At 44.3% G+C, this 994387-nt stretch overlaps 7 protein-coding genes and 4 long non-coding RNA genes across 29 annotated transcripts in view; 5 read left to right on the top strand and 6 right to left on the bottom strand.

Moving 5' to 3' along the window:
• Window positions 1-29804: 29804 nt before the first annotated feature.
• LOC128348980 (uncharacterized) lies at window positions 29805-43540 on the top strand. 2 transcript variants are annotated; one of them, XR_008318467.1, is made up of 3 exons: window positions 29805-29877; window positions 37619-37696; window positions 38976-43540. It is a non-coding gene; the product is annotated as an uncharacterized LOC128348980 (long non-coding RNA). The 2 variants fall into 2 exon arrangements; XR_008318466.1 differs by lacking the exon at window positions 29805-29877 and having other exon boundaries at window positions 35969-37696.
• A 32023-nt stretch (window positions 43541-75563) lies between these two features.
• On the bottom strand, window positions 75564-105135 carry LOC128350404 (uncharacterized). The gene is made up of 3 exons (XR_008319312.1): window positions 105044-105135; window positions 78863-79273; window positions 75564-75722 (listed from the first exon to the last, which is right to left on the bottom strand). It is a non-coding gene; the product is annotated as an uncharacterized LOC128350404 (long non-coding RNA).
• On the bottom strand, window positions 96187-101991 carry AMER2 (APC membrane recruitment protein 2). The gene is made up of 2 exons (XM_053308672.1): window positions 100668-101991; window positions 96187-100493 (listed from the first exon to the last, which is right to left on the bottom strand). The coding sequence occupies exons 1-2, from the start codon at window positions 101566-101568 to the stop codon at window positions 99604-99606; spliced, it is 1791 nt and encodes a 596-aa protein (XP_053164647.1). The 5' UTR covers window positions 101569-101991; the 3' UTR covers window positions 96187-99603.
• Window positions 105136-180986: 75851 nt separating the features above from the next.
• On the bottom strand, window positions 180987-206810 carry MTMR6 (myotubularin related protein 6). The gene is made up of 14 exons (XM_053304329.1): window positions 206641-206810; window positions 199133-199249; window positions 196688-196850; window positions 196413-196570; window positions 194882-195010; window positions 193954-194088; window positions 193199-193331; window positions 191411-191520; window positions 190401-190526; window positions 188440-188489; window positions 186946-187146; window positions 185034-185168; window positions 184821-184947; window positions 180987-183483 (listed from the first exon to the last, which is right to left on the bottom strand). Exons 1-14 carry the CDS (start codon window positions 206662-206664, stop codon window positions 183223-183225), a joined length of 1869 nt encoding a protein of 622 aa, XP_053160304.1. The 5' UTR covers window positions 206665-206810; the 3' UTR covers window positions 180987-183222.
• Window positions 206811-214795: 7985 nt separating this feature from the next.
• On the top strand, window positions 214796-264222 carry NUP58 (nucleoporin 58). 3 transcript variants are annotated; one of them, XM_053304331.1, is made up of 17 exons: window positions 214796-215138; window positions 219225-219358; window positions 223708-223743; window positions 224675-224824; window positions 225529-225663; window positions 226493-226603; window positions 228166-228190; window positions 228657-228722; window positions 229332-229506; window positions 230558-230637; window positions 238386-238504; window positions 239295-239377; window positions 240399-240600; window positions 246039-246137; window positions 248502-248597; window positions 256708-256791; window positions 263951-264222. In XM_053304331.1, the coding sequence occupies exons 1-17, from the start codon at window positions 215026-215028 to the stop codon at window positions 264034-264036; spliced, it is 1794 nt and encodes a 597-aa protein (XP_053160306.1). In that variant the 5' UTR covers window positions 214796-215025; the 3' UTR covers window positions 264037-264222. The 3 variants fall into 3 exon arrangements, with proteins under 3 accessions (XP_053160306.1, XP_053160307.1, XP_053160305.1); XM_053304330.1 differs by lacking the exons at window positions 256708-256791; window positions 263951-264222 and adding an exon at window positions 250895-253123 and having other exon boundaries at window positions 214802-215138; XM_053304332.1 differs by lacking the exons at window positions 248502-248597; window positions 256708-256791; window positions 263951-264222 and adding an exon at window positions 250895-253123 and having other exon boundaries at window positions 214800-215138.
• A 25333-nt stretch (window positions 264223-289555) lies between these two features.
• SHISA2 (shisa family member 2) lies at window positions 289556-304520 on the top strand. The gene is made up of 2 exons (XM_053312684.1): window positions 289556-291780; window positions 300162-304520. The coding sequence occupies exons 1-2, from the start codon at window positions 291450-291452 to the stop codon at window positions 300713-300715; spliced, it is 885 nt and encodes a 294-aa protein (XP_053168659.1). The 5' UTR covers window positions 289556-291449; the 3' UTR covers window positions 300716-304520.
• A 36351-nt stretch (window positions 304521-340871) lies between these two features.
• ATP8A2 (ATPase phospholipid transporting 8A2) lies at window positions 340872-936082 on the bottom strand. Of its 14 annotated transcripts, none has more exons than XM_053308078.1 (40): window positions 935484-936082; window positions 911526-911596; window positions 911172-911262; window positions 909414-909553; window positions 848053-848197; window positions 805801-805900; window positions 802886-802984; window positions 797180-797225; window positions 793234-793274; window positions 791082-791155; window positions 789793-789862; window positions 787248-787375; window positions 783631-783742; window positions 779790-779955; window positions 771704-771831; window positions 769736-769813; window positions 766270-766358; window positions 764568-764612; window positions 764019-764097; window positions 759476-759581; window positions 757463-757545; window positions 756205-756254; window positions 749826-749895; window positions 748948-749032; window positions 746335-746474; window positions 743320-743458; window positions 738404-738468; window positions 691999-692171; window positions 630195-630378; window positions 618683-618793; window positions 545831-545905; window positions 537666-537788; window positions 529814-529892; window positions 518401-518462; window positions 515542-515598; window positions 506672-506779; window positions 392064-392152; window positions 379074-379178; window positions 357929-358020; window positions 340872-352578 (listed from the first exon to the last, which is right to left on the bottom strand). In XM_053308078.1, exons 5-40 carry the CDS (start codon window positions 848151-848153, stop codon window positions 352481-352483), a joined length of 3450 nt encoding a protein of 1149 aa, XP_053164053.1. In that variant the 5' UTR covers window positions 848154-848197; window positions 909414-909553; window positions 911172-911262; window positions 911526-911596; window positions 935484-936082; the 3' UTR covers window positions 340872-352480. The 14 variants fall into 14 exon arrangements, with proteins under 14 accessions (XP_053164053.1, XP_053164055.1, XP_053164054.1 ...); XM_053308080.1 differs by lacking the exon at window positions 935484-936082 and adding an exon at window positions 935157-935468 and having other exon boundaries at window positions 911526-911593; XM_053308079.1 differs by lacking the exon at window positions 935484-936082 and adding an exon at window positions 935157-935468.
• LOC128350212 (uncharacterized) lies at window positions 848812-863626 on the top strand. Its single transcript, XR_008319194.1, has 2 exons — window positions 848812-848891; window positions 863066-863626. It is a non-coding gene; the product is annotated as an uncharacterized LOC128350212 (long non-coding RNA).
• Window positions 863144-904870, bottom strand: LOC128350211 (uncharacterized). The gene is made up of 2 exons (XR_008319193.1): window positions 904563-904870; window positions 863144-863596 (listed from the first exon to the last, which is right to left on the bottom strand). It is a non-coding gene; the product is annotated as an uncharacterized LOC128350211 (long non-coding RNA).
• A 10726-nt stretch (window positions 936083-946808) lies between the features above and the next one.
• On the bottom strand, window positions 946809-958716 carry RNF6 (ring finger protein 6). The gene is made up of 4 exons (XM_053310813.1): window positions 958223-958716; window positions 951507-951720; window positions 950850-950957; window positions 946809-949462 (listed from the first exon to the last, which is right to left on the bottom strand). The coding sequence occupies exons 2-4, from the start codon at window positions 951700-951702 to the stop codon at window positions 947811-947813; spliced, it is 1956 nt and encodes a 651-aa protein (XP_053166788.1). The 5' UTR covers window positions 951703-951720; window positions 958223-958716; the 3' UTR covers window positions 946809-947810.
• Window positions 958717-974787: 16071 nt separating this feature from the next.
• CDK8 (cyclin dependent kinase 8) overlaps window positions 974788-994387 on the top strand; it is an 82258-nt gene continuing 62658 nt past the window's right edge. Inside the window, exons 1-2 of one of the 3 annotated variants that reach the window (XM_053308728.1) lie at window positions 975368-975504; window positions 978835-979070. In XM_053308728.1, the coding sequence (XP_053164703.1) occupies window positions 979027-979070 (44 nt within the window). In that variant the 5' untranslated portion in view covers window positions 975368-975504; window positions 978835-979026. Of the gene's footprint in view, window positions 975505-978834; window positions 979071-994387 lie in introns of all 3 variants that reach the window. The other 2 variants (XM_053308727.1, XM_053308726.1) reach the window with 2 other exon arrangements.

Raw genomic sequence — 994387 nt, forward strand, 5'->3', positions numbered from 1 at the left:
AGTCAGTGGTCTACTCATGTGTCACCACATGCCATGGCAACATACGAGCAAAAAAATTGAGGTTAATGGAGCGCTCACTCGGTTAACCTCATTTAAGGGGAGGGGGAATTAGATGGGCTAGCCGCCTTGGGAGCATCGGGTTCACCTGTGAGTCTGGTAGTTCCTACGAATACTGGAAAGCAGGCTAAGCTCCCTTTGCCAGCTTTCCAGTGATTGTGGGAATAGCCTCATGATCAGGAAAATGGGGTTAGCGGAGTGCTCACTCTGCTAACTTCGTTTTAGAGCAGAGGGAATTAAGCGGGCTAGTCACTGGCCTCCCCCACAAGCCCGGTGGTTCTCATGACCACTGGAAAGCAGGCTGGGCTCCCTTAGCCTGCTTCCCAGTGGTCATGAGAATATCCTCCTTGTGTAGAACAGTATTAAATATTGGCCTGGACACCTTATTTGAGGAATGCACATCTGTTCCACCCTCTGAGAGTATTGCCCTTTCCTTAGCACTCATTTTGCTTTCTCTTTAACAACAGTTAAATTATTCTGTACTTAGAGCTTCCAGTAAAGTGTTAGCCTTGGCCTTGCTGCCTGAGCCACTGATAATTATATAAACTTGTTGCAATTGCCCAAGATCCCAATGTGTCCTATTGCTTCCACGAATGTGTAGCAGGCCCTCAGGTTGCCAGCAACCAACAGGTTCAAGCACATATGGTAAGATCAACAGAATTTAATGGGCAAAAGTAAGAAGCAGATTTAAGGTAAAATAAATATCAGTGGCCATAAAGACACATTTTAAGCATAACAGACAATGACAGTTGCACAATTACTCTTCCCTATATAATATTTGGTTCCTCCCCCCACCCCACTCCAGAGGTGCCCCTCTCTGTGGAGAGGGAGCCCCCCCCTTCCCATTTTCAGCCAGACCTGGCATGTAGTATAGACAGTACTGAGCTAGATGGACCAATGGTCTGACTTGGTATAAGGCAGATTCCTATGTTCTTGGGGCAAGTTGATGCCCCTCAGCCAAACCTGCCCTGCAGAGCTATTGATGGGGAATAAGAGAATCAGCTATGACACTCTGAGCTCCTTGAAGGAAGGGCTAGATGTAAAATAATCAATTCAAAAACATTGAACTGCTGCTACAAACAGGAGTCTTCTATCAACTTTGCCCCCCTTTGTGAGTAGCCATGTCTTGATGTGGTGTTCCTCTGTTCCTGTTCCACGTAATTGGCTGCCACTGGCAGTGATGGGGAAAACAGATTGGGTCACAAGGCTGCCATTTTAGATGTTTGCTAAGTCTGTGCATGGCCAAAAATGTTGGATCCTGATAAGACAAAACAGTGGCACTGTGAGGAGGGGCCACATTGGCCCCTCTCAACTGTCATGTTATGTGTGTTGTGTTGGGAATCTGTCATGCCTGTTGGAGGCCTCTTGCTGCTTGATTCCCTATCCTGCTCCCTTTTACTTTTAACAGGGTGGAGGTAAGGCAAGGCTGCATGTTGCTTTATCTTCACTCCAGAGGGAGCATACACACACCTTCCATTACTTTAAAATCAGCTTTTATTCCCTTTCATTAAATTAGGTGTCTGAATAGCACAGGTGCTTCTGGGAAATTGAGTTTTCTTCTTGGAAATTGAGCCATGGCTGGTACCTAAGAAAAAAATAAGTTCCCAAGAAGAACCCATGCCACTCAAGGAAAGGGGTAAAGACACTTTCCATTGGGTCCTTGAGTGTGGCAGATTATATCATTGCTGTTTTTATCCAATAAGTTGAAGTAGAGGGAAGGAATTCTCTTTAGCAGGTTTCAGGAAGGTAACACTGTACGGCATACTGAAGTATATTTCAGCAAATGTCTATTACAGAATACAGTATATTTAAAGAACTGCTCCCTTTAAAATTGTGCCATTTTATTATGACGCAAATTGCTAGTGACTCACTTTTTAAAATGTTTGTTATTTATTGCTTCAATTACACTGTCTTGAATTGGCATAAAAACTAGTTGAATGCCAGTGCTAAAAACTGAATGTATTCAATGCCAATAAATTCATCTCAGGCATGGACACAAGCAAGTTGGATTTAGTGGTCCCTCTTTAATCGAAGCAGGATGCACCATGACTAATTGAACAAAGTCAGCATTTGAACTTCGAGTGTATCAAGTGTTGTTGTTTTTTTTAAACAATAATAACAAGAATCTAGTTTCTTGATATTTACTAGTCATCTCATCTCTGTGCTAATTTTATTTTCTTCTGAAGAGTGACCTTAGTGTTAGAGGTCAGCCACTGAAGATTTGATTGGTTAGTTCAAATAAATGTGTGATTTCTATCTTCTGCAGCTCCTAGTCAACTGCAACTCTCCTCTTTCTCGATTTTCTCCCCCTCTGGTTTCTTTTTCTTCTCTCACTCTTCCATGTGGCTTTCTGCTCTGGAACACTCTGAAGTCTCATGTCCCATGTCCTAGGCTTTCATTCTTCCTTTGGCCTGCTGCTTTTTCAGACCTTGTCTTCTCCTTCCTAGGCCCATTCTTCTTTTAAATTTCTTTTCTTAGGTCCTTCTGACTAGCTTTCTAAGATCTGATTAGCTCACCAATGGCAACCAGAGATACTTCTGCCTGCCCCACTTTTCTGTGACATCAGGGCAGCTCAGCCAATCACAGAGTTGCAAGCTCAAATCTTTTAGTGCACTAGATGGGGATGATATTGTGATGGGAATGATACTATTGATAGCAGACACTCACAGAGGTTTTGAAATGGGTCAGAGGTACACTCATCCAGTCCTTACAGTACATATGCGCCAAAATGCTTGTGCTACACAAGTGACTTGGCTTCCCACTATACATATTGAACTTAGGAAAATTGTAGGTCAGCTTCATAGGGGAAAGGCACTGGGGGGGAAAGCATCCTGGACCTTCCGGGGGCCGTGCAGCCCACAATCCCCACAGCCCCCACCGGCTCTGTGATTGCCAAGCCCGCTCTCCCCGCAGACCCAGAAGAAGCACAAGCACCCAGATCGTGAGAAGAGCTTCACTGTATAAACAGATTGGGACATACCTTTAAATGTAAATACATTACATATTTATTCATAACTAAAAGTCTTGACATTCATTCATTCATTCATACATTTATTTATTTATTTATTTTTAATTCAGAGGCCCTTCATAATGTAAGGCCCTAAGCTATAGCTTACTTTGCTTGTGCCTCAATTCAGCACTGCTTGCAGGCTTAGCTTTACTCTGGAACTTGATTAGTACAGGTGGATCTCACCGAACACAGTTCTGCTAGTTGTGAACTTGCATTTTTAAGGTGGTTTTTCACAATCCACAAAAAGGCACCCTACCTCATTGTCTGTGGATATGAAAAGGTCAAAACCCATGTATCCGCAGTTCCTAGAAGTCCAGAAATGACTGCAGAAATTTCCAGAGGCCATTTTGTCGGCAGGAGCCATTTTGTGGCTCATTTTGACAGAAAAATTTGGGGGGAAAGAGGGGGAAAAACTGCAATCTCCCCATTTGGGACTTGGGGGGGGATCACTGGACACAGGAGACCAGCAGAGCACAGTGGGGTACTTTATTTGGCCCAGTTTTGCATTTTAAGGTGGTTTTTCAGCAATCTTTTGAAGTCTGGGAACCTAACCCCTATGATCCCATAGACTGCAATGATTCATTATCCGTGGTTTAGTTACCCACAGTAATCTGGGGGAATGGAACCCCCAAGGATAATGAGGTCCACCTGTAGCACCATTTCCAGCTGGTGTGCAAGAGAGGCTATGCTCTTGGCCCAATCCTTACAAGATCCATTTCACGCTTGAAGTCAGCAGCATATTTTTAATTCACAGTGCAGCCAATGGGTTTTGGATGCCACCGTTAAATGAGGCTATTCACACAATTGTAGAAAATCGGGCTAGCCTCCGCTAGCCTGATTTTCTACAATAGTGAGAACCACTGGGCTCGGCTGCAAGCCTGGTGGTTCTTGAGCGGGTAACTCGCTCAAGTAGGCAGCCCATTAAACTGGGTTTGCAGAGCGAGCGCTGTACAAACCCAGTTTTTGGAATCATTAGTAGACCCACAGAGGGAGGCTGAAAAGCAGCCTCCCGGCTCGGGGGTCTCCCCAGTATGCCCTGCGCACTCACGCAGAGTATACTGGAGCTTCTGGGGGCTGCGTGGCCCCCGGACTCCCCAGCATCCGCCAGCTCCCGCCCTGTTCATCTGCGGCCTGTTCATCTAGCTTTACAAACGGGGTCTCACTGATCGTGAGACCCGGCTCAATATATGTTAAATAATTCTTAGCAGAAAATTGAATGTGTGCCTAAGGAATCAAATGACCACTTAACATCTCAACTGCATGAAGTCATCAAACTTGCATTTACAACAATCCACGTTAGTTGTGTCAACTGGCCCTAACACAAGCAGTCTCTTAGAATCGATTATGTAGAGATTTATTTTAAAAAAAATAGTAAAATAATCCAAGCTCTTACCATGTGCAATTACTAGCCATGCATTTTCTGGGTTTTTCAAATCCTTCAAAGTATTTAATTATCTCTTAATTTTTGCAGCTAAAAAGCCTTTTATATTATTTAGGACTTTGTACTTAAGAGAATAGAACCCCTCTAGTGTTTTGTCCATGCATGAAACACTTATAGTTACTTTTTCTGGCATGCTGATTGATGGAAAAGTTTGAATCTTTTTCCTCAAGAGACTAATAAATAAGCCAGTTAAATTATGAGGTACAGGACACACAGCAGACTGGAATATGCTGTCACCAAGCTCAGGAGGTCCTGATTAATATCCTTTCTCCCAGCTCCCATGCTGTACATAGCTGGCATCGCCACAAGGATAAATGGAACATTAGTCCATGGCCCTGGGCCATCAAAGTTGCCCCCAGTCACCTCTCCGAAAACACCATACTCCTATGGCCTTATGGGGAAGCCATCCCAGATCATGCTATTATTTATGAATTCACAAATCACTGACAAACCAGAGTTAGGGCCATTGCTCTTCTTCAAGAGGACTGCTGAGTGAATTTATGAGGCAGAGTTCCAAGCAGATGGGTAACAAACCCAAATAAACAGCACTAAACCTTGGTTTGTCTGTTGTACACCAAGCTCAAACCTTGGTGTCACTTCATAGCTATGGTTAGCACAAATCATGATGTTACGTTTTATCAGAATTCCTAATTACCCAAGACTTTGGATCTGTTTACATGACCATCAACAGCAAATTGGTTTGCATGGGTGTGTGAATGCATGGAAATCCCTTCAACCTAGTTGCTCAAAACAGGGTAGCCCAACTTTTGTACCTTGCTCTTAATCCATGTAGAAAGAAAAGAGAGCTCTCCTATGTTGCTGTTTTCATTGTGTGGATCCATTTACTTTTTCTAGCAGCTACCGGGACCTAGCAGACCTGGAAACAATATAGGGCTATAGCTACAGGGGCTACCATCTGTGAATGTGCCACTCGGCAAAGCATACCTATGATTCTATGCTTGCAGCTGCTTCAGAAGGTTTGAGTCTGCCGCCTGTCCCTTCCCGGCCAATCAGAGGAAGCTGCTAATGTAATGAAGCGTAGCCAGTCTACTGGCACTGCAAAGCATTCTGGGAAGACTTTACTCAGCCTTTGGAGGGCTTTCTCTACTCCCAGCTCCTATTTTCAGCAATAGAGGCCTCACCTGGATTACTTGTGTGTGTGCTGGGTTTGCTGACCCAAACAGAGCTTCTGATCAGCTGCTGCTACTAGGGTAGGAGTCCTTTACCCTGCCACATTCACCCCACCCCATATGGTTGTGTGAAAGGCCCTTTTGTCTGGCTTGACTCCAGAGGCATATCTAGGGAAAATATTGCCTAGGGCAAGCACTGAAATTGCGCCCCCTGTCCAAACATCTGACACCCATCTGATTCTCTGTACATAGTGCCAAACTGAATATGTGTACAGTGACTTATATATTATATTAATTTTTTTTTAAAAAAATTAATTTAAAAAAATTACCTGTAGCCCCTCTGGGGGGCTTCCTAAAGGCTGTGGGGGGGGGGGTCTGCAAAGGTTTACCCTCCCCTCTCTGGCCTCTAGGGCCTCGCAGGGACCATTTCAGCATGTGCGGTGGCCATTTTTTTTTTAAAAAAAAATTTTTAAATGGCCACTGAAAACAAAATGGTGACTGTGCATGCTCAAATGGCCTCTGCGAGGCCTGGCATGGCCTAGGGCCTCACAGAGGCCATTTGAGCATGCACAGTGGCCATTTTGTTTTCAGCAGCCATTTTAATTTTTTAGAAAATTTTTAGAAAAATGGCGCCCCCCTTCAAGTGGCGCCCGGGGCACGTGCCCTGCCTGCCCTACACCTAGATACGCCCCTGCTTGACTCCATGTAATAGAAAGCAATTCTTGCCACATTTACTCTGGAATATATATTCCACTTCCGACTTCCAATTGCTTTGAAAAAGAGAAAAATCCAGTAAAAAATTGCTAAAACTCATAATTTAATATGAACTGATTCTTTTGTAACTCCAGAGGTTTTTACAGGGGAAGAAACCTAGCTCAGTGGAAGAGCATCTGCTTTACATGCAGAAGGTCCCAGGCTCAATCCCTTGCATGTAGGTAGAGCCGAGAAAGACTCCTGCCTGAAACTTTGGAAAGCCACTGCTAGTCAGTGGTGACAGCTAGATGGACGAATGGTCTGGCTGGTGTAGTGGTTAGAGCAGTGTTCTTCACTGCATGGCCCAGGGGGCAGTGGTGGCCCCCATCAACCCTAAGTGTAATTCCTTGACTAAATGTTTATTGGGACCATGCGATGATTCATCCAAAGCTGAATACTCTGCAATTTTGCACTTTGACCAGCACCAGTGGGGGGCTCCTTTAAGGAAACTGAGTCCTCCTGAGTCCCTGCACTATCTTGGAAGGCATGCACAGAGTGCTGGAAAGTGTAGCCCTTCCCAGTGCATACCTCCTAGGGCTCTTAAGAGAGGGCTCCATCCCTCTTAAAGGGCCTTCCAAGCACTGAGAAAAGCACAGTACTGTGTGGAGGTCAGCTCAGTGGGAAATGGCTCTCCCATTGAAGATTTTTTTACCAAAATGGCCCCCACTTGAAAAATAGTGAAAACCACTGGGTTAGAGTGTTGAATTAGGCCCAGGGAGACCCCAAGTTCAAATCCCCATGCAGTCATGAAATTCACTGGGTGACTTTGGGTCAGTCTCTTATCTCAGCCTAACCTACTTCACAGGATTGTTGTGAGGATATACATAGCCTCATGTGTATACCGCTGCATATATTCACTGCATGGCTCAGGGGCTCTGGGCTCTTTGGAGGAAGAGTGAGAAATTAATGTATGTATAAATAAATATTTAGATGCCGTAACGTATCTATACCTACAAAGATTAGAATCATTCAGACAATGGTTTTCCCCGTGACACTCTATGGATGCGGAAGCTGGACTTTAAAGAAGCAAGATAGAAAAAGCATTGACACTTTTGAACTTTGGTCACCCGTGGAGAAGACTTTTGAGGATACCATGGACAGCCAGGAAAATGGATCCTAGAACAAATCAATCCAGAATTTTCACTCGAGGCACAAATGACGAGGCTCAAACTATCATACTTGGGACACATTATGTGAAAACCTAGCTCCCTTGAGAAGTCCATAATGCTGGGAAAAGTTGAAGGAAAGAGAAGAAGAGGACAACCAGCAGCAAGGTGGATGGACTCGATTACAACAGCAATGAATGCACCACTGAGAGACCTTAAAGCCCAAGTTGAAGACAGATCATCCTGGAGAGAATCTATCTGTGTGGTCACTAAGAGTCAACACTGACTTGACGGCACTTAATCAATCAGTCAATCAATATAAACAAAAACAAGGCAGCTTCCTATTCCTAAATCAACGGAAGCTGGTCAATTAAAGACATTGCTTTATCTCCTTAGGAAACTCTCAGGGATCAACACAGCAGCAACTGCCTGCACCGCATATCCAGCCAACTGTGCTGCACCAGCCGGCTGCTCAGCTTTTCAAAGAATGTGCTGATTAATTATAATACCTAGAGTGCAATCCTAATCCCTTTGAAATCAACAGATGCGCTGCCATTTAGCTGGATGAGGGCTTGCTATAGTGAATTATAAATGTCCACATACCTCATGTAACATATTTCAGCTGCTAAATATATGGTGAGGACAGAAGTTTTAAAATTAAAAAACTGATAATGGTCCGTGGTTGCATAAATGCTAAATAAACTTCCCAAGACAAGTTGATGAGAGGGACATTAGCTTTCCAGCTAATGTTTGAGAGGAGATTTGTGTTTCCTCTTGAGCCACTCTTAGCCAGAGATACAAATCTTGGAGAGCGTCCATTAATACAAGCTTCACTGATGAAACAGCATTCGTCATCTCTGGCCCTTTAAGAGTTGATGGAGATAAAAACACAGCTCTACCATAGCCAGTTGAGTCATCCATCATTGAAAAAGGAGTTGAAGATGTCACATTTGATGGAATTAAGTGGACTCAAGGTACATTGTATGAGCTCAGGGTAACAATAATACAAGCAGTATTTATATTATGCTTTTAAAGTATCCAGTGCCCTTTGTGTACATTATCTCGGTCAGACTTTCAAACCCTTTATAACGTAGATCATTATTATTGTTCTTGCAATTTAAATCAAGGAAGCTGGCTTATACCAAGTGAGACCATTGGACCATCTATCTCAGTATTGTGTACACTGATTAACAGCAGCCCTCCCAGGTTTCAGATAAGAATCTTTGCCAGCCCTACCTGAAGGCTTTACAAACAGGGCTTCTACCCCAAATCTCCTCCAGGAAACAGAGTGTGTGTTCACACACCAGCCAAACTTACCCCCAGGTCCCTTCGAGAGCCTTGGATCCACTCCACACACAAACTGGGCTTTGTCTTGTGAATTCTAGCTTATCTCGAGGTATTTCTGGGTTTTAAAAATGATGGTTTTAAGCTGCTTTTTATGAAAACACCGGAGCAAATAGGGAGAGACAATGACGTAGAATCATTTGCGTGATAAGAAGAATACTCTCTTTACAAATGCAGATGTAGCTCTTTAGTAAGCTCCCCCCCCCCTCATTGACTAGAAGGGAAACATGGATGCCTGCCATGTGAACTTGCATCAAAAGCCAACCTGAGAGCAGAGGGGAGGGGCTGCTTCCCTCAGTGCCAAGAGTGTACTTCCAAGTGGCTTCGCTCAACATTTACTCCGCAGCATGAAGCCATGTGCGAATAACTCCTTGGAGAGGTCAGGGATTGAACCAGGATCTTCTGCGTGCAAAGCAGATGCTCTGCTACTGAGATGGAGCTCTATCTTCTACATGTGTGCCCTCAGGTGTGTGTCCTCCAAGCACAACTCCCTCCCCGCTAGGATCCTTTAAACTGTGATGGATGGGACTGCCCCTTCACAGCTTAAAGGATAGGAGGGAATTGTGTTGACAGTGGTGAAGCCGGAAGCGTGAAGGTCGTGGTCAGGAATCTAATGCAATATGAGAGCTGAGAGACGAAGCCATGGATGGCATTGAAGATAAGGATGAGAGGAACATAAGAAACTGCATTATACTGCTAAAAGAGCAAGGAGGCACCCTTTAAAAGTGGCGTTTCTCTTTATTTTGCAGGGGGAGAGAAACTGGCCCTATCCATCCCTAGCACAGCGTCCCTCCAGTAGCTGTTGCGGGTGTCTATCTTATATTTCAGGGGACAGGGAGCCATTCTCTCTCTCTCTCTCTCTCTCTCTCTCTCTCTCTCTCTCTCTCTCTCAATGCAAACCGCTTTTGGGGACTTTGCTTGAAAAGCAGTATATAAATATTTGTTGTATTCATATTCGTACTGAGTCAGAGCCTTGGACCATCTATCTCAGTATTACCTACACTGACAGGCAGCAGCCCCCAGGGTTTCAGGCAGGAGGCAATCCCAGCCCTGACTGGAGATGCCAGGGAGTGAATCTGGGTCCTTCCGCATGCCAAGCATGTACTCTGCCATTGAGTTTCAGCCCCTACCCTCAGCCTCTTGCACTAGCAAGGTGGATGGCCAACACTAAAAGCCAGAGGTGTGCCTAAGACTACACCACCCAGTAAAACGGCAACTACAAATGTTTATAAGTTGCTTTAAATTTATATACCGCTTTTCAACACTGGAAACTAGGATTGTTCATTTTCTTATCAGGCTTGTTCCTTTATCTTGAAGAGCAGCCTGGCCCACAGAAATTTAGCAAGTAAGACAGGGGTTCTCAAGCTTGGGTCCCCAGAATTCGTTGGACTACAACTTGGCCACTGTGTTTGGGGATGATGGTAGTTCTAGTCCAACAACACCTGGGGACCTAAGTTTCAAATCCCCTGAAGTTCTCATTACTTCATCACAATGAATAGAAATGTCTCACCTGTTAACCTTCTGCATCTCAGGCTGTTCTTAAAACGCACAGAAGGCGGGCCAGTAGAACGCTGGTTGCAGCCTTATAGGCTAAATAGTGAGCCCTTTCTCACGATCTATGAGAAGGGTGTGAAGGAACGAGGGGAGGGAGCCTCAAAAGGCTTACCTCCCCCCGCCACACACACACACTCTTCGCCTTGTTGCTGGGCAGTCAGATTGCCTGTCCAGATGACTGTTGCCTGCTATCGGCAGCAGGGAGGTTGTGGGGCTGGGAGGCCTCCGGAACTCCCAAGGGCACAGTGCATTATGGGGAGTGTTTTGACACTGGTGTCTGTAACCCATGCAGAGCCACGCAGCACCGACACATGATCAATTAGCCCAGGTAAACAACTGGGGCTCCCTTGCGGGTTCGACCCTGAGCCGTGTCGCTCCCGGTGGTTCTCATGCACTGGCAAAACCAGGCTGGGCTTCCCTTGCCCTGTTTTGCCTGAGTGTGAGAACAGCCTCAGTATTTCATGGCAGAAGCAGGATTTGAATCTAGGGGTTCGTGGATCATAGCTCAGGCTCTTATTAGCCACTGTTCTTCTAACAGCTGTAGCCTATGAAACCACATCGCAGGGGTGGCCACCCTTAGGCGCTCTCCAGCTGTGGTCTGTTTATTTATTTTATTTATTTGTTTTAACGTATTTCTATACCGCCCAAAACCCACATCTCTGGGCGGTTCACAACCAGATAAAAACAAAAGTAAAACATTAGTTAAAAACAGAAACAAGAAATTTAAAAACATGACAATTAAATTTTAAAAAACCACAATATTCTAAAACATTAAAAACAATCAAAACAATATCAATTAAAAGCCTGGGTTAGATTAAAAGTCTGTTGTTGGATTATAAATTGCAGTTAGGGATGATGGGAGTTGTAGTCCAACAACAGCTGGAGAACCTGAGACTGCCCACCCATACCATATACAGTTTAAAGTATATTAGCCAGCATACATTCTTCCTTGTGCAGTAGGTAGATCCTTCTTTTTTGTCTCAACAGGGCAGTATTTAATGGGCTTCCTAAAGTAGTGAACATGGCAGTTGGGAACAGGGAAGCATCTTCACAATCTGTCCCTTGGAAAGTGAACCATTCTTTCCCACAGTTCTGTCTGTTGCAGAAGCAAGTGTGAGATCTGAATTCAGAGTGGCAAGAGTGTGTGTGTGTGTGTGTGTGTGTGTGTGTGTGTGTGTGTGTGTGTGGTGAAGGGGAAGGGTTATGCCCATCTGACCTGCTTAGTTATCAATGAGCTGGAAGAATTGGGGTCATTGTCGCTCAGCCAGTCTTGTATGCTGCAAGAGTTCACAAACCGCCTGGCAAGCATCCAGACCTGGGCATGCACTCTGTGGCTTTGCTACTTAGGCAAGAGTTTTACCAGGCTTGATGGCTGCCCAGTAGCACTATGAGAGACTTCAATAGGGCCCTGCTAGATTTACAGAGGCCGCAGAAACAGAGAGCCTATCCCAGCAATTCCCAAACTGGGTGCCAAGATGGGGGTCAGAAAACCTTGACAGCCACTGGCCGTTCACACGATCGGAAATTGTGTCCTACCCAGGTTTGGGAGCTGTGTGCGCTCCTAATTTCCGGTTGTGTGGAAGCAAGGTAGGAGGAAAACCTGGGAAGAAGTGATTGGGTGGAAGCAAGATGGGAGGAAAAGCTACCCAGGTTTTCCTCCAGCCTTGCATTTACACAACCAAAAATTAGGAGCACACACACATCTCCCAAAGCTGGGTAGAACACAGTTTTTGATTGTGTGAATGACCTCACTATGCTATATGCATTAATCAGTCTATGGCCTTCTGGGCAGAGAGGTGTTGTGCTGCAGCAGCATCCAGGAATCTCCAAGAGGTAGCAAGGTGTAGTGGGTGTTCCCCCCAAAACATATTTTCTGCTCCCCCTCTTGCTCCCCCATCCACCAGACTAGAACTTTACAGCAAAGTGTCACACAATACTTTCCTACTACCTTATGGTCCTATAGCTTGAATTAATTATTTTAAAAGGCCTCCATTGTTTAAAGACACCTCAGTCACTCACTCCTCTACCCCAGAACAACCAGCAGAAGCCGGTGCAGCCAGATAGCTAGACGACTTATTGTCTTAATTACATTAATTACCTTACCTCTACAAATATTTAATGTATGGCAAAACACTTGCTCCCCTAATAACACTCACCACTACTCCAGATGTCATCCTATGGAAGGAAGGGAGGATGCAAAGAAGACTGAACTGCTGACCTTGCAACATGTACTACAGCTGATAGGCATGGGAGGATCGCAGTCCCATCACCTTTGCCCAGAAAGGACTCAGGAAAGAAGAAGGACATCAGTCTATTATTCTACTCCATTGGGGGGTGCTGTAGCAGTTTCTGGCACTAAGCAAGGGGTTGACCTTTAAAGGTTCTTTCCAGCTTTAAAATTCTATTATTCTAGGATACAGTATTAACTAAACTACCTCATGCAGTTCCAAGAAGGATGCCTGCCTATGATGGGAGCCGATGAAAATATATGTGTCCTTTCAAGGGTTTTGTGGGGCTTTCCACCACGATGATATACCTGGAGCGTATTATCAAATATACCTGGAGGGTATATTTAAAAACAAACATACAAAAACACCCTGTGCCTCAAAAGCTTGGGAAATGCTGGTCTAGATTATCAGAAGCCATCAGAAATACAGAGGGGATTCTCACAATCGGGCGGAATCTGGCTAAGGGAGCCTAGCACGATTTTGCCTGCGCGTGAGAACCACCAGGCTCGCAGCCGAGCCCGGCCTCACCAAAGCAGGTAACCCACTAAAGTTACCCTCCCCTCAGCCCAGGTTAGCGGAGCAAGCGCTCCGCTAAACCGGGCTTTCGGATCATGTGTTGCTGCGGTGTGGTTCCACTCTGCGGCAACTCACGAGTAGACCCCTGACCGGGAGGCTAAAAAGCAGCCTCCCGGCTTGGGGGTCTCTCCAGCATGCCCTGCGCATTCGCTCAGGGCATGCTGGAACTTCTGAGGGCCACGTGGCCGCCAATCCCCACAGCCCCCTGCCAGCTCCGGGACAGAGCCGGCAGTCGTGTGGGCAGCCAATCCGGCCACCCAGGGCTCTGTGGGCACTCCTCTGCAGGGAGAGCAGGCTAAGCCCACTCTCCCCGCTTAACCCCATCTGGCAGTTCCCACTGATTATGGGAACCGCCTCACAGTATGTCTGTTAGTCTACAAACTCATGGCCTGTTAGTCTACAAACTAACTGTTAGTCTACAAACTAACAAACTATGGCCTGTTAGTCTACAAACTCAGTAGGACATTTCAGAGTAAATTTGTTGGATGTTTCTGCTGTAACCTCCATTCCTCCTGGGCTAAGCTGCTTGTGTGGAGCACTGGGCTCTGCACAGATCCCGGCACTCCCGCCCAGCCTAACCCCACTCCTAAGCCCAGCTCTTAGCCAAGGTCAGGGGAGCAAGCTATCCTTTAACCCAGTCGCCACTGAGCTCGAGGAGACACAGAGATGGGTGCCTAGAGTGCCCATCTGACGGGGGAAGTGCCAAGCCACCATGCTTATCAAATGGTGCTTTGTGGGATATGCGGAGGCCAGGAAAAGAAGTCCTGGTGGCCTCTGTTGATCCGAGCTGCCGGGATAAGCATGGATAGTGCTCCCCACGCTGCTCTGAGCAGTGGGGGTGTCGGGCCCGTGTGCCAAAAAAACACAGACTACTTATCTGGGGGGAGGTAGGTTGAACCCTGCCTTCCACCCCTGCCCACCCAACTGCCCACCCATGCAGTTATTTGAGTAGCCTCACTATGTAATTTGCGTGATGTCCATACATTCAAATGAAATACTTTATACTTAACTCTTAATATTTGTTTTAACATATTCTCCTTCCACTCCCCCCTCCCTTCACCAGTCTGTTTGAACATGAAAGCCGTTCAGAATCCATATGCTAGGATGTAGTAGCGAAATGAAGTGAGAAAAATCTTAAATTAGCTGAAAATGATTTCATCTAGGCTGACAGTACAATCTTTCTTTGCCTGAGCCTAAAACTAGCAAAAGCTAATTTAACAGACATTATTCTGTTAAACAGACATTATGCTGTCCAATTAAATGTTAGAGGAACATCAGTTATCATCAGTAAAATTAATTGAAAAACTAACATGAATAGAGCCAGAAATATAGATTGTCCAAATGGACTTAGCACTGATCTCATGAAGAACAGGGGAATAAATAGCTTCTGCTTAATCATTTTCCTTATTGGTGACCCTTGGTTCAAGTGTGCAGAAATCCAATGCAGGCAGAGCTGGTGATAGTCTCTACTTATGGTAGAGTGCCCACATACTGCCCCCCAAATAGCAGGACATCTGACTATCTCACAAAATCCTTATAACTGCTGTGGAGCATACAGGTGCAGATTCCCCACCCCCACCACCAACCCCCGCTAAAACATTTGAAGACTTTCCTGCCTCCTTTTACTGAACTTCTTCACAAAGAAATTTTTCTCTGCTTAGAAGTACCTTTCCTGCCCCTGCGCCCCCCTCCAAATTAGTGAGGAGTTATCCCGCAAGCTTCCCATTGATGGAGAAAGAAAAATCCCTATCAGCAGAGAACAGCACGCTGCCACAGCCCTTGGCAGATGGAGCTCAATGTTCAGATGGTTAAAGAGAAGCAAGAGACCTGATGCTTGCTTACCTTCAGCTTAGCAAAAGCCCCCAGAATGGACTTGGGGCCATAGGGCCCCAGGGATATAACTATAATAGGGCAAGGGGAGACAGTTGTCTGGGAGCCCACTGCCTTGGGGGCCCCCCAGAGGCAAGTAACATGACTGACTCCCCCAGCTGCACACCCACCCGGGCTTCCTTCAGTTGTATTTATCCTCCCAAATTGATGTGAGTGTTAAGACCTGGAGCTACCAGAACAGCATGTCTTTCTCTAATACCATTAAATGACTTGCATCGTTCACAATTTACAAAACCTTTTAAAAATAATTTAGGATGATGTTCTATTGTGGCATATAGGTTAAATATACATATACATATACATACACACACACAATTATATATATAATTTTTACTATGCTTTTTGCTACTACTATTCAGCCTCATTTAATATTTCTTTACTTCATGAGCTGAGCTTCAGTGAGGGGGGGACATTTTACTCCAACCTCCAACCACTCCAACCTTGCTATGCCCCTGTAGGGCCCTATAACTGAGCAAAGAGGCACCTTTAAAAGTGATGATTTAGCAAGGGGAGAGCAACTGGCCCTACACAATCCCAGCACAGCATTTCTCCAGTGGTGCCTACCTTATGTTTCTTTTAGATTGTGAGCCCTTTTGGGACAGCGAACATCTTATTTAATTCTATTTATATTTTTCTGTGAAAACCGCTTTGAGAACTTTTGTTGAAAAGTGGTATCTAAGGATTGGCATAGCTATCCCAACACTGGAAGTTGAGATTGCAGGCTCACTCCTGGAACCAGCAGCTTGCTGTTTTCTGTGTCTTGCAAGCCCAGCAAGAGGAAATTATGCCAAACAAACCATGGAAGAAAAAAAGGGAAGCACCAGGGATACCCAAAATATATCATATGCAAATCATGCTTTTAAATACTGCAAATTTCAAATAGCCCACTATAACTCATGAAGTTCAATTCAGAATATATAGATGAGGGCTCAGAAGCTAAAGACTGTTGAAAGCAAGTCCAAGCAAAACAGGATCATCTTACCTGTTTCAGGAGATCTTCATCAAGAGTCAATCTGGATACAAAACTTCAACAATCCATGAAAATGTTCTCTGCTGGTGTCTTAGGAAATCTAGTCCTTGGAGCAACATTGCAGATGCTCTAAGATACAAACTTCAAAGGACAAGCCAAAGAATGAATGGCAAGTAATAGGGTACACCAAAACACCTTCTCAAAATCAATTAGGATTTGTTGCAGTGTTGGCTTTCTGAAGTACACCAGTTTTTAGGCTTGATCCAAATTAGTAGCATCCATCACATTGCACAATAGGAAAGATCCTTAGTAGGATCATTTTTCTCATTTAAAAAAAATTCATTGTTTGGTCATGTTCATAAAGGGTGAACTCCTTTCGTCTTTGTCGCCTGAGTACTGGGCTGACACATGTCAGGTGTTTTGTCTGCAAATATTTAATTAGATGCAGGCTCTAATTCAGCTTTCCTGCCTCTGAGCATCTGTGCACCGAACCATCTGCTTTCATGAGAAGGAGTATGTATGTGTGTACGCCAATTGTCATTGCTAACAGAGTCAAGAAAAATTCGGACAGATTGCTGAATATTTACTAATTAAGCACGGGATCCATCTTCTAAGCTAACTTAAGCTTCAGTAAATTTAAAACCCCACTGGAAACAAATTCTTGTTTGAATACTCTTCATATCAGAAGTTTGTAAACAAATAGCATTTCACAGAATTATAAAGAAGGAAATAAATTGGATCTTTAAAACTGATGCTTCATAAGCCATGCCATTTCAAAATATAGTCACATGGTGCTGGACTGGAAACAAGAGCTATGGTGCTGTGTACAGACTTTTTCAGACATTCTTGACAGGTCCCAGATCAGTCCTTTCTTGAAAATCTCTGAAATAACAAGAACCTACAACTAGCATTATGTTGTTTATTTCATCATCATCATCATCATCATCATCATCATCATCATCATCATTTCCATCTCTGACCAGCTTTGCTGTTTGCTTATTTGTTTAAGCATTTCATACAATAGGCATTAAGATAAAAAATCATCAAGATCCAAATATTACTGAAATAAACTGATTTTTATCCTGTGCCTCAAAAATTAATCAAGCAGGGAGAAGAGGAGAAAATTCCAGGGTGGAGGGGAATTATACAAGCTTGATGTTATTACAGAGAAGACCTGATCTGTCTGGTCACTCCCCACACACCACAGAAGGCTGTGCATGGAGCAGAGTCTCCATGGAGGACCTCTGTACTCAAGCATGTATGTATAGGAGAAGACACTCCCTGACATATAAAGTTCCCAGCTCCATTTAAGGCTATTTTAAAGGTTAAAACCAGCACTTTGAATTGGGCCTACTGGTTTCTCACATTGCTCTGTTGCACTTACATCAAGAAATATCCAAGTGTCCTTTTAAAGGTCCCTAACCATTATGAACAGCAGCCATAAAGGGGGATGCATCAAAAGCACACCCACACTGACATCTCACCTGGATGTCCTCCTAGCATATTCCATTATCATATGCCCCTTCCCCCCATGTGATAATGGAATATGCCGGGAGGACATCCAGGTCAGATTCAGTTCATTCAAACTGCTTCTCTACATGCACAAACCAAATATTACTTTAAATTCTACTTGGGTCTCTACCTGGGTTGCATGTAGAGTGGTTGTTCATCTGATAAGACATGTACCATGAGGATGTTGGGATGTCTGTGAAAAATGTCATGATGGGTGCACTTTTGGTGTGTCCCCCTTTTAATCATGTGAGCCAGAGAATATCATCCAAACTGGTCCCAGGAAACGTTTGTTTCCATTTGTTCATTTATATATCAATCACTTTTAGAGCACAGCTATTGGCCCAATCCATTCCATAACCTGATAGACTCAATGGTATTGGCTATCATGGCAAAGATCCTAATATGTACCTATAAATACCCACTTGCCTGGTCACAACCTGTGCCAAGAAATGTCTCCCGGCTGGGAAGTTTTACAAAAGTTAGCTCTTTTCTTCTTTCAAGTCCCAAATTCCTGACTTAAGCAGGTGGGCAATTTTTGCAGATTTACTTGCAAGGTTATGCTAATATGTTTTCCAGCAGCCTAGTGAATAGGTCACAAAGCTTCTGTAGCAAAATTATGGTTTTTGCATTCTGGTAAGGCAACTGCTTATCACATTTGTATTGATAATGGACCACCATTATTGCATTGATCATGGGGATTTCTGCATCTTATCCTCATAACAACCCCATAACAATGAGGTAAGTTGGGCTGGAAGATTGTGCCTGGTGCATGATCACTCAGTGAGCCTTGTGGCTGAGCATAAATTTGAGCCCAAGAATACAAATACGACAAATATTTATATACTGCTCTTCAACAAAAGTTCCCAAAGTAGTTTACATAGATATAAATAAATAAATAAAATGGATCCTGGTCCCCAAAGAACTCACAATCTAAAAAAGAAACCTAAGATAGACACCAGCAACAGCCACTGGAGGGATGCTGTGCTGGGGATGGATAGGGCCAGTTGCTTTCTCTCCCTGCTAAATAAAGAGAATCACCACTTTTAAAAGGTGCCTCTTTGCTCTGTTAGCAGGGGGCAACCTCCCCAGTTCAAGTCTAATATTACCACTGCTTACTTAACCTCAGGCTGTAATGTATGGATCCAGTAAAGCTAATTTTTGGAATTTACTTCCAAGTAAACTTGCACAGGATGGCATTGTACATGAAGTAAAATAGTAAATTCTGACAATTCATCAACGTCATTCGGACGACTACTTACCCTCGCAATGGGGAGGGCTGCTGGAGAGGCAGGCTCCTCCTTGCCTCCCTTCAGACAAGCAGTATCTTCCACAAAACCTCACCGCTCGCATGCCCACATGAGCGCCGGTGAGGTGAGTGGCAGAGCACCGGGGGGAGGGGGGAACTCGCACTGGGAGCCCAGCACGCAATGATGTCTGGTCACTCCTTCCCCCTGGCTCACTGCCTAAAATGGTGGTGGTCCTTTGGGAGCCCAGCTACCCAGGGCAATCGTGCACACAATCACCTATTGAGGCAGAATGCATGGTAGGTTCATTCTACCTGGGTAAAGACATGGGTACAGGAGTGGACTACAGCCAGGACCGGATGGCTCCCAATGTTCCAGATGACATGAGCTGCCTGGTTTACCCCAGGCAGCTCATGTCATGTGAACAGCTTCACTACATAAAGCACTTCTGGATAAAGATTCCCCATTTCTGTTTGAGGTACCCATGTTGTTTGGTTCCAAACAGCAGCTTCCATGTTTTCAGTGGCAGGCCTCTCATGAGGTGAGGTGAGACAGTCGCCTCAGGCGGCAGGTTATTAGGGAGCCAGCAGGGCAGCAGGATGTCCCCTGCTGTTGCCATTGGAGCACCTCTGTGGGACCGATCTGACCCTTGCAAGCTTTGCAAGGAGTGCCTCACACTCCCTGGAAAGCTTGCAAGGAGCACTAGCAGAGAAGAAGAGACTGCTGGCAACCTGCCCTCCTCCCTGCCCTCCACACACTTTCAAATCTTACAAAGCTTGTTTTGAAAGGGGGCTGGCCCCCACCAGGGGTCAGGGGCAGGGCAGCATTTTGCACTTTGCCTCAGGCATCACAATACCTTGGGCTGTCTGTAAGCATTTCCCTCCATCTGATAGGGAGCCCTGGCATTTCAGAGCTATAAAGACAAATATTATTACTGATTTCTCCTGATGAGATCTAGCCATGCCCCATAAAGCAAATTAATATGCCGGCATTATCCTTTGCCCCATATCCATTAAACTCTAATTCCAACAAATAGCCGGGTGCATGAACCGGGATATATAGTAGATTCAGTGTGCTTGAACAGGCGACAATATTTATTTGTTCGTTTGTTTTAGTTTCTTGAATTTTCTACTGGCTATGATCACAATCCAGAGAAAGAGATGGGGGAATAGGTTTGCTTGTGTATCACACAAAAAAGAAACAACATGCAGAGACCATAGCTGTATTTATATACCAAACAATCTACTAAGCCTCTTTTATCCCATTTAGTCTCCACCTGTCTCCCAGGCTAATTGTTCCATTGGCCATACTTGAAAGTAATACACTAAGTAATTAGGTCCTGTACTAGAACTCAAATGCTTTAGAATAGTTCCTCTAATAAGCTAGTTCAATCTGTCTCTAGTGTACATGTGTGCCGATCTGAAGGCACACACAGTTATCCAGACATTATGTTCAACACACATACAGAACAATACTTCCTTTGCACTGGTTTGGACTATCCTTTCCTCCCGCTGCCGCCACAAAGCCAAACCACCGATCTTTAAAACAATTCTATCTGCCATGTGCGTGGCTGGGGGGTGAGGGTGAGCTGAGCACACACACACCCTGTGGTGGTGGCAGCGGACACCTTGAGAACTGCGAGGCGCTCCAGCGTGCCTGCGCAGTTTGAATTGAGCGCCAGTGCTCTATTTCAAACTGCACCGGGGCGCTGGAGCACTTCACAGTTCTCAAAGGCCGCTGGGCCGGATGGTCAGGCTCAGCGGCTGCTCCTGCTCTGCCCACCGCTCACCCCCCCACACACACACACCCCCGGCAGTGCACATGGCAGCTAGAATTATTTTAACGATTGGCGATTCGGGCTCGTGGCGGTGCTGTGGGAGGCGTGGGGTGGCGGCAGGAGGCAGGACAAAAACATATGCAACACAGTTGGGCCCCGGGCCCCCTTCCGGACCGCTGGGCCCCAGTAGTTTGTACCGGCTTCCCACCCCCACCCCCACTCATCGGCCCTGCCCGAACAAAGAACTAGTACTTGGACCAAGTGTAGAGCAGTGGTTCAGACAAACCACCCCCTCACCTATGGCAATTGATAAAGGGACATTCTGGAAGGATGTCAGGCCCAGAGAGTGGCGGTGTGTGTTTGGAGAGGCAGAAGCGTATAGCCCTGCAAACACCAAGTTCAAAAACATTAAGGCATTACTGTGTAGAGAGAAGGTAACTTTGCTGGTGTATGCAGTTTTCACAAATATGACTATGGGCAGATTCTTACTCGCTATGCAATGTTGGTTTAAGGGAAATCTGTGGTTCCCGAGATGTATGCCCTGCCACAAGCATGATGCAAGAACCAAGAAATAACTGGGGATCCCATATTCACTCTGTGGGAAAGTACAATGACGCTAAGATTATCAAGCTAAATTAAGATCTTGATTGACAATCTTAAATTTACTGTAATTACCTGCACTATTGAATCTGGGATTCCTGGGAATTTTCAGGTTCTCACATCACACTCCACAGGAGCATGCACACCTCGGGAATTGTGGATTCCTGTTAAACTAACATCGCACAGAGCATGAGAACCCACCCTATATGAAGCACTTCAGTATTAATAGGGGTAGCAATTAACCCTTGAAGAAGTTTAAAACATTTTAAAATGCAATGGGTACAATAGGAGCCAGCATGGTGTAGTGGTTAGAGTGCTGGACTAGGACTGGGGAGACTCAAGTTCAAATCCCCATTCAGCCATAAAACTAGCTGGGTGACTCTGGGCCAGTCACTTCTCTCTCAGCCCAACCTACTTCACAGGGTTGTTGTGAGGAGAAACTGAAGGATGTAGTGCATCGCTCTGGGCTCCTTGGAGGAAGAGAGGGATATAAAATTTATTTATTTGTTTGTTTGTTTGTTTGTTTGTTTATCCATTCATTCATTCATTCATTCATTTGATTTCTATACCACCCATCCAAAAATGGCTCAGGGCGGTTTACATAGAGAAATAATAAATAAAAGTAAAATAAAAAATAAATAATATAATCCAGACCATGCATGGGTTTAAGGAAGCCTTTGCAAACAAACATTCCTGTCCCTTCTTCCCCACAGAAGCCCCCCACAATCCCTGAAAAGCTGCTTCTGAGGTTTGGGTCTGGATCCAACCCAATAAATGAGTACCCAGAATGTTGGGGGGCAATATGCTAAATCATTGTAAACCACTTAGAGAGCTTCGGCTACAGAGCGGTATATAAATGTAAGTGCTATTGCTATTGCTATTGCTTTATAATAGAATGTTCACAAAATGGAGTGGGGAAGGGAATTCTACCATTCAGCACTATAACTCTGAATACCAGGTTCTGGAAATAAACAGCAGTGAAGGGTTGTTTTCTGTATGGCCAACTGGTGGGCTTCCAAGAAACGTCTGACTGTTGGAAACTGGATATTGGACTAGATCAAGGCTGCACAACTTCACCCCTCCAGTTGTTATTGGACTGCAGCTCCCATAATCCCCAGCCACAGTGGCCAGTATTCAGGGACAATGGAAATTGTAGTTCAACAGCATCTGGAGTGCTATAGTTGTGCAGCCCTGGACTGGATGAACCCTTGATTCAGCAAGATTCTTCTTATATTATTCTTTAACCAGTGATGTCATGCACAATGTCCAATGGGACCCTACAACATCTATATAACCACATTAATCACTAATGCAATAAAAGTGTTGTCTAGGGGAAATGTATGTATTGAATGTTTATCCTACCATTCTTGCAAGACATTCAGGTTACTGTAAATTGCTCGTCTCCTCACTATTTAATTCTCACAAGAACCCTGTGATGTAAGGCTGAGAGATAATGGCCTTGTGCACATAATCATTTGAATCTAGGTTTAATGTGGGTTATCAACACTGAAGTGATTGCCTCAACCCATGCGAAGGTGGGTCATAAACCACCTTGGCGTGGGTTCACGCAATCACTTCAAGGTTAGTAACCCACATTAAACCTAGCTTGAAATGATTGTGTGGACATGGCCAGTGGCTGGACCAATTTTATGGGGATTTGAACCTGGATCTCTCCAGTCCTAACACCACATGCTAACTACTATACCACACATTTGCCTATGGTAATAACCTATTGGCTTTAGAGTTATGAGGAAATGACTTTCTCCTGCAATGGTAGTGCTTCTTTGAGAGATGATAACTGGACCTTTCTCAGGAGAGGTGAGTAATCATTGAGCTATTCACATGCACAGATAAAACCAGTCTAAGGAAGCCCATCACAGTTTTGCTGGTGCATGTGAACTAGCAGGAGCAGTGTGGCTCCTGGCGGCAAACCTGCTTAGGGAATCCGCCAATTAGCCCGGGTTTTGGGCACGAGGGTGCCCTTAAACCGGGCTAACTGCTCTTGTGTCAGTGCTGCACAGCTGCTATACATGAGTAGTCTCTTGGCCAGTGCCGAAAAGATCCCTATAATGCACCTTGTTCTCGGGGCCAGGAGGTTCCAGGGGCTGTGAAGATGCATCCCAGCCCCCAACCCTCCACACTGCTGGCAGTAGCCGGCAATCATCTGGGCAGGTGATCCGCCCACCCAGGAAGGAGCCCTCACTTGTCTGCTGGGGAGGTAAGCATTTTAAGGCTCCCTCCCCTCCAGATTGAAGCCCTTTCTCACTGATCGTGAGGAAGGGCTCATTGTGTAATAATCACTTTTTTTTAAAAGGGTAATCTAAAAAGACCCCTCCTTGTGGAGGCAGAGGGATAAACCAAGCATAGATTAGCAAAGTCTGTCTGCAATTAATACAGGAGATCGTGTTATCCTTCTTGTAAAAAAGGAAGTTTTTCCTCTGTAGTGTAGCCAGTGATTTACCTTTAGAACGCTGAAGATGAACAGAGAATTCGAAACAGATAATACACCTGATTTCCCAGTTCAGATAACTAGGATGGGCCATGACCTGCAGTGGATTACAAATGTTAATTCCATCGTTATTATTTTTCAAATTAACACATATCTAAAATTTAGACTTGTATTTACGTATGCTGTGCCTTTTTTCTACATAACTCTTCTCTCAAAACTGCATGTTATGCTGTGTCAAAACTCGAAACTTCTTTAAGCCTATGATATACAAGAAGACAGAATCCAGCTGAATTAAATTAATGTACACAGTGGAAACATCTGTATTTCTTGCAGAAAAATGAAGATAAAGCAGAGGGTAGTCCTAGCAATGCTTTTCCATAGATGGAGGACTAATATGGGGAATAATTTTGTTGATCATTTGCCTTTTAAACTAAGTTTAAATAAAACGTGCATATTACCAAAAACTCACTGTAGATGGCTTTTCAAAGACAGAAATATAGGAAACTACCTTATACCCAGTCAGACTATTGGTCCATCTAGTTCAGTATTATCTACACAGACCAGCAGCGGCTTCTCCAAGGTTACAGGCAGGAGACTCTGTCAGCCATATCTTGGAGATGTCAGGGAGGAAACTGGAAACCTTCTGCATGCAGGCATGCTGATGCTCTTCCCAGAGCGATGCCATCCTCCCAAGGGATATATTACAGTGCTCACATGTAGCCTCTCATTCACATGGCATCCAGGGTGGACCCTGCTTAGCAAAGAGGACAATTCATGTTTGCTACCCCTTCCAGCTTGCTCCTTCTTCCCTGGCCAGGCAAGTGGATTGGCCACCCAATCCCTGGCCTCCCAAGGGGACTTGTCCTTCAACTCCATCCCCTTCTCTAGCATTTCTACATATGTCTGCAGCTGTGGAGCTGATATCATTGCTATTCCATCTCCACCATTCAGCTGCCTCTTGGGCTGCACCCGCCCAGGGGCATAACTATAATGGGGCAAGGGGAGACTGTTGTCTGGGGGCCCACTGCCTTGGGCCCCCCCCGAGGCAAGTCACATGACTGACTCCCCCAGCCGCGCACCCGCTGGGCTTCCTTCAGTTGTATTCATCCTCCAAAATTGATGTGAGTGTTAAGACCTGGAGCTACCAGAACAGCATGTCTTTCTCTAGTACCATTAAATGACTTGCATCGTCCACATAATTTAGGATGATGTTCTTTTGTGGCACATAGGGGTGTGTGTATGCTTCAGCGAGGGGGGGCATTTTAAAATCTTGTCTCTGGGCCCACTCCAACCTTCCTAGGCCCCTGGCCCACCCATCCCCCAGCAGCTGTTGCCCACCTCTCTGAGCCCTTTCTGACTTCTTGAAGGTAATTACTGGGGTTGTCCTGGCAGCCCCCTGCTTCTCTTCGCACACTGCCATTTGACTGAGTCAACAACCCTGTCTCACAGAGGAGGGTAGGAAATCCCGACCCTAGTCTAACATCAAGTGGTCCAGTAGAATGGTTGTTTTCCTTTGCTGGGATGATTCACAGCCCCAGGAGGGACAACTTGAGTGATTTAATCTTTGAAAAACTTGTACTGCTGAATGGAAATGGAAACAAGTTTGGATAAGTAATGAACATCTCAAAATTGTTTCCTTTTTTCAGGCATTGTATTTTGTATTTTAAGATGCATTTTTAAATACTATTTTGTATTTTTGTTGGTTGTTTACCAAGTATTTTGCATTTTGTATCTAAAATACATTTTCTCAGGTATTTTGTATCTAAAATACATTTTCTGAGTATTTGATGTAAACCACCCTGAGCCATTTTTGGAAGGGCAGTATATAAATCAAACAAACAAACAAATAATATTTTGCCCATCTCTGCACTTTTGAACAAGCTGCAGTTTTGCATTACAAACTAAGCAGAGGAACTATGGTTTGCATCTAGTTACCTGAAAGAAACAAACTGGAATTTCAAACTATGTTCTGATCCTGATTTCTTTTAATTTTGCTTGTTGATAAAAATACATTTGTGTCTAATAGGATCTGTCATGTAAACCTTAGAATTATGGGCAAATACTACCAGAGGTTTATGAATCTAAAAATATATCTTAAACATTGCAGTGCTAATCACTAGAGAATGAAGAGGATTTACTTTTGCACAAACTTGTGCATGTGCTGAAGATTAATGCAAAGCAACAGAAAAAGCAATATGTTGTTATTAGGAGACCTAAACAAACCCAGATAACTCTGATTCATAACCTTGAGATTGGAAATCCAATCCTTTTTGGTTTTCTTCTAAGAAGCAATGAAGATATTGGAGATCTTCTCTCTTCCATCCAACTAAGCCTGAATTTATTTTGTCACCCTGAGATTCAACTGAGGATTTTCCCCATTGCATAGAGAGATTTCTTACCTCACTTCTATTGATTTTTGTGGTGGGCTGTATCACTTTTCATCATACAACTGCTTCAGACTGTTTTCATTTTGCAGAAGCAGAAGGCAAAAGCATTCTGATTAATTCTAATTTGAAAGCCCTGTGAAGCAGGTGCTTTGGGCTAGGTGACCTGGGGAAGTGGTAATTAAACATCCTTGTGGAAGCCTAACCCCTTGCTTTTCACACAAACAGTCTCCAGTGGGGTTCCAGTGGATCAAAAGCTTTCATCAGGGTTTCTCATGGATACATGGATAAAGAAATTTAACTACTTTCCTCTAAAGGTCATCCCCTTCCTTCATACAACTGTCCATTTCTGTCACAATATATTTGAAGACAAGGATCGATTCCTTTGTCTCAAGCGCACAGTGGATTTGACAGTGGCCTAGAGACAAGTAGCTGCCTGTCTGCCGTCATCTCTGCCGTACTACCATGCGCTTGCATCAGCCACACCCCTTGCGCTGGCATCAGATGCACATCGACACAGGAGGAATGGCCAACACCAGTAGGGAGAAGCTTGGCCCCTTTGGGCCTTCCCAACTCCCTAGACATTTAATTTAGGAAGATTAAACTGTATATCGCCAGCAGCATCTTTAATAATTTAACAACTTAAAACTATATACCAAAAGCCTGAGCAAACAGGCATGTTTTGGATCCTTCTTAAAAGCATCCAGAGGAGGGAAGCCTCTAATTTCATTAGCAAATGCATTCCAAAGTCCCAGGGCAACCCTATAAAAGGCCCAGTTTTGAGTCAAGCTGGTGGCAACTACAACTGGACCTCCTCTGATTATCTTAATAGGCAGCAGAGTTCACGAAGAGGAAGGCATTCTCTTAAATACTTTGGACCCAAGCCATTACGGTCTTTATAGGTGATCACCAAAACTTTGTATTTTGTCTGGAAAGTTATTAGCAGCCAGTGTACTTCTTTCAACATGGGTGTAATATGGATAACCCTGGAGACCAGCTTGGCTGATGCACTCTATACCAGCTGCAGTTTCCGGACTGCATACAAAGGCAGCCCAACGTAGAGCGCATTGCAGTAGTCAAGTCTGGATATTACCAGCATATGCCCAGGCTTTTAATTAGGCCTTTAATTAGATTAACAGATTCTAACATTGGTTTAAATTTTAAATTGTTTTAATGTTGTAATTTTGTTTTAATTTGTGTTGTTTTGTTGTAAACTGCCTAGAGACATAAGATTTGGGTGGCATATAAATATGATAGATAGATAGATAGATAGATAGATAGATAGATAGATAGATAGAACTAGCTGAACCGGCACAGAGCATTTGTGTGCTAGGGCTTTGTTGCTCTCCTTGCCTCCAGCCACAGCCCCTACTTTATTGCTCATTGTCAGTCACACACTCTCATCTGCCCCTCCCCGCTGCTCGCTCACTCACTCGCCCCCTCCCCACCGCTCACTCACTCACTTGCCCCCTCCCTGCAGCTTGCTCACTCACTCCCTGGTCCCTCACTCCCTGGTCACTCAATCACTCGCCTCTTCCCACCGCTCGCTTTCTCATTCGCCCCCTCCCCACCACTCGCCCCTCTCTGCTGCTCACTCAGTCACTTGCCCCCTCCCCACTGCTCGCTTGCTCACTCACCCCCTCCCGCCGCTTGCTTGCTCACTCACTCTCCCCTTCCCTGCCACTTGCTCACTCGCCCCCTCCCCACCTCGTGCTCACTCACTCACCACCTCTCTGCCTTTCGCTCAGTCACTCACCCCTTCCCTGCTCATTCGCTCGCCCCTTCCCTGCCGCTCGCTCAGTCACTCACCCCCACTCCTATTCCCAATCTGCATATGGAATCCCCACTGCCCAATCACCACAGTGCTTCTGCTCTGTTACCTCCGATTGGTAAAGCACTGTGTGGGTGGGACTTGACACATACGACCTTAGCGTATTATATATAGAAGATATGCATCACTGTTATAATGTCATTTATCTCCAGAAATGGACATAGCTTGCATATCATCTGAAGTGGATAGAAAGCTCTCCTGGCTATTGCTTCAATCTGAGAAACCAGGAAGATTACAAATGTATAGATTAGGGGTGTGTGTATGTGTATGTGTGTGTTTCTTTTTTCTGGTCATGTACCAAAATAGAGCTTCAAGTTCCTTCCCAAATGGCACCGGACACTTCGATGTTCATTTCACTTCATTCGCTGGCTGGGTGATTTGTTTCTTCTTCTTCTACTACTACTATGAATATTTATATACTTCTTTTCAAAGAAACTTCTCAGAGTAGTTTACATAGAAAAATAAATACATGAATATGATGGTCTCCTGCCCTGTCCCCAAAGGGCTCACAGTCTAAAAATAAACACAAGGCAGATACCAGCAACAGCCACTAGAGGGACACTGTGCTGGGCTTGGATAGGGCCAGTTGCTCTCCCCCTGCTAAATATAAGAGAATCACCACTTTAAAAAGGTGTCTCTTTGCTCAGGTAGCAGGGGTTTCTCCCCCTTGTCAGGAGAAAAAGAACACCCAGCTGGTGAAGAAAGTGCTTGCTACTAAGAATAGGCGAAAGGCCGCGTGTCACACTCCCAACCAGTAAGTGCTTAAATTCCCTGACTGGGTGTAGGAAGGACGCAAGCAGGTGCCCTTGGGGAGAGGGGAGGGTGTGCTATGGAGGCCCTAGGACACTTGTTCCCCCTCATCCAATGGTGGCTATGCCTTAGATTTATTTCCCTCTTTTTTAAAAAAAAAGCATGCCGTACAAACAGTCCTTGACTCGATGCTCTGAATTCAGACAAATAGCACTAAAGAAGTTTATAAATTGGCAGTTTGTTTCAGCTTCATGACTATCTTTCAACTATGGAACACTTGCCATGGGAGGGGAGGCTCCATTAGCCAGCTGCTGACATGTGGACTAGAGGAGGAGGAGGAGGAGGAGGAGGAGGAGGTGACTCAGGCTCACATTGTCCTGATGAAGAGTCCGGAAACTGCGGTTGGCACACATTGCAGCAGCCAGGTTGGTCTCCAGGGTTACCCGAAGAGTTCATATGGTGGCACAGGCTCATATTGTCATTGAGACTGGCGGTCCTGGCAGCAGCTGCCACTCCATCTCTGGCTGCAGAGGGATTGGCTGACTCACCTGCCCAAGAGGCACTCCTCCAATGCTGCTGCTGCTGCTGCTTTGGCTCTTCCTCCTCTAGGCTTAACTGTTGTGCTGTGATGGCAAGAGGGGGGCAGCCTGGTCCATTCGCAGCCCACACACCACTTCCTGCCCACAGTGGCGGCTTTAAGGAGAGGCAAAGTAGGCACTTGCCTACGAGGGCAAAGTTTGAGGAGTGGCAAATTTTGTCACTCCTCAAATTTTGCCACCCCTTTCTTGGGGTGAGGGGAAAGTCCCCCCTTTTACCTTTAAAGCAATGCTGCTGTGCAGGGGCAGTGAGGGAGAGCTCCTTCCAGCTCCCCTTCTCCATGCCAAATGACTGCATGTCCCCGCAGGCGCGTAACAATGATAGGGCAAGGGGAGACAGTTGTCTGGGGGCCCCACTGCCTGGAGGGGCACCCCAGAGGCACCTCATGTGACTCCCCATTGCCCCCTGCCCAGCCCCATAGCCTCTCAGCCACTTGCCCTCTTCGCCGTCTCTCCTGCTTGTTCTGCTGGCCGCAATCGAAGCAGCAGACAAGCTGCAAAGAGCTCCTTTTCTCCCGCCTCTCAGCTGATCGGCGGGTGGGCGGGGCTTCCACGGAGGTCTGGTGTAGGCCTCTGTGAAGCCTGAACTCCAGTAGGGCCCAAGCCAGCCAGGAAGGAGGAGGCAGCCAGAGAGGCCTCCACTGTTCTCTGCAGCAGAAGACCCCCTGCTGCCAGGTAGAGTGTGAACTCCTTTTTGTGGTTACCTTCCCCACCCCCCCCACCCGGATATATAGGGATCTGCTTGCCATAGGGCTTTGATATGGGGGGGGGGAGGGACTGAGAAGTCTCTGACTATTTATTTTTAAACAGCTTGGAAAATTTGCTGGCTTAAAAAAAACTATCTAAAAAGTCCTATAAGTGGCTTGTTTCATGGCAGAAAATTACAAAAACTTCTGGAAGAAACAGTATTATATTTATTTTATTCATTCATTCATATATTTATAAATGCACTTATGTTCAAGTTGTTTTGCAACCCAGAAGGTCTGAGTAAGAACTGTGAAGCATGTCTTCTGCTTTTATTTTATTTTATTTTTCTTGTGTGTGAACTGCTCCCCAATAACTTGCAGGGACTTCAGGGTAAATCTGGCCAACATGTGAATGCAGCACCTCTATTCCAGAGGAGATGTGTGTTAAAGGGCTTTAAAAGCCTCGTGTGAAAAACCTCCTGGAATCAAACTTGACTGAATCTGTTCAGACTTCTGAGAAAACAAACATAGGCTCACCCTGCATGGTTGAAAGTCTCCTTGGCTAATCTGCAGCGAGGGGGCCATTTTAATAATTAGCATTGCTAGTGTGTTCTAGGCATTAAAAGTAAAACAAATGTATAGTACTCAATGTATATCACTATATATTGTGACGTGTGTGTGTGTGTATTCAGTGAAATGTATTTCCAGGCAGCATACTTATTTTGGAATATCAGACTTAAATCCTTGGGGGCCTGGGGTGTGCGGAGGCCCTGGACTTTGAGGGGGGGGCCCATTTTAAAATCTTGACTCTGGGCCCACTCCAACCTTGCTACGCCCCTGTGTCCCCGTCTGCAGCCCGTTGTGGGCCTTTCACCGCAGGTGTGGAGAAATATCCAAAACAGGCTGCAGACAGGGGCGTGCAATCATTTGGGACAGGGGTAAGGAGGATAGCTGGAAGGAGCTCTCCCTCGCCACTCTGCCATGCAGCGGCATTGCATTAAAGATAAAGGGGGAAATTTTCCCCTTGCCCCACCACCACCCTTCCCACTGCAGCCACTGCCACCCCATCTCCCTGCCACGCAGTGGCATTTTAAGTAAAGGGGGGAACTTGCCCCTCACCCCCTCCCTGCAACTGCCGCTGTGCAGCCTTTGCTGCCCCCATCCCACCACACAGAAGCAGGTTTTAGAAGAAAGGGGGGGCTTTCTCCTTGCCATCCCTACCCTACCCTCACTGCAGCGGTGGGGGCGGCAAATCCTTGGCTACCTAAGGGTGGCAAAAGGTTTAATCCACTTCTCCCTGCCCACTGTCCCTCCTTCCCTGTGTAACCATTGCCCAGGAGGAGATGGAGGTGAGCTATTCAGTTGCTTCCCTTCCATGGAAAAGTGGGAAAGAACAAGGAACGGACTGAGAAAGGAGTGGGTGACAAGGGCAAATAACTTCTGATTCTCCACCATCAGCTCTCTGCTGCATGCCTACACATCTGTGACTGATACACCACCAGCTTTGACAGCAGCAGGAAAAAACCCCAGGATATTTAGCCTTGTTTCAGGAACCAAATCCCCATTTGTAACACTGCTTCCTATAGGGAAATAAGTCTAAAAACTCGGAACCTAAGACACAGTTTTCAGGAACCAATTGTGTCATATTGACTTCCTGTACGCGTAACTCACCATAAGTCCGTGCAATAGGGTTGGATACGGGGCTTCAGAAAGTGAGAGCCAGTGTGGTATAGTGGTTAGAGAGTTGCATGAAGAAGGAAGGACTTTGTGTTTGGAGAAGCCGCTGCCAGTCTATGTAGATAATACTGAACTAGATGGACCAATGGTCTGACTTGGTATATGGCAGCTTCCTATACTCCTATGTTCCTACAGTTTAAATTCTACATTAATGTACCAAATTACGTATGAGAAGGGGAATGGCACACCATAGAAGGGGGAATAGGAAATGCTTGTGCATGTCCCTAATCACATGTGAATCAGGCCAGCTCAGATATATCATCCCAACTGGCCTACTGTCCCTGGCAAATTGGGACAACTAGAGCATAAGATATACTGTAGTCTCCTAAACAGAACTGTGCCAAATAAATAAAATCAGAACTACGATTACATATTGAAATTAAGCCAGTAATATACAAGAGAAAAAGCCCTCCCCCAATCAAATCACCTAATATTTTGTAATTAATACAAACAAAAAAATTGAGCGGAAAGTTGAAAGATATGGTCATGCATTCCCTGGCAAAACAAACTACGTAGCTCTTTGGGGCCAAGTCAGTCACACTGCTCTGCTTGGGAAAATGCAATAAAATGGCAAATATCAAACACTTCTGACTGGAAAGGGCTTTTGAGAGGGTCGCCCTTCCCTGAGCCTGTTGGCAAGCGCAGCAACAAGTTGAAGCAAGGGAGTCAAGTCCCCAACCAGAGGCCATATTTCAAACCCCTGTGTCGCCATAGCAACCGGCTCCCTTTGTCATGTGTGCTTTGTTTATAACTGCTCGGAGTGCTGAGGGATGTACAAGGCACCACTGTGTGCGCACTGCTGCCGTCCTTTCTACACAGCCCTGCTTGTGTCTGAGCAGCCCAGCCTCATTTTGTACAACTAGAGCTTCTTGTGCCATCATGTCAGCTGGGCTCATGCAGAACGAAAGCTGCCAGAAGGACTGCTCTTTCACAAAACTGGTATCCTAAGAAGATGGGAAGACAAAATTACCTCTGGCAGTATTCTTAATACCTGGCAGAGCCAGGTCTTCTTCCAGCACTTGAGTTGCTGAGGAGAGAACCCCAACATTGGCGAGGCCTTTCAAAGCCACATTTGTCAGTGATGAGCTCTTTGTTGGCTTCCCGCCTCAGAGCTCTTTAGGAAGGCTCTCTTTTAGAAATGCTAGTTCCCTGTGATCCGCCACATCTCTAACTAAAAGCAGATTCTCAAGGACATGCCCATAATGCAAGGTTCAAACATTTTCTTGCACATGTCACAGTAAGTAGTCAGCTAGTCTGACATGCCCTTAGCTGTATGTAGATTTTTAAAAGATACATGACGGTTTGTTCAGATGCAGATTTCAATCCTGATCTTTTCCTTTTCCTTCTTTCCCCCTCCTCTGCCCCCTCTTATCCTAGGCCAGTGCATATGCATCAAAGGTGAAGCACACTTTTTATACCCATTAATCCACAGCAGAAGCTTTTGAGAACAGCCTGTGATGATGCTCAGTGGAGTGTGTGTGTCTGCGTGCGCTCGTGCGCAGAAACATTTCCTTTTGTTTGTCCTTAATATTCTGCCAATTATTTATTTACCTACCTATCTATCATATTTATATACCACCCCAAATGTACATCTCTGGGCAGTTAGGGTTCAGATGATATTCCGACCAGCCCATCCTAAATGCATGAGGGGAGGATGGTTCCCCCCACCTCCCATCATGTCATCATCTCATCATGAGGGGCAGGGGAGTTCATCTGAAGTGCTCCTCAATCACTTGTTTTCATACTACTTTTAAGATGGCGGGGGACTGGGTGGGGAGAGTCATTCATTCCTCCACTCTGCCCCTCACAAATTTAAAATGGGCTGATCCGTGTATTGTTCAAACCAGCCCATAATTACCTTGAGTTCTAATATCAGAGAGAGAGAGAGAAACTTCTATTTATTCACTTTCTTGATAACATGCATAATTGTATAATCCCTCATGTAGGCATATTTTTTAGCCTACTTTCCTTCAGGAAAGTAAAATTATGAGATCACCCAGGTGTGTGTGTGTGTGTGTGTGTGTGTGTGTGTGTGTGTGTGTGTGTATCCCTCTATGAACTTCACAATGGCTGGATCAATTTGAACCAAATTTGGCACGGTTGTAGGGACACATAGAGACACCTCAGTGGCATAGTTTGTGATAATGTCATCCACTCCAATTGAAGTTGGCAGAGGCATAAACGTTTGAGGCGCAAGTGGACTAACTTGTGAACCACCTAGCCGATTTGAACCAAATTTTCTACCGCTGTAGGGACACATGACAGCTCAACGGCATAGTTTGTGATGATGTCATCCACCCCAATTCAAGATGGTGGGTGCATGAATGTTTGAGGTGCAAGTGGGCTGTGAACTGCCTAAGCAATTTGAACCAAATTTGGTACAGTTGTTGTGAGTAACACATAGGGATACCTCAATGGCGTAGTTTGTGATGTCATCCACCCCAGTTCAAGATGATGGATGCATGAACGTTTGAGATGCAAGTAGAACTGATTGGATCTCAATTTGGTGCAGTTGCAGGGACATGTAGGGACACCTCAATGGCATAGTGGGTGTGGGCAGCGCTGCCATCAATATGCCAATGACACCCAGCTCTCCTATCTTTTAAGTCAGCAGACACCAGGGAGGCAGTGGATGCTCTGAACTGGGGCTTGGAGGCTGTTCTGGACTTAATTGTGCTGATGAGTCGGTGTTGACTCCTGGTGACCACAGACCCCTGTGGTGGTCTTTGACAGAATACAGGAGGGGTTCACCATTGCCATCTCCCACACAGTTATGGGGGCAAACAAGCTGAAACTTAATCCAGATAAGACGCAAGTGCTCTGGGTCAGTAGAACTGATCATCTGAGTAATGAGGTAAATCTGGTCTTGACTGGGGTCACACTTCCTCTGAAAGACAAAGTCGGCAGCTTGGGGGTGCTTCTGGACCCGACATTGTCTTTGGAGGCACAGGTGGTGGTGGTGTGCAGAAGTGCCTTTTACCAACTACAACTGATACGCCAGCCACGACCCTACTTGGAGAAGTTTGACCTGACCTCAGTCACTCATGCATTGGTAACATCCAGATTGGACTACTGCAATGCGCTCTGTGTGGGGCTGCCCTTGAAGACTGTTTGGAAGCATCAGCTGGTCCAAAATGCTGCTGCAAGGAAGCTCGTGGGTGCAAGTTATTCCATGAGTATTATACTCATCCTGCGGCAGCTTCATTGGTTACCGGTCTGCTTTAGGGCTAGATTCAAGGTGTTGGTCTTGACCTTTAAAGTTCTACACAGCTTGGGGCCGAGGTACCTGTCGGACCGCATTCGCCCATATGAATCTGCCAGGGCCCTCCACTCATCATCTCAGGCCCTGCTCATAGTCCCGCTACTAAGAGAGATCCGGTTGGCGGGGACTAGAGACAGGGCCTTTTCAGTTGTGGCCCCTCGGCTTTAGAACGCCCTCCCCGAAAAGCTTTGCTATGCTCCTTCTCTTAGTGTTTTAAAAAAACAACAACAACTAAAAACACACCTTTTTAAGGAGGCTTAAAATGGATGCTCCATCCATCTTTGGTTATATCTGGTAGGTTCTTTAGTTTTTAGTTTTTATAATTCTCATTTTTTAGCTTTTAAAATAACTTAAACCTAACTTTTAATTTGTTTACTCATTTTGTTTAATTTTATTACTTTTATTGTATACTGTATCTATTTTATTGTTGTGAGCTGCCCCGAGCAGTAGTGTACTGGAGGGGCGGGATATAAATATTTTAAATAAATAATAATAAATAAATAATAGTTTGTCTGTCAAATTCTCTGCCACAGGAAGTGGTGATGGCTACTAGATTGTATGGCTTTAGACAAATTCATGGAGGATAGGTCTATCAATGGCTACTAGTGTGGTGGCTATAGGCCACCTCCAGCCTCAGAGGCAGGATTTCTCCAAATACCAGTTGCAGGGGAGTAACAGCAAGAGAGAGGTTATGGCCTCACCTCTTGCCTGTGGGCTTCTCAGAAGCATCTGGTGAGCCACTGTGTGAAACAGGATGCTGGACTAGATGGGCCTTGGGCCTGATCCAGCAGGGCTGTTCTTATGTTCTTATGATGCCATCCACCCCAATTCAAGATGGCAGACACACAAGTTCCAAGTATTGCGGGGGGGGGAGGATCTGTACTGGGACTAGTGCTCTTTGTTCATCAATGATCCGGAAGTTGGGGTAACCAGCAAAGTGGCTAAATTTGCAGATGACACTAAACTATTTAGGGCAGTGAAATGCAAAATAGATTGTGAGGAGCTCCAAAAGGATTTCTCCGAACTGAGTACCCCAGTGGCTTGTGGGTTGGTGGGGGGGGGTCATTAGCACATGGGGTGCCATTAATTCTCGCAAAACCACAAGCCAGTAAAATAAACTCAGTTTATTTTTTTTTAGGAATTTCTGGATTTTTAGACTCTGATGTGTAATGGATCTTCATAGCGATTCATTATGATAAAAAGTCATAACACACCAAAGAGTCTTAACACTTCAAAAATTCCTAAAACAAAAACTGAGTACCCCAATGGCTTGTGGGTAGGGGGGTAGTTGGCACCCAATGTGCCCTACCCCCCAACCCACTTTGGACCACCTTGGCACTACCCACAGGGAGTAATGGGGCCACTTTGAATCTCCATTATTCCCTATGACACAAAAAATGAAATCACTCTAAATTCAAAACTTCCTTTAAACATTACCCCTTTGCCTAATCCCTCTAGGGTTTGGGTGGTAGTTGCCACCCATTGGGCATTATCACCCCACCCACTCTGGTGCCACCTGGCCCTTTAAATTTCCCCCTAATTGATTCAAATCCAAATCAAATTGAATACAATTTGAATCAAATCTGGGCTGATTTGAGGGGGCAAGATTCAAGGTCGAATCAAATCTGGCTGATTCCATTTGACCTTGAATCAAATAGCAAAAAATGATTTGTGCACATTTCTACCCTAGAGAGTGTGTACCACACACTGAGAAACTATTTCCGCCTAGAGTCAACTAGGCGCCTCTACAACACACAGGTATTTCCGGGCAGACCATCATTCGTGTCAGAGTGTGGTCTGTAGGCACATAATGCAGCCACATTCCTGAAGCTAAGCAGGTTTAGGTCTGTTCTGTTCCTGGAATAGAGATTGCCATATAACTGGATCTCCAATATTGTGTTGCTCAATGAAGAAAACAAAAAGGGAGTCCGAACATTGCTTTTAAAAAAAATGTTCTCGGGCTTTTGCATCAGCTTGACTGCAGGAAACAGGGACTGCCATGTGCATAAAAACTACAACCTGCTTCAGAACAATTGGGTTGTTGTAAGGGAGGAGGGGGAAAGAAGCCAGGAGCTTTGTCTGGGCTCTCACTCTCCTCAGAGCTTTATTGAGTGTGGGATGCTTTGCCCTTTTCTCCTCCCTTGTGCAACTGCTCTGATTCTTCCGTTTCTGCTTGTGTGTTCTGGGGAGGCGGGGAGGGGGCAGCGAATGTTCTGCACAATGCAGTGAATATCTCAGAGGACAGGTCAAGCATTCTTAAGCAGCTGCAGCCTGAGAGATTTTCTCTTTGATTCCCAAGTGGGGCACAAAAGCAAGAGACCCTCCCTGACCCTCCCACCGGCACTGCTACACTCTGCTAAACAAAAGCCAAGAAAGAAAAGGCTGTGATGACAGGCAATGGTTTAGTTGAGGGTTGCTGAGTGGCAGCTTCTCTGCATCTTACGGCTCATTGATATGCTGCGAGCTGTAGGCACCAATCTATGGTGCTTGAAGTACGCATTTGGTGCTCCTTTTGCCCATCCAAAAGGTGCCATCTAGAAAGGAAATGTATACTTGCATGTAGTTTAGGGCACTTCAAGGCCTTCCTTGCAGACACTATAATGTCAGCTTAGCTGGAGCATAGCTCTGCTAATAGAGTGGTGGTGGGGAATAGAAGAAATAATGGCAACTCAGCGGGCTGTTACAGGCGAAAGGGGGGAATCAGAAATCTACTAGCTGTTTCTCCTTCCAGCTGTCCTGCCAGCTCTTTGACCTTGGGGAACAGTGCCACCCACCCACAGAGCCTCACTTTTCTCCTTTGTAATGCCAGGTGAGTCCAGAATAAATCAGAAATCATCCATGAGTAAAGGTGCTGGTTATCTATATACATAATTCTCTAAGGCATACCCATGACTAATTCCGTGCATGGCAGCTCTCGTGAGAGTTCCCGAGCAGAATCACAGTGGTGATTGGGCAGTGGGGATTCCATATGCAGATAGGGAGGAGGAGCCTGTGATGGTTAAGGTCAGTTGGAATGCAAGTATTACTGGTTGGAAGATGTTCTTGATTGCAGAGGAGAGGAATCAATATATATAAAAGGATAGTAGGCAGAGGTCTGTGAAGAGAGGGGTCGTAAGGGAGGAAAGAGCCCCTTCAAGAGAAGGAGGCTGCCACTGTGTGAATTAGATGAAGAAACAAGATGAACAAAATCTGTTAACTACAGAAGGGGGGGAGAGAGCAGGGGGAAGGAAGGAAGGAAGGAAGGGAGGGAGGGAGGGAGGGAAGAGCAAGTGGAGGAGAGAGAGAAAGAATGGAGAGGAAGAGAGAAAAAAGGAAGGGTGAGGGACTGGCCCGAGCCTGTCAGCCGCCTGAGGGGAATGAGTGGCTATGGGGGCACCTATTGGCAGCAAGGAAGGGCCCAGTCAACCACACTGTTTGGGGCTACCGAGGCCATTGTTGGAGGGAGGCAGGCAAGGGACGGGCCTGGGCCTGTCATCGGCCTGAGGGGAATGAGTGGCTATGGTGGTGATGGCAGCAAGGAAGGGCCCAGTCAACCACTGCTCCTGTGGGGAGGAGCAGGAGCAGGGCTCAGGTGAGGGTGGGGAGGTCTCTGGGGACAGGCAGCTGCGGACTTGCCAATAGGTACCAGCAACGCTGCAGCCACGACCAAGAGGGGTGAGGGGGATGGAGTAATGGGATGGAGAAGTGACCAAGAGGGGTGAGGGAGATGGAAGCAATAGGATGGAGGAGGAGCTGGAGTGTGGCTCAGGTGAGGGTGGAGAGATCTCTGATGTGTTGGGGGTTGTGGCAAGAGGTGAGGGGTGCAATCAAGTACTAGCATTCAGATGCTCTGCACAGGTTAAGCTAGTTACCTTTAAAGCCCTTAACAGTTTGGCCTGTTTCCAAGGTTTTCTGCCCTCCCAACAAGGCTGTCAGGGAGGGTGGTGTTTGCTCCACGTGCCTATGTTGAGAGAGGCTCAATGGTCATGCACATGGGACAGGGCCTTCTCTGTTGTTGCCCCAGGCTCTGGAATGCTCTCCCAGTGAATGTCTGCTTTTTGACATCTGTGGCTGCTTTTAAAAAACTAAAGACCTTTTTATTTGTTCAGGCTTCCAGGTTTCCAGGTCTCTCAGCTCTCCTGCTTCTGTTGTCTTTTCTATGGTTTTTGGTGTTTGGGGTGTTTTTTGGTTTTTATTGTTTAACTGATTTTAAGATTTTAAATTATTTGTATGAAAATTTATTGTATTTTAACTTTTGTAAACCACCCTCTGATACTTTATAAAAGGTGGTATAAAAACTGAGCAATAAATAAATAAATGGCTCAAATATCATACTGCATTACTTAAACACTATTCACACATTGCTTTCAATATACATACAGTCTGTGTACAGTGTATACAATCTGTGTAGAATGTGTGTACAGACCTGTGTGCAGATTCATATGCATGTACAGTTATTTAGAAATTATATTTATAATTTATTATTTATCTTTATATCCTGCCTTATATAAAATCCCAAGGTGACTAACAAAAATCAAAAGATAATATGCTGAACACAGATTACTAAATATTAATAAGAGCTGGTATCCAGATTAAGTTACTCAGTAGTATTATGCAAGTGTTACTCTAAAGGACTACTTAATTTCAATAGGACTTCAGCTGAGTAATTTAGTCTGGATGTCAGACAAAAAAAAGTAACAGCATATTGCGACCATAGGAATATATGATATAACCACATCATCAAATCAGCACAGCAGTCAGACCAAAGGAACAGGGGAACAGAACTGCCTTTTCTTGCCACTGAAAAGCAGACAAGTTTGGGAGGTAACAAACAGCCACAGGGAAAATGTTCCGCAATCTGGGGCCAGTAACAGAGAAGGCCCTGTCCCACCTGCATGGCAACTGAGCCTCTTGTGATGTTGGCATGTGAAGCAGAGTGCCCTCTGCTCATCTTGTAAGATGGGCAATCACTTGAGGGGAAAGGTGGTTCTTCAAATACTTGGAGCCAAAGCCATTAAGGGCTTTAAAGGCTATCAGTGGCCCTTTGAATAGGGCTCAGAAACACACAGGCAACCAGTGCAGCTCTTCAAGGATAGGAGTAAAGTGCTCCCACAGTGTGGACCCAGGGAGAACTCTGACCGCCGTGTTTTGTTGTAGCCGAAGTTTCTGGATACTCTTCAAGGGCAGCCTCATGGAGAGTGCATTGCTGTAGTCCAAGCACAACATGACGTTCAACACATTACGTTCAACACACGTACAGTACTACACTTTGTATCTGTACCCTGCATTTCAGGGGGACCACACTCAGATTCAATTTTAAGATAAATGCATGTACAATCATGAACAAAAACGTGTACATGTGTACTACAGAGGACATCCCCCCCCCAAATGTTGTGATTTCCCTGTCTTAGGTTTAGTCAGTTTGACCACTCCCGAAGAACTCCATGTTTAGCTGTAAGACTAGGCTCCAAGAGGGGCCCTGAGCCACTATTAAATGTTTGTAGGCTAGTAACTTTTCTGGAATTTAGGGAGCTGCCTAAATTCGTACTGAGCCTATCTAGCTCATGTTGGAAGTTCAGCTCAAAACTGTTTACATCAACTGGCAGCAGTGCTTTAGGCTTTCAGACAAGGGTCTTTCCCAACCCCACCTGGAAATGCCAGGGATTGAACCTGGGACTTTCTGCATACCATGCAGGTGCTCTTCCACTGAGCTATGGTCCTTCCTCAGGATGCATTTGACTGATTTGCACAGCTAAGGGCTTTATTAAAAAAGCAGACCTCCTCAAATTGTTAATATGAAGTTTGACTTGGAGATCTAGTTCAACACAGCTTTGTTTCCCAGGTGAACTTTTTTTTTCCCTTAAAGGAAAAAAGAAGTAAAACTTGAAGTGCCTGACAGCCCTGGGGAGACAACCCTTCTATTCATCCATAGCTCAGCTAACAAGCAGGCAGCCAATTCTCTCCCTACCTCTTGAAAGCAACTCAAAGCTTTGAAGCTGGCATCACCTGTCCAGGATGTTGACAGCCATTCATCTTTGCCTGTGCAGCCGCTTTGAAGTCTTCTTGTGCCTCTGTTCTTAAAAACTCCTTGGGGACCACAATATTAAAAGAGAAGCGTCACGAAGTATGTTTTCTGTGATTATCTGTGTAAATATTTAATAGTTATGCTTTCTCCCCCACCCACTCCTTTCAGTTTGCTAACTAATATGAGTTTATATAACACAGATCAAGAACAGAACAGAGACAAGTGTAAAGGCCTGCTGGTGTGCTGCATGGTCAGCATCAGGGCACACGTGTGCCCACCATTTCCCAGCCAGTTCACTCTGGATGGAGTATTGGTCTTGTGGTAGCGAGCATGAATTGCCCCCTTTGCTAAGCAGGGTCCACCATAGTTTGCATTGGAATGGGAGACTAAATGTGTGAGCACTGTAGGATATTCCCCTTAGGGGATGGGGCCATAGCTCAGGGGAAGAGCATACCTGTTGGGATGCCACCTTACCTGGTTGCCGGTGTGGCCCTGTAGAGTCCAGCAGAGAGCGTGGCATCCCTCCTTTGAGGCTTCTGTTGTCCCCTGAAGGGAGCCAGAGTGAAATGGTTCCAGGCTGGGTGGGTCCTGGTGGGGTTGAGCAGGAGAGGCAGGGATTGCTACAGGGAACAGCTCCAGTGGGGCAGCCATGTTCAGCGTGGCAGGAAGCAGGAAATGAGACCAGGGAGGGGATGGAGCTTGGAGTAGTAGGCTTTAAGCCCTGTCAACTCTGTATTGGGGCATTTAAAGCCAAGGCAGCCAATGATGAGGGCTGCTCTTGAGCATGGGAGTTGGAAATTCCCCTGGAGAGGGAACTGGCTGGATGCAGCAAGCCAGGAGGAGGGCTGAGAACCAGGAAGCTGAGAACCAGGAGGAGGGCTGAGAAGCCAGGAGGAGGGCTGAGAACCTCCTCCCCTGGTCCACTCTGAGGCTGACCTTGTCTATTCCCATCCTAATTCTGGGATCAAGAAAGGCCAGGAACACACTTCCTCCACCTTGGAGCCTTACAATACCCATGCAGCAAAAGGTCCTAGGTTCCCTCCCTGGCATCTCCAAGATAAGGCTGAGAAAGACTCCTCCCTGTAAGCATGGAGAAGCTGCTGCCAGTCTGTGTAGACAATACTGAGCTAGATGGACCAATGTTCTGACTCAGTACATGGCAGCTTCCTATGTCCCTAAGGTCCCACTGGCTATGCCAAGAACATTTGTCCAGTTCTCAGCAAGGTATGACATTTGCTACTTTAATAAAGAGGGAGGAAAGAATGAGGGGCTCACAGAGAACACTTAGCCTGCCCCTGCCCCAAACAATTTCAGACCTTAAAGAAGAGGAACTTGATTCATCCCTCTTCCCTAGACTGCAGTGTCTTTCCGGGGATAAAGAAACTAGACACCTAAACCGTTTTTCAGGCTTTCTCCTCACCTGCTGAGCCTTCACCTCTCCTCTCCCACTTCACCAGAGGAGGGAGGTTTTATCTGTTAGCAAAGGGAAGCCAGTCCATTTTTTGATCACTGCTGTGAGCAGGGTTGCTTCCAGGCTGAAGCTAGCTGCTGTCATCATCTAGAGGAGTTTCCAGATGGATAAATATTCAGTTTTAAAATGAAAATTCTTACCTCTCCTGATGATGTCCTTGGCTGTTGCACAATTTTACAGCGCCCTCTGCTGGCCACTTGCTGCCCATCCATGATGAGAATGAATAACGTCTCAAAAACCTCAGCTCTCATGGATTGGTAGCAAATGGCCAGCAGATGGTACTGTGAAATAGCACAATAGTCAAGAATACTATCTGGATGATGAGTAGAAAAGGCAGTAAGAATTGTTTTTCAGTTGAGTATTTCTAGAAGATTGAGTATTTCTGGAAGATGACAGAGCCTAATGCAACAGGGTGGCAGACAAAGAAAGAATTCTTCCTCTTTGTGAGCCAAAATTCCAAAAGAACATCAGGGTCACTCAAATTTTCTAGATATGATTGCAAGAGGAAAATAAATTCATGACTAATGCTTGAACAAAAGGGCCACTCTGAACACAGGTAGTACTATTCTATAGAGAAATGGGAATTGTTTGACTTCCCATATTTTTCCCCCATGGCTTACCTCCGTATATACCATTTAACATCACTACATATGAAACAATACTCTTACTTGTAGAGAGATGCCACTGTAGTGCCTTGAATGAATGTATAACTTCTGCTTAAAGTAATGTTACCTGAAGACTAAATATAAATGGAAGATGGACAAAGAGGAAAACATCCAGCTGAGCAGTATCTACACCAGCACCACTCTTTTAATGTTATACAGTTTAATTATATCATGTTTATGCTCACAACATAGGTAAGTCACTATTATCCCTATTTGACAGGTAAGCAGTTGAGGCTAAGATACAATGAGCCCATTGATATGGGGGTGGATGGGGGCGAGTAAAGAGCTCTTATTCTGATCTCCACAGATGCAGAATATCCATTGGGTCTGCAAGTCCACCACCCAGATGAGCACAACAGCTCTGGTCTCCATTTTTGAAATTGGGAGCTGGGGCCTCCAAGGATCGGAGTCTGGATATTTTTAATTTTGAATTGCTCTTTAGGTTTTTTTGTTGCTATAATTTCTAGATTTTTAATTTAAAATAAATAAATAAATAAATAAATCCTGTTTTAATAGCTGGTTTTGTTTATCTTTGTTTTTGAAAAACACCTGAAGACTTTGGAGTCAGGTGGTATATATATAAAATTTAATTAATTAATTAATTAATTGACCAGCATGCATTGCACTACCAGGAGACTGTGAACCCTCATTACATAATCAGGTGTCCCCTGATTAGCCACAAAGGGGCAGGCGGTGGAGCCAGCTCTTCTGAAGGTATTGCAAACAAAGCATCATAGAGTGTGCTTTGCAGAGTGGCACATTCACAAATGCCAGTCCCTGTGTCCACAGCACTCTATTACAATTATGGCTGATGCCTCCCGAGACCTACTACCAAAAGCAAATGCAAGCAGATGAACAAAACTTCATGGTAGGCGTGCTCACTTTTTTGTCCTACCTGGGTTAAGAACAGGGTAGAGGATTTTGGTAACCCAGATTTGAGTAATCTAGGTAGGAGGGATTCCCATGGGTTCACATGAACATGAATCCTGGCTATACTGCTTCCTACCCTCTTTTTCCTGGTTGTGAGAATATGCTCACTGACTTGTTCAAGGCCATGCATAAGGAATCTGTAGCAAAAGAAGATATGAAATCCAACACACTATGCTAGCAGTTTGCAAATGTTCCACTATCGGGGAATATTTCCCTCATTTTGTGCTAGAAAACCTACATATTTGCCAAGGAATCTCAGTGTGTTACAGAGCATCCCGGAACATATTGTAAGTTACTCCATTCATGTGAACACTGGCAAGGCCTACTTGGAGGAAAGTGATTCATTTTTGCAGCAGAATCAGTGTGAGTGACTGAGCTATATGATCTCCTTGGGGCCCTGGACAGTCCTAGGCCCAGATGGCCAATAACCAGAGACTGTTCTCAGTTCACTTGTACTTGTTATTTCCCCAGTCTGAGTTTTTCTGCCCTAGACTTTTTCCTATGAGTTATAAGCAATAAATGCTTCTGTTATTAGAAGTCTGGTGTGGGTGGTTGTTCTCACATATCTAATACTTTGTAAACAAAGGTGGATATATTTGCTACAGAGACACCCTGAAATTACATCCTCCACTTGGTTCACATGGCCAGTCTCATCCAGAGGCCTTCTGAGCTTGCCTCTTAAAGAAGCAGTGTACAACAGAATGGAAGGTAGCAATAAAGCATGTGCAGTTGGCACAACAAAATGCAGCTGCATGCATTTCCTAACCTCTGTTTGCCTTATGGAAAATCAAATAATGCCCTCATAACCTTGTTTTTCTAGCCTGGTTAAACAAAATGTGATTAGACACATCTATTCAGCAGACCCTAACCAGACTGACAAGACTCTGATGAATGGGAATGGCCTCAAGCGCGGGACCCTTTCTTTTCATTGTCTGTGACTTCCCACATAAGCTGTCTTTCATGCCCTAATTCTCTATGCTGGCCCACAAGCATTTTGGACTGGAGTGTTTTGACAAGTTAATGAAATTTGCTGTGAACTGGGCAGCCTGAACCGAGATGACACCATCCACTAAATTATGCAATGCGAATGTCAATGTAGCCTCTCCGATAGTCTGATTGTTCAACACTGATGGAGTAATTTGGGCCTCAAGTGGCCATTTCACCAATTTGATTAGATTGTGTGACTGTTTCTGTCAGTCTTTTTAGTCTCTCTTTTCCCAGGACATGAATGACCTGCATCATTTAACAAATTGGAGAACACAAATCTACATTGTATTTAGCGAAATCACGATTCTGTGATGAGAAGGAGCTGGACGATTCTGGGAGGTGAATGTCTTTAGAGGGCTCTGGACCTGTTGAAAACAACCTTCCTGGTGCAATTAATCTGAGACACCCTTTTCTTCCAGAAGTCTGCAATGCACTTGGGTTGGGGCTGGAGAGGAACACGCGAGATTCCCTTTGCCCATATGGGGTCAATGTATTCTAATAACTAACTCTGAGGAATTGGCAAATGAAAACCAGGTTCCCAGCTTAATCCTGGTGCTTGTTTACCTATCACATGGAACTCTTAAATGTATATGGCTAAGAATGCAAGCTGTGCAACAGGAAACCCCCAGTTCAAATTTAGCTTCTCCCTTGAACTCCTTTTGCAGCCTCAGACGACCTCTCTCTCAACCACAGTCCCACATTTGCAATATGGAGATAATGACTGAGAGCCTTCTAGCAGGGTCTCAATCTACAGCCGTCCAGCTCGGTTAGGCTATAACGCCCATCGTCTCCAGTCACAACGGCCAGTAGCCAAGGATGGTGAGAGTTGTAGGCCAATATTACAAATATGATGAATATGACCCCTGCCTGACAGGGTTATAATTAATATTGTTTTAACAGTCTTAATGCTGTTTTAAAATATTGTTTTAAAAAATTATAAATTGTTGTAATGTTTAAAACTTTTTGTTTTTGTTTTAACTAATGTTTTACTTTTTCTGGGTTTTTTACATTTTGTTGTAAACCGCCCATAGATGTAAGTTTTGGGCGGTATAAAAATATGTTAAATAATAAATTAAATTAAATTAAATTAAATTAAATTTTTGGGATTACTGAAAGCATGCATGTTGAATGCTCTCAAAGTATCTATATATTTATTTCTTTTAGCCGGGCGTGCCAGCGTGGGGGTGGGGGGTGGGGGATCAGTGGCGGTGGCTGGGCCGGCTGGAGGCGCAGATGCTCTGCACCCGGCCCAGCTAGTTATTATTATGCTGTTTACACACAGCGTACCACATATAATTGACTGGATCTGGTACTTTATCGGGCCCTTTCCAAGGGTCTAGGATAATCAAAGAAAAATTAAAGATAGCATCGTAGTGTTCATGCTGTCCCAAGTAGTGTGGCCTTCTGTAGTTGATGTGTTGTAATTTTATCGATGCTCAAGGTGTCAAGATGGTGTTCAAGTTCTTTTGGTACAGCACCACGGACACCAACAACTATTGGCACCACTATTGTTTTCTTATTTCAAAGCTGCTCTATTTCAATCTGAAGGTCCTTTAGTTATGTTCTCCAATTGTTTTTCGTTGACTCGTCTGTCCCCTGGGATTGCAATATCAGTTATCAGAACCTGATTCTTCTCGATGACTGTCAGATTCAGTGTATTGTGCACTAAATGCCTATCAGTTTGTATTAGAAAATCCCAAAGGATTTTTGCCTCCTCATTTTCTGTGACCTCAATCGGATGATTCCAATAATAATAATAATAATGATAATGATAATCAAAAAATCCACAACAAACAACAAGTGCCTCCTTTGTAAAGAAGCAGATGAAACAGTGGACCACCTAATCAGCTGTTGTAAAAAGATCGCACAGACTGACTACAAACAAAGGCATGACAAGGCAGCAGGGATGATACACTGGAACATCTGCAAAAAATACAAGCTACCTGTAGCCAAAAATTGGTGGGACCATAAAATTGAAAAAGTTGAAGAAAATGAAGATATTATGGGACTTCCGACTACAAACAGACAAACAACTGCCACACAATACACCAGATATAACTGTAGTTGAGAAGAAAGAAAAACAAGTTAAAATAATCGACATAGCAATACCAGGGGATAGCAGAATAGAAGAAAAAGAAATAGAAAAAATAACAAAATACAAAGATTTACAAATTGAAATTGAAAGGCTGTGGCAGAAAAAGACCAAAATAATCCCAGTGGTAATTGGTGCCCTGGGTGCAGTTCCAAAAGACCTTGAAGAGCACCTCAACACCATAGGGGCCACAGAAATCACCACCAGCCAATTACAAAAAGCAGCTTTACTGGGAACAGCCTATATTCTGCGACGATATCTATAACAACAGCAACAACATTGACAATAAAATTCAGCCATCCCAGGTCCTTGGGAAAGACTCGATGTCTTGAAGAAACGAACCAGTCTATAACACCTGTCTGACTGTCTAAACAAGAAATAATAATTGTTGTTGTTTTGTTTTGTCTTTAAAATAAATGCAATTGACTGTAATTTGACATTATTGTTTTTGTTTTGTTTTGTTTTTTAAATAAATGCAATTGACTGTAATTTGACCTTACTCACATTAATAATATTTTCATGCAGCTTTTCTAAAATACATGCATCTAAGATATGCAGATTAACTATGACTCCAGCTCACTATGGCCCTCAGGTTTGAACAAGGTGCCAACCCAGGGTGTGTGTGTGTGTGAGAGAGAGAGAGAGACCATAGGCTCTTTCTTTCTGAATGGCCAAGGGTTGGTGCACCCTCAGAGGTAATGAATGGTGTCCCAATTTAACGAGATGTCATGATGTAACTAGACTTGATGTCTCCTTCCTGACAGGATGGCTTGCTGTTGTCAAAAGGCTACCCATGTGAGTATTTTATGGAGAGAAACTGTCTCTTGTGTAGGTGGTCTTCTCTACAGGATGCCAATTATTGTCCGTCATACCTCAAAAGGACTGTTCCTTTACACACAAGAGCCAAAGCAGATGTCACATCCCATTCCCAGCATCCAGTTAGCCCTTCTGCAGCTATGTGGGATAGCTAATATCCTATGTCCTGCTTGGTGACAGAATGCATTTCATCCAGTACCAATTGCATCGCTCCCCTTTGTATCATCAAGATGAATTTAGTCATCAATCATAAGATACTTGGTTTACACTGGTGTGTGTGTGTGTGTTGTGAGGGACAAAGATGACAGTACTGAAGCCATCCTTGGTCAAATCAACAAAAGGTCCCCCAGTGATTCAATTGGCTTCAGCAGAGTGAGGACAGCATCCATAACTGAGCGGCCATGTGCACAGCATACGGGCCACCAAGTGAGGCCAGGGGTTGGGGAGCCGCCACAGACCTCCTGGAGATTATGAAGATTGCCTCCACAGCTCCCCACCACTCATCTTTGCAGCCCCTGCCTAGCCACTCAGCCAGCACTGCTGCCAACTTGCCTCCCTTTGCTGGCCACCATGTGGCCTAATGACATCACCATCTTGCGGCCTGTTCTCACTGGGATGGGCTTGTGCCAGGGCAGTGATGTCATTAGGCTGCAGCAATAGTAGCCGTGGGTGAGCAGGTGAACAGCAGGGGAGTGGTGGTGGCAGAGGACCTGCCCCTGCAAGCCACCATGCGCTGGACCAACACTGCTACGCCACTGAGCGGCATATCACATTTTTGAAACACATATTTGTTTTTGAAATGTACATACTGCCTTATCTTTAGGCAACCCAACCCAAGGTGGTTACATATGCAGGTAAAGTATTTACTCTGAGATACAGTCACTTACTGGTCAAAATACAGCAACACTGAAAAGCGAGTTTAAAAGAAATGATGACAGGGCTTAGGACAGGAAGCACAGGAACATACGACGCTGCCATATACTGACTCAGACCATTGGTCTATCTAGCTCAGTATTGTCTTCACAGACTGGCAGCGGCTTCTCCAAGGTTGCAGGCAGGAATCTCTCTCAGCCCTATCTTGGAGATGTCAGGGAGGGAACTTGGAACCTTCTGCTCTCCCCAGAGCGGCTCCATCCCCTGAGGGGAATATCTTACAGTGCTCACACTTCTAGTCTCCCTTTCATATGCAACCAGGGCAGACCCTGCTTAGCTAAGGGGGCCAGCCATGCTTGCTACCACAAGACCAGCTCTCCTCACAAAGCAAAGTATAATACTGACACTCCACTTTAGCCCTAAGCTTCTGACAAGGCAAGACACCTCATAGAAAGTTACCTTATAGTGAGTCAGACCATTGGACCATCTAGCTCATTGGAACATAGGAAACACAGAAATGAAGCTGCAGATGAAAGATTTGTTTCTCCTCCTCCTCTTCTCTCCCTCCCCTCCTGATCCCCCTCTTCTTCTCTCTCTTTCCCCCCACCTCTCCTTTCTTTTCCCACTCCCCCCCTTCCCCCAGCCAGCACAGCATGCAAAGGCTGGCTAGGGGAGGGAAGGTCGGTTTTGGGGTTGGGGCAGGTGGGGGGGGGACACAGGGAAAGTTGTATGTAAAATACAAAATATCAAAAAACATTAATTAAAAAAAAAAGATTTCCTCCTGTAGGGATGCTGCTAGACCAACTAGAAGTTGTGTTTTATTACTGCCATCTTCTGGCAGCAATCATGATGACAGTTTTCTACCATTAAAACCCAACAGACCCTTGAGCCTTATCCAGACTTTACATTGTGCATGCAAACAGGTGCCTGTACACATGTGCACGTTCTTGTGTGAATGACTGCACATGCATTCATTTTTAAAGTGTCTGTGGATACAGGCCCCTTTCAAATGCAGGTTACAGATAGGCAATGTACTACTGTACAGGCATTGAACATAATGTGTAAACAACTATACATGGGTACACATCTGTACATGTGTACACAGTACATAGATTGCACATGTCCTGAACATAATGTGTGAATAGGGCATATTCTCATGATGCTTATTTGGGGGTGGGGGCTTCTTAAAGCACAGCCCCAAGGGGATGTGGCCATCGCTCAGTGATAGAGCATCTGGATTACATGCAGAAAGTCCCAGGTTCACTCCCTGACATCTGCAGGCAGGGCTGGGAAAGACTCCTGCCTGAAACCTTGAAGAAGCTGCTGCCAATCACTGTAGAAAATACTGAGCTAGAAAGACCAATGGTCTCACCCGGAATAAGGCAGCTGCCTATGTTCCTAGGTTCCCTGTGAAATACCTACAGTAGGAGGATAATCATACTGACCTACCTTAGAGGGCTGTTGGAAGGATGACTGAGATGGTGGCTCACGCAGTGTTCCATGGGTTTAACATGCCATGCCCTTTCCCTCAGTGTTTTTAAAAAACATCTTAAAACACACCTTTTTAAGGAGGCTTTTTAATGTAGTGGTTAGAGTGCTGGACTAGGACCGGGGAGACCCGAGTTCAAATCTCCATTCAGCCATGAAACTAGCTGGGTGACTCTGGGCCAGTCACTTCTCTCTCAGCCTAACCTACTTCACAGGGTTGTTGTGAAAGAGAAACTCAAGTATGTAGTACACCAATCTGGGCTCCTTGGAGGAAGAGCGGGATATAAATGTAAAAAATAAAATAATAATAATTATTATTTTTTAAATATCTGGTAGGTTCTTTAGCTTTTTATAATTTCCAGTTTTAATTTGAATTTAATAATTGTGGCGCAGCTTGTGTTTGGAAGTGGTGGCAGCACCTGCGGTGTGCAAAACGCCAGTGGGATGCTGCATGGTATGAATCCCTTTGGACACTTGGAAGGGCTCTAGACTTGCTATCTATATATTTAATTCTCTATTCTAAGGCACACCCGTGGCTGATCCCATGCGTGGCAGCTCTTGTGAGAGTTTGCGAGCAGCTGCCAGATAGCCACGGGTATGCCGCTGCTGGCAGCGAGGGAAAGCACCCACCGGGCCGGCCAGAGAGGACAAGCCCCACCCAAGCCTGCAGGCGGGGAAGAAAAGTGCCGGGCACTAGCCAGGCCAACCAGTGGGGAGGGAAGGGAAATCAGACTGGGAGGGGGAGGACAGACTGGGGCTGAAGGGAGGGAGGAGAGACAGGGCGGTCTAGGGGCACATTATTATTTTTAGAATCTGAATATACCACTTTTCGGCGGTTGGGGGAGACCCCGCATAGTAAAGAATAAGAAGATGGTTGCCTGTCCCTAATGGACTTATTGAAAGAAAAGTAAAGGCACAAAGGAGACACCAGCAAATTGCCACTGGGAGGGATCCTGCTGGGATGAATAGGGACAATTGCTCTCTCTCACACACCTGTTAAATATAAGTGAGTGAGCCGCTGTTTTAGTAGATGCCTCTTTTTGCCCATTTAGCAGGGCAAACTAGGAAGGTCTCATATTGCCTGCTGCATCATAATCCCAGCTGCAACTTGGTTCCGTGGGAGTAATTGTCATTTTCCACCCTGATGCTTATGTAGCCTCTAATATGTGCTGGTACAGATTTCCGTCTTGGTATTTGTTCTCATTGTGCTATCCCCGATGGGAGAGGTTTGCTGTCCCGCAAAATTGACCGCTTTTGATTAAATTTAAGCTTGCCTTCCAGCTGCAACTCTCTCGGGCTAACCGTCCCTAATCAGTTTGGACAGGAGCCATCTGTTAAGCCCCTCAGTTACAGAGAAAATCCTAAAATCAAAGCACCAAAGGCCCAGTAGCAACACTGCCCGTGAAGTGCTCTGTGAGTGTATTACGCTACACTGTAATGACTAATTCCTCAAATGCCAGTTTGAAGGTGCAGTGGGGCCGAAACACAAATCCAGAGAAGCATTTCACAGGATCAGCCTTCCCCTTACTCAGCTCACAGACCTGAGCTGCAAATGTGGAGCTGTGTTTCTGTGGGGCTATTTGCATCATCTCCAGGTTCTCTGTCTAAAAGCAAATGATAAGAGTGGCATCTCCTTTATCCTTCAAAACATGCAATTAAAGGTTTAAAATAAGAGTTAGTGTTGGCTTTGAGGAAATATGATGTTGGGGCAGGGCTGGGTAGGTGGGTGGGTCCTATTCCACATTAGATGCTTAACATGCTGGCATAAGCAGATGGAGAGAGAACATTTGCTCCTGTTTCGGACAATGGCTGGACAAGATGCATTGGGTTGAAGGCAATCAGCAGCTTGTACACATAGAAGAGGCCTGAGTAAGTTTCAGGTCCAACTCTGCTGGGGCCTGTTATTTATATGTTTATTTCACTTCTGCGTGGATCTCAGGCAATCGCCCACCCAGACAGAGTACAGCCTGCTTAGCTGCAGCAGTAAAACTGTGTCACGTGACATTCCTCCTTCACACCTTTCTATGTGTACAAGCTGCTGTTGCCTTCAACTCAATGCATCTTGTCCAGTCATTGTACGAAACAGGAGCAAATGTTCTCTCTCCATCTGCTTATGCTATTATGTTAAGCATCTAATATGGAATAGGAACCCCCCCCACTCCCCCACTCCCCCCCACTTTGTATTTCCTCAAAGCAAACACTCACTATTATTTTAAACCTTTAATTGCATGTTTTGAGACGGGCCTTCTCGGTTGCTGCCCCAGGACTATGGAATGCGCTCCCGGTTGAGATACGATCCTCCCCATCTCTGACCATTTTTTAAAAATATTTAAAAACCCATCTTTTTACTCAGGCCTTTTCAGCTAATTAATAATGTATAGGTTTTAATTCTGTGATTGATTTTTAAATTGTTAGTTTTAAATTGTTAGTTTTAAATTGCTTTTATGTGGTTTTCTATGTGTTTTAACTGTTTTATCATTGTGAACCGCCCAGAGACACGTGTGTGGGGTGGTATAAAAGTGTAATAAATAAATAATAAATAAATTCTCTATCTTTGGGACAGCTGAACGCTGATGACTGATGACAGAAAGACCCCCAATCTCACTCCCCCAGTGTGGTATAGTGGTTAGAGCATTGGGCTAGGACCGGGGAGACCTACCTTGCTTCGAATCCCTATTCAGCCATGAAACTCACTGGGTGACACTAGGCCAGTCATTTATCTCTCGGTCTAACCTCACACACACAGGGTTGTTGTGAGGATAAACATAACCATGTGCACTGCTCTGGGCTCCTTGGAGGAGGAGCAGGATATCAGTGTAAAACTAAACTAAACTAAATTGAACTAAACAAATAAACAAATGAATATGTCATCTGGGAGAAATGGGAACGGCTCACAACTTAATTTTCTTACTACTTGTTTGAGTGAAGTGTGTAGAGATAAATAAAGCCGCCAGTGCCTAGCCAGTCCAGTTGAGCTTTGTGCAGGATTCTCTGGGATCTGGAGTTGCCACCTGTTCATTACAAAAATCTGACACTTATTACTGAGTACCAGTGAGCGTGTGCAGAGTTCTGTTCCCCTAAGATGAAAGAAGACTTTATATATTTTTAAAGGATCTGCAAAATTACGCCAGCACTTCCATGATCCTATTAGTGGTGGGGGCATGCTCTTGCAATGCTTTCATCATGCACAACCTTTATGGTACATGAGGGAGAAATCCATGTGGCAACCAATAAACAGGAACACAGCCCGCTGCCTTATACTGAGTCAGACCATTGGTCCAACTAGCTCAGTATTGTCTACACTGAATGGCAGCAGCTCTCCAGGGTCACAGGCAGAAGTCTCTCTTAGCCTTAACTGGAGATGCTGGGGCATGAACTGGGGGCCTTCTACATGCAAAGCAGATGCTCTGCCACAGAGCTATGGCCTCATCCCCAAAGGTAGCATCCCCATCCAGGCACAAGCCCTGCTTAGCTTCAGCAAGGTGACTGTATTGTGTGCCCTCCAACCATGTTCTTGGAATAAAGTAGAATGGAGGTAGAGAAACTTGCCATGTGATGACACCATGTCCTATATTTTGGACCACTATATGAAACAGGAGAGAGAGGAAGAAAAGACACAGGGATGCTGTATTGGGGAACATCCTGTTTTCTCCATTTCTCTAGCAAGGCAAGGCTGGGTGGGATGGGTCAAGTCTTCAGGACCTTAGAGAGCTCCAAGGGAACAAGTGGATCTGACAGTCAGATCACTCTGAGCCTTTTGATGTCTCTTGGCCCTGATTACCTTCATCAGGCTCTACCCCTCTGTTGCAGAGTGCGGGACCTTAAAGTGTGTCAGATTTCACCGAGACTCCAACCTGGAGGAGAGTATGTCAAAAGAGGAAGAGCCCACCCCAGCCTGGAATCCTGGGTTGCATAACTGCCCCCACCAGGCCTTCAGGTCTACAGTAGCTGGAGTTTGCTCTGGTGTTGCACTGCCTTCGCTCCCAGGGAATCAGTGGTGATGGAAAGGGCTCTGAGGAAGGGCTACCCGTGCACCCTACAGGGAGCATCAGGTCTGCAGAGCTCCTGGACTCTTATGAAGGGCAATTTCTCACTTCTGCCCTTCAGACGAGCCCAGGAGCTCTGCAGACCTGATGCTCCCAGTGTTCCATCACCTCTGAGTCCCCGGCGTGAAGGCAGTGCAGCACCAGGGCAATGTTCCAGCTCAGAAGACCCCCTCCTCCCAAGCTGGCCCATCAGGAAGGAGGCCATCTCAAGGGCCTCATCTGAAGCAGGGATCCAGAAAAGGGTGAGGCCCTCATTGGCTCCGCAAGCCTCCCACTGGTCAGGCAGCTCCTGTTCAGAGCTTGTGTTTGCTGCCTCAGACAAAGGGCCTGGAGCTGGGCACTCCACCATCTCTCATTCATCTCTCCCACATAATGTTTTCCCTGCATCCGTGTACAGGCAGTGAAGAGGGAGAGGTTTCCGGTAGGTCCAGATCCAATGCTGCCTTGTTGCTCAGTTCATCCTCACCACCAGGGTCTGGGGCCTGTGTCTTGGCAGCTGGTGTTGGTAATGGGGATTTGAGTCCACCGACGAATCCAACAAATGTTTATATACCAGCATATTTATATACCAGGGAGCTAGCATAGTGTAATGGTTAGAGTGCTGGACTAGGACCAGGGAGACCTGAGTTCAAATCCCCATTCAGCCATGATACCAGCTGGGTGACTCTGGGCCAGTCACTTCTCTCTCAGCCTAACCTACTTCACAGGGTTGTTGTGAGGAGAAACTCAAGTATGTAGTACACCGCTCTGGGTTCCTTGGAGGAAGAGCGGGCTATAGTAGTAGTAGTAGTAGTAATAATAATAATAATAATAATAATAATAATAATAATAATAATAATAACGCTTTTCAACAAAAGTTCCCAACACAGTTTACATAAAGAAGGAAAGATTGTGCCGTCGAGTTGGTGTCGACTCCTGGCAACCACAGAGCCATGTGGTTTTCTTGACAGAATACAGGAGGGGTTTACCATTGCCTTGAATCCTTTCAGCTCCTTCCTATATCACTGCAGCTCGATATAGGAGTTTCTCATATTCTGGGAAACACACCAGTGGGGATTCGAACCAACAGCCTCCTGCTCTCAAGGATTTACATAGATAGATAGATAGATAGATAGATAGATAGATAGATAGATAGATAGATGGCTCCCAGTCCCCAAAGGGCCCACAATCTAAAAAAGAACCATAAGACAGACACCACCAGCAGCCACTGGAGGGATGCTGTGCTGGGGCTGGACAGGGCCAATTGCTCTCCCCCTGCTTAATAAAGAGAATCGACACTTTTAAAAGGTGCCTCTTTGCTCAGTTAGCAGAGGACTGGCTCTTTCCCCCTCAGGATATGAGTCCTGGCTGTCACTTGAGTTTGGGGCCATGACACAATCAGCATGAAGAAAGGAGTGCTTTCACGTCGTGTGGTTTTTCCCTGGACCAGTCCAACAAGTGCTCTCTAGATCCAGTCCTCAGGTGGGTGTATTAAACAGGCCGGTTAGCTTAACGTCCATTCCAGGCAAATTGATGGAAAGCATCCTCAAGGATAAAATTGTAAAGCACATAGAACAACAGGCCCTGATGGGCCCAGCTGGGAGAAAGGGAGGGAGGCCCTGCTGGGAGAGAACCTGCTGGGAGAGAACCAGCATGGCTTCTGCAAAGCTACATCTTGCCTCGCCAACCTTTTGGGGTTCTTTGAGAGTGTCAACGAGTGTGTGGATCAAGGTGATCCAGTTGACATAGTCTACCTGGACTTCCAAAAAGCTTTCAACAAAGTTCCTCATCAAAGACTCCTCAGGAAACTTAGCAGTCATGGGATAAGGGGACAAGTACATGTGTGGATTGCTAACTGGTTGAAAGACAGGAAACAGAGGGTAGGTATAAATGGAGAGTTTTCACAATGGAGGGGAGTAAAAAGTGGGGTCCCCCAGCAATCTGTCCTGGAACTGGTGCTTTTTAATTTATTCATAAATGATCTAGAAGCAGGAGTAAGCAGCAAGGTGGCCAAATTCACAGGTGATACCAAACTCTTTTGGGTAGTGAAATCCAAAACAGATTGTGAGGAGCTCCAAAAGGATCTCTCCAAACTGTGGAAGTGGGTGACAAAGTGGCAAATGTGGTTCAGTGTCGGCAAATGTAAAGTGATGCACATTGGGACGAAAAACCCCAGCTTCAAGTATACGTTGATGAGATCTGAGCTGTTGGTGACTGACCAGGAGAGGGATCTGGGGGTCGTGGTGGATAGCTCGTTGAAAGTGTCGGCTCAATGTGTGACAGCTGTTAAAAAGGCCAATTCCATGCTAGGGATAATTAGGAAGAGGATTGAAAATAAAACAGCTAATAGTATAATGCCCTTATACAAAACTATGGTGCAGCCACACTTGGAGTACTCTGTACAATTCTGGTCACCACATCTCAAAAAGGACATTGTAGCACTGGAAAAGGTGCAGAAGAGGGCAACCAAGATGAACAGGGGCCTAGAGCACCTTTCTTATGAGGCAAGGCTACAACAGCTGGGACTTTTTAGTTTAGAAAAAAGATGACTGAGGGGAGACATGTTAGAGGTCTATAAAATCATGCATGGTGTGGAGAAAGCAGATAGAGAGAAATTCTTCTCCCTCTCACATAACACTAGAACCAGGGATCATCCCATGAAATTGATTGCCGGGAAATCTAGGACCAACAAACGGAAGTACTTTTTCACATAATGCATAATCAACTTGTGGAATTCTCTGCCACAAGATGTGATGACAACCAACAACTGGGATGGTTTTAAGAGGGGTTTGGATAACTTTATGGAGGAGAGGTCTATCAACGGCTACTAGACGGAGGGCTATAGGCCACCTGCAGCCTCAAAGGCAGGATGCCTCTGAGTACCAGTTGCAGGAGAGTAACAGCAGGAGAGAGGGCATGCCCTCAACAACTGCCTGTAGGCTTCCAGCGGCATCTGGTGGGCCACTGTATGAAACAGGATGCTGGACTAGATGGGCCTTGGGCCTGATCCATCAGGGCTGTTCTTATGTTCTTATAAACAGCAACACAGAGATCAAATACTGTGGCAGGAGAATATTCCAAATGAATACAGAGCAAATTTCACCCATGAGGTTGGTAGCAGTAGAGTAAATTATGACGAGTGCCCAGGGTGCTGTCCTGTACTTCCATCATCTTTGTGCACTTGACTAAACTGAGCTCACATTATCTGGCATCAGTTGGATATCCAGGCCTGCAGACCGCTTCCACAGCAGGGAGGCAGATGGGTTATGTAAATAAGAACAACTCAAATGCAACAGATCTATGGAGAGGAGTAGACAGAATTTCCCCTGGAGCTTTGGGAATTAATGGGCCAATGACTATCATCACATAAAACTTACCAAGTGAGGTTGCAGACACTGCAAGGAAGCAAAATGTACCACAGAAGTCAAAAAGCACATCTTTAACATGGTGCACCATGTTAAATAGGACTGAATTTGTTTCTCAAGTACATTATTCAGTGATTTAGAAGCATTTTAATGCAGATATTTCTTGCAATAGTGCACAAATATTTGTGTTTTTTCCCCGGGAAACTGGATCAGTCATAAAAACTCTGTGCAAATTTCACTTCATACACTATTGGCCCAGTCCAGAAGGCAACAGGACTAGCATAAAACCACATACATCTTGCTGCATATGCACCTAGACATTGCACACAGTTTCCGTATGGGGTTACGTATGCTGAACAGAATTTCTGGATCATGGATGTGACCTTTCCCCCTGCATGCACAGAAAGCCATTAGAGCCCTTGCTTTCCCACCAGGACCCTCCTTAGGGGGCATGCTCTGATCTTTGGGGTGTGTTGCAAATTACCCACCCAGCCATGTACATCAAACCGAGTTCCTTCCGTATCTTGGATTCAAATATGGACTGGACCCCAGTGGGGGCAAAGAGTTCATCTCTCCCCCCACCCCCGAACCGCACATTGCAATTCCAAGCTGGATCAGAAACCTGCACGGCTGCTGTTTACACTCTAAAAACCAAATACACAGACCCCACTTGCCCAATAGGTGCACCATCTACTTTGATCAAGAGGGGGGTCAGATTCTGAACTCCTCCAATTCAACGTGTGTGTGTGTGTGTGTGTAACATTTCTGAATGTTTCCCCAGGTCACAAACAAACAAACAAACAAACAAACAAACAAAAAGCCCTCCCTACAAGTAAAAGTAAAAAGGCTAGAACTTTTTCCACTATTCTGTGAAACAGTTCTATCCCAGCCCTCTACCTGCTGTGTTAATTTTTTAATTATAAGAGGAGTCATCTGGATTAAATCATCGGGATGTCTCACTGATTTCAATGTTATTTAGGCATGAGTAACTAATTGGAATACTGCCCAGGGAGCTGGGGTGGGGGGTTGTGTGTGTAACATAAGGGAGCATTTAAAAAATGTTATTTCCTCTGCTGCGCTGTAGAGTGGTACAGTCCATTCTACTCCCTCCGCACTCTACCACCTTATTCTTTAGGATGTGCAAACCAGGCCTTTGCATGTGTAGAACTGGACAAGGACCAGAAAGCAGCAGAGGCATGTGCTGGAAGAAATGGTGCAGGGACTGTAGGCTATACCAAGTACGTTTTCTAGGGGAGGAACTGGTTTTTGCAAGATATGGGAAGCTGTGGCTGCTCCATTTCTCTTTCTCCCTTCTTACTGGTAGCTGCTAATGTAACATAGAACATGTGATGTGATGATGTCACTGCACTGTGTGTTTCTCCACCCGCCCTTGACCACTGACAGCCAATCATCTGGGGAGATGCAGGGCAACACAGTGTGACATCATTTCATCCCACATTTGGTTATGCTGCATATTATTATTGGGGAAAGAAGGGTGGAGAAAGAGAGATTTTCTTATATCTCTAATCCTGCCTTAGGTTGGGGTGCGTTGAAAAATCTAGTGAACAGTCCACTTGAGAAGCACTTAGTATATATATACTATTTAGTCACCCATCAGTTCGGCACCGGTGAGAAAGTGGCATGAAGGGAAAGGCAGATCTGAGGAAGCTGTCTGTCTGTGGTGCCCTGACTGCTTCTTCACAGCTGACAGACTCTGTGACAGTGCACTGAATGGACAGGAAAAGAGTACAAGAGAGATTAATTACTTCTAATGAGCAGCTCTGTGGCTTTCTGAAAGCAAGCTTCTAGAGCCAGCTCACAAAATGGGAGCTAATTCAGCCAAGATTTGTTTTGAATTTTATTGTAAAAATCTAAACTAGCCTCTTCTTCTCCCTCTTTCTCTCCCCCTGCCCCAGCCAAAACATCCATGAGAGAATTTTATCCAATTCAGTTACTCAAAATGGGGAACAAAATGCGAATTTTTAACGTGAGAGTCCAGATACTACAGTATCCAGGGCCCTGCAAGAATCCAGCTGAAACTGGTTGATGTGTAGAGGCTTTGGTTTTCCTTCTCGTATTGTCTCCTTGATTTATATGAATTAAACAGCTCCTCTCTCTGCCCGGTTAACTCCCTCACAGCAGTGTAAATCGAGAGTAACCTAAGACCTTACTGGGTCTTACTAACAGTTCATTTAGCACAACAGCCTATCTTTAATGACAACCACTTATTAATGCTTTAAAGGAAACAGAAACACATCTCAGGACACCAAATACAGCCGTTCGTGACATACAGCTCTTTTAAGTCAATGGGAGACTTGGCTTTATTCACACAAGTTTCTACTCATTTCCTCTTTGTTCCCACATGAAAGTCATAACTAAAACCTCTTTACCCTTGTTCACCCCTTAACAATATCTGGGTTGGGTTTTTTTTGCTAAATTCACAAGCACCATTCTGAGGGCCAAAACACGCCTTCTGTGGAATATGCATGACTGGATCTCTACATATTTATTTCACCAAAAAGGCAGTCACAGGGCAGAGGGTGTTTGTTTGTTTGTTTGTTTGTTTATTAGATTTATATACCGCCGTTCCGAAATGGCTCAGGGCAGTTCACAACATTATAAAAACAATTAAAACAAATTAACAATTAAAATCAAACTATTAAAACACAATAGAACCAATAAAACAGCTAAAAGCCCTGAAAATCAGGGCAACAGTTTAAAACAGCTTAAAACAGTTAATCATTTAAAACTCTGGAAGGCCTGGCCAAATAGGTAGGTTTTAAGGGCTCTTTTGAAGGACAGCAATGATCTCAAATTACGAATTTCTGCCGGGAGTGCATTCCATAGCCCAGGAGCAGCTACAGAGAAGGCCCGCCTCTGCGTCACCACCAGACGAACTGGTGGCAACTGGAGACAGACCTCCTCAGATGACCTTAATGTGCAGTGGGGATCATGTAGAAGAAGGCGCTCTCTTAGATAACTCGGACCTAAGCCGTTCAGGGCTTTAAAGATAATAACCAGCACTTTGTATTTTGCCGGGAAACATATCGGCAGCCAGTGTAGCTGTTTCAAAACAGGCATAATATGGTCTCTCCGGGTTGCCCCAGAGACCAGTCTGGCTGCCGCATTCTGAACTAACTGAAGTTTCCGGACTACGTACAAAGGCAGCCCCACATAGAGCGCATTGCAGTAGTCAAGCCGGGAGGTTACCAGCTGATGCACCACTGTTTTGAGGTCATCCTCGCCGAGGTATGGACGCAGCTGTCGAATCAGCCGAAGCTGATAGAAAGCACTCCTGGCCATGGCCTCTACCTGAGATACCAGGGTGAGGCCTGGGTCCAGGAGTACTCCCAAGCTGCGCACCTGCTCCTTCTGGGCGAGTGTAACCCCATCCAACACAGGGAGATCTAACTCATCCCTCAGATTCTGAGCCCCCACAATGAGCACCTCCGTCTTGCTTGGATTCAGCTTCAATTTGTTCTCCCTCATCCAGCCCATTACTGCCTATAGGCAGGCATTTAGAGACCCAGCACCAAATCTCCTGATGACCTCACCCAGCAGTTTCATGTAGATATTAAAAAGCATTGGTGACAGAATGGAGCCCTGGGGGACTTCATATAACAGCTCCCATTTTGAGGAGCAACTGTCACCAAGCCCCACCATCTGGAATCTACCCAAGAGATAGGAGCAGAACCACTGCAACACAGTGCCCCCTATCCCCAACTCCCCCAGGCAATCCAGAAGGATACCATGGTTGATGGTATTGAACGCTGCCGAGAGATCCAGAAGAACCAGCAGAGTCACACTCCCTCTGTCGATTCCCCAGTAATGGTCATCCATCAGGCTGACCAAGGCTGTCTCAACACCATAGCCAGCCAGTTTGAAATGGATCTAGATAATCAGTTTCCTCCAAGACTGCCTGGAGCTGGTCGGCCACCACCCTCTCAATCACCTTGCCCAACCAAGGGAGATTGGAGATTGGCCTGTAACTGTCCATCACTAAGGGATCCAGGGAAGTCTTCTTTAGGAATGGTCTAATCAATCCCTCCTTCAAACAAGGGGGCACCCTACCCTCCCTCAGTGATGCATTTATGATATTAACTAGGCCATCTCCAACAATCTCCCTGCTAGATAGAAGCAGCCAAGTCGAGCAAGGATCCAGAGAACAGGTGGTAGGCCTCACCGCCCCAAGCAGCTTGTCCACATCCTCAGGAGTCACAGATTGAAACTGATCCAATCTAATACTGCAAGAGGGATTGCTGGACACCTCCTCCACAGATCCTGCAAAAACAGTGGAGTCCAAGTCGGCCCGAATACAGGAGATCTTGTTTGCAAAAAAACCATTAAAGGCATCACAGCAGAGCAACCCCGGGGACTGATTGGAAGTAGAAGGAGCAGAAATCAAACTCCTCACAACCCGGGATAGCTCCGCTGAGTGCGAACCTGCAGCCGCAATGCGCGCAGACCAAAAGCTCTTTTTTGCCGCACGCACCGTGACCGCATAACTCTTCAAATGGGTGACATGCTGGATCCTGTCAGATTCGAACCGAGTTCTCCTCCACTTGCGCTCTAGTCACCTACCCAACCGCTTCAGCCCCCGCAACTCCTCAGTATACCAAGGGGCCCTTTTTGCAGCAGGTCGGAAGGGACGCTTAGGAGCAATCGTGTCTACTGCCCTGTTGAGTTCCCTGTTCCAGGTTCCCACCAGGGCACTGACAGAATCACCGGCCGCACCAACGTCAAAATCCTCCAAGGCCTTTTGAAATCCCACTGGGTCCAGCAGCCTTTTCAGACGGACCATCCTAATAGGTCCACCACCCCTGCAGGGGTGGATTGCGGCTGTGAGACCAACCTTAACCAGGTAATTTAATTAGCAGGTTTAATTCCCCCCACACACACAATTTTCCTAATCCAGATTGAATCCCCCACTGCCATTTGCTCCACTAGGGGGGAAATATAGCTACCTATATCCCTTCCTCACCAGTCTATTGGGAACAGGACTGCAACTCAGTGGTAGCACATCTGCTTAGCATGCAGAATGTCCCAGGTTCTATCATTGGCATCTTCAAGTAGGGCTGGGAAATATTCCTGCCTGAAACCTTGGCGAGCCAGACAGACTAGATGATGAGGCACTTCACATGACCTGGCCCCCCCGAACCCCAGGAAGGCACTGTGTGAGTGCACAGTGGGTTCCTGGGGTCCCTCCTCCCCTCTCCCCGAGTGTGTCAGCCGCGGCTGCAGGCAGCTGCAGCTGACACACAATCAAAAGGATGAGGTTAATGGAGCTCTCACTCCATTAACCTTGTTTAGGGGTAGGGTTTTTTAGGCGGGTTAGCTGCCAGAGAGCCACCGGGATGGCCTGCAAGCCCGGTGGTTCTCATGACCACGCAAAAGTGGTCTGGGCTTCATTAGCCCGCTTCCGCGCAGTCGTGTGAATAGTCGTGTGAAGCTACATGGTCTGATTCGGTATAAGGCAGCTGCTTATACTCCTATGTTTCCCCTAGTTGAGCAAGCAGCAGATTGGGGAGAAGTGTTACTCTTCCCCTTAGCACTTCTGTTCTGATCCACTTTGCCCCGTCAGATGCTTTACATGTGTGTCAGGTAGCAGATGTCAAAAGCACAGGAGGCCTTCCAGGAAAAATGTTGGCAATCCTTTGCTTGGACAACCAGCTAAAATGGTTTTCTGCCATGTTGGCCTTCAGTTCCATCCATCAGCACAACTAGTAGAAAGCTGCACATTTCGTCCAACTGTACATATTTATGCAGATGGCAGGGAACAGTTGAAGCTCCCCTAGCAAGGAAATCTACTCTGTGCTTCTAGTATCCATGAAAATGAAAACAGTGTTCACCACAAGAAATATCCACCGACATATCTCATTTTAGTTCCTCAATTATGTTTCCACCCAACTTAAGTTGAAACATTTAGAAAAATATTAGACTAACAAAATCTTGTCTTTAAAAATGTAAGACGTAATGCAAACGTAAGCATTGATGTTCCATGAAAAATCTTCAAAAATGTGCCTCCCTCCGTGCTCTCAGAACAAAAATTACCAGATATACGTCTAGCATAGCATGTGGAAAGAAGAAAGTTGCATTTCAGTAAAGGAGCATTATTTTATAAGGTTTTCCTGGTACATTAATGTTGTACATGTACCTTTCAATATTTTAAGATAGAAGATGTACTCTTACTTGAACGATCTTGGGAAAGTAGGTTGAAGCAGAGCGTAATGAATTATGATCTGGAAATGTAGCAAAGCATTCACAAAATGAAATGTTACTAGAATATGGTACCCATTTTCTGATTGTGTATTAAATAAAAACAAAGTTGGAGGCGGGGAGCTTGTTCATTGGTAAAGCTTCAGCTAGCAAGACAAGCATGTTCTACCTAGATTCTGTCCCCAGCTTCTAAATGAGGTAGGCGGGAATATCGTCCTACCCAGAGTGGTGTTTTTGGTCAACCCATTCCTTGATTCAGGACAGCTTTTGAATGGGGCTTTCTTTACTTGTCACCCAGTCCTGGAGTAGGGGCGGGGCTAACAAACAGCCAGCAGCAAGAGCACTGAAAAGCAGTCTGCACTTGCCTCTCTGTACATAGTATCTATTTCATTAAACTAGTAATATGCCCGATTCCACTCCACTGCCTTGTCCTTGCATATCACAACACTTTCCCTTGGATTCTACACCCAGCTGAGGCTTGAAGGACAATCAAGCTCCCTGCCTCCTACCTTGTTTTTATCTAACACACAATCAGAATATGGGAGCATGTGCAGCTCCTGAAACTGGGTAGGACTCATTTCCTACCCAATTTATGATCATGTGAATTGCCCTAAGGTCTAGTATGGCCTGATTCAGGGGCAGTCCAAGGTATTTTGGTTCCTGAGATGAGACCTTGTCCCACACCTTGCCTCTTTTCAAAACTGACCCTTTCGAGCTTTGAAAGTGGTGGGGGGGACAGGGAGGAGGGAAGCTTTGCAAAGAGTGTGAAGAGAAACTTGGAAAGATCAGATTTGTCCTGAAAAGCTGCTCCACTGGCAGTGTTGGGAGCATCGTGCCACCCTGCTGGTGCCCCAGTAATCTGCTGCTTGAGGCAACTGCTTCACTTTGCCTCATGGAAGGGTCGCCCTTGGCCTGATTACTAGAAAAGGATGAAAGCTGGAGAGTTAGACTACTCTGCCTCAGAATGTGGGATATGGTCTGCCTCATAACAGCAGCCAACCCAGGATAACCCAAGATGGAAATTCATCTTTCATGTATTTGAAATAGCCTCATATTTCAGGGAGGTGTGAAGGAGATTAGATGTAGCAGCAGCTGGAAACAGAAAAATAAACGGCTTGCAGAATGCAAGCCTTATTTGCCACTACAAATATATTTTCCTGAATGGAAGAGAGAGAAACAGGGAAAGAGAGGGAGAGAGAGTTCAAATACATTCCGCAGTTAGCTAGGGTTCAATTATTTAGCATGTTGACCTTGTGAAATATTTAAAGCTATTTTTTCAGTGATTAAAACACAAATAAATCAAAGAGCTGTTGCAAATCATGGATTGTATCTTTCTGTAGAAGTTAGGAAGACTGTTCGGTGCTTGCCTCTCTTTTATTGGACAAAGGCTAAGAGACAAGAGAACGTGTTGCACTGAAACAAAGAGATGTTATAAATAGCTTGTGAGTGAATTGCCAGCCCAAGTTAAAAAGAAAAAAGAAATCTCTAACCAGGAGAGGATTGGTCTAAATTTACCATCATTAACTCTGCTTCAGCTTTCATTCGTTGATCTTCAGTATCAGATACTATGTACTTGTTACGTTTCCAAACCCTACTATGCATTCACAGCTGTTCCTAAAAGCATTGCTTTCACACATTACACAAATACAGAATTAAGGATTCCAAACAGAGTCGATCTTTGTTAGACTTCCTTCTCTTCATGATCATTGACACGATGTGGCTTTTCTTCTGCTTTTAGAACAAGGTGCTAATATTAAAAGACAACAGGAGCATGATTGTCAATACATTGTTCCAACAAAGGCCACCACTGACCAGATCAGTACCTCAAGGTTGAGTATGTCATTCTTCTTAAAAGTGAGACATTTCAAAAGACCATTTAGGGTTCCATGAGCCATTAGGAGGGAAACTTGCAGTTTAAGACTGAAAATAACTGTATTCAGTCATGTTTGTAAGCCACCTTGAAGACTTCAGTGGTGAAAAAGTAGAATATATATCTATGCTAGGGGTGAGGTGACTGCCTCAGGAAGCAGATTATGGGAGTATAAGCAGGGTGGCAGGATGCCCCCTGCCACTACCATCAGAGCAGCTAGCTAGCTAGCTAGCTAGATGTTTGTTTGTTACATTTATAAACCACATAACACCTCGATCTCAAGGCGGTGTTCATAACTTAAACCAATACATAAAACTCAGTTCAAACAACTTTAAAATCATTAAAAAAATTAAAATAGTTTTAATAGAAACATTTTTAAATAGTTTAAGCAAAAGGCCTGAGAAAAGAGGTAAGTCTTAAGAGATTTTTTTTTTTAAGAAAGCCAGAGAATGAGAGGCTCTTATACTGACAGGAAGCACATTACAAAGGCCTGGGGCAGCCACAGAGAAGGCTCGGTCCCATGTTGCCACCAAACAAGCTGGTGGCAGCTATAAAGCGTTTTACAATGATTCTGTTCCCACCTCTCTGGTAGATCCCAGATGGTGTTATTTGGAGACTGCTGCTATTCTGCAAAGCAAGAACTAAAGTATGGAGTTCCACAAGGCTGCATACCGTCTCCAGTGCTCTTTAACATCTACATGAAACCGCTGGGATAAATCATCAGGAGATTTGGTGCAGGGTGTTGTCAATATGCTGATGACACCAAGATCTATTTCTCTATATCAGCCTCATCAGAAAATGGCATAACTTTCCTAAATGCCTGCTTGGAGGCAGTAATGGGCTGGATGAGGGATAACAATCTGTGGTTGAATCCAAATTAGACATAGGTACTGACTGGGGGGCGGGGCGGGGTCAGGACCCAAGAGATGGTTTAGATCTGCCTGTTCCGGTTGGTGTTACACTCCCCCTGAAAGATCAGGTATGTAGCTTGGGAGTACTCCTGGATCCAAAACTCTCTCTGGTTTCTCAGGTTGAGACAGTGGCCAGGAGTGCTTTTTATCAACTTAAGCTCATACGTCAGCTATGCCCATTTCTGGAAGTTAATGACCTTGAAACAGTGGTGCATATACTTGTAACCTCCAGGTTCGACTACTGTAATGCACTCTGTGTGGGGCTGCCTTTGTGCGTAGTCAGGAAACTAAAATTGGTACAAATTGTGGCAGCCAGACTGGTCTCTGGGACAACACCAAGGGACCATAAAATACAGATTTTAAAAGAGCTGCACTGACCGCTGATATGTTTCCGAGCAAAATACGAAGTTCTGGTTATTACATATAAAGCCCTCAATAGCTTGGGTCAAGGGTACTTAAGAGAGCACTTTCTTTGTCGTGAACCCTGTCACCTATTAAGATCATCTGGAGAGGTCCGGTGACGGTTGCCACCAGCTCATTTGGTGGCAACTTGTGACCGGGCCGTCTCTGTGGCTTTGGACTATGCTCCCTGTTGAACTAAAAGCATCTCCTTCTCTGTTTGCTTTTAGGAAGACCCTCAAGACACACCTGTTTTCTCAGGCTTTAAACTGAAGTTAATTTTAAATTGTTTAATTGTTTTTATTCTGTGAGATTGTTTAAATGTTTTTTTTAATATGAAATTGTTTTAATTGTTTTTACTTGGTTTTATATTTGTCATGTTTTAAAGCCAGCGTGGTGTAGTGGTTAGAGTGCTGGACTAGGAATGGGGAGACCTGAGTTCAAATCCCCATTCAGCCATGAAACTAGCTGGGTGACTCTGGGCCAGTCACTTCTCTCTCAGCCTAACCTACTTCACAGGTTTGTTGTGAAAGAGAAACTCAAGTATGTAGTACACCGCTCTGGACTCCTTGTAGGAAGAGCGGGATATAAATGTTTTTTTTTTTATATATATATATATATATATATATATATATATATATATATATACACACACACACACACACACACACACACACACACATACATACACGCACATACCTGGAGATATATAAATATGATAGATAGATAGATAGATAGATCTTACCATGTGATCTCAGTAAGTAGTGATCTGACCCTTGCAAGCTTTGTGCAGAGTGTCTCTCCTCACACTCCTTGCAAGAAACACAAGGAGAGAGAAGAGGAAGCTCTTGGGCATTTTTCACACAGGGCTTTTAGCTCGCATCTCCTTTGGAATGGAGGGTGTGTGTTCACATATCAGCCAGATTTACCACAAAGTCCCCGTGTGGTATCGGGGAGCACTTCACACACGATTTGTGTTTTTCACTGCATGTTAGAGTGTAGCCCGATTTATATCCAGAGTAAAAAAAAACCCCACTTTTTGTGTCATTGGTGGGGGGGGGCAGATTCAACTTCACAGGGCTTCTACCCCGAATCTCCTTCAGAAAAGAGTGTGTGTGTTCACACACCAGCCAAACTTACCTCAAAGTCCCTTCGAGATTCTTGGAGCCACTCCACACACAAATTGGGCTTTGTCTTACGAATTCTAGCTTATCTCGATATATTTCTGGATTTTTGAAATGCTGGTTTTAAGCTACTTTTTCTGAAAACGCTGGAGCAAATAGGGAGAGACACTGATGTAGAATCATTAGCATGATAAGAGGGATGCTCTTTTTAGAAATGCAGATATCTCTCTTTAGGAAGCTCACTCTCCTCCACCCTCCACCCATTCATTGGCTAGAAGGAAAACACAGGTGCATGCCATGTGAACTTGCATCAAAAGCCAACCCGAGAGCAGAGTGGAGGGGCTGCTTCCCTCAACGCCGTGAGTGTAGTTTGAAGTGACTTCGCTCAACGTTTACCCCAAAGCATGAAGCCATGTTTGAATAACTCCCTGGCAATCTTCCCTCCTCTACACCACCCATGCCACTTTCAAAGCTTGCAAGGGTCAGTTCTGAAAGGGCATGGGGCAAGGCAGCATTGGCACCTTGCCTCATCTTGGGCTGCCCCAGCTAGCTGGATGGATGGATAATACTAATAGGGCATTGCCATAGAGAATTGGTGGGCAGGAGGGTCCTTAGTTCTTTTTCTTGCCAATTCTCCCCTGCAGATCCCCCAGCCAGGCTCCAGATTGGAGGGTGGGGGAGAAAACTGTCATGGAAGGGAGGTACAATAAGCAATTACAAGGTACAATAAGCCGGTACAGAAGGGCTAAGCGACCTTCCTTCCACCTACAAGATCATCCTCCCCTTCCAGAAAAACAGACACACATTGCATTCCCTGTTATTTTGGCAAATTGTGTGGCTGGCATCATATATTTGCAGAGTTAATATCAAGTTTGGCCTTTCCCTGCCGTGTTCCCATGAGCAGATATTTTGTTTTGGTCTTCATGTGATAAAACGGTCTTCTGAAAGCAGCCTCGTGTGGAAAGATGGTAATAAAATTTTCCCTTCCTGAAAATGAATCCCACGGGCTATGGATATTTCACATGTGATGCAGGGAATGATATTTTAATGTTTCACATCTGTAAGTCAAATGAAAATCACTTTGAACGCATTTGGTTTTCAAATGGCACTCTTCCACTTCCCATGTCATCCTAACACTCACCAGGGACCTATCAGAGCCTAAGATGGTGATCCTACACTCACCTTCTTGGGAGTAAGTCCAATTGAACATAATGGTGCTTACTTCTGAGTAAAAGTGCATTGGACTGAGCTGCAAAATGTGTTCTTAATGCCACTTGAAAAGAAGTGGTTTTAAAATAGGGTTTTGTGGTGGTTGTTTTTTTTAAAAAATTTTTTTCATGAATGAAAAAGTGTTGTAAAATTGACCATTTTAAAAAGAGTTAAAAGGACGAAAATGAGTTTTTAAGAAACCACAGGCTAATTCTTGGACCGCAGAAAAAAACCTCTCCTTTCCAATACATTGAAAGTCTCTCATTAACAAGCTGAGCTCCGCCATCAAGACACTACAGCAGCTGGCACGGAATCTGAGAATAGAATTATTCATTGCCATGGTTACTGGTGCTGGAAATATTACCCTCTGCTATCAGTGTAAACAAAGATCCTTTCAAGACAGTCTAAAAATTAGAGCACTTTAAACAATTAATGAAAATTATACATTGTATAGGAGCTAAATTCACACACACTGTGCTGCTTTCCAGGATGGAAGGGAAGGGAGGGAGGGGATCTCCTACAACCAAATCACTCATCCTGGATTAAAGCAAGCAACGTTTTGTGAGCTGAAATGCAAGACCAACACAGCTCATATCTGATAAGTAGAATAGAAACAACCTTTTTATCACATGAAGACATTTATGCTGAAAAATCGATATCCCATGAAGCTTTGCAAGTGGTCTCAGTCAACAGAGCATATTTTTCTTACTTAATTCATTAAGATTTGTTAGCCCAATTCAGACACTACACAAGCATTTGCAGACGTGTGTATGTGTTTGTGTGAAGGACTATGAATGTGTTTATTTTAAAAATGAACCATGATACAAGCCCCCTCAAAATCAGGTTACAGATAGAAAGTGTACTGATGTTTGTGTGTTGGCAATAATGTGTCAATAACTGTATGTGCCTGCAGATCTGTACACATGTACACTGTACACAGATTGCACATGTGTTGAGCACAATGTGTAAATAGCGTTAATGGTAAAGAAAGATTTAGATTTAAACAGGATTGCCTTCAGGGTGGCTTTTTTCATTCAGATTTGCTGCAAGCAGTAAAGAATCAATGGGCAATTGAAAACGTGCATAAATGTCAATGAACTGATATGCAAATCAGTAGTAGTTTCACCCCTGTCACCATTCCTTGGCAGAAGTGGTGACCATAAGTCTAATAATTGGCCTAACTTCTTTATACTTGTTCCATTCAATGATAAATTCTAGTATAATCTGCTGCATTTGGGAGAATCACACTTCCTTTTTGGTTGGCTAGCTAAAGTGCAATAGCCACCTAATGGTTGCCGGTTCAAATCCCCACTGGTATGTTTTCCAGACTATGGGATCTCCTACAACCAAATTAGTATTATTACCAGACTATGGGGAACACCTATATTGGGCAGCAGCAATAGAGGAAGATGCTGAAAGGCATCATCTCATACTGCGCAGGAAATGGCAATGGCAAACCCCTCTTGTATTCTCCCAAAGACAACCACAGGGCTAGGGGTGTGCACGGAACCGCGGAGCTGCGGTCCAGCACTGGGGTGGGGGGTTCCTTTAAGGGCGGGGGAGGGTTTACTTACCCCTCCCACCACTTTCCCCCCTCCGGCACGCATATTCTCATTAGTAATCGGGGCAGCAGGATACCTCCCTGCCACCCCTTTCCCCGCTTGGCTGCAAAGGCTTCAAGAAGCCTTTTGTGTGTGTGCATGTCATGTGCGCTTCACGTCTCCGCAACGTGAGCGCACATGGCCACACACACGTGCACACATCACGGAGACTTGAAGCGTGTGCGCAACGTGCACACATGCAAAAGGCTTCTTGGAGCCTTTTGCAGCCAAGCGGGGAAAGGGGCGGCAGGGAGGTAGCCTGCCACCCCAATTACTAATGAGAATACGTGCACCGGAGGGGGGAAAGCGGTGGGGGGGTAAGTAAACCCTCCCCCACCCTTAAAGAAACCCCTCATCCCAATCCATCCGAACCCCAAACCGCCCATGTCCAGACCAGTCCGGAAGCCTGTAGAATGGCCTCCGGACCGGTCCAGGCACAGCACTACACAGGGCTCTGTGGTCATCATGAGTAGACACTGACTCGACGGCACACTTTACTTTTACCTTTAGCTAGAGTGCAGATGACAAAAGACCTTTCTAGGAATCAACAGGAGGGCTTTTCATCAGTTGTGATGACCTCGCATTGGTGTCAGGCTACTGCCTCACCTTCTTGCTGAAGATCTACCTCCTAACATGTATTGTATGTCCCTTGATCTTGACTTTCATTCTTATATTTATTTCTTACGTTTCTTACATTGTACTTATCCTTACTTACATAGGGCCATAGGAAACTGCTTTATACTGAATCAGACCATTTGTCTCTCTAGCTCAGTATTGTCTACAGCTGTTGTGGACTTGCAACTCCCATCATCCCCAGTCACAGTGTCCAGTAGCCAGGAATGATGGGAGTTGTAGGCCAACAACAACTGGAGGGCTGCTTTATGATACCCCTGGTCTACACTGCACTACATTCCATCAGTATTGTAACAGAAAATGCAGGAAATTAACAGTTGTGTGATCAGTGGCCATCATTTCCAAAAGCAGTTGATCACACAGCTATATTTGCACAATTTCCCACATTTGCAAGAGTGCTCTTGAGCAACTGCACACACATCCCATGGGCAGCTAGGGCATTGTGCAGTAGGCCTGTGCAAAATCGAATCGGTAAAATCAGAGGGGTTCAGAGAGAGTCCAAACCTGAACTTGGCCAACCAAGTCCAATTCATTCAGACTGGACTTCTCCAACACTTTTTGCAAAATTTCAGAGCTTTTTCAGAGCTCCAAATGGCGGCAAGAGGTGGTTGGGTTTTTTACCAGCATTCGTGGCTGGAGGGAAAGTGCATCTTCTGCCCTCTGTCTGCTCACCTGCCTGCCTGCCCATGCATATCACATTTTTAAAAAAGTTTTTGTTTTAATTTTGTAGCCCTTTTTTTAAACTTACAAGCAGCTGCCAGCCAATTTCCAGATTTATCTTCCAATTCTCTGGTGTTATAAACCCTTAAGGTTTCTGGTGTTACCTCACTTCCCCTGCAACTCTCTGCTGTGAAATAACTTTTCTTCTGGTTTCAAAGTGAGTATCTGTAATTACTTTTAAAAATTAAACTGTTTTGTCCAACCCTGATCCCAAACAGACAGTTCACATAGTGTCAGCTCCTCTCTGCAATCCCTGGCAGATCTTTTTCCTGTGCATTCACAACAGCTGTTTCTGGTTTTTCCTCCAAGCAATCCTCGCAGAGGAGGAGGTGAGAGACCTTTTGTTTTGTTTTGTTAGTTTGACAGCCTTGTGGAAGAACAGCATGATGGGTTGCCAAGGGATCGAACAGCAGAACATTTAACCCGAGCCTGCCAAATCTGACCCAAATCTTTGATGAGTTTTAGAATGAACTTGCCTTTGTGAGTGAATGCCTTCATCACCTCATGATCCCACTCCCCACCAGCCCAGAGGCAGGGAAGTTTAAAGTAGAAATCATTGCATTCTGTCATAAAGAAAAATGCAGGCAAATCAGTTTAAAAAAGGGGGCGGGGGGGGCTCAGGTTACAGCAGACTGTAGTCTCCATTCTGCATATATAAAGCCTATGTTAAGAACCACATTTTGCAGTTTGTGCTTGCATTTAACTGAGGACTTTCTCCTTCCCCCTCCCCTCGACTCCCTCCACAGAATTTCACCAATCTGCTAAAAACCCTCCCCCCGCCTGGGCTTGCAATTGCAAATTCTCAGAGCAGACCATACCCAACAGCTACCGAACTCCCCTTCGTTGAGTTTTGGAAAACGCTGAGCTTTGGAAAACGCCACTACACACATCAAGGGAAAGCAGCGGGGCATAACAAGCTTTTTTCAAAAGCCGCTGGAAATAGAGGATTATTTTAAGCCAGACATAAATTGGGCTAAGCCAGAATGCATAGCCTCGATTCGGGGAGAAACAGAGTCCTGTCTGTACTGGTCCCTGATAGCCCGAAAGGACTTTGAAGTAAAGGAATTATATGTGGACTCACATTCTCCATCCCGAAGGAGATTCGAACAAAAAGCGATGTGTGTAAAGCCTCCTGGAGAGGCCGGGGATTGAAACGCAGACCTTCTGCAGGTGAAACATGTGCTCTACCACTGAGCTATGGCCCTTTCCCTTGCAATGTGGCCCTTTCATCCTGCAAGATTGTTCAGTTCTGCCCTGAACCCAGACCCCTAGCCTTGGACCCAACTGATCGTGATCCTATTCAGAGGCTAAGATTGCAATTTTGTCTGCCAAGTCATGTCAGCCAGACCTTGACACTGACACAGTTTCATTTTCCACATGAATAATAAGAGCTGGTTTGAGGGAAGATTGAAAGTTAAAACCAGATAAATGGAGAATGTCTTACAGAAATTGACAGCGCTTCCAGAGCCTTTGAACCATACACAAAAACCATTACACAGCTGAGAGTTTCAAGGTGATTGAATTGCTTATAGGGTGCTATGGTTTGGCCAGCAGTTTTGCAGATTTCTAAGACACTGCCCAACACACAAACATACTGCACAAAGATATTGCAGGGATGCACACAGATATCCTGATACCAAGGCCCACAAAGTCTGCTGATGCCAAGGCCCACAACACCTCTGCTGACTGAGCAAAGAGGCACCTTATTAAAATGGTGATTTTCTATATTTAGCAGTGGGAGAGAAACTGGCCCTATCCATCCCCAGCATAGCATCCCTCCAGTGGCTGTTGCTGGTGTCTATCTTATATTTCATTTTGGGATGGTCAGCCCTTTGGGGGACAGGGAGCCATTTTATTTATTTATTTATATCTATGTAAACTGCTTTGGGAACGTTTGTTGAAAAAAAGGAAAGGACAGGTGTGCCATTGAGTCGGTGTCAACTCCTGGTGACCACAGAGCCATATGGTTTTCTTTGGTAGAATACAGGAGGGGTTTACCGTTGCCATCTCCTGCACAGTGTGAGATGATGCCTTTCAGCATCTTCCTATATCACTGCTGCCCGATAATGGAGCTTCCCATATTCTGGGAAACACACCAGCAGGGATTCGAACCAACAGCCTCCTGCTCTTTAGGCAGGTTGCTTCCCTGCTGCGCCATTAGGTGGCTGAAAAGCAGTATATAAATATACATCGTATTCATATTTGTACTTGTATTCATAAAGTCTGGCTCCAGTTCTTCCTGTATTTGCCAATTCGACAGCACCAACCTCTCAACTTTTCTCCCGTGCTACAAAGAGACACAGTCTGCCCCTCCTTGTCATGTTCATTTGGAGGGATAACCATGGACCATTGATAAAGGGGTAGGAGCAGAAGGGGAGATATGTCCCCGCCAAAAAACCCTAAGGCACACATTTCACTTATTTGACAAGACTCTAGCGCTGAACAAATAGTATGCTCAGCTGCTTCCAGACTAAAAATGATGAGCATAATATCAATGGTGTAATCATAAGCAAAATACGCATACACGGCTAGTAGAACTAAGTATGGGGAAAGGCATTCCTTGCAGAGTTTGCAAGAATCAGATTGATCCCAAAGAGCTGCTCTAATGGTGGTGGCAGGGGGCATCTTTCCACCCTGATGGTGCCCCAGCAATTCACTGCCTGAGGCAGCTGTTGCACCTCGCCTCATGAAAGGACCGCCCCACCTGCATTTCCTGTGCAACCTATAGCAATGACACCTCTCAGGCTAGCACTTTTCTTTGTGGTATGATGTTTCTGACTTTGGGAAACCACCCTGTGAAGTATGGGGTTGGTGAGACAGGGCTGGAACATCAACATTTCTTGTTGCATTGTACATCATAACTAAACCATACAATATAACCAAAGTCTAAGTGCTACTGCTTCATTCAGACTAGTAGGAGCTGAATCTATGATGTTGTCCCTTTAATCCATCAAGCTGAATGTAACAGAGAAGACTAGCAGAGCAAGGCATTCCTCATAATTCAAACCTAATTTCATTACCAATTTGGTTTCTCATGACATTAATTTCAGAACCGAGTAATTCTCCTTCCTGTAAATGTCAGCAACAGGAAGTAAGAGGAATGCAAAATCCAGAAAAAGATCTATGAAACTAAAAGATGAGCAACCTAGACCAATTAAGCCAAAGAATTGGGATTTGTGCTGATTTAGCCTTACTGAAGCCAAATATTCTGAAGCCAGCCTGAACTGGGCTATAGATCAGACTGAGAAAGATTAATGGAGAAAAGTTCCTAGGCTCCTTTAATGTTATAGTTCAGTTAACAGCATGTTGTGAGTTCTAGTTCAAATCCCTGCTTTGCAAAGGACTCACTGGGTAACCTTGGTCAAATCACTGTCTTGCTCCCTCTGTACCTACTTGGAAAGATGGAAACGACACTGGTCTGTATCACATGGCTGTTCTGAAATCAAACAAAATGAAAATTTTAGTATATGTTAAACATCACACACACAACAGGAATTGGTAGTGGTAACGAAAGCTCTGGCAATGACTGGCTGAGCTGTTCTGATGTTAGAAGTAAATGGGAAAGGCAGGAGAACCTTTGTCTGCCATTGGCTGGGCTACTCTGACATGGAAGAGGGGTAGGGCAGGCTAAAGGTCTAGGAAGGGAGAGAGTCGAAATAGTCGGGGGCCGAAGAAAAGGTGAAGCAAGAACCTGTGAAGACAGCAGGCCAAAGAAAGCAGGTTTAGGAAAGGAAATCTGGGAGAGGGTATAATCCAGAGGAATGGAGGAAAGAATTGGACCAGAGGAAGGAATCTAAGAGAGGAAGAGAAGATGTGCAGAGAGAAGGTGTGTCTGTAGCTGCAGGTGTGAAGAAGTGGACCAATATATCCACATACTAATTTGAAATTGCCAGCCAAATATATGCCTGTAGGTTTCTAGTAAAAGGTGGCTTTAGTTCTTTAGTTATTTTACAATACATTTGACTTGATTTCTCTCCCTGTACTGAGTGTTCAGGCAGTAGGCTTAAAGGACTTGCTCCAAAGCCTTTAGGCAATCTGTGGCAAAGCTTGAACCAGATGCCAGGTCACTCCCATACTATACCCACCCACCACTGCATTAGCTATTCTTCCCTGGAGAATCCTCCTAAATCATTTTAGACACCATAATGGAAGCGATCGGAGGGCCATGAAAAGCTGATCTTTCAGAATCAAAAGACTCTAGAGGCCATGGAAAGCCTCTGTGATGCAGATTAATGGACTTGCAGAATAAAACCAAGATGATTATATTTGTCATTGCAAGCAAACCAAGATTGCTGCATGGGCAGACCAATACATGAATGGTGTTTGATGCACCAGTAAAATGCCCTTAGATGAAGCCTTGGAAACAGACCTGATGCTCGTATCTGACATGTCTAATGCAAATCATCAGCTTGGAGAAAACCAGATGTGACAAGATAAGGTTGAAATGAAATCCCACTGGGGAAAGAAAGATTAGAAAGCTTGTTAAGAAACCTGCTACCATCTGGAAGGTAGCGAGGGACACAGACTGGTAGAAATTAGTCTTCCCAAGAGACAGACTAAGGTGCTAGCAGCTGCCCTAGCAAGATCAAATCTTTGTGACTACTTCATATACTTGCATGCTCCATTGCATCTTTTGGGCTGCAACATGGGTTAATTTCAAATGTATTAAGCTAGCAGATGAGATACAGAAAGTGAAACTGGATAATGCCCCCTTTAAAATCTGAATTTTAGAGCAGGACTACATGTTAACTTGGGACACAGGGATGCTGCTGAAAATGACATCCCATTTTATGTATGCAACCACGGCAGCCAGAATAGCATATGCGCAGAAATGGAAGGACGATGAAATGCCCTCAAAAGAAGATTGGCTGATAAAAATTTTGGAATATGCTGAGATGGCAAAACATACAGTACTGATAAGGGATGAAAACTTGGAATGTTTTAAAGAAGATTGGAAACCATTCTTACTATACTTAAAGAACTGTTTTTCTAATATCGATTTTTCAGCAGGGTTTGAAATTTAGTAATAATAGCAGGTCGGGTAGAGTAAAATCGAGTTTGTAATGTGTAGGATATATGTTTTGAATTATTATAGCAATGGTTGAATTGTATAGTTAATGAATCGCACAGATTGGTGAGCGGGAAGTCAATATTTACTTAATTAGATGTGACGGGATTGTTAAGATATTGTAAAACCCAATAAAATTTTAAAAAGCAAGAAAATGACATCCATGTGTTGAGTCTTCCTCCTCATAATGTGTACAGTCACTTATCTGTGTTGGAACGAGAGAGTCAGCACACACTAGGCTGGTTCACATGAGCCCCTGGTGGCGCAGTGGTAAAACTGCCGCCCTGGAACCAGAAGGTTACAAGTTCGATCCTGACAAGGGGCTCAAGGTTGACTCAGCCTTCCATCCTTCCGAGGTCGGTAAAATGAGTACCCAGAATGTTGGGGGCAATATGCTAAATCATTGTAAACCGCTTAGAGAGCTTCCAGCTATAGAGCGGTATATAAATGTAAGTGCTATTGCTATTGCTATTGCTATTAAAATCAGGGTAGGAGCTGGGCTACCCTGATTTGCATGATAATCAGAACCCACACAAATCCCTCCAGCCCAGGTTGCTCAAAGAAGGGTAACCCAGCTTTTCTACCCTTCTTTTAACTGAGGGTGGAGGAGAGAACATTCCTTCTACCTTGATTTCATGTTCATAAAAACTCACATGGTTCATCTACCCAGCCATTGCATGGAGCATATCCTCCCTTCGTGCAGGAACCATAGAAAGCCATGGCTACAGTGGCTGCCATCCATGGATGTGCCACTCTACAAAGTACACTCTGATGCTGAAGCTGGGGCTGCATCCGCCTCCTGCTTCTTCGTGGTCAATCAGAGGGCAGCCACTGGCATCATAAAGCTCTTCCACTCTGCTGGCACCGCTATGTTCTGGGAAGGCAGAGGGGCCTTTGGAGGACTTTCCATGGAGGGGCGGGGCTTGCAGCTGCCTGCCTTGCTCATCTATCTCCTGGGTTTGCAGACCCAAATAGAGGTGCTGTTCATGTGCTGCTAATGAGGTAGGAGCTCTCCTGCCCTCCAAAAGGTAAAGTGTGCTGTAGAGTCGGTGTCGACTCCTGGTGCCCACAGAGCCCTGTGGTTTTCTTTGGCAGAATACAGGAGGGATTACCATTGCCTCCTCCCGCGCAGTATGAGATGATGCCTTTCAGCATCTTCCTATATCACTGCTGCCCGATATAGGTGTTTCCCATAGTCTGGGAAACATAGCAGCGGGGATTCGAACCGGCAACCTTCTGCTTGTTAGTCAAGCATTTCCCCATTGTGCCACTTAAAGTGGTCTCCAGCCCACCCCCAAATGGCCATGTGAACAGCCCCATGGTAACATCAGCACATCTTCAGGTGGCTTGGATCAGCAACATGGTGTCACTTCCCTGACACAGCAATCCTTGAAACCTGGTCTATACATTTATTTGCCAGTAAGACTGTTCACAAAGTCTTTTGTGATCACAAAATCACAAAGATTTGTGCCTTGTCAAAGATACAGTTATGCAATCCTGCAATTTACCTTAGCAGCACTTGTAAAATTCTTCCTGCATCATACAGGAGTTCCCGAATAGGTACAGGAGTAACTTGCAGGGGAACTTTGAACCCTTAATTATGTCATGTTGGGACCTGATAGTTCACTCCAATGAAATAAGCGATAGCATTTCTCTCAAAGATGTCTGGTTTTATCTAGGCTTTTCCAAGTAGAACCAAATAGGCAAGGCTTTTCCTGGGTTAGTCCCATAGATCCTCAGACGGAAGATGTGCTAGTAGAACTATAAAGTACTGTTCTCTAAGCAGTTCCAACACAGTTGCTTGAAGTGATGCAGAAATGAAATGCTTTCATAGCTCAGTTTGAAATCACAGTTCTTTTGGAGGTAGAGTTGCCATCCACCTTCCTGCATATGCTGTCTTGTCACCTTTTTCCTGTAAACTTTAAAACAATAAATTAGTGTATGTCCTCTCCACTTTCCCAATTGATGAAGCACATCTAGGGAGGCTTCCCAGCCTCGGGGGTCTCTCCAGGATGCCCGCGTGCTTGAGTGCGGCATCCTGAAACTTCTGCCACACAGCCTCCAATCCCTGCAGCCCCTGCCGGCTCCATGACAGAGCCGGCAGTCGTGTGGGTGGCCGATCTGGCTGCCCAGGGCTGCCTTTTGATCATCTGCAGGGAGAGCTAAGCCCGCTCTCCCCGCAGACGCAGAAGAAGCTCTTCTCACGGAGGGCAATGAATGACCTTACACTTTCCCATGAACGTCTCCCACCAGGCAGATGTGGGTCTGTGCAGTTTTACCAGACTTTATCAGTGGCTTCCCCACCTTCTAAGGAAGCCTCCAATTAAGGATACTCCTGAGCTATCTTTCAGTCATTAACTAACATCAGCTGGCTTTCTGAACTACTAGCCTAACCAAGCAATGGTCACCCAGCATTCATTACTGCAAATTCCTTCCACTATTTTTATGTTGGCTGAGTTCATTTTATACCATGTGGGGGTCATTCAGGTACAAGACAGTAAAGCTAACTTAGCCATGTAAACAAGCCCCATCTATTTGACCAAACAGGGTGGGGAGACAAATTCATTGTGGTTTTCTAAAGAAAGCTAGTTGGGCATGTAAACCATTGTTTTATCAAACCAGGCAATTAAGCAAATATTGAATGCCTCAAAGAAAACAAGAGTATGCCGCTAAAAGACTCGGGATTTGATTTGCTGCAGTGACCCCATTATTTTTTGCTGGAGATGTTCAGAACCAGTGGCTCTTCCATGGAAGGAATGGCTCAGCACATGCAGAGCAACGTGTGTGCAGAGCTGCTCCTGATGCTGAAGTTGACGGGGAAATCTGCTTGCACAGAGGCGCTGTGCAGACATCAGAGATATGGAGAACTAACGCAGAAGCAGGATAACAGCTATGTCTTGGATAAATCTTGACTGAGATGTGTGGAAATGTCATATTATTTCTGGTCACATTATCTCAAAAAGTTAAATACTGCAGTACAATCCATTAATCTGTAAACCCTGTAAGTTGCTGGACGGGATACTGCCCGGAAAACATATGTAAGCTACTCTAAGCTTTTTGGAGCAGAGGAGGAGGGAAATGGAATACCAGTGTAATAAATAATCTTTGTTGCTATATTAGTCCCATTGAATCAGTTCAGGTTATCTAGAAATGTTTGGCAAGTATAATCTTTGCACTTAGTAAGCCACCACCCTATTTTGGTATGAATAGCAACGATGGATGCAGATTTACACAATTTCACACGTTTGATAGGATCTTTATGTGTGAGATTACATGAGGTTGCAGCCTTATAATTCAATAGTAGAGAAAAACAAATGTATATTGATTGCATTAATCATGACACATGAATACAATAAAGCACCTTGGGCTACCTAAGCGCACGTTGGTTCCCTCATACAGGTGGCCCTCATTATTTGCGGGATTCTGTTCTCACCTATAGGCGTGAATATGGAAGCTGCAAATAACAAAACCTTAATGGGAACTGGGAGGTTAGGTTCCTAACAAAAAGGTGGGGGAGCAAGGGCAGAAATAAGAGAAGAATTGGACAGCACCTTATTCTCCAGGTCTCCAGCAATGCCCCCCTCAAACCCTGAAAATGCTTGAATATTCACCAATTTTTATTTTTAAGAGCCACAAAATGGCTCTTTGCTGGGAAATGGCGAATGGAAATGACATCAGAAGTCATTTCTGGGTCATTTTCGGCTACTCAAAAGAATTCCACCTATTTTTCCACCCGCAGATAATAAAAGTGGGTTTCAAACCCAGTCATGGATACACAAAACCGCAGATTTTGGGCCACCTGTATTAGCGGGCAGATGGGGAAAATAGCTTGGTTGAGCCCTTTGAGACTTCTTTACATGTGGACACTGTTTATACTTAGCCAGATCAGGCCCCATGCAAATATTTGCTGTACTCAAATATAAGCATTGCATAAATTCTAGTCTTCTTTGCATGTCCTCCTCTCTGCATAACATGGAAGACGAGAATGCATTGGATGTCTTGTGTTCAGCCAGAGGGGTGGCCCATGAGGCACAGGCTCCCAATGAATTGCTCAGAGCTTGCGTCTCAGTACAGCAGCCACCTCCCTCCTCCATGGAAGTAACTGCACAAAGCATGGGAGAGAGCTCCTAGCCTCACCTAGCTCTCTGCGGCTTCCACCTCCATAGGTGCTGTATTATAATATTAAAGACTTTTAACAACATGCAGAATTATTCTTGGGTGGGTATGACTGAGTTTAATTATCAAAGGGGAGGCCGTGGGACCCCAGCTCTTTTAAGTATCTAGCAAAGCTCCTGCATTCAGCACTTGAAGTCAGGAGCAAGTGCTAGGCTCTCCCTGCATTCAGCATTTGCCACAAGCACTGAACACTGGGATGCATATGAGGGGGGCAGGACTAGGGAGTGTGTCCGTACGAGAGCCATGGCACCCTCCCATTCCGCATCTCCCTGCATTCAGTGAACATGGATGGGGACAGAACATATGGAAGAGGATTTCTGTCAAGTCCTTTTCATGTGTGTTCAGATAGCTGGCTAGCTAGCTAGATTTGTATTTTGGAAACACTTTATAGAGGGATAGCTGGACATTACAGTTTCAATGGGTATGGTCATCTGGGAAGTTTTTCCGTGTTAGCACCATTGACATGAATCAGAGTCCAGCAAGAGCACGTTAATGTGCTGCCTCCATTCACGGCAAAGGAGTTTGTGCAGATCTGGCAAGTGACACGGGCCCAGTGTTCGATTAGCTGAATGGCATCTTTAAGCATGTGCTCTGTTAGCTGTGTACTTATTTTTTCTTTGCCAAAGCAGCGTGCGTGGTGCAAAGGAACCATCGGAGGAGGGGGGGCGCTTTAAACCTTTGCCCTTGCCATGGTCCTAATCTGTATCATTCAGGAACCTCAGTGTTGCTATTTGCCCCAGAAGGGAAGCAGTCATTTGCCCCAGAAGGGAAGCAGTCATTGGTCCCAGTTCACACAGCAGCTGTGAGAGATCCAATACAGATCAGGACTGCAGCAGGGCAGAGTGAATCCCTAATCCCCACCAGACTCCCAGTCTACAAGGCAGGCAGGTTCAGATGACACTGAAAACAGCGAACTCCCAGTTCCCAGAGCAATAACAGCACAACTGGTTACAGGTTCCGGATTTGGAATGAGTAGGGAGAATATGGTCACATTGGCGAGTTCAGACCACACAACCAATGCCGGCATAGCAGTCCCGACATTGGAAAGGAGGCTTGCCACCACGGTTTGCAGTTGTCTGAGTTGTCTGAACCTGACCAGCTCCTTTCCAGTAGCTCTTCCTGGTGTCTCCCTCTCCCTTCTGGGTGTTTTTTTGTTTGTTTGTTTGTTTTTGTAAAGATCCTGGGATCTTTTGGGACAGGGAACTATCTTATTCTTTTTTTCTTTACGTAAAACACTTTGAGAACTTATTTTTGTTTGTTTGTTGAGGAGTGATATACAAATATTCTTAATGATTAATCATTATCATCTGTATCAGAGCCCTCATGCATGCACAAGGAAGAATTAGGTACCCAGCTTAAATTAAACTCTAGTTTTGCCTGACAGTCTCATATACAGGTGCCATTTATTAAACTTCAAAACACATACCTTGCACCATTTTTAAAGAACAACTAGCTGAACCCGCACAGAGCATCTGTGCGGTAGTTCACTTCCTTTTTGGGTTTAGTTGGGAGAATTCGTTTGGCTGGTCCTCCCACAGCTCTCTCGCTCGCTCTGTCCCCCCGCCACAGCGCCTCTCTCGCTCGCTCTGTCTCCCCCCCTCCGTGACTCTCTCGCTCGCTCTGTCTCTCCCCCCTCCGCGGCTCTCGCTCGCTCTGTCTCTCCCCCCGCACACCTCTCTCTTTCGCTGTCTCTCCCCCCTCCGCGACTCTCTCGCTCGCTCTGTCTCTCCCCTCTCCGCAACTCTCTCGCTTGCTCTGTCTCTCCTCCCGCACGCCTCTCTTGCTCGCTCTGTCTCTCTCCCCCGTGTGACTCTCTCGCTCGCTCTGTCTCTCCCCCCGCGCCCCTCTCTCGCTCGCTGTCTCTCACCCGCGCGCCTCTCTCGCTCGCTCTGTCTCTCCCCCCTACGCAACTCTCTCGCTCGCTCTGTCTCTCCCCCCACACGACTCTCTCTCTCGCTCTGTCTCCCCCCCACAGCGCCTCTCGCTTGCTCTCTCTCCCCGCACGCCTCTCTCACTCGCTGTCTCTCCCCCCTACGCGACTCTCTTGATCGCTCTGCCCCCCACAGCACCTCTCTCACTCGCTCTGTCTCTCCCCCGTACGCGACTCTCTTGCTTGCTCTGTCCCCCCACAGCGCCTCTCTCGCTCGCTGTTTCCTCCCCCCGCGACTCTCTCGCTCGCTCTGTCTCTCCCCCCGTGCACCTCTCTCACTCGCTCTCCCCCGCGCGCCCTTCTCGCTCGCTCTGTCTCTCCCCCATGCGACTCTCTCGCTCGCTCTGTCTCTCCCCTATGCGACTCTCTTGCTCGCTCTGTCCCCCGCACAGCGCCTCTCTCGCTCACTCTGTACACTCCCCCCACTTTCTGCCCTACTCTCCTCCCCCCAAGCCTTCTACCCCAGTCCCCTCCCCCCAAGCCTTCTGCCCCAGCTTGCTCCCTCCTCCGTTTCCCCCTTTCTTTCTCTCTCTCTCATTCATGCTCCCCCCCCCCACGCTTTTTAGCCTGCTTGTGTTTTCCCCGCTTGTCGGTGCTGCCTCCTCCTTCCTCCAGTCCCCAGTGTCGGACCAAGCGTTCAGCCGCCTCCCTCCTGCATGGCCCTCCCTCTAGCGAGTATCTTCCGAAACGGCCAGCCAATCCGGCGTCTCCACCGCCCAGCCAATCCGCTGGGTTGCCGGGATGCATCCCCACAGAGGCACGTCTACGAGAATTAATATAATAGATATTTGGTTCCCCAATACTTGGCAGAGACAATGATATATCTGCTTTCCATACAACAATATCAAGTGATGTGAGAAGAGTCCTAAATTTATTTATTTTTTCATTTTTATATCTTAAATAAGACACTGGTGATGGCTCAGCACATATAGCACGAAAAATTCTTGCAGTTAAAAAATGAACTGTCAGTTACAATGTGCCAAATGCAATATACCAAATCAATATTTTGTAACAATACAAATCCATCTCAGTCAGCCTGCATTAAGCCTATTTCAGCTTTCTCAAAGGTAAGTGAAACGCTCTCAGGTGCTTTCCCCTTAAGATTGCTATCAGCTTCTAGAAATGAAGTTTTGGTGCTGTGAAATAATAGTACCATCTTGTGATTTCATTTAGATCAATTTCATTTCTTGCCTATTTCATTCATCGGCAAAAAATATATTGCAAATAATAAATGACAGTCATATTTTCTGTTGCATTTAATGGTAATACTGTTAGCAGTAGGAGCAGTAAGAAGCTGAAGGTCTTTAGACATTGAGGTCATTCACACAAGCAAAAACTGAGGTTCACATGACCGGGCAGGGTGGTGGGCAGGCTATGGGGAAGGCTAGTTAAGCTTACCCTCCCCACAGATGACTGCTCCAATGTTGCTGGGAGCTCAGAGCACACTTCCAGACAATCCAAGCTGCATGGAACTCCAGAGGCTGGCATGATGCATCCTGGCCTCTGGAGATCCCACAATGCACCACACGACACACACAATGCATTGGGGGTTTCCCCAGAAGACAGGTGCTTTAGGCGCCCATCTCTGTGTCTGCTGGAGCTAAACATAGCCCCAGTGAACACACAATCCCGGAGCCCAGGTTAAGGGCTCGCTTGAGCCCTTAACCCTGGCTAAGAGCCAGGTTGGAAAGCCAAGCTAGGTGGTGCTGGCCCACCGGGATTGGGCCCGATCCCGGTGGTTCTCACATGCAGTCTAACCCAGGCTGGGCTAGGCTGCACATGAGAACAGTCTCACTGTGTTCTACCCAGGTTTGGGAGCTGTGTGTGCTCCCAATTTTCGGAGCGTGTGGAAGCAAGGTAGAAGGAAAACCTGGGTAGAAGTGATTGAGGCTATTCTCACCAGGAGAAACTTGGCTAAAGGGAGCCTAGCCCGGTTTCTCCCAGTTGTGTGCTGAAACGGGGGCCATGTGGCTCCCAGCAGCAAACCTCCCAAAATGCCCCTCCCCTTAAACGAGGTTAGCAAAGCAAGCACTCCGCAAACACAATTCTTCTGATTGTGAGTTGCCACGCCACGGCTCTGTGCTACGGCAACTTGTGAGGAGACCTCTGACTGGGAGGCTGCAGCAAGCAGGATGCCCCACTCATGTGGGGCATCCTGGGACTTCTGGGGGCCAGGCGGCCCTCAATCCCCGCTGCCCCTCTGGCTCCATGACAGAGCCGGTAATTGTGTGGGCGGCCAATCTGGCTGCCCAGGGCTAGCTCCCTGCTCGTCTGCGGGGAGAGTGGGCTAAGCCCACTCTTCTCACAAAGCCCAGTTAGGCTCTACACACAGATCGTGTGTAGAGCCTCATTGTGTGGAAGCAAGGTAGGAAGAAGACCTGGGTAGCTATTCCTCCTACCTTGCTTCCACACAATCACTTCTACCCAGGGTTTTCTCTTTATTTGCTTTACACACAACCAAAAACTGGGAGCACACACAGCTCCCAAACCCAGGTAGAACACAGTTTTTGATTGTGTGAGGTGGATCCTGACTTTGAAAACATTGAGGACTACTGCCCTATTCAGACTCAGTGGCTCACATACCATGCAGTGTTAGGCAGGAGGGATGTGCACGGACCGTGGAGGCACAGTCCGACGCCAGGGGTGTGTGTTGCTTTAAGGGTGTGTGGGGGGGGTTGTACTTACCCTTCCCACCGCCTTCCCCCCTCCAGCACTCCAGTTTTAAGCAACATCTTTGGGGCGGCAGGGAGGACCGCTGCCACCCCGAATATTTTGCTTAAAACTGGAGTGCCGGAGGGGGGAAAGCGGCGGGAGTGGTAAGTACAACACCCCCCCTTAAAGCAACACACACACCCCGGCAATGGTCCGTCGGACCAGCAAACCAGTTCGCAGGCCTCCAACATGGCCTGCAAACTGGTTCGTGCACATCCCTATTAGGCAGGAGGTAACAGGAGGTGCAGTGTTAGGCAGGGTGCTTCCATCCACGTAGTGCTGTGGTGTATGTGGGCCAGTGCTCTGATGTGATTACAGGCCTATCCAGTTAGCAATCAGGAATCCTAAAGCAATGGCCCTGATTCAACTTTCATCACAGACAACTAGTCACACATTGCAAACTGCTGTCCCTGCTTGGAGAGGGATGTGCAGCCCCATACACACCAGAAGACACACCTGGGAAGTTCCATGAAATTTGGATGAGAGCATCAAAATGCTAATGTACATCCAAATAGATATCTCTGTTTATGTTGCCTGTATGTGTGCAGAAAGCTGCTTCCATGTGCGGATCTCCCTTGCTGGACCTGGACAAATCTCTATGATTACAACAGAGGGCATTGAATCTTTGGCTGCACCTCATTATAACTGCCTCTCAGGATCCATGGCTTCTCAGTCAACAACTGTGCCTCAATAGCTGTGAAACATAGGATAAATGTTAGAAACATCAAAATGCTGGGCACAGCTGTAGTGATTTATGTAAAACCAGCCATTCATTCCAAGGAGATACAATGCTTTTTTCTTCAATGTGTCTGTGTGAAAAAAATCAACCACGCTGCTTTGATACTTCAATGGTTATTTCTTTAATGTAACACAGACCAAAATAATAATAATAATAATAATAATAATAATAATAATAATAATAATAAACAAACCAGTCAATAACACCTGTCTGACTGTGTAAACAAGAAATAATAATAATGGTGATTATTATTATGTTGGTCCTTACAATCCCAAACCAACATCATCATCTTGCTAAAGAATATTTTTTATCTTGGAAATGCAATTAAAATTAAAAGGGGGAAAAACATACTTTTAACAAATCACAAAATGAGGACAGGCAGAGTGACACAATAGACAGCACATAGGATTCACTGTACTTTAAAGATCTGATCCCATTTCTGCCATCGCAAGCTAAATTAAGGATGGCAATTATTGTGTTAGCTTCAAATTGAATATGCTGAACGCCAGGGTCAAGTTCTGGAGTGGTTGCTTGTTAAAATGGAACGACAACAAAAAGAAAGACATGATTTGCATTTAGATCGGGGTGGGGGGAATTATCTCAATAAAATACAAGACAGTTGGATTCTGTATAGCAGTTAAACAGGGCATATTCATGAATTGTTTATCTATTGACTTGGGTACCAATTCTATTTCCATTGATATCAAACATTTTGTCTTAAAATACAGAAATGGTCACTATGTCAGCTCCAGGGGCACATACTCAAAATCAACACTTTTATTTGGGATTGATTACTCCACAGCAAGTATTTGTTGCTAGTCTTACATCTTCAATTAAATTAAATCCATGCCACATGTGCACAGGTAGTGAAGGGGGAGGGGAATATTTTACTTCTCAGTTCTATGCATAAAAGAATGTTTAAATCTTATGGTGCTGATTATTGTGTTTAATTACACTGAGTATGTGCCCCAGTGTTCTCACATTAGCTTTAGTCAGAACCATTTGATCATTAAAAGCCAAATTATTTCCTTCATCAAAAGCTATTAATTCTGCTTTTGTCCCTATGTTTCAAACACAAGCCAGCAGCAGTATCTGCCATATACTGGACTAATATGGCTTTCTCCAATTAACAGTGATTCCCACTCTAATACAACTGATCTTCTAGAAACAGTACCATTCTCTAGTAAATCCAGCTTTTTTAAAAAAAAGTCATTCATCAATCCTTGAAGGTTAATAAATTTAGGCGTTTTCAGAGAAATGAGCATGATTTCCAGTGAGGTAGCAGCAAGGAATGGGGTTGCTCATAAAAAATGCACTGCTGAGGATGTTCATGGCACGTACAGGACTGATGAGGTGTGACATGTGCATAGGCAATGCATGTACAGCCTGCAGTGAGCATGGGCTGTGGAAAGAGAATGCATTCTTTGACAGGAGAAGGGAGGGTTGTTTTTTCCCTTGGAAAATGTACTGCTGGTTGGGTCAGACAGATCATGCATGGAGAAAACACTGCTGGCAGCAGACAAATGGGATGGAAGGTAAGCAGAATGTAATCACTGCTGGCAGTGGAGCAAGTGGAGTGAGCATGGAGTATATACTGCAGGCAATGAGAAAATACATCGAGGTAGTGGGAGGGAGGTATGTTAAAAATGCTTTCTGGCACTGGAAGGAAGGGAGTAGAATAAAAAACTACCAACAGAATCTATGCACTATCGGGGAAGAGAGGAGGTCTGCATGAAGAATGCACACACTGATAATGATGAATGGCTCTGCCTATGTGGGAGGGCAGAGATGATGCCGACGGAGTGTGAGCAACCAGTACATGTAGCTTCACTTCAAGCAGGCAATTCTAGCCAGTCATGTTCACAGAACATGGCAGAACAATACAGCTCTGGAGGCATTTCAAAGTGTATGGATGTGGCCACCTGGATTTTGACAGCTGTTTACAAGCTCATGTGTCCCTTGTCCATCCCATTTGAAAGGGTGTTAGTTTATCATAGACAGACCAAGTCATGGGTTACAAAAGGCTGATTGGCACAGTCACGGGTGTTATCTCATTCCATAGCTTTAAGAGAAGTGTTGCCACCAATGATAAAAATTGATTAATATTTTACCAGGACTCCCATGTAATTTTACCAGTGCTTAAAGCTCAGTGTTGAAGGCTAATGACATTATGCAGGAACCCCATGTTTTCCCAGCACTCTGAACTTGTCCATTCCCAATTCTACCATTGTAGTCCTATTCCACACATCCTGATTTAAGAAAATATTGTGCAACTGTTGCTTTCTATCTTAGCTACACCGAGCAAAAAACTAAAAATAACCTCCAGATGATTCCATGAAAATTCTTCACACAGTATGAAAATGATCAAACAGTAGCAGGGGGACATAAAGAAAGAATAAACATGACTGAAAACACCTTAGGCCCACCAGGAAGGGACTTATACAGAATCAACAAGTCTAGATCCTGCCTCACAACCCCTGGACTGCAAATAAGCCAAGATATCCCAAATGCTTTGCCTCCAGCTACCTATTACAACATTCAGAACAGAGCTGAAAAGCAGAGACTGTTGGGTGAGGCTACGAGTGAGAACCACCAGGATCAGGCCCAATCACAGCAAGGCAGTATCACCTAGCCCAGCTTTTAAACTTGGCTCTTAGCTGGGGTTAAGGGCTTGAGCAAGCACTTAACCTGGGCTCTGGGATTGTGTGTTCGTTGTGGATACTTTTAGCCCCAGCAGACACAGAGATGGGCACTTAGAGTGCCCGTCTCCTGGGTGAATGCCCCAATCCATCGCATGTGTCATGTGGTGCATTGTGGGACATACAGAGGCCAAGATGCGTCATCCTGGCCTCTGGAGCTCCACACTGTGCCACTCTGTGCGGATCGTCTCTGAGCCTTCAGGTTGGCTTCCCTGAAAGGCAAGAAGTGTACTAAATCTGCTTCAGCACAGTAACTACTAGGAGGCTTCCTTGTTCCATGGCCGCCCCAAACTGGATGAGAATCAGTCACATGGTACAAAGTTGTAATGCAAGGAATTTATCTTTAGGCTTTTTGCATATCTATCAATTCTGAGCTCAGGTCATGAGAACCCACTTTAACCAAAAGGTAGTAAAGTGAGCAGAATCTCAAGATTGTTTCTACATTAGTACCACTATACTCTGTCTCTCACAATGGTAATAGTGTCAGAACAGTTATACAAAGGCAAATAGATTTTCCTTAAGAAATAGATGTTGAATGTACGGTAGCTGTGCTCCACGTGAAATATGCCAATAAATTCTCCTACAGTCTTCAATGCATCTATGTATTTCTTTCACACCAAGAATCAAGAAAAAACTGCAAGACGTCATACCAATAGCAATAAAAATGCATGAGCAACCCAATTTCCTTACTAACCTTATGTTATCTGCTGTTGAATACATGTCTAGTTCCTTAAAACTGCTATAAGATCAAAACTGCTTCCTCCATGACATTATCTAAACAAAAACGGGCTTTTTAGAAAACAAGCTGGATGTTATAGCAGGATGAAAAGCTTCTGAGTGAGGCTCCAAATCAACGGCTTCTTTTGAGCTTAGGCAATCCCATAAATTTCCAGACCAACTAACAGTTTTGCTTCACTAAGCAAAGCATGGCCATTTGGCTTCACAGGAATAGAAAACACTATGCTGAAATTGCCCTCTGAATCGGACATTCTGAAGACTTTGGTGCAATATCATTTTAGTCTAGATAAATAATTCAGAATAAGCCATTAAAAATTAACTAGGGAAGGAATTTTCATAGAATAAGCTTATAAACAGAATCTTTCTAATTCTGTTCACTGCTAACCTAGGAATGTTGTGGCCAGGATGTTTACAGGACAAGTAGTCCTTCAGTAACACTGATCATAAATTTGCTTTGTAAAGACAGGACTTTACTTAAATTGACTGCATGTGCTTTATTCCTACGACTGCAAATGGCTGAAAACCACAAACCATTTATTCTGGGCTACTGAAGTCGACTGAATTACTCCAGAATAAGTGGGTTGTGGACTCCTGCCAATGAGAGCAATGCATGTGTACTGAGATGAGAACCAACTCTTTGTCTCTGATTCAGACCACACCTATGGCACTACAAACTTGACATCTGTGGGAACAAAATAAGATCCATTCACACAATGTTTTAAAAAATCCATTCCAAAGCATATACCACAGAAAATACTGGAACAATTGAATAATACACAATATATTCTAAGAACACAGAAGACTAGGTGACCTGCAAGTGAAAGGAGTAAAAATGCCAAGCACATTCCTTACGTTATGTACAGGGTAACAACTGTACAAGCATCATCCCAAGCACAATTCTAGACAAAAAAAAACCTCTTTTAAAGAAATAATAATAATAATAATAATAATAATAATAATAATAATAAGAAGAAGAAGAAGAAGAAGAAGAAGAAGAAGAAGAAGAAGAAGGTGGTAGCAGGGATGATACACAGGAACATCTGCAAAAAATACAAGCTACCTGTAGCCAAAAATTGGTGGGACCATAAAATTGAAAAAGTTGAAGAAAATGAAGATATAAAAATATTATGGGACTTCCGACTACAAACAGACAAACATCTGCCACACAATACACCAGATATAACTGCAGTCGAGAAGAAAGAAAAACAAGTCAAAATAATCGACATAGCAATACCAGCCATCCCAGGTCCTTGGGAAGGACTCGATGTCTGGATAAAACAAACCAGTCAAAAACACCTGTCTGACTGAGTAAACAAGATAATAATGGCATTAAAAGATGTCAATGCTGCACTTGCAGAAATAACAACCAATATGTTGCAAGAAACAAACCTACTAATGTACAGTGCAGCAACAATAACAACACAAGAGCTCGGATATAAGATCAGTGGACCTGTAAAAAAAGAAAGTAGTACATCACCTAAATGGAAGATTAGATTAGAAAATAAAATCACCAGGCTTAGATCAGATGCTAGTAAATTGAAAGATATGAAAGACAAGAAGCTGAAGAATGAAAGCACCAAACAGTATCTGATCCAAAAATACCACCTAGATTCAAGGAAAATTAGAGAAGTCCTGGAAATAATAAAGCAGCAAATAACAGCAGTGTCAAAGAAGATTAGCAGATACGAAGCCAGAGTTACACAACACAGGCAGAATCTCCAATTCCAGTCGAATCAGAGACGTTTCTACATAGAAGGAGAAACTGCAAGAAACCTAGAAACACCAAATAAAGAAGAAACAGTGCAATTCTGGGGGAAATTATGGGATAATCCAATAGATTATAATAATTGGATTATAATCCAATAGATTATAATAAAAAAGCAGGCTGGGTGAAAGCGGTCAAAAAATGTAACCAACAAATGCAAGAGCTAATAATAACATCAGAATTAATAAGTGAAAGAGCAAAGAAAATTAAAAATTGGACTGCGCCAGGCGACGATGAACTGCATGGCTTTTGGCTTAAACACCTAACAAGCCTTCATAAACAACTATCAAAACAGTTCAATCACATTTTACAAGGAGGTGATATTGAACAATGGTTAACAACTGGGAAAACTCATCTCATCATGAAAGACCCAGCAAAAGGTGCAGTTCCAAGTAATTATAGACCGAAAACCTGCCTGCCAGCCATGTTCAAATTATTAACTGGAATAATAGCAGATGAAGTAATGCAACACTTATTAACTAACAAACAGCTTCCAGCTGAACAGAAAGGAAATTGTCCAAACACCAGAGGCACAAAAGACCAGCTGCTGATTGACAAAATGATTTTAGAAAATTGCAAGAGAAGAAAAACAAATCTAAGTGTTGCATGGATTGACTACAAGAAAGCCTTCGATTCATTGCCTCACACATGGATACTAAAATGTTTAGAAACAACTGGTGTCAGCAAAAACATTCAGATATTTATTTAAAAAGCAATGAGTATGTGGAGTACACAGTTAACAATCAATGGCAAGACACTTGAACAGGTTAGCATTAGAAGAGGTATTTTCCAAGGGGACTCACTATCCCCTCTGTTGTTTGTAATCGCGATGACTCTGCTTTCACAAATACTAAACAAAATAGGCCTCGGATACCAAACATCTAAAACATCAAGTCAAATCAACCATCTGCTGTACATGGACGATCTGAAGTTTTATGGAAAGTCCCAGTCAGAAATCAAATCACTGCTAAACACTGTCCGTATATTCAGTAGCGATATAGCAATGGAGTTTGGACTCGACAAGTGTGCTGCATTAATAATGAACAGAGAGAAAATAAGAAAACCAGAAGGAATAGAACTGCCCAATGGAAGCAACATCAAGAACCTGGAAGAGAAAGAACATGACAAATACTTGAGCATTCTCCTGGCTGATAACATTGCACACACTGAAATTAAAAGAAAAATTGGAAATGAATACATCAGGAGAGTTAGAAAAATCCTCAAGTCCAAACTCAATGGTGGGAACACCGTACACAACATAAACACCTGGGCTATACCTGTTATCAGATACACTGCAGGAATAATAGACTGGACCCAGGCAGAGCTAGAGACGCTAGATCGTAAGACCAGGAAAATAATGACCATCAATCATGCTCTTCACCCCCGCATTGATGTAGATAGGCTATACATCCCTCGCAGCTCAGGTGGAAGAGGAATGCTGAAAGTCCATCAAACAGTAGAGGAGGAGAAAAGAGGCCTTGAAGAATATATCAAGGACAGTGAAGAAGATGCACCTCAAATGGTCACTAATGCGTAACTATTCAACACCAATGAAAGAAAGCAGGCCTACAAGAAAGAACAAGTCAAGAACCGAGCAGAAAAATGGAAAAATAAGCCACTGCATGGTCAATATTTGCACAATATAAGTGCAAAATAAGACATCACCAAGACCTGGCAATGGCTTAAGAATGGCAACTTGAAGAAAGAAACAGAGGGTTTAATACTGGCTGCACAAGAACAGGCACTAAGAATAAATGCAATAAGAGCAAAAGTAGAAAAGTCAACAGCAACCAGCAAGTGCCACCTTTGTAAAGAAGCAGATGAAACAGTGGACCACCTAATCAGCTGTTGTAAAAAGATCGCACAGACTTACTACAAACAAAGGCATGACAAGGTAGCAGGGATGATACACTGGAACATCTGCAAAAAATACAAGCTACCTGTAGCCAAAATTGGTGGGACCATAAAATTGAAAAAGTTGTAGAAAATGAAGATGTAAAAATATTATGGGACTTCCGACTACAAACAGACAAACACCTGCCACACAATACACCAGATATAACTGTAGTCGAGAAGAAAGAAAAACAAGTCAAAATAATCGACATAGCAATACCAGGGGATAGCAGAATTGAAGAAAAAGAAATAGAAAAAAACCCACAAAATACAAAGATCTACAAATTGAAATTGAAAGGCTGTGGCAGAAAAAGACCAAAATCATCCCAGTGGTAATTGGCACCCTAGGTGCAATTCCAAAACAACTTGAAGAGCACCTCAACACCACAGGGGCCACAGAAATCACCATCAGCCAATTACAAAAACAACTTTACTGGGAACAGCCTATATTTTGCGACGATATCTATAATAACCAACAGTACTGATGATAAAATTCAGCCATCCCAGGTCCTTGGGAAGGACTCGATGTCTGGTTTGACAAACCAGTCAATAACACCTGTCTGACTGTGTAAACACGAAATAATAATGACAATATAAAAGATAAAATGCCAAATACCTGATCTAAAGCATCTTTGGGACCTGGGAGATAATTTCTGCCTATTAAGGCCATAGAAATACAAGAATCTCTGTGACTAAAATGCACATTTCTAGAGAATGCCTCTAGGATGGTAACCTATCTAATGTTAAGATTGTTGAATGTCCATTTCAGTGCACTAACTTAGGCACTGGGTTTTTTTAAAATATTCTAAAATACAAATATAATTTTCTTATTAAAAAATTAAAGCATCCTGACAAAAATTAATTGCAGATTGTAAAGTGGAATTAATCAGTATTAATATCTTCAAAATTATTAGCCACTTATATAGTCCTATGCATGATTATTGTGGAGTAAGCTCCCAAGGTTTTACTTACTTCTAAGCAAACATGCATTGGACTGCACTACACTAAACTGTTGTGTGATTAACTTATGACCAATTTTATGGCACTAGTTTGTAGTGTGTGGTTTGAGCATAACTGTGCTGATGAGGGAATAGCAAAATATGGGCACACACTGAAAAGCTTAGATCTTGGTGTGTGGGGAAGTATCACACACAGAGGTCACACTGAGGCATTCAACTCTCATGTCACCACAAACACAGAGTAAAATTCTGTTTTCACATGCTATATTTAGCAATTGTGGAAGATGCTTTCCATTCATTGCTTCCCACCAGGCTGAAGCATCATGTGATAATTGAGTTTCATATATTTCTGGCTCCGGGAATTGCCTTGAACTTGGAACTCTGGCAAGAGCTCAGTAAGTTCACAGGTCTATGGCAGAGACAAACATGCATAAAACTCATTCTTGTAAGATCTGTCCTCATTCACATAAACATCCTTCTCACTGTTCTATGATTTCAAAAAATGTAATCATCCCCCAGTCTACACCACCACTTTCCTGACTCACAAATAAGCCAATCCCGTTATTGGGTATAAAGCACAAACATTCCACTTTAAGTTATCGTCTCTTCTTCAAAATATGATTGTCATCAACTTATAAACACCACCAGCAGACAAATGAACTGCTACTGAGTTGGGTTGTATCACTTGGCAGCTACAAACAGGAGAAGCAATTATTTCTTCCTCCTTCCTTAACTCTTCTTCAGCTTCAGAACTACTTGCCAGATGCCAGCCATTTCACCTACACAAACATATGTGTTAAGAGAATAGCACCCTGTGGTGTTCTTTTTCTCTCTTGTTATGAATGCACTTCCAGTGGAGCAAGTCAAGGAAGTTTAAAGTCTACTGTAACAGTCAAAGATATACTATCAGGGTGTGTTACTCAGAGGCAAAAGACAATGAGTTTCCTTAACAAGAGGTAGTATTATTGCTAGTTAATGGTGTACATGGTGCTACTCCCTTACCAGCAAAAGTCATATGAGCCCTTCTGATCATAGAAACACTACCACATGCACCACAGTAGTTATACATGTTGCTAAGAACCACTGAAGTTATTGACAGACATTAATGCTGCTGCTTCTATTACTGTGGGGAAATGGTTGTGAATATGACTTCTTATGGTACATCTGCATTTGGAAGAAGAGCAGAAAGTCAGTGAAAAATGAAAAAGCGAGAAAATGAAAGAAAGACAAAATATTTTTTAATGGTGCATCTTAGTCATAAATGGAAGCGGGAACTTATCTATGATTAACTCTACTGTTCCTTAATACATACAGGCTACAGGCAAACAAAATGCATATGATGAAAATATGTAAGAAAAACAAAGACTGCAAACATGGTAACACTTGGATGATGCACGGCTGTTTTGACCTGCAATCAACAATTCCTGCATATCACATCCTCTTTCCAGCTCAACTTTCAGTTCCCTGCAGCACTTTTTTACACAATGGCTCCTTGAAAACAAGCAATATTTTTATAGTTTTGCATAAATAGCATGCAAAAGGAGAGCATAAACTTCACTGGTGTAATACAGAGCATAACTGTTTTGTTGCAGGGCTAAGATTAAAATTCTGAGCCCTCTACATTCCTTCCTTTCCAAATAATACAGCTACAAAGGAAAAACCATTTAATCTGGTGTAGTCTCAGAATCATCAGTGGGAGGGACTACAACAGAGGGAGGCAAATCACTTTTTCCATTTCTATGTCAAATATATATATATATATATATATATATATATATATATATATATAGACACACACACACACACATATATACATACATATACATACATACACACACACTGAATCAGAATCAGGTCAATTGTGAATCACTTTCTCAGACAAAGATAAATAACTGTCAAACTGATTTTACAAGATCTGCTGTACATATACCCTTGGTCTGTTAGTCTGTGAATGGAAGCATATGTGCCCTTTAGCATATTTCAGAAGTGTGTGCATGTACAGTATGTGTGTCCACAGGAATATACATGCATATGTACAGTATGTATGTGTGAATGGGTGCACCTGCAAATACACTCTGAGAAAGTACAGTATACAAAATAAAGTGCATAAGCACTCTGATTCTAAACATGTATTTTACATGGGAGACCCATCGATTTCTACAGAACTTATTGCCAATTAAGTATGCTTAGAATTCAGTTACCAAGCTCTAACACAAAATAAAATCAGCACATGGAGTGAAAGACTAAGATTTTACCTTTGCCTCCCTCCTCTGGGATAATGGAAGACATGACCAACTTCAACCTAGCTGCGTGTAATCTACAAACGACGTAAAAACAGCATTCTGAATGTTAAATTCCAGGATCAAGTGGTATGAGTATTATAGCTTCATGGTTGCAGGCCAAAGAAATCACTGACTTGGATCCCAAGAGTGCTTCAGTTCTTTTGAACGGGCTTGCATCAGCTCAGTGAACTTTTTTATGTGTACAGATGACTTACCCCGCACACACATGCAATATTTCAAACTGCTTTTGAAACCCACTTCTGTTTTTCAAAAGCTTGAGGGCTGCTGTTTAAGAAAATAAGTAGAAGCCCTGTTAGGACTACAGAACTAGTTTCACAGTTCTTTACAACCTGAGCATTCTGAGCAATAACCTTGGCAGGGATCTTCAGAACCCCTTACCTAGTGATACATGTCCAAGGGAATTTGAAGGTTGTGTTTCTTGAACCAACAGCCCTCCCACCATTCCATGACAAACCACTCTTGAAACGGAAGGGACTTTCAAAAGTAGTTTGTGATATGCTGCTGAGGGCTGGTAATAAGTGGCTCAGCAATAAAAGATGAAAAAATCCCATTCTTGGGTGCATCTAAAGCAGCTGTTTGGAACTGCGCCCTTGTAAACAGACATCTTGGTTCTTGATTTTTTGCTGTAGTTCTGCACACAGCCTGCTTACATACAATTTAAATCAATGGAATTTAAGCAACCTAGCTGTAGACAAGATTACTGCCTTTGTATTTTCTAGCTTTTCCTCATTAACATACAGCTTTAATGCTCTTATTTGCATTCTGTATACTTACATTTATTTACTGTAATTTAAAATTTTCTATGTCGTATCATATATATTGTTTTTAAAGCATATTTTAAAAATCTGCATGATTTTCCAGATGCACTGAAATAGCAGCTTTGCCTGGTGTTTTTCTTTTTTAGGTTTCCTACTATTATTTTATTTTGTAAAAGCACTGTTGTCCCATTAGGCCTCAATGGGGCTCCTTCAATCTCTCTTGAAAATAGGTCTTTAGGCACATCATGTGATGCTGCTTCCTTGGAAAGAAGTCAATACAGTAACTACTTTTCAGCACCACTGCCCATTTTCATTGGCCATTAACGTGTATGTTATGTCCATGGTGATTAAACAATTTAATAGACTAATAGTTTGCCAATTTTCCTTTCTTTATTAAAGTAAAATAATCTTTAAGCCTAAAACTTAGAAAAAATCTAAACTTTCCCCCCAAAATAGCCAAAACTAAATTTATATATTTTGAAAATATTTTTTTAAATGTCTTTACAGCCTGGGGCTGAAGCAAGGCTCTCTTTTCAGAAACTCCTGAAAATCGAAGGTTTTCAATGAAAGTATCGTTAAAACCTTGGCTCCTATAGTATGCATGTAAGATCAACACAACACATTTGTTTATCCTGTGGGGTGTTAGAGCCCACATAACATTTTGCTCTGCTTCACGGTACTTTTAAGAAGATCCATACATCTAAAATTGTAAAATTATCAAGCTATAAAAACTAATTTTGCTTCAACTCTAGTAAATACAGAAAGACTTTTTAATTTAAAAAACTGTAGCACTAAGAGTAACATATGCATCTATCTATACATGAAGAACAATTTATTGTATAAATGTTGTATTTGTCTCTATACTGACATTTAGGAAAATGATTCCCTGAACCTCATTATTTTATGCATTCGAAAAATATTGGTGCAAACATCTGAGAGTTCAATAGATGTGTTCATTACCCACACACATTAGGACGGATCCAAAGCAAACAGACAGACAAACAAAAATATTTCTTATAGTAGAAATCCACATTGATAATCAGCTACGTTTCACACGTGAATTGAATCTCCTCCCTGTTGGTGGTGCTCTTTATACCTCAGGTTACATACCTGAAGTTTCATTGTTGTTGCTGTAATTATTATTATTATTATTATTTTGCTTGACATTTTCCCACACTATTAGAACAAGCATCATTTCTTAGTATAGGCCAAAAACATAACATTTTTTTAAAGCAGAAGTTATATATACTGAAAAACTCATCTGTGTCCTCTCTCTCCCATAGCTTTGTCCTCTTCAAAGAATTCATGACACAAGTTTGCATTATTAATTATATTCCTAATCAAAGTCCTGTTTCCACCAAAGGCATGGAAAAGTGGCCTCCCGAGTGGTTGTTTAGTGCTTCAGAAAAACAGATACAAATGTTAAAAAAGTGCTCCAAAAGAATCATGTGTGTATATATAATGGAATTCAGAAGCATATGTCCCTTGAACGGGCACTAGTAGGTGTCTTCCTTCAGATGATGCCAAACTGCTTATTAATGGGTTCCTGTGAAGACTGGCATGACCATCTTTGTTTCCTATTTTTTGGCACTTTCATGGTATGTGGCTGCTTTACCTGTTGTCCCTGCTAAGCTCCGGTAACTGGCCCGGTGTACAAGCACTTTAGATACCGGGATTTTTGTTCTAGGGATCTCACTTTTGGTGGGCTGGTGGTGTGCAATGTGATGGCTATTACTGGCATCTGGGCCATGGCTGCCATGTGGAGATGTAAAATGCTTGATACTGATAGGTATCTTGGAGTCCTTGAGTGAAGTTGTATGGGTTTTAACTGGGCATGTGGTAGTTACTGGAGACAGTGGCTTGCAGCAAGTCACAGAGGCAATGTCTTCTGCAGAAGTCACTGCTGCTGTGCTTTCATCTGGATCAGCATATAGATCATAGAGAGCATCTCCACTGTAGCTGTCCCTGGGGATCACCTCTTTCTGGATACTGTTGGTATTGTCCTCCTCAGGTCCAGGCGTGGTAGAATCCCAATAGCCCTCGTCACTGCTGGGGATAGCCTCTTGTTGTTCCTTTTCCCTGCTTTTCTGCTCTTCTTTGTGGCTATGGTGAGCTGGAATCTGGTTGAAACCAATGTGCTTCTCAGTTGTTGGCACATCCTGAATTCTTTTGGCACAGCTGCCATCTTTGGAGGCCTCCAGGGATTCTGTTCTGGCTCCTGTAGTCCCCTGTGACTTTTCCTCCGTTTGTGACAGCATATCCCAGAACTCTGGGGTGCAAGTGTCCCCCACTTGCTCAGGGCTAGCCATCTCCTCTCCTCCTCCTTGGTAAGTCACCACGCTGGGAGGCTTTTTGGGGGCCCCCGGTTTGGCAGCCCCGGAGGCGTTCTTGTCACTTCCACCTCCTCCACCACTGCCACCGCCGCTGCCAACGTCATCCTCCTGGTCGGCAATAATGTCCCCACAGCCTGTAAGAGAGTCAAAGCTTTTCAGTGAAGTCACGTCAGCAAACATCAAACAAATACGGTCAATGGATGGCTCAGAGGGTGGATCAAGAGAGGAAGGGTCAGGGGCTGCTGCCGTCTCTTGGCCGCGGTCACACTTGGGTTCAACAGGGGGGGAAGGCTCGATGGGGATGTCACCTGTTATGGCTGAGTCCTCCGGGGTCGCTTGGCCATCGCCGCCAACCGGTGGCTCAGGCAGGCTCTCCTTCGCCTGGGACTGGATCCTGGGGGGCTCCTCTACCTGGGGGCTGCGTGGAGCGAGCTGTTGTGGCGGCTCCCGCCGGGCGTCCACCTCCTGCTTCTCTTGGGTGGGCACTGCGGCCTCCGTGGCGGCCTGGGGGGCCAGCAGGTGGTCCCCGCTGACGGAGCCTGCCGGGCTCGGGAGGACGGCTGGGGCCGGGGGTCGTGGCGGCGCCTCCTCTTTGATGCACTCCAGGCTGGCGGTGAGGGAGCCGGGCATGAGGAGGCTGGGCTGGCTCTCGGGGCTCTCGCCCGCCTCGTCCTCCTTGGCACTGCCGCCAGGTTTGTCCCTCCGGTGCCACCGCATGCTGCTGAAGAGCCCCTTGAGCCCCCCGCGCCCTTTCTGCCTCTCGCCTTTGCCCCCTTCGCCGGAGCGGCCGTTTTTCCGCAAAAGCGAGAAGAAGCTGTGCGACTTGCCCACCGCCGCCGAGGAGCAGGAGGACGCGGCGGCGGCGGAGGAGGAAGGCTCCTTGGCCCCGCCGTCGCCGCCAACCACGAAGTGGTCGTCCGCGCCCCCGCCGTCGCCGCTGCCGGGTTCCTCCTCCTTCTTGCCGCTCTCCAGCACCGCCTCAGCCAGCCCGTCGTGGGTCTTGCTCCGCACCATGCCCGCCTGCCCGCCGCCGCCCCCCTCGCCGCTCTTGCCTTTGCCGCCCCGCACGCCGAAGATGCTTGGCATGGCGCCCCCGGATTTCCTCCGCTTAAACAACTTGAAGGCGGTTTTGTTGAGCTTGCCCGATGGCGTCGGCTGCTCGCCGACCGCGGTGGTGGGGGGCTCGGCACAATCGCAGTGCACGTCCATGGCGGCGGCGGCAGCGCCGGCTGCCTTCCCCTCCTGCAGCCCCCCACGGATGCCTGCGCCTGATTCCCCTCGCTCGCTGCCTCGCTCGCTCACTGACAGCCTCGCCGCCGCGGCTGCTGCTGCTGCTGAGGCCGCCGCGGCTGCCTCCTGCTCGTCTCCATGGCAACCCAGGCAGGGCTAAGCAGCTTTCCTCAGCCCTGGGCCTGGGCCTGCGCCAGGCCCCTGTCGTCCACTCCCAATCAACCTGAGCTACAACAGGCACAATCAAAGCCAGAGCGCGGGAGGGAGGGAAGGGAAGAGGGAGGCAGCGAGAGGAGGACCACCCTACTCCACCTCCGCTCCTTTCTAAAAGCCGGGGCGGGGGAAGGGGGGGCTTATATAACTTAATCCATTTGGGGCTGCTGCTGTTACTGCGGCTGCTCGCTCACTTAGCATATATTTTGTGCACGAAGGGAGGGGGTGGTTTATTTGGGGCGCATGAGGCTGCTGCTGACACGTTCGAGCGGAGTATTCGGAAGAAGCCAGTAAAAACACCATCAGCTTCCCACCTCATTTTTTTTCAGACGCCTACATTTCAGAGGTTAATTTCTAAAAGAGAGAGTTGCTGAGGTTGAGGCCTTTCTTAGACAACATCACCACCCTCTAATGCTGCAGAAACGCTTGTGTCCCAGTTCCAGGTGTTTGGGAAGGGCACACTGTACATGTTCAGAGGCACTTGCTCCAAGTGGAGGCTTGAGAATGGAGAGAAACTTCAGAGCTGAGCCCATGATCACATTCCATTCTCATTGTGAAAAACGCTTTAAAACATGCATGTTGGAGAGGGCATGTATCTCATGTTGCCAGAAGAATAGGTGTACAAAGGACTTTAAAAAATTAGTGTACATTGCAATCAAAATGAGCTAGTCAACTGCCATAGAATTTGATGGCATTCTCTGCCAAAGTTTGTCCTGAAATATATGTTTCTGGGAATAAATATATCCTGGAGAGAATCTATCTATGTGGTCGCTAAGAGTTGGCACCGACTTGACGGCACTTGATGAATCAATCCATCAAGACATCCCATGGAACAATTGTCTCCATGAGACATCCCTCCACCTCAGTAGTGCACAGTCTCTCCTCCCATCTCCACATGAATGTCTACTTCCTTTCCAGGTAGGAAAAACCAAGACTGGTTGCAATGTCTGAACCCACCAATCTCGGCTTATTTTAACCTACTTGCTTCAGAAAACCTGAACTCTGAAACTTATATCAACCCTTGGGTTCAGCTCTCAGGTTCTCTGAGGAAAGTGTGGCAGAAGAAGCCAAGACTGGCGGCTTTGGACATTGCGACTAATTCTAGCTTTTCCTAACCTAGAAAGGCAGTACACACTTGCACATGGATGGGCAGGGAGTGCGCTCCTGAAGCTGAGGAATGTTGTGTGGAGCTCGACGTTAACAGATGTTCTGTGCAACATCTTAACCCACCCAATGTGTAGTTTGGCCCGCTTGCTGATAAGTCTTTTCATTCTTTCCTCATCATAACAGTTTTCTTAAGAACTGGTTCTTCAATCCAGACCATTTTGCAGGACTGCTCTCACAAATTCATACTTGTGAAAATGCTTCATCCACATCTTTTATCCATGTTCAAAGTTTATACTGAGATCTGAGGCTAGATTTCTAAATAGATCCAACACATGGATTTGTCTTCAGGCAAATTATGGGGATAATATATTCAGATGAAAATATTTCCATGTATGCATTCATGGGTGTTGCATTCATTCAAAAAGCCATCAAGTGAATGCCAATGTTACATTGGGTCCCTGTCCCTGCTGCATAAAGTGGTGGAATAGATCTTGTTAAAAGAAGCTAGGCCCTGAAATCCTTGTTTCCTCACCTCCTCACAGACTCTGGGATAGATCTCCATCACTGAAGGAGACTGGCCATATCTGATCTTTCATCATAATCAATTATCAGCTACAGTATCTCAGTCCAAAGTCCTGCTCACACTGTATTCAAAATACAACCTCAGATTCCTTTCATTTACCACATACTAATCTATGTAGTCTCTAAACTGTTAATAATCTCTATGCACTATTACAAAACAATTTATCTTTGGTTTTTAATAGTTTGAATTTAACTTGTGCCTACTATACTTACTGTGGATAATTGTGTAGTTATTTTACATACCCAAACACCTTGCTTCCTTGCTGCATAGGTTGAAGTGGTTATTATTATGATTATTATTTCAATTTCTATACCGCCCTTACAAAAATGGCTCAGGGCGGTTTACACAGAGAAATAACAAATAAATAAGATGGCTCCCTGTCCCCAAAGGGCTCACATTCTAAAATGAAACATAGGATAGACACCAGCAACAGTCACTGGAAATACTGTGCTGTGGGTGGATAGGGCCAGTTACTCTCCCCCTGCTAAATAAAGAGAATCACCACAGTAAAAGGTGCCTCTTTGCACAGTTGGCAGGAGCTGGTTAACAACAAAATGTGCCCCCCCAAACAATAAAGCAATAAAATACCCTGATAGAAAACCATAATTAGTATCTAGTGTGTACTATACAAAAGCTGGTAATCATTTCACATAGATGACAAAATCTGTGGATGTTGCTTAGACTGTTCACTATGAAGACAAAGTGCATTTGAGTTAATTAATCTGGTATAGCAAGAATGCAAAGTAGTGATTTTGCCTGCTGGTCATCTCGTCTATATGTTTCCAACAAACTAGTAACAATAAATTTAGTCTTGCAGCTATTCAGCTATCAGGGGAGGGGGAGCTTACTTGCCAGGGGGATACAAAGGGTAACAGAAGCATTAATAAGAGATAGACAGATAAAAGGCAAACTCATCAAATAATGACTTCATTATTTTTAGTGTGTTTGTCTGCACATCCTCTCCCCCTCCCCTACTCCATGATTCAGAGCAAAGATGTTACATAAACAGATCAAATGCAAAATGCATGGAGAAAATAATATAAACATCAGAAGTTGAATGGTGGTGCTTGGCAGTCATATGACACACATATACTGCACAACAGGATGAAAAGAAGCATATAATAATAATCTTCATTTTTTACTCCTCAGCCAATTATGACTCCCAATAACAAGATAAAAACAGCTATAAAATATAATAGAGACACAAAACAGAATAAAACGACAACCCGGATTATAAAAATGCAATCAGCACCACAGCAACAATTAGGCAATAAACCCCTAACCTCTCCTAAAAATAAGGTTTTGGCTGATACTCTGAACACTGGGAGGGAGGAAGCCACACAGCCTTCTCTATGCAGTGAGCGTTGCATGGAAAAATCCCTTTGCAAGGTCAGTTGGTGAAATGGTTGCCTCCTGCAGTGGCTTGGCAGAAGCCCTGCCTCTGCTTCTCCCACCCCTGCCACTTCCTGGGCATCACTGCTGCTGTGACTGTGGCAAAACATCACAGCCACACAGGAGCCCCCCCCCCCCCCTCCTCCTCCTCCTCCTCACCTTGCCCCTGCTGTTCCTTGCTCTTTCTGCAAGGGCTGGGGAATGGAGCAACAGGAAGTGTGGACTCACACTTCCTTCTGCCACTGTGTTCCATGCTGCCCTCTGAGGGGCAGCAGTGAATGCTCTCCTCATCTTCACAGGATATATAGAGAGAGTGGCTGCCGCTGCTGCCACTAACACCATGTAAGCGGTTGGGAGTGAGAAGAGAGTCTGAGGTCATCGGGGAGCAGAACTTGTGCTCAGCACTGTTGTGCACACCAAGCAGTTTGGGAAAGGGGTGGGTGATGGGAAGAGAGAGATACTGTGACTGTGGGGGAGACAGGAGTCTCTGCCGAGCGCTCAGTGTGCCTCACACCATGGCCAAAGTCCTCCGGCAGCTCCCCCACCCCCAAGGATTTTCAATCATATGTGCGCCCCAAGCCACACCCCCTACATCTGACATCAGATGCAGGGGTGCGGCCAATACCAGGGATGGGGAACATTACCCTCTGCAGAGCTTCCCCAGTCAGCAGTTTGTGGAATCACTGGATGGGAACTTCTTTCTCTGCCTTCTTGAGGAGGCAGGAAAAGGAACTCCTAGCCAGCGATTCCATGAACTGCTGACAGGAAGTTCCACAGGGGCTGACTGGCCTCATCCCGGGTATTGGCCACGCCCCCTGCGCCTGATGTCAGACGTAGTGGCAGTGGCCACTGCCCAGGAGAGGGTCCATTTGGACACTCTCCCATCCTCTGCAGTCAGCATTTCATTGAAACACCGGTTGGGGAGAAGAGGGGTGCGTCTTGTGCTCCCAGCCATTGATCGCTTTGTTGGCTGGCTGAGTGCAGGAGGGGGCAAGGGGGTGCCCTGGCCAAGGATGAGGAAGTGCCTTGCCCCCCCCCCCCCCGCCAACACACACCCTGGTGACTGGGGGACAGACATCTCGCCCTTTGCTCTATGGTCCCTAAGCCCTTGCCCCACATGCATGCGGTGGGGAGCAACTCACCACACCACTTCAAGTTTGGTGGTTCTTGGGCCAGGCCTGGCACTTTGCCTGACTGGTTGCTTCCTGCAGCACCTTGAAGGCACTTGTAATAGGCCTTCCCTGGTCAAATCACTGAGGCCTTGAAAGGTTTGAACTAATATAATAGGTGTCATGTTAGTTTTGTGAAGCAATCTTTGTGCAAGGCAAGTGCACAACATATGGCCCATAGTGTATTGTGTTAGCAAGGCAATTTAAAAAATGCTATGAGGGGGGAAATCTATGCACAAGGTTGTAAGTCTTCATTTGGAGTCAGGTGACTACATTCACTTGCCTCTTATCAGCTCATAGTCCTGAAACATTTTATGTACTCCCTATGGCCCAGTTCCATCTCACATTGTGCTGTAAACTGAGAAGTTACTAGCAGCAAAAATAGTCATGTGCTTCTAAAACCCATAGGCTTGTAGTGGTATTGTAGCATTGGAGTGTTTATGTGTCCCCCCTGGTAGTTTGGAGCTTAACTACCCCATGGTAGTTTGGAGAGCCAGCGTGGTGTAATGGTTAGAGTGCTGGACTAGGACCGGGGAGACCCGAGTTCAAATCCCCATTCAGCCATGAAACTAGCTGGGTGACTCTGGGCCAGTCACTTCTCTCTCAGCCTGACCTACTTCACAGGGTTGTTGTGAAAGAGAAACTCAAGTATGTAGCACACCGCTCTGGGCTCCCTGGAGGAAGAGTGGGATATGAATGTAAAAATAACAAACAAACAAACAAATAAATCCTTCTTGGTTCCCATGGAAAAGTCCAGCAGAAGTTCTAGTGAATCAATATTAACAAAGCTTGAGTACTGTTTGTTGGGAATTCTCTCTGGTAAGAGACACCCTTCTATTACAGAGTGCACAGAGGCAAAACACAGCAGAGTCTGCCTAGGCATGCATGTATGCTGAGAGTAAAAGAAACTTGGAGCCAGTTCATAGTTTCAAATCAATATAAGGAGGCTTTATTGGTGAACTCCAGTCTAGATAGGAAAGTGGAGAGATAGGATCTCTAATCTAGCTAGCTAGCAGGATGCAGAGGGATGGTTTCTGCATCTCTGCACACATGGTGCAGGGAGAGAGGAGTGTGTGTGTTGCAAGGGAGAAGAAAGAAAGGGAAGAGCCATTTTGGAAGGGCGGTATACAAATTAAATCAAATAAATAAATAAGAGGAAGTGGCAAGTGTGGACTCACACTTGCTTCTGCCACTGTGTTCCATGCTGCCCTCTGAGGGGCAGCAGTGAATGCTCTCCTCATCTTCACAGGATATATAGAGAGAGTGGCTGCCGCTGCTGCCACTAACACCATGTAAGCGGTTGGGAGTGAGAGGCCAGTAGGCAGGAAGTCCCTGAGAGTAGCAATCTACATATCAAAGGGATAGTGTCAGAGCAGTAGAGAAGGGATGACCAATGTCCTGACCCCTCTAGCCTTCTCACTCACTAGTCTGTCCCCCTCTGTCACTGAGGCATGAGCCAGCGCAGTCCTTCACTTCCAACACTGTCCTCATGACATATCCCGGGTAAGTGAATGCCTGTAAAGAGGGGGACAGGATCATAGCAGTAGGCCCCACCCCGATCTATGTATGTTCAGTTGAATGGCTGTATGGATTCTCTACATGTGTAGAATTTTCTCTGCACAGTCAGGAATCTTGGAAATCAAGATTCCCAGTTGCAGAAGGACAGCCCTATGTAAGTATCATATTCACCTCAATCCAAGATTAGGTTTTCCCCAAGTTCTTAGAAATTGGGGTGGGAGGGGTTTGTCTTAAATTCAGGGTCCTATTCCTTTTGAGTAAATATGGGAGGTCATCTTAAACTCAGAGTCGACTTCTGTTCGGGTAAATACGGTAGTTGTACACACGTAGACTCTATGCAAACATTCAGCTGCACATGCCTAGGTTCCCTGCTCTTCCCTACTACACCATATGCATCTTTGCTCATGCTGTGTATGTTGTGACGACCATGCAGTATTTTCTACATCCAGTTAGTCACCATGTGGAAAGAAAAACCTGGTTGTCTGAATCTATCTTTGGTCACACTCAGAAATGCATAATAATGATATGAACTAATAAGCAACAGTTCCTTTTGATCATGTAGTGGCTTTATCAGACACCAGAAGCCAATTATTTTTAATAACAGTTATCTATGTGTTATGTTACATTTTAATCTTGCTCTTAACTAAAATATAGTCTTCCGAAGTGGCTCACATCAATAATATTTTTTTTAAAGAAATGGCCTGCCCCCAGGCTTACACCACTAAAAAGACACAAGGGAAGGGTTGTTGAAGGAAAAGGTAGAGGAGGGAAATCAGTTTGTCCATAGTAAAATGAAATGGTAAGCTGTAAACAGGCATTTATATTTAGCTGTGGCCGGTCTGATCTTCCCTTGCGGGGCGCTTTCCAGATTAACCCCTACAACATATCTGCTAAGTGTGCTTCTGTACTTCCTGTGTTGTGAAACTGCAGTCCTTATGCTGTCAGCAGGGTGCTGTTCATATTTTGGATGCCTTATTTCAGATTTTATCGCTGCGATTTAGTGCTATAAGATTGTATGTCCGTTGCAAAAAAAGTAGCTGTATTTTCCATTGTACATTCTGGGGATTGTTTTCAATTCAATCCTACCAAGTCAACGCATTTTACCACAGTTCTAGCAGGTAATCTGGAAAGCAGCCTGGTGTTCTTGCTAGTAGGGAACTGTTGCATCTTTCCAGTGGCCCTTAGTGCTTTGACTGGTGGTAGAGGCCAGAGTGTCCTTCCCATTTCTGCATTCTCGGAGCAGCTGGCAGTTGGCTCTCAGTTCTTTGTGGCAGGTTGAGGAGAAGCAAACTCCCTGCAGTTAGTCCTTCTGTAGCTGATGGCTGAAGTCAGGTAAGATTGCCAACTCTGACTAAAGCTATTCCTGGATTCCTTCCCCGCCCTCCATCTAATATTTGTCATAATATCAAGGCATTCAAATCTCCAGAAGTGCTTGCAATTGTCACTTGGAGACTCCAGGCCAATCCTGGATCCTGGGCTGGCTGGTCCTCCCTTTGCCAGGTGTTCTTCCTGGGAGAGAGGGGGTGCAGTGGTCATCCCCTCTCTCCCAGTGGCGCTTAGTCTCACTGTCAGTGGTCCTTAGTCCTCTGGGCAGTGACAGAAGCCAGAATGCCCTTCCTCTTACTACTGCAGTCTCTGGGCAACTGTTAGAGAGTAAGAACAACTGTTAGAAAGTATGAACATACAAATGAGGATGAAGATGAGGGTGGAGGGAGCAACCTTGTGATTCTGAATATATAAGGGCTAGAGGCGGAGCCAGCATTGAGCGACCAGGTTCAAAGAACCCAGCCTCGAGCCACAGAAGGGCTATGTGAGCCCTCCGGAGTGCATTCCAAGCCAGTGTTTGCTGGCTGGGTGCATTTATTTCCCTTTCTATTACTCGCTGGAGAGAGAGGAAGGGAAATAAATGCACCCAGCTAGCAAACGACTGGGAATACACTCCACAGGGCTTCTGCGGAGAGGACCCTCCAGTGATCAGGCCATGCCCATGTGTGCATCACGCGCAAGGGGCATCACTAGCGTATGCAGCACGTACACGGCAGGGCCTGCTGGAGATGGAGTTCCAGTGCACCAACCTTTTGCACCAACTATCCTAATGACCACTACGGGCAATGGGAGTAGAGGTAGTAAGTGGGTCTCCTTACCTGTCCCTGCTTGCCTCTACTCTATGACCCCTGCTTTGACTCCTCAGCTACTTCCTGTAGTGAGTCAGCCCTCTTCCTTTCCACCTAGAGAGAAGATGGAAACCTCTCTCTCTCTCTTTCTCTCTCCATTATGTAGCTGATAGATAGATTAGGTCTTTCCTTATCTCAAATGTACTTCACCAGTAAATCAATTTAGTTTAGACCCTACAGTGATCTCCATGCGTGCTCCTTATATAGCTGCAACAACTAAACTCTGCACTCTGTACCTGGAGTGGTAACTTCCTTGGTGCTTTGCTAAATAATCACAAACCCCAACAGGGCCACTGTGGACAGAGCAGAAGCTGGGCCACTAATAAGGGCAGTTCTCATGACTTTTAACTGGGTGGGACAAGCATCCTACCTAGCTTCAGCAGCTGTGTGTGCTCCTGGATATTCAGTTGTGTGTGAGTTAAAAGCTGGGATGGAGGAGAGGAAAGTGATAGTGTGGGAGGCCAACACAGACTCCGAGGCCTTTCCTCCTACCTTGTTAATATGCTGCTTAAGACAACACTGTTGGCACCTGCACCTGCCTCCCACACAATCACTTCCCCCTCCTCCTCCAGCCTTGCTTTTAACTCACACATGACCGAAAACCAGGAGCACATACAGCTCCCAAAGCTGGGTAGGATACTTGTCTTACCCTGTTAATGGTCGTGAGAACAGTCCTATATATTCTTGTAAGCAGTTCAACAGAAATAAATGGGGTTCCATTTATCAATGAAGCCAAAGTGTCAATGCTCTCTAGTGTGATCACCGCTATTTGTGAAAATATTGAAGCTATGAAGATATCTAAGATATCTGCCCTAAACGTACACAATAAAATAGATGGAATGGGTCATCACAAGATCCATTAATGCAGATTGCTCTCTGTGTTCTTGCATTCACCCAGAGTACCTACAGAGCAGAAATGCTGCTTCATATTATCAACGCTATGTATCTCTGCAATCTGGGTCAGAGTAAGAGTGCGCTTTGTGCATTTGCTGTGGGCTTGTTTTTCCTCTCAGGCAATAAAGGCTTCTGATGTTAGGTCCAGAGGTCTAGTGTTCAGTCCTCATTGCCAACAACCCACCCACAGCTGCCACATTACATAATGCCGATATTCACACACAACCATTCTTTCAAAGCCCAAGTAAACAGAAGGCCATGTTGGGAAAGTGAACAAAAAAGGCCCACAATACTCACTGAAAGCAACTGCAGAATATAAGTAAAATTTTAGAAATGCCAAATTCTTATCGTGCAGCATTTTCTCTGCAACTCCTTCTGACAGTACACAGCCGTATTAAACTCCTCAAAATTGTACCAAGACAGAATCTTCCCCTTGTGGTTGTATGCATGAGTTTGTGCGCACACAGACATAGCTGTGTTGTGCTATCAGGAATGGGTAGCAAGAGGCATGCAGCAGTCAACCAAAGAAGGTTCATGCCTGCAACGAGAAGGAGGAGCTGCAGCTCAGTGGAAGAGCACATGCAGGTAGAAAGTCCCAGGTTCAATTCCTGGCATCTCCAGGTAGGAAATTGTGTCTGAAACCTTGGAGTGAGTGCCAATAATACGGAACCAGATGGACCAATGGTCTGTGGGGTGAAGAGCCAGGCTTGCAGTAAAGTAAAGTGTGCCGTCAAGTTGATTTTGACTCCTGGTGCCCACAGAGCCCTGTGGTTTTCTTTTGGTAGAATATAGGAGAGGTTTACCATTGCCTTCTCACGTGCAGTATGAGATGATGCCTTTCAGCATCTTCCTATATCACTGCTGCCCGATATAGGTGTACCAGCGGGGATTCAAACCGGCAACCTTCTGCTTGTTAGTCAAGCATTTCCCCACCGCCACTTCCAGTAGCAAACATGAATTGTCCCCTTTGCAAAGCAAGCTTCACCTTGGTTTGCTTTTGGATGGGCGTCTACATGTGAGCACTGTCTGCTGTAAGATAGTCCCCTTAAGGGATGGGACTGTAGTTCAGAGGTAGAGCATCTGCTTGCAGGCAGAAGTTTCCAGGTTCAATCCCTGGCATTTCCAGGTAAGACTGGGGAAGACCCCAGCTTGCAGCCTTGGAGAGCTGCTGCCAGTCAGTGTAGTCCTGAGCCAGCTGAACCAATGGACTGACTAGATATAAGGCAGCTCCCTAGGTTCCTATGTGTACAGCTCCATATGTTCACATGTAATATGGGGAGATTGAGTGTGAAGTTGGTTGTGGTTGATAACCACTGCCCATTGGTTGGTGATACATTATTGCTGTCTGCATGAACATTTACAGGTGAAACTCGGAAAATTAGAATATTGTGCAAAAGTCCATTAATTTCAGTAATGCAAATTAAAAGGTGAAACTGATATATGAGACAGACGCATTACATGCAAAGCGAGATAAGTCAAGCCTTAATTTGTTATAATTGTGATGATCATGGCGTACAGCTCATGAAAACCCCAAATCCACAATCTCAGAAAATTAGAATATTACATGGAACCAAGAAGACAAGGATTGAAGAATAGAACAATATCGGACCTCTGAAAAGTATAAGCATGCATATGTATTCAGTACTTGGTTTGGGCCCCTTTTGCAGCAATTGCTGCCTCAATGCGGCGTGGCATGGATGCTATCAGCCTGTGGCACTGATGAGGTATTATGGAAGACCAGGATGCTTCATTAGCGGCCTTCAGCAATTCTGCATTGTTTGGTCTCATGTCTCTCATCCTTCTCTTGGCAATGCCCCATAGATTCTCTATGGGGCCAGGTCAGGCGAGTTTGCTGGCCAATCAAGCACAGTACACTGTATACTTTTCAGAGGTCCGATATTGTTCTATTCTACAATCCTTGTCTTCTTGGTTCCATGTAATATTCTAATTTTCTGAGATTGTGGATTTGGGGTTTTCATGAGCTGTACGCCATGATCATCACAATTATAACAAATTAAGGCTTGACTTATCTCGCTTTGCATGTAATGCGTCTGTCTCATATATCAGTTTCACCTTTTAATTTGCATTACTGAAATTAATGGACTTTTGCATGATATTCTAATTTTCCGAGTTTCACCTGTACTATGATGGAGGAAGAAAAGGGAGAAGGGACAAGTATTCATAGCACATTTAATATACATCCACACAAAGGGCTTCTTCATGATTTTTGATCTCCTTGGTTGAATTGTCTATTACAGACAGCTCACAAGATGCAATTGGACTACCCTTGGGTTGGCTGGAAAGAAAGAAAACAAGGAGGGAATTGTGCTATGTAGAATGGCTCAGATGATATAGAGAACTGGCAGATTTGGATCCATCCCACTTCTGCCATTAGTTCAACGTGTATCCTTGGGTGTCATCTTTTAGCCTCTCTAGGTGAAATAGGATGAACAGAGCCTGGGCCATCCAATAAAACCGATCAGCAGGGGCTTTTACACACAGCAGGATTTACAGGGAGGCTTTACTGAGAACTCAAAGTTGTCCCCAAAAACCACTGCAAATAGTGCATTTTTTTACCCCGGATAGAAATCGGGTTATTATTTTATTATTATTATTTTACATTTTATATTCCGCTCTTCCTCCAAGGAGCCCAGAGCAGTGTACATAGTTAAGTTTCTCCTCACAACAACCCTGTGAAGTAGGTTAGGCTGAGAGAGAAGTGAATGGCCCAGAGTCACCCAGCAAGTATCATGGCTGAATGGGGATTTGAACCCGGGTCTCTCCATTCCTAGTCCAGCACTCTAACCACTACACCACACTGGCTCAGAGAGGGTTACACTCTAATGCACAGTGAAAAACCCAAATTGTGCGTGAACTGCTCCCCGATAACTCACAGGGACTTTGGGGTAAATCTGGCAAATATGTGAAAGCATCCCCTTCATTCTGGAGGACGTGGGTGTTAAAGGGCTTCAAAAGCTTCATGTGAAAAGCTTCCAGGAGAGTCAGGACAGACATAAGGAACTACTTCGTCACCTAGTACAGTGCTGCACAACAGGTGTGACATGATACACAAGTGTGCCAAGGGACACTGGTCAGTGAGTCAGAGGGATTTCCCGCCTTCCTCTTTAAAGATCTGGGTACGGTTACTGGGTAGGAGGGAGCCCTCCAACCCAGCCGATGCTTAGCACATGATCACTGCTGGAGCCCGCTCTCTTGTTTTTAACTCAGACGATCAGAAAACAGGGAGTGCGCACAACTCCCAAATCAAGGTAGGAGGCTACTCCTACCCGAATAATAATAATCATGTGAATGAGCCTACTATTTCTCAGCTTAATCTACTTCACAGGGTTGTTGTAAGCATAAGATTTATTTATTTTTATTTATTTAGTGCATTTTTATACCGCCCTAACCCAAAGTCTCAGGGTGGTTCACAACAAATAAAAAACATTGAAATCAATTAAATATTAAAAACAGCTTTAAACAAATCAATAAATAATCCAAAATTTAAAAACTTACAAAGTTAAAAAAGCTAAAAGGCCTGGGTAAAAAGATAAGTCTTTAGAGACTTTAAAAAAGCTGCTAGAGATGGGGAGACTCTTATTCCTACGGGAAGCACGTTCCAAAGTCTCGGGGCGACAACAGAGAAGGCCCGTCCCTGGATGGCCACCAGACAACATGAAGGTAGCCACAGATGAGCCTCCCCTGATGTATGCAGTGGATGATGGTGATCATGCAGAAGAAGACGCTCTCTTAAGTACCGTGGGCCTAAGCTGTTTAGGGCTTTATAGGTTACTAGCAATTTTCAGCCCGTTAGATAAACGGGCGCTAGTAGACCACCCCCGCCCCCCCGAGTGCGGCCGCCAGCGGGCCCAGTCCTTCCCAGTCCGCCCCGCCACCTTCGGCCTCCCCTTTCTGGCTTCCCCCGCTGCCTCGGCCGTACCTATAGCTCCGCCGCCACCTCGCCCATACTCCCTTGGCGGCGGCCGCCGCCATCGGGGGCCAGTCGGCCAGCTGCCGCTGCCTCACCCGCACTTGTGCCGCCGCCATTGGGGCCAGTCGCCCGCCACGGCCACCGCCGCTTCACCCGCATTCTCACTGGCGGCCGCCGCCACCATCGGGGCCAGTCGCCCCGCCGCGGCCACTGCCACCTCTGGCCGAGGCCGTGGCTCCCCTGCCGCCTCGCCAGCACTCTTTTCTCGTTGGCGGTGGCCGCTTCTCCTAGGCCGCCGCTTCCCCTGTTCCAACATGGCCGCCCGTGTCTGGGCGGCCGTGTCTTTTTGGGCCGATCTGGGCATGCGCTCCGCACATGCCCAGATCGGCCCAAAAAGACACGGGCAGCACGGCCGCACGCCGAAGGCTTTTATGGTATAGGATAACCAGCACTTTGTATTTTGCCCGGAAACTTATTGGCAGCCAGTGCAACTCCTGTAATATAGGAGTAATATGGTCTCTTCGAGATGACCTGGAGACCAACCTGGCTGCCACATTTTGTACTAATTGCAGTTTTTGGACTACGTACAAAGGCAGCTCCACATAGAGCGCATTGCAGTAATCAAGTCTGGAGGTTACCAACAAGTGTACTACTGTTTTGAGATCATGAACCTCAAGAAACGGACGCAGCTGACATATCAACCGAAGCTGATAGAAAGCACTTCTGGCCATTGCCTCAACCTGAGGAACCAGGGAAAGGTGTGGATCCAGAAGCACTCCCAAACTGCGTACCTGTTCCTTTTGAGGAAGTGTGACCCCATCTAGAACAGGTAGATCAATATCGCTTCCCAAGTGAAGACTCCGCACAATAAGTACCTCCATCTTGTCTGGATTCAGTCTCAGTTTGTTATCCCTCATCCAGCCCATTACTGCTTCCAAGCAGGCATTCAGGGAGAATATGCCTTCTCCTGATGATGTTGAAATGGAGAAATAGATTTGGGTGTCATCAGCATACTGATAACACCCAGCACCAAATCTTTGGATGATCTCTCTCCACAGTTTCATGTAGATATTAAAAAGCGTTGGAGACAGTATGGAGCCCTGAGGAACCCCATATAAAAGCTCAGATTTTGAAGAGCAGCAGTCTCCAAGCGACACCATCTGGGATCTGCCAGAAAGGTAGGCACGGAACCACTGCAAAGCAGTGCCTCCCACCCCCAACTCCCTCAGATGTTCCAGAAGGATACTATGGTCAATAGTATAGAAAGCCGCCAAGAGATCCAAAAGGACCAACAGAGTCACACTTCCTCTGTCAAGTCCCAATTGGAGATCATCCATCAGGCCAACCAAGGCAGTCTCCATCCCATAGCCCGTCCGAAAACCAGTTTGAAATGGGTCTAGATAGTCAGTTTCCTCCAAGCCTGCCTGGAGCTGGGAGGCCACCACCCTCTCAATCACCTTGCCCAACCATGGGAGGTTGGAGACAGGCCTGTAGCTACTAAACTTCGAGGGGTCCAAGGCAGGCTTCTTAAGAATAGGTCTAATAATTGCCTCCTTTAAACAAGGAGGCATCCTGCTCTCTCTCAGAGAGGTATTTATAATTGCCACCAGGCTCTCCACAACAACCCCCTTGCCAGATAGTATAAACCACGTTGGGCAAGGATCAAGCAGACAGGTGGTAGGACACATGGTTCCGAGCAGCTTGTTTAGAAAGAAAGAAAGAAAGAAAGAAAGAAAGAAAGAAAGAAAGAAAGAAAGAAAGAAAGAAAGAAGAAGAAGAAGAAGAAGATTTTTACATTTATATCCCGCTCTTCCTCCAAGGAGCCCAGAGTGGTGTACTACATACTTGAGTTTGTCTTTCACAACAACCCTGTGAAGTAGTTTAGGCTGAGAGAGAAGATGGACCATGTATGCTGTCTGAAGCATGTATGCTGTCTGAACAACTGCATTTAATAAACTCAGTTATTGTACAGCTATCCTGTATTTAACTTCAAATTCCTGACTTGACCTGGTTCCTGATCTACTCTTGGTTCCTGACTTAAGCTGAAATATTGCTGTGTAAATTAAGAGAAGAAGTTCTTCTTTTGCATTTCCAGCTCATAAGATGCGCATTGTCTTGAAAACAGACACAAATTCAAAAGATGTACAGTTCATGTCATTCCCGACTGGGGGGATTTACTTCTAATTAATATGGCAGTGCATCGACCTACTGCATTTTATCTAAACCCTCTCTGATTAATCCTGCCATAGCACTGGATAGATTGTTACTGGGCTCTCTAAGAACCTGCAATACCCAATCCCGGATTTATATCCACAGGGATTATTCCCAGTGTTGGGATTTTAATTTCTTTCATCTACAAACTAGATGGAAAAGACAAACAAATCAAAACCATGTCAAGACAATCTGTTTGATTTTATGCATAGGTACGGTTCCAGAGAGTTACATGAGGACAACCCATTCCTTTACAAATAGCACTCTACTGTCATTGAATGCATGAAGTGTTTTTCAGCTGGAGCTGGAACAGATCTTTTTAGGAAGAGAAATAGTAAACAATTGCCCATTGTAAACAATAGGAGCAAAGGCCAGGAGATGTGGAAGATGCAAACCCTACTTAGGCACTGAGGCAAGCATAGCCTGGGTTAGGCTGCATGTGAGAACTGCTGAGATGTGTGGTCCCAGACTCCGGAGCTCCATGCTGTGTGACATAGCATGGATTGTCTGGGAGTGTGGTCCACGCTCCTAGCAACATTTGGTTGCTCACCTGAGGAGAAGGTGAGTTGGCTCAGCCTTCCCCCTGCCCACCCGCGCACCCATATGAATAGCCCAATTATGTTGTTCATGCATACAGATCTTTCTATATCTGAACATGTTTTTGTGGGAATGATTTCGTCCATGCATTTATTTTAAAAGTGAACCTGGGTGCACACACACCCTTAAGCTGCAGGGTACAGATAGGAAGTGTGTGGCTGTACATGTGCTTAACGTGATTTGTGAATAACTGCACATGTGTACAGATCTGTACATGCATATGCTGTACACAGATCATATGTCTGTCGAATATAGCACATGGATAGGGTTATAGTGTATGGCATCTCTGTACCAAGCCCAAATGTGCTCAAGATAAGCATGTTCACAACTGCAGAAATTGCCACAATAAATCTGGAGTCTGGGTAGGTGCCACAAGACCCTTTGTTGCTGTTTTTTTATTTTTAATTTTTATTTCATTTCATTTTATTTTACATTTATATACCGCTCTTCCTCCAAGGAGCCCAGAGCAGTGTACATAGTTACGTTTCTCCTCACAACAACCCTGTGAGGTAGGTTAGGCTGAGAGAGAAGTGACTGGCCCAGAGTCACCCAGCATGTATCATGGTTTCAATAAGCAGCTTGCAAACCCATTGATGAATTTGGAGTAACTCCAAAGGATTGTTTAAGAGCAACCATCCGTCTTATTCATATCTATTCATGCTGCAGCATGCAGTTTTTTAAACAGAAACTGCTTCCATATGTAGTAAATTCATTGTAGTGAACTGCTATGCTGGGCCCAGTTTAGTGAAAAGAAAATGTAATCTTCTTCTTGTAAACATGTAGGAGTTCCAGCAATGAGGCTATTCTCACAACCAGCAAAAATCGGGCTAGGAGAGCTAGCCCGATTTTTTGCTGGTCGTGTAAACCTCTGGGCTCGCAGGTGAGCCCGGTGGTTTACAAGCGGGTAACCTGCTTGCGAAGCCCTCCCCTTAGCCCAGGTTAGCGGAGCAAGCGCTTCGCTAACCAGGGTTTATGGACCTTGTGTTGCTGCACTGTGGCTCTGTGCCGCAGCAACTCAGGAGGAGACCCCCGACCAGGAGGCTAAAAAGCAGCGTCCCGGCTCAGGGGTCTCTCCAGCATGCTCTGCGCACTTGCACAGAGCAGGCTGGAACTTCCGGGGGCCATGTGGCCCCTGAACTCCCAAGCCCCCGCCGGCTCCGTAACAGAGCCAGCAGTCGTGTGGGCGGCCGATCTGGCCACCCAGGGCAGACTGAACGATTGTCTGCAGGGAGAGCAGCTGAGCACACTCTCCCCGCTAACCTCGTTATGGCGGGTCTCACCGATCGTGAGACCCGCCTCAATGTGTCTAGGCAATGGTGGCTTAAGGTGGCGTTGCTGCTTTCACCTGGGCGATAGAAATTCTCCTTTTATTACTAGCCTCTTGATATTTCTATGAACTATATAGCGTGTGTGTTGGGGGTAATTACTTATATAGCAGAGTATTTCAGGGGCTCACTCACTCCCACTACAGCAGAAGTTAATGGATCTCCATTAGTGTCGCCATAAAGCAAGAAGAAATCTGGATCAGGGAGATAAACACAAGCCCAGGGGCTCAACCCAAGCCTTTTGGGGATCACCGTGTGGCCCACAGTGCTCTGCCACAGTCCACACAAATTACTGAGCCATGACTTCAGGGCTACAATGGTTGCTACTACAAGCCTCTCCCAACTCAGGTGTCAGGAAGTGGGAGGGGAAGGGGTTTGGGCAAGCAGGTGCAGGACACTGTGGCAGAAGAGAAAGATGTGCTGCACTTCCCATTTACTAGTGTTTGCAGCCAAGGTGGAAGCATGTAGAATGGGTGGTACTGGCCTGTGGAGAAGGCAACTTGGGTGACAAGGACATTTAGGGACAAGTTACAAATTAATGGGCATGTGCAAGGACATTATGGACATATTACACATTAATGGATGACATACAAGGACATGTTACACATTGATGCTTGAAATCGAGCCATGATGCCATTCTTATAAAATGAAGAACAGCTTTGGGAAGAAGCCATTTTGAGTGCAGAAGTCTTAATGGAGGGGAGATGTACCTCTTTCCCTGACTACCATTTTACCACCGCAAATTACCCCACAACATGAGCGGCCCATACAGGTGGGCCAGGGGGAACACTAAACGAGCTGGAGTGTGTTCCCACTCTCCTCTCCCTTCCCCAGCTGCCTTGCTGTGCCTTGTTTCTCCTGCCTCTGTGTTAACCCTAGACGTGTGGTGCAGGCTATTTATTCCCCCAGATGGGGAACCAAGCGAATAACCAACCTGTGTGCCTGAGGTTAATGCAGAGGTGGGCTAAACAAGGCAGAGCAAGGCTGTTGGTGTGGGGAGACGAGAGTGGGAACAAACCACACCTGCAGCTCATTTACCACCCGCCCATGCTCCTGGGGCAGCTATTGTTGGATTTGGAGTTCCAGTGCATTGACCTTTTGCACCAACTGTCCTAATGACCACTAGGGGCACTGGGAGTAGAGGTAGCTAGTGAGGGTCTCCTTACCTGTCCCTGCTTGCCTCTACTCTATGACCCTCGCTTTGACTCCTCAAGTAGTTCCTGTAGTGAGTCAGTCCTCTCCCTTTCCTCCTAAAGAGAAGATGGTGTTGGAGTTCCAGTGCATCAACCTTTTACACCAACTATCCTAATGACCACTAGGGGGATTGGGAGTAGAGATAGTGAGTAAGGGTCTCCCTAGCTACTCTACCTGTCTCTACTCTATGACCCCTGATATGACTCTACAGGTATTTCCTGTGCTGAGTCAGAATCCCTTCTTTTCCTCTTAGAGAGCAGATTGAAACATATATCTCTCTCCCTACCTATTCATTATGTAGTTCTATGGATTAGGATTCCTATCCAAAATGTACTTCACCGATAAATACTTAGTATTTAGTTCTACAAGAATCTCCATGTGTCTTCTCTAAATAGCTGCAACAACTAAACTCTGCAAACTACTCTGTAGCTGGAGTGGTTAGCTTCTTTAGTGCTCTGCTAACTGGGGGATAAAAATTACAACCCCCAACCGATGGAAACATCTCTCTCTCTCTCTCTCTCTCTCTCTCTCTCTCTCTCCCTATTCATTATGTAGCTGATAGATAGGATTAGGTCTTTCCTTTCTCAAATGTACTTCACCAATAAATCAATTTAGTTTAGACTCTACAGTGATCTCCATGTGTGTTCCTTAAATAGCTGCAACCACTAAACTCTGCACTCTGTAACTGGAGTGGTAGCTTCCTTGGCACTTTGCTAAGTAAACACAAACCCCAATAGTTCTGAACGAGAGTAATCACAAACCCCAATAGTTCTGAAGGCAAGTGTCTAAAACACATACCCAAGTTGCTGCACAATGGGGCGGTGTAATATATATCCTTGCACAACCACACATTGCAACACAACTTGAATAATGCAAGTCACATTGCGATATGCAATTGTGCGACAGTAAATAGAGGCGGAACCGACTTGTTGCAGAGCAACATGGGCATGTGTTCTAGATGTCTGTGGTGAAGCAGGCAGTTCAGAACCACCCACATTATGCTGTGAGACAAATCAGCCAATAATTCTGCATGGTCCTCAAGCTGGGAATCTGCTAGCACCAGATTTTTTTGTTTTTATTTTTAAATAATAGCTGCTGTTTTGAAAAGTGCTTTGTGCACAGCCCTATAATGTAGGCCAGTACTTTTCTCCCCATATTTCAGATGAGAATGGACTTGCGATTGAAAGAATCGTAGAACACCAGAAATTCCGAGCCAGACCATTGGTCCCTCTCACTCAGTGCTGCTTGCACGGCCTGGCAGCAGCTCTTCAAGGTTGTAGGCAGGAGTCTTTCCCAGCCCTACCTGGAGATGTCAGGGGTTGAACCTGGGACCTTCTGCATGCAAAGCAGATGCTCTGCCTCTGAGCTACGGCCTCGTCCTCTAAGAAGTGGCTTGCCTAAGGACACCAATGGGAGTTTGTGGCTGGAATGATATTTGAAGCAGGGATATTTTTTTTCCAGCTTGCACTCATAACCACTACTATGCTACATCAGCTCTCAATTATAAAGTTATTCACATTAAAACATTCCCAAATAACTGAACCATAGTGATTTTGCCTGGGGTTCCTCCCTGTAGAGTACACAGCATAATGATTAAACCAGTCATGACCTTAATGCTGAAGTCATGTGGTTAATTTTGCCTTGTGTTGCAGTACAAGGTCCATTGCAAATCCCATTGCAACAAATGAAACATGTGCCATAGGCCTCCTGCTTTTTTAAAAAAACAACTGCCTGTTCTTTCTTGCTGCCCAGTATGCCTTCATATCATTTGAGTCATTTTTACTGGAAGTCTATAATTTAATATACTTAGAAAATTGTGGGACAAGGAGTAATGCAGGTAGATTTTCCTTCAAAAGGAACACTGTTCTCTTTGCCATAGGATGTTGTGGATACCTCTGCTAGCACAGAAGGATTATATCAAGGTTGCTCAACTTCACCCCTGCTGAAGATGTTGGACTACAACTCCCATCACCCCCCTGACTACTGGCCACTGTGACTGTGAATGATGGGAGTTGTAACACAGACACAGCTGGAGGGCTGAAGTTGTACAGCCCTAAATTATAGGAACATATAGAAAATAGTTCAGTGAATACAAACAATGGCAGTCAAAAGTGGAACCTCTATTTTGAGAGACAGTGACTGACATAGGAAGCTGCCATATATTGAGTCAGACCATTGGTCTATCTAGCCCAGTATTGTCTTCACAGACTGGCAGCAGCTTCTCCAAGATTACAGGCAGGAATCTCTCTCCGCCCTATCTTGGAGAAGCCAGGGAGGAAACCTGGAACCTTCTGCTCTTCCCAGAGCAGCTCCATCCCCTGAGGGGAATATCTTACAGTACTCACACTTAGACTCCCATTCATATGCAACCAGGGCAGACTCTGCTTAGCTAAGGGGACAAGTCATGCTTGCTACCACAAGACCAGTGCAAGGATCAACTGGTACAGCAAGAGAGCAGGCTAACAGAATTTCACAACTAAGTGCAGCAGGGAAGGAACAATTTTGATGCCCCCCTGGGAGCCCTCTGAGCCACCAAACATATGTCCCTGAGGGTTGCACAGCCCTTGAGGACATATCATCATATGGCATAGAGGGCTTCTTTATGCCACCCAAGACGTTCTACTAGGCTGCTCTCTTGCTGCACTGGAATATCTTGCTTTGTATGTCAGCCACTTTGGGGATTACTGAATGTGGAAGAAGAGCAACAAGAGCTGTGGCTTGTACTGCTGGCAGGCTCACAGATCTCCCTGGGGCATTCTTTGACCACTGTTGCTAGACAGGATGCTGAGCTAGATGGATCATGGCTCTGACCCAGTGACTGTTCTTATGCTTATGTGTCCTTTCACTTGAATTGCATTAGTCCGGCTGCGAGAAAGAGAAAGAAATATGGCTGTTTAATAGCAGTGCTGTAGCCATATTGGCATCTAAGTTGCACCAGGTCAACAAGGTTATGATTTCCAGGCACAGTTAGCCTTTGTTTTGCCTTCTACTTTGATCAGTCACACGAAGTAACACAAGTTTCAAGGGAACTCAGACATGATTTATTCATTCTAAAATGATCCCTAGATCCACTCCACCGAACTCATTAATTTGATGTCATCATAGGGACACTCGGTGCTTGTCTTGCTATGCACTGACTGGTTCACATAATCGTACAGACGCAATGGATCATTGAGTCCTCCAACCCACTCGCCTAAGACAGAATCTCCAGTGTCTAAAGCATTCCTAGCAGATGACTGTCCAAACTCTTCCTGATAGCATCTACAGAAGCACATTTCAATTTCATAACCTTCTAAGGCAAGATATTCCACTGCTGAACAGCAACTATTGCCGCTTTTTCCTAAAAAAAAAAAAATTGAACCCAGAGAAATTTAACTTGTATTTTTGAGGGTCACTCTGATCGCTGGGTCAGTGATCCATGGGCTGGCAGGATACTTTGCCCTTTTTCAGCACCATCATCAGTAGCAGTAATGTCATCACTGTTGTTATGAGGAACATGCCAGGTCTGGAATCATCACCAGTGTTCCCTGTAACAGGAATTCCCAGCTGTTGTTGACTATGACTCCCATAATCCCCTGCCAAAGGCCATTGCAGCTAGGGAAGATGGGAGTTGTAGTCAACAACAGCTGGGAATCCCTGTCACAGAGAACACTGATCAGTACCATTGGGCAGCTGCCAAGCTCCCAGCATTCATTCATTCATTCATTCATTCATTGTGGGGGAGGGATGTTTCACATCCAACCCATGATCTGGGTTGCCAATGAGGAGGAGGAATCACAGAATTTTAGAGTTGGAAGGGGCATTAGAGGACCTCTAGCCCAACCCCTTGTTCAATGGCGGAAACTTCTGTGGCATCCCTAATAATCCTAGGAAGGGATATTTGAGGTCTTCTAGTAATAAACAACAACAACAGAAACTTTGTTTGTTAGCCACCCCATAACAAATTGTTCTTACAACACACGAAATCCCAACACACCAAAACAATCACCAAAACCAAAATACAATACAAAAAAACCTTCTTAAAAGTCAGTTTTAAAAATCAAATTTAAAAATCAAAATGTAAAAGGCCTGAGTGAGCAAAAAAGTCTTTATCTGGCATCTAAAAGAACAAAGTGATGAAGCCAGGTGAACCTCACTGGGGAGGCTATTCCATAAACGGGGTGCAACCATGGAAAAGGCCCTCTTCTAGTTCTCCTCCATGTAGGGCTGGGGAAATCTCCTGTCTGAAATTCTGGAGAGCTGCTGCTGTCAATCCATGTAGACAATGCTGAGCCAGATGGACCAATGGTCTGACTCAGTAAAAGGCAGCTCCCTAGGCTCCTAAGTTTAACCCTTGGACCCAGAAGCCTGCTAGGAGAGGGAAATCCCCAACCAGGCGAATGACTAGGGTTCAGAATTCCACCCCTCACTGGATGAATGACCAGCCCGCCCAGCTCAGCTACAGCCGGGGAGAGTCCAGAAGAGCGCAGCTGCTGGTGCCAAAGCAGCTGCAGCTCATTTTCCACCCCTCCAGCTCATTAGCACAGGCTGGTACTGCCTTTGTGCTGAGACCCAATTTAACTGGAGCACGCTGCAGCACATGACTTGGCTGATTGACCTGCTGCACAGTCTTACACGGGCACTCCTGATCAGCCCATGCTGCTGCAGATATCTAAAGAAGTGCTGCTGCTCTTGCGCAAGAAGCACAGATACTTAAAGCTGCATGCCTACGCATTGGGAACACAACTTCCACTGTTTCCAATTAAAGTTGCATTCCCGAACTGATGGTACACAACTTTAAGTATCTTTGCTCCTGTACAAGACTGCCAGTGTTTCCTTAGAAATCCACAGCAGCTGCACCAATTGGAAACCCAGGCATAAGACTGCACAGCCCAACATGTCTGCCATGTTTGTTTGTTTTTGCCCCCGTGGCTAACACAAACTCAAAAATATTTCCTCCAAAACAAGCCTCAACCTTTTTCTGCTCCCATTTTCTGCTCTCAAGAAATTAATTCCATAGAAATGTTTTACAAGTGTATTTCAGAAATCTAGATATATACACTCCTTTTTCGAGGAGACTATTAGACTTTTAAAAGGCTAGCTCTTTTTACAGATACAATGGCTCCAACATCATCAGATAATCTGTTGTCAGGCTGATTGCCGTCAAAACCAGGACAGGTGCAGATATTTGTCATTTCCAGCCTCACAGCTGTCATCTTTCCTTGTTAGCCCAATTAAGTAAAAGCAAAAGAAGGGCACTGTATCAAATCCAGAGGGCCTTGGGATGGGAATTGTCGGCTTTTATATGTAGTGCTAAGTGGTTCAAAAGCAATAAAGAACCACCATCATCACGATATTTGGAATATATTAAACACATCCTTACTTTCCAAACAACATGCCTGTTCCAAGCATAACACTCATGACAAAAATCCATACGGCACATAATTTAAATAGATTAGACTCATCCAGGGACTATAGTTAGAACAGTAGGATGGAGAAGAAAAGGAGTACTGTATAAAAGGACGTCTGGTTGTGATTTCCTTCAGATGATTGTGAATAAAAGGACATCTGAAGAAAAAAAGGACATTGAGCGCCAAGCAAGGGAATGGGGTTAGAGCTTAAGGTGGTGATGCACCAGATATTTTTCTGCCATGTGACTCAAAAATAATAATTATGAGATACTTCACAAATGTGGTACCTGCAGTTCCTGTTCTTGAGGGTCTCCACTTCCTCTCTGCTCCTGCCAAAGAGATGCTAAGCCTCACTCCAGGTTTCTCCTCCTCCTCTTGAGGAAGAACTCTTCCAGAAACATCAGACAGAGGTCTTCTGCCTGCTAGGTCCAGGGCTGGACTGGGGGCACTGAGAGGGCAGTGGAATGTATGTGGGGAGGGTGCCGGGTTTTGAGCAGAATGGGTAATTAAGGGTGGGAGTTGGGGCGCAGGGGCGCCACGTGGGTGGGGTGCACTGGGAATATGCCCTGTTGCCCTGTGGGCCAGTCCAAGCCTGGCTAGGTCTATAGATGAATGATAAGTCAGGTATCAGAAGTGAGTCCAGCTGAGGAGAAAAGTCCCTCAAAGTACAGTGAGGTAATGTGGGGAAGCAGGGAGGAGGGGGCACTCTTCCACTCCCATGCTACATCCAGGAGTAGGAAAAGGCTTTCCAGCTCCACTGGAGTCAGTGCCTGTGAAACAGAACATGGACTCTTTCTCTCTTGTCTACCCACAAAGTTTCCCTTTGTGGGGATAGAACTTAAGACATCCACTTTTCTGCAGGGCTGCTTAAACTCTCAGTTGGCTCCAGAGTGACTCAAATAAATAAGATGGCTCCCTGTCCCCAAAGGGCTCACATTCTAAAAAAAACCCCACAAGATAGACACCAGCAGCAGTCACTGGAGGTACTGTGCTGGGGGTGGATAGGGCCAGTTACCCACTAGCAAGAGAACATATCCTATTGTAAGGCCACATTTTTTAAAAGAACTATTTAATATTATAGATAGTGTTTGAAATGTGCAAAATATGTCAGTAATGGAATCTGAAATTATTTCTAAAAAGTCTGATTCTGTTATCAATGTATTTTGCACATTTCAGACTAATATTTAAGGGTTTTGTAAAAATATGGCCTTATAGTAGTTCTCTTGCCAGTGGGTATATAATATCAGCTTGAAAATCTGCTTATAGCTACAGTTGTTGACAAAGTGGTAACATGCCTGATTCTGTTATCCTTGGAATTGCCCTTTTGTGCCTCCATTTGTTGCTAGTGCTGTTGCTTTATTTTATTTTATTTTATTTTATTTTATTTTATTTTATTTTATTTTATTTTATTTTGAACACCAGCTATGGTGGGAACGGCAGGATCAGAATCACAAGGAGTGGTCATGACAAAAACCAGCCCCCGAGCTGTTACTGACTGAGCCTTGAAAGGGAAGCTTCTCTTATAGAGCTGCTATATGAGATCATCTGGAGAGGTTCATCTGCAGTTGCCACTGGCTTGTCTGATGGCTACTCAGGGATGAGCCTTCTCCGTTGCTGCCCCAAAGCTTCGGAGTGCACCCCCTGCAAAAATAAGAGCCTCCCCATCTCTGATGACTTTTTAAAAGGCAGTCAAGACACATTTGTTCACCCAGGCTTTTAACTGGATTTACAGTTTTAAACAGTTTTAACATTATGTTAAATTTTAAATTGTTTTACTGTTTTATGTTTTAATTTTGTTTTAATTTGTATTGTTTTTATTGTAAACTACCCAGAGATATGAGTGGGGGGGGGGCATATAAGATAGATAGATAGATAGATAGATAGATAGATAGATAGATGTGGAAAAAGAGGACCAGTCTCCTGACCCATACCTTAAAGAGATGCACACAGAATAAGGTATTTCAGCAGGTGCCACTTGTCATGCAGGGGGAAGAAAAGCTGATTGATTGATTGATTAAGTGCCATCAAGTCGGTGTCTACTCTTAGCGACCACATAGATAGATTCTCTCCAGGATGATCTGTCTTCAACTTGGCCTTTTAGGTCTCTCAGTGGTGCATTCATTGCTGTCGTAATCGAGTCCATCCACCTTGCTGCTGGTCGTCCTTTTCTCTTTCCTTCAACTTTTCCCAGCATTATGGACTTCTCAAGGAAGCTGGATCTTCGCATAATGTGTCTGAAGTATGATAATTTGAGCCTGGTCATTTGTGCCTCAAGTGTAAATTCTGGATTGATTTGTTCTATGATCCATTGGCTTGTTTTCCTGGCTGTCCATGGTATCCTCAAAAGTCTTCTCCAACACCAGAGTTCAAAAGCATCAAGGCTTTTTCTATCTTGCTTCTTCAGGGTCCAGCTTTCGCATCCATTGAGTGTCACAGGAAAAACCATTGTCCAAATGATTCTAATCTTTGTAGGTGTAGACACATCACGACAACTAAATATCCTTTCCAAGGCCTTCATTGCAACCCTACCAAGTGTTAGTCTGCAGCATATTTCTTGACTGCTGGATCCTTTACTGTTGATGGTCAATCCTAAAAGGTAAAAGCTATCCACCACTTCAATGTCTTCACTGTCAATTCAAAGACTGGTTGCTGTAACCGTTGTCATTAGTTTAATATTCTTGACATTTAGTCGTAGTCCCATTATTTCACCGTGCTCCTTGACTTTCATTGCTAGATCTTGCAGATCATTCACATTCTCAGCTATCAGAGTGGTGTCATCAGCGTAGCGCAGGTTATTGAGGTTTCTTCCTCCAACTTCAAAATCCTGCTCATCTTCTTCCAATCCAGCTTCTCTCAGTATATGTTCAGCACATAAATTGAATAAAGAGGGAGCAAGTATACAGCCTTGTCTTACTCCTTTGCCAATCTTGAACCAGTCTATTTCACCATGTTCTGTCTGGACTGTGGCTTCCTGTCCTGTGTATAGGTTTCTCATGAGAGCAATGAGATGTTCTGGGATGCCCATTTTCCTAAGGATATTCCACAAGGAGTGGGAAAGCTGCACCTGCTGAAATTCCCTCTTCTGTGCATCTCTTAAATGTACAGGGGACCAGTCCTCTTTTCCATGTGGCAGCCATATGCTATTCACACCCAAAACATGGACAAAAATTACTGACAGCTGATCAAAACTATCAATCAATAAATCACAGACCTTGCTAAAGGAGAACCAGCATGTCTTCTACAACGGTAAATATTTTTCTGAAGTAAATCTTACCTCACCAAGCTTTGGAAGTTCTTTGAGAGTGTCAGCAGGCATTAGGATAAAGGTGATCCAGTTGACATAGGATACTTGGACTTTCAAAAGCTTTCAACAAAGTTCCTCATCAAAGACTCTTGAGAAAACTTAGCAGTCATGGGATAAGGGGACAGGTTCATGTCTGGATTGGTAACTGGTTGAAGGACAGGAAACAGAGGGTAAGAATAAATTGACAGTTTTCTAGTTGCAGGGGAGCAACAGCAGGAGAGAGGGCATGCCCTCACCTATTGTCTGTGGGCTTCCCAGAAGCATCTGGTGGGCCACTGTGTGAAACAGGATGCTGGACAAGATAGGCCTTGGACTGAAACAGCACGGCTGTTCTTATGTTCTAATCAATCAGTCTTGATTACAGTTATAGACCAAAGATGATATAGTCAAAACGTTCAATAATCATTATGGAAAAGCGATCAGATCTTGCCGAGTTCTGCAAGCAGACAAGCAAAAATTGGCAACATTGGAAGAAATTACATCATTTTGATCACAGAGTAATTATTGAAGCTGGAAAAGATCTGTGTGACTTGGAAAATTAATTAATAAAGGTAATCTATATTGGCCACCAATGTTTCTATAAAGATCAAAATATAATAAAACATAAGAAATTGTTTCAATAGCACCCATGCCACACAGGCAGAGGCAATCTGCATAAGGAATTTTCTTAAATCTTCCTTCAAGAACAGCTGTGGGTAAAATATTAAAATGAGCTAATATTAATGCCCTTGGATATTTTGACATTGAGATTTGGCTTATATATCTAGCTGGCCTAAGGTTAAAGGACTGGTTCTCCAAAAAAGACATCTCTAGGTGCGAAGGACCTGCTCTATTTGCCTTTCTATCCCCTGCTAACTGGGCAAAGAGGCACCTTTTGCTGTGGTGATTCTCTTTATTTAGCAGGGGGAGAGTAACTGGCCCTATCCAGCCCCACCACAGTACCTCCAGTGACTGTTGCTGGTGTCTATCTTGTGTGTTTTTTTAGAATGTGAGCCCTTTGGGACAGGGAGCCATCTTATTTATTTATTATTTCTCTGTGTAAACCACCCTGAGCTATTTTTGGAAGGGCGGTATAGAAATTGAATTAATTAATTAATAATAATACCCCACAGTGAGGCACTACCTTGGTGTGGTTGTGGGGCTTGAGGAAGGTGAGAGCTATGCCAGAGGCCCAACCATACTGGACAGATCTCACCAGAGGAGCCAGACGAAGAGTGCCTCTCCCATCAACAATATGGTGAGACGTAACTTTAATAAATATATACCGGATCGGTCATCGCCCGGGTCAACAAGGACCGCGCCAGATGCTATAGTCCCTGGACATCTGGTGGCAAGTGGGCAACAGGACTCAGGATATTCAGTTGAACAACCAGGGCTGGAGACTACAAGGTTACTGGAAGAAACGTCGCTTAACCAGAAAAAATATATGAAAAATGCCAACAAGGAAATAATGATCTGCTATTACAAGTCTAGTCCAACTAGAAGAGGTTATTTAAAAAGAATGTACCAAATTTGGAAAGAGAAGCATCCAGATACAGAAATAACAGAACAAAGGCTAGCAGGCCAGAGAAGATTCATAATAAGAAATAAAATATTCACAGAAGTTGAGCTCAAAGAACTGCAAAGAGCAACACAGGCTCAAGATATGGAAGAAGAATTACCACCAGCTGAAGCAGTTGCTCAGGCGCAGGTGGAGGAGGTGTTGGAAATAGAGGATGCCACTGTTGCTGAACTGTTTCAAAATCAAAACCAGGCAACCTCCCCTTTGCCTTCGCCGCAAAAACCTGAATGCCGTTCCTGCAGAAAAATGCAGAAAAGCAACAAGAACTAAAGCAAAAAATAACTGAGCACATGAACCAAACAACCACCAGGGTTCGACTTCCAGCTCAAAAAACAGTTGCCAAAAAACAACTTGTTCAGGCATATTAAAAGATGTCAGTGCTGCACTTGCAGAAATAACAACCAATAAGTTGCAAGAAAAAAACCAACTAATGTACAGTGCAGCAACAATAACAACACAATAGCTCGGATATAAGATCAGTGGACCTGTAAAAAAAGAAAGCAGAACATCACCTAAATGGAAGATTAGATTAGAAAATAAAATTGCCAGGCTTAGGTCAGATGCTAGTAAATTGAAAGATATGAAAGTCAAGAAGCTGAAGAATGAAAACACCAAACAGTATCTGATCCAAAAATACCATCTAGCTTCAAGGAAAATTAGAGAAGTCCTGGAAATAATAAAGCAGCAACACTTCAAATGGTCAATAAAGAGAAACTTTTAAACACCAATGAAACAAAGCAGGCCTACAAGAAAGACCAAGTCAGGAACAGAACAGAAAAATGGAAAAGTAAGCCACTGCATGGTCAATATTTGCACAATATAAGTGGAAAATCAGACATCACCAAGACCTGGCAATGGCTTAAGAATGGCAGCTTGAAGAAAGATACAGAGGGTTTAATATTGCTGCACAAGAACAGGCACTAAGAACAAATGCAATAATAGCAAAAGTCGAAAAATCCACAACAAACAGCAAGTGCCGCCTTTGTAAAGAAGCAGATGAAACAGTGGACCACCTGATCAGCTGTTGTAAGAAGATCGCACAGACTGACTACAAACAAAGGCATGACAAGGTAGCAGGGATGATACACTGGAACATCTGCAAAAAATACAAGCTACCTGTAGCCAAAGATTGGTGGGACCATACAATTGAAAAAGTTGTAGAAAATGAAGATGCAAAAATATGATGGGACTTCCGACTACAAACAGACAAACATCTGCCACACAATACACCAGATATAACTGTAGTCAAGAAGAAAGAAAAACAAGTCAAAATAATCGACATATCAATACCAGGGGATAGCAGAACTGAAGAAAAAGAAATAGAATCACAAAATACAAAGACCTACAAATTGAAATTGAAAGGCTGTGGCAGAAAAAGACCAAAGTAATCCCAGTGGTAATTGGCACCCTAGGTGTGATTCCAAAACAACTTGAAGAGCACCTCAACACCATAGGGGCCACAGAAATCACCATCAGCCAATTACAAAAACCAACTTTACTGGGAACAGCCTATATTCTGCGACGATATCTATAATAACAGCAACGACATTGATAATAAACTTCAGCCATCCCAGGTCCTTGGGAAGGATTCGATGTCTGGATAAAACAAACCAGTCAATAATACCTGTCCAACTGTGTAAATAAATAAAAATAATAATACAATCAGTTGTCTAAGTGCTGTTTTGGCCTAGTTAAAACCCAATACTAGTAAAGCATCCAATGTAAATCCATAGGACTACAGCTTCTTTTTGAGAGATATTTTCCAACTTGCATCAAAGTAATCAATTAGAACCAATGGCGCTAATCTTCATGTGAAGAATATCAACTTTAACCAGTAGTCAAAAATGCATATCCACAATCCAGTCTCCACATTAACTACACCTGCTTCCAATCAAAACAGAGCAAAATACAGATTCTTCCCACTGACAAAGTGCAAAGCTGATTCCTTTGTCACACTACACCAGCGTGGTGTAGTGGCTAGAGTGCTAGACTAGGACCGGGGAAACCCGAGTTCAAATCCCCATTCAGCCATGAGACTTGCTGGGTGACTCTGGGCCAGTCACTTCTCTCTCAGCCTAACCAACTTCACAGGGTTGTTGTGAGGAGAAACCTAAGTATGTAGTACACTGCTCTGGGCTGCTTGGAGGAAGAGCAGGATGTAAAAATAAAATAAAGAAATAAAAATAGAATAATCTTAATATATGTTAAGTGTATCAAAAGAAGTCATTTTCCCTTTCAATCTGTTCAGAAATATCAGAAACTGAGGAGTATATATGAATACAATGAAATAGCTGTTCTTAGAAAGGTGCATATTCTGTCCACAACAGATGACTGTCTGGTGCTCATTTGAAGTCTTTATCTGTAAACATTCAATTTGGGATTTCCTAAAGAGACTAATACAGCCTTAGCAGTTTAATCCCTGCTTGGTTTATCTGTGTTTCTAAGCCTCTGAATGATTTAACTAGTAACCCATATTTTAGCACGTGTGGATTACTAACCTATTAACCTAAAGATTTCTTAATCTGATTTGAATTGATGATTTGAATACCAGTTTGTTCAGGCCAGAGCCAAACATTTAAATGTTTTTGACTAATTGTTTCCCAAAATTGTTTTTTAATATTAATAAGAACATAAGAACATCCCTGCTGGATCAGGCCCAAGGCCTATCTAGTCCAGCATCCTGTTTCACACAGTGGCCCACCAGATACCTCTGGGGAGCCTACAGGCAAGAGGTGAGATCATGCCCTCTCTCCTGCTGTTCCTCCCCTGCAACTGGTATTGAAAGATATTGTACCTCTGAGGCTGGAGGTGGCCCACAGCCTCCAGATTAGTACATAGGAAAATAGGAAGCTGCCATATACTGAGTCAGACTATTGGTCTATCTAGCTCAGTATTGTCTTCACAGACTGGCAGCAGCTTCTCCAAGGTTGCAGGCAGAAATCTCTCTCAGCCCTATCTTGGAAATGCCAGGGAGGGAACTTGGAACCTTCTGCTCTTTCCAGAGTGGCTCCATCCCCTGAGGGGAATATCTTATAGTGCTCACACGTCTAGTCTCCCATTCATATGCAACCAGGGTGGACCCTGCATAGCTAAGGGGACAAGTCATGCTTGCAACTACAAAACCAGCTCTCCTCTCCTAGTAGCCATTGATAGACCTGCCCTCCATGAATTTGTCTAAGCCCCATTTAAAGCCATCCAAGCTGGTGGCCATCACATCCCATGGCAAAGAATTCCATAAATTAATTATTTCAAGCCTTCTTATTGGTGAGTAATTTATTATGTAATATACATACATTTAAATCATCTTCATTGCAGAGATACAATCTGTAATTGAACGTACCTAAGGTTTTGTAGAATCATCTAAAATTATCATGGAAAGACATGGGTCCTGACTAAGAGATGATTGTGCGTATCAGTATATTGCATGTGGCTAGTCACAGTCGTGAAACCCATGTGCAATGGCCCCAAAGAACAGATGGGCATGAGTGTTACCATCTGAATCAAAAGATGAATGGCAAGGTGTATTTTAATTTACAGTGTGCAGTGGTGATGGGGGTTGCATCAACTAGATTACATCCAGATGTTCATCTGCATCCAATCCCCGCTCTTTTGCAGTTGCTGTGCATGTTGTTCCTTAGAGAGGAGATTCTAGAAGTATTCACACTTTACATCACTAACAAAGATATCGGGAATGGTACATGTACATATGGAGCCCCTTGCTGGACTGGAATCTGCAGATTCAACGATATGCTGTATGTGGATTCCCAGTATGCTGAGAGGCATACACCCAGCAACTGAGGATATGTACATATTCTCCAAGGCTGAATCAGGAAGTCAATGTACAGCACCTAACATGTGGTGGCTGTGGGTCAGCTGAAGATACACATCAAGGAGAGGAGAGCTGGTCTTGTGGTAGCAAGCATGACTTGTCCCCTTAGCTAAGCAGGGTCTACTCTGGTTGCATATGAAAGGGAGACTAGAAGTATGAGCACTGTAAGATATTCCCCTCAGGGGATGGAGCCGCTCTGGGAAGTGCAGAAGGTTTCAAGTTCCCTCCCTGGCATCTCCAAGATAGGGCTGAGAGAGATTCCCGCCTGCAACCTTGGAGAAGCTGCTGCCAGTCCATGAAGACAATATAATAATAATAATAATAATAATAATTACTATTATTTCTTGTTTACACAGTCAGACAGGCGTTATTGACTGGTTTGTTTTTATCCAGACATCGTGTCCTTCCCAAAGACCTGGGATGGCTGAATTTTATCATCAATACTGTTGGTTATTATAGATATCGTCGCAGAATATAGGCTGTTCCCAGTAAAGTTGCTTTTTGTAATTGGCTGATGGTGATTTCTGTGGCTCCTATGTTGTTGTTGTTGTTGTTGTTATTAATTCGATTTCTATACCACCATTCCAAAAATGGCTCAGGGCGGTTTACTGAATCAGAAGAGAAATAAACAAATAAGATGGCTCCCTGTCCCCAAAGGACTCACATTCCAAAAAGAAACATAAGACACACACCAGCAACAGTCACTGGAAGTACTGTGCTGGGGGTGGATAGAGCCAATTACTCTCCCCCTGCTAAATAAAGAGAATCACCACGGTAAAAGGTGCCTCTTTGCCCAGTTAGCAGGGGAAATACTGAGCTAGATAGACCAATGGTCTGACTCAGTATATGGCAGCTTTCTATGTTCCTGTGATGCATATCCACATTGTAACGCACAGCTATCAATCAGTTAATCAGCACCGCACAGTATGGATAAAGATGTGACTTCCCATCCTTTGGAATGGGACAGGCTACAAATTAAATCAATCAATACACAAAATATAGAAATGTGCTTTGTGCCTATGATGAATTAAGCTTCTTCAATCATAATGATTTTACATATAATTAATCAGCTGTTAGGTGGTTACAGATGTATGAATTCTGTTCGCATATTCTGGATCAGCCCCAGATAACAGTTAGTGTGAACTGTGAATGCCACTACTCACTCTCAGATCAACACCTACTCATTCTTCTTGCCCATCTCAGACTCCTAACTTGACTCGCTGTTCTAGGCCATCTCTCTGGTCACCATTTGTAATTCTGCATCATAGGATTCAGCACATACTCTTTATTTCAACCCTTTTGCTCAAGACCACAAAACGATTTAATATGGACAGCTTAACTTGCACTCAGGAATATAGCTTGACACAAAGATCAGTTATGCTGCTTTCCCCTCAGTTGCATTGGTTACCAGCTTGTTTGCGTGCATGATTCAAGATGCTGGTGATTATGAATGTGGAAGATCAGGAGTGCCATGTACAAATACAGCATTTATTATCTTAAAACATACGTTCATAACATTATATTAATCTTACTAGGTAGGAATTTATTAAGTATTCACAAAAACACCTTAAAAATACAAAATGCAGTGATCTAGTTCACAGATATATAATGTGCAATGACTGGCAAAAATCAAGTCTCTTAGAAAGTCCCAAAATGTAGTCACAAACTTTGATCTCCATCAGTGGCTTCCTAACTGTTTATGCATATGGAAAATTTTGAGTAAGATCCCTTTATCCCTCTTGAGGTCTTTGAAGTCCAAAGGCTGAAATGCATTTGGCGCATCCTACAAGTCTTAAAAGAATTAAGGATCTACAGGACTATAGAGGGTGATTACGTTTAAAGCCCTACAGGTTTTTGAGGCTTGGCTAGGGTACTTGAAGGATTGCTACATGGATATGCCTGACCTATTCGATCATTTAGGGAGACCCTCCTGCCTGTGCCCCTTTTGTGATGTCAGATGGGCAGCCATGAGGAAGAAGGTGCTTTTTGTGGCGACCCCTGTCCTTTGGAATTCCTTCCCTTATGAGATTCAGTCTGCCACATCTCTCCTTCCTGATCTTCAGGCTAGCCTTTCCACATCTGGCTGAGGTTGATGTGCTGTAAGGTAAAGTGTACCATCAAGTTGGTGTTGATTCCTGGAGACCACAGATCCCTGTGGTTGTCTTTGGTAGAATACAGGAGGGGTTTACCATTGTCATCTCTCGTGCAGTATGAGATGATGCCTTTCAGCATCTTCCTATATCGCTGCTATCCGAAATACGTGTTTCCCATAGTCTGGGAAACATATCAATGGGGATTCAAACCGGCAACCTCTGGCTTGCTGGTCAAGTCATTTCCTCGCTGCACCATTAGGTGGCTTGATGTGCTTTAGGTATATTTTATTGTTGGTACTGGCAGGATCTGGGTTTTTTGGGGTTTTTTGTTGGGGTGTGTGTGTGTTTATATGTGATGTGTATTGTGGGTGTTGTTTTTTTTAACCTTTTGTCATTCTACACCACTTTGAATTGTGTAGAAAAGTAGGCTATACCCCTGCTAACTGAGCAAAGAGGCACCTTTTAAAGTGGTGATTCTCTCTTATATGGCAACGGAAAAGCAACTGGCCCTATTCAACCCCAAGCACAGCATCCTTTCCCTCCAGCAGCTGTTGCTGGTGTCGACTTTATGTTTCTTTTGGGGCTGTGAGACTTTTGGGGTCAGGGAATGATCTTATTTATTTTTCTATATAAGAAAATGAGATTTTTTGTTGTTGAAAGCAGTCTATAAATATTAAATAACAAATAAATGAATAAATGAATAAAACCCATATTTTAACTCAATCTCATTATAGTCCACAGGATACTGCCATAGTAGAGCCTGTAAAACATGGGATCAAGCCTTGGCTGGACACATTAATGGCCTGTTTACCTTACACATTTAAATCAGTTTCAGAGGTGTTTAATTGATGGCCTCCAGTTGAGTGACCCTAGAGAGGTGAAGGGATTAGGGATTATGTTTGACACCTTTCCAAGGCTACATTTTCCAGTATCCTTTTGAGGAAACCATATAATTAAGTTAATTTCAAAGCAGTTTATAACTGCTCTTATTCTCTGGTGTGTATGTGATCTGTGTTTCCTTGGAAAAGATACAATTTCTCAGCCTTAGTTAGTTCCCTGTCTGTAAAATCAACATCATAATACTGGCTGTCACTGATTTATTGTATGGAGGACAAAGATAAGGACTGTAAAATACTTTGCATACTAAATGTGGCATTGAAACGAATTACAACAGTCTTGTGAACCTCCCAGAAAACAATTACAGGGCAGCTTATAAATAAAGTAGTAGTAGCAGTTGTAGTAGTTGTTAAAAGGCATTCAAAATTAACCAAATTCTTCTCAAATTGACAGAAACTATCAAAGGCACATCAAATCTGAATTTCATCTGCAAAATTCAGCTTTTGAAGCTGCAGACCTTGAATTGTGCAATAATTCCCAGAAATAAAAAAAAGACTTTAGCAACAGAATTCAATATTGTTCAAGAGCAGAATCCAGTGGAAAGCCTCTTGTGTAGCCCTCATTGAGTTATTCTAGTGGAGTCTGTACAAGAGAACCATCTCCTAACTGAACCCAAAGGAATTTTAATTTTGTGAATGATAGAAACATTAAATGTCTGATCTTTTGGACCTTCAGGTTCTATGAAAATGTTATTAATGTACATGGTAACTGATTAATGATTAATAAATGATTGCTATATTAATACATAATAAAATACTAATAATGGTAGCTTAGTCAATACAAGTAGAAAAGGACAAAACACAATGAAGTTCCTTGAGATAGCCATGTGGACAACATGTGGAGACAGCAGGGCCAGGAAGAGAACCTCTAGGCAGAATGAAGGACAGTTTCAAAAGATCTGATGAAAGGCATAAGTAGATAACTGAGCTGCTCAAAAACCAGATGGAAAGCCAGAATTTGAAGCTAAAAATAAACAAAATTGGTTAGACCTAAAGCCTAATCCCCTTCCTTAAAAGATATGGGTACCTCAGATGACCCACAGATTGTGGGTAGGGTTTATCAAGCTCAGCTAGACAGGCATACTGTCAGCCACAACCTTTATTGTAATCTTGGGGTCAGACGGAGAACTATTGGAGTAAGGGGAGGGAGGGAAGGAGAGGGAGGTATATATACAGTATATTATGGAAGTTGGTGTCCAACAACATCTGGGGATCCCCCAAGTTTGAGTATCCCCCACTCTTTTCCACCACACCCAGGTGCTGCAGATGCTTAAAAGCCAGTTCTGAGAGAGCCTTGAACAAAAGAATTTTTATCGCATTTATAACTGGGCAAAGAGGCACCTTTCTAATGTGGTGATTCTCTTTATTTAGCAAGGGGAGAGTACAGTTACTCTCACCTTGCTAAATAAAGAGAATCACCACATTAGAAAGGTGCCTCTTTGCCCAGTTATAAATGTGATCCACCCTATCCACCCCCAGCTAGTACTTCCAGTGACTGTTGCTGGTGTCTGTCTTATGTTTTTTTTTAGATTGTGAGCCCTTTGGGGACAGGAAGCCATCTTATGTATTTGTTATTTCTCCATGTAAAGAGCTTTTGAAACTTTTGTTGAAAAGCGGTATATAAATATTTTTTGTTGTTGTTGACTGGGAACTAGGAGGAAGTTCAATGCAGCATGAGCTTGGTTGTGGGCCTATGCTGTTAGCCAACCACTTACAATTTGTCCTTAGATTTTTGTGTGTAAATGGTTAGAACTGGTTAGAAATGGTTAGAATGGAGGCTAATATGGATCTTTTCCATTTACTAGCATGCCGTTTCTGCCTAAGCAAAGTTAGAAGAACAAATGGGTCCATTTGGGTTAACTCTGCCTCTCCCCTTCATGGTTTACTTTCCATCTGTTTCTGCTGAGGAATTGGACAAACTGAATGAGAGCTGTTAGAGGCACTGGGAGAATAGAATGGCTCCCCACCCCCCATGTCATTTGCCATCTGGGTAGGTTTAGTCAAAGCTTCACCTCTGCCAGGGGGTCTCCTTCATATCCTTCATTCTCACTGAAGCAAAGGCAAAATCTGCATGACTACTGCAGATTTCCCACTTCCGATACCAGCTCCCAGCTTTAGTCTGCTTTGTCTGGGCTGTTTCTTTGATGTCGAATAAAGCCGTTCCAAACCAATAACCTCAAGACACTGTTAAAGGCAACCATGGGTAAAATACATTTACAGGTACAGGAGCTTGGCGTGATAGTTCATGGAAAGTGCTAGCATCTTCGCCAAATGGCTGCCAGAGGAGTCTGGAATTCAACATGAGGAGGGGAAGGTTCTACTTCTCATTTTAGTAAGTGGATTAACCCTTTAATATTTACAGCCAAAAATATTGCACACCTAGTTCTGCATGCCCAAGGGAGATTTAGCCTTGCATTTCTTGATTAGCAACCCTTCCATGCCACCAGACAGCAGGCTTTACCACAAGTTTACTGAGAGGCTTTACTGCAAGTTCGAAGTTGCCCCCCCAAAACGATGCAAAAAGTGGACTTTTTAACCCCAGATATAAATTGGCTACACTCTAATGCATAATGAAAAACCCGAATAATGTATGAAGTGCTCCCCTATAACTCGCAGGGACTTTGGGGTAAATCTGGCCGATATGTGAACTCACACCCCCTCCATTCAAGTCCGGAGGAGATTCAAGCTAAAAGCCGGGTGTGAAAAAGCTCCTGATGAACCTCTTTTGATATGGGGAGTTTCATACACAGTGTGCAATATGGTGGGGAAGGGGGGAAATTTGCTATTCAAAAGGAAAATGTGAAAAATTCCACTGGGCATGCCAAAAACACTCTGCATGCAGCTAAAGTAACCATTTGGATACTGGCCAATAAAACTAATTATAACAGTAAAGCAAACAAGATTTGACCTGTTATTATGTTACAGCCATGTTAGAGGGGCTTTCAGTGAGGGGTCTGTTGTGTTTCTGGAGCTTAATTCTGACTAGGACTTGGAGTTCTTATGAAATATTCATACACAGATTTGAAGTCAGACACTCTGGCACTTTCACCGTGTCCATGATATCTGGGCATGTTTTTGCTTTTCTACACTAGAACTGAAACTTAAGTCTGAGGAAAAGCTTCTCACGGATTTCAGATTTGTACAGGGAAATTCTCATTCCTAAATGCAAATGTTCAAATTAATAATTCAGATTTCAAAGGCTATTTTAAAGTTATGCTTTCAACACTGCATCTCTCTTCTTGGGTTTCGGAAATACGAATTTTTGTAGAGTAGTACTGAAAAGATCAGACGCACCAGTACGAGATGCATGAACTGTAATGAAGGCGACTAGGAAGTTTAGAGAGCAAATGACTCTGGTTGTTCCCCTTTGCTTCCCATCAGGGCATTGCTAGGTACTTAAAAGATCTGGGGTCTGGGCCTGCAGCCCCACTTATGATAATTAAACTCCATCATACCTCCCCAAGGATAATTACCTATGTTTTTAAAAGTATCAAATAATGTAATTCCGAATTTACAAAGGTGGGAGCAGCAGAGAACTAAGTGAGGCTAGGAACTCGCTCTCCCATGCTCTGTGCAGGTGCCTCCACTTGCTGGGAGAGGTCATAGCGGAGGGAGGTGGCTGATGAGATTCACAGCTTTGAGCAGTTTATTGGGACCTGAGGCCCATGGTAAAGTGAAGGTAAAGTGTGCTGTTGAGTCGGTGTCAACTCCTGGCGACCACAGAGCCCTGTGGTTGTCTTTGGTAGAATACAGAGGAGGTTTACCATTGCCATCTCCTGCGCAGTGTGAGATGATGCCCTCCAGCATCTTCCTATATTGCTGCTGCCTGATATAGGTGTTTCCCATAGTCTGGGAAACATACCAGTGGGGATTCGAACCTGCAACCTCTGGCTTGCTAACCAAGTCATTTCCCTGCTCCTCTATTAGGTGGCTGTGGCCCATGGGCCACCCCTTAATGATGCCCCTGCTTCCTGTGATGCCTAGAACTTCCTCCCAGAACACCTACACAGTGCTACCATTTGCCCCTCCTTCAAGAGTCTGCTCAAAATCTCCTTTTTCCACATGGCCTTTGGCTTATCCCATTGATCCTTGTTCCTAACTTTAAACAAGCTTTAAATATGTGTAATCACAGTTGCCAACCCTTCTCTCTTTACCTTGTTTTTACCCTGTTCTGTTCTGACTTAAAATTGTGCAATGCTACCTCAATTGGAAATAATTTTTGCATAATTTTAAGTCAAAACGGAACAGCCCTCTCCCACAACAGTGTGGGTGGTGTTTACACATATGCAGCTGCATGAGCTGTGCTGAACCACCCACATTTGGTTGCACTGTTATCTAGGCCATTATTATTAGTAGCAGTGGTGCATGCTTCATAAGTCTGACATTATAATGATGCACATCTATATATATAATTCTCTCAGGTGTACCCGTGGCTAATCCTGTGAGTGGCAGCTCTCAGTTCGCGAGCAGAAGCACCTGATTGGGCAGTGGGGATTCCATAAGCAGATAGGGAGGAGGAACCTGTGGCACCGTGGTGATTGGGCAGTGGGGATTCCACATGCAGATAGGGAGGAGGAGCCTGTGATGGTTAAGTTCAGTTGGAATGCAACTGTTACTGGTCGGAAGATTCTCTTGATTGTAAAGGAGAGAGAAATGGAGAATAAGGGAGAAGGGAGAAGAAGCGGGCCGGCCAGCTGGCCCATCAGAAAGTATGGGGAGGGGGGCAAGAAGCGAGTGAGTGGCAGCAACCGGGCATGCCAGCGTGGTGGTAGTGGGGAGAACAGTGGCGGTGGCTGGACTGGCCGGAGGCGCAGATGCTCTGCTCCTGGCCCAGATAGTGTGTGTGTGTGTGTGTGTGTGTGTGTGTGTGTGTGTGTGTGTGTATACACACACACACACATATATGAATATGATAGTGGGCAGGGGTCTACAAAGAGAGAAGTCTTGAGGGAAGAAAGAGCTCCTTCAGGAGAAGGAGTTTGAATTAGATGAGGAAACAAGATGAACAAGATCTGTTAACTCAGGAAGGGAGAGAGAAAAAGAGAAAGAAAGAAAGAAAAAGGGAGGAGAAGAAAGAGGGGGAGAGTGGTTGGAGGAGAGCAAAAGAGAGAGAGAAAGGAAGGAAGGAAGGAAGGTGGGTGAGGAACGGGCCCAAGCCTGTCAGCACCTGAGGGGAATCAGTGGCCATGGGGGAAGCAACAGCAAGAAAGGGCCCAGTCAACCACTGCTGCTGTTTTGGGTTACTGAGGGCATTTTCAGAGGGAGGCAGGCAGGCAGGCAAGGGACAAGCCCGGGCTTGTTAGCGGCCTGAAGGGAATGAACGCCCATGGCGGTGGCGGCAGTGAAGAAGGGCCCAGTCTGCTGCTACTCCTGTGGGGAGGAGCAGGAGCGGGACTTGGGTAAGGGTGGGGAGGTCTCTGGGGATAAGGGGCTGCAGCTTGGCCAATAGGCAGCATCAGTGCTGCAGCCGCGACCAAGAGGGGTGAGGGGGATGGAGTAAAGGGATGGAGGAGTGACCAAGGGGGTGAGGGGGTCGGAAGGAACAGGATGGAGGAGTAGGAGCAGGCATGCAGCTCAGGTGAGGGTGTAGGGTGGAGAGATCTCTGAGATGAGGGGGGGCTATGGCAACGGGTGAGGGGAGCAATCAAGGACTGGCGCACAGATGCTCTGTGCGGGTAAAGCTAGTTTATAACTAATTTCTGGGTGCTCACTACATGCATGCTCAAAAGCAGTCCTGAGTGTATTTCAAATTTAGTTGTAAATTGTTGTTTTATTGTATGGCTGAGTTGCTAGAATATTTTTATTTATTTCTTGTTAGATTTATATGTACCTTTCATAATGTTATCCCAAGGTGGACAAAAGTTAATACAATAAAATTCCATAAAATCACATTAAAATGTTAAAATCAATTAAAACCATAAACACACCAAAAAACCAGCCACAAACACAATACAGAACAGCCAGAAAGGAGAGACTGGCACCCCAAGGGGTGAAAGCTTGAACAAATAAAAGCAGTTTTTTAAAAGCAGCCACAGACACCAGAGAATAGACACCGACAAGGAGAGCATTCCAGTTCCTGGGGGCAACAACAGAGAAGGCCCTGTCCCCATGCAACTTGCTGGACTAGTTTAGTGATTTGCTCAAGCAAAAATTACATTTTGCTCAGGCAAAAATTACAATCTGAACTGCAAGTATTTTTAGGTTTCGGTTGCCCATGCCCATGGCATGCAACAAAATAGGTTGAGGAGGAGCTACATTGGTTAAAATGAGGCAAAGTGTGACAGTTAGTGGGAGTTTAAAAGCCTTGGAAAAGTGCATTACAGCCCTGTATCATGGGGTCAGCAGGATCCAATTAATGTGGCAGGGACCCCCAGTGTGGGGACAGGGGAGGGGGAAGGGGGAAGATGGAAAAGAATGCAAAAAAACAACAACAACCCCTCACTAAAAGGGAACAAAAGATGTTGTGAAGTAGCACCAACTGAAAGTTGCCTGCTTAAGGGTACTGAAGCTTAACATTTTTTTAAAAAGAGCTTTTGAAAATCAAACATTGAGTTTCTTTAAGCACCATATATTGCTAGGATCTAGTCCTATGGAATATTTGCCCCTTCTTTTCAAAGTGATAAGAGGAAGATATGTGTGTGTGTGTGTGTGTGTGTGTGTGTGTGTGTGTGTGTGCACACTTGCATATGTGTGTGTTGTTTGCATGGTACTTTAATATTACAAGAAAGAGTTTATGTAGGGATAATAGAAGTAATCACATACCTTACAGCAGGATTACATCAAATAACATACCCATATTTACCTGAATCAAAGACAACTCTGGATTTAAGACAACCCCTTAAATAGCAGAGGTTAAATACGAGTTATACCTGCATTTACTTGATGCAAGATGACCTCCTGAACTTGGAAAAAGCCTAGTCTTAGATCCAGGTAAATACAGTATATGAAGAAGCACTACTCCAAAGCACCATTATTTAGAATGGACACTAAGGCTGACAACTTCTCATAGAGACTACTGGCACTCTCTGTACCTTTAATGATAGCTTGATGTGCAGAAATTATGGGTGATAACATTTATCTCCATACTGTAAAAAGCTTCATCTGCTGATTTTTGCGCATCAAGCTAGCTGCTGGTTCAGGACTCAGAGTCCAGGCTGATTTTTGTTTTGGTCAGTTGACAAACCTACCTAAAAATGTTAAATGGGGAAGGATTTGTTTTATTTAGATTCAAAGTTAGCAAGTGGAAATCTCTGTCACTAAACACCAAAAATGTCATCATTTCACATTATGAATATTTGCCAAACTATGAAGTTGTGAAGTTTTGCTTCAGCTACACTGAAAATTAAAACGAACACATGTAAAGGAGTTTGTAAAACAAAAGCACATCATCTGAATGAAGGAATGTGAAATACAAACTAAAAGACAGCAACAGGATATTCTCCCTGTGAAGCATTACATGTGGATTAAATTGGGTTAAAAGACTGTGTGAAGATTTTCCAAAAACACAGATGGGGAAAGGACTGGTTTTCAGTGAAGGACTGTAATTATTATTGGCTTCTGTATAAAAATATGTCCAATGCTGGTGGGAAAACTCATAGAAGATTCTATGAGACAAATAGGACAGTTCAACACTACCACAAGGCAACCAGGCAAGCACTCAACTTTCCACTGTCCATCCTTACAACACAATTTTAAGATATGGTTATGTTTTCTACTTGCCAATGCTGGTCATCAGTTACTCATATATCCTAGTGTAACTCTATGGAGTGAGTTAGCACCCTATTGGACATCTGGAGCAATCCTTTAAAAAAACCCCACAAAAAACCTCTGAGAAGCTGTCATAAGAACATAACATAAGAACAGAAGAACAGCCCTGCTGGATCAGGCCCAAGGCCCATCTAGTCCAGCATCCCATTTCGCACAGTGGCCCACCAGATGCTGCTGGGCATGCCCTCTCTCCTGATGTTACTCCCACGCAACTGGTACCCAGAGGCACCCTGCCTCCGAGGCTGGAGGTGGCCTACAGCCCTCCGACTAGTAGCCGTCAATAGATCTCTCCTCCATGAAGTTATCCAAACCCTTCTTAAAACCATCCAGGTTGTTGGCTGTCACCACATCTCGTGGCAGAGAATTCCACAAGTTGATTATGCATTGTGTGAAAAAGTACTTCCGTTTGTTGGTCCTAGATTTCCCCGCAATCAATTTCATGGGATGAGCCCTGGTTCTAGTGTTATGGGAGAGGGAGAAGAATTTCTCTCTATCCACTTTCTCCACACCATGCATGATTTTATAGACCTCTATCATGTCTCCCCGCAGTCGTCTTTTTTCTAAACTAAATAGCCCCAGGTGTTGTAGCCTTGCCTCATAAGAAAGGTGCTCTAGGCCCTTGATCATCTTGGTTGTCCTTTTCTGCACCTTTTCCAGTTCTACAATGTCCTTTTTGAGATGTGGTGACCAGAATTGTATGCAGTACTCCAGGTGTGGCCGCACCATCGTTTTGTTTAAGGGCATTATAATATTAGCAGTTTTATTTTCAATCCCCTTCCTAATGATCCCTAGCATGGAATTGGCCTTTTTTTACAGCTGCCGCACATTGAGTCGACACTTTCAACAAGCTGTCCACCATGACCCCAAGATCCCTTTCCTGGTCATTCTCCGACAGCTTGGATCCCATCAGCATATACTTGAAGTTGGGGTTTTTCGTCCCAATGTGCATCACTTTACACTTGTCAACACTGAACCACATTTGCCACTTTGTCACCCACTCCCCCAGTTTGGAGAGATCCTCTTCACAATCAGTTATGGATTTCACTACCCGAAAGAGTTTGGTATCATCTGCAAATTTGGCCACCTCACTGCTTACCCCTGCTTCTAGATCATTTATGGATAAATTAAAAACCACCAGTCCCAGTACAGATCCCTGGGGGACCTCACTTCTTACTTGCCTCCATTGCGAAAACTCTCCATTTATACCTACCCTCTGTTTCCTGTCTTTCAACCAGTTAGCAATCCACACATGTACTTGCCCCCTTATCCCATGACTGCTAGGTTTCCTGAGGAGTCTTTGATGAGGAACTTTGTCAAAAGCTTTTTGGAAGTCCAGAATAATTTATGAGAACATTAGCAGAAGAATTCCTGAGGGCAAAGAGGACTAGATTCTGAAGAAGAGGTGACTGAGAGGAGGAGATTTTATTTATTTGTTTTGGATTTATTTATTTAGCACAAGTTTATACCGCACTATATGTTAATCTCTGGGTGGTTCACAATCTCTATTTTTTTCTATTATTACATTTTTATCCCATTCTTCCTTCAAGGAGCCCAGAACGGTGTACATGGTTATGTTTATCCTCACAGCAACCCTGTGAGGTAAGTTAGGCTGAGAGTTGCATCATGTGACTGGCCCAGAGTCACCTATTGAGTTTCATGGCTGAGTGGAGATTTGAACTCAGGTCTCCCTGGTCCTCAACCAACACTCTAACCACTACACCATGCTGGCCTCCCCAGTGAGGTTCTCTTGGCTTCATCGCTTTTTTCTTTTGGACACCTGGTGAAGAACCTTTTGTTCACCCACGCCTTTTAATTTTGGATTTTCAGATTTGATCTGATTTTTAACTAATTTTAAAATGAGTTTTTAAGCTGGTTTGTATTGTATTTTGCATTTTCTTTTCACCTTTTTTGTGTGTTATGCTTTAATGTGTTATATGTTTTTATTGTAAGTTTTAATTCTCTGTTGTGGGCCACCCAGAGAACAATTTGTTATGGGGCAGCTAACAAATAAAGTTTATTATTAATTAAATTAATTATTAATTATTATTATCTTGAGAGAGGTTCCTCTATTTGAGAAAGAAAAGAGACTGAGGTCCTGAGGCAGCAGTGTGGAGAGAAGAGAGTGGCAGCCTGCTCTCAAGAAGTAGGTTTGTTCTCATGATTATGAATCGGGTAGGAGAGCTGGCCTACCCCTAGTCCAAGATCTCTGTGTATTCCCATTTTCTGCTCATGTGTGAGTTAAAAACAAGGTCAGAAGCACCACTAGCAATTGTGTGCTAATCAGCAGCTGGGTCAGAGGGCTTTTTGTCCAGCCTCATTAAAGAGCTAAGTACAACTGATTCAAATCCTTACTCAAGTATTAAGTTCGCTGGGTGGCTTGGGGCAAATAACATTGCGTTTCAGCCAAGCCTACCTTACAGTTAGTTGTGACTGAAGATAAAAGAGGATGGCCAATGTATGGCACTGAATTTTTGGAAGGAAGGCTGGATACAGATGCCATAGTTGCATCTATTGAAAGAACTACTATTCCTACAATCCACCATGTTGGCTGGGGGTCTTAAAGACATTAAAGAAGGAATTTGAATTATTTCTAGAGGTCTTGGTTTTTAAAGCCCAGGGTTGGACTCCATAGGGAGATGATCCAATAATAAAAATACATTTCTGGTTCACACAGGGGATATAGATCAATATCAACAACTGGTCCCACTGAAGAAAGCCAACTGGATTTTTTTTTTTTTTAAGATGGATATAAAATAATTATACAACTGTGTTTTTCCTCAAGAAAATGATTAAGGAGTTTTCCTGTTGTGAAGAAATCAGATATTCAGGGGCAGATCTAATTAGTTAACTTCAGCAGAAATTACATGATGTTACAGTGTAGCTCATGTGGAGAGACTGGCTGGGATCCAAAGAAGCACTTTAGGTGTGCCCAAGGGCTTAATGGGGATTTCTTATTCCCCCCACCCTTTGAATAGCATATCCACATTCCCCATTACCATAACACAAACTGGTTTTGAAAGTCCCCTCTGTTTTAAAAGGGCTTTGCAATTGCGGCAGTAGGAAGTTGCTGTTCTAGAAACACAATCCCATTCCCACCCACCCCTTGGACATGTAGAGCTATTCTTTCAATCTGAGCCACTATTCAACCCACATCTTAGCACTTGCCCAAAGCAGGATACCACTAGCCTCTTCCCAAACACACACAAGTGGTTTTGATAGATTAAACTGCCCATCCCTGAAGTAATGTGGAGCTGCATTTTTTGGAAATATGTCTCTTTGAAAACTAGTACCTCTTCCATGAGATATGTTTACTTCAATTTTCTGTTTCAAGCACCCCAGTGATTGAATCAGAGTTCAAATCAGAATCAGAGGGGCTGGTCCTTGTAGCCCATCTTCTTATCCAACTCCCTGCTTGATGCAAGAAAATCCAGAGCTAGCGTTATCTTCAATAAATGGCTGTCCAGCCTCTGCTTGAAGACATCCAGCAAAAGAGAGCCAAACCACTCCATTAATTTATGTGGTGCATGTAAAACTGCTGTTGGAACACAACCTGAAATAATAAATTTAGGGGCACCCTCCCAGGATTCCCACCTGTTTGGGACCTGTGATGGGAATCCTCAGGAATCCCTGAGATGGGAATCCGGGGAGGGATCTGGCCCAGAGAGCAAAAATGGTCAGCCTGTTTTCTAACCTATACTCATAATGCCAAGGTATTTAAAACTATATCACGCCAGAAATACTTATCCGTTCCAACTGCTCACTTTATGGAAATATGCTGATTTCTGTCCTCCATCAATCCATCCTCTCAAGTCACTGCTCATTATCTCCTGGGAACAGCCAGACACCCCAGGGTCAAACTGCACATTATGTTAAGTACATCATTAAAGCGTACATGCTTGTTTATTTTTTCCTGCATAGGAGTTGCTGGGGGATGGGGGTGGGATTGAGACTATGAGAAGCTAAAGGATTAAAGCTTCTTCTCTCCAATGCCATAGTTGCATCTCGATTGGGGGGCCCACCCCCATGCCTCATGTATAGGGGGAATAAAACTTTAAGCACATAAGCTCTAATGACACACTTAACTTAATATCTGGCCACTCTCTTATGTCCAATGTTACTCTTTCACATTAACTGCAATAGCCCCAATGATCAGGAGAAAAACCTTGTTAAAGGGATATGTTTACTTTGTAAATCTTTTCTCCTACTGCCACATTTCACTACAACAGTTTTCTTTCTAAAACTTGATGATGTCACAGTAAATGATAATTGTATGTGTATTGACTCCAGTGGCAGCTTCAGAGGCAACTTCCACTGCATCCAGTCAGTTCACATCTCACTGAACAGAATTGTATTTTAAGTCAACTTTCCAATAGGCTTATGAGATCACCCGGCATTCTGTTTGTGTGTCCCTCCCCCAGCCCTCAACTTTGCAATGCTTGGACGAATATGAACCAAATCAGATACAGTTGTGGTGAGTGACACATAGGGACACCTTAACGGCATAGTTTGTGATAATGTCATCCACCCTTATTCAAGATGGTGGGAGCGTAAACATTTGAGATGCAAGTGGTCTAACTTGTGAACTGCCTAACTGATTTGAACCAAATTTGCTACAGCTGTAGGGACACATAGGGACACCTCAATGGCATCGTTTGTGATGGTATCATCCACACTGATCCTAGATGGCAGATGCATAAACCTTTAAGGGGCAAGAGGGCCAACTTTTCTAACCGATTTATTTATTTATTTTATTTTACACATTTTATACTGCCCAAAACATACGTCTCTGGGCGGTTTACAACAAGATAAAAACAACATTAAAACATTAGTTAAAAACAAAAACAAGAAATTTAAAACACAACAATTAAAAAATTTTTTAAACAATATTCTAAAACAACATTAAAAACAATCAAAACAGTATCAGTTAAAAGCCTGGGTGAACAGATACGTCTTTAAAGACTTTTTAAAAATTGTCAGAGATGGGGAGGCTCTTATTTCACTAGGGAGCGCATTCCAAAGCCTTGAATTTGAACCAAATTTGGTATAGTTGTAGTGAGTGACACACAGGGACTCGTCAACTGTGTAGTTTGTGATGATGTCACCCACCCTGGTTCAAGATGGCAGATGCATAAACATTTGAGGTGCAATTGGGCTAACGTGAACTGCCTAACTGATTTGAACCAAATTTTCTACAGGACACATAGGAACAGCTCAAGGGCATGGTTTATAATGATGTCATCCACCCTGATTCAAGATGGCAGACACATGAACGTTTCAGGTGCAAGTGGACTAACTTTTGAACTTCCTAACCAATATGGACCAAATTTAGTCCAGTTGACAGGATAGTGAAAGGAAAGTAGGAAGATTAGTTCTTACCAGAACAACTTGTTTAAAAATAGGTCTTTAATCATTCTTGGATGTTGGTAACCACTGTGCTTACAAACAGCAATCCAAATTAGAATTGCCACTACACATACAGGCATACACCAACATCAAGAATCAATCTACCCTTTCACCATTATTTAGTTGCCCTTTCACACTGAGTGGTTATGGGGTGGATTCACATCTGATAACTGACAATTCTGTACGCACCATGGGCAGAGATTCCACATAGTCCCCATCATTAACATAGGAAGTTACCTTATACAGAGTCAGACCATTGGTCCATCTAGCTTAGTACTGATGAACTGGCAGTGGCTCTCCAAGGTTTGAGGAAGGAATCTCTCCCAGCTCTACCTGGGGATACTAGAAAGTGAACCTGAGTCCTTCTGCATGCAAGCAGATGCTCTACCACTGAACAACAGCCCCATCCCCCAAGGGGACGCTCTTACAGCTGCCAGTGTTCACATGTAGTCACCTATCCAAATGAAAACCAAGGCAAACCCTGCTTAGCAAAGGGGACCATTTGTGCCTGCTACCACAAGATTGGCTCTCCACCGTCATGTGCAGGATTCAGTATCAATGCACTGGTTTCCATACCTTGAGATGCCACAATTGAGGAAACTGGCAACATGTTCATAGTTCTATGCACACCTGGCATCACATGTTCTATGCATAAAAAGGGGGGTGGTATAAGCATGGTCCTTGCAGCCCCACTCTGAGAACACATTTGATGGCTCTTGGGCATACAAGCCTGTGTTGTAATAGAAACATTGATCTATGTTCAGAGGTTTTGAGGGCATTCTACACTAACCTCAGTAGTGTTTTGATACACATGGGGAAAGAGTATAGTATAGTATAGTATAGTATAGTATAGTATAGTATAGTATAGTATAGTAATAAGAAGGACTCGATGTCTGGATAAAACAAACCAGTGAATAGCACCTGTCTGACTAATGATAAATTAATAATAATAATAATAATAATAATAGAAGAAGAAGAAGAAGAAGAAGAAGAAGAAGAAGAAGAAGAAGAAGAAAAAGAAAAAGAAAAAGAAAAAGAAGAAGAAGACTGGACCCAGGCAGAGCTAGAGACGCTAGATCGTAAGACCAGGAAAATAATGACCATCAATCATGCTCTGCACCCCCGCGGTGATGTAGATATGCTATACATCCCTCGCAGCTCAGGTGGAAGAGGAATGCTGCAAGTCCATCAAACAGCAGAGGAGGAGAAAAGAGGCCTTGAAGAATATATCAAGGACAGTGAAGAAGATGCACTTCAAATGGTCAAGAATGAGAAACTATTCAACACCAATGAAACAAAGCAGGCCTACAAGAAAGAACAAGTCAAGAACCGAGCAGAAAAATGAAAAATAAGCCACTGCATGGTCAATATTTGCACAATATAAGTGGAAAATCAGACATCACCAAGACCTGGCAATGGCTTAAGAATGGCAACTTGAAGAAAGAAACTGAGGGTCTAATATTGGCTGCACAAGAACAGGCACTAAGAACAAATGCAATAAGAGCCAAAGTAGAAAAGTCAGCAACAAACAGCAAGTGCTGCCTTTGTAAAGAAGCAGATGAAACAGTGGACCACCTAATCAGCTGTTGTAAAAAGATCGCACAGACTGACTACAAACAAAGGCATGACAAGATTGGTGGGACCATAAAATTGAAAAAGTTGTAGAAAATGAAGATGCAAAAATATGATGGGACTTCCGACTACAAACAGACAAACATCTGCCACACAATACACCAGATATAACTGTAGTCGAGAAGAAAGAAAACAAGTTAAAATAATCGACATAGCAATACCAGGGGATAGCAGAATAGAAGAAAAAGAAATAGAAAAAAATCACAAAATACAAAGACCTACAAATTGAAATTGAAAGGCTGTGGCACAAAAAACCCAAAATAATCCCAGTGGTAATTGGCGCCCTAGGTGCGATTCCAAAACAACTTGAAGAGCACCTCAACACCATAGGGGCCACAGAAATCACCACCACCAGCCAATTACAAAAAGTAACTTTACTGGGAACAGCCTATATTCTGCGACGATATTTATAACGACAGCAACAACATTGACAATAAAATTCAGCCATCCCAGGTCCTTGGGAAGGACTCGATGTCTGGATAAAACAAACCAGTCAATAACACCTGTCTGACTGTGTAAACAACAACAACAACAACATATTTTTAAAAGAAGATAAGTCCTCAGAATGACTATCAGCTTTCTTTCCCCCCTGTGGAGCAAAAGATAGCGAACACAGACACAATTAAAGCTATCAAAAGTTGGCCTGGTGGTAGAGGAGTTGTGATCAAACTTGAATCGGCATTCGAATTATAAAAGGCCTAATGCCCTTGTTGCTATTAGCAACCCTTGCTTTCAAATCTATCTAGAAGTTCAGAGAGCAAATATTCTCTCTTGATCCCTCATAAGCCGATTCCAAGTGCTGACTGAAATCAAAAGCCAATGTAGTCTGAAGTGCTGGACTACAAGTCAGACCTCTGGATGCTTTGGAATGAAATGAATTGGTCCTGCTGGATGCAGGCCTCCTTCCCCTTTAGAAGATGAGCCAGAGCTCAGGGACAGAGCACACAATTTGTATGTAGAAGGCTCTGGGTTCATTCCCAGACATCTTCTCCAGTGGAAGGATATGGTCTGGGAAATACTTCTGCCAGACACTCTAGAGGAGGGTTTCTTAAACTTGGGCCCGCAGATGTTGTTGGACGACAACTCCCAGAATCCCCAGACATGGCCTTTGTGGCTGGGGATTCTGGGAGTTGTAGTCCAACAACATCTGGGGACCCAAGGTTAAGAAACCCTGCTCTAGAGCATGGGTTCTCAGCCTTGGGTGACCTGCTGAGATTGGACTACAACTCCTATCAGGAAGAGCTGGACGGAGGAGAGTTGGTCTTCTGGTCGCAAGTATGACAGGTCCCCTTTCTAAGCAGGGTCTACCCTGGTTGCAGATAAATGAGAGACTACATGTGAGTACTATAAGATATTCCCCTTAGGGGATGGGGCGTTCGCAGGTTCTTCTGTGAAGAGCACCTGCATGCTTGCATGAAGAAGGTCCCAAGTTCCCTCCCTGGCATCTCCAAGATAGGGCTGAGAGAGACTTCTGCCGGTAAGCTTGGAGAAGCCATTGCCAATCCATGTAGACAATACTGAGCTAGACTGACCAATGGTCTGACTCAGCAGAAGGCAGCTTCCTGTGTTCTTATGATGGTAGAAAAATCATGGGAATGAAGCTAGTGGAGATATACTGTGGTCAGTACAGGTGGACTTCAATATTCACGGGAGTCCATTCCGGTGCTGTAGCGAGAATATGGAAACTGTGAATATTGGATCATTGATCCCTATGGGATCACGGAGGTTAGGTTTCCTGTCGGCCATTTTTGACTGAAAATTGCCAAAAATTGGCTTATTTTTGTGGGGAGGAGGTTCTTACCTGTCTCTACTGCTCCCCCCAAGTTGCACTGTGCCCCTTGACTGACTCGAAAATCAGCCAAAAATCATGGGCAGTTTTGGGGGGGGTTTTTTGATAGGAGCCATTTCGTGGCTCCAAATCCTAAAATGGCGGCCAGAAATGACTTCCACAGTCATTTCCAGCCATCCCCGGCCCACAGATGTGCAAGGTCGATGTGTGGACCCCCCCCCCCCGGTGTATGCCAAGGTCAGGTGTCATTTTCTCAACCGCGGATATGCGGAACCATGGATAATGAATCCGCGAGTAAGTACACCTATATATGGCAGCTTCATAGGAATATAGGAAGCTGCCATATATTGAGTCAGACCATTGGTCTATCTAGCTCAGTATTATCTTCACAGACTGGCAGAGGCTTCTCCAAGGTTGCAGGCAGGAATCTCTCTCAGCCCTATCTTGGAGATGCCAAGGACGGAACTTGGAACCTAGATGCTCTTCGCAGAGCGGCTCCATCCCCTGAGGGGAATATCTTACAGTGCTCACACTTCTAGTCACCAGGGTGGATCCTGCTTAACTAAGGGGACATGTCATGCTTGCTACCACAAGACCAGCTCTCCTCCTTCCTATGTTCCTATCTCCAGCCACTATGGCCTTTGGCCATCCTGGCTGGCAGTGTTGGGAGTTGTATTCCAACAACAGCTGGAGGGCCCAAGTTGGGCACCCCAAAGTTAGATTAACCAATTACTCTTGGTAAGAAGCTATATCAAGTACCAATGGGAGATGTTATATAAATCAATTGGTACAAACGGATACATAAAAATAAAAGAGAGAATACAGAGGGACCAAGATGGTACATGTAGAGGGAGAATTGCTATCCAGATCAAAGTGCCTTGCTTGAGGAGTGCATGATCTAGGGCAGGAGTTTCCAACCTAAGCATCCCAGATGCTGTTGAACTACAGCCCGAACCATCCCCATCCAAGGCTATTGTGGCCAGTCCAACAACATCTGGGGTCCCTTGTGAAGACTGAGTGGTGGAATCCCTTGAGCAGATATTGTTATATTGTCCCTTTTATCAAGTTGATTGATCTAGACTACTTAACCCTATTATAGACAGATTTTCAGGGCACCTTGATTCATTTTATTTACATTTGTTGTTAGTTGATCAGGATCAACATAGGAACATAGGCAGCTGCCATATGCTGAGTCAGACTATTGGTCCATCTAGCTCAGTACACAGACTGGCAGTGGCTTCTCCAAGATTGCAGGCAGGAGTCTCTCTCAGCCCTATCTTTGAGATGCTAGGGAGGGAACTTGAAACCTTCTGCATGCCATCATGAGGGTGATCTTCCCAGAGTGGCCCCATTCCCTGAGGGGAATATCTTACAGTGCTCACACGTGGCCTCCCACTGAAATGCAACCAGGGAGGACTCTGTTTAGCAAATGCTTGCTACCACAAGAGCAGCTCTCCTCCTCAAGCATTCTCATGTGGTGTCCACGTTCTATATAATAAGTTAATAGCATCAGATTTTACAAAATAAAGCCAGTCAAGTCATCTAGTTATAGCTGAAATTAATTCTTGGTTAAGGTGTGGCAATGCATCAAGTTTAATAGTGTCGACTACTAATGTAATAAAGTCCAGCAATGTCTACCTCAATTGAATGATGATGGTATTTATTTTATGAATGTGTTGGTTTTTTTCTGGATTGGTCAGAGATCACAATAAAGTTTGACAGATTGATAAACATCTGGGGGCCCAAAGTTGAGAACCCTGCCTACGAGAGCTGCTACTACTAGTCCAAGCAGACAGTCTTGAGGCAGATAGATGAATGGTTTTGCCCTCTATAACGGAACTTTCTGTATTCATACTAAAGGATATATGGATGAAGTGTTCCAGATACTCTGGAAACTTGAGACTTGTCTTTCAAATATACCATATCTCCTGCCATGTAAAGCGGAAATATAATGTCACTAGCCGACCCCACACAGAGCATCTGTGCACTTTTTGGGTCCAGCAGTTGCCTCCCGCCACCTTCTGCCCCAGTCTGGGCTTCCAGGCCCAGCCACCTTTCCTCCCCACTGCCACTTCTGCCCCCCCTTTCTTTCCACCCTCCTGGGCCTTGCCTCTGCGGCCAGGCCGGGCCCACCACCTCTGGACTCCACGGCTGGGCTGCGGTGGCAACAACCAATCCTCCTGGGTGTGCCTCAGCCAATCAGGCGCGTCCACCACCCAGCCAATCAGCTGGGCTCTGGGACGCACATTCCAAGGCACACCCAGGAGAATTAATAAAATAGATGTGTGTTGGTGCTCAGTTTCTTTGAAACAAGTTTCTCCCACACAGCTAACAAGTGTTTCAATTAGGCTTGAAATGAATTAACAAGAAGTTAAGGACAACCATCTATATTGTATTATTGCCCACCAAAGAGAGGCTGATTCATACTTGTGTGCTTCACAAGTCAGAGGGAGGGGAATTGTTTCTTTTATGTGCTGAGAAAAACTTATTTTCTGTAACAGAACCCGCTTTAATGTCGCTATGGGAGAAAATAAGACTACATCAAGCACTCATTCCCTATTCTAATCTGTTCAGTGCCTCTCATGAGCCTGATTTACCTGCCCATTATCAACTACAAGTCCTGCATTTCCTCTTGTCAAAGAACTGCAACTAGAAATAAGGCCTGGATGCTACTCGTGTTATCACTGGCATGATGAAAAGACAATGACTTCATCTGACGGTCACAAGTCACAGAACAATCTGCCCAGATTGATCGTGAGAAGATGTGAAACAGATTTTTCACAGACAGAAAAGTTCCCAGGCAGAATCTAACAGCAGGGGAAAGATTTGTCTTCCCCAAAATATGGCAGTTGCCTGCAAGAAGACAACATGAAGGATGGCTTAGACACTAAGAGAGTTGTGTGGCAAACTTCCAGAGGTGCACCTACGGTGATTTGGGACCTAAATGCCTCCCACCCCCACCCCGCCGTAAGATAAGCTGCAATGCACTAATTTTTACACCAGCTATGTTCAGCCTTCTTCTCCTGTTGCCGCCACCACCGCCACCATCATATTTCTTTTTCCCTGCCCACTCCAGCCTTGTAGTGATTCACTGGGAATGGTTCCTGCTGACCTTTCCTTTTCACTTGTTGGGGCTAGGAGGAACCATCCCCACCAGGCTGCTCACCTGGCCAGGTCCAGCCTGGGCCTACTGCTACTACCACTGCGGAGGCAGGTGGCTGCAGGCAGGCCCACCCCCATCCCCACCCAGCCATGCAGGAGAGGGGAGCAGCGGGCAGGCTGCGGGCTGGCCACAGCCGCCTTCAGCATTGCACACTTGGCTGCCTGGCATGGGCCAGTAGCCCAGCCAATATACCACTTGGCAGGACATTTTGCCCCCACCCACCCACCCACTGGTGTGGAGGACAGGACTTCTGCCCAGTAGTCTAGTCCAAAGGATGCCTCTGCACACTCCACCTGTTTATCTGCCCCACCTTCATTCCCATGATTTCCCCACTATCATAAGAACATAGAAAACTGCCTTATACAGAGTCAGACCATTGGTCCATCTAGCTCAGTACTGCCTACACTAATGGTCAGTGGCTCTTCAAGGTTTCAGGCAGAAGTCTCTCTCCCAGCCCCATGTGGAGATGTCAGGGATTGAACCTTGGACGTTCTGCATGCAAAGCATTAGCATATGCTCTATGAAGGAGCTATGGTCCCATCTCCTAATAAAATCCTTATCAGCATTTCTCCCTAATTGAATTTTGGTGGTGTTTTTAAAAAAATCCTTCTTTTCCCTTATCAATTTGTTTGAGCAATGAACTCTGGTTGAAGTGATGACTGTACTACTAAATGGCATACAAAGAAAATAATTATTTAGAGCAGAGAAATAAAACGGGGGACCTGCCAAATCTGTCTAATATCCATCTGGTGTTTCAATTCATCAAGGACTGTCACTGCTAAGACATTATTGTCTGTCTATTGTCCTTTGGGAAGGCCATTTTGGGCAACATTGCTGCGACATCTGTAATGTGCACTCCTTGGCCAAGTCTATAGAGACACAAAAGGTAAAGACAGCCTTTAAAAGTCCTTATTGTGTTATTTAACAGATAATGTCAACATAATTGATTCAGAGTTAGAACTTATCAGCAGTAGCTAAAATCTGTATTGGTATATATTGGTGGGGGAACAGAACTATCACCGTTGCCTGATTTGTTAACTTTAAGGTAATTTGAAATACCATGGAATGACAATATTGTCTTCTCAAAAAGTTATTCAAGAATACAAACATAAATTTATTGAAAAGTGGCCTCTATTTATAATGTTTTGGAACAAAGGGTTTCAAGATAACATTCTACAGCCTACCACAGCTTGTAGCAGTTGTGGGATAAGCGGACAGGTTCATGTGGAGTGGCTGAAGTGGTTGAAGGACAGGAAACAGAGGGTAGGAATAAATGGACAGTTTTCACAATGGAGGGAAGTAAGGTCCCCCAGGGATCTGTACTGGGACCAGTGCTTTTTAATTTATTCATAAATGATCTAGAAGTTGGGGTAAGCAACAAGGTGGCCAAATTTGCAGATAACACTAAACTATTTAGGGTAGTGAGATCCAAAACAGATTGTGAGGACCTCCAAAAGGATCTCTCCAACCTGGATGAGTGGGCAACAAAATGGCAAATGCAGTTCAGTATGAGTAAGGGTAAAGTGATGTATGTTGGGGGGGGAAACCTCAACTTCGTATATACACTGATGGGGTCTGAGCGGTCAGTGACTGATCAGGGCACTTTCCAGATTGGACTCTGCAATGGGGTCACTAAGTCTGCTAAGTGTGATTCTGTACTTTCTGTGTTGTGACACTGCAGTCCCTATGCTGTCAGCAGGGTGCTGTTCACATTTCGGATGCCTTGTTTCAGATTTTATCGCTGCAATACAGTGCTATGAAGTTGTATGTGCATCGCAAAAAAGTTGCTGTATTTTCCCATTGTAGGGTTTTTTTTATTCTGGGGATCTTTGTGACTATCATCATGCCAAGCCAAAGCATTTTACTGCAGTTGTAGCGGATAATCTCGAAAGCACCCAGGAGATAAATCTTGGGGTCATGGTGAATAGCTCACTGAAAGTGTTGACTCAGTGTGCAGCAGTTGTGAAAAAGGCAAATTTCATGGTAGGGATCATTAGGAAGGGGGTTGAAAATAAAACTAATATTATAATGCCTTTATACAGATTATGGTGTGGCCACATTTGGAATATTGTGTACTGTTCTGGTCATCATCTCTCGCAAAGGATAATTATCAGAGTGGGAAAAGTACAAAAGAGGGCAGCTAAGATAATCAGGGGCCTGGAGTACCTTCCTTATGAGGCAAGGCTACAGCATATGGGGTGTTTTATTTCAGGAGAAAGGAAATTAAGAGGAGTGAGAAATTAAGTGAGAGGGACTTATAAAATTATGCATGGTTTGGGGAAAGTGGATAGAGAAATTTCTCTCTCTCACACACACAACGCTAGAACCAGAGGTCATCCCATGAAACTGATTGCCAAGAAAATTTAGGCCCAGCAAAAGGAAGTACTTTTCCACACAGTGCATAATTACTCTGGAACCCTCTACCACTGGATGTCATGTTGGCCACTAGCTAGGATGGCTTTTAAAAGGGGCTTAGACAAATTAATGGAGGACAGGTCTATCAGTGGATATTAATCTTGATGGCTATAGGCTGCCTCCAGGCTTGGAGGCAAGATATATGTAAATACCAGTTGCAGGGGAGCAACAGCAGAGGGAGGGCATGCCCTCAACTCCTGCCTGTGGCTTCCAGAGGAATCTGGTGGGCCACTGTGCAAAACAGGATGCTGGACTAGATGGGCCTTGGGCCTGATCCAGCAGGGCTGTTCTTATTTACTTGATCTCAGGCCAGTTTAAAAAAACCCACTGCAGACTTTGGGGCTTCAGCATCATGCCCACCTTCTTCTCACCCAATTGCCTTACTTTGCTTAACATTCAGCTCTGGAGAACTCAAAATTATGCTCACTGTATTGTGACCTTTTAGTTGGTCCTAATAAGGGTTTTATCCTACTGTGGAGTCTTGATGCTTTCTTTAAACAGGGCTAATTATGTTTTTTGCATGTCCATCTATATTTTTCTGTTATCACCTGTACCTCCACCCCCCAAATACTCATTTTCTTTTATAGTAATTAAAAACAAGATACAAAAAACATAGGAAGCTCCCTTATTCCAACCAGGACACATCTGTGATCCATCTATCCCCAATTGTGTCCCCTGGTCAGTGTAAGGAAGCTATTGGCCAAACCATTGGTCCATCTAGGCCAGTCCTGTCTACAGACTGGCAGCAACTTTCTAGGGTTTCTGATCGCTATTTCCCAGCCCTATTGGAAATGACACTTCCTGCAAAGCAGATGCTCTTAGCTAAGGTCCTCCCGAGATCTCAGGCAGAGCTCTTTTCCCCTAGGCTTGCCCTCCCAAAATACACTCTGGTTAGCCACTCAAAGGAAGAACTATCTACATTTCCTGTTCAACAGCTGGTTCCAAGGAAAACAATTTTGAGCCCATGACTTTCTGTACCACTTTTAATGAAGTCTCACCAGGACATTTAGCAATTCCAGAACTGATGCATCAGCTATAAAGTGATACTCATCAAATATACAAAATTCCCAGTACTGCTGTTTGGATAGATACTTTGCCGTTTATTCCTTGATACAAATTAGCAAAGAGTTCTTTCTCCCCCACAACAGACCTCCTCATTTTGATGAGCCCATAACCACTTGGGCATCAATCGGCAGTCTATCCATCATTAGGAGTAGGCTCATTGTTTTGCTCTCTTGAACACTTCAGAGTATCTGTCAGAGGCTTCTTCATTGGAACAATAACTGAAGTGAGGAGAAGAAAAGCCCCTACCCACCCCAAATAAAATAGCCTTCCAGATCCTCCTCTTCCTCCCAGGGGCGTATCTAGGGGTAGGGCAGGCAGGGCACGTGCCCCGGGCACCACTTGAAGGGGGGCGCCATTTTGTAAAATTAATTTTTAAAAAAAAAATGGCTGCCAAAAACAAAATGGCCACCATGCATGCTCAAATGGCCTCTGTGAGGATCTAGGTCATGCCAGGCTTTGCAGAGGCCATTTGAGCATGCGCGGTGGCCATTTTGTTTTCTGTGGCCTTTTTTTTTTTAAAGATTATTTTTAAAAACGGCCACTGCACATGCTCAAATGGTCCCTGCGAGGCCCTAGAGGCCAGCGGGGTGAGGGGGAATCTTTGCAAAAAAAACCCCAGCCTTTAGGAAGCCCCCCAAAGGGGCTACGGGTAAAAATAATAGTAATAAAAATATAATATAAGACACTGTACACATATTCAGATTGGCACTATGTACAGAGAATCAGGGCTTGTGAATACTGAGCTGACGCTTAAGAGCTAGGATTGTATTCATTTTTTCTTACTTTGCTTCTTGTGATAAGTGAGTTAAATGTGATGTCTTGCTAATATGGCTATTAATGGTGAGTTTGTCTTTGAATCAGTGTGAAACCCTTAATATTAAGGCCCACTGGGAGTTTCTTGCTCTCATTCTCTCATTTTAACTGTCTTTCTGAAAGACTAGAATATATTCCAAGCAGTGACACAGTTTACTCTGCATATCCTTTAATTATTTACAGAGTATCTGGGAAAAGTCAAATTCTCCATTGATTTTTAAAACTTATGTAATGGTGATGCTACAATGCATAGTAGAGAATTAGACAGGCACTTCTGTTTAGTTTTCCAAGTACATCTCCACATAGTATTTGGGTATTTCATGAGCCCCCGCATACTGAAATTTGTAGTTTTCCAGCATTTTTTGGTCTGGCTAAGTCCACTGCTAAATAGTTTTTGAAATATTAAAAGATTAACGAGCTTGACTTGTATTTTTCAGCTGATATTATGGTAAAGTTATCTGAAAGATGGGTGTCAGATGATTGGACAGGGGGCACAATTTCAGTGTTTGCCCTAGGCGCTATTTTCCCTAGATACGCCTCTGCTTCCTCCAGAAATATAGTGTAGCCAGTGTTCTTCCTGGCAGCGCTTCTGTGCATTAAGCAAGAATGTGCATTCTTCTGTGCATTCTGCTTGGCAAGCAGAAGTCTAGTTGTAAGTTTTTCACACTTGGCTTTCAATTCGCATCGACTCCAGAATGGAGGTGTGCGTTCACATATCGGCCAAATTTACCCCAGAGTCCCTGTGAGCTCCCAGGGAGCACATCACACACAATTCAGGTTTTTCATTGCGCATTATTGTGCAGCCCGATTTATATCTGGGGTTAAAAAATGCACTTTTTGCATCAGGTTTTTTGGGGGGGGGGGGGGCAACTTCGAATTCACAGTAAAGCCTTGCAGTAAACCCACAGGAAAACTTGCTGCCTGGGAAAGCTCCTAGTGAAGCTTTTCTTTATAGGCAGTTGCGATGATTGAGAAAGTTTCACCAGCTACATTGCTGTTCATTATGCAGCTGCAAAAGGCACATGAGCCTCTCCAGGAAAAAGTATGGCAGCCTGTGGGAGAAAGAATGGCTAGTGTATGAACGGTGATTAAATAATTCATGCTCCATAAACCATGTTTGGTTTTAACAACCGGATTCTACACAGCTCCCCTAGCAGGGCTTCTCCAAAAGGCGAGGATAGTTTGGATGTGCCATATTTACCCAAAAGGAAGAGACCTCTGAATTTAAGATGACCCCCAATTCCTAACAAAAAAAAATTCAGGGTCATCTTAAATTCAGAGTCCTCTTCCTTTTGAGTAAATATGGTACATCTGCTCTCCCCTCACCTTTTGGAGAAGCCCTGGAAACAAGAATCTGGGCTGGGGAGGGGGGAGTCTGTCTTAGATTCATGTAAATACAGTACTTAAAGAGAAAGCAAACAGCTAATTTACTGTGCCCAAATACAACACAGATGGTCCTTCCACAGTTTTCTTTCTTTAGCTGAGTGGAAAAGTTAGATCTGAATCTATTATATTTTCTGAAGCATTAAACATCAAATATTGATTGTACTGAAGAAAGGCATAAATATCTTACTGAGGAAACAGTGCTTCTGAGGATAACACTTCATGCCTGTGATGGGCTGCAGCCCACAAAAGCTTCTACTATGATATATTCGTTAATCTCTAGAAGTGCCACAAAAGCCTTTGTTCTTTTTGCTGTGACAAGCTAACACAGTTACTGTAGAATTTACATAAGAACATAACAGCAGCCCTGCTGGATCAGGCCCAAGGCCCATCTAGTCCAGCATCCTGTTTCGCACAGTGGCCCACCAGATGCCGCTGGAAGCCACAGGCAGGAGTTGAGGGCATGCTAACTCTCCTGCTGTTACTCCCCTGCAACTGGTATTGAGAGGCATCTTGCCCCCCACCCCGAGGCTGGAGGTGGCCTACCTGTAGCCACCAGTCGAGTAGCCATTGATAGAATGGAGTTAAGTTGTTTCTAAAAAGTTTCTGGAGTGCGTGTGGGCTGTTGTTTACTAATAAAGGTATGAGTCCTATAGGAACATAGGAAGCTGCCATATATTGAGTCAGACCACTGGTCTATCTAGATCAGTATTGTCTTCACAGACTGGCAGCAGCTTCTCCAAGGTTGCAGGCAGGAGCCTCTCGCAGCCCTATCTTGGAGATGCCAGGGAGGGAACTTGAAACCTTCAAGGATGGAGTGGCTCCATCCCCAGAGGGGAATATCTTGCAGTGCTTACACCTCTAGTCTCCCTTTCATACGCAACCAGGGCAGATGATGCTTAGCGAAGGGGACAAGTCATGCACAAGACCAGCTCTATAAACACATACATGATAGTACATCTCACTGCAGGGACTAGAGGAGAGGGGGCCCATGTTCACCCCTCTCTCCAGCAGCCCCTCAGACTAATGAGGAAGATAAATAATATAGGGAGAGGTGGTGCTGGGGGGCCCAGGTTCTTTGAACCCATCCACTCAATTATAGCTACACACCCCTCTCACTGAATCCAGTACAATTTGAGCAGGCTGCATGTACAATTTGGTTTCAGAAGCTAAGCACCACTATTTCCCATCATTACTATCCAATCTCTCCCACAGTCTCTACAACAGTATACTCAGAGCTCTACAGGGAATGTGCTAGGAAGGACTAGGCTTCCGGGTGCACCTTCTAAGACTGGCAAAGCCCAGCACTGCACAGAGGCTAGTGTTTTGGAAAATAGCTCTCACACTGAAGTATCTTGCCAAAATGTCTCCCATTTTAAAAGGGCATGAAGTGAAGATCACGCGTGGCTGATTTGTCAGAGGTCTCTTGCAATATTGCACCAGCTGCCTGGGTGTTATAGATGTAGAGGTATGCACACTGGCGTTTATTCTGCATATAGAATACACCTCCCAGAATGGAAGGCCTCTACAAAACCCTATTAAGCCAGCATATTTCATTCAACTAACATTGACTTTTCAACACGCATTTTCTGCAAGCTCTCAGTAGTTCCCTTTGGAATGCGTTTGTACACACCAGGAACAAGTTTTTAACAATATAAATATTTGTGCTAACTCCTCCCAGATTGAGCGGTGGTTGCGTTTCATGGTTATAATTTGCAAGGCAGCAACGTATGTGCCGACAGAAATGTCTTATTAAGCCTGGGACTCGGCTGTTGAGTATGCTACACACAGACCCTCTTTTTCCAGTCGGTGTTCTGCTACCAGGGCTTCAGGTGAGCTTATTTTCCTCCTGGAAAGAGCCTTCCCTTGTGGAGGCTGCAGGGGAAATTGGCAAAGGAAGGTTCAGCAGGTGGAAATAAGACTCAGCTGGGCCTACATGCATCATCTTTTCTATGGGACTTTGGGAGGTAGGGCGGACATATTTCCCCTGCAGTCTCATCTCCATGTTCCAACCACCAATGCAAATGACTGTGCAGACTATCCTGATGAGCCTATTTTGCAGCTGGTTAGCAGTTCTCTTGTGCAAAAGACCGTGCATATAACCTGAGCAAAAACCTGATCACCAAAGTCTAATCCCTTTCATATCAGACAACATTTACATTTTTATTGTAAAAGATGCTTTGCTTAGAATGTCGATCTTCCATTAAAACAACAACAAACCCTCTCCTTCGGGTACGGAGTGGCGCAGAAAGAATGATAAATACAGTAATAAGGTTAAAACCACAGAAGCACAAACAAACTAAACAAACTAAAATATGGTAGAGTCCATCATACATCCGTTAGGAATGAAGGAGCATGCTGGAAAGCATGGGCAAATAAAAAACGTCTTGCCACCAGAAGTGATGTCAGTCAGGCCTCCCAAGGAAGGGCATAATATATATAAGGGGCAACAAAACTGAGCAAGTTCTCTCTTTGGTCAGCACCTGCCTCACTAATAATAAGCACTTATCAATGCAGCATTTGTATAGCACTTTTGAGTTTCCAAAGCATATCATATGGATTCTTATTTTAAGCCTTAAAACAATGCTGGAAGGTAATTATTAAAAGTACAGACCAGTGTGCCCTGAAAGATCGATTCCCGGATGTTGTTAACTATAACTCCTACCACCTCCGGGTATAATAGCCTTTGGCTGGGGTTGATGTGAGTTGTAGTCAATGACATCCAGGAATCTCTCTTACAGGGAACACTGGTACAGGTGGTCATCAATTTAAGCCATTCTAAGATTAATGGCAAGGCGTTTGTAAATTTGCAAACCACCCAGAGACCTGCGTTTTGGGGGGTATATAAATATGTTAGATAAATAAATAAATAGTTTCAACTTTACAACACTTGCTATGGGAGCAGTGGCAGCACCAGAAAAAGTGGAAGGGGTCAAGGGGCAAAGTGCATTTATGGGTGGGTGGGCTGTGTCCCAAATATTCATTTCTGAAATAGAAATGGGGGACAGTGGGGGGGGGTTAGCCACATGGGGGGGCACATGCCCACTCATGCCCCCCTCCCCAGAGTTACCCTTGCATGGGAGGGGAGGCTCTGCTAGATGGCTAGCAGTGTGTGGACGAGGAGGAGGAAGTGACAGTGGTGGCTCAGGCTCACATTGCAATTGAGACAGGCACTGGCAGTCCTAGTGGCATTTGCATCTGAGGCTGTAGAGGAATTTGCTGACTCGCCCATCCAAGAGGCTTCCCCAGCCATCACTGCTACTGCTTCCACGCCCACTCCTCCTCCTCCTCCTCCAGGCTTACTTGCTGTGTCATGATGGTAAGAGGGAGACAGTCCAGCTCATGCCCAGCCCAGCCCACACATCACTTCCTGCCCACCTACCCACCCACTTCCTTCCCCATCTAAACATTACCCAGGAGAAAGAGGAGGAGATGGAGGTGATCTACCCAGTTGCTTTCCGCCCTTCCTTCCACGGAAGAGTGAGAAAGAGCCAGGCAAGGAGTGGATGGCAAAGGTGAGCAACGTCTGATGCTCACCATCAATTTATCTTCTGCATGTCTGTGGCTGACATATCACCGGCTTTGACAACAGCAATGGCAGAGGGGGGAGGGGGGTAACGTTACTGGCCTTGATTCAGGAACCAACCCCACCCCCTTAATTTATAACTCTATTTCCATGGGGAAATTGGTTCCAAGACATTTTGACTTGAGACAGAGTCTTCAGAAACTAATCTGAAGATTCCCTGTATTACTAACCACACAATGCAGCAATGGAGCTGAGACTGGGGGGGAGTACCTCATGAGTTCATGGCAGGGGCAAGACCCAAGCAAATCCTGATTCTTGGTTCAGTCTCTTAGCCACTATACTGCACCACCTGTGCCAGCCTGACTGTAGGGTTCAGGCTGGCACATGTGGGAGACCAGTATTAATTATTATTACTAGAAGGTGGTGGAAGAAGAGAAGGAGCAGCAGCAGCAAGAAAAATGGTATCTTGTCTTTCATTAAAATTCCAATTAAGTTATTATTGCTTACACAACAACAAAATAAAAATATACAATAGGATTTCAAGTGTAAGAAAACTAAAAGTCAAAGCAATTTTCTGTGGAGCAACAGTAGCAAAAGCCTGCTGAAACAAGTATGTTTTTAACATGTGCCAGAATGTCAGCAGCACAAGGGCAAACTGAATCTGTTGAGGGATAGGATTTTACAGGGAAGGGGCCACTGCACAGAAGGCCCTGTCCCACGTTGCCAGTGGATGGATCCCTGATAATGGCAGTACACACTGGAGGCCCGCCTGCAAGGTCTTATTGGCTGGGCAGATTCATGTGTGAAGAGACAGTCCTTTGGGTAACCTGGCTCCATGCTGTTTAGAGCTTTTAAAAGGTTAACACTATCACTTTAATTGCACTCACAAAAACTGGCAACCAGAACTTTGATTTGTGCTCAGAAGCAGACTAGTGGCCCTTCTAGTTGCAAAAGGACTGGCAAGATATGTTCCTCCTTGCCGTAGTCAGTTTTCACAGCCTTTTGGGTGTATTCTGCAGTAAATGAAGTTTTTGAGAAGCCTTCAAAGGCAGCCCTGTACGCAATATATTTCAATAGTCTAATCTGCAGGTTAGCAGATATGCAGGGGTTTCATCCATATTGCAAAGCATAACAGCATATACATTTGGATACATTAGATGGAGAGGAGAGCTGGTCTTGTGGAAGCAAACATGACTTGTCCCCTTAGCTGAGCAGGGCATGCCCTGGTTGCATATGAATGGGAGACTACATGTGTGAGCACTGTAAGATACTCCCCTTAGGGGATGGGGCAGCTCTGGGAAGAGCAGAAAGTTCCAAGTTCCCTCTCTGGCATCTCCAAGATTCCTGAGAGAGATTCCTGCCTGCATCCTTAGAGAAGCTGCTGCCAGTCTGTGTAGACAATACTGAGCTAGATGGACCTATGGTCTGACTCAGTATCTGACTCAGTATATATTTTATTTATTATTTTTATTTTTATTTTTTTACATTTTATATCCCGCTCTTCCTCCAAGGAGCCCAGAGCGGTGTACTACATACTTAAGTTTCTCCTCACTACAACCCTGTGAAGTAGGTTAAGCTATATGGCAGCTTCCTATATTTTGATAGTCTGTTTCCAGTTCAATGTGGGTTTTGACATATTAGCTGGCTTCAAATGAGCTTTCATTATATGGGTCCAAGTACTTATCAACTTCCATTCCTGGTCTAGAAAGGCAGCTTGAGGAACTGCCTCTCCATGCTGCTATGGGACTGAACAAAACAAGAACTTTTGATATTAACCCAAAGTACAGTTGATGCTTTGCATACTTATTGAAGAGAGGACAACAGTTTTTAGTTGAATGCCATGAATATATAATTATGCATCTCTCTGCCAAACACTGCAACTGTGTCACTGGATGCTTCATGAGTGGATGCTTAACAATTTTTATTTATTTTTAATGGTATGCCATTCTCTCCATCCCTGCCCCAAAAACAGAATTCATGAAGTGATATATAATTCAATCAACTGAACTGGTAAGTAAAAAAAACAGAACAAAAACAAACAACAAACAAAATAAAGGCAAAAAAGGTAGCAAGCATGACTTGTCCCCATAGCTAAGCAGGGTCTGCCCTGGTTGCATATGAATGGGAGACTTGATGTGTGAGCACTGCAAGATATTCCCCTCAGGGGATGAAGCCACTCTGGGAAGAGCAGAAGGTTTCAAGTTCCCTCTCTGGCTTCTCCAAGATAGGGCTGAGAGAGATTCCTGCCTGCAACCTTGGAGAAGCTGCTGTCAGTTTGTGAAGACAATACTGAGCTAGATAGACCAATGGTCTGACTCAGTATATGGCAGGTTCCTATATTCCTAGAAGTTGATTCAGCCTGGATAAAGATATGAGTTGCTTCCTTCCTTCAAATTACTGAAGAACTTAGTTTAAAACTTTGAAATATTCAGTGCTAGCCTAAAAACTACAAGAGGTCTATATCAACAGAGCAAGTCCATAAAAACCTATTAATCCTGTGCTTTGCTTACCAGTGAATTAAATACTGCATATTGTGTGTCTGCTGATGCAGTGATTTGCCTAGAGAGCAAGAATTGGGCATGTAGCCATTCTCCAAAGCTCACCAGAAGAGCTCATTCACTTTATGCACCAATTAGTAAGCTGGGAGGAGGACTAATCAATACTTGTGTCACATGCTATAAAGGAGAAAATATTTGAGTTTTGTCACGTTTTAAAGGGAAAGCAGTAGAGAACCTGCAGAGAAAAACATCAAGCAGCCAAATTGCACTATAAAACTTGATAGAATGGTGCCAGCAGGGATTTGTGGAACAGCAGCATTTAAAACATATTGTTCACAATACAAAATGAACTGGAAGAATTTGTTTTTATATAATAAAGGTCTGTCAAAACCCAGTGAATCCATAATATGAGAGAGAGAGAGAGAGAGAGAGAGAGAGAGAGAGAGAGATATTTTCTACCCTATTGCTGGGAAAGTGTTCTAAATTGGGCTAAACTGGAATTCTTCACTGGTTTTACTACTGGCTACTGGTCTTGATGGCTATAGGCTGCCTTCAGGCTCAGAGGCAGGATGTATCTGAATACCAGTTGCAGGGGAGCAAGAGTGGAAGAGAGGGCATGCCTTCATCCCCTGCCTGTTGGCTTCCTAGAATCATCTGTTGAGACACTGTAGGAAACAGGATGCTGGACTAGACAAGCTTTGGGCCTGATCCAGCAAGCCTCTTTTTATGTTCTTATGTCGTCATGTAGCAAAACTGTGTTGATTGTGTTGATGGTGAAACTGCCTTAGGATTGTTTTAATGAAAAGTGGTATACAAATTTAACAAACAAACAAACAAACAAACAAACAAACAAAATAAACTGACATTTTATTTATGTTGAGTTATATCATGACACCAGGCTTAGCATTGTGATATTATCCCATGAACTCTGTGGTCCTTCATTGGGGAGATAATCTAGGATGACTAATTAAGGAAAGAGTTGCCACCAGAGGTGGCATAGTCCTTGCCCAAATATCCTGAAAGGCTGTCTTAAAACTGTAAACTGATAAAAGTGTTTTGGAACTATGACGTGTGTGTGTGTGTGTGTGTGTGTGTGTGTGTGTGTGTATAAATAAGTTTTACTGAAATCAATAGAACTCAGGAAAACGCAATTAGGAAAATGGTGATGTAGTCACAATATTTGCCACTGATGCCTTTCACTTATTATTAATTGTGGGAATGTCAGTTAAGCATCCCTGGCATCTCCAGATAAGATTGGGAAAGGCTCCTGCCTGACACCCTGGAGAAGTTGCTGCCAGTTGTTACCGGCTGAACTTATTCTGCTTGCTCCCAGAAACCTCCCTGGTTGCAACTGCATCTCCAGGCTTGGAGATTGCACTTTTGCTATGCTCAGGAGCTTCACCGCAATGTGAGCTCCCAGTCTATTTTATACATGGGGACAAGTTGCCAGTGGACTTGTCACCCCTAGATTTGGCGGCAAGCCCCACAAATTGGAAAGGGGATTAGATCCACATTCCCTCGTTCTGTGAGGGGGCCCTGACTAAGCAGATTCTAGGACTAGCTACTGCAAGTGTCTGGCATTCAAATTGTTGAAAAGTGGTATATAAATATTTATAGTCATCATCCTACATGGTTCTTTCTCCACCACCACTACATGGAGCTAGAACACAACTGAACTGGGCCTACGTTGTCAGTCTTTCTATTCAAAGCCATCCCATGAAACTAGACTGCTCAAAAGCTAGATACCCCAAGGACAATCCTTCCATGAGGCCAAGCAGTCATCTCAGGTGGCAGATTCTTGGGGCACCAGTGGGATGGCAAAATGCCTCCTGCCACCAGATCAGTTCTTTGGGACTGATCTGACCTTTGCATGCTTTACAAGGAGCACCTCTCCTCACCTGCCTTGTATTGCTTGCAAGAAGCACAAGGAGGGAAGAGGAGGCTGCCGGCAACCTTCACCTCCACCTCCCACCCCCTGCTGCACCACCTCCAAAGCTTGCAGGGTTTGGTTCTGAAAGGGGGGCTGGCCCCAGCATTTGGTGCCTTCCAAGACACAGCATTACTGGCTCTGCCACAAAGAAAACCCAGAGAACCACTGGGGTGTCATTCCATTGCAGGCTACAGCAACTGGTAGGAAGCCACTTTGCTTCTTAAGATGACAAAAATAAGATCAGGGCTTAGTGATATAAAAGAGATAAGGAAATGGCAAGAGATTCCTAGTTGCAGCAAGAAAGGAGCAAAGAATTCATAGGAACATAGGAAGCTGCCATATACTGTGTCAGACCATTGGTCTATCTAGCTCAGTATTGTCTTCACAGACTGGCAGCGGCTTCTTCAAGGTTGCAGGTGGGAGTCTCTCTCAACCCTATCTTGGAGAAGCCAGGGAGGGAACTTGGAACCTTCTGCTCTTCCCAAAGTTGCTCTATCCCCTGAGGGGAATATCTTATAGCGCTCACACATCAAGTCTCCCATTCATATGCAACCAGGGTGGACCCTGATTAGCTAAGGGGACAAGTCATGCTTGCTACCACAAGACCAGCTCTCCTCTCTCAGTAAACCCAGGGGCAGGTAAGAGAGGCAACAGGGTAGGAAAGGGACCAAGTGTAAGAGGAAGGGTGTGCACTGTAATCCTTAGTGAACTGTTGCAATTGGCTGAGTGGCAGGCAAGGATGAGCCCCCTCAGAATCAGGCAAGATATGTTGAAAACAGGTCCAGTACCTGGCAAAGGAAACACCCCTTGTAACCAATAATACAAAATCAAGAATGCTTTTCACATTTTGCTACCCAATAAAGAAAGGTTAAGGATTGCTGAAGTTACCCATCCTCTTTAAGTGCGATGGGGAACATGAATGTGTTCCAGCCCCAGCTGTATCATGTGCAATGTGTGACTGCATGCGGGGATTTCCACAAGCCTTCCCACTCAGAAGAGGAAAGAAAATATCACACAGATCATCCACATGTATGGCCACATCCCATGTTAAATTGTAGACATAGTGGGAGCATGATCACAGTTGCCCCCACAGTGCCTACATAAAGGAAGACCGAAGCTAGAGTCATTACAAAATTCTGACAACTAGAATTTTTAGAAAGCTGGAATCCAGGCAACTGGCATCATCCCCCCCACCCCTTTTATAATGGTGCCTATGTACAGAAATAACAGATTAATGTCCAATCTGCCATTTCATACAGTCCTAAGTGCTGTCGTTTTAACCTCTTCACCATAATGGATGTTGATTCCACCCCCACACTCCCTCGCCCTCGTATTTTATATTGAGATGCAAAGCATGGAGGGACTAGTTCCTTTACAAAGCAAGAGCCATGAAAGGGAAGAGAAAGGCCATCTTTTTCAAGTTCACTAGTTCGTGAAAAAGTCCTAAGAACAACAAAAGGCAGGCACTAAATCAGTGGTCCTAAAGGGAAGCAATAGAACATATCAATAGAACTTACAGTTGCAGACTCAGTTCTAACATACAAGCAAGTCTTTCATCCTGTAAAGGCTATGGCGAACAACACCTCTCCTACCCTCACCCTCTGCAAATATAGGGCACTGCAGACTGTATACTTGTTGGGGGAGGAAGGGGAAATACACCACACACATTTGGCCAAGATCCCTGTGGAAATGCCAACAAAGACGTCCAGCACACAAATCCTACACTGGCTTGAGAATTTCAAGGTAAAATCAACTCCCAGAGGAGTAACCGTGTTAGTCTGTTGCAGCAAACACAACAGAGTGTTTTGTGGCACTTCAAAGATCATCAGGTTTATTGCAGAAGACATTTTTATAGACTACAATCCATTTTATCAGATGCATTAAATGTTATCTTCCATTGGCAGGTTGTGTGTGTATACATATTCGGGTCAAATGGACATGAAATGCAGAAGGTATATCTGTCAAGTCTATGTAAAACAATTCACAGCAGCAGTATATGGCTAGAGTAAGAGCAGTGATGGCTGGACAGGCAAAGTACACCTAGGGAGGAGAGGGGAAAGAGCAGGGAAGAGGGGCTTTGGTAGTGGAGAGGGACAGAAGCAGGTAGGTGGGGTAACACCCATCGTGGATGGTGGGGTGGGGTGCCTGTACTTGCTACCCTGCAGCACACACACACTCACCACTTGAGGCAGCCACATCATCTTGCCTCATTAGAAGACTGCCTGCCAGTGTAATTGAGGATAACTTTTTCCAAGCCTTGTAATCCATTCTCAAGAGGACAGAGATTCAGATAAGAACATATATTCAGGCTACTAAGCTTGTATGAATGATGACAGTGCCTGAAGTTTAGAAAATACTGCTCAGGGATTTTCTGAAAGCGCAGTGCTAGAAAACCCCACAAAGGATTTAAAGCCACCTCTTAGAAGCTAGCAGCAGATGTGTTGGGCAAGGGCATAGGGAATTATGCAAAAGCAAACTGATTATGATGAAACCTAAACAAGTTGTTCTAGTAAGGACAAATCTGCCCACTTTCCTTTCACTATCACTACAACTGGACTAAATTTGGTCCAAATCAGTTAGGCAGTTCACAAGGTAGCATGCTTGCACCTCAAACAGTCATGTGTCCACCATCTTGAATTGGGATGGATTATATCACCACCAGCTATGTGTTTGAGGTGTCCCTATGTATCCCTACACCTGTAGCAAATTTGGTCAAATTGGTTAAGCGATGCACAAGTTAGCCCACTTGTACCTCATAAAAACATATGAACAGCCCTGCTGGATCATGCCCAAGGCCCATCTAGTCCAGCATCCTGTTTCACACAGTGGCCCACCATATGCCACTGGAAGCCACAGGCACCTCAAACATTTATGCGTCAGCCATCTTGATTCAGGGTGGATGACATCATCACAAACTATGTCATTGAGGTGTCCCTGTGTATCACTCACTACAACTGTTCCGAATTTGGATCAAATTGGTTGGACAGTCCACAAGTTACACCACTTGCACCTCAAACATTCACGCGTCCATCTTCTTTAATTGGGGTGGATGACACCATCACAAACTATGCTGTTGAAGTTTCCACTGGAAAGCAGGCTAAAAGGGTAGATCTGGATAGCGGCAGATGCACTCAAACAACAATCAAGGCCGATGACACACTTTTAAAAAATGGTTTGTGATTGTGACTGGCAAGTTCAGTCAGTCATTAGAAATTAAACCCATTTCGAACTCCTCTGGGCATGTTAAGTAGGTGCTCCTCTTGTTCAGGTTAAATATCTGCTTTCTGCTACTTCATCTTTGATAGCTCAGAAGGCCCATTGCACCTCCCCCCGCCCAGACGGTGTAGTGCCAACCTCTAGTTTTCAGCTGTGCCAACATCACACATATACTAACTGAACATCCATTCCCAGCAAGAGCTTAATTATTATTATTATTATTATTTTATTTTACACAGTTTATTATTATTATTTTACACAGTATTATTTTACACATTTATTATTTATTATTATTATTAATTTGATTTCTATACCACCCTTCCAAAAATGGCTAAGGGCATTTTATACAGAGAAATAATAAATAAATAAGATGGCTCCCTGTCCCCAAAGGGACACCCTCGATTCCTTTTATCAATATAGGGTAGATAGTAGGGATGTGCATGGAACCCGGCGGGGGAAAGTTTGAAGGTGGGGTGGAGTGTTGGACTTTAAGGGCAGGGGAGGGTGCACTTACCCACCCCGCTGCTTTTCCCTCTGGCACTCCATTAGCAAAGGGTCCTTCGGGGTGGCAGCATACCTCCCTGCTGCCCCGTCCCATTGTCGGATCCTTTATCACCGGAAGTGTGCAACGTTACGCGCACAAGCTGACACAGACAGGTGCGTCAGGTACTTCTGGTGATGTAGGGTCTGATGAGGGGGTGGGGTGGCAGGGAGGTACGCTGCTGCCCCAGACCCTTGGCCAATGGAGTGATGGTGGGGGGAAAGTGGAGGGAGGGATAAGTGCACCCTCCCCTGCCCTTAAAGTCCACCCCTCCCCTGCCTTTGAACCGGCGGAACTGACGGTCATTCAAACCAGTTCGGAGGCCCACAAAGGGCCTCCGAACCAATTCAGTGCACATCCCTACTAGACAGAAAGGTGCTCCAGAACCATTTATTCCGGGCCACCATCTAAAGCTCTTCACGGGATCATGAGCAGGGGTCCACAAATTTAGGTTTAGCTCACTAGCCAGCCGTTATTTGTGTCCCCTACCAATCCCTTCTCTTCCCCCAAATCCTTCCTGGCACACAGGCAGAGGGTTTAGGAGAGAGGTGGGTCTTCTCTCATTTGCACTGCGATATGAAGAGGGTAAGAGATAGCCGGACCCCTCCTCTCCTGCTGCTCAAAAGGGATTCCTGCCGTTTATGACTTCCTCAAAAATGGCATTGGAAGTGAGACCTCTGGGGAAGAGAGCTGTGTGGTCCTGAGTGTCCTGCTCGCCAGAGGGCTGAGGCACTCGCTATTGGCGAGCCAGCAAGTGCATTGTGGATGCCTGATCATGTGTACTTCATACTCAGATTTCCACAGTGAATATAACCATTGGAAACAATGATACAAAAACAAACAGAAGCAGCAGCAGCAGCAGCAGCAGCAAAAAAATCCATAATGCCTTGAATAGAACGGTCACAGTCCTCTGGAAAACACTTCCTGCTTATGCTTAAAATCAGAGATGAATTAGAGCAAAGTCCATCTAGCTCTGCACTGACTGGCAGCAGCTCTCCAGGGTTTCAGGCAGACGCCTCTCCCAGTCCTACCTGGAGATGCTGCCAGGGACTGAACCTGGAACCTCCTACAGGGAAGCAGATGCTCCACCACTGAGCTACAGTCCTATCTTCTAAGGCAGGGCTTCTCAACGTGTGGGTCCCCAGATGTAATTAGACTTCAACTCCCATAATTCCCAACCAAAGGCCACTGGGGCTGGGGATTATGGGAGCTGAAGTCCAAGAACTTCTGGGGACCCACACGTTGAGAAGCCCTGTTCTAAGGGGACTCTCTTACAGGGTTCATATGTTGTCACCCATCCAAGTGCAAACCAAGGGGAATCCTGCTTAACAAAGGGGACAATTCATGCTATCTACCACAAGACTGGCTCTCCACCCCTATATTACCCCCAAATCATAAGGGGATTTTCATACATCATTACTCACATAATCCAAGTGTCTTATTTGCTTTCAGAAATGTAGTCAGCACACTACGGTGGTGGCTAAACAGAACACTGCATCATCCACAAACACTACTGCTCACTTCAAAAAGAAAGAAAGAAAGGAAGAAAGATGGAAAAATTGCTAAGGGGTGGGGGGAGGGTAACAAATAATCTGCAGAAACTCCACGGCAGCCGGTGGCCGCTAAGCCATGCCATCCTGGCTCCATTCCCTCTCTTGTTAAAGCAGCTGTGAGAGTCTTTGTTAAGCGCATAATGGATGGGCAGGCTTCTTTTTGCACTGTAGCAGTAGCGGAGAATTGTGTTATCACTGCACTTCCCAGATGTGCCATAGGACTGCAGGAGTGTGATAAAAGGGTCTTGGGGAAGAAAAGAAGACATGGTTGCAGAAGAGAAGACCTAATGCCGTTTCCTAGAAGGGTTTTCTTCCATGCCAAGGCAGAATGGGGTCCTACTAGTTGGCGTATCTTTTCTGATTTTAACCTGCCCATTTTGCAGCATAGAAGAAGAGGATTTGCAATTTCAAAGGTGGGGAGAACAGGCAACAGTAGGGATGCTTCTGCTCGATGCGTTTAGGTTGCTGCATTCCTAGATTCAGGTCACTTGTAATTGGATATGTGTTGAAAATGCACAAGCTCAGCAGAGCCCTGCTGCAGTCGCTCATGTGCCCGTTTGGCAGCTGTCCTACAAAACCGAACGGCTGGAAATTTAAAGCTCCAATTAAACAGAAAGGATCCCACCACACCATTAACTCTCACACAGAAGAGACTCTTTAACAGAATAGTACCTATACGAACCCAGCAAGGATGCTGAAAAAGGAGAAGTTGCTTTTCCATAACAAAACATTACTTCTGCAGTAAGCCCTCTGGGGCCAACGGGGAACCTACTTAGGACCATAGGAAGCTGCCTTATACCAAGTCAGACTATCAGTCCATCTAGCTCAATGGTGAGACTATTCCCACGATCACTGGGAAGTGGGCTAAGCTCACAGGTGAGCCCGGTCCTCCCAAGGCGGCTAGCCCAGGCTTTTAATTAATATTGTTTTAATGGTTTTAATGCTGTTTTAAAATATTCTTTAAAACGTTTAAATTGTTGTAATGTTTTAAACTTTTCATTTTTGTTTTAACTAATGTTTTACTTTCTGTTTTTATTTTGTTGTAAACTGCCCAGAGACGTAAGTTTTGGGCAGTATAGAAATATGTTAATTAATAAAATAAATAAATAGCCCATATGATTTCCCTTCCCCTTAAAAGAGGTTAATGGAGCCAGCGCTCCATTAACTTCATTTTTTGGCTTGTGTGTTGCAGTGCATGGCAAAATACGAGTAGACCCCCGGCCGAGAGGCTGGAGACAGCCTCCGAACTCGGGGGTCTCTCCAGGATGCCCCACGCACTTGCACGGGGCATTCTCATGGCCCCCTGATCCCCACAGCCCCCAGCGGCTCCATGATGGAGTTGGCAGTTGTGCGGGTGGCCGATCCAGCTGCCAAGGGCTGCACTTGGATCATCTGCAGGGAGAGCGGGCCCATTCTCCTCGAAGACCCAACAGAAGCTCTTTTCACGGACCGTGAGAAGAGCTTCATTATCTACACTGACTGGCAGCAGCTCTCCAAGGTTTCAGGAGACTTTACCAGCCCTACCTGGGACTTTTAGCTCACATTTCCTCCAGAATGGAGGATGTGAGTCCACATACCAGCTGGATTTACCCTCAAGTCCTTGTGAGCTATCAGAGACCAGTACACACCTGATTGTGCTTTCCCCTGAATTACTGCTGTGCATTCTAGCTTGGCCCGAATTATGTCCGGGGTAAAAAAAATCCTCTATTTGCGGCAGCATTTTTTTAAAAAACCAAAAAACCTCTGAGCTTTCTGGTATGCCCTGCCGCTTCTCCTGCAATGTGTGGAGGGGCCATTGCCAGTAATTCAGCTTTTTTCACAAGGCTAAATGAAGGGGAGTTTGACAGCTGTGTTGGGTACGGTCTGCTCTGAGTGATTAGCAGCTGTGAGCGCTGGGGAGGGGAGGGGTTCTGGCTGATTGGTGAAATTCTGTGGAGGAAGTCCGGGAGGGAGAGGGAGAAATTCCCGAGTTAAACACAAGCACTAACAGGAATGCAAAATGTGGGTCTTCCTATGCTTTCAACATGTACAAGAGCCTTGCTAGTGCTACTCTTAAGTCATAGATGAGTCTCTGGCTTCGCCCTATTGAAGCCTGGTCACCATAGGAACATAGGCTTTACATATTATTTACATTTGATATGCCGCTCTTCCTCCAAAGAGCCCAGAGCAGTGTACTACATACTTAAGTTTCTCCTCCCAACAACCCTGTGAAGTAGGTTAGGCTGAGACCAACATCTACATATGCTGATGATGTTGAAGGATGCTTGGAAGCTTAACAATGGAGACTACAGGTTCGATGTAACCACCTGAGCCCTTTGTGTCTGAGCTGATTTCATGAGGCTGCATTTTGCTTCATCACAGAGAGAAAGCAACGGTTTCTACTTTAAACTTCCATGGCCTCTAAAATGCTCTGAGGGACATGAGGTGATGAAGGCAGTCACAAAGGCAAGTTCATTATAAAAACCAGCAAAGATTTGGGTCAGATTCAGCAGGTTCCGGTTAAGCGTTCTGTTTTTTTATCCAGTTGCTTGGCAACTTGTCTTGCTGGTCTTCTGCAACTAGCTGTCAAACTGAGAAGCAAAAAAACCACCACCACCACCAAAAAAAGAAAGAAAGAAGGTTTCTCGCTTCCTCCTTTGGGATGTGATTGGTTAGAGAAAAAACCTGGAGCAAGCTGTGGGAATGCACACAGGAAAAAGATCCACAGGGAACGCTGACAAAAAACCACCCTATGTGAACGGCTCATCTAATCACCTGAATTAAACAGCTGCAAACCTTCCTTAAGAGGCAAAGCTACAGCATCTGGAGCTTTTTACTTTAGGAAAAAAGACAACTGAGGGGAGACATGATAGAGGTCTATAAAATCATGCATAGTGTGGAAAAAGTTGATAAAAAGAAACTTTTCTCCCTCTTGCATAACGCTAGAACCATGGGTCATCCCATGAAATTTATTGCCAAGAAATTTAGGGCCGGCAAAAGGAAGTACATTTTCACACAACACATAGTCAACTTGTGGAATTCTCTGCCACAAGATATGGGGTCAGCCAAAAACCTGGATGGATTTAAGAGGTTTTGGGATCAATTTATGAAGGAGAGGTCCATCAACAGCTACTAGTCCAAGGGCTATAGGCCACTTCCAGCCTTGGAAGGACGACGCCTCTGAATATCATTTGCCGGGGAGTAACAGCAGGAGAGTGGACATATCCAATTCCTGCCTGTGGGCTTCCAAGCAGCACCTGGTGGGCCACTGTGTGAAACAGGATGCTGGACGTGGGCCTTGGGCCTGATCCAGGAAAGCTGTTCTTATGTTCCTAACTGGACATATTTCATTATTCTTCAGAGAGGATTCTCAATACAGTGCTCTATCCTCTCCCACTGTGCTGGCGTGTGTGTGCGTGTGCTTGAGAGAACAGCTACCAGGTTAGTGGTTGCTGGAAGAACTGCAAAGCATCTAGAGGACCTTTCTTTGTTAGCTCCAACCCCATGAACTCTCAGTGATCTTGGCACACCATCTGCATGTGGGAAGAAAGTGAAACAGCTGCCTCCTTCCATAAATTATTCGTTGTTGGCCTTAGGAAAGGGGGTCGCTTGGAAGGAAAAGCTTCAGTCTAGCCAAGGAAGTCATCTGAAGATGTTAGACCTGCAAAATTCCAGCCACCCATTCAACTAAGGAGAGCAAGTTTAAGATAGCTCTCTCGTACTCTGTATTGAACTATATGTAATATGCCGTATGTTTGGTTACATTATATATGCACATATATATTATGTGTTTTGTCTGTCGTGTGTTGCATTCTGTACAACTGACAATAACTGTTAGGAGACTGTTTTAAGATGGCCAGACAGCAGGGGTGGATTAACGCATAGGCAACATAGGCACTTGCCTACAGCTGCAAGTTTTGAGGGGCAAGGGAAAGTACTGTAAATGTTCTTTTTCTACTTTTTAAAAACCCCTCTGCACGAGAGCTCCTCCAATGGGCCGGTCTGCTTCCCAAATGACAGGTCAGGCTGTTTTCGGTCCATTTGGGGGCTCTCTGCACAGGGGTGGTTTTAAAAGATAGAAAAAGAAGATTCAAACACCCCACCCACCCGCCAGCTCTTTTTTTTGTAAAGAGGAATCCCTGCCAGATTTCCCTTTACAAGCATAGCTGTCAAGCTCCTCAAGCCGGGGTGACAAATCTTTGGTTACATACGGGCGGCAAAACATGTAATTTGCCCCTGCCAGACAGTTGTACATACAGAAATACTAATCCTCTGTGGCCCAAGAAGCACCATCCCTTTGACCACAGAAATATTAAGACTGGGTTCATGTCCAGGCCATGGTTTCTTATTGTTGCAATCACCATGTGGATCTCAGCCTTGGGAAAGATGTTAATTCCAGTGGATGTCATTTGCATGGAAGTTTAAGAACTAAATTGATAACTGAAGTCTGTTACAAGAATGCAGGGTAAAAGACATATGAGATGTCTGAACAGTGGCCATTGAGTTGTTCATCTGCAATGCAACTCCAGCGGTTGCATATTATTCGGAAACTGCAGCTAGTGCAAAATGCGGCAGCTAGGATTTTATCTGGAGCTGCCTGCTGGGATCATATTATCCATTCTGAAAGAACTGCACTGGCTACCAATTTGTTTCTGGGTCCATTTCAAGCTGCTGGTGTTGACCTTTAGAGTCCTTAACGTTTGGCTTCTGGATATATGAGTGACCACCTGCTCCCAAGAGTACCCCAAAGCCAACTATTAATATTGCCCCTTCCCCATGTTTCAGATCTCTGTCAGGCTTTAAATGTTTTAAATTTATAAAAGCAATATACGATGCATACATGGATGTAAGCTCATCTGCCACTTTATTGAGGGACAACTCTTTTCTAGAGGTATCCTTGAGGACAGCTCTATAAATGGCTGCTAGTCTTGATGGCTATGGACTACCTCGAGGTTGGGAGGCAGGATTCATCTCTGAATATCAGCCGCAGGGGAGCAACAGTAGCAGAGGGAGCATGCCTTCATCTCCTGCTTGTGGGCTTCTCGAAGCCACTGATGAGCCACTGTGTGAAACAGGATGCTGGAATAGATGGTCCTTGAGCCTGATCCAGCAGGGCTGTTCTTCCCCTGCAAACACTGTAAAAGCATTACGTGGGTGCCAGCCACTGCGACCAATAGCCACCAATAGCTTACTCCCTACAAACCTCTACCTCACAATATTTGCATTTGCATTATTTAAGTGAATCATTTAAAAAGCTAATTCTGAATCTTCATCATAAGCCTGATATGCATGGTACATGGGTTACGTTGATTGGTATGTAAAAATTACAAAAAACAAATATGATACGATAACATTTAGTTTTGTATTTTCAGTGTTTCAGGTAACATAGGAGAGTATTTATCCACAGCAGAAAACTACAGGGAGAAGCAACCAAAAGGCACATATTTCTCTGTCCTCATACTTTCCAAAACCAGTATAAATGCAAAATCCATACCATGACTAAAATGGCAGGAAACATGAGAACATACAATCACATAGGCTCCATTACATTTACTCCTGAGTCCCGTTTTCCCCTCCCACCCAACTTCCATGGACAAGTACATCACCAAGACAACAGTGAAAAATGCAAGCCTTCAATTTGCTCCCCTCTTTATACATGCAATAAAGCAAAATGGACAACCCCTTAAAACAATCTGGCTAGACACAGCTGCAGTTTTTCCTATACAGCTTTGCTAGTGCCCTTCGATCATGACCTGTGTTGCCCTTGTTTTTATAGCCTGGATCTCAACTAGGGCAGAGGGAGGCATGGCCAACTGTGTCAAGTTTCGTGTGGTGTGTTGGCAGTTTTGATTAAAGGGCCTTCAGGGATTAGAATGAGTCTAAACTAATTTCCACTCAGAGACAAATAAGCATTTGATCCCTCAGGTACAAATTAGCCTATTACACCACCTAGGGAGTTTAATACTCTAAGGTGTGTGTGTTTATAATCTGAGCCCTTAAAGCTCATTTCCTTTCTTTCATCTGGACAATAAAAACAAATTGGGAAAAGCAAACAGGGGCAGGATCATACACTGGAAGCATACCCATTCTCTTCTCTGGTGAAGCAGAAAAGAAAGATATCAAGGGGCATATTTGATTCACCTATATGAGATTTGCAATATAATCCTCCTAACTAAGTCTTGTTAACTAGATATCAGTTTGGTCCCAGGTGGTTTATACTGTATCCAGGGTGTGTGAATATTAACAGGTTTTTCAAAGCAAGTGGCTTTAGCCAGATGGCCTTTAAACTTGGTGCTTATTTCTCTTTTAATTCCAAAGCAAGAGTGGCTGCTTCCTTAAATCATCCAACATGATTTAGTTGTAGATTTAATGTGGTGTTTCTACCAATTAAAATCAAGCTTCTTTATTTCCCCCCAAACTAAGCTGCTCCTTTTAAAAACGTATTTGCAAAAACAAAAATCACATAGACCACCACCAGTTTGTTCAAAAGCTGTAAAAACATGTGCTGCTCCTAGAACAGGGATGGGCAAACCTGGCCCTTCAGCTGTGGCTGGGGATGATGGAAGTTGTAGTTCAACAACAGCTGGAGGATCAAATTTGCCCATCCGTGTCCTAGAATGTTTGCAAAAAGTCTGTCAATCAAGCATAGCCTTTGTTTTCACTGAAATCAGCATCCTCCTTCCACAGTGGCTTAGACCTTTGCATGGATACACATAGTCTCCTTGCAAACAATGAGATAAGTCTTATCCTAAATTGTCGTTCAACTAACCAGACATGAATTGTGCAGAAGATTCATAACCTCAGAAATGCAATTTCAATCCATTAACCCCCTAGGTAACCAGTTTTCCTGATTTTTTTTTTTTTAAGGCATTAAAAGAGATTAGAATTCCACAGTTACTGAAGCAAACTAACATGTCCATAGATGGAATTTGCTGAGCGCCTCTCATCTATCCGCAAACCTTATGTTATTATTTTGGAGAAGGAGAATAATGTCAAAGTCACTGTGAATACTACGCGGTATCACACAGTCCAATGCTCTCAAGGAAAACAGAGCAGTCTGAAAAACCTAAGGCCAACTCTTCCTGGCTTGATATACAGTACTTTGGATGGCATCTGAGACAAACATTAGTAATGAGTAACAGATTAAATAGGAGTATGCATACACTGTACATTATATACTTTCAGCTGTCCCAGTTAAGTAGCTTGTCTGCTAGATGTAGCGCTTCAAAGACCACAAACCATTTGGCAATAAACACATTAACACAACAACATTCCAAGTCACCAAGTGCAAACTATTGTTTGTTGTAGTTCAAAAGACACACCAGTTCCATTCCTCTGTTTTTTTAAGTCACAGAAAGATTACCAAACACCCCACATTTCTTTCAAGAGCACTAAATTCAATCACTTTGAGAACAGCAACCATTTCCGAAATGAACGGGGGAGCGGCTCTCGTCTGTGTTCAGGAGGCTCTCCGTTACATGCATCCGGTTTCGGTCGTGCAGCAAGAGACAGCCTCACAATGCCCGGCCTTGGACTCCAGTCTTTTCAGAAAGGGGGACAGCACTACTCCTTGTGACATTTAACAAGTCATTTTTGCCACTCCGTATTCCAGGCTGACGACGCCAGGCTCTGCTTTTGACAGCTCTTCCATGTACTCGCTGTACCGATTATCTGCTGCATTGGAGCCCTCTATCGTTCGGATACAGTCATTCCCATGCAACAGAGGTTGCTCCTTCTTAAAGAACTGGGACGAATTAAGTACTGCTGCCACAGGATGAACAGACCGCAGAGGTTCCTTGGTGAAGACTGCATCCAGGTCCTTTACATGACGCCCTAATTTCTGAGATTAAGAGCAAAGATTCAGAGTGAGTGGTTTCCAAACACTTTCTTTGGCCAGATCCTGGCCAACCGTTGCTCACACCTAGTTTTTGACCCACATCTTTCATGTAAGCATATGAAGTTGCCTAAAACAGAATCAATTGGTTCACCTGGACCACTACTATATCTTCTGGCTCTCTAAGGTCTTTGCCAGCTTTGCTACAAGGTCACTAACTGGAAATGCCAGAGACTGGAATTAGGGTCTTCTGTATGCAGAGCATGTACTCTACCACAGACCCATCATCTTCTCCCCTCCACCCTACACTGCTAGTGGCATCCCTTTCCTCCCTATATTATCATGTTCTTCATCCACCCTCTGTTGTCCCTTAGGAATACGAGTGCATGCACCAAGGCAGTGCTTGGCAGGGAAATTTTCACCCATCTGCTGCTGCAGCCTGCATCTCCACGCTGCCTAAAGTCTATTGGCAATGCCAGCCTTGGAGACTAATCCAACAAGTGATCAGCAGCACAGCCTGGACACCACATTATACTATACAAAGGGATTGATATGTATGACAAGAGAATTAAAAGCTGAAGTTCAGGAACGTCTGGCAAATCTCCCTTCACTGCAGACTCCTCTCTGACTTGTCCCAGTCCATTTGTGTGCATGTATTCTGAAATGGGCCGGTAGGTGGACTGCTAACATCCCTTACTGGTAACAATGATCACAAAAGCAATTCAAAGAGTAGCCCTATTCACACATTATATTCAGTGTACACACAATCTGTGTACATATGTGCAGATCTGAACACAAGTACAGTTATTCAACCATTATGTTCACTGCACGTATGGTAGTTCCCTTCCTATTTTACCCTTTATTAGAGGGGCCTGAACCCAGATGTACTTTTAAAATGAATGCATGTACAGTCATTCATGCAAGCACATATATATGGATACAGACACCTGTACGTAGAAACGTCATGTCTGAATAGGGCTAGTATGTGGTGCAAATAAGCTATCATTTAAGAAGAAATGGCTTGAAACTTGGGTCACATGGGCAGAACTTCAGTCATGTAAGGGGGATTTTCTGCTCTCTTCACCCCACTGTAGTCCTCTCTGCACCTGAAAAGCTGCTCTCAAGGATCAGAGGGCACTCTGGAACAGTGTTGATTGGGACTCGGGGAAATCGAGGGGGTACTCTTGCACTTGTGGAGGTGCCTTTCTGCTCAAAGAAGAGAAGGTTCAGATCCAAGCTAATGACTGCAATGAGAACTGGACTTTATAACAAAGAGGCTAACCATTTTAGGGGGAGAGCAAGCCTAACATCAGAAATACAGTTAGTCATTTCCCAATACTCACTGCTTCCATTTCCTTAACGTCTTTCTCTAGCAGTTTATTTTGTTCACTCATGCTCATGACATGGTTGAATAGAGATTGCCTGGGATGCATTGTATGATCAAACTGATGATACATGTTTCTCCAAAACCTGTAAGGTGCCAACCAGAATAGCATCTTGATATACAACTTTGACTGTCGGAACATTAAAAGAAGAATCACCACATTAAAACTTACTTAAAATTAAAGGACGTTGTGTCAGGCTCCAGAACTATGAGGGACTGAGAAAAATTCTCATTGTAGATGGGATTTAGATATTTCTTGCATTCATTCAGAAGGAAAGGCCACAGTGAATAAGTCTTCTCTTTCAATCTTAAGGTAAGGAGAATTCAAATTTATACACAGTCAGTGACTGAAGAATGAAGTTTAATGCCAAAGCTCAGACACAAATTATAAACATAGGGGTGCTGTGGTCAGAACTCCCAACATCATCTTCTTTAATTTAAAAAACCCAGCTGTGTGCTCAGGGGTGGTAATGGGGAGAAATGGATCAGCGCTGCAGAGTTTGGGGTGGGGAGAGGTTAATGCAATCCCCAGTGCCATTTCCCAGATGTATTATTGTTAAGAATGATTATACGCTGCTTTACAACAAAAAGCAATAGCAGGAGCAGCACAAAGTGGAATATACAGAAAAAGATGGCTCCCTCTCCCCAGAAGGGCCAGTCTGAAAAGAAACACAAAGACGACAACAGAGACAGCCACTGGAAATGCTGTGACAGGGCTGGATGAGGAAAGTTGCCCTCCCCCTGCTAAATATCATAGCACCAATACTTTTAGCCAGAGAGGTGGGTTGTTTAGCCCCTTAAAATGTTTTGTAGGCAAATTAGCAGGGGGAGAGTAACTGGCCCTATCCACCCCCAGCACAGTACCTCCAGTGACTGTTGCTGGTGTCTATCTTATGTTTCTTTTTAGACTGTAAGCCCTTTGGGGACAGGGTCCCATCTTATTTGTTATTTCTCTGTGTAAACCACCCTGAGCCATTTTTGGAAGGGCGGTATAGAAATCAAATCAAATCAATCAAATAAATAAGGAAGGGATGGAGGGGAGTTAGGGTTAGGGAGAGTTTAGCTTTTTCTTTTTGTCCATATTGTGCTTAGCATCATCCCTGCTCTGGCTTCATAGGGCATTACAAGGTCCCAGGTTAAGTCCTGCTGCAGTCAAATTGTTACACCCCAGGTTCCTCCCTGAATTCACAGGTAGCACTTCAGCTATCAATATGCAGTTTTATTTGCAAATCAACACACCTTAATTTTGCTCGCCACTGCCAGACCCACATTTGAAAGTGGAGACAAAAATAATGACATGCTCATGGCAAAAAGGTCATCAAAATTATTCACCATCTTTCTAGAAGGTACCTTGGTGTAGCTAGCAGGGGTAATTTCCACCTGCACAAGGCTAACCACAGCTTGGGAGGGAGTTTATTAAAGTTAGGGGGAAAAGGAAGGGGTGAAACCCACCTATCCCAGCACCATGGCCCTAATTCAACTCCCTACTTCCACCCCACCACAGATGCTTTTAAGACATCAGATCTCTTGCAAGTTTCTCAGTGCAGAGTGTTACCTTGGCCTGAAAAAAAATCAGTCTGTTGTAACTTGCAATTTAGTTTTTTCATGCTTAGTTTGAATGGTCTGCAAACCTTCAGGGACATATTTTTCAGTGGCACAGTGGGCTTCCTGGGGAAGGAGAGGATGTAAAAAAAAATGCCCCTTCCCGGGTGCACTGGTGCAGTTAGTCTGGAAGTGCTGTTCCTCTCCCTGCACTGGTGCTTCCTTGCTCTGAAAGTCAGCCACTACATACAGTACTACTCTTTCGACAATAACTCTAAACTCAAAGGAGAATGGATGTTCATAGCCTCCCCCCCCACACACACACACACTAAATGAAACATTCTAAGATTTAGAAGTATGCGAATTCTGAGAACTATAAACAATTTTTTTTTTTAACTACAGTTGCAATATTGAATTTAGAAAGATGACCTTGAGCATCAGGGGTTACGAGAACCCTCTCTTGATTTTCAGTGCAGCAAAGCTTGGTCACCAGCAGGAGGAGTTCAGTTCTATACAACATTGTTTCTAGCAAGAAGACTTACCTGAGTTCTTCTCTTTCTTTTTGGTAGTTTCCAATGAAGTTTCCAAACTGGCACGAATGGACATGTTCATGGATCTGGAGGAGAAAAGCTTCGTTGTACTCAAAGGCTCGTGGAAACTGCTCTGTTAGATGCCAGACACTTTCTAAAAATTGGGCAAACACTGGTGAGATTTCCTTTGGGTCTCCATCCAGTTGGCCACATCTATAAAATATGGTCCACATTAATGTTCAATAGAATACCTAAAATTGGATTGTTCACAGTGCAGTAAGATTATTGGCAAATCAATCTTTTGATAAATATATTGGCCCAGTAACACACACTACAATTTCTACTTTTCACTTTGACCAAACTAAAAATATTTGCTTGCAAATATTTGCTTGCAACTCAACTCCAGAGATTATAAAATCAGCAAGAATAGTTCGGGATAGCACTGCAGGAGGGAATACTGGACAAAGACTAGTCCAGAGAGGCCACAAAAATAAAATACAGTTAAGATACGTGTTTTGCTTTCGTATGTTCAGTCCAGTCTCATTGATTGGCAAAGGTAAATGGATACATGTAGAAAAAAAGATACTGGCCAAAATCCAGAGAGCCAATAAAGAATTGCCCCCCCCCCCAACCTTCTAGGCAGTAAAAGGCATGCCTAGTGGAATTTGTTCTTAGAAACCTCTTCCTTTGAACAACAGTCCAGAACGTAACACAAATTGCTTTTTAAAAGTGGCCTTCCTCAGTAGTTTCAAAAGTGGTTTGCCATGTGGCACGGGGTGGGGTGGGGGGCATATCCTGAGCAATATAACTCAAAATCTTCATTGGCTGTGGGAACTGGTTTTGCAGATTCTGGATCCTGGGCAATGTGTACTCAAGAACTGCTATACAACCCAGACAAACATATGTAAGTTGAGTGAAGTCCACATATGAAAAAAGGGAAACATGCAGTTGAGATCTCAAGTCCACTTTAAAGTCTCCAGGAAGGCCTGAAGATGCTAGTGGTTTTCCTGTGGCCAGCTCAAAAAGTGGGAATACATATGCACATGTAGGGCACACACACGATTACAGGTGCATCCAAGGAGAAACTACACAAACTACCATGTGAGTGACTTGCAGTTCAACCCTGGGAATCATAAGTCTCAAGGTAACTGGAGACACATAGGAGATGCATCATGGAGGCACAAGATAGGTGCTAAGGGAAGGGAGTGCGCTCTGAAGTGTCCAAATGCACTGAACGTTCCTTAGTGTCCTGGAAACTCAACTGGAGATAGAGGAAAGATGGACCCAGGAGCTATTTGCCTGATCATTTGCCTCAACCCCAGTCAAGTCCCAGCCCAACCCAGGTTTCTAACAGGCTGAATGCCATTCCAGGGTTAAAAGAATGTACGCTCCATATGACTGTAGATATGCAAGGGCATATATGGTTTAACATAACAGAGCAAATTTAGCAAAACAGAAGCAGTTCAAACATACAAGCACATCTGTACTTAACGTAAAAGACTCTACCTTTCTGAAAATTTATGTCCAAAAGCAATCCAGTCTTTTTCTACCAAAACCTAGGGGGGAAAAAACCAGAAGGCATCTGTTCCAAGGACATTCCTCAGAAACATTCCTCATATTCATAGTAAGTGTGAAAAAGTGAAAGTGGGGTCACCTCAGAAGTTTTTTCTGAGGTGTGAATTCTCATTCTATCATAGCAAATGAGATTTTTTTCAATTAAACAACTCTCATGACCCCACTTTGACTTTTTCACACCTCAATTACTATGAATAATATGAGGAAGTAATCAATTTAGCACACTTCACCTTATGAAGACAAACCTCATAAATTCACCAAAATTCACCCCTCTGCCCAATCACTCTGAAATTGGGGACGGGTGGTAGCCTCCACCCATTAGGCACTATCTACCAGCCCACCCCACTCCTTTGGGGCAGATCCACTTACTGCCCCCAATCTGCCCCAAAGACACCCAAACTCCAAATATTCCCAAAAAATCAGCCCTCTGCCCAATCCCCCTGAAATTGGGGTCGTAGCCTCCACCCATTAGGCACTACCACCCCACCCCACTCTTTTGGGGCAGATCCACTTTCTGCCCCCAAACTGCCCCAAAGTCACTAAAACTTCAAAAACTCTCAAAAAATCAGCCCTTTGTCCAATCCCCCTGAAATTGGGTGGTAGCCTCCACCCATTAGGCACTACCACCCCACCCCACTATTCTGCCCCAGGCCCCACTTTCTGCCCCAATCTGCCCCAAAGACATGAAAATTTCAGAAATTTCCCAAAAATCAGCCCTTTGCCCAATCCCCCTGAAATTGGGGTGGTAGCCTGCACCCATTAGGCACTACCACCCCACCCCACTCCTTTTGCCCAGATCCCATGCTATGCCCCCGAACTGCCCCAAAGTCACTAAAACTTTAAAAAATCGCCAAAAATCAACCATGAACCGAATCACCCGAATTTTTCGGGTCCGAAATTCGGGTGATTCGGCTCGTGCCCGAAAAATATCGGGGGACATCGGGGGTGATTCGGTTCGGCCCCGAATCACCCGAAATTGTTCGTTTCGGGCACAGATCATTCTGTGCCCGAAATTTTTTGCACATCCCTAGTGTTTGTCACACGGGTCACCATCTTCCAGTCCTAGCTAGGCTTGTGAATTTGGCTGCCCACCAGAGTTTCTACCTCACTGTGCCTGACCATCTCAACCTTGCTGTTGTTGTTTGCTCTGGGTGCAGTTTTTGTAGTCTACTATCTGCTGGAGTTGGTGAGTTGCTAATAAAGCTTTGAAATTTTATTGTGTGAATGGGTTTTGTTTCCTTGGCAGCAGGGACTCAGGTGGAGAAGCCCCCAAATAGGGTTGTCTGGCTGTGCTGCAGACCCGTGCTCCTTCTAATTATTTTTATCTGTGTGTGGAGTGAGTTTTGTTTCTGGGCGAGTATCAAGGCAATATGTACGCACGTGCATTCAGAGTGGGATCTTCCTGATTCAACCTGAGTGGGATCTAAAATTAACTGATCAGACATCAAAAACATGTGTGCATGCACACATATGTGCACACCTTGGAGGGAACACTGCAGTAGACCCTAATTATTATAAGAGGGGCTTGTAAACATTAAGGCAAGCACCCTATGTCCTACTGATTTAGATTCCATGTCACCTGAAATGGAGTCTTGGCCTGTCCATATACACCCCTTTTAAACCATTTTTTCCTGCGTATACCGAGGTCCATTACCTGACCGTAGATACGAGAAACTGCGAATAGTGAATCTGCAGGCTCTCCTGTATAGCTTAATGCATTAGGGATAAACAGACATCTCTATCTTTAATGAAAAGAATAAACTTCAGTCTAATCTGCAATATGTATGCATCATAAGAAAGTATCAACTGGGAAAACAGCAATTCACAAAAGCAACTTTGTTTTAGCATCTGCTAACTAAAGGGAACTTAGTTTGCTATGTATAAGTACTCACCATGAATCCTTTAATTGTTCTATAAAATGGATCTAACAATAGAGAACCCAGAGAACACACTTGAGATGTCCGGTCCCAGCCATCAGAGCAATGTACTAGTACACTTGCACTCTCCAAAGCTATGGCCTACAAAAAGGACAACAAGTCTTATTCATGAGTGCGCCACAAAGAGGAAAAGAAATCAAAGTCCCAGTATCCCGACAGCATCCAATCTTCTGTCTTGGAAAAAGACTTTACTCCCAGTTTGTTCCATTTTTAATAACAGCCTTTGGTCACCACTTGTTGGTGCACACAAGAGCCCCAATCCAAGCAAGGATCTCTCTTCTTCTGTTTGTCCTAAGAACAGTACCCCTCGCTGCATGGCACTTAGGATGCACTTACTGCTCTGAGGGTATAAGGGGGAAGGTAACTTGCTCAGTCTATCAGCTGATTTCCTCCATACCAGTACCACCACTAATACAGTTGACAGCACTGACCATATTGGTGAACTGAACATTTTACAAGGAAAGATGGGACATAATTCTTTCAATAACTAGTCCTTTAATACATTTGGGGGCGGGGACGGACACGAGGTGATGGTGGTCTGCTTAGATGCTCAATTTTCTGCCAAAAATTGGGCATCTTTTCTGCCCAATTTTCTGCCAGTTCCTTACACTTGGGCTAAAAATTATTTCTTTTCCAAGACAGAAGATTGGATGCTGTTGGGATACTAGGACTTTGACAGTACAACCTGGAATGTAACTGCAGTATGCTTGCGGAACATAAGCTGTATTTACTAGTATGTGCAGACAGTTAAATGTTCCTGCTTTTATTATTTTGCCTGACATTGTTCCCAAACTGATCAAACATATTGATATGGTGTTATATTTTTTAGATTTATATATTTTTTCCTGTGCATTGTGACCTACTTTGAGCACAACTGTTTGCGGAAAAGCAGTATGTACATTACAATCTACTCTAAGTGAGCATGCTATGCACTACCTTCCAGAAATTAAAGAATGCAAAATTACTTTGGCTAAGAAGATAGCAGCATCCAACACTGCTTTGATGTGCCGAAGCCATCCAGAGCTCTCCAGACCAGACAGAAAATCATTGACCGATAGGCCTCTTGTCCCACAGACTAAAATGGGGGAAAACTAGATGGTTATTAAATTCAGAACAGCAACCGCTCCTCATTCATTGAATAACATTAACTTCATTTTTATAAGTGTTTGAATTAAAGAAATCAGAATTCCTAACAGTGCTAACTATACAAGCAAACTTTCCCTTGAATAACTCAAGCCCTTAACTGCTTGGGCCCAGGGTATTTAAGATAACGCCTTCTTCGTTATGAACCCTGCCACCTATTAAGATCTTCAAGGGAGGTTCATCTAAGGGTTCCACCAGCTCATCTGGTGGCGACTCAAAGGTGTGCCTTCTCTGTAGTTGCCCCAGAGCTGTGGAATGCACCTCCTGCTGAGATTAAAGCTGCTCCATCCCTATTGACCTTTAGGTAACAGCTGAACACACATCTCTTTAGTCAAACTTTTTAGCGATTTAGTAGTTTTTCGCTTTTTTAATTTGAACTTTTATATGTTTTAAGTTGTTTTAAAATTTCTTGGTTTTAATGTTGTAAACAGCCTAGAGACTTCAGTAGTGGGTGGTATACAAATATGCTAAGTAAATAAATAAATACCTACATCATGTGGGCACCCTACAAGAGAGGATGTGTTAAGCTGCCAATGGTGCTGAAAATTTGAACAAACAGTACAGGTAAGAACCATGTGCCTATTTGCCATGTGGCTGCCTTCTCAGATTGCAATGCACAACATCATCACAAACCACGCTGTTCAGGTGTTCCTATGTGGCACATCATCTGTACCAAATTTGGTGCAAATCAGCACAGGCATTGCAAAGTTGTTATGGGACACTCACAGACGGCCACATGGACAGCAAGGCGATCCCATAAGGGTACCTTCCATGCAGAAAGTAGGCTAAAAAAGTTACACAAAAAAGGGGGCTCTCCGATCACATGGAAGCAGCAGCAAACTAAGCGCATAGTTACATATTATTGCTGCCAGCAACGTGAAATGCACAAACTCAACCTCTCTCCCACCCTCCTAAAATATCTGACCACCTACACACATGCTGATTACATATAAGCAATCACAGTATGTATGTGTGAGCATGGCCTATTTCTGCAACACTGCAACAATATTTCTGTAACAATAAAGGCATATACCGATCAGAGAAATTTGCCATGACTCCCCAGTTGATAGTCTCATGTTTTTAAGTCATCAGACCTGCTTTTTACACTTTACGGTGCTTACTGATGGAAACGCCAGTGTAGCTGTAGCAAAGACAACTGCTGTACGAAGAGTGGCTGTACGAAGTCTCTCTTACATTGGGGTAATGGGTTAGAATACAAGCAATGTAACAAGCAGCTCAAGTTGAAGAAAGATGCTCATGAGATCCCCATTAACTCAATGTAATTCTCATTTGTAATATTTAACTGACTGAAGTGGCCACAAGAAAGATCACCAGGTAAGATTTCAGAGGTTAATTTCCAATTATGTTAAAAATTTGTACACAAACAACTGCTTTGTTCATATTTTTAAAATTGCTCATTTAAGCTGATGTGTAACCCACATAGCAAGCCAGTTTCTTCAAACCAGAAGAGATGGCAAGAGCTTACTGCAACAGTTCACAACTGTTTCCTGACCTTCAGCATCCATAGTATGAGAAAACTACATTTTTTGAAAGAGATCAGTATCTTCGTTTTGAACTTACCATCAGGTTCTTTATAGCAGTATACATACCTTCCAAAAGTTTTTGCAGACTAGATCTCATAACATGGATGTTTTCAATACCAACAAACTGGAATCTAATATTAGAATAGTTGTCTTCATTTTCATATCCTTTTCCTGCTGCTCTGTTTGCCATTGCATTCAGCTTGAAGAGAGTTAAAATAGTCATAACACAGCAAAAAAAAAAACAACCCATCTTATTTTACATTCACTTGCTCCCCAGGTTCCTAGGACAATTCTGCTTTTCTTAATGACCTCCTAACTACCTGCTAAACCAAGCTACTAACCACACTGAATCCTGGGTGTAGGAAGTACCAGAAACTATGCTCCTTTTCTGGTTACATTAGACTACACATTATGTAGCCAGGTGACTGGGTGAGCCATAGATGAATACAGCACAAGCTTTGCATGCAGAAGGTTCCAGGTACTATCCCTGGTATCTCCAGGCAGGGCTGGGGAAAATGCATGTCTGAAACCTTGAAGAGCCGCTACCAGTCAATGCAGGCAATACAGAGCTAGATGGATTAAGAAGCCCTACATTCCTATGAGTAAGATACCATGGCTGGGATCTAAAGAGCTACTCTAGATGCACTCAAGGACAAAGCCATAGATGGACAATTCCATTACTGCCCTCTGGACACTGATCAAACTGAGTCCTACTGCTTTAACTGTAAAGCATGGTTTTCTATAACAGTAACCCCACCCTTTTGCCTCCCCGAACTACAGCACTAACACTGAAAATCATCAACTGGAAGAACAGCACCTACTTTAGGCCTGGTGTCCACAACATACATAAAGCGATTGGTAGGATTGGCTTTACTGATTGCTTGCAACATGTGCTCGTCCTCCAGGCACCTGGCACTGAATCCCGAGAGAGGCTGACTACATCTGCAAATGGCAGCCTAGCAAGACGACAGAAAGGGCAAAAATAAAAATCTGATTGTAACAGGTCTAAATGAGCACTATAAGTGACATGGACAGAGTCCTAGAGCTTTAGTTCACAGATAGCAATTTTAACAGAAAATGAGAACAAGAGCTATGATACTACAGCTTGGGACATGCAGATACTTTCAGAGGAAAACCTAAAAGCCAAAATATTTCGTAGAGTTAATGTCACTTGCATCATTATAGACACAGAGCGTTTGCCCACATATTAGCGATAAAGCTGGGGATCCAGACTAGTTTCTGAAAAGAGATAACAGCTAGTAATATGTACAAAAGCATATTTACAATATATATGAAAATATGCAAAAGTATATTTACAAATCCTACATTTGGGGATTGGAACTCAGACCCATTCTGGACCCCAAGACACACGTGCTTACTTTCTAGGCACCATGCATGCAACCCTTTTCCTCCCTCCAAAAAAAAAAAGCCAACCAAACCCCAAAGAGAGACAACTCTGAAGGTCTTGATTTTTTCCAATCACTATGAATAATTGGTACACAAAGATGGTTTGAAAGGTTCTGTGGTAGCTTGACAAAATTATTACAGACACCTAGTTAAGAAGGACCTAGTGGATAGTTACATACCACTAGCATCATTTTTCTCCTATCAGCAAGCATGAAGCAAATATGAGTTCGTAAGAAACTACATTAGAACTAGGGTCCTAGTTTACTATACATATTCTCTTGTTTTTCCCTGTGCTGGAAAACAGCCTTTAGCCAGTTGTACTGAAAACAATTCAGACTATACCTTATTATCTTTATGAAAATATGACAGCACAGGGAACCTTCCTTTGCTCCGGAACTTAGAACTGCCAACAATTATGGGCTTGCTTGCACTCCTGGGAACATAAAGCTCTCTCGGATAGGTTTCACAGATCTAAGAGAGAAAAAACGGGAAGTATAAAAAACATATTTAGATATCATACATAAGTGGTAGCATCTACTGGAATTAATGGTATGGGTCTTGCAGGAAGAGATCCGTCTGCATGCCAGGGATTTCAATTTGGTCAGAATTGCTAGAAGAAATCTAGAGTGCCAAATATCAGGGCACCAGAAAAAGGCCCTGAAAGTGTGAGAAAAATGCCTTGTTGACCCATGGACAAATTTAACATGGGAACAGAAGGCAGCTCCAAATCCACAGTCTTGGGATCAATCCCAAGAAAGGTAGGTAACAAGAGAGAACAGCAGCGAATAGCAATATGCACAACATAAAGAACGTTAGCCGACAGGAGGGAAGCTTTTCACTTACAGTTTGTAGTAAACCACTACAAAAAGATAATCTAAGGAGGGGCCCATCAAACCCCTGGTGTAGAATTCTTCTGACATGTCAGAAGTTAAGACAATCAAGACCCAAGACCAAAAAAAACCCCAACAACCCTACATCATTAAGATATAGGAGAAGAGTTAAAGACAGGGAAGCTGTTATCACAACTAACTGTAGATAAAATCAGCTCCTGGCATTAAAATGGAAAACGGCTAACTTCTATGTTGTCTCTCCCCAAATCAGTGAGAAAAAACATTGCCAGTGAATCCAGTTATTGGAATGGTTCTGAAGGAGAAACCATGCATACAACCCCACAGAGCTCTATGACTGAGGCAGAAGGAACCTAATTTCATTGCTTTAGATCAGAAGTGCACTCTCCGGCTGGTGAACTATGATTGATTAAGTGCTGTCAAGTCAGTGTTGACTCTTAGCGACCACATTGATAGATTCTCTCCAGGATGATCTGACTTCAACTTGGCCTTTAAGGTGTCTCACTGGTGAACTATAACTCCCATCATCCCCAGACATAGGGGCCAACAGTCAGGGATTATGGGAATTGTAATCCAATATCTGGAGTGCCAAAGTAGTGCAGCCCTGCTTCAGATTCTCCCAATTAGCGATAACTTGGGGTCATCCATCGCTTGTGTATGTAACTAGGTGGAAACTCACTTAAAGAGTTGTAGAACAATTGCAAAACACAAGATGTCCAGAGAGGGCCTTTCAAACAGAATTCTCACAAGGGGAGAAGGAACAGGTCATTTTCTCCAATGCTTATGCTAGTGCCAACAGCAAGAACCCCACCCACTGAAACTTCATGTCATGGGTGGAACCCTGAAGCATGCTCACAAGCATCTTTGAAGGCAAGTCACTGAACACGTGAACAAATACAGCCTAGCATTCAAAGCCAGTGAGTTCTGCACAATATAAAATTAGAAATAACTGGAAGCTTCATACAGACACAAATGCATGAAAAGCCTATTGTTTTCTTCCTTCACAGCAACAGGCAATCTATTACCTTATAATCACGATTCGCATCAGACAATTGCCAGTCAGAATTAGGCACACCCATCCGATTGTAGTCTTCTGCTAGGTCAATGAGCTGCCAGCCTTGCACACGCTCTGCCTCCGTTTGCTTTGGGTTGTACGAGAAGGCATAAAGTTCATCGTACCTAACTAAAGAAATCAGGAGAAAAATCAAATAAAGGCGTCTGAGTCCTGTGGCCTTGAGAGAGCAAACATGGGAATACTGTGTTGACCATATTCTTATGAAGAAGGACGTCGCCTTCTTACCTGGTCTTGACAGCTGAAGCAAGGAGTTATAAATATCATGACAGTCCCTTTCTCTGGGAACAATGAAGTGAACTATCCTGAAGTTCTTGCACTGGATCACCAGGGGGCAGCCTGAAGTAGTCAAGGCAAGTTTCTCCACAGCAGCAATATGATGGTGCAATATCTGCAATACAGAAGAATCCATAAGGAGTGATTAAGTGAACAGAAATGCTTAGTGGCACTTTCCCAGTCAGGATCCAAAACACACATTTAGGCATGCACAGTGATTTGTGATCTTTTTTCCCCTTTGAGCAGCACGTGTCCACCACATCCAACACTGTATTTGAAGACTCTCAGATACAGAAGCAGTTTATCATGTAGCTCAACTGAAGAGCTGGTTCTGTGAGCTGGCATCTTGATAATCAGCCAGTATCAGAATCTTATCTGCAGATCCTTCTGTCCATTCCCTCTGGAAAGCTTCTGGGCTATGACCAGAAGAGACTTCTCCCCAACCACCACATACCTGCATCTCTGATTATATTAATATAATCATTCCTCTCTTGTTGATTTTAAGTTTTAAGCTGCTTTAGGAGCCAATCTTGGGTAACAAGCAGGATATAAATGTAATAAATGGTGGTGCTGCTGTCTGAGAATTTAATACAAAGCTCCTTTTGGAACCAGTGGTCCACTCAATACATTAGCCCCTTTTGGAACTACAGGTGAAACTCGGAAAATTAGAATATCATGCAAAAGTCCATTAATTTCAGTAATGCAAATTAAAAGGTGAAACTGATATATGAGACAGACGCATTACATGCAAAGCGAGATAAGTCAAGCCTTAATTTGTTATAATTGTGATGATCATGGCGTACAGCTCATGAAAACCCCAAATCCACAATCTCAGAAAATTAGAATATTACATGGAACCAAGAAGCCAAGGATTGTAGAATAGAACAATATCGGACCTCTGAAAAGTATACAGTGTACTGTGCTTGATTGGCCAGCAAACTCGCCTGACCTGACCCCATAGAGAATCTATGGGGCATTGCCAAGAGAAGGATGAGAGACATGAGACCAAACAATGCAGAATTGCTGAAGGCCACTAATGAAGCATCCTCCATAATACCTCATCAGTGCCACAGGCTGATAGCCATGCCACATTGAGGCAGTAATTGCTGCAAAAGGGGCCCAAACCAAGTACTGAATACATATGCATGCTTATACTTTTCAGAGGTCCGATATTGTTCTATTCTTCAATCCTTGTCTTCTTGGTTCCATGTAATATTCTAATTTTCTGAGATTGTGGATTTGGGGTTTTCATGAGCTGTACGCCATGATCATCACAATTATAACAAATTAAGGCTTGACTTATCTCGCTTTGCATGTAATGCGTCTGTCTCATATATCAGTTTCACCTTTTAATTTGCATTACTGAAATTAATGGACTTTTGCATGATATTCTAATTTTCCGAGTTTCACCTGTAGTAGTATCATTCTGGTCTATAGATCCTAGTCTATTTTTACATTATTCGCAACACTAAAGGTGACTATCAACAGACCACAAGTGCAGCCACACTAAACAAAAATCAAAACAAGCAAAAACTCTTATTAAGAGAAGAAAAAAGCTTAGTCAGATTTGTTAACAAAGCCTCAAATTCTTCTCTTATTAAATATTAACATTAATAAATACCAAAAGGGAAAAAATGTGAGCTCAACAGAACTATAAGAAACAGTTGCAGGATATTCAGAACACTTTTTCCCCATCATCTTGCAAGATTATACTCAAACTGTGATGCTATAAGCAGAGGGAGATGACCAGGAGCCTTAGACTTGGGTAGCAAGACTGATACGTCACATGCTGACCAGCATTAATCTCTGTGAATTCACAGGAATGACATCTGATCAGCTGGCCCAAATGCTGTCTATGAAATAATCCCACCCCTCCGTTTCTTTGGGAGACAGAAGGTAATGCCTGGAATGCTTCAGATAGGACACTGCAATGCAAAGAATGTAGCTCAACAGGGCAACCACATGGATGCATACAGTTAAGCATTTATTTAGCTTGCAGCAATAAACAACTTGTCACAAGGCAAAATTTTGGCTGGCATGATGCGCAATCCTAACTGGGACAGGAAGGTGCAGTATTGTGGTGGCATTGCTGTGGACACAGAAGCAGCGGCACTGCTGGGGTAGACGGTGGCTGTGCTACCTGCATTATTTTAATTTCTCCCATTGCAACAAATGCGAGAAACTACAGCAATGCTTGTAAGCACAGCTTCTGTCCTCCCCAGTGACGCTTCAATATCCACAATACCCTCCTGTCCCCACCAGGACTGTGCATGTCAGCCACTGATCTTGGGGAGTCTCCTACACCAGGGCATGGTGCCTTTAGAAAATAGACCACAAAAAACGAACGAAGTGTAATTCAACATTTAGGTTGTAAGGCAGTGTTATTAGGTTCCTCACCCATGTTTCCCTCTGGCTGGTGTCTATAAACAACAGGTGAGTTGCTGTGAGATAGAGCGTTCCCGTCTGCGACTTGATGCTTGTGCTGAACCGGTCCAATAATTTCACCTGTTCAACCTGTGAGAAGGGGAAAAAGGATGGCCAGGAGGTAAAAAAGCTAATTGATCAAATTATGAAATACCATCTTGACTGACATAGCAGTGGTCTAGTCATGGAGCATATTTAAAGCTGTCCTGAACAGATGACCCATACACAATGCAAAAGGTCCAAGACAACACTACAGATCATGTCATATTTTCAGCAGATTGCTTTTCTTCGAAATGTATCTACAGGCAATAAGCCCCAAGCATATGTAGAGGACCTTTTTTTTGTGGGAAGAGAATGCTTCCGACTGATTTGATATGCTACAGAATGTGCTGTCTTGAGCCTTAACTTTCAGCCTAGAGTGGTGACACACCCAGCCTCCAACACTGGAATGCTGTGTTCCCCAAGGCAAGATGACAGGCAATCCCTTACTGAGGAGCAGAGATTCAGGCACTACTCTGGGGCAGCTAGTTCACCTCCACGAAGTAAACGTTCATCTACAGTTGCCACCGGCTCATCTGGTGGCTACTCAGGGATGGGCCTTCTCCATTGCTGCCCCAAGGCTTTGGAACACACTTCCTGCTGAAATAAGAGCCTCCCCATATCTTACAACTTTTTAAAAGGCAGTCAAAGGCACATTTGTTCACCCAGGCTTTTAATTAGACAGTGTTTTAATAGTTTTAATGTTTTAAATTTTAATTGTTGAAATGTGTTAATCTTTTTATTGGTTGTTTCTATTGTCTTGTAAACCACCCAGAGAACTTGTGTTCTGGTCAGTATAAAAATGTGTTAAATAAATAATAAATAAATGAAAAAATAAATAATTGATAAAAATAAATAAATAGATAAATAAATGATAAATAAATAACAAATAAACAATAAAAAATAAATAATAAAAGACATCCAGTGGCACAAGCTACATTCCTTATGTTCTTAATAAGAGGCAGTGTTCTGTGTGTGAACAGCATGCAGTCATTTGTGTTTTCACTGTACATAACTACAAATGCAGCCACCAGCCATGTGATGCCTTACATAGACTGGAAACATTGGAAACATGTGTCTCCTTAGTGCATGCCTTAGTTGCAACAGCTCATGAATTCTTGCTGATAGGAAGAACAGCTCAGGCCAAATATTTCCTGGCTTTGCATCTTTTAGTCCTGACAAGTGGACAAGGTGATGAGATGTTGACCAGGCCATTTAAATTCCAGCAGAGGGGCAAATCTAAATTATCTGGTTCTAGAGGCTGTCTTAACAGAAGTGTTAAAACACATACTGGACACACAGAGTAAGGTCAATCATCTCATACAACTATTGGTGTGGTAGGAGCAGTTCAGTAACATTCAACAAGTGTTGCAGGTATAGGAAGTTAAGGGACATTTCTCCTGAATCATAGTTTCAAATAATGGTAGGGCAGACTTCTCAAAAATACTGCAGACCAAACCGTTCACAGCCTTAATCTGCATCCCTCCTTCTTAAAATGGGATTATGTCATTGTATTAATTTGTTAGCCCTATCAATATGAAGAAACATGCTATGCAAAAACAAATTCAGGCCAGAATTTTAGAAAAGATGCCTGGATGCTGTTGAAAGCAAGAAATGTATGTCTTTGGCTCTTCCTCCCTGGCAGAGAGTATTATAACAAAATATGTGACATGAAGTCAATGTGCTCCAGGTTTCCCTGTTTCACTGTCACTCTGCGGGGCAGGAAACTCATTGTGCAATGATATCACCCGTTTTGTTTGTGTTATTGGGGGAAAGGGGGAGGAGACAATAACATGAGATTTTGGTTAAAGGCACAAACTATGCTTCTTGCATCATGATCTCTGTTCCACCCTCACACTGGGGAAACTCCACCCACCTACTCACAAACTCAGAAAACTATTCAAAACAAGAAGAATGCGAGCCACAAAGTCTTGTGTGCATGATGCTCCCCAAAAGCACAGGCAGGGGAAATCCCTGCTACTGTAAACCACAGTGGGGAGCAACTCACAGAAACAACTTCCTACCACCCTGAAAAAAGTTCAACCATCTTTCATTTTACTTTTACTTGAAAATCATTTCGCACATTGGAAGGTTTGTTTTACCTGAAGCCCAGCATTAGGCCTGAACAGCAACCACCACAATAAGATTATAATGAGTGACTTGGCATGGATGCATTTTTCCTACTTTCTTGGCAGGACTGCCTCATTAGTGCTAAGTCAGACGTTCGCTGCTAGACCTCTAACAATGAGCCTGCCTTCCCCCCAGAGAGCATAGCCCCTACATTTTGTGCACAAAAGGGTTAGAACTCAAGGGAGAGAGCAGCAACAAGAGAACATCTTGCATCAGCAATGCAGCAATGTGCAATTCCTGGATGCTATCTCAACATCAAAGTTTGATCTGGATAGGTTACAAGAAGCATTTTTGACGGATATCCAGGCCGTGGATTTTTAAAAACATTAGAAGCGTACATCAGTAAGCATCTCTTACATCTGTGGTTTTCAGAGGTGTAAATATGACATATCAACCACAATTGCACAGAAACGATTCAGCTAATTTGTAGGAAACAGAAAAGTAGACTTTCAAGTAGGTACAGAAGCAAAGCACTCTGCTGTAGGCTTTCCAGGCATACTTGCACTGTGAAATAATTAGAACTTTCTACACAGCCAAACTGGACTGCAGCCAGAAATCATACAACTGGATTGTAAACTAAGAGCGCCCTTTGGGGACAGAGACTTGCCGAATTATTTATGAACTACTATAAACCACCTCACCTAGTCATCCTGTCCCTTTTTTAATAAGCACAAGCTGTATACCAATAAGTAAGTAAATATGAGGGTCTTCTGGAGTGAAGTCCAGTTGTACAGGTATCTATTTATATTCTGCAGAACAGGAAATGCTAAAATCTGAGCCTTTTATAAGGTATTAACTGGAAGTGCATTTTAAGAACTAGTGTCTCAATTTCTTTTTTCTAGTTAGAGTGCCATGTTATTATAGGCCTTGAAAAACTTTCTTTGGATCTAGGAGCCAGCCCAAAAATTTGGGAGTCAGACAATGGACCCTTGACAAAATTAGTGATGGACATTGTGAAAGGGGAGAGTAAAATGGGCTTCTCTTTATGTCCTCTACAAGTAATATACTCAAAATAGAAACAGGGCTGCCTGGGACCAACGAAGATTTTATTAAATAACTACCGCTAAACGTCCTAGTCTAGGTACTATGGCTCCCTTTCACCTGTGATTTGTCAAGTCCTGGGTTATTACTTTTACAAAAACAGTAACCTAGCAGGCAGCCAAAAGACCAAGGAGACGCTGAAGTCCTGTTCAGTGTTCCCTCTAAGGCGTGCACACATGTGTGCGATGTCTGTTCAGTTAATTTTAGATCCCACTCATGTTGAATCAGGAAGGCCACACTCTGAATGCATGTGCATGCACACTGCCTTGACACTGCTGCCCAGAACAAAACTCAATCTGCACAGATGAAAAAAAAATTAGAGAGTACACTGCCCCTGTTTCATTGCATGGCAAAGAAGTAAACAGAGACAATCCATAAAAATATAGACAAGGAGTGGCAACGGAATACCAGCTTGGTCTATTTGCAAAGAACCAGGAAATAATATAGAAAACCTTGCATCCATTTTGTTTCTTTATAAAGATGATTCAATTTCTTCTTTTAAATTTCCCCAAAGAATTTTCAGCTCCAGTTTTTTTTAGCATTAGGCTAAGTTGAGGTAATAGACAGTATAAATAGTTTGAACTTTTAACAGATGCTTCCATCTTCCACTAGATTGTCATTTTAAGCCAAATGCAAGATGTTTGAAAACATCTTTTGAGGAATATATTTTCTCACCGCAGCTAATAATGAAGCCCATTACTTTTTTGTGACTACTGCCACTCCCAATTTGCCATAAATGTTTTTGTCAAGCTTCCCCCAGCATTAGAATAGCAATTTGTTTTAGTTAGCTCTTTGAAATGGCAGATTGCCACAGCAGATTGGCCACTAGCTTTCTCCTTTTCTGCCCCCATCTAACAGAATTTGAATCCAAGAAGAAGGTTCAATTAAAATTTCTTTAAAAAATTTTAAATATACGAATACAACAAATATTTATATACCAGTTTTCAACAATAGTTCCCCAAACGGTATATATAAATATAAATAAATAAGACTGCTCCCTATCCCCAAAGGGCTCACAGTTACAAAAAAGAAACATAAGATAGACACTAGCAACAGCCACTGGAGGGTTGTGTGCTGGCAAATGGATAGAAAGGGCAGTTAAGCAGGGGATATCAACAAACAGCAAAACGGAACATCAAAATCCCATCAACATAAACTCACTTCCAGCCACATTTCCCCTGATATTCATTCTTTTTAATACCTAATTAGAGTGTTAGGAGGACTAAGTGGTGGGGGAAGAGACTGGAAGCTTTCAGTTTACTTGTAGGTTTCTCATTTACTGCTATAATTCCATTAACTACTGAGAACCTAAGATGATGCAGGTTTTTTGGGGGGGGGGGCAAGTTTTAATTCAATCTGGAATGAAGCTACATTACAGCCAAAAAGATCTAGCAAGAGAGATGAATAAAGAATCTGGAAAGTGTTTCCAAACCCTATGATTTCAAAATAGCTCCTCCCTGAGCTGAAAATTCCATCAGAAACTTCCATCGTGCAGGATAAAAGGAGAAGATGAGAAACAATACAAAGCGGCACGGCATGCTGCTATTTGGCTATTCTGAATTATGGCAAAGAAAGCTAGGTACACTCCAGATTGTTCTTTAAGCTGCAATCCACCAAAACCACGGGTACAACTATGCCTAAGTTTGGAAGGGGTCATCCCCTCAAAGCACATATGAATCTCTCGGCATGTGGGAAATTACTCACTAGGAGCCGGGATCAAGCCAAGAGCCTGGCTTCCTTATATTAGTGATTCATGTGCAGATCTCAAGTTCTCTCTCTTGAGCAGCTAGCATGAAAGGTCTAGTACATGGCAAAAGGCAAACTTTTTCTTGCCATGCAATCTTCATTACAGACATGTGATGCTCTATATACAGATGATTCATTATAGCCCCAGAAATACTTAGCAGGAATATGTTTAAGGCATTAAAATAAATTGGTAAATAGAGGAGCGGAGAAATCAAGCAAGAGCTATCAGCAGAAGGTGAGGAGGCTATTCTCATGAATCTCCCACCCCTATGGTGATCCCAGCCATCTAACGGTGCAGCGGGGAACTAACTTTCCTAGGGAGCAAGAGGTGACTGGTTCAAATCTCTGCTGGTATGTTTCCCAGACTATGGGAAACACCTATATCGGGCAGCAGTGATATAGGAAGATGCTGAAAGGCATCATCTCATACTGCATCTGGAGATGGTAAACCCCTCCTGTATTCTACCAAAGAAAACCACATGGTTCTGTGGTCGCCAGGACTCGACGGTACAACTTTACCTTTATGGTGATCCCAACAACCTAACCCACCTTGATTTATAACTAACAGGCAGTATATAAATGTAGCAAACAAACTAGCCCAAGTTTTCTACAACAAACTAATATGAATATTTTTATACCACTTCTCAACAAAAGTTCACAAAGCAGTTTACACAGATATAAATACAAAAATAAAATGGCTCCCTGTCTGCAAAAAGGGCTCACAATCTTAAAAAAAAAAACCCAAAAAACCCCCATAAGATAACCAGCAACAGCCACTGGAGGAATGTTGTGTTGGGGATGGATAGGGCCAGTTGCTCTCTCCCTGATCAATAAAGACAGCAAACATCACCAGGACAGGACTTCAAAGAGACTGTGGATTACAGCTTTACAGTCAATCAAGTATTTTACTCAGAAAAAAGCAAAGCTGATTTTGTGACAGGGATCAGTTCAGAACCTGTTAGTAACACTACAGCCTAGACAAGGAAAATGTGTAGTACTTATAGTGTGCATTTTGGAACAGGTGTAGAGTTCCTTCCTCTCTCCACCAACAAGTCAACCAGACATCTCAGATTAGGCATCAGGGTTACAAGTGTGTGCGTGTGTTGGGCAGAGGAACATAAAATATTTTGTCTTCTGGATTGGCTTGAGCCTCACTACCTCTAATTAAACAAATAAAGCAAAGGAAACAAGCTCCACCCAATTTGATGGGACTGGCTACCTGGTGTTTACATTTAAGCCTTTGCTGCCAGATCTCAACCATGCTTAATGATAATTAAGTCACACAGATTTCTGCAGGACATACTTGCAAATGAGCCTTTGTTCCTAAAGATGTATGTGGGGCAGGGTTCACAAAAAGCTGAAAAGGCTGTAGAAGAGCTCCTTTGTTTTCCTGAAACAACAAAGGGTCCTGTGGCACCTTAAAAGTTAGAGGTTCCACTTTCTCTGTCTCTTTCTTTCTCACGTTGTAATTTCAAGTGTTATATGTTTTAATTTGATGTTCTAATCCTGTTGTGAGCCACCCAGAGAACAATTTGTTATAGGACAAATAAAGTTGCCCCACCACAAATACAGTTGTGTTTTATTAATTTTTATTATTTTATTATTGAAAGAATGCACAGAATTGCAGCCTACTCAAGCACAAGTTCTACTGAAATTGGTAGAATTTACTTCCAAGAAAATAAGCCATGCCTTAGGCTGTATTGGGTTGTCTTTCATACACTATACACTAGCTTTCATACACTATAAGTCCATTTAATTATGCGACTGATTAAGTGGGTTCTAGCCCATCAACATTTACACCACAATGATACATCCCAGAGACAGTATGTTATAGCAAACACATGAGCCCTGTACCATCTTCAATACTTTTTTGGGGGTGTGGGGGGGTGCTGTGCCACCGTGGACTAGAATACACTTCCAGATACTGGCTAAGTATGACAAAATATACTCTAGTCCACAAAAGCGTTTGCCACAAAAAAAACGTGCTGGGTACCCCAAGATTATTTTGCATGCAGGATTTCTACAGTGGGGCTTAGCACAGCCATCAGAACCTATGTCACACAGGCTGCAGTCCCAGGCACGCTGCGCCGGCCGCTAACCCCACGGAACCGAAGGTAGCTGCAAGCAAGGCTGCCATCCGAAGCCATGACTGTACTTGGGAGCCAACCTGACTGAACTCGGCGCGAGGCTTATTGCAGCAGACACAAACAGGGTCGGGCTCGGGCAGGCAGGCACAGGGCTACTACGCACAGAGAGAATGGGCTTTGCCAACCCCTTGAGCAGCGAGCAGGGCAGCCTTGGCTCAGACAGCGGGAAGGCAGAGCGCACCAGCCGGGCCAAAGGGTTCCAGACACATCCCGGCCCCCGATATTTCCGGATCCCCTCCCACCTCCCAGCTGGTTGCCTGGCTGGCGCCCGCCTCCTCTTGCCGGGAGGCAAGCCAGGCAAGGCGGCCAAGGCTTGGCTGCCCGGGACTGACAGGCTGCTGCCCCACGCAACGGGCTAGGCCCAATTCGGCGGGTTACCTTGGTGGTGCGGATGTGCTCCATGATGCCACCGCGCCCCAGCTAGCCAACTGCCAGACACAGGCACCGCCGCCCCTCTCCAACGAGCAGCGCACCCGGCGTCTCCTGGAGACATTTCCTGACAATTGAGAGAGGGGAGGGGGAGGGCAGCCGGGAAAAGCCCGAGTCGCCCCCACAGCGCCCCCTGCTGCACGGAAGACCCGGCCGACCAATGAGGCGGCTTCCCGCGAGGTGGCGCGCTCCCGCGGGGCGAGCTCGGCGACGGCGAGCTCTCCTCCGCAAAGGGGCTGCTTCCCGGCGCTTCCCAGACTTATTTGGGCTCAGTCCCCAAACCACGATTCTCCCTTCCTCTTTAGCAGCTGACCCGGCTGTTAAATGGTTTTAAATTAAACATATACATTTATAATCTAACTTACCTCACACACAGGGTTGTTGTTGTTGTTGTTGTGAGGAGAATTCTCTAAACCACCAAACCTGCCAAGAACATGCCCCCGTTTCCCCAGTCATGTTGGCAGGTATGTATAGAAGCCGTGTGCACTGCGCTGGGCGACCTGGAGGGAGAGCAGGATAAAAATGTAAATAATTAATAGGTGGGTGGCTCAGCAGAAGCGAGGGATGCCAACAGCCCCCTTATTAGCAGCAGGGACGTCTCTTAGATTTCAGCCCAAAACAGTCTGCCCTTATGGGATGCATTTTTGTCTCTTAGTTTCAGCTAATGGGAGAACTTATGGCTCAGATCAAACCAGTCATTTTCACTAATAACAAAATAATGAGCCCCAACTCCTTTCCCTTCGACCAGGGTACTCTGTGATTCTGGTGGGCTATGCAGGCTTAGGGTTGCGAACAGTCCCATACTGGAGGAGACATTAACAAGAATATTAACAGCCATCAATGATCGGCTAACCTAGCATTATCCAGGTATTGAGATCATGAAAATCATGCAGGCAATGACTGTAAGTGCTCATGTGTGAAACCTATTTTTACTAGCTAACAAGGCTTCTCTTTCTAGAAAACAACATGACATCACACCCAGTTTGGCTAACCATGGTTCATTCAATAAGCACAGGAGAAGCAATCTAAGTTCTAACTTATACTGTAGCTTAAGCTGAAAGTGGTAAAAACACATACTGCACTCAGGCTCCCAATTACTCCTGCATACTCCCTGCCTCTGTCCCTTATTTGGGTGGTGGAATGTTGGCAAGCCTAGCAGAGGCAAAAAACTAGGAAAGTTGTCATGACCAACTTTCACAAATGGTCACTGTGCTTATTTTGTATACATGTCCTTGTGTAGCATACATCTCTTTTTTCCTTTTTTGTTGTGTCTATCTAATTGGAAGTCTGACGGCTGGAGTCCCTTTTAATTGATGGTCTAGAACATTTTAGATGCAGTAATAAAAATGACAATATGTTTTGCCTAGCTTGACATAGGGATATCAGTCTGTACCTCTTGCATTCCATAGCCTTTTGACCCCATTATTTACAATTATTTTTCCTTTATATCCATCTGTATATACCTGAATGGGACTAACTTAGAGCCCCTGCTAACTGGGCAAAAAGGTGCCTTTTAAAATGGTGACCAGCCCTCTTCAGATGTTATAACTTCATCCCATATAGCTGTGTACAGTAGGGCAGAGGGAGAGGAAATCCTGCCCCTGCATCACTCACACATGCACCCTGCCACTCTCAGTTATTTTGGGGCTTGTCTGAAGAGGGCAGAGCCCTCCCCATGATGGCAGATGCTCCAATGATTGCGACATTGGAGATTAATAATAATAAATTCCAAAAAAAGTATACATAGGGTTGTTGCAACGACCTACCTGTTCTGTGCCAACATTATTTGGGAGCTGTCTGCACTGAGCTAGTGAAAGAAATAGCTAACTTTATTTGTTTGTTTGTTTATTTATTTATTCCGTTTATATACCGCCCCATACAAAAAAGTCCCTGGGTGGTTCATAACATACAGTTATAAGTATGTACACTCTGGTTTATAAAATATGGAGGAACTCTCTCTTTTGCAGCATGTAGCATTGGTTTGTGAATCCTGGCGATGACATTGTTTGCTGAAACTGGTAAACTGGAATACTTGTGACATCATGATTCACCTGGCCAATCAAGAAGGGCATTTCTAATAATGGCACCTAGGATACATGGCCATTTGACATGCCAGTTAGCTAAACAAGGGGTAAGCAAAACAGTTTGCATTTTTTGTTTCAATTTTTTACAGTTCAACCTGAACTTCTAGGCAGATGGAACTGCTTGTAGAATAAGGGAGATCTCTTCCTTGTAGAATAGGAAGTGCTACATGAGCAACCATGTCAAGAAAGAACAACCTCACTAATCTGGGGCTTCTCTGGAGGACTGGCTCGAAAAACAACAATGTAGTCAGGTAAGAAGCTACACTACGTATTTGTGGCTGGGGTACTATTTGTGTCAAGGCTTGATATATGTAAAAAGGAGATTACATTCATGATCAGGTTGCCAAATTTTTTAAAGCCCCTAGCATATATGAGTATTTTTTAAGTTATTTCTTTATATAATACTTATATATTATGGGAGGAGATCTGGCCTTGTGGTAGCAGGCATACATTGTCCCCTTTGCTAAGCAGTTTCCACCCTGGTTTGCATCTGAATGGGCGACTACATGTGGGGACTGTCAGATATTCCACTTAGGTCTTAGGGGATGGGGCCACTCTAAGAAGAGTATCTGCATGCAGAAGGTTCCAAGTTCCCTCCCTGGCTTCTCCAAGATAGGTCTGAGAGAGACTCCTGCCTGCAACCTTGGAGAAGCCACTGCCAGTCTGTGAAGACAGTATTGAGCTAGATGGACCAAAGGTCTGACTCAGTAGAAGGCAGCTTCCTATGTTCCTATCTCACAGTAGAGATTTGATTGATTGATTGGTTAAGTGCCATCAAGTCAGTGTCGACTCTTAGCAACCACATAGATATAATCTCTCCAGGATGATCTGTCTTCAACTTGGCCTCTAAGGTTTCCCAGTGGTGCATTCATTGCTGTCATAATCGAGTCCATCCAGCTTGCTGCTGGTCGTCCTCTTCTCTTTCTATCAACTTTCCTCAGCATTATGGGGAAATCTCTACTATCTCTACTTTCCCACTGTACAGAAAGTAATGTTATAACATAGACTAGTTAACCACCCCCACCCCTAATTTTTAATGGGGGGCAGGGAGAAAGGCAAATTATGCTCTTTGGAAAGTAGGCAAATTATGTATGCACACATTTCATACTATTGGGGTTTGTGATTATTTTGCAAAGCACCAAGCTACCACTCCAGTTAGAGTGCAGAGTTTAGTGGTTGCAGCTATTTAAGTAACATGCATTGAGATCACTGTAGAGTCTAAACTAAATTGATTTATTGGTGAAGTACATTTGAGATAGAAAAAACATATCTTATCTATCAGCTACATAATGAATAGGTAGGGAGAGAGAGAGATGTTTCGTTCTCTCTTGGAGGAAAGGAAGAGGTCTGACTCACTATAGGAAGTACCTGAGGAGTCATAGAGCAGAGGAAAGCAGGGACAGGTAAGGAGACCCTCACTAGCTACCTCTGCTCCCATTGCCCCAGGTGGTCATTAGGATAGTTGGTGCAAAATGTCAATGCACTGGAACTCCATCTCCAACACATATTTCCATCTATAATGAAGTGTTTCTATGTAGGACCAAAAAGCATAACAAACATGTAGGGAAAGTATAAAGATGTGGCTAAATGAGGCTGTATGTTACTCCTAGCTACCTTGTTGAAATGGTTCATATTACTGTACTAGTAAGGGTAAAGTGTGCAGTCGATTCGGTGTCGACTCCTGGCAGTCATGGAGCCCTGTGGTGTCTTTGGTAGAATACAGGAGGGGTTTGCCATTGCCATCTCCCACACAGTATGAGATGCTGCCTTTCAGCATGCAATGAGTATTTGTTTTAAGTTAGTAGTCTGATTTCTATTTCTATAGAACAATCATCAGATGAGCAGAAATAAAGGGTGTTGCTATTTGGTGAAATGTGTTAAGAAAGCAAATATAAGCAGTGCCGAGGGACTGAAGAGGTGTGGGGAAGGACACTGGTCCGAAGAGCAAGGGTCATTGGGAGGTTGCATTTCCTCCCTTCCAGGAAGAGCACCATGGTAGGGGAAGTCTAGCCTGTCTTCAGCTATCAGCCAGAGAGCAAACAGCTGCAGAGAGTTTGCTTTCACATTCCTTGCCAGAAAGAACTCTGCTCCAATTGCCAGTTGGGACTGTGAAAGTGAGGGGAGGACACTCTGGCCATGGCAACTATAGTCAGCGGAACAAGGGCTTGTTGGTTTAGAGGCATGATTGCCATTCTGGGGGTGAGATATTCTGGGTTCATCTCCCAGACAAGCCTGTGCAGCGTGGGTAGAAGAGGCCACACTTTTAGAAATTTGTGGGGATGGGGCAATAGTGGTAGAGCATCTGCTTTGCATGCAGAAGATTTCAAGTTCAATCCCTGACATCTCCAGATAGGGCTGGGAATGGGGAAGATTCCTGTCTGAAATATTGAGAGAGCTGCTGCCAGTCAGAGAAGACAATACTGAGTTAGATGGACCATAGTTTGACTGACTCCGTGTAAGGCAACTTATGGAAGTCTTCAAAATAAGTGTCATAAACTAATCTGATATCTAATTGTACACTTAAATCTTTATTTCCTCTACCAAATGTTGCAGACTATGGTTAAAAGTCCAGCAAATGAATAACCCTTCATTATTGGCCATGTTTTTGATAATTATTGATAAATAACCTTTCTTCAAGATCTGAATTAGCATTATTGCTGGTTCATTCACTGAAAAGCTGACTCCCTTTGGTTATGTATTGCATTTGTGTTCTGATCAATGTCCCAGCAATTGTTTGGCATTCATATTCAATGTGCCAGGAAATGCATTTGGCTCCACTCAGCAACTAATTCTCAATGACAGGCATATTTTCAATTGAGCAAGGGCCAGCAACATTAGCGCCACCCACAAACTCATTCCTACATGAGCAGAGACACATCTGAAGGGCTCTTTAACTCTCTCTACAATGCGAACAGCAGTAGGCGTTTTGATAAAGTCCTTTCTTGAAGCACCTCAGCTGCTATTAGCTTGGCTCCTGCTTAAGAATGATTAGATTTTATTTGCATTAGTCATCAGACCATGGCAAAACAGTAATAGGAACAGCTGAGGTTCATAACAAGGACACACTCTTATGAAGACACTGTGTGTGAGAGGATGTTAGAAAAACACTTCACCTATGCTTCACTTCGGAGAGTCTGAATTGTACACCAGTGTGTACATGTGTAGTGGGATCAGGCAATGCAGGGGGCCTTTTGTAAAGCATCTGGATTGTATATGGTCCTGGGCCTCTAATTCCGTCTCTAGTTTTAAAGGGTCAAACAAGGCATGGTGGCAGCAGACTCATCTACTGAACTGGGGCTGTTGTTAAATCTCCATAAAGCTGAGTTGTTGAGAGTAATTTACACAGCATAGCTTGGGTTGAAGGGAAGATTTGGTAACTTCTGCTCACCTGTGCTTCTTTTGGAAGCTGTTTTTGCACTATTTTTCTAGCATAACCCTTTGCCCGGGGGAAGTGCTTTTTAGGAATATATTTCAGAGACAAATACAGTGGGGCAGGACAGCTCAGCTTTTTCCTTCTGTCCATGTTGTACTTTTAATTGTCCCCACCCTCACTTTATAGGGACTTCCTCTTTCTAGGCACTTCTAGAAGGGAGTATGTACATTTTAACAGTTGTATGACAAGAAGGAATTTCCTAGCACTATGCTGCCATCTGAAGCTCAGCCTGATATGTAGCTGTTAAACCACAGGAGTCTTGGGCAAAAAAAGTTGCAGTCCTATCCACACCTACTTGGAGTATTAGTCCAATTCTAAACATGTCCTCTGAGAAGCAGATCTCAGTCATTGGCACTTGCTCCCTAGTCAATGTGTGTCCTAAGAGTGTAATCTCATGCACATTTACTAAGATAAAAAAAGGTCAAGTTCACTGGGAATTTACACAGTTCCACCCTAGGCCTAGTTAATCCAAAATAATTCTTAATGTGTGCAATGTGACTTATTCCTAAGTAATGAACACAAGTATGCACATGAGCATGGTTACTCAAAAGTAAGTCCCCCTGAGCTCAAAGGAGCTTATACTCAAGCAAAGCTGCAAATACAAAAGAACAAAGTTCATTTAACTCAGAACTTCTGAGTAATCATAATTAGGTATAAGCTACCTGTGTACTTACTTGGGAGTAAGTCCTTTGCATGTCACCTTAAGTGGCACAGCTGGGAAATGCTTGACTAACAAGCAGAAGGTTGCCGGTTGAAATCCCTGCTACTGCTATATCGGGCAGCAGCAATATAGGAAGATGCTGAAAGGCATAATCTCATACTGCATGGGAGGAGGCAATGGTCAACCCCTCCTGTATTACTGTTGGAGAGGAGAGCTGGTCTTGTGGTAGCAAGCATGACTTGTCCCCTTAGCTAAGCAGGGTCTGCCCTGGTTGCATATGAATGGGAGACTACAAGTATGAGCACTGTAAGAGATTCCCCTCAGGGGATGGAGCTGCTCTGGGAAGAGCAAAAGGTTCCAAGTTCCCTCCCTGGCACCTCCAAGACAGGGCTGAGAGAGATTTCTGCCTGCAACCTTGGAGAAGCTGCTGCCAGCCTGTGTAGACAATACTGAGTTAGATAGACCAATGGCCTGACTCAGTATATGTATATGTAATAATATGTAATCGGAACATGTAATATGTAATATTACATTATTAATATTATATGTAATGTGTAATAGGAACATGTAATATGTAATAGGTTCACTTATGAGTAACCATGCATATGATGAAGCTATGTTCAGTCTCAATGGCCCCAGTAAACTATGTGAGATCAAGTTGCACGTTCTTTCCTTTCTCTTCCTGCAGAGGAATCAGCCTTTTTGCTACACAAAAAAGTGTCCTGTGAAACCTAGACTAACAGATGTAGAGCACAATCATGTGTGTCCAGTGGAGGCTTACTCCCAGATTACAGCTTTAATGTGGTTTAAGTTTTTGTGGGCTAGAGCCTTCTTAATCTTAATTAAGATGCATGAAGTATTAGTGTGTGTTTGAGAGAGAAAGAGAAGAGTAAACAGTGGGCCCAAAAGCCATAACCTCTGCTAACTGGCCAAAGAGGCACCTTAAGTGTGTGTTCTCATATTTAGCAGGGTGAAAGCAACTATCCCTATTAATCCCAACATAGCATCCCTTCAGTGGTGGCTGTTGGTGTTGTATTTGCATCTTTTAAGACTGTGCATTCTTTGGGGACAGGAAACCACTTTCTCATACCTTCTGCTCTGTAAACTGCTTGGATAACTTATTTTTGTTGAAATACAGTATATACATATTTTTGACATTTAAACTTCCTACAGAAAAGTCACATAGTTCTTGCATGTTATGGTCTTTTGGTGCTACTGTTTGCATTTTCCCTCCATATCCTTGTACGTGTACCATCTCCTTCCTTCCCATTTTAAGGCTAACCAGCAGCCCACTTTAAAACATTAAAAACAAAAATCCATTCTTAAAGGTGGAAAGTAGCTTAACAGCCACCACAAACAAAACCTGCCAGCTAAGAGTAATATTTCATGCATGCATCATGCAAAATGGGCTTGAGTCTGCTAAAACTTATACCACACTGAAACTGCCACTCCATGCACACCTACCTGGGAGTAAGCCCCACTGAGCACAACAGGAATTACTTCCAAGTAAACCTACATAGGATTGCTCTGCATCACGTCTATATCCCTCTGGTATTTGTCAGCCTTAAGGACAGCCCTGCTGGACCAGGGCCAAGGGCTATCTACTCCAGCATCCTTTCCCCCACAGTGGCCCAGCAGATACCCCTGGGAAGCCCACGGGGGAAGAGCTGAGCCTGAGGGCATGCCCTGTAACTGGTATCCAGAGGCATCCTGCCTCTGAGGCTGGAGGTGATCTATAGCCACCTGACTACTGGCTAGACCTATGCTCCATGATCCTTCACCTTGTGCTTGAGAAGCACTAAGCGGGCTATCCTGAACTCCAAGCCATCCGACAATGGGGCACTGCTTTCCTTTCTGCCGCGGCAGCCTGGCCTACACTACTAGGCCCGACGAGCCCGACTCCTTAGCAGTCCGCCGCTATCCCATGATGCAGCGCAGCAATGCGCACGCGCAGGCATGGGCGACGACATTTCCTTCCCGGTCACTGGCGGCGGCGCGATTCGAGCGCTTCAGTCCCGCTGCTGTTTGAAGTTTCCGCCGGGGAGGCTTGCTGGGGCCGGAGCCCGGGGGCTTGGCGGCAGCAGGAGGGTCTCCCTGGGTAGCTCCGGCGGCTCTGAGTCCCCGCGCCTGAGGGCTCCCCCTGGCTGGCCGCCGCCATGTCGGCGGGGTTCTCCTTCGGAGCAGGGACTCTGGCTTCGGCCACGGCGGCTGCCGCTGGAACCGGAGGGGGCGGCGGCGGAGGGGGCTTCTCGTTCGGAGCCACCCCCAGGTAAGCGGAGAGTGGTGGTAGCTATGAACGAGCCTCTCTCCAGGCCGAAGCGGCTGGGCGCAGCTGGAAGCCCAGCTCGGCGCTGCTGCTAGAGGAGCCCCTGGGCAGCTCCCGCTTCTCTTATTTCTGGCTTTGTGCTGGGCGCATTCTCCGCAGAAAGCGGCGGCCTGCAGAGGCGTGGGTGGTGGGTAGCAATCGGAAACTATCAAACAGGCAGCAGCAGCAGCATAAGTTGGGTTCCCAACCTGGGGTCCTCCAGCTGTTGCTGAACTATAACTCCCATCGTCCCCAGGCACAGTAGCTGGGGATGATGGAAAGTGTAGTTCACTTGGTTCCACAGGTTGGGAACCCCCCTGGCATAAGTAATAGAACCCAGCACGTGTTTGTGTCTTCAGTTTATATCCTGCTTTTCTGCCAGAGGGGCATGTAATGTAGCGCTGTGTCAAAATAACAATACACAAATACAGGGACTCTGTAATTTGGGTCTCCAGATGTTGGACTACAAATCCCATTATCCCCTGCCACAATGGTTATAGGCCATTATAATATATTGCTTATATATGCCCTAATATACGCTGCATATACAATAGGATAAAAACAGATTCCAGTGATCTAGAGGACAGCTCAACAAAATGCTATAGTTTTCACTACCCTTATGAAGGTGAGCAGTGAGGAGGCCAGGCTGTTCTATACATAGGGTGCCACAAATAAGGCCCTATCGTTTGTGGACATCTGCCATACCTCAGACAGTGCAGGGGCACAAAGGAGGATCTCCATACAGGAGTTTTAGCTATTGAAAACTGCCAGATAAAGAACCATGGCGAATAAGGCACTGAATTAAAAAAAAATGAAACAAGACACTTCAGTCAATCAGAAGGAAGCACTTTCCAAAGAAAAGAGCATAGGTCTCTTGTGGACTAGTCTCCTTTGCAAGAGACATTTTGAATTAGCTTATTGTTCATTATTTGTGTTGGGTGGTTCTCTTGGATTGTACTTAAAAATAAATAAATTACAACTCTAAAAGAGCTTCATATATCAGCTGCTAAAATTGTTTTCTCTGCAGTGGTTAGGGGATTCCAGACAGTGAAAGAGCTTTGCAATGAGATACATACGGATTGTAGTTTCGGAGTGTATACTGAAGATGATTGATTTAGATGCTTTGTGATGCTTTTTTATTGTTTTGTGCTTGTTTCTCACTTCTCCAAACAGTGAGGAGTTCCAGGGATGCAGTGCTACTTGTATTCTGGCTTCCTGTGAAGAAGGCACATAGTTTTGTCATAGTACTTGGTTTATTTACAAATATACAAGTTGAACATTAGATGGAGCTGAAATAACAGAACACTCTAACAAGACAGCAACAGGATATCTTGCATCCCCAGAGAGCAAACTAAGGTGTATGCTGTACACTGAGGTGGTTCAGCTCCCTGCTTAGCTTCTTTTTTCCAGATTCTCCAAAACAGTGTCTGTCCCTAAAGCCCTTCTCACGATTGGTGAGAAGGGCTACTCTCTTTTGTGATAGGAAACGTGGAAGGACTTACCTCCCTGCAGACGATCAGAAGGACATCCGCTGGGCAGGAGGATCGCCTGCCCACAAGAGCGGCGGCTCTCCTGCAGGTCGCCCGGTCACTCTGGGGGCCGGGCACAGGGAAGTGCTGCCGCGTGGTGCCCCGCCCACTGGGACCCCAATAATGCACCATGCAAGTGCGTGGTGCATTACTGGGAGCCCCCCTCCCCCCAAGTGTGTCTGCCGTGGTTGCAAGCAGCTGCGGCAGACACACAGTCAGTTAACCCGGTGTTTGGGTGTGGGAGCCACACACTGCTGCTGGGAGCCACGTGGCTCCTGGCAGTTCTCATGAGCAGCAAAAACTGGGCTGGGCTTCCCTAGCCTGGCTTTTGCTGCTCGTGAGAATAGCTTCCCTGTTTCACATCTAGCCTGAAAGAAATTGCTCTTTCTTTTCACCAGGGCTGGACAACTTCAGCCCTCCAGCTGTTGTTGAACTACACAATTCCTGTCCTCTCCAGCCACAGTGTCCGAGTCACTGTCGAATGGTCATCTCCTTCCCCCACCATAACAAGAACACACCTGGGGGCAGTGGGGGAGGATGTGTTACCTTACACCCTCCGATCAGGTGAAGGAGGCCCTTGACGGCCCTTGACCTGACCCGAAGTTCTGCAGAATGTAGCATTTAGAAATATCTTCTGCCTATTAGCCAGTTATTGTTAGCTGGCCTACTCTTTTGCTAGGCTAATGATTCACATCATAACCTCAAATTCACTACAACATTTTGCTGTTAAGCTGTTGAACTGAATCTTCTCTTCTCTCTTGTCCCTTGCCTTGCTCAATGTTGCAACAGTTTGTTTGAATATAATTTTGGAATAGGTATTTCAAATCAATGCTTGGGTTAGTGGGATCTGACTATATATCATACATCTCCAAACACAAGTACTAGAACTTTGAGAAGACATAAGGAAACCATAATCTTTTCAGCCTTGACCAGTAGAGACCACCTTTATTTACACTGCTTTTGACTGCTTTTTAAAAATAAGAGGCATGATGGGAAAAGAAGATTATGAGAAACATACTATTCTATAATGGACTCAGTACACAACTTGTTTATCTGTGCCTTGCCTTTTAATGAACCACATTGGTGTTACAATATGTGTCATGTAAGGTGAAACATTTTCAAATAAACTTTGAAGGTCTTGGTGAGAAAAATAGCTTGCAAGAGCTATTTCATATGAGCAACCTTTCATTTGGTTGTTGTAGGTTAACCTAAAGCTCATCCACATATTTTACTATCATAAGTCATTTAGACATGCTGATAAGAATATTCCAACACTAAAATATCCCATGTCTGAAGCACTGTATGAGTTTTCTGTAATTAGTGGTTAAGTATGCTGTAATAAAGATCTGAAAGCTTTTTATGTCATCATTGAAGTTCCAACAGCAAAATGTAACTTTAAAGTCCTGTTTAGAGTAAATCTGTAGAGTGCAGAGGATGGCAAATAAACAAGGACTGTAGGAATAGGGGACCTGTATGAGTGAATGCATCATGTTACAATTATTGATGCCTCTTTTCTTGTGGTTCAGTTAGTATGTGTTCAGTTTCAACTTCTAAAAGCTACTTAATGGGTCTTAGGATGTGGAAAATGGGTTATCACTGTGTATCTCTGGGATATACTCTTGAAACTGAAAATTAAGACTTCTGTGGTCTCTATAGAGCAACATTACTTGAAAGCTCGTTAAATTTAGTGGGTTTTCTTTGATTTCAACTTGTCGAATGTCTTTGGGAATTACTGTGTAAGTCCCTCAAAAACAGGGATGATAGTAACATGCCATGTAAGATTACTAAATGTATATGTAAATCCAATAGCAGAATCAAAACCCAAAAACTTGGGAAGCCCCTCCCCCATGGGGGGTGATTTGAAACCTTGGCTTCCAGGTTTTGATAGAAAAATATTTGTTAGGTGCATTTAGATGAATTTTAATCCTGGCTTTCAAACTGCTTTGTAGAAATAGCCCAAGATATGGAAGAACAACTGAATATGTGAGAGTTATATTTAACTGATATTATCAGAATACTGATAGAGTGACTTTGGCTGCCAATTTGTTTCTGGGTCCAATTCAAGGTGCTGCTTTGACCTTTAAGGCCCTTAATGGTTTGAGCCCTGCATACCTGAGGGACCACCGCCTCCCAAGCGTTTCTTCCTACTTGACAAGGTCATCACTCTGCTCTGTGTGCCAGCAATGGGGGAGGCTTGGCTCTTGTGCACACAGCACAGGGCTGGTTCAGACTTTGGAATGCTCTCCTGGTGGGCATCCACTCCTAAGTCTCCATCACGGTTTCTAGAAAGCAAATTAAATCGTGGCTTTTTACCCACGCTGTAGATGAGTGGTGTTTTTTGTTGCTGCTGCTGCTCCTCTGTATTTTATGGTCCTATTGTGTATTTTAAACTTTTAATTAGATGTGTATTTTTCTTTCCGATTTTATAGTTTTATATTGTGTTAAATGTTTTGTAAACCACCTTGAAATTTTTTTTAATCAAAGGTAGTATAAAATAAAATAAATTTGTCTTGTAATTCAGCTCAACAGGAGGGCTTGCCTTTGGGGCATTGGGTTCAACAGCTACCACAAGTACAGCTCCTTCTGTAGGCTTTGGAACCAGCTTATTTAGCTCAAAACCTACCACTGGTTTTACATTAGGAGGGACTAATACAGGTAAGATATGCTTACTTCATTTCTACTCTGTCAGAATGAGCACATTGAACTGATAACTGATGTGAATTAGTGATGGGAAGTAATAGAAAAAAGGAAAGGTAACATAACATGAATTGGCATTTGATAACTTCACAGAGCAGTACTGTGAAGTATTACATTTTTAAGTAATATTTGAAATATTAACATAATACGCTTTAGGATAAGTCCTCCCAAAGCAACTGTCAATAAACCAATGGCATTAATATCAGAACAATAAAAATAGTGAGTTGTTTCCTAAGAAAGTCAGTCATAACGCACCATTGAAACCATTGAGATCTGTTTAATTTTATATATTTTTTTAAATACAAAAGATCTCAAAGCAGTGTACGTAATAGAAAGGATGAAGAGGTAGTTCCCTGTCCCAAAGGGGCACACAGTCTAAAACACACATACACACACAAAGAAGAGACCAGCAATAGCCATTGGGGATGATGCTAGATGTGGTATCCTGATTTTTTTTTAGGATACAACCTAATAAAACAGCAGCCAGTCTGATCACCAGCTAAAATCAGCAATTAAAGCCATTGCAGACTAGCAGAGTCTTACCACCCTTTTGAAAGCTGTAAGCATAGGGGCTTTTCAGACAGTCTCAGGGAGGGGGCTCCAGAGATAAAGTTGCTGCTAAGGATGGGCCCGAAACATTTCGGAGGCCATTATAGCAGCCTCCGAAACATTTTGGCCAGCGGGGCCGTTTCGGATTTCGGAGGTGGCACGGGTGCTCCCTTAAGGGTGGGAGAGGGCGCACTTACCCCTCCCGCCGCATTCCCCCTGCCGGTGCTCCATTGTATCAAAGCCCCTCGGGGCAGCAGCGTACCTCCCTGCCGCCCCGTTGTCATCCTCGGCCGGAAGTGGCTGGAAGTACCAGGTGTGCATGCATGCAATTGTCACGTGCGTGCCTGTCTGCCATGCACGCACACGTGCCTGGTACTTCCGGCCGAGGACGGCAACAGGGCGGCAGGGAGGTACTCTCCTGCCCTGAGGGGCTTTGATACAACGGAGCGCTGGCGGGTGAAATGTTGCTGGAGGGGTAAGTGCCCCCTCCCCCGCCCTTAAGGGAGCACCCCCGCCACCTCCAAAATGCGGAGAAGCGGTTCCGGGCACATCCCTAGTTGCTGCCACCAAGAAAGCCCTGTCTCTGGTAGTCACCAAGTGAATTTGTATCAAAGACGACCCAGAGAACAAGGCCTGGGTAGGCTCATATGGACACAAGTGGTTCTTAAAGTAACCAGGTCCTAAGTGGAATGCTACTAATTTACTGAATCTTACAAACCTAATTAGAAACTAATCAATTTTCATCAGTATATCTGGAAGTGTTTCTATAGTATTTGCATAGCTAACCATTGCATTAAATTCATTTCCCCCCTGATATAGGTGAACCAAAATAATAATAATAATTAGTTATTGCTCATCTATACCCTGTGTTATACCCTCTGTGCTGAATACCTTGCTTGAATTGAAATGTTGCAATAGTACTGCAGATTCAACTGTGATGTTGTGAAATGGTGTACGGGCAGCAGGGGTTTGTGACCTGACTTAATAAGAGCAGGAGGGCCTGGCCTGGTAGTCAGGTCCAGTGTTCCCTCTAACAGGAATTCCCAGATGTTATTGACTACAAGTCTCATAATCCCAAAGCAAAAGCTACTGCTGCTGGGTATTCTGGGAGTTGTAGTCAACATAATCTGGGAATCGCTGTTAGAGGGAACACTGGTCACGTCCATGCTGCTTTCTGCCCTGTAGCTTAGAAGACTAGAGGCACAGGTACAGGTGGCTACATATGCCCCTTAGTGCATGCTATCTCATGCTTGGGATTTGTTAGCCACCATTGTGCTGTACTGAGGACTTACTCATCTTAAGGAATCTTTAAATATTGGAATATCCACTTCTTGGAGGTGCTCGACCTACCACCCGTCCTTGGAGCCATGCCCAACATAGCTTATATCATCTAGTGGGGAGCCTGTTAGAGTTGGCCTAGTTGATTTCATAAATGCCTCACTGGGGGAGGGCAGGATGCCTCCATGTTTGAAGGAGGCAATTATGTGATTTTTACTTAAGAAGCGTGCCCTAGAGCCTCAGTGATGGATAATTATCAGTCTCCAACCTCTCTTGGTTGGGCAAGGTGATAGGTGGTGGCTAATCAACTCCAGGTAGTTTTGAAGGATACCGATCATCTAGTCTTCTAGACTAATTTCTTACTGGCTTTAGAGCGGGCTGTGGGGTTGAAATAGCCTTGGTCGGCCTGATGGATGGTCTATACCAGGCCTGCTCAACTTCGGCCCTCCTGCAGATGTTGACTTACAATTCCCATAATCCCTGGCTATTGGCTGCTGTGGCTGAGAATTATGGGAACTGTAGTCCAAAAACAGTTGGGGGGCCTAAGTTGAGCAGGCCTGGTCTATACCAAGGAATCGACAGTGTGACTTTGCTGGTTCTTTTGGATCTCTGTGGTTTTCAGTACCATCAACCATGGTATCCTTCTGAATTGTCTAGAGGTATTTGGAAACAGGGAATACTGTGTTGCAGTGGTTCTGTTCCTGTCTCTCAGGCAGATTTCAGATGGTATCTGACAATTTTAAAAAAATATTTAAAGACACATCTGCTCACCCAGGCTTTACCTATTGTAATGTTTTAACTTTTTGCTGTCATTTATTTTAACCAATGTTTTAATTTCTCTGTTGTTTATTTGTTTTAACTAATGTTTTAATTGTTTTGTTATTTTTTGTTGTAAACCGCCCAGACACATAAGTTTTGGGCCGTATATGATAGATAAATAACACTCGGGGATAGTTTGTCTGTGAAACGAGAGCCTCAGGGCTCTGTCCTATCCCTGATGCTTTTTAACATCTACGTGAAATTGCTGGGTGAGATCATCAGGGGATTTGGAGCAAGGTGTTATCAGTATGCTGATGGCACCCAAATCTATTTCTCCATGGAGCTGAAGTTTCCAAACTGAAGTTTCTGAACATCATCATCAGGAAATGGCATAGCTCCCCTAAATGCCTGCCTTCAGGCAGTAATGGGATGGATGAGGGATAATAAATTGAAGTTGAATCCAGAGGTATTTGTAGTGAGGGGTCATAATTCGAGGGATGTGATAGACCTTCCTGTTCTGGATGAGGTTGCATTCCCCCTAAAGGAACAGGTACATAGCTTAGGAGTACTACTGGATCCAGACCTCACCCTGGTGTCTCAGGTGGAGGCTTTGGCCAGGAGTGCTTTCTTTCAACTTTGGCTGTGTCTGTTCCTTGAGAGTAATGTTCTCAAAACTGTGGTACATTCACTGGTAACTTCTAGGCTTGAATACTGCAATGTGCTGTACATGTGGCTGCCTTTGTATGTTGTTAGGAAACATCAGTTAGTTCAAAATGCAGCAGCCAGATTGGTCTCTGGGGTTTCTCAGAGAGACCATATTATGCCTGTTTTAAAATAGCTGCATTGGCTGCCGATATGTTTCTGGACAAAATACAAAGTGCTAGCAATTACCTTTAAAGCCCTATATGGCTTAAGACCAGGTTATCTAGGAGAGTGCCTTCTTCAGAATGATCCACACTGCACTTTATAGTAATCAGGAGAGGTCCATTTTTGGCTGCCGCCAGCTGACCTGGCAGCAACTCAGGATTGGGCCTTCTCTGTAGCTGCTCCTGGGCACTGGAATGGGTTCCCTATGGATATTTATTTATTTATTGAAACTTCTTATATACCGTCTCCTCCAAAGACTCTAGGCAGTGAACAGCAATACCAACAGCAATCAATTAAAAAAAGAAAAGAAAGGGGGGGGATTATTAAAGGGCAAACGCCTGGCGAAACAGGTGTCTTAAGAAGGGCCTTAAAAGCAACCAGGGAGGGGGCTGAACAAGTCGGGGGGGAGTGTTCCAAGGAAGAGGGGTTGCCACAGAGAAGGCCCTCCTACGGGCCCAGGCACCACGTACTAAATCAGGGCCCAGGACACTACAGAGGACCATGATATGAGAGACTTAAGAGTTTTAGCAGCCTTTAAAAGAGCGCAAGAAGATATATTTTTAGCCTGGCCTTTAGTGAGTACTGAAACAATTTTAACTTGGTTTTAATTTTGTTTTAATGAGTTATTAGTTTTTATCTGTTTTTATTGTGAACTGCCTAGAGCCGTCTGGGTGAGGCGGTATAAATAAGTGAATTAATCATAATTTTTTTTAAGCACACCTCGCATTATATGGTATTCTGAAGGGCTACTTGAAGATTTCCATGCACTGCTAGGTAGGCAGTGATACACATTTAAGACAATTGGCAGTGCAAGTGTGGTTTAAACTCAGTTTTATTTTGTACTACTTTTACAGGAACAGCAACAACCATTGCTACAGGATTAGCACTAGGTAAGTGCTGTCTATTCAATGTCGGTTTTCCTCTTTCTTGAAAAGAGTTGATATTCTCACATGATGGCTTTGATTTTGGATAAGAGGTAGGGAATGCTGGGTGAAACCCACATCATCTGAGCAATGATTTGGGTTTTGTAGTAGAAATAAGCAATCTGTCGCTGCCCAGGCTAGGCCTTCTGAATGGTCATCATAGCTATGGAAAAGCAACTTCCAAGGGACGTCCAGTAGAGTTTGGAAGCAGGTAACGTCTTTATTTAAAATGCCTATATACTGCCTCTCCAATACAATGCTACTCAGGCAACACACAAGAAAATGAAAAGGCAAACAGGCAACAAAAGCAGTAAGAGTTTGCATAAGCAAACAGGCTAGAAACTGGCTAAAACCTAGATCCCCAGTTAAAAGCAAATTTAAAATCCAGCAGATACGGGCAGGAGGTTAAAACACTAAAAAGCTTCTACAGAGAAAGGCCTTCTAAAATCCTTTAAATTTTGAGAGCGAGAACCAGGTGAACCTTCTTTGGGAGAGCATCCCAAAGCTGAGGGACCATAACTGAAAAGACACTGTCCCTGGTCCCTGCCAAATGAATCTGCGTGAGTGGAGGGTCTTTATTCTAACATGCTTTTAAGGTATGAGGAACTTGACTATCTCTTGTGGCTGATGGTTCTCTATTCCTAATAGTTTTACTGTTTCTCTGTCTTAGTTGCTTTTAAGTTTTATTCACCATGTCGGTCATTTTTAATTGAAAAGTGGTTAACACATGTTATAAAGAGATAGCTTAGCTCCATTCTTTCTCGGATTTCATAAGCAATATGCAGATCTAGAGTGAAATTCAATAGAATTCAGTGTTTCAGTTTTCTCAGACATGTCCAGTTTCGGTGGGTGAGAACAGACATCAAAATAAGAATGAAATTAAATTGTTCTTTTACAGGCACGCCTGCTACTACTTCTGCCCCTACCACTGGCTTTAGTTTAGCATTCAACAAGCCTGCAGGATCAGCCACACCATTTGCTTTGCCTATCACTTCTACCTCCACTGGCCTCTCTCTTTCTTCTGCCCTCACGTCAACTCCTGCAGCAGGTAAATCAGTAATCATTTTGTATCCAGACTACCCTCCTTTCCATTCTAGCCTTTCCATGTGTTCATGGGTGCATAAGCATAACTATTTCTAAAACTGCTCATGCTTTATCAACAACGAATGATACAGATGCATCAATACCATTCTGATAATGACAATTTCACATAAATGTTTGAGTGGACACAGTGTCTTTGTTGCTAAACTGAACATGGCTAATAGTAATGTGTGTATTTATGGTGTATCATGACTGATACTGTATGCTTGCACTTACAATCTTTTAATGCTGCTGCTCTCAGGAATTCGCTCGATCACTAACATGAGAACGTGGTTCAGGATAAAGCCAATCTCGAGTTAAGAGCAGCTAAATGTGGCTTTCTGTACTTGATAAAGAGCAGAACAAGTAAGCTCTTCCTTGGTTGCTGTTAAAATCCCCTTCGCTGCCCTACAACAGGGATGAAGAGCTGGAGCCCATCCATTATGCGCAGGGAGCCATGATGACCTTAGCAATCAGGCAATAAGGGCTTGGTTCAGTGAATAAGTGGAACAAAGGGAGCCTCAGGGAGAATTTGTGGCAGTTGCTACTTTAATGCTTATAACTGAATTCAAAAGGAATAGATTATTTTGCAGGTAGTGGCATGGCTGTTGGTAACATAACATTTGAGTTGTGTGTCTATATTCTACATCTTAATCTTTGCTTCAAATGCAGGGTCTTCTGGCTTTACATTAAACTTGGGAGGCACAGCTGCCCCAACCACATCTGTATCCACGGGCCTTTCTTTGGGAGGAGCCTTGGCTGGTTTGGGAGGGACGCTTTTCCAGAATGCAAGCACAGCTGCAACAGGTGACGTTCATCAACTAGAAAATTTAGGACCAACAATCGGAAGTACTTTTTCATACAACGCATAATCCACTTGTGGAATTCTCTGCCACAAGATGTGGTGACAGCCAACAACCTGGATGGCTTTAAGAGGGGTTTGGATAACTTCATGGAGGAGAGGTCTATTGATGGCTACTAGTCAGAGGGCTACAGGCCACCTCCAGCCTCAAAGGCAGGATGCCTCTGAGTCCCAGTTGCAGGGGAGTAACAGCAGGAGGGAGGGCATGTCCTCAACTCCTGCCTGTAGGTTTCAAGTGGCATCTGGTGGGCCACTGTGTGAAACAGGATGCTGGACTAGATGGGCCTGATCCAGCAGGGCTGTTATGTTCTTAACTAAGTATTTTATCTCTCAAAATTCACCTAGTTGTGTGTCTTAGCCAGGCAGTTTTAAATACGGTGAGTGGCATCCTTCAGAGCAAGGATTCTTTTGTATGGAGCCCAGTGTTTGTCTTGCTAATTCCTCCATGCTAGCTAGTAGTAGTAATTCCTGTTGATCATTTATTCTGAAAAGCTTGAGTTTCTGGGTGCCAACACTGCAAAGCACACATGATTTTGGCAGCATTTGCTGGATTTTGCTGTGCCTAACTCAAACCAAGAAATGTGTGGAAACACCCACCCACCCCTTTTCCTATGCTTGGAAGACTCACAAGACTCACATTAGTATATGTAGGCATGTCTTGCTTTCAGTTTTCACTACCGGCAGTTTTAATTCTCTGGGAATTTATCACTCTAAAAAAATCTGATGGTCTGTTTAATGCTGAAGTCTGATAACAGTTGCTGGATGTATTTGCAGGACTTGGACAGAATGCTTTGGGTTTAACCCTAGGGACATCTGCAGCGCCTGTTACTACAGTTAATGAAGGTCTTGGTGGCATAGACTTCAGTAGCTCTTCAGATAAAAAGAGTAAGCTTTTTGTATGCAACTTGGAAAGTGTGTGATCTAGGAATAAAAATTGAATATCAGTGAAAAATAATGCATTCTAAATACATTTTCTTACGTCATTTGTTGTTGTAAGACAACAACATGTCGAGTTGGTGTCGACTCCTGGCAACAACAGAGCCCTGTGGTTTTCTTTGGTAGAATACAGGAGGGATTTACCATTGCCATCTTCCGTGCAGTATGAGATTATGCCTTTCAGCATCTTCCTATATCGCTGCTGCCCAATATAGGTGTTTCCTATAGTCTGGGAAACATATTAGTGGGGTTTCAAACTAGCAACCTCTTGCTCCCTAGGCCTAGGATATCCCTGCTGTGTCATTAGGTGGCTTTAGTGAAACTAAAAAAGAACATTTTAAGTTTGCCTTTGTGTAATACACCATATTTACCCAAATTGAAGACAACCCCTTAAGAAGCAGAGGTTAAATACAGCTTAAACCTCATTTACTCAAAAGGAACAGGACTCTGAATTTAAGATTACATCCTGATTTCTAATATTAAAAAAAACTTGGGGGGAATCTAGTCTTGGATTCAGGTAAATAAAGTATGAACTCAGCTGTTCAACAAATATCAGTACTGTCAGCTTTGATTGATCACCCTGTACACACCCCACACACCCCAGTGATAGCAACAGCTGTTTGGTGCTATATGTGCAGTTCCAATACAGTATTGGGAATGATGCAGTCAGGATGAAGTACTTTTTTAAAAATCGGGGTGTGTCCCCCCCACCCCCATCCCTTAGAGAGGTAGGTTTTATAGCCTTTTGGAATCTGACCATATGTCTAACAGTTTAATGTTCAACATTTAAATAATGGTTTAGGGTGTTCAAAATGCTTCATATCTATTATCTAACTGTAATTCTTACAATAAACCTGTAAGATGGGTCAGTGGTGTTATCCTCGTAGTAAGGCTTTGAGCAGGCCTGCTCAACTTACGCTCCCTAGCTGTTTTTGGACTACAACTCCCATAAACCCCAGCCACAGTGGCCAATAGCCAGGGATTATGGGAGTTGTAGGCCAACATCTGCAGGAGGGGCGAAGTTGAGTTGCCCTGGCTTAGAGTGACTTACCTAAAATCACTCCATTAGAGGAGTGGGGTTAGTAAAGATGTTGAGTTTCAAAATACTGGCCAATCTAGATTATGGACATGCCTGGTTTTTTCATTGCTCGAAAAGGGAGGGGCACTTTTCAGCAATCTTCCCTTCCCTCTGCAGCAACTTGTGCCTCCCAAAATTATGTTACTGTGCATTGTGGGGGGCGGGGCTCTCGGGGAGATAGTTTCACGAGGCACAAGCTTCTGCAGAGGGAAGGCAGGATCACTGAAATCACCCATCATGCAGTGGAAGAAACTGGTGCATCTGTGGGAGATTAGTCTAGATATTAGCCACTATAGGCATTAGGTGTTTATTTAACACATTTCTATACCACCTAAAACTTGTTTCTCTGGACAGTTTACAATTAAAATTCTGGGTGGTTTACGATTAAATTGAATAAACTTCTTAATTTGTAATAAAGCATTTTTCCCCCTAGGTGATAAAACAGGAACAAGACCAGAGTAAGTGTCAAACATTTGTGGCTGAAGAAATATTAACTGGAATATATGACTAAATATACAGCAATACTTTAGCAGGTTATGTTGACTAGATTTCATTTGAATACTAGCAAGCTAGGATAATAAAGCTGATGTGGGTTCTGAGATGCTACGTTCCAGAGAGGAAGAAAAGCTTTTAATTTCTCAGTTAATTTCTCAGTCTCGACACTCCTTGTTTCCTGGACTTGTATGTTCCTGGAAGCTATGGGACTGGTTGAATGAAATAATGGAAATATGGAAACAAGGCTTCTGAAAAACATTTTAATTCTGCTACTTGACAGTCTCTCTTTATGGGTTTTTAGGGTGGAACATGCAGACAGTTCGGAGTTGATAGGCTTAATGTAGTTACCCTAATTAATGTAGTAATGTAATTAAGCTGCTTCTTCTAAGTTAACTGTACCATGTTAACAAAGTACTTGTGCATTGGCAGGGATAGTAAAGCACTAAAAGATGAAAATCTACCTCCAGTAATCTGCCAAGATGTAGAAAATCTCCAGTAAGTATTGCCTCTCTCCTTAGAATTCCATGTCACTGGCTGACATTCTGCACAGTGTAACGGGTGGTTCAGGACCACTTGTATTATGCTGCACAGAATGTGAACCACTGTTTCATTAATATTTGGTTTTTTTTTAAAAAAGCTCACTTGAAATTGACTAGCAAAAATACAAATCTGTTTGATTTGCAGTTCTAAAATATTGCATTTTGTATGCGCTAACTCAGGTGCTATGAAGGCAAAATTCTGTTTTCCTTGGTACCTTGGGGTCTTGCCCAGATTAAGTCACTTATAAGTAAAAGAGTAATTTTAAAGAGCTACAATATTTTGTTTTCTTATGGAATAAATGGTCTGTTCTATCATCACTACTACTACTGGCTGGGCACAGAGCACCTGTGCCTCTAGTTATCCCCCCTCCTTCCCCCTTGCTCTTGGTTTTCCCTCTGTTCACAGCCCCGCCCCCCAGCTTTCATTCTGCTGCCCACTGCCAGCAGTGTTTTCTTTCCCTACTTGCCACCATAGTTTTCTCCCTCCCTCATGAGAGCTGCTGCCTTTTGAGAGAGAGAGAGAGAGATTAATATCATCATCATCATCATCTTTTTCTTCCCCCAGGAAGTTTGTAAAAGAACAAAAACAGGTTCAGGAGGAAATTAGTCGAATGTCTTCCAAAGCAATGCTTAAAGTACAGGAGGATATTAAAGCTTTGAAACAGCTTTTATCAGTGGCTGCCAGTGGATTACAGAGAAATACTCTTAATATTGACAAACTGAAAGTGGAAACTGCTCAGGTACAACAACCGATTAGAACCATTTTCTCAACCTTAACTTAGCAAAAACAACCATATGTCTGCACTCATGGAAAGTGTGTGTTTATGTGCCTAACCGTCAGTTGTGTTGGGTAGGTCTTGTGTTCATAGAGCTGGAAACTGTATATTTGCCTCAGAGAATTGTCCTCAAGTAACTGAACTGTGGTAGAATTGTATTGCACTTACAAGAAACTTACAAGTCATCTGGTGACTGTGCCGTATCTCCTGATTCCTGTAACCTTCCTTTGGAATCCTATAGTTCAGCTCCTTTCAGTATGTTTGTAAGTCTCTGGATAAAACCATATTAAGATGTAGAATTCGGTGCCATTAGTCTGTTGGTGACATTTGACTGTATTTCTCCTTCCCCTTCTTAGCTCTTGTCGTAGTTGGGGAGCTAAATGGCTGAGTGAATAAACAAAGTCTGGATAATGTAGGAACATAGGAAGCTGCCTTATACCAAGTCAGCCCATTGAGCCATCTAGTTCAGTACTGTCTACACTGACTAGCAGCAGCTCTCCAAGGATTCAGGCAGGAGTCTTTCCCATCCTTACTTGGAGATGTGGAACTCCACACATTAGTTTTCACTTTGCAGAACAGTCTCCAAGCTACACCATCTGGAATCTACCAGAGAGTTAGGAATGGAAGCACTGTAAAACTGCCACCCAATCCCACCTCCCTCAGGTGATCCAGAAAGATATCATGGTCAATTGTATCGAAAGCCACAGAGAGATCCAAAAGGATCAGCAGAGTTGCACTCTGTCAATAGCCAGTTGGAGGTCATCCATCAGGCTGACCAAGGCAATCTCAACCCCATAGCCCACAGGGAAGCCAGTTTAAAATAAGTCTAGATTATCTGCATCATTCAAGACTTCCTGAGAGGCCACCATCTGCTCAATCACCTTGCCCAACCAAATTATTAGTGAATTTTTCAGTGGTAAAGAGATGTATCCTTTTATGTGAGCATGTTACTTCTTATTGAATTCTAAAGCAAGAATGGATAAGATCCAGTGTGTTTGCTCTCCTGTTCTTGTAGGAGCTTAAAAATGCTGAAATAGCATTAAGAACACAGAAAACGCCTCCTGGCCTTCAACACGAAAATACAGCCCCAGCAGAGTAAGTGCAACTGAGAGGTTATTAAGCATGATATGCATGCTGTGGTTGGCTGTGTATTCCACATATAATTGTATATTTTGGATGGGTCTAAAAGTGCCCTTCTGTAGAAGGCATTTTCCACGCACAGAGGCTGTGCTACACCTTGTGCTAGGGCACTGTTAAGAGAAACAAAAGCCAAAGATTACAATCTGCTTGCATAAGTTCCAGCACAAGTAGAATAATTATTCTACAAGCTACTAGGGATGTGCCCAAACCTGTTCAGCAGTCTATACACAACTGGTCCAAACGCGGGGGCAAGGGCCTCTTTGAGGCACGGGGAGGGTGTTCTTACCTCCCCCGCCGTGCTTCCCCCTCTGGTGCTGCATTAAAAATCGCTGGCGCGGGACAGCTTTATTCCCTCTTGCTGCCCCGTTCAGCATAATACTGGAAGTGGTGTGCCCAGTTCTGTTCACACCCCTACAACCAACATTTTACAACATTATATGAACACTTCTGCTATCTCTTGGGTGAGCATTTGTAGAACTGTACTGGCAGCTATTTCCCTTCCACTCATGGCTGTTTGGATGCAACCTTTTGAGGTTATTACTAGGGATGAGCACAAAGCGTTTCATGCCTATCTGGAGTGGCAGTAAGCAGGTCCTTCAAGTGGAGGGAGGCAGGTCTTACCTGCCCCTCCGTTGTTTTGTCGCCACCCTGCTGCGGCGCTGTCCATAACAAACAGCACCCCTGTCCATTTTTACAAGCTACGCCATGCAGGGGCTTCCTGTTTGGGAACAGGAAGTTCACTGTTCCCAGCATCCTGTGGGCATCGGTGTGAAGTAAATGGTGTCTGTGCATGTGATCTTGCTGAGCACTCAAGATTTACATGGTGATGATGCCTGTGGGATACTGGGAACAGCGAACATCCTGTTCTCGGTTGCTGAGGCCAGGGACATCTCATGGGTTTTCCTCTCTCAAGAGCTCCAGGCAGGACAGAAAGTCAATAGTTTTAAAACTAAGCCACACCCACTAGAGCTTGAGGGGGATAACCCCGCCCCAGTTCTTTCTGTCCTCGGCAAGCTCCACGGCAGCGTTTTTCTAGCTCTCTCTCTTTTCTGCTGATATTAATTCTCTAATTGACTTCCTAACTACAGTATTCCGTTCTCCAAATCCTTTTTTCTGTCTCTGATCCTTATTGCTTGCTATTACCTGAAAAGAAAGAAAACCACCCTTCTTTCATCTGTTTCTCTCCCCCCCCCCATCTCCTCTTTCCTCTCCGTTGCTTGGAGCCAGGCAGAGAGGTACAGAGCAATTTCTCCAACAAGGGGAAGAGATTGAGTGTTTTCGGCCTGGGAGGCTTCACGGCCTTTTGTAGGCCCCATTGGCGCAGGCTGCTGCAAGCTCTGCATAGCAAGGCCGCTTTTCCGACCCCCCGAAAACCGCCCAGAAAATTCACCAGCAGTGAGTTGACAGTCCGTGATCGGCCGTCTCTCATCTGTGGGCCATGGAGTCCCCCCTGGAAGGGCTTGATTTTCCCGCGTCGGTGACGGCCGCTCTCGAGCTGCCCGTCCCGGTCGTCGAAGGGGCCGCATCGGGTCTCCCGCCCTCGGGCTGCGAGACTTTCACTACCGCGGCCCGGCGCGCCACGCTGCTGCAGGCAGCTTGAAGTGGCTGTGAAGAGCGCTTTCGGAGGCTCCCTATTGCCAACGCCCCACCAACCTCTGAAGAGATTAGGTGGATTGGCGAGCTGGCTAGCAACCTGACTGGCAGGGCAGCGAGGTCATCACAGGCATCTTCTGTTCCTAAGGTGGCGACGGTTGCGAAGAATCCCTCCATTTAACCAAAAGGAGCCGGTAATGTAAAAGGGAGACAGTCTCTAAAAGGGCGGAAAAAGACTAAGACTGTGATTATGGTGTTTGGCCAGCAGGGGGAGTCTGCTGCACAGACTGGGCCTAAAGCATCCAGTTTTAACTCTGCTGTTTTACCTAAGTCTGTGCCACCTGAGTAGCAAGCATGGTTTCGCAATGCAATCATTGACACCATCTACCAGGTTAGGCCCCCTAAGAGGAGTAAGAGATCCACAAAGGGGAGAAGGCATAGATCACCCAGTGTGAGCTCATCTAGCGAGTCTTTCAGTCCTTCTCCCAAGAAGGCCAAAAGCAAGTTCAAGCATAGTGAGCTGGGCAAGTTGGCTGGCAAGGTGGCACAGGACCATTCCTCTGATGCTTCCGATCAGACTCTAGGGACCCTAGGGGTTTACTTGCACCTAAAAAAAAAAAAAAAGTCGTTGCAAACTCAGAGAGGCCTAATCTGCCTTCTGACTCTGAAGACCCAGTTAATGCAGGGGGAGGTTTTGATCTGGACCCAGAGACTCCGTTAGACAAGGATGACGGGGAATGGTCTGGACACTGGTGATGCCTCAGTGTCACAGCACCTCTTTGTGGCAGAGGACTTCAGCCCACTCATGTCCAGAATTATTAATATAATTGGACTGAAATCAGAGGCTGGGCAGAGTTCTGACTTTTGCGCCAAAGGGGACTTGGTCTTTCCTAGAGCATGCCCCAAGGACATGCTGGTGCCCATGCCAGAGTTGTTTGTGGATGTAGTCAAACAGGAATGGTTGACACCAGCTTCCAACTGCAAGGCTACGTCCATGGCTAACAAACTTTATTCTTTTCAGAAAACCACTACAGATATGTTGAGGACACTAAATGTGGATGCCCAGATTTTGCAATTGTTGTCAGATTCCCTGGTATCTCGAGAGGGTGAGGTTTCTCTAAAAGACATAGCTGACAAGAAGGCCAAGCTGTCATTTAATCGTGTCCCTGGTGATCTGTGCAACAGCAGCAGCATCCAGGGCAGCCCGTGCCTCCTTATTATGGGTGGTCAATCTTCTGAGTGATCCTCCAGGGGACCCAGTTAAGATGTGACAGCAACTATTAAAGATCCAGAAAGCGCAGGCCCTTATGGCCGATGCCAATCTTGATATGATTAGATTCTCAGCGCAAGTGGCGGCTTCATCATTTGTTGGCAGACGCCACTTGTGGCTCAAAGTTGGACAGTTGGTTCTACCTCTAGGCTTAACCTCGCCACCGTCTCTTACGACGGCAAGAAGCCTTTTGGTGAGTCTGCCCTACAAGACATTCTTGTAGAGTCGTCTGATAAGTGAAAGACACAATGCCTTCAACCAATAAAAGGACTGATAAACAGCCTTTCAAAAGGCCCTTCCCTTTCATAGCTTCCGGCCCTTCATGGGCCGGGACAGAGATACAAAATTCCAGAGGGGATCTTGGAATCCTCAGAGAGCACCCTTTAGAGGGTTTGGTACCTACAAACAGCAAGCTGCTCAGTCAAAGCAGCAAAAGCCACAACAATGACTTGAAGCATTTCAGGCTTGGAGGGCATTTGTCTCACCTCGCCCCAGCCTGGGAAGATTCAACCTCAGACAACTGGGTTCTGCAGCTGATCTATCACAGTTACAGGATAGAGTTTCACTCCTCTCCCCCTGCTGCTTTATCCCCACTCCAAGGTTAAAAGCATTCTCAAAGCATTTGCTGATGGTCTAGGCGATCCAACACCTCCTGGACATCGGGGCAGTGGAGCCAGTGCCTCTTGCACAGGAGGGAGAGGGAGTCAAAACAAAAGAAGAAAAACAACAACAAAACAAAACACTTCTATCCTATTTACCGTCCCAAAAAGGGACAGCTCAAGGAGAGCTGTTTTAGACTTAAAAATTTTTGAACAGATGGGTCCGCAGAACTCATTTCCAGATGGAAACTCTAAGAGCAGTTTCAGAGGCACTCTTTCATCTGGATGTGCTGGTGTCCATAGTTTTAAGGGAGGCCTGCCTGCATCTTCCTATACACCCGGAAAGCAGGCAGTACCTTCAGTTTAAATATGCTGGAGGGCATTTTCAATACAGCAGCCCCTCATGTCTCCACAAAGTTGTTGGCGCCACTGGTGGCTCAACTCCGTCAGAAAGGGATTTGTTTGTTTGCATATATAGTCAATTTGTCTGCTAGTGAGATCTCTCCCAGAGGCAGAACGGGACATGGCCCTTAACTATCGCAACACTCGAGAACCATGATTTCATCATAACTATCGCAACACTCAAGAATATGGTTTCATCATAAATGGAGAAAAGAGTCAATTGACGCCATGCCACGGGCTGCGCCATTTGGGGGTAATCATAGTTACCTTAGTGGACCGCCTCTTGCTTCCACTGGACAGGTTACAGACTATCCAGACAGAGGTTCACCTGGTTCTAGCGAGTCCAAGAGTTCCTCTGGCTTCCTTGTCAAGACTGCTGAGTTTGATGGTGGCCGCACCGGACTCGGTTCCGTGGGCTTGACTTCATCTGCACGACCTCCAGTGGTTTCTCCTACCCCACCAGAAGGCAATCGTAAGGAAGTGTAGACTACTTCTGAAGTTGCCACCAGACCTGCGTTGCTCTCTCCGCTGGTGGATCAACTCCAACAACCTGAATTGGGGAAAGACCTTCTTGGACCCACAGATGTTCATCATAACAACAGACGCAAGTGACGGGCTGGGGAGCCCACTACCTCAACCAGTCGGCGCAGTGGCTATGGAACAAGGAGGAGCATTCTCACAACATAAATTTGCGGGAACTCCGCGCAATTCACCAAGCACTACTAGCATTCCAGGAGATCATCCAAGGCACTGACGTATTCGTAAAGACCGACAATACGACGGCAAAGGTGTATGTAAACAAGCAATGGGGGACCAGGTCCAGGTCACTTCACCAGGAGGCTGTCCTTCTGCTGTCCTGGGCAGAGAGCAACCTTCCTTCCCTGATGGCACACCATGTCAAGGAAGAGCTGAACCTGGTTGCAGACTGGTTAAGCTGGGCTGACATCCAACTGGGGGAGTGGGCTCTAAATCCATCAGTTTTCACCCAGATAACAGAGAAGATGGGCATGCCCGAGGTAGACCTCTTCATGACTCCGAAGAATGTGCAATTACCAGCATTTATGACTAGATTTCCATGCAGGGAGGCGATGGCAGTGGATGCCCTATCTAGTCCATGGCCAGACGCTCTCCTTTATACGTATCCTCTGACACCTCTGTTGGCCAGAGTCCTGCAATGGATGTGTCTTCGAGCAAGAGTACTCCTAGTGGCAGCATTCTGGCCCAGGAGACCCTGGTTTCCAGAGCTCCTCCATCTGGCGGTGGAGCCACCTTGGGAGTTGCCTCAGATCCCGGACCTGCTCCATCCCAAGGGTCCAGTTTTACACCCGGATCCATGTTGGCTTCGGCTCACCGTTTGGAAACTGAGCGGTGAGTCCTCAGCCAACATATCAACTCGGAGGGAGTTCTCAGCACTATGCTGGTGTCGTGAAGTCGATCGACAAAGAGAATTTATCAATATACATGGCGAGCACTCCTTCGCTGGATGTCATGCAACTCTGTTCCGAAGGGCACGGCTAAGTTATGTCATCTCCTGCTCTTCTTACAAGAAGGGTTCAAGAAGTGACTATGTCCAAATACCCTGAAACGGCAGGCGTTGCCGTTGGTGGAGTTGCTCTCAGCAGAAAAGGGCAAAATATCTCAGTCACATCCTCACCAGCGTAGGTTCTTATGAGGTGCCTCGCTGATGTCACCTCCAGCAGTGCATAGATTACCCTCTTGGGAACTACATACTGTCCTCAAGGCATTGCACGCTCACTCTTTTGAACCTTTGGCAGCTATTCTGATCAGGGTCTTATCGTTTAAATTGGACTTTTTGGGGGGCCATCACTTCTGCAAGGCTCATCTCGGAGCTGCAGGCACTGTCTGTAAAACAAGTCATATTGTATATTTCAGAAAGAGGCCGTCAGGCTCATTCCAGACCCCTTCATGAGGCCAAAGGTGGCGTCCCGCTTCCACCTATTGCAAGATGTGTTCCTACCTTCAGTCTGCCCCAAACCCGTCCATCCTATGGACCAGAAATGGCACAAGTTGGACGTTAAGTGATGTCTTAAGGTCTATATTAGACGCTCAGCCTCATTCAGATTGTCAGACGCTCTGTTTGCATTCCATGGGGGTCCCAGATTCCTTGACCACTATTGCAACGTGGATTATAGTGTGTATATCGATGGCCTACGAGGTTCAGAAGTTGAGGCCACCAACGCATCTCTCTGCACATTCTACTAGAGCAGCAGCGTCAGTGGCGTTTTCCACTAATGCACCGGTTGAAGAGATCTGCAAGGCGGCCACCTGGGTGTCGCCTTCCACTTTCACCAAACTTTACAAGATCGAGGATTTTGTGACTGCCCGGGCAACCTTTGGCAGTTGGGTCTTGCAACAAGTTCTTCCTCGCTAGTAGACCAGAGTGCTCCCACCCAAGTTGGACAGCTGTGGTATGTCCCATGAGATGTCCCTGGCCTCAGCAACCGAGAACGGAGCATTGGTTTCACTTACCGTGAAGGCTTCTTCTGGTTGCTGGGGCCAGGGACATCTCAGCCCACCCAGTTGTGATTTTGTGCTCTGGTCTACTTCTGTTGAACTGGTGGGGACTGACATTTAGTTCTACAGTTGGTTGCTACACTCTGTTATTCTGGAATGTTTAAACCTGTTTATTCTGACCTGCTATTTTCTACTGTTTTGTATTGCCTTTGTCCTCTTATGTCTCGGCCCGAAAGAACTGGGGCAGGGTTATCCCCCTCAAGCTCTAGTGGGTGTGGCTTAGTTTTAAAACTATTTACTTTCTGTCCTGCCTGGAGCTCTTGAGAGAGGATAACCCATGAGATGTCACTGGCCCCAGCAACCAGAAGAAGCCTTCACGGTAAGTGAAACCAATGCTCCGTTCCCAAACAGGAGCAATCTGCATGGCATAGCTTGTAAGAACGAACAGTGGGGCTGTTTGTTATGGACAGCATGGTGGAGGGGCAGGTAAGACCTGCCTCCCTCCACTTACAGCACTCCCCGTCCCCGGGAAACATTTTGGCTGGGGGAACTGGAATCTTTCGGCAGCTTGAATTAGAGGTGCTGGAACTATTCAAGCACATCCCTAGTTATTAGTTAATGTCAAAGTAGTAGGGTATGATTGGCTTGTGGTCCATCAATAATTAGATCAATCTTGACAATTTATGGTTCAAGGCATTTCATGAGACAAAATAGCTACATTTCCTTTTTTCTTCAGCAAGGCTCTGATATAAGCTCTATTGAAGAAGTGAGTACAATTAAAATAAGTTAGTGTGTGTGTGTTCCACAGTCTCTTTAATATGCTGTTTAAAATTTCCCCCCCAATCTTACTGCATACATTAAGAATAATTCTGATGACTTTTTCTCTCAGACATGGGAGCCATTTATTCAGTATAACATATCACGGGGTCTGGTACCTCATCCAAGATTTGATTTTTCTTTGTAAAGAAATTGCGTGCAGGTTGCTCTGTGTAGATAGTAGGAACACTAACTTTGTTAATACTATCAACTTTTTTAGTTTTGCAGTCATTTATCTTTTTGTGTGGGATAAGGCGGGGGGGGGAGATGTTGGCGGAAAGAATTCAGGTGGATATATATAGACTGTAAGGAGAATCATTGTAATTGCTTTGTTTTACTATTTTTTACTACTTCGTCTTCTTTATTTTCTTATGTCTCTTTGTATTTCTGATAAAACAATAGAAAATTTCCAATCATAAGAGAAAGCTTCCTTGGCTTGTTAACACGGATTGTGTATACCAAGAACAATTTAAAAGCAGACTTGCATACTATTTTTGTATGGATATTTACATGATAGATTCAATTGTTTTAAAACATACTTGGTCTAGCTACTTCAGGATCTTGGTTGAACAGTTTGAAGTACAACTGCAACAGTACAGGCAACAGATTGAAGAACTGGAAAATCATCTTGCCACCCAGGCAAACAATTCACATATAACTCCACAAGGTTAGTGCTTTCATACATTCCTGTAATTGCTTCATTGGTACCTTAGATGCAGAGAAATTGGTTAAGATCCAGGAAAGGGACTTGTGCATCCAGGAGAAAGCTGTCACTGAAGAGGTATTGGCTACTCTCGCACTTCTTTTGCTCCTACAGTTGTGCTGGGGCTCAAAAGCCGTTTAGTGTGATACCACAGACATGACCTTGCTGCAGAGATTAGTGGTGACCATAATCTTCTGTGGACCTCTGTACTCCTATTAATCCAGGGTGAAGGCTGATGAAGTATAAAGTCAAATATATACATGTAACTGGGGTTACTCTGTAGCAAATCTTCCAGTCTGAGTGTGCAGTTAGGATTTTACTATTACTTCAGTTAAGCAGCTACTCATGACTACAGTGAGGGATTTGTAGTATACTTCTGAACTAAATAAAATGATGGCTTTGAGAACGAAACCTCTTGCATTAGAAAGAAATACTGTTTTGTGAGCCTAACGAGAGGGGAAATTTCCACTCATTTTCCCCATTGTGTGCACTAAATTCAGCACATGCAACATTAGCCTGGATGTCAGCCAGTGAGCTGCTGATAAAGCACCAAAAGTATTGTCTCTCTCTTGGGCTGTCTTTGCAGTGAATAGTTTGACAATCTCACAGTGCTCTCCGCCACCCTCCCCCCCCCCCCCCGCCCGCCCCCATAGTAGGATAGCTGGACACAAATTACATGGTCACAATGATACTAGTATTGGCATGAATAGAATTTATATTACAATGGGTCTTCTCAAATCTTCATGTCTTACAGATTTATCTATGGCTATGCAGAAAATCTATCAGACATTTGTAGCTCTTGCTGCACAACTGCAATCAATACATGAAAATGTGAAGGTACATCATATTTCCAGATGTGTTCATAGGTTTCATAATCAGTAAAATTTGACATGAATAACTGTCAGTGTGTTGAATCCTTTGCATTGTCTTCATGATTTCTTTATAGAAGCATGTTGAAGGCCTGGTGCTGTCTCTAATGAAAGCCTGATTCTTTTTGCTTTCTGTGTTAGAAAATGAGCTTGGCTTACCTCTTCTCCTGCCTTTAAAAGGGAATAGGCTACTGATACGTTCCTTGAGAGGTTTTTAAGCTAGGAGTTTATGAGACCAGTTAACCTTTATAATCCTCTTCTGTGTTAGTGTGTGTTTCAAAGGCCATAACAGGTGTTTAGGTCGTTGGTTTTATAGGGTAAGATAGCTGTTCACTTGCCAAATTCATGATGAAGTTTTTGTTCCATCTGGAACCAGCTTAAAAGAGGTACTGTTTCTTTTTAGCTGTCTTTGATACCTTATGAAAGGTGTTCCATATGCCAGATGTTTTCTGTAACAGACTTTAATAACTGGAGTATTTGAAAATAGACTCATCCTTAAAGCAGAGCTTTATCTGCTTACGTATAAGACTAGCACATCTATATAGTAGGTTTAGATATGCAACCCCCGCCCCCTTGGCCATGTTAGGATGGCATCCATATTTCTTTATTTCTTTTGGGGGGTAAAATCTATTATCTTTTGCTTATGCTCCAGCACATTCTGCTGCTGTATTTAAGTAAGGTATTCCCTGTGACTTCCTCAAGGGCAACCCTAGTTGGCTTAGCCATCCTGAGTATATGAACAAGTAGGGTATAATATTTTCAATAATTAGTGCAATCCTGTACATTTTTACTCAGAAGTAAATCCCACTGGGACATACACTGACATAAGTGTGCATAAGATTACAGGATTAATCTAGTAGTCCGGAACCCTAGATCTCTTCTTTAAATTCTCTATTAACTTCCTTGGCACTATGTAGTCCAGCTTATAAGATGCTACCATAGCTGTTGAAATGATGAACTAAAATAGCATTTTTTGACTCTCTCTTCAGATGCTCAAAGACCAATATCTTGGTTACAGAAAAACCTTTCTGGGTGATGCTGTGGATGTATTTGAGGCCAGGCGAGCAGAAGCGAAGAAATGGCAGACTGCTCCACGTGTTACAACTGGACCAACTCCTTTCAGCAACATACCAAATGCAGCAGCCGTTGCCATGGCTGCAACACTTACACAGCAGCAACAGCCTGCTACAGGTCTGAGTGCATTCAAGTTATAGCTTTTAGTGTTTAAAAAAAAAAGTAAACTTGTATGATGTTTTATATACGGTCTTCCTTTTGTGTTGGAAATCTAAAACTTGTGAGTAACAGTTTATCAAAACATAGGTAATAGAAAATGCGGGGTAGACTTAGCAATAATTATACACTCAGTATTTAATCTTGTGATTTTACTTGTAACAGCTTGTTTACTGTATTACTCAACCCCTTGAAATGTGAGTCTTTGTCACCTCTGAATATGCATAGGATAACAACATCTTTCCAGAATTAAGATACTAGTATGTAAAATTTTCTAATTAGTTGAGGAAATGTAATTCAAAATTTGTTTATTTCCTTGTGTAAACCTATAGATGGTTGTGGTGTTTTTTTTAACATGCACTTTGTAATTTGAAGTATCTCTAAAGGTGGTAGAAATAAGGGCCATTAGTTCTTTTGACATCTTCAGAAGGAAGTGCTAAAAGTAGTTGCTGAAACCTGGAATTGTGAATAGACAGAAGGATCAAAGATTTTCTGGTGGTGACCACTGGGAAGTAAGCATCGGTAGAAATTAAGCAACTGAAGGGAGAGATGTTGACCTCCACTTTAAAAATACTTGTTTTTATTAGTGATCACAGGCCAAACTAGGTGCCTAATGTTAGATGCTAAGTGGCCACTTCTCTTAAGGTGCCTACTTTCCAAAGAGTGTTCAGGACCTGCAGGTCACATTAGGAAGAAACTTGGAAGCTAGGCCACTTTGGTGCTTAAGCATGAGTCAGAGCCCAACTTGAGGCTCCCAGTTTGGAAAATATTGAAGAGTTTTAAACTGTAGTAGGCTGGGAAGAAATATTCTCTTTTCTACAGTACCAAGAATCTCTTTGGCTCTTTCTACCCCTCTCAGCCTCACACTTGTGTTGGTGGTGCTTGGAAAAAAGCAACATAGTATGTACCCACAATAATGTACTGCCTAGAGAGCCATTAACTGAGGTACTGCTATTAAGTAATGGGACCTACAGGGTATTTCCAGCTTTGACCTATACTAGGTGTTGGCAGCTGAATCCTATAACAGAGGAGTCCAAATAGTTAGAATATAGCAAGAAAGAAAGGACTCATGCATTCTTCTAGTCCATTGTAGCAACATAACTTAATCTGCCACATTTTAAATAAAGATGTATACCTTTTTTTATAAGCATAATCAAGTATGTGACAAATAACCTCATTTGAATGCATTTTACAGTTTTTGTACAGAGAGAGGAACAAGTTTGTTGCTCTCAGCTGCCAGATTTTCCCAAAGTGATAAAAGTAATTCTGCATAATGCATTAGCAAGTAAGAGAGCAGCACTTTACCTGAAGCCTTGTCTGTCAGTGGGAACTTGGCTTTGCTAAGTACCCTTTATTAGAAGTAAACCCCATTCATTTCAGTGGAATTTTTACCCCATAATTACGTGGTGGTGGTGAATTGCTGCCAGTGGGGTTGAATCCGTTGAACAATGAACAAAGTGGAAACAGTTTCTCATTCTGTCCCGCAAACACTTGCACAAGTATTGGTAGAAGGACTTTAATCCGATTGTGGTTCTCATGCTTGTGCAAGTGAGAAAACGTGTTTAGATTTAGTTTCACACTCTTCTTGTGCTGTGCTGTAGCACAAAGTGTGACACAGCTCTTCTGTGTGTGCAAGGCACTATCTGCATGTGGAAAGGCACATTTTGGATCCAATCCTTTAACATTTTCCTAGTGCAGAGGCAGGAGGGTAGTTAAACTAATTCTGCTTATGAATTTATGCCATCACTGGAAACTTTATTAGGTTACAACATTGAAAAAATGTTGTTGCCTAATAGAAAATGGTGAAGAGGCGGTATTAATTTGGTGTAATAGCGCATGTGAAATTGTTTAGTTGTAGATACTGGACAGCATCAAGACTAAGTTAATCCTAAGTCCCATTGAAATTAATAGGACTTAATCATAACTAACTGAACTTTGTTTCAGTGGGACTTAGTCATGACTAGTTTAGATGCTGGCCACTGTGTATATCAAGTGTCAACCAAGTTGCCAGTTAGAGGGCCATAGCTTGAGTTTATAGCATATTCTTTGCATGCCAGATTCAGGCAACTCCAGATTAAAGGATCTTTGGTAGAAGGGCTGGGAAAGACCTGTACTGGAGAGCATTGCCAGTCAGAGTAGACAATACGGGGCTAAATAGACCAATGGCCTGACGTGTGTAGGCAGTGGTTATGTTATGGCCTTCAGCCCATCTTTAATTTTGTTTAAGCCACCAAAGAAGACCCAGGAGAGGTCACAAAAAGTTATTACCTATTCTATGAGAAGCATCCTTCTGTTTTTTGTTCTAAAGAACAATGTACTGTAGCTTGATGTTAAGAGGTGTGGTTTGGTATATGTGGAAATTCCTGTTTATTGGATAGGGCAGTTTTCCTAGAGTAGAAAAGTATCTTTATCTGAAGTATGTCAAGAGGCCATTGTTTAAAAAACAAAACTCATTCAGAAGTCAGATATTCGGTGTTACTATAACAACTTAAGAGTTTTGCCAGCTCTAGAACATTTTCTTAAGTGTGAACCAAAAGAAACAGTTAAATGGCTAGGAATAATGGTGCTTGCTTGCACAACTAGAGTTATAATGAATGCAGATTGTATTAAACCTGCTTAACCAGGTTTGGTTAATTTGAATTAAAGTACTACTTTTTATTATCTCCCTTGCTTTTCCTACTTTGATGGCTGTGCCATCAGAATTTTTAAAAAGTAAAAATAGTTTAGCGTAATAAGCTGTAGGCCTATGTTGCTACTGATCAAGCAATCAAAATTTGGTTGGCTTACTTATAAAGCACCTTGCTTTGCTCTGCTCTAAAGCCTTCTAGCACTTAAAGCTTTATTGACCTTTGACCTTGCCGAGGGTACCATTTAAAAATATTTCTATCAGAACAAATACCTGTCCAAGTGAAGACACTAAATTGGACCTTTCGGCTGTGCTGTTTCTGTGGTTAAAATGCAGTGTCCACACAAATGAATTTAAACAAGGGTTAAGTCTGTGGAAATAGACTTGCCAGATATCTGGTTAGACTTAGACAATTTAGGTTTCCACCTTTGTTTTCACTACAGGAAGACTTGAGTAATGATATCTGGGAAAACTAGTAGAAAACTTTGCTAATATTTACCCTAATTGGACTCTTAATAGTGGGTCTTTATTAAGCTAAAACTGCTCAATAGGGAGAAATAGAGATCTTAAATAGATTGTTGCAGGTAAATTATAACTTATGTGATTCATACCTGTTATCCAAAGGTGACAATGTTTACTTACATGCTTGGCATGGACGATCTCTAGCATTATCTAAATTATGTAGACATACCCAACTTTTAAATGAGAAGTTTTCGGTATTCTGGTACAGAAGGTTGTCTGCTTTAAGTATGAAATCCTGTTTCTTGAATATAGATCTGTCTTGAACTACTTTAGAGAGCATGCTCAAATGCAAGCTTGGCTTGGAGGACTGTGGTGTCATCAGAGGTCTTCCACCAACAGTGCCTCCTCTTAAGATGGAAAATTGAGACACTCCCTTTTAAAAGAGAACACTGGACACTTTTTTTTGTTAGAACCCTAACTGACTTTGTACTGGAAACTTTTAAAGGAGCTGCTAGCTAGAGAGTATATTAATTTGTTTACATCCAGTTTTTAATCTGTAAATGCAATGCTTATTCTATAAACAGAGTCTTTATTTGGTGTATAGTGCATACTGAGAATGCGAATAGAACCTCGACTTGCCAAATAAGTGCTAGTGCAAGTTCATGGCTCTAGTTGCCCTTTGTAACAGCTGAATGCTACCTTGACTAGAACAACCTCATTTTTGCATTGGATCACCTAAGGTATGGAGATGTTCCTTGTGAGAGACCTAATGCAAAACAGTGCCTTTTGCTTGATTTATTTGGCTATCCGTTTAATTAGCAGTTGTGAGAACTCGAACCTCAAGTATTTATATATTTACAAGGCCAGAAGGGGACCATGAACACTGTCTGACCTATACAACACAACCTACAATTTATCACTAAGGTTTCCTTTGTTTGTTTGTTTTTAAACCCTGCAGTTGTGGCAGATGAGTGCTAAATACTGTAACACCATATTTGGGCTAAAGAAACTTGAAAATCCTTAATAGAGGAGATAATATTCAGAAAGAAAACCAAGAACTTAAAGATTTCAGTGATTTTTGTTAAACGCCTATTGGTAGATACATTGATCCACTCTGTACTATTAAGTTTGGGGTTCATATGGGTCAACTAGGCTGCCATTTTTAGGAGGCAGTTCAGTAGTGCTACTACCCATTCTCCACTCTGGCTGAGTGTTTTCGAGAGCAACACTTGTTGGGTTGTGCCTTTTGGCCTGCATCATGGCAGGAATATATACAAATATGAAGAGGTAGGCACAGTATTCGAACTTGACAAATCTTTCAAGTTTAATTAATGCACTGATTGCTGTGCTTAAAGATAGGAATTCAGATTGTACTGTGAAAACTGTCAGGTAGCTTTTATAAGCTTCTAGATTAACCTCCAGGTCTTTTGTTATGACTTATTTATAATGACAAGCTAGTAAGTAGGGTTGCCCCCGCCCCACCCCACCCCACCCCACACACAGAAAAATGAAATAAGGCTATAAATTTGATCTTGGTGTACTAAAAAATGGGTTTGGCAGTGTGCATATATAGGGAAACCACTGTCTCTCTCCAGTCTTCTAAATGATGATAAAAACTTCTGAATCTGAAACTTTTGAATGTATTGGGTAAGGTACACAATTGTGCCTTTCTGTAAATGTTTATTTAAACAGGCAAAAATTGTTGTAAATGTAGCAAAGTTCTAACAACTCAGTAACTATCATTTTTGTGTGAACCAGTTTGAATTGTCATGTTACTGTATAATTGACTTGCTCTAAAATGAACAATAAATTTAATAAAACACAGTGATTGTCTTGTTTTTTATCCACTGGTTTTGTTTGGGTTTTTTAAAAAAAAAAACTGGATAAAATACTTAAACGAGTATTTAATACCAGACATTGGTAACATGATGATTTTACTCATGTTAGTATTGAACTTTTTTTTTTTTAAAGAACTGTAACTGCTTGTAGGACATCCAAATATAATCCAATCAAGGAACAGAAATTCTAACTTGCAGATGACATGCTGAGTTGTCCATTCTATGGTCTTATGCATTGGCATAATTTGCTAGATTTACCAGTAGCTTCATCTTATATTGCGTTCCTTATGTTAGACATATCAATTTCAACACTAAGGTAGTTTGGGGAGGAATTCTAATGACAGTCCGGGTGCTTTAGAAAGCATTTGTTAAGCTGTGATGTTTTTACTTTTTTTAATGAAAGGGGGTTTACATAACGGATCTCTGTTGCGAAAGAGTAAGGCAAGTTTTGTTTTCATTTTTTTTTATACCAGGGCCACAACCATCTCTGGGAGTTAGTTTTGGAACGCCATTCGGTTCAGGTATTGGCACTGGCTTGCAATCAAGTGGCTTAGGCTCTTCAAGCCTTGGAGGTACACTTTAATTTTTCTAATGTTTCACTGAATTACTATAAAGCACGTCCTGCATTGAACTTGGCAGTGCACTTTACTAGAACTTCTAAATTCTTACATGTTTTATGCCAAATACACAAGACCACGCACCTGTATTCCATATTAATTAATCTGAAATCACTTCTGGTCTCTGGTTTCATCTTCACAACCTCCAACTTGGGTTAGAAGACCCACTACAACTCATTACATTGTGCAAGACCCACTACAACACATTGAGAAAGTAACAAAGTATATCCTCATACCACTCTTACACCATTTTGCCTGTGAATGGTAAAGGATATTAAAGACTTAGCTCACTACCCAACCATTATTTGTGATCACCACCAACCCCCTCTCTTCCCTCCAATCCTTTTCTGGCACACAGGCAGAAGGCTTAGGAGAGAAGCGGGTCTTCTGTCATTTTCACTGGGATATGGAGTCTGTAAGAAACAATGGGGACCCTCCTACTTCTCAGAAAGGATTCCTGCTGTTTCTTACCTTCTCAAAGGTGGCAGTGGAAATGAGACCTCTGGTGGGTCGATCTTTGTGGTGCTGGGTATCCTGCCCACCAGATAGCTGGAGGCTGGTAAGTGGTGCTGCCTGGTTAAAGGGTTAATCTGCATTACTTAGGGATGATTATTTGCTTAAAGTATTTTTAGTTTCACATTTTTATGAGCATATAGATAAGCTTTATAAGTTTATATCTATCTTCATCCTAGAGGGCAGGATGTAATTGAGCACTAAATTAGTGCTTGATTTCCATTATGTTCGCATACGGCTGCATCAGTTTTGTGTGTGAGGGGTGTGCGTTCTGGCACCTATTATGGGAAGTAGCTGCTGTGGTCCACACTTCATCTCAAGTCCCATTGTTAATATGCGTACTGGGGTGGGTGGGGGAGTAATTAGCACTAACTTTCACAAGATGCCTTGGACAAGCATGAGGAGGATTATTCCTCTTTCAAATGATGCATTGCTATGATGGCTACTCTGAGTAGTCACAGCATTTCACTGTGTCAAATGTCTATTGCATTGAAATGCTTATTTGCAAATTGGCAAGGTGCAGCATGTCTCTTGGGGGGAAAACAGCTACTGCCTTTTCCTGTTCTTAAAAACGAACTGTGGGTAGTGTGTGCATAAATAAATCCTAGCTTGTGGGTCTGTATAGGACATTCATGGACAAATAGGGACAAATGTTAAATGGTGGGAGATGCCGTGACCATAGCTCAGTGGTGGAACACATGCTTGGCATGCAGAAGGTCCCAGACTCTATCCCTGGCAGCTCTTGATAAAACAAGGAAAGGCCCCCGCCTGAAATCCTGGATTGCTGCTGCCACTCATTGTACATAATACTGAGCTGGACAGATGAATGGTCTGATTCTGTATAAGACACCATCCACATATATGGTGCTTTCTAGCGTAGTCAGAATAAACTAGAGTAGCAAACACTGAAGTCATAGGATATTGCAGAGAGTTAAATCTTGCATAGGCTGCAGGATATTCACTTGCCATTTGTGTTTTGTTTGAATAATGATATCATGCTTGAAGGCCACAAAAAAGTATTTAGTATAGCAGAGGAGCCATAGGTTTCCTGCCCTTTCTCTGGTTTGTAAGAGAGGTCACTTGCCTCTCCAAACCAATGCACATGCCAGATATATTCTCCAGTATCTACACATGCTCTCTTCCCCAGTGGAGTTTCCATAAATTGAAGGTCAAGTTGGACTGCAGTTTCCTGCATTATTAATGTTCCCATTCCTCTGTTATCATAAGCCACCTTCTTTATGTGGGTGGCATATGTCTGCTTGTAGCTTCTTGCCAGGTGAGTGCTGTTTAAGGCAGTTTGAAGTAGGAATGGGATGTTCCACCCATTTTATTCCTCTGAATCGGTGCTGGGAGCCCAGTATGCACATCTTCCTTTCCAGCTATGTTTGCAAAAGTTGTGTGTTCTCAAGGGAGGATACATTCCTACACATGCTTGCTTGGAAATAAATCTTCTGAAATTATAGGATTTACTTTTGAGTGAATATATGATTGGCTCCTGCTGTAAGTTGGGGTAGAATTCTCTCTCTAGGCAGTCTTATGATATGCCTACCTCAAAGTGAGGGAAGTCTATTATTACACTCTTAAATCCCTATCTGCCCAGTCTGGGGTTTGACTAGGGCCCATGCTCATTCCTGTGTTGTCTGACCAAGATTTAGTTCAGCCCCAGATCTTTGGCAAACACATTCCAGTTAATAAGGCTAGTCCTTTAACCTAATCAGATTCGAAGGCCAAGTTCTTTAAAACAAGCCAGCTGAGCGTGCATCTTATTTTAACGTGTGTTCCCTGTTCTTACTACTCTTCTATTAGGGTTTGGAAGTAGCACTGGTTTTGGAAGCACTGCTACAGGTGCCTCATCATTTGGATTTGGAACTACAAATAAGCCTTCAGGAAGCCTTAGTGCAGGTTTGTTATGTTCTGAATGTTAAGGTATTTCAGTTGATCAACAGTACCACACTCCCAGCATCATTATTTAATATCAAAACTTTTGTTAGAGACTGACATCCAGACTACAACAACCCTATTTTCAGGAGGCATAGTAGGCTGCAGAGGGAAGAGGAAATGGGCAAAAACTGCCCCTTCCTTTTAGGCACGTGAATCACACTTTGGCATATACAGTGTTAATCTGGATGCCAGCCACTGTCTTTAGAATGGCATTAGAAATATCCACCTTTGGCAGCCTCATTAATGGAAAAGAGAAGCATTTTGAATTTCAGAGAGACCTCTTGCAGCCCTAGTGGCTTTGATCCAACAAACTAGTTCGATATGGCCAAAGGAAACTTGGTCTTCAGTTCTCGGAGATCAGTTCTCATTTTCAAAACGTTTGCCATGAAGCATGGGGCAGAGTCTGGAGAGCAGTTTGTGATCTGGCCTAAATCTGCCATTCCAAAGGATGAAGTGCTGATGGGCATTCCTGACCCCTCGAACATGTGCCCAGAGGAGCTCTGTGGATCCTGGCCAGCATCTCCACAAGTGAGCCGGGGCTGTTCCAGGCCTTAGTGTCTTTTCATTGCATTCAAGCTTTTCAAGAAAATGCGTTGGTGGTTAGACCACCACCAGCTCAGTTTTGATGTAACTGGGTTGCTTAAGGGGCTAAATTGTGCCACTCCAATATAATCAGCTACTCCCACTATAGGCCGCCTCCTCACCCACTGTAAAAACTAAGATGGTTGTAGATTTGATATTCAGTAGCAGATGCCATTATTCCTTTTAAAATATTTTGAACTAATTGGCAATAACCTTTTCCCTCCATTACTGCAATGTTAGTAAACTGCACGATCTTTTAGTGTGGTCATTCACTTCTTCCGTAGGTGAGAGGAGCAGTAGCTGTTCATTTATGTCTCATCGTTAGTGTCTTGTATGTTTGATTTTGTTGGTTTGTTTTTGTTTGTTACATTTATATACCACCACATCCAAATGGCTCTGGGCGGTGTACAGTAACAAAAACAAAACCTGCTAATCGGTCATTTTAGAAACAATCAATACAAAACAATTTTTAAAACAGTTTAAAACCATTAGCAATTAAAACAGTTTAAAAACCCTGGAAGGCCAGGCCAAACAGATAGGTTTTAAAGGCTCCAGTTCCAAAGGGACCCCCAAGGCAGTCTCTGACTCTTAGTCCCAGGAGAGAAGGGAATATTGTACTGGGAACAGAGGAAATATTAACTTGCAGATATTGTCCTGGGCAGGACAGTATCTGGAAGAAATTCTCCTTTTAATAGGTAGCTTCACAGCTTTGCTTAACTCACTCTGCTTTGCTTAAGAGTTCAGGACATGTCAGAGTCTGTTGTCTGGTGGAGTGCTTCTCTTTATTCTAATATATGGTTTCATCTCACCCCTGCTTCTCTCTACTTAACAGCACATGAGCCTCCAACTTTGATTTCTTTTCCCTTGACGCCTATTTCAGTTTTTGTTGGTGTCCGGGATTCTAGGCTAATGCCAATACACAGTGCATATCTGAGAACTGTCTGTCCTCCTCCTAGACCATTCCCCCACCTAATATTTTGGAAGAAATGCACTATTGCACCTTTCCTTAAACAGAACGATTAGCACAAACTTGTAGCAGGAACTTGGTGCATTAAGTAAGGGCCAATCAAGCCAAGCCAATGCTTTATGTTGTGTTTGTGTGGGAAGAGGAAATAGCCCCACATGTAGCCTTGTGTGCCAAAAGAATGGGCAAAGTACAACCGGACCAACTCTGAACCCCATATGACATTCTTGATAGTAGAGGCAGGAAAATTAGTACAAGATTTCAGTCTTCGCCCCTTCCAACTGTACTCGGGAAATTTGTCCCTCTTTCAGTCCATAACTCATCCTGACACAGCTCCTTTTTGCAGATACTTTTTAGTAAATCACTGGACTTGGGTAATGCAGATGAATTAAGGCTACTGTCAGCCACCATCATGCCAGCTCACTTGCAGGCCTTACTATCTCTAACAGCAATAGGAGAAGGATTGTAATAAGAATTGTAATACATTGAATTGTAGCCCTTAAGGTAAATTATTGTTTCCTATAACCTTGAATTCAGTACAGCTGGTTGAAACTAAAAGAGGTGTAACTTTTTATTATGATCTCCCCAAAATAATTGCTATGTAAAATGGGATTATATTTCATATTTGTAGTTCATAGTAATTTGTCCCTAATTGAATTAGAAGAGCACTCAGTATCTTTTCACTCTGAAATATTTTCCCCTCCCCTGCAAGGCTTTGGCAGTTCGAGCACATCTGGGTTTAACTTCAGCAATCCTGGCATCACAGCATCTGCTGGCCTGACATTTGGGGTGTCAAATCCAGCCTCCGCGGGCTTTGGCACCGGTGGACAACTTCTCCAGCTGAAGAAACCTCCCGCTGGAAACAAGAGGGGGAAAAGATAAATGTGAAAGGGGTGGGGGGGAGAGAGAGAGAGAGAAGGGACAATGTATTCACTTAGTTCATCCTGGAAAAAAAATATTTTTTTAAGCTGATACAGTAGGTGCTCTTGTCTTGGAGATTTATAACATTTTGCTACTTCTCCCTGTTCTGGATTATAAAATGTAATTGTAACAAAACAGCTATTTTCTTGTGAATTGAAGCTCACTTAATAATTTTGTTTTTGTTTTTGTTTTGAATATATACATAATTAAGAAATCTTGTAAAACCATCTATTTAACCTGGTATTAGTAGCAGAATATTTTTGTCAATAAGCTTTAAACCATATAGATATATGCATATTTGGTTTCTTTGTACAGATAAAATATATTCTAGTACAAATGCTTGAGTCCATATCTTCTGTTTCCTGATATGGCATTTTAAAAACATCAGGGTGGTTTTGTGTATATGTATGTAAATATATACAGTACAAATGCACATTTGTGTATGTATATGAGTACATATAATGCATTTCAAACCTTGTCTCATAAGACAATGTTTCCAAGTTTTTGTTTGGTTGTTTTTTCCTCCCCTACATAGTATCAGCATATCAAAGACCACTTGTAACATTTACTAATGTATGTATTTTCAGGCCCGAAGACTGGGCTGTTCTGTCTTGTCGCTCCCATTTCTGTTTCGTTTCCATTTAGTGCTTGGAACTGATTGTTCACAGTAAAAAAATTTCAGACCTGTTCTGAACAGAAGCAGTGTGGCTTTAGCTTGCTGGGCTTCAGAAGGAATCTGTGAATTTTGAGAGGTGGTGACTGATTCATACATTCTAACATGGCCCCAATTCACATAAGTAGCTCATGAGAACAGGCTACTCATTTGATCCGTGTAAAGTGAAAAAAGAGTACTTGGGGATGGCACCGCAGAAACTTGCAGGGGTGTCTGCTCATGACAATGGTCACAGCTTCTTCCTTGAGCACTCTTCTCCCACACAGAGTTGCTCACATGAGCAGTCCATGTGCGTGAGATGTATTGCACTAGCTGGGGCCATTTCGGAGGCGATGGATCCACTCTGCTTATGGCTTTCATTTCCAACAAGGAGGAGATAGACTGCTACTTTGAACCTGATCGGGCCATTCTGAATGAGTTGAGAGCATCTCCTTTCTGGAATTGATTTTTAGCTGTCCTTAGTAGACAACAGGCCTAGTAAGTAGCTACATAGGACAGATCAAAGCTATATACTGGGAGTAAATGATGTCCTACAATTACAATAGTGCCAGTCTCCCATTAGAGTTTGAATTACAGTGTCATTGCATGTGAGCTCAGTGGATGTTGCAGTGAAACAGAAGCAACAGGAACATTTTTCTTGCCTTAAATGAAAGACTCTGGTTGTAGTCCTCGAACTGTGTTGCCAGTGCAGACCCCATTCACTTCAGCAGGAGTTGTACCAGGCCATCTCTTTGAGGGTTGTCATTCAGCCTGTCTGCAGCACCTATGTGTATGGATTTCCAGTGAGATCTGTTTTAACATAGAAAATATTTTGTATATATAATTCAAGCAAATATTCTCAGTTCTCATAGATGTCCTTCAAAAAAGAAAACCCACAGGTTGTGCACGTACATATTTTCAGGCTTTTAAGTTGGCAGCTTTCAGTTGTTGAGTACAGTTTTTGTATGTTTTCATACAGTAACGGGTAGTCTGGCAAATGTGTTAAGTTTGGGATGTGATGAGTTCAGAAGTAAGGCAAATAGCTTACTTAGCACAGGGCTTTTCACCTTTTTGTACACTCTTCTTAGCAGCATCTGAAGTATGACCATTTCTTTTGGGGAGGAGAAAGCTTTTAAAGATGGAAAGTGTAATACTTCAGATAATAATTTTATTTTAAATTTCTATTGGGCTTCAGTTAAAAAAAAAAGCAAACCTGATATATGTATGTTGCTGCTTTTTAAAAGATTAAAAATGTTGAACCACTGAATTTCCTTGTATATAATTTGTAAGCCTGATTTTTTAACTGTTAGTCTTTGTCCCCACATGTGCAGTTTTTGTTCTACAAATAATAAAATCGACTGAAGCGAGTCTTGTCATTAATAGTTTCCTTTATTTCTGGGTTGTGTCCCTGCTTCCCCAAGGGTGTTATCCCACACACATGAAACTGTGCTCAGTGGAAATTAATAGGGCCAATTCCGCTTCGGTGTCTTCCTCTACAAAGGAGTAGTTCCGTCTGTCTCCCAGAATGCATTTGCATGGACAATGTAACATGCAAATAGGCAATTCCTGGATATAGGCTAGCATCCTCCTCCTCAGTTGCAATACCTGGAAAGATATACTATCATCATAATGGTTATTATTGCTGGTTATTGTCCTTTATCTACACATGCACACATTCAGAATTATGTGCCTGAGGAAAAGTAGGAACTGCTTGCATGTTGCATTTTGTATACTTCTAAGTCAGGACGGCACAATGTTGGCCCTCCAGCTGTTTTTGAACTACAAATTCCATCACCCCCAGTCACCAGGGCCAATAGTCAGAGATGATGGGAGTTGTAGTCCAACATATGCAGGAGGCCCAAGGTTGTGCAGTCCTGTTCCAAGTAGAAATGCTTAACCTGCCTGTGCTTTGAAAACATTTTATTAAATCACACTTTTTAAAAAAAGATGTACAGTCAATCCTTCACCAACTGTGAGGGTTCTGTTTCTGGAAAACCTCGCAGTTGGTGAATTAGTGGTTGACGCATTATAACCAATGGGAAATATTTTTATTTATTGTTTGTTTGTTTATCAAATTTGTATACCGCCCCAAACTTTTGTCTCTGGGCGGTTTACAATAACATAAAACCAGAGGGTTAGGGAAAATTGCAGTTGCAAAAAGTTAAAAATAGAAGAAATCACCCCCTGAAATCGCCCCCCAAACTCTCAAACTCCCAAATCTTGCCAAACCGCAGATACTCAGGTCACAGTTTGTGAGACCTGCCACAATTTCCCAGTCTCAGATATTCAAATCTAGCACGGGGGAACCCATGGTTAGCGAGGGACAACCGTATTTGACAATGGGTTGGATCTAGAGAAGAACAAGTAGAGTTGTGTTCGTGCAACAATGCTTTTGCACCCCTTCCCCAAACAAACACTTCAGAGGGTTGGGAGGAGCTCTCTGTGGTAGCATAAAATCCACTTCAGCTCATGGAAGTAGTTTCAAAGGTCTGGGATCTGGCTATTGCAGCCTCATTCTTTTGTTGTTTGCTTCAATCACCCCCCACATCTCAGTGTCAGAGGATGATCAGTCCAGGCTATTGAAGTCCAGTGCATGCACCTTGAAAAAACAAATGTTTCTTTTTTTCAAACGTCTGTCATTTAAAATGGGTGGTGGGGTAATCTGGGTCAGGACTACAGCACAGGAGATGAAAGGATGGATATTATTTTTTAATAGTGATGTACCAAAATGTGATTCAGCTGTCCAAATCGCTGGCCTTTAAAATACACAGCTCCTTTAAAGCGCAGGGGAGCAGGTCCATGCCTGCTCCTCCTCCACTCGCCGCCAGTGCTGCCATCCTGGTGCTCCCCTCAGCTATTCCTATGTGCCAGCCGGGCAACTCCCAGCTGCTCCTGCATGGTGCCGACGCAGACATGGCCTCTGTGCATGTTGCAGTTTACTAACATTACAGTAATGGAGGCAACAGGTTATTGCCAATTAGTTCAAACTACTTTAAAAGGATTAATGACCGGTTCTCCTCCACTTTAAGGGGGCTGTGTAAGCCCTTGGATTTATTTTTTTTTTTTAATAAGAATGTTTATTGAGAAGTAAACCAAAGAAGACAAAGACAAATCACCATAAAGACAATACAAAACAAATCATTTTTCATAATGAAAAACTTCATTTTTCTAATTAATTACATCAGTAAAGAAAAAATATCTAAAACAAGATAAAGCAAAAGAAATTCAGACTCTTAAAATTGTAAAATCTAATCTATTCAGCTTCTTGTAAGTTACATATCGAAAACACTATAAATCAAATCCAGAAAATGGGAACAAAGTTTGACCATAACGAATATTATAGTTTATAAAGGGTTCCCAAACACACATGAATGATTCAGTAGAGATACCATGTACATAAGCCGAGACTTTTGAAACTGAAGCATAGTCCCACACTTCAAAAACCAGTCGTTTAAAGAAGGAATTTTCAAAGTACGCCAGTTAGATGCATATATAATCCTAGCTGCTGTAATCATATATAAACAGAATTTGTTTGATTTGGTGGGAATATAAGGTTTTATCATACTTAAAAGAAAAATTTCTGGAAGGAAAGGGATATTAACTTCTAAGATTTGTTCAATTTTCATATGAATTTGTTTCCAAAACTGCATATAGTTTTACTTTATGTTCACAATCACCTATTTTGATACCTTGAATCTGCTACTCTTGTCTAATTTTAGCTTCCAAAGGTTCAAGAGCAAGTATAAACAGCAACGGGGAAAGCGGACATCCTTGTCTCGTACCTTTATTGATGATACTACATTTTGAAGACAAGGATCCATTGACAATAATTTTTGCTGATTGCTGTTGGTATATACTATGAATCCAGGATAAAAAATGAGGGCCACAGTTCATTTTCTCCAACACTGAGAACAAGAAGGGCTATTCCAAATTGTCAAAGGCCTTTTCGGCATCTAGGAAAATCATAGCTGCTTTTGTACGTGTCATGGTTACTTTATCAATTGCATTCAGAACATATATTATCTTTCATGAGTCTTTTCGGGATAAAACCAGATTGGTCAGTATGGATTATTTCAGACAGGAAGTAAGCACTTGAATAGAGAGGGAGGTGCCAGCGATTTGGACAGCCGAATCGCATTTTGGCACATCCCTAGTTTTTATCCCTTCCCCTCCTGTGCCGTGATGGTTTTAATTTTAATACTTATATGCCATTTCCCAATGGAAAATTTCTCATTGTGGTTTATATAGAAAAAAGAAGAGAAATAATAAGATGGTTCCTTGTCCCCAAAGGGCTCATAATCTAAAAAGCAAGCCAATGAGTCACCAGGAGCAACCCTTGGAGGGATGTTGTGGCGGAATTGAACAGGGAGAGCTGCTGTTCCCCTGCTAAATGTAAAGAGAGCCACCACTGAAAAGGTGCCTCCCTGCAGCGCTGTGCTTCATCAGGACTGCTTCCATTTCCATTTAGGTGGGCGGTATGGTTTAGCTTCAAAGTACCTGACCTCTTGCTTTTTGGTAACGTTTTCTATTGCCTTTCTAGCCTACCCTTCCTCTAAGGAGGTTGGGGTGGTATGCAAGGCTTTTCAGAACAATCCCTCTGTTTCCATGGTCCTGGTCTAGCCACTAAATCAGACTGACTCTGTACCCCATAATTTGATTCCTGGTATCGTTTTTAAAATGGCAGTAGTTTGCATTGTACATTGAAGCTGTCTTTCTTTTTGAAAGCTAAAATAAAAATCTATAACCTACTCTATCGGCTTGAAATATCCCCCCCCCCCCAAACATTTATAAATAGCAAGCAATAATAAGACTGTGCTTTGCTGGATTAGCAAAATTCACTGGAATGTCTAACAGATTTCTTTAAAGGGGTTGGACATTAGATATCTGGCTTATATCTGGCTACATTTAAACAAATCAGATATTTGTGTTCTTTCTCAATGGTGTGTATGCAGAAGTTCCTGGTGGATCATCATCTCTTCAGCCATCTGCTCCAATGGGATGTACACCAGACCTGCTGTCAACCAGAGTTGCCCCAGGTTAGCTGATTTCTGTGAAACTGGTTCTCTCTGTGCTGATCCTTTGATTTGGATTTACAGGAAGCATTTCTTACTGTACAAAGTGCTTTACAGATCTCACACATCCTCATCATGGCCCAGTGAGCGAGTTCAGGTTGAGAAAAGAGCAACTTGCTCAAATCTACTTGGCAATCTCTGTAACTAGAGAACCTACTGTCCTATTCAAACAGTGGTACAGATCTGTCAAAGTGGAATATAGCTCATAAGACGACCCCGGCTGGATCAGGCTGAAGGCTTATCCAGTCCAGCATCCTGTTTCCCACAGTGGCCCGCTCAGATGCCTCTGGGAAACCTGCAAGCAGGAGATGAAGGCATGCCCCCTCTCCCACTGTGGCTTCCCCTGCAAAGGCCTCCTGTCTCTGAACCTGCAAGAAGCGTACTGCGATCAGGACTAAAAAGCCATTGGCAGACTTGCAAGTTTAGACTGGTGAAGAGGAAAGTAAGGGAAGGTAGGATCGCCATCTTCAGATAATGGAAGGGCTGTCACATAGGAGGAGGAGTGGACATGTTTGCTGTTGTTCCAGGGGACAAAGCACAAGGAAGCAGATCTAGGCTAGACATTAAGAAGAATGTCCTAAGTATCAGCTGTTTGACAGTGGAACAGTCTGCCTCATGCAGTGGTGGACTTTCCTTTGCTGGAGGTTTCCAAACAGAGGCTGGACAGTCATATGTCAGGGATGCTGTAGCAGCTTGCTGCACGGAGCAAGGGGCTGGACTAGAAATAAGGCCCCTTCCAACTCAAAAATGCCACGATTCTGTTACTTCTCCAGGTTTTCACCTAATCCCCCTTTAAAGCCATCTAAGATGATGCCAACTCCACATGCAGTGAGTTAACAGTGAGTTGCTGAAAAACAGACTTGCCCTAGGGTCCAGCCCCTCCTCCTTTTTGTAGAGCTGATGCCAAAACTCCCAGGCTCAATCCCTGCCAACCCCAGTTAAAGGATCTTGAAGTAGCAGGTCTGGAAATGGCAACTAAATGTAGAAAAGGAATGATATATAGATGGATCTGTCTGTCTATCTATCTATCTATCTATCTATCTATCTATCTATCTAGGTGCTATTTTCCCTAGATACACCTCTGACTGTACGCAGTATTCCAGGTGTGGCTGCACCATTGTTTTGTAAAAGGGCATTATAATATTAGTCATTTTATTTTCAATCCCCTTCGTAAGCATGGAATTGGCCTTTTTCACAGCTGCCGCACATTGAGTCAGCACTTTCAACGAGCTGTACACCACGACCCTGGAATCCCTCTCCTGGTCAGTCACCGACAGCTCAGATCCCATCAGCATATATGTGAAGTTGGGGTTTTTCGTCCCAATGTGCATCACTTTACACTTGCCAACACTGAACCGCATTTCTGAGGTTTCAGGGTACCTCTGGGAGAGCGTGGCATATGGCAGGGGTGTTGCAGCAGCAGCAACAGAGGCTCAGGGGGGTCAGATACCAGTGACTGCTCCCTTTGCACATGGACATGCCTTCCACTCACCCTGCCATTACATTTTTTGGATCAGAATCAATGTGCTATAATAGTGTAGTGTGTTTGGGTGGGAAACGAGCTAAACTTCAGATTTATTTTTGAATCTTGGATTACAAAGTCCTGAACTTTGAGAATAGAGCAGGATTGTATATCTCCCTAATCATATTCCGAATCATAAACCATATCAAGAGATGGGGTTGGGATTAGGATTTCAGGCTAGGACTTGGAGAAGCCAGGTTCAACTCCCCACTCATCCATGAAACTCACTGGCCTGTAGCACACCGCCTCATAGGAACATAGGAAGCCGCCTTATACTGAGTCAGACCCTTGGTCCATCTAGCTCAGTATTGTCTATGCAGACTTGCAGCGGCTTCTCCAAGACTGCAGGCAGGAGTCTCTCGCAGCCCTATCTTGCCAGGGAGGGAACTTGGGACCTTCTGCATGCAAGCAGGCAGATACCCTTCCCAGAGCGGCCCCATCCCCTGAGGGGAATATCTTACAGTATTCACACATGTAGACTCCCATTCAAATGCAAACCAGGGTGGACCCTGCTTAGCAAAAGGGACAATCCATGCTTGCTACCCCAAGACCAGCTTTCCTCCCTTCTTGCCTCATACCAAGTCAGACCCTTGGTCCATCTAGCTCAGTATTGTCTACGCTGACTGGCAGCAGCTCTCCAAGGCAGGGGCCTTTCCCAGCCCTACCTGGAGATGCCAGAGACTGAACCTGGGACCTTCTACACATAAAGCAGATGCTCTGCCACTGAGTTACAGTCCCATCTCCTAAGGAGCAGATGGTTTTCTGCAGGAAGTAAATGCTGAGATGTATTGACCTGCTTCTGCCTTCATGTTAAGAGCCTGGGTAAGTCGGAACCCAGTAAGACACAAAGGGGGTCTTCTTTAATCGTATATTTTGTTGGGCCAACTCATTCTTGGCAGTGTTAGAGTGACTAGGTGCAGACGAGGACAGGGCTGCTATATCTTTAACAGAAAGAAGAGAGAATCTGAAGAGGGAATTTCTACAATTCCAACCTTTTGTAGCCCTCTTGCACTTTGACAAATTTGTTTGTTATTTGTTTGTTATTTCTTTGTGTAAACCGCCCTGAGCCATTTTTGGAAGGGCGGTATAGAAATCGAATGAATGATTGAATGAATGAATGAACATGACAAGAGGGGTGTGTACTGTGGTGTTTTTGGTTAATCCACTCATTGACCCGGGCCAGATTTTGAATGGTGCTTTAGTTACTTTTTAGCCCAGTCCTGGAGTAGAGGTGGGTCTAACAAACAAACAAAGGCAGCATGATTCTGGGCTCCGCATATGCACAGACACCATCTACGTGGCCACACAAAGGGCCTCTGTGCATCCGCAGAGGCACGAACCACGCCACCACACGGGCGACTTGCTAACAAGGCATCACTTGCACTTGGGGCCACACCAAGGCAGAGGGGGGGGGTGAGCAGCAGCGCCAGCAGCCACACCACCCAGTTAAGTACCTAACTATTTATCTTGCCACCCCGCCTGGCCGCACATTCGCTGCCAAACCGGTTCACGCGAACTGGGCTTGGTTCAGTTTGATCATGGATTGAAATGCCCCTGGTTTGGTTTGCAATTGATCTGCTGAACCGGCCAGGTTAAAGGAGAACTGGTTTGGCAGCGAACAGTTCGTGCACACCCCTACATAATAAGCTAAGCAGCACATCCCAAGATTCCTTTTGCTGCACAAGTATTAAAGCACATTAGCAGAACCCCGCTGGATCAGACCATCAAGCTCAGCAATTTGTGGCCAGGAAGATGCCTCTGGGCTTCCACAAATAGAGTGTGAAGACAATCGCCCCTGCTCCCACCACTCTAACAATTGGTATTCAGTTAGATCGATCTTCCATGATTGTGTCTAATCACCTTTTAAAAATATCTAAGGTACTGCTCATCTTTCTACCATATGGGCAGCACATTCCATAAATTAATTGTGCATTGTGTGAAGAATTCACCCCAACCTCCATTGCATCGGGTCATCCTTTTTTGATGTTTAATGTCTGGAATGAAGTGGAGTTGTTTGGAACAAAAATAAGTTCCTGTTGGATGCTCTCAGACCACTGTATACCTAGCTCAGGGGTGGGCAAACCTGGCAATCCAGCTGTGGTTGAACTACAATTCCCATCATTCACAGCCACTTGTGGCTGGGGATTATGGGAGTTGTAGTTCAACAGCTGGAGGACCAAGTTTGCCTGCCCCTGAGTCAGCTGGAAATATCTTTTTGTTTTCTATTGGAGGAATATCTATCCTTGGCTGGCAGTCTCAAAGCACAGTCTTGATTCTAAGTGGTGTGTGCTTCACAACAAAATCAAGGTTTTTTGACCTCAAAATCATTGATTTTGATGTTGGAGAGGACAGCTGGTCTTGTGGTAGCAAGCATAGTAGCAAGCATTGCGGTAGCAAGCATGACTTGTGGTAGCAAGCTAAGCAGGGTCTGCCTTGGTTGCATATGAATGGGAGACTTGATGTGTGAGCGCTGCAAGATATTCCCCTCAGAGGATGAAGCCGCTCTGGGAAGAGCAGAAGGTTTCAAGTTCCCTCCCTGGCTTCTCCAAGATAGGGCTGAGAGAGATTCCTGCCTGCAACCTGGAGAAGCCACTGCCAGTCTGTGAAGACAATACTGAGCTAGACAGACCAATGGTCTGACTCAGTATATGGCAGTTTCCTATGTTCCTAAGGTGTGTGGTATGGTAGCAAGCATGACTTGTCCCCTTAGCTAATCAAGGTCTGCCCTGGTTGCATATGAATGGGAGACTAGAAGTGTGAGCACTGGAAGATATTCCCCTCAGGGGATGGAGCCACTCTGGGAAGAGCAGAAGGTTCCAAGTTCCCTCCCTGGCAGCATCTCCAAGATAGGGCTGAGAGAGATTCCTGCCTGCAACCTTGAGGAAGCTGCTGCCATTCTGTGTAGACAATACTGAGCTAGATGGACCAATGGTCCGATTCAGTATATGGCAGCTTCCTATGTTCCTATGAGAGAGAGGGGCTCAAAACTATTAAACGTAGTAGGCTAATTCTTTGCCAATCTAACTTGAAGCACTGTAGTTGCCTGAATACTGTCATATGTTATCATCACCACTAGAGGGCAATAAGTGGCTGGGATTGTCCTCCGGTTATGACAGCTCAGATTCTGAATTTCGACTACCTCAAACTTTTTGATACTGTACCCCCTTAAATAATATATAATGCTATGTGACCCACCCACCCCCCTGGATCAAAGTGACTGATTTGATTAAGTAGAAATAAATGAAGGGACAGAAAGCTCATCTTGTGGTGGTGAGCATGAATTGTTCCATTTGGTAAGCAATTGTTTGCAGATGGATGGATGACTGTGTAAGATAATCCCCCTTAGGGGATGGGACCATAGCACAGTGGTAGAGCATCTGCTTCCAGCAGAAAGTCCCAGGTTCACTCCCTGGCTTCGAGATTCCAGGAGAGGGGAGGGCTGGGGAAGATTCCTGCCTGAAGCCACTGCCAGTCTCTGTAGGCAATACTAAGGCAGTCTTCTATGTTCCACATTTACTTTTTCAATTAGTAAGAATAGCATGCTTGCTCATCCTTATTTTGTTTTATTTATTTATTTTTAAAGATTGGGCTTGATATTAGACAAACTAACTTCAGCCTCCAATTTTATTTTCAATCGTTATTTTTATAGTGGCGACTGCTGAAAACTTTGATTCACACAAGTTGGATGTTACAAACGGAATCAATATTTTCATAGTTTTCTCACTTTGCACTCAGCTTGCACTCTAATCCAGAATTCAGGAAGAGACACCAAGTATGCCCAGAGAGCTGCTCCAAGGTCTCCGAGGTGCAGGGAGACAGGATCTGACAATCTCCCAGATCATCTGCCACTGCAAAAGCCAAGCACAAACACACCAGTGGAGCTTCTTGGAACTACAGGACCAGGGCCTGAGTGTGTGATTTTTCTTATTTAAAAAGCACATGCAACCCCCCCACCACCCCAAACTCCATCCCCACCATCTGGATCAAGACTCCCTAACCCTGCTAGATATCTAAATTTGATAACAGTACCAAAATATCACAGAGCTTTGACTCAGGGATGATGCAATGCCTTACAAACAGCAGTTCTTGAGGGAGATATCAAAAAGTCTCCTATAAAGAATAGGGATATGCAAACTGGTTAAATATTGAGGCCATCCAGGGGCCCATTGCGCATGTGCAGCGGACTCCAAAATGGCCACCGTGGTGGGTTAAAGGTCTGGGAAGGGCCAAAGACTACCTGAACTGGGCAATTTAAGGCATAATGGAGGCTGAGGGAGGGGGACCTACGGGGGACCCCGCCATGGCCTTGGAGAAGCTCCCCAGAGAGGGTAAGTTAAAAAAAATGATTTTTAAAAAACCATGGAAACCACACACCCCCAGCCGAACAGAACTGGGGGGATTCAATCAGGCAAACCAAACTGGCCCGGTGTGGAGCCAGTTAGTAAGATAAGCATACAAGTTTGGACTTGAACTGAACCGGGCCAGCCGGTTTTGTGCACACCCCTGATAAAGAACGTACTTGTCACTACAACTCAGGAGATATTGAAACAACGGCACATGTACTCCTTTATTGTCAATCTTATCGAGATATACAGCATAAATATATAAAAATCTCTCTATATATATATAGAGAGAGAGAGAGAGAGAGAGAGAGACAACTAATATAACTCCTCATATTAGTTGTCATCCAGGTTGTACAGATTCTTTTTATCTTGATTATCTTTTAACTGACCAGAATGATGTAATATCTTATAATGTGGCTAAATTTTGTTGAATAGCCAATAAAATCCACCAAGACCTCACAAAGAACCCAATCTAGATTATCTACACTGATGTTTAACTATTGTGTTACATCCACCTAATGGTGCAGTGGGGAAGTAACTTGCCTAGAGAGCAAGAGGTTGCTGGTTCAAATCCCCACTGGTATGTTTCCCAGACTATAGGAAACTCCTATATCAGGCAGCTATGTTATAGGAAGGTGCTGAAAGGCATCATCTCATACTGCGCGGGAGATGGCAATGGTAAACCAAAGAAAACCACATGCCTCTGTGGTCGTCAGGAGTCGACACCGACCGACGGCACAACTTTATTGTATTACAACCTCAATGGTTTATTTTGCTGGGCTTCTGTATGTGAGTATTATTCTTGTACTGGTCTGTGACTGTAGTAAATGATGGATGGATGGATGGATGGATGGATGGATGGATGGATGGATGGATGGATTGATCAAGACTCAAGAACACAGGGTGAAAAGGACAAAATCCATGATCCCCAGCATACCATGGTTCTGAGCCAGACTGGGGACCCTTGCATGTGCTATTAAGTTAGAAAACGGAAGCATAGACTAGGGATATGTACGTAACTAGGGACGTGGCGCCTGCCGGTCAGAAGGTGGGGGTGACAAATTTAAATGCAGGGGAGGGTCTCTTACCCCTCCTGCCATGTTTCCCCCACCAGCGCTGTGTATTCAAACAGTCCTCCCTGCCGCCCTGTTGCTTCCTCAGACTGGAAGTGACTGTCCGAAACAAAGTTGGCAGCCTTATTTAGCATACAGATGTGTACCTGAATCTGTCTAAATTGTTGTTTTTCTCTTCACTTCAGGCATCACTAAGCGGCGTTTACCTGCACAGCCAATGCTTAATGCCATCCTACAAAACAGTGATATTGCATCCAAATTCCACTTTTGACCAGTGACTGGAATTCATAAGATTCCCCATTTATGCAAGAAGGGTCCGGCCTCTTTCCCCTCACAGTTTTAATACAGCACTGTGTGGTAGCAAAACTACTCTTTACACCTACTTTTTTCCAGAGTTATTACAAATGGAAGCTGGGATAATTGAGTTATGATAACACAATAAAGTTAAAGGCAGCAATGGTTGCCAACTGGTGTGGGGGGGTAACAGCTTGGCTTGTTCCTGTGCTGTTAACAGCTTCTTGATATCTTCTATTTATTATTTATTTGATTTATATACCGCCCTTCCAAAAATGGCTCAGGGCAATTATATGGCCATTAACAGCAGATTCATGCTCGTCTCTCTGTTATGCCACTAGCTCAGATGGCTTTAAAAGAGGATTAGACAAATTAATGGAGGACAGGTCCATCAATGGCTACTAGCCTGTTGGCAATAGGCCACCTCCAGCCACAGAGGAATGATGCCTCTAAATACCAGTTGCAGGCGAGCAACAAGAAGAGTGAGGGCATGCCCTCACCTCTTGCTTGTGGGCTTCTGATGGGCCACTGTGTGAAACAGGATGCTGGACCTTATAGGCCTTGGGCCTGATTCTGCAGAACTGTTCTTATGTTCTTATAAAAAGCTTCACTTGTTCATTCCTGTATATCAAACACCCGTTAAAAGCACAGCTGCCGAGGTCAGTTGAAAAAGTGGCAATACTGTGGAGTCACATTCACATGTTGGGTCTGGAACCAAATCCACTGAAGCCTTTCAAGAAGTTTAAAGTAGCTAGGTATGTTTAGCCTGGAGAAGAGAAGAACAAGGGATGCAAACTAGGATTGAAAGCCATCTCTTGAAATACCTGAAAAACATCCAACATGGAGCAGCCTTGTTCTCTGTTTCTCCTGAAGGCAGGACTAGAACCAATGGGTTGAAATTACAAAGAAACAGATTCGTACAAGCTGTTTGGCAGTGGAGCAACCTGCTTTGTTCTGTGGTAGGCAGGGGTGTAACTATAATAGGGCAAGGGGAGACAGTTGTCTGGGGGCCCACTGCCTTGGGGGGCCCCCAGAGGCAAGTCACATGACTGACTCCCCCAGCCGCACACCCGCCCGGGCTTCCTTCAGTTGTATTCATCCTCTGAAACTGATGTGAGTGTTAAGACCTGGAGCTACCAGAACAGCTCGTCTTTCTCTAGTACCAATAAATGACTTGCATCGTCCACAATTTACAAAACCGAGGTTTCCAGATAGAGGCAGGACAGCCATCTGTCAAATATGCTGCAGCAGATTCCTGCACTGAGAAGAGGGTTGAAGACCTCAAGGTACCTTCCAAGCTGCCTGATCATGGAAGTGCCTGCCATCACAGAAGCAGCATTTGCCTTTTCAGGCAAACACAGCTGTGATCATGTGTGGTGGGCTGCAAAGGTGAGCAACAGGGCCTTTTGAGACACTGTACGCGAATACAGCATCTTTTCCATTAATGTCTGAATGGAGCTATGGTTATCTACCAATCAGGTTGTCACGTGATAATGGCAGTCATCATAGGAATAACACCACCAGCCTTTTAACTCCTCTTATAGGGCCTATCTGCACATTGCAATCACCAAAAGAGGAGACTACAGGGAGAAGAGTATAAAATTATGCATGGAATCAATAGAGAGAATGGACAGAGAGGAATTTTTGTCCCTCTCTCACATCACTAGAATCAGGGGTCATCCCATGAAAGCGAAGGGCAGGAATTTTAGGACCGACTAACAGAAGTACTTTTTTCACAGATTCTATGGAATTCTCTGCCACATGATGTGGTGACAGCCAGCAGCCTGGGTGGCTTTAAGAGGGGTTTAGGAAAATTCATGGAGGACAGGTCTATCAATGGCTATTAGTCTGATGGCTGTAGGCCACCTCCAGCCTCAGAGGCATGATGCCTCTCAGTACCAGTTGCAGAGGCATCTGGTGGGCCACTGTGTGAAACAGGATGCTGGACTGGATGGGCCTTGGGCCTGAGCCAGCAGGGCTGTTCTTATGTTCACATGTGAAGCACTTGAAACAGACTACTTTTGATTATTGCTCCTCCAAACAGTTAGTTACATGCAGACTTAATTTGCTATGTGGATTGCTCACACTGAATGAATATAGGAAGCTGCTATATACTGAGTCAGACCCTTGGCCCATCTAACACAGTATCATCTACCCTGACTAGTAGTGGCTGTCCAAGGTGGGAGTCTTTCCCAGCCTTTCCTGGAGATGGCAGGGATTGAACCTGGAAACTTCTGCATGCAAAGCAGATGCTTTATTACTGAGCTACAGCCTCATCCCTATGGGGAATCTTCATGCCACTATTGCATGTCCATAGTGGGTTGTGCCATGGAAACTTTCCATGTAATTAGGATGACTGACATAGCTATGTACTGTCCATGCTCTGGAGATTGTGTGAAGCCTTTATGTGCAATTCTATCCATGAAGACTGGCCCTTGGGTTTATTCACATTAAAAAGGGGGACCAGCAACGAAACAATGTTTTGAATTGCTGAAGAGATAAGTCACTGTTCATTTTAAAATGTGGCCTGTCTCTTCAGCACTTTTGCTGTAGCAAGCAACAAGCAAAGTTCTCTCCTACACATGTATGTCTCTCCTTTGGATCTTGGCTCCTATCTAGGAATGTGTAAAATGTTTTAACGTTGAAATATTCTGACTCGAAACAGGCCGTTTCAAGTGTTTTGAGCTCAAGACAAAACACCCTTTAAATAAAGGGCCTGTTTTGAGCTAGGAACAAAACAACCCCGTTTCTATTCAAAACATTTCAACGTTTTGAGCGCCATTTTGGAGGCCTGTTTTTCTCTTGCTGATTGGTTTTCTGGCACTGGCTTCCGATCCTATGGGGGTTTAGGGGAAAGGTTAAAAAAATATTTTTTAATCACCTGCTTGCCCATTTCTTTTGTGGATTGGATAGTAGGTAGCACCCACCATGCCTTACCACCCAACCCACTTTATTATCCCTAGGGGAGCAATGGGATGTTTTGAGTTTCTCCATTCACCCTATGGTTGAAACACTCAACATGTCTCAAGTTTTGTTCCATTGAAACAACCGGGTTGACTGCTGTTTTGACAAAACGTTTCAGCCATCTGTGTTTTGTTTCATGCTTGTAACAAAACACAAAATTCATTTTGTGCACACCCCTACTCCTATCTATAACCAAGCAGAATTATAGGTCTATGGCTTTTCTTTTCAGAATATGTGTGTTGTTGTTTTTTAATAAGATACCCATTGCTTCATTTAATAATTGCACCTGACATAAGGTCTTTAAATTGGCTAAAGCCTAGATTAAATTTCTGTGGTGTTAATTTCAAACGTTAAGGCACTGTTGAAATTAATTTTAAATTGCAGCTGGGTTTATGTTAGTTTAACTCATGGCCCATCCTGCATCTATTCTGTGGATAAACAGATGACCTCATTTCCATGTGCCCTCAATTTTACACCTTCCATAAGCTCTGTGAATGCTTAATAAAACAAAACCTAGCTCTTACTCCCCCACATCCGATCCTACTTTCAAATAATTTTTCAGTTGAAAAAATGGCATTAGCCTGCCTATGGTATTAAAAAAACCCAACAATTACCCTTGAAATTTGATTAGTATTTTATACACAATGATTTCAATACTAGCTTACCAGGTACCAAAATTAATGGATGTAATAAATGGCATTTTCCCCAAAAAGCTGAAAGAAGAAAGGAGGGAGTTAATGAGATGGTGTATTTAGACCATAATTCTGCACTTTAGTAACAATATTTCCCCCCCTAAGTAATTGTAGAATCATAACATGCTGGAGCAAGATGGTATCTTTGTGGGGGGGAGTGGGGGAGAGATGTATATACCTCCATTCTTCATGAACAAATTCATGGTGGCTAACAACAAAATTCTTTTAAAAAACCACAATAAAACACCACAGTCTAAAATCACAAAAACACAAGATAAAAAAGTCAATCATTAAAACAGGACAGTCAGAGAGAAGTATGTGTATTGTTGAAGAAAGGCCCACTGAAATATGCAATTCATCAGCTTTTGTTAAAAATTAATCGGAGAGCTGAGCTAAGATCAAGAGGCAGGGAGTTCCAGAGGGCTGAGGCCACCGTTGAGAAGACTCATCCTCACATCACTGACAGTCACGCTCCAAGAAGATGGCAGGATGTGCAGGAGAGCCGCTCTACATTATCTCATGGGCCGTGCAGTACTATGCGGGAGTAGTCCTTCAGGTAGCTTGGTCCTAAGTTTAAAGGTTAGAATCAGGATCTTGAATCATGCCTGGAAAAACCCTGGCAACCAGGATAGTTGGTGCAGTAGTGGAACAACATGGGCCGAGCACCAGGCTCCTGCCAGAACTCTTGCTGACGCATTCTGCACCAAGTTATTCATCTTCAGCTGCAGCTAAGCCTTCTCTGGCAGGTGATATTGATGGTTGCCTAATATTGGTAATAGGTATGCTACTCCACGCTACTTCTTTTGTACATCCTTGGGATTTCCCTTGTCATTTCCATAATTTCCCCTTAATTTTCAGTAATTAAAAGCCTTATCTCCTATCTTTCTTTCATGAAAGAGAACCAAGGCAGGAAATGGAAATACAAATTAACAATCAATACAAACATTCAGCAAAAAAGTTATGAGTCAAATCATGAACGCCAGTGAAGCTACTGCTGCAGCAACATTGGCAATACCGCTCTTGACTGACAATCAAGTTGCCTGATCTGCAGTGGTCTTCATAAAGAACCATGTCTTTACTATGTGGCAAAACTGAGACAGCAGTAGAACTGGGCACTGAGAAACCTCCCTATGGAGGGTGTTTTATAACAAGGGGTCACCACAATAAAGGCCCTGTCTCTCATGCCTCCCAAACTGCCCCAGTGTGATTCAATAGAGTGAATGTTTGCGGACCCAGAGGGCAGGTAACAACCAGGTGGGCAGAGGTAAAGGAACTCAGTAGCAACTAAGTAGCGGGGAGGAGGGCTTGAACAAAAAGAGCGGGAATTTTCTCGGCTTGAAGAATACTCCCTCAAGATGGTCACAACCCCTTCTGTTTCTGAGGGATGTGCCTGAAACGCAATTTGGCATCTGAATCGCAGCACAATCCCTTTAAAACCTAGGGCTTACACAGCCCCTTTAACATGGAGGAGAGCAGGTCCATGCCTGCTCCTTCTCCACTCTCCTCCACTTCCATAATTGCGGCACACTGCCCAGCGATGATTGCATGCCAGTGGAGCGTTTCCCAGCTGCCCCTGTGCAATGCTGGCATGCACATGGCCTCCACACATGTGTGGAGGCCATGTGCATGCTGGCGTCGCACGGGGCAGGTGGGAGTCATCCCGCTGATGTGCAATCATAGCTGGAGGGAGCACCGTGATTACAGAAGCGGTGGATAGCAGAGGAGGAACAGGTATGGACCTGCTCTCCTCCATGTTAAAAGGGCTGTGTAAGCCCTAGGTTTTAAGGGATTGTGCTGCGATTCGAGCACATCCCTGTTTCTAAGGGGGAAAGGTGCCTGAAACATTCACCATGCTCAGGTGCATACTTAACACATGCATACCAGGGTTATACTGCAACATTTTTTGAGGATCCATACTTATACATTTCTGTATATATTCCTATAATGAAACTGTCATTAAGCATTCATATACATCACTTTAAAGATTTGCCAAATCCACCAATTCATTAGACCAAACATCACTGTCGGCGAAAGGAGACCAAATCTCTGCATTTTTATTCTTTTAAACCCAACACATTTCTTTCCCTTTATGCCATTATTTTACTTAAAACTAATATGGCTAGTTGTGTGTGTGTGTGTGTGTGTGTGTATTTGATGAAGAAGAAAGCCTGATTCAAACATTATGCTGTATGAGTATACAAATGTCTGTGCACTCATACATGTGTCTGTCTGAATGATTGTACCTGTGTTCATTTAAAAGTGAACCTGGATACACACCCTTTGAATTCATGGTACAGATAGGAAGTGTACTTCTGCGCCTGCGTTCAACATAATGTGAATGACTGTACCTGTGTACAGATCTGTATCTGGGTACACTGTACACTCATGTGTTGAACAGAACAGCACTCAATTCTTGAAAGTTAAAACAATAAAATGTGAAGAGCATCACATTAGTAAACCTTATTAAAAACCCTTCAGACTATAAAGGAGAGATAATTGAGCAAGTCCACAACTGAACACACCTAAGAGTTCAGTCACATGCAGAAGAATGAGGCAGTCAAGATGTGAGGTGGAAGAATGGAATATTCTGCTTCAGATCACATGGTTGGGGCGGGACACATTTTTGAATGCTCCCCATGTTTTCTAAAACATCTCCTCCAAGTAGAACAATAGCACACAACAGCCTGAGTTAGAACCCATCTCCATGACATGTAGTTTGGTTTTTTTTGTTTTTTTGTTTTACTTTCAAGGAATTTGTTATGCAGGAGAACATATAAAACAAGAAGTTCTGGTAAGAACTAATCTGTCTACTTTCCTTTCACTATAATTTTAATTGATAATTACCACATGTTTGCCCACATTTGCCTCAAACATTCACACATCCACCATCTTGAATTGGGGTGTATGACATTATCACAAACTATGCTGTTGACGTGTCTGTATGTGTCCCTACAACTGTATCAAATTTGGTTCAAATCGGTCCAGGCATTGTGAAATTGATAGGGACACACACAGATGCACACATAGAAAGCTGAGTGATCGCATAAGCTTACTTTCCTTTAAAAAAATAGACTAAAAATGGCATTGCAATGCTTACCTGCATTCTATCTCTGTAACACCCCTGCTAACTTGGCAAAGAGGCACCTTTTAACGTGGTGGTTCTCTTTATTTAGCAGGGGGAGAGTAACTGGCCCTATCCACCCTCAGCACAGTACCTCCAGTGACTGTTGCTGGTGTCTATCTTATGTTTCTTTTTAGATTGTGAGACCTTTGGGGACAGGGATCCATCTTATTTATATACTATTTCTCTGTGTAAATCGCCCTGAGCCATTTTTGGAAGGGCGGTATAGAAATCGAATTAATAATAAATAAATAAATAAATAAATAAATAAATAAATAAATAAATAAATAAATAAAACAGAAGGAATAGAACTGCCCAATGGAAGCAAGATCAAGAACCTGGAAGAGAAAGAACATTACAAATACTTGGGCATTCTCCAGGCTGATAATATCACACACACTAAAGCAGGGGCATATCTAGGGTGGGGAAGGCAGGGCACGTGCCCCGGGTGCCACTTGAAGGGGGGCGCAATTTTTAAAAATTAATTTTTTAAAAAAAGTCCACCGAAAGCAAAATGGCCACCGTGCATGCTCAAATGGCCTCTGTGAGACCCTAGGCCATGCCAGGCCTTGCAGAGGCCATTTGAGCATGCATGGCGGCCATTTTGTTTTCAGCGGCCATTTTTAAAAAACATAAGTTTTAAAAATGGCCACCGTACATGCTCAAATGGTCCCTGTGAGGCCCTAGAGGCCAGCAGTGGGAGGGGGAAACCTTTGCAGACCCCCCATGGCCTTTAGGGAGCCCCCCGAAGGATCTACAGGTAAAACAGATTTTTTAAAAAAATTAATATAATATGTCACTGTACATATATTCAGATTGGCACTATGTACAGAGAATCAGGGCTTGTGAATACTGAGCTGAAGCTTATGAGCTAGGATTGTATTCATTTGCTCTTACTTTGCGTCTTGTGATAAGTGAGTTAAATGTGATGTCTTAATAATATGGCTATTAATTGTGAGTTTTTCTTTGAATCAGTATGAAATCCTTAGTATTAACGCCCACTGGGAGTTTCTTGCTCTCTTTCTCTCATTTTAATTGTCTTTCTGAAATACTAGAATATATTTTAAGCAGTGACACAGTTTACTCTGTATATCCTTTAATTATTTTCAGAGTATCTGGGAAAAAGTCAAATTCTCCATTTATTTTTAAAACTTATGTAATAGTGATGCTACAATGCATAGTAGAGAATTAGACAGGCACTTCTGTTTAGTTTTCCAAGTACACCTCCACATAGTATTTGGGTATTTCATGAGCCCCAGCATACTGAAATTTGTAGTTTTCCAACATTTTTTGGTCTAGCTATGTCCACTGCTAAATAGTTTTTGAAATATTAATAGATTGATAGCAATAGCAATAGCACTTACATTTATATACCGCTCTATAGCCAGAGCTCTCTAAGCGGTTTACAATGATTTAGCATATTGCCCCCCAACATTCTGGGTACTCATTTTACCGACCTCGGAAGGATAAGGCTGAGTCAACCTTGAGCCCCTGGTCAGGATCGAACTTGTAACCTTCTGGTTACAGGGCGGCAGTTTTACCACTGCGCCACCAGGGGCTTGACTTGTATTTTTCAGCTGATATTATGGTAAAGTTATCTGAAAAATGGGTATCAGGTGTTTGGACAGGGGGCGCAATTTCAGTGCTTGCCCTAGGCACTATTTTCCCTAGATACGTCTCTGCACTGAAGTCAAAAGTAAAATTGGAAGTGAATACATCAGGAGAGTTAGAAAAATCCTCAAGTCCAAACTCAATGGCGGGAACACCATACAAGGCATAAACACCTGGGCTATACCTGTTATCAGATACACTGCAGGAATAATAGACTGGACCCAGGAAGAGCTAGAGATGCTAGATCGTAAGACCAGGAAAATCATGACTATCAATCATGCTCTGCACCCCCGCAGTGATGTCGATAGGCTATACCTCCCTCTCAGCTCAGGTGGAAGAGGAATGCTGCAAGTCCATCAAACAGTAGAGGAGGAGAAAAGAGGCCTTGAAGAATATATCAAGGACAGTGAAGAAGATGCACTTCAAATGGTCAATAATGAGAAACTATTCAACACCAATGAAAGAAAGCAGGCCTACAAGAAATAACAAGTCAAGAACCGAGCAGAAAAAATGGAAAAATAAGCCCCTGCATGGTGAATATTTGCACAATATAAGTGGAAAATCAGACATCAGCAAGACCTGGCAATGGTTTAAGAATGGCAACTTGAAGAAAGAAACAGAGGGTTTAATACTGGCTGCACAAGAACAGGCACTAAGAACAAATGCAATAAGAGCAAAAGTAGAAAAATCCACAACAAACAGCAAGTGCCGCCTTTGTAAAGCAGCAGATGAAACAGTGGACCACCTGATCAGCTGTTGTAAAAAGATCGCACAGACTGACTACAAACAAAGGCATGACAAGGTAGCAGAGATGATACACTGGAACATCTGCAAAAAATACAAGCTACCAGTAGCCAAAAATTGGTGGGACCATAAAATTGAAAAAGTTGAAGAAAATGAAGATGTAAAAATATTATGGGACTTCTGACTACAAACAAACAAACATCTGCCACACAATACACCAGATATCACTGTAGTCGAGAAGAAAGAAAAACAAGTGAAAATAATCGACATAGCAATACCAGGGGATAGCAGAATAGAAGAAAAAGAAATAGAAAAAATCACCAAATACAAAGACCTACAAATTGAAATTGAAAGGCTGTGGCAGAAAAAGACCAAAATCATCCCAGTGGTAATTGGCTCCCTAGGTGCAGTTCCAAAAGACCTTGAAGAGCACCTCAACACCATAGGGGCCACAGAAATCACCATCAGCCAATTACAAAAAGCAGCTTTACTGGGAACAGTCTATATTCTGCGACGATATCTATAACAACAGCAATTAACAACAGCAACAACATTGACAATAAAATTCAGCCATCCTAGGTCCTTGGGAAGGACTCGATGTCTGGATAAAACAAACTAGTCAATAACATCTGTCTGACTGTGTAAACAATAATAAGTGCTACTGTTTATTCTGCCTCTGTTTTGTTGCATGTGCACATCAGAGTTGCTTAGTGAGTGATTATCTGGAAGCCAGCTCCATTCTGCTTCTGTGGAATCCTGAAGGCTCATCTTCACACACTTATGAGAAAAGAAATGGCTGTAATTATTGGTTGCACCAGAAATGTATGTATATTTTGTATTTTTACATTTATATCCCGCTCTTCCTCCAAGGAGCCCAGAGCGGTGTACTACATACTTGAGTTTCTCTTTCACAACAATCCTGTGAAGTAGGTTAGGCTGAGAGAGAAGTGACTGGCCCAGAGTCACCCAGCTAGTTTTATGGCTGAATGGGGATTTGAACTCAGGTCTCCCCGGTCCTAGTCCAGCACTCTAACCACTACACCACAGAGCCTGACCATCTGAATGTTCTTCAGAACCAAAACACCTAGCTTAAGGCTTGTACAGAATAAGTGCAGCAACCACACAAACTGTAGTCTGATATCAGACATGCTCCTGAAAACTATAGGTTATCTTGCTTATGTGTTTTTCTATATTTTATTTACCACATTTGTATCCCACTCTTCCTCCAAGGAGCCCAGAGCAGTAAACATGTTGTTTTTATCATCACAACAACCCTATGAGGTAGGTTAAGCTGAGAGATAAGCGACTGGCCCTGAGTCACCCAGTAAGTTCCATAGCTGACTGGGGATTTGAACTTGGGTCCTCCGGCCTAGACTAACACTCTAACAACTACACGATACTGGCTTCTCCATCTCAGGGTGTCACAGAGCTGGGAAAGGTAGAAAAAAGTACAAACGAAATGAGAATAGTGTTGGAGCATGTTCCCTATGAGGAGGGGCTAAAGTGCTTGTGCAGGTGTACTTTTAGAAGGAAAGATGATGAAAGGAGGGATGATAAAGGTTTATACAATTATGAAGAGATAATTCTACTCATAATCCTGGAATTCAGGAACACCTGATAAATAAAGCTGATTGACAGTAGGTTCAGCGCTGAGAAACGGAGGTATTAATTTGGAATGCAAATGCAAAGGACTCCATAAATTAACTTATGGAATTAACTTCCACAAGATGCAGTGATGGGCATTGACTAAGATGGCTTTTTTTAAAGGATTGGGGGAAAACTATGCTACATAGGCTGAGCAATTGTTACTAGTTATGATAGCTAATTAGAACTTCCATCTTCAGAGAAACGATACCTCTAAACATTAAAGTAGTGGGAACAAATGGCAGAAAGCCATCATAAGAACAGCCCTGCTGGATCAGGCTCAAGGCCTATCCAGTCCAGCATCCTGTTTCACACAGTGGCCCACCAGATGCCTCTGGGGAGCCCACAGGCAGAGCTGAGGGCATGCCCTTTCTCCTGCTGTTACTCCCCTGCAACTGGTATTTAGAGGCATCTTGCCTTATAGGCTGGTGGTGGCCCATAGCCCTCAGACTAGTAGCCACTGATAGACCTGTCCTCCATGAATTTATCTAAATCCCTCTTAAAGCCATCCAGGCTGTTGGTGGTACTACATCCTGTGGCAGAGAATTCCACAAGTTGCTTATGCATTGTGTGAAAAAATACTTCATTTTGTTGGTCCTGTATTGGGATGACTCCACTATTTCTGCAAAGTCTATGAAGGGGGTGTCCAGCAATCCCACTTACAGTATTAGATTGGATCAGTTTCAATCTGTGATTCCTGAGGATGTGGACAAGCTGCTTAGGGCCGTGCAGCCTTCCACTTGTGCTCTGGATCCTTGCCTGACTTGTATCTACCAGAGAGATTGTGGGAGGTGGCTTAGTTAATATCATAAATGCATTGCTGAGGGAGGGGAGGGTGCCTCATTGTTTGAAGGAGGCAATGGTTAGACCGCTTTTTAAGAAGCTTTCCCTAGGTCCCTCAGAGATGGATAGTTATAGGCTAGTCTCCAATCTCCCATGGTTGGGCAAGGTGATTGAGAGGGTGGTGGCCGACCAGCTCCAGGTGGTTCTGGAGGAAACTGATTATCTAGACCCATTTCAAACTGGCTTTAGAGCTGGCTATGGGGTGGAGATAGGAGACGGCCTTGGTCGGCCTGATGGATGACCTTTACCTGAGAATTGACAGAGGGAGTGTGACTCTGCTGATTCTTTTGGATCTCTTGGCAATGGCGGATTACTGCAGAGGCAATGGAGGCAAATGCCAACGGCAGCGAATCCTGGAGGAGCAGCAGATCTTGGGAAGGGGGAGAAGTTTTTTCTTTGTTTTAAATGGCGGTGGGGAGAGATTAAGCCTCTTGCTGCCGCAGCGAGGAGAATAGGGGTAGCAAGGATGAAGCCCCCCTTTTTTACTTCTAAATGCTGCTGCCAGAGAAGGCTGCACAGTGGCGGCTACGGGGAGCGCTGGGGGACGAGAGGCAAGTCCCCCCTTCACATTCAAATGCCCCTGTGTGGAATGGGGTGACTGGGAGGGTTGTGATGGATGGGGAGGAGGTCCCCCCCTTTTACCTGAAGGAAAGTCAGCTTCTCCTGCATGTAGGCATTGGAGCGAGGGAGGACTCCTTCCAGCACCCATTCTCAGCACGCCCAAAGCAGCCCATCCAAAAATGGACTCATTTGAGAGGGAAGGGGGGAGCTGGGAGCTGGGAGCTGGAAGGAGAGCCTCCCTTCCCTCCCAATTGAGTGGCACGCCCCAAAGCAGCCCATTTTGGGGTAAGGTAAAATGAGAGACCCTCCGCCCCACCACCATTAGCAAATTGCCTAACCAATTGGAACCAGAATTTTGGATCCTGGACCTAAAAGCCTTTGGAGGCCTCCCTCCCCTGCAAATTAAGCATCATCACGCTCGGCTGGGCGGCCACACCACCCAGGACCGACTAAAGTAGATTTGGGGGACCCCAGGGCTGTGGAGGCCCTGGACTTCAGCCCCGAAGCCCAGGGGTAAGAGCACCTCTGCTAGCCAGGATTGGAAACAATGCTGGACTGCATGTGCATTGTCTTAAGCACAGTTGCCTTCTGTTGTAAATTAGGTGTGTTTGGCCCTTTGATTGGTGATACGGAGGAGCAGATATCCCCTTTGAGGTTCTGGGAATCCCATTTTATGGAGGATGTTGCCAGAAAAGGGCAACAAAGATGGAGAGGACACCAAGTCCTATGAGACAGACATCGTCGAAGGAGCTGGGTGTGCTTAGCCTAGAGAAGAGAAGACTACAGGGAGACGTGATAGCCATCTTCATATATTTGAAAGGCTGCATATCTAATAAGGAGCAGCCTTGCTGCTCAATATTATTATATTGCTCCTGTGCGCAGGACTAGGCCCAGTGGGTTGAAATGACAATGAAGTAGATCAGGGGTGTCATTAGCAGGTGGCTCATGGGGCTTGAGCCCCCCAATGAATGGCTCAGAGCCCAGAAAACCATCAACCACCTCCTTCTAGAATTGGGGCAGGGGGCGGGCAGTTGCCTCTGCGGCTGCTCCAGCAGAAATAATTGCTTCTCATCTCTATCTCCTTCCTAAAAGGTGCTGTGCTGGGGACAGAACAGACGCTTAAGCCCCCAATACAATGGCATTTAGGCAGCCACCTAATGGTGCAGCAGGAAAATGACTTGACTAGCAAGCCAGAGCTTGCTGGTTCTAATCCCCGCTGCTATGTTTCCCAGACTATGGCAAACACCTATATCAGGCAGCAGCGATATAATATTCTGAAAGGCATCAGCTCATACTGCGCGGGAGGTGGCAATGGTAAACCCCTCCTGTATTCTACCAAAGACAACCACGGGGCTCTGTGGTCATAAGGAGTCGACACCGACTCAGAGGTGCAACTTTACTTTCCTGTACAGCACTTATCTCCTCCAGTTCCCCTTTGGGGAGGAGTCAGATGTAATTATTGGGGGGGGGGCATGACTGAGGCTATTAAAGGGTGTGTGTGTGGGCCCAGGCCTGAGATCATTTGCGTACCTGTCAATGCCCCTGAAGCAGATTTCGGCTAGATCAGAAGTGGGCGCACTTGGCCCTCCAGCTGTTGTTGAACTACAACTCCCATCATCCCCAGCCATGATTTATTGTGACTGGGGGTGATGGGAGCTGTAGTTCAACAGCAGCTGGAGGGCCATGTTTGCTCAGCCCGGGTTAGATGCTAAGAATTTCCTAACTGTCCGAGCTGTTTGACATTAGAGCAGTCTGCCATGTGCAGCAGGGTGCTCTCCTCAGTGCAGCAGACGGGTCAGACTAGAGGACCTCCAAGGTCTATTTCAATTCTAACACTGAACAAGCTGTCTGCCTTTTTGCTCCCACAGGATATTAGAAGGCTCTGTCTCACTATCATACACTGCTAGGTGATCAGTCAGTCGAACATGCTATCTTATAAATACCCCATGAATCACTCGAGCATTAAGACGGTTTTGACTGCCTATGCCAGTCTTTGTTTTGTTTATTTTATTTTTACATGTATATCCCACTCTTCCCCCAAGGAGCCCAGAGAAGTGTACATGGTTATGTTTATCCTCACAACAACTCTGTGAGGTAGGTTAGGCTAAGAGATAGGTGACTGGCCCAGTGAATGGGGATTTGAACTCAGGTCTCTTTGGTCCTGGTCCAACACTCTAACCATGACACCATACTGGCTCTCAGCTAGAGGCACCTAATGGAAAAACAGTGCAAAGTGGTGATTTCCACAGAAGCAAATAGTTGGGAGAAAAGGTTTAGGGTCTTAGAAGGGTGTGTGCGTGTGTGTGTGTGTGTGAATATAATCTGCTAGTGCTTTTAATTCCTTGCTCCTCCCAAGGAACAGTAAGGGATAAGAGTCAAAGACAGAATACACATTTTATTGAGATGTAAATTACTTTTTAGCTCTATGTATTATTCAAATCTGTTGCGAAGGAAGAAAAGCCCGTGCTGTCTGGTTGCATATTTACCCATCTTTGGTTGCTGCTGACTAAGGAGACGGGAAGAAAATTCACTTAAACATAAATATTTAATACAGCCTCTGTCAAATCTTACTATTGTTATCACTGTTGTGACATCTGTTATGACTATTGCAGTGAACACCCAGGCACTAAAGCACACAAGTGTACTTGGCAACCTTACCCCCCATCCATAATTTCAAGAAGTAAAGCAAGGAGAAGCCTTGGGCCAGTCTGGACAATACAGAATGTATTTAATGGCACAAGTGGGGCAGTTTGGACAGTCTGTCCTCCATGTGGGGATGGAACGCTGCACCTGATTTGCCTGGGGGGGGGGGATGTGCATTGCACATACATTCCATTGATCCCCTTATGGGGCCATAGCTCAGTGGAAGAGCATCTGGTTCCAAGTTCCCTCCCTGGCATCTCCAAGATAGGACAAGATTTGTTTTTTTATAGGACAAGATTTTTTTTTATTGAACCAACAAACTACCAAAGCATACAGTACGTTGCCAAAGCACAATTATATACAAAGTCGTTGTTTGTACATCATATATCTACAAAGATTTACACACAAGGATTTGGAAACCCACAAGGTTATGAAGTGTATGCAGGTAGTACTGTAACTCGGGGTGGGGGATTACAAGGCACATCAAGTAATGGGGGGGGGGGTTTACGTCCAACGTCCATTTCCACAATTTGTCCCATTGCTGTTTAGAAGAGATACACTTGTCTTTTTGCACATAACCATACAAACTTTTCCAGAAGAGATTTACTGTCTCATCTGCATGAACCTCTTGGTCGCGTCTTCCCTCCCTATTCCTAGGCAGGAGCATTGCATAAATGACATACAGGTTTACTAACCTGATTACGAGAAGGGGAACGTTCCAATTACCTAGAATGAGGGCACCCGTTTCATCCCGTTTCCTTAAAGGTTTCTTTCTGGGACCTCGAAAAGAGGTTCCATCGCTCAAACCCCAGGTTAGTTCTTCCCAAGTCTGTTTTTCCAAATCAGGCCACCCTAACAACTTGCTTACTCCCTGCCACACTCTTGTGGCTACCACACACTCTTTTAAGAAATGTGAATGGGTTTCCCTGAATGTTTTGCCTAGCTCACTAGCTTTCTGTTTGCAGGTGATTTTAGGACATTCTTGCTGGTCCTCTGGGAGCCATGGCTTAGCCGCATTAAGTGGTAGTACTTGGTGATATAAGCGCCACCCTGTTTCCCATAAATGGAAAGGGACTTTTTTCTCCTTAAAGAGAGCGATAGGGTGATCGGGTTGCAACAAGTACTGTGAAGTGCGGTGTTTGTAGCATTTACGTTCTAAATCAGGTTTTAAAAACCCCACTTCTAGGATCTCTCCATAAATTGTTTTCCTTAGCTGCTTAACTGAGGAGGATCCTTTAAATAGATCCAGTTCAACCTTCCATTTTTAAAGTGTGAATAACAAATCTCTCAAGTAGTCCGGGTGTTCTCTTTTTAATACTTGTGTGATATTACCATTGAAAGATCCTTTCCTCCACCATGCTATGCCCCATGCTGACTTGCGCCAACACAGAGTGAAAAGCGAGACCCAGGTTTTTTGCAGGAGGTTGGACATATTATGGACATTCACGAAAATCCAGTTTCCAAAATTGTAGGACATGAATTCAGTTACAAAATAGGGTTGCAGGGCAGGTAGGGCTAGTCCTCCCCGCTCAACCTCCTTAAATGCTACCGCACGGGCCAAAGGGAAGGACGCTGTGTGCCATACTAGGCGGAAGATCTGGCTTTCAACTCTCCGAAGGAGATCGAGCAGGGGAGGATAGACTACCGCCAGGTTATGCACCGGGGGTATCAGGTAAGTCCGGATGTAAACCGCTTTCTGGTACATGGCAAGGCTCCATTTTTCCCACATGGTGATTTTAAGCATTACTTTTTCTTCCCAATCTGTCCAATTTCCCCCCCAGACTTTTTCCTTAAGCCCATATTCAGTCCCCAAAATGTTTACTGTATCTACCCACTTCAGTTTGGACTCTGGGGCCCCTTCGCTTTTACATTCAGAGATGGGTAGGCACGAGAGTTGCTGGCGTCCGGGGTCCATTTTAACAAATACACTTTTGTCAGCATTTAATTCTGAGCCCGAGATCTTGCCATATTCCCAGAAGAGGTCTAGTATTACAGATATTTCATTTTCATTCGATAACTGTAATGTAACATCATCGGCATGAGCTACAAATTTTACCCTAAACTCAGAGTGCGGTTCTGAGTGGACAGGTGGTTCGGCTATCCCCTCACTCTCCCTCCTCCTCCCTCCCAGGAAGATCTCGCAGGGCGGAGGGATAGAGACCGAGAGTCCTTGCTGATGGGGTTCTCTCTGAATCCTGATCAGGATCGGATCCAGGGCAAAAACATAAAGTAATGGGCTCAGTGGGCATCCTTGGAGGACACCCGAATGCAAAATGATCAGGTCGCCCCGCCATCCATTAATCTGTGGTGTCACCTTTGCATTCATATAGAGCAGCTGTATCCAAGTCACGAATAGGGGTGGTATACCTTTAGCTTTCAACAATGTCCACAGATAATTGTGGTTCACTTTGTCAAAGGCCTTAACTTGATCCAATAAGAGGAGGTGACCTTTCCAACTTTCATTCTGTATAGAGTAAAAAAGTTCTCTCAGCAGACACAAAGAGTCTGTCATCTTTTTCCCCGAGATAGCGCTTGTCTGCAAGCTGTGGACCTATTTAGGGGCCGAGAGAGACTCCTGCCTGCAACCTTGGAGAAGCTGCTGCCAGTCTGGGCAGACAACACTGAGCTAGATATACTGACTCGGTATATGGCAAGCTTCCTATGTTCCTGTGATCCGAGTCACTTCCTGCTGCTCCGACTCCTTCACCCTTTGCCTTTTGTAAAGGCAGAACAGAATGTGACCGGGACTAGGGAGATGCAGGTTGAGGACAGTGGTGGTGCTGACATGTACTACACACACTTGTGCCACCAGAAGAATTGGGGGTGGGGTGGACCCAGGACTGGATGAAGTGACTGGAGGCAGTGGGAGAGAGGAGGTGGTTGATCTTCCACCAGAGGTGAATGCCTCATTCAGTCTCACTAGCGAGCCAATACTCTTTCTCTCTCGGGACACCCCCTTGTCTCTTCTACACATGGAATGCCACCCCACTGTCTCTGAGAAAGCAGCCATAAAGGTCCCAGTTCAGACTGAGACAGAGAGAGCTGCCTTTTACCAAGTCAGACCATAGGTCCATCTAGCACAGTATTATCTACACTGGCAACAGCTCTCCGCTGAGAGAGATTCCTGCCTGCAACCTTGGAGAAGCCACTGCCAGTCTGTGAAGACAATACTGAGCTAGATAGACCAATGGTCTGACTCAGTATATGGCAGTTTCCTATGTTCCTAAGGTTTCAGGCAGGAGTCTCTCCCAGCCCTACCTGGAGATACTGCCAGGGATCTACCAGATTCTACCTGGGACCTTCTGCATGCAAATATGCAGATGCTCTTCCACTAAGCCATGGCACACACTCACACACCCCTTACCAGGGGGTGAGTGGGTGTGTGTGGGCATGGGTACACAACATTTGGCTCAACAGACATTATTTTGTTGCTCAAGCTCACCCAGCATGGTGCCCAGACACGGCTCCATTTCAAGCACCTCAGTGATTTCTGATTATATCTCTCTTCACCATCTCAGTTCACTGCACAACTGACTTATGGTTTGTGACACCCATTGCAGGAAGGAACTCTGTGATAAGAAGACCGGGTGGCTAGTTTGGACTGAATGGCCAACATATGAAGCTGCCTTATATATGAAACCATTGGTCCATCTAGGTCAGGGCTGCATACAATGGCTGACACTGGGTCTTGACTTGGGGGAGGGTATTTCTCAGTCATACCTGGAGATGCAACTGGGACCTTCTGGGACCAACGATGTACTCTCTTGCTGAGCTACACCTGCCACCCCCGCCCATGGCACCAGGTTGGGGTCTCTACACATTTCCTGTCATTGTGGGACAAAAAGCGCCCAACACCTCAGCTTCACATCTGTACAATGAATGCACAATATCGCACTCTCTGATATCCTATGTTACCCTTTCCTTTTGGCCTTTCACCCTTTCATGTGAACTTATAAAAGCAAGTACAACTTCATAGTTGAGCACAGTTCATTCCAATCTCTTGAATTAGACGGATGCCAGATCAATTAATTATGCTATCTATCATGATGCTTAGATACTGATACAACTCTGCATGTGAATTAACAGATTACACTTTAGAAAGATACAGAAATCCAGATGTATGTAACTAGATAACTTTAACCTAGGGCTATAACAGAAAAGCCTAATTGTAGCAGTCTTTAGAATTATGGATTGCTTCAGATAAACAATTTCTTGTCTCCACCCACCCCACCCCCCAACCCCAGTATTTCCATGTGTGATGCAGCAGAATCCATCAGGTTATCATTAGATTGTTAGTGGCCCCCCCAGGAAAACAATTATTTCACTTTTAGCCTCTAGTTTCTTACCCTATCATGAGTCTTCTGTGTCCTCCAATCCCAGGAGTTCCCTACATCAATGAGCCAAGAGACTCTACATTGAGACACATAACTATGAAGTTTATTGATCATGTCTGCACTGCACTGCCTCCATGAGAATTCGCACAATGCTATCTGAACTCCTGAAGCCTTTCCCAGCATGCACTGAGCTCAGTGTAAATATTGAAAAGTAGCCTCTGGAGGGGATCTATCCTTTGCTTCTACACAGTCATCTTCACCTAGCTGGATGGAAATGTCCCTGGGATTATTACGGAGTCTATCATTCTTACAGCACACTGTTCACACTGCTTTATGTTCCTTAAGTCTAAATTGGCTGTCTGGTGCATTTTGCACAGCTAGTATTTGAATCTAGAAAAATGTGCAGCATCATTGGCATAACAGCTACTCCTCAGGTTTGGAAGTGCTATAGCAGACGTTTTAGCCTGATGTTTTTCTATATGTCTTTCTTGTGTGCTTTGAATATAATGAATCACCATATTAGCCATCCAAAAGGAGTTCCTTTCCAGTTCAGAAAGGCCCGAGGTTTCCAGCCTGGGGATGGAACTAGGGATGGGAATGAACAAGTCTCGGCACTCTCTTTCTGGAGTACTGAACCTGTTTGAACACCAGCGTTCAAGCCGGCCCAACAGCCAGTGGCGGCAGAGGCGTAACTATAGGGGGGGCAGGGGGGGCACGTGCCCCGGGCGCCATCTTTTCTGGTCACGTGGGGGGGCGCCGCCATGACCAAATTCTTTTTTTAAAAAATTTAATTTTTTGTTAATACAAATGTTTCCTGCTCAGTGCAGCAGTGCTGCAGCAGTCAAGGGAGCGCATCGGTGCCCCCTTCCCCACGAGCAGTCCCTTCCGCGCCACCTGCACCCCCCCATTGCTTTGCTGGCGCCTGGCGGCCAGTCAGTGGCCTGGCTTGGCAGTGGCGGCGGGCGCTTGTGAGGAAAAACCTAAGTATAATGTAGTATGTTGGGGGGGCAGGGGGGTGGGGGGGCGCCATTTCAGTGCTTGCCCCGGGCGCCGTTTTCCCTAGTTACGCCTCTGAGTGGCGGTGGGGGTGCCTTTTAAAAAAACAGGTAAGGAGCTCCTTACCTGCTCCCTTCCTCCCCACTGCTTCCCCCCTCCCACCGACCACCCCACCGTGAGGGGCTGCAGGCAGCATTCCTTCCTGCAGCCCCAATCGATGTCAGCACACACATGGCCGGGGTGCATGTGCGCTGGCCATTTGTGTGGTCAGCATTGTGTTGCTGACCAAGCAAATGGCCGGCGTGGGAGCGCACCAGTCTTGTGCATGCTGTGCCAATTGGGGGTGCAGGAAGGAATGCTTCAGCCTTGCACAGTTGTTTCTAAAACAAGGGCCAGTGGGGGGAAAGCAGTGGGGAGGGGGGAGCAGGGAAGGAGCTCCTTTTTTTATAGACACTTCACCCCACCCGGGAGTGAACCAACAGCTCATGCACATCCCTAGATAGGACTGTAACTCAGTGGTAGATCAGATCATCTGTTTTGCATGCAGAAGCTGCTAATTTCAGCCCCTGGCATCTCCAGGTAGGAGTGGGAAAGACACCTTCCTGAAACCTTGGAGAGTGACTGCCAGCAGCTTACGCACTGCACAAGGGTACACACTGTGTACACACGTTACTAGTGCACAACTTGCACAAATGCCAAAATTGTGCATATGGTGTTACGTAAGAGTAAGCCCATTGGAAATAACTTAATGAAACGTAACTCAATGAAAGTATTCATCAGACGCAGGTGAGGCGGTGACCGTCCTGAATCGGTACCTGGATGCAGTAATTGCCTGGATGAGGGTGAATAAGCTGAGACTCAGTCCAGGCAAGACAGAAGTACTGCTGATCAGTGGTTCCTCTGCCCAGGTGAATAATGTTCAGCCTGTCCTCGGTGGGGTTGCACTCCTCCCCTGAAGGATCAGGTTCACAGTCTAGGGGTAATAATTGATCCAGCACTGTCGCTAGAGGCTCAAGTGGTCTCTGTGGTTCACAGTGTCTTTTATCAGCTTCAGCTGATATGCCAGGTGTGAACTTATCTGGATAGAGTTAGCTTGGCCACAGTTACTCAAGCCCTGGTAACCTCTTGCTTAGACTACTACGATGCATTGCATGTGGGGCTGCCTTTGAAAGCGGTCCAGAAACTGCAGCTGGGACAAAATAGGGCTGCAAGATTAACTGGGACTGGACATTGTGATCATCTTACACCAGTGCTTTGCCAGCTGCACTGGCTCCCATTATGCTTTCCAATTCAAAAGCCCTAAATGGCTTGGGACTGGATTACCTGAGAGAGAGCCTTGCCCCATAGGACACGACCTGGACCTTAAGATCTTCTTTGGAGGCCCTCCTCCAGGTACCCCTTCCAAACGAGGTGAGGTGGGTGGCTACCAGGCAGAGGGCCTTTTCGGTGTTTGCACCCTGTTTATTGAATAGCCACCCCAGTGAGGTTCACCTGGCTTCATCACTTGATTGATGAAGTGATCAATCACTTCACCAAGTAAATACCTTTCTGTTCACACAGGCCTTTTACATTTTAATTTTTAATTCGATTTTTAAAACTGATTTTGAAAAAGTTTTTAAATTTTGTATTGCATTTTGTATTCCCCTGCTCTTGTTTTGTTATGATTTAATGTATTATGTGTTTTTATTTGATGTTTCAATGCTGTGTTGTGAGCCGCCTAGAGAACAATTTGTTATGGGGTGGCTGACAAATACAGTTGTCTATGTATTACTATTACTATTATTATTTCTTATTTGCACATCCAAACAGGTGTTATTGACTGGTTTGTTTTATCCAGACATCGAGTCCTTCCCAAGGACCTGGGATGGCTGAATTTTATTGTCAATGTTGCTGCTGTTGTTATAGATATCGTCGCAGAATATAGGCTGTTCCCAGTAAAGTTGCTTTATTTATTTTATTTATTTTTTATTATTAATGAGTTATCAAGAATAAGGATATGTGCATTTCCATATTTATTTAAATTTTCCTCACTTGCCTTCATTGGTTCTCAGTTACATTACTAGTCTCAATTTTATGCATTGATATCTAGGGAAGTAATCCCATTGGATGTAGTCAGTCAGTTTTTATTACAGCCATTGGCCAGCCAAAAGATAAAAAACCAGAACAACAAATGTAACTAATATACACAAACAGTGGCTGATAATTACACACAATAAAACAGTGTACAAGCATCCAAGATAGATTACTTTAAAAACAGTAAAACAACTACTAAAATTGAGGCCTTAATCTCATAGCAATATAAATTTGTGATCGCACAGCTTGTGTCCGCAAGGCAATATTGTGTATAAAAAAGCTCACACCTCCCAGGAAATCTAACTAACAGGAGGGAAGGGGGGAAATAAGTTCTTCTCTAACACCTTGATAGAAAGAACAATATAACAAAACATGGGTAACTGTTTCCAGGAGGCCAGAGCCACAGGGGCAGAAAACCATAACTGAAGAATCCTTAGCAAACCTCCTTTCTAAAAGAGAGGAGGGCAGCAAATTTAAGCGAGCACGAGCAAATGCAACCCAAAACTTGGAGAAGTGAAGCGTTGTTAGATAATTTGCACCTCTATCTCCCATGGGGCGGAGGGGGAGAACCCAAAATGTAGGGGAGAGCAGGTCCTGTTAGCCGAAGATGTAAGTTCCTGACGTTCAATGTAATGCAACCGTAGAAGTAGTATTTCCCCACTGGATGTAGCATCATGCTGTCAGAATGTCAGGGGTTCTCAAACTTGGGTCTCCAGTTATTGTTGGGCAACAAGTCCCATCATTAAACCAACAATCATTGGCCAAATTCCATTGTGGCTGAGGATGACGGGAGTTGTAGTCTAACAACATCTGGGGATCCATTATTAATTATTAATAATAAATTTGATTTTCTATACCGCCCTTCCAAAGATGGCTCAGGGCGGTTTTTACAGAGAAACAACAAATAAATAAGATGTTTGAGGACCTCTGCAATATGTGATTTTTGATTGGCTGGGATTGTGTATGTGGCTAATTCAGAAAGGAAAAAAAGAAAAAGCAGCCATATGGGGGGAAATGATGCCAAGAAGTGCAGCTAGGGGAAATACTGGCATCAACCAGCATTGGAAAAAAGGTGAACATTTCCACAATTTAAGTCTCTTTTTTCCAGAAAAATTTCTACCCTACTGAAATTGCTAGCAAGACCCTCAAAACAGAAGCTGGCAATACTCAGTGCAGTCAAACTTCCAATATTAGCAACTTGCAACTGAAACATTTGTTGAAGGAAAACTGGCCTCCTAATAAGCAATTCATAATATTTAAAAAATATATAATTTATTCTGAGTCAAAACCCTTTCAGGAAAAAAACCTTAAAAAGCTATTTAAATATTGCAGGTGGATAGGGTTATTCTCCCTGGTTCTGCCTGAAGGCTAGTTATCCCACACAAACTCCTCTCTTAATTTTTCTGACACTATTGTCACACCTCATTCTGACTGATGTAGACTCCTTGGATTAGGAAAGAATAATACTTCTAACAGAAGGTGGCAAAATGCCGCGGTGTGGAAGACACATATTAAAGTGATATATGAGAGAGAGAACAAGTTTGAAGCTGGTGCCTAGTGTGACTAGAGAGCTTTGTGCATCTGTTTATACACTAGATCACATGAGTAAGGGTATGACCCAGCTAAAGTGGTACTTTTAAGTCCTATTGATCTCAATGGGGGAACCAACATATGCTCAGAACTTTGTCCCACTGAACTCAATGAGAGGTAAAAAAGCTGAACTTTAGCTGGATCATGCCCACATATTGCGATGGAATAGACAACCACAGTATTTTTAATGACCTATCACCAACCTCAAAGTTTTATGTTGAATTTAGATAAAATCGTTCTTTGCAAGGCTCCATAGCAGTCGATCCCAATCCCAGCTTTGATGTCCCCTTCCAGTTTCCATTACATGGTTCTAGCTCTTGATCCAGTGAGTCTGTACATTTTGGAGTGCTTCAAAGACATTCCTAACAAAGTATTCCCAACATGGATGAAATTGTGGGGATTGCACTCAGTGTCTACATGACCACAGACACACAATGAGCAGCATTAGAGCAGAAACCCACTGCCAGCCACAAAGGTTTTCTGCCACAATTAAATAGACATATGTGGACATTACATGCATGTGTGACACTTGGCATGTCCTATCTCCGCGGAGGCAATTTGTTTTCTGTAAAGGAACTCTTCCTCTTGGCTTGAACAGAATACCTTTTAGCATGTTACCCCCGAAGTGTGGCACGACAACAGTTTGCTGTCTGATTGCTGTGACTACAGCACTATGGTCTTGCCTAAAGTGAATCTGGATGGAAGCCAGGGATCTGACAATAGAAGATTAATGTTCCTTAAATAGCTGTGGATGTTTCCCTGAATAGGCAATTCACCTGCAGGGTGGGGTATGGGACAGTCCTTGGGAGATGGTGGAAAACAGCAGATGGCAGTGCATTTTTAAAAGAGAGAGAGGGGGGGTGAGTTGGCTGGAGGTGAAGCAACATGGGGATGAGGGTCTATTCCTCTCCCACATATGGGACAAGAGATCTGCTGCCTTGTAGGAGTTCATCAGTGACTCCACTTTGGTCCTGCTTGTATATCTGTTTGCAGAGCAAAGACTGCAAACATGCTGTTTGGTTTCCAATGCACTCTCATCCAGAGGAAACCAAACTTGGCCAGGCTTCTGAAAGTTTGCTCGTGGAAGTGGAGAGAGCACATAATTTGGCAGTATTATTTTCCCTGCCACAACTTCCAGCAACTGTAGAACACACTTTGGGTGCATTTCGTTGGAAATAAAACCAGCAAAGTGTCTTGTGGCACCTAAAAGACAAATAACTTAATTGCAGCATAGGCTCTTATGCCATTATAAATCTGATAGTCTTCAACTTCAAGGTGCTACGAGATTCGTTTTCCCCCTCTGAAACTGACACCTGTGTATAACCTTTCTCACGTTACATGTAGACGCATCTTTGGAACCTAAACAAGACTGAAGGATTTTCCCCCCCAACGTAACACAAGAACCTCTCTTCATGTGGAAATGATAGAGGATATAAACATGCATCCTGTTTTGTTTAGCAGAGTCTCGCTGTGCTCTGTCTTGAGAATTAGCGATCCCTTTCGCCTCTGTTGATCGCCACCTTCCTTCCTTCCCTTTCTGGCAGATCGATCCAATCTCCCCATCGAGCAGAGGTAAATCAAAAGCTCTCCATTCATGAAGGAAGGGGAGGTGTGTGAGGGCTGCCGGTTTTAAGACGCATGCGCGCCCGGAGGGTGTAGGCTGCCTATAATAACAGAGGAAGCAAGTGAGCGAAGGAGCAGTGGAAGAAGCCGGTGCGCGCCAGTAGCTCGTGGCTGCAGCCACCTTCAACAGAAGACGGAGCCAGGAGTTTCTCAGTCGCGGAGGAAGTCTGGCTGGATGTCAGCAGAAGAAGTTGTTTGCGTCGTCTGCTTGCAAGAGGGGCAAAGAACCAGACCGCCCGGGGCTCCCGCTGGCCTCTCCAAAAGAGGGCAGAGGAGGAGGAAGCAGCGGCGGCGGCGGCAAAGAGGCAAAACTCCAGCGGGGGAGGAGGCGGCTGAGCCGAGAGGCAGACACGGCTCTCTCCACCACGTGCCTTTCCTTCCCATGGCCTGGACTGCCTGAAAGCCGGAGGCGGTTTCTTCCGAAGCTCTGCACGCGCGAGGCTCTCACTTTCCCGGCGTGACCGCGGAACAGCGGCTTGGGAGCAGGCAACCTCCTACTCCGAAGCTGGGGAAGCGTAGTGGCCGGACGGCGCGTCCCTGACGGCAGATGCGGTTTTAAAAAGCGACGCGCGCGTCGGAAGCGCGAAGAAGGGGAGTGACGCTGGTCAGCTGCTCACTGCTGCTGGGTTAGCCCTCTGAGGAGCCTTCGCCGGCCCATTGAGCCTCCGCGCCGCACACACGCAGGAGACGCGCGCACCGGCCAGGGACCTGCCGGGAGTGTTATGGTTCCCGGAGTCCCTCGCTCAGCTCTGCCTGCCCGGTGGCACAGCCCCGCCTCTCCTGCCCTGCTTGCTGCTGGACTTTGGGGTCGTTGCTACCTCTTAGGCGAGAGGGCAGCGTTTCTCCCTGTGGCGGCGGCAGCGGGCTCTGGCGCTTCTCTCCGCCTTGGGATACCCTCTTGCCGCCCGCCGCCGCTGGGAGTGCCTTTCTCTCCCTTCCCACAGTCACACCTCCAGCGCGGGTTTTCCCTCGACAGCCCGTCAGCAGCTTGCCTTGGACTAATGAGGTGGGAAGTCCCGCGCGGGTCTCTGAAGTAGGCAGCTGTGCGCGGAGCGAGGAAGGTGCCGCCAGCAGCAGCAAATGGCTCCGCAGTGGAGCGCGAGCACCGCCGCCCCTTCCCCTTAGGGGATTGTCTTGGAGTCCTTGGGGCTTGTCAGCTGGATTTTTTTTCCTCCGGCGTGGGCTGGTCTTGCTTCCCGCTTGCCAACTACAGGATTGCCTGCGGGCTGCTTCGCACGCACTTCAGCCGCCCGCCTCCCTGGGGACGGGAACCTCTCGCGCTCTGTGCACAGCGAGCTCCTTTGGCTTCTCCCATACCCGCCCGCGGGACGTTGTTCTGTTATCTCACAACAAGTTGGCTGCGGCTGCTGCTGCTTCATGCGAACTCGCTCCATAGCTTGCGCAGCCAGAAGACCTTGACTGGGGGCACCAGGCCAAGGGGGCGCATACACATAAGATAGCTCCAGGCGCAGGCGCGCTTTCTGCCACATGCAACTAGCGGACGCTTGACCCACGACATTAAACTCGCGCAGCTGAGGGCACCCTTGGGGGCTGGAACCCTAGACTGATCTCTTGTCTCCACAACACATTGTTCTGTCTTTAAAGTCAGTGCATAGACAGGAGTTCAGCATACACTTTGTGGGCACTGCGTCTTTGTGGGTGCGTATTTCACTCACAGACTTCTGGTTATACTCTCCTGAATAGTACACATATAGCGTCCCCAGGGCCGCCCTCCCCGCCTCCCCCCTCACGGTCCTATAGGTCCTGTAAGAGCCGCCAGTGAAATTAGCACACACAGAGACACTTTCCTGAGTGTTGCGTCTCGTTCCCCTCTCAGCCCAGGTAGAGAGGAGAGGCACGCCCGCCTGTCTAGCCGACCGAGCCTTGGAGGCCCGAGTTTGGGCGCCAGGCGCTGCCGCCGCCCCGGCCGCCACCCTCTGGAGCTGGTGCCATGTGGAGGGGGCGCTGTTCTCCGGGGCGGGCGGCCCTGGGAGGGCGGCTGCTGCTGTCCCTGCTGTTCCTGCTGGGGCTGGCGACTAGGGCGCGGGCCAGCGGCGAGTACTGCCACGGCTGGCTGGACGGGACGACGTGGCGGGACGGCTTCCAGTGCCCGGAGCACTTCGACGACGGCGACGCCACCATTTGCTGCGGCACCTGCGCCCTTCGCTACTGCTGCTCCCGCGCGGAGGCCCGCCTGGACCAGGGCGTGTGCGACAATGACCGGCAGCAGGGGGGAGCCGAGCATGGCCGGCCGGACAAGGACGTTCCCGACGGCGCAGCAGGTACGAGGCGAGGGGAGAGTCGCTGTATTGTGAATGCAGCTCTTAAGCGGGGCGGGTGCGCGACGGTGTGCCCCCCTATGAAGGTGTGCCCTGGCTCTGTATTTGCCCTCGAGGTCTCCTTGCCAGGTATCCCTGGTAACCTGGCACATCGCTAGGAGCACTGGAGAGGCTCTCTGGGTGCTTTCCCAGGTGATACTTAACACTCCTGGTGTGTGTGGCACGTGTCGTGTGAGTGATGTTGTTATGACCTGGTGGGGAGATGAAGTTTTATATGAAAGACTCTTGGCAAGCTGTAGCCAAGAGTAGTCTGTAATTCGAGTTATGAATATGTGGGAAATTCGTCAAATGTTTGTAACTTGGTCAGACGTGAGGCTAAAAAGTGCATTTGAGCCTTAGCTATTTTAGATGCAGGTGGGAATGTGGTTGATGCAGGATGGAAAGCACTCCAGCCGGCGTATTAAGTAACTCCTGTTCTCTCTCTGCCCCCACCCCCCCACCACCCACACATACCAGAAGTTTGCAAGAAGTTTTCTTTGATAGCTTTATATTTATGCAAACTGCCTTGAGCTTCCTTTCTGAGTGGAAAGGCGGGACAATCTTCAAGCAAATCAGCAAGCAGACTGTCAGAGGTGTAGCAGATCAGCTCAAAGTTTAAAAAAAATATAGCCTCCTGCTGTTTAAATGCATTCATGTTAAATTGGTTTAAAAACAAGGATCTGATGCTGTAGGTTGCAAGAGCATTTTGGTGTTGCACCATTTTGGTGCTGGGAATCCTGGGGTTCAATCATTTGCTTGCCTGGGCAGGGCCCTGGGTGACAATAACAGGTTGTGTCACCACCCACTTCATGATGAATCAATGTTGTTCCAGCCTTGCTAGAACTAGAAGCATATCTGTTGCTGTGCTACATACACTGTGACCCCCTGGCCAGAGTGTGAGGCCCTGGGTGGCTGTCCCTGGCCTAGGACCCCAGCCAGATAGCTCTTCTTTGAGTGAAAGTGGATTTGGTTTTAAATCGGAAACAACCCCTTTAATCCCTCTCTGTTTTCGAGAAACAGCTATATTAGTTATGGAGATGAATAATATTAGTCAAAAACGGTAAAATAGACGTTGACATTCAGGTTATCAGAACTACAGGGGGCAGCGGGGGGGGCAGCAACATCTGGCTTATTCAGGATACGCCTCTTGTTTGCTTACAGGTATAAGCCGGTGTTACTTCAGACTTTCATTATTATTATTATTATTATTATTATTATTATTAATAATTCAGTTTCTATACCGCCCTTCCAAAAATGGCTCAGGGTGGCTTACACAGAGAAACAACAAACAAAAAGTTGGAACCCTATCCCCAGAGGGCTCACATTCAAAGCCCTTTATGTGCTGTTTTTTCTTCAGGCTGTGAAACTGCATAAGAAAAACCTCCCTTTCACTTTCACAAATCCTGCAAGTAGAAAAACTTTTCACCCTTCAGTGTTTAGGGGAGAAGAGAAGGAGAAAGAGAGACATAGCTAGAGTTAAGTTGGACTGTCCTGCCTCTTCCCAGTCTTCTGGATTACTTCCATGATGACAAATTGGATGCTTCCCCTTCAGTGTTATTTAGCCTTTCTATTCTTGGGGGCATAGCAGGGGGCATAGCAGGGGCATAGCTAGTGAGGAGGGCGCCTGTGTTCTCCCCCTCCCCTAGGGAGGAAATAGGGAGGGATGGAGCTGGGTGGGGCCTCTGGAGCTGGGGGCCCCAGGTTTTTTGAACCCATCCGCTCAATTATAGCTACACCCCTGGGGACTGGTCAGGGCAGTCCAACTGCAAATCACTCCTAGGTGCTTGTAGGACAAATTCCAGCCAGCATGGGATCTTAAAGGTAAAGTTGTGCTGTTGAGAAAATATGTTTTGGGGATTGAAGATATGGGTTTGATGGAGGAGCATTCAGTAAATGAGGTGGGGCAGCTCTTCAAATGCTTAGGGGGATCTGTACCCTCTCTGGTTCTGTCACATTCCTGTAGCAGCAACTGGATTTGACTGAAAAGCAGTCAAATGACTCTCTAATCTTATTCCCTTGCATCCACAGAGCCCTGTGGTTTTCTTTGGGAGAATACAGGAGGGGTTTACAATTGCCATCTCCCACACAGTATGAGATGATGTCTTTCAACACCTTCCTATATCGCTGGTGCCCAATATAGGTATTTCCAATAGTCTGGGAAACATACTAGCAGGGATTCGAACTGGCAACCTCTTGCTCCCTAGACAAGTTACTTCCCCGCTGCACCATTAGGTGGCTGCATGGGATCTTACTGGTCTTTAAATTTCCAGGGAAGCCTCCCAGAACTCCTTTCCAAGATTTCCCAGTAACCAGTTCCCATCACAACTGCACCGGAAAGTTTTTCTCTCATCAATGTACAAAGCTCCGTTTACCGCTTTGATGTTCCAGGGGCCTCATTATCCTTTCATTCCATAACTTTTGTGACCCAAATGATCTGGGAGCACAATCTGGGCGTCCACAAGGTGCTTTGCTTTGGAGCAATCCCATTAACATCAAAAGTCACTATTCTGGAGTGCTTAATGGACTCCAGTCAACCTTATGTCATTTTGGGTCATCTGGTTCACCCCAGCTGCTGTGTGTGTGTGTGTGTGTGTGTGTGTGTGTGTGTGTGTGAGAGAGAGAGAGAGAGAGAGAGAGAGAGAGAGAGAGAGAGAGAGAGAGAGAGAAACAAAGCCTTCCCAGGAGATCTCAATAGGCAGGCAGAATCATATGGGAGCAGGCAGTCCTTAAGGACAAACTTAACTATGTATACCATTCTGGGCTCCTTGGAAGAAGAGTGGAATATAAATGTGAAATAAAAGGTACCTGGGGCCCAAACCATATTTATTGCTATAAAGGCAATAAATAGCCAGCACTTTGAATTGGACCCAGTGTTCCTTCTAAGGCATGCGCGTGTGCACGCTCTCACAAATTTTTTGATGTCCACTCAGTTCATTTTAGATCCTGCTCAGGTTGAATCAGGAAGGCCTCACTCTGAATGCAGGTGTGCGTGCGCTGCCTTGATACTGCCACCCAGAAAAAAAACTCATTCCGCACACAGATTAAAAAAACATAGAGAGGACACTGATTGGACCTGAAAGCAAATGGAGAGCCAGTGTAAATGGAACTAAGTGGGCCTCACATATGGAGGGACCCCATCCAAGGATCAAGAGTTATTTCAGTATTTGGGGTTATTATGCTGGATGTTGTTAGTGGCTGACATACTGCGCAACGTTCTTGGATGGTGCAGTGCTGTTTTATTTATATATAACCACACTGTCATGCAACTCCATTTATGATTCTGTGCTTGCACAACAGTGGGCTTGTGCAGTTACACAAATGTTACATTCCAGCACATGTGTAACACTGTGCATTATATCCGCTCAAATGAATATTCTGCCCCCCGCCAGGCCTCTCAGAATCTTAAAAAGGTCATAAACATGGTACTATCTCAGCCATTGGTCTTGACTTGTGGCACCCTTGCTAAAATCATTCACTGTTACTATCTTGGTTCATAATCTTTATTCTTAGTAATTTCTGGTGGAGAATAAATTTGCCTTAGGTCGCAGCAGAGACGTAACTTGCCTAGGAAGCAAGAGTGACTGACCAGGAGGTGACTGACCAGGAGAGGGGTCTTGGGGTCGTGGTGGACAGCTCGTTGAAAGTGGTGACTCAATGTGCGGCAGCTGTGAAAAAGGCAAATTCAATGCTAGGGATCATTAGAAAGGGGATTGAAAATAAAACAGCTAATATTATAATGCCCTTATACAAAACTATGGTGTGACCACACTTGGAGTACTGCGTACAGTTCTGGTCACCAAAGGACATTGTAGAACTGGAAAAGGTGCAGAAGAGGGCAACCAAGATGATCAGGGGCCTAGAGCACCTTTCTTACGAAGCAAGACTACAACACCTGGGGCTTTTTAGCTTAGAAAAAAGATGACTGCGGGGAGACCTGATAGAGGTCTACAAAATCATGCATGGTTTGGAGAATTTGGAGAGAGAAAAATTCTTTTCCCTCTCACATAACACTAGAACCAGGGGTCACTCCATGAAATTGATTGCCAGGAGGTCTAGGACCAACAAACGGAAGTACTTTTTCACACAACGCGTGATCCACTTGTGGAACTCTCTGCCACATGACAGCCAACAACCTGGTTGGCTTTAAGAGGGGTTTGGATAACTTCATGGAGGAGAGGTCCATCAGTGGCTACTAGTCAGAGGGCTGTGGGCCACCTCCAGTCTCAAAAGGCAGGATAGCTCTGAGAACCAGTTGCAGGGGAGAAATGGCAGGAGAGAAGGCACGCCCTCAACTCCTCCTTGTGGCTTCCAGCAGCATCTGGTGGGCCACTGTGACAAACAGGATGCTGGACTAGATGGGCCTTGGCCCTGATCCAGCAGGGCTGTTCTTATGTTCTTAAGAAGTTGCTGGTTCGAATCCCCACTGGTATGTTTCCCAGACTATGGGAAACACCTATATGGGCAGCAGAGATATAGGAAGATGTTGAAAAGCATCATCTCATACTGCGTGGGAGGAGGCAATGGTAAACCCTTCCTGTATTCTCCAAAGACAACCACAGGGCTCTGTGGTCTCCAGGAGTCTACACCGACTCGACTCGATGGCACAACTTTTACTTTACTTTACTTGAAGTGGATACCTTGGCCTGTAATCTCAAATGCATATTTGCTTATACAGGTTATTTAAATTTTGCTTTATAGTTGTAATTTTGTTATGGTCCTGTACTCACGTTGTTGCCATGATGATTTCATGGCAAATAGATGGAACTTCACTAGAAATTACGTATTTAGGTTTCTTTTCAGCCCATCCCTGGGGCTGGCGCTCTCTCTCTCTCTCTCTCTCTCTCTCTCTCTCTCTCTCTCTCTCTCTCTCTCTCTCTCTGTCATCTTATTTTCACAACAGTTCTGTAGTGTGTGTTTGTGCATGGGTGTGTGTATTCCAGACACACTCTGTTTGATAACAGTTGCCCTAATCCAGGAAGGAATGTTGGATCACCATGTTGGATGGAATCGAAGATGCCATAGACTGCTGTGCTTGCAAAACTGCTGTCCACGTTCAGCAACTGGTCTGGTGCTGTGTTTATGGTTGCAAATGTTTGACTGCAAGCTGTGCATACTCTCCCCGGTACTTGGCCAGTGCAGATCATATGTAGATGCACTTATGCTGTATGTAAATCCCAGCCTTGCATGCTGTGAGTGAGGATACACCTTCCCATCTATCCTGGGATGCAGATAATAATAATAGTGTAATAATCCCTCTGGGAATAACAAACTAGGGAAAGGTAGTTTCTACCAAGTTCTGATGCAGGCATCCAGGACAATTGGGAAGCAGACCCTTTAAGACCTGGCTTCTTTGTTGTGGGGAGAATTTGATGAGGAAGGAATCCTGCAAGAGACTTTTGAGTGAGGACTGATTGACTCATCCAAGTCTGAAAGGTATAATCTGCAAACTGTGGGCTGTGACCTGCTGGAAAATAAAGTGAGCAACTCCCCTGCACTACAGCACAAGGTCATTTCAAGAACAAGACCCTTGATAGAATTGTCCTTCTGGGTGGGAAGAATGGTGAATCGCCTCCATTTTCACTTCAATGGCTGGGAAACAAACCAACTCCAGAGGGATGCCCCTTCTAGCTCATATAGGTAGAAACTGCTCTTTGCTTATTGCTTAAGGAGGAGGATATAAAATGGTGTGTATACACACACACACATTTTATTATCCCGCTCTTCCTCCAAGGAGCCCAGAGTGGTGTACTACATACTTGCGTTTCTCCTCACAACAACCCTGTGAAGTAGGTTAGGCTGAGAGAGAAGTGACTGGCCCAGAGTCACCCAGCAAGTATCCTGGCTGAATGGGGATTTGAACTCGGGTCTCCCCAGTCCTAGTCCAGCACTCTAACCATGACACCACGCTGGCTCTCTGAAACAAAAAAAATTAGAAAAATTGAAATAGAGAAAAACATTTGTTATCACACAAGATGTATGTTTGTTTGTTTGTTTGACATATTTCTATACCGTCCAAAACTTAACGTCTTTAAGTTTAAGTAACTTTAGTTCTCCCTTTTGTTATAACTACTGAAATAAAGAAATAAGGAACACCGAGCCCAGGTGGCAAAGTGCATACCTGTCATTTTACTCAGCAGTTCATTCATACTTTACAAGTGACAGAATTTCTCTCCTTTTATTTGGTTTTGACAGGGAATACAAATATACTAGCCTTAATATTCTAGGTGGCAGCATTTCCTAGAACATCTCAAATGAGTTGTGGCTGAGACATATAAACTAGCATTGTACCATTAATGTTTTAGAGCATGGATTTTGCTTCCAATTAAAAAGGAACAAAAGCAGCAGCTAGAAAATCCCAGAAGGGAAAAGATTTCCCAAAAAGTATCCCACATAACATGGCATTTCATATCACCTTCTAACCCACCTGTTGCATACTTGCCCACGTATCCCTATTTTCCCATTCACCTGAATGGGGAAATGGGGACATGTTGGCAGGTATGCTGTTGCTTATGCTATGAACAAACAGCAGCACTTCCTAATCATGTATTTATGTGATTGGGTTTCAAAGGTAAACGTCAACCTTTTGACTGCTCTTTGGGAAAGCCTTGGTTGCTCTCCAGCATTTTCCCTGTGTTCCGTGAATCCTGAACACACAAGAACTAGCCTGAAGTTATGTTATAATTAGGGCTGATTTTCTCCTGAAAAGCATGAATGTTGCAGTGAGTGCATTCATTTCAATTAGGTTTGCATGGGGGTTTGTGCAAGCCTTCTGAAACCAATAGAGCTTCTGCAGCAATGTAGTTAGTGCACTGCTTACGGCGGTTCCATCCACAGCACTTTTCTATACTGATCCATTGTTAGATTGAGCCAGTGCTATTCTTTTGTTAATGGGCTGCTTAATCTTAAAAGAAATGCAGTCCTTGTCTTGTTATCTGAGCCCTGTGACCAGTTAACAGCCTGATGAATTTTACAGTTGCAATGAAGCAACAGCCCAGTTAGAAAATACTGCCTCAACATTTCTGCATGTTGATGCTGCTGGTGTTAACTTTATAGTGTTTTATTTTTACCCAAGCAAGTCTTGGAAGTAGGATATGAATATGTTGACTAAGGTGTTTGACTGAGTTCTGATTTAACATTGTACAGTTGGAGGACAGTCGTAGTCACTTTATTTGTACATGGCTATATTGCATAAAGTCACCTTAAGTGACGCAGCGGGGAAATGCTTGACTGACAAGCAGAAGGTTGCCGGTTTGAATCCCTGCTGGTACTATATTGGGCAGCAGCGATATAGGAAGAAAGGCATCATCTCATTTTGTGCAGGAGGAGGCAATGGTAAACCCCTCCAAAAGAAAAGAAAAAACAGGGCTCTGTGGGTACCAGGAGTCAAAATCGACTTGATGGCACACTTTACTTTACTTTATATTGCATAAATCACCTTAAGTGGCACAGCAGGGAAATGCTTGACTACAAGCAGAAGGTAGCCAGTTCAAATCCCTGCTGGTACTATATTGGGCAGCAGCAATATAGGAAGATGCTGAAAGGCATTATCTCATACTGTGCAGGAGGCGGCAATGGTAAACCCCTCCTGTATTCTACCAAAAGAAAACCACAGGGCTCTGTGGGCACCAGGAGTCGAAATTGACTTGACGGCACACTTTACCTTTACCTGTATTGCATAAACTGCTCTCAAAGTGATTCACAAGTAAAATGACTTTCTGGGAAATTCCTTCATTATTTACATATAAAAGCATTGGGAAAAATCCAATCTGAACTTGGGTATGAATGGAGCTGGAGGTTACTCTAAACGTGGTGTTGCCAGGGAAAATGGCATCCTTCTGTTTCACCATCTCTCCCCCATGATATACTGTATAGTAAGGGAATCATATGCTGTGACATAATCATGTTATTTTTCTCCCATCTCCCAAGAAGCAGCTGGTGATGTGGAGCAAGGGTAGGAAAACACACAACATGATGACATCATATCATGTATTTTGATTGCTACGTGTTAAGGAGGAACTTGACACAGGGTGCCGTTTTCAGCAGCAGTGCATGTTTTGGGTAAATGTCCAATTGAACTTGTGAAATAGGCTAAGGCTTCCATAATGTCTTTAACTAGGACTATATACCCAATAGTGAGAGAGAGAGAGAGTGTAACCTAATAGGTTAGGCTAACCTAAATAGTTTCAATAGTTCTCAAAGGGTTTATATAGACAAATAAACAAGAAATAAGATGGTTTTCTGTCCCAAGAGGGCTCACAATCTAAAACAAATACAAAGTCTTTCTCTGTTTTCTCCTATTAAAGACAGAAGAAAAGTAGTTAATGGAGTTTCTTTTCTGTTGGCAGTGCCTATCTATGTGCCGTTCCTTATCGTTGGATCTGTCTTTGTGGCATTCATCATCTTGGGATCTCTCGTAGCAGCTTGCTGCTGCCGATGCCTGCGACCTAAGCAAGAGCCGCAGCAGAGCCGAGCTCCTGGAGGCAACCGGATAATGGAGACGATTCCCATGATTCCAAGTGCCAGCACCTCCCGAGGATCCTCCTCACGTCAATCAAGCACTGCTGCCAGCTCCAGTTCCAGTGCCAACTCGGGTGCCAGGGGCCCCCCTACCAGGTCACAAACCAACTGCTGCTTACCAGAAGGGACCATGAATAATGTATATGTCAACATGCCAACCAATTTCTCAGTACTGAACTGCCAGCAGGCTACGCAGATAGTGCCACACCAAGGCCAGTATCTGCATCCACAGTACGTAGGCTATGCTGTGCAACACGACTCTATGCCCATGGCCCCTGTTCCCCCTTTCTTGGATGGTCTGCAAAGTGGATACAGGCCTATTCAGTCTCCTTATCCCCACAGTAACAGTGAACAGAAGATGTACCCAGCAGTAACTGTGTAGTTTTAAGAAGGGGAACAAAAACAAGTTTTAAAAAAGCAAAATGAAAATTTAAAAAAATTGCCGCAACAGACTGTGAGCAGAGGAGAAACGCTTTCAGAACGAAGTTTGCTGAACATCATTTGTAAATAATTTTGGAAGGCTCATGCAGTGTTTATAAACTCTCTTCTTTTCATTTGGGTTCAGTTGCCAAAAAGCTGTATGAAGATATATTTGAATTAACATTTCCAGATAATGTTTCCATTCCAATGCATGATTCACAGAGGCAAAGGATTATGTTGAAGAGACATCTGCGTTACAGCTAACAGTGTGTGTGTGAGAGTGATTAAATGCCTGAGCCATTAAGTGCCCTTCAGGTACACAGTCAAAGGTATTTGCCGAGTTAATAGAAAACGTTCTGTTACACTGTACAAGATAATATTTTAGAAGCGTCTTTTCTTACCCCCTTGCCCTGAGCCTAACTGTACTTCAAATTGCTGTACTGACAATCACAATGGTGACAGAAGACCAAACTGTGCAATCCTTACTAGCCACATCGTCCTAGCAGCTTAATTTGAAATTACTGTATCCTATATTGTGAAGATCATATAAAGAGCCTTCCTATAAAGTACCTTTATAAGAAGCATGCCAGACATCTAGGGCTGGATCCAAAGTTGCACAAGTGGAATGAGGTTCGCATAAGGGAACATCCCTTTCTCCCCTGGAGCCAGTGGGCAAGATGTGGACATCAACAAGTTGTGTCTTTTTGTTTTTGTTTTTTTGTTCTCAGACTCTTTGTTCCTTTTGGTTCTCCTCCTTTTCTACCAGGGCCAGCTAGCCCTGGTAGCCTGTAGCTGGCTACCAGGGCCAGCTACAACAACTATAAGGCTACAACATAATGCCTCTCCTTGGTTGCTGTGGATTTCCCCCTCTCCTTGCAGCCCACAAGCCCAATCTCACTCCTTTCCTGAGGGTCTCTCAGCCCTCTGAGCAGCTCGAGGTGGGTGGAGGGGAGAACTCAGAGAATTGCAGCAGGGAGGAGGGGGAAGTTCTCTTGTGCAAGGTTTATTCTGCTCATGCAAATTTAGAACCAACCCTTATTTTCCAGTGGTCTGTCATTTATCCAGCTTTTTGTTTTTTGACTTGTGGGCTGGGATCCAAAGAGCTACTTCAAGGCTTGATCAATTCCTGGTGGGATTTGGACTCTCCCTCGCTTCTTCTTTCACCCATGTACCTCCATTGCTGTACTGCAAAGTGTTTTGAAAGTTTCACAAAGGGATTTGCTCTGTGGTATGGAGAGCTGCTGTTTGAGAAACACAAGCCTCAGGCCACCTTGTTTGCATGGAACTAGTTGCATGGATCTTTGGGTTCTGGCCATGGGTAGGAACTTCTGATGTTTTGCAGAAGTGTGGTTTACTTTGACAGTTTTCAAGTCAGAAGTGAATGAGCAGGCTTTGTTCCAACTGAAATCTCCCCAAAAGCCAAACCTTTTTGTCCTGTGCATTTCATGTTTGACTGTATTTGCTTGTAAAGGCTACTGCAGTCCTCAAAAACACCCACTTCAGTATTTGGCTTCAGTAGCATGAGATTTGTGGTTTGCAGTCATAATTTCTTCCAGCATGACTCCCTGACCCTACACCAGTTAAATAGGATCCAAAAATCAAATATAGCCCCTCTCACAAATAGGATTCATATCTAATACTGTCTTTTCTACCCATATGTGTGTCTGTGTGTTTTAAAGTCAGTCCAAGCCACAGAACATGGAGAGACGTTTACAGCTAGAACAGGAGACCTATAGGGAGTGGGCGGGGTTTTTTTTTTTTTAAGCATTAGAAGTACACTGTGGCTGACATTCAAAGCATAGATGCATCTAGCAGCCTAACAGAACTTCCCAGCTAATGACACCAGTGCAGCAGGGAAGCAGCCATTTTTACACCCTCCCCTTCCCCAGGAAGCCCACTGTGCCAGCTGAAAATATGTCCTTGAGGGTTGTGAAGAAAATATGTCCTTGAGGGTGTCAAACATTGCTGCTTCCCTGCTGCACCAGTGCCCTTAGCTGGAAAGTTCTGTTAGGCTGCTCTCTTATTACACTGGTGCATCATCCTTACTCTGTATGTCAGCCACTAACACCATCAGAACATTTGTAGGGGAAGGGCATAGCATCTTGATAATTTTGCATTGTGTAACAATTGCTTTACTAGCAAAATAGTTCTGCATGATGGTGGGACTCGGATAGCATAACCCAAAGGGTGGCATTGCACTAAATCTGACAGATTCCATCTATCATCAGCAGAGCCAGCCTTAGGAGTGGGCAAGCCAGGTGGCTGCCCAGGACACCTTCCTGAAGGGAGCACTGAGCTGAGCTTGGCGGCTTCTTGTTTTTGGAGTGTAGTCTCTGTAGTAAGCTAGGAAGAAACCGAGTTCTGTAGCCAGTTTAGGTGCCAACTACAAAAATGAACTCCCATCAATGGCTGACATACCACAGAGTGAGCTGCCCATCCAAAAGGAATCTCAGAATGAAACATACTTAAAAGATTATTGTCTGACACACTGTGCAGTAAGCCGCCCATCCAATTGGGATCTGCGCTCACAGTATGTCAGCCAATGATTTTCAAAGTATGTTTCATTTTCAGAGTCATTATTACTGGGAAAGCTTGGGTGCAGGAGAGCCTGTGGCACTGATAGGTTTTGCAGTTGTGAGCAAGGCCCACAACTTGGCAACACTGATAAGCTAACCGTGAGGTGTGTGGTGTCTTAAGGCAGTGCTCGCCCAGGCCTCAATCATCAGCTCACTGTCTGGCAATAGTTATAAAAGAAGCAGAAGGCACATGTTAATTGTTAATGCATTTCATGCTTCAAAAAAAATAAATAAATCCACCTCTCTTTAGAATTTCATGTTTTACAAAGAATGGTATGTAGCAATAAGTGAGACATTCAATATGTTTCTGTTTACAGAAGCTCAACAGTTTACACATAGACACAGTGCCAAATTCAGCGGCTTTCTTTTTCCAAATGTGACACACACTAGTAATAAATGCAAAAGGAAGAGAGATTCTTGGCCAACAAAATAGGCATACAAGTACATGCATGACGCTAATACTCTGGTACTCTGGTGTACTCTGATACAGTGTGCAGTACAGATAACCATGTGTACTCAGATATACCTGTGTAGTTTTTCCATGTGTAGTTTCACTGGATCAGTCTGTTGCTGTTGGTTGTCATCATCAAAGTGCTCCAGTGTGTAGATGATTTGTCAAAAAGGGTGGCTTTTTAAATGCAACCTTTTTGTATTTGATTAACTTCTCAGCTTTAATTCTGCTGGGAGCATATGCAGAGCATTGGATACCCCTCAGAGTGCAGTTTGTTTGAGAAGAAACTGAAAATGCTCAGCAACTCACTGGATTGGACCCATCGGCTCTCTTTTAGGAGAGGGTCTCAGACTAATGTTAGGGTTTTCCCCCAGATGTGAACAGGAGTGCTAACTTCATTCTCTCTTTCCCAGAATTCATTGCATTCATTGCACATGCCCTGTTATATGAAAATCAGGTGAATCTCTTTGTTTACTTGTTTAAAAATGAATAAGTTAAATTGAAAAATATGTAGAAATTAATTTACAACAAATGGGGGAAATGCTTTGAGTTGTAATAAAAAAAGTTTGTGACATGTGGTGTTTTATATGTCATGTATAATAATGTAAAACCAATGTTAATGTTTGGTATAATTTTTTAAATTTCTTAAGGGGCACTTGAGTAAATGATTCTTACAAGTGAAAATTTTTTCATAATAAATATTTTATGGTGTGATTTCCCTTCCCCATTTTCCAATTTAATTAGGAATTATTCAGTTCTCATTTGTTTTGGTTGGGGTGTGTGTGTGTGTGAGTGTGGGAGAGAGGGAGGGTCAATATATCTAGGGCATGATCCAGCCAAAATTAAGTCTATTGACTTGAATGGAAGGGATTTAGGTATGTGCTTAAGGCTGCAGCCCCAGCCACAATGGCTTGGCTTAATGGAAATTGTAGTCCAACAACATCTGGATGCCCAAGGTTGAAAACCCCTGGCATAGATTATGCTGAACTGAAGATGATGTTCTTTGTAAAAATATATTCTTCAGCGAGCTCTGGTGTATGAGATGGAGTCGTAGCTCAATGGCAGAGCATCTGCTTTACATGCAGAAAGTCCCAGGTTCAATTGCTGGCATCTCCAAGTAGGGGTCAGAAGACCCTTGCCTCAAACCTTGGTGAGCCACTGGCAGTCAGTAGCTGTCATGCTGTGTAAAGATATATCAGCCCTGCAACATTGTGTAAGTTGTGCAAATTATGTTGCACAAGAGTAATCCCATTGGAACACACCATGGATGTGTACTGTCATTTGTTCAGTTCCTGCATTTGCAGAACTTGCGTACATGCAGCATTACTGGGCTGATGTACCATTACATGGTATGTCAGCCAGTATAGATGATACTGAGCTAGATGGACCAAAGGTCTAAGAACATAAGAACAGCCCTGCTGGATCAGGCCCAAGGTCTGTCTAGTCCAGCATCCTGTTTCACACAGTGGCACACCAAATGCCCCTGGGAAGCCTACAGACAAGAGGTGAGGGCTCTTTCTTTCTCCTTTTGTTGCCCTCTTGCAACTTGTATTTAGTAGAGGCATCTTGCTTCTTAGGCTGGAGGTAGCCTATAGCCCTCAGACTAGTAGCCACTAATAGACTTGTCCTCCATGAATTTATCTAAGCACTTCTTAAAGCCATCCAGGCTGGTGGCTGTCATCACATCTTGTGGAAGTGTATTCTATACATTAATTATGCGTTGTGTAACAACAACAAAATACCTCCTTTTCTCGGTCCTAAATTTTTTGGCAATCAGTTTCATGGGATCACCCCTGGATCTAGTATTATGCAAGAGGAACAACCATGTATACTTTTATAGACATCTATCATGTTGCCCCTTCAGTTGTCTTTTTTCTAGTTAAAAAGCCCCAGGTGTTGTAGCCTTACCTTTTAAGGAAGGTGCTCTAGGCCCCTGATCATCTTGGTTGCCCTCTTCTGCTCCTTTTCCAGTTCTGTAATGTCCTTTTTGAAGTATGACTCAGTCTAAAGGCAGCTTTCTATGAAGGTCTCTTTTTTTAAAGTAACAGCTAGGAGAACATAAGAATAGCCCTGTTGGATCTCACTGTTATGTAAAGTTGTGCTGTCCAATTGAATCGGTGTCAACTCCTGGCGACCACAGAGCCATGCGGTTTTCTTTGGTAGAATACAGGAGGGGTTTACCATTGCCTCCTCTCGCATGGCATGAGATGATGCCTTTCAGCATCTTCCTATATTGCTGCTGCCCGATATAGGAGTTTCCCATAGTCTGGGAAACATACCAGCAGGGATTCAAACCATCAACCTCTTGCTCCCTAAGCAAGTTAGTTCCCTGCTGTGGATCCATCAAATTGAGCATCCTGTTGCCCACAGTGAGCAACAGATGCCTCTGAGAAGCCCACAAGCAGGAGACCAAGGGACTGGGCCTCTCCTGCTGTTGTTGTTTCCTGGCAACTGGTAGCTGTTTCCTAACCCTGTTGTTCTTACTTCCCCAAACACTCTCTTGTACAGCTTGGACGGTGTCTGTTATTATACACTGTGATTTTAAACCCATTTTCTGTAACACTATTCTCACAGAAGTCCATGGGGCTTCTCCTGGACTTCCCCAGAACAAGCAGACTGTGCATTGTGGCTGTGGAGGCTGTCCATCTTCCAGAATGAATTTCAGAAACCTTATACAAAGCAAGAAACAAAATGCAGCTTTGGGGGCATGGATTTCTTTTTTTTAAAGGAAGTGCTTTCACTGGGGGCTCAGTTCACCAAGGTATTCAAGCATGTGTTTAACTTGAAGCATGCAATTAAACCCTGATTACAGTGGCGCTAGTCTCCTTGCTGAATTAATGTCTAAACTGTTTCTCATGGAAAGCTGCTGTGTTGTAGCTCCCCACAGCATCCAAATCATTTATGATCTTTCACATTACAGCCTGCACCTGGCAGTATCACATAAAGTACCAAATCCTGCTCCTATTGAAGTCTTGTGGGCATTTTGCCATTGACTGCAACTGGAGCCGAAGCACGTACAGTCTTTCCTCTCAGCAGGGGAAAAGGTGGTATAAAATGATACCGTTTGCTGAATAGCTGCCAGACTCTTAAATGTATATTCTTAAATTCAAGGCAGTTATGGGCCCCAGGAATGGAGCAGGGAAAGCAACACTTTTTTGTGCTAATTTCCACAGTAACGTATTGAGATAATTAGTTTAGCAAGTGCAAAGGAGCTGAATGTTCACACTAAGCAGCTGCTCTGTGCATATTCACAATGCTGTATATTTCATGTGAGGATATGCAACTAAGGGCATTAGGAAACTTCAGTTGCACAACAGCAGCCAGAGATGAAACCCCTGCTGTGTATGATATATTTCCATTAGGAAAGAGGCTCATACATTTCATGAAAACCATGGTGCTTGCATGCATTCGAAATGCTTGCATGCATTCACTTAGAAGGCCAGTTCACTTTATAAGCTTGTTGCATTACCACGGCACAAAAACTTTAGCATGATCAGAACAGCCCGGCTGGATCAGGCTCAAGCCCTATCTAGTCCAGCATCCTGTTTCACACAGTGGCCCATCAGATGTCTCTGAGAAGCCCACAGGCAGCCCACAATGCCCCCTCTCCTGCCATTGCTCCCCTGAAACTGGTATTCAGTGGCATCTTGCCTCTGAGGCTAGAGGTCGCCAATAGCCGCCAGACTAGTAGCCACTGATAGACCTGTCCTACATGACTTTGTCTAAGCCCCTTTTAAAGCCATCCAAGCTAATAGTCATCACCTCATTCTGTGTAAGAGAACTGCATAAGTTAATTATGTGTTGTGTGAAGAAGTACTTCCTTTTGTCAGTCCTAAATTTCCCGTCCTTCAGTTTCATGAAGGTCGGGAAGAAAAAATTCTCTTTATCAACTTTCTCCAAACCATGCATGGTTTTATAAACCTCTATTGTGTCTCCCCTCAGTCGTGCTTTTTTTCTAAATGAAAAAGCTCCAGGTTTTGTAGAGTTGCCTTGTAAGGAAGGTTTTCCAGGCCTCTGATCATCTTGGTTGCCCTCTTCTGTACCATTTGCAGTTCTACAATGTCTGTCTTAAGATATGGTGACCAGAACTGCACACAGTACTCCAAATGTGGCCACACCATAGTTTTGTATAAGGCAGTGGTTCCCAAACTGGAAGCTTCTAGATGTTGCTGATCTACAACTCCCATCAGCCCCAGCTACAATTTATTGATGATGGGAGCTGTAGTTCAGCAACATCTGGAGGCTCTTAGTTTGAGAACCACTGGTATAAGGACATTATAATATTAGCAGTGTTATTGTCAACCCCCTTCCTAATGATTCCAAGCATGGAATTGGCCTTTTTCACAGGTGCCACACATTAAGTTGACACTTTCAACCAGCTGTCCACCACCACCCAACGATCCCTCTCCTGGTCAGTCACTGACAGCTCAGATCCTATCAGTGCATATGTGAAATTGGTGCTTACATTGAACTGCATTTGCCATCTTGTTGCCCACTCACCCAGTTTGGAGAGATCCTTTTGGAGCTCCTCACAATCTCTTTTGGATTGCATTACCCAAAGTAGTTTCATGTCATCTGCAAATTTGGCTACCTTGCTGCTTACCCCAACGTCTAGATAATTTATGAACAAGCACCAGTCCCAGAAACAAACCCTGGGGACCACACTTAGCTCCCTCCATTTAGAGAACTGTTCATTTATTCTTACCCTCTGTTTCCTGTACTTCAGCCAGTTACCAAACCACACATGAACCTGTCCCCTTACCCCACCATGACTGCTAAGTTTACTCAAGAGCCTTTGGTGGGGAACTTTGTGAAAAGGGAGTGAGAGCAGGACTGGGGCCAGGGGTGAATAACTCAGCAGTTCCTGGTACCACCTGCCCAGCTCTGGCCTATTATAGGAAAGCAGCCTTCTCCTTACTTTTCCAGAAGCCCAGCAGAGGAAAAGAAGAGGCCATCTAATTCCCGTTCAGTGCTGCCCAGAGTGAGAGCCTGTGTATGTGCTCCTTCTGCTACTACCTGCCTGCTTCTTGCTTCCCCTGTGGGACTGTGGCCTGCTGCCCCTACTGAACATCTGTGGGGAGTGAGTGCAGGTCTGAGGCTGGGGTGAGTGACTCAGTAGTTCCTGATACCACCTGCCCAGCTCTGGGCCTCTTATAGGAATGCTGTCTGTGGTGGTGGGTCTGCCTCCGAAGGGGTGACACCAAAGGGGGTCACCCCTTTGGGGAAGCCCCTTTAGGGGATAATAAGGATGAGGGCCAGGCTGCCTGGCCCTGGATTCTTTGTGGGTGTGATAGTGGTGAGTAGGTATCTTTAATTTGGCTTCTGTTTTAAATCATGGGTGAGTTTAGTTTTAATGTACCTGGGTTTGTCTGGAGATGGGGAGGCAGGGGGCATATTTGCAGATTATGGGGTGGCTATTCCAGTGGTGGCGGGAAACAGAAGAAGTAATGTTGGCAGGTCAGCCGGCTGGTGCAGGGGAAGGGAATTAAGAAACGTAATCACTGTTTCCCCTTCTGGCTGTGTCCTGCCAGCAATCTGAACTTGGAGAGCTGTGCCACCCACCCACAGACCCTCACCTTGCTCCTTTGCAATGCCAGGTCGGTCCAGAATAAACCTGAAGTCATCCATGATCTGATTCTGGATGAAGCGGCTGAACTGGTATGTATCACAGAGACTTGGTTGGGGGAGGCTGGTGGCCTGGTCTGGTCCCAGGGTACTCAATTGAGGAGCAGGTGAGGGGTGTGGGTGGGGAGGTGGAGTGGCTGTGGTCTATAAGAACGTTTCCCTTGCCAGGATCTCTGTTGAAGTGTCTGACCATATTGAATGTGTGTACTTAAGTTTAGGGGCAAACTGGTATGAGACTGGGACTTCTGTGGGTGTACCGATTGCCCCACTGCCCAACAGAGTCCCTAACTGAGCTGGCATACTTGGTCTCAGGCTTGGCTTTGGAGTCTCCCAGGTTTGTGATGCTGGAGGACTTCAATGTTCACTTTGGGACCAATTTGTCCAGAGCAGCTCAGGAGTTCATAGTGGCCATGATGACTATGGGCCTATCCCAAGTGGTCTGGGGACCGATGCACGTTGCTGGTCACATGCTTGATCTGGTCTTTCACTCTGAACAGGCTGGTGTTCTGTGGGTGGGAACTCCTGTGATTTCCCCATTGTCATGGATGGACCACCATCTGGTTAAGGTTGGACTCATGATCACATCTCACCTCCATGGGCCCAATAGGATGGTCCACCCAAGAAGGTTATTGGATCCAATAGGATTCCGAGATGCCTTGGAGGGATTTAGTGTTGACTCTGCCAGTGACTCTGTTGATACTCTGGTGGACAACTGGAAGAGCCAACTCACCAGGGCAGTGGACACAATTGCACCTAAGTGTCCTCTCTGACCTGCTTTGAAATGGGTCCCTTGATATATGGAAGCACTACGGGGGCTGAAGCAGCAAGGTTGACTACTAGAGCACAAGTGGAGAAAGACTCTCTCAAATCTGACAGATTATTATGTAGAGCACATTTGAAGATCTATGCTCAGGTGACACATGCAGCAAAGAAGTGATTATTTTCTGTCTGTATCGCATCTGCAAGTTCACATCCGGCAGAGTTGTTCAGGGTTGTGAGGGGGCTAGTACATTCCCCTTCCCTCTTGAATCAGTACTTGGAACCAACAAGTATTCACTGTGATGTTTTTAATGAGGGTTTTTTGTGGACAAAATCTCTCATATTTGGGCCGATTTAGATTCAAACTCCACAGTTGTTACAGAGCAATGCCGAGGTGTCCAGCAGCTCCTCTTATGTGATGACCCTGGATCAGTTTCAGTTTGTGACTCCTGAGGATGTGGACAAGTTGCTTGGAATGGTGCAGCCTACCACCTGCCCTCTTGATCCTTGCCCAACATAGCTTATACTATCTGGCAGGGAGGCTGTTGTATAGGGCCTGGTAGAGACTATAAATGCTTCTCTGAGGGAGGGCAGGATGCCTCCTTGTCTCAAGGAGGCAATCATTATACCGCTTCTGAAGAAGCCTGCTTTGGATCCCTCAGAGTTAAATAATTACAGGCCTATCTCCAACCTTCCGTGGCTGGACAAGGTGATTGAGAGGGTGGAGGCCTCCCAGCTCCAGGCAGTCTTGGAGGAAACTGACCATCTAGACCCATTTCAAACTGGCTTCCGGGTGGGTTATGGGGTGGAGACTGCCTTGGTCAGCCTGATGGATGATCTCCAACTGGGAACTGACAGAGGGAATATGACTCCTTTTGGATTTCTTGGTGGCCGATACTATTGACCATAGTACAATGGGAGGCAATGCCTCCCACCCCCAATCCCCTGTAACATCTGAGGGGATTGGGGGTGAGAGGCAGTGCCTTGCAGTGGTTCCACTCCTACCTCATGGGCAGATTCCAGATGGTGTCTCTTGGAGACTCTTGTTGTTCAAAATCTGAACTTTCGAATGGTGTCCTTCACAGCTCCATATTGTCTCCGATGTTGTTTAACATCTACATGAAGCCACTGGGAGAGATCATCAGGAGATATGGTGCAGGGTGTTATCGGTATGCTGATGACATCCAAACCTATTTCTCCATATCAACCTCATCAGGAGAAAGCATAACCTCCCTAAATGCCTGCCTGGAGGCGGTGATGGGCTGGATGAGGGATAACAAATTGAGGCTGGATCCAGATAAGATGGAGGTACTTATTGTGTGGGGTCGGAACTTGGGAGACAATTTTGATCTGCTAGTTCTGGACATGGTCACACTCCCCTGGCAGAGTTGGAGTCTGGGGATGCAGTCTGGGGATGCTTATGGATCCAAACATCTCCCTGGTGTCCCAGGTTGAGGCGATGGCCAGAGGTGCTTTCTATCCGCTTCAGCCAATATGCCAGCTATGTCCATTTCTTGAGATGAACGACTTCAGAATGGTGGTACATATCCTGGTAATCTCTAGGCTAGATTACTGCAATGTGCTCTATGTGGGGCTGCCTTTATACGTAGTCTGGAAACTGCAGTTGGTACAGAATGCAGCGGCCAGGTTGGTCTCTGGGTCATCTTGGAGAGACCACACTACTCCTGTATTGAAAGAGCTACACTGGCTGCCGATAAGTTTCCGGGCAAAATACAAGGTGCTGGTCATTACCTATGTAGCCCTAAGCAGCTTAAGCCCTGGGGTCTTAAGAGAATGTCTTCTTCACCATGAGCCCCATCACCCGTTGATTTTCAGGAGAGGTACGTCTATGGTTGCCACCGGCTCATCTGGTGGCTACTCGGGGACGGACCTTCTCCATTGCTGCCCCTGGGCTTTGGAATGTGCTTCCGTTAAGATAAGAGCCTCTTCATCTCTGGCAACCTTTTAAAAGGCACTGAAGATATATTTGTTCACCCAGGCTTTTAATTAGGTTTATAGTTTTAATACTTTTAATGTTGGGTTTTAAATGTTTTAAATGTTTGTTTATATGATTTAATTGTAAACAGTCCAGAGATGCAAGTTTTGGGCAGTATAGAAATATGTTAAATAAATAAAAATAAAGCTTTTTAGAAATCCAAGTATACTACGTCAACTGGATCATCTATATCTACTCACTTGTTGATACTCTCAAGGAACTCCAAAAGCTTAAGGAGGCAAGACTTGCCCTTGTAGAAGCCATGCTGGTTCTCCTTCAGCGGGGCCTCATCTATATGCTTAATAATTTTATCCTTGAGAATGCTTTCCATCAATTTGCCTGCAACAGACATTAAGCTAATCAGCCTGAAATTTCCTGGATCTTCCCTGCCCTGATCCCTTTTTGAAAATTGGTGTTACACTGGCCTGATTGTAGAGATATGTTTTATATTTTTGCAACAAGGTCGGTAATCGCACATTTGAGTTCTTTTAGGAATCTTGGGTGGATGATATCTGTCCCTGGTGATTTGTTAATTTTTAGCCTACTTTCCAGTAGGCTTATGAGATCACCCAACATTCTCTCTGTGTGTGTCCGTCTGTGTGTCCCCTCCCCGCACCATCAACTTCGCAACACCTGGACCAATATGAACCAAATCAGGTACAGTTGTAGGGACACCTCAATGGCGTAGTTTGTGATTATGTCATCCACCCTGATTCAAGATGGCAGAACCATAAATTTTTGAGGTGCAAGTGAGCTAATTTGTGAACCGCTTAACTGATTTGAATCAAATTTGCTATAGCTGTAGAGACACAAAGGGACACCTCAATGGTGAAGATTGTGGTGATGTCATCTACCCCAATTCAAGATGGCTGACATGTAAACTTTTGAGGACAGCATTATCTTGTGGACAGTCTAACCAATTTGAACCAAACTTGGAACAGCTGTAGTTAGTCACACACAGGGACACCTCAGTGGTGCAGTTTGTAATGATGACATCCACCCTGATCCAAGATGGCAGACACATAAACATTTGAGGTGCAAGAGATCTAACTTGTGGACTTTGATTTGCACCAAATTTAGTCCAGATGTAGAGACAGTGGAAGGATAGTACATAGGAAACATAGGAACATAGGAAACTGCCATATACTGAGTCAGACCATTGGTCTATCTAGCCCAGTATTGTCTTCACAGACTGGCAGCAGCTTCTCCAAGCTTGCAGGCAGGAATCTCTCTCAGCCCTATCTTGGAGGTGTCAGGGAGGGAACCTGGAACCTAGATGATCTTCCCAGAGCAGCTCCATCCCCTGAGGGGAATCGCTTACAGTGCTCACACATCAAGTCTCCCATTCAGATGCAACCAGGGCAGACCCTGCTTAGCTATGGGGACAAGTCATGCTTGCTATCACAAAACCAGCTCTCCTCTGATTATTTCTTACTAAAACTTGTTCATTTTTCCAGACAGTTTAGAACATCATCTCTCGTCTCTTTCTGATTCAGTTCTTTAGCTTCTGTCCCTAAGAAGCTCAGTTCAAGAGCAGTATATAAATATCCATCATCGTAGTTCAGGCACAGGTATATGCTCAGTATCCTCTGCCATGAAGACAGATTCAAATAATTGGTTTAGCTTCTCTGCAATTTCCATATCCTCCTTAGTAATTCCTTCCCTTCCCTCATCGTCTAATGGTCCAGCTGCATCCCTGGCAGGTTTCCTGCTTCTGATGTATTTAAAGAAGTTTTTGTTATTCCCCTTGATGCTTTTAGCTAAATGTTCCTCAAACTCTCTCCCCTGCCTTGCACTTTGACAGAGCTTGTGTTCATTTCTGTTCCCTTCATTTGAGCAGGCCTTCCAATTTCTGAAGGAAGGAGAAGAGGAGAAGGAGAGGAGAGCTGGTCTTGTGGTAGCAAGCATGACTTGTCCCCTTAGCTAAGCAGGGTCTGCCCTGGTTGCATATGAATGGGAGACGATGTGTGAGCACTGCAAGATAGTCCCCTCAGGGGATGAAGCCGCTCTGGGAAGAGCAGAAGGTTCCAAGTTCCCTCCTTGGCTTCTCCAAGATAGGGCTGAGAGAGATTCCTGCCTGCAACCTTGGAGAAGCCGCTGCCAGTCTGTGAAGACAATACTGAGCTAAATAGACCAATGGTCTGCTCAGTATATGGCAGCTTCCTATGTTCCTGTTCTTCTTCCCCTTTATAACTTCCTTGACTTTACTTGTTAGCTATGCTGGCATCCTCCTGGACTTGGTGGTACCTTTCTTCCTTTTTGAGATACATTTTAACTGGGCTTCTATTATTGTGGTTTTAAATAAACTCCATACATTCTGGAATAAAATTACTCTCCTGATTTGCCCTTTCTGTTTACTTCTCACCAAACTCCTCATTTTAGAGAAGCTTCCTCTTCTGAAATTCAAAGTGTCTGTGTTAGACATCCTTGGCAATTCTTTCTTAGCATTTATGCTGAATTGGATCACACTATGGTCACTGACCCCTAAAGTTCCATGACACTATCTTGTATCAGGTCCTGTACATAGGATTAAGTCAAAGGTCACCTTCTCTCTGGTTGGTTCCATGACCAACTCTTCTAGGGCACAGTCATTCAGCATGTCTAGAAATTTGTCCTCTTTGTCATTACCTGACTGTAAATTTACCCAGTCTATGTGTGGGTAATTGAAGTCACCCATCATTACAACTCTGTCTTAGGGGTGTGTACAAAACCAACTGGCCCGGTTTGATTTGAGTTTCAACCAGACCCAAACTGGGCCAGTTTGGTTTTGTCTCCTTCGAACCCACCCCGCTTCGGCTCAGTTTGGGGGAGTTTGAGCCTTTTTGTTTTCAAAAAAACTTTTTTGGTCTTTTTTTAAAAAAAAAAACTTACCCCCTCCAGGGGTTTCCCCTCCCCCCGCCGGCCTCCCTCATTTAAAAAATAAATAAAAATCGTCTGGTTTGGGCATCTTCGGCCCTTTCGGAGCCTGTTCCCCTGTGCAGTGGCCCTTTTGGAGGCCTCCATGCCTGCGCAGTCGGACCCTGAGTGGCCAGGTCATGACCACAAACTGAGCCGGTTCTATGTTGAACAGGTTTGGATTCAAGCCTGTTCACACATCCCTACTCTGTCTCTCTTTGATGCCTTCCTGATTTCCTTCTGCAACTCCTGGTCACTGTCAGCATTTTGATCAGTAAGGCAATAGCACGCCTCTAGTAGCACACTTCCTTTCAGGCCTTGTATTGTCACCCACAGAGTTTCTCTGGTCTTCCTAGGTTTTCTAGCTTGTGGTATTCTATCCCTTCTTTAATATATAGTGCTACTCCACCCCAATTTTTATTTATTGTTATTCTGCTCATCCTCCAAGGAGCCCAGAGCTAAGTTTCTCCTCACAACAATCCTGCAAAATAGGTTAGGCTGAGAGAGAAGTGACTGGCCCATAATCACCCAGCAAGTATCATGGCTGAATGGGGATTTGAACTGGGGTCTCCCCAGTTCTAGTCGAGCACTCTAACCACTACTCCATGCTGGCAGGTGACTATCCTTTCTATAGAGTTTATATCCAGGAATAACCATGTACCACTGGTTCTCACTGTTCCACCATGTTTCAATTATGCCCACTATATCACTAGATCTTTTTATAGGCTTTAATTGTTAAAATTTCTTGGTTTGTTTTTATTGCTGTAAATTGCCTAAAGACTTTGGTAGTGGGCAGTATACAAATATGTCAAATAAATAAAATTTATGACATTATTAACAATTAGAATTCCTCCTATTATGATCTTAACTCTATAGCCATTGAACGTAATTGTTAATACTTTGTATTGCTAACCTGCAGAGCCAGCCTAATGTAATAAGGACAGCGTGTGGGACGCAAAGTGGGGAGATTGGCGTTCCAGTCGCTGCTCAGCGATGAAGCCCATTGGTCATTCTCAGCCAAACCTACCACACATGTGATCAGGAGGATTAAATAGGGAAACCACGTATGGTTCCCTGTGGAGGGATGCTGGGATAAACATGAAATAAACAATCCCAGACCATTTCCCATATGCTTGCCTAGGATATTATTGATGTTTATGTTGAGAAGTAGGGCAGCTTTTCTGCCAGAAGTAAGTAAGATATAAACTCAAATTAATAAGAAATGATGTTTCTTAGGCTATGTATATGTTTCATGCTCAGAAATGCAAGAGAACGACCCTGGATATCTTGCAAACCTTAAAAGGAGTGTAAACATGCACTGCTATCCTTAAATGTCAGGAATGGCCACAAATACATTATTTAATTCATTTTACAATATTTCCTCTACCTGATATAGCATTTCTGTTGTATATGAACACACTAGCTCTCCATTTCCATCCTGCGTGCCTTCCTGAATTGACCCACCTACACCCCTATGATTTCAATGGTCCGTGTAGCCCCCGCGCCCACCCCCCAACCGCTAATGTCATGCAGGAATAACTGACAGTCTCCTCATCTACAAATACTCCTGATTCTTGTGCTCACATATTTATGAACCAGCTATGGCTTTGAATAGAAATCCCGCAATATGTGTATGCATTCACAGCAGTGCAGTATGTGTGCACAGACCTCATGAGATGTACAGATACATTAAATGAGGAATCTAGGTCAGCATCAGTAGTTGGCATTCCTGGGAAGCTACTGAGGACTTGGGGTCCCCATCAGGTCCCACTGCCAGTCCTTGAAGCCAGTTCTGTGCCTTTAGTCTTCATGCAGAGGAGACACCCTTGAGAAAGAGAGCTTTTCTGCTGTCACCTCCTCTCTTCCATCTAGGGTTGCCATGTACATTGGAGGGAATTTTTGGACACAACAATCAAAAGCAGGAGGAGGTGCAGATTTCAAAACCCAACTATTTTGACCAGAACTGGAAAGAATGCTTGGCAGTGGATTTTCCCCATTGCGTTCTTTGCACAGTCCCTGCTACTCCACACAGGAAATACATCCTGTTGGCTAAGTGGGGGGTGGAGAGGGGGTGGATCACAAGTCTGCAGGTGCTGCATCAGGCAATGAGTTTGCTAGAGAGAAGTGAGACCCCCAACAATGCCGCTAGAGAAAAGGGGGCTCTCTCTATCCATAGACTTCACAGCTTAGCCCAGAAGCCCAATACCACCCTCACTAAGTCTAGAGAGGATCCACAGACTAGGGGAAAGTGTTTACCAAGCCATATACAGAGCGGTAGCCTGGCTAATCAGCAGCACTGGTGCCGGTAAAAGGGTAAGAGCATGGGGCTTTTAAAACATTGACACCATGTAGCTACAATGCCTAGAGAGAAGTACCAGAAAAATAGGTAAATACTGTAAAGCGGGGGAAAATTCTTCCCGCTCAAAATTTATTAGATTTCTATATCGCCCTTCCAAGAATGGCTCAGGGTGGTTTAGACAGAGAATAATAAAAAAATAAGATGGATCCCTGTCCCCAAAGGGCTCACAGTCTAAAAAGAAACCATAATATAGACACCAGCAACAGCCACTGGTGCGATGCTGTGCTGGGGGTGGATAGGGCCAGTTACTCTCCCCCTGCTAAATAAAGAGAATCACCACGTTAAGAGGTGCCTGCCTCTTTGCCAAGTTAGCAGGGACCCCAAAATCGACACTTTTCTGACATTCTGGACAGAGCATCCAGTTTCTGGACAGTCTTAGTGGGGAATCACCCAGGTAGGAAGAGGCCCACGCAAGGCAGTTTGCCTTTCCCTCCGCCCCCAGGAAATCTGGAACTGGCCCTGGGTGATCTGTACATGCTTTCAATATGAAACCAGCAAGTGAGTTTCTTTTAATAAGTGGGGCAGAGTAAGAGGCCTCTGTCCTGCTTGCCAAGTCCAAGACACTGCCTTAGTTCTCTCTGCTGTTTGAACTGTGACAGCTAAAGCCCACTCCACAGCCTCCTGCCGCCTATTAGGCTTTCATATAATTAGGCTTGGTTCACATGCTGTTTTCACTCTGGGGTTGTCTGACTGACATGCACCAAAAATGCTTTGCCAAGCCTTCATTTAGTCATTTCTGTGAAAAGGGGTTTGTGGTGGCTTTTTAATGGTTTGTTTTTGTTTTGACGGTTAGTGCAGACGAGAAAGGACACCATTTTTAGTTAGTAAACAGAAGGGACCAAATATATTGGTCAGTGCATGATGTGAGAACCGACAGGGTTATTTCACTCGGATCGTAAACACATTGTGTGCAAACAAGTTCTACTGAGATCAGTGTCAGCAAATGGTCTAGGCATGCGCACTTCAGGGTACTCATTTGAAAAGTAAGACTCTTTTCTGTGTAAAGATACTTGGGCCTTACTCACTGATGGGGTATTAAAATGTTTTTTAGTACCCCCAAACCCTGTTTTGTTTTTGTGGCTGTTGCTTTCTAGTGTTTTTATGGTTTTAATTGATCTTAATATTTTTGTAGATATTATTGATCTTAATACTTTTGTAAACCACCTTGGAATAAGTTTTAGGAAAGATGGTATATAAATCTAAAAATATGAATGAATGGCTAAATAAATAGATATGAAGGTGTTTCCACACAAAGAAGTTGAAATTTGGTACTTCTGCAGTCTAACATACCACTACGGATAGAATATTATGAAAATATGAGTATCTGTCATAGGAACATAGGAAACTGCCATATACTGAGTCAGACCATTGGTCTATCTTGCTCAGTATTGTCTTCACAGACTGGCAGCGGCTTCTCCAAGGTTGCAGGCAGGAATCTCTCTCAGCCCTATCTTGGAGATGCTGCCAGGGAGGGAACTTTAAACCTTCTGCTCTTCCCAGAGCGGCTTCATCCCCTGAGGGGAAGATCTTGTAGTGCTCACACATCAAGTCTCCCATTCAGATGCAACGAGGGCAGACCCTGCTTAGCTACGGGGACAAGTCATGCATGCTACCACAAGACCAGCTCTCCTCTCCTGTCTTTTTAATCCATCTCCCTTGACGCTCAGGACATGAAGCCTGCTTCATAACAGTGGCCAGCAGCCCAACACAGCAAGAGAATAAATCAGACAGGAAGTTGGGCCTTGGGAATTCTGTCCCTTGAAGGAACCTCAGATTGGGTGAAGTGTGGAGCAGCCAATGACCTAGGTTTGTAAATGAGACAAGCCACATATGTGCAGGACCTTGCCTTCTCATGCTCCAAGGGCACAGCTATAATTCAACAGGGTGGGAGGAGACAAATGTTCCTGGCCTGCTGAGAGAGGTGGGACCGCCAGCTGGGTGACAGCTTGCTCATGGCTCTCCCCTTGTACTTCTCTGGAGAAAGAAGGTGGGGCGAGCCATCTTCACGTTTTGTTCTAGGGCCCAGCAGTCCAACCTTGCTAAATCCCTGGCATGCTTTAATAATCCTCTGTGTGGAAGAACATGATTTATGGTGGCAGCCAGGAACATCGGTTTTCACCGGGCAACTCCTTCGTACTGGGAATACTCTTACCGTGCTACTTTGTGTTGATATAATTGTAGCTGACATGACGTGCAGTGGTACAGAGCCACTGTGTACCATATTGAGGTTGGTGTGTCCTCATAAGGCAACTCTGAAGCTACAGAGAGCAAGTAGTTGTGCAAGTAGCACGCCTGCAGTTTCTCCCATCATGGCAAATGGGGTGCCTTGAGGCTCCGCAGCAGCCCTGACATGGTACACAGTTTGATATTTATTACTAACTAAAACACAGGCTACGAAAACAATAAACAGACTAATAGTCTCTTATGCAGAGAGAGGGAGAACCTCTCAGTTTCAGTTTAGGACAGCAAGTGACAAACTGACACCACCCCCAAGCCAGTACATAGACACATTCAAACATAGACACGCATGCCCCACACAAAGAATGGAGACAATATCCATGGCAAAATCCCAACATCCCCCTTCTCATTGTATCATTCTTTAATTCATGAGCCCCAGTGCCTCTCACAAATTTTGAAACTGTTCTCTGGCTAAAGCCTTTGTGAGAATGTCAACATAGGAAGCTGCCATATACTGAGTCAAACTATTGGTCTATCTAGCTCAGTATTGTCTACACAGACTGGCAGAGGCTTCTCCAAGGTTGCAGGCAGGAATCTCTCTCAGCCCTATCTTGGAGGTGTCAGGGAGGGAACCTGGAACCTAGATGCTCTTCCCAGAGCAGCTCCATCCCCTGAGGGGAATCTCTTACAGTGCTCACACATCAAGTCTCTCATTCATATGCAATCAGGGTGGACCCTGCTTAGCTAAGGGGACAAGTCATGCTTGCTTTTGTTGGATCAAATCTCTGTCCTGCAAGTCTCTCACAAAGTGGTACTTAGCAGGGGTGAGGCTATAGTTGAACAGATGAGTTCAAAGAACCCAGGCCTCTGAGTTCCTGAGGGCCCCTCAGCTACACCCCTCCCTATTTTCGTCATTAAAATCTTTGTGCCACAAGTCTCTCATGAAATGGTACTTAGTGTCAATATGTTTGTTCTTTTGTGTAGTTTTATCACTTTATGAGAGGAGAATGCAGCTCTGGTCATCCTCACACATGGTAATTGATGTTGGTTCAGTTATCTCCAAGGCCAGTAGGAGTCTATTCAACCACACAACTTGTTGTTAGTCTTTGTTTCTCCCAAACATAAGATAGTCCAAGGGTATTCAGCAACATCTTCACTTGGAAGGACCATTTTCTGTAGTTTGTTTAATTGAGCAATTCAGCAGTGAGATGCCTCCTCACAGATGCAAAAACAATCATCTTGTCTAGCTTTCTTGCCTACAAACTCTTTGTTATCTCACAATGTATTGCTTCACAATACATTGGGCCCATAACCCAATGTTGCAGAGAAATTACTTAGAAAACAATAAGCAGACTGTCTCTTATACAGAGAGAGAGAGAACCTTTCAGTTTGAATTCAGGACAGAAAGTGGAGCAGACAAAAAAAATGTGACTCCACTCCCAAGAAAGAACATAGGCACATTCAAACACAGACAAGCATGCCCCACACAAAGAACAGAGACAATGTCCATGGCAAAATCTCAACACACAGCAGCTCCATACTGCTGTGCATAATGGCAGCCACTGTTCCTAAGTGCTCAAAGAATTTCATGCAGAATTGTAGTGAATTGTGGGTAGTGGAAAATTCCTTTTGTGGCTCAGGACAGGTCACTGGATAATCTCCCTGACTGGTCTAAATTAGTTCTGCAGCACATGGAAGACTTTAGTGCTGAGTCATCCCTGTCCTGTGCTCTTAAGAAAAAGGTTCTGGGAAAACCCAGAAGCTCTGGTAGGTTCCTGCTGCCATCAAGCACTCTAAGACTTGCCTAGAACTGGACAATTGGATTGAGTGCTTTGGTCCAAGGTCCCTCTATAGCTGGGTACTGGGCAAATGCAAAAATCCCCTCCCCCCCCCCCCCCGCTAACAGGCAAGACTAAAGAAAAATTTTTCTCCTCCCGTGCAGTTTGTCTGCATGTGGAGCTAATTGTTGATTTGGCCAAGTTCTCATTGAAATATATTTTGTACCAGAGAAATTCCCCCTCCTCCTGCTGGGTCAATATCCACCCTAGGAGGCTTGAAATATGTAAAGAACAAAGAAAAAAAACCTTGAATTAAATTACTACACACTAGTTCCATCTGAGGCTTTTAGATACACTTCAAAATACTTAGCTGTTTAAAAGAATACTTCAAAAGCATCCCAAATGATGCTGGGGCAGCACACTTTAAAAATCTTGGTTACTTAGTTGCAAAGAACAAATATTTAGGAAAATGCAAAGCACACACACAAAGAAATATAAGTTTCTAACACAAAGTTTGACTAACACACTTTCTCCTGCCCTAAACATCCAAAGCCACTGGCTTTGGCTTCCTTTTCCCTTGAACTCACCATGCTCCTGATGAGAATCAAGCGTCCTGCAATCCTGTCTTACAAGGATCTACAGCCATCCTGCTGCAGCAAAACTCCATTGCCCCATGTTCTCCTGCATTCCTCCAGCACAGAACCTCCTTTCTTGTTCCCAGAATTCCCAGCAACAGCTTTCTCGGTCCCACCCACCTGTTGGACTAATTGGTTGAGCTCTGGAGTTCACCAGCCTGTCGGTCAAGACAAGGGTTCACTTCCTGTTAACTCTTTAGAGGAAGGGAAAACTGGTCACTACAACAACATCTCAGTAAGTCTTGTAAGATAGGCCCCTGAGTCTTACAAGACTCAGTAAGTCTTGTAAGATATCAACCCCATATTGGGGTTGTGAAGAAGAAAAATAGCAACTTGCCTGAGGTCCTCCAGTGATTTAATGATTGAAGTGTGTTTTGAACTAGGGACTGCTCAAGCTGAGAGCTTATGTTGGAAACCACTACATTATTAATTTTTTGTAAACCGCCATGGGTAATTTGTGTATGATGGTGTAGAAATGCAAGGATGATGATGATGATTAATAATACCAGCAATCTGCAATCAGCCTGCTTTTCTTTATACACAGCTGTGTAGAAAGTATAGCCAAACTTTTATATGATTTTAGCAGGGAGGCTTCCTTAGCAGCTCTGTGTCTCAACAGCATAGCATTTACAACACGACCCGCATCCCAATGGTGACTTAAATGCCACCATATTACTGCAATCTGCTACTGCTTTGTGAACTTTTTATTGAAAAACTGTATATTAATATTTTACACAAATAAATAAATATTACATATCATTGGTATGGATGCTTATGTTTGTTCTTTCTTCTCATGAACTGGGACCTAACCCATGGAAATCAAGGTTTTATCTATTTGTGGTGAAGTTAGTTACCTGTTAATCTATTTAGAGCACCCTGCGTCGTGGACGTGTGAACTTTTGAGGTACCGTGCTGGTAGCTTGCTTGCAAACTCTCGCAAGAGCTGCCACACATGGGATTAGTGATGGGTACATCTTAGAGAATTATATCTATACAGAGAGATATTGTAATCCTGTGGGGCCTTTTAAGATTGAGCTTTCATCATGTCATAATCCAGCCCTCGCCATCACAGCCATCCCCTTCTCTTCTCTGAGTCCCTACTTCATGACTTTGAACGGTTTCACCATCAGTGACTCACTGTAGGAAATGGAAGGCGGCCGACATTTTCATTTGCTTCACTTTGTCCCATTACTCATTGTTGTCCTCTTGGAACACCCTACACAGTCCCTCTTTTTCCCTCAGTACACACACCCCTCAGATTTATGCCTCCCCTGAGCCATAGCTCAACAGCACTGCAGAGACATAATCCGTTGTTTGTATAAACAAACTGCTGCTTAGTTAATTCCTTTTCACTTTCCTTCTCAGCAAGCTGTCAACTTTCTGGAGTTCACAGAAACACCCAGAACTGAGCACAACATCCTAGACTTGCAACCGCCAAGCTTCAGGGAAGGACTGTTGCTTGCTCATTCCATGACACCATCCAGACAACCTCACCCCATACTAATTTTTTTAGGAAGATCTGTATATTTTTCCCATCAAGATCATTTCCACCCATGAAAAGGTGTGACAGCAACACTGACAGCTCTATAAAACTGGCAGTTCATAGGGAAGCAAAGGGCATAAATCAAACATTAATTCATTTCATTTTCATGGCTATTTTCATGAGGATGGGGACGGGGCTGTAGCTCAGTGGCGGGACATCTGCTTTGTATGCAGAAGATCCTGGGTTCAGTCCTGGGCATCTCTGGGGAGGACTGGGAGAGACTCCTGCCTGCAACCTAGGAGATCAGCTGCCAGTCGCTGTAGGCAATACTGACCTGGAAGGACAAAAAAAACAGCCCTGCTGGATCAGGACCGTGGACTATTTAGTACAGCATCCTGTTCCCCACAGTGGCCCACCAGATGCCTCTGGGAAGCCCACAGTAGTGGTGTGCGTGGTTCGGTTCGGGGGCCATATGGAACGCCGCCGGACTGGTCCAGAATTCCGGCGGTCCGGGGGTCCGGAAGGGCGGGGGTGTGTGACTTTAAAGGGGTGGTGGTAGTACTCCCCCCCCTGCCTCTCTTCCCCCTCCGGCGCTGGTGCATTTAAGAAGCTTCTTGAGGCGGCAGAGTTCCTCTCTGCCGCCCCTGCCCCCGTCCATTAATGCCTGCAATGCCGAAGAGCTGGCGGAGCGCATGCGCCCTTCGTGGCGCGCATGCTCGTCTACGCTGCGGGGGCGCGCGCGCCGCATACATCACACGGCGCCCACGCGCCCGCAGTGGAGACGAGCGCGTGCGCCGTGAAGGGCACATGCGCTCCACCAGCTCTTCCGCATTGCAAGCATTAATGAACAACGACGGGGGCAGGGGCGGCAGAGAGGAACTCTGCCGCCCCAAGAAGCTTCTTAAATGCACCAGCGCCGGAGGGGGAAGAGCGGTGGGGGGGGGGGAGTACTACCACCACCACCCTTAAAGTCACACCTCCGCAAGTGCTGGACCACGCTGCGTCCGGACCATGCACACCACTAGCCCACAGGCAAGAGGTGAGGGCATGCCCTTTCGCCTGCTGTTGCTCCCCTGCAACTGGTATTTAGAGGCATCATGGCTCTGAGGCTGGAGGTGGCCCACAGCCACCGGACTAGTAGCCATTGATAGACCTGTCCTCCAAGAATCTGTCCAAGCCCCTTTTAAAGCCATCCAAGCTAGTGGCTATCACCACATCCTGTGGCAGAGAATGCCATAGTTTAATAATGTGCTGTGTGACTTCCTTTTGTTGGTCCTAATTTTCCTTGCCTTCAGTTTCATTGAATGACCCCTGGTTTTAGTGTCCTGAGAAAGGGAGAAATATTTCTGTCTGTCCACTCTCTATACTCCATGCATAATTTTATACACCTCTATCATGTCTTCTCGAGGTCACCTCTTTTCTAAACTAAGAAGCCCCAGGCGCTGTAGCCTTGCCTCATGAGTAAGCTGCTCTAGGCCCCTGATCATCTTGGTTGCCCTCTTCTGTACCTTTTCCAGTTCGTGTCCACCACGACCCCAAGATCCCTCTCCTGGTCAGTCACCGACAGCTCAGATCCCATCAGCATATACTTGAAGTTGGGATTCTTTGTCCCAATGTGCATCACTTTACACTTGCCAACATTGAACCGCATTTGCCACTTTGTTGCCCATTCACCCAGTTTGGAGAGATTCTTTTGGAGCTCCTCACAATCTGTTTTGGATTTCACTACCCAGAAGAGTTTGGTATCATCTGCAAATCTGGCCACCTCGCTGCTTACCCCTACTTCTAGATCATTTATGAATAACTTAAAAAGCACCGGTTCCAGTACAGATCCCTGGGGGAACCCACTTCTTACTTCCCTCCATTGTGAAAACTCTTATTTAAAATTGTGGTTTTAAATAAGTTCCTTGCTTTCTGGAGTGATTTGACCCTCCTGTCCTGACTTTCCCTTTCAGCTTCTTTTTTACTATTCTGAATCTGACTATGCACACAGTCCCAGGCACCATTCAGGGTTAAATCCAAGATAGTCTTCTATCTGTTTGGTTCCACGGCTGACTCTTCGAAGGCACCATCATTTAGCATGTATAGAAATTTGGCCTCTTGGTCAGTAACCACATGTGAATTTGCCCAGTTTATGTGAGGGTAATTAAAGCCATCCATTACTACAGCTCTGTCTCTCTTTGATGCCTCTCTGATTTGCTTTTCCAACTCCAGGTCACTCTCAGCGTTTTGATCCGGAGGGCAATAGTGTGTCCCTAGTACCACATTTTCTTTCAGTCCTCGTATTGCCACCCATATTTTTGTTTGTTTGTTTGTTTGTTTTAATGATTCTGTGGAGGACTCCGGTCCTCCTAAATTTCCTAGCATGTTGGATTCTATCCCTTCTGTAACATACAGTGCTATTCCACTCCTAATCCTCCCTTCCCTGTCCCTTCTATAGAGTTTATATCCAGGAATAATAGAATCCCAGGGGTTCTCACCATTCCACCAGGTTTTCATTAGCAACCAAGCACTCCAGCTCACCCACCTTGGCTTGGAGGCCTCTGGCATTGGTCTATAAACATCTATGTGCTGAGTCTGACTCTGTAGAAGGCAGCTTCTGTGTTGATACCTAGATATCAACATACCTAGAAAGAGCTGCACTGGCTACCAATTTGTTTCCGGGTCCAATTCAAGCTGCTGGTTTTGACCTTTAAAGTCCTTAATGGTTTGGGCCCTGGATATCTGAAGGAACGCCTGCTCCCAAGAGTTTCTGTCCGCTAGACCAGATCATCAGAGAGGGCTGTTCTCTACATGCCAATGGTGAGAGAGCACGTGGGGCAGGGCCTTCTCAGTCACTGCCCCCAGGCTTTTGAATGCTCTCCCGGCTGAAATCCGCTCCTCAGTCTCCTTGACAGTCTTTAGGGGGAAAGAAAGTAAAGACATGACTCGTAAACCCAGGCTTGTGAATGAAAGTGTTGTTGTTTTACTGCTGCTGCTTTGTGTTATGTATTATTATTATTTTATAGGTTGTTACATTTTTCTAGAGAGATTGTTTTTGTTTTTATATTATCTGTACTTTTGTATTATAATTTTTTAAAAAAATTTGAGATCATCTGTACCTTTGTATTTGAATTATGCATTGTTTTAATAATATTGTAAACCGCTTTGAGATTATTTTAATGAAAAGCAGTATATAAATAAATAAATATGGAATTTTTTTGTTTATTCACAGCATTTATACCACATCTTTCGCTATCAAAACAGCCACAAGACGGCTTTCAACAATAAAACTCAAATTCTAAGCATTAACCCTCAAAATTATTGGGACAGGCGGAGGGGAGGAGATAATATGATTAAAAAAGCAGCGGGGGGAGGGGGAGGATGACAAAGGAAAGGACCAGTTTGGGTGATACTTTGTCTGACCAACCTGCCTTACATGTTAAGTTGTGTGCTCACTGTAAGCACACACATCTTTCCTGCCTCCCAAGATGCCAGTATGCATGGTCAGGATGCGGGGGGGGGGGGGGCGGTCATCAGAGCTCCTCCTCTATATATGCAACACTTACTACTTTAAAGTAGCATTTGGAGTACATATAGAGCTTAAGCAGAGGCAGCAGCAACAACCATATACATTGCCCAGAAACAAAAACAGAGAATCCATTAATATCTTTAACATTGGTGTAATGTGTAGTGACAATTGGAACTCTTTGTGGACATAAATAATCCACTCACTAGAAAACACAATTATCTGGATTGTCTAGTTTTATTTGGGGGGATAGCACGCATTGTTCTCTTAGTATGCAGCTGATTAAGCACTTGTACCCTTTTCAGCAATTATTTCTCTCACTGGGCCTTAGGCAAAAGTTCCTGGTGAACTCTTCCCTACACCATTTTTCAAAGCCAGAATATGGTCCTATTGTTCACACACAGGAATAATTCAGACTGGGTCACCAGCTCCCTAAATTAACCACAGTATTGATGCTTTAACTATTTCATTAGCCTTTTGTCCCAGTTTTATTTTTGTACCTTCCATAATGTTGTTCTCCAAAGTTCTTCCCTTCACTGAATGTCATTAAATGCTGACCTTCACATGTAATGTGTTTTGCGGGTTTTTTAGCAGGCAAAATGTCTTCTTTCCTGTTCAGTTATCAGGTTATGCTCCTTGGTGAGATATCTTGTTCTTTTACTGGTTTTGGTCCTTCCTTCACTCCCACGAACTTGCAATATTTTGGTGTTTAGCCATAATTGACTTTAATTCAATTCACATTCAGTATTAAGGCTTATATGCTTTTGATTTTTGTTAAGGGCTTTGCTTGTGCCATGAGCTGGGTGATGGTTGTGCCAGTCCCCTATGCCAATGACCACACTGATGCATCGGATTGGAGTGGGGAGTTCAATGAAGGTGCCACAGTACAAATGGAAGCTATCTCGTTACACCTTCTCTTGCACAACCCAAGTTCTCCTATGCAGATTCTAGAATCAACATGTGGAATGAAACTCATGACTGCACCATCCAGCTCTGCCCATGCACATCTGACTGACATGCATGTACTTGATCATCATATTCCATAGAGGCCTGAGCTTGTAGATCTCCTGTGCACATAAGTGCAAATTACACAATCTGTATATTGCAATTTTGCAGAATTCCACCCTACACAAGTTGGGATCAACATGCATAGACACCTACACAGATGTTATAAACAAAGTGTGGATGTCAGGTGCTCCAAGAGGACAAACATGATCTCTCCTCTCCATGCATCTGCATAGAGCTTTGGTTGTCTCCTTGGTTTTTTGGCTGTTACTTCGTGCATTTCCAGTTTAGTTCTAAAACGACAGACTTGGCACTGCAAAACGTGCCTCTGCAAACACAGCAGTATTGCATGTCCTGTGGTAGTTGTCTGATATATCTTCCTGATAAAGCTTTAATTTTGCTGATGATTGTCACCTGTTCTCTATAATTTTTCAGCATAGGGGCATGTACTTTTCAGTTCGATCATACTGTATTTTGAGCTTGTCAAAAACCAAAATAAAGTATTACTTACTTATTTACTTTCCATTTGCCCAAGTGGTAAGAAGTCCCAGGGACAGCTTTAATTTCCCTTGAGTGAGAGAACACGGTTTAAGGTTCCGTTGTAATACTTGCTTTATTTTTAAATATACACTCAGAAACATGGAGACAAAGATGCATGGCTATAAAACAGAATATCCCCCAGATTGCCTGTGGGTTGCCTGGCCCCAAGGCTGCATGAACTCCCAGTTTCACCTATCTCCACTAGAGTCAGTCTCTCTCTCTCTCTCACTCACTCACACACACACACACCCCTCTGCCCACTTCCCTCAGCTGTATTATACTAAAGTATATTTAACAGGAAGCCACCTAATGGCGCAGTGGGGAAATGACTTGACTAGCAAGCCAGAGGTTGCTGGTTTGAATCCCTGCTGGTATGTTTCCCAGACAATGGGAAAGACCTATATCGGGCAGCAGTGATATAGGCAGATCATTTCACACTGCGCAGGAGATGGCAATGGTAAATCCCTCCTACCAAAGACAACCATAGAACTCTGTGATCACCAGGAGTCGACACTGACTAGAACTCTGTTATCACTAGGAGTTGACACTGACTCGACGACACACTTTACTTTACCTTTATATTTAACAGGACTGTGAGAAGAGTTGGAGGGGCCTAGGCTTTTACCACCAGAGGTGCCTAGGAAGAAGAACCTTGTTGTTGCTGCTGCTTCTGCTGCTGTTGTTGTTAGTCTGTATTTATATGCCCCTGCTAACTTGGCATACCCCTGCTAACTTGGCAAAGAGGCACGCTTTTAACGTGGTGATTCTCTTTATTTAGCAGGGGGAGAGTAACTGGCCCTATCTACCCCCAGCACAATACCTCTAGTGAGTGTTGCTGGTGTCTATCTGATGCTTCTTTTTAGATTGTGAGCCCTTTGAGGACAAGGATCCATCTTATTTATGTATTATTTCTCTGTGTAAACCACCCTGAGCCATTTTTTGAAGGGTGGTATAGAAATCGAATGAATAAATACATAATAAATAAATTATTACAAGATGGCTGATGGTATCAGAAGCTACTGATGTTGCATGTGCTAATTCTTGAGTATGTTAAATAAATGGTTAATTTCATCTCTGAAGGAGCCAGGTCTATTAAATTGTGAAGACTAGAGCAACTGGTAGTACAGTTAGACCAAGCTGGAGGGGATGTTGTCTTCCTCAAGCTCTGATGGGTATCTTATTCAAAAACACAGATTGCTTCCCAAGTTACCGGCAACCATTTCCTATCCATTCATTCTATCGATTAGGAACATCAACTGACCCTCCTAGACCATCAGCCAGCGATTTCCCTAAGAAAGGAATGACCAAGTAGCAGCCATAACACCATTTGCATACATCCTAGGAACAATGTGGGAGGGACCGGTCTGATTGCAGACCTCCGGCCAGCTTTTAATCCTTGCATTACCTCCATGCAATGGAATAAACATATGATTATTTCAGGGGCTGAAATAACAGCTTTCCTGTTGCATATGCATCTTTAAATGGTACCTATGAGACAGCAGTGAGCTAGATGGATCAATGATCCTACTCGATATAAAGGCAGCTTCACTGTTCCTATGTTATGGTCTTGACCCCCATTTCTCTCTTTTCTCGTATGTTTTCTGAGGCCGAACTGAAATACTTGTCCGGTAAGATTTGTGCATGGTGCAGAAGCTGCAGCCTTACCAGGTCGAGTAATACTGGCTTACATACTGCACAGCCACCGCTGATAGAAGTGGGTGATGTGTGCGCTGCCTGTCTGTCCTGAAACCGTGTTGGCGCACTTGGTGAAGGCGCAGGAGTCTTCATCCAAAATGTGACAGAGTACTTCCAGCTGACACCCAGAATTCCTAATGGGGGTTGGGAGGAACTGCTCAGTCACAGTGCGCTGTTTGGATAGAATCTCCTGCGCTGGCACCAGCATGGTTTCAGGATGCACAGAGGTGCTTCATTCAGCAGGTGGCTATGCAGTATACCGAATAATCCACTTTAAATGTTTCTTGGTGCCTCTCAGACTTCATCCCGGCATCATTTAAGGAAGTCAAGGTTCCCAGTAGGATTTTCAAGGCCTAGTACACTGATATAACCATGAAAGCCGGTTCTTGTCTGGGTGGTGCACGACGCCAAATAATATACACACACAGGGAAAAGCTTATGGGATGTTTACTGCTAGCAAGTAAGGCTTTCGGGGCTCACCCAAATCGAGAGTGAAGACCCGCAGTTACAGGTAAGTATTTATAAACAGAGGGTAGCTTAGTCATCTATCATGGTGTAACAAAAGTCTTAGAAGGAATGCAAAGCCTATCATCAGTGCAGATCCACCTTTGTTTACATCAGAACGAAACAATTGACCATCCCTTAACTTGTATCAGTTTCCCAACATCCACCCTTTATAGCCTATTCCATTTCCCCATTGGTTGCCCCTTCACTTATCTTCCTAGAGGTGTCAGGGAGTTATATGGGCCCCTTGTCTATGTTTCTCTCAACAGCTGCAGCAGATTTACTCCTTAAGAGGTAAAGGCTACCTACCTGGGCAGAGAGGGCTGGGGGGATTAACCCCTTAGTTTCCAGTGTGGAAGAGGCAGAGATTGTTATGGGACTTCATATTTAGATGGCTGTACTGTGGTTCCCTAGGCCTTAGTTTTAGGTTAGACTGCCCTCCCAATGTGGATGGTTTGCATGGGTATATCAACACATTTATGCTCAGCCTACAACCAATTTTTTCCAGAGACTCCATGGGCCGACATGGGTGGTGTTGGTGGTTAGGTGGGCCTCCATAAGTTGTGCCCTCCTCCACTGAGATCCTAATGTATCCTCCCATGTCTGTGGGTCTGAATGACATCCCCTGTGGCTGGCTGCCTACCCCAGCTTGGCTTGCTCACTACCATTTGCTGGTATCTTGGCTTGTGCTTAGCTGTGAGCAGCTCCTTCATTGTTCACACGGAGGGGGCATTCAAGAAGCTTCTGCTTGATCCTTAGCTTTGGAGAAAGGAATCTGAGGTGGATGGTTGCATCATGTTGCATGTGTTTGTGAGCAGGGTGGGCCTATGCCAGGGGGCAGGTGAGAAGACTTTGGAGCAGATTTGGCCCCTGCATCTCGTTGCTTATTTGTCATGCATGGTGTCATCTTAACAGAGCAGGGTGAGAGCAACTGGCCTTATCCATCCCCAGCACAGCATCCCTCCAGTGGCTGTTGCTGGTCTCTATCTTATGTTTCTTTTTTAGCTTGTGAGCCCTTTGGGCACAGAGAGCCATTTTATTTATTGATTATATCTATATCATATTTGGGAACTTTTGTTGAAAAGTGGTATATAACTTTTCATATTCGTGTTCATAATAGTCCTTGATTCAGCCCTTCCTGGATAAGCAAGCTATTACACCACACCCACTGTATTCTCACCCCTGGACAATATTGCAACTTGATAGTAGGAACATAGGAAACTGCCATATACTGAGTCAGACCATTGGTCTATCTAGCTCAGTATTGTCTTCACAGACTGGCAGCAGCTTCTCCAAGGTTGCAGGCAGGAATCTCTCTCAGCCTTATCTTGGAGAAGTCAGGGAGGGAACTTGAAACCTTCAGCTCTTCCCAGAGCAGCTCCATCCCCTGAGGGGAATATCTTGCAGTGCTCACACATCAAGTCTCCCATTCATATGCAACCAGGGCAGACCCTGCTTTGCTAAGGGGACAAGTCATGCTTGCTACCACAAGACCAGCTCTCCTCTCTAAGTCCTAAGTCCCAGAAAGTCCTAGTGCTTTCTACCTCAACTGGTTCTTTATCTCTGGAAAGTCTCCCAACCCCTGAGGAGAGATCCCTTTCACGTTCCTTGGGGGAGCTTCTAGAATCTCTCTCGCACGTCCCGCTTTCTCATGCCCTCCTTGGAGCAGGCCAGGATGGCTTGTAAACATTTCGCCAGGCCTTGATTCCCTGTCAGTAGTAGGCGGGGGGCGGGGGGGAGGACAACAGTCAGTCAGCAATATGGGCATGAGGGAGCCCCAGTAAAGAAGCCTCAAGGATAACAGGAAGCAGCCTGGCAAGTTAAACACTGCTGTGAGATTGGCAACAGGGCGACGAGGAGCAGGGCTGGTGGCTGGGGAACAGTCTGCAGCTGGTGGCCCCGTCCTCCAGTGCAGCACAGCAGGTGTGCTGGCCACACCCCCTGCATCTGATGTCAGACACGGCGGGGGGGGGGCATGGCCAGCACCCAGAAGGGACCGTGCAGCCCTTCTACCACTTCTTCCCAGCTGACACGTCATTGTTAACATAAGAACAGCCCTGCTGGATCAGGCCCAAGGAAGCCCATCTAGTCCCGCATCCTGTTTCACACAGTGGCCCACCAGATGTCACTGGAAGCCTACAGGCAGGAGCTGAGGGCATGCCCTCTCTCTCCTGCTGTTACTCCCCTGCAACTGGTACTCAGAGGCATCCTGCCTTTGAGGCTGGAGGTGGCCCACAGCCCTCCAACTGGTAGCTGTTGATAGACCTCTCCTCCATGAAGTTATCCAAATCCCTCTTAAAGCCATCCAGGTTGTTGGCTGTCACCACATCTTGTGGCAGAGAATTCCACAAGTGGATTATGCATTGTATGAAAAAGTACTTCCATCTGTTGGTCCTAGACCTCCTGGCAATCAATTTCCTAGAGTGACCCCTGGTTCTAGTGTTGTGTGAGAGGGAAAAGAATTTCTCTCTCTCCACTTTCTTCACACCATGCATGATTTTATAGACCTCTATCATGTCTCCCCTTTACTGGGTGCTCTCTCTCTCTCTCTCTCTCTCTCTCTCTCTCTCTCTCTCTCTCTCTCTCTCTCTCAGAGCCTGCTGTTGCTCCCCTGCAACTGGCATTTAAAGGCATGCCACCTCTGAGGTTGGAGGCATCCTATAGTCATCGGGACCACTAGCCATTGGTAGATCTGTCTTCCATCAATTTGTATAAGCCCCTTTTAAAGCCATCCAAGCTGGTGGCCATCACCACCACCACCACCACTGATATTCAACAAAATTCTCAAAGCGGATTACATAGAAAAATTAAAAAAATACATAAATAAGATGGATCCCTGTCCCTAAAGGGCTCACCATCTAAAAATAAACATAAGGCAGACACCAGCAACAGCCGTGGGAGGGATGCTGTGCTGGGGATGGATAGGGCCAGTTGCTCTCCCCCAGCTAAATCTTAGAGAATCACCACTTCAAAAGGTGCCTCTTTGCTCAGTTAGCAGGGCTACCACATCCCATGGCAGACAATTCCATTGAATAATTAAGTGCTGCGTTAAAAACCAACCCTTTCTTTCTCCCCCTCCCTCAGAGCCATGTGGGCCCTCTCCTGCTCCTTCCCAGCTAGTGAGTGAAAGGCCAGCTGGGTGCTTGCACTCCCTCAAGCAAGAGAGAGCAAACAAGTACGCACGCAGCCAGCCCTTTGCTCTCTGGCTGGGAAGCAGCAGGGGAGGGCCCATGTCTCCTGCTGGTGAGCACTTGGTTAGCCTGGGGGAGGAGCACCATGGTGGCCTCCCAACCCCAGCAGCCCAGGGACATCCCCCCACATCCAGTGGTGGCCATGTCAATGGCAAGGAGGTCAGGACACTCACCCACCCCTTTAAAAATGTTAGCTCCCTGAAAACCTAAATCTTAAGACTTAACTTTCCAAGGAAACAAGTCCATTAAAAAACAACAACCCACACCACCCAGGACAGACTAAAGATGATTTGAGGGAGGGGGAGCCCAGGGGCTGTGGAGGCCCTGGACTTCAGACCCGAAGTCCAGGGGTACGAGCACCTCTGCTGCCAGTCAGCACAGACAAAACTGAGCTAGATGGACCAAGTGTGTGGCTCGGTATCAGGAAGCTTCCTATATTCCTCGGTGCAGCTTGATAGGTGAGGGAAAGAAATTAGCTTGCTGAAATGCCCTCTTCAGTGCATCTTTTAACCTGTCCTCCTTTCCATATGGCCGTCCTAAGCATAGGAACATAGGAAACTACCATATACTGAGTCAGACTATTGGTCTATCTAGCTCAGTATTGTCTTCACAGACTGGCAGCGGCTTCTCCAAGGTTGCAGGCAGGAATCTCTCTCAGCCCTATCTTGGAGAAGCCAGGGAGGGAACTTGGAACCTTCTGCTCTTCCCAGAGCGGCTTCATCCCCTGAGGGGAATATCTTGCAGTGCTCACACATCAAGTCTCCCATTCATATGCAACCAGGGCAGACCCTGCTTAGCTATGGGGGCAAGTCATGCTTGCTACCACAAGACCAGCTACTGTCTACCTGTTGGGCAAACATTGTGGTTATGTTCTCAGCACAATGATCCCCCTCTCAGAGACCAGGTTTGTTCCCTTGAAGCAAAGGTAGTAGGGAAGTGCACAGACCGCTCAAGCAGCCACTGGTGGGGCAAGGAGCAGTTCCCTTAAAAAGCAGGTACGCAGCTGCTTACCTGCTTGTCCCCCTCCCTGTCACTTTTCTGGTGGTGGCATCCACTCTCCCAAAGGCTGTGCATGGCCGTGGCACTGTTCCCTGCAGCCTCCGCATGGCATCAGCATGCACATGGCATCAGCATGCACAAGTGATCCAAACCCCTCTCAAAGCCATCCAGGTAACCAGAGCCAGTGTGGTGTAGTGGTTAGAGTGCTGGACTAGGACCGGGGAGACCCGAGTTCAAATCCCCATTCAGCCATGATACTAGCTCTGGGTGACTCTGGGCCAGTCACTTCTCCCTCAGCCTAACCTACTTCACAGGGTTGTTGTGAGGAGAAACTCAAGTATGTAGTACACCGCTCTGGGCTCCTTGGAGGAAGAGCGGGATATAAATGTAAAAATAACAACAACAACAACCCTGTTGCCACATCTTGTGGCAGAGAATTCCACAAGTTAATTATATCACTATCCCAGACCTGGGTAAAAGGGTATGCTTGTGCCCTTTTGCCCCGGTAAAAGCCTGCATAGAAGAACTCTGGCTACCCAGGGAGGCAGCTAGGATTGGCTCTGATCCCGGCACTTCACACTAGTAGCCCTACCCAAGCCTGTATAGGGCAGCTTGTGTGAACAACATCTGTCTGTCTTATTGATCCATCCGGGGCAGATCTACCACTGGGTGACTGTGTGTGGTAGGGAAGTGCTGCTCAATGGGTTCCAGGCCAGCAGGGCTGTGCAGTGACTGCCTCTGCAGCCTCCTGCCTGCCTCTCGAACCCTGGCAGTGGCTATGAGGGCTCATGATATCACCACTCAGCATGCGTTTCTGGGTGGTGACAGAATTAGCCCGCTAGCTGGTTTGTTGCTGCTGGCGAGAGAGGGAGAGAGGCAGGCAGACTAGCAGGTGGAGGCTAGCAGTGGCAGCGGCAGCAGGAGCCACCAAAAAAATCTAGCCATGGGCCACTGCCCACATTGTGACACTAATCTCTCTCTCTCTCTATCCTGAGCAATATTTGGATGCAAGATGGCAGCGGGAATCCCCTGGATTCTGTCCTGAGCTCTTTGGAATGAGAACGTGGAGGCGATTAAAATGTAATATTTTTAAAAGCAAGCATGAAACCCTTTATCACTTGGCTCTTCAGGGGAGTTTGGAGCATTTCTGCAGCTCTCCTTATCAGCTGCATTCTGATATTGGTCTTTATATCTAAATTAATTGCGAAGTGGGGATCACATTAATTTTTCCCCAGCTAAAATACTAAATTAATTTGCTTGGAGGTGTTCTCTCCTTTCAAGATTAGAGTAGAAGGGTCCCTCCCAGCCGACCCACTCCTTCCAATTATAAATCCAATATATTTCTCCCTTCGTCTTTGAAAAGAGAAGTTCCCTTTCCTGCTGCCTGCTTCCTCCCCGTACAAGATTTGAAGGCAGCTGCTGTTCTCCATGCTGGGCAACAGAGGGAAGAATAGTTAGGCCCACTGCTTTGTTCAAGACTAATGAAGTGTTCTCCCTCTCCTGACAGCAGCAGCCCAAACCCGCCCAGCCGATCTCCGTTTGTAAACCGGCTCCAGCCGTTCCTTGGGATCGTGGGTTGCCAGCCAGTAGCAGCCCCACTCAGTGTGCCTTGTGTGCCTGTTGCAAAAGAATTTTTAATCAAAACAATGGAAGAGTGTAATTTATGCACATGAGGCTATTTTGGAAAGGGGAGGCAGCGGCCTGACATCAGTGACAAGCCAAGGGTTCCACTTTATTATTTAAACAGTCTGTTTGACTGGGTTTCAGAAACGGTGGCGAGAAAGGCTGGGGGACCCAGGCACAACTTCTCAGTTCCAACCTTTCAACGAGAGGAGGATAGGATGCTGCCTTGTAGTCAGGCATCGGTCCATCGACAGTAGCTCAGTAGCGTCGGCAGCAGGACTGCTCAACTTCCACCTTCCTGCAGGCCTACAGTTCCCATAATCCTTGGCTATTGGCCACTGTGGCTGGGGATTATGGGAGCTGTAGTCCAAAAACAGCTGGCGGGGCTATGTTGAGAAGGCCTGGTCTACACTGACTGGCAGAAGCTCTCCAAGGTTTCAGGCAGGAGCCTTTCCCACCCATCCTCACATCCTGAGCCTGCAAGTTCCAGCTAGTAAGGCATGTAGAATACTGCAGTACTGTATATGGCAGCTTCCTATGTTCCTAGAATATCTTACAGTGCTCACATGTGGTCTCCCATTCAAATGTGAACCAGAGCAAACCCTGCTTAGAAATTCGGACAATGCATGTTTGCTTGCCATGAGGCCAGTTCTCCTCCTCTAGGACCCTCAGAGGCAGCACAATGATCAAATCGTGGAAGGGCTGTGTATAAAGGGCACGATTGCTGAACACCTGCAGCCACTAAAGCATGGTGTGGCAGCAAGAAGGACAGTCATTGATCAAATGCATGGGCAATAGCATGAGCATATGCCTCCACAGCCAGCGGATGATGGAGCTGCCTGTTTCCTGTCTCCAGGCCCAGGGAGTTCTGCCTCTTCAGTGGCTGATGCTGGATCCCATTCCACCCCCAGTACTGGTCAATATAACACAGCCTCAGCTGCAGTCATGGCAACCACAGCTCCACACAGCCATCACCATAGAGTTGATCTTGTGCTAGCAAGTATGAATAGTCCCCTCTGTTAAGCAGGGTCCATGCTGGTTGGCATGTGAATGGGAGACTACATGCGTGAGCACCGTAAGATATTGCCTTTAGGGGGTGGGGCCACTCTGGGAAGAGAACTTAAGAACATAAGAACAGCCCTGCTGGATCAGGCCCAAGGCCCATCAAGTCCAGCATCCTGTTTCATACCGTGGCCCATCAGTTGCCTCTGAGAAGTCTACAGCAGGAGTTGAGGGCATGCCCTCCCTCCTGCTGTTACTCCCCTGCAACTGGTACTTAGAGGCATCCCTAAAGCAACTGCATGCTTGCATGCAGAAAGTTCCTGTTTCCCTCCCTAGCATCCAAGATCAAGTTCCGAGTTCCCTCCTGGGCATCTCCAAGATAGGGCTGAGAGAGACTCCTGCCTGCAACTTTGGAGAAGCCGCTGCCAGTCTGGGTAGACAATACTGAGCTAGCTGGACCAATGGTCTGACTCGGTATAAGGCAGCTTCCTATGTTCCACACCTATAGTCACGGCTCCCCGGCCAAATCCCATTGGCTCAATACAGGGTGGGGGTGGTATACCTCCCAAGAAGGGCCTGTGGATGCTAACCCCTGCCCCCACCACCACCACACACACTGTGGAGCAGACACATAGCAGGGCCTATCCCAGGGCCATGTTAGGGCAGTGGGTGCACATAGGAATTATGCACTTATGCTCTATAGAGAGCAAATGGTGCTGTAATGGCAAGATGCCTCTAAATACCCTTTGAAGGGGAGCAACAGCAGGAGAGAGGGCATGCCCTCACCCCTTGTGTATGGGCTTCTCAGAGGCATCTGTTGGGCCACTGTGAAACAGGATGCTGGACTAGATAGGCCTTGGGCCCGATCCAGCAGGGCTGTTCTTATATCCTTGCCAAAGGTGTATTTATTCATAAGAATAAAAACCCAACGTGTCACAATGGGATGTGGCCTTTGTGTGCCTAGCACAACTTGCACATAGCCACTGGCTCCTTTGCAGAAAAGACCAATGTCATTTAGCTGTCCGCTTCCTGGGGCACATTGTCTGCCCATTAAACACAAGGTCCTGGCCATCCCCATGCAGATGACTATCGAAGGGTTGATGGTTGGCGAAGGGTAAGAGAATTAGAACCCCTACAGATGTTCCTGGTTTGAGCATGACTATGTCAAAGTAAGATCGCACAAATGTTCAGAACAATTTTTTTCAACAAGCGCAGTTAGCGTTTTTTGTGTGGGGCAGCACATGTTTTCCAGGTCTGGTTAGGGTTGGGACCACAGCATTTTCAGAAGCACTCTCCCACCTACCTGTTTTGCCTGGAATTAAGCAGTACTGGGAGGACTGGTTCCTCCACTGCGTTGTCCTTGCAGACCGCAACTCTTTCCTTTGGATTCTACAGGTAGGAGGACCATCCAGCCAGCTACACGTTTGACAGAAATGAACAGATGGGCTTGCAGTCAGGCAGCACTGCTGGTGCAATCCGCTGGTTATGCAGCTCCACTTGATGTTGGGCAACCACTTGAGGACATCGGCCATGGAACCCGAGCACATTTTAAGAAACAGCTATGGATACATGTGTGTAAGTTTGCCTCTCTTTATGTCTGCAGCTAGCTGAACTGCAGCAAAAGGACGTTTGAATTTCAGTGCATTGGAGAGAAAGTCCAGACCTTTGCTTTGTTTAACCGCTAATTTGGGTGATGATTTAGCTTCCGCTGAGTGCTGTCCCCTAAGCATGGTTATTGTGCAGCCTCTAGTCAATTTAGTGGGGTTTGTATGGTGCTCCTGCATGACCTCGTTAGGGCTGGCCCTAGTGTTCTTGGTGTCCTAGGTGAAGAAGAGTTTGGCGCACACACATAGGTGCCCCACATCCAGATATTCTGTATGTCACATTCTGTCATATACAGAATATAATTTTAACTGAATGAGGAGGAGAGCCAAAGCCATACTCGGTGGTTGGTGCTGGATGAGGCAGGGGAGGGTGGTAAGCAAAAAGACTAGGAGCCTGTTCTCATTACCATAGAACCTTGGAGAGGATGGGGTTAACCCAGGGATTTGCGGTCAACTGGAGAGTCAGGAGGCCTCCTGACCCAATAACTCCAAACCTGGGTAGCCCAGATCCGCTACCCAGGTTAAAAGTTAGACAGAAGGAAAACAAAGCCTGCCCTACTTTCTCTTCTCTTCCACACTGCCATGTGGCTTTAACATGCTCCTGTGCTGCTGGCGGCCATGTTAACCAGGGAGTCCTGCAGCTTGCAGGGCCAGGGAGAGGAGAACTATTGAGTGCTGCCTCTCTGCAATGCATTGTGATAGATGTGGAGGCCCCAACTCCCAATTTCAGCAATGGAGTTGCAAAGCCCAGAGGAGTGCTGGTCTTGTGGTATGAGCATGAATTATCCCCTTTGCTGAGCAAGGTCCACCCTGGTTTGCATTTGAAAGGGAGACTTGATGTGTGAGCACTGTCAGATATTCCCCTTAGGGGATGGAGCCACTCTGGGAAGAGCAGAAGGTTCCAAGTTCCCTCCCTGGCATCTCTAAGATAGGGCTGAGAGAGATCCCTGCCTGTAACCTTGGAGAAGCCACTGCCAGTCTGCATGGACAACTGAGCTGAATAGATCAATGGTCTGACTTGGTATAAGGCAGCGTCCAAAGTTCCTATGAGGCTCTGGTCATCTGTGAGGCACGAGGTAGGAGGGTGACTTCTCTCCAGCCCATCTCCATATCGTCATGATAACAAGCCCTATGCCTTTCAAAATCTGTAAGACCGCCACTCCTGCCCCATGCCACTCCCCAGGGGTCAGTCCAGCAGTTCCTAAGAATGAGTGCCTTAGGTGAGTGCCTAGGTTTGTTTTACAGGCCAGGCCTGACTCCAGTGACATAAACCTGGGATTGGGATGCTCTCATTCTGGAATAAGAAGCATGAGTTGATGAACTGTTTTTATTGGAGACGTCAATGGAAGGATGATGAAGCCGTGAAATCTTCCTCAAAAAGTAATTAGAAATAACAGCTGAATCTGCAGGCCAGGGGTGTAGCTATAATTAAGCGGATGGGTTCAAAGAACCCCCAGCTCCTGAGGGCCCCCCAGATCCACTCCTCCCTATTTTCTTCATTCTCTCCCTCACTCTGAGGGGCTGCCAGGGAGAGGGGTGAAAACGGGCCCCCTTTCCCCTAGCTACGCCCCTGTATTGCAGGCAAAGCTCTTGAACGTATTTGATGTCAAACTTCACACTAATCTGGTGGGGGGGGGGGTGAACTGGGAGAATGAGGTGAACTGGGTGAACTGGGAGAATGAGGAAGCCAAAGAAGCAAAACCACTGATGACTTGTTTACTTTAATAAAAGATTTATTGGAAATAGTTTTTGTGCATACACAGGCTGGTAAACAGGCTTGCTGCAAGCAACGGATTTCCTCATTTTTCCAAACCATCTAAAAGTATAGTAAAATGACCTTCCTTTGCATCCACTCTGGGAGGGAAACAACCCCCACTAACACAGTGCTGTATTTAAACTACCAGAGGACATTAACGAAACATTTTTTAAAAAATGGCAACTCTTGAGGAAGGGGAGAGGGAATCCATACAACTACCAAGAGTTGCTCTAATCTGCTGGGAGCCAATTAGACATTTTCCCATCGCATCGCTCCCCTCTGCATAGTTAGTGAAACCTGAAAAACAACACTTAAGCAATTCGATATGATAGAACAGAGGGCTCATAACTTGACTCTCCAATAATTAAAAAAGAAAAGAAAAAGACACTGCAAATGATCCTGTCACTCAGACAGTTAATATTTGACCTCTGTGTATTAGAGCAATAGGCTGTGTTTTTGAACTTGGGGGTAGATCTCTTCGCCTCCTGCCAACCACTCAGTGTAAATCTGCAGAGGCCTAATTGCCTAATTGTTTTATATCTGGATTTATGTTTCTGGAAGGGAGGCAAGGAGGAGTTTCAGTGACATCTGAAGTCTAATAGCCACTGAGGGGAGAGTGGCAAGACCTCACACCCATTTCTTGAAGGAAGAAGACCAAAGTGGAAAGCAAAAACCACAGACATAACAGCTGTTGATTTGTGTTTTCTAAGCAATCCTGCAGATGGGTGTTGTTTTTTTTAAAAAATAGAGGCATTAATGCCAAAATTACATCTGGAAGATCTTCTCGGTGAAACCACACAGCCATAAAATAACTGGCTCCTACTGTTAAGTTTAGTATGTTTTCCTTTCTTGCCTCTTAGCCTTCCTCACTGAATGGGACCTTCTTTGCACTAAATTCCCTGGCTTACACAATTTGGTAACAGGGCCACTTATCAAGACACAGCATACCCTGTGTTTGGTTAAGGATGGAGTTCCCCCTTCAAACAATGAGGCACCTACTGTGTTTCAGTATCTTTAAACAATTTACTATGGATTGTGGAGGCGAGTTAGCACTTTCACATCTGCCCTAAGAAAAGCAATACATGAAAAGCAATACAAGTACATGAATTGTGATACAGGTTAGAACATAAGACCAGCCCTGCTAGATCAGGCCCAAGGCCCATCTAGTCCAGCATCCTGTTTCGCACAGTGGCCCACCAGATGCCTCTGGGGAGCCCACGGGTAGGAGGTGAGGGCGTGCCCTCTCTCCTGCTGTTGCTCCCCTGTAACTGGTATTGAGAGGCAGGCTGGGGGTGGGAGATGCTCACAGGTGTGGCTGACTGTGGCATAATCTTGGTTTTACTTCTGCCTGCCTCTCCCATATTGCATTACTGCCTAGTTCAGCTGACTAGAGGTCTTGTGGGCTGCATCCACAGGGAGCCTTAGACATAGAAGGGCTGCATCCAGGGGTGGCAGGGCCTGAGGCAAGGCACCAAATGCTGTCATGCCCCACAGCCCTAGTGGGGTGAGCTCCCTCTCAAAACTAACATTTGCAAGCTTTGTAAGTGGTACAGGGGTGGGAAGGAGGGGAAGTGTCTGATTGACAGTAGCCTCATCTTTTCTCTTCATACTTCTTGCAAGCTTTGCAAGGAGCGTGAAGAGAGGATCTCCTTGCAAAAGCGTGCAAGGGTCAGATGGATCCCAAAGAGCTATTCTGATGGCAGCAGGAGGAGGCATCTCACCACCTTTCTGGTGCCTCAGTCGTCTGCCACCTGAGGTGACTGCCTCACTTTGCCTCATGAAAGGGCCGCCCCTGGTTGCATCTATACCATATAGGGGGGCATCAGGGGTTGACATTGCTGGACAGCTGTTGAATGCCCACTGTTGAACTTTATACCTGTAGCCCTCTTCTGGTGGTAGCAGAGGGGCTCTCTCGAGGGCCTGGGTAAAAGAGGGCACATGAAGGGCAGTTTCCGAAGAGGGCCCCGGAATCCAGAACCCATTCTGCTACTGCAACATGCTCTTTGGACTTGGCTTGTGGCACTCTTGCCAAAAAAGGTGGCTATTGCTGGGTTAGCTTGTTTTTGCCAACTCGGGAGAAAAATAACTTCAAGGAATTTACTTCTTTGGGGATCTATGAAGATTAAACTCCATAATTGTTCTCTATACAAGAACTTTGTACTTGGCTGAATGTGCCTCTGGCAATAATATGACTGAAGAGACCCTGCTAACTCAATAAGAGAGACAAATGAAATGTCTTCCTTAATTTTTCTCTCCTTATTTCATGAGCCCTGTTCAGCCATTACATTGTACATGTGTACAGGTGTTTGTATATATGCACATCTTGTGTTAATGACTGTACCTACATTCTTATAAAAAGTGAACCTGGGTACAGGACCCCACAAGTACAGAGTACAGATAGGAACTGTACTACTGTATGTGTGTTAAACATAATGTGTGGATAAATTTCTTTGTGTCCCAATCTGTGTACACTGTACACAGATTGTACATGTGTTGAATAAAACGTGGATAGGGTTATGGTCATGAGGTGATCTTATGACACGTCCTGGAAAATGTGTCTTTTGTTTCCATGACCTTTAAAAATGGAATTTACTCAAATATTCAAATAAGGTTAAAATATACACAATACTTTTCATGAAACATCCAAAGAGGACATAAACGCTGCAATCTATAGGCATTCAGGAGTATGTAACCACTGCTTTAAGCTATATTTAAGTTTCAAGTTCAAATTCCTGAGCCTTACACTCAAAGAGAAGACATTATTTCTTCAGAGTACAGTATTTTTTTATATATATAAAGGTAAGGCTTTTTATTTACATGAATGCTAAATAAAGCTATGTCTGAATGGAGATCATACAGTTAAGGTCTTGCTTCTATACACAGAAACATTACAAGATATTACAGTTTATGAAAGAGTACATACAGCAGAGGGTGTTTTAAGGTGCTTTCATAACAGTGTGTTCATGCTTCCCCAAATGTAACTGGGAACATTTGCACAATGACCATGTAAAAAAGATGGCCTTGGAGCATCTCTCCCGTTAGGCCATGCATGGATGTTGTGAATGTGGAATGTACACATTGAATGTCCATTCTAGCTAATGTTTGGAGGCTGAGGTCAGTGGCTGAAGGACAATAAATAGGTTCAAGCTGAATGCAGACAATGAAGCAGTGCTGGGGAGAAGGCTTGGAATTCAGGAAGAGATGGATTTGTCTACTACTGACATGCTAAGTATTGCCTGCTGAGTGGAGCTACAACCTAGGGGTCTCCTGGACCTGGCCTTGCTACTTGAGAGCAACTGGATTATTATGGACCTCATTTTCATATTGCCAACAGATTAAAAACATCTCAACATAAGCCCTACATGTGAAACGACTCAGAGCACCTTGTATAGTCTACACTATAAAGGTGTTGAATAACTGTCACAGATTTTTCCAAAGAAGCTTCGGGAATAAAGGGAAAAGGGGCTAGAGTGCTCACCTGACAGAAGCTTCTCAACACCCTCAGAAAACAATTCATCGGGGAAGCGGAACAATTCCTCTTTTTATGGTTGGGTTGTTGTTTTTTTGCGGGGGGGGGCGTGTTTTATGGTTTCCATTGCTTTAACTGATTTTAATGTTTTAATGTGATTTTTATGGGGTTTTATTATATTTTAATTTTTGTGAGCCACCTTGGAATACGTTTATGGAAGGCGGCATAGAAATTGAACTAGAACAATAAATAAAATAAACAGTTATTGATGACAGCCAACATAATTTATGTTGTCCTAAGACAAATTCAAAGGCTCAGAAGGGCTCTTTGTGAAGATTTATGATCTTCATAATTGAGGGAAGGTGAAATAAAGATTCTTAATATTTCCCTTAGGCAAAATTAGCAGCTCCTACAGTAGCTGAACAAGGTAAGGAAAAGGCATGTCTTCATTAGAGATACAGCTGGCCCACACATGCAGCAGAATGCAGTGGTAGCGTGGGCAGCAGCACCTCCGATGAAAAGTTGGAGATGGCATTTAAAAAAAATATTCCCTCATGTACTGTTCGGTGGCTGTTCCAAGGTGGGGGGTGGGAAGAAGGGCCCAGAGCAAATGTTAAGTATGAGCGGCGGCCCAGTCGTGCCCATCATGTTGAGGGGTGACGTCATTCCTCCTCCTTTGTTGTGCCCTTCGTCAGTCTCTCTGAGCCCAGTTCACTAGGTAGAGGGCTTGCAAGAGAGAAAGCAAGCCTTTCCTCTAGTGACCCGGCTGCAATTTGAGCCGAGAGAGTGCAACAGGATGCTGGCTGGGCCAACCTCACTTCCCTCAGCCCCTCCTGTGTGCGCCGGCCGCTGCCACTTTTGCCAATCACGCAGCTGGGCCAGCCTCTCCTTGCTCAGCCATTGTGCATAAGAACCTAAGAACAGCCCTGCTGGATCAGGCTCACACAATTTGGTAACAGTGCCGCAGCACTCAAGCCGCAGCATACCCAGTGTTTGGTCAAGGATGGAGTTCCCCCTTCAAACAATGAGGCACCAACTGTTGTTTTGGTATCCTTAGGCAATTTACTATGGATTGTGGACAGGGGTGTAGCTATAATTGAGCAACATTCCATCTGGGGGAAGGTGAGTTGGTCTAGCCTTCCCCCCGCCTGGCTGCTCAGTCATGTGAATAGCCCCTGTGTATGTGCTATAAATATTGTTATGAAATTGACTTGGCCTATCAAGATGGTCTTGCCCTAAGGCAATGGTTCTATTTATGTGTTAAGAAAGTAAAGGGGAGCACACTAACTAGCTATGCTTCCTCTCGTGCCAGTACATCCCGTAGCCACACCCTACAGGGAGATTTTCTTCCTACTAGCCGACCCCACACAGAGCATCTGTGCGCTCTTTGGGGCCAGTGGTTACCTCTTCCCCCCCACCTTCTGCCCCAGTCTCCGCTTCCGGGCCCAGCCGCCTCTCCTCCCCACTGCCACTTCTGCCCCCCTTTCTTTCCCCTCTCCTGGGCTTTGCCTCCGCGGCCGGGCCCGCCACCGCCTCTGGCCTCCACAGCTGGGCCTGCAGTGGTGGCAACAACCAATCCTCCTGGGTGCACCTCAGCCAATCAGGTGTGTCCGTCACCCAGCCAATCAGCTGGGTGCTCGGACGCACACTCCTAGACACACCCAGGAGAATTATATATATATAGATGATTTGAAGTGCTCCAGCATTTCAAATCATGGGGTTAGGGAACTTTCCCCAGGTACAGCATTTGCCTCTGCAAGCACCTGTTACACCCAAGGAGAGTTAAGGGTGTGGTTAACCAATATGCTCCCATCAGCCTGTGCTTAGGTGCAATGTACCTGTTTTCATGACCCATGAACAGAGCTAATGTTTGCTCAGCAGCTGGAATTTGACAAAAAAAGCGAATGTTCCTTAATGGTCTACCTTAACAGAAGGTAGAAAAGCCATCCTCTTTCTCAACCTCCAGAAGGATGTGTGTTGTGTGTTAAGGGACAAAATAAGCACTTGGAAGGAGACAAGCAGTTTTGGAATACAGGGTCAGGAGTTTTGGAGGGATTGAAGCTAAAAGCATACCTTGGGATGCCGAGCTGCTCTCTGAGGAGCCGAAGAGATCTATTACTGCTTCTAGGAATGCACTGTTGCTCACCTCCATCTGATGCTCTGATTGTATATCTGTAAATAAACCAAATACTACAAAGACACCATAAGCCTCCAGACATCGCACCTTCAAAGGAAGCCAAGACTAGGGGAAGACTTGGAACTTTCCATGACTTAGGGCAGGGTAACAATATTATTGTTACCCTGCATGTAGGACAACTCATCTTTGGGACCCCTCATAACAATTTTAAGCCATGCTTCATATGCATTCAGGAATCTTCCTGTGAAGATTTTTCTCCAGATAAGTTCCTCTGTCATTCTTACTCCCCTTGTTCTTAATTTGTCTTTAACTACCATATTGGTTTGCTTTCCTCCAGTTCCCTCCTTTCTTTCTTTTAGGTCTTTACTTTCTGCCTCAATTATGTCTTCCTTACCCAAAAGCCCATACTTTCTTGAGGGAGTTCTACCTCGCAATTTAAGAACTACTGAGTAAACGACAATGCTGTGCAGAGCAACCTATTAACACTGCACTTATTTTTTTGTACAAGGGAGATATCACTTGAAGATCCACAAATAACACAAAACAAAACACACTTTGTTTTGCCAACCTTAGTTTGGTTTTAATTATTTAGGATAACAACCAATAGTCTCCCAATAAACACAGTCCTGCTTGTTCTAAAAATAAAGTAACTTCAGTAACTGGACATTTTGCTCCAGTATCTGCTGTTAAAACTGTTGGCTGCAAACTGAAGAGAAACTATAGATTTCTTTGGCATGTCTTAAAAAGTGTGTGGTCTAGTGAAGTAAAGATTAGGAAGGCAAGACTGTTCTCTTAATTTACGGCCCATAGACTCTGTGTTTGCTCTGCATACAGTTTTTTATTTCCTTTTAGGTACATTAGCAACTGGCCTTGACTCCAATAGTTTTATTAGCAATTCACTATTCCTTCTTGACAAGTTATTACTGACTTCCCCTGGTAGCTCCCTACAGCAAGACCTGAAGCCTTGTCAAGGAACAGAAAACGTCAACAGATTTCTCAGCAGAGCTTGACTCACAACCCAGCTCCATGTTTTTTAATTTGTAACAAGACCCTTGTTAAAGGAACGGCATCCTTTGTGCACCAGGTCTAGGCAGCATATCATATTGATCCAAAGAGACAATTCATATCTGGTTTTTAACAAGGGAACACTGACGTTGGCTTTTCCTCAGAATGTTCCAGAAACCCTGGCAGATTGGTCATTGTAGTGAGCTGATAAAGAGTCCTCTCCTCCTCTCTCCATCCCTTAACACTGTTTTGATCAGCACAGAACTGTTAATCCAGATTGTCAAGCAGAACTCTTTCACATATTCTGCTCCAGTACCCTGTCAAATTGATAACATTTTCACACCAGATGTTCAAGGTGGCTCTTGAGGCTACACTCATTTCAGCAATTGGATGTAGAATATGTTTATACAAGTGCTGATTTCCTTTTTGCTGATAATATGTCCAGGATATGCTTGCTTGTTCACTACTGGTCTGTTACTAAGATGAAGAGCTAAAAACATCAGTGTATACCTATGGTACGATAGATTAGGTTTGTAATGGCTCCAGCGGACATGAAGAATGTCAGGTCTTGACCTGGGTGGGTTCCATAGGATTAACCCAGATCCAGATTAAGGTCCTCCAGTGCTGACAAAAGTTTGACCCGCCAACCCAAATGTCACTTAGGATATAACAGTGTGACAAGCACCCTGTGTAATTTCTGTTGAGCTGACACCTAACACATGTATCTCAGTTCACGCCAACTAGTCACTCTGGGGAGAGCTTGAATGTGACATCGGCTGACCTCAATTTAGAGATAGGTCAAAATGACACAGCCCCCCACAATAGCCTTTGCTAGTAAAATAAATCATGTCAGTCGACAGCCGTTCTTCCCCAACATTACTCACTTTGCCATATTAAGCAAATAAGTGAGGCTGGAGAAAGAAAGTAGTTTTTAAGAAACTTGGGAATGGCATGAGATAGGTTACATGGCTTCCTATGCTACACACTCTTCTTTCTTTTGTTCCACAGTTACTTTTAATCAAATAGATTTGCTGGTATAGTGTAGTGGTTAAGAGACTTGGCTAAAAACCCAGAAGATCCCCATAGGCCTGGAGCCAGCCTCAACACTGGGGGGGGGGACCAAAAAAAGTGGGTGGGGGAGGTTTTACTACCTTAGCTGGTCTTCATTAATTACAATATAGGGGGAAAAAATGTTCATAAAAATTTTGAGGGGGCAGAGAAAAATTTAGGGGGAGTCAGGCACGACCTAACCCCTCCCGCTACGGGTCCAGGTCCCACTGTCTGAATTTCCCCTCAGCTATGAATTCGCTAGCTTCAGCCCCCTAGCTGCAATATTTAGATAATAATATTGACCAACCCTACAAGGTTCCTGTAAGGTTCAGAACAAGATAATAAGGTCATGGCCACAACCATTTTTCCTGGAGCCAGGGAGGATCGTTCCTACCTTCCTCCTCACGACTGTCACTCCTGCCCCAGTCACTGCCCCATGCTCACACATGACTGCCACTGCGGTGAATAGCATGGTGAGAGAGAGGGAGCGATCCTGGCGGTTCTCTTGACCAGGTCGACCTGGGTAGACCTATGCTAGCCCAGGTAGACCTGGTCGTGTGAATGACCTCAATGCTTTTGAAGAGCTTCCAACATCCAAAAGTGCTATATCTAGGAAAGTGCCTGATCTAGGAAACAAAATGCAAAAAACCTCTAAATCATATTAATCAGAGGTGAAGGTGGGATGAGCATACAGGGTGCGGCCAACAATTCCTCCTTCTAACTGCCTTCAGCTATTCTCCAGTCTTTTAAAAAAAGTTTCTATTTTCCCCTCCCACACCATTTCATTGTATGCATTTGTAATGTTCCTGCTAGCCTTTCAATTTCATACCGCCCAGAGACTTGAATTTTGGGTGGTATACAAATGATGGTAAATAAATAAAAATAATAATATGTTAAATAAATAATAAATTTGAACAGGGGTGGTGGTGGTCTAGTATGTTAGGGAATATGTCCTAGGAGTCGCAAAGCATCCTTTTTTGTGGTGGGTGGGGAGTTATGCTTTAGCTTATAGAAGCTCAACTGGTATCATGCTTGCCTTTGCAGGTGGTTAGACCTTCTAACACGATGCACAGTGGTTAGCAGGTGATTTTGTTTTCTTAAGTGAACTATTTCATATATTTTCCAGGCAGACACAGTACATGGGCCAAAGTTATCCCCATCAATTTCAGCTGAAGAATTAAGCCTGTGCTTTGCACAAAAGTGCTGAATGTCGACTGGATCATGCCCCTAATCAGAGAATCAAATAAAATGCTTAAAGAAATAGGCAAGGCTCTAATACTAGAGATTTTCATTATTAATAGACTTGGTTTCCTCCATGACTTTACTATTTGCTCTGCTTATAATCCTCACTATGTTATGTGCTTGTCATATAAAGGTGAATGAAAACACAGCACACACTCACATTTGGCCTCTTGACGTCCATGATTATTGGCAAATTGCTTCCAGCTTTCCCATATTGCATTTTCCCCCATCGGCAATGTAAATAGGGGAATGGAGATATTTCCCCACTCCAGTTCTGGTCCAAGAAAAACCCTGCGGAGGACTTGCAGACTCAGAAAACTCTTGTGTTCCATGCTACAGGGATTCCAGCGTGCTCAAGGTGGCACCAAGAACTGAATGGTGGCACTCAAGCACTGGAATTCATTGGAGACCCTTTAGAAAGATTAGGCCAGGGAGGGAACCAGATGGCTGTTTTTCTTTGGCTTGATGAGCATAAATATTCATAGGCGAATCGCTTTCGGATACACTTAAATCAATAAAAGTTCCAGAGGGCGGTCAGCAAAAGGGCAAAAAACAGTGTTGGTATTTTTAAGGGCCTATGTACAGCACCTATGATAACTGAGAGAAGTGGTTGAAGACAAGCTTTGCAGCAGTATTTACCTTATGCTATTCAAAAATGTGGTCTGGCTACTAGAATTAATAAAGCTTGTCTGAAGGACAGCATTGGGTGAATCTAAGAGCTCTATTCATCTCTTGCTTTTCCTAGAATTCTGCACGATTCCAGGGTACATGGGGCATGCCCATTCCACCCAGAACATTGGCAAACCAACGAAGCAAGAATTTGCTACATTTCTCATGATTTTTTTTAAAAAAACATCTCAGGAAACTAAAATGAGGAGTGCTAAGGTGATCAAGAGCTATAGGAACTAACTCCACTGGCAGACCAATTAACAGGTGCCTTGCTTACTGCAATCAACTTTTTTTCGGACAGGTCTCCCATGTCACTGAAAGCTGCACGATAATCAAATTTTTAAAATTGATTTGTATTGTTTTAATATGATGTGAACCACCTTGGGATTATTCTTAATGAAAGGCAGTACATAAATTTGACAATAAAATAAATAAATAAAATAAAATCCAGCAAGTGGCGTTTTCTCCCCCGTTACAACATCTCTGTGTTGGAGAAATCATCACCTGCAGGATATCTCCTTGTCATGCAGCTGTGAAAGGTTCAGGAACCTGGCCAAAAAGACTTGGCAACCCTAATGCTAACCCCATCTAAGATATAATCTCTGTACATTTATGAAACCATCCCTCCTAAGGAAATATTTCCCTGAAGTAGCCATGCTGGACAATGAATTTTTGTTAATGTCCAAAATATTTTTGACCCGTTTTTCCAAGGTGCTGAGAAGAAACACCTTGTTTCTTCTTCTTAAGAAGAAGTTTGTACTGAGCTCATCCTTATTTGAGCTGAGTTTGTTGGAGTTTCCCAGGGAAAAGGCCTATTTTGTATTTTGTTTCTTGGTAGGAGGTCTTATTTCTCTCTCCCCCTGCTTTAGATTCCAGCTTACAATAAATGATTTGTTTACTAACTAGTGGAGAAAACAACACAGTAATCCAAAATGGACTCTTCCTTTGCCTCTCCAAAGTTCTCCTTAGTTTCACAAGCAGAGGATGTTAAGGCACCAGCTTTTTCAACATTTTCAGAAAGGCCAATATGAAGGACATGAACAAAGGGTGACAAAATCCCTAAACTGATGCTACTTTCTTTGTAGATGGCTAGTTTCTCTGCACTATTCACATAACAGCTAGGGAATGTTGCTGTGGAGGACAGGAAATATGCACTGAGCAACTAAAATCTTTGCTGTTTGGGATGACCGGGCCAAAATCTGAAGTCTGCATTTCAGTTGTTTTGAGATACACCTTGAGCAGAATGCCATGCAGACAGCGTCCTGCCATGCAGACAGGGTAATGGATAAATATAGTGGCAGAAGGTAATATGTGTGTGTGTAAATAACTAGCATCGCTATGACATAGTTTATACGATTTGCCATCTTACAGTGCTTATTGTTGTTTCAAAACATAACCTGGTAACATAAGCTCTTGGAGCTTTATCCCTCTGCCTGCTTTCTCACGGGTACATTTGTTTTCCTGTAATAGCAACCTAAGTGCCCCGTCTCTCCGTGAACATTTCAGTCAAATAAACAGTGACTATTATAAAGGAAGGTTTCAAACATGTAGTCTTGCGCACTCGAATCTGGGCAGGACAAAACAGGAAATGCCAGCACTCCTATTTGAATTAAGCAAAGGCAGATTTCTCATGGAACATACAACGGCTTGAGTTTTCTCCCAGAACTGTGCATATGGATTTTTTTTTTTTTTAAATGGTGGTAAAAATGAAATGTTTTCAGTTCCACACCTCATGTAGCACAGCCAAATGCTTCATAAACAACAGAAACAAATGTTAGGCAGAGCAAGGCGGTTGACTTCAAACGATGATTTCCCCCTACAATCTATGCTCAAGGTTTGCAAGAATACATAACAAACTTGTTGGCTAAGGCCACAGTAAAAAGCTTTCCGGTGTTTAGGCTGCTGTTGCCAACCTTAGTCAAGGATGTATTAACAGTGCACTCATTGATCCAAATCACATTACTCTGAACACCAATCAAGGGGAAGAACCGTGTTATTCGACTCCACTTCTCTGTTTGGTCGTGTCATAGGATCGAACGACTTGGGACTGAGAAACGACCCCGTGTTCCTCTTGAGAAAATGCATACCCATCTGAAAAAGCAGAGAGCAGAAAACATCAAGACTTGCAGACAGTTAAAGGCCACCGCTTGCTTGTTGACTACATAGAGCTGAGAAGCAGTATGGAGGCTGGATGGTTAAAAGGAGTACAGTGCAGCAGTGGAGGAGTCTGGACCAGTGATTCTGGTTTCAAGTTCCCACTTAGTCATGAAGCTTATTGGGTGATTTTGGGCCAATCACCACCCTCAGCTTAACCTATCCCACAGGGTTGTTGTGAACAAAGGGCAAGAAAGAAAGAGTTTGACAAAGGCCCGGCAGAGTTTGACAAAGGCATGCGCGCGCCACAAACCACGCCGTTCTCCGGAGGCCCGGTCTACCCAGCAATCGGAGGCCCGGTCTACCCGGCCCTTTCCCGGCGGGTAGACCGGGCCTCCGGAGAACGGCGTGGTTTGTGGCGCGCGCATGCGCGCGCGCGCGCAAGCCACCATTCTGCTGGAGGCCTTCCAAGCGAGAGGAGCTCTGTGCCGGAGCTCCTCTCGCTTTTTATCCAGCGACCGGGTGAGTGACTGGGTGGGCGGGCGGGCGGGCGGGCAGCTAGCTGGGAGGGAGGGGGGGCTGGCTGGTTTTAGGGGTTATTTCGCCGCGGCGGCGGCGGGGGGGGCGGCTGGTTTCCAGCGCCCCTATACTGTACAATACGGGCGCTGGCGGGGGCAAGGAGGCGGGAGGGCTAAGCAAGCCCTCCCCGCCCTAAAAACAAGGCTCCACTTCGGTGCCGGTCCGGACTTCTCCGGACCGTGCACATCCCTACTGCCAAACTCACGCCTGTCATTGCTGGATAGACTTTCATCCCTCTCTCTAATAGGCTGGGGCAAAGCACACCAGACAGAGTAATCTATCCTCCTCAGAGAAGTGACTGGCATTTTCAGAGCAAATCACTTGCTCCTCATCTATCAAATCATCTCGAAAAAACAGCATCAGTCCCCCAAAAGCTATAGCTCATCCTTAGTTTGTTCCTTTAACTTGGGAGTTTGCATTCCAGACTAGTGTTGCACTGGTGTAACAGGGTGCGCTTCTGCAAACTGTGGCCTGCCTCCTGTTGTGAAATCTCCTCCTCAGTCCATATCTGTTGCAGGGAATGAAGCAAAGCAATACAGTGTCCTTGTTATACTAGCACAACACTTGTGCAGGCAGACCAAGAGCTCAAGAGACTGAGCAATTCTGAGCATCTGCTCAGCTATGTGACCTTCTTATGTGGGTGCATCTTTTGTTTATTGCACTAGTGAAGAGTTAGTCTGGATGTGTCACTGGCTGACATACCCTGCAAGAGAGCAACCTAACAGAACTTCCCAACAAACTGCACCAGGGCAGTGGGGAAATGGCAGTTTCCGATGGCCTCCCCTTCTTGAGGAAACCCTCTGTACCACCCAAAAATGTGTCCCCAAGGGCTTTGCAACCTTCAGGGATGTATGTTTGGGTGGCACAGAGGGCTTTCCAGGGAAGGTGAGGGTGTCAGAAATTGCCACTGCAGGTAGTTGGAAAGTTCTGTAAGGCTGTTCTCTCACTGCACCAGTGCATTCTTGCTCTGTATGTCAGCCATTGTTTTTAATTTGTATTTCTAAAAATATGTTCGACTTGCAGTTATTATTGCTATTATTGCAATATAATAACTTGCAATTATTATTGCATTTGGAGTGCTCCAAGAGCAAAAAAAGCAGAATTATCAGATATTAAATAATACTTTGGCTGGGACCCCATCATGTATAACATTTAAGTGTAATTGTTAATCCAGCTTGGCCTCTCACTACACAATGGGAAAGATGAAGAAAAACTGCCAGGATAGATGTCACTCCACCTGCTTCATTTATGGCCTGCGAATGGACTAACTGCACATTTCCATTATCTTTTGAAATGAAACAATGGAAGATTCTGCCTCACACTTACAAGGGAGCCTTTTGAAAGTCTGAATGTCTCCCCAACTCCCACGTTTAAAGCTGCACCTTTTATTTCATTCTCAAGAACAAGCCACTCATTGTTCAGAGCGTTTACAGCTGCTTGAGAGTCGAAGAGAAAAAGTGGCGTGCCATTCAGCAGAGGCGCAGGCAAACCCCTGTCCTCTTCAATCATCTGAGACTGGAGCAGGGGCTTAAAGCTATCTGATGGTGGTTGTGCTGGGAGGTCTAGCACAGTAACAGCATCAACACATAAGCTTTTCTGGTTTCTGGATGCTATCAAGCTACATGCAGAATTATGAAAGTATCTGGCACTTAGCTTTGATACCCTTCTGCGAGAGAGATTGAAAGTTGCCTCCCATCAGGCCTACTGTCAAAAGTAGTCTCCTTGGGGTAGGGACAATGGAGTGGAGAGGGGGGGAAATCTCCCTGAGCCACCAATGTCCAAGGGCTGCAAGAGGGCCCCCTCATCCCCCGCTCCCGGCACCTAATGATGGACATGTTGTCCATCAATCTCTATCAGTAACTGGCTGGGAGAGGCTGATGGGCAATGCATCCATACGCCATTGCTGAGCATGCCTCCTGGTGCAATGTATCAGAAGGACATCAACGCATCACACCGAGGGGCGGGCCTGGCTCTCTCTCAGCCAGTGGTGGGCCTTGTTTGCTGCCTATGTCCTTTTCTCCTTTCTTGGATAGAAATTAAAAATAGAAACACCAGAAGATACAATCACCAATCTTCCATGTCTTGCGTACTTTGGTTCTGAGATAAAACTTGAGGCACTTCCATTGTGTTTGGAGAGAGTTCAGGTATACACTGGTCTTTGCTTAGTATTTTTCTTATTCAGAAAATAGCTGAGAATGAAAAATCCATACAGTGCAAGTAACAGGGAAACCAAGCATGAACTGTCCCCTTTGCTAAGCAGAGTCTGCCCTGGTTTACATTTGAATGGGAGACTACATGTGTGAGCACTGTTGTTAAGCATTCTCTCAAGCAACTTGCCATCACCAAAATTTACTTACCCACTCCATGGTGTCACTCCCTCTCCCACCCTCCCTCCCTCCCTCTTTCACACACACATACACACCTTTTTGCCACACCTCTGCAAGCAGTGGCAGCTTCAACAGTGCCTGGAAGCGTCTGTTGCCACCGTTTAAACTCTACAACTAGGCAGGAAATGTCCCAGAGTCATTTTCTGCCTCATTCTAGACTAAAAAAGATGGCGACAGCAGCAGCCAGTAGCCAAGAACACTATCTCTTCTCCAAATGCTGTGGAATCCACCACTGTTCACAGAGGCATGGCAATATATATCTATATAGATATAGATATAGATATAGATATAGATATAGATATAGATATAGATATAGATATAGATATAGATATATTTTAAGAGTGAAGCCCCATTGATGCTACTCACCTGGATCTGGATGTCGACTCTAAGTCACCGAATGAGTCAAAGCACAAGGCCATCTAGCAATTTACTTTCTATGTTATGCAGCATTAGTCTGGATGTCAGACTTTTTTGTTGTTGTTCTCTCTCCTCTGCCCCAAATAATGTAGATATGTATCCATATATATATGCAAACACACACATTTATGTATGTGTTTATAATCTCTCTCTCTCTCTCTCTCTCTCTCTCTCTCTCTCTCTCTCTCTCTCTCTCTCTCTCACACACACACACACACACACACACACACCTGTATGCATGGGAGAAATGTGTGTTATATGAATTAGTCTGCTATTCATTGTAAGGGCCCCAACATTCCGCACCCTCCACACACACCCCATGTCCTGATTAACAATATCATTTGACAAGAGATGACAGAAGTTGTAGAGGAGTATGGATTGGCCACAAAAGCATTTTTTTAGTCTTAAAGATACAGTGACAATTTATGTTCATGAGAAAAACAGGCACACGATTGCAGGCTAACCCTAACTGGACTGGCTCACTAAGCACTTAATCATGAGTCTTTATGAGGGGCAGAATTCACAGAGCTGAAATTCATTTCAATACTGTCTTCCTATTTCCTGTGGCTTATCAACGTGTTAAAAGCTCAGCGATGCCTTTGACAACATGTGCGACCTCATAGATCACATCTGACAGCACAAGTGTTCTTCTCTGCATACTACATGTGTGCCGGAACATTCCTTTTTTTCACACTTTTGTTCCGGCAGCCATAGAGTCTCTCAAATGCTCTCCTGGAAGCATGAGCGTGTCTGAAGGAGAGGAAGGTTTTATCATTATCACCTGCTTTTCAAATGATGCAACTCTGGAACCAGTCCAAAGCCTGAGGGAGGAGGGTGCAAATCAGCCATGATTTACATTTGTGTAGTCTGCACATGTAAATAGCCTCTGGATTGGAATCCCCTAGCAGGACAGCCAGAGATAGGCAAAAAGAATAGCCTTATATGGTGAGACTAATGTGTATGCAAGGAGCCTATTTCCAACAGTGGCACATTCCCAGAACTTGAAAAATCACAATGCTATGCATTTTAAAAATTGTGGTTCCAACAACTTTTGGAAGTTGTAATTATGTGAAAGTGTCACTGTGTAGGGTGTGGGCCAGTCCAGATCCTGGCTGGGTTTCTGCATTTCCCCCAACTCCATCATGGAGGCTACTTCATCACAACATGGTACGGAGCAATAGCCATGCTTCCCAATAAGAAGCATTGCAGTGTCCAGAAAACTTGCACAGCAGTGGCTCAGAGGACCAGGTCTGAGCCCTGTGTCATCCTCGAGGCTCATCCCATCATCCCGCTGGGGCGCTCTCGGATGCTCAGTGCGGGGCACGGAGATTCCTGCCTGGAGCCCCCCACTGGAGCACAGCTCTCCCTGTTGCAGCTGGCATCTCTTAAAGCAGCTGGCATCACTTTGTGATTCAGCAGGAATCTCTTTTTTAAAGTATGGCTGAAAACAGGCCCATTCATACTGCAATCTGTTTCTCCTAACAAAGTTTAGGGTGGGTGTATGGATGGTTCCAAGCTTGTGCAAGCATTCGAGGCAATTTGAAAGCTTGGGAAAGACAAACAGGCTGATTTCAGTTCCAAATACATGTGCTATCATCGGGTGTGCCCAGCCTCTATGCCAATTATCTCTATTTAGCCTCCATTTCATTAAAAAACAACGACAGATTACTGGCCACACTGCTCCATTCACTGCTTCTGTGCACCTTTCACTCATTTCTTCAGAACAGGGATGGCCAACCTAAGAATCTTCAGATGTTGCTGGACTACCGCTCCCATTATCCCCTGCTGCAACAAGCTGTGGATGGGGGTGATGGGAGCTGCAGTCCAATAACAGCTGGAGTACTTCAGGTTTGCCTTCCGTGCTATAGTGCCTGCATGGTAGCCCCAGGCTAGCCACAACCTGTCTTTTACTCCTCTAGCATTTGAGAAATTAGGAAAAAATCTACAAACAGTCTATTACTTACGTGATACTCCGTGTTGGACAGAATGAGCACGGAAGAGGCTGGGAGGGGTTTTTCTGCCGAGCCTTTTTAACAAGTGGTCACGTTCATTCACACTGCAAGAGCAAAATCAAACAAAGTGAGTCCCTGGATGTCTAGGCTATGAATAATGAAATACACTCTTTTTAAACAAATAGTGAACATAATGGCAATCATGTGGGATCTGTACACCTTCTCCTAACACCTTTCAAACACAGACCAGCATTCAGTCAGTTCTAACATTTTGGGATGGTGATGCCGGATACCCAAGTACCACACATACGTATTCTAGGTTAGCCAAATGGTTCTATAAATTCTCAGCGCAGAGCTTACAGACGTTTGTGGTGCTAAAACGGCTGTAGAGAAAAAGGACGTTAGGCAGGATATGTTAAAGGTTTCTGTCATACCTGTATGCAGATATCAAGATTTCCAGGTGGTTTTCCCCCTTCTTTTTATGGTATGCCCTTTCTGTTTTCTACAAAAGCTATATATAAAGGCAGAGCAACCATACTTTTGAAACAGCAGATTTCAGTGATGTATGGTTGCGTTCAAAGCCCCATGTGATCCATGGGCTCTTGCCCACAGGTTAAACTTTAAAAAACCACAAGGTGAGCAACAATGCATCTGTGGAGTTGGGTATCAAGTCATTTCAGTTCCTTGGGCCTTACACCATGAACTCAAGAAGAGGGCCACATTAAGCAAAACATATCCAGCCTTGCCCAATTCTGCAAAGATGGGATAAACTTGTCTATGATTTTCATTTCACAAAGTGGGCAAACTATGTAATTTCCTTTCCTCCTGAAAAGAATAGTAAACATAATACAAAAGTAAGCTCAGTGGCTCATGCCAAGATGATTGTGGTGCCCAAACTCCATGGTATTTATCTTCCAGCAGATAAGCCAATGCAAACATGCTAATGCCTCCTCAGGATATTATGCAATCTGTAACGGCTTTCCCCCCTAAGCAATGCAAAACCCTGTGTCCACAAAGGCTTGCCTGCATATTCCTGCTTGTCTGTAGAATTAGGAACAAAGGTGGCACAGGAGAACCAACTTGGCTCCTGCCAGTTTGCAGATTATGCAGTGTCCCCTCTCCCACCCCATGCAATCCCCTCTTATGGCAGTGTGTGGAACAATGAGCAACCCTGGGGTCATTTTTTTTTGGCCGGGCACAGAAGGTTTCCGAAGAAAGGAGAGATCATCATCATCATCATCATCATCATCATCATCATCATCACCACCATCATCAATTGCCCCTTCCTGGGGGCACTACTGCAGTTAGTCTGGAAGTGCTGCCAGTCTGTTCCTCTGACTGCACCTGCGCTTCCTTGCTCTGAATGCCACTGAACCCTCTTTGAAGCTGCCTTCAGTGCCATTTGCCTCCATCCCCTGTTGTCTATGAGGGAATCTGCATGAAAATAAGATATACGTAACAAAAGGGGCATAGGAAAGGTGGCAGTGGCCTTGGGACTGGGTGCGAGGGTGGGTGCTGTGTCAGCCCCCTCCCCCTCCACGTGCCACACCTGCCCCCCCCCCGCTGCTGGGTACACCACCCTTGGGCTGGCCATACCCCTCTCACCTTCATTGGCACACTGATGCAGGTGGCATTGCTGGCCGTGGGCACAGATGCACAGCCTCTCCAGCTGGTGAGCACTTTCTTTGTTGGCCTGGGTGGGTGCTCCTCTCCTCTCCTTTGCAGAAAGGGGCACAGGTGTGGTACCCAGTGGCAGTGGGGTTGTGCACGCAGGGCACCCACTGACAGTGGCGGTAGTTGTTGCTCCTGCAGCAGCCCCCACACCCCCATGGCTCAGGGATATTTGTCCGCTCTGGCTCCATGGTGCTTAACAGGATTTATACTGTTTTGGTCACAAAGTTTGGATTAGGCAAGATGACAGAGTCCATGCTCTCTCAGATGACAGAGCTCTCTCAGCCTAACCTACTTCACAGGGTTGTTGTGAAAGAGAAACTCAAGTATGTAGTACACTGCTCTGGGCTCCTTGGAGGAAGAGCAGGATATAAATGTAAGTAAGTAAGTAAGTAAGAAAGAAAGATGGCGGGCAAGAAGGGAACCAGTAGTGTAGTATTTAGAATGCCAGACTAGGATGGAAAAGATCCAGGTTCCAACTCCCATCCAGCCATATACTGCAAGGGTCAACCTTAAGCCAACCACTGCTTTCCAAAGCAACATACCTCAGAGAACTGTTGTGAAGATAAAATGAGGCCAAGAAGACTCATGTCCTGAACTACTTGGAGAAAAGGCAGGTTAAAACAATGGGCAAGGTGCTAGCAAGGTGCTCCCAGTTAATAAGCAGTGAGAATTTCTAAGAAAAATCTTTCCTCCAGAGGGAAAAAACAGATCCTTATCAGAATCCTTTGTATGAATGAGTGGCTAGTAAAAGGAAGCCACCAATGAGGACTACATGACATAACACGTTTGGCTCATCCTGCAAGCTTTGAAAGAACAAAGGATCTACAAGACAAATAAGAAAACCCAAGAGTGTGGCTACATTTTAGAGACCTTATCTAACCAGTAATTCTACATTCTGTATCTATGCATTGGATTATTCGACTTTGTATTAATGTTTTCAAGATGTTAAGTTTGCATAAATATTTAGTGAATTCCTACATATTAAGATTTATATATTGTAAATATTATGAACATTAATTTCTAGTTAATAAACACAGTATATGTTTATATATTGCATTCCTGATCTTCCTCATTCTATACAGCTCTTCTTCAGATCAAATATACTTCCTGCGAGCTGTGCTGATACTCATGCTAACTTGGTTGACTTGAATTGTGCACACTAACCGAGCCATACAGATCTGTTGCGGGGTTACCACAAATCCGGAAGATAACCCCTATGCTTTTAAAATCCAGCAGCGGCTCAAGCCCCATTAAATGCGGCAACACTGCTTCTGCAGCCACTTGTTTTAAAAAGCATTGGGGCTGTCTTCGAGATGGAACCTTATGGCTCTATCAGCATGCGCATCAAGTCAGCCCATGTGACCCAGAGCCTTTTGAAGTTGCCTTGTCACGTAGCACCTAACTAGATTCGGTCAAGAGTCTGTCTCTTTCACTTTGGGCAATTTCTGTGAGAGAGGAACTCTCTTCCTGGCTCTCTAGCTCAGTGTTCTTTGCTGTAAGGCCCGGGGGCCAGTGGCAGCCCCCATCAACCTGAGGTACGGCCCTCTGACTCATTGTTTATTGGGCCTGTGTGAAGCTTTGGCCAAACAGAATACTTTGCATAGTTCCCCTGGCACCATGCAGATATGATAATTCCCACCATGCAGTGCTGCACTTTGCCCAGAGCTGGGGCGGGGGAGTGATTCCTTGAAGTGAAACAGAGTCCTCTTGAGACTCCTGCGCCATCTTGGAAGGCATGTACAGAGTGTTGGGAAGTGTAGCCCTTCCCAGCACTTTCTCCACAGAGCTCCTCAGAGAGGGCTCCCTCTCTCTTAAAGGAGCCTCTCAGCACTGAGACAAGCACAGCATTGTGCAGAGAACAGAGCAGTAGGAAATGGCTCTCACACTGAAATTTTTTTTGCCAAAGTGGCCTCCACTTGAAAAATAGTGGAGACCACTGCTCTGGCTCCATGTTTCAATTTGGACATCACCATTCACGCTTGCAAAAGCTTGTTAAATAGGATGGGGATTCAAAGGGGGGGAAATACTCTGGATGCTAAGTTTGCATTTCAAATCATGATAACCCATGTCCCAAACCACACACTTTACCATCACAGAAAGGAAGTGGTGTGGGTGGGAATAATTGTTCTAGGGGATCAGCTCAGCCTCCCCCAATTAGCAATTGCAAAGAGATTCTTTATCTTTTAGCCCCTCCCGCCCCCAAAGGCAAGCAGTTCCTAAGCTTGGGCAAGAAACATCTGTCTTTACACATACAGATGAAGAGCACCAAAACAAACAGAATAATTCAACGCTGACCACAGGGTCCCACTGGCCTATTCGATGGAGTAATTAAAAAAAGATGAGCTTCACCACCAATTAACCTACCAAGCACTAATTAGCATTAATGAGGATTCGAGGCACTTGCTACAGCATGACCCAGAATGTCCTCTGGAGTTCACTAATTGGCTGATGGCAAAAGCTGGGCTCAGACAGAAGGGGAGGTTAAAGTGGATGCAGGTGACTCACTTATAAGAGGCACAACCTGGGAAAATGTGTGCATTGCTGGGGAGTTTTAAAAATTCAGGTAGCTTCAAACTGCAACTTAGAATCGGTGCTCTGACATGATTTGCAAGCAATGCCACAGGATACTGGCAGGTTATTTTTAACATACAAGGGTCACCATCTACCGGGGACTTCTATGTGAGTCCAACTGTAATGCACAAAAGCATTACTGATTTCCTAGGCATCCCTCATTCACTTCAGTAGAGCTTACTTCCAAATAAATGTGCTTAGAATTGAGCAGGCAGCTTGCTAGGAAAGGGATAAAATATTCAAGACAAGGCAAATTGAGGAAATGTGGATATGGACAGGGAAATGTTCTCACATGGTTGGTTCGGGGTTTTGGTTTTTTTTTTTTTTAATGCTATCAGGCTTTTCTGTATTTATTAATACTGTGCCATGAAATAAGCAATTTTCCCCATTAAATATGCAAATTGTTCTGTGAAATAAGCACATTTTCACTGTGAAATACAGGCTGACACATGGCCTACTTTAACTGAAGACTTTGTCTTGAGCCTGACAATCCCCCTCTGGTTCTTTTCCAAAAATGTAATTATTAATAATATTTTTTAAAAGTTTCCATTTGCTAACATTTGCAGCTATGGGTTGGCTCTTAATTAATATTTTCCAGACACCTTTAAGAATTAAGCTGGATAATGGGTTTCCTCTGTTCCTTTTAGGCATCAATTCAGTCAGAATTAAGAGATGTGATTTTAATCTACTTCTTAGGAAAACCATCCATCTTGTTGCTGGAAATAAAGACCGATGACCTGTTTAGAAAAAGAGAAGGTAAACTATCCAGGGGTTCCCAGGCTTGAGTCTCCAGATATTGTTGGATTACACCATTCCCAGCCAAAATGGCTGAATCCTGCCCTGGTCTATCTAATCCAATATTTCCTGGACATATTGTCACTCCAAGGGACCACTTGGGTTCCTATTACAGTCAGGCCAGACTCAGAAGATCTGGTTGAACCAACCTTTCACCTGAACTATGGCTACATGAAGTGGTGAAACAATGATTTGGCCCCTGAAAGTCTGTAGAATTCCAGCAAGGGCTTTTCTACACAACACCCCAGACTAAGGGCTTCACGTCATTAAAGCATGAAGAAGTTATTTTCATGTTTGAATGGGCCAAGCTGCAGTATACCAGCATGTTCAAACTTACCATGTGGACTACAGACTTCCTTTCTAGGACACAAATTGTGAGAGTTTCATGATTTCATCTGCCAAGATAGCAAGTTAGGAATATACCCCAAAATGAAATGGTGGCTGACATCCAGCCCAGCCCTCTGGGAGTTATTCACACATGGCTTTATGCTGCGGGTATCCGAGGAGCAAATCTACTTCACAGATTTGAGGCAGTTTGATTTGGGGGATTAGATGGACCGTCCACATAACCGTTGGTTCCTCCCCACATTCCCTGCAATCTTTCTCCTGTGTGCGTTCCCACTGCTGGCTCTAGGTTTTCTCTCCAACCGATCACATCCCAGGAGGAGGCAAGAGATGCCTCCCTTCATTATTACATTATTAATTAGTGTGCGGTGGGGTGGGGTGTGGACTTGATCCTGCAGGGATAGAGAGCAACACCCCCCCTGAAAGCAATTGATCCTCTGCAAAGAGGTCTTCCTTGGATGCATTTAGGAAACACATCCCCATCCAGCCTGGGAAACTGACACCAAATATCAAGTCCCCTCTGTCTGCAGCTGAGTCAGTTACAAAACCATGCTCCCTCTTTCCCACGTTGACCTTCTCTGCAAGAGAGAAGTTGGGAATGGAAACGGCCAAGAGTCTGTAGCTTGTTGCAAAGCCTGTCTCCTTGACTGGTCTCCTCCAAGCTGTCTGCAGTCACAGCCTGCTGCTGGGAAACTCACTGAGGATGGAGGGGCTGGTGGCTGCAGCAGCAGCAGCTGAGATGGGGCAGGCGGGGGAGAAGAACTGGGCACAAGGACCCTCATAGATCCAAGGGGGGGTGGGGTGGGGTGGGGTGGGAGGAAGGCTTCAGGAAGCATGCACCGGTCGGCTGAAATGCAAAAGAGCTCTGAAGGGGAGAGAACCTCCCTAATCATTCTGGCATTCCCTCCAACTCTTCCTTCCAGGTGTCAAGGCTCGAAAGGGAGGGGGAGGGGGCATTTGTGCTGACACTTGATAGCTCCAGAAATCTACCCAGCAAACATTTTTTTAAAACCTCACAAAAGCTGAATTATTGGCAATGACCCCTCCACACATCACCAATAAGTGCCGGGGAATACTTGAAGCCTCAGGTCTCCCCCCCCCCCCCCGCCCAAAGCTGCTGAAAATAGGGGATTTTTTTTTACTCCTGACATAATGAGGGGCTAAGTAAGCCATAATGCACAGCCATAATGTGGGGAAAAACAGAGTCGTGTCTGAGCTGGTCTCTGATAGTCCACAGTGACTTCAGGGTTCATTCATTCATTCCATTTCTATACCACCCTTCCAAAAATGGCGCAAGGCGGTTTACACAGAGAAATAAAAAATAAATAAGATGGCAATCAAGCTGGCTTAATCAAGCTGATATGTGGACTGGCATCCTCTATTGAAGAGGAGATTCGAACTAACAGCCATGTGTGAAAAAGCTCCTGGAGATGGAAGGAGAGGTATGGATCTGCAAGAAACCTTCAGTGTCCCTGCACTGAAGGCTTCTTTGTACAGCCGACTGGACGTGGGGGGGGGGGGGACTTTTTTCATCTCTCCCCTCCCTTCAAAAGTCCTTTTCACTTGTATAAATATGTTCCTGCAGGCAACATCCAGGGTATTGTGAGCCAGACATCACCAAAAATTTCTGGGTTCTCATGACTGGAAATATTCTTATGCTCTGGGATTGAGGGATGATTTATGTTTAAGGATTGAGGGAAGAATTTTCCCTCAGGCCAGACCGGTCTGCAACTCCAGAGCTGGTGGTTTGGAGTTCCCTTTGAGTTCCCTGGAAGAATCAGTTTTGTAGGCACATCACTACCTTTGCTTGCTACTTTTCTCTAACTGTGGTTGTTATATGTAATTAAATGGGTTAATCCATGTGTGTGCTTGTGAGTGGCATGAAGGCAATCCAGTTTTGGTGCAGGAGGCTGTACAAGGCAGTCTGAGGATCCCTTCTGGCTTTACTTAGAAGTTCATTAGTCATTTTTCTATTTATCAAAACATTCAAAGTAACTTACAATACACTTCTCTGAGTCTGGAAGTGCCTATAACACATGCCACATAGAATTTACCTAGTAACTAATATCATTTTATGTTAACTTAATCGGTGTTTTTTTAAAGGATCTAATGTCTTTTTATAAGAAAAATGGGAGAGGAGAATCTCTTTAAAATACCAGTCACTTTGTTGTTGTGAATGCTGATGGGGGAAAAAAGCTTGGACATTCCTTCCATGAAATGGTGTCAAGAACATCTGGAAAAATTGATCAAAATACTTCATCTGTGAGCTTACACAGACTTACTTAGAAGTGAGTTTAATTTTACGAATGAGACTTGATTCTAAGTAAATGTGTTTACTTAGTTCAAATGAACACATTTTTGTGCTCTTTCGAACTTGCGTGAACTAGATTCCAGTTTTACTTACTGCTGGGTCAATGAAGTCAATACATGCGATGGTTTCAGCCCTCAAAGGGTCAGTAGCCCTAAGAAATCAACTATCCAAGGGACATGCCACCATCACACACAGCTGAGGCATGCCAGCTTTAACCCCAGACGGATCCAACATTCAGGGAGATACCTGACCTCTGGAGAGTCATCTATTTCTGGATTCTACTACTTCTGTCTGTAAGACTATTGCAAGGGTTTACCTTTCTAACTTAATGAATAGCACTTTGTGTTATTTTAGGAGTAATCCTCACCATCATCATCACATATTTTCTTTTAAAAATGCATTTACGTGCTTTGAGCTGAAAGGAAAACACTTCAGAATACAGCTGCCTCCTAACTCTCTGGTCATGTACAAGAAATCCATACAGCACATCTAATCCATACAGCACGTCCCCCTAGCCATCTGTAGAACTGAGAGGGATCATTGTAAACCCAACATTGGCGAAGCTGTGTGGCAGATACTGGCCCACATGCGGCACAAGGCAACTCTGGTGTTCCTGATTAGCCAGCGCTGCTGCGAATGTTGTTGCAGGCAGTCCCAGCAATGTTGCGCAAGAGGGCAGTTGCGCAATGACCTAAAACAGCACGGCCATGTTTGCACAGCGTTACTTATGCTGGAGGTAAATCTTGCCTCACCAACCTTTTGGACTTCTTTGAGAGTGTCAATGAGTGTGTGGATCAAAGTGATCCAGTTGACATAGTCTACCTGGACTTCCAAAAAGCTTTTGACAAAGTTCCTTATCAAAGACTCCTGAGGAAACTTAGTGGTTATGGGATAAGGGGACAAGCACATGTGTGGATTGCTAACTGGTTGAAAGGCAGGAAACAGAGGGTAGGTATAAATGGAGAGTTTTCACAATGGAGGGAAGTAAGAAGTGGGGTCCCCCAGGGATCTGTTATGGGACCGGTACTTTTTAATTTATTCATAAATGATCTAGAAGCAGGGGTAAGCAGCGATGTGGCCAAATTTGCAGATGATACCAAACTCTTCCGGGTAGTGAAATCCAAAACGGATTATGAGCAGCTCCAAAAGGATCTCTCCAAACTGGGTGAATGGGCGACAAAATGGCAAATGCGGTTCAGTGTTAGCAAGTGTAAAGTGATGCACATTGGGATGAAAACCCCCAACTTCAAGTATATGCTGATGGGATCCGAGCTGTCGATGACGGACCAGGAGAGGGATCTTGGGGTCATGGTGGACAGCTCGTTGAAAGTGTCGACTCAATGTGCGGCAGCTGTGAAAAAGGCCTATTCCATGCTAGGGATCATTAGGAAGGGGATTGAAAATAAAATGGCTAACATTATAATGCCCTTATACAAAACTATGGTGCGACCACACTTGGAGTACTGCGTACAATTCTGGTCACCACATCTTAAAAAGGACATTGTTGTACTGGAGAAGGTACAGAAGAGGGCAACCAAGATGATCAGGGGCCTAGAGCACCTTTCTTATGAGGCAAGACTACCACACCTGGGGCTTTTTAGTTTAGAAAAAATATGACTGCGGGGAGACATGATAGAGGTCTATAAAATCATGCATGGTGTGGAGAAAGTGGAGAGAGATAAATTCTTTTCCCTCTCACATAACACTAGAACCAGGGGTCACTCCATGAAATTGATTGCCAGGAGGTCTAGGACCAACAAACGGAAGTACTTTTTCACACAATGCGTGATCCACTTGTGGAACTCTCTGCCACAGGATGTGGTGACAGCCAACAACCTGGATGGCTTTAAGAGGGGTTTCAATGACTTCATGGAGGAGAGGTCTATCAATGGCTACTAGTCAGAGGGCTGTGGGCCACCTCCAGCCTCAAAGGCAGGATGCCTCTGAGTACCAGTTGCAGGGGAGTAATGGCAGGAGAGAGGGCACGCCCTCAACTCCTGTCTGTGGCTTCCAGCGGCATCTGGTGGGCCACTGTGCGAAAGGATGCTGGACTAGATGGGCCTTGGGCCTGATCCAGCAGGGCTGTTCTTATGTTCTTAAACCCTTCTGCTCCTGAGGAGGTGCAGTGAGGCACCTTCCACCCCTACTGTTCTTTCACCCCACCACTTAATCCTTCCTCCCACTAAACGTCTATATTTGATTTAGTCAGGGGCATAGAAAGCTTTAGGTGGGCCCTGGGACAAAACGTGAATATGGGTCCATCTCCAGTGTTTCCTCTGACCAGGTTTCCCAGATGTTGTTGACTACAATTCCCAGAATCCCCAGCCAAAGGCCACTGCAGCTGGGGATGCTGAGAGTTGTAGTGAACAATATCTGGGTATCCCTGTTAGAAGGAACAGTGCCGCTCTCTCCCGCCTTCTTCTTTAGAGAGGCACAAGGTGAAGGGCAAAGAGCAAGCTGTCACCCCGCTGGCTGTCCCCACCCCCTTATTCAATTATAGCTACACTCCTGGATTTAGCCCCATCGCTCTACTTTCCTCCACATTCCTTTTTCTCAGTTTACCTTTTGAAAATGCAGGAGCAGTAGAAAGAGAAGAAGCAGAGGCAATGGTGCCTGGCTGCTGCCAGGTAAAAGGGATGCTGGGATGGACAGAGGCGTAACTAGGGAAAACGGCGCCCGGGGCAAGCATTGAAATGGCGCCCCCCCCGTGCCCCCAGCATACTACATTATACTTAGGTTTTTCCTCACAAGTGCCCGCCGCCGCTGCCAAGCCAGGCCACTGACTGGCTGCCAGGCGCCAGCAAAGCAATGGGGGGGGGGCGTGGGCGGCACGGAAGGGACCGCTCGTGGGGGAGGGGGCGCCGACATGCTCCCTTGACTGCTGCAGCGCTGCTGCACTGAGCAGGAAACATTTGTATTAACAAAATTTTTTAAAAAAATTAAAAAAAATTTGTCATGGCGGCGCCCCCCATGTGACCAAAAAAGATGGCGCCCGGGGCACGTGCCCCCCCTGCCCCCCTATAGTTATGCCTCTGGGGATGGATGCATCAGACTGGCAGGGGGCCAGGGGTGGTGAGCCAGCCCAGCAGTTCTGAGGCTTCCCTGCCAATCTGCCACCTCTGACAATCCACCGCCTGAGGTTGCTGCCTCACCAGTGCCTTATCAGTGGGCAGGCCCTGAAGGTACCTTGGATTCATTCCTGGAATACACATATAGCAGAATGCGATGGTAGAAGGGACTGTTGAAAACTCCTTGCAAATAGGAAATCGGCACAATAAGCAAAGGCCGAAGTTAGAAGCTTTCCCCTGGATGCGCTGGTTTTCTATCTGACCACTTTTAAATGGTGCCCCATATATCTCCCACCCGCAGGAGTGTAGCTATAATTGGGTGAAAGTGTTCAAAGAACACAAACCACCCAGTCCCCTTGAGAAGAGGGGCCACTAAGGGCCCCTCACCTGTTCTTCCCTGCTCATCTGCCTGCTTCCTCCACACTGGATTACCTGCCATTTCTCCGGGTGCAACACTACATCGACATTCGTTGCACAGGGTCTGGTTTGTTAATCTGCACCAGTTGCATCATGGTATAAGGATATCATGGCTTGTCACCAGGCTGTGATGTCATTAAACTGTATTGCAGCCAGTGCAGGATAGCGAGCCAGACCTCAGGGCAATGAATGGCAAATTAGTGTGAAGCCACAGAGGTGTGCAGTAATCTGGGAGGAGGGGGTATTATTATTATTATTATTATTATTATTATTATTATTATTATTATTTCAATCTCTATACAGCCCTTCCAAAAATGGCTCAGGGCGGTTTACACAGAGAAATAATAAATAAATAAGATGGATGGTGTTAGTGGGAGGCAGGCAGGTGAGAGGGAGGTGAGGCTGTCATGGTTGCAATGGCTGTGATGGTGGTTACCCAGCCAAACAATTGAACATGGGCCATCACCAACATCAATATCACCAACATCAACATCAATTGTTGGCCATCAGTCCAAACAACTGAACACGGGCCATCACCAACATCAATACGCCCTTGCCCACCAGTGGGCACCAGCCATTCTACTGCTTCATACCCTGGCGTGGAGCCTGACTGCCAGTGACCCATGTGAGGCAGTGGCGGCAGCCCCACTCATCCCGCCCCTGCGTCTGACGTCAGATGTTGGCTAGCCACGCCCCGTGCCTGATGTCAGACGTGGGGGGCGTGGTCTGGCTTCCGAATGGAGCCCCGAGGCTCCGTTTGGGAGTGGGTGTCAGGCCAGCACTGCATTCGCAGCACTAGCCATTTAACTCCCCAAGGGGCCATGCAGCCCCTTCAGGAGCTAGTCTGGGGCTGGGTAGCGCAGCCCAGCCAGGAGCTCAGGGAAGGCAAGAGACGAGCCACTCCTGGCGGTGCAGTGAATGCAGTGCCGGCCATTTAACTCTCGAAGGGGCCGCGTGGCTCATTCGGGAGTTAGATTTGGGCTGGCACTGCCTTAAAGGCAGGGAAGAGCCACTCCTGGCCATGCCGTGAACGCAGCAATCATTTAACTCCTGAACGGGGGCCATGCGGCCCCCGCTCAGGAGCTAAACCAGCACCCCTGCATCTGATGTCAGACATGGGGGGGCGTGTCGGGGCTGTGAGGCGCGGCCCCTGATTGGGCACGGCCCGGGTTCTTTGAACCTGTTGGCCCAATGGTGGCTCCGCCCCTGTTCATACCATTCTGCAACCTCATTTGGCCGCATGTGTAGGCCCAGCCTTAGATGCATCTTAAACTCTTTTCTTTTGGGTCCATGGGGGACTCTGAAAAAGCAAGTGCTCTGGCACTTAGGTCAGTAAGCTGGAGTCAGGATGTGTGTGGGTGTGGGATAGAGGAGCACTGCACGGGTCTTTCAGTGACCAGATAGGCATCTGTATTCATGCACCAAGCAAAACTGAAGAGAAGATAAATAAGATTGCTTGCAAGGCTGGTCACGCAGCTCCTTTTACCAAAGCAACAAAGTAACTTAGATGCAATGAGAAGCACTTAGATGAAAAAGAATCCCCGCCACAACAACGTGGTTTCTTGTTGATCAGAGACAGGGTGGAGGAGACTGTGAGATCTCTGGTTTTAAACCGTGAAGGAAGATCAGGTTTGATTAAAATAAGACAGCTAGTGAAAATGCCAGAACCTTCTGAATGTGAACTTAAACAAAGTTTGTTATGAGAGGCAAACAAACCTTGGAGCAGTTTCATGTGTGTCCTTTGCGGATTATTTTTGAGCGGTGTTTGTTTTACCTCTCAGGAAAATGATCGTAAAAGAGGTATACATGCAAAAGGATTTATTGTGGCTATGTTTTGGGCCAGTTCACAGGAGGCATGAGCATTCGTTTTCGGAATGAACGGAACCAGATATAAACAGGACCCATCTGAACCTGCTCCTATTTGTTCTTTAACAGATGCACCATGGAATGAATGGAACAAATGGCAATGAATGGAGATCAAGTTTTGGAACCTGCATTCATTGTTTTTCATTTAAAAAATAATGATGATGATGAGGTCATTCACACAATCCAAAACTGTGTTCTATCTGGGTTTGGGAGCTGTGTGTGCTCCCAATATTTGGTAGTGCGGAAGCAAGGTAGGAAGAAAACCTGGGTAGAAGTGATTGTGTGGAAGCAAGACAGGAAGAAAAGCTACCCAGGTTTTCTTCCTACCTCGCTTCCATACAAACAAAAATTGGGAGAGCACACAGCTCCCCAACCTGGGTAGAACACAATTTTTGATTGTGTGAATGACCTCATTTTGTCATACTTGTTACAAGTAGCTTTTGAAAGTCTGATGTCAGATTCAGGGGGCATGGTTTAACTTCCAAACGGGGCCCGTTTGGGAGATAAATACATTGCCAGGATCTCTCTACCTTTTCCAGCTGCGCTGCAAATGCAGCGCTGGCCGATTTAGCTCCCAAATGGGGCCCCACGGCTCCATTTGGGAGCTAAACCATGCTCTCCCACATCTGACAGATGCAGCGGGCATGTCTGGGGCATGAGGCATGGCCCCTGAGGGGCAGTGGTCCGGCTTCCTTGAACCCATTCGCTCAATGGTGGCTCCACCCCTGAGCTCAGCTGAGTAGCTGCCTCCTTGTAGCAGCCATTTTAATTAACAATATGCTCTGTGAAACAGTGAGGCTATTCACACGACCACTCAAAATCGGGCTAAGGGAGCCCAGCCCACTTTTGAGCAGTTGTGAGAACCGCTGGGAGCCACGTGGCTCCTGGCGGTTAGCCCACTTAGTCCTCCCCCCAAACGAGGTTAGCAGATTGAGTGCATGGCTAACCCCGTTTTGCCAATTGTGAGTAGTCACGGCGCGGCTCCACTCTGCGGTGACTCACAAGGCAACCCTCCAATCGGGAGGCTACAACAAGCCGCCCGGCCTCAGGAGTCTCCCCAGAATGCCCCGCGCACTCACACTGAGCATCCTGGGACTTCCGGGGACTGGGTGGTCCCCGGTCACCGACACTCCTACCGGCTCCATGACAGAGCTAGTAATGTGTGGGTGGCCGATCTGGCTGCCCAGGGACGGCTCCCTGCTCGTGTGTGTGGGAGAGTGGGCTAAGCCCACTCTCCCCGGAAAACACCTCTAGGCGCTCCACTTTGATTGTGTGAAGCGCCTCGGCGTTTTTCCATAGCAGTGGCCATTTTTTAACACATTGCCCTGCAATACTGCCTTGATACTGTATTTTCCTGAATCCAAGACTAGGGTTTTTTCCAGTAATTTGATGTTAGATATTGGGGGGTCATCTTAAATTCAGAGTGCTGTTCCTTTTGGGTAAGCATAGGTATAACCTGATTTAACCTCTTTTAAAAGGGGGTCATCTTAAATGCAGCGTTGTCTTCTATTCGGGTAAATAGTACAGGTATGCTGTGTAATATGGGTAATTAAAATGGCTGTTACAAGAAAGCAGGTGTGCAGTACTTTATGGAAGTACCTTACAGAAGCTACTTGTAATAAGAAAGAACTCTTTTACTTACTTCTTATTGATATACTGCTTTTCAATGAAAACATTCTCAAAATGGTTTACATAGGAAAACAAAAATGTGACAGTAGGCTTACTGTGGGTTTTCTGTGAGGCTTTACTACGAGTTCGAAGTTACCCTCAAAAATTGATGCAAAAAGTGGATTTTTAAAAAACTCCAGTTATAAATCGGACTACACTCTAACACGGGGTGAAAAACCCAAATTGTGTGTGAATTGCCCCCTGATAGCTCACAGAAACTTGGGGGTAAATTTGGCCAATATGTGAATGCATACCTCCATTCCGGAGGAGATACAAGCTAAAATCCAGGTGTGGAAAAAGTCAATGAAATTTTTTTAAAAAATGTTTTTCCTTGTACACATCTTGTCCCAGGTTTGAGGAAGTGCATGTGAAGACTGGCAAGCATAAGCCTCAGCCATGTGTGCCCTTCCTCCATGCACACCGAACTTTTAATGTGAACTGGGGGTAGGCTCTGTTCATGCAATCCATGATCAATGGAAATGAGATAGATTGTGTAACAGAAGCACACTCATGAAAGCATTTACAGAGAAGGCTGGTTGTTCATGCAGTGGGGTGAGGTGGAAGCCCTAGAATTGCTCCTAAACTCTACAGCTTGTACAACTGATGTGCGGTGTGTGAGCCAGTCCACATATGTCTGGATACTGTGCAGAAAGATCAACCTTCAAACGTGTGTGATGTAGGTCAGTGTGACATCATCACACAACTATGAGAAACAGAAACCAAACTTCTCTTGGGGAAACAACCAGAGCAATCAAGCTGCAAGGCAATTTACACAACTTCTCTGTCATTCCTGCTGCACTCATTTGTAGGCTTTGCAAGTGGCAGTGTTCTGCGTATTCAGACACAGAATCCTCTTCGGGAAGAGCTGGTTGTGGCAGTGCAAACTCAATTAGTTCTACCAGTCTTTCTCTTCTCTTCAATAGGGTCGTAACTAGTTTGTGATTGTCTTCTCCATACTGAGACTGAACAAAAAAGCCTCAGCCCTGCAGCTTGCTACACAGGACCAGAGGAGCAGATCCTGATGACAGACTCAGGGGCGTAGCAAGGTTGGAGTGGGCCCAGAGACAAGATTTTAAAATGGGCCCCCTGTCACTGAAGCTCAGCTCATGAAGTAAAGAAATCGTAAATGAGGCTGAATAGTGGTAACCAGAAGCAGAGTAAAATTTATATATATATATCTCCTATGTGCCACAATAGAACATCATCCTAAATTATTTTTGAAAAGGTTTTGTAAATTGTGGATGATGCAAGTCATTTAATGGTACTAGAGAAAGTCATGCTGTTCTGGTAGCTCCAGGTCTTAACACTCACATCAGTTTTGGAGGATGAATACAACTGAAGGAAGCCCAGGTGGGTGCACGACTGGGGGAGTCAGTCATGTGACTTCCCTCTGGGGGGCCCCTCAAGGCAGTGGGCCCCCAGACAACTGTCTCCCCTTGCCCTATTATAGTTATGCCCCTGGACAGACTGCTTATTTTTCAGAACCACCTGAACAAAGAAAACTCATTGTGGAGGTGCTTGCAAGAATCTTTCCCATAAGCACTATCATTTCTTCAGAAGCAACCAGTAGGATGCCACTGCAGCAGCAGCAGCAACACAACTGCATAACCCAACCTATTCAGAACTCATTAGAAACAAGTCAACTGTGGTCACACACTCCCTTCCTTGGATGTTTCACAGTAAACAGACACAGCATACTTGCCAATGGGGGCTCGCAGCAGGAGTAATTTGGAGAATCAAAAGAAAAAATGCATATTGAAAAACACTAGGTTTTTGTGTGTTTTTTAAAACCCTGAATCCAAATAAGACAGATTGCATCATCAGGGAATTCCTAGTGTGTTGCTTTTCCAACCATCTCCCTTCCCAAAAGACAAGCACATGTTTTCAAGCAGGTGTGAAAGAGCTGGGACACAAACAAGGCGATAAAAGACAGACCAGTTCTCAGAAGGCACTCAAGAGGCCTCATCAGAAGCATGACACATCAACTTCAGGCAGGCCGAGACACACCGCCATTATCTAGTTCACAGATGGACCACCCAGAAAACCTGGGTGCAATTAGGAAGGAGGGGGAAAAAACAAATGTGTGCTGGAGGAAGGGAGGGGGGATCCTTGGGGGAATGGGCCAAAGGGCTGGCAAAAACCCCTTATATTGTCTGTATGAAAGCATTCTGAGAATGAAAAGGGGGGCGGGTGGAGAGAAAGAGAACAAGGATCCAGATGACTGAGTTTGGAAAGAGAATGCAGTGAAATAAATGGCTATGAAAACATACAACCTAAGAATGAATCACAACATGGCAGCTAAAGGGACAGAATGCCAAAACAGTAAGTCAATATGACTGGGGAAAGCCGATTGCACACACTGGGACAAGTTAGACACACTGAGTTACACACACACACAGCACCTTCCTGATGACAATTAATGATATTTTAACCTAGCTCTATAAACACAGGCTATGATCCAGCAGAGAACACATGAAACAGCTAGAGCTGAACACACAAAGCCATTTTTAAATAGATGAAATCCCCTGGATCAGGCTGAGTTGGAGATTGAATCTAGCCCTCTGCTTCCTGCTCCTGAACAGCTGACTGGCGGGATTTCAGCTTTTTAAAAAGGTCTCTGAATGCACAATATTGCAGAGCACTGGATCTGAGATGGAAACCACATCAGCAGGATTGCATTCGTGAGCATGGAAATGTATTTCAGGGAGCACCCAATCCTTAGCTGGATTAGGGTGAAAGTGTTTAGTATAGAATGAATGCAGACAAGAGCCCTATCTAGACATTATGTTCAGCTCTGTGTACAGAGTGTACACACATACAGATCTGTACACATGCACAGTTATTCATAGGTTATGCTGAATGCATGTATAGCAGTACACTTCCTATCTGTGTCCTACATTTCAGGAGGCCCAGGTTCACTTTTTAAAATGAATGCATCTCAGTCATTCACAGAAAAAAACATGAACAGAAATCTAAACGCAGGTACAACATAACGAGGGCATTCACACGACCGGGTGGGTGGGTGTTGGAAAGGCTTTGCATCACTCACCTTCCCCCCAGAGACAATTGACAAAATGTTTTTGGGAGCACTGTCTACTCCCCACATGATCCATCTCCGGAGAGACAGGATGATGCATCCCAATCTCTGGGTATCCCACAATGCATCGTGCCCTGAGCATGGTGCATTGGGGTCATTCTCCCAGGGGACGGGTGCTCTAGACACTGTGTCTCCTCGAGCTAAACGCAGCCCAGGGAGATACATGAGCAGGAAGTCTGGGTTAAGGGAGCATTCAACCTTGACTAGGAGCCGGGCTAAAAAGCTGGGCTAGACGACACTGCCCCGCCAGGATCAGGCCCGATCCCGGCGGTTCTCATGTGCCGCCTAACCCAGGCTGGGCTTCCCTAGCCTGGGTTAGGCTGCACGTGAGAACAGCTTCATCGTCTGAATAGGGTTTAAGTAATCTTGTAATAATAACAACATGTAATCCATGCTGTAGTAAATATGACAAAATGACATTTATTGTACAAATATACCACCCGGGTCAATAGTAAGAAGTTGCACAACCATTAACAAAACCAGAGTTTAGGAGAGGAAAACAGGGGAGAATCCAATCTACTCCTTGAGTTTCAGAGATTATATCATGGTAAACACAGAAGCAATAGGAGATATAGGCAACTAAGCCTACTAATTTTATAAAAATAGGCTATAATTCAAACCAGAAAATCTCTGAATCTTTTAGCTTTATCATTCATAGTGCCAAGATTGCTCCATGGCTAATGGAGGCATGGTGGAACTGAACGTATAGGTTTAAAGACATGTTATAGGTTTACTGTTACACTTGCTTCAGCAGCAGCTAAAATATGGCAATTAGTTTACCTCAGAATATGCATAAAGGATTCAAAGGTTGACCCTGCCCTACTAGAAATAAATATTTCTCTGAAGTTCCATTCCACTCAGGTTGGTAGTTTAGGAGGTTTGTTAAAATCCCATTTAATTATTCTGAAGTTCTTCAGCAGGTCACACAGTGCCATATTGTTGGAAGGACACAAGTGTTAGTATAAAACCTTTTTGAACTTGTGATGCTCTTCAGTTTGCTGAAGCACAATTGCATTCTAAAAAGGGCTAAATGAAACCGTCTGAACAAGAAAAGCCTCACTAGAATTCTCTTTAGTGCCTTTCACATCAGACAAAAGTCCCCGCACAGCTAGCAGATACACTGCTACACAATGAAGAATTTAATAATAGCAGCACTGTGTTCCATATGGTCTTGCCACAATGGAGAAGCACAAGTTACCATCCAAAGATGCCTGCCAATGAGAATTCAGTTAATTACAACTTAAAGCTGAAGCAGCCGCAAGGTGAAATGAGGATACTGTTCGCTGTCTGAGCGTTTCCTTCATAGTGGGGGTAATTGTCACTCTATCCAGAAAAAACTACCAAGCAGTCAAATACTGTGTTTGTGACCATTTCTAGCCCAGCAGGATCGTGAATGGCTGAAACTAATGGGGAAAATAGCTGACTTTCGTAATACGCAGCACTGGACTGGATGCAGAGAAGTGCCCGACTAATTCTTTGCACCCTAGGGAGCTTTGGGCTTGTGTTTATCAAACAGCAATCCACCCCATGGCAAATCTCTTTTGGAACTAAGAAAAATGTGAAAAGCATCAGATAATACATATTCATTTTGAATAGCTGTAACCCACTGACTAACCAGTTCTCAAGGCCGGTTTACTATTGGTGGCTTCACATGTAACAAGGTCAAATAACTACATGACAGACACTGGTTGCCACTGGGTGTGTGTTCCCGCTAATGCTGCCATTTTCATGATATCTGAAGCCACCAATGGGGCGGTTCACAGCCCCCTACATGCAACAAAGACAGGGATGTCCCTGCCTAGACATCATTAAAGGATGTGTAGACTAATTTTTGGCATATATGCTTTAATTGCATGTGAGGGGTGATCATCGGAATCACCCTTCTAAATATGCTGAAAACCCTTTTTAATTAGGGTTCAGCCGCACGTGTAGAGGGGTCATTCTGATTATTCCAATGATCAACTTCTGCTGACAGCAACTGGTGACTCTCCTGTATTCACTTGCCATATTACAAGGTCATTCATACAGCCAAAAACTGTGTTCTACCTGGGTTTGAGAGTTGTGTGTGCTCCCAATTTCCGGTTGTGTGGAAGCAAGGTAAGAGGGAAACAGAGAAGTGATTGTGTGGAAGCAAAGTAGGAGGAAAAGCTACCCAGGTTTTTCTGTACCTTGCTTCCCCCAATCACTTCTACCCAGGTTTTCCTCCTACCTTGCTTCCAAACAACTGAAAATTGAGAGCATATACAGCTCCCAAACCTGGGTAGAACACAGTTTTTGATTGTGTGAATGACCTCTTCATGTACAGCCCACCCTACACACATATATGCATACTCAAATTATATGCAAATAACAAAGCCAAACAACATCATATTATTCAGATTCAGCAGGTACTTTGAATAAAAACAGTAGATTTTGATATGGCATGTGGGTTGTCCATCTTTACAAACACATACACACACACACAACAACAACAACAACAATAACAACCAACACTATTTGAATCAGATTAAGCAGACAGCTTAAATACAAACAGCAGATTTTGATATGGCATGGGGTTTGCCCATCATTTAAACACATCATTTAAACAGAAAAAGTAAAATGTCTTACTGGACATGCCCTGCCCTTGGCCATGCCTAAGTAGATCTTTGGATCCCAGACACTGTGGATAAGTGATTTGATACTGCTTAGCATTTACCTAAGGTGATCTGACCATGAATTGTTGTGCCAAACGCTATTACTGATGTTGGATACAACCCACTGAGAATTATCTAGCCTGAACTTCAGGCAAATTAATACACACCTTTTGCACAACTCTAATTTGTTTCAATTGGGTAAGAAGAATTAGAAGAAGTCTAAATTAAATGGACAAAATTCTGTTAATGGGCGGAATTTGTTAAATGTGCAAAATTCTGGATATCCCACTGCTGTCTGTTGTAAAACCCTACTTAAATATTGTTTTGACACCTTTTGTGTTCAGCAGTACAATCAATCCACGAGACTAGGGAAGCCAACATAAATAATGGTAATAACAAGAACAACAAAAACACCAACAACTGAATTAAATGTCTAGGTTAGACCCATAGCTCAACAAACACATTACATGCTGCCATGCGAGAAGCTCTGTCTGGAGGCTTTGATTTGGCCTCAATGTACTGGCAAAGGCTGGATGGAGCAGTGAAAGATGGATGCTTTTTTGAAATAAAACCGATGAATGGATTAAAATGGCTACAGAGTCTGGAAGACCCCATCAGTTTGCAAAGCATGGACAAAAATAATAATGATGGGAGACGAAGGAAAAAAAAAATCCATTGGCCATGCTTCCAGCTAAGATGGAAGTGCCCCCACCTCTTTCCATTACTATCACGCAGCATAGATTTCCCCAGTTCTTTGGATTTAGTTTCCAACGCTTGAACCTGCTCCAGCAAAGTTTTATGGTAGGTATGCTTGGCCCTGTATAGCAGGAGAAAGACAGAAAACAAAGAAACCAACACATCAGCTTTCATTGACTGTTTTGTTAAAAAAAAAATAAAAAATCCCTCAGAGCCAGGCAGAGAAAGAAATCACTTTGGCAGGGCTATTCCAAGACATTTTGGCTGCACCAAGATCTTCTGCAATCTGTTGGACACAAACCATAGATTGCATGTTGCTTCCTTAATGACACTAAACATATTAAGACACCTACACGAGTGCTTGGATTGCATGTGAATTTGGGCTGGTTCTGACCACTGGAAGATGTGAGGAATGAAAAAAAAAGCAAGATTATATTCAGATAAGTAACACTTGAGTTGAACTCGGCATTGTTTGGCATAGAGATGATATTGCAGTTTGCTTTAGGAGAATATGCTGTCTGGTGTTGTTTTTTTTTTTTTTTTAAATGCACCATAGCAGTAAATGGCACTTTGGTGGGTGGGGGATAAATTTGGGTGATGATTTCTGGCAGTAGAGCAGCGTGGGTGGAAGGCCTGAGCCTTGACAGTTCCAGCCTGGATTGGGATCCTACCTCCCTACAGCTGCTATTTCCAAAACACAACAACACCAAAAACCCTAGCATGGAAGACACAATTATGTGTTCAATGTATTGTCTGGTTTGATCTTAACAGCTGCCAGAAGGGTGGTATCGTAGTGTCCATCGTAGAGCCATGGGAATGCTCGTCCAGTCAAAAATGAAGCAATTCATTGAATATTCATAGATGCAGAACATGATTCCATTCTATCCTTTGAACAGTGCACTCCAAAGTATTGTAAAATCTGATGAAACTCTTTGATAAGTATGGCCGCTCAAATCTTCTGGTTTTCAGGGCTTTTCCCTCCTTAAATCATAGCCTTGTGGTCATTTCCTCTCGCTTCTTAACGTACCACTTGCAACGGGAGGAAAAGAGAGAGAGAAAGAAGAAAAGGGGTGTCTGTACACAGAATCAATTGTTTCTGTGTATAGGGAGTACAACGTTTTGAATTACATATACAAAGGCACGTGAAACCATTTGGACTTTCCGAGCCACTGTTAGCGCTTATAATAGGACCCACTAATTTCAAGAATTAAATCATTGTTCTTTCCAAATATTAGCTGCAAAGCAAATATTTAGCTAGGCTTGCTTTTGATAAAAGTTGGCCACTACCAACAACTATCACTGATTAGAATGGGAGCAGTGGGCAGACCCTAAGTTGGTTCACCCATGCAAGTCTATCACTTGAAGACTGCAACATGAAGTCATTACTTGCATGTATGAATGGGCCATCAGGAGTCCAACACCACAATAGAAATTTCAAATGACTTTGAAGATAAAGCTTTTCAATGAGCCAGTTCACATATTCAGTTGCTAGCAGGGGTGTCGCAAGGTTGGAGTGGGCCCAGAGACAAGATTTTTAAATCCCCCCCAACACTGAAGCTCAGCTCATGAGTAAAGACATCTTAAATGAGGCTGAATAGTGGTAACAAAAAGCATAATAAAAATTTTATAGGTTCTATCTATCTATCTATCTATCTATCTATCTATCTATCTATCTATCTATCCTATGTGCCACAATAGAACATCATCCTAAATCATTTTTGAAAAGGTTTTGTAAATCGTGGACGATGCAAGTCATTTAATTATACTAGAGAAAGACATGCTCTTCTGGTAGCTCCAGGTCTTAACGCTCACATCAATTTCAGAGGATGAATACAACTGAAGGAAGCCTGGGCGGGTGTGCGGCTGAGGGAGTCAGTCATGTCACTTGCCTCTGGGGGGCCACCCAAGGCAGTGGGCCCCCAGACAACTGTCTCCCCTTGCCCTATAATAGTTACGCCCCTGGTTGCTAGTAATAAGGTGTACTGTAGTAGCAGCTCCTGAACATCTATCTGCAGGATGCTGCTTATTCAAACCAGATAGGTATGTGTGTGGGGCGGGGAGGAGGCAGATTTGCATGAGGGAATTAGACTCTCCTCTCTCCATGGCTTCAATCCTCATTGCCCCCTCATGCCTTTTAGAAAAGGAAATACATTGTAAGATCCAAGACCTCTCATGGCGCTCTCTCTCTCTCTCTCTCTCCCCCCAGCTTTGGAGAGAGCCTTCATTTGGAGCCTTCATTGGCTTTGGAGCCTTCATTGACTTGAACGGTACAGGCCCTAGTGCATCATACATAGGGCCAAGGAATTAATGTGGTGGTTGAAGTTATGCTGTTTGCTGCATAAGGAAATCACAGATAATCCTGATGCTGGATACTATGAACCTCTGCATCAGCACAATGGCTCCAAAGTATATGTTGCTTATTATTCTCTGTTTGCAACTCTAAAGTTGGTGTGATCTTGAAAATACAAATAGGCTTGTGGGACTTGATGACACAGATATCATCTTGCAAGAAATGAGAATAGCAGCAGAGTCATTTTCAACAATGACCTTTTTTTAGGAATATGAAATTACCTAGAACTGCACAAAAATTTAATTAGATTCAAGTTACTGAAATGACTTAGGCTAATGATTAAACTTGGCTTCACTTTTAAGAACTGAAACTTTAGAAAGTCTCCCTGCCCCCCAATAGATAAAACCCGCTTTAAATTGTGGGCTATTAACTCTTCATAATCTTTCCTATTCACTTTGCTTTTACATTTATCTTAATTTGACTAAATACTTTAAAAACATTGACCTTGAACTTTTCTTCTGCTTTAAAAAAGACAATCTTTATTGCTGTAGACTTTGAAATTTAAAGTCTGCAACTTTAAAAATCCTGTGAAACTCAATCATATGCATGTATACTCAGAAGTAAGCCCCACAGACTGATGGATTTTCTCCTGTGCACAGGATTACAGAATCAGACTGTTAGAATGTTCTCTTCCTCAAAAGAGAAGTCTGGTCTCTACCTTCTCTCCACTGTTTCTTCCTGTTCTCTTTCCATACTGACCTTCCATGTCCAACCTTTAATAGCCACAAATCCAGACCAGGTCCCAATCCCATTACAGGGCTGGTCCTACCATTAGGTAGAGTGAGGTGGCCCACATCTGGTGGCAGAATTTGGGGTATCATTAAAGGGCAGAAAATTATCAATTATTTAGCTTATTATTATATTTTAACCACAATGAGGACACCATTTAGATGGTTCTTCTGCCTCAGGCAAAACATAACATACACAACATACATCTGAAACTGCCTTCTACTGAGTTGGACCACAGAGTTCATCTAGCTCAGTACTACCTACTCTTATTGGCAGCAGTTTTTCAAGGTCTTTTCCAGGTCTACCACCTGCAATCCCTTAATTGGAGGTGCTGGGGACTGAACCTGGGGTCCCCTTCAAGCAAAGCAAGTGCTGTACTACTGAAGAGGAGTATACTATAAGTGCTCTAGTGTATGTGCCAAAACATCTTGGACCATCTCTGTCCCATGGCTTGACAATATGTCCCTGACATATAAACCTTCAGGGACATATTTTGGGAGGACATCAAGGGCAGCAGAGGGAAAGGGGACCAGCAAAAATGGCCCTTTCCCCTTGCACATAGGAAACATTCTTACTGCATGTGACTTTAGTCAATGAGCCAGCATTTCCTGGACATAGACAAACATTTCATAGAGAAACATTTGGGATTTCCCCATTGATTCATCCCACTGGATAAATGCATGCAATTAACACAATAGATTTTCTGCACTTGCACAACAATGCAATTTCCTGCACTGCAATCAGTGCTAGCGATATGACTGTAGGCTTGGCTGAAATCATTATTATAGATCTACTTGCTGTGTGTGGTACCAGAGCAGCTTGCACATGGCATCCAAGAAGATTACAGAACCCAGTTTATCCCATGCCTGTGCGCAAAGGCCTGTTGCATCAGCTTGCAGTTTTTATTTTAATTATTTATTTCACATATTTAGCACATGGAAACTGCCTGCCCTGGTTTTTGTGCAGTGCTGGCCTGTGGTACATCATGCACCTCGACTTACTACACCTTATTTCCACTATTAACACCACCACTACTACCAATATTTATATACCACTATGATGGTATGACTGTATGCCACCTTAAGTGGTGCAGCAGGGAAATGCTTGACTAACAAGCAGAAGGTTGCCGGTTTGAATCCTCACTAGTACTATATCAGGCAGCAGTGATATAGGAAGATGTTGAAAGGCATCATCTCATACTGTGCGGAAGGAGGCAATGGTGAGCTCCTCCTGTATTCTACCAAAGAAAACCACAGGGCTCTGTGGGCGCCAGGAGTCAAAATAGACTTGTTGGCACAGTTTACTTAAGACTGTATAGATCAGGCCTGCTCAACTTTGGCCCTCCTGCAGATGTTGGCCTACAACTCCCATAATCCCTGGCTATTGGCTACAGTGGCTGGGAATTATGGGAGTTGTAGTCCAAAAACAGCTGGGGGGGCCTAAGTTTAGCAGGCCTGGTATAGATAAATGTTTCTCATAATGCCAGCTCATCACCATTTGCAAGGGGACTGGTGCAGATGGGACACAACAAGAAAACATGAAATGCAATTATAATTTTACAGAAATAAGCAGTTGTGCTGACTGATCATCCTGGCTGACGTTCAGACTAAGTTCCTCAATTGTACTACTCAGGAGTTACTCTAAAGGACGACTTAATTGCAACAGAACTTCCCCTGAGTGATTCAGTCTGGATGTCGGCCACTAATTCTTTCGCTGTGTTCAGGAAGGACAGTAAGGTAGAAGGGTAAGGTAGTTTCAGTAAGGTAGTTTCATTCCTTGGCCACACCTTCTCAGCAGGGTCTTGAATGTGAAGGGCAAGTGGGATTTTGTACCTTCACGCAGCACCAGGAATGTTAACTTTACTCTGACGCTGCGCACGGATGGCTGCATGGAAAGAAAGGCCATACACTTCAGTGCCTGGTGAGCAATGAGGCTGAGAGAAGGCAACTCTTATGGTCTAGAAATGGTGGCTATCCAGCTATTATTGTAGCTCGTGGAGAGGGAGCTTTTTTCGCCCCTCTAACCAGCAGCCCCTCGGAGGGAGGGAGATAATGAAACTGGGGGACCCTCAGGAGTTGAGGGGCCCGGGTGTTTTGAACCCATCGGCTCAATTATAGCTACACCCCTGCCTAGTTAGGAGGTGAGAATAAGCCCTCTGGCCTGCTGTAATTTAAGATCTGAATCAAGGCCATTTGTAACAGGAAGCCTAACTCACCCCCATCTACTCATGTCATTTTGTGAACCTTTAAGAAGAGGTGTGCTGTGTGCAGCCCTTTAAAAATTTGAAAATATGCATTGTGTGGGTTTCTTTTTAAATAAACACAAATATACCGTGAGGCGATTCTCATTATTGCCAAAAAGCGGGCTAAGGGAGCCTAGCCCGCTTTTTGGCAATTGTGTGCGGCAACAGGAGCCGTGCAGCAAACCTCACTAATCCCCCCTCCCCTAAGCCGAGGTTAATGGAGCAAGCGCTCCGTTAACCTCAGCATTTTGCTCATGTGTTGCCATGGCATGTGGTGACAGATGAGTAGACCTCCGACCAGGGCTTGGGGGGTCTCTCCAGGATGCCTCGCACAGGGCAACCAGGAACTTCTGGGGGCCACGTGTCCCCTGATCCTCGCAGCCCCTGCCAACTCGGTGACAGAGCCAGCAGGCGTGTGAGCAGCCGATCTGGCTGCCCAGGGCTACCTGGCGATCTTCTGCAGGCAGAGCGTGCTAAGCCCACTCTCCCCACTAACTCCCTTACGGCGAGTCTCACTGATCGTGAGACTCACCTCAGTATGTTCCAGCACTTGGGACAGAGGTTGGGTTGGAGCACCGTGCAGTGATGCAAGTGCACAGAAGTCTAAATTTTTTAAAGGAAAGGAAAAATAGACTTCAACAAGGGCATAGCTAGGGGAGAGGGGGCTGTGTTCGCCCCTCTCCCCAGCAGCCCCACAGAGTGAAGGAGATAATGAAAATAGGGAGGGGTGGACCTGGGAGGCCGTTGAGTGAACCCATCTGCTCATTTATAGCTACACCCCTGGGGTCACCTCTGACTCCTCCCTAAAACTCTCTGGCAGATTAGCAATGAATAGCTTTGCAGTGGTCTAACAGAAGTGATGAAAAGGTCTCTTGGCATCTCGGACTGCCTCTAAAGCACAGTGCATGGTGAGGTCATACCAAAAGGCTACTTGAAGAGTATGGTCATTTTCTCATTTCATGCTGGGCTTTGGGGCAGCTAGAAACAGCATCTGACATATATTCTGCAAAAATGGAAAGGTCCTGAATTAGAGAGCATAGGGCAAATACACATGAGAAACTTGGATGATCCTACTACAACCTTGCTCTGTTTCCCAAGTGATTAATTATTATAGAATTCCTGGAAGCCATGACAGCCACACCAATCAATAAGAAGCAAGAATATAGTCATCTTATTAGCTATGCAATCTTTCCCCAGCTCCTTAAACAACAACTTTTGCTGGCCCTTGCGGGGTATCACATTCAGGAAGCTAGCATTTAAATGTCAAGCAGTTTCATTCAAACCCTCATGTACATAACTGTTGGTTACAATCATTCAGCAGCTGTGTTCCAAGTCTTCTGGGGCAGCTCAAGGAGGGGTGTCACTTGAAGCCAAGTTGGCCTCTCTGCCTCACTGGCCACACTCCCTGTATCAGCCAGGCCATGATGCTGACTCATCCCCCATCACTGGCCATGCCCCCAGCCTCTAGACTCACCGCTGAAGCGCTACACTGACTGCCACCTCTCTTCTTCCTGCCAGTGTTGAGTGCTGTTCTCCAGGCAGCATCAAGCATTGCCAGCTGGTCTGCCTCTCTTTCCTTCAGCAAACATTTGAGCATTGCCTCCTCCATTTTTGAGACCAGACAAAGCACAGAAGTTCATTGCTAGAGGGGGGAGAGAGTGCATGTGCGAGGAAGACCTGCCATTGCCCCGCTGCCTGCCTCCGGGTGGCATGTGTGTGGTAGCAGGCAGCGAACATCCAAGATTGACAGCGGCAGCCTCTCTGGTTGAGCAAGCTGACTGGCTCTCTCTCTTGAATGCACACATTCTGGAAAAAATGAATGTGTCCATGCGAGAGAGAGAGCTAATCAGCTGGCACAGCCAGAGAAACCTCTGCCACCAATCCTGGATGTCTGTTGGCTGCTACAGCAGGCAGTGACCCACCAGACGGAGGCAGGCAACAGGCACTATAGCAGTCCATTTCCCCAGCATCGAGAGCACTGCTCAAAATAATTTCGTGTGCCACTTTGGGCACCCATGTCATAGGTTGCTGATCCCTGCTATAAGAGATGTAGATCCCAAAACTTCACAGGTGTTTCTAAAGTTGATTTCTGGGTAGGGTGAGCTTCTTGTGGGTGCAAGTTACTTCATGAGTGTCACACTCGGCACAAGTTGCTTCATGAGTGTCACACCCATCCTGTGTCAGCTTCATTGGCTACCGGTCTGCTTCCATGCTTGATTCACGGTGCTGGTCTTGACCTTTAAAACTCTACATGGCTTGGGGCCAGGGTACCTGTCAGACCGCATTCGCCCATATGAATCTGCCAGGGCCCTCCGATCATCATCTCAGGCCCTGAACATGGCCCCACCACTAACAGAGAGGGGACTAGAGGCAGGGCCTTTTTGGTTGGTGGGGACTAGAGACAGGGCCTTTTTAGTTTCAGCTTTGGAACACCCTTCTCGAAGAGCTTCGCCATGTTCCCTCCCTCAGTGTTTTTAAAGAACAATTAAAAATACATCTTTTAAAAGAGGCTTTTAAATGTTTTATCTGCTGCTTATCTCTGGTAGGTTATTTAGTGTTTATAGTTCTCAGTTTTTAGCTTTTTATTAATAACTTTTAATTGGAAACTTTTTAAAAAATGGTAATTTAAAATGTGGTTTTAACTTTTTAAAAATGTGGTTTTAACACAACCAAAAATTGGAGGGATTGAGAGAGCAGAGCCTAGGGGTGGACTGAAAATTCTAAGTGATTAGAGATCCAAAGTATAGACCACTGGGCTGACAATTTATCTAGTTACCCTGTGTGTATGGCTGTGATCCTAAGCATCCTGAATACAATAGGCTCTCCCGACCTATGTTATTTGTTAGGTCACTTTTTGATATTGATATTGATATTCCAATATCACTTAAATATCACTTTTTGATATTTGACATTGATAAAAATGCCCAATGGACTCATCCCACCAGGAGTCGTTGCAACATACAAGACCTTCATTATGTCATAATGGTGGGTAGTTGCTAGTAATATATAATAATCAGCTTTTGCTCTGAAAGGAGTTTGGCTCCCTCCCTCCCTCCAACCTCCTACATCATCACCCTGCACAGTAACAAACAGAGGCAACTCCGCCTTCCCTCCTCCTCCTCCTCCTCCAACTCTATCTATCTATCTATCTATCTATCTATCTATCTATCTATCTATCTATCTATCTATCTATCTATCTATCTCTTATGAACAAATGTTCTCATAGTGGTGTACATAGTGTGTTCTCAAAGTGGTGTACGATCTAAATGGGCTCTGCGGGGCAAGCGGGCTTAGCCTGCTCTCCCCACAGATGAGCAGGGAGCTTGCCCTGGGCGACCGTATTGGCCGCCCATATGATTACTGGTTCCGTCACAAAGCCGGTATGTGTGGCGGGGATTGGGGGCTGCCCAGGATGCATTCTGGGGGGACCTCCCAACACTGGGAGGCTTGCTGAAGCCTCCTGGTTGGGTGTCTCCATGCGAGTCGCTGCAGCATAGAGCCACACTGTGGCAACTCACGATCAGAAGACTGGAGTTAGCAGAGTGCTCGATCCACTAACCTCATTTAAGGGGAGGGGCATTTTGGGCGGTTTGCTGCTGGGAGCCATATGGCCCCCACTGCAGCACATGGCCAGGAGAAACCGGGCTAGGCTCCCTTAGTCCAGTTTTTCCTTTTCATGAGAACAGCCTCAATAAATGAGATGGTTCCCTGTTCCAAAAAGGCTCACAATCTAAAAGAAACACAAGTTGTTCTAGTAAGAACTAATCAGCCTACTTCCCTTTCACTGAGGCAGGTCTCACGATCCGTGAGTCCCGCTTTCTGCCAAAGTGCTGGTTGCTGGCTCCGTGACGGAGCCAGTGGAGGTTGGGGAAAGAGGGGACCGCATGGCCCCCGGAAGCCCCAGTGTGCCTTGTGCAAGTGCGCAGAGCATACTGGGGAGACCCCTGGAGCCAGGAGGCAGCATTTTGCCTCCTGGTCGGGGGTCTACTCGCAGGTAGCCACAGCACAGAGCCGCGCTGCGGCTACTCATGAGCAGATAGCCCAGGTTTGTGGAGCGCTCGCTCTGCAAACCTGGGCTAAAGGGCAGGCTACTTGAGTGGGTTAGCCGCTCAAGAACCAACGGGCTCACTTCCGAGCCCAGTGGTTCTTACGATTAACAAAAATCGGGCTAGGCAATCCTAGCCCGATTTTTGTTAATCATGAGAATAGTCCCACTGTCTCTACAACTGGGCTAAATTTGATTCAAATCAAGGTTTACAAGTTAGATCTCTTGCACTTCAAATGTTCATGCATCCACCATCTTGAATGGGAGTGGATGACATTATTACAAATGATACCATGGAGGTGTCCCTGTGTGTCAATCACTACAACTGTATCAAATTTGGTTCAAATGGGTTAAGCAGTCCTCAAATTAGTGTACTTGTGCCTCAAAAGTTCACATGTCCACCATCTTGGATCAAGGTGGATGACATCATCACAAACTAAACCACTGGGACATCTCTATGTGTCCATACAGGTGTAGCAAATTTGGTTCAAATCAGTTACACTGTCCACATGTTATTGCACTTACGCCTCAAAAGTTTATGTGTCCGCCAAACTGAATTGGGTTGGATGACATTGTCACAAACTACGCCACTGAGGTGTCCCTATGTGCCCCTACAGCTATAGCAAATTTTGTTCAAAATGTTTAAGCGGTTCATAAGTTAGCCCACTTGCACCTCCAAAGTGTATGCGTCCACCATCTTGGATCAGGGTGGATGGCATCATCACAAACAATGCCATTGAGGTGTCCCTGTGTGTCACTCACTGCAGCTGTATGCAATTTGGTATAAATTGGTTACACGGTCCACAAGTTAGCCCACTTGTGTCTCGGATGTTCACGCGGTTGCCAGCTTGAATTTGAGAGGATGACATCATCACACACCAAGCCATTTGGACATCCCTATGTATCCCTTCAGCTGTGGCAAATTTGGTTTAAATCGGTTAAGCAGTTCACAAGTTAGCCCATTTGCGCCTCAAAAGTGTAATTGTCCACCATCTTAGATTGGAGTAGATAACATCATCACAAACTATGCCATTGTGGTGTCCCTACGTGTCCGAACACCTGTAGCAAATTTGGTTCAAGTTGGTTAAGAGTTTCACAAGTTAGCCCACTTGCCCCTCCAAAGTTTATGCGGCCACCATTTTGAATCAGGGTGGATGAAATTATCACAAACTATGCCACTGAGGAGTCCCTGTGTGTCACTCACTGAAACTGTATCCAATTTGGTTCAAATGGGTTAGACAGTCCACAAATTAGCCTGCTTGCGCCTCAGATGTTTGTGCGGCCGCCACCTTGAATTGAAGTGGATGACATCATCACACACCATGCCATTTGGGCATCCCTATGTGTCCCTACAGCTGTAGGAAATTTGATTCAAATCAGTTAAGTGGTTCACAATTTAGCCCACTTGCGCCTCAAAAGTTTACACATCCGCTGTCTTGGATCGGGGTGGATGGCATCATCACAAACGATGCCACTGAGGTGTCCTTGTGTGTCACTCACTGCAACTGTATGCAATTTGGTTTAAATCAGTTAGACAGTCCACAAATTAGCCTGCTTGTACCTCGGATGTTCACAAGGCAGCCATATTGAAATGGAATGGGTGATGTCATCACACACCACGCCATCTGGGCATCCCTATGTGTCCCTACAGCTGTAGCATATTTGGTTCAAATTGGTTAAGTGGTTCACAAGTTAGCCCACTTGTGCCTCAAAAGATTACGCGTCTGCCATCTTGGACTGGGGTTGAAGACATCATCACAAACGATGCCGTTGAGGTGCCCCTATGTGTCCCTACAACGGTACCTGATTTGGTTCATATTGGTCCAGATGTTGAGAAGTTCATAGGGGGGGGGGGGGGACACGGACACACACATAAAATGCCGGGTGATCTCATAAGCCTATTGGAAAGTAGGCTAACAAGGTAGAAACCAGCAACAGCCACTGGTGGGATACTGTGCCTTCACCTTCTTATTCCAGTCTGCATGCATGTGCAAAAAAAAAAAAAAGTCCAATGGAAGGGATCAAAGAGGAGCTGGTTCCTCCATGGCAACATTTTGCTCCTTCTGCCAAGGCCCATCTCACAATGGATGGAGTGAAAAATAACTGAAGGCTGAAAGGACAAGACAATCCACCACTAGCGACCTAATGCCAAAAATTCGTCTTGCTGGGAGTGTTGGTAGGAAGATCTGCCAGTGGATGGTCCATCCATAAGACTTGCTAAATATGTATCTTGCCATGAGATTATTCCATTGTGCTTTAGAATACTTGGTATTTGGGTTTCATGACACACAAACCACACGTGTAACCCTTTTTATGCTCAGCCCCCTCATTCCATTGCAGCAGTTGGCAAGTCTGTTGTTCAATCTATCAAGAAGGACTTTGACACATTCCTTGAAATAGAAGCAATGACAGCCATGGGGCTTAAAGACATTCTGTCTAGTTCAGATAAAACCATAGCAAAGGAACAAGTCCTCTGGTGGGAAAAAGGGAACCAGAAGCAAACAAGGCTTTCGTTGGGGTTTTCATGTTAATATTTTGTTGCTTAAGCAATAGAAGTTAACAGTTATTAAGCATCAGCCTAGACCTGTGTGACATTCACAGCCATATTTATAGCAGTGTTATTGGCATCTGAGTGTTGATAGTGATCTGAAAGTGGAATTGCGATGGTTAGGAAAATAAAGTGTTGCATCTATATAGAGATGAGATTGCTGCTGTATATATATATTACCAGTGGCATAAAGAACTAGTCTGCTATGTAACCCTTTGTCACAATAAGCATAGCAGATAATATTGCTCTTTCTAATAGGGATGGACACATCCATTCAATCTTTTTACAACACTTTAGGCTTGTTCACGCGACCCTAAACAGGGTTGGAGTTAGGAGATCAGTGGCCGTGTGTTTGCAAAGATCAAGGAAGGAGGAGGGGACAGCGATCATATGGAAGCAAGGTGCTGGGTAGGGCAGCTTGGTAGGGCAGCCACCCTCGATAAAATGCTGGAGACAGAATGTGGGTTGGCCGTACACATCCTACCCAGTTCCCGGCTCTCACATGATCACTCTCCCCTCCTCCTCCTTTGATCTTTGCAAACACATGGCTGCTGATTTGGAGTGAGCACAGCTCCCCTACCCTGGCTGGATGCTCCTCCGACCCTGTTTAGCGTTGTGAGAACAGCCCTTTGGTCTTCATGAATATCACTGCTACTAGAACATTGTATTGCTTGTGATAGCAGGGCATTTTTCACACAGCAGGCTTTACCGTGAGTTTACTGCAAGTTTGAAGTTGCCCCCCAAAACTGACACAAAAAGTGGATATAAATCAGCTACACTCTAACGCACAATGAAAAACCCGAATCGTGTGTGAGGTTCTTCCCAATTGCTCGCAGGGACTTTGGGGTAAATCTGGCCTGTATGTGAATACCCTCCATTACGGGGGAGATGCGAGCTAAGAGCCTTGTGTGAAAAACGCCCAGGTTAAACATCTTGCAGAACTGCTACAGCCAGTGTTTCAACAGATCTTCAGCTAGACTTTTTCATCCTGATAAAGGTTCATGGTTGTTTCACTAAAAGAGATTTCCATTCTTTAAAATTAAAAATGTTTTCCAGAAGAGGCATAATAAAGATTGCATTTGTTCAACTTACGCTCTCCACGCCACATCTTTAACAAGGCACGCGGTGGGCACCAAAAATAAACCGAGCCAGAAGTATCCACTTTTCAGCACCATTCCTGCCTGTAAAGATGCAGCAATAAATATGGCATTAATCACTATCATATTACCGTGTGTAGGTGGTTGGCTGAAAAGAGAGGGTAGGATGGCAACATTGCTAAAAACGGTTATAGTAAATAAGACTGTATACAAAATTATATTTATTTATATTATTTGGCTAGCATATTTATATACCTTCTCAAACTCGCATCTCACATCTTAAAAGAAGATTAAAACAAAAATGAAAACATTAAAACAATTTTAAAATAATGATAAATTCTATAAGTCAAACTCAAAGCCTGGATACATCTTAATACGTCTTAACAGCCCTTTAAAAAGCTGTCAGAGATGGGGATGCTCTTCTTCTGGCCGGGAGAGCACCCCCAAAGCCTTGGGGCAGCGATGGAAAAGGCCCATCCCTAAGTAGCCACCTAAGTAGCCACCTAAGTTGCCACTAAGCTGGTGGCAACTTCAGATGGACCTTCCCGAATGATCTCTAGGCGGTGGGGCTCATAACAGAGAAGGCCTTCTCTTAAATGCCTTAATAGACAGGGGTCTATTGTGGAGGGGGGAGGCAGAGGGATGGAGTGGAGCTCTGGTACTTCTCAGCTTCTCTGGCTATTGGCATAGCCATGGCCATGGGGACTGTCATGGAGAGCACCTGCACTTCTGAATTTACGATGACATCACTGTTAATTGATTATGTAATATTGATCAATCTTGTGATTTCTTTCCCAAGGATATCAAGTGTGCCGCTGAGTTGGTGTCGACTCCTGGTGACCACAGAGCCGTGTAGTTGTCTTTGGTAGAATCCAGGAGCAGTTTACCATTGCCTCCTCCCGCACAGTATGAGATGATGCCTTTCAGCTTCTTCCTATATTGCTACTGCCCGATATATGTGTTTCCCATAGCCTGGGAAACATACCAGCAGAGATTCGAACCGGCAACCTCTGGCTTGCTAGTCAAGTCATTTCCCTGCTGCTCCATTAGGTGGCCAAGGATATAGCTGATACTATATAAAGGTATAGCAACAACCCTACCATCCCATTATGATTACTGGATGACATCATAACCAAAGCTGCACACACACAGCCAAAAAAGGCACATATGCAGGGATAACACCCTTGCTTCTGAAGCAGAGGGGGCAGCATGTGGGAGAGGAGATTTTAGCTTATCTCCCCTTGCCCCAGAAGCACCCTGTGCAGTATGAAATTATATCTCTGAGGGCTTCACAACCTCAGGGGCGTGATTTCTCGCTACACCGAGTGCTCCTGGACGAAGGGGATATCAGAGGAAAGACACTGCGCTTCAGAAATAGGGACGCTATAGATGAGCACATCCTTTTAAGGATGCAACTTTAATTAGGATGTCAGCCATTATTATTATTACTATTATTATTTAAATGTATCTCTTATCTTCGGACCCAATAGGCCTTCAGGACACCGTGAGGCAAGTCTCATGATCAGGGAGAGGAGCCGTAAAGGGGTTTGCGGGGAGAGCGGGCTGAGCCCACTCTCCCCACAGATGATCGGAAGGCAGCCCTGGGTGGCTGGATTGGCTGCCCACACGACTGCCGGCTCTGTCACGGAGCTGGTGGGGGATGTGGGGATCAGGGACCGCGCACCCCCCTGAAGTTCCAGGATCCCGGAAAGACCCCCGATCCCGGAAGGCTACTTACAGCCTCCCAGTTGGGGGTCCACTCAAGTGCTGCAGCAACACACGAGCAAAAAGGCAAGGTTAACAGAGCGCTTGCTACATTAACCTTGGCTAAGTGGAGGGGTATTTAGGGCAGCTAGCTACCAGGATCCACGCAGCTCCCGTTGCAGCACACGATCGCCCAAATGCGGGCCAGGCTCCCTTAGCCAGCTTTTGGGTGATCATGAGAATCGCCTCTGTATGATATCAAAACAGTACAATATATAAAAACCAAACCAATTTATATAATTAGACTAAACTGGTCAACCAACCCTTCGTTTGTCTTCGGGGGGGAGGTGTTGGGGATTTGAGGGATGCCTTTAAAAAAATGTTTTTAGTGCGTGCATATGTGCATTCGAATGCAGTCGTTTTATTTCCAACCCTAAGCCTATCCAGATAGCAAAGGTTGCTGACTGTGTTTGAGGTGTAAAGGTAAAGGTAAAGTGTGCCGTCGAGTTGGCGTCAACTCCTGGCGACCACAGAGCCCTGTGGTTGTCTTTGGTAGAATACAGGAGGGCTTTACCATTGCCTTCTCCCACGCAGTGTGAGATGATGCCTTTCAGCACCTTCCTATATCATTGCTGCCCAATATAGGTGTTTCCCATAGTCTGGGAAACATACCAGCGGGGATTTGAAGGGGAAACCTCTGGCTTGCTAGTCAAGTCATTTCCCTGCTGTGCCATTAGGTGGCTTTGAGGTTTGAGGAGCGGCTAATAATGCAATCAGATCTAATGAGGTTAAATGTTCTGCAAAACATGTTTAAGTGGGGTTTTTTTAAAAGAAATTGTTATGCTCAATTTACTAACCCATCATACTTCAGAAACTAATGCAGAGAGGCTCAAGCAGGAGGATAAACTGACAGAACATAGTGAGTCAAGAACAGATTTTAGCAATACTGAGTCTGTGGAGGCAGTGCTCAGGTGAGAATCGTGATAATGTAAGTGCAGAAGATGTGTCCACATCTCTGCATTTTCATCTGTGAAACGCCGGAGAGTATGTCTAATGGGCAGGAAACTCAAGGACAAATTTCAGACACAGGTAAGTGATTGTACATGGTTATGAGGTTTTGCTTCGGATCTTTCCACAGAGTTTTTGTGCCTAAATGAACTCTTCCTGACTGATCACAGAAGTGTCTCAGGGCGTTTGCGGCTTTCACAGCATACCACCTGTTGTCTCCTTTACTGCCATGTGTTTCCCCATCATCATAATTATTAAAAACTGTAGTGACTCCCTTGGGAGTTTTCAGTGACATTGTGCAATCAAAACTTCCTGGTTTTAACCAAGGATGTTGAGAGCTCGCTGGTGGCCTGTGGACAAACTCCAGTTGGCAGCCTCTCTTCCTGTTTAGAGCAAAGGAGAGAGACTGAGACTGAGATAAGGCACCTAACTGGCAATGCAGTGCCAGCAGAGAAAGAGCAGGAGAGGAGGCTGCATGGTCCCCCTTCCGGGTGCTGGCCATGCCTGACAGCGAAGGGCCAGCTAGCTACTTGGTTTATCTCCCTTGCTCCAAGAGTGAGAGAGAAAGAAAACGCCCAGCTGGTGCTCCATTCACTGGCTGGATAGGAGCGGGCAAGGGGCTATGCTTTGCCCTCCCGGCTGGTGAGCGCTTCATTTGCCAGCTGGGTGTGGGAGGCGGACAAAGGGGTGCCTGGGGGGAGTGGAAGGGGCTGCTATTGTGGCTCCCCCAACGTAGGAACATAGGAAGCTGCCATATACTGAATCAGACCATTGGTCTAGCTAGCTCAGTATTGTCTTTTCAGACTGGCAGTGGCTTCTCCAAGGTTGCAGGCAGGAATCTCTCTCAGCCCTATCTTGGAGAAGCCAGGGAGGGAACTTGGAACCTTCTGCTCTTCCCAGAGCGGCTCCATCCCCTGAGGGGACTATCTTACAGTGCTCACACTTCCAGTCTCCCATTCATATGCAACTGGAGTGGACCCTGGTTAGCTAAGGCGACAAGTCATGCTTGCTACCACATGACCAGCTCTCCTCTCCCAACCCCAGAGGCCCGGGGACATTTGTCCCCCTTTGTCCATAGGTGGCTATGCCACTGGTTTTAACACTTCAGGAGGAAAAAATCGCACCTAATCAAAGTAGTCCTGTGTTACTTTAGTGAGAATTCTGTCACCCACTGCCATCAATACCTCTTTCTCTAAAACACAATTCTCCAGCAGCTTCTTTGGTCTCCCAACTAAGAATATTGCCTCTAGCTAACTGCTATTTGACTGGACAACGAAGGATTTGAGTCTATCTATCGTATGGTACCATGGCACCCAGGCTGGATAACTCAGAATAGATTTTAATGCATCCTTGGGTTACTGTGACTGATGCATCCTATGGTATGACAGATTTATTTGGATGTTTTGCTGGTGGCCGCTTCACAATTCCACCGTATTTAGCAACAAAGCTGTCATAGCAGCACAAGTGTGAGACAGGTGCTTTTCAATGCATTTATCAGTTCTTTGATGTTAAATCCTTCACGCTATTGCTGGAACGGGGGAGCAGTGGTAAATCTTCTACAGCAACTGAAGATAAGATAGACTATGTGCTAAGACATTTATGGATACTTTGGTACTCACTGGAACAAGAAGTAAACATGCTCCAAGCTTAGAATTCAGCAGAACCATACAGCTTACATGACATAAATTCAGCCCCAAACAATAGAGAAGTTTTCCAGACCAGTTTGTGAAAGTAGCTGCTTCTCAATACGTTCAGGGGAAATGGCTTGAATGGGTCTGGTAGATTTTCTCCGGAAAAATAGTGAACAATTGTCCACACCCATCAAGGCCATTTGCATAGTAGTTTCATGCTTGCAGATCAGGGCTGCTGGTTTTGTGATAAAATCAAGCCTGATTTGTATGGCACACCAGTCATGGGCAAAGTACATAATAACCATGAATGTGTTTCCTGCACCTGTGCTCTCCTTTAAATGCTCTTACAACCCATGCCTGCACAGCGTCATGTCAATAGTCTCTGGACCCAGCAGATTTGCTACTAACACTGGTGTGCTAACACAGACTAGGTAAACCTATGCAACTGAGACAGCAACAACATAGAATGCTTACAGGGGCACAAGTATGGCCAGTGGGATGTTTATATTGGCTCTTGGCAATGAGTTGAATGTTTAGCTTGGTGTTCTTCATCATACGGCTGGAGAACCAGTGGTGGTCCCCATCAACCCTAAGTGTGGCTCCCTGTCTAATTGTTTATTGGGCCTGTATGAAGCTTTGGCTAAAAGGTTAATACTCTGCTGCACAGTCCCTCTGGTACCAGGTGGAGGCACCCATTCCTACCATACAGTGCTGCATTTCTCCCAGTGCACATGGGACTCCTTTGAGAGAAATGGAGCCCTCCTGAGCCCCTGCACCATCTTGGGAGGTGTGCACAGAATGCTGGGAAATGCAGCCCTTCTCAGAGACTTCCCCCTAGAGCTTTAAAGAGAGGGCTCCATCATTCCTAAAGGGCCCTCCCAGCACAGAGGAACATGCAGTACTATGCGGAAGTCAGCACAGTAGGAAATGGAGCTCAAATTGAAGGGTTGTGTTTGTTTGTTTGTTTGTTTGTTTGTCAAAGTGGCCCCAGCTGGGGAAAAAATTGTTTATCATATTTGTACACCACCCCAAACCTCGGTCTCTGGGTGGTTTACAGCAACATAAAACATAAGAACAGCCCTGCTGGATAAGGCCCAAAGCCTATCAGGTCCAGCATCCTGTTTCACGCAATGGCCCACCAGATGCTTCTGAGAAGCCCACAAGCAAGAGGTGAGGGCAAGCCCTCTCTCTTTGCTCGCCTGCAACGAGAATTGCAAACTAATTAAATCAGAAATTAAAACCTTAAAACAATTTAAAACTACAAGTCTGGTTAAAAGCTTGGGTGAATAAATGTGTCTTTAAAGACTTTTAAATAGTTGTCAGAGATGAGGAGGCTCTTATTTCAGCAGAGGGTGCATTTGAGTCTCGAAGTGGCAACAGCCCTGTTGGATTAGGCACAAGGCCCATATAGTCTAGCATCCTGTTTCACACAGTGGCCCACCAGATGCCTCTGGGGAGCCCACAGGCAAGAGGTATGTGCATGCCCTCTCTCCTGCTGTTGCTCCCCTGCAACTGGTATTGAGAGGCATTGTGCCTCTGAGGTTGGAGATGGCCCACAGCCACCAGACTAGTAGCCATTGATAGACCTGTCCACCATTAATCTGTCTAAGGCCCTTTTAAAGCCATCCAAGCTGGTGGCCATCACCACATCACATGGCAAAGAAGTGATAAATTTGTGATGTTGGACAGTACTAAATTATTCGTTGGTTCATTTATGACCCTGATATACATGCCCCACACGTAGTTGAGCATTTAGGACTTAAATTAAGCACCTACTCTAACAGGTAATTAGATTGCACCGCACCCATATGATCTGTCCACCATTTTTTTAAATGGTAGAGGGAGTGGGGTCTACTTGCAGGTCAATAGGCATACAAACCCCAGTTTAAATTAAATGCCCTGTGCCCAGGGTGGGGAGGCATGAGTTTAAGGCTTGTTCCTGTACCTCTCCACATACAGAAAATGGATGCCAGGGCCCTGTGTCCGATCAGTTTTTAATGCATGCTTGATGGGCCAGTTCCAATGTAGTGCTTCTCCTTTTTGGAGGAATATGAGAATGTTGCTTCCGAATGGCACATTTTTATTTCACATTTTGTCAAAGTGATAGTCTATCCTTTTAAATCTGCAGAAGGTATATATTTTTTATCTCCAAACAGAACCATATTATCTATTTATGTTTCTTCTGAACCATAAAGATGTCAAATAAAGCTGTGTTCCCTATATCATTCTTTCTGCTAGATTCACAAATCTAACCATGGTCTTCTCCTTCACCTGCGAGGCCAGAAACACACATGTTGTAATGGGAAAAAATGGATTGTAGTGTAACTGTGCAACTCCTACAGCCCAAAGATTTGGAACAGTGTCCAATACCTTGAAAGGATGCATTACTGAAAATGCTTGTAACACACAGCCATTTTTGAAAATTCAGAATAAAAACCACAGAAAACACATCAAGAAGCACTTTGTCAGTTTTTAACTAAAGTTGAATTTTATGAGATCACTGAAGGCAAAAGCTCAAGTCACTTCATAGGACTAGTTTATCCACAAGCAAGCCAGGAAGAAGATGAAGAGCCTGGGAAAGAGCACTGCTGAATCGAAAAGAAAGATGTGTCATTTCTTAATAAGTTCCTCAAAGGTTTTGTTTCATTGGTTACCAAGGTAGAGGGAACAGCCATGTTCTCAGGACATCTGTTTTTACATAGTAATACACAGGAAAGGACTAGCTTGCTATAAAACCCACCCATGAGGGACATAAAATAATATCTCAAGATTTTCTTTCCTTTTCTTTCTTTCTTTTTTAATTTTTTAGGTTTTGGCAATTATAAATAAATCCCTATAGGAGACAAAATCCAATAAGGATTCATTTTATTTCCCCTTCCAGCCCTTTTGGTTGTCCCAAAGGTTCTTTTTGTCTCACAGGTGTGGGTTATATTATCTACTTTGAAAAACAGGAATAGGAAGAATGGCGATAATCCAACTTTAGTTTCCCCAACCAATGGGATAAACTTACCATTGGATCACCTAATGGTAGTTTGTAGCAATTACATGCAACATCCTGAGAAGTTACAGCAGGCCTGTGAAATGCTTGCATTTTTTGCTTTTTGTATAACACAGGGATGATTCCAAGGGGTAAGGGCTGCTCCCTGAAAAAATACTTCCCATTCCCCCTTTTGCTCCCTTACCCAACAGGCTGGAACTTACAGCAAAGTGTGAACAATAATCTCATAGTAATGTACGGCCCTATAGCTTGAACTGATTATTTCAAAAAACTTCGGTTGTTTAAAGAAGCCTCATTCACTCACTCCTCTACCTCAGAACAAGCAGCCAGGTAGGCAGGAGACAACTCAGGCTCGCAGGAGCCCGGTCAAGCCCTCGTCTTCCTTCCTGGCCAGGAACTGGGCTGGATGAGACCATGCCTGCAGTGGCGTTCTGGCCCATCTTCTCTGCAGGTTTCAGCTGACCTGGTACTGACCTCTCTCCCCACCTCAGTCTTTCTTGCCACATGCTCTTGGACAGGAAGAGAAAACTAGCCTGGAAAGTAGACAGTTTGGCCTAATCCAAAAAGACAGTATTTTCAAAGAGGAATCGGATCTATTTTCTGAATAATGTCAAGCAAGCTTCCTTAAGAAGGTAAATAAAAAAACATATAAGTATGTAATGTCTTGCAAAATCCTTGCTTCCCCAATAATATTATTTGCTCCCCCAAACAGTTTGTCAAGAGTCACTGCTGGTGTAACCAGGAATTCCAAGATGTTGCTGACTAAAACTCCTAGAATGCCCAGCTGCAATGGCTTTTGCTTGGGGATTATAGGAGTTATAGTCAACAACATCTGGGAATCCCTGTTAGAGGGAACACTGGGTGCAACAGGTTTAAAAACTGCATAATGATGATGATGATGATGATATAAATAACAGGCTGTTTTTCTTTAAAAGGGGGGGGGGAGGGAAGGTTAATTTAACAGAAAATTGGAACAATTAAGAACATAAGAAAAGCCTTGATGGATCAGGCCCAAGGCCCATCTAGTCCAGCATCCCAGATGCCTCCGGGAAGCCCACAGGCAAGAGCTGAGGACATACCCTCTCTCTTACTGCTACTCCTCTACAACTAATATTTAGAGGCATCTGAGACTGGAGGTGGCCCATAGTCCTCTTAGTAGCCACTGATAGACTTGTCTTCCATGAATTTCTCTAAACCCCTCTTAAAGCCATCTAGGCTGTTGGCTGTCAACACATCTTGGGGCAGAGAATTCCATAGGTTGATTGTTCATTGTCTGATAAAGTACTTCCTTTTGTCAGTCCTCTCAGTATCCTCAGCTGCGAAGACAGATGCAAAGAACCCATCTAGCTTCTCTGCAATCTCCACATCCTCCTTAATAATCGCTTTCACTCCCTCATCTAATGGCCCAACTGCCTCCCTGGCAGGCGTCCTGCTTCTGATGTATTTAAATAAGTTTTTGTTATTCCGCTTGATGCTTTTAGCGAAATGTTCCTCAAACTCTCTTTTCACCTCCCTTATTGTCTTCTTGCATTTCTTTTGCCAGAGTTTGTGTTCCTTTCTGTTGTCTTCATTGGGGCAGGCCTTCCCATTTCTAGATGAATTACTAGATAGTTCACTGGAAGAGGGGTGTCAAATATGAAATCTCAAAAAAGGTATGGGGAAGTATATCAGGTTGGATCCAAAGGTGCCCTTTCACATACAGCACCTCCAGAAAATTTGGATTGATACAGCTAACTGGAGCTGGAGCATCAGGCAAAAGGATATAGGGAAGCATTTATGAGAATGATGGTATGTGTTGTTGGCATTCTCCTATGACTCTTTTTAAGATGGTATCATGCTCAGACACATTCTTACCATATACTAACACCTAATATTATTTTGGAAATAACACATGTGGTCTCCCCACCTACAGTATGCATAATACTCTGCAAGACAAATGCTACAAAACGCAAGCCAAACGGTGGGTTGTTAGCTGGACAGCAAATTCTTTTGTAAGTTAAGTACTGGCTGAGAGTGTAGGATGCCAAGGGGTGCCTCGGAAGGAGGTGCTGATGGTTCCAAGACATGTAGGGCCATTAAGAACCACCAAAAGTCTGGAAGGCAGTCATGCCAACCTGAGAGAAGTGTAAGATTAAATCATCTCCTTCCTTTGAGCCTTCCTTGCTTTCTCCCCCACCAGTGAGAGGCATGAGTGGTCAGTGAAGAAAAATAGGCAAAGAAAGAAAGATTCAGAAAGAGAGAAAGAGAGACTGACTTTTGGAGGCTAAAATGAAGCCGCTAGGTTGAGGAGATGCAGCACTAGACACAAGGTCTGTTCTTGGGAACTGATGTAAACTGTTGCTGACTGTGACCGGCTGCTCTTCTAGAGCTTGGTTGTGTGGACTCCAGTTGTACAGTGCCTTCAAGTCCCAAGCCAGACAGTTCTAGCTTGTTGAAGCTGTATCCAAGGGTGGTCAGTGGCTTTAGATCAGTCTTCAACTGGTGGCAGCCTGCCTTGAAGGAGCAGCATGCTCCTAAATGGGGATCAGAACAATCTCTCTACTGAGGGCACATCCCAGGAATGCATAAAATAAGCCCTGGTCCATGACACTGACTTTTAGGAATACTCTCCAACTTGCCCAATCTGTACATTTGTATAAATAAAGCAAATATTACAAAGACACCATATGACTCCAGTGACCTCTCCTTCCAAGGGAAACCAGAACCTAAGATGCACTGCAACCCCCTGCAAGGAACTTCTCACTGCTTAGAGAAGTGGGGCAATCAAGGCAGGATAACAACATACATTTAAGGCAGAATAAACCTCCCGGATAAAGAAGTTGCCCAGTTTACAGTTTGTTTTTTAAAATGGAATTTGAATTCAGTTATGTCAGAATATATTTGAAAGACAATAGAAGTCCTACTTGACATGTTTCAGATACAGGAAGGAGAACCTTTTGAACATGGGGCCAATTTGCAAGGCTATTTAGCATGACAGAAGTGTGAATTGTACAGAAATGTGAATGTACCATTGGATCTTAACTGGTGGAGCTGAGAGCTAAAGGCACACTTGCTTCAGTATTGAAATTGTTTTAAGTCTGGTGTGCAAATGTAGCAGCAGCTGAAAAAGAAATTAATGAGCCCTTTCTCACAATCGGTGAGAAAGGACTTGAGGCCGCAAGGAGAGAAAGCCTAAAAAGCATACCTCTCCTGCAGACGATCCCTGGTCTGGGACTGGGTGCGGAGATCATGTGCCCAGATGAGCAGCTGCCTCCTCTGGCAGCGTGGAGGGCCAGGGGCCAAGACGCGTCGCCCTGGCCCTCGGAATTCCCATAATGGCACTGGCTGGGAAGCTGCTGCTGTGTTGTGCGTAGGGTTGCCAACTGTCCCTCAACACGCAGGATGTCCCTCATTTCAGGGATGAAAGGTTGGTCCCTATAGGGACAGCATTTGTCCCTCATTTATTCAATAGTATATAATTCAATTACATATACGTCAATGATACTCAGGCTCTTGATTAACACTGCATACACCTCCCAGCCCCCCGCCCCCAGCCAGCCCCCACAAACTTGTGTTTCTCATTCTGGAACTTGTGTTCCTCATTCTGGCAATGAAATGTTGGCAACCCTAGTTGCACGGCACCAACACAGGATCATTTCGCTCATGCCCTTAACCCTGACTTAGTGGCGGGCCTCTTTGGCAGGTTTGCCGCTGTGCTGCCATTGAGAGCCACGTGGCTACTTACGATCCACCAGGACCAGGCTTGGTTTCCTTGGCCCAGTTTTGGCTGATTGTAAGAACAGCCTCATTGTATTTGTCCTTTTCTTCGAACTTGAAGGGCACCCTTCTGTTTAACACATTCTAAAATATATTACACTTCCTTTAGTATCTCAAAAAGGCATCTTGAGGTTTGACAATATGCAAATTTATTTAAATATAACAAATGAATTAACTGATAAATCTGTTAAAATGCATAAGACTAATCAACTCACATTATTTAATTAGTGGACAGCCTTAGTTCAAAAGCATCCTTCAAGGATACTTAAATGTTTTATCCAATATTAACCTTTAGGTCAATAAAAACCATATTTAGTTAATCTGCCTAGTTGATAATAAACATAAACACTGATGAGACTGGGGGATTATTTGTGCCAATTTCCCATTATTTCTCAAATAACAGAGAGTAAAGAATGTAATCAGGCTGCACTGCTACCATTGATGTCAGAGTGAGGCAACAGGGTACTTTATAATAAAAATTTAATGCAGGAAATGCAATTTCTTACTCATTAGTGGCCTTGAAATTGCTGCAGAAACAAAATAATTCATTTTCAAAGTTATCCAGGGGACTCCAACAGGTTACAGTCATTCTTACTGGTTTAATTGTGAGTCCATGTTCAAAGAAGATGTAGTAGGTAGCATATTATTGTCTTAAAAGAAGCTAAAGATAGCGAGAAATATATCACAAATCTGGAAAACATAATTCTGATGAAACAGACAATGGAGCAAAGCTACATGCATTAGTCACTCTTCTGATGTCAACTGCCTCTCTGCACATATAATTTATGACATGAAGAGGCCATTCAAGTTACCCTCAGCTATCATCATTTTTGCAGTGGTAGTTGGATCTATGGCAGCTTTCACAAGCAACCAGTCTCACACAGAAGCTGGTTTTATATAACAGTTATCCCTTTATCATATATGCTGCAGGGGAAAAAATAATTAAATTTTACAGAAACCCACCTTTGAATGAAAGGCTCACAGGGAGTAATTATACTGAATAGAAGCCATGGGTTCCCAATGAAGATATCTAGTACAGTAATACAAAATGCTGTATCAATGCACGAATGGGCCAAATTAAGACTACAGAGTGAATAATGATACTGAAATGATCTGATATCTGTATGTTATATTAACAGGGGAGTGGGGGCAGGGGAGAAATTGCACTGAGCGTTTTCCAAGACATTTTAGGCAAGATGAGAGGAAGAAAGAGACACCGCAGTCCCAAATCCAGAGACAACCTTTGAGAGGCGTAGCTGTAATTGGGCAGATGTGTTTGATGAACATGGGCTGTCTTGGGCCCCCTGAGAAGAGGGACTGCTGAAGGCCTCTCACCTATTGCCCCCTCTCACCTGCCTTCCTTCCCCTACCCTCCCAGATTACCTGCCACTTTGGTGGCAGCAACAATAAGTCCATGTTTATTGCACACAGGCCAGCTTGCAAAGCTTTCCTAGCCATGGCATGGTGATGTCACAGCCCGGGTGGCGGGTGATTCAGGGGGTAGGGGTTGGCAGGTAGGTGACAGGGAGGTGACAAGTGAGCGGGGGCAGTGGCGGTGGCGACCCAGCAAAAAGTTTGGACATGGACCATCGCCAATGTTGCTACGCTACTGGTTCTAATGCACACATGGAGCTTCTGCACACACAGGTCTCCCCCAATCTACATTGTCAGGGACTGCCCATAAACCAAGCTCCAGTAATTGTGTGAAGATGTGTGTGCCTCTTCAGCCAAACAGTAGGTGTTACCAGCTTTAACCATGCCAATCATCAGTCTGGGACAAGAGAAGAGTAGTGGATCACAGTTCCCATTCTCTCCGCCTCATTATAAATGTCAGTCCATTTGATTGGCAGGTGTATTCAGACAGATATCGCACATACTTCTAGCCTGGGTGCTTTCCAGACTAGCTGCTCAACAGCAGCAAAATGCCTCTGTTCAGCTAAGTCACATTTGAAACATAAACAGCAGGGGGAGCAGTCTCGCAGAAACTAACAACCCGAAAAAACAGCAACCTTTTTACGCCAGATAGATGATGTCATAACACTATATCTCAGAGATTAAATTCAAAACAAGGCATTAGAAATGTGAACAGCTCCCTGCTGTCCATGTAGGGATTGCGGTGTCACAATGCAGGGAGCGTGGAAGCACACTTCCGAGATACGATGTGACACTGTTGCAGGGTCTAATCTGGAAAGTGCCTTGAGGTCACAGTGGTGAATGAAAAGGTGTGTGCTAGCTAGAGAACCTGAGTGCACGCTTTGCCACTGATTAAGCTCTAGATCAGGGATGGAAAGACGTAAGGCTTCTAGTTGTTCTTGCTAGAGCTTCCAGTTAGTGCAGTTTTTGGCCACTATCATTTTAAATGTGCAGGTGTACATTCAAACAGATATGCAGGGCCACTAAGAATCATCAAGAGCAATATGGCAAGGAATATGGAGAAGGGCGGTGAGTGGGACCTCTTTCAGCATAGAACAGTGGCTTGGGAAGGTGGAGCCAGTTGCAAAATGGCAGTATAGGGAGGTTGAATTAGTCACAAAACAGCAGCTTGTGCAATAATTTACAGTGATTTTAACATCAAAATGCTTGAATTCCTGCAAAATTGTACTGAAGGGAAGCAAGAGAGGAACCTGGAGATAAATTAATGGGAGAGAAAATAAAAAACAAACTCTGATCGCTTAAAGAGAGAGAGAGACTCTTAAAATGGTGTGGCCACACCTCCAATCACCCAGCCAATCAGATGTGCAGTATTGACTGGAAGGGAAGGAGGGCAAAGTGAGACTATATGCCTGCGGAGCCACCTTAGATAAGTCTGGGAGCTCCCAGTAGCTCCCAGCATGTCCACTCCTGCTCTAGATCAGGCTCCAGATAATGTTCTACAGAATTCCCACAGACAAGCTCTCTCAAAAGGAAGAGTCCTCGAAAACTGGTAAATGGTGGATATGTTTGCCAGAATCTAACCCAGAGTTTATGAGCGGAGCATGAGACACAAGTAAAATTTCAGCTAATGAAGCTAGTTTAGTATTGAAATGAGGACTGTGAAAAATTTATAAAAGTTTGAAAAGTTTGAAATTTAAAAAAAACTAATTTATGTAGCATTTTTGCTTCATCTCTCTTATGTATTCCAGAAGTTCATAGTGGTTCCTTTGAATATGATAGTTAGCCAACACGGCACCAAAAGGTTTCTGGATCAGTCACAGTCACACTCACAGTGCTCCTCAGAACCCATGGCATCTGCACTAGAGGGAAGTCGGGGAGAAATTATGCAATTAAGAAAAACAACATTATTCCTGGCAACCACATGTGTTCAAAGAGCTATCATTATCTGGACATCCACCAAGCATAATATGTGAGAACACCCTGGATGTCCCATAAGCTCAATGAAACTGAACCAATGCTTAACAGAAATGAATCTGGCGTTATATGCACCATTCCATTCATGATTCTGTTTCTTTTGTACTGTTTCTATTAGATTTTATTATTGTGCTTAGCTTTTGAGAAGCCCCAGGAAATGTCACTTCAATTTTTATTGCACAGCAGAGAAGATAACAGAGGTCCCATTCACCACCCTTCTCCATATTCCTTGCTATATTGCTTGAAATTACAATCGCACCTCTACAGCTACAAGGTTGACTCAGCCTTCCATCCTTCCGAGGTTGGTAAAATGAGTACCCAGAATGTTGGGGGCAATATGCTAAATCATTGTAAACCGCTTAGAGAGCTTCCAGCTATAGAGCGGTATATAAATGTAAGTGCTATTGCTATTGCTATTGCTACAATGGCCAACAATTTCACTAACTGTGTGCCTGTGTGCATTCCCACTGTGGAAATATTCCTGACCACAGTGTTTATCATACAAGGGGAGGGGCATTTTTTTGCCAATTTCTCCTTCCTCCAGGAGTGCCCTGCACAATTCAAAAATATGTCCCTGAGAGTTGTGCAGCCCTCAGGGACATATTCTAGGGACATATTCACTTAGAGAAAGAGAGATCTGTGAAAATCACCCGCAAACACGCATGATAAGCATGGTGGAGCTCGAGAAGCTCTCCATGATGGGCAAGCGTCTTCCTGGTATGTGGGAACATGATTAATGAGGATGTTGGCCAGTATGTATTAAAAATGGTGTACCATTTTCTCTCTGTCCTTTGTAAATGCAATATTCCATCCCATATCTGGGGGCTCATCTGGAATTATAAGCAACAGCAGCAAAATCAAAACCCAACTTCCTCACCAGCCATCAAGTTCCATTTCATTGCTTGATCTCTGCAATCAACACTAGACCTTTAAGCAACCTCCCACCCCCTTGAAATGATCCAACTAAGAGTATATGAAGTTAATTGGTTTCAGAATCTGACACCAAACAGAACAGGCTGGACAATCAACAGAACAGCTAAACAATGACCAGTTAATTGTTAACCACTTGTGAGATTACTAGTCCATTGCCTCCTTCCTACAAGAAGGAAATGTTAAACTCAATTTCCTGCAATGTGGGCACCAGTTTGTATAGTGACTTTTACCCATAAAGAAGCGGGCTGCCTGAAGCCATCTATCACATGATGAAATCCAATAACACCATGCTTTACAAGCAAGATCCTTTTAGACTGCCAAACACATGAAACCATCAGACTGCACCATGCACAGGATTTTTCAGGTAGGAACGAAGGAAACTGAAATGGCACAATACAGTTTATTAAAGAGTAGATCCTGACATGTTTCGAGTAAAACTCTTCTTCAGAGGAAGTGGTTTACAGGACACAATATTTGATTTCTAAACAGCTTAGCTCCGTCCCTGTTTCCTTTCTTCCTACCTAACTGTTGGCATGGTGCTTTTCCCTCCTGTGTGCTACTGGATTCTTCAGGCAACCCATGTCAGTTGTCTAGATTTATCCATAGACCAAGTGTCTCAATCTAACCACAGTCCTACTACTTTTTAAAGTCTCTAAAATTTTAACCCAGGAAACTGCAAATCTGGATGTAGGAAGTGACTGTGGCTCTTAAGTAATGAATAATTTCGGGGCTTTGTTAAGGAGTAGAAGGAGGTGGAAATCTGATAGCTCTAAGCTTCAGTACACTTTATGGCACTGATTTATGTTTTCCTTCTAATTAACATTATCAGGAAAAACATTTGGTTTGGGGTATTTAAAGGGAGCTCCACTGCAGCCCTTTCAAGAACACTAGAGTAGAGGTTCAGCAGGCCCCGTCTGTGTCTCCACAATGAATTACTTCCGCAAACATACAGGCCCAAAGCCTTTCTGAATCTTTCCCCATAATCCCCAACATCTGTTCTGTGTCCAATCCAGGCCAACTGTGGGAATCTGCTGTCAGCATTAGCACAGATGAGTAAACATACAAGCGCATGTGTCAGACGGCGCTGTGATTTCAGCTGAGAACTCCGGACATAAAGCAAGTTTCTCACTTAAACCATTCACAGCATAAAGGAAGCACCTGTTCAGAAAGTATCCAAAATAAATTTGCCAGGAGCCTTTAAAAAGCAGGGGGAAATGAAGATGATTGACAGCCCTAGGGGGGAAATGAAGATGATTGACAGCTCTAGTTCAAGGTATGACAAGAACACAAGTCAAAGCATTGTTACTAAGCGAGTTTCATTAATAATATAAGCAGGTTGCTTTCCTTTCCTCTCTTAACAATACTTGCATCTGCTGTCTAGGGCTAGGGCTGTATGAATGCCAAACTGGGCTAATTTAAAATGGGATACATGTCAAATTGCAGCAGATCTGTATGATCAATACTGTGCACCATCGATCAGTTGTATCTCAGATGACTGGAAAGGCACAAATGAGGTCGGTTCAAACATTACGGTTGCTACATGTAGGCCGCTAGACTTGCATCCATATGACAGCGGATCTATAGTAATTCAATCACGGTTTATAAAGAGGTGAGCACCTTTCAAAGGTTAAGGCATTTGGAGATGGCATTGTGCAGAAGCATTTCAAAGTCTTCCACACAGTGACCATAAGATCTGAATTGGTCTTCAGACAATTCAAAAGTTTGGAATTGCCAATGTGATTGTTATTTGCTCAGTGTTAGGAACTCTAATGGCAGTGGTGAGTGTGAACAGGAATGGCAGAGTACCAACACTGCATCAAGACACACTGGTTGAGATGCTGTGCAGTGTTCCCTGGGTGGTAAGAGCTCCGGCCATGCTAATGCATGGTCCTAAGGCATTGTTCATGCCGCATTTTGTTTTTTGTTTTTGTTTTTCAGTTCAAATTTTATTGAGTTTTAACAATAATAATAACCATAACAATCATCACAATCATAATGAACACAAATTGACTTCCCGCGCACCTCTTTTCGTGATACTAACTATAAATTTTACCCTTATAGTAATATTAATTAAACACAAATACAAATTTAAACCTTCCACCACCATTAATCAGCCCAACCTGCATTTCAGATTTCAAATCCTGCTGTAAGATCCATAGTAGGGAAATAATTCTTTAAATAAACCAAAAAGGGTTTCCAGTCTTCCTTGAAACGTTCTAAACTTTGGTCTCTAATCAGTGTTGTAAGTTTTGCCATTTCCGCATATTCTAAAGTTTTTATCAGCCAATCTTCTTTTGAAGGCAGTTCATTAGTCTTCCATTTCTGTGCATATAATATTCTGGCCGCCGTAGAAGCATACATTAAAAAAGTTAAATTATTTCTACAAATAGTTAATGCTGTATTTTGAACAATTGAGTCGTTGCCAAAAGTTGTGCAGATGGAGTTGTGCCATTGGAAATAACAGCCATGTTGTCATACAGCTGAGTCTGCGCAACTCTCAGCATTTGAGCAATTGCACCCTAGTCACCTAGAACAGGGATTCTCAATTTTGGGTCCTCAGATGTTTTGGGACTTCAACTCCCATAATCCCCAGTCCCAATGGCCTTTGGTTGGGGATTATGGGAGTTGAAGTCCAAAAGCATCTGGGGACCCAATGTTGATAATCCCTGAACTAGAACACAGGAACTTAGGAAGCTGTCTTATACTGAGTCAGACCATTGGTCCATTTAGCTTGGTACTATCTACACTGACTGGCAGTGGCTCTCCAAGGTTTCAGGCAGGAGTCTTTCCCAGCCCTATCAGGAGATGCCAGGAAGTGAACCTCAGACCTGCTGCTTACAGATACATGACCTACCACTGAGTTGTGGCTTGTTCTCTTTCTTCTCACTTCCTGTCTGCTTTCTGCCACATTGGCCCCACTAATCCCAACTGCACAAACATGGCCCTAAGCTGTAATTCCCAGCATATGATTCACCACAAAATTAGGAAGAAAACAAAATGTTTTCTAATCCACTGGTCTTCAGCCCTCACATCTGCCATGTCATGACCTGAGGTGGATTGCAGCAATGGCATCACTGTTATTTTTATCTATGGACTCTATTTAAGGTTTTTTAAAAAAGACAAAAAGAGGGTGCCCAGATGCAAAGCAGGAAGGCCCCCTTTACCTTTAATAGGCCAGTAGAAGAGGGAATTCTAGCAGGCATCGCTTTTCTCATCCCTGCATGAAAGGCTGCATCTACCAAAATGATCTCTTCTACACAAGTATTAATGGTACAGGAGCCATTTCCATTGAATCTGATCACTCTAGAGAGAGAGATGCAAGAAGATGGGAGTGTATTGTCCAAACATTAAAAGTGATCCCCACCCACACTGAAGCTAGGAGGGGTCCTGGGTCTGAAAAGATGGAGAAATGACTGTTCTAGTTCAACCAGTTGTTGTTGTTTTTAAATGTGTTTTAATTGGTTTTAAATAGTTTCGATCATTTTTGAATTGTTTTTATATTGTTCTTAGCATTGTTTGAATTGTGGGTTTTATGTCTTTAAAAAGTTGTTGCACACCGCCCAGAGCCTCTGGATGGGGCGGTTTATAAATGTAATAAATAAATAATTAATAAATAAATAACTGCTGCAACAAAGCAAGACCAGCAATAATACCTCAATCCAATCTACATTATGCCACAGATAACAGCTGCATGCAATGGCTCCAGAGAATTCATGTTTACTCTCTCATTATCTCTTACATGGGGTGTGCTCACAAATAATGTGGAACTTATTTGCAAAGTTGCTAAGCCTGTTCACCCAGGCTTTTAATCAGATACGATTTTAATAGTTTTTAAAATTGTTTTACATTTTAAATAAATTGTAATGTTTCTAACCTTTTTATTTTGTTTTGTTTGTATTGTCTTGTAATGTCTTTGTTATTGTTTTGTTTGTATTGCTTTATTGTAAACTGCCCAGAGACGTATGTATTGGGCGGTATATAAATATGTCAAGTAAGCAAGTAAGTAAGTAAGTAAGTAAGTAAGTAAATAACCAATTTGTCTATGACTGTCTGAATGCACTCCAAGGCAGGAACCTGAGGTTCACACAGGGCCTCAAACCAAGATTTGAACCTGGCTTGCCAAATCCAGTGCTGCTGCCACTGAGGTCCACATGATGTCTGAACCCACGCTCTACTTGAACTTCTGGTTCATTCCTTTGTTTTCAGGACGAATGGCTGCGATGCGGCCGAAGGGAGGAAACCTTGCCAATTGAAAGGCATTGCAATGCTGGCTGGGATAGCATCCAGGGCCTTGCTGGGAGGTGCAGCCAAGGGAGCATACCTCTGGTTCAACTTGGCTACCTCCAATAAGCCACCATATGTGATTATCGGCAGCATCAAACTTCTGGATTCCTTCTTATCACACGCTGGAGGAATCTCGGGTTCTGCATTACATATTAACCCAGCCATTGATTAATGCAGGGGCATAGCAAGCCCCATAGTGGCCTATATTCTGCCTCTCATATCACCCCTGCCATTTGTATGTAGGGGCCAGCACTAGCCCCTCATCTCTGCCCCTGCCTTGCCACCTCCTTTGGTCACTGCCACCTCCCCGCTCCTCTCACTGCTGCCATTACTCAATGTTGGCTGTTGCGGCAGCAAGCATGGGGATGTGGTCCCATCCCTTCACTCGTCCTTTCTAAGACAGGAAATGTCTCCCGGCAGGTTCTTAAGGCAGGAAATAAGGGGATGGGATGATTCCTCTCTTGCTTAAGAAAACATCACATCTCCCCTGCTCACTGCAACAACCAGCACTGGGTAATGGCAGCAGTGGGGCTGGTGGGAGGAGGAGCTGGCAGAAAGAGAAGGAGGGAGAGGAGGAGGAGGCAGTAGTGGCAAGGAGGGCTCACGGAAACCAAGCAGGCAGCAGGGGATGGTGGCGCCCTGGCAGCTCCGGGGAGCACAATGACGGGCATTCACAGAACGCATTTGAACACCGGAAGTTCCACCCCTGGACTAATGCATCACTTTCTGGCTTGGCCTTCTTACCTCTTCTCTCACACCTCTTTCCTCTTTTGAGCTCATCTAATCTGCTTCATTTGCCATGCCTCCTCTTTCTAGCTCTCTCTTTCTCCTAGTATTCGGAATAATAATAATAATAATAATAATAATAATAATAATAATAATAATTATTATTATTATTAGTTAAAATAATCGACATAGCAATACCAGGGGATAGCAGAATAGAAGAAAAAGAAATAGAAAAAAATCACCAAATACAAAGATCTACAAATTGAAATTGAAAGGCTGTGGCAGAAAAAGACCAAAATAATCCCAGTGGTAATTGGCGCCCTGGGTGCAGTTCCAAAAGACCTTGAAGAGCACCTCAACACCATAGGGGCCACAGAAATCACCATCAGCCAATTACAAAAAGCAACTTTACTGGGAACAGCCTATATTCTGTGACAATATCTATAACAACAGCAACAACATTGACAATAAAATTCAGCCATCCCAGGTCCTTGGGAAGGACTCAATGTCTGGAGAAAACAAACCAGTCAATAAGACCTGTCTGACTGTGTGAATAAATAATAATAGTAAATAATAATAATAATAATAAAAAATACAACTTTATTTGTTAGCTGCCCCATAGCAAATTGTTCTCAGGGCAGCTTACAACACTTTAAAACATGAGATTAAAACACACAACACATTAAATCATAACAGACAAAAAAGAGGGGGGGATACAAAATACAATATAAAACCATTTTAAAAACATTTTTTAAAAAATCAGTTACGATCAGATCAAAATTTTAAAATTTTAAAAGGCCTGAGTGAACAAAAAGGTCTCTATCTGGCGTCTAAAAGAACAATGTGATGAAGCCAGGCGAACCTCTCTGGAGAGGCTGTTCCATAAAGGGGTGTAACCAATGAAAAGGCCCTCTCCCTAGCAGCCGCCCACCTCACCTCATTTGACAGGGTCACCCAGAGGAGGCCTGCAAAGAAGATATTAAAGACTGGGTTGGGGCATATGGGGCCCAATATGTTTATATTGCTTAAGAACTTCTAAATATCTCCATCCTCTTGTTCCCACTTTTCTATTGGCTCTTCCCTTTCTCCCTGCCCTTTGCACTCTGATGTGTTGCTAGAACAGCCTATCTGGGGGCTACAAACAGTACCGCACCATGTGTAAACCAAAATTAAATCCTTTATTTTCCAATTCTGGCCATTCTTTCTTGCTGTCTTCCTAATGTAGGATGTCCTGAAATCAAATTGGCTGCTTTTGTTGGTGTATTTAAAAATGCCTAATGAATTGTCTTTTTACTTACTACTTTAGTACTTAGCCCCTGTCCAATTTTTGCTTTATATAAAGCAAAACTCTCCTCTTTGTGGGCATTCTAGAAAGAATAAATAAAGTTAAATAAAAGTAATAATATTACCTGAGCTTGCCATGAAAGGCAGCAACTGGTGAGCCAAAAGCTATATATTTTTCACCGTGTTATAACTGACTGTCCTTGGACATTAATATTAGGTACAGCAATGAAGTTTCTTTTATTCCTTCCTGCCCCAGAAAGGCTTGCAAAGCTATAAGACATGTGCATGGCAAGAGCTGGGATTTGAATTTCTTAACACATCTTTCAGCAAGGCCAGGCAGCTGTCTGTGTCAATGACACTGAAGTCCAGATGAGGTGAGCTTCAAAGCTCTTTGCTTTACCACACAGACAACCAAACTAAACTAAACCAGTAGGGAAGGAATCTGCATTTCAATAGATGCCTAAAAGAGAGAACATGAAGATCTCAAAATAAGCACCATACACAAAGTACCATACACAGCCTCTATTAAAGAACAATCCACTCAAGCAAACGCCATCGAGACAAACTCTGGCATGCAACTCCTGCTAAGCACTAGGGAGGTGCACGAAATGGATTTTGTGTTTCGTTTAGAGCTCGAAACGAAACACAAAACGTCCAGAACAATTTTCTGAAACAGCAGTTGAGCTGGCTGTTTCAACAACACAACTCAAAACATTTCAAGTATTTCGGCCATAGGGAACAATGGGGAGACTCAAAAAACACCCCATTGTTCCCCATGGGTAGCTCCCAGGGACACCAAAGTGGGTTATGTGGTAGGACATGATGGGTGCTACCTACCACCCAACCCACAAAAGGAATGGGCAAGCAGGTGATTTTAATTGCCTGCTTGCCCATTTCTTGTGTGGGTTGGGTGGTAAGTAGCACCCATCATGCCCAACCCACTTTGCTGTCCCTAGGAGCTACCCATAGGGAACAATTGGATATTTTGAGTTTCCGCATTGTTCCCTATAGCCAGAACAAGCTGCAGTGCACTCACAGAGTGCACACAAGTTTTGCACTGTATTCTGCAATGCTGCCTTGAAAAACACTGCAGAAGCATACAGTAAAATGGAATCTGTCCTTCCCAACACAGAACATACATTTCAAACATAGTCTGAACGAACAAAAATGAATCTCTGACCCAGAATCCACTGCCAGTCACAGAGGCTGTGCTGCAGTAACATCATTGGCACAAGCTGCTCTCTCACACAAAATTATGACTCCTGACTTTCTAGCATTGCAACACCATAGCCTAAACGCAACTAGAGCAACTTCAGCCACATATTTACTGAGTACACCTTGCAATGCAAATTGCAGAGCAGATGCACAAATTAGTCTCAAGGCCAGAAACTGAGTTCTTCACAGTACCCACCAAGAAATCTCTCTCTCTCTCTCTCTCTCTCTCTCTCTCTCTCTCTCTCACACACACACACACACAGACACAGAGCTGCCACTGTCCATTACTTGCCACAACCAACAAAATAAACCACAACTCAAGAAATGCAGGCACCCAAGTTCTACCTTTGAGATATGAATACGAATACTATGAATATTTTTATATACCACTTTTCAACCAAAGTCCCCAAAGTGGTTTACATACAGAAATAAATAAATTAAATGGTTCCCTGCGTCCAAAGGGCTCAGAGTCTAAAAAAGAAACTTAAGAAAGACATCAGCAACAGCCACTGGAGGGATGCTGGGCTGGGATAGGAGAAGGCCAGTTGTTCTCCCTCTGCTAAATAAAGCGAATCACCACTTTTAAAAGGTGCCTCTTTGCTCAGTTAGCAGGGGACAAACCAGCAAAACCAGATAGTTCTAGCAGCAATAGCACACCATATTATACTCAGTGCTGAGAAAAGAAACTAAACCACAAAATCAAATATTCCTTCCTCCTCTCCTGATGTAAGGGCTCTCTCTACTTCCCAGTCCCTTTGAATACATTTTGAAATGCCCTCCTTTTGTGTTCCCCTCCCCCTTCCAAATGGGGGCACAATTGCCCATGACAACACTTGATTTGTATGATAATAAGCCAACCAAGAAGCTAGGAGATCGCAAACCAATCAGAAGCCAGTGTCAGAAAACCAATCACAGCAAGGGAAAAAGAGACCTCAAATGGCTCTCAAAATGTCGAAATGTTATGATCAAAATGGTATTGTTCTGAGCTTGAAACAGAGCCTTTATTTAGAGGTGTCCCCTCCCCCTTTTAAGCTTGAAACAGCCCGTTTCAAGTCAAAATATTTCATGGTCAAAATGTTCTGCACATCCCTACTGAGCTCACAAACTTTCAGCTGTTCACCAAAAACACCTCCCTTAAGAACTCCACCACTTCTGTTGCAACCAGACTGAATGCTTTCAAATGGAAGATTTCTGAAAAATAAAATCCAACAGGGGGGAAAAAAAAGTTTCCACTATACGAAGCATAGGAGTCGACGGAGTTCTACAGAAACAGCCTGTGGAAACATTGAGTCTAATCTCAACGCATCGTTTTCTTCTTGTGAAGCAATTTTTTTCATTCCAGTCACAAAGCACACACATTGCTGGAAGGGAGAATGGAGACTGAGCACCAGCCTGAAGGCTCTTCCTCCCTTTCTCCATCTACTCTCCCATAGATGCAAATCAGAAGCTCAACTGGACTGACAACAGCAGCCCCACAACCAATGCCTAATTGGATAATCCAGATTTTTAGTCCTGGGGTTTTACAAGACCTAAAACAGCACTTCAGATGCTTACTTTCTCTGCCTTTTAACTTTAATTAGATTTGCCTTAGGCTTGCAAGACTATCACATTTTTGGAAACTTATTTTTTAAGCAAGGTAACTCCCACTTCTCTTAAGTTTCCCCACGCGAGTTTAGCTTTCAGTTTGCTCTAAGCTTCATTTCGCTTTTATTATTGTTTACCACAGACTTATAGGCAATATGGAAATAAAGTTAGGCACAGGAATATTATTACTTTTTATTATTTTTCTTGCTGGCTGGAAAATGTTAGTTACGAAAGACATCAAGCATCACTTGCAAATTACCAAATGGAGATAGAAGTTTTCCTCCCCCGTGTCATCCGTATGATTTACAGGCCTGTTTCTTCTATAGATTATACATTCATATTTTTCTTTTTCTTTTTGTCCTGATCTACTCTAGGATTGTACAATAAACTCATTTGCTACAGGGAGTGGAGGCATTATCAAAGGTTTCATTACAGCCGTTGAGCTATAACTATCCTGCAACCATCAAGCAAAAATGTGCATTTGGAGGTAGCATTAAATATATTCCGCAGCTTTTGCCAGGCTCCTAAAAGGGTCAGATCTACCCTAATGAGAAATTAGTCTGGAGTGCTTATCGAAAACATTTAAAGCACAAAGGTGGAGAATTGCAGAAAAACACTTAGGTGATATCACATGGGAGTTATATTGCTGTTTTGGCCAGAGGTCAATTAAAGCTCTTTAATGCAAAGCAAAAAGTATACCAGTGATCCCAATCAAGCCATTTTTCCCCTAGTAAAAACAGAGGATGCCCAACTTCATCATGTTCTCTAAGAAATGGGTTCTCCTAAGGGGCAGGACCCAGCCAAAGAAAGGGAAGGATGATACCAGGGCACTGAAGTGCAGAAGAGAAGGGAATAGCTGGAGGAAGATTTAAAGTGCCAATTCTCCATTAAAGGTTCAGAATAATTCAGAGTGGAGATGATTCTAAAGCTCTAGGGATTCCAACAGCCCTGCCTCGATTCAAGGAATTAATAACCAATCGGCAGCAAAGATAAGACCCTATAAATATTTAAAGTAGCTAATCTTTTGGCAGCCAAGGATAGCATTTCCCATCACGTCCTCACCTTTTACTTGAGCGACAATGACGAGATTTCTCAATTGGCATGACAGGCACACCTGATGTTGCTGGAGCGTGAATACGTCAAATCAGAAATTAATTCATTCTAATCGATCAGTCATATGCTCTTCAAAACAACTGCCAACAAGAATTGTATTTTTTAAAGGTGAAAATAAACAGGGTTGCAGATAGAACAGAGTTGTGGGCCTGGGAAACAGGAAATCCAGGTTTGGATTTCCAGAGTTAGGCAGCACTGATAGCAAAAGCATCCACTGTCCCATGTCAGCACCCACCATCCGGGGTGGTCCAAGGGATTAGGGTACCTGAGGCAAGGCGCCGAATGCTTCTTTGCCCCATGTCCCTGATGGAGGCCAGCCCTTTCAGGACTGACCCTTGCAAGCTTTGAAAGAGGCACACAAGGGGGAGGACGGAAGATTGCCAGCAGCCTCCTCTTCTCTCATTGTACTTCTTGAAAGCTTTGCCAGGAGTGTCCGGAGAGATGTTCCTTGCAAAGTGCAAAGGTCATATCAATCCAGAAGAGCTGCTCAGATGACAGCAGTGAGAGCATTTTGCCACCCTGCTGGAACCCAAATAATTTGCTGTCTGAGGCAACTGCCTCACCTCGCTTCATGAAAGGGCTATCCTTGCCCACTGCCTCAGGCCTCGGCTGAAGGCCCACCAACTCTAGGGCCTGCCTGGTGTAAAATTGAAGGGAAAGAGTTGTGGTATGCAAGGACAAGGCAGTGGAGTGGAATCTGGAATATTAATAGTTTGATGAAATAGATATTATGTACAGAGACGCAAGTGCAGACTGCTTTTTCGGTGCTCTTGCTGCTGGCTGTTTTGTTAGCCCCGCCTCTACTGCAGGACTGGAATACAAGTAACTAAACCCCATTCAAAAGGTGGCCTGGATCAAGGAATAGATTAACCAAAATCACCACACCCGACTCTTGGGGAACAACTGTAGCTCAGGGGGAAAGACTATTTGCTTTAGACACAAAACCTGGCATAAGAACAGCCCTACTGGATCAGGCCCAAGGCCCATCTAATGCAGCATCATCTTTCCCACAGTGGCCTACCAGATGCCTCTGAGAAGCCCACAGACAAGAGGTGAGGGCACACCCTCTCTCTTGCTGTTGCTCCCCTGCAACTGGTATTGAGAGGCATTTTGCCTCTGAGGTCTAAATTGGTATAAGGCCAATGTTTTTGTGTGAATGACTGTACCTACATTCATTTGAAAATTGAACCTCCTCATATGCATGGGACAGATAGGAAGTGCACTGCTGTACCTATGTTCAACATTATGTGTGAATAACTGTATCTGTGCACAGATCTGTACCTGTGTACACTGGATACTCATTGTACGAGTGCTCAACACAATGCCTGAACAGAGCTAGTGTTTCCCGCTATTCCGCTCTACTTCATTAGCTACCATTCATGGGAGGGAGAAGTGCCAAGCACAACCATCATATTGTTCATTATTTATATTAGTGCCACATATGTGCCAGGTGCTGTACAGGAATAGAAAATACAAATCCCTGTCTGAAGGCCCACAATGGAAGAAACATGACACTAAAGGAGAAGTGAGTTGGAGGGAAAGGGAAAACTTTGCAGGAGCTGGGAAAGAATGAAGTCATTCACACAGTCAAAAACTGTGCTCTATCTGGGTTTGGGAGCTGTTTATGCTCCCAGTTTAATTGTGTGGAAGCAAGGTAGGAGGAAAACCTGGGTAGCTTTTCCTCCTACCTTACTTCTTCTACACAATCACTTCTACCCAGGTTTTCCTCCTAACTTGCTTCCATACAACTGAAAATTGGGAGCACACACAGCTCCCAACCCTGGATAGAACACAGTTTTTGATTGTGTGAATGACCTCATTATGTAACTGATGTAACTGTAAAAACTATTAAAAATTCAATGTTTCTTTCTTGCCTTTTCATCTTGGTTTTTGTTTCTTCCTGTTCCTAGGTTAGTTATTGCATTCTAGACACTCTGGAAACCAGAGGTCTAACTCATTTATTCCCTGTATTTCTGGGTCTGTAAATCCCCTCAGCAGCACTGGAATTTCAGCATCCCTAATTATTATGGTGCTGATTGTCAGATGCCACACCTGTTTGCTCCACAAGGATAGACAAATGCCAGGGAAGAATGCTATTATATGTATAACATTTCCTGGTTGAAACTGGAGTAGCTGCTTTTCAATGCCTAACCAACCTCACAGGGTTGTTGTGAGGATAAAGATAAGCATGTATCCTGCTCTGAGCTCCTCGGGGGAAGAATGGGATATAAGTGTAAAAATAAATAAATAAATAAATAAAATCTCTTCAGAGCGGAATTGAGAGTTACCCACAGATATCAATGAAGAAATCCAGGATTTTGACATCGCCGTGGTTGGACACCAACATCCTCTATCATCAACAATCACTCCAAAATACAAAAGGTGCCAGAAACAGAGGAGTTCATGTCCTTTCAAACTAGTCTTTGTGAACCCTCACCCAATTTTAAATTATGTCCCTGGTACCTAAAGAGACTCCTTGCCAGTGGCAGCTTTTGACTTCCAGCCTGTATCACTTTGTTCAGCTCTATGGTTGGTTCCTCCTGTCTGTGCATAGGAAATGCAAGCAGGAACTAAGGAACTCTAAGGAACTCTATGAGAAGCATGTCTCAAAGGGAAGTCCACCGCTCTCTAGCCCAATTTAGGCATTATGCTGTACGAGTGCGCAGATGGTACCCTTTTACATGGTGTCTGTGTCCATGACTGAACCTGTGTTCATTTTAAAAGTGAACCTGGATATAGGCCCTTCAAATGCATGGGACAGATAGGAAGTGTACGTTTGCACCTGCATTCTGCACAACATGTGAATGACGGTACCTCTGTACAGATCTGTACCTGTGTACTCAGTACACGCGTTGTATGAGTGTTGAACATAACATCTTAGTTTCCTGTACAAGCCCACTCTTTCTCTCTTCTAGAGGAGGTCCTGGACCAGCCACTCACTGTTGCTTGGCTCTAACAGTGCATCTGATTGGCTCCAGCATATCTCACAAGTTGTGGACAGGCAATATAGCTGGGGTTCTTAACTGTTTTGCACCTACAGACCCCCTAGGACTTCAGCAATAAACCTCCACCCCATTTATATAATATAATGCCATAAACCTCCAGTAAAAATAAGGGGGTGGGCAATAAGTACCCGGAATAGTTATTTTCAAGGGCTGACATTCTGCGCAGTCGATGGATTCTGCATTGCAGAGGTGAAAGACTCTTCATCGCAGCCCTCAAAGACATATTCCGGCTGCTCTGTTGTTGGACATCTGGTCTTGTGGTAGCAAGCATGAATTGGCCCCTTTGCTAAGTAGTGTCCACTCTGGTTACATTTGAATGGGAGACTACCTGTTTGAACACTGTAAAATCTTCCCCTTAGGGGATGGGGCTGCTCTAGGAAGGGCATGTGCATGCTTGCGTGTGGTAGGTCCCAGGATCCCTCACTGGCAGCTCCGAGATAGGGATGAGAGAGAGTCCTGCCTGCAACCTTGGAGAAGCCGCTGTCACTCTGTGTAGACAATTCTGAGCTACATGAACCAAGGGTCTGGCTTGGCATAAGGCAGCTTCCTATGTTTCTGTGTCTGTTTATGGCTGCTGCTATCATTCTGTTTCTTTATGGTCTTAATTGATTTTAATATTTTAATGTGATTGTATAGAATTGTACAGAATTAACTTTTGTAGACCCTCTTGGGATGAGTTTTATGAAAGATGGTATACAAATTGAAAAATAAATAAATAAACAAAAATAAACAAATACATTCCTGAAGTCAAAAATTCCTTTTGGAGGGAGGAGAGAAAGCACTGAAAATCATTTCCCTCCTTCTTCTCTGCACACGTTTCTCTCCTTGGCAACAGGCTGGGCAGGGTTGCAATGTAAAGTCTAGGGGTGTACACAAATGGTTTGTTGCCAAACTGGCCTGCCTTGAACTGGGCCAGTTCAGAGGTTCGATCATGGACCAAACCGGGGGCGGTCCGGTCTGTGATCAAACCAGACAAGGCCTGGTTAGGACGAACCGGTTTGGCAATGGCCGGGCAGCCAGGCAGGGGTGGCAAAAGAGGTAATAAGATCCTTATCTGGCTGTTGGGGCCCGTTCTGGTGCCTCTCCCTGTAATGGCCCCAAGCACACTCCTCCCTCCTTTACCTAGCTGCCTGCTTGGCGGCAGCTTGGTTCTGGCCTCTAGCCATGCAGATGGCCTCCATGCATCTGTGGAGGCCAGAACTGAGCTCCCGCCGAGTGGGCAGCTTGATAAAGGAGGGAGGAGCGTGCTTGGAACTGCACAAGGGAGGGCGTGTGGTGGCAAACAGCAGCACTGGCAGCAACATCAGCCGGGTAAGGACCTTATTACCTTTCTTGCTGCCCCCACCCGGCCTCCCCTTACCTTTAGAGGATCCCCCACCCTGTACTTGTAAAGGGCATCCTCACTGGATTCCCCTTTACAAATATATTAGCTACCCAAATCGCCAAACCGAATCAGTCAGACCAGACCAGTCAGTTGATTTGACCAAGCCGGTTTGGTGCAACGCAGTTCAGTTCAAATTGATTTCCATGCACACCCCTTTGATTTTCCACCAAAATATCTCCAGTTCTAACACTGCACAGAATATCATCAAATACTTTATTCTGATTCTGAAGGAAGCAAATTAAATTCAGTGCAGCAAACATTTTCCATGGACCACCTGGAACTGCTCCATGGACCCCAGATTAAGAATCCCTGTACTATCAGCATAAACGTGCATAACCATGGTCTCGGTGTGTGTGTGTGTGTGTGTGTGTGTGTGTTTGACATTTCTCTCTCTCCCCACCAGCCTCCCTCTGCTCTTCCAAAGCCATTGGGTCAGGCCATGCAAATGGCCAGAGTGCTTCTGTGGTGGCCTCCAAAATGGCCAACACCACTGGAGAAAGGACCAGAACGACCTGAAAACAGGCCAAAATGGCCCTTGGAAGAGCGGGGGAGGCCAGCAGGGGGAGGGGGAAATGGCAGAGACTGCTCCCGCAGCCGTGACAGCACCCCGCCAAGGCCACCGAACCCAGTGGTGAGTATTTACAAAAAAACATTTTTAAACGTTAGAACTCCCGAACCAGCTTTAATTTGCGTCAAGCCAGGGAGGTCTGTTCGGGGCAGGGGGACGGGGACAAAACCAAACATGCCTAGTTTGGTTCAGTTTTGTGCACAGCCCTATTCTCAACCTTCGTCTATAATTTAGCCTCATTTTTTCCTTATAGCAATGGAGCCTGGATTGCTTGCAGCCTGGATTGCTTCTCCGCTGCCTGGATCTCTGGGCTGGGGCAAAGGGTTACATTTCCCCCTGGGCCTTGGGCATAATAAGAATCAATCTTGACATTTGCAAGGGCACTTATATGTCCATGCATCATAAACTATTATCACTGTATAGTGCATGACACCAAGGACAAGATTCCATAAATTTTAAGTCTCCAAAGATAAGCAAGCATTCCCTAATGAAAACAAACTCTTGCACGCTGCAGAACATAATACGTAATGCGTCCATGAGCAAGAAATATGGTAGCAGCTAACATTCCCATTTAATGCCCAGTAAATAAGTTCAATGTATTTATAAATGGACTTTTAAATTCCAAAGTGAGGTAGCTTTGCCTGAGAGGGCAGACAGCTGGTTAGCAAGGCAACAAAATACATTATGGCATTGACCAGAAACATATGGTGTTTTCTGACAGCTTTTGCACATGGCTGCAATCCCATAATGTGATACTGTCGTCAACTTTGCCCTACTTCTGCATAGGCCTGGAGTTAGCGAGAGCCACTGAAATTCAGAACGTGCTGCAATGCCAGTCTGTTTTCCGGGCATCTGGAGTGCAGCATGCATACAGTTGGGGTGCTGACGCAGAAGGGGAAACCTGTTCACTCCATTTACATTCCATGGAAGGTTATAGCTCTCTGCATTTGAGATTTTGCATGTGGCATCTCAGTATCTTTATTTATTTATTTATTTATACCGCTGAACCCAAATGGCTCTAGGTGGTTCATATGAATTAAAAACAAACAAAAGTGAAATAAATAACCCATTAAAACAATTAAGAATTGAAACCATTTAAAATCTTTTAAAGATCACTTTAAAAGTGGTTTTAGGGCTCTTTTAAAAGCTGTTAATGATCTTATTTCATTCATTCATTCATTCATTCATTTATTTAACATGTTTTATACTACCTAAAACATACATCTCTGGGTGGCTTACAATAAAAATAAATGACAAGAAGAAAAGTTAAAATATTATAACAATTTAAATTTTTAAAACAATATTAAAACTATGAAAACAGTATTTAACTAAAAGCCTAGGTGAACAAATGTGTCTTAAAAAACTTTTGAAAAGTTGTCAGAGATGGGGAGGCTCTTATTTCAGCAGAGAGTGCATTCCAAAGCTTCGGGGCAGCAGTGGAGAAGACCCAACCACCTTCTTAAGCCTCAGATATCTATAGGGAGTGCATTCCACAGCAACACACAAGCCAGCAGCAGCCAGAGATAGACCTCTCCTGATGACCTTAAAGTGCCATGGAGATCAAGCTGAAGAAGATGATCTCCCAGGTAACCAGTTGATGTGATGTGAATGGGATTTGGTATCAACACCACCACCACGTCCTATATGTGGATAAAAGGCCGGAGTGCACAACTGCAACATAGTCTCGAACAATTCAGATGTTGGAACTGTGGCTCGGGGCGGGGTGGGGAGGAGAAGCAGTTGTCCATGGGCATGGTGGGCTGTACATGATGCCCCGGAAACTTATGCTGCAGGCCATTCAAAGGTATCTTGCTCTTGCAGACAATGCCACTTTTTCTCCCTTGCTGCCCCTTACACCTGGAATGCCCTTCCAGATCACTTGTGTGGATGCCTTCAAATTCCACTTGAAAAACCCCCTTCTTCAGGGAAGCCATTGGCATAACCCTACTGCAACGAAGTCTAAGTACAGGTACGTGGAATAACAGCACAGTCTTTCCCTATTTCTCTTGTCTCCCCTCCTCCTGTCATTTTTCTTGCATCTGTTTCTAGATTGTGATCCTCTCAGGGCAGGGACCTATCTTCTCATCTCTTATAATGTGTCTTGCACTAAATACATAGTTAGGAACAGCTTCTCCAAGGTTTCAGGCAGGAGCCTCTCTCAGCCCTGTCTGGAAACGCCAGGGAGTGAACTGCCTTGGGTTCGGCAGTATTGGATCCTTTCTCCTGGATCCCAGTAGAATATGGAGAATGATCTGATGGGCTGTTTATACTGAGAAAATCTGTTTAAAGTATAAAATATAAAAATCATATTTATAAAATTATATTTTAAAGTATAAAATATAAAAATCTGCTTTATACTTAGAAATCCCAGAAGCTTTACCAAAAATATAAATGATGTTGAAAGTATCCTTTAATCAGGTGTTTGTACGAACCTGGACAGTACTTTTTGAGTTATTATGGGTGGCTTCACACGTAGCACCTAACCTGAACTTTGGCAGAGTGGTTAGTGCCCTGGGAATGCAGATGAGCGATATTCCAGGTCTAGGAAAGATATGCCAAGACTGGGTGTGTCATACAAACCCAGCAATCTTGGCATATTCTGCCCTACTTGTGGCATGGTGCCTGACATCTGTAACTAAGATTTCAAGGGAGGGATGGATGTTGAGGCTATTCTCACGATTGCCCAAAAGTGGGCTAAGGGAGCCTAGCCCACTTTGGGGTGATTTTGTGCTGCAACGGGAGCTGCACGGGCCATCCTGGCACTTCCAGGGGCCATGTGGCCCCCGATCCCCGCAGCCCCCACCGGCTCCGTGATGGCGCCAGCAGTTGTGTGGGCAGCCGATCCAGTTGATCCGGCTGCCTAGGGCTGCCCTTTGATTGTCTGCAGGAGAGCTAAGCCCGCTCTCCCTGCAGACCCAGAATACTGACCCAGACCTGATCGTGAGAAGAGCTTCGTTGGGTTCCATAATGCAAGTAGGACAGAATATGCAGAAAATGGTGGATTCATACACCCAACCTTGGCATATCCTTCCTGAGATTGCACATGTGGTTCCGGGGATCCAGCCACCCTGCCAGACCTCAGGTTTAGTGCTGTGTTTGAACCTGCCCGATGTGCTGCTTTAGCTGTCTGTTATAAGGTTATTCCATAGGAAGAGGGCTGCAGACTGCGGACTCTGCTGCTCTGTTCTGTAATCTATCAGGGAAAGAAAAATCTGGTCTGTGCCTTCCCTTATCATATCCTCAACAGTTACTGTAGCTTTGTGAAGGATGTTGAAGCAAAGAGCATTTGCCTGGTTGCTTTAAGTGGAAATTTAATCTCTGTTCAGTGATGTTACAAACTGTGGAAACATTTGACTTGAAAAAGTTATGCGTTTCCATATATTAACATACTTCTCACACTTGCTCACATCTGCTCAAATAAGCTATGAAATAAATATTTTCCACACTATAAATATAGCACATATTTCTAATGCTTAGAGGTACATCACTTAATCAATCAAAAGCAGAAGGAGCCAGCTTCTGGGACTTAGCCCTTCATGGTATTGCTTGGCTTGTAGGGCAGCTAAGCAAAGTAAAGACATTTTGCAGACAGTTTAATTTTCCTCCCACTTCGTATTTTTCTCATGAATGTACACACACAAGCAATAGCGCTGCTGAGATGACAGCGGGGCGGGGGGTGGAAAAAGCCACATTTAATCATCGATTTCATCTATTACCAAAATATTTGAACTACCATTTTAAAAATAAATAAATAACTAGCCTTGCTCTTGTGCTTTTAATCTGCAACTTGACACACAGACAATTTAGCAGGCAAAGGAAGCTTCATCTGATAATTTATCTAATATTTTTTAAACAACTAGGATTGCTTTTGTGCTTGTAAGCTGCAACTTGACACACAGAAGGGCGGTTTACACCTTCAGCATTAGGGAAGAAGAAGCCTAACTTGGGAGCTAGGCATAAATAGATAGAAACAAGGTTAGAGGTGAGGAGTCTGATAGGCAGTCAAGCCCCAGCTTGAAGGGACGATTTCACCACCAATCCCGTTCAGAAGCTGGGGACGGAATCTGGGTAGGGGGGTTTGTTCTACCCAGTAGGGGCTTGACTGGTTATCAAGCTCCCCATCTCTGACCTCATTTTTATCTAACACACGATAAAAAATTGGGAGCTCCCAAATTCGGGTAGGAGGTTCTCCTACCCTTAATGCTGATCATGTGAACTGCCACAGAATATTTATCAGGTAAAGGAAGCTTCATCTGCTAGCTATAGTCTATACATCAGACTGGCATTAAAGGGGATGGTCCCTAAAGTATGTAAAGCTTTGAGGCCTCTTTACAAATATTTTTTGTTTTGTTTTACACAATATGCTGAACACTGAGCAGCCAGAAGAAAAGTGGTATATCAATCGAAGTACTGATGATGATGACGATGATGATGGGCTAGGACTCTGCTAGACTTCTGGGATGGTCACCAGGCTGCCTACAGTGTTGTAATGACTGACTCCTTGCTCTTCCATGCAGCCCACTGCAAGCAATGCAGCAGGCACTGGTGTGGTCCCTCTTTATGCTGTGCGGAAGATCCCTGTGACAAGTCATGCTGGCTATTCCAGCCCCTTTGCCCCACATGAAGTGGTTGCAGAAGTGTTTTTCATCAGCCTTGATGCATCTTGGTCAGCCCTCCAGGTGGCGAAAGTTTCAGTTTCTCTTTTGCCTGGAGAGTGACAGTGGGAGGAGCCATCTAGGCTTGTTTTGGTGGCTGTGTTTGGGCTTGTTTTGATGGCTTGTTTTGGTGGCTGTGTGGCTTTCAGTTGCAGTTTCTCTTTTGCCTGGAGAGTGACAGTGGGAGGAGCCATCTAGGGCTAAGGTGAGTCACACCGGGTGGGAGGGCCCACATTCCTGTTTCGCCTAGTTAGTTTGAAGTCTATTCTAGGAAGAGAAGCAGACCTGAGAAAATAGCAAACCTTTTAAAAGAACACAACACCTGCCCCCCAAACAAACAAACAAACAAACAAACAGAGGGAGGGAGAGATCTTGAGGGGCTGATATCTCTTTAGGGGAGGAGTGTGTGTGTGTGTGTGTGTGTACGCTTGGGTTTTGTCAGGGCTTGTTCTGTTGGCTGTGTGGCTTTCGATTTTAGTTTCTCTTTTGCCTGGAGAGAATCCGTGGGAAGAGCCGTGGTGGGAGGGGCCACATTCCTGTTTAGCCTGGTTGCCTCAGGAATTACAAACAGGAATTACAAACAGGTATCACAGGAGTTTTGCATGGAGTTTAGCAGGAAGGTGTGTGGGGAAGCTTGAAAGGAGCCCCTCTTGATCACAAGGAGTCCAGTGGGAAGAGAAGGTAAGTACTACTCCCTCTTTTATATTCTCAGTTTAAAGAAAATTTAAACTGTTGAATAGCTGACAACTTCAGTGAAGACCTAACTTTCAAACAATCTCCAAATATTCTAGCCAGCAGGGGAGAAGGTACTTCCCAGTGTATTGCACAGAGTGTTGTATCTATGACTATCTGCTTGATGGGCAGAAGTTGTGGGTGTGTGCTCAGTGCTGCTGGCTCTCAGGGAACAAGTTCGTTCCCTCGAAGCCAAGGTGGTTGATCTGGAGAAACTCAGAGAGGTACGTGGACAAGATCTTTAGGGATGTGATAGAGGCATCCTACTCCCAGGTTGATGGCTCCTCTCCTATCATGGAGAATAGAGGTCTTGGGGAAGGAGGACATCATTCCAAGGAATAGGGAAGCACTCCCTTAGAAGGGACCTTTTCAGTGGATGATGAGCCCATATTTTCTTACACAGGAGATGCTCCCCCAGAGGGTGGGGGCCTCCTAGTAATGGGTGGTTCAATCACTAGGGTATAGAGAGATGGGTCTGTGATGACCTGTGTGTAGACCACACAGAGACCTGCCTGCCTGATGCAAATGTTGTGGACATCACACCGTGTCTAGATAGGCTGTTAGGCAGTGCTGGGGAAGAGCCAGCTGTCATGGTGCATGTCAGCACCAACAATGTTGGGAAATGTAGTCGGGAGGTTCCGGAAGCCAAATTTAGACTGCTAAGTAGAATATTGAAGCCCAGCACCCCCAAGGTAGCATTCTCAGAAATGCAACCTGTTAAACGTGCAGGGCCAGCGAGACAGGTGGAGCTGAGTGCTCTCAATGCATGGATAAGACAGTGGTGCTGGGAGGACACAGCTTTAGATTTGTTAAGCACAGGGATACATTTTGGGACAAGAGAAGCCTCTACAAGCCTCACGTAATGACAAAGAGACCAAATTTATAGATACTCTGGTGTCCCAGAACAGTTGGTCATGGAACCAACCTTAGACTTAATCCTGAGTGGTGCACAGGACCTGGCGTGAGATGTCACTGTTGCGGAACCTTTAGGGTACAGTGATCATAGTGTAATCAAATTCAGCATATGTGAGGAGAGAATAGACAAAGAAATCTAACAAAGACCCTTTGAACTTCAGAAGAGGAAACTTCTCTAAAATGAGGAGTTTGGTGAAAAGAAAACTGAAATGGAAAATCAAGCGAGTCACTGCTCCAGAATGCATGGAGTTTATTTAAAACCACAATAATAGAAGCCCATTAGAATGCATACCAAAAGGGAGGAAAGATACCACTAAGTCCAAGAGGATGCCAGCATGTCAAGGAAGCCATCTTGAAGAAGACTTCCTTCCGAAATTGGAAGGCCTGTCCAAATGAAGAGAACAGAAAGGAACACAAACTCTGGCAAAAGAAATGCAAGGAGACAATAAAGGAGGTGAAAAGAGAGTTTGAGGAACATTTAACTAAAAGCATCAAAGGGAATAAAAACAACTTTTAAAAATATATCAGAAGCAGGAAACCTGCCTGGGAGTGGGAGGAGGTTGGTCTTTTATATGATGAGGGAGAGCAAGAGATTATTAAAGAGATTATGGAGATTGCAGAGAGGCTAACTGAGCAAAGACTTTTTAAAGTGGAGATTTTCTTTATTTAGCAGAGGGAGAACAACTGGCCCTATCTATCCCCAGCACAACTTCCCTCCAGTGGCTGTCTATCTTACATCTTTTTTAGCTTGTGAGCCCTTTGGGGACAGGGAGACATTTTGTTTATCTATTTATATCTATATAAACTGCTTGGGAACTTTTGTTGAAAAGCGGTATATGAATATCCATCATATTCATTGTATTTGTATGCAGATGCTCTATCACTGAGCTTTGGCCACCCCCTCCTTCTCCCCCCTCCCGACTTCTACTTGAAAGTACTTTAATGATATGTACATGCTTAAGGGCATATAAATGGAGAACTTTTGGAATGCAAAAAGAAGAAACAGGCGGGTAACAAACATACAAGATGAAATGAAATGAAAGAGATACAGAAAGCAGTTTTGAATTGCCCTTACAGACACCCAAACCACCATGGGGTGCTCAATTCCTCATCCAAGGGACGTTTGGCCAGCTATATCACAACCTGCCGAGCAGGGAAGCTTTGACCACATACGAGGTGCAGGTGTGTGACAAACTGGGCTTCACCATAGATGGTGCCACATGGAAGAATGTATGCCTAGGAAGTTGCTGTACGGAGAGATTTCAACAGCATGTTGATCTGTTGCCTTAAAGGGCCTCAGCATTGATTGGCAGAGAAAGGGAGAAGCTGCTCTCCAGCTAGCTAAATCAAATCAAAGACAGCAGTACTCCAGTTCTGTCCGCCTTGAAAGAAAAATGTTTTATCAAAGCACTGTGCATGTGTTTGAACAAAAGGGTTAATCCCTTATCAGAGGTTACTAAATACCCTTCTGCTGCCTTGCTCAGCAGGCCAAGTATCCATCATATCTGGAATTCACATCTATTGTCTAAGCCAAGGTTAACAGATGTCCCAGTTTTACTATGATACTAGATTTAGTTCCGTGGAAAACTGCTGAAGCTGAAAAGCTGAATTCTGAGGATCTGTTCCCGGCAGCATGCAAAATGTTTTCTTGAAGGTACAATACATGGTTAACTGTAGACTTGCATGTGATATACTTATCTATGAGAAGAGAGAGAAATAAATATGAGAGGCCTGTGTGGAGAAATTATTTACAAAATGACAATTTGCTTTCCATGGTGTGGGCCATGTCACAATTTATCAGGTCAGAGAAATAATGAAAAAGGTTGTTTGAATGGTGCAGCAGCTGATGTTCTTCATTGAAAATGGGAGACAGCCTGTCCCATTCAAGTATATCTTAAGAGTCCATGGGAGGCTGACCACTGGAAAGTAAGTTGGTGGGAACCACGGGTTCCCAGTGAGCACAGGCTCCCAGCACAAACAGCGACTTCTGCCCATTTCCATAGGCCCATTCACACATTAGGTTCAACACTTGTACAACTAGTGTGCAGTGTACACAGGTACATATCTGCACAGGAACAGTCATTCAAATGTTATACTGAACACAGGCATAGAAGTACACTTCCTATCTGTACCTTCCTATTTGAAGGGCCTGAATACAGGCTCACTTTTTAAATGAACACAGGTACAGCCATTCACACAAACACATGTACGAGTGTACGGACATCTGTAGAGCACAGTATCTGAATCAGGCTGATGCTGTCCAAATTCACCATTGCTTGGTTCCAGAGCCGTGCTTCCTTTTGGGAACCTGACATTAGTAACTGCATTTGTAGTTGGGTGGAGAGTGCTGGGCAGAGGAGGGAAGTGTGGCTCAGGAAGTGAACACTAGTGAGTTCAGGCCACATGGAAATGGGGGGAAATAGCTGCTTGTACCGGGAGTGCACCCTTGCTGCGAATTGGCGGTTCCCGTCAACTTACTTTTTGATCAACATTTTCTGGTGGTCATGTGAAGCCACTCCATAACATGGTCCTTTGCACCAACATGGATTATATTGCACAGTATTGATGTGTGAGCAGGGGAACAAAGTCAGATTCTTTCTTCCTACCTACTGGAGGCAGCATAGGGCATTTCCACAGAGCTCTGATTCTGCAACTCAGAACATTGTCTGAGCACTTCTGCCCCAGTGATGCCCAACAAGGCACTTTGAGTGAACAAAATGCAAAATCCTATATACACTGTTGGTTGGCTCACAGTACCGGATTAATAGGACGACATGCATCTATGCATGGACGAATTGGGTTTACAGCAGAATTCAAAATACTTCATTTCCTTGTGTCATCTCTCATACCTAAAATGCAAATATTTTCAATCTTCCTCCCCTACACCCAAATTTCTCTGTTCAACTTTGGTCAGATTTGGCCAGTTGTTTTCGAATTACAACTCCCACAATCCTCAGCCACAGTGGCTAGAAGCCAGGGATTATGGGAGTTGTAGGCCAACATCTGCACAAGGGCCAAAGTTGAGCAGCCCTCCTTATTGCTCAATAAAGAGCAATGTTCTTTATTGTAAGGCCTGTGGGCCAGTGGTGGCCCCCATCAACCCTAAGTGTAGCTCCATTACTAGTTGTTCATTGGGCCTGTGTGAAGCTTCAGCAAAAGCTAAATACTCTGCACAGTCCCCCTGGCACAGTGACCATGCAGTACTGCACTTTGACAAGAGCTGGGGAAGGGAGTTGTGGTGGCTTCCTGAAGGGAAACGGAGCCCTCTGAGCCCCAGGACCATCTTGGAAGGCAAGCAAGGAGTGCTGAGAAATGTAGGCCTTCCTAGTGCTTTCATAGGAACACAGGAACATAAGACACTGCCATATACTGAGTCAGACCAGTGGTCTATCTAGCTCAGTATTGTCTTCACAGACTGGCAGTGGCTTCTCCAAGGCTCCAGGCAGGAATCTCTCTCAGCCCTATCTTGGAGAAGCCAGGGAAGGAACTTGAAACCTTCTGCTATTCCCAGAGCGGCTTCATCCCCTAAGGGGAATATCTTGCAAAATTTCCCCATAGAGTTATTCAGAGAGGGCTTCCTGGGTCCTCCCAGCACTGAGGAAAGTGCCATATTGTGTGGAGGTCAGCCAGTGGGAAAGGGCTCTCACACTGAAGGGTTTTTTTGCCAGAATGAGCCTTCTCTCCCTCCCTCCTCCCTCCCTCTATCCTCCACTCCTCCTCCTCCAAGCCTGACAAAATTCAGACTACTTCACAGGGAGGGAGCACATGGGAACAGATTTGAGGACCTGAATCTAGAGCCAATTTAAAATGGAAGGGGCTTAGTATGAATTATGTGTAATTAATCTACAACATTTTCTCTCCATTAATACTCTGCTTATCATCAGTATTTGACTGAAATATTTCTCTTGCTTCCTTAAGTCTCTTGGTGGATGATGTCTCCGCAGTTTTTGTTAAAGAGTTTGCAAAGCACAAAATGGGTTCTTAAAATATAAGCTGTACAGTTGTGCTGCTACCCTTTTAGAAAACAAGGGCAAGTACGGTTGCCCAACTAGGGACATTTATACAGGACGTACAACTATATGGAGACCAAACAACCTTTTTGGTGTCCAAAGTTCTGGGGAGCAGCTGGAACATTTTGTTGGCTTAGAACACTCTGCTCTCATGAGCAGCTTCTCTTCCTACTTACTGACCATCCATCCAATGGGGAAGCCAGAGGGGAGGTTCTGCTTCAGTGGCAGGTTGAAGAGCCACGTGATGCAGGAGAACGGATAGGTGGGCCTGGCAGGTGCAGTTTGCTTCCGACATATGGTGGCGGTGGCAGTGAGAGACGTTAGCAGTTAGCTAAATTCACTCAGTTAGCAGCTACCCCTGCTAACTGAGTAAAATGTCACGTTTTACAGTGGTGAATCTCTTCTGTTTATCATGGGGAAAGCAACTTGCCCTATCCAACCCCAGCACAGCATTCCTTCAGTGGCTGATGCTGGTGTTACCTTGTGTTTCTTTTTAGATTGTGAGCACTTTGGAGACAGAGGAGCATCTTATTTATTTTATTCCAAGGGTTTCTGCCTCCCAGCAAGGTCATCGGGGGGGGGGGCTTTTGCTCTATGTGCTGATGTTGAGAGAGGCTAAATAGTTGGGCACGTGGGACAGGGCCTTCTCGGTTGTTGCCCCCAGGCTTTAGAATGCTCTTCCAGTGAATGCCAGCTCTTTGACCTCTGTGGCTGCTTTTTTAAAAAAAGAAATCAAACACTTAAGGACCTTTTCATTCGTTCAGGTTTTACCCCTTAGGGGTTTCCAGGCCTCTCAGCTCTCCTGCTTCTGTTGTCTTTTAAATCGTTTTTATGTGTGTTTTATGGTTTTTACTGTTTAACTGATTTTAAAGTTTTAAATAATTTTTATGGAATTTTATTGTATTTTAACTTTTGTAAACCACCTTGGGATCCTTTATAAAAGGCAGTATAAAAATTGAACAATAAATAAAATAAAAGTTTCTTTGAAAACCACGGTAAAAACGTATGTTGAAAAGTGGTCTATAAATGTTTCTAGTCATAGGGAACAGCAAGCGAGTGGGAGACTGTGCACGCACTGCTGTGCCAGCGTGCAAAGAGGCTGGCTCGGAAGCTAGCTGGCTACCCTGCCTTGAGCCAAGTGGTGAAGTTGCTGACCTGGTTGGGGAAAGCAGGCTGGGTGTCCTGTGGGGAGGAGGACAGAGGACGGTGTGAGTGATAACCCTAACCAGGAGATAAATTTATGGTTAAGGAACAGGGGCCTTGAGAACTCTGCACTTAGACAGTAGACCAAGCAGACATACAGCTCAACTGGTCATCGGCTTCAAAATGGTGAGCTGTATTTATTCTCCGATTATCCAATTTTTAAATCAAATTATGCATATATAATACCAATAAACACATGCAAATTTTATGCACAGTGGAGACTTTTTGGAGACTATTTCCACTTTTATGGTGACCTGGCAGCCCTAAGGACAAGTACAGTTTTTGCACATAAGGCTGAGCATAAATAACTCTAGCTGAAATGTTGCACAGCCTTACGAGGTAGGGATGAGCCGGAAAGTGCTTCAGCACCGGTGGGGGTGGTTCTTTAAGGGCAGGAGAGGGTGCACTCACCCTTCCCACCGCATTTTCCCCGCCAGCACTCCGTTATTTTGATCGCACGTGCTGAAACTCCCCCCCCCAGCTGAAATGTTTCGGAGTCCTTTATAATGGCCTCCGAAACGTTTCAGGCTCAAGCCTATTATGACGGAGGAGCAAGAGCTCCGTCCTCACAAGGAGCATCCAAGCTAACAGTGCCTGAGGCTTGCGTTGCGGTGCTAGGTGGGCAGAGGGAGATGTGATTTTTGCTTCTCTCTCCTCCCTGCAAAGGCCCTTTTTGTGGAGAGGGGAGAGAAGCAAAAATCACTTCCCTCTCTCACTCTGCCCACCCAGCACTAAAAAGCAGGCCTCTCATGCTCTTAGTTTAGTCACTCCTTGCAAGGATGGAGCTCTTGTTCTGCCCTCATACAGCATGTCAGCCATTATAACCAGAAAACATCATTTAAGGAGGGAGCCCCCGCCCTCTCTCTCACACACACCATAATTATGCCTAAGAAGTGCCTACATCTCCGGCCAAATCAGTTACTCTATACACTGTGGGTCAAGATTGTAAAAGAGATAATTGCATTCCAATCCTTAATTTTTTTTAGGCACAGAGCAGATGCAGGTCCCCATGATCTAGATTAAGACATATGACATGGGAGGAGGGGGCTGGAACCCTCTCCCCCTGTGTCATTTTCCCAGTGAAAATTGTACCCCCAAAATTGCTATTTGTTGTGGGAAGAAAAATATGTGTGTGGAAATAGCTGCTTCTTTCTCAGGGCAAATAGTAGTTGGTGGTAGGGATCAGGGGGAGTTGTCAGGAAAATAGTATGTGGAGAAAAGGCTAACACTTTCGCCCACACTGTGGTCCCAGTCCAGGCCAGTCCCCCACTGGTTGCTACTTCTTAAAAAAAAATAAAAGTAAGAAATGCAATAACACATTTCTTGTCCCATCTACATGGGCCATAACATGTTATTACGGTTCTAAACAATTAAGAGGGCCTAAGCACTTTATATGCATGCCAAAAGCAGAAATCCCTTTTATTTATTTTTTTAAAGCTGACTTTTGGAGCTGTGTTGATAGCATTATTAGAGTTATAATCTATATTTTTAATCCCCCGTAGACGTGCCTCAGCCTCTGTGGGGATGCGTCCCAGCAACCCAGCTGATTGGCTGGGTAGCGGAGCGGAGGGACGCACCTGATTGGCTGAGGCGCGTCTCAGTGGTGGAGGACAGAGGCGGCGGCGGGCCTTGCTGCGGAGGCCGGCGGCGGAAGTAGGCGGAGGCCAGGCGAAGAGACTGGGGCGGTGGGGGGGGGAGAGAGGTAGCCGGCCCCCAAAAACGCGCAGATGCTCTGTGCGGGGGTCGGCTTGTGAAATATAAAAAGAAGATAAGCATTGTGGCCCACGTGTTGTGCAGCACTACGCAGGTGTTTTCAGTTGGCCCACACTGCTGCAGGCATCTAAGGAAGCGCTGGTCTTGTGGAAGAGGGCAAAAAGCACCTGCCTGCATTTCAGGAACGCTACTGACATTGTTTCCAATGTAAGCAGCACTGCTTATGTGCGGGGAAGGGGGTGGTGTCACTGTTTTTAAGTAATTCCACACTTGCACTCTTGCACAAGACCATTAATGCTTCCTTAAATGTCCACAGCAGGATGGGCTGATGCAAGTACCCATGTAATGTTGTGCAATATGTGGGCCAATACATATACTCAACATACACGTAGGTTTTTTGTTTGTTTGCATTATAAACTTAGGCATAGCCACAAGCTGACTTTCTAACTTCCTCTGAAAGCCCCCATCACTGAAACCTTTACCTCTCACACTGAATTCTGAAAGGATGCCTCTACAGTGCACACGTTGTGTGTATTAGTGTGGCTGCTAATAGTCCTGAATTAGAGAAAGGGTGAGTGTGGATTGGACTGGTGTGAGATTCACAAGATAATCCTAAGTATATTTCCTTGCTCAGTTGCCCTCAGTGGGGTTCAGGACAGTTCCACATTTTACATGGGAAGCATGTAACAACAACAGTGTTTCCCACAGGGAATGTGCAAAGTACTAACATTGTACACACACCTGTATGTACGGCTGTGTATGCATCCCTGGATCCCCAGGGCTATTTAAAGACGCATGTGAACATACATGCATGGTATCAACATTTTGTGTGTTTGCATGCAGTTATAATGTGTAAAGTTGTCCTTATGTCCTAGTAAGTGTGCTTAGAGCTGTAGCCTCAGAGAGAGAGAAAAGGAAAGGAAAGATTTTGCCATCAAGTCAGTATTGATTCCTGGTGACCGCAGAGCCCTTGGTAGAATACAGGAGGGGTTTACCATTGCCATCTCCCAAGCAGTATGAGATGATGCCTTTCATCTCCGTCCTATATTGCTGCTGCCTGATATAGGAGTTTCCCATATTCTGGGAAACACACCAGTGGGGATTCGAACCAACAGCCTCCTGCTCTCTAGGCAGGTTGATTCCTGCTTCAGATACTATGAAGCCAAAGATAGAAATCAATGTCATTTTAATAGCCTGTCCCAAGATATATTGTTTTTCTTTTGCATATGTGTTTTGCAGGCCTGAATTCAGAGAACATTAAAGTGAAGACTTCATAAGAGATGCTGAGATCCAAGAATGGTTTTGGCTCCTACTCTGCCTGCTTCCCCAAACAGCTGGCTCAATGCACTTCTGCAGAAACCTGCATATCCTGACCTACTGAGATTAGATCTTTGTTATAAATGAGGTTGCAAACAGATTTCCCTTGGGGACACATTGCATGCCTGCTTGCATGATCAAACTGCAGAGAGGAAGGGATTTCCCACGTCTGTATATGCTTTCCATATATATTTGTTAATAGTGACTCTCCCTGGAGCCTCACTCGAATCAAGGTATTAGCCTTCTCTATTGTCCACTGTATATTTTCTATGGGTGAATATAAAAATGGTATATTATTTGCATTTGGAGGAAATCCAATGGAGTGTAACCGACTGGGTTTATCACTGGTGCAAATGTGAGCAGAATATGGGTCTTATACCTTACAGTTTGCTTTAGTTGGTTTTTTAAAAAAGACATAAACAGGAAGCTTAAATAAAATATGGTTTAAAAGTGTAAAAAGTGTGGAGAAAGTAGATTTCTGTTAATGATTCCATTTTCTAATAATGTACAGCAAGAAATGTGATGGACCTGTGCAAGGGAAAGACAGATGGCAGAGAATTATATCACACCACCACATTTCAATTCCAGATGTGAAGGCTTTCAGAATTTTTTTTTTTGCTGAGGGGTAATTTACATACAATGGCAAGGATACTACTGGCCAAATATTGGGAAACCTCAAATATTCCATCAAGAGATCATTCAGACAGTCGAGTTTAGCCGGTTTTATTGATGAATTTGTGTACACATTTTAAAATCATTATGGGAAGGTGAGGTACATACTATTCATTCTCAGAGAAGTGGCAAACTTTTATAGGCATTATTGGAACAATGCTAAACAGCTTTATGAATGCCAAGCAAGAAATAGGACTGTGGAAATGCTGAAATGGAGGAAGCTGTTATACAATGAAGATGTGGAGATGATTCTCCTGTGATGATGACAAATTGCTCTGTCTTTGTAAAAAAAATATTTTATCTTTACCCAGTGTGGTGTTTGGACACGTAATAAAAATATTAAACCTGGGGCGGGGGGGGGGGGGGAAATGGCCCAGTACAGTTCAGTGAACAGCTGTCTAAGCAATACCTGCTGTAGGACCGATTAGCCCTCTTTTCCGTAAGCTGCCAAGCTACCAGCACAATCCTTTTTATTTCCTTCTTTTGTCATCATGTGGATAAGCCTAAAACCGCTTTCAGCGCATTTCCTCCCAGTTAAACTCAAATTAGCCCCTTCTGCCAGACTCCTACTGGGCTCCCTGGGTACATCACAGACCTCTCTCTGAGCAAGTCTCTTTTCAGTCCAGCCAAAGCAACCCAGTACCTGCTACTCTGACAAGAAGGCCTGTGCTATTCCTTATTACACAATAAGCCCTTGCTGTTGAGGGTCAATTATTCCATTGACTAGGCATTACAATAATTCCCAGTAATTAAAAGAGGTACTTATGTGAATCTGGATGCATATTGAAAGAAACATTAGTCCTTTTGTTATCTTGGCAAGTCCATTGTTCCTAGCCCAGCCTCACCAATTAGCATCTTCTGCCAATCCCTGTCAGCTGAGGTTTGGGAAGAAGTGAAAAGAGGGTCAGCTCAGATGCTAATTTAGATACAATTGTGACAGTGCAGTTTAGAAGGACTTGCTCCAAAGGCGACTTCAGGGTTTAATGAAGCAAACAGCCTGGGTCCCCATGACCCTGCAGAGTTAATTAAAAGAGACTGCTCTATGTTGTGGTGCCAAAAAGCGAGGGGGGAGGGAAGAAAAGTGGCATCATGAGGTCCTTCTCAATCCCTGCTCCCCTCCAAAAAGTAAGCACTTTTAAAAGGTCATATAATCATCCTTTAATCTGCTCATTAAACAAGTCTCTCATGCAGACTTAACACAAATTAGCACTTTCCAAATGGCCAAAATTTGACACAAAGCAGATGGTTCAAATGATTCTACAGGTCAGGCTTCAAATGGGTTGTTATTATTAATATTATTAGCTCAGCTAATGCAAGCATATTAATATTGGGGGACTCTCTAGTGGAAATGCTCCTTTGATGCTGCCTTCATTAAAAACACACACACAAAACACCAACACATATCAATGTGCAGTACTTGCAAAAAAAAAGAAAGAAAGAGATTGTGCTATTAGAAACAGCTTAATTAAGCCCTGAGCTTATGGATCTCACAGACCAATAACAACAACAAAAAATCTTGTGGCACCTTAGAGATTAACAGATTTACTGTAGCATAACTTTTCATTGGACTATAGCTCGCTAGTTCATGAATGTGTATGTTATAACTTTGATAGTCTTTAAAGTGCCACTAGATTTATTTTTTTTGCTGCAACAGACTAAGAGGGTTTTCCCACTTAAAGTTCTTACTACAGAAGACACAAAATGATACATTACATTTAACATTGGTGAGCAAAATTTATAGTAGTGTCCAAAGGTAGAGACAGAGGGAAAATTGGAGGAGAAACTCCTCACTTAATTGGGCGGGGGGAACCACCTTTTTTTGGGGGGGGGTATGTTTTGGGGATTGAAGGTATGGGTTTGATGGAGGAGCATTCAGTAAATGAAGGGGGCAGCTCCTCAAATCCTTAGGGGGATCTGTACCCTCTCTGGTTCTGTTGCATTCCTGTAGCAGCAACTAGATTTGACTGAAAAGCAGTCAAAGGACTCTCTAATCTTATTCCCCACTGCACTAAAAGAAATGATCACCCTTCAAACTGATGATGGAAAATACTAGGCTGAATGCTTTTCAACTTGCCTATCCCACCTCCCAAAACAATTAAATGCTGTAACTATTATCCAAAGAGCATGCAAGGGACTTATGCTAGCCTAGAGGGCTTCCCCCTCCCTTTTAAAAAAAATTCCCCCTTTTGAATGGCTGATCCCCAAGCCATACCATAAACTGCTTTTGAAACTGCTCTCTGTTCAATAAACAGTTTTGCAATGTTGCAGTGAGGGCTGCTGTTTTAATAAAACAAATCTATAGTTCCCTTAGGATCACAGATCAGTGACTGAACATATGAATGAATACCAATTTCCGAGGGGCAACCGTGGCAAAAAGCAGGGATCCAATGATGGGCTTCCTGGAGGAGTCTGGTTTGGCCAATGTGGGATGCACAGTGTTTGACCCAAGTGATTTTTGATCTGATCTAGCCAGGCAGGAGCGTCATTAGGGGATGGTCCACAGTGCACCAATTAATTGCTCAGAGCCCTCAAGCCAAGTGTGTAGGAAGCTGCCAGAGGCATGGATACAACCCACCGATGGCAGCCCTTAGAAACCCTAGCCATGCCCACTGCGTCTGACATCAGATGCAAGGGGTGTGGCCAGACGAGAAAATGGGATCGTGCGGCCCTGATTGTAAGTCGCTTGCCGGGAGCTCCTTTCGCTGCCTCGAAAGGCAGAGAGACGCGATCTCAGCAAGGCTGGGAAGTCAGTGCTGGCCAAAGTGTCTCACAAATGGGGCCACGCAGCCTGGCTTGGAACACATCTCTCTGTCTTTTGAGGTAAGGGAAGGCACTCCCAGCCATGGCAGAAGCACCTTGCAAATGGGGCGCATGGCCCCATTTCTGCATTTGGCCATGCCTCCTGCATGCAGGGGAGGATCCACAGGGAGTGGCAGCCAGGTTCTTTGGACCGATCCGCACAGTGGTGGCTCCGCCCCTGCCTGAATCTCATCAGTCACCTCCCTCATCCATGAGCTCTCCCAGAAAGGAAGTGCAGCAGTGGAGGCACCTGCACAGGGCATGGGAGAGAGAGCTCCTAGCCTCGCCTAGCTCTCTGCTGCTTCCACCTTCATACGTGCTGTATTATTATATGAGAGACTTTTAAAAATGTGTAATTATTCTTGGGGTCTGATAGAACTTAATTATCAAAAGGGAGGTGCTGGGCTTGGGGCCCAGATCTTTTAAGTACCTAGCAATGCACCCCTACAGCAAGGTTATTTCTGTGTTCTTAAATAGTTACACACTTCTTTGAATGTTTGCCTAATATTTTGCCTCATACCGTAAAGTGTCCCTCAGGGCTCCATATTGTCTCAGATGCTGTTTAAGATCTACATGAAGTTGCTGGGAGGGATAATCAGGAGACTTGGTGCAGGGTGTTAGCACTATGCTGATGACACCCAAATCGATTTCTCCATGTCAACCTCATCAGAAGAAGGCATAACCTCCTTAAATGCCTGGCTGGAGGCAGTGATGGGCTGGATGAGGGATAACAAACTGAGGCCGAATCCAGATAAGACGGAGGTATTTATTGTGTGGGGTTGGAACTCAGGAGACAATTTTGATCTAACAGTTCTGGATGGGGTCATGTGCCCCCGGAAGGGACAGGTATGCAGTCTGGGGGTGCTTCTGGATCCGAACCTCTCCCTGGTGTCCCAGATTGAGACGGTGGCCAGAGGTGCTTTCTATTAGCTTCGGCTGATATGCCAGCTGTGTCCATTTCTTGAGATGAACAACCTCAGAACGGTGGTACATATGCTGTTAACCTCCATACTGGACTACTGCAATGTGCTCTATGTGGCTTTGTAAATAGTCCAGAAACTGAAGTTGGTACAGAATGTGGCAGCCAGGTTGGTCTCTGGGTCATCTCAGAGAGATCATATCACTCCTGTGTTGAAAGAGCTACACTGGCTGCTAATAAGTTTCCAGGCAAAATATAAGGTGCTGGTTATTACCTATGAAGCCATAAAAGCTTAGGTCCTGGTTTTTTTTAAAAAAGAATGTCTTCTTCACCATGATCCCCATCACCCAGAGCGGTACATCTATAGTTGCCACCAGCTTGTCTGGTGGCTACTCGGGGACGGGCCTTCTCCATTGCTGCCCTTGGGCTTTGGAATGCGTTCCCTGTTGAGATAAGAGCCTCCACAGCTCTGGCAATTTTTAAAGAGGCACTGAAGACATATTTGTTCACCCAGGTTTTTAATTAGATTTAGTTTTAATACTTTTAATGTTGAGTTTTAAATGATTTTAATTGTAAACCACCCAGAGACGCAAGTTTTGGGTGGTATAGAAATATGTTAAATAAATAAATAAATAAGATTTGCCGCCTCTCTTAATGGAAGCCACCCATGCCAACACACTGATTCTATGACACCCTTAAAAATTCAGGAAACATGCCCACCTCTATGACAATGCCAGGGCAATCTCCCCACCTGCACCAAGAAGAAGGACAATATCTACACATGCCACAGAGGTCCCATAATAGTTTGTATCAGGGACACAGGCAGGTAGTCACTGCAACATAAAGCCCTTTGCTCTGTATAAATTGGAAAGACCAGACACACCTCAAAAGCAAATCATATTAAATAAGTGAGAAATGTGTTTGTGAGAAATTTGTTAAATAACTCTGCCTCCCAAACCTAATAAATGGTTTCCTCTAAAAGAGTAAGATATTTTAAAATGTTTTTTATGCGAAATATATATACAGCTTGTAGATAGGCCCTGAGGTTGTCACACATGCATCACCCCAGCGAACTGAGCAAAGAAAAGGTAAAGTTGCGCTTCTTTGGTAGAAAACAGGAGGGGTGTACGACTGCCTCCTCCTGCGCAGTCTGAGATGATGCCTTTCAGCATCTTCCTATATCACTGCTGCCTGATATGGGTGTTTCCCCCACAGCCTGGGAAACATACCAGCGGGGATTCAAACCAGCAACCTCTTGCTCCCTAGGCAAGGTACTTCCCCACTGCTCCATTAGGTGGCTTATACCTGTAAGCAAATAGAGGCATATCTAGGTCCCTGAATAAGCCAGATGTTGCTATTCCCCACTGCCCGCTGCAGCTCTGATAACCTGAATGTCAAAGTCTATTTTACAATTTGCACTAATATTATTTATCTTCCTATCTAATATAGCTTTTTTAAAATCATAAACAGAGAGGGATAATAAAAACAATAATATTTGTTCAAGTCCACAGTGCAACAGGGTATTTGTAGTACTTCAAATGTGAGAATATTGATTTTGTGTTGCAAAGATATATTTGTTGCACTCGATCATGTTTGCACTGCAGAGTGGGATATCTGACAGGCTGGTCCAAAGTATCTATATAATTAATTCTCCAAGACGGGATGTGTGGGGATGTGGCACAAAGGAGGCAATAGGTTGACAGAGGGGGAGGAGGCTATTGGCTGACAGAGTTCGCAAGCAGAAGCACCTGATTAGGCAGTGGGGATTCCATGTGCAGATAGGGAGAAGGAGCCTATGAGAGCAGAAGCACCATGGTGATTGGGCAGTGGGGATTCCATATGCAGATGAGGAGGAGGAGCCTGTGATGGTTAAGGTCAGTTGGAATGGAACGGTTACTGGTCGGAAGATGTTCTTGATTGTAGAGGAGAGGAATCTATCTATATATAAAAGGATAACAGGCAGGGTTCTGCGAAGAGAGGGGTTGTGAGGGAGGAAAGAGCCCCTTCAGGAGAAGGAGGCTGCCGTTGTGTGAATTAGATGAGGAAACAAGATGAACAAGATCTGTTAACTAAGGGAGGGAGGGAGGGAGGGAGAAAACATGTAGGGAGGGGGAAGAAAGAGTGGGGAAGAGAGAGAAAGAGATAAAAAGAAGGGAGGGGAAGGGACACAGAAGGAAGGGCAAGGGACGGGCCCGAGCCTGTCAGCAACCTGAGGGGAACGAGTGGCCATGGTGGAGGCAGCAGTGAGGAACGGCCCAGTCAACCACTACTGCTGCTCCTGAGAGGAGAAGCAGGAGTGAGGCTCGGGTGAGGGTGGGAAGGTCTCTAGGGATAGGTGGCTGCAGCTTGGCCAATAAGTGGCAGCAATGCTGCAGCCATGACCAAGAGGGGTGAGGGGGCTGGAGTAAAGGGATAGAAGAGTGACCAGGTTGGGTGAGGGGGATTGAAGCAATGGGATGGAGGAGGAGGAGCAGGAGTGCAGCTCAGGTGAGGGTGGGAAGATCTCTAAGGTGAGGGGGGCTGTGGCAGAGGGTGAGGGGAGCAATCAAGTACTAGCGCACAGATGCTCTAGAGTGCACGAGAGTTCCAGCATTGACATGGAGAGAAATAATGGCAGCAGCCAGGAAGCGGAGGGCCGGCAGGCGAAGCCCTGCTGGCCAGGAGGAGGAGGCAGGAAGTGGCAGCAGGAAGAAATAATGGCAGCGGAGAGGAGGTGGGTGGACGGCGGGCAAAGCCCCGCCAGCTGGGAGGAGGCGGCGGGAGTCGGTGGCGGATCGGCCTGGCCCTGGTCCGCTGGGGTGAGACAGTGTCAGCGGTGGGCCCTGGCCCAGCCGCATGGAGGAAGCAGCAGCAGGACAGCCTAGCCTGGCCAGCGGCAGTGGGACAACCTGGCCCAGGGGGACGGCAGTGGGGTGGGGTGGGGTGGGGTGGGGAGCGGCCAATCGGCCAGCCAGAAAGCTGGGCATGCCAGCATGGCGGGGCGAGGCACAGTTGGGCCCAACTCGAGGCGCAGATGCTCTGCGCCCGGAACCACTAGTTAAAGTTTTATTTCCAGAGGAAATCAGAATGACAAATATTACATTTCACAGTTCAAACTGTTTAAAATGTTTATTTCTCAAACACTAGGGCCAGGAAAATAATGGAGGGGAAAAATATTAATGCAAGGGGACACTGAAGAGAAAAAAAGATCTGGAGAAAAGAGAGTAAAGTAAATATGTGTACTGTGTGTAAGTGGGGAGAAAAACCATGAACTTGTTAGTAAGCCCCTAGAAAGCAATAAGTATGTTTATAACCATATTTTTTATGTTTATATAAATGTAGTATAGTTATATTTGCATGTATATATTTTATACTTGCATACATAATTTATTGCACATCTATCTTTCAGCAGCTAAAGGGGAGTATAACAGTAGAAAGAAATACAGGCCAGTTTTCTATTGTTTCCTGTGAGGGAAATATTTAAGAGCAACACATTTTCTCTGGGCCTGGAAAGGAACAGACCACAGACTGAAAAAGCTCAGTAGAAATCAGTAGCTGAAAATTAATTAGAAAACTGGTTTGCAAAGAGCTATGTTTGAAATTTGCAGGGTGGGAGGGGGCAGGGAGGCTCCCCCATTCAGTTATCACAAAATATAACGATACAGATTATTAGAGCTTCATTTCAATGGAGGAAGCACAGGAGCCACACTGAGACGGGGAAAAAATGCTTAACGGCAGGGGCACTCCAGGGACGGCACTCAATGTTTTGGAAATGGCTTTATTTAGCTGCATTTTGTTCTAATAATATATTCCTCTGCCTGTTTTGCCACGGTGCATTTGTTAACACACTTGGGGCAGTAATTTAATAGGAGAGTCTGTAGGAATTCATGCTTTCATTCTATTTAGAGCTTTTTTTCTTTTCCTCTTGGGTGAGTTACACTATCATTTGGTCAAGTGGCAACATATTTTGAACGTGCTTCTAAAGGGCTGCATGAAGATACACGACTGGGAAGGGCAAAAGAAGAAGTGTGCAGGCAGATTTTGACATCTGCCAATGCTGAAGGAAAGAAAATCCTTTACATGTTTAATTTCCTAAACAAGCAGTTTGCCCAAGCAGGTCACTTTTTGATGTCACCGAGTGCTACACAGCAACGCCCCCAATTTTTCTTGCATGCAACAAGTGGGTTTGTCATTATGCTTTGCCATGCTATACCGTTAGCACTGTCTGATCTCCACCCTGCATAAAGTGCTCAGTAAGAGATGTACTGGATATTGTGCCCACACATGATATTGTGCCAACACATCATGCCCTATTCAGACATTATGTTGAGGACTCATATAAGTGCTATTCACTTCAGGAGGAAAGGTCCTAGTGGCACTCACAGAAGCAGACCTCCCAGGCAGGGGCGTAGCTAGGGGAGAGGGGGCCCATGTTCGTCCCTCTCCCAAGCAGCCCCTTGGAGATAATGAATAAAATAGGGAGGGATGAAGCTGGGGGTCCCTCTGAAGCTGGGGCCCTGGGTCCTTTGAACCCATCTGCTCAATTATAGCTACACCCCTGCTCCCAGGGCAATTAGCAGCCACGGGAGGCCCAATCTGATCAGAAATATGGCTACAGTCCTCCTTCTCCACATGCTGGGGCTCTAATCTGAATTGCCTCCCTGGGGACAGCTCTTCGGAGAAGCATGCATGCCAAGGCCAAGCACATCATTAATGTACATTTGGCCCTGGCTCCCCAACGATGCACTCACTCTTTCCTGGCAACTGTTTCTTTTCATAGGGTCCTATCTGACGCAATGCAGAGTCACAGAAGCTTCTCACCAAGCTTCCAAATTCCCTCCCCAGACAACAGACCGTGGTGCTATTTGTTTTGCTGCTGAGTGGTTTCTTTGGCCTCTCCCACCACCATTTGCCCAATCCACAGCTGTATCTTGGCTGCTCTGTGCGTGCCTCTTGCAACAAGCTGAGAATAAAGTCTGGGGGTCGGTTCGGATGCAACCCAATGGCAAATTCAGCCGTGTTTAAAACAAACACGCCAACGACACACCTTGGCAGAGACGTAGCTAGGGGAAAGGGGGCCTGTGTTCACCCCTCTCCCCAATGGCCCCCTGGAGTGAGGGAGATAATGAAGAAAATAGGAAGGGGTGGGGCTGGGGCATCCTCAGGACCTAGGGGTCCCAGGTTCTTTGAACCCATCCTCTCAATTATAGCCATGCCCCTACACCTTGGTTTCAAAGCTCGGTTTACTTGGCCAAAATGAGCCACGGTTGAATTAGGGAGGCACATTTAGTCAGAAAAACAAACAGAAAATGCTCTAATTTAACCGAGCTTCTGCACTGTGTATGAACTGGACCATAGTGTCCTTGCATCACTCTAAAAAACCCAGAAACAGGTGGTGTCCCATGCAGGTTTGTCCTCACTGCGGTGCTGGCTGCATAAGAGCAAGCCACTAGGTGGCGCAGTGCTTGGCTGTTCAAGCAGGGGAATAAAGTTCTATTATTGGCTCACTTCATCATAAGAGTCTAGGGCTAGGCTCTTTTACCTTTTACAAGCAAAACAAGAGTTTCCAACTTCCTTTATTGAGCCTAAAGAAGAACAGGGGCTCCTCATTTATATATTGCCTTATATTGTCCAGACAAATGATCCTTCTTTGTTGCCGCTGTTAAAAGTGAACAATACAGGCTAAATTGACTGGAAATTCCCTCTCCTAGTAAGTCTATTTTGCTCTGGCTAAGCAAACCTTGTCCCTTGAAATGTTCTCTTTAGTTAGGGCCTGTGGCTTGAACAATATGGCATGGCAGTTCCCTGTCAGTTCTCCTGAGAACTGTACCAAGTGAAGCCTAAACTGGCCATTCGGCAACTGGGCCAGTCGTGGGATGTCTGAAATTTGTTGTGTGCACTCATCCTTAAAAGGGAACAGCTGTTGTGAAAGGCTGTTATAAGACACCTCTAAGGGCATGACTAGTTTCAGTTACACCCTTATCTACAACTTGGTATGAACAGCTTTTGCTGAGACGCAGCTTCCAACTGCAAGCGTCCGATAGGTGCACCCACAGTACTTTACTTAGACTTTCAACTTTTCTAAAGAAAACACACAAAGTATTTGCTTTCTAAAAAGTAACTGGAGTATTTGAATATAATGGTATATCTGTCCCATGTTAACTAAAAAGAAGCACTCATACACACCAGCATCCCCAGGCAGGGCTGGGAAAGGTTGGAGAGCCACTGCCAGTCAGAATTAGACTATTGGTCCATCTAGCTCAGTATTGTCTACGCCAGGGCTGCACAACTTTGGCCCTCCAGCTCTGTTGGACTACAACTCCCATCATCCCCAGTCACCACAGCCAATAGTCAGGGATAATGGTAGTTGTATTCCAACAAAGGCCGGAGGGCTGAAATTGTGCAGCCCTGGCATAGACAATACTGAGCTAGATGGACCAATGGTCTGACTTGGTAGAAGGCAGCTTCCTATGTTCCTAACATTTGGACAGAGAAACCTACTGGTTAAAACTCATTCATTCTGCCCCTGCCCCTTTTCCTTCATCTGTATGAAGAGTTTGGGGTGGATTTCTGGGGTTTTGTTGTTATTTTGATCACGTAACTTTAATAAAATGTTAATTTTAAAAAACCCTCATTCATACTCCATGGTTTTAAAAGTGTAGTGTGTGTGTGTGTGTGTGTGTGTGTGTGTGTGTGTGTGTGTGTATAAACCTAAATAGCAAACCTTCCTTCCTACTGGAAATCCAACAGAACAAAACTATAATAATTTTAAACAAAGCAGTTTAGGCTGCAATTCTCTGCTTAGTGACTTGAGAACAAGTCCCATTACACAGAGAACTGCTTCAGAGAAAACATTCCCCGCTGCCTGATAGTCTGGCCGTGTGTTCTCTCTAATGTTTTTCATCTGTGTGCAGAATGGATTTTGTTCTGGGTGGCAGTATCAAGGCAATGTGTGCACATGTATATTCAGAGTGGGACCATCTTGATTCTATCTGAGCGGGATCTAAAGACATCAAAAAACTTGTGTGCGCACGCATGTGTGCATGCCTTAGAGGGAACACTGGTCTGGGCCATGTTACATTAAGCACAGCAGCACATCGCTGCTCCTTGTGTGTTTGAAGTTTGTTTTGTAAAACAGCAGTGGCAGGAAGGCATCAAGGCTGGGACTGTGGTGTGGGGGAAAAGGGGTTTAGCCCTTTGCCCCTCTCATGGTACAAATCTGGAATGGGGCTCCTGCAGTTGCTATTTGGCCGGGGATGGAAGCTGCCATTGGTGCCAAAGGCATTCCCTCTTGGGACAAATACCAGCTTCAAGGGGAAGGTCACTCTAGGTCAAAATTTAGGTGGGGACAAGGGTTAAATCCCCACTCCCACACACTGCGGTTCCAATCCTTATTCTTCCGGGGTTCCTATTCAGAAAATTAAAACCAGACAAGAACCAATGGTGTGCTTAATGTAAAGTGTAGTTTGGCCCTTGGAGTATTATACTGTCTCACAAAATATTTTCCATAAATGCATGCAGACCTATCTCTCTGGTATTATTCATCTCTCTGGCTTAGTCTACAAAAGAAATAAAAAGAAAGCAAATCATGAGAAACTCTTCAGGATTTCCTTGACCTCTACCAAGTTTCAGTCGGTGGACCAATTTTTTTTTCAGTCGGTGGATCAATTTTCCCATTATCAGAAATCTCCCAAACTTTAAACACCCATTCCTCTAGAGCTGAGATTTCTTTTGACTTTGGGAATTCCTTAAGAAATGGTATGACAGCCAATAACAGGAAAACCAGTAGATTTGGATAGGGCTGAAATTCCTGATATTCCCACTAGTCAAACAGATTCGTTTGAGGCATGTTAGGCATTCCCAACCTTTAATACCTCCTTTAATAACTTCAAATAAATTCTGTATCCCAAGACATCACCATTACATCTGCCGGGAACCAGGGTCCCTACATGAGTGGGTCCTGAGATAATCATTTTGCCACCGCCACCACCACACAAAGGCTATGGGCACAGCGGGGGTCTCGGGGATCAGCAGTGGGCCCTTCTGAGTGTTGGAAGTGCAGGACTTTGCGCTGTCTCTTGTCTCAGTGACATAGGAGGCCAGACTAGTGAGTCAGAGGGCTAGAGGGTCAAGACATTGGTCATCCCTTCTCTACTGCTCTGACACTATCCCTTTGGAATGTAGATTGCTACTCTCAGGGACTAACTTCCTTCCTTCCTGCTTTGCACTTCCTCTCTCCCTTCTCTTCCTGTTCCTCTCCCTTCTGCCTTGCAACATGCAAGCAAGCTCCTCTCCCTGCACCATGTGTGCAGAGATGCAGAATCCATCTGCATCCAGCTAGCTAGCTAGATTAGAGATCCTAACTCCTCACTTTCCTATCGAGAATGGAGTTCTCTAATAAATGCTATATATATTGATTTGAAACTATGAACTGGCTCTAAGTTACTTTACTCTCAGCATACACGCACGCCTTACCAAATTCCACTGTGTTGTGCCTCTGTGCACTCTGCTATAATGAAGAAGGGATTCTCTTAACAGAGAGAATTCCCAACACTGAGGACCATGGGCGCTTATAAGCTCCTCAAAAATGCCAGTCCCTGGCATTGGTCCTGTGGGAACACTGCCATCCTTTGGGTGTGGGACTGGGGCATCAACTAGGGCCAGCCCTGCACCAGGAAGGGGACCAGCCCAAGGAGGAGGAGGAAACAGCCTAACAGAGCAGTGATGGCTCTGCAGCTAGCCTAGCCCTCCTTCCTGTCTGGCACACGCATCACTGCCCTGTGCAAGGAAGTGGAAGAGGAGCAGAGAGACTGGGCACAGCTGCCACAGACTGGAGCAGGCAAATAGAAGGTGAAACCTGGCAGCTGCTGCCATGGGAACCACACTCTGGGACAACAGGATTCTAGACAGAAATCTCCATGCTCGGCCCAATAGCTCCACACCATTGCCGCCACTTGTTGCTGGGGCCCCACATCCCAGGAAAGCCTTCATGCAGGAAACTTAGGTTTGTTATATAATGTATGGAAGTCATCATTTCATATATCCAATATGTGACATAGCAACTGTTTGGTTACAAAGATATTGGGGCTATTCACATGACTGCTTGGGCAGGTAGGAAGGCAGGGTCCAACCTATCTTCCCCCAGATGAGCGATCTGTGTTCCTTTGGTGTGCAAGCTACGAGCCCACATGACCTGTGGTGCCAGCATGGATCACTATGCACACTGCTCCCGGCAGAGTGGATCAACAGAGGCCGGGACCCATTTCCCCAGGCTCCAGATATCCCACAAAGTACTGCGTGATGAGTGTGGTGCCTTGAGGGATTTCCCCGTCAAATGGGTGCTCTAGGTGCCTTTCTCCGTTTCTCCTTGGGCTGCATGGAGCTCAAGGAGACACACAATCCTGGTAGCTGGGTTAAGGGAGTGCTAGCTCCCTTAACCTTGGCTAAGAGCTGGGCTTGGGAGCAGGGTTAGGCTGGGCAGGAACACTGGGATCCACATGGATCTAGGGCTAAGCTGCTCATGAGAACAGCCTCATTTAGTATCAGTCTTGCCTCCATTGTTAGACCACACACAGAAAGGATGTGAATTAATCTACAGTATGTCACAAACACAATTTCTCACCCTGTTAGGACACTTTTTGTGAGAAGACCTCCTACAGGCCAGAAGATAACTCCAAAAGTGGCAATAACTCCTAAAAAGTGGCAAGGCAAGTATGTAAGATCAACAGGACACCCTCTTTAACGTTCATGACAAGAGCCTCATTTACCCATTACTATTAACCATTACCCTATTAACCACCCAAGGACCTGTGTATGAGGTGGTATAAAAATGTGTTCAAACAAACAAACAAACAAACAAACCAATTAAGACAGCAAGCAAAGGTGCTTAGCAGCTTATAACAATGAACTGCCTTCTCTCTGGAAATTTGCCTGAATACTCTCTCTCTCTCTCTCCTAATTTTTTAAATTATATATGCATTATACACAGATTTTGTTTATAAAGCCTCAAGATGGTACCATGAAAACCTTAAAAATATTTTTTTAAACCACAGCAATAAAGCCCAGTTAGTCCTACCATAAAAATAACTGCGAAGTCAGAGCAATTACAAAACAAATATTACATGTCAATGTAGCTCAACTCTGAAAAAAAATGCTGCAAAGCCTTCTAGAAAACTGAGGTTTGACATCCCTTCCTGAAAATTTGGCTTCGGTTCAGTGTGCTTTCTTGGGTAACATAATACTGGGGTGGTTTTTTTGTAATACTGGGGCCACAGCTGAAAAGGCCCCAACCATCCCAGTGGTAGACATGTTCTTAACTCATGTGAGGGCCTATACTCTGCTTTAAGTGAGTACAGATCAATGACCTTGATCTAATTTTGTATAACATTTGCTCACCTCAGGTGTGGAATGTGCATCCCTACATGTGTCAGAACACGCACCTAGCCGGATGAGCACTGCCGTGAGGAAGTTCAGTTCTACATCTGCATCCACATTAGCTGCACATGCAGAAGCCTGCTGTTACACTGTATTTGAACTTCTTTTTTACTCTAATATTACGTTCTCCAAGGCTTTAGAATCGGGTAGGTTATACTTGTAAATAAATAAGTACAAAGAACTAAGATTTACTTTCAGCCACCACTCCATCTCCAAAATGAACTGGTGCTTCTGTAATTCTCTTGGACCCCTGCTGTTATCTTTGTTCTTCCTGTCCTCTGATCCTGCAGCGAATTCTTCAATAAAAATATTGCTTTCTTTGATTTGGGCAGTATTCTATCCCTCTGTTGATGATTCCTGGTATTATATTTCTAGGGGTTCTTTTGGCTTCACGGCTACAGTTGGCAGACATTTCCAAATGTATTTGTACAATAGACCTCAATATCCTTTCTGGTCATTTAAATTTATGACTCTTCCATTTAAAATATACTCTCCATTTCACATGGTTGCCACTGGACCCACCATTGGACATCTGTTTGCATTAAACTACACTTCCTATTTAATTACCAAGTCTCTTAAAAGATCTGAAATCCTTCTGAATTTGGTTGCATACCAAGTCTGAAGTATTTGCTATTCTGTAGGCCCGGTTTTGGTACCAGGTTACACAATCCTACATGTGATATTCTCATCAAATCATTTATATATGTACCATTAAACAGAGCAGCCCTCTGGAGTACACTGTTCGTGATCTATAAAGTGAAATTAATTACCAACTTTCATTCACTCATCATATTCCGGTTTGAACTGAATTTCAAGCTAACTAGTAGATTCATTTTTTACAACTTAATTGATAGTATTAGATACCAGAGCTCTAAATTTCTGCATGAGAATGATCACACCAGGGAGGAAATAAATCAGACTTCTATTGCAAAATAAATAAATACTAGGGCTGTGCAAAGATTCATCCTGGAAGCATCTAAGTCGAATGATTTGCACTTCGCCCCTGGTCCCGTGAGGAGGCAGCTCCTCCCAGTGCTCACCTCTGTACAGAGTGGACTTCTGTGCAGCACTAAGCAAGGTTGTTAGAGGGATTCACAGCTATGGGAAGTCCCAGTAACATCATGGAAGCAGCACAGGATGATACGCACAGAAGGCTGGGAAATGTAGTCCTTTCTACTGCTTTTCCCATAGAGTCTTCCAGACGCAGTTTCAATGCTGTACTTGTGTACACAGCATCTTTCCTCTCCTCCTCCTCCTCAGTTTGAACAGGGCTCCAGTCTGCTTCTGAACACAAATCAAAAGTGCTGGCTTTGACCATTCAAGTCTTTGGGTAGTGAGCATGAATTGTGCCCTTTGCTAAGCAAGGCCCACCTTGCTTTGCATTAGGATGGGAGACTACATGTGAGCACTGTCAGATATTCCCTTTAGGGCAGGGGTGTCGAGCTGCATGGTGCTCCCCATTGCCACCAATGGAGCAGCTCTTTGGGACTGATCTGACCCTTGCAAGCTTTGGAAGGAGCACCTCCCCTCACACTCCTTGCAGGGCTTGTACGAAGCACAAGGTTTCTCCCTGCCCCCTACACCACTTTCAAAGTTGGGTTGCAGGTGCGTGGCTAGGATGGAGCACTGGGGTATGCAAGTTCCTCAGGCCACTGCTGCTCCGAGCACTTCTGGGCCCACCAGAGGCTTCCCCCCTGCTTCCCCCCACACCTGTGGGGGAGCCTCCAGGTGCGTGTCCGCCCCCTGCGCCCGTAGCCACTAGTGGCAAGATGGGCTGTGCTGCCCTTCTGCCACTGCCAGTTGGAAGTTTGTTCAGCATGGGAATGAAACACTGGCAGGAGGGCAGTGCGACTTGTCTTGCTATTGATGGCCATGCCCCTGCATATGATGTCACACACAGGGGGTGTGGCCATGCATGCAAAGACCAATAGAGGGGAAGGGGCGCTGGGAAGAACCTGTCCTGCAGCCACCTGTGAGCTCCCTACGCAGGGCTGTCCTTAGAGAGTCCTGGCGGCGTGTGGGGCCCGGGGCAAATCAGCCAGTGCCCCTTCCAGTTAGTTCTAATGGGGGTTAAAAGAGCAGGGCCTGGGCTGGTCGCCCTGCTTGCCATGCCCTAAGGACAGCCCTGTTCCTATGCCCTGGATGGTTGGTTTTGAAAGGGGGCTGGCCCCCTCACTAGTGTTGTGGGGCAAGGCAGCATTGGTTACCTCATAGGAACATAGGAAGCCGCCATATACTGAGTCAGACCATTGGTCTATCTAACTCAGTGTTGTCTACACCAGGGATTCTCAACGTTGGGTCCCCAGATGTTATTGGACTTCAACTCCCATAATCCCCAACCAAAGGCCACAGGGGCCTGAGGACTCTCATCCCCTGGTGCTCCATGGTAGCCATGCACCTGCAACCGCTGCAAAACCGCTGCAAAACTTGAAAGTTGCGCAGGAGGCTGGGAGAGAGGAAGGCTGCCTGTGCTCTCCCCATGCTTCTTACAAGCACTGCAAGGAGTCTGAGGGGAAGTGCTCCTTGCAAAGCTTGCAAGGGCCCGATCAGTCCCAAAGAGCTGCTCCACTGGTGGCAATGGGGAGCACCATGCAGTTTGATACCCCTGCCCTAAAGGGAATATCGGACAGTGCTCACACATGTAGTGAGCAAACGAGGGTGGACCCTGGGTGGACCCGGCTTAGCAGAGGGAAGAATTCATACTTGCTACCCCAAGACCCTTGGGCCTTCTTGGCCTTCTTCCACACAGACCTGCACACAGACCTGCGTAGCTATAATTGAGTGAAAGGGTTCAAAGAACACGGGCCCCCAGCTCCTGAGGGTCCTCCAGCTCTACTCCTCCCTATTTTCTTCATCATCTCCCTCACTCTGGGGGGCTGCCAGGGAGAGAGATGAACACAGGCCCCCTCTCCCCTAGCTACGCTCCTGCCTGCACAGATTCTAAGATCATCCTTGGAGGTGCTGCTCTGATGACTCCCTCTACCATCTGAGGCACGGTGGGCAGTGGAAAAGAGCAGAGTCTTCTCTGTCAGGGCATCCTGTCGTTCGTATTCCCACCTCAAAGGTTCACTTGGCCATCTTTATATCCCTTCATTGCTAGGTAACGGTGCGTTTATATTTGTGCAGGCTTTTAAAATCATGTTATTATTATGCTGGAATTTTATATATGTCTGTGTTTTGCTTTTTATAACTGATATATTTTACCGTTATATTTTCAAATATAATTTTTACTGTGCACCTCTGAAAACTTTGACTGAAAAGCGGCTAATAAACGTTATAAATACATTTACATTTTTTTTTTTTGCTCTTCCCATCTTTAATAGAAGCAGCAACCTAGATGAACACTTTTAAATAGAAGATTTGAAGCATGGTTTAAGCCCTAAATTTATCATTTTCGTCTTGCTTGTCCTGATTTTGATTCTTTGTGCCACTCTTTTTCTTTCAGCATCCCCCCCCGCTCTTGTTTCTAGATCAGACACTCAAGAGGTAGAAAGGGAAATGGATTTAAAGATCAAAATTGAACAATCCTGGTCACACATTTCAAATTTGCCATGGGACTCAATTATTTTTATTGCAAGCCTACTTTTTTTTTTTAAACATGAGCGAGAAGTTATTTTCCTTGGTGTCCCAATAATTACTTCTTATAATTTTGAAAATGTTGAGGCAGTTGTTTCCTGAGGGAGTACTAGTTAACTCTTTCACTGTCACACTCAATGACTACGACACAGACTCCAGTCTAGAAGCATAGGGGACTAAAATAACAAAGGCCTATTTTCCCGCAGAAAAAGGAAAACATGACACATACCTTAAAACAAAACAAAACAAAAAACCTGATAAGGCCTATAGTTGGGATAAGAATGGCAACTGTGCTTTCAGAGATTTAGGCACTTTGATGGCAATAATGATGGCAATGATTTAAAATTTTAAAAAGAGGTGCAAAAATCCAGTCACCCAGTGGCCACTGGCACATAGATACTAGATACTTCTCCTAGCCCAGCTAGGAGAGTCTAGACCAGAGTGTGCCAACTTGGCCCTCCAGCTGTTGTTGAGCTGTGACACCTATCTTCCCCATCATTGTGGCTGGTGATGATGGGAGTCATAATTCCACAACAGCTGGAGGGCCAGGTTTGCCCACCTCTGGTCTAGATTGCTACAGAGATCAGGAAGCATTTCTTTCCTCTCCAGTCTGGCTCCTATCTGGCTCCTCCAATCCTCCTTTGTGTTACTCCTCCTTTACCCTCCAATCTGGCTCCTAAAAAAATTCATTGGCTCACATGTTCTGCAATGGAACGTGGACCGTTCAGAGCAGCCCTAAAGAAGCCGCAGTGCTGTGGGCTCCTACGTGCCCGTGGTCTTGCGCAAGAGCAGAAGTACTTAAAGTAGTGCACCCGAACTTCAGGAATGCTACCTACACTAACAGGGGTGAAAACTCCACTGAGCAGCTGTGTTCAATGGGGCTACTGAGTGGTGCCTCAGCAGCCTCCAGCATTCGTCGCCACCTTTGCCGCCTGCCCACCAACCAGTCAGCCATGCTGCTGCCCTCGCTAACCACCATTGTTGGCTGTCTGCTTTGCCCCTTTGTCTGCCGGCCAAGGTAATAGTATAGTGATGTCACCACCTGGCACCTGGGATGGGCTCATGCTGGGCTTGAAAAAGTTATTCCAAAAATGTTTAAGGTTGGGATAAGATTTGAACCAGAGACGCAGCTCACCCTCTTATATATTAATCTATTATTAATTATTATAATATAGATGAGTTTTAAATCTGCAAGCAGAACTCCATGCAAGTATTATCTGAATCACAGAATAATTCCTGCTGTTATTATTATGAATATTTATATATCACTTTCCAACAAAAAAATTCTCATGGGCTCTCTTGCACATGCACTCAGCCAATGGCTTGATGTTGCAGCCATCAGGGCGCTTTCCAGATTAAACCCTATGACAGAGTCACTACGGATCTCCTAGGTGTGATACCGTACTTCCTGTGTTGTAACACCGCAGTCCCTGCGCTAACAGCAAGGTGCCATTAATATTTCCAATGCCTTCTTTCAGATTTTATCTTTGAGTTATAATACTACAGCGTTGCAAGTCTGTTGCAGAAGAATAGCTGTATTTTCCCATTGTAGGAGTTTGAGATTCTGGGGATCGTTTTCAATATGATCCTGCCAAGCCGAAGCATTTTACCCCATGGTAGTATGTAATCTGGAAAGTGCCCAGGTGATAAATGGACACATGTGAATCAGCCAGCCTGAAGACTATGGGCCAAAATGATGACAAGAATCACTTAGCTGTTTGTTTTTTTCAAAGTCATGTTTTCAGTACTCACTAAAGGTCAGGCTTGAAAATAATGTTCCCCAAACTGTGGTTTGTATGTCATTTCAGACCAATCTGGCTGCTGCATTCTGAACTAACTGATGTTTCCAAATGACGTACAAAGGCAGCCACATGTACAACTCATTGCAGTAATCAAGCCTAGAAGTTACCAGTGAGTGCACCACAGTTTGGGGAACATTATTTTCAAGGAAGGGATGCAGCTGTCAGCCGAAGTTGATAGAAGTCTGTAGCCTCCACCTGAGACACCAGGGTGAGGCCTGGATCCAGAAACATTCCCAAGCTACGTACTTGTTCCTTTAGGGGGAATGTAGCCTCATTCAGAACAGGAAGTTCTATCACATCCCTCAAATTATGACCCCTCAACATGAGTACTCCTATCTTGATTGTATTCAGCTTTAAATTATTCTCTCTCATCCATCCCATTACTGCCTGAAAGCATTTAGGGGAGCTATGTCATTTCCTGATGATGATGTCATGGAGAAATAGATTTGGGTGTCCTCAGCATATTGATAACACCCTGCTCCAAATCCCCTGATGATCTCACTCAGCAGTTTCATGTACTGTAGATGTTAAAAAGCATCGGGGATAGAATAGAGCTCTGATGACACCATACAATAGCTCTGGTTTCACAGAGCAACTATCCCCAAGTGACACTATCTGAAATTTGTCTGAGAGATAGGAATGGAACCACTGAAAAGCAATACCCTCTAATCCCTCAGATGATTCAGAAGGATACCATGGTCAATGGTATCAAAAGCCACTGAGAGATCCAAAAGAACCAGCAGTCACACTCCCTCTCTCAATTCCTTGGTATAGATCAGGCCTGCTCAACTTTGGCCTCCTAGTTGTTCTTTGACCACAACTCCCGTAATCCCCTGCCACAGTGGCCAATAACTAGGGATTATGGGAATTGTAGGTCAACATCTGCAAGAGGGCCCAATTTGAGCAGCCCCGGTATAGATCGTCCATCAGGCCAACCAAGGCTGTCTCAACCACAGCCTGCTCTAAAGCCAGTTTTAAATAGGTCTAGATAAACAGTATCCTCCAAAACTACCTGGAGTTGATCAGCCACCACCTCTCAATCACTTTGACCAACCAAGGGAGGTTGGAGACTGGCCTATAATTATCCATCACTGAGGACTCTAGGGGAGGCTTAGAGTCCAGTAAAGGTCTCACAATTGCCTCCTTCAAACATGGAGGCATCCTGCCCTCCTCCAGTGAGGCATTTATGATGTCATCTAGGCCATCACTATAGACTCCCTACTAGATGATGTAAGCTATGTTGGGCATGGATCCAGAAGACATGGTAGGCCGAACACTTCCAATAAACTTGTTCACATCCTCAGGAGTCACAAATGGAAACTGATACATTCTAAATTAAACAAGAGGTGTTACTGGACACCCCTACCATTGACTCTGCAGTAATGGTACAGTCCAAGTTGGAGTCAAATCTGAGAGATTTTATGGGCAAAAAAGTTATTCAAGGCATCACAGCAGGATGATGAAGACTCCAATTTCAAGTTCAGAGAGGAGGGGACCTGAGTCAATCCTCTCATAATTCTGAACAATTCTGCTGGACGTGAACTTGTGGATGCAATACATGCAAAACAGATTTGCTTCTTTGCTGCACATATTGCCACAGTATAAGAACCTTTAAATGGAATTATCTTGTCAGATTGAAGTTCTCCTCCACTTGTGCTCCAGTCTTCTTCCTTGCCACTTTGGCTGCCATAGTTGTTCTGGGGGCCGATTTCATGGGGCCGATTTCAACGTGGAACAGAGAGGACACTTAGGGGCATTGGAATAGATTCCTATTCCAGTTCTCTACCAGGACACAAACAGAATCACCAGGAGAACCAACTCTAAAACCTTCCAAGGCCTCTTGGAATCCTATGGGATCCAATAGCCTTCTTGGGTGGACCATCCTAATAGGTCCTGCACTCCTGCAGAGGTGGGTTGTGGCCATGAAAGCAACCTTAACCAGATGGTGGTATGTCCATGACAATGGAGACACTTTAGGAGTCCCCACCCATGGAACACCACCCTGCTATGAGCAAAAACCAAAATCAAGGGTGTTACCAGCTGTATGTGTTGTCTCTATGACCAGCTGAGACAGGCTCATAGTTATCATGGCCACTATGAACTCCTCTGCACCAAATAAGTCAGTCCCAAAGTGAACATGGAAGTCCCCCAACACCAAAAGCCTGGGCGACTCCAACATCAACTCCGCAACCAGTTCTATCAGCTGAATTAGAGACTCCATTGGGCAGCAGGGAGCTCGATACACCAACAGAATCCCCAGTCTATCCCTGGTCCCCAGGCCAAGGTTTACACACTCCATATAGGCCAGTTCTTTCACAGGGATTATGGTAAGGGAGATGTTATTTCTATGGATCACAGCCACTCCACACACACACCCCACCCACTTCCTCTAACTTGCTCCACAACTCAGTACCTGGCAGGGAGAAGCTGAGCCCAAACTGGGCTACTAGTCTCCCCCAGCCAGGGCGTTTTTCACACAGGGCTTTTAATCTGCATCTCTTCTGGAATGGAGGGTGTGTGTTGACATATTAGCCAGATTTACCCTGAAGCCCCTGCGAGCTATTGAGGAGCACTTCACACAAGATTCGGATTTTTCATTGTGTGTTAAAGAGTAGCCCACTTTATATCCAGGGTAAAAAAATTCATTGAGTTTTTTGGGGAGGGGCAGTAAACTTGTGGTAAAGCCTCGCAGTATACTTGTGGTAAAGCCTGCTGTGTGAAACATGCCCAGGTCTCCATTATAAAAACCAGGTCGGCTACCTCATCTATGATCAAATCATGGATTATTTCAGTCTTATTTTAAACCGATTTGGCATTTCAGAGGAGCATGGTCTGGTTCTGTGGGTAGGTGGAACTACTCACTGAGGCCTGGGATCTGACAGGACAGCCGGAAGGAGAAAAAACTATTAATTTTCTGATGATCCTTCTCCTGTAACGGCCTGCCATCCCGCCAACACCAAATCTTCTATTCCCCACCACTACTGAAATAGCTGCTCCTGACCCCGCAAAGGCTACGCATGAGCCTGCTTATTACCTGATAGCTACAGCAGCAAGTCATGCATCTCTTGTGTGAACAGAAACATAGAAGCATAGGAATCTGCCATATACCGAGTCAGACCATTGGTCCATCTAGCTCAGTATTGTCTGTACAGACTGGCAGCGGCTTCTCCAAGGTTGCAGGCAGGAATCTCTCTCAGCCCTATCTTGGAGATGCTAGGGAGGGAACTTGGAACCTTCTGCATGCAAGCATGCAGATGCTCTTCCCAGAGCGGCCTCCTCCCTTGAGGAGAATGTCTTACAGTGCTCACATGTAGTCTCCCATTCAAATGCAAACCAGGGAGAACCTGCAAACCTGCTTAGCAAAGGGGACAACTCATGCTTGTTACCACCAGACCAGCTCTCCTCCCTGAGTTGGGCCACCAAAGATCTAATGCAATTTCCCTATCAATTCGCATCTCTGCAAACACAACAATTTTCAATGGATTCACTACAGACCCTCTCCTGCCACTCATCAAGGCCAGATTCATCCATTCAACAGCCCCTACACAGTCTCCTTAAGCAGCATGCGGCCCAGTAGCCCGTTGGGGGCGGGGGGTCTCATGGAAGCACCAACTGCAGGAACTGATGTCTCCACATAGGGGTCATGTGGAGATACTATGAATGGCCCCCCGCCAGCTGTGAAATTGGACAAAAGTGACTGATTGTGCAGGCATCTGGCTTAAGCATAGCAGTCGAGTGTAGAGAAATCAAGTGATGTCTATCCAGGCAGGAACAATTCTTATCCCTCATTTTAATTCAGATAAAAGAGGGCTTTAAGCAAAAATACAGAAGCAAGCATAGAATTTTAGAGATGGAAGTCACTTTGGAGGTCTTCTAGTCCGACCCTCTGCGCAGTGCAGAAAACTACTACTGGAGAGGAGAGCAGGTTATGTGGTAGCAAGCATGAGTTGTGCCCTTAGCTAAGCAGGGTCCACCCTGGTTGCATATGAATGGGAGACTATGTGTGAGCACTCTAAGATATTCCCCTCAGGGGATGGAGCCACTTTGGGAAGAGCAGAAGGTTCCAAGTTCCCTCCCTGGCAGCATCTCCAAGATAGGGCTGAGATTGATTCCTGCCTGTAGCCTTGGAGAAGCTGCTGCCAGTCTGTGAAGACAATACTGAGCTAGATAGACCAATGGTCTGACTCAGTATATGGCTGCTTCCTATCTTCTGTCTTCCTATCCCTGACAGATGACCATCCTGACTTTGCCTAAAAACCTCTAGCAAAGGAGGGCCCACAGCTGCATGAGGCAGAGTGCTCCATTGTCCAACAGCTCTTACAGTTAGAAAATTCCTTCTAATGTCCAGTCTGTTTCTCCTTCCTTGTCATTTCAACCTATTGGTTCTAGTCCTGCCCTCTGGAGCAACAGAGAAAAAGTGTGTTCCTTCGATACAACAGCTCTTCAGATATTTGAAGACAGCAATCACATCTCCCCTTAATCTTCTCTTCTCCAGGTTAAACATGCCCAGCTCCTTCACCTATACCTCAGAGGGCTTGGTTTCCAAACCTCTCACAAACATTGTTTCCTTCCTGTGTATATTATACCTGGAATTGTGATTTACATGAAATCGTGGATTGAAGTAGCATTAAAAAATCCCTTCATTTGAAAGTCCCTTTGCATTTAATTCATTACAATCTGTAACTGATTTCATGTTTTTCCTCCCTATATATTCCTTTCTCTCTTTAACATATGAAATATTCAACATGGGGGGATTCAGTAAAATACCTATGCAGGGATTTACCTGTAAAGAAAGAAGGAGGGAGAATTCAGAATCAGTTTGATAAAACTTGGATTTTTCTTTTGGTGGGGTGGGTGGGGGGGGGGGCAAGATTGTATTTTTATTTATTCAGATTCTTCGGATTGCTTTGGAAACATATGACCTCCTAGTCAATTAAAAGAGTCTCTGGAAAGTTAGATAACAAGGTATGTGCTGTGGAGCTGAAAGGGTTAGCAGCTGTGAAATCAATAGGCCTGTGTCCTTTTACAATATACCATTTAAATCCTTTCATTCTCAGCTCTTTGCATTTATATAGGGGATATTTATAACAAGAGTCTTCAGATGACTTTAATTATAGTTTGCCTGCAGTCACAACACACAGAAATAAGGCCCTGAGATAATTTCTTTTTCCACAGAAGCATGATCATTTCTAAGCACACTTTAAGAATTAATTTTTTAAAAAGGAGGCAAAACTAACCAAATGATTTGAGTGTCCACCACTTCCACCTCTACCCCACCGAGTAGATCCATGGGAAAATAGCAGGGAAAATAGTTTTACGCATGTATGAAACTCAAAATGATTTTGTAAAATATCTAACAAAAGGCTTGTTTGATCTGTCAATTGTAGATTTTTTTTAAAAAAAAATGTGCAGCCAATTCTACTCATGTCTACTTGAAAGTAATCTCCACTGGCCGACATATTGTTCAAGGCAATGCTGGTGTTTCCGACCCACCAGTGTTGCTGTGCATGTGAACAGAGGCACTCTTACCCCTGGACTTCGGGGCTGAAGTACAGGGCCTTAATTTGATGCTTAATTTGCAGGGGAGGGGGGCAGTGTTCCCTCTAACAGAGATTCTGAGATGTTGTTGACTACAACTCCCATAATCCCCAGCCAAAGGCCATTGCTTGGAGTTGTAGTGAACAACATCTGGGAATCTCTGTTAGAGGGAACACTGGAGTGGGGTGGGCTCCAAAGGCCTTTAGGTCCAGGCTCCTAAATTACCTAGGTGCACCTCTACAGGTGAATGCTAGCCTGTGTGCTGTTGTGCAAGAACGCACTTGTGCAATTCCTTATTTATTATTATTATTTATTATTTATTTAACATATTTGTATACCACCCAATATGCCAGTCTCTGGGCGGGTTACAACAAAACAATAAAAACAACCAGTAAAAAGGTGAAAACATTACAACAATTTAAAACTTAAAACAACGTTAAAACTAGTAAAAAGAAAACCATCCAGCTATTAAAACAGTATCTATTTAAAAGCCTGGGTGAACAAATGTGCCTTGACTGCCTTTTAAAAAGTTGTCAGAGATGAGGAAGCTCTTATTTCAGCAGGAAGTGTGTTCCGAAGCCTCAGGGCAGCAATGGAGAAGGTCCGTCCCCCAAGTAGCCACCCAACGAGCCGGTGGCAACTGCAGATGAACCTCTCCTGATGATCTCAATGGGCGGTGATAGCAAATTACTTAAAACCACACACAGGCACTTGTGCAGTGCCAGCAGTGGCACTCCCCTTGTTTCCAATGGAAGTAGAACCGACAACGGAAGTTGTGCTGAGCAGCTGCCTGGACACTGCTTTAAATGCAATGTTCAGCTGCACAACACCATCAGGGCTGCTTTTCACGTTGCACAGCAGCCTCAGCTGTTCCCCAGCATCAGCGTTCCACTGCGCGGAATGCCAACGGCTAACAATAAAACGAAAAAGCTCAAAAGCAGAGATGTAAAACAATAATCCCCTGCTAACTGAGCGAAGCGGCACCGTTTAGAGTCGTGATTCTGTGATATTTAGCAGGGGGAGAGCAACTGGCCCTATTCAGCCCCAGCACAGCATCCCTCCAGTGGCTCTTGCTGGTGTTTACCTTGTGTTTATTTTTAGAATGTGAACCCTTCAGTGGACAGGGGACCTTCCTTCCTTTCCTTCCTAAACTGCTTTGAGACTTTTTCTTGAAAAGTGGTATATAAATATGTATAGTAGTATATTTGTAGTAGTAACTGATTAAAACACTTTGCTAACTGGGCAAAGAGGCACCTTTTACCGTGGTGATTCTCTTTATTTAGCAGGGGGAGAGTAACTGGCCCTATCCACCCCCAGCACAGTACCTCCAATGACTGTTGCTGGTGTGTGTCTTATGTTTCTTTTTAGAATGTGAGCCCTTTGGGGACAGGGAGCCATCTTATGTGTTTGTTATTTCTCTTTGTAAACCACCCTGAGCCATTATTGGAAGGGCGGTATAGAAATTGAATTATTATTATTATATTATTATTATTATTATTATTACTATTAAGTGCAGGAAGAGAATTAAAAACACTAAAACCAGTAGGCCAATAAAACCAAAACCAACACAATAGCCTGGATTCAAAAGTCTGCACAAATCAAAGCATTTTCATCTGGCACCTAGGAAGAGCGGGCACCAAGTGCACTGCCCAGGAGAGGGCATTCCAAAGCCAGGCCACCACTACAGAGAAGACCTGATCCACAGTTTCTGCCTAACCACATGAAGAAGGTCTCTGAATACAGTCATTAGGTCGGTGCTCCAGTCCCTGTCAAATGAAGATAATGAGCATTCTGGCCTGCTGTCTCGGCTGTTCTTGCTTTTATTTTCCACTGCAGCACAGCCTGCAATCTCCGTAAAACAGTTATTTATAAGGGTTGTATGGAAAGCACAGTGTCCTTCCCTTGTGTTGAGTTTAGCACCCTGCCCGCAGCAGGCATGATCTCAGTCGTGCAGTGTAGACAAGAAGTACAAAGCGACAACCAGCGGAATGGCACTAAAAGGATTAGTCCATAAATAAAATTGAAAATAAGTGCTTAGTCAGAGCAAAATACTTTACCTCAAAGTACACACCAGTGTCTGGACTGAAAAGCCAGTTCCAGCCAAAAAATAATAATAAACCCCCTCTTTTTTTGCTTTTCTGCTGTTGTGGTTACTAAGAGCCAGGATAACTTTCTGGGCATTCCTGAGCAGTTACAGATGTGTACAGATGCACATTGCAGGCCTCTTAATTCCAAAGATGACATAACACTATATACCACTTTGAAAAGTAGTTCCTTTAATATTGGTTTTGGAGAGATGAGTGGCTGGGCTCTAGCGGGCACTTGTTTAAAATGATGGGATTATAGCCGCAGCTGGCGGCATTCCATTCCAGGAAAGCTCAAGGCATTATCCAGTCTTGAGTTCCCTTTCCATCACTGTAGCCATCTGATCCATAATCTCTTTTATGGATTCCAGCCCTTTTGATGTCCTTTCCCTCCAAGACATGCATATATTAGTTGGCAATAAATTATATAGGCAAGACTTTTCAAGACTTCCCCTCCCTTTTAGTCACATGGGTCATGAAGCTTGTGTTTACACCTTGCTGGACTACAGTAATGGATATCCAAGGTGAAAAAACAGAGTAATGCAAGTCTAACTTTCAGGATCATTGGTTTTCAAACTGTGTTCTTGGGAGCACTGGGTTTCCCAAGGCCTTATTGGGCATTCCTCAATGAAATGATCAATAATAGCAACAAGCTTCCCTAAAGAGCTGCTGGCTTGTCACTGGTGATGGTCCTCTACACCAGGGGTGCACAACTTCAGCTGTTGTTGGACTATAGCTCCCGTAACCCCCAGCCACAGTATCCACTAGTCAGCGACAGGGGCACACCTAGGTAATTTTGTTGCCCGGACCAGAAGGGCTTTGGAAGGCCCCGCGTGAGTTTAAAAAAAGTTTACTGTGGCACTGAAAACTTCAATAATTCCAGTTGCCATGTGCATGGCAGGGGTGTGTGGGCTGTGTGTGAGCTGAGCAGGCCTCCCCCACCCCTGCAGTGGGAGTGGCAGGGGTGGGTGGAGTGGGAGCGGCCGCTGGGCCAAATGGTCAGCAAGGCGCTTCAGCACACCTTCGCAGTTGGAATAGAGGGGCTATTCTCACGATCAGGCAAAATCGGGTTAGGGGAGCCTAGCCCGATTTTGCCTGATCGTGTATACCACCGGGCTCGAAGGCGAGCCCAGTGGTTTACGAGCGGCTAGCCTGCTTTAGTAGCCCTCCCCTTAGCCCGGGTTTGCGGAGCGAGCGCTCTGCAAACCCAGGCTGCTTGATCGTGAGTAGCTGTGCCGCCGCTCTGCGCTGTGGCTACTCATGAGCAGACCCCCAGAGGGGAGGTGAAAAGCCACCTCCCGGCTCCGGGGTCTCCCCAGTATGCCCTGCGTGCTCGTGCAGGGCATACTGGAGCTTCCAGGGGCCGCGTGGCCCCTGAGCTCCCCAGCCCCCGCCGGCTCCGTCACGGAGCCGGAAATCATGTGGGCGGTGGATACGGCAGCCCAGGACTCCCTCCCCGCCCATGTGCAGGGAGAGCAGGCTTAGCCCGCTCTCCCCGCGCACTCTCAGGAACCGGGTCTCACTGATCGTGAGACCCAGCTCAGAGTGTCGCAAACCCTGATGTCATAGGCTTGTGACTATATTCCAACTGCACAGGCATGCTGGAGCACCTTGCAGTTCTCAAGGGCCACTGGGCCGAAAGGTCAGGGCCACTGGGCCGAAGGGTCAGGGCCACTGGGCCAAGTGGTCAGGCCCAGCGGCCACTCCCGCTCCACCCGATGCCACCACCACGGGGGTAGGGGAGGCCTGCTCAGCTCACTCCCACACTCTCCACACCCCAGCTGCAAACATGGCGGCTAGAATTATTGAAGTTTTCGGCGCTGCAGTTCGGTGCCACAGGGCAGCAGCAGGGCGGGTGTGGGGTGGCCGAAGGAGGCCCCCCTGGGCTTTTAGAGGCCCCACTGGACCTTGGAGGCCATGGACGGGGCCCCATGGTCTGGGGGTAAGAACGCCTCTGGTCATGGATGATGGGAACTATAAGGCTTGTTCACACAACCAGGAGCTAAGCACACTACTGTTTTCCGCTCAGGAATCAGGAGCTAAGCACACTCTTATTTGCCGAACATCTGCGATTTAAGGTTGGAGGCAGGGGCATAGCAGCCATTGAGTGAACAGGTTCAAAGAACCCAGGCCACTATGCTCCAGGGGCCATGCCTGTTGCCTCAGCCACGCCCCAGAGTCTGATGTCAGGCATGGGGGCATGCCCACATTAGCAAATGGGGGTGCATGCCCCATTTGGAAGTAAAATTGATTTTGCAGCATGGCCGGGATGGATTCTCCCTGCTTGCAAAGGCAGGGAGAGGTGTCCCTGGCCAGGTTGGGAGCCCAGTGCTGGCTGAAACATCTCAAAAACAAGCCTGACATCAGACACGGGGCGTGGTTGGGGGAGGCAATCTGGACAGGGGCCACCAGGATCCCCCTACACCACTGGTCGGAGGGGAAGGAAGTGATTGTCTGCAAAGCAGAAGCTGGTAGGATGAAGCTCTCCTACCCAGCTGCTGCTTCCCACACAATCACACACCTGTGCAAATTCCTTTTCTGTGCACACAGACTTGGGTGCCTAGAGTCACATCCTAGGACATTTATACACTTACAAAGAGTGGGAGAAAATCTTCAGGACTGGAAATGGTGGGTGTTAGATAACTTAGGAGCTACTGGTAGCTCTTGGGCTCACCTGAACTAGGTTTCCAGGTGTTTGGACTTGCTTCTCCATCCCTTCCCTTCTAGCCAATACTGCAGATCTGATTGGCTAGTTGAGTTGGGGCATGGCTGAGTCATTTTTAATCTCTCTCTTAGAGTACTCAGGGTTGTGTTTACTTTTATCTCCCATTAATTTTTCTCAAGTTTCTTCCACAAAACAGACTCTCTTGCTCCACATACATCTTGCAGCAAAACTCTCCAGAAATTCAGGGGGTTTGATATTAAGATTCCTTATTCTGTGGATGTAAATTTTTGTACAAACTGCTCTGCCTCTGCTGTGACCCCCACAAGCCAGTTCCTTCTCCAAGGAAGGACGGAAGGAAGGAAGGAAGGGAGCTCCTGGAAGCCTTAAGTCTGCCCACCTGGGGATAATGAATCAACGAAGGGCATTGATGGAGACATGCCTGAATATTTTACATGGTTGCCAGCAGACAGAAACCTTATCTCTATAATGCCTGCATAGATTTTAAAAGTCAAACTTCAGCTCAATATTCAGTATGCAAACAGTAATACTATGCAAAAATATTTAGAAGTCTGTCTTATAGCAGGCAATGCAGAAGACCAACTGTAGGTAGGAGTAAAAAACATGGTTTGCATTCAGTAATATATTCCACTCTGATAAAATCCTTTTCAATGAGGCCATGACTCTTGTCCTAGTGGAGCCCCTTTGGTAGCAAAAAGAAAATGTTAAATATAAAGGACAGAAAAAGGCTCTACTGCATTGTTTGGTGTGGCGGTTTCCCTGTGGTGTTGGCTTTAGGTCAAAGTTTCACCTGGGATACAGCAACTCTCCTTAGCTGCACAGGCACTCATTAATGAAGGGCACTTTGGAAAATGCCCTTCAGTGCCTTTCTGTTGCTCCAGGACTTTTCACTGAATTTAAAAGTGACTCCCCCCACGACCCCCAGTGAGCCTTTGAAACCCCTGCTGGGATATGTATTAAACAGTCCAGGGCAGCAGAACCTTTTTTCCACGAGATCCGAGGTTGTTCAATTAACTGCTTTGGTTTGCACAGACTGTTGGTAGAAAGCAAGGATTTAATCACCTGTCCTCATAGCCTCAGTGCTCTGTAAGAAGCCCATGTGGGAGGAAGGAAGAGAAAGACACAGACACAGACACAGACACAGAAACACACACGGTTTAAGAGTCATTCCTTGCCCTATCTCCTGCTGACTTTTAGGAGCAAGAAAAATGGAATGGAGTGGGACAGATTGTAATGCTTCAGAAGCCTATTGTACTGGGGGGGGGGAAATGTGTGGAACATTTCATACACACACACGATACACAAAGTGGAAGTAAAAGTAGCAGGTGAGCAGGGAAAAGAAACAAATGCAAACATAGGCCTACAAAGAACACAAGAACAGCCCTGATGGATCAGGCCCATCAAGCAACATTGATATGTGTGAATCAGCCCATGTAATGCTTTGATGTGCCCTTAGAATTATCTGCCTTTTCTGTTTGATGGCTACTAGCTTGGATGGCTTTAAAAGAGGCTTAGACAATTTCATGGAGATGGTCATTTCTATCAATGGCTTCTAGTCTGAGTAGCACTATAGGCCACCTCCAGCCTCAGAGGCAAGATGCCTCTAAATATCAGTTGCAGGGGAGGAACAGCATCAGAGAGGGCATCTCTCTGATCTGATTTAGTATAAGGCATTTTCCTACGTTCCACTAGTAATATATGAACTGATTGATGAAAGAGTCAAGTAACCACCACAGCAAAACTTTCTTATCTCCTAAAATACAGACCTCTTTTCAGTAGAGGCAGTTCACGCTCTAACCCAGGCCTACTCAACTTAGGGCCACCCAGCTGTTTTTGGACTACAATTCCCATAATCCCCAGCCACGGTAGCCGATGGCCAGGAATTATGGGAGTTGTACACAGAGGCATTCTTATCCCCAGACCTTGGGGCCCTGGTCTGTGGCCTCCAAGGTCTGGGGGACCTCCAAATGGCCGGGGTGGGGGCTCCTGCTGCCACCCTGCACCCACCTCTGCCCTGCTGCACCAAACCTCCAATTTCATAACAGAGGGATGGCGGCCAGGGGGTGAACCGAGCAGCCCTCCCCACAGCTGAAGCAGAGGCTGCAGATGCAGCAGCTGCCGAGACTGTCCGTCTGTCCCAGTGGTTCTTGAGAACTGTGAGGTGCTTCAACATGCCAGTGCAGTTGAAATAGAGCATCAGAAGCCCATGGGCTTGCGACAATCTATTTCAACTGCGCAGGCACGCTGGAGCACCTTGCAGTTCTCAAGAGCCACTGGGCCAGACAGACAGACCCAGCGGTCACTCTGTTCTGCCATGGGGGGGGAGGCCTGCTCGGCTCACCCTGCCCCCCAGCCGCTACCCCTCGGACGTGCACATGGCGGCTGAAATTGGGGGGGGGGCAGAGGTTCGGCACAGCAGGGCAGTGGCGGGGCGGGCATGGGGTGGCAGCAGGAGGCCCCCAAAGCAGTTTTTGGATGGGCCTCATGGCTGGGGGGGGGCTCGTGGTGGGAGCGGTCTGAGCACCAATACTACCTAGGTGTGCCACTGGGCCAAAATCTGCTGGAGAGCCGAAGTTGAGCAGCCTTGCTGTAAGAGTTGTGGAAATGGGACAAAATAAATGCAGATATAGGCCTACAAAGAACATAAGAACAGCCATGCCGGATCAGGCCCAAGCAGAGGCGTAACTATAGGGGGGGCAGGGGGGGCACGTGCCCCGGGCACCATCTTTTCTGGTCACGTGGGGGGCGCCGGCATGACAAAAAAAATTTCTTTATTTTTTTTAATTTTTTGTTAATACAAATGTTTCCTGCTCAGTGCAGCAGCGCTGCAGCAGTCAAGGGAGCGCGTCGGTGCCCCCTCCCCCATGAGCAGTCCCTTCCGCACCGCCCACGCCCCCCCCATTGCTTTGCTGGCACCTGGTGGCCAGTCAGTGGCCTGGCTTGGCGGCGGCGGTGGGCGCTTGTGAGGAAAAACCTAAGTATAATGTAGTATGTTGGGGGGGCGCGGGGGGCGCCATTTCAGTGCTTGCCCCGGGCGCCGTTTTCCCTAGTTACGCCTCTGGGCCCAAGACCTATCTAGTCCAGCACCCTTTTTTCCTAGTAGCCCACCAGATGCCTCTGAGAAGCCCACAGGCAAGAGGTGAGGGCACGCCCTCTCTCCTGTTAATCCCCTGCAATTGGTATTTAGAGGCATCCTGCCTCTGAGTCTGGAGGTGGCACAGAGCAATCAAGACTAATAGTCTTTAGTAGATCCAACCTCCATGATGCACGTGCCTTCCATCTTCACCAGAAAACCATTATTGTTGGGGAAGCATAGTATCAGCCTATTTACATTTATGTTCCGCTACTGAAGCCCAGGCAAGGGTTGCCTCAGTTCAGGAGGCAAAGACAGATTTATCACTTGCCATTCTAGTCATCCAGTGATGGACATGTACGTGTGAACTCACCCTGATTAATCTGTTATTTATTTAAGGAATTTCTGTTCTGCCATTAAGTGAAAATCAAATTGGTTTTCAAGCTAAATAAATTAGATCACTCAAATGGCAGGACTGGCCCAAGCCATTCTGCAGCCTGGGGCAGTTCCACACCCCTCTGTCCCATTCTGCCTGTGTTGCTCTTCCCCCTGATCATCCTCCCTCTCCTGAACGGGGTCCATGTGGAGGCTATGGCGGGAAGGCTGTGGTGGTGGACAGGTGGCAGTGAAAGGCTGGTTAGCCAATAGATTGCTCCCTCCCACCTTCAGATCTGGCCAATGGGATGGAGAGGAAGGCAGAGCAATGATAGCAGCTCCTCCTTCTCCTCTTACTCCTCCCCCTCCCACTTGGAAGGTAAGAGAAGGGGGAGGAACTTCTGCCTCCTCCATTGGCCAAGAAGAGGGGGAGCACTGCTGCCACCAGCTCCTCCCCCTGAGTTTGTCCCAGAGTCCCCTACCTGATTGCATTTTTGAAAAGGCAGCAGCACAGAGAGAGATTTATAGTGTGATTGCCTCCTCTGGCAGGTTATCGGTGTGTGTGTGTGTGTGTGTGTGTGTGTGTGTGTGTGCGCGCCTCAGTTTACTTCATTATAAAGCCAGCCCCCATCAAATTTCCTTACACAGAAAAAACAAACCTAAGGCAACTATAATATCTGTTCATGCAAGGGGTATTTTCAATAGACCTCTGGCATGAGAAGACATTACAGTTGTTTTGCTGCTATATCCCCTATAAGTAGTTTGAGATGAAGGGAGAAAATAACGAGGTAACAACTGCTTAAAAAAGTCCAGTCCAAAGAGCACCACTGCTACAAGCCAGAGTGGTATGGTGGTCAACGTGTTGGACTAGGACTAGGGAGACCCATGCTGAAATCTCAACTTAGCCATGAAGCTCACAGGGTGACTCTGGGCCAGTCACTTACCCTTTAGCCTTACCTACCTCACAGGGTTGTAGTGAGGATAAACATAACCATGTACACTGCTCCTTGGAGGAAGAGTGGGATATATAAATGTCGTACATAAATAAATACTAGATCTGCATGTCAAAGAAGCCTTTGGGTCTGTGTTTCTTGAATGCCAGCTCTCTCCTGCTGTTGCTCTCTTGCAACTGGTAATGAGGGGCATCGTGCCTCTGAGGCTGGAGGTGGCCCACAGCCACCAGACTAGCAGCCATTTATAGAACTGTCCGCCATGAATTTGTCTAAGCCCCCTTTAAAGCCAACAGAACTGGTGGCCATCACCACATCCCATGGCAAAGAATTCCATAGATTATGCGCTGTGTGAAAAAGTATTTCCTCTTGTCGGTTCTAAATTTCCTTCAGTTTCTTGGGGTAACCCCTGGTTCTAGTGTTGTGAGAAAGGGAGAAAAAAATAGGACCAACCTGTCTACTCCATGCATAATTTCTGTCCACCCTGTCCACTCCATGCATAATTTTATACACCTCAATCATGTGTTCCCTTATTTGCCTCTATCCCAAGGTAAAGAGCCCCAGATGCTGTAGCCTAGCCTCATAAGGAAGGTGCTCCAGGCCCCTGATCATTTTGGTTGCCCTCTTCTGAACCTTTTTCCAGTTCGACAATATCCTTCTTAAGATACGGTGACTAAAGCTGCATGCAGTACTCCAGAGTGGCCACATCATAGATTCGTATAAGGGCATTATAATATTAGATTTTTATTTTCAACCCGCTTCCTAATGATTCCTAGCATGGAATTAGCCTTTTTCACAGCTGCTGCACATTGAGTCGACACTTTCAACGAGCTGTCCACCACGACCCCAAGATCTCTCTTCTGGACGGTCACCTACAGCTCAGATCCCATCAGCGTATATTTGAAGCTGGGTTCCCCCCTCCCCTCATATGTATCACTTTACACTTGCTTACACTGAACCGCATTTGCCATTTTGTTGCCCACTTCCCCAGTTTGGAGAGATCTTTTTGTAGCTTCTCACAATCTGATGTGGATTTCACTACCCTAAATAGTTTAGTATCATCTGCAAACTTGGCCACTTCGCTGCTTACCTCGACATCTAGATTATTTATGAATAAGTTAAAGAGCAGTGGTCCCAGTACAGATCCCTGGGGCACCCCACTTCTTCCTTCCTTCCATTATGAAAACTGTCCATTAATTCCTACCCTCTGTTTCCTTTCCTTCAACCAGTTACCGATCCACATATGAACCTGTCCCCTTATCCCATGACTACTAAATTTACTCAAGAGCCTTTGGTGGGGAACTCTCAAAAGTTTTTTGGAAGTGCAAGTATATTATGCCAACCTGATCACCTTTATCTACATGCCTGTTGACACTCTCAAATAACTCCAAAATGTTAGTGAGGCAAGAACTGCAAAAGGTTAGTGAGGAAAGACTAAGATTAAGGGCCTGGTCCAGATCATGGCTTGCTGCATCAGGGATGAGCTTGAGTATCCTGCTGCCCTCCTCTGCTCATGCACTCCACTTCATATAAGACTTCCTTGTTTGTAAGTCCATGGTGCCTTACAGTGACTTTCAGATAGATAGGTAGGTAGAATACCCGGGGCTTAAATGCTTCTTACAAACCAGGATTGCAAACCATGGTTTGATTTGGGTTTGTTTTGTAGGGAATGCTTAAACCACAGTTTCCAAGTCTGGATGTCATGACAAACAGGAGCGTGATTAACCATGGTACACTTGACCATGGAAAGCATCATTTGAATTGGGCCAAATTATTTACACATGTGTCTATTCAAAGACTACACATTTTAATGGTGGCTTAATGGGCAACTAGGAAGTTGCAGTTTTGTGAATGGGCAGCCATACATTTCAACATGATTTCAGCCAGTAGCTCATACTGCCAAACATGAATAATAATAATAAATAATAATAATTCGATTTCTATACCGCCCTTCCAAAAATGGCTCAGGGCGGTTTACAAAGAGAAATAACAAATAAGATGGCTAATGAGTATGAGTAAATAATGAGTGCCTTTACAAGGGTATTGTGAGACATCTCATTTGAACCAGGGAGGGCCCTTCCTTAGCTCAATAGTAGAGCACATGCTCAGCAAGCAGAAGGCCCTGGTTCAATCCCTGGTATCGCCAGGAGGAAAATCTTTGTATGAAGCTCTGGAGAGCTGCTGCCAGTCAGACAATGCTGAGCATAATGGATCAGTGGTCTGACTCAGTAGGAGGCAACTTAATGCATGTATATAGATATTCACATGGCCCCTGTACTGGGTCCAAAATAAGGCGCTACACAAGACCAATTCAATAGCATTTGATTCTCAGCCAGTCTCCTATCTTTGAATAGCCATTTGTGAGGTGGAAATGGGGTCGCTCAGAACTGGGGCAGCACTTCCACAAGGTGAGGTGAGGAGAGGAGAGGAGGTTGCCCCAGGCAGCAGATGAAAGAGGTGCCAGTGAGGTGGCAAGGTGTCCTTCTGCTCCTGCTTTTAAGAAAGGGGGATGAGTGTGTCACAAAGGGGGACAACATTTGGCACCTTGCCTCAAGTTCACAGAGGTTTTGAGCAGTGTTCCCTAGAACAGGGATTCCCAGATGTTGACTACAACTCCCATAATTCCCAGCTAAAGGCCACTGCAGTCTCCTACAGGAACACTGGTTTTGAGCCACCACTGCTGAAAATATTACTACGGTAGCTTTTACTTATTTAATACAAGACTTCATAAGGACCATGAAACTATCGCTGTTTATCCTGGTCTCTAGTTGGTGCTAGGCAAGAGTATTTTCTTTGAAAAAATAATAGCAGTCTTTTGTGGAATTTTTGGTTAATCCACTCATTGATCCAGGCCAGCTTTTGAATGGTGCTTTAGTTACTTTTATTCCAGTTCTGTATTAGAGGCGGGGCTAACAAACAGCCAGGAGCAAGAGCACTGAAGGCAGACTGCACTTGCCTCTCTGTAAAAAATATCTGCCTCATTAATTAAACCATTAATATTCCTCAACTCCACTGTCTTGTCCTTGCAAACCGCAGCTCTTTCCTCTGGATTCTACACCTTTCATCCTCAAGGAGAATCAAGCCTTTTGTGGTCTCTCCAAGATAGAAGCCCAGTTGCATCTGCAGCACCCTTCTGAATACTGACCCTCATCTGAATTCACTGAAAAATAATAATAATGTCAAGATGCCAGTTGAGTGGCGAGCTGGCGATGAAGCTTTGTTCTGCAAAACTCCATTGGCATTTCCACTGATTGGCCTCTTGCCCTCTGTTTTTGTGAATAGGCATGGCATGTTGTCAGTCCCAGAGGTCCTGTGTGGAGCCAATCTGGATGGAACCAATCCATATTAACATCTAAAACTCTGTGCACTGATGGTGAAGTATCAGTGAGCCAGGAGAAGCTTTACTGCAGCTGCTGTTATATTCCTACCGGACGAAGAGAGAGTAAAACACAAGCAATTACTGAATTTCGAGCAGAGCTGCTCAGCAGCCTTATGAAATTCAATCAGTTGCTGCTAGGGACGGCACAGTCTTCTGCTGTTCTCTGGCTCCCGGCTGAATTGCCCTCTAAACCAACAACAACAACGCTGCAGAAAAGTTAGAATCCATAAATGCTTGATAATATGAAAAAAGCTATCTTTACTTGTAAGAATGTTTGTCATGGAAGAAAATATAGATCATCAAAATTAACAATTTCCTCACCAACACTGCAAATTCAGATTTTTTTGCATGCCCCCCACCCACCCCAGAAGTCATTTAATACTACTTTCATGACAGTGCATGTATGACAATTTTGTGAGACAAAATCATGGCTGGCACAATATCAAAGGCTGGTATTAGAATAATTCAAACTGACAACATTTAACAACATTTAACAAGTTCAGCCAAATAAAACTCCATTCCCAAATTCAAGCCAAGTAGGTAATTAATCATACCAACCTCAATTACTTTTTCATCTTTATTACAGCTCCACCAAGAGCCTATACAGACTCAATGGCTACTGCTTTCTTAATTATAGTCAGGGCCAGCTCAGGTTCCAGGGGGCCCTAAGCAAACTGCCCTCCATGGGTCCTCTTCTACCTGGGTGGGTCACTCTGCCACCACTATATGAAGATTATGGGCACAGAAGTGGTCTCAGGGATCACCAGTGAGTCCTTCTGAAGGCCTTGGGCCCTCAAGAGCTGACTAACCATGCTGATCTGATACCAGCCCTGATCATGGTTATCTCTAACCAGGTTTTACAGCTGATTTCAAAACCCTGATTGATAGTACCCTGGTAAGTGTTAACCATGGTAAAGTTTAGTTCTGACATAAACTGTAAACATAATCAAAGGAGACTTTGAGGCACTTCACATGATCGGTGTGAAGTGCCGGAGGGGGTTCTGCGGGGAGAGTGGGCTTAGACTACTCTCCCCACAGATGATCAAATGGCAGCCCTGGGAGGCTGAATTGGCCACCCACACAACTGCCGGCTCCGTCATGGAGCCGGTCGGGGATGCGGGGGCAGCGTGGCCCCTGGAAGGAGCCTGGAGAGACCCCTGAGCGGCTGCTTGCAGCCCCCCAGTCAGGGGGGTCTACTCGTGTGTCTCTGCACGCCACAGAGACACATGAGCAAAAAGATGAGGTTAATGGAGCACTTGCTCTGTTAACCTCATCTAAGGGGAGGGGTAATTAGGCAGGCTAGCTGCCTTGGGAGCATCGGGCTCACCTGCAAGCCCAGTGGTTCCCACAATCCTGTACATGTAAAGGGCTGAAAGCATTATAAGTGCACTGGCTCCAAATATATGGGACTAGTAGGTGAGGCCCATTACTGACTGGGCAAAGTCTTGTGTAGCTTTTTGTTTTTTAAAAAGGTTATTTGCAGCTTTCTACCAACATATTCTGGTGTAAAAAGTAGTGGATTCAGCGACTTAAAGTGGCAGTATTGTTTATGCAAAATTTGGTATCTGTAGGTCATCAGGATGTATGACTTTCTTGTTGCACAAATACACAAAAAAACCTCTTCAAAATATAGAATAGATTCACTTAAGAAAGCCACACCCTGAATTGTAGCAAAGAGTCCCCAAAGACATCTTTGTTCTAACTTTATGTTTTGTGTCTCTCGCTGGCCAGAGAATAGCCAAAGAAGTGCTTTCGTATTGCCAAAGCATCTGACATGAATTTAAGACCTACATCTAGGAAAACTGCAGGAGCCCTCTCCAGTATTCATACTGCTTGTACTTGGTTTGGAGCTCTGCAGCGTTCCAGCATTCCAAAGATGTCCCTTTCCAGCCATGTTATGGCTCCCTCCACACAGATCTTGAAAGATTGAGTGGAGAAATTCAGTATCATCACCACTATCTCAAGGGAAAGCAGTAATACCATTCCAGTTCATATGGAATGGAATAAATGGAATAAACCATCTTGCTCAGTGTGTTTCGTATAAGCGCTGTTGTCTAAAAAGCATGTTGACAAGTTGGAAAGCATTCAGATTGCCACACGATGGATAAAGGGAGGAGCGAGAAGACAAAATTATTAGGAAAGGCCACAGAATCAGCTATGTTGGAGCATTTCCCCCTGTGTTAATTGCCATGGGTAGGACTAGATATGACAATGAATGTAGAGTTGCCATCTGAATGTCAGTTCTGTGTAGAGTCCATTTTCCTCCCTATAAGGTTTAGTTATAGAATCACATAAAGTAATATCATTATATCATGGGTTTCCCTGCCCTGGTCAGCTGCAGCCAATGATATAAAGTGAACGCATGGAAAACGCAATATGATGACACCACATCATGTATTTCTGGAACACACATCACAGCAGAATGAATGCTAATTTGTCACACAGTGGCCATTTTCTAGTGCCATGTGTGATTCTCATTTTGTGGCAATCTGGTAAGTAAGTAAGTAAGTAAATATATAAATAAATTAACCCAACATGCTACAAATACCCTGGTCAGAACTGATCACTCCTCGGCTCCATAAAAATGAATTTAAAATTTCCTTTTCAAATCATATTTTAAAACGGCAATCAATTCATTAAACCAAGGGTTCTCCAACGCGAGTCACCAGCAGTGTTCCCACTAACAGGGATTCACAGATTTTGTTGACTACAACCTCCATCATCCCGAGTTGTAATGGCCTTTGGCTGAGGATGCTGAGGGTTGTAGTCAACCACATCTGGGAATCCCTGTAACAGGGAACACTGGTCACCAGATGATGTTGGACTACAAATCCCATCACCCCCAGACAACATCTGGGGACCCAAGTTTGAAAACCTCTGCATTAAGCAATTGATTGTACTGTTTAATGTTTCCAGATCTCGCCTGAGCCAGTCCCAATATTCTGGCATTGTCTGTCTGTCTGGCACTTGGCCATTATGTTTGCAAGCTGTTTTTAAAAATGATCCCTGCATCTTTTCAGCAACCACTATCTCTGCGATTGCAGTCGCGTAGCTGTCTGCCTGCAGTTTCTCAACGTGAGCCAGGTTTTCGTGTCCACTGGCCTCTGCATTCCTGCAAAAGCCCCACAGAAACGAGAGCTGCTACAGCTGCCAGGGTTTATTTACACACATTCCTGGCTCAAATTGAATTAATGAGCATAATTTAACTCAGGCAATGTCCTCCCTGGCTCTTGTTTCTCTTTGCTCCGCTTGACATTTCTTTTCTGGCACATGCAACTGCTCTTGTCATCTTGAAGGAGAAAGTCTAAAGTGTGTCCGGTGTTACAGGCTGTAATTGCCAATGTGCTTCACAGCCCATTCGAGCCAAGTAAATGGTGTCCATGCGGCATGTTTTATGAAACGCCTAGGATCCTCTTAATGAATGCCCAGAGGCTTCGCTGGGATTTACCTGCTCAATCTGATCTGCATTTCTCCTTTTAATTTTTTAGCTTTCATCAGGCGGCTCAGTTTGTTATGAAATATCTCTGCTTGCTGTCTCATATAGCATGTTTGCTCAGCTCCAGGTATCACACACAGTTCAGGATGGAGCCATTTCCTTCCTTGTATGCATCGCAGCCTCTCTTTTTTTATTCCACTCGGAAAAACTTGAAATCCTACATCCTGGATTCTAGGGCTCTTAACTCTCTGTGTGCAAAACCCAAGAGGAATCCTCAAGGAGATGGCTGTATACAAGAGGTCTGTTTATTGCACTGAACAGACCAATGAAGAATGTCTTGCATGTGATGTCAAAGGCAGAGTGCACAAATGTTCCTCTGAAGTTTGTACAATGAAATCAACAGATCTCTTGTGTATTATAATGTTATATACCTTGGGTTGCAATCTTTGGAACAAAGCCTGTGAGCTTTCAGCAAGGGAGCAAGAAGGAGGAATGAAAGAAAGAAAGCAATTGTACACAGAAGAAGAGATTGTTCAGCCTGATGTCAACATTTTATAGCTTGGGTTCATCCTGGACATGAATACCACAGCAACACCTCCAAAAAAAGGGGAAAGAAAAAAGAGTTCACCACAAGGAAATAAGCCTCCTGAGAGGGTAAAGTCAAACATGTTCCACCACATTGAATCAAAGGCTTTTTGTTCTAGGGATTTGGTGAACACCATTATTTCCCGAAAACTCTAGCTAATCAAACACTTTGCTTAGAAGTCAAACCACAACAAATTCTGGAAGTTTGAGCTAGCGATTTAAAAAAAAAAAAAAAAAACTCAACAAGGAATCACACGTATCCATTACACTCATGTGTCCCTAATAAAACTATGGAGCTTTTTTCTTGCACCTCACTATTTTGAGTCCATACCATAGAGCTGGTCTTGTGGTAGCAAGCATGACTTGTCCCCATAGCTAAGCAGGGTCTGCCCTGGTTGCATATGTATGGGAGACTTAATGTGTGAGCACTGCAAGATATTCCCCTCAGGGGATGGAGCCGCTCTGGGAAGAGCAGAAGGTTCCAAGTTCCCTCCCTGGCTTCCCCAAGATAGGGCTGAGAGAGATTCCTGCCTGCAACCTTGGAAAAGCCGCTGCCAGTCTGTGAAGACAATACTGAGCTAGATAGACCAATGGTTACTCCGTATATGGCAGCTTCCTATGTTCCTATGCACAGTTACTTTGTACCCGCCTTTCACTATGGTTCACTGTCTCTACATCTGAAAAGTGGACTTTGTTGCGGTGTTATGCAGAATGATGTACCCAGAAAGAGTGGAAAATTTCCCCTACTTCAACTCACCACGTGACTTAATTCCTCCAGGCCACACTACATGTTACATGACTATTTATTTATTTATTAGATTTTTATACCACCTCACCCAGATGGCTCTAGGCAATCTAAATTTATTGGACAGGACTGTGTCTCATTAATTCATGGAATGTATAAGTTGCCTCTCTGCACCGATGGCACAGTACAATATTAGGCACCTGTAATAAAACTAAGACTATGCTAAAATAACTGAAATCTGACAAAACTTAAGGCTTTTCTTATGTGACTCTGTAAGTCACCATATACAAAAACAGACAAAATCATGGAAATAAATGGAAGTCCTACAAAGTCCTTTGTTGATGGGACTTGTTCTGTACTTGTTCTTGTTCTGTACTTGTACCTGTTCTGTACTTTTCCTTTTCTTCCCATCCACCTATGTTTTCCAGGAATTTTTTTTAAAGTTCTAATGAAAAAACCAACAGTTGCATAAAATAAAATTGAAGTTCTGACAAGAGCTAAACCCCAGAAAAGCCTATGTAGATAGCATGTTAGCAAAATGCTTCCCCATATACATGGGGGTGGGATTTTGTTGTCCAGTACACCGCACAAAGTGTTGCACCACAGGGCCCATGACCTTGGGCATATGCATGCATGTGCTAGGGGAGTTGCTGCCCACAGGAAGATGCTGAAAAGCCCCTTTGCAAAAGTAGAAGCTATTGCACACTTTTCTGGATCCAAGTCAGTGGTTTCAATTATACTTGTTAGTGTCACATTTCATTTATGCTCACTGCACTTGTTGCCTGTTCGCTTCCGGGTCCAATTCAAAGTGCTGGTTCTCACCTACAAAAAACCCTTATGGGCTTAGCACCTGAATATCTCCGGGACTGCCTCTCTCGGCCAGTTGTATCCCGTCCTGTGAGGACTTCTCAGCTGGCCCTCCTTAGTGTCCCGGGGCCTGGTGTAATGCATGGTGCCTTGGCCCGTAGGAGGGCCTTCTCTGTGGCCACCCCTCTTCTTTGGAACACTCCCCCCCACCCCAGATTAATTCAGCCCCCTTCCTAACTGCTTTTAAGGCCCTTCTTAAGACCTACCTGTTTCGTCAGGCGATTGCCCTTTAATTTTTTTCAATTGTTATTGTTGTTGTCCACTGCCTAGAGCCTTTGAAGGATGCGGTTTAAGAAAATTTAAATAAACTAGCTGACCGGGCGCATAGAATCTGCGCCCCTAGTAGTGCCGCCGCCGGCGCGGCCGGGCCCGAGAGTGCCGCTGCGGCCGGGCCCCGAGTGCCGCCGCCGCCTGGCCTGCGGCGCGGCCTGGCCCGCCGCCTTGCCTCCGCAGCCACCCAGCCAGGCAATTCTCCTGGGTGCACCAGGACCAATCAGGCGCCCCCGCAGCCCAGCCAATCAGCTGGGCTGCAGGGACGCACGTTCCAAAGGCACACCCAGGAGAATTAAATATATAGATAAATAAATGCAGAGGGGCTAATTTTTGATTAAACTTGCACGGTGCTTGAAAGTATGTGGCCCTAGTACTAAGACACGGACATCTGAAACTGCCCCAAAGGTAACCTTCTTCAGTCAAAACACCCTTTAGTATTGGGTGATGGGTGTCTAATACCTGGTGAAGGGGCCTATAACTATGGTCTTGCCCTAAACTGAATCTGGAATTTGACACAATAACTAATGGCCCTTAATGATCCAATGATGCTTCTTTACCCCTGCCAACTGGGCAAAGAGGCAACTTTTTAATGTGGTGATTCTCTTTATTTAGCAGGGGGAGAGTAATTGGCCCTATCCACCCCCAGCACAGTACCTCCAGTGACTATTGCTGGTGTCTGTCTTACATTTCTTTTAGATTGCGAGCCCTTTGAGGACAGGGATCCATCTTATTTATTTATTATTTCTCTATGTAAACCGCTTTGGAAACTTTTGTTGAGAAGTGGTATATAAATATTTGTTGCTGTTTACGGGAGATGGGAGGTTCCTCTAGAACAGGACTACACCCTTTTGCAGATGTCGGACTACAACTCCCATAAACCCTGACTACTGAACACTGATGGGGGGATGATGGGAGCTATAGTCCAAAAACAACTGGAGGGGCCCAAATTGTGCAGCTCTGCTCTAGAAGGTGGAAAGCCATTTGAGCCTAGAAGGGTTATGGGGAGGGGTTGATATAAGCTATTGAGTGTAAGGGGGCTGCAGTTAGTTTCTGAGTAAAGAACCTTATGGGGTGTAAGGTCTCTCTCTGGGAACCTTAGACAAATTCATGAGAGGATAGGTCTATCAATGGCTACAAGTCTTGATGGCTATAGGCTTTCTCCAGGTTCAGAGGCAGGATGCCTCCAAATACCAACAGCAGGAGAACGGGCATACCTTCATCTCTTAGTTTGTGGATCCCAGCAGCATCTGATGGGCCACTGTGGGAAACAGGGTGCTGGACTAGATAGATCCAGCAAGGCTCTCCTTATGTTCTCAATCTGATATGTACTGCCACCGATTTGTAGGAGTGCACATGCTGATTGCCTCCACTAGGAGCTCAGGTTGTATATTTGTAGATAAGCCACTTATTACATAAATGCCATATGTCTCCAGTGATCCTTTTTCCAAAGGAAGCCAAGAATTGGGTAGTGCTATCCTTGGAACTTCCCCAACTCTTGGGGAAGTGCACAACTGTATTTGAAACACCTCCTAGCAAACACAGTGAGGCTGTTCACACAGGCATCCAACCCCGGGCTTGGGAGGTCAGCTTGGGCTTGGCTACCCATGTGCACTGCCAGGATTGAGCTGGGACCCGGCGCTGACTTGGCCCCAAGCCCGGGAATTTACCCCAGGCTTTAACTTGGGTGTAAGGGTGAGCGTGCAGGCTAGGGATGTGCACAAAACCGGTTCGCTCAGTTCGGATCTGAACCAGGTCCGAACCAGGAGGAGGTGGTTCGGTTTTGTTCGAAACACCCCCTGGTTCGGTTCGGATCTGAACCGGTTCGGACCAGTTCGGACTGGTTCAGACACCCAAAAATTGGTAGGATGGTAGCTGGCACTCAGGGGTACCTGTCACCCAAACCCCAAAGCAATCGGACACTTGTATGATTTTTAATGAATTTTTGGAAAAAAAAAATTCTCATAGGATATAATGGGACTCGAACCAGGCCATTATTCCTTATTGTGGAGCACCCATGGGTGCCAACAACCATGGAAACCCTGAAGCAATCAGACACCCCTATGATTTTTTATGAATATTTGAAATATTTTTAATTATTTTTCTCATAGAGTATAATGGGACCTGAACCAGTCCATATCCCCTATTGTGGAGCACCTAGGGGCACAAAAGCGGGGTGGGTGGTAGACAGACAGGGGTGCCTATGGGGTCCCATGGGGTACAGGGTTCTGTAACAGGGTTCTGTTGTTTCTGAACTATTGAGTGTGGATTCTATGATAGCATATTAGAGTGGATTCATGGTGTTTCATTGAAAATCTCATTTCTGGCTCCCTGCTCTGCTGCTCACCGTGACACCGATCGTGTGTTGGGAGGGCATCAGAGCCGAGAGAGCAATATTGCTCCTGTGCAGGGAGCCAGGCAGGAGCCCGCCCTGCCCTGCCCTGCCCTGCCCACTCATTTGGTCATGTGCCCAACTTCAGTATGTACATATTTCTACTGACATATTGGGCAGGATCCAGACTAAGTGAGTTATGACTAAGCGAAATCAATGAGAGAGCTAAGTCATGAAACTAACAAGCTAGTTATGACCAAGATAGTCATGGAACTTAAGACCCATTAATTTTGGTGGCTGTTATGGCATGCAGTCTGATCGAGCTGTAAGACTCCACGTGGGGCTGCAGTGAAGCTGCAAGATAAGCCCCAATGCTTTAAAATCTGGGGGCTATTAAATTTACCCTCAGCAAAAATTTGCAGGAGAATTGGTATAAAATTTTTTTTTGGTGGTATGTGACTCCTATGACCATTCATAAAATTGATAGCAGTTTCCCCAAAGAGTGTTGGAAATGTAACCATCACATAGGGACGTTTTATCATATGTGGTGGATATTTGATAACGCCCAATCATTTTAGAAACAAATACATTATAAAATGGAGCAAATCTTAGCTATCAAATTTCCTCTTCTACCAGAAATCTTTCTTTTAAGTCTGACAAAACCTTATATTCTGGTGAAGCATACTGAATTGTCTCTATATATGATCACGGCAGCGAGGATTATTTATGCAGCCAATTGGCGTTCTTCTATAATCTCCCCTTTAGCTGATTGGTTTATTAAATTGTGGGACTATGCCTCTGTTTCCAAAGTTTCGGCGTATGTGAATAACTCTTCATCAGAATCCTTTTTATTAACTTTTATTTTTATTATTTTATTCAGAATCCTTTTTATTAACTTTTATTTTCATTATTTTATTTAACAAATTTTTGGGAAATTTTCATAACTTGGGAACCTTTCATAAAATATAATGTTAATCAAGGTCATTGTTTGTTTTTGAGATCTGGTTTTGATCTGTGATCTATGATTTCATGATTGAAATCCAGTTGGCAGAAGTTGTCTTTCTTGTTATTATTTTTAATTTCTCTTTTTACTTTATCCTGACTATTGATTTTTGGCGCAAAACTTTGTATGCTTTGATTTCAAGAGATGGAATTTCTTTCTTCTCTGTAATAAAATTAAAATGAAAATAAATCTGAGGGCTGCAGAAACAGCATTACTGCATTTATCCCTACTATTGCAAATAGGGAGAGATGTGGTAATGCTGCCTCTGCTGTCACCAGATTTTAAAGCATCAGGGCTTATCTTGCAGCTTCACTGCAGTCCTGCACAGAGCCTTAACCTGCACATCATGGCAGCCAATGGGATTTAGCCATGACTAACTTAGTCTGGATCCTGCCTACTGAGAATGTAATCCTGAAATTAATCAGGTAAAGAAGACTGTGTTAAAAATGTAAGAGGGAAAAAAGTTTGTCAATGGGCTAACAACATTAACAGCAAAAGGAAGTTCAAAGCAGGTGTTAAATAATAGAAAGTGGGGGTGAACCTGAACAAAGAAAGCAACCAGCTTCTTTAGTTCATGTCAAAATGTCTTCAAAATTGTGCAAATAATTTGTGATTATCATTAATGGTGGCATTTCAGGGAAGCAATCAAAATTGCTTTTGAGCTGATGATGCAGGAACAACTTAAGGAGTCCCTCCCTAATGCTGTCTGGCCAAAGAAAGAAAACAGAAACAGGTGCCTTAAAGAGGGGAATAATAATATTTTGCCCAAGCCAGTGAGGCGATTCACATGAGCAGCAAAAGCCAGACTAAGGGAGCCCAGCCTGGCTTCTGCTGCTCGTGTGCAGCAATGGGAGCTGTGCGGCCTCCAGAGGCAAGCCCACCTAAATGCCCTCCCCTCTTAAATGAGGTTAGGAGAGCAAGCGCTCTGCTAACCCCCTTTTTTTGGCCGTGTGCCTACCATGGCTGCTTGCAGCCGCAGTGGACACACTTGGGGGAGGGGGCGAAGGGGACCCCAAGAATGCACCATGCACTTGCACGGTGCATTACTAGGGCTCCAGGGAGTGGGGCGCCACACAGCGGCGCTTCCCTTCACCCAACCCCCAGAGCTGCCAGACAAGCCATGGCTGGGCACAGGAGCGCCCGAGCGAAGCTGCCGTTCATCTGGGCGGGTGATCCACCTGCCCAGCAATGGCCTAGTGATCATCTGCAGGGAGAGCGGGTCAAACCTGCTCTCCCTGCAAACCCCTTTATGGCTCGTCACACTAATCGTGTGAAGAGCCTCAGTATGTAGCCTTTAAAAATGCCTCAGAGTGTGTAAAACTACATGAGGATTAGTTGATTGGAGAAATAATTTGTCCATAGAGAAAGTTTATTTCAGTCTGTGTCGTTCACTGGCTGGTGAAAAGATCAAAACAATTCCCAGATCACCACACACGAATTCCCAGAGTCCACAACACGTAGGCTTTAAATTTAAATTTCTCTACTCGAATCAATCATGGGTTATGATGGTCAAATTTACACCAGCCACTTGAAATTTTCATTCTGTTAGAAAACTTTGCAAGCCTAAAGGACTGCCACATTTCCCAATATTTTCAAATCTGGTACTGTTTAATTCAACTGTTGACACTTGTTAATTTAATGAATTTTAAATTTGTACCGGAGATGTTTTGGTTGTCATCACTTCACGTGTTTTATGGGCATAAAGCATCAATCACTACCATTGTGCAACCTCTATTAATCTGCTTTCATTGAACCAAAAAGAAGAATAAGAAGCAATGCTTGCTGGATTGAATCATATTTTTCTTTGCATGAATGAATCTTGGCAAACAGGCTCCAAACTTGACTTTTGTTAAGAAGCAAACTCATCAGAAATGATGAAACTGAAGTTCACATAAAACATTCTCATTTTGCTAAATCAAATTTGCTGATTTTTCTAAAACACTGGAGTTTGTATTTTAATCCTTGATCATTGTATTATTGTTTTAAGCTATTTTTGTTACCTGATTGGGATACTTCTGGAAGAATGTCAATGTCTGGATATTTTGAATGAGTGACTAAAAAATAAATCCCTACTCACAAATTTATTTTACTAAGGTGTAAACTATGTTTTCCAGTTTTGATTTCATTTGATCTTCCTTGTAACATCTTAAGATCAAATACATACAATGGTTTTGTTTCTTATGAAAATAGTGTTTGGCCTATGAGGTATATTTGTACTAATTGGTTTTGTTTCATGCGATTTGTGCCTGAGTGTATCATGAACAGCTTCTGTATTCCACAACTCATCTATATCTTGTCTTATTAGTATTCAGTTCCTGAGATTTCTGCACAAAAATTAGTACTTCAATAAACAGGCATTAATCTCAGCATAATATCAGCTGCACTTGCTTGGATAGATACCCTGCAATATCCTACTTTATTCCAAAAGCATGAAAGAGCAGATTTCCCCTCCTTTTTTGTACAGCAGAAAAAATATGTGGTGCATGCGTGCACATTCAATGTATATATTTTTTAAATGACATATGATCAGAACTGCAATTTCCAATGCCAGGCCAGGACAGTAAGAGTATGTGGATCAAAAATACATGAAGAGCAATAGAGGGACACAGAAAGGCAACTAGGGAGAAGCCAAAACCAAATAGTAACAGAAGGGTTCTGGTGCAGCCATAAGCGAAGAGTAGCTAAACCAGCACTTTTCAAACTTTACTACTGCAACTAGTGCTATTTAATTTCTTTACGGCTCTGAGGTCGCTACGTCACTTTATCATGGCAAGTCACACAAATGGCATGTCTGTACAGAGGGAATATTCTGTAAAGACTGAGCCACCACTCAGCAACATCTGGTTCTCCAAGTACCTATGGCCAGTCCATACAAAGAAAATTCATTCATTACCCGTGCAGAAATGGGAAATTCTAGCCTCAGCATGGGCAGCAATCCAGACAAGCAGAAGTCATAATGCTGGCATAAGCAAGTCTACACTATACTATAAGGTCATTCGCATGACCAGCCCTACCCGGGTAGGGCTGGTTGTGTGAATGCCGGGCTCAGTCCTGCTCCTGGAGCTTTGCACTGGGGTAGCCCAGATATTGTACCCAGCCTAATAGTGAGATAGAAGGGCACAAGCATGCCCTTCTACCCCACTCCCCAGTTGTGTGAATGCTTGCACTGCCTGCAGCCTGAGCGTCCATAGAGCTGGGTGGCAAGAGCACCCGGCAGCAGGGAAATCCTCCAGTGCACCACACTCCTCGTGCAGTGCATTGTAGGATGTGGGGAAGCTGCAGCTTGCTTTCCCCCCACTCCCTCGCCGCCCATGGAGCGATTGCATGCTGGTTGGATAGGCACGTGGTGCTGGGAAGCCCAGGAGTGGCGCTGGTCATGTGGGAGAAGGCAAGAATCCTCCTGCCTCCCCCCACCAGCCCTCCCCAGGCTGGGTAAGCTTGGTTGTGTGAACGACCTTCATGTCTTCTTTCTTACCTTCTATGGAATCATTGAAACAAGAGCAAAGTAACATACTATGTGGATGTGTCATCAATAAAGGGAAAGCCTATTGAAGTGTTTTCTGTCCACTCAACACTTTGCTTGGAATTAGCCGTGTAGGAAGGTTGGAGTAGGCCTTGGAACAAAAGTGAAAAGACCCCCCTGTGTCTTTACTGCAAAAGTAATGTAAGGATATGGTGAAAAACCATTCCCTGCATGTCCTCTCTCTCACCTCCATGCAAATAATATCACACACTCCCCTTACACACACACACACACACACACTCCTTGCACGTGTGCATTCTCCTGATTCAGATATATATCTATATAGATATATGTTTGATGTGTATACCTTCAGAGATGCACCTAGGTAATTTTGGAGCCTGGACCTAAAAGCCTTTGGAGGCCCCCCATGCAAATTAAGCATCATCACCTAAAGGCCTTTGGAGCTCACCCCAAAAGGCCTTTAAGATATTCCTATCCCACATTTTTTTCCTCCACTCCCCCTGTCTCTAAAGCACCCAGCACAGGTCACAATCACACTCGGCTGCCCAGCATAGTGTGGGTCATCAGCGACCACACCACCCAGGACAGACTACAGAGGATTTGGAGGGCCCCAAGGGGTGTGGAGGCCCTGGACTTTGGCCCCGAAGTCCAGGGGTAAGAGCACCACTGTATGGCTACCACTACATTTACAAGAGCCAGAATAGTGTGGACTAGGACGGGGACCTGAATTCAAACCCCTATTTGGCCATCAAACGTAATGGGTAACTCTGGGCCAGTCACTTACCTCTCAACCTAACCTACCTCACAGCGTTGTTGTGGGAACAAACAGGACCATATAAACTGCTCTGAGCAGCTTGAAGTACAAGTGGGATATAAATGTAAAAATAAACAAATTAACGAACCTGTTGGAGAGGGCTTGTCTTTTTTGAAGCCAACAGCATGCCAGTGAGTTGAGGAAATGGGAGTGGGAGAGTGAAGAGTGAATTGCAATTCAGTCTGTGGGCTCCCCTCCCTCAGGGGCCCAGGAACATTTGTTCTACCCACCTGATCAATTATAGCTACGTTCCTGCTTGGAGTTGAACTAATAAGCCATCACATTTAAAAGCCTACTTCCCCTTTCCAGGAACACTATCCTGTCTTGTTTGGAAGTGTTATTTGGTTAGTCCAAAACAATAGGAGGACAAAAGGTGGAAAGGAGTTGCCAGGACTCCATCCCTATGATACCATGGAGGAGATCTGGTCTTGTGGTAGCAAGCATGACTTGTCCCCTTAGCTAAGCAGGGTCTACCCTGGTTGCATATGAAAGGGAGACTAGAAGTGTGAGCACTGGAAGATATTCCCCTTAGGGGATGGAGCCACTCTGGGAAGAGCAGAAGGTTTCAAGTTCCCTACCTGGCTTTTCCAAGATAGGGCTGAGAGAGATTCCTGCCTGCAACCTTGGAGAAGCCACTACCAGTCTGTGAAGACAAAACTGAGCTAGATAGACCAATGGTCTGACTCAGTATATGGCAGCTTCCTATGTTCCTGGAATCAGGTCCTCTCATTCCAGGACAAGGAAAATGGCAGATGTTGCCCCCGGGACCATACTGTGGCAGGAAAGAACGAGTCTTTGCCAGCTGCCTACACTGCATTTCACACTGCATTTGTTAAGAACAGGTGTGGACTACAAGTCAGCACTCTGCATCCCTGTCAAGTTTAAACATACACAATAAAACTGGTCCAGGGTGGGCAAAACAAAAACTCACCACCCCCAGCAGGAACTGCTTTACTACCTTGGGGAATCCAGCTCACAGCTTGAGAACCACCGAAATCCCTTCAAAACATCTTTGAAAAGGCATGCACATGCTTTGCTGATTTGTCTGCCTGCAGCATAGTCCAGGAAAAGTTCTGAAACCACATCAAACAGACTAGAGACCATTAACACTGAAAGCAAACAAGATCAGTGCTGAAAGCCTATGTTGTTAGACAGAAATCTGATTTCTGAATTAATACATGAATGAGGAGTTTCCATGGGCTGAAATGTCCATGGTGCGGTATAATGTGCAAGAGACTATATCTAAACAAACCACAGTTGGAGCAGCCAGTTTTCCAGTTGGTGCCAAATGCCGTTGAAACATGAGAAACGGAAAGGGCAATAACAGAAACCACAAGGAGAAGAAAAGCAAAGTTGAAAAGCAAAAGACAAGGTACGTGGGAATGCTCACAGCAAGCTACAAATGTCACCTGTTTAGTGAAGAAGAATAACTAAGCACACTAATATGAAATGTATTTATGTGATTCACTGAAGCACTTCACAGCAGTGCTCAAATGATGGTGTGTGTGTGTAATGAAGTCCACAAACCCCACCCCAATTCCCCCAATTCTCCATTTCATGCCCTCCTGATAGCCATCTTAAAACAGTAGCTAATGAGGGCTGCCCCCCTTGTAATTCAAAGATCGACACATAGACAGATTTATTTTTATGTTTCTGTCTACATGTTCCTATGATAAATAAGTAAAAGTTCAGAAGCAGTCAAGTCATAACATATGGTCTCATAGCTATCAGGGCTAGGATATTACTTGTTCTTGTGGGAAGCCCACAACCAGGAGATGAAAACATGCCCCCTCTCCCACTATGGTCCGCCTGGATAGGTCCAAGACCTATCCAGTCCAGCATCCTGCTTCCACAGTGGCCCACCAGATGCCTCTGGGAGGCCTGCAAGCAGGAAATGAAGGTATACCCCCATTTTATGCTTTGATTGATTGATTAAGTGCTGTCAAGGTGTTGACTCTTAGAGACCACATAGATAGATTGATTCTCTCCAGGATGTTCTGTCTTCATCTTGGCCTTGAAGGTCTCTCAGTAGTGCATTCATTACTGTTGTAATCGAGTCCATCCACCTTACTGCTGGTCGCCCTCATCTTCTCTTTCCTTCCACTTTCCCCAGCATTATGGATTTCTCAAGGGAGCTGGATCTTTGCATAATGTGTCCAAAGTATGAGTTTGAGCCTGGTCATTTGTGCCTCGAGTGAAAATTCTAGATTGATTTGTTCTATGATCCATTTGTTTGTTTTCCTGGCTGTCCATGGTATCCTCAAAAGTCTTCTCCAGCACCAAAATTCAAAAGTGTCAATGCTTTTTCTATCTTGCTTCTTCAGTGTCCAGCTTTCACATTCAAAGTGTCACGGGGAAAACCACTGTCTGAACGATTCTAATCTTTGTAGGTGTAGACACGTCTCGGCATCTAAATATTCTTTCCAAGGCCTTCATTCCTACCCTACCAAGTATTAATCTGTGGTGTATTTCTTGACTGCTGGATCCATTACTGTTGACAGTCAATCCCAAAAGGCAGAAGCTATCCACCACTTCAATGTCTTCATTGTCAATTCTGAGGCTGGTTGCTGTAACCGTTGTCATTAATTTAATCTTCTTTACATTTAGTTGTCCCATTTTTTCACTGAAGTGATTCTCACGATCGCCCAAAAGCAGGCCAAAGGAGCCCAGCCCACTTTGGGGCGATCGTGTGCTGCAACGGGAGCTGCGCGGCTCCAGGCAGTAAGCCACCCTAAATACGCCTCCCCTTAGCCGAGGTTAACAGAGTGAGCGCTCTGTTAACCTCATCTTTTTGCTCATGTGTTGCTGCGGCACATGGTGACACATGAGGAAACCCCAGAGGGGGAGGCTGCAAGCAGCCTCCCTGGCTTGGGGGTCTCTCCAGAATGCCCCGCACGAGTGTGCGAGGCATCCTGGAACTTCCAGGGGCCACGCGGCCCCCAATCCCCGAAGTCCCCACCAGCTCCGTGACGGAGCCCGCAGTCATGTGAGCAGCCGATCCGGCCACCCAGGGCTGCCTTCCGATCATCTAAGGGGAGAGTGGGCTAAGCCCATTCTCCCCGCAGACCCCCTTATGGCGCTTCTCACTGATCATGAGACTCGCCTCACTGCGCTCCTTGACGTACATTACTAGAGCTTGCAGATCATCGGCATTCTCAGCTATTAGAGTGGTGTCATCAGTGTAGTGCAGGTTATTGATGTTTCTTCCTCCAACTTTAAAAACCACGCTCATCTTCTTCCAGTCCAGCTTCTCTCAGTATATGTTCAGCATATAAACTGAATAAAGAAGGAGAGTGTATACAGCCTTGTCTTACTCCTTTGCCGATCTGGAACCAGTCTGTTTCACCATGTTCCATCTGGACTGTGGCTTCCTGTCCTGTGCATAGGTTTCTCATGAGAACCATGAGGTGTTCTGGGATGCCCATTTTCCTAAGGATATTCCACAACTTGATATGGTCCACACAATTGAAGGCTTTTCTGTAGTCAATAAAGCACATATTGAGTCTTTTTGGTATTCTTTGGCTTTATCCAGCGTGCATTATCCAGCGTTGATGGAGTTTTATGCTGTTAGCCAGCGTGCATCAGCGATGATGTCTCTTGTTCCTCGGCCTTTTCTGAAACCAGCTTGAACATCTGGCACTTCCCTTTCCACGTAGGGCTCTAATCTGCATTGGATGATCCTGAGCATTATTTTGGTAGCATATGAATTTAAGGATATTATGCGATGGTTTGCACAATCTGTTAAGTCTCCTTTCTTTGGTATGGGTATGTAGACCAACCTCTTCCAATATGTTGGCCACTGTGTCAGTCTCCAAATTTGCTGGCATAGTTTGGTTAGAGCCTTGACTGATTCTTCTTCTGTTGCCTGCCATATTTCTGTAGCTATTCCATCAATTCCTGTAGTCTTCCGACTTGGTAATGACCAGAGTGCTGATCTAACTTCATCTTCCAGTACTAAAGGTTCTTGTAAGAAGGGAATATCTTCTAGAGTATCTTGGATGTTGATGTCCCTGCTGTACAGATTTTCAGTATACTCCTTCCATCTCTGTTTGATCTTCTCTGAATCAATTACTATCTGTCCTTTGGCATCCCTTAACATACTGATTCGAGGCTGGAACCTCCCTCTGAGTTCAGAGATCTTTTGGAAAACTTGTTTTTCCATGTCTATTTCAATCCTCAAGGTCTTTACAGATGTCATTGTAGTACTGCTCCTTGTCTCTTCTAACAGCTTTCTGAAATTCCCTATTAAGTTCCTTCCTGAGGTCTTTATCTTTCTTGACTTTGGCTTCTCTCCTCTTCTGGGCAATTTCCACCATCTGTTCTGACATCCATTTTGCTTTCTTCTGTTTCTTGGTCTTTGGCAGTCTCTTTTCACATTCATCCTTAACAACTTCTTTGATTTCATCCCACAGTTCCTCTGGTTCCCTATCAATGAGGTTCAGAACTTCAAAGTGGTTCCTGATGTTCTCCTTGAAAATGGTGGGTACATTCGCAAGATCATATCATGGGAGCTGGATAGCTTTGTTTTTCTGCTTTAGCTTGACTTGGAACTTGCACATGAGCAGTTTGTGATCTGTTCCACAATCAGTCCCCGGCCACGTCTTTGCTGTTATAACTGAGCTCTTCCACCTCCTTGCACCAATAATGTAATCAATTTGATTTCTATGTGCTCCATCTGGTGATGTCCATGTGTATAGGTGCCACTTTGGTTGTTTGAAGAATGTGTTAGCAATGAAGAGATCACTGGCTTGGCAGAAACTAATAAGTCATTCTGCTTCGTTTCTGTTTCCTAGGCCATATAGGCCGACTGTCTTATCCTCCTTACCTTTTCCAACTTTGGCATTCCAGTCTCCAACCACCAGCATCACATCTTGCTTGCATGTTCTGTCAATTTCAGACTGGACATGAGCATAAAACTCATCAACTTCCTCTTCTTCTGCATCAGTTGTTGGGGCATAGACTTGAAGAACTGTCATGTTAAAGGGTTATCCACAAAATCTAACTGATATTAGTCGGTCACTGACCACATTGTACCCAAGTACTGTCATTGCTATATCCTTCCTCATTATGAAAGAAACACCGTTCCTTCCTTGGTTTTTGTGTCCTGAGTAATAAACGGTATGATTTTCTGACTGAAAGTGTCCCATTTTAATTCACTGATGCCCAAGATGTTAATCTGTAGTCAATTCATTTCATCTTTCACTGTGTAGAGCTTTCCCATATTCATGCTTCTTACGTTCCACATTCCCATTGTAATTCTGTCTTTGCAGCTTTGGATTTTCTTTTCCCACATGGCAACATCAGCTGCTAGACGTCCAAAAAGCTTTAGTCTAACCACGTCATACACACCATCGGTACTCTGAGAGATCCTCAGCTCTTCTTCAGTGGCATTTTGAGTACCATCCAACCTGAGGGGCCCATCATTCCATTTTGTCTATCCATGTGGTTTTCTTGGTAAAATACAGGAGTGGTTTACATTGCCTTCTCCTGAGCAGTGTGAAATGATGCCTTTGTCGTTGTCACTAAAGTGATTGCCGCCTCCAGCACCTTCCTATATAACTGCTGCCCAATATAGGTACCTGCTTGCTTTAGCTGGGCAGCTGGGATGACCTTCATGCTTTGGGTGACCCTACTGGGAGTATACCTTCCGGCGTACTTCACTCATCCCTCCCAGGAAAACCCTCCCCCTGCCGCCATGATGTGGCAGCATAGCAGGACCGGGGGGGCTTTTATGCTTTACTGCCCTGTAACTGGTATTCAGTGGCATCCTGCTTCTGAGTCTGGAGGAAGTTTATAGCCATCAAGACTAGTAGTCACCTGTCCTCCAAAAAATTGTCTAAGCCACCTTTTAAGTCATCCAAGCTGGTGGCCATCACCGCATCCTGTGGCAGAGAATTCCACATATTAATTATGTGTGGTGTGAAAAAGTACTTCATTTTGTTGGTCCTCAATTTATTGGCAATCAGTTTCATGGGATTACCTCTGGTTCTAGTGTGAGACAGTGGAAGAAATTCCCCTCTTTATCCACTCTCTCCACACCTTGCATAATTCTACAGACCCTGCTAGTGCCACGCTTCCTTCTCTTGCTGTTGGAACTGGTTGCTTGACTTTGCTTGCTGATGGCGGTGCACAGATAAAGAGAAAATGGCCTCTGGTAATGCTCATAATTCTACAGACCTCCATTATATCTCCCCTTGGTCACTTTCCCCCTAAACTCTATCATGTCTCCTTCTGTAACTTGTACACTCAATCTCCTCTTGCTAACATCTTTTCTTCTTGTAGGAGTTTCAGGTTCTCCCTCTGTTAATTTCAGAGGCAATACTTCTCCATGGCTCTATGAGAAAGCCTCCTGGGCAAGAGCATTGACAAATATGCCAGTTTGACAGAGTGGCCTTTGTGGTTTGTGGGAGAACCACCAGAATGCTCTCTTCTGCTGTTGGTTCTCCTAGTGGCCATTCTGGGTAAAACAGCTCCACTCCTGGAAGGTGATCAGGATACCATTCATTTCTCTCATTGTGTAAATAAATTTCTCAGCCAAGTTTAAAGGATCTCTCTTGGATAAATTCAAGATTATACTGCAAAATGCAATGTACGTATTTTAAAAGAACTCAGTATGGTTAGTTTTTAATGTCTTGGAGTATCCATAGCAATGTTATTCCCACAGGTCAAACAATCCCCTTTCTGCTTCCCTTGAAGCAAAGTGTGCCCTTGGCATGCATATCTAGTACACAGGCCAATTTAATTGCATTAATAGTCACTAGAAGGTCAAGCCACAGAGTTGGCTAGAAATGTCTGTGCTCCAGAAGAATAACCACATACAATGAAGGTTGTTTGAGTGACATTTTAGGGCAGGTTGTCTTTCAGAACTCTGAAAGACAACCTGCCCTAAATGTCACTCTCAAGGAGTATTTGGAAGACATTTACAAATCCACTTGCCAGTCTGCCAGTGGCAAATGCCCCCAATGCTCGGGTGAGCAGGACACTCAGCACCACACAGATCTCCTCAGCAGAGGTCTCTTTTTCACCACCATTTTTGAGAAGGTAAGAAATGGCAAGAATCCTTTCCAAGCAGTAGGAGAGAGCCCCCATTGTTTCTTACCATCTCCATATCCCAGGACAGAAGACTCGCTTCTTTCCTCAGCTGTCTGCCTATATGGCAGAAATGTATCTTAATGAAGAGAGAGGATGTTGGCAAACACATATAATGGCTGGCTAGTGAACTAAGCCTAAATGTGTGGATGATCTCTGGGATTAGAGGGTCAGCCCAACATTTGGGGGAAAAATTCCAAAATGGCTTTGCAAGAAAATCTAGAAAAGAAAGAAATGTTCCAAATAGCCTGTCTGAGGTTTTTTGTTTTTTTTAACTTTGTCAGGAAAAACAATGAAAACTGGATAATGTAGCTGGACCAAAAAATGGTTAGAAAGTGGTGATCAAATTTGGACCTCTAACCACTGGCTTAGTGGTGGAAGATATGAGTGTTCTGTGATCTAAAGAATGACTGAGTCAAAGCAGTCCTTTTTTAGACAAGCCTATGCAACATGTCACACAGGGGAAAGAAATTCACCCCAAACAATAAATACTTTATATTTAAGGCTAACCACAGCGGATTATATGAAACTTTTAAAAGTATCTTCTTAAAGGAAACTTTTTTAAAAAAAACACCCTAAAAAGAACACAGTGAGTTTTCTGTCCAATACAAATCACCTTTGAGGCTCAGGAGCAAAATGAATTGGTCTGTGACAAAACATGAGAAGCTTGTACTGGGAAAGTGAAACGAGAATTTCCAAACCAGAACATAGCAACGGCCCATCTAACTTTGCATCCTGGCTCCAACTACAGTTCGTGCCAGATGCTCTAAAGAAAAGCACAGAACTCCTGTGAAGTGACTAACTGTGCCACACTATCTGCACAGGCAAGGAAGATTTTTTTTATATTTTCATTTTATTTATTTTTTATTTATTTTTACATTTCTATCCCGCTCTTCCTCCAAGGAGCCCAGAGCGGTGTACTACATACTTGAGTTTCTCCTCACAACAACCCTGTGAAGTAGGTTAGGCTGAGAGCGAAGTGACTGGCCCATAGTCACCCAGCTAGTTTCATGGCTGAATGGGGATTTGAAGTCGGGTCTCCCCGGTCCTAGTCCGGCACTCTAACCACTACACCACGCTGGCTGAAATGAAAACGCTGAGATGAAAATGCTGCATATGCATTGAAGAGAATGAACACATGGGAGCTATTCTCACGAGCAGCCTAACCCAGGCTAGGGCAGCCCAGCCTGGGTTAGGCTGCTCATGTGGAGCATCGGGATTGTTCATGTTCCCATCGCTCCTGTTCTGCCTAACCCTACCTTTTGCCCCAACCTTTAGCCAGGGTTAAGGGATCGAGTGTGTCTTTAACCTGGCGCTGGGGTCATGTGTATGCTCAGGCTGGACTAGGACTACCAACATTCCATTGTCCAAATAAAGGACACAAAGGCCGGGGGGGGGGAGGTCATTCCGGAAGTAATCAGAAGCTTGAGTTGCAATGCATTTGTTTTTTTAAAAAACATAAACAACAAAAAAACCCCAGCACAAGCCCACTTAGCACACTAGACTTAGACATGGAGTATTTCAGAGGGAAACATTAAGAGAAGCCTCCTGCTTTCATCTGCTTGTCCCACATTTTTATTTATTGTTACATAAAATTTATCTATCTATAAATAAATGATAAATTTAAATAAATAAATAAATAAATAAATAAATAAATAAATGTGATTTATCTATAACATTTATAAATGTTAACTATAACAATAAAATAAATGTGATTTATCTATATCGCTTTTCATTAAAATAATCCCAAAGGGGTTTACAATATAATAAAAACAATGTATAATTAAAATACAAAAAGTACAAATATTAAATATAAAAATAACCTCTATTTGCAGGTTTTAGAAACCTATACAAAACAGTAGTACACAAAACACAGAACAGCAGCAGCAGTAAAAACTATATTCGTATTTAAAAACATGGGTGAAGAGCCACGTCTTGGTAGCCAGTGCAGCCCTTTCAGAAAGGGTATTAGACATGGAGCAAGTGTCAGGAGAAAAATTAAGAGAATCCCACTGGTTTCTATACACACAGACAATGACGAGTAAGAGGATGTGTATTTTACTTTTTCTGCACTTGAAATTAGCCGAGGAGTACGGAAGTTGGGCAAGTGTAACTGGGCATAATGAAGGGATTTTGAGGCCTACTGCAAAATAAGATTTTGGTCCCCTCCTTTCAGGTGCTGCTGAAATTTTTTTTTATGACCTGCCCCCCATTCCAGGAACAGCAGGCAGCCTCCCCTGACAGCCATGCCCACCCCAACAGCCACACCCCACTTAAATAAATAGATGCAATGATTCTGGGAATTCTGTTGCAAGAAGTCAAGGATAGTTTCCTAATTCTACAAAGCTTGAACCCCATCTGGTTATTCACCACGTGCTGACCTTAAGAACACAGGAAGCTGCCTTATACTGAGTCAGACCATTGGTCCATCTAGCTTAGTAGTGTCTACTCTGACTGGCAACAACTGTATAGGGTTTGTCAAACACAAGTTGTTCCCTACCTTCCTGGACATGCTGCCAGGGAGTAAACCTGGGACCTATGCTCTTCCATGGAGTTATGGCCCCATCTCCTAAGGGGAACATCTTACAGCACTCAGACGTAGTCATCCAGCTAAATGCAAGCCAACACTATGATGGCTATGTAGAGCCGCCATGTTCCATACACCTTTGAACAACAGTTATAATCTCAATAAGTTAGTCAAACTCTTTCTTAGACAATTGGGCGAATACATATTCCTCATAAAGAAAAGTATATGAATTACCTTGCCAAAGGTCTAACCGGAGAGAAAAGAAAAGCCAACAAAACAATTTAGACAAGAAAATATCTACAACCAATCTGATTTCAAAGCACACAGGAGGCTACCACAGGTGGTATTATTTTTGTTTATTTATTGATATAATAACAACAACAACAATTATTATTGTTGTTGTTATTGGATAAACAAGTAATTTCAGGATGGGGGAAAAGCAGGTTTTAAAACAATTCCCTATGATCAATTCTAACATATAAATATATGCCTTACCTGATCATTTTTTCCTTGGGATGTCTTTCACTTGTCTAAGTAATAAGTTGCTCTTAAATCTGATATGGTATTGGCACAAGAAAGTTATGGGAAGCGGGAGGCTTACTCTTGCTGAGAGCCAGCCAGATATTCAGAAGAACTGAGTCTTTTGTTTTTCTATTTGTGTTTTACATTTGACAAGTAAATGACAAGAGGGAGAGAAAGGGGAATAGACACTTTCAGGCAGCAAACGCTGCCTGAAAAAGATTGGCAAGCACTCGCTTGGGGCTCTCGGTAGTTTGGGCAGGGGCGGGTGTTCATTCGGGGCTCTTCCAGAGCCCGAGCCACGCCCCCCCGGGCTTCTCTGGTGGCTCTTACCATTGGCAGCCTGGGTTCTTTGAACCCTTTCACACAAGGGTGGCTACGCCCCTGGATCCCTCAATGCATCACACTCCTGGTGAGTGTGATGACTCCCATGGGGTCGTAGAGGATTCCTCAGATGAAGACCCAGAGCAGGGGAAGCATGTTGAAACTCTGGTCGACTCAGCAAAGCCAGCGCTGACAGGTCTGCAGGCCCCTCTGCCTCCTGCCCTCCCTCCTGCTGATGAAGCTTCTGAGGCTGCTGAAGTTGAGATGCCTGCCCCAGATACCCGACAGCGATGTTTGGCCAGAGTACAGGCTCAGAGGGAGGAATGCTGTAGGTTGGAGAGACTGGACAGAAGGAACAGGTGTTCCAGCTCTGATCCGGCTGCATCTCCCTGACAAGGCCCAGCTGCAGTGATGGGCGGGGCTCTCAGCACACAGCCTATTTAAAGCATCCTGAAAGCTGGGTCTGTGCTGGAAACAATGTCTGTGGTGACCAGCACAACCGTGACCTAGAAATCTGGATCTGTTTGTTGTTGTCTGACCACGATTCGTGTTTACCCCTGATCCTGTGGAATTCCTGGTGTTGACTTCTGGCAATTCTCCATCTCCATTCCTGTCTGTTGGCTCTCCCTTCCCCTCTGAAAAAAGTGGTTTTCGCAGTTGCTAGGCAGTTGGCCAAGGTAGGTCATTACACTGTGGAGCATTGAGGGATGTCAGAGGACTTCCTCCTCCAGCTCCCTGCTCTGCCGCTCATGTATCATGACAAGTGGCAGAGCAAATGGGTGAGGGAGATTGTGTGCAGGGAGGCAGGCATCAGCCCTCCCCTGGCGGTGATTCAGGTTGTGTGTACGACTGCATGTTCATATTTCTATGTGAACTGACTATCTTTTAAAAAGTGCACCTGATGCTATCGAATGTGGGATACAGATAGGAAGTGTGCTGTTTAATGTGCATTGCACGTAAGGCCCCATTGTGGTTACCACTAGGGATGTGCACCTAATTGCTTCGGTGCACATCCAAGGAAGGTGAGGGGTTCCCTTAAGAGGAGGTAGGCCCTGCTCATCCTCCAAGCTGCCGTCAGCCTGCCATAGCACTATTGCTATGGAAAGACTTTTGTGTAAGTGACAGCTTGTGCCACTTGCCCCTCTAAAATGCTGTGCCACGGCAATGGGATGTGTCCCCGGCATTCCTTGCATGGTGTCGGCACGCAAATGGCATCATCGCATGCGTCAATGTCATTTTCGGGGCCAGCATGCTGTTGCTGGCCCCACAAACGGTGTCGATGCATGCACCAACACCCTTTACATGCCGACACTATGTGAGGGATGTTGGGGACAGAACCCCACACCCTGCGCTGAAACATTTTGGCACTAGGGAGCCGAAGCGTTTCAGTGCCTCTCCAAAGAGGCGCTGGAACGCTTCGGGCTCATCTCTAGTTGCCACTGGCTCATTTGACTGTGACCCCAAACCGGGCCTTCTCTAAGGTTGCTTCGGGCCTCTGGAACATGCTCCCAAACAAAATCGGAACCTTCCCATCTCTGGTTGTTTTTAGGTGACATCTGAAAATGTATAGCGGTGCTCAAATCATTTCATCAAACTTTTAGCTCATAATGTTTCCAAAGTTTTATTGATCATTAATTAAAAATGTTTTACATGATTTAATTTTTTAATTTGTAAACTGCCCAGATATTTTATATGGGGCAGTATTTAAATGCGACAAATAAATAAATAAAAATAAATAAAATATGTGAACAACTGTACGTGTGTACAGATCCATACATGTACACACTGTACACAGATTGTAAGTGTGTTGAACATAACACATGAATAGGCCTATTATGTGGAGTGTTTCTTGGCCTCAACTGGCCTCAACTGGGAATCTCTGAAATTTGAGGCTTTTGACCCTCATATACATTTAGTATTCAAACTCTAGCCAGTTCAGTTCCATTCACTGGGTATTTCATTCTCATGTATATTCAGGCCATTTCCCACCACTCTCAGAATTAAAATAGAGTGAACATTACGCAATTCTAGTTGCTGGTTATTATTCACATTGCTTCTTTTGGCGCTTCCATGTATCCAACCTGGCTATTGACCTTTTCTCTTTGAATAGCACTATGTGGTATATACAATACTATGGGAGGCTTCACACTTCACATGGCAAGTATGGTTGTTGTGAGCCGCCAGTTCCTGGAGTTCAAGTCACAATGTGGGGTTCAACCCAAGTGCTCCCAGTTCAAGCTGCAAGTGCCATGCACCATGATGTGTGAATTCACAAACATCAGGTTCTTGAAAGCACTTCATTCCACCAGCCAACATCTTCAACCAAGATTTGAAGTTGGGTGGCGGATGTTGGGTGAAGGGGGAAGTACTGCTTGGGAACCCAACACTTCCAGGTTCACAAAATGTGCAGCACTTGTGGCTTATGCCGAGAGCACAGACTTGCAGCATGTTGTGTGAAACGCTCTATGAATGCTCCGTCTAAGAGGGAAAGTCATGAGCGCAGTTCATAAGATCATAATAAGGTTAGGAGAAGCCTCCTACCCTAAATCAGGAGCTGTGCCTATTTGCCAATCATCTATCAGTTAAAACCAAGGTCAGAGGCATCGTCCATGCTCATATACTAAGCAGCAGCTTGGTTGGACGACTTTTCCTCCTCTCTAATTCAGTAGGAGAGGGACTTCTCCTGTCCTAATTATGATCGTGTGAACTGCCCTATGCTTTGTCTTACCTGCACGCTAACATGGCCCCAGTGCAGTTGGCACTGTATACTAGCAATGGATTTTTGAGAAGCATCTTGAAAGTTTTAGATCAACTGTCTCTTCCATCTAATTTTTATGGGTCTTCTTTCACAGTAGGGGACTTATATTTTAAACCCCTGCTTCACTTACAGTATAGAATCCCAGGAGCCATGTGCTGACATTTCTACAACTGAATGGTGTTCTTGAGAATAATCTGAATTCTAAATGAATTGTGCATGTTTGGGCTGACTCACTTTCTCCCAAATCTCCTCTTTATTCTTGCTTTGATGATGAATGTTCCTTTAATGTGTTTGGTAACTGATTACTGATCTAAGCACACAGTGCGACAAGTATTGGGCTACATTAATGACCTCACTCAATCACATACAAAGTAAGTGCTGTGATCTGTATGAAAACAATCTACAACATTGTCTTAGCCCCAGTGGGCTTTAATGCCATATCTCAAGACATCATTTATTTCAAAAAAATCCAGCAAGTATAAAATAATATGCTTTAAGTAGAAAAACATTTTGTAGAAAGTATTCACACAGAAACCCGCTACTTAGCACTGTATGCTTTACTCTGGGACATGTGTGTTATGTTGGAGCAGATGCTAACCACAACTGTGACACAGATTTTTTTTCCTGTAGATGCAATAAAATTAGGGCTGAGCTCAAATTACTCACAGGTTTGTACTAATATTTTAAACGTTGTCAAAAATCCTCTCCTTTTTAAAAAACAATCTTTGTCGAGAAATGTTTGCTTATTCACTTACATTGCTCTCACTCTTAACTGGCTTCAGCTGCTAAGCATGTGCAAACCAGTTCGAGTTTGAACCAGGTTCGAACCAAACCGGCCCAGATTCCCCTTTACAAGCATCTGAACCAGGTCGAACTGGGTCAACCTGGTTTGACTGCCTGGACCAGACTTCTGCTGGTTCGAACGAACCAACTCGCAGACCAGGCAGTTCAGTTCGAACTCGAACCACCCTTAGCGGTTCTGTGCACACATCTATCAGCTGCCTTCAATGACATCATCACATACACATATCTGATTCTCTATGCAGCATAGATTACACTGTGATCCCTTCCATGTGACTAATTCAAGAAGCACTCTCAGTTGCCTTCATTTACGCACAGTTATGGCATCATGTAGCCAAATCTCATTGTAGTATTATGGTATCATCTTTTTCTCTATATGATCCCTGATTGCCTAGGATTACCCATGTGAATGATACAGGAAAGAAAGAAAAACACAAGGGAACAGTAGCTACCAGGTGAAACAATGGCACTGAACAGAACTGGGAACAAGTAACTATTTACACAATCAAAATGTATTTTGGAGATTATCTCTACCCAGCCAAATGGCTACATTTGACCTAAAAATTAACAGAATATTCAGCAAAGAATATCAGCAAAGCCCTATAAAATAAATTCTAAAATTTTGTGCAATTCACCTAGAACATTTCTCCCCAATCTTAGCAACTAACATGTAGGCTTAGAACAATAGCGAGTTTCAGATGCTGACATATTAGTAGGGGCATTATGAGCTTACTGTTCTGGGCTGCAAAATACATTTCATAGCTCTGCATGATGCTGCTAATCAAATTTCAGCCTAATTTATGGAAATTTGAATTAGAGTTGCTGATGCAAATGGCAGTGTGAAGCGTACTGAAAATGCCATGGAATATTATCCAAGGAATTTGGCCTTGTTTCTGTCAGTCCTAGGCCTGCTGGCAGCAATCTCTGTCACCTGTCACTCTCTCTCCTCACTCTAGGAAGCTGTCCATGGCAATCTCCTATCATATCTATTATCCCCTATCTCACACCACACATTCACTGAAATATTTATTAGATGACTACCAGATTTGACACAGAAATAGTTTCTCTTGAATGTCTCATTTCCTAGACAAAATTACTTTATTAGTAACCTAGTAAAATGTTCCTTTACTTCTAGAGTGCCTTTCTCCCCATTTTTTCCCAAAAATACAGGGGTGACTTTTTGCAGAATTAATATACTTAGGTTCATTGCTGAACCTGCTTTTCCTTGAGTTTTCTCCCACCCCCACTAGAAACAGTAGAGGGAATTGACCTTGCTATGGTTTTGATCTATGCCCTTGTACATTTGGATGGCAGGTATACCAAACAGCCAGCCTTCCAGTGGTATTCTAGTTCCTAAAATTTAATTTCCATTATTTTTACACTATCTGCAACATCTTAGTCCTCAGAAAAGCTTTCCTGCTGATATTTTCACCAGAACTTGGATGAGATGATTTTGTGATCTGTTAATCAATCACAAAAAGTTACAGGGTCACCCAGTTTGTTTCTGCAGCCAGAAATGAAGGCAAAAATGTGTTTAGCAAAACATATCATGGGGATAATCTAAACTGAGTGTAATAGGAGCTATCCTAATTGTTGTCATGACTAGTAACAATTCTAGTATTTTGATTTTAGATATCTGTTTGTTCTATTAATCAAGCAATGTAAGAACATCTCTTCTGACATGGATACATTCTAATATTGCCATGTCCATTGGTTGCAAACAAATAACACTCATCTGTTCATAGTGCATTTCTTTCCATATAAAGGTTGCCCCAATCCCAACTTGCTAGACTGACACATTTTTCATTTATTTACTATGAATTTGCTCCCTGTAGTATTTTAACTTACATTTATTAAATCCTCCTTTCCCCCCAAGAGTCTCCTATTTTTCACATTCCCATTGGACTCTTGAGTGGTTTTGACAGGCTCATTATTTTCCCTTATTCTCCAAGGGCTGAAATCATGACACTGAAGGGGAGAATTTCACCACCTGGAACTCAATAGATGTTGAAGGAACAAATCCAAAACCCCACTAACATTCGAAGGGTAAGCACTAGTGACATACACAGCTCCCTCCTGGTTATGGTGACCGAATAATTTATTTTACAGGTATATTTGCTTTTCCTTTCCACAATTCAGAGAAAAGGGATCCTAGAAGAGCTGGGCACTTAATCAGAGAAGACATACAATATGTCTTTAGAAAACATATAGTTTGCAAATGATATTCTCTAAAAAAAACAACCCACAAAAAAACCTGCCCACAAGGAAATCTCAAATGGACAGCATTAATGTATATAGCCACATCCTGATTGTGCCTACAGCCTAGAGAAATCCATGTGTCTAAAGCGAAGAATGCAGTATGTACATGTTTCCAGCTTTCCAGATGCAAATTTTTCCTCCCTGCATGATGCTGCATAGGCTTTTGTACATACATTACAGATGATTTGCATGTGGAAGCTTTTTTCTCCTACATTTCTGCATTACGGCAACTTTTTGTACCAAAAACACCCCAATAATGCCCCAGGATTGTTTCCCTCATGTTATTTGGGTGCAATTAATTTCTGAAGGAGAATGCAGAAAGGGGCACCGGCTGACATCTGACAAAAAAAGCGCCTGTGCTTCCGAAGAATTTCAGACTAAGGCTTCAGACTGATTTCAGTCTGATGCTAATTTCAGACTGATGCTAGTGTGCTATTAGAGACCCCTGGGGACATATTGAGGTCATTCACATGACAAGAGCTGATTGGCTGGGAGGGAGTTTACCTAAGTACCCTGTACCGTCTGGGCAACCAGGACACCTTCTGACCCAGCAGCTGCAGTCCCAGATAGCCCAGTTCCACTACCCAGGCAAAAGTGAGGTAGGAGGGGAAAGGAGTCCACCCTACCTCACTTTTTGGTCATCTGCAGTGCTGGGGCTCTGGAAATGGCCACCAGCTGCCTCTCCACTACTGGCATGATGCATTGTGGGATGTGGGAGGACTGCCTCCTCCCAATCTGACTTCGGACGTCTGCCACCATGCTGGTCGTGTGGGAGCGCGAGCAGCGGAGCCCTGAATAAGCTTTGATTGGAGGAAGGTAGGTAGGATCCTGCCTTCGTCCAAGCTCTCCCTGCGTTTGGTTGTGTGAACCACCTCATTTTCAGGTGGCACAGAGCTCTTCCTGGAGAATGAGAAGTCATTCAAATTTGTCCCTACCACTAAGTCAGAAGTGGAGTAGAGTTGGTCAGACTTTTCAGAAGCACCACCGGTTGCACCAGTACTTTGTTGGTCAAGATGTCAGCCATTGATTGTATCCTGCTTTCCTAACTGTGCCGTCTTTGCAACTCATTTGGGCTATAGCTGCTCTACAATGAGATTTTGACCTGTATTGCTTATAGAGAAGGTTGCCCAGTAGGGAGGAGCAGGGCAGCAGCAGTAGCATAAACCTTTCCAACCAGTGTAGAGAAAAGGCTATGGCTGGAACCAAAGCCCCAAATTTTAGATTTCACATATTCAGTTGATTTTTTTAAAAAAATGCAAAATACTTGTAACAACGTTTTTAAGTAAGTGTAGGTAGCTTCACAGCAGACAGTTCCTTCTAAAAATGACAACTACCACCTCACAATTCTACTGAAGGGTATAAGCCTAAGGAGTGGCCCAACACCTTGACAACAGAAAGTCTGCTTTCCCTCCTCCCTGCCTCTGTGAACAAAAGGACTGACCTGTCCAAGCATGTCTGGTGCAATGGGAATGAGGGGCCAGATGGCAGAGTAGGCTCCAAAGAAGACCAGCCAAAGCAGCATGCTTCCCCAAACAGCCAAGTGACTGAACTGCAGGGAAAAAGAAACAAACAGTCAGGACAGACACACAGAACAGTGCAGTCTTTCTCCCGCCTCCCCTTTGGCTATCTGTTATCATATATACCAAAGAGAAGATGACTCTGGATTTAAGATGACCCCCTTAAAATACAGAGATGAAATACGGATTATACTTGTATTTACCCAAAAGGATGAGGACTCTGAATTTAAGACAACCTCCGCAATTTCTAACGTCAAAGAACTTGGGGGGAAACCTAGTCTTGGATTCAGGTAAATGAAGGGGAGGACAGCTGGTCATGTGGTAGGAAGCATGAATGGTCCTCTTTGCTAAGCAGAGTCTGCCTTGGCTGGCATTTGGTTGAGTGACTACATGTGAGTACTGTAAGATATTCCCCTTAGGGAATAGGATTCCCCATAGCTCAGTGGAAGAGCGCACCTATATGCTTGCATGCAGAAGGTCGCAGGTTCACTCCCTGTCTTCTTCAGGTAGGGCTGGGAGAGACTCCTGCCTGAAACCTTGGAGAGCCACTGCCAGTCAGTGTAGTTAATGCTGAGCTGGATGGAGCAGTGGTCTGACATGGAATAAGGCAGCTTTCCATATTCCTAAATATGGCGTGATTTACTTCCCAGTTCTTTTTCCATCTAGGATTTTGCCAGTCTCAATACAGGCTATATAATGCACTTTGATTTAAAACAGCAAAACGATTGAGTAACCATCTCTGAAAACTCTCGGGTTAAACCTTTTCTCTGTGAGACTGCATGTTGCTTTCTAAGCCAGGGAAACAACAACAACAACACCCAGCTATCTGAAATCTATTTACACCCAAGGTTTTCCATGGTCCCAAATTCCTTCAGAGAAGGATGGAGGAGGTGGAGTCAAAGGTCAAGGAACCCTGGGTTCCATAATATGCTGCCACGTGCCTCTGTAGCTTTAAAAAGAAAAAAGGCAATCCCCCAAGAACATGGAGAGACTAAGAGAACTATTCATATGACCCACAGGGGGTGCAGCAATCACCAGACAAGCAACTTGGATATACTGACTGCTGACTCATGAAACAGACAGTTCTTACAAAGCTGCCCAAAGCAGCCACCTAGCAAGGCAAAAAGGCTCACACTTGGGTAGCTGTCCCACATGGACTTTGGGAGGAATATGATGAACTAGCAAACATTTCTAGTATCTGGTCTGCTTGACATGACTAACTGTCCATTTATAAAGTATCAAACTCTATTTTGACAGGCAATGGAACTTGCCAGATTAGTCCTAGCTGGGTTGCGTGTCTCAGGTTGCCAACTCTCCAGAACTGGCCTGAAGTCTCCAGGTCACTACTGAAAACAATCCTGGAGGCTTGATACTGTGAAAAACACTGTGGGTAGGGGAATATCCAGGTGGGGGGAGGGATCCAGGCATTTGGTCGGGGGGGGGAGGCATTGGGGGGTGGAAATATACAGGCATTGGGGACAAAATATCCAGGCATTTGGGGGGGGGTCAAGGCACTCGGAAGAAAATGTCCAGGAATTGGGGGGGGGGGATATCCAGGCATAACCACAGAAGTGGCAACTCTATGCATATTGGCTTATATGATGAGGAACCTGACTCAGAATAGTCCATGGAAAATAAATTAAGCATTTCAATGGGACTACTTTAAGTAATTTCTCTCATCATGATTTGTCTCCTAAGAACACAGCACCCAATTTTTCTCCTTTTAATTGTGTACACATCAAATTACTAATCATTGTGCTATGTGACACTCAATAACCCATATAAATCTTTGAATTACTGAAGAAAATTGCCTAGCCCAGATAACTATAGGTTACATTTAGCATTTCCTGGATCCACTAGATTGTCCGATGCTTAGGTTGTAATTCTAAACAAACTTACTAGGGGCAGAGAATGTGAGGTATTTTATTTTCCACAGAATGTTTTCCATATCTAAAATTTCGATTTGGCTATTGAAAAACTTTTGAGATAAACTGAGGAGAAATTAATATGGTGGATGTGGTTTTTAAAAACTGTATAAATAGGTCAAATAGCATGCCAAATCAGATCATAATATATTTAGGGCATCAGAAAAATTTGTTCAGTAAATTTTGAGAAAAAAATTAATGAAAATTTTATTTTATTTATTTTCATTTTATTTATTGTTAAATTTATATACTGCCTTTCATTAAAAATAATCCAAAGGCAGTTTACAAAAGTTAAAAAACATAATAAAAATGACAGTTAAAAGTATTAAGCTAAAAATATGAAGACAAATCTGATTTAAAATATATAATATACAAACACAAAAACTCTACATGGATAAAAACACACCGAAACAGCAATAAAACAATCATGTAAAGGCCTGGATAAAAGCCAAGATTTAAGAAGCTTTCTAAAAACTGTGATGGAGTCTGAGGAGTGAATGACCACTGGGAGAGCATTCCAAAGTCTGGGGGCAGCAACAGAGAAGGCCCTGTCCCGCATGCATGACAACCAAGCCTCCCTCATTGTCGGCACCCGGAGCAGGGCCCCCTCAGATGATCTTGTCAAGCAGGCAGCAACCCTTAGGAGCAGGCGGTCCCTCAGGGATCCCGGGCCCAAAAAATTAAGGGCTTTAAAGGTCAAAACCAGCACCTTGAATTGGACCCGGAATCACACTGGTAACCAGTGCAGCTCTTTCAAAATAGGTGTGATATCATCACATCAGACAGATGAAGGGGAAATATTCCAGTTCACAGTTTCCCAAAAAACCCAGATCTCTGCCCATTGGACACAACTGGACTTGCTTCTGGGTAGGCATGTATAAAATTGTGCTGTAAGAGTACTTAATGCTACCTTCATTGAATATATGCCTCAGGTTATGTTCTGTTGAGTGTGTGTATGTGTGTAGTCTTTAAGTATTGATTTCCTGGCATTTTTATTATGTTTTATATAGAGTATTTTAAAATAGTGCTATTTTGCCACTGTGCTGTCCCACTCCCAGCAGGTAATTCACAGGGCAGGTTTGGATGATACTTTTCCAAGGGGGAACATGCTGAGATACTAAATATAGTATCTATACTAGCCACTAGTATAGGCCACTAGCTTGGAAGGCTTTAAAAGGGGCTTAGACAAATTCACGGAAGACAGGTCTATCAATGGCTACCAGTCTGGAGGCTATAGGCCACCTCCAGCTCCAGAAGCATGATGCCTCTAAATATGAGCTGCAGGGAAGCAACAGCAAGAGAGAAGGCATGTCCTCACCTCTTGCCTCTGGGCTTCTCAAAAGCATCTGGTGGGCCACTGTGTGAAACAGTATGCTGGACTGTATGAGTCTTGGGCCTCATCCAGCTGGGCCGTACTTATGTAGTTAAAATGTTTAAAAGATCTAGTATATGGGTCACCTGTAGAGCAGCTGTTTGGACAGCCTGGCTTCCCCACACACTTCACACTGGGAGAACATCAGGATGGTTGCGAAAGATGTCAGGATAGATGTGTCCCTGGCTCACCTCCCTTTTAACTGAGTGGTCTGGAAAAGTATCATCTGGACCAGCCCAAAGCCTGCACTTCTAGGAGAACATTGAACACTGCCATTTTAAAAATTATTTTATTTATTATTATATCTTGTTTACACAGTCAGATAGGTATTATTGACTGGTTTGTTTTATCCAGACATCGAGTCTTTCCCAAGGACCTGGGATGACTGGATTTTATTATCAATATTGTTCTTGTTGTTATAATAGATATCGTCGCAGAATATAGGCTGTTTCCAGTAAAGTTGCTTTTTGTAATTGGCTGATGGTGATTTCTGTGGCCCCTATGGTGTTGAGGTGTTCTTCAAGTTGTTTTGGAATTGCACCTAGGATGCCAATTACCACTGGGATTATTTTGGTCTGTTTCTGCCACAGCCTTACAATTTCAATTTGTAGATCTTTGTATTTTGTGGTTTTTTCTATTTCTTTTTCTTCTATTCTGCTATCCCCTGGTATTGCTATGTCGATTATTTTGACTTGTTTTTCTTTCTTCTCAACTACAGTTATATCTGGTGTATTGTGTGGCAGATGTTTGTCTGTTTGTAGTCGGAAGTCCCATTTTGTGCATCTTCATTTTCTACCACTTTTTCAATTTTATGGTCCCATCAATTTTTGGCTACAGGTAGCTTGTATTTTTTGCAATGTTCCAATGTATCATCTCTGCTACCTTGTCATCCCTTTGTTTGTAGTCAGTCTGTGCAATCTTTTACAACAGCTGATTAGGTGATCCACGGTTTCATCTGCTTCTTTACAAAGGCGGCACTTGCTGTTTGTTGTTGACTTTTCGACTTTTGCTCTTATTGCATTTGTTCTTAGTGCCTGTTCTTGTGCAGCCAGTATTAAACCCTCAGTTTCTTTCTTCAAGTTGCCATTCTTAAGCCATTGCCAGGTCTTGGTGATGTCTGATTTTCCACTTATATTGTGCAAATATTGACCATGCAGTGGCTTATTTTTCCATTTTTCTGCTCGGTTCTTGACTTGTTCTTTCTTGTAGGCCTGCTTTGTTTCATTGGTGTTTAAAAGTTTCTCGTTATTGACCATTTGAAGTGTATCTTCTTCACTGTCCTTGATATATTCTTCAAGGCCTCTTTTCTCCTACTCTACTGTTTGATGGACTTGCAGCATTCCTCTTCCACCTAGGAGGTATCGCCTATCAACATCAATGCGGGGGTGCAGAGCATGATTGATGATCATTATTTTCCTGGTCTTACGATCTAGTGTCTCTAGCTCTGCCTGGCTCTAGTCTATTATTCCTGCAGTGTATCTGATAACAGGTATAGCCCTGGTGTTTATGGCTTGTATGGTGTTTCCGCCATTGAGTTTGGACTTTAGGGTTTTTCTAACGCTCCTGATGTATTCACTTCCAATTTTTCCTTTAACTTCAGTGTGTGCAATGTTATCAGCCTGGAGAATGCCCAAGTATTTGTAATGTTATTTATCTTCCAGGTTCTTGATGTTGCTTCCATTGGGCAGTTCTATTCCTTCTATTTTTGTTATTTTTCCTCTGTTCATTATTAATGCAGCACACTTGTCTAGTCCAAACCTTACTGCTATATCGCTACTGAGTATACGGACAGATGATTATTATTATTTTAACATTTATATCCCACTCTTCATTCAAGGAGCCCAGAGTTGTAGCATTTATTTAGAGCAATTACTCACTGAGCTATCTACTGAAAAATCCACAAGCAACTACCATGCTGCAAAGGATTCTGGGGCACTTTCTACTAGAGTGTGCACTAAACTAAGCTGAGTTGTTTTTAAAATTTTCTTTTGTATGTTTCTGCCAAAAAAAAAAAGTATTAAAAAAGTAGAGTGTCCACTCTGTTCTCGTTGGTCCTTACTGTCCATCCAGCTAAAATGCATCTAGAACCTCCCTCTAACTCTGGATTTGGGGGGAAAGACAGTAGTGGATGGCAAGCTCTCTTTCAGAGAAGTTTGTCCAGCTTTATTGCTCTTCTCATTGAAAAGCCCTGCATAAATTTCCAAGGAACCTGGAACACAGTTTGATAACTACTGTTCTTCAAAAAACAGTCCAAAGGGGTCCTGTATTACATTTGTTTAAACCCTTAGGAAGGCTTTTGAATGACATCATCCTCAAAGTTGCTTAAAACAGTTAAAAACAATACTTAATACTGCTAAATTGTACAAAGAACTAAAAAATCACCATGATACAGTGAAACTTAAGAGAGGCAAGAACACAGTCTTCACAGAAAGTTTTCAATTCTGTTCAGTCCCCTGTACTAAAATCTCAGTTTTGCAAATCAAGGCATTCTTTCCTAGAAAATATGTATAAGTATACAATTGCAGGAGCCACTTCTGAACTGTGCCACAGTAACAGCAAACAGTTCTGATGTTTATGCCTGTCAGATGACATGCAAACAATCAGAACCCTTTCCTTTGCCCTAATGAGTGACAGCTACTGTGCATTTCCTTTGATTTGTTTACTCAATCTTTTCATTTCCACCTATCATATCCTCTTTTTCAGCAATGAAACTTTCTCACTCCTGAGACCAACTCCATGTAACCAATCCACCCGATGATGGAAATGAGACTTAACTCAACAGCACACACTCAAGACTTCTCATTTCTCAAGTACTTTGAGGAGGTCTTCATGTGGTGAGTCACCTACAGCTGAAACAATAAGGCTTGCCCACTACAGTGCCCTTGGGGAGTAGGCATGGGAGAAAATGCAACTTTGCATTGTTTTTATGCCATGAAAGACACTCACCTAAAAATTAAGTTCAACAAAGAAGCAAAACGAAGCTATTTAAAAAACAAAAAATAATTTCTCCTTGAAATTGCGGTGCTTAAAAAGGGTTAGTGGGGTTTGGTAGAATCATGAGAGGCCTTTTGGCTCTGGTCAAACAGCAGAAGGTCAGTAATTGGTGTCTTTTTCAGTCACAGGGGGGCAATTAGACAGAGAAAAAGCATCACATTATTCAGACTTTAATAAGATTTAAAGAGACACCATATGTTGAAGTCATATGATTTGAGTGTATGCATTCATACCATTTTTGGATGGGTAGGTTGGTGAGGCTGATAAAACCTCCTTTTTAAGGTAATATACAAAGAAATATATAAAATAAATAATGTATGATGCTTGGCCTTTGTTTTCCATTGTGGAAATGAGGGCTAGTGATTCGGTTATGCCACATACATACAGTTACACACTTGTTCAATCCTTCACCCCAAATCCGATAAAATGACTCAGAATAATGATCATTTCCTGGCCTCATACTCATAATCACAAATAAAAATTAAAATGCTCATTCCATCCATAAACATGGACATTTCCAAAATAGTTTTTTTTACCATACCTTTAACCTCACCCCACTCCAGTTATGAATATAACAAGAGAGTCATACACCTAATTTTCAATAAGGGTGGGTTCACATGATCAACCCCAATGGGAACCTCTGGGTCCTGGCTTACTGACTCGATGGCACCAAGTCAGTGAGTCAGGAAGTTTCCCGGCAAGTGCATGCTCCCAGCCAACCTATCAACCAGGGGCATAGGAAGCTTGCCTGTGGCCAGAGGATAAAGTCCTGCTGGAGGCTCCCCTGCCCCTTTTGATTGTTAATTGCACAGACAAAGTGCATGTGTCCCAAACTTTGGTAGAATACTGGTAGTTGATGTGTTTACATGATATGACTAGTGGGAGTGCTCACTTTTCTGGAACCTTCTGGTTCCCAGCTTATTGACTTAGCAGCAATCATGCAAACCCATCCTAAGTGATCCCAAGTATGATTGGACCATCTGCAAAGACCTGGACACATTAAACATGGCAGGGGCGTAGCCACCATTGGACGATCGGGTTCAAAGAACCCGGGCCGCCGTCCCTCAGGAGCCGCACCTTGCGGCCCTGACACCCCCCTGCGTCTGACAACAGATGTGCGAGGGGGGTGCTGGTTTAGCTCCTGAGTGGGGCCATGCAGCCCCATTCGGGAGTTAAATGGCCAGCACTGCATTTGCATCACAGCCAGGAACAGCTCTTCCCTGCCTTAAAGGTAGGTAGAGCTGCTTCTAGAGACATTCGGCCCCAATCTAGCTCCCGAATGGGGCTGTGTGGCCCCATTGGGGAGTTGGATGGCCAGCACTGCATTTGCAGCGAATTCAGCACTGGCCTCGATCTAACTCCTGAATTGGGCCGCGTGGCCTCGTTCAGGAGCCAGACCATGGCCCTACATCTGATGTCAGATGTGGGGGCATGGCTAATCCCCAAGTCTAATGTCAGACCTAAGGGGTGGGGTGAGTGGGGCCGATGTGGCGGCTGGACATGGGCCGCCCATGGTCTGGCTCCACTAGTGAAACATGGATACATAATGCCTGATGAAGAACTCATGGCATGCACAAAATTGCAAAATATGCATTTATTAATTGCATGTTTATCCCGCCTTTCCACGAAGGAGCTCAGAGTGATATACAACAACAATCCTCTAATGCAGTTTAGGTGGAGAAATAGTGATGGACCCAAGGTCATCTAGTGAGCTTCATGGATGAGTCAGGATTTGAACTGGGTCTCCCTGGTTCCTAACCAGACATTTTAGCCATTACTTAGCACTGATTCCCTAAAGCAGCCTGCTTTAGGGAGTCAGTGCTGAGTAAGTAACAGACACTATTTGCATATACACACCTATTACATCTTTAGCCCCCTTAGCAGATTTATATCATTTTAATCACTTCCTCATTTTCTTCTTATGAACATGCGTGCATATTTGTCTAGGGTGCTAAATCAGTTTTTTCAATCATGATTGCATAATCACTACCAGTGATCCAGGTTTCCAGGTTTTTGTGCTGGGCAAGATACCTGTGAGTGGGAGGCATGAACGGGGGCTGCAAACCTGGCTCTTTCATCAGGGCCAAAAGACCTGCACTGTATTCTTAGGAAAACAGATCTATCTCCTCTTCAGTATCCTCTTGTATCACTTCTGTAATTGACACCCATCTTGTTTTCCATGTACTGGGAGAAGTGAGAGGGTGTATAAGGAATCACAGTGGGACTGGATCTCAGCTTTGTAGGCCCTTCAACTATCTATGAGCCCGAGTTGCCCAACATGTTCATTGAGGCATCAGTCAGACTGTATGTCTTTATCCACATATATAAGCATAGAGCAAAAATGCAAATGATAAACCTATCCTTGGAGTAAAATACTGACATTTTATGCTACATTATACGATAAACACAGATATCAACCCCTGTCCTTTCTTTGTTCAATTAAAATGGAATACAAATTAGGAAATAGGGGAAAGCTAAGATTTTTAAACATTTTAATACTTACTTTTGTCCATGCTGTAGTTTCTAAACCGGCTTTCAAACACACCGTCACAACAACATACTGCAAAAGAGAGAGAAACAGAGGGGAAAATATGAATCTCAACATGTATTTCCCATTCACGATTGTTTACTTATTACCTCTTTGGCTTATCCCCCCACAAAAAGGCAATGCTTAAATATAGCACAAACTCACAAGGACATCTTGGCACAACACATAGAAATTGGATGCCATTGTATTGTATTGTATTGTATTGTATTGTATTGTATTGTATAATGTCCAAATTTCAGAAGTAAGAATTCCTTCATAGAATAATCCATCCAGTACCCTACCAAAATGGGACAGAGATGTTCAGACTGACACAGGACAAGAGGAATAGGGCAGCAATAGTATATGGACTTCTAAATCTCTCAAATCTACATCCTTGAATATCCTTGATATCAAGATGGCATTTAATGCCCCACAAATTTGTTGCCAAAAAATTGTGGTAAAATAGGATCATATAGTCACTGTGTGAGGTGAGTTTTGTTTCCTAGGAAACAAAAAAAACTAGTCAAGTATCACACTTAATGTGTGATACTAGGCACACATTAATAAACATACATGTTATTTATTGTTCTCTGCATGCCCTTATACATGATACATATTGATCCTTTGGGTTCAATAAGGTGCTAGGTTTTATGAACCAGGAAGCAATACCAAAGGTTAGGAAGAAGCTGATTCATTTAGTTGTGGTAACATTCCAGATTCCAATAAGAAAGAAAAATAAAAGCTTCTTCCTAAACAAAAAAAATAGTATGACAGGAAGTGGGAAATATTAACTGTGGGCAAGACATTGCATTAGTTAAAGGCTGCAGCTAATCCCAGGTATAATAATTATTTTTTTTACAAAAATGGTTGTCCAGTTTATGAAATTGACTTAGCTAGTTGGAAATGCAAAATCGACTTAGCTAACTGGACTTAGCTAACTGGACTCCAACTTCTTCAACAGTGCTTTATGATTGCAGGACGCTGTATATATTTCCCACTGAATTCTTTTACTCATATACCTGAATAAATATACTTTTTTCTATTCCTGATTGTTCTGGTTACTTCCCTTGATCAAATTATATGTATTATTCTAAAATTATGTCATATACAAAAGGGACTGAAAAATTTTAAAACAATGAGTTTTTTCTAAAGAAGAAAGATTCAGGAAAATATTGTCCCCTCCATCCATAGCCATAGGACACGTCCTGATTTCTGTTTCTAGTGCGCCTGATAGAATGCTGTAATGCACAGCAAGGCATGCTCCACTGGGCACCTTCATGTTCACCACCAGAAGTCCAGCTATACTGACTAGGGCACTTAAGGCTTGTAAATGAGACAGGGGAACAGCATAAACTGAAACCTTCTGCACATCCTGGTACTGCACATTATGTTCCACTGAGAACCTGGCCATTCCCTTTCACCCCTCCCCCGCCATCCCCTTACCTTTGAAAACAGGGAGCAGTATAAAAATGTGCAGCCACATTTTGAGTACTGTGTGTATAGTTTTGGTCAGCATGTCTCAAAAAGGATATTGGAGAATTGGACTACCACAACCATCAGGGCCCAAAAGTGTGGAAGAACAGAACTGCTTTTGCCTACAAAAGGCCACAAAGTTTGGGAGAGAGTGAGCAGTCCATGGGGGCGAGCATTCTATAATCTGGGGGCAACAGCAGAAAAGGCCCTGTCCTGTTCATGACAGCTGAGCCTCCCTTGGTGTCGGCATGTGGTGCAGAGCCCCCTCTGCTGGTCTTATGTGGTGAGCAATCACCTGAAGAAAAAGCTTGTCCTTCAAATACTTGTTCCTAAGCCTTTAAGGCAGGGATTCTCAAACTTGGGTCCTCAGGTGTTATTGGACTTCAACTCCCATAATCCCCAGCCTCAGTGGCCTTTGGTTGGGGATTATGGGAGTTGAAGTCCAATAACACCTGAGGACCCAAGTTTGAGAATCACTGTTTTAAGGGCTTTACAGGTAAACACCAGCACCTTGATTAGGATCCATAAAAAGACAGGCAGCCAGTGCAGCCCTTTAAAGAGACGATGCTCCCGCACCATAGTTCCAATGGGAACTCTGGCAGCCATGTTTTGTAGTAGTTGAAGTTTACAGATATTCTTCAAGGCAGTCCTTGAAGTGTATTGCAGTAGTCAAAATATGACTTGACTAAGGCATGGGGAACTGTAGCCTCTGCCCTCTTCAGGAATGGGTGCAGCTGGCTGAAGCTGTGCAAAGGCACTTCTGGCCAGGGCTTGTTAGACCACATTCAGCCCACAATGGGCTCCAAACCTTGGTTCAGAGCCTCCATCGAATCCCTGGAATCAGAAAGATCTTGTGTCATCAGCATTTGATGGCACTGCATATTTGGTGGCACTGCAGTCCAAATATCTGGACATAATTTAGTCCAGATGCTACCCACTGTGTAATATCCAATTCAAAGTGCTGGTTATTACCTTTAAAGGCTTTAACAGTTTGAGCACTGGATATCTGCAGGACTGCCTGCTCCAAAAGATTTCTGCCTGCTCAACGAGGTCGTCAGAGGGGGCTCTGCTCCATGTGCCCACATTGAGGAAGGCTTGACTGTCATGCACATGGGACAGGGCCTTCTCTGTTGTTGCCCCCAGGCTCTGCAATGCTCTCTTGGTGGGTGTCCATTCTCTGGCGTCTGTGGCTACGTTTAAAAAACAACTGAAAATACTTTTATTTGTTGAAGCTTTTACCCCTTAGGGGTTGCTAGTCTCTCCTTTCCAGCTGCTCTGTTTTGTTTTTATGTTTGTTGCTTATGTGTTTTTATGGTTTTAAATTATTTTAATATTATACTGTCTCCCAATTTAATAACTTACTGTATAAACTATGTTTCCAACAAACAGATAGTCCACACTCTGGCCATTTGTAAATGCTGCATCTGAAAAAGATAACAAAAGTAAACAATAACTCAAAGATTCTTTCTTTCTTTCTTTCTTTCTTTCTTTCTTTCTTTCTTTCTTTCTTTCTTTCTTTCTTTCTTTCTTTACTGTTTCCTGAAGATTTTCAGACAATACAAATAGTAAACTTAATTGTTAACGATTAACTTAATAAAGTACTACTACTATGAATATTTATATACCGTTTATCAAAAAAAGTCCACAGAGCTGGTCACATAAAAAATGAATGAATGCATGAATGAATAAATAAATAAATGAGTTTCTGTCCCCAAAGGGGTCACAATCTCAAAATACAAAAGGTAAACAACTTTAAAAAAATGTTCCAAACCACAAATATCTTAAACTAAAGATGAGGTTAAAAAAAAAGTTAACAGGTTCAAGAAAAACTTAAGATAAAAGGAAGAAATGTATCCTAGCAAAAGTACAGTAACCCTTTTGAAGTAAATAAAACCTTGAGCCCTGGGAGGAAGATCAATGGAGATATTATTATTATTGTTGTTTACTCAATCAGACAGGTGTTATTGACTGGTTTCTTTCATCCAGACAGCGAGTCCTTCCCAAGGATCTGGGATGATTGGATTTTATTATCAAAATTGTTCTTGTTGTTATTATAGATATCATCGAAGAATATAGGCTGTTCCCAGTAAAGTTGCTTTTTGTAATTGGCTGATGGTGATTTCTGTGGCCCCTATGGTGTTGAGGTGCTCTTCAAGTTGTTTTGGAATTGCACCTAAGGCGCCAATTACCACTGGGATTATTTTGACCTTCTTCTGCCACAGCCTTTCAATTTCAATTTGTAGATCTTTCTATTTCTTTTTCTTCTATTCTGCTATCCCCTGGTATTGCTGTGTCGATTATTTTGACTTGTTTTTCTTTCTTCTCAACTACAGTTATATCTGGTGTATTGTGTGGCAAATGTTTGTCTGTTTGTAGTCGGAAGTCCCATAATATTTTTACATCTTCATTTTCTTCAACTTTTTCAATTTTATGGTCCCACCAATTTTTGGCTACAGGTAGCTTGTATTTTTTGCAGATATTCCAGTGTATCATCCCTGCTACCTTATCATGCCTTTGTAGTAAGTCTGTGAGATCTTTTTACAACAGCTGATTAGGTGATCCACGGTTTCACCTGCTTCTTTACAAAGGCGGCACTTGCTGTTTGTTGTAAACTTTTCAACTTTTGCTCTTATTGCATTTGTTCTTAGTGCCTGTTCTTGTGCAGCCAGTATTAAACCCTCTGTTTCTTTCTTCAAGTTGCCATTCTTAAGCCATTGCCAGGTCTTGGTGATGTCTGATTTTCCACTTATATTGTGCAAATATTGACCATGCAGTGGTTTATTTTTCGATTTTTCTTCTCGGTTCTTGACTTGTTCTTTCTTGTAGGCCTGCTTTCTTTCATTGGTGTTGAATAGTTTCTCGTTATTGACCATTTGAAATGCATCTTCTTCACTGTCCTTGATATATTCTTCAAGGCCTCTTTTCTCCTCCTCTACTGTTTGATGGACTTGCAGCATTCCTCTTCCACCTGAGCTGCGAGGGAGGTAGAGCCTATCTACATCACTGCGGGGGTGCAGAGCATGATTGATGGTCATTCTTTTCCTGGTCTTACGATCTAGCGTCTCTAGCTCTGCCTGGGTCCAGTCTATTATTCCTGCAGTGTATCTGATAACAGGTATAGCCCAGGTGTTTATGGCTTGTATGGTGTTCCTGCCATTGAGTTTGGACCTGAGGATTTTTCTAACTCTCCTGATGTATTCACTTCCAATTTTTCTTTTAACTTCAGTGTGTGTGATGTTATCAGCCTGGAGGATGCCCAAGTATTTGTAAGGTTCTTTCTCTTCCAGGTTCTTGATCTTGCTTCCATTGGGCAGTTCTATTCCTTCTGTTCTTCTTATTTTCCCTCTGTTCATTATTAATGCAGCACACTTGTCTAGTCCAAACTCCATTGCTATATCGCTACTGAATATACGGACAGTGTTTAGTAGTGATTCGATTTCTGACTGGGACATTCCATACAACTTCAGATCGTCCATGTACAGCAGATGGTTGATTTTACTTGATGTTTTAGATGTTTGGTATCCGAAGCCTTTTTTGTTTAGTACTTGTGAAAGTGGGGTCATGGCGATTACAAACAAAAGAGGGGAAAGTGAGTCCCCTTGGAAAATGCCTCTTCTAATGCTAACCTGTCCAAGTGTCTCGCCTTTGATTGTTAACTGTGTACTCAACATGCTCATTGCTTTTTTAAAAATAAATATCTGGATGTTTTTGCTGACACCAGTTGTTTCTAATCACTTTAGTATCCATGTGCGAGGCAATGAGTCGAAGGCTTTCTTGTAGTCAATCCATGCAACACTTAGACTTGTTTTTCTTCTCTTGCAGTTTTCTAAAATCATTTTGTCAATCAGCAGCTGGTCTTTTGTGTCTCTGGTGTTCGGGCAATTTCCTTTCTGTTCAACTGGAAGCTGTTTGTTAGTTAATAAGTGTTGCATCACTTCATCTGCTATTATTCCATTTAATAATTTGAACATGGTTGGCAGGCAGGTTATCGGTCTATAATTACTTGGAACTGCACCTTTTTCTAGGTCTTTCATGATGAGATGAGTTTTCCCAGTTGTTAGCCATTGTTCAATATCACCTCCTTGCAAAATGTGATTGAACTGTTTTGATAGTTGTTTATGAAGTCTTGTTAGGTGTTTAAGCCAAAAGCCATGCAGTTCATCGTCGCCTGGTGCAGTCCAATTTTTAATTTTCTTTGCTCTTTCACTTATTAATTCTGGTGTTATTATTAGATCTTGCATTTGTTGGTTACATTTTTTTGACCTCTTTCATCCAGCCTGCTTTTTTATTATAATCTATTGGATTGTCCCAATCCAATTCCCCCAGAATTGCACTGTTTCTTCTTTATTTGGTGTTTCTAGGTTTCTTGCAGTTTCTCCTTCTATGCTTTGGTAGAAACGTCTCTGATTCGACTGGAATTGGAGATTCTGTCTGTGTTGTGTAATTCTGGCTTCATATCTGCTATTCTTCTTTGACACTGCTTTTATTTGCTGCTTTATTATTTCACTAGTATTTTTAAGCCCGTTATGATAACGGGCGCTAGCTTTCTATCCCGTCTTTTCTGTCTCTCTCTCTCTCTTTCTGTCTCTTTTTTCCCCCTTGTCCCCTCTCTCTTTTTGTTTTTGTTTTGTTGTTGTTGTCTCTGTTTTTGTTCTTCCTTATTTTGCTTATACTTTTTGGGGGGGGGGGTTTGTGTGGATGAATAACGGCCAAAATGGCCCATGAGAAGGTCGCCGCCCCCGCCTATCGCCCTCCCGCGCACCCAGCTGCCGGAGCCCACCTCACCCGCTCCAGCCCGAAGGAGAAGAGAGGAACTCGGGAACAGAGCTACTCTCTGTGTTAAGCTGCTGCCCATACTGTCGCAATGGACGCAATAGGCGTCCTTTGCGTCCATAGCGGCAGTTTGAGCAGTGACTTAGCACAGAGAGGAGCTCTGCTCGTGAGCTCCTCTCTTTTCCCTCGGGCTGGAGCGGGTAAGGTGGTCTTCGGCAGCTGGGTGGGCGGGAGGGCGATAGGCGGGGGCGGCGACCTTCTCATGGGCCATTTTGGCCCTTAATCTTTTTTGGGGGGGAGCGGGGAAGGTGATTTTGGGCAGCTGGGAGGGAGGGTGAGCAGGCGGGGGCGACGGCTGTGAGCGGGCGGGGGCCTCGTTGGCGGCTTTGCCGCCACCTCGCCCAGCTTCCCTGTCCCCCGTCTCGGTCTTCCCCCGCTGCCATTGCCCTCGCCTTTTTCAGGGCGGCCGCTTCTGGTTGCCTCGGCCTCCTCTCGCCGTGCCACAGCTCATGGCTGAGGCAGCGGCTCTGCCGCCGCCTCGGCCACTTTCCCCCGCCGCCACACACCGTCTAATGGCCGCCCGTGGCTGTGGGACACTGGTGTCTGAGGTCCTGTGTCCCTTGGGCTTTTCTGGGCCTGCGCTTCGCGCAGGCCCAGAACAGCCCAGGGAGGCAGGGACACAGATCCCCAACGTTCCAAAGCCACGGCCACTCACTTAGCCTTTTATTATATAGGATGGACTTCTCTGATTTTCCTTGAATCTAGGTGGTATTTTTGGATCAGATACTGTTTGGTGTTTTCATTCTTCAGCTTCTTGTCTTTCATATCTTTCAATTTACTAGCATCTGATCTAAGCCTGGATATTTTATTTTCTAATCTAATCTTCCATTTAGGTGATGCACTACTTTCTTTTTTGACAGGTCCACTGATCTTATATTCGAGCTCTTGTGTTGTTATTGCTGCTGCACTGTACATTAGTTGGTTTGTTTCTTGCAAATTCTTGGTTGTTGTTTCTGCAAGTGCAGCATTGACATCTTTTAATGCCTGAGCAAGTTGTTTTTTGACAACTGTTTTTAGAGCGGGAAGTCGAACCCTGGTGGTTGTTTGGTTCATGTGCTCAGTTATTTTTTGCTTTAGTTCTTGTTGCTTTTCTGTTAAACGGCATTTGGGTTTTTGAGGTGAAGGCAAAGGGGAGGTTGCCTGGTTTTGATTTTGAAACAGTTCAGCAACAGTGGCATCCTCTATTTCCAACACCTCCTCCATCTGCGCCTGAGCAACTGCTTCAGTTGGTGGTAATTCTTCTTTCATATCTTGAGCCTGTGTTGCTCTTTGCAGTTCTTCCAGCTCAACTCCTGTGAATACTTTTTCTTATTATGAATCATCTCTGGTATGCTAGCCTTTGTTCTGTTATTTCTGTATCTGGATGCTTCTCTTTCCAGATTTGGTACATTCTTTTTAAATAATCTCTTCTAGTTGGACTAGACTTGTAATAGCAGATCATTATTTCCTTCTTGGCATTTTTCGTATATATTTTTTCGGTTAAGTGACGTTTCTTCCAGTAACTTTGCAGTCTCCAGCCCTGGTTGCTCAACTGAAGATCCTGAGTCCTGTTGCCCACTTGCCACCAGATGTCCAGGGACTCCAGTACCTGGCACAGTCCTTGTGACCCAGGCGACGACCGATCTGGTATAGATTTATTAAAGTTACGTCTCACCATATTGTTGATAGGAGAGGCAATCTTTGTCTGGCTCCTCTGGTGAGACCTGTCCAGTATGCTTGGACCTCTGGCATAGCTCTCACCTTCCTCAGAGCACGCAAGCCCCACAACCATGCCAAGGTAGTGGTCACTCACTGGGGCATCATCATCATCATTTCTTGTTTACACAGACAGGTGTTATTGACTGGTTTGTTTTATCCAGACATCGAGTCCTTCCCAAGGACCTGGGATGACTGAATTTTATCATCAATACTGTTGGTTATTATAGATATCATCCCAAAATCTAGGCTGTTCCCAGTAAAGTTGCTTTTTGTAATTGGTTGATGGTGATTTCTGTGGTCCCTATGGTGTTGAGGTGCTCTTCAAGTTGTTTTGGAATTGCACCTAGGGTGCCAATTACCACCCATTATTATTATTATTTTACACAGTCAGACAGGTGTTATTGACTGGTTTGTTTTATCCAGACATCGAGTCCTTCCCAAGGACCTGGGATGCCAGAATTTTATTGTCAATGTTGTTGCTGTTATAGATATCGTCGCAGAATATAGGCTGTTCCCAGTAAGGCTGCTTTTTGTAATTGGCTGATGGTGATTTCTGTGGCCCCTATGGTGTTGAGGTGCTCTTCAAGGTCCTTTGGAACTGCACCCAGGGCACCAATTACCACTGGGATTATTATGGTCTTTTTCTGCCACAGCCTTTCAATTTCAATTTGTAGATCTTTGTATTTGGTTATTTTTTCTATTTCTTTTTCTTCTATTCTGCTATCCCCTGGTATTGCTATGTTGATTATTTTGACTTGTTTTTCTTTCTTCTCGACTACAGTTATATCTGGTGTATTGTGTGGCAGATGTTTGTCTGTTTGTAGTCGGAAGTCCCATAATATTTTTACATCTTCATTTTCTTCAACTTTTCCAATTTTATTGTCCCACCAATTTTATTATTGTTGTTATTGTTACTGTTACTGTTATTATTATTAATGTAAATTATTATTATTATTGTTGTTGTTGTTAATGTTTTTAATAATGATAATGATAATAATGATGATGATGATAATAATAATAATAATAATAATAATAATAATAATAATAATAATAATAATTCAATTTCTATACTGCCCTTCCAAAAATGGCTCAGGGTGGTTTACACAGAGAAATAACAAACAAATATAAACAAACTGTTAATAGGTTACATGTAACTGTTCCTGAATTCTGAACATCATTACTTTCTACAAATTCAAAGAAAGGTAACCAAGCAACATGAAATATTCAGCATAAGTCTGAATATGCTTTAGTTGCCTGATGTGTTTTTGAAGCAGGTCTCTCGGATTTGTTTTACAAGCACTTTCAAAAGCAGGATGTTGGAAGCAAATAGTGCAATGATTATGTTAGCCAATGCTGGAGCTATTAATGTTCCAAAATAGTACACATCTTTCTCCCCCGCCCCTCACACACACACACAGCCATTAGGAGGAGTTTGAGTAGAAGGGCATATTTCTGCCAAATGCTAATAATCAAATTATCTGCAGTAGATGAAAAATGTCAGTTGCCACATCATCTGTACTGTGCTCCTGCTATGTTTACTTTTTATTTGACATTACATTGAGGTAAGGAGGTTTTTAAAATCCAAACATTATATCGTTGGCACATATATCTAATATCTTAACAGTTCTTAGTGGGTGTTAATGACTACAGTGACTGGCATCTAAGTATCCCAACACCTTTTCTCCATTCTTGCAAGTATATAAAAAGGTGAATATGTGTTCATTTAAGATAGGAAAGTGCCAGCCTTGGCAATACTTCAATTAGCCATTTATTTATGCTTAGCTCCTGCTGAGTAAAAGAATAAGGGCCCCTATGAAAAAAAGAACACATGGCAGAACTCCCAAATTCATCCAAAAGGACTGTAACCCATAAGCATTACATAATCATCAACTTTCAGCAGGTTCCAACATGGCAGCCAAAGATGCATATGTCAGGGTAGGTGAAGCAGATCTAAGACAGAAACCTGAGGCCAGAATCTACAAGTCGCTGGTTGCCTCAAAGCATAAATTATGCTTTCATTTTAATGAAGTGACCAGGCTAGGGGGCATATGAATAAACATGGCTTGATTTCTGAATATGGTCCAATCCCTCTTTCAACATAATATTTAAATCACGTAACCGTTTAAAAAGAATATAATACATGGCATTCCTACAGCTCTTTCGCATGTTTAAAAGTGATTGATATAGATGTTACCTCAACAATCCTTGCAAGAACACAGTATAAGAGGTCGAGGTGGCCCAGGGTACTGTGGCAGCTGAGGTGAAGTGCAAACATTTGCCTTGCTCCATGCCCCTGGGGGAGTGGGGGCAGAACCCTTCCAGAAACAACTCTTGCAGGCTCTGAAAGTGCATGGGGAGCAGGGAGGAGGGAAAGCTGCCAGCAGCTCCTCATGCTCCTTGCAAGCTCTCTTCTCCTCATGCTCCTTTCAAGCTTCGCAAGGAGTATGAGGAAAGGAGCTCCTTGGAAAGTTCGCCAAAGTCAGATTGTTCCCAAAGAGCTGCTCTGATGGAAGCAAAAGAAGGCATCTTGCTGCCCTGCTGGCACCTCAATAATGTGCTGCCTGAGGTGGTTGCCTCACCTTGCCTCATGAAAGGGCCACCCCGTGACAAGAGGTCACTATTATTATCCCCATATAGCAGGTGGGGGACCGAAGCACACTAGAGTAGTTGCAAGCACACTAGAGTAGTTTCTTTTGTAAATAGCACAAGCATGGCAGCCTGATCCAGATTCAGGGGTGGAGCCACCATTGGGCGAACGGGTTCAAAGAACCTGGGCCGCTGTCAATCAGGAGCCATGCTTCGCAGCCCCGACATGCTCCCTGGATCTGACATCAGATGTGGGGGTGCTGGTTTCGCTCCCGAGTGGGGGCCACGCAGCCCCTGTTTGGGAGTTAAATGCCAAGCACTGTGTTTGCGGCGCAGTTGGCTGTGGCTCTTCCCTGCCTTTAAGGGTTTTTAAACGAATGCAGCACCAGCCCCAATCTAGCTCCCAAATGGAGCCGCGCAGCCCCTTTGGGAGTTAAATGCCCGGCGCTGTGAAAGCAGCGCCGGCCTGACTCTAACTCCTGAACAGAGCCGCGCAGCTCCATTCGGAGGAGAGAAAGTGTTATTGCTCCCATGGTTGCTTGAAATCTGGATCTTGTCCCAGTGGACAAGCTATTGACAAAAGAAAACAGCTTTGACATGCCTGCAGTAATTTTAGAAGCAACTTGTACAGTTTGGCCCCGAGGCTATGGTAAAGACAGAGGCTTGCTTAAAGCTCCCTTGAACTTTAAGCAGATTTCAAGTTTCAGTTCAAGGCAGATTTGAAATGGGGACTTCTTGGCTCAGAGTTCAGCCTTTTAACCACTTTGCTACATATACTCTCTCTCTATTAAAAAGGTTGAAGGCATGGTCTGCGGCCTATATACCGCCAGCTCCATTCAGTTGAATTAAACAGGAACATATGCATTTGAGAAAACAAATTACTGACTGCAGCCTAGAGCAAAACATGTGATTAATTTACTACATTTATACACCACTTTCCCACCAAAGCACTCAAGGTAATGTATAGCTTAACATAATGGCTTCCAATCTAAAAGACATGATACAATAGGAAAAGGGACAGAGAGGGAAGAGGAAACAAATCAAATATGGGTACTAATTTTTTCAGTCTGGGACCAGGAAAGCCAAAGGATCCATCCTACAGGGATCCCCAAATTTGGGTCCTCGTATGTTGTTGGACTACAAATCCCACAATCCCCAGACACAATGGCTGAACGCCATATTTGATGTTACAAGATACTGAAAAAATCAGTAAGAAGGGGCATTTCTGCTTCTCACTGTTGGTTCTCTCCCTCCTATAGTGAATACTTTCTTAAATATCGTGAAGAAATTTGGGTAAGTTCAGCTATTTTAGGAGACTTTCAATGTCACAACTTTGTCCATATGGTTTACTTTGTACTATCATTGCCTTGCTCTTTTAGAATCCCAAGCTCCTGCAAAAAAATATTTAAAAAAAAAAAAATCTTCCTGTGATGCATTGGGAACACTTATTTGTAAGGCTACACAGGTGCCTATTCATTGCACATATGCATGCTGCATCCTAAGGAGCTCAAGAGGTTAAAGGACAGACCAGCATGAATGGCATATTTCAGTTCATCTGAAGTTTTAAATAGCATTTCCTCAAACACAAAGCAAGTGAGAATTCTATATCCATCTCTCCTTGAACAGCAAGAGCAGCCAAGCTGCTTAGCTCTTCTTTCACTGTGGGATTATATTAAACTGCAAAAATATTATCACTCCCAATTGCAGTTGCAGGGGAGCAACAGCAAGAGAAACGGCATGCCCTCACCTCTTGCCTGTGGGCTTCCCAGAGGCATCTGGTGGGCCACTGTGTGCAACAGGATGCTGGACTAGATAGGCCTTGGACCTGATCCAGCAGGGCTGTTTTTATGTTCTTAATTTGTGTCCAGCGCTGTTGAAGACATCCTAAAATCAGCGACTGACGTCCTGACTAATGAAGCATGTGCACTTCGAGGGATTGTGCAACTGGGAGCCCTTGTGTAACATCTCTTTCGCCTTGCATGTGTGCTGTTGCACAAGAGCCAATGGAGTTCCAAGCACTCCTCACACTCTGGAAGTGCTCTGCAAGACCGCAAACCCATCCTTGACCCTTCTTATTGACAGTCTTCTTAATGACAGCCAATTCAATTTATTATGATCAACAACCAGCATTAGATACACATCACATTAGTTACACAGTGAAGCTATTCTGACAATCACTGAAAACTAAGGGAGGGGAGCTAGGGCTAGGGGAGCTAGGGGAGCCCAGCTCAGTTTTCAGTGATTGTCGGAACCACCAGGCTCGCAGGCAAGGCCGGTGGTCCCACAGCAGCTTGCCCACCTGACAACCCCTCCTCTTAAATGAGGCTAACGGAGTGAGCGCTCCGTTAGCATGTACGGAGTTGCTCCAGCCTACCATCTCCTCTTCCTTCTGTGTTGGGGTTTTTGGGGGAGCCGGTTGGTTTTCTAATCTGTGTAGCAGCCGGAGAGCCCTGAGAGTAAATGGAACCAGCACTCCGAGCACTCCGTTAACTTTGATTTCCTGCTCGTGTCAGCTGCAGTTGCTGACCGAAGCAGGCACTCATCTGGGCAGCCGATCCGGTCGCCCAGCAACAAGCAACTGCTCATGTGCAGGGAGAGCAAGCTAAGCCCGCTCTCCCCACAAGAACCCTCCTGGCGCTTCACACCAGGGTTGCCAGAACCTAAGGGGTATACTCGTGGGTCAAATGGGCCGTAAGCCAGAATTTGGATTTTTTTCAACCAAATCTGGCCACCTAGCTTCACACTAATTGTGGGAAGTGCCTCAACAAATACATTAAAATATACATCACATATTATTACTAAACACCTAAATACAATAACCTATAAATCAGCACTCAGATTTGGAGCATACAGATTGCTTTGGAATGACAGTCAGTGGGGTAGCCACCATTGGACAAGGAGGGACTGGGCTGCGGGCATCTGGGGACGACCATGGTGCTTCCTTGCCCCTCCCTCAGGGTGCCTCCTTGCCCCACTCCTGCACCCAACAGGCAAGCATAACACTCACTGGCTGTGAGTGTGAGATGTGACTCCATGCCCTCTTCCAGCTGAAATTTCATTTGCTGACTGGGTGCTTTATCTCAAGACAAATGAGGGAGAGAGAAAAAGCACCCACCCGAAGAACAAAGTGCTAGTTAGAAGCAGGAGAAGGGCTATATGTCCCAAGCTTCCTAGTGCTGGCCACGCCCCCTGTGTCAGCATGCACTCAATGCCGATGATGGGGGCGTGGCTAGTGGGTAAGCTGTGGTCTGTCCCTGGGCTGCCACCAAGCCTGCTATGCCCCTGATGGCAGCCAATCATTTCATGTACTGAACTGACATACTGGAAGCCAACAAATGGAGAAAGCTTCATATGATCAAGCTACCTTGTATTCATAACAATCAGGAGAATATAAATAGGTTGTGTGAATCAGTTCAAGTAATTGCAGCTTCATATAAGGCATTACATACAACTTCTGAGGAATGGAAGTTAAATTCTGCAGAAAGGGAGGATTTGGGAGGTCACTATTCATAAATGTTTGGACCTGGAAACTGAACAGATTATCTGTCTGTTGTGATTAATTCATTAAGAACCTGTTGTGACCTGTAAAAACACTGGAGCTGGGCTGGAAAGGCTGAAGACTGCTTAGCTAACATTTGAAAAAGAATGAAACATTTACCGTGTTCCAGAGCTTTCAATGGAAACCAAAAGAGAATGACGGAGTGGATCAAGGCATTGATGCAGTGACCCCAGAACACCTAAGGAAAAACCAAACAAGAAAGTCAGGAGGCTGACCAAACAACTGCTGCTTAGCTTGCTTAACTTCCATATTGTGATTCATTCTGAAGTGTTTTTGGATCCCAATTTTTATTTGAAGTGTTATTTAATTTTTTTAACACCTGCCAAAACGAGCTCAATGCCACAAAAACTAGTACTAAGATTAAAAAAAAAAGTAAATAGAAAATGTGGAGCTAATAGTTTATTGGTGCTAATATTGTATTATCACATACATTTTATGAGTGCCTACACTGTATTCGCACTTATATTAAAATTATGTGAGTAGAAGCAAGGGGTAACTCCAAAACAGCAATGGATTAATATGTCAATATGGTTCTAATCCGTCTCCTCACAAATAAACTCATGGAGCTGCACACAGGAAGGCCTGCTGCATTTGTGCATTCTCAGATACAACGTAATGTGGGTTGATCACATTATGGACCATTTGCTAGTGTGGATGGAGAACATCACTATAAATGTGCCCCCAAACACTGTGGTGTGGAAGTAGCAATGTAATCCTGCTTGCTAGTCAAAGTGGAAAAGTAAGAATTGAGTGGTGCTTCAAGGAGGAGAGGTCTATCATTGGCTACTAGTCAGAGGGCTACAGGCCACCTCCAGCCTTAAAGGCAGGATGCCTCTGAGTACCAGTTGCAGGGGAGTAACAGCAGGAGAGAGGGATGCCCTCAACTCCTGCCTGTGGCTTCTAGCGGCATTGGGTGGGCCACTGTGTGAAACAGGATGCTGGACTAGATGGACCTTGGGCCTGATCCAGCAGGGCTGTTCTTATGTTCTTATGAGTATGTCTAAAATGTCATTGGTCTAAAAAGTCACTTTGGGGGGGATAGTCATATGCTGCCTAATTTTGATTCATTTTAATTATTTCTTATACGTTTCTAAAACAGTTTCTACAGCCTGTTGTGTTCTTCCTGTGCCACTACAAAACACAACTATTTCTCAGGGCAGTCATCTGACTGACAGGATGTTAGCTGATTCATTGGCTGGCTTCACACAGCCTCTGCCAAGTCAATAAGCTGGGGACTAGAGCTTCTCGGTAAGTGTGCACTCCTGGACGGTGTGTCATGTAAAACCACCAACCAAGATCTGACGTTGTAACCAAGATCTGAAGTTAGGCAGACAAAATTGGGAGGATCTCGGTAATATGGCTTGGGAACTGGCAGTTGGCAGCTCTGTGAAGACTCCCACTGTAAAAAATTTAAGTTGATTAATTAATTGATTAATCAATCAATTAAAATGTCTCTAAAACTGCATGCAAACAAAAGCAATAGTTCTCAAGTCAAAACCTAACTTCCTTTGTTTTTAGATAAGTACCATCTTAGGAAAGACTTTCTCTCCTGGCGCTTTCCAGATTACATGCTGTTCAGCAGTAAAATTCTTCTTTTTGGCAGGATCCTTTTGAAAACGTAAATAGCTTGCGCAACCATCCGACAATGGGAAAATTCAGCTTTTATTTGTGACGTGCATGCAATGTTGTAGGACTAAAACGCAAGGATAAAATCCGAAAGAAAGCATCGGAAATGTGAACAGCAGTTTGCTGACAGCACAGGGACTGCAATGTCGAAACACAGGCAATATGGAAGCACACTTAACCGATAGTAGTGACACTGTTGTAGCATGTAATTTGGAAAGCACCCTGTGCAAGCAAAAAGAGGGAATCCTCCTTCTAAGATGGTGTTTCACAACTGTAGCTTTTAAAAGCACGTGTGTATGTGTGTAATCCTTCCCTGTTTTAAAAAAATTAAATGTTTTTAAAATCAATTAATTTATCTGATTAATCAAACACTGCAGCATCCTTATTTCAATAAACTGTTCAATGAACAGCAAGAATTGCTGTTCCAGTTCTTCAAGAATTGGAGAATTGGAACAGCAAACTCACCAGGGCAGTAGGCATGATTTCTCTTAGGTATTCTCTCCGACCTACTTCAAAATTGTCCCCTTGGTATATGGAAGAACTACAGGGGCTGAAGCGGCAAGGTAGATGACTGGAGCACAAGTGGAGAAAGAGTCAACTCGAATCTGACAGATTACAACATAGGGTACATTTAAAGATCTATGCTCATGCAATACGTGTGGCAAAGAAGCTATTCTTTGCTGCCCGTATTGCATCCACAACACCACGACCAGCAGAGTTGTTCAGAGTTGTGAGAGGGCTAGTACATGCCCCTCCTCCCTTGAATCAGAATTGGGAACCATCAATTAAACACATACTCGTGTGTTTAATGAATTCTTTGTGGATAAAATCTCTCGTAATCAGGCCGACTTAGACTTAGACTCAAATCCCACAGTTACTGCAGTAGGTGCGTAGGTGTCTAGCAACTCCTCGTAGGCTGGATCAGTTTCAGTTTGTGACTCCTGAGGATGAGGATAAGCTGCTTGGAATGGTGCAGTCTACCACCTACGTCACATGCAAAGAGGGCATGACCCTGGCTCCGGAGAGCCCAAGCGAACCAAACCGGCTGTGGTGAGCTCTCCCCTGGTCATTTCAGGCAGCGCTTTCTGCCTGACAGCATTTATTTCTCTTTCTCTCCCTCGCTGGAGGGAGAAAAGGGGAAGGAAAGGCTGTCAGTCAGCAAACGCTGCCTGAAATGATCAGGAGAGAGCTCGCTCAGGTCTCTCCAGTGCCTGAACCACACCCCCGTGCATGTGATGTCACACACACAGGGTGTCACTAGAGGGGCCACCGGGCGGGGCCAAACAAACCACCGTTCAGCTGACTCCACACCTGGAAGAAGCCTGCATTGGCTCCCTCGGACTTAAGCAATTAAAGCCTGTCTCCAGCCTTCCGTGATTGGGCAAGGTAATTGAGAGGGTGGTGGCCTCCCAACTACAGGCAGTCTTGGAGGAAACTGAATATCTAGACGCATTTCAAACTGGCTTTTGGGCAGGCTGTGTGGTGGAAACCAACCTGGTCAGCCTGACAGATGATCTCCAATCAGGAACTGACAAAGTGAGTTTGACTCTATTGGTTCTTTTGGATCTCTTGGTGACTTTCAATACTATTGACCATAGTATCCTTCTGAAACATCTGAGGGGTTGGGGGTGGGAAGCATTGTTTTGCAATGGCTCTGTTCCTACCTCTCTGGCTGATTCCAGATGGTGTCCCTTGGAGACTGTTGCTCTTCAAAATCTGAACTTTTATATGGCTTCCCCCAGCGCTCCATATTATCTTCAATGCTTTTTAACATCTACATTAAACCACTGGGAGAGATCATCGGATTTGGTTCAGGGTGTTATCAGTATGCTGATGACACCCAAATCTATTTCTCCATGTCAACATCATCAGGAGAAGGCATAATCTCCCTAAATGCCTGCCTGGAGGTGGTGATGGGCTGTATGAGGGATACAAACGGAGACTGAATCCAGGTAAGATGGAGGTACTTATTGTATGGGGAAGGAACTCGGGAGATGATTTTGATCTACCAGTTTTAGATGGGGGTCACACTTCCCCAGAAGGAACAGGTATGCCATCTGAGGGTGCTTATGGATCCAAACCTCACCCTGGTGTCCCAGGTTGAGGCGGTGTCCAGAGGTGCTTTCTATAACCTTTAGCTGATGTGACAGCTGTGCCTGTTTCTTGAGAGAAATGACCTCAGAACAGTGGTACATATGCAATACACTCTATGTAGGGCTGCCTTTGTACATAGTCCAGAAACTGCATTTGGTACAGAATCTGGCAGCCAGATTGGTCTCTGGGTCATCTTGGAAAGACCATATTACTCTTGTACTAAAAGAGCTGCATTGGCTCCCAATAGGTTTCCAGGCAAAATATGAGGTGTTTGTTATAACCTATAAAGCCCTAAGTAGCATAGGACCTGAGTATTTTAAAAAGACATCTTCATCTCCATGAGCCCCACCACACATTGAGATCATCTGGAGTGGTTTATCTGCGGTTGCCACCGGCTCATCTGAAAGCTACACAGGGATGGGCCTTCCCTGTTTCTGCCCCAAGACTCTGGAATGCACTTCCTGCTGAAATAAGAGCCTCTCCATCTCTTAAAACTTTAAACAAGTCTCTAAAGACTTTTTTTCACCCAAGTTTTTTAACTCGAATGTAGTTTTAAATTGTTTTAAGGTTTTCATTTTTAATTTGTTTTATCTTCTTGTAAACCTCCCAAAGATGGAGGTTTGGCAGTGTACAAATTCGAAAAACAAATATATAAATAAATATAAAATAAGCAATGTTCTGTTATGTTGAGTTCTGAAAAATAACCATGCTACTAACACAGATATCCAGCAAAATAGTCACTTTACTAGTTTTTTTAAAAGCTCATGAAGACAACTAAGACAAGATGAATGAAAGATGGATAACTTAAAACCCCCTCAACCTTCAGTAATTTCCTTGAAATGGAAAGATGGATTTTTTTGTGTTTCACATCCACTTAAAACGACGGCATCTATCCCTTGAAATCTCAGACTCCTTTGATGAGCACAATCTCAGAACTTTCCTTTGCTTGAACTATATACATGTTTTGCTTAAAGAATAAAACTCTGAGTGTTGGAGATTTGTTAGCATGAATAGGTTAATAAAACAAGAGCCAAGCACTGAGGAAATTCTCTATAATATGAAAAGAAAATATATCAGTGTAATTTTACCTGCATATCTGCCTGAAACATCTTTTTAAACCCACACCCTGACAAAAACAATAAAGTCATCTCAATATTTTCACAGAATCTCTTGGGGGGTGGTTATAAAAGGCTGACAGGTAGAAGTGTGAGAACATGTCATTATAAAACACAAAATCAGTTGCAGACCCCCTACATCCCCAGAAGACTCCACAAAGGGCCCTCACTGTGTGGCTGAGAAATTCACATGCAGATCTGGGAGTCTCTCTTAAATATATGTATATTTTACAACCGAGATTCTCATTTGGAACTCTACACATGACCCTTTGAACTCAATGCAGATTCAATTTTCAAGCAAACAAGAAACAATAAGACCCCGCCACCCTACTATGCACAAACCATACAATAAAGAGCATGCAATAACTTGGTCCAGTATAATTTTGTTATCAAAGATATTCTCAACTTAAGATAAAACAAAAGATACCAATTGGAAATCAGCAGAAGAAACTAAATATATTGCATTGGAGAAATGGTGAAGTCCATTGTGTGGAGAGTAATATAGTCTGTTACAAACCATTCCACAAATCCACAATGGTGACCCGGTGACCTCTGTTTCGATGTGTACAGTCACCTCTGTACAAGGTGCCTTGTTAGAATGTTAGAGTAACTTAGTTCTCTTAGTGAATTTTCTAGAGGTAACAGAGGTGACTGTACACATTATTGGATTTTGGAGCATTTGGACCAGTGTTGTCATTTTTCTAAGACTGTTCTCCACTTGACAAAGATTAACATCGAAACGGAGGTCACCAGGTCACCGTTGTGGATTTGTGGACTTGTTTGTAACAGACTATATTGCTCTCCACACAATGGACTTCACCATTTCTCCAGTGCAGTATGTTTAGTTATCAATGTGATTTCCAGTAGTTATCTTCTGTTTTTTTTCTTAAGTTGAGAATATCTTTGATAATAAAATTATACTGGATAAAGTTGTTGCATGCTCTTTCTTGTAAGGTTCGTGCATAGAATGGTGGGGATCTTATCCTGTTTGCTTGATTTAAGAGATCCCAGTAGGCACTATGTATCTTGGATGCAATTTTCAGTCAGCTTGTACTGACCTACCCAAACTACTATGGGATTAAGTGAGGACACATGTCAGTTTGACTCATTGAGCAAAGTAGGGATCACCTTCTGGCACACAACTACAACCAGGTGCCAAGAAGCAATCCTTGAGCTCAGAAAAAAGCATGGCTGCCATGGTCTCCAAGGGTAATGTGAACCAGCCCTTATACGGTAACATTCAGGGCAAGAATTAAGCCAGGGTTTACCACAGCTTAGCCTTTGAACCTGTTCCTAATGCCTGAGCTGTCCTGAAACATACAAACAATAATTAAGAATGGAGTACTTTATGCATGGGCAGAATAGCTTTGCTTAACCTCTGGGTAAGCACAACCAGCCTTTGCATATTCAGACTTCTGTGTAGACTTGAATCCCAGCAGCTCCCAATGTTAGGAATCAAGCACTGTCAGCACTGACCCAATGAATACTATAGTAGCCCAGGGGTGCATAATGTTGGCCCTCCAGCTGCTTTTGGACTACAATTCCCATAATGCCCTGCCTCAGTGGCCAATAGGAATCAGGCAAGTTATTATACAACAATAGCTGGAGGGCCAAAGTTGTGCAGCCCTGCACTTGACAATGACCTGAGATCCCCAGGTTCATAGGCTTGTTCAAACCCAAAGCTCACTGAATACCAGCTTCCATGTTACCTTCTTAATGGGATCAGTAGTACCAAACAGTGTTCCCTCTAGCAGGGATGCCCAGATGTTGTTGACTACAACTCCCAGAATCCCCAGCAGCAATGGCTTTTGCTTGGGGATTCTGGGAATTGTAGTCAACAACATCTGGGCATCCCTGCTAGAGGGAACACTGGTACCAAAGCCTACAGTGGCCTCTGAATCTGCAAACCACTTCAGCTGCTGAAAACCACAGCTGCACTGGCTCTCAGATTCAAAAGCCACTGCAGAACAAGGACCCAACTTTAGCTGCAGTCTGTAATCTGGCACTCTTAATTCTTTTAATTAAACCCACCCCACCCCTCTTTAGGGAGATGCGATGCAACGGAAGACAAGGCTTCTGTAGAAGAAGGGATTTTGGAAAGTGCAGCTTCTCATCCTTCTATAACAAGCTGTGCCTGCCACCATACTTTTATATCTTCTAGCAACTATTAAAGGGAAAGAGCACACCAGATACATCTGGTCTCACCCTCCCTGCCTTTCTGTTTTAAAAAAAGGAGGAGAAAATGGTGGTGACAATATGGGCATGGCCCATCTTAGGTCAGGTTGTGAAAGGGAAGGCAGTAAGGAGTGGCCTGGAGTCTCCAGGAACTGACATAGGAACATAGGAAACCGCCATATACTGAGTCAGACCATTGGTCTATCTAGCTCAGTATTGTCTTCACAGACTGGCAGCGGCTTCTCCAAGGTTACAGGCAGGAATCTCTCTCAGCCCTATCTTGGAGAAGCCAGGGAGGGAACTTGAAACCTTAAGCTCTTCCCAGAGCGGCTTCATCCCCTGAGGGGAATATCTTGCAGTGCTCACACATCAAGGTCTCCCATTCAGATGCAACCAGGGCAGACCCTGCTTAGCTATGGGGACAAGTCATGCCTGCTACCACAAGACCAGCTCTCCTCTCCTCTCATCAATCTCCAGGAGACCAATGAAACCATTCCTGGAGATCTTAATAGACTGATATTGTAAAAAATACTGGGAAATTTATACTGGAAAAAAATATATATCCAGGAATAGCTTCAGTTAGAATTGGCAATCCTAGCTTGTGATCCACTTGTTGAAGACCAATGCACTGTGCACTGCAGCTGGAAAGCAGCCTTCCAACCCTAGTCTCACTTCACATGGTGAGGACTGCCACCGTTCACTCACGGCTGCTCATCCATTATCTAAATTCTGCAGACTAGAAAAACTGCAAACAATCAGAAAAAGGACAAAGGAAATAAAAATAGGTAGGAAGTCAGTGGATATCTACTCAAACATCAGGGATTTAAAAAGTTCAGTGATATAGAGCTTTAACTAATGTTAAATAATTAAAATTCCAATTTTAAACTAAAGTTCATCCTATTGTTTTCTTTTCATCCCCAAAAATAAACATCGCCTCTTACCCTGCTATTGAACCCATCAGCATTCTGAGTAATTTTGTAGAGCTGGGGAAACCTAAGCATGCTGTCTTGAGTGCATGATCGTTCAAAGATTCCCAAGGTGAAAGGAGGCAATGCTGTGAAAATCTAGAGAAAACAAGAAGTAATTAAAAATAACAAACCATTAACTTTATAAACAAGTTAAAGAGTATGCCTCATACTTGAGAGAAAATCTGGACACCGTTAAAATCAACAACAGCAGTTCCACAAAACTCAGGGGTGCCGAATCTAACCCATATAGTCTAAAGCACAAAAGCATTCATCATCATCAAAGTGCTGTGAGAAATGGATCAAAAGCCTGCAACCAACCGTATGAGAGAGCTGGGGCTTCATCATGGCTGGTTATGTAAAGGTATAGAGCCATTGGGGCTTACAGATGTATCACAGGAACACTGGAAGTTGCCTTATATTGAGTTGGCCCATTGGTCCATCTAGCTCAGTATTGTCTACATTGACAGGTAGCAGCTCTCCAAAGTTTCAGGCAGGAGTCTTTCCCAGCCTTACCTGGAGAGGCCAGGGAGTTAACCTGGGACTTTCTGCATGCATGAAAGCAGATGCTCTTCTACTAAGCAATGGCACTATCCCCTAAGGGGAATATCTTACAGCACTCATATGTAATCTCCCATCCAAATACAAACCAAAGAGGACTCTACTTAGGAAAGGGGACAATTCATGCTCGCTAGCACAAGACCAGCTCTTCTCTCAAGCAATGGGAGCCCAGAATACACCTGAGACCTTGGATCATGGCCAAAAGAGGCTTGAGGCCTGTGTATTTTTACATAGGTTACATAGGAAACTGCCTTATTCTAAGTCATTAGTCCATCTAACTTAGTATTGTTTTTGCTGACTTGATGCAGACTTCCATGGTTTCAGATGGATATTTCCAAGTCATACCTGGAGATGTCAGGGATTGAACCAGGGACTTTCTGCATGCAAAGCAGATGTGCTTCCATAGAAGGAACTATGATCCTTCCCACAAATGACCAATTAACACAATTCAGAACTGGCCTGAGTCAGATCATTGGTCCATCTAGCTCAATATCATCTTCGCTGATTGGCAGCCATTCTCCAACAGTTCAGGAAGAGGCCTTTCTAGAACTAGAGATGCTGGAGATGGACCTTCTGCAAAGCATGTCCTCTAACACTGAGCTACAGCCCCTCCCCTAAATAAACCTCATATAAACCTGCTCAGTTCAAGATCTGTGTTGCAAGCCCTTTTCAAGGTGCTCTCATTTTCAGCAACAGGGCAGAAGGCAACTGCAGAGAGGGCCTTTTCAGTGATGGGGCCTTGGTTATGGAACGGTTTCCCCAGACAGTTTCTGCTGACACCAACTCCCTGTTTAGATGTCAGGTAAATACTAGGGATGTGCAAATCGATCTGAATTTAAATCAATTTGATTAAAATCGGGGTGATTTGAGTGATTTGAATTTTAATCAAATAACCCCTTAAAAGGGCAATTTGATTTGGATCGAATTTTCAAAATTCGATTAGAATTAGATTCAAGAGCCGTTTGACACCTTTTAAAAACCATTCAGCCCCCCTGGTCAGTTTAAAAAGGCACCAAAACAGGGTTAAATTGATTCAAATCTGAATCAAATTTTCAGACCAGATTCTAATTTGATTTTAATTCAAAACAAATTTTTGGAATTTGATTCGAATTCCAAATGAATAGAAAAATGTGTTTCGTGCACATCTCTGGTAAATACCTTTTCTTCCAGCACATTTTAAGTGGTTAATTGGTGACTCTAATGCCATTTTACCATGGCTTTCATCTCTTCTATAGGATTTTATATTTTATGGCTTTTTTATCATAACAATTTGTTATAATGTTGTGTTATTAATACTGTTCAGCACTTTAGATATGTTTTATGGAACAGAAACATAGAAATATTTTAAACAAATGAATATATGTTACATTTTGGAATAGTACAAGTCAAATACATGAGGCTCTAGTAAGTTAATTGAGGATAACTGCTTAATGCATGCAGTTCAATGATTTTCATTCCAAGAAACTACTTTTTATTTATATATTTATGAGACTTGCATCCTGCCTTCCAACAAGAGCATCCAAGGTGGACAACAGGTGAATGCATATGGCAACAGCTTAAGGGGTCTGTGATCCACAGATCCCACTGGAACAAAATATTTTTCCTGACATATGTTCCAGTGTAACATTCCTGTAATGCTGATGTGTTAGCATTATGGTTATGCTATCCATAATGCAGCACATCGTATACTCGAACTGCAATAGTAAGCACTGTCAGTAATTTTTACCCATGATCAATGGAATTTAACTTCCAAGGAGGTGGAGTAAAATAATTAATTTTTACAGTAGATTCCAGACCTGTATTTCCAGCACCGTTTGGTGCTATCTTCCTAGTGCTGTCCTTTATTAACAAGGAAGCTTCAGAGCAAATAATCTAGGAGATCAGCTTTGAGAACTGATGACTTTCTTAGAGAATTTTTCAGATCATCAGATATTAAAATAGCCAAGGGTTAACAATGTAAGTTCCATATAAAGATGGCTAATTATTAAATTCCTCACAGAAGCAGGGAGGGAGTAAAACTAGCAATTTGCACCCATTTACTGTGACTAGAAGCCTGAAGCTAAACAAAATATCTGGTTGATTCAAACTGAGATGTGAAATCTAGCAGCCACCTTCACCTCATGGGTTCATTGGTTCTCTCTGGCTCTTTAAGGTAAAGGTAAAGTGTGCAGTCAAGTCGATTTCGACTCCTGGTGCCCACAGAGCTCTGTGGTTTTCTTTGGTAGAATACAGGAGAGGTTTACCATTGCCTCCTCCCATGCAGTGTGAGATGATGCCTGTTAGCATCTTCCTATATTGCTGCTGCCCAATATAGTACCAGCTGGCCCTTTACCAAGCAACATTTATTTTTGCTTGCTTGCTTGCTTGTCCAGTCCATGCATTGCTGCTGGACACAAATAGCCCTAAGGGTCAGTCACAAAGGTAGGGAATTCAAACTCCTCACATTTGGACCTGACTCAGACTGGCTCCTTGGCCAATGTCCTGTGGCAGGGTTTCTTAACCTTTGGCCCCCAGATGGATTCTGGGAGTTGTAGTCCAACAACACCTGGGGGTCCAAGGTTAAGAAACTCTGTCCTATGGCACACTAGCATGCCATGGCATACTGACTGGGGAACTCTGATTTAAAGAACAACAGTCTCTTTTGAGAAGACAATGTCTCCTGGCAGCACTATCACCACCATAGTCATTTATTTAGAATTTTTATATATTGCTTTTGAATTAAAAAAAAGCTCAAAATGTGGTTTACGTAGCAAAAAGGGATGAGAATATGGCTCCTTCTCAAAAGGGCTCACAATATGTAAAATATATTTCTATGAAATTGTGTTGCTGTGTATGTTATTGCTTGTAAGCCGCCCTGAGTCCTATGAGAGTAGGGCGACATATAAATCTAACTAACTAACTAACTAACTAACAAATAAATAAATATGAAAAGACACACAAGCAACAGTTGCTGAGAGAGATGCTATGCTGAGTTGAATAGCAATAGCAATAGCAATAGCACTTACATTTATATACCGCTTTATAGCTGGAAGCTCTCTAAGCGGTTTACAATGATTTAGCATATTGCCTCCCCAACATTCTGGGTACTCATTTTACCGACCTCGGAAGGATGGAAGGCTGAGTCAACCTTGAGCCCCTGGTCAGGATCTAACTTGTAATCTTCGGGTTACAAGGCGGCAGTTTTACCACTGCACCACCAGGGGCTCTCCCATTACTGAATATATGTCACCACTTTAAAAAGTGCCCCTTTAGACAGTTAGTAGTAGCTGTGTGTATTTATACACTCCTTCAATAAATGTTACTTCAAACTTCATAACAGCAAACATGTTTCCCATGAGTATTTTCAGACAGCAGGCTTTACCACAGGTTTACTGTGAGTTCAAAATTGCCCCAAAATTGCTTGTAGGGACTTTGGGGTAAATCTGGCCAATAGGTGAATGCACACCCCTGTTCTGGAGGAGGTGCGAACTAACAGCCCTGTGTCAAAAAGCTCCATGTATTCACATGTCCCTCATGAGTCACATGAGAGAGAATACTGAAATATCTGAATAAGAGACACGCATGGACATACATGTGAACACATGTGACCAATCCTGGTCCCCTGACATGTTTCTATTTCATCTTCCCTTTGTGTTTACAGCCATGTGACTTCTTTTCAGACACTACAGTATTTACTGTGTTCATGCAATATTCATGCACAGTATTCATGAAGTGGATGCAAGAAAAACACATCTGTGGTGCTAAGTGTCAAAAGGCTCTCACTCAAGATGAACAAATATAGGAGATGTATGGGACGGAAGATATTTGACACAATCCTGATCTCTACAGGACACCCATGTCATATGGGGCTTTAGGGCTGCTCCCATTCTGTTCCATGGTGGGAAGTGTTCCACACAAGAAAATAAGAGGTCTGCTCTAACATGCATGGAGCTCCAGGTACACACTGGAACTTCCATGTATATGCTAAAACTACTAGATCAAACTAAACATGTATTTGAAATAATATCTAGTACTGTGTACAACTGTGGTCACCACATCTACAAAAGGACATTGTAGAACTGGAAAGGGTGCAGAAGAGGGCAACCAAGATGATCAGGGGCCTATAGCACCTTCCTTATGAGGCAAGGCTACAACAGCTGGGGCTATTTAGTTTAGAAAAAATATGACTGCAGGGAGACATGATAGAGGTCTATAAAATCATGCATGGAGTGGAGAAAGTGGATAGAGAGAAATTCTTCTCCCTCTCACATAACACTAGAACCAGGGGTGTTCAACCATGAAATTGATTGCTGGGAAATTCAGGACCAGCAAACGGATTTTTTCCAGACAACACTGAGGGGCTATTCCCACGATTGCAGAAAATCAGGCTAGCTTCCGCTAGCCCGATTTTCTGTAATCGTGAGAACCACCGGGCTCGGCTCGGCTGGGTGCCCGGTGGTTCTAGAGAGGGTAACCCGCCTAAATACCCCTGCCCTAAAACCAGGTTTGTGGAGCGAGCACTCCACAAACCTGGTTTTGAAGATCGTGAGTAGCCATGGTGCAGCTCTGTGCTGCGCCTACTCAGGAGGAGACACCCGGAGGGGAGGCAAAAAGCTGCCTCCTGGCTCCGGGGGTCTCGCCAGCATGCCCTGCGCGCTCATGCAGGGCATGCTGGAGCTTCCGGGGGCCGATTGGCCCCCGCTCCGCCCAGCCCTGCCGGCTCCATAATGGAGCCGGCAATAGTGTGGGCGGCCGATGTGGCCGCCCTGGGTTCCCTCCGTGATCATCTGTGGGGAGAGCGGGCTTAGCCTGCTCTCCCCACTTAGCTGCAAAACCCGGGTCTCACTGACCGTGAGACCCGGCTCATAATCAACTTGTGGAATTCTCCGCCACAAAATGTGGTGACAGCCAACAACCTGGATGGCTTTAAGAGGGGTTTGGAGAACTTCATGGAGAAGAGGTCTATTGACGGCTACTAGTCGGAGGGCTATAGGCCACCTCCAGCCTCAAAGGCAGGATGCCTCTGCGTACCAGTTTCAGGGGAGTAACAGCAGGAGAGAAGGCATGCCCTCAACTCCTGCCTGTGGCTTCCAGCCGCATCTGGTGGGCCACTGTGTGAAACAGGATGCTGGACTAGATGGGCCTTGGGCCTGATCCAGCAGAGCTGCTCTTATGTCCTTATGTTCTTATCCATGCTTATGACCAAAGCTGTCTGCAACTTCTCACACACCAATATCCTCACTTACCTCCCATATTGAAAGTTTTGTATTGTTTAAACTTTATTTCTAACTTATATCTCTGTACTGTATTTATATTTAACCAGCTGTCCCTAATTATATACCATTCCTATTTATTTTCTTTGCCAAACACACACACACACACACACACACACACACACACACACACACACACACTTACTTTTTCCTTTTAGGTTGGAGTATGATTCCTGACAGAAATGTATAAGAAGCCTGGAGAATGCAGGTGAAGATCAGCTTTAACAAAGGGCCGGCTATTTCTGGGGATCAGTAACAGCAAGTACATTTCCTAGCTCCATGATGTCATCCATCTCCTTTGAATTAGTCACAAAGCAACACACCAGATGGCTGCGCAGAGAGCATTCTGTATCCTTGCACGTTAGATGAGAGCCAGGACTAATGGGCAGCTCATGTGATTGACTTTCCCGGCTGCGGCCACATGCACAAGGAGTAAGGTCACGCTTTCCTTGTCTGGGGATTGCCCAAATCACAGCTGCTGGTTGAGCAATCATGGGACACAAGGGAGACTGTTATTCGCACGAGCAGTTTTGTATAACTAGGCCCTTGGGATGCTCTAATCCATCCCATGGATGTGCCACATTATAATATTGATTGGGGGGGGGGCTCCCCTTCATATTTTGGAGGGCTTTTGCATGTTTTCCAATTGACATTAAGTAGTATACACATAGGAGTATTGTAATGTCTTAAAGGCAAACAGATTTACGGTGGCAGAAGCTTTCATGGAATAGAGCCCACTCCTTCCATTCCCTCTGATAGCTCAGAGCCAGAGAAATAAAAAGGGCAGATCCACAGGAGGCTGTATATGTCTTCCAAACAGTAGCACTTCTAGAGTGGCCTGGCTGCAACCTGAAGAGCCAGAATTTACCTTTAACATTAATGATGCAGCAGAAGACTGCAGCTGCCGTGTCTCACACCCATTCTATGCATAGTCCTTCCGTTCACCCTCCTTCTTTGGCAGCAGGAGACCAAGAACAGGAGACCCAGGATTTGTTGACTACAGCTCCCATCATCCCCAGACAAAGGCCATTGCAGCCAGGGATGATGGGGGTTGTAGTCAACAACAGCTGGGAATCCATGTCATGGGAAACACTGGCTGTGGGGATATATGAAAGTCTTGCAAGCAGGACTGGAGAGCAGAAGGATCAGGCAGGAAGCACAGCACTTCCACAACCTTCCACTGTATCGTTAATGTTAAAGGTAAATTTTGGTTCCAGATTACAATCCAGCAAACATGATATTGAACCATGGAGTGTTTTTTCAAATGGTGTGTGTGTGTGTGTGTGTGTGTGTATGTACTGCAGTCTTTTGCATGCATATAAATGGGGCACACTAGATTGGTATTTCTACCTATAAACAGCAACCAGTGTAATGAGATTAAAACATGAAAGCAGTGAACTAATGCAAACAAATGTAGAAAGATTTTATAAATTCATGTTATTAACCCCTCCTAACTGGGCAAAGAGCTCTTTTCAGAGTGATGGGTCTCTTTATATTAAGCAGCGGGAGAGCAATTGGCCATATTCAATCCCAGGATAGCATCCCTCCAGTGGGTGTTGCTGGGGTCTGCCTTACATTTCTTTTAGACTGTGAGCCCTTGGGGACAGTGAACCATTGTCTTATTCTTTTTCTGGGTAAACTGCTTTGAAAACTTTTCAATGAAAAGCAGATGAATGAATGAATGGTTAAATACATGAGCTTATGAAGCTGCCTTATCTCAAGTCAGACCATTGCTCCATTTAGCTCAGCTGGGCAAAGAAGCACCTTTTTAATGTGATGATTCTCTTTATTTAGCAGGGGGAGAGTAACTGGCTCTATCCACCCCCAGCACAGAACCCCTCCAGTGACTGTCGCTGGTGTCTGTCTTAAAGGTGTGTGTGTTTTTTTTAACTGAGAGCCCTTTGGGGACAGGGAGCTATCTTATTTATTTATTACTTCTCTCTGTAAACCACTTTAGAAACTTTTGTTGAAAAGCGATATATAAATATTTGTTGTTGTTGTTGCTGCTGCTGTGTTTGCGAGTGCAGAAACTGAGAGTCTGTCAAGCACCAAGTGGCTTGACAGACCTGGCTTGACAACTGGTGGGTCATAAGTTGGGCAAGCTTTTGTTGTGCTAACATTTCCAAGGCACTATTCCCAATTTTTTTAAAAAAATAGCAAGTGGAAGACTATTCCTTTTTTCAAAATCTAAGGAAAAGCAATAATGCCCTGCAAATACCTCACAATGTATATACAGATGATCAGCTGAGATAAACAGCATAGGCATAAACAGCAGTGGAATGGCATCTGGGTTCTGCATGTTATCAAGTGGAGATGTGGGACACTTACCACATTGTACAGGCCAATGCACCACCGCTCAAATAAAATCTGCCCAGAAAATCCATTAACGAATGCAAACCAAAGCTGAAATAGAAGAAAGTTACACAAAGCTTTAGATCAATGTGACACAAATGTTTCTATGCGCTGAGGAGAAGAGTATGGAATGTGGACATCATCTAGAGACAGCCACCAGGGTCTAAAAATATGAGTTTGCAGTTGTTCTCTTTTAAATAGAGCAACACAGCAGAAGTGAGGGAACAATCTGTAGAAATCATATCATTACACTCAAATAATAAGTATGAAAATTCTTCAGTGCTGGCAGATTCTTGGTATATTCCTTAACACCAGAAGCTAATCTGAGATGCACAAAACCCACTTACACCAGAACAATCCCATAAAGAACCGATGAGAGCACTCCAATCTAGATTTGTTTATTTCAGATGATCTTCTACCTCTGGGATTTGAGATGGGTAACACTTTTTAAATTATTATTTTTTTAAAAGACACAACATGGTCTTCTAAATGCTACAAAATAACAGTAATAAAAATATGATCTGGGCACTGAAGTGCTGTTTAGGCTCACAGAAGAGCCCTGCAGTAGCTCCATGAAGGCTCTTGTCCAGAAATAATATGGTGGGGTAGTAAGGGTCCGTGGTGTGCGGGTGGGCCTATTGCAAGCCAATGTTAAATAGCAAAAACTAAATATAAATCTGGTCCTTTCAAATAGTAATGCAAGTTAACATGTGGGCAAGCACTACTGTGGGGCATAGGTTTCCCCTATGGCTACAGCCCCAGAAATTGGGTCCCCCACTCCCTTTTTTAGAGATGTGGCTCCCTCATGCCATATCACAATGCCTTTGAAAATCCACCTCGCACGTTATTCTTTATTGTGATTTTATAGGGAACCCCGTTTAAGACTTTTATCTCCTATGTTAGACAATTTGCCTGGCCGGTCTGATGAATTTTATTTAAATTATCTTTTAATTAATGAGGACACTGATATTATTTCTGTTATGGCCAAGTTTTGTTATATTATTTGTAAAATACGTACTGCTTTATTGTAAATGTTTGTTGGTCAATGACCGAATAAACTTATAACTAACCTTTGAAACTCCCCACCATTTCAAAAGGAGTTTGTCATGCAACATAAGGGAACTCCTGCTCAAGAAAGAGCAAGTCTCTAAGCCCCTCTTGAACTCAAGTAACTAGTTTCATGGTTCTTCAGATCTTGGATGCTGCATTCTATAGAAGCTTAAAAAAATTATTCAGTACCTACCTAATCCCATAAATTACAACTGACCCCAAATCTATTCGGTGCTTTTGGAAGACCTCTAGGGAAAAGGAGTTCCACGTGCATGGACTTGGTGCATGGATCGCACAGTTAATAACATGCTCAGATTAAAAGGTATTATAAGATAGGCTGTCACAATGGTGTTTTTCACAAAGGGCTTTTAGCTTGCATCTCCTCCGGAATAGAGGATGCACGTTGGCCAGATTTCCCCGAAAGTCCCTGTGAGCCATCGGGGAGCACTTCACACATGATTCGGGTTTTTCATTAGGGTGTAGAGTGTAGCCCGATTTATATCCAGGGTTTTAAAAAATCCACTTTTTGCATTGGTTTTTTGGGGCAATTTTGAACTCGAAGTAAACTCATAGTAAAGCCTGCTGTGTGAAAAACGCTAATGGGAGAAGCACCCCCAGAGTTCCTAGTCATTTAAGGCTATGCATCATACATCAAAGTCAGTTGCTTAAGTTTGCCCAGAAGTAAATGCCAATGAATATACAAGAGCATTGTACATAGTATGGTCTACTACATTTTTGTTCAAATGTAGCTCAAGAAAGTATACATATTTTAATTTTCATTGTTTCCCCACAACAACCCTCTGAGACAGGTTACACTCAGAGCAAGTGTTATTGTTACACTCAGAGCAAGTGTTATTGTTATTGTTATTTTTACATTTATATCCCGCTCTTCCTCCAAGGAGCCCAGAGTGGTGTACTACATACTTAAGTTTCTCTTTCACAACAACCCTGTGAAGTAGGTTAGGCTGAGAGAGAAGTGACTGGCCCAGAGTCACCCAGCTAGTTTCATGGCTGAATGGGGATTTGAACTCGGGTCTCCCCGGTCCTAGTCCAGCACTCTAACCACTACACCACGCTGACCCTCAATGACGTGTTTCCAATCTTACAGAACACTTCTGGAGCATCAGCAGTGGTGAGAACTATACTGACTCTTGCACAACAGTGCATGCACAAGGGGGCTAGCGAAATTGTGCAAGGGTTCCTGGCACACCTCCGCAGTCCCTCCTCATCCGTGCATGCCATTAGTCAGGATGGCAGTCCGTATTTATCACCTAGATTCTGCTGCTCTTTATACTAAACTTCATCCACCATTTTGCTGCAACCCCTCACTTCCCCCAGCAATATGAGATTATTATGACTCTTCCATCTGCTTTAGAAGTCTACATCTTAGACAATATTGGCCTATTCAGTACTTCCTTTAAAAAATTGCTGAAAGATTTATGCTGTATCACTGGATCAGTCTGTCAATTTTACAGAAAGTTGCTGGGAGATGTTTCTGACTCTTCCAACCATCCTCCTCCCCTACCAACTCCTCCCCCCCAATGAATCTGGTTTTGCAAGACAAATATTACTTGTAACATTTTACTGAGTGTCTTAGACTCATTTTTATCATTTGCAGGTGCTGCTGGGAATTTTATGGGCAAAATCAAAACCTTTTGAACTGCATCCAACCTTGGAAAAGTATCTTTTTATTGAAATAATCCTCTGCTGGATAATCAAACCCACTTGCTTCAAGGCAGCTACTATTTAGATGGGACTAAACCAACAAAAATACAAAGATTTAAAAAAAGAAAGAAAAGACAGATAATGAAACAATTGGTATTTCAAATGCAAGTATTCGTTACTTTTTGGCAAGATCCTCCATACAGATAAAACTGAAGCAAAATGAGAACTCACTGTGTTTTAAATACTTAGACTAAGATACATGTGCTGCATTTCTTTTCTAACATGGGAAAATATTTTCTGGTTATGATGTATAATATAATTGCTATGCTTGTTTTGCAGCGTTTCACACCATAAGCACATATCCAGGCATTTGCATTTAATTGTTCAATTTTAATTTTGTTTTATACAATTAATTTTAAAAACATTTTAATTTCACTGGGTTTATTTGTACTGCTTTGTACTTGAATTGTACTTCTTCTAGACACTAAATGTTTAGGCAGCATGGAAATGTAATAATAAATAATAAAACTAAATAAACTACCAAATCAACATTTTTAAAAGCCCACTTTCTACTTCCCCTAATATCTTAAGGCTCAAGGACCAAAAATCATGGTGCCATCAACAAAGAACTGTGCAAACAGTCACATCTTTATTTTCAAAGGGGAATAACCCAAAGAGAACGTCTTCTTTGCCATGAGCCCCACCGCCTGTTAAGATCATCTGGAGAGGTTCCTCTGCGGTTGCCGCCAACTCGTTTGGTGACTACTCTGGAATGGACCTTCTCCATTGCTGCCCCTGGGATTTGGAATGCAATCCCTGTTGAAATAAGAGCCTCCCTATCTCTGACAACTTTTTAAAAGGCACTGAAGAAACATTAATTCACCCAGGCTTTTAATAAGATTTATAGTTTCAATATTTTTAATATTGGGTTTTCAGTATTTTAAATGATTTTAATTGTTAATTGGTTTAATGTTTTAAATGATTTTAATTGTAAACTACCTAGAGATGCAAGTTTTGGGTGGTATAGAAATATTTTAAATAATATTAAATAATAATAATAACAACCTATAAATGATGTACAGTTTGTGAGGTGCTTGTTGTTTGTGGAGGTGATATGTTTCTCAGTTCTGAGGTAGTGGGGAACCCCCTTCCCCTTCAAGATTCCAGCTTTAACAAGAAGTGCTAACTACCTTTAAAGCTGTGCGTGTTGGAGACTGCCCATGGTTGACTCAGACTTGGTGAACACTTGCCAAGTCTAGCTTAGCTTGCCAAACTCCTGGGGATTGCAGCCCACAACTACGATGTTGCTATGCGCAAATGGACCTTGAGTTATTAAATGGATTTTTTTCTGATTTGGGAAGAGAGCCTTTTTTGCTCCTTTTAACTGTTGCCTGCCTGTCAGAAATGCCAGAGATGCTTATTTATAACACAGCTACAGAAAGAAAGACTTCTGAGTTATTGTTTGAGGTCCAGATCAAATGCGAGGACATTTGGATTGAAGGCTAAAAGTTCAAGTTGACATGCACTATTTGTTACCTGACTTTGGGATGGTTGCAGCAGAGATCTGGAATTCGCTGCAACATCTGAGGAATGGAACATGCAAAAGGATAAAGAGTCAATCTGCAGTTCCATATGGAAAGTGATGTTGCTTCTACAGGAGTCTTTTCCCCTGGAATTGTCATGCTTTGTTCATTTGCTTTTTGTGCAGCATCTACATGAGCATCAATGAATTGCAGCATACCAGTATTTCCTATGAGGCTCTTCTATGTTTTCTCAGATTTGATTTATGGCAAGTGTTTTGCTATCAAAGGCAGCTGCATTATGAGCTTGCCTAGTGTGGCAAAGCACCTTTAGGGCTTTCAATGAAAACACTGGCTGGCATACTGTGCAATGGTATGTCAGCCTAGTAATGGTGCATGCACACCAGGAGCAAATGCAAAATTTGCATAAAAGTTACAAGAGAGGAAGCTAACAAAAGATAATGGGCTTACTCCCATGCAACACAATTTGTGCAAATTTTGCATTTGTGCAACTTGCATAACTTGCAAGTAACTTGCATGCAATCTGTCTTACTAGGTTGATGTACCATTGCACAGAATGTCAGTCTGTTTCTTTAAATGGAAAACTTCTAATTTGCAGGATAAGTCTCATTCCGTGTGTGTGTGTGTGTGTGTGTGTGTGTGATTACTAGATTCTTTCAATTTTTAAATATGTCTTATTTTTGCTATGGCAAAATAACCATATGCAAATTTCACACACAAACACCTAGCAATAGCAATAGCAATAGCACTTACATTTATATACCGCTCTATAGCCCGAGCTCTCTAAGCGGTTTACAATGATTTTAGCATATTGCCCCCAACATTCTGGGTACTCATTTTACCGACCTCGGAAGGATGGAAGGCTGAGTCAACCTTGAGCCCCTGGTCAGGATCGAACTTGTAACCTTCTGGTTACAGGGCAGCAGTTTTACCACTGCGCCACCAGGGGCACCTACCTACTCATTGTGGGTAAAATGTGAAGAACAAGGGGCAATTCTATTTTATGGCCAAGCTACATACTACGTGAAATCTGTTATTATGGCTGACATATTTGGTTTTTTTAAAAAAAACAGAAGCTGCGGGAGTTCCAATCCACATCACAGTGTGTGAAGAGGGCTTTAATCCTGTGTTGCCACAATTGTCCCTAACTGGACTACCTCCTTCCCCACAGCTGTTTGCCCTGGGATGAAAGCTCTCAGTGGCTCCAATGGGAGTTTTTCTTCTAGGACCAATAGCAGATGCAGACAGGCCACATCCAGACTGGGACTGTGTTAAGGGCAAAAGCCCCACACTAGATCAGATCCCTATTTTGAAGAAAGAAAAACATCAGTTCTGTCTTACTTCCATAGCATTACAGCTGACATAAAAAACTAACATAGTGGCAGTGGTGAGAGGCGGCAGTGCTCCCAATGGCTTCAACTAACCTAAGAGTAGCAATGGCACATATGGGTGGGTGAATTTCAATGAGCTCTCCTTCCCCTGAAAGCACTCTGTGCCTCATGAAAATATGTCCCTGAGGGTCACACAGCCCTCAGGGACATGTTTTAATGTGGCACAGAGTGCTTCCAGGGAATGGGAGGTTATCAAAAGTCACCTCCCCCATGAGAATGGCAGTGCTGCATAAGTCAGAAACTCATGGGGAGCATGGCCGCTTCTCCCACAGCACTAGTACTGTCTGAGTTTGGATGTTGACCAATATGGCAAACAGCTGTAATGCTATCTCAGTGCAGGAATACCAGGTGACCGCCAGCTCCTCTTCAACCCTATATTTCTGTTAATTTATGAGATGTCCTTTAAGGCATAAGACCAAATGACCATTTAACATGGAGGGTCTATGAATCAATACTGTGTTTGTTTGTTTGATTGATTTCTATACTGCCCTTCCAAAAATGGCTCAAGACGGTTTACATAGAGAAATAACAAATAAATAAGATGGATCCCTGTCCCCAAAGGGCTCACAATCTAAAAATAAGACAGACACCAGCAACAGTCACTGGAGGTACTGTGCTGGCGGTGGGTAGGGCCAGTTACTCTCCCCCTGCTAAATAAAGAGAATCATCACGTTAAAAGGTGCCTCTTTGCCAAGTTAGCAGGGGTTTAGCATAATGCCACCAATCAAATGCAAACCAGCAACCCAGAGGTGAGAGGATCATAGCGTCTTATCCACTTCTTCAGTCATATAGCTTACATACCTGCCACAGAATGCATTTGAAGAAGGAGGTCAGGAATATTTTCCAGGAAAAAAATGCCTCACTTCAGCAAGTTCCTGGGCAATTTTAATTGCAATTTAAGGCTTTACACATAATTATTATGGAACATTAAATGCTTGAAATAGTGGGAACTAATTTATTTAAGTGCTGGAAGGTACCAGGATAGCAAATAATCTCTTCTAAATGTGTACATTTATGATGTCTTGATAATAGACAGCTTAACAAGGACGAGAAATGTTTCCCCAATCCTGCTAAAGGCATGGAAAGCTGATGCAGTCAGGGTATCAACAATTGCCACAGGCACCAATTATAGCCAGGGCTGGATGCCTTCACTGTATAGAGATGTGTTAAATTCTCAAATAGCCTCTCTTTCCACACACATATTTTGCATGCCCTTGTCAAATAAGCTCTTTATTTTCATTTTTTGAAGGTTGATAATAAAGCAGGTTAATTTATCTCATGTGCACTTCATTAATAATCTATCCTGATTAAAATCCTCTCTGTGACAGATGAATTTCTCGAAACAAGAAGCTCACCCTGCTCAAGAGCATCTAGCCTTAAGACAATCTCTTTGTTACAGGAGTGCACCAGCTTTATAATGAAAGTTTAGTGTTGTTTTTTTTAAAGACAATAGAATGTGATACAGTTGCTTGAGATTCACTGGGCATGCCAATTATTTTATTTGCTTAATAAAACACAGTTAACAGGAGAAGGATTTCCTGTTCGACTCAACCTATGCTGTGATCCTAAAGACACTAATTCAGGGCCGTTGGCAGGTTGGCATGTGTCCACTGAGGATGCCCTCTTTATGGTACCATCTGTGCATCCGTTCTAGTCAGCAAGGGCACAAAGAAAAGCTTTCTTAGGGCTGCCTCTCAGTTATGAAACTCCCCCACCACTACAGATTCAGTCAAGTCCAAGCCTGAGCACCTCTTGGCAGAGTTTTAAGACCTTTCTGTTCAGGGCTAAATCGGGAAAAGCTGGGGAAACCTGATGGAATAAGCTATCTGCTGACTGTTGCTACTGCCACCTGCCCCAAGTCTTGAGGATGGACACTGGGCTTTAAATATGAAGGAAGGACATTACACTCCTACACTCTCTCCCCCCCCACCCGCTTTTAAACTGAATAGCAGCCACAGCTATTTATGTTAATTTATGCAGCTGCATGCCTAGCACAGAAACACAGGAAGCTGTCTTACACCAAGTCAGAGCATTGGTCTATCTAGTTTAGTGTTGTCTACACTGACTGGAAGCCGTGGCACACCTAGGTAATTTGGGTTCCCAGACTGCTCCCGCTGTGAACACACACCCCCACTGGGAGGGCCCCCAAAACCTGCTTTTCGGGAGCTTCCTGCCACCACCCCAGCCCACCCTGCTGCTGCCCCACTGTGCCGAACCTCCAATTTCCCTCCATAATTTCAGCCACCATGTGCGTGGCCAAGGGGTGGCGGCTGGGATGTGTGTGAGCTGAGCATGCCTCCCCACTGGCAGCAGGGGTGGACGGAGTGACCGCTGGGCCTGTCTGTACAGTCCAGAGACTCTGGAGAACTGCGAGGTGCTCCAGCACATCTGCGCAGTTGAAATACATCGTTGCAAGCCCATGATGTCACATGGTAGCTGAAATTATGAGGGGAAACCCAGAGATTCCGCGTGGTGGGACAGCAGTGGGGTGGGTGTGGGGTGGTGGCAGGATCCCTCACCTCCAGCTATTTGGAGGCCATGGACCGGGATCCCAAGGTCTGAGGGTAAGAACGCCTCTAACTGGAAGCAGCTCTCCAAGGTTTCAGGCAGGAGTCTTCCCCATTTCTACCTGGAGAAACCAGGGATTGACCTGGAGATGTCAGAGACTGAGAGTCAACCTTGGGCGTTCTGCAAACCAGCAGTGCTTTACCACTGAGTGATGGCTCCATCCCCCGAGGTGGAATATCTTACAGCAGAGAGTTCCCACATGTGTCCCTGCTTAGCAAAGGGGACAATTCATGCAAGACTGGCTCTCTATCCTCATTAGCATGAGTTAAGTCAGAGCCTTTGAAGTCTTTGCTTGCTTGTATATAAAGTAATGCAGGAGTACTTCCTATATCCAAAGCCTGTACCTGGCTGCTGAGATCAGTGCATCATGAACAAATTCTCATCAAACTGAATAACAGACAAAACCACATATAAACTTAATCCAAGTATGTGGAATTTAAACTGATCTAACCCACAGGCTTTCAGTGGGGTGGAACTGCCTTGAAGCTAATTTCATGAGCTTAACTTCATCGTTTGCCAGACTTTAAGACTCATGCCTGCCCCTCAATCTTTTATTGTAATGTGCTGGTCACCTTTCTTTGTTGGTCATCCTGGGAATGTCTGACCTTGCAAAAAGGAGTTTTGCTTTGTGGTCTAAAGGGGGATGATGGCAGCTCATTGTGCTCTCCTTTGGGGCAGACTGCTAGACTAGCCATGAAGTGCCCCTTCTGACTCACTCAAAAGTCTAAGTAGATCTAGCCATTAGGTTGGCGCTCACGAGACTAATCAGGGGAGGAGGAGGAGCACCCAGGCAGGGAAGATAGCTGGGAACATTGGCAGTCATATAAATACAAACAAGGCAGGAAGTGGGGAGTGTGATCATGTGCGAGTTGAGTTGGAGGAGTACACCCTGCCCAGGTTTTCTCCCCAGCATTTTTCTGAGGGTGGATGAAAAGTCATCCAACCCAGCTTTGACCTCCTACACAATCACTCTTCCCCACCTCCTTCCCGACTGCCAATTGGGAGCATGTCCAGATCTCCTACCCTGGCTGGGCACTCCTCCTACCCTGATTAGGACCATGAGAACAAGCCTACTATTTGTTGTAATGTATCTAATGGAATCGCCAAGGTAGTTCTTGGATTTTAAAAAAAAGATGTATTTATTGCAATTATTAATTAAGCTGCCTTGAGCCATTTTTGTAGGGGTGGTCTGTAAATCAAATAAATCAAATCAAATAAAAAATAGTTATTAATTTCATTATATCATCATCATCATCATCATCATCAAAAATATTTATACCCCACCCCTTCAGGGCACTACTGCTCAGGATAGCTTACACCATCATAAAATAGATACAATATAGGACAGAGAATATATTACTGAGCAGACATGGAGTTAAGGCTAATGTTTGTACAGCACCTAAAACTTTAGAACAACACTGAGTTAAATCCCGGTTGTATGATAATAGATGTAAAGGGAAGGATGGTTCTATCTGTGAAGAGGATGGGGGTAGTGTATAAAACTGAATGTGTGGAATGTGCAGCATTCTATACTGGAGAAACAGGAAGACTGCTAATGAAAAGATATAAAGAATATTGGACTGATACACAGCATAACAAAAGTCAAACCAAACCTTGGGAGATACATATGAAAGAAGAATATAATGTGACCAAAAGCGACCAAAACAAAAGTATCCATATTGGCTGTGGAAGGATATTTAATAAGACGTGAGATCAAGAAAGCAATGTGCATAGAACAATAGAAATCTAATATTAATGTTAAGGATGAGATTAAAGAAGCCATGAGTTACATTGGTCACTAAAAGAGATAATATCTTATCTGCAAAAGGTCTGCTCTCTCCTCCCTAACCTGTTACCTATTATCTGTTTGTTACAAAAGGTGAGAACTCAAAGTAAGTGCCTTTTTAAGTGCCTTCAGTTTATTTAAGTGCCTTCAGTTGGCATGCTAAATGGAGCACCAAGGATGGTGTATCACACCCAAACATTTGCCTGGTTTTGTTTTAGCTGGCATGTTTTGTGAAAAAATCTGTAAATTATTTTAGTATCTTTTATACATTAAAGAGGTCATCTGAAGTTTGTCAACAAAGGATAAAAAGATGATAAGGTTAAAAAGTAAAAAAACACACAACACACACACACACACACACACACACATCAAAAACCAAGCTAAAACCACATTTGAAGCAACAAGTTTTTAAAACTTAAATTAAAAATTAACAGTAAAAAGTTAAAAATCTAAACACTAAGAACTAAACACTAGAACACTAAACACCTACCAGATAAAAGCAGAGGATAAGATACTGAAAAGCCTCTCTAAAAAGATGCATCTTCAGTTGTTTCTTAGAAACACCAAAAGAGGGAGCATGGCAAAGCTCTTCTGTGAGCGTGTTCCAAAGCCAAGGGGCCACAACTAAAAAGGCCCTGTCTCTAGTCCCTGCCAGCTGGATCTCCATTAGTGGCAGGGCACAAGCAGGGCCTGAGATGCTGAGCGGAGGCATTGATCAGATACAAATACACACAACAGCAATACTACATCAGTTGAAAATCCAGTCCAATGGATAATATGCTTCTCCACTGTAATAACTGCATGTCAAATCCACCTAGATGAAGCTTAATGTTAACTGTTGACAAATCTTAAGAGCTGCCACATAAAATTTGGCCACATTATAGGTGAATAGAAGACTTCTTATTCAATAGTAGTTCTTGGAATGACAAGGCTTAAGAGAGCACTGACCATCTGAGTATTTGGGGGATGCTTAAAGAAGCTATGTGGATTGCTCCCCCTCTCACGCTGAGCCTGCTGAAATGCATATCTCCCCACCTGCCAACCCCCTGACCTCCTGTCCTTCTACTCAGTCAGTGCTACAAGAGTCATATTCACCACATTTAAAGTAGCTTGCAATGTCATGCAAAAGCCTAGCCCAGAGCTTGGGGTGTCTGCACATGACTGACTCACTACCAACCAGGAGCCAATGGACACAGCCATTTGCAGTTGCCACCATGCTCAAGGTCATATGGATCAGCCTTGAGTGTTCTGCTGATGTTTCTTTTGGACCAAACAATATCTTGGATGTTTGCCATATAAAAATCGGAGCCACAGTAAGTTGCATGGAAAGCCACTGCTTTGAGTCCTGTTAGTAGTTTCTATACAAGTTCTGTCTCAATCCAGAGGTAAACTAACCAGCAATCCATTTGGTGCACACAGGGCAGAATGGTGTTTTTGACTTTTTCACCACATTCAGACTTATGTTCCTTGTTCTGCATCATAATTGCCTTTTGAAATGTCCCTGAGTTAGGAAACCATGAATTAGGTTACATTAGGAACCAATAAATCCAAGACTCCACTGGGTGCATTGAACTCGCCACAGGTTTCCTCTGGATTGCAGCCATCGTTCATAGTACACCCCGGAGGTGCAAAGGCATGAGCTGTTGTCAGCAGATCTCATTCCCTAGATGAGAAACCGCATTTGCAGAGCTGTGCATCTTAATCAAGCTATTCCATCCCTAGCTGGCAGCCGGAATGGAAGGACTCTCAGCTGCAGTATTTATAAAAGACTGATGGCAAAGGAATTCTTTTAAAAACTTCTTTAAATGTTTAAGCGTGGTTAGGCATGGTTAACTGTGGCCAGATCTGCCTTCTTGAGAAAGAGACACAGCTGGAGCACTAGCTGGAGCTGTGTAAAACCTCTGGCCACTGCCTCCACCTGAGCATACCAAAGCAGAGCTGGGTCTAGCAGTAATCGCAAGCTGCACACCTGCTCTTTCAAGGGGAGTGCAACCCCATCCAGAACTGGTCAAATGAATCCCTTCATCCCAATTGGGTCTCCTATGGACCAACAGTACTTCCAACTTGGTTCTGGGTTAAATCTCAGTTTAGTTGCCGACATCCAGCCCATCATGGCCTCCAGCCCCTGATTCAGGTCATGCACTGCCTCCCTAGAATAAGTTAAGGAGAGACAGAGCTGAGTGTCATCTGCACATTGCTGACAACTCAGTCCAAGTCAATGGATGACCTCTCCCAGTGGTTTCATTTATATGCTGAGCAGCATGGGGGACAAAATCAAACCCTATGGGACTCCACAAGCCAATGGCCAAGGAGCCTAGCAGTCATCCCCAGCACCACCTTCTGTACCCTTCCACCTAGAAAAGACTGAAGCCATTCCAAAATACCTCCAATCCCCATTCTTGAGAGGCAGTCCAGAAGGATACCATGGTCAATGGTACTGAACGCCGGTGAGAAGTCCAGCAGAACCAACAGAGATGATCCCAACATAGGTCATCCACTAGGGTGACCAAGGCAGTTTCAGTCCTATATCCAGGATAGAAGCCAGATTGAAAGGGATCTAGATAATCCAGCTAGAGGTCATCCAAGACCCTCTGCAGCTGAGATGCCACCACACATTCTATCACCTTGCCCAAAAAGAAACAGGTCTGTAATTGTTCAGGTTGGAGCAGGGATCAAAGGAGAGCTAATAGTGGTCTCACCACCACCTCTTTGAATTGATTGAGGCACCTCCTTAATAGTCAATTGGTGGTGACTCTGCAGGGTCTCAAGAAGAGAGAGGCCCTTATCAGCTCTGCTACCTGAGAACCTTTTAATTGAAGATGTTGGGAACCGAACCTGGAACCTTCTACACACAGAGCAGATGTTCTAGCACTAAGCCACGGGCCCATCTCACAAAAGCCATAAAGGGTAGGTTAGGTTGAAAGTGATCTTCATGCCTATGTTGGGATTTTAATCTGGGTCTTCCCAGTCCTATTCTGAGACACTATTAACTCTATGATTCTAATGCAAGTGGGAATGAGTAATGGACAGCAATGGTCACATGGTCTACTCAGTAAGAATACCTGTGAAAAAAGTACCTACTTTTTCAAGGTACAGACTTTGCCCCCCTATCTGCAGCTATGGTTTAGTGCATAATCAAAAGCAGAGGAAGTTGTTTTCTAAATGAAAATATGAGACGTCACTATTGTTTTGTGAATGGAAATACTGTATGAGAAGTCATCTTATCTTCATGTTCAGCTTATGCACTCTTTAAGCCCTACATAAGTTATGATCCACTAAGCCAAATAGAGTCCACCAGCTGCCAAGTGTTTGACAAATCTCCTGTTTTTGCAGACTAAGGTAGGCAGGAAAAATGAAGTCTATTAAGCCTTTCTGTTGAGCTGTCATACATGGCTGGTCAGCTTCATTTGGCATGGTTTTGAGTAGTTGCGCAGCTCTTGCACAAAACTTCAGTATGATCCCCATCACTCGCTGAGGTCATCTGGAGAGGTTTGTCTCCAGTTGCCACCGGTACGGCTGGTGATGACTCGGAACAGGGCCTTTTCTGTAGCTGCTCCTGGTCTGTGGAATGCACTCCCAGCAGATATCTGCAGTTTAGGCTTGCTGTTGGCCTTTAAGAGAGCCCTAAAAACCTATTTATTTGGCCTGGCCTTCCAAGGCTTGTAAAGTGTTTTAAAATGTATTTTAATTGGTTTTAAACAGTTTTAACCATTTTGAATTGTTTTTATATTGTTTTTAGCATTGTTTTAATTGTGGGGTTTATGTCTTTTAAAAGTTGTTGTACACCACCCAGAGTCTCTGGATGGGGTGGTTTATAAATGTAATAAATAAATAAATAATAAAACCACCAGGGCTGCATTCCATGTGCGCAGCGGCACTAGCCAATCAGGAATGCTGGCATTGCCTTGCATATCATGTTAGCGATTGCAAAACTATTCTTGATACTGGGGAGGTCTTTGGGGGACATTATCGGTACTAGCCAGCTGGTGCTATCCAACCACAACTTTGGCTAGGAAAATGCACATTTTTTTTTGTACTTGACATTTGTACATTTTTTTGCTTGACATTTGTACTGAAGGAAATAAAGGCACTTCCAAACCCTTCTCACTGCTCTACAAATGTTACATTTTTCTTCACCTTTAAATGGTCTTGTAGTTCTTTCCCAAAGAACTTCTTTGCTCTGCTCTTTTCTTCTAATAATTGCCACTGCTGCCGTACTCCTCAGGAGTATAAAATGACTTTCACTATTAATAGTCTGGTGTATGTTAATGAGAGTCTGCAGTATCTTCTCACTTGAAGTCTGCAATCATTCCAGACTGTGATTTTATGATACGGTGTTCACCAGTGCATAATTGACCCACAACTCACATGAAGAGAAGGATATGCTTTAATGTGGTTTGAAACAATCTGCAAACCCTTTTAAAAACCAAGCAGCATTTGTAGTGACATTTTAAAGCCATGAATTATATATACAACTTACAGGCAAGCTCTCTGCTGATGAAGGAAAGGATTATTGCAAAGGCATAAATGCAAGGGTTTGGGGTGTTCTTTAAAAAAAACCCAACTCAACCCTGTATGTTTTACAGTGTTATGTGTTTTATTATCCAGGCTTTGTATTTGGTTTCTGAAAATATTTTAGCACAGCAGTTAATTTCAGGCTACTTCCCAAATGTGGATAAGCTGCATTTCTAATAAGTATCAACTCCAAAGCACAGGAGCTATTGGAAAAGGGATGCTATAATTAAAAACAGAGTGCCACAGGAGTCTGTGGTATGCGAGGGCTAAACAAATAACTTGAACATGTATTATAATGTATTGCAATATATGAGAGCCAGAGTGGTGTAGTGGTTAGAGTGTTGAACTGGGGTCACCTGAGTTCAAATCTCCATTCAGGTGTGAAATTCACTGAGTGATTCTGGGCCAGTCACATATCTCTCAGCCTAACCTATCTCACAGGGTTGTTGTGAGGATAAACATAACCATGCACACTGCTCTAGGTGCCTTGGAGGAAGAGCAGGATAGAAATGTGATAGTTTAATTAATTAATCGATTAATTAATTAATCAATTAAGTGAGCGCCCTCTCTCACAACCCTAGAACCAGAAGTCATTCAATCAAACTGATTGCCAGGAAGTTTAAGACCGACAAAAGGAAGTACTTTTCCACACAACACATAATTGATCTATGGAATTCTCTGCCACGGGATGTGGTGATGGCCAGCAGCTCGGATGGCCCCCCCAAAAGGGCTTAGACAAATCCACTGAGTACAGGTCTAGCAATGTCTACTAGTCTTGATGGATAAAAACTACCTCTAGGCAGGATGCCTCTGGATACCAGTTGCAGGACAGCCATAGTGGGAGAGGGGGCATGCCTTCATTTTCTGCTTGAGGGCTTCCCAGAGGCATCTGATGGGAAACAGGATGCTGGACTGGATCCTTGGATCGATCTAGCAAGGTGCTTATTATGTTAAGCTACTAGTATGGTTCTCAAAATTTCTTACCTGCCACTCATGCTCTCTACCTCACAGGGTTGTTGTGAGGATAAACAAAACCATGTACTCAGAGCTCCTCAGAGGAAAAGTGGGATAGAAATGTAAAATAAATTAAAAAATATTTTTTAAAACAAAAATCTTACATTGCTCATGCATGTAGTCTCCCATTCAAATACAAACCAGGCTGTACCCTGCTTAGCAAAGAGGACAATTCATGCTTGCTGCCACAAGACCATCTCTCCTCCTCCTGCAGAAAGTCTTGCACTGGTTCGGTTAAGAAGAGGCTATCATATCCCAAGATTTACAATGGAGGGAACATACAGAGTATCGGCCACCCAATGTTTCCTGTAACAGGGATTCCCAGATGTGGTTGCTGACTACAACTCCCAAAATCCCCAAAGGCCATTGCAGCTGGAGATGCTGGGAGTTGTAGTCAATAACATCTGGGAATCAGTTATGAAGAGGAGACATGTCCCCATGCAGTTCATAAGTAGTAGGAAGGACTCTGGGCTATTGAGACCAGTTCCTGAGTGTTTTATTTGGATACTGGCAGGAGAAGTGGCTCCAGGAAGAATACAGTTTCTCAGCAATTTTTAGGCTGGTATTAGGGATAAAAAACAACAACCCTTCATTCAACTGGAACAGGATAAAATACGTTTCCTAATATCCTGCTTCAAGCAGAATCCCAATAATTAAATAAATGAAGGGACACTGCAAAGGAAGTATAAAATATCTGCCAACTTTTTCTGTACATTTTGGAGCTATGGAAAGAGTTCAATCTTCCATCAAGTATCTCAGCTCACACAGAAGAAAATGAATAAGAGAATATTAAATTTCTGTTATAGTTTAGTCTCATTTTAGCTGCATTAAAATACCCCAGAAGAACAAAATCTAATATACATGCAATTTATGTCGGTTATACACCTACAAATACTATATATGGCTAATACTTCTGCTTAACTGTGTAATAGAAAATCATGAATAGAGCACAGTCTTGAACAATCCTGATTATGTTAGCAGGTTTCTGTAAGAACAGCACATAGTCCTACTGACATTATCAGCATGATAATAAGAAAGCTGCCTAACCATTGACTTCTAGGATCACAGTCCCGCCTCCTACCCCACAGCCAGCAAATAGGGAAGAGTCAGACAATTCAACTCCTCTTTCCAATTTGGTGACTTTAGAAATAATCAGCTTTGGGATTCCCTTGGAACTGTGTTTGCCTCATATGATCCAATACAGTAAGTAAAACTGGCCACAGATATCAATTTTTGCATTCAGGATGCATTTACCAGTTATCACCACCAACTGGTCCTCAAGAGCGAAGGAGTGCCTAGCTCACACAGCAAAGGTTCTGCTGTGTTGTGTCTGCATAACCAAAGGCTTAAGAGACACACTTGGAGCTGATTCAGAAGAATGTGGTCCCTGCTGCTCCCCAACACATGTTAACGTCAGGGCTTGAATAAGTAAACCGCCCTGAGCCATTTTGGAAGGGCGGTATATCAATCAATCAATCAATCAATCAAATAAGTGGAACATAGGAACATAGGAAACTGCCATATACTGAGTCAGACCCTACGTGCCTGACCCTATGTCACTCAGGAATGTGCCAATGCCTTCTTGGCACATCATTTACTCAAGTGTGAAGGGGTCATCAGAGCTGGTCTTGTGATAGCAAGCATGACTTAAAACATAAGAACAGCCCTGCTGGATCAGGCCCAAGGCCCATCTAATCCAGCATCCTGTTTCACACAGTGGCCCACCAGATGCTGCTGGAAGCCTACAGGCAGGAGCTGAGGGCATACCCTCCCTCCTGCTGTTACTCCCCTGCAACTGGTACTCAGAGGCATCCTGCCTTTGAGGCTGGTGGTGGCCTATAGCCCTCCGACTAGTAGCCGATGATAGACCTCTCCTCCATGAAGTTATCCAAACCCCTCTTAAAGCCATCCAGGTTGTTGGCAGTCACCACATCTTGTGGCAGAGAATTCCACAAGCTGATTATGTGTTATGTGAAAAATTACCTCCTTTTGCTGGTCCCAAATTTCCTGCAATTAATTTCATGGGTTGACCCCAGGTTCTGGTGTTATGTGAGAGGGACTTGTCCGCTTAACTAAGCAGGGTCTGCCCTGGTTGCATATGAATGGGAAACTGCATGTTTGAGCACTGTAAGATATTACCCTTAGGGGATCGAATCACTCTGGCAAGAGCATCTAGGTTCCAAGTTCCCTCCCTGGCATGTCCAAGACAGGGCTGAGAGCGATTCCTGCCTGCATCCTTGGAGAAGCCGCTGCCAGTCTATGTAGACAATATTGAGCTAGAAGGACTAATGGTCTGATTCAGTATATGGCAGCTCCCTATGTTCATATCATCTGAATCACCCTTCTGTATGTACTGCAAACTAGGGATGTGCCATGAATCAAATTTTCCGATTCAATTTGAATCTGAATTGAATTTGAATCAAATTTTGAAAATTTGTTTCAAATTTTAATTGAATTCAAAAATTTATTTCAAATTGAAATAAAATTTGAATCTATTCAAGCCTGTTTGAATCTAATTGCCCTTTTGAGGGGTGATTAAATTCAAAATCAAATCACTCAGATTTGAGTCAAATCGAATTGGATCGATTAGCACATCCCTACTGGAAACTCCTGTTTAAACAGTGTTTTGCAGCATGTGTAGAGTGACGACTCATATTATCACCCATGCAGAGAGGGCCGGTGGGAGCCACATTAATCTGAACCAGCCTTAGTTGGGGCTGCCCAAAAGAGTCAGCTGTAAAGCGCATCCATCCTCTTTCCCCTCCTTGCATCTTCACTTCCTCGTCAACTGCCGCTCAATAGTGGCAACTGGTTAAAGAACTGAATGTGAATACTGGCCTCCCAACAGTTGGAAGGTAATCCAAGTTTCTGCTTTGTACTTGCTATTTTAGAAACAGGTATGACTTTCTTTCCCATCAACACCAGAGCTATAGCCCTCGTTACACATTATGCTCAATGTACAGCCTTGTATGCACACACAGTTATTCGCATTATGTTCAATGCACATACAATAGTAAGCAACCTATCTGTATTTGAAGGGTTTATCTTTTAAAATGAATGTACATAAAAACAAGTACATGCCATGCAAAAACATGTACATATGAGCAGAATTTGTATGCACATACAGCATAGTATCTGAATAGGGCTTAAGCTACAATGAAATGTATTTCCCTTCTGTATTCCGCTTTACCTTCTCCACCTGAACAACATCCTAATGCATTTCTGGGAAAATATACTCCCCCCACCCACCCACTTTATATGTCTTGGCAAAAGCTAAAAGGGTCTTACAACTCAAGCAGTTCTGTTGCCAAAACACACAGTGAACTGTAACCACATGAAATCATTCCACCAGCTTAACATCCAGCAATGTAATTTTTACTATTTAAAATTACCTGTTTGAATGTTTTTGGACAGTGATTAGGTCCCCTTCCCTCATTGTGAATGTGAAAATAAATTCCCAGCAGCTTGAAAATTGTGTTTGTGGCATTTCTGAGGGTCTGGGAATCAGAAAGGTATGCAGACCTAGCCCATGCATCAAGGTGTGAGGAAATATGAGGCATTATTACATCACATCACATCACACAAAACTACATGCTACTGGAGGTGAGAAGAGAAGACACAAGGCTGATGAGTTCAATGGCAGCCATGTGGCTCTCGTCTAATTCAGCCCTTACTAACCAGTTAAGTATGTATAAGATTGCAGCCTAAATGCCTAAAACTAAGGATGTGCAAAGAGGTTCGACGTTGAACTGGTTCAGTTTGATGGTTTGGGATTGAACTGAACTACCCCGTGTTCAGTTCGACCCTGTACTGAATCCCCCGTTGAAAGCATTGGGGGGGGGGGTTGCGAGATTGTTTTTTAATATATATATATATTTAAAAACTTACCCTTGTCCAAAACCAGCCCATTTGGCTGTTCTTCGTCCTGTTCAGGCCTCTCCTCTCCCGGCGCGGTGGCCATTTCGTAGGCAACTGTGCCAGTCCAATGGGCCTCTGCGTGGCCTGGCGCAGAAGGGATAGGCTGGTTTGGGACAGAAGGGAGGTCGGTGGGGGGAGGGGAAACCTCCGTGGAACACCCCCCCTCCTGCCACCGCCTCAGAGAACACCCTTGGAGGATGTAAGTTTAAAAAATATATATATATATATATATATTATTTTTTAAAGTTTGCAGACACACACACCTGGACTGAACCGTGGTGGTGGTGGGGGCTTCAGAGATGGTGTGGCCCAGTCCGGTCTGGGTCCAGTTTGGACTCAAACCGAACTGGACCAGCTGGTTCCGTGCACACCGCTCCCTGAAATTGCCAACAAGGGCGTTCAAGAACAAGGGCAGCTCTGGAGGTGGGGGCGGGAGTAGTTTGCCCCACACCTGCCTCCCATTTCTGTTTCAGAAATCTAATATGTGGGACACAGCTCACCCACCCACAAATGCACTTTCCCCTCAATTTTTTTCCTGGTACCACCACTCCTCAAGATACACTAATATATTACCATTCAAAGACTAAAAGCTTCAGTCTGTGTTTTGGGGAATCAGTTTTTTTAAACAAAGCAGCACTGGGGGCTACCATAGGAAGCTGTCCTATACTGAGTCAGACCACTGGTCCATCTAGCTCAGTATTGTCTACACAGACTGGCAGGCGCTTCTCCAAGGTTGCAGGCAGTAGTCTCTCCCTGCCCTACCTGGAGATCCTGGAGCATGAACCTGGGACCTTCTGCATGCAAAGCAGATGCTCTGTGACTGAGCTACAGCCCCATCCTGCTAATGTCCCCTGCTAAATTGGCAAAGAGGCACCTTTTAATGTGGTGATTCTCTTTATTTAGCAGGGGGAGAATAACTGGCCCTATCCACCCCCAGCACAGTACCTCCAGTGACTGTTGCTGGTGTCTATCTGATGTTTCTTTTAGATTGTGAGCCCTTTGGGGACAGGGATCCATCCATCTGATTTATTATTTCTCTGTGTAAACCGCTCTGAGCCATTTTTGGAAGGGCGGTATAGAAATTGAATTAATAATAATAATAATAATAATAATAATAATAATAATAATAAACAAAGGCATGACAAGGTAGCAGGGATGATACACTGGAACATCTGCAAAAAATACAAGCTACCTGTAGCCAAACATTAGTGGGACCATAAAATTGAAAAAGTTGAAGAAAATGAAGATGTAAAAATATTATGGGACTTCCGACTACAAACAGACAAACATCTGCCACACAATACACCAGATATAACTGCAGTCGAGAAGAAAGAAAAACAAGTGAAAATAATTGACATAGCAATACCAGGGGATAGCAGAATAGAAGAAAAAGAAATGGAAAAAATCACCAAATACAAAGATCTACAAATTGAAATTGAAAGGCTGTGGCAGAAAAAGACCAAAATAATCCCAGTGGTAATTGGCGCCCTGGGTGCAGTTCCAAAAGACCTTGAAGAGCACCTCAACACCATAGGGGCCACAGAAATCACCATCAGCCAATTACAAAAAGCAGCTTTACTGGGAACAGCCTATATTCTGCGACGATATCTATAACAACTGACAATAAAATTCTGGCATCCCAGGTCCTTGGGAAGAACTCGATGTCTGGATAAAACAAACCAGTCAATAACACCTGTCTGACTGTGTAAACAAGAAATAATAATGTATAGCTGCTTTTTTCCTCTTTTCCACTACCAGTGCCATTTCCCTGTCTATTTGCTTGCTCTGCCCTCTGCTCCTCCATCTATAGGACCAGTCTTCCATTGTAACTACTGGTGATCTCCTTTTTCTTCCCACCCTTTCTTCTTGCTCCCTTTCTGGACCAGATCTGCTGATGATGGGGGCAGCAACTGTTTCTGCTGTTATCCCATTGGGCTCAGAGAGAGATAGCTGGGCCCAATAGTAAGGCAAGTGAATAGTGGCAGTGAGGAGGAGTAGGAAAAGCAGCGGCTGCTGCTACCCACAGTCACCTGACCTCCGAGGGATTGAGGATATAGAGAGGGGAAGGGACCATTCTTTGTGTGTGTGTGTGGGGGGGAGAGAATTCCAATGTGGGTTCGGCCTGCCACAATTTGGAGCATTTCAGTCCAGTTACCGTTAAGTATTAGAATTACGACGGCGATGACGATGACGATAAAACTAGAAGTAAGAGTTTCGGGCTTCATAGTATTAACTAAAACTGCAGAACGAATACACAATCATTTCATACAGCCAGTAGTTTTAATCTCAGAGTAGTTTCTAGGTATTTTATACTATATTTAGCTGATTTTTTTGTTTGTTTGTTTGTTAAAGCAACCTCTTCTACCTCCAGGTTAGAAAATCTGTGAGCCTCTTGGGAGAGAAAAATACCTCACAGTAAATGACCAGCAGATTGCCTTAGGACTTAAGGTCAGGAATATGCCCTCTGGTTTCAGCAGGGCTTTTCAGTAGATTTTATAGAAACACATTAGTTGAAATAATTGTTCAGAATGAAAATCAGGCATGACATCTGGAAGTAGAGTGGAAGGTTAAGGTGGAAGCAAGGCTCAAACAAAAGGGTAACAGCAGGAAATCTCACCAATAATTGTGACAATCAAACAAACAACCTTGTGTGTCATCGTCAAACTGATCTTAGGAAATATAACAAGAAAATAGGTGTTTTAAAAAATCTTTAATTTCTGCAGATGTAGAATGTAATGAGCAAAAGGTTGGGAGATACAAAGTCCCTCCTCTAGCTGTGAGGAGTCCCAGGTAGGCTGCCACCATCCACTTTTTATATGAGCAGATTCACCCTTCTAAGGAATTATTCTGGGACTGTAAAGTGGAAAATCTCTCCCTACAAGAAAGTCTTCAGCAGTTTTAAGCCTTCAAGAGTGTGTGACTAGGGCAGGATGCAATAAGCAGTGACATTCTATAACAACAAGGATTTATTAATAATAGAATGATCAGGAAAACTATAGAGGCATCAACAATTAGGGGTGTGTACGGAACCAGCTGGCCCGGTTTGGTTCGAGTGCCAATTGCACTCGAACCTGACCGGACCAGTTCAGTCCGGGCCCCCTTTGAACACCCCCCCCACCCAGTTGGGTTCAGTCCAGGGGAGAGTCGCAATTTTAAAAAAAATTCCCCTTTACCTCTAGCCCCTTTGGGGGGCTTCCTAAAGGCCGTGGGGGGTCCGTGAAGGTTCCCCCCCGCTGGCTCGGTAATAACTTATGTGGCCTGGTTTACCGCTTTTTTCAGCCCATTTGGTCCTGAGTATTTCGGAGCGGTGGCCACTTTGCCTGCTGTCATGCATGCGCAAATGGCTTCTGAGAGGCCTGGCATGGCCCAGGGCCTCGCAGAGGACGTTTAAGCATGTGCGGCAGCCATTAAAAAAAAAATTAAAATGGCCATGGCTGCCGGCAAAATGGCCAATATGCCGAAATACTCAGGCCCGAACAGGCTGAAAAAAGCAGTAAACTGGCTCACGGCGGTGATTACCGAGACCGGTGGTGGGAGGGGAACCTTTACAGACACACACACTCACACACCTTCACGGGGGGTGTTAAGTCTCTGTCCGGATGGAACCAGGGGGGAGTTGGTTCAAGTCTGAACCCCTGAACCCCTGAAATGAACCCCTGAACCCCTGAACTGGTTCACACATCCCTATCAACAATTGCTGCTTTCATTTAAGTTAGACCCTTCCCCAGGAAATACAAGAGCCAAGTGGTCAGATCCAAGCACTTAAACAAAAATAAATTCCCTGACATGTCTGCTAAACTGGTCCCTATAATGCCTACTTACTTCCAGGTAAGGGACTTCCAGCTGATTCCCAGGCCAAGGCTGTTAGTCTCCCCTTTTCTTCCAGTAGTTGCTGATCAGAACTCACTCAGAGGCCTCCAGGAAAGAACTGAACTCTAACACACCTCTCCCCTACTTCTCTATAGGCTATTGTCCAGTAAATCCTGCCCCTCACTCTAGATTGGGCCACAGGAATTTGATTCTCCCAGGCTTTCTTATTTGGAGAAGCCCATGCTCCAAACTAGGCTAATTGAGGCCTAGTCCTCCCTCAAGAATGAAGTACTTACAAATTATGTTTGGGGGTGGGTTCCGCAGAAGCTCCCCTAACCCCCACCGGTGGCAACCCCCCGAGTCTCCTGGGCCAGGGGTGGCCTTTTCCAGTCCGATTTGGGCCTCTGCGCAAGCAAATAGCCCATGCACATGCATGCAGGTCACATAAATGACCTCCATGCCTGCACAGAGGCTCAAAACAGAACAGAAAAGGCCCAAGCTGGCCCAGAAAATTTGTGGGGAGGCTGGCAGGGTTAGTGGAGCCACCCACGCCCCACAACCACGATGCGTAAGTACTTCCTTTTACTGCCCTCTATGCTTAGGGAAGCCGTCATGACCCTGACCCTTTACCAGTAAAGGGGAATCCTCACCGGATTCCCCTTTGCCAGTAGGGCTTTGAGCTGGTCGAGCCTTCAAAGGCTCAAATCCTTTGAACTGAGCCAGTTTGAACTCAACTGGTTTGCACATCCCTGCAGTCAGTGTGGACAATACTGAGCTAGCTGGACCAATGGTCTGACTTGGTATATTGCAGCTTATTATGTTCCTGTGCTGTCAACCATTTTGATAGAATGGGTCCTTAGTTGGGTGACAGGAACATTAATGCCATTGAAAGAAAGGTCAAGAAGGAGTAACGGAGGAATTTATTTTTGAATGGTAAACAAAAAATAAACAGGAACTTGAATATAGAGGGACATCAAAAAGTAGTTCTATCCATAAGAATTTCCCCAAGCTTTGGATACTGTTCACTTTGAAAAACTTGCATGGATAAAATAAACCTCATCTAACACTTCCACTTATGTAGACATTCATGAGATCGCTCCCCAAAGCTAATTCATAAGCACAACCCACCCCCACCAAGATGGGAGCCATTTAATTTAAACAAACCTAATACTAGTGTTAGAATTGATATTTTCACAAAATAGAATGTAGGTCCAGAGGTCAAATGTCCAGCAGGGTCAAAAGTTCTTCATTAAGTAAGGTCAACAAAATTTGCTTAACTTCTGGACCAAAACAGAAGAAAAGAAGCCAAGAGTTCATTTCTGCTCTTGGAAAGTTCATCACTAGAAAGGAACTTCAAAATATTAGGGGGCGACACTTTATTTTTAAAAATAACATATTCATTTTATGATATGAAAAAGCTTTTGAATTCCTATTTGCCTGTATCATTTTTTCAGCCATTCAGCATATATAACTGATAGAACAGGATAAACTATGTCCAATACAATTTTGGGAACAAATTCAATTGTGTTTCCAATAGAACTTTATCATTTATTATTATAATAAACCTATATTACAGCTATATGAATAAAGAAGTTGGTTTATAACAGTGAAAGTAAAGAGAAAGGCTGAAGAGGCTTCTCAATAGGTTTTACTGAACAAAACTCCCCAAATTTTCCATCAATCTGTTTGTTGCCATCTTTCTCCGATTATAATATACTTGATAGCTTCATCATCTCAGCTTATTCAATCATCAATACTAGAAGAAGGTGGTTTCTTATTTTTCAAGTTAGTTGCTACACAAACCCTGGCAGGACATCCTCTCTAATAAAACGCTTGGTGTCCGTCCGTGCCTGGCCTGTTCTGGGCATGCACAAAGCGCATGCCCAGAACAGAGCAAGGCAGCCGCGAACGCCAGCACCCGGCGGCCATGTTGGGCGGCCAGAAGCGGCCGCCCCGAAGAAGCTGGGTAAGCAGCAGTGAGGGACACTGGCCGAGGCGGCGGCGAAGCCGACGCCTCGGCCAGAGGATGCGATGCGGCGGAGCCATGGCCGAGGCCTGGCCGTGCCGCCGCATACCCGGCTTCTTCGGGGTGGCCGCTTCTGGCCGCCCAACATGGCCGCCGGACGAGGCGGCGGGGGAAGCTCAATGCGGCAGTGGGCCCGGGCACCTGTGGGCCCGGCAGGAGCCGCGGGCGGCGGCAGGTGGCGGGCCCGGCCGGAGCCGTGGGCGGTGGCGGGTGGCGGGCCCGACCGGAGCCGCGGGCGGCGGTGGGTGGCGGGAGGGGGAATGGCGGCGGGGGTCCGGAGCGCACAGCTCCACTAGTGACCGTTATCCAACGGGCTTACAAACACTAGTGTTTATAATAAGCAACCTACCCTGGCTTTCTAGCTTTTAGCTTTCAAGTTTTTTTAAAAGGGAACTGTACTCAGTACTTTCATGTGCTTTAGGAACATAGGAAGCTGCCATATACTGAGTCAGACTATTGGTCTATTTAGCTCAGTATTGTCTTCACAGACTGGCAGTAATTTCTCCAAGACTGCAGGCAGGAATCTCTCTCAGCCCAATAAAAAAAAAATATTGTCCTATTAAAAATATATATTAAAAAAATCTTGTCCTATTTTGGAGAAGCCAGGGAGGAAACTTGAAATCTTCTGCTCTTCCCAGAGCAGCTCCATTCCAAGGGGAATATCTTACAGTGCTTACACTTCTAGTCTCCCTTTCATATGCAACCAGGGCAGACCCTGCTTAGCTAAGGGGACAAGTCATGCTTGCTACCACAAGACCAACTCTCTTCTCCTTTATTTTCTAATGCATAATTTCTATCCAAATAATGAAGGGAATTCACATCCAGATCACTAATTTTCAATGTGCATATATCCCAATTCCTAGAGAAACTATCAAATCTAGTTTTGCTGTTGGTGGCTGCCATCCAGGCTGTTACCCATGAGTAATCCCATTGAAATCAATGGGACAAGTTAGTCATGGCTAATTTTCTCCCTTTGATTTCAATAGGTAATTTAGCCTGGCTGTCAGCCACTATATCAAAAACTATCATAACTTTAAAAAGATGTCAAATGTTCTTTTGTTTTAGCAATCTTGTCAGTCAAATGTCTTTTTTCTTCTGCCTCTAATATAAATTAGCATGCAGGTCAAGACCTTTGGCTTTGTAGTTGGCATATGACTATTGTAGTTAATCCCTGGGCTGTAATAGATGGACAGGCTGACATTGGTTCAATCCCATGGATTATAGAAGTCCAGCTCCATATCTCTTTTGGTTTATTCCATTATGGAGTGATACATATTTTGTTTTCTACCAAGGACAGCATCATTGCATAGGCAAAATTGCATAGGTTGTTTATAGTTTGTTCAACATGGTATTAATGCTACATAGTAATTGCATAGATGAAATGGGTACACAGTGACTTCAATTTCAGGAAAAATGTTCTAGGGGAGAGAGAGAAAGAGAGAGAGGGAGAGAGACATTAAAAAGTGATATTTTCTCTCTCACTCTATCAAAGAGGTAGTGCAGCTTTCTGGTTTTACCATTGGAAAGAGAAACAGAACTTGGCTCATAGTCTCATTGCAGACACAGCAGACACAGGCACTGGGCTCAGACATCACCAGAATGTTTTACTGACTACAGTAAGAACCAATTTCCTTACAAATTACCCATCCCTTAAAGTTAATTTAGGCAAGCTGTGTGGTTAGCTAACCCAGCAATTATCAAACTCATCTGCTGTGTCATGCCCCATTAAGCAGAAGAAAAACACAAGCTACCAAGCTGGTCCTAAATGAGTGCTAGACAATGGGTTGTTTGGGGTTTTTTTGGAGGGCACTGTTGAGAACATGTGCTGGACGCCCATGATGAAGCCAGCTTTCATCATTCCATTTTCCTCCATGATCTGTATCTACAAAGCACAGGTACTCAACTCTCTTCTGTACAGGCAGAAAAAGAATGAATCCTGTGACCAGTATTGCTATGCTACTGGTGCCTTGGAGGCTTAAATCTCCACATCACCATATTATTCAATGCACAGATGGTTCAGCGCACTGTGCACACTGAATGACAAGTGGGGTGAGTGTGTGTGTTTGCAGAAAAAACAGGCCGACTGTACAACATCGGCTCTTCTGCAGATAGGAACATAGGAAGCTGCCATATACTGAATCGGACCATTGGTCCATCTAGCTCAGTATTGTCTACACAGAATGGCAGCAGCTTCCTCAAGGTTGCAGGCAGGAATCTCTCTCAGCCCTATCTTGGAGATGCTGCCAGGGAGGGAACTTGGAACCTTCTGCTCTTCGCAGAGTAGCTCCATCCCCTGAGGGGAATATCTTACAGTGCTCACACTTCTAGTCTCCCATTCATATGCAACAAGGGCAGACCCTGCTTAGCTAAGGGGACAAGTCATGCTTGCTACCACAAGACCAGCTCCCCTCCTTCCTCCTCATAGATGTTGGCCTACAACTCCCATCACCTGGACTATTGGCCACTGTGGCTGGGGATGGTGGGAGTTGTAGTCCAAAAACAGTTGGAGGGGCCCAAGTTGGGCAGCCTTGCCTTAGAAGCTCATTTCTACAAAAGAGGAGGGAGTGAATTGTGCATCAGGACACATGCTTTAATACTTCTATGAGGAAAAGTGTGTGTTGGGCACAGATACCCCAAAATCAGTAATGATCTGTGGGAACAGTATTCCTTATGACTATGAATTTTGCAAACTGAGAAGGACCAGTTTTTGAAAATATACGATGTGCCTGACAAGTAAGAGCCTATCCTTCCTCCTCCAGACTTTCCAACCACTTTGTGTAACATAACAACCTCTACCAAGGCTATTTCAACTTTAACATGGACAGCACTATAGGCAATACAAGAAAAATAATTACAAACCATCATATCATTTTGCAAAGATGAATTGGATGTTTTTGTGCAAAGCTGGAGTATGTGAAATAATTAATATTTTCTGGGAATTTTAAAACCAGAAGGTTGCCAATGGGAAGGAAACTTGCTGCAAGTCATTTGTAAGCAACTGTAAAAGCTTTTTGTCTCAGGACTGACTGCCAGTGGCAGGAATGTTCCTTATTGAGACTGTTTTCCAAAGCCTTGCAAGCGGCTCACTGGAACCAGATATTACAGTCAAACCAACTGCTTGAACATTACATTGCCAAAATGGAGTTGGGGGCTCTTCTTCACCTTCCACTCCTCCTAGATTAAGGTGCTTTTTAAAAAACAAAACAAAACAAAAACCACCCCTGTACGTTAACATTATTCTTTTTGTGCCAAGTACTTTATCGGAGAAATATGCCTGGAAATATTTCTGAGCTGATTAATAATTAACTTGACACTTCCATCTTCCCCAGACAACAGTATACAATGGTTTGTTTTTGTTATATTTCTGGCAGCATTCTTTAAGTTTGCAAGACCCACAGTTAAAGAAAGTGTAGATGTCTCTGGGCAAATGTAACCTTCTTGGGAAAGTCTTCATAATGCTCAAAAGGAAACCATCCATCTTTCTTGCAAGTCTGAGGACCACAAGTACCCTCCCTACCTCTGCAACTCTGGTTGTCAAAGTGGACCTCCCTGAGGAGGAACAGATTTTTCATGCCTTTAGGGGAGCTCACTACGACCAAGTATGAAAACACAGATGCTGCAAACTGAGCTTTCCATTTGTACAGTGCTTTCACATTTGGAGAGACTCAAAGTCCTTTTTCCCTAAGGTCCAAGCTGCTATGACCCCCAATGCTAGCAGCAGCATTGTCTGACCTGCAGGGGGCGGGGAGGTCAAGCCAGAGGAGACAGCCTCAAGCTCAGTCCCATTTTGTATTTACTTCTATTATTTATATACTGCTTTTCAATGAAAAGGAGAAGAAAATGGTTCTCTGTCCCCCCAAAAAGCTCACAGTCTAAAAAGAAATATATGGTGGATACCAGCCACTTAAAGGGATGCTGTGCTGGGGATGACAACAGGTTGGAGCCTGAGCTTGGCAACTGGACCCCAAGATCAATGTGCATGGAACTTCAGCCTGAGACCCCTAATGAACTGGCCTCTTCCACACCACATACCTCACACTCACTCAAACCTGCACACCAATGCCAACAATGAGCCAAGAGGAACTTGATGCTGTGGAGGAGTGCTAGACTCCAAGCTAGAGGATGGCCTCTTTAACTTTCTCCACTCATCAGGCAGAAAAGCAGAACCTGAGAGGAGTCTGAGCCTGCAGGCATGTAAGACCTCATGTCACTTCTGGCCCTTGTTGGAACAACTTGCTCACTGGGAACTATCCGTGGTGCTGCAACCTCAACTGCCTCACCTCCTGGGTTCCTGATGGTGGGGCAAGACACAGATTAGACAAGATCCATCCAACTGAGATGCTGGAGATCTGCTAATGGATCCATCTCCTAATATTTTTGTAAAAACCACTGGTGGGGGGGATTCATTCCCCCTACAACAGTTTCCCAATTAAAAGTGCTCCCTAGAGCTGCTATTTGCATTCAGTACATTCTAAGGGGAAATGTATGGGTACATGTAAGTCTTCCCTACAAGGACAAATATCAGCTTCTGGGGGAGGGGAAAACAGTATGGGGAAAATAATATATAATCAATGTATGTAAAAATTTGTACCCTGATTTTTCCCACAGACAGTGGGAAAGGGTTAAATCCCCTCTCCTCCCGTGACATGGTCCTAATCTGAACCCTACCCCCATGTCAGCTTTTTATAAGAAATTATAGACATGGAAGATTCAATCATGATCTCCAACATCTTTGTCAAAATTGCTCCTGAGACTCCAATCAAAAGAGAGACTAAGCTGTGGACCGAAAAGTACGTGGTTCAAATCACGAATCTACTATGAACTCACTAGATGAAGTGGCCTAAAGCAAAAACCTATAACACAATCTCAGGCCACCATCTGCACTCTGAGGTTAATAACGCTTACTTATGAGATCACAAATGTGAACATCTCTGAACACTCTAAAGCATGACATGAATTCTATGTTTTTACTACTAGCTATGGATCCATCATGTTTGACAAGCTGGGAAGGGAGAAGGAGAACTCCAGTTCTTTCCCCAAACGCACTCCCCTACACCCACTTCCTTATTTCTCCTCTACTCCCTCTACCTATCCAGGAGACCAAAGAACAAAACAGAGGCCCCTGAAAACCAAACCCTGCATAGCCCTGCCCTAAGTCCTCATCCTTGATCATAGCCTGCAAGCATAAGCTATTAGAAACTCAGGGGCCAAATTTGACCCTAGAGGTTTTGCTTCTGAAACCCAGCATAGCCCTGACCCCTAAGGACTTCAGAGACTCTTGGGCACCTCAGTCACTTTTCTCCCAAGTGGAGAGGGCTTTTCAATCCTCTTTAGTTCAATTCTCTTTAGCAATGGAAACAGAAAGAGAGACTTTGGCACAGTCCTCCCCTTAGTACTCAGCTGCTCACTAGCAGCACAAGCCAAGACAGAGGGAAATGTAATGAGCAGCTGAGGTGCTCCAAAGAGGGGCTCTGCCAGAGCCTCAGTGCTATTCACCCTGGGGGAGAAGGGAGCAGAGCCCTTTGCCCTTGGCTCAGTGGTGTGGAAGAAATGGAGTTGGTGACTGAGCCAACCCTGTTGGTCCTTCAGTGCTTGCCAAAGTTGAAAATTCATTGGCAAGCAGGGCACCAGAGAGTCTGATGCAATTTTGGGAGGGTGAGACAAAAAGCACATTCTCTAAACCGCTTATTTCTGACTACATTGGAATAACTTCATAACAATAGGGGCTTCCCTTATTAACAGCCTCTAGCGAGCTTTGAATATGTTTTATGATGTATACACTGTCATGGCTTTGAGTAGCAACCACACTCCCTATTGCACCTCTCTGTTTCAGTCCTTGTGCATTACACTAAAAGGGAGGCTAGTCTCAATGTGTCTCTGACTCAAACAGGGAGGAGGAAGATATATGCCTCCTACTTGCAAAAAACCCACCCCTCCCTCCCTCTCTCTCATCTTATTTTTATACTGCTTTTCAATAGGGATGTGTGAATCAATCTGGGTACAAAATGAATGTGGCTGATTCGGGTGATTTGTAGACAAAACAAATCACACCTGTGCTAAATTGCCCAGATTTGGGCACAAAACAAATCACCCCAGATTCGGACCTGAAAAATTTGGGGATTCAGTCCTCCATTTTGTGACCAAAGTGGGTTGGGTGGTAGTGTCCAATGGGTGGAAGCTACCATCCAAATTTCAAAGGAATTGGGTAAAGGGGTGATTTTTAAAGAATTTTTGAAGTTGGCATGTCTTTAAGCTCTTCCCCATAGGGAATAATGGGGATTTCAGTAGCCTTATTGCTCCATGTGGAGGGCACTTGGGTGGCCCAGAGTTGGTTGTGGTTGGTGGCAGTGCCCAATGAGTGCAAGGAAGCTACCACCCAGATTTCAAAGGAATTTGGCAAAGGGGTGTTTTGTTTTTAATTGAAGTTGGAATGTCTTTGTGGCAGATTTGGGGCAGAAAAGGGGTTTTGGGGGCAGAAGCATGGGTCAGGTGGTAGTGCCCCAATGGGTGCCTGCTACCACCCAGATTTCAAGTAAATTGGTGAAAGGGATGATTTTTAATTTTTTTTCCTGAATTTTGCACGTCTTTAAGCTTTCCCCCCATAGGGAATAATTGGGAATTTCAGAAGCCCCATAACTCCACTGGGGGGGGGGCACCAGGGTGGCCCAGAGCAGGTTGTGGTGTAGTGCACATAGGGTGCCAAACACCCCCAGAATGATAAGCCCATGGGGCACTGGGTTTTGTTGGTTTCAATGTCTGAGGTGTTCTGAGAGTTGATTCTCTGGTAGGAATTGAGAGTGGCACTACCACCCACCCCACTCTTTTGCCCCTGGGACCCCCTTTTTGTCCCAAATAGATTCAAATTCAGATTAGGAAAACTCGGGTACAAATCAAATCTTTTAATTCAAGTACAAATCGAATCAAAAAAATCGATTTGTGCAGATCTCTACTTTTCAACAGAAAAGTTCTCAAAGCAGTTCACAGAGAAAAAGAATATAAATAGGAAGAGAGTGGTTCCCTATCCCCAATGTGCCCACATTCTAAAAAGAAACACAAGAAAGACATCAGAAACATCAACTGGAGGGTTGCTGAATAGGAACACTTTCTTCCTGCTAAATCTTCCTGATCTCTTCCTACCACACTTTAAAAGGTGTATCTTTGTCCTGTTAGCAAGGGTTAGGGAGAAAGAGAGAATGAGAAAGAACAAGAGAAAGAGAGAAGGAAGGAAGCAAGCAAGCAATGGCATGGGAACCAAACATCTCTGTGCGTCTCTCTTGATCTCTTTACAAAGAAAAACACTTGAAGGAGTCCTGCTAAATCTTGTCCCATGTTTCTCAGGCATCCTTTTTCCTGCACAAGAAATGGCTGCCAGCAAAAATCATTCCTTTAACCATGTTTTAATGTGAGAGGCATTGCACTTGCCTAGATTCCCCCCTCCCCTGCTACTAGTAGTTTTCTTTATCATCAGCAAACTTGTGGCTGGTTGAAAGGGAAGATAGGGTTTGTCTTCCCTTAGAGATTTCGGAGTAACATGCCTCAAGTTGAACAACCATTTTGTAAAAGGAGTATTTCCTCTTTACAACTCCTGATGCCCAGTTCAGCAGAAAGAAGGGTGTGTTGGGGGGGGGGTGTCCCCTTTTGCTTCCATCCCCTTCTCAGCTGCCAAGGCAAGGAAGCATGCTGTTATTGCCTGCAGAACTGACTTGAGGTTTCTGATTCTCTGCCAGACCCCTAGAAAGCAAAAGGCAAGACTTGGTCTGATTCAGGGACTCTTTTTCTCCTTTTACTGTTTGAGGAACTCTTAAGAGAGAGTCAATCTGAATAGGGTTGTTACTGCATCTTAACATACACCCTGCAAGAGTGATGCATCAACCCTAGCCAGTGCTCTGGGAACTCCAATCACGCAGCTTTATTTACAGGGAAAGACGCCAACCTAGGGATTAATTCCAGAGGGGCAGCCATGTCAGCCCATTTGCAGCAAAACCAACAAAACTTCTGGCATAATTTTCATCGGCCAGAATCCACTTTGTCAAATACAAAAAGGCAACCTAAATATGAGAAAGCATTACAGGTTGCTCTGGATTGTTTGACCAGCCAGATTCTTCCGTGTCTCAGTGTTCTTATTTGAAGTGGGATACAATCATGGTTACCGCCACTGGGCTGATTCTCACGGGCATTAATTGGGCAGGAGAAGCCACCTACCAGCGTTCGGGAGCTGTGCACACTTCTGTTGTCCAATTGTCAGTGAGTAAAAAACAAGGCAGGAGAAGAAGGAAGTGATCGTCTGGTAAGCAACAGATGGGATGGAGGGCTCCAACCTACCCAGCAGCTGTACACAGTTCTTTAATGAGGTAGGACAAAAAGCCTTTCGGTCCAGCTGCTGCTACCCATATGATCACTTCCTCCCCTTCCAACCTTTGCTTTTCACTTACAGACAATCTGAAAACAGGAGCTTGCACAGATTCCGAAACTGGGTAGGAGGTTTCTTCTACCCAGTTAATGATTGTGAGAACAGCCCCACTCTGTTGACAGATGTCTTCTATTCAAGGAGCATAATTTATCTGCAAAGTACTTAGATCGCTAGTTTAAAGAAGCAGAAGGCCTTACTGTATTCTGCACGCAACAGAAGCTACCTCCAAAAAACTGGGTAACTAACTAGATATCTAAAGATAATTTAGAATTCCTGCATTTTCAAAATAGGGCCAGAGCTGCATAGCTCCAAAACAAGTTGAATGGAAGTCCCCAGCTGTATCCATTGGCATCCAATAAACAGAGAGCTTTATGCTAGTTTTTTCCTTTATAGATCTTTGCAGTGTACATTAGAATTGTATTTTACTCTGCACTCTTGTTTTGATAAAGGTACACACACACTGGGATCACACCATCCATTTACCTCAGAAAGTATGATGTGTTCTCTGCAATTTTCAGAAGACAGACTGCATAAAGGGGTGTGAAGAACTGTAAGGCCTGGGGGCCAAGGACAGCCCTGCTCATTGTTTATTGGGCCTGTATGAATCTTCAGCCAAAGTCCCCCAGCACCAGATGGAGATGCCAGTTCTCACCATGCAGTGCTGCACTTTGCCAAGTATAGTGGTTGGCGGGGGTGGTGATGGAGGCAGCTTCAAGGGAAATTGTTTAAGGGAAATGGCCTGTTCTTCTATGATTAACCATTTTGTACTTAAGTATGCTTTTAATCCATTTACCAGGCACAGAAGTTAAGGTAACCAGCCTGTAGTTTCCCAGAACCCCTCTGGATCCCTTTTTTAAAATGCGAGTTACATTGGTATTTTCCAGTCCTCTGTTATAGAGCCTGACTATGAGGAAGTAACTTGCCTAAGGAACAAGAGGGTGTCGGTTTGAATTCCCGCTGGTATGTTCCCCAGACTACGGGAAACACCTATATCAGGCAGCAACGATATAGGAAAATGCTGAAAGGCATCATCTCATACTGCGCAGGAGATGGCAATGGTAAACCCCTCCTGTATTCGACCAAAGGCAACCACAGGGCTCTGTGGTCGCCAGGCGTCGACACTGACTTGAAGGCACAACTTTACCTTTTATTGGGACAAGGTACATATTTTTGCTTGGAGATTGACAATTTCACATTAGAGTTCCTTCAGAACTCTTGGATGCCATCTGGCACTAGCAATTTGTTAATTTTCAGTTTTTCAAGACAGTTTAGAACATCTTCTCTCATCACCTCAAACTGGCCCAGTTCTTTAGCCTCCAAGCCTGAGAAGTTCAGTTCAAACTCCTCCAGTCTTTTAGGAGTCAGGCTAATCCTTAGATTCCTTCCTGGCCAGGCACAAGGCTGGGTGAGTGCAGAAGTGGAATGTTCCAAGTGTGGAATGTTCTGGACATCCCTAGAGTGCAGCTGTGTGTGTGTGGACATGCAGAGTCCTCTCCCCGGCAGGTTTCAGCTGGTCTGATACTGACCTCTTTCCCCATCCCAGCCTTACCTGTCACATGGTCTTAGACAGGAAGAGAAAACTAGTCTGAAAAGCAGACTGGAAGGTTTGGACTCATCCAAAAAGACAATATTTTCTAAGAGGAATCTGGCCTATTTTCTTAGTAAGGTTGAAAACCTCAAGCAATCTTCCTTAACAGGGTAAATAAAAACAACAGTAATTATGTTATCTCTGTAAGTATTTAATGGATAGCAATATGCTTGCTCCCCTAACAACATTCTTTGCCACCCCATTGCGCCTCCATACTATTTGTTCTGGAGACATCCCTGGTATACACAGGTACAGATCTGTGTTCAGTTACAGTTATTCATGAAGTTGATTGCAGGTACAGCAGTACACTTCCTATCAGTACCCTGCATTTCAGGGGATTTGAACCTGGGTTCCACTTTTAAAATAAATGCAGGTAGAGTCATTCACCAAAAAAAGTATCATTGTACAGACATCTGAATATGGGTAGAACATAAGAAGCCTATCCACACAACTGCCCCAGGGCAGGGAGGGTGAGAGTGGGGGAAGGCACGGATGACACTGCCTCCCGCCGTCCCCAGACGATCATTCTTTCATTCTGTGGAGTGCAGCTCATGTTCCCACACAGATCTGCATTGCTTCAAGCAGCACAGATCTCCAGAGGCCGGGAAAATGAGTCCTGGCCTCCAGAAATCCCACAATGGGATATCTGTGCGACAAGCATGGAGCATTTGGGGAATCCCCCATGAGTCAGGTGCTCTAGGTGCCCAACTCTGTGTGCGCTTGGGCTGCAAGCCACCCGAGCACACACACGATCCCGGCCCCAGGATGGAGGGTGCACGAGTGCCCTCTAACCCCGGTAAAAGGCCAGGTACAAAACACGGGCTTGGGGCTGATGCAGAGCCTGGATAGGGCTCGATCTCAGCAATGCACATGAGCAACCAAGCCTCGGCTGGGCTGCCCGAGGCTGGGCTGGGCTGCTCGTGTGCACAGCCTCAGTGTCTGAACAGGGCTTCTCAGATACACTTAGCAATAGCAATAGCAATAGCAATAGCACTTACATTTATATACCGCTCTATAGCCGGAGCTCTCTAAGCGGTTTACAATGATTTTTAGCATATTGCCCCCAACATTCTGGGTACTCATTTTACCGACCTCGGAAGGATGGAAGGCTGAGTCAACCTTGAGCCCCTGGTCAGGATCGAACTTGTAACCTTCTGGTTACAGGGCGGCAGTTTTACCACTGCGCCACCAGGGGCCTGTATGCTTTCCCCCCTAATGTAAATAGCACAGATAGGAGCAAGTGGATTGGTATCACACAGCAGGGGACTTTACCCTTTGTTCCCATGGTGGTCTCTATCCGGATTCCCACCCCGCCCTGCCCGCTGTTCTTTGCCCAGGGAGAAATGTTCCCATTGGTGCCAATGAAAGCTTTTCTCCAGAGGCACATAGCAGCTGCAAGAAGCCTCCTGATCCAGACTGAGACCGCAATGGAGGCAACAGCCCCCAGCACAATCCCAGTCTGGCTCTCCACTTGGTGTGTGTTGTTAACATTATAAAAATCAAAGGGCAAGAGGGCCACAATAGCACAACAGAGGCATCACCTAGTTTGGCCCTGTACGCACTTGCTGGCACATGTGTATCACATCCACACTTCACACTTTAGGTATGCACTTAAAAATCTTGGGCATACATCTAAAGAATGAAGCAAGCAAAGCGTCTCTTAGTTACAGCCAAAACATCCAGCAGCAGTTCTTAGTATTTAAGGGACAAGGTAAACAGTTCTCATATTTGCAATAACCCTTTCCATCCTCCAAGTTGGCCAAAGTGTCCTTAAACACAGCAGGATCCTTACTGGGTTACTCATGGCAAGGAAGTATGAGATAAACATTCGCCATAGAAAAAAAAAAGAAGGCAGCTTTGTGCAAATTAAGAGAAATGAGAGGAGGAGACATTGCAGTGTGCAGATGAAACACAAATGGAATGGTTACTGCAAGACTATAATCAGATACTATTATTCAGACAACTCAATATGCTACTTAATCTCCAGAGGCCTAATCAGTTTGGTCACTTGAGACCTTTGTCTACCCTAGTTCCTGACACAGCTTCTAATATCGGCTGAGAATTCCTTCCAAGCTACATGCCTGCCACAAAGACACACAATATGTGCTCAAGGTGTGTACAGAGCATGGATGATCAACCTGTGGCTTAAGCAGCAGGTCCACAGTAGCAGCAGGACTGTGCTGTGACTTTACTGCTATCTGCCCCATAGCTCAGGGTACAAGGTACCCTCAAGATATAGCTCACACCAGAGGCACTGATAAGTACTTGAAAGTTCTGAAGCTTACAGGTTTTGGCTGAGGTTCCGGCTTCCACCACCACCCGTTAGTAGGCTTGTTCTCACAACTATAAAGTGGGTAGGGTAAGTGTCCTGCCCAGTTTTAGGAGCTGCGCACACTCCTGATTTTTGATCGTATGCAAGTACATATCTAAGTAGGAAGAGGGGGGAAATGATTGTGTGAGAACCTCATGCTGGCTAGAACTGCCTAGAGATCATTGTTTTGGAGAAATGTAATGAATGAATGAATAAGTAAGTCAGTAAATAATTCAATGACTGCCACAAATTTATGCTATAGGTTATCTGCAGAACTGCTGCAAAAGTGATATGGCAGGCATCTCAATCACTGTGATTTTATTGGCATTTTAAAGTTTCTGAAAATAAGGCAAGCAACAGCATTTGACATCTTCCCAACAGAGACAATAGGCTGAATTCCTGTAGGCTTTCACAGGCATGAGAGTTTTTTCTTACGTTTTTTGTAAGAAGCCTGGTCTGAAAAGGGCTTCCCAACTAAAAATATATACACATGACACATTCCAAGTCACTGACTGCACTGACAGTTTGTCATCCTGAAGGCCTTCTCCAGCTGTCGGGCTTGAAAGGTATTGGAGAAAAACTGGCTCAACTTTCTGAGCACAGATACAGAGTGTGAGGAAATCTTCCCAAGCCCCAATGCACGAGGCTTGTTTTTCACACTTTGCTGCTCAAGTAAAGTTCCTTTCGGAACAAATATTTGAATATGGTGACCAAACACGAAAGACTAGGCTGTTTGTTTAGCTCTCTAGTGAGCAGTGCTCAACAGCACACAGAAAGGGCCATTGAAAATAACAGAAAGTGAAGGCTCACAAAAGTTCACACCAAAAGGGTTTTGTCTTTGGAATGTGCTTAGGAAGCACACACAGCTCTGGAGAAGTGGAAACCAAAGCATGTTTAGCCCCCTCAGGCCTCTGACTGTCCAAGCACTGGGCTGAGGGCACGATCAGAGAGCTTAAAGGCCTAGAGAATTAAAGCCAAAACCAGTCCATACCTCCTTATGATGCAACATGACTGCATAAACTTGGAGATGCCAGAGGTTAACATCTTGGACGTCTCATCACGGCTTGTGGCTGTCATTTTTGTAAAAGCTGAAAGGTTCAATCAGGGCCGGCTCATCCATTAGGCAAACCTAGGTAGTTGCCTAGTGTAACTTTTTATTATTTATTTTTACATTCAGGGCTGCCCTTACTTAGGGCAGAGCAAGCAGGGTGACCACCCCTGGCTCTTTTAACCCCCATTAAATTAACTGGAAGGGGCCCTGCACTGGCTGATCTGTCTCAGGCTCCTGTATATGTATACATTTATAATGTATATAATTTGCATTTATATACCACTTTTCCTCCAAGGAGCCCATAACCAAACATGGTTATGTTTATCCTCACAACAACCCTGTGAGGTGAGAGTTGAGTGGCTGGCCCAGTGTCACCCAGTGAGTTTCATCAATGGCGATTTGAACTCAAGACTTTTGCCTCTGGCCCTGTTGCCCACTCACTCGCCTGCCTTGGGTACCGTCTCCTCCTCCGACTGCGTGTTTGCCTACCCACCATGGCTGGGTCATCTGGTGTTGCAGGCCTGGGCCTTTGCTAGGCCTCAAAGTGACACAGAGCATTATAATGACATCACAGTGTGCCACAGAGTGCTGTGCCGTGTTATAATGCTGTGCCATGGTGACATCATTATAATGCATCATGGCACTTCGAGGTCCAATGAAAGGCCCAGGCTGGTGGTGGATACAGTAGATGCAGTAGTAGCCAGAAAGGCAGGCAGGAGGCAGTGCTGGTGGTGAAGGTCAAGGGCAGGTGAGTGAGTGGCCTTTTGGTGGGTAGAGGCATCTCCATGTCTTCTGCATCTCCAGAGACACAGGAGCGGGGAGAGCCGCAGGACCGGGGAGGGGTTTCCAAAGCAAGGTTTTGCCTGTGGCGCCACAAATCCTTGGGCAAGCTCTGGATTCAGCACAGCAGTATTCAAGAGCTAATTTTACCCCAGCATAGGACTGGGTTACCTGGGTGAGAACCTCCTTCTGCATGATCCCCACAGCACATTAAGATGATCTCCATATACAGCCAGCTCATCTGGAAGTGAATTGGCCTTCTCCGTAGTTGTTCCTAGGCTGTGGAATGATTTCCCTATAGACATTTGTGGTTTAACATCTTTACAAGCCTTCAAAAGTGCCCTTAAGACACTTTTTTTTTTTAGCCAGGCTTTTAGTAATCTCTGAACTTTGTAAATTTTTAGTTGCTGTTTAAATTTTGTAATTGTTGTAATTTCTGAATGTTTTAAATTTTTAAATTCCTGTTTTAATAGTGGGTTTTGTTAGCTATTCTGCTATGGGGAAAACTAGGCAATATACTGTTTGCGTAACTGGAGCCTGCATGTTTGGTTCACAAAACCAAAAAGCCATGTTAATAGGGGCAAAATGGTGGAACAGACCCTTGAGAGTGGCTTGTATTGAAGACAGGGGCATATCTAGGGTGAGGAAGGCAGGGCATGAAGGGGGCACCATTTTTAAAAATGAAAAAATGGCTGCCAAAAACAAAATGGCCACTGCAGAGGCCAATGACAGGCACCACAGAGGCCAGCTGAGCATGAGTGGTGGCCATTTTGTTTTTGGCGGCTATTTTTTTTAAAAAAAATAATTTAAAAAATGGCCACCGCACATGCTCAAATGGTCCCTGCAAGACCCTCAGCCTGGGACAGGCTGCAGTGGTGAATTAAGAGGCCAGTGGGGAGAGGGGGAACCTTTGCAGACCCCCCCATGACCTTTAGGAAGCCCCCTGAAGGGGCTACAGGTAATTTTTTAAAAAAAGTCACTGTACACATATTCAGTTTGGCACTATGTACAGAAAATCAGGGCTTGTGAATACTGAGCTGAAGCTTATGAGCTAGGATTGTATTCATTTGCTCTTACTTTGCTTCTTGTGATAAGTGAGTTAAATGTGATGTCTTAATAATATGGCTATTAATGGTGAGTTTGTCTTTGAATCAGTGTGAAATCCTTAATATTAAGGCCCACTGGGAGTTTCTTGCTCTTTTCTCTCATTTTAACTGTCTTTCAGAAATACTAGAATATATTCCAAGCAGTGACACAGTTTACTCTGCATATCCTTTAATTATTTTCAGAGTATCTGGGAAAAATCAAATTCTCCATTTATTTTTAAAACTTATGTAATGGTGATGCTACAATGCATAGTAGAGAATTAGACAGGCACTTCTGTTTAGTTTTCCAACTATACCTCTACATAGTATTTGGGTATTTCATGAGCCCCAGCATACTGAAATGTGTAGTTTTCCAGAATTTTTTGGTCTGGCTATGTCGACTGCTAAATAGTTTTTGAAATATTAAAAGATTAAGGGGCTTGACTTGTATTTTTCAGCTGATATTATGGTAAAGTTATCTGAAAGATGGGTGTCAGATGTTTGGACAGGGGGCGCAATTTCAGTGCTTGCCCTGGGCGCTATTTTCCCTAGATACACCTCTGATTGAAGGAGTTTGAGAGGGCGGGAATTGAGACTATGCTACAGACTACTGCTACTCTGCATCAATCTGTTTTTGTTACTTGCAACCCTCACTCCCAAGTTCTTTTGAGCCACTTCCAATCTGATCATCTTCCATAGGTGGCTAATGCGTTTGTGCCACACCCTTCTTCCCCTCCAGATTTATGTGCAAGGACTAATATTTCCATTTGAGTGTCTTGTAGACTCTCCATCAAATGCAACTTGACTTCTTACCTGTCTGCCTGAAACCTGAGGCTCAGCTGGAAGGTAGGCTTTCTTCCAGTTGAGAGCCACCTCTAAGAAACCTGGGAGCAGCAACGGAGACCTCAATGGCTTTCTAAGCTTTACCGTCAGCTGGGAGACTAGGGGATGGGGCCATAGCACAATGGTAGAGCATCTGCCTTGCATGCAGAAGGTTGCAGGTTCAATCCCTGACATCTCTAGATAGGGCTGGGAAAGACCCCTGCCTGAAAGGCTGTAGAACCACTGCCAGTCAGTGTAGAAAATAATACTGAGCTAGGTGGACCAATGGTCTGACTCAGTATAAGGCAGCTGCCTGTGTTCCTAAGCCCCCTCCAGCCTGAGCTCTGAGCTTGGGGTGGCCCCCAGGGGGAGCAGCTTGATTGCCTTTAGTCTCCCTCAACCACCATGCTTAATGGGGAGGGTTGTGTGCAAACAGATATGAGGCTTTTGATCCAACATCCAAGGTAGCCCTGTTTTATTTCCATTACCATTCAGATGTGTGTAGCCTGCAACCTGAAAGTCTTTCATAACTGCCCAGCCTATTTGTTCTGCCTGTAGGCTCCAGTTAGAATGGTGATGGATGCAGCTTTCACCCTACTCCCCACCAACCCCCACCAGAAGAATCTTTTTGGAACCCAGGACTACAGAGACGACTGGCTATGAGATAGTCAAACTTTCCAGTGGAATTCTTAGCGGCAAACAGATTGACCATCCCTGTTAAAATGTTTGTGGTAACAAACTTCCTTTTTTCTTAGAGTCTTCGTTTTTGTGAACCGCCTGGAGCCTTTTGCGTCAGGCGGGATATAAATTAAATAAATAAAATAAAATTTGAGATCTCACTCATAGGTGTGCCACTGTGCTATAGGCAAAACTAGGCAATACACTAATTCGTAACTGGAGCCTGCATGTTTGGGTTTTTTAAAATGCAAACAGCAATCATGCAGGATCCTGATCTGCACTGGGAATTAGGGTTTCCACATGTCCAGGAAAAGTGTCATCCTGGATACAAAACGTCCAGGAATTTGAGTGCAAAGATGGTGTTAATGAATTTTGCTCATTGTTTTGGTACTTCTCCCAAGGCATTATAGCTGCATGGTGCAATGGCTGACATTCAGAGCAAGTAAGTATTCATGCAGCCTAACAGAACTTCCCAGTTGACTTCACAGGAGCAGGGGGAAGGAGCAATTTTCAGGACCACAGGAAGCTTTCGGTGAAACTACCCTACATAGGATGCTGCTTTATACCGAATCAGACCATTGGTCCATCTACCACAGTATTGTCTACACTGACTGGAAGCAGCTCTCCAAGGTTTCAGGCAGGAGTCTTTCCCAGCCCTACCTGGAGAAGACAGGGATTGAACCTGGGACCTTCTGCATGCAAACCAGACACGCTAACACTGAGCTATTGCCCCTTGTGCAACTTGTGTGCATTAATGTGACTGTTACTAAAGAGCAAGCTAGTTAAAGCATCCCCCCCCGCCCCCGAGCATGAGTTCGAGTCAGATCTCTTAGGCAGTGTTTGACCAGCAGCTGCTGTCTAGGATGGCTAAATCCCTGCTAGCAATCATTGCCCTGGCTGTTGAACCGTTTTCAGGAGAGCTGCTTCAGGCATTGCTGGGGCCATCTAAATGTTACCCATAATATCTCCTGGCACAGACATTTGCAGATGGTTGGCAGGGGACCACTGCTAGAGTTAATAAGGCACATCATTCTGTGAGTCTGGCATTTGAGCTCAAGGAAGACCTGAGGGTGAAAAGCAGTTTCTGAAAGCCAACAATGGGGTATAAGATTACAGCATTCTGGTTGTCTGCAGCATTCTTGCTACTAACTGATGTCTAGCCTATCAGTCTGAAACATGGGAACAGATGGGTAGAATTTTTAAACTTGCTTTTAAAATAAAGTTTTCTTTTTTATCTCCTTGTAGCAATTTTGGTTGGAGGGCATTCGCTAGCAAACAGGCAAAGTTTTTGTGGTGTTCTGCTCCAGCAAACAAACATAGTGCAGATAGCTTCGTTAGAAGCAGTCTAATGATGCAGAAGCAAGGTTGCTGCGTAGACCCTGGCTAACTGGGAAGAAGCACCTACTGAAAACAGTGACGTTTATGCTTAGCAGTGGGAGTAGCTGATGTTGGTCTCTCTCTCTCTCTCTCTAAAAGATTGAGAGCCCTTTTGGGATTTTGAACCATTTCCTCATACCTTTTGCTTCTGCTCAGCATGCAAATGGTCATAGCTTCAACCTTTGGCAGTATCTCCAGGCAGGGCTGGGAAAGACTCCTGCCCAGGGGCATAGCATTCATAGGACATGGGGGGGCAATTGTCCCTAGGCCCACAGGGTCTGGGGGCGCAAGGCCCCTTGGCCAGTCCCCCTTGCCTGCTAGCCCTCTCTCCTGCTAGCCCTCCTGCTCTGGCCAGGTGAGCTAAGCAGCCTGCAAGCTGCAGCAGCAGTTCCTTCAGTATCCACTAGGGATGTGCACGGAAATCTTCGGCGCCGATGGGGTAGCACTTTAAGGGCGGGGGAGGGTGTACTCACCCCTCCCACTGCATTCCCCCCACTGGCGCGCTGTTGTTTTTAAGCCCATCGGGGCGGCCGCGTTCCTCCCTGCCGCCCCGTTTCCCCCGTCAGCCAAAAGTGGCCGGAAGTCACGAGCGCACGTGCACCTGTAGTGCATGCGCACGCCCTTCTTGCCCATGACGCATGACGTGCGCACGTGTGCTCGTTACTTCCGGCCACTTCCGGCCGACGGGGGAAACGGGACAGCAGGGAGGAACGCTGCCGCCCTGAGGGGCTTAAAAACAACAGCGCGCCGGTGGGGGGAATGCGGCAGGAGGGGTGAGTACACCCTCCCCCGCCCTTCAAGTGCTACCCCTGTCGGCGTTTTGGCACCAAAACCGTCCCCAGCGCTGAAACGTTTCAGAGGCCTTCATAATGGCCTCCGAAACGTTTCGGGCATAAGCCTAGTATCCACCTCTCAGCTGTTTGGCAAGTAGGCGGGGCTTCCCAAGAGGCCTCTGTGCAGGCCTCACTGAAGCCTGAACTTTAGTGCTGGTTGGTGGCAAGCAGGAGGGAGGGAGGGTGGCCAGTGCTGGCTATCCTTGCCTACCACAGCTCTGCGCAGCCTTTGACTCCTAGGGCTTAGTAATGGAGGAATGATGTGATTTCCTTTTTGTGGTTATCCCTCCTTGATATTTCGGAATTGGCTTGCCATAAGGCTTTAATATGGGGGGGTCGGGTGTAGATCAGGTTGAGAAGGCTCTGGATACTTAATCTGAAATAGATTGAGGAATTTGCTGGGATATATAACTCTCTCTCCAAAAAATCCTCTAAGTGGCTTGTTTCATGGCAGAATATTCCAAAATTGTCTGGAACTGAAGCCCCCTTTTAGACCATCATTCCATCCCTACATGGAAGAATCTGCCCTTTGCCTTCATAAAAAACAACAACCCCCTTTCTGCCCCAGCCTGTAGATCACCTGGAATGACTTGGCATAGGGCTTTGGTATTGAGTAGAGATGTAGGAACATAGGAAGCTGCCATATATTGAGTCAGACAATAGGTCTATCTAGCTCAGTATTGTCTGCACAGACTGGCAGTGGCTTCTCCAAGGTTGCAGGCAGGAATCTCTCTCAGCCCTCTCTTGGAGATGTTGCCAGGGAGGGAACTTGGAACCTAGATGCCTCTCTGGCAATTTTCAAAAAACACCTGAAAACACATCTCTTCAACCAGGCTTTCTCAGCTTTTTAAAACTTGTTTTTAAATTCTTCTGATCATTTAATTGTTGTTTTATGATGTTTTTAATTGTTAATTATTGTTTTTAAGAGCCCCTGGTGGCGCAGTGGTAAAACTGCCACCCTGTCACCAGAAGGTTACAAGTTCAATCCTGACCAGGGGCTCAAGGTTGACTCAGCCTTTCATCCTTCCGAGGTCGGTAAAATGAGTACCCAGAATGTTGGGGGCAATATGCTAAATCATTGTAAACCGCTTAGAGAGCTTCGGCTATAGAGCAGTATATAAATGTAAGTGCTATTGCTATTATTATGTTTGTTTTAATTATTAACTGATTTTAATGGTGTTTTAATGTAAACCACCCTGAGCCTTTTGGAAGGGCGGTATAAAAGTTTTAATAATAGATAGATAGATAGATAGATAGATGCTCTTCCCAGAGCAGCTCCATTCCCTAAGGGGAATATCTTCCAGTGCTCACACATCAAGTCCCCCATTCATATATTATTATTATTATTATTATTATTATTATTATTATTATTATTATTATTATTATTTTACATTTATATCCCGCTCTTCCTCCAAGGAGCCCAGAGCGGCGTACTACATACTTGAGTTTCTCTTTCACAACAACCCTGTGAAGTAGGTTAGGCTGAGAGAGAAGTGACTGGCCCAGAGTCACCCAGCTAGTTTTATGGCTGAATGGGGATTTGAACTCGGGTCTCCCCGGTCCTAGTCCAGCACTCTAACCACTACACCACGCTGGCTCACTGGCAGACCCTTCTTAGGTAAGGGGACAAGCTCTCCTCTCCTAGGCCAGGGTGGGAGCAATATGTATATTTAAATTGAAGTGGATGGGACAAATTGTTGGTTTAAAATTTTTTTTAAATTAAAACAACATCATTTTAAAAAATCCTTTAAGTGGCTTGTTTCATGGCAGAAAATTACAAAGTCCTTTAGGTTTCAGCGAAATGTAAAGGTAAAAGGTAAAGTGTGCCGTCGAGTCGATTTTGACTCCTGGCGCCCAGAGAGCTCTGTGGTTTTCTTTGGTAGAATACCAAATTGTGCAATCATTTTAAATTATTTTTGTGTGAATCCCACTCTATCCTGAAAGCTGAGAGCAGCTTAGGATGTATTTAAAATAAAACATAAAAAGGAACTGTGATTTGGAACTACAATTCTCTGTCTGCAATAAGAGAAAAAGTGATCCAGTTGACCTAGTATATTTGGATTTCAAGAGCCCACCAAAAACTCTTGAGTAAACTTAGCAGTCATGGGATAAGGGGACAAATTCATGTGTGGATTGGTAACTGGTTGAAGGACAGGAAACAGATGGCAGGAATAAATGAACAGTTTTCACAACGGAGGGAAGAAGTGGGGTCTCCCAAGGATCTGTAATGGGACTAAAAGATAAAGGTAACATGTGCTGTCGAATCAGTGTCGACTCCTGGCGACTGCAGAGCCCTGTGGTTAACTTTGGTAGAATACAGGAGGGGTTTACCATTGCCTCCTCCCATGCGGTATGAGATGATGCCTTTCAGCATCTTCCTATATCACTAATGCCTGATATAGTACCAGCGGGGAATCTAACCAGCAACCTTCTGCTTGTTAGTCAAGCATTGCCCTGCTGTGAAATGTACTTCCATATAATGTGGTCAGATTTGCTGCCTGAGGCTTCAATTCTCCACACATTTACCTGGAAGCAAACTTTACTGAATTTGTTAGGATTTCTGAGAAAACATACATAGCATCACGCTGCATGGTTGAAAGTCTCCTTTGTTAATCAGCAGCGAATGACCCATTTTAAAATCTTGTTCCCAGGCCCACTCCAACCTTTCTACACCCCTGCTCCTGCCTAAAGCTCTGGAGAGCTGCTTCCAGGCAGGGTGGACAATACCAAGCTAGATGGACCAATGGTCTGACTTGGTATAAGGCAACTTCCTATGTTCATGCATTGGGGATGTGCAAACAGGTGGGATTCCGAACCTGTTTGACATTGAACCAATTTGATAGCTCGATATTGAAACGAACCTCCCAGTTTGGTTTGATATGGAACTGAACCCTGCCCACACACAGTTTGGGGGGTTTTAAGTCGAACTTTATTTTAAAAAAATTAACTCACCACCTCTGGAGGTATTGCTGGGACTGTTTGGGGGGATTTCTGGAGGCTCCCTCGCCACTCCCCGCTGGATTCCCCTGGTCTCGAATGGCCCATTTCAGCCATTTTTTGGCCCGTTTTGGGGCCCTCTGTAGTTGCTGTGGCCATTTTTGAGGCTGCTGCTCAAAAATGACTTTACTCTCTACTACTTATCTAAAGAAATTCCACAACATGCATACAGCACTGTGATTCTCATGCCAACACCCCCCCCCCACAAAGCCGTGGGTTTGGGTGGTATAAAAATATGTTAAATAAAATTTAAAAAAATAAACAAACATTAGGCAGAATGTGGCTAGAATTTGTTTTGGGAGGGAGAGTGCCTGATTGAGTTCTCTTCAGTTCTTGACATTATTTAAGCATTCCATCTTTTCCAACTTGTGATAGTCACTGTGCAATTGTACTATATACTCTGCAGCCTTCCTGCTTACCGGAATGGCTTCAAGCTATCCCTCTGAATGCTGGCTTATAATAATTTTTGAAACGTACATCTCTCTTCATTATTTTTAAATGTGACAGCAGTAGGAGGAAAGGATGATGTTACTGCATGATTAATACTGCAGCACGACGCCTTTAGGAGAAAAGAAAAATCCAACTATATAAGAGTCTCCCCACCACACACACACACACACACACACACACACACACACCCATATGTCCTGGTATGACAAAGTTCTTATTTGGAACCACTGGCTGACATCCAGAGCAACCTACTGGTGGTGTGCCAGGAAGATGCCCCTGCGCTACAGAGAGCTTTGTTAGCTGTGTACCTGCAGGCGCACAGCAGCAGGGAGCAAATTCCAGTGGTGTATGCTGCCTCCCAAAGTGCCCTGTGTACAAAATGGGGTCTTGCAGCTTTTAGAGACATATTTTCAGGTGACACAGGGCCGGGGTAACAAGGACATAGAAAGCTCCCCGCTGCTGCATGCCTGTGGCTGAGCAGCCAAAGCGGAAGCAAGGAAGATCTCCGTAGCACAGGTGCATCTTCCTGGTGTGGCACCAGTGGCTGCTCTGGAGGTCAGCCATTGGCTTGAAGGAACCAATTCAAGGCCTTGTATTGATCTGCGTACAGTTCTGGTCACCAGTCGTCCCTCTAATTTTGTTCATCTCTGTGCAGAATGAGTTTTGTTCTGGGCGGCAGTATCAAGGCACTGTGTGTGCACATGCATTCAGAGTGGGTCCTTCAACCTGATTCAACCTAATTCAACCTGAGCGGGATCTAAAATTAACTGAGTGGACATCAGAAAACCTGTGAGCACGTGCACATGCGTATACCTTAGAGGGAACAGTGCTGGTCACCATACCTCAGAAAGGACATTATAGAACTAGAGAAGATGCAGAAGAAAGAGGGCAACCAAGATGATCAGGGGACTAGAGCAGGGATTCCCAACATTGGGTCCCCAGGTGTTACTGGACTTCTGCTCCCATAATCCCCAGCCCCAGTGGCCTTCGGTTGGAGATTATGGGAGTTGAAGTCCAATAATATCTAGGGACCCAACACTGAGAATCCCTGGCCTAGAGCATATTCCTTATGAGGCAAGGCTACAACAGCTGGGGCTTTTTGGTTTAGAAAAAAGATGACTGGGGGGCAACACAACAGAGGTCTATAAAATCATGCATGGTGTGGAGAGAGTGGGCAGAGATAAATTTTTCTCCCTCTTGCATAACACCCGAACCAGGGGTCATCCCATGAAGCTGGTTGCTAAGAAATTTAGGACCGAAAAAAGGAAGTACCTTTTCACACAACACAGATTCAATTTGTGGAATTCTCTGCCACAGTTTGTGTTGATTGCCAGCAGCCTGGATGACTTTAAGAGGGGTTTAGATAAAATCATGGAGGAGATGTCTATCAGTGACTTCTAGTGTGAGGGCTACAGACCACCTCCAGCCTCAAAGGCAAGATACCTCTAAATACCAGTTGCAGGGAGCAACAGCAGGAGAGAGGGCATGTCTTCAGTTCTTGCTTGTGGGCTTCCCAGAGGCATCTGGTGGGCCACTGTATGAAACAGGATGCTGGACTAGATAGGCCTTGAGCCTAGTCCAGCAGGGCTGTTCTTATATTCTTAAAACTCACCCACAGTAGAATTGTGGTTTCATAATTTGTTTCTTTGTTCCCTTTTTAATATAACTTTATTAATTTAGGGATGCCAGGTCTGAAATATGAGAAGGTTTGAACATAGGAAGCTACTTTCTGCATTTCCTTCTGCATGCAAAGCACATGCTCTACCACTCAGCTACAGTCCCGTCCCCTGGTAAATTATTCCAAAGTGTTGCAAAAGCCACACCAGGCAGAAGATTCCCTTGTGTGCAGCTCTTAAAAGGCACACAAGCCTTTCAAGATTTGGACATGGCTATGCTATTTTAAATAAATGTTTTATGCTTTTAAAATGTCTTTTAAATGCACATAGACCTGTCAGCCAAATGGCACATTATTTTTCAGTTACATGCCAACTCCACTATCAAGTTGATAAGAGGGCATGCATGATTTTGCCCCTTCCACTGAAGTAATGTGGAAGCCCGCATAAGCAGTGCTTATAAGAGGCTGTGGATTCGACTGAACCAGGATGTTAAAAATATTGTAATGGACTCAAACACAATCACAGAGTCTGGAAAACTCCCAATGACTGCACATGCGAGACTTAAGAGATCATCTTTTTTCTAGTCTTTTGTGCTGGAAAAAACCCTCACTATGCTTTTAAAATGTTCTTCTAGTAAGCATTAATCAGCCTACTGTCCTTTCACTGTCTCTACAACTGGACTAGATCTGGTTCAAATCGAGGTCCACAAGTTAGATCTCTTGCACCTCAAATGTTCATGCATCTGCCATCTTGGATCAGGAGGGTGACATCATCACAAACTACACCACTGAGGTGTCCCTGTGTGTCACTCACTACAACTGTAGCAAATTTGGTTCAAATCAGTTAGACCGTCCACAAGTTAGTGCACTTGCACCTCAAAAGTTTGTGTCCTCCATCTTGAATTGGTGTGGATGACATCATCACAAACTATGCCATTGAGGTGTCCCTGTGTGTCACTCACTGCAACTGTACCAAATTTGGTTCAATTGGGTTAGACAGTTCACAAATTAGCCAGCTTGTACCTCAGATGTTCAAGCGACCACCATCTTGGATTGGGGAGAATGATATCACAAATTATGCCATTGAGGTGTCTCTATGTGTCCTTATAGCTATACCAAATTTGGTTCGAATTAGTTACATGGTTTACAAGTTAGCCCACTTGTGCCTCAAAAGTTTACATGTCCACCTGAACTGGGGTGCATGACATCATCACACACCACACCATTAGGGCACCACTATGTGTCCCTACAGCTGCAGCAATTTTGGTTCAAATCAGTTAAGCGGTTCACAAGTTAGCCGACTTGTGCCTCAAAAGTTTACGCATCCACCATCGTGGATTACAGTGGATGACATCATCACAATCTATGCCGTTGAGGTGTCCCTATATGTCCCTACAACTGTACCCAATTGGGTTCATATTGGTCCAGGCAGTGCAAAGTTGATGTGGAGGGGGGACGACACACACAGAGAATGCTGGGTGATCTCATAAGCCTACTTTTCAGTAGTCTATAAAAGAAAAACTCTTCCATATATTTTTTTTCTAAGAAAATAAATGAAAAACATACAAAAATATAACAGCAAAGACATGGTAGAAAAGTTACAAAGTATACAGTATATCACTATAATTGGACTTAGAGTTATAGGACTGAGTTTTAAAGTAAGAAAGGGAACTATACTGAAATTATATGTGACCAAAATGGCATATGTCTTTCAGGAGCAAATTTGGACAAATGAGATGTGTAGACAATACTGAGCTAGGTGGACCAATGGTCTGACTCAGTATACGGCAGCTTCCTATGTTCCTGTTCCTATCTCTCGGGCAGATTCCAGATGATGGAGCTTGGTGACAGTTGCTCCTCAAAACGGGAGCTTTTATATGGAGTCCCTCAGGGCTCCATTCTGTCACCAATGCTTTTTAACATCTACATGAAACTGCTGGGTGAGGTCATCAGGAGATTTGGTGCTGGGTGTTATCAGTATGCTGATGACACCCAAATCTACTTCTCCTTTTCATACCCAGGAAATGGCACTCATTCTCTAAATGCCTGCCTACAGGCAGTAATGGTCTGGATGAGGGAGAACAAATTGAAGCTGAATCCAAGCAAGACGGAGGTGCTCATTGTGGGGGCTCAGAATCTGAGGGGTGAGTTAGATCTTCCTGTGCTGGATGGGGTTACACTCCCCCAGAAGGAGCAGGTGCGTAGCTTGGGAGTACTCCTGGACCCAGGCCTCACCCTGGTATCTCAGGTGGAGGCCATGGCCAGGAGTGCTTTCTATCAGCTCCGGCTGATTCGACAGCTGCGCCCATTCCTTGAAGAGGATGACCTCAAAACAGTGGTGCATCAGCTGGTAACCTCCCGGCTTGACTATTGCAATGCGCTCTACATGGGGCTGCCTTTGTACGTAGTCCGGAAACTTCAGTTAGTTCAGAATGCGGCAGCCAGACTGGTCTCTGGGGCAACCCAGAGAGACCATATGATGCCTGTTTTAAAACAGTTACACTGGCTGCCAATATGTTTCCGGGCAAAATACAAAGTGCTGGTTATTACCCTGAACGGCTTGGGTCCAAGATATCTTAGAGAGTGCCTTCTTTTACATGATCCCCACCGCATGTTAGGTCATCTGGGGAGGTCCGTCTCCAGTTGTCACCGGTTCATTTGGTGACGACTCAGAGGCGGGCCTTCTCTGTAGCTGCTCCTGGACTGTGGAATGCACTCCCGGTGGAAATTCGTAATCTTGATTCTTTACTGTCCTTCAAGAGAGCCCTTAAAACCTATCTGTTTGGCCTGGCCTTTCAGAGTTTTTAATCAGTTTTAATTGTTTTAATACCTGGTTTTCAGTAGGGGTGTGTCCGAACCGGTCCGGAGGCCATTCTAAAGAATGGCCGAACTGCCGGACCGGTTCGGAACTGGCTGGTCCGGGTCCGGGTGGGGGGTATTTCTTTAAGGGCGGGAGGGCTTGCTTACCCCTCCCGCCTCTTTGCCCCCTCCAGCGCCCGTATTTCAGAGAGTAATGGGGCGCTGGAAACCAGCCCCCCCCGCCGCGAGCAGATTAAGCCAAAAACTAACACTGCCGCCGTCGCCCGCCAGCCCTCCCTCCCTCTCAGCTGCCCGCCCGCCCGCCCGAGTCCTCACCCATGCTGCTGAAAACAAAGAGAGGAGCTACCGAACAGAGCTCCTCTCTCTTTCAAGTCCTGTAGGCTACTGAGGCTTTGCGCGCGCACATGTGCATGCTGCAAAGGACTTGATCGCTGGAGGCCCAGTCTACCCGCCGGGAAAAGGCTGGGTAGACCGGGCCTCCGATCGCCGGAGGCCTGGTCTACCTGGCCTTTTCCCGGCGGGTAGACCGGGCCTCCGGCGATCAAGTCCTTTGCGGTGCGCGCATGCGTGCACGCAAAGCCTCAGTAGCCTACAGGACTTGAAAGAGAGAGGAGCTCTGTTCGGTAGCTCCTCTCTTTGTTTTCAGCAGCATGGGTGAGGACTCGGGCGGGCGGGCGGGCGGCTGAGAGGGAGGGAGGGCTGGCGGGCGATGGCGGCAGTGTTAGTTTTTGGCTTAATCTGCTCGCGGTGGGGGGGGGCAGTGGGGGCGGCTGGTTTCCAGCGCCCTGTTACTCTGTGGAATACGGGTGCTGGAGGGGACAAAGAGGCGAGAGGAGTAAGTAAGCCCTCCCCGCCCTAAAAGGAAGGCCCCCCTTCGGTGCCGGTCCGGACTGCTCCGGACCATGCACATCCCTAGTTTTCAGGGTTTTAATTGTTTTGTTAGTTTAATTGTTTTTTAAGTTGTTTTAAATTGGTATTTATATTTGTATCTCTGTTTTAATTGTTTTTAATGATTTCTGTTTTAATTGTAAACCGCCCTGAGCCATTTCGGAAGGGCGGTATATAAATCAAATAAATCAAATAAATAAATAAATAAATAAATAAATAAATAAATAAGTGAGTCCAAATAACTTCGCTTTGTGAGAATTTTTTTGGTCAATATTTTCATTAATGCCAAGGACCTTACTTATTGATTGCAGCTGACATGCCCCAGCTGACATGCCCCAGTGTAGCATGAGCAGTTCAGAACTGCCCATGTTGCTGTGGAGCTCTAACATGCACCCATGGTGCTGCATAAGAGGGCTGTTCTGGTACAACTCATCCTTGTGGGATTGCATGTTATCTGCCATCACACAGGGATGATTTTTATTGGAACAGCCCTCTTGAGCAGCACCGTGTGGGCGTGTGTGTTAGACACCCACACCGTGGGCACGTGTATTGGGGCAGGTAGTCTGATATGTTGCAAGGCATGCCAGCCATTCATTGCTCCATTGGAAGGGAATCTTGACTTTTCTGACTGGTGTGCTATTTCTAGTCTTGCTGTCTCCACAAGAATGACAAGGTGTTTGTGCACAGGATCCTGAAGATTTTGTCCAAATGTTCTAAATAATACCCTGTCTTAATGTATAGTTCATAGCTAAAGTTGTACATGGGGAGAGAAATGGTATGGCAGTTTGACTGTAGTTGGTGAAAGACACAAAAGTATGAATTCTGAGCCCGGTGGGGGTGTGATGTGGGGTGGAATCTGGAGAGTTCTTCCAAGGGTATGCTTTTGCTTTTAAGAGAAATAATATTTATTTATTTATTTATTTATTAAGTGTATTTCTATCCCATCTTTCTTCCCTCCATTGTGAAAACTGTTCATTTATTCCTGCCATCTGTTTCCTGTCCTTCAACCAGTTACCAATCCACACATGAATTTGTCCCCTTATCCCATGACTGCTAAGTTTACTCAAAAGCTTTTGGTGGGCTCTTGAAATCTAAATATACTATGTCAACTGGATCGCCTTTTCTCTTATTGCAGACAGAGAATCATAGTTCCAAATCACAGTTCCTTTTTATGTTTTATTTTAAATATATCCTAAGCTGCTCTCAGCTTTCAGGATAGAGTGGGATTCACACAAAAATAATTAACAATGATTGCACAATTGAAAAAAATAGGTACACCAATTAAAAACAAAACTGCTTTACACTAATTGTAATAGTTATGGACTTTTGCCTATACAGGCCTCTTTCCCATGCATGCAAATAAAATGTAATTATTTCTAAAGTGATATTTGGGATTTGATCCAGCAACTGTGTCTCCGATTAACAGAACTTTTCATCCAAGTTCTGTGTTTATTCTTATACTACAACACAATTCCTGCTTCAGCTTAAAGCTGTTTGCGAGTGCTGGTGGTGGGGCTGTAGAGCAGCCAATTATAAGATCAATTCGTGATTTTCTACTACTACAGTTTAAAAAAATACCCCAACCTTAATTTCTTTCAGCCAAGTACAGCAACCAGGGACATAGCAATGCTGAAGTGGGCCCTGAGACTAGAAGTTAAAATGGGCCCCTTGCCTTCTTCTCCCCTCCCTGCAGAATATGAACAGGGTGAAAAACAAAACCTTCTCAATATGCTCTTTTGCCTATGGAAATAATATCACACACTTGGATCAGGAATCAGCAGCTTGTCAATGAGTTAGGGAGGTGGGACAGGGGTCAGTGAACCCGGGCCCCACTCCCTCACGGGCCAGGAGACATTTCTTCCCTCCTTGTTCAATTAGAGCTACGCCCCTCATAGCAACCTCTATGTGGGACTGCCCTTGAAAAGCATTCAGAAACTCCAGCTAATGCAGAATGCAACTGCCAGATCAGTATCTGGGGCCTCTTGAGTGGATTATGTTACTCTAGTTTTGAAAGAACTGCTGATTTATTTCTGGGTTTAATTTAAGGTGCCCTTTTGGACCTTTATAGCCCTAACTGACTTGGGTCCTAGATATCTTAAGGACTGCCTGCTTAAAAGCAGATCTTAAAAGCAAATCTAGAGATGCACATATCAGGCGATATAGAAATATGATTGATTGATAACTAAATACATAAAACACCTGCCAAACAAAATATGTGAGAGCAGGGCCTGAAGCCAACTTTTATTTATGTGGGACAGGGCCTTCTCAATTGTTGCCCCAGTTTGTGGAATCCCCTCCCTGAGGGTTCCTCACCTTCTTCACAGCATTCTGTAAACATTACAAGGCTGCTCTCTTAATCGAAGCATTTGGGTCAGGAAGGAGTTTTAGCTGCTGGTGTATTTATTGATGTATTCTGCTTTTGTGTTCTGTTTTCAGCTCACATACATACATACATACAATGTGCTCGCTTCGGCAGCACATATACTAAAACTGGAACATACATACAACCTGAGGCTGGAAACTCAACACACTGTAACATCAAGTCATGTGTTTTGGATTACGATATTTTATGCAGAAGAGGAGAGATGCGGCCTGCTTCTAGTGCATCCACACAACGCTAAAGATGTCCAATTCCTTCTGAGTAAGCAGTACTTGCCCTCTGCTGTCAGTGAATATATGAGACACACATTTTGCTCTAAATTCTATACACATATTCAGAAACTGGGTTATAGATGCCCTTATTAAATCCCCAAATAAAACAAATATCTCTGGTGGTTAATTAGCAAGGCGAGATTGAGGTGCTTTATTATTAGTGTGCATTCAAGTGAATTGGAAAAAGAGTGCTTGGTGGTGCAGGGACCAAAATAAAGAAATAATTCTGGGCCTGAAATGTGCAGAACAGAGTAATTTGCTGCTTTAATCATGCAGGGCTTTCCCAATCTATTACTTGGACTAGATTTCCATAAAGAAAAGCCAACATCGTTATCAGTTGCCGCTCTGGTGAGATAAAGAGTCTGTGCCTTTTCACTCCAATTCTGAAGGATAGAAGAAAAATAACGAGCCCATTCTCACAACTAAGTGAGAGGGCTTGAGGGCGGATGGTCGGGACGGCGGCAGCAGCTCGCTTTCCCTGCAAATGAGCAACGGGAGTTGCTGAGTGCATGAATCGCGTGCCCAGACAGACAGCAGCTGTCACGAGCAGCATGGAGGGACAGGGGTCGGGACACATCATACTGGCCTCTGGAAATCCCACAATGCACCACATGTGTGCACAGTGCATTGTAGGGATCCCCCCACCAGTGGCAGTAAGATGGGAGGGCACCCATAAGTGTTTCAATACCTGCTGAAAGCAGCTGGCACTGACCGACGATCAATTCAATGCGGTTAAGGAACCGCTCGCCCCCTTGACCTCATTTAAGAGTCCAGCTTCTTAGCCGGGTTTGCCGCCATGGCACTGCCAGAGCTACTTGGCTCCTAGTGGTTTCCCCGGGCAGCCAAGCAGCGTTCCCTCTAACAGGGATTCCCAGATGTTGTTGACCACAACTCCCAGAATCCCCAGCTGCAATGGCTTTTGCTTGGGGATTATGGGAGTTGTAGTCAAAAACATTTGGGAATCCCTGTTAGAGGGAACACTGCAGCGAAGCCCAGGCTTAGCTACCCTAGCCTGGTCTGAACTGCTCATGAGAACTGCCTCAATAAATCATCCCAACATCTAAAGAGAGTGGATTCAACAGATGGCACAACCAGTTGCATTCCAAGGAAGGGCAGTGAACAGTTCTGTCAACAGATTTAATTCAAAATGGACATAGCTACTCTTGATTATATTGTGAGTTTGCTCACTGGAGGCAGGAGGCATGGAACAAGGTTCTAATTAGATTTTTCACAGCCAACCCCTGGGCTTTATGCCAATATGTTTGCTCCTTCTCCTATACTCCAGTTCTCTCCCTCATTTCCTGATGTGTAACTATACTGCGTCCTGATAACTATTGTTGGGCTGATTAAATTATTGCAAACCAATAATCTGTCCCAAAAACAAAAATTGGAAACCATGGTTTGAAGTGGGTTTGCAGTTCTGATTTGGGGGCAGGTTATAGTTTGAACCAACCGTAGTTGCCTGATTTGGATGTCACAGCAAATTACTAGGGAGGGGACTATAGCTCAGTGGTAGAGGGTTCCAGAAGGTCTCAGGTTCAATCTCCAGTTCGGGCTGAGAAAGATTCCTGCCCGAAACCTTGCAGACCCACTGCCAGCCAATGTAGTTATTACTGATGTAGATGGACCAACGGTCTGACTCAGTATATGGTAGCTTACTGTGTGAAAACAAATTATCATGAACCAGCGATGGAAGGAGAGAATCTGAGCCCACAAGGAGAGGAGAGAACACAAGAGGATGAAATCCAGTGGCTCCATTCACATGTCATATTCAACACACACTCAATCTGTGTGCAGTGCACACATGTCTATACACACACACAGTTATTCACACATAATGCTCAATGCGCACACAGTAGTAAGCGTTCTATCTGTACCCTGCATTTTGAGGCCTGTACCCAGATTCACTTTTAAAATGAATGCATGTACAGTCAATCATACAAAAATATGTATAGGTGTAAAGTAAAGGTAAAGTGTGCCATCAAGCTGATTTCGACTCCTGGAGCTCACAGAACCCTGTGGTTTTCTTTGGTAGAATACAGGAGGAGTTTACAATTGCCTCCTCCCTCACAGTATGAGATGATGCCTTTCAGCATCTTCCTATATCACTGGTGCCCAGTATAGTACCAGCAGGGATTCTAACAGGCAACCTTCTGCTTGTTAGTCAAGCATTTCCGCGCTGCGCTACTTAAGGTGTCATATGTATATGTGTACAAACACTTATATGCATATACTGTACAACATAATGTCTGAATAGGGATATTATTGACCCCCAAACTAAGGCTTGGCTGTGCCATCTGAACTGTGCCATGAGACTCTATAGGAATCAGAGGGTGGAACTAAATGCTGCAAGAAATGTGCGTTGAGAAACATGACCGTTACCAAAAACAGCAGTCCCACATTTCTTCCTCCCCGTCTCCCTTATAACATCTAGTAATGCATGATTTACTGTCATTGCACCTCACGGCTCCCATCCCACTCCACATTCCCTGCTGCTGCTTTCAGCAGCACTCATGCATCCCTTGTAAAATCTAGCCCTGTCCAGAGAACTCACTGGACGAAAGGCATGTAAGACAGCCATGGGCTACTGAGCTATTGTACATGTACTGTATACAAGAGCTATTGAGTTGTAAATGATGATATGTCCAACCCAGAGGTAATCTTTCCCCTGGACCTTGGGGCTCTCGTCCATGGCCTCCTGTCTCCTGGGGGACTCCAAATGTCCTGGGGGGCCTCCCCAGAAGCCTGCCACCAGATGCCAGGGATTGAACCTGGGTCCTTCCGCATGCAAAGCAGATGCTCTGCCCTGAGAAGGTTGCCAGCAGCCTCCTCTTCCCTCCTTGTGCTTCTTGCAGCCTTTGCAAGGAGTGTGAGGAGAGAAGGTGGCTTTCTCTCGTCTCCCTGCGCTCCTTGAAAAGCTCGCAAGAGTCGGACCAGTCCCAAAGAGCTGCTTCGATGCTGGCATGCATCTCGCTGCCCTTGTTGGTGCCTCAGTAATCTGCTGCTGGAGGCAAGTGCTTCACTTCCTTTCACTTTGTGGAAGGTCCACCCCTGCGCCGGTGTACCCATAATGCTAAGATCACTTAAAACGATAACTGGATATTCCAGAGATTTCTAAGTGTGGCTTGAACTAAATTATGTGAAATGTAACTTTAATTGTGTTGTTTGAGCTCCCAAAGCCTGTATGCTCCCAGAAGCTGATCTAGTACAAAGCATCTACTCATGTGTCTTTTTCTCACAGGCCAACGTTTTCCTTTAACAAGAACCTTTCCTTTTAAAAATTTCCCATCAGTTTTGGCAGTGCTTTGAGTGAACACTAAGATGAGATGGTGAATGGAATGAGAGTCCCTGCACTCTACCTCATCCTCTCCCAATATGATCAAATTTACCAAATTTCACTGAGTTTTGATATTTTCATGCTGACAAGGCAGTTTTCTTCATGTTGGACTCGAGAAAGAGCTTCTGAACTTAAAACAGAATTACAGGCTAATTGGTCCAATATGCCAGCAAGTCCTTTTTGGCAGGAGCCTGTCACTTAATTCTCTTTGTCAGATGGTAATTTCATTTACATGGTTTACATTACAGCATTCAAAGAGAAGGAAATTGTTTTACAAATGCATTTTTACAATAGTTACATTAACTAACCGACCACAGGGTAAGACAGCTGAGAAGCCCTGAAATTTCAGGAACCAACTCACTGGCTGACATGTCCCACAGCATAGCAAGAATAGCAGGCTGTTGTCACTGGCTGACACGTCCCACAGCATAGCAGGCTGTTGACCTGCCTGCACCCCACGGGACTCGAAACCACCCGCTAATGCTGCTATGCAAGAATGCACAGTACTGGTACTGCTGACTCTTGTACTGTCACACGTCTTGCACTATTTCCACTGAGAATCATTGAAGCACAGCAGACCATTGTGCAACAATCAGATTTAGAGCCCAACAGTGGCATAGGTGGGTCTGCACTGCCCACGACACTGTGGACATGTGCTGTATTTTCTCAGATATATCCTGCAGGCAAGTATAATCCTGTTGCTGCAAATGAATGGAAAATGGAATGTTAATTCTTTCCCCTAAGAGCCAGCATAGTGTAGTGGTTAGAGTGTTGGACTAGGACTGGGGAAACTAGAGTTCAAATCTTTGTTCAGCCATGAAACTCACTGGGTAACTCTAGGCTAGTCACTGATCTCTCAGCCTAACCTATCTCACAACAGGGTTATTGTGAGAATAAACATACATAAACAATGTACAATGCTCTGGACTGTTCAGAGGAAGAATGGGATATAAATGTAACAAGAAATTTTGGTAAGAACTAATTTGCCTACTTGCCTTTCACTATAAACCGATAATTATCATCTTCACAAGTTAGCCCACTTCCGCTTCAAACGTTCACACATTCACCAACTTGAATTAGTGTGGATGACATAATCACAAATGATGTAACTGAGGTGTCCCTATGTGTCACTACAACTGTACCAAATTTGGTCCAAATCGATCCAGGCATTGTGAAGTTGGTAGGGACACACATATCCATGCAGAGCTGAGTGATCTCACAAGCTTACTTTCCTTAAGGAAATTAGGCTATAAATAAATGAATGAATGGAATGCTCTACACCAGAGTTGGTCAGTCAGTGATTGGATTATGACTCCATAATCTCCGACTATTGGCCACTGTGGCTGAGGATGATGGAAACTGTAGTCTAACAAGAGCTATAGAGCGTCAGGTTGGCTCTGTCTGCTCTATACCAGGGATTCTCAAAGTTGGCTCCCCAGATGTTATTGGACTTCAACTCCCATAATCCCCAGCCAAAGGCCACTGGATCTGGAGATTATGGGAGCTGAAGTCCAGTAACATCTGAGAACCCAATGTTGAGAATCCCTGCTCTATACCAACACTCAATTAGGCACAAGCCACACTTGTACAATCTTACCTTTCCCCATTTTTGAGAGAGAGAGAAACTGAGAAGACTAGCATTGGCATGAAAGACCCATTCATATATTACCTGCTGCCTCATGGCTGCATTGACAGAGTTGCTTTTCATATCAAGGAAGAATTCTGAACCTGGGCTAGGGGATCTGTCATACCATAGGCAATCATTCTCAGAAATAAAGTATCAAAATCTATCACCCACAGCACTAGAATCTTTTACTATAGGCACTGGTTCTTGCAGATATCCATTCTACTAGGCACTCAAGAGATTTGAGGACTTAGCTATGAAACCTAATTTGTAATTCATAATAAATTGTACATCGAAGGCTGAAATACTACCAATTGTGTTATGTGAAGCACCCATTTCTGAAGAAATAAAAAGCAACAAAAGGTATTTGTGTGGTCGTTTGCAGCTGAACACTCACAAAACGTTGCAAACAGTTGTAAAGTACTTGAGGCAAAAGCTTTCATTAAAGATGGAGACCCCTCTAATGATCCACTGTGCAGCATACATTACAGCAGCGCTTGAAAAACTAGCATGGATTTATCTTTGTGACTGATTCTTTAGCAACTCTTGGGATTAACATACTAAATTAGGAATCCAAAAACAAGAAGTCAATCATGGATTAAAGTTGTGGAAGGGGCAAGTCCATGAACAATTCAAACTTAATTTTCTTTACACAGCAGGGGGTTGAAATATGGAATAAACTGTCATCAACAGCAGTAGAAACTAGAGATGAGCTGAAAAAGACAGTTGGGTACACTTTCAAAGAGAGGCAATATATACACAGTACATATGTATATCAAAGAGTAGAGGACTACTAGGACATCTTTGGATTAAGGGTGACATGTAATTGCATAAGCCATATTTCATTGCAGGATCCCCCCCCCCCATACTTGGAAATGGAAAGCACAATTACTTCACAGGTCATTTTCATGATCTACTTTAGGACTTTCATTGAGAAAATGAACAATATTCTACTATGTGGTTTCACAATTGATGGGGCGATTCTCACGATCAACAAAAATCAGGCTAGCAGAGGCTAGCCCAATTTTTGTTGACCGTAAGAACTACCGGGCTCGCAGCCGAGCCCAGTGGTTCTTGAGTGGGTAACCCGTTCAAGAACCCCTGCTAAAAAGCAGGTTTGCGGAGTGAGCGCTCCAGCAAACCTGCTTTTTAGGATCGTGAGTAGCCGCGGCGCACCTTCGCGCCGTGCCTACTCATGAGTAGACCCCCGGCCAGGAGGCGAAAAACCGCCTCCCGGCTCCGGGGGTCTCCCCAGTGTGCCCTGCGCACTCGCCAAGGGCATACTGGGGCTTGTGGGGGCCACGTGGCCCCCCGCTCCCCCCACACCCCACAGGCTCCGTCACGGAGCCGGTCATTGTGTGGGCAGCCGATCCGGCCGCCTAGGGCTCCCTGCCCACTTGTGAGCGGGGAGAGCAGGCTTAGCCCGCTCTTCCCGCTCACTGCCCCAAACCGGGTCTCACTGATCATGAGACCCAGTCTGATGTGTTTCTGAATCTATGAGGCTATTCCCACGATCAGCCGAAATCGGGCTAGGGGAGCCTAGCCCGATTTCGGCTGATCATGGGAGCCACCAGGCGAGCCCAGTTGCCTCCTGGCGGTTAACCCACCAAACAACCCCTCCCCTTAAACCGGGTTTGTGGAGTGCTCCACAAACCCTGTTTTTAAAATTGTGAGTAGCCGTGGTGCAGTTCTGCACTGTGGCTATTCACGAGTAGACCCCCGGAGGGGAGGCGAAAAGCCGCCTCTCAGCTCTGGGGGTCTCTCCAGTATGCCCTGCACACTTGCGCAGGGCATACTGGAGCTTCCAGGGGCTGTGTAGCCCTTGATCCTCCCAGCCCCTGCCGGCTCAGTCACGGAGCCGGCAGTCATGTGGGCAGCCAACCTGGCTGCCCAGGGCTCCCACCCTGCTCGTCTGCAGGGAGAGCGGGCTTAGCCCGCTCTTCCTGCTTACCTTCCCAAACCGGGTGTCACTGATTGTAAGACCCGGCTCTATCTGATTCACAAAAAGAGGCCTATGTTATGTGGAAACTATGTTTTGTGCTATTTTGCCAAAAATTTGCATGCTCACACCTGCATGTACATTACTTGATTTATCTGCAGTTTATTACTGTACACTTGAAGGTGGCAGTCAAATATATGAAGCAACTGCACTGAAAAGTGCCGAGACTGAGGTTCTAACTGTGGTGTTCCATCTGTAATGACATCAGGTGATGCTGCAGTCATCAAGTGATGAACATGCATGTTTGAATCAGCCCTGCAAGTCTAAGAAATATGGCCCCAATTTGGGGAAACTGTGACCATGCCCAACCATAAGGCTGTGATGGGGGCCAAGAAGGCTGAGATGGCAAGACAGGCAGAAGTCCCTGGATCAGAGGTGCAGTGTGGGTCAGATGGGGAGTGGACAAAGCAGGATGGGGACAGTATATGAGGGGACAGGATTGCATGGAGTGGGACCTCAAGACCTGTAGGAGATGTAGAGGAATTAAGGAGGCTGCTGAGAAGGAAGCAGGGAAGGGCTGACAAGCCCAAGGAAGATTCTCACAGACCCAGCCTGAGGTGCCCAGGAAAGGCTGGAGGCAGAACAGATCAGGAGGTGGGTTCTGACAAACCTCCATGCTCCTATGTCCTTCACCCCAGGACTGAGGCATAATCTTAGAAAGCTGGGCAGTAGGCACCACAGCACCAGTCCAGAGCCATGAAGTAATAGAGGACTGAGTTCATGAGATCAGATTCTCATACTTGAGTCTAGATACTCATGATTAACGCAGATTTGTTGCTTTTGGACTCAAGCTCTTGGTATATAAATCATGTACTTGACTTAAAACAAATGAGGCAGTGCTTGATTTAAGATGAATGGCATGTGAGATGTTGGTAAATTGCCACCTTGTCTCAACTTTACAATTGTGTTTCAGCTGGACAACACTTGCTGTGGGAAGGAAGACTCTACTAAACAACTGCCAGTGCATAGACTAGAGGAGGAGAAGGAGGCGACACCTCAAGCTCACACTGAGGACATGCACGTGAGCAGCCCTATCTGGGCTTGCACAGTACTACCTGGATAGGGCTGCTCATGTGGGGTGCCAGGATCGGGGCTGATTACAGCGCTCTTGCCAGGGTGGCCTGAGATTTTTACCCAGGCTTATACTGAGGTAAAAGGGTGTGCTTGAACCCTTCTACCATGGTATAAGCCAGGGTAGAGCATCTGGCAGCAGAGAGATCCCACTTCTCATGCGGTGCTTTGTGGGAGGCCCCAGCCTGCTTTCCACCTGCCCACTTGCTGCTCCTGGAGCCATCACACACTGGTCGTGTGGCTGCGTGGTAATGGGAAGCCCAGGAGCGGTGCTGGTTGTGTTGGGCAAGGCAAGAAGGCTCCTGCCTCCCCTCACCAGCCTTTCCCAGGCTTGGTAAGTTCTGATTGTGAGGACATTATTGTCTTAGAGACAAGCAGTCTTGACAGCAGCAGCTGCTGCATCTGAGACTGTGGAGGGACTGGCTGATTTGCTTGTCCAAGAAACTCCCCCTGTTGCCACTACTGCTGCTTCTCTAAGTATTGGCGAGGAGGAGGAGGAGGAGGAGGAGGAGGAGGAGGAGGAGGAGGAGGAGGAGATAGAGGCGAGCTCCCCAGTTGCCTCTCTTCCTTCCATGGCAAAGTGAGAAAGAGCCAGGAAGGGACTGGGAAGAGAGTGGGTGGCAAGGGTGAGCAACTTCAGATTCTACACCATCAGGTCTGCACAGATGTGACAACACATCACCAGCACTGACAGCAGCAGGATGGGGAAACAGAGCATCCAGCCTTGGTTCACAAACCTAACCCCCATTTATAACATTGTTTCCTATGGGTTAAGATGTTATGACTTAAGACATAATTTTCAGGAACCAGTTATGACGCAGATCTGAGGACTTCCTGTAAAAGAATACATTTCCATTTAACAGATAAATATATGTGTACATCCAACTCTGCTTTATATGTGGCCTTTCTCGATTTTAAATTTGCTTTCAATTCAATTTCGAGAGTGATCCTTTGTGGAGTGGGGGGGGAAGCCTTAAGAAATTATCCATTGACAGGCGTTAACTCTTCCTTTTCCAGAGACTGTATACAAATACTCCCCTGAGATGCAACTCATAAGTGTTGCCCTTGAAAATGATTACCCCCTATAAAGGGGTTAAGCAGGGATTATCTTGAATCCGTCTTTATTTAATTTTTATATTAACTTGATGGCCAAAAATTTAGACAACTCAGATTTTCATCCACCTAACATTGCAGGAATTAATATCCCCATACTTTTGTATGCAGATGATGCAGCAGTCATTTTACATACTCCAGTTGGTCTGAAAAAGAGCTGTGAGATCTATAATCCAATACTGTATAGAGAACAGGTTGGTGATCAACTTTGAAAAATTGAAAATCAAGGTGCGCGGAATGTTGCAAAAAAGCACAATCGCACTCGGTACGTAGCCAATCGTAGCCAATCGTAGCCAATCACAGCCTCACTGGTGACGTGCTGACACTTTACCCACAGTCTGGCAATGCAAGTGCTACAGAGCTTGCTGGGATTCATCTTGGCAGACCAGGAAAAAGGAGGTGCTCCCCTCTCCTGAAACTGGAGGTTGCTGGACCATGGTTGGACTAATGTCTGTGATGCGATTTATGGTATTAAATTGAAAATGTGGGTTTGTCAACTTCCGGTTTCAAGTTACGTGCAAATGCGGCCACTGAAACAGAACAAAAGGTTCCAACTTCCTGAAGCCTCATCCTTAAGAGATATTTGATACACAGGCATCTCTTTAAATTACATGAGCAGTGATCAGGCCAAGATAGAGCCTCTATGTGCATGTAAATTTAAGAAGAATGTAGCTAAAAACACATGCACGTGTGTACACACATTATAAATAAGCTTCACATGTATTTTGAACCATGCTATTTCAGCATACAGTAGTCCCTCGACCTATGAACTACTCGAAAACCAACGTTTTCGACTTACGAACGCCAAAAAAGACCGGAAGTAGTTGGCGGTTTAGATTTGGCTTCCTCGACTTACGAATTTTTAGATGCGGTTTCCTCGACTTACGAGTGTTTCCAGACCTCCGTGGGTGCGCTTTTCGACCTACGAAAATTTCGACTTACGAACGTCCGTTCGGAACGGATTAACTACGTAAGTCGAGGGACCACTGTATTTGGCCTCATTGTCAGGCATCTGAGCCATGAGCAGCAGTCACCAGAGGACTCAAGTACAAAGCCTGGACTGGGAGAGCCAGGAACACACTAGGGGTTTGCATCAGATAGACAGTTGGGAGCCAGTTGGGAGGAGACAGGAGGAGGATCAGGACAGAAACCAAGAGCCAGTAACATGCCAGAGGTCAAACCATCATGAGCCAGAGGGTCATACAGAAGCCAGGAACACTCCAAAGTAGTACACACCAAAGTAGTCAGGAGCAAGACTACACACAAGCAGATCTTGATCCTGAGTCAAGGCCTAGGTCAGCCAGGAAGTCAATTATACTTCCTGCTGCAGGGGAAGGCCTGTGAATGCTCCTCTAGGGGAGGACCTGTCCAGGGCTACCCTGTGAACTGAACCAACCCTATGGACCAAGTGAAGCTAGATATGGGAATTCCATGACTAGAATGCTTAATCTCTTTTTCCTTTTCAAAAAGCAGCCATTGGGGTGGGGTTATAGCATGGCAATGGCCATGGAGGACAAAATTTACATGTTTTCCCCTCTGCTGCTTATAGCAGCTTCAGCAGGGTGTGTGCCTGTATGAGATTTGGGTCTAAGCCTTGACATGTGTGGGGTGGGGGTGCGCAGGCAAGGGAGACCCTCTCTCCTTGCAGCCCCAATCCAAGCCACTACACACATAGACTACACACAACCGGTGGGTCCTTTCTGCAAAGGAAAAAGATGTCATGAGTTTCAGTCATGGAACTCCCACATCATGTCTAGTTTTGCTCTGAGATCTGCTGTGGCAGCCATCAAATACTTTTTACTAAAGCAGTGAAAGCTCATTATAACAATACTGCAAGTGTATATTGCAGTGCCAATGATTAGGGCAAAATAGCAGCATTTTCTTCTAAACTGTGTTGTGGATAAGACAGCTGCACTTTCCTATTTTGCACAGAGAACTCTCGGTGGAGGAGGCTGATGGGCCGTAATTTGATCACATCCTAATTCTTCATATAGGTTCTCTAGGTACCAAGGTACAGTAAACAAGAACATGGGAATAAATACAAAGTTTGTTTCTCCAAAGGATCAGGGATTCTTTTCCTCAATGCATTCTTTTTTGACATGAAAAATATCTGCTGTGCTACTAAGTCAAAATATTCTGCACAAGGCTTTGAACTTTTCACCGGCATCAACATCACTCCCTTTGATCTGGCTGTCTTTCTACTTCTCTAATCACGACACTAGAGAAACGTTCCAGTGTTCTTCTGCACTTGTAAATCAGCTATATTTCATGGTTCTTATGTCGTAAGAGCAGCTTCGTATCAGCTGCAGAGAACATATCTGTCCAACAGATGTGGGGCAAATCTCTTGCTAGTCTAACAATCAGTAATAGACGAGTTTTAAAGTCTATTGAAACAACGAGAAATAACTGGCATGGAAGGAGATCAGTAATGCCGTCCAGCAGCAAGTCAGGTTTACCAGGAGTGTCATGCTCTGCCTGCCCTGAGACCCTGCATGTTGTTGCCCCCTGTGGCAATCTGCAACATTACAGCAGACTCCTAGGTCTCCGAAGCCTTGGACAAGTCCTATCCTAGAGGATCACTCACAGGCCTTCCCCTGCAGCAAGAAATATAAGAGACTTCCTGGCTGAGGTAGGCCTTGACTCAGTATCAAGATCTGCTTGTTTGTAGTCTTGCTCCTGACTACTTTGGTTTGATCTTTGGTGTGTTCCTGGCTTCTGTATGACCGTCTGGCTCATGATGACTACTTGATGCCTAATACTAAATCAAACCATCAAAGCTGCCTAATACTTGGTATTGTTTACACTGATTGACAGTGGCTCTCCAGAGTTTCAGATCGGTATTTCCCAGTTGTAGCTGGAGATACCAAGGATTGAACTTGGGACCTTTGGCATGCAAAACAGATGCTCTTCCACTGAGCTATGTGCTTTCCCTTCAGTCCTAACTGAGTCTGAGCTTGCTAAGTCATGGGGGCAGAAGCGAACTGAAGGATCCCAGGAAGATTGGGGGACATGGCAGGTCCCACCCAGCCAACACAGAATGGTGTCATCATGCAAGGGGCTGGCTGGGAAGAAAGCAAAGGGTGCAACGGTACTAAAGGCAGGTTCTCTGTTAACATTGGGTGTAGTAGCAGGTGCTGATGGGCATGGAGCCTGAAACAGTAGTAGTGTGGGAGCTGGAAACAGATTTCTTAGGGTGGAACCATATCTCCAACATCATCATCTAATAACATCAACAACTGTGCAACACAACCAGTTCAAATTGGGTCTAGTTTTGAACCAGTTCAATCTGCGATGTCCAGTAGACACTCTCCAAATTAATGAAATTCAACAGCCCTATTCTGAATTTAATGGGGGGGGGGGTGGCGGGACAGCGGTTGTCCACCCATCACGAGTACTAGCAAAAAAGGACAAGCTGCTGCATTTTGGCTGACAATATGAGTTTTAAGCCAAATTCCACTAACTCGCCTCACTGCAGCAGTACATACACCTGCATGAGAACCTGCAAAAATGAGCATTTAACTTCTGTTCCTGACTTTTGGTCATGATAGTTGCAGATTAAAGAGTCATTAACATTAGAGAGCATTTTGCCACGATTTCAATGGGATGTGGACTGCTTCTATTCCTTACAGTGCTACTGGACTTACTGATCATCTGCAACTCATATGGCTGAGACCATAACCAAGATAAAGAACAGGGAATCATGGATAACAAGTCAATGAATACAAAACCAAACCTGTGAACAACCTTGGACAGGTCGAAATGAAAAATAATGTATATACAGACAATGTGGGCTAATGAAAAGCTCCACAAACTAAAAGAAATCGCTCCTGACAAAAGTTGATGCAATGCTTGTAGTGCCAAATTGCTTGAAGTAGATCCTCATAGGTGAGGGGTAATAGTCCTGAACAAATAAACTAGACTTTTGTCAAGAACAATATCTTTTAGTTTGTAGAGCTTTTCATTAGCCCACATTGCCTGTATTATTTACATTATCTCTGTATTGCTGATGCCTTTTGCGGTTTTGTGAGTCAGATTACACTTGGAGTATTTTTTTGCCCTTTACATGTGTATACTGCATTTTTCATTTCAACCTGTCCAAGGTTGTTCATGGGTTTTGTTTTGTATTCATGAGCCCATAACCAAGCAGGAACATTTTATGTGCATCAGTATTTAATAATCTCCGCTAAGAAATGAAATCGGAGCATAATAGAATAACCAAAGGCAACATTACAATATCTGTGTGAAGATAAACTGCATCTAAACTGCATTGCAAGTTGTGAAATTCTAGCAAGTGAAGTATTCTATCATTTGCCACCATTTGCTCTTCTAGGACAAGCGTTTTAAATTTTTTTAGTGGCTTGAAATATGACCCTTGAAATCTCAGGAGGAGGGGGCAGAGGGCACTGGGATTTTCTCAGACATTTCTTCATTGTTTACTTAACCCAACTGTGCTCCTTTTCTAAAAGTAGCCCTCTGTAACGTCTAAGTCTGGCTATCCTCAAGCTTCGTCATTTAGAACAAGCTCCCTCTTTACTAAGAAAGAACGAAAAGACTTGCAATGACCCCGAGAACGGGATTCCTGTGTGGTGCAGTTACTCAATACTTACTACAACTATTCTCCAAGTATAAAACCTCCAGCAAACTATGTAGAAAAAACAGGAATGTTTCACACACAGCCCAGGACAGTGGGTTAGCTATGTGGTAGGCTGCAAAGCAAGCCTGGAGTTCATGCACCCTAATGCTCTATACATTAAGCTAGTAATGGGAACTGGGTGTGTCCATGGGTCCTAAGCACATAGTTTCTGGTTCTCATTGCAGGTTATACATACAGTGGGGGACGTTTTGCAAGATTGTGGCTTGCTCTGTGACCTGCTGCATGCATAACCTACATGATTGGGGTATGTATAACCCAGCCTGCAGTGAAGTTTGAATGTAGCGCACCCCTAGCCAAGAATGTGGAGCCCCAACTTTAACTTGTGCCACGCAGGCTACTCATTTGCCAGGTTGAATGACCAACTTGTGTGGATGACCAATGAATGACTAGACCATGCTGGTATGGAGTTGTAGATTATTCTGACTCTATTATGGAGGTAGCCACCTAATGGTGCAGTGGGGAAATGACTTGACTAGCAAGCCAGAGGTTGCCAGTTCAAATCCCCGCTGGTATGTTTCCCAGACTATGGGAAACATCTATATTGGGCAGCAGCGATATAGGAAGATGCTGAAAGGAATAATCTCATACTGCATGGGAGACAGCAATGGTAAACTCCTCCTGTATTCTACCAAAGACAACCACAGGGCTCTGGACGCCAGGAGTTGGGACTGACTCGACAACACATTTTATTTATTTATTTAACATATTTATTTAACTTTTTATTATGGGGTAGTGCCTGAACCCCCCAAGAATGCTGCGCTAGGTGACTGCCTAGGTCTGCCTAGTGAATGGGCTGGTCCTGCTGTATCACTCCACCAGCCATACTCGCCAGTTCCACTGAACTCAGTGCAATGTTTTGAAAAGTACAGCCCCAATTCAATGGAAATTTACAGATAGTAAATCCTGCTTTGTTCAATGAGGTTTATCCCCAAGAAAGTGTGCATAGGATTGCAGTCTTACAGTGCAATTCTAGGCATGGTTACTTAGAAGTAAGTCCCACTGAGTTCAATAGGGCGTACTCCCAAGTAAACATGCAGAGGACTGCTGGTTTAGGAAGTAATTCAGGAAGAAGACACTAAAATAACATATAAAACAATCAAAATGATTTAGGATCCCAGTTAGTATCACTCTAGAGAAGACTATTTAGAAGCCCATAGTTTCTCACAACTTACAGACTCAGGAGCATTTGGAAATAACAATGTTGTGCTGTTCACTATTATGGCAACTGTTGACTGAAAACTATGTATGAAATTATGATCTGTAAAACTACACATAGCTGAAAATATATTTCATGTTGTAGTTATAACATAACCAACCAACCAACCAACCAACCAAACAGGAAGAACCCCAAAGCATATCTGTGCAGAACACACATTTGCCTATGTGGATAATATCTACCCAAAGAATGACCAGACCCCAGCAGAATGAGACATACATATGAGCTGTCCCATGTCTAACACCAGATCTCCCCTTCACCATCCCAATCTCAATTAGACCTCCACATTCCCATAGGCTGCTAAGCTATACAAAGCTCATGCCAAATACCTTCCTCAAATGCCCACCAAACCTCAGAGGAGGAGAGGAGATACGCATGGTTGGGTAACCTCCTCCCACCACTAGTCTCCTAGTGATAGATAATAGTATCTTCTAGTATCCCCCAAAAGGACAATAAATAACGTTACTGTTCGTCAATTGACATGTGTACGTATTAGTCAATCAGTAAAGACTGCAAAACAAGAACAAGCTTTGTAAACAACACAGACCTGCTTCATATGTTCAACTATCTATAGGCCTCTTCTGATGTTACTTTCATGATGTAAGAATCATTGCAGAGTGTGTTCTTCTGGTCTTGCTCTGCTCATACCAGAAGGCTGCACATCTCATGGAAGGAGCAAACAACATGGCTCCCTCAGGAGCTATAGCAATGCTGGCATGGCAAAAGCCATGTCATGGACTTCTGTCACGTGACTGAAGCTTTCAACGTTACCAGAGAAGCATGGGAAGAACACATGCTCACATGCCACTAAAATGGACTGTGTGAACCAGCCTCAGATTTATTCAGGGACCAACATTGTACTTGGGGGGAGGGGACAGCAATTCAATTGGGGGCTTGGGAAGGTTTTTTCTGTTTTTATTTGGGACTGAATCTTTGGCCCCTCCCAATTTCTGTAGCTACTTACTGGCATGAAGAATAACAACAACAACAACAACTCATATTTCGATACTGCTTTTCAACAAAAGTTTCCAAAATGGTTTATTTAGAGAAATAACAAACAAACAAAAATGGCTCCTTGTCCCCAAAGGACTCACAATCTAAAAGGAGAACAGGAGACAAGCTGGCTCTATTTCCCCCCCTCGAGTGTGGAGAGAAAGCAGAAACTTCTGCAGCTTCACTTTTAAAATGAAACCTTGAATACCTGAAAACCTGGACGTTTCCTGGGAACTGTAGTCTGTTCTAGCCATTGGAGCAGCCCCAGAAAAGACTACAGTTCCCAGGAAACCCTGCACTTTCCCCAAGACTGCAGGAGAAGAAGGGGACAAGGGAAAGGCCTTCTGGGGTTTATTTTCAAAGTGAAGCTGCATAAGATGTTGCTCCATCGCTGTGCTCCAGGAAAATAAAAAGCAGAGTCAGCCTGCCTCCTTCCCATGCCATTAAGTAGCTACAAGGGCCAGGTGAGGGTTGTGTGGCAGAGAAGGGGCAGAAGCAGCCAGATAGCTTTCAAACCAAATTGGCCCAATTCATACAAGGCTGCTCTGATTCAGATCAAGCCAGCAGCCTGCCAGTTTGGATCTGAGTTAAAGTGTTGATGGTTAAATTGGGCTGAACCACTTCTGAACTGAATCAGCCATTGAATCGGTTTTGCACAAATAAGGATAGAAGAGGCTCAGTGCAGATAGCCATTCATAAGAACAGGCCTGCAGGATCAGGCCCAAGGCCCATCTAGTCCAACATACTGTTTTGCATAGTGACCCACCGGATGCCTCTGGGAAGCCCCCAGGCAAGAGCTAAGGACATGCCCTCTCTCCTGCTATTACTCCCCTGCAACTGGTATTTAGAGGCACTCTTAATACAACTGGCTGGAATTCCACAGAGTAAGCTGTATGCTGGGCAGATTTTAAACATGTCGACATGGCCATTTTGAGAGGCTGCATTGAGATTATTACAACCTATTTGAGCATTGTGAGGAACTGCTCACACAAACAACTTACTCTGTGGCTTGCCAACCACATGCCTGCATGATAAGCAATCTAGGACTTAGGAGAGTGTGTGCATGAAACACGCTATATATCATTTAATAAGAGGATGACTATCAACAAATCATGAAAAAAGTTCACACACTAGTTGTTAATAAATCATTTCAAGAATCCATATTCCTGGTTGTTCTTACCTCAATAATATACAGAACGACATTCTTATAAAAGCAATACAATATGCATTTTGTCACACGATTGTAACTCCAGGCTCCATGGACAAGTAATAGCTTCTCCAAGTAAGAAAACTGTGGGGGAAGAAAAGGAAAATGTCCAGTAATTAAATTATTTCTGTTTATTTAGTTATAAAGGAAAAGTAACAACCTAGTTATTATATCAGCCATTGTTATATAATCTACAGTTTGGATGGTATGACTTAGGGTGGATTCAGATGATCTTTCATTCCAACTCTCCATGACTTTTTACTATCATCATGGGGGAACCATCATCACAGGGAATCACCAAGTGAAGGGCCCTCTGAATCCATTTGTGACCCTTTCACAAAATCTAGTTCCACACAGATATCGCCACAAGATGGCTGGAAAAAACAGGACAGCATGGCAGTAGATATGTAATATCGATCTACACTTAATCCACATAACTGGGTTTCCATCAATTCATTGTTTCTGGGCAGTTCTTTATGGCTAGGTTCCATATAGTACCTTGCTTTATGTATGGATCCACAAACAGCAATTTCTGAAGTTTCTTGAATATGGTGGTTGCAGAGTAGCATGTGTCTCACAAGACAAGTTTCCATGTGGATTTTTATTCTGGAATTATTGCCCCCAAATAATTGTAAGGCAGAAAAGGAGCTGGGCGAATAGTCAGTTGAAAGCAACAGTCTTAAGCAGGAGTTCCCCAACTTCTGGGTCCCCAGATATTGTTGCATTACAGTTCCCATCATCCCCAGCCACTGCGGCTGGGGTTGATGGGAGTCATAGTCTAACAGCATCTGTGAACCTAAGACTGGGAACCTCCTGGTCTACATTTGGGAACCCCATGTTCATGCAGAATTAAGTCAAATTGTGTTCAATGGGACTTATTAGGCTCATTCATACAACTTAAAACAGGGTAGGACAAGCACCCTACCCAGTTTCAGGAGCTGTGCACACTCCCATTTTGTTATCGTGTGTGAGGGGAAAACCTGGTAGGAGGCACCAGCAGTGATAATCAGACAGGCTCCCGCTGGGTAGGAAGGTTTTTCTTCCCACTCCATTCAGCAACTGGTTACCACGAAGCCTTCCTACCCAGTGGGAGGTTATCTGATTATCACTACTGGCATCTCCTCCTTTATTTTTCCCTTGCCCACAATCACAAAATGGGAGCTATCAAAACTGGATAGGCTACTTGTCCCATCAAGTTTTCAATTGTGTGATTGAGCCTACTCTCATGTAAGTGTGCATAGAATTGCAAACTAAGTCATCATGAGCTATGAGAATTGGTCTCAGATTCATTTACTCACAATGCTTACATTTTAATATGCTTTCAAGGAGTTCAGTTTCCCCCCATTTGATCCTCACAAAATCCCTATAACACAGGCTATGTTGAGTGCCAATTCCTTTCCTGAGGCCATCCAGTGAGTGTCTTAGACTCATCAGGCCTTGGGACCCAGGCTTCCTCAGAACAGGTCCAAGCCCTCTGTCCACCACATCACATTGGCTTTCAAGGCCCTTTCCTCAGTCAGTGGCAAAATGCTGGAACACAAGTATTCCAAAGCCTTCAGTATCTCACAATGGGCTTTATAACATACTGAGTAGTTTAGCATTAGCTCTGGAAAACACTCAGGTCTAGGTTCTGGCAGATCTTGAAAGAAAGTAAAAGCCAAAGAAAGGGAGCAGCTGCTTGAATCTGTTTTTCTATGTACCCTCAGATGTAGATGACACTGAACTATCCCCCCCACTCCAATACACATATTGGAAAGCAATTCCTGCACCTACCTCTCGACAGGAAGAAAAATGACTGCTACAGCAGTTTTCCATTTCCATGTTAACTCTCTCTCTCTCTCTTTCTACACACACACACACACACACACACACACACACACACACACACACACACACACCTGCATTCTCATCCTGGAGTGTGGACTTGTATATGTGAAAAGGTAGCAAGGGATTCAGTCCTGAATCAGGCCTGTGGTGGTTGTCACCTTATAGGATCAATCACACAGCAGACAGGACTGCAAGGTGGAGGCCAGCTAGGGCTTGCCTCAGGCATCCCACAGACTGCCAGCACTCATTAGCTCAATGCAAGCCAGGATGTGAAATGCAGGAAAAGGAATATAATCTAGTCCTTTTCAAGAAACATAGACCAAAATTCACTTAATAAGAATTTCTGTAGCATTTATAGAATAAAAGTGAGCATAATAGATCTCTCTATTAACAATAAAATCTGCATACAATCTTTGACTGGCCTTGAATATTTCTGGATTATTGTTTTGGGGTATTTTAAAAAAAGGTAGGTAGAGCACATCTCAAGTTGAAGACAAGGGATTCTTTTTAATGCTCTTTTTTAAATCCCAAGGAAGTTATTCTTTGTGGCAACAAGTCAAATTTTTCTTGTATTTGTTTAGTTTATATTATCTTCCTAAGACTCCTGAGCATACTTTGGATTTTTCCATATGTAACCATATCTGGTATTACTGGATTTGAAATATCATCTGGGTTTAAGGATGCTACATTAGTAACCAGTGGTCTAATTATATATCTTATGAGAATATGAGTCACCCATCAATGAAAACATCCACATTTCCACTGCAGTTGGGAAGCAGACATTCCCATGGAGGTCTTTTGAAATCTCCTTTGAGTTCCAGTATCACAATCAATGTTCAACGTGAGTGCTCTACATATGGATGCACTAAGAAAACAGGAGAAAGGTAGGGATGTGCTAAATGTTTCGGGTACAGAATGATCTGTACCCAAATCTGCCTGTTTCAGGCGATTTGTGTACAAAACAAATTGCCCCTCTGCAAGTTCCGAAGGATTCGGCTTCAAAACGAATTGCCCGAATTTTGGAGCTGAATGTTTTGTTGTTTCAAACCTCTATTTTATGACCATCTCCGTGTAATCTCCACTTTGTGTTTGACATCTATTTAAATTTCCCGCCCTTCCAAGCTTCAGATCAGTGAACAAAAGCATAGGCTGATCTGCTGACGATTCCCTCTTGGTTCCAGATTGGCTTTTTGGCTCCTGCCACTCTTGACTGACCCCACATTGCCCAGGGGAAGGACTGAAGAAAGGGCATGGGGGTGGGTAGTTCAAGTAGAGATTTTCAATTAGATTTAAAGAGGCAGCAGCAACCATTCTGCCTTCCTGCCTCGTGGGAGAAGAAAGAGAGAGAGAGCTTTGCTTTCCCTTGCCTTGCCTTGCCATGCCTATTGCCTTCTGCCTTGCCAGCCTGAGCCCAGCCTGCGTGCCCCTGCTGCTGCATGCCAGCCTGGGAAAGGATTGTATCTGCTGCATTGCTTGTTTTTTGTTCCTCAGAAGAAAATTCTTTTTTCACCCCCTTGCTGCTGCTGAGAGAATCACTGCCTGCCTCTGCCTGCTGTGTCTGTGCCAGCCACCAGACCCAGCCCCTGTGGCCACTGGCCACCTGGTCAGCCACCCCCTTCCCCCTCAGATTTTCCAGGCTTTTGCCCCAACCCACCCCTCCCACCAAAATCTGAAGACTGAAGAAGGAGAAGAAGATTGAAGAAGAAAGCGTAGACTCAGAGACCAGACCACAGAAGTGGACAACTGGACACACAATGTGGGTGAAGCCCTAGACTGAGTGAGTGTACCCATTTTAACACATACACACGTCTCTGGAATTGTGTATTCTTGGGGTTTTTTTCCTGTTTGGATGGAGGTTTTGTGTTGCAATTGAATTTTAAAAATTGTGTGTTGTTTAGTTTAGAAGAAGTTTAAACAGGGGTACTGTGTGGGAGGGATCCCCATTAGCTAGTACAAGTAGGTGGTTAGAAGGGTAGTGTAGCCTTGAGGTTTTTAAAAAAAATTCTGTCTTTTTTCCCATTCCAAAGATGGGGGGGGCACTTTTAAAAAACAGAAGCCTGTCCTCCAGTGCTCTGTGCCCATAATATATACCAGTATTAATATTCCCTGCCCAGCAGCCTACAGGTTCTGAGTAGGTAGGAAGGCACACACTCTAGCCTCCTCCCTGTGCCGATTTACCCCTAAACCCACTAACCCTTTCGCAGAGCACACATACACAGGTATACGATGCTTCCCCCCTACATAATCTGTGTGTGTGTGTGTGTGTGTGTGTGTGTTATATGAGTGTGTGTGTGTGTGTGTGTGTGTGTGTGTGTGTGTATAGAGAGAGAGCGAGCATGTTTATATATATATATATCTATATATATATATATATATATATATATATATAATGCAATATATTGTTGTTGTATGGGCAAAGGACAAGGGGTGTGTGTGCGTGTGTGTGTGTGTGTGTGTGTATGAGAGAGAGAGAGAGAGAGAGAGAGAGAGAGGGAGAGAGAGAGAGAGAGGGGACTTCTTGGCAATGAAGACTGGGTCATATTGTGACTTCTTACATCATCATCATTTTTATTCAGACTAGATTGCTTGCATCTACAATAGGTTGTGCTGGTGCCACAGTCTGTTGCAGAAATGTCAATTGTGTGCCATTGTTGTAATCATCACTCTTCTACTTATGTATGTGTTTGGGGGCAAACCCCACTGTTCCACTGGCAGAATGTTGTTTTGCACCCTTCCTTACTTAACACACTTTTATGGCCGGGTGCCACAGATGTGATTGTGTCTGTTGCTTGTGGATGAAAAATGCTTGGGGGAGGGAGGGCAAGGCTCATTTAATGCTGTTGTTGGCCCTAGTCTACTACCCTAGTCTGCTGCATCTGTGATATCACGCTTGCTTGCTGCTGGCTGTTACCCTGCATTGGAAGGGGGCACATGGGGCAGTGCATTTCATTATTGTTGTTTCACACTGTTGTGTGTAGATCAATTGCATTTCTGGGGGGCAGGAATGGTGGGACACAGTGTATGTGGTGAGTGACACAGTGGATGTGCATGATCTTTGGAAATCTTGTTCTTTGCAAAGCTTTGCTGTTGTTGTTGATGTGTGCTGCATCCACCCTATGGGACAATGGGGACAGACAGTGCCCATTTCTACCTGTGGGTGCCTCCTAGGAGTGCCACGGTGGGTCAGGTGGTAGTGCCCCAATGGGTGCCTGCTACCATCCAGGTTTCAGAGTGATTGGGCAAAGGGTTGTTTTTTTAAAAGAATTTCTGAAGTTTGAGCATCTTTGGGGCAGATTCAGAGAAGAAAAGGGGTTTCAGGGACAGAAGAGTGGGTCAGGTGGTAGTGCCCCAATGGGTGCTTGCTACCACCCAAATTACAAAGGAATTGGGCAATGGGTTGATTTTTTAAAATAATTTAGTTTATGCATCTTTAAGCTTTTTCCCCACAGGGAATAATGGGGATTTCAGCAGCCCCATAACTCCACTTGGGAGGCACCGGGGTGGCCCAGAGTGAGTGGTGGTGTAGTGCGCATAGGGTGCCAACCACCCCCATACCCACAAGCCCATGGGGTACTGGGTTTTGTTGTTTCTGAGGTGTTCTGAGAGTAGATTCTGGTAGGAAATGAGAGTGGATTCATTGTTTGTCATTGAAAATGAATCCACTCTCATTTGCTACCAGAGAATCCCTAGAGAAAGGCTATCCAGGAGGGGGGTCCTGCATACCAGGGAGGCCCTGAGGTATGCAGGAAAAGATATATGGCTTTTAAACAAACATGACTTCCAAAAAACCTACCAGGGAGCAAAGGCAGCACATACATGCTACCTTCAAATTGACAAATAATGTTGGTAGCCAAGAGCACTGTGTAGGTATCATACATAGCTGATGATGCCTGGCAAACCGCCCTGCAGCCTAGAGCCTAAAACATGGAAGGAAATTGGCCTTGAAGGACACAGGAACATAGGAAGCTTCCTATGTTCCTGTGTCCTCAACTTGGGCTCCCCAGCTGTTTTTGGATTACAACTCCCATAATCCCCAGCCACAGTGGCCAATAGCCACCAGTGGTCTGACTTATACCAAGTCAGACCACTGGTCCATCTGTTTTAGTATTGTCTACAACAGGGCTGCTCAGCTTTGGCCCTCCTGCAGATGTTGACCTACAACTCCCATAATCCCTGGCTATTGGCCACTGTGGCTGGGGATTATGGGAGTTGTAGTCCAAAAACAGCTGGGGAGCCCAAGTTGAGCAGGCCTGGTCTACACTAACTGGCAGCAGCTCTCCAAAGCTGAAACCTTGGTTGAAGTCTTTCCAAGTCCTACCTGGAGATGCCAGGGACCAAACCTGGTTACAGTTGTCTTTTGTGGATGACCTCTTAGAGAAATGGTTCCCATTTATTAAATATATGGACTCAGCAAAGACAACACACAGGAGCATAGGAACATAGGAAGCTGCCATATACCGAGTCAGACTATTGGTCTATCTAGCTCAGTATTGTCTTCACAGACTGGCAGCGGCTTCTCCAAGGTTGCAGGCAGGAATCTCTCTCAGTGCTATCTTGGAGAAGCCAGGGAGGGAACTTGAAACCTTCTGCTCTTCCCAGAGTGGCTCCATCCCCTGAGGGGAATATCTTACAGTGCTCACACTTCTAGTCTCCCATTCAGATGCAACCAGGGCAGACCCTGCTTAGCTATGGGGACAAGTCATGCTAGCTACCACAAGATCAGCTCTCCTCTCTGCATCTCCATGGAGATCTCTGCATCTTAGCTCAGTCTTTATTTTATAATATGGAAGGGGGATATTTTCTGGAGGGGGTGTCTGGGATTATATGCACATTTATATGTAAGTCCAATAGGATTAAGATGAACTTACTTCCGAGTAAATAAGAATAAGATGCAAATATAAAGCAATTTTGTGGTCTACTCTGTTGCAGGGGCTCATTTGTAACAGCATTACACAATTTTCGTTCCCACACACTCATAGCTAAACTAGGCTCTGTATTAGCTTAAAGCCAATCATTACAACACATAATTGTGATCTCACAGTGATCTTCCATTCAGGGGACTCACCAGGTCCACAGCTGTTTAGCTTCAGCATTGCTGCAGAATAAAATGCTCCCAGACTGCTCACTATACTCCAATTATTGCAGCTTTACCAAGTTAATGAGTGGGTTAAGTGCAGTTTTCTACATAGGTTCTTCTCCTTCATCTTACTTTCTAGCAAGTGAAAATAATAGGCAGTATCCAGACTGAGTTAGTCACAACTAAGTCCCATTGAAATTAATAGGACTTAAGTTGAATTTAATTTAGTCATGACTAACTTAAGTCCCATTGATTTCAATGATGTTTAATCATGACCAATTAGTCTGGGTGCTACCCAATGATCCCCATCCAGATAATGTTAGTTCCACTGAAGTCAACTAATATTATTCATATTTGGGGCCCATAAATCTAATAACATCTTTATACCCATTTATGATGAGTAATCACTTAACTGGAATTAATACCAGCATATCCTTAATTAAGAATATTTATATGTTAATTCCAAACCCATATTATAATTATTAACTGTATTAACTTGCAAGTGACACATATACTTCAAGGGACATATTTAATATTATTATTATAAATACTACTGAAATTAAATAGAAACGAAAAGTCACTCCAGAAAAACCTTATATGTACATATATCTGACTATTTCTTTCTTTCTTTCAGGATGCCCTTTATGATAAAATCTGGTTCAATGCAACCTTAAGATTTATTTTTGGTAAGCTGATAGAAACATTGGCAATAATTTTCAGTGGCTGACATCCAGACTAACTTAACTGAATAGTAGTACTACTCAGGGAGTAGTTTAAAGGATGAGTAAATTTCAGTAGTACTTCCTCTAGTATTTAGTCAGGATGGCAGCCAATATCTTTGAACTCACATGACTTCGCTAAAAGTTTTGGCTGCAGTCCAAAACTACTTCCAGTAAACTAACCCCACATCCTACCCCACAGTCAGCTGTTTGTTGGGTATAGATTTAGTGCAAACTTCTCTCTTTCCATACCACAACTATCAGAAGCCTATATTTTTGGAATCCACAGACTGAGAAATTGTGGGCCTCTTCAGTTGAAGTTTAGTATGTGGTGTTAACATGTGGTGAAGGAGCAGCATCATGTCCACTTTTTGTCTACTGGGTACTTCTAATTCTAGACCTGTTGGGATAGCTGTATGTTGGCCGTAATGCCTGCAAAAGGCCTACACAGACTGTCTAATATGCACAAGCCAAAATCATGCAGTCACCTCCCAGATTTTATGTGGATAATTACGATGCATTTGGGGCCTACATGCATTGAGATTTATATGCATTTAAATTATATACAAATGCTGCATTCCACATGTGAACTTCCAAGGGCCCAGAGGTAGGATTAGCACACCCGCTGAGCAGAGTGGGCAGATGCAATACCTCTCCCCTAATATGAATATGCTCTACATATGTAGAGCTTAATTTATTGATAAGGAAACGTAATTCATTTTGTAACCATTTTGTCCCAGTTAGAAGTCCTTCCTGTTGTAATGGTCTCAAGAGAACAGCTCCTTAAAGGCCCGATGACCATCAGTTGTTGAATTTATTCAGGATTTACAGTGCAATTTTATGCATATTTACTCAGAAATAAGCCCCCCTCTGTTCAGTATGGCTTTTTCTCTGGTAAGTGGGCATAGGATTACAGCCTTCATCTCAGATAGGGCTCTTAAGGCTGTAAGAAGAGCCCTTCTAGATTGCCTCAGGGGCCCATCTAGTTTAGTATCCTATTTCCCATAGTAGCCAACTAGATGCTACTGAGAAGACTACAGAGAGGACATAAAGGCAGTATCTTATCCCACTGTTAACCCCACAAATGACTGGTATGCAATGACACACTACCTCTAAATCTGGAGGTGCCATTTAACAAGGTTAAGCCTTGGAACTCCCGCCCCCGCCGTTATGAGTAATCAGCTTTGGAACAAAAGCACCAACTTTCAAGTAACATAAAGCTTCTGAACATGTACAAAGGACCTTTCTTCTTTCAAAACACAGCATCTGAGGACAGGGGGAAGAGCTTCCAGGTCAGAGGGAATAAATTCCAGGTGGGCTTGAGCCCCAGTACCTACCTACCATTTTATAAACTTAGCCTGATTTTGGTAGATAACCCCCTGCTATCTGTTAACTAGTAGTTACCCCTACTATCTGAGTAGTAGCAAATCAAGCATCTGTTGTTGTTACTTAAACTTCTTTGAGATTCTAAAGAGATAATTTAGAGTTTACAGCTTGGCAAGGATCATCCATATTGACCATAAGGCAGACAAAACAAAAACGGATGAGAGAAGTCCAGGATTATTTCACTGCTTCCTTAATGTATGTCAGTCTTGTTCTGCTATGGCTACCAGTTAGACATCCCCAGACATTCTGACTTCCGTCTTTCAGAGAACAAGGTTTCTTTCTTCCTTTTTTCTCCTATAAGTTTTCCTAATTGCAATGAACAGTACTGTCAAAGTACCTCCTGTTGCTTTTTTTTCAGATGCTCAGTGCTAAACCTGATGGGAATTCCTTTCAAACATATCTCCAAAACCTATCTTGAACATTGTATAGTGTCCTGGCATTGGTTTAAGTTGTGAGCCATTGCTTGAATCTCAAGGTAGGGGTGGGGAGGTCTTTTCACTGACACTTTTGGATAAATGAGAGGGGGTGACAAGAACCCCCAAATGCATGTCCCCTCCCTCAAGACGCACTGCTGAGTTTTGAACTCTTGAAATATGAACAATAACTCAAGGAGTAAAAAGAAACTCAGAAGTATGGACACCTGTATAAAAACAGTTGAACTGGAGTTTCTATAAGCTCATCACTGCAACTTAGCATGTTGTCTTGTTGGACTTAGGAGTATTAGACACAGGCCTGCAACTGGGTTTCTAACAATCAAAGGGAAAAGAGAAAAGAAGAAGCCTGAATTACCCCTGCTAAAAGAGTAAAGAGGGCTGACAACCCCAAAAAGAAATATAAGATAGACAACAATAAGATAGCCCTTTTAAAAGTGGTGATTCTCTTTATTTAGCAGGAGAAGAGCAACTGGCCCTATCCATCCCCAGCACAGCATCCCTCCAGTGTCTGTTGTCTATCTTATATTTCTTTTTGGGGTTGTCAGCCCTTTGGGAGACAGGGAGACATTTATTTATTTATTTATTTATTTATTTATTTATATCAATGTAAACTGCTTTGGGGACTTTTGTTGAGGAGCGGTACATAAATATTTATCATATTTGTATTAGTACTTAAAGGGACAGTGCACAGTCCATTAAAGATGGTGCAGAGAGAAGAACGACTTACAGTCTGCTACCAGAATATCCATTTTAATTTGGGATGAGAGAATTCTTCTTCCAGTGCTGATATAAACCAAGAAACTAAGCTAATATTAAATATTGCCAGTCAAAATAAGGCTAGGTTCACACAAAGACAAGGATCCTGGTTAAAAAGTTAATCAGGATTAGTGAGACCACTGATTTTGTGAATCCAGAATTTCAGGGCAATCCTGGTCAAACCACTCCAGTTAACCAGCATTTAACCACTATAGATAACCAGAATACATAACCACCTGGTTATGTATTCCTGATTAAATGCTGGTTAAATCAGGATTGCCCTAAAATTCTGGGTCCACATAGTCAGCTCTACTGGGCTCACAAATCCTGATTAACCTTTTAATCAGTAATCTTGTGATTGTTTGAAGTCAGCCTAAGAGTTTCAACATCTCTGGCAGACCTTATAAAAATGCTTAAAATGTAGCCATTTAACTGGGCTTTTTGTTAACTTTTAAGCAGTTTTAAAAGGTTTGTACTGATTTCATTTTGGTGTTTTTTTAAAATAAACAGTGTATGGTCTTTGGATTTTAATTTTTGTAAACCTCCTTGAGATATATGTTTAGGTAGTATGGAAATATATCAAATAAATAAATATTAAATTATACAAATTGCTAAGCTTCCAGGATGATCGGTGTGATAATTATGCTTGTTTTAATGAGCAGATATTACCTTAGTTTATCACTCTTTGTTAAGTTATTTGGTATTTTAATGCTTTTTTAAAAAGGAAAATACTGTAAAAGATAATAGAATCTTAGAATAGAAAGGATAAAGTTGCTGATTTCAAAAAAGCAGGATCATTCCTTCATTCCTGTTCACCCTTTTCTCAATCTCTATAGGTCACAACTGAGGAACCAGAATAGCAATCATAAGTTATCCTTCATAGTTTTATCCTGAAGTCATTGAAATAAAAATGAGAGTAGCAGTTACTATTGCTGAACAGGCATATATTTCACCAACAGGTGTTCCAGTCAAGAGGAAGAAAAATTACAGATCAGAAGAGCTTCAACAGCTGTAACGAGCAACTCCTCTTCCCAATTACTGGGAAGTCTGAAGTTGTGTGAAGAGTAAAGAGAAACCTAAACCTTCAGGAGAGGATGGCTCATGGCCTGGCACAATGGAATGGATCCCAAGCACTTATGAGGTATCTGCTTTAGGCAGCAGGCTCAAAGGAAAGAGAGAGGAAAATTCGCTTGGCCTTTAGGTCAGCAATGAAGTGTTTATGCAGCCCACACAGCCAAAGCCTCTTTCAACAGGATATGGCAGCTGCTCTCTTGTGGGACTCTGACCTGTGCTATGGCGTAATCGGAGGAGTTGGTCGCCTGCATGCCTTCATTGCCACTTATCCCCACTCCAACATGAGCTGTCTGGATCATGCCCACATCATTGGCACCGTCCCCGATGGCCAGGGTGATGGCATTCACATGCTTCTTGACCATGTCTACTATTTCAGACTTCTGCAGCGGAGACACCCTAGGAAGGAGGAGAGAAAACGTCAGTCCGTTTCCCACATGCTAAGCTATGCATGACTTTCCAAGGGGACAGCTGTACTCTAGATTTAGACATACAAAAAGGGCAGTTATTGGAAAGTTTCCTAATCTAACACTTAGAGCTTTAGAATGCGTGCCAAATGCTCCCCCCACGTCCACATGCCTAGAAAGCAAACACAGCACTATTCCTTCAATAAAAGTGAATTAGAATCTTAAAACCCCTTCGCTTTATGATGGGAGTTAAAGTGCTTACAATTTTCACTCGTGCTCTAAAAAGCATGGAAGTTTGTAAAGTGGTGACTTAAACTTCCATGCCATGTGAGCAGTAAAGACTTTGTACAGAGTCCTATGTATTATGCTGGCTTTACAAATTAGGCTGCATGCCTTCATCTTCCAGCTCAACATTAGGCTGTGGAGGTATAGGTCCAGGTGTCCAGGCAGAGATTCCGAAGGAACAGCTTCCCCCATCAAGAGATGCATCTGATGTATTTCTGCTTGAGTATCACTATAAGGCACAGTGCGCCCCCAAAATGCCACCTGTTTCAACTAGGATCTTTTCCTGGGTTTTCCGCTCCCCAACTGGTTGCCTGGTTCTCCTGGTCCCAGCTTCAAGCCTTGCACCTCCTGGTGGCCACTGCCACTAGTGGCTGCCCCTCTCCATTATATGTGCCTCTACCTCTGCCAATTGGCTATATCAGCTATAGGACTATTTATAGAAACAACATCAAATTCCTTCTACAGTGTTAGTCAAAAGAAGTTGGACCTCTTAGCTCAGTGGCACAGCACAAGCTTTGCATGAAGCTTGTTCAGTCCTTGGCATCTCTGGCTAAAGGACCTCAAGCAGCAGGGCTGGGAAAGACATTTGCCAAAGACGTTGGGAAGCCACTGCCTGTCCGAATAGTCAAGGCTGACCTAGATGGACCAATGGTCTGCTTCAGTACAAAGTAGCTCCATCTGCTCACAATCACCCAAACTATCCTACATCCAAACATAGTGGCCCACATACTGTGCAGTGAAACACAGGTAGTTGGAGCACCGCCTATGCTGACACAGAAGTACTGACACATGCTGTTGCATTTGCACACTATCTTTCGTCAGCTGGTGGCACTAACATAAAGCTCAAATTGTCACCCTGCAATGGTAGAGCATGTTATTCCACCTAATTCTATACCCTATTTTGTCAGTTCCACAGTCATGACTACCAGCCTGAGCAGCAGCTTGGAGACCAGTCCTGATGAGGGAGGGGCAATCGGGTTGGACCTAATCCCAGGCCCCAACAACAGGCCAGAGCCTAGGTCTATCAGCCAGGTGTCCCAGAGGCAGAACTCCTTTAGCCTGAGCCTCTTAGGTTAGAATTGGTCCCAGGCATCCCCCAGAACCCCCTCAGTTCAAGCCAATTAGGTTGGACCAAATCCCAGGCCCAAATAATAGGCTGGAGTCTAGGCCTACCATCTAGGAGATCCCAGAAGCAGCACCCCCTCAGAATGAGCCCCTTCCAAGCCAAGAAACTCATGCTTGCTGAGCCTGCATATGACAACAGCCCAAGAGGAATGTCATGGAGCAGGGGAATTCAAGACTCCAGGGCAGAGGGTTGCCCTTTAAGTCTTTCCACTCTCCAGGCAGGAAGATAGAGTACAGGATGGGTAGTCAGAGCCTGGGGGGATTTAAGGCCCTGTTCCACATCTGGCCCTTTCTGGAACAAGTTGCTTACTTGGAACTCTCCATGGTTCTGCTACTCTGACCTGCTTTGCTGGCTCTCAGATGCCCTATTGGACCTCATGGGTTCCTGCTTACAAGACAGAATAGGACATCTGCAGCTCTTCATTCAAAGGTTACAACTCTAGTCACTTAAAAATTCTTGATCTATGTGGTTTCCCTGCTGAACATAAGAACCACACTCCATACAGACCAGCCAACTAGATGCACAAGCAGGGGCATGAAGGCAATAGCACTCTTCCATTGTTCCTCCCCAGCTATTGGTATTTATATTGCCTCCAGATCCAGAGGTTCCATTAAGCCATTATGACTAATGCCCATTTTGAGATCTATTGTCCATAGCCATCTGCACTCATGGCGATCACTACATATTGTGCAGCAAATTTCATAATTTGTACTGGAAGGAGCAATCCCTCAGAATATTCTCCATGTGCATTAATTGGAAGTTTTATCATAAACCTTCATATGCTTTAATCTCTGCAGGAGGTAACAGAAGTAAAGAGTGGGGGGGTTGGGGAGAATTGGCCAGGCAATTTTAATGTCTTTGTGCATGGAATTCTCATTGGGTAGAATGTTAAATCCTCATCTTAAAATGATACAAAACAAGTTGACCCAACCTTACTGCAAAACAGAACAAAAATACAGACCTTGTTACTAATCATCACACTGAGATGTCAATTTATAATTGAGAAAAGGGCAACTCTGAAGCTCATTAGGGTTGAATTCTAACATTTATATATTCTGTTGACGTAAAAATATTTCCAAAACCATGGTCTAGTTTCATCCCTCACTGCAAGTCATAAAGTAAAAACTCCAGACAGAGCTCGAGCCAAAACAGGGGTTGCATATGTAGAGTACATCAGTTATGTTTCTCAGGTGTAGTGGGAGCCAAGGAGGAGGAGAGCCAACTTAGTAGTAATTATTGCAGTATAAAGCAAATCCTCTGCTGCATCTTTTTGCACATGTTTAAGAGAAGAGATCTTTCCAATTTTTATATTTGCAATTCAAACTATATTGCAATGTGTAAAAAAAAAGGTGAAGAAAAAAGTAAGTTTGTTACCACAAACATTTTATTATTATTTTATTATTTTATTGAACATATTTGTATACTGCCCAATTTAACAGGGATGGTCAATCTGTTTGCTGCTAAGAATTCCACTGGGAAGATTTGACCATCTCATAGCCAGTCGTCTCTGTAGTCCTGGGTTCCAAAAAGATGCTTCTGGTGGGGGTTGGTGGGGAGTAGGGTGAAAGCTGCATCCATCACCATTCTAACTGGAGCCTACAGGCAGAACAAATAGGCTGGGCAGTTATGAAAGACTTTCAGGTTGCAGGCTACACACATCTGAATGGTAATGAAAATAAAACATGGCTACCTTGGATGTTGGATCAAAAGCCTCATATCTGTTTGCACACAACCCTCCCCACTAAGCATGGGGGTTGAGGGAGACTAAAGGCAATCAAGCTGCTCCCCCTGGGGGCCACCCCAAGCTCAGAGCTCAGGCTGGAGGGGGCTTAGGAACACAGGCAGCTGCCTTATACTGAGTCAGACCATTGGTCCACCTAGCTCAGTATTATTTTCTACACTGACTGGCAGTGGTTCTACAGCCTTTCAGGCAGGGGTCTTTCCCAGCCCTACCTAGAGATGTAAGGGATTGAACCTGCGACCTTCTGCATGCAAGGCAGATGCTCTACCACTGTGCTGTGGCCCCATCCCCTGGCCTCCCGGCTGACAGTAAAGCTTAGAAAGCCTTTGAGGTCTCCGTTGCTGCTCCCAGGTTTCTTAGAGGTGGCTCTCAACTGGAAGAAAGCCTACCTTCCAGCTGAGCCTCAGGTTTCAGGCAGACAGGTGAGAAGTCAAGTTGCATTTGATGGAGAGTCTACAAGACACTCAAATGGAAATGTTAGTCCTTGCACACAGATCTGGAGGGGAAGAAGGGTGTGGCACAAACGCATTAGCCACCTATGAAATATGATCAGATTGGAAGTGGCTCAAAGGAACTTGGGGGGTGAGGGTTGCAAGTAACACAAACGGATTGATACAGAGCAGCAGTAGTCTCTACCACCTAGTCTCTAGCACAGTCTCAATTCTAGCCTTCTCAAACTCCTTCAATACAAGCCACTCTCAAGGGTCTGTTTCCCCATTTTGCCCCTATTGACATACCAAAGAGCCACTCTGTAAAGTGGCATCTCTCTTATGCTTAGCAGGGGGAGCACAGCTCTCCCATCATAGCATTCTTCCAGTGGCTCTGGTTGGTGGCTTCCTTGTGTTTCTTTTTAGACTGTGAGCCCTTTTGGGTCAGGGATCTATCTATCTATCTATCTATACCACTTTGAGAACTTTGAAAAGTGGTATATAGATATTTGTAATAGCAATGTTACAACAGTAGTAGTTTCTTTTTAGATTATTAGGTTTTGGGGGAAAGGAAGCATTCCTTTTGTTATGCAAATCACTCTGAGAATTTTGGTTGTTGAAAAGTGGCATATATCAATTCTCAATAATAGTATAATAATCCCACATGGCACAGTAACAAACCAGGGTTGCCATGCTATGTACATTCAACAGGGCGCTCTTGTCAATCCAAATTTTCTGAGTGTACCTTTAATGTACAAACTTCTCCAAACATCTGTTTGTTACACTTCACTTCCTCTTCAAATTATAAGGTGTACACTTTTCTTTTTCTCCAGAATAATGAGTAAATAGACTCTAAAATGGCTTATGCAAAGTGACCTGCCGGGTGGTCTCCATGTAAATGTGGGAAAGCAAAACAAAGTCATAAGAATGAATATGCTTTAGTGCAGGACTGCTCAACTTGGGCCTCCTGCAGATGTTGGCCTACAATTCCCATCATCCCTGGCTAATGGCCACTGTGGCTGGGGATTATGGGAGCTGTGGTCCAAAAACAGCTGGGGGGGCCTAAATTGAGCAGGCCTGCTTTAGTGGGAAGGTAGACAGATTAAATGCCAGAGCCTTTCTTTATGAGGATTCAGAAATGATGGTCCAAGAAAAAGCAACCTGGCTGTAGGATATGAAACAGGAGCAAGACTGAGTCTTTTCTAGGCCAGACGTACTGGTAGAGGCCAGATGGTTAATTATTCAAACCTCACTTATTTGAAACCCAATGGGGACTTGACCCTTTTTACAGAACAAGTAGCAGGTTGGGGATAAGCAAGGTTCACATGACATAGGATTCATTGTATACCTGGTATGCGTGTTAAGAGCTTTGCATTTCACTTAGTAGGAAAGTTTAATTACTACTACTATTGATATACCACTTTTCAGCATAAGTTTCCAAAGTGGTTTACACAGGAAAATAAAATAATAAATAAATAAGATGGTTCTGCAACTGTTCATGCTCACTGTACAGGGCAAGCTCAAACATGCATATGCTTATAATATGTATTTCTATTTTAGTTCTTGTAAATATATCACCCCTCTCAGTGGCTGTTGCTGGTGTCTCCTTTGTGTTTCTTTTTGGAAGAACAAAATTCTTCTCATTCTTTTTGCTGTATAAACTGCTTTGAGGACTTTTGTTGCTGAAAAGCAGTATATAAATCTTGACCATGCCACTGTGGGGCTTTAATAAATTTTGCAATTGTGCTGTGCAGGAGGGTAGTACCAGAACTGACTTCCTGCATGATTTCTATATACAATCAACTATTCCTACTATAGCACACAATTGTGCAAGAGATCAGTATTTTGGTACCGCCTTCTTGCACAGTGCCATTGCCATGAGTGTTAGACTCCCACAGCAGTGCAGGCAGTTCTGTGATGCTCATGTTATGCTGCGGGACTTGTAAGCCACATAATAATAACATAATAACAATAGTAGAGAAGAAGAAGAAGAAGAAGAAGAAGAAGAAGAAGAAGAAGAAGAAGAACAACAACAACAACAACAACAACAACAACAACAACAACAACAACAACAACTTTGGATGCTCAGCATCTTTTACCATCTAGATATGTGACTGAAATCAAACTGGAAGGATCGAACACACATCCGCTCATTTAGATAAACACAATTTATTTAGCTAAACCCACCAACAGATGTTCAGGTATAAAATCTAAAGCCTGTAACTTTGCCGAGTGATTACTTTATCTTTTGCACGCCCGCACAGAAAAAATGGAATCTCAGAGTCAATGTACACATTATATAGGCTGCATTTGCATGAAAGGCAGAACCAAGGGTCCAATGGACCCATGGTTCCACCCCCCGCCCCAGGCGCAGTTACCTGTCCACATTTGGACATAACCATCAGGATCCTAACTGCAGTCATGGAGACTGCAGAGAGGAGGAGGATCTGGCTATGCAGCTGGGGGAACTGGCTGTGTGGGCTTCCTTCTGGAATGAACAGCAGCCCCAATAGCCAATCACAGCCAGAGTGAGGGAGGAGCTTTCTCCCTCAACTCTGGTTAGTGCAGCTTGCAGCATTAGGACGTAATGATCCTCAAATGAAACCGCAGGTAGGAGTGGCAATACTCACTACAAAGCTAAGGTTCAAATTGGAGTTTGGGGAGGGAAACCTTGGGTTGCTCTTGTGTCTGAACTGCTGTTGCACGCATTCAGACATACAAGACATTCAACCTCAGGTCCCTTTAACTCCAGTTTCCTGTTACATGCCAATGGGACTACAGAGTGAGATGTAAGACTAAGGGTACAGTTCTGGACTGTACCATGTCTAATTGCATGTAGGGGATTGTGGTTCTGAAGGCTATCTCCTTGTAAAGACACCAGATAGAAATGTTTAGCCATCCTTCTTCCTGAGATGCTAGTTTATTTAGAGGAGTGAGGCATTAAAAATATGATCCACTTCACTTACAGTCTAAAATACTGCAGTCCAGCATTCTCTCTCTTCAGTCTACCATTTCAGTCTCCCTAATAAGGCTCTCAGGTCCAAAAAAGATATGGCTCGGGTGGGGGGGTGGGGTGGCTCTTCTCACGATTGATGTAATGTCAGCTCTGCAGGAATCTAGAGATCTCCACAGCATGTGCACTCCCATAGAGCAACAGGGTAAACCCAGAAAATTTCCCCGATCTTGGCAGCACATCAACCTAACATGAAGCTGAGATCCATAACCTTAGATTTGAACTAGGCTTGATATCAGCTTCAAGTCAGGTTGTGTTGCCAACTGGAGATCAGTGGAAATTTCTGGGGGAATTCTATATGGTAGCTCTTACAGGAGTTTCCCCAGACAATAGGCTTTATAGCGGGTTTACTGCAAGGCTTTACTGCAAGTTCGAATTTGCACCCCAACACCGATGCAAAAATGGATTTTTTAAAACCCCAAACATATATCAGGCTAAGCTCTAATGTGCAATGAAAAACCTGAATTGTGTATAGAGTTCTCCCCGATAGCTCGCAGGGACTTTGAGGTAAATCTGGAGGATATGCCCTTCCGTGGGGAAGCAAAGTAAAACTGCCATCTGGGAACCCTCCAGGAGTGCACGTGCTATGGGGATATCTAGATTCCCACAGAACTGACATTACAGCAATCATGTGAACCTGCCTGTAACAACATCCTTGCACTCACTGAGTGTAAAGCTCGAAGTCCTGTGGTTTGCAGCTATTGAACATGTTTGTGTTCGGCAAAAAGTTGCAATCAAAACCTCGGATGCCCTGCAGAGCAGAGACAGCTTTGCAGGGATTGACTAGGCCGGGCCCTGCTCCCAGGTGTGTCTGCTATGTTCCAGGGAGAGGAGTCGGACCTGCCTGGTGGAGCTTGGAGACTCATATAATCTTCCCTGACTCCTGAAGCAAGCTACATAGATTGACTAGTTCAGCCTAGTTAGCTTATTATATTTGGGTTAATGTGTGGTGGTGTAACTTCTCCCCCCCCCCACCTTTCCAAACCCAAGCGCTCACTCCTTTGGTAACATAATCCACCTTTTATTGTGTAACTGTTGGCCTGTGTTTAGTGTGTCTAATTCCCAACACTCTCTCACGGCCTAGCTGTTCAGGGCATGCAGTTGCAAACAGGCTAGCTCTTGGGCTAGCCATCCTACCCACATCAGGAGGGCTGTTACACTGCCTAGGATAGTTGTCAGATCTCCTGTTTCTGTTTTTTTTGCTTAAGCAGCCATGGGGGAGCCTCAGGTTTTGATCAGAGAAGTGGCACTGTGGGACAGGGTCTGCAACCCCTTTCGCCCATGCCATTTATTTGTTCTAAATTGCTCTCCTAAGTTGCTATGAGCCCTCTGGAGGAAAAACCAACCAACCAAGGGCAACCTTGTACTTTCCCCCAAGAGGTTACATTATACTTGAGGTTCCAGGAGACAGCATCTGGGTGATGTATGGCAGCACTTGAGACCACTTTGGGCAAGGGGGAGGCATGGTCTTGCAGTCATCTTTTTCTGCTGTGGGAATTATTTCTAAGAATAAATATCTAAGCATTCGGCATGGAGCTCATCATGACAGTAACTGGCAGATGTGCAACATTCAAACAGTGATTTTTAAGCATCTCTTGGGGGGAAAGGGTTTTAGCTGTGAGAATATCCACACTCAACACACTGCCCAGTAGTAACTAGTTCTTCAACTGTGACTCTCCATTCATGCCTTTGCATCAAAACGTGTTAGAAAACAATTGAATGAATCAAGTCCACAGTGAGTTATGTGCTATTTCCTTCTTCACTGAAATCTCTTATTGTTGTATATTTTCCCTCCTGCTGTGTAATCTTTAAAAGTCCTCTTGTGAAAAGGGTAGGTGAAAGGGAATGCTGTACTTTAAACAGATGCTACTATTATGCCTTTCTGTTTCTATGTTGCAACAGGGATTAAAACAACATATTTAAATACCTTAATGTCTTAAACACAAAACATGTTAATATGATATCCTGCTTCCTTTTGTTAATGCATGCAAGGTCCTCTCTGGGCATGCCTGCCTTGAATTTTACATACATTTCATGCAGTTTTATTACACAATACACCAGCATTTCAAAATATCATGCCTGATCTCATCTGCTGGGAAGGTAAGAATGGGAAACAGCCCAAAAAGAAAACAGAAACCTGTTCAGGTTCCTGATTTTTAAGAGCATAAACCAATCCCAGGAGAAGCAAGCCAAATTCACTAATATATCATTGAAACTAATGTCCAGGAAGCCTGTCAAGCAGTGCTACTTGAACATTTTATTTTGCAGTTTTTTAATTAGGCAAGGGCCTCCACTACAGGCCCCCAGCATCTGAAAGAGATTGTCCACCATTAAGCAGAAAACAGGAAGTGCATCATTTCTTTGCAGCAAACTTATTTTAATGTAAAACTAAGGAAGTCTTTTGAGCCCTGTTCACTTATGATTCTGAGTATGTTGTACACAGACAGCTGGAGCATGAATGCATGCTGCCTAGCTATGTCCATCCATGCTGATTGACTCTAAGACCATTGCTTTCTGGTCTTCCCTGGCTGTTCAGGGTTTCAGAATGCAGGGAGAAACTGTCCTATGTTTGTCTCCCTCTGCAGACAAAAACTGAATGCAGAAAGAGCAGAAGGCATGGCTATAGTCTGTTGGCACAAAAAGATATAGCTAGCTGATGCATGCCTGTTCCTCCTCCATTTCGGTACAGTACCCAGAATCATAACAACTGAACAGGACTTTAGCTACACAGGATTCCTTCATTGCTGCACAACAATTCTGTGCAATTTAAATACCTTGTTCTAATAGGAGCTGGTCCAATAAAGGACATTGCTGTCTCTATGTTATATTTCAAACTGGTTAGGGTTGATGTGGCAATGGCACAATGGTGTTTATTAATTTGTTGGCACACTGTGTTTGATTCAGCCACAACTCCATCCTTGATGGCAGGTATCTACAAGGGATTGATTTCTACCCCCAAATGATAAATAGTGCTGGAGTGCATCCACCACCCAGGGGTATAAACCAAAACATGGTTACAGCACCATAGGGTATGGTGGCACAACCCCAGCCCCGAGGGTTATGCCACCAGGGACAACCATGAGAACCATAAGAACCAGGACTTGGATATAGTCAGTCAAATCCATCTTGCTCCTACCATTACTGGTGCAAGACCCAGTACCTGACATGAAGTCTGAGATGGGTGGCCTAGAACTTAAGACCCCCAAACCTATGTCCCTCAGGGGCAGCCCCTCTTGAACCCAATTACTCCAAGGTACTGAGCCCCACCATATTAGATACCTCCAAGCCTGCTCATCAGCACAGAAGCAATGGTTAAGTGGCTAAATGGTTGGTCACCTCCTCAACCAAGGGAGGTGATGCCTGGGTTGGCAAATTCAGGGACTGGGGAGATATAAGGGGCCAATCTGGGACTCTATCAGAACAGGTTGCTCAATTGGAGCTCTCCAAGGTTCTGCAGCTCCAGCCTGCCTTGCTTTACGTTCCAGATGTCATCTCGTGCTGCACGGACTCTTGTGCAAGATCAGGACAGGACATGAAAGGCTCTATGATGTCACATACAAAAGTACATAACTTTGTTATCCAGATGCACTAATCTTGAGGAGCAAACATGTCTGGGCTAGGTCACATATACTGTACTTTTTACTCTATCTCTCATTACTTGATTACGCCTATCTAAATGTATAAAGTATCTTCACTGGGTTTTATTTGAGTTCCTCTGAGTGATTTGAATGGTCTACCCTTGGTGATTAATATGTGATGGCTAATTTATACATACAAGTGATTAGAAGCACTTCACATGTGTGTAAGTTTTTAATGCACATCTACTAAAACGTTCAAAAAATGTCAGTGCATAAGCATGAAAGGTGAAATGCAAATCTAATTTTTTTCTAATTATGATAGGATGATTAAAGTTAGTTGTTTTGGTTGTACTGGTTTTTGTTAGTTTTAAATTATGATTTTAATCTAAAGATTTAATTTTTAAAAATAAATTTAAATAATTTAAAAGTCATTTGGGGAAAAATAGCTGAAAAGCAGCTTAGAAATCTGGTAAGTAAGCAAGTAAAATAAAAGGTTATTAAAGTAAAAGGATATTAAAAGGATAGCTGGACTAGATAGATTATTGGATCTAGCAGGGCTGGATATCCTTATGAGGCATACATGGATACTACAAACATTCAGCATTTATTATGAAAAAAATTAAAAACCCAAGCCTCAATTTGGAGAGGACTCGGTGTTTGCATATGGAACATGTAAAATTCAACAAAAATGTTGACCTAGATATGCCCTAATCTGGAACAACTAGGAGGATCTCTTGTTTCACAATGACAAATACCATCCCGGTCCCCACCAACTTATGTATCAGCACACTGTAAGTAATAATTCAGAATGAACACTATCAGCAGCTAAAACATCATTCTTAATGAGCAAAATCAGGAATGTTGCTCTCTTGAGCACCAAAGGCACGTTGCTTAATTGCAACCCCAACAAATAATTAAAGAAAACGGGGGGGAAATGCAGAAGGCACTCTTTTGATGTGTCCCACTTAACTGTTGACATTTCAGTTGCCCCGATCAACTGTTTTGCTAATACTGATATAGTACATTTATCTAATTGCTTGGGGAGAAAGGAAGGACTCTGCAAGTAGCAGTTATATACTCAGGGCAGAACTAGATGTTATGCTCAACATGGAGATGTATGCCTCAGTGTTGTGGTGAACCATGAGGGAACTCCAAATGGGGCTGCTGAAAAGCAGCAACCGCTTGTTCTGCCTTCAGAGGTTTAACTAAAGAGGATCCTGGATCATCACCTAAAGCAGGGTAGCATTAACCGAAGAAACCTGTACATGGGACATACACAATAGGTTCAGCCAAATTTTTCACACAATGTTACTTATCTGTTTGATAGTGTACGTGCATATGTGAAATACCCACACTTAACAGGTTATGTGTTACAGCTGGACTGTCAATGTTCCCCATTGCCTTCCTCTTTAACCTTAATCCTGCTGATGGCAACTCAGGCCTGATCATTTTACCAGTCATGAGGAAGCGTGAACACACTCTGGTTATCCAGCAACCTCCACTAAGTTGGAGTTGAAAAAAGCAATGTGTGTTGACTTCTCGGGCTTCGGAGCGGAGGATCCCTACCATAACTTGTGGGTAACAGTAGATACTGAAATACATGGAGACAAACTAGTAAAGCCACCACGTATAAAATAAGCTGGATCTGGGATTCATAGAATACCCCTGCTGAGCAAAGGCACCCTTTAAAGTGATGACACTCCTACAAAGGGAGAGCAATTGTCCCTATCCAACCTCAGCACAGTGGTTGTTGCTGGTGTCCAGTGTTTTCTCTATGGCGTGCGTGCACACTCACACGTTTTTTGATGTCCACTCAGTTAATTTTAGATCCTGCTCAAGCTGAATCGGGAAGGTCCCCGTCTGAACACACATGTGCAAACACTGTTTTGAAACTGCCACCCAGAACAAAACTTATTCTGCACACAGATGAAAAGAATTAGAGAGAACACTGCTGGTGTCTACGTTTCTTTTAATATTGCAAGCTCTTTGGGAACAGGGAACCCCTTCTTTATTTATTTTTGTGTAAACCGCTTTGAACACTTTTGTGGGAAAGTGGTATATAAATATTCATAGCAGTAGAAGCAGTACAGAACGAATTAATGTACAAACCTCTGTGAATAGTTTTGTAACATCTGCTGCATTGCCCTTATGCCTCTCTCTAGACATTCTGCTCAAGGTAAAGTAAATCAGGGAAGCAAAAATTCAGAGATTAATCTGGATTTTAGTAATGGGGAGAAAGGGGACTTCTCCACATGCTGTGTCCATTTTAATAGTTGCAAGTAATACACCAAGTGCGAAGTGACAGAATGTCATGCCAGGCGGCTTCCACACGGAAAACTTTAGTTTCTAATGTCAAGATCTACAGACTCTGGCTGTCTTGTGACAATTTTTTTAGCAGTCCAATTAAGTCCCATTGGCATTAATATGGTTGGTAGACAGGAATTTTTAAAGAGGAGAGGGGGTTGCTGGGGTACATTTTTTAAGCAACTAACCTTTTCCTGCTGGCAGAGAAAAGGACATTGCCTGGAGGACCCCATTTCCCGAAGAGAAGCAAGCTTTGAAAAGTTTTGGCAGCCAGCATGGTAATGAGCCAATTTCTATTGACATGTTATCTTCAAAGGTGAACTCTTGGGCAGCAAAGAGGCTGTACTCAGTGCCAGTCTCTTGCTGAGAGAGGGGGAATAAAACCATCTTCCTTGTCCATCCCCATCCCAGAATGATTAAAAAATATATATGGTTTAATACTGGGGTAATTTAGAACTACCGGCTGACCTCTATTGCTTCAGTGATTTAACATTTTACACCATTCAGGGTATTGTCACCAAATTAATAAACACTACTTATTATCTACCTTAATAAGAACAAAGTAATTTAAAATATCCATCAACTAAGGCTAGTGGCAGAAGAATTAGGGAGAGCTGCACCACATGAACTGGCCGTTTATAGGTCCTGAGGGTCAATGGAAACCAACCAGAATACGGATACAACAAATATTTATATACTGGAAGATGGTTCGGAAGTTTCAGCTGGTCCAGAATGCTGCTGCAAGGATGCTTATTGGCATGAGCCACTCACAAGTATTACATCCATCGTGCAGCAGCTACAATGGTTACTAGTTTGCTTCTGGGCTAGATTCAAGGTGTCAGTTTTAACCTCTACCCATACTAACCTTTCAGGGCCCTCTGCTCAGCATCTAAGGCCCTGCTCAGGGCCTCATCATTAACAGAGATCTGGTTCGTGTGGAATAGAGGCAGGGTAATTTTGGTTGCGGCTTTGGAACATCCTCCCGGAAAAGTGACAACATGCTCCCTCCCTGAGGGTTTTTAAGAAGCTGCTGGGGGGTGGGATCTCTTTAGAGAGGCATTTTAATATTTTATCTGCATTGTATATCTGGAGTGTTTTAACTTTCTTGTACTTTTAAAATTTGGATTTAACTGAGGCTTGTTTTTAGTTAAAATTAATAAAACTAGTAGAAATTATATTGCTTTATAGTGATCTGTTCTACTGTTTCTGTGAGCTGCTCTGAGCCGTAGTGTCCTTGAGGGGTGGGGTATAAATATTTTTAAAAAACAAAAAACCAGAAATGGACTGTATCATTTCACTAATTATATCACAATGCTAATTGTGAACACACGCACCTTACAGGTGCCACATTACTGAACTGCACGAAAGCTCATAGTCCATACATTTTTGCCAACAGAAGGCACCCACATTCACTAATCAATTAACCAAACCACCTCCCCAAACCACCAGTTCAGAGGACGCTTTGCCCATTGGTCTGGCCACCTGTAATAAGGATGCGTGATTGCCATGACTGCAAGAATGTCTTTCCTAAAGGTATGGGAGGGGTTGGGCACCACCACATTCTACATATACTACTAGTTTACATTTTTAGCATGTATAGAGGGGCAGTTCAAATGAACTGCTCCCCTACACAATTAGGAAAAGGCACCCAAGCACACCAGGGTGTGGGGGAAGGGTGTGCTCATGGCATGCACCTGCCCTTTCTAATCCCAGTCGGATTAGAAAACAACATATCATTTGATCCAGCCCGGAATCAAAAGACCCTCTACTTTGATTTGGCTCAAGTTCCACAGGTAAGTATTGTTAATTCCACAGAGATCTGTGTATCTAGGGACATCCTGAAATGAAGGAAAGCTCTTTAAAAATCTGAAACACCTGGCAAGCATTGTGGTCTGCCAGTCCTCACTTTGTGCAGCTATCCTGCTCCTGCCAACTTGATTAGTTGGTTGGCACTACAGTTGTTGCCACAGCTTGTCATTTCCTCCTTAATGTCAACTTGCACTTTAGCACTTACTCTCACGGGACTCTTAATCTGAACTGAACTTGGCAAACTTGCATGGCTGTTGTGACAGGATAATTAGGTATTTGTCACAGTTTCAATTTTATCTTAACAGCTATTTGTAAAACCAAATGTATTATTATAATAATTGCTCCTTTCCTGAGCCAAGAGCAACTTGGAAGAAATAAAAGGAGCAGATTGCAGGCTTCAAGAATGTCTACTGGTTGAAGCCTGGCTTGTGAGCACCCAAATTAAAGTACCATCAGAGTTTTAACTGCCTAAGGAAGAAGATTGCGTAGCTGCACTAAATCGTGGGGATTTTTGAACTGCACTCTTGTGCTCTTGTACAAAAATTCCCTGTAAAACATATGAGACATGTCACAGGTTGTGCAGCCTTTTGCATTAGAACAGAGGTCCCCAGCAGGAGATATTAGCTCCCAAGGAGTACTCAGAGCCCTCCCATCTCCCCATGCTGTAGGCACACTACTCCCTACTGGAGTAGCCTGTCTCACAACTGTAACATGTGAGTGAGTGAGTGAGTGAGTGTGTGTGTGTGTGTGTATATAACACATATATACATAAAAACAAAAATGTAACTGTTACTATTAGGGAGACAGACTACTACATCCACTGACTCACATTCACACTACATTATTCAAAAGCAGTCTTATTAAGATCAATGGGATAAGTTTACTTTTCTTATTAATTTCAGTGAGGGTACTCATGAGTAACTTTGTATGTAAGTCACTGAGGCTGTTCACAAAACCAAAAACTGGGTAGGACAAGTGCCCTACCCAGGTCTAGGAGCTGTGTGTGTTCCAATTTTCGGTTGGGTGGGAGGAGGGAGAAGTGATTGTGTGCAATCAAGGTAGGAGGAAGAACTGGATAGGGCAGTGCTAGCCTACCCAGCTTTCATACTCAGCATTTGTTTGTTTGTTTGTTTGACATATTTTTATACCTCCCAAAACTTATGTCTCTGGGTGGTTTGCAACAAGAAAAACATTAAAGCATTAGTTAAAAACAAAAACAAGAAATTTAAAACACAACAATTTAAAAATTTTAAAACAATATTCTAAAACAGCATTAAAAACAATCAAAACAGTATCAGTTAAAAGCCTGGGTGAACAGATGTGTCTTTAAAGACTTTTTAAAAATTGTCAGAAATGGGGAGGCTCTTATTTCACTAGGGAGCACATTCCAAAGCCTCGGGGCAGCAAGGGAGAAGGCCCGTCCCTGAGTAGCCACCAGATGAGCCGGTGGCAAATACAGACGGACCTCTCCTGATGATCTCAATGGGCAGTGGGGTTCATAACGAAGAAGACATTCTCTTAAATACCCAGGGCCCAAGCTGTTTAGGGCTTTATAGGTTATAACTAACACCTTGTATTTTGCCTGGAAACATATTGGCAGCCAGTGTAACTCCTTCAATACAGGAGTAATATGGTCTCTCCTAGATGACCCAGAGACCAGCCTGGCTGCCGCATTCTGAACCAACTGTAGTTTCTGGACTACGTACAAGGGCAGCCTCACATAGAGTGCATTACAGTAATCCAGTCTGGAGTTACCAGCAGATGTACCACTGTTTTGAGATCATCTATCTCAAGAAACAGACGCAGCTGGCATATCAGCCGAAGTTGACAGAAGGCACCTCTGGCCACTGCCTCAACCTGGGACACCAGGGAGAGACTTGGATCCAGAGGCACCCCCAGACTGCGTACCTGTTCCTTCTGGGGAAGTGTGACCCCATCCAGAACAGGCAGATCAAAATCAAGAGCCCCTGGTGGCGCAGTGGTAAAACTGCCGCCCTGTAACCAGAAGGTTGCAAGTTCGATCCTGACCAAGGGGCTCAAGGTTGATTCAGCCTTCCATCCTTCCGAGGTCGGTAAAATGAGTACCCAGAATGTTGGGGGGCAATATGTTAAATCACTGTAAACCGCTTAGAGAGCTTCCAGCTATAGAGTGGTATATAAATGTAAGTGCTATTGCTATTGCTATCTCCCGACCCCGCACAGTGAGTACCTCCATCTTATCTGGATTCAGTCTCAGTTTATTATCCCTCATTCAGCCCATTACCGACTCCAGACAGGCATTTGGGGAGGTTATACCCTCTCCCGATGATGCTGACATGGAGAAATAGATTTGGGTGTCGTCAGCATACTGATAATAGCCTGCACCAAGTCTCCTGATGATCTCTCCCAACGGTTTCATGTAGATGTTAAACAACATTGGAGACAATACGGAGCCCTGAGGGACACCATACAAAAGTTCAGATTTTGAAGAACAGTCTCCAAGGGACACCATCTGGAACCTGCCCGAGAGGTAGGAGCGGAACCACTGCAGAGCAGTGCCTCTCACTCCCACCCTGCTCAGACACTCCAGAAGGATACTATGGTCGATAGTATTGAAAGCCACCGAGAGGTCCAAAAGGACGAACAGAGTCACACTTCCTCTGTCAATTCCCAGTTGGAGATCATCCATCAGGCTGACCAAGGCAGTCTCTACCCCATAGCCAGCCCAGAAGTCAATTTGAAATGGGTCTAGATAATCAGTTTCCTCCAAGACTGTCTGGAGCTGGGAGGCCACCACCCTCTCAATTACCTTGCCCAACCACGGAAGGTTGGAGACAGGCCTGTAGTTACTCAGCAATGAGGGACCCAAGGTAGGCGTCTTCAGAAGTGGTCTAATTATTGCCTCCTTAAAGACTAGGAGGCATCCTACCTTCCCTCAGATATGCATTTATAATCTCTACCAGGCCTTCTACAACAACCGCCCTGCCAGACAGTATAAGCCATGTCGGGCAAGGGTCAAGAAAAGCTGCCCTACCCAGCTTTTCCTCCTACTTTGATTCCAAACAATAACTATTCCTTATTCCTAACTAGTTGTTTGCTCCGACACAACCAAAAATTGGGAGCACCTACAGCTCCCAAACCTAGGTAGGACACTTGTCCTACCCAGTTTTCGGATGTGTGAATGATCTCACTGAATGGACTAGCCTGTCTCACAACTGTAATATTTAAATTTGTGTATGGGTGCCCTGCATGGACACACACAAGTGTGGCTGTGTGCGCGCACACACACACACACACACACACTCACTCTCACTCTCTATAGGGTACCTGAGCTGAAGGTTTGTAACAGAAAGGATACACCGGTTTTAAAAGGTTGGGAATCCCTGCATCAGCACACTTACATAGAAGATGACTTTGGTTTGAAACTAAGCATACACTCAACAAAGAGTTACAGCCAATTACAGCACTCTGACATATGCACATAAATAAATATGTAAATATTGCTGCATTCACATTTAGCTTTTTAGGTATAATAGCCCTTTCTATTTCAAGATTCAAAACTAAGGTTATAGGCCTAGTCTCACTGAGGTTGTAAACCTGTATCTGTATTTAAATTGATATGAATAATCAGCCAGGCCATCTCTCATTATCTGCTCCAGGCAAAACTGCTTTTTAAATTAGGCTTAATAAATTGAAGAGAGCCAACTTTCAAGAGTCAATTTCAAATAAAAGACATTGACCTTTCTAAGCTCATCTTCCACTTAACAAATCTGAATTAGTCTCCCCATTTTGCAAAAATAAATGTTACAAAAAGGAGTTTTCTTCTTGAGCTAATATGGTGGTGCAGAATTGATAATACCTTTAACAGAAAAAGTCAATATCCGTTTTTGTTTTATTTTTAATGTGCCTCATCATAAGAGCACTCTCTGTTACTATTTATAAAACTCTCTTGCTTATTTCAGACACCAACAGCACAAGACTAAAATAAAAAGGGAAAAGGAAGCGACTTTTAGAGAACCCATGTAATCTGAACTGGAGTCATTGTTAACTCACACAGGCTCATTTCCAAATGTATGTGGGTCAGAAGTAATGGCCCTCCTCAAAGCAGCTGTGGGGATACTGTTTACTTTCTTTCTTGGCTTAAAAGCATTTAATGTTGAGAACAGATCTGCGGCATCTTAATGTATGCTAATGCCCATCAGAGCCATAACTTCTGATGGATTCAACAGCACTGAAAGGACAAGGAAGAGATCAAACTAGGCTTTATACAAACAACCTGAGCCTTCAATATGATGCATGTCAGCATAAAAGCTAGGAGGGATCAGTTGATCTAGCTACAGGATCTTTTTCAAGAATAAATGCTTTCAAAGAAGCGAATGCTTTGGGAGGAAAAATAGCTTTTCTGACAACTGTCATCTGATACACAATTCTGGGGAATACTTCGTTCTCTTAGTATATCAGAGGGCTGAGAAGATATATGAAGGACAACTTCAAGGGACGTCAGGACTGAGATGCAACTTCATTTTGGCTGGGTGGGGGAGGAGAGAAGAAAGTTGCAAATTTGGGCAATGACCCATAACTACAGCATAAAGCTAAAATCTGCATTGTTCACTACTCCGGATGGATAATGGTTCAATAGAACTGTACCCTTGGCTCTTAAGGGGCAGAACACAAGATTTTTTAAAAAATGCATACCTCATTTGCTTTAGAGAGGAAATCTTCCTACACCTGCAAATCAAAGCTCATGACAAAACAGGTAAAAATATAATTGTCCATCATTATCAAAATTGTTTTTATTATATTATAACATATGATCTCTTTTCTGTGTGATATAAGCTCCCTCTCTCCTTCTTTGTCTGCCATGATAATTCTTTTTTCTTCTTAAAATAAAAAAGGCAAGAGTTTCTTTGAGCAGCCTAAATAAAGGAAAACCACATGAGCACAGAGCATATGGGGAGGGGGACTGACTTGGCTACGAAGCTTTGATCCATTTGGTTGGATGAGGAAATGATGACTCCGTTGTATGTTATTTCATGAGGTTTTTGTTTGGCCAGTGCTAGGTGTGCCTTAGACCATTAACTTTGGCACTGTACACATTCAAAGCATTGAGTTTTAGGCCGTATATTATTAAAAGGACTGCATGTAACTGGAATCACTTAGGGCTCCAATAGTGTTTTACAATGGGTCACTGAAAAAAAGACTGCTAAAGTCTTGTCTGCACCGGGGCGGTGGAATCTAAGAGCTGCAGGGTTCGATGAGAATGACCTAGACTGCAGGCACGTTAATGCACAGCTAACTTCCTCCTCAGCATCCTGTCAATGCCATGGGGGCCTGGTCTTATTTCATTTACATATGCCATGAAATTTCTCCCAACAGAAGAATATTGCATTACCGTATGCAGATTTTCAACCAGGGAACTGAACTCGAGGACAACACTCTGGAGAATCAAGCCTTTAAGAAAAGCATATTTTGTAGGCAAGGCAAAAGAAAGAGGGGGGCTAAAGTGGCATTAATTTCTTCTGCAGGAGTCAACCAATTTGCTCACAAAGCCCTCGTCCAATATCTGCATTGGGAGCAGGAGAGCTGAAACTCAATTAAAACTAGTCTCAACTACTCTTTCCCCACCCCCATTCACTGAATAAGACCAATTGTGATGAAAGTTTTCTTCTCAATCAGAGTTGCATTATGCCCTGCTGGTGATCTCAGCTGTATATAGCAGGGAGGAAGGCGAAAATTAAGCCCGATATCCTGGCCAGCTCATTCAGAGGCCCTTCTTAAAAGATACTACCAATTATTCCAAGCTTGGTTGAATTATACTCAATGTTCTTTTGACAGGTGTCCATTCAGCTAAGACTAAGAACTCTCTATGCCTCCTGGTTTGTCAGGATTCCAGTTTATGCAACTGAAAACCTAAAGAAGGCTCCTAAGTATCCTGCTATCCCTTCTGGAATAAATTTAAAAGACAAGTGAATTACTGAACAGAACGTTTTAAGAGGAGAAATGTGTTTCCCATTCGGAATATGTAATACCAAAACGAGATGTTTGGACAGCAGGATTAGCCTCCCATACCCTGCTACTGCTCAACGCCATCTCCTGGAACAGTGATTTATACAACAAGTGTCACGAAGTTCATTATCTCAAAAGATGAAGCTGAGGCAGCTTAACAGAGGCCTAGGGCATGAAGCAATGTCTAAAAGCGGGGGTGGGGGGGAGAGAAAAAGAAAAATGAAGGCACAAAGCAGCAAAAGAGAAATGAAGACACAAAGAGGCAAAGAGATAGGGGGGAAAGGCCAAAAACATGGCAAGGAGAAAGTCAGAAACAGAAGTTGATACAACTTCCCTCACACTCTTTCACACGCGAAACAGATAAATTGTCTACAACTCTCATCCGGTACTGGAAATCTAGGTGGGGAAAGAAAAAGTTGCATATCTGTAAACTGATACCAAGTTACATCTTTCAGCAATACTAAAGATCAGAAACAAAGATTTGGCTAGTTCTTTCCAATTACTATGTAATTCCTCACCTCCACAGCTGTTCTTAGTCTCATTTCCAGTTTTCCTTCCCTCTCTATTATAGGTTATGTTCAACACTTATATGAGTGTACAGTTTGCACAGGAACAGATCTGTACACAGGTACAATTATTCAAGCATTATGTTGAACACAGGTGCAGCAGTACACTCCCTATCTGTGCCATGCATTTGAGGGACCTGTACCCAGGTTCACGTTTAAAGTGCATGCAATTATAGTCTTTCACACAAACACACGTACAAGTGTACAGACATTCATACACTCATACAATATAATGTCTGAACAGGGCTTCTCTAACCTTTTCTTGTCCTAATTTCTTTAGACCACTTCCTCTCCCAGCACTCCTTTCCTAGGTGCACCTGATCTCTCTACGCTGCTCCCTTCGCATTCTCCTGGACTGTGCTTTCCTATTTTCATGCTTTTTCTTCCCCTCCTTCCCAAAGCCCTTCTGCCTGTCCTGCCTCTTGATAGAATTTTAGCAATTTAGCCAAAGAGCCAGAGACCTTGTGATCAGGGCAGCTCAGCCAATAGCAGAGACTTTCCCACCTTCTCCATCTCTCTCTCTCTCTCTCTCTCTCTGACATTAGGACTGCTCAGTCAATCACTGCCAGCGGCTTCATCACCGCTCTAAAATCCCTTACAATGAAAATGAAGGGATCCATATCAGCATATGGGATGTGATCAGAATTATATCATTTCAAAGCTAGAAGGAGGCTGTTCAATTCATTGTGAGAAAATGTTAAAGTCTCTGTCACGATTTTTCAGTCATTACACTTTCTGCTGGTAAGAGACGGATGGATAAAACACATTGATGAATAACTGGTGATCTTCAGTTCAGTTGCTGCAGTTATGGTCTAACAGATCAGGAAGGAGGCTCCCTAAAGCCATTTTGGAGTTCCTCGGTTTCTGTAGAGCAAGAAAGATCTGTCCTAAAGACAGACAAGATAGTGGGTATCACAACTGTCTCAAGTTCATGGGGAAGATTTTGGCACCTGTCTTTGGCTCTCAAAGGGTGGAAGGTGTTGCCTGAGCTAGTGGTGAGGCTACCTTACACAGGAACATGGGAAGCTGCCTTATACAGATCAGACCACTGGTTCATCTAGCTCAGTACTCTCTACACTGACTAGCAGCAACTCTCCACGGTTTCAGGCAGGAATGTATCCTAGCCCTACCTGGAGATGCCAGGGATTGAAACAGGGTGTAGGGACCTCACTGGCAACCATGGGCCAAGCTTGACTGGAGGCCCGCTGTCCTGGGTTAGTGTGTGCACATGTTAGCGTGTGCCAGCCACACACCCACATATGATGTCATACACAAGGGTGTGTGGCCACAGTGCAAGACGGGCATGCTGCCTGTCTGCCCATTGCAGACGCGTCGCTCCTGTGCTGCGGGGGTCAGAGCAAATGCATTCTTTCTCTGCCTCACTTTGAGGACAGAAAGAATGCATTTTTCCCACTCCAAAGGCATGAGAGCGAAGTGCTAAGTACAACAAGCAAAAGGGCAGCACTGAGCACACCTGGCTGTGGAAAGCGTGGAGGAGAGCCTCCGGGCCGTGGCAGGCATGGGGGGATGAGCATGGGGGCCTGATGGTGTGGGGGAAAGTGGGGGTAAGCCTCGGGTGGCTTTCAGAAGTGCTCAGGGCTGCGGCGGCCTGAGGACACTTGTCCCCGCATTCTCTGTGGATGCTGCACACCTGGCTTGAACCTGAGATCTTCTGCATATAAGCATGCAGGTGCTCTTCCAGTAAGCTATGGCCCCATCCGCTAAGGGTACTATCTTACTGTACTCCCATGTAGTCACTCATCCAAATGCAAACCAAGAGAGACCCTGCTTAGCAAAGACGACAATTCATGCTTGCTACCAAGATACCAGGTCGCCTCCTAATTAAGAGCATGGCTTCTCTTTTTCAATTAAAAGATAATTCTGGGATATCTGACTGAACAGGATACTCCTCATAGGGAAGAATTGGAGGATGTACAGAAAATGAAATGTATGGAAGCAAATCTTCCTGATAACCACTACAAAGATATTTTAAACTGCCTCAAAGTCAGACTGAATCCACCTTCATATTACGTATACTGGAAGTGTATTCATTAGGACTTAAAAGAGATGGGCAAGGGGGTGCTTATCTGTCATGGTGCTTATCTAGAACTGTCATTGTGCTTATCGAGAAGAAGGTGGTAGAGCAGGGAGAAAACAGCAATGGAGGAGTTTGATTTCTAACAGAATGAAGCCAGGAAGACCCACATGGAGGCACTGAAAGAGATGCCAAGCTGCACACATACTCGGTTGCCCACAGTCAGCTTTTTACAAAATTACACTTCATAATTAACATGTTTTTAGAGTCTTCACTACTACTAGAGTCTAGGGAATGTCCTGGGGGCACCCACTGATGAAGCTGAGAAGGTGTGGATCTGATCACATTGTTTGCATGGGCGGCCATTAGGAGCCCCATCTACGCTGCTCCTCGGAAAGACAGCACAGAAATGTAAACAGGAAACTCCGCTGAGCTGAATTAGTCTTTTAGTCAAAAGAACCAAACTATATGGAATTCAGTAGGAATATAGGAACATGGGAAGTGGTCTGTCTTCGACCACTAGTCAAAGCCAGACCACTAGTCCATCTAGCTCAGTATTGTCTACACAGACTGACAGCGGCTTCTCCAAGGTTGCAGAGGAACCTCTCTCAGCCCTATCTGGAGATGCCAGAGAAGGAACTTGGAACCTTCTGCATGCAAGCATGCAGATGATCTTCCCAGAGCGGCCCCATCCCCTAAGGGGAATATCTTACAGTGTTCACACGTGGCCTCCCATTCAAATGCAAACCGGGGCAGACCCTGCTTAGGCAAGGCTAACATGAAGGGCACACTTCATGCCTGCTACCACAAGACTAGCTCCCCTCCTTGGTATAAGGCAGAGGAAGCTGCCTTATTCAAAATCAGCCCATCAGCCCATCTAGTTCAGTATTGCCTACTACACTGACTGGCAGCAGCTCTCCAAGGTTTCAAGCAGGAGTCTTTCCCAGCCCTACCTGGAGATGCTGCCAGGGATTGGACTGGAGACCTTCTGTGTTCAAAGCAGATGCTCCACCACTTAGCTACAAAACCTACTCCCCATGTATAGTGTCACTGCAAGCACACTAGGGCTGTTTTCTTTTATAAATAGCATGTCTGTGGGGCCAAATCCAGACTGAACTGTGGGGGAGGGGGGCTGTAAGATTTTGCCCTGCTGTGGTCCCAATCTGAACTGGGTCCCTCATGAGTTCTGTCCATAAGAGTTCAAAGCTTCCCCTGGCATCTGCAGAAATGCTGCAGCTTCTCTTTCCATTGCTGCCGTCCCGATCAAAATCGGGTTCCTGCCCACGCACGATTTACAAAATAAAATACCTTCCCATGCTTTCAACGGAAATTTTTCACATCCGGCTTTTAGCTTGTGTCTAGAGGGTGTGCGTTCACATATTGGCCAAATCTACCCCAAAGTCCCTGTGAGCTATTAGGGAGCACTTCACACACAATTCAGGTTTTTCATCGCGTGTTAGAGTGTAGCCCGATTTATATCTGGGGTAAATAAAATCCGCTATTTGTGTTGTTGGGGGGGGGCAACTTTGAACAGTAAAGCCTCACAGAAACACGGTGAACCCAGCTGTCTGGGAAAGCTCATGATGCTATTAACATCACATACAGTTTAGCCACATTTAAAGAATAGGAGATGCATATGCATATACATATACATGAGCCCTCCTCCTGCCAGTTCCAGGTATCATGTGAGTACCTGCATGTTCTGTTCACATGAGATTTGGAATGGAAGGAGACGAAACACGAGTCTCTTGTGTTTCCTCTCCTGAAACTTCTTTAAAATGTCCAAAGCAGCCCTAAAGATGCCATCACAGATGCTGCATTCGATTCTTACTATGCTTCAGAATTTGTATCCCAGCCCAGCTGGTATGCATCAATCAACACAGTCTGGAAGGCAGCTATGCTTCGGCTATTATTGCTGAAGTTATCTTTACACCCAGAAAGGATGAAAATTTCTCTCTTTGTGAAGTGAAAGCTTAGATCCAGTAGAATGCAACCAAATCCATCCGTTTGCCCTAATTCCTCAAGCTTATCCCTGCAAAATAGAGCATCAGTGTCTCCAGTTATCATGTAAATTTTTTGAATTCCTTTTCAGTTTTAAAAGGCAAGAATATTAAGTCTGTCCTGGTTTCTTAAAAAAAAAAAAGATTCCTCATTCCCACTCAGTTGGAGATGTTTTTCATGCTTGAAGATGATGACAACTGGATAAAATACTGTATGGCACACAAAATATGTATGAAGTAAAAAATGTTCTTGGTAATGCAGCAGTATTGCTTAAGAAGATCTCAATCTTAAGCAAATATATTCTCCAATGCTTCATGAAAACTAGATTTGCAGAACAATCTCTGATGCCTCTCCACTCTCAGTTCATTCGCTCAGTTGCTTATTCTCATGTTCTGAGCTTTATTTTCTGCCTAATTATAACAGCAAAAACTACTTTTTTTACTTTTTTCTTCTCACCACCAAGGAAAAGTCTGTAACATTATTCAAAACATGCTGGAAATTAAGTGTAAAGAAGTATTGGAATTCAAAATTTGCAGAAGCAGTTTTAAGAAGTGAGATATATTGCTCCTAAACAAGCCAGTCTTGCAGTAGTGCGCATGAATTGTTGCCTTTGCTAAGCAGGGTTCACCTTGGTTTGCATTTGGATGGGTGACTACATGTGAGCTCTGTCTGTTGTAAGATATTCTGGCCATAGCTCAGTGGAAGAGCATCTGCTTGCATGCAGAAGGTCTTACCTGAACAAGCCCTAACTGGCATCTCCAGGTAGGGTTGGGAGAGACTTCTGCCTGAAACCGTGGAGAAGCTATTGTCAGTCTACTCAGTGTAGATAATCCTGAGCTAGATGAACCAATGGTCTGACTTGGTATAAGGCAGCTTCCTATCTTCCTAAAAAACCATTGATATACCATTTTTCAAACAAAAGAGTTCTCATCAGGTAATTAGTGAAACAACAATGTGACATTTCACACATCACATTTGCTTAGGCCTATATCTGGCAGCAGCGATATAGGAAGATGCTGAAAGGCATCATCTCATACTGCGCAGGAGATGGCAATGGTAAACCCCTCCTGTATTCTACCAAAAGGCAGCCACAGGGCTCTGCGGTCACCAGGAGTTAACACCAACTTGACGGCACACTTTACCTTTACTTCTAAAAATAACAATGAAACAAACAGGATATACAGGCACACTTGTCGAAGAGCCCGAATTAGCTGTGTTTCCCTGTGATATGTATGCTCAGTGGTAAACACAGGGTTGTTGCTGTATAATATGTGAAATGGCCCTAACTCAATGTTTCTTAGAAACAGGGCATTAATTTACAAGGTCATAATCACACAATCTTCTTGCATGTTGGCTGAATGGAGGGTGAAGTTCATGGATCCTTTTCTGGCCAATAGTCACTAGGGCAGGGATTCCCAAACTTGGGTCTCCAGATGTTGTTGGACAACAACTCCCATCCTCCCTGCCACAATGTACAAGGCCATTGTGGCAGGGGAAGATTGGAGTTGTCATCCAACAACTTCTAGGGACCCAAATTTGAGAGCCCCTGCACAAGGATGATTAGGTCATTACCTTCCCATTATCAGAGTGTTGCTGCGTACAGAACTATGTCTGAAGCTAATTGTCTTGGACAGATGTTGGCTGTCACATTTCTCCCATTCGGCAGCTGGCCAGAGTATCTCTCTGCTTGCTTTATTGTGTTACTCACCACTAGTGGTGGGCCCTTTCCAGAGCCAAATACAGAAGTTCCTGTGTCTGAGAATGCAAATGTTGGGATAAAGGCTGAAGGCCAGCTGCCGGCTGGTCAGTGGCAAAATGAGCAAATTAGCCAGGAGGAATATTTCTGCTGCGGTTTGCTTCACCAAAGGTAACAGCGCAACCTCTGCAACCCAATAACAGCCTTAATCATTAGGGCTGGGGTTTCTTTAGGTATTAAAACACTGAGTTTCTTTCAACTCTCTACTGACCTGATCTAAACCAGAACACAGACATAGAGGCTATTCTGACGGCCAGCTGAAACCGAACTAAGGGAGCCCAGCCCAGTTTTGGCTGGTCATGAGACCAAATGGGAGCTGCACAGCTCTGGTGGCAGCACAGCAGCAAACAATCTGAAGTGGCCCGCCACTTAATCGGGGTTTCAGGCACAGAAGCGCCCGGAAAGCGGGTTAAACGATCATGTATCGGTGTGGCGCAGCTCCATACCACACCACACCAACTCATGAGTAGCCTCCCAACTGGCAATAAGCTTCCCGGTGTTGGGACGCTACTCAAAGGACTTCCGGGGCCCCCACAGCCCCAACCAGCTCTGTAACGGAGCTGGTAATAGTCTGGGCAGCTAATCTGGCCACCCAGGCCGAGGGCTCCCTGATTGTCTGCAGGTCAAACCCGCTCTCCTTGCAATCCCCCTTTTGGCTCTACACACTGCTCGTGTGTAGTTTTCTGTGCCTCCCTAACAAACAAATCATGTAAATATGAATGCTTGATTATAGGGAGGTGGTGGTAGTGAGACTGGTTGAGATTCCTGTTCTGGTGTACTGTATATCTGATATGGTAAGATCATAAGTCACTGATGCAATTAGATCTGGGAGAAAGTACCATATTTCAATATAGAATTCAGAATTTCCCCGCCCCCATGGAATCCAGACATGCTTTATGAATGACAGATATCCTAATTGCTAGCTGAAAGATTAAGTAACAACATTGGAAGGGTCTAATATTTTTCATTATACCCTACTGAGTAGTGGGATGGTGTAGATCTCCTTCCCTTCTACTCATCTATTCCCAAGAAAAATGACAAGGCCTCTAGACAGAATTCATTTACATTCTTTTATAAACAACATCCTTCAAAATGTGATACAACAGCTCCTGTGATACGCTGCGATGTAACTAAGACAATTCAAGCTATGAATAAATGAAACAAAAATACAAATATAGGTATGAAGCCTTTGTCAGCATGTACCACCTCCACCTTTCTTTCTCCCCATAATGGAATAAACTAGGCATGTGCACAAAATGATTTTTTTGATTCCATTTGTGCCCAAAACAAATCTGTTTTGTGTCCAAATCTACCCCCACAAATCACCCCAGATTCGATTTGTATTTGCTTTGCTTTGGATCATTTTGGACCACTTAACAAGGTCCTAGGGGCACCAAATTTGGGTGGTAGGTAGGTCCCCATGGGTGCCACCTACTACCCAAATTTCAAGGCAGTGGGACACTTGGTTGATTTTTAATGAATTATTATAGTTTTTACTGATTTTGAACATTTCTGCATTAGAAAATAATGGGGATTCGACGTTGCCATATCCTAACCCTAACACGGATCTCCAGCTTTCATTTTTAAAAAAGCTAAGCTCTAGCCCTTGTAGAAGTGGAGTAATGGAGCAAAATGTGCGGTCATTATTTTTCAAGTGATTGGATTCTTTGGTGTATAATAACTACGAACTTTTCCTCATAAGGAATCCCTATGTGGATTCATTATATGCCTTTGTTTCTTCTGTTCATTTTGACTACCACTGGACAGTGCCAACTGTCAACTGCCATGTGTCAACTACACACACACACACACACACACACACACACACACACACACACACTGGGGTACTCCATTTATTTTTTAGGTATTTTTGAAGTGTTTAGATTTTTTTGTGTCTTCATTACACACCTTCATTTCTTCTGTTCATTTCGACCCCACTGCTTTGCAGGTGGGGGTGAGGAATTAGTGGCATCCCATGTTCCAACTACCCCCCAACCCACAAGCTGCTGGATACTCAGTTTATATTTTAGGAATTTTTGAGGTGTTTAGACTCTTTGGTGTGTAACGAATCCTCATAGGGATTCATTATGAGGAAAGGTTATTAGACACCAGAGAGCCTAAACACTTGAAAATATCCTAGAACATAAACTGAGTAGTACCCCACTGCCTTGCGGGTAGGAGGGGGACATAGTTGGCACATGGCAGTTGACACTGCCATGGGAAGAGAGCTCATCTTGTGGTAGCAAGCATGACCTGTCCCCTTAGCTAAGCAAGGTCCACCCTGATTACACATGAATGGGAGACTAGAAGTGTGAGCACTGTAAGATATTCCCCTTAGGGGAAGGAGCCGCTCTGGGAAGAGCATCAAAAGGTTCCAAGTTCCCTCCCTGGCATCTCCAAGATAGGGCTGAGAGAGATTCCTGCCTGCAAACTTGGAGAAGCTGCTGCCAGTCTGTGAAGACAATACTGAGCTCGATAGACCAATGGTCTGACTCAGTATATGGCAGCTTCCTATGTTCCTATGTTCCACTGTCTAAAAGACAGTCAAAATGAATAAAAGAAATGAAGGTGTGTAATGACTCTGCATAGGGATTCATTATGAGGGAAAGTTATTATACACCAAAGAATCCAAACACTTGAAAAATAGTGACCACACATTTTACTCCATAACTCCACTTCTACAAGGGCTAGAGCTTAGCTTTTTTTCTAAATGAAAGCTGGGAATCTGGGAAAATTAATAGGAGGGATCCAAATATTGAGTCGATTCAAATCAGGTGTGATTCGATTTGGATCCGAATCTAGCCAATGTACCACAGGGGTGATTTTTTGTGTCTCCAAATCACTCGAATCAGCTAGATTTGGGTACAAATCGTTTTGTACCCAAATCAATTTGCACATCCCTAGAATAAACCTATTATGTGGAAATTAGTTCCACTGATTTCATATGTTTTCACATTCTTTCATGTAATATGTTTAGGATCAGGATGTTAATCCAGCCATTTAAATACACATGCACAGTTCACAATTTATCCACATGTGCCATGCATGTATTTTGCCAAAGCAAAATATGAATTTGTCATGTACACTAGTTTTAACCAACCCCACCACTCCAATTCAACTGCATTTCCAAATTCCCCCAAGTCCCATGAAAACACATGTGTAGCTGATAACTAGAATGAAGCATATGACAGCTTGTTTCATTTCCCCCAAACCTGAGCAACATGTGGGAAGGAACCGCAGCTCAGCAGTAGAGCACATCCTCTGCATGCAAAAGGTCCCAGGTTTAATTCCTGGAATTTCCGGGAAGGAAATGAGAAAAATTTCCTATCTGAAACCCCGTAGAGTCACTGCCACTCACTTATTCACACAATCAAAAGCTGGGTAGGACAAGTGTCCTATCCAGGTTTGGGAGCTGTGCACGCTCCAAGTTTTATCTTGTGTGCAAGCAAAGAACTATGGGGGAGGAGGGTTATGATGGTGTATGACCACTGTTTTGTCCACTGTGGAACCTCATACTACCAGATATAGAAATATTGTTTCACAACCAGGTAGGAGGATGGGAGAGTGATGGTGTGAAGCAGGAGTTCGGCAGGTCTGCTTTTCCTCCTACCTTGGTAAAAAGTTGGGTATGAAAGCTGGGTAGGATGGTGCTGTGTGATCCAGCTGCTGCCTCACACTCCATCACTTTCTCCTGCTACCTAGATGTTTCCTCCCACACAAGCAAAAATTGGGAGCACACACAGCCAGGGGCATGCAGGCAGGGCACATGCCCTGGGCGCCACTTGAAGGGGGGGCGCAAATTCTTAAAATTATTTTTTTTAAAAAAAAATGGCCACCAAAAACAAAATGGCCACTGCACATGCTCAAATGGCCTCTGTGAGGCCCTAGGACATGCCAGGCCTCGCAGAGGCCATTTGAGCATGCATGGTGGCCATTTTGTTTTCAGTGGCCATTAATATACATATATATATATATATATATATAAATGGCCACTGCACATGCTCAAATGGTCTTTGCGAGGCCCTAGAGGCCAACAGTGGGAGGGGTAACCTTTGCAGACCCCCCCAGCCTATAGGAAGCGCCCCAAAGGGGCAACAGGTTAAAAAAAATTTAATATAATATAAGTCACTGTACAGATATTCAGTTTGGCACTATGTACAGAGAATCAGGGCTTGTGGATACTGAGCTGAAGCTTATGAGCTAGGATTGTATTCATTTGCTCTTACTTTGCTTCTTGTGATAAGTGAGTTAAATGTGATGTCTTAAAAATATGGTTATTAATGGTGAGTTTGTCTTTGAATCAGTGTGAAATCCTTAGTATTAAGGCCCACTGGGAGTTTCTTGCTCTCTTTCTCTCATTTTAACTGTCTTTCTGAAAGACTAGAATAAATTCCAAGCAGTGACACAGTTTACTCTGCATATCCTTTAATTATTTTCAGAGTATCTGGGAAAAGTCAAATTCTCCATTTATTTTTAAAACTTATGTAATAGTGATGCTACAATGCATAGTAGAGAATTAGACAAGCACTTCTGTTCAGTTTTCCAAGTACACCTCCACATAGTATTTGGGTATTTCATGAGCCCCAGCATACTGAAATTTGTAGTTTTCCAGCATTTTTTGGTCTGGCTACGTCCACTGCTAAATAGTTTTTGAAATTTTAAAAGATTAATGAGCTTGACTTATATTTTTCAGCTGATATTATAGTAAAGTTATCTGAAAGATGGGTGTCAGATGTTTGGACAGGGGGCGCAATTTCAGAGCTTGCCCTAGGCGCTATTTGCCTCTGCACACAGCTCCCAAACCTGGATTGGGCACTTGTCCTACCCAGTTTTGGAGTGTGTGAATTGAGTGTGGTGGTGAGCTAGTTACTTACTATACACAATACTGAGCTGCATGGATGAATGTCCTGACTCAGTATTGGCAGCTTCCTATGTGTGATTCACCAAAGGGAGCATAGGTCTCCATGAAGGAATAATGAATTTCCTGCCTTAACAACAGCAACCCAAAACAAACCTGGACTGAGACTGCAAAAACTGCAAGCACCAGGAAAGCCGCAATAGGCAACTGGTGAGCTAATTCAATCTGGTGGGTTACAAGCTCTGCAGACCTGCATTAACCTGTTCCACCTTAATAAAATGTCACCGTCACTGACAAAAGGGGATCTATGCAAGACAAATCCATCCACTGTGCTTATTGTATAGAACACACCGCAGGACCAATTTGCTCCTGTCACTTGTGCCTCAATTACGACTTTATAGACTGAGCAGGTTTTGTGATATCTTTCATTCTATCCTCTTCTAGGTCCCAAAGACAGAACAAAGGGAGAACTCAAGAGCCCCTCCCTCAGCCTCCCTGCTAGCTGTCTTTAGCTTTTTTTTTTTTTTTTTTTTAAAGGAAGGAGTCCTTGTTTTTCCAATCTTTCCCTTTCTTTCCCTTTCTCTCTCCTTTTCCTTTCTTGGTGAAACTAGAAGCTGTAAGTTAAGTGAACCGAAGAATCACGGGGGCAGGGTGAAAGAAGATCCCGCTCTACCACCAAACAGGATAGAGATAATGAGGGAGTGTCCGCTCTCTAATGTTCAAGGGCACTCTCTGCTTCACACAAAGAAGTTGAGCAGAGTTGCTAAGCAATTAGTTCTATTCATTCAAAAGTATCCAGTTCTCTGTAACTTTAAGCTCTTTACAATCTTTGCAGAAAAGGCCTCCCCACCCCCAGCAAACAAATGGACACAGATAAAGATGTAAAGATGGTAAAAAGCTACTCAGTTCATTATCTATAGTTAAGCAATGAGAGCTTGTGGCACATGGCAAATTCATTACGCAACTGTAACTAATTTTGGTGGGTAACAAATATGGGTTATCTGTTAAGTGCTGCAAGGTATGAACCAAGTACAGTTCCCGACTCGCTGCACCACTAGGCCAACGTTTCAGAGGGGAAACTGCAGGCGCTTCAGGACAGCTTGTAGAACTTGGGGCAGAAGCCCTCCTGAATCAGGTGACTGTGGGGACCAACCATGTACCACCTCCTGCTTTATTGGAAGTGGTACATGGCCTGGAAACGGAGAAGTAGATAGGGGGCTTGTTCTCATGACCAGCAGCTGAGTAGGAGGAGCATCCCACCAGGCTCCAAGCCCCATGAGCCCTCCTGAGAAATGGCCACCTGTCAGCCAACGTTAAGGTAGTAGGAGGGGGAAGTGATCCGCGGCTGGCCTTGATTTGGGTAGGGTGATACAGGATATGCGTTTCCTCCATCATTGTTACCATGCTGGCTACATATAGCCTGGGTTGGCTGCCACCATCCTACCCAGATCAAACCTAATGGACAATCTCCTCCTCCTCCTCCTCCTCCTCCTCCTCCTCCTCCTCCTCCTCCTCCTCCTCCTCCTCCTCCATCAATGTCTCCTGACACACGGCTGTTTCTTGGGAGCACACAGGGCTTGGAGCCTGGCTGGATGTTCCTCCTATCCTGATTTTGCTCATAAGAACCATCCCAGGAATTATCAACTAGCCCTTCAGATAGGGATATGTGAACTGGCTCAACTTTGAGTTGGTTTGCCATCAAGCTGGCCCAGTCTGAGGGCTGAAGGTCAAGCCAAACCCCACCAGGCCGGTCCGGTCCGGGTCAGGGCCGGTCCAGGTTCAAAACAAAACAAAACACGGCGGACCTATTGCCTCTGAAGCGTCGTGTGTGTGCGTGCTGCTGTAGATGCAGGGGTGGTGGTGTCTCTGGTGGTTACCCCTCCCCCTGCTGGCCTCCCGCAGGTCTCCCACAGGCCGTTCTGGGCTATTTTCGGGCTGTTCTGGTCCTCTCCAAGCTCGCAGTCGCCATTTTGGAGACCACTGTGCATGCGCACAGGCGATCTGCATGGCTGGGTCATGACCCGGCCATGCAAATGGGCCATGTGCATGTGTGGCAGCCTCCAAAATGGCCACCATGAGCTTGGAGAAGGCCAGAATGGCCCATGGAGGACCGGTGGTGTGAGATACATCACCAGAGACCCCCCATGGCCACAGCAGCCCCCCAAGGCCTCAGAGGCAGTAGATGCCCCATTTTTTATTTAACACCCCCCCCCCCCCCAAGAAAATCCATCCCTGGCACCCCCCCAACAGGGTCCAAACTCTCTCAAATTCAGGCCAATCCCCTTGTTCAGGGTGCCCAAACCGAACATACCCAGTTTTGTCAAACTGGTTTTGTGCACATCCCTACCTTTAAATTATCTCCTTATTCTCAGACAAGATACTACAGCCTAGGGGTGGTCACCATAACTGTCTCCAACTTTTATGGTTCCCAAGGAAGATGGAAGCCATCTCATAGTACACAGAAATAGCCATGTCCAGTTTCTGGGCTTGAATTCTGGATGTATATGCTTCTGACGTTTCAGAAAGACCGGTCGTTCTCACAAGCAGCTCTACCTGGGCTATAGCAGCCCTACCCAGCAGTGTTCCCTCTAACAGGGATTCCCAGATGTTGTTGACTACAACTCCCAGAATCCCCAAGCAAAAGCCATTGCCGCTGGGGTTTCTGGGAGTTGTAGTCCACAACATCTGGGAATCCCTGTTAGAGGGAACACTGCTACCCAGGTAGAGCTGCTCATGAGAGCCACCTGGATTGGGACCGATAGCCAGGTAGCCCGGGTTTTTTCAGCCAGGTACCTGGGCGGAAAGTAAGGTAAGACAGTGCATGTGCACCCTCCTCCCTCACTGCCCAATTGTGTGTGCAGCTGGGCTGCTGGCAGCTATGGAAATGATAGAGGCTGGGGGGAGTAGTGACCTGGCCCCTAGCATTTCCACAACACACTGACCTGCTCATGTGGTACTTTGTGGGGTTCTTGGAGGGCGGGCTTTGTTTCCCCAGCCTCCAGAATGCTCTGCCACTCGCTGCAGCAGTGATCATGAGCATGGGTGAGTGGTGCAGCTAGAGGATCACCACAGTTATGTGGGGAAAGATAGGAATGGTTCTGCCCCCCCCCCCCGCCCCAGCCAGCCCTCCCTGGCCCCTACCTTTATGGATGTGAATGATCTTTATATATATTTTCCCAACCTAACCACTATGGCAACTCATATTCTGGTCTGCCAAGCCCTATTTATAAATTTAGTTGTACAGTTGTACATAAATTAAGGAGAGGAGAGCTGGTCTTGTGGTAGCAAGCATGACTTGTCCCCTTAGCTAAGCAGGGTCCACCCTGGTTGCATATGAATGGAGACTTGATGTGTGAGCATTGCAAGATCTTCCCCTCAGGGGATGAAGCTGCTCTGGGAAGAGCAGAAGGTTTCAAGTTCCCTCCCTGGCAGCATCTCCAAGATAGGGCTGAGAGAGAGAGATTCCTGCCTGCAACCTTGGAAAAGCCGCTGCCAGTCTGTGAAGACAATACTGAGCTAGATAGACCTATGGTCTGACTCAGTATATGGCAGTTTCCTATGTTTCCTATGCATTGCACATTTCTGTGAATAACTGTACATGCATACAGATCTGTACATGCATACACTGTGCACAGATTGCATGTGTGTTGCACACAATGTGTGAATGGGGCTAGTATCTCCCAGGGAAAGGAACTTCCTTTTAAAAATCATTATCATAATGAGTCCAGCACAATCAAAACAAGAGGAGCTAGCTGCCATCATAAGCATTCTAACAACCAAGGTCAGCATAGATTAGGAGGGAAGGGCTAAATAAGGACATGGGAAATTAGTATTAGGGATGTGTACGAACCGGATTGGCACCTCCTTTGGGAAGCACTGAACTGGCTTGGGCATCCACAGCTGAATCGGTTCAGTGGGGCAGGGAGCAGTTCCTTTAAGAAGATGGTAAGCAGGTCCTTAACTGCTCTAACGCCGCCCCACCACTTTTCTGCATGCGGCGCTCGCTCTACGACACTGTTCTGTAACGCTGTTCCCTGTAGTCTGTGTGCGACGTAGGCACACACATGGCCACTGCACATGCACATCCCTAATTAGTATAAACCTCACCTTACCTATAACAGTGGTTCCTTAGCTGGGGGGTCCAGAGGCTGCTAAACAATTTATTATAGTTGGGGGTGATGGGAATTGTAGTTCAGAAAGATCTGAACTACAATCTGGAGGCCCCCAGGGCGCTTTCCAGACTAGACCCTACAATGGGGTCAGCACGTATCTCGGAAGTGTGCTTCCACACTTCCTGCGTCGTGGCACCACTGTCCCTACATGGACAGCAGGTGCCGTCCACATTTCCAATGCCTTGTAAATTTAATTGCTGCAATATAGAGCAAGGACGTCGTATATCCGGCGTGAAAGAGTTGCTGTTTTTTCGGGTTGTTAGTTGCTGCGAGACTGCTCCCCCTGCTGTTTACGATCCGAATGCAACTTGCCTGAACGGAGGCATTTTGCTGCTGTTGAGCAGCTAACCTGGAAAGCGCCCAGGTTGAGAACCACTGGCCTATACCTTCCCATTGTGATGTCTTCTGCACATGTACCTGTGTTCATATCTAAAAGGGAGGGTGGGAAAAGAGGGCTTTATTGAGCCCTGCTGGAATCCTTCATGCGTGGGTGCTGCATCTACTATACAAGTGCATCAAATTAACTACACAGAACATTCTTGTGTCATGTTTTAGTGCATTCATTAACATATTTTGTATTTTAAAAATTAAAACAGATAGAGCATTCCTCACAATAACATCCATTTTAAAAGATCTGGCAGAACTAGTGAACCAGAGTACTTCAGGACCCAAGACTATCAGCTTCCCTGCAAGCCAGTGAAGATTTGAATAATATATCTATTAAACACTACCACAACAGTGTTTTTTTCAAACCAGTCCTACAATAGGAAGGATGTTTATGGCAGTTGTTTTTCACCTTCACACGGCTGAAGAAAAAAGACTGAATGTACAAAAATATCACGGAGGTCACTCACTTCCCTGCCCTCTCTACATACCTCATGGACAGCACTGTGTGCAAGATTTTCAGAAACTGAATTCTCAGAAGGAAGTGGAAAGGGGAGAAACTGGGTAGTGCTCAGCCCTGGAAACTGCCCGACACACTCAAGAGCTGCAGAAGCTCATTGTGCTCATTGATGGATTGGCTGCTAAGCATTTGCCACAACTCTATTTTATAGATAATAACAGATGGCACAGGCAGCATAGCTCAGGGCACAGGCTGTTTGATACTTCCCACTCCCCATAGCAGTGACCTTTCAAACAGTGGACTTGATCCTGCAGAAGGTTCTGAATGCTCTCTCCAAGGTCATGAATGCAATCAAACCCCATTGGCTCAAGGAGTCTACGTCATTCTTCACTGGAAAGTTTGCAAAGAAGAAGGTAGGAAGGGAATATTTATTTTTACAGGAGCAGCATTTGGCAAAGAGGGGGGAATAGTTATATTTCGGGGATCTAGAATACTGGGTGGAAAGCAGAAAGGTGGAAACAGAAGAGAAAACTAACTTGGAAATAATTGCAGACATTCGGGGGGGGGGGAAGGTAAACAAAGAGCCCTTTCTAACGAGCAGTGAGAAAGGGCAAAAGGGCTAGCAGGGAGGAAGCCTGAAAAAGATTACCTCCCCGCAGACAACTGAGGGCTCCCTCTTTGGCAAGCAGATTGCCCGCCCAGACGATTACTGGCTGCTACTAGTAGGTCAGAGGGTCAGGGTGCCGGGACATGTCGCCCTGCCCCTCAGAGCTCCCATAATGCACCGTGACAGTGCATGGCTCATTATGGGGATCCCCCTCCCCTCCCTGAAGCTGGCCGGGAGCCCCACAATCTGCCAACCCTGGCTGCAAGCAGCCACAGCTGGCAGACAATCACAAAACCGGGGTTAGGAGAGCACTGGCTCTCCTAACTTAATTTTAGAGGGTGGCTCCAGAGGCGGGTTTGCTGCTGAGGACTGGGCCCGATCCCGGTGCTATACACACACAGGCAAAACCAGGCTGGGCTTCCTTACAGTGTTCCATCTAACAGGGATTCCCAGATGTTGTTGACTACAGCTCCCATAATCTCCAAGCATAAGCCATTGCAGGTGGGGATTCTGCAAGTTGTAGTCCACAACATCGGGGAATCCCTGTTAGAGGGAACACTGCTTCCTTAGCCTGGTTTTGCCTGAACATGAAAATAGCTTCAAAGTGGCAAAGACTGTAAGAAGCTATGACTCCCAGAAATAAGAGAAGGAAATTTTCAGTCCCCATGCTTCCAGGTGTCCACAGGGCAGTGGCCCACGTGATGAGCCACTGCCATAAGGAAGCTACACATCCCTGTGCAGCAAGACTGCTTCGTGCTCAGTAGAGCATGGGGCGAGGGCAAAGGGATTTGGGCTGATGCCCCCTCCATGCTCTTTGCTGCCCAGAAATTGTCACTGGGGTGCTAAGTGAGAGGCTAGCCAATGAGAACGGAGCATTGGTTACTCACTGTGAAGGCTCCTTCTTGCTGCGGGGTCCAAGGGCGTCTCACAGATGGGTTATCCTCACCCACATGACTCCAAAACAGGACTATGCAAATTTAGTTAGAGTTTAAGTTCGGGAGGAAGAAGCCCCTCCCCAGTTCTTTTAGTACCAGAAGCGACAGGCACAACGATGCGAAGCAAACCCCTGGTAAACTATGTGCAAAAAACAAGTCAAACAACCATGGCCAAAAACTAACTAGGCCAACATTACAGTAATCACTTGGCAGAAAAATTACACTAACGGATTTCTGGATGGTAGGAGCTGGCACGAAGGGTGGGTTGAGACGCCCTTGGACCCCGCAGCAAGAAGGAGCCTTCACAGTGAGTAACCAATGCTCTGTTCTCAAGCTGTAGGATTTTGGGGTGCCAGCGGATAGCCTCATTGTAGAGGAGAGCTGGTCTTGTGGTAGCAAGCATGACTTGTCCCCTTAGCTAAGCAGGGTCCGCCCTGGTTGCATTTGAATGGGAGACTAGAAGTGTGAGCACTCTAAGATCTTCCCCTCAGGGGATGGAGCCACTTTAGGAAGAGCAGAAGGTTCCCAGTTCCCTCGCTGGCTTCTCCAAGATAGGGCTGAGAGAGACTCTTACCTGCAACCTTGGAGAAGCCGCTGCCAGTCTGCGTAGACAATACTGAGTTAGATGGACCAAGAGTCTGACTTGGTATAAGGCAGCTTCCTATGTTTCTATTCCTATGAATTGGTATTTTTGTCCAGCTATACACTATCCTATTGGCTTAGCCCACTGGGCAGGACTCAATGTTCACAAATGTCTTCAGGGAGCTCTTCCTCCCAAAAGCTACTGGTCACATCCTGCACACCAGGGGCAAGATCTGACCACAGAATGAACAGTGGTGTAGCAGCTGCTCTTAGCACTGCTGAACTGACCGTCCACAAGACAATCCAGTCTGTCTGACTAATTTGCTGCTTAAGGTGTGGCAAGGATAAGTCTGGATAAGGTTGTGCAATCATCACTAGAAGAAATACTTCCTTAAATATTTTTGACATATTTTAGATAATATCCAGTCAGGGCTCTTGGAGGCAAAAATAGTCCTGAATAAGAACCACAGAGCTGAAGAGATAATTCCAAGGTCTTTTCAGCCTTAACATTCTAACATAGAAACATTAATACCCCAATAGTCCAGTGCTAGATGCTGAGGGCCAACTAGAAAGCTTCTTTTTTCCCCAAGAAAAGAAAATTCAGTAGAATAATTCATAAATTGTAGAATAATCCATTTTACAAGTTTAATCACTGATATAACGTGTGTCCATATGCATCCACAGCTGTCAGTGAAAGGATCCAGCAGTTCCCTCAATAGACAATTTCAAAGTAGAGATTACTTTTTGTTTAATTTCCCATAATTGCTCTTCCATACAAAGCACAGATAGTTTATTTTACCTGAAGAACATCTACAGACAAATGCAATATCTTAATGAGGGTCCTTCTAAGACTAAAAGTATTGCTTTAGGCAACTGGAATGATTAATTAATGCATTATTCAGTCATTTTAAAAATATGGCACTGTTGTAATACGGCGGTTGATGTAAACCGGCCAGAAATGGAAGTTTAAGGCGGTGTACAAATAAAATAAAATAAAATAAAATAATTACACACACACACACGAACCAGGGGTCATCCCATGAAATTGATTGCCAGGAAATTTAGGACCAACAAATGGAAGTACTTTTTCACACAACGCATAATCAGCTTGTGGAATTCTCTGCCACAAGATGCGATGACAGCCAACAACCTGGATGGCTTTAAGAGGGGTTTGGATAACTTCATGGAGGAGAGGTCTATCAACTGCTACTAGTCAGAGGGCTATAGGCCACCTCCAGCCTCAAAGGCAGGATGCCTCTGAGTACCAGTTGCAGGGGAGTAACAGCAAGAGAGAGGGCATACCCTCAACTCCTGCCTGTAGGCTTCCCCATGGCATCTGGTGGGCCACTGTGCGAAACAGGATGCTGGACTAGATGGGCCTTGGGCCTGATCCAGCAGGGCTGTTCTTATGTTCTTATGAACTGGTATGAGGTTGTTTCCCCTTGGACTCTGATGTTACCTCACTTCCCCTGCGACTCTGATGTTTTGGACTGTGCAAAGGCTTTGTAAACAAGCACCAATATGAGAAGCAGCCCTGACAAACAGTGTATTACCTTACAGTCACACAAATGAAAACTCCAGACTGGTTCACACCACCCTTTTTGTGAAGCAGGATGTAGGTTCCTGAGTGCACAGTGAGAATTGAAACATTGAAGCCACAGCAAAAAAAATGTGTTCTACTGTGAGCCCCAACTGTGGCGCACATCTCTACCAGATATAACTCATTTTTGAACTTGATGTGATGTGGTGATGTCGTGAGGCAGGGGCATCGCAATCAATTGAACGCTTTGCCACAAAGGCAGCACACACACCAAACACACAAAACTTCTCCTCCTGCCAGGCTAGAAGGAGGGCAGTGTGAACTGACCTCCATTAACAAATAATGCCTCCACTTCACTTACAAGGCAATAATGGAAGTATGGTCACTTCACTAGTATGGAGAAAGTATCAACAATGCCTAGATTTTAATCAAGGTAGGACGGGAAATCCAATATCTTAACTCAACAAGTTCAGTGGGATAATATTATTTGTCAAAGCAACGGAGGTGGTCAGAAGGCTCATTACAGCCAGTAAAATGCAGGTGATGAGAAGTTCTCTTTTATTCTAAAGCTTTCTCTGAAACAGAATTCTCTTCTTTCTCCCTTGCTGCTTATAGCTTTCTTACCCTGGTTAATCAGCGCCAGTTGCCAATTAGGACTGGCAACAGGAGGTCTTTTACAATCTTCATTCACCACCATATAAAATATGGTATCAGATGTTCGTTTTTCACATGATTTGTTTTAGCAGCATTTTTAACTAATGTACCAGTGGCTTTATACTCTTGCCCCACAATTTTTCTTCCAATTTTCCTCCAGTCTAGGTTCAGTCTCTGAACACTGAATATGTCCATCCAGCTAGTTGGCTGCAGTTTCTGCTAATCGCTCTTGCTGCTGCTGTACTCACTGCCTGCCATCCAGTAAAATATTGATTTCCACTGCACAAACTAGAAACAAAAATCGATATTCCCCCAAGACAGAGTTGATTGGCAACAACATAACAGAGATCAGCTTGTCAACCCAGTATGCAAGACTAGCATCCTTTTTTTTAAAGTGTGCATAAGGAAAGAAACAAGGGTCAAGATGGCAGGAAAGCACTCAAAGCTGGAAAAGCAACTAGAAGAATGGAACAACAATAACAGCCTTTTAACAGGCATGCATCTTAAGACAAGTCTTGTAATATGCATGCAAAGTCACTCAAGAATGTTAATGTGTATATCCATTTCTCTGCCAAGACATGTATTGCAGCGGGGAGCTGAAAAGCCACCCAGCTGAATATACATCTGGCAGCTAAACAGATCTGAATGCAACAGTTTGGACTGGGAACCATTGGACTGATTACTTTAGAACAAGACTTCACAACTTTGGCCCTCCAGCTGTTGTTGGACTACAACTCCCATAATCCTTGACTACTGGCCACTTTGGCTGGGATAATGAGAGTTGTAGTCCAACAGGGGCCAAGGCCGTGCAGCCCTGCTCTAGAGCAAGGATAGCCAAGCCAGCAGCTCACAGGGCAGATCTCACTCCCACCCCCAGTCCAAGCAGTTTTTACCTGATTCCTTGAAAGTGCTAAGAAATTTTAAATCAAGATGTGGGAGAAAGTTTGCACACCGTTTCACTGATAAGGAAAGTAAGTTGTTTTCAAAACAAAACAATTGATTTCAAATGCTAGAAGAAGTGCTACAACCCACACATCAGTATTCGATTGGTCTTCTTTGGGTTGTTTTTAATGAAATGTTTCAGCTACTCCCAAGCATATGTGCCCCATAACTGTGTAGCGTGTACTGCTCAATGGGGCCATAGTTCAGAGGCAGAGCATCTGCTTTGCATGCATCTTCATGCCTTATGTCCCAGGCATAAAGCAGCTTCCTATGTTCTTATGTAGATGGTGCCAGCTGTATTTTGGAGCTGTATTAATTAGGGGTGTGCACGGAACTGCAGCGCTGCGGTCTGGCACTTTGTTGGGGGTTCCTTTAAGGGCGGGGGAGGGTTTACTTACCCTTCCCACCGCTTTCCCCCCTCCAGAGCGCATATTGTATGTAGTAATTGGGGCGGCAGGATACCTCCCTGCCGCCCCTTCTCCCTCTTCAGTGCAAAAGGCTTCGCGGAGCCTTTTGCGCGCACGAGCTTCACGTCTCCCCGCCAGGAGTCAACACAGACTCAACAGCACACTTTACCTTTACTATACGGATAGTGCTGTAGTCACTTGTTTTCACACAAGTCACTGGAAAGAACATAGGCTAGCACTGATTGCTAATTAACTGCCACCAATATATAAACTCCTACTGTTTTACCCATATGAGGTGTTTTGTGGGATGGATACTTTTAAAGTGGGCCTTTCCTGAGCTGAACAAATAACTCAGCTTTAGAACATATGTCATATTTTTTTCACAGATTCCAGAAAGTATATCTGCATCTCCTACTGAAGGCATTTCAGCAACATTTGTTTGGTTGCCGAGCTTCTTAAACAGAAATAAGGATGTTGTTTTCCAGGAGGCAGAAATGCTGTCACATCAGTACCAAAGGGAAGTTTCCCCATAGTATGCCTTGCCTTTGGGTATTGCTCTTCAGGCAAAAGAACGTTACTTTCCAACTTCTTTCAAAAAGAAGCATGGCAGCTGAGGCAAAGAATCCATTTTCTGTAATGCAATATGAGTGTACCTGCTGTTGCTTAAGGCTGAAATCTTTCCCTATTCATTCCAGCATCTTCTAAAATGGCTATTGCTGGTATCTCTTGTGGTTGGTTTCTTTACGGTATTATTATTTTTAAAGACTGTGAGCTCCTTTAGAATTGGGAACCCTAGAAAGTGGGTCTGCTTCTGCACTATCCCTTCTAATAATTTCCTCAGGAAAGCAAAAAGGTTTTCTCCCTTTACTCATTTAAAGTCCCAATCCTGGTTTCACTGAGGGATGGTGACTGGTCCATGTGAGCTTTATGGCCAAGCTAGGAGTTCCCTGCTCCTAGCCCAACACTAACCATTACACTGCACTGGCTCTCAGGATGTTGATGGACACTCTATAAAGGTAAAGTGTGCGTCAAGTCGATTTCGACTCCTGGCGCCCACAGAGCCCTGTGGTTGTCTTTGGTAGAATACAGGAGGGGTTTACCATTGCCTCCTCCCACGTACTATGAGATGATCCCTTTCAGCATCTTCCTATATCACTGCTACTCGATATAGTACCAGCAGGGATTCGAAACGGCAACCTTCTGCTTGTTATTTATTTATTTATTCAGTCATTCAGTCAATGTTTATGCCACCCTTCCAAAAAGGCTCAGGGCAGTTAGTCAATGCTTGTTAATCTATTAGTCTAGAATTTCCCCTCTGCTCCACAAGGTGACTTGGACCCTCTATAGCACAACAAAATATAGCACAACATAATTTAGGAGCAAAGCAATGCTGGGTGAATGGATGTGGATCCATGGCCTATTTTTTCTATGCCCATCTCAGAATGTGAATACTGAAGTAATGGTTGTTTTTATGTCAAAATAGCCACAAAGCAAATATAACTAACGTAGACACACACCCTCCACAAGGAACAAAAGATTACTATTGAAGGGGCAATTCATCTCAAATCTGCTAATATAATGATCAAGGGGCTGGATCTGCAAACAGTATACTTTTAGCACTGGAAAGGACTTTTGATGAAAATAAATACTTGTGAGCAGACATTACTCCTGGCCACAGGGATTGCTGGATAAAACAGTGCTATAAAAAGTGCTGAGTGGCATCTCCATTTTAATCTTACTTCCAGGTCATTGTGGAAAAGCAATGCCTCGATCGCATTAAAAGGCCTTAATTTGGACACAACTTAATTTGGATACAACTTTGAATATACTTGAGGCACAAATGACCAGGCTCAAACTATCATACTTTGGACACATTATGCGAAGATCCAGCTCCACTGAGAAGTCCATAATGCTGTTGAAGGTTGAAAGTTGAAGGAAAGAGAAGAAGAGGACAACCAGCAGCAAGGTGGATGGACTCATTTACGACAGCAATGAATGCACCACTGAGAAACCTTAAAGGCCAAGTTGAAGACAGATCATCCTGGAGGAAGTCTATCTATGTGGTCGCTAAGAGTCAACACCGACTTGACAGCACTTAATCAATCAATTAAAAAAAGGTTGGATAAATTACAAACCTCCCACTGGGAAGGATGGCTTTTCCTCCTACCACATTCAGCAGCTGGAAACAGCTACTGGGTAGTATGGAGCCCTCCCACCCACAAGGAGGCTAGCAGATGATCACTGCCTGTGCCTTCTACTTTGTGTTTTTTTACTAGCACTTGCTTGGAAAACAGGAGTGCACAAAGCTCCTGAACTTGGGAGGATGCTTGTTCTAGCCTATTTCTCATTGTCTAAAAAAGCCTATATACTATACTACTCAAGGGGGCTGTTTTTCTAATTTATTTTTTTCTAATTTAAACAGTAGTGATGCCAATAGTTGTTGGTGCCCTTGGTGCTGTATCAAAAGAACTTGAACACCATGTGTTGTTGTTGTTGTTATTTTTAAGGGATTTACATTTACTTCTTTAAAAATATCATCAACAACAACAACAACACATGGTGTTCAAGTTCTTTTGATACAGCACCAAGGGCACCAACAACTATTGGCATCACTACTGTTTAAATTGAGCGGTTCTGGAAAAAGAAAACAGTAGTGGTGCCAATAGTTCTTGGTGCCCTGGGTGCAGAACCAAAAGAACTTGAACACCATCTTGACACCTTGGGCATCGATAACATTACAACACATCAGCTACAGAAGGCCATACTACTCAGAACAGCATGAATACTACGACACTATCTTTAATTGTTCTTTGGTTATCCTAGACCCTTGGAAAGGGCCCGATAATTAAAGTACCAAATCCAGTCAATAACATCTGGTAGACTGTATGTAAATAGCATGATGATGATGATGATGATGATGATGATGATGATAAAGTGTACAGGGAAACTCCTTCGCAGGACAATATGTATAGCTTACCACGTGAGATTATTGGACATGTGCCTCTTTCACTATAAGTCCATGGGCTAGCAAGCATGATAGACCGATGTTCCAGCATACAGTGAAATAGGCATGTGTGTGGCAGATTTCCTTTCTGTGAAGGAAATGCAGAACATTTTAAGGAACGCTCCTAATCGGCTCATTCAAACAAGCAATACAAACACCACCGTGCAGATTTCCTGCCTCCAATCAAGCTAAACGGAGTGTTGCACACTGCAGATGTGAGTACTAAACTACTTCTTTAAAAGTACTTGGTGAATAATTCCAAAGTGAAAATAAACTCTAGAAAATTGTAAGCAGATTTGTGAATATGAAAAGAAGCTAAATAATCCTTCGATTTATTTGATATACACTATTATCCCGAGCATATACAAAGGACGAAGAGGAATTACTGAATGTATGCACCCACCGTTAGAATAATAGGATGAGGTTATGCAAAAGAAACTGCAGCCTAAATATCAGGAAAAAATCCTCATCAGTGTGGTTAGTACTCTGTAAGCCAATCCCCCAAGGGGAGAATTTGAAATCTGCTTACTTCAGTTATTTGAAAACCGCACAGAAGACATGCAAATATGCAGCAATGAATCACACTGCTGAATCTACATTGAGAGAAATAACTCCCCCGCCCCAATTTTACCATATATTGTAATGTCTGTGGGTTTTGTAGGTAACCATTTTAAAAACCTAACAGAGCTTTCTTATTGTACTGTTGTCAGCTGGGAACAGTATTCAAAGCTGTGACTAGTTGGACCATTATGCCTTTATCTAAAGTGCCTATTTTGGGATCAGGAATTTGACAAAAATTAATTAATGTTCTTTAGTGATCAGGGATGCTTTCTTAATGTTGTGGAATTTCTCTCTAGCCTTTGAAAAATGGCACTTTCTGCTAGGAGGAGGGCCCGGGAAGCTGTATGGAGCTGGTTTTGCAATTTGAATTTAGAGAGAAAACTGATGACTTTTATCTGGAGTTAGCTAAAGTTGGGGTGAAGCTTTGGGGGGCTGATGCAGGCCCACAAATGTGATGGGAATGTAATGCAGGGTCAGTAGTTTTGCTGGCTGACTTTAATAATCTCCTTGCTTTATGCCGGTATATTTGTAAATAAAACAAACTACAAAGACGCGATTGGTGGGGTCACATGTTACCAAGGTTTATTTTAACTTCCGTTTATTTAATAAACCTAGTTCAGTGTCGCAGACAAACAAAAAACCTAAGCTCATTCAGGTTCCAACTTCTCTCGTTACCTCCGAGATGCAATTTCAGTCTGCATTTCCATAACAGTCAATGGCACTTGATGCCTAGAGTGGCAGCTTCCCCCCCCCCCCCGGTATTCTAGGCTCACATCTCAGTATTCACAGGCAGTTAAAACATAACAAACTGAGATGAAATCAAGATCATTATGTTGGATATCACACAGGGCCACACTCCAAAACTTATTTCAAATCTAGGACTCATTTTGGTCTGAGAGCCTATTTGATGCTTGTGCAAATTTGGACAAAGTGAAATTTAACTAAATAAACCTTGCTTCTGTGTGACATATAAACTCACCCTAAAAATCCCCAATGGTCTCTCATGGAAAGGACACTAAACATTTGAGTACTGACCCCAGATTTCTCAGCAGGGAAGTGAGAAGTTTGATTTAACACTATTTTGTTCAGGATGATACTATGGAGATTACTGTGGAACTTTCAGTATAAACACATTGATTATGATGAGCTGTGTGGATATTCACAATGGCTGGACATCCAACATCTCAGAATGTCAAACAAACAGAAGTGTTTGTTTACATTGTTTACAATCTACACTGTTATGTAGCTAATTAATGCACGTAATAACCATGGAACCAACAAAGATGAAATATTTTTTTAAAAAAATCTTTGATTTAAAATAACAGTTAAAATGCTGATAATTTTTACTCATGCTTTAAGGATTAAGGAGCCTGCAGTTAAGGTGGTCGTCATAATTTCTGCACTGTGTAAGCAGCAGAGAAGACTTTGTACGGTCTTGCCTATTATGCTGGCTATAAAAACCAGGCTCCATGCACCCAACGTTTCAGCTTAACACTGGGCCAGGGAGGGATGCATCTAAGCAGACATGCTAGCTGGAGCCAATGGGAGCTTCTTCCCCTTGTCAAAAAGCAGCGGGAGTGATGGAGGGTGGCTTCAGTCTTGGTCAGAACCATAGTAGTGGGTAAGGTTAAGCGCCCTCTACCACCCCACCATGCGGTGGGATTAAATCTGGCGATTCCATCATTAGTTCTGATGGGCTTACCAAAAATATGTAGTTTGGCTATCAGCCAAAGTACACTGGGGGGTGGGGTGGGGGTGGGAAGAGATTAAAAACCACATATTTGCAGGGGAGAATAAGTGATGGGGAGGGTTAAACATTTCCCTCCCATTCACAGAGTCTCCCCTACCAATACTCCATGCCTCCATTTCAACATTATGAGGAAACATGGCTGTGAGAACCCCACTTTTGCTGCATAACATTTTATTGTATCCTGACCGGACTCATAGAGGGTTTTCTTCCTTTGAGCACAAGCTATTGTGCTATGATGTGCTAAACCATCTCGGGGAGAGAAAGAGACACTGCAGAACTCTGCCATAACTCAGGAAGCTGATTAACAAGAAAGAACAAAAGCCAGACCATTCAGTGGAGACTGCGCCTTTCTGATGACCCTGCAAAGCTTTGCTGATGATGAGGATAATAAAGCTCAGAAATCACTAGTCATGAAGCTCAAATGCAAAAACTTGGGGTTGTTGTTTTTTCCCCCCATGGAAGGAAAGGGGGCTGCCAACCCATATATATGAAATTGGGTCTGCAAACTCACAGCATCCTGACGTTTACATGCACCCCCAAGGAGGAACTTCTACAAGGGGTCTGTGGGGAAAAAATAAATATAAATGGAGGGAATGATGCCTCATAGGCAATTATGCTCAGTTAGAAGAGGCCTGTCTTAATGGTCAGCAAGGGAGAGCTTGCATGAGTTTTCGGACATACCAGATCTGACTGCTGTTCCAAGCCTTCATCCACCTTCAATTATATGCATGCATGAAAGCTGCCAAACTGAGCTTTCCCTTATGGTTTGCAAAGTCATAAGATGAGCGCTGGGCTGTCATGAATTGTCAGAGGTAGAACTAGATAATAAGCATTGATAATTCAGTAGCTGATAGACGCAGGGTGTATGTGGTGTGTGAATGAATGTCAGATGTGTATATACAGGAAAATAGAACACATACATAATTTTCTTGGGGACCAATTAATGTTATAGCAAGTTTGCATATTCTTAATCAGAAACATGTTGTAATTTTCTTGTCACAGGGAAGGAGAGGGAGGGAATCTTTAACAAGATACTTCTTCTTGGTTTAATAAACAGATACAAGCCGAGCTACGTTGTGGTATAATCACCCAGGTGAGTGCTAACCCCAGCAAACAATATGGGATTTAGGAGCATAAATATTGAAGATGTTCTAGATGTTTATTTTGTGAGCTAGATTATTGAGGTTACTTCTGTGTGGTGGCAGAACAGAAAGGCAACTGCCTTCCTTGATGTCTTCTAAGCCTTCCTTCCCATGCTATATCACTAATTACTTCTGTGAATCACAGGGTAGATGCAGAAGAATACTATTCCCTGATATAGACATTCAGCAGCCTGCATTATCATTTGTAGAAGCATATGAGGCCATCATTTAGTTTGTGATCTGGCCGGGTCAAGTACACATGCCACTTGTATGACCTATCATATTTACTTGGGGCTGCTGAGACATGAACTGTAGTGGCCCTTTTTTGAGCTGATGTGGATATGCAAACTACTACCACAAATGTATTGACATTTGTGTGAGGTGGTATATAAATGAAATAAACACACACATACATACATACTACTACCACCACCACCACCATTTTTCAATGAAAAGTTCTCAAAGTGGGTTAACTGAACAACAACATGGGGAAGGAGGTGAAGAGAAACACCACAAGGGAACCACCAGCAACAATCACTGGAGGGACGATGTGCTGGGACTGAATAGGGCCAGTTTTCACCACTTTGACAACTTTTCATCACTTTGAAAGATACCTTAGTTAGCAGAGGTCCACTCCAAACCACAGGAGCAATGAGTTCAGCTCACTATAAGGCCTGCCTTCCATGTGAGCCCTGATTGGTCACAAATCCAGCAGTAGCCCCATATATTCCTGCAGAGGATCACCGGGCTGGGGGGCTTCCTAACATCTGATATTAAATTTTTTGTTGTTTTTCAGACCTAGGGAGCTGAAGTCGGTGTGTACTGTGAGCAATGCACCTGCTTAAGAGAACCACAATGAACAGCCTGCTGCCCAGTACTGTGATGAACACACTGGTTGGATTGGGACCAGCACTTAAGGCCCAAAGGGCTAAGCTTAGGCCTGTATCTGGGAAAGATGTTTTGCAAGAAACTGGAGTGTGAACTTTGGTTCTGCTGAGCCAAAGTAACTGAATGAACTGATTTATTCTCTTAGTCAAGGCCCGACAAGAGGGGAAGACCCGCCACACCCTGCCTTGAAGCTTGTTTGTGCATTGTGCTGTGCCAAGGGTAATCATGGGAACTAGCTTGAAATAAGAGTAATCATATTTAGAAGTTCTTAGTAAACCACACTTAGATATCAGTACTACCTATTTTAGGGGTACATTATACTCACACAGCTGCCAGAAGATTACCCATGGAAGGTTCTACTCAGGAGGAGGACTACTAGAGGTCTATTTGGGAAGAGGACTGCCAGAGTTGCTTCAGCTTGTAGGGAAAGGATGTGGTCCTAGTGTAGCCTATATACACTTCTTCCTATCTTTGGGACTCTGTTGGTAGCAACAGGTTTTTTTTTAGAGAAGTCTCTCCCTGATGCTGATTCACTGACCAGATCCCAGACTCTCTCTGTGTGTGTGTGTGTGTGTGTGTGTGTGTGTGTGTGTGTGTGTTTTCCTGATACCTACTCCTTGTTGCTGACTCCCACTAAACCTTGATCAGACCTTGCTCTGCAGCTTAGGAGCATAGGAAGCTGTCATATACAGAGTCAGACCATTGGTCCATCTATCTCAGTATTGTCTTCACAGACTGGCAGCGGCTTCTCCAAGGTTTCAGGCAGGAATCTCTCTCGGCCCTTTCTTGGAGATGCCAGGGAGGGAACCTGAGACCGCAGATGCTCTTCCCAGAGTGGCCCCATCCCATAAGGGGAATATCTTACGGTGCTCACATGTAGAGGCCCTCCAAACAAGTAGTGTGAAGAGTCTGCAGGGCTTGTGTGGGGAGAGCGAGACTGACCCACTCTCCGCACACATGAGTATTTTGGCCGCCCACACGGAACCAGTAAGGGCGGCGGGGATCAGAGGCCGCCTGGCCCCTGGAAGTCCCAGTATGCACCAAGTGAGTGCGCAGGGCATTCTGGGGAGACCCCTGACACCAGGAGGCTTGTTGCAGCCAGCCGGTTGGGGGACTCCTTGTGGATTGGTGTGCTGTGGCAGCTCACAATCAACAAATGGGGTTAGCAGAATGCTCACTCCGCTAACCTTCTTTTAGGGGAGGCTACTTTGGCGGCCGTTGAACTACTGGGCTTGTCCGCAAGCCCGGAGGTTCTCACAATGGGGGAAAACTGGTCTGGACTCCCTTAGCCCAGTTTTCCCCCATCATGAGAATAGCCTTGTAGTCTCTCATTCAGCTGCAACCAGGGCAGACCCTGCTTAGCTAAAGGGACATGCCATGCTTGCTACCACAAGACCAGCTCTCCTCTTGCTTGCTGCAGCTTCTCTGTCCTGAGCTACACCTGAGCCAAACCACCATTCCCTTCCTTCCCTGCACTGGTGATGAGTGATCCCTGCTTGCCCCTCATGCCCTTGGACTGCTATAGGTGGTGAACCTGATACTCTGTTCCCCCTCGTATCATCATGTAACTGGTCAAAATACGACCCTGAGGGTTATGCAGCCCTCACACTTCTGTGTGTTGCAGAGCACTTCTGGGGAAAGAAGCAATGAGGAGTCAAATATTGCCTATCGCTCCTTCTCCCAGAAGTGCTCTGCAAAACACAAAAGTGTCCGTGAGGGCTCTGAGACCCCCAGGGACTTTTTTTTTTAACCAATTACAGAGCAATGTGAGGGGAAGGTAAAGTAAAGTGTGCAGTGAGAATCCTGAAATGCATCCTCCCCACTGTACAATGGGTGCTGTCTTTGTGGAGGAGGCTGCTGAAGCAGGGTGCTGGGGAGAAAGCTGCACACCTGCTTTGGCAGTCTGGATGGGAGCCATTATGTCTGATGTTGTTTTCTTTTATTGTTAGTTGTTTTGATGAGGGCCATGTGGGAGGAAAAGCAGCATATAAATGCCAATAACAAATTCATTCATTCATTCATTCATTCGATTTCTATACCGCCCTTCCAAAAATGAATAGTGAATCTTCACCAAAGCTTAGATTTATTTACAATTATATTTTTTAGAAGGTAGGTCCTTGTTTGAGTTTCTTCAAGTGCCTTGCAATTAGTCAGTTACATTTTTGTTCACCAGCTTTTTGGTTTTTAAAATAATCACTTAAAAAAACCAACACCCAACAACTTGAAATATTGTTCTAGGAAGGAGTGGGTCGGAAAATGGCTTCATGATTGTCACAAGAGTGACAGTGTGCTGCACAGCCCCCTTGGGGCAAGGGGAACAAGAAGAATGCATTTCCTTTGAGCCTGATACTTAAGTAGAAATTCATAACTTCTGCTATAGAGCTCAAAGTGCCATACACTGAGGCTCTTCACACTATTACACTAACCCAGGTTAGAGCCAAGCAAGCCTGGGTTAGCAGATTGTGTGAACCAGGGCACAGTCCACAAACCCAGGCTTGCCAAAACCAGGTAACTCTGAAAATAACTCTAGTTCTTAACTCAGGTGAGGGCACAGCATGGACCCTGGTACCGGCATTTGTTGATCACGTATCCGCTTCCCACTCCATTTTCAGGTTTCGGCAGCCACCCGTTTTCCAGAGAGAGCTGCTGGGGCCATGAGCAAGGAATATGCTGCTTTGTACAGCCCTCTTGATGATCCCTTGGCCTGGATGGGGCTTTCCCCATCCCTTCCCACTCATGGCCAATCAGAGTGTGCCTGTGATATAATGAAGTTTCCCCCTTCTCCTGGAAGCGTGGTGCATTGTGGTATGGTTCACCCAATTCCTAGGTGGATTGTACTCCATGCTCATCGCTGCCACGATCGTGTGCAAGCAGGGTTAGAATAGCCCAGTGGCGGCTCTGGCCATGTGAACGGTTTGGGCTTAAGACTCTTCCAAGCCCCAAACCACACCACCCTCTAGTCCTGTTAAGTCTCATTGAGTTCCTAGATCCAAGCTAGGCCTGCTTAGCTTCAGCAAGATGGCTGCATCACGTGTCCTTTAACTGTGCCCTGAGATCAGGTGCGGTTGAAGATTAAACAATAAAGTTGTACAGTAAACAAAGGGAAAGTTTAAAGCAAAAGGAAAGGTCAGGTTTTGACCAGGTGCATTCTAGGATCTCACGTTAAATGTTTATCTACTGTAATGCTTTGGGCATTTTTATCTCAGTTCTAAAAATCATCCCTGCTTTTCTCCTTCATAAAAATCATCCTGTCTCTACTTACCATACAAACCTAGAGATTCTTTCCCCCTGCAAAGTTCTAATTGGGAGTGCAGAAGGTTCAATAAATAACTACAAGCTAGATCCCGATTCCCATTTACTAAGAAGCAGGCTTTGGTGGAATCATCTTGACTCTAAAAACATATGGAACCATCTTGCTCCGCATTGATCTAAGCACTCAAGAAAACTGCAGTGTGTTAGCAACAAATCCTGTTTTAGATCCCCATTAAAGATTCTATTTGTTTCTGAGTGAGTATGCACAAAGAGGTTAACCCCTTGATTATCTCCCATGTTGAAAACGCATTTCAGTGAAGTCATTCGTTTCATGTATTTTCCACAATGTTTTCAGTCTAGGAACCTTTAAACTTTGAGTCATGCCCTGCTTCCTTCAGACATTGTCAGTCTTTGTAAGGCTAGATCAAAGGCCCATACAGTCAAACCAATTCCCATTTCTTTAAGCTAGCCATAGTCATATGACTGACAGCATAGCTGATTGCCTATAATCCTCCTCCATTGCCAAGAATTTGCCAACATCCATCATCTCCTCTCTCACTATCTCTGGTGGGCACTAAGAGTTTTGATTATTAGTGTGGATTAAAAAAAAACCCCAATAAAATGTAAACCGAAGTGGGGGAAAGTGATGTAATTTCATAGGTTTAAAAGGGGAAATAAAAATAAGTGGACTGGAGTCTCTGGGGACCAGGAGGAATGCCTTTAATAGCCTATAGGACTTTACAGAAATGTTCCTTTTGCCTGCCAGGTGCTTGATACTAAAGAAAGGAAAACATTTTTTATCCCACTTTGGGCTGTTTAATCGTACTTCGTGTGTCAAATCAGGCAGTGCACTTTAAAACTTCACAGGAAGAAAGTTAAAGTGTAATTGGCAAAGGGAAGAGGCAATTCCAAATTAAAATAGTGGTGAAGTCTTCAAATAAAGACATTAATAGGGGGCTTGTGGTATGTCTTTTTTAACCTGATAGTACACTACTTCAAATTAAAAAAAAAATCTAGGACTTACATTGGCAATTGTCAACTTAAAGCAGCATACATTCATAGGATTTAATGTAGCATAAATTGGAGGTAAGCTGTTTATTTCCACAGGGGCATTTCAGATGAGTTTGCCACAATGTCATTTTGAATATACTTAAGATATATGGTGTATTCATTTGCTGGGCTTCAGACATAAAGCACAATTGAAACTGGCTCTCAGGAGTAATCTTTTAAAATGAAAGCACAGTATATTTGGGTCTGTTTTCGAGAGGGAGGGAGGGAGGGAAAGAGGCACATAAGATAAATTGACCCTTTTACCCATTCTGTCCTCCAACAAGATTACTTAAAAATAAATGAGTAGGTAGGACTTAGTAAAATGGCTGAGGTTTAGAGAGAGGTCAGCAGAGTTGAGTTTACATTCTAGCACTTTTAATTAATAGTGCTTTACAGCAGCTGAAAATGACTTTGATATCATTACCTGCATGAACAGAACTGCAACGTATAAACAATCTGACTGATGTTCTATGGGAGTATTTGTTTAACACAAAGCCATTAAAAGTGAGTAAAGTAACAGGAACATTTCTTCAAAGGCATATGAATGGCAGTCAGAAAATTGTACGTGAGACCCATAGGAGACCTCAGTACATATCCACACCATCTGTTAAACTTGTATACGAGTCTTCTTTGGTACCCAGCTTTGGATTTAAAGTCTATTTAGAAAGATACAAGTGCATTTTATGACATTTTTACAAGCAACATCAAGATTTCCCTTTAGTCTGTAATGCATTATTTCTGAATTTTACTATTGAAATACAAAAAGCAGACAACAGCCATTTTTAAATCAGATGTAGATAGTTACATTTACATCCCATCCTTCTTCTAAAGAGTTCAGTGCAGCAAATGGAGTTCTGCCCCATTTTATCCACATACAAACCTGTGAGGTAGGTTAGGCTGAGGGAGAGTTGCCCAGTGAGCTCTAGGGATGTACAAATTGATTCAAATCCAAATCAATTCTACTCGAATCTGGATGATTTGAGAGATTTGAATTTGAATCAAATCACCCCTTAAAAGGGCAATTAAATTCGAATTTGAATCAAATTTTTGAAATTCAGTTCAAGAGCCATTTGGCACCTTTTAAAAACCATCCAGACCCCTGATTGGTTTAAAAAGGCACCAAAACAGGGTCGGCTTGATGTGAATTTGGTCTGAATTCAAAACAAATATTCAGATTTGAATCAAATCAAAAAAATTGATTCGTGCATATCCCTAGTGAGCTCCATGAAAGAGTGCATATTTGAATTTAGGTCTTTTCCCCCTGGTCCAGCACGACTCTAACCACTACAGATTTAGAGCTAAACCACCACATTATTAGAGTGGACATGCTTAGCTTTTCTTTATTATAAAGGAATCATGGGGAGGGGATTGAGACAGGGACCCTGGCAGGGGCAAAGCATTAAAGCCTCCCCATGCCATGATCCTAGTCCAGATTGCTCACTCTTGTGTGGTTCAGCAACTCTCATGATACGCTCAATGTAACATGTAATCATGTAACATGATCCGCTCATTGTGCCATAAGCTTTTGTGGATGAACCTTCAAGGTGCCACAGGACTCCTTTTTGATTTTCCTATAACAGCCTAACACGACAACCCCTCTTCATTTCTACCCAGTAGCTGACCTCTTGACTAACTAAGTGGACCAGGAGCTCTTGTGCAACTCCCCCAGTCCACCTGAATGTGCACTGTTGCGCGAAAGCCCTTAGAGCCCAGGGCACTCCTCTAAGATCAAAATACATCCCTGACCCTCAGTGATGTGTCTCTGAACTTGCAGAACATTTACAGAGCACAGGCAGCACTATGAACTCGAAGGGCTCTGGTGCAACAGCGCACAAGCAGACGCAGTGGCGCACCCAGGCAAACTGGGCACCTGGACTGCCCCTGCCACGAGGCCCCCCACTGACATGGGCCCTCCTCCCCGCTGCCGTGTGAGCCCGCCTCCTGATATTCTAGCTGTCACAGGCTTGCAACACTGTATTCTAACTGTGCAGGTGCACCGGAGTGCCTCGCAGTTCTCAGAGGCTGCTGAGCTGGAAGGTAAGGCTCAGCGGCCGTTTCCGCTCTGCCCACCGCCACCATGGGCCGGGGGGATGCCTGCTTGCCTCACCTACAACCAGTCACACACCTGAGTGGCTAGGATATTGGGGAAGAGGGCTTGCAATGGGAAGAAGGGCTCAGGGCGTTGGGCTCATAACAGGAGGCCCCGTGGCCTTTGAAGGGCCCCTGGGCCTTGGAGGCCACAGAGCAGGGCCCCAAGGTCTGGAGATAAAAGCGCCTCTGTGCTTGGGATTGGGGGATTTGTGTAGGATTCCTGGTTTGTTCCTAAAGCGTGGCCACTTTGTTAGGATGTCAGCCAGTGCTGCTTCCTCATTTGATTTACAGGATGTGCAAATGAATGAATGAATGAATGAATGAAGCATCACTTCTGAAAAGAGACTATTTGTGATCAGGAAATTGGAATCAATTGTCCTCTATCAGAGCTGAACAAGTTGTAACATGTGACTAAATTACTTCTTGCAACACAGTTTGAATATGCAAAGCCAAACAGTGACATCAAATAGAATCCTGCAGAACAGTCAATTAGCTCTCCACATTGTAATTACAAGCTGGGAGTCCTCAATTTAAATCTCCGCTCAGCCATGAAATCACAGTGAGGTCTCAAGCAACCCACTCTCTGTCTCAGCTACAGGCCTCTTCCCACAACCCAGATAATTTATTTATTTATTAAAAATTACCTTGCCTGTTTTAATAAAGACTTGAGGCGGCTTACAAAAATTCAGCTAAAAATAGCAAAACTTGGTAAAACAAAAAATAATAATAATAAAGGAAACAACAGAATCACAAAAAACCCCAACAAAACCCTTTCTAGAGAGAATGATAAAATCACAGACTCTGAGTATCATCCAAAGCAAGATAGAGATATGACATAGAAACTGCCAGCCTGCACTGCTGTGAAAAAAGGCAAATAAAAGAAAACAAAATTATATATGGATTCACAACGCATCAAAAGGAAATCAAAAGATTTTATACTGCTCTTTTAATATAATTGTCATAAAACCATGTAATTGAAAAACGGTATAATTTTGTTACATAAATCTAAATCAATCAGAAAATATATATCTATATGTCTCAATAAAAATTGTGAAAGATAATCACTGAAATAGTCTCCAACTATCCAACTAGAAGAACAAAATACATTTGAAAAATGTTCATTTGAAAAATGTCAGGTTGCTGGTAAATGGGAGAAGTGTAGATGGTCGCAGTGTAATAATTTTAACTGAAGGATTAAATATTCTATCCAGATTTCTCCAAGCGCACACTGCTTCGAAGAGTGGCTGCAGCTGAGTGGTGGAAACGATCCTCTGCCGCTGCTGGGAAGAGCTTTCAGGGCTGACGATACAGGGAGGTCAGCACCTTCTAATTTCCACTTAAAGATACCTCCCGCCACCCCTTCCCGCCCCTGCAGCGCCCACAATGGCTGCCAAATATGGCTATGGCATTGCCACAGGCCCAACCTGGCCACCCCATCCGAACAAACACCTTCAGGGGGAGCAAGCAAGGGGCCAAAATGCCCCCCCCCGGAGTACAAATGGCGCTCCATGGGAAATGGAAAGGGTGGGCATGCATACCCTGGCCCAGGAAGACCCAACTTCTCCACTGCCTCTGTTCCTTCCAGGCCCTCTCAACCACATGGAGCCTATTGTCCCGCTGTGCTGCTACCGCACCTCCTTCCTTCACCGATTAATTCTGGTGTAAACTCTGCATCTGCATAAAGGCCGCAGGCGCCTTAAAGTACCTTTTAAAAACTTATGCGCTGCGGTCTTTCTACCAGAAAATACAGTACATGGTTTTATGGCTATTATATTAAAATAGCAGTATATAATGTTTGTACAATCAATATCCTTTTGATGCGGTAAAAAGGCAAATTCCATGCTAGGAATCATTAGGAAGGGGACTGAAAATAAAAATGCTAATATTATAATACCCATATACCAATCGATGGTGTGGCCACACTTAGAGTACTGCGTAGAGTTCTGGTCACTGTATCTTAAGAAGGATATTGTAGAACTGGCAAAGGTTCAGAAAAGGGCAACCAAGATGATCAAGGAAATGGAGCATCTTTCATATGAGGCTAGGCTACAGTATCTGGGGCTCTTTACCTTGGAAAAGAGGTGACTACGGAGTAATATGAGAGAGATGTATAAAATTATGCATCGAGTAGAGAGAGTGGACAGAGAGAAACTTTTCTCCCTCTCTCGCAAGACTAGAACCAGGGGTCATCCCATGAAACTTACGTAAGGGTAGGAGTTTTAGGACTGACAAAACGAAGTAGTTCTTCACACAGTGAATAATTAATCTATGGAATTTTCTGCCACAGGATGTGGTGATGGCCACTAGCTCAGATGGCTTTAGACAAATTCATGGAGGACAGGTCTATCAATGGCTACTAGTCTGGAGGCTATAGGCCACCTCCAGCCTTAGAGGCAAGATACTTCCAAATGCCAGTTGCAGGTGAGTAACAGCAGGAGAGAGGGCAAACCCTCACCTCTTGCCTGTGGGCTTCCGAGAGGTGTCTGGTGGGCCACTGTGAAAAGGATACTGGACTAGATAGGCTTTGGGCCTGATCCACCAAGGCTGTTCTTATGTTATTTTATTATTTATTTATTTATTTGATTTCTATACCGCCCTTCAAAAAATGGCTCAGGGCGGTTTACACAGAGAAATAATACATAAATAAGATGGATCCCTGTCCCCAAAGGGCTCACAATCTAAAATCTTATCCAGTGGCATACTGTCACTGAACATGGAGGTTCCATTTTGTTATCGTTCCATTTTGTTATTGAACTTTATGGGAGAAAGTGAGAATGGCTTGCCTAAGACCCTCCTGAGATCTCATTGCTGAGCTGCTATTATTATCCACCACACCCTTAAAGGCAAGTGGTTATCCAAAGAAAGTGCTGTTAACAAGCTCCACCCCTTCTAACTGAGCAAATAGACACCTTTTAAAGTGGTGATTCTTTTATATTTAGCAGTGGGGGGGAGCAACTGGTCCTATCCAGCCCCAGCACAGTATCCCTCCAGTGGCTGTTGCTGGTATTTGCCTTACGTTTCTTTTTAGATTGTGAGTCCTTTGGGGAAAGGGGACCATCCTATTTATGTATTTTTAAAAAATGTAAACTGCTTTGAGAAATTTGGTTGAAGAGCGGTACATACTGTAAATAGCAGTCATCATTTGTGCACTCTAAAAACAAGCCAATTCATTCCATAGCAATTCCTTTCCCTTTCCCTCACCTTTCTATACAGTAATTAAGTTACAAATGTCTAGTATAGATATACTCATTGCCTTGGTGTTCAATTCAAAAAGATTATAATTGACAATGTAATTTCCACAGCTCTTTCTCAGTCCTGAACAGAAAAATGCTGAGCATTAAGACCTGCCAGGTCTATAAGTCACCACAGGAGAATACTTATGAGCAAAACATCAGAGAAGGCCACCACAAAGAGAAGGCCACACAGAAGAATGACAGTTAACACCATATACTGCTGGCAGTTCTGCAAGTTCTGCTAAAATATTTAATAATGGGCTTTTTGCATCTTTTTTCTCTGCAGCTAGCTTTGCTTAAGAAAGAGTGGTCACATCAAGTAGACATAACCTCTGGCTAGGTTTATTGCTAGCTGCTTAGATACAACGGCACACACATCATGGCTTGCATTCTTTCATGGCAACAATAATCAAGAGGGCCAAAAAGACGTTATCCCTCATTACCTCCTATTATTTTATGAGCTACTGCAAGAAGCTACTAATGTTGAGAAAACCCTGCAATGTATTGTCTTGCTCTTCAGGCAACCTTCAGACATTATATACTATCTTTTCAGAGCATATTTCTTGTAATAAACAAATGAAAGATACCAACATTGTTAGAATGGATTGTAAAGCTCTTGCACATTATACCCCCTTCACAGGGGTTTTCCAGGGTATTTGAGAGAACTGAGAGGAAAGTACAAACCATAACGGCATTGATCTGTTAGTCATTCATTTTGGCATCACCTTAGTGATGATACCCATTGATACAATCACAGTGGGCAGATACTGGCTGCCATGAAGAAAATTACTCAAAGTCGTCCTATTGAAATTAAACATCCAAGTCAGGCAGTGTCTAATTTGTTGTTTGAATTTCAATGGGACAATTTTGAGTAATTTTCCTCAGGTCAGCCATTCTTTCCATGCTCCCTGAAAGCACTTCCAAGGAAGTCTGCAGCTACCCAGGAGATTCTCAAGAGCCAACTCTTCATTTCCCATAGAAATAATAAGCTACCAATTGGCAGCAGAAGCTGCCAGTTAGTAGATGCTTCACCCTACATCCATCTTTTTTTCCCCAAAGCAAGGGCTTTGAAATACGCTCCCTGCTTAAATAAGAGCATCTCCTTCTCTGTTTGTTTTCAGGAAGACCCTCAAGATTCTCCTGTCTTCCAAGCTTTTAATTAGAATTATTTTTAATAATTTTAATAACTTATTTTATATTGTTTTTATGTATTTTAATCTGTGATTTTTAATATTAAAATTTGTACGTTGCCTAGAGATGTACATATCAGGCAGTATAAAATTTGATAAATAAATAAAAAAGTCTTAGGAGGCAAAGGAAAACCTTCCACCAATCAAGCTGACCACTGGTGAAGCCTGACCTTCCTCAAAGCTCTCACCAGCTTCTAGCCAAACACTGTAACTGGCCAGTGTTATCAATATCAACATCTGGGTCAACTCTACCCTCCATTCTGATATTGTGCTGCCTTGTGCACACTTCCTTCAGCTCTTGGTCCTGCAGCTCTAAAGTACAGTAGAATTAAACGCTGCCACAATTGCTTCTTGTTCTTGGTTGCCTTACCTGACTCATTTCATGGGCTATCTCATAAGATACTGACTCTTGCTCTGCTCTCTGGCCATTGTTAAGTGTTCAGGTCTGAAAATGAATTCTCACCAACTAAGTCTAGTCGAGATCCTAATCTTGCACCTCAAGAAAGCAAGCAATCTCAGAAAGCTTCCTAAGATCCACACCTTAAAATCTGCTTATATTTGCGTTTTATGTTTTCTGCATGTGATGCTAGAATACAAGTAGATAATAGGGCAGTTCACACATCTATAAACCCGGCAGGAGACAAGTCCTACCCAGTTTCGGGAGCTGTGTGCACTCCTGTATTCTGATCGTGTGTGTTCCCGTATTCTGATCATGTGTTAGATAAAATCAAAGTTGCAGGCAGGGAGCTTGATAGTCTGTCAAGCCTTAACTGGGTGGGATGGTTTTTATGCCAACCTCATTCAGAAGCTGGAGACAGAATCTGGGTAGGGCATGCTTGTCCTACTCAGCTTGACAGACGATTAAGCTCCCCGTCTCCACTGTTGTTTTTATCAAGCACACAACCGCAAAGCACGAGCGTGAGCAGCTCCCAAAACTGGGTAGAACTCGTCTCCTACCCAGTTTCTGGTTGTGTGAACTGCTCTAATAATTACAGTATGAATAGCCAATCTATAGCAGAGAGAACCCATGCTATGTCTTTATAAGAGCCGGAGGGACTACGGTCCTGCCTGTGGCACAGGCACAGATGTAGGACTCCGCTCTTGCTTGCCACTATAATGCCAACGGCTCTTCGTTTAATAGACTGGAGGCAACCTGATGTCATGGGAGGCTGTGGCACACACATACTGTACGGCACCCTAGACTACAGCATATGTAACATGTCTAGAAATGCCATGTCCATCCTACAGCACAGAATGAGCTGAACGAGCTTCACATCTCTTACCTGCAACAGATGACAGCTTTGCACGACAACGCTAGGTCCAGGAAGTACTGCCGGACTTCAAAGGAAAGGGCATACTTCAGAGTCTGACCATCAATAATCAAAGCAATATCATTTTCTTTGCCCAACGAATCCCCGAGGTTCGTACAGTGCTGGGTCAGCGCAGCTCTTGTTGCCTAAAGGAAGCACACAAAAAGGGGGAAAGAAAAACACCGCCACATTTTACTACCATCTCACCCTCTCTGTAAACCACAGTAGCGAACAATCATTAGTGGGATCCAAGCCCAAAAGAGCAGGGAGGGCAGCTCACGTTCTGAATGTGTTGTTTTGTAAAACTATTACAGAGGTATCGGCCATACTTCATTAGATGGCAAAGTACACTGCATTAACCTGTGTAATTTAAAAAAAATTCATCCCCTTTCGGCTTTATAAATCTATAAGGGTTTTACAGTATGAAGACATTAGATCACTGCAATAAGACACAGGAGCCTTAAAAATAATTGCTTTCAGATTGGGGTCATGATCATTATCTCTGCTAACTTGGCAAAGAGGCACCTTTTAATGTGGTGATTCTCTTTATTTAGCAGCGGGGGGAGTAACTGGCCCTATCTACCCCCAGCACAGTACTTCCAGTGACGGTTGCTGGTGTCTATCTTATGTTTCTTTTTAGATTGTGAGCCCTTTGGGGACAGGGATCCATCTTATTCATTTGTTAATTCTCTGTGTAAACCACCCTGAGCCATTTTCGAAGGGCGATATAGAAATCAATCAATCAATCAATCAAATAATCATCCAAATGGAAACTTCTTTGCTTCTTCAAGCTCACTAGCTGGTCCTGCACAGGTCACATTGGGTTCGCCATTGGGAGCTGATGCAGACTATCCATATGACAATCCTCCTTTCTTTTCACCACAGTACCCTGACATGCAAGCATACTCATCAGTTAAATTTCATTAGACTGCAAAGTATGATTATATTTACATGCGTAATTAATTTTACAGAGTGGACAGCTTCACCTGATTGCCTGTAAATACAGAGTAAGGAGGAGGGAACTGGAGGTTCCCATGGAGTAAGTGCTCATAAGAACATAAGAACAGCCCTGCTGGATCAGGCCCAAGGCCCATCTAGCCCTGCATTCTGTTTCTCACAGTGGCCCACCAGATGCTGCTGGAAGCCACAGGCAGGAGTTGAGGGTGTGCCCTTTCTCCTGCCATTACCCCCCTGCAACTGTTTCTCAGAGCCATCCTGCCTTTTGAGACTGGAGGTGGCCCACAGCCCTCCGACTAGTAGCCGTTGATAGACCTCTACTCCATGAAGTTATCCAAACCCCTCTTAAAGCCATCCAGGTTGTTGGCTGTCACTACATCCTGTGGCAGAGAGTTCCACAAGTGGATCACGCGTTGTGTGAAAAAGTACTTCCGTCTGTTGGTCCTAGACCTCCTGGCAATCAATTTCATGGAGTGACCCCTGGTTCTAGTGTTGTGTGAGAGGGAAAATAATTTCTCTCTCTCCAAATTCTCCAAACCATGCATGATTTTATAGACCTCTATCAGGTCTCCCTGTAGTAGTCTTTTTTCTAAGCTAAAAAGCCCCAGGTGTTGTACTCTTGCCTCATAAGAAAGGTGCTCTAGGCCCCTGATCATCTTGGTTGCCCTCTTCTGCACCTTTTCCAGTTCAACAATGTCCTTTTTAAGATGTGGTGACCTGAATTGTACGCAGTACTCCAAGTGTGGTCACACCATAGTTTTGTATAAGGGCATTATAATATTAGCCGTTTTATTTTCAATCCCCTTTCTAATGATCCCTAGCATTGAATCTGCCTTTTTCACAGCTGCCGCACATTGAGTCACCACTTTCAACGAGCTGTCCACCACAACCCCAAGATCCCTCTCCTGGTCCATCACCGACAGCTTGGATCCCATCAGCATATACTTGAAGTTGGGGTTTTTCGTCCCAATGTCCATCACTTTACACTTGCTAACACTGAACTACATTTGCCATTTTTTCACCCACTCGCCCAGTTTGGAGAGATCCTTTTGGAGCTGCTCACAATCCGTTTTCGATTTCACTACCCGGAAGAGTTTGGTATCATCTGCGAATCTGGTCACCTCACTACTTACCCCGGCTTCTAGATCATTTATGAATAAATAAAAAAGCACTGGTCCCAGTACAGATCCCTGGGGGACCGCACTTCTTACTTCCCTCCATTGTGAAAACTCTCCATTTATACTTATCCCATGACTGCTAAGTTTCCTCTTTGATGAGGAACTTTGTCAAAAGCTTTTTGGAAGTCCAGGTATACTATATCAACTGGATCACCTTGATCCACACACTCATTGACACCTTCAAAGAAGTCCAAAAGGTTGGTGAGGCAAGATTTACCTTTGCAGAAGCCATGCTGGTTCACTCCCAGCAGGGCCTGTTCTTCTAGGTGCTTTACAATTTTATCCTTGAGGATGCTTTCCATCAATTTGCCTGGAACAGACGTTAGGCTAACTGGCCTGCAATTTCCCGGATCGCCCCCGGGTCCCTTTTTGAAAACTGGTGTTACATTTGCTACTCTCCAGTCCTCTGGTACAGAGCCTGATTTCAGGGATAAGTTGGAAATTTTAGCAAGGAGGTCGGCAATTTCACGTTTGAGTTCTTTGAGGACTCTTGGATGGATGCCATCCGGCCCTGGTGATTTGTTAGCTTTCAGTTTTTCCAGACAGTTTACTATATCATCTCTTGTCACTACTATCAGCCCTAACTGGCTGAAAGACAGGAAACAGAGGGTAGGTATAAATGGAGAGTTTTCACAATGGAGGGAAGTAAGAAGTGCGGTCCCCCAGGGATCTGTACTGGGACCGGTGGGTCACAAACCCATCTCTCTATACCTCTAATGATCGAATCACCCACTACAAGGAGGCCCCCACCCCCAGAGGAGTATCCCCCGTGCGAGAGGATATGGGCTCCTCTTCCACGGAAGGGGTCCCTTCTAAAGGAGCATTTCCCTCTTCCTCAGACTGATGTCCTCCTTGCCCAAGACATTCATTCTCCCTGACAGCAGAGGAGCTACCAGCCCTGGAGTGGGATGCCTCTATCACATCCCTGAAGGTCTCGTCCACATGCCTCTCTGTCTCTCTGAGCTTCTCCAGATCTACCACCTTGGTCTCAAGGGAATGGATTTGTTCCCTGAGGGCCAGGAGCTCCTTGCACCGAGCACACACCCATGACTTCTGCCCATGGAGCAAATAGTCATACATGTGGCACTCTGTGCAATACACTGGGAAGTGCCCCTTCCCCTGCTGACTTTCTATCTTCATACTGTCTTGTCGGTTATTTACAGTATTTAGAGATAGTTTACTGTAAGTAGTTTATTATCTGTTTATTAGAAGGATAGGTCTCAGCTGTAATGGTCAGCTATTTAACTGTCCAAACAGCCTTTCCCAAGAATATGAGGGATATGAGGGAGGAATATGTACTTACGTTCTCTTCTCCACCAGGCTCCTTGTGATCCAAACTCCCCCGCACACTTCCCGCTAAACTCCTGCAAAACTCCTATGTCCTGTTTGCTATCCCTGTTCACTATGCTCTCAGACCTTCACCTATTTTGTAGAGTAGCCTTCCAACTGACACACAGGATGTGAGTCCTGGAAGGTATGTCATCTGAAAGCACCATCCAAATAAGCCAATACACTCAGTTACTGACTTCCACCCGAGATTCTACCAAGAGTATCTGCCCAACTTCAAATCTTGGTGTCAAACTGAGCAGAGATTTTTTTTCCACTTCTTGAGTGGAAGTCAGTAACCGGGCATGTCAGCGATCTTGGACAATACGTCCACTGGGAGTGCACACTCCCTGGGAACCTCTTGGGTTTCCCTAGGAACAAGGTCTATTTATTCATACTTTAGAAGATCTTCTTTAGAGCATTACAGTTCCAGAACTGTGGCTTCATAAGACAGCCAAAACATATGAATAACATTGGAATGGGATTATATTTGTCAGGAATGAAAAATATGATCTGTATAAAACATTGTAATCTTGTGACTGTTTTATGGACCCAGATTCCCACAGGAAAAAGTCACACATCCAGAAAACTTGTGGATTACAGCACTGCCTATCTGTATCTGATTTGACAAAAAGATGTGAAAAATGAAGATAAACTACTTAGTAGCAAAAATACAACTGCAGGTACTGGCTACCAATCCTTCAGTTAAGATAAGCATTCACTGGCATCCCATTCCTAGAACTGCGTTGGCATAACTGCTTACAGTTGCACTGCAATATTCATGCAAACCAACGGAATTTGTTTCAGGATGTCAAGGTGGCATAGCAGTCATTACACACCATCCTATTTGTTGACACAGCAACAACTGCTTCCAACGTTATTTCAGTCTGCTAATTTGCACAAACAATTGCTCATGTACATCTATAGGACACAACTCAGCTGAAGTTATGCATGTTTGAAGTCCATTTATCTGAACAGGAGAAGTAGGTGTGTCCCTAATTAAAATAAAGTAATAGTGTAACCTGTGACCTCTCCAATAGTGCCGGTGCTTCCATGTTCACAGAAGTGGCACCACACAATTGCCCCATTAACACTTAGTGTCATGTCAGCTACTAAGAATAAATATTTGTGTAATTATACAGCTGAGTCAAGAATTATGCCCTTCTAAACTGTGCTGAAGTTGGAAAAACAGGTTGAAAGGCTGCAATGGTATCTGCACACACCTGCACACATAGTCCCAGAATATCTGTGTCTCTTGCTCTGCCTGCTGTTGATGAGATAGTGAGGGGAAGCACAGTAGCCATTCGGAGGGCGTTTTAATCAATGGACTGTGTGGCTTTCGAGATGTTAAGTTTAAATAAATTGCATATTGCAAAAGCTCAAAAAGAAAAGAAAAGAAAAAGTGAGCCAGCATGGTGTAGTGGTTAGAGTGCTAGACTAGGACCGAGGAGACCCGAGTTCAAATCCCCATTCAGCCATGATACTTGCTGGGTGACTCTGGGCCAGTCACTTCTCTCTCAGCCTAGCCTACTTCACAGGGTTGTTGTGAGGAGAAATTTAAGTATGTAGTACACCGCTCTGGGCAAATTGGAGGAAGAGCAGGATATAAAAAATGTTACACACACACACACACACACACACACACACACACACACACCTTGGAGTAAATCCTTTTGAACTCAATGGAACTCACATCTGAGTAAGCATGCACAGGATCAGGCTGTGAATGCAGGAAGAAATTTGGGGAGTTTTCTTGTGTGTCTTTCTTACGCAAAAATATATATAAATAACTGGAATGAAAGACTGGACATCTATGCAACCCTCATCCTAAACTGTCATGTTTTCGGAATTCTCTATGAACAGCTAAAAAGTTTCATCTCAACAGCAGCCATAGTGATTATTGTCTTTTTGGCGTCTCTTTTCTCATCTGTTGACTGCTGTGGTTTTCAGAAAATCCGAAAATGCCTCATTATTAGACTCAAAACACTATACAAACAAATGCCAAAAATTATTGTTCCTGGCAAGTACTAAATTATTGTGTGGGATCCTTGAGATCTTCCAGTTCCCAGCAACAGGGCCTCAAGTGTCAATTTCCCTGATTTTTCTGAAATATTTCACAAATCCCTTTGTAGAGAGAGGGAGGGGAGGAACCTATACTTTCTCTCTCTCCCTTCTCTCTATATTATCAACACCCTGTTCCCACACAGTTTGCCAGCCTAATAAGCTTGTGCAGAAAATATCTTTATTCGGCATTAGCAGCTTTTTATATCCAAAAAGGAAACAGCTTTCTAGTTTCATGCATTATATAGCAGATCGTCATCTTTAATACATTCTTGACCCAACAGGAGTATGTCTTCAGGCGAGTACTTCTTAACAGAACAAGACAAGTAGCATTTCCAACAGCAGTCTAACATGACCTATCCTGTCATTATCAGTAGCAAAACAACATCTTGGTTACATACGCATCTCAAATCAGTTCCAGAGATTAAGGGAAAGGAGTGGCAAGGAGGAGAAAGGAAGTTCCAGTCCACAGATGCCTTGGAGGATGAAACAGAGGCAGAAGGACCCTATACGGATGTCAGATCCTATGTGGGTCAGTAAGCAACTGCTTCAGGAGTCTCCATTTCCTAAGCCATGTTAGGTACACTCCCACTTGTGGGATCAGGAGGGACACATGTCCCTGGGCCATGGGGACTAGGCCCCTCGCCAAGGCTCCCTTCCCCACCACTCTTTTACCCCTTCACCCCGCTGCACTTCCCACCTAACCACCATCACTGGGCCAGACATGCTACTGTGCACCAGCCACTCTCTGTGTCACCCCCCCTTCCTCCTGCATCACCGGGGGGTTGGGGGGGGGCTCGTGCTGGAAACAAGCATATGGCAGCCCCTTGCCCTTTCCAGTGGAGGAAGCACTTCATCAACTGGAGAGGGTGATGCTCTGCCTTGCATTCCCCCCCCCCGCACTGGCCATGCTCCCTACGTTGGTGTGATGGTGTAGGGAAGGGTTTCTTAAGCTTGGGCCCCCAGATGTTGTTGGACTACAACTCCCATCATCCCCAGACATGGCCTTTGTGGCTGAGGATGATGGGAGTTGTAGTCCAACAACATCTGGGGGCCCAAGCTTAAGAAACCCTGGGGTAAGGGAAGGGTGTGCCTAGCGCACTTGGCAGTCTCAGCAGCTTGTCTCCAGACCAGCAAGAACTTTGCTGCATCCCTGAGTAGAACCCCAAGGTCAATCAACTGGATCCAGCCAAGGACAAGTTAGTGGCCCAGGATATACCCTTAGAATTAAGGAACAAGGTGCCACTGAATGCCCAGATTAGGAATTATTTTACTAACACCCCACCATGTAGCACTTGGGACAGTTCACATAAGTATGTCATACTTGATGACTACAGCAACAATTTGCATGTGTGAATGGGTCATCACAGCTCAAATAAATTTTCACATCACCTCATTCCTTTTCAATGGAGTCAGCTTTCCCATTCCAAGGAGACCCAAGTTCAAATCCTCTTTCAGCCATGAAACACACTGGGTAACTATGGGCCAGTCACTTATCTCTCAGCCTAACCTACCTTACAGGGTTGCTTTGAGGACAAACATTACCATGTACACCACTCTGGGCTCCTCAGAGGACAAGTGGTCCATAAATGTAAAAATATATAAATAATCATGAGATGTACACTCAGGGCCGCAACAGATGTTGTGCAAACAGGTATAACTGGAATCTCCAGACAGTCTCTCCCTCCCACCCGCCACCACCACTTTAAAGCAGCTGCCCAGGAGGGACATCCCCCTGGTGGTTGTCAACTGGCCAGAAAAAAAAGCAGTCTGGCCTGTTCTTTCACCCTGAGATGCAGAAATCTCCAGGTGAAGCTTTTCATACTGGAGAGAGAAACATGATCACCTCTGGTATTTGGACAACCAAACTGCTGTTGAAAACAGGGCAACTCTGTTTTAATTGTAAACCGTTTAATTGTTTTTATCCCATGAAATGGTTTTGATTCTTTATTCAGTGAAATTGTTTTAATTGTTTTTACTGTTTCATATTTGTTGTTTTAAATTGTGTACACCGCCTAGAGATACACATACCAGGCAGTATATAAATATGATTGATAAATAAACCTTGTCCAGGGGTGGCCCAAAGTATTGCGGCTGCCAAACCCTGCCTTGCCCCAGCAGGGCCAGCTCCTTATATGAATACGAAACTCAAGGTGACGTTTTCAAGCTTTGAAAGTGGGTGAGGTTGCCAGCAGTCTCCTTTTCTCTCCTTGTGCTTCTTGCTGAAGCTCTGCTGGCACCCCAACAATCTACCACCTGTGGCAACTGCCTGACCATGCCTCATGAAAGGACCGCCCTGACTCTGCTTCTGATGGCTGAGGAAGGTAGCCATTTACAAAGGAGGACAAAACTTCAATGCCTTTATGGGAAGAAAACCTTTACTGGGAAGATTTTCCAAATCATGCAGGGAAGAGACAAACAGCTTCTGCCAAAAATTCCCCTCCTATACAGCTAGTGTTGGTACCTACTTTCCTTTGCTTCTGATCAACAGGGAACAAAAGTAGAGTCATGCTGGCCATAGCAGGTGACAGAAAAGGGCAGACTAGGGAATCACTGAAGGAAACAGTGTGGGGCGGTGGGGGCCACAACATGTGAGACTTTTGAAAGGACAGGCAGAATCTTCAGCTAAAGACCAGGCAATCCTGGTACCCAGAATGGATTCAGTCATCCTCTGGGAAAAGAACGAATGAGTGTAACCTCGCGCTTCCCACCAGAACCAGAGCATGACCCAGCATCTCTCCCTCCATTAGGATGGAAATGAACAGTAGTGAAGACATTTTTCAAAAGGTTAACTGGCAGACTGCTGAGTAGTTATTAGAGCCCTGTTAACAAAGGGAGATCTGTGAACGAGAAGTCTTCCAAAGCATGAGCCAGTTAATCTGTTTCCAGTATGTTTATCCTGCTTCTAAGGAACTGTCAGGCCACAGCTGGGTGAACCATAACATTATGTCCAGCAAGCTACTCAAAGCAACAGCAAATGCTCCTTTTTTAAAAAAAAAGGAGGAGGAAAGTTGCAGGTGTTTTCTACCAAACTGGTAAAAAAAAAGAGAGCAACAAGAAAAACTGTCTTTATATGTGTCATCCATAGGCTTCAAGCCCATGTTGTAAACTTATTTATTTTGCAATTTATGCCCCAGCACATGGCTTCACAGAGCCTTCATATGGCAAAGAAAGCTCCTAATCTAGAAGCTGTGCATCTTTTACGCTGGGAAAAGCTTAAGATGATTTCTGCCTGTCAAGTTAATGTTAGAAGTATAAGAGCAGCCTAGTCAGTTGGCAATCCTAGCAAATCTCTGCTTGCTGCAGTTTAAGCACAATGAAAGCAGGGTGGCCTCTAACGACTTGCAACCCGATCCTGTATATACATTCATCAGAATTGCCCCTCTGAGCCTAATGGGGGTTGCCCCCGAATTCAGTGTCCATAGAGTGCTAGGCAGGGGAGCTGATAGGTGCTGAAAAGTTCCGAGGCCTGAGTCCATAACCCCCAAGAATAAGTCTCTAATATTCTAATACAGCACCTATTAAGGTGGAAGCAGCAGAGAGGCAGGTGAAGCTAGGAGCTCTCCACTGCTTCTGGAAGAGGTCAGGGAGGTGGCTGATGAGATCTGGGGCTCTGAGTAATTCTGAGCCTGGACCCCATGGGCCACCCCTGACACCAGGGAATGATCCGAGGGCATGTGAGACAGCTACCTTGCTGGAGCTACACGGGTTCTGATCAATGCCTGGATGAGAGACTGCCTGAGAACCACCTTGAGTAGGAAAGGAAAGTTTGTGCTGTCAAGCCACCTAATGGCACAGTGGGGAAGTAACTTGCCAAGGGAGCAAGAGGTTGCTGGATCGAATCCCTGCTGGTATGTTTCCCAGACTATGGGGAACACCCATATCAGGCAACAGCGATATAGGAAGATGCTGAAAGGCATCATCTCATACTGCATGGGAGATGGCAATGGTAAACTCCTCCTGGATTCTACCAAAAGAAAACCACAAGGCTCTGTGATTGCCAATATCAACAGGATTTCAGTGTGTGAGGCAAATTAGGAAGTGCATACAACCCTACCACAAAGATTGATACCAGAATGTGACCAAGCCCACACTGGGCTAATTTTACATCATTCAAAAAATGTGGTGTGATCCTTCACCACATGAGGTAATTGCTAGTGTAAAGGGACACACCTGCTGGGGAAGAATTTAAGGGCATGCATTATTGCCTCTCCCAATGCTATTGCTGAGCAAACAGACTTCCCCTGTTTAATTGCAAATAATTAGCCACAGTCCTGGAGGCACCATTTGCTTATGGTTTGCTAATTCTCTCTCTGGGGAACAGGCTAGTCACTACAATCGCAACAATCCTAATCCAAGGAAAATGAGGGCATGTCCTAGCAAAGGATTAGCTATTTTGTCTATTTCCCAAATTGTAGCAGGTAATTGTAGAACAATTTGTAATGATTCAGTGCACAGCCATGTAAGTGTTCTCTCTCTCCCTTTCTGGGGACTAGAGAAGACTAGGAAATTATGGCAGGATTACTTTTGGCCTGAAGAACTTTTCCTGCTAGAGTAGGATTTCCAGGTAGGACCCCTATGGCTTTAAAAGCTGCAGAGCAGCTGGAAATGTAGCATTGGAGGCTTGTCCCTGAATGTGGATTAAGTGATAAGGGAAGTTTCACCTGCCAAAATTTCCTCCTGTTTTGCAGCTGCTAAAAGTGTCAAGGGTCCTGTAAGGAAAATGTTGGTCATTCTAAGCTGGCGTGATAAGGTGCTACCTCTGAGAAAACTGAACATTCTTCTCTCTTCCTGTTGGAAAAACACAAGGGTGTGTTCCTATACTGTGACTGGGAAAGAGAATATGCTTTATATATTCCTAGAAGGCTTCTAGAGACTGAGATCTCTAACCTCAGTGACGGTGCTAAGAAGAAGCAACCAGCATTTTGTATTTCTTTGCTACAGGCTATTTAAAATATTGCATTTTTCTGTGATCAGTTTGTCTTTGCTGTAGAAGAATGGTAAGGTAGGGAGGTGCTCAAACTGGTTCGGAGGTCCAGCATTCGATGGCGGGGGGGGGGGGATTACCTTTAAGGGACTGGGAGGATGCTCTTACTCCCCCCCACACACACACATTTCCCCCATTGGCGCTCTTGCCAAAATAACTTGTGTGGCACATCGGGCACTTCCATTTTGATGCTGAACAAGGCGGCAAGGAGGTATGCTCCTGCCCTGTGCCAGCGATTTTGTTCAGCGTGCTGGTGGTGGAAACGCGAGTGCGTTTGTTGAGAGCACCGGGGGGGGAACGTCGGGGGGGAAACGTGGGGGGGGGCGTGGGGGGGATGTGGGCAGGGGGGGATGTGGGGGGGATGTGGCGGGGATGTGGGCATGGGGGGAAGCACCCTCTCAGTCCCTTAATGGTAACACCCACTGCTACCGAACATTCAGTTGGACGGCTCGTGCACATCCCTACTGCAAATATGGTGAAAAACTGTAAGAATGTGGTGAAAAATAAGGCATTCTTGGCACACCCTTTTACTCATTCCTGTATAAATAACATCACACACTCCCCACATGTGTACGAATAAAAATATGATAAATATTTATATACCACTTTTCAACAAAAATTCCCATAGCAGTCTAAATAGATATAAATAAATAAAATGGTTCCTTGTCCCCAAAGGGCTCACAATCTAAAGAAGAAACATAAGATGGACACCAGCAACAGCCACTGGAGGGATGTTGTGCTGGGGATGGATAGGGCCAGTTGCTATCCCCCTGCTAAATACACCCCTGCTAACTTAGCAAAGAGGCACCTTTTAATGTGGTGATTCTCTTTATTTAGCAGGGGGAGAGTAACTGGCCCTATCCACCCCCAGCACGGTACCTCCTGTGACTGTTGCTGGTGTCTATCTGATGTTTCTTTTTAGATTGTGAGCCCGTTGGGGACAGGGATCCATCTTATTTATATATTATTTCTCTGTGTAAACCACCCTGAGCCATTTTTGGAAGGGTGGTATAGAAATCAAAATAATAAATAAATAAATAAATAAATAATAATACAGACAAACATCTGCCACACAATACACCAGATATAATTGTAGTTGAGAAGAAAGAAAAACAAGTCAAAATAATCGACATAGCAATACCAGGGGATAGCAGGATAGAAGGAAAAGAAATAGAAAAAATCACAAAATACAAAGATCTACAAATTGAAATTGAAAGGCTGTGGCAGAAAAAGACCAAAATCATCCCAGTGGTAACTGGCACCCTAGGTGCAATTCCAAAACAACATGAAGTGCACCTCAACACCATAGGGGCCACAGAAATCACCATCAGCCAATTACAAAAAGCAACTTTACTGGGAACAGCCTATATTCTGCGATGATATCCTTAATAACAGCAACAACACTGATAATAAAATTCAGCCATCCCAGGTCCTTGGGAAGGACTCGATGTCTGGATAAAACAAACCAGTCAATGATACCTGTCTGACTGTGTAAACAAGAAATAATAATAATTAATAATAATAATAATAATGAGAATCACCACTTTAAAAAGTTACCTCTTTACTCAGTTAGCAGGAAAGCATGCATGCAAACGAACACACACACCTGTGAGAAGGGCTCAAAAACCTTTTAAGCATATATACCTACTGCAATCATCTCATATATTCATTCAACATCAACATTGAAGAACAAGAGTGAGTTCTCACTCAGCCATTGAGGCCCTTCCCTCAGGCGCCCAAGGACATTTGTCTCCCCTCTCCCCCTTGATAGCTAAGCCCCTGGCATAAGATATACCTGTGTGCTACATTGCCACAGTTATCCCAGCACCGACACTGGTAGATCCTTCAACTGGAAAACATAACTGAGTGTGATTTTGACTGAAATCGTGAGATTGATTTGGGGAAGAAAGTGTGGGGAGAAAGTCAGGGGAAATCTGACAGCCTAAATGACTTCTCTACCACTTACAGCAGGGGTTCCCAACCTGTGGTACTCTGGATGTTGCTGAACTACAAGTCCCATCATCCTGAGCCACAATAAATTGCAGCTGGGGTGATGGGATTTGTCGTTCAGCAACATCTGAAGTACCACAGGTTAGGAACCTAAGAGCCAATTTTCCCTTTTCACTCAATCATAGGAAATGTAATAGTTAATCTGTCCCCTCCTCCCATTACGACGACAAGCAGTTTAAAGTTAAACTGCTTTAATTTTCTCATTCACTATTTCAAGAAAACCACAGGCAAAGCTGCAAAGCTCCTGGCAATCATTATAACATTGTTCATACATAATTCTGTTTACAAAAAAACATGCTTTCTGACTCTGGTGACCTGTATGAATTTAATTCCGTTCTCCAGAGTACGTCATGTTGATGAACAGTAGGGCACTGTTAGAAGTCTTGGAATATAATTTGTTGACAGGCAAAGAACTGGAGTATGCTGAAGCCGAGTTGATGTGTGTGGTCTGCACTTTTGGGACCACATCCTGAGGTTCTGGAAGAAACCTTGTGATGGTTTGTTTGTATTTTATCACTTTCCTAAAGCTTTACAGAAAGGCTCCATCTAATCAGTACAACTCAGCAACTGAACTAAAACGCACACGCGCACGCGCACACACACACCTGACAGGCTGAAATTTCATAGGACCACATTCTATCCATTAAAAGGAAGAAGGAGAAATCTTGTGAAATTTAGTGCAGGAAACTATACCATACCCAGTTTTTGGCATTGCCACCTCTGCTCCTGACAAAGACCTTAGGAATATAGGAAGCTGCTTTTTACCGACGGTCAGACCTTCAGTCCATCTAGCTCAATATGGTTCACACTGACTGACAGCAGCTCTCCAAAGTTTCAGGAACTTGTCCCTCCCGGCCACCAGCTGTACCTGGAGATACCAGGAACTGAACCTGCAGCCTTCTGATCTGCCACTGAGTTACAGGCCCATCCCTTGTGCCTTGGATCCACAAAACCAGCAACAGGGTTTTCATGATCCCTCCTCTTTCCACTGCAACCCTGTGCAACCCCCTCGTAGTTGCCCCTAAGTAATGGGATATGGTGTGGTTCACTGCTGCAGGGGATGGGGGAGAGAATCAATGGAAATTTGGGAGTCTAACCTTGCATGAGTGGAAGAACCTCCACATCACAAAAGGAGCTCTCTAAATCCTGCCCCATGCCTTTAGCAATGCATGGCAGGCAGAAATTCAATAGGTGCAGCTGTTGACTCCATCCCTGGACCTCTGTGCTGGGGAATGTATGTATGTATTTATTTATTTGATTTATATACCGCCCTTCCAAAATGGCTCAGGGCGGTTTACAATTAAAACAAACCACGAAAACAATAAAAAGCTAAAACAAATTAAAAACAATATAACAACGATCAACAATTTAAAACATTTTAAAATAGCAATTAAACAATTCCAGTAATTAAAAGCCCCAAAATCGGGTTAGAATTTTAAAACCCTGGAAAGCCAGGCCAAACAAATACGTTTTAAGGGCTCTCCTGAAGGCAAATAAAGAATTCAAATTATGGATTTCCACAGGGAGTGCATTCCACAGCCCCGGAGCAGCTATAGAGAAGGCCCGCCTCTGAGTCGCCACCAGATGAGCTGGTGGTAACTGGAGACGAACCTCCTCAGATGATCTTAATGTGTGGTGGGGATCATGCAGATTGAATGTTTATACGGCTTTATTCTTTAAAAGCTCGAACTAGATGTACAAAAATACATCCAGTATTGTTAAAATAAATAAGCGTGCTGCCCAGCTTTGGGATCTGTGTGCTCTCCCAATTTTTGATCATGTACAGAGTAAAAGCCTAGGCAAGAGGAGGAGGAGGAGGAGGAGGAGGAGGAGGAAGTGATTCTGAGGGACCTCATGCTGGGTAGACATTTTCCTCCCACCTCATTAAACAGCTGGGTACACATGCTGGGTAGGACAGCACCGTTTTATCCAGTACGAGGCTCCTACATGATCACTGCCTCCTCTTTCTACCTAGGTTTTTACTCACATGATTAAAAAATCAGGAGTGCGTACAGCTCCTGAAAACTGGGTAGAACACTTGTCCTGCCCAGTTTATGGTCATGAGAGCAAGCCTCATATATTTTTAACAGCCCAAATAACATGCATGTTGGTTCCTCACAGAAAAAGAAAAATAGGAGCATAGGAAGCTGCCTTATACTGAGCCAGACCCTTGGTCCATCTGGCTCAGTATTGTCGACACAGACTCATAGCAGCTTCTCCAAGGTTGCAGGCAGGAATCTCTCTTAGCCCTATCTTGGAGATGCCAGGGAGGGAACCTGGAACCTTCTGCATGCAAGCATGCAGATGTTCCTCCCAGAGCGATGCCATCTCCTAAGGGGAATATCTTACACTGCTCACATATGTAATCTCCCATTCAAATGCAAACCAGAGTGGGCCCTGCTTAGCAAAGGGGACAATTCATACTTGCTACCACAAGACCAGTTCTCCTCCCACTTACTGTGGGCACAGTATTTTTAAAATGTATATATATGTAACAAATCATTCTCAATTTAAAACAAATCCATACAAGAACATCTCCTATTTTAAAGAAAATCTTTGTAATAGATAATTATTATTTGTTGTAACCATGGGCGCCTGGCAGCCATTTGACTACATCATCTCATTGTATTTGAAGCCTGGATAACATTTGGAATGTGCTCCCTGTTGAAATAAGAGCCTCCCCATCTCTGGCAACTTTTAAAAAAGCACTGAAGACACATTTATTCACCCAGGCTTTTAACTAGATTTATAGTTTTAATATTTTTAATATTGGGTTTTAAATGTTTTAATGTTTTAGATGATTGTAATTGTTAATTGGTTTAATGTTTTAAATGATTTTAATTGTAAACTGCCCAGAGACCCAAGTTTTGGGTGGTATAGAAATATTGTTAATTTTAAAAAAAAAAAAAATTCCAGATAAAACTATTGTGCTGTTAGAGAAAAGTTATATCTCTTTCACAGGTAAAATGAATGACTCTCTGTTATCTGCATCTCCATTACACATACTTCCTAGCAACAGTAATGTTTGGGGGTTTAGCTCTCTTGCCCCAATATCATGCAAGAGCCATTCATGCAGCCTTCAAGCCATAAAAATACAGTCACAGAGCATGGTTTGAGAACACAAGGTGCAGCAAAGGAAGTCCCACCCCACTGCTGTCACCCAACCCCTGCTGCCAGGCGCCCATGGTTACAACGCTATTTGCCTGCAAGTGGAAGCGCTGTAACCATGATGGTTGGCACTTCCGAAAGCAGCAATCTGGATCGCATGGGGTTGCTGCTCACGGAAGCACCAGCCATCATGGTTACAGTGCTTCTCCCTTCAGATAAATGGCATAACTGTGAGCGCCTAGCAGGAGGGGATGAGTGACAGCAGTGAGGCAGGACTTCCTCCCCACTTTTGCCGGTGCGCTCAGTAACATCTGAGGAGGACTACAGGTGAAACTCGGAAAATTAGAATATCGTGCAAAAGTCCATTAATTTCAGTAATGCAAATTAAAAGGTGAAACTGATATATGAGACAGACGCATTACATGCAAAGCGAGATAAGTCAAGCCTTAATTTGTTATAATTGTGATGATCATGGCGTACAGCTCATGAAAACCCCAAATCCACAATCCCAGAAAATTAGAATATTACATGGAACCAAGAAGACAAGGATTGAAGAATAGAACAATATCGGACCTCTGAAAAGTATAAGCATGCATATGTATTCAGTACTTGGTTTGGGCCCCTTTTGCAGCAATTACTGCCTCAATGCAGCGTGGCATGAATGCTATCAGCCTGTGGCACTGATGAGGTATTATGGAAGACCAGGATGCTTAATTAGCGGCCTTCAGCAATTCTGCATTGTTTGGTCTCATGTCTCTCATCCTTCTCTTGGCAATGCCCCATAGATTCTCTATGGGGTCAGGTCAGGCGAGTTTGCTGGCCAATCAAGCACAGTACACTGTATACTTTTCAGAGGTCCAATATTGTTCTTTTCTTCAATCCTTGTCTTATTGGTTCCATGTAATATTCTAATTTTCTGGGATTGTGGATTTGGGGTTTTCATGAGCTGTACGCCATGATCATCACAATTATAACAAATTAAGGCTTGACTTATCTCGCTTTGCATGTAATGCGTCTGTCTCATATATCAGTTTCACCTTTTAATTTGCATTACTGAAATTAATGGACTTTTGCACGATATTCTAATTTTCCGAGTTTCACCTGTATAGTTCCATTCTCCTCTGCGCTGGTGAGAAATACCACTCACTGAAAATACCAGGCCACGTATTGCACAGCATGAGGAGGGTGGAGCCAATGCGGGCTCACAGAAAAGCCCTGGGGGCTCTGCAAATGCTTTGAGTAGCCCACCCATGCTCCAGAAGTGCAAGGTGTAGAATCCAAGGGAAAGCATTGTGGTATGCAAGGACAAGGCAGTGGAACGGAATCAGGAATATTAATAGCTTAATGAAATCAATAATATGTCCAGAGAGGCAAGTGCAGACTGCTTTTTCCGTGCTCTTGCTGCCAGCTGTTTTGTTAGCCCCGCCTCTACTCCAGGACTGGAACACAAGTAACTAAAGCCCCGTTCAGAAGCTGGAATAGATTAATCAAAAACACCACACAAGTTAGACTGAAAACATATATCCAATGGCCAAGTGATGTGTTTCCAATCTAACTAGCACTTCTAGAGCATGGGTGGGCTAATCAAATTATTTGCCCTCTTGCACAAAGATCCAAGCCCGCAGTAGAGTTGGTGGATCCACCGAGAGCACACAGCAGTCTGAGTAGATTGGCTCCACCTTCCTAACACTGCACAACATGTGGGTCATTGTGTCCAATTCGGGGGCCCTTATTTTGAGAAGGACATAGACAATAAACTGGAATGAGTTCAAAAGTGGGCAACACAAATAGTGAGGGGCCTGGAAATCCAAGCCTATGGGGAATGGTCAAGGGGGCTGGGTATGTTTAACCTAGAGACGAGAAGACTAACAGGAGATATGGTAGACATCTTCAAATATCTGAAGGGCTGTCGCACAGGCGATGGCATGAACTTGTTCTCTGTTGCTTCTGTGGGCAGAATTAGAACCAACTGGTTGAAATTACCAGGAAACAGATCCAGGCTAGATAATAAAAGGAATCCATTAGCAGTAAGAGCTGATCAGCAGTGGAGGCGCCTGCTTTCTTCCATGGAAGTTTTCAGGCAGAGGCTGGCTCACCATTTGTCAAGGATGCCATAGAAGATTCCTGTACTGAGAAGAATTTGGGAATAGAAGACCTCCCTTTCAAGTCTAAAATTCTAGGATTCTATTATTCCTGCACACAGCTATGTAGATTCCATTGACTTCAATGTGATTTAAACAATCTAACTGTGCTGCTTAAACATCATAGCATCATATATTCACATATGAATTTAACCAGCGAGAGATTTGTGGGCAGGCCGGGGTTCTTTGGCTATTGTCCTTCCTCCATCTGGGAAATATGAGTGGTTACCTATGATAAAATTCTTTTAATGTATGGCAAAGTTTCGTGTGTGTTTTCTTTTTGTCTCAAAACTGAACAAAAAGCTTCACAAAGTAGTGGGAACAATAGAAAGGATTTAACTGCAGAACAACGTTCCGACAGACATTCTGCAGCCAAAGTCGATGCAGATTTTCCAATGTACCTTAACCATGGTCGGGGGTGGGGGGTGGGGTTCACCATCTGTTTAGAGAAGACCATTTCAGTCGAAGCGGTCTAATTCCTGTGCCCCAGGGACCTGTAAGGAAATCTGGCCTAAGGGAGTTTAGACTGGAGATGGAATGATGGAAATAACAAAGCTAGGAAAATGCAGGGGGAAGATTCAAGGCAACCAATGGTCCAGCTTTTACAACAGAAATCATGCCTTGTGAAATGAAGCAATGCTAGGAAGCATGAATATAACATGCAACATTCACTACCATATTTCACTCTACTTTGGAAAGAGAGCAATGAGCTAAGGGCTCCAGGGGTGTTCCCTGCTCAATGAGAAGAACATAGAAAGTGGCCTAATTTTATTTATTATATTTGTACATTGTCCCAAACTTCCATCTCAGGGTGTTTTGCAGCAACACAGAACAAATTAAAGCAGAAATTAAAAACTTAAAACAATTTGAAACCACAAGTCTAGTTAAAAAGCTTGGGTGAATACATGTGTTTTTAGTGACTTTTTAAAAGTTGTCAGAGATGGGGAGGTTCTTATTTCAACAGGAAGTGCATTCCAGAGCCTTGGGGCAGCAACAGAGAAGGCCTGTCCCCAACGAACCTTTCTGGATTATCTCAGTGGGCAATAAAGCTCATAGTGAAGAAGACATTCTCTTAAATACCCAGGGCCTAAGCTGTTTAGGGCTTTATAGGTTATAACCAGGTTATAACTAGGGATGTGTGAAACGTTTCGGGTACAGAACGATCTGTACCCAAAACAGCCAATTTCGGGTGATTCGGATCCAAACCGAATCACCCTTCTAGCCCTCCGAAATTTTTCGGAGCCGAAACGAATCACCCCCGTTTCAGCTCTGAAATATCTGTTGTTTCGGCCCTCCATTTTGTGGCCAATAAATGCCTTCTTCTTCCCCCTCCATTTTGAGCAATGACGTCTATTTGAATTTCCCGCCTTTTTGCCTCCCATTGACTTCAATGCAAAAAGGTCTGATGAGACGTCTACTCGAATTTCGGGTCCCAGGGGCAAAATAGTAGGGTGGGGTGGTAGTGCCTAATGGTGGAGGCTACCACCCCAATTGCAGAGAGATTGGCCAAAGGGCTGATTTTTGGTGAATTTTTGAAGTTTTACAGTCTTTGGGGCAGATTGGGGGCATAACGTGGGATCTAGGCCAAAAGAGTGGGGTGGGGTGGTAGTGCCTAATGGGTGGAGGCTACCACCCCAATTGCAGAGTGATTGGGCAAAGGGCTGATTTTTGGTGAATTGAAAATCTCATTTGCTATCATAGAATCCACACTCAGAACATCTCAGAAACAACAGAACCCTGTACACCATGGGTTAGCAACCCATGGGGGTGGTTGGCACCCTATGTGCACTACACCACCACTCACTCTGGGCCACCCCAGCACCCCCCAAGTGCACTTATGGGGATGCTGAAAACTCCATTATACCTTATGAGGAAAAACCTTAAAGCCGTGTAAATTCAACAATTCACCAAAAATCAGCCCTCTGCCCAAATCCTTTGAAAAAATTCAGGTAGCTTCCTTGCCCCTACCTGGCACTACCACCAACCCCACACTGCTCTAGGCCACCCCTTTCCCCCTGACGTGAAGCGATACACCCTCCATTATACCTAATGGGGGGAAACCTTAAAGACGCGTAAACTTCGACAATTCACCAAAAATCAACCCTTTGCACAATCACTCTGCAATTGGGGTGGTAGCCTCCACCCATTAGGCACTACCACCCCACCCCACTCTTTTGGCCCAGATCCCACGTTATGCCCCCAATATGCCCCAAAGACACTACAAAAATTCACCAAAGATCAGCCCTTTGGCCAATCCCTCTGCAATTGGGGTGGTAGCTTCCACCCATTAGGTTCTACCACCCCACCCCACTCTTTTGGTCCCAGGATCCATTTTTTAATCCAAATCGATTCAGATTCAGATTCAGATTAATCCGAATCCAAATCGAATCGGGGGTGATTCAGAAGGGCCAGATTCGGATACAAAATGAATCGGAGGTGTTTCGATTCAGATCCAAATATAAACACCGAAAATCCAAATTGCACACCCCTAGTTATAACCAGTACCTTGTATTTTGCTTGGAAACTTATTCATAGACAGTGTCGCTCTTTTAATTTAGGAGTAATGTAATCTCTTCAAGATGACCTAGAGACCAACCTCAAGGTCTGAGGGCCAAAGTAGATGGGACATGGGAGATCCACAAATAGGAGCCGCTACGATGTGAAGTAGGGTGATTGTGTGCTATTACTTTAAAAGAAAAGGTAGCTGCACACTTTAATTTTTTTTTTAACTTGCTCCCTGATCACGAGCAATTTACATGGAAACAAACCCCATTACTGAAATGGGGAATGTCTTTGATAATAAGCCGGTGAACGCAGCCAAGCTTGCTACAGCTTGCCAAAAAGCAGTGCTCAATTGTGTGGCTGTGCAATGCAATTGGAATTGACCAGTTTACAGCTATAGGTACTTCCTGTGAGCCATCTCTGCTCAAGAATCCCCTGAGGCATCCCCTAGACTTCACTACTATCTGTTGCTTTCCCCGGGTCTGCCTATTTGCATGTCAAACTCCTCCCAGGTTCCTGATTTTCTTTGCCTTATGCTACGTGCATAAACATTATAAGACCTACCTTGTCTGGGCTGGGCTTTGACACCAGGAGCTAAATTAGCAAAGGGTAGAGAAATGTCAATTATGTTTAAATTGCCAATCTTTTATTCTAGTTTGCTTTTTGTTACTCATCGCCCAAGTCTTCATCGTGGGACAAGAAATGAATTGAAATATATAACTAAAATGGAACTTGACAATCTATCCTGCTCTTGTCTGGGCCCCTTCGGACTACCTACTGGTTATACACACTCTATAAGAACTATGGTGCCTACAGATGCATCTGTGATGAGCGGTTGCCTGAATGCCAAGAACATTACTGCAGTCCAGTGCATCTGGACCATGTTCCCCTATTGCTTAACACCTGGAGGAGCCCGAGACGGGGTTGTGTGTATCCCACAAGTCTATGAGTCCACTGTGCAAGGACGGAATTTGGCAATCGGCTCGGAATGCACACAGCCCCTATAATGAGTTCAACAGTGAAGTCTTCACCTTTAAATAATTCAGGCTGCCTGTTCGAACCACAAGAACAGAAACACCACCGGCTGGGAGTTAGGGATTCAATTGTACACTCACTGGACATGCAGATTATCTATTGCAGAACATTGACTTTTGGAAGATCCATGGTCTGCTGAGGGTAAAGAGCGGCTCTCCTAGCCTTCCATTTAATTTAACAGCTATATAATCAGGGAAATTGGCCAGTGGGCCTCATTTCTGCACTTACTGCATCTGTAGTTCTTTTGCCCTGGGCTTCCTTCAGGCCCTAATTAACCCTTGCTCATCAAGCAAGTCTGTATTCCAAAGCTGCTTAATGGCAAAAAATAAAATAAAATGGAAATGTGGAGCCGCCAATGTGGCACACGGGACTCTAATGTGCAGGAGCATTACGGAGACTACATTTATTAGGTAGTAGTAATAAGAGCTTAAAACTGTGCTCCCAAATTTTCAGCCACTGTTCTTCCTAGCAACTCTTCAGCTTCTAGCGGTGAGATTCAGCTGTGATTTGAGTGAGTTAGGCTATAGTCCTGAGCATATTTACGGTAACATTCGTTCTACGAAACCAATTAGCCATGTACTGAAGTAAAACTCTTCAGGATCAGGGCGCTAATCATCATTTTAATGCTGGCTTTTTTTTTTTAAGGTGATCAACTACAGCATCCTTAAATTTTTATTTAACATATGCAGTTTCCCTATAACATGTGCAGTTATATCAAATACTAAATTCTCCCACTCCATTATTAAACCTAAAATGTCTACATTTTTAGAAATAACTTGTGTCTGGTTTTAAATTATTTGTAGGGTTTAAATAGTTCTGCTAAATACCCACATTACTTATTTATCTTGTTTAACTACGGTGGCCAGATGCAACAGAGGAGAAGTACATTTAATGTTGGTGTAGAAGAAGATATTCCAGCAGTTGCAGCTTGTCAAGTCACAGCAGGGCCATCAACAGGATTCTCTCAGCCTGGTTCACAATTTCTACTCAATTTGCTTCTTCTGCAGCTGTGTAGAACAGCAAAGTTGGTGCTGAACTGTCAGTTTCTTAAAGGGTTCAAGAACCGTCAGTTTCTTATAGGGTTCAACAACAGTTCCATTGCAAGAGCAGAAGATACTTTTGGTAACTTAACTGGATTAACACAGGACAGGAAACATATCCCTCAAAGCCTTGTATGGCTTGGGACCAGTTTACTTCAAAGACTATTTTCTCCCCTATGAACCTGCCCAGTTATTAAGATCTTCCTCCAAGGCTCTTCTTTAGGGCCCCACCTTAGGTAGGTAGTGACCTGGAATAGGGTCTTTACAGTGGTGGTACCATCTCTGGAATACTCTCCGTGAGGAGCCATGCCTGGCACTGAGCTTACTGTCTTTTCAGTACCTTTTAATTTGTTTACCTTTTTAGGGAACAGGAACATTTACTCATTGTACATTCAAATTCTCAAGGAAGATAGAAGGACACCAAGATATCCTTTCGGATATCCCTTCCCACCATACCAGGTCCATATAGAATTTACTCCTCCTTGGAAAGAGTTCCCCAAGATTTCCCAATACAGACTGGAGAAAATCAAGAAACCCTCCCCAGAAAAGAATACCACATAAAACAACAGTAAAAACATGTAAATGGCATGAACATGAAACCTGATGGATTGCAACACCTTAACGTAGATGTAAAACTCTGCAAAACTCTTCTGCCAAAGGCATAATGCCTGGAGCGGCATTGGTAAAGTGTCTTTGCTAGCAAAATTGCCTCCCTGATCTAACTTGGGAGGATGAAAATGGCTTGACTAGCAAGCCAGAGGTTGCCAGTTCGAATTTCCGCTGGTATGTTTCCCAGGCTATGGGAAAAACCTATATTGGGCAGCAGCGATATGGGAAGATGCTGAAAGGCATCATCTCATACTGCACAGGAGATGGCAATGATAAACTCCTATATTCTACCAAAGACAATCACAGGGCTCTGTGGTCACCAGGAGTCGACACCAACTCAATGGCACACTTTACTTTACTATAATGATCAAAAAGGAATCAAACAAGGCTTTTCGTTTTCTGGAATCTACATCCTGGTGAAATGAAGAGCCCTCTGCACATCCAGCTTGCTTCCGCAATCTCATGGGTATACCAGATTAGGACAAAAAGGAAGGAAGAACAATTTCCTGGGATCTATGAAAATAAGTTAAACTTCAGTAGAAACTATGGATTATGTCAACATATAAAACTTAAAGGCCTGGACTGGAGAAAATGCTCTGAATTTAGAACCCTCCTAGCTGACTGATGACAGAACCATTGTGAGTGTGAGCTCTTTCAGTGGTATTAAAGGCACAGGCTTGAACTGTAGGCCCATAAGCATCCTGTTTCAAATTTCAGCTAGGGAATTGATGTGCACCACTTGCAAATTTAGCAGTCCTGCCCTTTTAAGCAATCTCCAAATGTGGGATGAGATAGTGCCCTCCTTCCTGCAGTCCAGGATGCTATTCAGTGTTGCCATCTGTCACCTTAGGGTATTGGTGCTCAGCCACTTGGCCAGACCATTCTTCAGGAATTGCAAAGCCATTTGGACACTGTTTTGACTTGGAGGCTTTCCCTTCTGAGCATACTAGATCAAAAAAGCCTTAAATATGGAATTGTAGATTCTGTTGGTGGATTTACATTTAGAAGCCAGGCAAACAGATAAAATGCCATAAGAGTAATCAAACTGACCTACCTATTTCCACTGCTTCCAGTTTGGAAGCAGCTCTTGAGAAGACAAAGGTCAGACCAGGGGAGCTTTGGAAATAGGAATTTGCTAACAGATATCAAAGGGGTTTTGTGTGGAGTTTAAGGGGGAAGTGTGTGGGGAGGCACACAAGCATTCCCCCTTTAACACAAAGAAGACACCCATCATGATGAGAAGGTATTACCCCATTTTTGGTAACCTTCAGTTGGACAGAGCTTACAACCTTTAATTAGTTGATAACTGCAGCTAAGACCTAGCTTTCAAGTAAACAAGATCTATGTATTCTTGTAGTGATGGTAAGGATTGGAGGGAGGACTAGGCCTCACTTAGAGCAACTGCTGGGAGGGTGGCCTTTCCTAAAAAGGAAAAAAAGTCCAGGGACCAATCCAAGGGACCAATCGAGAGGATTGGGCAGGTATTTCTGGCTCAGCCCCAAGCAGAAGCTTTGGTTGTTAGTTAGTCTGTCCCAGGAGGACCCTGAGGAAGCACCAGGCTGAGAGCTGCTGGGGAGATGGGAAGGCCTCCAAGTAATAAGAGGTCCAAGTCAGACGCAGGAGGGAAGTTATTTTTCTTTACTGATTGCTCGGAATCTGTGTTGCCAGGTTAATGAAAACTCTCTTTTACAATCCATTTTATGAAGAGACAATTGATCTCATTGCATCATCTTGTTTTTCTTTTAATGTAATAATAAATCCTTGGTGAAGCATACTACTCTTCATTTGGGGTCTGCATGCCTTTGAAGGCCTTGGATTGCTCAGCGCTTTTGGGGAGGGTTTTGCCACTTTATCCTCCCCCCCCAAAAAAAACGTTATATGGAGAGTGTATTTTCCTACATCAAAATATATTGGATGGTAGCAGCCTAGAGTGAATCCCTTACAGACAAGGATTCAGCCCCAGTGAACTCCACCCCCCTCCCCCGGCTCTGATAGGAGTCATGACAATTCTAAATAGCCAATAAATCCAGCTATGAAGGTATAATGCCAGCAGGGGAGGGGGTGCTTCCCAGTGTATTTCATGGAGTGTTGCATGTATGACTTTCTACCTGAGGGGCTGAAGTCGTGGATGTGTGCTTGGTGCAAAGAGCTCCTGGCTCTCAGGGAACAAGTTTGTTCCCTCAAAGCCAAGGTTACACCCTGCAGATGTAGACTTCATATAGTTTTATAATAGTTTTATAATATAGTTTTATAATTTTTACAGTGCAATAGTTTTATAGTTCACTGCTGCTTTTATGCTACTATGACATGTACCCTCTTGCCTTGATTTTATGCTGGTCTAAGACCATAATAAAGATGATAGATTTATTGATTACTCTGCATATGTTCTGGCTTCTGAGCTTGCACTGTCTCTGGTACATGGACATTTATTTGTGCAGGACTTTTTGCAGGGGAGCACTCAGAATTCTTGGGCAGGTGACAGCCTCCACTCCCCCCCCCCATCCCAGATGCCCATGCTCTACTTTTACAAATAGTTTTATCTAAGGCATCCCTGCAGTGTTGGATGACTTGGAGAAAGATTTCCTTGAGGAGCGTCCACTCTGACTCCTTATCGACTGTTATGTCATTCCAAGGACATTCTGGGGAAGTAAAATGGCAGCTGACAACCCCTGCAAGGAGCTTTGTCCACCGTCACCTCTTTAGTGCAATCCCCCCAAAACACCCCAGGGGAAAAAATTCAAAAGGTCCTCTCCCCACTACAACCCTAAGCAACCCCCTCAAACCATTTGGTGAATTTTGCTACAAAAACTGCTGAAATGTTCTCATAATTTTTGCTGCCTGCAAATGGGCAGCAGAGGGATTTCACATTGCCTTAATTTTAACCTGGCATGACACTAATGCATTTTATTTTATACTGTTCTGCTGTTTTTATTACAATGTTCTATTTTTATTTTACCATGTTTTTAACTTTTGTTAGTTGTTCTGAGAGCCTTCAGGCTCACGTGTGGGGTAAAAAGTGCCCAGATAAATAAATATCCTCCCCACTTCCACTCTTGTAATTTCCTGAATGTGTTGGAGCAATTTCAGGGGGAAATTGTGTACATCTGCCATATTGGCAAAATGAAATCATTGTGCACATGCTCAGCAATGGCATTTTTTACACCATGTTGGCATTTGTTTTCAACTAGTTACACACACACACCTTTTGCAGATATTCACATTTGATGGTCAATAATCTCTTAATTCTTGAACATCCCCTGACAATTTTAAACTTACTTTTCTTGGTGAGAATATACCATAAAGCAATTATTCCAGATTAATCCAATCAAGACCAATGGTTCTGCTCTGGAGTAACTAGTTCAGGACTCCCAGATTATCACTCAAGACATTCCCAGAATTCTTTTTTAAAGAAAACACAAAACAAAATAAATAATAGCAATGGCAAAAAAAGATCCTCGACAATTTGCCATATCCACCTATCTTTCTCAAATGTTTCTTTTCGTCTAATGAATACTTGTGATATCTGCATCAATTATTGAAAAATAATTTTATAAAGGAACACACACAAACCAGCCAATATCAGATTGCATTTCTGAAATTAAACTACTGAAGTCATTTCCCAAAAGAAATAACTTTCTTTTTAAATATTTACTAAACCTATTATTAGCCAAGTTAATAGATTCAACTGAGTCAATACTAGGGATGTGCACGAACCTTTAACGGGCCTCCGAACAGGTTTGAGAACCAGGCGGTTTGAAGTTCAAAGGTGGTGGTGGGTTGCACTTTAAGGGCAGAGGAGGATGCACTTACCCCTCCCTCTGCTCCCCCCCCCCCGCCAGCGCACGGTTTTCCTCAAGTCCTACGGGGCGGCAGCATACTTCCCTGCTGCCCTGTTCGCTCTTTGGCTAGAAGTAGCTGGCATGTATGAGCCCAGAGGGTGCGAGTGTGCGCACATTGCAAGCGCCCATGAGCCCGCCCTCTGGGTGCACATGTGCCAGCTACCTCCAGCCACTTCCAGCTGAAGAGCGAGTGGGGCGGCAGGGAAGTACACTGCCACCTCGTAGGACTTAAGGAGGACTTGAGGGGGGAAAGCAGAGGGAAGGGTCAGTGCATCCTTCCCCACTCTTAAAGTGCAACCCCCTGCTGCCTTCGAGCCACTCGGTGTGGTTTCGTGCACATCCCTAGTCAATACTGCACTCTGTCAACCAGAGCTATGACTGACCACACAAGTCAATGGAACTTGATAATATTAACATGCTTTCATATCTCACATATCAAATAGCATAGATCTAGATGTCAAATTATACTAACTTCATAATGCTAAAGAAAGGTTACCAGACTGAGCCTTGGAGAGCTATGGTGAAAGTATTTTCATCTTTTAAAAAAACTTAATATGCCTTACATATGATGATGTAGAACAAAATACAATAGGGTTTGGAAATCCCAAAGAGACATATCTCATTCTCTGGACAGCTTCATTGACGTTCTTTGCTGCCAATTTAGCCCCCATTGTCTTTGCGGGAAGGCCCAGCCCTGTCACTAACGTTCTGTTTTGAAGCAACAAAATCCACAATGGCTGTGCTGGAGCCAACAATGCCCCCTTAATATATGTGCCATGAAAAGTCAGTCAATCAACACAGAGTCTTTGTTTCTCTGTAGAACCTTTTTTCTTTTTCTTTTTTGGCGCTGTTCATGCACCAAATGTTGGGGTGGAAAATTCTCAAAAACAGGTGCCGTGCCTGTTCCGTAGGCACTCTTACCATACAGGCAAACAGCAGATATTATCATGGTTCTGAGTAACAGGCATCGTATGGTGGGCTTTTTTGAAGCCATTCATTAAAAAAAACTGCTTCAGAAATACAACTCTTGTTGAGATATGGCTCTTACTGTAATTGCTTATGGCCAGATACTTTACCCTTTGTGTCATGATCCCCCGGACCCCACTTTGTCTGAGACAGACCCCAACACCATCTCCAAGGATGCATTATGTGACGTTCCTATGCTCTGGAACTCAGGAGATCCTGTACCTCCTAAGCTTCCCCTTCGACTCGAGGATTCCCCTTTGCCTTCTTCCTCCTCCTCTAGTTCAGAAGAGGAGGCTTAAGCTGCACCTGCTCCACCACCAGTGGTTCAGCTCTGTCGTAGCCAGCAATTTCCCAGTAAGAAACGGGAACTTTAAAGCTTACAGCTTTCCAGATCAGGAACCAGGCTCCACATTTTCCCTTCAAGAGGGCTCAGTCTCCTGCAGGACTCTTCTGAAGCAACATCATCACAAAAGCTCTTGGCCCCCACTGTAACCTTGCCCCCACCTAGACTTGACTTCCTGGCTACTGACTTGACCCAACCTTCTGGCTCCTAAACACAGCTTCTGATTGTGACTTACACCTAGCTCCATCAGTGAGTCCTCATCCTAAGACTGGCACTGCTCAGCCCCACAAAAACAGATGCTTTCGCCCAAGGGTCAAAATACACTTGATATCAAGAGATTCGAGGCTAGATCTCCCATGGTTTTTTTAAAAAGAGCTGAAAAACAGCTACTGGAGATCCCGATTTAGGGCATGGCACTGAAGGAGGTGGGTTTTTGTTGTTGTTGTTGTTTTTTAAATGCTTTCCCTCACTGCTGCTTTCCCATTCTGAATCACACCCTCCCCAACTGCAATTTGCCCCATGGGCCAACCTTACAAGCACACTTATTCACAGAGATGGGGCCTTGCATAAGAGCAGCCCTGCTGGATCAGGCCCAAGGTATATCTAGGCCAGCATCCTATTTCACACAGTGGCTCACCAGATGCCTCTGGGAAGCCCACAGGCAAGAGCTTAGGGCATGCCCTCTCTCCTGCTCTTGCTCCTGTTAATGGAACTGACCCTGGCGTGATCGGTCAGCACCTCAATGTTCGAGCTTGTGTGGGGAATAATCTGTGCAAACATTTCGACTCAAGAAATGACTGGATTTGAGACAAGGATATAGTTTCAAAATCAAAAGAAGAATTTTTTTAAATTAAGGGGGATACAGAAAAAGAATGGTGTGATTAGAGCAATAAAAATGTACTGAGCAATTTAACTAGAATGAGGTGTTTCTAACATCTAAGAGCAATGGCGTATGTTTCTAAATAAACCAACTACCAGTGGCGGATTTAAGGAGAGGCACAGGAGGGACTTGCCTACAGTGGCAAAATTTGAGGAGCGGCAAACTTGGCTGCACCTCTCTGGAGGAGGCTGTGGCTGCAGCGAGTGGGGGGGAGGGGAAGTTCCCCCATTTACCTTGAAAATGCCACTGTCTGCACAGCACCAGAGGGATGGGGTGGCAAGGGCAGTGAGGGAGAGATCCATCTGTGCAACAGTGGGGATTGCTAAAAGGGGGAACTTTCCCCTCGCCCCACCATCACCCTTCCTGCTGCAGCTGCTGCCGCCCCATCCCACCAGTAAATGGGTAAATTTTAAAGGTGACTTTCCCCTTGCCCACCTCCCACTCGCTGCAGCAGCACTGCAGCCTTTGCTGCCCCAATCCCCCACACACAGCAGTGGTTTTCAGAAGGAAAAGGGGAGGCTTTCCCTGCCCCCCCCCACTGTGGGTTGCCATAGTATGGGCAACAAAAGGCTTAATTCGCCCCTGCCAACTACAATGAGGAATTTTAGCCTAAGATCTAATTGTGTAAGTTTCCCAGGAGGGCAAGAGAAAGAGGCTTGAGATAGAGAGATGGGGTTGGATTTAAGAAAAGGGAGCAGAGATAGTTTCGGGGCCCAAGGAGCAGCCAAGGCTCATATTCACCTGATCTGGGTGACGAGACGTCTAAGTTTCAGAGTCTCGCTCCTCAGCATGACAGGAGGCAGGAGGAATGCAGGGATTAGTATAAAGAGGGATGCCCACAAGAATGGCTTCTCCATGGGTCCAGTTTCCTATAGGTGTGTGGCAAGCTGGATGGATTTGTACAAGGACCGATCCATATAGTGATTTTAAGCTTTTTGTAGGTTGCAAGAGAGCATATGGAATGCTCCGTGGGGTCCCAAGTATATCATACAAGGGAAAGCGAAGGTGCCTGGTTGGAGTCCCAAGTATAGCACACAGCACACTGGGTCATGCGACTGGGGATACTTATATCCCAAAAGGTGCCTTGGGGGCACATTCATATTGTCATGCTTTGCTGTCTAGAATTGTCCAGATGGACCTGCATGGAATGCATTGTTACTGATGATTCTTCCTGGATGTGACAATGTGGGGATTGCCTTTTGTGTGCAAGGCTGTTTGTAATGAAAATCAGAGCATGCAGGTGCATGGAAGGATATCCGTGCTGGGATGGGCTCTCCAATAATACTATCAATAGTTTCAATGGGTACACCTCTGAGCCTATGTCACCGACTCATCTCTTCTGTAATCGAGAGATCATTATTTCACGACCTTATCTGACTTTCTTCCTGCTGGCACAATCAGTTCATTAACAGGTGTTATCTCCTGTGAAAAGAGGGGAGTGAGGAGGTTCATTCTAAGTACAGGGTATCCTTGAAAGTTAACTCATTCTGGAACAAAGTGACTCTCTTGAATTTCCTTTTCAGTTTTCTTTTTACCAAGCTCCTCATTTTAGAGAAGTTTCCTCTTCTGAAGCGGTGGTGCTATTACACCTAGACTTCGGAGTCCCCCAAATCCTCTTAAGTCTGTCCTGGGTGGTGTGGTTGCCATTGGCCTGCACTGTACCAGGCAACCAAATGTGATTATGACCTTTGCCGGGTGCTTTAGAGAATGGGGGGGGGGACATGTGTGTGTCACGGTGTATGTATGTGTAGAGGGATTATGCTTAACTTGTAGTGGTGGAGGGGGGCTTCCAAAGGCCTTTAGTTCCAGGCAAGGTGGCCAGATTTGGCTTTTAAAAAGCCAAATTCTGGCTTACGGCCCATTTGACCCACAAGTATACCCCTTAGGTTCTGGCAACTCTGGTTCCAGGTTTCAAAATTACCTAGGTGCACCTCTGGTTAGATTCTATCCTTTCTTTAACATACAGTGCTACTCCACCCCCAATCCACCCCTCCCTGTCCTTTCTATAGAGTTTATATCCAGGAATAACAGTTTCCCACTGGTTTTCACTGTTCCACTATGTTTCTGTTATGTCCACTATATCTATGTTTTCATTAGCAACCAAGCACTTCAGCTCACTCATCTTGGCTCGGAGGCTTCTGGCATTGGCGTATAAGCACCTACACGCTGAATCTCTTACCTGGGAGCTTTACACACATGGCTTTTAGTTTGAAACTCCTCTGAAATGGAGTGTGCCAGTCCACATATTAGCTGTATTTACCTCAAAGTTGCTGCGGGCTATCAGGGACCAGTACAAACAGGACTCTCTTTTCCCCTGAATCATGGCTGTGCATTCTGGCTTCGCCTGAATTATGTCCGGCTTTTTAAAAATCCTCTATTTTCAGTGGCTTTAAAAAACAACAACCTGAGGCTTCTGTTATGCCCCGAAGTTTCTCTATGATGTGTGGAGGGGCAAATGCTGATAATTTGGCTTCTTTCTTTTTTAATGTTTGCTGGGTGGACTTCCAGAACTCCAAGTGTCAGCAACGAAGCGTTTGACAGCTTGGTCTGGTGTGCTCTTTGAGTGATTTGCAATTGCAAGCGCTGAGGGAGGTGTGTGGGGGGGTGAGTGGGAGGGGTTGTGGCAGATTGATGCAATTCTGTGGAGGGAGTCCAGAAGGAGAGGGAGAAATTCCTGAGTTAAACGCCAGCACATGCAAAATGTGGGTCTTCCTATGCTTTCAAGTTTGGCTTTGTCTTATTGAAGCCTGGTCACCACAGGAACACAGCTTTACATATGCAGATGTTGTGGAAGCTTAACAATGGAGACTGCAAGTTAGATGTAATCTGAGCCCTGTGTGTCTGAGCTGATTTTTCTTCATCACAGAGAGAAAGCAATAATTTCACAAAGGCAAGTTCATTACAAAAAACCAGCAAAGATTTGGGTCAGATTCGGCACGTTGGGGTTCTGGGGTTAAGCGTTCTGTTGTTTTGACTTGTTACTTTTGCAGAAATCCGGCTGGTTGTCAAAATAAAATTAAAAAAAATAATGAAGAGAGGCATCTCGCTCCTCATCCTGGGATGTGATTGGTGGGAGAAAAAACTTGGAGTAAGCAGTGGGAATGCACACAGGAGAAAGATCACAGGAATTTGGGAGGAGCCGACAGCTATGTGGATGGTCCATCTAATCCCCTGAATCAGGGGCGTAACTACTACTATTAGGCAAGGGGAGACAGTTGTCTTGGGGTCCCACTGCCTCAAGGGGGCCCCCAGAGGCATGTCACATGACTCCCCGCCTGCCCGTGTTGCACCCCCTATGAATTAATATTGAGTCTCTTGGAGTTAAAAAAAAGGTTTAACTTTTCTCCCAGCCCTATTGGTTCTCCTGGTGTCTTGTGCTCCTCCCCCGCTTGGAATTTGTATGTAACTGCAGAGCCAAGGAAGTTGGTTGTTGGGTTGGTGGTCTCTCTCCAAAAATCAATCTTCCCCTGAGTATATTTTAGTGTAAAAAGTAGTGGATTCAGCTAATTTAAAGGGTGGGGGGAGAAAAGGAATGAGAGAAAGATAGGTGGTGTCATCTGGGCATAAGACTATGTGTGGCTCACCACAGGTGCATCAGAATCTAATCTGGCCCACCACCAAATTTTAGTTTGAAACCCCCTGGCATAGTGCATTTGCAAGAGAGAGAAAAATCCAAGCCCCAATATTTATTAGGCTTGTGCCCGAAATGTTTCAGAGGCCATTATGAAGGCCTCCGAAACATTTCAGCGCCAAAACCCTGACAGGGCTAGCACTTTAAGGGCGGGGGAGGGTGTACTCACCCCTCCCGCCGCATTTCTCCCGCCAGCGCACTGTTGTTTTTAAGCCCCTCGGGGCGGCAGCGTTCCTCCCTGTCGCCCCATTTCTCCCGTCGGCCGGAAGTGGCCGGAAGTCGCGAGCACGTGTGCGCCCATCATGCGTGCGCACACGTGCCCTTCTGCAGTGTGCGCGTGCATGCACGATGGGCGCACATGCGCTCGTGACTTCCAGCCACTTCCGGCCAATGGGGGAAACAGGGCGGCATGGAGGAACGCTGCCACCCTGAGGGGCTTAAAAACAACAGCGCACCGGCGGGAGAAATGTGGCGGGAGGGGTGAGTACACCCTCCCCCGCCCTTAAAGTGCTAGCCCCATCAGTGCCGAAGATTTTCGTGCACATCCCTAATATTTATATGGGGGGAAATCTTTTATGGAGGGGGATTCTTGTGCACCCCCTGTAATTTCCTGCTGGATCCGCCCCTGTGAACTAGATTCAATGTGAACAAGATATTCTCCGTATTCATAACGGAGATGTGAGTGTGAGTGCACTATATATTGTGAAGTGTATTTGTTGTGTATATCAGCGAGGGGCCCATTTTAAAATCTTGTCTCTGGGCCCACTCCGACCTTGCTACGCCCCTGCCCTGAATTAAACTACCTCAAAACTGCTCTGAAGCAGATTCACTCCTTGGATACCCCACAGCATAAAGCTATGTGTGAATAACTCCCTGGTGTGTGCTATCTTTCTTATGGCCATTTGATCTCTTTGACCAGCTAGCACATCCTCTAGGCTGCTCTTTACTTAGTTCTACTCTATCTCCTTCTTGTTTATCTGGAACATTTACACCATCACATTTTAAGGGATGGCGTTTGCCAAACCAGATACTGCCCAGCTCTTGTCAGCTCTCATTAAATGGGCACCTGTATATTTTACCTTGTTGGGTAAAACAACAGCTGGATGGAGCTAAAAAAAAATTCAGGTTAGAAAAATTGCATCAGGGATAGGGATGTGCATTTCGTTTTGGATACAAAACGTTTTGTGCACAAAACAGGCCATTTCAGCTGTTTTGTAGCCAAAACACCAAATGCTCAAAACAGAAAATTTTGTAGCTGGGAAAAAAATGTCCCTGTTTCTGATATAAAACGTTTTGTTGCTTTGGCTGTTTTTGAACTCCATTTTGCAATCACAAAAAGTCTTTCTCCTTCGGTCTCCATTTTGAGTTTTGACATCTGTTTGAATTCCCAGCCCTTCCAGCCTGTAGACTGGCCAGCGAAAGCATGGGCTGATCTGCTGGCAACTGCCTCATTCCTTTGAAGGAAATTTGAGGGTAAAATTTACCCTCATTGACCAGTGGGGCAGTGTGCATTTCATTGTTGTTGTTTCACACTGTTGTGTGTAGATCAGTTGAATTTCTGTGGGGAGGATGTGGATGTGCATGACCTTTGGAAATCTGCCTGGTTCTTTGCTAAGCTCTGCTGTCGTTGATGTGTGATGTTGATGTTATTTGGGGTGGATCTGGGGCAGAAATGGGGCTTTGGGGGCAGAAGACTGGGTCAGGTGGTAGTGCCCCAATGGGTGCCTGCTGCCACCCAGATTCCAAAGGAATTGGGAAAAGGGCTGATTTTTAAAGAATTTCTGAAGTTGACATGTCTTTGGGGCAGATTCAGGGCAGAAAGGGGGCCTGAGGGGCAAAACAGTGGGTTGGGTGGCAGTGCCCCAAGGGTTACCTGCCACAACCCAGATTCCAAAGGAATGGGGTAAAGGGCTGATTTCTTAGGAATTGTTGAAGTTTACGCGTCTTTAAAGTTTCCCCCCATAGGGGATAATGGAGATTTCTGCAGATCCATAACTGCACTTGGGGGGCACTGGGGTGGCCGGGAGCGAGTGGTGGTGTAGTGCACATCGGGTGCCAACCACCCACATGGGTTGCTGGGTTCTGTTGTTTCTGAGGTGTTCTGAGTGTAGATTCTCTGGTAGCATACGAGATTTTCTACAACAAACAATGAATCCACTCTCATAAGCTATCAGAGAATCTATACTCAAAACATCTTAGAAACCAGTACCCCATGGGCGTGGTTGGCAACCAGCAACCCATGGGGGTGGTTTGCACCTATGTGCTCTACACCGCCACTCACTCTGGGCCACCCTGGTGCCCCCCAAGTGCAGTTATGGGGCTGCTTAAATCTCCATCATTCCCTATGGGGAAGAATTTTAAAATACATAAACTCCATTAAATCTTTAAAATCAGCCCTCTGTCAAATTCCTTTGAAATAATGCTGGCAGCTTCCTTGCCCCCACTGGGCACTACCACGCACTCTGCTCTGGGCCACCCCTTTCCCCCCAACATGAAGCTATACTTTTGTTGAAACCTCCATTCTTCCCCATGGGAAAAACCTTAAACTTCAAAAATTCACCAAAAATCAGCCCTTTGCCCAATTCCTCTGAAATTTGGGTGGTAGTTACCACCCATTGGGCACTACTACCTCCACCAACTAGTTTTGTCCCGGGGCCATTTTTTAAAATCCAAACATTTCGGATTCAGATTTTGCAATTTCAAACAAAGAACAAAATTGGGGTGTTTCAGATTGGCTGATTTTGATCAAAGAATAAAATGAGGGTGTTTCAGATTCAGGCCAAAAACAAAACAGAAAAAAAACCAAAATGCACAACCCTAATCAGGCAAAGGAGATAACCCCCCTCCCCTACTGCCACTCCAGTTCAAATTGGGGGGTGCGGGGGAGAAGCAACTATATTTTTCCCAAAATAAAATGCAGAGGATCCAAACACAGATCTCCAGTTAGTTGTAAATTTCCACCTTACACTGACAGCATGTTCGCCAAATTGCAGAGAAATGGACTGGGTCTCATTTCCAGCCAGTCAAGACTATACCTGGACTATCCCTTGAAAATGGTTTCCAGGGGTGGATATCAGTGACTGCCATCACATGCCCCTATTCATACAGCTAGGTAATCCTGCATAGAAATACTTGTGTGGTTTAGGATCAGAGCAGCTTCCACTCAGCCAGCACTATTGTAAAGTGGGTCTAGTTCATGGGTGGCAGGCTACAGGTGGCAGTTCATGGGTGGCAGGCTCTAGGCTACAGCTGGGGTCATCACATCGTGACAGCACTGATTCCAATCCCACTATTAGCACAGAGGCAGTCACTGACAGCACTATGTCCTCCTTTTGCAGAAGTAGAGAGCTGCTGTCTTACAGCCATTATGCCAGGCGTTCTCAAACCCGGGACCCCAGATGTGGGTGGACTACAATTCCCAATGGCCAAAGCCATTGGGGCCAAAGAGGATGGAAGTTGTAGTCCAACAACCTCTGGGGACCTAGGTTTGAGGACCCCTGTCTCGTGCAATTCTATTAAACGTATGAGAAGGTAGGAGCTAAACTGCACACTCCCACCCCATGCTTGCTGGACATCTGTCCCACTTCAGCCACAGTGACACCACAGACTGAACCACTGTGACTAAAGTCAATAGGCCTATACATGCCACTAAAGTCGCAAGATGATGTTGAGAATTTCGGCCTCCTCCACAAGGAAGCAGCAGAATGTGATGGCAGTAATGGCTCTTTAATTGTAAGGGCTAGTTATAACTTACAAAGTCCTAAACGGCTTAGGCCCTGGGTATTTAAGAGAACATCTTCTTCGCTATGTGCCCCACCGCCCATTGAGGTCACTTGAGGAGGTCCGTCTCCAGTTGCCGCCAACTTGTTTGGTAGCTACACAGAGACGGGCCTTCTCAGCTGCTGCCCCAAGATTGTGGAATGTGCTCCCTACTGAGATTTGAGCCTCCCCATCTCTGGCAATTTTTAAGAAACTTCTACAAACACATCTCTTCAACCAAGCTTTCTCAGCTTTTTAAAATTTGTTTTTAAATTGTTTTGGATATTTAATTGGTGTTTTATGATGTTTTAATTGTTAATTATTATTTTATGCAGTTTATAATTTTTGTTTTAATTGTTAATTGATTTTAATGGTGTTTTAATGTAAACCGCCCTGAGCCTTTTGGAAGGGTGGTAAATTTTTTTTAATAATAAATAAATAAATAATAATAAATTGCTGATGGGGACAGCTGAGGAGAATCACAGGAGTATCCAGAGGTGGGTGGGATGTGGGTGGGATGGGAAAGACAGGGCCATCTGGGAAAGTGTAGTTCCACTTGGAGCTTCTCCCATTCTGAGCAGAACTACAGTACCCAGCTATCCTGTGCTTCCTCCCAGCCACCCCCTCATGCTTTCCCTGGCTGCCCTGCATCACTTTCTGCCCACCCCCAGACATCCCTGAGATTCTCTTCAGCCACGCCATGCCAGTGCTGGGTTGGCAATAAAAGAGCACCCACCATGCACTTCCTGGGCTAATTGCCCTGCGTTCTGCTGCCTCCTTGTGGTGGTGGCTAGGATTTTCAACATCCAATCCCAACACTGCCAATTTGCACAAGCCTAAAAGTGCGTAACTGGGATGCTGGACCATTCCAGTGTCCTCCATTTCCTCACAACCACAAGAACTTTCCGACAGTGAGAATCCTGTATTGTTCCTTCACTTCTCTCCAGTTAGAAGGGGAGGGGGAAAACTTTCCATAGATGTTCCAGCACCATTTCTTACACAGAGCGAAACTAACCTATACAAATGTCCAATTAATCTAGTAAGGGTAAGTCTTCACGGATATAAAGATCACATGTACTTCTCCTGCAGAAAAAGATCAGTATTTATTTTCTCATACATCCCCATAAATTAACCTGCCCTGGCATATCAGATTTCTCATAAACGCGTGGGCACTTAGATCTCTAATGGAATTTATACAATGCCAACTATTCATTTTCTATTTATTTTTCATGATCAGTTTCGTCCTTCAGCTCAGCAAAGGCGGGGAGTGGGAGTCCTCGTGGCTCTTGTTTTATTCAGAGATAAAAATCTATAGCATCAAGTGAGTGCCGCAGCCAGTGGGTAGGAACTCTTCTTGCTATATTTGATCACTGAAGCAAACCAAGGAAGAAAAAGAATCATAATCAAGCCTTTGTCTGCGTGTGTTTATTTTACCTTCTTCTGTTTTGCAGTAAATCTCTCAGTACGGAAATCCAAATTCTTTGGAGAGCTCACTTTTGAACTGCACAGGGCCTTTTGCTCTCACTGAGGCCTAGCTACTGTGCCCCCTTTATCAACACAAACTGATTCAATTGCCAGCTAATGCTGAAGGTTATACAGTACTGCCATCTTGCAACAACTACCGAACACTGGAGAGTGAGAGAAGTAGGAAGAAGACATGCAAATACCTAATATACTCTCCTAAAACACCCACCCTCTTCAGCCCATCCATAACCCACAGTTCAAATCCATTTATTTGACTTTGCAAAAGAGATGGTAACTCAATAATACTTGAATTACCCGGCTCATTGTGTACTTAAACCTGGAGGCCCAATTAGCTAGCAGCTAGAATCCAATCGCCCTGCTTTTCGCCTGTAATTTTAGACAATGATTTCAAGACTGGAAAGGAACTTTTTGATGTGGAAAGCTGTATATTTTATTTCACATTTGCACTGCTGCCTGGCTGTAGATGTTATTGACTATCTAATTAACACTCTGAAAGTCTGCATCTGTTCCTCCAAGAAGGCTGGTGTGAGAGAGAGGAGGCTTCCACTCCTTTAACCGCACTCATCGCGTTTCATCTGATTATTGGATACAGTTCCTTATGCAACTTACTCATTAACCCGATGTCTCTGAGTCTCTGTATGATTAAGGAAAAACTAAAAATCTTCAAGCAATAAAAACTGACAGCGAAGCTGACCCCCAAATGTATTCTCTCTCCCAATTTTCCTAATTAGCCTCTTTTTGCTAAGTCCCACTCCTGCCTGCAATAATGGAGCCCCGCTCCAGCCTGGCTGGTGATTAAGATAACTATGCTCAGCCCCAGATGTTAGAAGAACAGCCTGGCTGCCTCCCTCAGGATGCAAGCCCACAGTCTGCAAAAAAACACTGAGCCTTAAACCCAATTTCGCCCCCCCCCCAGGTATTTATCCTGCCACTTTCCAAACCGCCACTGTCTTTGCATATTAAAATTGGTGTACAGATTATAGAAAGGGGAGGGAGAGAAATCCCCTTATTTGCTTCCTCTGTGCAAAACACATGATATCAGCATTAACATGTTACTTGATACAGAGCAAGTTGCTAAGCTAGTAAGTAGCTTGGGTTTGCGAGGCTCAGAAACAAAAGAAGGGTCCGGGTGAGTGGAGGGAGGCACAGAATCTGCCTAATTTCACAACCCACAAATCATGAATAAAACAAATCAAAGCTTTCTCCCTGCCGCCCCAATCTAAAAGTTGACTGCACAGGCAGGAACAGCCCATGGGCAAAGCACCAGAATTTGGTTGCAGGATAATCAGGCTCTCAACTAAACTTTAAACACAAGGAATTTAATAGGCAGACTAAATCCACAGACACAGACACAGGATTTCTGAAGCTTCCTTCCATATGCCATTCCCTCCATCCAAGCTTTCAGATTCCTGTGAGAGGCTCTGTTTCGCTATTGCTGCTGCCTGAAAATGGGTGAGGAACAGGAACTTCTTTGTGACTGCCCCCTCCCTCCCTGTGGATCTCTCAAGACCTAGGCTGCATGGTAGAACTCTCCCAGGTCCCTATGTTTTGAGAGAAAACCCCTTAACTCTCTTCTTAAATTGAAGGTGTTTTGATGCAGCACAGCAGTAGCCACCTAATGGCGCAGTGGGGAAATAACTTGCCGAGGGAGCGAGAGGTTGTCAGTTTGAATCCTTGCTGGTATGTTTCCCAGACTATGGGAAACACCTATATAGGCAGCAATGATATAGGAAGGTGCTGAAAGGCATCATCTCATACTGCGCAGGAGGAGGCAATGGTAAACCCCTCCTACCAAAGGAAAACCACAGGAGTTGACACCGACTCGACGGCACAACTTTACTTTAATGTAGCAGTGTCCAAAATGGTTTCAGGATTTTGATCAGTGTATCGCTATCAGCTTAAAGGTGGTACAGTGGCTAGTACAGCTGAAAAACCCCACAAACAACTACTCAGAAGTAGGCATGTGCACGGATCGGTTCGGAGGCCATTCTAAAGGCCTCCAGACCGGTCCGGACACGGGTGGTTTTGGTTCGGGTGGGAGGTTCTAAGAAAGTACGGGGGGGGCTTTACTTACCCCCCAAAGAACGTCACCTTATTCTTTTGAGTAAGCGGGCGGCATACGTCCCTGCCGCCCGCTTCATTCCCCCTCTGGCGCGGCTCTTCTCCTTTAAATTCTCAATCGGGCGGCAGGGTATCTTCCAGTCCCTGCCGCCTGGCTCTTCATCAATGTCTTCAATCAGCTGGCGGCCGCCCCCTGTGCACCCCCAAGACCCCTGCCGCCCCTTCCCTTCCCATTTCAAGGGGTCGGCAGGAGAACTCCCCTGCCGACCCCGTCCCCTTCCCCGGCTGCGCTGCAAATGGCTTCTAGGAAGCCTTTTGTGCGCCTGCGCAAAAGGCTTCCTAGAAGCCATTTGCAGCACAGCCGGGGAAGCGAGCGGACGGCAGGGAGTTCTCCCGCCGCCCGCTCGCTAAAGTTAACTTTAGAGAGCGTTAACTTTAGCGAGCGGGCGGCGGGAGAACTCCCTGCCGTCCGCTCACTTCCCCGGCTGTGCTGCAAATGGCTTCTGGAAGATACCCTGCCGCCCGATTGAGAATTTAAAGGAGAAGAGCCGCGCCAGAGGGGGAATGAAGCGGGCGGCAGGGAGGTATGCCGCCCGCTTACTCAAAAGAATAAGGTGACGTTCTTTGGGGGGTAAGTAAAGCCCCCCCCCCGTACTTTCTTAGAACCTCCCACCCCAGTGCCGGACCGCAGCTCCGCGGTTCCGTGCACACCTCTACTCAGAAGAGTGGCTGACCAAACTCACAGAGGATAGAGACTCTTCCATGAACAGTAAAGGGCAAGTGGCAATCTTCCATTTTTGATAAATCTCTATGAAATAATGCACCAAGGTATTTATTCACTACATTTCCATCTCACTCATCCTGCAAGAAGCCTAGAATGGTGCATGTTTATCCCCATAACCACCCTGTAAGGCTGAGACACAAGAGAATGGCCCAGAACCACCCAGTGAGTTCCATGCCTGCATGGGGATTTGAACTCGGGTCTCCTCACCCCCGGCACCAGTCCTAGTCCACCACTCCAACCACTACAAGATGCTGGCTCCCATATTTTGCTGACCAGACAGTTCCAGCTAGCTGGCAACCTTCACAGCAACTGGGGTGCCACATGTAGAAAGCCATAATGACCGACATCCAGACCAACACAGTGCTTGCTCAAACCTGTTGAAAATATTATGCTAGCCAGATAGATTAGATTAGATAGATTAACTTTATTACGATCGTAGATCAGGCAGTACAACAACAACAGAAAAGAAAGAAAAGGAAAGGAAAAGGAAAAAAATTACATGAGACTAGAGCGTATAATACAAACAATGTAGCAAATCCTAACCACATTGAAAGTGATCTCTTTACAAAAATTAGATAGCAAAAGCTCTAAGTAAAATTCACCAGAGTGACCTGGAAACTTCCCCAAGAGAGGAGAAATTAGTTTTAAACGAGCATCACTATAAAATTTACAATATAAAATAACATGAGGAGTAGTTTCTACAGCACCCATTCCACAGGGGCAAATCCTTAAGTTAAATGGAATCCCTTTGTATCTACCATCTCTAACAGCCGTCAGAAGGGCGTTTAGTCGGGCAAGAGTAAATGGGCGCCTAAATTTAGAGATAAGAATATTATCTAAATATGCTGCCGGTTTAGAATTAAAAAGTTGTTTCCCCAGATAGATACCACTCCTTAGGCAGGCTTATCCACTTGTAATTCTGTATCAGCAATACGCTGCTTAATAACCTACCAGGACTGGTCATGTCCTAATCTGAGAATTTCCTCATGGGAGAACCCAAACTGAAGAAGTTTATTTTTAACCAAAGTCTTCCACTTATGGTTAAAGTCATCACTCATTACCAAGGAAGCCAGACCTACATTGGCAAAAACCAGTTTTAACCAAAACTTTATAATACAGGTCCAGTAACCCAATTCAACCCTAGCGAGACCTACTTCTCGTCTGGTGAGAGAACTGGGAACGCAGGGGGGAACTTGAAGAATAGCTCTAATAAATTTAGACTGTACAGCTTCCAGTGGGCCAAAATTACTAGGGGCCCCAATTGGGCACCATAAAAAAATAAGGGATAAACCTTAGCAACAAATAACTTAATCACCGATGGGATAAATGAGGCCCCTCTGGTAAAATGGAATGATTTTATTTTGTTTGTAGGAATCTGAGCATTTTGTATGGTCAAATTTAAGTGGGCATTTCGTAAGCCAGAAGACTGGAAGACAACTCCAAGATAGCCAGATAACACTGGTCTGGAAGGCAAACTTCCGTCTTAGCCTTATGCTAGTGCAAACAAATTGGTGGCACACCTGCTGTGAAGCCTCTTTAGTTTTACAGGGAACTTTTGCATTAAGGGTACAAGCACAATCAGGATGATGTGCAACTACCCGACCTTCTGACAGAAGTGTAACTGTGTTCCTTATGCAACTGCTCTGTTAATCTGGGTGTTGGCCAACATTCTTTATATAGTGTATAATTAACATATTATTTATTATTATTTTACAGTGTTATTGACTGGTTTGTTTTATCCAGACATCGAGTCCTTCCCAAGGACCTGGAATGCCAGAATTTTATTGTCAATGTCGTTGCTGTTGTTATAGATATCGTTGCAGAATATAGGCTGTTCCCAGTAAAGCTGCTTTTTGTAATTGGCTGATGGTGATTACTGTGGCCCCTATGGTGTTGAGGTGCTCTTCAAGGTCTTTTGGAACTGCACCCAGGGCGCCAATTACCACTGGGATTATTTTGGTCTTTTTCTGCCACATTATTGTTATTATTTCGATTTCTACACCGCCCTTCCAAAAAAAGCTCAGGGCGGTTTACAAAGAGAAACAACAAATAAATAAGATGGCTCCCTGTCCCCAAAGGGCTCACATTCTAAAACGAAACATCAGATAGACACCAGCAACAGTCACTGGAAGTACTGTGCTGGGGGTGGATAGGGCCAGTTACTCTCCCCCTGCTAAATGAAGAGAACCACCACGGTAAAAGGTGCCTCTTTGCCCAGTTAGCAGGGGCCTGAATTCACTGGCCTGAAATGGAAGAGGGCCATTAGCTTAGATGCTTTTTGAAAAAGGTTTGACTTCTCCTTCATGGACTTATCCATCAACAGCCATCAGTCATAACAGCTGAATGGAATCTCCATGTTCAGTAAATTTCTTAATACCTGTTTCTGGGATTTTAAAAAAAATGGAAGGGGAATGGGGGGAGGAGGTCTTGTGGTAGCAAGCATGACTTGTCTCCTTAGCTAAGCAGGATCCACCCTGGCTGCATATGAATGAGAGACTAGAAGTGTGAGCACTGTAAGATCTTCCCCTCAGGGGATGGAGCTGTTCTGAAAAGAGCAAAAGTTTTCAAGTTCCCTCCCTGGCTTCTCCAAGATAGGGCTGAGAGAGATTCCTGCCTGCAACCTTGGAGAAGCCACTGCCAGTCTGTGAAGACAATACTGAGCTAGACAGACCAATGGTCTGACTCAGTATATGGCAGCTCCTATGTTCCTATGCTATTGTCTCATGTTTTGCTTATTACAGGAGTTCAGAAATGTGGATCCCCTGATGTTGTTCGGCAACAGCTCCCATCATCCTCAGCCATAATGGCCTTTGGCTAGGGATGATGGGAACTGAAGTCTAACAACTTCTGGTGACCCACGTTTCAGAACCCCTGGCTTAAAATCCTTGTAGAATCAGCCAGCCAGCCACTGTTGGAAACAGAATGCTAGACTAGACAGATCCTTGGTCAATCCATCCGTGTGTTTTTTTCTTATCACCTTGCTTTTTTATGGTGGAAAGGAAATGGTGATTATCCAGCTCAAACATCACCTTCACCGATACTATTAGATACTAGCTGATCCGGCACAGAGCATTTGCGCCCCTAGTTCATTCCCCTCCCTTCAGCCCTAGTCTGTTCTCCTCCTCCTGCTTTCCGCTCCAGTCCTCCTCTCAGGCCATTTTCCCTCACCAGCTGGTGTGACTGGTGCTTTCTCTCCCCTGCCCGCCAGCAGCACTTTCTCTCGCTGGCTATCCTGGTCGGCGCTTCCCTTCCCCACCCGCCAGCCTGGCTGGCTGGTGCTTTCCCTCCCTCCCTGCCCACAGTGCTTTTTCTCACTGGCCGCCTGGCCAGGCCAGCGCTTCCCTTCCTCTCCACTCCCCACCTGCCGGCAGCACTTTCTCTGGCCAGCCGTCATGGCTGGCGCTTCCCTTCCCTTCCCCGTCTGCTGGCCTGCCTGGTGCTTTCCCTCGCCGGCCAACTGGTGCTTTCCCTCCGGTCTACTGGCTGCCTCCGCCATTTTATCCTCCGTCCCCATTGCTATCCCCCAGGCAGCTGCTCGCAAACTCTCATGAGAGCTGCCACATATGGGTTTAGCGATGGGTATGTTTAGGAGAATTATATATATAGATTCTCACAATCACCAAATACCATGTAATCATCAGGTTTCTTCACTTGGGAGGCCACTAGTTATAAATCAACTTCTTGGCTTTTCTCATTGTTTGAAAAGCAACAGGGACTTCCTTGGTTTCTCTCATTAAACACTTTTCAACATTTTTCAAGGTTTCCATTACTGTTGGGATTTACCAAAATCATCTGCTGCCACTGTATTACCTTTTCTCTTTATATTACAGGCCTAGCTTAACTTCATGATCACCAACAACTTTGGCATATTTAATATCCATTGAATATGGACCAGCTGTTTATAATTCTCCACACCCAAATACTTTGGGAGGCCTGATATTTGTCGACAGGAGAGGGATGTCAGAATGAAGGTAAAATACAAGGCATAAAGGAAAATCACACCAGATTTTTTTTTTTTTACTGCTTTCCCCTAAGTATGCAAAGCACATCTACGTCTATAACTTCAGTAATCCTTGCAACATCACTAGAAGGATAAGGAAGACCAGTCCTATAAATTGTATTTTTAGACTGGAGGAGGGCTGAAACAGAACAGAAGTTACTTGCCAACAGTCACCAAGGATACTCATGGCCCGGTTGAAACAGAGATTTACAGCTTCTTGTCCCTGCTCTTACACACAATAATAAAACTCCAAAACTTTACCCAGCATTCAGAGATACAACATAGAAATTTATTCTTAGGCTGAGCTGAAATTCACCCCCCTTCCCATTTATAGGTAGTGAAAATGGAGGGACATTTTGACAAATTTAGGAACATAGGAACATAGGAAACTGCTTTATACTGAGTCAGACCATTGGTCTAACTAGCTCAGTATTGTCTTCACAGACTGGCAGCGGCTTCTCCAAGATTTCAGGCAGGAATCTCTCTCAGCCCTATCTTGGAGAAATCAGGGATGGAACTTAAAACCTTCTGCTCTTCCCAGAGCGGCTTCATCCCCTGAGGGGAATATCTTGCAGTGCTCACACATCAAGTCTCCCATTCATATGCAACCAGGGCATACCCTGCTTAGCTATGGGGACAAGTCATGCTTGCTACCACAAGACCAGTTCTCCTCGGGCAGATAAGCGAAAGGGGTAAAAGGGATTCTTATCAGTGCCGATGGTTCTCCTGGCACCTGCCATATCCCCCCAGAATGCACCTGGGAATGACATCATGTGATAACTAAACTGGCAGCAGAAGCAAAGTTGAAAAGGTAAGAGAATTCTCCCTATTTTGCCTCGTACCCCCAGAACTCAAGCCAAAAATTCCATTTTACCATACTGTAGTTCCGAATTGAGCAAGCTAGCTCTTCAGCACACTTGGCAAAGAGTTTTCCTGTGCCCACCACCACAACACAGATTCCCCACCCCACAAAAAGAAGTTTAATTAAAAACTGATTAACTTACAGGTTTTGTCAAAGATATCCTGAAGAACAACAGGATGACCTACCTTCTGTATTTGGTACAAAGACAATGCCAAGAGAAAAGGTATCTTGCCTAAAGCAGTGAATCCCAACCTGGGTTCCTCAAGATGTTGCTGAACTACAATTCTCTGCATCCTTAGCCACAATTTATTATGGCTGGAGATGCTGGGAGTTGTAGTTCAGCAACATCTGGAGGAACCCAGGTTGGCAACCAGTGGTCTAAAGCCTGAGAATATTAAAGCGCCATATTGCCCAACTCTAGAGACTTGAATAACCAGTTAAGAGAATTGAACAATCTTTTTCTGCTTATACCATGAAGTGCCATTTCTGTTGGTGGTGGTGTATATACTGAAGAACAAACCATCATTATGGCAACTATGGGTCTTTAAGCCTAGGCCAATGCCTAACTCCATTAATCAGATCACAATGACTTGGTCTCAGTAGCAAAAAAAAAAAAAAAAAAGCACCTAACAGCATCACAAAAATTTTCTCTTTTCTTGTCTAATTGAAAGATGCTGATTTGGTAGTCTTCCCCATGAAGGTTCCCATTCATATTCAGTCAAATTAATTATTATTATTATTATTATTATTATTATTATTATTATTCACAACTACCTTGCTTAGATAAAGACAAACAACAGCAAAAATTACTTACGTCCAACGAATCTTCATTCACCAGGATGAGAGACATACTCTGAGACACAAGCCGGCAAGAATAGCCTGTGGAAATATCAACCAACAAGTGGCATCAACAATAACGGTGATGACGATGAAGTTGCAAAATAAATAAATAAACAAGATGGTACCAGTATTCCCTCTAAGGTGTGTGCACGTGTGCGTGCTCACACAGTTTCTGATATCCGCTCAGTTAATTTTAGATCCCACTCAGGTGTAATCAGGAAGTCTCCATTCTGAATATACGTGCGCGCACACTGCCTTGATACTGCCACCCAGAACAAAACTAATTCCGCACACAGGAGATGGAAAAAATTTGAGAGAACACTGGATGGTACCCTGTCCCCAAAAGGGCTCACAGTCTGAAAAAAGGCAGACACCAGCAACAGACACAACAAAAAGGAAAAAATGGAAAAACAGAAGGAGGGATCTTACGACTTCAATCAACCATGTCAGGCATAGCCTTTCCCCTATGGAACAACTGCAGTCCTAAACTCTTACAAATTTGGTATAACTAATTCAAAGAGAATGGATTTTCTGGTATTTTTGACTGGAACAACAGCTGCAACGGTGAGCAGTAATTTGCAAGCTGTTGATTGGTATGTTATTTTACATCTTCCATATCAAGCAAGTCACCATTTGACAACTGGAGCTGAAGAAAGGCATTCCGAACAAAAAATGGGCAGCTGTACTGGATTTCTCCATGTTTAGAAAGTTGTGAGGGCTCAGTTCCTGCAGTCATGCCAGGAGATTCAGATACAGGGATGCTTTCAAAGGTTAGAATTCATAATCCTTGTGCTTGCTGCAAGCCCATCTACAGGTGAAACTCGGAAAATTAGAATATCATGCAAAAGTCCATTAATTTCAGTAATGCAAATTAAAAGGTGAAACTGATATATGAGACAGACGCATTACATGCAAAGCAAGATAAGTCAAGCCTTAATTTGTTATAATTGTGATGATCATGGCGTATAGCTCATGAAAACCCCAAATCCACAATCCCAGAAAATTAGAATATTACATGGAACCAAGAAGACAAGGATTGTAGAATAGAACAATATCGGACCTCTGAAAAGTATAAGCATGCATATGTATTCAGTACTTGGTTGGGGCCGCTTTTGCAGCAATTACTGCCTCAATGCGGCGTGGCATGGATGCTATCAGCCTGTGGCACTGATGAGGTGTTATGGAAGACCAGGTTGCTTCATTAGCGGCCTTCAGCTCTTCTGCATTGTTTGGTCTCATGTCTCTCATCCCTCTCTTGGCAATGCCCCATAGATTCTCTATGGGGTCAGGTCAGGCGAGTTTGCTGGCCAATCAAGCACAGTACACTGGATACTTTTCAGAGGTCCGATATTGTTCTATTCTACAATCCTTGTCTTCTTGGTTCCATGTAATATTCTAATTTTCTGGGATTGTGGATTTGGGGTTTTCATGAGCTGTACGCCATGATCATCACAATTATAACAAATTAAGGCTTGACTTATCTCGCTTTGCATGTAATGCGTCTGTCTTATATATCAGTTTCACCTTTTAATTTGCATTACTGAAATTAATGGACTTTTGCACGATATTCTAATTTTCTGAGTTTCACCTGTATAGACTGCTACCTTTCAATATGTGCTGCTGGTGAATAGTCATATTATAAGATGCTTGCTGAAAAGCATCAGCTCATACGGCACAGGAGATGACAATCATAAACCCCTCCTGTATTCTGCCAAAGAAAACCACATGGCTCTGTGGCCGCCAGGAGTTGACACCGACTCAACGGCACAACTTTACTTTTAGGTCTCAAACTAGGAACTCCAAGTAACTTACTCTGTGCCATTTTGGCAGCTCACCAGAAGAGGGAGCCATTCACTGTATCTGGATATCACCAATGCAAAATGGGCAAAAGGTCAGATGAGCAAATGACACTAAAGGCCAGTGGGATTTCACGCGGCCCTATAAAACCCCAGCTGCTGATTCAGGTCTTCAGTCTGAGCGGCTTGTCTTTAGAGAAAGTAAAACTGTCTGCCTATCCTTCTTTGTCTCAGCTTCACATGTTATGCCAAACCTTAAGTTCAACGAAGCTGCCAGAGCCTCAGGAATGTGTGAAAGCCAAGGTGTACACATTTGGTGGGTTGACAATTAACAGTTGTTCCAGAATGCACATGGCAGATTGCTTGTTTGGAAGTGCCGATGTTAGTATCTAATGTTGTATGTCTTCCAATGTTGGGAAGGATACGCCAACATTGGCTGTGTCATATGGATCTACTAATGTCAGCATATTCTACACTAATTTATTTATCTGTCATATTTACTGTATATACTGCCTGATATATACATCTCTAGGTAGTTTATGGTCCAGACGTTGACATCTGTCCCTCTCTTCAGATATTAATTATACAGATGTCCGGTTCTGGATTGCAAGTAGGATAGCTTATGTTGACATTGGCAGGTTTTGGCAACATACGCAATGTCAGCATATTGTCCTCAATGCTGCAAATCAGGCTCATGTGTGTGTCTCAAGGCTTCAGTGGCTCCGCTGAACTTCAGGTTTGGTGTGACGTGTGTGAAACTGCCCATAGCTTGTCTATTTGGCAGCAACCAGTCTTCTCCTCCAGACTATCAGGCTACATGAGCAGTTTGTCATGAGAATAGGCTGTAAGCTGATAAACAGAGTGGTAGATGTTTCAGTTGTCTCACCACTTCAAAATAGGAGAGACTGCTTGGTTGAAAGCATATCCAAATCTGAATGCATGTGGAAAGCTAACTTTAGAGTCAGGCTGGAAACCTTCTCCTGAATGTAACATTAGATACGAACAACGTGGCACTTCCAAACAAGGAAGCCCCCCTGTGTATTCTGCAACAACTGTTCAGTATTAACCCACCAAATTTGTACACCCTCAAAAGTACAAGTTAACTGGAGTTAAGCATGGCCAAGGTTTTAATTCTTAACTCCAAATCGCACCACAGATATTCACCAAACTGTGGCCAGCCAAACTCCAGTGGAAGGAGAGCGGAGCCCCTCCCTGCTGCCCAGCCATCGAGACACATCCCTGCAGCCTCTATGAACAGAGTTTGGAACAGGCACAAAACCATGGTTATAGCTGAGTCAGCATTAAGGCGCAAACCTGGTTTTAATCATTGTGAGTAGCTGCAGCCTGGCTTCGCACCGTGCCTGCTCACGAGGAGACCCCTGGTGGGGAGGCGAAAAGCCGCCTCCCAGCTCCAGGGGTCTCGTCAGCATGCCCTGCGTACTCGACCCCCGCTCCCCCCAGCCCCGTCATGGAGCCAACAATCATGTGGGCAGCCGATCCGGCCGCCCAGGGCTCCCTCTCCTCTCGGGAGCGGGCTTAGCCCGTGGGCTTAGCCCACTCTCCCCGCTCACCCTGTAAAACCGGGTCTCACGGATCGTGAGACCTGGCTCAATGTCATGCTGCAGCAGTTTCTGAGGCAGAGCAATGGCTCTAACTGTGATTTATCAATGGACATAACACAAAGCCACAGTTCGCCCTAACTGTGATTTACAAACTGTCTTCAAACCATAGCTTCAGATCCTGGTTTGCTGGCTCCAAATAAACCATGGTTTATGGACAGGCTCAGGTTTAGACACGTATCTGAACTCAGCTCTTGTTTTTGCCCTTTACATCTCACACCATCAGTATGTAGGCCTGCTGGTGGAAAAACTGGCTTTATATCACATTGAAGGCAGACCTACTAAATAATTGTATCTTTAAAATAATAAGCATATTAATCATCTGCCTTCATTCTATTATACATTTACATTTCTTTTCTGTTCTGTGGAAAGTATGCAAAGCCTAAATGATTTATTGAGGCTGCATCTGAAGTTTTACTTCTAAGAAGCATAAGTCCATTTTAAATGAAAATAAAGAGAATTACTGGCTGTCCAAAACTTCACTGAGCTTAATACAAGTGAAGTCATAGGATATCAGAACTTTGGCATTAAAAGCCTGCCTTAAATTAACTAACAGCCATCCCACAGGTTTTAATATGTACTGTCATGAAGGTCACAAAGAGTTAAAGGCCTCCGCATACAATTTGAAGAGCAAGATAAATTAGAACTTAAGAAAAGCATGCTGCTGCTGGGGGAAAGCTGCTATTCATAAAATATATAAACCTGAAAAGAACTCTGAGGGAAGTGTTACGAATGCTTTGAAGTTTTACAACTGATATTTTCTAATTTTTGTTTTATTGATAAGAACGTACCATCAGTTAAGTTGTAGTTGTTGTAAACTCTTCTCTGTACACTGCTTTGTAGGAATGTGCACGAACCTGTTCAGAGGCCCTTTTACAGGTCTCCAAACAGGTTTGAACACCCCGCAGTTCGGAAGTGGATAATTTCGCCTGGCAATTAACCTCGAAGAGGTATAAATTCAGACCGTTCACTCTGTACCAAGCTGGTTTCAACTGACCGCTTTGGCGTGCAGTTCCAGCTCCTTGCTTTGTGCACCTTGTTCCTGATTGCTTCTGTGTTCTTGACCCTGTGCCTGGCTATCGACTTGTGACTCTCTTTAGAACCCCCTGGACTACCTAACTGGTGACCGACCCCTCCCCTGGCATTGACCGTGACTGGACTTGGTCCTCGGCTACATTTATGGACTGACGATTTCAAGGTGGTAATTTCCATCGACTTTGCTTTGATACCAGTAAAAGCTTGTCCTACACATGCCTGCTGTTGCTTGATTTATTGCAGGAGCGTGTGCCCATGACATCACTGATCGCAAGAAGAGCTTCCTTTTCTCTTAACTAACTAATTAAATTAATAGGTCGAAGCAGTGCAGTTAATGAATCTTCTAAAACCAATCTGCTCAACCCACCAGGTATTTTTGCTCTGCAATTCAGCGGGCTTTGCGAAGGGCAACCTTGCTAGAAAAGCTGAGGGATTCTTACCTATGTTCAGAGCAGTTTCTTGTTTGTCCCCTGTTAGTACCCAGATCTTGATTTCTGCCTTCATTAATGTGGATATTGTTTCTGGGACACCTGCTTGAAGGCGGTCCTCAATGGCCGTAGCTCCAAGAAGCAGTAAATCCTGAAAGGAGCAGAGAGAGAAAACGGGGAGGTTTTTAATCATCATCATCTAGAGCAGGGATTCTCAAACTCGGGTCCTCAGGTGTTATTGGACTTCAGCTCCCATAATCCCCAGCCTCAGTGGCCTTTGGTTGGGGATTATGGGAGTTGAAGTCCAATAACACCTGAGGACCCAAGTTTGAGAATCACTGATCTAGAGCCTGGCAGTGTTACATGTGTACACATTTCCTATCAATTAAATCTAGGCTCTAGTTACCTGGTAGTTTTTATGGGTATTTTAATTTGATTTTTAAGTCCGTTTTAATTGTTAAAATTTCTTGGTTTGTTTTTATTGCTGGCAGTGGGTGGTATACAAATGTGTTAGATAGATAGATAGATAGATAGATAGATAGATAGATAGATAGATAGATAGATAGATAGATAGATATTTAAGTACACTTAACTTGGAAGTAAAGTCTCATTTTCACCACTTGCTCCAGTGCAGTAGACACTGATCATGGTGACTTCTAGCTGCTGGCACCAGTTACACAAGCAGTCATGCAGTGGTTGACAGCAGGAGCAGAATTCTTAGTAAACCAGTTCTAGTGCACTAGCATGCTCTACTTCAATGCATGTGGAGTTCCGTGTGTGCTGGGTAGATCTCTGTGTTACTGGCATCAGATCAACAAGGGTTTCTTCTTCCCAGTTATTAAACAATAGCAACAAGGCGTTCCCCTCCCCACCCCATCTAAATTAGGCTACTAAAACAAGAAGAGCTTAGTAGCAGCGGACAGGTGGGTTTTTGTGTGCGTGGGGTGCAAGCTTAATTCTGAAACAAATTCCTGAATTGAACTTGTCCTCAGAAGCCCCCTATGCCTTAATCTTATCGGCAGCTTCACATGTAACACAGCACCTGAGGTTGCTATGAGCCACCAGACAACACTGCGGGAACACCCAACACTGCGGGAAGGCTATGTCAGCACTGGACATGTGCAAACCCACCAATGTGGGCATATCCTGCCCTACTTATGGTATGGAAGCCAAAATCTCTTCTGCACTCCAAGCCATAGGTACAGGTGTTGGCTTCCATAGGAACCTGCCATAAACTGAGTCAGACCATTGGTCTATCTACCTCAGTATTGTCTACACAGACTGGCAGCAGCCTCTCCAAGGCTGCAGGCAGGAATCTCTCTCAGCCCTATCTTGGAGAAGCCCGGGAGGGAACTTGGAACCTAGATTCTCTTCCCAGAGCAGCTCCATCCCCTATGGAGAATCTCTTACAGTGCTCACACTGAAGTCTCCCATTCATATGCAACCAGAGAGCACCCTGCTAAGCTAAGGGGACAAGTCATGCTTGCTACCAGAAGACCAGCTCTCCTCTCCCATCCAGCTCTCCTCTCCATGCCGCAAGTAGGGCAGGATATGCCAACCGTAGTGGAGTCACACGATACACCCAATGTTTGCATTCCCATGACCAGAAGTCAGATACACACATGCCCCCAGGGATATGGTGGCTCATGGCAACCTCAGGTGCCATGTTACATGTGAAGTCACCCTAAGAGGATATCTGTTTTCCTTAGACACTCTTTTTTACTTGGCTCTGGTTGGTGGACTTCGGGGTTTCAGTAAAAGCACAAAACAAATCCCGCCATCCTGAGGTCTGCTCACTCCTACTGCTGGTCATCACCCAACATGTGGTACTAATGGCTAGAAGTCAGACTATGTAGCAGTGGCTATGTCAGATGTGGTCAGAGAAACGGGCTTTGAGCTCAGTCAAAAGCAATAAAACTTGCTTCCATGTTTAGAACTGGGGCCCAGCCTTTTATAAATATCATTTGTCAAACTTCATAATCATAGAGTTAAGTGGACTATGTTTAATTGACTAAATAAATAGTTTGGATTTTGATAAACAGGGCAAAGAGAGCAACAGAACAGACTCTTTTCATAAACAGCAGATTTATATATTCAGTCAATCTGTATATTCAGTCATAATTTTTTTTGGCAAATATAAAGAGTAAGGTTTGAATTCCAAATCAAACATGCAACCAAAGGAATAATTGTAAAATATTTTCAGTTTATGTGCTTTTCAAAGTTGTTACCCTACAACAAGTGAGAAAACAACACTTCTTAAAATATGTACTGGTGGTGGGAAGCTTTGTTTTGATGCTCCCCGTCCTGCTCTAGAGCAGTTAGGTGGGGGGCAGGATTGTGTCCAGCCTCTGAAGAGGTGAGGGCACACCTGGCCACCATTTTTTGCCCAATGGCAGGAGGTAGATTGGAGTTTCGATGCTGATCGCACCTCCTCCAAGCATCTTTGCCTGACAATGTGGTACCCAGCCACCTACCTCCTTTCTCAGCGAGGGTCAGCTGGTTGCCTTTGGGGCCAAGTAGGAATTCTTGGGCTTCACCTGATTGTCATGGGGTGAGGTCTTTTTTAATTCAACTTCAATACCTAGCTGTTTCACCCTTGAGTGGGAATAGTCCTCATTAGGAAACTTTCCCACTGGGTGAAGTACCCACATTTTAAATCGTTAAGAACTTCCATTGCAAGTTTATATTATGTGCATCAATAAAGTAAGGTAAAAGGTAAAGTGTGCCATTGAGTCGGTGTCGATTCCTGTGGTCGTCTTTGGTAGAATACAGGAGAGGTTTACCATTGCCTCCTCCCGTGCAGTATGAGATCATGCCTTTCATAAAATGGCACTAGTTTATTCCATTTACACGTGTCATGACTTCTTTGGGAATGGGTGCAAAGTTTTGCTGTCAAAGTTGTTAAAATCCAAATGAAATCAAATGTTGAACAATGGGAATGAAAACTAAACTAATAATTGTGATGAAACATATTTTCTTTTAACTCTGTTTTAAAAGTTATCATAAGAACTGAATCCATATATGTACCTTCTCAATGATTTCATAGCATTCCTCCAACTTTTGAGTCCTGTCTTTCAAGGTGGTGCTGGCTTCATTATGCACGTTCAACCAATCCTGGTAAGTTTTTTCAGACAGGTCTGCATATGCGATGCATAGAGTCCTCAAACCTAAAAAAGAAACGGAAGACGCTGAGCACAAGCAACCGACAAGGCAGGATATCTTCAGACCAAGTTAGAAACATCCACAAAATGTATGGACTGAGGGCAATAGATGTGCTTGTTGCCCCAAAACTGCACCGTCAACCTGGAAAGGTTTGCAAGTCAACTTTTTAATACAATTGTAAAACATGTGAGTGGCAGGGGAGGAGGAGGTAGAATTACCTTATCCAACAAATAAGGGGAAAATCCTGACATTGAGTTAAACACATGTAAGAACCACTGACTTTAAGAGGCATCGTGCATTGGGAATAGAGTGTCAGATGATGAGCACAGACTGGAAACCAAAGTTCCTGCTCAACAACAGACCCCTCAACTTCTTTTTGAATCAGTGTTCCTCAAAATGTGAGGAATAGCCCCTTAATAAGATGCAAGGTGCTACAATAGAAACAAGTGCTCTTCTCTGTCTTTTTCGCAATCCTGAATGCGGGCAAGTGTGTGTGTCTTTACTAGGTGAAGAAGTAGGTTTCAGAGAACTCTTCACACTTTCCCTACTGAGGCAAGGTGGGAAGCTCCATGACCTTCATTTTATTGTGTTTGTTCAGGGCTGTATAACTCCAGCCACTGTAGTCCCAACAGTTTCCATCATCCCCAGCCACAGTGGTCAATAGTCAGGGATTATGGGAGTTGGAAACCACATGACTCTGTATTCACCAGGAGTCGACAACGGCTGAGGGCCAAAATTGTGCAGCCAAATGTTAGTTGGTAGCTAGGTGGCCAGATTTGGCTTTAAAAAAGCCAAATTCTGGCTTACAGCCCATCTGACCCATGAGTATACCCCTTAGCTTCTGGCAACTCTGGTTGGTAGTACCAGTGATAACTTTTCACAGTGAACTTAGTGAAATGGTAGACTCCCTCTTTCTTTTTCTTTTTTCTTTTTAATAAGGCTGTATTCTTATCCAATTGAGCCTGTTGAGGGTTTCGGGCATCCCAACAAAGCGGTTTCAGAAAGAGAAGCAATTTGCAACTTTTCTTCTGAATCTGATCGTATTCAAAGCTGAAGCTCATACTACAACCATCATTCTAGTTTCCAAAACTAGCGATCCTGAACATGTATAATAGCCACACATTTAATTCATATTCTCACACCTTCATGCAGCTTTCAGTTTTAGAAAGAAACAGTATCCTTTGTGGCAACATCTTTTAAGATTAAGTCAAGCCACAGAACCATGGCATGAGGTAGGTGAATAGCTCAGCATTACTGTCAAACAGCAAATGGCTCACTGTTTCCATTTAATGGACGCATATAATTTGCGGTGATGTTGACACAGGTTAACCATGCACAATAATTTGAGGAACAGGCCCCTCTGGAATATGAACAACATTATTTTACAGGGCCACTGATAGAATCCAGCATATATAAAAGTAAAGATTTCTCTTCTGGCACAAGTCAACCATAGAAAGGAGGGAATATGTCATATAAAAACAGAGTAAGACTATATTATTGAGGATGTGGGAGTTCCAAGAACAAAATGGAAGGAAAAGGAGACTTTCGGGCATAGGAAGAAATAAAGTTCTTGCTGCAATTTGGTATTAAAATCAGTTACTACATAAAAAGGAACACAGTCCACGCATCAGATTTGCTCAACCTTAGTAATGTCCTCATTACCAGTGAAATCAGAGATTTGTATGTATGAGTTCATATAACAAACTCAAGGGTAGCTATAGGTATTGAATCCTAAGGGAATAAAAGTAGGATTGTAGGATGCAATTTATTACAGCTTGGTTACTTGGTTATTTATAAGCTTACAATATGGCTACCATACATTTGACCACCTCTTGCATTCTCTTTGTTTTATTCCCCGCCCAATCCACCCACGCTCCATTTCTGCTTCCCTCACCCTTGTTCCAATGAGAATCAACATCTTGTTCAAAAGAGTCTTAACACCAGTCAAGAGCTACAGGACTCCTTTAGCTCACTTTCCTCGAATTGCTCCACTTCCACAGATCTTTCGTTTCACACCTCTTTAAACAAGAGTACAATTCAGACCCACTCCAATTTTCACTGAGAGAAGTTTCATGGCTGGTTTGAATAGTGTGTTTGGGACTTGGTCAATCCCCACATCAATATTTCCTTTGGCTGAAGACAGATGCGTGTGTGTTTCTTTAAAGAGAAATGAAAGTGGCCTGAGAGGCACAGTGGCCTTTGGTATATACACATTTCTTTTGCCCCATAGTTGTGTTTGCAGTTCTGCATGTTTTTAAAGCACCTAAAAAACCTGTTAACTGGGAGGCAAAAACAGGAGGCATGTATTCCCGATGGATACTGAAGTCTGTCATCCCACTTCCAACACTGAATAAGAGTGCATCTTTTGCTTAAATTGCACCTCTTAATTTTGTCCACATATACAGCTTGCTCAGCCATAGGTACAATCATTTTGATCCACAAATCTGCATCCAGCACTCCTGTAAAATGTTTGTCTACCTTCTGTGGCAAAATACTCAAGATGGCATAGTGTTTGCTCCATGTACTGGGAATCCTTGGAGAGCCTCTCAAAGATGACGTTATCCTGTCAAAAAGGAAGCAGATCAATAAGGGGCATAGACCTAAATGTATTTTATAATAAGCATTCATTTAAGATGTATATCCGGCCCTTCCAGGATACTCGAGATGGCCCAGTTGCAAAGTTTTTCTAACAATTTATATCTGCAAGGGAGAGTGCAGCCCTGATCCACAAATCCAAAACAAAACAAAACAGCATGCTGAAAATGCACACCCAGACAAACTAACCCCTCCATCATTTAATCAGTTGCAGAGGAGATGGGGAGAAAATTGAATTGAGACCCATTTCCCTGAAACAGATGGACTGACATGGTCAAAACTGATGGCACTGATGTGACATTTGGTCCACAGCATATGGCCTGTTCATATGCAATCCCAGGGCAGAGAGTAGGATCAATCTGGCTCTGTCAAGGTGCACATATTTATCAAGAACATCTGGACACTAAAGCTCTCATAATTTTCTGAGCCATAAAGGGAGTAAAATCATATTTATTAATTTGCTTATTACTCTTTTCAACCCACCCTTTCTCCTCAAAGAGCTCGGGGCAGGATACATGGTTCTTCTTCCCATCCCATTTTATCCTAACAACAACCCTGTGAGGTAGTACAAGCTGAAAGTAGGTGACTGGCCCAAAGTCACCCTGTGATCTTCCTGGGTCAGTAGGGATTTGAACCTGGGTCTCCCTGGTCCTAGTCTAAGACTCTCACTACTACACCATGCTATGGCAGTAGCAATATGGCAGGTCTATCACAGTTACATTTGGTGACAATTTTATTATGGACCAGAATGGAATACTTACAGCTCCTTTGCAGTACAGACGGAGTTGCCCTGCTGGAGTCCGGACAATGACTGACATTCTCTTTCTGTCACTGGAGGAGTGGAGTGGGGGGAGAGAAAGACCTTCATTGTAAATGTGTTATCATTAACTAGCAAAATGTCCAGCAAGTGATGGGAATGTTGTTGCTCACATTCATTCATTCTCAAGCTTTATTTCCTGACCTAAGTTTGCCTCTCGTTGCTTAGTGACAGGCATGCTGGTTGTAGGTCATGCAAATAGGTCTGAGATGCAGGCAGGGATTATACAGTGCCTGCTGATGTCACGAAGATACTAAACCAAGAGATAACAATGCCCCTCCCAGTGGGATGGGGCATGTGGCAGGGACGACTCTCTTCTAGGTTCCCTAAACCAGGTTTGTGTGGTTTTTACAGAGTTCACCTGGTTACCAGTGTGGGGTAGGAACTACAAGGCAGGGAAACTTTTGTAAATATTCTTTCAGGTTGTCAGTACAGCACAAATGACTAATAAGGGTATTTGTGAGCAGATGGGTGGGCTAGCAAAAAGCACTGAGTGCTAGTCTCTTTGGTGGATGTATGTGCAAGCTAAGCGCAGCTTATCTTCCCCATCCTCTCAACTGTGAGTTGGTACTTCTCCCACTCACCGTGGCAAAGAAATTTAGGAGGAGAAGGTTGGCAGATAGACGTAGGGTGGTGTGAGACTTTTATGATCTTAACGCCCTACACGTTTGTGTATCCATCTGCCAAACTCCTCTTTCTCCTAAATTGCCAGAATGGAATTACGGGCTCTCACAATTCCACAGCAACAATTCCAAAGAGATCACGTTAGTCTGTTTCAGCAAACACACACAGTCTTATGGCACCTTAAAAACTAATAGCATTGTCGTGGTGCAGGTTTTCATGAACTTGAAGACCGCTTCGTGAAATCCATGAGATGTTATCAGTTGGAAGACTGAGCACACAAGGATAGAGAGAGACAACCACTGGGTTGGATCCCAAGGAACCTAAGAACCTGCCTTAGTGTATACCGAGTCAGACCATTGGTTCACCTGCTCAGTATTGCCTACAATGACTGGTAGTGGTTCTCCATGGTTTCAGACAGGAGTCTCTCTCAGCGTTATCTGGAGACGCCAGCGAGTGAAACCTGGGCCTTCTGTATGCAAAATAGATGCTCTAGTACTGAGCTAGAACCCCATCCCTTAAGAGGAATATTTTACAGCAGACAGGGCTCACAGGTAGCCACTCTTCCAAATGCAAACCAGGGCAGACCCTGCTTAGCAAAGAGGACAATTCATGCTCAGTACTGCAAGACGAGCTCTCCTCCCATAAAGCATAGCCTAACCTGAGAGGAAGACATTTCTGCTTGTGCAAGCAAGGATCTGCAAGTTCCACCAACTTCCCCTGCAGTGGCAGGCTTCCACATCACATCCCACACCATCCCCTAGGGCCTCCAGTCGGCTTTAGCAGGGGATGAGGTGGAGAGGAGGGGGGGACAATAAAGCTCTGCTCCAGGAACAGAACTGCATTTCCAGTTCCTTGGAAGTAGTGGCTGACACTGTGATGCACGAGCATGTTTCTAACATCAGTCAGCAGTGTGCCCTCAGAACTAGCTCCCACACTTCTGAAGCAGGGGTGCTCTTGCGCAAGAGTGCCAATATGTTCAGTAGGGATGTGCACCAAATTGCTTCCGTGCACATCCAAGGGCGGCGAAGGGTTCCCTTAAGGAGGCGGCACGCATGCACCGACGCCATTTACGTGCCGACGCTGCACGAGGGATGCTGGGGATGCATCTCATCGCCGTAGCGTGGCATTTTAGAGGGGCAAGCAGCACAAGCTGCTCCTTGCACAGAAGTTTTTCCATAGCAATAGCGCTGTGGCGGGCCGGTGGGGGCTTGGAGGACGGGCAGGTATGACCTGCTCACCTCTCTTAAGAGAACCCCGCGCTGAAACGTTTTGGCACCAGGAGGCCGAAATTTTTCTTTGGAGAGGGGCCGAAACGTTTCAGGCTCATCCCTAATGTTCAGAGCTCTCCCCATGCTCCGGAAATGCTCTGTTATACCAGAAGCATATTCCTTAGGGATGTGCTTCTGCTTTAACAGTACTTATGTATCAGCACGCTTGCACAGCAGCGCCCCCACTTCACCAGCATGGAGACTCTCATGGAAAGTAAGGCTGTGCGCAGGTGGATGTTAGAAACATGTATGCAGTGTTAGTCCAGATGTCAAGAAGTGGGCCCCAAAGTGTGCCATTTCTCTACAAAGCTTTTGAGATACCTCATGAAATATCTCTTGCATTCTATAGCCTTTTGCACCACTTTTACAGTTCTTTTCTTCTATAATGATGGGTATATGTTTGCATATGAGCCCATGCAAACTAAGGGTAACATCTAGAAGTGGGCTTTAGTTTCCAAAAACCTACAGGACTTTAAGCTGCCACAAGACCCAATTGTGTGTGTTTAATATTATTTAGGTATTAGTTATCTGTCCTCCAGGAGTCACATCTAAATCTCACAGCTAATAACCTAAAAAACCTGATCTAGGAAGTTCAGCAAAACGGGTGTGTGCGTACATGAACCCCTGAGAATATGAATGAAAGAAAGAACGTGCAAAGTCCTCAGCATGGCCAGATTTCTGGGAAAATAATCCTGTCAGCACTCAACAGACAGTAGCACAGAAAATGGGGAGGGGGGGCCCAAATCAACCAAGAGACTGCTTCTTTTTTGCATTTTGTGAATGAGCAAAACCATGGCTAGCAGAACGTATGGTGTAGGAAGTGAGAGAGAGAGAGAGAGGCAGAGATTCAGTGAGGAGCTGACTTAAGACTGGCTAACAGGATTTAAAACCTAACTGGTTGAGAAAATACCAACAGTAAGGCTTTGACCCAAAATGGAAGAACCAATGGTTTAAAGTTGACTAAAGACATATAAATATGAGCAACAAGGAAACCTTCAATGTCCGCATTAGGAAAAGTAAACTAATCAGGCCCATGAAGCCATTTCCCATGGGATGGTATTCATGATCATTGCTGTTATGTTAAAAAGAATACGAAAATACAGACTTCCAAATATTCATCATATTGTTGCGAGCTGGCAGGAATACAAGTTATATGACTTCCATCCTGATTTTTTTTTTTAATTGCTAAATTTATATACCACCTTTTATTAAAACAATCCCAACGCGGTTCACACAAAAATTAACACAAGACTATAATGAGCCCCTGGTGGCGCAGTGGTAAAACTGCCGCCCTGTAACCAGAAGGTTACAAGTTCGATCCTGACCAGAGGCTCAAGGTTGACTCAGCCTTCCATCCTTCCGAGGTCGGTAAAATGAGTACCCAGAATGTTGGGGGCAATATGCTAAATCATTGTAAACCGCTTAGAGAGCTTCGGCTATAGAGCGGTATATAAATGTAAGTGCTATTGCTATTGCTAGTGCTATTGCTATAAAAAATACACAATTAAATTATAAGCTAAAATATAAAAAGATAGATCTGACTAAAAAGATATAAAACACAAGCATAAAATCACCATACAAAATACAAAGAAGTAGCAGTACAGACAACCATATAAAAGCCTGCGTAAAAAGCCAAGATTTCAAACGCTTTCTAAAAACTGTCTGCTTAGAAGTGTCCATGATAGTTACTGAGATGTAACTGAGAACTTAATATTCCTTAGAATATTCCTTAGAATATTAAGCCCCAACAGAATGTCTCTATATTTAATGTTTATGTAGAACATTTTAGGGTGCTTCAGCACAGAAAAATTCATCGCTCAAATGAGCAACTCTGAGAGTCTTAAAGAGCTGTCAATATGTCAGGTGGTTAGAAGAATTGTGTCACAAATGTGTGCCTTGGAGAAATACAGAGCAGCAACATTGGAAAACTGAACAGCCCTTCCTAATCTGTTCTGCACAAACTAACTGCATTCCATTATTTTGAAATTTAGACTTCTCCTCTCATTCTGTATTAGATTAAACAGAATATCCCACCAAAAGTACATTTTGCCAATTACCTCTTGGGGTGGGGAACAATGACAGAAAGCTCACAATTCTCTAGGGAACTGTTAGTTTTAGTCTGAGAAAGAAATATACTATGTAAACATACATTAATGCCAGAAATAAAACATTGATCTTCAAATTGTTCTTGGTATAATGCTTCCTCATAATAGGCCTGAGGGGTTCCCCCCACCCCAGAATACAAATTATACACCAGGAGGACTGCACTGTAAGGCAATCCATAGCAGCTTCACTGATATGACCAATTTTTATTTTTTTTTAAGGTGAAGATAACCAAGCAAGGGTGTACAATGACAGTCGTGTATGGATACCTCACTTGGAATATATTTAAAATGAGGTCATGAAGCTATGCATAATATAATTCAATCATACTGCAGTACTGTATTAAATAATATAGACAGAAGTCATACATTCATAAATATATTTACTTTTTTAAAAGTGGGATATTTGTGGTTGGATGTTTTTGGTACAAAACCCAGAAATGTCAGCACCCCCAAAAAGTTCTTCAAAAGGCCTCAAAATGGTGCCCTTTAATGGCACTTTGTTCCTCTGCATTGTACTTGATGGAAGCTACTTTGGCATGATTTCTTTAAAAAGAGAGTTCTTGCTGGCTGTGAGATCCAGTCAAGAGATGCCCAAGATACTGCAGGGCCTGAAGCAAGGCACCAAATGCGGCCTTGCCTAACACCGCTGGGTGGGGGGGCAGCCCCCTTTCAAAGTCAACCGTTGAAATTGGCACGGGGTGTGGGGAGGAAATCAAGTTTATTTATTTATTTATTTATTTTTACATTTTATATCCCGCTCTTCCTCCAAGGAGCCCAGAGCGGTGTGCTACATACTTAGGTTTCTCCTCACAACAACCCTGTGAAGTAGATTAAGCTGAGCGAGAAGTGACTGGTCCAGAGTCACCCAGCAAGTATCATGGCTGAATGGGGATTTGAACTCGGGTCTTCCCAGTCCTAGTCCAGCACTCTAACCACTACACCTTGCTGGCTTGCCAGCAGCCTGCACTTTTCTCCTCTTGGTTCGTGCAAGCTTTGCAAGCAGGAGAAGCACTTCCTGCAATGCTTAAAGGGTTGGATCAGTCCCAGAGAGCTGCTCCAATGGCAGCAGTCTACTGGTGCCCCAAATAATATGCCGTTTGAGGCAACCACCTCACCTCGCCTCACGAAAGGGCTGCCCCTGGATCCAGTCAATCAGGGCTCATGTAGCCAGTGTGATCACACCATGGTGCCATTAGCCAATCAGATTTGGCTGTAACGCATCACAAAGCTAAATCAGAGTGATGGCAATACTCTCTGCTCTCTATTTAAATGGGAGAACGGTGTTGCTTTGTTTGTCAGGACCTTCAAATTATCGCTGGAACAGAGGAGGTATTTTGCAGGGGGGAACTCTGTTCATGGAATACATCTGCCACTTTAGTTCAATCCTGCTTATTTTTAATATAGTTATTCTGTAAACACAAGGGGACAAAAAGGATTAGTGTTCTAAACCTCTCTTTTTCCCACTTTCCACTTTGTCATTATATTGTGTAATTGCAATGAGGCCCCTGCTGCCTCTACGTGGATCTTTAAATGCCCACTAGAACATGGCAGGGCTAAGGCTTAGTTCTTACAAACCACAGAAGCAGAAGGAAAAACATGTCCTTGCTGTATTACTTTCAGACTGCAGATGGAGCTTCACAGGACGGAATGCTCCCACAGACCAAAAAAGTTTCCTGTGCACAGAAAATGAGATGTCATTGGAAAACATTCAAATCCATGAGTTCCCAACCTTGGGTGGGTCCCCAGCTGTTGTTTGACTACAACTCCCATCATCCCCAGACACAATGGCCTTGTGGCTGGGCATGATGGGTGTTGTAGTACATCTGAGAAACTCCTGTCCTCACCCTATCTTCTCCCTGACAGGCTAGTTTCTACATGCAAAAATCGGTGTGCAGTCTATCACATATACTCTCACCTGTAGGCTGAAATGCTACAGTCAACCCATAGCTTTACCACCTCCTTTGTGAGGGCCAAGCCTGATTTCAGAAGACAAAGCATGTGAGGAAAGAAGGTGTTGGAGCCATGGAAATGTTAGAGCCCTTGTCCTAGATGTCCATTTCTGCTCCAGAAAACAAACTTGCAAATGGATTGCTAACCCATTTCATTTGAGATGCAAAAATGGTTTCCAAAAGGGAGTCACATCACTCCCTCCTGTGTGTTCCAACCAGAAATTAAATTAAGGATGTGTAATATGAATGAAACCAGCTAAAATAATTGTTTAGGCTTTAGAATAATTCTAGAAAGTGGTAGAAGTCGGTCCCCTCTCTCTCTCTCTCTCTCTCCCCTCCCCCTTTTATCTACTGAAACAGCTACAAAACCCAATTACCTTGAAAACTCCAACACGTTAAGAATCTCAAATGTCTCTTCTTTTCCTAGCTGCAAAAATACAAGATGAGATTGATGTTAGCACAGAAAAAGGCAAAAATCAATGGGAGAATGCAAAGAATCCACTTGGTTTTCAAATAACCATATTAAAATGTGAGGCTAGCCCCCTCTGCTGGACAAAACTGTGTACTTATCTATGCCCTCTTAGGATATGGCAAAATGTACAGCATGAATTCAGTGCTGATTCACCAAGGGCAATTGAATGGGCAGGCACAACTTCATAAGACTTCATTTTAAAGTTTATATTGCACTCAAACTACCACAATGGCTATTTTGCTTTCAGCTCCAGTTATTTAAACCTCTCGACCATTGCATTAGCGAACCTGGCATGCAATCGTTGTTCATTATATGTAATTATGCAAATTATAGTTTGGCTTTATGGCTCACAACAGATGTCCAGCTTGAGGCTATTCAAAAGGGTGTGCAAAACTGAGCTAAGGGAACCCAGCCTGATTTTGCACGCGTGTGTGAACTGCCAGGATCAGGCCCGATCCCGGTGGCACCACAGCGGCAAACCCGCCTACAAAACCTCCCCTCAGAATGGTGTTAGGGGAGTGAACGCAATCCTAATCCCGTTTTGCTGCTTGTGTATCAGCTGCGGCTGCTTGTAGCTGCAACTGGCAGACGCAGGGAAGGGGGAACCCCATAATTTGTCACACACTCTCATGATACATTATAGATCTGGGGGGGCATGTCTCGGCACCCCAACCCTCGGAGCTACTGGCAGCAGCCAGTGATCATCTGAGCAGGCGATCTTCCTGTCCAGGGGAAGTAAAAGGATCATCTGCAGGGAGATAAGCTGTGCAGGGATTCCTCCCCGCCAGGCCTGTAACCAGCCTCAAAAAAAATTGGGGGGAGGATTGTAGAAGTCAGGGGAGGCAGGTTATAAACAGTTCAGTGAAAACAGTCAGTGAGGCTGGAGAGGAAAGAGAATTTTTGGGTGTGGCGGGTACACACCATGCCACCAGCTGGCTATGGGCCTGCAACCCACAAACGCTTTTGGAGTTTCTCACTGCTTGTGAGCAACGGCTCTTTCTTTATCCAAGCTTCTTTTCTTTTCCATGCTGGTTCCTGTCTATGTGACACTCTCCCCATTTCAGCCACACGTCAGTCTAGACACTCTATGGTTCTTTGCGTTCCCCTCGACATCCTTCCCAGAGGCACCCTGCCCTGCCCCAACCCTTTGCACGTACTCTTACCGCATCAATGATGACCGAATCTGGAGTTCTTCCTGTGAAGGCATAGCCCAGTTTCTTGGCTCCTTTAACTAAGGCTCCTTCATCTGCCAACAAAAGGACAATACATTGCAAAACATTTACAGACAATACATTGCATGGTGGAAGTGAAGGACTTTGCACTGTCTCATGTCTCAATAACAGAGGGGGACAGACTAGTGAGTCGGAGGGCTAGAGAGGTCAAGACATTGGTCATCCCTTCTCTACTGCTCTGACACTATCCCTTTGGTATGTAGATTGCTACTCTTAGGGGCTAAGTTACTTCCTGCCTGCCTCTTCCTCTCCCTCCTTCCCTTCCCTTTCTTCTCCCTTGCAACATGGAAGCTCCTCTCTCCCTGCACCATGTGTGCAGAGATGCATCCATCTGCATCCAGCTAGCTAGCTAGATTAGAGATCCCATCTCTCCACTTTACTATCTAGAATGGAGTTCACTAATAAATACTCCTTATATTGATTTGAAACTATGAACTGGCTCCAGTTTTGCTCTCAGCATACACGCATGCCTGGGCAGACTCCACTGTGTTGTGCCTCTGTGCACTCTGCTATATTAGAAGGGTATCTCTTACCAGAGAGAATTCCCAACATAGCAAAACACTGGTTTTAACAAAGGCAATTTCACTGTGATCACACAAGTGATGGAGCCAGCGTGGTGTAGTGGTTAGAGTGCTGGACTAGGACCAGGGAGACTCGAGTTCAAATCCCCATTCAGCCATGATACTAGCTGGGTGACCCTGGGCCAGTCACTTCTCTCTCAGCCTAACCTACTTCACAGGGTTGTTGTGAGGAGAAATTCAAGTATGTAGTACACCAATCTGGGCTCCTTGGAGGAAGAGTGGGATATAAATATAATAAATAAATAAAGTAAGTAAGTAAGTAAGTGAGTGAGTGGGACTTTGATACTTCAAAGGCTGCATTGCCCCATGCATTCCTCCCCATTCTATTCAACGTTATAGGTCCTACTACATATTCTCTTGTCAACCAAGATATGAGTAGGTGGCAGAAACACCTGTAACAGGGATTCTCAGGTGCTGCCGACTACAAATCCTATCATCCATAGTCTAAGGCCACTGAACCTGGTGGATGGGCATGAAAAGAAGCATCTTTTCAGTGAGCATGAAAAGAAGCATCCCCTGGGCTGCTGCCCAACTTGAAAAGGCAATCCCAAAGGTGTCGCATGATGGGGCAGCTGTGGAAAGACTTAAGAGACTCTTCCAGGCAGCCGGGCAGCTGCAGAGAGCGTCACAGAATGTCAGCCACCGTTTCCAACTTCTAAATGAGCAGCACGGAAATAGTTAGTTAGTTAGGGGTGAAATTGTCCTCCACCTTCCTCTTGGATTGTGGAGTGGGCACAGCTCTGCTCTGCACGGACAAGCAGAAGTCTGTCTTGTTTCACACCCAAGTGCAGTGCTTCTGAAGGCCCGAACTTCCTCTTTTATGCACCTGAGAACTGAGGTGCCTTTAAAGAGCACTCTCTGTTGGAAAATAATGGGGCTATTCTCACGATCTGTAAAAAAAATTTGCAGATGGTAAGATTGTTGCAAACCCGGTTTTGTAGATCACGAGTAGCCACGGCGTGGCTTCGCGCCGTGCCTACTCACGAGGAGACCCCTGGGGGAGAGGCGGAAAAGCCGCCTCCCGGCTCCGGGGGTCTTGCCAGCATGCTCTGCACGCTCACGCAGGGCATGCTGGAGCTTGCAGGGGGCACCCCAGCCCCTGCCCGCTCCATCACGGAGCCAGCAATCGTGTGCGCGGCCAATCTGGCCGCCCGGGGCTCCCTCCCCACTCGTGTGTGGGGAGAGCGGGCTTAGTCCGCTCTCCCCACACACTCAAAGAAACCGGGTCTCACTGATTGTAAGACCTGATCCAACATCTTTAATGGATTGGGGTCAGTCCACAGTACAGCTTGCTTTTTTGTAAAGGGTCTTGGTTCCCTACTGCCCACCTCCATCCCCCCAAAAGAAGGAGCCAGTGACCAACCAGGGGAGGAGGCTTGGTAGATTATCGTGTTTCCATCTCTTTCAGGAACAACAGTGTGACACACAGCCAGGAGAGTGAGGAATTCTCGGATGTGAGTAGCTGTGGGCTATAAAGCAAGGCACAAATTAGTCAAAGCAGTCATGTCACTTCAGAAGGAATCCTGAAGGGGTTTCTAAGCCTCTTACTGCTAGGAGAGAACAAGCAGGGCCAGCTTAGGGGTGGTCAAGCTGGGTAGTCATCATGGGCACCCACCTGAAGGGGCATTGAACTGAACAGGTAGACAGAAAAAAGCAATTGTCTTTGACCTTTTCTTCAGAGTTCTACAAGTTGTTTGATTCCTAACTACACATATGAATTTTCACCAATTACCATGAGGGGGAAGCCACCTAATGGCACAGCGGGGAAATGACTTGACTATCAAGCCAGAGGTTGCCAGTCTGAATCCCCACTGGTAAGTTCCGCAGACTATGGGAAACTCCTATATCGGGCAGCAGTGATATAGGAAAATGCTGAAAGGCATCATCTCATACTGCGTGGAAGGAGGCAATGGTAAACCCCTTCTGTATTCTACCAAAGACAACCACAGGGCTCTGTGGTTGCCAAGAGTCAAAACCGACTCAATGGCACACTTTATATTTTACCATGAGGGGGATGTTACAGACATGTCTTGTCCTGGGTGCTATTCACTAGGGCTGTGCAGTCGTATTGGTCCAATAGTAATATCAAACCAATATGCCCACTATTGGGCATGATTGGAAGGATTTCTGAAATGACATCAGGAAGCCCCAATAGTCAGAATTCCAACTCAAATCCCTGTTGTCCTACTGGAAATCATTCTACTTCCTATAGGAATATCGGAACAAAACTTGCCAAAGGACTCAGAAAGACACTCTATCCAAGCCAGCCCCAGGCTGGTTTTTAAGGACTGTACCCCTGCAATCAATGGGGGCAAAGGTAATCCCCCACCCTCCAGTTTTGAGGAAGGATGCAATCCTTAAAATCCAGTTCTGCAGCCAGCTTGGAGAGACTCTCCAAGCTCGCTATTGGTTGTTTTCTTATCAGGTGTTTTCCAACAAGAATTATTATAAAATATCAGGTCAATGCCATCCCAATACTGATAGTGTTGAGGAGACACTATTGGAATCAGCCTCCTCAATCTCCCCCTCCACACACACATAAATCATTATCGAATCAGCATTGATCCAATATTTCCAGATATTCCGAATCAACATTGATCCAATATGCCTACTATTTATCCTAGGGGCAGCCCTCATAACAAATCGTAGTGAATGGAGGCCCTTAACTACTATGAAATGTTCTGCTAAGCATTTCTTTCTAGCTCCTGTCAAAATACAAGGTTACTAATAGATTATTGAATGTTTGGTTCTTGCGATCAGACCATTGGAGGTGGTTCCAGCTAGGAGCCCACAGCCATATGTGCTCCTGAAAATGGATTGTGTGGGTGGCAAAACACAAACAAACCTGGTTGGAGGACAGGGAAGTGATAGTGTGGAAGGAGCAATCCGGGTTGGTCAGCACAGGCAGGGGATCTCCTCCACCCTAGATCAAATCTAAGATCACTGATGTTACCTACCTGTGTTGACTGACCAGGATTGCCCCTCCCACACAATCACTTCCAGGTCCTCTGACCAATTTTTTTTTCACCCACATGATCCATTTTCAGGATCATGCACAGCTGTGGGATCCTAGCTGGAAGATTCTCCAACAGACTTCTGATCGTGAGAACCAGCCCATTCTCACCCATTAAAGAAAGAGTGTAAAAAAAACCCAGCCTTTCCAGATCAAACCAATTTTTTTCTGGGCCAATTGCTGCAGGCCTTTCACATGACAAATAAATCTCCTCTCCACCTACACATCCTGAGCTGAGGCTCTGTCAGCTGACAGAAGAGAGTCTTACTTTTTGATAGCACCAAACTTTGAGGGACATCCCATAATTTCCCAAAACTAAATCAATTATTCAGTCTGCCTTTGTTCTTCCATCTTTGCAGCTCACAATAGATTCTGCCCACCCAATTTTACAGCAAAGAGGACTGTCTTATTACATCGACTCTTCCACATAGCTGCTGTTCTTTCCTTGACATATAGTGTCAGCCACAGTACTCTATTTATTCCTCTGCTGGATGTCAAAACAAAATGTTGAAAACATTACCCCAGAGTTCTCGGTACATGTTCTCAGCAGAGTGTCCCTGCCAAATGAGGTGAGGCAGGTGGCTCCTAGGGAGAGGGCCTTTGGGGTGGTTGCACCCCATTTATAGAACAGCCTCCCCAGTGAGGTTCGCTGGCACCATCACTTTGTTCTTTTAGACGCCAGGTAAAAGACCTTTCAGTTCACTCAGGCCTTTCAAATTTGAATTTTGATTTATAAAACTGACTTTAAAACGTTTTAATTTTTTTTGCTGTATTTAGTTTTTGTGTTGTGATTTCATGTGTTTTTACTCAATGTTTTAATGCTGTGTTGTGAGCCTCCCAGAGAACAATTTGTCATGGGGCAGCTAATAAAGTTTTTTAAAATAATAATAATCCCCCAGTGAGGCACTACCTTGGTGTGGTTGTGGGGCTTGTGTGCTCTGAGGAAGGTGAGAGCTATGCCAGAGGTCCAACCATACTGGACAGGTCTCACCAGAGGAGCCAGACAAAGAGTGCCTCTCCCATCAACAATATGGTGAGACGTAACTTTAATAAATCTATAACGGATCGGTCGTCGCCCGGGTCAACAAGGACCGTGCCAGCTGCTATAGTCCCTGGACATCTGGTGGCAAGTGGGCAACAGGACTCAGGATCTTCAGTTGAGCAACCAGGGCTGGAGACTGCAAAGTTACTGGAAGAAATGTCGCTTAACCGAAAAAAATATACGAAAAATGCCAACAAGGAAATAATGATCTGCTATTACAAGTCTAGTCCAACTAGAAGAGGTTATTTAAAAAGAATGTACCAAATTTGGAAAGAGAAGCATCCAGATACAGTAATAACAGAACAAAGGCTAGCAGACCAGAGAAGATTCATAATCAGAAATAAAGTATTCACAGGAGTTGAGCTGGAAGAACTGCAAAGAGCAACACAGGCTCAAGATATGGAAGAAGAATTACCACCAATTGAAGAAGTTGCTCAGGCGCAGGTGGAGGAGAAGATGTTGGAAATAGAGGTTGCCACTGTTGCTGAACTGTTTCAAAATCAAAACCAGGCAACCTCCCCTTTGCCTTCACCTCAAAAACCCAAATGCCGTTTAACAGAAAAGCAACAAGAACTGAAGCAAAAAATAACTGAGCACATGAACCAAACAACCACCAGGGTTCGACTTCCAGCTCTAAAAACAGTTGCCAAAAAACAACTTGCTCAGGTATTAAAAGATGTCAATGCTGCACTTGCAGAAATAACAACCAAGAATTTGCAAGAAACAAACCAACGAATGTACAGTGCAGCAACAATAACAACACAAGAGCTCGGATTCTGTTAATCTATGTTAACCACTTTGGTTTTCTGTTAATCTATGTTAACCACTTTGGAAACTTTTTTGGAAAGCAGTATATAAATATTTGTAGTAATAATAGTAGAAATACAATCTAAATGAGTTTGGACTATATTCTATGTATGCATGGTACCCCTATCTGAATCATAGCTAATTGTTCCAAATCTGAACTTCAGAGGGCATCAATAAGAACACACAGAGCTTCAGCATATGTATGATTCCATTTTGTCAATGACAGCCAATTATTCTGATGCCAAGACCCATCTTTGCTCCACTGAAAACCCAAAGCTTTTGCATGCATCAGTTTTCCCAGTTAATTCCAATGGAAGGAACAAATCCATATGAGTTCCATGAGAATGAAAGCACCCACCCTTGCAACAAAATAAAGAAAAGGAAGTATATTGTTTAAGATTAGAGAAGAGGTTCCAAATCTTGGGTCCCCAGATGTTGTTGGACTACAACTCTCAAGGCCATTGTGGCTGGCGATAATGGGAACTGTAGACCAACATCTGAGGACCTAGGCTTGGGAACCAGTGGCTTAGGACATTAGATAACTCAGCTTTCAGAATTCCCACAACATATCAACTAAGGCCAATAAATAAAGGTAAAGTGTGCGGTCAAGTCGGTTTCAATTCCTGGCGACCACAGAGCCCTGTGGTTGTCTTTGGCAGAATATAGGAGGGGTTTACCATTGCCTCCTCCTCCCGCGCAGTATGAGATGATGCCTTTCAGCACCTTCCTATATCGCTGCTGCCCGATATAGGTGTTTCCCATAGTCTGGGAAACATACCAGTGGCGATTTGGAACAGCAGTCTCTGGCTTGATAATCAAGTCATTTCCCTGCTGCGCCTTTAGATGGCTACAAGGCCAATAAATAGCACATGCAAAATAATTAGGAAACCTAGCTTAGGCCTAGCTTTGGAACCTTTGACTAAAGTTTGCTTTGTTGTAACTGTCCTGGAAGTGAACAGGTTTAGAGTCTTGAGCTCATCTGCCACCCAAAGAGGAAGGACATTAGCAAAATGCAGTTGAATAATCCCGGAGAATCAGGCTTACATGATCATTCTCAATATTTTGCATCAGTCTTGGGTCATCAAATTCACAAGATTCGCTGATGGGAGGAGGAGGAAGCTGGCTGAGAGAACAATAAAAAGAAGCATTACATCTACCTAAACAAATGTGCATGCCTTGTAAGAATACACAAAAGTCTGAAGTATACTATCAGCTATCGAACACAAACACGAATCTTCTTCCTGAAATAGGTTTCTCTGCCTTTTACCATGGAGACAATTCCGATGTAGGCAGGTTGACATATTTGCCTCACAGCCTACAAGCTGTCTCTGTTTTCAGAATTATGCCTCCTTTAACTCAGTTGCAGATGGGACACAGTTTGCTTCTTTTCCCAGCACCCTGTTTTCCTACTTCACCATTCAGCCTCTATAAGCTGCAAAGGCAGTGCCTCTTTCAGAAGTTACTCTGCCAGGAATTTGCCCAACAGAACCATTCTAACAGCTAAAGAGATATTTGCCGCTGACAGTTCAGTTTCATAAGGATATGAATTCCCTTCTATATAATTCCCGATGGTCTCCATCAATTTTTATTTACCTGAAGTCTTCTGATGAAACTTCTCTGGCCAGTTCTGGAAAGTGACTAAAAGAAAACAGGTACAGTTGATGGATGGTCTGATAAGATTGGGAGGAATGTGCACAAAGTTGCAATGCTAAAAATCTCCATATGGCTCCAATGGAACCTCTGCACAAGTAGCAAAGCAGGTCAATTACAGTAAGATAATCTGAACAGCTCAAATCTGAAATGCACCTAACCAAGGGCCCCAAACTTTGCTACTAGCAGAGTTATCTTAACTTTCTTTCCAGGAAGGAAACTAGATAAAATGGTACCTTGCATCATGCCCAGAAATGTTAAGAGACAGGTTTTATAGTCAAGATTATTAAAATGAGGAGCTGGCTTCTCTACAGAAATTATTCTTGATTGCTCTGCCTACTTTTTGTACATGACTTTCATTAAGGCCTAATTCTGTAGAAAGGCTGCTGCCTGTCCCATGTCCTAATCAGCACAATATAGGCAGTCCTATTATCTCCAAATTATGACACTGATTGACAGTGCTGAAGTCTATCAAGGTAACTTGCTCTGTTGATCTCAGTGACAAGATTGCTCCTCTGACATTCCCACACCCATTCTCCCTTGAAGCACTTGGGGAACACACCACTATTTAGTCTCCCTGAAAAACCCGATGACAGATATGAAGGTGAACTCTGATAACTTTGTTTTATCTTTGGGACATTTTTATTGATTGATTGATTGATTGGATTGGATTGGATTGGATTGGATTTCTATATGGCCCTTCCAAAAGTGGCTCAGTGGTTTACACATTTTTGACCTGGATGAGGTTTTATTATGAGAACTTTATTATTATTAAATTATTATTATTTATTATTAAAGTAGTTAAATAATACAGAATTCTGCTCTCAAAAGCAGAAGAGAGCAGACAGACTTCTGCTCTCAAAAGCATAAGCACTTAATTCATTTTTTTTTAAAGTTCATTCCAACATCATCAGGTAGGTGGATAGTTTCAAATGGAAAATGAGCCTAGAATTTAATATATACACGCTAATTTAGGTTCAACGGAGTCTTCCGGGAAAAGAGGGAAATGGTTTCTTATTTCTGGGATCAGCCCTGGCCTGTAGACATGGGACTAGGTTCTCCCGATTAAAGCCCAACAAGATGTTCTAGTCATCAAATCCCCGCCCCTGCCCATAACACTTGGGGTGTTCATGTGTGATGAACAGCCCTGCATAAAACACACCTTTATCCAGCGATGGCCCAAGGCACTATGGTGCCTTAGGTGAAACGCCAAATGCTCCTTTGCCTCATGCTTCTGGTGGGGGCCACCCACTTTCAGAATTGACCCTTGTGAGCTTTCAAGGTGGCACGGAGGGCAGGGAGCAGGGAAGGTTGCCAGCAGCCTCCTCTTCTCTCCTTGTGTTCCTTGCAAGCTTTGCAAAGAGTGTGAAGAGACGGGTTCCTTGCAAAGTCACAAAGAGCTGCTCCAATGGCAGCAGGGGGGAGCATCACCATGTTGCCCTACTGGCACTCCAATAATCTGCTGCTGCCTGGCCACCTCACAAAAGAACCACCCCCCCACCTCTTTGGTCTCAGCTATAAACATAATAATTATTTCTCTACACTATGTGAATATAAGTGCTGCCTACATCGAATTAAATAACGTTCCACATTAAATACGACTGATTCATTAAGTTGCTCTGTTGTATACAGAAATGGTACATACCCATAGGTCACTCCAGCAATACTACACTTCTTAAAGTTCATAATATTGCACGTTAAGGTGCCCGTTTTATCAGAAAACAGGTATTTTACCTAGAATACAAATGGAATATGCTGAAACAGGGTACTCAAAACAAAATAAAAAATGGAAATACATATCATACAAGCAAATCATTAAGAAACAAAACAAAACAAAACAAAACAGACATAACTGGCCAAAGGTGGATGGGAAAGTTATACAAATGTTCTTTTAAAAAAAAAAATCTTAAAGGACAAAATGATTGATTTTTTAAAAAATGACATGGACGTTAGTTTTTTATACATAAGTTTAGGACATAAGTTGTTTTTAAAAAAAAGATCTAGGACAGATGAGTTAAATTTATGTTGTGCTGTCACTAACAAAAATACACCAGCCAAGGACCAGGCACCAAAACTGTGAACATACTAAGTACAAATAAATATTATTATTTTTTAAAATGTAGATTGAAAACAAGGGACATGCTAAACACTGGATTATGACCTATATTTTAAATGGGATTTGAACTAATAGATAATTTTATATGCATGTAGTCATCGGACCATAGCAAACCACCACCACCACACAATAAAATCCAATAAAAACAAAATTGCAAATCACAACATACAATAAAACAATGTCACATGGGCCCAAATAAAAACTAACAAACATCTGCAACTCAAATTTCGCAATGCTGCCCAAGAAGCCACAGCATTCCCCTTCAGAACGTTTCCTCCAATACTGATCACCGCAGATAGATTTGAACTTTAATTTTGGCTGCAATCCTGCACAGCCTGGCTGCTGTAATTATCACAACAAACCACAACCACATACACTAAAATGATGTTTCTCCGAATGACCATCATGTCTCTTTATGAATGTTTCACTTTTTAAAATTATGTCACCACTGCATTGACATGTATTATATCAGTCCACAAGTGATGCTTCTTGTCTTGCCAGGATCCCTAAACTGACCCACAGTTCCTTTTGGGGAGGCCATGTCCCCCACTGCAAGACCAATAGCTCCAAGGTAAAAAGGGCATATGGTGGACAGTTAATTGGCTTGAACATATGTAGCTGCCACATACCAAGTCTGGTCACTGATCTATCTAATCCAGGATGGAGGCCGTGGCTCTCCATCGTCTCTACCAGTTATGCTATTGGAATTCTTTTCACTAGTGGTGTCAGAGACTGGACTTGAAATCCCCAGCATAAGCATATGCTCTGCCACTGAGCAACGGCTCAGACAGGGAGCTTCAATTCACAGGAGACTAAAAAGTACAAGCTGCATTGAGTGCAAATGTAAATCTACCTTTCAGTGCAAACCTCAACTAGATTTAAAGAATCCCCAGTGTTGAAATAATAATAAAATGATCATAAATTGCATCTGTGTAGTGTTCCCAGGTGTTCCAATGGATTCTCACATGTTTTAGGCTGGTTCAGATGTTGCACACACTTAAATATTGGCACAGTGCAACATCCTAAGCTTTGGGAGCACAATATTCCCTGCCCCGCCCCACCCATACAAACCTCGGAAGAATTCTACTTCCAATGGAGGTTAAAAACAAACCCAAACCAGTCATGATTTGAATCCAGTATTAGAAGTGGGCTTCACACCTCCGCTTATTTCAAGGAAGTTGGTTAGAATAAATTAAGATGGATCAGTGAGGACATCACAACCTATCCATTTGGTTTTAATTGCGATTGGAGATTGTATTCTTCCAAGGATCACACCGGCAGGGAATTGGGGGTGGGGGCATGCTCTCAAGCCTTGGAGATGGGGCCAAAGCTCAGTGGTAGAACATCTGCTCTGCATGCAGATGGTCATAAAGGCTGGGAGAGATTCCTGCCTGAAACCTTGGAGAAGCTGCTGCCAGTCAGTGTAGAGAACACTGAGCTAGATGAAGCCAATTGTCCGACTCAGTATAATGCAGCTTCCTATGTTCCATCACAGGGAAACAAGATGTAGCCATGGTTCTGCATGACAACTGAACCAGTCTGTTATCTTGTTATTATCCTTAGCACAGCCCTAGGGACACAGGAAGCCGCCATATACAGAGACAGACCATTGGTCCATCTAGCTCAGTATTGTCTACACAGACTGGCAGCGGCTTCTTCATGTTTTCAGGCAGGAGTCTCTCTCAGCCCTATCTGGAAATGCCAAGGAGGGAACTTGGGGCCTTTTACATGTAAGCATGCAGAGGCTTTTCCCAGAGCAGCCCCAACTCTTAAGAGGGATATCTCACATTGCTGACATGTGGTCTCCCATTCAAATGCAAACCACGTCAGGCCCTGCTTAACAAAGGGAGCAATTAGTGCTTGCTACCACAAGACCAGCAATCCTCCCATTTACCAGTAAGGTACAGTTACTATCCCCATATTGTAGCTGGAGAGCAGAAGTTAGGGCGAAGCAGATTGGTCTGAGGTCACCTAATGAGTTTGTGGCAGAGGTTCAAACCGGGGGAGCTCATAGCTCAGTCTCTTAGGCACATTACAGCTGTTCACAAATGCAGTCAAGTGCTGTGAGAGAAGCTAAAAAGCATCAGCGGGACTAAATACCTACTTGGCATTACGCAGAATACAAAGACAAGCCACACCAAATGAACTTCCACTGTAACCTGAAAGCTTTAAAAGGTATGTCTACATTTATTGCGGAGGGTGATTTTGCTGTGCATCATCCTATTGGAAATAGCATGAGCCGAGTCTGCAGCTTTGCCACCACTCTGCATGACACCTTGATCATGCTGACAGATTTGATTTTATTTATTCAATTTATATACCGCCCTTCCTGAAGCAGCTCAAGGTGGTATACATTAAAATCAAACACACAAAATAAAACAATGAACTTCAAGAAACATTTATTTATTATTTATTAATAAACCAGATTAAATCTCATTAAAGTTAAGTTTAAAACTAGATATCATCAAAAGTCGGGCTGAAGGGATGGGGTCTTTAAGGCAATTAAATTGCAAGTGTAGAGAAAAGAGTACCTGCTTACGTAATAGTACCTTTTTACAGGAGCCCCTGGTGGCGCAGTGGTAAAACTGCCGCCCTGTAACCAGAAGGTTACAAGTTCAATCCTGACCAGGGGCTCAAGGTTGACTCAGCCTTCCATCCTTCCGAGGTCGGTAAAATGAGTACCTAGAATGTTGGGGGCAATATGCTAAATCATTGTAAACCGCTTAGAGAGCTCCGGCTATAGAGCGGTATATAAATGTAAGTGCTATTGCTATTGCTATTGCTATTGCTATTGCTACAGTTAGACCCTGCTAACTGAGCAAAGAGGCACCTTTTTAGAGGGGTGATTCTCTTTATTTATCAGGGGAAGAGCAAATGGCCTTGTCCAACCCCAACCTAGCAAAGTGGCATATAAATATCATTGTATCCTTATAAATATTTGTCATATTCATATTACATAGCTCTCCAATTTAACACCACACACTAACATTCTCACCTGGCCAAGCTCCTCATTAAGATTTGAAGTTCTGGCCATTGCAGGTGTATCTGTTTCATTATAATACATATCTATGTCCTGAAAGAAGCAAGAAAGCAAACAAAAGTAAGAGATTTGATCTGCATTTGAACTTACAGTAGTCTCTATCAGTCTTCCCTCTAACAGGGATTCCCAGATGTGGTTGACTACAACTCCCAGAATCCCCAGTTGAAATGATTTGGCTTGGTGATTCTGGGAGTTGTAGTCAACCACAGCTGGGAATCCCTGTTGGGGGAACACAGGTCTATTATGTTACATTTCAATCCAGTTCCCCCTCCCGCCCATGCAATTCTGTGCTACATTGAGAAAAGGAGGAACCCAGCCCACAGTACCCAACACCAGTCCAATCTTATAGGTAAATCCTACCCACTATGGTATGACTAAAAGAATATGTGGAATCTCATCCCTTCCCTGCTGCCCATCCCACGCCATGCACTCAACATTAGGAAAATTATGCAGGGAGCTCTACCCCCTTTCCCTCCAGTTCTGGTGACCAAAAGAGCCCGATTCCAAATACATTCCCTTACTCTTCCACAATGCTGACAAAATGAAGCTGGCTGATAGGCCCACCTGCCTACTCTGGGCCAGCTTCTGATGCCCTGGACAGTGCTACCTGTGTGGCATTAGACTATGCCAGTGTGGTGATCAAGGGTATCAGGCCACAGGTAACATTCTGGTCTATTACAGGAGAACTGGCATATTAAATCCTTATATTATAAGGTACATTCATAACAGAAGGGAGGGACCTCAGCTTTTTGAAAACGGGATGATGGTTCGGGTGCACATCTTTATATTTAAGTCTTAACACCAAAACGGAATTATTTCATGGGATTCCTGAGGTCCTCCTTCAGCAGTTGTATCAAAGCTGAAGACGCTGGGTCCCATTCCAACTTGCAGAATTAGCACATGAGACATTTGTTCCTTAACTGCACCACTTCAGACCACAAGGGGATTCTAAGAAATACACGTTCAAATTTTTCCCCTTACCAAAAGCTCTTTGTATGTGGAAAGCTTGCTTGTCAAGGAGAACTTTCTGACAAGCAAGCAACCCACCCTTCTTCCCTGATATGGTAATTTTCCAGGTGAGGGAATATTGCAACATAAGGGAGAACTCAAGCACACAGTTCTTCTACCTGTGTCTGAAATAATACAGTCCTGTAAGGACTGAATCATGTGTGATTTCTGGATATTTCAATAAATGCTGATAAACCATGAATAGGAAGAACATAGAAACACAAGGAGCTGCCTTAGAGAGAGGCAGGCCATTGGTTCATCCAGCTTAGTATTGCCTACACCAGTGGTTCCCAAACTGGGAGTCGCCAGATGTTGCTGAACTACAGCTCCCATCATCCCCAGCCACAATAAATTGCATCTGGGGCTGATGGGAGTTATAGTTCAGAAACATCTGGAGGCTCCAAGTTTGGGAACCACTGGTCTGCACTGATTGGCAGCAGCTCTCCAAGGTCTCGAGCAGGAGTCTATCCAAGCCTACTTGGAGATGGCAGGGAGTGCACCTGGGACCTTCTGTATACAGAGCAGATGCTCTACCAGTGAGCTATGGCCCCATCACCAATAGCTCTGAAAAAGTAGGACTGGCAAGAGAAACAATGGACTTGTGTCCCTGGATTCTAGAAATCTGTATTCATTACAGTATATATGAAATACTCCAGGCAATCTAGAAAACTACCACATCTCCCCCCCACCCACACACATACACGCTGGAAGTTGGGAAAAGTCATGCTTTAAAACACCACCACCAAAAGCTACCATTGCAACTGGCAAAGAGATGAAAATATCATCTTGACATGCTGACCTTTTCTGATTGTAAACTGCCCAGAGATGTACATTTGGGGCACATGACAGACAAATAAATAAATGATGCCCTCATTTATTGATTTGTTTCTCTGCTTTAACACTCTAAGTACTTACCCAGTTTATAAAAAGAGCCTGAGTAAACTTCACCACTTCCAGAGTCACCAACAGACTGATAGGAATGAGGTTGTTGTACAAGATTATAAAGGTGAGCAGGTTGTAGCCAAAGTTGACTGAGAGTGCTTCTGTGGGCCGACATGGACAAGAGAGAGTTACTAGTGAGGCAGGTGCTTGGACATGCTTAGCCACACACTTAAGTAACAATAGGCTAGTTCTCACACCCATATAGTGGGAAGGACAAGCATCCTACCTAGCTTCAGGAGCTCTGCATTAGGGGTGTTCATGGGCCACGGTTCGGGCCGGTCTGCAATCCAGCAAACCAGTTCTGCCAGACTGCGGACCAGTCCGATGGATCGAGGTGGCACTGGGGGAGCACCTTTGAAAGTAAAGTCACATGTCCCTACCAGTGTACAGCATCACTGACCACTGCTCCACACAGCTTCCTGCTGTGGTAGCGTTCTCCCAGTAGCCCACTCTCCCAGTGCAGCCAGAAGGAGGTGGTACAGTCTCATCACTCACCTGGCCTCTGTGCACAAAGGGTTGCACCCAAGGGTTGCTGCCTGCCTGACGAGGTCATTTGAGGGGGCTCTGCTCCGGGTGCCGACAATGAGGGAGGCTCGGTTGTCGTGCATGTGGGACAGGGCCTTCTCGGTTGCTGCCCCCAGACTCTGGAATGCTCTCCCGGTGGCTATTTGCTTCTCGGTCTCCATCACAGCTTTTAGAAAGCATGTTAAATCATGGCTTTTTACCCACGCTTTGGATTGTCTCTGCTGCTGCTCTTTGTACTCTGTATTGCTTTTATGCTTTTTTAATTTTTAATCAGATTTGTTTTATATTTTTAGCTTAATATTTTAATCGTGTCTTTTTTACGATCTTGTTTTTAAATTTTGATGTAAACCGCCTTGGGATTGCTTTAATGAACGGCAGTATATAAATTTAACAATCAATCAATCAAGTAAGCAAGTAAAATCTTGGCTTTTTACCCAGGCTTTTAATATGAGTATTTTTGTTGCTGCTGCTTTGTATCTTATGGTTATTTTGAACATGTTTTGTAAACTTTTAAATTAGATTTGTATTTTTATATTCCAATTTAATTTTTATTGTGCAGTTTTTGTAGTTTTATATTGTTTTGTCGTGAGATTATTTTAATGAAAGGTGGTATACAAATTTAAAACAAACAAACAAATAATCTTATACAGATTTAACTAATAGTTTATTCAGGAACTACTCCATTTTCTCCTTTCCCTCCCTTTTCCTCTTTGACTCCACCTCAAACACTCTTTACAGGATCTCAACTGCGACAAACTTCTGAACAACAAAACATAAAAGATACAGGATAGAATACAATCCCTCTCCTTTATAACAAACAAAACTGAACAGATTTAAAAATCAGTGAAGTCTTGAAGTCTTTTAGATTGCCACCTGTCACACGCACACCTCCTGATTCTTGGGTTCTCTGGCACAGGAGCTGTTAGTGATGACATTTCTGGTAAAGAGGATTTCCCATCACTTTCATCAGCCTCCTCTGTGAAGTCTAAGCTAGAGGCAAGATCAAAGTCCTCTCCAGTTCCTCTCTCTAGACCAGATTCCCTTTTCTCATAGTGTGCATGCTGGAAAGTCTCAAACTGTTCCATTTCTTTCCATCATCCAATATGACAGTATCTCCTCAAATTTAGACTATTGGTTTGGTCCAGAATATCAGGAACATCCCACTCTTTCTCAATTGATAAGGCATCTGTACTCGAACAAAATCCCCCACCTGAATTGTTCTCTCTTTCGCATCCCATTTCTTATCCATATACAATTTGTATTTTTGTTGCTTCTCTCTTACCCGACCACTAATCTCTGCATCCTCAGAGTGAGAGGGCACGGAAAGCCCTATCAGTAGTTGCCATTGTGTAAGTTTGGTGTTAGCTTTGCATCCTCTCAGCAGTTCAAAAGGCAGTTTTCCTGTAGTGGAATGAGGAGTCCAAAAAGCAAACAGTTTCACAGATGGCCTCTTTCCAAGATTGTTGTTGCATAGAAGCCAGTGGTAATTTCTCTTTCACTACTCTGTTCATTCTTTCCACTAAGTCATTCTCTCAAGGATGGTGCAAAGAAAGAGTCTCTTGAGTTTTATCCCATGGTTGTGCAAATATTGCTCCATTTCAAATGGGGTCACTAGTTCTTTAGGAAGACCTTCTCTCACAAAAACGGCAGCCATGAATTGGATCACTTTGTTTGTCACTTAGTAATGCTGTCAGCAAATGAGACTTCTGGCGACCTGGAACAGTAATCCACTGTCACTTTAACAAATCTTTGGTTTGTGGGTTAGGTATCAAAAAGCCTCATTATATCCAGAGCAAGTTTTTCCCAGGCACCATTGGGATACTCTACTAAAGTCAAGGGGCTGGCAAAAGCCTTCCGTGACTGGTCAGATACAGCACAAGCCATACAGTGCCCGATCACATTTTCAATGTGCTTGTCCATACCTGGAGGTTTTTCTCACATGGCTCAATGCCTCGGGGTATCTGAAGAGCAAATCTGCTTTGCAGCAGATTCAAGGCATTTTAGGGATTAGATGGACCATTCGCATAGCCATCAGCACCTCTTTCCCATAGCCATCAGCACCTCCATCAACACCTTCAGCGAAAGCAGAAGCTCCGGAAGTCCCCCCCCCCAAGCTGCTGGAAATAGAGGATTTTTTACCCTGGACATAACTCGGGCTAAGTCAGAATTTGCAGCCTCTCTGGAAAAAAACAAAGCCCTGTCTGACCTGGTTCCTGATAGCCCGCAGGAAGGTCTGGTTAAATCCAGCAAATATGTGGACTGGCACACTCCAATCAGGAGTGGATTTGGGGAGAAAGCCCTGTCTGTAAAACCTCCTGGCCACCAAAAACTTTCCCTGATTCACCTTTTAGTCAAGCTCATGTCCAGGTGACCTTCATGGGCACTTTTGATTGTAAGGAGGTTGGCAGCACCAAACGATCCGTCTTCGGCACCAGCTCATTGAGAAGAGACAGTTCACTTGCTATGTGCATGTAAGGTTGAAGATGTTCTGGTACCTTGTTTTTGCATGGTCATCTATTAGTTATGCAATGTTTAATGTAATGTTTAAGTTCAGTAAGAACTTGATCAGCACTGAGGGCCACTTTCCACTCAGAAGACATGATCACTCCATGAGTGAATGAAGCTGTTTGCGCAGTTATGACTCCTTCATACTCTTCTTCTGGGATCTCCTCTTGGCCTGGAAGGGGAAGCCGAGATAAACAATCTGCACTGTCACGAAGTGGTTCATCTGCCTCATCCTTATAATATCATGAATCAGTAATGGAGTGGACAGCAGACTTGCAAACCTTAGCAAAATGTCTCCTTCTCTTGCACATGTTGCAAGTGACCTTCCATGCTGGACAGTGAGCAAAATTGGCTTTGTGGGCAGAGTTTCCACATCAGTAATGCTGGTAGCTCTTCCTTTCTTATGCTGCCAGTTTCCGGGGCAGTGTCATATAAGAAGATTGGGACTGGAAGGATTTTGATGGAACAGCCTGGATTTCAGGAGGTAGGATTTGAGGTACCAAAGAGAGTGATTTGGCACAGTGAAGAGCATTTTCCATCCTCCTAGCCATCTCTATAACTTGATCAAAGGTATTTTTCTGCTCCAATAGCAGTTTCCTATGCAGTTTGGAGCAGTTTGTCTTCATCACAATTTTATCCCTGATTAGTTCATCAGTAAAGTTGGCAAACTCACAGGTTACACTTAAGGCACACAATGCTGTGACATGCCGATCGATAGATTAACCAGGCAGTTGGGATATAGAATAGAATTTGTAATGGTTAGCAATCACATTCAAAGTAGCATTGAAATGATCATCTAGGGCTTGAGGAGCAGCTTCATAAGAATGGGCATCCCCTTCCAAGTTGGCAGAAAAGGGCAAATGATTATACATTCTCTGGCCTTCAGGGCCTAGGCAATGAAGCAATATAGCCTTCTGATTTGCTGGAGTAAAATCAGGGGTCTGGATGGTGAGGAACTAATTGCAGGGAAGAGCAGGTTCTCCTGGGGTGGACAAGAAAAATGGTGGTGGGATCTGAGCCACGCTTCAGTGGGCATCCAGTGAACAACCGAGTCCAAGATTGATAAGGAAAAAGTGCCTTCAGAGTTTGTGAAAGTCTGGAAGCTGGAGAAACAGCAGTAGTGATAGTAGAAAGCAGTTCAGGAATGTAGGGCCAGTAATGCAATGAAATGAAGTTGCAGGGACATTCTCAAGCTTTTCAGGTTCACTCACTTAGCTGGTTCAAAATCTCATTGCCAAAAAAAATGCTTTATAGCTGCTTCCATCACAAACACAAAGTAATCTTATATAGATTTAACTAAGAGTTTATTCAGAAACCACTCCATTTTCACTTTCTCCTTTCCCTCCCTTTTCTTTTCTGACTCCGCCCCACACACTCTCTACAGCAGGGATCCTCAACGTTGGGCCCCCAGATGTTCTTGGACTTCAACTCCCATAATCCCCAGGCCCAGTGGCCTTTGGCTGGGGATTATGGGAGTTGAAGTCCAAGAACATCTGGGGGCCCAACGTTGAGGATCCCTGCTCTACAGGATCCCCACTGGGATAAACTTCTAAACAACAAAACATAAAAGATACTGGATAGAATACAACACTCTTGAAGCTGTTTTATGGGTGTGGGAACTACCTTGGTATACACCAATAAGCATATTTAGTATTTTTTTTATTATCTACTCCCTGTCTTTGACATAAATTATGGAGGGATAAATGTCTAGGATAAAATGTCTAAAACAAGTAAACAAGTTAAAACATTACAACAATTTAAAACTTAAAACAACGTTAAAACTATTAAAAGCAATCAAACTATTAAAACTGTATCTAATTAAAAGCCCGGGTGAACAAATGCATCTTGGCTGCCTTTTTAAATGTTGTAAGAGAAGGGGAGGCTCTTATTTCAGCAGGGAGGATGTTCCAAAGCCTTGGGGCAGCAATGGAGAGGGCCCGTCCCTGAGTAGCAACCAGACCAGCCGGTGGCAACTGCAGACGAACCTCTCTTGATTATCTCAATGGGCGGTGTGGTTCATAGTGAAGAAGACTCTGCTGGGGAAGGCAGGCAGTCTCCTGCCTTCCTCACAGCACACCAAGCAGCGGCCTTGAGGTCCTGTGAAAGACCTCAGTAATGATCTGGTAGAACTACACATTGACAAACATGGGCTTGCTTTCAGAATAATGTGGGGTAAGGTTTGGGATTTGATGGGAAGAAATCAAGAGGTGGGGGATGCTCTGTTCTTCCTCCATTCATAGTTCTTCCCACAACCTCTCCCTTCAGGACTTTTCCAGAAAAAGATTTTTTTTTCCTTACTTCCACTATCAGTGGTAGCTGGGGAGGAAATGGAAGAGGAAATCCACCAGGGGAAGAATTACAGAGGCAAACTGGCTGGAAAGCAAAGAATTAAGCCTCTTGCTGATTATTTTCTACAAATGCTGCTTCTACATTAATGTTACAGTCCAAATGCAGGATTGGGAACTCAGAGATCCAGTCACAAATTGATTCTCTTTGTTCTCTCTGCCACACCCTTCATCATTGCCTCCTCTCATCCTGTGCTAGGCAAGTGTCCTGTGCTAAGCAAGTGTCCTGTCAATTTTCTTCTTTTTAAAATTTTTTAAATTTTTTTTTAATGCCAACATCTATTTTTTAGCAGAAAAATGAGCCACAAGATGCCATTAGGCTAAAAAGAACATTTATGCCCACAGGCTGTAGTCAAAGTCAGTTCACCAAGAAAATGTCTACAGTCCTAAAAACCTCCAATGAAAGCTGTTGCCCTCCAAGAATACACCCACTCAAACAGCAACATCCCTGAAACAACAGACGACAGCTGAGAAAACAGCTTGGAATGGCTATTGCTACCAGTAAGACGGGTCACATTATTTCAAAGCCTTTTTTTAAAAAAAGCAGAAGATGCCTGCATCATGAAAAAGCATTTGGAATGCATTTTACAAGCCTGTCCCAGATGTTTTCCAGCTCACCATAAAATATAATTGGTAAGATCCACAAACCAGTTGTGTTAACTTATTTGCACTTAAAACACCATAACTCCATTGCAGGAGAGGAACTGACCAAATAACAGCACAGCAGCCCATGTGTGCCACTTAGGCAAGGCAGCAGGGGACAGACACACCCATCCCACATTTTATACCACATAAGAACATTAAGAACAGCCCTGCTGGATCAGGCACAAGGCCCATCTAGTCCAGCATCCTGTTTCACACAGTGGCCCACCAGATGCCTCTGGGGAGCCCACAGGCAAGAGGTACGTGCATGCCCTCTCTCCTGCTGTTGCTCCCCTGCAACCGGTATCAAGAGGCATCGTGCCTCTGAAGCTGGAGGTGAAATAGTTCATCAGGAGTAGCTGCCAGTGATGGGTGGGAATCAGTAAAGGTCTACGACTGAGCAGGGACTAAGGATGAGCTTCACACCTTTATCAGCAGGCATATGTTGGAGGCAATGAAGGTAAGGGACAGTTTATGCTCTTTAATGCAGGTGCACTAATGGAGAATGGGCCGGCAGAGCTTGATACAGGCTGACATCACTGGCCTGTACCCATGTGAGATGTTGGCCATTTATGAGAAGTGCATCTACACAGTACTGCAAGAGCCGTCCCTTACTTTGGTTGCTTTCAGGAGATGCCCACTGGTAAAGACCCAGGATTTCCTTTCCTCTCAGTCACTGCTCGTGAGCACAGTCTAGCTATTACTTTCTGTACCAGCGGTGTTGTAACCAATCTATGGTGCAGCCACATTTGGAATACTATGTACAGTTCTGGTCCCCATATCTCAAAAAGCCTATTTTAGAACTGGAAAAGGTACAGAAGAGGGCAATCAAGATGATCAGAGCCCTACAGCATCTTCCTTATGAGGCAAGGCTACAACATCTGGGGCTTTTTAGTTTGGGGGAGAAGGTTAACTAAGGGGAGATATCATAGAGGTTTATAAAATTGTGCATGGTGTGGAGAAAGAGCAGGTTTTTTGCCTCTCACACAACACTAGAAGCAGGTGTCATCCCACAAAACCAATTGCCAGGAAATTTAGGACTCATAAAAGGAAGTACTTTTTTCACACAGTGCACAGTTGATCCATGGAATTCTCTGTCACTGGCTGTGGTGATGGCCACCAGCTTGGATGGTTTTAAAAGGGGCTTAGACAATTTCATGGAGGAGAAGTCTACCAATGGCTTCTAGCCTTGATGTTTATAAGCTACCTCCAGGTTTCGAGGCAGGATGTCTCCAATACCAGTTGCAGGGGAACAATTGCAGGAGATGGGGAATGCCTTTGTCTCCTGCTCTTGGGCTTCCCAGAGGCATTTGGTGGGCCACTGTGGGAAACAGGATGCTGAACTAGATGGGTCTGGGGCCTTATCCAGCATGTTTTTATGTTCTTATAACCACAACGCACATTCTGAAACACACAGCATCTTTGTGAGGCAACTTTGACTACATATACAAACAGGTCAAAAACAGACCCTTAAAATTTCATCTGCCACCACCATTGAAATCCCTTCATTCTCTCATCTACTGATGAGAATCTCATTTACTGAAACCTGGAATGGTGCCCCTGTACTGACGCAAGTGATTTCTGGATCGCTGCCATTGAAACAAATTCTTTACTTATTTTGTTTAGCAAGGCCTATTGCCTTTCCAGTGTTTTGTAGGCAGGTTCCAACTACATCTGATAAGGGAAGGTAAGCAGTACCAAGGAGGAAGTAACACAATCCTTGTATACAAAGCATGCCAAATGAGTTCTGTAAATAGTGAAGACAATGAGAGCAGGTGTGTTTGCTTGGCACCCACACTCAGTCGCTTCTTTGAGTCTGAAAGACTAAGGAAGGACAAAGGTGCACAGATTCTAAGTTATAAGCAAGTACATAAAATGTTTACTGCTTATATGGCATGGAAATTAAGGTAGGTGCCTTAACTTACAACTGCCATGCTTTGTGGCGGATGAGTGAAATATGTAAGCATCTCAACTGTTTTCTTACACCAAGGGTGTTTATCTTATCTTAGGACAACATCATATATTCCTCCTGATCTCCTTACCATTTGAGCCAAGGTACCAAATGACTTTGCCATGTGTTCTGTTCCACAGTAAGGCACCCACAGAACTCACTAGAGCCATGACAAGAAGGATGCAAAACAAAATAAGGATCTGCATATTGGTCACTTTTTCCACATTTGATCTCTTCAGGGGAGCTTTGGTAGAATTCTGGAAAAGAGCAACCATATAAGTTAAAACATAAATTAAGTTCATAAGAAAGAGAAACAAGGAACTGCCTTGTAGTGCATTTTCCAGGTTGTTAAGGCAGATGTTACAGCAGACATTGGCTTGCTGTTGAAAACAGCAGCTCCACATCTCTCCCTGATGTCTACTGATACAATCCATGGGGCATGATACCATTAGTGATGTGCTCGGACTGGTCCGGAGGCCATTCTGCAGGCCTCCGGACCGGTCCAGCCTTGGGGTGGTTCAGCGGTTCAGGCGCTGGGGCGCGGTGATGTGCGAACGCGCAAAAGGCTTCCTGAAGCCTTTTGCTGTCAGAGGGGGAAGGGGCGGCAGGGAGGTATCCTGCCACCCCAAATACTTGCTAAACAGACGTGCGCTGGTGGGGGGCAAGCAGAGGGAGGGGTAGGTACACCCTCCCCACGCCCTTAAAGAGACCCCCACCCCAGTGCCAGACCACAGCTCCGCGGTTCCATGCACATCCCTAGATACCATCATATTAAAAGCTTTCCCCCATAGCACCAGATATTACAGGGTAGGAGGAGACATAGGAAGGTGTCTTCTACCATGTCCAACCCTCGGTCTATTCTAGCTTAATACTGTCTACACTGAGTAGTAGCAGTTCTCCAAGGTTCCAATCAGGAGTCTCTCCCAGCTCTACTGGGAGGGAGTCAACCTGGAGCCTTCTGCTGGGCGCTTTCCAGACTAGACCCTACAACGGGGTCAGGACGTATCTCAGAAGTGTGCTTCCACACTTCCAGCGTCGTGACACCGCAGTCCCTATGCGGACAGCAGGGTGCCGTTCACATTTCCAATGCCTTGTTGCAAATTTAATGGCTGCGATATAGAGCAAGGATGTCGTACATCCAGCATGAAAAAGTTGCTGTTTTTTCGGGTTGTTAGTTGCTGTGAGACGGCTTCCCCTGCTGTTTACGTTCCGAATGCAACTTGCCCGAATGGAGGCATTTTGCTGCTGTTCCAGCAGCTAGTCTGGAAAGCGCCCAGGCAAGCAGATGCTCTTTCACTGAGCCACAACCCCATCCCCCAAGGAGAATATCTTACAGCAGACAATGCTCACCAGAAGTCACCCATCAAAATGCAAATCAGGGCAGACCCTGCTTAGCAAATGGGACAATTCATGCTCACTACTGCAAGACCAGCAGTCCTCTACATATTATATTATACAATACAATAAGACAGACAATATTGTATTATTATATAATACAATAAAGCTGCATGACAGCTTTGCAAAATGCTGCTTTGCCCCATTTTATGCCAAATGTTTACTTCTCTACACCGGCTCACAGCCTTACATCAATAAGATATCCTGTGTTATCACGTTCCAGTGCATTACTACCAGGAGTGATGTTCCTGAGACCAATTCAGAACACATAGTTATTGACTCGGCACTTCTGAGGCATGGGGTGAATAAGGGGGGTATAACTTGTATAGAAGTGTGTGGGGGTATATGATTAGCCTGATATCTAATTCTCCCCATCTTTTTGGGAGGCCTAAATCACCATGAACTAGCTAAACCTCTTTAAGAAACATTGATGGGTGGCAGGAGGGTCTTCTTCCTTTTCAAATAGTTGCCAAGGGTGGTGAAGACAGAGAACGATGATCATCCTGGGGTCCACTGTTCCCTCTAAGGTGTGCGCATGTGCGTGTGCTCACAAGTTTCTGGATGTCCGCTCAGTTCATTTTCGATCCTGCTCTGGATCAATCAGGAAGGCCCCATTCTGAATGCATGTGCGCACACACTGAGGCGGGTCTCACGATCAAGGAGACCCGCCTCCATAGGGTTTGCGGGGAGAAGAGCAGGGCGGCCACCCACACAACTGCCGGCTCCGTTACGGAGCCAGCGGGGGCTAGGAGGATCGGGGGCTGCATGGCCCCCAGAAGCTTCAGTATGCCCTGCACGAGCGCACAGGGCATACTGGAGAGACCCCTGAGATGGGAAGCTGCTTTTAAGCCTCCTGGTCGGTAGTCTACTCATGAGTTGCTGTGGCGCGGAGCCATGCCATGGCAACTCACGATTAGAAAAACCAGGTTTGCTCGCTCTGCAAACTCCGTAAAGGGGAGCGGTAGTTTGGCGGGTTAAGTTTGGCGGGCAAGCCCGGTGGCTCTCACGATCAGGCGAAATTGGACTAGGCTCCCTAGCCCGATTTCACCTGATCGTGGGAACAGCCCCACTGTCTTGATACTGCCGCCCAGAACAAAACTCATTCTGCACAGAGATGGGGGGGAAACAGAAGGACCCCTGCTGGGTTGTCTCCATAACTTTTTGTAAATATTATTTAAAAATATGAACAGTACATTTCATTGTTCAAATGCATTCGTACGGTTAGGAAGACTTGCAGGAATTCAGACGGTACATGTTACCTGCTGAATTTCTGTCTGTTTTGTTGCTGGTAAAAACACAGTAACCCATCTAAAGACCACAGAGCGATCTTGATTACTTGATTGACTTCTGTGAGCAGGCAAGGTCTCCTGGTTAGAATTTTCTTCAAGAAGGTGTGGCCTTCCATGACAGGGGACAGAGATTTAAAGGCAGCTTCTTCTTCTTCCTCACCTCTCCCAGAAACCTTTATGGCAGTGAGTGAACCCAGCAACCAATTTCCATGAGAACTAGGCTAAATGTCTGCAAAGGGAGCCCGCTAACATGTGCATGTTTTTAGTTGGGCTGCCCTGTAATTTATGGCTAGAAATATGCAACACTTCTCTGAGTGTCTGGAGTTCTCCAACATTCTGCAATCTGGGACAGACAGACTTCCAGAGTAAAGGACAGTCCAACAGCCCTTGTGCAGAGATTCTCTTATGCTGCATCCTTTACAAGAGGATGTAATCCTTGGGGAGGAGAGCTGGACTTATGGTAGCAAGTATGAATTGTCCCCTTTGCTAAGAAGGGTCTGCACTGGTTTGCATTTGAATGAGAGACTGTAAGATATCCCCCTTAAGGGATGGGGCTGCTCTGGGAAGAGGACCTGCATGCTTGCATACAGACATTCCCTCCCTGGCAGCATCTCCAAGACAGGGCTGAGAGAGACTCCTGCCTGTAACCTTGGAGAAGCTACTGCCAGTCTGTATAGACAATACTGAGTGAGATAGACCAATGGTCTGACTCAGTATATGGTGGCTTCCTGTGTTCCTAAGTTACATGACACTCACAGGATTTGCCCATTAGGTGCTGATGCAATAGAAAGAATCACATTAACTGTACTCTTCATTAAAGGAAAGTGTGCCGTCAAGTCGATTTTTACTCCTGGGCACAGAGCCCCGAGGTTTTCTTTGGTAGAATACAGGAGAGGTTTTCCATTGCCTCCTCCTGTGCAGCCTGAGATGATGCTTTTCAGCATCTTCCTATATCGCTGCTACCCAATATAGTACCAGTAGGGATTCAAACCAGAAACCTTCTACTTGTTAATCAAGCATTTCCCCATGCAGCCAATTTTACAACTGGCTTTTGTAATTGCACCTTTAAGAGCAACTTGATCTGCAGCCATCAGCAGGCAAGAACCCTTTTCCTCCAGACTTTCACATACTAATTCCTGCATTTGTCGAAGGCACTGCTAGGCAAAAACAAAGCAATGGAAAGCCAATGCTAGATAGCTCAATGGAAACAACGTTATGCTTTGTTCTTGGGGAAAACATTTACTTCACCTGCATAAGTTTTGTATCATGTCCTGTGTAGACAACTATTCCTAAAACCCACTGAGTGTTCCTGATCTGTGCGCCTCTTAGTAAGATCTGGTCAGGTCCAATTGGAACTGGACTGAAAAAGCAAAAAAGCCATAAGGTTATTATATCATTTTAAACACAAGCACAAAGAAGCTGGCAACATTTAAACAAATAGGCACAATCCTGCTAGTAATGGAAGTGCTTAATTTCCCCCAAAATGAAATTAAATTTCATTTAATTCATTAAATGAAATTAATTAATTTCAATAATTCATTAAGAAAGAATTTCAGCAGGTGCCGCTTTTCTTTCCACTGCATGACAAGCGGCATCTATTGAAATTCCCTCTTCTGTGCATCCCATAAAGGTACAAAAGACCTGCCATCTTTTCCATATGGCAGCCACACATTAATTAAGCTCCATTGACACACATGACACAAACAAAGACAAACAGGTCCCTGGTAGTCTAAACAGTGGGGTTTATACATGCTTAATTTTGGCTGGATCTTGATTAATCTTTTTCAGTAAATCATCCCAGCGAGTAATCTAGTTCCTCTCCAGATCCATTCCCTCATGCACACCTCCAATTAGCCCCCTCCTGGGTACATCTACAGATTTTTTAAAAAGTTATTTTCAAAGACCATGGTTTACAAAAATCCAAAATAATCCAAAAATCCAGGAAGATTAGAGTGGCATTATTTTGATCCAAACCAACCACTTGGTTTACAAGAGCATGATTTTTGTGTTGAGCATACTTAGAAGACCTCACTAGCATTTGTTCATATATAAATACTCTTGTGTTGTCTTATTTGCATTTTTTAAAAATTAACAAGCCTCTAACACAACGTGCTCCTAGGCATGTTTACTCAAAAGTAAGCCCCACTCCAATCAACGGTGCTCCCTCCTAGGTAAGTATGAACAGGACTACAGCCTCAAATTTATGTGAAACAATACCCAATCAAACAGGGTTTAATACTACAAATAGGGATGTGCACAAACCGGTCTGGAGGCCCTTTTACGTGCCTCTGAACCAGTTTGAATGTCCGCCGGTTCGAAGATGGTGGGATACATTTGAGGATGGGAGAGGGTGCTCTTATCTCTCCCACCGCGTTTCCCCTGCTGGCTTTTTGCTGCCTTTCAAAATGGTCCGGCGGGACGGCAGCATACCTCCTTGCTGCCCCGGTGCCTCCTCGGACCGGAAGTGGCCAGAAGTGCCCAGTGCGCACAACGCACATGAGACATGTGTGTGTGCGACATGCACACATGTACCAGGCACTTCCAGTCCGAGGAGGCACCGGGGCGGCATGGAGGTACACTGCCGCCCTGCCAGACCATTTTAAAAGACAGCACCGGTGGGGGAAATGCAGTGGGAGGAGTAAGAGCACCCTCCCCCATCCTTAAAGCTACCCACCACCACCACCTTCAAACTGGCAGGCGCCAGCTCCATGCACACCACTAATTATACACTGTAGTAGCAATCTTTTTGTTCAATGAGTTGGGGGTGGCATCAAAGAAGGTTTCCCAGAGAATTGCTATGTAGTTTTTCTTCTTCACGAAATAGCATCATACCACCACCCATCTGTGACCACATCTGCCAAAATGTGTCTTTGCACATATACTATCAAAAACATTCAAACGTGTTCTGAAATCTGTAGGGAGATTCTGTTTAACCAAGTTTGCAAAGGCTTCTGGCTAGATTCAACCACTCTAAGCCATCAGAGAGGACATGAGCAATATCGAAATGTGTGTTCAGATGAGTCATGAGCATATGGCAACAGTGCGAGAGATCTACCCTGATCTAACTAATTCAAATTAGTTTGGTCAACACAGTCTGCATAAATGCAAGGAACCCTTATTTTGTATGCATGGGTTCTCTCACTCTGTTAACATGGCCAGATGACCAGAAAAAGAAAATAGAAAAAACAGCAGCTTGATCTCCAGAAATCAGCAGGCAAAGCCTTTTATTACATGGATAAATTTTATCACCTGCTAAGGTCTGTACATCAGTCTGTTGTTAAAGACACAGTTACAGAGGCTGGATAAACTATAACTACCTTAACAGGAAAGCATGAGGCTAGTTGTACATTGTACAAGGAAGTCCTGTGCAGAATTCCCCTGAAGATTGTAGCTGCCATTTATCTAGGCGATCAAAAAGTAAGGATGAGCCCGGACTGGTCCAGAGGCCATTCTGAAGGCCTCCGAACCGGTCCAGACATGAGGGCGGTCCGGCACTGGTGTGTGGGGCTCTTTGAGGGTGGGTGAGGGTGTACTTACCCCCACACACACACTGCGTTTCCCCTGCTGGCGCGTTCGTTTTGTAAAGCTTTGGGGGCAGCAGGATACCTCCCTGCCGCCCCTTCCCCCAGTCGTCGGCAAAAGGCTTCAAAAAGCCTTTTCCACATGCGCATGTCGCGCGCGCACGTCACGTCTCCATGTCACGTGTGCGCATGCATCACAGAGACATGACGTGCGCATGCGCAAAAGGCTCTTTGAAGCCTTTTGCCGACGACTGGGGGAAGGGGCGGCAGGGAGGTATCCTGCTGCCCCAAAAGTTTTACAAAATGAACGCGCTGGTGGGGAAAACGTGGTGGGGGGGTAAGTACACCTTCCCCCACCCTTAAAGAGCCCCCACACACCAGTGCCGGACCACAGATCCGCAGTTCTGTGCACATCCCTATCAAAAAGGCCATCTAAATCCTATTGAAGTGTTTCTCAGACTGCTACTAGCTTAAGAACCCTTCCCTCAACTAAAATTGGTGGGATACACTTCCTTTGATCTCCAAAAGATTCACTTTTGAGTGCAAGGATCAAACAAAATGTGCATTTACTTCAGTTTTGAAGAAGCATGACTAAAACCAGAAGTGCCTCTAATTTCTTTTCTTTTTTTCTTTTTTTACGCAGTTGTGGGGGCCTGATCCTATCGGGACCATGGCACATAGGGAGAGGGAGGTTAACTCTTTCCCATCATGCCATTTCCCTGCCAAAAATCATGCCCCTATTACTATTTGTCCCCAAAGCATCTATTTGCCAAAAAATACCTGCTTTGGGTCAACCAGCATCTTTGGGGAGGCATTTCAGCAAGGCAATGGGATGAGGGAAGGTTAGCTTCAGCAGATTTTTTTGTGAAATAAGAGGTGCTTCCAGCTGTAAGAAAGCACACCTGTTAAAATAACAAGTTGTTAAAATAACAAGTTAAGTACATGTCTAGTTTTACTCCAGATCAGAATTACCTGCTCTCAGAGGAGCCCACCCACAGTGCTTCTGAATGATACAGTGTTCTGACTGGAAGGAAAGCCAGAGCAGAGATTTATGCAGAGGCACAGCACAGGCTGCCTCTTCTATGGGTGGGTACCACCTAGTCTCACTGGAGTCTTCAATTATTTCATCAATGAATTCATCACAGCACACTATCAGTTTCTCTCATGGCACATCATTTGGGAAGGACTGCCCTGCTATCTCCACTTGATTATATAGATAGGAAGCAATTTGCCAGGAAGGCCCTCTGAGTTGCAAAAGATATTATTCTGGTACTGCATGTTGTTCTAGTACTCTAGGTGAACATGCTTTTGCAAACTGATAATTGTCGTTTTTACATTAAATACCTTTGGCCATCGAAACGCAGGTTTCCAGTGAAGTCGTAAAGGTGCCGGTTGGGTCCTTCACATTCTATCTTCCCCGACACTTTTATCAAGTCTTCTCTGGACTGGAGACAAGCAGTCTGAGTCAAACCCTGCAAGGAATCAAGTCACAGACAAGGTCACCATCAAACCAGTATCAGAGTTCCATGTATTAAGGCAGCAGTTCCCAATCATGGGTTTCCAGATGTGGTTGGTCTACAACTCCCATCAACACCCAGCCAAAATGGCCTTTGCTATTGTGGCTGGATAGGATGGGAATGGTAGTCCAAAAGTATCTGGGGACCCACAGTTAGGGATACCATATGAGAAAGAGGACAGGTCCCCTGTACATTTAAGAGATGCACAGAAGAAGGGAGTTCTGGGTATTTTAAAAGATCGTCTCCTTCAACATGATCCCCACTGCCCATTACGATCATCAGGAGAGGTGCTTCTACAGTTGCCACTGGCCCGTCTGGTGGTTACTCAGGGATGGGTTTTCTCCGTTGCCACCCTGAGGCTTTGGAATGTGCTCCCTGTTGAAATAAGAGTCTCCCCATCTCTGACAACTTTTTAAAAATCAGTCATCTGTTCATACAGGCTTTTTAAATGATTTACAGTTTTAATAGCTTTAACACTTTTAAACATTGTTTTAAGTTGTTTTAATTTAGTTTTAATTGTATTTTTTATTGTAAACCGCCCAGAGATGTAAGTTTGCAGTAGTATAGAAATTTGTTAAATAAATAAATAAAATAAATAATAAATTTCAACAGGTGCAGCTTTTCTTCCCCCTGCATAACAAGCTACACCTGCTGAAACTCCTTTTCTGTGCATCTTAAAGGAACAGGAGACCTGTCCTCTTTTCCATATGGCAGCCCTACCCAAGTCTGGGAACCCTGTATTAGGGTATCTAAGACATAAAACTACATACTGAGACAGACCCCCCTAGTCCAGTATTGTCAGTTACAAGGCCACAGTCTCCAGCTGTGCTACGTGATGTTCCCTAACTGGAGATGTTGGGACTTGAACCTAGAACCTTATTCATACAAGCTTGTGGTTTTCTTCTATAGCTTCCCATAGGTGCTCTAGTTTTGTCCAGGGCCCTGGGGAGCTGATTAACTCAGTCCACACTGATTACATATTTGTCCTCATGGCAGACTGTACATTCAGCAAGGGCAGAACTGTTTATATGGGGCAGGGGGAGGGAATATGTACAACCAATTCTTCCTTACAATATGGTATGTTCTTCTTGTAGATGCTTCCTATAAATCATTCCTGGAGTTATGCAGACAAGGAATACTGCACCACTTCTTTGACTTTACCCATATTCAGGGCATATCACTATGGGGCAAGTGCAGACTGCAGAACAGAGCATATCAGACATGATCTCACTTTGGACGAATTCATATGTGCATGAGTGGTGTACCCTTAGTTGGCATGTTCATCTAAATGGACACAGGATTTTGGTCTGAGTCAATAAAAGAAGTCTCCTTAATTCAGGAAGCCGAATTTCAATGTTGATATCAAATGCAGTGTATGGTTTTCACATACTCTTTTCAACCACTCTCCACACTTGACCTTCCACATGTTCACTTATTTAGCCATTCTTTCTAAAACAAAATAATGCTTGATTTGCTATTGAGTTGGGCAAACCGATTACCAGAAAAGCTTTTGAACTCCAGCAGCGGACAAGATCCCATCATGTTCTAAGTATTACTGCTCTTGTGGTTTAAGAACACATCCTGTGAGGCTGGAGAAGCAGTTGGTAGCAGGGTTTGGTGACTCCGAAAGTAATTGGATCATGCAATGACTTCACTGCTCACCACACCACCAAATCATTGTAATACAGGTTGCAGGAAGTCTAGAGCCTTCACAGCCCCTGGGGGCCTCCAAATCATCTTTAGTCTGTCCTGGGTGATGTGGTTGCCCAGAGAAGCATGATGATGCTTAATTTGCAGGGGAGGGGGGCCTCCAAAGGCCTTTAGGTCTAGGCTCCCAAGTTACCTAGGTACACCTCTGGTTGTACAATAGCCAGATCAGGTCTGGGCAAGCATCCCCGTCTTCTACTTTCTCTTGGCTGCTTTCTCACTGCCAGGGGCGCCTGTGGCACCAACCCTGGAGAGGAAGACCTCACAAATGCCTCTCCATAGGGCTGCCATATGGATAAAAGGACAGGCCTACTGTATCATTAAGAGATGCACAGAAAGGACAATTTCAGCAGGTGCAGCTTTTCTTTCACCAGCATGGCAAGTTGCACCTGCTGAAATGCCATCTTCTGTGCATAAAGGAAGAGGAAACCTGTCATCTTTTCTATATGGCAATCCTGTCTCTCCATATCTCTCTTATGGACTCACAGGTTCTGCTGGTATGCAAAGCAAGTGACTAGTACAATTTCCTGCAGCTACTTTGACAGAAAAATTCAGACAGCCAACTTTAAGTCCTGTCTTTCAAAAACTGGTGCAAGATTCTATGCTATCCCTAGTTGTAATTTCACAGGATTTCAGACATCAAAAGAAAACAAATGTAATTTTACCTGTCGTATTTTAAGATTAGTCTCTCCATCAAGGTTAGATGTTTCAATATAGCACATTGCCTGAGGTTCACTGTAGAAGCACAATAACATTATCCATATATACATACATCAATCAGTCACACAATTACTCTATACTGTGCTTCAAAAGCAAACTTTAGAAAGAAAAGCACCTGCAAAATCAAGGTATTAACTATACATGCACATCAAACCACCATAATAATTCAACAACTGATTTTTCCCAGACCATTAACTGAATTTGGTGTTCATTTTTATATCACAAGGATTTTGCTCTCTAAAGATCTTCTTAATATGCACACATACAAAATAATAATAATAATACAATGCACACATTGTACAAAACTAAGAAACACACCACTTTCAGAACATGCGGAGTCTGGTGAACTGAGGCCTTCTTTTCAAACATACCACGTAAACAATATTGGCTGATATGCTCCCCAGTCTTAGGAGCACGGAACAAGAGCTCTGTCCTCACAAGAAGTGGGTTAGGGTTAGTTGATTTATAAGCTTGTCTCACGGGGCAGCACACAGAGAGGGTGATGGGGTTACCATTTTTGCTTATCTCCCCCCAACAAAAGCCCTTTTCTCTTATAGAAATATGTCCCTGAGGGCTGCGCAACCTCAGCAAAAATTGCATTCCCCCACTGAGGGCTGTCCTGCAAGCTAAGATTGTGGGGCATCTCATTACCCTGCTCCTTGTGGGGGCAGAGCTCTAGCTCCACCCTCCTAAGGCTGTAGAGCACATTGGCCAACATCACCAAACCATCCTTGTAAGTGACCTTTACTGGTAAGAGGGGAAAGGAATGGTATCTAATTTCATTGTTACTTCTTAGCTGGAAAACATTATGGGCTCCAAAGTCTCTTTTCCTTTGACAAGAAGGGTGGTCCTCTAAAGCAGGGATTCTCGACATGTGGGTCACCAGATGTAATTGGACTTCAACTCCCATAATTCCCAACCAAAGGCCACTGGGGCTAGGGATTATGGAAGCTGAAGTCCAATAACATCTGGGGACCCACACAGTGAGAAACCCTGCTCTAAAGCAGGCTTCCCCAACCTGCGGCCCTCCAGATGTTGCTGAACTACAACTCCAAGCATACCCAGCCACAATAAATTGTGGCTAGGGATGCTTGGAGTTGAAGTTCAGCAACATCTGGAGGGCCACAGGTTGGGGAAGGTTGCTCTAAAGGAAGGGACTCCATTAGGGGAGTCCTATGTCTTTGAACCTCAGTTTAGCAGAAGCATCCTTTCACACCCATTCAGTATATCTGACCTGGTAGATAAAATGATCATGTCTGCTGGGAGATGCTGCCCATTGGTGACCTTCACAATATCTCCCACTGCCACCTATTGATTCACGGGCAGGAGTGCAGCAGCATGAAAAGAGAGAAAATGATAAGAGAGAAAGAGAGTGTCCATCCGTGCTGTTAATAAGTTAATCCTCCATGCCCAGAGAAGAAAAATAATGGTGTGTTACAATGAATATGCACAGTGTTTGCGACTTTTTCACTGTATAGGTAAAATGGCACTGGGTCGTTGCACCCTGAGAACCAGCTAAGCAGCATGACAGGAAGTAGCAACTGATGCAATGACATCAGAACGCAGGTCCTCAAAAAGGAGGAGGGACAGGGTTGGCCCAAAGTACTGAGGTACCTGAAGCAGGGCGCAAAAAATTGCCTTGCCACATGAGCCCAGTGGGGTCCAGCCCCCTTTCAGAAGCAACCCTTGCATGCTTTGAAATTGATACAGGGCACAGAAAGGAGTGCGGGTTGCCAGCAGTGTTCCCTCTAACAGGGATTCCCAGATGTTGTTCACTACAACTCCCAGAATCCCCAGCTGCAATGGCCTTTGGCTGGGCATTCTGGGAGTTGTAGTCAACAACATCTGGGAATCCCTGTTAGAGGGAACACTGGTTGCTGTCAGCCTCCTCTTGTGTTTCTTGCAAGCTTTGCAAAGAGTATGAGAAGAGGTGCTCCTTGCCAAACTTGCAACGGTCAAATTGGTCCTGAAGGGCTGCTCTGATGGAAGTGGTGGTAGGCATCTTGGTGCCCTGCCTGAATAATTCACCACAGGAGGCAACGGTCTCACCCCGAGAGAAAAGAAGTGCTACCACAAACTCAAGTAGAAAGATGGAAAGAAATGGAGGAGGAGAGAGTTAAATTGGATTAGAAAGGGAAAAGCCGGGTTTGCAACTACATGGCTGACTGACTCTGCTGTTTCCTTTTCCTAGTTTCCCCCCAAAGAACCACCTATCTGTAACATTGTGCTTCAGAACCAGCAATGGCTTAGAGCCAATTCACATATTACATAATAAGTGTGGTCGCTGCACATATTCCAGTGTTGCAGTGGAAAGTGAAAAGCAGAGGTGCACTGAAACCCTGCAAAGGAGATCTGCTGGGAAGTCATACACCTGCACCCCTGCTTCACACTTTTCAGTGTCAACTGCTGCAAACTTCAGTATATCCAGCTGCACTCTTAGCTGCTTAAATCCAGTGCATTTCAATTACATTTAAGCAGCCTAACAGTGTGCAGGATTGCAACCTGAATGTAAGGTCTAGGGAATGGATGGACTGGCTAACCACTTTTATACCTTAATTGCCAAATACCTTGGCCTGACAAAACTGCAACAGAAAACCTTTTTGCTTGCAGACTCAGTTTCTTTTGAGGTTTTGAAACATATTCCTCCCCCCTCCCACCCGCCACCAGAAAGGCAAAATGTGGCATTCTTTGTGGCATAATGAGACTACTCAAATCTTGTTGCTCATCCACTTTTATTTACAAAACCCCGTCTTAAGTCACAGCAGTTTCCATAACGTTACAGTGGGCAGTCATATTGTAGAGACAGAAGGACCGTGCCTGTTCCAAATTAAATGAAATGTGTCTATTCTAATTTGTCCATTTTAAAAACTTGTCATAGTAGAATAAAAAAAGATATATTAACATGGGCAAAGAACTGAATGGCAGCCATTGTATCATCCTTCCTGACTTTCAGGAGTTTTACTGCTTCCGTAGTGCCATGTAAATGTTATTTTATTTATTAAACTTCATGGATTGGTTTACTGGCTGTCTTTCTCAAAAGGTTTAAGGCGATGCATTATTAATTGCTTATCAAAATGGAAATTAAAGAGCTGTTCTGAACTTGCCTGAAAATATATCAGAGACCTCCTCTCCACTTCTGTGGCCCAAGTAGTTATATATTTATATTCCATAAGTCAGTGTACACTCATATTATGAATCAATCCTTGGGGATTCAAAATGGTGGTGGTGGGGGGACATGTCCCAAGAAATTCCAGAATTGCTCTGGTAAACTGTAAGAACTGAAAACATTCAACATCCCTTCTTGGCACACCCAAAGAAGATCAAACTCATTTACAATTACATCACAAAGTAGCCAATTCCCAAAAGATCTTAAAAATAGTCCTTACCTCCTTCCACATAATATTCTGCCACATTCCATTTCTTAAAACTGGAAAAAAAATAGCATCCTTTTGTTTTCCTTTTTCAAGAAATCATTACCAAAGATTAAAATATCCAACATCACTGGTCAGCAACTGATTTTGCAATATATATTTAAGTGAGGGGGGCAGGGCAAAGATCTAGGAACATAGGAAGCTGCCATATCCTGAGTCAGACCACTGGTCGATCTAACTCAGTATTGTCTACACAGACTGGCAGCGGCTTCTCCAAGGTTGCAGGCAGGAGTCTCCCTCAGCCCTATCTTGGAGATGCCAGGGAGGGAACTTGGAACCTTTTGCATGCAAGCAGAGCGGCTCCATCCCGTATCTTACAGTGCTCACACTTGTAGTCTCCCATTCAAATGCAAACCAGGACAGACCCTGCTTAGCAAAGGGGACAAGACATGCTTGCTACCAGAAGACCAGCTCCCCTCCCTGAGATAGCAGGAGATACATATTTAGGGATATTTAGGCCTCAACCTACATGTCCCTAAAGCTGGAGAGGCCAACCTGAGGCTCTAAAATGCCCAATAAATTTAGGCTGGGGATGATAGGAGTTGTCCAGCTACACTGGAGAGACTCAGGGTGGCCACCCTGCCCTAAAGTGCCTTGCCACTCAGTTCTATTGCTATGGCCAATGACCTCCTTTTTCCATTGGGTTGAGAGCTCGAGGCCAGCCTCCAGTCCGGGAGGCTACTAGCTGCTGATCTAATCCCACATTATCTTTCTAATTTGACTCCTAAATGCACCCTATCCTGATCCCAGAGACCTAAGTACTCAAAGCTACAAATGAATAAGATAAATTCAAGAGCTTGAGCTGAATTTTGTCCTCAGTACATTAACAGGGGCGGCGGGGGGGGGCACCTCTTGTGCTGCCAAGCCAGAGTGAAGTCAATATGCTGCATTTTAATAAAAAATGGTAGTTTACAGGAATTGGTATAATTACTCTCTCAGAAATGGACAGACACAATAAAATCACTTAAGAGAGCTGATCCCAATATAGTGAAGTGGCTCATATGCAAAATGCTTCTAATGCAAACTGATGTTCTGTATAATTAAACACGGTGGTGACGTTCTAGAAAAGCACACTGTGGCCCCTTTGCCTCTGACAGTTTAATGTACACATACCATTGATGCCTGTCTATAGCTGTGCCAACCGGACAACATGCCTATTGCATGACTGGAGCCTGCAAGTTTGTTTTCTTAAATGTAAATAGAAGCCGTGGAGGGCCCCAATCCAGATTGGGACTGTAGTGGGGGAAAGGGTATTTCGCCCTTTGCACCTGCTCTGGGTGGTTCAAATTGGGATAAAGCCCCCCCCCCCCAGCTGCTATTTGTCTTAGAAACAAAGAAACCTCCCACCGGTGACAACAGAAGGTTCCCTCCAGCTCTGAGAAGGGGTCCAGAATGGGACCACAACAGGGTAAAGGGTTAAAGCTAGGACTATGCACACAGTGCTTTGTAAACATCAAGGCGTGGGGCAGAGAGTGGTCACTAACGGGAGGGAGGCAGGTCTTACCTGCCCCTCCGTTGCTGCTCCACAGTCTCAGCACAGCACCATCTCTATTAAGCAGCTGTGGGCTGCCTGTTCTTACAAGCCACGCTGCGTGGGGGCTTCTGGTTGGGGACAGGAAGTTCCCTGTTCCCAGCATCTTGCGGGCATTATCGTCACGTAAATGGTGTTGGCACAGGTGCCATCTTGAGTGGTCAGTAGTGTTTCTGACCACTCGGGATGGTGCCCACACATGTGCAGACACCATTTATGCGGCAATGACGCCCACGGGATGCTGGGAACAGGGAACCTCCTGTCCCCAAGCAGGAAGCCCCCGTGTGGCATGGCTTCTAAGATCAAACAGCCTAAGGCTGCTTAATAGGGACAGCGCCGCACTGGGGTAGTGGAGTAGCAACAGAGGGGCAGCTAAGACCTGTCTCCCTCCCATTAAAGCGACTGCTCCCTAGTGATGGGTCCGGACCGGTCTGGAGGCCATTGTAAAGGCCTCCGGACTGTCCGGACCGGTTCGGACCTGGCTGGTCCGGTCTGGGTGGAGGGGGTCCCTTTAAGGGCGGGGAGGGTTTACTTACCCCTCCTGCCGCTTTGCCCCCTCCAGCGCCCGTAGTTACTGTAGAAATTCGGGCGGCAGGATACCTCCCCGCCGCCCCCTCTGCCTCCTCATTGCAAAAGGCTGTGACAAGCCTTCTGCGCACGCGCATGCAGCGTACAAGCTTCACATCTCCCCGATGCGGCGGGTAGACCGGGCCTCCGATCGCCGGAGGCCCGGTCTACCCAGAGGCCCAGTCTACCCGGGCTCATCCCGGCGGGTAGACCGGGCCTCCGGCGATCAGAGGCCTGGTCTACCCGTCGCGTCGGGGAGACGTGAAGCTCGCACGCCGCGTGCGCAGAAGGCTTGTCGCAGCCTTTTGCAATGAGGAGGAGGCAGAAGGGGCGGCGGGGAGGTATCCTGCTGCCCCAATTTCTACAGTAACTACGGGCGCTGGAGGGGGCAAAGCGGCGGGAGGGGTAAGTAAACCCTCCCCGCCCTTAAAGGAACCCAGCTGTGCGGTTCCGTGCACACCCCTACCGCTCCCCCCCGCCCACAAATCAAAAGGTTTCAGCTGCAGGAACTCGAATCACTTCAGCACCTCAAATTAGAGCTGCCGAAATGATTTGTGCACATCCCTAGTTAAAGCCTTCTTCCCCTGCTGCAGTCCCGGTTCAGATTGGAGCCCCATACAGATGCTGTTTACATGTGTGTGTGTCTGTTTTAAAAACAGGCCCCAATCACATAATAAGAGCAGTGATCTTCACTATTTTTCAAGTGGGAACCAATTTGGCAATAAAAAACAAACCTTCAACGTGAGAGCCATTTCCCACTGTGGTGACCTCTGCACAGTACTGTACTTTTCTCAGTGCTGGGAGGGTTCTTTAAGAGAGACGGACAGAGCCCTCTCTTAAGAGCTCTATGCGGAAAGTGCTGGGAAGGGCTACACTTCCCAGCGCTCTCTGCATGCCTTCCAGGATGGTGCAGGAACTCAAGAAGGATCTTCTTTGCTCCTGTGATGGGCAAAGCACAACACCGCACAGGGAGAAGGGCCGTCTCCACATGGTGCCAGGGGGATTGTGCAGAGTTTTCAGCTTTGGCTGAAGCTACACTCGGGCCCAATAAAAAATTAGCCAGGAAGCCACACTTAGGGTTGATACTAGGGGCCTTACAAAGAAGAACACTGCAATAGCCATTTGGCCATTGAATTACAGTTGTATCAGCCACACAGCCACCATAAGCCATTTCTTATCTCAAGGATTCAGAACTGAGTCAGACACTGCCCATGACAATTCATCAAGTAAAACAAAGGGACAAAAATACAAAGCAAAATCAAATGATAACAGTTGCTTAAAATAGGATAAAACAAGTGGGAACAGAATACATAATACAGCAGACTAGTGTCCCCTTAACACATGTTAACACCATACCCCAGCAGAATTTCAAGTCGATTTCGACTCCTGGCACCCACAGAGCCCTGTGGTTTTCTTTCGGTAGAATACAGGAGGGGTTTACTATTGCCTCCTCCTGTGCAGTATGAGATAATGCCTTTCAGCATCTTCCTATATCGCTGCTGCCTGATATAGTACCTGTGGGGATTCGAACTGGCAACCTTCTGCTTGTTAGTCAAGCATTTCCCCGCTGCACCAATTAAGGTTTAGGCATTTTTAAAAAAAAATCCTCACCCATGGCTATTTACCACCATGCAATATTTAAATAATCCTGTACTTTCTTTCAGTTCTTTGCCTTGCTGACCACATTATTGGAATTTGCTCACACATTACTAATCATTAAAACCAAAAGTAATTACTCTTTAGGCTGCTCTTGACCTTTCCTGTAGCATATTTTGTTTAAATGACATTAAAATAAGACCTTACCCACTGTTTTCTTTTTGTTCACTGTACTGTCAGCCTTGTGTCTTTTCTGTTGGGAAGCGAAGAAAGAAACAAAAGAAGAAGGGGTAGGGGGACAGAATAGTGATAAGTGATCTCTGTGTTAAAAGGCTAAAGCAAAGAAGAAAGGCTGAAAAGACAAGATAGAAACGATTGTGTTTTAAGGGCAAGACATTCTTTGTAGAGTGCAACAGACACAGAACTTTGGCATTTGCAACAGGATCAAGATATGGCAGCCTTTATATTCCTACATATAACGATAAGCAAGTGTATACACAATGCATCTTTGTACATAGTACTTTTCCTGACCAGGCTCGGACTGGCCCACAGGGCAACAGGGCATATTCCCAGCGTGCCCCAGCCGTGTGGCGCCCCTGCATCCCAGCTCCCACCCTTAATTACCCATTCTGCTCAAAGCTCGGCGCCCTCCCCACATACATTCCACCGCCCTCTCAGTGCCCCCAGTCCAGCCCTGTTCCTGACTCATATTACCCAGATGATACCAGTCTGCAAAGTAAATCGGTATTATTCCCACATTACAGAGGTGTGGATGAGGATGAGTGAACAGGGGCTGTGTTCAGTGGTGGTAAATGAGAAAGGAACAGGACTTTGCCACCAAGTATTCTAAACAGTCTTCAGACTTAGGCCAGGGACAGGCAACCTTGGCACGCCATCTGTTGTTAAACTACAACTCCCATAATCCCCGGGCACAACTGTTCTAGGAATGATGGGAGGCATTTATAGCTCAACCACAGCTGGAGTGCAAAGGTTGCTGACCCTGGCCTAAGGCCTGGGTTCTCAAACATGTGCTCCCAGGTGCTGACTGACTACAATTCCTCCCATTGTGGTTGGGGTGGATGGTAGTCCAGAGACATCTGGGGACCCAAGTCTGAGAACCCAGGCCTAAGGCCTTCCAAAGGCCATAGGGCAGGAGTTCTGGAACTTGGGTCCCCAGTTGTTGGACTTCAGCTCCCCTGATCCTCAGGGGGGTTATGAAAGTTGTGGTCCAACAATGTCTGAGGACCCAAATTTGACAACCCCTGACATTGGGTAAAATATAGAAGAACTGTAAAATTGGTAAATTTTGGGTAAAATATATTGGGTAAAGTATAGAAGAACTCTTAACTTGTTCACTTAATTTGGTTAATTGTATTGCTTTTATTGTATACTGTATCTATTTTATTGTTGTGAGCTGTCCCGAGCAGTAGTGTACTGGAGGGCTGGAGTATAAATATTTTAAATAAATAAATAAATAAACAAAATAAAGCACCACAGCATGTTAAAGAGCAAATCAAAATGTTATAGAACTAATATATAACATCTATATCTAACAAAATATTGTAGAACTATTAAAAAAATGCTATAGAACTAATCAATTACAGCAGTTCTAAAGTGTTCTATCTACCTGGCTTTCCAATCCTTCTTTTGCTTAGCTGCACAACAACCCAATGAAGTAGATAGAATTCATCTTCCTACTTTACAGACTGGGAACAGAACTTAAGAGATGGCAACTTTCGTTTCCGCCCAATGAAATCTGGGATGCGGAGCAAACTGAACTGAGTCTCCCAGATCTCATGTCCAACACTCAGTCTACTGGAATATTACAGACTATTTCTAGCCTACATCTAGAATACAAGCATTACCCAATTTAGCCCTTCAAACGACAAAATATTGAACTGAGAGTGCAGCACTGAGTGGTATTAGACATACTGCATACTGTGTTGCTATTGCATTTCAGATACAAAAATACAAGATAATGCCTGTAACTCTAAGGTTGTATAGACAAAGTGGCACCACCCATAACAGAAACTTCCCACAGGACAGATGCTTCACGTGGTAATAACTAGGGATGTGCACAAGGCATTTCGGGCAGGGGGAGAGCAGTAGCTGTTAAAGGAGGCAATCAGGTCTTACCTGATCCTCTGCTACCCCAGCCGCCCCACCATGGTGCTGTCAGTTTTAAAAAGCCACACCGTGCACACAGCTATGGTGCTGCTCCCAGTCAGTCATGTGCGTCATGTGGTCAGTCATGTGCCAGGCTGCTGGGAGCAGCACTGAAAACACCACGTTGGGGCAGCTGGGGGTGTTGGAGATGGAGTTCCAATGCATCGGCCTTTTGCACCAACTACCCTAATGACCACTAGGGGCATTGGGAGTCGAGACCATGAGTCAGGGTCTCCCTATCTGTCCCTACTCTATGACCCCTGAACTGACTCTGCAGCACTTCCTGTGCTGAGTCACAATCCTTCCTTTCCTCTTAGAGAGTAGATGGAAACATCTCTCTCTCGCCTCACCTATATCTTAGTTCTTTAGATTAAGACTTCCTTTAGTTCTTTAGATTAGGACTTAGTTCTTTAGATTAGGACTTTCCTATCCAAGTGTACTTAACCAATAAATACTTAGTATTTAGTTCTACAAGAATTTCCATGTGTTTTCTCTAAATAGCTTCAACAACTAAACCATCGTATGCAAACTACTCTGTAACTGGCGTGTGTGCTCTCTTCCTTAGTGCTCTGCTGTTTAGCTACTGGGGGGAAATTAACAACCCCCAACAGGGGGCAGCAGAGGAGCAGGAAAGACCCACACGCCTCCTTTTAAAGCTACCCCTCACAATTCGGCTGCTGCAGCTCAAATTGTTTCGGCACCTCTGTAATAAGTCACCGAAACAATTTGGGCACATCCCTAGTAATAACTTCAGTGATGTGCAGTATGACTGGAACCTGTCTCATGGTAAAGAAAAATGAAAAATGTTTGGTCTGCAAATAAAAGCCAGGACCCAAAGAGACACAAGGATTTCTGATGCACACACATCAGGTGTTCTGAGGTCTTTCCTTCCAAACAAGGCCCTCTGCACGGTCCAATAAGCCATTCTCCAACCTCAGGGAACCTTCAGGAGTACTCTCTGATGCAGTATGAAGAGGTCCCATTGGGGGTGGAGGGGAGGCCCTGGTGCATGCACAGCAGTACTTGAAACAAGCAACTCTGTATTCTGGCCTATAACTTTTAGGCCAAAACTTATTTGTATTTTCACTCCCAGAAATGTACATCTTGAAAAAATTCACTCAAAAGATACGTACACTGCTTTCTTTTTGTTGTTGTTTTTAAATGGAATATATGTCCCACAGCATGATTACATGGACAGTCTAAATCTGGTGGGGGCAGTTTTAGCTTCTGTTTGCACCATTGCAGCTAGATTTATCCAGCATTTCTCTATTGCTCTACCCGGCTTTTCCTCAAAGACCCCAGTTCACTATGTCTCCCAGGCAGGCCCATATCCAGGCAGCTTACAGCAGCCTTTCCCAACTGATGTGCTGCAGCACACTGGTATGCTGTGGGACACTGGCTGATGTGCCATGGAGCCTGTCCTGTCTGGTGCAAAAGGAAGCAGACCCGTAGCCAGCTGGTGGACGGTGTGTACATGCCACACCAAAAAATTCTCTTTCCTTGACAGCCTCACTGACTGTTTTCACTGAACATTTTATAACTTGCCTCCTCTGACTTCTGCAATCCCCCCAAAAAAAATTTGAGGCTGGTCACAGGCCTGAAAGGGAGCAGCCAGCTCCAAGTGGGGGGAGTTTAAACTCCCAGCACTTGTTGGGGGTTGGAGAGAGAGTAAAAGAAAGGGGGGAAAGAGGGTTCCCTTCATTAAAAAGAAAAGTGGGAGGGGGAGAGCAAGAGAGGGTTTCATTCCTGAAAGGCAGGAGAGCAAAGGAGAGAAAAGCGTTATGCAAAGCGGGGAGAGAAATAAAAAGAGGGTTTGTTTCATGGAAAGGGGGAAGAGAGGAAGCAAAGTTTTCCTTCATGAAACGCTAGTTGGGGGGAGAGAAAGAAATAGAGAGGATTTGCTTTAATGGAAAGGAAAGGGTGGAGGTTTGTAGTAAACATAGGAACATAGGAAACTGCCATATACTGAGTCAGACCATTGGTCTATCTAGCTCAGTATTGTCTTCACAGACTGGCAGCGGCTTCTCCAAGGTTGCAGGCAGGAATCTCTCTCAGCCCTATCTTGGAGAAGCCAGAGAGGGAACTTGAAACCTTCTGCTCTTCCCAGAGCAGCTTCGTCCCCGGAGGGGAATATCTTGCAGTGCTCACACATCAAGTCTCCCATTCATATGCAACCAGGGCAGACCCTGCTTAGCTATGGGGACAAGTCATACTTGCTACCACAAGACCAGCTCTCCTCTCCTAAAAATAAATAGACAATGCAAGGTACATAGGAAGCCACCATATACTGAGTCAGACTATAGGTCCATCTGGCTCAGTATTGTCTACACAGACTGGCAGGGGCTTCTTCAAGGTTGCAGGCAGGAATCTCTCTCAGCCCCATCTTGGAGATGCCAGGGAAGGAACTTTGAGCCTAGATGCTCTTCCCAGAGCGGCTCCATCCCCTAAGGTGACTATCTTACAGAGCTCATACTTCTAGTCTCCCTTTCATATGCAACCAGAGAGCAACCTGCTAAACTAAGGGGACAAGTCATGCTTGCTACCACAAAACCAGCTCTCTTCCCAGATCACTGTAATATCTAACTGTCTGGTTAGGGCTTTATGTGTTATAACCAGCAGCTTGTATTTTGCCCAGAAACTTATTGGGAGCCAGTGTAGCTCTTTTAGTATAGGAGTAATATGGTCTCTCCGAGATGACCCAGAAACCAACCTGGCTGCCACATTCTGTACCAACTGCATTTTCCAGACTAAGTACAAAGGCAACCCCACATAGAGCACATTGCAGTAGACAAGTCTGGAGGTTACCAGCAGATGTACCTCTGTTCTGAGATCATTTATCTCAAGAAATGGATGCAGCTGGTGTATCAGCTGAAGTAGACAGAGAGCAACTCTGGCCACTGCCTCAACCTGGGACACCAGGGAGAGGTTTGGATTCAAAAGCAGACTGCATACCTGTTCCTTCTGGGGAAGTATGACCTTATCCAGAACCAGCAGATCAAAATTGTCTTCTGAGTTCTGACCCCACATAATAAGTACCTCTGTCTTATCTGGATTCAGTCTCAGCTTGATACCTCTCATCCAGCCTCCAGGCAGGCATTTCAGGAGGTTATGCCTTCTCTTGATGATGTTGACATGGAGAAATTGATCTGGATGTCATCAGCATACTGATAACACCCTGCACCAAATCTCCTGATGATCTCTCTCAACGGTTTCATGTAGATGTTAAAAAAAACTATTGGAGTCAGTATGGAGCCTGGGGGGATGCCATATAAAAGTACATATTTTGAAGAACAACAGTCTCCAAGGGACACTATCTGAAATCTGCCCAAAAAGTAGTAGTGGAACCACTGCAAAGCAGTGCCTCCCACCCCAAACCCCTTCAGATGCTCCAGAAGGATACCATGGTCAATAGTATCAAAAGCTGCCAAGAGATCCAAAAGATTAAAGATGAACAATCTTACGGATTGTTTCCACTTTTTAGATGCTGTCCTTATCTTTTACTACTTTCTAAAATAATATAAGCCACTTTAAGGGCCCCTTGGGTAGAAAGACACAGTAAAAAAAACCCACAGAAACAAAAACATTTCAAGGCACAAACTGGGGCCATCCTTTTATGGCGCCCAGCAGTGGCTCTGTCTGCCTCTTCATTTCTTCAAAAAGCCTCTCACATGGCACAGCTAAGCTGAACTGTGCTGGGTCTGAGAGCAACCTGTCCTTTATTCTCGTAAAAGTCCCAGATATACTCACATAGTCTTCTATAATCTCCTTGATGCCAGCAACCGTTAGAATAAATAGCAATGGCACCAAGGTGGTATATCTTCCAGTTGGAGAGACATCTGGAATTTGCTGAAAAGGATAAAAATGTAAATGTTATAGAGCATGACTATGTCCAATGTGGTTTTTATATGGAAACATTCATTTTAAATGTAACAGAGCCTCCGTCATTTATTTATTTATTTAAAAAGAAAAACAGCTTTGGGGTGGAGGGAGAGAATTTAAAGTGGAAAAGTGAGTGGGGAGGAATGATTAAACAATGAAAAAGAGGCAGCACCAGTCAACCCAAAACCAGGCCAAGTGTTCAAAAATATTATTTATTTATTACTTTATTTAGTACATTTATATACCGGCCCATACAAAAAAGAAAAATCCCTGGTCACTATATAAAACCATTAAAACATTAACATAATTAAAACAATTTAAAATACAATAAAAACTCTAAAACTGAAACTTTAAAACTATGGACTAAAAGCCTGACTAAACAGGTATTTTTTAGGTCCTTCTAAAAAAAGTTAAGAGAAGGGGAAACTCTAATTTCATTAGGAAGCACGTTCCAGAGTCCTGGGGCAACTCTAGAAAATACATATATATATATATATATATATATATATATATATATATATATATATATATATATATGTGTGTGTGTGTGTGTGTGTGTGTGTGTGTGTGTGTGTGTGTGTGTGTGTGTGTGTGTGTGTAAACCGCTTTGGGAACTTTTGTTGAAAAGCAGTATATAAATATTTGTCATATTCGTATTCTTAGCTGGCAAATCAGCCCAAGCTGGTTTGTTGCACACCAGGAACTATTATGTAATTGGGGTGATTTTTTTTTTAAAGTAAACATTTTCTCAACACTTTTGGGGGTTGTCTCCTGGTTTGGTTTGATTTTACTTGTAGTGGGGCTTAATCCTTTCCTTACCTTCTACTTCTGTACTCTAAATTACCGCTTTTCCTCCATAGCATTGGAAATGTGGCTTAGTGGAGCAATTTGGATCAGAAAAGCATCAGGCACTGAAAGGGTTAAGCATTCCCCTGCCACTGTTTTGCTCCAGATTTCCCTATCCTGAAGCCCTTTTTTTCTTTTAAAAAGTGGCATTGGGGCTCCATCACATGCCTTTACGTGGAATGTGCATTTCAGCCTCAGACTGGGTGCTAACCTAGAAAGCAACAATAGAATGTGTGCACTCAGGCTTCAGAGTCCTTTTTAGGAAACAACAGGGTGTGCAGTGTTGTCCCTTATGACTGGGAGGCAGTAGGAAACTACTTGATTTCCAACGGTCAAGCCTGTTGTATGCACGACTGGCCTTCCTCCTTTGCCAGGCCAGCACATCTGTGCACTTCAGGCACCAGCTTCAAGCCATTGACCTCACGGACTCTGAGCTAGAGAACACATCCTCAAGGTCTAGATGTAGGGTCCTTCCAGACAGCAGTAAGCTGCATGACATGGAAAGCTTCTGGCAAGTTCCAAGTGCAAGTGTACTCACTCTCCACACATTCCTGCAGGCTTCCATCTTCTTTCCCAGCACAAATTCACACTCTGTTCATATATAGAGCAGTGTTCTTGAGCGGTTTTTGCAGTGCCAACTGCCTGCCAGCAGTTCTGTTCCAAGAAGGACCAGCCCTTTCCCTCATTTACCAGAAAAGGAAAAGTAAAGTGTGTTGTCAAGTCGATTTTGACTCCTGGCGCCCACAGAGCCCTGTGGTTTTCTTTGGTAGAATACAGGAGGGGTTTACCATTGCCATCTCCCATGCAGTCTGAAATGATGCCTTTCAGCATCTTCCTATATCGCTGCTGCCCAATATAGTAGTAATCAGATATTCTCAAAAAGCAAGAGCTGGCCAGCAGTTGGCACTGCAAAAACCACACCGTCGTACCCTGCTCTGTGTCTGAACAGAGGGTGGATTTGTGCTAAGAAAGAAGATGGAAACCTGGAGGAATATGTGGAGGGTGATTAAATTCACATTTGGAACTTGCATGGAAGTTTCTTACATCACACAGTTTATTGCCCTTAACAGTTTGGGCCTGGGATATCTGAGGGACCGCCTGGTTCCAAGGGTTGCTGCCCGCTTGATGAGGTCATCTGAGGGGGCTCTTCTCCGGGTGCCAACAATGAAGGAAGCTCGGATGTTGTGCATGCGGGACAGGGCCTTCTCTATTGCTGCCCCCAGACTTTGGAATGCTCTCCCAGTGGCTATTCACTCCTCGGTCTCCATCATGGCTTTTAGAAAACATGTGAAGACTTGGCTTTACTTACTCAGGCTTTTATGTAATTGTCTCCATTGCTGCTTCTTTGTATATTGTATGGTTGTTTTTATGTATGTTTTTTTTAAAAAAAAATTAGATCTGTTTTTATATTTTAGCATAATATTTTATTTGTGTATTTTTTTATAGTCTTGTTTTAATTTTTCTATGTGAACCGCCTTGTGATTGTTTTAATGAAAGGCGGTATATAAATTTAACAATAAATAAATAAAATAAATTGCAGTCTGGAAGGACTCTCTGTGTTACCATTTCTGTTAGTCCCATCCCAGCTCTGGCTCTATTGAATAGGCTGAAAGCTGTTCAATATATCTATCTTATGCTGATCTTGGACTGTAATAAAGATGGTTTGATTTGCATTAGCCATTCATCACCAGTCGTCAGACTCCATATGTTAAATTCAGTTTACTAGTAATCTCTCTAGGCCTTGGCTAAGGCAGCAAACACAGACACAGAATCCTTGCTGAATCTCTGGAGCATGCTCAGTGAGCATGCAATGATAAGGTCCACACCTCCATGGCTTCATCACTACAATATGACTAGGTACACCCAGACCATTCCCTTGTAATTATATTAAATACAGTGACTGGCTGGAACATTTAGTTAAACAGAAAGTGACATACCTGCAGTAAGGCAATGAAGAGGAAGAAAGCATTAGCAGCTTTTCTGATCTGCTCATACAAGAATCGAGGTAGAAATGTCACCACACCATACTTGGCTGTGCTGCATATTTTCAGAAACAAAACAAAGACTTTGGTATTGGGAAATTTAGTGGGTGGGGGCGGGGTTTTTACAAAGAAGTTAAACATTAAAATTAAACCAGAGATCTGGTTTAAAGAAGAATTGGTTAGCTATTTCAGATCAACATACTAACTCTCACCTTCTTTAATTCTGCAGCTCTTATCCCTTCCCTCTCTGAATATTCTCCCAGTTTTCCTTCCTATCTTAAACTATCTGACTGATATTCAGAGTAAGTTTCTCAATAATTACTACTCAGGAGTTACTATAAATGGCTACTTAATTTTAATAGGACTACTCAGGAGTAATTTAGTCTGGATGTCAGCCAGTTTCTGGTGTCCTCTCCATCATCTCAACTTTCCGTACCACTCTATGTTCCAGACTTCCTTTCCTAGCTCCCCACTTCCCTATACCTCCACATTCTCTGTCCTGTCTGGATATCCTGCAGCCAGCAACAAGGTAGTCCTCACTCTCAAGGTAGCACTTATTAAACATTGCAAGCCCCCATATCCTCTGGAATCCTGAGTATCAGAACTAACAATTATAATCTGGTAATGCAGTCAGAAGACTACAAAAGTCTATTCCACATTTACAAGTGAACTTCAGCACCCTGGACAGTTTCTCTATGACGCACAACCTTTATTACCTCAGTTGCACATTGTGCACACCATGGAGATGCCTGGACAAGCTAAATCCCATGTCAAATTCTCCACTTCTCTCCCATAATATATGGGAACACTCCCTGTAAAATGGCTTTATCAGGAGTGCCCCCTTGCCTCCTCTGATTCATTGGCAGCTGCTAGTGACAGCGTGAAAAACCAGGTGTGATTATGAGATCTAATACCGTAAGTGCACCCACATGTTACAGGACTTGTCATGCAGAATACACAATAAATGATCCTGGTCGTAGGGACACAATGATGATGAAAAACAAGCAGCACTCCAATGTCATTTTCAGAATGCACCTTTCAACAAAAAGCACAACTATCCTAGAATAAGTCTCAAGTAATAAAGAAAACTAGCGGACCTGGCACAGAGCATCTGCGCCCCTAGTTCTCCCTGTCTCTCCCCACCATCTTCATTTTGATCCCGCTCCCCACCACCACTGCAGCCCCATTTTGTTCTCCTCCCCCAGCCCCAGTTTGTTCTCCCTTGGCAGCCAGGCAGCCTGGCCACCACTTCTCCTCCTCACCCAGAGGCCGGTGGCCGGGCGGCCTAGCCGCCATTTTTCCTGGCTGCTGCCCAGAAAACTACTCCTGGCCAGCAGTTTCTTTCCTCCCATCCCGGTCACTAATTGGCAGCTGCTCACGAACTCTCACGGGAGCTGCCACACATGGGATTAGCGATGGGTACACCTTAGAGAAATATATATAAAGAAGAAGATAACATAGGAACAAAGGAAGCTGCCTTATGCTGAGTCAGACCATTGGTCCATCTAGTTCAGTATTGTCTACACGGACTGGCAGCGGCTTCTCCGAGGTTTCAGGCAGGAGTCTCTCTCAGCCCTATCTGGAGATGCCAGGAAGGGAACTTCTGTAGGCAAGCATGCAGGTGCTCTTCCCACAGTGGCCCTATCCCCTAAGGGGAATATCTTAGACAGCTCACACATCTTCCATTAAATGCAAACCAGGGTTAGGGTTAGAGTGGACCCTGCTTAGCAAAGGGGACAATTCATGCTTTCTACCACAAGATCAGCTCTCCTCCCAAACCTGGCCTGCCTATCTAATCTCCAATTTTTGCCTCCATGTAAGGCAAAGAGACAATTGTGGCGGGGGGGGGGGGGGGGAAGACACAGATACAGCAGGGGAGTAAGAGAGATGCAGTTCTGGCCATTTCCCCCTGCCAGCCCTGCTCATGCCCACCAGCCCCACTTGTGTCCACCTCCGTACACACACACCCATTGCCTTGAGCCCACAAACCCTTGTGGATGGTTCTGCACACTAACAAACACAGAGAGCTCGTTTATGTGATTTGGCTCTGCAAGTTGATTCTGGGGAACCTAGAAGTGGTGGTGATGGAGAATCTGGAGCTTCCATGCACCAAGCAAAAATAATCACTTTGTTAATCAGGCAACTTCAAAATGCCAGGCTTCTAGTATTTATACCAGACCAGCCAGTCAAGGAGCCTCCTTATGCTTACCAACAGTAAGGCTTAACGTTTCATGTCCCTGTTGCTTTCTGTGTTTGCAGTGGCTCTTTGTTATTGCTGATATTATCGTGAAACAACAATGCCCAATGTTCTTTTATTAACTGCGCTCACTGGGTGAGCTATTCAAGCTTCTCCTACAACAGTCCCACAGAAATGGATGGAAACTATTCTGGAGTACATGGATCATTATCAGAGAGGAGAGCTGGTCTTCTGGTAGCAAGCATGACTTGTCCCCTTAGCTAAGCAGGGTCTGCCCTGGTTGCATTTGAATGGGAGACCACATATGAGCACTGTAAGATATTCCCCCTAGGGGATGGAGCCACTTTGCGAAGAGTAGAAGGTTTCAAGTTCCCTCCCTGGCTTCTCCAGGATAGGGCTAAGAGAGATTCCTGTCTGAAACCTTGGAGAAGCCACTGCCAGTCTGTGTAGACAATACTGAGCTAGATAGACCAATAGTCTGGCTATTGGCAGCTTCCTATGTCCCATTGCAACATGAACAGATATAAACTTTTATCATTCCAATCCTGCAAACACTCTCACACATTTATTACATTTCACTAGAATCAATGTTACAACAGAATTCCGCACTCCAACAGTTTAGCCATTCTGACTAATCCAGAGCTCTGTGTGTATTCTAATGCCCATGAAAAGCTGCCTTTTACTAAGTCAGACAATTGGTCCATCTAGTTCAGCACTATCTACAAGAGGGCTGCACAGCTTTGCCCCTCCTGCAGGTAAACTACAACTCCCATCATCCCTGACAACTGGCCATTGAAGTTGAGGATGATGGGAGCTGAAATTCAACGGCAGCTGGAGGACCAAAATCTTGCAGCCCTGATCTACAATGACTGGCTCTCCAGGGTTTCAAACATGAGGTCTCCCCCAGCCATATCCCAGGCAGGGATTGAACTTGGCACCTTTATTATTCATTCATTCATTCATTCATTCATTCATTCGATTTCTATACCGCCCTTCCATTCAGGGCGGTTTACACAATGAAATAATAAACAAATAAGATGGAACCCTGTCCCCAAAGGGCTCGCAATCTAAAAAGAAACCTAAGATAGACACCAGCAACAGTCACTGGAGGTACTGTGCTGGGGGTGGATAGGGCCAATTACTCTCCCCCTGCTAAATAAAGAGAATCACCACGTTAAAAGGTGCCTCTTTGCCAGGTTAGCAGGGGTAATGCTAACTTGCATGTAATGCGGGTGCTTTTCCACAGAGCTGCAGCTCCTCCCTTTACAACCAGCCTTTCCAATTTGCTTCAGCTGAGGCTCAGCTCTACATCCTTAACTTGTGTGCAGAGAATGCACCGTTTCCTCCTTTCCTTAGATCGTATAATGTGGCCAAGTTTTGTCTTATACAGGTCGAGTATCCCTTATCTGGACATCCAAAATCCAGAATGCTCCAAAATCCGTAAAACAAACAAACAAAAAAACCACTTTAAAAATGTAGTCACACCACCTCCCTCAGGGCTGGGCCAGGCCGTTCCGCTGCTGCTCACCCACCCACTGCCGCCGCCGCCTCCACCAGCGCCTCCTCCGCTAGACTTCTCCGCTCGCCCACCTCCTTCCTGCCACCCCTCCTTTGCTAGTCTCCTCCGCTTGCCCACCGCCTCGCCGCCGCCGCCTCCTCGCCACCATTGTTTTTTGGCGCTGGAACTCTTGCGCACTCTCGCGAGAGTTCCACCTCAGCGTACTTTATATGGACGATTCCAAAATCGGGGAAAGTCCAAAATCCGGAACACTGCTGGTCCCAAGCAGTCCGAATAAGCGATACTCAACCTGTAGCTAGCAAAATTCATTGGGAGTGTAATTAGTGCCCGTATGCACATTGCATCCACTTGTCAGATATGCTGTTGCCGTACATAGTATATCATATAATATGGTATGAGATTTAACATCACTCTGTATTAGGCACATAGTTTTGCTGCCTTGCCACCTTTATACTCAGTGTCATTCCAATACCAGTGTTGATTAATTTTTATATATAGTTTTATGCTCAGAGTCTTAACTTTTAGCTTCTTCTACTCACTATATTATGTTTTAGGTAATTTTATAGAGATCCCTTATTATCTTCCAGGAGTAGATTGTCTTAATTGTTTTTTGTTTGTTTTGTAATTGTTATGCTGGTCAAAGACCGAAATAAAGACTAAGACTAAGAAGACCATTTCCTCCACTGAAGGGAACATGGAAGCCCTTGAAAGGAGGAAGCCCCATGCTGGATTGAGATACTTTTCTCTCTGCCCCACCCCCCCGCTTTTGCAAGAAAGCACCAGCAATGTTGCTGTATCATCTATAAATAACAAACAGGTGGGTGTATTCTTAGGTTGACATATGGTGTCAGCATACTGGAATACAGGGAGGCACACAAACAAAATTCACTATGATGAGCCACTAATTAATGAATATAGCTGTGTCTTGTGTGCAGTCTGTTAGGACTGATATGGCATGATTAGAACCTGAATGTCACATTTAAGGTATTTTTCCCCACTTGCTATCCTCCCTCATGCTCATTAGATACCCTCGCTGTACGTAAATTCAGCCTAGCTCCATTGCCATTATACCACTGAATCTCCAATGAGACATCCCATTCGTTGTGACTGTGCACTGTATATGGATACTGTTCTGGATATCAACAAAGTGATTCTGAGGCTATACACTGAATAATGTGACATTCTTCTTCTCAGTGCATATGTCGGCAGTGCCACACAATGCAATCTAGTTAGCTGAATCATGGCAATGTAGAGGCTCAGTTAACAAAACAGTAGCAACAGCCATCAAAGGAAAAAGCTGAGCACAGGGTTGCCAGTATCAAAGGCAAATGGTCCTTATGACCAATAGTTTAAATCTTTCTATAATCAGCTTCTTCTGATGAATGCATGCACTACAGACCTCTAAAAGCTCCCCTCTTTTTATATTCAGAATGTGCACCCTATTTCTAGTCTCAAATAACCCAGCACTTTCTCAGTCAGAAGTCCTGCCCATCAGTTTCATTTTTTAAGGCTGTGTTCACACAATCACAAGGATCCTGGTTAAAATGTTAATCAGGATTTGTGAGTGCAGTGGAGCTGATTGTGAACATCAAATTTGTGAACACCAAATATTAGGGCAATCCAAATGTCCCAGTTAACCAGCATTTAACCAAGACAGATATCCAGTTTACACCAGTTACCTATTCTGGTTAAATGCTAGTGAATTGGAGTGTTTTCATCAGGACTGCCCTGAAATTTTGCATTCACACAATCAGTTGTGCTGGGCTGGCTAATTCTGATTAACTTTCTAACCAGGATCCTTGTGATCGTGTGAAAGTAGCCTTTATTTAATAACTTTACAAGTTATTGTAAAGTGTCAATAACAAAATAGAAATGACGTATTGAAAAAGATCATTGTAACAAAAAGTTACATATTACAGAGACTGATTAATCTTATATGAACAAAAGAGAACAGCAATGGAAAAACAAAACAAAACAAAGAAATGAGTGTATTCAGTGAGAAAATGCTTTAACAGTAAAATGATTGCCATAGCTAATACAACAGTTAGCAAGTAAGTGTTTAGATGCTAACTTAGTAACACAAGTTCCAAATATAGAGGAAACATCTAAGATTTTGTCTTAATTTTGTCACAACTAACCCAGTTACTAACAGACAACTGGGTTATTTAATCAGGTGAGTCCATTTACAAATAGAGCGCCAGCATAGTGTAGTGGTTAGAATGCTGGACTATGACTGGAGAGACCCAAGTTCAAATCCCCACTCAGCCTTGAAACTCACTGGGTGACTCTGGACCAGTCACTTATTTCTCAGCCTAACCTTCTTAACATACTTCACCCTAACCCATACATTTAGAATGGCAAAGGTTTAATTACCAGAAATAAGCCAATTTTTATCTTGATTCTTAGAACTACATTGCAATGGCATCTGTAACTATCGCTCACTTCCACCTTCACAATTAAAGAGGCCTTGACAAGATAAAACAGGTGTGAAAGGTAAAGAAGTTGTGACAGCAAGCCTTCCATTGATAGCTCTGTCCTAAGCCTGACCCATACCTTGGAGCAGGCCTGCTCAACAAGCCCCCCAGCTATTTTTGAACTACAACTCCCATAATCCTCAGTCACAGTGGCCAATAGCCAGGGATTATGGGAATTGTAGGCTAATATCTGCAGGAGGGCCAAAGTTGAGCAACCCTGCCTTTGAATCATACCTGGTTCCTCCCATAGGCATATGTGAAATATAACTTTTAATCACAACTATAAAAATATCATCAAAGCAGGAGTGCTGCTAAGTAGGGTGACATTAACATGCCCCTTTGAGTGGAAGTAGTTTTCCTAGTAATTAAGGTGCCTTGAAGTTCTACACAAGGCTCACCTTATCTCTGATCTAAGTACATAAGAGCAGCTCTGCTGGATCAGGCCCAAAGCCTATCTAGTCCAGCATCCTGTTTCACACAGTGGCCCTCCACACCTCCATATTATAAATCTATATTTAATTCTGGACAAAGCCAACATTACAATGATAAGCATAGCAAGTCTGCAAAAGGGCTGAAATTTCTGCATGAGGCAGTCCTTTGCCTATCTTCAGCCAAGCAGCTCAGAGCCAAAGCCCCACTGGCCATAGCAGAATCTATGCATGTGTCCTGGTATGTGTTTCTCACATTGGGAAATGAGAAGTTGGTCTCAAGGTCTATGCATATCAGGAAAGGAGAGGGAAACCTGGAGAGGGACACCTGGTTGCAGAAGACTGGCTTGTGAAACCATCATTCATGGTACAGAGATGTCGAGAGATGGTCAGATAAAATTACCATGGTGACTGGGCTGACATCCAGTTTGACATCTCCGGTTTAAATAATAGTTGCAATGTATTTGCAAGGGTCACCATTGGCTCCAGCTTCAGACTATCCCCACATCATCTGTAATGTATGCAAGTTGCAGCACTTTTTTCATCATTGCAGATTATTGAGAGCAGAAATCAAAATATTTTTGACATACTTTCAGCAGAGAGACATTTACTAGGACCGATACACTGCAGACCAGTGGCATAATAATGTATGAACAGATTTTCAGAGAATATCAGCCAACGAGAACACCCTCCTACACATCTTGCTGGATGGCTGGACACAGTTTCTTCCCTGAACAACTCAAGAATCATTTTTGCATAAACTTGGCTGGTATAATAATAATAATAATAATAATAATAATAATAATAATAATAATAATGTGAGAGCTATGCCAGAGGTCCAACCATACTGGACAGGTCTCACCAGAGGAGCCAGAAAAAGAGTGCCTCTCCCATCAACAATATGGTGAGACGTAACTTTAATAAATCTATACCGGATTGGTCGTCAGGCATTAAAAGATGTCAATGCTGCACTTGCAGAAATAACAACCAATAATTTGCAAAAAACAAACCAACTAATGTACAGTGCAGCAGCAACAACAATACAAGAGCTCGGATATAAGATCAGTGGACCTGTCAAAAAAGAAAGCAGTACATCACCTAAATGGAGATTAGATTAGAAAATAAAATCTCCAGGCTTAGATCAGATGCTAGTAAATTGAAAGATATGAAAGACAAGAAGCTGAAGAATGAAAACACCAAACAGTATCTGATCCAAAAATACCACCTAGATTCAAGGAAAATTAGAGAAGTCCTGGAAATAATAAAGCAGCAAATAACTGCAGTGTCAAAGAAGATTAGCAGGTATGAAGCCAGAATCACACAACACAGGCAGAATCTCCAATTCCAGTCAAATCAGAGACGTTTCTACCAAAGCATAGAAGGAGAAACTGCAAGAAATGTAGAAACACCAAATAAAGAAGAAACACTGCAATTCTGGGGAAAATTATGGGACAATCCAATAGATTATAATAAAAAAGCAGGCTGGATGAAAGAGGTAAAAAAATGTAACCAACAAATGCAAGATCTAATAATAACACCTGAATTAATAAGTGAAAGAGCAAAGAAAATTAAAAATTGGACTGCGCCAGGCGACGATGAACTGCATGGCTTTTGGCTTAAACACCTAACAAGCCTTCATAAACAATTGTCAAAACAGTTCAATCACATTTTGCAAGGAGGTGATATTGAACAATGGCTAACCACTGGGAAAACTCATCTCATCATGAAAGACCAGCAAAAGGTGCAGTTCCAAGTAATTATAGACCTATAACCTGCCTGCCAACCATGTTCAAATTATTAACTGGAATAATTGCAGATGAAGTGATGCAACACTTATTAACTAACAAACAGCTTCCAGTTGAACAGAAAAGAAATTGCCCGAACACCAGAGGCACAAAAGACCAGCTGCTGATTGACAAAATGATTTTAGAAAACTGCAAGAGAAGAAAAACAAATATAAGTGTTGCATGGATTGACTACAAGAAAGCCTTCGATTCATTGCCTCACACATGGATACTAAAATGTTTAGAAACAACTGGTGTCAGCAAAAACATTCAGATATTTATTTAAAAAAGCAATGTGCATGTGGAGTACACAGTTAACAATCAATGGTGAGACACTTGGACAGGTTAGCATTAGAAGAGGCATTTTCCAAGGGGACTCACTAACCCCTCTGTTGTTTGTAATCGCCATGACCCCACTTTCACAAATACTAAACAAAACAGGCCTCGGATACCAAACATCTAAAACATCCAGTAAAATCAACCATCTGCTGTACATGGACGATCTGAAGTTGTATGCAAAGTCCCACTCAGAAATCGAATCACTGCTAAACACTGTCCGTATATTCAGTAGTGATATAGCAATGGAGTTTAGACTAGACAAGTGTGCTGCATTAATAATTAACAGAGGAAAAATTTAAAAAACAGAAGGAATAGAACTGCCCAATGGAAGCAACATCAAGAACTTGGAAGAGAAAGAATATTACAAATACTTGGGCATTCTCTAGGCTGGTCACATTGCAAACACTGAAGTTAAAATAAAAATGGGAAGTGAATACATCAGGAGAGTTAGAAAAATCCTCAAGTCCAAACTCAATGGCGGGAACACCGTACAAGCCATAAACACCTGGGCTATACCTGTTATCAGATACACTGCAGGAATAATAGACTGGACCCAGGCAGAGCTAGAGACGCTTGATCGTAAGACCAGGAAAATAATGACCATCAATCATGCTCTGCACCCCCGCAGTGATGTAGATAGGCTCTACTTCCCTCGCAGCTCAGGTGGAAGAGGAATGCTGCAAGTCCATCAAACAGTAGAGGGGGAGAAAAGAGGCCTTGAAGAATATATCAAGGACAGTGAAGAAGATGCACTTCAAATGGTCAAGAACGAGAAACTATTCAACACCAATGAAAGAAAGCAGGCCTACAAGAAAGAACAAGTCAAGAACCGAGAAGAAAAATGGAGAAATAAGCCACTGCATGGTCAATATTTGCACAATATAAGTGGAAAATCAGACATCACCAAGACCTGGCAATGGCTTAAGAATGGCAACTTGAAGAAAGAAACAGAGGGTTTAATACTGGCTGCGCAAGAACAGGCACTAAGAACAAATGCAATAAGAGCAAAAGTCGAAAAATCCACAACAAACAGCAAGTGTCGTGTTTGTAAAGAAGCAGATGAAACAGTAGACCACCTAATCAGCTGTTGTAAAAAGATCACACAGACTGACTACAAACAAAGGCATGACAAGGTAGCAGGGATGATACACTGGAACATCTGCAAAAAATACAAGCTACCTGTAGCCAAAAATTGGTGGGACCATAAAAATGAAAACGTTGCAGAAAATGAAGATGTAAAAATATTATGGGACTTCCGACTACAAACAGACAAACATCTGCCACACAATACACCAGATATAACTGTAGTCGAGAAGAAAGAAAAACAAGTCAAAATAATCGACATAGCAATACCAGGGGATAGCAGAATAGAAGGAAAAGAAATAGAAAAAATAACCAAATACAAAGATCTACAAATTGAAATTGAAAGGCGCTGGCAGAAAAAGACCCAAATAATCCCAGTGGTAATTGGAACCCTGGGTGCAGTTCCAAAAGACCTTGAAGAGCACCTCAACACCATAGGGGCCACATAAATCACCATCAGCCAATTACAAAAAGCAGCTTTACTGGGAACAGCCTATATTCTGCGACGATATCTATTACAATTGACAATAAAAGTCAGCCATCCCAGGTCCTTAGGAAGGACTCGATGTCTGGATATAACAAACCAGTCAATAACACCTGTCTGACTGTGTAAACAAGAAATAATAATACTTAGCATTTGTGTAGTGCTTTCTGAGTGTGCAAAGTGCTTCATAAGTATCATCTTGATGTTATTCTTACAACAAACATGTAAGGTAAGTGGGTATAATTTTCTCCATACTGCAGATGGAAATGCTCAACTAGAATGGCTCACCTAAGGCCAACTGAGTTCACAGCAGAGGCAAGATTCAAAGTGGAGAAGAAAGAGTGGACAGAGAGAAATTTTTCACCAACTCTCACAACACTAGAACCAGGGGTCATCCCATGAAACTGAAGGTTGGGAAATTCAGGACTGACAAAAGGAAGTAGTCTTTCATACAGCTCATAATTAATCTATGCGCTGCCACAGGATGTGGTGATGGCCACTTGCTAGGATGGCTTTAAAAGGGGCTTTGTCAGCGAGGCACTGCACAGGATTAGTGTGAAGCCACTCGAGGTGGTTTGTAGGGAGAACGGGCTTAGCCTGCTCTCCCCGCAGATGATCGCTCGCGGAACCCTGGGTGGCCGGATCGGCCACTCACATTACTACCGGTTCTGTCATGGAGCCAGTGGGGGCTGTGGGGATCAGGGGCCACTTGGCTCCCAAAAGTCCCAGGATGCCCCACTTGAGCACGTGGGGCATAGTCTACTCGTGTGTCGCTGTGCACCGACGCGGCACACAAGCAGAAAAACAAGGTTAACAGAGCACTTGCTTCATTAACCTCATTTAAAGGGAGGGGGAATTAGGCAGGCTAGCTGCCTTGGTACCACTGGGCTCGCCTGCGAGCCCAGTGGTTCCGACGATCACCAAGAAGTGGGCTAGGCTCCCTTACCCTGCTTTCTGGTGATCTTCAGAATAGTTTCAAAGTCATGGAGGACAGCTCTATCAAAAGCTACTAGTCTGGTGACTATAGGCCATCTCCAGCCTCAGAGACAAGATGCCACTGAATACGAGTTGCAGGGGAGAAATGGCAGGAGAGGGGGTAAGCCCTCAGCCCCTGCCTGTGGGCTTCTCGGAGGCATCTGGTGGGCCACTATGAAAAACAGAATGCTGGACTAGATGGGCCTTGGGCCTGATCCAGCAGGGATGTTCTTGTGTTCTTAAGTCCTGATCTGCAGATCAGTCTCTTAGTCACAATTGGTACATTGTTGTACAAGTTGCAATCGGTACATGGAGGCCACATCGAATCTCCATGTGGCTACTGTTACCATATATTGAGAAACATTTAAGTTTAAAATGAAATAAATATTTTCTATGCCCTTATTGATACTAATAGTGCTGAATTTCATTTGTATTATGTTTTCTAGTTTTATGTGTTCCATTGTTTACATTATTGTTTTGTGTGTTTTAAACTGAACCATTTTTGGAAGGGCAGTATAGAAATCAAATAAATAAATAAATAAATAAATAAATAAATAAATAAATAAATAGGAAATAAATCATTTTGTGTACAAGCCAACCTGAGACTCTCCAGCTATTGGTGGACTACAGCTTCTATCATCCCCTGCCACAATACATTGCAGCTGGGGATGATGGGAGCTGCAGTCCAATAACAGCAGGAGAGCCTACGGTTGGCTACCCCGATATAGTAACTGCCACTATCTGGAGTGACTTAGACTGATGTGCATGTGGCACCATGTAATCCAGCCCTAATACCCCAATTGTTTCCCTAGAAGTAAGTTCTCCTGCATTATAAGACTCATTACCTAATATGTAAGGTTCAGAGCTCAAGTTGAGTCTGGTTGACATAGTCATCATTTGATGACAGAAGCATCAACTGAAGACTTACAGACATAATATGTGGATTCACTTAGCCACCTAATGGCACAGCAGGGAAGTCACTTGCCTAGGGAGCAAAAGGTTCAAATCACCACTGGTATTTTTCCCAGACTATGGGAAACGCCTATATCTGGCAGCCGTGATATAGGAAGATGCTGAAAGGCATCACCTCATACTATGCGGGAGATGGCAATGGTAAACCCCTCCTGTATTCTAGCAAAGAAAACCACATGGCTCTGTGGGCGACATCGACTCAATGGCACAACTTATTTTGCATAATGCAGAACCTGAGGTTCCTCCAGCTCAAGAGATGGAGGGAACCTGAAGTTGGCACTGCAGATGATCACATATCTTGGTTGGTTGGAGTAGTGGAGTTAAGCCAGAGGTACACCCCCTGGTGGAGTCTCCCAGCAAGGCCCTGAATACTATTCCTGTCTGCTTTGCACTGCCTTGCAGCCAGTGGTCCCAATGGCAAAGCAGGCTGGAGTAGTGCGTGCTCCCAGTTTTTGGTTGTGTAGGAGCAAACAACTAGGAAGGAGAGGGGAGAAGTGATTGCATGGGAGACAAGAGCTGGGTGGTGGGACAGCTTTGCCTCCTACCTTGGTCAAATGCTGGGTATGAAAGCTGAGTAGGACAGCGCAGTTTGCTCCTACACAACCAGAAATTGGGAGCATGCACACTTTTTCTACTCAATTCTCAGTTGTGTGAACTGCCCCCATGTCTTTAAATGCTCTCCTCTATATTTTTTAAAAAAATCTCCTTGCATGTAGTCAATGAGTACATCAGGTTGGTCACCTTTCTCCATGATTCACTCATGTACTGCACATAGTGTGTCTTTCAGTGGCAGACATTCAGACTAATGTTCACTACTGCAAAGATGTTGGGCTAGCTAGTATGCATTCCGGGAGCTTGCATTCCAGATGAATGTTGTGCCGCTGCAACAGGGTGAGCTTGCGCAACCTGCGGTGCACTTCCTGCTGCAAAATCTCTTCCTCAGTTCCTATGTCTTCCAAGGAATGATGCAAAGCTATCCATTATTCTTGTTGCGCAACTTGCTAGCACAAGAGGACTGAGACTGAAAATGATGGTGTAATTTTGAGCATCTGCTCAGTGGCATGACTTCTTAGTGTGACTGATTCTGATTCTTATTTTAATGCACTAATGCAGTTTCTCCCAAAACTGGGCAGGATATTTGTCCTATCCAGTTTTCAGTTTTGCGAACAGGCCTTGGATGTCAGCTAGTGACATCATTCACACAGGTTTGGGAGCTATGTCTGCTCCCAACTTTTGGTTGTGTGGAAGCAAGGTAGGAGGGAAACCTGGGTAGAAGCAGAGGTGCTCTAACCCCAGGACCTTGGGGCCCCAGTCCATGGCCTCCAAAGTCCAGGGGGCCTCCATTTGGGGCCTCCAAATGGCCGGGGGGGGGCTCCCACAGCCACCCCACACATGCCCCACAACTACCTGCCACACCAAACCAACAGGGTTTTTTTTATTTCAGCCCCTGTGCGGCCAAGGCGTGGCTGCCGGGGGTGAGCCAAGCAGTCCTCACCCCCGCCTTCGGTGCCAGCGGCCAGAGTGACCACTGGGTTTGTCCATTTGGCCCAACAGCTGTTGCTAACTGCAAAGTGCTCCTGTGCATTTAAGAGAGACAGTCACAAGCTGTAGGTTCACCGCAGCAGGACGCTCCCAAATGATGATTTCAGGGGGGCTCGCAGCAAGGGCGGTCCAGGCACAAAAATTCCCTAGATGTGCCCCTGGGTTGAAGTGATTTTTTGGAAGCAAGGTAGGAGGGAAGGCTACCCAGGTTTTCCTCCTAGCTTGCTTCCACACAATCACTTCTACCCAGGTTTCCCTCTTACCTTGCTTCCATACAACCAAAAACTGGGAGCACACACAGCTCCCAAATCTAGGTAGAACACAGTTTTTGATTGTGTGAATGACCTCGGTGTCTTTTTTTGAAGAGAATAAACAAGTGGTTCTTGCCACCCTGGCTCCAGCCTATAACACCACCACAAGTGAAGACTCCACCGCCCTGCCACAAAAATAGAACAATATAAACATGAAAGGCTTTCAGGCAGGAGTCATCAGTGCAGTATTTACATTTTGAGCATGATAAGAGTATATGCCTATTTGTGGAAACAACTTCTTATTGTTCGATAGTTCACGTACAGATTAAAAAACCCAAGTGATTTATCTATTCTGCATTGTAGAATATAACCAGTAAATGTGATTCATTTTCTTTATTCAGTTTTGTAAAGTTTAAATTGTAGATTCATGGCTGGGCCCCTATGGTTTGTGATGAATGGGCTCCCAAGCACGTTACTCCTCCTCAGTCAAAATTCCTTAATAAAGCATTTTATCTTCAAAAGTATCATCATACCACACATATATGCACTTGAAGTGGTACAGTCCGGAGTAATAAGCAAAAAGACTCTCAGCCAGTCTGCAGCCTGGTTCAGACACCACACACAGAACCATGATTTAATCCTGGTTCCCTGCAATATTCATGAGTGAAGATTTGGATGCTTCCCTTTGCAAATAAGAGGAAGGAGACGTTGTTGGTTTTTTTACTTCCTTTCCCTTTTTAGAACAAAATGGAATTCATTGAGCCAAAACATGCCTTGTTCAGAAAGTCTGGTTAGAACAACCCAGGATTTGCTAGGTTCAAATGTTGCAGCAAATTATGATTTGCCCACAACAGAACTAGAAAACTTCCTTTCCTTGTGCACAAAGGTGAGTAGGGTACACAGGTCTGTAATCTGTGAACATTGCACAGAACCAAGATTAGTACACGAGCCAGCTGGGGTGGTTGGTCCCAGTGTGTGTGTGTGTGTGTGTGTGTGTGTGTGTGTGTGTGTGTGAATGCTCATTACTATTTTTGACAAGGACTACACCCCTAGAGATGGAAAATAGATGATAGCATTGCAATACTTTCAGCTTTCAGTGTGTTGTTATGTTTCTATTCTCCTGAGCATCGGACCTGTAGCAGCCAAATTTGCAATGGTGTTTTAAATGCTTTTTAAAGTTTTAGAAAGACACAAAAACTACTATAAAAGTTTTATCAATGTTGTCCAAGGAATGGAGATGGAAATGGGCACGAACGTCCTCCAAAGATTACTCCATGGAGAGAGTACAATGGTTTGTTCATTGTTACCCTAACTTTGACTCTATCCCCGACCAGTATTTCCCATAACAGGGATTCCCTAACATTGTTGACTACCACACCCATCATCCATAGCTGCAATGGCTTTTGGACTGGGGATTGTGAAAGTTGTGGTCAACAATATCTAGACATACCTGTTACAGAGAAGACTGACCCTGACGCCTTCCTCTGTGCAAAGATGACCGCAATTTTACCCTAATCGTTTGTGGGGCGGGAGGAGTAGAGATAATATCACACAGGAAGCTGTAAGTGCAAAAATGCTGTCACTGATTTTCCATCTCTAGCGGGGATAGACATTGCCAAAAGTCACCATGAGCATTCTTACCCTAAGATAGTACCAATGGCCAAAATTTGTGGGCCTGGCTCATGGGCCTGGCTCAACCATGGTTCCTGGTGACATCTGAAGTGAAACCTTTACTGTTTAGTGCTCAAGCAATGAAATTTATTCAGTCCTGTTTTGACTGCTATGGAAAAGGTTTCCAAATCTAAAGCCTTATCCCTGATGATGTCTTACCCCCTCCCCATTCCAAACAGAACAAAACAAAAAAGAGCAAGATTACATGATCTGCACTGATGGAAGAAAAAAAGAACAAGCTTTGCAGAACAATGAGGACAAAACAACTTCATATTTCATATAAAGAGCAGAAAGAGAAAGGGGTGGATTGAAAACTGCTGGCTCCCTATTCCAAGTACGTACTTTATGAAGGATGGCAATTGCTTTGAACAGCATGCAAAGCAACTTTGGGGGAAATCAATCCTAAAGTCTGTTAATACAAGGCACTAAGTAGTATTGTTTTATCTTGCAATGGAATAGAAACCTAAGCAATAAAAATGTCATTTTAAGGCTATTTTCCTGCACTGGCCTTCGTTGCTGCTATCCATGGGTAATGCTTGCCTTGCATTTTCTTTGAACTTTTAATGTACAAGGATAGCATCAAAAAGACTTCATAGGGACCTATGAGGCCCTGAGAGAGTATCTTCTCCTCCCTTTTTCTGGCGAATAGTTTATTAGAAAAATCCCACTTCTGACACATTGTCATTTGAAAGCCAGTGTGGCATAGTGGTTAGAGTGTTAGACTAAGACTACAGAGACCTCAGTTCAAACCCCCAAGCCCTCTGTGCACCTGAAGCTGTGCAGCCCCAGAACAGCTAAGAAACCTCTACATCACAGCTAAGTAAGTAGCTAAGAAAACTCTAACTAAGGAAGCTCTCCATCACGCAGGCACATCTTCTGGGCATGCTACTAGTAGCCTGCTCTGGAGGTCAGCCATTGTTTAAGCAGAGTTCAGTATGGCTGAATTCAGACATAACAGGGAACCGGAGGTCCCTTCACCTCCAGTTTCCTCACCCACACATCCAAATTCAGGAAAATGGAGTTTGCAGAGGAAAGGGACTCTCCAAACTCCAATCTGAACCTTTGGTTCAGAGTAGAGTTTTGGCACTGCAAACTCAATTTCTGTGGTGCCAGCATTACATCTGGATGCTGGCACAACAGTTTTGGCCCCAGGGAACCGGAGTTGACATAGGAAGCTCCTCCCTCACTCCAGCCTGATTGGCTGTGTGGGCTGTCTTTCTGTCAAGGAGGAAGCCCACACAGCCAGATCCCCTGCCTCTATGCAGTCTTGCTGACTGCAGAGAGAAGGTTCTCCTGAACATCCAAATGTGGACAGGAGAGTGGGTGGGGAGGAGCGTGGAACTTCAGGTCCATTGGACCCGTGGCTCCACGTTAGGTCTGAAGGTGTCCTATGAGTCAACAAATGCCTTTGACTAGGCAGATAATTAGTCTCATAATATATTATTTTTATAAACTTATAAAGGTTGAAAAGAAACAGGCTAGTTCTCATGACCAGCAAAAGGATAGGACAAGCATCCTATCCAGGTTTGGGAGCTGTGCATGCTCCCATTTTATGATCGTGTGCCCATAAAAAGCAAGGTAGGAGGTAGGGGAAGTGATTGTCTGTGAGGTTCCTGCTGGGTAGGAGGGCTCTGTCCTGCTCAGCAGCTGTGCCCAGCAGCTCCTACCCAGCAGGAGACTTGCAGATGATCACTTCCCTGTCCTCTGTTCTTGCTTTTTACAAGCACACAATAAAAAAGCAGGAGTGTGTACAGCTCCCAAACTTGGGTAGGGCACATCTCCTACCCAAATAACAATTGTGTGAAAGCCTAGCACATACAGTGTCTTCATTTTCTATTTCTTTTTATTTGTCTGCTTTTTCTCGCTTCTTCCTTTTTAAGAAACAATCATAGCTGCTACTAAATCTCACATGCCCAACTACGCAAAAAAGCTTTATTTCACACAGCACAAATTTGCAGACACTGAACAGAAGGTGCCTAGATGCATGTTAGAACAAACCATGCTCAGTTATAGTTACGGCTCTTTGATTGATTGATTGATTGATTGATTGATTGATTTCATTTATAAGCCACCCCATCCAGAGGCTCTGGGTGGTATACAACAACTTTTTAAAAGACATAAAAACACAATTGAAAACATAATGCTAAAAACAATATAAAAACTATTCAAAAAGAATTAAAACCATTTAAAATCAATTAAAATACTTTTAAAAAACAACACCACTTAAACAACAACAACAACAACACTGCCTCAGCAGTGGGACAAAGAGCAAACCATCCCTAGAAGCAACTGCCCCTTGCCCAACTAAATCCAAGAACAGAGCAGGTCACAATATCTGGATAAGGAAAACAGGTTGCTCCTGTCACACAGTTCTTCAAAGAGGCAGCTTGCTTGGTGCATATGTACACGTATGTATGATCACTATACAAGACAGTTCTAGATATCGATACACATTCCTTCCTACATGGAACTGCCTTTTGGAAGGGATCTTGTAATGCAAGATGTGATCCTAAATCTCTGTTTGCCTATCTGCCTGGTCGCAAGTGGAGAATGTTGAGGCAGCCTAATGAATGGTTGTCATTCATAGCTATGCAGAAATTGGTTGGGATGGGCTTCTACAGAATCATTGTTATTCTTTAGAAACAATGGCTGATATGATGAGGAAAATTACTCAGAATGGTCCTACTGAAATTAAAGAAGTTAGGCAGTGCTGAACTGGTCCTTTTAATTTCAATGGGGTTCCTCTGAATTATTTTCCTCACCATGTCAGCCAATGTGGTCTGCTTCTCACATTATTTTTCTGTTAAGGTGATTTTATCTTGTCCGTTCTGTGTATTGACATTTGAATGCAACTTTCTGCCTTGAGAGAAAAAGCTAGCTTCCCCAGATGCAACAGAAACTCTTACCATGTGAAGATGTATTCAAACAAAATAGCCACTTGGATTCCACAGTTACCTTTTTGCATTTATTTATGTGCCCAACCCTTCCTATCCACTCATTCTGTTTCCATTTGCTCTGTCCACTTGCTCTTGTTCTATTCTGTTCCCAGATGGTATAAACCTATTGTCAATGAAATGCATTTCAGAAGACACTTGTAGAAGAAAGCATGTTGGATCTTTTGGGGCTGATTTGGTCCTCAGCCAAACCTTATGAGTTTACAATCCTCTTAGTCTGCACAAGGAAATCTCCCCTCTAAAGTCCACAGGACCTTTCTTCAGTAAAAAGCATGCCACTAAAAAACTAATCTTCTGACAAATTGTCATTTGTAAAAAGGAGGAAATACAGAAAAGCTGCATTAGGGCTGCCTTATTTTTCTAACACTGAAAACACTAGCCACTGTTATAAGCCATGTGAGTACCTAAATAGAATAAAACTGCCTTCCCAAATAGCAAGCAATAAATTCAAAATCCCAGGATGGTCTTTTCACATATCATCATCATTGCATGTTCTATGTATTATCACATTTTTCTCTTTTCTAACATGAACTTTATTAAACACATTTTTTTCCAAAAGCAAGATAAGAGATCATAATCAAATAACTTGCCATTTTAAAAAATGGACATTCAACACTAATTTAAAATAAAGAACTTGAAAATCCAATTATACAAATAAGCCAATGTGCACTCCTTGCTAAAACTATTAAAATCTGTATCCAATCATTCTAAATTCTGTGCCAAGAAAAGCCGAGTTCTGCAACCTACAAAAGTATGCAATAATTTTCATTTCAGCTGAACTGAAATTCAGTTACAATTATGCAATTCAGCAGATTGGCATCCTTTGTCTTGTTCTGCAATACTTACTGTTTTGCTTAATTTATTCATGTTTTCTAGTCATGGAGAAGAACACTTAAGCCATCCAAAACACTGTTAACCAACCACTGGAAATTTTTTGCAGCCACCCCTTGTTCTGAGATTTCAACAGGCATTTTCCCCATTCTTTCAAGCATACCCTTGAAGCCATAAGGACTAGAATCTTGGTTTTAAATAATGAAAGCTGATTTTTCAGGAAGCTACATTTTTACCCAACTCTGCATTTTGCTGCATTCCCTCAAAACTAAAACATATGCACGGCCCTTGTCTATAAGCATACTGACTTGTGATGGCACACACAGAGGCGGTTCCCACGATCAGTGGGAGCCGCCTGGGGAGAGTGAGCGGGGAGAGAGGGCTTAGCCCGTTCTCCCCGCACATGAGCAGACAGTCTGCTCTGGGAAGCCGAACCAGCCGCCCACACGACTGCTGGCTCCGTTACGGAGCCGGTGGGGACTGGGAGGATCGGGGGCTGCGTGGCCCCCGGAAGCTCCTGCATGCCCTGCACGAGCATGCTGGAGAGTCCCCCGAGCCGGAAGGCTGCTTTTCAGCCTCCTGGTCGGGGGTCTATTCGTGAGTTGCTGTGGCACGAAGCCGCGCCACAGCAACTCACAATTGCAAAAACCGGGTTTGTGGAACACTCGCTCCGCAAACCTGGTTTAAGCAGCGGGCTACTTAAGCAGGTCACCCGCTTAAGAACCACCAGGCTCGCAGCCAAGCCCGGTGGTTCTCACAATGGTAGAAAACCAGGCTAGCAGAGGCTAGGCCGATTTTCTACCATCGTGTGAACAGCCTCATGGTGTTGTTTCTGCCAATGTATCCACAGTAGCACCATCTGCTTGCAACAACCCTAACCTCCTCCTATGCTGACAGTTGGCTGCAATCAAAGGTGTCCACTTTGTACACAATTTTATGCTGTTCAACAACTTCAGACATCACTATGGGACACCTGGAGACAGTGAGCAGAATGCAGAGAAGTGTTGCACATACTGAGCTAGATGGACCAATGGCCTCACTCAGTATAAGGCAGCTTCCTATGTTCCTAAGAGCACAGATGTTGAGCTAACTACTCTGCTACATTGGGAGCTTGTGTTCCGGACTAGCATTGTGCTAATTCAAACATTTTTGTACTTGCACAAGAAGGTGTTGTGTGACATGGCATATCCACATTACTGTGGGACGTTCTGGGCAACACGATCACAATGCCCCACAACATGGTTTTGCTTTGGCACTGACAAAATTGCACCTCATCCCAAACAGCTGGTGTGGTGTAGTTGCTAAGAGACTGAGCTTCCCTGGTTTGAATCTTGCCTCTGCTGAGAACTCAGTTGGTGGCCTTTGGCAAGCCACTCATTTCCCCAGCTGCAATATGGGAAGAATAATGCTCACCAGCAGCAGAGATACCATTGGCCAAGGGGAGACAAATGTCCCTGGGCCACCAGGGTTCCAGGGGGCGGCCACAGTGCCCCCTTGCCTCTCCCCTAAGGCACCCCTTTGCCCCCTTCTGCACCTCACTGCAACAACAGCCTCTCACCCATTCCCAGCTGGCGAGCAGTTTGTTTGCTGGCTGGGTATTCTTCCTCTCTCTTATTCCAAGTGAGGGAGAAGAAGGAAGTACCCAGCCGGCGAATGAAGCACTCATGACTTGGAAAGACGGAGGCTTTCCAGCCAGCCAGCACTTCATTCGCTGGCTGGGCGGTTTCTTTCTCTCCCTCACTCGGAATGAGAGAAAGAGAAAGAACACCCAGCCAGAGGAGGAAATACCAGTTGGCTGGGAAGGACTGGTGGGCCATGCGGCCCTCACCACCTAGGGTTGGCCACAGCTCCTGATTTGGCAGAGTGGGGTGTAAAGACATGCAGCAGTGGAGGGGGGAGTGAAGGCAGGTGCAGCCTGTCCCTGGGCCACCACCAAGCCCACTGCCTGCCTGATGCTTACCTCACAGGGTGGCGATTCGGTCTATATCAAGATAGTAAACAGAAGTGTTTTGCACATTCAAATGGCACTATACAAACGCTAAGTGTTACTGAGTACTGACTGGCTGTCAAAGTAGCTTACAAGATAGGGTCATGAGAGGTACTGTAGGGCTCTGCACCTTGAGTGTTAAGATGCCCTCTTCTATTGCAAAACCTCATCTCCCCCTAAGAGAATCCTTTGGCATCAGAGCAACATAGCTTGTAGCAAGGTATAGTTTCTGTTTTATTAATAAATTATTATTGTTTATGTTAATAATTATTAATATTAATAAGTTTGCCAGAATATATAATAAGCATAGAAGGAAAACATCATCCTCTCCTTAGGTGAACAGCATACTGGTACACACAAAACCCACCAAAGAGAAGACAAAAAGCCAAGGGTACAAAAAGGATTACAATATTGATTTTTTATTTTAATCCAATGTACACACATTCTGTTCAGGCCAGGCGCAGTTCGTGAACGTGCCTCGGGGGGGGGGGGGGGGTGGCGGGTGGCTTTTTTAAGGTAAATGGAGCCGGTGCTCTGTGCCGCCCAGCAGCCCGGGGAATCGCGGCGGGGAATCGTCTTCGCCACTCACCTGGCTCCCGCAGAGGTGAACCCCCACCAGTGGCCAGGTGAGTGGTGGAGGCGATTCCCTACCACGGGGCCTGCTGGGCAGCACGGAGCACCGGCTCTGTTTACCTTAAAGAAGCCACCCGCCGCCGCCGCCGCCGCCCCCCCCCCCCCAGAGGCGCGTTCATGAACCGCGCCTGGTTCAGGCTAAAATGCTCTTCTTGGGTAGTTTTTCCTCCTACCTTGCTTCCATACAATCACTTCTATGCAGGTTTTCCTCTTATCTTGCTTCCACACAACTGAAAACTGGGAGCACACACCCAGGTAGAACACAGTGTTTCATTGTGTGAATGACCTCACAGTCTTCTTAGGCATTATAGAGCCAGGAGCCCTTTAATGCTATAAGAGAGAGAACTCATGGAGAAGTGTGCAGAGTAGAATGCAACTGTGACCTCCCTCTGGTTATTATTTTATATGATAAACATATTCTGACTGGGGTTGCTTTTGATAAGTTACCTGAAATGAGAAATGGATTTTTCCAAATGATTGAAAGGGCCCACTACGTCTGGTCACCACATCTAAAAAAGGACATTGTTGAAAGGTGCAGAAGAGGGCAACCAAGATGATCAGGGGCCTAGAGCACCTTTCTTATGAGGCAAGACTGCAACACCTGGGGCTTTTTAGCTTAGAAAAAAGACGACTGCGGGGAGACCTGATAGAGGTCTATAAAATCATGCATGGTGTGGAGAAAGTGGAGAGAGAGAAATTCTTCTCCCTCTCTCATAAGACTAGAACCAGGGGTCATCCTATGAAATTGATTTCCAGGAAATCTAGGACCAACAAACGGAAGTACTTTTTCACACAACGCATAATCAACTTGTGGAATTCTCTGCCACAAGATGTGGTGACAGCCAACAACCTGGATGGCTTTAAGAGGGGTTTGGATAACTTCATGGAGGAGAGGTCTAGCAACAGCTACTAGTCGAAGGACTACAGGTCACCTCCAGCCTCAAAGGCAGGATGCCTCTGAGTACCAGTTGCAGGGGAGTAACGGCAGGAGAGAGGGCATGCCCTCAACTCCTGCCTGTGGCTTCCAACCGCATCTGGTGGGCCACTGTGCGAAACAGGATGCTGGACTAGATGAGCCTTGGGCCTGATCCAGCAGGGCTGTTCTTATGTACTTGAGCTCCTAACCTTGAACTTCCATTACAAAACAACAACAATCTATTTGCTACACCTTCTGTAATCCAAAAGATAGGGAAGCTCTTGCTCTTTTTAAAAAAAAAATATTCAAAGGATCCTCCAGGATGTGTGACATGTTGTTGAACACTACTTTCATGTATGGATTTATTGCCAACTAAGAAGGCTTATGAAGCCGAAAAACCGTGGCAAGCTGAGCAAACTTTGTAAAGAATTGTAAAGTACTTTGTAAAGTATTGTCTGCACAATGGTGTATTGTCAAGGTACACCCAAGCTGCAATGCTGATGTTATGCTATCCTCATTTGCTAGAGGCCTCCTAGGGAATTGGTCTCTAAACAATATTATCAATACATTATACTAATGCCTTAATCAGCTGTCACAAGAAGATGTGGAACAAGGAAATATACTGCATGATGGAGATTTCTGTGTAAGTCAAAAGCTTATATGCTACTTTTTAAAAAGTGACTCACAAAAAGTTGGTTACATTTCTTTTTTCCATCATTGAACTAAAAGTGGCATACATGGGATGGTCAGGCAGTCATTTACCCAGCTATATCAGGCAGCAGCGATATAGGAAGATGCTGAAAGGCATCATCTCATATTGCGCAGGAGGAGGCAATGGTAAACCCCTCCTGTATTCTACCAAAAAGAAAACCACAGGGCTCTGTGGGCGTCAGGAGTCGAAATCGACTTGACAGCACACTTTACAGACCTGCTTAGCTCTAGCAAGGTGGAGTATGAACAGAGACCATGCCCTGAGATATTAGCTTGTATTTCATCAGGGGTTGGGGTTTTTTGTTTTTTGTTTTTAAAATAGTAGCAATATTACTAAAGCGAAAGCAAACCTGAATGCACTACACTGTTTTCTAATCGGATTTATTTATTAGGACCCTTTTGTATTCTATGTAGTAATGTTTGTACTTTGCTGTTTGGAAGTTTGTCCCAGTGTGGATCCAGTAGAGAATGTGGGGGGGTGGTGGAGTCACACACACACCCCCAAGGAAAAGGAGGGAGAGGAGAAGGGAAAATGTGGAGTTGTTTCTGAATAAAACTTAGTTAAACAAACATAAGATTGCTTTGTGTTGAGGATGGAAGCAGCTATAAAACAGACACAATAATCTACCTCAGTGTTCTTCATTGTAAGACCTGGGAGTCAGTGGCAACTCCCATCAACCCTAAGTGACTAATGGTTTCCCTGACTAATGGTTTCTTGGGCTTGTGTGAAGCTTCAGCCAAAAGCTGGATAGTCTGCACAGTCCTGGCACCAAGCAGGGGTGAACATTCTTACTGTCCAGTGCCAGGGGGCTCCTTTAAGGGAAACTGAGCCTTCTCGAGCTCCTGCACCAACTTGGAAGACACGCACAGCGTGCTAGGTAGCACAGCCCTTCCCAATACTTTCCTCCTAGAGCTCTTAAGAGACGGCTCCTCCGTCTCTCTTAAAAGGTCTTCCTAGCACTGAGAAAAGCACAGTACTGTGCAGAGGTCAGCACAGTGGGAAATGGCTCCCACAGTAAAAGCCATTTTCCTTTTGCCAAAGCGGACCTCGCTTGAGAAATAGCAAAGGTCACTGATCTACCTCATTAGCACATTTTGTCTCAAGTTAAGACAAATTATGCAGAATTATGCATAATAATGCAATTAATACATTATGCAATTAATGTTCAGGCATTTAGTGAAGGAAACACAACATTCCAATGCCCCAGAAGAATTCTGGCTTACAAAAAGAGTGTGTGGACTGCACCATCTTCCTTAAATTCTATGCACTGCACCTGGGAATGATCACGCAAAAATGTAAAAAGACATAGGATTCATTTATTATATGTATTTCTATTCCACCTTTCTATTTTCAATCAAGCCCTCAAGGCAGCTAATATATAAAACTATATCTAAATATTTTTAAAAATCATTCAAAGAGTTTAACAATAAAACAACAACAAATCAGTAGCCGTAATTAAAATAATATATCACTAGCAGCGTTACAATCACAACCACAATCAGCATGTAAGAGATAGCTCTAGCAGCATTAAAACCACAATAACAGTCAAACCACAATGTAGAAAACGCCTGATGGGTTAAGGAAGTCTTGACATGGTGGCAAAATACTGCCCATGGAAGAGCGAAGCGTTCCCTTGGAAGGAATTCCACAGCCTGGACACAGTGGCAGAGAAGGCTCTCTCCTGAGTTCCAGCTGAGTGCACAACAGATATTGGTGGCACGCAGAAAACTCCTCTAGCAGATTTTAATGTGCAGGCAGGTTTATACAGGATAAGGCAGTCCTTTAGATATTCCTTTCCCAAGCCATTTAGGACATTCAAGGTCAAAACTAGGACTTTGAATTGGCCCTGGATATGGACAAGAGGCCAGTGCAGCAATAAGAGTGTTATATGCTCTTTCAATAAGAGTGTTATATGCTCCCTATACAAGGCTTCACTCAGCAGTCTGACCACAGCAGTCTGGACCAGCTGCAGTTTCAAAGACAGCCTCACAAGCACAAATGGGGAAGGGAAGGATGTGCCACCTTACAAGCTCATAAGCATTCAGAATGCTTAGAACCATTCATGCCTCATTCAGAGACAGCTACTGGTCTCGGGGACTATCAGCCAGTGATCTGACTAAGAAAAGCGTTGGCCAGTTTGCGTTCATAATCATAGCCCCCCATGCCTCATGTTATTTTCTTAAAGTAGTCCCATTTTTATCACACACTATTGGAGCTCACAATTCCACTAAACATGCACAGAGTTGTGAATGACCCAAGACAGCCAGCAAATGTGTGCAGTACTGTACTCCGAAACACCTTGTTCTTACAGTCGCCTTGATCCAACTAGGGGCCATACTCAAGCAGATGCAGGCTGGAAGGATGTCAGGCAGGTGTGGCCCAAGATGTTGTGGCACCTGAGGCAAGGCACTCAATGCTGCCTTGCCCCCCAGGTTCCTGGTGGAGACCATACCCCTTTCAAAAGTAACCCTTGTGAGTTTTGGAAGTGGTGCAGGGAAGGGGGCAGCGTGGAGGGAAGGTTGCCAACAGCTTCCTCTTCTCTCCTTGTGCTTCTTGCAAGCTTTGAAAGGAGTGTGAGGAGAAGCGCTCCTTCCAAACCTTGCAGGAGTCAGATTGGTTCTGAAGAGCAGCTCCAATGGCAGCAGCAAGAGCCATTTTGCCTCCGTGCTGGCACCCCAATAATCTGCCACTTGAGGCAACTGCCTCACTTTGTCTAATGAAACAGCCACCCCTGGTGTTAGCAGGTGCCTGGGCTTAGGCTGAGACTCTGTGCACCACTGCCCCATGTGGTGGCTTGGTGCACTACAGCAACTTTTGCCTATAGCAGCTTGGTGCACTGCAGCAGACCCTGGGCTGGGGGCTGGGCCCACCCAACAAGGCCAATGACGGGCTCCCTTCACATAAGGAAGGCTACAAGCTCTTCCTCTCTGAAGGAAGTTCTGCCTCAGTAGCAAGGTCATTTGGTCCTGGTCTGCTGATAGTTACTGTGCCTATTTGTTTGGTTTGATCCTTGATTAGACTGGCCTATAATTTGCTGCTGGGTCCTATTTGCTTGATTTGGCCCATTCTTGACCCCGGCTTGCTGCTTGATTCCCATTCTTGATTTATCCATCCAGTTTCTCACCTCTGGCTTTGACTCCAATGCCTGCTTGTTCCCCAAACCAAGTACCTGCTTGCCTGGTCAGCTTTCCTGGTCCTGACTTTGGATCCTGCACCCTTCAAAGTAGTTGCCCATGGCCCAGCCCGGACCATGGGAGACCATGCAAGCTGCACATGTAATCCCCCAAGCTGGGGCTGTAGGTGTGCAGTATTTTATTTTATTTTTAAGCTGAGGGGATGGGTTTGATCCGCACCCTACTTCACAGTTGCTGCTAAACAGCTGATCAGCAAGATTGTGCCTTTATAAAAGAATCTATGAGCACAGTCCCAGCTGCTCCATGCGTCTTCTGTTGGGTGGATCAGGTGGATCACCGTTCCCTCAAGACTACAGAGCTATCATTAGGAGGATACTGCAGAGAACATCCTCCCTGCAGTGACTGAACCCCACCTGCCACATCATATTTAGAAGCATTTATCATGTGGAGCCTGGGCATCATGTAGTAAATCTCCATGCCCCCTTTGAAATGTGGAGCTGGGGCATGGAGATTCCTGTAAGCCAGCTGAGCTCTGCGCAACCTCATCAAGTGTGGAGCTCACACTTCCCAAACGTTCCAAACTGTTATGGGCCAGAGAGTGATCAGCCACCACAAGGAGGTCATTTTCAGCAGCAACCCTACGGCAACTCTGATGTGTGTTCCAGCCCTAGATGACCTCTGAATGGTGACGCTGGCCTTTTCTTTAGCCCTTAGAATAGTTACGTTGACTCCAAGGAAGGTTTTCTTTTTCTTCTTTTTCTTTTTTTTCTAAGTGGAATGCAATCATGTTCTATCTGCTGTGAAAGTATTGCACAGAAAATTGTTAATTCATAAGGCTACTGTGCAAGGGGAACATCTCAAGTTACTTATCAAAATCTAGACTAAAAAAACCAAATGATTCATTGGTTTTCTACAGCATAAAATTATTGTTTTCCTCACTGCATTAATCCCTATATCACATACCCTGTAAGAAAACCAGTCCTGTAACATTTCAGAGTGCCTGATTGCCTTGTGTTTATCGTCTTTAGATGATAAAATTCAGTTTTCAGAAACACTATAGCAGTACAACTATGAGCCAGTGCATTTGTTTTTGAGCATCCTAAAAAAAGAACATTAAAGTGCAAAGAGGTCTCCTGAACTGAAATACAAGCTAGCACTTACATAGAAGTGACGGTCTCTGTTATCTGGCGCACTGAACATACTGCACCTGATCCAGCAATAGGCAGTCTGTGCACAAATATCCTTCGGGCTGATCAGCTTGGTCATTGCTGATCAGTTGTGGCAGTGTTGGTCACCTTTTGGAGATGAGTGAGGGAAGGAGTGCTTGGAATTATCCCTCCCATTCACTGTCAAAGATGACAGCGGGCCAGTTCAGATGATACTTTCAACGCAAAATTAGATTCCTCTACACATGTACAAAGGATCATCTGAATTGAAAAACATACATTAAGGTCATTCACACAACTACTTGTGTCAGGGCTAAGGAGGGCTGGATGGGGGGAGGCAGGACACTACCTAGTTTCCCCCACATGATCCTCACCTCTTCCAGGCTCCATGATGCGGTGTGCCCACACGACCAATGCCTGAGCAATCCCAGGGCAGCAAGGGGCAGGGGAAGCAGGCTGCATCCTCCCGCATCCCACAATGCACTGCACATGGAGCAAGGGGCAGGGGAAGAAGGCTGCATCCTCCCACATCCCACAATGCACTGCACATGGAGCAAAGTGCATTGGAGGATTCCCCACTGCCAGGCTGCTCCTTCCCTCTGGCTCTATGGAAGCTCGGGTTGCTGGCAGCCCAAACTTCCACACAAATGGCTGGTGAGGTAGGAGGCGTGCACTCATCCTCCTACCTCACCAGTGGAGGAGGACCGGGATCAGAAGCAATATCAGCAGTTCTCACAACCAGCCCTACCTGGGCTACAGCTCCCCTATGTGGGTAGGGCTGGTCATGAGAACCACCTCATTCTCTAAACAGCATTTAGATTTCTGATATAATGTAGGGTTTTAAATGTGTGTGAGTCACAATCATGTGATTAGATGATTTTCTGGATTGCTGAGTGGTGTTCCCTGGCCCCACAACCACTGAGTTTGAATTGAAAACACAACAGAGCCCAGGACAGCATCATTCAGTCTACCCACATTGGTCTATTCATCTGAATTTGTTTTGCAAGTGGGTATAAACAAACTGCAGACACACTAACTGTATGTTTGAAACTGGCCCAGCGTGGGGTAGCGGCTAGAATGCTGGACTAGGACCGGAGAGACCTGAGTTCAAATCCCCATTCAGCCATGATACTTGCTAGGTGACTCTGGGCCAGTCACTTACACTGGCCTGCTGGGCGACTCTGGGCCAGTCACCTAACCTACTTCACAGGGCTGTTGTGAGGAGAAAGCTAAGCATATAGTACACTGCTCTGGGCTCCTTGGAGGAAGAGCGGGATATAAAATGTAAAATAATAATAAATAATAATAAAATAATCTGTGTGGCAGTCCATGGCAGAAAATCCAAACAGCACCCCTACTACAGTGGTAAAAATGTAATAATAAATGAAATAACAGACAATTTGCTGTCCTCCAAAGGAGTCCCAAATTCTGCTGCCTGAAGCCAGTCATCTTATCTTGCCTAATGGTAGGGCTGGCTCTGTTCAAATGCTGGATGAAAAAACAAGACAGAATCCAAGAAGGTAATGTGCATGAAGAAGAAACAACTTCTCCTGTGTGGATTGTCCTGGCAGGACTGGGGTGATTAATGTTTTAACCACATTTCCAGCTACTGATTAACTCTGTTCATACCATTGCTAACAAGAGGGCTACTGTATATAAAACTGTAAGCAAGAGGTCCTCAATCTTCTTTAGAAGCCCAGGCCACGGTTTGTTATAAAAAATGACTTGATAGTGTACCTTTGTTTTGAGAACTCTCCTTTTCATCTGTCAGTCACACAGATATTTGCCCTAAAGTAAAGCATGCTGTAGAGTCAGTGTCAACTCCTGGCGACCACAGAGCCCTGTGGTTTTCTTTGGTTGAATACAGGAGGGGTTTACCATTGCCATCCCACACGCAGTATGAGATGATGCCTCTCCACATCTTCCTATATCGCTGCTGCCAAATATAGGTGTTTCTATAGTCTGGGGAACATACCATTGGGGATTTGAACTGGCAACCTCTGGCTTGCTAGTCTCAGTGCTTTTGTCTCAGTGCAAGTCCCTGTTCATGCAGGCAGTTCTTTAAACTGAGAAGTATTTCCGGACTAATTTATTTGCATTCTTATGAACTGCATTTTATAAGGCAGGGTTTCTTCCCCCCCCCCTTTTTAAAGGGAAATTATACCAGCTCCTTTTGAAAATGTTGTTCTTTTGTGATGGCTTTTGACAAAAGAACAAATTCACTGATTGGGCTGGACATTAATAGAGTATGAATAATGCTCTTGATCCCAGATTTGAGCAAGCATCAAGTCACAAAACGCTGCTGTATCCACACCAGAAAAATGTCTCGATGACTTCTTTCAGAAACTTCAGCATATTCTTCTTGCACAGGCCGGGTTCAGGGGGCACAGAGACACCTGGGGTCTGGGTTGGAGGCTCTTTCCATCCTATCTCATCCCTGCACTGTCCACCTCATCACCCAATCAGGAGGTCCCAAATCCAGGATCATGACAATTTGAGGGAGCCTGTACTCGGGTTCACTTTTTAAATAAGGTGTTCCCAACATGTGGGACTCCAGATGTTGCTGATCTACAATAAATTGTGGCTGGAGATGATGGGAGTTGTAGTTCAGCAACATCTGGAGTACCACAGATTGGGAATCCATTTTAAATAAATGCATCTATGAAAAATATGTGCCTGTCTACAGACGCCTGTGCATACATACCACATAATGTCTGAACAAGAGTTGCGTCTTAGGCTACTTTACGGCTTGTAGAGGCATAATGTGCCATGATCCTAGCCCAAAGCACAACCCTCACACGATAAATTTGCCATGAGCAAACTGCAATCTGGAATTAGACTCCAGAGCTTATAATGTGAATTTTTCTCTGGACAGTAAAACTCTTGATATTAACTGCTTTGATAGCTATCTATGCTTCATGTGATTATTACATTATTATTATTATATCTTTCTTCTAAAGAACTCTCTAGGTAGTATTCATAGGGTTCACCCATTTCATTCCCACAACAGCCCTGAGAGGTACACCAGTCTGGGGAAAAGTGAATGGTTCAAGATCACCAGGGAGTTTCTTACATGCTTGCCCCTAAACTACCTAGCAGAATCAATTCTTAAAAGCTAAGAATGTAAAATCTACAATTGCAATATCTGATATTATTTCATTATCTGGCCTTATCAAGAATTTAGCTAATCTTGGCAAAGAATCCTAAATTGCATTATTGTCAAAACTGCTCCATTTTGTTGTCAACAGAACAGCAGTCTGTTTCCTTCTCCTCCCCACCCTGCACTCCTCACTTTCAAGTAGCATGAATATGTAGCATTGCAGCATCCCATTTTCTTGCTCCCAGGACACATCTGAATATGAGATGTGTTTTTCATCTCAGTGTCTCTGGTGCCAGAAAACCTCTTAAACACACAATTAAAACAGCTGAGGCAGGCTTTGTTTCTACTTGGTAAAACAGAAAGAAGATGCTCTTCAGAAATCTAGTTTCAGGAATTACCATTTCCTCAGATTAAACTTGTAAACCATGTAAGAATGTCCCTGCTGGATCAGGCCCAAAGCTCATCTAGCCCAGCATCCTGTTTCACACAGTAGCCCACCAGACGCCTCTGGGAAGCCCACAGGCAATAACTGAGGGCATGCCCTCTCTCTTGCTGTTGTTCCTCTGCAACTGGTATTTAGAGGCATCTTGCCTCTTAGACTGGAGGTGGCCTATAGCCCTCAGACAAGTAGCCATTGATAGAGCTGTCCTGCATGAATTTATCAAAGCCCTTCTTAAAGCCATCCAGGCTGGTGGCTGTCACCACATCTCATGGCAGAGAATTCTATAGGTTAATTATACATTGTGTGAAAAAGTACTTCCTTTTGTCAGTCCTAAATGTCTTGGCAGTCAGTTTCATGGGATTACCCCTTGTTCTGATGTTATGCAAGAGTGAGAAACTTTTCTCTCTCTAGACACCATGCATAATTTTATAGACCTCTATCACATCACCCCTCATTCATCTTTTTTCTAAACTAAAAGGTCCCAGGTGTTGTAGCCAAGAACTCTTGTTCTTTCTCCCAACCTCTTGCAAAGTTTCCTACTGTAGCCTAAAACTGTCATCAGGGCAGTCCACAAGATGTGGCTGCCTGAGCTGAAGCACAACATAATGTCTGCAGATGGCAGCTAGCATTCTCAGGCCATTGAGAGCTGGTCTTGTGGTAGGAAGCATGAATTGTCCCCTTTGCTAAGCAGGATCTGCACTGGTCTGCATTGAATGGGAGACTATATGTGTGAGCACTGGGAGATATCTCCCTTAGGGGATGGGGCTGCTCTGGGAAGAGCATTTAGGTTCCAAGTTCCCTCCCTGGCATCTCCAAATACACTCCCTTAGTCAGAACTAAGATAACTGTTAGAACACAGTTCATAGCGACAACCTACAGGTTATGAAAAAGAATTACAAAGAGATCTAGAGCGTAAAACATAAGCCACTGAAGAAGACCAGTCTTGATCGAAACACATTTGGCAGGCCTTTCGGACATACCAAGAAACCTTGTTTTGACATTTATTATTATCCTGAATATCAATAAGACAGTTTATGTGGCTCCATCTCCTTCTTCTGAATTGGTGAAATTGTTGAGTGCAACTTCATTACTAAATGGATATTGTGGATTGTGCTGTGGATACCTATTGTCCTCCTCACATTGATGAACCATTTCCTTATGGAATCTCGGTACAGTTCTGAAGATTGATGAGATAGGACTTTGGACATATCTCACTAATAACTATAGGGCAACCACATAGGAAGTTTGTATGATTTTATGGTCTTTTAAGTCAACAAAATTTTAATGTATGTTTTATGTTTTTAACCACTGTTTTGATCATTTATGTGCCATTATACAATTGTGAATGTATTGTATTGTACTGTATTGTATTGAATTGTATTGCCACCTAGAGGCACAGGTTTTGGGCGGTATAGACATTTTAGATAGATAGATAGATAGATAGATAGATAGATAGATAGATAGATAGATAGTAATATCATTGGGTTCTTTGTAGATTTGCTGACTCTGTATAAAGCAGCTTCCTATGTTCCATGTTGCCAAGGCAGCAGCGGTGGCACTCAAGTGCACTCAGGCTGTGCCACCAAGCCACGCAGTGGCAGCAGAGATGTTCCTAGCTCACATCGGAGAGGGAGGGGAAAGAAGAGGCACGTCCCAGTAGGGTGAGGGAGGGAAACTGAACAGTATGCCCCAGTGGGGTGAGGAAGGGTAGTGGCAGTGGGCAGGGACAAAGGAATCTGCCTTATACCAAGTCAGGCCATTGGTCCATCTAGCTCAGTACTGTCTACACTGACAGGCAGCAGTTTTCTAAGGTTTCAGGGAGGAGTCTTTCCCAGCCCTAGCTGGAAATGTCAGGACTTGAACCTGGGACCTTCTGCATACAAAGCAGATGTTCTGGCAGTGAGCCACGGCCCCATCCCAAGACTGGTGCTTGCTACCCCCTGTGTCCCTCTTCATGCCTGCACCTGAGGTGCAGCTGCCTCACCCTGCTTCATGGAAGGGCTGCCCCTGGTTGTCACAGGAACATGGCAAGCTGCCTTCTACTGAGTCAGACCACTGGTCCATCTTGCTCAGTATTGTCTATGCAGACTAGTAGAGGCTTCTCCAAGGTTACAGGCAGGAGTCTCGCTTAGCTCTATCTTGTAGATGCCAGGGAGGGCACTTGGAACCTTCTGCATGCAAGTATGATGTTCTTTTTCAAGAAGAACCTCCACCTAACCAGGACAAGGATCTTCACGGGCCAAACCATTTGAACATGGTAACATCTTCTTATAGCAATAGCAATAGCACTTACATTTATATACCGCTCTATAGCTGGAAGCTCTCTAAGTGGTTTACAATGATTTAGCATATTGCCCCCCAATATTCTGGGTACTCATTTTACCGACCTCGGAAGGATGGAAGGCTGAGTCAACCTTGAGCCCCTGGTCAGGATCGAACTTGTAACCTTCTGGTTACAGGGCGGCAGTTTTACCACTGCGCCACCAGGGACTACCTCTCATTCTCTTCACTGCGATGTCCCCTACAGCACACGCAGTGTATCCTTGGCACAGCCTCACTCTTCTCTGTTGCTGAATTGCAAGTGGAGCTTCTAGTCATGTAGCTGAGACTTACAGAGCAGGAGGAGGCAACATTAAGCCCACAGACCAAGTCCAGCCCAGCACCACTGTTTCCCACCAGAAGTTTTCCTCTCCTTTCCAATTTGCTGGTGAGTCGTAGCATGGCAGTAGCACATGGAGTGCATGAGAAGACATTTCTGATTGGCTGTATGTAACACAGGACTCTCCCACGGCTCAGGGCAGGGCACACAGGGTGACTGCCCGGGCCCCGCTATTGTTGCTAGCGATGTGCACGGAACTGGTGACTGCAAGTTCAAAGAGGGGGGATAGCTTTAAGGACTGGGGAGGGTGCTCCCCCCACCCGTGTTTCCCCCACCAGCACTGCATGCAAAATCTGCCAGACTTTCGAACTGGTTCGGAGGTCCATAAAAGGGCCTCCGAACCAGTTCCGTGCACATCCCTACTTGTTGCTACCATTAAAATTAACTGGAAGCGGGCCTCACCTTGGCTGATTTGCCCCAGGCCCTGCACCCTGCCAGGGCTCACTAAGGAGACCCCTGGCTTTGGAAGCCATCCCCATGTCTTCTTGACGTTTCAGATTCAGCTTGCCACTCTTATCTGCTTTGAGAAGAACTGGAACAATTATGGGTATATGGGAACTGGGCCTGTCGCAAAGGAATGCACTGAATGGCCTTCAGCTCCCTCCAACCATGTTTGAATTCATCACCTCTTCTTATGTCCCATTTCAACATGCCAAGAATTGTGTCACCACCACTTTCTAAAAGGCATATCAGTCTGAATTAAGGTTTTGGCTGACATGCGGCACGACAGAACTTTGAGGTGTTCAACCTGTGGGGCTGCTGAGTACATGACAGGCAGCCCTGAAGGTGTCACACAGGTGGGCAGTTCTGCAATGGCTTGAAGCAGCACGTGGGCACTTCCGCAGCAATGCTTCCATGGTTTCCAATGGATGTAGCTTGATGGAAGTGCCCGTGTGCTGTTTCAAGCTGTTGAAGAACCGCCTGCTTCCGCAATCCTCCCAGGGCTGCCTTTCACATGTGCAGCAGCCCTGGCAGGTTGGACACACTCATGTTCCATTGCACAGCATGGTGGCCCTTCCCTTTTAACTAACCCCTAACTGAACCCACTGTTCATTTCTCAAAGGGAAAGAAGTGCATACATGTGCTACACAAGCCAGCACCAAGCATGAAGGCAGGAGATCCTATTTCGAACCACCGTTCAGCCATGAGCATCTCATGGTAACTTAGGAAGAACAAATTCTTCTGTCCCGTCTCACATGGCTGCTAAGATGAGATCTGCAAAGAACTTAAGGCATCAAAATGAGCTATAGAAATTATCTGTAGCAGTAAGGAAGCTAAAACAAAAAAGTAATGTGGCACCTTCAAGACTAATCTATTGTAGCATATGTCAGCTTATGCTTCAATACTTGTGTTCGTCTTTAAGGTGCCCCACGACCCTTTGTTGTTTTTGCTACAGCAATCTGTCTTCAACACAGCTACCTCTCTGGGGGGCAGCCAATGCTCCTCCTTTAAAGGCAAGGGTTCTCAACCTGTGGTACACCAGATGTTACTGAACCACAACTGCCATCATCACCAGCCACAATAAATTATAGCTGGAGGTGATGGGAGTTGTAGTTCAGCAACATCTGGAGTTCAGTAGCACCAGTTGAAAACCCCTGCTTTAAAGCAACTTCTAACTGTATAGAGTAGACAGACATTAAAGAGGAAGGTATTAGGGATGTCCACAAATGGTTCATGAAGGTGCGGGCAGGGCAGGGAGCAGTTCCCTTATGGAGCAGGTAAACAAGTCCTTGAGCCATGTAATGGCGCAGTGGGGCAATGACTTGATTATCAAGACAAAGGTTGCCGGTTTGAATCCCTGCTGGTATGTTTCCCAGACTATGGGAAACACCTATATCGGGCAGCAGTGATATAGGAAGATGCTGAAAGACATCAACTCATAATGTGCGGGTGATGGCAATGGTAAACGCCTCCTGTATTCTACCAAAGACAACCACAGGGCTCTGTGGTCACCAGGAGTCGAAATCGACTTGACGGCACACTTTACCTTTAAACAGGTCCTTACCTAGTCTGCTGCTGCCCCACCATTTTTCCGGGCATCGACACGGTGCTCACTTGAGAAAAGGCTGCACGAAGCTGCAGCACTGTTCCCTGCAGGCTGTGCACGGTCTTTGCTCAAGCAAGCGCTGCATCCGGAAAAGCAATGGGGCGGCAGCAGAATAGGAAGGACCTGCTTACCTGCTCCCTGCCCCGCCAAACCGGTTCGGCTACAGGTGCTCGAACTGGCTTGTGCACATCCCTAGAAGGAATAAGTGAATCATGAAAGAAGAAGAAAAGCTAAAGTTGTTCAACATGCAACAAAACGATCAAAAGGTCACAAGAGAAACATAAAATCCCATATACGTCTTTAAAGGCAACTTTAATTAGGACTCCCTCCATATCCGCTATTAAGTCATATGGATATACTGTAAGGTCCACTGTTTCAAAGATGTAGGGAAAGGTCATCTTAAGGAACATAAGAGAGTCAGACACCCAAAATATTCAAAGAAGTTTGGACGAACAGAAGTGCTAAGGCATGAGCCCCTGGTGGCGCAGTGGTAAAACTGCTGCCCTGTAACCAGAAGGTTACAAGTTCGATCCTGACCAGGGGCTCAAGGTTGACTCAGCCTTCCATCCTTCTGAGGTTGGTAAAATGAGTACCCAGAATGTTGGGGGCAATATGCTAAAAATCATTGTAAACCGCTTAGAGAGCTCCGGCTATAAAGCGGTATATAAATGTAAGTGCTATTGCTATTGCTATTGCTATGATTTAGCCAAAGTTAATAAAAGTTCTGTTGATTTCAGTGGGAAAGACATGTTTAGCCCTCCCATCTAAACTGACAGGACTCAAGTATGCTAACTTTGGCTGCCTTATGCCAAAGGACAATGCATTATACACTGGACAATAAAGGGAAAATGAATCAGCACAGTGAATGTGGACATATAGGTGTTACTTCTGGATTTTTGAATATATTCCATGGTTTTCAAACATCCTCAGTTGCTTCAGCATAGTACTTCATGCACCCTTACAGGAGCACACAAAGTCAAGGAGTTTTGGATGATTAGTTTTGGACAGGATACTACTTTACTTACATATATTGGCTAACATACAACGCAGGATAATGCCGGCATTTCAGCCCCTGTATGTGTCTAACGCACCACCTGCGGTGTTGTGGAAGAGGGCTACTCCATTCCAACTTAAAATGGAGGCAGCCACAGTGTCACACAACTGCAGTTGCACAATTTTAAGTTGGAGTGGAACAGCCCTCTTCCTCAACAGCATGGTTAGTGTTTCAGAAACACACAGGAGTGTGGGGGGGGGCTGTGTGTGTGCTGAACAACCCTCATTACCCTGCACTTTATGTCCGCCATTATTCTCCAGTTTAGAAAGTAAAGGATTCACACTATCTTTGGACAAATTAGTAACAAACCTATGTGGACAACAACTGGTTGATTATTTAAATGTAACGAGAGAGGGAATTCACAGGATCATAGGAAGCTGCCATATCAAGTCAGACCATTGGTCCATGTAGCTCAGTATTGTTACACTGACTGGCAGTGGCTTTCCAAGGTTTCAGGCAGGAGTCTCTCCCAGTCCTACCTGGAGATGCCAGGGATCGAACCAGGGACCTTCTGCATGCAAAGCAGATGCTGTACCACTGAGCTATAGCCCCATTCTCTGCCACAAGATGTGATGACAGCCAACAACCTGGATGGCTTCAAGAGGGGTTTGGATAACTTCATGGAGGAGAGGTCTATCATCAGCTACTAGTTGGAGGGCTATAGGCCACCTCCAGCCTCAAAGGCAGGATGCCTCTGAATACCAGTTGCAGTGGAGTAACAGCAGGAGAGAGGGCATGCCCTCAACTCCTGCTGTAGGCTTCCAGCAGCATCTGATGGGCCACTGTGTGAAACAGGATGCTGGACTAGATGGGCCTTGGGCCTGATCCAGGAGGGCTGTTCTTATGTTTATTCCCTAAGGGCAATATCTTACAGTGCTCACATGTAGTTGCCCATTTAAATGCAAACCAAGGCAGACCTTGCTTAGCAAAGGGGACAATTCATGCTTGCTAACACAAGACCAGCTCTCCTCCCCTAATTCACCATAAGGTATAGCAATGCAATGAATCAATAAACTAGTTATCTACAATGGGAAGGAATTATCCACCAACCATTGGAGGCCTGCTAGAGAAAAAGCATTTGTTGTACAGAAAGACAGCTCTCCCCTCTCTGATGTTCAACCTCATCAACAGCTCAGGTAGCATCATTCTCTGGATCTAGTCCACACCTTTGAATCCTCCTCTCGCCCTCACATCTTGTGCATGCCCTGCACCCTTTCACATGGACAGTACAGTGCATAGGCTGTCTCACTATGTGCCAAAGAGCAATTGCCCTGCATTTAGTCTTTCTCACATATTTATATAAAATAAATTATTTTGACACACCGGCTGACAAGATGAGGAAATTACTCAATGTAGTCCCACTGAAATTAAAAGGACAAGTTGAGCATTGCTCGCCTTGTCCTTTTAATTTCAGTGGGTCTACTTTGAGTAATTCTCCTCATCCTGCCAACCACTTTGTTGAACTGTTGCTGATCTCTTTTAGTGGACGTTACGATAATAGTATAACACAGCAACCCACTGACTGGAGCCTCATTAATATATTAGTGTTGTAAATGCTGTCAACCAAAAGAGAGGCATCCATCACTAGCAACATTGCCTTGATTGGATTTTTTTTTTTTTTAAACTTGCTATCCAAAGCAAATCTTGTTTATGTCGTAGGTTCTTTTCCCCCCAAATCATAAATTAAAGTACTTATCACAGTTTATCACTGAAAAGTTTAAACAGCAGCGAGATAGAAAGAGGGAGGTGTTTGTAGAATAATAACTCCAGTTCTAGCCCTTTTAAGTCCATCTCCCATTACTGATTTCATTGGAGGAACTTTTTATTTACAACACTGTAGGTTCCACATTGAAAGTAAAGGTAAAGTAGGCTGTCAAGTCAATGTCAACTCCTGGCGTCCACAGAGCCCTGTGGTTTTCTTTGGTAGAATGCAGGAGGGATTACCATTGGCTCCTCCCACGCAGTATAGGAACATAGGAAGCTGCCATATATTGTGTCAGACCATTGGTCTATCTAGCTCAGTATTGTCTACACAGACTGGCAGCGGCTTCTCCAAGGTTGCAGTCAGGAATCTCTCTCAGCCCTATCTTGGAGAAGCCAGGGAGGGAACTTGGAACCTTTTTTGCTCTTCCCAGAGCGGCTCCATCCCCTGAGGGGAATATCTTACAGTGATCACACTTCTAGTCTCCCATTCAAATGCAACCAGAGTGGACCCTGCTTAGCTAAGGGGACAAGTCATGCTTGCTACCACAAGACCAGCTCTCCTCTCCAAGGATGAGATGATGCCTTTCAGCCTCTTCCTATATCGCTGCTGCCCGATATAGTACCAGCGGGGATTCAAACCAACAACCTTCTGCTTGTTAGTCAAGCATTTCTCCACTGCGCCACTGAAGGTGATTGTAGGTATACTTAAAACCTCCTGTGTTAAACAGTTTTCTACATACTGTACTTACCTAAATAGAAGATGATTCTGAATTTAAGATCACCCCCTGATTTCTAACATCAAAGAACTTGGAAAAAAATCTAGTCTTGGATTCAAGGAAATACAGTATGGTATGCTAAAGACTAAGAAATGCAAACCTTAATTTTAGGCAGTTTATCTTAGCTACAGAGTTTGTTTTCAAAGCCACGGCTTATTTATTAAGTAAAAAATTCATTAACAATAAAGCAAGAGAGTTCCTGGAAGCACACTTAGCCTATTCACATGTTATGCTCACCACAAGCCTAGTCACATGTTATGCTCAACACTTGTATGAGTGTACAGTCCTGTACACAGGTACAGTTATTCACCTATTATACTGAACAGAAGTACAGCAGTACACTTCCTGTCTGTATCATGCATTTGAGAGGCCTGCTCCCAAGTTTACTTCTAAAGTGAACACAGGTACAGTTGCTCACAAAAACACTTGCATGGGTGTACAGACACCTGTACACTCATACAATATAATATCTGCATAGAGCTAAGGTAATATCAGTTTCCACACATCTGGGATTTAAGAGTATGAGTTTGCAGGGCAGAGGAATGACTTAGGAACATAGGAAGCTGCCATATACTGAGTCAGACCATTGGTCTATCTAGCTCAGTATTGTCTACACAGACTGGCAGCAGCTTCTCCAAGTTTGCAGGCAGGAATCCCTCTCCACCCTATCTTGGCGATGCTGCCAGGGAGGGAACTTGGAACCTTCTGCTCATCTCAGCACAGCTCCATCCCCTAAGGAGAACATCTTACAGTGCTCACACATCTAGTCTCCCTTTCATATGCAACCCGGGTGGACCCTGCTTAGCTAAGGGGACAAGTCATGCTTGCTACCATAAGACCAGCTCTCCTTCCAGGTCATCCTGAATCATGGCATCTTTCTAGGAATTAAGTGCCCAATACATGTGTTCAATTGCAGGTAATGCAAAGTCTCTTTGGGAACATGGTCTCCGAAAGTAGAGTGTGTTTAAAGTTTGGAAGCAGATTTGTCCCACATCATACAGTAGCAAGGGAGTGTGAATGGGGCTGTAGCTCACTGGTAGAGCATCTGCTTTAGGTTCCAGGTTCAATCCCTGGCATCTCCAGATGAGGCTAGCAAAAACCCCTGCCTGAAAACCCTGGAGAGCTGCTGCCAGTCAATGCAGACATACATAAGCTAGATAGGTCAATAGCAGGACTCAGTATCAAACAGCTTTAGTCATCCATGGTATTTGTAGGAGAATTCACACATTGCATAAGCCTAATATGCCATGCAACCCTTCCGAGACCCAAATCAGGCTCAGTGTACCTGCAGCTCTTCTCCCTCGGCTTCTTCTGAATGAGAGTTGACAACAATGCCGTCTGTTATTAGCTCTCATAATTGTCTCGCTGAGAGAGCCACTGTACAATCACTGGAAACTGATCTCTCACTATTGTGCCCCACCTGTTACCGACTCTCACACTATTCTACTGCAAATAAGAGTCTATTATCCATCACCTGCCACTGACCTTCCCTTCCTTTCTTAACTGCTCTGATCATGAGAAGCACACCGGGTCCTTGCCTAGCACTGCTTCTTAATCATTTGCCTTACACTATTATTACCCTGGCTCTAGAGGCAATACTTCGTCATGGGCCCGAGCCAACAAGGAACAGAAAAGGGAAAAATATCCTTCCATCAGCAACGACAACAGCAGAAGCCAGCCTGGTGTGGCCATGTGAAAGCTTAGATGAGTTCAACTTGCTCAGGGTTGTGTATCAAGCACTCCTCCGTGTTAGGATGAGACCTATCCTTTCCCCCTCCACTTTGATAGGCTCTAAACTGGCCCTCTCCACCCCCAGCACAGTACCTCCAGTGACTGTTGCTGGTGTCTGTCTCCTTAGATTCTTTTTAGATAGTGAGCCCTTTGGGGACAGCCAACCATCTTATTTATTTGTTATTTCTCTGTGTAAACCACCCTAAGCCATTTTTGGAAGGGTGGCATAGAAATTGAATAAATAAAAAAATAAATAATAATAATAATAATAATAACTAGAGAGTTGGCAACTGGCAGCCCACCCCCACCCCCCGAGTCAAATCTGGCTACGAATCTGATAGTTTCCCATTCAGAAGCGAAGCGACAAAAGGACTTGCTAGCAAGCCACTCCCGGAGGTGGGATTTGGGATCTTAGCCTTTCCCCTGCCTCAAGCGGCCCCCTAGCAAATTTAGATGTCTAACCCAGGGCCACAGTTGTTTATCCGGGTTTGGGCCAAGCCGGCCCCCTCTGGCAAGCTCAGTCACTTCGCCTGACCATGTGGAAGAGCACTCCCAAGCATTCCCTGGTGGCTGGGGGTCCCTGCCCAGTTCTCTCCCCACCCCCAGCAGCGCCTCTCCCTGGCACACACTTGCTGCTCTTACCTGACCCGGTTGTCATGGAACTTGCTCTGCTGGGGCTGGTTTAGGTAAATGGTGCGGGCTGCTGCCTCCTCCTGGTCCGCAGAGGACGTGGCCCCGGACATCTCATCATCCGCCTTCTTGTAGCCCGAAGAAGAGCAAATGGGTCCTGCCAGCCGCCGCCGCGCAAGAGAATAAAAAGAGAGAGGGAGAGAGGGAGGGAGGGGGGCAGTCAGTTACCAGCGGCAGAAAGAGCGACGGGTTTGCGGGCAGAGGGGAGCCGGGCAGCGGGAGCGAGGGCAGCAGCACCACGCCGCCTCTGTGTAACAGCCCTCCATGCGTCTAGCTAGCCAGCCACCCTAGCAGCGGCCGCCGCCGCCGCCGCCTCCAGCAGCAGCCTCCCCGCTCCTTGGCAAGGGGCCCTGGGGAAGGTGGATCCCCGCAGCAGCAGCAGCAGCAGCCTCCCTGTTGCTCTGCAGCAGCAGCCCCGTCTTGTGCGCAAAGCAGACGGCCGAGCGCGAAGAGGCTGGCCGGAGAGGAAGGCGCACACAGACCTGGGGCGGCGCGCGCTCACGCAGGCGGCGACGGAGAACAAACAACAATCAAAGTCACGGCAACAAAAGGGCGACGCTCCCTCCAGCCCCATCGCCACCAGTTTTAAGTCCACCCACTTATTGATTGGCAGCGGCAGCTACGAGCAGATCCTCGATAGATGCGACGGTCGCTGAGTGGACAGAAGGTTTTGTGTTCGGGGGTGGGTGGGGGGGGTTGTTGAGTGTCAGGCGAATGCACGTGCGGGATTTAGCCGCCGCCAGTCACCACCAGGATGAAAAACAAACCAGAAGAGCGAGAGAGAAAGGGAGGTAACGGGGGAAGGGAAGCCGAAAGATGACAAATGGATGCGATCTTTGCCTCCGGGTGTTTCCTCCCTAATGTTCAGCTAAACAATGACCGATGATGAATAATGCAAGATCCAGTGGGAAAGGGACTCAAAATCACTCCGGGGTAGCCGAGAATACAGCTGGGAGAACGGCGGCTAGAATATACTTTTGACAAGGGGCAGGATGTCTCTTGCTCCAGTTTATTTGAACCCGAGAGACAGGGGAGCAGAGGGAGGGAAAACTTGAGGAGCAAATCATTCCTCAATATTTATTTATTTATTTGGGGGGGGGAGAATACTTTGGGGGGGGAATATGCTTTGGAGATTGAAGAGATGGGTTATTAGGTTGGGGGGGGGGGCTCCTTTTGCTTCCGTGGATTCTGCACCCCTGCAGAGAGGCAACAATAAAACCAGAGGAAAGGATTCCACAGAGTCCAAGGGACAGTGGAGGCTGTGTTCTGTTCCCACTGACTTCCCCTCATGATTTTATCTGGGGTCAGACAAGGCAATGGTATCCTCACTACTAGCTCATGACTCAGTGTCTCTGGTTGAAACCTGGCGCGGGTCCGAAATCTCTGCCCCATAAATTCACCGGGTGACCCTGGGCAAGCCACTATCTTAGTTTCCCCACTAACAATACAGGAATAATTATACTGACTTGCCTTGCAGCAGAGGTTCCAACTCTGAGTCCCTAGATTTTGCTAGACTACAACTCCCATCATCTCAAGCCACAAAGGCTATTGTGATTGGGGATGATGGGGATTGTAATCCAACAGCATCTGAAGACCCAAATTTGAGAACCCCTGCCTTGTTGTGAGGATTATTTATTGAGTCCCAGCATTTCTACCTCACCTTTCCCACCATTCAATGCCAAAGCGGCTTACATAACATCATTGACATTAATACAAAAGTATAAAAGCAGAAATCCAACCTAAGATTAAACAAAACAAAACAAAAGACAACAATGAATAACCAACAGTGACCATCAAGAAAACACTAGAGAGAAAAGTTTTTACTTGCCACCTACACAATAGGGGCACTGCCAGCTGAATTTCTCTGGAGAGGGCATTCCAGAGATGAGGTGCCATGGCCCAAAAGGACCCATCTCCAGTTGTCTCCTGCCTCACCTCTGAAGGGTGGTGCATTGGTGACCCAAGTGAATGGACAGGTCTGCATGTGATGCACTTTGAGCTCCCTTAAAACACTATACAAGAGGCTAAATTGTCATGCACATGGAACAGGGTCTTCTCTGTTGTTGCCCCCAGGCTCTGGAATGCTCTCCTCGTTGTTTGCTCTCTAACATCCATGGCTGCCTTTTAAAAAAAAAACCAACTAAAGACCTTTTTATTAACTCAGGCTATTACCTCTTAGACAGCTGCCAGGTTTCTCAACTTTCTTGCTTCTGTTTATCTTTTTAAGTGTGTGTGTGTGTGTGTGTGTGTGTGTGACAGAGAGAGAGAGAGAATGTTTAAGGTTTTTAATGTTGATTTTAAGGTTTTAAATGTAACTTTTATGGAACTGTATTGTATTTTAACTTTTGTAAGCTGCTTTGAGATACAATATGAAAGGCAGTATAAAAACTGAAGAATAGATAAATTAACTAAATATACAAATGCTAATAAGTATTAATATTGTTTTTTTAAAAAGATTAGTAAATCTCACCAACACACAGGGAAGAGGGTCTGAATTCTTGTCCTACGTTCCTGAACTCTACAGCCAAACTATTGTCAGTGTCCCTCCTTTCAAATCATCAAAATACATCCGTGGAAACGTAATGTGGCACAGTTGCTGTAGGATTCAATGCAGAGGCGTAACTATAGGGGGGCAGGGGGGGGGCACGTGCCCCGGGCGCCATCTTTTCTGGTCACATGGGGGGCGCCGTCATGACCAATTTTTTTTAATTTTTTTTAAAAAATTTGTTAATACAAATGTTTCCTGCTCAGTGCAGCAGCGCTGCAGCAGTCAAGGGAGCGCGTCGGTGCCCCCTTCCCCACGAGCGGTCCCTTCCGTGCCGCCTGCGCCCCCCCCCCCCGCATTGCTTTGCTGGCACCTGGCGGCCAGTCAGTAGCCTGGCTTGGCAGCGGCGGCGGGCACTTGTGAGGAAAAACCTAAGTATAATGTAGTATGTGGGGGGGGGGGCGCGGTGGGGGGGGGACATTTCAGTGCTTGCCCCGGGCGCCGTTTTCCCTAGTTACGCCTCTGATTCAATGGAACAACTTTGGACGACCATTTCAGAATGCAGAGGGGGTGACACATGTTTAAATGCTTCTCTGTGCAGTGCTGTTTCTAGTGCGACTTCAGAAGTAGCTGGCGGGGGGGATAGGATTGGCATCTTGGTGCTGGGGGAGAAGGGTTCGTCTCCTCTGCACCATTCTCCTGATTAAAATCATCCTCCCCAAAGCTGTCATTTGCCCCAGAGGAGAAGAACACATAGATACTTGGATGGCTTGGGTCCAGGCTATTTAAGAGAGCGCCTTCTTTGTCCTAAACCCTGCCGCCTGTTACAATCTTCTGGACAGGTCTGGTTACGGTTGCCACTGGCTTGTTTGGTGGCGACCCAGGACTGGGCTTTCTCTGTGGCTGCCCCAGGACTTTGGAATAAGCTCCCTGCTGAAATAAGAACATCTCCTTCTCTGTTTGTTTTCAGGAAGACCCTCAAGACTCACCTGACCTCTCAGGTTTTTAGTTAGAATTAATATTAGTAATTTGTTTTATGCTACTGTTTTAAGTGTTTCGTGCATTTCAATCTGTGATTTTTAAATATTGTTTTACATTTTGTACACTGCCTAGAGGTGTACATATCGGGTGGCATAAAAATATGATAGATAAATAAATAAATGTATGTTTTCTTACCCCACAGGGCAAATAGCTGTGGGAGCAATTTTAATCAGGAAATTGGGGCAAGAGAAAGCATTAACCCGTCTCCCCCAATATCATGGTCCCAGTCCTAATCCTCTTGCCTGACAGCTGCTATGGACCTTTAAGAACACAGGGGAAAGCCTGATCGTGGTTCTCCCATTCTGTGCAAGCTAGTGGACTTACATAGAGTTGTTTTTCCAGCCAATGTTTTAATGTAATTTGCTCTCATTACAGAGTTAGGCCCACAGAGTTGTTGGACATCATTCCCATCATTTCCAACCAAAGGCCGCCATTGTGGATGGGAATTCTGGGAGTTGTAGGCCAACATCTGCGGACTCAACTTTTAGAGAATCTCTGTTCTAACCTATTCCACTCATTGGCACATTGCATATTAATGCCACGCCCTAGCCTGACTTCTGCTCTTTTTATTTGAAAACTGGCAAGCTTTGGAAGCTGTTGTATAGACACATTTGTTACTCCCTCCAACCCAGCTATTATTTTCTACCTTCTCCTTCATGCTTATGAAGGCTTTTAATCTGCATTCCTTTATTTTTAAACCTATTTTGCATAGACAGATTTATAATAAATATTTATTTATTTATAAATTTATATACCACCTTTCATCTGCCGTACCTCCGATTCCCATACTCGAGAGGCGGTCCAGAAGGATACCAAGATATACCCCTTTTATAAAGGGACAGCTTTTCTCATCACTGTATTTTCCAGGAACGGAAAAGCTTCACCTGTTATTCAGAAAGGCTCTTATCAGGAAAACAAATAAACACACACAAAGAGAGACAGCCAGGCTACCACTGAAGTCACTAATTCATCAAAAACCTTTAGTTCTATTTCACTGGAAACTATTTTTTCAAAGAAGACATATATATGCAGCTAAAGAGTAATAAATATGCAACTACAATTAAAAATACATGTTTTAAAAGAGGCTTTTTAATGTTTTATCTGCTGCTTATATCTGGTAAGTTCTTTAGTTTTTATAGTTCTCAGTTTTTAGCTTTTCAACAACTTAATTTGAAACTTTAAAAAAATGTAATTCTAAATGTGGTTTTAGTCTGGTCTTTAAACTTGTTTAACTTTATTCCTCTTTTACTTTACATTGTATCTGTTTTGTTGATGTTGTGAGCCTCCCCGAGCAGTAGTATAGTGGAGGAGGTGCAGTATAAATATTTTAAATAAAAATAAATAAAATAAAGGAAACTACAGGCAACAGGCAGGAGTAAGCAAGATATCCAATGCATTATAAAGCTCATTTTTATTTTTATTTTTTAACTCAGCCACTTTAGCTAAAGCACTCTTTGGCACACAAGTGCAAAGTAATTAATTTCTTGAGTCACTGTTAGGTCAATAAGAGTCTATCCAAATAATGTATTGGCTTTAGTGAATTTTGGAAACACTCCAACAGTGGAGGGACAGGGTGGTCTAGTAGGCATAAGATTTGCTTTTGAATGTGGATGCCCTAGATAAGAACATAAGAACAGTCCTGCTGGATCAGGCCCAAGGCCTATCTAGCCCAGCATCCTGTTTCCCACAGTGGTCCACCAGATGCCTCTGGGAAGCCCACAGGCAAGAGATGAAGATGTGCCCTCTCTCCTGCTGTTGCTCCCCTGCAACTGATATTCAGAAGCATCCTAAATTTGCTTAGATGCAAACTACAACTACTTAGATGCAACTACTTAGAGGCAGACTACAACTCCCAGAATTCCCAGCTGCAATGGTCTTTGGCTGGGAGTTATGGGAGTTGTAGTCAACAACATCTGGGAATCCCTCTTACAGGGAACACTGCTTGGAGCTATCCAATGTCCTGACCCCATGTCCATGACTATGCTCTTCAGGACTCTTGACACAGCACCCAGTTCCCTGAAGAAGCCTTGGCTTGGCTGTCAACTCTCAACTGGAAAAAGATACATGGGTATCAAACCCATGTAGATTGGGAGAGGCAACCTCAACCCTCAGTCTATATACATTCATTCAAAGGCATATAAAGCCCCCCCCCCCCCACCGTGCAGACAGGTGTATATGCAGAGGGATTTCTACAGGCTGTTGGAAAGTTTGCAAAGGCAGTGTTCCTGACCACAGGGATAGAGCCCTCCGGGCATACAGCTGTATGTATAGGCCTCCATCCAGGCATTTGAATGAACACACAGAAATCAGGGGGTTGAGGCCACCACTACCACCACCTTGCTCTACAGATGTTCCAAATCCACACAATCTGAATGCGTGAATAAGGTTTATAGAGTTTCAAAAACCAGCAAAACTTGTTTGACTGCAGGCTATAGTGGAACAAAAGAAATGCAACCCACCCCCCACCCCCCGCCCAAGTAAAGTGGATTTGAAGTGGCTTTGACTTGAGATGAAATCCAATCCTTACAGGAATTAAGATTCCCCACACTTAATTGCCCCACCTTTTGACTGTTACAGGTTTCCCTCACTTCCATCTGGCAGCCACTTTGAACTTAGCTGCTCTCTCATTCTAAGAACTGGCAATTTCTCTTATTCTATTCAGCCCGGTAGAATCAGTGCTAGTTCAAGCAAACAACATGCCCTGTTATAGCTTTAACATGTCTTAATGATTTTTTGCCTCAGACTGTTGCATCCTGGGACAAGCTTGCCAACAATGAAAGTATCAACCAATTCCCCCATGGTTATGTCTTTTAAAAATTATGTAAAAGTTTTGTATGCTCCCTTAATGGTATTTGAATAAAATTATATTGAAACATAAACCATCATAAAAGAGAACAGCAAACAGAATAAAAACACACTATTGTACAAAATAATAGATAAAAGCAGCAGTCTCCTAATTCATCAACCCATAAACCATCTACAGACCAAACCAGGAAGACAACAACATAAATGGATAAAAATAAAGTAAGCACAGAGATGTCCAGGTTCAAAGCTGCTGCCTGTCAGTGTAGACAACACAGTGTTCGATGCACCCATTGTTAGATTTGGTATAAGGCAGTTTTCTATGTTCCTACGTACAATACATAAAATTAAACTTCCAAAACTCACAAAAACCTAAACAAATAGGACAAATTTTGGGGGGCACCTGAAGTATAGTAATAAAGGCGCCATATGGCTCTTCCTTGGGACACAAAGAATGCCATAACTGGGGAACAACCACAGAAGAGGTCATCTGGAATGCTCTCCCAGTGGCTATTCACTCCTCGGTCGCCATCACAGTTTTTAGAAAGCATTTGAAATCTTGGCTTTTTACCCAGACTTGTATATGATTGTCTCTACTGCTGCTTCTTTGTATTTTGTATGGTTATTTTATGCTTCTATTTTATATCTTTTTAGTCAGAGTTATGTTTTTATATTTTAGCTTATATTGTATTGGGTATTTTTCTAGTCTTGTTCTAATTTTTGTGCAAACTGCCTTGGCATTGTTTTAATGAAAAGCGGTATATAAATTTAATGATACAATAAATAAATGAAATCACAGGTAGCCATCTGCTTAGGCACCACAGGCAAAGGAACCCAGAAGCTTTTCCTCCTGGCTCATTAAAGTGCTGGGTACAAGTGCTGGATAGGATAACACTGCCCTACCCAGCTCCCATTTCATGACAATCACTCCCCATTCCTCCATGGTGTAAAATCAAGAGCACACACAGCTCCCAAAGCTAGGTAAGACACTTGTGCTATCCTATTAATGACCATGTGAAGTGGCTTACTGCCTACTCAGACTAGTAGTTACTCTCCAGAATCTATGCCAGGGGCCTTGTACAGCCTGTTACATGAGATCCCCAAAACTACAGATACCAGGAATTGAACCTGGGACCGAATGTATGCAAAGCTTTTGCACTATCACTGAGCTAAGACTATAGTTTAAAAAGCAGATGTCCCTGCTGGATTTCTCCAACCATGGAGAAAGGTGGGAATTACCATGTCAGTCTGATGAAACATTTAATTCTACAACTGTTGTTTCCATGGAAATCCAATAAGAAACTATGGTCAGGATCCAAGTAGCTCCTTAGGTATGCAAAGGTCTGATCCATGCCCCAGGGTTTTTTGGTCCTAAAGTTCCTCCATGATTTGGGGTGGCAATAGGAGTTGCTTTTGGAACACGAGGCCCAAGGAGCCTTGCAATACATGGAGAGCTCAATATGCAGTCCACGACTTTCAGGGCCCTATCAATCAATTATTTATTTGTTTGTTTGTTTACACAGTCAGACAGGTGTTATTGACTGGTTTGTTTTATCCAGACATTGAGTCCTTCCCAAGGACCTGGAATGGCTGAATTTTATCATCAGTGTTGTTCCTGTTGTTATAGATATCGTTGCAGAATATAGGCTGTTCCCAGTAAAGTTGCTTTTTGTAATTGGCTGATGGTGATTTCTGTGGCCCCTATGGTGTTGAGGTGCTCTTCAAGGTCTTTTGGAACTGCACCTAGGGCACCAATTACCACTGGGATTATTTTGGTCTTCTTCTGCCACAGCCTTTCAATTTCAATTTGTAGGTCTTTGTGTTTTGTGATTTTTTCTATTTCTTTTTCTTCTGTTCTGCTATCCCCTGGTATTGCTATGTCGATTATTTTGACTTGTTTTTCTTTCTTCTCGACTACAGTTATATCTGGTGTATTGTGTGGCAAATGTTTGTCTGTTTGTAGTTGGAAGTCCCATAATATTTTTACATCTTCATTTTCTTCAACTTTTTCAATTTTATGGTCCCACCAATTCTTGGCTACAGGTACCTTGTATTTTTTGCAGATGTTCCAGTATATCATCCCTGCTACCTTGTCATGCCTTTGTTTGTAGTCAGTCTGTGAGATCTTTTTACAACAGCTGATTAGGTGGTCCACTGTTTCATCTGCTTCTTTACAAAGGCGGCACTTGCTGTTTGTTGTGGATTTTTCGACTTTTGCTCTTATTGCATTTGTTCTTAGTGCCTGTTCTTGCGCAGCCAGTATTAAACCCTCTGTTTCTTTCTTCAAGTAACCATTCTTAAGCCCTTGCCAGGTCTTGGTGATGTCTGATTTTCCACTTATATTGTGCAAATATTGGCCATGCAGTGGCTTATTTTTCCATTTTTCTGCTCGGTTCTTGACTTGTTCTTTCTTGTAGGCCTGCTTTCTTTCATGTGTGTTGAATAGTTTCTTGTTATTGACCATTTGAAGTGCATCTTCTTCACTGTCCTTGATATATTCTTCAAGGCCTCTTTTCTCCTCCTCTACTGTTTGATGGACTTGCAGCATTCCTCTTCCACCTGAGCTGCGAGGGAAGTATAGCCTATCTACATCACTGCAGGGGTGCAGAGCATCATTTATTATTATTATTATTATTATTAGTAGTAGTAGTAGTAGTAGTAGTAGTAGTATTAATTGAATTTATATCCTGCCTAGTATAAAAATCTCTAGGCGTTGTACAGAATTAAAACATAAAACATAACACATATATAATACATAAAAAATAAAATCATAATAGAGAAAAACACATTAATAACACATTAAAATATTAAAAATTGAGTCTCACTTGAAGGCCTGGGAAAACAGATACGTCTTCCTAATAACAAACAGAGAAGGAGATGCTCTTATTTCAACAGGGAGCGCATTCCAAAGCCCTGGGGCAGCCACAGAAAAGGCCAGGTCCTGAGTCACCACCAAATGAGTTTGCGGCAACTTTAGCCGGGCCTCTCCAGATAATCTTAATAAGCAACAGGGTTCATGACAGAGAAGGCGCTCTCTTAAATACCCAGGGCCTAAGCTGTTAAGGGCTTTATAGGTAATAACTAGCACTTTGTATTTCGTTTGGAAACATATTGGCAGCCACTGCAGTTCTTTTAGAATTGGTGTTATATGGTCCCTTCAGGTAAACCCAGAGACCAGTCTGGCTGCCACATTCTGTACCAATTGTAGTTTCTGAACTACATACAAAGGCAGCCCCATGTAGAGTGCATTGCAGTAGTCAAGCCTAGAGATTAGGAATAGATAAGGCCCAAACTTAACACATGAAGAAAAACATTTAATGTACTTGCACTCTGAAGCCTCAAGCCACTTTTGCAATGAAGGTAATGTTTTGCCATATAAAAACATGTGCATCTGCAGTGAGTTGTTGTTTATGAATGCAGCAGTGATCATAAATGACATTTTGTGTGGCTGAAATTCTGGAGAAAACCAATAAAGGGCATTTATCGTGACCATGTTTCCAGGCTTGTGAATAAAACATAATGGAGGGAATCCCTTAATCTTCATTCTGTTGCTTATGCCTCTTTTGAAAGCTATAAATCTGGAAACTTGGCCATAATGGCTATATAAAACATAGGATACATTTCATTGCCTGAAGACAGTAACAAAAGTCATACTTTGTGCTTCTTAAAGAATTAACAATAAACTAAAATGCCGTGAAAGGAGACTATAATGGAGTTCTTAGATACAACAGTTCCATTTCATTGTTCTTCGTCTGAATGACATTCAAGTCAATCTTGCATGTTGCTAAGAAGCGTACATAACAAAAGGAAACATCCGTATTGATTCAGATTTTATTTTTGATTCTGACAACACTGTTGAACTTACTATAGCACTTAAAAGTTACTGTTTATAAGGGCACTTCTTCCTTGGATGGGACTGTTGAATGACTGTTAACTGGGCAAAGAGGTGCCTTTTAAAGTGGAGACTCTCTTAAAATTACCTGATGGGAGAGCAGCATAGCATCTCTCCAGTGGCTGTGTGGTGGGTGTCTCCTTTGCTACCAAATTTACCTGAATAGAATACAACCCTGAACAGAAGATGACCCCCTTAAAAATTAGAGGTTAAATATAGGTTATACCTGTATTTACACAAAAGGTACAGCATTCTAAATTTAAGACAACCCCCCAACTTGGAAAAAAACCTGGTCTTGAATTCAGGTAAATACAGTAGATTGAAAGCCCTTTAGGGCCGGGGAACAATTTCTCATTCTTTTAGTTTTGTTAAAACCACTTTGAGAATTTTCTGTTGAAAAAATAGTATAATAACAATGTGAAGAAGAAATCACACACCTCATAATATTGTGAAGAAGAAATCCCTACAGTGGTTGTTGCTGTTGTCTACCTTATGTTTCTTTTTAGATTGTGAGCTGTTTGGGGGACAGGGAACCATCTCTATCTATTTACTTGCTACATTAACCGCTTTGAGAACTTTTGTTGAAAAGCGGTATATAAATATTCATAACTGTAGTTGTTTCAGCCTGCTTCAAGAGGGCCTCAGTTCAGCCTTCCATATTTTCCTCTCCTGGCATAGTGATCACTGTGTTCTGTGGTGGCCAGCTGAGAAAGACAGACTACTATGAAAATTTATATACCACTCTTCAAAAACTCACAAAGCGGTTGAATAGGATCGCATTTTTAAAAATACATAAATAAGATGGTCCCCTGTCCCCAAGGCTTGTTTGGGGGCTCTCAGGAGCACCCCTATACCTGGTTTGGAGCTACAGGCACATAGTTTCCATTTTTGCCTTTTAGAACTCACAGGATCATGGGATAACCATTTGATTTGCATAAGCTAAGTCTTGGGGTATGTCACCTGGGGGAAAAGTAGCTCTAGGTCAAACCTGGGACTGCAGGAGGACTATCCCTCCCAATTAGCCTCCCAATTAGTTTTCAGGTGGGGAAGCCAGAGTAGACATGAGTTAATTAAGCACTATTCTTCTCAAGCACTAGCCAAATATGTGCCCCCCATGTTGGCCCATTGGATCAGTTCAATCCTATCACCTTCGCAGGAAGGAACAGAGAAGAGGTAGACAAGAGCTCATCTCCTTCTTGAACAAAATGCTAATGGCTGGCTGGGGTCACGGGAAGCAAGCTTGTTAAAACATTCCTAGACACTCCCAAGGTCTCCTGAAAACACGACAAGCTCCGATGCACTCATTTCACTTTACCCCACACAGGTTTCTCAAACCCATTATGCTGAAAGAGCACACCCATCAAAGTCGCACAGGACAAGGATGAACTCCCTTGTCTATCCCTATTGTCGCTTTTGTGAACAGAAAGGTGTGGTCAGCATGTCGCCTCAGGGCAAGATGCTGGCTAGTTCTAGCCAAGACACAATCCGTGTGTGTCTTCCTCAGATTCACTAGTTGCGTGTTCATACGTTTGGGCATTGGCCACTCTATCTTGCCTTGCTTGGACTCTTGTACCTATTCCACTTGTCGCCTCCATTTCGGCCCTTTTTCCAAACCCGATCTGCGCAGCATGCTTAGCTGTGAGATGTTGGTCTCCAGAGATCAGATCCCCTTTGGATGTTGCCTGGTTCCCAGTACAGTGCTCACGTTTCTAGTCTCCCATTCATATGCAACCAGGGCAGACCCTGCTTAGCTAAGGGGACAAGTCATGCTTGTTACCACAAGATCAGCTCTCCTCACCAAGGAGGCACAACTCACCCCTGCCTGCCACTTAACTCCCTGCAGCCCCTCTTTCCAGCCACTTGTCTCCCAGCTGGGGCTCTAACACCAGAAGTGATTCTGACTGAGAGGGAAGCACTTTGGGAGAGGATCTGCAAGGAGGTAAACCACAGACAAGGAGGGTTAAGCTCCCCTCATTTGCATGCCCATTTTGCTCTTAACCTTGGAACTCCACTTCCCTCATTCTATGTAACTGGGGCTGGTCTGTGCTCAAACAAAGGGAGCTCAAACAAGGGGAGCTACTGCCATGACATCTAGTTTGCTCGGAATGCAGCAGGGGCAAATACCCACTCATTGCTGTGACCAGAGGCTTGCCCTCAAGCCAGTCCATCCACTAGGCAGGCCTAGGCAGTTGCTTGGGGCACCAGTTCTTGGGAGGCACATAAACAGTGTCAGAATATAGCACTGCCAATTTTTCTCTCTCTCCCTCTTATATTAGACCCTGGCTCTTATATTACACCCCTGAATATGTGATTATTCTTGCCTTCTTACATTCTTGCAGTGGTGCAAGAATGTAAGATATAATACTGCCAAAGGGCCTGCACATTTTGCACCCCAAAATAGTGTCTTCTTTGCTTACTGCACTTCTGCCCCCAATAAACACCTAGTCTCATAAGCTGCGCTCCCTCTCTTGAAGATGATTTGCCTGCCTCAGCATTCATTTCCAAAAAGCAATTGTCTACAACTGGATTTCTAAATTAACAGCAGCATCTTCTCATCTCTGAAGTGTTAAGCATTTTGCCCCCATAATAGACTAGGAACTCTTTCCCACTGTATTCTCAAACCAACATGGGCTAATCATTCATTAGTTCTGTGTTCTATCTATGAGGGCTGGTCATTAGACCTTGCAAATGAACTGCCTGCATGGCTCAGGTTGTTGTTGTTGTTGTTATTATTACATTTATATCCCGCTCTTCCTCCAAGGAGCCCAGAGCGGTGTACTACATACTTGAGTTTCTCTTTCACAACAACCCTGTGAAGTTGGTTAGGCTGAAGTAGGTTAGGCTGAGGTTAAACTAGGGCTCCACACTGCTTGGCTAAGGGAACGCCAAAACCAAACTTCACCTAGGGTGCCAAAATCCCCAAGGCTGGCCCTGCTTCTTCAGACAAGGCCTCATACATTCATAGACAGAACAGTGGAGTTGCTCTCATCTATATGGGACACTCTGTTTTCTATGCACAGTAGGATGCTGTGTTGAACTGCATTAGTCTGTTGATGAAATTAGTACTCAGTTTTCTAAGTGGTTTTTGGTTTTTTAAATTATTGTTGGTACATTTCACTTTATTGGAAATGGCATTCATTGGAAAGATGAATCAAGTGGTCATGCAGTGGCTTCTATATAAAGCGGCTTCCCTGTCCATCCCTCTCACCATACTCATACACATGTAAAAGGATACCAGTGGATCCAGAATAAATATGTTTGCATCAAATCAAAACATGACATGGGGTATGAAATACTACTATTTAGAAAGGAAACTTTTTAAAAAACATCACAGACTCAAATCTCCTTGTTGTTGCTGCTTCTCTTCAACAGAAAAGTTCTCCAAGCAGAAAAAAGAATATATTTGCCTAAATAGAAGACAATCTCTGACTTTAAGACCCTTCCCCTTAGAAGTTAAATACAAGTTATACTAGTATTACAGGTTATACAAAAGGAACAGGACTATGAATTTTAAACGAACCTCTGATTTCTATCAACAAACTTGGGAAAATCTTAGTCTTTGATCTAAGTATGTATAGTAATTGGGAGAGAATAGTTCCCATTCTCAAAGGGCTCACTTTCTAAAAGAAACACAAGGTAGACACCAGCAACAGTCACTGGAGGAAAGCTGTGCTGGGCTGAACAGGGACAGTTGCTCTCCCCTTGCTAATTGTAAGAGAACCACCAGTTCCAAAATACCTTTTTGTCTATTTAGTAGGGGCTATATATTGATCAGGGCCACTCTATATAAATGTATGCCATTTGCATATCTTACAGTGAGCAAAGAATTCATATTATGTTTTCTTGCCATCAATTTTAGCTTGGTTTTATGTTTGTTTGCATAAACAGCCCTGGCTACCACTGGTGGGGGTAGTGATTTTTATATACAAAAGATTCAGTGATACAAAATATATGATACAAAAGGTTCAGTGCGAAGTTACCACATTGTAGTAACATCTGGTTACAGGACCATGTGGATAGTTTATAGAATTTAGAGAACGAGAGGAAAACATAAGCCATGCTACAGATTTGTGGCAAGTTTTGTTCACAGTTCCAGAATCAGTCCTCTGCCCATGTTCAAGCCTCCCAATTGCCATATTCAAGCCTCCCAAATCCAGGTGACCTAAATTGCATATTATGCAGCAACTAATTTGCATTTTGTTTGTTTGTTTGACAGATTTGTATACTCTCCCCTCCTTCTCTGCCAATGTGATCCGATGTGATCGGATCCAGAGTAAAATCCAGGCAATCCGGGCAGTGCATTTGAAATCTGTGTAAATCCGAGTGAAATTTAGCAGCCGGGTGGAGGAGCAAAAATCTGGGGGCTACCCTAAATTCCAGGGGACATGGCAACCCTAACTCTATCATTATCAGAAGATAGCATCAGTGTCTTGCCTTGCAGCAGGATCATTCTGGGATTATGTGGCTATTTAAACCATTGGTCCCTTTGTGAACTCTACAGCGAAAAATGAAGGGTGGGGGGAGCAAAATGACCTAAGGCAAGACTAATTGTGAATTACAATGTAGGAAACAGCCCCATGTCTGAAAGAGTTCTTATTAGCAAGAGATGACATGCAGAGGGCTCTTCTTCTTGTCCTTTGTTAATAAAGCACCTATTCAAACAAACAAAAGACCAGGGAGAGATCTGAATGGGTAATGACAAGGCAAACCACCAAATGTGAGTGTTTAACTACTACTCTTTTCAGTGCAGGGACTTGGAAAGGAGCTCTCTGTAAGCTCCATCAACATGAATGGAAGTGCACAGCAACCAGGCTTGAGAGATGTTCCCTAATCATGTAAGACTCGTTTATTCAATGGAAACAAACAAAAAGATGCAAGTGAAATGATACTACTTGATCAGGTCTATGAAAACTGAAGAAAGTTGGAATGGGTGAGTGGCACTAGTGGCTCCGAGTTCACTGGAGTGACAAGAAGCAAAAAGGAGGACAGGGCACTTCTACAAGAAAAGAGGTCGTTCAGTAGGTGCTCATCCCCATTACTGATTCTGCTCGGCTTGACCTCTGCCGTGATCCTGACCTCTGGCTACTTGTTCACTCTCGATTCCTGACCATCTGACTGGTGTATTCTTGATTTCTGGCTACCAGTTTATCTTCTCATTCCTGACATTCTGCTTGGCTTGTCCTCTGGTGTGTTCCTGATTTCTGACTACTGTTTTCAACCCTGATTGCTGACTGGTTGCCTGGCTCTCCTCATCCCAGCTTTGAGACTTGTGCTACCTAGTGAATAAAATAAGTTTATTGTTGTAACTGCTGACATAACACAGTATAACATAACATAAGCATACAAACATAATATAAGAAATAGAAAAATAAAAAAAAAGATATAAAGAGAAAAAAGAACACTTTAACCAATTAATAAAATAAAAATAAAATGACAATCCTGAAACACCTAGCTGCAGTTACATCACTGGTGAATACTATGAGACTTTGATAAATGTGATAAATAATGTAAGGCTAATCACAAAACTACAACTTAGCCAGAAACCTAGAAGGTTTAGCAGATACGAATATCTTTCTAAGTTTAAAATATAGTAATGCAAAAATAGCAACTTGAACTGTTAAATTTATTAATAATCTGACTCAGCATTTTTCTCTTATTATGTCATAAAAGGGGCAGCACAGGACATAATGTTTAATGTCTTCCACTTGCCCCTGGCCGCAGGGGAAGAGGCACTGTTCCCTAGATACTTTGCCCAATCTATCTTCAAAATATAGTTTGAAAGTGCAAGATAGTAAATGCCTTCCTCAATGATGCACTGGTGAGATTGACCAGATACTGTGAAAGGGGGAGGGGGAGTAGTGGAGAGACCCTATCCACCCCCAGCATAGTACCTCCAGTGACTGTTGCTGGTGTCTGTCTTATCTTACATTTCTTTTTAGACTGTGAGCCCTTTGGGGCAGGGATACATCTTATTTATTCATTATTTCTCTGTGTAAACCGCCCTGAGCCATTTTTGGAAGGGCGGTATAGAAATCGAATAAATAACAACAACAAAAACAACAATCTATGTTTCTTACGATTAGGGATGTGCAAATGGATTCGAACTTGAATCGATTTGACTAAAATCTAGGTGATTAGTGAGATTCAAATTTGAATCACATCACCCCTTAAAATGACAATTTGATTCAATTTGAACTGAATTTTCAAAATTCAGCTTGAATCAATTCAAGATTTGAGAGCCTTTAAGCACTTTTAAACAAGTTGTTCTAGTAAGAACTAATCTGCCTACTTTCCTTTCACTATCCCTACAACTGGGTAAAAAAATTTTCAGATGGAGGTCCACAAGTTAGACCTCTTGTGCCTCAAATGTTCACATGTCCTCCATCTTGGATCAGGGTGGATGACATCATCACAAACTACATCATTGAGGTGTTCCTACAGCTGTAGCAAATTTGATTCAAATCTTTTCGCAAGTTTGCCCATTTGCACCTCAAAGGTTTACATGTCTGCTATCTTAAGTAGGAATGGATTACATCATCACAAACTATGCCACTGGAGCATCCACATGTGTCCCTACATTTGTAGAAAATTTGATTCAAATCGGTTAGGCGGTTCAAAAGATAGCCCACTTGCGCCTCAAAAGTTTACGCATCCACCATCTTGAATTGAGGTGGAGGACATCACCACAAACTATTCCGTGAGGTGTCATTATGTGTCCCTACAACTGTCCCCGATTTGGTTCATATTGGTACAGGCATTGCGAAGTTGATAGGGACATGGACACACACACACACACACACACACACACACACAATGCTGGGTGATCTCATGAGCCTACTGGAAAGCAGGCTAAAAACCATTCAGGCCCCCTGGTTGGTTTAAAAATGTGCCAAAACACAGTCAAATCAATTCAAATTTGAATCAAAATTTTGAATCAGATTCAAATTATAAATGAATTTTCAGAATTCAATTTGAATTTGAAATGAATTAAAAATTCATTTCATGCACATCTTTACTTACAATGGGGACACCAATTTGGAACTTCTAGAACTGAACCAAACCAGCATCTCAACTAGCATCCCACTTGAGGAGCCAGTCATGGATTTTTTTCCCCTACTCCAAAATTTGAGTTTCTCTAACAGAGGCAAAGAATATAATTGTAGGATGTAAGATAGTATGTTTGTCCACCAGTTCGCCTCCAAACAGTACAAACAACAAGATATGACTAAATGATGCGGGGCGCACCTAGGTAATTTGGGCACCTGGACCACCCAGCCATGAACAACACCCTCCCTCCCAGGATAAACCCCACCAAAACTCTGCTTTTAAAAAAAACCAATCTTACCGCAGCCGGTGGGTGGCTGCGGGGGTGGGGGAGCGGAGCAGACCTTTCCCCCTCTTCCCTCCTCCCCTGAGAGCAGCGGTGCAGGAGCTATTAGCTGACCCACCCACCCAGGAATAAAAAAATTAGAATAGCTCCCACAGAACATTGGGCTGTTGTTAAGGCTACAGTGAGGTGCACCTTCCATGCCAGAGACTTCTGGAAATAAAACACTCAGATATTTAAAGGGGGAGCATTGCTCCATTTGCTGAGCATTGACTGACCACCTGTGCTTGATGCTTTCACTACCGAAGACCACCACTGTTTTTTTAAAATCATAATTGATCCTCAGTTTTTCCTTTTCACAATAGTTGGCCAATCAGGCCAACCTTCTTCTGAGCCCAATCTCAGCACAAGAAATAAGAGTCATATCATCAGAATATATCAGGTTTGAGACTTAGCATCCATTGAGCGAAGGCGGCGGGGGGGTGGTTATGCCTCTATGGACTAAATGATATTAAATGATATTAATTAAAATTAAATTAAAAGGGGAGCCAATAAATAGTCCTGTTTGATTCTCTTTTAAATAAAATAGGGTCAGATAAATACCCATGTTGAGCCACTCACCCTAGTTCAATCAATAGCCTGAGAAGCCACATGTCAATATCAGTTCTCTCAAGCTTCTCCCACAGTCTGGATCTATCAATTGAATCGAAGCCTGACATAAGGTCAATAAACACAACATAAGAGGTGGTTTTGGGGAGTCATTAGTATATTTCTGAATCAAGGCCTTCAAGGTGGTACTATGACCTTTATAAAAGACTGCCATCTCTGCCCAATCCTCCAACTTACTTTGGTGATGAAAGGTGATGAATATACAACTTGGTGGAGACATCCATAAGACCGACTAGGCAATAGTTAGAAGGTTCCTTTCTATTACCTTTTGAACAAGTTGTTCTAGTAAGAATTAATCAGCCTACTTTCCTTTCACTGTCTCTACAACTGGACTGAATTTGGTTCAAAGAGGTCCACAAGTTAGATGTCTTGCACCTCAAATGTTCATGCATCTGCCATCTTGGATCGGGGTAGATGACATCATTACAAACTACACCATTGAGGTGTAGTCACTCAGTACAACTGTACCAAATTTGCTTCATATTGGTTAGACAGTCCTCAAGTTAGTGCACTTGCACCTCCAATGTTTACACATCCGCCATCTTGAATCGATGTGGATGACATCATCACAAACTATGCCAATGAGGTGTCCCAGTGTTTCACTCACTACAACTGTACCCAATTTGGTTCAAATGGGTTAAACAGTCCACAAATTAGTGCACTTGTGCCTCAAATGTTCATCCAACCACCATCTTGGATTGGGGTGGATGACATTATCACAAACTGCGCTGTTGAGGTGTCCCTATGTGTCCCTACAGCTGTACCAAATTTGGTTCAAATTAATTAAGTGGTTCTCAAGTTAGCCCACTTGCGCCTCAAAAGTTTATGCATCCACCACCTTGAATTGGGGTGGATGACATCATCACAAACTACGCTGTTGAGGTGTTCCTATGTGTCACTCACTGCAACTGTACCTAATTTGATTTAAATTGGTTAGGCAGTCCACAAATTAGCCCACTTGCGCCTCAAATGTTCACACGGACGCCATCTTGAATTGGAGTGGAAGACATCATCACACACCACACCATTTGGGCATCCCTTTGTGTTCCTACAGCTGTAGCAAATTTGGTTCAAATCAGTCAGGAAGTTCACAAGTGAGCCCACTTGTGCCTCAAAGGTTTATGCATCCGCCATCTTGGATTGGGGTGAGTGACATCATCACAAACTACACCATTGAGGTGTCCCTATGTATCCCTACAACTGTACCCAGTTTGGTTCATATTGGTTCATATTGGTACATTGTGAAGTTAATGGTGGGGGGGCAGACACACGGACAGACGCACAGACACACAGAGAGAATGCTGGGTGATCTCATACGCCTACTGGAAAGTAGGCTAAAAATTTGATGTTTGAGACTTTGTTTCCAATTTGGGGGAATAGCACAATTTTTGAGAAAAGTCTTGCTAATATGGGAGACTACCATAGGACATTCAGTTTGAATTCCTTGGGGGCCACCATATCTTCCTTGGGGGCTGTGTGCACATAGCTGCTTGCACTCTACTTCTGAGATAGGAGGCTACCCTGGAAGTAGATCTATATCAGGAAGTGAATGTTCTATAATTGGCTCATTCTGAGAGCCACCCCAAATGGCTGAGAAGTGCTCCTAGTGACTGCTTCCCATGGCTCAGCCCTTATGCTTCCCTCCTGTTTTCGTCAGTTAAACTGATTTATAACTTCAAGTGACAGAAACAGACTGTTACAAATATTCTGGTATTTGCATATACTAGTCTATGGGAAAACACTCAATGATAGAGCATCTACCTTACATGCAGAAGCCTGACTTTTCCAAATAGCTCAAATCCTGACTTTTCCAGATAGGGACAGAAAGACCCTGGAGTGCAACTGCCACTCAGTGTAGAATGTACTGACCTAGATGAGCCAGTTGTAGGGGTGTGCACGAAACAGCCAAACTGCGGTCCGGCACAGGGGTGGGGGGTTGCTTTAAGAGCGGGGGGGGTTTACTTACCCCTCCCGCCGCTTTCCCGCTCTGTAGCCCGTAATTTTAGTAGTAATTGGGGCGGCAGGATACCTCCCTGCCGCCCATTCCCCCGTTTCACTATGAAAGGCTCCCAGGAGTCCTCTGCACACGCACACGTTGTGTGCGCGCTTCACGTCTCTGTGATGTGTGAGCACGCGCAGAGGACTCCTGGGAGCTTTTCATACAGGCGCCAGAGCGGGAAAGCGGCAGGAGGGGTAAGTAAACCCTCCCCCCGCTCTTAAAGCAACCTCCCCACCCGAACCGAACTGCCCAGGTCCGGACCGGTCCGGAGGCCTTTAGAATGGCCTCCGGACCGGTCCGGGCACATCCCTAGCCAATCGTCTGACCCAATACAAGGCATATATCTAGTGGTGACTGTTTCCCGCAGCAGATAAAATGTTTGTAAATATTCCAAAACATCACTTCAGCTCAGCCAGAAGCTTCATCTGCTGTTGACACCACAAAATCCCTTACCATCTAGATACTGACAAAACACAAAGAAAAAATACAAAAATAACTAAGGGCCTCCAGAGATTTATTGTTGAGGAAAGATTAAAAGAACAAGATAAGTACAAGGCTGGCTGCCATCCAACAAAACAATATTTTTGTGTCCCAAGGTTGAAAGCCTTGAGTCAGGGCTCATAGTTATTGAGAGTTTGTGAATGCAGTTAGACCAGTTTTGTTGTTCTTAAATAACGGTCACAAACGGGCACAAACTTAGAAATATGTTAAGAAATATGGTGGTGGTGGTGGTGGTGGTGCTTGTGAAGCCCTGAAGATAATTGGCTGAGTGGCTCTGCTGTCATAGAAGGGCTCAGTAGGCAGAGGAAGCAGGGTGAATGGGGGCCTGAGAAAGGGCCCAAACTGGCAGTTGTTGCCAACAAGCCATATTTTGGGGTAGCACAGTTACCGGTAGTACCCCTCTGTCCAAATAACTCAATCGCACTGGCTCGTGGTCTCATGATCCTCATACCCACTTTACTTGGCCTAGTCAAAAGAAATTGACTCTTGGCTCAAAGCAGGTAGATGGCACAGGTTATGCTGGCAGCGTGCCTTCAGGTCTAAACTATCAAGACAGGCGGAAACCAGGACACACCCATGCCTCGCTAATGAAGAATGCCAAGCTATTCAGACCCTACTTCAAAGGCAACTCACTGACGTCTACAAGAGATAATGAAGCACTCTTGGGAGTAATGCAGAAAAGGCAGCACATTTCCCAAATCCGTTTTGAATTAACAAATTAGCTGGTAAGGACTCAGTGGAGTGGACCGTAAAAATTACAGATATGTAAACTTTCCACACCTGGTCTTAAGATAGTCAACCAAGTACAGTCCTATTCACCATGTACATCACATTTACATAGTTTCTTCCTGCCTTTGTTCAGCAAGATAGCCTCAGAGTAACTAAGTTTGAGTGGCAATATATTACATTGTCTTTCATGAAATCTGCCACCCTCTGGGTAAGCAGAACGGCTTAGAAACTCCCTCAGGGCACGTTTCAAGGTATATATACCTCTAGCCAAAGCACATGGATTTGGAATCTGTTTGGATCACTAGCCTACGGACTCCCATGCACACGAATTGTAGCTCTTCGCTCCGTGCTCCTCTTCTTCGCTTTTCCTGCCTGATCCCCAAGAAGAAGCCTCCTTGCCAATGTGCAACGCACAAACCAACTTACCTGAGAAGGACAGGTAAATTAACCTCTTGCCCTTCTGAATCTCCTCAGTGCTTCTCTGCCTCCCACCCTGCTTTTCAAGCCCTTTTCACAACAGGCCTTAAACCAGGCTCTGGTCTCAGCACCTTAGCCAAGCCAACCAATCTCTAATTAGGACTTCAAGCTAAACTGCTGCTAGCCTCATTCTTGCCTAGAACACCAGCTAAGATTTATTGCCTTGCCCAACTAAACATTTGCCATCTGTATCCCCACATACCCTTAATAAAACATGTGAACTGCATTTCTGGAACTAATTGTTTTATTAAGTCTACGATTAATAGATGGGTTTAACATTGAAAGTAAGCCAGAACTTCCCCCTTTGATATTAAAAAAGCAGCCATGGGGGCTCCCAATTCAGCTAATGACCATGGCCTGTGGGGAGGGGGATTAACATTTCCCCCTGTGCCATTTTTCTCAACAAAAAATGGCCCCAAAGTGGCTATTTGCTACTTCTTGATGACAGCATGCTAACTGGTTCAAAAATACTGTATGTGCCAACTATTGCCCTCAGATTGCATTGTTTCCGTCTCGCTCAAGTAAGTTAACGTAGTACGCAACTTGAAAGCTGACTCATCTGTTCCAAATCAGGATATAAATTGTTAACAGAAATATGGAAAACGGTTTATTGCATTTCTCCATGACAAAATACTTTGAATAGCATGGCAAAGAGGCACCTTTTAACGTGGTGATTCTCTTTATTTAGCAGGGGGAGAGTAACTGGCCCTATCCACCCCCAGCACAGTACCTCCAGTAACTGTTGCTGGTATCTATCTTATGTTTCTTTTTAGATTGTGAGCCCTTTGGGGACAGGTTTCCATCTTATTTGTTTGTTATTTCTCTGCATAAAACAACCTGAGCCATTTTTGAAAGGGCAATATAGAAATCGAATTATTATTATTAATAATAATAATGACGATGATGATGATAATAGCAGCCCACAGTGAGGCATTACCTTGGCGTGGTTGTGGGGCTTGCGTGCTCTGAGGAGCTATGCCAGAGGTCCAACCATACTGGACAGGTCTCACCAGAGGAGCCAGACAAAGAGTGCCTCTCCCATCAACAATATGGTGAGACATAACTTTAATAAATCTATACCGGATCGGTCGTCGCCCAGGTCAACAAGGACCGTGCCAGGTGCTAGAGTCCCTGGACATCTGGTGGCAAGCGGGCAACAGGACTCAGGATCTTCAGCTGAGCAACCAGGGCTGGAGACTGCAAGGTTACTGGAAGAAACGTTGCTTAACCGGAAAAAATATACGAAAAATGCCAACAAGGAAATAATGATCTACTATTACAAGTCTAGTCCAACTAGAAGAGGTTATTTTAAAAGAATATACCAAATTTGGAAAGAGAAGCATCCAACTACAGAAATACCAGAACAAAGACTAGCAGACCAGAGAAGATTCATAATAAGAAATCAAGTATTCACAGGAGTTCAGCTGGAAGAACTGCAAAGAGCAACACAGGCTCAAGATATGGAAGAAGAATTACCACCAACTGAAGCAGTTGCTCAGGCGCAGGTGGAGGAGGAGGTGTTGGAAATAGAGGATGCCACTGTTGCTGAACTGTTTCAAAATCAAAACCAGGCAACCTCCCCTTTGCCTTCACCGCAAAAACCCGAATGCCGTTTAACAGAAAAGCAACAAGAACTAAAGCAAAAATAACTGAGCACATGAACCAAACAACCACCAGGGTTCGACTTCCAGCTCTAAAAACAGTTGCCAAAAAACAACTTGCTCAGGCATTAAAAGATGTCAATGCTGCACTTGCAGAAATAACAACCAAGAATTTGCAAGAAACAAACCAACTAAAGTACAGTGCAGCAACAATAACAACACAAGAGCTCGGATATAAGATCAATGGACCTGTAAAAAAAGAAAGTAGTATATCACCTAAATGGAAGATTAGATTAGAAAATATAATCTCCAGGCTTAGATCAGATGCTAGTAAATTGAAAGATATGAAAGACAAGAAGCTGAAGAATGAAAACACCAAACAGTATCTGATCCAAAAATACCACCTAGATTCAAGGAAAATTATTGAAATCCCGGAAATAATAAAGTAGCAAATAACAGCAGTGTCAAAGAAGATTAGCAGATACAAAGCCAGAATTACACAACACAGGCAGAATCTCCAATTCCAGTCGAATCAGAGACGTTTCTACCAAAGCATAGAAGGAGAAACTGCAAGAAACAAAGAAACACCAAATAAAGAAGAAACAGTGCAATTCTGGCGGGAGTTATGGGACAATCCAATAGATTATAATAAAAAAGCAGGCTGGATGAAAGAGGTAAAAAAATGTAACCAACAAATGCAAGATCTAATAATAACACCAGAATTAATAAGTGAAAGAGCAAAGAAAATTAAAAATTGGACTGCTCCAGGCGACGATGAACTGCGTGGCTTTTGGCTTAAACACCTAACAAGCCTTCATAAACAACTATCAAAACAGTTCAATCACATTTTGCAAGGAGGTGATATTGAACAATGGCTAACAACTGGGAAAACTCATCTCCTAATGAAAGACTCAGCAAAAGGTGCAGTTCCAAGTAATTATAGACCTATAACCTGCCTGCCAACCATTTTCAAATTATTAACTGGAATAATAGCAGATGAAGTGATGCAACACTTATTAACTAACAAACAGCTTCCAGAACAGAAAGGAAATTGTCCGAACACCAGAGGCACAAAAGACCAGCTGCTGATTGACAAAATGATTTTAGAAAATTGTAAGAGAAGAAAAACAAATCTAAGTGTTGCATGGATTGACTACAAGAAAGCCTTTGATTCATTGCCTCACACATGGATACTAAAATGTTTAGAAACAACTGGTGTCAGCAAAAACATTCAGCAATGAGCATGTGGAGTACACAGTTAACAATCAATGGCGAAACACTTGGACAGGTTAGCATTAGAAGAGGCATTTTCCAAGGGGACTCGCTATCTCCTCTGTTGTTTGTAATCGCCATGACCCCACTTTCACAAATACTAAACAAAACATCGGATACCAAACATCTAAAACATCAAGTAAAATCAACCATCTACTGTACATGGACGGTCTGAAGTTGTATGGAAAGTCCAGTCAGAAATCGAATCACTGCTAAACAGTGTCCGTATATTCAGTAGCGATATAGCAATGGAGTTTGGTCTAGACAAATGTGCTGCATTAATAATGAACAGAGGAAAAATAAGAAAAACAGAAGGAATAGAACTGCCCAATGGAAGCAAGATCAAGAACCTGGAAGAGAAAGAACATTACAAATACTTGGGCATTCTCCAAGCTGATAACATTGCACACACTGAAGTTAAAAGAAAAATTGGAAGTGAATACATCAGGAGAGTTAGAAAAATCCTCAAGTCCAAACTCAATGGGGGGAACACCATACAAGCCATAAACACCTGGGCTATACCTGTTATCAGATACACTGCAGGAATAATAGACTGGACCCAGGTGGAGCTAGAGACGCTAGATCATAAGACCAGGAAAATGACGACCATCAATCATGCTCTGCACCCCCGCATTGATGTAGATAGGCTATACCTCCCTCGCAGCTCAGGTGGAAGAGGAATGCTGAAAGTCCATCAAACAGTAGAGGAGGAGAAAAGAGGCCTTGAAGAATATATCAAGGACAGTGAAGAAGATGCACTTCAAATGGTCAAGAACGAGAAACTATTCAACACCAATGAAAGAAAGCAGGCCTACAAGAAAGAACAAGTCAAGAACCAAGCAGAAAAATGGAAAAATAAGCCCCTGCATGGCCAATATTTGCACAATATAAGTGGAAAATCAGACATCACCAAGACCTGGCAAGGGCTTAAGAATGGCAACTTGAAGAAAGAAACAGAGGGTTTAATACTGGCTGCACAAGAACAGGCATTAAGAACAAATGTAATAAGAGCAAAAGTCGAAAAATCAACAACAAACAGCAAGTGTCGTGTTTGTAAAGAAGCAGATGAAACAGTAGACCACCTAATCAGCTGTTGTAAAAAGATTGCACAGACTTTCTACAAACAAAGGCATGACAAGGTAGCAGGGATGATACACTGGAACATCTGCAAAAAATACAAGCTACCTGTAGCCAAAAATTGGTGGGACCATAAAATTGAAATAGTTGAAGAAAATGAAGATGTAAAAATATTATGGGACTTCTGACTACAAACAGACAAACATTTGTCACACAATACACCAGATATAACTGTAGTCAAGAAGAAAGAAAAACAAGTCAAAATAATCGACATAGCAATACCAGGGGATAGCAGAATAGAAGAAAAAGAAATAGAAAAAAATAACAAAATACAAAGACCTACAAATTGAAATTGAAAGGCTGTGGCAGAAGAAGACCGAAATAATCCCAGTGGTAATTGGCACCCTGGGTGCAGTTCCAAAAGACCTTGAAGAGCACCTCAACACCATAGGGGCCACAGAAATCACCATCAGCCAGTTACAAAAAGCAACTTTACTGGGAACAACCTATATTCTGCAACGATATCTATAACAACAGCAACAGCAATGACAATAAAATTCAGCCATTCCCAGGTCCTTGGGAAAGACTCGATGTCTGGATAATACAAACCAGTCAATAACACCTGTCTGACTTTGTGAATAAATAATAATAATGTCAACTAAGGTTTATTTGAACTACAGTTTTGCTTATCCCTATGCCCTCCAATAATGAGGGACCCTTATTTATGCCTATACAATGGGCAGTCTGAAGGGTCCTATGCCATGAGAACAGGCCATATTTTCTGACACTAGAAATACAAGCTATAGAAATGAGTCTTTTTTAGAGGCGAGCTGAAATGCCTCCCCCTGCCTTTCACTGTCCCATTCACAGATGGAGATAATGGAGGGCACTTCTGCAGGTTTTTCAGGAGGGAAGGAGAAATTAGAGATATAGTTCATGAGCCAGCTGGGGAGGCTGATACCACCTGTGGGGGGCAAATGCTCATTGTGAATTTTTACAAGGTCTACATCCCTAGAGATGGAAAATAAGTGATAGCATACCAGTTATTGCACTTTCAGTGTGTAAACCAGATGTATGATAAAACTGGTTTTAATCTGTCGTTTTATTGTTTTACTTTTCTGTAAACCGCCAGGAGACATTTGTTTTTGGCAGTAAAGAAAGGTAAATAAATAAGAGAGAATCACCACTTTTAAAAGGTGCCTCTTTGCTCATTTAGCAGGGGGTTTGGGGGTTGTTTGAGGGTAGAGATAAAGTAGGGAGGATAACATAGAGAAGGCTGATAATGCAACAATGCTATCACCGATTTCCCATCTCTAGTAGGGTAGATGTTGCCGAAAGTCATTATGAGCATTATGATGGGACAAATGGCCAAAATTTGAAGGCCTGGCTTACGGACTAACTGGGGAGAAACCAACTGCAGGAGAATACAGAGGCAGCATTGCTACTGGCAGCTACAATCCGCCCCCCGCCCCCGAATCCCACTTGGACAACACTATGTAATAATGTTGCATTGTGTGGAGCAGTGTTTCTCAACCACCGGTCCCTGGACCGCTGCCGGTCCCCGAAGGGTTGAGTGCCGGTCCCTGACTGGGAGTCAACCCACCCCCAACTGAAATCAAGGCACTCACTTCCTCAATTTTGCACATGGCACGGAAGAGGAAGAGTATCACGGAGGCATGGGACCCTTCTTGTGCCTTGCCTCCACGTGCTGCTGAGATCTTCCTACAGCTATCTTATTCCCTATCTTTACAGCTTCAAACTGTATGCGATGCGGGGGCATGGAGGAAAAAGTATGGCAGTGGGCGCCACTTGAAGGGCTGCTGGTTCTTGCATGCTCATTGTTTGCAGCCAAAGGTTGGTTGATTGAAACCCAGCTGCCTGTTGTGGTCGAGGCGCCTTGAGAGGGAACACTGTTTCCCTCTTGCATCAGTGGGGCTTGCTTGTATGTTGTTTTCATTGGCCCCATGTAGCTTTTGAATTTTTCTAATGGCCCAACATCCCCTCTCCATTGAGTAATCACAAGCACCTCCACTCCAGACATACTGGAGACAAATTTGTTCACCCAGGCTTTTAGATTCAGGGGTTCTCAACCTTGGGTACCCAGACGTTGGTGGACTTCTACTCCCATAATCCCCAGCCATAATGGCCAAATGCCATTGTTGTTGGGGGTTATGGGAGTTTAACTGAGGGACCCAAGGTTAAGAACCCCTAATATTCCATGTTTGCAAAAGATTCCAAATTTTATTATTTTAATGCTTATATTATTTTCATTCTAAACTGCCCAGAGATGCAAGTTTTGGGCAGTATAGAAGTCTGATAGACAGACAGACAGACAGACAGACAGACAGACTTGAAACCCCTTTACTAACTCCTGGTCGGGAAACTGCGCATGAAGAATGTAGCGGTCCTTGAAACACTGCACGAAGAATTTAGCGGTCCTTGACTCCAAAAAGTTTGAGAAACACTGGTGTGGAGGGTTCTGGGAGAAAAAATTGTGGCTACCAGGTGGTAACCACCAGGAGAAGCACTGCGGCCACCACTGAAAACAGGTGGTGGCAAAAGATGAAGAGGGCTGTGAAAAAGATATGCTAATTTGCTTCTGTCTCCTTCAAAATCCACCCAGAATTCAGCTGAAAATTCCCCTTTGATGGCATTTGGCCCAGATTTGTTTTAATAAATTTTGACATGCTATTTTTGTCAGGTTGTAGCATGTGAGTTGTTTTTACCTACTTCAAGCTCTTAAAATGCAATTGATTTCGAATGCTAGTTTCAGGCAACAAATTGAGCAAAGTATTAATAAGCATCTGATTTGGAGCTTTTCCAGTTGTCTTGTCAGTTTAACTTTCATGGAAGTTTTTAAAAAAAAAATTTTTTTTTTAATTTTCAATGAATGTTGGGCAAAAGCTGGACTTCTTAACTATCCACACACCTCAGGTCTTTCGTGAACGTATTAACACTTTGAAAAGCTAGGCTCTTTTACAATATATTCCACAATGCATTTTGTAATTTATACAACATCATTGTAAAATCATTTGCACTTCAAGGAGACAAAAGCTGTAAAAATAGTGGAAACCCCCCAGCCCGCCCCCGCATTATTTAAAGCAGGCTGAATGTTAAAACAAGAAGCTTTTAATTCATATTAGAAAGGACATTTGGTGAATGGAATTTACTTGTTAGTAGACATTATAGGAGGACCTTGGTCACTGGGTAAAGGCATTAGTGGATAATACGGTGGTATACTCAGTGCTGTGTGGAACCTCCATTTTAATTCCAGCTCCAACTCCAACTAATGGCAATGCCTCAGCAGCTCTAAAGGGATCTAGTCTGGAAGCAATATTAAACAGCAGTAAGTTTTTGCAGAACCTGAGTTGTTAGATCAAAGTGGAATTCTTCATAAAAATGTAGTTAGTTACTTTGCAAGCTGAGCCACCTATTGGCATAGCGGGAAATGACTTGACTAGCAAGACAGAGGTTGCCAATTCGAATCCCCGCTAGTATGTTTCCCAGACTATGGGAAACACCTATATTGGGCAGTAGTGATATAGGAAAGATGCTGAAAGGCATCATCTCATACTGTGTGGGAGGAGGCAATGGTAAACCCCTCCTGTATTCTACCAAAGACAACCACAGGGCTCTGTGGGCGCCAGGAAATGACACCGACTCAACAGCACACTTTACCTGTACCTTGCAAGTTAGATAAAAGCTTGCAGTAGCTTGCAGATTGTATTGCTTCGACTCCTAGGAGATTGCTAGTCTTGCTAAGAGAACTTGCAGAAAAGGCCAGCTCCAAATTTTTACAAATAGAGCAGTCCAGAAGGCTCAAAACTACTCTTCAGTCTTTAGATATGGCAGGCAAGGCAAAGTAATCATAGTATTACTGCTTTTAGCTTAATTTGAATTTGATCAGGAATTCAAATAATGGGCCTGTTCTCATGACCAAAAGCTGGATAGGAAGATTGTTAGACGTTCAGACCTGTGCATTTCCGAGAACTAGTCATGTGTCGGTAAAACTTAAGGTAGGTGGACAGGAAGGTGATCATGTGCTAGCTGTGATCTGGGTAGGATGGCATGGACAACTGATATCGTTTATCCAGCAGATTATCTAGGGTGGAAGGAAAGTAAGTCCCATGTTATCCTACCCATATCACAGCTAACACATAATTACTTTCCTGTACTGCTAATTTTTGCTGATGCACACAACTGGTTTTCAGGAGCAGGCATAGTTGTGAAAGCTTGACTGGATGTCCCTCTTACCCAGCTTTTGGTTGTAAGAATGGGTTTAGTGAATGCTAATGCTGGATTGGAAGAAGATGAGCATGGTTTTAAAGATTGAGGAAGAAACAGCAATAACCTGCAGTATGCTGATGACACCACTCTGATAGCTGAGAATGTGGATGATCTGTAAGCTCTAATAATGAAAGTTAAGGAGCACAGTGGAAAATGGGACTACAACTAAATGTAAAGAAGACTTAGCTAATGACAGTGGGTACAGCAACCAGCCTCAGAATTGATAATAAAGACACTGACATGGTGGATAGCTTCTGCCTTTTAGGATCAACTATCAACAGTCAAGGATCCAGAAGTCAAGAAATACACCACAGACTAGCACTTGGTAGGGTTGCAATGAAGGCCTTGGAAAGGATATTTAGATGCTGTGGTGTGTCTATACCTACAAAGATTAGAATTGTTTAGACAATGGTTCTTCCCATGACATTCTATGGATGTGAAATCTGGACTTTGAAGAAGCAAGATAGAAAAAGTATTGATGCTTTTGAACTTCGATGCCGGAGAAGACTTTTGAGAATACCATGGACAGCCAAGAAAACAAGCAATGGAGCACAGAACAAATCAATCCAGAATTTTCACTCAAGGCACAAATGACCAGGCTCCAACTATCATACTTTGGACACATTATGCAAAAACCCAGCTCCCTGGAGAAGTCCATAATGCTGGGGAAAGTTGAAGGAAAGAGAAGAGGATGACCAGCAGCAAGGTGGATGGACTAGATTACGACAGCAATGAATGCACCACGGAGAGACTTTAAAGGTCAAGTTGAAGACAAGATCATCCTGGAGAGAATCTATCTATGTGGTCGCTAAGAGTCAACACCGACTTGATGGCACTTAATCAATCAATCAATCAATCAATCAATTACCACATACCAAAAGCAGCAAATATCTATCTGAGACCAATGGCTTTCCACTGAAAAACTCCAAAAACACTCGACCTTTCTGGACTATTTAGGTGGCTAGGTTTTTGAAAGTTCAGGTCAGGCACAAGTAATGTTATGTAGCAAAAATTGCATGGACCTCACAAGGTGGGAAAGATTCACCTTCTTCACCAAGTCTTAACGCCTGTTCTAAACCCAATACTTTGGGTCGGAATTGGGTTGGCACTATTGTAGGTTTGTGCTTTGAAATCAGCTTGATAGGCAGATAATAGCAAGTGAAGCTTCTTGCATCATGGAGATAAATACTATCAGCTCCTAATGTCTGTACATCAAGCTGCTGCTAAAGGCACGAAAGCATTCCAAGCTGGTTAGTTTCTGATCAGCTGGCAACTCTAGGGAGAGGTTTAACCCCAGTTTATGGAAGAAACAGTGATGCCCTTCAAAACATTTACCTCCAAAGGGGGGAAAAATCTAGGAGAAGGTACAGTACATGAGGCTGCTGTCACTTTGATATGATTGATTACTGCTGAAATTGCAGAGTTTCACCACAAAGTGAGTCTATAATCATTCCTGGCCTGCAGATGCCACAACCACCACTTAGACATTTTGGAAGGCACAAGCAATAAAATGATCTTTAGAAGTAAGCAGGACGGAAAGTGTTATGGTAGAATGGTGGAAGAAGACAATAATAAGTAAAAGCAGGAAGGATAAAATATGCAATTGAATTTTTAATTCACTCACATTTAGATGTATAACTTTTTTAAAAAGGAAATGTATAGGTGGGAGGGGCTGAAGTATTTAATGCAATTGTTATATTTGGAACTGGGGGGAAACTTATCTTTAACTCCAACTAGCTTGTGGGAAAAGAATTGACTCACTAGAATCATTGGGACTGATCTGATGAATTTTTCCTTGCCTGCAGGCACCTTTTCATGAAGTATGCTTTGTTCATTTTGTTCTCTGCTTGTGGCAAAGCAGATCTTACCCCTGCTAACTGGACAAAGAGGCACATTTTCAAATGGTGGCTCTCTAATATTTCGCAGTGGGGTGAACAACTGCTCCTATCCACGCAGCATAGCATCCTTCCCAGAGGCTGTTGCTGACGTTTCCTTTTAGACTGTGAGTCCCTTTGGGACAGGGGAAACATCTGCTCATTCTCAAGCCTTTTGCTATGCAAGCTGCTTTGAAAACATTTTTGTTGAAAAACTGTATATAAATACTGTATATAAATATAATCTAATGACGAAAAGTGAGGAGGAGTATTGATTAACATATGATGCTACCTTATATTAAGTCAGGCCACTGGCCCATCTAGCTTAGCATTTTCTATAATGACAGTCAGCATCTCTTCAGGGTTTCAGAACGCAATCTTTCCCTGCCCTTCTGGAGGTTTTACAGACAGGGCTCCCCCAACCCTGAATCCACTCCTGATTGGAGTGCACCAGTCCACATATTCGCTGGATTTAACCCAACCTCCCTGTGGGCTATCAGGGACCAAGACAGACAGGGCTCTGTTTTTCTCCGAAGGGAGGCTGCGAATTCTGGCTTAGCCCGATTTATGTCTGGGGTTAAAAAATCCTCTGTATCCAACAGCTTTTGGAAAAAACTCCAGGGCTTCTGCTTTCTCTGAAGATTTGCTCTTCAGATACCCCGAGGCATAGAACCATGTGTGAAAAACCTCCTGGAGATGCCAAGGGACCTTCTACATGCAAAACACACCAGCCTGGTTCACACAGTCATTCACATCCAGGTTTAATGTGGGTTACCAACATTATTGCTGGACACTAAGATCTTGCAGGGAGATCCTTCTAAGCATGCCCTTCACATCTTATGGGAAAAATGAGTGGCTTTAGGTTTTCTGTATGTGTGTTATGGAATGTCCTGCTCAAGGAAGCCTGCACTTCCCTTTCTGTCTTTAAGAAGCTGACAGAACTAGCCATGTTCTAGACTCTATAAGGTATTTGCTTTGCCAAAATTTACTCAAATTCTGATTACAGCTGTGTTTTAAATTAGAAAAATATATTTATTCTTGCCCTAGATTTTAGTGTCGCATTTGAGTGTTTTATAATGGTATTCATTGTATCATTAATCTTATTTTGTTGCTAATCCTTTTGAGGACATTATTAAGAAGCAGTGTATAAGTTTAACAAGTACTTTGCAGATCCATTGATTTCAGTGGGAGAGTTAAGCTTGTGATGAAATCTCTCCCATTAAGATCAACAGGACTTCAATGTACTCCATTTTGCCTAGAATTTGCTCATTTCCCCCCAGCAAGTTTTCTGTGCTTTTAACAGCTGCATAACAGAAATGTAACAGTTCCACTTTTCCGTAATGGAGATGCAATAAATAACAACACAACACCTCTCAAATAACCAGAGGCGTATCTAGGGAAAATAGCGCCTAGGGCAAGCACTGAAATTGCGCCCCCTGTCCAAACATCTGACACCCATCTTTCAGATAACTTTACCATCATATCAGCTGAAAAATACAAGTCAAGCTCATTAATCTTTTAATATTTCAAAAACTATTTAGCAGTGGACGTAGCCAGACCAAAAAATGCTGGAAAACTACAAATTTCCGTATGCTGGGGCTCATGAAATACCCAAATACTATGTGGAGGTGTACTTGGGAAACTAAATAGAAGTGCCTGTCTAATTCTTTACTATGCATTGTAACAGCACTATTACATAAGTTTTAAAAATAAATGGAGAATTTGACTTTTCCCAGATACTCTGAAAATAATTAAAGGATATGCAGACTGTGTCACTGCTCGGAATGTATTCTAGTATTTCAGAAAGACACTTAAAATGAGAGAAAGAGAGCAAAAGACTCCCAGTGGGCCTTAATACTAAGGATTTCACACTGATTCAAAGACAAACTCACCATTAATAGCCATATTATTAAGACATGACATTTAACTCACTTATCACAAGAAGCAAAGTAAGAGCAAATGAATACAATCCTAGCTCATAAGCTTCAGCTCAGTATTCACAAGCCCTGATTCTCTGTACATAGTGCCAATCTGAATATGTGTACACTGACATATATTATATTAATTTTTTTAAAAAAAATTACCTGTAGCCCCTTTGGGGGGCTTCCTAAAGGCCATGGGGTCTGCAAAGGTTCCCCCACAGTATTTCAGGAAATACAAGTGAGGAGGGTATCCCAGGTGAAAACAGAGTAACAATAGAAAAACTATTTTTGGACCATTACTACTTGACAGAAAAAGAAACGCAACATGCAAGGAAACTAACATTAATAAAGTGAAAATGTGACAGCCTTTGCAGACGGTTCCCCCTCCCCTCGCTGGCCTCTAGGGCCTCTCAGGGACCATTTGAGCATGTGCGGTGGCCATTTTTATTTTTATTTATATAGATAGATAGATAGATAGATAGATAGATAGATAGATAGATAGATAGAGATATAATTTAAAAATGGCCGCGGAAAACAAAATGGCCACCACGCGTGCTCAAATGGCCTCTGCGAGGCTGGCATGGCCTAGGGCCTCACCGAGGCCATTTGAGCATGCACAGTGGCCATTTTGTTTTTGGTGGCCATTTTAAAAAAAATTAATTTTAAAAATGGCGCCCCCCTTCAAGTGGCGCCCGGGGCACATGCCCTGCCCGCCCCACCCTAGATACGCCCCTGCAAATAACTCTCTTGCTTGTTCTTAAAGAACAGGAGGCCTAACAGAAGGATAGATAGCCATCCCACTATAGTTTATTGTACTACTCAATGTACAAGTTGCATCTTCTGCTACAAGAATAAGTACTACTGCCATAAAGCATACAAGCTGTCTAGCAGCTGGTTTGTTTTCACAACAGATCCATCCTGCCAGAAGTTGCTACAAGGGAATTGTATGGCAGTGAAGTTTTGAATTTAGGTTTCCCATATTCAGTCCCAATATGCAATCCACTCTTCTACACTGGCCCCCTGAACTAATGTAATTTAGAGTCAGCTCAGACATTGCTGGCTGGCTCCCACGCAAAGTTCTTCCTGATCGTCACAGTTCTCATGGAAGCAGTGGCAATCTTGTTGTATGCATCTGCATAAATGCACACAGCATCCCATGCCAGCACTGCACTTTGTTGTGGGCTACTAGTAATAGTATACAAATGCTGCACATCTTCCAGCTGATGCATGTAATAAGCGATTCTCATTATGGGAAAGAGCTTTTGGGTAGCATTCACATGAGGGGAATCATCAACATATTAGTAGTGAAAGCAACTAATAAATTACAGCTTGAATGGGGAGTGGAAGAAGGAAAACTGTTCCTTGACCGAATTGATAGGATGGTTCGTTCTTCCAATTAATGTCATACAGTTGTTGCTAGAGCACTTCTTATAACCTTGGAATTTAACTTCCATCTTAGTCCAGGGGGGGAAAAGCTGTGCGGACTGAAGCTTGTGCTTTGAGGGTAATCCTCCATTTCACACAGGAGGGTTCTTGCGCTCTAGGTCTAGGGAAAGCATAAAGTGAACCCACTGTTCTTGCATTTATAATGAAGCTAAATTGCCAGCCCAGCAAACAAGGATCCTGGAACAATGGAGAAGTTCCAGCAAACCAACTGACCACATTGTATGCAATTAGAGCAACTCCTAGCCACTGACTGAATTGGCATGGCTAGAACCTTGCCTCCACTCACACAACTCTGCTGACTCTCAATAAAAGGTTCTTATCATATCTACTACAATTCTAAGACCTGAAATTTTACATTCATAAGACCTTTTGTTTGTTCTCTCTCATTTGATTGAACCATCCTATAATTTACCTAACCACCTAAAACCCAATGTATTCCAGATGTGGTGGAACTGCCAGGGGAAACTCTGCCCCATACTGCTCTCAAACCTCTCAGCCAAGCACCTGCCATAAGAACAGCCCTGCCGGATCAGGTCCAAGGCCCATCCAGTCCAGCATCTTGTTTCATACAGTGGCCCACCAGATGCCTCTGGGGAGCCCACAGGCATAAGCCTTTGTATTCACCCCTATCCTTTAGACTCAACTTGTAGCACACACAGTGCAAACTCCAGATAGGCATCCAGTGTCAGCCCAGTATCCATATGCTTTAGACTCTTGGATCAATGTGCCAGCCTGGCAACCTTGAAGCTTCTTTGCCCCTGCACCGAAGGTCACTGCAGTGTGAAACTCTAGATCTCCCTGCTTGGGATACATTCTTTTCTTCACCTCAACTATAACATACCAGGAGAAGTATCAACTTATTTCTCTCATAGGAACATAGGAAGCTGCCATATACTGAGTCAGACCATTGGTCCATCCAGCTCAGTACTGTCTACACAGACTGGCAGCAGCTTCTCCAAGGTTGCAGGCAGGAATCTCTCTCAGACCTATCTTTGAGATGCCAAGGAGGGAACTTGAAACCTTCTGCTCCAGAGTGGCTCCATCCCCTAAGGGGAATATCTTACAGTGCTCACACTTCTAGTCTCCCATTCATACGCAACCAGGGCAGACCCTGTTTAGCTAAGGGGACAAGTCATGCTTGCTACCACAAGACCAGTGGAACCAATACTCAATATCTGTTTACTGTGTTGTATTCTTTTAATAAAATGCATTTCTTTCTTTTAAAAAGTTTTTGCCTTCTGACTCTATTTTGCTCCTCTGGGGTACTCTAGGGTGATGCTTCACTGTCCAGACCCAATCCAAAGTTATTCACACTTGCTAGTTTGGTGCTCACTTTGCTGCATAATTAGCTCTCTGCTTCCCCCACTAATAGAGGGAAAGGGTTCCCCTAGCACTCAAGTAATTCCCCCAACTTCAAAGTATGAGTTCTGCAAAACCCAGCTGGTGTTCTAGCCATGAACCACGAAAGTGCAGATGTGCATAGTACATGGATCCAGGCAAACATGGTAGCACATGTAAGACTGCAATGCTAATCACACTTCTAGGGAAGGAGCCCCACTTAAATCAATGGAGCATACTTCTGGAAAAAAGAAAAAAGAAATAGAAGCAGGATGTGTTTTTAGAACTAAAAACTCTAAGTGTCATGTTTCATTAAAAACAGTTTTTCATAAAGGCTTTTGATGGTAGACAGCATGTGCAAAATTAATAACACAGCAAAATAAAAAGCAGGAGGAAATGTATGCAATGCATCAATGAGAGGAGAGCTAGTCTTGTGGTAGCAAACATGACTTGTCCCCTTAGCTAAGCAGGGTCTGCCCTGGTTGCATATGAATGGGAGACTTGATGTGTGAGAACTGCAAGATATTCCCCTCAGGGGATGAAGCCACTCTGGGAAGAGCAGAAGGTTTCAAGTTCCTTCCCTGGCTTCTCCAAGATAGGGCTGAGAAAGATTCCTGCCTGCAGCCTTGGGGAAGCCGCTGCCAGTCTGTGAAGACAGTACTGAGCTGGATGGACCAATGGTCTGACTCAGTATATGGCAGCTTCCTACGTTCCTATGAAAAGATGCAGGAGATCTGAGATTAGGGTCGCCCATCTTTTTTCTTCCTTTTTTAAAGTAATAGTAACCACAAGTAATGCAGGGCTAGGAAATGGAACTGCAGCATGGAGGGGAAGATTAACATTCCCCCACACCAATTTTCCAATTAAAACCAGACAACCTACTAACAGTGCTATTTGCTTCACAAAGGAAAGCTCTATTGGTAGCCATGTAAGATTTCCCCTGCAAAGCAAGGAGCAGTTGAGGAATGGGAATGACTTTAATCAGGAAGATAGTGCAGGGGGCGGAGAGGGTTCACACACCACATCCGTACACATTTCAGTTCTAATTCAATTGCCACCCCACCCCCAGATGCTATTAATTTTTTTTGAACTGCAGGGGATTCTAACCATAGCAGTTTCTTAAAGCATGGGCGACATAACTTCCTCTTTAAAGACCTATGGACATGCATTTTGGTTCTGTGACTGGAGACTGTACTACACCTAAGCTTTCAGCAGCAAACTATCAAGAATGAAAGTAAACTTAAGGAGGGCAACTTTTAAAGTGGTAGCTGTAGCTATGACTCTGCTTGACAGGCAGAAACTAGCAGATGATGTTTATCTCCAATACTGTGAACATCTTTATACTGCAAACATCTTAAAGAAATATCTTTAAATATATGTGTACATGCACCTGGAAAACCTGACCTAATTGTAATCCTCTGACACGTGTACACACGTGTTATTTCTATACTTGATGCATTTGCTGAAGAAAACAAGTGTGAACATGCAGCAGCTGTGTTTACTGTATAAAGTGTAGTGCTGCCCTAACATGACTGAGGAAAATTAAAGAAAATCAGATATTGTAATGGGAAGCAGATGCTTGCAAATTAGCAATGCCAAACGCAGTTGAAGAATAATAGTATTATTAGATGCATAATACAATGTCCTTTCAGACTCATAATTTAACTCTACACAGCTCTACTAACACCATACACAGAATAGCATGTTCTCTTCTGAAAAGTCTGAAAAGAAAAAGATAAAAGCAAAATGGAGGGGATTCAAAACACACACAAAAGAAATTAAGCAGCTGGCTGGACTGATTAAATGAATTACAAATGCAAAGCTTAGCCAAAACAACTGAGAATGTACATGATATATGCACATCAGTATGTCAAGGGTGAAAAATAAATACAAGGTACATTTGTTAAGAACGTCCAGAACAGAAGAATCATCACACCAGAAACAACAGATACAATCAGTGTTCCCTCTAAAGCATGTGCACACTCACAAGTTTTTTTAATGTCCGCTCAGTTAATTTTAGATCCCGCTTAGGTTGAATCAGGAAATCACCACTCTGAATGCATGTGTGTACACACTGCCTTGATACTGCCACCCAGAACAAAACTCATTCTGCACACAGATGAAAAAAATTAGAGAGAACACTGCATACAACGTCCAAAGAAAAATAGAGTCCAAACACCTTGAACAGAATGTAGCCCCATTCAGACATTATGTTGGAACACTCGTGCACTGAGTACAGTATACACAGGTACAGTTATTCACATGTTATGTTGAACACAGGCAGGTGGCACAGATAAGTACATGTTTTATCTGTGCCATGCATTTGTATCCAGGTTCATTTGTTAACTGAACACAGGCATAGTCATTCACACAAAAACACATACAAGTCTACAGTACAGACATCTGAATGCAGGTTCAACAATGTTTGAATAGGGTTTATGTTATTTTAACACAATGCTATATTAACAGGTGCTATTACAGCCTTCCCCGCCAAGTCCTGCTATGCTGCTTCATCTTGGTGGCGGGGACGGGGTGTTCCTGGGAGAGATGAGCGAAGTATGCTGGGAGGTATACTCCCAGTAGAGTCACCCAAGGCGTGAAGGTCATCCCAGCTGCCCAGCTAAAGCAAGCAGGCACCTATATTGAGAAGCAGCGATATAGGAAGGTGCTGGAGGCAGACGATCACTTCAGTGACAACGACAAAGGCATCGTTTCATACTGCGCGGGGGAAGGCAATGGTAATCCACTCCTGTATTTTTCCAAGAAAACCACATGGATAGACTAAATAGAATGATTGACAATATAGTGCTGTATGATGAGCACCTCAGGTTGGATGGTACTCTACATGCTACTGAGGAAGAGCTGAGGATCTCTCAGAGTACCAATGGTGTTTATGACGCTGTTAGACTAAAGCTTTTTGGACGTCTAGCAGCTGATGTTGCCGTGCGGGAAAAGAAATCCAAAGCTGCAAAGACAGAATTACAATGGGAACATGGAACACAAGAAGCATTAATATGGGGAAGCTCGACACAATGAAAGATGAAATGAATCAACTACAGATTGACATCTTGGGCATCAGTGAATTAAAATGGACTGGAACGGGACACTTTCAGTCAGAAAATCATCCTGTTTACTACTCAGGACACAAAAAACAAAGAAGGGGCACTGTTGCTTTCATAGTCAGGAAGGATATAGCAATGACAGTACTTGGGTACAATGTGGTCAGTGAACGACTAATATCAATTAGATTTCATGAACAACCCTTTAACATAACAGTTCTTCAAGTCTATGCCCCAACAACTGATGCAGAAGAAGAGGAAGTTGATGAGTTTTATGCTCAAGTTCAGTCTGAAATTGACAGAACATGCAAGCAAGATGTGATGCTGGTGGTTGGAGACTGGAATGCCAAAGTTGGAAAAGATAAGGAGGAAAACACACTTGGCCTATATGGCCTAGGAAACAGAAACGAAGCAGGAGAACGACTTATTAGTTTCTGCCAAGCCAATGATCTCTTCATTGCTAACACATTCTTCAAACAACCAAAGCAACGCCTATACACATGGAATTCACCAGAGAGAGTACACAGAAATCAAATTGATTACATTATTGGTGCAACAAGGTGGAAGAGCTCAGTTATAACAGCAAAGACATGCCTGGGGGCCGATTGTGGAACAGTTCATGACTGCTCATGTGCAAGTTCCAAATCAAGCTAAAGTGGGAAAACAAAGCTATTCAGCTTCCATGACATGATCTTGAGGATGTACCCACCACTTTCAAGGAGAACATCAGGAACCACTTTGAAGTTCTGAACCTCATTGATAGGGAACCAGAGGAACTGTGGGATGAAATCAGAGAAGTTGTGAAGGATGAATGGAACAGCGACTGCCAAAGAAACAGAAGAAAGCACAATGGATGTCAGAACAGATGGTGAAAATTGCCAAGAAGAGGAGAGAAGCCAAAGTCAGGAAAGATAAAGACCTCAGGAAGGAACTTAATAGGGAGTTTCAGAAAGCTGTTAGAAGAGACAAGGAGCAGTACTACAGTGACATCTGTTAAGACCTTGAGGATGGAAACAGACTTGGAAAAACAAAGAAAGTTTTCCAAAAGTTCTCTGAACTCAGAAGGAGGTTCCAACCTCGAAATAGTATGTTAAGGGATGCCAAAGGACAGATAGTAACTGATTCAGAGAAGATCAAACAGAGATGGAAGGAGTATACTGGAAATCTGTACAGCAGGGATGTCAACATCCAACATACTCTAGAAGATATTCCCTACTTGCAATAACCTCTAGTATGGGAAGATGAAGTTAGATCAGCACTCTGGTCATTACCAAGTCGGAAGCCTTCAGGAATTGATGGAATAGCTATAGAAATATGGCAAGCAACAGAAGAAGAATCAGTTAAGGCTCTAACCAAACTATGCTAACAAATTTGGAGAACACAGTGGCCAGCAGATTGAAAGAGGTCAGTCTATATACCCATACCAAAAAACCAAGACTTAACAGATTGTGCAAACCATCACACAATATCCTTAATTTCACATGCTATTAAAATAATGCTCAGGCTCATCCAACACAGATTAGAGTCCTATGTGGAAAGGGAAATGCCGGATGTTCAAGCTGGTTTCAGAAAAGGCCGAGGAACAAGAGATATCATTGCTGAAGCACGCTGGATAATTGAAAAAGCCAAAGAATACCAGAAAGAAGTCAATCTGTGCTTTATTGACTACAGAAAAGCCTTTGATTGTGTGGACCATGTCAAGTTGTGGAATATCCTTAGGAAAATGGGTGTCCGAGAACATCTCATTGTTCTCATGAAAAGCAGGACAGGAAACACAGGACAGGACAGGAAACACAGGACAGGAAGCCACAGTCCAGATGGAACATGGTGAAATAGACTGGTTCCAAAGGAGTAAGACAAGGCTGTATACTTTCTCCTTATTTATTCAATTTATATGCTGAACATATACTGTGAGAAGCTGGATTGGAAGAAGATGAGTGTGGTTTTAAAGTCGGAGGAAGAAACATCAATAACCTGAGCTAAGCTGATGACACCACTCTGATAGCTGAGAATGTGGATTAAAGTCAAGGAGCACAGAGAAAAAAATGGGACTACAACTAAGTGTAAATAAGACAAAACTAATAGCGGGTACAGCAACCAGCCTCAGAACTGATACTGAAGACATTGAGGTGGATAAAGAGGTGGATAGCTTCTGCCTTTTAGGATCGACCATCAACAGTCAAGGATCCAGTAGTTAAGAAATATGCAGCGGACTAGCACTTGGTAGGGTTGTAATGAAGGCCTTGGAAAGCATATTTAGATGCCGTGACGTGTCTATACTGACAAAGATTAGAATTGTTCAGACAATGGTTTTTCCCATGACACTCTATGGATGCAAAAGCTAGACTTTGAAGAAGCAAGATAGAAAAAGTATTCACACTTTTGAACTTTGGTGCTGGAGAAGACTTTTGAGGATACCATGGACAGCCAGAAAAACAAACAAATGGATCATAGAACAAATCAATCCAGAATTTTCACTCCAGGCAGAAATGATCAGGCTCAGACTATCATACTTTGGACACATTATGCGAAGGCCCAGCTCCCTTGAGAAGTCCATAATGCTGGGAAAAGTTGAAGGAAAGAGAAGAGGATGACCCGCAGTAAGGTGGATGGACTTGATTATGACAACAATGAATGCACCACTGAGGGACTTTAAAGGCCAGGTTGAAGACAGATCATCCTGGAGAGAATCTATGTATGTGGTTGCTAAGAGTTGACACTGACTTGACAGCACTTAATCAATCAATCAATCAATCAATCAAAGCCTTGGGAAGAAGTTCACAAAAGTTATTTCCCTATAAAGATATCAGTAGCCTTGCACAATTTAAAAACCTCTTTTTTAAACTACACATAGGCCATCTATGAGCCGCATTTCCTACTTTGGACTTTTAAAACTAAAACTATTGTAGATTTTGATTACACAACTGTGTAATTTAATGGAAACAATAATTAAAGGATATTAAGATAGGCAGATAGGAAAGGCCACATTGCTGAAATCCAATACATGACAAGTTTAGCATATTTTGGGCCATTTCCTTACAAAACCTTCCCTAGGCATTTGTATAAATGAAATCAGTATCTGTCCTTCGAACACTGTGCAACCCTACATTTGAAGATCTTATTAAAAGCTTTTTATATCCCCTCCAATAATATTGCCAAGGTGGCATACAGAACAGAATATAAAGAACAGTATCAAATATCACAAAATAAAAGAACTCAAAGGAATGATTAAAACAGCAAATAGCTTTAAAAGTCTAGAACAAGGCCTTTGCCTGATGCCAAAAGAACAAAACACAAAACAAACATAGTAACAAACAAACACAAACACAAGTAACAAACAAACCAGACAAGAGATCTTTGCACACAAGAATAAACAATTCATTCAGTTTGAATGTCACAACCAATATTGGTTTCTCTCTAACCTAAATTGGAAGAAGAATTCTTGGGAGGCTCAAATGAGCAGAAGACACATGCCTCCTGGGCATGTGCCCCCAAAGGTCTGAAATCTTACATGGAACTAAGTTTTAATTGTGGTTCTTTACAAAAGTGAACCCGAGTATACAGAGCGAAAGGGTGTACTGGGTTGCGCGTGGGACATGCATGGCCTCGCTTCTAATTGCTCAGTAAGTGGACCAGTGGGACAGAATTGTTGGTATCAACCCTGTAAAAAAAGAAGGGACATTACAATAGTAAATGTTTTCAGCATCATTATAGTTCTGGTTATACACCATGGAATGCTACTTTCTAACCAACTTGCTTGAAATAAACATAGGTACGAGCCCAAGGTAGTGGGCTATATCTCTTTAAGCTTTAACTGTGATTTTCTATAAAAGGTTAGCATTTGACTGGATGTTCCGCCCTCCACATGAGTATGCAAGGTGGGACAGTGTACCAGGTCAGGGATAGAACGTGGGCCAGTTGGAAAGTATCGTCTGAACCAGCCCTATAAGAAAAAGGAGATTACCAAAGACTCTGGCTCACATAATCCAAATGTTCCCTGCACGTTGTAACACAACGTGCATACAGTTGTACATGAGTGCTGTTGCACAAATGCAAAAACTGCACAGAGTTTCACAACAGTGAAGCCATTGGCGTCACCAACATGCAACTCTATGGAAACGTTGCACTTACACAGCTGTGTGCATTACATCATGCATGGAACTTTGTGAAATATGTGAGCCAATATTTATATTTTATATTTTTTTACACTTATATCTGCTCTTCCTCTGAGGACCTCAGAGTGGTATACATGGTTATTTTTATCCTCACAACAACCCTGTGAGGTAAGTTAGGCTAAGAGATACCTGACTGGCCCAGAGTCACCCAGTGAGTTTCGTGGTTGAATGGGGATTTGATCTCGGGTCTTCCCGGCCCTAGTCCAACACTCTAACCACAGTTCTGTTGTAAACTACAGAATGCATTGCTAGTTTCTGAAGACTTCTGTGCAAGAATCTCATCTGTTCCGGGTCATGTTTAAAATGGCCCATATTTTTCTATTTATGTTCATTTTTTGAACATAAATAGAAAAATATCTCTATCGCCTCTTTTGTTATCACATTGCCATTTCTCACTATACTTAAGCATCAAATTTGGGGATCTTTCCCTAGTATCACTCTTACTCCATGCGTAGCTCCATCACAACACTGTTCTAACTTTATTATAAAGGATAGAGGCATCTGAACAGAGTGCATCATGTAAATTTAAATACCTCAAGTGCATATTTTAATGCATCAAATTAAAATTGATATTTTGTATTTTAACAAAATACAAAATACTCTTTTAATTTGTATTTTGTATTTTAACCTGTGTAAACTCGCTCGAGATGTTTGTTTCTGGTGGTATATAAATACATCAAAGAAATAAAAAGGGGTACTCGGAGGAATGATGGAACCATACACACACACACACAACTTGGCTGCTTGAGGTGGGAGCTTCATTCTGTCTCATGGTCAGGCCATCTCTAATGAGTTTGCCTCTTTTCCAGATGACTGGAAAAAAAGATGAGAGAAGGTAGAACCTTGGAGGTCACATGCACACTAGATATGTGTCTGCTTCTCTCTTCTAAGAGGGGACAGGCTAGCAGCATGCCATCAGGGGGAAAAACACAACTCCTTATGTTGTAACATATCACCTCTCCCACCCACCCACCCCACACTCCCCTTTTCTAGTTGAAGCCAAAGACCTACTTAGCTTTTTCAATATTTTGACATTGTTCTAACACACAAATGCTGTGTGTACCCACTCCCCCACACCCTTCCCGACGGTTTAACCATTTCTGAGGCTCCAGCTGTCCATATTTCAGACACGGATCTATTGTGCTGCACAGTGGTATCATTAATCCTGGATTTCAGGTAGCTGGGACATTTTTGTCCACAAATGAAGGCAGCATTCCCTTTGCATGCCTGAAATGAAAACTCTGCTGCCTGTCCACAGCCCAGCTTTGAGGCCAACATCCCACAGCTTCTAAATGAAAGAGAAAAGATTTTCTGCACACTAACTGACCTTCTCCTCCAAAGCATTGCTCTTACAGCTTCAACAAAGAGACAAGAAAAGCAGCTGCACGGGGCACATTTATCTTCAGACATGAATCTCCTCCAGCCGTGGAATATCAGAAACATGGTGTTCAGTCTGCTTTTTGCACAGCAGGAGGAAAGCAGCAGCAATCCTCGAAAGGTTTCTGCAGCTTTAGAGGGGCTCAAAGCTGATTAATATGATCCCCATGGTAAGCTACAGAATGGAGGTTTCCAACTGTTCTGATTTGATTTACAGATGGTGTATATGTGTGTTCGTGTATGTGTACGCGCACACACATGCAAATGAAGCATGCATTCTGCAAATGCAGATGTGTTGTTGACTGCTAGTAGAAAAATTCCCTCCATCCATGGCTATATCAACAAGAAGGTCTGTAATTGAATGTAAAAGTTATTGTAAAATCTAATAAAAATTTAAGAAGCAAAAAAAAAAGAGGTTCTATAAGGATTTTGCCCTCTCGGGAATATTTCAACCCCCCCTTTCATTTTTAATTTTGTTTTTAAGTATCTGTAAAAAAATGTAAGGGATAACATGCAGGCAGTATTCTATCCAGCTAGCAGAAATGCATACTAATTGGTTACTAACTGGGGACTAGTGTGTATAATAAAAGAACTTTAAACATATTAAGTTACATGGAAGCAACCCCCCCTCACCACAAAATATCTGGGCATGGGCCAGGCCACCTCCCTCCGGGAAACAGAACTCTCACACCTCAACATTCCATTCCAAATGAGTAATGGCCTCTCTTCTAAGGTAAATTTCATGCCCCAAGTTGTGTCAGTTAGGTGCAAAATTGTCCATTTTTGGTCTTCTCTAAAAAATGTCTTATTGATTGATTTATTGATTTGATTTGATTTGATTTGATTTCTATACCGCCCTTCCAAAGTGGCTCAGGGCGGTTTACAATTAAAAACGATATAACAACAATTAACAATTTAAAAACATTTTTAAACAACAATTAACCAATTACAGTGATTAAAAGCCCCAAAATCGGGTTAGAATATTAAAACAGATTTAAAAACCCTGGAAAGCCAGGCCAAACAAATACGTCTCGGACTACATGTGTACCAAATATCAGCTTTCTAGGTGGCCTGGAACGACCTTAACCAGCCAGCATACATCTCTTGACATGCCATTTCTAGGAAGAGGCTTACAAATGTCTCCCTTTCGACAAGTCTAATAATAAGAGTCCCTTCGACTATGCATGTGCTAAATTTTAGCATTCTTGATGGTATGGAAATACCTGTGCCAGGAACTCCTCCGGGAAAGAGAGCTGGTTTTGTGGTAGCAAGCAGAGTCCACCATGGTTTGCATTTGAATGGGAGACTACATGTGTGAGTACTGTAAGATATTCCCCTTAGGGGATGGGGCCACTCTGGGAAGAGCACCTTCAAACCGGGCTTTCTGATCGTGAGTAGTTGTGGTGCGGCTCCACGCTGTGGCTACCCGCGAGTAGACCCCCAGAGGGGAGGCGAAAAGCTGCCTCCAGGGGTCTCCCCAGTATGCCCTGCGCGTTCGTGCAGGGCATACTGGGGCTTCCAGGGGCCGCATGGCCCCTAAGCTCCCCAGCCCCCACCGGCTCCATCATGGAGCCGGCAATTGTGTGGGCAGCCAATCCAGCTGCCCAGGGCTCCCTCCCCACTTGTGTGCTCCCTGCGCACCCTGATGAACCGGGTCTCACTGATCGTGAGACCCGGTCCAGTATAAGGCAGCTTCCCATGTTCCCAACTCTTTTTTCCTCCTAATTCTAGGGGACTTTTTCCCACCTGGCTTTTCGTTCACATCTCCTCCGGAATGGAGGTGTGCATTCACATATCAGCCAAATTTAGTCCCTCAGGGAACACTGAAGTCCCTCGGGGAAGTCCCTCAGGGAACACTTCACACACAATTCAGGTTTTTCATCAGGCGTTAAGAGTGTAGCCCAATTTATATCCAGGGTAAAATAAATCTCCTTTTTATGTCGGTTTTTTTGGGCAACTTCAAACTCACAGTAAAAGCCTTGCAGAAAACCCATGGTAAAGCCTGCTATCTGGGAAAGCTCAGGGGGAGACAAATCTCTCGCTCTCAGCCATTATCCAAAAGCCCCTGCATGCTAGCACAAGTCTCTTCAGAGGAACACTGGAGCGGGGGGCAGGGCAGATGATTGATGGTCCGAGGCAGGACTTTGGACTCACCTTGACACCTGTAGTCATGTACAGCATCTTTTGGATAAAGTCCGATTAAGTCCCCCCCACACTCCCCCATCCAGACAAGATCCTCAAAGTGGCTAACAATCATCTAATATACATTATGGGCTGGATCAGAGAATGCATCCAAGCCAGCCCGCCTAGTGTAAGCTTAGGCACATTCACGAGCACATCCTGCTCCCCATCCTGCACACCTTTCTCCTTCGTGGGGGAAGGGGGGGAATTGTCCAAACTGCCCCCTCATATGCAATCTAAATACCACATTAATGGAAGCCATCTAATGGCACAGTGGGGAAATGGCTTGACTACCAAACCAGAGGTTGCCGGTTCAAATCCCTGCTAGTATGTTTCCCAGACTATGGGAAACACCTCTATCGGGCAGCAGCAGTATAGGAATATGCTGAAAGGAGTCATCTCATACTGCGTGGGAGGAGGCAATGGTACATAGGAACATAGGAAGCTGCCATATACTGAGTCAGACCATTGGTCTATCTAGCTCAGTATAGTCTTCACAGAGTGGCAGTGGCTTCTCCAAGGTTGCAGGCACGAATCTCTTTCAGCCCTATCTTGGAGAAGCCTGAGAGAGAACTTGAAACCTTCTGCTCTTCCCAGCGTGGCTCCATCCCCTGAGGGGAATATCTTGTGCATTGTATTCTACCAAATTCTCCTGTATTCTACCAAAGGCAACCACAGGTCACCAGGTGTGGACACCAACTCGACGACACACTTTACCTTTATTTATGTAATGGCCAGGAGGGGGAGTTTGGTGTGATCATGCCCGTCCCTAATTGCACAGTAAGCCCTCTGGCTCTGACATATCTTCTGAATCCGTGCAGACAATGTAACTGGCTCCAATGTACATGGTTCCCTTTAGACCAGGGCTGCACAACTCAAATGCCCTGGTGGGCCAGAACCATCCACAACTTGGCGTGCAGGGGCCAAGGTCAATTTTTAGCACATTATTCCATTCAAATTAAAAAATATTATTAGTCACTTGTAGATCTATTCCCCCTGTCAATGGACCCATAGTTTCAACCAAGGATAGTGGCCAGAGAATAGGTTCTGTCCCTGCTCAATCAGTGGGGCCCCTAGAATGCATGCCAGCCCCCCCCCCCCAAATGCCAAGTCCTCTCCTCTCCCTAAATTGTTGCTTTCAGGCTGCAATGCTAGGCATGCTTACATGGGAGTAAGCCTTACTGGGCACACCATGGAGCATATTTATGAGAAAGCATGCACAAGATGGCGCTATGAGGCAGTTTCCAGCTCCTGTATTGCTGCAGGATACCTGGGGGCCAGTAAAATAGTCACTGTGGGTCGTATCTGGCCCCTGGGCCTTATGTTGTGCAGGCCTGCTTTAGACTTATCTAGTAACCAATATGTCAGGCCATGTGTGTACTAAAATGCAGCTTTCTGGAAGAACCTGGCCTGGAAGTACATTGACCACTGAGGACACAGACACACACGGGGGGTGAGGAGAGGGAGAGAGGAGTTCCATTTTCAGATTGTTCTAGGGCAGTGGGGCAGGGAGAGAATTCCCCAGGACGGATTCCCAGTAAGCTTTTGGAGGCTGTACCTGAATACAGCCTCCTTTTTTATAACGTCTGAATGGGGCTAGTGTCCTGGGATCATGTGTACCAAATGCCAGGCCTCTGGCAGTTTGCCAGGAAGTATCTTAAAAATTTCAGCACCTCGTCAGTGAGGGCCAAATCACATGTGAAAAGAGAAATCTGTAATCGGATCTCCTGAGGATATGCATACTTTAAAATAAATGCATGGGGTTCCAAATTTGATCAGAGTAGACGCACTGGGGTAGGAAACATTCAGCTCTCTCCACCTGCTCTAATTCTCCCATATAAACTACAATGACCCCATAACTGTCATTTGCTCGGTGGGGAGGGGAAGGCACAGGCAGCAGATATAAAGGTCGCTCACATGACAAAACTCACCTGGCTTGGGGTGGGGAGGGCGGGGGAGGGGAGGAGCCTTCCCCCACATGACCAGCACTGCTCCTGGGCTTCCCAGTGTTGCGCGCCCCGCAACCAGCATGCAAGCGCTCCGGCAGTGGCAAGGAGATGTGGGGAAAGAATCTCACATCCCACAATATACCATACGAGGAGCACAGTGCATTGGGAAATTTCCCCACTGCCAGACACTCTTGCCGCCTGGCTCTATGGACACTTGGGAAGTAGGCAGCCCGAGCATTCACACAACCAGGGAGTGGAGTAGAAGGCCATGCTTATACAAAACTGGGGCTACCCTGGTGCAAAGCATCAGGATGGATCCTGGCACATGACCAGCTCTACCCAGGTAGGGCTGTAGAAGGCTGGGTAGGGCTGGTCATGTGAACCACCTTATAGCCTCACAAATATCTAATATTTAGATCAGGGTTTCTTAGCCTTGGAACCCAGATGTTGCTGGACTACAACTCCCAGAATCCCCAGCCACAAAGTCTGGCTGGGGATTCTGGGAGTTGTCTGGGGATTCTGGGAGTTGTAGTCCAACAACAACTGGGGTCCCAAAGTTAAGAAACCCTGATTTCGATATTTAACATTTTAAAATATGTTAATTTAAAGTCTTTCTTCCTTTAAGACCCAAACGGGGCCTCATTTGGTCTCAAGGTCTGCCAAACCTTCTCTCATCAGGATTCTGAGACCTAGATCTGCCCATTACCCCTGCCTAGTTCCCCCTGACCATCTCCTACTTATGACTCTATTATTGCAACCACCTACTCTACCACATGTTCACCCATTTCTGGCACTGTTTTTGCCATTCTTCAAAATATGGCTCTGACACCCTTAAAGGGCAAGGCACTACATTTAAAAGACAGCAGCAACAGAAACCAAGGGCCTCCCTTCTCTACATCTGTAAAATGTGAATACCACCACCATGCATTGTCCTACTGAGACGGCTACTATTCTTTTACTGAGCATACTCAATGAAGTCATTAAAAGAATGCAATACATTTCTTGTTCTCTTAACATTACTACTGCATAATGTATGAGAGACATCCTAACGCAAATAAATGTATTCTCAGAGAACATTACTTGTCCTCTACATGGCTGTACCCAGAAGCTCAATGAAAATCAATCGGCTGGTCCTTTGCATAATGGCAGAAACATGACCCTTCTCTTCTCCCATTCAAACCTGCCTGTGATGGACCATCCATTGACCTAGCATAACACTCTGTTTTGCAAGATGTGGGGATCCTAAGGACATGATCAATAAGTCATCATAAAAGTTCATTGGATACATGGGTGCCCAACAAGGGCAATGTGGTACTCCCCCACCCACCAACTGAGCCATTCCTATTGAATTTAATGGGGCTCATTCTCAAGTAAGTGGGTATAAGATTGCAGCTTTAGCTTTTCCTAGAAAAAGTCCTGCACATTTAGATCCAGCAGGTTTAGAAATGAACACTCTCGCTCTGAATCTAGATAGGTGCCTTACTGCAGGGGTTCCCAAACCAGGCTGCCAAATGTTGTTGGACTACAGTTCTCATCATTCCCCGTCATAATGGTTTTTGGCAATTGTAGCTAGAGAGGATGGGAATAGTAGTCCAACAACATCCAGGGACCCAAGCTTGAGAAGCCCTGCCTTACTGGTATATCAGATTACAAGCCTTTAATGTTACAATTGTAATCATAAGAGTATAAGAACATAAGTAAAGCCTGGCTGGATCAGGCCCAAGGCCTATCTTGTCCACCACCCTGTTTCTCATAGTGGCCCATCAGATGCCTTGGGAAGCCACACAACCAGGAAATTAAGTTTTCAAACCAAAAATTTTTTTTAAAGAGACTATATTTTTAATGCAACATCCAACAGGCTAAAGGGAAGTAAAATGGGTCCAATCTAGATTATGCTCAACAGATTTCATCAGCCCAAAGGACTGCCACCAATTTATCACATATTTACCCCATAGACCCCAAAACCACAATTTGGAGATGTCTGGGGTGAACATGTGGCTAAGCACTCCCAGCATAAAAAAATAGGGATCCTTTTGGGCAGGGGTGTAGCTATAACTGATTGGATGGGTGCAAAGAACCTGGGGCCCCCAGCTCCACCCCTCCCTATTTTCTTCATTATCTCCCTTACTCCAAGCGGCCGCCAGGGAGAGAGGCCTATGCTTTGGGGGTTCAAACATCTTGGGCCCTTTAAGATTTATTTCACAGAAGCTCAGTGGGGTGAGTGAGTAGGTTTTATGGCATGGTTAGGCATGGGTAAATTTAGTATCATCCAAACAGAACAAACATATTTCCTAATCAAAGGCTTATTTTCTTCAAAGGGAATAAATCAACCATAAAGAATGGAGAATCTAAAAATAAAAGGAAACATTGCTTAGCTAGCTGATTACCCTATCCTCTCACGTTGTGTGGCTCAGAGAACAGGGTGCAAAATCTTAATTAATTGTATCGAAGAGATTCAGAGTTTACTGCTGAAGACCAGGAACAGCGCAAGCTTGGTCAGCATACATAAATCACTTGGCTCATACTTCCTATGCAGACCATATGGCTTTCAAGGAACAGGAAAACACTGATAGGGAGTCAGGCTTCTGAGGGCCAGTTCACATGGGGCAAGTGTACATCATTGGCATGAAGACCTTCTACATGACTGGGGTCAGTCACACAAAGCGGATTTCAAACCAAGAGAGCTTTATGCAACCTAAAACAGTATCAACATGCCTGCTTGCAATCTACTTAAGACTCCAATCCTACCCACTAGTTAGTTAGTTAGTTAGATTTATATGTCGCCCTACTCCCATAGGACTCAGGGTGGCTTACAAGCAATAACATACAAAGGAACACAGTTCTATAAAATACAACATACATAACATCATAACCACAACCCCATACTGTACTCATTACAAGACATAATAACCATGGATTACCAGATCACTCTACAACCAGCTATCTCAGAGACCGAACACCCGACGGAACATTTCCGTCTTGCATGCCTTACGGAAAGCCAACAAATCACGGAGAGCTCTGATATTATCCAGGAGATAATAGAGCCAGGGCCACCACTGAGAAGGCCACCACCACCATAGAGCCAGGGCCACCAAGGGGAGGCCCTGGCTCTCGTTGATTGCAGTTTAACATCCCTAGGGCCCGGGATCACCAAGGTATTACTTGTGGCCGATCTCAGGACCCAGCGAGGGACATATCGAACAAGGCGGTCCTGGAGGTATGGTGGGCCCATATCGTGTAGGGCTTTAAATGTTAAAGTTAACATTTAATGTTAAAGCTAACATTTAACTAGTGTTTGAAAGGGATAAGATGCAGGGCAGGCCCGTCTACTAGGCAGAGAGCTGAGGAGTGGAGGTTTCTTTATCTGCCCCAGATACAACAGAAGTGCCCGGGTCAGGGAGCACACTAATTAATATTGTCTGGAGACATGGAGTTAAAGTTCCAAATAAAGTAGTTTATTTAGAAAATCCATTAGGGAGATAGATAAGACCTATCATGCCTCATTGCTAACTACATACAGGAAGTAGGGAAGGGAGAAGGAGGAAGTGTCTCTCTCCAGTTAAGAGAATGAAACCTGAGACTATTGGTCTTAGGGGAATCAAAGTAGAGAAAGCATGGTCAGAGGGGGAATGCCCTTACTGGCTCTCTCTACCCACAATGCCCCTAGTGGTCAATAGGGTTGCTGGTCCTAAGATACCATCAGGAGCTGCACCTCCAACAGGCAGTCGCCTAGGGCAGGGATTCTCAACGTTGGGTCCACAGATGTTATTGGACTTCAACTCCCATAATCCCCAACCAAAAGCCACTGGGGCTGGGGATTATGCGAGTTGAAATCCAATAACATCTGGGGGACCCAACGTTGAGAATCCTTGCCCTAGGGCACCAGTTCTTCAGGAGTGCCATAGCTCCCTGGGTGGAAGTAGAAGGGAAATGACCCGCCTCTTGGCTGGTCTCTGGTTTGCTTTCCTGCTCCTCCCTACTCAGCATGTGCTGTCTCTGCTCCCTCCCTGCCTCCCTCTACTCTGTTACTGCTGTGACTGCTCATGTGGGAGCCTCCAACCTGGTTTCTCAAGTTCCTGGATCCAAAATAGGAAGTAAGTGGTGGGTGCAACCATTGGCTTGGCTGTGGCCAGGCCTGATTGGTCGCAGAGGGAAACTCCTTGAAGCTCCATGAAAGCTGCCTGTCAGGGAGCCAGAGAGGTTGGTTGGCCCGGAGGACTGCAGGGCCCTGCACTGCTGAGGGGAGGGAGGTGGCAAGAATAGAAGAAAGGTGGGCACTGGGTGGTATCCAAGCTCCTTAGCTCTTTCCCATCAGTGACCCTCCACACAAGCTGGGAGCAGAAGTCAGGCCAGGCCCGGCAACAGCTCAAGTTAAAACTGGGGCTCCACACTTCTGGCTGGTGGGCAGTTGCCAAACCAAACTTCACCTAGAGCACCAAAAATCCTAGGACCAGCTCTGATGAGATGGCAACGAATGTATGGTCTTCCATCAATACAGGCAGAAGCGCAATGACAGCCATTTTAATTGGACCATAGGCTCAGACTGCCCACTTGATACAGAAGTGTGCAGAGTATAGGCCAAACTGGGAAACAGAAGTAAGCACTACAACTTAACACAGCAATATCTGTTATTTTAAATCAGGGTTGCCCAACTTTGGCCCTCCAACTGCTGTTGGACTACAGCTCCCATCATCCCTGAGTACTGGCCACTGTGGCTGGGGATGACTGGAGTTGCAGTCCAACAACAGCTGAAGGGCTAATGTTGTGTGACCCCCATTTCAAATGCCCCCCCCCAACATCCAGCCTGAAGAACTGCATTACTTCTAGCACCCATTGTTGCAAATAAAGGTACTATTTCATTTGCTCTGTCTATTGTTCTGTGGGGTCAACACAACTACTTTAATAGTAATCTGTCGCAAAGGAGAGTTGGCTGGTCTGTCTGCACAAAAATTCCCTCTTCAGTTATACGAAGATGACCTTTGATAGCAATGGCGCTACAATGGCAGAGGTGATGGTGGGTTTTTGTATCGTCTCCAATGAACAGTGTAAGGCCCTTGGACTGTTGCCCTCTCTGTTGGTAAAGTATTAAGCACACTTCCAGCAAGAGATAAATGATATCAATTAATAATACAGTTGTTATGAGCACACAAATATATACATTAGAGCTTCTTTGAGGGCAGCAAGTGCAACTGATGCCAAAAGAGCAGCCCCACAACCCTTCCTTTTTCCTACCCCATAATAACCAGTAACACAAAATATGCAAGTGGACATTATTGCAGTCTTGAGTCTTCCTGCTCCACTCCACTGGCTGCTGCTTGTGGGACAGAGAAATGCACAGCATGATGATCTCATTTTGTAGTCATGGCATGTATTCATGTCATGCCCTTTGTACTCTGGACTGTACCAGGGGACACAAGAGGTTGCCATTTGTAGCAGCAGCCATGCATCCTTGATAATATTTAGTACTAGGCTTAAACTATGTCATACTCAAGGCCATTACTGTATTCTGGTTTGCTTGCTCCTGGTGGACCACCACATCGTCTTTCCTTAGATCAGGGCTGCACAACTTCAGCCTTCTGGCTGTTGTAAGACTACAATTCTCATCATCCCTGACTATTGGCCACTGTGACTGGGAATTATGGGAGTTGTAGTCCAACAGCTGGAGGGCTAAAATTGTGCAGCCCTGCCTTAGAGCCACCATGTGAGAGTTTCTGTGGAAGGCTTCTGAATTACAACTCCAGTGCTGTATTTGTTTAGCTGCCATCTGCCAAAAGCCATATGCACAGATTGTTGGGAATTCTCTCTGGTAGGAGAAACCCCTTTTCATTATAGCAGAGTGCACAGAGGCACAACACAGAGGAATTTAGTTTGGCATGCGTGTATGCTGAGAGTAAAGTAACTTGGAGCCAGTTCATAGTTTCAAATCAATATATATGGCATTTATTAGAGAACTCCATTCTAGACAGGAAAGTGAGGAGTTAGGATATCTAATCTAGCTAGCTAGCTGGATGCAGGTGGATTCTGCATCTCTGCACATATGGTGCAGGGAGGGGAGCTTGCCATGTTGCAAGGTAGAAGGAACAGGAAGAGAAGGGAGAGAGGAAGGAGGAAGTGTCCCTGAAATTAGCAATCTACATTCCAAAGGGATAGTGTCAGAGCAGTGGAGAAGAGATGACCAGTGTCTTGACCCTCTAGCCCTCTGACTCACTAGTCTGACCTCCACTGTCATTGAGACAAGAGACAGCGCAAAGTCCTTCACTTCCAACACACATAAGGGTTAACAGTGCACATAAATAGGAGGTACTTCCACTGCAGCCATTTGCACTGATAAGGCGGCAAGCTGCTTATCCATTTACATTTCAAAATTTATCCTGAAAAATGGGTTGCCTCTGCAGCATGTGAAGGATGCTTCAGATAAACTCTAGCCTCATCTCTTTTCATTGTGGTCTGGAGGACCAGTGCATCAGAAATCAGCAGCAGCCCCCAAAGCATGGTTTCAGAACCACAGATCTAGTTTGGTATAATTAGAACAGAACTTTCCTATTCCATTAGGTTCCTGTTCCTTTGAGTTATTACAAGAATTGGACATCTTCTTTCAGAACTCAAAGGTTCCTCTGGGTTAGTTTTGCCACATGAGAAAGCACTTCACTTTGAAAAACACCCAGTGATTTGGAAAGCATGTGTTGCATTTAGGTAGGGCCAATCAATTATGTTCCAATGTTCAACAGAAAGCATGTGTGGCTGGATCTATGGCTGTGCTCAGATGTAAACAGAGTTCGCATTTCTTGAAATTATTCAGGAGTGTTGGGCCTTGCCTTTGCATTTCACACATATTTCTCTCAAAGAAGATGGTACTCAGTGAAGGTATGTGAGTGAGGTAAACAGCAGATGTTTACTGTCACATACAAACAGTATGTGAGTGAGGTAAACAGATCTCTATGGTGAACTTAGAGCAATTTGGAAGCAGGGTGCCAGAGCTGACCTGGAGTCTGATCTGGAGGGGATCCTCTGTGGAAGATGAGCACAGCACAGCCGAGGCTCCCAGTCTTGAGGAAAGACCCCTAGAACTGATAGACTCCGAGTAGCTAGAGTTTGTCACCTCTCCTGCAGTCAGCCCCTCAGGAGAGTACTGGTACTCTGGAGACCCAGTGCCCTCTGCTATGAAGCTCCTATCCTGCCCCCAGGACCTCAGGAGAAGAGACAATGCTGTGCGAGGGCTCAAGTCCAACAATGAAGTGTTTGCCTAGCTCTTTGAGTCCTCTCTCCCAATGGGCCTACTTCAGAGGAAGGGGAGGTCAGCTCAGGGATCTATATCAACAACAAACCAACAAGAGCACTGGATGGAATCTTTGGCTGACATCGAGACAAAATTACTCCTGAGGAGTCCCACTGAAATTAATGGGAAAGGTTAGTCTGCGTGTGTAACTTGATGATAGCGCATTGCTGAGCAGTTCCAACGGCACTCGTGTTGATGAATGCTGTTCAGAAATAGAACCTATTCAGGCTGGAAATTAGGAGATTAACATTTAAGCCAGCTGCAGGACCAGCTCCAAGCGACTCTTAAATATAAGTTTAAGAGAGATGGCCTTTAAAGATTACATTAGCACAGGGCTACACAATGGTGGCCCTCCAGATTTGCTGAACTATGAGTTCCAGCGTGAGAGCCAGTGTGGTGTAGTGGTTAGAGTGCTGGACTAGGACCAGGGAGACCCGAGTTCAAATCCCCATTCAGCCATGATACTTGCTGGGTGACTCTGGGCCAGTCATTTCTCTCTCAGCCTAACCTACTTCACAGGGTTGTTGTGAGGAGAAACTTAAGTATGCAGTACACCGCTCTGGGCTCCTTGGAGGAACAGCGGGATATCAAATGTAAAAAATACATACATACATACAATCATCCCCAGCCACTGTGGCTTATTGTTAGGGAGAGAGTTATAGGCCAACATCTGCAGGAAGTTTTTCCCATGGGGCTTTTGAAGCCCCTTAACTCGCATCTCCTCCAGAATGGAGGGGTTGCATTCATTCACATATCGACTAGATTTACCCTCAAATCCCTGTGAGTTGTCGGAGAGCAGTTCACATGCAATTTGGGTTTTTCACTGCACGTTAGGGTGCAGCCCAATTTATATCTGGGGTTAAAAAAATCCACTATGTGTGTTGGTTCTTTGGGACAACTTTGAGTTAACAGTAAAGCCTCCCCGTAAACGTGTGGTAAAACCTGCTATGTGTAAAAGTCCCAGGAGGGCTGAAGTTGGGCAGCACTGCACTAGCATCATGGTGGTCACTTTTCTATGGGTCTCTCCTATAGCACTCCTATACTGTGTAAAGGCCAGCAACCACATGCATAGGGCTGGTCATGTGGGCCTTTCCTATGCACTCAGCACCCCCTGTAGTCAGGTGCCAATCCCAGGAGAAGCATTCTTGAGATTGGCCTTGTCCACATGGCTGATGACCATTATACTAGCATCTTAGAGCAAACCCATGGGAAGGTGCCTGCCACAATGCTAGCATAGCATTGAAAGGCGCCTCCGTCACACTTCCAGAGCACTCAGATTTGCTTTGGAATTAACTTGCAAAGTCACAGCACTCAGAATCCAAGTTTTCAGGTAAAATGTTATTTCAACCTGATGTTAAAAAAGGTGAAGAACACCTAACAGTGACACCCTTTTCCAGGAATCCTACACCTTTAACACTGCATAAAAGGCAGATGTTTGACGGGTGAAGTGATCCCCACAGCTCTGGATATACTCAATACACCGCATAATTTGTTTTGATTTAGCTTTATTAACTTGACTTTGCACTTACTCCAATATCAAGTAAATTGTATTGTTCTACTATACACCTATGAGTCTCACCTCTGGCTGTCAGACTTCCTAACCGCAGATCACCTTTTATACATCAGCTTGCCTACTGAGAACCCCCTGCATGTCTGCCATGCAATCTCAAAGTGCTCTGTGGCACACATTCAGTTCAGCCAACATGGGAGGGCTAATAGGGTAGGGGAGCTGGCCTTATGGTTGCAAGCATAAATTATGCTAAGCAGGATCTGCCCTGGTTCACATTTGAATGGGAGCACTGCAATTTGAATGTGAGCACCATAAGGTATTCACCTTGGGGGATGGGGCTGCTCTGGGAAAAGCACCTGCCTGCTTACATGCAGAAGGTCTCAAGTTCCCTCCCTGGCATCTCCAAGATAGGGCTGATAGCACTGAGAGAGACTCCTGCCTGTAACCTTGGAGAAGCTGCTGCCAGTCTATGTGGACAATATTGAGCTAGATGTACCAATGGTCTGGCAGATGAACCAACGGTCTGACTTCAGAAGTCAGCTTCTTATATTTCTAACATGCAGCACTAAGCCTCAGTGCTGCCCTGCTTCCACTATGATCTCATGCCTGGCGCACACGGCACCCTCAGGCAACAACCAAAGCCTCACAGGTAGGACAGCACTCACCACGGATCCCTGCAGGGAAGAATGTTCACTTGAGCCCTCCCCATTTTCTTCCCTCTAGCTGTCATACCGTGCAATGCAAAAACTGTGCAAATGGAGTTGCGTTACAGTGCAGCCGTTAAACAAACAAATAGATATAATGGCCACTCTGTTGTGCAGCTCCCATTCGTGCAATTTCTGTGCTCACGCAACATTACATTTCACGACATGCACAACGCTGCACAGTATGTCAGCCGCTGCAAGGACTGATCTGATCCTTTCTAATACAGAACCATACTTTGGATGCTGCATACTTTGGATACTGAACTATATTTTGGATGCTGCACGCCAGGGGCAATTGCCCCTCCCTTGCCTCCCCCTTAATAAAAAATGGCCCTATGCCCAGAGCAGCCTCCAGGTTTGAGGGGGCTTTTGGCAAGATGATTTCTGGTGGATCCCCTCCTTTGCTAGTAGATTCCCTTAAGGTTTGTAGGGGTGGAGTCACCACAGGATGGAAACCGCAGGACTTTTTTGTTTATCTCAGCACTACTACCTGTCTTTTTTTTTGTCCACAATGCACCAACACAGCATAATTCTAGGGCATTCTGGAGAGAAAAGTAGGAAATCCCTTCCCCTGACCACAGTGCCCCAGAACATGGCTTACAAATGGGGGCATTGTGGGTTAAAAAATGGTGGCTGTCATCCAGCAGTCACTGAGAGAAGTGTGAAGATTTCACTGCTACTACCACCCCAGGTAACTGTACCCCCTGCAAACCTTTGCAGGGTGGGGAGCTAGATATGTGAAGGCCGGGAGGGGGGGGTTACCTGGTTTTAATTAATCCCCCACCCCACCAGGCCTTCACATCTCTAGGGATGGCCAACCCAAAGAGGAGGCAGCACACCTGACAGAATCTTGCCAAAGGCATCCTCTAACGTGTCACACCCTCGATCTCAAGATAGCGAGGAGGAAGGGGAAGCTGACAGCCTTTCAGCCGATGCAGGCGTGCCTGAGGGGCAGAGCCCGGCTGTCAGTTCCCAAGAGACGGCTGAGGATGGTCCGGCTGATGTTTCAGAGCAGGCACAGCAGTCTGAGGCAGCAGAGACAGCAACGGACAGACTAGAAAATGATCTGTGCAGGCAACCCCCACTGACTCCACAGTAAAGGCGTGTCACAAGGTGAAGAGCACAGCTGGAAACCATCAGGAGGAGTAAACGCCTCTTGCAGAGGGCTGATAAGCCTTGAATCCCTGCCAGCTGAGAGTTATCAGCTTGGACTATAAAGCAGGTCAACGGCTTTCTGTTAGCTGCTGGAAGACAATGTTTGTCAACAGCTTTCAGCCCAAGCCTGATATAGAGAACTATTCCGAGCTGTGTTTTGTTTCTGCAGCCCAGTTTGTATTGTGGACTATCTTCCTGGACTTCCCTTCCGGGTGGTCAGATTGCTGACATAACCTGGCCCAACCCTATATGACCTAACACACACTCAGTACACTCTTTTACCTCCACGTTGCAGGGAAAGACTGGTAGTTTTGCAAAAGCAATCTTCCAGGCTTGTCTGCCATTACTGATCATCTCTTTGAGGAACCCCAGGTGCTAGAACTGCAGGCTGAAACCACACAATTGCACCATCACATCGTGCACTCCAGAGAGATTAAGCTTTGCTTTGGAAAAAATAATAATGTTGATGAACGTGGGAATTCTACAAGGTGGCTTTGAACACACTGAATGGAAGAATGAAAACGTTTTGACTAAATCATAACGTTTGTTGCAGAAATGAAACACAAGCGTTCTAAGAAATATTAGCAAGGTTGTCCAGAGTCACTTCTGTTCATTTTTCAGAACTATAAAGCCACTGCACAACAGTCATTCAATCAATTGCCAGTGCCATTAGGAAGCATTGAACCTAGTCCGAATGGGTTTTGCTGAGTCACCATGGAAGGATGTTGATTTCTTCAGGAATATACAATGAACATAGGAAGCTGCCTTATACTGAGTCAGACCACTGGTCCATCTAGTTCAGTACTGTCTATAATGAAGAGCAGCCTCTTCATTACCTCTTCAAGGTTTGGGGCAGGAATTTTTCTCAGGTCTATCTGGAGATGCCAGGGATCAGTCACCCCTGCTAACTGGGCAATGAGGCACCTTTTTAACATGGTGATTTATTTAGCAAGGGGAGAGTAACTGGCCCTAGCCACCCCCAGCACAGTACCTCCAGTGACTGTTGCTGGTGTCTATCTTCTTTTTTTTTAAGATTGTGAACCCTTTGGAGACAGGGATCCATCTCATCTTGTTTATTTATTATTTCTCTATGTAAACCACTCTGGAAACTTTTGTTGAAAAGTGGTATATAAATGTTGTTGTTGCATTCTATCGTGTCTTGCAGGGCCAGGCAGTGTGAGGACTCACCAGGGGAGCTGGGCAGAAGTTGAGGTCAGTTTACAGGCCAGTGCCAGAAGCCTTCACACAGGTCCACACAGTCAGGTCCACACAGGAGGAATGGGAAATCAGGTCTAGTCAAGCCAAGGTCAGAAGCCAGGAGATCAGGTCTACATGGGAGCAGGCAAGTGGGAAGTCAGGATGAGAAACCAGGAGATCAGGTCTACATGGGAGCAGGCAAGTCAGGTCAGTCAAAGCCATGGTCAGAGGCCAGGAGATCAGGGGGTTATTCCCACGATCAGGCGAAATCAGGCTAGGGGAGCCTAGCCCGACTTTGCCTGATCATGGGAGCCACTGGGCTTGCAGGCGAGCCCGGTGGCTTCCTGGCAGTTAACCCGCCAAACTAGCCCTCCCCTTAAACGGGTTTGTGGAGCGAGCACTCCGCAAACCCGTTTTTTAAAATCGTGAGTAGCCGCACTGCAGCTACTCACGAGTAGACCCTGGTGGAAGGCTGAAAAGCAGCCTCCAGGATCGGGGGTCTCTCCAGTATGCCCTGCGCGCTCGTGCAAGGCATACTGGAGCTTCCGGGGGCTGCATGGCCCCTGAACTCCCCAGCCCCTGCTGGCTCCTTCACGGAGTCGGCAGTCATGTGGGCAGCCGCCCTGCAGTCATGTGGGCAGCCGCCCTGCTCATCTGCGGGGAGAGTAGGCTTAGCCTGCTCTCCCCACTAACCTGGCAAAAGCAGGCCTCACAGATCATGAGACCCGGCTCCAGGTCTACACAAAAGCAGGGCAAAGAAAAGGCTACAAGCTTCGGCAACAATATTGCTGCAGCAGGGACCTGCAGCAGACTGAGCCCTCTTCAAGGGAAGTGAATCCTGGCTACGCCCCCCTGGTCTGGAGTGTGGCAGTCTTAAAGTGGCCACACCTTATTCCTCAGTTGCAGGCTGCAGCGTGGCTAAGGCATGGCTGCAGCTTCTTCCTCTGAGCTGGAGGAGGAAGAGGGCAAGGGTGCATTCTCAGGACAAAGGGGAGGTTCCAGAGGCACATAGTCCCCCAAGTTCTGGAGTAGGGTGCTCTCATGTCCGGCTTCTTCAGCCAGGTCCTCAGAGTCTATCTCAGGCTCGGGGTCTGTCTTGGCTGAAGAGGGTTCAGGCTTAGAGTCTGTGTCAGAGGAGGGGTGCTCAGGGGTTCAAGGTCCGTCTCAAATGAGGAGGAGTCAGGCTCAGGGATCATGATATATTCAAGCAGATGCTCTTCCATAGCCCCGTGTCCAAAGGGTAATATCTTACAACAGACAGTGCTCACATGCTCATTCATCCAAATGCAAATCAAAGTGAACTCTGCTTAGCAAAGGGACCATTCATGCTCACCACAAGACCACTCTCCACTCCCAACCCACAAAACCAATAATTGTTCCTCCTTGGTCAAGGATTTTCAATTTCAGCCTTGAGTTCCCAGATGTTGTTGGACTACAATGTGCATCATCCCTGCCAGTATGGGAAGAGCTGCTGCTCTATAAATTGCTGTGTTTTATTGTGTATATATTTATAACTTTAATAGATTTGTACTATTTTTAATATTGAAATTTAACAGTTGTAATGTTTTAAGTGTTTGATATATTTACATCATTTTGAAGATACTCTAAATAACTGCCTTGGGGATTATTTTTAGAAAAGGCAGTATACAAAGCTGACAATAAATAAATAAATAAATAAATAAATAAATAAATAAATAAATAAATAAATAAATAAAGGCCAGAGGTCTTATTTTCTCCATGATGCTTCACCCATGATTTCTTCCATTGTCGTTCCTCCATGACTCCTCCATGATGTGGTTGCTGCTTCATATAATCACTTCCCATATTGTTCTGGTAACATCTGAAGTGAAGATCACATGAGAGGGACAAAAAACATTTCCCCATAACAATTCTGCCCATCCCTGCAAATGTACAAATAAACTCTTAGTACTGACTTTACTTGATGGTGGTTGTATAAAATCACTGATGATCACTTCCCAAAATACCCCTACATAACAAGCATTCTTTAGTAAGATGATCTTCCACCACACAGGTGTGCTTTCAAAAGATCATTTTACTATATGAATACTAGAAAAGAACATCATATGTTGGTGAGTCTTATACCTCAAAAATGGCTGTGTGAACTTGGTGATGGAGTTCCAGATAAAGCCAATATTTCGGATCAAGTAGTTCTACTGTAATAAAAATATAAAACAAAGGCAAGTGTTCAGACACAAGGAATGAAAAGTGCCGCTATTCAGACTTCAACAAATGTACCTGATGCCATAAAGTCTATACTTGGATTTAACCTTGGCAGTAGGAACCCTGTTCGTCTCCACTGCAATTACAGAACATAAGTACACACTCACTCTTAACTATATACTGCTATTACTTTGGATGGAAGTATAGGTCTTTTCTGGGGATGCAAGAAAATGCCAACTCAAAGAAGAGACAGTCTCTGGCCAGAAGTGAAAAATGACAGCGACAAGAATTAGTGTTGGTATATGCAGTCAATCCTTATGTCAATGACTTCTTCAAGGTCCAGTCAACACATAAATAGCGGATCATGTGTTGAAACTGTTTCTGAATTACAGGAATGTGCCAAAATGTGATTTGGCTATCCGAATCACAGGCACGTCCCTTCAAAACTGAGGACTCACACAGCTGCTTTACAGCAAAGGAGAGCAGGTCCATACCTGCTCTTCCTCTACTCGCTGCCATCCCCGCAGCTATCCCTGCATGGGGTGTCTCCCAGCTGTCCCAGCATGGCGCCAGGACAAACATGGCCTCTGCGCAGCAATGGCGGCGAGTGGAGGAGGAGCAGGTACAGGTCTGCTCTCCTCCACTTTAAAAGGGCTCAATTTTAAAGGGCGATGTCCACGATTCAGACAGCTGAATCGCATTCCAGCACATCCCTAGTGGTGTAGACTGCCTGTCAATTTTATTTTGTGATGAGATCAAGAAACCTCTCTGCAAAGAAATGATATTCTAGCTACCCTATCCCTCTAATCCGAGTGGCAAGATGCCATTTGGGCCAGCACGCCAAGAAGGTTCCCCCCCGCCCCAACTCCAAACAGAACTTATTTCCAACATAATATGTGCCTCCCCTTTGTTGTTAAGTCAGCACTAACCAGAGTTCTCATCATGCTGAACAGGGGAGGAGGAGGCTGAAGAAAGAGAAAGTTCAGCTCCCCACTCCTTTGCACTTGCTGGCTTCTTGTGGTGGATAGAGATGGAAAGATGGCAATGCAGGGCCCAGTCATGCATTTGGGTGGCACAACTGGCTCTGAATATATGAAGCTCCCTTAGACTGAGTCAGAACATTGGTTCATCTAGCTCAGTATTATCTACTCTGACTGGTAGCAGCTCTCCAAGGATGCCAGGGATTTAACCTGGGACTTTGTACATGTGCTCTGTACAACCCTTTCCTTTGTTACTCCAAACAGTATGGGGTAGGATTCTAATCAATTACCATGCAGTAATCTCTGTCCTTTAGTAACTTTTAACCCAAGATGCTGTACTCATAGTTATGAAGGAGTGTGTGACATTCTCGCTGCAGCTGCCTCTTAAATTCCTTCTCAGTTACATTGCAGACTCAGTACTGAAATGAAACTCCATCTTGCAGGGGGTCTACTGGAATTCTCATTCTTGTGCAACACCTGAGTTATCAGCCAAATTCATGTGGCTTTTCAGATAATGGAAACTTGATCACTACAACTTCATTAACAGTCTGAATTTAATCCAGCTCAAGTTCTGACAATTATATACAGAAAATTGTGTGGAAATATTCCCCCCCACACACACACAATGTCTTTTTCCAGATTTTTTTAGGTGTGCTAGAGACTAATGGATTGTAGGCAGGTGTCTGGATCATAAGTTTCAATTTCATTGTCCTTGTTGTTTGATGCTAATTTTTGCTTTCTTTTGTTAACAAGCCCAACAGACAGATACAAAGAAAAGTGAGCTAGAGGCTGAGCTGTTTTCTCTGGAGATGGTTTCTCCCTCTGGCTATATTCAGGATCAAGAGTAAAATCACTAGATTGGCATTGCCCAAGCTGTGCCAGTTTTGTAACAGGAAACAGAAGAATACGACCTTTAGAGCTACTACAGTAATTTGTTGTTTTTCATAAGCAATACATTCCCTGAAAAAATCATTAGTTTATTTTCTGAATTATAGAACTGCAGTTGCTTTGTGAAATTACTAACAGCAAATGTTTAGCAGCATAATACAGTGAACCATTGTTGTGACAATCCTAATTGTGTATATGTGTGACTGTCTTGTAGTTGTCAGAAATGATTGCGAATTATGCTTAAGTGGCAGAAAAACAGATGGGTCTGAAGCTAAATCCCCAGAATTAGAAATAATGGGAATGTTGGAAATTTATTCCCACAAACATGTTCAGACAAATACAAGCCACCTAGATGGCACTGTGGCATGTGCATTGGGACGAAGAAGCTACTCCTTTGCTAAATTTGAATCATGCTCATATCAACAGGCTGCCATCATACGGATAAAACAAATAATTCCCAAACAGGGAAAATTAACACATGGGATTCATTATCAGTAAGGGTGGTCCTTCCATCAGGGCTAGGGATGTGCAGAAGATTCCAACTGTGGAATGTTCCGACTCGAAACGGGCCATTTTGAGTGTTCTGAGCTCAGAACAGAATGCCCTTCAAATGAAGGGCCTGTTCTGAGGTTGGAATGATCCCATTTCGAGGCGGAACGTTAAGTGTTCTGAGCACCATTTTGGGTTCCTCTTCTGGCCTGTGTGCACGTGTGGTGGCCATTTGCATAGTCAGAACCACCACACAAATGGCTGCTGTGCGTGGTAGGAACGGTGTGGCCTACCACCTGTTATCTTGACCTTTGTCCAACATGGATTATACTATCTGGCAGGGAGGGGGTTGTTGTAGAAGGCCTGGTAGATATTATATGCTTCTCTGAGGGAGGGCAGGATGCCTCCTTGTCCTAAGGAGGCAATTATTAGACCTCTTCTGAAGAAGCCTGCATTGGATCCCTCAGTGTTAAGCAACTTTAGGCCTGTCTCCAACTTCCCATGGCTAAGAAACTGAGAGGGTGGTGGCCTGCCAGCTCCAGGCAGGCTTGGAGGAAACTGATTATCTAGACCCATTTCAAACTGGCTTTCTGGCGGGTTATGGTGTGAAGACTACCTTTGTCAGCCTGATGGTCATCTCCAATTGAGAACTGACAGTGTAAGTGTGACTCTGTTGGTCCCTTTTGGCTCTCTTGGCAGCTTTTGATACTATCAAACATAGTATCCTTCTGGACCATTTGAGGGGGTTGGGGCTGGGAGGCACTGCTTTGCAGTGGTTTCACTCCTACTTCTTGGGCAGATTCCAGATGGTGTCCCTTGGAGACTGTTGCTCTTCAAAATCTGAACTTTCATATGGTGTCCCTCAGGGCTCCATAATGTCTCCGATGTTGTTTAACATCTACATGAAGCCGCTGGGAGAGATCATCAGGAGATTTGGTGCAGGGTGTTATCAGTATGCTGATGACACCCAAATCTATTTCTCCATGTCAACATCATCGGGAGAAGGCATAACCTCTCTAACAGGGGTGTAACTATAATAGGGCAAGGGGAGACAGTTGTCTGGGGGCCCACTGCCTGGGGGGGGCAGAGGCAAGTCACATGACTCACTCCCCCAGCCACGCACCCGCCCGGGCTTCCTTCAGTTGTATTCATCCTCCGAAATTGATGTGAGTGTTAAGACCTGGAGCTACCAGAACAGCATGTCTTTCTCTAGTACGATTAAATGACTTGCATCGTCCACAATTTACAAAACCTTTTTAAAAATAATTTAGGATAATGTTCTATTGTGGCACATAGGTTATATATCTATATCTATAGCTAGATATAGATATATATATGCTTTTTGTTACCACTATTCAGCCTCATTTAAGATTTCTTTACTTCGTGAGCTGAGCTTCAGTGCGGGGGGCCCATTTTAAAATCTTGTCTCTGGGCCCACTCCAACCTTGTTATGCCCCTGCTCCCTAAATGCCTGCCTGGAGATGGTGAGCAGCTAGATAAGGGATAACAAACTGAGACTTAATTCAGATAAGACAGAGGTACTTATTGCATGGGATCAGAACGCAGGAGACAATTATGATCTGCCTGTTCTGGATGGAGTCATACTTCCCCAGAAAAAAACAGGTATGCAGTCTGGGAGTGCTTCTGGATCCAAACCTCTCCTTGGTGCCCCAGGTTAAGACAGTGCTAGAGGTGCTTTCTGTCAGCTTCAGCTGATACGCCAGCTGCATCCGGTTTTGAGGATAAATAACCTCAGAACAGTGGTTATCTGCTGGTGACCTCCAGACCTGACTACTGCAATGCACACTATGTGGACTGCCTTTGTACGTAGTACAGAAACTACTGTTGCTACAGAATGCAGTAGCCAGGCTGGTCTCTGGGTAATCTCAAACAGCTTGGGCCCTGGGTATTTAAGAGAACATCTCCTTCACCATGAGCTCCACTGCCCATTGAGATCATCTGGAGAGATTCGTCTGCAGTTGCCACAAGCTCATCTGCTGGCTACTCAGGGACGAGCCTTCTCCGTTACTGCCCCAAGGCTTTGGAGTATGCTCCCTGCTGAAATAAGAGCCTCTCCATCTCTGACAACTTTTTAAAAGGCAGTTAAGACATATTTGTTCACCCAGGCTTTTAATTAGATTTGCAATTTTAACAGTTTTTTAACATCATATTAAATTTTAATTTTTTTTTGATGTTTTTATTATTTTATTGTAAACCACCCAGAGACATAAGCTTTGAGAGGTATATAAATATGTTAAATGAATGAATGAATGAATGAAAATGCAGAATGTTTCATGGGTACAGTGGGATAAGGGTGACTTTTGCCAATCACCTCCCTTCCCTCTGCAGTTCTCTCTGCCTTCCAAAACTATGTCTGAAGGTTGTGAGACCCTCAGGGACATATTTTTGGCAGGCATAACTTGCTGCAGTAGGAAGGGGGGTGGGCAAATATTGCTGCTGCTTCATTGCACGCAAGGAACAGTCTTCTACACACGTCATGTTAGTCTGGATATCAGTCAAGCAAATTAATAAAAGGCAGTCATAATGTGATGTCCTTTCACGAGGCACAAATGACTAGGCTCAAACTATCATACTTCAGACATATTATGTGAAAACCCAGCTCCCTTGAGAAGTCCATAATGCTGGGGAAAGTTGAAGGAAAGAGAAGAAATGGATGACCAGCAGCAACATGGATGGACTCGATTAAGACAGCAATGAATGCGCCACTGAGAGACCTTAAAGGCCAAGTTGAAGACAGATCATTCTGGAGATAATCTATCTATGTGGTCGCTAAGAGTCAACACCGACTTGATGGCACTTAATCAATCAATCAATCAAGCTGTAGCTTACTTCGCTTGTACCTAAATACAGAACTGGACCAGCCCTATTTTGGAAGAACTGCACTGGCTGCCAATTGGTTTCCAGGTCCAATTCAAGATTTGGTTATTAACTTTAAAACCCTACACAGTCTGGACCCTAGGTATGTTCAGCACCGCCTTCTTGCAGTTGAATCCACCTGCCCAGTAAGGTCTTCTAGGTAGTCCCTGCTTCATGTGCTAATGCCTGCTGAAGCTAGGTTGCCATGCACAAGGGACAGAGCCTTAGCTGTTTCCCCCAGAAGGGCATTCCAAAGACTGGAGGGCTAGTCCACTCACTTTCCACACTCCTGGCATTACATCATATCCTCTAATGGCTTGCTGCAGGTTGTTTTTAGTCTCTGCCATTTCTGTCAGATTAATTTGTGCTGATTATTGTTCTGCAATGATGATACTTTTACATGTTGTACACTGTACTGAAGCATCCAAGCAAAACTATATAAATGTAACTATAAACCATCTTATATATCTACATGTAACCATCAATTATTTATTTTTCTACGTTAACCACTCTGAGAACTTTCATTGAATAGCCAAATATTATATACAAATATTAGTTGTAGTATACATAAATAAGCTACCTAATGGTGCAGTGGGGACATGACTTGACCAGCAAGCCAGAAGTTGCCAGTTCGAATCCCCGCTGGTATGTTTCGCAGACTATGGGAAACACTTATATGGGCAGCAGTGAAGGTGCTGAGACATCATCTCATACTGCGTGGGAGATGGCAATGGTAAACCCCTCCTGTATTCTACCAAAGAAAACCACATGGCTCTGTGGTCACCAGAAGTCGACACCAACTCAACGGCACACTGAAAGAACACTGAAATATGAATAAGAGGCATGCAGCTTAACCCTATGTTTATTTGGAAGTAAATCTCCTTAAGTACAATGGGACTTACTCCAAGGAAGGGTGCACAGGAGTGTATTTTTAGGAAGCTTAACATAATTGCTCTCCAATTTCTCCTGGCCAAACCATATAGCCAAGACTCTCAAACCATTTTAATGAAGAGAGCCCACCTGAGAACATCCTGATTGAACACTGAGGGATTACCACGACATACCTACATTTATCTATCACCTTGAACCCTTCCCTGCTTCCATGTGCCACACGTAAGTTAACACCTTTTATCATCACAATAGCCCATAAAGTGGGTGAGGTATTCTTTATTAACTATAGTTGGTCCAAATATATATACAGCTCTTGACCGATCACACCTCTGTGCATCACCAGCAGAACTACTCCTCTCTGCCTGTCAAAGATTTTTATATCCATTATTTAGATTTGCAGTCTTGCCCAGGTTTCTGATCTCTTATTTCTGCTGCTTTTGTCTTCCACCACTTTCTTTCCTGTTTCATTCTTGTGTTGCCTTTTGCCCTCTTGCCTCCTCCTTTGACAACTGAGCAGTAATCGCTCTGTTCCTAAGGACACGCCATGCCCCATACTCTATTCTATTATAATCCTGCCTTTGCTACCTATAATTATCCGCCACATTCAGAATCTGGCCCTTGATCCTTTAATTGGCTCTTTAAATTCTTTGATCCCTTTGTAGCTTCCTTGGTGCCAATGCTATTTTCCATTTAAGAGGTAGACAAGTAGGAGCTTTCAATAAATATACATTTGCCTTTCTTTCAAGTGTTTGCTTTTTTGTTTTTGTTTTCTGTACAGTGTGGTTTCCCTTCTCTTCCTAATTCAGTGACAGGGCTGGGAAATTGCCAGTTGACTAGTTGCATGGGTATCTAAGAACCTGATGCTGTCACTTGGGAGACCGTAAATAACTCTTCCTGCTAACTGAGCAAAGAGGCATCTTTTTGAAGTGGCAATTCTCTTTATTTAGCAGGGGGAGAGCAACTGGCCCTATCCAGTGTTCCCTCTAACAGTTATTCCCAGATGTTGTTGACTACAATTTCCAGAATCCCCCGCCAAAGGCCATTGCAGCTGGAGATGCTGGGAGTTGTAGTGAACAACATCTGGAAATCCCTCTTAGTGGGCACACTGGCTCTATCCATCCCCAGCACAGCATCCCTCCAGTGGCTGTTGCTGGAGTCTAAGAAAGTTTCTTTCTTAAATTGTGAGCCCTTTGGGGAGAGGGAGCCATTTTATTATTTATTTGTATGTTTGTAAACCGCTTTGGGAATTTTTGTTGAAAAGCGGTATTTCAAATATTTGTCAGATCAGTACTATCTACTCTACACAGACTGGCAGTGGCTTCTTCAAGGTTGCAGGCAGGAGTCTCTCCCAGCCCTATCTGGAAATGCCACAGAGAGAACTTTTGTTGAAAAGCGGTATATAAATATTTGTCATATTCATATATAAATATTCATCACATATATTCATATTCTGACCTGGGGGGGGGGGGACGGGACTGGCTCCTAAACATGTGATGTTGCCCTTTAAAAATGATGTGATGCTGGTGCTGGAAACATTTTTCTAACTACGCCTAGTAGTAACGTTCTGTTAGGTTGAATTTTTGGATCCTGTCTCTCTGACTAATCCAGTTCTATTTTGGAGCACATAACTCAGCCACAGAATAAACTCATGGCTAAAGCCTTGCCAATCTTCTTAATGTAGTCTGCTGCAGTTAATTTCTTGACCTATCTTTTTGATGTTTAACCTTTGCCAGCATCGAAGTCCAGCATCTTGTGCAGTGGCAGAAAGACTCCGCCCGGAGAGCTACACTATTGTTGCCTCCTCTCTCTCATCCAATATGCCAGTGATTGTCACTATTTTTCAAGGGAGCTACTCTGACCAAAAACACCATAAAAAACAAAAACCCAACTTCAATATGAGAGTCGTTTCCCACTGTGCTGATCTCAACACAGTACTGTGCTTTTCTCAGTGCTGGGAGGGCCCTTAAGGTAAGATAGAGCCCTCTCTTAAGAACTCCAGGAGGAAAGCACTTAGAAGGGCTACACCTAGGAACATAGGAAGCTGCCTTGTACAGAGTCAGACCATTGGTCCATCTAGCTCAGTATTATCTTCACAGATTGGCAGTGGCTTCTCCAAGGCTGCAGGGAGGAGTCTCTCTCAGCCCTATCTTGGAGATGCCACAGAGAGAACTTGGAACGTTCTGCATGCAAGCATACAGGTGCTCTTCCCAAATAGGCCCCATCCTCTAAGGGGGATATCTTACAGTGCTCACAGGTACTGCTGCCTTCCGCACTATCACTCCCCCCATCTCACACCTTCATGTTTGCAAGCACAGGACCAAAAATCGGGAGCATGTCCAAGCCGAGCATGTCCTACCCAGGCTTGGCACTCCTCCCCCTCCTAACCTGCCAACAGTCATGTGAACAAGCCTAGTATAAAAGTCCTGATGTTGCAGAAATTAAAAACAAAATATCCCAGGGGTCAGATTCTGACCACTACACAAACCAGAATCTGGATCCTCCACATTTAGCAGAGGCCTTATCCAGCTTAGAGGGCCAATCATTTCACTACCCCACCTTTCAACATTGTTCTAAAGGGGTAGCAAGAACTGGCTGCCTCTCAGCTTTCAAATTCTCTTCTGCTGGAGCCAGAACCTGTGAGTCTTCCTAGGCTGGAGTGTCCTTCACAAGACAAAACAAAACTGGTTAGGGAGGGGAAAAGTAGGATCATTCGCAGAAAGTTATCCACCTCAAGACGGGGCAAGCTATATGCCCGATTCAGTTTTGACCTCTTGCTGTTTAGTAGAAATTACTTTGTTCCTAAGGACATAATGGGGCCATTCACACACACAGGCAAAACCAAGATATGGAAGCCCAGCCCGGTTTTGCCTGCAGGTGAGAACCACCAGGAGCCACACGGATCCCGGCAGCAGCAAGGCAGCAAACCCTGTGGGGAGCCTATCCAGGGTGAAGCAAGTGACCTCTTACCCCTGGCTAATTGATTGTGTGTTGGTCCCAAGCAGCTCTGCCCAGCACCTACACACAAGTAGCCTCCTGGCCTGCGTCAGGAAGAACCCATAATACACTGTGCAGTTATGGGAGTTCCAAGGGCCTCCCGGCCCTTTGAGCCAAACCAGTTCAACATTGAACTGGTTCGGTTTCGAGCCTGTTTGCACACCCCTACCGTAAGCAGCAGTTGAGTTGTGCTGCATGCATGGCAACATCATCACACAACCGGTGCATGAGCTGCTACACCATGACAGATCCACCCAACCTACATTTTCAGCAGATCAATTTGTTTGGGCATATTGGTCTATAGATAAAAGCTGCACTGATTGATTTTTGATTCCTTAACCTATTAGCGGTGACTCTAGCTTGCTCTAAACATGGATTTTCAGTCTGCAGGCATCACTGCAGAGAATATCACATATGAATATCTGAGGCTGCCTTTTACTGAATTTAGACTCTTAATTCATTTAGCTCAGTGTTGTCAATACCAACTGGCAGCAGCTCTTCAGGCTTTCAGACAGGGTCTCTCCCAGCCCTACCTGGAAATGCCAGAAATTGAAACTGGGACGTGCAGCCTGCTAAGGGATCACAATCATCCTGTTCATAGGGCACATGAGCCATGCTCTGAATGAGAGATGGGCACCCAGGCTCTGGAAGAGCCTGCAGGAGCAGCATCCCTCGGGGAACGCTGGGGACCTATGGTGATAGGACCTGGAGAAATACACTCACAAGTAGGAAAAGGTGCAGAATCCCTGGTCCCAAGAGGAGACAGCCAGAGAACTGGACACCTGTCCTATATAACCCCCTGGCCAGAGGTGAGAAGAAGCCACCCATAGATGTGATAGAGAGGAATCATCCACCAGCTGAAGGATATTTTCATAGGAACATAGAAAGCTGCCTTATACTGGGTCAGACCATCTACAGTAGCCATCTAGCCCAGTATTGTCTATGCAGAATAGCAGCTTCTCCAAGGTTGCAGGCAGGAGTCTCTCTCAGCCCTACCTGGAGATGGCAGGGAGGGAACTTGGAATCTTCTGCAGGCAAGCATGCAGAGGCTCTTCCCAGAGCAGCCCCATCCCCTAAGAGGAGAATATTACAGTGCTCACATAGTGAGGCGATTCTCACGATCGCCAAAAAGTGGGCTAAGGGATCCTAGCTGGCTTTTTGGTGATCGTGTGCTGCCACGGGGGCCTCCCAGCAGCAAACTACCCCTCCCCTTAGCCGAGGTCAACAGAGCGAGCACTCCCTTAACTTCGGCGTTCTGCTCGTGTGTCGCCATGGAGCGCAGCGACACACAAGCAGACCCCCCCAGACGGGAGGCTGCAAGCAGCCTCCTGGGCTTGGGTGTTTCTCCAGGATGCCCCGCACACTCGGGTGGGGCATCCTGGAGCTTCCGGGGGCCACGTGGCCCCCGATCCCCACAGCCCCCGCCGGCTCCATGACGGAGCCGGCAGTTGCGTGGGCGGCCAATCTGACTGCCCAAGGCTGCAGGCGTGCTCGTCTGCGGGGAGAGTGGCCTAAGCCCACTCTCTTTGCCTAACCCCATCTGGTGAGTCTCAACGATCGTGAGACTCGCCTCATAGTCTCCCATTCAAATGCAAACCAGGGAGGATACTGCTTAGCAAAGGGGACAATTCATGCTTGCTACCACAGACCAGCTCTCCTCCCATATTGCCTTCCAGAAGGATTACTTGAGAAATGGGAAGCCTTTACCAGTAGCACCACTCTCTCGAGGAGGCACCAGTCAGGGGCGATTGGGAGTCTGTGAAGGAGGACCAAGGAAAGAGGGAAATGTTGCACTGTAATATTTGCTGAAGTTGCAATACACCTCTGGATTACTGCATCCATCCATGGCTTGGAATTTTCTTCCATGTTTTTCATCCTTTTGGGTTGCAGCCCCCCCCCCCAATCTTTTCCTGCCCACACATATAATCCAGGAATTGCTCTGCAATTGTTGTTTCTGGTCTGGCAGGCTGGATGTCCAGTCAAAGCACAGTCAGAACAGCAGACGGCTGGTCACAATTAAATAGGCAGACTCAGCAGAGCAAAGCTGGGTTAGGCAGCAGATGAGCTTTTCTATACCGGCAAGCTGCTCAAAGTAAAGAGCGAAGTCCAAGTCGGAGGGTCAGGCGAAGCCCCGCTGATCTAACCACACACTAGACATAAGTGAAGCCCCACTGGCCAGGTGAAGCCTAATCTAACCACACACTGGACACAGGCGAAGCCCCACTGGCCAGGTGAAGCCCCCCTGATCTAACCACACACTAAAACCACAATTTAATTTAGTTCATTTTATTACTTTTATTGTATCTTGTGTCGATCCTATTGTTGTGAGCCGCCCCGAGCAGTAGTGCACTGGAGGGGCAGGGTAATATTTTGAATAAATAAATAAATCTTCCAATTCTGTGACTGACAAATGGCGTATGGGTGTACATCCAAAAAAAAAAAACTGTGCAAAAGGTGTAGGAACTGTGGGAGGATTAATTCAGAAACAACTCCACCCCACCCCCTTTCCATATAAAAGTACAAAGATGTGTAGGAAAGGTTAAGACCAACCAGCAGAAAGCTTCCATAGTGCTGCAAATAATCCTGCTGTCAATCTCTCCCAAAGACGCAGCAAGGAAAAGGGCTAGATTACAGAGCCAACACAGACAGACACGACGAAAAGTTAATATATGCTGACCGAAAGGGCAAGCAAATCCAATTCATAAGTGAGGCTGGCGAAGAATACTACTAATGTTGATGCTTTCGCAATGGCATCCAAAGAGCTTTTCACTGTCTGAGTTATAAACCACTTATCTTTTACATGCTGCCCTTTACATGCTGCAGAGAAGGTCACTGTGATGTCTTTCATATATAGGTTGGCTCCTTCTGTTCTGTCTTGCTGGTTCTGCAGATAAGGGCCAGGATCCCAGGAAAAGCTATAAAAGGCCGGGGCAAAACCAATCAGATGAACATCACTGTTAGTGGAAATTGGTATGTTGCTGACATGCTAGTTAGGTAGCCACGCTAGATGTCGGTAACAAAAATATGATCGTTCTATAGCATCAGCTCTTGTAAAAAGAGCCTTCTTCATCAGATGCATGAAGTGGGCAGAAGAGGAACACCATCCTTATACTAAGAAATACTTATCTAAGAAATAGTTCTATCCCAGCCCATCCCTGATGTGTTGCTTTTTTACACTACTGTTGTTGTGCAACAGTAGCACATAATCAATCTATGGAGTTATCTGCCACACAATGTGGTGATGGCCACCAGGCTGGATGACGTTAAAAGGAGCTTAGACAAATTCAATAGAGGACAAGTCTATCAATGGCTACTAGTATGGTGGCTATAGGCCACCTCCAGCTTCAGAGGCAAGATGCCTTTAAATACCAGATGCAGGGGAGCAACAGCAAGACAGAGGGCATGCCTTCATCTCTTGCCATTGGGCTTTCCAGAGGCATCTGGTTTGCCACTGTGAGAAACCGGATGCTGGTCTAAATGGGCCTTGACCCTGATCCAGCAGGGCTGTTCTTATATATGATCTTATGTTCAGGGCTCCAACATGCATGCAGAAGCACATACAGTCCCATTCCCCTCTCCACACATTTGCCACATCACTCGCCTTACATGGAGTTTTTAACAGGGCTGTGTCTGCTGCTGAATTCCACCCATAGCTGGAACCATAAAGTTGGAAGTGGCCGACATGTATGTGAGTTGGCCACTTCCGTGCCAATGCTGACTGGGACTGCAGTGAGGCATGCTGCAGCCCCGTGTGCCAGCTTTTTGCAAGAGTGCCAGTGAAGGGGAAGCAGCAGGGCGAGGGCTGGCAGGTAGGCAGCGCTTCACCCGCCCCTTAAAGAAACCCCCCTCTGCCTTCTGAACCGGCTCGAACGCTGGTTGACAGAACCAGTTCGGTGCTCCTAGAATGGATGAGCACTCTAATTATGGTTTTCTAACCAGTTGGGAATCCATTTGATGGCATCACCACCTAGCCCACATTTGATCAGTTTACCAATCACAATACCATGAGGATTTTTGTCAAATGCTGAAATAAAGATAAATTACATCCACAGCATGCCCACAATCTACTAACCTAGTAACCCAACTTTAAAAAGAGATATGAAATGACAAATCCATGTGGCTTCTCTAGACTGCCGTATTTTTATCAAGACGTCTACAGACTGACTGTTTTATAATTTGTTCTAGTGTCTTCTCTGATATCTAAGTCAGACTGGCTGGTCTACAGTTTCTTGGGTGCTCCTTTTTCTCCTTTTGAAGGCCCAATGCCGATGAAACATTTCCAATCTGTAAACCACATAATACACTTGCATCACTGCTAACCATGGTTAACTGTAAATAGTTGAGGTCATTCACACAGTTAAAAACTGTGTTCTACCTGGGTTTGGGAGCTGTGTGTGATCCCGATATTTGGTTGTGTGGAACAAGGTAGGAGGAAAACCTGGGCAGAAGTGATTGTGTAGAAGCAAGATAGGAGGAAAAGCTACCCAGGTTTTCCTCCTACTTTGTTTCCACATGACCAAAAACTGGGAGCACACACACCTCCCAAACCTGGGTAGAACACAGTTTTTGATTGTGTGAATGACCTCGTTATCTCTTACAAACTCACTTTGAAGTAGTTTCAAATCCTGGTTAAGATGCGGACCATGGTTAGAATCCGAGAAGATGTAACTGAAAAAGTTAAGAATGAGAAGATAAAAGAGGAGGAATGTGAACTGGAGAGAAGAAGGGAAAGGAGTGCAGAAATCTAGGCCGTTTCCTGATTCCTTATCAAAGTCAGCAATATTATATCTGCATCAAGTGAAAGCATTCACATGAGCACTTAACATTCTGTTTCAGTATACTGGTGGGCAGGCAGCTTTTCACATGCACACAGGCCCTCAGAAAACTATCTCTGCTGGGAAGACATATAGCAAAGGTTTTGGTTCTGCACTATTATGTCTACCATTTGTAGTTCAATTCTGCATACCTAGAAAACAGATACTGTAATTACTGCTTTGCTAGAACATTATTCTGACTTCCATTGGATAGAGATCACAGCGAATTGCAATAGCACTCCTTTACTTTGATCAATATTAATGGTGTTAACATTTGACCTCTAATTTTATTTTATTTTTTTGCAAGCCCCAAATGATGTTTTTGAAAAATATACTTTGTAACCACCTACTGTGTTATTGACAATAGCTTATTTTTAGTGAACTTAAAGAGCCAGGAAGGAAAGGAGGGATGTCTTTGCTGTCTGGCTCTTCAACAAAAAGGAGATGTAAGCTTCTTAGAGAATAATTTAAATCAAAATCAATGTAGAGCCTCTTATTATGGTCATTTCATTGTGTGACATCAAGGATGCAGGATTCAGCCTTTGCTGTGCCACGTTTAGGATGGTTTGAAGCATCACTGACCAAAGGTTTTTTGCTCCCACAGGTATATTAAAATCCAGGGGTTTATTAACAACCTGCTTCCTTTATCACATGTTGCGTAGCACCACAATCATATTCTTTACTTCAATAAAAAGATAACAATAACAAAAATAATAATATAATCAAGGATAAAGAAAAACCCTTATTCATTAACATAATTATAAATAATATTATCAATAATGGTAATGGGGGGAAGGGAGGGGGAATATTTTAAGAATACACACACACACACAAACACACACACTTCATTAAACTTAAGCCAAATAGCAGAAAACTCCTCTTCTTTATGATTCCATCTGAACAGAAGCAACTCAAATGCTGACAGGGAATGAATACATATCAGTTATCCAAAGCTGCAAATCAGGAATAAACTTGACCTTCCAGTGTTGTATAAAAATTTCAGTGACTCCCTCTGCCCGAATAATCTATAATTTTTGCTGTAAGAATAAATGTTTGCTGTAAGAATAACTGAAGTTCCCAGATATTCTTCAAGGGCTGCCCCTCACAGAGTGCCTTATAGTAATGCAGCCATGACGTGACTAAGGTGTGGGCAACTGTGAAGATCTGCCTTCTCGAGAAAGGGCCGCAGTTGGGACACTATCTGAAGGCACCTCTGGCCACTGCCTCCACCGAAGCATCCAAAAGCAGAGCCAGGCCCAGCAACACCCCCAAGCTGCACACTGTCTTTCATCTCATACACCGTTCCATGAACTGGAGATACACCCCAGAAGAGCATGGACACCTCTAACAAACTACAACTGCTGCAAGGTCATATTGACAATCTTGTGAATCCCAGGTCAAAAGAGAGCCAGTATGGTGAAGTAGTTAAAAGTGCTAGACAAGGACCAGGGAGACCCAAGTTCAAATCCCCTTTCAGCCATGAAACTCTCTGGGTGACTCTGGGTCAGTCACTTCTCTCTCAAGCTAACCTACCTCACAGAATCGTTGTGATAAACACCGCTCTGGGCTCCTCAGAGGAAGAGTGGGATATACTTGTATAAATGAATGAATGGATGGATGAATAATAGAGCAATAACAAGAGAAGTCTAGACCAGGATTTCTCAACGTGTGGCTCCCCAGATGTTATTGGACCAACTCCCATAATCCCCAGTCCCAGTGGCCTTTGGTAGGAATTATGGGAGTTGAAATCCACTTACACCTGGGGACCCACACGTTGAGAATCCCTCGTCTAGACCATATGGTTAAGTGTTCCTCAATTCAAATTACACCTCCAACAGACAAGAGCCTGCAACCATCTCTTGTTAAAAATTCTCTGAGGTGCGCAATAAACATGTAACAAATGTTTCTGCTGTATTAATCTCACTTTTTAAGGTCAAAAGAAGCACGTTTCACTGCCTTCAAAGCAAGCTGCCATTGGTTTAAAAAACAGGGCACTCACAATAATATAATAATGATCAAGAGTTGATGAGAATCCTCCCAGTCAGAGGAAACAATACAGGAGAGCTTGAGGGGTTCCATTTCTTGCCTACTACTGTGAGTAACAGAACCGCAAGTAACAAGGCATTACAGAAATGGGGAAAGGGGGGTTAGGTCCCAGAGTGGAGGGGAAACAGTGGAAAAACAGCAACAAAACGGTTAAAAATGACTACAAAATGTACTGTGGCGTGCTCCATGGGGGTCTGCATATATCCAGGAATCTCCCCCCCCCCACATGTGCCCAGGAATGCCCCCAAAATGAGTAAACATGGGGGAAAGTCCATTTTTTAAAAATGAACCACAAAATGTCTCCTCCTGTCCTCTTTTAGACAAAATGGCGGCCAGAAGTGACCTCCGCAGTCATTTCTGGCCCTCATGGAACCACGGATATGTGGGTTTTAACTCTTCCATATTCGTGGATACTGGATATAGGTGTCTACTAGAGACGTTATGGATACACGAAACTACAGATAGCGGTTCCACAAATAACAGGGTCCTACTGTACTAGGCTAGATGGATCAATAGCCAAATTGAGTTTCAGGCAGCATCCTGCATTCAGGTGACCAAGTGCCTGGAATTGTCTTTTATTTACGATTGTTTTCATTTTACGATTGCTATTTTAAAACACCGAGTGTCAGATATGCACATAGTGCCAAATGACAAGACTCAAACAAAAAGAGACATTTCAGTTGTTCCCAAAAGGTTGTTTCTGAATACCTGAACTGACCCTATACAGCGAGAACTTTCAATGCAGATACTGGCTCATGTGTCTTTGTTTTTCAAATGACTTTGCAGATGCAATTCCAGAGAGCAGATGCCCTTAAGAGACCTTTCTTCTCTGAAATATAGCACTTTTATGCAAAAACTCTCCCAAATGATCTCAACAAACCCAAATTGATGGCACCGGCCTTCCTTGTGCTCTCCCTAGAGTCAAGGAACCTTACATCTTCTCTATCATTACTTGTCTTTAGAACATAGACACTGTGAGTCTGTTTGTGTGCTATCAGTAGCTCCTCAAATGTGTACCTGGTGATAAGATGCAAATCAGTTTCCTAATGTTCAAGAGCATCAAAGGAACAAAGCTTCAGGGTTAGAGCAGAGTTTGACAAATCCCAGCCATCAGGGAGCCATGGTACATAGAAATTTAACCACAGGACCTAGACTAGCATATTCAGAGGCAGAGTTATTTAATACAATTTTTATTAGTCTCAGCCCAAATATTCTTTATTTTTATTTGCCTCCGCCCTTTCTATTCTAAGTATGTTACTTGTAAAGGGAATAAAGAGAAGCCCATTTACCCTTACCCTCCGCAATGTCCATCACTAAGTCCTGTAATTTTGTCAAGTATCAATTGAAGCTATTCTCACGATCACTGGAAAGCGGGCTAAGAGAGCTTAGCCTGCTTTCCAGGGATCGTGGGAGCCACCAGGCTTGCAGGCAAGCCCGGTGCTCCCAAGGTGGCTAGCCCGCCTAACTACCCCTCCCCTAAGACAAGGTTAACGAAGCAAGAGCTCCGTTAACCTCATCTTTTTGCTCGTGTGTTGACGTGGCGTGTGGCAGCACACGAGTAGACCCCCAACTGGGAGGCTTGGGAATCTCTGAATGGGGATTGCACTGCAAAGGAACATTAATGTGCTGTTGTGCAACTCTCATTTCCATGGTCTTTATGCCAGATAACTCCTCCATGGAGTGTAGCCCATGTTTATGGAGCCATTTGGATTTTCTGCCTCAGATACCAAGTTATCTAGGGATGCCCCAACTCCTGGATGTGGGGTGTGAGTAGGACGTGCTAACTTATGCAAGCCCCATTCCTCCCTAGCTGGGAGGAATCGATAGGAAAATACAGATAAATACGGGTGGCCAGAGCTGAGCAAGAGCAACAATCAAACTGAACATGATGCAAGGAATCAGTGATCAGATCACCTAACACGTTTGGGTTTGGGGATCGGACTGCAGCTCAGGGGTAGAGCATCTGCTTTGCATGCAAAAGGTCTCGGGTTGTATCCTTGACATCTCCAGGGAGTTATTCGCACATGGCTTCATGCTGCAGGGTAAATGTTGAGTGAAGCCACTTCTAATTACACTCACGGCACTGAGAGAGGCAGCCTCTCCCCTCTGCTCTTGGGTTTGCTTTTGATGCATGGGGGGGGGATTACTAACGAGCTATCCCTCTTATCATGCTAATGATGCTATGTCAGTGTCTCTTCCTATGTGCTCCAGTGTTTTCAGAAAAAGTAGCTTAAAACCAGCATTTTAAAAACCCAGAAATACCTCAAGGTAAGCTAGAATTCGCAAGACAAAGCCCGACTTGTGTGTGGAGTGGGTCCGAGGATCTCGAAGGGACTTTGGGGTAAGTTTGGCTGGTGTGTGAATGCACACACTCTCTCCCGAAGGAGATTCAGGGTAGATGCCCTGTTTGTGAAGCCTCCAGGTAGGGCTGAAACTCCTTATAGAAAAAAAGAAGGGTAGGTACCAAAATACAGTCCCCAAAACAGAAAAACAATCAAGTACCTAGGTACTATCAAGATCTGCTTCTTGAAAAGACAACAGAGAAAGTGTTGGCAAAAAGAATTTTCATCACTATTTGTGCTTGCACTTTAGAATTTAAAAATCATTACATTGCTATCTTGTACCCTTTATTTTCAAGAGTCCATTTGAAAGTATGACTATCTACCTTGTCTGAAGATTAAGAGAAAGATTGTTAATATATTAAGTGGACTTCAAGACCACTAGCTGCCTTTGGATTTGAGACAGACTTTGAGATACAATTACAACTATAACTAATAATATAGTGATTGGAATACTAGATTTCTCATTTGACTGAGGAAGTTTTCGAAACTTTGAAAGCTACAAGCTTCCGTTTTTTGTCAATTGTATCATTACCCATAGGATCACTTATACTGCATTTCTATCTTTTACTATTGTATATAGTCTTATTCTACTGCCATTACAATATATCTTATTATCAGCTAGGTACTTTATTGTTTTTCATTTTTTTAGGGCTAAATCACCTGCCTGAAACCTTGGAGAGCTACTCCCAGTCAGAACAGACAAATCTAGATAGACCAATGGGAGAAGGGCTTGAAGGAGTGAGGGGAGGAAGCCTCAAAAAGCTTACCTCCCCTGCAGACAATCCTCTCCTTGTTGTTGGGTGGCCGAACCAGCCGCCCAGATGGTTCCTGATTTTTGCCAGTAGCTCAGAGGGTCAGGTTGCCGGAAAGCATTGCCCTGCTCCCTGGAACTCCTATAATGCACCACGCGAGTATGTGGTGCATTATGGAGATCCCCCCTCCCCTCCCCAAAGCCAGCTGGGAGCCCCTCAGTCTGCCAGTCCCAGCTAGGGCTGGCAGACAATCAATAAAATTGGGTTAGGAGAGTGCTCACTCTCCTAACCCAGTTTAAGAGGGTGGCTCTGGAGGCATCGCGGGGATTGAGCACTATCCCAACAGTACACACACACAGGCAAAACCAGGCTGGGCTTCCTTAGCCTGGTTTTGCCTGTGCGTGTGAATAACTTCAGTAGATGGCAGCTTCCTCTGTTTTATTTAAAGGCAGTTATGGGGAGATGCTGGAGAAGACTTTTGAGGATAGCATGGACAGCCAGGAAAACAAACAAATGGATCACAGAACAAATCAACCCAGAATTTTCACTCCAGGCACAAATGACCAGGCTCCAACTATCATACTTGGGACATATTATGCAAAAACACAGCTGCCTTGAGAAGTCCATAATGCTGGGAAAAGTTGAAGGAAAGAGAAGAAGATGACCAACTGCAAGGTGGACGGACTTGATTGTGACAGCAATGAATGCACCACGGAGAGACCTTAAAGGCCAAATTGAAGACAGATCATCCTGGAGAGAATCTATCTATGTGGTCACTAAGAGTCGACACCGACTTGACAGGACTTAATCAGTCAATCAATAGGGAAGGGCTTCAGGGTGTTGTTGTTTGGAGTAGCAGCACTGGGGTAGGGGGGAATTTAACTCTTCCCACGGAACCATTTCCTTAATCCAAATCTTCACCACCACTACCACCCCTAAACTGTAATTGGTGTTGAAGCTGTAATGGAAAAAACACAGGTACAGATGCTGTATCTACATTGCAGAGTAAACAGTTATAGTGGGGGCAATTTAGACTGGAGACAATGGCATGAGGAAAGGGTTAAAGGCAGAAACCACAGCACTAATCCAATTCAAAGCCTCTCCCTATTTATTTATTTATTTATTTAATACATTTCTATACCGCCCCAAACCAAAGTCTCGGGGAGGTTCACAATAATAAAACAATACAAAAGCACAAAACATTTAAAATCAATTAAAATGCCAAAAAGCTGCCTAAAAACAAAAACAATTTACAGTATTTAAAATTACAAAAGTTAAAAGTTAAAAGGCCTGGTTAAAAAGATGAGTCTTCAAAGCTCTTTTAAAAACTGCTAGAAATGGGGAGTGTCTTATGTCAACAGGAAGTGCATTCAAAAGTTCTGTTGGCCCATAAATAAACATTGGGACATCCAATCACTGAGTTCTCATGACATGAGTAGTTTGGCCCTGAGAAGAGTGGGAGCAGGGCAGTGCTCCAGTTCGAATGCTCCTGAATAACCCAGTCCACAGATATGCAGCAGCAGGCTGCACACCCACGGACACCCACACTTTATTGCACATGAGGACTTCCACATTTGACCCACCAAACAGCTAGTTCGGTTTGCTGAGGGGGGGATTCACTCTTTCCCTTTGCACCAGTTTCCTGCCAAAGCCACCCTTTTGAAGGGTGAGGGGAACAAAGGATCCTATGGCATCTTTACAGCTAGCTGATAGGCATGCCCTCTCCTCTGCATGTGCATGGAGGAGAGGTCTATCATGCAGGACAAGTATATCAAGGGCTATTAGTCTGAGGGCTCTATGGCACCTCCAGCCGCAGAGTTGCAGGAGAACAACAGCAGGAGAAAAGGCATCCCCTCACTTCTTGCCTCTGGGCTTCCCAGCGTTATCTGGTGTGAAACAGGATGTTGGACTAGAAGGGGCTTGGGCCATATCCTGCAGGGCTGTTCTTCTTCTGTTCTTACTTGGGGGCAACTCCCAGTTTGTTCAGCTGGACCTACTCCCAAGTAAGTGTGCACAGACTGTCGCTTTGGAGAAGCATGGGGCTTTTTAACCTCTTTTCCCAGGGATGGCTGGGTCTGTGTGCAGGAGTGATTGACTTGCCCCACAATGGTCTCTGCAGTGAAAAAGAGGCTCCTCCAGCAGTTGCCATCTCCTGATTTCTGCCCTGCTCACACCCTTGTTCCTCAACCTATCTGGTGCATAAGTGCCTCTTCCCAGCAGGGCACTGTCAGTCACCCCAGCCATCTCCATTTCTGGGGAGACTGGGCCAGACAGAGCAGTGCCATGTTATTCCCATGCCAGCAGGGCCAAATAGCACCCACCAAATAGCACCCACCAAATAGCACCCACCAAATAGCACCCATCACTGTTGATGCTTGTGCCACTTGTTGAAAAGCACTGGAGTCACATCAACTTCACTAAAAGCATCAAGCAGGGTGTGCAACATTTACATAGGAACACAGGAAACTGCCTTATAGCGAGTCAGACCACTGGTCCATCTAGCTCAGTATTGTCTACACAGACTGGCAGCAGCTTCTCCAAGGTTGCAGGCAGGAGTCTCTCCCAGCCATATTTTGGAGATGCCAAGGAGGGAACTTGGAACCTTCTACATGCAAGATATTTCAAAGTTCCCAGAGTGGCTCCATCCCCTAAGGGAATATCTTACAGTGCTTATGCATGTAGTCTCCAATTCATATGCAACGAGGGTGGAAAGCAGACAAAACTGGGCTGTCATTTATATGTTGCCATGGATGGCTCTGTGTGTGCATCTGTGAAGCCCTATTCACACATCATGTTCAATGCACATGCAATCTGTGCACAGTGTACACATGTGCCACTATTTGTTCAATGCAAACACAATAGCACACTTCCTATCCTATCTGTACCCTGCATTTCAGGGGGCCTGCACCCTGCTTCACTTTTTAAATTAACACATGTGCAGTCTTTCACACACACACAAATATGTACACATATAAATGCACAAAAGCCCTATTCGCACATTGTGTTCAGTACTCATACAAGTGTACACAGCTACAAATCTGTACACAGGTGCAGCTATTCACATGCTGAGGTGCTTCACACAAGCAGTGTGAAGCGTCAAAATAAGGTCTGTGGGGAGAGAGGGTTTGATCCACTCTCCCTGCAGACGATCCCCTAGCCCACCTTGGGTGGCTGGATCAGCCGCCCAGACAGTTACCAGATCCGTCTTGGAGCCGGTGTGGAGTGGTGGGGTTTGGGGGCCTCCTGGCCCCCAGAAGTCCCATAATGCACCACGCAAGTACATGGTGCATTATAGTGAGCCTCCCAATGCTAGTTGGGAGCACTGTTCCCTCTAAGGCAGGCATCCCCAAACTGCAGCCCTCCAGATGTTGCTGAACTACAACTCCCAGCATACCCAGCCACAAAAAATTGTGTCTAGGGATGCTGGGAGTTGTAGTTCAGCAACATCTGGAGGGCCGCAGTTTGGGGATGCATGCTCTAAGGTGTGCATGTGCGCACACTCACACATTTTCTGATGTGTTAATTTTAGATCCCACTCAGGTTGAATCAGGAAGGCCCCATTCTGAATGCACATGTGCACACACTGCCTTGATACTGCCACCCAGAACAAAACTCATTTCACACACAAATGAAAAAAATTAGAGAGAACACTGGTTAGGAGGCTACTTGTGTGTCAGTGCCGCGCAAAGCCCGGTTTTTCACTTAGCCCAGTTTTGGGGCATGCTTGTGCCCAAAACCCTTGCTAAGTGGCGGGCGACTTTAGAGGGCTCGCTGCTGCACCGCCGCTGGGAACCGCGTGGCTCCCGGAGGTTCACATGCACAGTGAAAACTGGGCTGAGTGGGCTTCCCTAGCCCGGTTTTTGCTGCGCATGAGAATAACTCCTTTATGTTAAACACAGATACAGCAGTACACTTCTTCTCTGCACCATGTATTTGAGGGACCTGTATACGGGTTCACTTTTAAAATGAACACAGGTACAACCGTTTTTTAAAAAAACCAACATGTACAAATACAGGCATCTGTACACTTGTGCAACATAATTCCTGAATAATCTAAGCGCTACATATTACCAGAACACAAAAATAAAACCCCTTAGATTAGAATGAACAAATGAAGAGTGGCACATCACATCTGAAAGGCTGCCAACCACGGATCTAATGTAATGTTCGAACAGGGCTTGCGTGTACTAGTTACTATGCAGCCTCCGTACATTTCGAGCAGGGTGTTTTGAACGCCCAGTGCAGGCTCTGCGGCAACATGCCGGGTTCAGTTCCAGCGATAAATCCAATATCAGGCCCAGCCAGAAGCAAAACCTCCCCCCGCCCGCCCCGCCATCCCCCTGGAGAGCACTAAGAGCGAAACTGGAAACCAATCAATCCGGAGAGATTTGCAGCTCCCCGCTCCCTCCTCGCCCACAGCCTCTCTCGCTCCCTTGCCACACTTTTTTGGCCCCTAAAATAACGCATGCCATGAGCTCACCGGCCGCGAGAAGGAAGGGGGCGGGTAATGATGCCATTAGACCCCGACAGGAGGAGGATTCCTATGAAATATGTATGAAATCTGCAACCCACGTTCTGTATATACGTCTCTCTGTAAAATGAAAGGATCGCGCGGCGGCTGGAACCAGCGTCAGTTCGGCAGCCGGCTGAGGCTGTTGCTGCTGCGCGGAGGAAGAGGCTGGCTGACCAGGTAGCTCAGGAAGAGGGAGAAGGAGGACTGGCGGGGGGCGGAGCAGGAGATGGTCTGGGGGTGCCTCTATTCTTGCACCCCGTCCCCGGCCTCGCGCATTCCCCGCTCCTGCCTTACCAGCAGCCGAGTGGATCTTGGATTTCCTCTGCAGGGACATCTTCAGCGCCTTGTCAAGGCCGCTGGGGTTCGGCATGGTGGTGCCGCAGCCGCTGCCGCACTCGCAGCAATGCGCTCAGCGGGGGCGAGGGGGCAGAAGCCCAGCTAAGCTGGTGGCAGCAGCTGCAGACCCGCCATCCACTCTCCCGCCTGCCGCTCACGCGCACACACGCGCACGGCGTGGTGGCTGCGGCTGCCGCCGCTTTGGCCTCGTCCTCCTGTGCGGCAGGAGCGGCTCAAGCCCGGCTGGGATTTGGCTTCGCTTCCCCGCTGCGGACGGAGCCCAGGCAGGCAGGCAGGCTGGGGATTTGGCAGGGAGGAGGGGGTTATGCGAGGCGGGCGGGGAGGAGGGAGCTGCTCCGCAGATTGCAACGCAAACCGGCGCTCGTACGGTGGGCCCGAGTGGAGAGGGGGGTTGCCTAGCCTAGGCAGGCACATGGCACGGGTTGTCCTTGCTTGCAGTCATTCTGGGTTAGGGCCAAGGAGCTGCGATCCCTTTAGCAGGCGATCCAGGCCGACCCGCCGCTGGCCTAGAAGGAGCAAGGGCTGGCCGGCCCGTTGTTATAAATGGCATCTCTTGAGGCGGGGTGGGGGAGCTTGGCGGGAAAGGCGCTAGGGTCCCATTGCGCGCGATTTCTTAGAAAGTATTGGGCGGGGGGGGGCCTTAGAGAGGATAGGAGCTGAGCATAGGAGCCAATGCATTAAGGACAGGCGCGGCATATACGGGATAGCAGCAGAAGCTGCAAACGCAGGTCAGAGCGCGTCCGTGCAAACCTGATCTTCAAAGAGCAGCTTGTGTTTGTGGTGTTTTGCACAGAGGCTCAGAGAGGCCAGTCCTTGTGAAACTGGCTCGAACTCTCCCGTGCCCTCGAGAACAGGTGAAGAAGCTGGTCTAAACCAGCAGAAGGCAATGGCATTCCCGGTCACCCACATGATCTGCCCCTGCTGGTTGGAGAGCTGAAGGAGGAATTCTAATACTTGGCTGAAAGCAGAGGTTGTCCTGTGGTTCTGAAGTTACTTAGAAACTTAACAGGGAGATCAACCCCTGCTAGCTTGGCAAAGAGGCACCGATCCTCATACTTAGACAGGAGAGCACCTGTCCCTATTCATCCCTGCACAGTATCCCCCCAGTGGTTATTGTTGGTGTCTCCCTTGGTTGTGTGTGTGTGTGTGTCCAGATTATGAGCCCTTTTGGCACATGTAGCTTCTCATTCCTTTTTCTATGTAAACCACTTTGAGAACTTTTTTTGTAAAAACTAATCAATACATATTCTGTAGAAGATTCAGTAATAGCAGATATAGTTTCCTATTGCTTAAAGTGTGCCGTCAAGTCAATTTCAACTCCTAGAGCCCAGGAGGTAAAGTTGTGCCATTGAATCAGTGTCGACTCCTGGTGCCCACAGAGCCCTGTGGTTCTCTTTGGAGGTATAAACCCCTTTGGAGGTATAAACCCCAGAGGGGTTTACCATTGCCTCCTCCTGTGCAGTCTGAGATGATGCCTTTCAGCATTTTCCTATGTCGCTGCTGCCCAGTATAGGTGTTTCCAGCGGGGATTCGAACCGGCGACCTTCTGCTTGTTAGTCAAGCATTTCCCCGTTGAGCCACTTAAGGTGGTCTTTCCTATTGCTTAGGCCCATAGTATTTGAGATGCTTACTTCTTCGCTATGAGTCCCATTGCCTATTGAGATCACCCAGAGAGATTCGTCTGCAGGTGCCAGCAGCTCGTCTGGTGGCTATTCAGGGACAGGTCTTCTCTGTTGCCACCCCAAGACTCTGGAATGCTCTCCCTGCTGGATTAAGAGCCTCCCCATCCCTGACAACTTTTAGAAAGTATTTAAAGACACATTCATTCACCCAAGCATTCCTGATTTCTTTTATGTTGCAGTAAACTGCCCAGAGATGGACGTTTGGGGCAGTGTACAAATATAACAGATAAACAACAGTAAAGGCATCCTCACGGCCAAAATGGGGAGGGTTGGCAGGGAGGTAGGCTCCTGTCTGATTCCCCACACACGATCAACTCTTCCCATTAAGCAGTGCCACTCACTGTGGCACACAACCTGAGCAGGCAGCCCGAGAGAGAGCCCATGACCAGGGACGGGTAGAAGGAGGCAGTCACACCTTCTACCTCAGTAATTGGGGGGGCGGGGATTCGGGCTACCCGGTGGGGCAGCACCGGGGTCGGGCTCGATCCTGGCCCTCCACATGAGTAGCCCTACCCAGGTAGGGGTGTTTGTGTGAACAGCCCCAGTATGTTGACCATTACCATCCTCTGAAAAGTGCTGCTACAGAGATTGATAGTGAAACCAGAAGGCCCAGCCAGTGCCCCACATGAACTGTGTGCATGCCCCAGAATCCTTTGCAGGGTGTAGCAGTTGCATGGTAGATGTTTAGAAGTCCCTCAACCAACACGACAGAACAGAAAGTATTCCACCTGAAGGATGAAAAACACTGAATTAAAGTATGTATTGCCTAATTCAAATGAGAGTTTCACAAACTAAAGTGTACATAATGAGGTTAGATTGTGTGTGTGTGTGTGTGTGTGTGTGTGATGGGAGTTGTAGTCCAGCAATAGCCGGAGAGCCTCAGCTTGACTATCCTTGGCCTGTGGCTCTCCACCTCAATCCAGGCAGTTTCTGATGATTGATGGTAGCAGTCTAGATTTTCTACATTGTGCATACAAATACACAGACATGAGGACTATAGGAAATCTTGTATTGCCCCTCAAGGAATTGTGTTGGCATGATTTGCTTGCTTAAAGCCAACAGGGAAACTATGTGGCAGGTAATTAAGGCAATTTCCTAGTCATGTTGATAAATTAGTAAAAGGGGAGAATCTAGAGGGCTGAATCATGCCCAGCTGAGCTCCTTTTCCTCTTTTTTGTGGAGAATATTTGGCAACTGTTTATAAAGCACTTCCAGAAAACATTCTTGTTGGATTCTCTTTGCACCCCTGCTAACTGGGCAAAGAGGCACCTTTTACCGTGGTGATTCTCTTTATTTAGCAGGGGGAGAGTAACTGGCCCTATCCACCCCCAGCACAGTACTTCCAGTGACTGTTGCTGGTGTATGTCTTATGTTTCTTTTTAGAATGTGAGCCCTTTGGAGACAGGGAGCCATCTTATTTGTTATTTCTCTTTGTAAAACGCCCTGAGCCATTTTTGGAAGGGCGGTATAGAAATTGAATTATTATTATTATTATTATTATTATTATTAAGCAGCCTCCATCTGGCCCTCCAGCTTTCCTCTGCCTCCTTGATTCACCAGAGTCGCCTCCATTTGCTTGTAAGGATCAAATTACTCCACAGTGACAGCATTCAGGTAGAAATCATTGCCTGATAACCAGTAAGTAATCCCATTGTAATGTATGGGACATGTTAGTCATGACTAATTTTCCATTCATTTCAATGGGGCGACTCATGAATAACTTAGTATGGATGTCAGTCATTCCCTTTCGTGGAGAACTGCTGTAGACCTGCAAAGGTAGAATTCATGTCTTTTCTGAGAAAGCACTACTCATGTCTTCTTTTATTCCAAATTAGGACAATGTGGCTTATATTATATTAATAAATCAGTGATAAACTCAGCCATGTACCAGAATTAGCAGTCTTCATTGACCTTGGATGAAATCCAGCTTTTTATCATCTCGCTTACAAGGGGAAGAGGGTTATCGAAGGAAGGAAGTAGGTTCTTTGCCTCTGGTTAATTTTAGATTATTCAAACTAGTGGGTTAAAAAAAATCCGGATGCATTAAAGCCTACGAGGGTATTCTCATTAATTTCAATAGTGTTCAATTTCAATGTGTTCAATTTTGAACACATCTAGAATATAGTTCTGTATGGGTTAATCTCAGGGCAGATTATTAAGGAGCTAATTAGGGTGTTCTCATTATGTGCTCTGATATAAGTTTTAAATGGACTATTCACAGGCTATCAGAATATATTACAGAGCTTTGTGGACGTGTCATTCGTAATGTCATATGCTAATACATGCCCAAGTGCATTGCATATTGTAAAACAATGAGTCATAGCATGATTAAGCCTTGAGTTGTTTTTTTTTTTTTAATGCTCCAGCATATGAACTATGCACTGAAAAAGACATTAAAAAGGCAATAGTTAAAAGCAGTTTGGTTTTGGATAACTTTGATCCATCTGTGAAACTGATTCAAAATCTGATGCAAGATGAGATAATTTATCCAAATCACAGTTGTATGTATACGATAGAGCAAGTTGTATCACAATATTGGTTTTAAAAGATGCTTGTATGCACTCTCCTACTGAACCAAGATGACTGCTTAGGTTTCTAAACAAGTAAACATTTAAAGCCTGCCTTCAACTTTGATTACTTTTTATTTACATACGTGTACACACAAAAATGTATTGAAATAAATATAGTCATCTGGTCCTTTGTGTTCTGATCTATTCAGAGTTGTCTCTTAGAAAACACTAGAGGTTAGTGTAGGTAAAGAACAGCAAGTATTGATTACTCTTTTGCAAAAAATGCTAATAAGCAATAAATATTTACTTCTAAACAACAGAAAAGAAAGGACATTTTGTGCAGCCATGTTTACTGAGCACTCTTTAGTTGGTCAGTATCGGAAAGGAGAAGCATGCTGCATTGCGCAGATCACCCAAGAGAGCACTTCCATTTAAATACAGTTTAGCCATGTTTTCAAGGAGACACAACCTCCTATATTATAAAGTGAAAATAGTTTATGGTTCATGGTTTTAGGAACTGTATCAGTCACTATTTCCCTAACCTGTTTGCAACATATTGATTTACTAAAATAATGTACTGAGTACAGTTGTCCCTCGCCTATCACGGTTTCCCCAATCGCAGAGTTGAGTATCCGCGACTGGAAAATTGTGACCACCCTCGCCAGCTGTGACCTGAGTATATACAATTTGCCAAATTCCTCCCAAAAATTTGGGGTTGGGGGGTAATTTCAGGGGTCAGGAGTGATTTTTAGGGGTCATTTCCAGAGGTCAGGGGGACATTTCTAGGGGTCAGGGAGGGATACTTTCAATTTTTAACTGCTTTTTTGTTGTTGTCACTTTGTGACCACGATTCCCCTAACCCCATTTGCCATTGAAACCAATGGCTTGCCAACTACGAATTTGCCAACCACGTGGGTTTCCAGGAATGGAACCCTCACGGTTGTTGCAGGACGACTGTAGTTACTGAGAACCTATTGCGTATTAAAAAGGTACTCATTGAGAACCTATACCCAGGGAAATTAACAGAAGGAATATATGTGCCCAGGCTCTCCAAAGGGGAATCCAGAAAGTAGATAACAAGAACAGCAGCATGATTTCTGCATGATTATAACCATTCTTCCAGAACTGCTTGATAGGTCATTGCACCGAGGCTCTGGTTGTGTTTGAGCATATTCTTCTCCACATGTGATCCCGTGGATCAGAATTACTATGGCTCCTGCTCACCTGGTCAATATCAAGTTAACTAATTTTCTGGTCAGTTGCTACAAACACACTCTTAATATAGTCTTATAAATTTGAAACATGTAATTATTATCAGGGCACTTTAAAGTGCAGAAGTAGAAATAGAAGTAACAAGAACAACTCATTGCACAGCAAAGTGTCCAAACTATTTCATACTCGCTATCTCAATAAACCTGACAACAACCCTGCAAAGTAGATCAGTATTGTTTCCATATTACAGATGGGGATCAGAGGCTGTAAGATCAGAACTTGCCAAAAGACCTGAACTGGCTTATGGCAGCAGAGAGGTTTGACCCAAGAATGGGGAGAAGCCATAGTTCAGTGGCAGAGCACACGTTTTGCATGCAGAACAGTCCCAGGTCCAATCCCTGGCACCTCTGGGTAGGGCTGGGAAATATCCCTGTCTGAAGTCCTGGAGAGCTGCTGTAAGTCAGTGCTGACAGTACAATCTAGGGCAGTGTTTCTCAACCACCGGTCCCTGGACCGCTGCCGGTCCCCGAAGGCTTGAGTGCCGGTCCCTGACTGGGAGTCAACCCCCCCCACCCCAAACTGAAATCAAGGCACTCACTTCCTCAATTTTGCACATGGCATGGAAGAGGAAGAGTATCACGGAGGCATGGGACCCTTCTTGTGCCTTGCCTCCATGTGCTGCTGAGATCTTCCTACAGCTATCTTATTCCCTATCTTTACAGCTTCAAACTGTATACGGTGCGGGGGCATGGAGGAAAAAGTATGGCAGTGGGCGCGACTTGAAGGGCTGCTGGTTCTTGCATGCTCATTATTTGCAGCCAAAGGTTGGTTGATTGAAACCCAGCTGCCTGTTGTGGTCGAGGTGCCTTGAGAGGGAACGCTGTTTCCCTCTTGCATCAGTGGGGCTTGCTTGTATGTTGTTTTCATTGGCCCCATGTAGCTTTTGAATTTTTCTAATGGCCCAACAAACCCTCTCCACTGAGTAATCAGAAGCACCTCCACCCCCACCCCACACATACTGAAGACATACTGGAGACAAATTTGTTCACCCAGGCTTTTAGATTCAGGGGTTCTCAGCCTTGGGTACCCAGACGTTGGTGGACTTCTACTCCCATAATCCCCAGCCATAATGGCCAAATGCCATTGTTGTTGGGGGTTATGGGAGTTTAACTGAGGGACCCAAGGTTAAGAACCCCTAATATTCCATGTTTGCAAAAGATTCCAAATTTAATTATTTTAATGCTTATATTATTTTCATTCTAAACTGCCCAGAGATGCATGTTTGGAGCAGTATAGAAGTCTGATAGATAGATAGATAGATAGATAGATAGATAGATAGATAGATAGATAGATAGATAGACTTGAAACCCCTTTACTAACTGCTGGTCCGGGAAACTGCGCATGAAGAATGTAGCGGTCCTTGAAACTCTGCACGAAGAATTTAGCGGTCCTTGACTCCAAAAAGTTTGAGAAACACTGATCTAGGGGGTCCAATAGTCTGACTCAGTAGATGGCAACTTCTTAGGACTTCTTGGCTCATAGCTCAGTCTCTTATGCATGGGATTGGTATTTTTGTGAGCTTGGGACCTCCAGGTGATTCATCTACCTCTGTATACAAGTGCATCTTTTAATTTGGGCACACTAGCTACTGCTGCTTGGAGAAATATTACTTAAAATGAACTAAAACAGGAGTGCTTCATTGGCAGAGCATTTAACTTAAAAAAAATAAATCTTAAGTCACTTTACTTTGAAGGGGTAATGGGAATTGTCAGTTATTACAAGGGTCAGTTTCCAGACATGATGACAGGAATAAACTACATGAAACAGAAATGGGTGTTTGCATTGCTCACTTTACACACAAACAGCAAGGGAGCAAAAAGAGAGAGAGAGAGAGAGAGAGAGAGATTTTCAGCACCGCGGACAGCTCTATTAATATAGTGACAGCAACAGGTTTTGTGTGTTGCTGACAACTGGTGTAGAGTGCTACAGAGGGACTCCATCCCATATTGGCTTACTGTTGGTGACATTTCTGTTCTGCTCTTCCTTCAAGATCAGAGCAGCACACATGATTAGGAAAATAGGAAGATGCCATATACTGAGTCAGACCATTGGTATATCTAGCTCAGTATTGTTTACACAGACTGGCAGCAGCTTCTCCAAGGTTGCAGGCAGGAATCTCTCTCAGCCCTATCTTGGAGAAGCCAGGGAGGGAACTTGGAACCTTCTGATGCTCTTCCCAGAGCGGCTCCATCCCCTGAGGGGAATATCTTACAGTGCTCACACTTCTGGTTTCCCATTCATTTGTAACCAGTGCAGACCCTGCTTAGCTAAGGGGACAAGCCATGCTTGCTACCACAAGACCAGCTCTCCCTCTCCTTCCTCTTACAACAGCCCTGGGAGGCAGGTTAAGCTGAGAGAGAATGGCTAATATACCGAGCAGCCCAACAGAACTTCCCATATAACTGCACTGGTGCAGTAGGGAAGTAGCAATTTTTGACGGCCTCTCCTTCCTTAGGAAACCCTCCATGCTACCTGAAAATATGTCCCAGAAGGCTGTGTAACCCTCTGGGGCATATTTTCAGGAGGTACAGGTGGTTTCCTAGGGAAGGCGAAGACATCAAAAACTGCTTCTTCCTTCCTATGCCAGTGCAGTTAGTTGGGAAGTTGTTAGGCTGCTCTCTTGTTGAACCAGTGCAGCCTTGCTCTATATGTCCACCAGTGACTGGCCCAAGGTCACCTAGTGAGCAACATGGCTAAGTTGAGATTTGAACCTGGGTTTCCCTGCTCCAGGTCCAACACTCTAACTGCTACACTGCACTATTATCATGGTGTAAAAAGCATACCTTGCCATCACATATCACATCATGGAAGGCAGATCTATCAACAGCTGTTCATCATGATACCTAAACCAAATCCCTGTGTTATGGCACACTCTGAATATTAGATGCTGGCAAGGGGCAGCCAGCATGGGAGTTTGTGGGCTTCCCAGAGAAGAGCTTCTGAATGAACATTTTTTGGAAACAAAATGCAGAGCCAAGTAAACTCTTGGTCTGGCAAAACAGGGCTCTTCTTTATTAGTGTTGTCACATCCACAATTGTGGTGTGAATCTGTATGAATGTCAAGATTCTGTCCTGCCTTAGGATTGTGGGCTATAACTGGTACTCTGCATTCTCATTCACAAGTAGACTTTACAGAGAGTTGGATCCAAAGGACCATGAAACAGAAATATCTGCTTGTGCTATTCCAGAAAAAAAAGCTTTCATACAAGCTTCCACAGTGCTGTAACAGGTAGGTTCTATAGCAACTCTCATGCTTCCACTTGAACAAGAGATTGCATGAATGGAATTTTTTTTTGGATGAGTGCACCATTAGCATACAACATTCTAGCCTGAGGTATAGCTCTGTACCGCCTGCCAATGGAGAGAGAGGCTCTGCTGTCCAGCACATGAGACAGGGCCTTCTTAGTCATTGCCCCCAGGCTTTGGAATGCTCTTACGCCTGGCATCCGCTCCTCAGCCTCCATCACAGTTTATAGAAACTGAGTAAAAACATGGCTATTCACCTAGGCTTTTATAGAATAGTTTCTGCGATGCTGCTTTTTGTTTGTATGTTACTGTTTGATATAGGTTTTTAAACTTTCAAATAGAGATATATCATTTTTATATTTAATATCTGTACTTTTTGAATTTTAATTGTGCATGGTTTTAATTGTATTGTAAACCACTTTGGGATTATTTTAATGAAAAGTGGTATGGAAATCAATCAATCAACCTTTTCATAAGTGGAGGACAATATTTATACAAACACAATAGCCCTGCTGGATCAGGCCAAATGTGTATCTAGTCCAGCATCCCTTTTTCCATAGGGGCCAACCAGTTGCCTCTGGGAAGTCCAGCAGCATATTAGCAATAGCAATACCACTTACATTTATATACCGCTCTATAGCCAGAGCTCTCTAAGCGGTTTACAATGATTTTAGCACATTGCCCCCAACATTCTGGGTACTCATTTTACCAACCTCGGAAGGATGGAAGGCCGAGTCAACCTTGAGCCCCTGGTCAGGATCGAACTTGTAACCTTCTGGTTACAGGGCAGCAGTTTTACCACTGTGCCACCAGGGGCTTAAGTCCTATACCTGCCTCCATTGCTCCCCTGCAATTGCTATTTAGAGGCATGCTGCCAGCCTGGAAACAAAGAACCATCATGATTAGTAGCGTGGAGTCTTGTCCTCCATTAACTTGTCTAAGCTATCTAAGCTAGTGGCCATCACCAGAACTTGTGGCACCAAACTGGTCATTATGCTCTGTGTGAAGATGTACTTCATTTTGTCCTTCCTACATCTCCCTGTCAATTAATTTAATTGGATGAGCCTGGTTTTAGGGGTGCGGGTATGTCTTCTCTCTATTCTCTTTGTGCACGCCATACATAATTTTATACACCTCAATCATGTACCCACTTAGCCACATTTTTCTTCCAGACTGAAGAGCCCAAACATTGCAGCCTTTCCTGGTAAGGATATGTTATATCTTCATTCCTTATCAGGATCTGTGGTAGACTCCAGCTCTTAATCATTTTGTTGCCTTCTGCATCTTCTCTAACTTTACGGTATTCTTAGGTCAGTCACTACAACTCAACCTATTCTACCTCAAAGGGCTGTTATGAGATAAAAGTGAGGGGAGAACATGTGCCATCTTGAACTCCTTGGAGAAAGGGTGGGATATAAATAAAATGTAGCAGAATTTATTAACATTTGTAATATGCTGCTGTAAATCAGCTCACCTTTGGACTTAAAAACTACTATTAGAGTGTTTCAGATAACATGTTCAGAAAAAGACCAGACTGGTTTATGAAAGCAATGGCTCTAAAATTATGTTAAGCTTTCTTAGAGAGTAGACTCTTCTCAGCAACTTCAAAACTCAAGCCCAGTGCTGTTAATGAATCAGGAAAGGACTTCCTTTCTTGGAGGCGATTGCCAAGATGGTAGCATGGTCCAAAGGCTGTTCATATCTAATTTCCATTTGGGGCATTTGAGCTCTTATTTTGGTGCAATGACTGTACATGAAAACGTTTGGCTGGGCAATAGTTTGATGTACATGGGTGCGATTAAGAGACTGGCCAAAGTAACTGGATTGGAAAAGGTCACAGAGGAATGAAAGAAGAGTCAGCTTTGACAGCTGAGATTGATCCCTGGGTCATTTTTGGAACCGATACTTCTGCATGTTGAACAGCCCCCACACATGGTCATATTCTTGTCACACACAAGCTTTCCTCCTACTGCCAGCTACCACCCACACATGATAAGACCACTGCATGAAGAGAAACCATTCAGTAGTCTTATGGTTTGACGTTATCCACTTTCTCACTAGATGCAATGTGTTAGAAGGTGCTGGGGTCAAAACAGAGAAGAGGGGCATGCTGGATTTCTATGGCTTGAAAGAATAATTAGGGACATTGGAGGCATGGCTAACTTTGAAATCAGCACTATAGGCAGTCAATGTATTTGTCCTTTTAAGTATCTAAAATAAGAATAGCAAGGTAATGTTCTCAGTAGTGGTTTCACTCTCCAAGTCTTCCAAAATCAGCACAAAAGCATTCTCCATCTGAAATGTAAGACTTATTTCCACATTTACTGGTGTAGTTCCAATGATAATCTTTATACAACTATAGGGTCTGCCTATCTGTGTACCTACTGTGCTTCATGCAAACATATGTGAAACAGAAGCACCAGTCCTTAAAGCACTTCAACCAACCCAAATCCATTAATGAGTGGTATCAGGGTGTGCAGAGAAAGGGAAACAGTGCAAGCTCTACAGGAAATGATTTTTCTTCGTACACAGCAAGGGAGTCACACATCTGCTCTGTTTCTGCAGTTTTATTCCTTTGTCAGTATTGGTATAAGCCTCAAGATCCAAGCATATAGCTGTTTTTGGTATTTTGCAGTAAGCATATGTTTCCCCTTAACCGTTTATGGCATTTGATCCTCAAGAAGCTCTTCCCCTTAAGCTGACCAGTATTACTACATTCCATTTGTACATGGTATAGGAAAGATAAAGTCTCACAACAAACTGAAACTGTAGAAGAAAAATGCATGCTACAAATAAATTACTTTTGATGCTCACTCATCTTCAAATTAGAAGTTGCTTTAAAACAAATTAAAACTTGTTTTAATGTATTTCAATTACCATAAATATTATTTAAGAAATATTCTAAAGGTAACATAGAACTGGCAAATGCCGATTAATAATTCTCAAAGCTAAGATAATCTGATTGTTGAATGCACTGGAAAACAAAGTTTTAAACCACTCCATTGAATTAAGTGGAATTAAGTAATGTGTAAAGCACGCAAGACCTGTTATAAAATATTTAAATAAAACCAGGTGTGCAAGATATTTCATAATGATTTCCATTAAAATATACCATAAATTAGATTCAAGCACTTCAAATAACTTAAGTATTTTCTGCCAGGTGTCCAGGAAGACCCTTACAACAGAAAAAAAAGGTTGTTCATAGAACAAATGGCTAATAAAATACTATGACAAATGAATGAAACAAACTAAACTCTCAAAGCAAGATCATACAGTTAAGAACACAACCTAAGACCTATATCACACAAGTGCTTTGAAAAAAATTATGTAGAAAAATATAACTCTGTAAAGGTAATCTGACATTTACCCTTATACCTGCACTCCAAGATAGACATACCTGTTCACTGCCAAATGTAATCAGATCTTCTTCAGAGTCAGATGTGTAAAGCAACCCCACCCTCCCCAACCCCTTATCCAAAATGAGGATAAGCACCACTTGGCTTTCAACTGAGAAAACAAACTCAAGAATGGGGATTAATCCATTGCCTGGGAGACTAGAGTACTACAGGCTGCCGACAAATTGGACAAGTAGAATTTTCAGAAAGCCAGCGATCAATACAATGAAAATGGAACTCATGCATACATGGTAATTGCCTCAGCTTGTTCCCTGCAACATATTCATTAATGCACACACTACATGTCTTACTTATTTCACCCTCTTCTGCACTGACATTCCCATAACTGCGGGTGGAAAGATTGTCAATTTGGTCTTTGGTTAATCCCCTCAAGTGGTCATTGGCATCTTCATCTAACAAAAGATAGGACACAAGGCGAAGGATAGGAAGTGTTCCATTTTCGACAAAATCGCTTGCATCTTGAAACTGCCCGTTATCTTGGGCTTCGTGACCATGACTGTAGTGTGGAGTAGCATTGGTCTCTCCATGCCATTCCCTACTACCTTGTTCAGCAGGTCTACCTCTACGAGAAGTTTCACTGAATTCACCGATATTGCTTAGAGTGCGTAAGGTGGACAGCTCCGACTGCATATCTGATAAGTGCCGACTACCCCTCTGAATTTCAGAATCCGTTTCTGTGTCCATTAAGGAGCTTAGCTCTCCAAAACCAGTCAAAATTTGCCTTAGAAGTGACCTAAGAGCTGCTGAAGATGACTCTCCAAGCCCAGTTTCCGATATTCTACGAAGAGGTATCCGTATGGTGCTGATGTACGTCCGTATCCCTGCATGTTCAGATCGTGAAACAGTCCGACGAAATCCCTCACTATCACTTTCAAAGGTGATCAGGTTTTCTGCCATACCCACTCTTGAGCGAGTTCTGGTAGCAATACTGTCCTGATCTCTACTTTCCCCAGCACGAATTCTTCTTACCTGAAGGTCTAATGTAATAGTAGGATGCCTTCTAAGTGTGGTTGTGGATCCAGTCAATTCTTCTTCTTCCAAAGTTATACCTAAGGATGGCATTTCTTCACTTTGCTCTGGAAGAGACTGGGTTGTGTGTGTCCTCCTAGACCTTGTATGGATTTGTTGTGCACTCCTACCTTGCTGCCTTTCCAGCAGAGAACGGCTTCGACTACTCAAAGTTGATCTTAGCCTCAACACTTCTGGCCTTTGCTGTGTGCTTCTGTGAGTTCTAGCTCTAGCTCTCCCTCTGTGAAGTCTCATGGATGAAACTCTTTGTATTCTCCTTTGCCTAATAATGTTGTGTTCATTGTCATCTAAAAAGTTGCTGCGTGTTACAAAACTGGCTGAGGTTCTGTTCCTGCTTCGGAGTCTGCCTGAGAAGAGTCGAGCTGTTTCTTCAGCATTTTGTACCATGGAACCACTTGCACGTCCAACTCTGGATGAGGGAAGTGCATGGCCAACAGTCTCTCTCAACGTTCTACTCCTTGTTCTACTAGCTACTGGGCTATCTGCTAATAGAGGCCCATTTTCTATACGGCTCCTAGAGGTATGGCTACGTGAGATGTCATCAAGCTCTTCTCCAAAAGCATCACCAACATTATGTTCATGATTTATATTTATTTCAAGACTAAACCGGAATTCTCCACTACTGGGGTTTGCCCGGCTCACAGCTCTCCAAGTCTGGTTCCCACTCTGACCACTACGGGTAGAATTCCCTGTACGACGGAAAGTATTTAGCCACTCTAGCAGGGAGTCACTGGTTGAGTTTTCCCCAAGAGTCTCAGAATCTGTAAGCAATAAAATATAAATATATATTTAATGCAACTTTGTAAAAATCTAGGCTATACACAGACAAGGCAGGTAAGTGCAATTGTCACAACAGACTGAATGTCTGAAATTTCTGCCCCAGCTTCCACAGAGAGAAGGCAGATGATCTATGATCATCATCATCTAGCACAGACAGAGCTTTTATTCTGCTACTTTCCAAGGACCACCTTCCCAATATCAACATGCTTCAATGTTTAGAGGGTTAGTTGCTTGCCACTTAAATAGGTGACCTGAAAATCCAACCAGACGCATCAGATCTCTCCAACTTAAATGTCCCTTGTGTATCAACATATCTCCCCATCCCAATCTATAGTCACCTCTCAATTATACTTCAATTTTCCAACTTCAGCCAGTTCACAGATTTTAGGGATACACAGTCTGGCAAACACATGCAGCCAAGATATTGCAAGCCAGGACATGACATGTGATGCCACACCAGTGATCACAAATGTGGTAGGCTATTTAGGCAAGTCTATATATCATTTGGGGAGATGTTACCACCACTTTTGCCAAAGCCTAGCCCCAGTATAACTTGTGGATAGCCCTATGTTAGGCTAGAGGGGAGTAAAGGAATGCTTGGTTACTTTCAGTCTGGGATACTAGAATGTTTTGCTGGTGGCAGTACCTGTGCACTTCTCTTTGTTGCTGAGGGCACTACTGGCAACTTGTGGGGGGCATGCACATACTTCATACTGCTGCAGTTTTTGGGGGGGAAGAGTGCCATATTTTGTATTATTGTGCAAGCATAACTACCCTGCCTCCTCCTCACCCGTTTGACACTCACAGAATCTGCATGGAATGCGAGTACACACACACACACACACACAGAGAGAGAGAAAGAGTTCTACGAAGCTAGGCCATCAGTGCCAGGCTCAACAGCCATTTGCCAGGGACACTGTAGCAAATTCCTCTACTGAACAGAGGATTGGGCTAGAGAAGACCTAGTAGGTTTCTTCCAACTCTAAAATTCTATGAAAATACAAAAGTGTTATAACACCTTATTTTGTCAGGCCCAGTAGCCAACAAGATCTTGATTTTAGCAGCTTGAAGGAGGTTTGGACAACCCCCTCTCCCACACAATCACTGAAATGAGACACAAATAGAAAGAACAACTATGGAAGAAGGCTTAAGGCTTTTGAATCACCTAGTTAGTACTCATAAAGGAGCTTCACAGGAGCACTCATTTTGTGCATTTTTTCCTCAGGTGATATAAAGAGGGGAGGAATCAAAATTTGAATATAATGGCAGCATTCTAACAAATACTAAATTAGGTAAAATATCTATAGAACTAGATTTACACAGAAATTATATTAATCAAGAAACTGCTATATGAGGAAAGCAACTTACATCCAACAGTATCTCCTCCCCAACTTCTATTTTCTGCATCAGACTGGGATGCCAGATGTTCCTTTGCACCTTGTAAACGATGCTGTAACTCATCTGCTGTTATTTCTCCTGAAATATTTTAGATACTATCAGCTTTATTTACTGGTTGAACACCACACAGAGCAGGATAGTTTTAACCAAATAGATATAGGGGTTGTTTGTTTTTAAAGTAATAAAGGGAACATAAGATCCGGATTCTATATTGCAATGATTTTTATAAACCCAGTTTGTGGTTTTAAGGCACTTGCTTGGTCTACCAAATTACTGGGACTTCTCTCCGTTTAATGCATTTAGAATCAAACTTAAAGCTTAACAAAACAAAGTTTGTCTGGACAAAGTTGGTCAATTTTACATGAATCCAGGCATTATCCAAAACCAAAAGGTGCAAGTACTTGCAATGCTCATTTTAAAAGTGTCAACAGAATCTAGAAATTTAGAATTAAGGGTTTCCATTTATTTTCTGGGCATACGAGGACCACATTCTATCTATGTTTGTACAACTAGTATAATCACTTCATATATGTATTTTTCTTATACAATCATAAAGCAGTGAATAAAATCATTTTTACATTTGCTTCATAGTTATATTTGATTGTAATTTGATGAGCCAAGTCTCACCTGGAGTCCCAAGAAGGTTGCAATCTCTCATCAACCTGTAATCTTCATCACAGAGCTCATTAATGAATTGGTAATAGGCTTCCTCTCTATTAAGGCGCTCCTGCTGCCGCTGCCGCTGCCTCTCATCTTCACCACTGTTCGTTTGAGATACAGTTTGCCCATCACCCTCCCCCAAGCATGACCTAGAACAGTCCATTATGGGAAGATCAGATTGCTGTAAAATGGAAAACAAACAAGAACGTTAAATATTCTCAAGTGGTGCTTCCAATTGTTGCCTGTCTGATATGCTCAAGATCAATACTACCATTAATCAGGGCCGTCCCTAGGAGGGTGTGGGGCTGGGAACCAGCAGCATACACCCCCCAGCCACACTGTCACCATGGTGCCGCTTGTCACCCCCTGCCCTGCTGAGTATCCAACAGCCTAGTGCTAAGGAGTTTGATTGCCTCCTCCTTGTTCCAGCAAAAAGACAAGTGACCAAACTTCCCAGTGCCACACAAGCTAGATACTGAATGAGAGGCATGTGTGCGCTCTGATGCGTAATCAGGGTGTACGCAGGTCTCCCCTGAAGTATCCAGCTCATGCAAGGGAAGTTCACCTCCAGCAAGAGGTGACTAACTCTGCATAAGCGGGATACTAAATAAGAGTAGGGATGTGCATGGAAGCGGCTGGCCCGGTTCAGTTCGAGTGTGAACTGCACTCGAACTATACCGGCCAGTTCAGTCCGGCACCCTGGCGAACCCCCAGGCACTTTTGAAAGTTTGCTTTTGAAAAAAGGCAATTACTGAGGGGAGAGAGAGAAAGCGAGCAGAACCCCTTTTCTGAAGCTCTTTCACTTGTCTTGCTCTTGAGGGCTGAAACTTCAGTGCCTTATTTCAAAAGCAAACATTTTCATTGTATTTTTCCTTTTTTTACGGAAAGAACATCTACCAGCAATCTAGATTAACCACAGCAGTGATTTTGCAATTGTTAGTCACAGGATCTGAAGTCACCTCTCTCTCTCCCTCCACATTTTTAAGTGAACCTCTGGAATGGTGGTGCGCAGGGGGTGTTAACTGATCCTCACTCACTTTCTCTCCTTGGGGGATCCAATAACCTCCTTTTCCTTATCCTCTCCCCACCTGACTTTTCAGGGGAGGGGGGATTCCAGTTGATGTATGCATCTGTGTGCAACGGGTCAAGGTGTGTGCGATCTGGGAAAAACCAGAAAACCGGCTGTGATGCTGGGGAAGACCAGACAAACTGAGTCGGGAGCAGAGAACAGCAGAGCAAAAAGTAGATTCTAAGGACGACTGTTAGGAATGTTCCTTCCTTCCTTGAAAATAATTGCTAGAAAGCCCCAAGGCATCTGCGATTTTTTTCCTGTTAACAAAGTGAGCTGGGGGGAGAAATGTAAACTCTACGGACAGAGTCCCTTCCTTAAAACACACTGAAGGAAAAGAAAAGGGAGGGGGAGGAACCAGCAGATAATTTCAAAAGCTTGTTAAAATAATGCAAGGACGCAAACTGATAAGATCTGACTGTAACTGATAAGAGGAAAGATATGATTGCCTGTCAAAGTTCCAAGCGAAGCTGCCCCTAACACCTGCTCAATGCTCCTCCTAGTTCAATCAGCAGCTCGCTGGCAGGCAAATGAATGTGTTCTCACATTCATTTGAGAATGATGCAGCTCTTTTCTTCTTTGCAAAGAACCGAAGCTCTCCAGCACTGACTGAAGGAGCAGGATCGCCGTAGCAGTAGCAGCAGCAGCCGCCTCTCACCCGGCCACAGAGAGTCAACTGAGCACACGCGAAAAGGCTTCTTCTACCATGGCTGCTGCTGCCCCGCCGGGAGAAGAGTGGTGGAACTTGCAGCCTAGAGCCAGCCCAACTGGCTCTTGGGGGGAAATGAAGAAGGCTGGTGGGGGGAGGGGGACAACCCGAACACCCGCCGCCTCTAGGAACCCCGCGCCGCCCACAGAGGGCTGCAACAGTAAACAAATAAAAAGAATAATCCAAACTTTAACACACACCCCGAACCTCTCCTGGGGGGGCATGTAGAAGGCCGGCGGGGGAGGGGGGAACCCCCGCGTGGACCCCCACCACCTCTAGGAACCCCACGGAGGGCTGCAAAAGATAAAAAAAAGTTTTTTTAAAAAAATCTTTTTAAAGTACTTTAAAAGTTCGCGGACCGCTGAACCTTTGGGGAGTGTTTGGTCCGGTGTCGGGCCGAACAGGGGGCGGTTCGGCTCGACACCGGACCATCGAACCTAACTGGTTCGACGTCGAACCAGTTCGCACATCCCTAAATAAGAGGCCTGCGTGCACCTGGATAAAGGGCTCACATGCACTTCTCATTTAGTATCCAACTCCTGTGGAACTAGAAAGTTCAGCCCTTTCCTGCAAGGAGAGAGGCGAACATTCCAGTGCTGCAGGAGCTGAATACTAAATGAAAGGCCCTTGTGCACCCTGATTAGGCATAAGAGCACATGCCTGCCTCTCATTTAATATCCAAATTGCACAGTGCTGGAAAGTTCGGTTTCTCTCTCTGCTTGAAGGATGATTCACCCCTGCTAACTGAGCAAAGAGGCACCTTTCAAAGTGGTGATTCTCTTATATTTAGCAGGAGGAGAGCAACTGGCCCTCTCTAACCCCAGCACATCTTCCCTCCAGTGGCAGTTGGTGTCTACCTTATGTTTCTTTTTAGATTGTGAGTCTTCTGGGACAGGGAATAATCTTATTTATTATTTATTTTATCTTTCTATGCAAACCGCTTTGCAAACTTTTGTTGAAAAGCGGTATATAAATATTAGTAGTGGTAGTGATGGCAGGAGGGAGGCTCTGGAATGCTTTAGCACTACACATGTTGGATACTGAGCGGGGAGGGTGGCAGCTGATGGGGACTGCAGGAGTGGTTGAGCCTGGCCACGAGGCCTGGGGGAATGTGGGGCTGGGGGCAATCACCCTGCTCGCCCCACCTAAAGGACAAATTAATTCCTTTCTGCTAGCATGGCTAAAGAAACAATCCTATGCACACCTGAAATAAGCCCCATTGAGCACAATGGAACTTCTCAGTAAACATGCAGAGGATTGCATTGCAACTTTTTAATTTTGCAGAGTTTTGACCTCAGTTAAAGTTGTTTTCTAGAGTCCAGTGCTGGAAGTCAACTTTCATTATCTTCTCAGATCATAGTTTACAGTATTCTTTGCATGGTCTTTGGCTGTAAGCAATGAAGTTTGAGAGTGATTTTACAGTATCTAAGTTAATAAAGCTGCAGCCACACCACAGGAGTCCCCAGACTGTTGATAGTGGGGTACTTCAGTGTTCACTTTGGGACCTGGTTGTCCAGAATGGCTCAGGAATTCATAACGGTCATGGCAACTATAGGCCTATCCCAAGTAGTCGTGGGACTGATGCAGAATGTTGGTCACACACTCAATTTTGTCTTTTGCTCTGATTGGGGTGGTGTTCCATTGGTGGGACTCCTGTTTCCCCATTGTCATTGACGGACGACCATCTGGTTATGGTAGGATTTGCAGATGCAACCCACCTCTGCAGAGGTAAAGGACCTATTAGGCTGGTCCGCCTAAGAAGGTTATTGGATCCAATAGGATTCCAAGGAGACTTGGAAGGGTTTCGAGTTGGCTCTGCTGATGATTCTGTCGATGCTCTGGTGCAAACTTGGAATAACGAACTCACCAGAGCAGTTGACACAATCGCTCCTAAGCGTCCTCTCCAACCTGCTTTGAAATTAACACCGTGGTATTCAGAAGAATTATGGGAGCTGAAGTGGAAAGGTAGATTACTAGAGCACAAGTGGAGGAAGACTTGACATGAATCCGATAGATTACAACACAGAGCACATTTGAAGATCTATGCTCTGTCACTACGGGTGGCAAAGAAGTGGTTCTTTTCTGCCTGCATTGCTTCCACAAGTTCATGTCCAGAGGAGCTGTCTAGGATTGTGAGAGGGCTAGTATGTGAACCTTTGATAACCCGCTGTAATGTTTTAAATGACGTTTTTTTCAGATAAAATCTCTCAGATTTGTGGATAAAATTTCTCAGCTCCAATCAACCTAGAACCATTTCAAACTGGTTTTCGGGTGGGCTATGGGGTTGAAACTGCCTTGGTCGGCCTGATGGATGATCTCCAAGTGGATATTGATGGAAGATGGGTGACTGTGTTTATTATTTTGGATTGTTCAATACCATCAACCACGTTATACTTCTGGGTCGCCTGAGAGAGTTGGGAATTGGGATTGGGTGGCACTGTTTTACAGTGGTACCTCTCTGGCAGATTTCAGATACTGTTGCTTGGAGACTGTTGCTCTGCAAAGCAGGAGTTAATGTATGATGGAGTTCCACAAGCCTCCATACTGTCCCCATGCTTTTTATCATCTACATGAAACTGCTGGGAGAGAATATCTGGATATTTGGTGCAGAGTGTTCTCAATATGTTGACGACAACCTAATCTATTTCTCCATATCAACTTCATCAGGTAACGACAGTTGGTACAGAATAAGGCAACCATATCACACTGAAATTAAAAGAACTGCACTGGCTGTCAATATGTTTCCAAGCAAAATACAAAGTGAAGGTTATTATTTCTAAAACCCTTAACTGCTTGGGTCCAGGGTATTTAAGCAAGCACTTCCTTTGTCTTGAACCCTCCCACCTATTAAGATCATCTGGGGAGGTCTGGTTACAGCTACCATGGGCTCGATTGGTGGCTAGTCAAGACTGGGCCTTCTCTGTGGCTGCCCTGGGGCTCTGGAATACACTCTGTTAAAATCAGAGTTTCTCCATCTCCAGCTGTTTTTAAAATACCCTTAAGATGCACCTGTTTTCTTGGGCTTTTAATTAATTTTAGTTGGTTTTATATCATAAAATTGTTTTAATCATTTTACCCTGTTTTTATTTGTGTTGTATTTTAACTTATCCCCTAGGGATGCACATGTCAGGAGGTATAGAAATATGATAAATAAGTGGTACAGTATATGCAGGACAGAACAGTATAGACAACTGAGCTTATTTAGCAATAGCAATAGCAATAGCACTTACATTTATATACCGCTCTATAGCCGAAGCTCTCTAAGCGGTTTACAATGATTTTTAGCATATTGCCCCCAACATTCTGGGTACTCATTTTACCGACCTCGGAAGGATGGAAGGCTGAGTCAACCTTGAGCCCCTGGTCAGGATCGAACTTGTAACCTTCTGGTTACCGGGCGGCAGTTTTACCACTGCGCCACCAGGGGCTCATATTTGGATCTGTATTTCTCCTAATAAACATTAAATGGGCGCTTCAGATGCAAATTGGCCACCCATGGCCCTCAAATGACGGTGCCCCCCATTGTAGTTCAACAAGTACCCTTACTCCACATGTGCAGTTTGGGTTTCATAAATATGTTCATCCAAGAATGGTGATAATCTTTGACTAAGCTGGCAGACTGCAGCCATAACCCATTCTTTAATACCAAAGTTACTAGCATAGAGAAGAGATCTCATTTATGCCTTCAAGCTAAAGCTGACACTAATAAGAGGGGAGCAAAGAAGCCATCAAGTCTTAATAGTACTTCTACTAACTTGTGATAGTTAAACCTCAAGTACCTACCGTGTTTCCCCAAAAATAAGACAGTGTCTTATATTAATTTTAGCCCCCCAAAATGCACTAGGGCAATTAGTGGTACATCAGAAATTACTGCTAGGTCTTACTTTCGGGGTAGGTCTTACTTTCGGGGTAGGTCTTACTTTCGGGGAAACAGGGTAACAGTCAAAGGAGTAGCTTAGACACGGATATGAATGAAGGGTTAACAATAAATGAGTTCTTACATGAATTATTTCCTTCCCACCCACCCCCTCAGCCCTGATAAGGGGAGCTGCTGGGATTTCTAACAGTGTGCGATGTTGACAATCCTCTCAGATATTTTGGGCATCTTTAGTTCTGCAGTACTTTTAGGAGAGCAAACTTCATTTTGAGTTTTTACAAACTCTGGATGAGGAGATAAAATGTGTGTGTCAAATATTCAGTGGTAATATGAGACGATCAACTTTCCTCCCCATTCACAGTCACTTCTCCCTTCCCCAAATGTCTAATAGAGCTGAGCCATCTTTTTTCCAGCATTGTTGCACTGATTTTAATTAGACAGTAAAAAACTCAAAACCCCATTTTCCTAGCTAGGATGTGCATTCTGTGGCACCAAATGCATCTATTAAATTTTTGCTGATATGATAGCTGATAAAGGTTGGGGGCAGGAAGAGAAAAAACAAGGGGGCTATCCATAAAATAAAGAACATATTTTAAAGGCATTTTAATTCTCTTTTAAATCAATACTAAATCCCTTCTTTGCCACAAGGTTACTACGTTTTTGATGCAGTAGACCCTTCATAAATGGTGCCTCTCAATCCTAGGACCTAGCATAGGAGTAGCCAACCTGAAGCTCTCCAGCTGCTGTTGGACAACTGCCAACATCCCCAGCCCCAATAAGTTACAGCCAGAAATGATGGGAATTGTAGTCCAACAGCAGCAGGCTGGCCCTAATGAACCCACCCTTCCACAAACTACTCCAAGCTGAATTCCACAGGGGTGCCATATTAGTCTGCCAAAAAAATCCTAGAAGAGAGATCTGTCACTCTACAAATACGAAAATGTGTTAAATAAGTGTACAAAATAAATATGTGTTGCAGTCTTTGCAAGTGACACACGGCTTTTGTATTGCCAGGGGCGCGTTCTTACCTGGCGGGCGTCCCCTTGGTCTTGGCTGGACGGGCAGACCTTCCCCTTTCTCGCCAGCCAGGCAACACGAGCGCGGGGGCGGAGAAGAGAAATAAAAGGAAAAATGATTGACAGCGCTTCGACCCAACCACCTGCTGAAAAGGCGGACTGCAGCCAATCACTCCCCAGAAGTACTCAATGGAAGCCTTCAGGCCAGAGCCGGGGGTGACGGCTGCTCAGAGACTATGGTTTCACTGAGCGAGCTATGCCTGCAAGCGCCTCTTCCCCGCCCCAGGGGCTGAAGGAGAGGCTCACGATCTGCCACCTTCGAAAAGTCGGCTTCATCGAGCACACGCGCTGTCCGTTCTCTCCCGGCCTCTCGCAATGGCAGCCAAACAGCAGCTAACGGCCCTAACTGGCACCCAGGTGCAACAGCAATGCCTGTCCGCGAGTCCCGGCGCCTCAACTCACGGTTCCGCTTGGGACCGCGCATGCGCGAACATTCTCACCCCCGCACAGTATGCTGTTCCGAAATGGTCATGTATTCAGCTGCGAGACCGTTGCTGTCGCTTGTCGGCTGCGTTTACTGAGCTGAGGGAAATCTTCTGGTCCATGTTTATAATAGTGGTGTGGGAGTATGCTAGCAAGCCGCTCCTGCGCATCTTTAACCCCTGCTAATTGGGTGTTATTGGGTGACCAGCAGACTCGATCACGACAGCAATGAATGCACCACTGAGAGACCTTTAAGGCCAAGCTGAAGACAGATCATCCTGGAGAGAATCTATCTATGTGATCGCTAAGAGTCGACACCGACTTGGCGGCACTTAATCAGTCAATTGGGTAAAGAGGCACCTTTTCGGCTGGTGGCTCTCTGTTATATTTAGCAGAGGGAAAGCAACTGTCCCTTCCTCCTCTTTCGCATTCCTCCAGCGGCTGTTGGTGATCTCTCTCTTGTGTTTCTTTTTAGAATGTAAGCCCTTTGGGGACAGCAGGGAACCATCTTTTCAAACCTTTTGCTATGGGAAGAGCTTTGGGAACTGTTCTGTTGAAAAGTGGTATTTGCATATGTTTATTATTATCAATAATAATCTTTTCTCAGCGCTGAGTTAAATGGGACTTACTCTTGCCCTCAGTAAGTGTGCATAGGATCACAGCCCATGTGCAACTGAGCTGAATGGGAATTATTCCAGTGTGCATATTATTAGTAGTAATTTTATTTATATACTGCTTTTTAGCAAAAAAAAAAAAAAGCTCACAGATAGGTTTACATAGTAAAAAGAATGAGAAAATGGTTCCCTGTCCCAAAGGGGCTAACCGTCTAAAGGGAATCACCAGTGGTTGTTGCTAGGGTCACACACACAAGCAATAGCCACTGGAGGAAAGTTGTCCAGGAGATGCATAGGGAAAGTTGATCCCCCCCTGCTAATATTAAAGATCCATCACTTTGCCCAGGCAGCAGGTATTGGGGCATGGGACTGCAGTATTGCAGACTGATCCTATGCAGAGTTGGTTGAGTTTAAGCCTACTGTGTCTCAGGGGCGTAACAAGACTGGAGTGGGCCCAGAGACAAAATTTTAAAATGGGCCCCTCGCTAATACACAAACACACACTTCACAATATATAGTCATGTGACTTGCCTCTGGGGGGGGCCCTCGAGGCGTGGGGGCTCCCAGGCAGCTGCCTCCCCTTGCCTAATAGTAGTTACGCCCCTGCTGTGCCTAACTCTGCAGAGGATCAGGCTGTTAACAAAAAAGCACTTATTCAGGCTGAAACTTTAATGGAAGACAAGGAGGTCATACACACGACCTTTGGCCACCACTGTGCAGGGAAGCAGGAGCTTGTCTGCCTTTCCCAACAGACAAGGAGCGGCTGTGCTACCTTCCCCCACGCCAGTGGGTGGGGAGTTGCAAACCTACAGTGCTCTGACCTGCCCATGGCAGAACTGGATTCAGTTAATATTCATGGAAGCCAGAGCCTACTCCGATATGTTCCTGCCCGTTCTTTAAGGCAGGGGTAGGCAACCTTGGTTCTCCAGCTGTTGATGAACTACAATTCATCCCCAGTGACAGTAAATTGCTGCTGGGGATGATGGGAGGGATAGTTCAACAACAGCTGGAGAGCCAAGGTTGCCTACCCTTGCTTTAAGTTAACCTTTGAAGGCTCTCTTCTGGGTGCCACTGCCCACAGTGGTGTGACAAGCTGATATCAGGGAGAGAGCCTTCTCTGTAGTGGCCCCACTCCTGTAGAATGCCTTCCCTAGGCATCCGGTAACCTCTCTGTATACATTCAGTTCTGGCTAGCGTTTAATCCATAATTTGCTATTTATGCTGGTTCTCAGCCAGATTGTTTGTTTTAGGGTTGTTTGCTTTTATTTGTATTCTTGCTTTAGATCTGGTTTTAATTGTTATATGTTTCTTTTTGTGATCCACTTCAAGGACCTCGGTCAGTTGAGCAGTATACAAGTTTAATAAATAAAGTAGGTTCCAAAAGAGACAACACAGTCCAACGCCTGCTGCAAAGGAGGGGATGCCTCATTATTTCTGGCTTTATTCCTATAGAAGCTCTCTGAAACAGTGTCTTGGTTACAATCCAAAACAGATCTCCCAGGGCTGATATCTTTGAAGATCTTTGAAAACAGAGGCAGAAGAAGCAAATAGTGCTTATATTACGCACCCCTCGGCCCTCATGGTTATTTCATCTGTTATATTGTGTTGCACCCCAGCTTTTATGGTTATTTCTGCTGTGTTGACTCTTGGTTGATCAACTCTACCATTGTAACCCTCAGTTCATTCATATTAAGTGTGAATATGAAAGTGTAAACTGTTTTGACTATTTAATTGTTGTTTTATGTTGTTTTATAATCCTTGTTTTAACTGTTAATTGATTTTAATTGTTTTGTTTTAATTGTAAACCGCCCTGAGCCATTTTGGACGGGCAGTATAGAAATTGAATAAATAAATAAATAACGAAGTACATGATTGTCTGTGTCAGCAGCACCGAGGATACTGAACACTGAGCTTTCTGAAAGATTCATGAGTGACCTTGCCGATTGTAACCGTGGTATGAATGTTTAGATTAGTGAAGCCCCGGGTCTCCTGGTAGTCAGATGTATGTATTAGAGCCATAGCTCAGGAAACAGTGAGCTCAAGCATGTAATATTTGTACTCATGACATATATATTACTGTATCATGTTTTGGGGGCATGGCATATATATTCTGTATGGAAAATCAGCCTAGCTGCAACTTTCCACTTTCCCCCTTTCCCTCCTAAATCCCTATTTTTGAGAAGCTAATGAAGGCCTGATGATCAAAGGCCCAGGAAGGCAAGTAATAGGTGTTGAACAATTTATGCATATCCATCAAGGTCAGAAACCCAAGCTAGGGGGAAGGAGGTAAAGGTTCATTTGAACATTTAAAAATAATGTACCAAAAGCCAAAGCATGGGGCACAGGAGATAAGGACTATAATGAGCCAGTGGTGATGACAAGATGAGAAGCTGAAGGAAGAAACAAACAACATTCTCTGAGACCAGGACCCAGAAGGACAGCATCAGAACTGCCATAATTATACACATGATGGACATGAGGGCTAACCCCCTTAAGAACATCAGTGAATAAAAAGAGTGTATAACACCTGAGAATCCAGTCCCAATCCTCTGAGGGCAGGTCCAGAAGATGCGTCTTCTCCTTCTCCAATGCCACAGCATCCCAACACCCCAGCTTCCAGGGCCGGCTCAAGAGGTTGTGGTGCCCTTGGCCAAATTTGCTCTGGTGCCCCTCCCCCATTTTATATAGTTTTTCTTTTTTGTTAAAACCCATAAATTATATGTCCTTATTGTTTACTTCATTCAGTACATTTTGATAGCTTCAATATTTTTATAACTTACATTCAAATACATTATAACATACATAGAAGTTAAATATGGGGCTACTCATTCATATTTTTTCCTCAAAATCTCACTTTCCGTGCCTTAGCAGCTGCAAATCTTTGGATTATTTCACCCAGATCTAAATCCTTGGCAAAAGCATGTTCAGTTGATAAGGTTGCCAACCTATCAAACCGATCTTAATGCTGAAGTTACCTGGCAATGCTTCCATGTGGCTGAGGCTATGCTGGGAAGAAGGGCTTAGTACAGAGGCCCTTTCTGCACCTGCTCAGTGGGACCCTTGGACCTTGCATGGCCGGATCATGACCCAGGCCATGTAGGGTCCCACTGCCTCCAAAATGGCCACTGCACGAGGGAATAGGCCCAGAAAGGGCCAACGATCCTCAAACCGGGTGATTTTTACAAAAAGGAAGGCCAGCGGTGGGAGGGGGAACTTCTGCTGACACACACACACACACCGCTAACTTGGGGAAGCCCCCCAGGGGGGTAAGTTAAAAAGAGAAAAAATTACAAAAATGTCCGATGAACCCCACCACCACCAGCAAAACAAAACCAACCCCGGGGGGGGGAGGTTCCCAAAGGGGGCCAAAACCAAACTGGCCTGGTGCAGTTTGGGTTCAATTCAAACTCAAACCGAGCCAGGCCAGGTGGTTTTGTGCATACCCCTAGCCAAAGCTTCTAAAGAGAGACTAAAACTACCAGCAGGCACATCAGATAGGCAAGTGCATACTACTCAACAGGAGTCTGGGCACCACCAAGGGCTGAACAGGTAGCCTCATGAAAGGAGGCTGTTTTGCGGGAAACATCATGAAAAGAGAAAAGAAAATGCCCCAGATATGGGCAGCAGTGCAAAGGGTGTGGCAAGCCAAACCACTTCCAAAGTCAATGCAGAAGTATTAACCTCAGAGCCTAAGAGTGAAGGTGGTGCAGGGCGGTGACGAATCTGAAGGCTGTGAGGATGTCCTAAGCCTGACCTTGGGATCACCAAATCTTGATGTACATGTTGTGGGGGATACTAGGAAAAACAGTAGAAACACCACTACACTGTTTTCCATTATGCTAATAATGCTAAATGAGCAAAAAGGGACCTTTGCTAGCTGAGCAAAGAGGCACCTTTTAAATGTGGTGATTCTCTTTATTTAGCAGGGGGAGAGCAAATGGCCCTATCCATCCCCAGCACAGCATCCTTCCAATGGCTGTTGCTGGCGTCTATCATATTTCTTTTTTAGACTGTGAGACCTTTGGGGACATGGAGCCATCTTATTTATTTATATCTATGTAAACCGCTTTGGGAACTTTTGTTGAAAAGTGAAATATAAATATTTGTCATATTCGTCATATTCATATGCTGTTAAACAAAAAGCCAGTACACTTTCAGTTGGATTGTGTGGATGAACAGGCTGAGATTGAACCCTGTGGCCAATTGCTTATAATGTACAAGAGTACCTTGAATCCAGTGGGCCAGTGCAGAATTAAGGTTCGCAACCCAAAGAATAATAAGCTCTCTCTCTTAGAATTTGTTATTGTGAAAGGAGAGGACTACAGACCACGGCTGGGGAGAAACGGAGTGCAGACCATGCAGCTGATTCAAGCACAACATCAGAATATTTTGAATGCAGTGCAGACCAGTGAACAGAACCACTCAACTGCCTTGACAATAGAGCAGATACTGCAAGAATTTGGGGGTGCTTTTCAGGGTGAAGGATGCTTGGCAGGAAAGCAGAAACTAGAGGTAGATCCCCATGTAGAACCGGTGAGGATCCCAAAGTGGAGGGTTCCTACAGCACTGGCAGAATAACTGAAGCAGGAACTTGCCAGCCTACATAATTGCCCCTGTAGACACGAGCACAGCATGGATCAGCAGCCTGGTCATTGTATGAAAACTCTCAGGAAAACTGCGTATTTGTATTGATCCTAAACAGAGAGCTAAAGTGCAGCCATTATCCAGTACCAACCACCGATGATGTGGGTCTATCCCGAGCGAAAGTGTTCTCAGTATTTGATATTTAAAAATTGGTTTTGGCATATAGATCTGGACACAGATTCAAGTTATCTGACCACGTTTGCAACTCCTTTTGGCAGATATCATTGGCTCTATATGCCAATAGGCATAAGCCCTGCTCCAGAAGTGTTCCAGTGCAAGCTGAACTAGGAGCTAGAGAATATCCCAGGTCTAAAAACCCTTGCAGATGACATCCTAATTGTGGGAGGAGGAGATACCAAAATAGATGCAGCAAGGAATGAATGAATGAATGAATGAATGAATGAATAAGAGATCACGACAAAAATATTGGAAGCTATTCTATTGGCATATGGAGCTTAGCCCACTTTCCAGGGATCGTAGGAACCACTGGGCTTGCAGGCGAGCCCAGTGCTCCCAAGGCGGCTAGCCCGGCTACCCCTCCCCTAAGAAGAGGTTAATGGAGCAAGCAATCTTTTTGCTTTGAGTGATCTAACAATCTTTTTGTTTGTGTGTTGCAGTGGCACGCAACGACACACGAGTAGAGTGCAAGCAGCCTCTCGGGCTTGGGGGTCTCTCCAGAATTCCCTGCGCGCTCACGTGGGGCATCCTGGAACTTCCGGGGGCTGTGTGGCCCCCAATCCCTGCTGCCCCTGCCAGCTCCATGATGGAGCCAGCAGTTGTGTGGGCGGCTGATTTGACCGCTCGTAGTTGTCTGCGAGGAGAGCGGGCTAAGCCCGCTCTCCCTGCAGTTAGCATCAAAGCTAACTTCTTGGTCTTTTTTCTGGAACGATGCAGGGAAATAAATATAAAACTGAACCCAGACAAGGTCAGACTAAGACTAAAGGAGGTGCCTTACATTGGGCATCTGTTGTTGACTGCATAAGGACTGAAAATAGACCCAGGAAAGGTTGAAGCAATTCAGAAGATGTTAAGACCTGTGGATATGAAAGCTGTCCAAAGATTCATGGGAATGGCAAACTACCTGGCAAAGTTTTGAAAAGGGCTAGCTGATCACTGTAAGCCACTCGGGCAGCTGACACTCAAAGAGGTGGTGTTGGAATGGTCAGAACATCACCAGCAAATGTTTGAGGCAACTAAAGATACAGATACGGAATTGGATCATTTTCATAACATTTCAGGATTCCAGGTTACCAAGAAACCAATTAAATACCTGGGGATTAATTTAACTAACAATAACAAGGACTTGTTTAAAAACCAATTACCTGCAAATTTGGAAACTTGTCTTGGCAGATCTGGACAAATGGAAAAAGTTAAATCTTTTGTGGCTTGGAAGAATATCCTCGATAAAAATGAATGTATTACCAAGGTTGAATTTTCTCTTTCAAATGATTCCGATAAAGATTGAAGACAAGATATTGAAACAGTGGCAGAGTCAGCTAAACTCGTTTATTTGGAATTATAAAAAACCTAGAATCAAGTTCAAGGTTATGCAAGATTTAAAAGAGAGAGGAGGTCTGGCAGTTCCTAACTTGAAGCTCTACTATCATGTCAGCTGTTTGGTTTGGATTTCTGATTGGATTAAATATCCCTATGGTCATTTCATGGGTATGGAGAGTTTTGGCCTTTCCGTAGGTTTACATAATCTTTTATGGATATCTAGAAAGAGAAAGGATCCAGAGATACAACAACACACCATTAGAAACAGTCTTCTACATGTTTGGGACAAATACCAAAAAAGGATAAGTCCAAGTTTATACCCCTCTGGCGTCGATTTTGGACGTTTACTTTCATGAAGAACAATTGTCTTCTTGCAAATATAAGCTCTGGAGAGAAAACACAAATACTTTACAGAGTTTAATTTAGGATAAATCTAAAGTGAAATCTATTCAAATGTTATCAAAACAGATGACTCAACAACCTTCATGGTTTCAATATCTTCAGTTCAGTTTGATCATGCAGAAAGAGTTGCAAAGTCAAGGGGGGACACTTAGAGAATTAACTGATTTTGAGGACTTAATTAACCGAAATGTTGACCATATGCTAGGTGCAATATATAAGCGTCTACTAAAATATGAGACAAACTGAGCAGATCAAAGAATGTATGATAAAATGGATGGAGAATATCAATAGAATGATAGATATCTCTGATTGGGAACATCAATGGAAGAAGAATATCAAATTTACTTTAAGTAATAATTTGAGGGGAAATTGATATAAGATGTTTTTCAGGTGGTATACAACTCCACTGATTATTAGCAAGATTGATAATCATTTCTCGAAGGACTGCTGGAAATTTGAACAACAAGTAGGGACATTTTATCATATGTGGTGGACTTGTAACAAAGCCCAATCATTTTGGAAGCAGATTCATTCTAAACTGGAGCAAATCTTGCAAATCAAATTTCCTTTTTTGTCAGAATTCTTTCTTTTAAACATGATGAAACCTTATATCCCTACTAAGTTTACTGAGCTATTTTTATATATGATTACTGCTGCTAGGATTATATATGCAACTAACTGACGTATTTCGATGATTCCATCTTTAAATGATTGGTTCTTACAATTATGGGATTATGCTTCTATTTCTAAAGCTACTGCCTATATGAATAGTATTTGAATAGAGTTTATGTCTGTTTGGGAGCTTTTTATAAATTTTAATGTTCAACAAAGTCAGCATTTGTTTCCAAGATCTGGGTTTGATGTCTAGTTTACCTTGTATATCATGACCACCAGGTGATGATCATGACCACCAGGTGATGCTGACTCATCTTTTTCTTGATCTCCAACTTGCTTTAACAGTCTTACTTTATTCCTTGTTTCAAGAGTTGTAACTATGCTCTGCTTTTTATTATCTTAACTAATGAATGAATGAATGAATGAATGAATGATACAATAGCCAAATTCCCTGTACTGAAGTACTACAGTCCAAATGAACTGCTAAAGTTGCAGTGTGATGCATCAGAGTCAGGGCTAGGAGCTGCCCTGTTATAGAATCAGCAACCAATTACATTTGCCAGCACAGCACTGTTGGAAATGGAAAGAGGTTCTACACAGATTGAAAAATAATAATTGGCTATACTATTTGGAATGGAACAATTCCATCAGCTCACGTTGGGCAGACTATGCATATCCAACCAGATGGCTGCCACATTCTGTACCAACTGCAGTTTCCATCTCTAGGCGGTGTACAAAATTTAAAATATTTAATAGTCAAAACAGACTAAAATACATGACAATAAAAACAGCACAAAACAGTTATTAAAACAAATTGTTAGAATTATTAAAAATTAATTATAATTAAAAGCCTGCAAAAACAGGAGAGTCCTGAGGGTCTTCCTGAAAACAAAAAGAGAAGGAGATGCTCTTGTTTCAGATGTTCTTCAGATGTTCTTGTTTGCATATTCCAAAGCCCTGGGGCAACCACAGAGAAAGCCCAGTCCTGGGTCACCACCAAACGAGCTGGTGGCAACCGTAACCAGACCTTTCCAGAAGATCATAACAGGTGGCAAGGTTCATGACAAAGGAGGTACTCTCTTAAATAGCCTGCACCCAAGCCATTAAGGGATTTATAGGTAATAACCAGCACTTTGTATTTCACGCAGAAACATAGCGGCAGCCAGTGCAGTTCTTTTAACACCGGTGTTATGTGGTCCTTTCATGTTGTCCCAGAGACTAATCTGGCTGCTACATTCTGTACCAATTGTAGTTTCTGGACTACATACAAAGGTAGCCCCATGTAGAGTGCATTACAGTAGTCAAGCCTGGAAGTTACCAGTATATGTACCACTGTATTAAGGTCCTTCACCTCTAGCAGTGGACGTAGCTGACATATCAGCCGAAGCTGATAAAAAACGCTCCTGGCCACCGCCTCAACCTGAGAAACCAGGGAGAGCTTTGAGACGAAGCACTTCTATTGACTTCCAAGTCTCTCTTTTGCTGGGTCCCTATGCAAGCTCAACCACCTGTTAGTCCTTAGGATGTGGAACCTCTCCCTTGAAGCGGGTGGGATTATGGTATTGCAGTGACAACGTGAGATCTATTGCTCAGTTGGAGACAAACATCAAAAGGAGACTCTACAACCACATGAGGTACCAAGCTGACCCTGGGAAGAGATGGGATGGGAGTAGATTTGTTTTCATGGCAAGAGGAGGACTATTTCATAACTGTAGACTATTGTTCTGATTTTTGGGAGATATCCACTACCTCTCAGACAATAATATGGAAGCTAAAGTGCCATTTTGCCGACTATGTGCACAGAACTGGGTGGGGGTGGTCTGAAGGCGGGGGGGGGTCATACTTTAAGGGTGGGGGAGGGTGCACTTATCCCTCCCTCCGGTCTTCCCCTGCCAGCGCTCGGTTTTTGTAAAGTCCTTTGGGGTGGCAGCGTACCTCCCTGCCACCCCATCCCTTCTTCGGCCAGAAGCGGCCAGAAGTATATGGCGCATGTGCGTGCACACATTGCGTGAGCCCACCTTATGTGTGTGCACACGCGCATGAATGATGTGCACGTGCGCCAGGTACTCCCGGCCCGGCCGAAGAGGGAACGGGGCGTCAGGAAGGTATGCTGCTGCCCCGGAGGACTTTGCAAAAACTGAGTGCAGCAGGGAAAAAGCAGAGGGAGGGCTAAGTGCACCCTCTCCCACCCTTAAAGTCCAACACCCCCATGCCTTCGAACCTCCCAGTGTTCAAACCTGTTTGGAGGCCCATAAAAGGGCCTCTGAGCAGGTTTGTGCACATCCCTGCTATGGAATAGCAGATACTCTGTTCTCAGATAATGGACCACAATTTGTGTTTGAAAACTCAGAGCATTTCAGACTCAGTGGGAATTTGATCATCTGACATCTTCACCTACTTATCCCCAGAGTAATGGGAAAGTTGAATCAGCTGTTAAAAAGGCCAGGTCTTGAAAAGAAATTGAAGACACCCGCGAAGGAGCAACCAGCCTACAACAGAATAGTCTCCAAATGGCAGCTATTGCCAGGAAGGAATGAACTCTCCTCTAAATAGGACTCAGGCAGGTAGACTGGTTCAGAGACCCTACCACTTAAAAGACTATGCCTAAACAAAATGGGTAAATGGGGTTAGAACATAAGAACAGCCCTGCTGGATCAGGCCCAAGGCCCATCTAGTCCAGCATCCTGTTTCACACAGTGGCCCACCAGATGCAACTGGAAGCCTACAGCAGGAGTTGAGGGCATGCCCTCTCTCCTGCTGTTACTCCCCTGCAACTGGTACTCAGAGGCATTCTACCTTGAGGCTGGAGGTGGCCTTTAGTCCTCCAGTTAGCAGCCGAGGATAGACCTCTCCTCCATGAAGTTATCCAAGCCCCTCTCCTCCATGAAGTTATCCAAGCCCCTCTTAAAGCCATCCAGGTTGTTGGCTGTCACCACATCTTGTGGCAGAGAATTCCACAAGTTGATTATGCGTTGTGTGAAAAAATACTTCCATTTGCCGGTCCTAAATTTAAGGTTTTCTACCTTGTTAGATTCTATCCCTTCTTTAACATACAGTGCTACTTCACCTTCAAGGCGCCTCTCCCTGTCCTTTCTATAGAGTTTATATCCAGGGAGAACAGTGTCCCACTGGTTCTCACTGTTCTACCATGTTTCTGTTATGCCCACTATATCTATTTCTGTGTTAGCAGCCAAGCACCCATCTTGGCTCGGAGGCTTCTGGCATTGGCATATAAGCATTGATACGCTGAATCTCTTCCCTGATGTCTGTTATCTTTCTTTTGACTCTTTGACCAGCTGGCACAGCCTTCTGTCTGCTCTTTATGTGGTTCTGCTCTGTCCTCTTCTGTTTCATCTCATGAAATTTTATTTTCCTTCCTCATATTTTAAAATTGGGTTTATTTGCTTAATGTTATAAAAAGGAAAGATATATGAATGTATGTGGAAGTAAGTAGGAGAGGTGGGGAAACAATTGGGAACACTAACACAGCAGAGCACAGGGGGAAAATATAGTTAGAGCAACCAGCTGCTAGGAAGTGCTTGTCATTACAACATGGAGTGGGAGCTGGAGGGAGGGACTCAAATGTGCACTGCCTAGAAATTTACATATCAGGCGATATAAAAATATGATAAATAAAATAAATAAAGGAATGTTGAAGCTGACTTCTCTAACAAAATATTTTTGTTATACACTCCTGCTGGATCTTTCAATGAGTGCAAATCCCACTTGAAACAACTTGGGCATCAGGATTTTCACTCTATAATTATGTGTTCTTAGATTGTTCTCCAAAGATATAATCAATCCTGTTGCCTCAGTCGAAGCAATTGTCCCTCCCTCCAATCAATTACAGCCCTGCCATCATACTCAATTTGCTCTGCAGTCAGCTTTCACAAAACCATTTCCTTCTCTCCAAGGGCATCGAAATGATGGCCTCCCCCAGTCTCACACAGTGGTACCTCCATATACAGCAGCACTGGAACATTATTAGGCTTTGCTATGAAATAGAATGTAATAATGAAACCATTTGGGGCCTACAATTGTTTTATTTTCTCAAGCTCACATCAGATTAACTACAACACTAGAGATATTTGCCAGGAATTGGACAGGCTCCCCCGCCCCCTTCTTCTTCCCAACACTGCACTTTACTTTGGAAAATTCATATGAATAGACTAAAGAGGGCAGCAGATCTTAGATTATCATAGATCTGCTGCAGTGATCTCCTAGACAAAGCTACTGTTAAATCTGCATAAGGCTAATCTGAGCACAGTTTCAATCCACTGAAATAATTAAGAACTATTGTAGTGTGTTGGCTATTTTTAAGAATACAATAATATTGCTGAAAAGACTTGTATTCAAATACTGTGTACAATGAGATTGTATACTACTATGACTCTGCCTTGCAGGTGCCATTTCATATTTTGGTGGAAGGTAATATTTACAGGGTTCAAATTAAATTACAAAAAAGCAGTTGATTTTAGGAGTATTGATTGTAGTCTCTTTTTATACCACATAATACTTAAGTTAACGTTATCAACATAGGTCAAATTGCCACTTGCTTTCCACACTTAACTTTACCTTGAAATCATAGTCCATCCTCACTAGATATTTTTCAGCAAAATCCTTTGTACATTTACTCAGAAGTCAGGCTTACTCTCTGATAAGTCTGCATAGGATTGCAGCCTGTGTCACATTTATAGTCATAACACCAGATGGACATAACTCTGCACATAATCAGCTTTTTCTTCAGGACACACATTAACACCTGCCAATGCCTGCACATTAAGTGCAGTTAAAAGTGGTTCAGAAGCTGGTCACCTGTGTGAGCATGACACCATGGATACATTTCATGATTTGGTTGCAGGCCATTATAGGGGAAGGGAGATCAGAAATTTCATAGCTGTTACTTCTTCCAGCTTCCCTACCAGCTCTGTGACCTCGGGGAGCAGCAAAAACCTCCCACAAAACCTCACCTTGCTTCTGTGTAATGCCAGGTCACTTCAAAATAAAACAGAAATAACCCATGATTTGACTGTGGGTGATAGAGCTGACCTGGTATGTATTACAGAGACCTAGATGGAGGAGTCTAGTGGTCCAGTTTGAGCCCAGCTTCTTCTGGCAAGATACTCTGTTGTGGAGCAGATGGGGGGGGGGGGAGGAGTGGGAGGGGAGGAGGTCTATAAGGATAATATCTCCCTTACCAGGGGATGACACCAAGGGTTCCTGTCAGGGAACTGTCCTATACTGAATATGTGTACCTACATCTGATACCACCTAATGGCTCAGCAGGGAAATGCTTGACTATCAAGCAATAGGGATGTGCATGAACCGGTCCGAAGGCCATGCAAGAGGCCTGCGAACCAGTTTGTGCTGGTTTGAAATTAGACGCTGATAGGAGTCTCCCTTTAAGGGTGGTGGTGGGGACTTACTTCTCTCGCTGCTTCCCTCCCGCTGGCACTCCGTTTTAAAAAAAAGTTTCCAGGGCAGCAGGGTTCCTCCCTGCTGCCCCTGCCCCCGTTGTTGTCTGGAAATACAGGAAGTATGGGCTGCATGTGTGCCTGCCCCACGCAACATGCAATGTGTGTGGCGTGCGTGCGGGGGCGCTGTGGCGCGCACACACGCAACCCGTACGTCCTGTATTTCTGGGCAACAACGGGGGCAGGGGCAGTAGGGAGGAACATTGCTGCCCTGGAAACTTTTTTAAAACATGGGGCGCCAGCGGGGGGGGGGGAAGTGGCGGAAGGAGTAAGTGCAACCCCCCCGACCTTAAAGGGAGACACCCCCCCAGCGTCAAACTGCGCCTCTGCGGTTCCATGCATATCACTATCAAGCAAGAGGTTGCCAGTTTGAATTCCTTCTGGTACACCTATATTGGGTCGCAGCAATACAGGAAGATGCTGAAAGGCATCATCTCACACTATGTGAGAGGAGGCAATGGTGAACCCCTCTTCTATTCTACCAAAGACAACCACAGGACTCTGTGGGCTCCAGGAGTCAAAACTGACTTTATGGCACACTTTACCTACATCTGGAGACCAAGGATAGACTGGGACTTCTGTTTGTGTACCGTTTACCCCGCTACCTAGCAGAGTCCCTAACTGAGCTGACTGACTTGGTTGCAGAGTCGGCATTGGAGTCTCCCAGACTGGTAGTTCTGGGGGACTTTAATGTTCACTTTGGAACCAATTTGTCAGGACCGCTCAGGAGTTCATAGTGGCCATAACAACTAGGGGCCTATCCCAAGTAGTCCAGGGACTGACACACATTGTTGGTCACAATCTTGATTTGGTTTTTTGTTCTGTGGGTGGGGAGAACCTAAGGGGTATACTTGTGGGTCAAATGGGCCGTAAGCCAGAATTTGGCTTTTTAAAAGCCAAATCTGGCCACCTAGGTGGGGACTCCTGTGATTTTGCAACTGTCATGAATGGACCACAATCTGGTTAAGGTTGGACTTGCAGCTTGAACCCTCCTCTGCAGGAGTGAAGGACCTATTAGGATGGTCTGCCCAAAAAGCTGATTGGATCCAATAGGATTCCAAAAGCCTTGGAAGACTGTAAGTTGGTTCTGCCAGCGATTCTGTGGATGTCCTGGTTCAGACTTGGAATAATGAACTTACTAGGGCAATAGACATAATTGCTCCTAAGTGCCATCTCCAAGCCGCTTCTAAATTATTCCCTTGGTATATGGAAGAATTACGGGAGCTGAAGTGGCAAGGTAAATGGCTAGAGCGCAAGTGGAGAAAGACTCAGCTCAAATCCAACAGACTACCACACAAAGCGCATTTGAAGATCTATGCTCTGGCAATGCGTACAGCAAAGCAGTAGTTCTTTTCTGCTTGCACTGCTTCTGCGAGTTCACATCCAGCAGGTTAGTTCATGCCCCTTCTCCCTTTAATGAGTATTTGGATCAATCAGTTACGCATTGTGATGATTTAAATGAGGGTTTTGGGGGTTTTTTTTTGCAGATGAAATATCTCATACTCAAGCTGAACTAGACTCTGTCTACAGTTATTGCAGAGATTTGTGTGATGTCCAGCAGCTCTCGTGTGGTTAAATGGGATCAATTTCAGTTTGTGACTCCTGAGGATGTGGACAAGCTACTTGGGACACTTCGCCTTACCACCTGGCCTATTGACCCTTGTCCAGCATGGCTTATACGATCTAGCAGGGAGGTTATTGAAGAGGGTCTTGTTAAGATTATTAATGCTTCTCTGAGAGAGGGCAGGATGCCTCCTTGTCTCAATTGTTTGGCAAGGTGATTGCGTGCGCCCGTGTTGCTTCCGGTTTTGGAGAGCAACAAGGGGTCAGGGGCGGCAGGGAGGAATACTGCTGTCCTGAAGATTTTGCCAAAAACTGGAGCGCCGGAGGGGGGAAAGTGGCGGGAGGGGTAAGTACAACCCCCCCCCCAGCACCCCCCCACCGGCGGTTCATCGGACGCTGGACAAGCGAATCGGTTCGCAGGCCTCCAACATGGCCTGTGAACCAGTTCATGCACATCCATACCACCCATTAAGATCATCTGGGGAGGTCTGGTTGCGGTTTCCACTGGCTCGGTTGGTGGCAACTCGGAACCAGGCCCTTTCTAGAGTTGTCCTGGGACTCTGGAACTGCCTCCTAATGAAATTTGTCTCCCCCCTTTTCTGAACGTTTTTAAGAAGAACTTGAAAGCATACCTGTTTAGCCAGGCTTTTAGTTCATTGTTTTAAAGCTTTGGGTTTTAGAGTTTTTATTTGTACTTTAAATTGTTTTAACTTACTTTTAGATTGTGAACCACCCCAGGGACTTCTGTAGGATGCAATATAAAAATATGCAAAATAAATAAAATAATAAATTATGTTTGATGCCTTTGCAGTGATAACTTCAACTGAGACTTAGGCATGTGGACCACTATCTAAATTGTTCAACTGTAGTGATGTAGGAAATATGTCATCACCAGTGTCAGGGAAAAGCTTCTCCCAAATGTCGTGTGAATCATCTACAACTAATCTTGTAACTCGTTATATATGCTACATTTAATTAACCTTTTAAAAAACAAACAAACCACACGCCCGCTCTTCAGGCTCAGCAATGGCCATTTGTCCCTGTTCAACAAATCTCTAGGACTTGTTCCTATTGAGAGGCCTAAACCGCAACCTGAAGAACTTCAACTCCCATTATGCACCAGCCCCATCCAATGAATTTCAGACTACAGCTCCCAGTCTGCACAGTACGCCCTTCCTAGCGTTCCAACAACCCAAAGACTTCAACTCCCATCATGCATCAAGACAGCAACAGCCCATAAGGTTCCGACTGCACTTCCCAAGATACCCATTACAGTATAGCCCTTTCCATGGGCCCTTCGTCCAGGTTCGAACTACACTTCCCAAACCGGAAAACCTGGGGCGTGAAAGGAGCGCGGTGCCTGTCGGGATGCCGGGAGGCGTGGCCTAGGAGCCGGTCAGGTTCCACGTGGTGCGCTCTCCCACTGCGGGAGATACCAGAGAAAGAGTAACACGGGCAGAGAGGGGAGGCGAGGCTTTACGACGCTCCCTTTTTGCAGCAGCGTGGTCAGGCGCGGCTGCCGTATTCCGAGCCGCGAGAGACCGGCTGTTGTGCGGCTTGCCCTACTCGGCTCTTGTCGCTGGCTGAGGGGACGAAGCGAAGCAGGCAGAGGAGGAGGAAGAGAAGAAGGCGGCGAAAGCGGGCGGCGGCAGCCGCGCCCTCTCTCCCCTCTCCCTCCCTCCCGCACCCCGCCCCGTCCCCGCGGCAGCAGCCCTCCCCCCTCCCTCCCTCCCCCCCACCTGGATGGTCCGCGCCGCGGCTGAGGGGCCTCCTCCTCCTCCTCCCTGGTGCCGGCGGTGGTGGCGGCGGCGGGCGGGGGCTCCACTGGGCGGGGTGTCATCTGAGGCGGCGGCGATTCCCGGCGTTGCGGGAAGATGGACTATGACTTCAAGGTGAAGCTGACCGGGGAGCGCGAGCGCGTGGAGGACCTCTTCGAGTACGAGGGCTGCAAGGTGGGGAGGGGCACCTACGGGCACGTCTACAAGGCCAAGCGGAAAGACGGGTGAGTGAAAGAGTGGGGTAGTGAGGGCGAACTGGGGCGTGGGGGGTGGGGGAGGAAGCTGGCCGGCCGGCGGCCCCCCCCCTCGCCCATCAATTTTTTCTTTCCTCTTAATTTCTTAAATTTTTATAACGCATCACCCAGATGGTTTTAGGCGCTTCGTCACATAAATAAAACAGATAAAACCCACAATAAACAGCCCATTAAAAACTCTTCGAAAAGCATTTAAAATAACTAAGGCTAAACAGAAGGTGTATTGTTAGGGCTTTTTAAAAGGCCGGTAAAGATCTGTAGCCTCTAGTATCCGTAGGGAGTGCATTTCACAGCCCCTTATCTGCTGCACCCCCATTCTCTGTGTCTCTCTGTGTGTACCTTCGAGAGCAAATCCACCACCACCCGCCGTGGGCTTTCCTGTCTGCCACGCTGTCTGCCTCACCCCTTATGGAGAGAGCGCCTGGGGTGGATAGGGGTGTGTGCGTGTGCTGGGGCGTTTACAGTCACTTCTCCTCTCTGTTCTCTCTCCTTTAGATAGGTTCCCATGAGGTCTGCGTGTTTAGTCTCCTACAGCAGATGCCAGCATGCATGTATACTCAAAACAGTATCCTGTGGAAAGCCTTAAAGGCAAGAACCGATAGATGGGGACATAGAAGCTTTCATGGGCTAGCACCCACTTTGTCAGATATTGTATCTTACTTATTGCTATTATTTATATACCGTGTGTCAACTAAGAAGTTCGTAAAGTGATATACATGGGGAAATAATACATTAATAATAAAAAGGCAGAAGAGGTTGCTTGTCCCCAAAGGGCCCACAGTCTACATAGACACCAGCAGCAGCCACTGGAGAGATGCTGTGTTTGGTTTGAATAGGGCAGTTGTTCTTCTGCTAAATATGAGACTCACCACTTTGAAAGGTGCCTCTTTGCCTAATTAGCAGGGTATCTGATGAAGTGGGCTCTAGTCCACAGAATCTTTAATGCCCCCATAGATCTGCTGCAGTGTGCAATCCGGGGCACAAGTCCTGTTGGGTTAAGTAGGGCTTATTCCCAGGAACGCATGCATAGGGTTGCAGCCTCTGCCTTTACAGTGCCAGATTATTTTTGTGTTCAATAGGTAAAAGCCCAGTTCCATCTCCTGTAGCATCTTCTGTTTCTATGCCACCCTCCCTGTATTTCTTCCCTTATTAACTTAAAAAAGAAAACTTTTTCCTTCACCCACCCATGTGTTTCTTTTGCTAATTGCTTTTCTTGGTTTGCAAAGCTGTTAGTCTTCCTCTCTTTTGGCACTGCTTCACTTCCTGGCATTTCTGTCTGTGTGAGGTCAGTTGTTGCACACTTCAGTGTTGACTTAATTGCTCTGGAATAGTTATAACCTTCTGGCTATGTCCCTGAAATCACTATTACAGTTTAGAATTGTTATTGCACCACACAAGTGTGTATGAAGGGGTAGACAGGATTTGCATTGAGATCACTGTAATGAATAAGGCTGTTTAAAATGTGGTAAGAGGTAGCTCATATTAAATGATCTTCAATATGTGCTCTGTCTCTTGCTACTTATCTTCCTGTGGTTGTCGTGTCTGGCTTTCCCCTTAACAATGCCTCTTGTCTCTTATCCTACCATTAACACATTCTCGAGTTCATACCTGGCTGCCTTAGTAATTGTGGTTTAATTCCTTGCATTTTTAAGTACTTCTCACCTTACACACTACACAACATCCTATTATATTAGATCCTTCAAGTGACAGCGGGCATCTATCCTGCTGTAACAATCTTCTTGTGTAATCTTTTGAATGAGAGCACTTTTAGTTGAACAAATATCTATGCATGCTGTAGAACCACAGTCACTCTCTTGCTAAGCTGCATCTGATTTTCATGGCTTGTTTTCTATTTAGTACTCTTTCTGTCTGCTTTGATATCTGTTCTTCACGAGTCATCATGGAAAGTTTGATTTCTCTCTGAAATTTAATAGTCTAGTTCTGTGATCCTTTCACAGTAAAACTCTGGAAGAATAAATGATCCTTTCACAGTTGTCATCCTTTCACAGTAAAACTCTGGAAGAATAAATGAATTGGCATAGGAGCTTCCCACATAATATTGAGAGGGAAAATAACTTTTAATTGTTGCATTGCCTGGTAGCATGCAGTGTTCTTTCTAATTTTTTTCATCTGTGTGTGGAATGAGTTTTGTACTGGGCGGGCAGAGGTATCAAGGCAGTGTGTGCACACATGCATTCAGAATGGGGCCCTCCCTGATTCAACCTGAGTGGGTTCTAAAATTAACTAAGCGGACATTAAAAAAAACTTGAGTGTGCATGCCTTAGTGGGAACACTGTTGCATGGCAATCTTTTTTAGCAGTAAAAACGTTAGAAATTCTATATATTCATTCATTCATTCGATTTCTATACTGCCCTTCCAAAAATGGCTCAGGGCAGTTTACACGGAGAAATAACAAACAAATAAGATGGAACCATGTCCCCAAAGGGCTCACAATCTAAAAAGAAACATAAGATAGACACCAGCAACAGTCACTTAAGTAACTATATTGTTACTTAATGCTATACTCGAGGTTGTCCCAGATTATGGCATTTTTAGCAACCTTTCCTGCAGGTTCAGCTTTACTATACAGGTTATGAATGGTGCTCTTTAGTTGAGCTTTCTATCAGAAAGAAGTGATAATTTAATGACTTAGATTTGCATGTACCTGTATTGTTGGGTTCTTTGGGGGTTTTCATGTGTAGTGCTCCACTGCTATCCAAGTTGGAAAAGGGTATTTTAAAGTTTTACATATTGATAACTGCTGTCCAAAGGGACCTGCAGCCTGTTTTTGGTAACATGATGATGATGATAGATGTATGTGGTTGGAAATGATGCTTTTATGAGCTACCATGCATACAATAAAAGTGGGCTTTGGGGCTTACAGGTTTGTTTAAATCTACCTCGTGATGAGATAAATCTTGCATAGCAAAAATGTATATTCTGTCTTGTGCCCTCAAAACATTTGCTGCTTTTAAGAACAAACCTGTGAGTGACTACTTAATCTGTAAAGAGAATTGGAGTCTGCTTTATATGCTGGATACTGCAGTTAGCACTTTTAAAGTTCATTTTTAAAGGAATGATCAGCTTTGCATGACTGAGCTGTACATGAACATTTTTTATTGGAATGTTCAGTCTTTACTGATCTTCAAGACTACTTTTATACATTTTTTTGAAAATTAGTTCAAAAACATAGGGAAGCACACAGACTAATCTTCTTTTCACAGAAGTATGTTCTTCTTGCACAAGTGGCATGGGGCAGGCGGGGAGTGATTTCCACTTATTCCTACTTCTCTCTGCAGATCTGTTCCTGAGGGTCCTCAGCTTCCAGGGACATTGGGCGGGGGCAGATATGGAGCAGTAATGGGAAGGGAGAGATCAGCAAAAATGTCCCTCTCCTTTTCACATGTGGAACTACAAATGGAAGATTCATCTGGATGATACCCAAAGCATATATCTGATGACAATTCTCTGGAGTACTGTTTTCCAGAGAAATGTCTGGGTTTTTTTGCATTATATATCCATCAAATGATATAAGGTACTGCCTAGCATTAACAAAACTTTAAAAGTAGTGCTCAGCCTTCAGCACACAAACATGTTCTGTGTTAACTTTCTTGCTCCATTCTAATCAAGTGAAATGGATCTTAATGTTTGCTCCAGTTTAAGCAAAACTTGCTTGGACTGCACAATCTTGCTTACAACGAAAAGTCTTCAGCTTTTCCTTTGGGGTTTTGAGATTACCATCCTGTTGGATTCATTCAGTCAGAAATATTCTTATTAACAAAGAGTAGATGTGCATCTAAAAGATAAATGCAAAGTGTTACCACACTTGTTCAGATGTATGTCATATATAACATCTGTAAATATGCTTTTACTTCAGTTAGAGGAATTAGCTCTCAGACCAATATTGCAAATGTGTGTACTTGAGGGTCACAGTCTATACACAGGCAAATATCAGTGTAGAGCAGCAATAGACTTGGAGGCTAGACATGAAGTTTATTAAAATAGAAGCACAATACAAAATGAGAGCAGTTGACAACTTTGCCCCAAGAATACAAACAATTATGCAGGTAGTAATGCGAAGTATTCAAACCATATAGAATATGTGGCCAATACGAAACTGAATGGTGAGCAAGGAAATGGTTATGCCAGCAAGAAGGGAGATGGGAGAATGAGAGAAATGGAGTCCCATTCTGGAAGAGAAACAACATTCTGCTCGCTCTCTCTTCCCTCATATGTAAGGAGGAGTGCTTCTCATTAATGGGGAGGGGAAAATCTGCAGTCCCTGTTAGGTCTTCTTGGCAGAGGGCAAGGACAAGTGGTGGTTACAGGCACAGCACCCACAACTGTGGCTTTATGTGAGCCCTCAGCAATCTGGGGGAGTAGTGAGATTCCTGGGTAATCGGGCATGAGTGCTTAGCTTGGGGCAAATCTGCTTGTGGGGAGACCCTCAAGGATTATTCTGGGTTTCATTCAAAAGATCCTGGGACTCTTAGGTAGTTGAAACACAACTCTGATCCCGCGTAAGCCCACACAAAGAGTTTTCCAAGGACTCTGGTTGTTGAGAGCAGCCAGAGCAGTACACCAAGATGTTCTCTGGGCTAGTGACTTTGCTAGCAATTCTTGATCCTACAATCCAGTGTTCCAACTTGATGCTCAGAGATTTCAGATCAAGGAAGGAGAAGATGGATGAATGTTGGTTCTGGTGGAGGAATCCTCTAGAGCAGTTATTTGGCAACTCACACCACCAAATGCTCACAACAGAAGCAGGCCTTTCTCCCTCCCAGTGTGATTGAGCAGGAACCATGTTCTGAGTACAGTCACACCAAAAACAGAGAGACCAGATTTCACACACTGACTGGGGGTTAAATCCCACAGAGGGAGGATAACTTGTAGGTTCAATCCCCTGCTCCGGTGACAAAACGTTTGGAACTGTAAATACCATGTCTACTAAGATGATGGACAGAACAAGAAGGCTGACTTTAATTTGTCATTCTGTTACCTGTTCACCCATTTTGGAGAATTCCTTTTGTTGACTTCAGGTTATTCTGAATGGCAAAATTTCAGGATATGTGTAAAATATGTGCATTTTGTTTATAAATAAGTTAGAGCCAAATAAATATCAGGCATTGAAACTGGAAATAAAACTTATTCAATATATGTTCTGAGGGGACAGGCATTTACCTTCATTGAGAAAACTCAGTTTATTTCTACCCTCTGTTTTTTGGTGTGTTAACCATTTGATAGTGATCCATTCCCTTCTCCCAAGAGAGCTAACAGTTTGAACCGCAGCATAGAAGGTATGAAACTGTCCTATTGTGCGTCAGACTATCAGTCCATCTGGCGCAGTGCTGTTGACTCTAGCATGTCTTTCCAAGTCTTTGGCAGAGGTCTTTTCCTCCTATCTGAGATGCTTGAATGAGAATCGGTGCTGTATCACAGAGCGCCTCTGAACTGGGGCAAGATATACTGTCAAATATTCACAAACATTGAGTCAGTTTCTCATATCAGTGCATTGGTTTAAGCCACGGTCCAATTGCCCTGACGAGCTGAAGCTGTGTGGGGGCTGTTCCAGCTGCCAAGCTCCAGAACAGTGTTCCCTGTAAGAGGGAATCCCAGATGTTGACTACAGCTCCCGGAATCCTTAGTTGCTGTGGGCTTTGGCTGAGGATGCTGGGAGTTATAATCCACAACCTCTGGGATTTTCTGTTAGAGGGAACACTGCTCCAGAAGCCCATGTGAGAGGACGGGTCTGAGGGTTTCCTGGTTTAAAAAGGGACTACAGGCGACTTCCAGAGCAGGCCGAACTTGGGCAGTGGCCTTCTGGGGTGGGACTGAGGGCTGGGGCTAACATTGTTTTTGATCACTTGAAAGAAGAGTCCTGCCCACTTCATTGTTTAGGTTTTTTTGGTTAGGATTGATACAGGTGTGTCTTGGATTGAACTAAGATGGAGAGGTGGGGGATGACCCTGGGGCAGCTTGTACCAGTGGTGGTGGGTGATAGACGAAGATATGGCGTTTGTAGGCCAGCAGATCTACATAGCGGAAGTGAATTTAAGAATTTAATTGCTATTGCCCCTTCCAGCAGGCCTACCACCTCTTTGACCTTGGAGAGCATTGACAACCTTATTGCTCTGTAATGCCAGGTTGGTTCACAATAAATCTGTGGTAATGCATGACTTGATCATGAATGAAGGTGTATCACAGGGACCTGGTTGGGAGAGCCTAGTGGTCTGGTTTGGTCCCAGCTCCTCCCAGAGGGTTACTCCATGGTGGAGCAGCTGAGAGGATGTGAGCAGGGAGGTTGGGTGACTGTGTTCTATAAGGACAGGGAGGGGTGCCTTGGAGGTGGAGTAGCACTGTATTTTAAAGAAGGGATAGAATCTAACAAGCTAGAAAACCTAAGTGGACTGGAGTCCTCCACAGAAATCCTGTGGGTGACAATACAAGGCCTGAAAGGGAAACGTGCTACTGGGGACGTGCTATTGCCCTCCGGATCAAAATGCTGACAGTGACTGGGGGTTGCAGCAGGAAATCAGGGAGGCGTCAAGGAGAAGCAGGGCTGTAATAATGGGTGACTTCAATCACCCACACATAGACTGGGTAAATTCACAGTCAGGTAATGACAAAGATGTCAAATTTCTGGATACGCTGAATGACTGCCCTAGAACAGTTGGTCTTGGAACCAACCAGAGAGAAGGCGACCTTGGACTTAATCCTGAGTGGCACCCAGGACCTGGTGTGGGATGTCAGTGTCGATGACCCTTAGAGAACAGCGACCATAGTGCGATAAAATTCAGCATACATGCGGGGAGAGAATCACCAAGGAAGTCTAACACGGACATTTTGAATTTCAGAAGAGGAAGCTTCCCCAAAATGAGGAGTATGGTGAAAAGAAAGCTGAAAGGGAAAATCAGGAGAGTCACTTCACTCCATAGTGCATGGAGTTTGCTCAAAACCACAATACTAGAAGCCCAGTTAGATTGTATACCCAAAAGGAGGAAAGGTATCACTAAGTCCAGGAGGATGCCAGCATGGCTAACAGGTACCATCAAGGAAGCCATAAAAGGGAAGACAACTTCCTTCTGGAATTGGAAGGCCTGTCCAAATGAAGAGAACAGAAAGGAACACAAACTCTGGCAAAAGAAATGCAAGGTGACAATAAGGGAGGCAAAAAGAGAGTTTGAGGACCATTTAGCCAAAAGTATCAAGGGGAATAACAAAAACTTCTTTAAATACATCAGAAGCAGAAAACCTTCCAGGGAGGCAGTTGGACCATTAGACAATGAGGGAGTGAAAGGGATTATTAAGGAGGATATGGAGGTTGCAGAGAAGCTAAATGAGTTCTTTGTGTCTGTCTTCACGGTAGAGGATACTGAGCATACTGAACCAGGCTTTTTAGGGATGAAGGCTAAAGAACTGAGTCAGATAGAAGTGACGAGATGATGTTCTAAACTGTCTGGAAAAACTGAAAGCTAACAAATTGCCAGGGCCGGATGGCATCCATCCAAGAGTCCTCAAAGAACTCAAATGTGAAATTGCTGACCGCCTTACTAAAATAAATAACTTATCCCTGCAATCAGGCTCTGTACCAGAGGACTGGAAAATAGCAAATGTAACACTGGTTTTCAAAAAGGGATCCAGGGGTGATCTGGGAAATTACAGGCTGGTTAGCTTAACATCCATTCCAGGCAAATTGATTTAAAGCATCCTCAAGAATAAAATTGTAAAGCACATAGAAGACTAGGCCCTGCTGGTAGTGAACCAGCATGGCTTTCACAAAGGTCAATCTTGCCTCACCAACCTTTTGGAGTTCTTTGAGAGTGTCAACAAGTGTGTGGATCAAGGTGATCTAGTTGACATAGTATACCTGGACTTCCAAAAAGCTTTTGACAAAGTTCCTCATCAAAGATTCCTGAGGAAACTTAGCGGTCATGGGATAAGGGGACAAGTACATGTGTGGATTGCTAACTGGTTGAAAGAGAGGAAACAGAGGGTAGGTATAAATGGAGAGTTTTCACAATGGAGGGAAGTAAGAAGTGGGGTCCCCCAGGGATCTGTACTGGGACCGGTGCTTTTTAATTTATTCATAAATGATCTAGAAGCAGGGGTAAGCAGTGAGGTGGCCAGATTTGCAGATGATACCAAACTCTTTCGGGTAGTGTAATCCAAAACTGATTGTGAAGAGCTCCAAAAGGATCTCTCCAAACTGGGGGAGTGGGCGACAAAATGGCAAATGCAGTTCAAATATGACAAGCTAAAAGTGATGGACATTGGGACGAAAACCTCCCAACTTCAAGTATACGTTGATGGGATCTGAGCTGTCGGTGACTGACCAGGATAGGGATCTTGGGGTGGTGGTGGACAGCCCGTTGTGTCGACTCAATGTGTGACAGCTGTGAAAAAGGCCAATTCCATGCTAGGGATCATTACGAAGGAGATTGAAAATAAAACTGCTAATATTATAATACCCTTATACCAAACTATGGTGCACACATGGAGTACTGCGTACAATTCTGGTCACCACATCTTAAAAAGGACATTGTTTAACTAGAAAAGGTGCAGAAGAGGGCAACCAAGTTGATCAAGGGCCTAGAGCACCTTTCTTATGAGGCAAGGCTACAACACCTGGGGCTTTTTAGTTTAGAAAAAAGACGACTGCAGGGAGACATGATAGAGATCTATAAAATCATGTATGGAGTAGAGAAAGTGGCTAGAGAGAAATTCTTCTCCCTCTCACATAACCCTAGAACCAGGGGTCATCCCATGAAATTGATTGCTAGGAAATCTAGGACCAACAAACGAAAGTACTTTTTCACACAACGCATAATCAACTTGTGGAATTCTCTGCCATGAGATGTGGTGACAGCCAACAACCTGGATGGCTTTAAGAGGGGTTTGGATAACTTTATGGAGGAGAGGTCTGTCATCGGCTACTAGCTGGAGGGCTAAAGGCCACCTCCAGCCTCAAAAGTTTTAATTTGTTGTGTTTTTAATTTCTTGTTTTTGTTTTTACTAATGTTTTAATGTTGTTTTTATTTTGTTGTAAACCTCCCAGAGATACACGTTTTGGGCGGTATAAAATGTGTTAAATAAATAAAAGCAGGATGCCTTTGAGAACCAGTTGCAGGGGAGTAACAGCAGGAGAGAGGGATGCCCTCAACTCCTGCCTGTGGCTTCCAGCAGCATCTGGTGGGCCACTGTGTGAAACAGGATGCTGGACTAGGTGGGCCTTGGGCCTGATCCAGCAGGGATGTTCTTATGTTCTTAATACCATCTCCCTTACCATGATCCCTACCAGGGATTTTGGCCTATATTGAATGTGTGTACCTAAGTCTAGGAAACAGGGATAAATTGGGACTTCTGCTGGTCCTACCTTCTACTGATCACCTAATTGCCCAGTGGAGCCCCTAATTGAGCTGACAGACCTGGTTGCTGAGTTGTTGTTGTTGTTGTTGTTGTTGTTACATTTATATCCCACTCTTCCTTCAAGGAGCCCAGAGCGGTGTACTACATACTTGAGTTTCTATTTCACAACAACCCTGTGAAGTAGGTTAGGCTGAGAGAGAAGTGACTGGCCCAGAGTCACCCAGCTAGTTTTTTTTATGGCTGAATGGAGATTTGAACTCGGATCTCCCTGCTCCTAGTCCAGCACTCTAACCACTACACCATGCTGGCTCTAGAGCATTAGAGTAGCCCAGGTTTTTGGTGGTAGGAGACTTCAATGTTCATTTTGGGACTGGGTTGTTGGGAATGGCTCAAATGTTCATAGCAGCCATGACGACTGTGGGCCTATCCCAATTGGTCTCTGAACTGACACATGATATTGGTCACATGCTCAATTTAGTCTTTTGCTCTGATCAGGGTGGTGTTCCATGGGTGGGGACTCATGTCATCTCCCCATTGTCATGGATGGATCACCATCTGGTTAAGGTAGAACTTAAAGCCTTGACTCACCCCTGCAGGGGTGAAGGACCTATTACATTGGTCTGTCCGAGGAAGTTATGGGATCCAATAGGATTCCAAGATGCCTTGGAAGGGTTTAGGGTTGGCTCTGATAGTGATTCTGTTGATGCTCTGGTGCAAAGATGGAATAACGAACTCACTAGAGCAGTTGACACAATTACTCCAAAGCATCCTCTCCAATTTGCTTTAAAGACAGCCCCATGGTATTTGGATGAACTACGGGAGCTGAAGCGGCAAGGTAGATAACTAGAGCGCAAGTGGCAGTACAGAGGGCAAAGAAGTTGTTTTCTGTCTGCATTGCTTCCACAAACCCATGTCCAGCTGAGCTGTCCAGGTCTGAATTTAAACTTGGAAACATTGGTTACTCACTGTGACATTTTTAACAACTTTCTTGTGGATAAAATCTCTTGTAGTCAGTCCAAGCTGGATTCCACAGTTGCTGCAGAGTCTACTGTGAAGGTGTCCAGCAACTCCTCTTATGGGATTAGAGTGGATCCTTTTCAGTTTGACACCTGAGGAAGTGGACAAATTGCTTTGGACTGTGCGCCCTGCAACCTGTTTTCTTGACCCTTGTCCAGCTTTGCTTATTTCATCTAATAATCATATTATCATAGAGGGTCTGGTAAATATTATAAAATGCTTCTCTGAGATAGGGCAGGATGGCTCCTTGTCTTAAGGAGGCTATTAGACCACTTCTGAAGAAACCTGCATTAGATCCCTCCGAGTTAGCTAATTACAGACCTGTCTTTAATCTTCCATGGTTGGGCAAGGCGATTGAGGTGGCCTCTCAGCTCCAGGCAGTTTTGGATGATACAGATTAGTCCACATGAAAGCCATTTCAAATTGGCTTCCATGTGGGCTATGGGGCTGAGACTGCCTTGGTTGGTCTGATGGATCGACAGAAGGAGTGTGACTCTGCTTTTCCTTTTGGATTTCTCTGCAGCTTTTGATACCATCAACCATGGTATCCTTCTGGACCACCTGAGGGAGGTGGGATTGCGTGGCACTGTGTTACAGTGGTTCCACTCCTACCTCTCTGGTAGATTCCAGATGGTGTCGCTTGGAGACTGTTGCACTGCAAAATGAGAACTGAAGTATGGAGTTCCACAAAGCTCCATACTATCTCCAAAGCTCTTTAAGATCTACATGAAACTGCTGGGAGATATCATCAGGAGGTTTTGTGCTGGGTGTTATCAATATGCTGATGACACCCAGATTTACTTCTCCATGTCGACCTCTTCAGGAAATGGCATATCTTCCCTAAGTGCCTGCCTGGAGGTGGTAATGGGCTGGATAAGGTATAACAAACTGATGTTGAATCCAGATAAGTTGGAGGTCCTGACTATGGGGGGTTGGGACCAGACTGATGGTTTAGATCTCTCTGTTCTGGATGGAGTTGCATTCCCCCTGAAAGATCAGGTACGTAGCTTGGGAGTGCTCCTAGACATAACGCTCTCTTTGCCTCAGGTTGAGGCAGTGGCCAGGAGCGTTTTTTATCAGCTTCAGCTGATATGCCTGCTACATCCATTTCTAGAGGTGAATGACCTTAAAACAGTGGTGTATACGCTGGTAATCTCCAGATTTGACTACTGTAATGCACTCTACATGGGGCTGCCTTTGTACATAGTCTGGAAACTACAATTGGTACAGAATTTTGCAACCGGATAGGTCTCTGGGACAGCACAAAGGGACCACATAACTCTGATGTTAAATGAACTGCACTGATTGCCAATATGTTTCTGGGTGAAATACAAAGTGCTGGTTATTGAAGCCCTGAACACCTTGGGTCCAGGCTTTTTAAGAGAGCACCTCCTTTGTCATGAACCCGTCGCCTTTTGCGATCTTCTGGAGAGGTCCAGTTATGTTTGCCACTGGCTAGTCTGGTGGCAACTCAGGACCAGGCTTTCTCTGTGGCTGCCCCACAGCTTTGGAATATGCTCACTTCTGAAATAAGAGCATCTCCTTCTCTGTTTGTTTTCAGAAAGACCCTCAAGACTCTCCTGTTGTAATTAGCTTTTAATTAGAATTAATTTTAATAACTTGTCTTATATTTTTATTTTATTTTTGTATTTTAATCTGTCATTTCAATATTAAAATTTGTACACTGTTTAGAGATGTACATATAAGGTGGTGTAAAATATGATAAATACATCTATAAATAAATTTAAATAAAATTTAAGAATAAAATGGAGTGGCTGTGAACCACAGAACTGCATATTCAGAACTTCTCATATCTGAAACAATAACTTGAATAAAATCACTTTAGCTGTTTTACTATAAATTATATAGAAGTCAGAGTCGCATTTACATGCCCTGCTGCCCTTCAGAAGGAGCATGCCCGATCAATAATTTCTGTGAAACTGTCACTATCTAGGGACTTGAGAATAGTGTTCTGATTCAGATCAGCAGCCCGCAGAGTCTACTGCTTTATCTGAGAGGGTCTCATTTCAGATAATTGCATGAGGCACAAAGTTCTCTTATTCCTTAAGCTTTTCAATATTTGAAACATTTAGTGGTAGAAACATGTATGGTATTTCCATAATGTCCAATACAGCAAAATAGGAATTGAATTTCTGAGTTCAGCTCAATACCCTGATTTCAATAATAGTCTAAAATGTTTCATGGATTACTTTGATGTGTCACGGTTAGCTTCCAGAACAGGATGTATTCCTGTAACTCTCTAGACACTATCAGATTTTAATACAGAAGAACCTTGTTACTCGCAGGGGTTCTGTTCTTCGCCTATTAACGTGAGTAACGGAACCACAAGTAATGAGGCTATGGGGAAAGGGGGGTTAGGTTCCAAGGTGGAGGGAAAAGTTGGGAAAAGCCCCCAGACTTACTGTGGTGTGCTCCATGGGTCCCGCATGTGCCAAGGCATGCCCTCCCCCCAAACCATGAAAAATCATGGGGGGATGGCAGCCTGTGCCAACCCAAGCCAATCCTGTGTATCACACTCTCCCAACTATCTCTGCCACCCCTCTCCGTTGAAAGAAGTTTTTGGATTTTATCTAGACGTCCACATTTAGGTTTTTATTGCAAGCTGGCAACCAGATTCTACCATCAAAGATGGTTTTGTTTTCCTGACAGGTGATAATTTAGAAAGCAACATGTTAATGTAGTGGTGCTTATTTTCCACTGTATATCACTTGTGTTACGTAAATAAAATTTCATCTTCAGATTCAGATCTTACTCAAATTTACTTACTTGAGGGAGAGGAGAGCTGGTCTTGTGGTAGCAAGCATGACTTGTCCCCTTAGCTAAGGAAGGTCTGCCCTGGTTGCTTATGAATAGGAGACTAGAAGTATGAGCACTGTAAGATCTTCCCCCTTAGGGGATGGAGCCACTCTGGGAAGAGCAGAAGGTTTCAAGTTCCTTCCCTGGCTTCTCCAAGACAGGACAAGATATATTTTTTTAATAGGACAAGATGTTTTAATTAAACTACCAAAGCATACAGTACGTTGCCAAAGCACAATTATATACAAAGTGTGTGTATATATGTGTGTGTGTGTGTATGTATATGTATGTGTATATGTATATGTATGTATATGTATATATATATATATATGTGTGTGTGTGTATATGTATGTATATGTATTCTCTCCAAGATGGGGCTGAGAGAGATTCCTGCCTGCAACCTTGAAGAAGCCGCTGCCATTCATGAAGACAATACTGAGCTAGATAGACCAATGGTCTGACTGAGTATATGGCAACTTCCTATATTCCTATATTGCTTGTCCAGTGGTGAATTTGTTCTTTGGTTATTTTGTCTAGATGAATTATCACACATCTTTTGCAACTTAAATCTGAATTTCCTTGAGTAATGTGGGAAAACAGATTAAGGAAAGGTGTCTTGCCCAGGATTCAAACCATTTTGTGAACCGCCTAGAGCCTTTTGAGTCAGGCAGTATATAAATTTAATAATAAATAATTATAATTATTATAACATTGGGTTCAATTCAGGTTCAGCAACATTTCAAAGTGTTTTAGGATACATTTCATGTAGAATAATCAGACTCATTTGCTTACAATGTCAATCTACAAAATGAGTTCAATGACAACTATTAAACTCAGAAAAAACACAAGTTGCTCATGAATGTGCTTATGTCCCTCAATCTAGATTCACAGTATATCAGTGTAACATGATCATTTGTTGGATGTTTAGGAACTGTAACTTCAGTAGGGAAGTAATTCTTCCCTAGGCCTTGTTTTTTTAAAACTTTGTCTGAAACCCTACATTTTAATAAGCAAGCAGTACTCAATGTCTGTTTTAATATTTATTGGAAGAAAGAATCCTCTAGTCTTAGTGGCCAGAGGAGAAAAAGCTTAAAGTTCACCTAGGGAAGGTCTCAAGTAAAGTGCTTGTTAATCAGGTTTTCGTATCCATGTCCCCTCCTCTAAAGTCATTAGAGCTGTATCTAAACATGTTTCCCCTTTCTCATCTGCAACTCTATCCTAACAAAACAAAAACTGTAACGGTAAAGAAATAGTTAAAGAATCTTGCAAATAGTTGCAGTCTAATGAGGTCTTATTACTGTTAGACAGCTGCTTCTTGAGCACCAGACTACCAGTCCTAGGCCCTGCCTCTCAAGCTCTAGTGCTGCTACACCTCTTTTCAGATGGCTCGCTGGGAAACATGATTTCCTGCATTTATAGTTGGTGCACAGAGGAACCCTTACCACTCTGCAAAAAGAATGAGTATTTGATTACTGAACCAGTTACTCTGAACTGGCTACCACTTTTTTAAATAAGAGGCTTGGTTTTGGTTCAAGTCAACCCTGAGATTCTAGGATCAGGTCAGGTTTGTCTCTGGTGCTGATAACTGAATCCTGGCAAGACATGTGCTATTATTCAGTAGAAAAAGCAGTCTGGAATTGGGTGTTGAGCTCTTCTGGAATTGGGTGTTGAGCTCTTCTGGATGAAGTTGCACTACTCTTGAAGGAGCAGGTCTCTAGATTGGGAGTGCTGCTGGACCTAGCTTTATTCCTGGAAAACCATATTGCAGTTGTGGCCAGATGTGCTCTTGCAAAGCTTCAGCTGGTGTGCCAGCTGTGTATTTTTTCTGGAAAAAGGCAGATCTAGCTACGGTTCTCCATGCCTTTGTAACACTGAGGTTCAAACATGCAACTGCTATTGAAGACTGTTTTGAAACTCCCCCTTGTGCAAAATGCAGCTGCCAGGTATATCTAAGTTCACTCAAGCATATTACTCCAATGTTATGTCTATATTGGTTGCCAGTTTGTTTCTGGACACCATTTAATGTGCTAGTGGTTCCCTCTAAAGCCCTGAATGGTATTAGACTTGAATATTTGAAGGATCACAGTTTCCTGTAAGAGACTGCCTACTGCGTTCATCAACTTAGGTCCTGCTCAGTGTCCTATTGCTGTTGGTGGTCTGACTGGTATTGGTGGTCTGACTGGTAAAGATGCAGGATGGGGCCATCCTAGGGACAGCACTCAGAATTTGCCTTGTGGTGCCCAGTTGGCCCCCTCACTGCTAGCCTTCAGGCAAGAGATTAAAACGCACTTGTCCTGCTTTGCTTTTAATTAATGGGCTTTTGTGCTCTCTTGAGCTAGCTTTGGGTATTTAAAAATCTGTCAAAGTCTCTGTGCTTTTTATTGGATCTATATTTGAATGTTTTTAAACTTTGTTGGAAGTAGCCTTGGGACTCCCTAAAAGGGGGAACAGAAATGTTTTAAATTCTCCTGTTTAAAATTTCATTGAAAGAAAGTACAGAAAACTGGCTTTGTAACAGGTTAGATTTTCATGCTTAAATCCATGGATACATAGTTACTTTTGTTTTTTTGGTGGTTCCATACTTCACAATTCTGTGTCTATGCCACTGTATTAGTGAAGTAATTCATACCAGTCCTTAGAGTGAATTTGTGAAGTGTATCAGAGGAACTGGCTGTTAAGCAAGAGCAGTATATTGCCTTACTGAGGCAAATTCACATCTAACTCTAAAATGAATAGCACTGGCTAGAGAAGAGAATTCAACCTTTATTTTGTCTGTGTTGTGAAATTTACGTTTTTAGATCCATTAGTATTCACTATCTGATTTTGTGTGTAGGTCTCATGAATATTGGTTGAAAAAAATGTTCTCCTTAGAATATATTTTAGGCTTTGATGGTGGTAGGCAACCTCTGGCTTTTGATCTTTTCTTCTGGAATCTAGGTTTTGTCTTTGAAGTAAATACCTTTGCACCCATGAGGTTTTATTTTTGCCCTCACATCTACATATTTCTAAAATATTTGCTGTGGTGGGGGTGTCTGCAAGCTTAAAAAGCTCCTCAACTACTATCTCATGTAAATAGCAAGTCTTTGGACAGCATCCAGAGTAATGCTGCTCTCAGAATGCTTCATTCATTAGGGAGGGTTGGTTCTTACCACCCTCCAAAAATATTCCCTGAGGGTCTCCCACCCCTCAGGGACATTTTTGGGAGCGGCAGAAGGAAGTGGGATTGGCAGCAATCTGCCCTGCCCTGTTGCACAAGTAAAACATTCTTATGTTAGGGCAGTGTTCTGGATGCTGCCATTTCTAAATATCCCCAGTTTACTGTTTATTTAAATTATGTCCTCCCATGACCTTAAAGGTTAATTCCCCCCTCCCCCAATTCTAGATTCATTTTTACCAGGCTTCCAGTTAGAGGTTGGGGTCAAAACATTGGCTGATAATCCTATGTTTCCCAACCTTCCCTCCAGAGGCACACTTGGATTAAGGAGGGGAAGACATTAAATTGGTTTCCCTGAGTTGCCAGTACAGTTTAGTTGGCAACATAGTTGAAGTGAAATGATTCTAGCACTAATTAAACTATAACTAAAGCCTTCAGTGATCTCTCAGCTGTTCCCTGCTCATTCAAATTAAAAGCTGGATATACTTTTCAGAAGACTCAAGTGATGGCTGTGGCCTTCTTGAGTTTGGACCTATTGTGGAGATGACTTATGGGCACAAAGATTTCTGTGTATTGCAGTCCATCTCCATATGTTATTGCAAGCAAATCAAATAGTTATGTGATTACTCCACTTCATGTCTATGCTAAAATTAAACTTAAGAGGCATGAGATGAACCACTTAAATCTATGATTACTGACTTAAGTTCAGAATCAGAAACTTCAAGTGCAATGAGGGTTTACACTACTTTTGGTTAAGCTGCAAATGAAAATGCACCCCCCCCGTGTCTGTGGCTTTTCTGCTCGCAAATGCATGCACTGTGAAACTGTCCTATTTCTGATCAGCTTTCTCAATAGACAGTTTTAAAACCACAGGTGCTTGCTTCATTTGAGAAGTGCTAAGGAGGAAGTTGCACTTTGGAAAGCTGGTATGAAGGTAGATGGAAGAGGTAGCAAGTGACACAACCACATCCTGAGACATCTTTATTTAGCATTATAACTGAGAATCGCCACAGCTGATCTTTAGGGAACACAAGAAGTTGCCTTATACTGAGTCAGACCATTGGTCCATCCAGCTCAGTATTGTCTTCACTGACTGGCAGTAGCTCTTCAAGGTTTCAGGCAGGAGTCTTTTCCAAGCCCTACCTGGAGATTCTGGGGATTGAACCTGGAACCTTCTGTATGCGAAGCAGGTGTTCAGTTCAATTGGACTTATTGTCTAGCTCCTCACAGAAAATTATGTTCCCCTTTTTTTTTTAGGGTGTCTGTCACCATGGAGGGCAGAGACTTGACCATTTGGTTATTGTCCTATATGATAATGAATGGCTTTATGGTTGACGCATTAGATTGTGAAATTCATGACTGTATTAAAAAGACTAGATTTATTTAGTTTTTATTTATCTTATCTTTTCGGTTAAGTGAGCTCAAGGTGGCTGCCAAGAAAAAGGAAATCACAAACGTAATCAAATATGATAAAACAAAATTAAGAGAGGTAGTGGAAAAAACTAAACAAACTGCTCAAAATGTTGGTCAAAGGCCTGTATAACTAATTGGGTCTTGAGTTAAATAAAAGGCAGGTAAAGTAAAGTGTGCTGTTGAATCAGTTTCGACTCCTGGCGACCAGAGCCCTGTGGTTATCTTTGGTAGAATACAGGAGGGGTTTACCATTGCCTCCTCCCACACGGTATGAGATGATGCCTTTCAGCATCTTCCTCTATTGCTGCTGCCCGATATAGGTGTACCAGCGGGGATTCAAACCGGCAACCTCTTGCTTGATAGTCAAGCATTTCCCTGCTGAGCCATTAGGTGGACTAAAAATCGAACTCATTTCCTGGGGTAGGGAGTTGCACATTGTAGAGGCTTCTATGAAAAAAAATCCCATTACCTCTCAGACCTTTGAAGGTGATTAGACTTCAAACTCCATCCTACAAGAGGCTGGGGAGTGCAGTTCCTGTGTCAGCATTTGTTTTATCCAGGAGACAGTAGCTTGATTTTGTCTAGATTTAATTTCATTTAACGCCTCAAAATCTTGATTAGCTTCCTAAACATTACTATTAGAAGGAATATTATTTACCCACCCCATGCCGATGATCGTGCAATGATTTTAGAATGTTGAATTTAAACCCAGTAGACCCAGATTCAAATTGCCACTCAACCACAAAACCATTGGATGATCTGGGGTACACAAATGTTGTATTGACTTACTTGCCAGCCATTTCTTGTGATTTATTTATTTAAAATGTTTCTATACTGCCCAAAACTTGCATCTTTGGGCAGTTTACAATTAAAATCATTTAAAACATCAAATCAATTAATTAAAATAATTTAAAACATTTAAAACCCCATATTTTTTAAAAACTATAAATCTAATTACAAGCCTGGGTGAATAAATCCCTTTTTAGTGCCTTTTTAAAAGCTGCCAGAGATGGGAAGGCTCTTATGGGAGCCCATTCCAAAGTCCAGGGGCAGCAACAACGAAGGCCTGTTCCCGAGTAGTCACC

This window comes from Hemicordylus capensis, chromosome 3 (assembly GCF_027244095.1).
Source record: "Hemicordylus capensis ecotype Gifberg chromosome 3, rHemCap1.1.pri, whole genome shotgun sequence".
NCBI classification, from domain to species: domain Eukaryota; kingdom Metazoa; phylum Chordata; class Lepidosauria; order Squamata; family Cordylidae; genus Hemicordylus; species Hemicordylus capensis.

Coding starts and splice junctions, on each gene's coding strand:
- AMER2 (XM_053308672.1), bottom strand. CDS start 101,568: ATGGACGTGCACTGCGATTGTGCCGAGCCCCCCACCACCGCGGTCGGC. Junction 100,494..100,667: donor GGAGGACTCAGCCATAACAG/GTGACATCCCCA, acceptor ACTCTCTTACAG/GCTGTGGGGACATTATTGCC.
- MTMR6 (XM_053304329.1), bottom strand. CDS start 206,664: ATGGAGCACATCCGCACCACCAAG. Junction 199,250..206,640: donor AGCACATCCGCACCACCAAG/GTAACCCGCCGA, acceptor CCCTTCTCACAG/GTTGAACAGGTGAAATTATT. Junction 193,332..193,953: donor TTGTGGACACCAGGCCTAAA/GTAGGTGCTGTT, acceptor ACTCTCTTCAAG/CTGAATGCAATGGCAAACAG.
- NUP58 (XM_053304331.1), top strand. CDS start 215,026: ATGTCGGCGGGGTTCTCCTTCGGAGCAGGGACTCTGGCTTCGGCCACG. Junction 230,638..238,385: donor GAAAATACAGCCCCAGCAGA/GTAAGTGCAACT, acceptor TACTTGGTCTAG/CTACTTCAGGATCTTGGTTG. Junction 240,601..246,038: donor GCAGCAACAGCCTGCTACAG/GTCTGAGTGCAT, acceptor TTTTTATACCAG/GGCCACAACCATCTCTGGGA.
- SHISA2 (XM_053312684.1), top strand. CDS start 291,450: ATGTGGAGGGGGCGCTGTTCTCCGGGGCGGGCGGCCCTGGGAGGGCGG. Junction 291,781..300,161: donor CGTTCCCGACGGCGCAGCAG/GTACGAGGCGAG, acceptor TTCTGTTGGCAG/TGCCTATCTATGTGCCGTTC.
- ATP8A2 (XM_053308074.1), bottom strand. CDS start 935,559: ATGCCGAACCCCAGCGGCCTTGACAAGGCGCTGAAGATGTCCCTGCAG. Junction 764,613..766,269: donor ATTGCTGGAGTGACCTATGG/GTATGTACCATT, acceptor GTTTTCTTTTAG/TCACTTTCCAGAACTGGCCA. Junction 756,255..757,462: donor ATTCGGTCATCATTGATGCG/GTAAGAGTACGT, acceptor GTATTTTTGCAG/CTAGGAAAAGAAGAGACATT.
- RNF6 (XM_053310813.1), bottom strand. CDS start 951,702: ATGGACTGTTCTAGGTCATGCTTGGGGGAGGGTGATGGGCAAACTGTA. Junction 950,958..951,506: donor CAACCTTCTTGGGACTCCAG/GTGAGACTTGGC, acceptor AAAATATTTCAG/GAGAAATAACAGCAGATGAG. Junction 949,463..950,849: donor GGGAGGAGATACTGTTGGAT/GTAAGTTGCTTT, acceptor TATTGCTTACAG/ATTCTGAGACTCTTGGGGAA.